A 1,145,503-nucleotide genomic window follows, 5' to 3' on the forward strand; every position below is an offset into this window, starting at 1 on the left:
ACTTAATGTCTTTGAGCTTTAGTCTCTTCATCTGAAGATAGTATCCATCACGTAGGACTGCTGTGGCATTAAATGAGGTCATGTCAAAATGCAGCTTGTAGGCAGTCAATAAAGGATAGCGGTAAAAAAAAAATCAGTTACCTCTCTATTGTAGGATCTCAGAGCTCTGCGGACCCAAATGCCAAGCTGGCCCTACACCAAGGGGCACCTGCTGAGTTGTGGGGTAAACTGCACTTTGAGGAGGAGAAGCTAAGTTCATGGTGGTCTGGAACTCCTGGCTGGAGGTCCCCCCGGCTTGGTGCAGCTCACCCAGCCCCACTGTTCCACACCCCACTGTAGCCCCACCGTAAAGAATGTGGATCTCATCCGCAGGATTCATACCCTGGCTCTGCCCCCAACTGGCGATGAGATGTGGGGCTTGCTACTTAACCTCTTTGAGGTTCTGTGTCTTTACAGTGGAGACAATCACAGCGCCTCTCAAGGGATTAAGAGAGATACCTCAGGTAAACTGTTTTGCACAATACCTGGCACTTAGTAAGCTTTCAACGAGCTGGTAACTGCTGTCATAATCTCGGAGATGTAGAAAGAAACATGGAGCAAAGAAGTGACAGGTTGCTGAAGAGACAGGCAGTGAACGGTGAGTGAAAGCCCAGAGTCCTGGGGTCCCATGGCCCTGCTTTTAGTGGTTATGCCCCAGTTGGGTGGTCCTGATGCCCTCCCCAGCCCACGTGAGAACAGGCTTCTGTCAAGAAGAGCTGCGAACTGCAGGAGAAGTTGACCACTCGACCAGAACTGGGTGAGCTTCCACAACGGAACGTTTCCATTTTATTGTCTGTAAACTCTTCTTTGGTAAACAAGGAGACAAGGAACCCAAAGAGAAAAGGAGCCCGGTGAGTCAAGAAGACAAGGAGCGGGCCGGTGCCCTCCACAAATAGACTCTGAGAAGACAGCTACACCATTAGCCAGGAGGTGGATGGCACCTGGGAGTTTGGGGTGGGTGGTGGCATGGGGGAGAGGCGGAAGGGAGCAAGAGGGAAGGGTCTGCTCTGTTGGACACGGAAGCCTAAATCATACAGTGACTGAGCTCATGCATCACAGCGAAAGAATGAGGGAACCTCCACCCGTGCCCCGCCCACCTTCCATGCGGTTGGTGCCCTGCTACAGGCAGACCAGTATGTCACTCACATCAGGGCTGGGTTGGAGGGGGCTCCAGGAGGCCCATCAGCAGCCCATCCTCCATCTCTCCTTTCCTGCTCTGCAGGCTGGCCTGTGCAGGTTGCAGGGGTGGGGGAGGGGCGCTCATGATCTCCGGGTCTGGGAAAAGGGGCTGGGCAGCAGGGGCAGGTTTGGGGGAGGTGGAGAAGCAGCCCTTGTCCCCCCCTTTACAGGGGGGGGCTCGCTGCAGAGGACAATCTCCAGGTCCTTGCGGTAGAGCTTCCCTGCCTCAGCCAAGGACATAACACTCTTCCTGTAGTTGGTGAGCTGTTGGATATTCATTTCCTAGGAGACAGAGGGAGAGGGTAAGAGCGGGCTCAGAGGAGGGCCCCACCCAAATGGGCCACCTGCTCATTCACAAACACACTCCCAGGAACCTTTCTCTCATCCCATCCCAGTGCACATGGCTTAGAGGGATAAAAGCAGGGGCTTTGGAGTCAGAAAGCCCTGGGTTGAAACCCTCTCTCTTTCACCTACTGGCTGCATTGCTTTGGGGAAAGTATTCAACCTTCCCGAGTCTCAGCTGCCTCATCTGTAAAATGGGTTCACTGGTAGGTCTGCCTCACTGAGGTGTTATGACTGTTAGATGAGGGAATGAACATAGACGACACTTAGCACAGCACCTGACACAGAGCATGCACTCCCCAAACAGCAGCTGCTGTGGTGACAGCCATTCTCTCTGCATAACTTGTATAAATTCCTCTACCTCTTGGGCCCCTGTTTTCTCAGTCTGGGGCCCTGCAGGTGAGGAACAGAATGCCAGGGAGACTCCCTGGTCCTGTCTTCAGGCTCCTTGGACCAGACTTCCCTAAGCCTCACCCATTTAAACAAGGAATTCTAACTCCTGCCTCCTCCAGCAGCAAAGCTCCCCAGCCTACTTCTTCTTCACTGGCTTTTTGTGGCCTTCAGAGGCGACCCACGGACATATGCGCAGTCTCATCTAAAATGGAGGCCAACATTAAATAGAACACCAACATCCAGTAAGCCTTGTTGAATATATACTTTATGAGAACTGCTTTGGATGCAAATAGCCAATAGGTCTGACATATAGCAAAGTTATCATCAACATTGGAAAATCACTTAACTATCTTTTCCTTTCCTTGCTTCCTCCCTTCCTCTCCTCTCCTCTCCCCTCCCCTCCTGTCCCCTTCACTTCTTCCCCTTCCTCTTCCCTCCTCCTCCTTCTTCTTTTGTGTTGAAAATGTTGGCAGATATTTTTACTACTTCCCCTTCTAGGCTGGTGGGTCATTACCCCCACTCAGCTAATGAGAAAACGGAGGTATAAAGACTAAGGTATTCACTAAAGGATTGGAGCAACTCTACAGCCATAAATATCCTTAGTCCCCTGAGTCCTGAAGTTTGTCTAATTATTTGCCTGGTTCACCTGTCCTCAGTCACCTCTTTTTCGGTGCTCAAAGGTCAGCCTTTCCTTGCATTGTTTCGTGACATCCCCTCCTGTTACTGATTTCTGGTTTTGTGCTACCACCCAGCGCAAAGGCACTTTGCAAGCATCCCTGGCTTTGGGGGCATCTTCCCTAGAGTTGTGAAATCCCTGGAAATGTCACTTAATTCATAACACTAGGATGTGCCGAGCTATCTGCCACTCAATTAGGAGCCAAGTAAGGGATCCCATATATCAACCCCTGAGCTTTAGAAGACACCCCCCACCTCCTCATGCAGTGTGGCAGCAAGAGTCTTAGCAGCATAGAGGGAGGGGGCTGCTTACTTTCTATGTCTAGAAGTTTTGCTTGAAGCTGGGGAAGACTTTAGCGAGTTGCCTTAGGAGTACTAAGAAATATCAAAGTTTGATCCTATCAGCCTATCCCTCAGGAGCCTCAAACATTCATCTGCTCAGAAACCGTATCACAGTCCATGCAGGCATCAAAATGGACCGAGCATCTGCCACGTGTGGTCACCAGTAATGGCCTTTCCCCTCCCAACTCAGGTGCCGTGGTTTACAGTCAGGCAGCTCTCTCTTTCTACTGATCATTCTCTTGATCACCAGATGCCAAATCTGGAGCTTGCTACAGGAAAAGGCTTCCCGGTAAACAACTTTATTAATATCCTTGTTCTCTAACCTTCAGAATTGCTTCCTAACCCCAACACCTGATTCTTTTTTTGTTCCCACATCTCAAGTTAACCAGTGCAGCCATATGAGTTGTCTTTTGTGTTAATCAACAAAGAGCCTAGTTAGGTGATGACGAGGAAATTTGAGATTTAATACATGCCTTCAGGGTGTACCAACCTCAGGCATAAGGCTGAGCCATATGGAGAAAAATTATGCCTCATTAATACAATTGCAGTTAAAGATATTTTCCATTATGATGCCCAACATTCCTTGGACACATAAAGATGCATAAATAATTTTCTCCTAGAATTTGGTGCCAGGAAAAAGTTTGAGCTCAAACACTTGGTGAGTACTTCCTTCTTCCTAGGAAGTATTTGCTTACTTATAATTTATTTTCTGCCTCTTTCAAAAAGCAATTGTAGGTAACATCAAGAAAAAAACCAAATTTCGGATGAAAGAAATGAAGGCTGATACTCAGGATAAAGATTAAGAGATCGGAAAGCAATTGGAAAGAGAGACAGATAGACTCAGAGGCTGTGATGATTTTTTTTCCCCTGAAATTGAGCATTAAATTTAGCTCTAGCCTGGCAGCCAAGACAGTTAGACAACACAAGGATTTATAGAACATTCATCATCTAATTAAAGAAAGCAGCAAAACCATTTGCTCAGAGAAAGACATTTTCCAGGAGGTAAAGGAAGACAGCTGTGAAGGCTTGTCTCCTGGTTCCTGTTCTACCTGACCCCTCCCACCCAGGGCACCAGAGGAGCCCATGGAGGGCCTCCCGGGGTCTGTCCAACAGGCAACATGACCACATGAAGTGATAGAGTTCACTTCTCAGCCTTTTCTTTGAGGGGAACATATTCTTCGGTGACTCCATTTAGCCCCTTCCCAGCTCCCGATTCTGCAGTTAATCTATTCAGAAACTCTCCCCCCCCCTTGGCCCCTGCTCTTTAAAACCTCTCCTTGTGTTAAAAGTCTTTTTTGTTGGCAACGTGGCTGATAATTCCAGGAAATGGGCCATGTCAAAACTCCCATCGCCTCATCATGGCATCATTTACAGCAGCCAACAGATGGAAGCAACCCAAGTGTCCATCCACAGATGAGCAGATAGAAAATGTGGGACAGACACACAATGGAATATTATTCAGGCTTAAAAAGGAAGGAAATTCTGACACATGCTACAGCATGGATGAACCTTGAGGACATTATGCTAAGTGAAATTAGCCAATCACAAAAAGACAAACACTATATGATTCCACTTATATGAGGTAGCTAGAGCAATCAAATTCATAGAGACAGACAGGAGAATGGTGGGTGCCAGGGGCTGAGGGGAGGGAGGAATGGGGGGTTATTGTTTAATGGGGACAGAGTTTCATTTTGGGAACATGAAAAAAGCTCTGGAGATGGATGGTGGTGATGGTTGCACAACATTGTGAATGTACTTAATGCCACTGAACTATAGACTTAAAAATGGTTAAGATGGTCACCTTTATGTTATCTATATTTAACACAGTAAAAATAAAAAAACACAAAACATCAATCAAGCAACCAGAAAAAACAAAACCAAACCAAAAAACTGCCATTGCCTTGTTATGGCTGATCCGAGGGGAGCAAAATGCACCCCAGGGCATTCCTTTCCGCCCCTCCCTCAGAAGCCTCTCTGCTCCCCTGGGGACATCCCCTCAGGCCTCTGGGATCAGCTGCTCACCTTCTTGTTCTTCTCATACAGATCCTTCAGAAGGGCATCCAGTTCATTCTCATCAATGTAGCCACTTCCATCCTGGGGTGGGGTGCAGAGAGTCAGCACAGAGCTCTAGAAATCAGGCCCTGCGACCCCTGACCTCGCCTCTTGCTTCCCCTCACCCATGCCAGGGAGTTTGCAGAGTCTAACCTTCCCTTTGGTCTGCGCATAGGAGGTGTTCAAAATAATACTGCGCGGCACCAAAATAACAGATCGCTTCTGACTTTACCAGTCAATGCAGGAATGGGCCAGTTCAGGGCAAGCTTTTGATAGCCTTTCCTTCTGGTGTTTTTCATTTGCATTCAAAATATGAGGTTCAAGAACCATTTAGCCACATCCCATAATACGATGTCAGGATGAACACAGGCTATTTAAAGTTTATCCCCAATCCTTTGGTTATAAGGAAGACCACGCGAGTCCCACAGGCAGGGGACAGCGAAAGGAGGGGTGACGGGTGGTAAGGAGGTCCTCTCACGCCCCACTTCCTAGAAAAACACCTGGCTCCTGTGCAAAACCATGACCTGGCCCCAGGGGGCAGTACTGAGCACCTCTTCTCTTTGGCCCCAACAACGTCATCACACCCTAGCTCCAAGCACAACCTTCTGCCATGAGCTGTTTTCTCCTGCGCTTTCAAGGAACCCAAACCTTGGGCTCCACAGGCTACAGATGGCAAATGACATTTGTCTTCTCGCCCAGCAGAAGATGGGAATCAAAAAGTACAGGGGGAAACCACATGGCCCAAGCTGCCCCTCTGACAGCTCCTCTATTCCTAAGGATGCGGCTGAGCCAAACTGGAGGGGGGCTCCCCTGGCGGTGGGGCCTCTCCTTTTCCATCCCACACTGCCCTCCTTATTACCTTGTCATAAAATGCAAAGATCGCGTTGAACTCCTCTGAGGTCAGCTTCATGCCCTGGAAGGCCCAACGTATTAAAGAGAGAAGCAAAAGCCCCCCGAGTGTGTGTGTGTGTGTGTGTGTGTGTGTGTGTGTGTGTGTGTGGTGGACTGGGGGACAGGAGGGTGGAAGGGTGAAGCTCAGAGCGATGAGAGGAAGGGAGGAAGTGAAGAAAAGCAAAGTGGCTCTTTTACCTGAAACTTAAGCAGGAAATTTTCCTGTACGGGCAAGAGTCTGGAAGAAAATGTTAGAGCAGAGATTAGGAGACAGAGCAGAGGCAAGAACAACGGGGACCTGGCGGGATGCAGAAGCAGCATCTGTAGTTGTGGAAATGACCTCTGAGCACTTAATAATCAGGAGTTAGTGGAAAGTTCTAAAAAGAGGAAAACAGACTCACGGAGGTGTTGACGTCACGATTCTGTCTAGCTTTGCCTTGAGCTTTGTGACACCTGACCTGTCACTTTTCCCACTAATTGATCTTAGAGATCGGGACAGTAGCACAGGAATGATCTGCAGAGGTCTTATTAAAAGTGGCACTGGGGGTGAGGGCAGGCACTTACCGGGACATCTCTGAGAGGCCCAATTTGCCATCCCCATTCAAGTCAAACATCCGTAGCTGTTGGGGACAGAAAGAGGTGCCTGGGTTATTTGCTTTGACCTTCTCTTGTGTGGGACCTTGACCTACCAGGCCCTTTACTGGAGAGGAAGGAAGATGGGTGGAGTGTGCTCATGCCTCCTCTGAGGTCTCCTGGAGGCCAGGGACCAACATGGTCTAAATCAGTCACTGCTCTTCTCTCCCCTTCTCAGGGAGAGGGCTGCAGAGGCCAGCAGGCCAGCACCAAAGGCCCACTCTCTCCAAGTTTATCTTCTCCTGGAGCTGCAGAGGTTGTCATGAAAACAGATGTTTCTGGACTTACACTGGCCCAGGAGTTGGCTCAGTGGGACCTCAGAGAGAGGGTGTGGGGGCCCATGAACTACATCCCTTTTGCCAGCTGCCACTGGGAGTCACTTCACCCAGGCCTGAAGAATCAGCAAACAAAAGACCCTGCAAACCCAGAAATCTACCAGCTTGAGGCCCAAGTCCTGTGCCCCTGAGGCGAAGGGACACTTCGGCCCACTCACTATGGTTTGGGTGTATTCTTGGAGCTTGGGTTCATCATACGGCCGGTTCGCCTTCTTCAGCAGGTCAGACAGGAATCCCTGGAATACAAAAGGCCTCTTCAGAGCTCCTGAGTCATTCAGTCAGTCCGTCATTCACTTGCTCATTCATTCATTCAGTCAACATTGTTTCCTGAGGTCTACCATCTGTAAAGGTTACATTCCTCATAATTCCCTGACCCCTTAATGCTTGTGGAGTGACCTTGAAGGCCTGGAGGTAACTCCTGGATGTTAACTTGCCCTACAGGATAGGCAGTAGAAACTGGTTCCAGTTCCTCAGAGAGCCCATGATACAGGGCTAAGCAGTGCCTGGGGGTCACTGGTTCCAGAGGAATTTAGGGGTAGATGTACAAGCCAGAAGGCCAATCTGTGGGAACTGCCTCGAGGATGCCTGGCATGCACTGATGCGCAGAGGAGTGTGGTTTGGTTGAACGCAGTGGCCCTTCAGCCCCATGTTACTGATTTCACATCGCTGCCCTGAACATGTCCAGCAATTCAGAGCCAGGCCTGAGTATTCCTAAGCAGACCACGTACCCATGTTTCTCACCCAACGTCTCTGCCCTCTCCAGGTTCCTTAAACGCACCACCGCTTTGGCCTCAGTTCATTCTCTGAGCCCTCCACACCCTCACCAAGCCCCAGCCTACCTTCAGTTCGTTGGCTTCAATGTAGCCACTTCTGTCTGTGTCATACTTCCGCCAAGCCTGCAATGGGAATGTCAACCCATTTGCAAAGACCTATCAACATCTATAAGCCTCCCTCCATTTCCCTTTAAGACCAGGCCAGGTCTTGATAGTCAAGAATATTACAGTGGCATGGGGATGTGGAGATGGATGAGCCCAGTCTCTTCAATGTCGCAGATGAAGAAATGAGGGAAAGTGTCTTGGCCAAGGTCACACAGAGAGGGGAAAAATCTGCTGAGACAAGGTCTCCCTACTTTAACTGGCTATAGGCCTGGGACCATCTCGTAAGCAGGGTTGTGGTTTTCTAAGGTTTTAATCAGGCAGCTTCTACCAGGGTTAGAACTAGGATCTAGTAGATCTGATTTTTGCTGTGGGTATATAGGGTGTCATTTTACTGCTCTGGAAGCTTCTCATTCTCTGCGTGGGGGCTGGAGGCAAGGGTAAGAACTCTCTGGAGGGGGCAGAAACAGGCTTTGGTTACTCTCCACTGTACCCCCTTCTCCATCCCTCCATCAAGATGCATATGGCAGCCATGTCTAAAGGGGGAGCAGAATTGGTAGTGTAATCAGTTTGTTTAGACAATCCACGGCCATTCCCCCACCTTTCTGAGGAAAACCATCCCTCTCCCATGCTCAATTCATATGGTTCAAGAGGGGTTGACCCATCTCCAGAGGTGGGCATGTGACCTGGGCCTGGACAATCGATCCCTCCCTGGATCTTATCCCATCCTGGTTCTGGGCTCTGATCTGAGTCCCAATTATTTGGTGCATGTGTTGAGTCCCTGTGATGAACCAGGGCACTGCCTGCTGACTATAGCATCGAGGGGATCCAAGAGAAGTAGAGCTTCTGCAGGTGACATGAGTCTGACCATTTCCTCCCTCTCTGTTCTGGCCATCTGAGCAGGAGCAGACATTACACAGGAGAAACAAGGAAAAATAGTTGTAGTGGTTTTAAAATGTCCAAAAATTCTTCACTTTCTTTCCAAAGCTGGAGCCTAATTCCCCTCTCCTTGGACATGGGCTGGACTTAGTGCCTCGCTTCTCATGAACAGAATATGGCAGGTTTGACTGCCATATTGACAGCGTGGGGCTTCCCAGACTGGGTCACAAAGGCACTGAGGCTCCCTCCTTGTTCTCTCTCTTGGATCATTCACTCTGGAGGAAGCCAGCTGCCATGTTGTAAGGACACTCAAGCAGCCCTATAGCAAGGGTCATGTAGTGAGGAACTGAGGCCTCTTGCCAATAGCTGCATGAGTGCTCCATCTTGGAAATGTATCTGCCAGCTGCAGTCAAGCTTTCAGATGACTGCAGCCCAGCTGACATCTTGACCTCTATCTCATGAGAGACTCTGAGCCACAACCAGCAGGCTAAGCTGTTCCCAAATTCTCAACCACAGAAACCGTGAGATAAAGGTTTGTTGTCTTAGGCTGCTAAATTTTGGGGGTAATTTCTTACGCAGCAATAGGTAACTAATATAATAGCCCTGAGAAAATATGGTCCTGTATACAACTGCCCTGAAACCCCAGCCTTTTCCCCAAGCCATCTGGTAGAGAGCAAGGAATACCATGGCGGGGAGTAGGGGAGGGTGCTGCCTGTATCTGCGACAAAAAGGCCCAGAGAACCCCATTTCCCAAATCTTTGGTCTATTTTGATGCCTGATTGTATTTCTTAGATTTTCTTTCAGGTTTTCTTCCCTTGATTTTTCTTCCCTTCTCCCTCAGCTCCAAAGTGCCCACCTGGACACCAGAAACACTTGATTTTCTGAGAGTCAGCAAGCACTAATTCTTTTCCAAAATTTGATCTCCTCGTCTCCACATCAGGTCCCCCTTTTATTGTCAGGAGTGTGAGAATTTATAGATACTTTAGGATCTTTCTCCCATACCAGCAAACAAGGCTGTGTAATTCTCGTGATATAGTAGTGGCTTAGGAAATTCAGTCCTGATATTTTTTTAGTTATGAGACACGGGCAAATCCCAGCAAAAAGGTAGACTTATATTACAGGCAACTTAGGTAGAGGGTATTTGATTAGGTGAGTGTCTTTTCTCTGGGGGAAAAAAATGCCCAGTTCCATCAAAATATTCCTTCCATAGCCAGAAAGCCTGCTCCTTGAGAAAGTACTAAGAACTGTGTGCAGGTTTTCAAATATGACTTCACCAAGCACCTGCATGCATTCAGTGCATTAGAATTTAGTTCCTCTAGGTTGAGTCTTTCTTTTTTTATAATTTTATTTATTTATGTATTTTTCCCCCAAAGCCCCAGTAGATAGTTGTATGTCATAGCTGCACGTCCTTCTAGTTGCTGTATGTGGGATGCGGCCTCAGCATGGCTGGGGAAGCAGTGCGTTGGTGCGCTCCTGGGATCCGAACCCTGGCCACCAGCAGCGGAGTGCGCGCACTTAACCACTAAGCCACAGGGCCGGTCCCTCTAGGTTGAGTCTTGACTGGGAAAAAGGCAGATATCCCTTAAATTGCCTATAAGGAGGATGACCTGAAGGGACCTCAGACCTTGCACAGAGCAAAGCACTTGGCTCCCTTCCAGAATGAGAGCATCCCAGCAGGCCGGCCCACCCTCCCTCCCTGGATCCGCCCCTCCCCCGAGCTCTCACGCTCACTTCTCTGCCCTTCTGCACTGGGTGCTCATGCATTGGTGGGTCATTATTGTCTTCCCATCCAAGGAAAAGAGTTCAAGAGACCTGGGTTTTGTGAAATCTCAAAGAAATCTTGAGGTGCCACTAAAATTAGAAATTAAAATGTTGTGCTGAGCAGTGGGGTGGGAGCTCTCTGAGGGCACAAGACTTTCAGGGCTACTGAGGGACCTGTTTCTAGCTGATAAAAACGGAACAAATGGACAACCCCAGGAGGGGATGGTACTGATGGACGGTGGGGGTTCCAGGAAACTTGAGGGGGGTGGCTCTGCAGTTATGCAGGGGCTTATAGGATAAAGGCAGATAAGAATATGGAGTCATGTCAACTACATAGAGAGAAACCACTAATGATTTTGAGAGAGAGGGAGAGGGAGAGAGAGGTGTTTTTGCTCCTCCTTAAGCATCTCTGCCCCCTGCAAGTTATCATCATCCCCATTTTCCAGACCAGAGATGGTATAGAGGCCAATCGTTGGCTGCCTTCCTATCAGGAAAGGACCAGTCAGGCATAACGCTCCCTTTTCTACAGACAGAAAAATGGACACTTACAAAAGCAGCCCCTTGACAAGTTCCAAGTACATGCAGGGCTTTCCCCCCAGATAGGCAAGAGAAAGACTAAGAAGAGAATCCAGAATGTCAATTACCAGTTTATGAAATCTTGCTATCTTGAAAAATCTGGAGAAAATTGTTTAAAGCACCATAAAATTAAATCCACATTTGATGCTTAGGCAAGCTGCCATTTAAAAAATAACTCTTCCACCCTGAGAATTGTTTTTTTCTAACCGACTTTCTATCCATGTGGTGAACTCACTGCCATGTGGGTTTCTGGGCTAGCTCTCCAGTCTTTTCAGGCAGTGAGTCACAGAGCGGGGTATTACCGGTGGCTGGAAACGGATTTAACGTGATGAATGGTAACTCTGAGTCATGTTGAAGGCCAGTCATTATTTATCACAGCAGTCGGTGTGTGTGTGGGGTATAGGTTGAGTTTCACTCTGAGGGACACATACGCTGAATGGCTAGGGAACAGAGCCTCAGAAAAATAGCAAGAAATAATTGGTAGTTTGCTGGGCATCAGGATTAGTAACATATTTGGTTGAACCGTACTGAATTTCCAGTTTCTGTAAATCCAAAATGGTTAAATATCAGCAATTTCACATGGTTCAATCTATTGGTTGAATCTTACTCAAAAGACACTTGAGTGTGGATATCCAGTTTCACCTGAGGATCTCAAAGAGTTTCTATTGCAATGACGGCAATGCCCATTTTAATGGCGGCCACTGAAGTCCAGACCACAGTCAAAGATCAATCCTGGAATTCTGGGCTTTTCCACCTTTAAGATGGTACATAAATGCATCCTTCCCAAGCATGCTCTTTGGAGCTCTGACTTTGAGGGACACTAATGTTTTTGAGTGAGAAGAAAGTACGGAAGACCCTGGAGCCAAACCGAGTAAAAGGGTCTTTTTACTTCAGGATTTCTCAGAGCCCATAGTATGCAAATGTCTGTGACAATCCCCAAAGGGGAGATAGAGTGTACATAGCATTTCCCAAACACACTTGACCCCAGGCTTACTTCTCACCTTCTTCCCCACACTTTAATGTGTACACACATCACCTGGGGAGCTTGTTAAATGACCACACTTCGAGTAGCAAAGCTCTAAGGGGTTTAGTGTCTCCCAGGGATGGTTCCCAGGCATTTGGGTGTGCCTGGCTCCTGAACACGGGAGAAAGGCACGGCCCAATGTGCAGAGAGAGGGCAGCGCCTTGGCCTCACCTCCATAAACTCGGCGCTGGAGCCCACGTGCTGCCTGAAGCACAGCAGGAAGTTCTCCTCGGTTGGCAGGATCTGCGCCAGCTGTGGGATCAGAGGGCAACAGTAATGTTATGGAGGGCCCTGCCAGGGAGCAGAGCAGACCTCCCTGGAGGAAGGATGGAAAATGGCCAGTGGCGAGGCAGTGTGGGTGGGAGTCGCATTTTGCTCCATTTTGCTTTCTTCCTTGAGAACAGCCCTTCAAAGGGGAAGAAGGATGTTCTGAGAAGTGCATCTGAGTCACCTCCAACCTTAGGGTATGAGCAGCTAGAGGGACAGAAAGTGGGGCCACTTTAAAAATGCGAGTACCCAGACTCACAAGAATACTGAATAGATTGTTCCGTATATATAAAATTCTAAAAAATGCAAACTCATCCGAGATGGGTGGTTGCTAGGGCAGGATGGCTGACACCAGGCAGAGGGACCTCTGGGGGAGATAGAATTGCTGTACCTTGATTGTGGTGGTGATTACACGGCTGTATACAACTGTCTAAACTCATGGAATTACACTTCAAATTGATGCAGTTTATTATATGTAAATTATACCTCAACAAATCTGACTTAAAAAATGCAAGTACTCTTGTGCAGCCAACCCTGCTGGCTGCCCACCCACTGGCCTTCCCCTCTTCTGCTTCCAGCATCCTTGGTCACAGGTGAATCCTGATTAGTCTCAGCTAAGTGTGCTAATCCTATTTCTCTTGCCAGTGATTGGCTTATGGGGAGGGATGTGACCTAGTCCAGGCCAATGAAACGTGCGGTCTGCTGAGGGCACTTCTGGGAAAGGTTTCCTTGCTCTTATGAGGGACCAAAAGAGATGGGCCCTTTCTGCATCTGGGCCTGGTTGTATCTGGATGTGACGCCTGGAACTGCTGCAGCCAGCTTGCTACCAGCCTGAGGATGAAGCCGTTTGGGGAGCAGAGAACAGAACCAAGAGAACTGCAGAGGAGCAGAGCGGGACACCTGGCCTCCTTCACCTGGAATCAACACTGCCCATGGCCATTCTCATTAGGAGCCTCTCATTGCTTAAACCAGGAGTCAGGAAACTATGGTCAGATCTGGCCCAAAGCCTATTTCTATAAATAAACGTGTATTGGAACATGGCCACACCCATTCATTTACATATTATCTGTGGCCGCTTTTGTGCACAAAGACAGAGTTGAAGAGTTGTGACAGAGACCGTATGGCCTGCAAACCCTAAAACATTTACCAGAATCTGGATCTCTATAGAAAAAGTCTGCCAACCCCTGGTTTAAGCCCATTCAAGTCAGGATGTTCTGAGAATTACAGTTTAGGCATCTACAATGGATGCTCTTGGTGCCTGTCCCAGATCCTCAGTAACTAGGCTGGTGGGCCATCCCTCAGCTGCTGTGAAGGGTGACTGCTAATGGCTCATAGCTGCCCCCTGCAGGAGAACTGCCCTCCACCAAATTAGGGCTGCCCCAGCCATCCTCCCCACCCCACGCAACCCGGGGGCGGGGGCGGTTTGCCTCCAATGACTGACTGACATAGGGTATAAAGGACCCCCCCCATTGCCTCAAGGTGGGACCAACTCTGTGGCACAATCCACACTCCATGGCTTCCCGTGAGAGCAGGCAAGACTAGGCTCCAGCTGAGACCACGTCCTTAGCTGCTTCCTCTGCCCTTTCCTGTGGCCCTCTCTTCCCTTCTCTTGAGAGTTCTCCCTCAGCAAATCCCAGCCACTCGAATCTCTGTCTCAGTCTCTGCTGCCCAGGGGTGGGGGGTTATGCCCTCACTGTGGGCTGCCATCATTATTCTTGACCCCTTGACCACGGGTTGCAAGCTGACTGCCAGAGCTGTTTGGTTAGGCCTGCACACATGGGCATACGTGTATGTGTATATATGAGTGTATGTGTGTAGGCGTGTATATATAAATTGTTAAGTTAATTAAATAAGAAGGCCAATAGACTGAGGGGCTTAATGCCTTAGTGGCTCATGCAAGCAAACCAAAATCTAAACCAACAGCCAAAATAGCCAACTAGGCTTTCCCAAATAACGCAACCACTTAAGCTACAGCCATCAAATCATTTCCTTGCTTTGCTCCCGCCACTTCTCTATAAAAGTCTTTCCCTGAGCTCCTGTCTGTGGAGTGTTCCTAACCATTTCCAGTTTGGCACTGCCCCATTTGAACAGATTTTGCTCAAATAAACTTTTTAAATTTTTAATATGCCTCAGTTTATCTTTTAACAATATGTATATATCTACGTGTATATGAATGCATGTGTGTATATAGATACATAAATTATAATGCTATATATGTAAATTATTTACATTTATATGTAAATATTTTATATATTTATATATAATTACATATAAATATGTAAAAATATAAGTATATATATAAATTATATATAAGTATACGTATAAGTTTATATATATACAAATTGTTTTAAATTTTGCCTTTGGATGCCTTTACATAGGGCAGGAACTCTCCTGCTCCCCAGTCCTCACCCTCTCTTCTGTCTCTGGGCTCATTACACGTGTACAATACTCATTGGACCCTGGGAGCAGTTAAGGTCTCATCTCTGTCTTAGGCCTATCTTTGGTGCTTCCTCTTTCCTTGTGAGACAGAAAAAGCCCCATCTGTTCTCTTTGGTCAGTCTAAGTCTGGGGTGGGGTGGGGACTTTAAGATCACCGCCTCATTTAGATCCCCAGAAGGACACTTGTGCATGGGAGAGGCACAGGCAACAGATGGCTCTTCCCATGCAGCTCTGAGCCAATAGGACTCACCTCTGCCATCTCGATTTTCCCGTCTGCATTCTTGTCATACTTCTGCATGAACTCCTTCATCTTCTCCCCAAAGTTGTCACTCTTCGACATCTATGGAAAGACAAAGGGGGCTGATTTTGCTGCTGTGTCCCATGTGAACCACAGATTTTTCACCCTCTCGGTGCAGCAGTGGTGGGAATCATTTTGCACCCTAAATATGCAGGCACGGAACCAGATTGAGCCAATCCTCTGAGTGATCAGTGCTGTATCCTTTTCCTTTTCAGGGTCCCTCCAAATCCAAATGGTCTCTTCTTTGAGGTTCAGTCACATAATTTTCAAAGGGAAAGAGGACATGTGGGTATGCTCCGTACCACGTAATTAAACATGCCCCTCTGTCTTTGAGATGGATTAAACCACAGCTCTATCAGAAGGGCGAGGACTTATCCCCATCACTCAGATGCAAGAACTGAGGGCCCATCATTTTACTGAGGTAGCTTCTAATAAAACCCATCTTATTCCAGTGGCCCCCAATAGGTTCTAAGCAATCCACCATAGCAAGGTGACATGCTCATTTTCTTCTCTAAAGACTAACTGGCAATTCCACAATATTTTTTACTCTGAATTTTTTGCCAGGAAGAATGTGAAGAGAAAGTCTTCATATAGCTGAGGGGTGATTTAGATAGTCCACTAGACTACTGTGATGACTAGAAAGGCAAAAAACTTGAAATTTGGGGTGAGTAGTATGTTTCCTAGGATTGGGCCAAGGAGAATTCTACCAATTCTTAGAGTCTTTTTTTTTTTAATTCTTTTTTTTTTTAGAAGCTATCAATTATAATTTTATTTATTTATTTATTTTTCCCCCAAAGCCCCAGTAGATAGTTGTATGTCATAGCTGCATGTCCTCCTAGTTGCTGTATGTGGGACTCAGCCTCAGCATGGCTGGAGAAGCAGTGAGTCGGTACGCGCCCGGGATCCGAACCCGGGCCACCAGCAGCGGAGCGCGCGCACTTAACCGCTAAGCCATGGGGCCGGCCCTCTTAGAGTCTTTTCTGAATCCCTTCTATTGTTTTTTACCTTTGGAACTGGTTTCAATTTACCAATATTTATTTGTTTATCAATATTTACTGCTTTACCTTTACAAATATACATGGAATGATCCTAGACGCTTATCACAAATGTGGTCATCCTATGCAAATTTTACAACAGTCTCCATGAGGTTAGTGGCCTGTCCATTTTACACACAAATGGAGGCTGAGATGAAGTGACTTCTCCTGAGGTCATCAGTTAGTGTTGCCAGCATTTGAACTCATGGCTCTTGCTTCCAAGGCCAATATTCTTTCCACCACATAACAGCTGCTCTGAGGACCAGTCTGGGAGGGTATCAGTTGATACTATTGTTGACAGACTTGAAAATCACTGCTGATGCCATCTGAGGAAGGGAATGACTAAGAGAAGGATTTCAGATTTGAAGCCCTTCATAAAAACACATTCTTCCACCTACCCCATGATCCCAGAATCAGTTGTGAAGCCTGTGTTTTCTGTGATCCAGGCTTCATTATCCTAGTAATGAGAGGTGACAAGGGAACTGTTGATAAACAAACCCATGAATCACCTCCATTGCTTAAGCCCATTGCTTGGCCCTCCTCCTCACTGGGGCGCTCTGCCGAGCTCTGAACCAGGAGCTCACCAGTGGGTCTGTGACTCATCTCCCGAACTGCTCCATGAAGACTGGCTAACAAGCAGTGGATGGACCAACAGACATGCAGCAGGGGAGAGTAGAGAGACCCCCAAAGGACCTGCAAGAGGTTGGAGGAGGGAGTGGGTCTGACTCCACATATTCGAGAACCAGACATGGAATCCCCACAGACTAGCTCCAATCTCCTTAGCATTTCAATATTTCAGATGCTCTCCCAAAAGGCTTTAGTGCCTTCAGTGCTGCTGGGTTGGCACCAGGGGAAACAATGTCCCTGCTGTTAAGGGGCTGGGACGTGATCTGGAGTCACTTCCGGCAGGCTAAGAAGGGCAGACTGACACCTCCATGCACGAGGCCAGCCAGCACCATCTGGTTCAGATACTGGTTTGGAGCAATCCTCCATTTTCCCCTAGGTCTTTGCTGAGGATTCCAGCCTTGGTCTAGAACAGTGGTTCTCTAGTGGGGACGATTCTGTATCCCCCACAGGGGACATTTGGCAATGTCTGGAGACATTTTTGATTGTTACAACTTGGAGGGGTGTTCCTGGCATCTCATGGGTAGAGGCCAGAGATGCTGCTAATCATCCTGCAATGCACAGGACAGCCCCCCACAACAAAGAATATCCAGCCCCAAATGTCAACAGTGCCGAGGCTGAGAGACTCTGGTCTAGAATAAAGGCACTTGAAACCCCCTAGGCATCCAATCTTGAGTCACGACTCCTCTGTGCATCTTGGATAGGCTGTGGACTCTTCCCTAGGCAAAAATACTTGTTATACACACATACACAGACACAACGCTTTGCAGTTTTGGGGGGTTTCATCAACCCCTGGTGTCTATCCATGAACACCCCATCCCAGACACCCAAAGATATCGAGGTCAGGTGTTCTTTTGAAGGAGTATTCCAATTTTTTTGTGTGTGTGTGAGGAAGATCAGCTCTGAGCTAACATCCATGCCAATCCTCCTCTTTTTGCTGAGGAAGACTGGCCCTGGGCTAACATCTGTGCCCATCTTCCTCTACTTTATATGGGATGCCGCCACAGCATGGCCTGACAAGCGGTGCATCGGTGCACACCCGGGATCTGAACCCGGGCCGCCAGCAGTGGAGCACACACACTTAACTGCTACGCCACAGGGCTGGCCCCTAAGAGTATTCCAAATTTTTAAAAATCCTCACAAATAAAAGGAAAACTAAGTGTCAAGACCAGAGACGTCAGGCCCGCTGATGGGATGCATAACCTGGGACAGACAATGCTCAAAGCCACCGTCGGGATGACAGAAAAGCACAACAATGGGAGAGAGGGCTGGGCTTACCATGCCAGAGCCTTTCCTTGCCTTCTCCAGCTCTTGGAAAAAGTTTTCTAGCTCTTTACCTTCAATATACCCATTTCCTGCAAAGAGAGCAAAGAAAAATAAAAGCAATTAACCTCAGAGCTAAATAGTAAGACTGGGGGTGGGGGTGGGGGTGGGGAAGTCGGGGGCTTCATGGAGAACTTCTCCTCCTTACTGGTCAACAAGCCGGTGTCTGGGCCAGCCTTGGACTGTTAGGGATGCGGGTCCTGCCCTCAGGGCACTTGCAACTGTAAAGATCCAAGATTATTAATTGTGTGTCTTTGGGGTACGCAGGCAGTAGCAGAGAACACGGGGAGGGACCAGCATCTGGGCCATGCTGGCAGAGGTAGGCAGGAGCTGGGAACTGTCCACAGCCAGCTGGGCAAACAGCGGGAGCTGGAGATCTGACAGGGGACAACAGGTCATTAGGATCGAGGTTTGTCAGCAGATAGCAGGCCCTGGTCACCTAGGTGAATGAGGTCAGAGGCAGAACTTGTGTCTCTGGGGTAGGAGGGGGTACTGAGTTGAAGAGTGCCCCCCTAAAATGTCCACCTGGAACCTCAGAATGTGACCTTGTTTGGAAATAGGGTCCTTACAGCTGTAGTTAGTTAAGATGAGGTCATGCTGGATTAGGGTGGGCCCTTAGCCCAATGACTGGTGTCCTTATAAGAAGGCCATGTGGAGACACAGAGAGACACACAGGAAGAAGGCCATGTGAAGACAGAGGTGGAGATTGGAGTGATGCATCTCCAAGCTAAGGAGCGCCATGGATTGCTGGCAACCACTAGAAGGCAGGAGAAAGACATGGAACATGTTGCCCCTCAGAGCCTGGAACCAATCCTGTTGACACCTTATACTTCTAGCCTCCAGAAGTGTGAGAGAATAAATTTTTATTGTTTTAAGCCATCCAGTTTGTGGTACTTTGTTATGGCAGCTCCAGGAAACTGACACAGAAGGGATGAGCGGAAAGAGAAGGGCGGGGCCTCTATCCCATGGATGGGGCACCAGAGAGAGTGGTCACAGAGACGAAGGAAGCATAGGGAGGTAACCCACTACACGGTTATGAAGGGGGGACTCCAAGGTTAGTGGACACAGATTCAAACCCTGCTTCTGCTGCACTCACCAGCTGTACGACTTTGGGAAAGTTATTTAATCCATCTCATCTGCAAAATGGGTTACTTTAATTAAATGGGGATTTTGTATGTAAAACCCAACCATTATGAGTACACAGTAAATGTTGCTATTATTTGAATTCAATTAAAAGAACCTGCGTCTAAGATGAGAATGAATCTGGATGAAAAGTGCAGTTATCAGGACCAGGTCCCAAAGTCCATGCTTGACTTGCAAGATCACATAAATAGTGAGAGGTCCTGAGGTTCTCAACTCTTGATCCCAGCTGGCCTAGAGACCAGGGTGAGCTGAGTCCATGGCCAAGGTCACTGGTCTCTGCTGTGATGGGGAGGAGGCATTTGTGGGTTGTGGGTGGGAAATCAGACAGACCTAAGGCAATGCTCCCCACATTGCTGCAAACTGGACTATCCTGGGATCTTTAAAAAATATGGATGTCTGGCTCCCAGACATTCTGATGTAATTGGTTTGGGGTGTGAACTAAGCATCGAGATTTTTTTTTAAAGCTCCCCAGGTGATTTGGATGTCCAGTAAGCTTTGGAAACCACTGGCCTGAAGTCAAGTTCCAAATCTGGTCTAAAGCAGTTGAGGAAGATTCCCATAGAGAACCTTCACCCTAAGCAGGAAGTGGGGATGGTGGCTTGCTTCGAGGACAAATGGAATTATAAACTAAACAAAGAAAATAAAAAATGAGTATTTACCCTGGACTTGCTGGGGTCTGTAGGGGAGTATGCATGTGCAGGTGTGCAGTGTGTATACTTCCCAGCCTCTCCCCCAGGGTACCCCTAAGAATTTAGATTCCAAATAAATAACCTTAGAGGTGCCCTCTAGTGGAGAAGATGCCACAATAAATACTGTACGGAGAGAATCACACGAGATAAATTATGTATTTTTGTCCGCAGGAAAAAGATGTGGTTGTAATGGGGGGCGGGGAACGAGACTTGAGTTCCCTTTTTTCCTCTGAGCTAGAGTGGTCCTCTTTCTTCTAGGATGTCCTGCAAAGCTTCTTGGGAGAGTTGGAATTTCATGAGTGTATGCCCAATGGCCTGAGGCCAGCTGGAGTGGGGGGCACAATTGGGGGGGTGGGGAAAAGGCTTTCTAGGCCAAAAGGTAGTCATCTAGCTGATGATGCCTCCTAGTTGGAGGAACGAGTAATTTTTCTCTCTCTCGTCACTCCCTGCAGTATCTGGCTATTCTCCCATTTCTTAGGAGGAAAGCTGAGCTCAGCACCGGCCCCAGGTGCAGCTTCCAGAAGCCTGAGGCTGGGGTTGGAGTTGGGGGCTTGGAGCTCATACCGTGAGCATGCATCAGGGTTCAATGAAGCAGAAGCCTCAGAGGCGTGCCCTGAGCCAGGGCTTGGCCGACGCATGATGAGTGAGTGTGTGTCTGTTTCCTGACTGGATCAGGAGGAGGCTGAAATGAACTTGGGGGGCCAGCCCGACAGTGCAGCAAGATATGTTTCAAAGAGCAGCTGCCATTCAGCTCTGAATAGGGCCCCTCCCACCATCGCTGTTGGGCCTGCTTTGCATGGGGCCCCTGCTGCTCTGCCATTTCTTCTCCAGCTCCTTCACTGCGTGTAGGGCATCAGCAGAGTCACTGGCCCTTCTTGCAGAGGCACCGACTCCTAGTTCTTCCCCTGCCTTTATCACACTCACGGATTCACTGGGGGATGTCACCTCTCTGAACCTCAGTTTCTTCACCTTTAAAATTCGGATAATGATAGTGCCTTCCTCATACAGCTGCAGTGAAGATTAAATGCGGGGATAATAATACACGTAAAGCACTGGCCCACAGTGAGCCTCAAAAACGCCAGTGGTCATTACCACTACGGCTGGTGTCTCTGCCTGCTGCCCGTGCTGGGGAACACGTTGGCCTTGGGCTGCTTGCTTCAGGCTGGGAAGATTTGGAGGCGCAGAGGGAGGCCAAAGCAGGCAAGGCCAGCACTGAGCCATGCCCCATCGAGCCATCTGAACCGAAAGAAGAAAAGTAGAAAAGGGCAGACCTATAGGACCCACCTTTTCCTTGGGGTTTCTCTGAAACTTACAAAGAATAAATGTATTTATTTTTACTTCACCTTGTTCTAGAAAGGTTTAAGGTGTTTAACAACCTCAAGAACCAGACAATCATCCAGTGCCTTGCCCAGCAGGAAAGCATGGATACTTCTGAACATCAATACTTCCTCACAAATATAACACTTGTATATTTTTCAAAGCACTTTTGCCCTCTTTCTTTGCTTCGGCAGATAATTTGAAGCCTCACTATGTGTAAGGCCCTGTGTGGGTTGCCATGGGAGATAGGACAATGTATAAGAGCTAGCTCCTGTCTTCCAAGTGGTCACAATCCTTTCAGACACACAGAATCACAATATGGCACAGTAGAATCCTCTCCTTGTGACAGAAGAAACTGAGTCACAGAGAAGGTAAGAAACTTGCTCAGGATCACACAGCGAGGCAGGACCAGAACTGGAGTGTCCTAATTCCTGATCTAGGTTCCATTCATTCGCTCAACATTTATTGAGCATCTGCTTTGTGCCAGCTGTGCGCTAGGCACTGGGGGTTCCTAGAGGCTGGGCAAGCCCCTTTTGCCCTGCTAGGAATTCTACCACCATCTCCCTCTCTGTCCCCCCCAACAAAGGGATAGAAAAGTGGTTCAGTTCAACGAGTCTTTATTTTTTGAACTGAACAACAGTTCAGCTTTGTGCCTGGCCTCAGGGAACTACAGGAGACTGCTACGGGCCTGTTCCTCAAAAGCATTTAATGTCGACTCGGGTGAGGCAGCCAGACAAGAATGGATGAAACCAACCAGCTGAAGGCAGAGGGTGAGGAGAAAAATTAGGAAGGCAGGCAGGGGATGCAGGGCCCAGAGGGGACATCCTCCATCACTCGGGGGAAAAGGCCTTGGCTACTTGGTTTCCCTCAGAGAAACTCCCCATCCATCACCCAGGATGCCCCTGTATCCCAGGCTGGGGTAGAGGACAGGTTGGCCTCCATCCTTCAAGGGAAGACTTCAGCATGGACAGAGGTTTTTCCATGACCCTTTCACAGTGGGGTGGGGTGACTGGCCACCAAGCAAATCTCATGTGGATGGACATCAATGAAGATGTGGTTACCACAGCAACCATCACTCCTTACCTCCTTATCAAACCACATCCTGTGAACATTAGGGAGGAAGCCAGGAACCCTGCATCCTTCCTTACTCTCTCTCGTTACCATTCATCGCCACCACCATGCCTCGGTTTCCCCAAGTTTACAGTGAGACAACACTTCTTTACAATTAACCTGACGACAGACACTTTGAAAGCCTTGACCAAAGGATGCCCTGCCCCACAGTTGTAAAGGGGCTACTTACTTCTCACTGAGATTTGTGTGTACAGATTTTCTAAGAGTTGAACAGATAAGAGGAACCTGAGTAAGAGGTATGATTCTACCACCCGCTCCGTGACTGTCCATTCGACACTGAACAAGTCAATCTCCCCGAGCCTCAATTTCTTTATCTCTAAAATGGGTGTAAATATTTATGCTTATAACTATTTATGCCCTTTTTACTTTATAGAGCCAGTGTGAGAGCCATACAAGGTAACGTTGGGAAAGCATTCTGGAAAATGTAAAATCTCACATAAATGGGAATATCATTTTTATACTCTGTGCTCTGAAGGTCTTCCAAAGCAATCCATGGGTGAAAACCCTTCAGCCCAGAGTTCCAGCAGGACTGCTGTTTTTAGAGGACAAGTTCTCAGCCCAGGCTGTGTATTAGAATCACATGGGAAGCTTTTACAACACCACCACTGCCTGGGCCTCACCCTCAGAGTTTTTGATTTAATTGATGGGGTGGGGACTTCTTGTGGGCATGGTTTCAAAGCTCTCCAGGTGATTCTAATGTACAGTCACAGACTTGCTTTAGAGCAGCATGTCTCAAATTTTAAGGTGTGCAAGAATTACCTGGGGATCCTATTAAATAGAGATTCTAATTTAGTAGATCTGGAGAATGTGGGCTTGCTGTTCAAAGTGTGATTTGTGGAACAGCAGCATTGGAATTACTTGGGAGCTTGTTAGAAATGCAGAATCCTAGGACCCACCCCAGACCTGCTGAACCAGAATCTGCATTTTAACAACGTAGGAACATAAACATTTGAGAACCACTACTTTAGAATGTTCTCTAAGGGACAAACTCTTAGGGGCTCAGATCCAAAGGAGTGAAGAACGGAATGACAGAGTGAAGGATTTAGAAAGTTTACAATTAACACCCAATCCTATGGATTATAAACCTTCATCTATTTCCTATTTTCTGTTAGTGGTTGCCAGGGGTTGGGGTTGGGAGAGAGAAGAGCACAGGATATTTTTAGGGTGGGGAAACTATTTTGCCTGATGCTGTAATGGTGGATACATGATATTACGCATTTGTTAAAACCATGGAAACCTGCAACACACAGAATGAACCCCAATGTCAATTACAAACTTGAGTGAATAAGAATGTATCAACATTGGTTCATCAATTGTAACAAATGTACCATACTCACGCAAGATGTTAATACCGGGAAAATGAGCGAAGGAGAGAGGGTATTTGGGAACACTCTTCTGCTCAATTCTCTGTAAACCTAAAACTCTTCTGAAAAAGTCTATTAAGTTTTAAAAAAAGGGTTGATTAAAAAGAAAAGCCAGAAATGGTTCAAAGACACTTATCTTTGAAGCCAGCAAGGTTAGCGTCTTCTCCTTAGAAAGACCACGCCACTGGCTTTACATTCGAGGCTGAGGTGGGGGGCCGGCGTGAGCCCCGAGTTGGTAGACTGGGTCTCTAATGACAAGTGACCACACCTCTAGGGACAGGAGGAGCCTAGACAAGTGCTACTCAAATTGTGGTCTCAACCAGCAGCTGCAGCACCTGGGAGGTTGTTGGAAATGCAAATTTTCCGGCCCCACACCAGCCCTATTGAATCAGAATCTTGGGGAGTGAGGCCCAGAAAGCTGTGTTTGTTTGTTTTTAAATTATTTTATTGAGGTCATATTGACTTAGAACATTGTGTAAATTTCAGGTGTAAATTATCGTATATCAGTTTCTGTATAGACTGCATTGTGTTCACTACCAATAGTCTAGTTTTTATCTGTCACCATACATATGTGCCCCTTTATCCCTTTTGCCCTCCCCCCATCCCCTTCCCCTCTGGTACAGAAATCTGTGTCTTAACAAGCCCTCCTGCACACTCCAGTTTGAGAACAACTAGCCTAGATGCTGTGTCCGTGTGGTCCTCACTAATCTGTGGTGCTCACTCATCTGTGTCACTCTCTGAGGCAGAATTGAGAGAGAATCCAGGAGGGGAGTTAGGCAGGTTCAGACTTCCTTGGTAAGGTGCACAAGAGAGCGTTCGTGAGGCCTGGCCACTTGGCTGTCTGTCCAGAGTTCCAATCTACGGAAAGGCAGATAGCCCTCTACCCTCTAGGCTGAACACCCTCTGGGACAGTCAAATGCTACCCTTTAAGGCAGGAAATTGGTTTCCTCAGGCTCTGCCCCAATATTAATATTACTTTGCCTGGTGCACACCATTTACAAAGAGCTTTCCTCTCCCCACCCCATCTGGTCTTCAGGACTCTGCCAGGTAAGCAGACGGGCGTTCTCCACCCCATGTTAGAGAGGAGGCGTTTGAGGGGGAAGGAGATATAGTCACACAGGTAACAGAAGTCCTGGACTAGCCTGGTTCCTGTTATTCACCCCAGGGATGACCTCTGTCCATATCTGCATTTGCCTTGGTTTCTCTCTTTGCCAGTTATACACACACACACACACACACGCACACGCTTCACCTAGTGGCTCCTGGGGAGGAAAAACCCAGTGCGAACAGCTACTGGATGAATGTGCATTCACGACTTTTAATCTGTGTTTCTGGGCTGTGCTACTTCTGGAACAGTGGCTCTGGAGCTGGGCTGGGTCCCCTGAACCTGTGGACAGCTGGCATCCCAATGCTGGGCCGATTCCCAGGCGTGGGGGAGGCCAGAAGGATGGGGCAGATTGGGAGAGAGAGGAGGGGAGAGAGCAGAGAGCCAAACAGGAGGGGGAGAGGGCTGCAGCCAGAGGCCCCAGATGGGACCGGCTGGGCAAAGGAGGGCGTATGATGCAGCTGGCCAGGAGGGCCGCCAGGGCCGGCACTGGAGAGGCTCTGCACTGGAAGAGCCTCACGCCTGCTCTATTAATTCTGGCTCCCCGGGTATTGCAAGGGATTCCCCTGAGGGGTCTCCTTAGCCCTGGAAACTTCCCCGAGGGGCTCAGCTAGCGAAACCACTGAAGTCTGGAGGGGATAAACACGGCCAGCAGGGCAGAGACGCACGATCGCTGGGCTGGTGGCTGCCCTGGCGAGGCAGGGTGAGGTCTTGTTTGTGAAAACACGTCCCCACGGCTGCCTCCCTGGAGGACCCAGCTCTTCTCAGACACAGCTGCCTCCACTGGCTGGTGCAATCTCCCTCCAGGAGGCGGGGTGCTGGGGCATGAGGTCCGCACAGAGGGCACCCAGCGCAGGGCTGGCACCCTACAGACACTCCACACCGAAGGGTGCTGGCAGTGAAACAAGCAGGGATTTTGGGGGTGAAAGCGGAGGCGGGGTGGAGGAACTTAGTCCTGGGGCCTACCCCAGATGGGGCAGGAGGCTGCTCCCAAAGAACCCCAAATCCTGACATCATGCCCAAATGAGACAGACCCCACAGAGATACACCGCCAGGGTTCAGAGAAAGCCCCCTCAGACAACTTTGACCTTGACTCCCTGCGCCAGACCCTCTGCCTTTAACATGCCAAGAAGGAATCATTTTTATAAACCCCATAATTATCTTACGAATAGCATGGTTATATTGCATTGTAAATGTCGCAGTATTTGTGTAAATACTTAATATATACCAGATATTTTGTTGCTCTGTTTGGGCATGTCTTCCTTGTAGTATTCCCAGAGCCTTCATTTAGTGTCTGGGGGCAAGCTCCCCAGGCCTCTCTCCGCCTCCGAGGGGCGCTGTCGCTTAGCTTTCCTCTTCTTCTCCCACCAGGGACATGACCAGGGCTCTGGGAGAGCCGGCCTGGGCTCCGTGTCCTCCGTGGTGGGTGGGTTTGGAGGATGCTACTGTTACTACCATCAGGTGTAGGAGGACAGAGGAGGGAAGACAGGGCAGGGCCTCCCTCAGCTCTTTGTGGTCCTGTCACTCATTTGCAAAGTCCTCAGGGCCCACACAGATAGGGAACAAGGCTCAGTCCCTGTGAGAGCCTTTGAGATCTCCCTGCGTCACCAGGACCATCTGGAGGCAGACAAAAGCCCAGAAGAGTCTAGGCAGATTCCCACACCTGGAGATAGGTATATATACATATATATACATATATATCTTTTGGGAGGAGGGAGAGTTATCCATAAAATTATTTTCTTTTTATATCTTCATTGTCTTGCTGATTACATAAGAAACCCACATGCTCTTGTAAAATTTTCAAACACTGTAGAAATTAACTTAGAAAGTAAAAGAAAATGCCTTTGAATTTTATTTCATCCCCTCTACAGAGAGAACCACTATGATTATGTTATATTCTTTCAAACATCTGCCAGCATACATGCTTCATTAATAACAAAAATGGGCTCATACTATGATAGTGTTCTGCACAATTTTTTTTAATCTTAATAATACATTTTTTACGTTTTCCCATGTCAGTGGGAAAAGCTCATTCTCACTGGTTGAGTAATATTCCACTGTAGAGATTAGCAATTTATTTTTGTGTTCCCTAGCAAAGCACATTTTTTCCCCCAATTTTTAGCATTCCAAAGAACTAAGTAATAGACCCCCTTGTTCATATAACTTTTTGCATGTGTACGAGTACACCCACGTAGGATAAATTCTTGCAGTGAGTGGAATTCGTGCCTGGTCCGTCGACCATCCGCTGGCTTCTAGGAGAGAACCCATCTTATCCCTACACTTTCAGTTGCTTCCAAATGGCTAGCAAAGGCTAAGGCATTCTGAGCCACAACTTGGTCCTCACGGACCTTCTGGTTGTCAGCAGAAGAGGAGCTGGTAGCCCATGTGGTCAGAACCACACAGAGAGGCCAGTGTGAGCTCTGAGCTGGGCATCCCTCAGCCGCCTGGATCTTGCAGAGTGAGGAGGCTCCTGACAAAGAAGTGACCAGGAAACAAGAGAACAGTGGACTCAGACATGGAAGGCTCACTCAGAGCACGGAGCGGCCATGTGGAAGAGCCCCAGCCCCCAACCGGCTCATAGGGTGGGCTTGGCTGGCGCCTTCCCTCCCTCTGCCTTTGAGAGACGACACTGGAACCCTCCCACATGCATGACCCTTGGCCCACCACTGAGGAAGAGTCAGGGGTGGTATTGGGGACTAGGAGATAGGATTCCTGGGTCCCCCACCTTCCCATTTTGCTGTGTGATCTTGTGATCTTTGCCTCTCTGAGGCCCGATTTCCCCCTCTCCAAACACCTGCTTCTTCCTTTCTCCACTGCAAGGATAACGATAATTTTGAAAATAATCTAACTCTTTGGACACAGTCACCAAGATGATGACTCTTTCTCCAGTTAGAAACGGGCTGAGTTAGGGTCAGAGCCCCTGACCCCATCCCCACTCTCCCTGGAATCCAGCTTCTCCTTCGGTGTCCTGGTCTCTGTTTACTACGGGAGTCCAGGAGGGGTGGGGCGGTGGCTCCCTCTCCCTGCTGGCTATGACTAACTGGGCTCCAGCCAGTTCATTCCAGGGACCCGGTGAGCTGCAAAGGAGAGTCCTCCTAGGGCTCTTTAAGTCTGTGAGCGGCAGGGGGCCTCTTAGAGTTGGGAAGAAGCCCAAGGTGAAGCAGAGGCCCAAGTTAGTAAGAAGGAGACCCAGAGAGGGCAGGGAGTGACTCAGAGCAGAGGTGATGAGCTCCCGGGAGCCTTTGGGTGTTCAGGAGGGGAAGGGTAGGGAAGGTACACAGCAAGGCAGCCCAAAGCCTAATTCTGGGTCCCTTCGTGGAATTCCAGTTTGGCTGTATCCTCATTTTCCTAAATCATCTCTGTGCCATCTCCGGCATTTTAATCTTCTTGCCTTCTTTCTCTGTTAGGTCCATGGTCCCTCCTTGGGACTTCCCTGAGGAGGCGAACAGAGAGGGCAATGGGATGCCTGGTGGACAAAGAAGCAAGAAGCAAGCATTCAGCTCCTCTTTCACATCGGAGCAGGAAGGAGCCAGAGGTACAATGGCTCTGGGGGTCTTGAAAGACTCTTAGGTCTAGTTCTCTCTTAGCTCTGCTCCAGCCAAGCCAAGGACTCCTTTCTGGGATTAAAGGGACTACCCATCACCTCTGAGGCTGGGTTGGGGGCTCTTCTGTGGGTGAGCGGGAGAGAAAGAAGGTGTCCAGAAACCAGAGAGGGGGAACAGGTGCTCGCTAGTAACCAGCGCCCCCATCACCTTGTTACATGACCTCGGAGAAGTCACTCCTTGTGTCTGTTGCCTCATCTGCCCAAGGAGAGTCCTGATCTGCCCAGCAGCCTCACGGTGCGGGATTCAAGATGTGATTGTGTTTTGAAAAGTACAAAGTTTCCGATAAATGTAAGGATTTGCACGATTATCAAGAGCACTATTGGTTGTCCCCACGAGAACAGGGGAGAGTAGAACTGAGTCCTCTGTTTACAGCTGACTCATCTGGCAGGAGGCCGGTGGTATAACCTTGGCCACTTGGTAACTTTCCTTGAATCATGCAAGTCTCTGGTGCAGATAAACTGGCAGGAGCACCCTTAGGGAATATGAATGTCTTCTGGAATACTGAGAGCTGCAGTCTTCTTACAGCCCTTTTCACCAAGGGAGTTTTATGGCACGAGATGGGGATTGGAAACATAACCCCTCCTTAGCCCCATTTTACAGATTCAACAATCTACCCACGTCCTTCATTAATTCATAGGCCGATCACGGTCCTAATTCAGGTATCACACGCCCAGTCCTCTGCACTCCCCCAGCTTTCTGAGTTGGCTCAAAGGGAACAAAACTTCACTCATTAGCGTCCCCAGACATTAACCCCTGCCTCTCTCAGCGCTCTATTTGGCCACCTTCATGCCCACCCTGCCGAGGTGAGGAAGGGAGAAAGGCAGAACAGAGTGAGCCACCACCTGATCCTCTCTCTGGTTCCCATCTTCCCATCCCCCACTCTCAATGCCCGGATACACACCCTGAGCCACCGCCCTGCCGCCGGTTTGAGAAGCCAGAACATTTTCGATGCCCACCCTGGCCAGGACCCCTGAGAGGGAAAGCAGATCACTTAATTTGTTCTGGAGTGGTGGAGATAAAGTCTCCAGCACCATCAGAAGCCTCGAAAGGAGGCCCTCCCTTTATGCCTGAGTCAGACCGTCACAGACTCTTGGAATCCCAGTGCTGAGAGCCACCTCCAATGGTCATTCAGTCCAGCGCTCAATTTTTGGTTGAGTGAATGTCAAGACCACACAGAGCAGAGGGTTGGTCACTGAGGCATTGAAGATTGTGCCTCCTCCCACCCCGAGATGGAGTCACCCAAAGCACCTAGGGTTATCAGCATGAGGGAGTCTGTCGGGCTGGTACCCCAATCTTGTCCCCACCATACCTGCTGCTGCTGTGGGTGGGACCCACATGCCCACCGGGGATGGAAAATGGGCAAAGGAAGCCCAAGAGGAGTTCAGGGCCCTGATGCCACTCTCCACTCCTGCCCGGGGCCAATCAGTCTAGGGAGGCCAAAGGTTTCCCGGCAAGATTCCCCAGCTTGCCCCAACCCCCAGGACAGCGACAGGGGGCTAACCTGGTGTTCAACAAAAGGGGAACTTGAGGAAAGAAAGGAGTGGGTTTTTGAGACCTGTAGCTGCAGCAGCTGAAGGCAGGAGATTACCTTGAAGGAGAAAGGCGGGGCAGGTAAGATGGCAGGGGGAATCATGGAGAGCCTTGCCGGCCCAGGCCTCCTCTCTGGGGAAGCTCCAACTTGCCCAGAATGAGGCTGCAAAAGCCGGTGGGCTCTCTGCCGTCGATGTCAGGGAAGAAAAGTTACTGACAGTTGTCACCAGCGCAGCAGGATGTCTCCCAAACTCGAGACCCCGACCTCAGCAGGCTCTGGGGCCAACACATCCCCTGGGGCAAACGTACGCCTACCCGCATCAGCAATGCCCCTTCCCCTCCGCCGCAGGTCCCCTGGGGGCGAACGGGCACAGAAGTTGGGAGCTTTACTGACCGTCTGCGTCAAAGTGCTTCCAGATTTCCAGGAACTGGGACGCCGTCAGCTCCGCCAGGTGCAGGTAAGGGGGCTGCTGCTGCGGGCCAGCCATGGCGAGCGGTTCGGAGACCTCAGGCAGCACAGCGCTGTCCCCGCTCGCCGCTCCGCTCCCGCACTCGGCTGGGTCCTGCGCGCCACGCTGCCCTTATATACAGTCCGGGGGCTGCACCCGCGCCCGGCCGCCAGCAGGGGGCGCGCGCGCTCAGGGAATCGGCCCGGGTCGCGGCGGGGCGGCGGCCGCCCGGGGGCGCCGCCACGGTTCGCGGGGGGCGCGCCGGTCTGTGCTGAGACCACGGCGCGCCGGGCCAGGGAACCAGGGGCTCTTCGGGACGAAAGGGAGAGAGGCTGCCCTTGCCTCTTTCTGACCGGCTTGAGTACTGCCACCACGTATTATTGCTAGCAGTAGCACTAATAACAGTAGTAACAGCAACACCACTAATCGCAATAATAATATGTTTGACAAGTAGTTAGCCCCTGGACTTTGGAATTCACTAGATCTCTCTCACGCCTCCTCTCGTCTGACCCTTCCACCGCAGAAAGAACAGGGAACACTTTTCTGATGAAGGGACTTGAGACTTCAAATGACTGAATGACTTACGCAGCAAATAAGGGGCTGAGCTGGAATTCGAACCCAGCTCTTTTCCCACGCTCTCATGGCCCCTTAAAGAGGTCCAGTCTTGGGGAGAAGCCAAGCATCCTCAAGGCTTTACTGGAGGGCAGCTGGAATCAGCGACACCCAGGGAGATCCAGATGGGAGTGGAGGAGAGGCTTCCACTGTCCCCTTGGGTCTTGGGTATTGCCCTCCCGTGGGTACCTACCTCCAGCCCTGGTACCTGCCTCACCCTGGATGGGCTCTGGGGGTTTTCAGACACTTGTTCAGAGAGTAGCAGAACTAGACCCTCACCTACCGGGTCTTAACCACGCCCACCTAGGGACGTCCTGGGAATGTGCCTAGGCCAGCCGCTAGAGAAGGCCCACCGCTGACTAGGAATGTTCTGCTCCGGTCTCAGAGAAAATAGGAGCAGCTACAGAAAGTTCCTAGGACAGCAGACAGGACTCCCCAGGCTGGGAACAGGGCGCCCTCCTGGTTCGCCCTGGGGGCCTGAGCCCTGGGGGCCTGTCCTGCCTTGTGCACCGTTACCCCCAGAGTGGCAGCTTCCTCCTCACTTTCTCTCCTCTCCCACTGAGTGACTAAGAAATGAATTGCTGCTCATTAACATGTGCTAATGAGTGTTAGCTGAACTGCCTTCCAAAGGGAGAGAGAAAAGGGAAGAAGGTAAGTGAGAATCAAAAGGAGGTCGCTAGGGGAGAGAGGAATGCCAGGAGAGGACCGAGAAGGGGAGGGGTGAGTCCAGCGTGAGCCTGGAAGGGGCAATACAGAGCGAAGGTTCCAAAACCACTTGTTTTTTGCCCAGAGCAAATGTGTTTAGAGTTTCCGGCAGGAAGAGACTAGGAGAGGAGGAGTCATAAAAAGCCAGCTTTTGAGGCCTGCATGCATCCCCTTCCCCCCTGCTACCAGAGAAGAGTCCTGGGCTGAGAAATTCACCTCTCTTGCCCTGCCTCTAGGGTGGCAGGGTGGTTCAGTGGTTAAGAGCAGGCACTCTAGAATCAGGCTCCTTGGGTTTGAATCCCAGAATAAGCAACGTGACCTTGGGCAAGTCACATAGCTTGTCTGTGTCTCAATTTTTCTCTTCTGCAAAATGGGAATGTGGGTATTTACTTCTTAGAATTGCTCAGAGGATTAAATGAGTTGGTGCTCCCTCTGCCCGTCATTGGAACCAGAGACCAGTGGTGGTTGGCTTGGCAAGAAATTACTTGGCCAGCATCCCTCTCCTGGGGTAGTGAATGGCCCCTGGAGGCATTAACCAAGAGTGAGGCCAAGGGGAAAGGTTAAATACAAGCTCTTAACCACTGTGCTGCACAGCCCCTCAGGGCCAGGCTCAGCCCTGTCCACCTGGGACACTGTCATTCTGGGTCTTCTGACCCACCTCCTGCCCCTTCCACTGGCCCAGATCTGTGTGGCCAGAGAGCCCATCCCGGCTCACTAAAGACCAAACCAGTACGCTCCTGCTGCTTTGGTTTTCCTAGTGAGGAAGAGAGAGTGGAGCTCCTGCTTCCTACTTTCCAGAGCTGCTGAGATGGCGGATGATGTGGGCTTGACTGCAGAGTGGCCACAGGGACCTCCAGACTCTGCACTGGGACAGCCCTGCCTCGTTCACTTTAGACACATGGTTGGAGTCTCTTTCTGGGAGGCGCATCCCTGAGTCTCCCAGACTCAGGCCAAGGGAGGGCCGCAGAGCCCAAGCAAGTCCCTTTGTCCTTTGTCCCCAAGCCAAATCCTGCAGAAGCAGTTACATTTAGGAGTTACAAACCCTGCTCTGGGGTCAGGCAGATGTGTGTTCCAAACCCACTTACTGGTTGTGAGGTCTTGGGCAAGCTATTTAACCCCTTTGAACTTTAGTAAAAGTAGAGGTAATCATACTGGTGGCACAAAGTCAGTGTAAGGACCAAAAATAATGTGGGCGAGGAGTTAGCTAGCAAGAGTCCTGGCAGTGGTACGTGCTTAATTAAAAGGTCATTATTCTTATTAACATAGGATGTTAGGAGGAATTTTTCTTGCTCTGAAATAACACAAAAGGGGCTAAGTACCCCACTTGTAAAACTACCCCAGACAAGCCAGGCACCTCTCATCTGCTGGCCTCACTAAGTCAGCCCCCCACTTCCAGCGAAGGCCATAGGCTATACAAGGAGAAGCCTGTATTGGGGGGGAGAGGAAGGAGCCTTAGTCTGCAGGGAGTACAGCATTTGTGGCTCCTCTGAAGCCGTGGGACCTCCAGAAGACCTCTCCAGGTCATGGGGGATGCCTGCCAGATGCCAGGGGACACTGGCAAGCCCACCTGGTCCCAGGGCAGAATTCCAGAGTCTAGGCTCCCTGTGGAGACAGAACTGATGCTGTTTCTGACTTCCAGTGGTCTGAAGGCCGAGGCTGTACTGTCCTGTGCCTGGAAGGAAGATGGGCGCAATCAAACTCCATCCCATTCTCTGCAGCCCTTAGAGGTTGCTGTGGCTCCTGGCAAAGGTGCATGGAGTTTAAAGAAGCAGCAGAAGCCAGATGCCTGCTGGTTGATCCTTGGTGTTGAAGGAAGCGGGGGTGGAGCTGAAAACTGCTCCCAGAAAACCATCATCCCACCGTGCAGGGTCCACACACTCCCCGAGAGGCCCTGCAGTAGCTCCTACAACCCTCAGGGACCAGAGAGGTAAGACGGGCTCCTCCCCTTTCTCTGCCCCGCCCCGCCCCCCGCCCTGCCCAGGGAGGCGATGTCTCCCAGCGGGCCCATGCCCCCCTCCAGGCTTAGCCCTGGAGCCGAGGCCCTCCTGCAGGGTGCGATGGGGAGGAGGAGAGCTTTGAGTCAGAGAAGAGATTAGAATTTTCAGCTGGACCGGATCAAGTTTAAATACCTGAATGCGAGAAGAACACATGGACTCAGGTCAAGAAATCACTAAGGGGTGGGAAGAGAGATTCAGTGAGCATATCTGAAAGCAGTGATGATAAAGACGAAACTCTTGCATGTTTATATCTCAGTGAATTGAGACTCTTGTAATTATTTTGAGATGTCTCAGGTTTTGCTACTCCTCCGGGACCTCCTCTCACATTTTACACCAATGGTGATGATGGTGATGATGATGGCCACGAGGACACCTTTAGATGCCTTTAAAGAGGGCTTTAATGTATCCTGCTTGGTTAGGTCCTCACAACTAGCCCACCAGGTGTGCAGCGCAAGAATTGGGCCCATTTTAAAGATAAAGAAACCAAAGCTCAGACCTGGCTGACCTGGCTGGAGTGGGATATCAAGAACGCTCTGGCTCCTCCAGTTGCCAGTTTCCGGGGTATATGGAGTCCTTGTGGACCAGGTGCCAAGCTCCTGGGCAACATGTACCAAGTTCTTCCCATGTCCTGGCCACTGGAGCCACAGGGCACCTCCCAATGGCAAGGAGTGATGCCATGTCCACTGTTTCCAGGAAGGCCATGAGTTCAGCTGGTGGCTGCTTCCTCCCTTCTCCAGAAAGGGCAGACTGGGTGCCATCCTTCCTTTTCCACCCCAGCCCACCGGCTGCATCCTGAATGCTGCGACCCAATACAGAGCGTCGGCAAGAAGACTCGCCTGACATGTCCTCTCCTCTGCCTCAGACCCCAGAATTGCACCCTCCCCCCCGAAGGGAGAGAGGCCTGCTGACTGTGAGATGGTGAGACGCAGGAGAACAGACGGCAAGACAGCTTCCCAGCCAGCATCCAATGGGCCGAGGTAATTGGTAGATCTCTCAGAGCCCCTGGTGTTATTTAGGAGAACATCAAAGAAAAGAATCAGAAGCCCGACCCGGTTCCTCCCTCTGCCTGGAAATATTTCTTCCAGATGTTGCTTCTTTGGTCTTTATAATAATGGTCAGGCCTGGTACCAGGGTGCCGGTGAGCTGGCCTTGCTTCCCAGAAAGGAGGATGAAAGAGATGCAAGAGCCCAGCCGTTTCCATGGAAACGGATCAGGTAGAGGGAGAATAGAGTCCAGAGGAACCCAGAGGTGGGAGCAGGACTTCTGAGTAAACTTGGTCTGAAACCTGAGAATCTGTGGACAAAATATTTGCCTCTGAGCAAAGGATTTGGGTCACCAGGATAGCAACAGGAGATGGACTAACAGTAGCTGGGGGCCATCGAGTGATACCCTCCCCCAACAGCTAGGGGCACGGGGCTGAGAGCTCAGGCTCCAGAATCCTATAGGCCCCTTTCAGCTCTTAGTTCTGCCTCTAACCAACAGCTCTGCCACATGATGGCTGTGTGACTCTGGGCAAGGTGTCCACCCTCTCTGAGCTTTCATTTCCACATTGGTAAAATGAGGATAATTCTAGGAACTTACTTGTGTGGCTTTTGGGAGAATTAAGAATGGTAATGCACGTAAAGGGTGGTGTAGTGCTTGGGACATAGTAAGCACTCAAATGTTGTTACTGTAGATGAGAAAACTGAAGGCAATTGATGAGTCTAATCCAATCAATACAGCCCATCCCCCTGGCTGAAGTGATTGGTTCACGGAGAGGCAATCAGAGATCATTTGAGAGAAGGCAGAAGTCCCTGCCACTGGAAGGGACTCCCTCTCTACTTGCAGACAGTCTGGTATAAAGCTGTGAGGTCTGGAATTGCTGCAGCCGTCTTGACACTATGAGTGAAGAGTCTAAAGTGAGCTGAGATGAAGAAGGGCACAGAGTGCAGACTGAGGATGAAGCCCATATTGCAAAAAGCAGGGCAGAGAGACTGTAAAAAATTGGGCCACATGTGACAGCTTTTGAACTGCTGGATCAAGCTGACCCTGAAGTATCTTTGAACCTTTCAGTTATGAGTTGATATATACCTGTTAGTGTTTAAGTCCATTTATGTTGGATTTTCTTTCATTTGCAACCAAAAAGGCCTAACTGATAATCCAAGAAGGCAGCAATTGTTTTCATGGAAGCTGGACTTGGGAAACCTTTAGGAACCAAGGCTTCTCTCTTTTTTTCTTAGGGCAGCAGGGTCTCTCTTTCACAGATTCTGTCTCCATCTGCACAGCTGCTTCCCTTTTTTCTCTCCCCCAGCAAGCGTCCTCATGACCTTGCTTTTCCTCACCTATCATAGCCACCTGGCATCAACTTGCCCTCAAGAGTCATAGCTTCCTTTTCCCCAGGATGGCCTTGGCCTCTCTGCTTCCCTATTCCAAATTCCTGAGAGAAGAATCTGATCAGTCTAGTTCGTCTTTTTATGTCAGGCCATTCATGTCATAGGTTGCTGTCCAGCTGTGTGTGGCACCCACCCCTTGATCCAGGCAGCTGTGGCTGGGGGCAGGGGGCGAGGGGAGTGGTGGGCGGTGCAGAGAGGGGCTGTTTCCCTTGGAGAGAGTTATGGGCAGGGTGGCACTAATTAACACGAGTATTGGGTGCTCAACGTGGAAAATTCAGTCAGTGGGACACGTTTGCTGTAAACCTGGGTAAAAAATACTCTGACCAATAAGCCTAAATGTAGAACAGAGGTTGACAAATTTTTATTGTAAAAGGCCATATAGTAAATTTTTTTGGCTCTGCGGGCCACAGAGTCTCTCTCTCAATTACTCAGCTCTGCTGTTGTAGTGCAAAAGCAGCCACAGACAGTACGTAAACAAATGAACATGGCTCTGTTTCAATAAAACTTTATTTACAAAAACATGCAATGGGCCAGATTTGGCCTGTGGGACATAGTTTGCTGACCCCGGATCTAGTAGATTGAATTCTAGGCTCTCTTGAACCTCTCTAAGCCTGTTTCTTCTATGAAATAGGGACAGTAATAGAACCCGTGTAGGGGGACTGTTGTAACGATTCAGTGAAATATGTATGTGAATTACTCAGCGCAGTGTCTGGCATGGAGTAGGTTGATATTGGCTGCTTTTATTCCGTTTGTCGTTCAGTGAGATCTCAGATAACTGGATTCTAGATCCATCAATTTGCTTTATGAATCTAGAAGGGACCCTTCATCTTCTCTGAGCTGAGCTGGGAGCTGACAATCCTCTCTCCAGAAGGTGAGACAGGATCACTAAAGGAAGAGGTTGGGGGATACAGAGAAGGACAGGCTCAGGCAAGGAGGGCAAAGGGAATGAAAGCTGCAGATGAGTCCTTGTCCACAGGGCCTCCGGGTGAGGCCGGCTTGGCCTCTGCCTGGAGACTTGGCCGGGAGCCCTGGGCTCCGTTTAAACAAACCTGCTCCATTTCCTGCCAGAACGGAACTACCTGGTGGCCAGGAATTTGGATCCTCTCACCGAGGATGGGAAAAGGGTCCCTAGAGGAGCAGTGTCCCACTTCCATTATTCGCCGGGGTGCGGCAGGGATGTTGGAATGAGGTATAAGAACATAAGGGCTGTGTTCCACTCATTCATGAGTTCATGTAACTCATTTAATTCCTTCATGCTCTCAAAAAACTATTTATTAACCATCTGCTTTGTGCCAGGCGCTGTACCAGGCCCTAGGGATTCAATGGTTAGCAAAACAGAAATGGTCCCTCCCCTTAGGAATTTAAAGTCGAGTGGGGGAGACAGACGTTGATCAAACCACACAACCGAACATAGAAATGCAAGCTGAGGGTCTAACAGGAGTCCTGTAACTATCTAGCATTTATGGGAGGCCATCCTGAGAGCGGAGTAACGAGGAGGAGGGGGGTGCTGAGCATTCCTGGATTTAAACCTTATGCACAAAGGCTCGGTGGTGGAGGAACTGTAAGACCAGTGGGACTGGAGCAGAGGGTGGTGGGGAGATGTGATGGGGGTGACTCTGGAGAGGTAGGCATTGGCCAGGGTCCATCTCCAGGGCTGGGGGGCATCTCCCTCCCACCAAGCGCAATCCCCTGGAGAAGGGTGCAGGTGTCACCTGTTGGCAGCCAATACCTTCAGCAGCTGAGAGGTGGGTGTCCTGCCCAGTGAAGGGTATTGGGCGGGGCTGCCCCCCCCCCGGGACCAGGTGCATCTGGGCAGTCGAGGCAGGGAGATGCAAGGCCAGCCACTCTGGAGCAGTGGCCAGTGGGAAGACCTATGTTCCTCTAAGTGACCTCCACCCCCTACCACTAGTTACCTGGTCATCCCTGCCCTCTCTCACACTCAGACACCACCTCCCACACACTCAGGAGATGGAGGCCGGGAGAAGATGGGAAAGAGCATTTATCCGAAAGAAACCAGCTCCTCCAAAAGTGTCCTTCTAAGAGAAACAGCCCGGTGGTACCATAAATTGGCAATTTTAAAGTGTGTTCCCTCCCTCCTGACCCCACTTCCCAGCAGGTTGGGGGAACTTGGGGAAGATTAGATCAATTACAGGAAATGAAGAAACTATTTTCCCTGCACATCTATCTGAATGAATCTGTGACCCTGCTCTGCTCAATTCTTCTTTGTCACCCCCACTAGAATGGAGGTGGGGACCTTGTCTATTTTGTTCATCACGTTTCCCAGCTTTCAGCACAGTTTGTGGTCCAAATGCAATCAGTAAATAATTGTTGAATGAATGACTGAAGGGCAACAGAGTGGAAGAGGATGTTTCTACTTATAGAATCAGAACCCTCTGGAAGCTCTAGAAATGACCCCTTGCACTGACAGGACTAGCTCAACTCCTGGCAATCAAGTGCCAGGCAACGGGCCCACTTGGGTCGCCCTCAGGAGGGCAGCTGCTCACCCTGCTAGGGGCTGCAGCACCTTCTGGTGAGGAAGAGCTGCCTAGCTCTCGTCCTCTCCCCTCATTCATTAATCCTCAGGCCTGGCTCATGGCTGCTCCCTGCCCTGCCTTCCTGATCACGTCTGTGAGAATCCCCTCCCAGGCCGGCCACAGGCTGGGGCTCGGGGGGAGCAGGCCCAGGCCGGAAGAGGCCAAGCTGGGGCACCTCCTGGAATCTTCGGCTCCGGCTGTGATCGCCGATGGTCTGACACAGGAGCCAGAAGCCGAGGCCAAGCCCAGCCCTGCCAGTGCTGGAGGGTGACAAAGGAGGAGGTCCAGAAGGAAGAGAGGAACAGAAGGAGGGAAGGGGAGAGAATGTGGTTTTCCAGGAGTCGCAGAGCTAGTTAGCGAGGTCTGGGCCTCCAGGGTCACCTGCTCATGGTAGTTGCCAATGGCACCCTGCCAAGGTCCCGTGGAACAACGGGAAAACATTCTCCAGCTGCTGTGAGTGTCGACTGCGGGGGCTCAGAGCTGCACCATTCTCTGGAGAACGCCACCTTCCCCGGAGATGCTCCCCTGACTCCCACCGTGGGACAACCTACAGCCAATGACTGACAGATACGGGGTGTCATGGCTTGGCCATTTTCCTCAAGGTGAGAGAACTCTATGGTACCGTTCATGATCTAGAGCTCCCCGTGGGATCCGGCTGAGGTCAGACTTCAACTGAACCCGCCTCTTTGCTTGGCATCTTCCCCTACCCCATCCTCTCCCCTCGCTCCTTACAGGTTTCTCCTGAGCCCCCTCCCTCAATAACTCACCTGCACCAGACTCCCCATCTCAGGCTTTGCTTTTAGATCAGAACTAAGACATGCTCTCTGACTAACATTTCTCTCTCGCCACTTGTTGGGAAGCCCAACTCTTCAGTCTAAGGCCCCAGTTTATGAGGGTATGTAGAAATAAGTGTGTTTTCACATGAGGGCACGGTGGCTTCCAGCGTCTCAGCATGTCAATGGTGTGCCAGCAAAGCGTTCCAGCACTGCCATTTATCAACTGTAGGAACCTGGGCCAAGGCTTTAACTTCTCAGAGTTTCAATTTTGCGTCTGAGGAGTTGGGATCATAATACAATCTTGCAGGTTGGCCATGAGATGGGGAGAGGCAGGGGAGCCGGTGATAAAGAACCTGGCTCTCGAATCGGACAGACCTGCCCAGCTTCCCAGTTGTGTGACCTTGGATGTGCTGTGGACTTCCCTAGTCTCCGTTTTTCTCATCCATTAGGGGAACATAATACCAGTACTGAAGCCACTGGTTCCTAAGAGTTCTAGGTGACAGGAAGCCCTCAACACGGGGCCTGGCCAACTTAGTGAAAACTACTATAGAAATTTATATGGCGTCTGCACAGACAAAGTCCCCAATAAGGAGGGAGTATTGTTTTTATTAATGAGGATGATGTGTCTAAAGTCAGATGGTAATAATAATAACGCAAAACTTTGGTAATTTGGGAGAAGTGCCTAAAGAGTGGCCCAGAAGTTTGGCAGATGGAACCCTCGGGGCTGGATACATCGGATGTGGGCTAGGGAGGGGCAGGCAGATGGAACCCACCGGGCTCACTTCTCAGTCAACTGGCATGAACTGCGAGGCCACTGTTCTGCTGCAGCCTGCCACTGGTGGCTTGCCTGCCCGCCAGCCCATTTGTCACTCTGTCATCTCCTCCACACTTGAAAGCAGATCCCCGGGGATCATGGACAAAGCACACAGAACAAGGAGCCACTTTTTTTCTCTAGGGCTGGAGAAGGTGAGGCAAGGGTGGCGAGCAGCAAAGAAAGACCAAGGGCTTGTCCTTGCTGAGAGGGCGGTTTGATGAGATGGGGAAGGTGCAAATTCCGTCTTTCATGAAGAGCAGCGGTCAGCAAACTGTGGCTCTTGGGCAAGACCAGCCACCTCCTGTGTTTGCATGGCCTGCAAGCTAAGAATGGTTTTTATATTTGTAAATGGTTGGAAAACATTAAAAGAAGAATAATATTTTATGAAAACTATATGAAATTCAAATTTCAGTGTTCATAAGTAAAGTTTTACTGGGGCGCAGCCCTGCCCATTCGTTTCTGTAGTGTCTGTGGCTGGTTTCATGCTACGAACGCAGAGCTGAGTGATTGCAACAGAGACCGTCAGCCTGCAAAGCCGAGAATGTTCCTATCCAGCCCTTTCCAGGAAAAGTTTGCCGACCCCTGACTTAGAGCATGAGGCTGACCGAGACTAGTTAGAAATGAAAGTTGCTTTTCCCTGCTCACATTTTTTTTTCCTCTACTATTCCCTCTCTTTTCAGTAACCTTTCCTTTCAAATGCTTGGTACTTTCTTAATGCCTGGCTAAGGCAGAGGGAAGAATCTGATTAATAAAATCAGCCTAAGGTGTTGGTGACTTAATGTATTGCACTCTCTTTCTCCCAGGAGATTGGACTAAAGGAATAAATCTTTGAGTGGTGGAATTTTAGGAACTGTGGACCGTGTGTGTGTGCACGAGAGAGAGAGAGAGAGAGAGAGGGAGGGAGGGAGGGAGAGAGAGAGAGAGAGAGGGAGAGAGAGGGAGAGGGAGAGGGAGAGAGAGAGAGAGAGAGATTTGTAATCACAAAAGGTGGAAGCTTCAGGGCTCTGGCCCAAAGGAAACACATAAATAGATTCTTTGGGGAATGAACAACCTGAGCAGTACGAGCCCAACTTAGTGGCTCCTGGAACCTCAGAGGACAGGATAGAGGAGGTGCCGCCCTTTCTGAATGTGAACTCTGAGTCTGTATGGTACGAGGCTCCTTTGATGACCAGAAAGCACTGGGAGGACATGGAATCTGTGAACAAGTCAGGCCAATGGGGCGCCACCTCTCCCCCACAGAGCTGCCCAGGAGGTCAAACCCCCATGGCTTGGCCAGAGGACAGGTGACAGCTGGCCTTATGCCTTTGTTGGCCTTGACACTTGCTCTGCGGGCCTTTGGTGCTCTGGGTACCAGCTGCTTGCCTTTCTGCAGCAGCATACCTTTGTCCTCCTCTCTGTCTGCTGCCTGGATCTGAAGGTCAGTCACAGCCGGAGAGCAGGGCCGGTTCAGCCTGGCTACCGCTGCTCGGCCATCCCACAGACCGCGGCCTCAGCCGTCTCGACTTCAGGCTCTAATTGGCTGGACAGCTGCCATGGGGTTTCACCCAGCCTGCCACATCTGGTTTCTGTTCTCCAAGTTGCCCTCCTTCCCAGAACCAGTGCTAGGTTCTGAAATGCCAGTTGTTATGGGCTGAATTGTATTCTGGCAAATTCATATGTTGAGGTCCTAACCTCCTAGTACCTCAGACTGTGACTGTATTTGGAAATAGGACTTTTAAAGAGGTGATTAAGTTAAAGCAAAGCTGTTAGGGTGAGCCCTAATCCAGTCTGACAGGTGTCCTTCTAAGAAGAGGAAACTTGGATACAGAGAGAGACACGAGGGGTGCGCACCATTGAGGACTCTGGTGGACGTTCCCCAGTGACTCGTCAAGTCGCTCCTAGGGGACAAAGACTGCTCTTCATTGACTCTGTGAACTCGGCACACTACCGGACCCAGGACATCTGTGGCTCCTCTTCGTGAGTGCTTTCTCTGAGGCTGGCACTGGGCTGGGCACCTCTCCTGTATGGCCTCATTTAACTCTGAGCTGTGAAGTGGGCATCATGCTCTTCCCACCTCCTAACACCTTGGCAGGGAGTAAACATTGTAATCACATTGTAATAACATGCTGGGCACAATGACTTGTGCATATGACAGCTTCTGTGGGCTTCATTTCCATCAGCTCACACCTGCTCCCTTCTTCAGGGACAACCTGAGCCACTTCACCTGCCAGGAAACCGGAAGTGCTCAGGCAGGGGCAGGCCGAGGCTGAGACTTGATCTGACATCACCGCCTGGCTTGGCCTCCTTCCCTTCCCTGTCCTGCTCCCCCTACCCCCTTACCCGTCCCTCCTGGCAGCATTTCCTTGATAATCACTTGACCCCAAATCCTTATCTCAAGTTCTGCTGCTGGGAGAGCCTGACCTAAGACTGGGCTGGCAGACGTTTTCTGCAAAGGGCCAGATAATAAATATTTAGTACATATTTCAGGCTTTGTGGGCCAGATAGTCTCTGATGCAGCTGCTCAGCTCTGCCATTGTAGTGCAAAAGCAGCCCACAGACAATACGTGAATGAATGTGTGTGGCTGTGTTCCAATAAAACTATATTTACAGAAACAAGAAGTGGGCCGTATTTAGTCTGGGGGCCATGGTTTGCTGACCTTAGACCGAAGACAATAGCCCTGGATGCTTGGCTCTTTGTCACATCCCCGTTTAATAGAGGAGGAAACTGAGATCCGGAGAAGTTAAGTAGTACGCCCAAGGTCACACGCTGGTGAGTGGCAGGGCTGGCAGACTGGCTCTGAAGCTCTATGCTGAACTGCGTCCTGCAGCAGGGGTCTAGTATGAATGACTCCGGGTGTCTTCCAGGGTGGAAGGAAAGGGGGTGCAGGTGAGAAGGGTCTGGTTGGCTTAACTCCCCTCCATCTCCAGTGGCAGATGTGACCTGGGTGGGGGTGGAGGTTGCATCTTCCCTGAAGTCCTGGGTGCCGTCCACTAAATTGTTAATCGGTTCCTTTGCCTTCCTAAGGCACTGGGTGGAATGAGAGGACTCCTGGAATCCTTTGTGAAACCTACGTGTTGGAAAGATTTTAAAAATAGCACCAGGCCCTCTGACAAGTCGAGTGCTAATTACTCCGATGCTCTGGCACCCCAGCCGACGTGCCGCCAGAGCACAGGCCTGGAGCCGCCCCCAGCTTTGGATGGTGAAGTCTTTGCGGAGAAGTGAGGTGAGGCTGCCAGTGTGCCCGGAATTTTCCAGCTCAGGCCAGGGAGCTGCTTCCTTCTAAGGGTCTCCAACCTGAACGTGATTCTAAGGGGGCTGTGGGACAACCTTGCTTCCTGCACGCATCACAGAGTGGGGTGGGGGCAGGAGGAACCCAGGTCCGTCATGCCCTGTGGCTTTCTGGCCAGCTTTGTGTGTGTGTAAACTTTCTCTTAGCAAAAATCGTTTATATTCATTGTTGTAAATGGTGCTCAACAAAAGGGAAGAAAAGCCACCCACAGTCCCACCCCCGGGTTAGCGATTTGTTAACATTTTGGTTTAATTCCTTCCAGTCTTTTGCCTATACATATATTTACATATTATTTATGTATCACAAAAATGAGATCGTCTGTGCACATGACTTCATTTCAATGACATGCTTTGACCGTCTTTCCATGCCCTTGCGCACTCTTCTACGTCTGTTAAAATGGGCGTGCCTGATGCACTCTTTGCGGGCATGTATCATCACTTCTTTATTTAGCAGTTCCCTCCTATTAGGGAAAAGGCATTGTTTCCAGTCATTTTGCTATAATAAACAAAGTAGCTAGATCTTCATTCAAGTCCTTGATGATCCCCTTGCATTGTTAGGTGTGGAATCACTGAGGCTTGGGGTAACCTTTGGGGAGGCTGGAATCTTACTGATCTGTTTTATATTATCTGCCGCTTCTTGACGAGGCATTCTAAGGCAGCAATCAAGGGCACATGTTCTAAAGGTTGAACAGCTGGGTTTGAATTCCAGCTCTGTCTAGAAAAAGCTTGGGACTTGGGGCATATTACGTAGCCTCAGTTTCTCTATCTGTAATGTTAGAACAATAGTCCCCAACTTTGTCATGTTACTGGGATAACGATCTGACTCTCTGCCACTGCCCTGGCCTGGTCTCTTCCTGCTCTTGCCCTTGCTCCTGCTCCTCCAGGCTCACTGATGGAACACATCAGTGGTATGTCCACCACAGGGCCTTTGCACCTGCTGTCTCCTCCGCAGGATACATTCTTCCTCCAGATTTCCGTATGGTTCACTTCCTCCCTTTCCTCAGGTCTTGGCTCAGATGACCCCCTTTCTGACCATCCCCTCTCCACCATTCTCTGTCCCTTTACTAGGTTTTATTTTTCTTAGGCCACTGTGACCTGCTGACACATGGCATGTCTGTTTGCTTTTGTTTCTCTCCCCTGACTCTGAGAATATAAGTTCCTTGAGGGCAAGGAGTTTGTTATTTGTTCATGGCCATGTCCCAGTATCTGAACTATATCACCTGTCGCGTAGAAGGTGCTGTAACAGAATTTTTGGAACGAGTGAATTTTGCATGTGAAGTACTGAGCACAGCGCCAAGCCCAGGCTGGTGTGCAATGAGTTGTTATTCACCTGCTTGAAGAGCTGCTGGAATGATTGGGAAGTTGAAGGGGCGTGTTCCGGGGGTCTGAGCAGCGGTGATGCTCTGAGGAGACAGGCGGGAGCTGGGAGGGATGTCCTGTTCGGCTGCTCCGCCAGCCCCTGGTGAACAGGGCTTGGGCTGGCTGGGCTGATGGGCACTGGGGAGGCGTGCCCACGGTGCCCCCTTCTCTCCTTTCAGCTCCCTTCTCCTCGAGGACACTGGCCCTCCTTCCCCAAACACAGCACAGCCCCTTAACTAATCTTCCCGGGCTGTTTGATTTTAAAGGGTTATCAGGCAGCGGGAAGCCTGTGAAGAACCAAGGGCCTTGCTTTTCCTACTCGCTTTCTTCTTGAGCTGCACGTCTCCTCTCTCACCCTCATTCTCTACACTGCAGTCACATTGAATTGCTCGCTGTGCCCTGAATGCTCTCTCCCGCCTCTGAGCCTTTGCCTATGCTGCTGCCTCTGTCTGGAGCACCATTCCTTGTTCTGTCCACTCCCTCACCCTATCTCCGCTAACTGTTGCTCATCCTGCAAGACTCAGCTTAGGTTTCACCTGGGAAGTACCCACGACCCCCTCCCCAGTCTGGTGCCTCCGCGGCCCCCACGCTTCTGTTCTCATTGTTTTTCTCACAGTGTGTTGTAATTCTCTGTTGTCTTATTGGCCCCCGACTAAACTGCCAAGGTGAACACAGGGACTCTGCAGTGTTCACTGTTTACCCTCGGTGCCTCGCCTGACACGGAGAAGGTGCTTGATATTGCTGAGTGCATGAATGAATGATGATGAGCTAGGCCCCTAAGTGTCGGCGGGGGACGTCATCTGGGTGGGACGCCTGCTCAGGGTCTCGTGGTGAACTGATGCCAGGGCCTGGGGTCTCGGGTTCTGTCTCCCAGGCCAGGCACTTCCACGGTTTCTGGGTAAAGCATCCTTAGGTGTCGGGGGAGCGACATTCTCCACTCGGTGTCGCAGCCCCGTCAGATTCCAGTGCTCCAGCCGGTTTCTCTAAATGTGGACATTTCACTCAGGCAGCAGCTGCCATGGTAACCGGCTGAATCTTAGAACCCGGGGACTGGGAAGAGACTAGAGACCAGGTAACTTTTTAGAGGCTCTTTTGAATTGTGCTCGTGTTTGGAGGCCCACGTGAGAACTGGCTTTGCCCAGGTGCCCCACAAGCTACACTCAGTGCTCCCCTCTCTGGGAAGGGATCCTCAAGTGCTTTCCCCGGTCATATTTGCCGCGTCTCCAGCTTATCCTCTTGGATTCCAGGTTGTTTGGGGCTCAGATGAGGCACACTGAGATTTTCCTTGGTACATTGAGGTGATTAGACAGGAGGGGGCATGGTAAAGCAGGGAGAGGAAAGTCACACTCACCTTTCATATTCTGTTCCAGTCAAACTTCCAAGTAACCATACAGGCACCTCCTTCTCCTGTGGCAGGACAATGCTTTTGAAACATTAACTCATGTTATTTCTTCCATGGCATTTTTTTCTCCCCATTCAGACTGTACGGATGTGTGGTCAATGTTTTGCAACACGTAATGGCTGTGCGTACGCATACAGCTGTTCAGGTTGTGCACTGCATAAGTCCCTCCAGGCCGTGTGTATGATGTTCCTGAGTTGTGTAGTGTGATAGCCCTGGGAAGGGATGTAACAACAAAAGCAAAACGGAGATGCTTCGGGGATTTTGCGCTCAAAAGTCTTGACCTTAGGGGAACAAAATGAACTCCAAGTATAGATAAAAGAATGAGAAAATGTTGGATAACTCAGAACAAGGATTCTTCAACATCCATCTAAATAAAGATTCCTTGGCCATCAGAGGGAGAAGAGAGTTAGTGGCTTCCTGAGACCAGGACCTGCACTCTGCAACCTGGGCCAAGTCCAGGTTAGGGCAGGGGGATGTGGCAAAAACCTCAAGTCAGTTTGCAGAATCCAAGAGTCTCAGTGACTTGTGCCCCCTTTCCCAGGTGGAGCTCCAGAAAAGAAAGAGCTGCGTGGTAAGTCTAGGCAGACAGGGCCTCCAAGGGTGAGGGGCAGCACGTGATTTCAGAGCTGTGGGCATAGCATCGGAGCCCGCCAAGGAGCTGCTCAAACTGAATGATCCTGTGGCCAAGAGGGGCCACTACTGAGTAGCCTTCTGTGTGGACCAGTGATGAGGGTGGCTGGGTGATGGCTGAATCCGAGGAAGCCTGAGTAGACAGGGGACAGCCAGAATCAGATCTCCCTCCGCCCTCCCCTCTTGGGAACTTAGATGCAAGTGTGTGGGGAAGTGGGGCTGGGGGTCCTCAATTTGGCCAAGATTTAGTGTCTGTTCTCTGGTGGGATGAGAGATCAGAAAAAAGATTAAATTGCATTAAAGAAAAATAAGATAATGTTTCTTGCAGTCAGTCCTGAGTCTTGGGTATAAGATTTGTTCCCACAACAACAAATTGCCTTGAGATTCTCAAAAAGAAGTCTCACTGGCTTATGCTAGTCGTTAACTTGTCAAAACGCGTGTGTGTGCTTTCAGACTCGGAGAATCAGAGTATCTCAGGTGGGACTGTCCTGTGTACTCTACTGGCTAGATCAGCGCCTAAAAGGTAGCCAGTGAGAATCTTTCTTAGCTGAATGTGCTGTGCGCTTTTGGAAAAATGTCATCTTTTTTTTCTGTTTCTTATCTATAAAAATGGGTAAATTCCCTCTCTTTTTGTGAGTGACTCTGAAATTCTCAAAGATCTTAAAAGAAACATTTAGCAATGCTGTTTATTAAAAAGCAATCCATGATTATTGTTTAAAAAGGGAGTCTTTGCCACTTAGGAATTCATTCTTTAATATTAACACATGAAATAATAATAATAATAAAACTAGTTACCTATACGGGGAGAAGGAACAGGTAGAGGAGACGGGGGCCAAAGCTGAGCTTCTCAGAATCAACCTTTTCTGCAGATTTGACTTTGGAACAGTGTAAATGTTTTACATGATTACAAAACAAAATTAACTCAGAAATGAAAATAACCATCTCTGAACACTGAAAGAAACAGTAAACACGTGAACCTAACTGTGTATCAAGTTGGAGGCACATAGAGAAATTATTTCATATGACTTTTAAAATGTGGTAATTTAACTGTATGTACTTAGTGGAATACATCTTAAGGACAAAAAAACTGAAAAATAGATCTTAAATTGTTTTCAGTAGAAATATCATTAGAAATAATATTGATATTATTATTAAAAACTATTTCACACACACACACAGTAAAATAAAGCAAATAAGTAATGGTGTTACTAGAAACTAAGATTTTAGCATAAGAGAGAAGAGATGCAAATATAAAATTAAAGACTTCAAGTAAAAATTCTGTAATTTAACATTTGAATTGGAAATATCCGTTTAAATTTATGATGTATTTTCTCTTTTAAGACACACACACATATTGTTTGTATTTCCTACATCTATAAACCCCAAAAGCCTGGAACAATGACCAACTCCATAGCAATGAGAAGTCCGAGACCCAGTTTATAGTCTCCAAAGCGTCTCCCAACCAACAGGGGGACATTTCAACAAAACGCAGTGTGTGGAACTTGTATAGATCCTGACTTAACAAAACTGTAAAGAAACATTTTGCTTGAGGAAGATTAGCCCTGAGCTAACATCTGTGCCCATCTTCGTCTATTTTGTATGTGGGGCACTGCCACAGCATGGCTTGATGAGTGGTGTGTAGGTCCATGCCCGAGATCCGAACCTGGGAACCCCGGGCCACCGAAGCAGCGCACGCCAACTTAACCACTACACCACCGGGCCAGCCCTTAGCTATGTTTTTAAAAAGAGATCTTATCTTTTAAAGATATAGACTAAAGTATTCACAGATGACAAACCTTGGTTTTGCTTCAAAATATTCTAGGGGGAAAAAGCGGGTGGAGGTATGGAAGAAAAAAATTGGACGTGCGTCGATCACTGGTTACTCGGGAGTTCATTGTACTAGTCTCTGTACTTTTTCAGATGTTTGAAAATTTCCATCAAAAATTTTTTTAAGTAGAAAGAAAATAAGAAGAAGGAAGAGGAGGAGGAGAAGAAAGAGGGCATTCCATAGATCTCCCAAACTGAAGGAATCTTAGCTTGTCCTCAAAGAGAGAAGTCCAGGCACCTTCAAGGAGCACAGCCACCTCTCTCTGCCCCAAAGGTCACAGTGCCTGCTGGGTGGAGACACATGATTGGTGACCTAGGCAGTGAGTTGGAAATCAGAGCAGTGAATTGGATAATCCATTTAGAGGCAGCTGGCTGAGCTGGCCTGGTAGAAGGACAGCCGTGAGCTGGGCACAAGTGGAGAGAAGTGGGGACCGGGACCAGTTCAGGGCCGTGATCCCTCTTTCCTCTGGCCGTGGCTTTTAAAGGGAACAAATCTTAGTTTTTCAGGTGGTACAATCCTACCTAGAACGTTTCACTGGGAAATATCAATTGAGCCAGGAGGCACTTGTGTGATTCCAGGTTTAAAATATTTTATAACAGTAATGTTTTTTTCACATTATGAAAAGAACATAATCTTAATAATGTATTTAATAATGTTATTAAATAACATATTATGAAAAAAATGTAATGTTTTCTGAAAGGAGCCAGATACAACAGGATACAGACTATATTATTCCATTTATATAAAATTCAAAAAGAGAAGAATGAAACTATCTTGTTTAGAGATACATGATTAAGTGGTAATTTTAAGGAAAAACAAGGGCCTGAACAAGACGGTGAGGAGAGTGGTTATCTTTAGGGGGGGCACAGCGGAGGCTATGATCAGAAAGGACGCAGGTAGGGCTTCTGGGGGCCGATACGAGTGGTGTTTACGAGGGTGTTTACTCTACAATTTACTAAGCTGCAAATCTGTGTTTTATGCATGTCTTTCTAAATGTGTTATATTTCACAATATAAATATAAAAACAATATACTTTGCCTGTAGAAAATTAGGGAAATAGGAAAAATTACAAAATAGACAAAGAAAGGTCACCTGTGATCCCTCCATCTAAAAGGAATCATTTTTGGCGTTTTGGTGTGAATCATTTTGGAAGGAGTTGAGCTTGGTGGTTAAGAAGTGGATTTGGGAGTTAAACAGACCCAGCAAGTTTCAGATCTTGGCCTCGCAACGTCGTAAATGCGAGAACTTGGGCAAGTGACTAAAATTCTCATCTACAAAGTAAGGGATAATAACAATACCTGAGATGGAGTGTTATCATGGGGATCAAATGAAATAATGCGTCAAGAACACCCAGAATATAACGAGTGTTCAATCGGTGTTAGCTATTTTTAGCTCGTTCCAATCTTTTAAAAAGCTTATGTATACATATTTACATATAATCTGTATATTATATGCATATATATAATCTACATATTTTTATGAAATTGTGATTGCAGTTTTTAAGAATTCTCACTTGAGACCATTTAAAAAAAAAGCAGTGATCTCTTATTGAAGATTTTAGAGGGACAGTTCTATACAATAAAGCCTGAATAATCTGGAATAATTTCCAAGGCTGTCTGTAACCTACGTGATTCCATCCTTCTCCAAAGGTTGAATATCTGCCTGAGTCTTTGCTTACACCGTTCCCTTTTCCTGGCATGTCTTCTCCATTTTTGCTGGTTGAAATTCTACTCATTCTTTGGCACCTAGCCCAACTGCTCTTCGATGAAATCTTCCTTTGTTCTCCCAACTGGGGCAGGAGAGAGTAATCTACCTGGGGATTTCCTGTGCTATGGAAGCCTCAGCGGAGAAGCACGCACTATCTCCTGCCTCCAAGGCACAGGTGGAACTTCAGTCAGTGTTTACTTTAATGGTGATGAACAGGTCCCTAAATTGCTTCTTGCTGATTTTAAATCCACTGGAAATAAGTCTCAGGTCGAGGCTCAGGGAGGGAATAACCTACCCAGACACTAGCCCCTTGAACAGAATTTTAAACATTTCAAGCTAATATGACTCCTTATGATCATCTAAAAGCTGAAAATATTGTGTATTTAAATATACAAGAGACATTTTCTCATGTAGAAAAAATCCAGAGATGGGTGTTCCAGGCCTGACAATGTAGGCTTCACAGTGCCTTCAGGCTGACTCTCATCTCTCTGCTTTGCCACCTCCAGTGCATGGCCATCTTTAAGTCACCTCATGGTCTAAAATGGCTGCCAGTGCACCAGCCATTAGATATCTATGCCAGGCCATAGCCCAAGTCATAGAGGAAAAAAAGGGGGAGAATGCCTTCATTTTTGAAGAGTCTTTCCAAAAGTACCATACAGTACTTCCATTTCCACCTCATTGGCCAGAACTTAGTCACCTGGCCATACCTAGATTCAAGGGAGTCTGGGAAATGTCGCTGCCCAAATAGAATTGGCATTCTGTTATAAAGGAGGAAGGTGTAAATGGTTGGGATGAGCATCAAGCAGTCCCTGCCTCAGCTGGAAGGTTCTGCCAATAGGCAGTGTTACCTGCATGGCTCTCACTTGTAAGGGGAGCTGGCACAGAACAGGCATTTCTGGGGGTGACAGTGGCTGAGGTGGGGAGCATTAATGTCACAATCACATAGACAATGCCCTGGGGGCCTGGAAAGTCGCTGCCCTGCATTGCACTGGTTCCTCAGCCTCCTATGTCTTCTTGCGATGGAGTGCCCTGCTTTTGACCCCTCCGTGAGGGAGACCCTCCCAAACCCCCAACTCCAAAATGTGGTTAAGTTATTTCCAGAAACCTTTAGATTTTTTTTTTAGTGCTCTGTACTTTTCAAAGTGCTTTTGCACACATGGTCTGTTTTATTCTTACCAAAGCCTTGTTAGTAGTAATAGGTGGTGTTTATGGATCTCGCCATCTGCCAGGGAAATGCTGAGAACTTTCACATGCAGCCTCTCTCTTCATTCTCACCATGGCCCGAGAGGCTGGAGCTGCTGGAAGCCCGTTTTTCAGATGAAGACATGGAGGCTCAGAGAGGTGAACTGACTTGCCTGAAGTCACAGAGGACATAGTTGAGATTTGAACCCAGTTCTGTTTGATTCTGAAGCCCCTGCTCCTTAATCATAAGGTGAGTGGCTCTTATTCCCATTTGAGAAAAAGAGATCCTAAGAGAGTTAAAGTGACACGTAAAATGTTATAAACCAAGTGGGTGGTGATGCCATCAGGACCCAGGCTCCCAGCACTCTCACCACTGTGCTGCATGGCCTCATTGCCCAGGGCCTCAGAGCGCCACCCAGGCCAAGCTGACTGATGTGGCCGATTACCCTCAGATCCCTGCCGCCTCCATGCTGTCTCCAACCTAGAAACATCCAGGCTAATGAAGGCCAAAGAAGGATTGGTGAGGCGTCCGGGAGAGGCTGCAGACTGAGCAGGAGGGAGCAAGAAGCATCTTTTGATTTGCGAGCTGAACCCCTTTGAGCTGAAAATCAATAGGAGTAAATCGGTCAGACCCAGGGAAGCCTTTCCCTGCCATGCCCTGCTTGCAGTGGCTCTTGAAGTTGCCGCCGTCCTCCAGCGTTGTGACTCCCTCCGGGGTGACCCCTGCAGCGGCCCCGTGGACAAGCAGGAGTTGGATGGAGTTATCATTCTGCCAGCACCAAACAGGTGGTTTTTTGCTGGTTCCAGCCCATGGCATGACTTCAATATCTCTTCCCCACTGTTTGGCAGGGGCCGCTGGCCCAGAGTCTTAGCTATAGGAAGAAAGCCTAGATTTATGGGATTTTTATAGAAAATGCCAACTGGACCCTAGCAAAGCTTGCTGGAAACCCCACAAGGAGCACCACCCGACAGGGGCTATTTCAAGACTCCTCAGCCTCATTCAAAGGCTGAGCACTGGGGCCAGAGAGGCATTTGGGATGCGCGGGCTGCTGGGCTGAAATGTAGCCCCAGAGCTCATTGGCTGTGCTGTCAATCACTCTGAGGCTTTCACTGCCTGCCTGAACAGTTTCCAGAGCACCCAGGATCAGCAGACCCAAAGCTGGAAGGAATGCTGTGGTCATCTTGCCCACTCCTGGATCTCCAGGCTGAACCATGGCAAACCAGACCTAACGGGAATATTTTCCAGTTGTCAGTAATTCGGCAGAAGGCCTTGTACCCTGCTTTGGTGGCTGCACATCCTAGGCACTCAATGAATAAACACTGAATGAGTGAATATATGAACAAATTGCCTCTGTAACTAATGATTTTTGAGCCAGGAAGTTCTGCGGAGAACTCCGAGAACCACATTTAATCAGCAGCTGTACAGGAGTTGAGACAAGTTCAGGCTCAAGAAAGCAGCACCTGGGTGTGTCCGGCATTCTCATTACTGAGCACTGACCTTTTACTCTATCCCTTACCCCATCGCAGGCAGGTTTTCTGGACTCTGGTGGCTCTAGCATGATGGTTGAGACCATGAGCTTCAGCATCCAACAGATCTGGCTTCAAATCCAGCCTCTGTCCTACCTGTTAGCTGTTTGATCTCAGGCAATCACTTCATCTTTTGAGACTCGTTTTTCTCATCAGTAGAATGGGGCAACAGCTGTACCTAACTCTTGGTCTATTGACAGGATTGCCTGAGACAATGCATGTGAGGAGTGCTGGCACCACGTCAGGGGGTCAATAAATAGTAATGACTACTGTGACATCACCGCCACAGTAAGTCTCTGGGTCACTCTCTCCTGCCCACTCTCACCCCAGAACCAGCCAGGTTCTCCAGGCTTCAATATAGACCTTACCTTTTCCCATTTTTCCAAGGCCAGAATTTTTCTAGTGGAACTTCACTAAGAAGAGTTGATGAACCCTTCTAATGACTAAAAAGAAACAATTAAGCAAATAAATATTTGCCTACTGTAAATTGGTTTGGCTGCCTTAGCTTACCTGACATACAGCCCTGGAACCTTTCTCTTCCATCATACATATTTGTCTGAGGATACTTAATAATAATGATTTATTACACATGGATTGATTATTTATTTATTTGTTGTATGCCTACCATCATCTCGGTTCAAGGGATGCAGCGCTGGGTTAGACAGACAATAAACAGGTAAAGATTTGGAACATCAGATAGTTGTCAATTCCCTGCAGCCAAAGATGATCAGGAGTGCATCTCTAGTTGAGGAAAGTTGGGTTTATTGGCTCTTGGTAACGAGAGAGAATGAACACTGGAGGACCATGGGGCTTCTCAGTAAGATATTAGAAAGGACTAATTGTAGATTTGGGATTGTGTTGGGTGAGTTTGGGGAGAACTCAAGGAAGTGAGGCTTTGTTCCAGATTGGATGCTCTCATTAAGTAGGGATAATCTGTAACTGGGCATCTGTATTTGTAAATAAATCGCCATCAACCTAGTAGCTTAAAACAACAAAAATTTAATCTATTACAGTTCTGGAAGTCAGAAGTCCAAAATCAGTCTCACTGGGTTAAAAATCAAGGTGTCCTCAGGACTGATTCCTTCTGGAGGATCCAAGGGAGAATCTGTCTTCTTGCTTTCCCAGCTTCTAGAGGCCACCTGCATTCCTCAGCTTGTGGCCCCTTTCTCCATATTCGAAGTCAGCAGCATAGTGTACTCACAGCTCCTCCACTGACTCTAACCCTGCTGCCTCCCTCTTGCAAGGACCATAGTGATTACGCTGGACCCACCTGGATAATTCCAGGTAATCTCCCCAACTAAAAGTCTTCAACTTAATCACATCTCCAAATTCTCTTCAGCCATATAAGGTGACATTTTCACAAGTTCTTGGGATTAGGATGTGGACATCTCTCGGAGGGGGGGGGTGTCCATTATTCAGCCTACCACAGTATCTTAATAGTTCTTATCTAGATGGCGCGAGGAATGGAGCAAGGCCCAAGCTATAACTGGTACAGCAGCAGCAATCACTCCTATTGGCCAGAATAGGGGGATGTTTAGTCATTTTTGCATTTTGGACAATGTTCATATTTTTGTCTGTGTTTAGACGTGATTAGGGAGAGGTCTTGTTTTTGTCTTGATCCATCACGGACACAGAGCGGCCTTGTCTGATGTTGTTGTTCTGTGAAATTTTTTGTGTTCAACAGGAGAGCACCATGGCCCCGCTCATGGTGCCAGGCAAGTTCTTGGCCATTAGGGCTGCTTTTCTCTTTCTCCTGGTGATGAATTCTGTGGGGAAAATGAAGGCGGTTTGAGGGGGGCAGGGCGGACTGTGGTGGGATGTGCTCTTCTTTCACAGGCCTCTTCAGGGAAGGCCTCACTGGTGGAGTTGATGTTTGAGCAGAAACTTGAAGAACATGAAGGAGGAGGCCATGTGGTCAGAGGGAAGCGCATTCCAGGCAGAGGGATTGTCGAGTGAAAAGGCCCTGAGATGCTGTTGGGTGTGGATGTTGGGTGTGGCATGTGAAAAAGAATGGGATCAGCAACAACTGCAGACGTTTTGGCCTGAGCAACTGCAAGAATGCAATTTCCATTTATCGAGATGAGAAAGACCGCATTTTATTGTGGGAGGAATTTAATTTTTAAAGTTTTTAGGTTAGAAGAGTTTTAGATATAAAGAAAAGTTGTGAAGATAATACAGTTTCCACATACCTCACACTCAGCTTCCCCTATTCTTAGTATGTATTAGTATACATTTGTCCCAATTAATGAACCAATATTGATACATTGTTAACGAAAGTCCATAGCTAGTCAGATTTTGTTAGTTTTTACCTAACGTCCTTTTTCTGCCCTAGGATCTCATCCAGGATCCCATATTACGTTAATGGTCGTGTCTCCTCTTGGTTGTGACAGTTTTTCAAACTTTTCTTATTTTTTATGACCTTGACAGTTTTGAGGAGTGCTGGTCAGGTATTTTGTAGATTTGTCTGATTTTTTTCTCAACGTTGGGCTATGGGTTATTTGGAGGAAGACCTCAGAAATAAAGTGTTCTTCTCCTCACATCATATCAAGGGCACATACTATCCACATGACTTACCATGTTGACGTTAAACTTGATCATCTGGATAAGGTAATGTTACTCTTTTACCCCCTTTTCATGCTGTACTCTTTGAAAGGAAGTCATTCTGCACAGCCCACACTTAAGGAATGTTATCCTTCATCTCCCCGAGGGCGGAGTATCTACATAAGTTATTTGAAATCTTCTGCATTTAGCTGGTCTCCTCCATTTACTTATTTATTCAATCATTTATATCAGTATGGACCCGTGGGTTTTTATTTTATACTTTGGGCAATAATCCAGTACTATTTTTTTTATTTTGTTGCTTGAATTTTTCCAGCTTTTTTTTTTCTATAGGGTTTTTTTTTTTTTTTTTGTGAGGAAGATCAGCCCTGAGCTAACATCCATGCTAATCCTCCTCTTTTTGCTGAGGAAGACCGGCTCTGAGCTAACATCTATTGCCAATCCTCCTCCTTTTTTTTTCCCCCCTTTTCTCCCCAGAGCCCCAGTAGATAGTTGTATGTCATAGTTGCACATCCTTCTAGTTGCTGTATGTGGGATGCGGCCTCAGCATGGCCGGACAAGCGATGCGTTGGTGTGCGTCCGGGATCCGAACCCCGGGCTGCCAGTAGCGGAGCGCGCGCACTTAACCGCTAAGCCACGGGGCCGGCCCAGAATTTTTCCAGCTTTGACCATTGAGATCTCTTTCATTTGGCTCCTATGTCTTTTTGACATATCCCCATCATTATTATTTTTTTTCTTTGGGCCCTTCCTTACCTTCTGGCCCTACAATATGCTCCAGGCTCATCTTGTATGTTTTCTGCCCCAGTCCTAGAATCAGCTATTTCTTCAAGGAGCCCTGGTTCCTTTTATTGGAGAATGGTATTACCAAGATCTAGGAGCCGGGTCTGCTTGTTGCTACTGGGTTGTTGTTGCTCCTAGTCCAGGAGCTCAGTTTTGGTAATATTAAGTTCAAGCCTCTTGTCTGATATCCGAGTAGAGACATAAACACAAATGGCGGTTCTATACAGAGATCTGGAGTTCAGGGAGGGGTCTGGGCTGAAGATGTACATTTGAGAGTCATCATAATGGAAATGGTACTAAAGTCATAAGACTGAATAAGATCTCCTAGTGAGCAAAAAACAATTAACAACTGAGAGGTGAGGAGTGAGCAAAGGAGGTGAGGGGTGGCCTCTGAGATAGAAAGAGTGGCATCCAGAAGCCAAGTGAGGAAAGATTTTCAAGACAGAGATCCAGATTGGCTGTGTCAAGTGCTGATGATACGGTCGGGTGAAATGAGAACTGAGAATTGATCAGCGAATTTCACTGTGGGAAGGTCACTGGTAATCCTCCCCAGGGCTCTTTTAGGGAAGTGATGGAGACAAAAGTCTGACAGCCTCAAAAGAGAATGGGAAGAGAGGACCCAGAGACATTGAGTTTGGACAGCTTTTTAAAGTTTTGCTTTAAAGTGGAACAGAGAAATGGGCCAGTAGCTGGAGAGGGATATGGATCAAGAGAATGATTTTTAATTTATCCTTTTTTAAAAAAAATAGGAGATATTACAGTGTGTTTTATGCTTATGGGAATAATCCAGTGGAAAAGAAAAAAACTGATGATTCAGTAGAAAGAGGGGACAATAACTACGATGTTTATTAAGACCTTACTATTTGCCCTTACTCTGCTAAGTGCTTTACATGGATCATCTCATTAAATATTCACAAAACCCTACAAGGTAAACATTATACCATTTTAAAGATTAGGAAACTGAGGGCCAGAAGGATCAAGCAACTTAGCCAAGGTCAAACAGCTAGTGAGTGGGAGACCCAAGATTCCAATCTAGGTTCTTCTGACACCAAACTGTGTAGTCTTAGCCAAGTACTCTTTTTTAAATCTTTGGGGAATTCTCTCTTCTCTTTCCTTCATTTGATTCTTTCCTCTTCAGGAGAAAGAGTCTTTAGAACTATTGGTATAGTGTGGGCTGATGACCCTTTCTGTGGTTGAGCTATGGAGCCACCACACTTCTCTTGAGCCACATTAGCAAGGCAATAGTCTCTGATGACTTTGAGATGCTCCATGTGTTCCTGTTCTCCAGTGAGGGGTCCAAGGTCTTTTATCCATTCATCCTTCCATCCATCCATCCCAGAAATATATTGAGCACCTGATATATGTTAGATGCTAGGGATACAATAGAAAATAAAATGGACACAGTAAATGCCTGCCTTCATCAAACTTACTATCTCCTTCTTGAGCACTTTTGGACAAAGGTGTCCAATTCTATGATGGGAAGTGACAGTGACCTTTTATTGTCCTCTGGTCTCAGGCAAGTAATACAAGGAAGGCAAAGAGTTTGAGTGTAGAACAATAGGGATATGTGGGGACTGTGGTTAACTGGAACGTTCATGGCCCATCTAAATGGGACAGCTGCACCTCAATTCCAGCTGAATGTGGTCCTGAGGCCCAGTGTTGTCAGATATTTGTATTTTGTCAAAAGAAAGGGGAAATTAACATTTTTATGTGAGAGCTCTCAATTTTAAGATTTGAGCAATTGGTTCTAATAAATCGTCCCCTGCCTGTCTGCACCCCCCGTCCCTCCTCCCACACTACCCCTCCCCCATCTCTGGGTCTGATCCAATCTATGGGCTGTTGTCTTGCAATTTTTGCTTTATAGCAACCCAGTGGATGAGATAAGAGTGGCAGTCTCATCTTAATAGACATTATTTCATCCTTGTTATTCTTTGATCTTTTTAAAAATTCAAGATTGGGACTTCAGCCCTGCAGCTATCACCACTTAAAAATAATTTCTCTGAAGTATGCCTTCTGGCTGGTAAGATTACTGAAGTGTGCCTAGAGAATGCATGACTAAACATGCGTTTAGCGATGTGGATATTGCTTTAATTTTTAAAGTCACCTTGTTTAAGAAAAAAGTCAAAAAGAAGTGTATCGTAGGAAAACTCCCTGGTCTTTTGGAGCCCACTTTGATATGAACAGAAAGACCAGAGGGACAGGACAACACAACTCAGAAACTTAGAACTGGGACACAGACAGTCTTTCGTGTCTAGGTCACTGAATTGAATCCATCCCAAGGCAGAACTGTCTAAACACGTAAGCATCAACAGCTGCCCAGTGGACCATGTGCGAGGGACTCGGGATCACAAGTTGCTATCATATTCGGGTTTTCTCTACCACTTGCGGCTGTGCTTAGGTGCTGCCCTTCATTACAAATAGGCGAATGCTGCCAGCATTGTCTTTTCCTGTTTAGTGGATGTCGAGACTGAGGTAGAGGGAGGATGGGATGCTGTGTTTAGAGAGCTCGAGAAGAAGCCAAGATTCAAGTCTTGATTTTTGCCTACCATGTGTAATACAGTATTTCCTAAACGTTCTTACATTGACATAATGATTCTTACCATATATTTGTACCATCTGTGCTCTTATTTACACAGTTTAAAACAATCGACCTATATTTTTGCTTAAATACTTTATTTTATAAGGAAAATTTATCTTTCTACCGTTAATGCAAAACCAATATTACTTGCCATAAATAGAAGGTAACAATAGGGTATGATAAGTTACATAGCCAGTACAGTTTTATAAATATATATCCATGTATTAATTACACTCATCTCGTGTGCCATTATTGGAATGCATTAGGCCTGAACCCTTCTGTGAGCAAAGAAGAGTATGGCTAGTTTTGGATTATACATAGCTAATAGGTCAGGTTCACTATTTTCCTATATCTTTTGCTGGGAAGCTGTTAGTTCATTAATTCATTTATTGACAACATTCATTAGATCCCTCCTCTGAGCCAGGCAGAGGTTCCCACCCCTGGGATTCCTCTTATGTGAGATTATTTCTGTGGGAATGTTGGGGTGTTTGCCCCAAGTCTTTGTTGTGCTTCTTTGGCTGCTAACTGGGCTGACCTTCAGCCAGGACACACCAGAACAGTCCCACCAGTTGTTTATGGCTGCCGCCTGTTCTGATCACTCAGGGCATCTGGTTCAGATGGGTTGGTTATTAAATATTTTGAATATCACCCTTAGTGGCAGGCAACAGAAACTTATTCAAATTAATTTAATAAAGGAGAATTTGTTGGAAGGAAATGAGATCTTACAGAATTTTTTGGAGGCTGAAGAAGGAGGCTGGGGATTGGGCAGAATCAAGGCCAATCTGGGGTGCAGTGATGCAGGAGACACCAGCATGGTTAAGACCCAATGCTAGTCAGGAACGGGCCCCACTAGGGTCAGTCTCTTTGGCTCTCTGATCATGACTAAAATCCAGGGAGAGAGCGTCTGACTGCTGCAGGCTTTTGTCAACTGGACCCACCTTGAGCAGCAAAGGGCGAGGCCTGGATTATTGTCTCCCGAAGAGAAGAGGTAAGTTCTCAAAAGGAAATACAAGTGTTTCAGAAAGAAAAGGGAAGTGGATGCGGGGTGATCAAAAGGCAACAAGTATCCAAATATATTGCCTTTTCAGATGTGGGGGAGAAAAAGTCAGGTCCCTTGCTAATTAGTAGAATAATTGTGGGATGGGAAGAAGATGAGTTTTGCTGTAAACAGTAAAGTTGGAAAATGTTGGCAATATTTATCCTCTAACCATTTATGAGAAAGAAGTATCTTTGTCTCTCTCAGTGGTTTTGTATCTCCATCTTACATGATCATACTAACTCAACGTGTGGATTTAGTGAGAGGGATCATTGTACCTGGAGTGAAAAGTTCTCGTTTTGCCTCTATGTTCAATTCTGAGCTTAACATAGATAAAACCAACCAACAAACAAAGAAATTTTAAAAACTCCCCAGATGTGGGATTTAGTGAATAGGATATTTGTCTCTGAGTCCCAGCTCTTTGACTGAGTAACTTGTGAGAAGAGATCTTTGGTGAGATGGTTTCTAGGAGACTTTTCTGTGGTCTGAGGCCCAGACAAACTTCCCAGTATCTCTCCCGGGTTGATGGCTACCCAGACTGGTATTCTAAGGCAGATGAATCTATAGAACTCTCTCAATGCATAAGCACTCCTACTGGCACCTAAAAATGCACTAACTTTTAGGTGGTACTCCCCAATTTATCAGTTTTGTGGGGGAAAATAGTTCAGGTGGTTATTTAGCATCAATAAGATCAAACTCCAGATGTCTGACTGAATTATTTTTTAAAATTATTTTATTGAGGTCGCATTGATTTATAACATTGTGTAAATTTCAGGTTACATCATTATATTTTGGCTTCTCTATAAACTGCATCGTGTTACCACCAACAGTCTAGTTTCCACTCGTCACCCTACATATGTTTTGACTCAGTATTTTTGATATTTGGAGTGCCAGCCTAAGTTCCCCAGAGATGTAGCTTGCTGGGCCATTGGGGCTGCTTTATTTACTATGGCTAGACCAGGAGAAATGGCATGTGTAAATTTAATCAAAGGGAGACATCAGTAGCCAGTCAAAACAGAAATAGTTTGAGAATGGATTTTTCCAACTTTTGGAACATATACATATATATATGTATATTTAATCTCAACACACACACATGCACACACAAAGTTCATGAAACAATACTTACTCTATGTGCAAATACACTATGAATTTTTTATTTATTTATTTTTTTGTGAGGAAGATTAGCCCCGAGCTAATATCCGATGCCAATCCTTCTCTTTTTGCCAAGGAAGATTGATCCTGGACTAACATCCGTGCCCATCTTCCTCTACTTTGTATGGGATGCCGCCACAGCATGGCTTGACAAGCGGTGTGTCAGTCCTCGCCCAGGATCTGAACCTGTGATCCCTGGGCTGAGGGAGCAGAGTGCTGAGCCACTGGGCCGGCCCCCACTAGGCATTTTTTAATTCCATTCTTTTCTTTTTAAAATGCTGGTCACTACCCTCTAGTATTGATTTTGCATAGACTTACAGTTCTAAAAACACTGATACAGATGGTCCAAGTTCAAAACCAGTGCCTTCTGCCCTATTTGCTGTCGTTGGAGCTGTCCCCATTGCTGATTTCTGCCTACTAAATTGACTTGGCATATAAGAAAAAGCATCCTAAAACCTCTCGAGTTAACCATGAGGAAATGCACTTTTATGCTCAGTTTCTCCTCTTTCGCACCCTGAAAAATATCCTCTGGCTATAGGGCTGCATGTATCAACGCAGAATTGTGTGCAACGAAGATAGCCCTTGCTAGCAGAGAGCCACTGTCCTGAGCACTTTGCATATATTATCTCTTTTAATCCTTGCAATAGCCCCATTCTTAAGAGGTAGACACCATTCTTATCTCCATTTTCAGATAAATAAGTGGATGCTCAAAGAGAATTTATAACTTGCTCCAGGTCACACAGTTACATAGAGGGGGAGTTGAAATTTAAATCCAGACCTTCCTGACTTCAAAGACTTTTCATAAAATTTTCTCCTTAAGATGTGTAGGTTTGGGATCTGAATAATTTAGATCAATTCCACAGTGTAGTATTCACTTCTTCACAGAAGGTCCAAATAGCAGTTCTCCCCACACCCACCGCCCCACCGCCTGGGCCCAGAGCTGTGGCTGATTGTCACGGTGCACAACTATGCGCAGTGGGGTGACTGGCCAGCACTGACACTAAGCCCTGCTGATGGCCAAAACACACTCCTCTGAACCTCAAGCACCAGCCATCTGGAGAAATGCTTCTCTTATGTTTTGAGGGATCGCTAAACAACGCCGGCCCTCCTGCAGCAAAACATACCTTCCACATGCCTATATGTTGGCTTAGAGCAGATCTGGCCAAAGAGAGCACAGCCAACTCAAGAGCAGGAAAAGAACACACTTGTTCAAAGAGCCCCTATATTTGCAATCCACATAAATACACTCTCTAGCTCAAACCAGAGTTTAATATATCTACGTAAATCGCTGATATTATACCTGTGCAAGCTTCCCAAGGTCACCTGGGCATTGCAATACTTTACAGTCCAGACATCTGACATGAACCAGATGGCTCCCCTCTTTTTTCATCATAACGTGTTTACTTCTTCTCATCGTCCGTCTGACATTTATGGAGTACCTGGTCAGATGAGCAAGGAAAAATAAGACAAGGCTCATCTGCTCTTGAAGCTGATGCAATCTCCTCCCTTCCACAGCTGCCTATTACAGGGCTCTGTGCATCGCCTGAGGCCTCACCTGTCTCTTTCTGTTCTTCTTTTCTGTTTTTGCAAACGCCTCCCTGCTTTCCCCAGAGATGAGCACAAATTAATGTGTGCATTGGAGACCAGCGCATGGTGACATCAGGATTTTAAGGAAGCCAGTTTTCCCTGTGTGGAAATGACAGGCTCAGCTCCCCATGGTTCCTCAACTTCTAATCAAACATGCTAATTAGAACCCCATACACAAGCAAAGACCCAGAAGAGAGTGGCTTCAAACAAGTTAGGTGTGCAAAGCTGTTCTGAACTCTACTTACGTTGTGGGTTAATATTTCTTACCCTTTGTTCTTCGTCAATAAGTATTGGTCTGCTCTCATGCTGCATTCTCTCACTTACTATACAGGATTCCTGAGAATATTTTGCCATCATCTTTATCATAGTTGACAAGCAGCACTTACATAACTTTGGCGTTTGATCAATTGATACTCCATAAGAGTAGGTATTGGCGTCTCTCTTGATCTCCCTTTGACTGCACATGGTATGTGCTGAATACGTTTGTTGAATTAATTAATTAAAAAACTGATGTGAGCAAGTACTCACATGATAGTGTTAGTGTCAAGATGTTGAATAAAGCCCAGGTCCATCTAGAAAGGGTTTTCATTGTCCCTGGGTGGGGACAATGAGATGGAACATTCTCAAGAGAAAATACTTATAAAATGAGAACTCTGAGGGTCAACAGACATCTCTGGATTAGAGGCAAAGGTCACATCTGTCAGTGTCAACCACTATCTTTCTGATAGTGACCTCTTACTTGTCACGGGATGTGATCATGGGGATAGAGAACAAGTAAGGGAGCTACACCTAAAAAAGGGTGGCGAAATATTACAGCGAGAGAAATTTTGGGGCCCTTTGAACAAAATGTGTCTTTTTGAGTCACATGGAAGATGACTACAGCCTTGTTCCCATGAGTGGGCAAACATCAACTACCAATAACATCTCCTAGAATTCCACAAAGCAGACAGACCTCTCTCTCTTCTCTACCCTGGCTCAGGACCCCAAGATGCTCCAAAATTCGTAGAATTGTAGAGCTGAAAACAACTTTTGATATCACTGAATCTGAATGACCTTGTTTCATAAATGAGTCTTGGGCTCATTGAATTCCTTCATTTATTCATTAATTCAACCTCTATGTCTTAGAGATCTACCAGATACCAGGCACTGAGCTCGTTTTACCTCAGGGCCACAGTAGTAAACAAAACAGAAGTCCTCCTAAGTACACTCTTTGCTCTTGTGCAATTTACATTCTGATGGAATGACACAGAGAGAACCAGTCAGACAAAAAAACGAGAGAGACAGTTTTAGATGGTGGTGAATACCGGGAAGAAGATAAAACAAGGTGATGAGACAGTGACGGGGAGAGGAGATGGACATGAGAATAAGGGAATGTGCTTCTATAACGAATATTTGAATTGGAATTGAAATGACATGAAGGAGTCAACCTTGCTAAGTTCAAAGTGAAGAATTTTCTCTCTTCTTCTCTGGTAAATACCACAGGTGGGAATAAGTTGTTATATTCAAGACCAGACAGAAGGCTGGCGTGACTGGATCACAGGGAAGGAGGGGGAGGTGAGACAGAAGGTGGACAAGATGGGCAGCGGTCACATCACATACAGCTTTTCAAGTCATGGCAAATGTTTTGGAGTTCATTCTTTGTTCAACAGGAAACCACTGGGAAGCTTTAAGCAGGGAAGCAAAGTGATTTGATAGTATTTTTAAGGGGTTACTCTAGCTGTCTAAGGAATATAGTACAGTAGAGGCAGCAACGGAGAAGCCTGGAGCACAGGGAAGAGGCTTCTGTTGTGATCCAAATGAGCAACAACTCTTCCATCATATAGTGAGTTAATGGCATGGGTAAAAATATTAGGTTTCTTTGAACAACAAATGGACTCGGTACAGTTGAAAAAACCAGAAAAGAGTAGTTCTCATTTATTCAGTGCTCAGTATTGCCAGGCTCTGTGCAACATGCTTTATATGCATCATTTTTATTTAATAGTTGTTATAATTATCTAAGATGGACTCTATTCTTCTTTCTATTTTACAGATGAGGAAACTGAAGCTTCAAGAATTTAAGCATAGTGTCCAAGTTTCACACAGATAGCGAATAACAGAGAGGCAGAGTGGGATTAAAACCCAAACTAACTCCCAGTTTCCATAAGTCACAAAGATCAGCCTCGTTACTTGTAGCGAGGGACAGTATAGCCTAGTGATTAAGCACTTGGGTGTTGGAGCCAGAAAGCCTGAGCTCAAATCCCAGCTCTCTTGCTTACTAACTCTGTGACCTTGGGCAAGTCACTTCATTTTTTGTAATGTGGTTGAAATATTTGCTATATTGCATCTCCACTCCGCCCCCCCCCCGCCTTTTCCCCATGGTGATTAGTAATAAAACGCTGAGAAGAAATATGACCCTTAGCTTTGTCATTGCAAAGAACAGAGAAGCTGGGAAGACTGGGTCCCATGTTACAGCCATAGCTTAGAGAGTGGATGGTACCAGTGCCCGAGGGAAACGAACAGACGCTGATTCTCTGGATCCCTGCGAAAAAAGGAAAAGTGGAGAGGGGAGGGTGGATTCTGAATGAGGCTTAGTAAGCAGCTTGGGGACTGGGAAGGCAGAAAGTCCTCACGGATTCCTCAGTACTTGTGTGGTCTGGCAGTTTCCGAAACCCAAGTTCGTTGTTTTCACTGGCTGTTTGGTGTCTGTGCTCTTACACATGATGGTCAGCAGGGGGCAGTGTAGCCAACGTATTACTTGTGAGTGCGGGGCTGTACGCTTTTCACACAAGGGTCTGGGGAAGAGTTGGTGCTGCCTAAAACTGCGCCTATTTGAGCAGGTTCTGGATAGAGTCCTCCGCCTTTTTCTTCTATAGGATCTTATTCTTCGCTCTTTCCTCTTGTCTCCTGTTCTATTCTGCTTCCTTGCATCCTCTGCTCTGCCTCATTTCTCCATGTCTCACCTTTTATCTTTGTAAAGCGTGCTCATACCCATTGCCTCCTCCAGTCCTCCCCAATATTCTGTGAGAGACACAGGGTCAGGTTAAATATTTATCATTTTACAGATGAAGAAATAGAGACTTAGAGAGATGGCTGGTCCCTAGCCCCTGTTTTTCCCTCCAATATACTTATAGGACATGCAAGCCAATAACCAAGGCTTATCTTGTTTATCACTCTAGAGAGAGCTGTTATGCCACCAGGGCACCTCCCACACTTTGGAATTAGAGCAAAAGCTGCCCAGGCAATAAACTGAGAAGGATCTTTATCAAAGCTGTGGACTCTGGGATACTGTCAATTTCATGAGGCCCTCCCCTGAAAGGATGAAAAGTCAAAGGGTTCAACCCTTTGATACTTGCTTGGGACCAGGCGAGTATAGATCAATCTTTGTGCTTTTTAAGAAAAAAAGCCACCAGAGCCCCTGGCTCCGGGCCCAGTTGGTTGCACTGAGCCAGCAAAAGCTAAGACTATGTCCTTTGTGCAGAAGCGAAGGACAGTGAACAAGTTTATCTCTTGAAGTCTCAATTTTCCCTCCTATAAGGGGTGATTGTAATAGAGACTCGTGACAGAGTCCACACATACTCTGCATTCAACCAATATTGCTTTTGATGTCAAAACAGTAGATTTACTGTTTTCATAGCTACTCATTGTGGAAGATTGATTACATCAATGGTCCCAATTAATGACTCCCTGTAGACACACCATTTGCGATGAGAATTTCTAGTCCCTGCCCTCTCTGACTCCAGGCTGGCTTTGTGTCTTGCTTTGGCCAACAGAATGTAGCATTTGTTAGTTTCAAGCCTGGGCCTCCACGGGCCTTGCACTCTTCGGCAGTCTCTTGCTTGCTTTTGAAACCCTGCCACAACCATATGAAAAATCCCTGCTGGAGGATGAGAACCACACGGAGCAGAGCCCAGTTGTCCTAGCTAAGGCCATCAGACCAGGCTACAGCCAACAGACCCCCAATCATGTGAGAGAGCCCAATTAAGGTCAGCAGGACTGCCTACCTGACTCACAGCTGACTTCAGGTACAAGAGAACATCCTGTGGAGACCAGAACTGCTCAGCTGACCCGTATAGACTCATGAGTAATAACAAGTGCTTATTGTTTAGTGTTGCTTAGTTTCAGGAGAGTTGACTATGTATGAGACAATAGCTAACTGATGCACTACTTCATGCTTTACATAGGCTAATTGAAGAAGAGGGGTAATGCTGGGTGAGACTGTTTGGAAGGTTACTAACTACATTACTGAACACTTAAGGCAGTATGGTATTTTTAGAATCTGAAGTTCAAGGATAGTACATGGTGGTTCAGAGTAAACAGTGGAACAAGACAGACCTGGTAACACATCCTTCTCTACTACTTACTAAATGTGCACCTTTGGTCAAATTTCTGTACCGCTCTGTGACTCAATTTCTTCTTCTCTAAAATGGGGATAATAATAGTTATGGGGAGGATCATGAAGATAAAATGGGATAATATATGTGGAATGTTTAGTATGGCGCCTGGCACATAGTGAGCACTCAATAAATGTTAAGCGTTCTTACTGATAATGACGCATTTAATCTCCAAAGATGTCTCTACATACAATCATGTGGTTGCTACAGGTCCAGTTGGTCCAATCCAGGACAGGATTTGGCAATTAATTCATCTAAAGCTTTGATAAAAGAAGACTTACAACTACACATATATTTTTTCCTCCCTTCTTTAATTATGAAGGTAACATATACTGCATAGCTTAACCAAAATTTCTTCGAGGGCAAAATTCCTGATTCAAAGAAGAGGTGTATTGTGAGTTATGACTTATAATTATGAATATCAAACTCCACTTCAGTGCCTCGAGGTAGAGTTATTTTCTTAGAAAGGAAATGTGCACACCGTGCTCAATTGTGAGGCGGGGCATAAATCTCTCTTTGTTGCAGGTTGTAACAACTTACCTCATATTTCACTGAACAAGGAAGCAGAGCAATTATCCACAATATCTAAGATGGAAAAGAAAATCGTCTGACCATATAGCTCTCCTGCAAAGGTTTAACTTGACGGGAGATCTGAAAAGGAAACCAGATATAGGTTTAATGTTTAGGACAAAACTTCCTTCAGTGATCAGTTCCTCTCTGGCTTTCACATGGCACTAGCTGGTGTTTATTTCTAATGGAGAAGGAAAATTGTGACGGAGATGGGGAGTCGAGGTGGAAATTCTTCCCAGACTAGAGAAGAATGCTGTGTCAACGCCTTGTTCCTGAGCAGAATTAGACTGCGCGAGCATTCACTAATTTTGTTGATTCTCAATTGATTTAATTTTAAAAAATGATAAAAATAAACTTGACCCTTCCCTAAACACTGGCTCTTGGCGTTTTTTTTGTTTTCTCTTGGTCATGTTACTGGAGTATCTGGTATTAGCTACATACCCGTGAATCTCCACTACACTCTGCACGTACAGTCAAGGGCTTCACAGTCCCTCACGTGCAGCAAGAAGCCCCATGGACCTGTTTTAGAGGGAATGGCAAGTTCCCCAAATCCCATTACCCAGTGGCAGATCTTTCCAGCCCCATCTCACACAGATCAGATGGAGGCTTTTCATCGCTGTATAGGTCACTTGTGTGTGTTCTTCCGGGGATCACAGTGAATGCACTTGACATTATCACAGAAACTCATCTGTGAGTTGTCTGGCAGAGACACAGACTCCCCTGTGGGCTCCAGAGGAAATCTGTGATCACACTGCAGTTTCTGTGCCAGGCTGCCACGGTCACTCCCGCTCGAGATGTCCTGAGGTTCCTGGGTCAGATCTTCCCCTGCCTAAGTCCCTGAGGGCAGCAGTGTGGTCGAGGCGAGAGAGTGGTGCAATCGAGGTGGCGAATAGCTGGTGGGCACCCAGCATCCAGCGGTGGGGCTGCACCAGATGTTTATGTTGAGTTCCCTCCAGATTAATTGGTGTTTGAGCCTTATTGGTTGTTAAATATTATGACTTAATATATGACTTAATATATGACTTAAATATTATGACACTTGCAACTATCACCCCTGGTTGCAAGTGACAGAAACCTAAAGTTTTTATTGTACCTCTCCAAATCCAAGGGAGGTTACATGGCCAACCTCTCTCTCTCTCTCCATCTTCTCATATCTAGCTCTTTCTACTTACCTTTGAGCACAGCAGAAGATGGCTTCCCCTTAGTTCCTGATTAATATCATTCCGTTTCAAGCCTCTGGCAGAAACCAACCAGGGTCTCTGGATTGCAATTCAGAATTCCTGGGGGAGAGAATCTAATTGGCCAGTTTTGGGTCAGGTGTCCATCTCCAGTCAGCTGTGGCTAGGGGGTCACAGTCACATCATACAATCATAGCATTTAGCCTGCCCCTGAGTGATGAGGAGGGGAGTTACCTGAGAAAGGCAGCTTCTGACGTGGCTCCCAGTGATTGCTGCTTCCTGGTATCCACACCTCTGCGTAATGCCCTTTCCTTGAGTGTGGGCTGGACCAAGTGACTCTTGCTTCTAATGACTAGACTATGCCAAAATTAGGTTACAAAAGACTGGGACTTCCATCTTGATCAAACTCTTTCTCTCTGGTTCTTCTTGCTTACTTATTCTGAGAAAGTAAGCTGCTATGTTGTGCCCTATGGAGAGGTCCATGTGGCAAGGAATTGAGGGTGGCTACTGGCCAAGCACCAGCAAGAAACCCTGCCAACAACCACAGGAGTGAGCTTGGAAGCAGATCCTTCCCCACCTGAGCCTTGAGATGACTGCAGCCCTGGCTGCCTCCTTGAATGTAGCCTTGTGAGGCACCTGGCTAAGTTGTGCTCAGATTCCCAACCCACAGAAACTGTGAGATAACAGATCTTCTTTTAAACCACTGAGTTTTACTCCACCATTCCAGAAGTCCCACCCCTAAGCGACTACATTTTGGGGTTGTTTGTTATGTGGCAATAGAGAACTAATACAGGCACCTCGTGATTGGAGAGGCTCTGAGGTCAGATGAGCTGTGTCTTGTCCTAACTTCACCATGGACCAGCTGTGTGGTTTTGTGCAAGCTATTGAACCTATTCAAGTCACATTCTCTTCTGTAAAATAGAGATAATAGTAATAATACGATTGTTGTGAAGACTACCAATGCCAACACTTAGTTTAGCTATATCAATGTTAATTAATTAACTAACTGATATTAACAATAGTAATGAAGTTTAGCTGCTCTTGCTGAGCTTTCACAGCTCTGCTAACCCTCTACACTTGGGTTATTGGTGCCTCAATTTCTTCTTCAAAGAACTCTGGAGAACTCTATGCCCCTTACAGGAATGACATAGAGAGAAATAGAAAATATCCAAAAATCTCTTTGAAGCAAATGGCTATTTAACTACTAAATATGAAGAACTATTTTCATTTTACTCATTTTGGTTCATAGTGAAGAACAATTTCATATCAAGGAGAAGTCAAATAAAAACAGAATTCGAGCTCTCAGATTCAAAATATCAAAAAATATTTGAGTTGATAGAATAGAATTTGTTTTTGCAGTTTCCTTTGCACAAAAGCATCTGACAACCTTCTGCAGCCAATTATTTTGCGCGTGGAAATGCCAGGGCACTATGCAGGTGGCCATCCATCACAGAGACGGAGCCTGAAGATGAAGCGCATAGGGATGATCATTGGCGTTTAAAAGGTTTCTGCCTTCTGAGGCCAAAGCCCATGGTGTCAAAGGTTTGATGGGATTTGCTCATTAATTCCAAGCTCGAATGCTCAGTTACTGTGTTTTCATTACTCCTTGGGATGCTGTTGTTCTCCGACTGGGAGCTGTGGACCTTGTATGATGGTGGGAGATGTCGGATTTGCAGATCTCCCTCCCACCTCACCTCCATCTTTTCAGCGCTGCATCCCAAGGCCACCGCCCAAACCCAGATTTCCTGTCTGTCTGCTCCTGCCGTGCTGAGTCTTTATTACAGCACCAGGGGCTCAGCCCGCCTGCCCTCTTCTCTGCTCATTCATACTGCTGAGCTGCTTCCTTCCTGAGCCCGGCTGCTGAGTGAGGCGCAGTTTCCCGAGCTTCCCCCACCTTTGCTGTGCTAGAGTCAAGCAAAACAGAAGCCCTTTCTGGAAGGGTGACACTACTCCTTGCTGAGAAAACAAAGGGCGGCAGAAAGAGTAATCGAGAAGTGTGGTAGCCAGATATCCTTCATGAAAAATACCAGGCTCCCTGAGAAGGGCCTGCCACCGCTGTGAGGCTGGCATCTGTGGGGGTCTGCTGGGGTCACCACGTTTCATCTCCTCCCCCACTCCAACCCTGTCCCTAAGGATGGTAGGGTGAAATTGCGAGTCTCCTCGCAATTAAAACACAACACTTTTTTGCTTCCAGAATCACTCTCCGCATCACTCAATGAAATAAACCAGTTAGAAATAATTACCAGTAACAACCAAACAAGGAGAGAGGTTATCCTCATGCTATAAACTGAAAAGGGTCCAACAAGAAGAAAAGCAGAAAGATTTGATGTGACTCAGTGCAGCTCCTACATCGCTCTCTCTCCCAGGAATGATACAAGGGAAGAAAAGAAGTGGCAAAACCTTGAGAATTCTCACCAATTCTCCTGATTTGGATATAAACTGATAAAATTGGGAGTAGGAAATTTACAGAAAAGTCAAGGAAATCTCTTCCAAGAGCAGAGGTTCCTACCTATGATCTCAGTGTCATGGCTGAGCCAGGAAAAGCCCCCAGGTGTCATCATCTGCCAGGATTCCATGCTGAGTCAGGCGATTGAGTTGAAACTTGAGGATATCCCCTCTGTGGGAAGAGGGCATACCCCAACCTGGACATCAACAAAATCTTAGAAGAAAGGGTAAGCACAGTCCTATACCAAAGGCTGCAGTAAGGTTGCCCAGCTCTTTCCAAGTTCCTGCTCTTAGGCTATAGGAAAGTGGGTGTAATGCAATCCCCAGGCCTCAAAATGTAACTGAAAGGGAAAAAAGGCCCCGGATGAGATTTGGAAGTTGTCAGCGAGAATTCATCTTCTTTCTATCAAAGCAAAAAGAAGAACTAGGTAGAGCTGTCCATTTGAAACATGAGCAAGATTAAAAGAAGCAACATGGTAACTAAGCAAGCATCTACAGGTGAATTGAAGGGAAGACTTAAAAGGCATAAAACAGAAGAAAGACTGCAAAAAAATTTTCCAAGGAACCTAGGAAAAGTTGCCTGCAATTGCTTCAAGCTACAGAGGAGATTAATAAGAACATGAATTCAATAAGATGAGTCAAAAACAAAAACAAAAAGGCGAAAAACCTTCTTCAGTGATGAACTTCAACAAACCAAAAGATGAATGAGGAGGTCAAGGACTAATGTGACACACATTTCTAGGGGATCATGGAACAAATTCTGCAACTTATGAGGAAAAGAAAGTATAAATGTCCTTTGAGGATAAAGGCAATGGGAAACATTTTTAAGCTTGCTCAAACTTGGCACCTATGAGCCCTCTTGAAAAAACGTGATTGAAACCATGGTAAAAAAGACGTAAATAGAGAAATCATAGTAAAAGGACTCCAAATGAATCAACTTACATGTGATGACACCAAGGTTTGGGCTCGCACAGCTGGGAGAATGAGTTGCCATCTATTGACATGTGGGAGGCTGTGCGTGGAAGAGGTGTTTGGGACTGGAATTTGATTTCGGTTTAATGTGAGATGCCTATGGGGCATCCAAGGAGATTTTGAGCAAGCAGTTGTATATAAGAGACTAAGATTGGAAGAGAGGTCTGGGATGAAGAGACACATTTGAGAATCGTAGACATAGAGGTGACATTTAAGGCTTAAGACTGTATGAGATCACTCAAGGAGTGAGTGTAGAGAAGAGGACCTAGGAACGAGCCTTGGTTCACTCCAATATTAAGAATCAGGGAGAAAAGGAGAAATGAGCACAGAAGACTGAGAAGGCAAGTCAGCGAGGTAGGAGAAAACCAGAAGTGGCGTCTGGAAAACCAAGTGAAGAATGGGTATCAAGGAGAAGTAGGTGATCAGCCGTGTCAAATGCTGCTGAAAGATCAAAGTAAGATGAGGCTTGAGAATTGTCCACTGACTTTAGCAATGCAGAACTCATGGATGACCTTGACAAGAGCTGTTTTGGTGGACTTGCATAGTTGAAAGCCTGACTGGAAGGGGTTTAACAGACAATTAATTTTCAAGAAGTTTTGCTGCAAATGGGGCAAAGAAAGGGAGTGGTAGTGGGCTGGGATGGTGGGGTCAAGATAATGTTTTTTAAAGATGAGACTGGATGTGGTGAATAAAGCAAAAGAAGGTTAATTTCTAATTCTATTAGGTCATTGGCCAACTGGCTCTAGCCTCAGAAGTGAGCTCTGGGTTGGAGAAGTAAGTTTGGGAATCATTAACATATTTAAGATTGCCTGGAGATTAGATGAGATATCCTAGGGGAGCATGTGGACTGAGAAAAATAGAGAGCCTACTAGAGAAATACACCAATATTTAATAAATATGCAGAGGTATTGGAGCCTACAAAGAAGCCTAAGGAAGAATGACCATAGGAGATCATGTTATCACCAAAGTCATGGGAAGAGAATGTTTCAGAAGGATGATCACAGGGTTGAATAGTGCCAGGAATTCAACAAAGATAAAGGAGAGAATTTTAGGTTGCATGTAGCAAAAAGAGGTTAGTTGGGAGAGTTTTGGGGATGCAATGGAGGAGAAGCAAATTTTTCCTGAGTTGAAGAATTACTTGGAAACGGTGAAGTGGAAACCATGAGCAGAAAACTCTTGCAAGAACTTTGGCTGTGAAGGAGGTAGGGGAGAGATTGGGCAATGATTGGAGGGAGACACAGGTTTGAGAGACTTATTTCCAAGACCCACATATACAAATGTTGATAGAAAGTTACCAGGAGAGAGGGTTGGGGGAGAGGCTCCTCTTTGTCATTGAGATGAAGTTCGGAGAGATAGAGAGAGAGATATAGAGAGAGACAGAGAGAGACAGAGAGGCAGAGAGAAAGAGACAGAGAGAAAGAGACATACAGGAGAGAGAAACGACAGATGCAATCAGGTTCCCGGAGCAGGTAGAAAGACCTGGGAAACAGAGAACAGAAGGAGAGATTAGTCTTAGACACCTATTCCATGATGACAGGAAGGAGAGGAGAGTGCGTATAGATGCAGATAAGTTTGTGGGGAGTGGCAGAATTAGGAAAGATTCTCTTCTTATAGCTTCTATTTCTTGTATGAAGGATGGGGTGAGGTCATCCTCTGACAATGAGTGAAAGGACAGTAGGGTAGGAAATATGAGAAGAGTGGAAGAAGTTTGAAATAGCCTCTGGGAAAGAAAAAACGACTAGTCATTTGGAAACAGACAAGGAGGAGGGGAATGGAAGGGAGTTATTTGTTCCACTTTCTTATTTGCCTACTGCACCCAAGAAATGGACTTCTTTTCTTTTGAAAATGTTAAGGGCATTCAAAGTGGGTGATCAAGGAGGATGTGGATAAGTTAGACTTGAATTCCTCTAGGTCTTTTAAGAGCCATTGTTAACAAACTTCCCTTAGTCCTTCTGGTCTCAGCTTTGAAGTCAGTTCTGTTGTGAGCCTTCCCCAACTCCCTGGCTTGGAGTTTTGAGGGTATTGTCAATCTAACTCCAACAACAGAGACGTGTGGAAACAATGGAATCAGGATCCTGGAATTTGGGTTGAGGCAGAGAGGATGTTCAGTGAAGAAACTAGACGTGTAGGAGTGTCTGTTAACCATCTTCTACAGCGAGGGTCCACAGGCTGTGGACCATGAGCCAAATCCAGCCCACTGCCTGTTTGTGTAATAAAGTTTTATTGCAATACAGCCATGTCAGTGGTTGCCTTCCAGCTACAACATCAGAGTTGGGTAGTTGTGACAGAGAACTTATGGCCCACAAAGCTGAAAATATTTACTATTTGGTCTTTTTACAGAAAATGTTTGTTAATCCCTGTGCTAGGGGAAAGCTGTGAAGGTTTTGGAGGAAAGATAACCTTGAGAAAATCCCAACTTCTGAGTTTGTTTCCTTTTTTGCAAAATAAGGACACTGTTCATTAAATCATTCTTTCATTTAACAAGCATTTATTGATTGCTTACTATGTGCCAGAAGCTGGGAGGACAGAGATCAATAAGACCCAGACTTGTCCCTTCAAAGCCCATAGCAGAGATAGATGAGTAAACAAATAGTTGGAATGCTTAGAGATAAATGCTGTGTGCGCGCCATGGGGATGATGGGGAGGCATCTCACCTGGCCCAGGTGGGGCTTGGAAGTCTTCAAAGAAAAACAGAAAAGGAGGAACTCATCAGCGTGTAGGGGTGCTGTGGGTGAGAATAAAATCAGCCAGGGATTGTTGCAGCCTGAGTAAAGATCAAGGAGAATCAAGGGAGCAGAATTCTTGGAAGCACCAAGATAGAAGGTATAAGTGAAGAGAGAAGAAGAAGGAGCAGTGAGTGAAGTAGAAGGGGAGTTAGGAAAGTGTCAGGGTTATCAGTGGGATACAGAGGCATCACTCCACCTCTCTGACCTTGACACACCTCCCTAGCTGAACACTGCCCTCTCTGCGGAGCCCAGATGTGGTTTCACAAACTGTCTCAACAGAGCACTCTGGGCAGCCACCATCAATCAGTTGGAGTTTGCCCCTGCGATGAAACCTATTGGTGATGCTAAGGTATACACCAGCAATCTTAAGGTATCCATAAGCAATCCTAAGGTGTACACAGCAATTTGTTAACTACAAAGCATCCTGAAAATGTAATGTGCTATTACTATCAATCATTACTAAAATAAAATGAAATAAAAACCTAATAATATGGCAATATGTGTAATTCAATCCAGATAGAATTTGAAATCTATTTTGGTAATGTAAACATCACACAAAACATACCCTATTTTTAAGAGTCATTATACTCTTTTCAAATTGAATCTGGGAAGCATACTCATTCCTGAAAATCATTTATGCTTGTGATTTAGCTGAATAAATGGATTTCTAAAGTGTATAGGAGTTTGAATGGATTTAAGAATGAGGCCGCTAGTCCTCTTTTTTTTATGTTTAAAAATTTTAGGAAATATTTCAAACATTCAGAAAAGTAAAGAGAATAATATAACACTCATATATCCACTACCTAGACTTGAAAACTACTGATATTTTGCCATTGCTTCAGAGCTTAATAAAAAGACTAAAAACATTGCAGATAAAGTTGACATCCCTTCTGTGCTTCTCTCCCATCCCCTCTACCTTCCCTGATGTTACCACTCTCCAGAAGTTAGTGTGTATCTTCCTCTTCCCGTGTGTTTATATTTTTACTACATTTGTATCAATAAACAGTAAACAGAATTGTTTCATGTGTTTTTAATCACGTAAATGGGAAGGCAGTGTAAAACTGTTCTGCAACTTGCCTTTATCATTTCATATTATATTTTTGAAATGCATCCATGTTGACTCATGCATTCATTCACTTTACAGCTGATCTTCTTTCCGCTCTTTGAAACCTGCCCGAATTGTTGAAGACAGAAAGTAGATACATTTGACAGCTTCTCAGTGGCAGATACAAAACAATTTGGTCTCAATTGTCTTCTTTTTTTCCTCATTCTTCTCCTTAGTCTCCCTCTCTCTTTTCTTCTCCTGCCCTATTAAGGATTTTGAATATAAAAAGAAACAGCAAAAGAAGGAGAATGCTGCAAGGAGGGTCTGAATTTAGCACCGTATCTTCCAGAAAAGAACAGACATTTTTCAGGAGCAGCTAACATCTATCAGATACTGGCTAAGTGCAAGGATCTGTGCTAAGCACTTTATATTCATTTGCTAATCCTCGGTGTGACCCTTGGAGGTCTTCTTGCCCAAGGTCACACGGCTAGTAGGTGGTGATTTTAACCCAGGCACTCAGATGCCCGAGCTGATGTGCTAACCATTCAAAAAGAGAAGCCATATTGATCCCGAGGAGGGAGAGTGTCAGGTGAGCTGTTAACAGTAGGAATCTCCAGGGCTAGTGATTTAACAACTTTTGGTATTGATTTCACTTCTAAATAAAGTATCATAATGATTGTTAATAATAGATAATAATAAAGTAGGTACTTAAAGATTCATAGGGTTGAATGTAACTTCAGCTCAGTTTTCTCACCTGAACTTCATCCACCCATTGATTGTGAACTCCCTCCCGGATATTTCTGCTTGACTATTCCACTATCATCCCTAACTCTATAAGCACCAAGTTTAGTTATTTCTTTCCCTCTTGCCTATTTCCTATTGCAGCGGATTCTGGCACCTCAGTCTGGCTTCCCTGGTTGTCTATGCTCTGGCTCTTCACTACATGCTATGGACTGAATTGTGATCCCACAAAGTTCATATGTTGAAGCCGTAACACCCCAATGTGATGGTTTTTGGAGATAGGGCCTTTGGGAGGTAATTAGGTTTAGATGAGGTCATGATGGTGGGGTTCCCATGATAGGATTTGTGCCCTTATAAGAAGAGACCAGAGAGCTTGCTCTCTCTTTTTCTGCCATGTGAGGACACAGAGAGAAGGTGGCCAATTGCAAGCCAGGAAGAGAACCCTCACCAGGAACCAAATCTGCCAGCACCTTGATCTTGGACTTTCCAGCCTCCAGAACTGTGAAAAATATGTTTTTGTTATTTAAGTCACCCAGTCTATGGTATTTTGTTATAGCAGCCTGAACTGACTAAGATGCACTTACATGGCATTTCAGTCTCAACTTTCCACCCCTTTTCTGCAAACACCCTTTCTCTTGCCTGTTTTCTCATCCATGTTATTTTCCTGAGCTAGGCTCATACTCCCTCTCCCCAAATAACAGCAACCTTTTAAGACAAAAATTAAAGTCTCTTTTTCCCATCTTTTTCCTATTAATTACCCCTTCTTTAGACTTCTACAACACTTGATCTGTATCATACAACATAGCACTTAGTTGTATAATGTTATTTATTTTTAAATGTCTTGGGTCTGCAACGAAATGATTACTATTTCAAGGGTGGGCCACATCTTGTATTCTGTTCCACATGTCAGAGTGTCCCAACCTTTCTTTTCAAAAACTCCTGAGCCAATCACACAGTAACATACATTCTCTCTTAAACCCTTAAGAATTTTTTAGGGGCTGACCCAGTGGTATAGTGGTTAAATTCACGCGCTCCGCTTCGGTAGCCCAGGGTTTGCAAGTTCAGATCCCAAGAATGGACATATGCACCGCTCATCAAGCCATGCTGTGGCAGGCATCCCACATATAAAATAGAGGAAGATGGGCACAGATGTTAGTTCAGGGCCAATTTTCCTCAGCAAAAAGAGGAAGATTGGCAACAGATGTTAGCTCAGGGTTAATCTTCCTCACAAAAAAAAAAGAAAAAAAATTTTTTCAAAGGTCATTTTTACATGGAAGAAAATAAAGAAGTGATTTTAAGTAAAAATGCATTTTAGGTCAGTATATCATTAATGATTGTATTATAAAATTATTTTAAAGTTCATCTAAAATATAGTCTTTAATGATATTTATATCATATACTGTAAAAACACATTTTGACTTTTCCTGATTTAGTAAGTGACTCACTCTGTTTAGTTAACTTTAAATAAACTACGTAAGAAAAAAACATGAATTGCTGAAAAATAAATTTTAAGAAAGACATTTCACATTGCATTTTAGTCCTGAATGTATATTAAAATGCAGAATGAAGTTTAACTATATGTTACAGCACCAAAAACAGACAAAAACTTTCATGATCCTAAAAGCTTTCATGATCTGATGTTTAGAATTCTTGCAATTATGCTTAAAAGTTAATTGATTTGTTTCAATAATTTTTGGTTAGTTTCTAAACAGTAAGAAGAGATTTCAGGCTGCTGTTTTCAAGCACTTTCCCACAAATACCACAATGTAAATGCTCTACCCAGTAGTTGGATTGACAAATTGGTTACAATTTTTAATACATTTTCTCTTTTTAATTTTTTTTTTTCCTGAGGAAGATTCTCCCTGAGCTAACATCTGTGCCAATCTTCCTCTATTTCACATGTGGGTCACCACCACAGCATGGCTGATGAGTGGTATAGGTCCGCGCCTGGGATCTGAACGAGTGAACTCAGGCTGCTGAAGCCAAGTGTGCCAAACTTAACCACTACGCCATGGGGCTGGCCCCTTAACATTGTATTTTGACAACTTAAGATGCTGTTTGACAATTTTGATCAGAATGCAATTTAAATATCTAGTGAAGATCATCATGAGGGAAATTGGAAGAATTATTATCAGGTTTATAACTTTCATTGACTTCTGGAATTTCAATGTCAGTGGTCTCTTAGTTTGCTGCCTTTAAACAATGGTCCATTCCATGTGACAAGAAGAGAGTAAGTGGAACACTGTGTGACAAAGAATAGGAACCATTTAAGGTTGTGTAATGGTCAAAATCAAGCCTGGATGGTGTTCACTAAATCAGATAAATGGATCAAATGACTGATGGAAAGAACATTTGTCTGGTCCCACCAAGCCCAATGCTATTCGCTTAAGGCTCACTCAGAGGTTCTGTTTCCTGTGTTAATGGAAAACACTAGACACTCATTGTATGTATGTATTTTTTTTTAACAGAAAGAGATGCCATTCTTGCTTTTCATGATATGAATCTCTGTTTATTTCCCCCAATATTTTATTATGAAAAAATTTCAACAGAGAAAAGCTGAAAGAATTACGTAGTAAACAGCTGTGTGTCCACCACCTAGATCCTACAACTGTGAACGTTTTGCTGGACTCACTTTATCATTGATCCATCCCTCTATCCATCCACCAATCCATCGTATGGGTGGTGCATTTCAAAGTAAGGTACATGTGTCAGGACACTTCTCCCCTAAATCCTTCAGCATAAGTTCAATTTTTGTTTATGGCTCTTTTTTTTTTTTTTAGGTAAAATTTATATTTAACGGAATGCTCAAATCTTAATTGTACCATTTATGAGTTTTGACAGATACATGTACCTCTTCACCTGCCTCCCCTATGAGGATATAGAATATTTCCATCACCCCAGAAAACTCCCTCGGAGGTTTTGGAATGACCATTTGTACATGGTCCCCTCACAGAATCTCTCTGAGGATGTAATTGGAGACTCAGCCAGTTGATTGGTGATAAATGACCACAGAAGCACTTTCGTATCTGTTTGCTTTGACAGAGAAATAGAATGGGAGCAGAGGCTGGGGAGTCAGTTGTTTTAATTCTTATGCTACTTACGTTCTCATTGTCATGCCGGTTGAGTATAAAGAACACTCAGGAATTGGAAAGAATAACTAATTATAGCTAGCTTCCACTCAGATACTACACATGTTTATTAAAATATATATTTAAAAGTTGATGCTAAGTGCATTCACATAACTATGCATTTTTATCCAAATCTGCAAGTATATTAGTGCAGGGTTTAGTTATTTTCTTTCAACTTTTTAAAGTTTCAGGTACTAATTTCATTCCTTCATAACATTTCATCTTTTCCAAAAATCTTTGTAACAGATTATTGCTTTTAGGACAAAATGAATGAAACTCATCTTTCTTTTTTTTTTTTCTTTTAATTACTGGTCTACTATAAGCATTTCTGGCCAGCAATGTGGACTATAAAGTTGTTTTTAAATTGCTGGAGGCGATTTCTAGGAATTCTCTGCAGAACAGATTGGCCTTGGAGTCAGGCCCACCAGGTCCAAACCCTGACTCCGCTACTTGTTGACTACATGACCTTCAGCAAATTGCTGAATCACTTTGATCCTTGACTTCTCTGTTAATAAAATGGAGACAATACATGCGTCTACCTCATGCAGTTGTTGAGAGGATTAAATGAAAAAAAAAAAAAGGCAACTCAGTGCTCAGCACATATTATGTACTCAATAAATGTTACTGTTGTGATTATTTTAGTAATGACTGGCTCACTATAAACTTTATTATTTGAAATATTCCTGATAATATTTATAATATCAGGGATTATAGGGAACATAGTGATTGTGTTTAAGAGATCACATATCCTTCATCTAGTCTTTAGTCCCACAAAAGAACAATATCCACAGCTTTTCATTTTCAATTAATATTTATTAAGAATCAGATGGAAAAAGCAACCAGCTCCCACCAATAGCTAAAATGAAAAAGATTCACAACATTAAAAGTTGGCGAGGATGTGAAACAACCAGAATTCTTCCGTATTGTAGGTAGGGATGTAAAATGGTGCAAACACTTTGGAAAACTGTTTGGAGGTTTCTTAAAGAGCTACACATTCACATACCTCAGTGATTCTCAAAATAACAATAATGCTGTGGTTGAGAAACCCTAACCTACTGCATGACCCTGCCATTCCATGCCTAGGTATTTACCCAGTAAAGAAAATACATGCTCACAAAAATGTCCTGCACTAGAATGTTCGTAGCAGGTTTATTCATAATAGATCCAAACCTGAAACAGAACTCAGATGTCTGTCAGCAGGAGAATACATAACTAAATTGTAGTCTATCCATACAATGGCATACTACTTGGCAGTAAAAAAGAACAAACTACAGATATATAAAACAACACGGATGAATATTGACAGGGTTCAGAACATGCTACCCCCAAATATGGTGACTTGGCATATTGAATAATTTAAGCTAAAGGAATTTGAGAAATGGGAAGTGCAGAAAGAACTCTCTGACCTTGTCCTGAAGCAGGCCTTATGATCTATCTCGTGTGGGATGTGCCCTCCCTGTACCTGGAGGAAAGGAACATTCTTATCTCCAAAGATGGAAGGACTCCAAGAGGAATAGGAGTGAACATGTCTTGCTAAGTTTCTCTCATTTTCTACTCTTAGCTCACACTGATTTGTCACATTTTCCCACAACTTTCCACTCCTCATCAAACCTAGTAAAACACTAAGGTTTAATGGTTTCTTTAGGTCTTCATTTCCTTGTGAAGGCTTCCATGTCACATAAAACATATCAGTAAATTTATATGTTTTATTGTGAATCTATCTTTTGTTACAAAGCCCCAGCTGAGAACCTAGAAGGGTAGAAGGAAAAGATTTTTTTTCCCCTCAACAATATAAAAAAAATATATTACACTGAGTGGAAAGGGGCTGGAAACAAAAAAATTATAAACTTTAATGCTTGAATTTATATGAAATTCTAGAATAGGCAAAACTAAACTATGATGATAGAAAACAGATCAGTGATTGCTTCTTGGGAGTGGGAGATTGAGAAGGGGCTAGAAGGAACTTTCTTGAATATTTAACAGGTGTTTGTCAAAAGTAGTTGAATAGCACACTTAAGATCTGAGTATTTGACTGTATGTAAATTATACTTCAAAAAAATTGAGGGGTGGGGTGGGGTGGGGGGGAGGCAACCAATTCATGAGTTTGAAATATCTTAGAAGATCCTTTTTTTCCAAACAGATTTCCATTGGTTGTTCCTCATACTCTCCAACACATATTTTCAGTCTTTTTTATTTTATCCAGTCTGCTGTGTAATTGTGTCTCATTATGGGTTTAGTTTACATTTCCCCAAAGACTAATGAAGTTGAGCATCTTTTCATATGTTTACTGGCTTTTTGGATATCATCTTTTCGAAGTTTGTTCTGGTCTTTTGCGCATTTTTCCACTGGGACATCTTATTTGCTTGTAGGTGTTATATATTCTGGATACAAGTCCTTTGTCATATACATGTATGGTAAATATCTTCTCCCACGCTATAGGTTGCCTTTTCACTCTCAATGGTGTCTTACAATGAATAGATGTTCTTAATTTTAATATAGTTCAATTTATATATTTTCCCTTTATGATTAGTGCTTTTTTTGTCTTGTTATAAACTTTTTGCCTACTTCAAGGTCATGAAGATGTTCTCTTATGTTTTCTGCTAAAAGAGTTATTGTTTAACTTTTAAAATATAGATTGGCAATCCAAATGAAATGTATTTTTGTTTATGATATAAGAGTCCAAACAAAGTTTAAAATTCTTTCCATATGGATATCCAAATGACCTAGCAACATTTTTTGAAAAGACAATTTTTTCTCCATTGATGCATGGCCTGGAAGACTTATAAAATTGTCTTTTATATATATATATGATTTACATAAATGGTTCAAACTCTACACACAGTTCTATATTCTACTATTTTCACGCAATACTGTTAACACATATAGCTTATTAATGGCTGCATAGTATCCCATTATATGAATGTACTGTAAAGAATTTAATTAATTCCCTTAAAGTAGACATTTAGCAAGTTTCCTGTTTTTGTTATTGTTGTCATTAAGGTGCTGAAATGAAATTTTGTCCCAAGTGAGTGCCAGCTGTGTTTCTAAGAATAAACTGCTAGGAGTGGGAATTGCTGGGCTAAGGGCCAAGGCTATTTTCAAGTTTGCCTTCTGGAAGGTTTATACCAATTTTCCCTCCCAACCACAGTAGATAAACCTGTTTCTCCATACTCTCACCATTATCGATCTTTTAAAATCTTTCTTTAAATCTTTGCTAAATTGAGTGAAAACATATTGTTTTCATTTCCAATTCTTTTTTTATAACAGGTTAAACAACTTTGTATATCCTTACTGGCTGCTGTATTTTACTTTTTTGGGACTGCCTGTTCAAATCTTTGCCCATTTTTCTTCTGAGGCTGTCTTTTTCTCATTGGCTTATAAATATATATGTATGTTATAATAACACAGTGTTATCTCGCAGGTTCCTAGTTTGGCTTTTAACCTCACGTTGTCTTTCGAGCACCTGTGTGAACTCAAGCTGTACTAGGAACTAACTTCTGCCCGACAGCGCTGCAAAGCCTCTAGGTCCCAGAGGCTAGGTGGGAGGAGCCAGCGTGCCCAGGGCGGCTTTGCCCCCCTCCACCCACCTCTCCACCCGAGAGGGCGGGGCCAAAGGACGCTCTGTCTGCGCGCGCAGCTCCCGTTGCCATAGAGGCCGTGGTGAGGAAGGCTGGGCTGCCCAGCTCAGGTACCCCGCGGAGAAGCAAACCTAGGGAGCCAAGGCCTCGGCGTCGCGAGAGTCGCCGGCGTGCGTAACGTTAACGCGTTACGCCAGGCCGGCCTCGAGGCGCGTGCGCAGTGTCTGTCGCGGTTCTCGGGCTGCTGGGCGTTCGGCGGCGGCGCGGCCTGGAGGTGGTGTCCCGCTGCTAGTGTCGCGAGGGCGGGTCCGGGCTTCCTTCCCGGCTTGTCACCTCCTTGCCCCGTGGCGGAGGTGCCGCAGACCCAAAGGAGCGACCGGCCCGGGAAGCAGCCCCGGGAGCGAAAGTGGAGAATGGCCCCCTCGAGTGAGGAGAGCGAGTGAAGCGCAGCCTCTGTAGACTCTGGGGCCGAGGTGGGCGTGAGCGAAGGTAATCCAGGCCCGGGTTCCGAGCCCGGGGCCTCTTAACACCTTCCAGTGGGTGAGGCAGGGGCTGGGTCTGAGGTTCCTCCAGGTCAGGGACCGGGCCTCTCGAATGGAGCTTGGGACTCGCTTGCACCAGCTGAGCCGAGATCTTGGGTGCCCCTGGCCCACAGTGAAGTGCAGGATACACACTAGCTATTCTTTCCGCTGTTGCTGGGAGGAGGGGTTGGGGAAGCACTTCTAAAACTCCTTTGTAAGTGTTAATTGGAGAGGTAACAGCTGTTGATGAGGTCTTGTGGGTTTTGTGTTAGGCCCACGAATTTTGCAGGTATTCCCTTTGTGGCTTTGGGCCGGGGCCTACGTGACTTCCTGCTCGAGTCTGCAAAATAAGAATGTTAATACTGACCCTCTTAGGAGAATTATGATGCCACAAAGCTCTATGGAGTGCTTAATGAAAGGGAAAGAGAAACACATACTGGAAACTTTTTTCTTGCGTTCTGTAAATCCCATGCTTTTTTTGGTCGTGCATTGAAGTGCTGGAGTGAAGTTGAGGTGCATTATCATGACTCATATTCAGAACCTAATTAGAAGAGGGCCTTTTGTGCTAAATATGATATCCGTTCATTTATTCAGTAAATACTTATTGAGTGCTGACTGTGTGCTAAGCACTGTTCTAACCTCTTGGGATGATAAGTGGGTAAACAAAACAAAGATTCCTGTCCTGTGGAGCTTAGGTCCTAGTTTGGGGAACAAATAATACACATTAAACATAAATAAGTACATAATATGTTAGAAGGAAAAGAGTGCCATGGAAAAACGAAACACAGCAAAGTTCTTATTTTCGTCTTTACTGTTGGTAACGCAAGGTGCAATTTTAGGTTAGGAGGTCAAGGTAGGCTTCACAGAGATAGTTACGCTTGAGTAAATACTTGAAGGAGGTGAGAGAGTTAGCTATGCAGATATCTGAAGGAAGAGCATTCTAGGCAGAGAGACTGACCAGTGCAAAGACTTGCAGATTGCAATGTGCCTGGTGTCTTCAGTGAAGAGCAGGAAAGCCTGTGTGGCTAGAGCAGAATGAGTATGGGAATTAGTAATAGAAAATTCGGTTAGAAGTAGGATGAGCCAGAGGGCAGAAATCTTCCTGGGCCCTGTAGGCTGCTGTAAGGATTTGGGCATTTACATTGGAGTGAAGTGGGGACCCATCGCACAGTTTTGAGCAGAGCAGCGACACAGTGTAGCTTAGATTTTTATAAGGTTACTCTGGTCAGTGTGTTTCAGAATAGACTGTAGGAAGCAAGGATAGAAGCAAAGAGACCAGTTAGAAGGCTACGGCAGTAATCCAGGAGAGAGTTGACAGTGTCTACCATCAGGAGGCTGGGAGCTGGAGGTGGGTGAGAAGTGGTTGGATTCTGGGAATTTGATAGTAGGAAACACATGTTCGGATAAATCATGGATTATCGACCTGAACATTCTTCAATATTAATATATAATTTATACATAAATATATAATGTATATAATTTTGGTCTGTGTACCACAGGTGTAGTCGGGAAGAACAATGGAGTGTTTGAATCATTTTAGTTGTCATGTGAAGGTAATTACCTATTAGCTTAGGTAAGATTTCAGAGCTTAACTACAGCCATTAATTAGTATGTGAAGTTAATGACTAAAATCAGACTTTTCCCAAAATAGAATATAGTTGAGATCTAAACCTGGTTGTAGTTTCCAGTAAGCATGGTGTGAATTAAGATAGAATAGCTTGTTGTAATAAACTTTCACTTGCTTTTATTTACGATTTTAATTACGATTTTAGTGAATGTGAAAATGCCTCCTTTTTGCCTTCTTTCAGAAATTTGTCTATAGCTTCTAAGAGTGAAACAAATAATTGATTCAAGGTAAGAAAAAGATATTGATGGGTAATTGTGACTACAATTAACCACAATTTGTGTGTAATTTGTAGATATACTATAGCAAACAGAAATGGCTAAGAAGATACTTATTCAAGAAGCTTACAAGCTCGTACAGTAGACACACTTTTAAATAACTTAAAATATAAAAGGATAAAAAACTGTGCTAAAAGAACAGTACAAAGTAAATGCCAGTAAATACAGTCTTCTGGGTGTTATTGTGGCGCTAGCTCACCTTTATTTCTCATTTTAATCATCAAACATTGGCTTCTTGTGGGATAGTGGTTTAGTTGTCATTTTTTTCATGTTTAACAAATTTAGATTCTTTTTGAAAACTGGTGTAGAATGCATTGAAAAGGCTAAATAAATGCAGAACTCATGAACTAAAGCACTTATTGATTAACATTGTGCTAATACCGTGTAATAGCATAATAATGGTATTATGGTATCTCATAATACCATGTAATACTCATTGCTCTATCTACTGGAATTTAGAACTTTTCCAAAGCTATGCCATTAAGCTGTGCTTCTTTCTCTTATATCCCTTTCCCTCTCCACGGGACAGGTGTTTTGGTTTCTTAGGCAGTGTTAGAACACAGAATGTAGGGTGACTATTTGTAATTTGTATATTCAATAAGGATACTTCTTCAGTTTAAAATTCTCCTATCAAAGTGTGTTAAGTTTTAGTGGCAAGAAGAAATAAGATTTTATCAGGTAAGCATGGAGCTGTCTGACCGACCAGGTGAGGCAGGGATCTGTAGTTTAGAAACATGCCAGGGTGAACTCTAGGTCAGTTTCAGCATTGAGCAGAAGGAGGCTAACCGGTCAGTCAAGTACACCCCAGTTAACAAGCAGTCTGGTGATGAGTGTTAGTTGATGGCCTGGAAAGGTGATTTGGTACTGCCAAAGTGCAAGAGAGTGAGATCTGGACAGACAGCATATTCGGCAGTCCTGGTAGGTGAGGAAGTGGGTGGTAGCAGAGAGGCCTGGTAGCAGGACCAGTACTGGGTTCAGGTGCAGGACCCTCTCCTGGAAGGAAGTGAGATTCGGAGGGAGCTAAAAAAAAAAAAAATGCTAAAAGTCACTTGTTAGAGCTTGATTAAAGGTCATGTTCAGGGATGAATCTTAGTTTAAGAGTGTGTTTGGTGCCCTTTGGTGGTGTCTCAGGCCATGGGTAAAGGAGAACTTTGGGGAGGAGCTAGATGGGTTACTATGGTAATAAGAGCTGCCATTCATTGATGAATATCCTTTGGTATATGCTTTTTTATGTGCTAGCATGTTTTATCCTCATCTAAATAAATTATACCTCAATTTTTAAAATAAGAAACTGACTCAAAGATGTAAAGTAATTTGCCCAAGGCTGCTTATAAGCTGTAAGTGGCAGAGCTGGAATTCGAGCCCAGGTCTCTTGGATGTTGAAGCCTTTCCTCTTTATTCCAAATTGCCTCGTTACGTAACAGAGTGTGCCGACATTAGCCTTCCCATTTTATGTGGTTTGTCATGAGTGTGATCCGATGTGCTGTGGATGAGATTTCACTCACTAATAAATTTGATTAATTGTGTGTTTTCTTTTTCTAGATTTTAATTTAATTTGAAAATGAGTAAGTACAGAAAGCCACCACTGGGTTCAAGTCCTGAGACATTCAGCCCAGATGTTCTTGCTGACATTGTTGAACTCTTTGCCAAGAAATTTTCTTATGGCAAGCCACTTAATAATGAGTGGCAGTTACCAGATCCTAGTGAGATTTTCACCTGTGACCACATGGAATTTAATGCATTTCTTGATTTGAAGAACTCCCTAAATGAAGTAAAAAACCTACTGAGTGACAAGAAACTGGATGAGTGGCATGAGCACACTGCTTTCACTAATAAAGCTGGAAAAATAATTTCTCATGTGAGAAAATCCGTGAACGCTGAACTTTGTACGCAAGCGTGGTGTAAGTTTCATGAAATATTGTGCAGCTTTCCACTTATTCCACAGGAAGCTCTTCAGAATGGAAAACTGAATACTCTACACCTTTGTGAAGCTCCTGGAGCTTTTATAGCTAGTCTCAATCACTACTTAAAATCCTTCCAATTCCCCTGTGATTGGAATTGGGTAGCTAATACTCTGAATCCATACCATGAAGCAAATGACAACCTTATGATGATTATGGATGACCGACTTATTGCAAATACTTTGCACTGGTGGTATTTTGGTCCAGATAACACTGGTGATATCATGACTTTGCAATATCTAACTGGACTTCAGGATTTCGTAAGCAACATGGCTACCATTCACTTAATCACTGCAGATGGGAGTTTTGATTGCCAAGGAAACCCAGGTGAACAAGAAGCTCTAGTCTCTTCTTTGCATTACTGTGAAGTTGTCACTGCTCTGACGACTCTTGGAAATGGTGGCTCTTTTGTTCTGAAGATGTTTACTTTGTTTGAGCATTGTTCCATAAACCTGATGTACCTGCTAAACTGTTCTTTTGACCAAGTCCATGTTTTCAAACCTGCTACTAGCAAGGCAGGAAACTCAGAAGTCTATGTGGTATGTCTCCACTATAAGGGAAGAGAGGCAATCCATCCTCTGTTATCTAAGATGGTGCTGAATTTTGGGACTGAAATGACCAGGAAAGCTCTCTTTCCTCATCATGTGATTCCTGAATCTTTTCTTAAAAGACATGAAGAATGTTGTGTGTTCTTTCATAAATACCAGCTAGAGACTATTTCTGAGAACATTCGTCTGTTTGAGTGCATGGGTAAAGGGGAACAAGCAAAGCTGAATAATTTAAGGGACTGTGCTGTTCAATATTTCATGCAAAAGTTTCATTTGAAGCCTCTTTCCAGAAATAATTGGCTAGTAAAAAAATCTAACATTGGTTGTAGTACAAATACAAAATGGTTTGGGCAGAGGAACAAATATTTTAAAACTTATAATGAAAGGAAAATGCTGGAAACCCTTTCATGGAAAGATAAGGTGGCCAAAGGATACTTGAATAGTTGGGCTGAAGAACATGCTGCATATCAACCTGGGCAAAGTTCTTGTTTAGAAGGGACATCTTCCAGTCTTGAGTGTCACTTATGGCATATTTTAGAGGGAAAGAAACTGCCAAAGGTAAAGTGTTCTCCCTTCTGTGATGGTGAAATTTTAAAGGCTCTTAATGAAGCAATTGAAAAGTCATTAGGAGAAGCCTTGAATTTGGATTCCAAGTTTAGGCCAAAACGGCAGTGTTATTGTTCTTGTCACGTTTTTTCTGAAGAACTGATATTTTCTGAGTTGTTTAGCCTTACCAAGTGCCTTCAGGATGATCAGGTTGTAGAACCCAGTAACCAAATGAAGTGCCTGCTTGTGGGTTTTCCAACTCTTCATGATATCAAAATGCGTATACCGTTGGAAGTTCGACTTTTGGAATCAGCTGAGCTCATGACTTTTAGCTGTTCATTGCTTCATGATGGAGACCCAGCTTACCAGCAGTTATTTTTGGACTGCCTTCTGCATGCATTGCAGCAGCTTCATACAGGAGATGTTATGATTTTGCCTGTACTTTCTTGTTTTACGAGATTTATGGCTGGTTTGGTCTTTGTACTCCACAGCTGTTTTAGATTCATCACGTTTTCCTGTCCCACATCCTCTGAACCCCTGAAGACCTGTGCAGTCCTGCTGTGTGTTGGTTATCAGGACCTTCCAAATCCAGTTTTCCAATATCTGCAGAATGTGAATGAATTGTTGAGTGCTTTGCTTAACACTGATGCACCAGAGCAGGTTTTACAGTTTGTGCCAATGGAGGTGCTCCTTCAGGGGGCACTACTTGATTTTTTGTGGGATTTGAATGCTGCCATTGCTAAAAGGCATTTGCATTTGATTATTCAAAGAGAGAGAGAAGAAATCATCAGCAGCCTTCAGTTATGAAATTGACCTTGTCCTTTCTGAGATTTAACTTTATGGCTTTTTACAGTTTTCATTGTTATTGCATCGTTTTGCTATTAATTTAAAACCTTTCATTTTGGGGAAAGGCCAACTTGTACGTCCTTTAAAGTCTCATTATTTCTGGAGAACCATCAGCTAGTTCTGATCTCTAGGATATATATACCCACAGGTGTAGAGTTTTCCATGTGATGGAATCTATGCAGTGATGATATTCAACCTCAAACATGAGATATATGTATGTGCTTGGGGTCGACACACCCATGCTTGCATATGTAATCTAGTTGGTCTTGTTTATCTGCTTAAGATTTGCACCTGTGTGCCTTCATTCAGATTAGATTTTTTTCCAACTGATTTCCTCGCAATGGCTAATGCCGTTAATGAGTTAGTAGAGGTCTTGGATGAAAGGAGGTGAGCCACTCCTCAGCAACACTGATTTCCTTTAACACTGACCATGTCAGTTATGGATTCGAGAACTCATCTTGCCAGTTTTCTTTGTATTTGCCATTGCCCTTAGGCCACTGACCCAATTTACTTTTATCATTCGAATGAAACTAGTGTGCTGTTTTATGAATATTTTACTAACCAGAACCACCCGGCTAGAAAGGATATCAGGACAGCATCAAACCAAAGATCGTGTTCGAAACAATGAAAAATTATTGTGTCTAAAACACTCCTATATCATGAAAAGCTTCATTTAGCAATGGTGTAGTAATTTTTAACGTCCAGGAACTAATCTGAACTGAAAGATTTTTTTAAATTGCAAAGTAGTGTTTATAGTTTCATAGTGGGGACATGAATGTGATGAATTTAGTGAATACTGAAGAAAAATTTTAACACTTTCAGAATGGTGGTTGAGCATTTAAAATTTAATCGTTACTAATTTCTTTTTTTAGTATGAAAGTAGTACTTTACCAAAAGATTAACCATGAGGTGGTTATTTTATGAGTTACGTTTGATTTCTTTTGAATTATATGTATTTGACAGTGTAAATGATCTTTTCTGAAAAACTATTAAGCAAGTCTTCATTACTTTGAAATTCCACAAAGTGGAGAATATTTATATTCTCATGTGCATTTTAGGCATTTTTGTTAGTTATATGGAAAAAATGTATTCTCTGATGTTTCTGGTTGATAAATATTAATCTGAATTTTTTTCATGTTCTTTGCTATTTTGAGTTCTATTATAGATTCATGAATAAAGTCATTAGCAGAGAGATTTTGTGTTCGTCTTTTTTAAAAGAGAATCATGGGGGAAGTTAAAAATATGACTTGGAAACAGATTTTTTTTAAAGGAAGGTTTGGATGGGAGTTAATGTTCCTTCATTTCCTCTGATTTGTATTCATTAAAATTTAGTCCTTAATATTGTAATATTTATGGAAGCTCTACTTCGGGAAAGAAATTGAATACGTAAGGGAGGGATGAGAGGGGCTAGATTTAGTTCTTGCCAGGGAGGGCGCGGAGGCCTGGAGGCAGATTTCTGAAAGAAGTGTGATTTCCTGCTGGTGACTTGATGGAAGCAGTTCCAGTTGTATAATGATAGAAGTCTGATAGGAAATTGGTTACAAAGAGAATTAAAAACCACTCTTGGAAAACCGTTTTGTACTTAATATTCTTTATGTCTTGGTTGGTTTGGTTGAATATAACGACGCAGTTTATTTTTACTTATTTTAACCGTTTGATTAGAATGAAGTTGAAACCCTTTCTATTAAGCCCCTCAAATAAGTATCGAAAGCTTAGTTTTTTAACATTAATCTGTATTGGACTATATAACATACCGGTGTATGCTAGAATATGTTTTGGTTTTTAACCTGGATTTTGGAATCAATTGCTGTTCATCTGATTTATTGGATTCAGATTTGCTTTACAGGTGAGTGACTTGAGAAAGGTTCAAATTGAACTAGATATTGATGACAAGTACCAATGATTTATAGGAATTTCTCTTTGAGAAAAAGGGAAGGAAAAATGCTGTCCAAAAAAATGAATGACAAAATAGAGGAGGACAGTAAGGTGAGAGATATAGTTACTGTTCTTTAAAAACTTTTTTTTGGTAGATCTTGTGATTTTTAACGTAATTGTGATACTTTTTGAAAAGAATTTTTAACATCCAGAAAATTTAAACTTCACAAATGTGTTTCCTAAAAAACTTAGATGAGAAAGAGTTGTTATAAATTTAATTTCTTCAATATTAATTTTCTCCCGAAGAAGAAAGTGGGATTTATACTTTAATGGGAGGGCTTTTATATATTATCCTAATACTACTTAAATATTTAAATGCATTGAAAATACGTTTTCTGAAATAAATTTAAAATGCAAATTTGTGGACTTTCTTTAAAATAGCTATTTTGTTTAAAAAGATTTACATTAAACTTTTTTTTTACTCAAAAGATCTTGGAATGGAATGAAGGAAGCAAGATTAAAATATTAGGAGAGTTGGAAAAAATATGTTTATTGATGCTTTATTTTACTTATCTTTGATGAGAATACCAGGTCTTTAAAAATATTTAAACCTTGTCTTTCATTTCCAGATGAGATCATTGATTGAATAGTTTTAAAATTAGTTACAGTGCTGTGGTATGGGTATATGAAATCAGTTAATCCCTTACATTGTTAGAAATGAAAATGTTGATTATAAACTCAACCAAAATCTTATTTTCCGTGTTTAAGTACTTTTCATTGATTAAAAAAAAAGGGCAACACTGATATTTCATTTAGTCTATTTTGTTTTCTAAGATAAGAAATAGGACATTTTTAGTTTTGTTTCAATTTTTTAAATTGTTTTAAACAATTGTTATTTTTTATAAAAACAGTACATGCTTATAAAGATTCTAACAAAACATAAGATTTTTCTGTTAATTTTTATGTTCTAAAAAATAAAAATGTGGGGCTGGCCTGTTGGTGTAGTGGTTAGGTTTGCATGCCAGGGTTCACAGGTTCAGATCCTGGGTGAGGACCTACACGCTGCTGATCAAGCCATGCTGTGGCGTCATCCCACAATAATACAAAAATTAGAGGAAGATTGGCACAGATGTTAGCTCACAGCCAATCTTCCTCACCAAAAAAAAAGGGGGGGGGTTATTAATTATACTGGTACAATTCGGTCTTATTTAAATTTCCTTTGTAATCTAATACAATTTGAGCAAAATTCAGGCTTAATGTAAATATGTGATGAAAAATTATACATGGTACAGATACACAAGGCTTGGCTGAAAATTTTACTCCATAGTTACTATTAAAAAGAGAGAATTGTTTGATAATAGGCCTTGTCACCTTTTTTTTTAGTTTTTACTAGATTAAAACTAATTTCAGGCTGATTTTAGCAGCAGAACTATGAAACAAAAATTTCAATATTCCCTATTGAATTTCTATTTAGATGGTAAACATTTTTTAGGAATGGCGTAATGCCCAAGTAGCAAGTCAACTAAAAGCCGGATGCTACATATAGTTAGTCGTAATATGTAGATATGTTTTAGGGCATGTAATTAAAACTACTCAATAAATTTATAATGAGTTGTTGCTTATTTTGTGCTTCTAATCAATGCATTCTTTAGTTAGTTTACATAAAACAGCAAATTTTGACTAGGGAGTTCTCCCGCCCCCCACCCCCCCATTCTGTTATTTGTTTTTTCTTAGTTTTGGCCAATACAGAAAAGTTTATACTGGAATGTTTTGGGAAGAGGTGAAGCTGCTTTATGACCAGAGATCCGTGAAGATGCCACCTGTTCTTTATTAGTGAAAGTTTTTAGAAATTATGTGTCACTGAGCATAGGTTAGCATTTAATTTCACTCAACTGAAAATTTTATTTGAAAGTCTAATCTGCTTGTGTTCACATATAGGTTGTGTACTCATTTACAAATTGTATGCCTCATAGTGTTTCTCTAATTTTCTTGAAATCTTGATATTTGTGTCTTAACCAGAGAGTCTTAATAGATCAACTAGGTCATTTGTGTTCATTTTGTGATCATTCTGTGTTCATTTATACCAAGTACAGTAGCATCAGTTTAGCCTTTTACTGAACACTATTATTTAATATTGCAGCCACATTGTTGATTTGTGGCTTGAATTTGTTGTGATACAATTAAAGAAAATATTTGTAGAGATTTTTTTTAACTGTGTACATTATGCTGAAAAGATACTTTTATTAAAAAGATTCTGTAGATCTTTGTGGATAAACCTATTTTATTTACATGCATGTCTGCATGTTTTTGCGGTTTAAGATTGTACTTCAACACCAAATGATTTTACTCGGCAAGACAGATGTGCTTTTACTGTCTATACTTGAGAGTTTCTATTCTGTTTCCGGTAAATTCTAGGATTGAAAAAGTAGTCTACATACTAGAGTAGCTGAGAAAATTCAGAACAAGCACAAACATCCTAGTGAATTTTTTTTATTAGAGTAAGCATCATTCCTGCAACTATCCAATAACTCCAGTAATATTAATCTCTTCCTGGTGCTATTGCACTTACTGCTTGAATCATTCAATCTGAGCATTACTTTAAATTAAGCAGTCTTATATTGTTTTTTTTTTTCTCTCTCTCTCCATTCTTTCATTTTCTTGCCAGAATTATGAACTGAAGGGCAAGGTACTGTGACGTACACTTTATTTTGTATTCCATATTGTCAATATAGGTGTCTACAGGATACTATTTGATTTTGTTTTTTATTATAAAAAACTTTGAAACATACACAAAATTAAAATCGTGTAACAACCCCCATGTACCCTCACCCAGGTTCCATAACTATCAGCTTTTTGCTGGACTTGTTTTATCCTCCTATACTTTTTTTTCTTAGAGCATTTTAAAGCAAATTCATGAAATCTCACTAACAGATAAGGACTTTATCACACCTAACAAAAGTAATAGCCAATACTTAGTCCATGTTCAGATTTTCCAGGTTGTCTGAAAAATGCCTTTTTACGGTCAATAAGGATCCAAATAAGGTTCACAAATTGCATTTACTTAATATGTCTCTGAAGTCCCTCAATCTAGTAAGAGTCCCTCTCCCCATTCCTCATCCCAGCATTTTCTTTTCCATGCAGTTTTAACTGTCCTGCAGTTTTCCACATTTTGGATTTGGCTGATTATTTTATCTTTTAACTTGTATTTCTATGCCACATATTTCCTATAAATTGGTAGTTAGATCTAGAGGATTGATTACTCTTGGCAAGAATACTCCGTAAGTGGTGGTGTGTACTTCCTTTTTTATCACATCTCGAAATACAAAATGGCTAGTTGCCCCATTTCAGTGGCATTAGGGTTAATCAGAGGTTCAGATGTCAATGTTTTTTGTACACTAAGTTTTCTATCAATCTTTCACTTAATAGTTTTAGCATCTATTGAATATTGATACCTGGCTCTATTTAGAGTTTGCAAATTAGTGATTTCCTAACTATATTTCTTCTGTATTAATTGGGGTTTATAATAGATACTTAAAGTCATCAACTGTTTTTTTCTGAAACAGTTTTTTTAGGAAAAGCTGGAGAAATGCTTAATTTTTTAAAACATTAATTTTCAGAAAAATAAGTTGATGTCTTAGCAACCTCCAAAGGTGACCAGTGTGATTTCTTTTGTTGTAGTTTTTTTAAAACTATCTTTAGGAACTCATGGATGGTTATATATTTGATGTATTTTCATCAATCACAACTGTTGTTCTTGCTTGATGAGCAAATGTGTGGGTGGGGGAGGGGCTCCTTCAAATTGATACCTATGTCATTTTTTACGTATGTCAAGCAGTCTTTGATAGCTTCCGTACTTCCTGGCACAATATGTGCCAGTTTCATCTTGCATATTTTCTGCCCAGACCTGACATCATTCTGACCTTAGTGGAAATGTCTGAAGTGCAGTGGTTCTCAAAGTTTTTGGCCCCAGACCCCTTTACTCTCTTAAAAATTACTGAGGAATCCAAAGAACTTTGTTTAATGGAAGTTATATCTGTTGATATTTCAGAAATAACTTTTCAGAAATTAAAACAGAAAAATTTGTTTATTAATTTAAAAATAATGATAAAACCATTATGTGTTAATATAAATATTTTTTGTGAAAAATAATTTCCAAAACAAAATTAAGTGAGAAACATGGCAATGTTTACATTTTGCAAATCTTTTTTTGTCTTTAGAGTAGAAGACGGCTAGATTCTCATATCTTTTATTTACATTCAGTCTGTTGGAATACATTGTTTTGTTTGAAGTACTTAAGAAAATCTGGCCTCACATAGATACATAGTTGGAAAAGGGAGGAGTATTTTTTGTTTTTTGTGTTTTTTTTGGTGAAGAGTGTTAGCCCTGAGCTAACATCCATTGCCAATCTTCCTCTTTTTGCTGAGGAAGATTGGTCCTGAGCTAACATGTGTCCATCTTCCTCTACTTTATATGTGGGACGGCTGCCCCAGCATGGCTTGGTAAGCGGTGCGTGGGTTGGCACCCAGGATCCAAACCTGCAAACACTGGGCCACCAAAGCAGGGCGCATAAACTTAACCACTATGCCACTGGGCCAGCCCCAGGGAGGAGTATTTGAGTAACCTTTTCAGGTAGTTACGGATATTCTTTGGTGCTACTCCAAAACTTGACAGGTGATAGTTTCTTAAAACTTGGTTGCAATGAAGAATCTTAAACTATATTAATGAACTTTGTGTAGTCTCTTACACTAAAATCCATTGGTCTCTCTTGCACTTTGAATGAATCACTTACCCACGTGTGGTTTTGTAACACCATGAATTTGTCATTTGGGAAAAATTGGTTCATTGAGTTGTGCAGATCTTGTAAATGTGGACACATTTGATTATATGGTATCAAAAAAATCACCTTTTTAAACATCATTGCTGATCTTATCAGAAAAATTTAAATCCTGAGAAGCTGTGAAGCTCAAGGTGGTGGACAAAAATTTTCTAAAGTTCTAATTTTCGCTTGAGTGCTTCACTTTCATCATGGCAGCAAATACTGTCAGTTGTTTTCCTTGAAGTGACAGCTCACTTTATTAAATTTTGAGAAAGTATCTGTCAAATACTCAAGTCTGAATAACTATAGTTTGTCTGCCAGTTGTTCTATAAAGTAAAAACATTGTTCCATGAAAAATGCACAACTTCAGTTTGCAACTGAATTGCTCAAATGCTTTTCCTGGAGACAGCCATCCTGCTTTGGGATGCAGCGGAAGTGCTTTACGTGTACTTCCCATTTCTTCACCCAGAATGTTAGAGACGTTCTTGGGGGTCCAGACTTAATAAAATTAATCAATTTGACTACTGCCTCAAGGATATTCTTAAGTAAAAATGGCTTTTTTCCCCCCACTATGAATATGTGTGATGAGGAATACAATGACTGCCAGTACGGTTTGGTGCCACTACCTTGATTTGTGCTAAGGCACCAGCAATTTTGCTTTTGCATCATCAGTGTGACTATTAACACAGTGAAAAGGGGAAATAAATAATGTCTTGGTTTGGGTCCACAGACCACACCTTGAGAACTGCTGCTCTAGTGTTTCCTGATTATGTCGGCTGCTGATTTTGTTTTAGTTTATTATTTTTATTTATATTAATGAGGAATTACTTCCTATTTTTGAGGCTTTTTAAAAACATAAATGAATGTTTAGTTTTTCTTTTTTGTGTGTGAGGAAGACTAGCCCTGAGCTAACATCCGATGCCAATCCTTCCCTTTTTTCTTAAGGAAGAGTGGCCCTGAGCTAACATCTGTGCCCATCTTCCTCTACTTTATATGGGACGCTGCCACAGCATGGCTTACCAAGTGGTGCATCGGTGCGCGCCCGGGATCCGAACCTGCGAACCCTGGGCCACCGAAGCGGAGCGCGCACGCTTAACTGCTTGCGCCACCAGGCCGGCCCCACTTTTTCCATTTTTTAAATCTGTGGAGATGAGCATATTTTTCTTTTTAGTTCTATTAATGTGATTAATTGTATTAATGGATTTCCTAATATCGAACTCCTCTTACATTCCTGGAATAAGCACTGCTTGATTATGATGGATTATTTGATTCTGTTTCTAATATTTTATTTACAAGTTTTGCATTAATATTTATAGGTGAGATTGGTTTATAGTTTTGTTTTATTGAGCAATATTTGTCTGGTTTGGAATCAATGTTAAATTTGCTTTATAAAAATAATTTTGGCATTTTCTTTTTTTCTATGCTCTGAAATAGTTAAGTAGCATTTGCATCATCTGATCTTTAAAGGTTTGGTAGACTTCTTGGTGAAACCAGCTGAGCCTGGTGTCTTTGGCAGGGGACCTCTTATGACTTCCTCTTTCTTTTTACAAAATTCATTTGTTTAGAGCTTTTGTCTCTGTTAGTGTCAGTTTTGGTATATTTACCTAGAATGTTATTTCTAGATTTTCTAGATAGTTCATTTAGATTTTCTTAAAAAAATTTTTTTCATAGAGTTGTACAAAGTAGTCTCATGATTAAAAAGAAAAATTCCTATTTTGAGCTTGTTTCTTTTGTTTTGTGTGCTTGTGCGTTCTCCTCATCTTTTAAAAATCAGATTAACTATTTCTATTTTATTGATTACTTTTCAAAGAACCAGCTTTTTTGGTTTACTTATTGTTTTTTCTGTTTTCTAACTCATCAATTTCTGCTTTATTTTTTTAATTGAGATATAATTGACATAACATTACATTAGTTTTAGGTGTACAGCATAATGATTTGATATGTGTATATTGCAAAATGATTGCAACAATAAGTCTAGTTAACATCCATCACAATACAGTTATAAGTTTTTTTTCTTATGATAAGAAATTTTAAGATCTACTCTTAGCAACTTTCAAATATACAATACAGTGTTATTAGCTATATATGTGTGTGTATATGTATATTAGCCCCTACCTCTGGCAACCACCAATCTGTTCTCACCATGAGCTCAGTTAAAAAAATTTTTTTTTTCAATCCTCCATATAAATGAAATCATACGGTGTTTGTCTTTCTCTGACTTACTTCACCTAGCGTGATGCCATCAGGGTCCATCCATGTTGTTGCAAATGGTAAGATTTCCTTCTTTTTTATAGTGAATAATATTCTGTTGTATATGTATATCACATTTTCTTTATCCATTCATCTATTGATGGACACTTAGATTGTTTCCATGTCTTGGCTATTGTGAATAATGCTGCAATGAACATGGGGATGCAAATATCTTTTCAAGTTAGTGTTTTCATTTCATTCAGATAAATACCCAGAAGAGGAATTGCTGGATCATATGGCAGTTCTATTTTTAATTTTTGAGGAGCTTCCATACTGTTTTAGTAAAGTAAAGCATAGTGGCTGCGTCAATTTACATTCCCACCAACAGTGCAGAAATGTTCCCTTTTCTCCACATCCTCACCAATCTTTGTTATTTCTTGTCTTTTTTATAATAGCCATTATAACAGATGTGAGGTAATATCACATTGTGGTTTTGATTTGCATGCCCCATATGATTAGTGATGTTGAGCACATTTTCATGTACCTGTTGGCCATCTATATGTCTTCTTTGAAAAAATGTCTACTCAGATCCTCTGCTTGTTTTTTAGTCAGATAGTTTTTTTGGTATTGAGTAGTATGACTTCTTTGTGTATTTTGGATATTAACCAGTATATGATTTGCAAATGTTTCCTTCAATTCAGTAGATTACATTTTCATTTTCTTGATGGTTTCTTTTGCTAAATAGAAGGTTTTTTTAGTTTGATATAGTCCCACTTGTTTATTTTTGCTTTTGTTGCCTTTGCTTTTGTTGTCAAATCCAAAAAATCATTGTGAAGACCGATGTTAAGGAAATTTCCACCTATGTTTTCTTCTAGGAGTTTTATGGTTTCAGGTCTTATGTTCAAGTCTTTGATCCATTTTGAGTTGACTTTTGTGTGTGGTATAAAATAGTGGGCCAGTTTTATTTTTTTTGCATGTGGCTGTCCGGTTTTCCTAGCACCATTTTTTGAAGAGACTGTCCTTTTCTCACTGTACCTTCTTGACTCCTTTGTCATAAATTAATTGGCCATATATACGTGGGTTTATTTCACGCTATCTATTCTGTTTCATTAATCTATGTGTCTGTTTTTATGCCAATACCATACTGTTTTGATTACTATAGATTTGTAATGTAGCTTTTTTTAAAATTTTTTGTTTATTGCAGTAACATAGGTTCATAAGATTGTATAAATTTCAGGTGTACATCATTATACTTCTATTTCTGCATAGATTACATCATGTTCACCACCCAAATACTAATTAAAACCCATCACCACACACATGTGCCAAATTATCCCTTTCGCCCTCCTCCCTCCCCCATTCCCTTCTGGTAACCACCAATCCAATCTCTGTCTCTATGTGTTTGTTTATTGTTGTTATTATCTACTACTTAACGAAGGAAATCATATGGTATTTGACCTTCTCCCTCTGACTTATTTCACTTTGCATAATACCCTCAATGTCCATCCATGTTGTCACAAATGGCTGGATTTCATCGTTTCTTATGGCTGGGTAGTATTCCATTGTGTATATATACCACATCTTCTTTATCCATTCGTCCCTTGATGGGCACTTAGGTTGCTTCCAAGTCTTGGCTATTGTGAATAACGCTGCAATGAACACAGGGGTGCACGTATCTTTACGCATTGGTGTTTCCAAGTTCTTTGGATAAATACCCAGCAGTGGAATAGCTGGATGATATAGTAGTTTTATCCTTGATTTTTTGAGGAATCTCCATACTGTTTTCCATAGTGGCTGCACCAGTTTGCACTCCCACCAGCAGTGTATGCGAGTTCCCTTCTCTCCACATCCTCTCCAACACATGTTGTTTCCTGTCTTGTTAATTATAGCCATTCTGATGGGCGTGAGGTGATATCTCATTGTAGTTTTGATTTGTATTTCCCTGATAGTTAATGATTTTGAACATCTTTTCATGTGTTTCTTGGCCACCTGTATATTTTCTTTGGAGAAATGTCTGTTCAGGTCTTTTGCCCACTTTTTATTTGGGTTGTTAGCTTTTTTGTTGTTGAGATGCATGAGTTCTTTATATATTTTGGAGATTAAGCCCTTATCAGATGTATGGTTTGCAAATATCTTCTCCCAATTGTTAGGTTGTCTTTTCGTTTTGTTGATGGTTTCCTTTGCTGTGCAGAAGGTTTTTAGTTTGATGTAGTCCCATTTGTTTATTTTTTCTATTGTTTCTCTTGCCCGGTCAGACATGGTGCTTGAAAATATGTTGCTAAGACCGATGTCGAAGAGCGTACTGCCTATGTTTTCTTCTAGAAGTTTCATAGTTTCAGGTCTTACATTCAAGTCTTTAATCCATTTGGAGTTAATTTTTGTGTATGGTGTAAGTTAAGGGTCTACTTTCATTTTTTTGCATGTGGCTATCCAGTTTTCCCAACACAATTTGTTGAAGAGACTTTCTTTTCTCCATTGTATGTTCTTGGCTCCTTTGTCAAAGATTAGCTGTCCATAGATGTGTGGGTTTATTCCTGGGCTTTTGATTCTATTCCGTTGATCTGTGTGTCTGTTTTTGTGCCAGTACCATGCTGCTTTGGTTACTATAGCTTTGTAGTATATTTTGAAATCAGGGAGTGTGATACCTCCAGCTTTGTTCTTTTTTCTCAGGATTCCTTTAGCTATTCGGGGTCTTTTGTTGTTCCATATAAATTTTAGGATTCTTTGTTCTATTTCTGTGAAAAATGTTGTTGGAACTTTGATAGGGATTGCATTGAATCTATAGATGGCTTTAGGAAGTATGGACATCTTAACTATGTTAATTCTTCCAATCCAAAAGCACGGAATATCTTTCCATTTCTTTGTGTCTTCTTCAATTTCTTTCAGAAATGTTTTATAGTTTTCTGTGTACAGATCTTTCACCTCTTTGGTTAAGTTTATTCTTAGGTATTTTATTCTTTTTGATGCAATTGTAAATGGGATGGTATTCTTAATTTCTCTTTCTGCTACTTCGTTGTTACTGTATAGAAATGCAACTGATTTTTGTATGTTGATTTTGCATCCTGCAACTTTACCGTATTCGTTTATTACTTTTAAAAGTTTTCTGGTGGATTCTTTAGGGTTTTCCATATATAAAATCATGTCATCTGCAAATAGTGACAGTTTCACTTCTTCCTTTCCAATTTGGATCCCTTTTATTTCTTTCTCTTGCCTGATTGCTCTGGCTAGGACTTTCAGCACTATGTTAAATAAGAGTGGTGAGAGTGGGCATCCTTGTCTGGTTCCTGTTCTTAGAGGGGTAGCTTTCAGTTTTTCACCATTGAGGATGATATTGGCTTTGGGTTTGTCATATATGACCTTTATTATGTTGAGGTAGTTTCCTTCTATACCCATTTTATTCAGAGTTTTTATCATAAATGGATGCTGTATCTTGTCAAATGCTTTCTCTGCATCTATTGAGATGATCATGTGATTTTTATTCTTCATTTTATTACTGTGGTGTATTACGTTGATTGATTTGTGAATGTTGAACCATCCCTGCATACCTGGAATAAATCCCACTTGATCACGGTGTATGATCTTTTTAACGTATTGTTGTATGCGATTTGCTAGTATTTTGTTGCGGATTTTTGCATCGATGTTCATCAGTGATATTGGCCTGTAATTTTCTTTTTTTGTGTTGTCCTTGTCTGGTTTTGGTATCAGGGTAATGTCGGCTTCGTAGAATGAGTTAGGGAGCTTCCCGCCCTCCTCAATTTTTTGGAAGAGTTTGAGAAGGATAGGTATTAAGTCTTCTTTGAATGTTTGGTAGAATTCACCAGGGAAGCCGTCTGGTCCTGGACTTTTATTTTTGTGGAGGTTTTTGATTACTGTTTCAATTTCATTACTGGTGATTGGTCTATTCAAATTCTCTACTTCTTCTTGATCCAGTTTTGGAAGGTTGTATGATTCTAAGAATTTATCCATTTCTTCCAGATTGTCAAATTGGTTGGCATATAGCTTTTCATAGTATTCTCTTATAATCTTTTGTATTTCTGAGGTGTCTGTTTTAATTTCTCCTCTTTCATTTCTGATTTTACTTATTTGTGCCTTCTCTCTTTTTTTCTTGGTGAGTCTAGCTAAAGTTTTGTCAATTTTGTTTATCTTTTCAAAGAACCAGCTCTTGGTTTTATTAATTTTTTCTATTGTTTTTTTAGTCTCTATTTCATTTATTTCTGCTCTGATTTTTATTATTTCCCTTCTTCTACTGATTTTGGGCTTTCTTTGTTCTTTTTCCAGTTCCTTTAGGTGCATTGTTAGATTGTTTATTTGAAATTTTTCTTATTTGTTGAGATAGGCCTGTATTGCTATAAACTTCGCTCTCAGAACTGCTTTCGCTGTATCCCATAAATTCTGGCATGTTGTATTTTCATTATCTTTTGTCTCCAGCTATTTTTTGATTTCTTCATTGACCCAGTCATTGTTCAGTAGCATTTTGTTTAATCTCCACGTATTTGTGGCTTTTCTGATTTTCTTCCTATAGTTGATTTCTAGTTTCATACCTTTGTGGTCAGAAAAGATGCTTGGTATTATTTCAGTCTTCTTAAATTTATGGAGACTTGTTTTGTGGCCTAATATGTGATCAATCCTGGAGAATGTTCCATGTGCATTTGAAAAGAACGTGTATTCTTTGGTTTTTGGATGGAATGCTCTGTATATATCTACTAGGTCCATCTGTTCTAGTGTGTTATTTACAGCCAATGTTTCCTTATTGATCTTCTGTTTGGATGATCTATCCATTGGTGTAAGTGGAGTGTTAAAGTCCCCTACTATTATTGTGTTACTGTCTATTTCTCTTTTTATGTCTGTTAATAATTGCTTTATATATTTAGGTGCACCTTTATTGGGTGCATAGATATTTACAAGTGTTATATCCTCTTGTTGGATTGTTCCCTTGATCATTATGTAATGCCCTTCTTTGTCTCTTTTTACAATTTTTGTTTTAAAGTCTATTTTGTCTGATATGAGTACTGCTACCCCAGCTTTCTTTTCATTGCCATTTGTGTGAACTATCTTTTTCCATCCCTTCACTTTCAGTTTGTGAGTGTCTTTAGGTCTGAAGTGTGTCTCTTGTATGCAGCATATATATGGATGTTGTTTTTTTATCCAGTCAGCCACCTTATGCCTTTTAATTGGAGCATTTAGTCAATTGACGTTTAAAGAAGCTATTGATAAGTATGTACTTACTGCCATTTTTTAAATTTTGTTTTTCTCAGTGTTTTAGTAGTCCTTCTCTGTTCCTTTCTTCTTCTATACAGAATTGATGGTCTCTTTAGTTTGACCTCTGTCTGAAAGCTCTACTCTTTAACTCCCCTCCTCCCTACTTTTATGTTTTTGATATCATATCTAACCTCTTTCTTGTGCATTTGTATCCATTATGTTCTTATCATGGAAATAGATAATTTTTCCTATTTGTGGTCTTCTCTCTTCCCCTTAAATCAGTCCCTTTAACATTTCTTGTAGCACTGGTTTCTTGGTGACGAAATCCTTTAATTTTTGCTTGTCTGGGAAATTTTTTATCTCTCCTTCCATTTTGAATGATATCTTTGCTGGGTAGAGTATTCTTGGCTGTAAGTTTTTTCCTTTTAACACTTTAAATGTATCGTGCCACTCTCTTCTAGCCTGTAAGGTTTGTGCTGAGAAGTCAGCTGATTGCCTTATGGGGTTTCCTTTGTATGTAACTTGTCTTTCTCTTGCGGCTTTTAGGATTCTCTCTTTATCTTTAATTCTGGACATTTTGATTATGATGTGTCTTGGTGTGAGCCTCTTTGGGTTTATCTTGTTTGGGGCTCTCTGTGCTTCCTGTACCTGGATATCTGTTTCCTTCCTTAGGTTAGGGAAGTTTTCATCTATTATTTCTTGAAATAGATTCTCTGCCCCTTTGTCTCACTCTTCTCCTTCCGGGACACCTATAACACGGATGTTAGTGCGCTTGATGTTGTCCCAGAGCTCCCTTAGACTGTCCTCACGCTTTTTAATTCTTTTCTCTTTTACCTGTTCAGCTTGGGTAATGTCTTCTAGTCTTTTGTCCAGCTCGCAGATCTGTTCTTCTGTATCCTCTACTCTGCTTTTGAGTCCCTCTAGTGAAATTTTCATTTCCAGTATTGTAGTCTTCATTTCTGATTGGTTCTTTTTTATATCTTCCATTTCTTTGTTGACATTCTTACTGAGTTCATCTATTCTTCTCCCCACATCAGTGAGCATCCTTAACACTCTTTGTTTGAACTCTCTGTCGGGTAGGTAGCTCTTTTCTGTTTCACTTAGTTCTTTTTCTGCAGTTTTGTCCTGTTCCCTTACTTGGAATGTATTCCTTTGCCTCTTCATTTTGCCTCTTTCCCTGTGCTTGTGTCTATGTATTAGGTAGGTCAGCTACATCTCCTGCTCTTGGATAGGTGACCTAATATAATTGAAGCCTTAAAAGGCCTGCAGTGTGTTTCCCTCAGTTCTCAGTGTTCCAGGGGTGACCCCTGTGTGGGCTACGTGTGTCCTTCTGTTGTGGCCTGTTTGCTCTCCCTGTAGGTGCCCAGGGAGGCCGAGTTATGCTCCTGGCCAGCTGTTGTAAGGCTCAGCTGCTTGTAGTTGTTGTGGGCCCTTCAGTCTCTTTATCAGGTGTGGGGAGCCCCAGCACAGTTGGCTGCAAGTTCTAATACCACATTTGTGTTGCAGTGTTTCTTTTAAGTGAGTAGGCCCCCAGCGTGGCAGGTTGTTAGGCTCAGGGGCTTACAATTGCTATAAGCCTCCAGCCTTTAGGTCTCTTGTCAGCTCTCTGAGGATTGCAGCTGGGTGGGGCTGGCCTCAGGCACAGGAGCACCCAATTGTTTCAGGCTTTGGAAGGTGGGGCAAACCCCCTATGTGGGTCTTTGAGAAGCACAAGTCTTCTGCAGCTGATAAGCCCTGCCGCCCACAGGTCCACACACACAGTCAACACAGTCCTGCCCCATGTGTGCGCCCTGACCTCCTGGAGTGGACCCAGTCTCTCCACGGTGGGAGCCCCACACACTCCACCACCGCCCCACGCTATCCACCCGCTCCTTGTGCATGCCCTGCCCCACTGAAGCTGGCTCAGTTGCCAGGCTGCAGAGAATCCAGTCACCAATCTACGCAGGCCCACAAGTTCCCTGAGGGCTTGTTGGGTGGGGCCAGTCTCTAGGGTGGGCTGCCCGCCCTGGCTGAGCTGGATTAAATCGGTGCTCTAGTGGGCAGACCTGGGATAGCAGGCCCCAGGGAGAACTCCAATGGCGTCTGTGTCAGCATGCCCACACCAGGCCACAAGAATGGCCGCCACCAATGTCCCAGTCCCTGGAGAGGTCTCACCTCTCACCGAGATGCACTCAGGGCCTATCAGGTGAGTCTCTTTTCACCAAAGCACTGTGCACCTTTCTCTCTGGTGATTTTAGGTTGCTCTCAAATGGGTGAGTTTGCGTGTGGGCCCTTTAAGAGCCGGTTTTAATTTCTTTGTGAACCAGCTTTTCTGGGGGTACTCCCCAATGTTTTAGTAGCAGGCAAAGTCAGATATTATGCCACTCATATCCATTGTGCTGGGTCTACAAAATGCCCACAGCAGGGACGCTCCCTGGCTCAGGGTCCCGCTCCTCCAGGGAGTGCTGCATACCTGTGGGCCGTTCCCGGGCGGCCGTGAGGCGCTGCGGCTTGTGAAGGTGGTGTTTTTCTCTCCAGAAGGGAATTTCTGCCTCTTCCACCTCAATTAGGATTGTCCTTTGTTGCAGGAGTTCCTCTTATCCAGTTTTCAGTTCTGTCTCGGGTAATTTTTCCACGAGTAGTTGTAAATTGGCTGTGTCCGCAAGAAGAGATGAGTTCAGAGTCTGCTTATGCCGCCATCTTGACTTCTCCTCCCTGTAATGTAGTTTTAAATCAGGGAGCATGATGCCTCCAGCTGTGTTCTGCTTTTTCAAGATTGCTTTGGCTATTCGGGATCTTTTGTGGTTCCATACAAATTTTAGGGTTATTTGTTCTATTTCTGTGAAAATGCCACTGGAATTTTGATAAGTATTGCATTGAATCTGTAGATTATTTTGGGTAGTATGGACATTTTAACAATGTTAATTCTTGCAATCCAGGAGCATGGAATATTTTTCCATTTATTTGTGTCTTCTTCAATTCTTTCATCAATGTTTTATAGTTTTCAGTATACAGGTCTTTCACCTCCTTGGTTAAATTTGTTCCTAGGTATTTTGTTCTTTTTGATGCAATTTAAAATGGGATTGTTTTCTTAATTTCTCTTTCTGATAGTACGTTATTAGCATATAGAAACACAACGGATTTTTGTATATTGATTTTGTATCCTGCAACTTTACTTAAATTTTTTATTAGTTTCAACAGTTTTTTGATGGAGTCTTTAGGGTTTTCTATATATAATATCATGTTATTTGCAAATAGTGGCAATTTTACTTCTTCCTTTCCAATTTAAATGCCTTTTATTTGTTTTTCTTGCCTAATTGCTCTGGCTATGACATCAATACTATGTTGAATAAAAGTGGCAAGAATGGGCATCTTTGTCTTGTTCCTGATGTTAGAGAAAAAGCTTTAAGCTTTTCACCATTGAGTATGATGTTAGCTGTGGGCTTGTCATATATGGCCTATATTATGTTGAGGTACATTCCCTCTATACCCATTTTGTTGAGAGTTTTTGTCATAACAGGATGTTGAATTTTGTCAAATGCTTTTTCTGCATCTATTGAGATGATCATATAATTTTTATTCTTCATTTTGTTAATGTGATGATTCACTGATTGCTTTGTAGATGTTGAACCATCTTTGCATTCCTGGAATAAATTCCACTTGATGATGGTATATGATCTTTTAAATGTATTGTTGAGTTTGGTTTGCTAATATTTTATTGAGGATTTTTAACATCTATGTTCATCAGGATATTGGCCTGTAATTTTCTTTTCTTGTGGTGTCCTTGTCTGGTTTTGGTATCAGGGCAATGCTGGCCTCATAAAATGAGTTTGGAAATATTCCTTCCTCTTCTGTTTTTTGGAAGAGTTTGAGAAGGATTGGTATTAATTCTTCTTTAAATGTTTGGTAGAATTCACCAGTGACGCTGTCTGGTCCTGGACTTATGTTTGTTGAGAGGTTTTTGATTACTGATTCAATCTCCCTATTAGTAATATGTCTGTTCAGATTTTCTATTTTCATGATTCAGTCTTGGTAGATTGTATGTTTTTAGGAATTTATCCATTTCTTCTAGGTTTTCCAATTTGTTGGTGTATAATTGTTCATAGTAGTCTCTTATGATCCTTTATGTTTCTGTAGTATCAATTGTAACATATCCTCTTTCATTTCTGATTTCATTTATTTGAGTCCTCTCTCTTTTTTTCTTGGTGAGTCTAGCTAAAGGTTTGTTAATTTTCTTTATCTTTTCAAAGAACCAGCTCTTAGTTTTATTGATCTTCTTTATTGTCTTTATTTCATTTATTTCCATTCTGATCTTTGTTATTTCCTTCCTTCTACTAACTTTGGGCTTCATTTTTTCTTCTTTTTCTAGTTCCTTGAGGTGTAAAGTCAGATTTTTTATTTGAAATTTTGTTGTTTTTTAAGGTAGGCATTTATTGCTATGAACTTTCCTCTTAGAACTGCTTTTGCTGCCTCTCATAAGTTTTGGTATGTTGTATTTCCATTTTTTTTTTTTTTGCCTCAAGGTATATTTTGATTTCTTCTTTGACCCATTGGTTGTTCAGTAGGCTGTTGTTGCAGCTCCACATATTTGTGCATTTTCCTATTATCTTCTTGTAATTGATTTCTAGTTTCATAGCATTGTGGTTGGAAAAGATGCTTAGTATGATTTCAGTCTTCTTCAATTTGTTAAGACTTGTTTTGTGGCCTAGCATATGATCTCCTGGAGAATGTTGCATGTACACTCGAGAAGAATGTGTATTCTGTTGCTTTTGGATGGAATGTTCTCTAATATCTGTTCAGTCCAACTGGTCTGATGTGTTGTTTAAGGCCAATGTTTCCTTATTGATTTTCTGTCTGAATGATCTATCCATTTATGAAAGCGGAGTATTAAAGTCCCCTACTATTATTGTACTGCTGTCTATTTCTCCCTTCACAAATATGTTAATGTCCTTGTTCTGAAGGACCACTTAGCCTGGTAAAGTATTCTGGGTTGGCAGTTTTTTTCTTTAGAACTTTGAATATAGAATCACATTCTCTCTGGGACTGCAAGGTTTCTTCTGAGATATCCAGTGATAGTCTTATGGCATTTCCCTTGTTAAGTGCCAAGCTTATTTTCTCTTGCTACTTACAATATTTTCTCTTTTTTAAAAAATTTTTTCCTGGCAGTTTTATTATAATGTGTCTTGGGGAAGATCTCTTTGGGTTGAATTTTTGGGGAGATCAATGAGCTTCATCAACTTAATGTCCAAATCTCTTTCCATATTTGGGAAGTTCTCATCCATTATTTCTTTAAATAAGCTTTTTGCCCCTATCTCCCTCTCTTCTCCTTTTGGGACTTCCATAATGCATAGATTATTTTTTTTTCAGTGTCCCTTAACTCCCATAGACTTTCTTCATTCCTTTTTCTTTTTACTCCTCTGACTAGATAATTTCAAATAACCTGTCTTGGAGTTCACTGATTCTTCCTTCTGCTTGGTTGAGTCTGCTGTTGAAGCTCTCTATTGAATTCTTCAGTGCAGTCATTGAATTTTTCACCTCCAAAATTTCTATTTGGTTCTTTTTTTATGTTTTCCATCTCTTTGTTGAAATTCTCATTTTGCTCTTGTATTATTTTCCTGATTTCATTAAATTGTTCTTCTGTATTCTCCTGTAGCAATCTGAGCATCTTTAGAACAATTATTTTGAATTCTTTGTCAGGTAGTTTGTGGGTCTCCATTTCTTTGAGGTCAATTACTGGAAGTTTACTGTGTTTCTTTGATGGTGTCATGTTTCCCTGATTCTTCATGATCCTTGTAGCCTTGTGTAGGTGTTTGCACACTTGAAGAAGCAGTCACCTCTTTCAGACTTTATGGACAGACTTTGGCAAGGAAAGACCTTCACCTGTAAGTGGTGGAATGCTGGAGCATTTTGTGCTCCAGGTCTAGTGGTGTGGGGTGCCAAATGCAGAGGCATATGGCAACTCTGGGTCTGGGAGTGCATGGTGTCTTGTCAGCCCAGGCAGCTGGGCCTGGCAACTGCATGATCTTTGGCAAGAGCTGCAGGAGGTTCTACAGTGGATGCAAAGGCTACTGGAGGTCCTCAGTCGTGCCTCTAGGTCCAGTGGCTAGGGATCAGGGCAGGCAGTGGTGGTGGCCAGAGCCAGGGTAGACACATGCTTGGCTCTGGGGGCAGCTTCAGGTGCCTGCATGGTGGCAGGGGCTGGCTGAAGACACCTGCACAGTGGCAAGGGCCAGGGCCAGCAGCAAGGGCCAGGGCCAACTGTGCGTGCACAAGTAGTTGTGGGGTCCCTGGCTGTTGGTGTGTACTGATCTGACTATAGGGGCTAGCTTCAGGTGAGTGCATGGCAGTGGAGGCTGGTGATGGAAGTTGGAGCTGGCAGCATTCAGGTGCACACTGCATGGGCTTGCTTCAGGCCCATGTGGCAGTGCAGGCCAGTGACAGGAGTTGGGGCCATCTCTGGGCCCACAGGCAGCTGTGGGGGCCTTTGCTGTCAGCATGAACTCATGTGGCTGCAGAAGGTGGCCATGAGTGCATGCACAGCAGTGGGGATCAGCTGTGGGCGGCTAGGCTGGCATCTTGCATGCACACAGCTGCAGAGGCTAGGTCTGGCAGCCAATGTGGATCCTGGGTTTTGCTGGGGAGGGATCATGGAGGGACGCAGGCAGCTGGTGTCTGTGAGCACAAAAACCTACGGGGTGAAAATCTCAGTGGCAAAATCTGCAGGGGTTCTGCAATGACTATGCTGGCTGTTGGTTTCTTCAGAAGTAAAAGCTTCTGGGGTCCTCTGCAAAGCAGTCTGCTGGGGTCTGCAATGAGATTCTCAATGATGAAAGCTGAGGAAGGGGTTTGCAGTGTCCACAAGGGCTGTTGAGGTCCTCAGCAGTGAAGACATTTGTGGTCCTCTACAGAGCAGGCCACTGGGAAGTTGCTCATGCATTTGCTCATGCCGTGTGGCTGATACAGGTAGTCCCCGCGCCCTTCTTCTCTGTTGCTACCTATCTCTGGATGTCTCAGCTTTGCTGGTCTCTGGGTGAGGTGAAACTGAAGTGGCTTCTTTGTGCAGTGCTCTGAAAGGCTGGGGAAACTGGTCACTCACCCCATTTTCCTTTTACTAGTGAGGGGAACTCTCTTGGGCTAGGGAGTTCCCGCTTTGTGCTGCACAGTGCCAGCCTGGGGGATGAGATGATGCATGCAAAGTGAAACTGTTCTTCCTACTCTTTTTGTCTGGTTATTCTCATGTTTTTTGCTCCATAGTGTTGCTGAATCTTCTTAAGTGGCTTAAGCTCCTGAGCTCTCCCAGGGCTATTTTTGTTCATGGATAGGTGTCTATTTGTTGTTCTTTGTCGGGGAACTGAGGCTGTAGCATCTTACTCTGCCATCTTGATGACATCACTCTCTCATTCAGCCCTTTAAAAATGTCATTCTATTGTCTTCTAGCTTACCTGGTTTCTAACAAGATGGCTATAATAATTCTTAATGTTTATTTCTCCCTAGTAACGTGTCTCTTTTTTTCCTTTGACTGCCTTCAAGATTTTCTCTTTGTTTTGTTTTTTCAAAAGTTGAATATGATTTGTCTGTCTCTGGCTTGGGTAGTTATCTTGGTTGGTGGTTTGGCTCTGTAGTTTGATGTATGCCATTAATTTTGGAAATTTTTAGCCATTATCTCTTCAAATATTTAATCTACCCCATTCTCTTTTTTTCCTTCTGGAGTTCTAATTGCACACCTGTTAGATCATTTGATGTTGTCTCACAGTTCCTGGATGCTATGTTCTGTTTTTATTTCTTACTCTTTTTTCTCTTTGTCTTTCCGTTTGGATATTTTCAAGTTCACTGATTCTTCTCTTTGCTGTCTTAAGTCTGCCGATGAGCCTGTCAATGACAGTCTTGATCTCCATTACTGTGTTTTTCATTTCTACCACCCTCACTTAATTTTTCTTACAGTGTCTATGTTTCTGCTGAAATTATTCACCTGACAATGAGTATTGTTCAATTTTTCCATTGGATCCTTTGACTATTTTTCATAGTTATTTTAAATTCCCCATGTGATAGCTCCGACGTCTGTGTTATATATGAGTCTGGTTCTGTTGATTGTTTTGTCTCTTCGCATTAAGGGTTTATTTTCCCCTCACTTTTTTGGTACAGCACATCCTCAGAGACCTTTTTTTCTATAGGGGAGATGGAGAAGAATCTGAGCAGGGCTGTATGGCCTTCCTGCAGCAGCTGCTCTTCCCCTCTCTTAAGCCGGTACCATGAGGGATGCTTTCGCAGGACTCTTGCCATAATTTTTTGTGAGTACCCATTGGAATCCATAGAGAATGAAACCTGTGAGTAGTGTGAACTCCCCTTATATATGCAGCCTTTAGGGCTCCATACTCTGTCACCCACCAATACTCAGCCCCTACTAATTTGTTAGCAATTCTAAGCAAATCCTTCTTTCCAATGTTCAACTGCCCCAAGTAAATAAGTTCTTGCATTCCATGTCTCCCTGTAGGCACTTGTCTCTTCTCAGATTTGGGGCTCGTTGGTGTTTCCTCAACTTCAGCTCTTTGATGGATCCAGGAATAGTTGTTAACTTGCAGTTTGGTCAACTTTATTTTTTTAATTGTAAGGATGGGAGTGACCTTCTTTCCTGCTCTTTTCCAGCTCTCTACACCCAAGTAAAAACCAGAAACATTATCCTCCTTTTTACCCCCAATATCTCTACTGGCAGGGTAACTATTTCTCATGATTTACACCAGTAGAATTATTAACTGTATCCCCCTTTCAGAGTTTCTTCATTTGAATGATAAATTATATGATTCCCGTGTCCTTGAAAATATTACATAATGTGGTTTCACCAGGAGCATATGTTAAGTTTGGATGCATTTGTTTATCCTGGATAAAAATCAAATATTGAAGATCATTTTGGTGATGTTCAAAAGGATGTGAGGAGAAAAGGTGTAAATGAAAGACACATCAACCAAATCCAATGGGTAGACTTTGTTTGGATCCTGTTACACTCCAAAAGAATTTTTTTTAGACAATCAGGGACATTTGAACACAGGGTAGGTATTAGAAGATATTAAAGAATTATGATTATTTTGATAAGTATTACAATGATATTATAGTTACGTTTTTAAAAAATCTTATTTGTCAAAGATAAGCTCTGATGTATTTGGAGGTGAAATGGCATTACAGTGGGAATTTATTTAAAAATACTCAAAAACAAAAAAAAAGAGAGAAAGAGAGAAATGTGATTAGATAAAAACAAGAATGACAAAATGTTGATAATTACTAAAGCTAGGTGATAGGTACACAAAGGTTCATTATTTTATTATCTCATCTTTTTTTTTGTATTTTTCTCAGTTTCCATAATAAAAACTTTAAAAAAGAGAGACAAGGATATAATTGTGAACCTATTTCTTTAAAAAAGTAAGATATTTATCCTACAATTTAAACTGGTAAAAGTGAATTTTTCTTGTGGCAGATCAGAAGCCAGGCAGCCATGCCTAAAAGTTCATTTGAAAACTTCCCATGCTTCAGTGATTATTTAACTGTCATTTAAGATGATCTGTGATATGATAGGTGCAGTGTGAAAAAAAGAGATGAAATGCCATGGTTTCAATGTAGTTCAGTCCTGCAGACCACACTGGACCCAGAGGAGGGAATGAACCTTGCAGATGTCTTATTAATCCTGACTCAATTTAGTGTCTATTTTGTGCAAACTTACCTTAGAAGGGATACACTCTGCTTTTCTTCCCTTTTATCTAGGTTCTCACTGTCTCTCCATTCTCCCATGTTCATAATATGGAGCGACAAATGCCTTGGGAAGTGGGGTAACAAGGCTATAAACTCCATGGGGGCAAGGCCTCTTCAGTGTTCTGAACAGTGAATGGTACACCTACTACCATTACTGGCACATAAAAGACATTAAATAAATATTGGATGAAGAAATGAATGAATAAATTCACATTAGCTGCTTACCACAAAGAAGGAACCTAATAAATACTGTATTTGTTGAATTGAATTGTGAGCAACAGAATTGAAAAGAGAATTTTAGAGTTTGTGTCTATTTAGTGCTGGACCTCTTCAAAGTCTTTGAAGGATGTCCAGATGAACAGAATCAGCCAATGTGATGTCTGTGAACAGGCAAGAGAAGCCAAAATGAAGTGCAGCTTCATTTAAAACTAAAAGAACCACATACAGTTACATACATGCCACCTGTCTTTCAAATATATTCATGGAGAGGACAGTGATTGTCTCCTCCCCTCTAAAAGTCCTCATGCTATAGTTCTGCAAAGAAATCAGGAGACTTTGTAATATCCTGCCCACAAAAAGTTGGAATGATAGGCACCTTTAAATAAACAGGCATAATTAATCATGATGCTGCTTGTTTTGATGAGCATGCAAGAGTGACATGTTAATAATCTCTGGCTCATACAGGGAAGGTGGCTAAGGAGGAGCTGTGGTTTAATTTACATCTTTGGAAGGCACCGATGATTTAATAATCTCCCTGCCTCATACATCAAACTAATACCCCTGAGGCAGAAAAGCAAAACATTTTTAACTTCTAATATGAGAAGCAATAAAATCCTGTCTCAGGTCACAAATAAATTGAGTTTCTGGTGGTCTCAATAGTCCCTTAGTGTGTGTGATTTATTCAGATTCCAAAGCTACTCAGGAACCTTAGCTGCAAAACCAGGCAAGCTGGGAACGCCATGGGAATTGCCAATCTAATCAGAAGGTCTAGACTGAGGGCAGTGACTAATTTCACCTTAGAGCTACCCAATAATTTATTTCACCTTCTATGTTGTCTACAAATAGATTATGGAATACAAACATATATGAATTTGAGATTCAGTTCTAAATGATTGCTTTTAGTTGGGATTGTAACCATTTTCTGCTTATGTAGTACTTGTTCTTAAAAGATCAAAAGCTGTTTTGAAGTTTTTACTTTCTAAGTGTAGGATTTTACCCTGGCTACAGAAATGGAATACACAACAGAAATAACCCTTCATGGCAGGAAGAGCAATTTGTGAAACCTAAGCAACTTTTAGATTTCCAGCTCTTTATTTCTTAAGCAGCTAAGCTGTGGGGCATATTGAATTTATTAATTTGGAAAACTGTCCCCTTATTGATACTAATATAGAAAATATCACCTTCCTTGTTTAAAGACCAGGCTATGATTGTCTTAGAGAAAGAGGAAGGTAGAGTTATGTGTATTTGCAGTACAGTAGTTCCTCCTTATCTGTGGTCATGCTTTCTTTGCATGGTTTCGGTTACCCGCAGTCAGCCACTATCTGAAAATATTAAATGGAAAATTCCAGAAATAAACATAAGTTTTAAATTATGTGCCTTTCTGAGTAGCGTGATGAAATCTCACATCGTCTCGCTCTGTCCCACCCGGGACACAAATCATCTCTTTGTCCAGCATATTCATACTGTGTATGCTACCCGCCCATTGATCACTTAGCCATCTCGGTTAGCAGATTGACTGTCACTGTATTGCAGTGCTTGTGTTCAAGTAACCCTTATTTTACTTAATAACGGCCCCAAAGTGCAAGAGTAGTGATGCTGCAATTTGGATATGCCAAAGAGAAGCCATAAAATGCTTCCTTTAAGTGAAAAGGTGAAAGTTCTCAATAAGGAAAGAAAAAAGTCTTATACTGAGGTTGCTAAGATCTACAGTGAGAATCTTCAATCTGTGAAATTGTGAAGAAGGAAAAAGAAATTCTTGCTAGTTTTTCTGTCATATCTCAAACTGCAGACATTACAGTTACAGTGTGTGATAAAGTGCTTAGTTAAAATGAAAAAGACGTTAAATTTGTGGGAAGACACGAACAGATTGATTGATGGCAGCATGTTGCACCAGAAAGCATTGAGCCTATACAAAGACTTCAGCGAGGGATCCCCTGAAACGAGTTACACTAGGCCATTTACTGCACATAAGAGATGGTTACACAGATTCAGGAATAGGTTTAGACTGAAAGACCACATTCACATAACTTTTATTACAATATATTGTTATAATTGTTCGATTTTATTAGTAGTTACAGGCATACTTCGCTTTATTGTGCTTTGCTTTATTGTGCTTCACAGATGTATTACAAATTGAAGGTTTGTGGCAACCCTGTGTTGAGCAAGTCTGTTGGCACCATTTTTCCAACAGTATTTTCTCACTGTGTCTGTGTCACATTTTGGTAGTTCTCGCAACATTTCAAACTTTTTTATTATTATTATATTTGTTATGGTGATCTGTGATCAGTGACTTTGATGTTACCATTGTGATTGTTGTGGGGTGCCATGAACCACACCCATATAAGACAGTGAGCTTAATCAATAAATGTGATGTCCTCTGACTGTTCCACTTACTGGCCATTTCCCTGTCTCGCTCTTTCTCTCCTTGGGCCACCCTTTTCCCTGAGACAACAATATTGAAATTAAGCCAATTAATAACCCTACAGTGGTCTCTAAGTGTCCAAGGGACAGGAGAGTCGCATGTCTCTCACTTTAAATCAAAACCTAGAAATGATTAAGCTTAGTGAGGAAGGCATGTCAAAAACCAAGATAGGCTAAAAGCTAGACCTCTTGCACCAAACAATTAGCCAAGTTGTGAATGCAAAGGAAAAGTTCTTGAAAGAAATTAAAAATGCTGCTCCAGTGAACACACAAATGATAAGAAAGAGAAACAGACTTATTGCTGATATGGAGAAAGTTTGAGTGGTCTGGATAGAAGATCAAACCAGCCACAACATTCCCTTAAGCCAAAGCCTAATCCAAAGCAAGGCCCTAACTCGCTTCAATTCTGTGAAGGCTGAGAGAGGTGAGGAAGCTGCAGAAGAAGAGTTTGAATCTAGCAGAGGTTGGTTCATGAGGTTAAGGAAAGAAGCCATCTCCATAACATAAAAGTGCCAGGTGAAGCAGCAAGTGCTGATGTAGAAGCTGCAGCAAATTATCCAGAAGATCTAGCTAAGATAATCAGTGTAGGTGGCTACACTAAACAACAGATTTTCCATGTAGACAAAACAGCCTTCTATTGGAAGAAGATGCCATCTAGGACTTTCATAGCTAGAGAGGAGAAGTCAATGCCTGGCTTCAAAGTGTCAAAGGACAGGCTGACTCTCTTGTTAGGGGCTAATGCAGCTGGTAGCTTTAAGTTGAAGCCATTCTCATTTAACCATTTCAAAAATCCTAAGGCCCTTAAGAATTATGTTAAATCAACTCTGCCTGTGATCTGTGAAGGGAACAACAAAGCCTGGATGACAGTACATCTGTTTACAACATGGTTAACTAAATATTTTAAGCCCACTGTTGAGACCTACTGCTCAGAAAAAAAGATTCCTTTCAAAATATTACTGCTCATTGACAATGCACCTGGTCACCCAAGAGCTCTGATGGAGATGTACAATGAGACTAATGTTGTTTTCACGCCTACTAACACAATATCCATTCTGCAGCCCATGGATCAAGGAGTAATTTTGACTTTTAAGTCTTATTATTTAAGAAATACATTTCATAAGGCTATAGCTGCTATAGATAGTGATTCCTCTGATGGATCTGGGCAAAGTAAATTGAAAACCTTCTGGACAGGATTCACCATTCTAGATGCCATTAAAAACATTCGTGATTCATGGGGAGTGGTCAAAATATCAACATTAACAGGAGTTTGGAAGAAGTTGATTCCATCCCTCGTGGATGACTTTCAGGGGTTCAAGACTCCAGTGGGGGAAGTAACTGCAGATGTGGTGGAAACAGCAAGAGAACTAGAATTAGAAGTGGAGCCTGAAGGTGTGACTGAATTGCTGCAATCTTATGATAAAACTTTAATGGATGAGGAGTGAAGAGAGTGGTTTCTTGAGATGGAATCTACTCCTAGTGAAGATGCTGTGAAGATTGTTGAAATGACAACAAAAGATTTAGAATACGACATAAACTTAGTTGATAAACCAGTGGAATTTTTTGAGAGGATGGACTGCAATTAGGAAAGAAGTTCTACTGTGGGTAAAATGCTATCAAATAGCATTGCACACTACAAATTGTTCATGAAAGGAAGAGTCAATCGATGTGGCAAACTTCATTGTTGTCTTATTTTAAGAAACTGCCACAGCCACCCCAGCCTTCAGAAACCAGCACCCTGATCAGTCAGCAGCCAACGACATCGAGGCAAGACCCTCCACCAGAAAAAAGATTACAACTCGCTGAAGGCTCAGATGATGGTTAGCATTTTTTAGCAGTGAAGGATTGTTTAATTAAGGTATGTACCTTGTTTTTAAGACGTGCAATAGCATTCTATTGCACACTTAATAGACTACAGTATAGTGAAAACATAACTTTTATATACACTGGGAAACCAAAAAATTATTTGTGACTTGCTCTATTGCAATATTCGCTTGATAGTGATGGTCTGGTATGGAACTTGCAATATCTCTGAGATGTGCCTATATTGTTGTTAATCTCTTCTTGTGCCTAATTTATAAATTAAACTTTATCATAGGTATGTATGTATAGGAAAAAACATAGTGTATATAGGGTTCGGTACTATCCACGGTTTCAAGCATCCACTGGGGGTGTCTTGGAACATATGCCCCACTGATAAGGGGGGCTACTGTATGTGTATGTGTATTCATTGCTCCAATTTGTCAAGAAATAATTTTTTTTAATGCTCTTTCTGGATGAGATGTATTTTTCTCTGTTGGTGTCATAATAGTTTATAACATTGTGAAATTTCAGTTATACGTTATTATTTGTCGGTCACCATATATGTGTGCCCCTTTACTCTTTTTTTTTTTTTTTGTGAGGAAGATCAGCCCTGAGCTAACATCCATGCTAATCCTCCTCTTTTTGCTGAGGAAGACTGGCTCTGAGCTAACGTCTATTGCCAGTCCTCCTCCTTTTGTTCCCAAAAGCCCCAGCAGATAGTTGTATGTCGTAGTTGCACGTCCTTCTAGTTGCTATATGTGGGACGCAGCCTCAGCACGGCCAGAGAAACAGTGGGTCGGTGCGCGCCCCGGATCCGAACCCAGGCCGCCCGTAGCGGAGCGCGTGCACTTAACCGCTAAGCCACGGGGCCGGCCCGCCCCTTTACTCTTTATGCCCACCCCCAACCCTCTTCCCCTCTGGTAACCACTAATCTGTTCTCTTTGTCCATGTTATTTGTTTATCTTCCACACATGAGTGAAATCATACGGTGTTTGTCTTTCTCTGTCTGGCTTATCTCACTTAACGTAATACCCTCAAATTCCATCCATGTTGTTGCAAATGGGAAAATTTTGTCTTTTTTTATGGCTGAGTAGTATTCCATTGTGTATATACACCACATCTTCTTTATCCATTCATCAGTCAATGGGCACTTGGGTTGCTTCCACATCTTGGCTATTGTGAATAATGCCGCAGTGAACATAGGGGTACATAAGTCTCTTTGAATTGTTGGTTTCAAGTTCTTTGGATAAATACCCAGTAGTGGAATAGCTGGGTCATATGGTATTTCAATTTTTAATTTTTTGAGAAATCTCCATACTGTTTTCCATAGTGGCTGCACCAGTTTGCATTTCCCCCAACAGTGTATGAGGGTTCCCTCTTTTCCACATCCTCTCCAACATTTGTTGTTTTTTGTCCTGGTAATTATAGACATTCTAACAGGTGTAAGGTGGTATCTCATTGTAGTTTTGATTTGCATTTCCCTGATGATTAATGATGTTGTACATCTTTTCATGTGCCTGTTGTCCACCCATATATCTTCTTTGGAAAAATGTCTGTTCATATCCTCTGCCTCTTTTTTGATTGGGTTGTTTATTTTTTTGTTGTTGAGTTGTATGAGTTCTTTGTATATTTTGGAGATTAACCCCTTGTCAGATATATGATTTGCAAATATTTTCTCCTGGTTGGTGGGTTGTCTTTTCATTTTGTTCGTAGTTTCCTTTGCCTTGCAGAAGCTCTTTAGTCTGATGAAGTCCCATTTGTTTATTTTTCATGAAATAATTTTTATAAATGAATTAGATTGTAAAATATGATCTCTGCTCATCTTTTTACTAATGCTGCTTATAATTTCAACAGAATCTTTTGTGATGTTTAATGCACTGTTATAGGAAATGGAAACAAGAGCCTAAGTTGGTGACATAAAAATAGCCAATTCCTCTCCTCCTCCTACCTCCCTCCAGCCTCTGTGGCTCTAAATCACAGCTATAAATTGGGGTTGCATTTTGTCATCTCTTCCAAGGGCACAGTGACTGGCGTAGAACGAGCTTCAGACTGTTACTAGCCCATCTATTCAACTTAGCAATTGGGAAAATGCTAGTACCCAAGATATACCTGGGTTGCTTCTGCCTGCCTCTCTCTTAGGAAGGCTAGATTCTCCTGGTCAAGAGTTCAGTTTGGGCCAGGTGGGAGAAGCCTTAGAGGAAGATCTCTTCCTCCTCCAGTTAGTTCACTTGGCAAACATCCATTGACTGCCTTAGGTCCTGGGGATGTAAAGGCCATATAAGGACAGAGGCAAAGAGCACTGTATCAGTTTCCTATTACTACTGTAACAAATTACCACAAACTTAGTGGCTTAAAACAACACAAATTCATTATCTTCCTGTTCTGAAGGTCAGAAGTCTAAAATCAAAGTACTGGCAGGTCTGTGTTCCTTCTGGAAGGTCTAGGGGAGAATCTGTTTCCTTGCCTTTTCCAGCTTCTGGATGCCACTTGCCTTCTTTAGTTTGTGGCCCCTTCCTCAAATCACTTCAACTCTTGTTTCTGTTGTCACATCTCCTACTACTCAATAAGATCTCCTACTTCCCACTTATAAGGATTCTTGTGATTACATTGAGCCCGCCTGGATAATCCAAGATAATCTCCCTACCTCAAAACCTTTAATTTAATCACATCTGCAAAGTCCTATTTTCCATATAAGGTAACATTCACAGGTTCCAGAAATTGAGATGTGGACATCTTTGGAAGGGCCATTATTCAGCAGAGAATTTGGCATTGGACAGCTCTGCCACTCTCTAACTTAATATGACTATTAAGAAGTGAGTTTCTTAACCTTTATGTATCTCAATCTTCTTATCTGGGAAATGGAGTAGATAATATCCATCTCATAGGGTTGTGTGAAGATTAAATGCCTGAAAACAACTAGTACCATGTCTGACACGTATTACTAGTTCAATGAATGGGAAGTTCATGAATTGTTGTTCTTAATATTCAATGATAAAGGACACAGTCTCACCTCGTTGAGGACTTCTAGGTCTAGTGGAGAAGATAAACAGGTAAACAAATAATTATAAGTCAATGTGAGGCAGTGTGACAAGTGCTATATTTGTCTCAGGCCATAAGCATCTTCCACACGTGACTTCAGTCTTTTATAGATAATCACGTAACACCTGAGTTTTGAGGCAAAGGAAGGCAAAACATAAAAGGATGTTTGAAGCTGTGGCTGAGATGAAATGTCAGGTCCTGGGAGGTTGTATATTTTTATTTTGATGATGTCATGTTTTTTCTAATAAAAAACTATTTCCTGGTCTTGAGATATTATGTTAACTCTCCTGGGCTTAGGGTATATGCCATTTAGGAAGGTAGGGCCTTGGAGGGCTAAGACTGCATTGTACGGTAAAAGAAAAGACAATAATGTAGGTCTGTAAGAGAAAGTTGAAAGTCATCCTGTTCCTCTCTCCTCCTCTCACTATTGACTTTCATACTTTACCTCCCCCAGGGAGAAAGAGTGCTGATCTGATTGGAAACATTCTGGGATTCTAGTTGGACCAAGTCTGCTAGTGACTAGACTCCCTGTGTATGAAAAAGTCAGCACTCTGGGTGGGTATCATTCATGTGTCTCTCCCATCTATGTGGCTTGAGTGGTGAGCACCAGGGTCCACTCTTTTCCGTCTATGTATCAGCTAGCCTGAACACACATGTTCTCCCTATTTTGTCTGTCTTGTTTCCTAATTCTGTCCTCATCTTACTTGATCCTGCAGAAGCATGTGACACAGACTCTGCATTTGGCTTCTAAACACCACTTTCTTCTGTTTTCTTCCTGTCCCATGTCCACTCCTTCTCAGTTGTCTCTGTTGGGTGTTCCTTATTTACTTGACTTAATATCCAAATTTGCCAAAGCTCAGTCCCAGGGGTCTACCTCTAATCATCCCATTCTTAGGGATTTAAATACCATTTATGTATTGATGATGCCAGCATTAGTTTTCCATTGCTGCTGTAACAAATTACTACCACAAACTTAGTGGCTTAAAACAACAGTAATTTATTATCTCACAGTTCTTTAGGTTAGAAGTTTGACACAGTCTCACTGGGCTAAAATAACCTGTCAGCAGGGCTGCATTCCTTTCCGGAGGCTCTAGGGGAGAATCTGTTTCTTTGCCCTTTCCAGCTTCTAGAGGCCTCCTACATTCCTTAGCTTGTGGTTCCCTTCCTCTATCTTTAAACCCATCAATGTCTTATCTCTCTGACCTTTCTTCCTTTATCAGCTCTCTCTCTCTTTCACCACAGCTGAGAAAATTTCTCTGCTGTTAAACACCCATTTGATTAGGTTGGTTTTAGTTATGTAATCCAGGATAATCTCCCCATCTCAAGGTCCATACCTTAGTCACATCTGCAAAGTCTTTTTTGCCATGTAAGGTAATATAGTCAAGGTTCTGAGGATTAGGTCATAGACATCTTTGGGGTAACAGTGTTCTGCCTAAATATATGTCTCCAGCCTAGACCATTCTCCCAAACTCCAGAACCATATATTCAACTACCTACTGGACATCTCCAGTTGGATGTTTAATAGACACCTCAAGCCTAATTTATCCAAACTGAGCTCCTGAGCAACTTCCCCAAAACCTGCTTCTCTCACATTCTTCATCATGTCAGTTGATGGAATTACCCTTTAAGTTTCTCAGGCTAAAACCCTAAGGATTATCCTTGATGCTTCTCTCTCTTTTGCACCTATGTCTAGTCCTGCAGCAAATCCTGGTGGCTCTACTTTTTTTTTTTTTTTTTGTAAGGAACACTGGCCCTGAGCTAACATCCATTGCCAATCTTCCTCTTTTTGCTTGAGGAAGATTAGCCCTGAGCTAACATCTCTGCCAGTCTTCCTCTATTTTGTATGTGGGATGCCTCCACAGCATGGCTTGATGTGTGGTGTGTAGGTCTGTGCCCGGGATTCGAAACAGCAAACCCCGGGCCACTGAAACAGAGCACACAAACTTAACCACCATGCCACTGGGCCAGCCCCTGGTGGCTCTACTTTTAAAGATGTCCATATTGTGACCACATTTCACCTCCTTCACTGCTATCAGCCTTCTCTCAGCCACCATCATCTCCCATCTAGATTATTACAATAGCTTCCTAACTGGTGTCTCTGTGTCTCTGCTTGCTGCAGTAGCCTCCTTACTATTTCACAAATATTCAAAGCACACTCACACCCCGGGATCTTCGCACAAGCTGTTTCCTCTGCCTGGAAATCTCTTCCCCCAGAAAACTCCATGGCTTTCTTGCTCATTTCCTTCAAGTGTTTGCTCAAATGTCACCTTCTCAGTGCGGTCCACTCTGAAACCCTTCATTGAAAATTGTATGTCCCTCTGCATTGCCCTTTCCCACTTTGTGTTTCTTGTACTTTATAATTTACTTATTAATCTTGTTATGATCTATTGCTCCCACTTGAAAGTAAACTCCACAAAGGCAGGAGTTTACTCCTGTTGTGTTCACTGTTGTACCCTTGGTACCAAGAAGAGTGTTTGGTCCACAGTAGGTACTCAATAAAATTTGTTGATTGAATGTGTGAATTCCCTGTAGCATTGCTGAGTGGTTTTGGGGTTAGCCTTCCTTACATCAGAAGAATGAAGATCACAGTTGAATGTTGGGAGACTGGAATGAACAGTACAACATTGGCCAGCTCTAGCTTTAGGATGAGAGGCTTCTGGAAATTGACCTGCTTACTTCTCATAAATGTTTCTATTTGAGAAATAAAACAAACAAGTAGACTCACAGATCTGTCTCTCAGTGCCTGGGATGAGAAAAGTTGTAATAAATTTAATCATTGTGATATCGTGACATAATAAGAAATATATATTTGATCTTCGTCTCAGTTCCTGAGTGATAGAGCCTCTTTTGTTATTCGCAATAAGTCCCTTTCAATCATACCTGACTTTATACTAATGACGTGATTCTTGGAGGGTGAAGGCTGGTTGCCAGAGGAACCTACCATATGATTGATTAGAGGATGAGAACTTTCAGCCCTGACTACTGGGGAGGGAAGAGGGACTGGAGATTGAGTTCAATCACCAATGTCCAATGATTTAATCAATCATGCCTATGTAATCAAGCCTCAGTGAAATCCCTAATGGAAGGGGTTCCGAGAGCCTCTGGGTTGGTGAACACATCCAGATGCCTGGAGGATGGCACACCTCAGCTCCAGGGGGACAGAAGCTCATGCGTTTGGGACCCTTCCAGAGTTGCCCTCTCTACCTCTTCATCTGTATCCTTTATTATATCCTTTATAATAAGCCAGTTAATGTAAGTGTTTCCCTGAAATCTATGAGCTATTATAGCAAATTATCAAACCTGAGGAGGGATTTCTGATTCAAGGGAGTTAATAAAAGGATTAGAATACCCCTCCCCTGCCACCTTTCCCCATGTCACCTAAGAAACAGGTACTCTAATGCCCACAGAGTTTGACGTTGGGTATCCTCTTTTCTGTTTGCCATTCCTCTTGGAAGGAGTCCAAAGCTGATTAGATGTTTGAGGGAGAACAAAATGACAAACTTTAATAGGGAGTTAGGAAAACAAGGTGTTCTGAAATTTTTTCTTCTTATTTTTAAAAATAATTAAGTAAGCTTGGAAGGGAAGGACTTCTCTGAGTTTTTCAAGGTCCAAAAATTGATTCCAGGTTTGGGGCAGGAAATGTAAATGATGAACCTGGAACATCTTGTTGTACAGAATGAAAGAAAACTATTGACTACTGGAGTTCTGGCAAAAGGACACAGGGAAAATTTGAGAATCAAAAAGAATAATTACTGCAATCGATTGAAGTACATAAAATATAAAAATACCTTAAGTTCATACTGATACTTTAAAAAAATTGTCATCATTGGAAATTGCTATGTCACCAGCTCATTACTCTGAAAATAAAGGTACAGAATCAAGCAGTTATAATGTCTTTCCTATACGAACTGTGTTCAGGGAAAAATAGCTAATGAGGAAAGTTATTCTTTTTATTGTATAATTTTTTATTTTGAAACAATCTCAATCTTATAAAAATGTCAAGTATAGTACAACAAACTACTTTTTTTCCCAAGCCATTTGAGAGTGAGTTACCAACCTGATGCCCCATCACCCCTGAATACTGAATGCTTGAAATATTTGGAATTTCCCATAAATAAGGACACTCTTAGATAACCACAATACAACCATCAAAATTAGGAAATTAACATTGATGTCCAGTTGTCCTGATAACATCCTTTTTTGCAAAAGAGTCCTGTTCTGAGTCACGTGTTGCATTTAACTGTCATGTTTCTTTAGTCTTCATTCTGGGACAGCTCCTCAATCTCTGACTTTCACAACCTTGATATTTTTGAAGATTACAGGTCAGTTATTTTGTAGACCGTCCTTCAACTGGATTTGTTTGGTGTTTCCTTGTGATTAGATTCAGGTCATGCATTTTTGGAAGGAACATCACAGAATTGAAGCTGTGTTCTTCCTTTTGCACCTTCTTGTCAAGTGGTATGTGATTTTGATTTGTCCTACTACTGCTGATATTCACTCTGATCACTTGATTAGGGTGGGATCTGTCAGGCTTCTTCACTGTGAAGTTACTCTTTTCTCTTTGTAATTAATAAGTATTTTATGAGGAGGTACTTTGAAAATTTTAAAACCTTGTTTTTCATCAAACATTCATTTTACTCATTTATTTATATAAGCAAACCTATGGATTCTCATTTTATTCAATGGGTTATAAGGTATTACTATCATTATTTATTTTGTTGCTTGAATCTCTCAGATTAGAAATGCAGGAGCCCCATCCATCTGGCCTTTGTGTCTGTTGGCATGTCCCATCATTCTTTGAGTCATTCCTTACTTTCAGGCACAAGATGTCCCAAGCACATCTTGTGCTTTCCTTGCTCTAACCCTTGGATTAACCCTTTCTCTCTGGTTCCTTTTAGTGGTAAATAGTATTTAGAAATGAAGATCAGGTGTTATTGCTGTTGGGTATCACTGCTCCCAGCACCTCTCACCCTCTCAGTGGATAGAGCGAAAGAATATATGTATGTGTGTGTGTGGGTGTAATGCAACATGTGGACCTTGTTTGTATTCAGATTCAAATGAAGCAATTGGAAAAAGACATTTTGAGACAATTGGGTAAATTTTATAGGAACTGGGAATTAGATGATATCAGGGACTTGTTAATTTTATGTGTGATAAATACATTGCGATTATGTTAAACGAAATCCTTGTCTGATAGAGGCAATGACATACTTACAAGTGAATTCTACCTTCAAGGGGGCTGAATGAGATAATATAGGTGGAAAGGACTATGTAAATAAGTTAGTATTCTATATGTTTGTGTAGGTATATATATACACACACATATACAAACACTATATATATATATATATACACACACACACACACATACATGCATACACATATATATACCTTATAATTTGAGATTAAACTTGAGTTTGGTGTATAAGTATCTGGAATCTCAGCCCTCTATATCTAATATCTAGAACTCATATAATCCAAAAGCTCCCTGTTAAACTTATATTACAAGCCCCATTTTATAAGATCCTGAAAGGTTTTGACCATGTCCAGAGAAGACTTGTTTCCTGACCTTCAGTTTTGTACCTGGTATACATCTTATCCTGAAGATAGAACTCGTAATTTGAGATATTATAATGTATTCTTGGCTTTGGTTCCATTTTTGTGACATTAAAAGGTTATTTAGAACAAAATGCAAAACCTATCCTTCATAATCCTGTCTGTGACCTGTCGCTGGTATGACAGGAGGGGTCAATACAGACATAATGACTTCCATCCCTCACTGGATAGGGGAGCTGCCCTCTAGACCCCACAGCTGTTCCCAGCTGGAATGGCCATAGTTCCTGGGTGCTCTTTGACATCGTGAGCAGCTGCAACAGCAAGCAATTTAGCACAAAATAATCCATCAATTAATCTCTTTGTTATTGGACATTTCTGACACCATGCCTTGGTTATATTATAAATGAGATGGGACGTGTCATGGTTCCTGATTGTTACAGGCATCTGCCAACATTATGATTGTCCTGCCACCCCACCAGTGACCCATGGGAGCTCCAGAGCCAGACAAGAACAGCAACAGTGTTAGGAAGTGAAGAGACCAATAGTCTGTGGGTTATACACAGCTCCTTCAACACTGGCAGTGACTCCACCTTTTGTCTCCCACCCCAGGGAGCATATCAGAACACCAGTGAGTGAGAGGGCTAACTTTGGGTCCTCATTAACTATAAAGAAAAGTAAATGATTTGAAACCTTCATACCTGGAACGTTGGTAACAAACTAGTGTCAGGGTATCACGGTTCAGAGCTACTGCTCTAGTGGAATACTTTTAATAAATAAAAGAAATGTAAAACAGTGTCTACACACTTCAGCAGAATTGTCCAGAAGACAGACTCTTGCCAAGCTGAAAAATCCCTTGGAGATCTTCAGCTTTGCACTTAACTACCACCTCCTTTGGCTGTTTCTCTTTCATTGCTTTCTTTCCTTTCCCTGTGATTTTCCCTTCTTGTTGCCAAACATACTTTCTCTTCCAGACACCATCTGTTTTCAGAATATATTTGTATTTTCTTTTTCCTTCCGTACGTGTTCCCCTCAATGGACTGCATCTACTCTGTTGCTTCACACTTTGGAGGGAAGGAAAACTGGGGCTTGCCAAATTGAGATATAACCAGCAACCCAACGGAGACATTCTTCTGGACTTGGAAGTATGCTTTATGTCCCAGGTACACCCCACCCTCTTAAGGACCTTGGGGTACAACGATTGGTTGTGGTATGTCTTTAAAATATCTTTTGTTTGTTATAAAACTTCAAAGAATTCTGAAGTGTCAAAAGGAGAAAGTGAAAGTCATTCTCTCCAACACCAGTCACATTCCTCAGAGGGACATGAACTCCTCAGCCACACACAGTGACCCTAGTGACTGCTGTCGAGAGTGCAGTCCATATCCTTCTAGTGTTTTGCTATGTAGGTATCAAAATGTGTAATATGAATATATAGAAATTTAAAACATAAATTGGAACATACTATATATATTCCCTGCAACTTGCTTATTATTGTTTTACATAAATATCATGGGCATATTTTTATGTCAGTACACATATATTTTCTCATTACATGTGACAACTGGTATTCCACAGTATGACGGTACCATGATGTATTTACCCAACCCATTACTGATATATATTGTTTCCAATATCTCATTATTATCACCAATGCCCAACACATTTATCTTTATGCTTGTGCAGCTGTATCTGTAGGATAGTCGGAATTGCTGCATCAAAGTGTTGTGCATTTTAAATGTTGATGGATACTGTCCTCAATTTTAATATGTACTCACTAACAGAAGCACAGCATTTTCTCTCTCTAGTTAACACAGATTATGAGATAAATGATAGTGAATTGTAAAGTGTAAAGTATTTTACAAAGTATTTTTATTCAACTTATTTAACATTAACAGATATTCTATAGGGAAATAATGTTATCTCTAATTTACAGGTGAAGAAACAGAGGCTTATCGAAATTAAGTGATTTGCCCAAGATACTACACTTGGAAATGGCAGAGCTGAACTCGAGTCCCTCTTTTATCTCAAGGCCTGAACCTCTTTGTCCTACTTGGCTACTGGCTTCTCATGAAAGAGCACTAAACATCCTGCTATGATGGACTGACTGAACACAGGGCAGGGAGAGAGGGAACGTGGAGGGAATACTGGCCAGTCAACCTCATCCTAGTGTGGCGTATCCCACGGCACACCCGTGGACATACAGACGTTTCTCTCTCTGCCATCAGCTGCTTTGGTGACCTCATTTGGTCACAGCTTTAAATACCATTTATATGTCAGTGACTCCCAAACTTGTATTTCCAGTCTAGACCTCTCTCCTTACCATATCCTATACTGAACTCTTGATCTTTCTTCCTAAACCTGTTCTACCTACAACCATCTTTGTTACTACCTCCCCTTTTAGTTCTTCAGGCCCAAATCCTTGATTCCTCTCTCTCTCTCATACTTCTCATTCACAGAGAATATGACCAAGGCCATATTGCCAGTTCCTGCCAGATTTGGAATTAAAATCCAGGTGTGTCTTGCTTTAAAACACACCTAGATTATACTGCTTTATTCTAATCCCATTAGCCTGAAATGTAATTCTGATCCAGTTCTTGGAATTTGTACTCTAATTTAGGAGTCCAGGGACTGAGTGAATGTTAAGAAATGAGATCACATTCTTAATAAATTTATTTCTTCTTGTTTCTAAGACTACAAAAATTGAAAGTCTGAGTTAAAAGTACTGAAAACATAATTAATCTTAGCTGAGCAGATCAGAGGGCTCAGACTTTTGAAAACACGCACATCCTCCCTAGATCAGTTCTTCCATATGCATACATATGAGTGGGGGCAAGAAAAATGGGATGAAAGGAGTCCCAGAGGGGGACCTCTTGCTCTGCTGCTTACTCTCTCCCTCGCAAAAGTACAGGATCAGAATGAATGGCTTCCAATGGAAAGGCAGCTGATTTGGGGGTTTAAACAGGAGCTGAGGCAAAGCTGTGGCTCTTTCTCAAGGCACAAAGGAAAGCAAACCATGGTAAAACAACTTAAATTCTTGATCAGAGGGGTATTTAACTGGTCAGGAAGTGTTTATTTTAATTTTAGCGTATGCTTTTGATATTTGTGTGTCTGTGTATATGTTTTTGTGTAGGAAGTTGTCATACTCAGGAACCAAAAGTTGAACAGTATATGTGCTATTTTAGCTATAATTCAATTGTCAACTGGGACCTCCCTGGCCCTAGGAAATTTAGGTCAACCTAATTCAAATCTTCAGTTTTACAGCCTGGCTGGAGTTTGCCTGGGACAAATGGGGTTCCTGGAACACGAGTTTTCCAGTGCTAACATTGGAAAACTCCTGCACAAACTGTGACAAGTTGGTTACTCTAAACTCGATTGCGTCCAGAGCCCTTGCCACAATTTTTGCTAATTCCAAACTGCTTAATTTTTTCTGCCCCCTTGTTGTGACTCCTGTATTCAGGCTTTCTCAGTTCCACCCCAGGCTGACCTGCATGCAAATCTCAGTTCCTTCACAGATTTCCACAAAAGCTTCACTTTGCACTGTGCACTTAATGAAGTGAGCAGCTTTCCTGAAGACTTAAGGGGTCACATAGCACCCTGAACAGCCTTTAACCACCTCTTCTTAGCACCCCTCTCTTTCTTTCTCTTCCTTTCAATCTCTGTGGCAATCAGCAAATTTGTTCTCTTGTCTTATCTAGAATATTTCTGCCTCTCAAGGTCCTTGGTGGCACGGGGCCCCACATTTTATTCCATGGGGATATACCAAGAAATTTTCTCAACAAAGATGGGTCTCATCTAAGGGGAATTCTTAACCCAGCTACTTAGAGAATAAAACTGTGCCCATTACATTACATAATGAAGAATATTTTATACAAAATGGATAAAAAATTTTTGTCTTGGTTTGGGAATTATTAAGCTGCCTTCCTTTTCTCACTTTCCCAAGATCTTGTAAGATGCAGCTCCACGCCCAATTACACAGTGCCATTTTTAAAAGTTTCTCCTGGAACTCACCAGCATAGGCTAAACTACTAGTAGAGCTTAACTGTCTTCCTGTTTTAGGGACACCATCGAATTTTCCTCAGAGGTATGTGGCTTGATGCGTTAACAAACCCCTCAGGATACTGGCATTGCAAAGGGAATTGTGTGTGCATCTTAAAAACCAAATGATGCATCTTTCCTCACAGAAAACATTAAAGATTCAAGTCTGACTTGGACCAGAGGCCGTAATAATGAGAAAGTTGTCAAAACCATTCATCAGGAAGGAGCTAGAGGCAGGTGAGGTCAGATGGATAGACTCTGGGTGATCTAGAGCATCTAAGTGAGGATCTTTTCTGCTCCTCTTGGAACTGACACATCTGAGCAAGGGTAGGAACCTGTTTGCGGTGGAGGTCGGAAGACTCACCTGGCTTTCAGTTCCTCTTATTTGGTATGTTTGCACTCTGGGAGAGTCAAGGAGAGGTATTTATGGGAAAGTTAGCCAGGAGAAGAGAGAGGCATGGCGAAAGGCACACAAGGGAGGCAAAAGGTGGGCCAAGAGAGTATAAAATGTTTAGAAGCTTCCAGAAGTCTCTGCCCATGTCCCCACTTGAAAGTTGTGCTTTGGTGACCAGAGAATAATCATCATCATAAGGATAATCGCTAACATTTATTGCATGCTTTCTATATGCCAGACATGGTGTTTAATGACATACAAAAAGGTGTTTGACTTTCTTATGTCACCAGGGAAATGCAAATTAAACTACAATGTGATAGTTCTACAAACCCACTAGAATGGCTAAAATGAAAACGTCAGAAAATACCAAGTGTTGGTGAGGATGTGGAGCAACCAAACTCTCATACACTGCTAGTAGGAATTTGAATCAGAACAACCACTTTAGAAAATTGGTTGGCAGTATCTGCTAAAGCTGATACCCTCTGACCCAAAAATTCCACTTGACCCAGAGATTGTATACATAGTTTCACCAAAAAAATATGCACAAGAATTTTCATAGCAGCACCACTTATAATAAGCCTAAAATGGAAACAACTGAAATCTCCATTAAGAGTAGACTGGATAAATAAATCATAGAATCTTCACAAAATGGACTATTATACAGCAATGAGAATGAATGAACTCCAACTACATGCAACACTATGGATGAATCTCATTTACTCCTCACAGTAACTCTGTGAGGTAGTTCTTATTATTACTCCCATTTTACAGATGAGGAAACTAGCACAGAGAGAATAAGTTAGTGCCTAAGACCACAAAACTAGGAAGTGGAGTAGCTGGGATTCAAACCCTGGCAGTTGAGTTCCAACTCTTAACCACTGTGCACCACTACCCCCAGCCTCTAGCCATACAAGCAGCAGGTGTTCAGTGTGTGTTCTGCTTTGGTGTAACACACCCAGAGGCACAGTGGTGCAGGCTGGCCCTGCAAAAGGCGTCTACCAGCTAACATTGATTACCATGTGCCAGGCTATGTGTAAGTGCCTCACCTAGAGTGTAATGTTTAGTCCCTACAACAGCCCTTTGTAGTGGGTACTATTACCATGCCCATTTTTACAAGTGGGGAAACAGATATGGAGAGGTAAAGCAACTGGCTAAGTTCATATCACTAGTGTGTGATGGTGCCAGGATTCAAAGCCAAGTCTGTGTGCTACAGAGTCTATACCCTTCATCATCGCACCACATTCCTCTTCTCCGCACCAACTAGGGCAGCAAAGCCACAGGGCCAAAGTCTTAACAGGAGCCACTCATCCTTGATGTGATCATCACAGAGCTTGAGTTCTTTGAGCTTTGTTTACTGACAAAAAGAGGGAGAATTTGAGACCAAACCCCTGAGGTTTCATGAGGTCAACTGGCTTCCGAGCAAAGTATCTACCATAGGCTGTCTTCACCCACTATCAAAGGAAGAGGAAGCCTGCATTTCCATGGCCTTGACCACATCTTTCTGGCAACAAAAAAGATAGTAATGTCTGCAGCTTTCGGAGCTATGCCAGAATGCTCCCAGGCAGGCTGTCAGCATGGTCCCCTTGTAACAGCCAGAGCCGAGAGGACTTGTACTGGGGAGAAAGGGAGAGTTACCTAGCAGATGGCGGGGGTGCACGTGGAATTCCCTAGTGAACTCTGAATTGGGCATGATTTTGCACCCCGGGGTTCTCTAATGAGAAGAGGCCTGGGCACTGGCAACTTCTAGCCACTGGCTGCTCAAGAAACAGATGCTAGGCCTTCTTACATTGGCAAGAGCAGAAGACTTTGGAGACTCAAGATTCTTTTGTTTGAATGTGTTGATGAAGGAATGAGAAGGTGGGAGAGTTGGGGCACTTTTTATATTGCCTCCTGATTGTAGAGTTTCATCATCTCCAGCCTGAATCGTTACAGGAGCCTCTCACCTGGTCTCCCTAACGCAGCTCTTCTCCTCCCTGACTGACCTTGCTGAAAGCCCACAGGTAGTAAGTCCATAACCGAAGCTCTGGCTGCCGCTTCCCCAAGCACACCGTGCTATTGAATGTCTCCACATCTTTGCAAATGCTGAATCCTCCCCCTTAACGTGGCAGGAGCTTACTTGTCTTTGAAGTCTCAGTTCAAAGCTCTGTCCTTGGTGTTGCCCTCCCTGACTGCCTCCCTAGGTAGAATTCATTGTTCCCTCCTCAGCACTCTGGAAAAAAATTTTTTCTTTTTAACACACAACATCCCTGCTCTAACAATGTACCGTAATTATTTGCCATCCTCTCTCTAGAGTATACTGTGAGCTTCTTATGGGCAGGAGCTGTGGCATATCCGTCCTCATATCCCCAGCATCTAATTGTACCCAGCTTGTCTAGGTGCTGAGTAAACGTTTGTTGGATGAAATCCAAAAACACAGAGGCTTGAGGTAAAAGATCATAGTGTCTTTGCAACCCTAACACAGCCATTGGCAAAAAAAATGCTCTTCTCAGGCCAGCTTTCCCCTCTGTTATCACATTGCTGTCTCACCCATATGTGGCCCTTTTTGTCATTTCATCATTAGTACCAGAAATTCTAGCTTTTGGAGGTAGGCAACGAGTTGCTTTCCTCTCTCTCAGCTTTCTCCTTCAGGAGGGTGGTGGGGAGGCGGTAGAGTTAGCAGTCGTGTAGTCTAACATGTAGTAGAGCATTTGTGGGTGGGGAACAAGGACTTATTTGTTCTCTATTCTCTCCCCAGCTCCCATGGTGGGTTAGCAGATATCAAAAGCTTTGGTAAGCAAACTTTTAAAAAATAGATTTTATTTTTTTAGAACAGTTAACTAAAGTTTATCATTTATTCAGATTCCCTTAGTTTTTACCTAATGTCCTTTTGTGTTCCAGGATCCCATCCAGGATAACACATAGTTGTCATATTTACTTAGGCTCCTCTCTGCTGTGACAGTGTCTCAAACTTTCTTTGTTTTGGATGACCTTGACAGTTTTGAGAAGTACTGGTCATGTGTATTGCAGGATGTCCTTCTATTGGAATTTGTCTGGTGATTTTCTCATGATTAGACTGGGGCTATGGGTTTTGAGGAGGAAGATCACAGAGGTAAAGCATCATTTTCATCACGTCATATCAAGAGTATAAGCAAATTTTTAAAAAATTTTAAAAATATAATCACCCTTTCTTTTCCTCAAATTTGTGTTCCCTTCTATATTTCCTATCTTGATGAATGACATCATCACACACACAGTCATAAAGGCTAGAAATTGCACCCACTCTTTGCTCTCCATCCTCCATCCAACTAGCCATCAATTACTAAGACGGTACTGCCCCAGTGGCTTTGTATTTTTCCCCTTCTCTCATTCACACTGCCTCTGGTTAGCTCTGTATGATTTTTTCCATAAACTATTACCATAGTCTCCTAACTGGTCTCCCTGATTCCACTTCCTTGCCTCTCCATTTCACTCTATCTAATACTGTCAGTTAACTATTGGTTTAACATCAGCTCATCTTCAGAAATCTCAGAATGGTTCCCCATCACACACAGAATAATGTTTCAATTTCTTGGTGTGGAATTCAAGGCTCTTCTGGTGCTAGCTCCAAATGACCTCATTTGCTGTGGTAAATATTAGTTCCCTTTCTCTATATTTAATGGTTTGGGGTAATTTATTTATCTCAAAAATTTTCTCCCAGAAGAGTAAATGAAACAATGTGTGTGTGTGTGTGTGTGTGTGTGTGTGTGATGAGAATACCCCACTGGGGATATGTACCTCTCCAGGTCATGGCTATAGCTGGGAAAAAGAACTACTCATGGCTTATAAGTCTGGTATGAACAGGACCAGTCCACTTGCTGCATGGTTTGTATCAAGTTAGAAAAGATGAGAGAGAAGAAGAAGGTAAGGAGAAAATATACTTGCCCAGAAGTGTATGTGGGTGTTCAACAAAACCTCCACTCGTTTTCCTTTTTTAATGACTTAAAACAACAACATCTATTATCTCACAGTTTCTGTGGGTCAGGAATCCTGTCACAGCTTAGCTGGCTTCTCTGGCTTAGGGTTTCTCACAACGCTGAAATCAAAGTATTAGCTTCTCCACTCATTTTTGTACTTCAGTCACAAACACTTTCTAAAATTCACTGGCTAAACCTCAACTACTTCAAACTTCTATAACTCACAGAGCTTTTGTCATACTCCAGGAATGGCATTTAAATGTAAACCAAATTCCTTCTTGCATGGGATAGCCAGTTGTCTATGTTATAGGATGTGAAATGAGTCCATTGTACTTGATTGTATAATGTGGCTGTCCTAAATTTTAATGAGTAAAAGAAATTGGCTTTCAAATCCCATCAGCCAATTATTCACGTGAGTCCACAATCTTCATTATTAAAGTTTAAAAGTGCACGAGGAATTTGTGAAAGTCTCTTAGGCACCCTGCTGAGGCATGCATAAGCAGTCTAGACCAGGGACATTTTTATGCCCAACACTAGACGAAGAGAAGGGCTAACAGAGTGGGGAAACAAAAGTGGAGAGAGCAAGAACCAGGGGTCCTAGAGTGCTCACAGGCAGAATTTAGATAAGTCATTGGATTAATTAATCAGGCAGATTAATGCTCTTTTTGCATACTTAGACATATTGAGTTGTTAGCAGCTCATTGAATTGTGTTATGGGAAAAGATAGAGGCTGTGCAGAAATAGCCACCACTGATTTGGAAACTGTTTTCATTTCCTAAGCTCCTAAATAATGAAACTATTTTCTGAGAGTGGAACAAGAATTGTTATTCTGGGATGGGAAACATCCACAGATCATCTGATACAGCAGCTACTGTAGCCAAACCACTGGTGTTTTTGCACTCTTTGGGAATCCCATTTATCCATGGTGTAGAATGCTTCAGTCTTGCATGACTCTTGGTAGCTGTGTGGCCAGCAGCAGAAGTAAAGACCGTTTATAAAGGGTTTTAGGTAGCAAGGTGCAGAAATTGACAGATGAAGACAGTTGGTTAGAAATAGGAAGAACACATGGCCAGAACACGTCATATAATTCCACTACATCCACGTGGACTTAGACTTTATGTCCTCATCTTCATCTTGGCTCTCAAGAAATACACACACACACACACAACACACACACAGCACTATCCACCCATGTTTATGTCAGCCATGTTCCTCCACTAGGCTCCCAATTTTGCCCTCATTAATGGAATAGCTAAGAACATTTTGAAATACTCCTTTTTGGCGTATTATCCATGCCATGACTACCTTTACTAGTACAGGTAGGCTATATTTCATTTAATAAACAGTTGTCAATGTTGCTACAACCCTATTTTAATTTTTATTTTATCATTTTTTTCCTATTCCTATGGGGGGAATGATTTATCTTAAATCCTAACATAATTTTAGATTTTACTTTATGGTTCCTTCCTCACCAAAAGTCATTGCCCTCAGTTTTCAAAGTCATAAGCTTCTCTAGAGGGTCAGCAGCTAGGCCCAAATCATATCAGGGTCATCACTGGCTGCCATTAACCCCTCTGATACATCCATCTGCTTTTCTAATGAGGCTGGGGGCCTGAGGACTCGACAAAGCCTCAGGGTCAGTCTAATGGGAAGACGAGGGCAATGAAGTGCCTTTAAATTGACTTTCTTATTTCCTTCTAACATTTAGCCTGGTCAGCTTATGAAAGACCACTAGCTCAGTGTCTGCCTCCTTCTGGTCCCCTTCCCATGTCATTATTATAGAGGCTGTAACCCTTTATGTTTAGTCTAGCTGGAAATAAACAACTGAGAATTTTCCTCTCTTTGTCTCTAATATCTGACACAATTGGTACAGTCTTGAATACCTAGGTGTCTGAGAAATGTGTGCTTAAATGAATGAATGGATGAATTCTTACATTCCTCTCCTTTTGTGTAACAGGATATTATAATTATCAGAGAAAAATTTTTATATGGACTCAAATCAAACATTTCTTTCTTCTCTTCTAGGTCATCTGGGCATTTCACAAATCCTTCTTCCTTTTGCCAGAAAGAGAAAAGAGAATCTGAGATTGGTCGCACCCCCTTCCCTGTAAAGTCAAAGTAGTAGCCCATCTCCATGTTCTGCTCTATGTAGTTCCTGGCTCTGTCTCTCTCCAGTCTTTTATTTCCAGGTATCTAAGATTAGATTTTATCTCAGAAATTGTCATCTTCACCATGGTTAAGTCCTGATGAGCTGTTTACGGAAATGTAGCCCCCCTCATCTGGAAGCCTCTCCTCTGCTTTTCCTCTGATCTCTAGGCTCTCACTTGTTCACAATGGCACCCCCAGTGCCTGGCATGGAGTAATACTCATGAATAGCTATTGAATATGTTAAATACATAAATGAAGGGGGCTGTGAGCTTTCAGTGGCCCCCCCAGTGACTGGCACAACCTGCTCTAAGAGAGCAGGATTCAGTACAATATTTGATGAATCCATCCGAGGACATATAAGTAAGTGAATCAAAATTTTACTGGTCCTTCAATGGTCACTTCAGGTTCACATCCTCTGAAGATTTTCTGACAACTCCAGCCAACCATGGTCTTTCCCTTCTTAACCACTCTCGTGTTTATTGAATATTTTTTATAGATTATTACAATGATATTTATTTTGTGATATATTGCACATTAATATTTGCATGTACATATGCTTCACCTCCCCTTGATTGCAAGCTCCATCCAGGGGCTAATTTTTGTGACCTTTGAAGTTTATACAAATCCCTTATAAGGGATTTGGAATCCCTTTATTACAAATACAAATTAGATACAAAAGTGAATTTTTTTAGCATGAGTTATAACAGATTATAACACTAAAAAAGCTGATGAATATCATACACATCACAAAATAAAAATATTTTTATTCATTAGCTGCCTGCCACATCTCTATAATAATTTTGTCCTATACTTTTGTCTGCATAATCTTTGATTGCCGCTTTATGTAACGATGGTTTGTATCATTTTCTAGAGAGAATAGGAAGAGAATTCAGGCTTTTCTATAGCAGGGTTGATATAAACTGGTGTTTTTATTATTGACAGGTGCGTGTTTATCTTTGTGTGCTGCCTCACACACAGACATATTCTCTCTTTGTAGTACTGCTACACCCCTGGGGCCTACAAACACAGGGATTCTTTTTGTGAGATTTTCATCAAAAAAGAAAAAAAAAAGCATAGTGCATCTATAATTGTGTACACTACATTATCAAGTATTTTCCTAGCAGGAGACAATTTTAGTTTTGACAATTTGGGGTATTGACAAGAACCAAATCCTCTGCTTACCATTGTACCTGCCTGATGATTGGAAGAATTTTTCACAGACTAGCTCTGGCTCCACTCCTTTTAAACCACGGGTCTTCTCTTCTACACGCTTTTGGTTCCAGGGCCGCATGACACGTTCATATCGTAAATCAATCTCTGATCCTGGGCGTTCATGTCTACTACTCTTTAAATTATGTCTCACGGCCAGCAGACACAGCAAGTGTCTGGTGTCTCCTCTTGACAAGTGTTTTTCTCTGGGTCTCCTCTTGACAGTTAATCACTAACAGTATAGTCCTGTTGGCAGTTCTTGGATTTGCATTTTTAGGAAGTCCAAAACAATAAAATCAGCTTTTAAATTCTCTTCCAACCCAGACATAGTCCATATTGACTAATTCTCAGGACACGAGGTAAGATATATTTCTCCCCTACAAGCAAGACAGTGGGCAATTAGACATGGTGCTGACAGTTTTTGTTTCTAGGCCCTGTAAGAGCATTGTAATTAGTCTTTTAATTGTTGAGCTGAGTCTGATGTCCTAGCAGGAGGAGCCCAGTCCTACAAACTGAATAAATATAAATCACTAGCAGAGGGACAGGCATAGAAGATGGAGTCTGCAAAGAACTAGATGGGGAAGCTGGGGGTTGTGTCATCTTGGTTAAGACCTTAGGCTCTAGTCAGAAAGACCTCAGTCCTGCCACTTACAGCCTGTGTGAGTCTGGGCAAATCACTTATGCTTTTGGAGCCTCAGTTTCTCATTTGTGAAATGAAGAGAATAACCCCATGGGGTTGTGAAGATTCATGTGTGTAAAACAATTAGCACAGAAACATACAGTAAGCACCTCAGAAATGTTAGGGATCATTTCTTTACTTCTAACATTTCTCTCTCTTCTAGGTCTATCTAGATATCTAGATATCTCATATCTTTGTTTAAACCTTTTCCCAGGGCCGGCCCCGTGGCTTAGCGGTTAAGTGCGCGCGCTCCGCTGCTGGCGGCCTGGCCCAGATCCTGGGCGCACACCGTCGCGCCGCTTCTCCGGCCATGCTAAGGCCGCGTCCCACATACAGCAACTAGAAGGATGTGCAGCTATGACATACAACTATCTACTGGGGCTTTGGGGAAAAATAAATAAACAAAATTAAGAAAAAAAAATAATAGCTTTGTTAAGATATAATTCACATACCATAAAATTCTGAAAAAAAAAAAAAAAAAAACCTTTTCCCAGATTCCAGCCCCTTTAGCTGTTTTTCAAAAACAACTCTTAGGGACCAGATCTTAGTCATTTTCTGCCCATAGTGCCTAAAAGGAGGATTTTGCATATAATAGTCCCTCCCATTCATTTAGCAATCTGCTATTTACAAAGTGTTGTTTTATGTTGTATTACTCAGCCTTCAAAATGACTCTCCAGTGGCGGTGTCACTGGAGCTCACTGTGCTCTGCCTTTCTGTTGTCTCTTGCCAAGCTCGTGCCCAGCATGACAGCACACTAGTGGCTCCTCCCTCTTAGATGCCCCGCTGCCCCTATTGTCATTCAGATCTCACCACTGGGCTCATGCCCTCAGTCATTCTCCATCATAGCATCCTATTTTAGTATGTCATAGCACTTTTCACATCTGATATTTTATTTATTTATTTATTTATTTTTATTTTTATTTTTGTGTGTGTGAGGAAGATTACTCCTGAGCTAAAATCCGTTGATAATCTCCCTTTTTTTGCTGGGGAAGGTTGGCCCTGAGCTAACATCTGTGCCCATCTTCCTCTATCTTATATGTGGGACACCTGCCACAGCATGGCTTGCTGAGCAGTATGCAGGTCCACGCCCAGGATCCCAACCTATGAACCAGGGGTCCCCGAAGCGGAGTGCGCGAACCTAACCACCACGCCACTGGGCCTGCCCTGTCGTTTATTTATTTTTTGTCCAAGTTCTCATGCTAGAATACAGACTTTGTGAGAGCAGAAGTGTTGTCCCCTTTGTGCCTGTCTTCTCAATAGGGACAATATTGTCCCAAAGGGGGCAAAAATTGGTTCTTGAGGCGGCAAAAAAACTCACTCTTTTTATGTATAAAGCACAATTTATAAACAATACATAAGCAGATATACAGTATAGACATGTCATTAAAATTTGGAAGGCATAGTCAGGACAAAAATGTCTAAAAAGGCTCCTTAAGGGAGTGATAATGAAAAAAGAGAGGTTGAGAACACTGCTTTACAGTATAAAACAATGCTGAGCACAGGGTAGGCTCAGAAATAATATTGTTTTGAATGACTGAATCATGTCCTTAATAGTTGTAGAAACTAAGGTTCAGAGAGGTGAAGTAGCTAGCCTCCGGACATAAAGGTGACAGATGGTAGAACTGGGTCTCCAATCTAGGTTTCCTGGGTCTCGTGCTTTTTATTCTAAGCCACCCAGTGAATGCTCAATATATGCTTTTTGAGTTTACTTGAACATACTAGACATTCCCACAAGAGGAAGCAAAGCAAACTTATATTTTCTAAGCGACACAGTAAATGATCTTAGAAAATCATTCTGTTAAGAAGAGTCCAGCCAGTCTTCTTCTCTGGGGGCATTAATGATGCATTATACATGGCTCATCTTTGAAATGAGAATCAGTTCCATCTCCTACTCTCAGTAAAATAAGAGTGAGAAGGTGAGCAATATTTTTAATGTTTTAGTAATTGTTTCACAGCATTCTTTGGCCAAAAGAAATAACTAACAACTCCATTTATTAAGTAATCAGGTCCAAATAGCTTAAAGGCACTTATGTCCTAACAATTTAGTGCCTCTTGACCACTGCACACCTTCTCAAGCCTTGGAATCACCACCGCCCTCATTTCCTGTTCCACATTGATTTTTGAGTGATACTTGCTTTCATCACAGTAATTACTGAAAACCCAGCTTTGAAAAGATTTGGTCATTGGAAGCATATAATAATCTAGTGTTCAAACTGTGAACTACCTCAAGCTAGTAGCTTCCAAAAGATATTTCTGTGATTCCCATGAAAATTTAAAACAACCTGAGACACCCCTGTGAGTTCACTGTGGCACCCTAAGGTGCCTCAGCACACAGTTTGGGAACTGTGGCATTAGACCAAGGCAAGCTATGATGCTGGCTTGAGGTAGAGTGGTAGCAGGGGAGTTGGAAAGAAGCGTGAAAATTTAAAGATATGCAGAAGTGAAAAATTGGAAGCAAGGAGAACTGGTCCCAAAATGGTAAATGAACAGGATGTGGAGATGAAGGAAAGAGGTTTGGAAAACGAAGGTTGGCACCTGGATGATTGGAGAATCCCGTGTAGTAGACGGCTTTGGGGATTCTGTCCAGCCCACCTTCACTTTCTTGAGAAAGATAACCATCCTCCACACAGGAGTGGCCCTGGTAGCCATATTTGTTAAAAGTGTGACACATCTCTCTGGCAGAAGATGATTGGACCAGAGAGATAGGTTGCACTTGAGCCACCTAAACCGATCAGATTTTCTCTCTCAGATGATGAGTTGTTCCCAACCAAGCAATTCTTCCCTTGTTCTGCTGTCTGCCCACTCGTCTGCTCATCTCTTGCCCTTTAGAATTTCTAGGTGGGATGGAGACACAAGCCTACTATGCCCCTTAATCTATTAAACTCATCAGGTGGTCCCCTCAAAGCCTCTTTCTTTTGACTGGAGATTAGGAGGTGGGGCTCACAGCTCAGCTCTCTTTGAAAAAATCCTCCCTAATCACCTACTACTGACCCTTTGTACACTCAGTATGTGAAAGATTTAATAGTTGTCTAACCTGTTTTCTTTGTAAATTTTTGGTCTGGTTCCTCTATTTGAAATTTGCTACCTATCATGCCTCAGCTCAAATGTCTATTTTAACATTTGTAATAAGATATCACTTGTTTATTCAACTAGCATTAAGCTCCCACTAGACCAGTGCTGTCCAAAAGAAATATAATGCAAGCCACATATGTAATTTAACATTTCCTAGCAGTCAGATTAAAAAAAGAAACAAGTGAAATTAGTTTTAATAATAATCTTATTTAACCCAGTATATCCAAAATGTTCTCATGTCAATGTGAAATCAATATTATAAATTATTAATGAGATATTTCACACTCTCATTTTGCACTGTCTTTGAAATCTGGAGTTTACACTTGCCCCACATTCCAATTCAGACCAGCCACATACCAAATGCTCAATGGTCACAAGCGTCTAGTGGCTACTGTAAGGGACAGCATGGCAGTGGACTGTAAGCTCTATGGCAAGATTGGTGTTCTTCTTGGTCATTGATAGATACCACAGTGCTTGGCATGTAGTAGGCATTCGATATCTGTGTGCTTGAACTGAACTATAACAGACAGAATGAGGAAATTCTCAAGAGAATTAATTGTTCAATGGCTTCCCACAGCACTTACAGTCTAAATCATTCAATTCTGCACACATTTAGCTTGCTGACATAGTTTATAATTCATTTATTCCACAAGTATTTAGGGTCCATGAAGGCACAGACGTCTTTGTCTTGTCCCTAAGATATACCACAATTCCTAGTATTGTGATTTGGAGATTCACACACTCAACAAATATTTAGTGTCCATGCTGGGCTGGTTATTTTAGGTGCTGAGGATCCCGTGTTGAACAACATAGACACAATCTCTGTCCTTGTGGAGCTCACAGACAACAAAAAGGAACAAGGACTATGTAGGAAATAACTGAGGTGACGTATAGGGTGTGATTGGGAATGGAGGAGCAAGGGAGTAGGGAAAAGTAGCCAACCCTTCAAAGAGCTAGGGGAAGGGCAATCCTGTTGTGTCTTACCACAGGCCTACAAGCTCTTTCATTTTCAGCCAAGGCTGCTTTTCATTTTCTCTAACACCCAAATTCATTTCTTTTAACTTTCTGTTTCTTTTGCTTGTGTTGCTGTCTTCCTTGCTTCTCTGTAGCTGGTGTCTTCTCAGGTCTCAGCTCAAATGCCATCTCTTCAATGTAAACCTCCCTGACCAAGCTATCTATAGGGCTCATCACCTTAGACACTGTCCATCATATCACCGCATTTTGTGTATCATCACAATCTGAAATGATCTTTATTCACCTGTTGTCCCCCGCACCATAAGGAAAGCTCTACGCAATTAGGGACTCTGTCTTGACAGTTGCTATCTTACAGTGGCTAGAAAAGTACCTCTATGACAAAGATATGACCCACAATTAATGATCAATAGATATTTATTGAATGAATGAATGAAGGTCAAGAGTTAAAGTCTTTGGGAGATGTCTCAAGGCAGGATTTGAATGAGACCACAGTCTAAATGAAGTCTGGGAAGAGCCACACTATTTTTATCTTCGGTCTCTGAGAAGGATGATGGGGTTAATACATACAGAAGTTATTCTCTTGGACAGCCTTGGGCGTCGGGCAACCTGGGATCTGGTTCTAGCTCCTTTGAGAATCTATGGTTATCTACTAGGTAAATGGACATAAGCTTTTGCATATAACTTAAGGGGGTTCATGGACCTCCTGAAGAGGTACAAGGATCTCAAGTTAAAAATTCCTGTAAAAATGAGGACCCTCACAGCAACACGAGAGACAAGTGTTGCATGAGATAATACATGAAGCACCTTTAAAGAACTAGGACAGATGCCCGGTGAAGGGTGCCTTTGGAGAGAGAGGGTGTCCAAAGAATTCCTGAAAACCAAATTCTTTTCCACCAAGTAGCTCTGCCTGGCGGTTGCTATGGACGCTTGCCTTCTCCAATCATCGCTCGGCTTGCTAGGCTGTGCGGTGCTCGGTGGTTGCTGTGGCAACGGATGGCAACAGCTCCGGGACCCGGGCGGCGCCGGAGGAGAGCGGCTGCTTGGAGGCGGGTGGGGAGCCCCTTGGCAGCGGCGTCTGTGAGTTGGACGCGGGGTCTTGGCGGGGAACGAGGCGGAGAATTGACGAGGGCTCGGGGGTGCACCGGGGTCGGAGGTCCTCGCAGTGATCGTGGGGTCACAGTGCAGGGGGCATGGGGATTGGCAGGGGATCCCCTCCACGTGTTCCCACTCTTTTGTTCCAGGGGCTCCTCGGGCTTTCCAGACCTCACCCCTCCCTTGCCTTCCCTGGCCCCTTCTCTCACCCTGATTAAAATAGTGGAAGCTCCGATTTCTGTTCTTGGGGTTCCCCAGCCAGACAGGTAGCAAGGGGCAGGCATGTGCCTGAAGGACGGAAGACCTTAGCGTTCGCCTTGCTTCTAATTTCTAATTCGCCGTGAGGCCTTGGACAAATCGTTTTCCATATTTCCTTACCAGGCAAGTGGGGTGCCACGCCCTCACTCCTCTCTCTCCGCCCTCCGCCTTTCCTTCTCAGGATAACTGTGAGGATCAAATGCATGACCACTACACCCTCAGATGTGCTTTACCTATGTGGTCTCATTTTACAGCCTCGACGGTACTGTGGAGTGACTGACTAATGATGAACCCGCCTTCACAGTTGAGCAATCTGGCTCAGAATGTTCCCCACGATCAGGGCTAGTGAGTGGCGGTTGGTGTGACTCTTCACCACCACCCAGGCTGGCTACCCTGTGTCTTGTCCTCTACGTCTGCTCACCTGTGTACCTTGGGTTTCTTGCTCCCTGCCTTTACTGGGTCTTGTCCTTTCCATTTCAGATTACTTCAACTAGTATGTGTTTTATCAAGATGGTTCTTTCCCACTCTCCTTTTCTTTACTTCTTAAAGTAATTGAGGTCCTGCTTTATATCTAGTACTAATCCAGATATTTTTCAGGACAAAAAAAAAAAATATTGTAAGACAGAATCTGTGCCCTTGAGTCATGTTTTACTGTATTCAGTTCAGAAGTCAGTGATGAGTCAAAGATGTCCCCAGAAAATCCCTTAAATTACCCAGGAGCAACGCAATTCAGAAATGGAACCATTGAAAAACTTTAATTCTGGAAATATTTAAAGACATTTCACTAAATTCTGATTTATAGACGTTTCCTATTTGTCACCATAAATTAGTAGAAGGATACATTTATCAGTTCCATTATATCTTTGTTCTAAATTTTGCTGTGGCCCTCATTTCATACTTCAGTTTCTTCCTTAAGAATGTTGAGGAGGCTATCACCATTTGAGTGGCTCGCTGGAGATCACTCTTTGCTTGGTGGGCTGGTACATCCTTAGAATCCTTCATGTTTACCTTCTGTGGTCTCCCCAGCCTACACTGGACTGACTGTTCCAGCGTTGACGAAGCCGACACTAGCATTTTTCAGGACTACCATCTCACCTCATTCTACCGCCCACTGATTGAAACAGCAAAGACAGTCACCCAACTATTTTGAAGACTATTTTTCTGTCTTTCGATTTAGCTGAGTATGAGTATAGTTGAAATTTCATTATCCCCATTGATGTAACTCTTTTGGGCAAGTACAATCTCTTATTGTACTCGCCCTGTATAGGCATCAACTCTTGATATTCTCAGTCATTTAAAACTTTGTCTTTCTGTTGGGAAAATAATGGCTATCACTTTGTTATAATTTACCTTTGCCAAATTACTAGTGAGATTAAGCAGTTTATGATTATTGACTATTGATAATTGATCTTCTCTGGATTGCCTATTTTTATCTTTGCCCAAGTTAAATATGACTGTCCTTTTTGTATTGATTTGTAAGAGTACTGCACATACTTTGTATGCTATGTTGAAGTATAAAGTAAAGTAATATTTTCTCCCAGTATGTTCTTAGCTATTTTTTTGTCAGGTTCATGATATATAATTCATATACTGTGAATTTCGCCACTTTTAGGTGTACAGTTCCATGAGTTTTGAAAAATATATAGTCATGTAACCACATAAATGTATCGAATGACTCCATGAGCTCAAAAAGTTCCCTTGTACCCAATTGGAGTCAATCCGCTTTCCCCACCCCCAGCCCCTGGCAACCAATGATCTGATTTCTGTTTCTGTGTTTTCCAGAATATCATATAAACGGAACCATAAAATGCATCGCACTTTTTTTGAGCTTGTTTTATTTAACATATTGCTTTTTGAGATTTATCCATGTTGTTGCATGTAACAGTAGTTCATTCCTTATTATTGTTTAATACTATTCAATTGAATAGATGTACCACCAGTTGATGGACATATGGGTTGCTTCCAGTTTTTAGTGGTTATGAATAAATAAAGCTGCTATAGACATTCACATACTGGTCTTTGTATCAACATATATTATTATTTTCTTTGGATAAATACTTGGGAGTGGGATTTCTAGGTTTTATTGTAAGTGTATGTTTAATTTTATAAGAAACTGCCCAACTGTTTTCCAAAGTGACTATAGCATTTTGCATTTCCACCAGCATAGTATGAGATTTTCACTTGCTCTACAACCTTGCTAGCCGGTGACAATTTTGTTAATTTTAGTTATTCTTGTAAATATGTAAACATCTGTTTTTGATTTGCATTTCCCTGATGACTAATGATGTCAAACAACATGTGCTTATCTGTTGTTCTATCTCTTCTTCGGTGAAGTTTCTGTTCATATATTTTATCCATGTCTTATTCAGTTGTCTTCTTATTGAATTGTCTTTTGAAGTCAAAAGTTTTTGTTTTGATAAAGTCCAATTTATCAATTTTTTCTTTTATGGATTGTGTTTTGTTGTGCTATCTAAAACGCTTTGCTTAATCCAAGTAACAGAATTTCTTCTGTGTTTTCTTCTTGAAGTTTTACATTTTATTTCATGTTTTGTCTATGAGCAAACAGAATGATTTGGGGGAAGGCACAACAATACTTCTGGCTGGTTTGTGAGAATGATTCATGCAATCACAAAGTAGAGAGTAAGTTATTATCTGTTATTAATTAGTGGTATAGTTTCACAAGCTTCAAAATAGTTTTGAGGATGTTTCTCCACGTTAGCAGCAAAAACATTTAGAACATGAAAACACTCATCATAGCCTGTGAGAATCGAAACCATGTATTAACTGTGGTACACTTTGTGATCTGCATAAAATAGAGATTCTCTTTTTTTTTTTTGGTGAGGAAGATTGTCCCTGAGCTAACATCTGTGCCAATCTTCCTCTATTTTGCATATGGGAGGCTGCCATAGCGTGGCATGATGAACGGTGTGCGGGTCCAGGCCTCAATACGAACCTGCGAAATCCCGGCCTCCAAAGCAGAGCGTGTGAACTTAACTGCGGAGAACTTAACCACTACACCACCAGGCCAGCCCCTAAAGCAGAGATTCTTGACCTTTATGTTCATCTTTTGAGGGACAGTGTTCATAGCTTTTATCTGATTCCCAGTGGGACTCCGACCTCAAAGGTTTAAAGATCACTGGTTTAGGATGAGCACATTTTAGAATGCAGGGCACCGCAATATGCTCTGTCACGGCTGCTGTCATAAGTGAAGAAGCAGCCATGTCCTGAGGGCACTCTCTTCCTCTCAGTTTCTTCCAACATCTGTTTCCTCATTAACACTACAGATTCGCAGAGCATTTGGCTGCTGCTCATATCAAATGTCTTGCAAGGGGGATGGGGGCTTGAAATGAGGCAAAAACAATCGTAGGATCCTGCTAGAAGGATTCAGGTTGGGCAGAGAAGGATAAGTGAGGAACTGACATATCGCAAAATGCCCCTACCGCAATTTAATTTGAAATACTGAGCAGTCTTTTCGTTTCTTTGAGGAGTTAAAGTGCTTTAATTCTCTGATTTTTTTTTTTAAGGGTGATATTTATCCCTCGTGGTGGTAGGGAAGAAGAGGAGGCTTTTAAAAAATGTTCTGTGCTTGTTTGAAAGGCTTGTCAGAAAGTATGTGATATTGTTAAAGTGGTGATCTTCATCTTAAAATTAATACCAAAAAGTCAACTTGGTTGACTTTAAAGAAAAGTTAGTGTGAAATGATGAAGAAAGAAATCTCTTGTAACTTCACTGACTGTTCATAAATCTCCTATATTTTATTTTTAAATAGCATTTCCTTACTTTAATAGACTATCTAAAATGTCCTGAATGTAAGGTTGCTCTAATAACATTAGGATATGACTGCACCCGTGTCTATTTTTATTTCTTTAAACTATTATTGTAAGCCCAAGTTAAATAACTTTGCCTAATTCTATGTTCTGTACAACTATGTTGTTGATGCTTATTTTTATTATAAACAATCCACCCAAGTTTGCAGCAGTGGCTTTGAAAAATCCCTAATTAAAATAAATTTCAAGGTTAAGCTATTTTTATTCATGCCTGAAAACAATTACCAATACTTGTGGCTTTTAAAATAATAACAGTGTGGTAAGCATATTTTAAAACCAGGAAGGCAGAAATTTGTGTTTATAAAAGCCAAAAAATTAGTCTTGCAATACTTTGGAATGTCCCTGCTAACTAAATATAGGTGATGTTTATTATATGGAACCTCAAAGATTTTAGTGAGAAGTGGAAAAAAAGAGGCCTTGTGTATTTCATTTCTGATAATCCTTGTCACTCTCAGAGAGAATTAAAGTTTAATAAAAAGGAGTAACAGAGGGATGTAATCTAAAAATATTAATTAATAACTTTAGCTCTACCAGAATGAGATTCTGTAATAAATGGTAGGCTGTCAGTTGCTAAATCATGAAATATTGCAGAGGGAAAAGGCAAAATACTCTTTCACAATATGGCTCCTTATGTTAAAACTGTTAGTGGTAGGGAAGTTTTGTACTTGTTAATCATTTGTGTTTTTACATCGCTGTTTGTAATTACAATTAAACAGATGGTTCCTAAAAAGATAGTGCGTTCTTAGCAATTAAAACCATGGCAAGCAGCTTTTCCTCCTCCCCACATACAATTAAACTGAATAGAATCACACACGCTGTGGGTTCTTCAGAGGAAAGGTTCTGTGCAGATTCGAGGAGATTAGTATTCTGTTCCCCAGCCCTGTCGTCTTGGCCCCACAAACTGCGAACTTTGCAGCTGGCAGAGGACTTCCAAACATGGATGTTATGAACTAGTTACCCCTTCTCTGCTTTCTCCCCCAATTCTGTTCTTGCCATATGGGGATTAATAGAATACTTTTTTTTTTTTTTTTTGGTGAGGAAGATTAGCCCTGAGCTAACATCTGATGCCAATCCTCCTCTTTTTGCTGAGGAAGATTGGCCCTGGGCTAACATCTGTGCCCATCTTCATCTACTTTATATGGGACGCTGCCACAGCATGGCTTGACAAGCGGCACGTCTGTCTACACCGGGGATCCGAACCTGCAAACCCCTGGCCGCCGAAGCAGAGCACGCACACTTAACCACTATGCCACCCGGCCGGCCCCTAGAATACATTTTTAAATGAGATCTTTGGGACAGTCGCTAACAACCATTGGATGTGTTGTATTTAATATGGCTTTCTAAATTCTGGGAGCTCAGCTAGCTCATGAAAATCCTCAAGGGCACAGAAAATTAGTCTTTTATTTAAGACAACTAATGATATGTTTACTTATGAAAAAAATTCTTTCATTTCAGAGTTTTTATCTAAAGAATAGAGAAATTACTTTGGGTTCTAGAGAAACCAAATTCTCACCTTATTTATTATTTCTATTACAACAAATTAACTGTAGGAGATTTTTCAACCAGGATTCAGCACTCCTGAAATATTTCACCAGTTGAAATATGGCTTTGTGGCTAGTGGCACCTCCCTTGAACCAGACTCCAGCAGTGTTAATGGGTCTCCCTCAGAGCAGTGGATTTGGAACCCACGGTAGTCTGTTCACAGATGAAACCTTGGAAATAAGTGTTTTGTTTGCATGAGCATAAATAGGCCCAAGTATACTTTCAATGATTTTAGGTACAGGCTTTTGTGCCCACCAGTAAGCAGTTATTTGCTGGTGTAATTAACCATCTGCACCTTATTATGAGGGTGCAGCTGGCTAATTATGCGCAGCACCATAGGGCAGGTTAAACTTCTCATCTGCATAAGAACTGGAATTGCAACAAAGGACACTGACCTTTACAAATGAGTCCCTAAATTTAACCAGTTCATTTTGAGGTCCCCACTCGTGGATTTTTGTTTTGTTTTGTTTTGTTTTGTTCAGAAGTGAAATTTGTATATGGGTAATGGTTCTATTTGTGAAGTAATTAATACAGAACTGTAGGACAGACCTATATTATTATGAATCAGGGACAAATGAGGTCCTTGCTGAGTTCAAGTTATTTTGGTTCCTCGTTTTGGTACATCAATGTGGAAGTTCATGAATTCATGGACTTGTGTGAATGACGGCTTGGTGCATCATTGAGACTTCAAATGGGCCAAATTTGTGTATTAACCATTTCAAAATCATTTCCAGCAATAGTTGTACATCATTCTTGTGACTTATTGGATGGATGGTTTGAGAGAACAGCAGAATACTGGAGAGCAGAATCTCAAATTTCAGTTCAGTGTGGGTCAAATTTGCAGTCAGTGCTAAGTGTGAAGGAGGCCTGCTAGGGTGAATCTTCCCATATTTGCTTGTCTAAAATGGTCTTTAATTTTCTCTTACTCTTGAAAGATATTTTTCTGGTTATAGAATTAAAAGATGTCACTTTTTTTTCCTCCAGCACATTCGAATTCGTCATTCTGCCATCTTCTGGCTTCCATTATATTGAGAAATTAGCTCTCAATCTAACCATGGCTCCTTTGAAGATATTCTGTCTTTTTTATTGGATCTTTTAATGATTTTTCTCTTTATTTTTTGTTTTCTTCACCCTCTCTAGGATGAGTCTAGGTATGGATTTTTTTTTTGTCATCTATCTAGCTTGGGATTTGTTGGGCTTATTAAATCTATATATTGGTCTTTTTCAACATTTTGGTAAAATTCTCAGCTATTATTTTTTAGATAAAGCCTCTGACTCATCTCTCTTCTCTCACTCAAGGGTCCAATGATGTCAGATCTCTGTCCTCCATGTCTCTTAATTTCACTTGTGTATTTAAAAAAATTTTTTTTGACACTCCATGTACTGACCTGCATAATTCTTCTGATCCATTTTCTAATTTAGTCATATTCTCTTGAGCTATTTAAAATATACTTTTTGCTTAGCTATGAAATTTCTAAATTTAGTTACTGTATCTTTCATTGCTAGATGTTCTATTTGGATATTTTTCAAATCTGCTATATAACTTCCCCCTATAACATTTTCTGTTAAAAAATTTTCGAACCTAAAGAAAACTTTAAATAGTAGTACCTAAATACCCTTTACTTAGAGGCCTCAGTTGCAAACATTCTGCCACATTTGCTTTTGCTTTTTTTTCCTCTCTCTCTTTTTTTTCTTGAACCATTTGAAAGTAAGTTTATGACTTAGAGAAGGGAGATATCATGACACTACTCCTTTATATACATTAGCAGGTGTTTCCTAAGAATAAGAACATTCTTTTACATAACCACAATACTTTTATCACAGTCCACAAAATTAAAATTGATACAGTATTTTCTGATATATACTCCATATTCATATTTCCCCAATTTTTCGAAAATGTCCCTTATAGTGTTTTTTTTTTTAATTGAATCCAGGATCCAGTCAAGGATCATATGCTGCATTGAGTTGTTATGCTTTTTAGTCTCCGTTAGTGTAGAACAGTTCCTTTGAAATTTAGGGGGGTTTTGTTGGTTTTTGTTTATCAGGACATTATTTTTGAAGAGTCTATTTGTTTTACAGAATTACTGTATCTTTTTTTTAATAGGTTACTGTGCCCTGAAGATATGTTCAAGCTTGTCTGTTAGTACTTCAAACATAGTTGTTTTATAGTCTATATCCAATAAGTGCCCTGCATGACGACTTTGATGGACTTTCTGTTATCTTTAGTTTTTGCTAATTTCGCTCAGGGTATCTTGTTTTCTTGTGTGTTTGCTTATTTCTGTTCTTCATTGTCCTTGAAATATTATTTGTAGGGATTGTTATCTTTTGAGGTCTGGTGTGATGGTGACTTCCTCCACAGGAGATTTATATTTGCTTCTTCCAGGCACCTCAGGATCTTTTAGTCTGGAACTGCCCTAAACCTAGCTCATGGCTTGAAGTTCTCTGGACAATTTAAATGGTATGGCCCTGGACTGAAAATTTGAATCAGAAGTGACTCCAACTTTTTGAGTATTTTTTCCCTTCTTTTTTCTATTAATTCTTTTTTTCTGCTTAGTATCATGACCAGTTTTACTATGGCTTTCTGGAGATGGCGATGGAGCGGCCAGTTTTAATTTTGGGTCCCAGCCTAAAGTGAAAAAGATCTGCCATTATACTTCCCATCTTGAGCAGACTCTAATCATTGACTTCTATCTCATTGCCCAGTAAGACCGACAAAACCAAAGCCCCAATTTTTCTGGATTACCAAATGCCCTAAGGGTGAAAGTGGTTATGGCATTCTCATGCTTTGCTTACTTCTCTGGTGTTTGATTTCCTTTAGATTTTAGTCTGGTAAATTGCTACTATCTTGACAGCTCTTTAATACTTTTAAGGAGACTAAAAATTTTTTCACCTAGAGCTTTTAGTTGTGTTCACATTAATGGTTGGTTCAACTAACTGTTACCTGCCATTACTGGAAATGGAAGTCCTCTTTAATTTTAGGAGAAATTTTATTGTTGTCCGTATTAGAGATGTAGGCTGGATACAGATATTTTTCATACTTTTAATGGGAATCATCTGGCCAAGCCCTGTGAAAGCAATGCACTAAGAATTTCCTGGTCAATATTCACCAATGTGATAACTGAAAAAAGAAAAATGTCCCTGTTGTATACTAGACAGCTCAAATACAGTGTTAGAATATGTAACTAATCTCTGTCATTGGTTTTCATTACTGAATTCTATTATGACAGCCATCCAATATGAATTAAAAGAATTACATTTGACATTTTAATAAGAGGTAGACATGCAGCATTTAACAAGTAGCTACTAGCGAGAATGTACGAGACAGTGATCAGCGTTGAAAGCACTCAGTTGAGCAGGGTCAAGCTAGCTTGCTGTTCACTTGTTTTTGGGAATTGCCACATCCCTAATGGCTGGTGGAGATTGATGAAAGCACCGGTGCCTTTCTTCATTGAGGTCAGTTGGAGCCATGGAGGGGTCAACGAGTAATCCAAGTCTGCTCTTATGTGTATAGCTGGCTTTATTAAAGGGACTCCAAATATTTTCTGCGAAAGGAAATGTAATTCCCAGGCATTATTTTTGTCAGAAGGATTTCGTTAACAAATAAGATCACTTTTAAATAATGTTTGCAAATAACTGTAAGTTGTTAGTACTTGGAGAAAATGCGTGTAAAATGTATCACTTTTCTGTAAAGGATTTTCTCTGTAACCCTCTCTGTAGAGGGTTTGCATCTTTAAAATCTGAAAGTGAAATATTTCCAGTTATCTCTTCTGGACTCACACATTCTTGATGACCTGGAATTTTTGGGTCCGTGTGAGCTTCTAGAGAGACCTTACTATGTGCTAGTCATATTCAAACGTGGGCTTGGTTAAGAGCAGAATAATTTGTGTATGAAGTTACCTGTCGTAGGTCACTTAATCCAAATATCCAATGATTTTTCATGATTTCCAGATTTCTAGACTTCTTCCTTGATGGTACTTTTGATGATACAAATGAATTAGTCTATTAAATTTTATAAAAAAGTACAAAATGTATAAGCTTATTCTCTCCTATTCTACTAGAAATGAGGCATTTTCAATTTGCTTTGGAAATAGCAACTCATACCATTGCATAGTAGTTATTTGCAAATCTTCCTAATAAACCTGCATAGTAAATTTCAGGTAAATGTATGATTCCTAAAATATAACAATTATTGTTAGAGAGCGCCAGATTTCAAGTGACAGAAATTTACTTCAAACTTCAGTACAGCTTAATCAAAATAAGGAATTTATTAGTCCATTTAGTTAGGACACTAGGATGGCTCATAGGGTCAAAAGATGAGCCACAGTTACCAGGGCCTCAAAGTTTAGAACTGCTTTCAATACCACTCTGATTTGCTCATATTCATCTTTCTTCTCTCCTGTCATCCATGCATCCTGCCCACATTTCTGCTGTTATCTCCTTGGCTTTGTTCTGCAGAAAGTCTTCTCCATGTAGTGAGGAAGATGGCTGCCAATAGCTTTAAATTCATTTTCAGCCCAGCAAGTCGGAAGAAAGAGCTTCTCTTTCCCAATGTCTAGCTATCATTCAAGGAAAGGATTCTGATTGGCATTGTTAGGGAAAATGCTCAGCAAAGACCAATCAGAACATAGGAGAATAGGATACTATGATTGGCCAGGTCCACTTACCCCTTCTGGACAGGGCAGTGGGTTCTTACACCAAGAAGGAGAATGGGAGGGGGAAATTATACTGGACAGCCAAAAGAAATCCTTTACGAGAGTATATTGTTAAAAAGGGTTAAAAGCTGTTAAAGAGTATTCCTGACTGACTGCACGTTCTTGAATCCAAGTAAGATAAATAGATTTAAGAAAATGATCTACTAAACCCACTATTAGCATGTGAGAAGATATTTTCTTACATCAGAAAATTCCGTAGAAGAATTGATACAGCACACTAGAGGAAAGGACAATTGAATTAAGGATTGTTGTAAGTGTTAGGAAAAGAAATTAATATACCCAAGGTTTTCCTTTGCTTAGATTTCTTCCACAAAGGAGTCACTAAGAAACGGTAGACTGCAGCTTTTTCTATTTTTCTTTTAATTTTTGTTAAACCAGCAGGAGAAGGCTATTACATCTGTTGTTGATATTAAACTCTGAATAAGCCCTCAGTGATTTCATGGTTGGATCCAAAATAAGGAATTTTAGTTATCAATGAATGGTAATTTCAATATCTCTTCTTTATTGCATCAAATTCATAAATAAATATGAATTTGTTTATGAATTTGCTGCAATGAAAATAATATGAATTGCTTAACATTCATAAGAACCTTATAAAATAGATTACCTTGAGTGATGTGTGTGTATGTGAATTGAGGCAACTTCTCCAAATGAACATTCATTATGTGTAATAGCTGTTAGAAGCCAAAGGCATTCTCACTGTGTGGATCTGCAGGTCTTTAGACTCTGGTGGTGACAGAATCAATGGCATATAAATTAGAAGTTATTATATTTTGGTAAGGCAAACATAGATTTAAAATAACTTATCTGCTGTGTTTAAATTAGCATATTTGACAAAATGAACAACACCATCAAAAACTGCTTTTGCAAATTATGGTCTGAATGGGTCTCAAGTTATTCATGCTATGGTAATACATTACAAATAATAGATGGACTGCAATTATTTATAAGGAATTCACTTTGTCAAGAGACTGTGGCCACAGCATACAGCTCAGATGACTTTTGTGTCAAAAAACATTAATTGGCTCAGATAGCTCAGATCCTAGCTGGATCTATGGATTCAAATGATGTCACTGAATCTCAGTCTCTTGGCACTGCTTTCATATGTGTGGCTTCGTTTTTAGACAGCCTCTCCTCTCATAGGGGCAAGAGGGCTGCTGGCAGCTTCAAGCTCATATCCTACTTCTCAGCAACCTCGATGGAAAGAAAGCATGCCTCTTTTTCAGCAGTTCCAATCAAGTCAGAATTAAGCCTCATTGGCTCTGATTGGTTTGACTTGGGTCATTTGCCCTGTCCTGAACCATTCACTATGGCCAGGGACATGTGATGTTGGTATAAACCACTCCTGGACTGGAGTAAGGAGTGGGGTGTTTCCCTAAGGAAAAACGATATTGATCCCCGAAGAAGGGTAACTGGATGCAGGGTAGTAAAAACCAATAAATATCTGACAAATGATTCTTTTTTTAAATGAAGATATCTTTGAGAAGGAAAACATAATGAATGGTTCAGTGATTCAGCTGCCCATCCAATCATTCAACAAATATTATTGACTTCATGCTAGGAACTATGCAGTGATGGTTAAGGTCTCTGACCTTACAGAACTTGGTCTCTGATGGACAAGGCAGACATAAAAATCTCGTTACACAAATAATTTACTCAAAAATGCAATTGCTATGAAAGCATATGACAAGGAAACTTCAGGGAGGTCAAAGACTTTCTAGAGGCAGTGATATTTCAACTGAGATCTGTAGGATGAGTCTAAGTTAGCATGGGAAAGGGGGTGGGATGAAAGGAGAGAGTTCTAGAGGTTTTACATCTAAATAACCTTGTAGTTTGATCAGGGGAAACAGGGCAGCCTGAAAACCTAGACAGAAGGGAGACAGAGTACACCAGTAGGGTTAATGGACTTGGAAGGAGAGGCTGAGTGTTCCGGAGAAAAAAACTATGCATTTCACCATGTCATCTGAAAGTGTCCATGATAGAGAGTGTCATAATCCAGATCCAGACATGAATCAAGACTCTTTCTGAAAGATCTAGCTAAACCTCAAAGAGTCTCAATTTTAATATACCTTTTCAAAAAAATTTACTGCTTTTTGAGTTCTTCAAGTGAGAAGGGGCTGGAAAATATGCCCTTGATTTCTTGGTAGACAAATTTCAAGTGTTTACTTGGGACCATTAAAGTTCTGCAAGTAGCTATTCAGTGTTAATACACTACATGTCCATCTCAGCTAACACTAGTTGTATCTCAACCTGATACCTAAAATGAAACAATCAAGATATCAAGACATCAGCTCTATAAATCTTGGATTAGGTGGCGTGAATAGATTATCCAGATTACTTTCAGACATCTGAGAAGTGCTCTAAGTAGATTTCTACCAGTCCTAGGCACTATTTGTATTGTGCTTCATTTTTGCAATTTATCTTCAAATTAAAAAATAGTTCCTTTTTTGCATTGGAAAATTCTTTAGGCATGGATTAGGATTTCTCCCCTTATACCATCTACACTCAGTAAATGAGGATTTCTCCTTCTGAGAATGGTAGACTAGGTGATGCAGGTCCACCCTCCTCCTGACAGCAACTAGAAAAACTGACGGATTATAAACAAAAGCCTGCTTCAAGGCACTAGAAGGCTAACAAGATGGTGAAGAATTATCAGGCCAGGTCTAGGGGGGAACATGGACCCAGGGAAGTGAGCCCCAAACTTAGAGCCCCTGAGAGCACATGCAAATTCCAAGGAAGGAGCTGAGAGACTAAAAGTCTGGGCAGTCTTCGTGGGCTAAGGTAGCAGGGATTGGTGAACAGGGCCAGCCAAGGATAGAGGGAGCCTGGTGAACCCTTTCTCTTTGGGTTTGGACCTCAAAGGGCTGCCTCGAAGGAGTAGGGATGAACTGGAAGTAGGCCCATGAAGCTACTTGAGATGAAAAAACAAGCCATAGAATTGGCAATTTTACAAATTGGCATTTGTAAAAACGTATAACTGACAGAGGGCTTGCCTCCAGAAGGACTTCCACAGATGAATAAGAAAAAGACTACCAATAGAAAAAAGTCAAGAGACTTGAACACTTCACAAGGCATTTCACAAAAGGGGACATCCAAATGGCCAATAAACATGAAAAGGTACTCCGTCTCATTAGTAATCAAGGAAATGCAAATTAATACCACAATGAGCTGTCATGACACACCCACCAGACAACTAAAATTTAGGTTGCTAATAGCAAGTGTTAGCAAGGTTGGGGGGCAACCAGATCTCTCATACACTGCTGGTGGGAGTTTAAATAGGTACGACGACTTTGGAAAACTGTCTAGCATTATCTACCGTAGTTGAAGATATGCATACCCTATGATTCAGCAATTCCGTTCCTAGATATATAGTCTGCTTGTCCTTGTGCACAGAGAGACATTTACAAGGATGTTCATAGCTGTGTTATTCATGATAGCCTCAGATCAGAAACAACCCAAAGGTTAACTAATAGCAGAATGGATTAATAAATAGTAGTATATTTAAACAGTGAACTATTATACTTAAATGAAAATAAACAGACTACAGCTATATGCAATGAAATAGATAAATAAAGTAGAGCCAAAGAAGCCAGACAAAAAAACTTACATACTGTGTGATATCATTGTTCTAAATATTAAAAACCAGGCAAAACTATAGTGTTTAGGGATGCATGCTTAGGTTGTAAAAGAAAATCAAGGAAGTGATTTCTACAGAAGTGAAGATAGTGGTTACCTTTAGTGGGAAAAGAGAGCTTAGTGATTGAGAGGGGATGTGAGAGTCCTTCTGGGGTGCTGCCGGTGTTCTGTTTCTTAGGTGATCATTATAGAGATGTTCACTTTGTAATAATTCATTGAGCTGTAGATTTTGGAGACACTTTTCTGTATGCATATAATATTTCACAATAAAATCTTTTAAAACACACTATCACTTTATCTTTTATCCACCTCATTGAAACTAAAAACAAAATTTATCACATGCTCAATCAAATTACAGCAATACTTTTCATTTAGAGATGTGACCAAGCCTGAATGTGGCAGATATGGAGTCAAAGTCAAAATCCAGTTAGATTTCTGGGGGCTTATTACCATATGCTAGTAGCTGTATCACTAAGTTTCATCTTCACCCCTCAAAAACAATATGATTTTTACTCGTAATTAACTAATATAGTGCTTTGCATATAGTACATACTCTATTATTTATTAAATTAAAAGATAAGATAATTGAATTCCCATGTGAGAAGTAATTTATTTTGGACCTATTGTATTTGTAGATTCTTATATAAGTCATGGAAATGATGTGAATTAGGGCTCACAAATAATAATAAGCACTTTCTGCATCTGTGGCTCTCTCTATTCTGTCATTAACTTCTTTCTATATGGCCAGTAGTTGGCTGTTTGACTTTTCCCCTGCCTGTGTCTGGTCTGGAAGTTTCTACAGTTTGAACAAGCTTTCAGCACCTGACATTTTCCTATGGGGAAACAGTTCTTTTTGTAATCTGAGGCCTAGGAAAAATTAGTTTTCACTGTACATATTGTGATGTTGTGATTTATAACAAGAAATATATATTTGGTCTTCCTTCCCCATTTCTGGCACAGAGCTCCTAAAACCCCTGCAATTTCCTAAGTAATAGCAATAAAAGTGTCTTTTGTTATGTTAATGAGGTGACTTTGGGACCTCACCTAAGGATGGGGGGCTGGTTGCCAGGAGAATCAACCATGTAATTAGAGGGTTAGAACGTTCAGTTCCACCCCTAACCTCCAGGGAGGGGAAAGGGGCAGGAGGTTGAATCAGTTGCCGTTGACCAATGATTTACTCAACCATGACTCTGTTATGAAGCCTTCATAAAAACCCAAAAGGACAGGGTTCAGAGAGCTTCTGGGTTGGTGAAGATGTGGAGATTTGGGGAGAGTGATGCCTCTATAGAGGGCATGGAATCTCTGCACCCCTTCCCACATATCTTGCCCTATGCATCTCTTCCATGTGGCTGTTCCTGAGTTATATCCTTTTATAATAAACCAGTAGTCTAGTAAGTAAAGTGTTTCTCTGTGTTCTGGGAGCCGCTCTAGCAAATTAATCCAACCCAAGGAAGAAGTCTTGGGAACCTTTGATTTATAGCCATCTGGTCAGAAGTACAGATAACAACCTCGGTTTGTGACTGGTGTCTGAAGTGGGGCAGAGGGCAGTCTTGTAGGACTGAGCCCTTAGCCTGTGGAATCTGATGCTAGCTCCAGGTAGATGGTGTCAGACCTGAACTGAATTGTAGGACACCCAGCTGGTGTCTGGAGAATTGCTTGTTGGTGTGCCCTTCCCCCACATTGGAATTGGTGACCAGAACAAAATACATCTTCATTTTCCTTTTTTTCAACATGGATCAAATGGATTCTTTCTGAAATTTGTCTCTCTTTTATCTACCTCAGATATAACAAGTCATACATCCTGCAGAGACAGATTGTTTTCAGGAAGTATTTCAGGGAGGAGAGAGCAGAGGCCAATGTGAAAACTATGAAATACGATGTAATCCAATTTAATTTGTTTTCAAACAAATAGAAAACCAAGGACCATAACAGCTTTAGAAACAGTAGAAAGCCAGAAGATTAAGCAGGATTAAGAAGTGAAAATCAGTTCTTTTACTCTGAGTGCCTGGAGAACCCGTCACTGACAACAAAAGTCATGTTGCATTTACTTGAGCATTTTCCCTAATTTTTTCTTTGATCTTTTCCTGCTAAAATAGTATTTTTGGGTAAAGAAATATTTATTAACATCTCAGAGTATAATTGCCTCTGTCTTTACTGTAGCAGTAGCAGAAGTTGAAGACATGTAAACAGTTTCATACGCTCTTATTTACTTCCAGCAAGCAAGGTTTAATTGAACGGAATTTCTGTCTTTTCAGTTATTTTTAACCAAATGTTCTGCTAATAATAACACTAAGAACAATTATATGCCAGGTACTGTGCAAAGTGAAGTAGTTTACAAACATATCTCATTTAATCCTCATAATAAACATGCAATGGATGTGGTAGCTGGCTTCCAAGATGTCTCCCAATGTTCTCCATTCCTTGGTATTCACGTCCTTGTGTGGCCTCTTTCACAATGAACAGGCTATCTGTGTGACCAATAGATGTTGTATAAATAATGATGTGTTACTTCTGGGTCACAGGGGACATTGCAGCTTCTCCCATGGTCTCGTGGTCTGCTTGCTCTGGAGGTAGCCAGTCGTCATGCCATGAAGACACTAAAGCAGCCCTGTCGAGAGACCCATGAGGAGAGGAGCTGAGGCCTTCCACCAACAGCCAGGACCAACTGGGTAGCTATGTGAGTGTGCCATCTTGGAAGTGGATTTTCCAGCCCTAGTTAAGCCTTCAGATGGCTGCCCTCACTACCATCTTGGACTGCAACCTACCTCATAGGAGACCCCAAGCCAGAATTACCTAACCCAGCTTATTTCAAATTCTTGAATCACAGAAACTGTGAGAAATGAGAAATTTTTTTTGTTGTTTTAGCCACTAAGTTTGGGGGCAATTTGTGACATGGTAAAAGATAACTATTAGAGTAGGCTCACTACTGTTACCTCCCATTATACCTATGAGGAAACGGAGGTTTGGGAAGATTAAAACTCAGGTCTGATGACTCCAAAACCTTTTGTCTTAATGAAAACAAGATACTTTCTCAGGGTTTTGGTTTATTAGTGCTGATAGTACCTTCTGAGAGGGAAAAAAAAAACTTTTTTATCAAAATTATGGGAAAGTGTTTTTATTGATCAACCTATATATTTATTTAAATATGTTACAGGCGTGTGGGCTACTGCAATCGTCTATAAATATGAAATATGTGTTTGGCACTGAAGTTCTTTGAGGTTTGTTTGCATCTTACACATTGCTCACTGGGTAGAAAAGATTTTAACTTGTTCTGAGATTTAAACTGGGAGCAAACAGGTTAACAGTGGTTAGCCTTTTCAGCAAAGGAGAGGCGTGGATTGGAAGAAGAAAGAAATAAAAATACAAGGAAATAAGTGTTTGAGACATTTAGGATGAAGGGAAAGCAAGGAGAGATGGATAGAGACGGGAGACGGGGTATGATTATGGTGATCATGATAGTTATTTATGTGACATGTACACATCCCTGCAGCATCTGGGGGCATTCACTAATTTAATAATGTACATCATGAAATTTGCCTTACCAGGCAGCAATCCACTCTAAATTTAAACTCTTTTAGATTCAGCTCGCTTATGAGTTCCTAGAGGTGAACGGAACTCAACTCCCTGCAGAAAATGAATTTTGTGCTTAAAAGTGTCTATTCCAAAACATTTTTTATTTTTTTTAGAATCCAGTGGTACAAATCTATAAAGGCAGAGCTTTAATGCAAACCGCATCCTGCCAGGTTCTCCTTTCTAAGGGTTAGCTGAGAATACATGTTCTTGTCTTTTCTCTAAAAGACGATAATGTGTCATAGATACTGAAAACTTAGTTAACCTAGATGCTGTTACACAGAAACACTAGAAGGAGCCCTATCCGGGGTCCCATATAGAAGAGCCACCATTCCAATGGTGGAATGCCCCATCATTCCAGAGAGTGGGGTATTCAAACTAAAGATTTTACTTAGATATAGAGCAATGTCTGGCCGTGGTAAGGTCTGAAAGGGCATCCATGGGAATGCAGATTGAAGTATAATGGGGTTGAGAGTGTTTTGAATGGGTTTTCAGCTCTGTGGATGCTGCAGTCACCCAGGATGATGGCAGGAGTTGGAAAGGAGAGGAAGACAGTGAGCCAGATGGCAGAATCCTCAGTGGGTGAGTGTGAGAATGTGAGTAGACAGAAGAGAGGAAGACAGGGAAGAGAGCAGTAGAGGGGCACGGCGTGAGCAGCGTAGGTGAGGCTGCAAAGTAGACAAGCACCAGGCAGGGAAAGTGTGACCTTTATCCTATAGGGAGCGGGGAGCAGGGAGGATAAAAGATGAAATTTATGTATTTCAAAGATTTTTTTGTGAGTGTGAAAGACTGGAGGCAGGCAGCCCAGTTGGGAGACTACTGTAGTGGTCCTGGAAAAAATATGAGGGCTCGGGGTGTGAGAACTTATCCAACAGAGATGTTCAAGAGGCCAACTGCACAGGACCTAGTGACGGATAGGGTGGGGGTGAGGGAGCAGGAGGAGGTGAGGATGATTCTCTGACTACTGGCTTGAGAAAATGACAATGACAAATCCAAGATGATGAGAAATGGAGGAAGAAGAAGAACAAGGAGCGTGTGCGTGCAGGCTGTACAGGGGAACAGAGGGTGGAAAGAAATATAATGGCTATTTTATTAGAATATAATTCTAGGAGTTTGTGAAGTTTAATTTTAAATAAAAGTATATTCCAGATGGAAACTGAAGATTTGGAGATATGCCTAGCTGGTACAGTAAATGCCCTATTAAAAGTATTGTTATCCAGACCTCTTTTGGGGGGCCGGCCTGCCTGGTGGCATAGTCGTTAAGTTCGCACATTCTGCTTCAGCGGCCCAGGGCTTCGCTGGTTTGGATCCTGGGTGCAGAGCTCCTCACCACTCATCAAGCCATGCTGAGGTGGCATCCCATATAGAAGAGCTACAACTCTGCAATTGTGTACTGGGGCTTTGGGGAGAGGAAAGAAAAAGGAGGAAGATGGGCAACAGATGTTATCACTGGGCCACTCTTCCTCAAAGAAAAAAAGTTCTTTGGTTCATGGCCCTTTTTACCATATTTTGACCTGAGGGAGGTCCTTAAAAGCACTGTGTTAAGGTAACCCATGGCTTACATGACTCAGGCATTCCAGGGACATTAATGCATTTGGCCTATTTGCATGGATTCAGTCCTGTGTTAGATATTGGAGCAGTAGGCTAGGTGATTATCATTTTTAATGACACTCCTGAATATTGACTCTGTCTAATTTCCTTGTCCATGGCTCATTAGAAATTCATGAGCATCCATTATATACAAGGCACTATACATTACAGTCTCTACCACAAGGAGCCTATAGTCTATTAAGATTAGAATGAGCATGCACATAACTGCAAACTAGAAAGTTTTTGATGTCATAAAAGAGAGACAAAGTAAGGTACTGGAAGGTCAAAGAGGCTGAACAATTACCTCTAGTTGGTAGGATCAGAAATTGCTTCCATAAGGAAATGACATTTGAATCAAGAAGGCTTCTGTGCAGAGATAAGAAAGGACTTTGCAGTCAGAAGGAGCAGTGTGGGCATATTTTTAGGGAAAAATACCTTAGCCCTTGTAGATACGGAGCTACAAAAGCATGATCCAAGTACTATAGACTGGAATTGTAAATAGTGCTAGTGATCAGGAACAAAAAAGGAAAATGGTCAAGACTTTTAAAGTACTTAAGAAATCAGTTATAGAAATACGTGGATTTTAATGAAAAATACCTGAGTCATCAGATTTTAACAAGTTATTTGTATTTTGGTTTGATAAAAGGAGGACATTCTATTTCTATTCTGTCGAAATAGAATGGTCAATTTAAGTTACACCATAGCTTATGATACATCTTTTCATACTTGGGGTAAATCCTCCAGCAAAAGATACCTATGCATCCAAGAATATGCACAGTTTTAAAAAATTGCCAAAATGAAGTTACTGATTTACGTTCTACCTATACATATGAGAGTACCCACCTTCACAACGTCCCATCAACAATGAGTTTTGCCAGTCTTTCTTTCTCTCATTTTCTTGAAAAATTTTTAAAAAATTATAGTGAAATAATTATAGATTCGCAGGAAGTTGCAAAGAAAGTACAGAGAGGCCTCATATACCGTTGACCTCCTGTTTCCCCCAGTGGTTACATCTTGTATAACTATAGTACAATATCAAAACCAGAAAATTGTCCTTGGTACAATGTATGTGTATAGTTCTATGTCAATTTATTGCATGAGTAGATTTTTATAACTTCCACTACAATCAAGATACAGAAAATTCCCTCATGTTCAGTGATAGCACTAGAAATTGAACTCATAGCTTATAAAAAATGAAAAACCTGCTATTAGCAAATTTTCTCTTACGTACTCCAGCGCTGTAAGTCTCAGGATTTTGCCTGTCATTTTATTTCTTCTATATGTGTCTACTCTGTCACCACCAACATCTTCTTTATAGTTATCCTCTCTCATCACCATCATTCCTAACCCCTGGCAACCACTCATTTGTTTTTCATCTCTATAATTTTGTCATTTGAGAATATTATATAGATGGAATCACACAGTATGTGACCTGTTGAGATTGTCTTTTTTCACTTCTTTATGTCCCTCAGATACATCCAAGTTGTTGCATATATCAATAGTTTGTTTCTTTTTATTGCTGAGTAATATTCCATGATATTGATGTACCAGTTTGTTTCCCCATTCACCTACTGAGAGACATTTTGGTTGTTAAAGCTGCTGTGAATAATCATGCACAGGTTTTTGTGTGGACGTAAGTTTTCTCTGCGATAAATGCCCAGGAATATGATTTTTGGGTTATATGATAAATGTATGTTTAGTTTTCCAATAAACTGTCAAACTATTTTCCAGAGTGGCTGTACCATTTTCCATTCCCATTAGCAATAAAAGAACCAGTTTCTCTGCGTCCATGCCAGCATTTGATATTGTCACTATTTTTTTAATTCCTAGAACATTGTATTAGATATCCATATAATGCCCATTTCAAAATATCTTACTGTAAACCTGATCTTTAAGTAAAGAACAAAGTTTTACAAAATAATTATAACTCTATCATTAGTTTCAAGAATTGCTTGCTGGAGTTTTTTGTTAAGTTAGAGGTCTGGTTATACTAACAGAAAAATTTGAAGCTACTAATGCTATTTTGATCCATATACTTAAGAGAATAGGAATTCTCTGATGTATTTTTTAACAACTTTATTGAGGTATGATTGATGTACAAAAAAGCTGCACATGTTTAATGTATACAATTTGATGAGTTTGGACATATGCATATACCCATGATACCATCACAACCATCGAGGTAATAAACATATCCATCACTTCCAAAAGTTTCCTTGTATCCTACACTTAACATGAGATCTACCCTCTTAACAAAATTTTAAGGGCACAATACCATATTGTTTAACTATAGGCACTATGTTGGACAGCATGTATCTAGAACTTATTCATCTTGCATAACTGTTTTCTATTTTCGCTGTTTTGATAGGTGTGTGATATTTTTTCCTCATAGTATTAATTTGTGTTTCCCTGATGGCTAAATTGCTCCACCACCATTTGTTTAAAGGTTATTTTTCTTGCATTGAATTGTTTTGCACCTTTGACAGTAATCAATTTGGAATATTTGTGTAGGTCTATTTCTGAGTTCTCTGTTCTCTTCCATCGATCTATGTCTGTCCCTCTGCCAATACCACGTAGTCTCGATTACTGTAGCTATATAATAAACCTTGAAATTGGTAGAATAATTCTTCCCACTTTATTCTTCTTTGTCAGATTGTTTTAGCAATCCTAGGGCCTCTACCTTTCCATATAAAGTTTAAAATAAACTTATCTATGTCTAAAAAAAACTTAAAAACTCAAAAGAATTGACATCTTGACTATGTTGAGTCTTCCAATCCATGAATGCACATCTCCTTTTATTTAGATATTCTTTGATTTTTTTATCAACACTTTGTCATTTTTAGCATACAAGTCCTGTACATGTTTTGTTCAGTTTTACACCTATTTCTTTTTTGAAGGGATGGCAATTATAAATGGTGTTGTATTTAAAATTTTGGTTTTCGCATCTTCATTCCTAGTATATGGAAGTGTGAATGATGTTTGTATGTGTATCATAAATCCTGTGAGCTTGCTGTACTCACTTGTTAGTTCGAGGAGGTTTGTTGCAGATTATTTGGGAATATCTATGTATACATTCATATCATCTGCAAATAAGGACAGCTTTATTTATTGTTTTCTGCTCTGTATGCCTTTTATTTCCTTTTTAAAAATTTTTTTAAATTTTTTAAATTTTAAACTGACTAGAACTTCCAGTACACTGTGATAGCCATGGTGAGAGTGGACATCCTTGCCTTGTTCCCAATCTTAGGGGGAAAGCGTTTACCATATAGTATGGTGTTAGCTGTAGGTTTTTTGTATATTTTCTTTATTATGTTCTCCTATATTCCTAGTTTCTGGGAGTTTTTATCATGAATGGCGTTGAATTTTACCAGATGCTTTTTCTACATAAATTGATATGGTCATTTAGCCTGCTAATATGATGGATTACATTGACTGACATTTGAATATTGAACTAGCCTTACATCTCTGGACTTAACCCACTAGGTCACAGTGTATAATTATTTTTACGTATTGCTAAATAACTTCTTAAGGTTTTGATAATATTTTGTCAAAAATTTTTTCATTCATATTTATGAAGGATATTGGTTTTTGCTTTTTGTACTTTGATTAAGTTTTAGGCTTCATAAAGTAAATTGCAAAGTGTTTCTTTTTCTTCCATTTTCTGGAAAAGATTGGTAGAATTGGTGTTAATTCCTCTTTACATGTTTGCTAGAATTTTCTAGTGAAACCATCTGGGCCTGGAGATTTCTTTTTTAGAGTTATAAAATTTTGAATTCAATTTCCTTAATAGTTAAGTTATTCAGATTACCTATTTCGTATTAAATTGTGGTAGTATGTGTTCTTTGAGGAATTGAAGCAGTTCATTTAAATTGTCAAATTTATGTGTGGAGTTGTTTATAGTATTCCCTTATTATCCTTTTGATGTCTGTATGGTTTGTAGTGATATCTCCTGTTAAATTCCTGATATTGGTAATTTGTGCCTTCTTTCTCTGCTAGAGGTTTGTCAATATTATTGATTTTTCCAAAAAACAGATCTTTGTTTCATTAATTTTCTCTATTGTTTTCTGTTTTCAATTTCATTGATTTCTACTCTGATCTTTTTTTTTTACAATTTTATTTATTTATTTTTCCCCCAAAGCCCCAGTAGATAGTTGTATGTCATAGCTGCACATCCTTCTAGCTGCTGTATGTGGGATGCGGCCTCAGCATGGCCGGAGAAGCGGTGCGTCAGTGCGCGCCCGGGATCCGAACCCGGGCCGCCAGCAGCGGAGCACGCGCACTTAACTGCTAAGCCACGGGGCCGGCCCTCTACTCTGATCTTTATTATTTTGTTCCATTTGCTTTATTTGCTTCTTTTTCTTCTTCTGGAGTTAAGAGCTTAGATGATAGATTTCACTTTGACACTTTGATTGTTTTCTAATCTAAGTATTTAGTGCTGTAAATTTCCCTCTTAACACTGTTTTAGCTACATCCCACAAATTTTGAAATACTGTATTTTCATGTTAATTCAGTTCAATGTATTTTTGGATTTCCCTTGAGACTTCCTCTTTAACTTACGTATTTTTTAGAAATGTGTCATTTAGTTTCCAACTGTTTGGAGATTTTGCAGGTTTCTACTTTGACTTCATTGTGGTCAGCCAGCACCCTCTGTACGATTCCAATTCTTTTAATTTTGTTGAATTTTATTTCATGGCCCAGAATATGGTCTATCTTGGTATATGTTCCCTGGACACATGAAAAGCATGTGCATTCTGCTGTTGTTGGGTGGATTGTTCCATAAATGTTGATTAAATCTTGTTGGTTGATTGTGTTTTTGAGTTCCTCTATTTATATATCTTGTTGATTTTCTGTTTAGCGGTTCTATCAATTGTTGAGAAAGGGGTGTCGAAGTCTCCAACTACAATTATGGATTTGTATACTTCTCCTTTCAGTTCTATCAGTTTTTGCATTATATATTTTGAAGCCTGGTTCAAATCACATATTTTTTAAGTTTTTTGGTGCATTTACAATTGTGATTGCTATGTCTTCTTGGTAGATTCACCCTTTTACATTACGTAATGTCCCTCTTTGTTCTTGATCATTTTCTTTGATTTGAAGTCAACTTTATCTGATATGACTATAGCTACTCCAGCTTTCTTTTGATTAACATTTGCATGGTATGCCTTTTCCATCCTTTTACTTACAATCCACCTGTATCATTAAAGTTGAAGTGATTCTGTTGTAGACAGCATGTAGTTAGGTCACGTGTTTTATCCACTCTGTCAATCTCTGTCTTTTTTTTTTTTTTTTTTTTTTTTTTTTTTTTTTTTTTGTGAGGAGATCAGCCCTGAGCTAACATCTGCCAATCCTCCTCTTTTTTTTTTTTTTTTTTTTTTTGCTGAGTAAGACGGCCCTGGGCTAACATCTGTGCCCATCTTCCTCCACTTTATATGGGACGCCACCACAGCATGGCCTGCCAAGCAGTGCGTCGGTGCGCGCCCGGGATCCGAACCAGCGAACCCCGGGCCGCCGCAGCGGAGCGCGCGCACTTAACCGCTTGCGCCACCGGGCCGGCCCCTCAATCTCTGTCTTTTGATTGGCGTATTTAAACCATTTACATTTAATGTAATTACTGATAAATTAGGGCTTAAGTCTGCCATTTTATTTTCTGTTTAATATTTGTTCTCTCTTCTTTTCGTTTCTCTGTTTCATTTTTCTTTTTGCCTTCCTGTAGATTTCTTTAGCATTCTTTAGAAATAAATCAAAATTCTTTTGATTTATCTATAGTGCTTTTTAGCATTTCTCCTTTTTAAGCTTTTTTAGTGGTTGCTCTAGGTATTGCCTTACAGACATACACACACACTTTATCACAGTCTACTAGTGTCAACATTTTACCAGTTCAAGTGAAGTATAGAAACCTCCCTTTATGTCACTTTATCCTCTCAATTTATTTTATAATTGTCTTAAATATTTCCTCTATATACATTTGGAACCACATTGAAGAGTGTTATAATTTTTGCTGCAACTGTCAAACATTAATTTAGAAAACTCAAGAATAGACGGAAAGACTATTGCATTTATCTATACTTTTGCTCTTTCTATTGTTCTTCCTTGCTTCCTGATATTCTAGAATTCCTTTCTAAAAATCACTTCCTCTCTGTTTAGAGAATTTCTTTTGGGTCATTCTTTTAGGGTAGAACTTCTGGTGACAAATTCTCTTAATTTTCCTTCTCTGATAATGTCTTGGTTTTCCCTTCATTCCTGAAGGATATTTTTGCTGGATATAGAATTCTGAGTTGATAGTTCTTTTCTTTTACTACTTGAAAAATGTGCCACTTCATTCTGGCCTTCATGGTTTCTGATGAGAAATCCACAGTCATTTGAATTATTTTACCTCTAAAGGTAAGGTATCATTTCTCTCTTGCTGTTTTCAAGATTTTTTCTTTGACTTTGATTTTCAGAATTTTGACTATGATGTATTTGGACGTGGTTTTATTGGGTTTATCCTCTTTGGGATTCATTCAGTTTCTTGAATCTGTGGGTTCATGTCTTTTGCCATGTTTGGAACATTTTCAGCCATTATTTCTTTGAATACTTCTTCAGCATCACCCCTTTTCTCCTCTGTTTCTGGGACTCTGATGACATGCGTGTTAGATCTTTTGTGGTAGTTCCAGAGGTTCTAAAATTTTCATTTGCTCTTCTTTATATCTTCTGTTTCTTTGCTGAGACTTTCTCTTTTCTTGATGATACTTTCCGTTTTATCATTTGTTTCAAGTGTGTTCATAATTGCTCACTGAAGCATTTTTAAAGTATTTGTCAGACGATTCCAACATCTGTATCATCTTTTTGTTGGTATCTGTTGATTGTCTTTTCTCATTAAAGTTGATACTTTCCTGGTTCATGAAATGATGAGTGATTTTCTGTTGAAACCTGGGTATTTTAGGTATTATGTTATGAGACTCTGGATCTTATTTGGATCTTCTGTTATAGCAGCCTTTCTCTGACACTGTTCCAGTGGGGAAAGGAACCAGATGAAGATGGAAGCCCTGTTACTCCCACTCAACCTCTGTTGACACATGGGGGTGGAGGGACTCTTTGTTATTACTGGGTTGGGGGTGAGAGTTTAGACTCTTTACTAAGCTTTTGCTGATACCACCCTGGCTGAGAGGGACAGGTGTGCTTCATTAACGGCTTTCCTTGTTGTCTCCACTGGCACTGCAGGGTGAGGTGGTGGTCTTGTTACTGCTGGGCAGTGGTGAACATCCTAACTCTCCACTAGGGCTCCTCTGACATCACCACTGTGGGGAGGGAGAGGGTTGCTTCGTTACCACTAGGAAGAGTGGAAGTCCAGGCTCCCCACATGTTCTCCACTGACACCATCATGCAAGGGGTAGGGGTGGGGTTTCTTATTACTGCCTTGCAAGGCTGAAAGTCTATACTCCTCATTTGGCCTTCTCTGATGCCATGTTGGCAGAGGGGTTGGGGCACCTTATTACAACCTAGTGAGGATGAAAGTCTATTTTCCCACTTTGCCTTTTTTGGCAGGGCTGCAGTTTTCCCTCTAGTGACTAGAGTAGAGTGGTTTTGTCTAAAAACTTTCTGTTTTGCTGGGATGCCCCTTTCCTAGTTCTTTGGCTAGAGGGAACATGATTTTCTTAGGGCTCCTTTCTGTCTGTTCCTGTTGGCTTTTCCAGATTGTTGGCTTATCCAGCACCCCGTCTGGGGTATATGAGGCAAAGGAAAACTGAGAGAACTCACCACCGTGTGGTTCCTTGTGTTCTCAGGTTCTTAGCTGGTCTGCATTCTTCTCTCCACCTTTCAGTCTTCTTTTGTTATTGTATATATAATGTCCAGAGTTTTTAGCTATATTTTGCAGAAGGAATAGGGAAAAGTATGTCTATTTTATTAGTAGTGGGAGTCCCTTGCCAGTTTAAAAATTGATTTATTATATTAATATTTTTAATTGTGAAAATTTTAAAACATGCACAAAAGTGGAGAGAATAGTATAATCCAGCTTCAACAGTTACCAATATTCTCTTATTCTTGTTTCATCTGTCCTTCTCCCTCACACAGCCACACCCACACACACATTTTTTTTCCTGGAGTATTTTAAAGTAAATCTCAGACATAATTTCTCTTTACTTGTACATACCAGAAGATTTAGTATCTCTAGCAGATAAAAACTTTCTTTTAAAAAATCATTCCTGCAGTACCATTATTCTACGAAAAAAAATAACAATAATTATTTTATATCACTATCATTCATTTATTGGAATCATGATCCAAACAAGGTCCACTCTTGCATTTGGTTGGTTTTAGAGTTTTTTAATCCATACCTGTTTCTCTCTCTCTCTTTCTCATGCTATTTATTAGTTGAATAAGCTAGATCATTTTCCTGTAACATTTCCCACATTCTGGATTTGGCTTAGTTGTATTCTTACAGAATATGCATGTTCCTCCATTCCCTGTATCTCCTGCAACTTGGTTGGTAGGTCTGGAGTCTTAATTAGATTTGGGTTTAGATTTTTGTTAATACTTCTACCTGGGTGGTGCTGTGTACTGCATCATACCAGGAGGCACATTGTATGTCTGGTTTTCACTCTTTTAGTGTTAAGATTGATTTAGAGGGCTCAGGTGTTGTTAGCTTGATTAGGTCATTACAAAGTTCTTCAGCAACATCTTTCCTAATGGTTTTAGCGTTGATGATCCTTCATTTCATTAGGGGCTGCAAAATGGTGATTATTTTTCTGTCAATCCTTTTGCATTTATTATCTGGAGTTCTTCTACGAAGAATAATTTTTCCTCATCAACTATTTGGTTAACTTACAATGCAATTTGTACCAAAAAAGTGCAGGATAAATGGTTGATTCTTCCCTTTTAGTATTTCCAAAATAATTAGTTTGATGCCCTAGCAACTTCCAAAGGTGACTAATGATTTTTTTAGTATCATTTCAACTCAGACTTTTAAAGAGTAATCCATTACAGACTTTTTTTTTTTAATCCTCAAATTATCCTATCTTTGGTGAATGGAAACTCCTTCAAGTTGCTCTGGGTCCTTTAGATACAACTCCAGTAGCCTTTAATAACGTCCTCTTTTTATGGTATAATAGAATGTACCAAGTTCATCTTACACATTTCGTGCCCCAGACCTCAAATTACCCATTTCTCCAGGGAGCTGTGGTTCCTTTTAGTGGGAAATGGTATTTAGAGACTATGATATGTCCCTGGGCTGTCATTGCTTACCAACTTTAATTGCTTCTGGGCTCTTTCAGTAGGCAAGTTATTTAAAAGCAGAAAATAATCATGAGCTCACACTCATATTTTCAAGGTAAATTTAAGATTATGGGGTTTCTTAATATAAGAACTTCTTTGATTTTATACTTTTTTAAATGCTGAAATGCTTGGTCCTAATGGTATTGATGTAACTACTTCTTTTTAAAATATTATTACTAATATTATGACCAACAATAAGACTACTCTCCAATGAAGATATACAGTCAAAATACTACATTTTAAGGTCAGTTGTGAGTAATTATTTTCTCTTTGTGGTTATGACACCGACTTGATATACGGCAGAGTTCATTTGTTTCAGTTTGTTTTAAGTTTTTAAGAATTGATTTTTTAACAATGTTTTAAATTTTATTTTTAGCAATTTTATTGAGATATCATAAAATTTACCCATTTAAAGTGTACATACAATTCAACAGTTTTTAGTATATTCACAATCATGTGAATATGTACGGTCATTACCCCAGTCAATTTATAACATTTTCATCATCTCAAAAAGAAATTCCATACCTTTTAGCTATCAGCCCCCTATTGCTTCATCTCTCCCAGTGCTAGACAACTACTAATCTACTTCCTCTCTAGAGATTTCCCTGTTCTGGACACTTCATGTGAATGGACTCATATAATATGTGGTCTTTTGTGACTGGCTTATTTTACTTAGCATAATGTTTTTAAGGTTTTTCCATGTCTCTGTATGCAAGGGGATGCTGCAGCCTCACCCCTGGGTTCTGGGATTTTTCACAAAGGTGTCTCATCTATGAATAGTTGCTAGTTGGTCTTTTTGTGAGGGAGACTGAAGTTGCAAACCACCTCTTTCACTATGTTAGTGGCATCACTTTGTATATTATTTTATGTTGTAGTAATATGTGTATTACATTTGATCTATTGTTTGTCTTTCTCTATTTAGTATGTCTTCTTTGCTTTTTCTAAAATTTCTTTTGGTATTTAGAAAGGTTTATCTTTATCTTCAGTAGTTTTCTTTTTATATAAATCTTTATAGTGCCTATATTAGTTATCTATTGCTGTATAACAAAATACCTCCAAATTAGTAGCTTAAAGCAATGAATATTCATTTTCTCACAGTTTCTATGGGTCAGGAATCTAGGTGTGTCTTAGCTGGGTGCCTCGTACTCAGGATCTCTCCTGTATCCCAGTCAAGCTCTTGGCCAGGACTGCAGAGATCTCAAGGCTCAACTGGGGCTGGCAAATCTGTCTTCAAGCTCATTCACATGGTTGTTGGCAGGCCTCAGAAGATCCACTTCCAAGCTCACTCACGTCGTTGCTGGCAGGCCTTGGCTCCTCACCACATGGGCCTCGCTATAGGCTTCCTGAGTGTCCTCACAATGTGGCAGCTGGTGATCCAAGGGAGAGAGCCAGACAGTGCCCAAGATGGAACCAAGTCTCTTTATAACTAATCTCAGAAGTGACATCCCATCACTTGTGCTGTGTTATATTTGTTAGGATACCTAAGTACAGCCCACACTCAAGGGGAGGGGATTACACAAACACGTGAATGCTTGGGAACAGGTATCATTGACTGCCACCATAGAAGCTTTCTACCTCAATTCTCTTAATCCTCCTTTATTCTATCTGGCTAAATGGTTTGACTCCTACCTATTACTTATACAATAGTTAATGATCTTATTCTACTTTTGAATTTCCTCCTCTTTTTTTCTTTCATTTTAAAATTGCATTCTTTCTTCTTTGTCGGAAAATGTAATGTTTGAATTTTCTTCTTCTCCTCATATCCTCAACTTCATTTTAATCTTAGCTCTACAATTAAATATATGAAATGCTCATTGTCAGTCCGTTTGCTGAAGTTCCCCAGTCATCCTGAAGTCTTATGTTCATTCTATTTGAAGGGTGCCATGAGAGAGAATTGTCAAATAAGCAGATAGTGTAGAAAACTATGAAGTATATTTATTGAGCAGTGTTTATTTATTTATCTGTGGAAGATAAAAGTGCCAAAATGTAGGAACTGCTTGTATTTCCATGTCTTCCCTGAGCTTAGTCCAGAATCACTTGATTTGTCTAAAGGCATCCTAGAATTTGGGATAAAACTAAGTCTAGACTAGTGACATGGAATAGATACTAGTTACATGCTTGTTCCAAGCATTTGATGTATTTTTGAAGATCAGTATTTTTTTAACCCTTCCTGTATTTGAAAAAGCTTAAAAAACAATTGTGACCAGAATTCAGAAATTAACTGTATTTGTTCTAAAACTTTTTTTCACTCTTAGGTGAGCAAAGGAAATAACTGAAAATGGCGGGTAGAAGACTTGAGGAGTCCATGGGGGCTGTTCAGATGGGGTTAGTCAGAATGCTTAAAGGATTCCAAAGCAAGGTTTTGCCACCCCTGAGTCCAAAGGTGGTTACAGAAGAAGAAGTAAATAGAATGGTAATGTATCAGAGAATTTCAGTGTAAAATGCTACATGCAGTCTCCTCAGGAGAACGACAGTGGCTACTTGGCATTCTCAGAATATCAAACAGAGAGTTACTGACTGATAATATCAATTTAGTTAACATGGTAGGTTGCTGCAGAGTACAGACACCTGTTAAAGCCTGAGAAGTTTTTAAAATTATATACATCAAAGTAGAGGCTTGAATTGCTTAAGTTAATCAGCCAGTTGAAGTCAGACTATGCAAGCAAATTATTAAGGTTTTCTAAATATTCGGTTGAACCCTATGGGACTGTCATTTGTGTAGTTCAGAAACAGTCAAATATCAGAATTTCATAGGATTTAACCTAAATAATCTATTACTTATTGATTGGCAAGAGTTATTTTTGTACATTTGTAGGACATAGAGCATTAATATAATGACTATATGGTGTCTAGGAAAAATACATAATTTTTTTGTCCATTAAAATAAAAAATATTTATATTTTTAATGAATTATAATAATTTGGTGAGAATTGAACTATAAACTACATGCTATAAATAACATCAATAACAATTTACAGTATTAGCGATAGTATTCACTACATTTTAAAAACTAGTCTCAAGTTATGTTCCAATTAGAAAAATAAAATTTATCATCCTTCTCTTTTATGGTGGTAGTTTCATACTTAAAGTAACTCCTGACTTTTTGCTTTTAAGACTTCGTTATTTTTATTCAAATCACAACAAAGCTGATACCTCTTAACATTTTAGTATTCTAATCTGGGTTCCAATCAAAAAGAATTTAAAACACCAAGTTGGAAGTTGTATTAGAAATATGCCTTCATTTAAATGGATTCAATCACAGAAATTAATTTTGTAGGAAATTTGAAGAACAGTGATTTTAACCCAAGATTAAGTGAATCAGCTAAATTATACACCTCTGAATGTTTTAAAGTCTTGGCACGTACTTAGGCGTTATGTTGCTGCCAATGATCATAATCTCCTTGCATATAAAGTAGACACTGGAACAATGTGAACATTCCAGAACAATAATAACTAAATAATAGTGATTGGTTCTGGGTTATTTAAATGATTTTATTTAAATGATAGATTACATTTTTTTCTCATAACATTAGAAAATGTTAAAACGTTTTGGTTCTTATTAGATATGTGAATACGACTGGCTGCTGGATCTGATGATTGGCTTACAGCTCTTCTAAAACACGGTCCAAATGCACTCTTGTGATTTCTAAAAAGTTCAAACTCATTCCTAAGCAGTGCAATCACACTTCCTAGATCCTCTACATTTTATAAGATCTCTTTAACCTGATCTAACATGATAGTTAACACCCAAAAGCTTTGCTTGGGTGTTGTATCTTCAATTGAGAAATAGAAGTATTCAGACTCCTTAGCTCTGGAGCCCATAAGTGATTTTAGAAACTTAGAGTTTTATGCTCAGATGCTTCTTCTGAGCATAAATATTAAGGTCTTTGGACATGTTCCTGTGCAATTTCTTGACTCCTTTCCTCCTCTCAAGGTTCTTTTGTGTGATTCCTTCAAAATCATAAGGAAACAGCAACCACTTGTCATTTCAAATTACTGTGCAAAGAGCTCAAAAGTGCACGTGTACTTCTTTGTATTATTTAGCTATTTTAAATATTTTATAAGGGAACTTAGTGGCATTCTAGAATTATCCTGAAAGCTGCAAACACAAATTATTCATTACTAGCACTTATGAAAACACTTTTTCAGTAAAACTATTTATGAATCTTTGGCTCCTGTTGTTTTAAATCCTAGCTGACACCCTCGGAGTTCCTGAAGGAAATGTCCCTCACCACAGAGCAGAGACTGGTTAATACACGCTTGATGTGCCGGCCACAGATCATTGAACTTCTAGATATGGCGGAAACAACACATCAAAAGGTAGCTGCTTTCTGTCGTACTTGCATATGATATAGGCCCTGGAATAATATGAACATTCTAGAACAACAGTAACTAAGTAATAGTTATTGTTTTGGGGCTTACTAATCCCTTACAGTGTTTGGTGATGACATTCTTTTTAGACCTCTGCTGATCTTGATATCTGTGATTTGATGTGGAAAGAATTACAATTAACACAATAAGTACAAATAACTTTTGACTAGTCACACTTCTTTCTTAGCTACTTCTGGACACGATTGTTTACTGATTGGGAATAATTCCAAGAGTTATATTAGCCAAGCCCTATTAAGTTATCTTCTTAGCACAACAAGAAATCCCTCCTTACCTGAGCTGTCATCACTAGAAAGGATGAAGGTGGGATTGTTTGTTAAAGTAGGCATTTGTTGTCTGTTCTGGCTCATTTCCCATAATAAATGTATCCTTTTAGTCGCTAAAAAATAGTTATTTTAACATGGTTCTATGTTCTAATGTAAATCATATATTCTAGGTTTTAGGAGCATATGATTATAAAATAAGGTCTTATTGCCTACTTTTTAATTAGTTTCTTGAAATATATGCTTCACTCTTTATGCACAAATTATGGTATGAACCTCCATCAGTTGAACTACTGGAGGTTAGCTGCCTCTCAAAGGGTTCCCGGCCATTCCTGAGAGTTTTCAGAGTTATTTCCCATGTGACTAATGAGTCCTAAAGCTCTTTTGCTCTCAGAGCAACAACGTTGCCCCCCCCACCCCGCCCCGTCTAGGATATGCATAACATTTACTCTTCCTCTGAGCACTGCTTGATCTAGTTATTGTTTCTTCTGTTCCCCATAACCACCCCCTAACTTGAGGGCAGGGAACACAGCTTTCCCCAAAGCTAATTCATCCTAATTAAGGCTATTTGCTCCTTTCCCATAGCATAGCTAAGACCAAACTATGCATATTTTTCTGTGTGTACTGCCGGGTATGTGTTTTAATGTATTTTGACTCCTGCTATCAAGGATGGGGATACTAGCATACTCCACTGCATCTCATCTTCTCTCCCCTTTCTTCTCTCAGCTCACTTGGTTATTTTTACTTTATTTTCTGGAGTTTCATTTGTCTCTTAGTTAGGTGACAGTCATCCTCTACTAATTTCTTCAAGAAAAGCTTATGGAAACTGTATTTCTTTTCTTTATATGTTTGACAATATCTGCCTAGTGCCTTTTTACTGAACTGCAGATTTGTTAGGTATAAAATTCTCGGGTCACACATTTTCCCCATAAGAGCTTTGCAGGCGGTTTCCTCACTACCTTCTGGCTTTAAACAATGGTATGCAGAAGTGTGAAGCCCACATGATTTTCCTCACTATCGATACTTTATTCCTTGTATGCTTCTATGCCCAGTCTTTTAAGCTTGTATGCCCAAAGATTGTTTATTCTTATTTAATGTCCAGTGATTTTATTAGGATGTGACTAAATTTTTTCTGAGACACTATGCATCTTTATTTTATTTATAGAAACCTTTTCTTGAATTACTAAGTATTTGTTCATGCCATTTTTGGTCTTTTCTTTAGGAATGTCAATTATGAACATGTTTTACCTTCTTTTTCTGCCCTTCTACATCTTATATTTCCTCTCTAGTACATTTTTTAACTTTCTGTTCATTTCCATTTTATTGTAATTACATACATCAGGCTATCCTCTGTGTCCTTTACTTTGAGTTTTGTGTGTGTGTTTCTCTTAAAATTCATTCTTTTTTAAAAAAAATTATTTTATCGAGGTCATATTGGCTTACAAAATTATGTACATTTCAGGTGTACATTATTATTTATCAGTTTCCATGTAGATTGCATTGTGCTCACCATCAGTAGTGTAGTTTTTATCCATCACCATACATATGTGCCCCTTTACCCCTTTTGCCCTGCCCTGACACCCCCTTCCCCTCTGGTAACCTCCAATCTGTTCTCCTTATCCATGTGTTTATCTTCCACATGTGAGTGAAATCATATGGTATTTGTGTTTCTCTGTCTCACTTATTTTGCTTAGCATAATAAAATTCATTCTTAAGCTTGACCAGTTCAGCACACCTGGGTTGTCTCACAACATTTGATGCAGTCAGTGTCTCTATTTTGTACCTTTTAATTCACTTGTATCTCAGATATCACACTCCTTTGGTTTTCTTCCTACTTCACTGCTTGCTATTTTCTTATTTGTTTTTCTCCTCTTGCTGATCACTAAATGTGGTAGCTCCTTAGTACTTGGTCCTTGAACCTCTTCTTTCTCTTCTGAACTCATTCCTTAGGTGACTCCTTCTAGGAACAAGGCTTTAAATTCCACGTTTTTATGATTACTTTCATAATTATATCTCCTACTATGGCTTATCCTCTGAATTCTGGATCGTATATTCAACTCAAATGTATGATTGGCAGGTGAAACTTAAAATATTTAAGATCTAATTTTTGCATTCTATTCCCTCCCTAAGGATGTGATCTTTCCTCTTTTGTTTCCTCTCTCCAGCATATAGTAACCCCCATTCATCTATTTTCTCAGACCAAAAACCTTGGAGTCTCTGGTGCCCCTTTTTTTTCTCACATCTTTTATGAACTCCAACGACAAGTGCTATAAACTCTGCCTTCACAAATATATCTTTAATCAAACCTCTTCTCACCACCTCCACCACCACCATCCCAGTTCAAGCCACCATTATCTAGACTACTGAAATAGCCTCCCTGTTTCCATATCATCACCCCATTATCCATTCTCCACAAAGAAAATGTGGAGGATTGCTTCCGTGTTTAAAACCATCCCGTAGCTTCATCTTACTCTCATAATTATAAGGCCCTGCATTGTTTGTTCCTGCCTCCCACGTGGCCCTCTTTTCCTTCCACTCTTCCCCAGCTCATTCTCTTCTAACTGTGCTCCCCTTTTGCTGCTCTTCAAACACTCAAAGATAATTCCTGCCTCGGGGCCTTGGCACTTGCTATTTCTTCTAACTGGAATACTATTCTCTCAGATCTTTGCGTGACCTGCTTCAGATCTCTACTTAGACATCATTTCCTCAGAAAGGCCACCCCTTGATTACCTATTAAAAAGAGCAACCATCCCCATTCACTCTGTCTTCTTGTCCTGCTTTGGTTTTCTTCATAGCCTTCTCACTGCCTGACCTCATATTAAGTATTTCTTTATTTTTTATCTATGTCCCCAAGAATGTCAGCTTCACGAGGGTAAGGGCTTTGTTGGCTTCATTCACTACTGTATGCTCAACATCTGGAAAATATTGGAAACTCAATTAGTATTTATTGAGTGAACATATGAATTTTTTTTATTGCTTTTATCCTCCCTGGATTCTTGAATGTTTGCTTTGTGCATTTTTTTTTGTTATGTTCTTTGATTTTTTTCCATTATGTTCTTTGAGTTTATGGTGAAATGATGTTATTAAGATTTTCATGGCAACACTTTTCTGTTAACTATTCTTCATTTGCCATTTTCTTTATTCCTTTTCTTTTTTTTTTTCTTGAGTATTTTTGTATAGATCCTGGGTTTGATTTATCATTATAATTATTATTACCACTCATCTTTGAAAGAAAGAAGGGATCTGTTTGCAGGAAGTTAATGTTGAAGCAGGGCCTGGGTAGTGTCCCAGACCAGCAGGAATTCTCCATGATTCTCAGTGCGGCTCTTTATGAAAGAGGATTGTGTGTGTGTGTTTATTTGGAAGGGGGATGAGAGGAAGGGAGGAAGAATGACTGAATTGTGTTAGCCTTTTCTTCTCCCCAGATTCTTATGGGTGTTCTTATGATTCAGAGTCCCCCTCTTCTAGCCTGCCTCAGTGACAGACTGCTTCCTATTAACGTGTATTTATATGTTTCCCAATTCAGCTCTGACCTCTCTCCTATTTCATGGTGTGAGACGGCACTGTGTTGGAGATCTGTATAACGCAAGCCTTACCTGAAATCTGAAGTTGCAGACGTTCTTGCTGGGCACCTTCTCTCAACCCTGGTTATTTGTGGCAGGAGGGGTGGGGAAGGGAGCTCAACTGCCGGTTATAACCCACAGAGTCCGTCTTGGATTCTTAGTGTCATTTAAGCAAAAATCCATCATTTCCTCCCACACTAGAGGGCCTTCTTTGTTATATATCCAGTGTCCATATATGCAAGGATCTGTTTCTGGACTTTTTCACGCCATTGGTCAGTTTGTTTATCCATCTCCAAACCACAGTATTTTCATTATTTTATATATATGTATATACATATATATATATATTTAAGTCTTGGTATCTAGTAGAGCAAAATACTTTGTACTTCTTTAAAGGTATTTTATTAATTTTCAGAAGTATCTTGGCTAATTTTGGTTCTTTGTATTTCCATATACATTTTAGAATCAATTTATTGAGCAGAGAGATTTTGATTGAGATTGTATTGTCTGTAAATTAATTTAGGAAGAACTGATATCCTTGTGGTATTAATTCTTCTAATCCATGGACATACTGTATCTCTCCGTTTCTTGAAGTCTTCTTTAATTTCATTCAATGAGGTTTTATAGTTTTCCCTATAGAAGTCTTTTGCATAGCTGCTGTTCTGTTTATTCTCAGATATTTTATATTTTTGATGCAATGTTATATAATGTGATTTTCCCTCTTTTTAAAATTGTTTTATTTATTGAAGAATAATTTATAATAGTATCTATTTTAAAATTTTACTTAACTGTTGCTACTTAATATCCAGCAACCTTGCTACATCTCATATTAATTCTAATTATTTATTAATTCCAATGATTTATTTGGATTGTCTATGCAAACACTTATTATCTTAGAATAATGGCAGTTTTATTTCTTTTCAATCTTAATTTTTAAAGAATTAATAGACAATTTTTTTAGAGAAGTTTTAGGTTTATATAAAAATTGATTGGAAAATACACAGAGTTCCCTCATACCCCGTCTCCCTCCCCTACAGCACGCAGTTTCCTGTATTATTTATATCTTGTATTAGTGTGGCATTTTTTTTTTTTTACAATGAATGAACCAATATTGGTACATTATTGTTAACTATAGTCCATAGTTCACAGTGAGGTTCACTCAGTGTTGTACGTTCTATAATAGGTTTTGATAGACGTATGATGACATGTATCCGCCATTACTGTATCATACGGAATAGTTCACTGCGCTAAAAGTCACAAGCTGCACATATTCATCTCTCCCTCCCCCTTCCTGAGCCACTGACGATCACAGATCTTCTTCTTGTCTCCATCATTCTGCCTTTTTCAGAATCTCATATTTCTGGAATCATACAGTATGTAGCCTTTTCAGATTGGCTTCTTTCAATTAGCAATATGCTTTTAAGTTTCTTTTCAGTCTTAATTTTTTATAGATTTCACTTGCTTCTCTGAATTTACTACTAGTTCTGATAGAATGCTGAATGCAAGTTGTGATCCAAGGTATCCCTGTGTTGTTTCCTAAGGTAAAAGGAAAAAATCCCAATATTTTACCATTAAGTAAAATGTTGTTGTTTTCTTTGTGAAGATCTGGATACTCTATCAAATTAAGGAAGTTACCTATTTTTCCTAATTTGCTAGGAGCATTTTTTTATTGTGAATAGATATTTAATTTTATCAAATGTTTTTCTGCATCTATTGAAATGATTGTAATAATTTTCCCTTTTATTCTGTTGTGTCAAAAAATACATTTATTTTTAAATAATTTTTTAAAAATTCATATGTGTGTGTGTATTATGAGCATATAACTTGATGAATTTTAACACAGTAAACATGCTCATATAACCAGCACTCAGATTAGAGAATTTAAATGTAACATTACCAGCATCCTAGAAGCCTTCTTGTTCCTGGTTCCCAGTTATTACCTATTCTTCCTCTCCAAAAGAACTTTTATCTTTCTTTGACCTTTATGTAAGTGGAATACTGTGGTATGTACTCTTTAATCTCTGGCTAATTCCACTCAGTATTATGTTTTTGAGATTTATTTATGTTGTTGTGTTTAGTAATAGTTCACTTATTTTTATTGCTGTATAGTATTCCATTGATGACTATACAGTTTGTTTATCCATTTTACTATTGAGGAGCATTTGGTTTTTTCCACATTTTGACTATTATAAATGATGCTGTTATAAACACTCTTGTATATATCTTTAGTGCACATGTTCGCATTTCTATTGTGCATATACATAAAAGTGGAATTTCTAGGTTTAGGCTATGCATATGTTTCACTTTGGTAGATAATTGCCAGTTTTGTACCTATTTATGCTCCCGCTAGCTGTGTGTGAGAATTCCAGTTGCACTACATCCTTGCTAATACTTAATATTGTCACTCTCTTTCATTTAAATCATTCTATTGGGTGTGTAGTGCTGTCACACTGTGGTTTAATTTGCAATTTCTTGACTTCTAATGAGGTTGAGGACATTTTCATATGTTTATTAGCCATTTGAATATCATCTTTTATAAATTATATGTTTATAGTTTTTTTTTTTTTTTTTTTTTTTTTTTTGGTGAGGAGATCAGCCCTGTGCTAACATCTGCCAATCCTCCTCTTGTTTTACTGAGGAAGACTGGCCCTGGGCTAAGATGAGCATCCGTGCTCATCTTCCTCCACTTTATATGGGACGCTGCCACAGCATGGCTTGCCAAGCAGTGCATCAGTGGACGCCCTGGATCCGAACCGGCGAACCCCGGGCCACCGCAGCAGAGCACGCGCACTTAACCACTTGCGCCACCAGGCCGGCCCCTATGTTTATATTTTTTGTCCATTTATTACTGATTTCTATAAAAGTTCTTCATATATTCTGGGGACTAGTCCTTTATCAATTTTATGTATTGCAAATAATCTCCTATTTTTTGGCTTTCTTTTTCGTTCCCTAAAGAGTATCTTTTGACAAACATAAGTTTTAAATTTCAATATGACAATTTACAAATCTTTTCATTTATGTTTTATACTTTTTGTGTCCCATTAAATAAAATTTTGCATTCTTCAATATCATAAAGATATTCCTTTTGGTTTTCTTCTGAAAACTTTATTTTAGCTTCACGTTGAGACCTTCAATATACTTGGAATGGTGTGTGATAGGTGTTAAATTAAGTGTCTATATATTTAAGGATTTGTTTGTGGGCTTTCTAATTTGTTACATTTGTTTTTATGATAAATATTGTGCTAATATCTCGTTATTTTAATTACTATGATAAGTAACAGTATATGATATGTAAAATATAATTATAATAAGTCTTGCTACCTGATAGAGCAAGTCCTCCTATCCTGTTCTTCAAAAGTATCTTATCTATTCTTGGTGTTTTGCTTTTTCATATAAATTTTATAATCAGCTTTTCAATTTCCCAGAACATTTCTGTTGGGATTTTTTTTGTTGGATTGCATTAAATTTTTAGATCAATTTGAGGAGTATTTGACATCCTTAAAATATTGAGTTTTTTAATTCATGAACATGGTATATTCCTGTATTTATGTAGGTCTTCTCTAATTTATCTCAACAATATTTTGTAGTTTTTTTTAATAAAGGTCTGCTAGATCTTTCATTGGACTTATTCCTACATATTTTATGTTTCGAGACTCTATTTTAAATGGTATTGTTTATAAATTTCATTTCCTAAACGTTCATTGCAAGTACATAGAAATATAAATGATTTTTGTATGTTAATCTTGTACTCAGTGACCTCAATAAATCACTTAGTAATTCTAATAGTTTATCTATAGGTTATTTTGAATTTTCTAAATAAGCAATGTTTTCTTCTGGAGAAAATGACAATTTTGTTTCTTCTTGTTCAATTTCTAATGTTAAAACAACCTTGAATTTCTGAGATTAAACCCAACTTGGTCATGATGTGTTACCCTTTTTATATATTGTGGGTTTCAGTATGCTTATGTTTTCTTTCTTATCTATTTTTTTTTAGTCTATGGTCCATGAGTAAGATTGGCCTATAATTTTCCTTTCTCCTACTGCCTTTCTTAGGCATATGAAAATTATGCTAACATCATCAATTGAGTTGAGAGACGTATAATTTCTGTTTTTCTTTCCTTTGGGAGAGTTTCTATAATATTTGAGTTGTATCTTCTTTAAATGTTTCCTAGAATTTGTTTGTAAAGTTATTTGGGCCAGAGTTTTCTCTATGAAAGGTTTTTTACTTACAAATTCAATTTCTCTAATAGTTGTAGAACTATTTGTATTTTTTATTTCTTCTTGTGCTTGTTTTGATAAATTGTATTTTCCTAGGAATTTGTACTTTTTATCTAAATTTTTACTTTACTGACATAATATCCATTTATTACCTTTTTACTTAGTTCAGCTTCTGTAGCAATATCCCTATTTTCATTCTTTATTTTGGCTCTTTGTACCTTCTGTCTTATTTTCTTCATCCGACTCACTAGATATTTTATCAATTTTGTTAGTCTTTTTGGAGACTCAACTTTTGGCTTTGTTGATTCTATAGTATCGTTACTTTCTGTTTCATTAATTTCTTCTATTGTTTTTGTTACGTCATTTTTTCATTTGTTTGGGCTTTTATTTGTTTTTTATGTTTGCTATTGTTTTTCTAAATTATTGAGATGAATGCTTACGTCTTCAGTTTACAAACTGTGTACCAAGGTGCCCAGTGTGCAACCATGAACTCACAGGGCATCATGTGATATTCTAAATTTTTAAGTAAACATGGCAATACTCAAAACCTGTTGGATACTACACAAGCTACTAGCTTGAGGTGATTCATAATTTCAACATTAGATCATACTATCTTGTTAGCTCTTCAGTGCCTCCAAAAAGATATTTGTTGATACAGCTTTTCTTGTTATTCTCATAGGGGAATTGGTTCAAATTACCCTATTCACCATTACTGGAAATAGAAGCTTGGGGTTGGTGTTCTAATTAGCCTATATTTTTTTTAACTGAGGACCAAAACTTCTACTTTCTTTTGTATTAAAGAAATTGATGACAATAACCTTACTCATTATAACAGTTATTGTTTGTGGTAGTTACTCCTTTTTGAGTGTTTCCTTTGTTCTTAGTATTAATATCCATAGGTCTATGTAGTATTTTCTTATCTTCCCCAGTCATTTCTGCCACGGTGTGACTATATGATTAATTTATTCTTTCAACTACAGTTTTCAGGAATTGACCTGGATCAGGCATTATTCCAGCCCTTTCCATCAGAAATTGTATTTCAGAACTACACTCCCTGTGAAGTCTATGAAGTTCCACTGGTTTTGAGGAACAATGACAAAGTGAGTATGTTTGTGGGATGGCTGTACCTTCCATGATATATAAGAAGGGATTAAATAAAATGGGATCCTGTGGGATCTTAGATAAGTTCTTTAATTTGATAGAGCTAGGAAAATAAGTGAAAACGTTCCCTTTGACTGTAAGCTTAATGAAAAGAGACTGTGTTGGTTTGTTGCTATATGTTCAGTCCCAGGGCAGTGCTCAACAAATGGTAAACTCCCATAGTGTGCACTGACATCTTGTTGAATAAAGGATTGGCTAGATGAATGTCATGAAATTCTCATGTGTGACCAGTTGGGCTAGGTTTTTATGCAAGACAGGGCAATTACTATTCATGTTTACATACTCTGCATTAGAGCCACCATTTCACCAACTGACGGTATAAACTCTACTCATATAAATTACAGCTGTTGAGCCAATGCATTTATAGTCTACAAACTGTATTTTTTAAAAAAATAACTTCAAAAAATGGAGATCCTTTTCTTCCTTTTCTCTCTTCTCCCTTCTACCTCAGATAGCCTTCACATTTTTGTCTACAGATAGTTCTGGATGGCTTCTCCACTGTGTACGCCTGGTCTCTTTGTGGTTGCAACTGAGGATTTCTTCTCCCTTTTTATGCCTTTTTCTTCAGAGATAAATTAGGGTTTATTTCAAGAAAAGATATTAAATGCCTGAAGATATCCTTGACATTTAACACTAATGAAAGAAAGAATAACGTGGGAGGTCAGCATGACGCACAGTTAATGCGAAAAGTAATCAGATGGGGAGGAAGGCATCTGAGAGATTTTAAACCTCAGGCGTAAAGACAAGTAGGAATACTTACAGAAATCTAAGAATGTGAGGACAAAAAATTCTAGTTATAAGAAAAAAGGGAGAATAAGCAAAGACTATGCAAGAATCTGAGGCAAATGGGAAGACTTGCAGTTATATTCAGTACAGTAGCTCATTAAAAGAATTAGTGATGCCTTTCAGAGATCAATGGGGTGATTTAATGACAGCAAAGTCCAGACTCTGGAGAAAATGGTATGTTTAGTTCTTTGCTGCAAGAGTGTTAGTAAGAGAAGCTCATGGGACAGAAGCTAAAAGGGTAGGCAGAGAGAAGAAAAAGAATCTGAGGTGCCCAGGATTAGATCCCTAGACCTAAAGAAGAGATACATTACGTAGACATTAGGACTCTCATGTAGGGCTGCCAACCAATTCAGTTTCTCGCTTCCAGTTCTCTTTTTCCCTTTCACCATTACTTTTTGACTCTTGCTCAGTCAAATTTTTAGGCTATTTAAAGACAGAGAGGAGCTAGTCCAGAAGGGAGGTACTTTAGCCACTCGTCTCCGGCCCTAAACAAGAAATGGTTGTTAGTAGGTGTATATGAGCGAGTAAACAGTATGAGGCATGTGTAAGTTTTGTCTGCCAAAGAGTACTTGGTTCTCCTGGATATCCCAAAACCTCTTGGTAAAATGCTGCCTGTGTGTTGGACCCCATGAAAGGAGGGGGTTCCCATCCAGGGAAAGTCCAGCTACCAACAAGCAGACAGATTCTCTAGGCTACGCAGGCTTGGTCTTGAGTGAGTTACTCCCAGGACCCTAGGTGGTTGATGTAACCTTGTGTCTCTACTTCCTTAGTTCGTGGACTCGTAAGGAACCACTGGGATAGATTCGGGGTACTGAGGGGTACTGAGAAGTCCGTTCTGTGGCATTCACCTTTTATTTGCTTCCTCACTGGCATGGGATGCAAAAGATAGAGCCCATTTGGTCATTATTTCTCTATCTCTCCACACACACCAGGTGAGAGTATGCCATGAACACTCTACAAGTCTCAACACGATTCTATTTGGGATGCAATTATAAGCACCCAGGCTCTAGAGTCAGACTAATCTGGGATCAGATTCCATCTGAGCTGTCTGCCAGCTGCAGACCTTGGGCAAGTCACTTCACTTCTCCAAGCTTTGGGGATAATAATAGTATTCATTTCAATAGGTTGTTTGGAATATTAAATGAGATAATGAATGTAAGGTATTCAGCTCTGTGCCTGTCACATAGTAAGCACTAAACCAATATTATTGTTATTATTAGTAGTAGTATTGATGGTGTTTTCCTTTCTAGTTTTTAATCCATTATTATGCTCTTACTGAAAGTATTCCCGGCAAGCTTACATAGTATCATTCAGTGCATCATAAGTGCCACTGCACTTTTCCCTTACCGGCAAAGCCAATTCTATTCCTATCAGACTTGTGCACATCTCTTCCTTACCTCCCCACCTTCTAGTCTTAGGGTCTGTCTGAATTCTCTCTGCATTTCTTCTTCCCTTCACCATCTGGGTTTCAGCTTTGAGGAGTTGTGGGACTTCTTTTTACCTCATTTTTCACCTGAGACTTCTAGGTCATACTTAACTTCCTTCTGCTCCCTTTGAGTCTTTAAAAAGAGAATCTACCCTCCCTTCCTTGTGTCCCTAGAACCTCCACCCTTGACCACCCCCATTCTTCACACTATTATATTTCTTTTATTGCTTGGGCTATCTGAGATAGAGATATGTACTCTGGGCGAGGCAAGCAGAGAAGACGAGTAAGACTTGAAAAGAATGACACTGTTTGAAGCTGGTCTGATTCGGGCCTTGGGGATATTGTACTGCTCTCTGTTCTTGCTTCATAGTGCTGTTTACTTAGGACAATCTCACAGAGAGGGAAGGTGGAGGTAGGTCAGGGCTTGACTCCCAACACCATTGCTTGGTGAAGATGTAGCACTTAGGCAAGTGTCTGTTTCTTCATCTGTAGAAAGGGAGTCATAATGAAGCTCAAAGGTTGTTGTGAGGATTAAGTGGCACATCATGCCCAGTGGATGGTCCATAGCAGGAGTGCAGTAAGTATGATTTCTTCTCCCAGGAGAGTTCTCAAATGTTGGGAAATCCAGCTTAACTCTGCTGTGTGGGTGGGGTATTAGATGATTAAGCAGTTAGCTTTGAAGATAGTCGCATTTAAATGTAAAATCAACAAAGACTTGGAATAACAATAAAAATGAGTAATAATAATAATGTTAATAAAAATTAAACGCATTGAGTGTTTTCTTTGTGTGAGGCACTGGGATAAAGGTAGGTACTGTCATCTCCTTTTACAGTTGAGGAAACTGAAGTTCAGATCTGACCAAGGTCATATGGCTAGTAGGTAGTAGACGGAGATTTCAGGTTTAACTACAAAGGCTGTGCTTTTTCTTCTGCTTTTTCATGAGCACAGTGTCCATCATTGTGTGTTTTTCTTGCAGATTCCAAGGATGGTGAAAGTTGTTGAGGAAAGTTCACCTTACTTTAAAGTAATCAGTCCAAAAGATATTGGCCACAAAGTAGCTCCAGGAGTGCCATCCATATTCCGAATCCTCTTCACTCCAGAGGAGAACAAGGTAACAGCAGAGCTGGCAAGAAATTGGTTGAATGCTTGTCACTAGCAGTTTGCAATTCTGAGCATTCATAGAGGTGGTGGTGGTGGTGGTAGTGGTGTTGGTTTGGTGGTGGTAGTTGTGTTGGTGGTGGTGGTGAGAGGAGTGATAAGAATGGGTGAGAGGAGGGGATGGTGCACCACTGGGAATGAGAAAAGAATTGTCAAACAGTGCTGAGGGTCTATATGAGCTGTAAGTAGCCAGGGTGTAAAGAAGAGTAATCCTTCTGGATGCTCCCTGGCACCTACCTCAGCATATTTATATTTGACTCTACAGCTAGGGGGACACCAAAAAGGAAAAGGTGTGATCCAGATGCAATGAGCTGAGACTAAGTATAAAGATTATGGCTTCTTGGAAGTTTGGGATCCTAGCTGGGTACAGATTCTAACTAGTTTAGGAAAGAGACCCCAGATCCAAACATTGATCACAGTTTTGGTCTCATTAATGGCAAAGAGTGTGGCTAGGACCTGAGGCCCAGACAGGGCCTCCTCCTGTTCCCCAGTGACTGGTGGATAACCAGTCTTCGGTGAAGAGTTGACCTAACTGATAGCTCCACCCAAGCACAAGTGGAGAAGCTAGAGCTGAGCGCAGAGGCCTGCCTGGTCTGCTTACCCCTGTCTGCACAGGCAGGCTGGATAGAGCCTGAGTTCAGAAAGGGGCTGTTTCCCCTCAGCACCACTATAGCTGTGGGGAATCTAGCCCATTCTCAGGCTCTCCTCAGTTGTAGAAATTCCAGTGCCTCCTGGAAGCAAGGACCAGCTAAGGGAGACTGAGAGTGGAGGCTTCCTACCCAGCCCTTCTCAAAGAGCACAAAATTGTGGGTTGGGTTTTCCTCTATATGGGCCAAGATGGGGACTTGTGGGGAGGAGGAAAGGGACTTTACCAGCATGATTAAAGGAGCGAGGACAAAAAACAAGGCTTAAATCGGCACAACAAGATGTCCGATTATATATAATGTTAATAGTGTGTGTGCTGATCTGTATTGTACCGTTATAGTTGGAATCAAAAGAGCATAATGGAGACAGAGAGAGTTAGCGTTGAATCCCTGCTTCTCCCTCACTAATACGTATTAGCTGCTGTGAATGTCATTGCCAGTATTCCTGCCACTATTGCCACTGTTCCTACTACTTTGCTGGAGAGCAGGGATAGAGAATTTAATGTGGTCTGCCAAGTGTGTATCACTGTAGTGAGTGGTTACAAATTCCATTTTAATAATGCTGCTATTATTTTCCACTTTGTGGTATTACTATTTATTTCTTGGGTTGTGTTTACGGGCCTATAGTTTTGTTTGGGGTACTATTGAAATAAGTGAAAAGACAAATAGCTCTAAAAGTAGTGCTTTTTGTTATATGTTATTGAAATCGTTGTTTCTTCTTGAGGCTCTGTATCTGAATACTATCGGTGAAGAGAACGGTACCTGGATTTAGTTTGGGTGTCAAATTCCTACACTGTCATTTCTGTAGGAAGCTGATCATAAGTCTTGGCGCAGCTTGAAATGTAAAGCTTGCTGGGTTTGAGGAGCTGGCTTTCCTTAATGTTTTTCTGTGCTGGAGCAAATAAGTCTCCTGTTGGATAAGTGTTGTTCTACCTGCAGGTGGTCTGGCTGAGAAAGGGAAACACAGAACTTTCTGAGGAGGTAGAATGTCCTAAATCATGATTGGCGTGTGGGTTATATGAGTGAATTCACTTGTCAAAATTGTACATTTAATATTTGTACTTTCCAATATGTCTAAATTTTACCTTAAAAATTATAAAAATATAATAATAACCATAGGAGGAGGAATGGATGGAGCTATAGATGAAGCCAGAGTGACAGAATGATAATAATTGCTGAATCTGGTTGATGGGTACATGTGGTTTGTTATAGTATTCTGTTTTCTTGTATATGTTTTAAATTTTCCCTAATCGAAAGCTAAAACAAAAGAGATTTTGTTACTGCTTATCTATACAGCAAATAAATAATTGAAATGTATTTTAGGTATGTTTATATTTTTTACAAATATGAAATGCTAACATTCCCATTGAGGATTATTACTTGGCTAAATTTTGTGGCTGCTTATCTTACTCCTAGTTTTCCATTCCCTTTTACCGTTTCATTTCACCCGCATTGCATGTCTATTGGGAAACCCCTAATTTAAAAAAATTAAGTTAAATGTTGTTTTACTGTTTCTTTTTCTAAGTATTTAAAAGTTATCAAAGGCTATGTGCATTTATGAGGAGAGAGAGAGTGAGAATAATGGCTACCTGTGAGAAATGTAACTATCCAATTTTGGATACATTAAGATTTTGTGTTGGATTTGGGTTATAAGCTATAATATAATTTAGAGAATTCGTTTTTCAAAGGATGTGGTAATTTCTCCTTTCGCTGACTGTCCAACACTGATGGCGGGCATTTGGGGAAGCTCCTGCTGCTAGTTTTGGTTGCCTTTTTCTGCAAAGATCCTGTTACACTTGTACCATCAGCAGGGCCTCACTCTCAGTAGTTTTTCCAGTCATCTGGGCATCTACATTCACTCTTACTGTTGGAAAGCCAACAAGGCCGTGCACGGGATGACCAGCTAGCGTTAGTGGTGCTGTCTTTAGTCCTGCTCCAGAAGGCAGCAGGGGAGTAACTAGAGCCAGATTTATTTTAGGAAAAATAAAAGTCAATCTTTTCACTGTGTCACTTTTTCTTCAGTTGGCCAAATTGATAGCCAATATACATATGTATTTTTCCTCCCTATTCCCTGCTGATCTGAGCACACTCCATTCTCATTTACCCTCCTCACATCTGGAGGGTGAGATATGTAAATTGCAGCATGTCACAGCCTAATAAGCCAGTCTCCTTTCAATTGGATTTTCAGCAATCATGTATATTAGCATGTTGAAGATGATAATGCAATTTACATTTTTTTCTGTCATCTATTAATCTGACTTCCTGGGGATTTATCTTGTTAAGAATGCCAAATACCCAGATAACAGGTGCAGCAAATTCACTGTGGCTTTCCTTATCTCTTCTTCTCACACAGACTTTTAAAAAAAAGATTGGATATGTTTTTAATCTAATCATCCTAGTGTACGTGTCATGTATGGTAGAAATATAATAGTCATAACACTATAAAATTCTGGATCTGGGCATTTTTCTTGACCTCTTAAATTTGTATCTTTACTATTCAAAGGAGTATGAAAAATATTAGGCTTTTGTAGGAAAGCAAAACTCGATACTTCCTTGGACTTAAGAAAGCATCTATTTACTATAGTGTTGTCATGTGAAAATGGCAGCAGTGGTTTGAAGAAAATATGAAGTGATGCAATTTTATTGCTAAGTTATGCTTTAAGAAAATATCTAATTTGCTGTCAAAGTAGTTTTCCTGATTTGTTGCTATGAAATTTAAAAATTGTGGCCCAAGAAGAATAGAAATATGTTAACATGTTTTATGTTATCTAGGTGTATAACAATAATGAACTATATTGCCAGCATTTTGAATTAAAGTGTAGATATCATAAAATTTTCCACAATCAACAATTTTTGTTGGCAAAGATAATGATATGGATTTTATTTTCTTTCTGCCTGAAATTCGCCCTCCCTAGTTCTTATCTGGGTCACGCCTGAAACATCAATGCCTAGCACAGCACCTGACACAGGAAGTATGCAGGAAATATTTGTCACATGAGATGAGTAAGTGAAAGTTAATCTCAAGAAAATATAAAGAAGTTTATTCAACTCGAGCATGGCCTACAGATGATAAAAGCAAAAGCATATAAAAGGGCCCAAATATTTTTTTCTGCTATGAATGTATTAGACGTTAACTTTCTCTCTTGTTGTTTCAACCAGGAGAAAGATGTCTAAGAAGTCTTCTCTAAGAAAAGTGTTTCTCTCTATTTCATTTCAGTGAGTCACGTCACTACTTTTTAGCTTTCTGGATTTGATAAATATCATTATATAATAAGGTTAATGAGGATGTTGAGAATTCTGTGAGGAACTCTTGATAGTTTAGTTCCCAAATAAAGATGTTAAAAATGAATCATACTCTTTCATTCATTCTGTGCCAGGCCTAGTTCTATGAGCCGGGATCAATTGGAGAATGGAATGAGCTCTGTCCTTCATGAGGCTTATGTTCCACAATGAATAAACAAACAAATGTATAATTTAATGTCAGATATTGACATGTTGGAGAATAGAGAGTAATGGGAGTCCTGTTTCCTTTCAACAGGAGGATCAGGGAAGATTTCTCTGATGCAGTAACATTTGGGCAGAGAACTAAATTAAGTTATGCAAATATCTGAGGGAAGATATTTGTCTGGAAGAGGGAACCGCAAGTATAAAGGCCCTGTGACTGAAACATGCTTGGCAAAGGCTCAAGGAAGTGCAAGGTCAATTTGGCTGGAGCAGAGGAAACTGTTAGAAACATGGTAGGAGATGAGTTTGCAGAGGTTGAGATCATGAAGGGTCTTCAAAATCATGCAAAGTAGAATAGGAAGCCACCATAAAGTATTCCAAATAGTTTTACTATGAAAGCTTTAGCCCGTATGTAAAAGTAGAGAGAACTGTATAGTGAACAGCCATCACACAGATTTTCAAGCTCTCTGCACACGACCAATCTTGCTTCATCCATCTGGCCCCCTGCCGCAGAGGATTTTGAAGCCAGTCCCGTAGCTAACATAACTACAATACCATTATCACACCTAAAAATGACAATAGCTCCTTAATATCATCAAATATCTGGTCAGTATTCAGATCTCCCCAGTTGAGTCACATGTGAATATATATGTATTTTTTCAAGTGGGTTTGCTTAACTCAGGATCCAAACAAGGTGCTGATTGCATCCCCATCAGATTCTGTAGAATGGTCTTCTGTCCTTTCTGTTTTCCTATTAACTGGTGGTTAGATCTAGAGGCTTGATTATATTCACATTTAATTTTTTTGGCAAGAATTCTTTGGTGATGTGGCACTTCCTATTGCGTCAGATCAAGAGACACAAAATGTCTGTTATGTTTTGTTTTGTTTTTGTAATGATCCAACGAGGATCCTGGGGTACAGTTCATACAGGAAAGATAGGATAAATGCTTGATCCTTTCGCTTTATCTACCCTGGTGGGTTTTGATTAGAAATGACGTATCTGACTTACATTTTAGGATCACTCTGGTTGCTGCGTAGAGAATAGACTGAAGGGGGTGTGAGGTGTAATGGCTAGTTGCCTACCCTTGACATCCATATTCTTTTTCCTCATTCGTGAGAGAATCCCAAATTTTGATTGGATTCATTGCTGCCTGACATAAGAGATTGCATTTCCCAGCCTTCTTTGCAGCTGCCTGTGTCTAAGTGTTGGCCGATGACATGTGAGCAGGATTTCTAAGGCGTGTACTTGATGACAGCTGACACAACGGGGAAGGTGCTCTGTTGTGCCCTTTGGTTTTCTCCTTCTGGCCTGCAGCTTGGCTGTGAGAGATAGCTGGCATCCCAGGACTCACTCTGCCCATCAGGTGACACTGAGGGTGGACGCTGTGTGCTAGAACTGCAGAGCAGGAATTTAGGAATTTGGGTCTCTGATGACACTGTGAAGCCACTACACCAACCTGGACCCCTATTTCTGGACTCTTTTATGGCAGAGAAATAAACTTCTATCTATCTAGTTTAAGCTGCTCTTATTTTGTTCTGTTCCCTGTTAAATGTAGCAGAACTGAACCCTGATGAATACAGGGACACAAAGCTGTTGCAATAGTTCAGGCAAAAGACGAGGATGATTTAGACTAGGGTGGTGACAGTGAGGGTGATGAGGCGGTGGATTAAGGATATATTTTTGATGGTAGAGCTGTCAGGATTTGCTGATGGATTGGATAAAGGGTGTGAGAAAGAAAGGAGTCTGGTTTGACTTATAGTATCTTGGCCAGCAACTGACCAAATGGTGGCACCCTTTCCCGAGATAGGGAACAGGGGAAGAGAAGCAGGTTTGTGAGGCCGGGTGGGCGTAAGGTAGGGAATCAGGAGCTCTGTTTTCCATGTGTTAAGTTTGAACTTCCCGTTAGACACCCAAGTGCAAATATCAAGTAAGCAGTTAGATACAATTATCTTGGGTAGAAGGGAGATATTGGGGCTAAAGAGAAATATTTGAAAATTCTAAGTGTAAAGATGGTACTTTCCCATAGGGTGGATGAGATGATGTTGGGAGTGAGGGTAGATAAAGAAGAAGTTGGGAAAAGGAAGAGATGCCAATGGAGGATGACCCTAAGAGGGGTAGTCATGAAGTGGGAGGACAACCAGCAGATTACAGAGCTCCGGAATCCAAATGGATAAAGTACTTCAAAAAGGAGGAGAAGATCAACTGTGTCCAAAGCTAGGAAAAGTAAAATAAAATAAGGATTTGGAAGTAGCCATTGGATTTGGCAAAGTCACTAATGACCTTGGCAAGAAGCGTTTCTGTGGAATATTGCGTACAGAAGCCTGATGGGGTGGGTTGAAGAGAGAATGGAAAGTGAGGAGGTGGTGATATTGAGTATAAGTGACATTTACAAGGAATTTTGCTGTAAAGGATAATTGGAAAAATGAGGCAGTAGCTGGAGGTTGATGTTTGGGTCATGGGTAGGTTATCTAATATTTAAGATGAGGCTATTCAAGCATGAATATAAGCTGATGAGTGAATGTTCAGTAAAGAGGAAAAAATAGTGCTTCAGGAAAGTCCTGGAGTAAGCAAGAACGATTAAGATCTAATACACAAGGAGAGGGGTTGGTCTGGGATAGGAACAGAAGAGAAGGCAGAGTATATGGATATAGAGACAGGTAGATTGGTCGATTGAAGGGTAACTTAGCAAAAAAACTCAAGAGGAAATTAATTACCTTAAGTGGATGATTTGTACATGACTCATGAAGTATCCACATTGTCATTGTATACTAAGGATAAAAATGGTCAAAATAAATTTGGAAGTCTCAGGTTTCTTTTCAAGCCAAAGGTCAGAGGCCATTCTCTTTTAACAGATGAAGAAATGCACATGCTGCTAGGAAGCTGAGACCCCAGCTAAATCACATGAAGAGTCAGCGTGGTAGAGGATGAGGGCCACGATACCTGATCAGTCTCCTTTTTAAACTAATTAGGTCTTGAGAACTGATTCTTCACTTTTGAAGAATTCAGATTGAGAAGATACTGTATAATAAATACTTTTAACTGGTTAGGGAATTTATAACATTTCCAGAGACACTGAGTATTAAATTCACTGAGTCCTAATCAGATCTGATTTTAGCCATTCCTCCATCAAGTGTAGGAGTGGAGAGAAGGCAGAAAGAGGATTGGGAGGGCTTAACCACACTGGCCCTTGAATGCTGTGAGAGTCATTTGCTGCAGAAGATATCACTTTCCTTTGCCTGAGACTTTAAAGGACAGAATTATTGCCATGTTTGCTTTCTATCATGGAGGTAATATAAAATCAAGATTCATTCTTTTCACTTCTCAGAAAGTCAAATCTGCCATTTTCATATTCTACTGCTGGTTTCTTAAAGTTTGAAAGATGGACATGTTGGAAGGAAGGCTAACGGGCAAAAAATGGATTGGAAGTTTCATTTGGAGAGCATTGTTATATAGGATAACACTTTAGGGTATAAAGTAATTTATGGCTAAGTAGTTCTCATTCTCATAGTAGAGGGGAAAGAGCTTGGAATAACTATTTTGGCTCTGAATGGTGCCCTGATTGCTCTGAATCTAAGTACAGTGGAAGGGACTACATCAACTGAAGTAATTGCTTAGCTTGCAGGCTGACAAAGCCTCCCAAGTCATAACATTTGAATGAATTTTAAGCCAGTAGAGCAATATATAATGGTATATTACATAATCTAATATAGTCATATTAAATACAGAACTTCAGAGATTGGAATACATTTTTAAGGAGTTGTTTAAAGAATTTCTTCATACTCTTTTATGAGTATGTTAATTGATTATGAAAAAAATATATAATTCTGATCAAACTTTAAATCTTCCTCATTTGGAAATTTGAAAAGGTTTGGAAACATCTTCATGAATATTTCAATTAGCCTCCCAAACTATTTTCAGCTGTCTTCAATTCCTTATAGAAGAAGGCAGAGAATATGTAAATACAGAATAAAATGAGACAAATTACTTTGGGATCGCCTCTCGTCCTGGATTCAGCAGCATCTTTTGTTCTTTCTCTCAAAGCCTCAGTTAATATTAAGTTTTCTCATGTGCCAGTAGCTTTCCAGTTTCTAATTCCTAACAAAACCTTTGCTTGCTGGGGTTGATCTCCTAAGAACAAATGAAAACAGTACTTATCTCTTTAGGATTCTGATGTAATCAGACTAGACTGTTTCGTTGTTGAATTCTGTGGAGTTTTCTAGGATCAGGTATTCTTAGTGTAATTTGTACTTCCTTATGTCTGAATAGCAGAATTTTGAGCCTGGCATGATCATCTAGAAACCAGAATCCATGGAAGAGCTCAAGTCCTACAGCTCAATTTTAATAAATTTCAGGAGTACTGTCCATTAATTTTTACTACATGCTCCTACCATAGGACCTTTATATTTGCAATTCCCCTTGCCAAGAACACTCCATTCCTAGGTCTCGCCTGACTGGCTCCCTTTGCTGTTCAGGTCTCTATCCAAAGGTCACCTCCTCAGGGAGGTCTCCTTGGTTGTTCTAACCTAAAGCAGCCCCTTCCCATATTATCATTTTCCCATGTTTTATTTTCTTCAAAGCCCTTGTTGTTTTCTGAAATTATCTTGTTCTATTATTGTCATCATCACCAGGATTATCATTATTATCATCCTAACAGCAAGAGTAAACACAAGCTGAGTTTTCCCTATGTGCCTTACACAAATCATAGTATTTAATACAACATTTTAATAATGACAGCTGACATCTATTGAGGACTTACTACTCGCCAGATGCTAGGCTAAGCATTTACTGCACTAGGCCAGGTCAATGTCGTCTCTTGCTTAGACCACTGCAATAGCTCCTAACTGGGCTCCCTTTTCCCATTTTAATCTCCTTACAGTTTGTGACGCACATAGCAGCCAGTGGTTTTTCTAAAACATAAGTCAGGTACATCAAGATCAGTTTTCAATGTCATTAATGCTTTTGGCCATCTTCAGGTCCTAACAATGGCTTATGAGATCTGCTTGATCTGGCCGTCCACAACCTCCTTGCGGTATCTCTGACCTCTCCTTACCTTGTTCCCCTCTGGCCACAGGCTCCAAATCACACTTCACCCAGATTGCCATCCATCCACGTGGCTTCATTTCTCGCTTCACTCAGGTCTGCTGAAATGTCACCTCCTCATGAAGCCTTTTCTGACCACCCTGTATAAGAGAGTGCTCCAATGGCTCTCTACCCCCTCATCTTGCTTTATTTTTTTCACTCACCACTACCACTGTGATTACTGTATTACTCATTTTCCTGCAGTCAGAAAATATTTGTTGAATGTTTACTAAGTACTAGGCCCTGTTCTAGGCACTGGGTATACAAGGTCAATACGATGAGAGAATCCCTGTTGACATGGAGATATTAGGGGGAGGTGTACCATAGACTCAATAAATAGGTAAAATATATAATATCTTAGATGACTTTGGGGACAACTAAAGCAGGACGAAAGGCTAGGAAGTAATGGGGCAGGGGAGGGGGAGTTAAGTTTAAAATAGGGTAGTCAGGGCAGGCCTCAGTGAGAATGTGGATGACTGTGCAGAGTCTTGAAGGAGGTGAGGGAGCAAGCTCTGTGAATAATTAGAGAGAAGCGTATTCTGGACAGAAAGAACATATGTTCAAGGCTCTGAAGGAGGAGCATCTCTAGCATGCCAAGGAGCAGCAAGGGAGCCTGAAGCTGGAGCAGAGCCAGCAAGGGGGAGAGGAGGAGATGTGGCCAGAGACTGACAGGGGTGCCAGGCTGTAGCTCACACCAGCCCTCCAAACAAGCCCTCCAGCTCTCAGCTTGCGAGATTTTGAACAGAGGAGCACCTGAGCTGACTTACGTTTTAACTGGATCCCTCTGGCCCTTGTGTGGAAAATAGACCTTGGGGGAGCAAGGGTTGAAATAGAGTACAGTTAGCCCAGGAAAGATAGGAGAGCCTAGGGCCAGCGTGGCAAGGTGGAGATGGTGAGAAGTGATTGTGGTCTGGCTATATTTTGAAAGTCGGTCCTACGGGACTTACTAAGAAATCGAGAAATAGAGCAATCAAGAATGGCTTATTCCACTGTTTTAAATCCAGACCACTAGAAGGATAGAGATGTCACTACCGAAGCAGAGAGGTAGCAAGGGAACAGATTTAGGGTGGAGGGAAGGTCATGAGCAGGACCTCAGCTGGCATTGTGGAGCCTTTGTGGGCAAGAGAAAAAGGCTCCCCCTCTGGGCTGATGCACTTGGAGCCAGCAGAGTGGGCTGGATTTCAGCCCCTATTCCTTCCCCTCTGTGGGGCATCTTTATACACAGTTGCAGGCAGTGGCATTAATCAGGGGCTTTGCTTTGGGGCATGGTAAGTTTGCCATGATCCAAGGAGATGCTGACTGGGCAGCCACGTATGAGTTTGGAGTTCAGGGAGGCAGAGAGATTCCAGCTGTAAAGGCTCTGTCGTGAGAGCATTCCTGGCTATTTTATCTTTATATTTATTTATGTATGTATAACATTGTGTATTAGATATGCTTTATTTACCTGTTCACTGTCTCCTCCATCATTATGTAAGCTCGATGTGATGCATATCTGTGCTTCCTACTTGGTTGTATCCCCAGACCTAGCTCAGTGCCTGGCACCTGAACACTTAATAAACATGGTTGAATGAATAAAATAATTGGGGATACCACTGCTTTATACTTGTCCTGTAGGTTTCATGAAATTGAGTGCATGGCCAGGTCTATGTGTCAATCTGTATGTCAGACATTCCCATTCCTAGTCTATGCCTAAAGCTTCCACCACTAATGCCGTTTATTACATGATTACCGAAAGGACATTTCAGTTCAAAGTGGACTTTACATTTATCAAGCTTGCCTTGCAGCTAACACACCCACTAAAATGATGGGAAAATTTTAAATGAAGAAAAATACACCTGCTTTAGATAACAAATTCCTTTCCTAACGGCATCTGAGCTTCTGGCCTGTTCTCGAGGGGACTGTTAACACTTTCCTTTTATATTTAGTTTTGCTTGTTGGTGAGGGTTTACTTTTAACTTTTTTTCTTTGCTACATTGATGATGCGAGTTCCATTTTTCTATCTTATGAGACGACATACAGGGTGACTTAATTCAGCATTTCTGTTGCATTTAGACTCAAGACCCGGGAAGATTCACGCCCAGGGCCTTAGCATTTTTATTTGGAGTGGCTTTGCACAAGAGGTGAGGTTTAAACTGGGCTATGTATCAGTTAGCTATTGTTATATAATAACAGGCCACTCCAAAATTTAATGGCTTAAAATAGTAAACATTTATTATTGCTCACAGGACTATGACCCAGTTGGTCTTGGGGCCCACTCACACGTCGGGTGGGCAACTCTGCTCATCTTGGCTGCGCTCTTTCACATATCTGATAGTTGTAGGCTGGGCTGACATGGCCCTGGGTGGGACATCTGGGCTCTCATTCTGCAGTAGGCTAGACCAGGCTTGTTCACATGGCAGTGGCAGGGTTCCAAGAGAAAGATTGGAAATGCCCAAAGCTCTTTGAGGCCTCAACTTAGAACTGGCACAGCATAACTTCTGCCACATTCCATTGGTCAAAGCAAGGGGTGGAGAAATAGACTCCACTCATGGTGGAGGAGCTACAAAGTCATATTGCAAAGAATGTGGGCATAGAGGGACCATTGATTGGAGCCAACAATCTAACACATGGGCTTGAAGGATAAATAGGTAGGATTTAGAAGGAGGATGTTAGGGAACTGGTGTGAACCTCCTCTGATCTAAAGAAAAATTTGCCTTGAGTGTCCGCCATCCCATCTCCCTAATATCTGGGAAACACATGAAACATAAGCTTCTCTACTGGCTTGTTAATACTTGAACTGTTCTCTTTCTCTCAGAAAAGAGTATTTCACTGAAAGTACATCTATAATTGTCTTGAGAAGGTTTCACAGAATGCATTAAGTTGTTTTGCAAGATGCCTGGCATATGGCCATATTTCTTGCACAGTTATGTTGATCACATTGATGTTTCCACAAATAATGATTGTACCCTTCTCTTGTAGGATTACGCCCATATGTTGACCTGTGTTACTGAAAGAGAAAAGTTTATTGTACCCATCAAAGCTAGAGGTGCACGAGCCATCCTGGATTTTCCTGACACACTGAATTTTTCCACCTGCCCTGTCAAATACAGCACTCAGAAGATTCTGCTGGTGCGAAACATTGGCAACAGAGATGCTGTGTTTCACATCAAAACTCATAGGTATGCATTCCTTCTGCTCTTGTTTTTGATTGATTATAGCTAAATCTTGTCAGTGCAAGTAATTTGCTAGAATAGCAGTCGGGGTAGAACTGCTTATGACAATCTTCAGTTGCAACATTGATGCTCACTGATGTAGAGCAGACTGCCACAGGTGAATCAGTCTGCACAGGTCCCATCTCCCTTGGGGGCAGGGGGATTGTCCACTTTTAGATTTCAGGCCACTCTTTTGCCCTGCAACCTCAGCTCTGATGGGTTCAAGAAAAGTTGTGATTTTGTTGTTTTTCTGGTTTTTTTTTTCATTGTTAGAGTGGGAGAGACACTATTCCAGCTTTCTGCATCCTAGGTGGCAGCAGGACTCTGAACCACTTTAGATAAATCAACCATCAAGGCAAAGGAAAAGTTCTTTTGAAAACCAATGTCTCCTGAGATTGTTCATAGGTGCTTACATAGCCTTCGTTTGTCATCTCGTGGTGAGACTCATGTATTTTGATTGAAGGGGAAGGAAGCAGGTTGTTCAACTGTTTCACCATGACTTAGAAAGAATCAATCTTTTTTAATTTAAAAAAGCCCTCCTGCAACCACCAGCCATACTACACATTAAAAACTTCCTGTTGCGTGGGTATTTTTGCAATGAAAAAGCGAATCTACCCAAGGTGGAAAACAAGTGCAGGCAGCACATATTCCTGGGCTGTTTGGCTGAGTCTTAAAAACTACACATAAATGGCAGTGTCTTACATATCACATTCATGTAAAGTGAAACAAAATCACTTCACAGATTTAATAGTGTGAAGTTGCAGGAAAAGATCTAAAACTTTTCTATCCATTTAACTATAAATATGACTCATCTTTCCTAATATAGAGACACTTCTAAGGTAAAATAGTGAGCCAACTCAAGGACTAGCCAGGAATCATAAAGACATTGGAAAGTCTAGTCCAACCTTCTCATTTTACAGATGAAGGAAGTAAGGTCTGAGAAGGGAAATGACTTCTCCAAGTTCCCCCAGCCAGTAATAGCAAAACCCAGCTTAAAACAAACATAGGCCAGTTCTGGGCTTGTTCACCCTCAGATCCATTTCTCGCCCTTCCCCCGCTCTGCTCACTGTGGAGCTGTGTTATCACTGTGGGGCTGTGTAGACCTCCTAGCCTCCTGGGTCAGCTGGATTCCAGGTGGGTTTGACCAGTGGGGGGCGCTAAAAGGAGACTGGAGAGTAGACAGAAGCCAGGACATTCCTCCTCCTCCCTCTCTGACTCCAGCAGAGTCCTCAGCAAGTAGCTGCATGTCCTCTATGGTTCTAGCTCCTGTCAGGCCTGCCATGCGTCCAGCTTCTGCCAGGTCCCCAGGATCTGAAAACACTTCTTCCCCTCCTTTTGTCTCCAGCCCAGTGGTGGAAATGGCTTATTGCTGTTACTAATCCCTGAGCTGTCTCCCCATCTTACGGTGGGCTTTTCATCTCTCCCATCTTCTGTGTAACCAAGTCTCTCAATTAAATTCCCTGTCTGCAAATATTTTTGTTTTCCTGTTTAGACTCTTCATAAAATAGTAGTTTTATGTTCTTTCCACAAAATGCATATTTTCCAACCATGTTGTCAATTCTGTGAGCTACCTCAAATCCTTCCAATAAATCTCCTTTCTGTTTAAGCTAGCCAGAGCTGGTTTCTGTAGTTTGCAGCTGAGAACCCTGATGGCTACAAAGAGAAAGGATGCAGTTGAATTTGTGGTCACATCGTATTGAATCAGAATCTCTGGGGAGATCCCCTGACGAGTATCCATTCTAAAAATGCACAGGTGATTGTGTTGCCCAGACAGGGTTGAAGACTACAATTTCAGTTAACATGATTGTCAATAGACATGGTAGAGCAGTGGATATAACTTGAGAATTTGGAGTCAAAAACCCAGGGTCTACTCTTTGGCTACTTTCAGAGTCAGTATACAGTTAGAAACAATATCTCACAGGAAATTGTTTTAAAAAAAATCATATTCTTTTCATTGAACTAATGATTTAATTAATGGTTATGTTTGTGAATGGTTAGGTTCATATAAATTATGAAAAATAAAACTTTCTGTATGTGTCTCTTGCCCCCATTAGAATGTGAGCTTCTCAGATGCAAGGATTGTATCTAACTCTTCATTTGTATGCCCCCAACATCTAGCAAAGTGTCTAGAAAAAATGTCTCAATAAATGTTTTTAGGATGCCTAACCAACAATATATCACAGAGGCAAAGCTGCAACTATAAACCTCTACAATAATTTAAAATAAAAAAACATGCTCCAAGGACTATAAAAGAGGCATAAAGTTTTTTACACTAATAAAAGGAGCTGCAATGTGCTATAAAGTATACGGAGAGCATAAACAATTACTCTTCAACTTGATTACAAATTTGACCTAAATCTCTAGTAGATACCAGAATACCTTGGACTATTAAAGTAGGATTAATTTTGGAAGATGAAATAGAAAAGATTAGGAAGCAATTTCAAAATCTAAAACCCCATGTTATGAATCAGTAAGACCGCTTATCTGAAGAAAAAATACTAACATTATGTTCAATATTTAATATGATAGAACCAATATGTAGTCTTCTGCTAAGATGTTGCACCATTTGGGTGGGATAGTTTTAGTTCTTGAGAGCAGTTCACAGTGGATTGGACAAAAACTCCAGATCTTTCTTGTGGCTCATGATTTTTCACAAACCCGAGCTCCTTCCCTAACCACGTTATTGGGCATCAATGAGAATGTGACATTAAAACCAACATTTTGGTAGACAGAGCCAGCCTTGCAACCTTTTACCTCTTTGTAAGAGCATTTTCTGATACTTGATATTTTCTAGCCTGTTCAGCCTGCCTGCCTTTAGTAAAATGAAGTACGAAATCAAATGATAGACAATGTTTAAGCACCAGAACTTAACACACTCTACCCAATTAATGTCTGATTTATTGAGAAAGCTTAGGCAGCTCTAAGTAGCAATGGCTGTCCCAGATGATTTTCTAATTACTGAAGAAGTTCGATGTAGTATAAACCCAACAATTAGCACAACGGGAAAGTTTCTGTTGCCTCTGTATGGAATTTGGATTTCTGGAGGTCCTAGTGAAGGGTCACTTTGTCCATAGAAAATGAGCTTAGATTCTGCAATATTATACTGTCCAGTTCATTTCAGAACTGTTCTTTTGCTACCAAGGAATGTTTGAAAAGAAAATGAAAGCACAGTGTGGGAAGAAAAATATTAGGAACTAGGGAAGCAAAGATAGAAGAAAATATTGCAACATTGTTCTCAAAGTCAGGAAATTGGGCCCAGTTCTCAACTCTTCACATTCTCTCTGAGGCCGTAAGGAAGGAAGGAACTTTTAAGATGGTGAGACTCACTTTCATCTCCCATGAAGTAGAGATTCTTGAGATCCTGAAAGTCTGCTCCTTTTCTGTTCCACCAAGATGTTATAAAGGTTAACTAATGATTAAACAGATATTTTTATAGTTAATTAAATAATAAATTTCATAAAATATCAATTTATAATGAAATTATAAATTAATTTATAATTAATTAATGAAAAACAAATATTTTTATTTTCTTATAAAAGTTGATTATAATTCAATTCAGGAACCTCTTCTGAGAGGCTCCTGTGCATAGAGAACACAAAGTGGTGTTCCCTCAAAGTGGTGGTGAGAGACACAAAGATGAATCTAACCAGGTGGCTTCCGCCTTCAGGGGGGTGGGCAGGAAGAACTTGAACTTGAGGGCAGGCTTCCATCCCTGCTCCACCATTATCTAGTTTGGAGCATCTGTTTTCTCTTGTCTAAAATGCAAACAACGATATCTGCTTTCACAGGTTTTTTTGACATCTAAAGGAATTGACATTTATAAAGTGCCCAGTGTGGTAGCCAGCATAGAGTCCATGCTCATGAAATGTGTTTGCTTTCCCTGTCCTTTCATCTCACTATTGAGAGAGGCAAGCATGAAAACCAACTATAGTACAAGGTGCACTGAAGTAAGACATAAAAAGAAAGTTATAGCCTCTGAGAGGAAGGCGACATTATTCACAAGAGGGAGAAGCAGGGAAGACTCTGTTTAAGAGGTGACTTCAGGTCTGGGCTGTGGTAGGTGACTTTGGGAGAGTATGACATGTAGAAAATGGTGAGTATTTCTATGCAACCCTAGCAATTCTGGAAAGTCAAGGTGGGGGCACAGTCTGGCTGGAAGGGAGAGGAGGTACAGTGCTAGGGGAGGTTGTGGGTAAAGAGACTAAAGCCCTCCCATCCCATCCCCCCCCAGCCTGACTTGGAATGTGACGGGTGTGTAGGATATTTGGACAGACATATGTGTTTAATGAGAATGCGAAAACTGGTTGGGAGCAGATTGTGTGGGACCTCAAATGCCTAAGAGTTTGAACTTTATTATACAGATTATGAGGGCCAGTGAGGGTGTTTGAACAAAAGATGGATGTGTTATGACCTGTGTGTGTTTTTTACAATATCTCTAGAGCAGTGTGAAGGGTTGAGAGGAGAATGATATAAACTTGAACTTATCTAAACACCCAAGCTCATATTCTATCTAGGAAATGAGGGACATAACAATAACACAAATAATCATAAACATTTGTTTAGCACTTCCTGTGTGCCAGACATTACTCCAAGTACTTTGTCACCTCCTTCAGTGCTCACTACAACCCTGTGAAGTAGGTGCTGTCATTACCCTCATTTTACAGTGAGGAGACTGAAGATTCAATGACTTGCCCAAGGTCATGGCAGAGTTGAGTTTTGAATTCATTCAGCTGGCTCAGTGGCTAGTAACTCCTCCTCCACAGTGTTCTATGGCAATCCTGGGGTTCATCGGAGGATTGGTGCCATAGGTATGGGAGAAGGACAGACAAAGGAATGAGAAAATAAAGAAGTGCATGGAGAGGGAGAGCAAAATAGAGAGCACGAAGAAAATGAACAGTTGCCCACGGTAGGAAGCACTAGAGGTTCTGCAGTAATAATCTCAGGTACCACCAGTGCTACCCATGTCATAAGCTCTGAACCTTCATAGAAGAAGGTGAAACCTATAGGTGAAAACCTACCTTCATAGGTTTTCTGAAATCAAGTCCATTACCTAATGGAAAATTTAAGGAGTGAAGACTCTAAAAACAGTTGTGATAGAAATAAATAATCAGAAATTGCTTAGCCTGCCAGATACATTGTACAACATATTACTTTGAAAAACTAGCAATTTAAAGAAGTGAAATGGACCATGAAAATAATTAAATGGGCTGGGTTTCCTATTTAGAGGGAAGTTATTTAAGGTACTTCATAATCCGATCCAGCTTCTCTCTTGCTACTCCCTTCCAGGACAATTAAACTAAACTATTTAAACTATTTAAACTATTCCTGTTCCAAAATCCACCCTACCTCACCACAATGTCTACATGCCCAAATTCTATTTTCAAGACACAGAATTTTTCCCCAGTTTGCCTTTCCAAATGCATTCTCCACCCTTCTCCAACCTGCTCTCACCCAGGAGGCTGACCTGTATGTATGGCATAGGTCAACAGGCTCCTATGCCTTCTAGATTCTGGTTGGGTCCAGCCAATGGGAGTCCCAGCAGGCAATCAGACAAGAGGATGTGAGGTTAGGACACTTTTCCTCCTACTGTCTTTCTTGTGAGACCACCTGGGCTGGCTGTCTCTCTTGATTCCTCCCCTTTTAAATAGACCCTTTGTTAAACTGCCCTCAAATTATCCTTATGTGATTGTGTCATCACTTTCCTTTTCAGGGCTCTGGTATATTTTTCCATTATGAAGCCCTCTCTTTTCTGAACTCTCATAAAACTTGATTTTTATCTCTTCGAAGGTACTGTTCTCTTGCAAATTACCGTATCTGCATACATGTTGTAAGTCTGTTTTTCTGGAATCGCTCAATGAGTGTTAGAATTGTAACCATGAGCCCTCCAGGACCAGTTCAGTTGACCCTATCTCTTATCAACAGAGTGATTAAGAATTGCCTTTCAGAAAATCTGCAGTGTCACATAGCCAAGGCATGTGCAAAAGAAGAAATCTTGACCTGAAATGACGGCAAAACCAATGATCCTTCTTCCTTTGCAACCCAAAGACCGGGACACGACCTGAACTTGAAAGTCAGACTCTTATCAGAAGCAAGCGGTCCCTCATCCGGGGAGATCCTGTGTTAAAATTCCTTCCCTGCTTCATCATAAATGTTTAGAACCCTGTCATAAATGTTTAAAACCTTACCATAAATGCTTGAAGCCCGCCAATCAAAACCTGTTCCACCAGTGTTTCTGCATGCCAGACTGTTCTCCCTAACCTCTTAAATTTTGCCCCAAATCCTGAATCGGGAAGACAGATCTGAGGGCCCATGCCCCCTGTTCTCCCTGCAGATCAACTTCACAGAATAAAGCTGATCTCTTTTCCCAAAGGCTGATGCCGTAATTAATTGGTTTGTTTATGTACATCAGGCAAGTAAACCCCAATTTTGTGTGGTAACAATGGTGTGTCTCCATGTGTGTTGTAGGCCTTTCTCTATAGAGCCATCTGTTGGAACTCTTAATGTGGGTGAGTCCATGCAACTAGAAGTAGAGTTTGAGCCACAGACTGTGGGCAATCACAGCAAAAGACTTATCGTGTATTATGACACAGGTAAGCATTATTCTTTGTTAAAAGTTCTACATGTTAAGAAAGGTCATATGGGAAATATGATGAAGGAAAATAAGAAATGGTTATTCTGGTAGCATTAGAATAAGCTAAGATCCACGGGGTAAAGAACTGAAGCATTATTTCAACAGAAATAATGTTGAGCCAGATAAATAAATTCCACTTAACTGGTTTCTCCAATGCTTGAAAGCCTGAGGGCTCAGGAAGGAATCTATACCCAGAAGTCACACTGGTAGGTTGAGGTTATTTATATGTAAATGAAACTTAAAGGTAATGTAATACCTCATGGGTTTTCCATTTGATTCATTGCTGCATTTGTCTAACATTTTGAAAATGTAAACCCCCATTCAGAATGTTCTTGTGTGTGCCCACTAATCTATATAAGATCCAGCTACTTTAATCCTTAGAATGTGCAAATGTCTTAACATCTTACTTAAATATAGGACTGTGTCTATTGCCACTCGCATTTTCTTGAAGGCCACACCTGCATAATCATGAAAATTACACATTGCTTTTGTAAATATTTAGTTTATAGTGATGCAGACTGCATGTACCTTTGGCAAGTCTCCGGGGTTGTTAAGTGGTCCTGGCTCCACACTGCCCAGCATAACGACAACACATAACCAGTGGCACAAACTATCTTTCTTATCTTTTCACATTGGCCATAATTCACTGGCTGCTAGCAAGAGAAACCTAACCTGAAGTAGCTTAAGCAAAAGGGGGAAGTTTTGGCTCATGTAACCAAATTGCAATAGCTTAAAAGCACAGATCATGACACATCAAGGATGCTGATTTTCCAAAATAGTTGTGCCGTTTTACATTCCCACCAACAAAGCGTGAGAGATGCTTCCCATCCTCGCCAACGTATAGTGTTGTGTTGTTGATTTTAGACATACTGGTGGTGTAAAGTGATGTCTTCTAGTGGTTTTAATTTTCATTTCTCTAAAGAGTAAAAGTGTTAAGCACCTTTTCATGTGCTTACTGGCCATTCATATATCTTTTTTAATGAAGTGTTTTTTCAAGTCTTCTGCTCATTTTTTATTGAGTTGTTTTTCCTTTTATTATTAATTTGTAAGAGTATTTTATAACTTGATATTCTGAATACTAGTCATTTGTCAGATATATGTATTTCTCCCAGTTTGTAGCTTGCCTTTTCATTTCCTTAATGATATTTCTCGATGAGCAGCAATTTTTAATTTTGATGAAATCCACATTATCCATTTTTTTCTTTTAAGATTAATGCTTTTTGCCTTCTTGCTAAGAAATATTTGCTTTCTCCAAGATCGTGAACATATTTGCCTGTGTTTACTTTTAGAAGGGTAATAGTTTTAGTGTCTATGTTTAGGTTACTGATTTATCTTTGATTTCGTTTTTGTGTATATGTGAGCTAGGGACCATGTTTCTTTTTTTTCCCCCCATATGGATTATTGGCTCTTCTCCATTCTATTACCTTATTCTAGAACTCTAATTAGTTACTCTATTATTCAATTACTTAATCTATTATTACTGTATTATTTATTCTATTTAACCTCTATTCTATGTTTTCCATTTCTTCCATTTTATGTCTCTGCAGATTTCTCTGGACGCTTTCTTATCCATTTGATAATTTCCTTTTCAGTGAAATCTCATCTGCTGAGTTTTGCTTTTTCAATTAGTGTAATTATTTTCATTTCTGAAAGTTTTATTTGGTTCTCATCAAATCTGATTGCTCTCTGCTTTTTTTTTTTAAGATTTTATTTATTTATTTTTTCCCCCAAAGCCCCAGTAGATAGTTGTATGTCATAGCTGCACATCCTCGTAGTTGCTGTACGTGGGACGTGGCCTCAGCATGGCCAGAGAAGTGGTGTGTCGGTGCATGCCCGGGATCCGAACCCGGGCCGCCAGCAGCGGAGCGTGCGCACTTAACCGCTAAGCCATGGGGCCGGCCTGCTCTTTACTTTTTTATTTTTCAAGTTTCCCTTTAATTTCTTAAATATATGAAGCATAGTTATTTATATTCTGTACCTGATAATTCAAATGTATTAAGTCTACTTATTTAGTTAGCTTCCTGTTTATTATTTCTGATGGTTTTCAACCATGGTAACTGTAGGGGAGGAAAAATATCTTTTTACTCTATTCTTCTAGGTTTGTAACTAGGGCCCCTGTAACAGAAGACAGATAAACAGGAGAAAAACATACAAATTTATTTAATATAAATTTTATGTGACACGGAAGGCTTTATAAGGCAATAAAGACCTGAAGAAGTGGTTTAACCTGAGCACTTTCATGCTAAGTTTGATGAAGAGTGAGAGTCAGGGAAAAATGTGATAGGACAAAAGAGAGTAGGAGCTAAGTGTAGTAAACCGGGGGAAACAGCAAGGCCTGCTTGTTCAGATTCCTCTCGGCATCCCTCTGTCTTTGGAGATAAAGATGCTCCTTTCCTCCGGGTATAGGAAGGCACCTCTCACGGGTGGTCTTATAAGCTGCTTGAGGGGAAGTTCAAAAAATCCTTCTTGCACCTGCCATTTCTCATATCCCTTCAGCTTGAAATATTCAATATTCCAAGGAGGCAGATTTTGGGGTTGTGTGTCCTGATCTCCATCACATCTTCTGCCCCTTTGTGTTTTGTAATTGTTGGGTTTAGCATCCCTGCTTTGGGCAGGCCCTGGACTTGATGTCCTGTCCCAGGCACACAATGCAGTAGTTAAAGCAGAAGTTCACACGTTAACAAATCCCTTATAGCAAAAGACAGCTTTGCACTGGATTATTTCCCAGCGTTCTTCACTGCACTTCGATGTCCTTATTTTCCTATCAGGTTAGTGATGCATTTTAAAGTAGTTTAAAAAATATTTTATTGAGTATTTTGGCTATTTAATTCTCCAGTTTAATTTGATGCTTAAAACTGACTCTAATTTATGTCTTTTTTTCACATTGTTCAGCATTATCTATAGAGTAGCTCATCCTGTCCCACTATATAATCCTTTCTATATATCATGTTATAAACACGGTTTATCCCTCCATGTATTTAGATTTACTTTAATTTCTTTCAGCAGTAGTTTTCTGGATATAAGTCTTGAACATTTTGGTTAGATTTATTCCTATATATTCATTGGTCTTTGATGATCATGTGATTTTTTTATTACATTTTTTAAATTGAAGTATGATTTAGATACAGTAAGATGCACAGATACAGTAAGATGCACAGATCTTAAATGTACGGTTTGATGAGTTTTGACAAGTGTAAATACCTGTGTAACTACCACCCCATTCAAGATATAGAACATCCAGCACCTCAGAAAGTTCCCTCATGCCCCTTTCCAGTCAATCCCTGCATTCCCTATCCCAGAGGTTCTGATTTCTATCACCCTATATTAGTTTGCTTGTTCTTGGACTTCAAATAAAGGTACTCAAACAGTATATACTCTTTTGTATCTGGTTTCTTTCATTCAACATCATATTTTTGAGATTTATTCATATTGTTGTGTGTATTGGTACAGTCACGCACCACATAACAACATTTCAGTCAACAACGGACTGCATATCCAATAGTGGTCCCATAAGATTAGAACCTTATAGCCTAGGTGCATAGTAGGCTATACCATCCAGGTTTGTGTTAAGTACACTCTATGATGTTTGCACAACAAGGAAATTGCCTAACAACCTATTTCTCAGAATGCATCCCTGTCATTAAGTGACAAATGGCTGTAATTTTCTTTTTACTCCTGGGCAGTATTCCACTGTATGATTATACATAATTTATTCATTCTCTCATTAATATAACTTTGGATTGTTTGAAGTTTTGCACTATTATGTATAAAGCTTTAATAGCCATTGTTGTACAAATCTAGAGTGTGTGTGTACATACATTTTTATTTCTCTTGGATAAGTATTTCAGAGTGGAATTGCTGGATCATAGAGTAGTTATACACTTAAACTTTATAAGAAACTTCCAAATAGTTTTCTAAAGTGGTTGAAACATTTTACATTCCCACCAGCAATGTATGAGGGTTCCAGTTACTCCAAATCCTCATCAACTCTTGGTCATGTCAGTCTTTTAATTTCAGTCGTTCTATTGGATATGAAGAAGTATCTACTCTGGTTTAAATTTGCATTACCCTAATGACTAATAATGTTGAATAACTTTTCATGTGCTTCTGCCTATTTTTATGTCTTCTATTCTCAAGTGTGTTTTCAAATTTTATGTCCATTCTTTACTATTTATCATTTTGTTATTGGTTTGTAGTTTTTATATTTTTGGCACAAGTCTTTCAGAAATGATTATTGTGAATATTTTCTCAGTCAGTGGATTATCTTTTTAATTTTCTTAACAGTGTCATTAGCAAAAAAATTTAATTTTGATGAAGTACCATTTATTTTCTAAATTTTTATGGGTGTATCAAAATACAGTGAATTTTGTATGTTGATCTTTTATCTACAGACTTTGATAAAGTAACTTATTAACTCATGATTTATCTGTAGATGATTTTGGATTTTGTATAATCACAATCAATCATCTGCAAATAGTGATAGTTTTACTCTTTTTTGACCCTTTTTTTTAAAATTTTTATTTATTGCAGTAACATTGGTTTATAACATTGTATAAATTTCAGGGGTACATCATTATACGTCTATTTCTGCATAGATTACATCATGTTCACCACCCAAATACTAATTACAACCCATCACCACACATATGTGCCGAATTATTCCTTTCGCCCTCCCCCCTCCCCCCTTCCCCTCTGGTAACCACCAATCCAATCTCTGTCCCTATGTGTTTGTTTATTGTTGTTATTATCTACTACTTAATGAGGGAAATCATACGGTATTTGACCTTCTCCCTCTGACATATTTTGCTTTGCATAATACCTGAAATGTCCACCCATGTTGTCACAAATGGCTGGATTTCTTCGTTTCTTATGGCTGAGTAGTATTCCATTGCGTATATATACCACATCTTCTTTATCCATTCGTCCCTTGATGGGCACTTAGGTTGCTTCCAAGTCTTGGCTATTGTGAATAACACTGCAATGAACACAGGGGTGCATGTACCTTTACAAATTGGTGTTTTCAAGTTCTTTGGATAAATACCCAACAGTGGAATAGCTGGATCATATGGTAGTTCTATCCTTGATTTTTTGAGGAATCTCCATACTGTTTTCCATAGTGGCTGCACCAGTTTGCACTCCCACCAGCAGTGTATGAGAGTTCCCTTCTCTCCACATCCTCTCCAACACTTGTTGTTTCCTGTCTTGTTAATTATAGCCATTCTGACGGGTGTGAGGTGATATCCCATTGTAGTTTTGATTTGCATTTCCCTGATAGTTAGTGATTTTGAACATCTTTTCATGTGCTTGTTGGCCATCTGTATATCTTCTTTGGAGAAATGTCTGTTCAGTCTTTTGCCCATTTTTTAATTGGGTTGTTAGTTTTTTTGTTGTTGAGATGCATCAGTTCTTTGTATATTTTGGAGATTAAGCCCTTATTAGATGTATGGTTTGCAAATATCTTCTCCCAATTGTTAGGTTGTCTTTTCATTTTGTTGATGGTTTCCTTTGCTGTGCAGAAGATTTTTAGTTTGATGTAGTCCCATTTGTTTATTTTTTTCTATTGTTTCTCTTGCCCGGTCAGACATGGTGCTTGAAAGTATGTTGCTAAGACCGATGTCGAAGAGCCTACTGCCTATGTTTTCTTCTAGAAGTTTCATAGTTTCAGGTCTTACATTCAAGTCTTTAATCCATTTGGAGTTAATTTTGGTGTATGGTGTAAGGTAAGGGTCTACTTTCATTTTTTGCATGTGGCTGTCCAGTTTTCTCAACACCATTTGTTGAAGAGACTTTCTTTTCTCCATTGTATGCTCTTGGCTCCTTTGTCAAAGATTAGCTGTCCATAGATGTGTGGGTTTATTTCTGGGCTTTCGATTCTATTCCATTGATCTGTGTGTCTGTTTTTGTGCCAGTACCATGCTGTTTTGGTTACTATAGCTTTGTAGTATATTTTGAAATCAGGGAGTGTGATACCTCCAGCTTTGTTCTTTTTTCTCAGGATTCCTTTAGCTATTCGGGGTCTTTTGTTGTTCCATATAAATTTTAGGATTCTTTGTTCTATTTCTGTGAAAAATGTTGTTGGAACTTTGATAGGGATTGCATTGAATCTATAGATTGCTTTAGGAAGTATGGACATCTTAACTATGTTAATTCTTCCAATCCAAGAGCACGGAATATCTTTCCATTTCTTTGTGTCTTCTTCAATTTCTTTCAGAAATGTTTTATAGTTTTCTGTGTACAGATCTTTCACCTCTTTGGTTAAGTTTATTCCTAGGTATTTTATTCTTTTTGATGCAATTGTAAATGGGATGGTATTTTTAATTTCTCTTTCTGCTACTTCGTTGTTATTGTATAGAAATGCAACTGATTTTTGTATGTTGATTTTGTATCCTGCAACTTGACCGTATTCGTTTATTACTTCTAAAAGTTTTCTGGTGGATTCTTTAGGGTTTTCTATATATAAAATCATGTCATCTGCAAATAGTGACAGTTTTACTTCTCCCTTTCCAATTTGGATCCCTTTTATTTCTTTCTCTTGCCTGATTGCTCTGGCTAGGACTTCCAGTACTATGTTAAATAGGAGTGGTGACAGTGGGCATCCTTGTCTGGTTCCTGTTCTTAGAGGGATAGCTTTCAGTTTTTCACCATTGAGGATGATATTAGCTGTGGGTTTGTCATATATGGTCTTTATTATGTTGAGGTACTTTCCTTCTATCCCCATTTTATTCAGAGTTTTTATCATAAATGGATGTTGTATCTTGTCAAATGCTTTCTCTGCATCTATTGAGATGATCATGTGATTTTTATTCTTCATTTTATTAACGTGGTGTATCACATTGATTGATTTGCGAATGTTAAACCATCCCTGCATACCTGGAATAAATCCCACTTGATCATGGTGTATAATCTTTTTAACGTATTGTTGTATGCGACTTTTTCGACCCTTATGCCTTTTATTTCTTGTTCTTTCTTACATAGTCTAGGCCTTTAATACAAATTCAATAGAATGATAATAGAACATCCTTCTCTTGTTCTCAGTCTCAGAGGGGAGGTGCTCAGTGTTTCATCATTTAGTATGATGTCTTAGTGGATTTTCTCTGAAAATCTAGTAGATTTTCAGATTAAGAAAATTCCCTTCTTTCTGTAGGTTTCTAAGACTTAATCTTGGATGGGTATTGAATTTCATCAATTACTTCTGCATTTTTGAAAGGATTATATATTATTTCAACTTTATTCCTTTAATGCACTAATTAATTTTCCAATGCTAAATCCTTGCTATATTCTGGCCTAAACCTAAGTCTTAAATATTTTTGTTTTAATAAATCACTGGGTTAGATTTGCTAATATTTTGTTTGAGAGTTTGGCATCTAAATTCATGAGAAAGATTGGCTTGTAATTTTCTTTTCATGTAATGCCCTTGTGTTTGGTCTGAAAAAACAAATTGGTTTCTTAAAACAAATTGGGAATTATTCTCCTTTTTTATTTTCTGGAAAAGTTTTTTTTTATTATTACTCATGTTATTTCTTCTTTAAGTAATTGAAAAATTCATTGTTCAAGCTATCTGGGCCTCGAGCATTTTTTTTTGAGGTTTTCCATTATTCAGTTTATTTAGTAGATGTAGATCTACTAAAATGTTTCTATTTTTTCTTGTGTAATTTTTGGTAAACTTTTTAAAGGAATTTTTCCATTTAATCTAAAAATTTAAATTTGGTGGCATAAAATTGTTCATATAACCATAAATATTTGTAAAGTGTGTAGGATCTGTAGTGATATCTCCTCTTTCATTACTGATATTGGTAATTTGTGTCTTTTCCCCTTTTTTATTTCTTGATCTGTATTGTTAGGGCTTTATCAATTTTATTAGTTTATTCAGAGAATCAACTTTTATAATGGTTTTCTCTATTGTTCATTTCTTTTCAATTTCATTGATTTATGCTCTTTATTACTTTATTCCTTCAACTTTCTTTAGGTTTAATTTGTTGTACTTTTTCTAAATCTTAGGAGGGATTCTTAGAGCGTTGACTTTTCAACTTTTCTGCTTTTCTAATTACACATTTAAGTAAATAAATTTTTCTCTAGACCTAACTTTATCTTCAGCCCATATGTTTTTATATGTTTCATTTTCATTAACACTTAACTGAAAATATTTTAGAATTTCCATCTTTGTTTCTTCTTTGACCCATTAGCTATTTAGCAGTGTGTTGCTTAATATTCAAACATTTGGAAATTTTCTAGTTTTCTTTTTGCTATTGATTTCTAGTTTAGTTCCACCAGTGACAGAAAACAAATTCTATATGAGTTCTGTCCTTGAAATTAGTTGAGCTTTACATTATGGCCAGAATATGTTCACTTTGGCAAATGAACCCTATGCACTTGAAAAGGGTAGAAGTTCCATAAATATCAATTAGGTCAGGCTTGTTAATAATCATGTTGTTCAATCTATATCTCTACTAAATTTTTGTCTCCTTGTTTTATTAGTCATTGGAAGATGTCATTAAAATCCATGACTGTGATTGTGGATTTGGTATTTATCTTTTTTGGTGATATCGGTTTTCATTTATATATTTTGAGGCTATGATCTTTGGTGTGTATACATTTAGGATTATTATAACTTCCTGTTGAATTAATCATCTTATCATTATGAGATATCTCTTAATTTTTAGTAAGATTTCTGACATTAAAGCCTACTTGATCTGATATTTGCATAGTACAGCAGCTTTCTTTTGATTAGTGTGTGCATAGTATACTCTGTTCATCCTTTTCCTTTCAACTTTTCTGTGTCGTCATATTTAAAATGTGACATTTGGAAGCATCACCAGGGTGTTGTTGTTTTTTAATTCCGGTGTGAGACTCTTTGTCTTTTAATTGTACTATTCGGTTCTTTTATGTTGAATGCAAATACTGATATATTTTGGTTTGAATCTTCTGTTTGACAGTGAAGTAATTGTTATCGTTATGGGGAAATTATTAGCTGAATTTCAACAAAAGCCTTTGTGTTATTTGTGTTGATAGTGGATGAAAGTGAAAAAAATATGAGTGTTAATAAACTCAGTCAGTTATATTTTTCTTCCATCTGGATCTCTGTATCTTTGTGAGGTATCATTTTTGTTTATGTCAGCCCCTAAAATAGTGACTTTTGGATCACTATATCACAAGGTTTTAAACCAGGAGTTTAAAAAAGAATGAAACATAGTCAATCTTTTTGCTCTCACTAAAATAATTAATTGTTGGTAAACATATCAAATAAATTATCTTTAAAATATTTTTTATCTTTATCTCATTCTTTTTAATATTTTGGGTTGTATTTTTAATGCATTTGACATGAGTACTCTAGTACATGGGTATAATTTATAAACAAGTCTATGTATGTTGGCAGTATAATGTCAAAAAATTTTCTTTGCTTGAGTTTTGAGACTAACAGGCTTAGAGAGGTCATAGATCAATAGAAGCAAAACTTGAGAGAAGGTTTCAGTTATAAACTAATCCAGTCCTTAGATTTTTAGAAACGAAAAACTGAAGCCTTAAGAGATTAAGTGGCTTGGGCCGGCCCTGTGGCTTAGAGGTTAAGTGCTCGCGCTTCGCTGCTGGCGGCCCGGGTTCAGATCCCGGGCGTGCACCACTTCTCCGGCCATGCTGAGGCCGCGTCCCACATACAGCAACTAAAAGGATGTGCAGCTATGACATACAACTATCTACTGGGGCTTTGGGGGAAAAAATAAATAAATAAAATCTTAAAAAAAAAAAAAGGGATTAAGTGGCTTGCCCAAGGTCACATAACTAGTCAGAATCACAATTAGAACCTGACTCAGATGCTCAACTCCTTTGGAGTGCTTTTTCCAGCATAGTAGATCATCTCCCTCCTCTCTCATGTTACTACATGTGCATTTTTCTCTCTTAATCCGTTGACTTTGAAATGCAGCTGCATTTTCCCAGTGGTGCTCTATCTGGATTTTACTTTGAAGTATTTAGTTTCACACCTGTACTTACATTTATAGTCCTGTGTTAAAGGAAGTGAATATTTGTTTTACTGTTAAAATTTAATCATGTTTGGAAAAGTTGGTTTTTACACCCTGAGGTTTTGGTGTCAACTTTGGTTCACGAATAGTCATTTTCTAAAGATTGCAGACAGAGGTAAACTGTCTTGTAGCATTTTTTCTTATATGAAATGAACTGCTAATAAGAATATGTTTTCGTCTTTATTGTGGGTTATCAATGACCAGAACCTATAACCTTTCATTAGTGAAAAACAGTAATGACTGCCTAAACACAATTAATTATGGAGCTTTTCCAAACAGCCGTGGTCATTGGCTTCTCATTTCACCAAATAAGCATGGTTGAACTTTTTGCAGCTGTTTGAAGTGTGAATTGATTTGAGGAGGGAAATTTAGCATGGGTTTTTCTTCATCCTTCATCAAACAATGTTCCAGAAGGAGGAGCACTGATACTCCTTGGCAGGAAGTACTCAATCACTTTTCTAACGGTTGTGTTTGTTTGTTGCTGGTCCTCCACTGGATATATTCTTAATTAAATGCAGCTAGGAGATTTTGCTTGTTTTTGTTTTGTTTTGTTTTGTTGAGGAAGATTCACCCTGAGCTAACATCCATTGGCAATCTTCCTCTTTTTTTTTTTTTTTTTTTTTTTGCTTGAGGAAAATTAGCCCTGAGCTAACATCTGTGCCCATCTTCCTCTATTTTGTATGTGGGATGCCTCCACAGCATGGCTGATGAGTGGAGTAGGTCCGCACCTGGGATCCGAACCTGCGAACCCAGGCCGCCGAAGCAGAGCGTGTGGACCTTGAACTACTCGGCCATGGGGCTGGCCCTGAGATTTTGCTTTTTTGACAACCAGAGTTTTGAACCAGTGCTCTAGCAATTAAGGAGGTCCAGTGTAAATTTCATCAATATCTAATATTTTGCTCGTTAACATTTTCCTGAACCAGAGCTCTCCCCTTCTTTCTTCCTGTGTATGCCCTTACATAGTGAAATCAAGTTTGTTTAAGCGATCGATTTTATCCCAGAAATGATTTAGCTATCTTTTTTATTGTAGTCTAAAACTGAGAAAGAACTGAAGTAACTTGATACCTTTTACAAACTAATCTCTACAGAAGAGGTTAAGAATACAGTTACTCAAGACCGCATTGGTAACAACAAAACAAAAGAAAACAGATGAGTAAACTAGTTCTATCATTTCAATAAAACTGAGAAGTGAAAGTACTATTTGCCTATGAAGAGACAAACAAATGATTAATTGCTTAAGTTCTGCACTTTTCAGCTGGGTATTGAGAAACTTTATATAATCTAAGGGTTCAAGGAGATATAGTATTCAGAAAAGGTTTAAAAAAAAAGACATTCTAATTGAACTTTTGGTTACTTGAATGAGCACCAGAAGTAGGAGCACAGCAGTGTTTTTTTCCAATGCCTGTTGGTGAGATTGCTTCAACTTAGAGGTGACATTCACCGCTGGCAGAATCAGGCAATAGAGCTGATGCACTTATTTAGCATTTTTTAAAGTATTATGTCTCTTATTGAAGAGGAGATATTTCAATTCAGGAGTCAGAAGTTGGCAAACAGGCTCTGCTCCCCAAAGGTGTGATGAGGTATTATTAAATATACAAGCAATCGTAATGTTAGTACTGCACAGGGAAGTTTTACAGTTACTTATGTATTTTAGTCTAATAAACCATAAAGAAACTCTTTTTTTTCTCCTAAAGACCAATAAAGGAATACCAAAATATAACATAGCAAGTAATTGTGCGATATGAAAGCTTGCAGTTGAAACTACTAAATAATATGGATCTGAATATACCTATACAGACACCTGCATAAACTTTGTTTCAATTATGTGATTATTATAATTAATTATGAATGTGTGCCGTTATAATTCGAAAATCTGGCAAAATATAGTTATAGTAAAAGAAGCAAATGTTTTAACATGGCTTTAGAGGCAGTGGAAACAATCCTTGGCCTAGTTTTCTTTTCTTCATTTCTGAATCCATAGTTTAGGATAGAGAATAGCAGAGGCTAGGGCCTACTGATGGTCAGGGATTGTTTAGGGAGGTGGAATGAAGGTTCCGTAAATTACATAGCAAGGGAAGACTCAAGTTACTAGGTGTTAGTATTTAAAGGGACATTAGAGGACATCTCTTTAACTCCCCTCATTTTAGAGATGAGTAAACTGAGGCCCAGAGATGTTAAACGACTGTACACCTATGTAAAGCTGGAACTCGAACCCAGGTCTTTGGCACCCTCTGAGGCCTGCACACTTTCTACAGTCCTACACTTCCCTCTGTGCAGATTAAGAACTGATTTTGGCATTGCCACTGATGTGCTGGGTGAGCTCAGTCAAACCCTGTAATTTGTTTCCTGAACCTTTCAAAGAAAGAACACTTCCGAAGAAGTTGGATTCAGCAATTCGCTTGAGTGGTGAATTTGACCCTGCTGTGACCAAGACATGAGAAACAGTCTTCCCATCAACTGTTAGTTCCCTAGAGAATCTATGGCTCTACTCATATATTTTATTTACGGTCCTCTGTTGTCAGAAAGTACTGAAACCACAGTATGAAATGTATTTGGTATATAGCTAGCTTCACATTTTTTTGGGTAAAATTAGTTTTGTTCATATTTGTTTTTGCTTGATTGATAGTAGCAAAACTGGCAAGAGGTAATGAGACTTTCCACAAAATATATCTTTACGAGGACATAATAAATGACGATGGCTAACTCATCTACAGTGATTGCAGCATTCAACCCCAGAAACCAAAAAGAAACCGGAGTGGGAACGAGCACTCCAAGGTCACAAAAACACACTAATGCTGAGGCCCAGCAGCCTTACCATCTCACAGGCTCAACACCCCTTCCACCCTGCCAGTCGTCTAAGTAGCTAGGGGTTGGGGGCCCTTGTCAAGATTGTCTTCATGAAAGTGAGTGTGAAAAGTACTTCAACAGCTGTGGAGACAAGACAAGAATTATTGCTTCCTTCACTTTGGGGATCTGATGAGTTTTAGAAGACAGTGGTGAGAAAAATCAATATTAGATGGTTCTCAAAAAGAATACAATGGCTCTTGCTATATTTCTGGGAAGGAACGGTTTTTCAGTGAGCAACTCAAATTGATGACGTTAGCCTCTCTGACCCCTAGATTCATGTGAAATCAATATGCCCTTGGATTTAATTTTTCCTTGATTAGTTTTTAAACAATGAAATATTTCAAATAACCACAAAAGCACAGAAATAATATAATCAACAACCATTATATTTAACACATCTCAACATTTCACTATACACATTTCTTTCAGATGTTTTATTCTATGGATAACTAAACTGATTATAGATTTGAAGTCACCTCGTTACTCTTTCCTGATCTAATTCCTATATCTTAGTCCTCAGAGGAGCTGTATTGGGTGCATTTTTATGCCATTCCTACATATTTACTTATCCATAAATAGTATATACTATTTTCTCAAGTAGTTTTAAACTTCACATAAATGGTATCATACTGTATATACCATTTCCCAACTTGACTGTTCATTCAACATTATGTTTTAAAGACTTAAACACATAGATACATATAGCTCTGATTCATTTTAACTAATGCAACACACTCTAGCCTGTGAAAATACCATAATTTGTCTATTCTCCTATTGAATATTAGGACGCTCCTAGAGTTTTGCTATTACAGACAATGCTGCAATGAGTATCATTGTATGTCTTGTGCAGCTGTGTGAGATTGTCCTTAAGGACAAACATCTGGAAGTTTGTCCTTAAGGACCAACTCAGCAATTGCTGAGTTACAGGGCAAATGTATCTTGAGCTTCACTGGGTACTAAATTGGTTAGTCAAGTGGTTGTACCAGTTTGTATTTCCATCAGCAGTATATGGAAATTCTTGTTTTGTCCACATCCTTGCCAATATACTGCCAAAACAGCATTGTCAAACTGTTTGATTTTTGTTTATCTGATGGTTATGAAATGGTAGTCTGTTTTATTTTCTATTTCTTTCATTATTAGTGCTATCTAGCAGCTTTGCATGTTTCCTGGAGGCCCTATAGTCCTTTTTTACAGTAAAGTTTTGGAAGAGTAGTGTATTCATATGTTCAAAAATTAAAGCAATATTATAGAAGTATGTATTGAAGGGTGTTATTTCCACCCTACCTCATTCACCCCTCCCTGCTCCCATTTTATTGGTTTCTTGTATATCCTTGCAGTATTTTTAGGCAAATAGATGAAAACGTGAATGCATATTCTTATTTCCCCCCTTACACAAAAATAACATACTATGTGAGTTGTTCTAAACCTTACCCTTTCTACTTAATCATATATCCTAGAGATCTTTTGATATCACTGTGTACTTTCTTATACTTGCACAGTATTCCACTTTTAGGTGTAGCACGGATTATTTAACCAGCCTTCTCTTGATGGGTACTTTGGCTGTTTCCACTCTATTGTTATTAAGAACAATGCTGTAATGAATAATCTTGATCTTGTTCTGACTCGTATATGGGATAAATTTCTAGAAGTGGGCCAGAGGAAAATAGTTTTGTAATTTTGATAGATATTTTGATCTGTGTCAGCAAATTCACTCCATGGAGTGGGGAAGAATGGTGCCATTTTGCATTCACATAGCAATGTATGAGAGTGCCTTCTCCCCACAGTCTTGACAACAACTTATGTTCTCAAACTTTTGTTTGGTTTTGCAATTTGATGGGGGAAAATGGTATATAAATACATCTTTAGTTATATTTCTTTTATTGTGAGTGAAGTTGAACATCGTCTTTTTCATATTTCTTTTTTTGCAACTCTAACCCATTCTTCTATTGGATTGTCTTACTGATTTCTAAGAGACAATTATATATTTGGGGATTTAATCTATTTGTCTGAGATATAAGTTGCAAATATTTTACCTAGCTTTTCTTTTGTTTTTGCTTATGAATTTTTGTGCCATGCAGAATTTCTTTTTTTCATTTTTTGTAATCTAATTTGTTAATCTTTTTTAGAGGAATCTGGATTTTAAGTCACAGTTAGAAAACTTTCCCCTCTAAAGTTATGAAGAAGTTTTCCTGTGTATTGTTCTATTTTTATGGTTGCATATTCAACATTTAAATATTTGACTTATTTGGTATTTATTCTGATGTTAGATGTGAGGATTTTCCGTATGGTTACCAAGTTGTCCCAATAGCACTTTTTTTTTTTTTTTTTACAAAGTTCATTGTTACCAATGATTTGAGATGCTGCCTTTATAGTCTAATAAATTCCAACAAGTATCTGGGTCTGTTTTGACTTTTTATTCTATTCCATCGTTCTCTTTGTGCTATTTTAATTACTGAGACTTGATACTATGTTTTAATTCTATCAGGTCTCATTTTATTGAGTTTTTTAACAAAAAATGTGTTTTGAATTTTGTCAAATTCTTTTTCAACATCAATGGAGAAGATCATATAATTTTTCTCCTTAGATCTGTTCTATATTAATGGATTTTCTAACAGTGAGCCATCTTTCATTCCTGAAATAAACTCCACTTGGTTGTGAAGTATCATTCTTTTAATGTGCTGATGAATCATGATTGCTAATTTTTTATTTAGGATTTTACATTGATATTCAGAAGTGTAATCAGCCTATATATTGGCCTATTTGTTTTATCTTTGTAGGTTTTAATAACAATATTATACTGAAAATAAAACATTGGAAATTAAGAACTAATAGTGTTAGTTTAATAGTAGAATGGACACAGCAGAAAAGAGGATTAGTGAACCTGAAGGCAGGTCAGTAGAAAATATCCAAACTGAAGCACAGAGAGAAACAAAGAAAAATGGACCAAAAAAAAAAAAAAACCCCAGAACAGAACAGAAAGCAAAAGCCATATGGGACACAGTCAAAAGGTCAACATACGTGTAACTGGCATCATAGAAATAGAGGAAAGAATGGGATAAAAAAAGTATTTTAAGAGATAATGGCTGAGAATTTTCCAAAAATGGTGAATGACATTAATCAAAGGTTCACAAAACTCAGCAAATGCTTGGTAGTACAAATATTGCTGAAAACCAAAGCAAAGGGAATATCATAAAAGAAGTCGGAGAAAAAAGACACGTTACCTTAAAAGGCACACTAATAATACCGATAGCAAACTTTTCAGCTGAAATTATGGAAGCCAGAAGACAGTAAAATGGCATTATTCAAGTGATGAAAGAAAAAATGCTAACGTAGAATCCTTTACCCATTGAAAATATCCTTTAAAAGTGAAGACAAAACAAAAACATTTTTAGACAAAACAAAAGAAGCTGAAAAAACGTAGAATTCTTGGTTTGCATTGTTTTCCCCTTCATCATATTGAAGAAGCCATTCCATTGATTTTTAGTTTCTATTGTTTCAGATGAAAAGTTAGTTGTAATTCTTACCATAGGTCCTTTGAAGATAATCTATCTTTTTTCCTCTGGCTGCTTTTAGGATTTTCTCTGTCTTTGATTTTCACTGTAACATGTTATGTATGAATTTCTTTTAATTTATCCTATTTGACATTCATTGGGCTTTTTGAATTGTGAACTGATGCCTTTAATCAAGCCTAGGAAACTCTTAACCACCCTCTCCTGAAATATTGTCTCTGCTTCATTATCTTTTTCCTCTCCTTCTGAGTTTCTAATTAAACATATATACCTTCTCACTACATCTGCCTAGTCTTTTACCCATTCATTGTGCATTTTCCGTATATTTTTATTTCTTCATATTGCCTTTTGTATTTTCTGAACCATCTTCCATTTCACTAATTTTTTCATAAAATTAATAAAATTCCCTTATTAAGTATATTCTTAGAGTTTTTAAAATTTAGGTGATTTTATTTTATTTCTATAAGAGACTAGAATGTGGCTCTTTTTCAGATTTTCTAGATCTTTTTTTGGTTTCCTACTCCTTGGATATAGCTTCAAACTCATCCTTTGTTTCTTTAAATTGGTAAACCTAGTTGGTTCATAGTCTATATACGATGATTCTAGTATCTGATTCTTTGTGGATCTGTTTCTGTTTTTCTTGCATCTGCTGGTTTTAACATATGGATTTTTGTTTCTTTGCATGCCTGGTTATGTTTGGCTATGTGCTTTTTTAAAAAATGTAGCATTATTCTAGAATAAATCTCAAAGTATGTTTATACTTTGTCAATTTCTAGGTGAAAAAGTGTTTGTATCTCTATATGGAGCTGCCATAGACATGAATATAAGGCTGGACAAGAATTCCTTGATCATTGAGAAAACCTACATATCTCTGGCCAATCAGCGAACAATAACAATTCACAACCGCAGTAACATCATTGCCCATTTCCAGTGGAAGATATTTGCTACCCAGGAAGAGGAAGACAGAGAAAAGTATAGGTTTGTAAGAAAAATCACCTATATGCTGTAATTTTGGGGAACACAAAACGCAGTTATTAGGAAAAACCAGTGACTTTTGTATTTAACCAATTCAAACAATGTCAAATTTTTATATTTTTGTTCTAGTGTATGCTGCTCCTTTTCTTCATTTAAAGAGCTTGAGTTGAGCTATGTGGAACACAATGTTGTCCATCCTCAGTTAATCTTCACCTGGTTATAATTTGTCAGTAGCTGAACTCCTGGATTTTAAAGACCAAATGCATCATTCTTCACTATTCTCTCAAAACTAATCTACGTGTCTGTATTTCTTTTCATAACCCTAACTAGATTGATCAGATTTCATAGGGTTTCTAGAAACACTCTCTTTTCGATTGAGATCAATGTGGAATTTTTTTTTCAGTGAAAAGATATTTCTAGAAAATATGAAGAATAAGGAAAAAGAAGGGCTTAGATATAATGGCTTATATATTCTCAGTTTTAGTAGCATTGCTCAATCCCTGCTAACCATGTGATTTAATGATGATTTCTTGTTAGTATCTTTAATCTTCTGGTTTTTAAAATGATACTTCAGGCAATGGAGAAAATTAATAAAATGGAAAACTAAACTGTTTTAACTAGTCTCATCACTGTAAAATTTTGAATATTTCTTTTAACTGAATCTATCCTTGCTTCTTTTAAACTCCATTTGCAATTTTATCTCCTTCCATCCTCCCTGAATTAGCACTTTTGCTGCTTTCATTGGAATTTATTTCAGCCTTTTTTATTTGCCTCTCCATTTTCATTAAAGATTAGCCCTGGGAAGCTTCAAAGCTTTGTTTAAACCAAGTTAGTATGTGATAAAAATAAAAGTCTTAGGTCTATGGAAACCAGGCAGAAATCCCCCAGTGTGCTGTCCCTAATTGAATCAGAAGGAGCTGTGACAATGACAGGACACAGTGGACCAGAAGCTTTATCATTCAGACAATGAGCTTTAATCACTGGATTGCCACTGTGTCATCTTTAAAAAGTGAGAAAAGAAAAGCCTTTCCTGTCTAAAAACTTCATTTTGCCTCATGGTATAGAAATACCCATAGTTTAAAAAGGCAAGAGGAAACTGCTAATCCATCGCTTCATTTGTCCTGATTTCCCAGCTGACATGTACATACCAACAATCAGAATGGTCCAAGCATGTTTAAAGATAAAATGGGAGAGTGGGTACGAGTAAAGAAACAGCAGTATTTGCATTGTCTTTCTTTCACTCTCTCTCTTGCTCTTTCTATTAGTTCCTCTAGCAACTTTTTTGTAGCAAGGGAACAACATAGGATAGCATTTTCATAACCATGATTGGAAGCCTAATTTTATCATCTAGGATCATGCCCCTCCCTTAAACAGTGAACTTGAAAAGTGGCTTCAGATGGCTAAATAAGAAAACGTCCATTGTCACTTTGGGTGACACATAACTCATGTTTCTGCAAAGTGGATTGGTTGATCTAAGTAAAGAGTCCATGGACTGTGCTGCCCCTTTCCCTCTCCCTCCCCCTAATTTCTTATTTCAGCAGGGTGTCTCTTCTGTCCCATGCCTCTCTTGTTCCTTGACATGTCCCCAAGCATACCACAACTTTCATCTCATTAGCCACGGATTCTTTCCTGGATGTAACTAGCCATGAAATACCCATCCTTTCAAAAAGCACGGCAAACACAGAGAGGTTTGCTCTTTACTGAATATTTAGTTCCTGTCTCTGGGTAGCTGCCCCTCTGTAGGTGGCTGTGCCTTGCTGTGGGTATAGGCCCCCTTCTCCTCCACATCGCAAATCGTCAGGTTTTTTTGGGCCACACATCAGTGGCAGATAAAGCAGAATGTTCTCATGTAGAGAATGTTGCTTGTGGGCAGACATTTACTCATCCTTGAGAAGCAGCAGTGAGATCTTTAGCTAATGGTATAAATCCTCTCTGGAGCTCCCCAGCAAGGCCAGTGCAGGAATCCCTGGAATAATCTTTGTTTGACTCTCCTGCTCTTGATGGTGAGCAACGTCTTCTTTTCTCCTCTTCCCTCAGCAGTCTCTGTAGTTATAATGTAGAGAGAAAGGTTGACTTTGGTCCTGAACTGGAATAGAGAAGGTCTATTCTAAATGGGCTCATGCATACTTTGAGAAACTAAAGTTTCCCTTTGCGCACCCCCAGGACCTAAGATTTAAAACTTCAGTGTAAATTTTTAGGTGAGACTCAAGCGTCAGCCTGCTCCTCTCCAGCTGTAACAAGGCGTAAAGCTTGTCCCAAGGCATTCATCTACAGGGGCTGAAAGTTGACTTCAAGAATGCTAATCACTTTAATGGATGCCCTCAACATCTTATTCCAGCCATCAGGCTTTCTTGTGCTCCAGCATCTTGATGATGTGTCTGAGCAAAGACTTGGATACCTCTTCTCCCGGTGGAGAAATTTCAGTCCTACTCGGGAATAGGAAGCCATATTCTTTTCTGGCAGTTTATCATTTCCATTCCAGGAAGGATGACTTCCTCTCCACCTACTGCAACATGTTGGTACAAACCTAGGACATGTGCCCAGATTTGGGTACCTTGGGCTAATCCCAGGCTGCAGACTCTGAAAATGAAGATGTCACTTCCTCTAGGAAGAAGTTCTGGGCTTTGAAATTTTTTTCCATTTTTTTAAACCTTCAGAATCAGATGTAGGGACCTTTAAAAAATTACCTTTTAGGTCCCTCTCTTTTTTGATGTTTTTCTGGGGCTTGCAGAGAAATTAATCTCTTCAAAAATGGAGGCTGCATTCATCCCTCCTTACCTCCTCCACCTTGCCTTGAGGGATTATAAAACATCCTACAGGATTCTTTCATACTCATTCTCATCACATTTTATTATATTCAGAGACTTGGCATGAGCTTTTGAGGATTTCTGCTCCCCATTTCTCCTTCAAGATCCTAGCCATTGTCTCAATAGTAGCTGGCTCTAATTCTAGATTTGCTTTGTGCAAGAACTCCTAGAATCCTCAATGGAAACCCCACAAAGTGATCAGAATATATTTGTTCCATAGCATTCCAGTGTAGGAAATGACATGTTTCCCTAGATAGATCAGTTTTAATTGGGCTTTGAGCCTTCCACCTAAGTAGTAATAAAAATTTAATCTCAGTTGTGTTTGAGGGGCCCTTCCCTTCCCGAGACTCATAAAAGAATCTGAAGACTTGAGTAGTACTTGATAAGTAGGAAGAGGACTGTTAGTCCTCAGTTTATAACAGTCATCACAGAGTTACTTGGTGTCCAGGGTTACATGGTTCATTTGAAGGTGAATGGCTCCATCCTTTCCATGCCAAGTGTGGACACAAGAGTCTTTCTCCCAGCTGTGAAGGCTGTGGCTCTTAGTTTTCAATCTCCTCAGCATCCAGTTACCACCTCGTGGGGGTGCTGCAAAGGAGCAGGGTGCAGGTCTCTAGCACTTCAAGATGAGGGAACAATACTGTTTCAACACTGCAGTACCTGAGACATAAGTCTTCCCCATTGCCTATAGTCCATGGGCTGGATTGTACTTGGTGCCTGAAGGTAATGGATGTTGAGGCTACCGGACCAATTTGTAAAATGGGTTAAATCCATGGTTTTACTTGAAAGAGAAGGCTGGTGTATTATTATGCTCTCTGATGAGAGGTCCCCTCATTTGTAAAACAGAACCACCTCTGAGTGCAAGAGACCATGAATATCAGCAGGACCAGATAGCAAAACAATGGACTGAGGTATATAGAAGCTCCTGTTGGAGTCAACCCAGCTCAAGGTGTTGTTTCACATTCCCTTCTTAGACTCAGCCATGGCTTCAATTCTCCATCAGAGGGCAAAGAGGAAGACATCTGGTATCCCCTCTCCCCTTTGCATTATAGGGCTGTTACTGATTCAAGAGTCCCAACAGCATGGGAGAAGAGCAGCATTTGGGAATTTTCATTTTGTTTTCTGGTGTAAGTGTTGAGTTAATCATACTCCTCAATTCGTGGAGCATTATCATCCTTGGTCCACATGCAGCATTTTATCCCCACAGCCCACTCCCCTTAATGCCCCTAAATAAATGTAGTGTTTATGACTCCCGTTATTTGTTTAAGCAATCCTTCAATCTCTTACATCAAATTTACTCCATTTTCTTTTTGTATTATTGCTAACACTGTGATGAATCTCTTTGTACCTCTTTGTTTACATCCATGATTGTTTCTTTGGGATTTACTCCTACAGATAGGTATCATAAATTCCACTTGCAGGAATACGTGGTCTGCTTTCTTTCTGTGTACGGAGCTCTCTTTAATTTGCCCTGCTCTGCCCAGCAGTATAGAAGGACTGCTGCTCTGGTTACCTTGGACACTGCTTCCCAACAAGCAATAAAAAGGAAGCACAGAATGCTTTCTTCCTTGGGACCAGAACACACTGAACCCATTTCTTTGACTTCTTTATGCTCTGTGACCAAAGGACTCTGAATGCTACAGTTATTAAAAAGAGTTATTTGACGTTGCTGAGTATATGGTTTGCATGAAGTCATTTAGAGAATAGTTGGGGCCTGGGACAGGAATTCAGTGATCTGAGGCTCTCACTGTGCACTCACATTGCTAAATAATTTATCTCTCACCATTAGTAATACCAGTAAGATGCTGGGGAAATGATCGTATGTCCTGGGAGGAGATAAAATTCAGTCTTCAAAGTTCTGGTGAAGTAATTGATACCAGGAGTAATGTGAACACAGCTTTGGTGAGGGCAAAGAGTAGAGGGTTGGGGAAGGCTGCTTTTCTGACTTATCATGATGGATATTAAGAGCTAGAAGGAAAGAGAAAAGGAGGTATCTTTGGGTGTAGTTTGAGCATTTTATAAGCTTAACAGCTTGGTAATTGCTTATGGTTGATGGTGGGAGAAAACTAGTATTTATTGAGCACCTGCCTTGTCCCAGAAACTGCACCAGGTCCTTGATCACATTTAATCCTCAACCTGTCCTTATGATGGAGGAGCTCCTATTATCTCTATTTTTATAGGTGAAGGCACTGGAGCTTATAGGAATTAGGTAACTCCCAAAGTCACAGCGCTAGTAAATAGACAGTAGAATTAGTATCCAAACCGAGTCCTTGCTGGCTCTAGATTCTGTTCTCTAGGTAACTAATAGTCAAGAAAGAATTAAAGCTAAGCAAGGTGTAAAAGAAACAAAATTGTCCTTGAAGTGTGAGCGGCAGGGCAGATATTAAATATTTAAAAAGCAGCCTGGAAGACACTATTACCTAAAATAAAATATTTGTCCCACTATATGTAAGGGCTCAGGAGTAAGAAAATGGGCTTGAGTAGGACAGGGAGCCCAGGAGGACTTCTTGAAGGAAGTCACTAACTGAGGCTCTTGAGAGATTGAAGTACAAGGTTGCCTACCTAGTATGTTACAGACTCAGGGCAAGGAGGAAACACCCCAGGGTGTTGGATTAGACCTTTTCCAGGAGGATGGACAGGAGGGGAGCCTTTTTCAAACTTCTTCCTGGGAGTAGCAAAATAAATCTCACATTTCCTGTATTTTCTTTAGAGTCTGTGATGATCTGATCGAAGAGGAAAAGAATGAGACTGACGAGTTTCTTGAAGAGTGCATTATTGATCCTTCGCTCCGAGAACGTCTTTCTGTTCTCTCTCGCACATTTGAGAATCAGAGAAGGCTGGTTCAGGCAGACAGCGTGCTCTTCTTGAATAACATTTTCACTATTGAGCCCCTGGTGAGCACATAAATACAATCTGACCATACAGTAAACATTGTGGGAGTGCAGGGCTTATTTTGATGAGAGTACTCACCCCGGGATTGATGTAGTGAGTTCTGAGAGTGTAAAGATTCCATCTGAAGAGGCTCATCATCATTATGAGACAATGAATGAACGTTAATGGTAAGAATGCTTATAGGTCACACTTTCTATGCACCAATCACTGTGTTAAACACTTTATATGCATTACCCAATTTATCTCATTTGTATATATATTATATTACTACAACCTTGTAAGATATAATCAGTTCCCTGTTCTACAGATGAGGAAATTAAGACTTAGAGAAATTCGATAACTTGCTCAAGGCCATACAGTGGCATTAGTTAGAAATTTATCCCTGATTAGCCTGACTCTAGAGCAGTGTTTCTCAACCTCTGCACTGTTGACATTTGGGGCTGGATAAGTCTTTGTCCTGTACATTGTAGGATGTTTAATAGCATCCATGACCTTTACCCAGCAGATGCTAACTGTGACAACTGAAACTGTGTCAGACATTGCCAAATGTCCCCTGGTGGCTGGTTGAGAACTTCTTTGTCCTTTATTCACTCAATAAATACTTACTGACTGCATGTTCTGTACCAGGCACTGTGTGTGAACAGGCATTGATGAACAAAACAGACATAGTCTTTGACCTCACTGTCTATCTAGTGAGAGCTGAGCCAGAGTTAGAACATGGTCTCTGATGCCACAGACCAAACTCTTGACCACTCTGCCCTACTGCCTCAAAATGAAAAGTAGCCAGCATCTTCCGTATTTACTATGTGCTGGGCACTATGTATTACCTTACACTTAGCAATCACAGAGTGATGTGAGGATAAAGATAGCAATAGGAGTTGAGAAAGCCCACAGCTACTTAGAGCTGCTGGATTGTTACCATTCAAACCAGTTGGAGAGAAGATATAGGCCCAAGGACACATTAGAATACACGGTCACTTGTGGGAAATGCCACTGACTTGTGTAGACCTGTCTTCCTTATGTCTCCACTTCCAAATTGTTATTAAAGGATATAACATAGAAAAGGAATTCCACGGCTAAATAAGTTTGAGAAACACTGGGTTCAATATTGTTTGAAAGGTTTCTTTGCTATAAGACTTCTAAAAGTCTTTAATGTGATAATGTGCCTTGTAAATCTCCAAGAGGGAGCCTTCCTCTTGGAGACATTCTTTGGTACTAGTGTTTTGTGGGACCTGCTATGTGAATCATTGATGAAGACAGTCAGTACACTAGTTCAGAGGCTGAGGTGATTATTGTAGGCTAAAAAGCTAGAGAAGGCTTCTTGACAGCAGAGCATTTTTGAACTGGTTCTTGTAGGATGGGACTTTGGAAAAACAAAATTGGGGATGTGCATGGCATAGCTCATCCAAGCCTCCATGAATAGATCAGTTTGCTTGAAGTAAAGGGTTCATGTAGGAAAACAAGGTTGGAGATGTGGGTTGAGGCTGAATCTTCTATCATGTCAGAAGACTGTCCAGGGCTCAGTGAGCAAAGACATCTTCAGATATGATGAGTTAGACAAGCAAGAAGTTAAATCAAGATGAACATACAGTCTTGGAAGGACAGGACAGGTACCAAGAGTGAAAACACGTCAAGCCCAAAGATGTTGAAAAGCATTACAAGTCCAAACAAGCAACTGGCTGAGTGGGGCAGAGGCAGGGAGGAACAATCGGTCCTGACAATCTTAGACTTGCCTGTGGGGTCCAGCATGTGGACAGTCCAATATTCTTCCCAGCCAGTACTAGAGATCCAGCCTGATGACTATTGTCCCGTTTCTCATCGCCTTCTGGGAGTGCATGCTCTGGGATTACAAACATTGGTGGTCAGGAGGAGGTGAGAGACCCACAAGTGCGTCCTGTACATTTCCAATTCAGAAGTAGAAAGACTAGGGTTACCTCAGCTTTTCGTGTTCTCATGCTCTCTTTCATGAACCAAGCTTCTTGATGGAGATACATGGGTGTTAAAATATGGCATTTAATATGATTGTTTTTGAATTCCAGATAGGAACTGGGCATTCTTATCACAAGGCATTCTTTCACCATTAAGAAGAAAAATATTTTCTTTCGATAATGATACACAGAACTGGTACCTTTTAAATAAATGAGACTAATTATGTTTATATTGTGTGGGGGAAGAAATCACTGGAAACAGGAGGGAGATAATATTCACTTAGAGTGTAAATGGTCTTTATGGCATCTGTAATGATTTTGTCTTTTGTGTACACTATTCAGGTTTTCTTCTCATGATAGTATTCATTAGTTGGTTCTTGACAATTTTTGCAAAATGAGAATGAAGGCATGAAACTTTCCTAGTGTCTTCCTAAAGTCATTCTGGTCAAAACAGCAGAACTCAGTGTCAGTTATAGTGAATTATTTATTGATGTTAAATCTCCTTTTTTTTTCCTCTTAAAGGTCCTGATAGTTTTATAGAAATACAGTTCTTGTGAGTGTAATATAATCTTACCTTGTAAATTACTTTTGAAGGTATTTGATGGGAAAATTCTGCCATTTCATTAGCTTCTTGATCCAAATGTGGATATGGGTGTTTTCTACTGTAGAGATTTTTGTTTTCTGATACAGGTAAGTAAATGCTACAATAGTTTTGGATGAGAGAGTTGGGAAAGGATTTATAGAAAAGATGAGATCTGCACTGAATGTTGGAGGAAGGATAAGATTTAATTAAGTGGAAAAGAAGAAGGGAAATATTTCCAGCTGGAGAAATTATGGAAACAAAGAAAAGAGAAACTATTAGGTTCCTGGCATATTAAATAATAATGAATAGACCAGTTTTTCTGGAGCAGGCAGTCATAGAAGATATAAGAAATAAGATTGGAGAGTAGAGGAGATCTGGGCTGCCTGGCCAACCTGTTGTGCTATAGCCTATAGGATATTGTCTCCCACAGTGTGTTTCTGCAAATACTGAATTTGAGGGATGGTAATGTGTGTTCCTTGAAAAAAGGAAGTTTTGTGGTCAAATAAGTTTGGGAAGTACTGGTTCAAGAGAAGGTGATTCTCTAAGTGGTAGAGTGTAAGCAACATTTCCCCGTGACCATAGACCCCTTTTCTCACACACCACCCTGAGGTTACCTGAGACTCACTACAGGGTTCAAAGCAGGAGCATGATATATTCAGGGTGTTTTAGGAAGATTATCCTGGTAGCCACATGTGGGTCAGATTGGAGGAGGGCGGACAGAGGGTGGGATGAGTGGTGCAGGTTGGGCAGGGGAAATGCACTGGTGCAGGAAGGGTCAAGGAGACTGAACATCTCTATAAGCAAGTTCAGGGTGATGTGTGAGGATGATGCTGACCTGGATGGTCAGCCCGGTAATGGAAAGCAAAGGAAATGGCAGATGTGAGAGATGTTCGAAAGATAGACACTAAAGTGCTTTTCAATTGACTGGCCATTGAGGGTAACACATGGTGAAGAATCACATATCTCCTCAGCTCTGAACCAGAGTGACTGGGAGAATTATGATGTTTTTGATAGAAATTAGCAAGTCAGGAGCCCTGGGTTTAACTCCTAGCTTTGCCAATAGCAAATGTGACCTTAAATAAGCTGTTTGATCTCCCTTGGCTTTGGTTGCCTTGTACATAAAACAAGTCTATGGGGGTAGGTTACTTTGATTCTTTTTGATTCGTAAGTTATGATTCTCCAATTTGGGAACAGATTCTGAACTCCTTACAGTCAAGCAATGCCTTATCCTCATCTGTGCCCCAGGCCTAGAAAGACAGAAGGAGGGAATGAAGGAATGGAAATCAATTAATGGTGACAAATTTGGTTCTGAACATGTTGAATTTGAGATGACAATAGATATCCAAAAAGTTTTGGAAATGCAGTACTGAATTTGTGGGCAGTAAATCAGGAATGGAGGCAAGATTTGTGAGTATCCTATAGAGGTCTTCACTGAAAGCATGAAAAGCATATAGAAATTCTAAGAGCAGAACAAAGAAGGAAAATTGCAGAGGGCCCAAGACAGCCCCCAGGTGCTGACCTTTAGAGGCCCTGCGAAGGGAAGAGAGGCTGTGAATTCACACAGAAGGATGGCCAAGAGAAGAACCAGCCAGCTGAGAGCTCATCGGCCCATCTTACATGTCTTTCAACCCTGTTATGCCTGGTTCATCACTATTTTATAGAGAAGGTCTCTTCTGAATCTTGCTCACGTATCAGATGAGTTATACCAAATGGCCACTGTTTAATTTCTGACAGTTGAGCTATGCATCAGCGATTAGTTTTTTATTAGGGTGTGATTCCTTTTAATTAGCTTCTTGATATGAGTTGAGTTCACAGTAGAAGCAGAGAAGATTAAACCAAGCAGTGTCACCTACTGATCTAGCAATTAATCTCTAATTGACATGCTGTTCAAAAAATAAAAATAAAATAAAAGGTTGATGTAGGGGCTTAGAGACCACCTTGCTTGCTTTCTGATGGGCTCTTCAGCCTCTGTGCCACTGAGGAAGGACATTGTCTTCAAATGAGGTAAACTTAAAAAAGAAAAAAACCTGTTACCTTAGGGTCTGAAAAGAAATAAGAAATGATATGCTTATTTTCTCAGACCTATGTCTATATATCTTGGTTCTTCAAAATGCATCTGCTAAAACCAAGGTTAGTTTAGCCCCTATTGTCTTCTCTCATATTGAGTGTCTTATGGGAACATTGTTCCCATTTTAGAGGCTTTTTCAATTTAAAGCAAGTAGATTCAAGATCAAGAGATCAGCCACTGTCCCTAAGATGCCCAGAGGCACTGATGGGTTTGAATTTAATCAAATTTTATTAATATGATCATGTGAGAAGTAGTCTGACTCAGTGCTATAAGAATGACCAAAATTCTACAACTTCAAGTTCTTACTCTGTTCTACCACCTGTTCACTTGGCCACTGGTTAGTTCCATTGTCTTGGCTCACTTTCTTCTCATCATGCTTGTTGCACAGCGTTGTCATAGGGTCTCTTGCTCGAACTTTGAGGAGTTATGCTGGGGTGTCTTGGGTACTGATGTGGTCACAGAGTGCAGAGATGGGGGTTTGTCTTTTGAGAAACCCCAGAGGTGTTCACTGATGGAGAAAGGCGGTAGGCAAGGATCCAGAGTGACCACATGGAGAAGGCAGTCCTGGGAAGATACAAGACAGAGATCTAGAAGAAATTTTTTTTAGCCTTACTTGGTAATTTATTGGTATTCTAATAGTAACCATAATTGTTGTTCTAGTCATTAAAGCATGTAGTATATTATTACTATTTATATCAAGTTCCTCATGTCAATTCTTTTGATAATGTCTTGGAGTGTTAATGTAATTAGCCTAAATTTTTCCATTTATTCCTTACCTCGGGAAGGTACTGGGTTCTATAGAATACTGATCATTTCTCAAGCCACCTGCTTCCGTATAGTTTTTTTTCCCCTTTGGAAAAGAATTGCAAAATCGAGTCTATTTTGCATGTTTTCTCCTTCCAGAAAAGCAAGTGGAATTGACTACTTTCAGAAATATAATCTTCTATTTTACTAGATGGACTCTGGCTGTACAGAATTTTGACAGTCTCATTCTGTTATATCCTCAGCTTAGGTCTCTTGGGCACCCTGAGTGAGAGAGATTCAAAGACAAAAAACACGAAGCGGAGAATTGAGAGGCAGAAGAATATCACAGGGCAAAAAGAGAATTAAGCTTTTGATTTCCATAGACATCGAGGAGTCCTCTGAGAAATCGCAGCACACATGTACTGGCCTTGTTTCTGAACTCTGGTGCTGCCGGCTCAACTCACGCTTTTAAGATGTAGCAATTTTCTGAATGTTAAACACTTGGTATTTTCTTAAAAAGAAAGGTCTGAGAATTTAAAGGTGTTTGCCCAAACTGGTCCTAGCTAATTGGCTGGCACCAGTGAGCAGGGAAAACATTTCTGCTTCTGTTAGCAAGTGTCTTTTCCATCAAAGAAAACTTCATCCAGTACCCCTAGGGAAGCGTCAGCTTAATTTAACTAAGCCTTAGAAAGGGAGAGAAACTTGATAATTCCTTTATTACCATGTAAGTAATAGTAAACCATGCTCTGTTGTCACCTAAGCCTGCAGAAAACATGTGGTTCAGCAATTCAGACTTTGAAAGCACAGCTCAAATTCAGTTTATTTTTCCCAAATCGGCAGAGCATGTGAGCTCAGCAGAACCAGGTTTGGGGTGGAAGCCCAGATGGCTACCAAAGAGGAACGATCCAGCTTTTTGCTGCAAACCCCTTCCACTTCTTGTACCATTAGCCATGAGTAACATTGCAAACATGTGGGAGCTGACTCCTTGGAAATGGATACCAGAAAGGAGAAAGGAGGACAGGGGTCTGCTGAGAGTAAACTGTCCTTGACAAGTCACAGCTCTTCCGGCAGTACGGTTTTCCCGTTCTTCAGCCTCTCGTTATTGTTCGTCCTCTCAGATCTTTGTGCTCCGGCAAACCTTTTCCAGTTGTGCTGCTACATTCACTATTGTATTGGAGAACCAGTGTAGGTGGAGGGAGGCCTAGGGAAGTCAGAAACAGCAAGGTTCCTCACGACTCATAAAATAAGTTAACACCCTTTCTTGTTGGAAAAGACACAAATCAGTTCTCTCCAGAGAAAGGCATGAACATCACACACAACTACCTCAGCTCTGTAAAACCCCAGTGGAATTTTCACTGTATATGATTGGAGTATCTCACCCAAAATAGAGCACACCTTTTGTGAAACTTCCTCTGACAGATGGCCAGATCTTAGACCCCCCTCTTCGAAACTTTTCTGGTCATTATTTTGAGAATCAAAACTTTACTGAATTCACAGTTTTTTGTCCCAGGAGATGTAATGGAGTAGAAAAATCTCCTTGCGTGTCATCTGCCAATTAGATCTTTCCTTTCAATGATAATTAGAATAGTTTAGCTTCAGTTTTTTAGCTTCCATTGTCTTTTCCTATTTCTCTTTGAGACAACTTTATTTGCCCCAAGTGACAATAAAGAGAGCAATGATTTCTCTCATTGATCTGAAGGTTTCTAGAAGAGCAATTGTGGTTAGTGAAACAGATTATAGTTTCTAATTAGTGCTTCTTTTTTTTCCTGATTGATTCATAGAAATTTGACTATAAGATGACTTTTTTTTAAGGAAGATTAGCCCTGAGCTAACATCTGTGCCCGTCTTCCTCTATTTTATATGAGACGCCACCACAGCATGGCTTGATAAGCGGTGTATAGGTCCACGCCTGGGATCCGAACCCGTGAACCCTGGGCTGCCGAAGCAGAGCGTGCGAACTTAACTGCTATGCCACCGGGCCAGCCCCTATAAGAGAATGTTTTTATTTCGCAAGAGAAACTCTTTACATTTTGCTTAAATATAATAAGATAGCTGAAAATATTTGTTTACGTAGTCAAGAATATTTCCATTTTGGTGGAACATGATGGAATTTATCACACATGATAGCTGCTCTTGAAGTCTCTATTCACTGACCTTGTTCTGAGCTGACTGCACCATGACCCAACCAGGATAACTTGATAAAGATCTACCAGTGTACTTCTCAAGAGCTGCCACATACTAATGTTGACTGTGTCATCCAAAAGAACCTCCTGTGAGTCACCTTCCAAGGTGCCTGAACATATGAGCATGCAGGGCATACTACTGTTTGCCAGATGGGAATGCCAGGTCATGCTGGCTTAATCTAAACCTGATTATTGGTTGTAATGTTTTTAAATTTCTTCTGGCAATTTTTTTATGATGTGAGAAAGGTGACACCTGACTTTTTGTTATAATTGCAGTGAGGTTCAGGACGTTGAAGAAAAAAATATCATAGAATCACAGCTCTGCCACTTATTATGGTGTGGCCTTGAGTGAGATCCTTAACTTCTCTTTGCCTTGGTTTTCTCATCTTTAAAATGGGGATAATACTACTTTACAAGGTTTTAGATTAAACTAGATAATGTATATCAGCACTTAACACAGTGCTGGGAACCTGAGCTCTCAGTAAATGGCTGCAAATATGATTTGGAGTTAGATACAATTCAGTCTCTTGTCAGATTAGAGAGTATGATTGGCAAGTATAATGTTTGAGTGGGCACACCTTTGGATCACTATTCTAAATGTAAGTTGGGAATTAAAATGCAACTATTTTGTATGATAAATATAGGCGTTGAGTCATATTTTAAACTACTTTCCAGATAAACCAAGTAAATTAAATGTATATGTAAGTCTCTGTTCTTGTGCTTTGGGTTTTGATTTTGCAAAATTTCCAAGAAATAATCCTTTTTTGGAAGAAAGGGAGGAAGGAAAGAAGGAAGGAAGGAGGGAAGAAAGGAAGGAAGGATGGGGGGAGGGAGGGAGGGAAGAAGGGAAGGAGGTATGGATGGAGGAAGGAAGGAAGAAAGGAAGGAGATGAGTAATAGAAAGGGAGCAAGAACGGTTATTTTTAAAATATTTTCTTTTTTATTTAAGGATTTTCAAGGGAGATTTTTAAAAGAGCCCCTTTAATCATTGCCAATATAATTTTTTAAGGAGATCATTTTTAAAGGGCACCTTTATCGTGATTGTATTAATCACTTATCATGAACCAGTGCAGTAGGTTCATAGACAGCTTTCAGAACGTCTCAGAACTGTGTCAGTCAAGTCATTTGGTTGGTTGTTCTTGTTCCAGAAGAAAACACAAAGTTCCATTTCCAGAGATATTTAATATTTGGGCAAAAACTGCAATATGGGAGTTAGCTTTAGACCTAAAAATTCAAAGTAGATTCCTTCTAGCAGGTCACTTGATTAATGAGTGAAATGCAATTATGGGTCCCAGGGAAAAACAAAACATTAAGCCCATGAAGGAAGAAAATTAAAATATAACTAAAGAGCATTTTGACAATTATTTTCAACAAACAAGAAAATAGTCACTCACAGATTATATCCTATATACTCAATCTCTCATTTGGAGCAAGAAAATGGACAATGATGGGAGAGGAGTCATATGGAAGGAAAGCAGAACAGCAGGTGGTTCTGTGTGATGAGGCTGGTTTCATAGGACTGGGAAGAAAGGATATTGATGTCAGAGCCAGTAGGGAAAATTCTGAATGTTTTGGTTTTCAGAAAGAAACTTCAGAACTGAGCAACAAAGAAAGAAAAATTCTTTTCAGAGACATAAATAACATGGAAGTTAATTTCAGAAGTGTTGGAGAAGTAATATGAAATGTTTCAAAGATATATAAGTGAAAATGGGGCCATTTTAGGCTGATTGCCCATTTCTAGGGTTTGTTAAGTTTTTGCTATAAGGAAATAGAAGTTCTGTGACTTTTATTTTAATCCCAACTGGAAAATAAAAGTGTCCTTGTAAATGGTCCCAACTCCTTCAAATGACCTCATATTGAAAGCATCCCTCTGTGAGAGCAAACCGAATGACCACACTTCTGTTTTCACAGATACACACAGCCCTCTTAGTGCACATTACCTGCTACAAGCCCAGAGAGGGTTTTAGAATAGGATTTGTCCTTGAATTATCTCCCAGGGCACAGTAAAAGCTGCAAGTTTCTAGCAGATGTCACAGGCACAATAAAACAGCTGCAGTCCAGGATAAGAGAGCACTGAGCCCACAGTCCCATTCGCTCAGTCTGAACCCTGTGGACTCAGATTTCCTTGCACTGGTCTTCCCTCACCAAGCAGAAGGGCTTCTCAACCTTCAGGGAGCTTCCATATCAGATGATCCTCTCTTGGATCACATCCAGACATCAATACTCCCTCTTCTGGGGAGATTCTGGTCGCCTCTCTGGAGCGTGTCTATCCCGCCATTTCCAACTCACCAGTTCTGATAATCAGACTTCTTTGATGATGGGTGTCCAAGAGTGCTTCTGGGATAGAACTTAAGTGTGTTGCTTTCTTGTATGCATATGGACCCTGGATTGTCTTGCTGGGATAATGCTTTTGGAAGTAGTCTGGCCCACCCCAAACCAAAAGACCCCTGAATTTGCCCACATGTACTGAGCTTCTCTGATTTCCAGTGTATCCTTTTTGGGGCCACTTCTTACTATTCTGGTGAGACTTTTCTAGCATAGGTTTTTCTCAGGATTCAAGATGGCTTCTTTGGTCAGTCGATTTGAATAGGAACAGGTCAGCGACATCCATTCTACACCAGAGTCTAAACGAACCAGGGGAATACAATTGTCTCATGGGTTAGGAGGAAGCTCAGGTCTTCAGTCGTTCTGAGGTGGAATACCCACTAACACACCAGGGAACGAATGAGCCACCTCTTCTTCCTGGCCTGTCTGCCCATTGTAGCCATGAGTGTTCCTAACACTCCATATCACTAAAGCCCCCTCACATGAAAAGGAACCAGGTATTTGCCATGTATCAGACGGAAACAGGTGCTTGTTTCAAGGTCTGGAGAAGCACTACAGTGAAATGCCTAAATAAGTGGAAGTGATTAGGACTTCCCCATTCACTGCATGATCTCAAAGGTCCCTTGTAGCTCTACTATATGACTTTCGTGGTTCCAGTTGGGGAGAAAATGACAGAAACGGGCTGCAAAGATGAACAGGCATCCCTAATAACCACACAGCGTGCAAACTGAGTGGTTACGGCTGATTCAATAAATACGTGGAGCACTTACTGTGAGCCACCTCTGGTTTAGGCGCTGGCCATAAAACAATGCCCACCCTCATGGAGCCTTCATTCTAGCGGGCTCGTCCAGGACATGAGAGCTTCCAGGACCCACATGCCAGTCGCGGCCATCACTGCTACTTCTCGGAGGCTCTGAGCCCTTCATCATTCTGAAGTCAGGAACGCTGCCTGAGAAGCACTAGGATCAGACTCTTACGTTAATAAATAAACCCCAATTGGCTCTAGTTTTCTCTTTGCCCCCTCTTGTTTGATGTCTGCATTTTAAACCATTTTGTTCCCTGCTCGATTCTTTTTTTCCAGCACTATGTTCATTTCTAGTCAGATTGGAAATGGAATATGCCTTAGAGGCTGTCTGAAACTGGAGCCTAATTATTTCTCATTGTCTCTCCTTAGTTTTCTATTTAGCTGGTGGGACCATTTATAGATTTTTGGATGTGTTTATCACTTATGCCCTACTTGGCCCTATTTACAAAAACCATAGGAAAAACACACACTTTTCCCCCTAATTTTTCCAATGCTTTCATTCAGTCTTTCCAAGTGGCATAAAAATAACATCAGTCATAGTAAACAGTTATCTACTGAGCTCTTACTATGTACTGAGCCAGGGGCAAAGCATTTGACCTGCATGACCTCGTCAGAATTTAGGAAACCCTTTGAAGTAAGTGCAGTTAGCATCTGCTCTTACAGGAGTTAATGAAGAGGCTCCAGGTTACATGGTTAGTACAAAAATATTTTTCAAAGAATACCTCAAGAGGGTTCTGATATGTGGCACGTTGCATTACAATTTCAGAACTTGGTTTCCTGATTATGTCTCTTGAATGGTTTGAATTAAAGCGAGAAATATCACACTGGATCAGACCCAGGGTTTGATCTGGCCATTGCTCTGCCTTGGGCCATTGCTATGTTTTCACAGAATAAGAGTATTTCCTTATGTTGTCACCTCAGACGTTAGGAATGTGGTTCCTCCATCAAGGAAGTTAGGTACTGCTTTCTCTGTTGCCTGTCTGGACCTTATTTATATAGGTACAGTCCTTATCACATATATTATAAAGTATTTGTATATGTGTTTATCATCCCACCAAGATGCGAGTTCCATGCAGTCTTGGACCACACCTCTCTTCGTCTCTGAAGCCCAGTGCTGGGCACACACTGGCATACAACGAATGGTCATTCTATATTCAAATTTTACAAATGCCCTTAAACATCTTAGTTTCCTTTAGTAACTAATTATATATTTATGAACCCACTGAAATTATCTTTGAAGCTTGTTTCCAACTTGTACTACCTCTTAACAAGTAACATAAGTTTACTACCTGTTGGGTAAAATAGTGCTTTCTTTTATTTACTGTAAAAATATTTCCTTCGAACTTCCTGGAGTTATAACATAAAAACAACATTTAAAAGCAGTCCCTTCCTTTCATCAGATTGTTTTGTAATGATTCTTTCATGTTTTCTAGGAAGGCGATGTCTGGCCCAACTCATCAGCTGAAATCACTGTGTACTTTAACCCTCTGGAAGCCAAGCTCTACCAACAGACTGTTTACTGTGACATTTCAGGTAAAGACTTCCTCTGTGTGGTAACCTCAGGTTACCAAGTGCCCAGAGCATAAAGTAGAGCGCCTGAGTGTGTGTGTGTGTGTGTGTGTAGGTTCACGCTATTGGCAGTGCACGATATCAGCAAGGGAATAATGGAGTCAAGCTATGCGAGTCACACTTCTTTCTAGAATAGATCAAACTTTGAAGTACATTATAATTGTGGTGTGGTGGTGGGGGACAATTTTTAGAGCGGTAAGAATATTACTTGAGACAAATTCTTACAATGTTATTTTTTGTTCTTTTTATAGTATTTGGCTACTTAGCTTTTTCCTTTTTTAAATTTTTATCAAAAAATGCATGCCAAGTGGGAAGGCAGCCTGGCAGTGGCCAGAGCCACAAGGAGGGTATATAAGTAGGGTGGCAACCCGATGGCTTCATGAGATTAGATACATATAGAGGAATTAAGCAAAATTAAATACATTGAGAATAACAAGAGCCTGTATTTTTCACTCTTGGAGGAGACAGATACAAATGTGGAAAGAAGGAAGGCTAAGATGAGCTCTTTGGTAACGGAATGGAATTAGAGTTACCAATATGAACTCACAGCTGTTGATACGCATAGATATCGAAATAAATATAAACGTGTGGACATGTATATATACATACATATGCATATTTTTTACCTATGTCCATTGAGAGGTCCTGGAGGTTTTGAGACCCTACCAGCAATGAGCACACCTAGCACCCAAAGCTTGGTTTCTAACTCTCACCCTCCGCTAAAAGGAACCCTGGAGAATTGACTGATTCCAGGACTCAGGCAGAGAAAGAACAAGATGAGTCTGGAACATCCTCTTGTGCTACAAAGTAAGGAAATAATGATATGTCAAAATAACACAGAAGCCAGCAAAGGGACTCCCACTGACCAAACTTGGAACAAGTTGAGAATCAAAATAAATAATGACACTAATAGATTATAATCCATTGAATAAAGAGGAATCTATGAATTCACTCAACAAAATTTACTATTTGGTAATCACAGTAATAACCAATTCTGGTAAAAAAGCATCAATGGATCTCAAAACTAATGGATGAAAGTGGGGTGTGGAACAGGATTTTACATAGTCTCAAAATGTTCTCCCTCAAAATATTAATTATAAAGAAAAGAAGATTAACTTTACACTGAAGACAGCTGGTAGATGTTGTGTTAGTTAATACCAGCAGTAATAGAGCAAATCAACCTCTTGGACCACCCACTGGGGTGCAATGAGAACACAGCATCTCTTCAATGATATTAGAGCCAAAATACCTAACTTGGGTCTAATCATGAGGAAACATCAGACTAACCCAAACTGAAGAACAAAACAAAATGACCAACCTGTAATCTTCAAAAATATCAAGATCATGAAAGTAAAGAAAAGACTGAAGAACTGTTCCAAATTGAAGGAGACTAGAGAGACATGACATCTGGGTGCAACATGTGAGCCTGGATTGGATCCTTTGCTATAAAGGAGATTATTGTGTAAAGGATGTATTGAAGTTCTTTGTGCTACTCTGGAAACTTTTCTGTATTTTAAAAATGTTTCAGAATTTAAAAAAAAATGCTGATGCCAGTAAATATGTAAAACATGTAAATAGTAAGATTCTAAAGCTAAATAGTAGTCTATTTCTCCAGTACTGCATCCAAGAAGAAGCACTTTTAGCTGTTTCTTGTGGTGGTAACTTCCCTTGCTAATTCTGTGCTTATATTGCTATTTGTTGATTTATCAATTTGAGTCACCAATATGAATAATGAGAATTCATTTCAATTGTATTTCCTCTACCTCTTCCTGGGCTTATTGAGTTATAATTTACATGTAGCAAAATTCAGCCTTTTTTGGTGTACAGTTCTATGAACTTGGACAAACCTAAACAGTCATGTAACCACCAGCAAAATCAGGTATAGAATCTCTTCGTCACCCCATAATGTTCCCTCATGCCCCTTTGCAGGCAATCTTTCCTCTATCTCAGCCCCTGGCAACCCAATTATTTTAATATATTTATTTTATTTTATGCATTTTATTTAAAGTCTTAAATAATATACTTAAAACTAAATGTTTTGTTCCATCAACTCCACAATATCTCTTGACACGTAAGGATATTGGGACCCCTAACCTGCCCACCACCATTCCACCCTATTTCTCCCTCTGAACTTCTGTGAGTTGCTCTACTTTTATATTATCCTGACTGATAACCATATTCAAGTCTTCTATTTTGTCTACATAAATTTTATATGCTGAAGGGCCACATTGTATTCTTGGGTTGCATTTTATCCTCTGCTGGTTGAGTATTCCGACCCATAGTCACTCAAAGAATGCCCCTAGGTCTATATCAAGTAGATTCTCTTTATTTACTGTCCATAGGTTTCTCACAATTATGCCTTGTTTTAGCTTACTTCATAATTGACTTGACTCTTTTGTACCGCTTTGGGTTTTTTTTTTCCCCCTGTGGTTTCTAACTCCTCATTTTTTCACTCCTATCTGATTTTAGAATTCATGCTCCTCTTCTCCTTGAAGACATGTTTTTCAGAGTCCACCAGTTCTTTTTCTAATTCAGATCAGTCACGTCCTACACACTTGTTATCCAGGAATTTTTTTTTTTAATTTCCATGTGTGGTCCATTACATCTTTTCGTTTAAACACTTTGCTCAAGTAAGTTCCTCAGAAAGGGTATAGAGAAGGGAAACTGATCCTTGAATGCCTGAAAATGTCTTATTCTGCCTCCATACTTGCTGGATAGTTTAGCTGACTATAGAATTCTAGGTTCAAAATAATTTCTCCTCAGAACTTTGAAGATATTGTGCCAACTTTATTGTAAAAATTCAGAAGTCTAAGATCGCCTAAATCTCATTCCTTTATAGGTGGCCTTTTATTTCTGTCTCAATATTTTCTAGGGTTTTCTTTTTTACTTGGAGTCTAATATGTCATGAAGCTGTTGTCTCAGAGTAAATTTTTCTAATTCATGCTCCCCAGCTTTCTATGGGCCATTTGAGTCCAATTATTTATGTGTCACTTCAGCACTGGAAAATTTTATTTTATTTTTTAAAATATTTTTTCCTCCATTTTTTTTCTCACCTTACTCTTCTGGAAATCTTAACAGTCCAGTGTTTGACCCACAGAATTGATTATCTGTTGTCAAAGAACAAGATTTTAATCATCAACATGACTAACAAATGCCATCAAATGCCATTCCAAGCTATTAAATAAGGATGTCCACAGAAATAGCGATATTTATTAGTCAGAAAATTCCAGGGAATGCAGGTATTGTGCATTCACAGGGTTCCTTCTAATGCCTTCTGGCCTGTGGTTGTTCATTCCTATACAGGTTTCCCCCGCTATTCGAAAGTAGAGCGTTCCTATGAAACCTTTCATTAGCTGAAATGCGTAAAGGATCAATTACCATTAAGTTACATGGGAAAAATTTTTGAGCGTTCCTAGACCCAAAAATAACCTACCAAAATAAACCTAGATAAAGCACAGTTGCTCTCAGACAGTTCAGAGCTATGGCGGCTTGATGCTGAGTGCAGTCCCGGGGAAGGAGCATGGCGCCCGGCTCTCACTGCCCGGGGTGCACTGTGTCCTTATGACCGCTCACTGCAAAACAAACGCTTAATGCTATTTTCACGCTTTCAGTTAGCAAAAACAGATACTAATGTAGTTCTTTCATAAAAGGGAAGCGGCATAAAGCGAAATTTTGGATAGTGGGGGAAACCTGTATAAGAGTGAGAAAATGGGTTTAATTTTCAGGGTAGCTAGTGCTACATACCTCTGCTGTTTTATGTGTAGGTCTCCCGGGCATATGGCTGTGGTGGTTATTTTAAACTTGGGGGGAGAGTACTAATAATGCACAATCATAAAAGTCTCTTCAAGTGCAAAAATCCCACTATTCTGTTATACCAGCTTGTTTTCAGTCCATATCTATGCAGTCATGTTCTCTGTGTGGTCAGGCCATCTAAGAACAGTGCAGAAGGATGGGCTGCCTGACCCAGGACTGCTGCCCTTCACCTCCCCAAGCTGTGCGTCCCTTCCTGAAGATGTTTGCTTCCCTTCCCTAGATGTAACCATCACCTTGACTTTTATGATAGTCATTTTCTTGCTTTCATGTATAATTTTACCGCCTATGTATTCGTCCCTAAGCAAAATAGTATAGTTTGCCTTTTTAAAAAATGTATATATTGGAATGATACTCTATGTCTTATGCTGTTAGCACCAAGAAGATAAAGCCACGCAATAAATATTGATTAAATGAATGAGCAAATGAATGAAACGAGTGAATTAATCGTAGTTTGATCTGGTCTCTCCCCTGCGCATGAATGTGGGATTCTCAAGATGGCCCCAGAATGAATGCAGAATGGACTAGGAGTTTCTGAATTTTCATAAGTCTGTTTCCGCACTTCAGACCAGTGTCATCTACCCCAGACTTCTTAATGGGTCTGGAGGAAAAGTTGGTACATCAGTGTTCAGACACAGGCTGGCAATGCACCAGTGGCCCCCATGCCACAGGTGGTGGCACCTCCCTCCCATCTGTAGCACCCTTGGGACATCATGCTTGGCCATATTCCAGGGGATTGGCTGCTCTCCAGGAGGTTCCCAAACATTGCATAACTAGTCGTATTTATCTATTGTTTCGTTTGCAATTCCGAATTCTCCCACAGAATTCACATCCTGGGTAAACTGAATAGTATAATTTTCCATCTGCATGACATTCTTTTTTATTTTGTTAGTGATGTTTTAAAAGATACAATTGCCAGAGAAGGGCTTTGTTTACGTAGTAATTCCATATTATCTTCCCTGTAAATTCCATACAATTCTATGTGTCTTTTCAAGGGCTGGTGATGATTCCTTACTATTATCTTCAAAGGGTTGGCAAAACCTCCTGGTTTTAGGTCACTAAGAAGTACTTCTTAGGCAGATAGAAAAGCCCCTTTTCTTGTTTTAGTTTGTTTTGCTTTGCTTTTGTATTCCTATGCTTTGAGCATACAGAAGTAAATACACATATGTGTGCTTCCTCCTCACACCTTTGTACATAAATGATAGCATACTTTACACAATGGTTCTGACATTGCTTTTTAAATATTTCTTGCAGATTATTCCCATAACACTAAATAAAAAGTGTCATTCTATTTCATGGTCATATAGGAATCCTTTGTATTTACATACCACAATTTAACTTTTAACCTTTTGTCTCTAAGAAATAGGACGTAGATTCAGAAATGTACATAATACACACTGCAGTAGGCAGAGTAATGGCCTCCCGGAGATGTCCATGTCCTAATCCCCAGAACCTATGAATATGTTATATTATACGACAAAGAGGAATTAAGTCAGAAAATGGAATTTAGATTACAGTCATGTGCCGCATAATGACGTTTTCGTCAACAACGGACCGCATATGTGATGGTGATCCTGTAAGATTAGTACCATATAGCCTAGGTGAGTAGTATGGTGTACAAGCCAAGTTTGTGAAAGTACACTCTATGATGTTTGCACAATGACAAAATTACCTAACGATGCATTTCTCAGAACATATCCCTGTCATTAACCAATGCATGACTGTACTAGTCAGCTGACCTTATAGTAGGGGGATTATCCTGGATTATGTGAGCAGCTCAATATAATCACAAGGGTCCTTAAATGTTAAAGAGGGAGGCAGAAGCATCAGTCTCAGTGTCAGAGTGATGCTCTATGAGAAAGACTCAATTGCCATTTTTGGCTTTGAAAACAGAAGGGCCAAGGAATTTGGGCAGCTTCTAGAAACTGGGAAAGGCAAGAAAATGGATTTTCCTCCTGAGCCTCCAGAAAGAAATGCAGCCCTGCCAACATCTTGATTTTATCCCAATGAGACCCGTTTCAGACTTTTGACCTCTATAACTTTTTAAGATAATAAATTTGTACATTAAGCCACTGAGTTTGTGGTAATTTGTTGTAGCAGCAGTTAGGAACTAATACACATACATCTACATTGTAACAAATAATTATAAGGCAAACATTGCCACCAAGATCAATAATAGAATATTTCCAGCCCCAAGAAGCCTCCTGGGTGTCCGTTCCCAATCACACTCCCCTTATCCCAACCTCCCTGTGAGGTAATCACCATTCTGTCCTTCATAATCATTATATCCTTGCTTTCATTTATAGTTTTTACTCCTATGTATGTATAGCTGTAGATTACAATTTAGTACTGCCTGCTTTTTGCAATGTATGTAATTGGAAGCAATCTGCGTGTCTCATCCATGTTGTTGCTTGTAGCTCTAGTTGTATTTCATTTTCATCACTGTGTAGTGTTCCATCGTGTGAATGTACGTTCAGAGGCAGGAAGTAGCAGGGAAGGCCAGCACCATTGGTCTTGAGGAAGGTCTCTCAGGATGCATGAAATTCAACCCACATCTCCAACTGCAGCCTTTTTTCTTTTGAAAGCTTTTATATCTAGGCACCATGAGTACAAAGATGTACAAAAGCATAGTTCCTGCCCTCAGAAAGCGTAGACTGAGTGGGGGAAACTGACACATAAACCAACAGTTATATTGCAATGCTATACAGTGAATGAGTGAATACTAGAAGAGGATACAGAACACACAGCTCGGTCTTGGGGTTTTCAAGGAAGGTTCCCCAGAGAAAGTGACTCTTAAAGTACTTGTTAGTCAATTTAAAAAAAGGAGAGGCTGGGCATGTCAGGCAGGGAAACACTGTGAAAATACACAGAGAAACACTGTGCGAAAATACGTAACATTATCATGAAATTGCAAGTTCTCATGGTGTGGCTGCCAGAGAGACTTGAGAGGGGAGAGATTGGGACAGGAAAGGACGCTGGATGCTGGAGGAGTCCATAGGATGCAGTTCACGGGGGCTGCCCTTGACTGCCAGACTAAGAACCTTGAACTTCATCCTGAGTGCTGGGGGGAATCACTGAAGGGCTCTAAGCAGGGGAGTGACCTGCTTAGATCTGAATATGACAAATATAACATAATTAAATCTTTTCAGTTAACCTGAAACTGAATTTTTTTCTTCATTTAAAATGTTCAGATTTTCTTAGAAGTAGTTAAACCTGTATGTTAGATATTTATAAAGACTTACTGATGGTTTGATCTAGATCTTGAAACTGGTCTTTCATCTATCTTGATTTTCCAATGAAATGTGGAAATGCCTAATTTAATCATGAAGATTACCTTTTTAAAAAACTCAAAGGGAAACTACACATGTTTGGTTTGGATCACCATATGGGAACTTCAAAGGAAGCAACATTTTCTGATTTAAACGGTGAAATGTATTGCTAGCTAACATCATTAACAGGTGCTTCCAAGTCAAATTCAGAAAAGCAGCATGGTGGAAATGATTCCAGATGTACCTGTTTCCTTTAAAGACCCAATTAAGATGAAATCTCATTGTCCATTTTCATTCTGTACATCGTAAGAGAAGCATCTGAATTTTTAGCACAATTTAGGGCTTTTGATTTTTTACCTATTTGAACTAAAGAATGGAGATTTAGGAAAGAGAAAGCTACGTCACCCCAATCATTAAAAACATTTTTGGATTTTCAGAGTAATACTCTACGTATTTGTAGGTTTTCTTTCTCAAAACTCATCAGACCACAACCTCCTAATAACATACAGTTTCTTAGTCCTATGAATGAGAAATTATTTTCTTGCTCAACTATTATGTTTACTTTAAATTATATTTTCAATTATCAAATCTTTCAAACATAAAGAAAAATACAAATATCTGTGTATACATACTCAGATTTAGGAAAACTTGAACAAGTGGAAAGGTATGCCCATGTTTTGGATCAGGAAGATGAATATCATAAATAGATCAGTTATCCCTGTAAATGTAATATGATAATATCAGTAAGGTTTTTTAAAATTAGATTGATGCCAAAGTTCTTATGGAGGAAAGAAATGAAGCAGGATTGGCTAGAAAATTCAGAAAAACAAGAATGATGTGAGAAAACTAGCCCCACCATATATTAAAACTTATTAAAAAGCTATAGTAAATACAATTTTATGGTTCAGGAACATGAAGAGAAAGTAGCTATCGAATCAATGTTGATTCTCCTGTTTGTACTTACCAGTCATCATCACCATCAGCAGCAGCAGCAGCATAATCCCCTAAACCCTTCCTTCCCCCAAATCCACGTTTCCCAATGTCCTTGATATGTGAGCAAAATAAAAGCCCGGAGTTGTTTAAGCTACTTTGCTCCATTTGTCTTTTGCTGAGTAACAAACCACCCTAAATTTAGTGGCTTAAAACAACTAGCAATCATTTATTTTGCTCACAGATCTGCAATTTGGTCAGGATTCGGCAAGGACAGCTCCTCTTTGCTCCACACACAGACAGCTGAAGAAGCTTGAAGCTGGAGTTGATATTTTATAGCTCATCCACCTACATGTCTGGCAATTGATCCTGGCTGTTGGCAAGGACTTCACAAGGTTCTATTTGCTGGAACCCGTATCCATGGACTCTCCATGTGGCTGCTTGCTTCCTCATAGCGTGGACAATGGGCAAAATTGTTGACATGAGAAATCTACTGAAGTCTAATTGTCATTTCTTTAGGTTATCTGTCTTTTCTATCAGATTGATATTAAAAATTACTTTATGTTTGGTGTTCTACAGTGTCATTGTGATGAATTTACCTTTATTTATCTTACTTGGTACTTGGTATGCTTCTTCAATCTAAGAGCCTTTCATCAACTCTGGAAAATTCTCAGTAATTATCTCTTCAATATTGTTTTCATCTCAGTATCTCAATTTTCTCCTTCTGGAAATTCTTTTAGATGTATGTTTTTCCTGTGGAATTGCCATGTTTTCTAACTTCTTTACGTTTTTTATTTCTTTGTCTCTCTATGATACATTCTGGGTATTTTTCTAAGACCTTTTTTCCAGTTGACTAATTCTTTCTTCAGCTCTGTCTACTCTTTGGTGTATTCATCTATTCAGTTTTTAATTTCATCAACTTGGTTTTTCAGTTTTCAAAGTTCTATATAGTTTTAATGCTTTCATTTTTTCTCCTTCATTATGGTTTCCATTTCTCCATTTACCTCTTTAAAGATTTTAAGATTTCTATATTAGAGTTTCTTTAGGAGTTTTCTATTATCTCAAAGTCTTGGGGGACTCATTTGCGTGTTTGTGCTAACGACTGATTTTCCTCATACTGGATTATTTCTTCAGATGGTTTGAAATATTAGTATTGCGAGCTCATCTTTAGCGTGTGCTATGGAGTGAATGTTTGTGCCACCCAAAATTCATATGCTGAAACCTAACCCTCAATGTGATGTTATTTGGAGGTGGGACCTTTGGAGGTGATTAGGTCATGAGGGCACTGCCCTCATGAATGGGATTAATGTCCTTATAAAAGAGACCCCAGAACGCTCCCTCACTCCTTCCTGTATGTGAGGAGACAGTGTAAGATGGCATCTATGAACCAAGAAGCTAGCTCTCACCAGACACTGAATCTGCCAGTGCCTTGATCTTGGACTTCTCAGCCTCCAGAACTGTGAGAAATAAATGTTTGTGGTTTAAGCCACCCAGTCTATGGTATTTTTATTATAGCAGCTCGAACAGACTAAGACAGCATGAGTACTGGATCAGGGAAGTATTCCTTCAGAACAATTTTTTATTTCTTCTGCCAAGGACCCTACAACTTCTATTTTCTCAGCTTCTGATTCTTTCACCTATAATATAGTGTAAATTTGGATCCCATACCTGTACATGGGACTTTTATTTCTATTAAGAGCTCTTTCCCTATTCAGAGTGCTAGGTAGAGGACAAGCTTCATCACTGCTTCCCTAGACCAAAAGGTAGAATTTTTCTAGTCTCCTTTTTGTAAAGAGGTATCCTATCCAAGGTCCTGGATTTATGCAAGGATCTAAATTCAGTTCCTCCTTCCCAGATAGGAGCAAATCCATATGTCCTGTTTCTATGAGGGTTTTAAAACTGAAGCCACTAGACCATGAGTCCTGTATGTACTTTGCAAATCTCCAAGTTCTCTATTTATTTCTAGCACCTGCTATTTTCCTTTCTTTCTTTCTTTTGAGCTTGGATAAGTATTAAAAATATACATCTGTCTTATTTTTAATAAGCTTTTCTTTGTATTTGAAGTGGAAGGATGGACTTCGCCAGCTTACTCTGCCACGTTGTCAGAAGTTAACATAATACTGTTCATATGTTCGTATGTTTCTAGAGGTAATGTCCTTAGAGAATCTGCATAGAATCTGGCTCTGGTTGATTCAGAAAACTCTGCTGCTTATTAAAAATGTAGATTCTTGGGTTTCATCTATGTTTTATTGAATCAACATCTGTGGAGATGATGCTAGAGAATATCTATTTTAAACGAGTACTAAAAAGTAAATGTGTCCAAGGTTGCAGGATACAAGATCTATAGAGAGAGAAATCAATTGTATTTCTGTACAATGAACAATGGGAAATTGAAATTTAAAAAAGCAATATCACTTACAATAGCATTAAAAAACATAAAATACTTAGAGATAAATTTAACAAAGAATGTATAAGTCCTGTACACTGAAAACTACAAAACGTTGCTGAGAGAAATTAAAGGCCTAAATAAATGGAGAACTATACCTTGTTAATAGGTGGTTAAATTCAATATCATTAAGATATCATTTCTCCCCCAAATTTATCTATAGATTCAATGCAATCAAAATCAAAATCCCAGCTGCTTTTTTTGTAGAAATTGACAAGCTCATTCTAAAATTCATATGGAAATGCAAATAACCTGGAAGAGTCAAAACAACTTGGGAAAAGACGAATAAAGTTGGAAGGCTACTATCACCTGATTTCAAGACAACTTCTAAGCTACAGCAATCATGATAATCCAGGATAATTTCCCCATCTCAAAATTCTTAACTTAATCACATCTTTTGTCATATAAGATAATATTCACCCATTTGCCATATAAGGTAATATTTACAGGTTCTAGGAATTAGGAAGTGGATATCTTTGGGGGCCATTGTTCAGCCAACCACAGATCCCATGTAGATGCCCAGTTGTTTCAGCTCTTTATACTATATAGTCCATCTTTCCTTACTGATACTCAGCAGCTGCTCTGTCATGAATCAGATTTACATATATGTGTGCATTTTTTCTGAGTTCTGTATTCTGTTTCCTTAGTTATTTTGCACTTTCTGCCCCAATACCACATTATCTTTACAATAATAGCTTTATGATAGATTTTAATATATGAAAGGGCAAGTCCTCTCAATTTATTCTTCTTTAGGAATATTTTGGTTATTATTGGCCCTTTTATTTTACATTTAAATTTTATAATCAACTTATAAAATTCCACCAAATTCTACCTGCTGGCATTTTTTTTTGGTAGAGCATTAAAATTATAGACATAGATTAGTTGGGCAAAAATTGACAACTATATAATATTGAGTCTTCCTTTTCAAGAACATAGCTTAGTTCTCCATTTATTTATATCTTTGTTAATATCTTTCATTAAAGTTTTATGATTTACTCCTTGAAGGTTTTAAGTACATTTTATTAGATTTATTTTTAGGTACTTTATATTTTTGTTGCTATTGTAAATAGTATCTTGAAAATTAATTTTTCTGATTGTTTCTGTGTATAGAAATGCAGTCAAATTTTGTATATTGATTTGGTAACCATCAATCTTAGTCTATCTTAATTAAAAAATTATTTATAGATTCTTTAGGATTTTCCAGGTAGACATATCTAAAATATGTGAATAATGGCAGTTTGTTCTTCCTATTTATACTTTTTCCCCCTTTTTCTTGTCTTACTGCATAGCAATGGAGCTCAAGTATAATATTGGATATCTAAGATATCTTAGATGGCAGGTTTCGAAAGCCCATGGTTACATTTTCTGGTATTTAATGCAGTGTAATCTATTGCATTGAGGGATTTCAGGGCTGTTATAGGGGTTTGATAGTGCATCTCTCTGCTTCTTGTGTGTGAAACCAGGACATTGTAATCATAGATGAGAAACTGCCCTATTTTTAAAAAATTCTTTTAAAACTTTTGCTCTTCTAATAAGGAATCTGTCCTTAGAGCTTACTAGTTCCTTCAGGCCTGTCCCTCTTTCTACCTTTTGCCAAGACAAAAAAAAAAAAAAAAATCCCTGCTTCAAAAATCTTGTGGAAAAGTAGCATTTGTAAGGTAACCCTAAAATTTAGACTAACTCTTGCAAATGCAAAGCTGGGTATACTTGTACTCACATTCTGTCCTGGGTAAGGGAAATGGCTAGCTACAGATAAGACAAATTCCTTTGAAGTAATTAATAATTCTCAAAGAAACATTGGCTCACTGCTTTATTATAACACATCTTTTTTTTTTTTTTTTTTAATTAAGGAAGACAGTAAAGGTAACAGAGGGGGAAGGCCGTAATCCTGACAATTATAAATAGTCTTGCAGTTTATTCTACAGTATATTTGCAATTCTCTTTCTTTGCCATTCTGAAAGTTGGATCTCAGTCAAAATGCTTTTCTCTTGACCAAGGAGTACAAATCATTGCTAATAGATTGGAACTCTAAAAAAATGGAGTAGGGTGTCGAGGTTTGTGCTCTCTGAAAGTTTTACTTATGTTCTAGAGTATTGTCAACACTAACACCTGATCTTTGAAGGAACCTCTTTTCCAGGGATCAAATGGATTGGAGGGACCCTTTGAATAAATCAACTGTCCCAAATATTGCTAGGATTGTTTTTGTTTCTTATAATCAAAATAATACTTGCCTAATGATAAGCACTATGTTGCCAAGCACTAGAGGGGAAACAGAGACAAGTATTCCTGTCTTTAAAAGGATAGTCATGGAGAGAAGGCATTAAAGATACAGAAGCTAAATAGCAACAGAAGATAGTGGAACATAAAATGTCACAAGGCATTATAATGACGATAATAAATTAGAAATATCACTTGGTTGTTCAAAATGTATTTGCTGTAATACTGAAAATTATATCTAACAGAGCATCAAAACTACTTTGAATGTTCAAAATGTGACACACAGAGCAAATACATCATTTTTCCTTAATAATTTGAAATTTAAGTGGTGCAAATTTAAGGAAAACCTATCAAACTATCAAAGATTTTTAGAAGTGGTGATATCCCCACTGTCAGGGAAGATGTGGAGACATAGGAATCATTAGGTACTGTTGATGTTTATGTGTAAATTAATACTACCATTCTGGAGGGCAGTGTGCCCATAGCTGTCAAAATGTCAAATGTGCATCCCTTTGTTCTGGCAATTCTATTTCCAATAATGGTTGGCTGGTTAATTTGGATCAACTCTCTCTCTCTAAGAACAACTATAAGAGCAAGGCAAAATATTTTTTCAAACCTGTTTTGAAGGCAAAAGAGAGCTACCAGGACAGTGAAAAATTATGGGCCAAGATCCAGGAGAAGAAGGAAACCAAGACAATCTGACTTTGGGGGCCTCTTTATCCTTAGCGACACTGACTTTTTGGTAGATACTGCAGAGTGGCTGAAAAGTTGAGTTAGGAAAGAAAACATAGGAGTTCATGGGATGCCCAAGGAGAAAGGGCCCTAATAATCCCATAGGCTTAAGGGTGGGACCCAGTGAAGTAGGGCCGGGAAATGGACCAGCTCTCACAAGGACTGAAGCTCAGCTTTGGATCATTTTTCAAGTGTTAATTTGATTAAGACAGTTCCCTACTGGTGTTTCAAGACTTAATTAATCCCTAATGTTCTAAGTCATCTATTGTATGAGGAATTAACTTTTCTTTTATATCTAAGATAGTATTTGCTACACACCCTTCTTCAGAGAATTAAGAAAATAGTCACTCAAATGATTTGGTGCAGAACTTAATTCTCTACCAGAATCCTAGTTACAGATGGTTAGATTAGGTTATCTGGGAGTGCTAATGCCCCCTAATCACCAGCCAGAAGCTGGAGGAGGAGAACCTCTTCTTAGGGCTTCAAATGATCTCTACAGTTTTTCTATATACACTGATCAGCACTCAATCAAAAATAACCAAGTATTTGAGGAGGTAACACAATCTGATTGAACACCAAGATAAACAGTAGAAACAAACCCAGAGGGAGCCAAATAATGGAATTATCAGACACAGATTTTTTTAATGTTCTTACTAAAGACAAGATTGAGCATAGGCCTGGAAACTACAAAAAATCTAGTAGAAAGTCTGATCTGAAAAGTTATAACGACAAATTAAGAACTCAGTAGCCTACTAGGTACAGCCAGAGATAGATTTTGTAAGCTGGAAATTAGATAAATCAAAAGAAAATATCCACGCTAAAGCATGTAGAGACAAAACACAGAAAAGAGCATGAGTCAAGTAGAATGTGGCAAAAAGGTCATATATATTATATATTTCCATATATATATAATATTATAGATATATTTAGAAGAAAAGAAGTGAGAAAATGCAGCATAAGCAATATTTGAAGAGATAATGACTAAGAAATTTCCAACAACTGATGAAAGGCATTTCTCTATGGATTCAAGAAGTGCTGCAAACCCCAAGAAAGATAAATGCAGGGGGCGGAGTCAAGATGGCAGCGTAGGCAGATTCTGAACTCACCTCCTCCCGTGGACACAGCCAATTTACAACTACTCGTGGAAAAATTACCCCTGAGACAGAACTGAAAACTGAATAAGAGGAACTCCTGCAACAACGGACAATCCTAACTGGGGTAGAAGAGGCAGAGACTCCCTTCCGGAGAGGAAAAACGCCGCCTTCACAAACCGCCAGCTTCACGGCCGCCGGGAGCAGCTCACAGGTACGCACCCTCCCTGGAGGCGCGGGGTCCTGAGCCGGGGAGCGCCCCGCTGTGGGCATTTTGTGGACACAGCACAATCGACACCAGCGGCATAATATCTGACTTTGCCTGCTACTAAAACATTGGGGAGCACCCCCAGAAAACCCGGTTCACAAAGAAACTAAAACTGGCTCTTAAAGGGCCCGCGCACAAACTCACCCGTTCCAGAAAGCATCCTAAAATCACCAGAAAGAAAGGTGCACAGTGCTTTGGTGAGAACAGACTCACCTAATAGGCCCTGAGTGCATCTCGGCGAGGGGTGAGACCTCTCCAGGGACTGGGACATTGGCGGCAGCCATTGTTGTGGCCTGGTGTGAGCGTGCTGACACAGACGCCATTGGAGTTCTCCCTGAGGCCAGCTAGCCCAGGGTCTGCTCCACCCGCTAGAGCACGGATTTAATCCAGCTCAGCCGGGGCAGGCAGCCCACCCTAGAGACTGGCCCCACCCAACAACAAGCCCTCAGGCAACGTGTGGGCCTGCATAGATTGGTGACTGGATTCTCTGCAGCCTGGCAACTGAGCCGACTTTAGTGGGGCAGGGTGTGCACAAGGAGCGGGTGGAGAGTGTGGGGCGGTGGCGGAATGTGTGGGGCTCGCGCCGTGGAGAGACTGGGTCCGCTTGGGGAGGTCGGGGCAGGCACACTGGGCAGGACTGTGTTGACTGTGTGTGTGGACCTGTGGACAACAGGGCTTGTCAGCTGCAGAAGACTTGTGCTTCTCAAAGACCCACATAGGAGGTTTGCCCAACCTTCCAAAGCCTGAAACAATTGGGTGCTCCCGTGCCTGAGGCCAGCCCCACCCAGCTGCAATCCTCAGAGAGCTGACAAGAGACATAATAGGCTAGAGGCTTGCAGCAATTGTAAGGCCCTGAGCCAAACAACCTGCCATGCTGGGGGCCTACTCAGTTAAAAGAAATACTGCAACACAAATGTGGTATTAGAATTTACAGCCAACTGTGCTGGGGTGCCCCACACCTGATAAAGAGACTGAGGGGCCCACAACAACTACAAGCAGCTGAGCATTACAACAGCTGGCCAGGAGCATAACTCAGCCTCCCTGGGCGCCTATAGGGAGAGCTAACAGGCCACAATAGAAGGACACACGTAGCCCACATAGGGGCCACCCCTGGAACATTGAGAACTGAGGGAAGCACACTGGAAGCCTCCTAAGGCATCACTTACATAAGGTCACCTATCCAAGAGCAGGAGACGTAGCTGACCTATCTAATAGGTAGACACAAGCACAGGGAAAGAGGCAAAATGAGGAGGCAAAAGAATACATTCCAAGTAAGGGAACAGAACAAAACCCCAGAAAAGGAGCTAAGTGAAACCGAAATGAGCAACCTACCCGACAGAGAGTTCAAACTAAGAGTGTTAAGGATGCTCACTGATCTGGGGAGAAGAATAGATGAACTCAGTGAGAATGTCAACAAAGAAATGGAAGATATAAAAAAGAACCAATCAGAAATGAAGACTACAATACTGGAAATGAAAATTTCACTAGAGGGACTCAAAAGCAGAGTAGAGGATACAGAAGAACAGATCTGCGAGCTGGACAAAAGACTAGAAGACATTACCCAAGCTGAACAGGTAAAAGAGAAAAGAATTAAAAAGAGTGAGGACAGTCTAAGGGACCTCTGGGACAACATCAAGCGCACTAACATCCGTGTTATAGGTGTCCCGGAAGGAGAAGAGCGAGACAAGGGGGCAGAGAATCTATTTCAAGAAATAATAGATGAAAACTTCCCTAACCTAAGGAAGGAAACAGACATCCAGGTACAGGAAGCACAGAGAGCCCCAAACAAGATAAACCCAAAGAGGCCCACACCAAGACGCATCATAATCAAAATGTCCAGAATTAAAGATAAAGAGAGAATCCTAAAAGCCGCAAGAGAATGTCAAGTTACATACAAAGGAAACCCCATAAGGCTATCAGCTGACTTCTCAGCAGAAACCTTACAGGCTAGAAGAGAATGGCACGATATATTTAAAGTGCTAAAAGGAAAAAACTTACAGCCAAGAATACTCTACCCAGCAAGGTTATCATTCAAAATGGAAGGAGAGATCAAAATTTTCCCAGATAAGCAAAAATTAAAGGAGTTTGTCACCAAGAAACCAGTGCTACAAGAAATGTTAAAGGGACTGATTTAAGGGGAAAAGAGAAGACCACAAATAGGAAAAATTATCTATTTCCATGATTAGAACGTAATGGATACAAATGCACAAAAAAGAGGTTAGATATGATATTAAAAACATAAAAGGAAGAGTGACGTCAGCATCATGGCGGAGTGAGCTTTCCCGTGAATTCTTCCCCCACAAAATACAACAAAAGTAACAGCCACAGACCAACAACGGAATCCCAGACAGTCAAAAGCTGGAGCGGAGGGATCCACACTGCCGCACATCTGAGAGCGGAACGTGCTGGGCCCCCGGAGGAAGTGGGGAGAGGTAAGGAGAACTCCGCTCCCTCCCCATCAGATCAGCGATCCGGGTCCTCGCGGCTCCCAGAGAGGGGGGAGGGGCGGCCCTCGGCGGGAAACTGTAGCTCTTTGGGCTCTCTCAGCCAGTGGGAAACTCCCGCACAGAGGGCTCAGAGGAGCCACAGGGCTACCATCAACATCTGAGCAACCCAGAGAGCGGATAAAGAGGGGCAAACGAGAAGCCTCCCACGTCAGGGACCCAGAGGGCAAAAGAGAGAGCTCCCCCCTCCCCGCAACCCGGAGTCTGCAGCTCGACCAGATCTAGCGGTCCGAGGCAGACCTGAATAAACTGGACTGGACCCGTGGATCGCAGTGGGGAAAAGAAACAAAACAAAACAAAACAAAACTGCGGATCGCAGCAGAAAAACTGGGGCAGAGCGCAGGGGGCTTAGACTACACAGCCCTTTACCGCCACACAGTGGCGGCAGGTGGAAATTGCAACCAGAGACTTCCAGGATGAGGAAAATCAAAACCAACACAGGAACCACAATGCAAAAATATATGAAGGGGCCGGCCCGGTGGCGCAAGCGGTTAAGTGCGCGCGCTCCGCTGCGGCGGCCCGGGGTTCGCTGGTTCGGATCCCGGGCGCGCACCGACGCACTGCTTGGTAGGCCATGCTGTGGCGGCGTCCCATATAAAGTGGAGGAAGATAGGCACCGACGTTAGCCCAGGGCCGTCTTCCTCAGCGAAAAAAAGAGGAGGATTGGCGGATGTTAGCTCAGGGCTGATCTCCTCACAAAAAAAAAAAAAAAAAAAAAAAAAAAAAATATATGAAATCACCAGACCAGAAACAAAATGACAAGCACCCAGAAATCAACCCCGAAGACACAGAAATCCATAAACTAAATGACAGAGATTTCAAAATAGCTATCATAAAAACACTCAACGAAATACGAGACAACACAGACAAACAATTAAATGAGATTAGGAGTTTCTTCACAAAAGAGATTGAAATCATAAAGAAAAACCTATCAGGGCTGATGGAGATGAAGAACACAATGGAGGAGATAAAGGAGAATCTGGAATCTTTAAAGAACAGAGCTGACAATATGGAGGAAAGAATTAGTACTTTAGAGGATAGGAATACAGATATACTCCAGATGGAAGAAGAGAGAGAACTAAGACTAAAAAGAAATGAAGAAAGACTCCGAGAAATATCGGACTCTATTAGAAAATGTAACATAAGAATTATAGGTATCCCTGAGGGAGAGGAGAGGGAAAGAGGAACAGAGAGCCTATTCAAGGAAATAATAGCTGAAAATTTCCCAAATCTGGGGAAGGAGCAGGAAATACCAGTAAGCGAAGCCAACAGGACTCCTATATATATTAACAGACAAAGGCCTTCACCACGACACCTAGTGGTAAGGCTAGCCAGGGTCAACGACAAAGAAACAATATTAAGGGCAGCTAGACAAAAACAAAAAATAACGTACAAAGGAACTCCCATCAGGCTCTCAGCGGATTTCTCAACAGAAACTTTTCAGGCTAGAAGAGACTGGAATGATATATTCAAAATACTAAAAGACAAAAACTTTCAGCCAAGAATACTCTATCCAGCAAAAATATCCTTCAAATATGATGGAGAAATAGTAACTCTCCCAGATAAACAAAAGCTAAGGGAGTTCATGGCCACGAGACCGCCACTACAAGAAATACTCAAGAAGGCCCTCAGGCCTGAAAACAAGAAGAGAAAGGGAACACAAAGCTTGGAGTAAGGAGAAAAGTAGGTAGACAAAATCAGAGAAATAGTAGATCTTTACCGGAATAGGTTAGCAACCACTTAAATACTAAACTCAAAGATCAAAGGAAGAAATTCACCAAAAATAAATTTAACCTCATCACTGTAAACACACAGCCACAACACAAGATAGAATAAGGTATAACAAGAGCAACTTAGAAGGGGAAGAGGAAAGTGACTGAATTGACTTAATATAAGGAAATAGGAGGCTATCAGATAATGGACTATCTCATACAGAAGATTTTTCGCCCAAACCTCAAGGTAACCACTAAACAAATAATCAAATTAAAACCACATATGATAAACAAAGAGAAAACTAGGAGAATCATAAGACAGAACAACCAAACTGAATTGGCAGTCCAAAACAAATGGGACAAGAAACAAAGGAAATGCAAAAGAACCAGAAAATAAGTGACAAAACAGCAACATTCAACCCTCATATTTCAATAATTACCCTAAATGTAAATGGATTGAACTCTCCAATCAAAAGATACAGAGTGGCAGGATGGATTAAAAAGCAAAACCCAACAATATGCTGCCTTCAGGAAACACATCTTAGCACTAAAGACAAGCACAGGCTCAGAGTGAAAGGATGGAAGACAATACTCCAAGCTAATGGCAAACAAAAGAAAGCAGGTGTTGCCATACTCATATCAGACAAAGTAGACTTCAAGATAAAACAGGTTAAGAAAGACAAAGAAGGGAAATATATAATGATAAAAGGGACACTCCATCAAGAAGACATATCACTTATAAATATATATGCACCCAACATAGGAGCACCAATGTACATAAAACAACTATTAACAAACCTAAAAGGAGAAATCAACAACAACACAATAATAGTAGGGGATCTTAACACCCCACTTACAGCAATGGATAGATCATCCAGACAAAAAGTTAATAAAGAAATATTAGACTTAAATGAAAAACGGGACGAGATGGACCTAGTAGACATATACAGAGCACTCCACCCAAAAACAGCTGACTACACATTCTTCTCAAGCGCGCATGGAACATTCTCTAGGATAGACCATATGTTGGGAAACAAAGCAAGCCTCAATAAATTTAAGAAGATTGAAATCATAACAAGCATCTTTTCAGACCACAAGGCTATGAAACTGGAAATGAACCAGGAAAAAAAAACTGGGAAAATGACAAAAATGTGGAGATTAAACAACATGCTACTGAACAACCAATGGATCATTGATGAAATTAAAGGAGAAATCAAAAACTATCTGGAAACAAACGAAAATGATAACATGCCATATCAAACCATATGGGACGCAGCAAAAGCGGTCCTGAGAGGGAAACTCATAGCGATACAAGCCCACCTTAACAAACAAGAAAAAGCCCTAATAGGCAACCTTAAATTACACCTAACAGAACTAGAAAAAGAAGAACAAACAAAGCCCAAAGCCAGCAGAAGGAGAGAAATAATAAAAATCAGAGCAGAAATAAATGATATTGAGACCAAAAAAACAGTAGAAAGGATTAATGAAACAAAGAGTTGGTTCTTCGAGAAGATAAACAAAATAGACAAACCCTTAGCCAGGCTAACTAAGAAAAAAAGAGAAAAGGCTCAAGTAAATAAAATTAGAAATGAAAGAGGAGAAATTACAACGGATACCATGGAAATACAGAGGATTATAAGAGAATACTATGAGAAATTATATGCCAACAAATTGGACAATCTAGAAGAAATGGATAAATTCTTAGACTTATACAACCTCCCAAAATTGAACCAAGAAGAAATGGAGAATCTGAATAGACCAATCACAAGTAAAGAGATTGAAATAGTAATCAAAAACCTCCCAAAAAATAAAAGTCCAGGACCAGATGGCTTCTCCAGTGAATTTTACCAAACATTCAAAGAAGATTTAATACCCATCCTCCTCAAACTATTCCAAAAAATAGAGGAAGATGGAACACTTCCTGAATCATTCTATGAGGCCAACATCACCCTGATACCGAAACCAGACAAAGACAATACAAAGAAAGAAAATTACAGGCCAATATCGCTGATGAACATTGATGCAAAAATCCTCAACAAAATATTGGCAAACCGAATACAACAATATATTAAAAAGATCATACACCATGATCAAGTGGGATTTATACCAGAGACGCAGGGATGGTTCAACATCCGCAAATCAATCAACGTGATACATCACATCAACAAAACAAAGAATAAAAACCACATGATCATCTCAATAGACGCAGAGAAGGCATTTGACAAGATACAACATCCATTTATGATAAAAACTCTCAATAAAATGGGAATAGAAGGAAAGTACCTCAACATAATAAAGTCCATATATGACAAACCCACAGCTAACATCATACTCAACGGGGAAAGACTGAAAGCCATTCCTCTGAGAACAGGAACGAGGCAGGGCTGCCCACTCTCACCACTCCTGTTCAACATAGTACTGGAGGTTTTGGCCAGAGCAATTAGGCAAGAAAAAGGAATAAAAGGAATCCAAATAGGTAACGAAGAAGTGAAACTCTCACTATTTGCAGATGACATGATTGTATATATAGAAAACCCTAAAGAATCTGTTGGAAAACTGTTAGAAACAATCAACAACTACAGCAAAGTTGCAGGGTACAAAATCAATCTACAAAAATCAGTTGCATTTCTATATGCTAATAATGAACTAACAGAAAGAGAGCTCAAAAAGATAATACCATTTACAGTTGCATCAAAAAGAATAAAATACCTAGGAATAAATCTTACCAAGGAGGTGAAGGACCTATACAATGAGAACTACAAGACATTATTGAGGGAAATCTACGATGACATAAAGAAATGGAAAGATATCCCATGCACGTGGATTGGAAGAATAAACATAGTTAAAATGTCTATATTACCTAAAGCAATCTACAGATTCAATGCAATCCCAATCAGAATCCCAATGACATTCTTCACAGAAATAGAAAAAAGAATACTAAAATTTATATGGGGCAACAAAAGACCCCGAATAGCTAAAGAAATCCTAAAGAAAAAGAACAAAGCAGGAGGCATCACAATTCCTGACTTCAAAACATACTACAAAGCAATAGTAATCAAAACAGCATGGTACTGGTACAAAAACAGACACACAGATCAATGGAACAGAATTGAAAGCCCAGAAATAAAACCACACATATACGGACAGCTAATTTTCGACAAAGGTGCTAAGGACATGCAATGGAGAAAGGAAAGTCTCTTCAATAAATGGTGTTGGGAAAACTGGACATCCACATGCAAAAGAATGAAAGTGGACCATGTGCTATCGCCATTCACAAAAATTAACTCAAAATGGATCAAAGACCTGAAGGTGAGACCTGAAACTATAAAACTCATAGAAGAAAATATAGGCAACACACTATTTGACATTGGGTTTAAAGGAATCTTTTCGGATGACATGCCTACCCAGACTAGGGAAACTAAAGAAAAAATAAACAAGTGGGACTTTATCAGACTAAAGAGCTTTTATAAGACAAATGAAATCAGAATCAAGATGAACAAACAACCAACCAGCTGGGAGAGAATATTTGCAAAACATACATCTGACAAGGGGTTGATCTCCATAACATATAAAGAACTCACACAATTGAACAACAAAAAAACAAACAACCCGATCAAAAAATGGGCAGAGGAAATGAACAGACACTTCTCCAAGGAAGATATACAGATGGCCAATAGGCACATGAAAAGATGCTCAACATCACTAATCATCAGGGAAATGCAAATCAAAACAACACTAAGATACCATCTCACGCCCGTTAGAATGGCTATAATCACCAAGACAAAAAACAACAAATGTTGGAGAGGATGTGGAGAAACAGGAACCCTCATACACAGCTGGTGGGAATGCAAATTGGTGCAGCCTCTATGGAAAATGGTATGGAGATTCCTCAAAGAATTAAAAATAGAGATGCCCTATGATCCAGCCATCCCACTACTGGGAATCTATCCAACGCACCTGAAATCAACAATCCAAAGAGGCTTATGCACCCCTATGTTCATTGCAGCATTATTCACCATAGCCAAGAAGTGGAAGCAACCTAAGTGTCCCTCGACTGACGATTGGATTAAGAAAATGTGGTATATATATACAATGGAATACTACTCAGCCATAAAAAAAGACAAAATCGTCCCATTTGCAACAACATGGATGGGCCTGGAGCGTATTATGTTAAGTGAAATAAGCCAGAAAGAGAAAGACAAACACTGTATGATCTCACTCATATGTGGAATATAAACCAACACATGGACAGAGAAAACTGGACTGTGGTTACCCGGGAAGTGGGGGTGGGGGGTGGGCACAAGGGGTGAAGGGAGTCATATATGGGGTGATGGACAAACAAAAATGTACAACCCAAAATTTCACAATGTTAGAAACCATTAAAATATCAATAAAAATCAAAAAAAAAAAAAACATAAAAGGAGGGAGGAGGGGAGTTAAAGAGTAGAGCTTTCAGACAGAGGTCAAGCTAAAGTGACCATCAATTCTGTATAGAAGAAGTAAGGAACAGAGAAGGACTACTAAAACACTGAGAAAAAAAAAAGTTAAAAAATGGCAGTAAGTACATACTTATCAATAGCTACTTTAAACGTCAATGGACTAAATGCTCCAATTAAAAGGCATAGGGTGGCTGACTGGATAAAAAAACAAGACTCATATATATGCTGCATACAAGAGACACACTTCAGACCTAAAGACACTCACAAACTGAAAGTGAAGGGATGGAAAAAGATACTCCACGCAAATGGCAATGAAAAGAAAGCTGGGGTAGCAGTACTCATATCAGACAAAATAGACGTTAAAACAAAAACTGTAAAAAGAGACAAAGAAGGGCATTACATAATGATCAAGGGAACAATCCAACAAGAGGATGTAACACTTGTAAATGTCTACGCACCCAATGTAGGTGCACCCAAATATATAAAGCAATTATTAACAGACATAAAAACAGAAATAGACAGTAACACAATAATAGTAGGGGACTTTAACACTCCACTTACACCAATGGATAGATCATCCAAACAGAAGATCAATAAGGAAACATTGGCCTTAAACGACACACTAGAACAGATGGACCTAGTAGATATATACAGAGCATTCCATCCAAAAACCGAAGAATACACGTTCTTTTCAAATGCACATGGAACATTCTCCAGGATTGATCACATATTAGGCCACAAAACAAGTCTCCATAAATTTAAGAAGACTGAAATAATACCAAGCATCTTTTCTGACCACAACGGTATGAAACTAGAAATCAACTATAGGAAGAAAATCAGAAGAGCCACAAATACATGGAGATTAAACAAAATGCTACTGAACAACGACTGGTTAAGGAAGAAATCAAAGAAGAAATCAAAAAGTACCTGGAGACAAATGAAAATGAAAATACAACATGCCAGAATTTATGGGATACAGCAAAAGCGGTTCTAAGAGGGAAGTTTATAGCGATACAGGCCTATCTCAACAAACAAGAAAAATCTCAAATAAACAATCTAACAATGCACCTAAAGGAACTGGAAAAAGAAGAACAAAGAAAGCCCAAAATCAGTAGAAGAAGGGAAATAATAAAAATCAGAGCAGAAATAAATGAAATAGAGACCAAAAAAACAATAGAAAAAATTAATAAAACCAAGAGCTGGTTCTTTGAAAAGATCAACAAAATTGACAAACCTTTAGCTAGACTCACCAAGAAAAAAAGAGAGAAGGCACAAATAAGTAAAATCAGAAATGAAAGAGGAGAGGTTACAACAGACACCTCAGAAATACAAAAGATTATAAGAGAATACTATGAAAAGCTATATGCCAACAAATTCGACAATCTGGAAGAAATGGATAAATTCTTAGAATCATACAACCTTCCAAAACTGGATCAAGAAGACGTAGAGAATTTGAATAGACCAATCACCAGTAAGGAGATCGAAACAGTAATCAAAAACCTCCCCAAAAATAAAAGTCCAGGACCAGACGGCTTCCCTGGTGAATTCTACCAAACATTCAAAGAAGACTTAATACCTATCCTTCTCAAACTCTTCCAACAAATTGAGGAGGGGGGGAAGCTCCCTAACTCATTCTACGAAGCTGTCATTACCCTGATACCAAAACCAGACAAGGACAACACAAAAAAAAAAAGAAAATTACAGGCCAATATCACTGATGAACATCGATGCGAAAATCCTCAACAAAATACTAGCAAATCGCATACAACAATACGTTAAAAAGATTATACACTATGATCAAGTGGGATTTATTCCAGGTATGCAGGGATGGTTTAACATTCGCAAATCAATCAACGTAATACACCACATTAATAAAATGAAAAACAAAAATCACATGATCATCTCAATAGATGCAGAGAAAGCATTTGACAAGATACAGCATCCATTTATGATAAAAACTCTGAATAAAATGGGTATAGAAGGAAAGTACCTCAACATAATAAAGACCATATATGACAAACCCACAGCTAATATCATCCTCAATGGTGAAAAACTGAAAGCTATCCCTCTAAGAACAGGAACCAGACAAGGATGCCCACTGTCACCACTCCTATTTAACATAGTACTGGAAGTCCTAGCCAGAGCAATCAGGCAAGAGAAAGAAATAAAAGGGATCCAAGTTGGAAAGGAAGAAGTGAAACTGTCACTATTTGCAGATGACATGATTTTATATATAGAAAACCCTAAAGAATCCACCAGAAAACTTTTAGAAGTAATAAACGAATACGGTCAAGTTGCAGGATACAAAATCAACATACAAAAATCAGTTGCATTTCTGTACACTAACAACGAAGTAGCAGAAAGAGAAATTAAGAATACCATCCCATTTACAATTGCAACAAAAAGAATAAAATACCTAGGAATAAACTTAACCAAAGAGGTGAAAGATCTGTACACAGAAAACTATAAAACATTTCTGAAAGAAATTGAAGAAGACACAAAGAAATGGAAAGATATTCCATGCTCTTGGATTGGAAGAATTAACATAGTTAAGATGTCTATACTTCCTAAAGCCATCTATAGATTCAATGCAATCCCTATCAAAGTTCCAACAACATTTTTCACAGAAATAGAACAAAGAATCCTAAAATTTATATGGAACAACAAAAGACCCCGAATAGCTAAAGGAATCCCGAGAAAAAAGAACAAAGCTGGAGGTATCACACTCTCTGATTTCAAAATATACTACAAAGCTATAGTAACCAAAACAGCATGGTACTGGCACAAAAACAGACACACAGATCAATGGAATAGAATCGAAAACCCAGAAATAAACCCACACGTCTATGGACAGCTAATCTTTGACAAAAAAGCCAAGAACATACAATGGGGAAAAGAAAGTCTCTTCAACAAATGGTGTTGGGAAAACTGGATAGCCACATGCAAAAAAATGAAAGTAGACCCTTACCTTACAGCATACACAAAAATTAACTCCAAATGGATTAAAGACTTGAATGTAAGACCTGAAACTATGAAACTTCTAGAAGAAAACATAGGCAGTATGCTCTTTGACATCGGTCTTAGCAACATCTTTTCAAACACCACATCTGACCGGGCAAGAGAAACAATAGAAAAAATAAACAAATGGGACTACATCAAACTAAAAAGCTTCTGCACAGCAAAGGAAACCATCAACAAAACGAAAAGACAACCTAACAATTGGGAGAAGATATTTGCAAACCATACATCTGATAAGGGCTTAATCTCCAAAATATATAAAGAACTCATGCATCTCAACAACAAAAAAACTAACAACCCAATTAAAAAATGGGCAAAAGTCCTGAACAGACATTTCTCCAAAGAAGATATACAGATGGCCAACAGACACATGAAAAGATGTTCAAAATCACTAACTATCAGGGAAATGCAAATCAAAACTGCAATGAGATATCACCTCACGCCCATCAGAATGGCTATAATTAACAAGACAGGAAACAACATGTGTTGGAGAGGATGTGGAGAGAAGGGAACTCTCATACACTGCTGGTGGGAGTGCAAACTGGTCCAGCCACCATGGAAAACAGTATGGAGATTTCTCAAAAAATCAAGGATAGAACTACCATATGATCCAGCTATTCCACTGCTGGGTATTTATCCAAAGAACTTGAAAACACCAATTTGCAAAGATACATGCACCCCTGTGTTCATTGCAGCGTTATTCACAATAGCCAAGACTTGGAAGCAACCTAAGTGCCCATCAAGGGACGAATGGATAAAGAAGATGTGGTATATATACACAATGGAATACTACTCAGCCATAAGAAACGATGAAATCCAGCCAGTTGTGACAACATGGATGGACATTGAGGGTATAATGCAAAGTGAAATAAGTCAGAGGGAGAAGGTCAAATACCGTATGATTTCCTTCATTAAGTAGTAGATAATAACAACAATAAACAAACACATAGGGACAGAGATTGGATTGGTGGTTACCAGAGGGGAAGGGGGGAGGGAGGAGGGTGAAAGGGATAATTCGGTACATGTGTGTGGTGATGGGTTGTAATTAGTATTTTGGTGGTGAACATGATGTAATCTATGCAGAAATAGAAGTACAATGATGTACACCTGAAACTTTTACAATGTTATAAACCAATGTTACTGCAATAAACAAAAAATTAAAAAAAAAAAAAGATAAATGCAAACCACATCTGGGAAAATTATAGCGAAACTGCTGAAAAACTGAAGACGAAAAGAAAACCTTAAAGCAGTCAGAGGAAAAGACATATCACCTCAAATGAGCAATAAGACTGTAAGTTGTGCCCTCCACAGAAATGGCGGAAGACGAGAAACAGTAGCATGATATCTTCAAAGTGCTTAAGGAAAATATATGAAAATTGTTCAAAAATATGTTCAAGGATATTAATTACATTATAATTTGTTGTAGTGAAAAGTTGGAAACCACTTAAATATCTAACAAGAGGGACTGGTTACAGATATTTACCTCAATCTTTTGGTGATAATACGTGAAAATGTTCCAGAGGTATTGTTAAGTGAAAAAAGCAGGTTACAAAATAATATTTAGCATATGCTCTCATTTATATTAAGAGTATTTAAATATGATTAAGTATGGAAATATCAGCACCAAAATGCTAACAATAGTTGCCTTTGGCTGGTGGAATTATGAGAGAACTTCCCCTTTCTCTATAACATTTATGTAACAATCATGTATTATCAAATGAAGATATATCCATTTTTAAAAAGGAACAAAACTAGTCAGTCCTTTAACGGTTTGTGCTCTGTATTGGCCCTGGGTCCATTGTGGATGTGTAATAAGGGAGACTGTTTAGTACATTCCATGACCTCTACATGAAAGAAATACAAAGGGTCAGGGAAGACTCCAAGACTCAGATCCCTTAACACCCTGGCTCTTCCTAAATCTGGGGAAGATCGGTGAGAACAACATCCTTGGAGCCCCATGGCGACTCTCATTTGATGAGAAGCATCAATCAGTCAGTGGTCACTCTTCTCTGATATAGAGAAATTACTTTCCTTTATAAGAAACTTAAGGACACAGTTAATACTGGGTTAAAATTTTTAATTGTTTTTTTCTGCTAAAATGTCAACCTGAATTGCAATATAAGCTGTTCTCTAAAGGTAAGAAACTAACAGTATTCCTGTTTCTTAAAGATAAGCTATATCTTCAGCATTGGTTAAATTGTAGTTCCCTCAGTTCAGTACAGGAAGATAGTGCACTAATCTTGATTGCTTACATTGGTAACAAGTTGTGGGTAATTTGGGGTAATAAAGCATTATTTAGGGTAACAAAGTCTGAATTGTTTTTATAGGCCGAGAGATTCGTCTGCCCCTCCGAATCAAAGGGGAAGGAATGGGACCGAAGATTCACTTCAACTTTGAGTTGCTGGATATTGGAAAAGTTTTCATTGGATCTGTACATTGTTATGAGGTAAGCACTAGAATTGTTCATTGAAACTCAAACAGTACTTGGCTTTTTTTGTTTATTTTGTGTGTGTTTTTATTGAAAGACAATTTGTGCAATCACATCCATTTGCCGTGATCTGGCTCTTCCTCCTCTCTCCTAGCCTTGTTGAGGGGAGCAACTTTTTCCAGCCTCTTCAACCCTCTCTAACTTTACTAAAAGCTAAAAAGCATCAAAGCCATAATTTAATTGGTTTTCATCCTCATCATTTTGTAGATTACAAAGGTTTTGTCCTCCTCAATTTCTAGATAAATACAACTCCCCATCTGTTTAATGCTTGTTCTCTAACAACATAAATCCTACTGATCAGAGGATAGACAGCTTTTTACATTTTCCAGAATGTCCTAATGAGGATAGCTGTTTTCACACTTTAGAATTTTCTCTAAATGCACTGGTCTCCAATCCATGGTTTAAAAACCAGTCATCATGGTTTCTGGAAGAAACCTCCCTGCTTTGTCTTTCCAATTAAATAGAAAATAATCCTTTTACAAGATATACTCATGGGTTCTTCAGGATCAAAGTTGCTTCTGTGTCACCTCACCACTCAATTTGTATCTAGGGCACTCTTTCACACTATATAAAACTATTGCTATTGAAACTTTATTTTAGAAAGATTTCTAGATTGTAAATGTTGGTATTTCTATATAGGTAATAATAAAAGCAGTTATTTAATGAGTGACAAATAGGTGTCAGTTTCCATGTTTTATTGTGTGTGCATGTCTGTATGTGTGTGTGTAGTTTCTAACCATTACAAAACTGTAGGTTTTACTGTACCTATTTTATAAATGAGAATTATGAAACATATAGTGGTTTACCACCAACAACATCACCCTCCATGTGTGTTGAGCATGGTACAAGTGCTTTTATATGCATTAGTTCATTTAGTCCTCACAAAAACCCTATGGAGTAGGTACAATGACTATTCCCATTTTATAGCTGAGGAACCTGAGGCTTAGAGAAGTTTTACTAGTTAAGGTAATGCTAGATACTGTAACAAATACAAAAATATATACTATCTCAAACCTGATAGAAGTCTATTTTCTTGCTTACGTAAAGTCCCAAACGAGGTTGCTAATCAGTAGATGGCTCTCCTGCAGCAGAGAATGGGGAACCCAGACTCCTTCCATCTCATGGCTCTGACACCTCTAACATGTGACCTGCAAGATTGCAGGCTCACATATATCACACTGGTAGAGAGGAAAGAGCATGGAGGGACGCACATGACAGACTTTTAATTAATTTATATTTTTATTGAGGTATAATTGACATATAAGAAAGATTTTTTATAGGAGATGGCACTGTAGATGGCACGCATCACTTTCATTCACATCCCATTAGCTGTCCATAACTGCAAGGGTGGCTGGGAAATGTAGTCTAGCTGTAACCACAGGAAGAAGAGGAAATAGGTTCAGCGAACAGCAAACCTGACTCTGCCCATTTGGTAAGTAACTTGGCAAGGTCACACAGTTTGTAAATGTTAGTGAAGAGAAGGCCCTTTGCTGGCCTTTCAATCCTTCAGGCTCTCTCCATGGGCAAATTCAGCCTAGAGCCAACTCACCTCTTGGCCCAGCCTAACCTGGCATGGGAAGTAAATGCCTGGTTAAGGTTGAGAGCTTTCTATAGTGTCGTTTGTCCCCACATTCACTAGAGCAACTAAGGCCTAAAGAGGATGATGTGAAAGGTAAACAGAGATGTCAATGTCATGATGAGGTGGAATATATGTTAAGAGCACAATTTAAATGAAGAAATCAGTCACATGATTGTCATAAAATGAAAAGTGGCACAGCTACTATGTTGCATTTTGAAAAATGAGTCATTTAGGGAGAAAAAAAGGTACCATAGTTCTTATGAAATTGATATTCTTTCTGTAATTTATCCAGTGTGAATTACCTTTACATCTTATAGACTATACCTTGAAGATGCCACATCAGAAAAGGACCTCTAGTTCTGATGCAAAATGCGTAGGGTTTCCCTGAGTGTAATGATAATTTCTTACAAATTTAGCACAAGTGTACTTTAGGTCACCGTTTTCCATCATCCCAGATTTGAACAGTAAAGCAAACCGCAGCCAGCTAAATAAGTGTTAAATGAGGTACCACATCAGATTGGACAATTTTGAGAGCTGTACAGTGGCAGAGAAGGCCATGGTAAGGTGCTCCTCGCGGGAATATTTTGCCCTCTCTGCATATTGAATGCTGATGCCTCATTGCATCTCTCAATTTGTCATGTTACCTACTTGAAACAAATTCGAATAACTAGCTATTGCCCTTAAGCATTGCTGAGCTTAGCAGCTACATGAGGAATAAACCATAAGCCCAAGAGTATACACTATGCCCCAGTGTAATTAGAAGGAAAACAAATGAGAGGTGAAATTCTGTCATAAATTTTCTTCTCTCCAAGGAGTGGGGCTGCAAGTGTCAGGACATTACCGGTAATCAAAAGGTCTCAGAATTGTGTCCCAGATGACTGTTGGATTCTGGATACATAAGTAGGAGCTGCTTTGTCAGGGCAGAAGAATGACACGCATATTCTCGAAAATAGAGGAGCCGGCACCTCATAGAAAATCTGGATGAAACATTGCTGTTAACCAAAAAAATAAAAAGGCAATCCATGCATCTCCTCAGAGAGAGGAACGAGGGTCCTTCAAGTTACCACTAGTATGTGTCAGTTGCTTCGTAAGCACAGTAAATTTTAAACCCATTCTGCTTGGCACTGGGGATATAAATAGCAATCGCTGTCATTTATGAGCACTCTTTGCCAGGCACTATTCTCAGAGTTACATAAATTAATAAATTTCATCTTCACAGCAATCTGGGAAGTTAGTAGTACTTACATTTTACATATGGGGAAACTGGGGCACAGGGAAGCTAAGCAGGTTCTCCAAGGTCACACGGCTAGTAAGTCAGTGACAAAGCTAGGATTTCAATCCAGGCATTTGACTTTTGAGTCTGTGATCATAATCACTTTTCTACGTGGGCTCTTTTAAAGGAATGACGGTGAAGCATGATTCCTACAACCAGGGAATAAAACAGAGCAAGGGAGATGGGAAATAAAAGTAAAAAGATGAATAAAATATCAAGCAGCAATTAGTTATGTATCTTTTTTGGTGCATCATCCATCTTCTCTTGGCAGAAGTGGTTGCCTTCCTCTGCAAGGGCCCCTGACTCTATCCTACATATGCTCTTGATCCCTTCTTCTCTGCTTCTCGGGAGGCAACCTGAGCTGGTAGACCCCCCACATTCACCTCGACCCCATTCCCTTGGTTACCTAGCCCCCCTCTCTTATTACAACAACAAACGTCTAGGTCAGCTACTTAGGATGCATTATCTCATTTAATATAAATATACCAGGTGTCCTCTACCATACCTTCCCAAAGCTTTGCCACCCCCCTTCTCACTTTTTACTACTAATTTTCTCAAAACAGGAATCTAAAATAGTCAACCACCATTTCCTCTGCCCCTACTCATTCCCTAAACATTTGTTCTCTGGATTCTGAAATCACATTCCATTGGAGTTACTCTCTTCAAGGGCAGGAATGACCCCTAATTAAAAATAAAAAATCTGTAACATTTTCTCAGAGCTTGTTCTCCTTAACCTCTGTCCACATTCGACCCCTTCTGGAAATTCCTAGCAGCCCACATACCTTTCTGAATATTTCTTCTTGATCTCTCATGCTCTTGTGCTTCCAATGTCTTGAGTGTAAGTCGAGGGCAGTTCCTACATAAATAGAGAGAACATGCTCTTCACCAGTTCAGGTGTAGGCATTGCCAAGGAATAGAGATTGTGTCTTGCAAGCCCGGAAAAAGAGCTGTGTGGCTATAGTACAGGCTCATGGACAGGAATTATGGGAGGTGGGAGATGGGACAGTAAACTGAGCCAGCTGTGAGGATTCTGAATGCCAGGCGTGAGCTTTTTACCTACACACACCTGGTATGCAATCAAATGTGGGCAATGACATAGTTCTAGAACACTAGTATACAGGAATAAAACTTTTCTACAGTAAAGCAAGTGCTTGCATAAGCATCCCCAAACAATTATCCATCCAATAGATTTTGAGATGAAAATATCCAGTGGAAGGAAGTCTAACAGCACAACAATTATCTACCTAACAGCATAAGAATCCTTGCAATCTGGAATCCACAATGATGTCTCGTTTACATTCTTCAAGTTCCATTACAAACATAGGCTTAGGTAGTTCTTGCTCCTCTATTCTGACTTGCTTTTTATCTTCCTATATTCCACTTAATCTCGGCCTTCTCACGTGTATGAGATAAATACCTACCTTCCCTCGGTTACTTTACAGAGAGTATCAGAAAAAGGTATTTTAAGTCTCTTCTTCTGTCGTGATTATGTTCAGTCTTTATAGCATCAGTATAATACATATGACTAACTCCGTTTTAAAGAGGAAACGAAAAACACAAAATTACTTCCTGGCTTGGATTCCCATCTTCAAACATTCAAGATCAAAGACTGTTCATTTCTCCCTGGAGTTTTCTTTGATTCTAATTCCTGAAACTGTCTCTGTGTTGGTGTTAATAATACGTCCACATAATTATATGAAAATAAATCAGAAGTCCATTGTCAACCTTTTCATTCCTGCCTTTTTGTTGATACAGGCAATACTATCCAACAAAGGCAGCATTGATGCCCTCTTCAATGTTATCCCTCCTACTTCAGCTTTGGGGGCCTGCTTTGTTTTCAGTCCAAAGGAAGGCATCATTGAACCAAGTGGAGTCCAAGCTGTCCAAATCTCCTTCAGTTCTGCCATCCTGGGGCACTTCGAAGAAGAGTTCCTGGTCAATGTCACTGGGTCACCTGAACCTGTGAAACTGACCGTTAGGTAAGATCCATCTACAACTAATGTGGAAATTAATTGAAGTTTTTACCTATTGCTTTCTTTTTTTTTTAATTAATTAATTTATTTATTTATTTATTTTTATTTTTTGTTTATTGTGGTAATGTTGGTTTATAACATTGTATAAATTTCCAGGTGTACATCATTATACTTCTATTTCTTTCTTAAACTTCAAAACTAGATCATGTCTTGGATGTCCATAACTATCTTTATTGATATGAACATATCAACATAATGGGATGTTTTAAATTTCCATCAGTGTTTTTCTATTGAACATGTGTAACTTATTATTGTAACATGGATACATTGCTATTTTGGAATCTAGTTTTTCTATAAGCTATAACCTTATAAAATAAGGACTTAAACATTAAACTAATTTATAGTTACTCTCTGTTTTAGGATGTTTAGGAAAAATAAGTTATTATAGTAACACTTGGATAAAATCATCTTCTTGACTAAGCTTTGGCTATTATCACAGTTTTTCCAAACCCTCATCTTTCATTTTCATTTCAAGGAAGTTCTTTAAATGCTTTTGCCTATAATGTCTTCAGGCATTATAGAAAAGTCTACTTTAGAGTCAGTCAGCCAAGGCTAGGCACTTGCAGCGTTTGTGTTAGAAGTCTTTTGATGGCTTCTCCAGCTGCTTGTGATAATTGAAAGTCATTAATAGCAGAGTTTGTCCTCAGGTTTTAAAAAGAAGTTCTCTGTGACCAACCCATTGGGCAGATCTATAATTTTGGTTCCTGGTGCTTAGAAAGATCATATCTTCAGAACACGTTGCAGATTCTATCTGGGTTCCCACAGCAACAGGTTGTTAATTACCATGGCAGTCTCTCTTATTATGGTTACTGCTAGCAGGACCTCCCTCCGTCTACAGCTGAGGTCTCCCTTGGGGTCTGGAGATAACAGAAAAGAAACAAATGCATATAGCCTGAAGAATCCCAGGAAAACATTAATTTCATGATATCTACTGGAAATTCAGAATCTCAAGATCAGCTCAAAGATGATTATCATTTCTTCTCAATTCTTCCACCTAAGTATCCCTGATATGGAGTCAGTTATGTTCTCCCAAAATTCATTTTTGAAGTCCTAATACCCAGTACCTCAGAATGTGATTGAACTTGGAGATAGGACTTTTAAAGAAGTAAGTAAGGTAAAATGAGGTCATATGGGTGGGCCCTGATCCAATATGACTGGTATCCTTATAAGAAGAAGACATTAGGACAGATACACACATAGGAAAAGATCATGTGATGACATAGAGAGAAGATGGCCATCTACAAGCAGAGGAGCAAGTCCCTCAGAAGAAACCAACCCTACCGACACATTGATCTTGGACTTTCAGCCTACAGAACTGTGAGGAAATAAATTTCTGTTGTTTAAGCCACCTAGTCTGTAGCACTTTGTTATGTCAGCCCTAGCAAACTAATATGACCCCTAACAAGTAAGGAGAGTGAATGCATATGCTTCAAGGGCTCTGTGGCATGACTAAGACAACCTGTTACAATCATAAACTTCTTTTAAGTCTCAAGACTTATCTGAAGCATTCACAAGGCGTTGACATTCTCTTCCATAATACATCTGTGTTTGTGATAATAGAAAAGATTGGAGTTGCTTTCCAGATATATGAATAACATTGACTCTTCGAGAAGAGGTACCGTGCTTGTCCTGGCCCATGATTGACATCCTTCAGAGATATGCAGAATATGAGAAGGATAGGAGGACTTTTTCACATTATATGAACTTCAACCCCTCTCTGTAACAATTCACATCTCATGACAAGCAGTGCAGGTGGTTATCTGGAGAAGCAGGAAGAGCAAACCTGCAAATGCAACCTTTGTCTCCTGCCCTCAATAAGCTCCAGAAGATCAGCTCTTGAAAGCCTCCAACTGGATCAAGGCTTCCTGACTTCTTGGCATCAGGAAGTATTGTTCAGAATCATGAGTACCCTCCACAACATCCAGCATCATGGACAGGCCTCCATACAAAAAGGGGAAAGATAAAACCTTAAATCTCTGCTCTTATAAACATTTAAGATAAAAGGAATAATGGCCCTATCTATAGTAAGGAAGTATAGGATATTAAAGGATCACAGTTTTACTTTTCATGTAGACAAAGAAAAAGCAAAATGCTGGCCAAGACAGGCTAACTATCCTTCAAGTTGAATAAGAAAGCCCATCCCAATTTCATTTGGCCATTCCCCATTTTAAGTCCAGCCTAATAATTAATACTGTATATAACTATTGACATGCACACATTGCTATTCTATTTAGGAGTAAATGTGTATTTTGGATATTCATCTAATAACCTCTTATGAAGCACCTCCTATATGCAAGGTTGTATATTAGGTACACTGACTGGTGAATTTGGGTTTGTTAGACATTCCTGTTGCATGAATCCTACTGTCTTAACCTTTGACTCTGTGAATTATTTATCCAAATTCAGGATGTGATTACCCATCTCCTAAACTATTCCCTAAGCTAACTAAAAAGTATAGTAAAAGAAACCTCAAGGGAGTTAAAAGTCTACACTAGAAAATATCCATTGAACACAAAGGAAGGCAATAATGGAGGAATCGAGGAAGAAAAAAGACATACAGAAAACAAATGGTAAAATGGAAGACATGAATCCTACCTCATCAGTAATTACATTAAATGTAAATGTATTAGTGACTTCAATTAAAAGGCATAATTAGCAGAATAGATTTTTAAAAACACACAAACAAATCTACATGCTGTCTACAAGAAACACACTTTAGATCTGAAAGTATGAATAGGTTGAAATTAAAAGGATGGAAGAAGATATACCATGCAAACAGTAACCAAAAGAAAGCTGGAGTAGGGGTCGGCCCAGTGGCGCAAGCAGTTAAGTGCACGCGCTCTGCTGTGGCGGCCCGGGGTTCGCTGGTTCGGATCCCGGGGGCACACCAATGCACTGCTTGGCAAGCCATGCTGTGGCGGTGTCCCATATAAACTGGAGGAAGATGGGCATGGATGTTAGCCCAGGACCAGTCTTCCTCAGCAAAAAAAAAAGAGGAGAATTGGCAGATGTTAGCACAGGGCTGATCTCCTCACAAAAAAAAAAAAAAAAAAAGAAAGCTGGAATAGCTATACTAATATCAGACAAAATAGACTTCAAAACAAAAATTTAACTTGAGACAAAAGAAGGACATTTTACAATAATAAGAGTCAATCCATCAAGAAGATATAATAATTATAAACATGTATGCACCTAACAGCAGAGCCCCAAAATACATGAAGCATAAACTGACAGAACTAAAGGGAGAAATAGGTAATTCAACAATAATAGTTGGAGATGTCAGTACTCCACTTTCAATTGGATAGAATAACTAGGCAGAAGATCATAAAGGAAATAGAAGAGTTAAACCACACTATAAACCAACTAGACCTAACAGACACCTATAGAACACTCCACCTAATAAGTGCGCTTGGAACGTTTTCCAGGATAAACCATGTGTTAAGCCACTAAACAAGTCTCAATAATTTTAAATGATTTGGATCATACGGAGTGTGCTCTTAAACCACGAAGAAATGAAATTAAAGACCAAAGAGCCAGCCCTGATGGCCTAGTGGTTAAAGTTTGGCGCTCTCACCACTTTGGTGGCCTAGGTTCATTTCCCAGTCGCAGAACCACACCACTCGTCTGTCAGTTGCCATGCTGTGGTGGCAGCTCACATAGAAGAACTAGAAGGACTTACAACTAGAATATACAACCATGCACTGGGGCTTTGGGGAGGAAAAAAAAAAGAGGAAGATTGGCAACAGATGTTAGCTCAGGGTGAATCTTTCCCTGCAAAAAAAAAAAAAAATCAAAAATAGAAGGAAATTTGGGAAATTCACAAATATGTGGAAATTAAACGTACTCCTAAATTACCAATGGGTCAAAGAAGAAATTACAACAGAAATTTAAAAATACTTTGAGATGAATGGAACAAAACACAGTATACTAAAACTTATGAGATGTAGTGAAAGTAGTTCTTAGAGGGAAATTGATAGCTGTTAAGTGCCTATATTTAAAGAGAAGAAAGAGCTCAAACCAATAACCTAAATTTCTACCTTAAGAAACCTGAAAAAGAAGAACCAACTAAATCGAAAGCAAGCACAAGGAAGGAAATAATAAAGATTAAAGTGGAAATTAATGAAATAAAAAAGAAAAACAACAAAGAAAATTAATGAAACCAAAAGTTGGTTCTTTGAAAAGATCAACAAATTGACAAACCTTTAGTGAGACTCATCAAGAAAAAAGAAGAAAAGGCGCACAGTACTAAAATCAGGAATTAAAGAGGGGTACTACTACCAACCCTACAGAAATCAAAAGGATTATTACAGACTGCTGTGAACAATTGTGTGCCAACAAATTAGATAATCTAGATGAAATGGACACATTCCTAGAGAGACACAAACTATCAAAACTGACTCAAGAAGAAATAAAAATATGAATAGATCTATAATAGTTTAGGGAGATTGAAATAGTAATCAAAAATCTTCTCCCCCCAACACGCACACACAAAAACAACCCAGGCCTAGACAGCTTCACTGGTGAATTCTACTGAATGTTTAATGAAGAATTAACATCAATCCTCCACAAACTCTCTCCTCTACCCCACCAAAAATAGAAAAGACTTGGGCCCGGCCCAGTGGCATAGCGGTTAGGTGCACGCACTCCACTTCAGTGGCCCGAGGGTTCACAGGTTTGGATCCCGGGCATGCACCCACACACCGCTTGTCAAGCCATGCTGTGGTGGCATCCCATATAAAGTAGAGGAAGATGGGCACGGATGTTAGCCCAGGGCCAGTCTTCCTCAGCAAAAAGAGGAGGATTGGCATCAGATGTTAGCTCAGGGCTGATCTTCCTCACAAAAAAAAAAAAAATAGAAAAGATTAGAACACTTCCCAACTCATTTTACTAGGCCAGTATTACCCTGATACAAAAAAAAATAGAAAAGATTAGAACACTTCCCAACTCATTTTATTAGGCCAGTATTACCCTGATACAAAAATATCACAAGAAAAGATAACTAAAGACCAGTAATTTTAATGAATATAGATATAAAAATCCTTGACAAAATACTACCAAACCAAATCAAACCAGCAACATATAAAAAGGATTGTACACCACGACCAAGTGGGATTTATTCCAAGAATGAAAGATTGGCTCAACATATGAAAATCAATCAATGTCATACAGCATATTAATAGAATAAAGAACCAAAACCACATAATATCTCAATAAATATAGAAAAAGCATTCACCAAAATTAAACACCCCTTCATGATTAAAAAAAAAAACCACAACTCAACAAACTAGGAATAGAAGGGAACTCCCTCAACATGATAAAGGGAATCTATGAAAAACCCACATCTAACGTTATACTTAATGGTGAAAACGGACTGCTTTCCCACTGAGGTCAGGAACAAGACAAAGATGTCCGCCATTGCCACTTCTATTTGATGTTGTACTGGAGGTTCTCTCCGAGGCCATTAGACAAGAATAAGAAATAAAAGGCATCTGGATTGGAATGGAAGAAGGAAAACTATCTTTCTTTGTAGGTGACATTATTTTGTATATAGAAAATCCTAAGGAATTCACAAAAAAACTATAGAGCTAATAAATGAGTTCAGAAAAATTGCGGGATATAGGATCAATATACAAAAATCAATTGTATTTCTAGACAGCAGCAATGAAAATTCAAAAATGAAATTAAGAAAATAATTCTATTTAAAATATGTTCAAAAAGAATAATATACTTGGGAATTAATTGAACAAAAAATGTGCAAGACTTGTACATTGAAAACTACAAAACGTCATTGAGAGGAATTTAAAAGAAGACCTAAATAAATGAAAAGATGTCTGTGTTCATGGATTGGAAGACTTAATATTAACCTAAGATGGCAATATTTCCCAAAATGATATATAGATTCAACATGATCCCTATCAAAATCCCAGCTTCCCTTTTTGTAGTAATTGGCAAACTGATCCTAAAATTCATATAGAAATGCAAGAAACCCAGAAGAGCCAAAACAATTTTGGAAAATAAGAACAAAGTTGGAAGGCTAACATTTCCCATTTCAAAACTTTCTACATAGATACAGTCATCAAGATTGTATTGTCCTGGCATAAAGATAGATGTATACATCAATGGTGTAGAATTGAGAGTCCAAAAATAAATTCACACATTTATGGTCAATTTATTTTTATCAAGGGTATCAAGACAATTCAATGGGAGAGAGGATAGTTTTTTCAACAAAAGATGACGGAGCAACTGGATATCCACATGCAAAAGAATGAAGTTGGACACCTACCTCACACCGTATACAAAATTAACATAAAATGGATCAAAGACCCAAATGTAATAACTAAAAGTATAAAACTGTTAAAAGAAAACATAGGTATAAATATGCGTGACCTTGGAATAAGCAAAGGTTTTTTGAATATGACACCTAAGTACAAGCAATCAAGGAAAAAATAAATAAATCAGACTTCATCAAAATTTAAAAATTTTGTGCTTCAAAGGATACTATCAAGAAACTGAAAAGACAACCTACAGAATGGGAGAAAGTATTTGCAAATCTCAATAAACAAATCATGATATAATATAATAATATGTATAATATAATTTCATATCATAATAATTTAATCATTCTCTCTTTTAGTCTTTAAAATTATAATTTTAACAAACCACTGCCTTGATGGAAGGCACAATCTTGACAGACACTATCCTAATATTCAGAATCCCTATTAGAATGAATGTGACCATATCTAAATCCAGATGGTATTGAGCTACAGTTCAGCTAGTTATATGTGCCTTTGAACAAATGTGATTTAACTCTGGTTCTTTTTACTTCTGCACTAATTAAATGACCGCTTTGTGCAATTTTGTGAGCTTCTTTCTTACTTTTGTTAGCCTTTTGTGCATTTCAGACACCTTTGATCTATTTGTTACTTTGGTCCCCCAAAATTTCTTTTACAAGTCACGTTTCTAACCTGTAGACTTGACTTCACTCTCAACCGGATCCTAATTCCATGCTGAGTACCAGTCACTCCTTTTGAAACCACTTTGAATCATTAGCATGAGATAGAATAGATGGTTCTGAGAAAGGATTTTAGAATTGAAACTTGCTGCACTGAGTCTTTGCTGTGATGGCTCCTCCCAGGTTTGCAACAGCCTCTCGCCACATTATGGTCAGATCTATAGCAGCAGGAAGACTCGCTAGGGCACCAATGCATTCAGCATGGTGTGCCACACCTCCATCACCAACATTTGGAGCTGGGTGAATTAGGAGATTCATGCTTAATGTGTTTTCTGATACCTGTGTGTCTACAATTTTTAAAAGCTTTGGTGCATAGATGGGGAATTATTTCAGTTCTCACCTTTGGTCTAAAGATTTTAGGGACATGGGTCATGGAGAAAAACAAGAATAAACAAATACCTAATGTATTAGTTTTCTATTGCTACTGTAACAAATTACCACAAACTCAGTAGCTTAAAACAATACAAATTCATTATTTTACAGCTCTATAGATCCTAGGTCCAACACAGGTCATACTGGGCTAAAATCAAGGTGTTGGCAGGGCTGTTTTTCTTTCTGGAGGTTCTAGGGGAGAATCCATTTCCTAACCTTTTTCAGCTTCTTGAAGCTGCCCACATTCTTTGGCTTATGGTCCGCCTTCTCCATCTTCAAAGCCAGCAACAGCTGGGCGAGTCCTTCCCGTATTGCATCACTCTGACCTCCTCTTCTGCCTCCCTCTTCTATTTTTAAAGACCCTTGTGATTACATTGGGCCCATCTGGATAATCTGGGATCATCTCCCTATTTCAAGACCAGTCAATTAGCAACCTTAATTCCTTCTGCTACTTTAATTCTCATTTGCCATGTAACCTAACATATTCACCCATTCTTGGGAGTAGCACATAGACATTTTGGGGGACCATTATGCTGTCTACTGCACCTGAAGGCAGCTAGAAGCTGTAGAATCTCTCTATTATTTAAGCTAGAGCATCGCTCCAAGATCATGAGGCCTTGCACTGAGAGAGAAATAGACCAACATTTAGAGTAAAGGGTCCTTAAAGGTCACCTATTCCAGTCCTCTCTTTTATACGTGAGGGAAAGAAACTGAAGCCCACAGAAGTAAAGTGACTGGCCAGCATCACAACTAGTTGGTGGTAGGCACTGGAATTACACAATTTTATCAAAGTGTGGGACAAGGAATACTGGTATCATCAATAGTCTTTGATATTTATTATATGGTTAGACTTACAATTTTTATTTCTTGCCTGAGTTAATAACTTTTCATGATATGTGCCTCATCCACAGTAACATTTTATGCCACTACTTTGGCGATGTGTCTGCTCTGCTTCATTCATTGGTAGGAATACAGTAATAAGTTAACCAGAGCATCGTTTGCTAAAACCCAATGATTTGAGTCTTGAAAAACAATTTTAAGAACCACTGTGATAGACCATCATCTCATAGTTTCTTTAAGTCCTAGATTCTATAATTGTTGTAATGCCAAATTATGGTTTTCAGTACTTACCCTCTCCCCAGTTCCTAATTGTTACCCTGAATTCACTGGATTCTCTCTCCACTCCCCCCACTTGTATTCCTACTCCCAGAGGCTGTGTCATTGGACCTACCTTCCATTTTAATGTTCCTGCTCTGCACTTTGGTGATGTTTCCTTTGGTGAGTATTTTTCCATTTTAAATTAGAAATTGAGTAGAATTTGTTTTCTCACCCATGGGAGGAGGAAGTTTACAGAGAATCTCTCTTAGCCATTTTTTATGGTAATGGCTGAGAGGGTCTAGAATTGTTCTCTCCTTCCTCTGCAGCAGTGGCGTCTCGGTGCCATTTCCTAGTTTATATGTGAAAGTTGTAACTGCATTCTGGGCACTCATAGCTGTCAGGCCATGGCTGTCCCTGCTCTCCCAGCAGTGGAACAACAGAAAGCCTCACACTTCACTCCACTCTCTGAACATTGTGCACAGTCTATTTATACGCAGATTTTGATTTGCTGATCTGGCTACATAGCAGCCTTTTCACAGAGATGCTCTCGAGTGTAAAGTGAACTCAGTGGTGGTTAGATTTAGGTGTTCTATCACTCCAAGTTGAAGACCCTTCTATATGTTTGTGTTATCTTCTCACTCAATTACTTCCCTGAGTCATTTCCTCCTGTCTAAGCTTCCCCGACAATAAAAACGATAACAATAGTAAAAGCAGTAGCAGCAAAAGTTTCCGTTTATTGGTTCTTCCTTGATTTCCAGTCACTGCTAAGTGAATTACGTGCAGTACTACATTTAAACCTCCTAGCAATCCTTTCGGGAGGTACTGTTTAAGATTCTCATTTAATGATGGAAGAACTGAGCATTGGAACAGTTAAGAAACTTCCTAAGGTCGCACAGCAGTGGCAGAATTAGTGTTTCAATTGAGATCTATCTAAATTATGCACTGTCAACAAGGGTGATGTTGCCCCAAAGCAGCAAAAATTGGTTCTTCGGTGTTGGGAAAAAAATGTAGATGTAACAAAGGTTTGTCGTCCTCCAAAGTTCAACCCTACAGAACAGAATCTTATTCCTTAGTATGTAATTTCTCTCATTAGGAAGAAATTAAATCTAATTTAAATCATATTTAATAAATTGATTTGGCTTGAATTCAAATTAATTTATCACAGTTGTTCTTTTTAGGAGGTGATAATTTAAGAAAAAAGGTTGAGAACTCCTCGTCTAAATCCATATTCCATAATCCTTTCCGTTTTTCTCTATTGCCTCCCATTTTGACTTTCAGTTCTTTTGCTTCATTTCAAGTAGGCTCATCTACTTGGGGAAAAAGAGTTCCTTAGAAAAAGCTGATTCATAATGCCTTTATTGCTTGCTTTAACATTTGAGGATTATGACAGTTTTATTTATTCAGAACACATTTATTTATATAATGCCCCCCATCTATGTTATATTGGGTGAGATACATACTATAGGAAAATCTATGTAAATGAAGTTGAATGTCTGTTTGTTACTACACAATATAAAAATAGCTGAAGAGGTTTTTACAAATTTGTAGAGCATGTTTGAGTGATAAATACACTCTTTTGAAGGAAAATAAACGTGACCTACAACTTGAAAAGTGTGTGGTGGTCTACTAAGAGAGACACACTCTCTCAAGGGTGACTGTGACTGATGCACAGTAAGAGGTGAATTAGTAAACCCGAAGACCTATGCAGTTGTCCTCCCACAGTTCAAACTGAGTCCATGGAGAGGTCTGGGCAACTGACACATGACAGCAGCCTACCCTTCCACGGGCATTTAAATATGAAGTCCAGCACAAGGACATTTGGAAAATATGCCCTATATCATACTGCCTTGGAGGGAGAAAACACGTCCAAGTAAGCACCTCAAATCAGTTACTTCAAAAAATCTCACACTGATTCATTGTCCAGAATCTACCCTATTGCTCAGCTCTGAAATGTTAATGTAAATGCTATACCAATGGTAAGCCAATTATCGAGCCCCAAGAATATCTGAAATGCTTTTATCTAGAATCCAAATGTTTAAAAACATCAAGGCCCCTAATAGTACATTTCAGTGGAATGCGGCAAACAGGAAGCATATATATATCCCTGAGATGCCACCAATTTACTCAAAATGCTGTATTTGATACTGGCAAGCTCTGGGTCACATGGGTAAAAGCACATATGCATGCTCCAAGGCTTGGTAGGTTTTTCCATTAACAGTTTTCCATTTGGTCCTCTCTTTTCCCTAAGGATACACAAAAGGCCATCATTAGGTAATTTATTCATAATTTCCTTGAGCTGTAGAGATAGTAATCAACAGCTCTTCCTCATAGTTGGTCCAGCTGGAAGTTTTGGTAACTAGCTTAGGTGAAAATGAGAAACAGCTTGTTTTTCTTTTGTTGTATCATATCTAATTAACTATTTGATGAAGTAGCAGCTAGACAAGAGGCTGAAAGACAATATAGAGCCATGACCCAAGACTCCCCAAGTCCGAGACATGAAAACTTATCTCTCCTAAGTCCACCTTCAAAACCCAAGTTGTCTTTTGTTTTAGTTGTCTTTTGTTTTAGTTTGGATATGGATTCCTTAATCTTCTTTGTAACGTGGCAGAAAATGTTAACAAAAACACACATTTTTGCTTGCCAACGAGAAATCTAGAGCTATTTGGTTTTCAAAACTACTTTGTTGTGCTTCTGGATTCTGTACTGTAATGGCCAAAGTTAGGGACAATTTTGTGATAATATTTTCAAATCCCAAAGTTGGACCTAGAGTCCTCATGACTCCAACACAAAGTATCATTATTCCTCCAGGTAGATTGTTCTCCCATCACAAAGAAACATGGTCCATTGGCGAGTTATTTATCGGAAACTTTCTGATTATTACCCCACATTTGCAAGTAGGGCTTTGATGAGGTATTGGCTCAAGGATGAAAGACCAGTAGGGGTGCATATAGTTCCAGATGCCAACGGGAAACTAACTGTTAGATGAGGAGGGTGTGAAGTAGGGAGTCAGGAGCAAAGCTTCATTGTAATGATCGTAGAAAGATCTTAGAAAGGTTGGCAAAAGAGATCATAGGGCATAGGCGCAAGCAAAGCCTAGACCCAAGTAAGTTATCATTAATAGTAAGGGAGACATAACAGGGGATATCAGAATTATATAACTTTAAGATAATAAATAGAGAAGAATATGGCAAAATGATAAAGAACAAAATTATGCTAAGGAAAATATGAAAATCAGTAACGTCAGTCATCTAGCAAAATGTTGTTCCATCAGTCTTGGGCAGAATCTTTCTACTTCATGTAAAGTCTGCTTGCTCTGAGGACCTTGGAATAGCAATCTATTTCTGAAGATCATCCATTTCTGGAAGTTTTTTAGAAAAGTTCCCTTTAAGAGCTCCAGTAAGAGTAGTTTTCTACATGTCTTCTACCAATAATTCAGTTTCTTTGAGCATCTTTTTAGCCAAAGGTCCACCTCATAATTAATTGTAGGGTTCGTTGTTAGAAGGCTCTAAAGAAGACTATTGGTATATTTTTTCAGAGTACTCATTGTTGAGGTTGAAAGAAGGGAGAGCTTCTGAGGGTGAGTTTTTAGGGAAGGCTTCTTGAACTTATAGATGAGTTGGTTCTTGACAATATTTAGTTACGTCTACATGAAGCAAGCTTGATTCAGATTGATAAAAGACTTATGTAATCACACGGATCTTCTAGTTATTATTTCCTAAGGCAAACAGTTTATGAATTCCAGGCAGAGCTAACCTGATCTGATGGCTAGAACTAAAGGTAAAACTCTTCACCAAAGAACTCCAAGAGCCTCAAGGAGCTTGGCCAATTTAAGATCAATAATACTATTTTTATGCTCTATATTTCCCAAGGACTGGGGATTGTGACATTTTTGATCAAATGGTTAACACACTGTAAGATTCTTTATAACTCTTCTATGTCAGACTGATATTCCCCAGGTGGGAAAGTTATAGTGTATAATCTCTTAGTCACATTTATGGCAGTGGCCTTTCTATATAGGAAGGCTCAAATCCATCTGAAGAATTTACAGACAATTACAAGAACATATTCTGCTTGATTTGGGCACAGCCCATTTATATTTGAAAGGTCTTCTGGAGTATGATTTAGACCCATGACCACTGCACAGTTTTCCTGGAATATGATAACAGGATGTCCGGCAGGAGCCAGCCACATCCCCAGCTACAGAGAAGAAATTTTCCCATCAACTCTTATTGAGAGGTTATCTTATCTATGATGGGACCTGTGGCATAAGATTTTTGTCAAAGACCAGGTCAGACTTTGGGCCACATCATAGTTGGTGTGCTAGAGACCATTGAAGTGGATAGAGGATCCCAATTTTAGGCAATGTTTGTTTTCTAAGTCTGAGGCTGAATTTTCTATGTCCAAAATGGGTTGTGCAGGTGTGCTTATTGATCTCCCATATTCTAAATTATTTCTATAGACAACTACAAAAGTACCACCTGTTTTTCACAATGATCTGCCAAAACATTTCTCTTTGCTTTGTGGAGATTTTTGTTTTACTAGAAAAATTGGAAATCTATTGTCTAAAATATCCCATGAATCCCAAAAAGTCTATCAATTGTAATTTAATCTTTGGTCTTGGGTATTGCTGAATCAATTTAATACTCTCCTTAGCTAGGGTCCACTCTTTAATAGAGAGAGATCATGTTCCAAATAATGTACTACCTCTGTCAGAACTGAAGTTTTCCCTTTGCAGCCTCATGATCTTTTGTTCCTAGTTTCTTGAAGTCTTCTTAGGGGCTTTCTAGGCCAGGTGAAAATACACATATTGAATGAGAATCAAACCTCTTGAGAATATTGTCTTTTAAATCACTATGTAAGTACTGGGAGAGGTATGAAGGTGCCTCTGTGGCTCTTTGAGGCATTCTGGCTAAGCATGTTGTTAATTATTCCAAGAAAAGGCACATAAATTTTGAGTTTTTAGGTACTAGTTACTAACGAAGAGAGAATAGAGGTCTACACTGTAAAGTGCTTGCATTCAGACAGAACCATAGATGGAATACTGTTAGGATTTGGTGCAACCAGAAACCTAGGAATAGCATTTGTTTTAACGACCCTTCAGTCTTTAATAAAATGATATCTCGCTCCTTTCAGCCTCTTAACAAGCAATATGGGGTATTACAGGTAGCTAGCTGTACAAGATATTGTTCTAGCTAGGAGGTTATAATTGGCTTTATTCTCTGAAAATCTTCTAGCTTCAGGAAAGTAGTCTGAGCAATGGCTTGGAAGGACCCATCTGAATCTTTATAGGATCCACTTCCATAATACACCCTACAGCAGAAGAATGTTTATTCCATAAATGGTCAGGTAAAATAAGGGTAAAAGATCTGCAGTTTCAAGAATCATTGTTGGGAAAGTTCAAAAAAGTCAAATGTAGCAATTGCACGATTGTGAAACTGACTTTCTAGCAGTTCCTCTGGAATTTCCAAGAGTAATCCTTCAAGTACATTTAATCAGACAATTCTTTTTCCATAAAAGATCTCTTCCAAATAGATTGGCAGGTGTGTTATCACACAGCAAACATGAATGTGTATCCTCCAACAGTCCTAATGTGTAAACAAAAGTGCAGCCATGGGGAGAGAAGTAAATGGGTTCAAGATACCCCCTGCAGTACTGCAGTAATTACTCCAAGAGACCAATTGTATTTTATTGCAGTAGGGTTAAGGTAGAAAGAATAGTGTTTGCATCCAGTAGAAATATGCATATTTTTTCTCCTATGGTTATAGATCATTCTTCTTCTGAAAGTAGTAGCAGATACAATGGCCACCTAGGGAATTCAAAATCAGAGCTAAGTTTATTGCTTGCCGGGCAAGGAGAATCTACATCTCTTTGGAAAGGAACATGAGTCTCACCGAACTGAATGTAGGAGGGCTAGATATAGCATGAAAAAGTAGCTTTGTCTAAGGGAGGTAAAAGCCGACGTGTTAGCGTCTGGCTGGCTCAAAAGCAGATCGTAAAGTTTCTCAAGAGAGAGGCTATTATTTGATTTTGTGTCATCGACCCTGAGAGCACGAGCCCCAGACAGGTCCAGGATGAATTATATAATGTCTTGGCAGGCTGTGGGTCACACAGCGGGCAAACCTCACAGACTTCTCCTTTCACACATTGGCAAATAAAAAGAGCAAACAAGATTCTATGTTTTGGGGAAAAAAATCTGTATTTCTATGCAAAAATTAATTGCAAAATATACTTCTGGAAGACTACTCAGCAAACTGATAACAGAGGTTGCCTCTTGAGAGGGGCCTGGATGATGATCAAGGGGATTGTTTTATGTCTATTGTTGCTACATAGTAAAGGGATAATAAGTATTTATTGAATCAATGAATGAAATGTATTTATTAATTGTACCAGTGAAAACAATATCAAGGAAAGTTGGAGTTAAGCAAGTAGTGATGAGTTGCAGAGACAATTCATTTAAGAGGCTTAGCAGTGCTAGGGGAGGTTGAAGTTAAAGGGAGGCTACCGTGGGGCTTTCATTTCTCACCTCATATTTTGTTTTCCAGGGTTTCCTCATACCTTGATATGTTCCCTCAATAATACCTCCTTGGTCCCCATGACCTTCAAACTGCGTGTCCCTGGGGATGGCATTGGCCATAAAAGCATTTCAAGTTGTGAGCGGTATTCAGACAACAAAAGGCCATTTTGGAACAAGGAAGAAATGAAACCACCCATAATGAAACCAAAAGAATTCACCATCACCCCCAACTGCGGCACCATTCGCGCCCAAGGATTTGCTGCTATCAGGGTAAAGTGCACAGCCTTCCAGCACACGTGGCCAAGCAGCTCAACTCGCAGATAGCTACTGGGACCGCATCTCGGGTTTGCTCTGTATACCCAGTGTCAGTGGGAGGGAGTGCCTCTAATTCACATGGGAAAGTGGGCCTATCAGGAAAGAAACTACCGTGGCAAAAGAAACCGGATACAAATGTATTGGGCAAAAGAACTGACCCTGCGCCAGTGGATTTCCATCAATCTGGATGCGTTGCCTTCACCAGAAGAGTGGATTCTAGCAATTTCTAGTGAAACCACTGCTCTATACAGATGGTACACCCATCGATACTAATATAGAAAGATTTAAGAACTCATTGATAATGAGGTCCTCCTTTCCTTCAGACTCAAATCGTTTATACTAGTAAATGTCCAGATTTATGCCACAGACGATGCCCAGTTTACTCAGATTTTTAACCCGAATCTGGGCTTCCTGGCGAGTGTGGATGTGACGTTCCTAACAGCCCTTTATATTTAGGTCCGTGATGCTTGGTCATGGCCTTGTGATGCCGCCAGCAGAATTATTTCATGGCTCACTGAGAAAGGTTTTACTGTCCTCCCTCACTTGCTTTTGCTTCTCCAAACAGTTAGGTCTAGCAATATTGAAGGCTGCTTAATTAAAATGATTTTATCTTTTCTGGGAAAGGAAAAAGATAAGACATCATAGCTAAGGTCAGTAATTTTCTCTTTAGTCATTATCTTTGAATATTTAATTCAGCTTTGGTTTAATCCCGAAAATTTGTTTTAAATGCTTCATAATATCTCACCATGAACCCACTCATTCTAAATCTTTTCTGGGAGTTTTTGGCTCTTCCAAGGGCTTCTCAATGGGTCCAATGAGGTTTGATATCACATAGCATTATAACTTCTCAGGGTTGCTTTCTTAGTCTGTTTGGGCTGCTATCACAAATCCTTGAGACTGGGGAGCTTATAAACAACAGAAATTTATTTCTCACAGTTCTGGAGGCTCGAAGTCCGAGATCAGGGTGCCAGCATGGTTAGGTTCTGGTGAAGGCCCTCTTCCAGGGTGCAGACTGCTGACTTATCCTTGTATCCTCACATGGTGGAAGGGACTAGGGAGGTCTGTGGGGTCTCTTTTATAAGGGCACTAATCCTGTTCATGATGCCTCCACCCTCATGACCTAATCACCTCCCAATGGCCCCACCTCCTAATACCACCACATTCAGGGTTAGGATTTCAACCTATGAATTTGGGGGGACACAACCATTCAGATCAACTGTGACTTTCCCACAGAGAAGTGTTGCTGCAATGAATTTATCTATTTTTTACTTAGCAATACTCAGCCTACATGTTACCTACCTTTCCTGTTTTTTTGCCTCTCCTACGTAGTACCGGGAGATTTTAGAAGACATGGTGTTTATCTAGTGGCCTTCTGTCAGAACCACTTGTTCTTCTACCCTCTAACCATAGTTCAGAGACATAGCAAGGGTTGGAGTCACTCTAGGAATCTCTGCATGCTGGGGCAGCTGCTTCTCTCCAAATCTGACAAGTTTTCTTTCCAGATCAATAACTTCCTCTTCACTTTATTTTTCCTTTGTATTTGGAAAAGCTTTCTCCAAGCTTCATTTTCCCTCCTGATCTGCACTTCAGCCACGTCTGTGTAGATTCAAATTTGCATCCAATGAATCCCTTTGCAACCAAGAAAAATTTTAATTAGTACCTGATACATAATTTATAGATAGAAAAGCCTTAACTGATGCCAGAAGCTGTTTTCTAGACTTACAAGTATCTCTTCCAGTACAAATCATTTTTAAGCAATTAAAAATTGTAACAAGGCTTCAAAAGCCTAAATGTAAAGTTTTACAACAGTAAATAAAAACGTAGGGTAAAATTATGCTGGCCAGATATTGTCCTTGGGTAGACTTTAGCCTTTGGAGCTTTCTGTTTTCTGCTCTAACAATGAATATTGAAGGCGCAGGGCAAGATTTTGATAAAAAAAAAAGACTAGTTGATTTCTTATGCCATTTTCTGGAACTGACATGGTTATGTTCATTTATTTTGCTAAAAGAGAAATTTAGCTGTAGTGTTTTATCAGTGTATTGAAATTTCATAATTTAAATAGCCCAGAGGTGTAGGAAACGAGTAAAATTGCAATAATTAAAGTTTGTTTGATATTGCTCATCCTTCAGGGTCGTTTTTCCCCTTATGCAAGTATATGGCTTTTTGAAACAACCTCCTCAGAAATGAGCAAAGCTATTGTACTAAAAACTATTTGGTTTCTAACCTGGCCTTTGAAAAAACTCAGCATGCGCTGACCCCAAAATTGTAACTTGTTCAACTAAAAATGTAAAACACCAAACATCCCGTGAAGCGCTTAGAAGCCGCACTCATCGGTGGTCCTCCCCCGACTCCTTTCTCCCCTGTGCGGAGAGAGCTGGCCTTTTAGAAGAGCAGCTCTTCACCTTTCTTTTTCCAGGTGACCTTATGCTCCAACACTGTACAGAAATACGAGCTGGCCCTGGTGGTGGACGTGGAGGGCATCGGGGAAGAAGTGCTGGCTCTCCTAATTACAGCGAGGTACCACACTCACCTGCTTTCTCTCTCCCTCAGTCTCCCCTGAGCCGCCAGTAATGGGCTGCCTCTCCAGAAGGCAGCTCGCCTGCCACCAGTTCACGTTGCTTTTGTTCTGCTTTCCTGGGAAGGGAAGCTGAATCTGATATTCAAATGACAAAGCTTTAAAACAGCAAACACGCCTTTGGTGGAGATAAGAGAAGGAATGTGTGTGTTTTGCAGTGTTAAGAATAATAGTGCTCTCTAATGGGTATGACTTTTTTTTTTTTATTGCAGTAACATTCGTTTATAACATTGTATAGATTTCAGGTGTACATCATTATACTTCTATTTCTGCATAGATTACATCATGTTCACCACCCAAATACTAATTACAATCCATCACCACACACATGTGCCTAATCATCCCTTTCACCCTCCCCACCTCTTCCCCTCTGGTAACCACCAATCCAATCTCTGTCTCTATGTGTTTGTTGTTGTTATTATCTACTACTTAATGAAGGAAATCATACGGTATTTGACCTTCTCCCTCTGAGTTATTTCACTTTGCATAATACCCTCATTGTCATCCATGTTGTCACAAATGGCTGGATTTCATCGTTTCTTATGGCTGAGTAGTATTCCATTGTGTATATATACCACATCTTCTTTATCCATTCGTCACATTATGGGCACTTAGGTTGCTTCCAAGTCTTGGCTATTGTGAATAACGCTGCATTGAACACAGGGGTTCATATATCTTTACGCATTGGTGTTTTCATGTTCTTTGAACAAATACCCAGCAGTGGAATAGCTGGATTGTATGGTAGTTCTATCCTTAATTTTTTGAGGAATCTCCATACTGTTTTCCATAGTGGCTGCACCAGTTTGCACTCCCACCAGCAGTGTATGAGAGTTCCCTTCGCTCCACATCCTCTTAACTTTACAAGTACATAACTAAAAAGGTTTTAGCAGGAAGAGGTGAACAGTTGCTGTTTGTTATTTTTATCTTTAAATAAGGTACTCTGGTAGTTATGCAGCAGAAAGAGTGGTGCTCGCAGTCCTGCAGTGGAAGATCCATTTAGCAAGATGACCCTGCTCCAGGACACTGTTACTATGACTTGAATGCAGGCTGCAAGCAGGCCCCCAAAACAAGGCCCTCCCTAACAATATAAACCCCTCAGAACCCTCACCAACTTCCGTCTTTTTTAATAGACGCAGCAAGGGGCTCTGGAGTCAGGTTAAGATCCTGGCTCTGCTGTTTGTTAACTGCGTCTCCTTGACCAAGTTACAGTCTTTCTGAGGGTTATGTGTCACCTACTGATGGTGACAGTGATCCTAAATAAAATCACGGGCCACACTCTTGCCAAAGCCAAGTGTCCAGATCTGGGATGTTAGAGTGTGTATATGAAAATGCCATCTGAAGGAAAGAAAGAGAATTACTTAGTAAAACTCTGACAATATATCAATCCCTAGAATTGAGATCTCTTGTGACTCTTGGGAAGACACGCTTTAGAGAAGATGCAGACATGCTGGTTGGTGGGGCCATGATAACTGGCACCATTTCTTGTGTCTTGGGTCTGGACAAAGCCAAAAAGCAGCCCTAAAAGAACCTGAAGGTCAAGGCTTTGCCATGATCTACTTAGTATTCCTTCCAAAAACCTAATTGTTTTGTTTGTTTAAAAACAACAAAACTTCTTTCATCTTGTCCTTCCTGTACCCAAGTTTGCCTTTTTCTCTAGTCTTGCTTTTCTTTTCTATGTGGGTTTATTCTGATATTTTCAAGTCCCTTTCCCTGCAGCCATCAATAGAAAATCATGAATTAAAAAAAGGGAGGACCTAAGAGGCTGTGAGTTTCCTACCATATATACCCTGTGACCCACATGGTGTAATCTGTGGGAACTGCTCGAAGACTCTCAACAGAAGACTTGCTTTTAGAACTTGCTCCCTAAAGTAATTCTCCCGGAGAGCCAGCAGTGACGGCTCGCTGTGCCCTCTACCACAGGTTAATCCTCTCTTACCGAGCCCTGCGTGGCGCTGTGCTATGCTCTTCATCCACACTATCTCCTGTATTTCCCACAGCACCCTAAGAAGAGTTAATGATGCCACTGTCAATCCCTAGAATTACGTTCATTTTGCCTATGAGCAAAATGGGACTCTGGGAGGGAAAGAGACTTGCTCAAGATTGTACTTGGTAAGGTCAGTATTTTAACCTGGCTCTGATTAATTCAAACGCCAGTGCTCCTTGCCATTGCACTATATGGTGACAGTGCAGCAGGGCAGGTCCAACTTTGAGATTCACAGACACAACGTAAAACCCAAGTCACCTAACAATAGACCAACTGCACACACAGGGCTTCAATTCCTCCCTTCCCCCACACACAACTCTCCCTCCCTCTCCCCCACAACACCCCCCTCTGCATTGAGCATTGCTGTCACAAAGCCAGTTCTGGGTTGAGCAGCTGCCTGAGCCTACTGATCCCAGGCAGCTGTTCTGCACAGGAATTAGAATTATTACCATTATTTAGATGGCGTGAGCTATTGCTAGTCCTCAGGGGACTCTGAGTGGTCCAAAATGTCACAGCTAGTTAGGACCCCATGCTGGTGGCATTGGCCCTGTTTACCATGGAAACAGATCACTACCCTAAGGAATTTGCACTGTGGGAGCCCCTTGCCAAAGGAAGGCCAAATATGAAAAACAGTGCAAATGTTAGTCATTATCCACAGAAGACAGCTGTTTAAGGAGTCCTGCTTCTAGCTATTTTTTGATTAAAAAGTGGTGACTGGGGGCTAAGAGGCACAGATGACAGGAGGGAAGATTTGAAAATGATTAATGTAGTTATTAGAGAAAAACTACTATGTGACAGTGATAAATGTGCTTAACTTGGGACTCTGCATTCTCCATATGTAAACAAGCTATCTGTCCTTTTGAATTCTTTAATGAGCTCCTTCCTTTGAGCAGGTGCATTGTACCTACCCTCCATGTGGTTAATACAGAGGTGGACTTCGGGCGCTGCTTCCTGAAGTACCCTTATGAGAAAGCGGTCCAGCTTGTCAATCATAATGACCTCCCAGGATGCTATGAGGTCCTGCCTCAGGTGAGTTACTTTATCCTTTTTCATTGTTGATTTTCCTTCAGTTGGATTCCCTCAATGAGAAGGAGAAATCCTTCTAAAAAGCAATATTCCTGAACACATGACTTAATGTAATTCTGATTTTTAACCCTTGGATAATCTGGGGATGGTATTATAAAGCCACAGCTGGATTGCCACCTGCATGAGTGAGCAGCTGCAGGTGTAAACAGGTGGTTATTTCCCAGGGAAATTACCTTTGAAAAAGAAAGGAAAGAGTCATTTAAGCCAACAGGTGGAAGTTGCACCTGCTAATAATTGCCTGTGAATTAACCATGCATGGGAAATGAGGCAGAGCTAGGAGTTTTCATTTATATCTGTGGCTGTGACTTGAACAATATCACTAAGATATAGTAGTGCAATATTTATAGATGGACTTGTTGGACCAGAAGCCTGGAGATAATATAAGAATGAGAAAGGAGGAATTGTTTCCTAATGTTTTGTGAAATGGATCTGTCCACATTGCCACTACACCTAGCTAGGTGGGGGGTTAAGTAGCTAAACACATATGGATAAAAGATTCTAAAAGATCTGTCCAGACTAGAGTAATGGAAGGTTACTAATGAGATGCAGTTTACCAAGAATGCATTTGGGTTTAAAACTCAGTTCTATAAGTACAATACTCTAATAAAAATTCATGCAGAAAAAATCAACTGAGGGTTTTTTTTGGCTACAGCTTCAAAGTGAGTTAAAAGACCAGCGTGGGGGCCACAAAACCGAGGCAGGGTTAGGCTGCACCAGAGAAACACTGTGTTCGCTCAAGGAGGGAGATAGCCACCCGTCAAAGCAGTGCCAGAATTTTGTCTGCAGATCTTAACATTGTATTTTTTTTGATGGAAACTTGAAAAAAAAGAAAAAATGAATTGTGTTCGGAGTAACCAGAATGTCAGTCTACGTCATCTGGAAATCCAAGTTATATGAGCAGCAAACACAGTATTTAATCTGGAACAGGGAATATTTAGCTAGGACAAAACAGCTAACCTTCACTAGTCAAAGGGCTTTTATGTAAAAGAGGGAAGTAGAATTATTCTGTGGGCTTCTCTGAGACAAAACCAGAAGCCAAGGGTTGGAGCGACGGGAGACAACTTTTCTAACTTTCAGATGTTCAGCAGCAGAGCAGCTAGCCCTGTGTCTCAAGAACTCAAAGCAGAGCCTGCCTCTGGGGTGATGAGGAAGCTATTTCTGCACAGCTGGGCTGGGGAAAGGGTGACGCACTTGCCTCAAGGACAAAATTTAGGGAGGAGTCAAAAAACTCAGCAATCAAAGTAAATAATAGTTTCATGCCACATTGTGAGAAATCAAAATTAATGCAAAAAGTCCATGATAAATAAAATAGCAAAATGTTGATAAAGATGGAGTCAGTATTCCTGACTTTTTCTCTTGCCTCAGGGTCCAGTGAGGCTGGGCAGAGTGAGGCTGCAGAGGGAGGTTGCGTTAGATTATGCCATGTTAGAGCAGAGCAGCTGTGGAAAGACCAGGGGGTGCTCCGGACAGGTGAAACCTGCACGCTCTGTCCTTCTTTCCAGGAGCTGAGGCTCTGAAAAGTGTTTTCCAGAATTACTCAATCTTATTTCGCTGTGGGATTTTTAAAGTTTTATTTACTGTTGTTCTTACATAAAAGCTAGTAATATGCTACCGAGCAGGGTTCTGAGGAACATACATTCGTAAACACTGGACAACCTTCATTCATTCATTCACCTATCTATTTCCCAGTTTAAAAAACATGTGCTGAGTATATATTTTGGGTCAGAAAGTGGGCATGTATTGAGGAGAGGCCCAGGTTGTGCCCTAAGAAGTTTACAGCCCATGGAGAAGACGGAGACATTGATAGTGCACGCTGTGGACGAGGACTGCAGGATGCTCCCTGGGGACAGAGAAGGCCCAACTCGAGCACTGCAGAACCTGGGGCATTCGGGGTGAGGGTGCAGGCAGGTCAAAGGGTGCGGGTAATCCAAGAGAGGAACCACAAGTGCAAAGGGTTGGAGGTGGAAGCAGTATCATGTGTTCAGGAAATACCAGCGGCCTCTGCTGGTGGAGCGCAAAGGGACGAGGTGGTGGGGAATGAAGCATGAAGGCGAGGAAGGCCGGGTTAAGGAATTTGGCCGTGGGAAGCTGTCATCCTGAACTAATTCATGTTGTGGATAATTTCTGCACTCTGCTGGGTTGTGCACTTTGGATTTAGGGCCTTATGCACTTAGCCAAAGTTCCTTTTGTCTGAATTGCAGTGCTCATCCCCATTTACTTGCTTGAACAGTGATACATTTCTAAAAGAACCTCCATGGACTGAGGACAACACTTGTTTCAAAATAATCTAATATGCTGTTGATTTTGTACCGTGCCAGGGGCTTGCTTATCCCTGTAGCTTGTCTCCCCCACCAGGTATGTGAGAATGCACCCACCGTGCTGCTGTCTAGTCCCACTCCCTGTGGAATCATCCCCCCCCACAGCACCGTTGACATACCTCTGGCCCTGGAGACCCAGGTCACTGGAGAATACAGGTCCACAGTTTACATCTCGACCTTCGGGAGCCGGGAGCCACCTATGGTGAGAGCCAATTTTTAGAATTACAGTTAAACATTGCTGTACTTTGAGGCCGACCAGTGGCATAGTGGTTAAGTTTGGTGCACTCTGCTTTGGTGGCCCGGGTTCACAGGTTTGGATCCCAGGTGCGGACCTACACCACTCGTCAAGCCATGCTGTGGTGGCAACCCACATAAAAAGTAGAGGAAGTTTGGCACAGATGTTAGCTCAGAGCCAATCTCCCTCACCAAAATAATAAATTGCTGTACTTCTTGCCAGGCATTTCAAGCCTCCACATTTAAGGCACACACCATATTCACATATCCTCCAGTTGTTTGTGGTTCTAGAGTTTTACATTCTCATTCTGCAATGGTAAGATACTAGCGCTGTGTTACTTCAGGAATCTATTTGTGAAAACATCTACAAGTGGTGATGTTTTGTAGCAATTGTTCTTAAACTCCTATCAGGAGTTTCTCACACACACACAGACACGCCTGCCCCCTCTCCAGACCTATTAAATCAGAATCCCTGAGGGGAGAAGGCCAGCACATCTGTATATTTAACAGCCTCCTCATTTGTTCCTGGGGAAAAGCTGGGGATCACTCGCTTGCGACATGTGGGTTCTGAGATTGGTGTCACTCACTACTTACTGGATCTTTTCCTGTAAATTACTGGATATATATACAAGTATATCATATATATGTATATGGTATATTATAAATATATAATTCCTATGTATATCCTATATTATATATAATTCCTATATATATATCCTATATATATAATTCCTATATATCTCCTATATTGTATATACTTGGACTCATAGCCCAAATTAACCTACTGAAGCTCTTGAGAGAAGTTGTCTCATTCCAAGCATGGGAAGAGGGAGACATGAGAAGCTCTCTGCTGCTTGAGCTGAATCAAAGGATGACTCCTGAATCTTGAATCTTTTTTTTTTTTTTTTTTGTGAGGAAGATCAGCCCTGAGCTAACATCCATGCCAATCCTCCTCTTTTTTTGCTGAGGAAGACCGGCCCTGAGCTAACATCTATTGCCAATCCTCCTCCTTTTTTTTTTGCCCTTTTTCTCCCCAAAGCCCCAGTAGATAGTTATATGTCATAGTTGCACATCATTCTAGTTGCCATATGTGGGACGTGGCCTCAGCATGGCCAGACAAGCAGTGCGTCGGTGCGCGCCTGGGATCCGAACCCGGGCCGCCAGCAGCGGAGTGCACGCACTCAACCGCTAAGCCACAGGGACAGCCCTGAATCTTGAATCTTTAAGGAAGGTGCCCAATAGGCTATGAATCTCTAGACACTTGGCATACTTGGAAGCCGGGTGATGGCAGCATACATTTGTTGGAAGTGATTCTGATTGCTTAGAGGATGTAATAAACTAGGATTTTGCTTTTATCTCTTCCACGTAAGATGCCACAGATAAGCTACCTGACTTATAAAGCAGCATCCCTAAGGCAAGCCACCCTGAAAGATGCCACCATCCAGGTCCCCTACTAGCCTACCTTGTGCCTGCCCTGCACAGATGCAGCCCATGAGAGTGTCGCTCGCTGAGCAGGCAGCACTTTATGAAAGAAAAAGGCCCCCGTTCGTTAGGCAGGCACAATGCCTGGCCAAGGGCACAGGCAAGGGGAGCAGAGCAAGGTGGATTTCAGTCCCTAACCTGCACAACTGTGTGCACTGGACAGCCCTGTCATGCTGCTAGTAAAGCAATGGAACTGGACTCAATCCAGCCACATCGAACTCTGAAGTGCCAGTCCTTAACCCCATGCTAAGTGGTCTTGAGGCTGGAGTGCCAGGTGGCATATAGAGGACCGTTATCCTGGTTTCCCCTCAGTGCAGGGCTCTGGGCTGACCCAAGGAAGTGGATCATCCTTCTTGGACAGGAATTCCAGGCTGGATTCACAGGTCTGACCAGCATGGCCATCTCTGTGTCCCTCTGACTACCAGGGAGAAGGGATGTCAGGTCTAATCAGCACCCTTTTAATGCCCCTGCTTTTTGTTAAAGTGGTGCCTAGAAGCTTCTGTTTCAATTGATTTTACAGGCCAGCCATTTTCAGCTATTCCTGTGTTCTCTCTCTCTCTTGGAATGCAGGTATGTCACTTAAAGAGCATCGGAGAAGGCCCAGTTATCTATGTACATCCCACTGAAGTTGATTTTGGCAATATCTATGTCCTGAAGGACTCCTCCAGGATCCTCAACCTTTCTAACCAGTCCTTCATTCCCGCGTTATTTCAGGCACGCATGGTGAGTAGACTGTGGGACTGTCGTGTGATGAAAACACAGGCTTTGCCTATATTTTACAGACAGTGGCCCTATTTTCGCAACAGGCCTTTGAAAATGACCACCAGAAGCAGAGATTTACATGGTTCAACTGCGTTAAACTATTTCATTCTCATCCCCAGTTCCTCTTTATTATAGTTCTCTTCTTGACTAAGAAACACAATATGCATGTAGTTTGGTATACAGGCAAATATATTTAGTATAATCCCAGTTCAGGAAGATGCCTTAGAGATCTCTTATTCAGCCGTACCTAAGTCCAGCCGCACACCTCTAGAAAACACTTTTTAAGCAACCTAAGTGCCCATCAAGGGACGAATGGATAAAGAAGATGTGGTATATATACACAATGGAATACTACTCAGCCATAAGAAACGATGAAATCCAGCCATTTGTGACAACATGGATGGACATTGAGGGTATTATGCAAAGTGAAATAAGTCAGAGGGAGAAGGTCAAATACCGTATGATTTCCTTCATTAAGTAGTAGATAATAACAACAATAAACAAACACATAGGGACAGAGATTGGATTGGTGGTTACCAGAGGGGAAGGGGGAGGGAGGAGGGCAAAAGGGATAATTCGGCACATGTGTGTGGTGATGGGTTGTAATTAGTATTTGGGTGGTGAACATGATGTAATCTATGCAGAAATAGAAGTATAATGATGTACACCTGAAATCCATACAATGTTATAAACCAATGTTACTGCAATAAACAAAAAATTTAAAAAAAAAAGTCTCTGTACCTGAAAATGCTTCCTTAGATTTCATTTTAACCCTTTGGACTACAGATTTGATAGTACGCTTCTTCTATTTTTATTCTCTCTTTCTTCTAACAATATTTTAATGTAGTTTATAAGGATTATAAAATACAAGATAGGATTTTCCAAAATCCTACAAAATTAAAGAAAACAGCAAAACAAAGATAGATATTAAATGGTTCTAGAGATGAGTCTATCTTATCTCTGTGTATTTTATAATGACATGTAGATCTGCTTGTGTTCTATAAGGTAATTTTTTTAACAGAGATAATATCACTTTTTGCAGAATTTGGGAATTTCTAATCCAATAATTGAAAGCATTCTTGATTTTAGAAAAAGTTTTATAAATTTAAATATAAGATTTAAAATAGTATAGCCCTTCTCTTATCCCCAAATTATTGACATTTGAATGGGTTTGATAAGCGGTGCTTGATAACCAAACCAAACATTTGGTTTCAGCATTTGTCAGATATTTCTGAAAAATCAAACATTATTAAATTTTAAAAGTCACTACCAGAAGGAATAGGATCATAGTTTTCTGTTGACTTCTGACAGCTCCTCGGAGTCATTGGTCCCCCTCAGCAGCCATTTATCATTATCATTATTCATTTGTATTATCCTTTGTCATTACGCCTTGTAAAGGCAGCCATTTCCTGTATGGTCACTGCTCTCTTTAACATGAGCTTGGGACACAACCCCACTCTTATTCCAGTGCCTTGTGGATCTTGTGTAAAGAATAATGTTTAACAATGTTTAAAGAAAAATCCTACAGAAAAGATGCCTTTACTCGTGTTTATCCAATTATCCATTTTGTTGATGTGTTTGGTGGAAAGCCTGAGGTATTGCTTAGGAAGTGTTGCTTCTGGTCCAGTTTTGTATGTGCAGAGTTCACAGTGCGGGAGGGAAAGAGTCAGCTGACCTGTTCAGGACGATGAGAGGTGGCACAGGAGGGTCCCAGTGGATTACGGAGGACGGAGATGGGCAGAGACAGCAAGGACATTACGTACAAATACAGCAACGATTCCCTCTCATTCTCAGATATCTCCAGATTTCACTTTTTATGGCAACTTTTTGTACATTTTAAGAAACAAAAAGCACATGAAGGATATATTGTTTTTTATTAATATAGTGTATGTATTGAATGACCCAGCTGGTTGCTAAAATGGGACTTGTTCTTTTCCACCAAGGTTACATGATTCCATATTTTGATTCTTTAATATCATCTTAAATTAGTAAGCTCCAGTCCCAAGGAGGCAAACGTGTGATATAAGTGACCTGCTGTAGAATGTGTTTCTCTCTCAATCCTTTCTTGGAAAACTGGTGTTTACTAAGTTGATTGCCCTTATAGCATAAAAGTAGTTTCAACTGTAGTTCTCTTAGGTGAAAATTAAATTCCTTTCATATTTAGGCTGGGATTTTTGATGGATTTCCTAGTAAATACTGTATGTGTTAATATTATAGAAATTGAATTACACTAACAGAGATTAACTACAGTGGAAGGAAATTGAATTATTAAATTTCAACATGATGTGCTGGACTTGCAAATTCATTGCTACAGAAATTACTAAGCATTAGGACAGAGTTGCAATTAATAGTTGTTCCCCACCTAAGCCTAGAGCTCAGTACCCAGGTAGGTGGTGATCAGATATTTATTGCATTTAATTTCTCACTCCCTCAGAAATAAGTAGGGCCAAGGGCACATTCTTCACTTCTGTTATTATATGAGTTCAGGTCTGGAAGTTCTCTTTCCTGCGAGATGCCCTGACAGGAGGAATCATTCTCTCCCCTCTTTTGGCTGTCAGTGAGTGTCTGCTCTCCCCAGATGCGGTACCCACTGTCAGCTATCCGTCCTGCTCAGCCTTGTGCATGGGCCGCTCATCGTGGTGACCACTGTGATTTGATTCTCCCTTAGCAAGAAACTTCTGTTCGTTATCAGCTGGAGGGGTCAAGAGCTGGGAAGCTGGAAGCCCATCTTCACAGTGATGTTGGGAAGATAAATGACAGCGATTTTGAATTTCTCAGAAATGAAAGCTATACAAAAAAATGATTTAAAAAAACACCTGAAACCTCTTAGTACAATATGGAGTGAAGAAACAATTAAGATTATATTTTTTTCTGTTCCATTAAAGCTTAAGTTATCCTGAGTGTAAATAAATTGATTTGTAAAAGAAGAGTGTTCTGTGGCCTGGAGCGCTAAGTTCTCCTTTGCTTTGGGATGCCTGAAGTTTCAGCCTCCCCTGAAGGTTCCCAAAGGGCTGACTTATTTGGGTTAAGCTGAAGGACTCAAAACAATAGAGTAGGTCACCTCCAGTTTGGAGGGGTAAAAAATACCAGAATGTGAGAGCAGAGTATGCACAGGCCCTTCTGGCAAAATTGTGTGGACTCTGCTGGTATATACAGTGCTCTTTTGGGAAGATGGGTTCCCTCTCTCTGGGGGACAGCAGAAATGAGGGCGAGAAGATGGTAGTCTCCCCCAGCCCTGGGCCCTCAGCACTGGGCCTTCTTTGCTTGGGTGCCTCTTGCTAGGCAGAGCAAGTGCATTGCCCAACACTTGTTTGGAAGCATCTGGAATCCTTTTCCTTTTGCTCTTGGCTCTAATTCAGCCTCAGGCACCATTAAGTTGAGAACTTGTGTACAGTTGTCAGGGACACCTTGGGATCAGCTGGCACGGCTTCACACCAGCCTTCTGCCTCTGTGATCATCAGGAGAGGCCATTGTAGTTAGATCTTGAGAGTTTCTGGGATCCAGGAAACAGGGATTCTGATGCCTCATTCAAGCATAGTTGTTTTTAAATATTTATTTTCTTGGTCAGTTGCCATAGAAATACACAGTGATGTAGCATCAAGGGAATCATCGGGCCTTCACATCTCCTTCAGATCCTAAGCCATCGGGTTATTTCCTTGTTTATGTAGGGGCCCCCTTTCTATATTTGCGTATTTATATGCCTATCTCCTTAAAATGGCATGGTCTCTGCTTTGAATTCCCAGCACCTAGCAGCAGGCTTGATGATGACAATACGATGACATTAATTATGACTACTGTTTATTTAGTTCTGTTTGCAACTTTATATGCTATATTTCATTTACTGCAACTCTGAGAAAAATACTGTTATAATGTCTATTTTAACAAGGTAGAAACAGAGGTACAGACAGGTTAAGTAAATTGCCATAACCTCTAAGGGGCAGAGTCGGGTTCTGAACCCTGGTGGTCTGACTTCAGACCCATGCTCTTTTCCACTGTGCTTACTGTACTACCTAACTTTGCCTAATTAGTTTCATGCTCATAAAAGACCCTTAAAGGTAGAAACACCCAGAAGAGCAGGTTTTGCTAAAAGGGCAGGAGAAGAAATTAAGGAGCATTTCTGAAATAGACAGAAGGAGCAGATACTCTTCATTTTGTTCTGAGATGCGTTGAAATGTATGTCTGCAAATCACCTCCATTACATCATTTTTCAACCAACCAGAATTCCTTTAATTGTGTATCTGAAATAAAGACACACAGTCTACTTTCCTACTTTTTTTGATCCATTGTAATGTAGTATGACAAAACATTCAGTTCACATATGTAAATGTGTGTAAAAATTCTTCACTATGATAGCTCCTAAAAGAGGTTTAAATACAAAGTTATGACCTATTTTAACAAAATAAATAGACAAACCCAGGAGATTGGCAGGCATTTCAACATCCAGTGAAACTTGGGGTGCTGGACCCTGTCCATTTGAGGAGAGAGTGAAATTGTAGCAATCCCAGAGAGCTCATTTTTAACTACTTGTAGTAACTGGTTTGTTGAAATCTGTAGTTTTATATGAAATACCTCTTACACTATGCCATCCCTACATACCTGAGGCTCACAGTACAGATCTAGAACTTGGTCCTCCCTTTGGGGCACTTGCTGTATTAGGGAATTAATGCTAGAGAGATTTCTAAGGGGCAAACAGTAATTCTCCAAGGCCTTTTGATAGATGATGTTATTAAGATATTTCTTAATAACATAATTTGGATGAAGAGAAGATGGAATGAGCTGTTTCTCAGCCTTCAATGGGTAGATTAGCTCTATCTTTAAAATGAACCATTACTTCTATGGAAGGAAACAGATGAGAAAATAAGGTATAAGGAAAAAGGAAAGAAATGGGCATGAATCAGAGACCACTTGCAGTTGTTATACCTCTTTATATTCTTTTTTGTTTATGATAGGTTTTGCAAAATAGTAGCTTTGTTTACTAACATGTACATTTACAATATAATATTTGGTTTTTAGCTCATAGCTAAACTCTCATGTTGAATATGACTTACACCATAGCACTTTCTGTGTCCTCAACACACACCCACTCCCCTTAGGTTTGTCCCCACTGAGCAGATCAGATAACTGAGGTTCTCTTGGTCAAGAGAACTGACCGAAGTTACATGGTAAAAGAGTGGCAGCGCTGCTAGAACTCAGATTTTCTAAATTTTAGTCCAGTTCTTTTCTGTTTCACCACAGAAATATTTGATTCTAGAGGTCAGGAACTGTGTATATTTAACATATTTTTTTTATACAGAAAAATTCAAGAGACATACTTGACGCTAAAACCTAACACGTTAACCTTTTCCCACATTTACCTCAGATCCTTTATTTTAAAGAAATCAAATAGTAATGGTAAAGTTGGAGTCCCATATAGTCTCCTTGCCAGTCCCATTTCCTTCTTTCCCTAGAGGCAAACTTACCATGAATTCCATGTATCCCAGCCGTGTTTTTTATATTTTATTACAAGTGTATATGTATTCATAAATACTATATAGTGGCATCTTATTGCTTTTTAGATGTATATAAATTGTATCACTGTATCATTTACCAGTAGTATGTTTATTTCTCTGCCTGCTAGTTGACAGTGAGTTATTATAACAATGCTGCAGTGAACAGAATACATGTCTTCTTGTGTACATATGCAAGATGCATATACTTTTGGTGTATATAGGTAGAGTATATATCTAGCAGTGGAATCATTGGGTGTTAAGACAGGTGCATTTTCAGCTTCCTTATATGTTGCCAAATTGCTCAGCAAAGTGGTTACATCACGTGCCCTTCCAGGAGTGTTTGAGATATCTATTTCTCTAGTAGGCCAAAACTTAGTATGGTCAGACTCAAGTTCTTGCTAGTCTGAAAATGAAATAAAATTTAATTTGTATTCATAATTGAGGTTGAGAATTTTTCATGTGGGTATCCTTTTCTGTCAATTATCTATTTGTAGAGGTTCTTTATACATTGTGGATCCTAATCCTTTGTTTATAATGGGGTTTTGGATTTTTTAAAGATGTTTTTCATTTTGATGTCAATTTTATGAATGCTTTCCTTCCTTGTGTCTGTTTTTTATTTGTGGTTTAAGAAATATATTCCTGCTCTTTTATTTAAGTAGTTTTAGGCTCTTCTTTTTCACGTCTTTAATCCAGCTAGCTATATATTTATATTTTTATATATAATGCAAATGAAGTCTATTTTTTTCATAAAGAAAGCCAGCTGTTCTATCACCAGTTACTTAACAGTGCTCTCATTTTCCACTGATTTGTAATGCCTCCTCTGTCACACTCCAGACCTAATACATGCCTAGGTATGTTTCTGAGCTTATTGTTGTATTCCATTTATCTACCCCAGTGTCAATACCCTCTCTGTCTTAAATGGTACAGCTTAATGATAATAATAGCTAACTCCTACTATGTACCAGCATCTGTTCTAAGTCCTTTGTATGTATTATTGTATGTAATCCTCAACAACTTGATTAGGTGAGTTTTACTATTATCCCTATTTTACTGATGAGGAAAATGAGGCACAGGGATGATGAATAAGAAGTCCAAATTTATACAACTCGAAAAGGAACACTAGAACTGTACTGCTATAATCAGCCTGAATATCTATTACGATTTCTTTTATGTCCTTTAATAAAGTCTTACACATCCTTTGTCATCTCTTCTAAGTTCTTTCTTGTGAATGGTACCTTATTTTCATTGCATTTTCTGATTAGATATTAATTGTGTATAGGAACACTATTGACAATTGTATATCCGTCTGTATCAGCCTTCAATCTTGTCACACATCTCTTCATTAGTTCTAATTGTAAGTAAATTCTCACCTGCAGACCTTCTTTGCAGTCTTATACCTTGCTTCTTATTTTCAACTTTGGATTGGCATTGAATAGGATCTTCAATGTAATATTGAATAGTAGAGTAAGTTAGAATGGGCATCTCTATCTTATTCCCAACTTTAATGAATAAGCTTCAAATGTTTCACTTTAAGCATAGTATCTCCTACAGATTTTTGGTAAATCCCTGTGTCACACTGAGGAAGTTCTTATCCATTCCTATTCTGTTACCATGAACGTGTACTGACACTTAATGTATTTCCCATATCTATTCACATGATATGATTTTTCTCCTTTAATCTGTTAATACAGTGAATTAAATTAGTAGATTTTCTGGTTGTGAATCACCTTTACATTCTTGGGATGAATCCGACCAGTTATAAAATTATTTGAGTACACTGCTGGTATGATTGCTATCATATTATTTAGATTTTTGCATCTGTTTGTTTACAGTTTCTTCTTACATTGCACTTTTCTGGTTTTGGTATCAAGAATATCGTATTCTTATATGAGTTAGCTTTACTTCTTTTTCTAATCTTTGAAAAGATCTTTATATAATCTGTATAAATTGGGATTGGTTCCTTGATGATAAAGCCATTTAGTCACAGGATCTTGGTGTGTTTATTGAGGGTGGGAGGTATATGGGAAATGGTAAGGAAATTTTAACTAAGGATTCATTTTCTATAATGATTATTCAGATTTAAATTTTTCTAGAAAATTTTCATTTTATATAAGTTTGCAAATGTATTGGCATAAAATTATTCCAAATATTTTCTTATGATTTAAAAATGTTCATACACTAATTTCTGCTCTTAGTCCTACCATTTTTTCCTGTCTACTTTCTTTACAGTTATTTTGTTCTTTTTCAAGCATCTTAATTTGAATGTTTAACTTATATATTTTAAATCTTAGTTTAATAGTGCATTTAAAGTTTATAAATATTCTCTTTATGCAACACGTTAGCTGCATAGTACACACCTTTATTTGTAATACTTTTTTATTGTTATAAATATTTTATAATCTCTACTATGATTTTCTTTTTAATATATGAGTTATATATGGGTAAATATTTTTAATTCTTAGCATTTTCCCCTTTTTATGGAATTTTAATAGATAAATTTTAATTTAACTCTAATGAAATTGGAACACATGGTTTGTATGACACATAGTCTTTGAATTTGTGTTTTGGAAGACATAGCTATCGTTGGTTTCATGTGACCTTAAAAATATATATAGAATCTCTAGTTATTGAGTGCAACAGACTAATCATCTATCTGTCTGTTTGTATTAGATCAAGCTTATCAATTGTATTGTTCAAATCTTTTACAACCTTACTAATTATTTGTGTGATATAGCAGTTTCTGATAGGATTTTATCAAACTCTCCCACTTTCCAATTCTCCTTGTAATTATGTCAACTTTTGCTCCATGTATTTCAAAGCTGTGTTGATAGGTGCATATAAATTCATGACTTTTATTTCTCCTTGGTATATTATTCCTTTTCTCATAATATATTGTGCATTTTAATCCCTATTTATGCTTTTGGACTTAAATTCTATTTTGCCTGATAGTAATATTACTACATCAGCTTTCTTTAGTTAGCATTTGCCTGGTATATCATTTCATTCCTTTATTTTCAGATTTGTGTTTGTGTGTTGATTTGTTTTGTGTGTTGATTTGTTTGAAATGTCTTTTAAATAGCATATGACTGGATTTTTAAAAATCTAAACATAGACTTTGTCCTTTAATTTCCAAGTATATTAGTTTCCTATTGCTCCTGTAACAAATTTATTATCTTACAGTTCTGGAGGTCAGTAGTCTAAAATGTGTCTAGGGCCGGCCCCGTGGCTTAGCACTTAAGTGCGCGTGCTCCACTGCTGGCGGCCCAGGTTCGGATCCCGGGTTTGGATCCCGGGCGCGCACCGACACACCTCTTCTCCGGCCATGCTGAGGCCGCGTCCCACATACAGCAACTAGAAGGAAGTGCAGCTATGACATACAACTATCTACTGGGGCTTTGGGGGAATAAATAAATAAATAAAATTATAAATAAATAAATAAATAAATAAATAAAATGTGTCTAAAGCCTGCATACCTTTTTGAGACTCTAGAGGAGAATCTATTTCCTTGCCTTTTCCAGCTTCTGGAGGCCACCTGCATTCCTTGGCTTGTGACCCCTTCCTCCATCTTCAAAGCCAGCAGCATAGCATCTTCTCTGTTCTCTGACCTCTGTTTCCATCCTCACATCTTCTCTCTCTGACTCTGACCCTCTTGCCTCCTTCTTATAAGTACCTTTGTGATTACATTGGGCCCACACCAATAATCCAGGATAATCTCTTCATTTCAAGATCCTTAATCACATCTGAAAGTCACTTTTGACATGAAAGGCAACATATTTGTAGATCTCATGGATTAGGACACGGACATCTTTGGAGGGCCATTATTCAACCTACCATACCAAGACTAACCTTTTAAAATTTATTGTGATTATTGATGTATATGGACTCACTTGTACCATGTCATTTTCTATATACTATGCTATTTTCTTCCTTCTTTATTTTTCTCCCTTTCTGCTATATATTGGATTGATAAGTTTTCTCCAAGCCCCCTTCCAGCCACTACTACTTCACATACATTTTTCCCGTGCTTGTTTAGAAGCTATGGATTTTATTTATTTTATTTATTTAATTTAAGTAGCTCTACTTACATTGTTAGTGAATAAATTATATCTTTTTCTAACAATAATGAAAGGATTTAGTACCTTGGTCCTCCTCAAGAATAAGACAAGGACCCTATCACACATTTATTATCTCTTGACCTTTCCCCATTCCCATAGTTTTTTTTATTATTGTGTAGAATTTTGCATCTTCTATCCTTTACCACAAACAAAATTGTTGATTTTTGTCAGTCAGTAATTAACTACTCACTAGTTACCAAAATAGTTTGCTGATTTGTCTTTATTCTTCTTTTATTTCTTGTATCTCTCTGCTTCCTTCTTGATTTGCATTTCTTCTTGCTAAATTATATCCTTCTAAGTTCTATGCTAGAGGTCTCATAGTTTATGTATGTTTACTATATCTTGATTTCACCTTCACTCTTGTATGGTAGCCTAGCTGAGTATAAGATTCTATTTGACAGTATTTTTTCTTTGAAGATTAATGTCTGGCATCAATTGTTGCTGATAATATTATGCTGTTAGTCTGATTATTATTCCTTTATAGGTAATTTGTCTTTCTTACCAGTTGCTTTTGAGATTGTGTTTTTATTCTTGATTTTCTTAAATTTGTCTTTAATGTATCAGAGGATCTGACCCTTAAATCCCAGAAATGTTTTTCCGTTATCTCTTCAAATGTTTCTTCTCTGCCATTCCTTCTATTTCCTACTTTGAAAAAAAAATACAAACACACACATCCTTATATGTGTTTGTGTATGTGTTTGTATACAACATCTAGTACAAACACACACATATGTTCCCATATGACCTATATGTCTATTTTTATTTCTCATCCATATTTTTCATCTCTTCATCACTCTGTGCTGCCTCCTCAGTGATATGCTCCAATTTACAAATTCTGTCTTTGATTTTGACAAGTCTAAAGTTTATCTCATCTATTTACTTTTTTAGTTTATTTCAGTGACTATATTTATCAATTCCAAGATTTATAATTGGTTATTCATAGCCTTGATTCTTGATTCATATCTCCATGTTTTTGTTTCATAATCCTTGTTTTATATATATATTATATTATATATATTATATATATATATAATCCTTGTTATCCTGCATCTCTTTGAGGATCTCAGGCAGATTTTCTAATCAATTTCAGTTAGCTCTATCGATTGCTCAATAATGAATTCATTAACTGATTGTTTGCAGCTGTCCTTCTTAGCATTTGGATTTTTTTTTTTTTTTTTGGTGAGGAAGATTAGCCCTGAGCTAACATCCATTGCCAATCCTCCTCTTTTTGCTGAGGAAGATTGGCCCTGGGCTAACATCTGTGCCCATCTTCCTCTACTTTATATGTGGGATGCCTGCCTGTTATGAGAGGTTTGGGAGATTTGATCAGAGACGTAAAAGAAACTTTCCACTCCAAACAAATGAACTGAAGGTATATTTTATTATATAGAGGATAGTAAAGGCGATAGTCTGCAAGCAGATCCAAATAGGTCAAATATTAAGAGGGAAAAACGTCAGCTCAACTGGAAAGGGAAAACATCCACATCAACTGAGATAGCAGCAGATAGATCATATGATGAGAGGGAAGAACATCAGATCTATTGGAAAGGGAAAACATCCACATCAACTAAAGGGAAATGACACAAGTCAACCGGAAAGAGAAACACCAGGTTGACCGAAAAGAGAACACATCAGATCGGTTACTCACAATATCCATGCCCCACTGCCGGGGAGAGTCCCTTCAATTGACACGGCTGGGTGGGAATCCGATCATCAAAGGTCCTGGGCAGGGCATCCCCTCCACAGGTGAGACTCTCACCAGGCCTCAATCTCCAGCAGTTTATATAGCATTGGTAGTTTCCAGAGTAAACAGTTACAGAGTTTATAGAGCAAACATTCAATGTTCCCATGCACAAATGGTTATCAGTGGCGTACGTGCACTGAGCCTCCTGGCTATCATCCCAGCCCAGTGGTTGTGTACGTGCATTGTTTTCCCTTGTTATCATCCCAGCCTGGCACAGATGGCCAGTCTGCCCCGGGCTATGACGCCTGAAGGACCTTGAAATGTTACAAATTGCAACTATCTCCATGGGAGAAAGGCCAGTTCCCGGGAAAAATGCCAGTTCCCTCCACACAGAAAGCAGTTTTATATTTCTTGGTGTGCTGGTGGCTGTAGGTCAATGGAGCGGCCAAATATGGCTGCACTCACGTCAAGACACTGCCACAGCATGGCTTGATAAGTGGCGCATCGGTGTGCACCCAGGATCCGAACCCGTGAACCCCGGGACGCTGAAGCAGACCGCATGAACCCAACCACTGTGCCAACCGGCCAGCCCTAGCATTTGGAATTTTAAATGATAGATTAATCTGGGGTGGGTATGTTTTTCTCTCATTCTCAGCACTCTTACCTCCTTATCTAGCATTTTTTACATTTGCCTTCACCCTGGACAAATATCACTAGTCCAGAATCAAGGGTTGAGCCTTTTTTCCCATGGGATATTGGAGAAATCACAGATTTGGTCATCACACTGGACAGTGGCTTGGCCTAGGCCCTGTCCACATGACAGTCTCTACCTCTCCACCACATGTCCACCACCACTGACACAAGTCTGTGTATAGACTATAGCCTCAGGAACATCACAGCTTTGTTCATCCTTCTTTCAAACACAGGGAAGCTCTCTTGGCTGGGGACCTTGGACCTTATCCTGCAGGATCATTTTGGTTTCCATTTTTCCCCTTGAGCTTCTTTTACTGGTTTCAGGACTTAGAGCCCAGGAGGTCTGTACCTTCAGGCCCTCCTTATTGTTTCTGTTCCACTTCTGATCCATACAATGTTTATCTTGTTTTTGAGTACAATTATGCCTGGTTCTTCATTTTTTCCAAATTTTATCTCTTTTTTCTATGTATTAGAGTGAAAAGTATGTTTTAAAGCTTAAACTCATTGATTTATAGTCAGTCCCCTTAACTACTTTTTATAGTGCTTCATATATTATCAGTGAGCACTTTCAAAGGGATGGTGAAATGTGTCTTCAGTTGGTATAAGAGAACAGAGTTCTTATATGTTTGCCTTAATTGTGAAAAATCTGTAAAATAAACTCACGGGAATAAGGAAATAAGAAGAGACTAACATTCTAGTTTATCATGGTGGACATCTTTTCTTTTACCACATAAAAGTCGTTCCAAAATGGATTGTGATCTTCCTGAGCCATACCAAGTGACTCATTCAGTCACAAAAGGGTACCAGTGGCAATAATATCAAGAGACTTCCAGAAGCAAAGGTTTGTGCTCGACAGAGAGCTGTAAGCCTCTCACCCCTACCCTCATTTGAGACCTCTTTTACTTTGGCAAAGCTAAATGTGAAACCCAGAAGAGAGATTCCAGCAGATCATATTGATTAGAAACCACACTGAGAGAAGGAAAGCTATTGGTTGAATGTTAAGTAACCTGATGGGTCAGCACCTTCCCTGAATTTAGAATGACAGCTCTACGGATTGAATATGACTAGTTTGAGTATAATCTAAAGCCAAAATGAAAGGAGGAGGTTTGGTTCCCTTGTCTCTGAAGAGCTATGCAGAAAATAAAAGAAAATCTATTGGTTTCCTGCAGGCTTTGCAAACCTTTCCATCTTCATTTTGCATGTCCCAGGTCTTAATTAGCTTTAGCAAATTGTTTTATCTAATTAATTATTATTCAGGCATACTGTTAATATTTGTCACCACAGAGGGAGATTAAGGTAAAACTTCCTTTATACGGATCAAATGTGTGTTTTTTTTTTCAAATCTCACCCTCCCTCCTCCATAAAAATGTATAACTTCTTCCCCATTACCAGCATCATCGTCAACCCAAGTGTTACAGACTAAATGTTTGTGTCCCCCCCAAATTCATATATTGAAATCCTAGCCCCAAATGTAATGGTATAAGGAGGTGAGGCCTTTGGAGAATAATTAGGTTATGAGGATAAGTCCTCATAAATGATATTAGTGCCCTCATAAAAGAGACCTTGGAGAGCCCTCTCAACCTCTCCATCAGGTGAGGATACAATGAGAAAAACGACTGTCTGTATCCTTGAAGAGAGCCATCCCCAGAACCTGACCATGTTGATGCTCTGATCTCAGACTTCCATCTTCCAGAACTGTGAGAAATACATTTCTGTTGTTTACAAACCACCCAGTCTTTAGTATTCTGTTATAGCAGCTGGAACTGACTTAGGCACCAACTCATGTCACTTTTAAGAGATGGCTATCATTGTCATTATCAACTAAAGAATTTATTCTGCCTGTTTGTGCGCTGACAGTGGACAGTCGTATTCAATAATCTAGTACAAAATGAAATAAGCAGTTTTATATAATGAGCAAAGACAAGAAGAGAGGCATTAAGTAGCATGGTGTAAAGATTTATTAATTGTATGAAATCCCCAACACACATACATCCTGATCACACGATGTTTAACAGGGAGCAATCATGCTCTTCCTCAGTCCCATTTCCTCTTCCCTGTCACAAGGAAAAGGGCAGAGACTGGAGGGGCATATAAGACATGGTACATCTCTCCACAGGATGGCAGTTGGGATATGTCTTTTTTTAATGTCAGTTGCAGTGAAATTGTTGTATGCAACATTAAGTTTTGTACTTTGAAAGAAAAAATTCCCCTCTGGGCTGTTAGGACATTAAATTGGGATGTGTCTGGGAATGAAGGACAACATTATCTGAGGGCACGCATGGTCATGTGTCATGCACAATTGTCTTACATGTGGTCACTCAATAAAGAGTTGTTGAGTATATGAGTGCTGAAGTAGTATTCTGTACTATCGAGAGTAAGGGTGTTGTGTTCAGACAGATCTGGAATAAAGTCCAAACCCTGCATGCACTAACTCTGGGAAAGTTGTTTAACCTTTCTGAGGCTTTGGTTGCTTCTCTTTAAATGGAACTAATAATGGCTTCTAGAAGATAAAACATCATAGTATACGTAGAAATTGCCTGGTGAAAAATAAGCACTTGGCAGTCAATAAATGGTATCATTGATTATTAACGATGACAGACAAAAAGATCTAGGTGAAATGGCTTGTGGAAAGACTTAACTTTTTATGATAGTGTACCTTAATATCTTTTAAATTTCTTTCTTAGATAAGAAAGGAAAAGAAATAAGGCACAGTCAGAGAAGCCCTAAGGTTTCAAAGTAACTGATCCATGTAGTACAGAGCTTTGTGGAATGGAAGCTCTAATGCTGCCTTTTCCCTCACTCTTCACTTGTTTCTCTAAATTTTTGACAGTGAAACCATCCTGTAAAGTATAAAACATTTGTATTGATGAATGAATATGTGTTCTTCCACATCAAAGAAAAGAGGTTTATTAGCAAAGACGTTACTATTTAGAAGTTTCAGGTTCATTAGCTTTCTGATTCTTTATATCCTTGGAGCTTACTTATTCATTTATTTGTACAGGTGCTCCCTGGCACTGTGTAAATCACGCCTATGTGCTCAAGAGCTGTCTATTTCCTTTTACTTAACTATCTTCATGCCTTGTGTTTGATCTGACACCTTTCACCGAGTCTTGAGAAGGCAATGACTTTCAGAAAGACCATTATCATCCTTGCTCAAACATATATCCTAGTAGCCCGAAAGATTGTTGGTACATATTACTTAAGAGCAATATAACATTATATATACCTGCCTCCCTCATACAATAAAACTCAGATGGCCTAAAAATTCTTACAGACTATTTTTCCCCCACAAATCAGGAAATCAAGAGATAGGGCAATTGTTTGACCAACAAGAACACTCAGCATATTAGTGACCAAGCGCTTTCTACTCAATCTGTTGTCCAAACTACTTCCCTCTAAGAACAAGGAGAAAAGATGGGAGAAATGTGAAAAATCATGAGTTTGAGGGAATGACAGAGCAACGAAGCCAGTAAAAACCCAAAAGAAAAAAGAAACCAACAAATATGTGGCCAGCATTTATGACTACTGTTCCTATACAGTTCCAGAAGAGGTTGAAAAACCAAAAGGAACTTTCATTCATTTATTTATTTTTTTGTGAGGAAGATCAGCCCTGAGCTAACATCCATGCTAATCCTCCTCTTTTTCTGAGGAAGACTGGCTCTGAGCTAACATCTATTGCCAATCCTCCTCCTTTTTTCTTCCCCAAAGCCCCAGTAGATAGTTGTTTGTCATAGTTGCACATCCTTCTAGTTGCTGTATGTGGGACGTGACCTCAGCATGGCCGGAGAAGTGGTGCATTGGTGCACACCTGGGATCTGAACCCGGGCCGCCAGTAGCGGAGCACACGCACTTAACCACTAAGCCACGGGGCCAGCCCCTAAAAGGAACTTTTGGAAAACTCACTGGGCTAGGAAGATAAAAACTGGAATCAGGGTGGGCTAGAGAGATAAAAATTGGAGAAGGATGGACTTGGTAAATCTCCCAGACTTTTGGTTAGGACTCTGAAAAGCTACACCCTGGGAACTATGGCAAACTAGAACAGCCTCTCATTTCAAATCATTTTAATCTCTGCCTGGATAAGGGAGATCCAGGATTGCTAGTTCCCCTGACTTCTTTCCCAGAAGCAAATAGATATTGTCACCAAAGGAAGAAAACATTATTCTAAGCCTCAAAGCATCTCTAAAATTTTTATATACAATGTCCAATAGTTAAAATGACCAGACATACAAGGAGACAAGACAAATTAATAGAAAACTGCAACATGCTTAATATGCTCAAGGAAATGAAAGGCAAGATTTAAAGTTTTGTTAGAGATCTTGGAAGTATAAAAGAGAACTAATGGGAATTGAAGATTCAACAGTTGAAATTAGGGAAAAAGACAACAGTTGAAATTAGGGACTTGATAGATGGGTTTAACTGTACATTAGATATAGGTGAAGAGAGAATTGTGGAAGTGGAATTTAGATCTGAAGAAACTACCCAAATGAACCACAGAGAGATAAAAGGATGAAAAATGTAGAAGAGTTGGTAAAACAAACCAACAAAGACAGCAAGTTTGGTTATTCATGTACTTGAAGGAGAGGAGAGAATGGAGCAGAAGAGGTAATGGCTGAGACATCAAGTCACAGATGCAAAAAGCGTTATAAACATAAAGCAATATAAACACAAAGAAAACCACATCTGAGCACATTATAGTAAAGCTGCTGGAGACCAAAGAGTAGATATTAAAAGCAGCCAGAGAAAAAAGACTGTTTACTTTAAAAGGAATAATGTTAAACTGGCTGCTGACTTCTCAGGTACTGCTGAGGGCAGGATACCATTATGAAAATAAGAGGACTACAAGAAAGTCTTCATGCTGAAAGGTAGAACTGCAGTCCCCTTTTCCCTCAATTCTCAGAACATGGGCAGAAGATTGGAATATTCTTCTCCAGGCAATTTCACCAGCAACAAGAAAAGGCAGAAGTAAACTGATGGTTGGGCATCTAAAATGTCTGCATGGCTCCTGGCTGGCTGCTACCCAAGCATAGAGTGGTTGTAGTGCTTCACTCTTAAAAATAAGTACTTAATCAGGCTCTACCAAGAAAGCCAGTAATGCATAAGTAAGAAACCAAAAAACACAAAAATGAGAACTGAAAGGAAACAAAGACGATACAGTGAGAAGAAAGCTTAAAATAAAACAAAATTATCATTAATAATCTCAGATGACTTTGCATCCATGAACAAGAACAGGGTGATATTTTTAAAAAGAAGAAGAACAAAATGTGCTCATAGAAGTTAAGAATATGATCACAGAAATTAAAGTTTCAACAAAAGAATTGGAAAATAAAATTGAGAAACTATCAGAAAGTAGAACAACAAGGAAAAAGCTAGAAATTAGGAAAGAAATCTAATTAGAAAATTAGATGATTTGTTCGGTTCAAGTAAATGATTTCAGAAAGAACAAATTTTAAAATGGAGGTGAGGAAATTATGCAAGAAATAATACAAGGAATGTATTTTGAACTAACAGAGAGGAATTTATCAGAAGACTCATCAAATATGCTGCATAATGGATGAAAATGGGCCCATGTAAAGGCACACCATCGTTAAGTTCCAGAACACTGGACACAAAGAGAAGACTGGAGGAACTTCCAGAGAGAAAACAATTAATGGTCAAAAACAAAAAATTAGGAACAAGAGTGGCATCAAACTTGTAGACAGCAACACTGGGCAGAGAGGGGAGACTTTCTGAAGGAAAATAAATCCTAATCTTGAGTTCACCATCCAAAAGACTGAAGTGTGAGGGTAGAATAAGGACATTTCAGATATGCAAGATCTCAAAAAATTTACACTCCACAAACCCTTTCTCAGGAAGATACTGAAGAATGTGCTCCACCAAAGTGAGGAAGACATGAGATGCAGGAAACAGGGGCTGAGACACAGGAGAGAAGCCCAAAGAATGTGCAGGGTGGTGCTGCCTGGCATTCCTAGGATGCCAGCCAAGTCACAGGCCCAGAGAGCAGCCAGGCCAGACAGGAGCTGCAGAACAGATGGCTCCAAGAGAGATTTGTCTCTAAGAAGATGGAAGTGATAGAGAATCTGATGTTTCTGAAGGAATTGAGAGGAGCCTTACCCTTTTGATTGAGAACTTGGGGATGAGTCCATGATAGATACATTAAAAACCAAGCAAAGACAAGACAATAATTCCTGGAAAAATGGAAGTTTGTACAAGAAAGGACATGTAATCATAATACACTTTTCATAGCTCAGCTGTGAATAGTATTTGCATGCTCATAATGGTGTAAATTCTCACTAGAGAATAATAAGTTTTCATTATATTGGGAGGATGGGGAGAAGACAGTGAAGGAGAGAGAAACAGATTAGGAGAGATGGAGAGAAAAGAGCTATCGTTACTTCCATAGAGACAAGAAAATAGACAAAGCTCAAGAAAAATCAAGAAGTAGCGGTAGCTTACTTAGAGGTAGGGAGGCAAAGGCCAAAAGAAAATGCTAAAAGGATTGACAGTGGTTGCCTCCGTTACCGGGCAACTGTGGGAATAATGGAGAAGAACGGAAGTGTGCTCAAGGGGCTACTGCTTTTCACAATCTGCCTTTTCTAGAACCGTTTGACTTTGTAAATTGTACATATGTATACTTTTCATAAAAATAAAATTTAAATCAGGCTGCAGGACAGTATGTATAGTATGCTACCATTTATGTAAGAAAAAGTATATATGCAAATATGCTTTTTTTTAAGTCACAAGTATCTCTGGAAAGATACACAGATAACTGCTGACAGTGGCTGCCTCTGGGCACGGTTACTAGTGGCCATGGGCAAGCATGAGAGAGAGATTCTTTACCCTTGAATCCAGTTGAATTTTACCCTGTGTACATGTATTATTTATTTTTAAAGAAAAAGCTTCTAAGAAAGAAAGAAACTGGGCATGAAACTGAAGCAAGAGAGCAAACGGTGTTGAAATGAAATGGGCTCTAAAGAGAAAGAGTGATCATATCCTTTTAGGATGAGTTATTCATTCAATAAATATGAGTGGGTGTCTTCTTGTTACACAGTTAACATTATCCTTATAGAACAAACAGAAATTAAAGATAAGAGAAATCACTCATAGTGCCACCCTGCAGATAACCACTATTAAATTTTTGATGTACCTCTTCTGAAACTTTACTGCTTATGTGGGTTTGTCTGTGTATTCCCACCCCTTCCCGTGGGATAGTACTGTTTCATTACCAGCTACTTTCACTCAACAATGTAGTGTAGCCACTTTTGATATGAATTATTAAGGAATATTCCTGTTCGGATCATTTGCAGTGACTGATTTTATTGCATCATTTGGCTCTACCACAGTTGATTTAACTAATCCTCTACTGATAGATTATTTCCAGTTTTTCACCACTGTAAACAATGCTGTCCTAATTGCTGCCCACATCCTTAACTGTTTCCTTAGACTAAATTTCTAGAAGTGCAGTTTCTGTTCAAATAGCATGAATATAACTAAAAGTCTTGATAAACCTTATGAAATTGTTTCCCAGAAGATTTGTACAAATTTACATCCTGACCCCAGCGGTGTTGCAGAGTGTTACCCTCTCTGAGACCCTTGCCAACATTTTGTTTGTTTTTGCCAAATCTGGCAGATGAAAAACTGTTGTATTGTTAGTTTGTGTTTCTTTGGCTTACTGGTGAGGCTGAACATTTTTCATATATTTATTGACCAACAAATAAATATTTTTTGAGCACCTTCCCCATGCCTGGTACTGTGCTAACTGAAGTGACAGGCATAAAATTAAATAGAATGGTCTCTTTCTTCAAAGAGTTTACAATCTCAAAAAAGAAATGAATACACAACCAATACAGTATTACAGTGTGCTATATTATGATATGTAGGCATGGAGGAGGAAGTGATTAATTCTTTGGTAAAATTAAAAATGTTCATAGGTAGAAACACTTGAGTGGAGTCTTGGGGGACAAGGAGGAGGAGGACAGGGAAATGGGGTGTACATTCCAGAGAGCAGCGTAGTTGTTGCAGTGAGGATGTACAGCACACTTGGGAAGGGTGAATGATCTGGTGTGATGGCTCATGTTGGAAATTGACAGTGCCTAGGAAGTAAGCCTGGGAAAGTGCGTTGGGGCCCTCTTACGAAGAATTTGGAATAGATCCTCCTGACCAAAAGCTCCTATCTGGTTTTAAGTCTTGATTGCAGACTGCCGTGTTTCAAGCAGAAAAAGTGACTATTATCCACCACGTTTGGGGTCCATGGACCCTGGAAATTGTATGTGAAGTTTGGTGTATGTGTGCGTGTACCTTTTCTATGGAGGGGTTCCATAGCATTCTTAAAGGGGATAAAAGATTTAGCACCATTGGTCCAGACATTGAAGAGCCATCTAGTATCATCAGCAGGAGAGGAACAGAATAAGGTCTATGAAAGAGTCCTGTCAACAATGTAGATTGGGGAGGGCCCAAGCAGGAAGGAGAACTGGATGCGAAGTTTTGAAAGATAACGTTAATAATAACCACCGTTTGTTGAGTATTTACTCTGTAGTAGACAAAGTGCTAGATGCTTGGAACCCATTTTATTTCATCTTCAAGTAGCACATTTAACAGTGAGGAAAGTGAAACTTAGATTTTAAAATGAGCCCAAGGCTGCCTGGCTGCGAAAGGCGGAGTCCAGAGCTGACCGCCATGTCATGTAACTCTAAAGCCCCCTCTTTTATCATGACCCTCTCTGCCTCTCTTGTGAAGCTCTGGCACCATTTCTTTTGTACTGCATCTCCTAATTTTCAGTTAATTATTTTAAGCAGCAAAGTGACTCACTTCAGGGAGGAGAACCACATGACCAGAGACACCATTTAGAAGATGAAAAGGAGCAAGGCCTCCGTGACTGTTCATTGTTCTTGTTCCACAAAGAACTGATCATCTGCTGAGATAATAGTATAAATCCAAAGAAATCCCTCACTCTGCACATTGGTTCCTGTTGTTGTTTGTGTCTCATCGTTCCATGGAAGGAAATTTTTGCAGATTTCAACTGGCAAATGAGTCATTTTGAAGAAAAGTGCACAGTGCTATTTTCTTCAAGCTTCACAGTCATTAGCACTACAGAATAGGAGGTCTGCCTGAGTGTATTCCCTCTCATTTATTGTTGAAGTGACATGTGCAAACAGTAGTGTTCCCTTCTGTCTTTCATGGCAAATATTAAATACATGATAAGGAAACTTATAAAAGCTCTGACTGTTGGGAGCTGAGCACTGTATGCAAAGTGTGCTGATGCCCTATTGTCAAATAAAAAACAAATGTTATCTTTAGACATGTAGAACCTCAGGGAAGAGAGCTTTACGCTAATCACCAGTGGGCATGGAATTCTGAATTGCAAATATTGCGATTTTTCCATCTTTCACACAGTTGTATGCGCACACACATACAAACCTCCTGAGCGTGTTCACAGGCGGCTGTCATGACTCTGGCTTTCTAGCCCCGATTCACAGAAAAAACAGAGGTGGCTGTTGCTGAAGTCTTGATGGAAGGCTTCGGGAAAGTTCATTTTTATGATCTCTGGAGCAAATATGCGAAACCCTATATTAGTCTTCTATTGCTGTGTAACAAATTGCCACAAACTTAGAGGCTTAAAACGACACAAATTTATGATCTCAATTTCCATGGGTCAGAAGTCCAGGCATGACTTGGCTAGCTCCTCTCCTTGGGATCTCAAAAGGCTGAAATCAAGGTGTTGGCCGAGCTGCATTCCTTTCAAGAGGCTTGATCTACTTCTGGGCCCCCTCGGTTGTTGGCAGAGTTTATTTTCTTAATGAGAGGCCTCCTTAATGAGAGGCCTCCATTTTCTTGCTAGCTGTCAGCCAGGAACTGCTCTCAGCTGCTGTTGAGCCACCCACAGTTCCCTACCATGCGGCCCTGTCCATAGGTCCTCTCATTTGGAATCTCTTCACCAGGAAGAGCCCAGGCCCTTCTAAGGGCTCACCTGGTTAAGTCAGGCCCACTAAGGATACTCTCCCGACCTTAAAGTCAACTGATTTAGGACCTTAATTCCATCTGCAAAATCCCTTCACAGCAGCACCTAGATTAGTGTCTGATTAAATAACTGGGAGATATTGAGAAGATAACTATACACCAGGAGATGGAGATCTTGGGGGCCATCTTAGAATTCTGCCTACCATAAACTCTTATGACATGATTCTCTTCTGGCAAGAGTATTGTATGTTAAATGCTTTTTTAGCATCCATCTTTGTTTTCTCAGTTTTGTACTCTATGTTTTTAGAAAATACTATTGAGCCCATAATTATGTGTCACATGGGGCATTTCAACTTTTGGTAAAATGATGAAAATACGTGTCAATTATGAGGACTTCCTATGCGAGGAATTACTATGTGCCAGACACTATTCTGAGTTTTCCATGCATCAGCTCCTTTAACCATCACCACCACTCCATGCAGAAGGTGCAGTCAGTATCATGAGCTACAGATGAGATAACTGAGCTTGGGCCTGGTTAAGTGACATGCCCAAGGTCCAATAGCTGGAAAGTGGCAGGTCTGGGACTCAAACCCCCACCTCTTTTCCTTCAGAGCTCTCCTTCCTAACCTGTTTCCATCAGATATTGTCTTGCTGTATTGTGATTTTGGAAAGGTTACTGAATGTCCTCCATGGCTATCATGATTATCATTCATTCATTTCTTCATTAGTCAAATTTGCCATCTCATAACAAAAATGTCATATAGACCAAGTCCTCCCTAAAAACAAAGGATACCCCTAAAAGTCAGATACCAAAGAGTCACAAGGGTGTTAGAGCCGTTTAGAGCCTGGCCTTCAGTGAGGATAGCCCAGTACCTTAGCAGCTGGCATTTTAATGTGCCTCGTTCTTGGATTCTATGATACTTTGCTGCCTGGTTTTATGCCAAACATTGATTAATAAGCTTGATCAAAAGGAAAACTTACCAGTTCCGCCCTGGAAAGCAACTTCAGGTCTCCTTTTCAGAGCAGCCAACCTGTGTCAGCAGCAATCAGAATAGAAATAGTACGTATTCATTGAAAACTAATGTCCCCTGACTGGAAATAGCACTTATGCTGGTGACACCCTCTCTTCATTGTGAATAGAGGGTTGACCTGTGCTACCGGCTAGAGAAGGAAAATAAATGGTTATAACAGGAAAGATGACATTGACAATGCCCTCTTCTGAAAGACATTTGTTTTTTGATAAAGGAAGGACAAAAATGGCATTGATTTATGTTTTAATTGTAAGCTGAGTCTCATAAATGAGTACAACTATATAGAGGGCTCTAAGGCCACAAATTTAGGAAGAAGGGCCAACAGAGTGAGATGATCTTACCTAGAACATTCTTATTTTATCTTCTAGCTGCCCCTCTATTTGTCCTAACAGCAGATGGATATGATCTCTGGGCCTGAAATTCCCATAGGAGTTAAAATACCAAGTTATGTTCCCACTTTTGTATTCTGATGGAGTAAACTCTTCACCTTCCAAAATCTGAGATCCAGGGCAGTTGGGGGAAGACCTGAGGACATGGCAGCAGACTGAACCAACAAGGTAGCTTTGGCAGAGAATGGCTAGCAATTCACCACACCCATCCCCCTTTACTCTTGGACCCAGAGCCAGATGACATTTCCCAGCCTCTTTTGGAGTTAGGTATGGCTGCATGACTGAGTTCTGGCCGGTGGAAGTGGGCAGAAGTGATGTGTGCCACTTCCAGGCTTGGTGCATAAAATCTTAGCATATCACTCTTCATCCTCTTTCTTCTTTTGTTGGCCAGCTGGATGTCAGTGTCCAGAGTGGCTTAGAAGCCACAAGTTAAACATGTCAGAATCTGTTTAGCTGGGGACCTTGAATGACTGAATGGAACAGAAGCCCATCCTCACTCCTGCCACAATTGGAATTCATGTGAACCAGAAATAAGCTTCTATTGTATCAAGCCATTGAGCATCAGGGATGGTTCTGTTACAGCAGCTAGCATTACGTTATCTAAAATAGTAGCCTAGAACTAAAAACTGAAAGTAAGACTAGTAGTTCTAAGCAAGGAGAAAGGCTAGTTACTCAAGCATTAGAAATCTATTTCCACGTATTGCTTTGATTGTGTAGGTCAGACTGAAAATGATGTAAGTCAAAGACTCCTATCTACTGTAATAAAAACTCATGAAATGAAGCTACATTGGTCTATTTAAAAATTTCTACAGCAAATTTAATTTGCATTTAGAGCTCTTTAGAATTCATTTTTGTGTTATTTTCTATAATTAATATGTTAGAGGATATTAGTATTTTTACTTCAGGACTGTGTCTTAGTTTGGGCTGCTTTAACAAACTACCATAGACTGGGCAGCTTATAAACTACAGAAATTTATTTCTCACAATTCCAGAGGCTGGAAGTCTGAGATCAGAGGGCCAGCATGGTCAATTTCTGGTGAGAGCCCTTTTCCACATTGCAGACTGCCAACTTCTCACAAGATGGAGAGCAGAGCAGAGGAAGCAAGCTCTCTCATAACTCTTATATAGACACTAATCCCATTCATGGGGGCTCCACCCTCATGACCTCGTCTAATCCTAGTCACCTCCCAAAGGCTCCACGTCCTGATACCATCACACTGAGGGGTAAGGTTTCAACATGAATTTTGGGGGAACAAACATTCAGTCCATGACATTCTGCCCCCGCCCCCCAAAATTCATGTCCTTCTCACACTCAAAACACATTCATTCCATCCCAACAGCCCAAGAGTCTTAACTCGTTCCAGTATCAACTCTAAAGTCTAAAGTCCAGAGTCTCATCTAAATATCAACTAAATCAAGTCTGAATGACACTCAATGTAGTTTCATCCTGAGGTAAAATTCCTCTCCAGCTGTGAACCTTGGAAACCAAACAAGTTGCATGCTTTGCAGGCTGTTGGGATACAATGAATGTATTTTGCATGTGAGAAGGACCTGAATTTGGGGGGGCTGGGGCAGAATGTCATGGACTCAATGTTTGTATTCCCCCGAAATTCATATGCTGACACCCTATCCCCCAATGTGATGGCATTAGGAGGTGGGACCTTTGGGAGGTGATTGGGATTAGATCAAGTCATGAGGCTGGAGCTTTAGGCATGGGATTAGTGCCCTCATAAGAGTCACAAGAGAGCTTTGCTTCCTCTGCTCTGCTCTCTGCCATGTGAGGATACAATGAAAAGTCGGCAGTCTTCAGTCCAGAAGAGGATTCTCACCAGAACTTGACCGTGCTGGCACCCTGATCTCAGACTTCAAGCCTCCGGAATTATGAGAAATAAATTTCTGTAGTATATAAATCACCCAGTCTACGGTACTTTGTTGTAGCAGTCCAAGCTGACTAAGGCAGAAATTGGTACTGAGAGTGGGGTGCTACCGTAACAAATACCTAAAAATATGGTGGCAGCTTTGGAACTTGGTATGGATGGAGGCTATGAGAGTTTCAAAATGCATGCTAGAAGAAGCCTATATTGCTGTGAATGGACTAAGATAGACTTAAAAAAATTTGTGAATAAATTAAGAAGGTGCCAAGAAATTATTTCTTTGAACCTAAACACGAGCAGAGTATAGTGACATTCAATCCTTGTAGTTTCTGTTCCCAATAATAATTGATCTATAATACTGAAAATTAAATTATGAGGATTATTATCTTTTTGTTACTAATATTTTAAGATAAAATTATAAAGAAGTGCAAGTTAATGTTCTGGAAAGACAGACTTTGCTTACTGTTTTCTTAATATTTGAGTACTCTACTAGGGCTAATTTGCTATGAGTAGAAAAGTTAGAGAAAAAATTTTGAAAAAGCAGATTGAGTCATATAAGAATCAACATTTTTCTCTGGGAGTGCCCTTTGAATAGAGACTATTATCATACAAATATCCCATCTCAGCTCTAGTTTCTCTAGTGTGGTATTTAATGTTTAATTGTTTTCTTTTATATCTATGTCTCTAGAGATGTCCCACATTAAAAGATCATGAGTAATAATAGGACTCTTGACTTAGAGTTAAATCTATAATTTCCATTAATCCTAAAATTAAAATTTCCTCATCATCATTCATCTACATCCTTATTATAAGCAATTTACAATCTTGAGAACTGTTCATCTTTGCTTCATTTACTTTATTTAAATTTTAAAATGCAATTTATTTGTTAGTTCTCATGTAGACTTTCAAACCAAGAGGAAATGTAACTGGCATTCTGGTCTGTCTAACAGGATTTTCCTCAATTGTTAATTGGGAAATTGGCATTTGGGTTTAAATGTTTGATTTTCCTTATTTAAGTACCTGTAAGCCTGTTCCTAAGAGAGTGACCGTTCAAGACCCACTGACCACATCCGGTTTCCAAATCTGCACTGGGGCCAGACCTGGATTTTGGTGACACTCCAAGCACTGCCACCCTGTGAGATTCTGCCTGGCTGAAATTTCTAAATCTTGCCTGCAAATTGCAAAGTATATTCTTTTTATTTACCTCATCAGTGCAGCTGTATTCCAAACCTGCCCTACACTTGTCAGGAAGTTCCTGATTCGTAGCCTGACATTGTATATACATCCTCATAGAACCACATGCGTTTTTACATTTCTCTCTTTTCCTTTTTGCTAGGAGAAGTACGTCATAGAAATTAAATAGAGGAAGGATAATATTGGACTGGAATGCTCTCTCAAATCCAGCCCACAGAGTATATTTTACATTTGTTTTCCAGTTATTGCTTTTCCCCATGTGCTTTTCTTTAGAGGGCTTCCTCGGAGCTTCCGTGCTCATCAGAGTGTGAGGAGCCAAGAAGATTCACAAGGGGACAATCAAACTCTTCTCCAATGAACTGGAAAGTCTGGCTTTGCCTCTCTGTTATTATCCTGGAAGTTTCTAAATGACCTCTACATCTCTTCTTTTTTCAGCCTTTTCCCAATGCATTGTTGGTCATCACTAAATATTTTCTACGAATATTAATCCATATAAGTATTTCTGAGTAATTTATGCCCCCAAATAGAACAGGACTGTCAGAATTGATTTAAATGATATAGCAATCAAAATAGGGATATGATGCTTTTGTGTGTGTGTGAGGAAGATCGGCCCTGTGCTAACATCTGCCAATCCTCCTCTTTTTTTTTTTGCTGAGGAAGACTGGCCCTGGGCTAACATCCGTGCCCATCTTCCTCCACTGTATATGAGACGCCGCCACAGCATGGCTTGCCAAGCGGTGCGTCAGTGCAAGCCCGGGATCCGGCGAACCCCGAGCCGCCGCAGCGGAGCGCGTGCACTTAACCACTTATGCCACCAGGCCAGCCCCTGATGTTTTTTTGTTAATTCTGAAATAATTGTTTATATATGAAATTATAGTAGAGTAAATTTGAATTTTATTAATCAGTAGCATAATACCATTAGGGATCACGCTACCTGATAAGCCCAATTTCACATTTGGAGAAAAAAGAAAATGTATATGGTACATTTGTCATACAATCAAAAGGTTTCAATATCCTCTGCTCTGGAAAAGCATCTTGTTCTTTAAATTTCCCTGAAGCACTTTCACCCTAGCCTCCTTCTGACTTGCATTTTTTTGTTTACATGGTCTCCCTGACTGTCATTACTGTCAGCTCCTGGGGGGCAGGAAATGTGCTCTGGACATTTTTATGTCTCCCACAACACTTGGACCTCAGACCCACTGAATATGTATTTGCTATATTTACTTGAAAAGTCTAAAAAAACAATTTTCTTATCAAATTTGCAGATGACTAGCAGGAGTAGCTAATAAGTCGAATGTTGTAATCAGGATTTTAAAAGATCTCAGTAGGCTGAAAAATGTATAAAAAGAAGTATAAATAATAAAACCTGAACTCAAAAATATGAAAAACAAAATTAAGAACATAATAGGAATATATAACAGAGAATTACACATAGCTGAAGAAAGAACTAGTGGGCCAGAAGATAGCTCAGAAGAAATCATCCAAAATGAAGCACAGAGAGCAAAGGGATGGAAAATGCCGGTGAGCGGCTGAGAGACAGAGAGGGTACATTAGGAAAGTCACACACACAGATGAGTGGACTAGTACAATCATAGGAGAAAGACAATGAGGCAGAAACAATATTTAAACAGATAACAGCCGAGAATTTTTCAGAAATAAAAGATGTCAAACCACAGATTCTAGAAGAGGAGCAAGTTCCAAGCAGGATAGGCAAATAAACCCGTAACCAGACACAATATAGTGAACCTACAAACAGTTAAATACAAGGAGAAAATCTTAAAAGCAGCCTGAGAAAATGGAGAGATTACCATCAAAGAAGCAGAATTTATATTTTTAGGTTAAATAAGATGCTTATAGCATGAGTCATTTTTTATGACTTGAGACTTTAACTAAATTTTCAACTTGCTTGGGAGCTTGATTGTACCATATGACATTTTCCTCTAAAGCTAGGGTGTAAGATTTGAAGGGCTGTTAAGCAAAAGAGGGAGATTCAACTTATTCTGTTTACCTCCAAGGGAGTGGACAAAATACCAATGTATGGAAGATCCAAAAAAACATATTTATACTTAATATAAGGAAGAGATATCTAATAGTTTGTGTTGTTAAAACTTGGGATAAGTTACCTTAGATGAGAAATGAGTTCTCTAACATCAAAGGGTTTGATTAAAGGGCAGATACATTAGTTCATTTATCAAATATTTATTAAGCACCTACTATGTACCAGGCATAGTTATAGATGCCGGGGACATACCAGTGTACAATACCAACAAGAACAAAAAAGACAGAAAGCCCTTCTATGGAGAGCTTCTATCCTAGTGCAGAGAGACAGACAAGCATATTAAATAAGTCACTTATGCACTATGTTAGAAGATAAGTGCTAAGCGGAAAAAATAGAAAAGGGTAAAGGGGATCAGGAGTGCTGGGGGGCGGTCTGCAATTTCAAATGTAATAGTCAGAGTAGGCTTCATTGAGAGGTATTCTTTGGCCAAAGACCTTGAGGAGGAAAGGGAGTAAGCTATGAGGGTCTAATCAGTTAAAGGGAACAGATTGGTGAGAGTCACTTCCAACTCTGTAATTTAGTCCTATCATATGTTTCAAAATAAGTGTGGAATTTTGGCAAATGAAACTCTGTTGATTATTATGAAATAACAGAAATCAAGACAACTTCCTACATTGTGTGTATTAATGAAAGCTGTTCATCCTCCCTATAACATCATAGAAACTTTGTACTTGAAAAACATTTCTTTGAAAAATTCCGCATTCCAGGAAGGATGGTGGACCTTCTGCTGGTATCTCAGAATTTGGAGATTAGAGCAGATAATTAGTATAAGCTTGTTAGAGAACTGGGCTGTCATCTTGAGAAAGAGATGTAAAGAATCTTCACAGAGCATTCAAAAGTAGAATTGTAGGTTTGCTCTTCATAGTCAGATTGCTTTTTGAAAAAAAAGAAAAGCCAACAAACACCCAGCTGCTTTGATTTGAAAAAATAATGTTTGTCTCTGATGTCGAGGTCTACAGTGCCAGCTATTTGAAGTAGAGAGGGCTTTGACATGTGCAGAGTGAAAAGCCAAGAATATCTTCCCTGTTAACTTATGGTCTTGTGTTGCAGGCACACAAAAAGTCCCTTTGGACGATTGAACCCAATGAAGGCATGGTTCCCCCGGAAACTGATATTCAGCTGACACTGACGGCCAACCTGAATGACATACTGACATTCAAAGACACAGTCATTTTGGACATTGAAAATAGCAACACCTACCGGATTCCTGTCCTGGCTTCAGGAATTGGTTCCACCATTGTTTCAGATAAGCCCTTTGCTCCAGAACTCAATTTGGGAGCACATTTTAGGTAGGGAAATATCATGGATCAATTCTTGTAGATATCACAAGTGTTGCATAGGCTGAGCATCACCTCTACTTTGGAAAATTATTTTTAAGTAAATAGAACTTGCCTCCTGAGCTCCCCTACTTTTCCTGTCTTCACTTTTACCCCTCTGGATGGGTACATCAGCTACAGAAGACACCTTAGTCATAGTTTGGTTACATTCTCCAAGCTGTGTCCCTCTACACTAGAGAAGAGATGGTTCATAGGAAGTGCATTCTTCTCTCAAACTTGTAGTGGCTTCTCTGTGACAAATTTAGAATCTCAACCATGATGTCTCCTTTTTGATTCCAATATACTGCTAATCCCTCTCAATGAATGTAGAAAATAGGTGCAGCTTAGTGATAACCTGTGTATATCTAGGAAGGTAAAAATTTATTGCAAATGTATCTTATCAGGTATTGCAAGACCAGTAAATTTTTTGGTGTTTTGTCCTCTGCTTGCCTCCCACTGTAGAACCAACAATTGAGATGGTTGCAAATGGCTCCACTTGAAAAGCTAGAGAGTCTAAAAATTTAAATAAAAGGTGGTATAGCATTAGACATCTCTGAGCAGAACGATCTAAATGTGGCTCTAAAAATATATGAGGTTTGAATGCTAACAGTGGAGGATATGTGTGATTTGTTCATAGTTCCTCAGAGGAGTCACTCAGCTGTCACTAGTCGACTCTTGGGGGCCAGTTGAATTTGGCCCATTCCTTGCAATACTGTGAACAGATCTCAAAGGAGTGCACCTGCCTTCTGGTCTAATTGGCCCTGAAACCATGATGGGCATACTGTGCTTTCCAAAGCTGTGCCTGACAAAAATCAGCTAGGAGCTCTCCCCACAAGCCCCTCCATGCATCCTTTCCTCTGCTCCATCTACAAAACATGGCACTTGACTGAAAACACCATAAACCAATAGGAATTAAGTAACAGGCAAGTCAGATAGTTGAATTGCATATGTTTTCAGAGAAGCATCCAATTACAATTTTTGTGTCAACTAGATAGAAAAATGCTCCTCTCTGCCTGTCTATGGAACATAAGCAAGGGAATTTTCTCATTGCATACGGTGCTTATATTTCCAAATTTCTTTGTTAGGTGCACTTGGATATAATTATAGAAAACAATATACTGCAAACCAGACTTAATTACATGTTTTCGTTAGTCTACAAATAGTGCCAAATAGTCCCAAAGATATTCTGACACTTGCCCGGAATTGGAGAGTTAGCTAATAGTTTTCTATCAGTACAGAAGAATACTGTAGCTTTTAGCTGCCTATTTGCCCTCTGCCTAAACCCTATTGTTATTCTTTATGACGTAAAATCATGATGCCAACAATCTCCAGAAGAATCTTCAAAATCAGGAATGGGCAAACTGCAGCCCACTACCTGTTTCTATAAATAAAGTTTTACTGGAACTCAGGCATGCCCATTCATGTACATATATTTTCTATGGCTTCTTTCACAGTACGATGGAAAATTTAATAGTTGTGACAGACCATGTGGCCCGAAAGGCCTAAAATATTTATTATTCAGCCCTTCAGAGAAAAAGTGGCCAACTTTTTGGGCATATGGGTCTAAAAAAATACCCATATCACACTTCTGATTGCATGTTTTTGGGCAACTTCCTTAAATTTTCAGCGCTTCTATTTCTTCATCTATAAAATGAAAGTAAATATACTTATTATTACTGGATTTCTATGGTGATTGAAAGATATACTGTGAATAAGTGACAGAGACCCTGCCTACTTTATAAACAGTTTATATTATTTATTATTTCCCCCCAAAGCCTACTCTTAGCCATGAAGTCAAGCTACTGAGTACAGACTCCAATAAGCGTGCCCTGTGAACACATATTTAGATAGAAATGGTTACACCTGCCAACTGGCAAATACCCTTTCTTATTACTTATCTGATGCTTCAACTTACTTATTAGGTAGATGTCATTTCCTGATGAAGAATAGAGGGGATGAAATCTCAAAGCCTAATCAAATTTAAAACATAAAAAACAGTCCTGAGATGGGTTTTCTCCCCGAAAATACTATTTTAAAGTAAGCTTACAAATCAGTTTAAAAAAAAATCCCAAACAAAAACGCATTTGAACCACCTCCAAGATCTTAGAAATCCCAGTGTCTAGCAAAGAGCCACACAATCAAGATGTCCTTAATACATATTTGTGGAATAAATGAATGAATAGACAAAGAATGAACGAAGGAAATAGCAGCATCTTTAATGTACATTAGTCTGAGAAAAATGACCAGTCCAGCTGGTGTTCTGGTCCATTACAGTCCCCTTGACCTTTGGTAGGGCTTAAAGGATATGTGTCCTTTCTCCTCAAAGTTCCCTTCAAATTGAGCCCATCACAAGACATTTCACTCAGTCAATAGAAATTTACTCAACACAGTTTGAAATACTCTTCTCCTCCAATAGGTTTTTTGCTTTCCTTTCACTCCTCAGAACTGTTTCTCGTAAATTAGAGGGGTTTTCACATGAACTGTGTGTGTTCTGTGGCGTGCTTGACCCACTTAGAAAGAGTGAGGATGGGTGGGGGCCCATTTCCTGGTGATGGCAACTCAGGGACCAAACCCAGGTCACTGACTCGAGTCTATGGACCCCATGAGTAGATGCTACCCGTCCCATTACTGTGGTAGCTCTTAGTAGCACCCTTATTTAGCCTTCCTAAATTTTATAAAAATAATGTATATTTCGTTTCTCACTTTTTAAATACTTCCAGAGGAGTAAATCCCAAGGGTGTAGAGCTGAACAGAACACTTCGAAGTTGAGTCCTCTCAATTCCTGCTTCCTTTTTCCAGCCTGGACACCTATTATTACCGCTTCAAGTTGACCAACAAGGGACGTCGGGTCCAACAGTTGTTCTGGATGAACGAAGATTTCCGTCCCCAGGGCAAGCTGAACAAGAAGGGCCTGGCGAAGAAGGGACTTACTAAGAGCCAGCCCCAGCCCCACAGCTCCCAGAAGGCCAGGAATGCCCAGAGCCCCGTGTTTCAGCTCCACCCTATCAGGATGGAGCTGTACCCAGGCCAGACAATCGATGTGGTACTCGAAGGCTATTCTGCTACTCCCAGGGTAAGAGGACAGTGTGTTTAGAAGCTATTTTTCTCCTAAACAAATCTTATATCTATTTCTTAGGAAAGTCTCTTGACATTTATCTGAAGAAAAGATGTGGTTTCTCAAGGATTTCATACAGCACCGAGTTGCCATGGCAGCACTCATTGCTTTCAGGGTTCAGCTCTGCTCAGTTTTGCTTGTTTCTACAGCTACCATGAACCCAACCTTAAAATACCACTTAAAGATTCTCATCCCCAAGGTCAACAGTGACCAGCCAGCAAGTCTCTGATATAGGGACACCCAGCGTTCAGCCAATGCTAAGCCTCTTATTAACACTTAGCAGTATTCAGTTCATATTTACTCAAAAAGGATGTTTTTACAGACACTTTTAGCTGCCTCTCCTATCCAGGTATTGGGACGTCCCTCGTTCCTTCCCTCTCAGCCTGACACAACAGCATCACACTTATAATCATCATCTTTTAATGTACCAATAAAAAAGCTGAGTTCATCTTCAGCAACTCTGATGGTCTGTTCTTATTTACATTATCACCATTCTGCTTAAAACATTTAAGCAGATCCAAATCATGTGTCTGTTTATTCCTATTCCCTCATGGAGATTGGAAACCATCAAAAACCTAAAAGAAACTTCTGAAATCACTTATGAGCCTCTTCTACCTCACAAATGCAGACTTTATGAATAAGAAATGATGCTTGCCTGAGCTCCTGCTGGCGTCACCTAATTAGGAGGTGATACTAAACTTTCTCCTTATGAAATAGGAAACAATAAAGAAATTAGTCTCCCAGCAGACAAGATGGAGAAGCTGGTCCATTGCCTAGCTCCTCTAGGGTCCCGGATTGTGCTTTATTTTATTTACGTTGTTTCTTCACAAAGCATTTTCTGGTAAAACATCCTCAGTGCAAAAAAAAAATTATTTCCTATTATGGAGTGTATAGTATACTCTTTATCTCTCTTATTCAGGGGTTCAGTCAACTTTTATTGAGTAGGTACCACATGACAAACACCGTGCTAGACACTAAGGGTGCGAACATGAATAGAAGGCAGCCCCTCATCTCAAGACATTGAGAGCCTGTTTCAGGAGCACATTTACAATGTCATTATCAAGAGTTGACCATAGTTTTATAGGCATTAAATCTGAGCTACTGGGGTTCTAAATTCAGTTTAAGCTTTACTAAAAGCTTCCCTGAGTGTTCTTCCAAGTTATGCTACATAACTGAGAAAAGACTTGAATTGGTTAAGTTCTGAAACCTGAGTACTCTTCAGTACAAGCTATTCATGATATAAATTCACTTTGGGTCCTTTCTACTTTATAAAAATCTGGATCTCTTGGGTCCAAAGAAGTGTGAGTTTCTGTGGCATGATTTTTAAGTATTCAAGTATGAAAGGTAAAATTTTTCCGGCCACAGTTTCTGACTAGCTTGATAAGAAATCATATAACTAGCATTGAACTGTAAGTCCGTGAAGGATTTTATCCACCTTGTCCATCACTGTTTTGTATGTCCAGCCCCTAACAGCCTTGATGCATAATATGTCTTCCATATATATATTGGTTGAACTGAATGTAAATTGATTGTGTCCTCAGGAGCAGTCAGAAGTAGACACAGGATCCATCCAGGACATATTTAACCAATCAGACTTTAATTGTGTGACAGAGAGTGATCCCTGAAATGCACTATTTAGAAAAACGAGCTCTCCCTGGTATCCCCAGATAGGTAGTTGAGAATCAGTTTGCTGATTGTTGAGGAATAAGTTTTCAGAGCTATGGATGTTCCAAAAATGCTGTTGTATCTCGTCTGCAGATAGTCAAAGAACAGCTGGTGTGCCACGCCATCATCGGGGCACAAAAGGGGAAGAGCTTACTGATGACTGTGAATATCATCTGTGAGTTTATAGCTCCGCTTCTCCAGCTCTCCACCAAGCAGCTCATATACCGACTGGAGAAGGTCAGTGGGGCTGTGCTGGGGAGACTGGGTGCTCCAACCAGGGCTCAGCATGTTCACATTTTCGTTTTGGAAGGTAAATTAATAGGAAGCCTGTTACACTCACACCCAGCCAGTGTGTTTTAAGCTCCAGAGGCCAATACACATTCAACTAAAAATTCTGAATCTAAACCTACATTCCTTTGAAATGCAAATTGCTATGGAAATTCTACTTCCATCGTTCTTGTTGTATAAGACCAAAGTGAAGAGGTATTCCAGTGCACTGAAAATGCATTTTAGTCAATCATTTTACTCTAACTAGGTAAAATATAGAAAGGGTTGGAGTAGAATTATGGATAATTATAATAATCAGTAAGAATAGCTACCACTGATTGATTGGTATGTGCTAGGCATCAAGCCATGTTCGTTACATACATTTTCCCAGTTGTCCCTCACAATAATCTGTGTGGTGGGTTCTGTTATCATTCCCATGATGTACATGAGGAAACTGAGATATAAGTTAAGCTATTATGTAGGTCACCTAACACTGCTTGAGAATAATCAACTTAAAGTATATGCTTCACACTCTTTAATTTCTATGGCTATAACTGTCCATGACTTTATATGGCCATTAAGAGCAAGCAATAAATGGAGGAGGCAGAGGACAGGGGAGAGATGGAAATGACTGCTGCTCAGGGCAGGGAGTCGGGATGGTGAAGAGGTCAGGGAGATATCACAGTAGGACTAGACCTACTCATAGGCAGACTTCCATCATAGAATTATTTACTGTTCAAAGCAGATATGTATGGAATGTCTCTTCTGAGTTGAGGACTGTGTTGGTGCTGAAAATCTGGTGAACCAGCCAGACAGGAGGAAAGCTAAGAGACTGGTCGAAGTTACAGACTGTAAATAGATTATTAAAATTTAGTTGTTTAAAATATAATTCTAAACAGTGCTGTGAAGAAGAGGTATAAGGTACTATGAGAGCATATATCAGGAGATATGGCCTTATTTGTACGTGTGGTCCTAGACTTGAGCAAGTGCCTTGAGTTGAGACTTGAATGAAAAATAGAAATTAGTCTGGGACAAGGGAGGGGGAGAGAATTATAGCAGAGGGAACAGCACGTACAAAGGGCCTGAGTTAGGCAAGAGCTTGGTGAGTATATAGAACTGAAAGGCCACCTTAGACAGAGAATATGCCAAGAATGACATGAGGTCCATCTAGAGAAGTGGGCAGGGGCCAGATGAGTGTAGCATGACTGGGAGGCGTGTTCTGGACTTTAGGTTTTGTTGTAGGTGGCCGTTGGCGGGCTTCAAGGAGGGAGAGGAGTGACACGGTTGGATTTATTCATTGAAACAGTCTCACTGGCTGCTGAGTGGGATGTTTATTAAGGCCTCCCATGTGCCAGGCGCTGTGTAGGAATACAACAGTGAGAATGGTCCTTCCCTGATGAACCTCACAGATGACTAGGAAGACCAACCATTAAGTAAGCTATTGTCCCATAGTGTGGGACATACATAGTCAAAGCTAAGTCCTGAGATAGTGTCCTGTCATACAAAAGGATGGGGTGTGGCAATGCCTATCAGTCATGGGGGAATAAACCAGGGTTCCTCTCATTACCTGGAGGCTTATAGGAGAATGTTCAAGACCAGCTGTTCTGGTAGTGGATTCTGTCATACTTTATTTGTATTAAATAAATATCTATTGAGCACAGATTACATGCTCTGCTGGTAGATGAATAAGGGAGCTTATAGTCAAGTAGGCGAGGTGAGATGTACAACTTCAATTCAAATCAACAAATAATTTTTGAGCACTTCTGGTGTATTAGGCAGCAAAGACATAGCAAAAACCCTGGCTTCACAGACTAGTGGGGAAAGTAGACATTGAAGAGGTGGAATAAGGGTACTAAACTAACTGTGACAAGATCCATGAGACATATAAAAAGAAAATACTACAAGACTTCCTGCTATAGTTGTTAAGCTTTCATTACTCTGTTTTAAATTCTTCCTTTTTTAAGTAATCAGGAAAGATATTTATTGGTGACAGCTGCACCAAATTTTTTCATATTTTCTCTAAATGTAGCTATTCAAAGAAAATTCAGTGAATGTTTATTGAATAGTTATTCTGTGTAGAACATTACAGTATATGCTAAATATGCGACTTAGTTGCTTATTAGATATTTTTTCTAAGCCCATAAACACTCATATAAATGTGTGGATAGTGTTCTTTTTCTTCTCTTTATATCCTTAAGCCTTGTTTAAACACACACATATATTCTTGTTTAAATGTCTATTGTTTGAATTTATCACCAGAATAAAATAGCAAATATTTTGAATATGGCAGTGACTTGAATTAAAAAATGAACTGTCACAACCTCCTGATTATTTTTTTTGCTCTTCTCTCCTTCCCCCCAAATATCACAAGTTTGAAATCTGTCCAACTACTGTATTTTTCATTGTTCATTTCCTGCTCACATTTGATCCATATCAGGGACAATGAAGAAATGCACCTTCATTACCCAGCATGTGAAAGAGACCTGTTAGGCCTTGATATTCAGATTTAATTATATAACACCCTGTTATCTATTCCATCTTCTTATTTTAGGCTTCAGGCAGTGTATCTGATTTAGTACATTAGACTATAATGATACCAACCCTGCCTATGGGGAGAATTTTTCTATAACCGTTTCCTCAGATTTGAGCTAGTTTATAACTATTGTACCATTCATAAACCACGGAGATGAAACCACATCTCTGTGGAATTGAAAAGGTCAACTGAAACTAGCAGCTGGTTTGCTTCATGAAGTCCAGCAGCGAATTCTGTCTCCTGATATCTGGGGAGACAGACAACCCAGAGAGAAGGGGTCATTTTAAAATAGAACGAGTGCTCTGTGCATCCACTCCTTCTCATCACTATCTTCTAAATGGCCTCTTGCCAAAACCAACCAAGTGTGGCTTCTTCACTTCAAAGCTACCTGCAGTGACACAGCAGCCTGGGTGGACAGTTCTCCATGCAGCCTTTGTACGGCCCGAAAGTGCTGCTTCATCCCTCCCCCAAACTGTAGTATGCGATCTGCAAATAGGAAGTGAATGCTATACCTATATTATTGTGTTAAAGGGAGGGAAACAATGGCTGGCATCTCATGGTAAGGCCCAGACTGAATCCCTGAAAGAACTTCGGAAGTGCACGGGGGGCTGGTGGAGTACACCTGAGGCAGGAGGCTCGAGCCAACTGTTGTGGACTGAATGTTTGTGTCCCCCCAGAATTCATATGTTGATGCCCTAGTCCCCCGTGTGGTGATGTTGGAGGTGGGGGCTTTGGGAAGTGATTAGGTCATGAGAGTGGAGCCTTCATGAATGGGATTAGTGCCGTTATAAGAAGAGACAAGAGAGATGATCTCTCTCTCAGCCATGTGAGGACACAGCAAGAAGATGGCCATCTACAAGCCAGGAAATGGGCCCTCACCAGACACTAGACCTGCTGGCACCTTGATCTTAGACTTCTTAGCCTCCAGAACTGTGAGACATAAATGTCTATGGTTTAAACCACCCAGTCTACCATATTTGTTATAGCAGCCCGGACTGACTAAGACACAATGGACACTGGTCACCCAAGCTTGCTCAGAATCAGGGGATCTAGAAACCACAGTAGAAGGAAGAGAATGCTGGACAAAGAAGCAGAGACAGAGTCAGATCAAAATACAGAATCAGGAGGATTTAACTGAAATCAGAGCAAGGAGCAAAAGCAAATCAAAAGAAGTCTGGAAGAACAGGCTAGAGTTGTTGGAAGAGCCAGGGAATGACTGGAGGGAGGTTCTCTCTGGAGGCTGCGGATTGAGCCTTCTGGTCACTTCCTGCTGATATTAAAAGACCCCGTTTCCAGGGCACACAAGGAGTTCTGTGGACCCCAACATCAGAATGAGAGAAATCCAGTCTGACCAGAAACTTCCAGCTCAAGATCCATTTCTGATGCTTTCTCCAGTTGAAAAATTAAATTTGATATGTCTAACAGAGTGAAAAGATGCTTCTAAATCAACTGTCCTAGTGTCATCAGGAAAAATTTACAGGAAGTTATGAGCATTTGTCAATATAACAAGATAAGTATATTTGAAAATTGGGTATTTTAAGCATGGAAAAAATATTGTGTAGAGAAAAAATGTTTTAGTCATTATAATAATACTTGGGTTCTCCCACAAGATATCACTAATTTATTAAATTTTGTTTTATGACACTGTGGAAACTTCTATGGTAATAGTTCTATATCCAGAGGCAGGGCTTGCACAGGTGATTTTTAACCAGGCAACAATAAAGTAAGAAATCTAATCTGTGTTTTCTGGCTTATGCAGATTCACTTCTCAGTAATTCACCATATATTCCAAATGATTTATCTAAATCTCTACAAGGGAAAAAAGAGAGAGAGACAGAGAGGGAGAGGGAGCACTAATTCTGCTAACAGTTAATATGAGACTTTTGTTCCTGAAGGCTTACTATGTTTACCATAACTTGGTTTGCTTCCTCTTTTTCCTTTTTTGCAGAAACTTAACATTATCCTAGAACCTGATTACCAGCCCTTGGTCATGAAGAACATTTCCACCCTTCCAGTGAACGTGTTGCTCTCAACAAGCGGCCCCTTCTTCGTCTGTGAAACGGATAAATCTCCTCTGCCCTTACCTCCTGAGGTAACTTGACAGAGGGCTGTCCTAACAAGGTCCTAGGGGAGTTGTGTGTGTGATGAAGGAAGAGAATAATATCAGTACACTACCTAAATTTCAGTCCAGAAAAATATAAAGAATCCAGGCAACAAGGAGGAAAAAATACAGAAAATTGAAAATGAATCATACATAAATCCCAATATCAATCAGTAGGAAAACTATGGTTAATGGTGTAAGAACTCTGGCTCATTATGATATTCCTCTCATTCCTGCCCATTATAATGAAGCTGACCTTTGAAAACAGTGTCTTCCCACTAATGATAGTAAAGATCTTTTAATTCCCCTCCCTCAAAACCGACCAAACCTCCATACTCAAGGAAATGAGGAAGTAGCCGAAGCCCAGTCCCTAAACCAGCCAGCCAATCTCCAGATACGGAGAAATCGGAACTAGGAGGAGGGAGGAGGCTGTGAGCTCACCGGGCCACCAGTCTGGGGCAGGATGCAGTGTTGTCTAAGCATCCCTACAAGATCATCCCGGTGATCCTTTGCTGGGCATGAGGACACCAGTGGGAACAGCTGGGCCATGGGACAAGTGGCACTGCAGAGCTGTAGGAAATGAGGATTGAAGGAGAAACCAGATCCACACACCATTGTGTTCAGCCTCCCAGTCTAGGGAGACAGCCAATGGGAAAGTGGTATAAATGAGGAAGGGAGGGCAGGCAGCAATCGTGAAATCTCAGAAGAGGGAGCCCATGACTTAAGGAGATTTGCTGTGAGCCATACTCAGAGAGATGGGTCTTTGGGGGAGATGGGGGCCAGAGCCACTTGGTGAGAGGGTGTTGCAGACAGTACCCAACTAGTGGCTGTAAACTGCACTGCCTCCCTCCCCTGCCCCTCCCCACCCATTCTTTAGTGAGTCTCATTCAAGCACGAGCTGGGAAAAACCAGCTAGGATCTTTGAACAGAGAAATAAAAGAGGGAAATTATCATAAGCAAGAGGCAGGTGAAAACTTGCTCTAAGGGAACCCACACCAGGAAGAAGACCACAAGTACAAACGTAGTTCTCTACAGTCTCAAAGAAGTTACAGATGACATGACCTGACTCTAAAAAGATGAGCTACAAGATACCAGGGTTCAAAGAGGAGATGAAGAGTGAACTCACAGAGCAGAGGGAATCAAATGGATGAGAAAATGAAAATTCAGACGTGAGTAGCTTTCTCAGTCTGGGTGGTAGATTAGACCCACTCTTGTCCCTCCTGAAACCTTAATAAGATAAAAGTAGAAATGTTCAAAAGGAAAGAAGCCCAGAGCAATAAAATAAAGGGGGCAGAGGATGGGTATAACCAAATAATGAGAGATTTAAACAAATTCTACAAGCTAGAATGAGGATAGAGTGGGCTGACAAAAAGGCACAAAACCTGCAGCCTAGAAAATTCTCCAATAGGGCTTCAAAGATGCGAGGGTTATTCATCCCAAGTAGCCTGGACTCAAGAGGCAACAAGTGTGAGCAGAGCGCTGAAAATAGAGAGATTCCATGTGCACCAGACAGCTGTCACACCCGACCCCACGCAAAAAACATGGGCAGCTGCCTTTTATCCCAAGACATAAAGATAAGTGCTCTTCCCCAGAGAAGTTACTCAAAATGTTTGGGAAATTTAATGTTTCTAGTGTCAGTGTCGACATCCCAGAATGATCTCTGGTATCTGGGGTGTGTCCACCACCTGATCTTCCGCTCTCTGCTGAAGGAAACTGTTCTGCAGACCAGCCCCACTACAAGAATTGAGAAATGGTGCCCTCCGGATTGTTGGATGCCAGGGTGGGTCAGGAACTAGTGTTTCTTGTAATAACTCTTGTAGTACAGTTTGATCTTTTCTATTAGTTGCATGTATAACTTCAATAAAAGCATACATATAGTTTAAAAAATAGCTTCTACAAATCAACAAGAAAAATACCAACAACCCAATAGAAAAATAGCCAAAGGAAATGAACAGAAAATTCACAGCAAGAAAAATAAAATGGCTCTTAAATATATGAAAATACGCTCAAGTTTAATCATATTAGAAGAAATGCAAATAAAATTACTATGACACATTTTTTTTCCCTATCAGATTGGTAAAGAGCAAGAAGGGCATATGGAAACAGGCCCTCCCCTACAGTGTCAGGGAAGTGTTCATTGGAAGGCAGTGTGGCAATAGCTATCAAAATTTTAAATGCCCGTACTCTTTGACCTAGTTATTCCACTCCTAGGAATTTATCTTATAGACATAGACACAATATACAAGATGACATATATACAGGATATTCATGTGACATTGATTATAAGAGCAAAAGGCTGGGAGCCAATATCTGTCAATAGGACATTGGTTAAATAAATGATGGCAGAATTATATGATGGAAGAAAATGCAGCTGTTAAAAAGAATGAGGCAGCTCCAAAAGCACTGATGAGTCATCGTCCAGTGAAAAAAGCAAATGCAGAACAAGAGTGCATAGTATGCTATTAAGTGTGTAAAAAATAAAAGAAAACATATATGAATGTGCTTTTATATCCATATAATACCTCCACAAGGATAGACAAGACACTTGTATTCTTGGTACCTCAGGGGAAGGGAAGGCTTGGGTAAGAGGTGGGGAGATGGGCAGAAAGGTGATGTGCTTTTCATTGTCCTATCTAGTTAAAAATAAAAATGAAATATATTTCTAAAGATTTTTAAAAATAAGGCCACATCTTGTCCTGGGACAAAATGATATAGAATATTCAACAGGCAGACATATCTTAGTGAAGTGACTGGTCTTATTGAGAACCAAAGAATTCTGTGGCATCTAAGCAGAAGAGACCCATCAAGGGAAGACTTTAGACTAACCTTGAGCTTCTCCACAATAACGCTCAATGCCAGATGACAACGGAGCAATGGCTACAGAGTTTTGAGGGAAAGAAAGGATGACCCCAAAATTTTATAACCAGCCAAATTGTCCCTTGAGTCTGAAGGTAACAGGCAGACACTCTCAGAATGCGAGGAATCAGTGAATACAGCACTCATGCACCCTTGTTGAAAAACCAACTTGCCAATGAAATAAAACCATTCATGAGAAGAACCAAATAAGGCACTCGGGAATGAAAACAACTGTGAGGAAAAGACTGGTAGGAAACACTGAGTCCGTTTAACTATAGAACTGAGCCTAAACAACTTTGACGGTTATGATTTCAGAACAGAATGTTTTAAACCTCAGCTTTTTAAAATTAGCACTATAGCCAATAAAAACTTGGATGTGTGTGGGAAGCATAGGTGCTATTCCATCGCCTTTTACAGCTGAGTGTCAGTGGCTCAAGTTGAAACTGCTTAATATTGAACTGTCTTTTCTCTTGATTTTAAAGGGATAATAGTAATAATTGGCATCTATATACCATACACTATGTGCCAGGCACTGCTCTGAATACGTCTGAACTCATTTCATCCTCTTAAAAAGAGGTCGGTACTATTAGTGCCCCTGTTTTACAGTTGGAGAAACTGAAGGCTAGGAAGGCCGAGCAACTTTGCCCAAGTTCATAGAGCTAGTAACTGGCAGAGCCAGGATTTGAACCCAAGCAGCCTGGTTCCAGAGTCCATGATCTTAGGATTAACATCTTTTGTATAAGAAAATTTATTTCAGGTTTGTTTTAGAAGAAATTCAAGCATGATTTTTTTAATAATATAGTCCAATTCCATTTTTGTGAATTTTTATTTATCCATCCGTCCTGTCTGGACTAATGTTTACCAAATGTGAACTCTGAAAAATAATATATGGTGAAATTTTCAATGAGTTTCTAATTTCTCCTTTGTGCTTTTGTATATAATGTAAAATGCTGTGGATATGCATCATTTCCACAGAACAACAAAGTCATTCCCCTGGAAAAAAATTGTTTAATTCGATCTTCATAGATATTAAACACCAAGCACTGTGACATCAGTGCCACAGATGCCATGGTCTACAAAAATGGGTTCTAAATTGTGTCCAGCCACCTGCGCCAAGTGGTCAGCTAGGCTCTCAGATGGGATTAGCCACCCGAAGAGTCATTACCCTCTCTGACTCTTGAATCAGGTGACTGGCTTTATCAACTGAAACCATCTAATCACGTCACTGAAGTGCACAAATACCTGACCCTTAAAACTCAGTGCAGAGAGAATCTGTAAACTGATTCATTCCTGTATGCATTCCTCCCAACTGCCCTGGGCCCTTTCTGCAAAACCAGGAGGTGGCATTCATGCCGATTAAATGTGGGAAATGAGCAATTCCTAAAAAAGCCAACTCGTAGCCAGGCTTTCTATGGGAAGGTGTTACTGTGGCCTCAGCATCAAGGAACACATGGGGATTTGAATCAAAAAGAGAAAAGAACAAACAAAATCTACCGAACAAACTCTGTACAGCTCTGGAGTGCCATTTGAAGTTGAATAGGAAACCTCGGAATGTGGATAACACTATGCTTAAGAGTTAGCGTCGCAGACATTAGAAAAGAAATTAAATTACCTAATCCATCCCTTTCTGGGTCACTCTCTTCACAACCCCACCTCCAGTGCTTTAGAAAGCCTTTTTAAACATTTCTTAAGCAAAGAACTTTCCCCACCTGTCTAGGAAGAGCATTTTACCATCTAATTTATTTTTGGTTAAGAATATTTTATAATAGTTATCCATTATAGATTTTCCCTTTTACAACTCCTCAGTCCTTATAACCTCATAATGCTTATCAAAATCTCTTCCTTCGAATAATTCCTTTCCAGATTTTCCTTGCTTTCATTTTCAACTAATAAAATATATGTGTATGCATATATATAAATATCTATAGATATCGATAAATATGGATAGATATACATATTAATATAGATGTACTAGCTGTTTAATTATGTATAATTCTAAATACATAATTATGGATAAATAAAGTGTGGATATGTATATATTTCATACTAATCTGTATGTGTGTATGTGTGTATCTGTATGTGTGTATGTACATAAATACATATAAATAACTTTGGTTGTCCTGTTTCCTGTATCAGGTTGGAGACACATAGTACAAAGGTTGGTAATTCCCCATTATCTTGTTTGTAGCCTATTAAACTGGAGATTGGAGGAGAAAAAAACCTGCTGGTCAAGTTTGACCCTTCCTACAGAAATGATTTAAACAACTGGGTGGCAGAAGAAATTCTAGCAATCAAGTACATGGAGCACCCCCAGGTAGACAGCCTGAACCTGCGTGGAGAAGTGCATTACCCCAACCTCAGCTTTGAGACCATGGAGCTGGATTTTGGCTGTATCCTGAACGATACTGAGGTCATCCGGTACATTACAATGACCAACTGCAGCCCCTTGGTTGTGAAGTTCCGCTGGTTCTTCCTCGTGGATGACAAGGAAAATCAGATAAGGTACCACCATCAGATGGCTCTGGCAACCCCACAGAGCTCCTCTCTGCTCTTCATTTTTTTGTGTGTGAGGAAGATCAGCCCTGAGGTGACATCCGATGCCAATCCCCCTCTTTTTGCTGAGGAAGATTGGCTCTGGGCTGACATCCGTGCCCATCTTCCTCCACTTTATATGGGACGCCGCCACAGCATGGCTTAACAAGCAGTGCGTCGGTGCGCACCCGACATCCGAACCCATGAACCCCGGGCCGCCGCAGCAGAGCATGGGCACTTAACTGCTTGCGCCACCAGGCCGGCCCCTCTCTGCTCTTCGTTTGTTTTCACGTTGGGCTTTGCACTGGGTTTCCTGTATTCTGTGTACTGGTTTTTCATGAATACTTTCAGTTCTGACAACTAATTATTGACAGAAGTAACAAGGAGCCTAAAATCATGGTCTATCCTAGATTTCCAAACAAGAAAGGCAGATAAAACATCTTTACAAGCACCAATCCATAAGCCTGCTTTAATTTGAATCTAGTGGTTGGATCATTAGAAATTTGTCACTAAAAAAGAAAGTCTTTGTAGAGTTTTCTTAATAAGCATTTCATACCCAAAGTGTGAATGGCATAGGACAATACACACTGAGTGTGTGCAGCACTGAGCTCCGTGTTGCCTGTTCTGCATGTTTCAGTGGGATCCATTCTGGCCCAGAGATGTATATATACAGACATACGTGTATATATGTACGTACAAAATAGTGGGAGGCGGTGAGTGCCAAAAGGGAAAAGCTGCATTCACAATATTTGTGTTTACAGGTGTCTTTCCTGTTCAATTAAATTTAAATTCAATTAGAAGCTAAATCCAAACTTAATTTGGAAAACATTCCTTTAAAAAAATAAATAAACAGCCTGTTTTAGTCAGGCCCCAGCAACATCTTCATCTGGGTCAAAAGCCTCGGTGACCAGAATGAATGGGCTTCTGCATACTTACTTATTGGATGTTTTGACAGCTCAGTTTTCAGCACCTAAATGTTGAGTGGCCATTCTTACCTGAGGAAGCCTCGTGTTGTTTCCTTGGCTTGTCGTGATTCCTGTACACGATCCTCATCTCGTATATGACAGCCACCCTTTCCTTTCCGCGCTTGTTACCACGGTAACAACGGCTTGCTCTGGATGTCTTCCGTAGACATCTAAGGATGACCCAGCATAGCACTGAAGCTGGGCCTGGGCCTGAGCCATGGAGCTTGCTCATTAGGGGCCCAGGACTGTTAAGGTTTGGGATGAAATTCTGGAGATGGTGAACATTTAAAATAATTATGGAAAAATCAGCCAAGCTGCTCTGCTGAGCTTCGAATACCAGATTCTGCGAAGTTATTCTGATGTAGCACAGCTAAATGAGTTTACTCCGTCTGGGAACAAGGGACATGCTTTATTTATTTTTTATTTTTGAGAGGCCATTTCCATAATTAAATTATTGACATTTTTAAAATGTACTTGGCCAGTACCGGAGATGATACACTTAATTTTTCTTTGGTTTAAGCATTTATTTAACCATTTTTTTCCTTTCGCAAGTATCTTCCTATATCTTGATATTGAGCCTCTGCTTATAATTCATTCATTCATTCATTCATTCATTCAGAAAACATTCAGTAAGTGACTCATGTGCACCAGATAATGTATGAGGCGTCAGGATACAGAAGTGAATGAGACATGGTTCTTGGCCAGAGGCTGCTGGGGAAGCAGATGTGTAAACCACAGTGGACACATGATAATGCCGGGCTCTGAGGAAGGATAGAGCAGGGATGACTGCTCGGAGGGGTCGGAGAAGGCTGCACGGAGAAGCACAGCTAAATCTTCCAGACAGAGAAGCAGGGAAACATTCTCGGTAAGAGGAATAGCATGTATGTGTTAGTTAGGATTCATGGATTCTGTTGCAAGTGACAGTAAACCTGACCCTAAGCAAAAAGAAAAAGGAAAGCACATTCACTGGTCCCCACAGTTCAAAAGTCCAGATTCATTCTGGCTTCTGGCCTGGCTTAAAGCAAAGACTCAAACAATGTCCCAGAGGCCTGAGTCTGTGTCTCAGCTCTGCTCTTTCATGTGTTAGCTGAGTTCTCAGATCAGCTTTTCTCCCATGGTCCCCAAATAGCTGCCAGCACTCCTGGGGCCACGTCCTTGCAGATTCTGAGCTGTTGGAAAGGAACATGAGCCTTTGTTCCAGAACTTCCATGAGATTGACTCTGACTACATTTCCTGTCCTCTCCTAACTGGTCACTCTCAGGGGAGGGCAAAGCACTGATCAGCCTTGGCCTGGCCACATGCCCCGCACCAAGGGCTGCAATGGTGACCTCAGAACCACATGGACTGAAGGAGGTGAGAGAGGGCAGATCTCCGGACAAAAACTGACATATAAGAGAATGAAGGCTGGAGAGACAAATGACACGCACGTTCCAGTGTCGTCAGAGGGAACGTCAGCACGGCCACAGCGCAGACTTCACTAGTGGGGGAGAAGTCAGGGGAGACGAGTCTGGGGAGGTAGATTGGCAGTAGTGCATGAGAGGCCTGGTATTCCATGATAAGGAGTTCAGACTCTTTCTTGGAGGCGGTAGTGAGATTTGTAATCAAGCGAGTGACAGGTTTTTTCAGAAAGATAAATCTTAGCAGCATTCAGCACAGTTGCCCAATCCCTCCTTCCCAAAACACGTTCCTTTCTTGCTTGAATAACACCAGACACTCCTGCTTTTCCTCTCATCCCCTCGACTGACTACTCCTTCTCAGCTCTCGGCCAGCAACAACTCCACTGGAGTAGGAGGAGCAGGGTTAGCAGGGTTCCCTCCTGGGCCCTCTGTTCTTCCCGGCAATTGCAGCCATGCCACAGCTTCAGTTAGCCCCTGTTGCTGAGGCTTCCGAATGTGTCTCTCCACCCAGACCCCTCTGCTGAGTTCCAAGTACATCACCTTCTTTTTTTTTTTTTGCAGGGTAAGATTCGCCCTAAGCTAACATCTGTTGCCAATCTTCCTCCTTTTTTTCTTCCTTTTCCTCCGCCAAAGCCCCAGTACATAGTTGTGTATAGTTGTAAGCTCTTCTGATTCTTCTGTGTGAGCCGCTGCCACAGCATGGCTACTGACAGACGAGTGGTGTGGTTCTGCACCCAGGAACAAAACCCTGGCTGCCAAAGCGGAGAGCGCAGAACTTTAACTGCTAGGCCATCAGGGCTGGCTCCGCGTCACCTTCTTGGTGTCTCCTCTTGGATGTCTCCCAGGTGACTCATGTCCAACATGCCCCGCATTAAACTCGGGCTCTCCCCCTGCCCCTCTCACCTCTCCTCCAGGGCCCTCGTCCCAGTAAATGACATCACTGTCCTGGGAGACATCCAGATTCCTTCCTCTCCCTAACCCCCCACTCCATCAAATCCGTAGCCAAGTTCTACTAACTCCGCCTTCTAAAAACCTCTCATTCCCATTTCCGCTGTTGTTACCCTAGTTCAAGTCACCATCACCTCTTGCCTGGACCCTTGTGACAGCCCCTAACTGGTCTCTGCTTCCACTCATGTGCCACAGGTCCGTCATCCACTCAGTAGCCAAGTGACAGGCATGGCACTGCCCCAGTTTTCAGCTTTTAATGACACTCGTGCTTCTTAGGATAAAATACGAAAGACTTCCTGTGTTCTGCTTGGCAGGTGTGGGTCCCTGCGTTCTTCCCAGTTTCTTCTCACTTCCCTCTCCCCTCGCCACTCGGACCTTCTTTCTGTTTACCGACCACGCCAGCCTCTTGCCTGCCTGGTGCCCTTCCTGTCTAACTGCACTCTCTCTGCTCAAGCTCTCCCCACTCCTCACCTAGCAGCCCCTGCTCCCTCATCAAGTGTCAGCTTAAATGTCCTTCCCCAGGGAAGCCTTCCCCGAGACGCTTCCCTAGATGAGAGCCCCTGTCATCAGCACTGGTAGCCCATCTCCGTGGGGACTCCTCGCACCTGTACTTATGGCTCAGTCCAACTTCCCAGCTGGCTCTTAATCCCCTTGAGGCCAGGGAGCATGTCTTTCCTGTTGCCTCTGCATCCCAGTGCCCAGCACGGTCTTTAGCACGGAGTTAGTCCTAAAGGGTATTGTTTAATCAGTCAGCTGCTCCCCCTGCTTCCACTGCTGTCTGTACGGAGAGGAGAATCGTTTCATAACTGGTTTAAGAGTCTTTTCTGTCAGCTTCCTGGCACCTCCCAAACGGAAAGGTTCAGGACATAAATGTCACCTTGAGTAGCAAAAAAAAAAAATGCCACTTGCCCTCCAGATAGGCTCTGTCAACGGGGGCCATCTGAAAAACATAAGCCACTCATTGGCTAAAGGACACTTTTATGAGATATACCAACACTAACCTTTCTTTTCCAATTAGAATTCTTCTAAGCCTTACTGTTAGTAAAAGAAACAAAAGCATAAAAGAGGGTTTTCCTTTTCTTTTATTAGGCGGAGTATGAGGATGCCTAGACACTGTCAGCATTCCTGCCTGTCACAGCACACGTACATCTACTGTGTGTGTGCACGTGTGTGTGTGCACGTGTGTGATTTTGTAGGCAATTCTGACTCATACATTTAAAGCATCTCTCTTGTTTGAGCATATATATTCTTTCCAAGTTGGCCGTCACGTCACATATAAGAACAAAGAGAGACGTGAAATGGTCAAACATGCTAAAGAAGCACTCCGCAAGAGGAAAAGCCAGTCATCAGCTTAGGAACATGCTCATCCATGTGAGTTCATGTGTATGACAGGCTTTAGACTGACTTTGGTAGATGACAGTCTGTGCTGCCCACACATACACATATAATGTGGAAGCCGGGATGAAATATGAGGGCTGAGTATGCACGCAGGCATAGCCAGCACTGCAGGGACGTGCCTTTTATTGGGTCTGTCTCTTCAGCCTGACTGCTCAGCTGGATGAGAACATGATGCTTCACGGCATCTGGGTGAAAGAGGAGCCCAGGGAAGCCCACACTTGAAGCAGCCTTTACTTCTAAGACGCCAGAGAGAGCCAACACGGACCCTCGCTCAGCTCGCGTCTCTGCCCAGGCTCAGAGCAGCAAAGCTGAGGCGATGCTAGAACTTAGAACACGTGTGCCGAGCGGTCTCCGAGGACAGCTTTGCCTTTTCATTTCCAAATCAGATTATAAATAAATTGAATACGAGGGCCTAAGAGAGCCCACTCCTGCAGCAAAGGAACATGTATTGTTCTCACATTGATTTTTCTGTGATAAGTGTCAGTTGTTCAATATTGTGATTGGAAGAGAAGGGTGGAAGGGATGGAGGAGGGGGTGGAGGAAGCCTTATTTTCTGGATGCTTCCATCTATCTCTTCGTCATCCCTCAATTTCTGTTGCCTTGAAAGTGGAACTTTTCTAAGATAGACTTTTCTAAGATATATTAGTGGTAGTTGAGGTTTCAGGCTGTGGAATCGGACATAGCTGATTAAAATCAGGCTCTGTCCTCCTGGCCATGTGACCTGTACCCTGGCTTACTCACCTGTAAGATGGGGATAATGGAGAATCCTAGAAGAGTTGTTATGAGGATTAAATGAGATATGTCTATAAAATGCCTATGTCTGCAAGATATGAAAGAAAATCTGAAATTGGTGGCTGTTTTCAGGTTCTTGTAGGGTCCCTTCCTCTCCTTCATTCCTCCGTATTAAGTGCTGCTAAGCGAAGCACTCCCAGGATCCTAAAGTGTTGGAGCTATAGGGTCCTTAGACACTGAGATGATGGACCCAGACCCCTTTTCCTTCTGACAAAGGGTAGAAAATCCTTTTCCTGCACCAAGCCACATTCATCAAGGCTGAAGCCAGGCCTTAGCAGGTCACGGCCCGTGTGTGGTCAGGAAAGCCGTGCCCACAGTGCCTCCCTGTCCTCCCCACCACTCCTCCCTGCAGCCAGGCACACCCAGATCCATGATCAAGGGCAGGCCCTTGCTTTGCCTAAGGGCCCAACCAAGAAAATAAAAATGTGTAAGGGGACACATGGTTTTTTATTTTTCTTTCAAAATAAAAATAGCTTTATTGAATCCAATGGGGCAAGCACTGGGTATCCTTACACCCCAGTGTCCCGGGCTGCTCAGTGTGCTGGCCAAGAGCCTGGCCTCTAAGGCAGTCTCATGCTCGGCCACCTGCCCCGTGTGACCTTGGCGGGTGTCTGAGCCTCCCTGAGCTTTGGCTTCCTCATCTGAAATGAGAGGAATGATAATGGCGCCTCCCACATTCGGAAGTGGTGAAGACCGAATCAGCCCCTACCTGCAGAGCTCTTGAAACTGTGCCTATCACATAATACATGCTCAGTAAATGCCAGCTGTCATAGCCATTCCTTTATCGAGGACGCTGAGTGGATCAGTACCCCTGTCATCCTAACCCTGGGCTATGTTTGAGAAGCGGTATCCCAGAGGCAGCTTTGAGACTTTGTCTCCTGAAATCAGTCTGAAGCCATTTCAGGACACGTGGAGACCCCACAGGGTCTGGGCCGCAGGTGTCTGTCGCTGTCCATAAATATCCTCCTCTCTTCCCCACAGGCCCTGCACCTCTCTGAACCCTTTAAGCTTCTGCACTCATGTTTTTTCTTTTCCTTGCAGAGCAGTTTGGATAAGAGAAAAAAGCAAACATGGAGCCCTGAGGCTAGAGGGAAAGTAGCTCTGATGAGGGAGCAAAAGGGGTCAAAAAGAGGAAACAGACGTGGCCACTGCTGGCCTTGGGCAAACTGCCACATCCAGCTCTTCTGCCCCTCCCGCCCCCTTTCTTTCCTGACTCCCCCCTCCTGTGTCTGAGCTAGAAGGACAATTTCACAGCGCGAAGAATGAACCCAGTGCAGATGGGGGCTAGCCCCCTCCCTCATAAACTGGCAAGAGGTAGACAGCACTCCCAAAGGATTAATCTAGGTGAGATTAAGAAGGGGAGCCCTGGGCCCAAAGGGACGAGGGGCGAGAGTCTTAACCAGAACCTCTGTGGCCTCCCTCACCAGCTCAGAGTGTTACACGACCTGCTGTTCTGAGGCGTGTGTGGCTGAAGGTTGAGCGGCAGGTGACCTAAGACTATTCCCTTAGCAGCAGGGCAGAAGTACTAGGGGTTAGGACTTCAACATATGTATTTCAAGGGGAAACGGTTCAGCCCATAACAATCTTCAATGAAAAAAAGTTAAAATCAGTAAAGATATGAGTAAACATTTGAAGAGTGAAAAGGCCACAGTAGCAGAAGCCCATGAGTCAGGGAGAGAGGTAGCGATATGACTGGAAAATTCTACAGGGCTGGGTCAGGTAGGGCCTTCTAGGCCTTGCTGAGGAGGTTGATTTTTTTTCAAAACGTAGTGAAGAGCCATGGGAGGGTTTTAAGTAAGAGAGTGACATAAGCTACCGTAAACCAGAGTCAGCAGAAACAACTATCCTTAGACTAACAGAAACCACAAGAGGTCATTATCAACAGACCCATTAAAAGAACAGACTCATTAAAGGAACTTCTACTGGATATACTTAAGGAAGAAGGAAAATTATCCCAGACATAATGTCTGAGATGCAAGAAGGATTTCTGAACTAACAAAATGGTACATTACAGGTAAATTTAAACTACCATTAACTATAAAATAATAACAATAATATATAATCTGTAGGATTAAAATAATATCAATATAGGACTAAAATACTATTCAGGACAGAAGGGGAAAAATTAGAGTTAAAGATTTTAAGGTCCTTGAGTTGCTCGAGAAGAGGGAAAAGGTAAATTTTAGACATTGATATGTTTAACTAAAGAAAAGAAGTAAAAGTACATAATTAGAAGAGGAAAAAAATTAAGTGAAGGGGAAAAATATAATCAATCCAAAGTAAATCAAAAAGTAGAGGAAGGGGTTACATGGAAAAGATACAGAGAAAGAGTTATATAAATAAAAAGTACAGAATAATGTAATAAAATAAATCCAAATATATTTATAATTGAACTCAAGGTAAATAAAACTAGCTAAGAAAAAGATTGTACTTCTGGATTTTATTCATAATTATGCTATTTTTAAAAGACACACCTAAAATAAGGACACAGTAATGTAAAAGGGTGGGGAAAGATATAACAGACAAGTTCTAAGGGAGTTCTGGGGAAGCTATGCAATATCAGATAAAATAGACTTAAAAACAAAAAGGCATTACTGGAAATCAAGAAGGTTACTAGGTCATTTAAAAAGTTCAGTTCACCAGAAAGATATAATTATTCCAAACTCTATGCATCTAAAAACATAACTTCAGAATACATAAAGCAAATACAGGACCACAAGCAGAAATAGATAAATCTACTACCTTTAATAACACTCTCTCAAGCAGGCAAAAAAATCAGCAAGACTATATAGCTTGTTCTGTCCAATACAGTAGCCACAAACCTCATGTAGCTATTTAAATGTAAATTTTTTGAAATTAAACATGCAGTTCCTTAGTCACACTAGCCACATTTCAAGTGCTTGATAAGCACATGTTGCTAATGTCTACTGTATTGAACAGCACGGATATAGAACATTTTCATCAATACAGAAAGTTCTATTGGACAGCGCTACTGCAGACAGTTTGCACACAACAGGCTTGATATAATTGATATATGTAGAACACTGCACTAAGAAAAAACAATCTTCCAGCTCTATGAAATATTTATGAAAAATTACCATATGCTAGGGCTTAAAGCAAATCTCAACAAATCTGTTGTTATAAATCAATAACAAATAGATATTTAAAAACGAACAAGTAAACAAAAACATAGGCTTAGATGTTTTAAAGTACACCTGAAATTTATACAATGTTATAAACCAATGTTACAGCAATAAACAAAAAATTTAAAAAAAAAATACACTTCTGAATAACCTATGGGTGAAAAAAATCACAATGAAAATTAGAAAATACTTAGATTGAATGATGAGGAAAATAAACTAGTCGTGATGAAGCCAAAGTGTACTTAAATGAAAATTTGTAGCCTTAAATCAGTGGTTCTCAACTGAAGGCGATTTTGACTCCCAGGGGATATTTGACAATGTCTGGAGATTTTTTAATTATTATTATTATTATTATTATCACAGTTGGGGGGAGCTACTGGCATCTGGTGGGTAGAGGCCAGGGATGCTGCTAAATATTTTTTAATACACAAGACAGCCGCCAACAACAAAGAATTATCTGGTTCAAAATGTCAATAGTACTGCCATGCAAAAACCCTACCTTAGATGCTTATGTGATCAAAGAAGAGATGCTGAAAATTGAGTTAAACATTCACAACATTAAAAGTTGGGTAAATAAATAAATAAAGCAAGCCAAAGAGGGCCAGCCCTGGTGGCCTAGTGGTTAAGTTTGGTGTGCTCCACTTTGGCGGTCCAGGTTCAGTTCCTGGGCACAGACCTACACCACTTGTCTGTCAGTGGCCATGCTGTAGTGGCAGCTTACATACCAAAAAAAAAAGGAAGATTGGCAGCAGATGTTAGCTTAGGGCGAATCTTCCTCAGCAAAAAAATAAATAAAAATAAAAAAATAAAGCCAAAGAGAGTAGACAGAAGGAAATGCTGAATATATGACCAGAAATTAAGGAAAGGGAAAATTAACATAAAATACAAAGAATCAACAAAGCCAGGAGTTGGCTATTTGAAGAGACTAATAAAATTGACAAGTTCACGTAAGACTGACCAAGAAAAAAAAGACATAACCTTTATTAGGAATAAAAAAGTGACATAACTATAGTTGCAGCACATATTAAAAAGATGAGACTTTTATGAACAACTTTATGGTAAAAATTTGAGAACTTGGACAAAAGGGACAAATTCTTAGAAAAATACAATTTAGCAAAACTGACTCAAAAAAAAAAAAAACAAATCCAAATGGTCTTATAATCAATCATTGAAGAAGTTGAATAGTTTCAAATCTTTCTATAATAAATCACTAAGTCCTGATAGATAAAGGCAAATTCTTCCACACACTAAAAGAACAAATAATTCCAAATTTATACAATACTTTTAGAGAAAAATAAAAGAGAAAATATTACCCAACTCATTTTGTGAAACTAATTTAATCTTCATACCAAAACCCATTAAGCCAAGTCAGAGACATAAATATTTCAGGTCATTCTCACTCATTAATTCAAAAATATAAATGTAAAATATCCACCAAGATACTAGCAAACTGAATTCAGCAAAGGATAAAAAGATAGGATATCATTACCAAGTTGAATTTATTCCTAGAATGTAAAGTTGGTTCAACATTAGAAAATCTAATAATTTAATATACCACATTACCACAGTAAAGAAGAAAAACCATATGATCATCTCAATGGATTAAGGAAAAACCATTCAATAAAACTAAACAATTGTTCATGGGAAAATTTCTTAATCTGATCAAGGATAACTTGAGAAAACGATAAAATGCTAAAATAATTTCCTTTAAAATCAAAAACAAGACAAAGTTGCATTTCTATTCAACGATTTGCTAAAGATCCTAGCCAATGCAGGAAGATACGAAAATAAATAAAACAGACTAGATTTGGAAAGGATGAAATAAAACTGTCGTTATGATTATCTACATAGAAAACTCAAAATAATCTACAGGCAAATTACTAGAATTAGAAAAAGAATTTAGTCAGGATGATGGTTGGATATAAGTTATACAAGCCAATTGTATTTTTATATAGCAGCAACAAATAGAAAATAGAATGCAATAAAAATGTGCTTAGGGGGCCCAGCCCCGTGGCTTAGTGGTTAAGTGCGCACGCTCTGCTACTGGCAGCCCGGGTTCGGATCCCAGGTGCGCACAGACGCACCGCTTGTCCGGCCATGCTGAGGCCGTGTCCCACATACAGGAACTAGAAGGATGTGCAGCTATGACATACAACTATCTACTGGGGCTTTGGGGAAAAAAAAGGAGGAGGATTGGCAATAGATGTTAACTCAGAGCTGGTCTTCCTCAAAAACAATATATATATATATAAGAGACTCGATTTAGTAAAGATGTCATTTCTCCCCAGAATGGTCTATAGCTTCAATGCAATTCCAATTAAAATCCCAACAGGTTGATCCTAAAACTTATATGAAGAGCAAAGGGATGAGACTAGCTAAGCCCCTCCAAACAAGGAGGTCTTCCTCTACCAGATATCGCTTTATTATAAAAATATAATAATGTTATAAGTGTGGTATTGGTGCACAGATAGACTAAAGGAACAGAGTGGAGTCCAGAAACAGACCCATACATGTATGGAAACATAACAGAGTTGAAATTGTAAAACAAAGGAGAAGGGATGGCCTATTCAGTAAATGATCCAGGGACAATCTGTTATCTATAGAGAAAAAAGTAAAAATGGATCCCTAAACTCACAGTATACAAAAAAATAATTCCATATGGGTTAAAAATACAAGCGTGAAAGTCAATTTTTTAAATTTGAAGAAAATGTAGGATAATGTCATGATGATCTCTGAATAAGGAAGAATTTCTTAAGTAAAATACAAAAAGCACAAAACCATAATGAAACTATTCATAGTTTCTGCATCAAATTTGAGAACTTTTATTCATGAAAAGACACCATAAAAAGAATTTAAAAACAAGTCACAAACTGAAAGAAGTTTGTAGCACGTGTATGAACTTCAAATTATTAGTGTATATAATATATAGAGTATGCCTTTGAAGGAAAAAACATAATTCAATTTAAAAATGGGAGAAAATGAGCAGTTATTTTCTATCCTCTTTCCACAGAAGAGGAAATATGAATGGCCAATAAAGATATAAATAGATGGTCCACCTCATTAGTAATCTTGAAAATGGAAATTCAAACAACAGGGATCTCGAGTCAAGATGGCAGGGTAAGCAGACTCGGAACTCACCTCCTCCCGTGGACACAGCCAATTTACAACTACTCGTGGAAAAATTACCCCTGAGACAGAACTGAAAACTGGATAAGAGGAACTCCTGCAACAACGGACAATCCTAACTGAGATGGAAGAGGCAGAGACTTCCTTCTGGAGAGAAAAACACCGCCTTCACAAGCCACCAGCATCACGGCCGCAGGGAGCAGCTCACAGGTACGCAGCCTCCCTGGAGGCGCGAGGCCCTGAGCCGGGAGCGCCCCCGCTGTGGGCATTTTGTGGACCCAGCACAATCGAGACCAGTGGCATAATATCTGACTTTGTCTGCTACTAAAACATTGGGGAGTACCCCCAGAAAACCCGGTTCACAAAGAAACTAAAACCGGCTCTTAAAGGGCCCACACGCAAACTCATCCGTTGCAGAAAGCATCCTAAAATCACCAGAAAGAAAGGTGCACAGTGCTGTGGTGAAAAGAAACTCACCTAATAGGCCCTGAGTGCATCTCGGTGAGGGGTGAGACCTCTCCAGGGACTGGGACATTGGCGGCGGCCATTGTTGTGGCCTGGTGTGGGCATGCTGACACAGACGCCATTGGAGTTCTCCCTGAGGCCTGCTAGCCCAGGGTCTGCCCCACCCGCTAGAGCACCGATTTAATCCAGCTCAGCCAGGGCCGGCAGCCAACCCTAGAGACTGGCCCCACCCAACAACAAGCCCTCAGGCAACCTGTGAGCCTCCATAGATTGGTGACTGGATTCTCTGCAGCCTGGCAACTGAGCCGACTTGAGCGGGACAGGGTGTGCACAAGGAGTGGGTGGAGAGTGTGGGGCTGTGGCGGAGTGTGTGGGGCTCCCGCCGTGGAGAGACTGGGTCCGCTTGGGGAGGTCGGGGCGTGCACACGGGGCAGGACTGTGTTGACTGTGTGTGTGGACCTGTGGGCGGCAGGGCTTGTCAGCTGCAGAAGACTTGTGCTTCTCAAAGACCCACATAGGGGGTTTGCCTCACCTTCCAAAGCCTGAAACAATTGGGTGCTCCTGTGCCTGAGGCCAGCCCCACCCAGCTGCAATCCTCAGAGAGCTGACAAAAGACCTAATAGGCTAGAGGCTTACAGCAATTGTAAGGCCCTGAGCCTAACAACCTGCCATGCTGGGGGCCTACTCAGTTAAAAGAAATACTGCAACACAAATGTGGTATTAGAACTTGCAGCCAACTGTGCTGGGGCTCCCTACACCTGATAAAGAGACTGAAGGGCCCACAACAATTACAAGCAGCTGAGCATTACAACAGCTGGCCAGGAGCATAACTTGGCCTCCCTGGATGCCTACAGGGAGAGCAAACAGGCCACAACAGAAGGACACACGTAGCCCACATAGGGGTCACCCCTAGAACATTGAGAACTGAGGGAAGCACACTGGAAGCCTCCTAAGACATCACTTACATAAGGTCACCTATCCAAGAGCAGGAGACGTAGCTGACCTACCTAATACGTAGACACAAGCACAGGTAAAGAGGCAAAATGAGGAGGCAAAAGAATACATTCCAAGTAAGGGAACAGGACAAAACCCCAGAAAAGGAACTAAGTGAAACAGAAATGAGCAACCTACCCGACAGAGAGTTCAAACTAAGAGTGTTAAGGATGCTCACTGATCTGGGGAGAAGAATAGATGAACTCAGTGAGAATGTCAACAAAGAAATGGAAGATATAAAAAAGAACCAATCAGAAATGAAGAATACAATACTGGAAATGAAAAATTCATTAGAGGGACTCAAAAGCAGAGTAGAGGATACAGAAGAACGGATCTGTGAGCTGGACGAAAGACTAGAAGAAATTACCCAAGGTGAACAGGTAAAAGAGAAAAGAATTAAAAAGAGTGAGGACAGTCTAAGGGACCTCTGGGACAACATCAAGCACACTAACATCCGTGTTATAGATGTCCTGGAAGGAGAAGAGCGAGACAAGGGAGCAGAGAATCTATTTCAAGAAATAATAGATGAAAACTTCCCTAACCTAAGAAAGGAAACAGATATCCAGGTACAGGAAGCACAGAGAGCCCCAAACAAGATAAACCCAAAGAGGCCCACACCAAGACACATCATAATCAAAATGTCCAGAATTAAAGGTAAAGAGAGAATCCTAAAAGCCGCAAGAGAATGTGAAGTTACATACAAAGGAAACCCCATAAGGCTATCAGCTGACTTCTCAGCAGAAACCTTACAGGCTAGAAGAGAAAGGCACGATATATTTAAAGTGCTAAAAGGAAAAAACTTACAGCCAAGAATACTCTACCCAGCAAGGTTATCATTCAAAATGGAAGGAGAGATCAAAATTTTCCCAGACAAGCAAAAATTAAAGGAGTTTGTCACCAAGAAACCAGTGCTACAAGAAATGTTAAAGGGACTTATTTAAGGGGAATTGAGAAGACCACAAATAGGAAAAATTATCTATTTCCATGATAAGAACGTAAGGGATACAAATGCACAAAAAAGAGGTTAGATATGATATCAAAAACATAAAAGTAGGGAGGAGGGGAGTTAAAGAGTACAGCTTTCAGAAAGAGGTCAAACTAAAGTGACCATCAATTCTGTATAGAAGAAGAAAGGAACAGAGAAGGACTAATAAAACACTGAGAAAAAAAAAAGTTAAATAATGGCAGTAAGTGCATACTTATCAATAGCTACTTTAAACGTCAATGGACTAAATGCTCCAATTAAAAGGCATAGGGTGGCTGACTGGATAAAAAAACAAGACCCATATATATGCTGCATACAAGAGACACACTTCAGACCTAAAGACACTCACAAACTGAAAGTGAAGGGATGGAAAAAGATAGTCCACACAAATGGCAATGAAAAGAAAGCTGGGGTAGCAGTACTCATATCAGACAAAATAGACTTTAAAACAAAAACTGTAAAAAGAGACAAAGAAGGGCATTACATAATGATCAAGGGAACAATCCAACAAGAGGATATAACACTTGTAAATATCTACGCACCCAATATAGGTGCACCTAAATATATAAAGCAATTATTAACAGACATAAAAACAGAAATAGTAACGCAATAATAGTAGGGGACTTTAACACTTCACTTACACCAACGGATAGATCATCCAAACAGAATATCAATAAGGAAACATTGGCCTTAAACGACACACTAGAACAGATGGACCTAGTAGATATATACAGAGCATTCCATCCAAAATCTGAAGAACACGTTCTTTTCAAATGCACATGGAACATTCTCCAGGATTGATCACATATTAGGCCACAAAACCAGTCTCCATAAATCTAAGAAGATTGAAATAATACCAAGCATCTTTTCTGACCACAACGGTATGAAACTAGAAATCAACTATAGGAGGAAAATCAGAAAAGGCACAAATACGTGGAGATTAAACAAAATGCTACTGAACAACGACTGGGTTAATGAAGAAATCAAAGAAGAAATCAAACAATACCTGGAGACAAATGAAAATGAAAATACGACATGTGAGAATTTATGGGATACAGCAAAAGTGGTTCTAAGAGGGAAGTTTATAGCAATACAGGCCTATCTCAACAAAGAAGAAAAATCTCAAATAAACAATCTAACAATGCACCTAAAGGAACTGGAAAAAGAAGAACAAACAAAGCCCAAAGTCAGTAGAAGAAGGGAAATAAAAATCAGAACAGAAATAAATGAAATAGAGACCAAAAAAAACAATAGAAAAAATTAATAAAACCAAGAGCTGGTTCTTTGAAAAGATCAACAAAATTGACAAACCTTTAGCTAGACTCACCAAGAAAAAAGGAGAGAAGGCACAAATAAGTAAAATCAGAAATGAAAGAGGAGAGGTTACAACAGACACCTCAGAAATACAAAAGATTATAAGAGAATACTATGAAAAGCTATATGCCAACAAATTCGACAATCTGGAAGAAATGGATAAATTCTTAGAATCATACAACCTTCCAAAACTGGATCAAGAAGAAGTAGAGAATTTGAGTAGACCAATCACCAGTAAGGAGATCGAAACAGTAATCAAAAACCTCCCCAAAAATAAAAGTCCAGGACCAGACGGCTTCCCTGGTGAATTCTACCAAACATTCAAAGAAGGCTTAATACCTATCCTTCTCAAACTCTTCCAACAAATTGAGGAGGGGGGGAAGCTCCCTAACTCATTCTACGAAGCCGACATTACCCTGATACCAAAACCAGAGAAGGACAACACACAAAAAAAAAGAAAATTACAGGCCAATATCACTGATGAACATCGATGCAAAAATCCTCAACAAAATACTAGCAAATCGCATACAATAATATGTCAAAAAGATTATACACCATGATCAAGTGGGATTTATTCCAGGTATGCAGGGATGGTTTAACATTCGCAAATCAATCAACGTAATACACCACATTAATAAAATGAAGAATAAAAATCACATGATCATCTCAATAGATGCAGAGAAAGCATTTGACAAGATACAGCATCCATTTATGATAAAAACTCTGAATAAAATGGGTATAGAAGGAAAGTACCTCAACATAATAAAGACCATATATGACAAACCCACAGCTAATATCATCCTCAATGGTGAAAAACTGAAAGCTATCCCTCTAAGAACAGGAACCAGACAAGGATGCCCACTGTCACCACTCCTATTTAACATAGTACTGGAAGTCCTAGCCAGAGCAATCAGGCAAGAGAAAGAAATAAAAGGGATCCAAGTTGGAAAGGAAGAAGTGAAACTGTCACTATTTGCAGATGACATGATTTTATATATAGAAAACCCTAAAGAATCCACCAGAAAACTTTTAGAAGTAATAAACGAATATGGTAAAGTTGCAGGATACAAAATCAACGTACAAAAATCAGTTGCATTTCTGTACACTAACAACGAAGTAGCAGAAAGAGAAATTAAGAATACCATCCCATTTACAATTGCAACAAAAAGAATAAAATACCTAGGAATAAACTTAACCAAAGAGGTGAAAGATCTGTACACTGAAAACTATAAAACATTTCTGAAAGAAATTGAAGAAGACACAAAGAAATGGAAAGATATTCCGTGCTCTTGGATTGGAAGAATTAACATAGTTAAGATGTCCATACTTCCTAAAGCCATCTATAGATTCAATGCAATCCCTATCAAAGTTCCAACAACATTTTTCACAGAAATAGAACAAAGAATCCTAAAATTTATATGGAACAACAAAAGACCCCGAATAGCTAAAGGAATCCTGAGAAAAAAGAACAAAGCTGGAGGTATCACACTCCCTGATTTCAAAATATACTACAAAGCTATAGTAACCAAAACAGCCTGGTACTGGCACAAAAACAGACACACAGATCAATGGAATAGAATCGAAAGCCCAGAAATAAACCCACACATCTATGGACAGCTAATCTTTGACAAAGGAGCCAAGAACATACAATGGGGAAAAGAAAGTCTCTTCAACAAATGGTGTTGGGAAAACTGGATAGCCACATGCAAAAAAATGAAAGTAGACCCTTACCTTACAGCATACACAAAAATTAACTCCAAATGGATTAAAGACTTGAATGTAAGACCTCAAACTGTGAAACTTCTAGAAGAAAACATAGGCAGTACGCTCTTTGACATCGGTCTTAGCAACATCTTTTCAAACACCATGTCTGACCGGGCAAGAGAAACAATAGAAAAAATAAACAAATGGGACTACATCAAACTAAAAAGCTTCTGCACAGCAAAAGAAACCATCAAGAAAACGAAAAGACAACCTAACAATTGGGAGAAGATATTTGCAAACCATACATCTGATAAGGGCTTAATCTCCAAAATATATAAAGAACTCATGCATCTCAACAACAAAAAAACTAACAACCCAATTAAAAAATGGGCAAAAGACCTGAACAGACATTTCTCCAAAGAAGATATACAGATGGCCAACACACACATGAAAAGATGTTCAAAATCACTAACTATCAGGGAAATGTAAATCAAAACTACAATGAGATATCACCTCACGCCCGTCAGAATGGCTATAATTAACAAGACAGGAAACCACATGTGTTGGAGAGGATGTGGAGAGAAGGGAACTCTCATACACTGCTGGTGGGAGTGCAAACTGGTGCAGCCACTATGGAAAACAGTATGGAGATTCCTCAAAAAATCAAGGATAGAACTGCCATATGATCCAGCTATTCCACTGTTGGGTATTTATCCAAAGAACTTGAAAACACCAATTTGTAAAGGTACATGCACCCCTGTGTTCATTGCAGCGTTATTCACAATAGCCAAGACTTGGAAGCAACCTAAGTGCCCATCAACGGACGAATGGATAAAGAAGCTGTGGTATATATACACAACGGAATACTACTCAGCCATAAGAAACGATGAAATCCAGCCATTTGTGACAACATGGATGGACATTGAGGGTATAATGCAAAGTGAAATAAGTCAGAGGGAGAAGGTCAAATACCAAATGATTTCCTTCATTAAGTAGTAGATAATAACAACAATAAACAAACACATAGGGACAGAGATTGGATTGGTGGTTACCAGAGGGGAAGTGGGGAGGGAGGAGGGTGAAAGGGATAATTCGGTACATGTGTGTGGTGATGGGTTGTAATTAGTATTTTGATGGCCAACATGATGTAATCTATGCAGAAATAGAATTATAATGATGTACACCTGAAATTTTTACAATGTTATAAACCAATGTTACTGCAATAAACAAAAAATTAAATAAATAAATAAATAAATAAAAACTGAAAGTGAAAATAGAAAAAAAAATTTTTTCTTCAAAAAAAAAAGAAATTCAAACAACAGCTAGACATCATTGCATACCCACCAGATTGGATAAAATTAAATACGACCATACCAAGTGTTGTTGAGGATGTGGACAAATGATCATACATCGCTAATGGGAGTGTAAATTGATACAGTCACTTTGGAAAGCAGTTTGTCATTCCCTGGTAGTCGATCATGGACATTCCCAAGGTCATACCCAGCCTTCTAGCCTGTCTGGTTTTGTGTCCTCTTTCCTCGATTCTGCTTCTCCCCTCAGTACCCAATTGGTCAGTACGTTCCACCAGTTTTTCTTCAAAAGATTTTCCCAGATTGGTCCTTCCTTTCAGCTCTCCTCACCATCTTCTTACTCAAGCATACCTCCCTCCAGCTTCCTACTGCATTGCTAGGTGGCTTGCTTCTCCCTGGTTTCCCCTGGTCCACACTAGATATTACTTTTCTTCAGGCTACCGCTTTCATCATCTCATGTCCTTCCCTCTGACATCTGTTGCTTTTCAAGGTGAAACTTCCCATCTGTGCCCCTCCCTATCCATAATCTCTTCTCACTCTTACTATCTCCAGTCTCTCTATGCCTTTACCCTCAGTACAAGTGCTCCAGATCTTAGAAAGCCCTTCTCTTAATCCTCTTGTTGTATTAATCGCCATCTCTGTATGAGAAAATGTAAGAAAACAATACACTAGTTGCCCCATTCATTCCCCAACCCAATTTAAGCTGGCTTTCAGCCCCCTCACTTAACTGAAACTGCCTCTCTAGGAGATCAGTGAGGATTTCATTACCCAGTTGAGGTCCTTTCTTTCTATCTTTCTTTCTTCCTTCCTTCCTTCCTTCCTCTCTTTCTTTCTCTCTTTTTCTTTCTTCCTTTCTTTCTTCCTTTCTTCCTTCCTTCCTTCCTTCCTTCCTCCCTTCCTTCCTTCCTTCCTTCCTTCCTTCCTCCCTTCCTTTCTTCCTCCCTTTCTCCCTTCCTCCCTTTCTCTCTTCCTCTCTTCCTTTCTTTCATTTATTTATTTTCTGTGAGGAAGATCAGCCCTGAGCTAACATCCATGCTAATCCTCCTCTTTTTGCTGAGGAAGACTGGCTCTGAGCTAACATCTATTGCCAATCTTTCTCCTTTCCCCCCGCCCCAAAGCCCCAGTAGATAGTTGTGTGTCATAGTTGCATATCCTTCTAGTTGCTGTATGTGGGACGCGGCCTCAGCATGGCTGGAGAAGTGGTGCATTGGTGCGCACCCAGGATCCGAACCCGGGCGGCCAGTAGTGGAGCGCGCGCACTTAACCGCTAAGCTATGGGGCCAGCCCAAGGTCCTTTCTTACTCCACGTGTTCCGTGATAGCCACTCTCTTTTTATTGTGAAATTACATCATATATGCAAAAGTGTATATAACGTACATACATAGTTTAAGAATAACAATGAAATGAATATCCATGTTTCATCACCCCCATTATAAATAATGACATTATTAGTAAATTTGAAGCCCCTTGGAAAAGAGAACAGTGTGAAGTCAACTTCCAGCAGACCTGCTCATCTTCCATGTTGATGTCCCTGGAAGCTTCCCAGGCCTTCCATCACCCAGGCTTCCCATAGCCCATCCGTCTAGACTCTCCCCTCCTGCTGTGATGGGCCAGCTAATTTATCTGACCAGGGATCAGATTAGCCTCTGAGACTAATGGGAGGGCTGTAAGCCATCTCTGAAGTCTGAACTTCCAAAAACAAGTTCCTGCCTTTGTAGTTGGCCTGCAAGTGACTTAAGGCCAAGTAGAGGGAGACCTTTCATTCTCTTCATATTTAACTTAAAAGTGATCACCATGTTAGAAATCATATAGTCTGCTTCTATTTGTAGTTCAGTTTAGTCCAATTTCCTGAGATACCGTATCTCTTACCCCATAGAGAAATGAACTGTGCTGTTTTTCATTTCAATTTTGAGTGTTACAAAACTTCTTCTACTGCTTTTATGTTATTATAGAAGAACTCTAGTTACCTTATTACAGATTCATTCTTTTAGGGCATCTTCCCAATGTCTCCAACATCGGTGGAAGGCATCAGCCTTTTAGATATTCTTTGTGAGCTAGGCTGGCTTCTAAAGAAATCAGTGGGAAGTATCAGTGCATATCCGAACCTGAGTTAGGGTTATGTCTGCTTAATTCATTTAGTGATCTGATTCTTTAAAAGAGTTCATTTGATTTAGCTGTGAGTTCATATTAATTAAAATCCCCCCAAAGCTAGCTACATCTACTGAAGACCAGGTGTTAAAAGAAATTGACTTTGAAAACCATCCTGTTTTGAAAATATTTCTGAAGAGCTTTGAAGCTGATTGTAAGGAAGATTTCACAGCCTACCTGTTCGGCAGCATTTCTAAGAGCATGTAGCAGTGGGGACACCTTCTGGAGCTTTTATAGAAGTGGCCATTTCTCACAGAAATCCCTCTTGAGAGCTTCAAGGTAGAGTCTGGGCACATTTCTCCACCACTCACCTCACAGCAAAACTCTTTGTGGGGAGACACATCAAAGGGCAAGGTCAACTGTGTCTTGCTTTTCCTTATCTAGATACAATCAGGATGGGTCTCTCTTTTTCCAAAGAAAGGTTCTAGACAATACATTGTATAGTCTTTATATTGTGGATTCCAGTTACTTTTAAAATGAAAAAGCCTACTTTGCGAGTTACTGCCATGGCCATGGCATGGCATGAAGTAGGCCAAGAAGCATTCAGCCTGTTGATCAGGTAGACTTTCCAGTAAAGTTATTAAGAGCATGAGCTTTAGAGCCAGGCTAACTTAGCTCGACCGCTTGTTCTCCGAGCCTCAGTTCTGTCATCTGAAGACTGAGGACCATCATAGTACCCATCTCATCGAGCTGTTGCAAAGCCTTAATTAGGCAGTTCTTATTAAGTGCTTAATATAATACCTGGTAGAGAGTAAGTGATAAATAAATGTTGGCTGCAGTTACCTAATTAGGGCCTGTCTTAGTCCGTTCAGGCTGCTCTAATAATATACCAGAGACTGAGTGGCTTATAAACAACACATATTTATTTATTGTGGTTAGAGATACTGAGAAGTCCAAGACCATGGTGCAGACATATTTGGTATGTGGTGAGGGCCCACTTCTCATTCATAGATAGCATCTTTTCACTGTGTGCTAACATGGTGAAAGGATCAAGCTGCCTCTCTGGGGTCACCTTTATGAGGGCACTAATCCCAATCATGAGGGCTCAGCCCTCATGACCTAATCACCTCCCAAAGGCCCTATCTCCTAATACCATCACTTTATGGGTTAGGATCTCAACGTATGAAATTTGAGGGGACACAAACATTCAGCCCATAGCAGGGCTCTTGTTTTATCACCATCCTTTGTGATATTCTTTCCACTGAATCACCAGTCAGTGATTCTCAGCCTTGAATGCACGTTAGAATCACGTTGGGAGCTTTTAAATATCCTGACTCCAAGTAAATCAGAATCTCTGTGGGTGGGACTCAGGCATCAGGTGTTCTTCAAGTTCCACAGGTGATTCCAATGGACAGCTGCAGTGAGAACCACTGTTCCAGAAGCACCAACTGCAACTCCTTTTGAGAACCTTTAAAAATATGGTTTTCAGGTAGGGGGTGGGCACAAGGGGTGAGGGGAAACATATATATGGTGGTGGACAAACAAAAATGTACAACCCAAAATTTCACAATGTTATAAACTTTTAAAACATCAATTAAAAAAATATGGTTTTCACGTCCTAGGGACTGAGTAACTTGAGTTACTCAATTGTGTCCCACCAACTTCCACCTTAGCACAGGTGGCCAGTTGGAAGCATTCTGGGACATAATAAAGTCAGAGTGCTAAGGCAGGCTGCTTTCCATCGTGGGTATATATGTGCAGTTCACTTCCCCTGCTCATGTGGCAGAGCTAGAACGTGCTTGTAGGGAAGGCACTGAGCCAGCCCCATCTGCTTCCGTCTGTCGTTTACTTCCCAATGTGGGAGGATCAGCAAGTGTAAGACCACAAAGCCAGGCAATAAATGGAAACGTGGCTGGGACTTGGTGTTTGTGCCCAGAGAGGCTCAGGATTTTGCCCACTTTTAACATGATTTAAAGTGATGATTATAATCTGCTCCCTTTAGAAGCAGCAATCAGGGGCCTACCTAATCTGGAGCAGGTTTGTGATGTGTAGAGTCAGAGGAAGGAAGGGAGGGGAGGAAAGAGGAAGAGAGGGAGCAGTTCAAGAAAATGAGAGAGGCAGAGTTAGATAGCTGAGAGGAAGAATGGGAATGTACAAAACCACCTGATCTAACAAGTAAAGATGAGTGGTTTGCATAACATGGCACACAGATTATAAATTAAAAACAATGGAAATATGAGGTGTGACTATGGGAGAAAATATCTCAACAATGAAATCAGTTATGCTGAATAGCACACATTCATATCCTTGGATTGTTGAAAACTCCAACTGGCCCTCTAAACCATGCTAGGAGCATTGATAGGACACTAGGTGCCTGCTGTGGGTTGTTTTCCCATTTTGATATCAAAACAGGGGAGCGGAGGGGTGGGAGGCTTGACCGTGAAGGGTCTTGTAAGCCTCACTAAGGAGTCAGCTTTGTACTCAGGAGAATCAAGAGTCTTCTAAAAGGTTTTAAGTGGGGAAATGAAATGATCAGAAATCTCACTTGGGTTGCAGAAGGGACTGTGGATTAGAAGACGGTGGCAGCCTTGGAAAAGGAGTTGAAAACGGAGATGAAGGTGGAGTTGGGGTAGGAAGTTCCAGGGCATATTAGGAGATGGAAGGGCAGGACCGTGGCCCTGGGCGGGGGATCCTATCCGGATAGACCACAACCCAAGACTCTGTTGCCACTGCTGCCTCCTCAGCTGCCCATGAGCAAGGCTGGCTAGACAGAAGGGATGGAAATAAGAGAATAGTGGAGGAGACAGTAGGGACCACCATAATAAGCATCCCTTGGTCACCTATGTTCCCCCCACATTTGCTATTTGTGCTCGGCAACCTCCTCCGCCCAATGCCAGGAGGAGGAAGTGTGTGAAAACAGTAAAAATAAAGTGGCCAGAGGAGGATCAGCACCTCTCCTGTCCCCGTGGCTGCCCTGCCCTGTTCCTGTCATGCCTGCCCCCGCTGTTGGCCATCACTGGCTCCCAACTCATTGTTTCTACAGTCTTCATCATCATCATTGTCATCATCACTGTCCTCCTCATTATCATCTGCTTCCAACTGGCACCAACTACACACCCTCCTCCTACCACAAACTTCGCACTTATCCCTAGAGAGTCCAAGTTCTCTCAATCCTCTTTCCTTTACAGATACTTTTCCCTCAGGCTATACATCCTCTCCACTCTTCATCAAAAAAAGTACCACTCTTCCTTCCAGATGCAGTTAGATCATCTCCTCCTTCATGAAGACTTCCTCACGCATCCAGGGCAAGTTGGTCTCTCCCTCATCTGAATTCCAATAGACTCTTCCCTCATCTGAATTCCAAAAGTGATGGTAATCCCCACCAACCCCAAGCACAAGAACAGCTCACATGCATTGAACATTTACTATGACCCGGACACCCTGCTGAGTTTGCTACATGAACTAAGCCTCACAACAATTGGATGAGGAAGGTTCTATCACTAACAGAGTTCCCAGGTCATGTAGTGCATAAATGGGGAAGCCAGAATTCAAATCCATGTCATCTGACCTCACAGCCTTGCTCTGAACTACTGTGCTCTCTGCACATCTTGCTGTTGGAGCACCTGTACCCTGAATTATACCTAGTCCTATGTCTCTGACTCTAACCTACCAGCCTCTGAGTCCCTTGAAGCAAGAATTGACTTTATTATCTTTGGAATTGTACAGTGCTACGTGGATGCCCTAGAAACAGAACCTGAGATGGTGGTTCTTGGGCAGATGATTTATTGAGGGAGGGCTCTCAGGAGAAACTAGACGATAAGAGAAACAAGATAGAGCATAGGGGAACACTAGGGGAAGATGTGATTTCGGAAGAAGTCTAGCCTCTGCCTGACCCAGTGGGGTGCTCTGGAGTGAATTGCATCAGAGTTTGTCCCACTCAGAGACAAGGAGGCTGGGCTCTTACGCCCCTCACTCTCATCAAACAGTCCTTGCCTGCAGTTTGCACCCTAATGGGAGTGAAGACATAACCTCCCAGACAGCTCCCACCGAGCCAGGGCAATGCGCCAGAGAAAGGTGCAACCATCACACACAACACCCAGAGGATGAGTACACCGTCCCAGTGAAGCAGATCAAGAGGATGCACCAACAGCATCCTGCAGGACCTTTTTATCCAACCAGTGGCTGTTTTCACCCTCTGTAATGGACACTCCCAGAATCCAGGTCCAATGAATCAATGGATGAGAAGTCATTGTGTCTCCTACAAGGCTGCCTCCCCTTTTCTGAGACCTCCGCTGCACTGCACAGACTTCAGCAGGTGTCCAACACATACCATTCCATCTCTAAATATCATCTCAACTACAACACAAAATATGAACTGAAACACAACATGTTCTTTGGGTTTCTATTTTGATGCAACACTGCTTCCATTGAAGGGAGAGCAGGAAATAAGAGGGGTGGACTTTTTTTAATTTGCAGCATAAAAGATTGTATTGACCCTAACCTACCCAAGAATTGAAAATAAAGTCTGAAGAGGGAGACTGCTGAGCCCAAACCAGTGTGGCTGATCGCCAGTGTGGCTGACACTCCTGCAGCTCTGTCACAGCTAAAGGGAGGCTTCTTTCCTGGCTCCTCCAGCGAGTCTGAAACAGGGAGCTCTGAAATTGGAGCAATATTGATTTTTCTCATTTGCTACACACTCCCTTTTAAAAATAGCCAAATCTAATCCTGTTTGGGTCAGCATCACAGGAAAGTAATCATCTGTTCCTGAGGGTAAAATGAAATCTGATCCAAAAAACTCTACCAACATTCTATTTCAATTTTTTGCAGCAGGTTTTCAATTTTAATGACAAGTTACAGCCTTCATGATGATAAAGCTTTCGCTGTCTCCCGTGGCTCCGTCTGTTAGCAGTCAGGCTGCTTTACTGGTCTCCTTTGTTTCCAAAGAGACCTCTCACGTCCCAGTTGTCCAGGTATCATTGTCAACGGAGGTGTTGTTTGCAGACACTCTGCAGCTCTGTATTTTTCCTTTACAGATATTCTCATATGCTTTTTTATTTTTCGTTCAGCACAACATCCCAAGGGGGTGCAAATGTTGGATGAGAGAGTGCTATTATGTGGGGCGGCGATCTGGCAGAGTCTCCCCAGGTGTCTCTGCTGACCTGGGGTGATTTAATAAGTGCTCCAGATCATCCTCTGCTGATTTCCACTGTCCCTAGCTGGTAGGGCTGAGTAATAGCCCCATATTCATTATCAGTTCCAGTCCTTAGGCATCATGTTGCCATTCCTACCCATGACAGGTCCTAAATCTGGCTGTCCATTAGAATCAGCTGGGAAGACTCTTAAACAGCTAACTCCTGGGCCCTACATGAGACCTGCCGAATCAGAATTTACCCAGGGATGAGGTTCAGGAATCTTTATGTTAATGAGCATCCCAGCACCCAGCCCAACATGAGTCCTCTGTCCAGAATGGTGTGGTTTCAGCCTAAGGTAATGTCACCTAGAGACATCTGGCCTGGAATATGCCAAATGTAAGCTCGCAGAATAAGACAAAAAGAGCTTTTCCACTCTTCTCCAAGGCCATCCCAGGTGGAGATGGGGTGGAGGTGGAGGTGCAGAATAGCCAAATTACCCTGCATGCTGCTTACCTGTTCTCGTTCAACCATCTATGCATTCACCTATCTATTCAGTCAGACATATGTGGAGCTCATGCTTTCTATATAAGACCTGGACTATGGGGGCTATAAAGAGGGCATATCTTGGATCCTGCCCTCCAAGAGCTCACAGTTCAGTAGTTGTGCCCAGAGTTTTCCCAAGGGGAAACTGAACTGATCTCTCTTTTTAAAAAGGGCAAGCAGGGCTCAGCTCAGAGCCTTCATCAAGCAAGAAAATAATGACATTGATTTTTTTCCATTGTATTGATTGTTCTAAATATGGTAGATAAAACTGGTCTATAATTGATAGTAATGGTACAAAATAAGCCTATTAATGACCACCACAAAGTGCTACTACTGTATATTCATTTGAATAGTCAAAATTAAAAGGACTGAATACTAAGCGTGGGTGAGGATGTGGACCAACCGAAGCTCTCGTACACTGTGGGTGGTAGTGTAAAATGGCGTAATACCACTTTGTAACACATTAGAGGAAATTTGGCAGTTTCCTATAATGTTAAACATATATATACAATACAACCCAGCAGTTCCCTTGCTAGGAATTTACCCAAGAGCAATGAAAACATATGTCTACACAAAGACTTGTACACAAATGTTCTTTGCATATTAAAAGCTAGAAACAGCCTAGGTGTCCATCAACAAGAAGATGGGTAAACACACTAGTCATCCATACTATGGAATACTGTTCAGCGATTAAAAAAAAACAGACCACTCTCCTTGCAATAACGTAGATGAATCTAAAAAACATTATGCTGAGTGAAAAAAGTCAGACACAAAAGAGTGCATATTTATGATTCCATTTATATGAAACTGTAGGCATATCTAATCTGTAGTAACATAATTATATATCAGATGAATGTTTGTCTGGAGCCAGGGTGGGGATTGACTGGGTAGGGGCACAAGGGAACTTTCTAGGATGATAAAAATGTTTTGTGTGTTAATATGGTGGTGGTTACACAGGCATATATATATATATGTAAAAATTTATCAAACCGTATGCTTAAAATGAGTGTAGTGTGTATGTAAATTATACCTCAATAAAATTGATTTATCAGGTGATACTCAATATGGCAGAAATCATGAAGTTGGTAGAGGAATGCCCGAAGTTTAGGAAATGCACTCTGATGCATGGTAGAGAGTGAACAGTATCCCAAAGGAAGTACAGATGAAATGCTGTGAAACTTCAGAGAAGGAAAATTTTCTTCCAGTGGGAACATGGGACAGTGGTGGGAGCTTCACGTAATAGATGACATTTCTGCTGAGCCTCTGAGAAAAAGTAGAGTGCATATGAGGATAGAATGAATATATGACTGAAATTGGGTTGAAATTAATATCAAGGGCTTCAGATGGGGGAGGGGGGAGTACCATAAAAAGCCACATGCACCCTGAGGAGAACAGGAAGGATGGGGGTGACCCCACCACTTTGGCGTTTGTGACCAAAGGCCTTTCTAGTCAGTGAAAGCTGAACATATGGACTGAGCACCAGCTGGTGCAGTCACCCACCTCCTTCTTGGTCCTCTGCTTGAAGAACTTGAGTGGCAGCAAAGCTCGCTGGCAGGGCCAGGACCAGGGGGAAGCAGTGGAGGCACAGAGAGCAAACATGGTAGGAGGCAGGGCCATGCAGAGGCTGAGCCCTCGCTTACAGGACCTGGCCCTGCCGTCTGGTTATCTGGGAGCAGGAGCCCTGGTAACTCATTCATCCGTGACCAGGCCTGAGTGCCTGCTCCAGGCCACACACTGTATTCGATGCCATATTAGATACAGGTCCTCAGCGAGCCACAGTCTAGCAGGGAGGGGAAAAATAAGTGTGAGAGGGAAGCCTAGGGGCTGTGGGTGTGCAGAGGTGAGTCACTGGATCCAGACTGGGAGGGGGTGGTCTGGAGGTTTAGGAGAAAACAAAACCTCAGCTAAGATTTGAACAAAGTAAGTCCAAGGGATAGTGTAGAGCAGTCCCTTCTAGACCTGCCTAGTCTAGGATTTGGAGCTTGGCCTTAGAAACTGAGAGCCCACCTGGACACTGATTTGCAAAAGCTGATGTGTGCCTGTGTCCTCCCTTCCATGCCTTCACAGGTTTGTAACGTGGCCGAAGAACCCCTCCAGTGCCCCCCTGTCCCAAGAGGAGTCCGTCCCAGGAACTTCAGCATCTCCCAGCTCACCAGCAGTCCCAGCCATAGAGTCCCCTGAGACTGATCTAAGTGATTTTGTTAAGTAAGTGCAAATGCAAAGCCAGAATGGATTTTTTTTAAATAGCATTCTTTTCTCTACACTGACTTACATTCTCAAACTCATCCCTCATTTATTCATCCAACCACTCACCAGTCAACAGTTTAACAAGTGCCTTCTATGTGTTAGGCCCTGGACTAGGCGTCTGGGATATGGAGTTGAAAGTTACCTGTGATCTCAGGAGGTCATAGCCTCCTGAGTCCTGGGGGACTGAGCCCTTCCTATCACGTTGCCCTTTCTACCTGTCCCAGGTCTGCAGCCAGGGTCAGGTCAAGCAGGGTAGGGTGTAGCAAGCAGAAAAGGATATGACAATTGGCCAAACATTATATCCTCACACTAAAATGCCCCAACAAATGATAAAACTTAACATTGAGCACTGGGGACACATCCAAACGGTCTGAAGAATTTCTAGAGCTTCCCAGAACTTTTTGTAAGTTGGACATGGATTTGATAAGCCAGGAAAGAAGAGTTGGTACCTACGGAAAATTGACCAGTTTGATACCTTAGACTGCATGGTGGGGGGCAGGGAGTAACAGGGCACTGACCAGCTGATCTCTTGAGAAAGACCTCCCTTGAATAGGAACCCCATTTATTATTTGGGGCACAGTAGTAGGGGAGAGGAGGATGGGCTATTACACAGCTGAAGACTGTGTTGTAATGGCTGCCAAATGAGTGATTCTCCACATTTCATTAAACTCCCCAGGACTGTCCCTGTGGATGAAGATGTTGGATCTGAAGAAAGAGAACACAAAAAGGCAAAAGTGCCCACCATTGTCATCTCAGATGTACGGTTTCCTTTCCCTGGATGGGTTGGCAAGTCAAGGGTCCTTCCCATAACATAAAAGCAGAGCCAGGAGCACAGTGGCAAGTGCAGTACTGGGGTTTGGCTGCAATGAGGCTGCAAAACTTTATCCAGATCACTTCCCAACCAAACAGCCACAGAGCCAACACCTCCATGAGAGCCCGAACACCTCGGCAAAGGGATTTTCTCTGTAATGGAAAAGCCAGTTACCTCTAGACCTTGGTGATCTTGTGCTCTTCCCAGCCCCTAGATAGAGGCTGCAAAAGAACTATTTTCCTCAATAATTCCATCGTAAAAATAAAGAGGCGATCAAGAGAGTTTAAAAATTCATACCCTTAAATTCTCCTTCTAGAATGATGGCCTAAGGAAATCATTGGTGATAACAGATTTATGTACAAAGACGTTTGTTACAACACTTTAGAAATAGCAAAACATTGGAAAAGTAAATTACTGTATGTCCATAATGATATACAATCTTTTAAAATGGGGTTTGTCTCAGTAGTGGCAGAATGGAGGTAAGCTAGCATTTTCATACTTTGTAGGTAGCAGTATGAATTGGCATAGCCTCTATGACAAACAATTTGGCAAGTATATCAAAATTTAAAATGCACGGTTCCTCTCCCAGGATATTATTCTCCAGATACGCCTTTACATTTACATAAAGGCATGTAACTATCCTTGTACACTGCAGCTTTGTTGGTAAAAACAAGAAAAAGTGGAAACAACTTAACTCCACCAATAGGAGACGGGTTGAATAAACTAAATTATATCTGCACAAGGCAATACTATAAAATCCTTTGTAGAAAATGAGAAAGTTCTCTATATACTGATTGGGGGAATCTCTGATATATTAAGTAAAAAAATACTATAGGGGCCAGCCCCGTGGCTTAGCGGTTAAGTGCACGCGCTCCCCTACTGGCAGCCCGGGTTCGTATCCCGGGCGTGCACCGACACACCGCTTCTCCGGCCATGCTGAGGCCACGTCCCACATACAGCAACTAGAAGGATGTGCAACTATGACATACAACTATCTACTGGGGCTTTGGGGAAAAAAAAGGAGGCGGATTGGCAATAGATGTTAGCTCACAGCCTATCTTCCTCAGTAAAAAGAGGAGGATTAGCACGGATGTTAGCTCAGGGCTGATCTTCCTCACAAAAAAAAAAAAAATACTATATTTTCTTTTTCTTTAAGTGTTTTAAATGATGCTTGTGAAGAATATTTAGTTACATGGGAAGATGGCACTCATAATGCCAACTGAAAAATCAGAATACAAATATATATACATATATACACACACATTATACACACACACATATACATATATCTACAGTGTAACCTAATGATTGATTTGTATTTCTCTCTTTGAAACCTCCCTTATTTTCTAAATTTTTTAGAGTAGTGTGTGTGTGTATATAGAACACTTGTCTTTTAAATGCTAATTTTTTTTATTTTCAAAGATTTGTTATAGAAAACTCAAGGATACAGAAAAATGAAAGCAAAAATCCTCAAAATCCCACCATTCATAGAAAAATGCTACTGAAATTTTAGCAAACAACCTCCCACATATCTCTGTTTGCATGTACAAATCTCTGAATGAATGTACACAAGCTCACACCGTCAAGTGTGACACATAGGCATATATAATTTTACACAAATGGAACTGCTTTTTCACTAAATAATATGTCATGCACATCCTTCCCAGTCCCTAAATATACATTGCTTCATCCTCCATGGATAGAGGTACCACACACTTCATTTAAAGTGATCCCCTATTTATAGGTACTTAGTTTGCTTCCAAAGTTTTGCTATTATAAATACCACTGCCATAAACATCCTTGTACATACATTTGGGGCACTTGTCCAATTATCTCCGTAGAAAAAAAGGTATTATTTTAAAAATATAAGCAACATACTTCATTTTTCTGTCAGTGATGGGGAGGAGCACATTAATGACCCATTATAAACACTTTCTAGCCTTTCCTCACACCTCTAATTTCTAGGGATTACAAATGAACTCTGCTGAAACAGAAAGAATAGACCCAAACCAGAGCCAGGTGGAGTTTCAGGAATTGCTATGGATCTTTGAACAAGATGAAATGCTTTCCATTGGGATAGAGGAAGTAAGTAACACTCGAGGGCCCTGAAGTCATCGGATACTCACTCTTCTCACTGAGCACCTACCCCACGTTAGAAATCTAAATCTTGCCAGAGCACTATTACTGCCATCACCATCATATATTTTCAGGGTGCCGGGGTAGTCACCTTTCATGGCGTCAAACAAGTTAAAGTCAGGAATTAATCTGTGAATTGACTTAACTTGAACTCACCCTTTGCAGGTCCTTCATCCCGATAGATCCTCTCATGTAGAATGACTTTCTCTGCAGGTGTTTGATATTTTGCCCCTCTATGGAGTTCTGCAGCCACACAGTAGCCACCAGGTATCTTTCACCTTCTATGGACACTGCGACATCGTTGCACGGGCTAAAGCTCTGTGCGAAGTGGAAGGAGGGCCCACCTATGAGATAATGCTAAGGGGAGAGGCATCCCTGGTCAACTATTCCTTTGACACCAAGGATATTAACTATGGATTACAGGTATGCCAACCAACCGGCGGAGATGTTCTGGTTTTGCCTTAAACATAGGTCGTGGTCCTTGGGTTCTGATCTCTTCTGGAACCCCGATCATCACAGTTTCTCCGTCACCCCTGTCCTTGATCCCTAATGTACCTCCCTAACCCTGATCATCTTCCCACTGCCAACTGTTTGGCAGATACTTTCACTTGCTCTTCTCACTGTCTCTTGAAATTCAGCATGTTAGACGCTAAAATTTTCCTCTTCCCTCTCAATCCAGAATCCTTTTCCAACTTCTCCATTTCTTTCAATGGCACTACTATCTTCTCAGTCCCTTGAGTTTACAATCTCCAAGGTATTTTCCACTGCACTCTCTCCTTCGTCTCCCCACATCCTTATAGCACCCAGGGTTTGCTAATTCATCCAACCAGATCCCTCGGGGTCAGCGTTCCCTTCCTATCACCACTGAGATTGTCACACTACAGGGTCTCATCAAGCCACGCCTAAATTATTATAGCAGTTCTTCTCAAACTGTAAGGTGCATGCAAATAACCTGGGAATCTTGTTCAGCTGCAGATTCTGATTCAGCAGGTCCAGGATGGAGTCTGAGAATCTGCATTTCTAACAAGCTCCCAGGTGACACCAATGCTGCTGGTCCACAGACCCCCTCAAGCAAGGGGCTACAATGTATTCATAGCTTCTACCGCTAACCCATCTAAACATCATCGCCAGATACATTTTCCCCAAATTGCATTTTCATCCTATCACTCCCTGACCAATTAACCCCAGCAGCATTCAGGAAAGCAACGTGGTATTGAGAAAAGAGCATGGTTTTATAGTCAGAAGAACTGGGATGTTATCCTGGTTTAACTTCCTACTGGCTGTGTGACCTTGGCACATCACCTAACCTCTCCAAGCCTCAGTATCCCTCATCTATAAAATGGGAATGGGATAGCAATGTGTATCTCTCCAGGTGGTTGTGGTTACTTAAGTACAGTGTCTGGTCAATACTGTGCCTGGGTCGAAGAAGGCCTTCAATCATGAGTTCCTTTCTCTGTCACCCAGGTGGATCAGAGCCAGTTTCTTCCACCTGGGTGAGGGTATCCTAAGCCCCTCTATTAACTGACGCTCCTTACACAGTAAACTTCATTTCTCATAATTCCCCATTGTAGCCCATTCATTCATTTGTGGCCAAGCTGGTTTACCCACTGGCCTTAATGTACCGCAACCCTTCCTGCCTCCATACTTCATCTTACAGTATCCCTCTTGTCCTCCACTCTGCCAACCCCAAACCTACGCATACTATAAGACCCAGCTCAGCTCCATCCCTCAGTTATCTTTCTCTTCTTTACCTTCTCTTTGCACTTAAGTATAGTCTTTGTCGTAATATAATGTACTTTCTCATTTTTGCTTTGGAATAATTGTCAGTTAATTCTATGTCTGTATATCTTCTCTTCCCAAGTAGATTTTGTGTTATGTACTCAGAGACCATATCTCCTACCAAATTTTAATGGAGATTGAACCCCCATTATTTAGCTACTGCATGTATATTTACTGTGTTTTGTGTATGCATGTGTGTTTATAGGTTAAAGATTGTGCCTAAAATCAAATTCACCTAACGCCTATTGAGACCTTGTCCATTGTGTTGGACAAATAGAATTCTCTTTCATTCTTTTTCTCCACAGTCCTCTGCGCAATTGGTTCTGGCTCAGCTCAGAGTGTATTCTTTGAAGCAGTAGTCCTTCCCCTAGCTTGTCCTGAGAATCCTGAAGTCGCCTCAGTCTGTGGTGATTGAGCCTGCTGAACCAGCTGCTGAATTATGTTAGGAAAATCCCAGGAAAAAAGAACATATCCAGCCTATTACTCCCATATCTCTCCGCATAAACAGAAAATTCATTCTAGAACATTCTGAACTCAAATCTTCCCACCTCCACCCCCCCCAAAAAAAGGCAAATCTTCTTAGTACAGAAAGCTTACTTTAAGATCCTCTAACGTGGGCTCTTTGTGGTGTAGAAAATGAGGTTCAGGGAGCTTAGATGTTCACCCCATGGCCATTGTAAATGAAATTAGTTGTTAGAAGAACTAAGACCAGATCCAGGTGTCCAGGGTCTAGTGCTCCTCCCGCCCCACTGGGCATCTTTTTTTCTGATGCTGAAATGTGGACTGGCCAGTGTCTACATCACAAAAATAAAATCCTTGTTGTGAGGCATGTTTGTCTACCCACCTTTGTCAGGATGATGACAGCATCCCACATGGTGGGTGACAAAGGAGTCACTCTTCTCCTTCTTCTCGTCTCAAGCTGTTTGACCATGTCACAGAGAACGAAATCAAGCTGAAGAACACTGGGAAGGTTGGCTTTGAGTTCAAGGTTCTGACTGACCACCAGCCTTCACCAGACAGCCTTCTTCCCGGAGTGCCCCTAATCCTGCCGCTCTCAGTAAGTAGCCTTCCCACCTGTGATGGCCACGTGATAATTGTGGGAGGGGCCCAAATTCACAGCTATGAGCCACACTCCAGAGGGATGTGAGATTGCACTAAACATTCACTGCCAGGATTATGTGTGACTTTTTTTTTTAATTAAAACTTAAGAGCTCTCAGAAGAAAGAAAAATAAATAAATCCAGGCCACTCCACTCATTTATTACACAAGAATTTGTTGAGTCCTGCATCAGCCGGGCATTGCTCAGGCACCAGAGGTCCAACAGTGAACAAGACAGATGCAACCCCATGGATTTTTTTTCATGATTATAAGAATAGTTTATTTCCACTTATATCTTCACACTTCCGTTGTAATCCCTTGAAGCCAAGGGCCTCCTCTCCACTGACTACAACAAATAAAAGCAATGTTTCATTAGCAGGTGAGCCAAATTGGTTTCAGAAGCAAATGGAGGAGGTGGTTCCTTGTTCATATCATGTTGATCCATCAGGGTTAAGGAACTTTTGTTGGATTTTCCTCATCATGAAAATAATATATAATTGTTATAGAAATATTGGAAAGTGTTAAAAAAGATAAACAAGGAAATTACAATTATTCATAATCTTACAATCCAAAGATGAGTGCTGTCATCTTAGATGATAAAGTCTGTTCTTCCCCTAAATTATCACATCTATTTGGATCTATTGCTGGTTTCCCTATTCTTCATTGATCTGTTTGCCTGTGTCTACATTAATACTACACTATTTTAATTGCTATAGCTTTAAAATCATCCTAATAGCTGATAAGTCAGGCCCCTTTTTTTTTTCTTTTTCCAGTTTGTCTTAGCTCTTCTTGTGAATTTTGTTTCTCTAACTTCCTAAATTGAATGCCTACTTTTCTTTCTTAACTAATAATGAAAAAATATAAGACTATGCATATGCCTAAGTACATCTTTAGCCTCATTCCATAATTTTTAGGAAAATTAAAGATTAAAAAAATGGAAGTCAACTTTGCATACTTTTAATATCTACTGTTTTAATTTTCATTATTTTCTAGGTTGTCTAGAATTGTAGTTTTATTGACAAGTATTATTTTAAAGTATATTTTTCTTTTCTTTAAATTTCCAAATGACTAAGATTTTTGTTTTGTTATTTAAACTTTTATTAATGTGGAATGTATATTGAGGGGGGTTTCTTTGTTTGTTTCATGGCCAGATAATATGACCCTCTTAATTCCTACTTTGTTAATTTATTAATATATTTTAGTGCCCTAAAATGATTTTTAGTACCAATGTTTGAAAATATTCAAAAATTTCAAATTTTTGTTTTTTGTTGAAATATTTCAACCAAGTTCGAAAATAATGTTGTCGGGGCTATAGAATGCAGATTATGATGACCCTCTATTAAAGTTAACCTGAATAATTATATTATTCAAATCTTCTATATCTTTTTCTGCTTAATTTTTCTAAGACTGAGTGGTATATAAAATGTTTTTGTCCATTTCTGCATCTATTGTTTTCTACAAATATATAAAAATTTTTGTTTTATGCATTTTCAACTCTATGTTATTTGACACTCAAGATTTCATGACTATTAACTCATGAAACTTAATCATGGACTGTATATTTTTTATCTATTTTAAATTGCTGCCTTCTTCCCTTTTAATTCTTTTTACTTTGAATTCTACTTTGGTGTTAATATTGTGATTCCTGCTTTCTTTCTGCCTTACATCATTTGCTCATATTCTATTATATTTTGTTTTAGGCTTATCGCTCCTAAAATATTGTGATTCCTGCTTTCTTTCTGCCTTACATCATTTGCTCATATTCTATTTCATTTTGTTTTAGGCTTATCCCTCCTAAAACGTAGTTGGATTTTACTTTTTAATCTTACCTGAAAGTCTTAGATTTCAATAGGGAGATTTCACACATTTGTATTCTTAGTATAACTGAAATCACTGGTATTTCTTTCATTGTATTTTAGTTTTTCTATTTTTAAAAGTTTTCTTAATGTTTTCTTTCTATTCTATCATTTTATCATAACCGCTATGTTTTCACTGTCCTTTTTTTCTTTAGTTTTTTTTAAAGCTTTTGAACTCACATTGCTGCTGTTAGAGTAAATTGATAGAATTCTTTGGAGGGCAATTTGGCAATATCTATCAAAATTACCCTTTGACCTAGAAATTCCATTTCTAGGAATTTATCCTGCGTATGTATTCCCTCATTTGCAAAGTGGTAAGTCTATAATAATATTTCCTATATAATTTGTAACAGCAATAGCAAAAGACCAGAAACAAACTATATGTCTACCAGGAGGGAACTAGTTTTTTAAAATGTATTAAAACTATACGGTGGAATAATATGCAGCAGTTTAAAAAGATGAGGCAGCTTTAAGTGTACCAATACCAATACTGAGTTAATTCCAAGATAGATTGTTAAGTAAAAATCAAAGAAAAGGAAGATGAAAAACACTGTGCATTATATGCTATTATCTACATTTAAAATATATATATATTTTTTAATATATATTGTTGGATTCAGTTAGCTAATATTTTATTTACTATTTTTATATCTTTGTTAGTAAGTGAAAATTGGCTCAGAAATTTCTTTCTCCATGCTGTCCTTGATAAGTTTGGATATCATAAGAAGAATTGGGAATTTCTCTCTTTCTATTCTCTGGAAATAATTTGTAAGCCATTCTCTGGAATGGTTTGTAAACTAAGATTATAATCTGTTTTGTGTGTGTGTGTGTGTGTGTGTGTGTGTGAGGAAGATTAGCCCTAAGCCAAGATCCGTTGGCAAATCCTCCTCTTTTTGCTGAGGCAGATTGGCCCTGGGCTAACATCTGTGTCCATCTTCCTCTACTTTATATGGGATGCCGACATAGCACGCCCGGGATCCGAACCTGTGAACCCTCGTGCCACTGAAGCGGAGCACGCACACTTAACCACTATGCTACCACCGGGCCGGCCCAATAATCTGTTTTTGGAAGAATTAGCTGAACTTGCTTCTAATGCCAGATATTCCTTTTGGGGGATAGTTTTTCCCCATTATTCAGTTTCTATATAGAATATGGATCATTCAGGGTTTGGGGAGGGTGGTTGTTGGTGAAGGAGATTGGCCCTGAGCTAACATCTGTGCCTATCTTCCTCTATTTTGTATGTGGGAGGCCACCGCAGCATGGCTTGATGAGTGGTGTGTCAGTCCACACCCAGGATTCGAACCTTCAAACCCCAGGCCGCCAAAGCAGAGCACATGAACTTAACCACTACATCACTGGGTCGGCCCCTCATTCAGGGTTCTTTGGGTTTGGGTTATTCATATTTTTCTAGAGTAAGTGCTGGAGATAAAAGCTGAGACCCCACCCCCAGAGCATTGAGGGCAGGAAGAACTACTCTGTGGGAAACTAGAAAACTTTGTGGATTGCTTAAGAGAGGGATGAGGAGAAGATAGAATGAATGAGGGTGGGAGGGTGAATCCCGGGACCACAAAACATTGCACATTCTGCAGTTTGACCCCACCTGTGACCCCTACACACACACACACACGTTCCATAAAATATGCAACATTTCATAAAATGCTTCATGTGAAATTTGGTGACTCGGCTCAGTTCTGTGCAGTGAAATAGGCAGCATATAAGGAAGTCAGAGAGTGGAGGCAGAAAGAAGAGAATTAAGCAATGGCTTCTCGTAGAACTCATGGCAATGATGTCACAGGCAGTTTGGGGGTTTGAGATAAGTTTATTAACTCTACTAAGGCTAGTAGACCTCCAGTGTGTGTGTATATGTGTGTATATATTTAAATAAAATCTGGATTGATATACATTGATGTGTTATTATTTATGTGTCAGTGGTAACCACTGGTGATCTTTTTTAACTTTTTTCTTCACTCTCTAATTTGACTTCAAAGAATATGCATCACTTATGATATCAAAAAAATAATAAAATATGTTCAAAAATTATAAAGGGTCATTCAAAAATGACTGTTGAAACACTTCTCAATAACTTGAACTTAACACTGGTATTATTTTTCCCAGTTCAGATTCCAAGCTGATTTAGAGCCACATGATTCTTCCACTTTTTATTTCTGATTACTGACCTAGAGGTTATATTGTATGACCTTATTCATAATTTTCTCAAAGTTTTAGTATATGATATTTGATGTTTACAAAAGAAATCTATTTAACCTGTGTCTGACTTAGAAAGCACAATAATAAAATGACGTGCCTGAACCTGCCACCCATCTCTAAATCCAGAACATTACTAATATATTTCAAGTCACTTATATGTCGGTATGCGTGCAATCTGATATATTGCAACCCGCCTGGGCTCCTTCTCTATCTCAGGCCCCTGCTTGCTACCCCCTAACCAGTAACCACTAGTCTGAATTTTGTGTTTATCATTCCCTTTTTAAAATGCAGTGTTATTACATATGAATGCATCCTTACACAAAGTACTTTTAGTTTATTTGATTTATCAAAACTTTTAAGCACTTACAATGACTGGGCATTTTTCTAGCACTGAGGATAGGATAGTAAACAAAACAAATATACTCGCCCTCATGGAGATTTTGTTTTATGGGATTTTTCTTTGTCTTGAGCTTTATGAAAACGATTATTAAATATAATCTTTTGCAATTTGCTTTTTTCACCCAATATATGTGTTTCTAAGATGTCCATATTGTTGTGCACAGCTATAATTCACTTATTTTTAACTACTGAATAATATTCCTTTTGGAACTATACTGAAAGTAATTTTTCATTTTCCTGTCAAAGCACATTTGGGTTTTCTTCCTCAAAATTTTCCTATTAGAAGCAGTCCTGCTACAAATATTCTTGTACACGTCTTCTGACCACAGATGGAAGTTTTCCTAGGGAATTTTCCTAGGAGTGAAATTGCTGGGTCATATGTTCAACTTTATTAGATGATGCTAACATGTTTTTCACAGTGGTTCTTCCCATTGATATTCACCAGAATGTGTATAAGAGTTTCTTTTGATGCATATTCTCACCAAAATTTGGTAAATTTTGCCTATCTTGTGGTGTAAAAAAAATTTTCATTATGATCCTAGTTTGCGTTTCCCTGATCACTTATGAGGATGAGAGTCTTTAACTGCATTTATTACTATTTGTGGTTCCTCTTTAAGGAAATGCCTGTTTACATACGCTGCCTGTTTTTTTGTTGTTTGCTCATCATTTTCTTATAGCTTCAGAAGAATGAGTCTTGGGGGAGGAGTGTGAGTGGAGAATAGCCAGCACAATAGGCCCTTAGGGTTATCTAGTCCATCAAACCGCCAGAAGCAGGAGACTGTTGTAAATTTGAAAGTTCTCTCTGGTCTTTCTGCTGTGTAGGGTTTTATCAGTTCGCATAAGGAGCAGGTGTTGAAGGTTTACTATTTACCTGGTGTACCTGAGGTCTTTCAAAGGAATTTCCAGATACAGATCGCCCACCTGGACACAGAAAATATCACTCTGAGTGGAGAGGGAATCTTCCCCCGAATCTGCCTCGATCTCCCCAGGAACCTCAAAGGTACTCCTACTCACTGCAGTATTTCCCCACTAGGGACGAGGATGCATTTTAGCTTTGCTCATTGGAAGGTTGATGGCTACTCACATTATTTGCTTGGCAGTCCTCTCTAGTTCCCTCCTGTGTTATTCCTCAATTGCAAAAAAAAGTTAAGAGTTGAAATTGACTTGGTGACTTGAGTTTAATGAGACAAGATATAGTCCACGGCAGTCCCAAATTAAGACCCCTGGCCAGTTTTGCCTCGTTGAATTACTTATAGAGGGGTCAGGAAATTGCATTTCCAAAGACCTTTTCCGCCAGCACACGTTCCTTCCAGCTACAGTCTCTTCCTGAGTTGTCCTTTCCCGGTAACACACTCACAGATGGCCTTTGAGAAGGTGAAGGCTGATTTACCGCAAGGAGTACAATTCTCAAAATATAAACCATACAGAAAGACAACCAAGGTCCTGACCCCTTATTTTGGCATTACACAATTTGGAGGCTAATTTAGATTGCAATTAAGTGCCTGCCCACATGCCTAGCAAAGGCTTTTCTGGTAACGTCTGGCCCCTGGAGCCATCCCCCAGTACCAGAATATTTCTGTCTTGTCACTTCCAGAAGCTCAGCTGAGCAGCTCTTTTAGCCATAGACTTTCTCTGGCTCTTTCTTCCTAACGTGGGATATGGCACGAAGGGTCAAGAGAAACTTCTCACTCTTCTTCGTGAATCCCTCTTCAAGCTCTTTGAAATCCCTGTTCCCTAAACAGCTTCAGACTAAGCCCTCACATCTCAGCCTTTCTTCCTACCCCATTCCCCAAAGTCACTAACTCACCTGTTGATGATCATCCGTTAAATCCTAATTGTCTGCTCCCTGAAAATATGAAGACAAATATTAGTAAATCTAAGACCATGTTATATTCTAGCATCTAGAGTTCCAGCCAGACAGAGTTTAATCCGACTTCACATATAACTGTCAGGAAGGAAAGCCTTTGCCACCAAGTTGAAAACTGGGCGCCCAGCTGGCCCCATTAAGGCAGTAGACGTGGTTTGGCCTGTACAGGGCTTTAAAATCATTTAAATCTAAATACCATTAGTTGGGTCTTCTGTACTCCCTTCACTGTGGTCCCAGCGCTTCCTATTGTTTCATGGTAGGCACCTTAATTACTTTGCCTACCTGGCCCATCAATCATTTGAATTTGCGCTGGTTTACTTGTAAACTTGGGTGTCTGAAATCTCTGCACAGATTGCCTACCCTCCCTGATTTGGAGGATTGTAGCTTATTTAGTTGTGGTTAAGGCAACCCGACCCAAATGTATGCTTCTTGTTAATTGAGATTTAATAAACATAAGACTAACTCAAAGGGTGGCCAGCTATCTGGGTTTGTCCAGCATGGAAGTGTTTCCAGGTCATTCAGCTGTCAGTGCTAGAACTGAGAGAGGATTAAGAAAGCTGGGGTCCAGTTGGCCACTCTACAAGTGACTTGGGACATTACTGCCATCAAGTTCTTGAGGACTAGCTGGTAGTTCACTAAAGCGAATTTCACTGAACTCAGTGATGTGTCTGATACAAATTCAACTTACTCACAAGTTACCTCACCCTCTGAAGCAGAGAAAATATGGCAGGTGAAGTATCAGAAAGTTCACTTCCCCTCTCTCTTTATTGACCCTGAGCTGAGAGTCTGTGTTTTAGGCATAATTCATATATTTCTAACCATCCTGATTTCCTTCTCCTTCCAACCCCCACAGGAAATGAAAAGTATGAAATCTTCTTAAATCAGGCCAGAAAAAACTTAGAAAAAGAGTACAAGTATGAAATGTTTGATCACTTAGAGACAACTGAGGAAATGCCTGAAGATGAATCTTCTGAGGTAAGATTAGCCTCAATCTGCACAGAATGAATGTGGCAAAAGGACAGTATGTGCAAAGGTCCAGGGGCAAGAAGGACATGGTGTCTCTGAGGAACAGAAAGGAGAAAAAGATATACGTAGAGCAAAGAAAGAGGGAGGTAAGGTAGCCAAGAGGAACCTTAAGAGGTAAGCAGCCCCCTAGTGAACCTATTAAGGGTTTTGAACTTTATCCTGAGGGCAATAGGAAGTCACTAAGTGTTTCAGCTGGGGCCCTGGGTAATGGATTTGCATCTTAAAAACATCCCTCTGACTGCCTCTGAGAGGACAGGGGCTTGGGGGGAAGAGAGTAGGTGTGGTGAGATCAGTTTTTTAAAAAAGCTGATGGAGTAATTCTAGATGAGAGATGGTGGCAGTGTAAACAAAAGTGATCACGGTGGGAGTATGGAGAATTGAGAGGATTCAAGAAATATTCCAGAGGTGGAATGGTCAGCGATTAAGGATTGGTTGGATATGGGGGTGAGGCAGAGGTGAACTCCAAGTGTCCTGCTTGGATGACAAAGTAAGGAAGGGGCACTGAGATAGGAAACTCAGGAGGAGAAGCAAGTTTAGGGTGAAAGGGAAGGGAGGGAAATCCATTATTACACATGATGGTCCGTTATTACACATGAGATTTCTGTGCATCATCCAAGTGGAGATGTCCAATAGGGAGTTGGAACCACTGCTGTGGACCTGGGGAGAGAGAGAGGTTGGAGAAAGTGGTTTGGAGTCATCAGATGGTCATTGTAATTACAGGAAATGGTGAAATTCCTTGGGAAGTGTATTGAGTGAGCAGGGGAGAGAGTAAATTCAGAATAGAGCCCTCAGGTACCCAACAACTAACTGGGGGAGATGGACAGCCAAAGAGGTTCTGTAACAATCAGGAGTGTGTGGTGCCTTCAGCTGGGAGCCAAGCCACCAGGTGGTCTCTCAAGGGAGGGAGTCACCTGGCTTGTAAATAAAGGCTGCCCCTGTGATGGGATGTGAAGGCAAATTCCAAAATGTCCTCCCTCACTATTCCCTGAAATTCCTCTCTTAATAGTCTGTTCCTGACCATGAAGGCTGCTTTCTCCCTGTGCTCATCTTTTAAAATGCAAATGTACAGGAGACTATTGTCCCAAGGAAGAATTATGTATGTAGCTAGAGAGCCTTAGACTGGTTAAGAGGGGGCTCTAAATTGGGAAAGAGGAGTGTTGTTGGGGAGACTGGGAGCCCCAAAGGCCACCAGCAATGACTTGTTTTGCGGAGGCTGAATGTAAACCTTAGCTCCAAGAATGATCATGAGTAATAACACCACTTACCACTTATTGAACTCTTAAACTAGGCCTGTGTCACACTCTTGACCTGCGTTATTATTTCATTAACTCCTCCCACAATGGGGCAGGGGGAGTGGAGTACGGTGCCATTATTGTCTTAACTTTACAGTTTTCCAGAACTCATGGAAGTGAAGTGCATGTCCCAAGGCAAGCAGCAGAGCTAGGATTTGAATCCAGGCCTGTCCAACTCCTAAGACCATGTTCTTAGCCTCTGCCCTCTTCTGTCCATGAAGGGCAGCAGTGTCCCCACCCTGCTCACCGCGTTCCCAGGAAGCTCCTCCTCAGAGCCTTAGCACAGCTGTCTCTGGCAGTAGACTAGGATAGGGTTTCTGAGGATGTGATGACATAGGCAGAGGGGGCTAGTCCTCCTGCACAAGGCAGGGGTCCACCGTTAGTGGCTCAGGAGCCAAGCCTAGGGTCGGTTTTGCTGTTCTAGAATCTAAATGACTGAGAATGCTTGTGGGTGAGGCATGCTCATCTCTCAGTTTGTCACAGTTCCCACCACTCCCTGTTGTCTCATTATGGGCCACTCCACACATTAACCTTCCCTGCTTGGCCCTGGACTTAAGGTTTGGACCTTCTAGAACAGTATTTCTTAACCTTTTTTCACTATTACCCCCCTCCAAGACATTTTTTTCCTAATACCCCATGAAATATTTTTATTGTATGTAAAATGTAATCTTTATGAATAGTTTGGTATTAATTTTTTTAACTTTTTATTTTGAAATAATTATAGATTCACAGGAAGTTGCAAAAAAATTTTTTTCTCGATAGTAACATCTTACATAACTATAGTATAATATCAAAACAGGAAATTGATATTGGTATCAGCCACAGAGCTTATTCAGACTTCATCAATGTTATATGCACTTTTGCGTGTGTGTGTGTGTCTGTATGTCTGTGTGTGTCTGTATGTCTGTGTGTGTGTGTCGGTGCTTGTGGTTCTATGCAATTTTTTCACGTGTAGCTTGTAACCACCACCACAGTTAAGATACACAACTGTTCCATCACCATAAGGATCTCTTGTACTTGTTGGGGAAATAGAATTAAAAACAAAATTGCCTTCCAACCCAGAAAATCTCTCTGTAAAGGTAGAAGAGAAAGAAAACAATTTTATTACTGAATAAGTATTAAACCAGAATGTGATCCGCGGCACAGGCAGTCCACTAAGAGACTGCAAAGACAGAAGGAAATCTCAGCCTTTTATGTAGCCCAGCAGATACAACCCATTGCATACATGTTCTCAAGGTAAACAGTAACTAGTCCTTAAGTAAGAGCTATAACTAGTCTCAAGTAAGAGGACTTGACAGCACCATTTGTCACACATAGTTCATCCTAAATGCACGTGGTAATTGGGGTGACCATCTGTGTTAGCTAATTGGCTTTATCCAAAGGAAAAACAAACCTCTCCGGTTTTTATGACAGGGGCCTCTGAAATCAGGCTCCGACCCCCTCCTCCACCCCACCCCGAGACAGTGGGAGATAAGGGCTCTATCTTCCTTGATGATTACATTTCAAAAAGATGGTTCCCAGGTCCTTGAGAAAGACACTCAAGAGAGTCACTTGAGAAAGACACAGGGTTGTAAGCTGACAAGAGGCCTATTTAGCCTTTAAAAAGATTTGTATACATTTCAAAGAGACAGAGAAAGAACTTACAAGTCTTCTAAAGTAAATGCTCTAAGAAAATGGAACAGGGAGAAGTCTCTTCTTTTCAACAGGGAGAATTAAGCCTCTTATTTTTCATTTGTATTTGCCCTTACATGCTACTAGTTTATAGCCACCCCAATCTCCCAATCCCTCACCCCTAGCAATCACTATATATCTCCATCTCTTTACTTTCATTATTTCAAGAATGTTATGTAAATGGAATCATATTGTATGTAACCTTTTGAGATTGGCCTTTTTCATTCAGCATAAGCCCTTGAGATCCATCAATATCAATAGATCATTCCTATTTCTTGCTGAGTAGTAGTCCATGGTATAGATGTACCAGTTTGCTTACCCCACCTTATCCCCCCACGAAAATTTTAATACCACAAATATACTGTATATCTGTTTATATACTGTGGCCCTTTGGAGGGCCACAACCCATTGTAATATCTAAGATTTTTTGTCCCTCCTTCCATGAAGCAATTTTCACTCCCTTGGGTGATATTGCCCCCATTGAGAACACATGTTCTAAAAGAATTTGCTCACTTGCTCTTCTCTCTTGCTCCAGTTAAGTGCTCAGCTCCAGATGGAAGTAGAGCGACTTATAGTCCAAGACTATGCCATAGAACATCAGAAAACAATTATCCCCGATTCCACAGATGACTTCAGCCCTCGAAGTCGCCGCAAACTGGCCAAGTGAGTGCCCGTCCGTGTTGTGTTTGTTTCAGAGTGTAGCAGAGCAAGCAGTGCTGCCCACCAGAGTGCTCCTTGAATTAATGGTTGATCATCTAGGAATGAAATTCGCTTGCCTCACATTTCTGCCATGCTCTAGCATCCAGCCAACCAGGCAGGTCTTTGCATCTTAAAGTTAGAAACCTCCGGCTTTGTCGAATGAACTTGCCCGGTTTCAGTCCATGAGGGCCCACACTGAATGTGTTTTGCAGTAATTGCTGAAACAGCAGTGTGGACTTCTGGGGGAAGTATCTTGTTCCTATTCTCCATTCTGGAGAGTAGTTCTTCTACACTCCGGAGAATAGAATCGTGCACAGGAAATAGAAGCCAGTGTCACAATTGCTCACTTTTGGAAGATTGACTGGTAAGGAGAGTTTGTTAACCATTTCAGACTCCAGCTGCCAGAGTACATTCTGGACTTTGGCTACATCATCCTTGGTGATGTCCGAACCCACATCATCAAGATCACCAACACCAGTCACTTCCCAGTGTCCTTCCACGCAGAAAAACGTGTCCTTCACGACACAGGTAACCAGACTGAGACCCTTTCCTGTTGGACTTTGTCATTTCTAACAAGGTGACCATCTGTACTGTCCTTCTGAGTAGTGTTCATGCCTCTTCTGGGATCAGCTGAAAGAATCATTGGACTGTTAATTGATACTTCGAATGGTCATCCTGCCCCAGAGGGGCTGTATCTAGAGCTGCTCTTGTTTGCATTTCTCTTTCCCACAAAGAATTTTGTTTGTCTTGGTCCAGGCTTCAGTACTGAGCTAGATCGTGTGAAGAATCTACCTTACTGTGAAACAGAAACATTTGAAGTGAGATTTGACCCACAAGGGGTCAGTCCTTCTGTTGGATACAAAGAGGTCATTCTGCCCATCAAGGTAAGAAAGATGCACTGCTGGACCCAGCTGATCCTCCCCAGCCTCCAGCTCTGCTGGCCGATCACCCCTGGGATGATCCAGTTACTATTTCAGAGCCATGATTCTTACCCCCATGCCACACTGCATGGTAACAGCGATTTTATGCCCGCTTTAGGTGGTTGGAGGGCCAACAGTTCACATCTGTCTCCAAGCCAAGGTGACCATCCCCAGTATGACACTGTCTTGTGGAAAAGTGGAGTTTGCCACAATTCAGTGTGGACAATGCCTCGTGGAAACTATTCAGCTTTCCAATCATCTCCAAGTCCCTTGTGAATGGTTTGTCCACAGCCATAAGCCAGTTAACAAGGTAAATGAATTGTGGCCCATTGGTCCCCTTTTTTCCATCTCCGTTTCAGCTAGATTTGTAATTCTAGAGCTTTGCTCTTATCATTTCACTCTCCTGCTCAAAGACTTTCAGTGACAACCATTGCCTCTTGGGTAAAATCTAGGCCCTTAGCCCAGCATTCAAGGACGTGTCAGGCCATGCTGTCTGGCACGTGTCTTATTCATCTTTGTACCATTGGTATCTACACGTTCCCTGACACCTGGGAGATACTCAGCAAATGTAGGCTGAGTGAGTAGAGGATGGAATAAGTCCATTTTCCATAGAGGATGATCTAATTGTCTAATATTTATTAACCAGCTGGAGAAACACATGCCAAAGTACTTAAAACAGAAACCAGGTTCTGAATCCAAACCAGCGACACGGATCTTTGAGATCCAGCCCACTTCTGGGGTCTTGGATCCTGGTGAGAGGTCCAATGTGCAAGTGAAATTCATGCCCAAAGAAGAGGTAAGCTTTAAAGAAATGTGTTTTCATTCAGACTCTCTGTATCTCTTTGGGCTTTGCTCAAAGTCCGTTCTTGATTTGGGTCTGCAGGGAATCTTTGAATGACCTGTGCCTTGCTATTCTGATTATGACATCAAGTGCTTCTGGTTCACGTAGGAGCTGTGTGGCCTGGTGGTTAAGAGCACCAGCCCTGGAATCAGCAGATCTATCTAACACCATGACTTTCATCAGCAGACCTGGGTTAGTGGCCTTCTGCCTCTGCACTTAGAGGCTGCATGGCTTTGAGCCAATTACTTTAGCCTCACTAAACCTCAGTTTGCTCCTAGATAAAATGAAAAATAATAATACCACATGTCAAAAATCCCTTATTGCAATTCTAAAATCCAATAAGCTCCAAAAACTGGAAAAACATTTCATAAGTTTCAGACCCAAACTCATTTGGCAGAAAAACCTCTTCTGAGCTGACGTGAGACTACTTAACCCTTATTTATCCCACTTAGTTTGCAGAGTCAAACATTGCAACTGCAGAAATATTAATATGTTTTATTACAAGGGACCTGCCCCAGACCCTGCTGGGGATGTTATGTAACATAGGGTATATGCACTGTGTTTGCCTTTTTAAAAATCTGAATTTGAAAGCACCTGGCCCCTAGGGTTTCAGGTAAAACATTATCAACCTGCAATAGCTACCTCATAGGGTCATTTTGAAAATTAAATGAATTAATATGAATAAAATGCACAGCATACTGCTCTATATGTAGTAAGTGTCTCAATAACTACTTACTGTTACCATCAGTGGTTGTGATAATAATAAGTGCTTCCTGGTAGATACATTCCCTGGGCCTCACAAGTGTTTCTTTTGTGAACACCATCAACACAGAGCTACTCCTGTCAAAGAACACAGTAAAAATAATAAAATCCTAGAACCAGAGAAGATCTCAAGAGGTTACACTGTAAAGATTTTTGCTCAAAGCCTAAAGTATTTGGGAGATGTTTTTCTCTACTCTATTCTTTTAAAAGAAAAAATCGATGTGAGTTTTATAGAATACCTGTGGTTAACTCTCATTTTCCTGGTAATGGCTTTGAGGAAATGCTTAAGAATCTGCAGTGAGAAAGAAGAAAAGTCAATGACTTCATATCTGATTCTAAAATAAAGCCCCTGTTTCTATCATTGTCAAAATCTCCCCAACCCTTTTGAAAGAATTAATATGTTTGCCATTCTTAGAGAGTCCTAAGGCTGTCAAGGGGTTTACTCAAGATCTTGGATGTTTTACTGAATGAGGGAAATATCAGTAAATACAGTAAAAAAAAAAAAAAAGAAAAAAAAGATTTATTCAGGCAGTTCAATAAATGTTGAGTTGGAATTGGTCAAAGTTAATAAAATGTGGGGCCAGCCTGGTGACGTAGTGGTTAAGTTCGTGCATTCCGCTTTAGTGGCCTGGGGTTAGCAGGTTTGGATCCCAGGCGTGGACCTACACACAGGCTCATCAACCCATGCTGTTGCAGCGTCCCATATTCAAAATAGAGGAAGATAAGCACAGATGTTAGCTCAAGGCTAATCTTCCTCAGCAGAAAGAGGAAGATTGGCAACAGGTGTTAGCTCAGGGCCAGTCTTCCTCACCAAAAAAAGTTAATAAAATGTTTCCATCAATTGGCAGAGGAATTTATTGGCTGTATACAGGGAATTGGTTTGCCTTGCAACTCTTACAATCCATACCTGTATCCCCATCAGCAGCAGAGAGAAGTCACTGATGTCCACACTAATAACTCTTAGACATTATAACATGTATTCAGAATACTCTGTGTTACAAAACAAGGAAATAAATGAAATGTTTTAGAAATAATTCCATAAAAAACAATTAAAATATAGAAGTTTGAGTCATAAGGTGCCAAGCCCATAACTATATAGAAAACTCTCTTAGCCAATAATTCATTCTCTTACTGTCTCCAACAATAGACATTTTTCTGTACATTTATGTATGTCTGTACACATTCCGTCCATCTTATTTTCTCCCTTGAGCTAAGAGAGTTAGGAGCTCTTCAAATCATGAAGCCAGTCATGGCCTCCAAATCCAAGCCATGAGCCCAACTGTATCAAAACAACCTGGGCATCTCTTTAAAAATGCAGTATCTCCAGCCTTACCCTGCCCCTACTGAGTCAGGATCTCTAGTGATAGGGCCTGCGAATCCACATTTTTAGTGAGTTCCCCAGGGAAACCAGATTAGGATAGTTGGTATCACTAGCAACTGTATATGGACTGTAATTTTATCAGGTGAACTGAATGCCCTAGCTGATCATCCCTGACCTGCTGCTTAACTGTATCTTCAAATAATGGAAATATGTTCATTCAAATTCTCCAAGAAACAGACTTGGAGACAAGGATTTGAGTGCAAGAAGATTATTTGGGAAGTGTAGGGAACACTGATAGAGAAGTAGAAGGTGATAAGGGAAAGGAAGGCAGCTAATAGGGTGTGCGAGTGAGCCAGCTGCCTTGGAAACTGGAGCTTAATCCTACTGGGAAACTCTGAGGAAATAGATAAAATGCACATTTCAGAATTATCCCTTGGGACCTAGGGTATTTATTCAGTAACTCCCAAGAGTCATTGGTTGAGGACTGCTCCCAGAAGGTGTTATTTCCCCAGCACTTCTGCTCCTCCCTGCCTGCCCATGAGCAGCAAGGCCCATGAAATGAGAGACCAGAGGTGAAGACAGTGGTAGTGGGACATCTGAGCACACTGGAGGGTCTGAGGGATATGAGCATAGCACTCAGAGGGCCTTCTACAAGTGACAAAGCAGTTGGTACAGTGCCTGGCATGCTAGATATGCAGTATTAATACAGTAATATAAGGTGCACCCATGCAATTTTATAAGAAAAGTTTTCTCTCTTACTCAAAATGGGATCAATTTTGTCCCTCTAGGGGTTTCCAGTTTTACATGGCATGTAACAGAAAAAATTCAGATGCTTGTTTTCTTTTTATGTTTCCCAGAAATTCTACAGCCAAACCATGGTGTTCCAGATTGCCCAGAGTACTCAGAAGCTCACACTGCTGTTGCAGGGGCAAGGTCTACAACCATGCTTGAAATTTAGTGAATCAGTTCTGGAGCTGGGGCCACTGCTGCCCTGTTCACCTGGAGACGAGGCTGAGGTGATAGTGAAGAATCCCTGCAACTTTCCCATTGAATTTTACTGCTTAGAACTTGACCAGCAATATCTCATGGAAGAGAAGGTGAGCAGAGGCCAAAACCAAATGCTGTTTTCCTACCCATGCTGAGCCCTGCCATGTACTCATGCTCTTCTCTCTGCATGGACAACTTCCTCCTGACCTTTGCCCCTTCTTCCCCTTGAACCCTTCTTCATCAATTTAAAGATCACTTTATAGCCTTTCCTGACCTACTTCTTTGCCCTGAGCAGAATTCATTGCTTCTTTGTGATCTCATTATACAGTTGAAACATCTAATTGAAAAACTAATACATGCTCATGTTAAAATTCAAACGGTAAAGAACATATGTGGCAGTGATTATATTTGAAGTGAGTTTCCTGTAGACAGCATATAATTGGGTCTTTTTTTAATACACTCTGGCAGTCTCTGTCTGTAATTAGTGTATTTAGACCATTTACATTTAATGTAATTATGTTAGGGCTTAAATCTGCCTTTTTTTTTCTGTTTGTTCTGGGCTGCATATTTTCCAGTTGCTCCTCCATGTCCATTTTTTCTTAACTTTATTTTTTTAGAGCAGTTTTAGGTTCACAGCAGAATTGAGGGGAAGGTACAGAGATTTCCCATATACCCCTTGCCCCCACACATGCATAGCCTCCCCTATTATCAACATTTCCTACTAGAATAGTACATTTGCTACAATTGATGAACCTACATTGACACATCATAATCACTCAAAGTCCATAGTTTACATTAGAGTTCACTCTTGGTGTTGTACGTTCTATGAGTTTTGACTAATGTATAATGACATGTATCCATCATTATAGTATCATGCAGAGTATTTTCACTGCCCTAAAAACCTCTGTGCTCAGCCTATTTATCCCTCCCTCCCCTCAACCCCTGGCAACCACTGATCTTTTTATTATCTCCACAGTTTGGCCTTTTCCAGAACGTCATATTGTTGCAATCAGACAGTATGTAGCCTTTTCAGATTGGCTTCTTTCACTTAGTAATATGCATTTAAGGTTCTTCCATGTCTTTTCATGGCTAGATAGCTCATTTCTTTTTAGTGCTGAATAATATTCCATTGTCTGCACATACCACGATTTATTTATCCATTCACCTACTGAAGGATTTCTTGTTTGTTCCCAAATTTGGCAAGTATGAATAAAGCTGCTATAAACGTGTATATGCAGGTTTTTGTGTGGGCACAAGTTTTTGACTCCTTTGGGTGAATACCAAGGAGCATGATTGTTGGATCATACGGTCTGAGTATATTTAGTTTTATAAGAATGCCAAACTGTCTTCCAAAGTGGTTGTGCCATTTTGCATTCCCACCAGCAATAAATGAGAGTTCTTGTTGACCTCATCCTCTCCAGCATTTGATGTTGTGAGTGTTTTGGATTTTGGCCATGCTAATAGGTGTGTAATTGTATCTTGTTGTTTTAATTTGCATTTCCCTGATGACATATGATGTGAAGCATCTATTTATATGCTTATTTTCCATCTGTATATCTTCTTTGGTGAGGTGTCTGTTAAGGTCTCTGGCCAATTTTTTAATCTGGTTGTTTATTTTCTTATTGTTGAGTTTTAAGAGTTCTTTACATATTTTGAATAACAGTCCTTTGACAGATGTGTCTTTTGCAAATATTTTCTCCCAGTCTGTGGCTTATCTTCTCATTCTCTTGACATTGTCTTTTGCAGAGCAGAAGTTTCTAATTTTAATGAAGTCCAGCTTATCAGTTACTTTTTTCATGGACTGTGCCTTTGGTGTTATATCTAAAAAGTCATCACCATACCCTAAGCCATCTAGATTTTTTCTTATGTTATCTTCTAGGAATTTTATAGTTTTATGTGCTTTATTTAGGTTTATCATCCATTTTGAGTTAATTTTGGTGAAGGGTATAATATCTGTCTAGATTTCTTATTTTGTTTTTGTTTTGTTTTGTGTGTGGATGTTCAGTTTCAGCACCATTTATTGAAAAAACTCTTTTTGCTCCATTTTATTGCATTTGCTTCTTTGTCAAAGATCAGTTGGCTGTATTTATTTGGGTCTATTTCTGGGATCTCTATTCTGTTCCATTAATCTATCTAAGTCCATTTTTACTATCTCTACCCTGCTCTCCTACCTTGAGGCTAAGCCGTATGAACTACACTTTTATCTAATACCCTTAGTACCCTAATTTTTAGAAACTGCCTCTTAGTTCCCTACTATGAGCAATAATGAAATTAGCTAGTAATCTCTTTTTCCCTCTCCCCACCACCTTCTAATTTAAAATGATATTCTTTTACTTCTAGTTAATGCCTACTGGGTAGCTATCTCATGTATACTTCCTCCATGTTTTGCTTCTTGTATTATATCTATAGTGTCAGAGTTCACCATATTAAGATGGCAGGACCAAATTTCCATCATTTAGTCTTAGTTATACACTTAAACATATTCAATTCTCAACACCAGTCCTTGTGGTGAAGCTTCTCCAATCACTACTGGATTGTCTGAAGCTCATTCTCTAGTGGATTCGTCAGGAAGGGATCATGGAAACAATATTCCCTGAGTACTCACATGTTTGTAACTGTTTATCTGTGGCTTTTATGCTTGAAGATCACTTTGGTTGGATATAACACCCTTGGCTCACATTTTCTGCGCTTGAATATCTTAAATGTGTTGCTCCATTGTTTTCTCGTAAGATTTTACTGTTCATGAAGTCTGATGCTTAGTTATTTATTGCTTATTAATTATCTATTGCTGCAAAACAAATTACTCCCAAGCTTAGCAACTTAAAACAATAAACATTTGTTATCTCATGTTTTCTGTGGGTCAGGAATTTGGGAATGCCTTAGCTAAGGTGCTTCTGCTTCCTCTGGACCTCCCCTAACTCGGCCCTTGAATCTTCTGTCTTCTTTACCTTCAGTGTCTGTGTTCTGCCCAATTCGGATTCTGCATCCAGAAATTTTTCTCAGAATGAGAATCTGTCCCTCTGGAAGGGAGTCTTTTCGTTAGGTATTTACGAAATGCTCAATGGCTTATCTTGGCACAGCACCCTCTGTTGTGAGTCATGTTCAATGGAAAGCAGAATCTAAGACTCCAAGATTTGCATGTGGAAGGGCTATTAGGGAGCACTCTCAGGAATAACACCTGCGAAGAATAAGGAACGTGGAATTGGGCAAAGAGAGAAGATGATCTGTGATAAGATTGCAGCAGAGACTTCAACTGATCCCACAGAAAGCTCTGGACCTGGGTTGGCTCTTTAGAGTTGCCCCAATTGAAGCAAACTGGCCAGGCCTTTGTGTTTCTCCATCAACTAGTCTTTGGAATATTCCTTTCTTTCCCCCACTGATCTGCCACACCACCTCTGTCCTATATCAAAGGTCCGTATATGAATGGGTCCATTCCAAGCTCTCTCTTTGATTTCATTGGTCAATTTGTCTATCCCAACATCAATACTACTCTGTCTATTACTCTAGCTTCATAAACCCTGATATCTGGTAGGGCAATCCTCTCTCTTTATTCTTCTTTATTAGTGTTTTCACTATTCCTAGCCCTTCGTTCTTGCATATAAATTTTAGAATGAGCTTATTAACAGTGCTTCTCAAACAACTAAAAGTGGTGATCCTGGAGACGGGTTACCTAGCAAAACAGATTTTTCACACCAATAAATTAAGTCATATAGGAAGTAATTGCTTTCTAGGACTTTATTTTACTATGCTTTATAAATATATATACACATGGGGTTGCCAGATTTAGTAGAAAGAAAAACAGGTTGCTCAGTTAAATTTGAATTTCAGATAAACGCCGTGGAACATATTTATACTAGAAAAATTATTCATTGTTTATCTGAAATTCAGATTTAACTGGGCATCCGTATTTCGTCTGACAATCCTAATACACATTCCTTCTCTGCCCCCCACAACACGCACACACATAGTTAATACCATTTTACATGTTTTTCCCTGGATCCTCTGTTTGTGAGACAACCACCTTATCCAGTATAATACTGTTAACCACAGTGTTTTCTAAGAATGTGTCACTCAAAGTGGATAATGGAGTTCTGTACTTGTGTCAATGGAAAAACAAAAGAAAAACAGTATATGTTATTTTTCTTTTTTTTTTTTTTTTGTGAGGAGGACTAGCCCTAGGCTAACATCCGATGCCAATCCTCCCCTTTTTTCTTGAGGAAGACTGGCCCTGGGCTAACATCTGTGCCCATCTTCCTCTACTTTATATGGGATGGGACGCCGCCACAGCATGGCTCAACAAGTGGTGCGTGGGTGCACCCCCGGGATCCAAACCTGCGAACCCCGGGCCACTGCAATGGAGCGTGCGCACTTAACCGCTGCGCCAGGGGGCAGCCCCAGTATATGTTATTTTTAAAGTAAGAAGAAAATTCTCTTCCACATGTGAAGTGCCCAGGCCCAAATGGGGCAAGATAAAGATTCTCTATCCTCAGCTTCAGGGCTCAGCCTTACTTTTTAGACCTCTCCAAAGGGCCCTGCCTTTTGTACACACCCCAGCCTGAGGCAGGAGCAGGGGTTTTATGAGGTGGATGAGCAGATCCACCTAGGGCTGTGGGGAGGAAGCTTCCAGTGAGACCAACAGCAGTTCCCGTTCTCCTTGAGCAGATCTTGCGAACGCTGAAGGGCTATGATTCCTACAACACCCTGCTGCTGCCTCCCCGCCTTCCGGGGGAGAAGCTGCTCCCAGAGTTGTACGAGTACTTTAAGGAGGTGAAGCGGTCAAAAGAGGAGCAGACGAAGGTGAAATGTCTGACGAGTCTGGCAGAGGAGAATGGTAAGAACTCAAGCAGAGAGACCCTGGCTCCAGCCGCTGCCCTAGCTTCTTTGAATGATCTCTGTTGGGAGACCAACCAGTTATTCAGCACCTGCCAGGTGCCAGGGAGGTGGGAGGTGCCCTGCATATTTCATTTCTAACCCTTACAAAATGGTCCTGATATCCTCATTGTATGGATGCGGAGACGGGGACACATTCTGCTCTCACTAGAGTCTAGTGGGGAGTTAAGACTTAAAAACAGCTAATAAAGATATAGAAGAACATTTGCTAGTTACCAAACCCTGTGCTGAGGGCTTTACGCATACACATGAGAAATAACGCACTGAGAGGCCAAGTCCACCTTTTTAAATGGCAGAATCAGGATTCAAGCCCAGGTCTCTCTGACTCCGGAGTCCGTGATGGTAACCACTAAACTCCACAGCCTCCATGTGTGTTCCTAGGTAAATGCAAAGTAATACATCATGCATGGCAGAAATTGGTGCCCTGAGAAAGGTAGGGATGGGAGTTCACAGGAGGAAGAGGTCGCCCTCCGTGGTCCTCAAGGCCAAACCTCAATCACAAAGCTGGACCGTGTTCTCATAATCTGGCCCTTTCTGGCCCAGTGCCCCTGAGTTATCCCCTCATCCACCCAGGGACCCCCTTGTATGCACTTCAGCATCAAGGTTCCTTGATAACCTGTAGGATTGTGTGGCTTGTCATGATGCATGCTTCTCCCTCCTAATTCTCCATGCCCTCACCCTGGAAATGTGCCTTCCCTGTTCTTACTTACTCTCTTTTTCTGTGTAACCATCATCATATGTGTAATTATTTTCTTCAGATCTGTCTCCTCCCCTAGACAAGAAGCCACCATAAAGGCAGTGATCACATATTCCTCACTTGTAAGCCCAGTGCATGGAACAGTACCTGATACGTCATAGCACCCAATAAATATGCTGTCAGAGTGAAGGAATGAATTGAATAGAATCCATTTCTCCTGCCCTTGGGCCTCTCTTGTCTCTCAAGGAAGGTAGTCAGAGATACTAGTTTGCCCTTAAAGGAAGTGAGAGAAGAAAGCTGCCTCTCACCCAATCTCCTGGTCATACTCATTGAGCACTATCCGTTTGCTAGAACTGCCATCACAAATGCCACAGATGGGGTGGCTTAACCAACAGAAATTTATGTTCTCACAGTTCTGGAGGCTAGAAGTCCAAGATCAGGGTTCGGCAGGGGTTGTTTTCTTCTGAACCTCTCTCCTTGGCTTGTAAATGGCTGTCTTCCTCTGTGTTGACATGGTCTTCCCTCCATGTGTGTCTGTGTCCTAATCTCTTCTTTTAAGAACACCAGTTATAGTGGATTATGGATGGGTTAGGACATCCATATGACCTCCTTTTGTCTTAATTACCTCTTTAAAGGCCCTATCTTCAAATACAGTAACATTCTGAGATACTGGGAGTTAGGACCTCAACATATGAATTTTAGGGGAACCAATTAGGCCCATAAAAAGCCCCCGCTATGTTCCAAGCACTGAGCTGAAGTGCTGGAAAAAAAAGATCAATGAAATCAGCCCCCGTCCTTGAGAGCTCACAGTCAGGAAGTGGGTGGGGGATGGACATTTAAACTCAGGACTGCCTGGTGGCCCCAGGCAAAAAGCTGCAAGGCGCTGCCTTGTACAAAGGACTTCATGAAGTCAGAGAAGGGCCCTGTGGCTTTGTCTCGTTTTTTTGTCCTTGTCCTCACACACCACAGTTGTGGGTTTGTTTTTTCATTTGGCCCATTGAAAGGTAGTTTAGAGCCAAGACCCAAGGGTCCAACCGGAGCCTAGGAAGGCACACACTCTGCTTCTCACCAGCATTGCTCTGAGCATCTGCTCACTCTGGTCTCATGCTGCAGACCGTCCTTCTCTGCTTCCCTCACCACGTCCAGGAGGACCAGCAGCCCGAGTCACGCCGCCATCATTCACAGGAGAGCTGCAGCCTCTCTGACTCAAATCCAAATTCTAAACCAAAGGGGTGCCTTGGCCCTGAAGTATAGAGGGGTCATCTTATACAGTCCAACGCCCCCACTGAAACTCTGCAGAACTGGGGCAATGAGAAAGGTGCTGAGCAGACGAAAGGGAAGGTGTGCTTAACAATGACATGGAGAAATGTTCATGATAAATTAAGGGTGAAAGCAGGCTACAAATGGGTATGTACAATATGAGCCCAAGTTCAGTTGTGAAAAACTAAAAATTAAAAATCTGAGAGCTTGCAGCTCTCCTATGCTGGTATCGTAAAATTAAGCTGCAATTCCTCTGTCACCGTTTCTTTGTCTATCTCTATTTCTTTCTACAGCTAAATTTTATAATTTTTTCCTCTTCTGAATTTTCCAAATTTTCTGAAGCAAATCTGTAATTTGGGGTTTGTTTGTTTTGATGTAGAAACACTTTGGGCAGAGAAACTTCGTAACAGCCTACTGACTGCAGTTCTTGTTTATTTGGGTCGGATAGTCCAAGATGATGGTAACCGGTTCAGTGATTCTCTTCTTTGTCTTCCTTCCTCTTCTGCCCCCATCTCCATTGTCCCCCTCCCAACTCTTCCATGTGTTTCCATCCTTTGCTCCGTGGCAGAAGACGAAGATACGCCCTTGTCAGAACGGGGAACCTCCACCAGCACGAAGAGGACCTCACTTAGCCGAGGGATCTCTGTCACATCCAACCTGGAAGAGCGACATGTCCCTGTGGTCGAGTCCAAGATCTACCCTGATGAAGAGGATGAGGAAAATCTGGAAAAAATGATGTTTCAAAGTAACCAAGCATTTTAATGTTTTGGTACCAGTTGTCTCTAAGGAGAATTTGGGAAGACTGTTCCATGCCTTTTCACCTTTCCCCAAAATATGCATCCTCCGAGCCTTCTAGCACTACTATGTGTTAATTCGAGAATATGAATATGCCATCATTTACTTACCCATTTCCCTTAATGTTGCAAATTCAGCTAGTTTAAAATATTATTTTTCAGCAGGAGAGATTCCCCAAAATGGAATTAAGAGTCAAAGAGTATATTTTCAATTGTGGCTGTGGACAAATTATTAGCCAAAAGGGCGCTCTCATAGACCAGAGTGGGGAGTGAGGACTGCAGCAACATTTGCAGCAGATTGTGTGTCATTTTAAAACAACAACATTTAGAAAGAAAAAGCCATTCCCATTTCCATCAGAACTCATGTGATTTCTGAGTGTGTCCACATGCACACACATGGGCATATGCACATGTATATTTTTAATTTGCAGCTGACAAGAAACAGAGTGTTGACAGCCCCCCCACAGAGGAAGTTGGAGAGGTAGAGAATGGCCCAGTAAGCAAAGTGATCGCTCGTTACCTGGGCATCGATATTTCTGCAGAAGGCCGCATGGCCAAGAACCGGAGAGGCATCGCCATCATCATCCATGGGACGCCCGTGTCAGGTATGCCACAGCTCGGAGGGCTTGCTCCTTTGGGGTTTATGGTGAAGTTTGCATATGTAATTTTTGAGGCAATAAAAGACTCTTTTATTGAAAATGTATATACCAAAGGATTATCCTCAAACTGTTCAATTGCCAACCTCAGAGATACAGAGGTAGAGAATAGGTGGGAACACCTCATTCTTACTTAGTGCATCTCTGAATTGCTTGAGCTTACATTTTTTCAATAATTTAAAAACAATAAAATATTAGAGAAAAATCCAAGACATTAAATTATTTAAAAACAGAGAGGAAAAATATGTGTAAACCCTTTGACCTGGCATTATTACTTCTAAAACTTTATCTTAGGAAAATAGTGATGTGAACAAAGATTAACTCCATGAATGTTCACTGCAGCATTGTTTCCCATAAAAAAAGTTGGGAGCAATTGAAGCATTCAGTATGGGGAACTGGTTAATTAAACCATAACACATTCATATAGTGAATTACGTTGCCAATAAAAACAGTCTCTTGTACACTCATGTTCATAGCAGCATTATTCACAATAGCCAAAAGGCAGAAACAACCCACTGTTTGATGGATGAATGGATAAAAAAAAAGTGGTACAAAGGGATATTATTCAGCATTAAAAAGGAAGGAAATTCTGACACATACTACAAAATGGATGAAACTTGAAGACATTATGCTAAGTGAAATAAGCCAGGCACAAAAGAACAATTATTGTATGATTCCATTTAAATGAGGTACCTAAAGTAGTCAAATTCATAGAGACAGAAAGTAGAGTGGTGGTTTCCAGGGGCTGAGGAGAGGGAGGAATGGGAGGTTATTGTTTAATGGGTACAGAGCTTCCATTTGGGAAGATGAGAAAGTACTGGAGATCGATAGTGGTAATGGTTGCACAACAATGTGAATATACTTATACAACTGAATTGTACACTTAAAAATGGTTAGAATGGTAAATTTTGTATGTAAATAAAAAAACATGTGCCATAGAAGTGTATTGAATGCATAGAAAGACGTTCATGGTATATTGTTTTGAGAAAAAAAATACCATACATAGGATTTGTAATCTGTATTAATTTCCTATTGCTACTATAACAAATAACCACAAACTTAGTGGCTTAAAACAATGAAAATTTACTTTCTTACAGTTCTGGAGGTCAGAAGTCTAAAATGGGCAAGAGGGCTGGATTCCTTCTGGAGGCTATAGGGGAGAATTCATTTCCCTGCCTTTTCTAGCTTCTAGAAAAGTTACCTGCATTCCTTAGCTCATGGTCCCTTCCTCCGTCTTCAAAGCCAGCATTGTAGCATCTTCCAGTCTCTCTCTCTTTAGAGAGCTTTCACCATCATATCACCTGTTCTGACTCTGACCCTCTTGCTTCTCTCTTGTAAGGACCCTTGTGATTACATTGAGCCCACCCAGATAATCCAGGATAATCTCCCATATCAAACTCCTTAATTTAATCACATCTGGAAATTCCCTTCACCATGTAAGATAACATATTCACAGGTTCTGGGGATTAGGATGCAGATGTCTTTGGGGGGGCCATTATTCAGCCTACCAAGTAACCCATTTCTTTTTTTATGAGAAATATAAATAGTTACATATACATGCTTAGCAGCCGTATGCTAACTGTAATCTCTCTGCATGAGTGAATTATGGATCTGTTTTTCTTTTCTCCTCTCTGTTATTTCTGAATTTTCTGCTTTCTTTTTAATGAGGAGGTATTTTGAAATGAGAATAAAAATTAACACAAGTTATTCTTTAAACCAAAAAAGCCTTCCCATTGGACTCAGAGACAGTAAGAGCTACAAGATTTTTAAAGATCATCTGAGAGAATCACTTTTTAAACTGAGGAGAAAATCCAGAGAGGATGTGAGTTGCCATAGCACATGGCGCATCGGTGGTAGAATCAGGACCAGAATCCATGGTCCTAACTCCTGGCTCAGGTCTTCCTTCTCTTTCTGCTGCCACCTCTGGCTACACGAGAGACTTAGAGACAGAACACTTGGAGAGATCACTTTACAGGGGCTTCTATCCTAGAAGCTTCTTCTGTCTAGGACACTGAGCAAATGAGAGCCAGGAAATTCAGTCCCCCGACCTTTTTTATAGGAAAGTCAGCCACTGCAGTCAGCATTGCCAAGTACTACAATGCAGCCTGCTTGAACATCGACTCCATTGTGCTGGAAGCCATCTCCGACGGCAGCAACATCCCGGGAATTCGGGCCCGCGAGCTCTGCATCAAGGCTGCCATAGAGCAGTCCATGAAGGAAGGAGAAGAGTCTGGTAAGAGCCATTTCCTCTGACTTTTTGTGGTCAAGTGGCCAGCACCCCCCCTGCTAACCCCCATCTTCTGTGTTTCCCTCACTGAGCTTTTCTTCAACAGCCCAGTTGAAGGCTGACTTACAACATGCTGCCAACTTAGTAGCCCAGAGGAGAATTCTCTTCACCAAGCATCTACAGCTCTCCTGGCTGCCCAATGCAGGCATGCACTTGGCACAGAGGCAACAGGACAATGAATAAGATGTGGCCCATACCTTTGGGAGTGACACCTGGAGGGGAGCAGACATGTGCCCTTTTGGAGCAGAGGAAAATAATGTTGTAACCTAAATACTGGCTTCTGTGAAAGAGCAAGCTTGGGATTGGGTACCAATAAGTGTGATTTGGAGAAATTTTCATGGAAATAGGCTTTGAAAGAGCAGGAGAATGTTGATAGGCAAAGATGAAGACAAGGACATTCCAGACCAAGAGAGCAGGGAAGCTGACAGTAAACTAGAGGTGGAAAGGCAGGTTGAAGCCAATCATAGTTGACCTTGATGCCAAGATTAGGAATTTGGATTTTATTTTGAAGGAAAAGAGGAGTTGGGCAGTTTTCACCCTATGGGAGAAATGACCAGAAGGTCACAGTAGGAAAGTAACTCTTGTAATGTCTTGTAAAGCAAGCAATAGTGAAGGTGAAGATGAATGGGCCTGGGCCAGCTGACCTGATAGCCACCTGCCAGGGAGAGAATTAAAGGAATGGGAAGCATTCAAGATGGTCACACCAAGATTTCTAGTTAGGGAAACCAGGAACAGAGTGATATCATTTACCAAGATAGGGAACATAGAAGGAGGAGAAAGTTTGCTGGAGAGGAAAATTAAATGAGTTTTTGAAGCCCACAGTAGTGAGGCCTGAGAAAGTAATGTCAAGCTAAAGATATAATTGAGGGAGTCTTCCTAAATGAAGCAAGAGGTGCAGCCACTGGAGTAGAGGAAATCAGCCCAGAAAGTTCCAGAAAGAGATTAAAGGATTGGACAGGGCAGGATGGGACCTTAGGGAACACTAACATTTTAGGAGGCAGTGGTGGAGGAGAAGCCAAGGGAAGCCAAGGAGGCAGAGTGAGGGTCAGAGGGGTGGGCAATCAGGAGAATGGGATGCAGGAAGGTCAAGGAGAGAGACAGCAGGAGGGAGAGGGATGGGAAGAGCTTTCTGGGGGACCCATCCCCCTCTCTTTTTCTCCTAGCCCTTATCACTAGTTAACATACTATTTATGTTATTTATTTACTCTAGTGTCTATCTCCCTCGACTAGAATGTAAGCCTCTGAGGACAGGGCTTTGTGTTAGTTTTCTTCGCTAATATATTTCCTGCCCTTAGAATAGTGCCTGGCCTGTGGTAGACACAGAGTAAAGATTTATAAAAGTGTATTGAATCAATAAATGAACGTAATTGAAGATTGCCGAAAGTTCAAATAGAATGATCCCTGAGAAGAGGACCACTGAGGTTCACAGTTCAGAGGTCATTGGTGACTCTGGAGAAAATTCTTTCAACGGAGTGATTAAGCCTAAACCTACATTTGCTGCTTGCTGTGGAGTCAACAGGCTGTACCGTTCCTGAAGAGGAAGCGATAAATCTAAAGCTGCCCATCCCATGCGGTACCCACTTGAAATATGGCTAGTCCAAATTGATATGTGCTGTAAGTGTACAATAGACGCTGGATTTTGGAGATGTAGTATGAATAAAAGACTGTAAAATGGCACAGTAATAATTTTTATATAGTTTACGTGTTGAAATGATCACATTTGGGATATAGAGTAAATAAAATATGCCATTAAAATCTATTTTTACTTTTTTAATGTGGCTACTAGAAAAATGTAAATTACGTACATATTGGCCAGAGCTAGACTAGACCACTGTTTTGAGAAACTGAGCAGTGAAGGAAAGAAGAAGTGAAATGATATCTTGAAAGAAAGGAAAAGTCAAATGAAAACTTTTATTAGTATTGTGTCAAGAAGAACTAGCTTTTTAAGATACAGAGGAATGATGCTACGGACAGGGAAAGGTACAAGGCATGTGGAGAGCACAGAAGAGATTCCAGAGCAGTCAGTCAAGGGGGATGGGCCGGGGAGGAACAGGACTCACAGTGAAGTGAGCAGGTACAGTGTGGCAGGAGGCTGGAGCAGTCATTATCAAGGCAGAGCCTAGAGGGACGGGGGGGGGCGGGGATGGGGCCTGGATGAACACAGGACCTACAAGCTCTATAATTGGAGCAGAATGTTGATGCACCTGCTCCACTGATGGCTTCAGGCTCCCCCGCAGTCCCCAGGTGCAGTATGGAGTCCTTGGACCTATAATCAGCTCCTGGGGGATGGAAGGAATGGAGCTGCATGAAAAGATAAAGCAGAGTAAGCATAGTGACAACTCTCAAGGGAGTTCCAGGATCTAATTTGCTGAAATGGTCAACAAGGAGTAATAAGTCTTAACGAGTCTGCCTGAGAGCTAGAGAAACGGGGAAGTTGTGCAGCATACAGCCCCATCACCCCATTTAGGGCGCCAACAGCGTCTAGTACAGCCCGTTCTCCTTCAGAGGCACATGGTCCATCCTTGTAGAGTAGGAGCCCCAGGGGACATCATGAGACAGGACTTGCCATTGTGGCAGGAATTTATCATAAAAGCCAAAGGCACTCTAGCAAGTGTTTCTGAACAGCTGTCATGGTAACCTCTTAAATAATTACATCAATCACTGATTCTGAAAGGGAACTTCTCAGTGGCTTAAGGGTGACAATCTGATTGGAAGAGGGGATGGAGGTGAAACGAAGAAATTAATCTTGAAGCCACATTTGCCAACAGACACACTCTTATTACTTGGTCTATTTGCTCTTCTGGGCAGCTCTGCTGTGGGAGCAGAGAATGCCCTACCCAAGCCACTCATTGGCATCACCATTGCATAGAACCACAAAAGGTCAGGTGTTAGGTTTCCAGGGCAGGGCTGTAGTATACCAGCAGTTTCAGAAATGACTGCCCTCTGGGCTGGAAGAGAAAGTGGGGCAGACTAACATGGGATCCACGGGGAGGATGAGCTGTGAAGAGCCCTGGACTCCAGGCTCGGCTTCCCACTGACCCATCATCGTCCAGTCCTCAGTGGGCGGAGCCTGTTCTCCAAGCCCCACTCAGCCAGCTGCAGGTGGAGATGGTTTTCTGTTCCTTCGGAGAATCTCACTGGGTTTCAGCATGCCATCCTGCTGTTATTTGCTTATTATCCTAAGGTGATTTTTAATATAAATCCACTCTTTCCATGTAGCCCAGGAGGCTGCTTTGAGCCAAAATGCCGTGGGACAAATACGACTGAGCAGTGAGACCCTGGGCAAGTTCGCCTCGGAATCCACTCTGGTAACCCCTGATATTAAACCTGCAAAGACTGTGCGTGGGAGCGTGCTGCTCACCAAAGGCAAAGTGGAGAGCCACGGCTCTGGGTCTCAGAAGCAGCATCACCAGCACTCATCTGAAACGCCACAGGTATAAATCAGGGCTCCCTGAAAGGGGAATTGAGATCCTTCCTCCTCCTCCTCCTCTTCAGCATCCTGCAGCCAGGTCAGCACAACTTCACTGCTCTGGGTGCCCTCGCCAGGCAGGCCTGAGCACTGTCCCTGCACCACTCCTCCTGAAAGGAGTGTTCATCCAGCAGGTGTTCAGCAAGTGCCTTTAATGTTATAGGCACTGGGTTGGGTGCTGGCAAAGTGAAGATAAATAAAGCAAATTCCATGCAGTCAAGCTGCACTAAGAGTCTGATGATGGAGCTAAGCCACACATTCAAATATTTGGGGAAAAAATGAGACAGGAGACAAAAGAAGTGTGTAGAAAGAGTTAGGTTGAACCATGTGAAATCACCAATATTCAACCATTTGGGAACTCCATAACAGTAATTTCATATGGCTCAACCTAATACAAAGGGAATGCTAAGGAACCATTAATATAAGTTGCAGGAAGGCTGCAAGGGATTCTTGGAAAGTCATAAAGAGGTCAGAGAGTTTGAGCCATGTGCCAAAGGCACATGAGAACAATCTGGGCAGAATAGCAGGTGCTGAAGCCAGAGACAGTGGATGGCACTGTGAGAGACAGGTGGGTGATGAGTTGTTGGTGGGAAAGTGGAGTCAAGTGTGTGTAGGCTTCTAAGATGTTTGAAAGAGAAGGAAAAAAGGTGAGTAGTCATTAGAAAAGCAAACCCGGGGTCAAGAGAGTTCTTTCTCTGAAAGGAGGTGGAGGCACAAGCAGGTCTATAAAGACAGGAGCTTCTGGAGAAATATAAGGTGATGATCCACTCAAGAAGGAATGAGATTCCAGGAGGAGGCAGGAAGGGCAGGATTAAGCACGGTTAAAAGATACAGGAGCCAGCTTTCTCTAGAGTCAGTAAAGGTGAAAACAGATACAGGTACGTGTGGGGAAAGTGGAGTGGAGAGCAGAGGTTGGAGAAGGTCTTGCTGAATGGCTCTAGGCTAGGATGCAAGGTCTTTCCAGGAACTGTTGAGGAGGTTGGGTTGAAGAGTGGGGAAGGGAAGTGGCAAAGCCCTGAAGTGCCCACTGAGGAATAGAATCAGAAATTGGTAATGGACAAAAGAAAAGATAGTTGAGAATGCTCATGGCCCAGCCAAGATGAGAAGCCATAACTTCACAGTAAGATTTGTCTAAGTGGCCCCTGGCAGCACTCATTTGGAGGCAGAGAGAGAAGTTGTCATCATTGCAGGGATGGGGATGCACTCAGAACAAGGGGGAAGTTAAGAATGGCATCAGTATGGGAAGTCCAGCCTAGGTAGACAAGGAGTTAAGAGCAGGACAATAAAATGGGAGAAGCAGGAAGAGTGAAAGGGTCTGTGGGTCTTGTTATAGTCTGAGAGTGCTATAAGGGGAGTGGGAGAGGTGTGTGGAGCAGAGGTGAAGGTCCTTATAGGAGAGGAGGCCCACACGTTGGATGGGACAGGTGAATGGAGGGTTGGTGGGGCAAGTGGATGATGGAGGGTGAATGGAGAGCAAGTGGATGGAGTGGAGGTGAAGGTCTTCATGTGAGAGGAGGTATACAGGTTGGATGGGGCATCCCAAAGGGCTGAATTTGTGCCAGATGATGTCTCTGATCTTCACTTCAGTCGCACATTCTTCTAACACCTTGGAAACTGAAACCATTGACTCAGTTTCTTTTGGAGCATCATCCTTTTAACCCTCTTTTCCATGATCTAATATGATGTTCTTTACATAGACGTTTATGGGTGAACTAAAACTCGTATATTTGTATTAAATAGGGTGTCATGGGGAATCATTTTCTTTGGTTTGGTCTGTCCATCTGGACAGTGAAGTAAGGCTTTTAGAATATATCAAAGGCAGCAAAAAATCCTAATTCTGACTCCAATCTCCTTTCAATAAATAGGGAACTTAAAACCTCTTCAAGATCACAGTAGAAATCAGATCTCCCACATGTGGCTGCCTGCTATGCTCCAGTGTGACAAGACTCAAATGGTTTGGGCCACAGTCACCCTGTCAGAGCACTTTACCCAGAGAGGGCTGTTTGGTCTTCTAAATTTCTCCTAAAGCATGAACTCTCTAATGACTAAAACTTTAGTCGTGTTGCAAATGGGAAGAAGTGTGTAATATGTCGTATAATGAAGATATGACCTGTAATGCAAGGTCATTTATTTCTAAATCACCTTGTTCCAGGAAAGCACCAGTTAGAAATCCTGATCCTTTGAATGATACTTAATCCAACACTCTCACTTCTCAATTCCATGGCCTCCTCAGCTACACATTACCGTGACCATATTCTAGACTTTGTTCATCGTTACCCATAAACTCCGAGATCTCTATATTGCACAACCCACTTTCTGACAACCACCTTCTAACTTTCCAGATGACTTAGTCTGGTAAGTAATTGGTCCCATTGAAACCTCCAGTCCACGTCTTCAATGCCTACCACCTCTTTCACTTATCCAGTTTGGATTTTGTGGTCTGTCATTATAGGCACTTCCTTGCTCCTTCACTGTACTCTCCAAGCAAAACTTCATCCCTGGTTAACCCAATTCTCCACCTCCTCCACGCAGGGCAGCTGAACATAGCTGGAGAAAATCTTCGTCTCTCTGTAATGGTGTTATTTTAAATTTAAGACCACAAATCTAAAGTGGATCCTTGATCTGCCCTAGTAAATTTACCCTCCATCTCCTCAAGATAACTATTTTGTTGCTGTCATCATCTCCAAACCTCTAAGACAGCTTCTTCTTCATTCTCAGCTAAGGATCTTTCTTCTGACTTCATAGAGGGAGCAGCACCAACCAGAAGATCACCACCTCATCCTCCCAGCACCAAATCTACCATCCAGCCTTCATCCTGACCCAGTGCCATGCCTTCCCTGCAGCTGAGTGACTGCCTCTGCTCTCATCCAAGGCCCGTCTCTGCAGCTGTGCACCAGACCCCACCCCTTCTGTCTTACTCAAGGGCTAACTTCCTGCAATTGTCCCCTCTCTCCCATTTGTTTTTTTCCCTATCTATTGGATCCTTCCCATCAGCATCTATGCATGCTGTATTACTTCTCATCTTTAAAAATACTTTCCAGTGACCCCAGATCCCCCTCTAGCTATTACCTCATCTCTCAGCTCCTCTTCACAGCTTTTCCTCCAAAGAATTGCTGCATGATTGCTCCTCGTCCTCACCACCATTCTCTCTTTCAACTATTCCTGTGAGGCCTTTGTCCTCACCGCTCCACTGGCTATTCTTCTCAAAGTCATTGGCATTCAGCTTGCCAAATCCAGTGGCCGGTTTTCTGTCCTCATCTCTTGTGACCTCTGGCAGCTGATAACCCCCTCCTCCTGGCAATACTTTCTTCCCTTGGCTTTCAGAACACCATAGTCTTCTACTTTCCCTCTGCCACATTAATGACTCCCTCCACTTGTCCATCTCCTCCAGATTCCTAGTTTTTTTGGAGTAGCTAAGACTAAGTCATCTACTCTTTTCTTTTTGTTATCTACCTTTTCTTTATAGTGATGTCAACAAGTTCATTACTTAAATACTTAAATATTTTCAGTGTGCTTATTACCCTTAAATTTCTATCTCCAGCCCTAACTTCTCCCCAAACTCAGGTTCATATACCTAAACTTACATTCAGTATCTCTATTGAGTGGCTTAGAAAAATTTATATCTCAAAATTTATATGTCCAAAAAGTGATTCTTGCTCCCCCCAAAACAAAACAAAACAAAACAAAAAGTTGTTCTTCCCTCAGTCTTCTCTTTCTTTTACTTTTTATTTTTCCGTTGTTCTTGTTGAGGAAGATTGGCCCTGAGCTAACATCTGTGCCAGTCTTCCTCTGTTTTGTATGTAGGTTGCCGCCACAGCATGGCCGCCGGCAAGTGGTGTAGGTCCACCCCTGGGAACTGAACCCAGGCTGCTAGAGAGGAGCGCGCCGAACTTAACCACCAGGCCGTGGTGCCGGCCCCTCAGTCTTTCCTTTCTTAATAAATAATTTCACCATTTTCCGACTTGCTCGGGTCACAACTCAAGGAGCCATTCTTGATGCTTCTTTCTCACACCATCCCAAATCCTATTGGCTCTACTTCAAAAATATATCCTGTATCAGCCACTTTTCCCCGCTTCCACCAGGACCGTCCTCGTCCCTGCCACCATCATCTCCTGCCTTGACCACAGAGATAGCCTACTAACCAGCCTTCCTGCGTCCATTCCTGTAACCTCATGCAGCAGGTAGAGCGGTCTTTTAAAAATAAAAATCAGATCATTTTTCTGCCTGAAACATGCCAACAACTTCCCATAATGCTTGGAATAAAATCCTTGCGTGGCTTACAAACCCTGCATGTTCTGGCCTGACTGTGTCTTTGACTTGAAGCCTGACTATCTTCCCCATCGCTCTCTCAGTTCCAATCACACTGGGCTCCTGTGTGCTCCCCAAATACCCACAAGCACTCTTGTGTTGAAGGAGCTTGCTGTGCCCTCTCAGAAAGACTCTTCTCTCAGGATCTTGTCTTGTTCTTTCACATTGCCCAGGTATGGCCATAGTCCAATCCTGTCATCGCACTTTATTCCCTTGCCTGATTATTTTCCCCCTAGTACTCATCACCCTCTGAAACTATACGATTGATTTGTATATTCATGTGCTTCTTTTCTATCTCCCCCATTTGAATGTAAGGACCACACAGGCAGCAACATTGCTGGCCTTGTTTGTTGCTGTAATCCTAGTACCAAAAGGGTCCCGGTGCATAATAGGTGCTCAATTAATATTCGTTGAATGAATGAACAAACGTGTGCTGTTCAGTACATACGCAAAGCACCTTCCACCGTGTTCCCTCTTAAAGCTTACAGCAATTTTGGGGGGAAGATAGGAATCTTCCATGTTACAATGCAATTTTACAGATGAGGAAATGAGGCCCAGAGAGGTTATATGATTTTCCCAAAGTCATATGGCTCATAAGTATAGGAGTTGTTGGGACACCAAACTGGATTCTAACTCCTGGTCCTTCTCCCGCTCAACAGATTTCCTCCAGCCCTCTCCCCTCAGGGCCCACGCAGCGCCGGCTCAGTGTCAGTGCCAGTATCGGAGGTGAGACGGGGCTCATGAGCTGTGTGCTCCCTGAGGAACTATTCATTCACATCCTGGCCGAGCGCATACAGGTGCGTCCACGCCCACCTGCACAGAGCTGCAGGGCTCATACACGAGCCCCGTGCTGTGAGCTGAGATTCTGAACTGTCGCCCACCCACAACAGCTCAGAACCCAGGGACCCTGCAGAGGAAAGACGTGTTTCTTCACCCAACAGTCATTTACTTCTCCTTTTGGCAGCTTGTCAGTCCCTGACCCTGGCTCAGTCTGCTGGCTGTAGCCATTCACCTTCTTAAAGTGCCAATGAGCAGAATGTTACACATTAAAAGAAAAAAGAGGCACAGTACAGCCCTACAGTGGTGTGTTAAAAATTACAATGTAGAGCCATTAAAAGTTAGAATTGAGAGTTATGTTAATTGCTGTAACAATATATTTGCAATATGTTATTAAGTGAAAATAGCAAATTATGAAATAGTATGTAAAGCACAATTACATTTCTATAAAAATATTTATAAATGTATATCACACACAGTAAATCCTCTTAAAGTACATGTTAACTGTGGTTATCTTTGGACAGCAGGATTATAGATTTTTAGCCTTCTTGATACATTTCTGCATTATTTTACAATGACATATTGCCTTTAAATTCAGAAACACAGTAACTCCGTTTGTTAAAAAAAATTTTAAGTGTTATACAGTTAAAAGAAAACAAGATCAGCATGATTTTGGGGAGGTTACCACTTAAGCCTGTTTGCTGCTTCTGGTTTCTAGGGAGCTAAATCGATCACCAGTTCCTGGAGTTGTGTGTTTCGTTTTTCAAACTGATCTACAGTATTAATTGCACAGTTAAATATAACAAAATTAGACTTGAGGTTCCCAGAAGAGGAGGAATGTCATCAGTGGAAATGGTTTATGTTAATGGTTTATGTTAATGCTCCTGCATTAACGGTAACATCACTCTCAACTGATGTGAGCGAGGGGCTCTAATAAGTGTGCAGGTGTCTCATGCACCAGATTAAAGGCTGAGAACACTGGTAAAGCCCAAAGTAAGCCAGTCGAGCTGTGCCACTCAAAGTGCTGGTCTTTGCTGAGATATGGAGCTTGCACGGCTTCCTTTGTCCACAAAGTCTTGCTACAAACAAAAAAATGGCAGCTGAACTATTTAGTGATGTAGTTGATTTACGTTCTGACACAAGATTCTTGTCTCATCAAAAACTGGTAGTAATCAGTTCCTGGCCGATGGTAGTCAGTCTACGCACTGCACTTTGAGCAACACTGCAGTAGAGCAGAGGCTGTTCTTCAATGGTTAGTATTATCAAAATCACCACCCTCCAAGGCAGTGATGCCACTCAGAAAAATGCAAACAGCCCATCTGCTACTGCTCCCTTGCTGCCTGTTATTCTGTGGCCGGCGACATCTTTCCTTTGCATCTTCTTTCCCTCCACCTCCTGCATCTTCCCAAACCCTCAGTTTAACATTTTGTTTTTCTTTATTTCCGTAGAGACGGAATAAATCCTTTATTATTCAAATATGTACCATAAAGATCTTTCATGACTGATAAAATCTTTATTCTTTTATTTTATAACAACACCTTGAATTTAGCAGTTGGAAGGGCAGTTTAATGGAATTTTCATCGGGGTCCGGTAGGTCTGCAGAGCCAATTGCAGCATCAGTAACAGCACCAGCAAAACAGCAAGCAGCTTTCTCCATAGAGAAGGGAGGATCTGTGGCCATGGTAACCGTCTTTGCTCTCTCTGGTTTCAGCTGAGCGACTGCTACCGAGGAGTAGTGTTTGACAGCCTCGAGACTCTCTTTGCTCGGAACACGGCTACTGCTCTCCTCTGCCTGCTGAAGGCCATTGGCAACCGGGAGCACATCTATGTTCTCAACATGGCCCAGGATTATGTAGCCATGAAGGCCCAGGAGAAAGCCAAAAAGGAGCAAGAAGGCAAGGCCCCATACCCTCCTGGGCTGCCCTTCCCAAGCCCTTACAGGTCTTTCCTTTCAACAGAGCTTTAGGCTTTTTAAAATGCTTCCCTGCCATGACAATCCATTGGGTTTAAATGAAGCTATTACAGCTGCCGTCTCATTGGCGCCCCACCTCTGCCCTGGGCCATGGCTGGGAGTTCTTATTTCTACTTTGCATATGAGGGAACTGAGACACAAGTGACCTGTTGAGGTTATAGAATGAAAGATGAACCCAGCTCTTCTGACAACAGACACACTCCTCTTTCCCCCAATATCGCACGGCACCCTTCACCTTCTCTGTAATTACCACCAACCTGAGGGAAACATGTCATGGGTTGCATCCCAACTCGGGTGACCAATTAGCTTGTTGGTTTTGTTTAAGCCAACTGTGCGTTTCCTGTAAAACTAGAGGTGCTGATAAACTTTACAAGACGACTTCTACATTTTAACCTACTGTGTACCATGCACCGCAGCAGACATTTTGTGCACTTTAAACATCTTTAAATGACACTTTGGGTCACTTAATCCTCACAATAACCCTGTGAAGGTTGTTATCCCCATTGTACAGATGAGGAAAATGAGGCACAGAGATATCAAAAGTCTTGTGTAAGATCACATAGCAAATTAGTAAAGTCTGCATAACTCTAAAGCCTTTGCTTTTTCTGTCATTACAGCAGTAGCCTGGAAAAAATTTTCAGTGATTAAAAATAGGTACACACACACAGAGTACTGTTAGCTCAAGTTCCCAATTAAGTCAGGCGCAGACCTAGCAAATCTTGGCCCCCAAGGGAGGAGATGACACTGTCTCTGGGAGGCAGAGTCCTGCTCTGGTCTCAGCTTTGCCTACATCACTTCCCTTCCTCACTGGCCTTCCCCCTCTCCTCTAGAACAATCTACACAAATCATAATGCTTTTCCATTTAAGGAAATATTTACAAACACTGGGCTCTCTTAGTTCTTAAGCAGAACCCAACAGTTTCCTTATATTCTCATCCACAGAAAAATCAGGAAGAATGACCAGGCATCCCCCAGCAGTATTTTGACCTCCAGCTTCCTGGTTTTCCAGAAAGCTCATTTCCCCATAATGACCAACTTGAAAGAAAATATCACTTTTCACTTTCTCAATTATCTTTGGATTGAAATTTCTCACAGCTGCATTATGGGCTCCTCTCCCCTAAATCATCTGCATTTGAAAAAGTTCTAAGGCAGCATAAAGCAACAATATTATCACATGAAAAAAAATTTTTTTTTTAATTTTCAGGAACATGTGGGCTTTATTTATTATAATGAATAATCCTTCAAAAATAAGACCTCCAGTAAAGGAATTGGCTAATACCTATTTCCTATTTCCTGACATACCCTACAAACTTCTACACACACACACGCACACATGTGCGCACACACACACACACACTTCCAATGATTATAAATGTAGGATTTTGTCATAGACTTGTAAGGTACTGAGAAGGAGAAAGAAATATTGGCAGCCTAGAAAAGAAATAAGCAAATTTGGGGAGAGAGAGAGAATGGATAAAAAGTGCCGTATGTGGAGGCTTCTAACTACAGAAGCATCTTAGGACCCTCTGGTCCTTTCTGTCACTAGCATTGACCATTGAGGCCTCAATACTCACCAGGCTCTGCTCTAAGCACTTGCTATGGATTACTTCATTTAATGCACCCAACAACTCTATGAGATAATTGTACCTCTATCTCCATTTTGTAGATGAGGAAATCGAGGAAAGGAGGAATTAAGTAACTTGCCCAAATGTACATACCTAGTCAATGGTAGAACGAGGACTTGAACCCAGGCAGTCTGATGCCATAGCCCATGCTCTTAACGCCTTATAGCACCTCTAATGATTTGCCACCTCTGGGATTCATTCACAACAAACATTGAGTGCCTGCCTACTCTGTGTCTGACACCCTGCTGGGTACAGGACACAGAAGAATAGACAAACAAGGTCCTGCCTTGGGGGTGAGGGTGAGGAATGGAGGGTTCATAGGACAGTGGAAGAACCCACAAATAGACCATTATAGTGCAGTTTGGTAAGTGCTTTAACAGAGGGAAGCGAGGGCGGAGGTGTACACACAGCTAGAGGGCGTCAAAGGCAGCTTCTCACTGGGAATGACCTTGACTTGGGCCTTGAAGGACAATGGGAGTTAGATGAGTGAAAATGGAGGAAGGAGGCAGTTTCAGGCAGAGGCTAGAGAACGTAGTGCTTGCAGGGCACTAAGGAGGTTCAAAGAGGGGAGAGTAAGATGAGAAGAAAGTGGGAGAGAGGGGTGAAGCTGGGTGTGTAGATAGAAGCCCTAATGGTTGAGGGTTTTAGCTGGAGATGATTGTATGTCTTTTGGGAGAGAAGAGAGACTCCCCCATGCACTAACCCAGCAGCTCATTTATCTGCCAGCATTTCTCCAATTGTATACAGAGCTTCTGATTCAACTGGCCTAGGCCTGGGCACCAGGCATCAGTATAAAATCTAATTTTTATTGAACATTTATGAATGTGCCAGGCACTGGGCCAGGTGCTTTACATAATTGCTTATTCGATGCCCACAACAACCTTATGAAGGAGTAATTATCATTCTTATCTGTCATTATCCCTTAGTAAGTGTCAGAGAAAGAACTCAGGTGCAGATCTCTGAGCTCAAAGCTCAAACCTACAAGAATGTAAGGTGAGAATGTTGTGCAGTGAAGTGTGAAGAAGCCAAGTGTCTTTATGCTGAGTGAGAACCACACTTCTGGACCTGGAATGTGTGGGTGTGGAAGACAGTTCCCCTTGGTCTGCAAGTGGTTCTGTCACCCTGAGCACCTTGGTGGCATGTGCTCGTAATGGATAAAGTCAATGGGTGGTATATTAGTTTCCTGTCACTGCTGTAACAAATTATCACACACTTGGTGACTTAAAACAACACAGTCTTACGATTCAGGAGGTCAGAAGTCCTAAAATCGAGGTTTCAGCAGGGCTATCTTCCTTTGGAGGCAATGGGGAAGAATCATTTTCCTTGCCTCTTCCAGCTTCTAGAGGTTGCCTGCATTCCTTGGCTCATGGCGCCGTCCTTGCAGCCCTCTGACCTCTGCTTCCATTGTCACATCTCCTTCTCTCCCTCTGCTTTGTCGTCACATCACCTTCTCTGACTCTGATCCTCCTGCCTCCCTCTTATAAGGACCTTTGTGATTATATTAGGCCCACTCAGAGAATCCAGGATAATCTCCCCAACTCAAGGTCGTTAACTTAATCTCCTTTGCAAAATCTTTTCTGCCAGGTAAGGTAAAATATTCACAAATTCTGAGGGTAAGGACACGGACATCTTTGGGGGCCACTATTCAGCCTATCACAGATGGAGACCAATTTTGGAACTGTGTGAATGCAGGAAATCCCACCAGAGATTACGAATGCCAGCTGCTGTACCAGTCACCTGTCACTGTTGCAGACCCTCCGCAGCCTGTTTAGGCTGAGAGCTAAGCCACTGGGAGACCCCGCAGCCAAAGCTAGTGTGACTTTTCCTCACCTCCTTGTCTCTCTTCCCCTGACAGAGCACAAATTCAGGGAAGCACTTGAGAAAGAGAAGGAGCGTCTCCAAAATATGGATGAAGAAGAATATGATGCCTTGACAGAGGAGGAGAAAATCGTGTTTAATCGAGAGGTTCAGCGGGCCCTCCTAGAGAGGAAGAAGAGGTCAGAACCAAGGGCTGGCCAGACTGGAAGTGGTTCCTCCAAGAGCAACTTCAGCTGGGCATGTGGCCCATCATGGAGACTGGGGTCATCCTCCAGGGGGATAGCAATGGCCACGGGAGACCCAGGAGGATGACCTGCTGAGAGTAGGAAAACATATCTTGCCCATCCAGGGTACTGGTTGCTGCAGCCCTTCAGAGTTTCTCCCATTCTCCTCTCCGTCCTTCTCTCTGCGGGTATTTGGGGCCAGGGGGAAGATTATGGAATGTAATGGAGGAAGGGGCTTCTGGCCCCTGTGCTGTCCTGGGCCTCCCACTGGCTCCCCCTGACAGCTACCCCCTAGGTGTGGCTCGTCAATCTCTGTACTCAGGTGTCCACTGCTGGTGGCCAGGGGGCTACTCTCTTGACATGGGCATGAACTCAGACCTCAGCCATTTCTCCTCCTGCCCTGACTACTGACTTGGCCTTTGGTAGTGCTGGCCATTCCCCGTGGCCTGGCTGCCTCTCCTACTTGATCCTCAGCCTGAGCAGTTCACCAGAGACCCTGGCAGGCTCCTAAGCTAGCACTCTGAGCCACCTTCTGTGCCCCTCACTGAAGGCCCCATGGGAACAACTGGATCCCCTCCACACCACCTGGGACCCAGGAGACTCGGGGCCAATATCTCAGGCTATCTCAGATACAGGTGGGCAGTGGGACATATGTCCTTTCTGCCCTCAGATCTTCAACTGTGCCCGCGGAGGGGGGTTTTATTGCCTGCCCCTCCTTAGGATTCCAAACATAGGAGGGAGCAGAGCCAAGATACTTGCCTACAATTTAACCCCCTTCTCTCCTCTCCCTCCACCTCCAGACTCATCCCACTGACCCCAAAAGAGCTTTCTTGTCCTCTCTTCCCCTGCAGTATGCCCTCATCTCTTCTGCTGCATGGTCCATTGTAAAAATGCCCAGTCCTCCAGAGGTATGAAAAGTCAAGCTTTGGGATTCCAGAGGAATCTCTTTTCTTTCTCATCCAGGCCACTGCTTCCAGGCATTTATCTCATGGTGGACTTAGAAAATGCAGATCCGATCCTCAAAGCTCAGCAATGACTTATTTGTGTCACATACAACACGCACACACAAAGTAGTGAAGTAATGATGGGTCGGCTTCAGTGGGTGGAAAGCCACAGCAACCAGGAACAACTAGCGATTCTTGGAGATGAAAATAGATGGGTTTTGTATTTTCAGAAATGCTATGCCCTCCACACTTGTTTGTACTTGGTGCCTGGCCTTGGTGCCCTCTCTGCCGTTAGCAACAGGGCAGGCATGGCTGAATCCGTAGCAGGCAGGGAAAGAGAGAGAGCAGAGGAGAGGAATGTGGCTTTCAGATTCGGCGCATGGCTCCAAGCTAGCCATGGTAGGGGCTGCTGTTAGAAACACCACTTCTTGTCGTCTGAACATCAAACGTGACAGCGTAGGAAGCTGGGCCTCATCTGTACTAAAATCAGAACAATCTTTGAAAGTTGCTTTTAAAAAGTGCTAACATCAGGCTTATTTTCAGGCCTTGCCTTGCTCTCCTTTGAAAACAGATTGGAATAGAAATACAGATTAATTGAGACTTCTTCCTATTTGAGTTTCAATTAATCAGTTTTGCTGAATGACCATTCAAAGACAGATGTGAGCCGTCCTTGCCTGCTTTCTTCCCTTCCTCCTTCCTTCCTGCTTACCCAGCTCTCTTTTGTTCTTCTTTTTTACGCCCAAGAAAGCTCTGCCCCCGTCCCCACACCGGGCAATCCCAGGCAGAGGAGGGGCTCGGGCAGGAGGGCCTCTGAACTCTGTTTTCTCTGCCTGGTTTGATGAAGGGAGCTGGAGAGACTGGCGAAAGAGATGCACGAAAAGAAGCTACAGCAGGAGCTTGAGCGGCAAAAGGAAGAAGATGAGCTAAAACGGAAGATCAAAAAGCCGAAGCAAGGAGCAGTAAAGGAGGAACCGCCCGTGAAGAAACCCCAAGCAGCAAACCGGCAGGTAGCAACCCTCACCTGCTCCTGACCCTGAAGCAGAAGCAGAGGGCTCAGCCATCGCAACCAGCCAACCGATTGGCACATTTCCCCTCCAGAAAAATGACCTCATGCTGTTTGGATGTTGTGGTGGCGCAGAAGGCAGGAGGAAAGGGACCAGCATTTGTTGAACCCTGATGTGTGTGAAGGGCTGTGTGTGTGCTTTATGTAGTCCTGTCATTTGGGCATCCCGCCCACCCTGCGAGGTTCAGAGACACGAACCCTGTCTGAGGTTAAGAGAGATGCAGTCACAGTTCTAGGACCTCACCCCGTTATGTCTGACCACAGTCCTTGCTCTTCCCACTGTCCCCAGCAGTCCCCTGGATGGAACTACATAGGCTAGTATTAAAGATTTGCCTCCAGGAAGCCACAAAGTCGTGAAGCACCTGCCTTCAACCAAGAGCATACCCTTGATAACAGTCAAGGAAGATGCTCTGGCATCAGCTTGCCCTTGCAGACAAGTACCAACAGGCTATCAGCCTGCCAAGCTCAGCAGTCACGCCTCTGCCCGCTGTGACATGGGAAAGGCAGATGGGCAGAGCAACGTCCAGGTGGCGATCGTGGCTGAGGGCTGTAGCTGGCTGGTGTGCACAGCAGCTCTTTCAGCACCGTGAGGTCTGAGAGTGAAACCACAGCCAGACTCCAGCCAAGGTGCAGACTGGTCCCAGTAGGTGAGTGTGAGACAGTGACCACATCCGGGTAGACAGAGGGCAGAGCAATCAGTGTCCAGGGGTCCCAATGGACTACGACTCAGCCATAAAAAAAGAAAATATCGTCCCATTCACAATAACGTGGATGGACCTTGAGGGTATTATGTTAAGCGAGATAAGGCAGACAGAGAAAGATAAACACTGCATGATTTCACTCTTATGTGGAAGATAAATTAACACACGGACAGAGAGAACAGTTTGGTGGTTACCAGGGGCAAGGGGGTTGGGGATGGGCACAAGGGGAGAAGGGGCACATTTATATGGTGACTGACAAATAATGTCAACTGAAATTTCACAATGTTACGAACTGTTATGAACTATTATGACAATTAAAAAAAAGGGCAGTGAGAAAAAGAATAAAGTTGGTTTCTCTGTGCCAGGTTCATTAAATAAACACATATTTTTTAAAAGCCTGAGGCACAGCCAGACTCTAAACTCCCATTTGTTCCCAACAATACCCACTATATACATAATCTGTGTAATTTTAATAACTTGATAGTAAGACCCTTTACTCTGTGGCAGACACTGTTATAAGCTTTTTACATGTATTCACACATTTAATCTTCACTCGCCCTCTGGGGCAGTTATTAATATTACCATCCCGATTATACAGATGGGGCAGAGATGTGAAACACTGGCCCAGGGTCACAGAGCTGGCAAGTGGTGCAGCCGAGATTGGACCACTCCACTCTGCTGCCTCTCCCGAGGCACCTGAAGGCAGGTGCAGAAGGATCATTTTTGGTGATCTTTTTCTGTTGATCCTTCAGAACAGCAACCCTCAGCCGGGAGTGCACATCAAAGTCACTATGCACGTTTTTCAAAATGCACAGTGCCAGCTCTCCAACAGGGAAGGACTACAGACCCGATATTTTGGTAAAAGCTCCCAAAGCGATTCTTAGGCACCACCCTAGTGTGTATAAGAGGTGCCTGGAATCCTGTGAAACAAAACTTCCTCTTACTCTTCCTTATGTGATTTGCTCTCCCTTAAAGAACCGTTTTAAGCACATTTTGTGTGTTTTTTGCCTTCTAGAATCTTACCTTTTCTAAACTAGAGGTCAAGACGGATGCAATAGAAAGGAAGGTGTCTGTTAGGGAGCAGGCCATGACTGAGAAGGAAGAACTAAGCAGAAAGAGAAAGAACCAACTGGCAGAAAGCACACTGGGGTTTCCTCTCGTCCAGGAACAAGAGGACAGCGAAGGGGACCTCCTAAAGGATACTGACAAGCATTTGGCCCACAAGTTTAAGATCTATGAGTTGACTTTGAAGGACATCCAGAACATCCTGGCCTACTGGGACCGGAAGCAAGGAGTTCTGCTGCCTCACCCCGGAGCCGAGGACACGCCCCACGAGCCGGACGACCAGCGCCAGGCGCCATCGGGCGGTCGCAGAGGCCGCAAGGACCGGGAGAGGGAGCGCGCAGAGAAGGAGCGCGCGGAGAAGGAGCGCCTGGAGCGGGAGAAGGCCGAGAGGGAGCGTCTGGAGAAGCTCCGGGCACTGGAGGAGAGCGATGGAGGAGGGGGAGAAGGGGAGGAGGACCACGAAGGGAAGAAGGACCTGGGTGTGCCGTTGATAAACATCCAGACGCCTGACTTTGAAGGGTCCAGCTGGAAGCAGGCCCTGGAGAGTGACAGCCTCCCCAAGGGGGATCAGGTACAGACTCTTCTCCTGGATGGAGATGTAACAATCAAGTGGCGGCTAGTGTGCTAATTGTCACAAAAACGTTTCTTTCTATATCTCCTTAATTCCATTAATTTTTAAATTTTTGATGCTCTCTTGGATATAAGACATAATAGCTGAAAGAAACCTTTTCTACTCAGTGAAAATCCATAGAAAGTTCCACAGATCTAAATGATTTCATCTAACCACATAAAAACCCACCTATACAGTTGGTTTTTAATATTGCCAGTACTTGTGCTACCGGCTGGCGATGCAGGTGTACTCTGGGGTGAAGCAGGAGGCTCAACTACTCTAAAATCTTTTTCCCACAAGCTTCCCACACTGACAGAAATTATACTATTAGATAGCTATTTGTTCCTAGAAACAAAAGTGTTGCATATCCAAAAGCCACTTTGGGCAGTGGTTTGGAGGGGATGGTTATTATAGCCTTTTGTCCAGGGACAAACTTTTTCTGTCAAAGACCAGACAGCAAATATTTCAGGTGAGGGGTCACACAGTCTCTGTCGCAACCAGTAAAAATATGTAAATGAATGGGCATGACTACTGTTTCCATACATATAAAAACAAGTAGCAAGGGGGCAGGGGTGGTGGTGTAAGTTTTGACTGGCTGACCTCTGGTTTAGTTTATCAGAAACTCAATGCAACCATAAAAAGTAGAGAACAGGGCCTGAGAGCGATATATGGCAGGTGAGGGTTGAGGAGGATGAGGGTAATTCCTCAGGAGGTGAGTTTGATGTGGTGTGGGCTCATGGTGAGAGTCTTGCCACAGCCATCCAGGGCAGGCCAAAGGGGCAGAGGACAGTTGGAGGACACACAACACGAACTCCACACCTTTCACAAGTCTGCCTCAGGTCAGCTTAGGTAAGGAATCATTGTCCTTTTTTTTTCCCTAGAAATATGTTTTTTGAAAAAGAACATCTTCTCATCTTGTTTTATACTCTTGTATTATAGCCAAGATTGTCTTCTTGCCTTGGTTTGTACTCTGCACATTCCAAGCCATAGGTTAGACTGTTGCTTAAAGAACTCTCTGGCTCTATTAGTTTAATAATTGGTACAAATTACTCCTCCCTTTCCTCACAGACATCCTACATCCTGGGAGTTAACTCTAGCTGCACATTAGTCAGAAAATATCTAGCAGCCTGACCCACAGGATTAGAAACACAGGATTACGTGGAAATGGTTACCTGCTAGGCCTAATAGCCCCTTTGGTCCATGAATGGGCACTCAGGTGGGCTATAACATTTACCATTGCGAAGACAGCAATTAATCTAGAGGTAGCATCCTTATTCTGAGGGTTTTCCATGCCGAGAAGGAAGTTGCTACTAAATTTTCAGGCCATCTGCTCTGGAGAAATCTCATTCACTGTGTAAAAGAGCAGAATGGGAGAATGCTATAGGAGTAAATTGTTTCTCTCTAAGTTTCTTTTTGACTTCTCTCTTCATTCCCATCCTTTACCCCGTTCCCAGAACCTCTGCTTTCTTTCCTCTGCTGAATTTGATGTGCTCCAATCTTAACTTTATTTCAACTTTGGAAGGAAAGAACATTTAAAGATAAAAGAAAAATTAACATGGGATCTGGAAGTAGATGGAACAACTCTATAGTATAGATATCAGAACCTTAAGAGCGGGTCTCTTTAAGTTAAACAGAGGTTTTTTGAGTGCCTATATGTGGTAGGCCATGTGCTTATCGGCCTGGTTCCTGTCCTAATGGAGCGTACAGTCCACTTGTGGAGACACAATTAAACAGTCACAATAAAGGGACAGGGCTATGATAAGAGAGGCACAGGGAGCACAAAGCCCACAGCAAGAGCCCCAGCCTGGTCTGGGGCCGTGGGATCTGGAAGGACCTACAGAGCTGTGTCAGGCCCGTCACGCCCCTTCCCTGACACATGCCCATTGCAGTGGCATCTCCCAAGGATGTTGAGGGAAAGGCGGGAGGGTCTGAACCATCCTGTGCTCACTCAGGGAGGCAGTTAGGGGTAGCCCATCCTCTGCAGAGTAAACTAACCATGGTCTTTTTCTTTAGATCCTAGACATGCTGGGCCTGGGTGCCTCTGGACCACCCATCCCACCTCCTGCCTTATTCTCAATCATCTCCTACCCTGTGAAGCGGCTGCCTGTGGCCACGACAGAAATCCAGAAGCAATTTGTGTTTATAATTCCGCCATCCGAGGAGCTCCTCCTGCTGGAGGAGAAAAGAGAAACGGAAGCAGAAGCAGAGCTTTTCACCGCCACGGGCTCTGTGAAGGTAAAGAGGCAGCAGCTGTCTTCCTGACCTTGGCAGGACTTCAGATGGGTGGAGAGGGCAGGTCGCCCTCCACGTGGCCAAAAACTGGGTATGGTGTTGAGAGCCATGCTTACTGAGGTGTTTTCCCTCAACACATCAGGGACCCTTCCTAGAGACCCCGAGTGAGCCTCTTCAAGCTGACTTCCCCGGGTCTGGCTTTTCCTAGGGAGACTGAAAATGACTGAGTCTCATCTCCCAGCCTTTCCAGTCCCCATGGATGGTTCAGGGAACTTGTTGCATTACTTTAACAGAAGCTCATCTGCAAGAAAAAATAAGCAAAACTGGTTCTTTAAAAAGATATTCAAATGTATTGTGAAGCTAAGATAATTCACACAGTGCATAAGAATATAAGAATCAACAGACACAAGTTAAGGGAACATACACCACTATAGAAGGGACAGATTATTAAAGAAGTTATGATGGGAAGGTTGGATATTTTGGATAAAGTTACTTTGTATCTCCTCACCTGACACCATACAATAAAATTAATTCCAGCTGGATTAAAAATATAAGTAATCAAAATGAAATCATGTAAAAGTAGAAGAAAATATATACATAGTTAATAGAATAAATCACAAAGGAAAATAGATTTGACCAATAATATGCAGAAGGTATGTATATTAAAAACTATAAAGGAGCTTTTTATTCCCAGAGGGATATGGTGGCCCAGTTGAATCTCTCCACACAGCCTCCTACAAGCCATGCATATCAGTAAAGAATAAATAAATTCAGCAGCAAATAAGATCACCTGTAGGCCTTGCTACAGCACAATTTGGTGACAGAGTCTACCCCAAACTTCAACTTAGAAGTAAGTAGAAAATCATCATCTGAGGTCAGTAGCATCGGTGGGCAGGCCTTACTCAAGCAGAGTCCAAATAAAAAAGATAAAGAAGAAAAAACTGCCACTGACAGAGGTGACTATTACCCCAATCTCTTATTCTGAAAATTGGCCATTAAAAGGAAAGAGTTAAGCATTCTTTAACTTATCATTTTAGGAGGAACTCTAGTTCATCCCCAAATGACAAAGGAAAGCTTTTCATTCTAGAAGAATGGCAGCTCAAATTTTAGAAAGAATGGTAGAATTAGAAAAGCACTATTCTTTTATCCTCAGTGAAATAGTTAATTAAGGAGTGCCAATGGGTACAAAAAGCAAAAGTTTGTTGGGGAACAAGACACTCACTCTGAGCCAGAGCATCATCCCACAGGTGACTGGCCAGCTGCACAGGGAGAAGTCTGCTTTATCGTGGCCAAATCTGGCGGGCACCACCCTAGCCACATGAACACACTTTGCATCTACAGTTGTGGATCAATCTGACATTATTTGTCCCCCATTGTGATGGAGTGTAATGAACACAGCATCCCCATGAATCTAATCAAGCTTTTAAGCCTAATTTTCAGTTTTCAGGAAATACAGGGAATAAAGAAATAAGTTAAATAGCACTGTGAGAATAGTCAGAAAATTTCAGATTATAGAATATTCTGTAAGAACATGGACCTGGTCTCTCCAAAAAGTTAATGTGATTGGGAGGGGGTGAGGAGTCTAAATTAAAAGATACTAAAGAACACAACAAAATGCAATATAGGAACACACTCCCTGCCAGCTTCGAGCTTTCTCAGGATTTTGGCCTCCTTTTCAGGCAATGGGCTGCCAAGAAAAGCACTAGACTTCTCACCAACACATGAGGCTGGGCCCTACTCTGCTCCAGGCAGCCGCCAGCATCCTGAACCCGCAGCACCGTCACCCTAGATTGCAGACGTGTTGTGGGCATCTATGTCTTCTGTTTGCGTAAGATGTAAAATGAATACTTAAGACCTCGTGCTTATTTATAATTAAGGCCCAGGAGGAGCAGACCACCTCATCTAAAGCGAGCAGACAGAAAGTGAAAGAAAAAACAGATCAGGCCCGGGAGACTCAGAAGGACAAACGTCTCATGGCCTTCAACAGGAAGGGTCTTTCTGGGGGAACTTCTGGAACCATTGCCCCCCTGTCAGACATAGACCAGAACAACCTCTATGGACAGCACTCCCAGGAGAAATTCATCAGGTGGGCCTCCAAATAACCCAGGGAGGGGAAGGCTGAAGCCCCAAATCGAGGATGTGGCTGTCACAGCACCAGATGGGAACAGGGCTGTCCTGCCTGTGGGGCCCTGTGGATCACCATGCCTAACCCCAGAAAGACAGGACTTCTCCCAGGCAGCAATCCTGTCTTCTCTTGGCTCGAAGGAAGCATTCTCACTTTAAATGCCTGTGTGGTCATTTGCAGGCTAAATCATTTCCGGTGGGTCGTGCCAGCCAACGGTGAGGTGACATTGAGAGTGCACTTCTCTTCTGATGACCTCGGGAACTTTGAGCAAGTCTTTAACTTTGAGATCCTTGGAACTTGCTCCTCTTACTGCCTCAAGTGCCAAGGCATCTGTACTTACCCATACATTTGCCAAGACCCAAAGTAAGTGTATTTTCCTTTAAAAGAACAAGTTGACAGATACCTGTTAGTTTTCTCCCATGGTATGTTGAACAAGGTGAATCTTAATACTAATGTGGACTGGGACAGCATTCTAGATCTCTTGCTGTATTGGCTTCCATGTCTTTGACATTGACTAAGCCAGGAATGACATGGTACCATGAGACTGATTAAGAAAATGTTAATAGGGATGAAGAGGGGGGAAAAGTCTTCCTCTGGCAAGTTAGTTTGCTTATTTAACTATTAAGCAAATTTAAACTGATTTTATATTTCCTGTAGGATTTTTTATCCCATAATTTCAATATACATATGAATTTCCGTGGGCAGGTGTTTTTCTGAGCTACCAAACACCACTCTGTCCCTTATGCACCATATAAAGGAACCTGGATGAGCAAGCTAGTGAGGCAACTCCCCTAGGGAAAGGGGCCTTTTATAGCTGTCCACCAAGAGGAGCTTTTTTGCAACTCTCACCAAGGGGCCACACTGGACAAAGAACTCAAAAGCTAGCTAATATCCACCAGAACTAGTTTTCCATGGGGATTCTCAGGAAGTTTTCTAGCTGGGTACACTGGAACAGGAAATCCAACTCAGCTCTGTCATCAGCCCCTCATTATGAAAGACACCACTGGGAATCTTTTTTCTTAAGTTCAAATCGTACTATCTTCACTCAGGGTTGGGGAGAAGGAAGGAACGGGAAGAAAGGCTCAACTGAAGTCCTCAAATTAAGAGTCCTTCTGTCTCCAGACACCTGGACCCTTTGCTGAACAGAGAGCATTGGGATCATGTAAACATCAAGTGGCGGTGTTGAATTTCTATTCAGATAGCCTCTCCTCTTCCCTTCCTCCCCTGCGTTCAGAGTGGTATTCCCTCAGTGGAAGATGGACATGAAGACAAATAAGGTCGTCTTTAAGAAGTATATTATGAGCATGGACAGGTTTTACTTCGGGCCACTGCTTTGTGGAAAATCAAGAGATAGGTAAGTGTTCCATTATTTCAAAGCAGATTTCAGACTACTGAGTTGGACTCATGAATAGTACAAGCAGGTTCCTATGTAGACGTAGCAGTTAGCCCTGAACCACAAATCAGGAGAACTGGGTTCTTGTGCCCTAAGTTTCTGCTAAGCACCCAGATGAATGGGGGTGCCATTTTCCCAGATGGGAAAGCCTGGAAGAGGACCAGGTTTTGGTGGGGAAGGGTAGGACCAAGAGATCAGTTTGGGATGTGTTGAGTTTGAAATCCTTGGGAGATATAGCTAGTAGCCACATCAAGCATGGAATAGTCTCTATGGTTTTGGTTCTCAGAGGAGAGTCTGTCTTCAAGACAACAAAAGCCATGGGCATGGGCCGGCCCCATGGCTTAGCGGTTAAGTGCGCGCGCTCTGCTGCTGGTGGCCCCGGGTTCGGATCCCAGGCGCGCACCGACGCACCGCTTCTCCGGCCATGCTGAGGCCGCGTCCCACATACAGCAACTAGAAGGATGTGCATCTGTGACATACAACTATCTACTGGGGCTTTGGGGGAAGAAAATAAATAAATAAATAATTTAAAAAAAAGAAAAAAAAGCCATGGGCATGGATGAGATCATCTAGGAAGAGAGTACACACTTAGGAGAGAAGGACCACGGATGGAGCCTCAAAGAACTCCATTCACAAGAGGAGAAGCCAGCAAAGGAAATGAGAAAGAGAGCCAGAGCTATTGGTAGAAACCACGAAAGGGTGGTGTCATGGAGCCATGAGAAGAAGGTGTGGTCAGCTACGTTGAATGCTGCAAAGAAGCCAGAAAGATGAGGACATCAACATCTACAGAGTTCAACAACATGGAGGTTATAGGGGCCTTAGCAGGAGCGCTTTTGGGGGATTTCTGAGAATGAAGCCCAAGTAAAGTGGGTTGAAGAGTCAGTAGGTGAGAGAATGGAGACAGGGTGTGAAGATAGGTCTTTGGAAAAGCTTGGCTGTGAAGAGATGTGGAGGGAGTCAAGGATGGGAGGGAGACATGGAGTCCAGGGAAGGCTGCTCATACACTGTTGTTCTCCTGATGTTTGGATGCCACGGGGAAGTAAGGAGAAAGAGGTTGGAGTTTCAGAAGGAAGTAAGGGCCATCAGTGGTGTAGCTCCCTGAGACAACACAATGGGATATGGAGATGCTGGCCTTTGCCAGGAAGAGGGACCATCATCTCATACTAGGAAGGAGGAAGGTGAGATGGCATCAGGTGCAGGTAAGTTTACAGATTTGGTTGGAATGATGAGGAAGTTCCCATGCCGCTGTCTGTTTTCTCCATGATGAATGATGTGAGGTCATCTCTAACAGTGAGGGAAGTGAAAGGAAGATAAAAATATTGAGAAAATGGAGAAGGTATGAAACAGTTTTTGTGGAAAGTGGGAGAGGGAGGATATTAGAGAAATAAATTAAGATTATCAGGCAGAATTAGGGGCCCAGGTGAGGCTGATGATCATAAATTTTTAGTGACACCAGTTTTTTCGGTTATATACAAATTTCTTATTGTATAGGCAAGGAAATGAGACCAAAACTGGAACCAAGGTCTAACCATGTCTTCATTCAATCTAGCATTTATTGTAATAAGTAGAGAGTGTTTATTTCTATGCTTACCTGGTAGAACTAATGAGCTGTCTTTGTTCTCTGTTCCATTAATACCTTTAGTTTATTTCCTGAGATCCTGGACTAGAAAGGGGAGATGAAGAGCATTTGAAGATGGAGAGGATCTTCAAGACCCAGTAGAAGGGCTTAGGAGAGAGAAGGAGTGGGAGTCAGGTTGATGGACATGATGTATAGAGCAACCTGGGAGTGGGAGTCAGGGAAATCATGGCCATTCAGAGACGCATGTGTTTGGGACACCGCAGGAATTAACCAGGATTTGGGGCCAGGCAACAGTGGTCCAGGAAGAGAGGGATTACAGCGGCCCAGAAACAAGGCCCAGGGCAACCACGTATTATTTGTTTACTCTTTTAAACCTTGCTGAGCCTCAATGTCCTCATCTGCAAAATGGGAAAATAATAGTACTCACCTACAGATTTGTGAAGACAGAACTGGATAATGCACATGAAACTTAGCATAGTGCTGGATGGTGGTGATTACCGGTTAGATGTGAAGGCCACCACCCCTTTGGCTGTTACACAGAGAGTGCTCTGTATCTCTGACTCTGATTTGATCTCTACACTCATTCTCCTTCTTTCCTCCATCATAGCCTGTCCAAAGAGTTTTTCAGACTGTTTCTAGGTACCATTGGGTACTATGGGTCCCTGCTATGACTTCCGGTGATGTGCATCTTCATTGGCATTCCTTGGGCCTTCTGTGGTTCCTTTTCTGTTCAGTACCATTAACTGAGCAGCTTCCAATGCCCACAGTGCTCAACTCTGTGGATCTCTCCCTAAGATACTAAGGAACAGAAATAGCCTTGTAACAGTGAGCAATGCCAAATGAATCCTTGTCGGCACAGTAACATCATGTGCAGGTATAGGATAAGGTGGTGAAGGAAGTCATCTGTAAGACAGATGTGATATAACAAGTTACTCAAATGATCATCTCTCCTGGGAATATAAACATTAGGAAGAACAGAGCTGCATATTTCTCAGAATTCTTTGCAATAATAATAACTACCATTTATTAGGCATTTGATATCTGCAGCTGTCCTAAGAGCATTCAGTACACTATCTCATTTAATACTCATAGAATCCCAACAGGTATTATCATCCTGTTTTAGAGATGAGGAGACCAAGGCTTGGGGAGGTCAGGTCACAGCTGCAAGTCTTCACAACTACAAAGCCTGTGTTCTTAGCTTCCATGCCACTGCCTCAGTGTAACCACTCTCTCCTTTGGAATTGCCTTGCACCTCACCATCTCCTCTTCCACGTGAACTCTCAGTCAATCCTCACATCCACATCCCTAATTTTTGTTCATTTCAGGTACAAGTCATCCTTGTTCCCAGGCAACATGGAGACACTGACAATCCTGAACAATTCCCCAGCGGTCGTGGAGGTGTTCTTCTGCTTTCAGAATGATGTCAAAGCAAGCACCTACTTCCTGGAGCCCAGCAACATGATTCTGAAACCCAATGAGAAGCAGGTACAGTCCCATGGAAACAAGTCTACCAGGGCAAGGCTTTCTGGGGAAATTTGAGGCCTTGGCATCCTCGGCATAAATGTACCTTGTTTTGACTCTTCCATTAGGTGCTAAACGTATGGGCCTACCCTACTGCAGTTGGTGTCTTTAACGACAGCATTGTCTGCTGCATCAAGGATAACCCAAAGCCAGCTGTCTTTAAATTAAGCTGCCAGGGGATTCGCCCAGAACTGGAGCTGGACCCCAGGCAATTGCATTTTGACCGGCTCTTGTTGCGCAGGTAGAGTTCTGAATGATACTAGGACTGGAATGGAATTTAAAGAACATTTAGTTCTAGGTGACCAACTCATCCTGATTTGCTCAGGACTTTCCTGGTTTTAGCACTGAAAGTCCTACGTCCTGGGAAACTTCCAGTCCTGTGCAAACCAGGATGGTTGAGTTCACAGGTTGGTAACTTGAGTTCAGTGTCCGGACTTCAGCAGGGTTGAGGAGCCCCCTAAGATCAACAGCCAAAGTGTGTGCATATTTGCATTTTTCTCAGAAGGAGGACTAGCATTTTCCAGATTCTCAAAGCAGTCCATTACCCTAAAAGGTTAGGAATCTTTGCTCTAGAAATTAGAGTACAAACAGAGAACACTAGAACTCACATATTCATTCACTGGAACTATATTATTCTAGATAGAGAATGTTTATTTTGGGGGCTACTGAGAAAGCATATTGTTATGATATGTATCCTGCATTCCTTGATCATCATTACCAGGCCCCATTCCTGATAAATACTGATTAGTGAACTAAGCTATAACTGAAATCATCAGAAGTGCTTTTTCTGACCTGCGGTAATAAATCAAAATCATTTGAAACTGGAAAATATTTCTTTTGGTCTCTGCAGAAAAGAATCCAAGATAGTTCACCTCCGCAACATCACGCCCCTGCCTGTGGCCTGGCGGATCACCAACCTGGAGCACCTGGGTGATGACTTCACCGTGTCCATGATGCAGGGGACCATCAGCCCCAATGCTGAGTATAGCCTGAGAGTGTACTTCCAACCCTCTAAACCTGTCAACATCAAGAAGGCGATTCGGTTGGAGGTGAGGCTTCACACGTCTTCAGACTTGGTCATCAAAATGTATACACATTGGGTTCCCTGACACACACACTATCAACACACACACACACTAAGCCAGGTCTCCCTGTTACACACTACCATCTGATCCCTGATTGACAACCCACAACCCACAACATCTTGCTGTGCACATACTGTAAGTTCCATAAAGGCAGTCTTGTTCATGACTGAGTTCCCAGTGCGAAGAACAGAGCATTCAATCAATGTGGAGTGAATGATCAGATAAATGAATGAATGAATGTGTTGCTGTCCCTAGGTAAGCTTTAGATTTCTGATTTCACATCCCCAAACCCAGTCACCCCTCAAATTCCCATCTCAGTAAACATCACCCTCTGCCCAGTTGCTCCCGATAGACACCTGGGAATCATCCTCAATTCCCCACTTTTGCTGACAGCCTCCCCTCCAATCCAGTTCTCCAACAAGTCTTGTGAGTTCCATCTCCAATGTGTCTCCTGCTCATCCACTTCTCTGTCTAGACTGCCGCCACCACCCTCATCCAGGCCTCCTGCAGCATCTCTCACCTGACTTCTGCAGAGGCTTCCTAACTGGTTTCCCTCTTCTCATTCCCCACAGTGTCTAGAGGGATCTTTACACTCTCAGTCATTCTCCTTCCTAAAGCACTTTGCTGGCTTCCCATTGCAATAAGAAGAAAGCTTAGGTCCTCCCCTGCTTCTGAGGCCTTGCCTGCCTCTGTATCCACATCTCCCTCCTCCCTTGCTCTCACTCAGTGGTTCCCGTCACGTGGTATCTCGGCTTTTTCCTGCCTCAGGCCCCCAGCCTTGCAGCACCCCTGCCAGGAATGTTGTCCCCAGGCTCTGTGGGGTCCACTAAACAGCACTGCGTCAAATGAGTTCCCCTAATCATCCCATCGAGGGAATCCCCTCTTATGTGCAATCACTCACCCTGTCTTCTATCCTTCAGAGCACCTACCCCTTTCGGACGTTATCCTGTCTCTTTTTTCCTTTCTAACGTGAACTCCATCGGGACAAGATCTCCCCTGACTTATTCATCATTTGTGTTAGTTTCCTAGGGCTGCTGTAACAAATGACCACAAACTGACTGATTTAAAGAACAGACATTTATTCTCTTACAGTTCTGGAGGCCAGAAGTCCAAAATCAAGGTGACCGCAGGGCCACACTCCCTCTGAAGGCTCTAGGGAAGAACCCTTCCTTGCCTCTTTCAACTTCTGGTGGCTGCAGGTGTTCCTTGGTTTGTCACCACACACTCCAATCTCTGCCTCCACCTTCACATGGCCTTCTTCTATGCCTGTGTCTTCTCCTCTTCTGTGTCTTACAAGGACACTTGTCATTGGATTTACGGCCCACCCAAAGAATCCAGGATGATTTCATCTCGAGATCTTTAACTTAATTACATCTGCAAAGATTGTTTTTCCAAATAAAGTCACGTACACAGGTTCCAGGGGTTAAGACATGGACATACCTTTTTGGGGGCCACCATTCAACCCACTACGCCATCATATCCCCAGTGTCTGGCACAGGCCTGGACATAGAAGGCACTCAGTAGAATCTGTAAAATGAATGAATGAATGTCACTGACTTTTGATGCTTGAATTGATTCTTCAACCATCAAGAGGTCATCCAAGCTTCTCTTTGAATACCTCCAGAGACAGAAAGCTTACCAACACTCCAGGCAACCTATCTTCCTTTGAGCAGGTCTGACAGTTAATTCTTCCTTGGGTTGAGTTCAGATTTCTCCCTGTGACTTACACAAATTAATCCTGTTTCTACCTTTTAGAGCCAGTCAATGGATTTAATCTCTCTTATCACCTACCCATGACAGTCCTTCAGATAGCTGAAAACAGATGTTGATAGATTCATTCAATCCACAAATGTGTATGAAGCCCAGAGGTGATAGTCAACATTTTTAACACCACTCTCTACACAAACACAGATCTCTGCACAGTGAACGCAGGCCACATGGCTGAGGTAGGGTCCTAGCTGTGCCAACTTCATCCTTTAGTTGCTGGATCATGGGGAGTCCAGTTGTCTCCATGGTGGGGAGGCAGGGGCAGGAGACAAGCAGCAAGGGGACACCTGGAGAGGTCATTGTGACAGCTGCTTACCAACTGGTATGGAAACATTTCTGCATTTTAACAACTGACATGGCATCCCTATGTGTTCCAGCAAGGCAGACACAGTGAGTCTTCCTTCAGGCCCCCCAAAGTGGTCTAAGTCTTCTCTTCCCCACATTGTATTCCTTCAACAACTACCCCAGGAAATGCCTTGCTTTCCAGTCCCTTTGGAAAGCACTCTGGTGAACTCATTTCATTTTATTTGTGTACCTCTTAAATTGTCCTTCCTGTTTTCCTCAGTTACAAAATGTAACCCCCCACCCCCACCCCATGGGGAAGCAAAGGAAATAGAATGCTCTGGGTACGCAGATTCCACTATGGAATTAAAGTCCCCCCCAACTCCCAACACACACCAGGAAAGCAAACCTAACTTGTTTCAGAATAAACCAAATTATACTTGCTGACAACCTTTTCAGGTTAAAAAAAAAGTAAATGTAAGCCATTTAGGTAATAAACATGCCTCCAGTTTTGTTATCTATCAGTAGAAGAGTACTATATAAGTCCTGGAGCTGATAATCCAAGTTCTGTGTCCTATTTTTCCCTCCTGCTGCCAGCCCTTCTTGTTGTCTTCTCTCTCAGGGTGAGCAGCAAAAATAAGGTAAAACTCAAATCGGTGCTATTTGTTCTGTGAAACACTGGCAAAATATTTGATGAAAGAAAAGATGGAAACTCTAAATTAAAACTTGACTTTGGTGACAGCTGCAAATTTCCCACTAGGCACCCGAAGCACAAGTAACAGGGAGTTGGTGACTTAGTTTTCCAACTTGAAGCTTCAGTAGAGAGGCAGGTGGTCTCCAGGCAGACGCAGGAGAGACACACCCACTGCCCAGTGGCAACTCTCCTTGACAAACGGACCCTTTATCGCCCCCTCCTTGGTCTCAAGAGTCAACAGTTGGGTCCAGCTGACAGCTGAGAGCAGTTCAGATGTTCCTCAGGACCGTAAGGGAGGGATTACCACCAGAAATGACAACGGAGGGGACAGTGAGCAACTGGAGGCTGGGGTGTTTGTCTTTTTTTTTATATATCTATATTTCCAACTTTAATAGTAATTATGTTCATGTAAATAAGACATTTGAAAACAAAAAAGAAACATTAAACACTTATTTTATATGAAAAATCTAGCACTTTTCTCACGGGTTGAATCAGAAACAAAGAACAGAACAATTCAGATTTATAACATTAGTAGAGTAAGTATGATTAAGAATATATAAGTTTTCCACTTCAACTGTCAGAAAAATGCTCTTCGGGTTTATTTGGCTTAAAAGTTCCAAAGAACACTTTCCCGTGATGCATACTCGCAGCCCAAACTTCAGTAATGTAGTGACAATCGTGCAAATAATTTAAACCCAGTTAAGTGGACAAGATGGAAAATACAATCCCTTTTCCTTCTTTTTATATGGAGTGTCTACACTAGCATTCCCCAAAGTGTGTTATCACAAACACTAATCCTATCAAATGCTCAGTGAAGACAAATGCTAAAAACGCTTTAGAATCTTCTGTGCCGTATTGCCTTCGTCATGATTCCCACTGCACATTACATAGTTCAGGCTCCAAGCACCTCGTGGTTCATGCTTTTACTGAAGAATTTCTCTTATCTCAACAGGTTTTAGATGCAGATAATCTTGTTGGTGTTGTTCAAATTGAAAATATCCTGATCTTTGCAGAATCCTACGACATCGCCTTAGACATCTCCTTCCCCAAAGGTCTGTGGACCACTTTGAGGAAAGGGTGTTTAGAAGTCACATCTTTTAGTGCAGTGTATTTCTTGTGTAGAGGAAGACTAGTGATTGTTGGGGCGGGGGGTGGAATTTCAGTAAATAGTAATGCAAGCCCCAGTGGGATGTTAGCAACGTTACTACGAATCTTAACTTCAACTAGAGACGAAAAGGGGTGGTTATAAATATCAAATTTGCAGAGTTCTTTTCTGAGCAGTCATCTGAGTGTGAGTACCTATCTCCCTGACTGTATTAGTTTTCTATCACTGCCATAACATATTGCCATAAACTTTGTGGCTTAAAATAATACAAATTTATTATTTTACAGTTTATTAATACAGTTATTATTTTACAGAAGTCCAAAATGGATCTCACGGGGCTAAAATCAAGGTGTTGGCAGGGCTGCATTCCTTTCTGGAAGTTCTGGGAGGGAATCCATTTCCTTGCCTTTTCCAGCTTCGAGAAGCCACCCACATTCCTTGGCTCAAGGTCCCCCTCCTCCATCTTCAAAGCCAGCAATGTTGGATCAAGTCCTTCTCACACTACCATCTCTCTGGTTCTCCCACTTCTGTTTCCCTTTTAAGGACCCTTGTGATTATATTGGGCCTACCCAGAGAATCCAGGATAATCTCCCTATTTTAAAGTGAGATGATTAGTAACCTTAATTTCATCTGATACCTTAATTCCCTTTTGCCATGTAAACTAGCATATTTACAGGTTCCAGGGATTAGGATGTGGACATCTTTTTTGGAGGCGGCATTAGTCTGCCCCTCACACTGCCCTAACACCCAAGTTAGATCCTTCCATTTAGCGTGCAGTTCTCCACTATCCCTCCTTCCTCTGATAGGTCTCCTTCTTAGCAAGATTTATGGAATGTTAGAGCTACATGTTTGCCTAGATGTCATTAGTCTTATGTACGAAGATATTTATTGCAGCATTATTTATAATAATGGAAGATTGGAAATAATCTAAACATCTATCAATAATGGAATATTATTAATAATATTGTAATTGAATAGTATTGTAATATTGAATAATATTGTAAATTATGGAACAGCCATATCATGGTATATTATTAAGATCACATTTATGAGGAGTTTTTAATTATGTGGGGACATGCTTATGATGTAATGCTAAGTAAAACAATGTAAATTTATATGTACTATCCCAACTCTGTATATTATACACTTGATACAAAATTTTTTTTAAATACGGGAAGTATTAGCTAATGGGAGACGTGAACGGAAGGACAGTGGTCCTAGGATGGAAGCCAGAGGGAGCCGCCCCATTGAACTGGGTGCAAAAGCAGTGTCTGTGGTTTGTTTGCTAAGACTCAGTTATGAGAGCTTTCCCTAGCCACAGTGTTTTCAGAAAACAAATTCTCTGAAACTGTTACCGTGGATTTTCCATGTGAACTTCAATAGGGAGTTCCCCTGCTTCTATCTCCCATGCCCACTCACCCCTCCCCACCCCGGCCCTTGGCCTCTGCAGGATCTGAAAGACACCTCGATTTTGGGATTGTGAGGGTCATGGAGGAGGTGAAGCAGTCCCTGCAACTGAAGAACCGTGGGAAATACGAGATCATGTTCAGGTAACCTGAAAATCATTGGGCATGTGGTCCTTCACATCCACACATAGGGAGAAGAGTGTTGTCTGGAAGATTAAAAAAAAAAAATCAATCAAGGAAATCATAAGAACCACCTTTGCTTTTAGCCTCTCTTGGCTTCGAGTGAATGGAATTCCAACTGCTAAGAGAGCAGAGATTTTCATACTGCTTTCAATTCTGAGGCTTTACAGGGACCCTTAAGGGCCCTCTGAATGCACCTGGAGCCCCAGCGGTCTGGGTGTGGGGGAAGAGACTCAGGGAGAAAGGTTGGGAGGAGGAGATACTGGGGTGAGGGGAGGTCCTGGGGGTGGAGGAAGAGATTGGAGATGGGGGAACCTGACCTCAAGCTGTCCTGCCCTCCTTTTGGCTCCTATCTGTTTCGTAAGTTCATGTTCTCGTAAGATTTCATGTGAAGAAGGGATTTTCCAATTTTCTTTTTTAACTTTAAGAACCACTGTATCATAGAATCCAAATCACGGCCTGGTGGAATAGAGCTCCAGCTGTGCTCATCTCTTGAGATTAAAAATGAAACGTTAAATAAAGGAGATTCTTCAGAGAGGAAAGGTTGGCGTTGGGTGGGGGGAGGGAGGAGGTCACTTAGGCGGGATCACACAACCCTCGGTGGCAGTGCTAGCGCCCACGGCTAGTCTATTTTATGGAAGATCATCCTTTCCCCAGAAGAGTTCACAGTTGATAAAGGGACGTCCCCTTTGCAGATTTGGAAGAAATTCAGTGTATTCATGATAGTTTCATTTCAGCTAAAAGAATGCTGAAATTAGAAAGGTCCTACCTCAATACTACCATTACTTAGAACCATAAATTGAAATAAATAAACATACATAAAAGCTAAACAAATCAGAAGAGAGCCACTGCCCCTTTGGAATTAGTGCTGAATGGATTCTTGCCCATTTGTGAGTTTCATTTTAGATTATGACAGGGCATTAGCTCTGCTCTTTTAGGTTGCATGGGATAGAGTCACCCTCGGGTTGGAATAGGTGATCAGGGTTCGTTGAAAGGATGTGCAGGGCAGTGAGGGAGCACAAGCACCAGGCATGCAGCAATGGAGCGGCCAGGGCTTCTGGAGCATGGGGATGACTGTTGGATCCCCACAGCAACTCCACATGTCCCTCCTCAGCTTAAGTTCCTCACTGCTGCTCCAGTCCCTCTGCCATTCTCATGAGTCAGTTTCTCTCAGTGGCTTCTCACCTCACCCGCCTTGGGCCATGGCCTCCCTTTCCAAGTGCCTCTGTTGCATGGCTTCTGCGCTGCCCTCCCCGCCCCCTACTTTCTCTCCTTCCTTAGATCCCCTGGCTTCTGCATCACTCTTCCTTCTCTGTGAAGTGCATTTAGTCTCAGAGAGGTGAGGGAGACAGAGTGAGAGAAAGACAGTGAGAGAGAGACAGGGAGAGAGAAACAGACAGAGAGAGATGAATTAATTTAGTTGGTCCTTATCCACCATCAAGTGCCCCTGTCGGACAGAGATCTCCTGTAAAGGCACCTCTTGACCACAGGCCAGAGATGGCTATCTGCCTCAAGCATCAATTGCTGGCCAGTCAGTCCTGGCTATGGAGGGGTGGTCACAGTGCACAAAGCACAGTGGACACTGCTAGGCATAGTGGTTAAACAGGACCGCAGACATGGCAAGCACTTAACAGTCTAGAGTCTCCTCTCTAGTATCTTGGGTTCCCTAGATAATGACTTAAGCTGACTTTTTACCTTGTCTTTCAGCTTTTCTGTGGACTCTTTATGGACCAATGAAAATTCCGTGATCTCAGTCCAACCCAAGAAGGGTTTACTGACCACAACGGACAAGCCCACAAATGTTCAGGTATTCTTTCGTGCAAAAAAGGAAGTGAAGATTGAGCACCAGGAAATTCTGCACTGTAAGGTAAGAGAGTTCAAAGGGAAAACTCACTCAGTGGCAGGATTGTGAGACTTGTGTTGAAAAGAGTACATGGTATAACCCATGCTCCAGGAGGAAAAGGGAGGGCTGGCCTGGGTGGCAACCAGAGACTACACAAGGGCCCTCACCTAGCAGGCATGGGTAGGTCAGTGGGACGTGTGCAAAGTCATCAGAAATTGAGAGTGCCAGAGAGGAAATGTGGCCCCTAGTCTTTGGGGAGCACCAGAGACAAGGAAGCTGAGTTTAATCATCAAGTGCAAAAGAAAAGTGGGGAAGTGTAAACAGGAGGCAAAGTTGGTCCATGCTAATCCATGGCTGGTACATAGCAAGCTCTATGTTAGTGCTTGCTAATATTATTGCTGATGCAATAATATGAAGAGAATGAAATAAAGAACTTGGCTTTATGTCAATGACAAAGATAGAGAATGAAGTAGACAGTCACAGGAATCCTGGAGCTATGCCAGTGGCTGACATCTTCCCAATCCTTCTTTCCTTTCTAGGTTTTTGAGCCCAGTATGGCGGAAGGAGAAGAAATCACTGGCAGCACTTCAATTAGTTTTTCTGTGAATGCAGTGTTCTCCAAATACAACATCAACCCCTCCTCCGGCATCAGCTTTGGGGCTTTGATCTGTGGCACTCGTCAAAGCACCACCTTCACCGTAGAAAATCAAGGTGTTACTGACTTCAAGTTCGCCCTTTCTAAGCTGACAGGGCAGAGCCCCACTCATCAAAAGAAAGTGTAAGACAAGTATTTACTTAACTCAGACCACTCACTGCCTGGTTACTTAGTGCTTTATATTTTATAAAGAGCTGTCATATATTTTATATAATTCAATCCAATCCCCTTTTGTGGGTGAGATCACTAAAGTTTAGAAATGATTCATCCAAGATTATGCAAGAAATCACCAGTAGATCTCATTTCTGAACCCATATCTCTGACTCCAGATTTCATTTATTTTCTAACTGCTGTCAAATATATGATAGATTTTAGTTGAACAAAAGTAAAATCTTCTGCTTGGGATTGTGTCTGTTGTCCTCGTACTTCTAGTGTGCTGCAAGACTTACTGGTAAGTCTTTGCCCTGTCTATCATTCTGTAGGATGTCAAGGGACTACTATAACAGCAAGCTAAATCAAAAGAAATCATAGCTGTGCTGGGAAAAGCCATTTCCTTTACACTCTCCTTTACACTCCTTTACACTCACACTACTACCATACTCACAATACTTCTGACCCTAGATGGTTGGGTATTTTTCTCCACACCAAGCAATTCTGCAACACCAGCTGGGTGTCCTACCATTTAACCCAATTCTGACACTATCTACCTGGAGATATAGCATCAGACCCCACAGGTTAGGGGCTCAGTGCCACAAGAATGCCCTCACTTCAGATGCCAATTGCAAGTAGTAGGTCCCCAGGTTACCCACAACTTCTGTTCAACTTGGCTACAAATCAGAGGTTTCCAGGACCTCCTTCCCCTTGAATTCAATTATCTCCTAGAACAGCTCACAGAACTCAGGGAAACATTTACTTAAGTTTACTAGTTTATTAAAGGATGTGATAAAGGATACAGATGAACATCCAGATGAAGAGATACATAGAGTGTGGTCTGGGAGTGTCCTGAGCACCATGGAATTGGAGTGTATCACCCTCCCAGTATGTGGCACCAACCTGGAAGCTCTCCAATCCCCAATACTATTGGGATTTTATGAAGGCTTCCTCACATAGGCGTGATCAATTATTAACTCCATTTCCAGCTCCCTCCCCTCTCTAGAGAATGGGGGGTAGGGTTGAAAATGCCAAGCTTCTAATCATGGCTTGGTTTTTCTGGTGACCAGCCCCCATCCAGGAGCCGACCCAGAGTCACCTCATTAGAACAAAAAACATTCTTATCATCCAGGAAATTCCAAGAGTTTTAGGAGCCCTGTGTCAGGAACCAAGGTCAAAAGCCAAATATTAGAACAATAGATGCTCCTAGTACTCTTATCACTTAGGAATTTACAAGGGTTTCAGGAGCTCTGTGCCAGGAACTGGGGCAGAGACCAATATACATATATTTTCTATTATCTCACAATAGCTGTGCTTCATGATGGGGAATGGCAAAGGATATCCTGGAAATGTGGACTAGAGAAAGCTTGGTGATGCCTTCAGTCTACCAGGACTGTTACTACCTTCTCCCCACGAAGACACTTTACCACGACAGCTAACTTCATAGTTGTTCCGACAGCAAAACTTTGTATTCTTCAAAAGGTGGCTCTCAATCAATACACCAAAACAATTGACCTTTTTGAGTGCTTTTTGGCTTTTATTTGATTGTCATATTCTTTTTTGGCAAATTAGGGATGGTTTTACCAATTCCCAAGGCACTTTGTCTTGACTTACTAATTAATTAATTATCCATTAATTTAAAATTGAGTTTCTAGTTAATTGTTTTAAATCAGACATGCAGCTTTACACTGTTTGTAATTGTTTTATATTTTTATGGATATCGTCTTCCATTTTGGCAAAGTTTGAATATACTAAGAAATTTTTGGTTAAACTGTCTAAAGTCTCTTTCTTCCAAATTTAATTTCAACATGATGTTTTTTATCGTTTATCCTATAAAAATTTAATAATATTCTTTTATAGTGATTATAATTTAATTGTGTTTTGCTTTAAATTGTTTTTAATTCTAATTTTTCATTTCAGCATGCACAAATTCATGCAAAACACTCAAAAGGGGGTTGAACTTCATTTGATCTGGTCATTAAACGAGCAAATGCTCAAATATATAAAACTCTCAAAAGTTTAAGATTGCTTGCATCTCAAATACATTTGAATATTTTAGGTGAACTGGTCTCTAGACAAACTAATTATTGGGGAAACTAGCATCACGTGAGGCGAACAGTTACCGATACCTGTGCTTGTGCTCTTGCTTAAACTAAGTCTTAACATCATGACTATAAATGTGAAGAAAAAGGACAGAATTTAATCTATTTGCCATTTCATTTTTAAATGAGATCAGGTAAAATTTTGATGTCTGCCAATAATTTTCCACACACTGCTTTCCAGTAAACTCAAGTAAACGTTTAAAAATTATTTTCTTTCAGTAATTTTCAATGTCTTTATGAATCATATTTAATAAGTACAATTACTGCATAGTTTTCTTACAATTGTTAAATGAGTTTGGCTAATGATGAAGAAGCTAACTGTGCTACCCTGATGCCCTCTGGGGCAAAGAAGAGCCCTTTCCCCCATTCCTAGGAGAAGGGACTTTGCAAGCAGACAGACAGGTGTTTAATGACACCACCCCAACCTGAGACTGTATGCTTGCTTCTTTCATCAGAGCCAGCCATGTTAGACAGGCGAGATCCCGGGAAAGCGAGAACTTCTACAAGACTGGCCCTTCCAAAGCTACCAAGCTCTCCGACTCTGCTCAGAAAGAAGTAACCACCACAAACCAGGTGACTGCCCTTTTCCTTGTTTACAGAAACCCTGGAAGGCCACCTCCCAACTAGTTCTTGCAACATATACCTCCCTAGGATAGCAGGATTTGAATCTACTGTGGCAGGAATATTAAATAGTTATATTGAAAGATCACTTTCATTTCAAGACAAGGTGTTGTGACTTTTAATTTGGATATCCTCTTTTGCTTTGAAACCTTCACTGGCTCCTCACTGCCTAAAAATTGTTTCAAGTCTTCATATATATTTTAATCAAGAATCATTTGTTTATAAGAAACAGAAGCCCATTCAGACTGGCTTAAATAAAAGGACATTTGAAGACTTCTGCTTCTGAGAAGATGAAGTAAATATACTTTTCCCTATTCTTCCTAAGTACAACTAAAAACTCTAGACATTATGTACGAAACAAACACAGAAGACCGAAAGGTGGAGAGAAAAAAATCAGACCAGCTAGGGTCCTTGGGACCCAACAAACATCATGGTGGTGAGTTCCCTGAGTTTCCTTTTTGCCTCATATATCCCAGAGTGGGTGCTGAAGAAGCCAGCAACCCAGAAACATCAACAGTCACAGACCCAAAAAAGCCCCCAAAATAGACTTGTCCCGTTAGCGAAAAGACCAAGAGCAACCTAGCAAGGCAGAAAACTTTCACATAAGAACTGTTCTATTACAGTCAAACACAACAAAAAAATCTACCCCACCCCTGCTAGCAAAGGTTAATGGGGAGCCTAGACTTCCACCCTATCCAGGCTATAATGAGATGTTTCAACCCCCACCCCCACCACCACCAAAGTGGTGTCCAAGAAAGCCCAATAAGGAGCCAGGACGTTCATTACTCCTCACCACCTCCACCACTGTCAGTGGAGATACTACATGGGAAGCCTTGACTTCTACCCCAACCCAGTGGTAATGAGACATCCCTCCCCTCCCCACAGTGGACCTCCCTACCCCAGGCATCAACAAAAAAGTCACGAGGCACTCCTGCCCCTCCCCTCCTGGGAGGTATCAGTCGAGGAATAGTGGGGAACTGGAACTCCCACCCTTGCCTGGCAGTAGTGAGAAGTCTGAATGGGGAATCTGGACTACCACCCCCACCTGGTGGTAATGAGGCAGTGCCCTCCCTTACCCTGCCAGGATAGTGTCAGAGAAAGCCAGCTCAAACAGAAGGTTTAAATAAGGTCCAGAGTCTGACAATATAATATCCAGAAATTCCAGATTTCAGTTGAAAATCACTCAACATACTGAGAACTAGGAAGATCTCAAACTGAATGAAAATAGACAGGCAATAGATGTCAACACTGAGATGACAGAGATGGTAGAATTATCTGACAAAGATGTTAAAGTGGCCAACATAAAAATGCTTCAAAGAGCAATTACATACTTGGAAGAAATGAAAACATAGTAAGTCTCAGCAAAGAAAGAGAAGATATAAAGAAGAACCAAATGGAAATTTTGTAACTGAAAAAATAAATAACCAAAATTTAAAATTAAATGGGTGGGTTCAACAACAGAATGGAGGGAACAAGGAAAGAATCAATGAACTTGAAGACAGAACAACAGAAATTTCTGTATCTGTTTCCTATTGCTCCCATAACAAATTACCTCAAACTTAGTGGCTTAAAGGAATACAAATTGTTTACCTTATAGTTCTGTATATCGGAAGTCTGACACAGGTCTCACTGGGCTAGAGTCAAGATATTGGCAAGGCTGCATTCTTTTCTGGAGACTTTAGGGGAGAATTCATTTCCTTACCTTTTCCAGCTTCTACAGGACACACGCATTTCTTAGTTCATGATTCTCTTCCTCTATCTTCAAACCCAGCAATGGTGGATACATCCCATTACTCCAGCCTCTTTCACAGTCACATCTCCCTCTCTTTTATGACTGCTGCTTCTATTTCTAAGGACCCTTGTGGTTACATTGGGTCCAGGATAATCTCCCCATCTCGAGTTCTTAATTTAATCATGTCAACAAAGTCCCTGTGCTATGTAAGGCAACATACTCACAGGTTCCAGGGATTAGGATATGGAAATCTTTGAGAGGCCATTATCCTGCCCAATCTAAACAAGAGAGAAAATAGACTCTGTTTTAAGTCTATTGAAAGTCTATTTGAGTCTAGAAAAAAAAATGAACGGACCCTCAGAGACCTGTGGAACTATAACAAAAAATCTAATATCCCTGTCATTGGAGTTCCAGAAAGACAAGAAATAGAATGGGGCTGAAAAGGTCCTCAAAGAAATAATGGCTGAAAACGTCCCAAATTTGGCAGATTCAAACCTACAGATTCAAGAATCTGGGCAAATCCCAAACAGGATAAACCTAAAGAAATCCACACCAACACACATTATAGTCAAACTTCTAAAAAGTAAAGACAAAAAATTTTGAAAGCAGTGAGAGAGGAATGACACTTTACATATAGGGGGGGAAACTATTTGAATGATGGCAGATTTCTTATCAAAAACCATAGGGGCCAGAAGGAAGTGGCACAACATTTTACAAGTGCAGAAAGCAAATAACTGTGAACCCAGACCTTTATATCCAGCAAAAATATCCCTCAGAAATGAATGGAAAATCAAAACATTCTCAAATGAAGGACAACTAAAATAATTTGTCACCAGCAGATCTCTCCTAAAAGAATGGCTAAAGGAAGTTCTCTAAACAGAAAGTAAATAATGAAAGAAGGAATCGTGGAACATCAGAAGGAAGAAAAAACATGGCAAGCAATTATGTGGGTAAATTCAATAGACTTTCCTTCTCCTCTTGGGTTTTCTAAATTATGTTTCTCAATTAAAGAAAAAGTCTGATACGGTTCTAAATGGATGTAGAGGAAATATTTTAGACACTTATAAAAGGAAGAGGATGAATAAGCAATTGACAGGCAAAGTGGTGAATACTATAATTGTGTATGGAGGGAGAGGCTCCAGAAAGATGGTGGAATGAAGTCCTACTCTTCCTTGCAGCTATTAAAAGTCATTGAAGGCTTCACAGAGGAGGAGGTGCTTAGTTTGTATATTGGAATTGTGTTTTGCTGAAAATAAAAGAAAATCCAATATTAATGGTCTAAAGAAGTAGGATATATTTAAATAAGGTAGGCAGTTGCTGGTGTTGGTTTAGAGGCTTGTTGATGTTTGTAACTCTCTTGATGTTTCATCATGGTTCCAAGATGGCTACTGCAGCTCCAGCCACCACATCTGCATCGAAGATGTGATAGATGTGTTAGCTAACCTTATGTGGTAGTCGTTTTGCAATATATACAGGTATCAAATCATCACGTTGTGTTAAACTTACACATGTAATATGTCAATCATATCTCAATAAAGCTGGGGGGAGAAGAAGAGGCAGGAAGCTCCTAAGAATCAGAGGAGTGCATGATAATATCCCATTTTTTGAGCACTAATTCTGTGCCAGATGCTATGCTAAGTGCTTCATACACATTCTTTCATTGAGCCTCCAGTGATCTGAGGGTAGGGGCTTTAGCCCCATTTTATGGGTAAACTGATTCTCAGAGAAGTCACTTGTCCAAAGTCAAACAGTTAATACATAGCAGGGCTGGGATTCAAATCCTGGAGTATCTGACTCAAAAGTCGGTAATCTTACCCACTGCTCCATTTGCACCCCTCTGCAGGTAGATGCCCATCTGGGTAAGTGTTGTACTATGTGGAATATGTCTGTTCCCTTAAACCCCAATCAGTCATGATTGGTCAGAAGGAATGTGCATGGAAAGAAGCCCTGAGAGGGCCCATCCCTTAAGACTCCCCAGGGCCTCGCTGCCTCCAGGAGAAGAGCTGCAGCCCAGAGAGAGCCTGTGGGGAGAGGCCCCACCAGTCCCTCTTGACACCAACTCACGACTCTGGTGGAAAGGCTCAGACTCTGTCGCCCACTCTGTTCCACCCCTCCTGCCTCTTCCACCCTTTCCTGCAGGCTCGCTTCAGCCATGGCATGTTCACCGTGTACCCTGGGTTTGGCTCCATCCCTCCTGGAGGAATGCAGGTCATCACTGTTGACTGCATGGCTGACCCTGTGGGAAGGTGTGAGGAGTTCATAGCTATCGACATCTCTGACCGAGACCCAACAGACCACCCTGCTGGCATTCCTTATGGCCTGTTGGCCGAAGCCTGTCTACCAGGTACTGAACACTCAGACTGGACAGCACCCTTTAAAAGACCTTTGTCTGTAACAAGCCCTCTGCCGTGAAATGTCTAGCTGACATGGCTGGGCTGCTTCCTTGGGGACCTTAGAACTTCCTCTAGTGTCTTCAGCCTTATTTTTCCTTCAAGACTTCTAAGGCATGCCTGCCTGGAAGAGGGTGTGCAGCTTTAAACTTCTGGTCTCCCTGAGTTTGGTCCGGGATCCTGAGATGAATAGTGTTATCTGGAAATCACGGTGCAATGGGATATGGCACAGGATCCAGGAACACTGAATCCTGCTCCTGGCCAGGCTGCTTCCTGTGGGCAACATATGCACAGAGAACAATGCCAATGACTGAGCACGCTATAACTTTAACCCAGCAAGATCTCAGATGAAGCACAGAGAGAACACCTCTTGCTTTGGCTATAGGCACCCTGCAGCCTCACACCAAAGTAGGCCAAATATCTCCTTCCTTCCTAAGCCCACCCCAGATCCCAGATCTTACCCCTCTTTACCATTGGGAGGAAAAAGTGGTTGGGGTCTTGCGACCAACAAGAGCAATACAAAAGAGGAAGGGAAGATAGAATTTGTCCCATCACTCACACCCCCTTGTGCGAATTCCCCTACCTCTCCTCTGTGATTGCCCTTTGTCAGAATCCAAACCCCCAAATTGGGAATTACAGAAAGCAGGAGTCAGGCTATCAGGCTGCACCTCACAGTCTTCCCTCCACTCCCCAGCCTTCGTGACTGACAATAATGCCTCGATATTTGAGGAGCACCAGATCTGTAGCAGCGCCAACCTGTACAACATTGTGCAAACCGTAGAGAGCGGGGGCCTGTTTGTGGAGGATGAGAACAAGTTCATCTTCTGCAATGTTCTGGTAGGCCATCAGGCCAAGGCTCGGTTCAAGATCAGCAACACAGGAAAGATCGCCTGTGATGTGAACATTGTAGTTAAGCCCATCTCCAACAAGGTAGGCAACCCCAAATGGCTCCAGCCCACCATAGTTGGCATAAAGCCAGGGAAAGAGCTCTTGGAAACCTGTGCTCTGGAGCCTCTATACATGAGTGGGGCTTATCTGGCTCTCAGGCCCTGCCAGAAGTTATGGGAGGTAACTGGGCAGTTTCCCCTAAGCTAAGAGCCACAAATTTATCCCGATGGTGTCTCCACTGAGTACCTCTGTGATAAACTGGTACACATGAATGAGCAACTCACTCATCCATCAAACATTCACTGTGTGCCTGCAATAAACAAAGTATTGTGTCTATTAGCCAGCGGGTTTCACACACTTGATTTCCAATCAGATGTGCTGCAAATACTGCCTAGTCTCATCTCAGCTGCTTCAGTTCTCTGCCCAAAGGTGGAATCATGGCCCAGGTGGTCCTTGTGCCCAGAGCTGGTATTGTTCACATGGCTGATGGTGGTGGGGAGATCACCAAGAGGGTTGCCCTAGCCTAGAGCTGAGACTAAAGGGTGCATTCCCGGGGACTGTTACCATAGAAGGGCAGGGTTGGATCCCCTTTGTGACTTCCCTCAGATCCTGGTGACATCCAGTCATTACGCTCTGACCTTATTTGGAACACAGTGGGGCAGCTTTCTCCCCATTCTGTACTAATAAAAAGAGAGCAAGCTGATTTCTAATCAAATATAGGTTTTTAACAGGGGATTTGCAGACATTGTTTATTCTCCTCCTCCCTAATTTGCAGACTATCCCTTGGAAAGAGCAAAGAAACCTTAGTGCCCTCAGGTTAAGAACAAGAGAGAATAGTCAGTCTTGAATCCTACCTGCCTCCCACGAGAATGAAAAATCCTTTTGAGGCCGTGCCAGGGGTCTACGGTCCCTACAGTTTTCACAAAACACTGCCACAGATGGGAACAGATAAAAGTGCTGTGGGAAGTTGTTCTAGCTCAGGCTCTTGGAGTTGCAAGGAGCAGAAGCACACTCAGGATAGCCCAAACAAAGCGAGGCTGGCTTCAATGAATCAGAGACCTCAGACACAGGGCAGAACACACCAGGTAGCCAGAGCTTTATGGGACTGGAGCTGCCACCTGAAATCCACCTGTCAGAAGGCCAGCAGAGACTCTGTCCATCTTTCAGAGGCCACGTGTCTCTCATTCAGGGTGCCTCTGTAGTTCCATTATCTCATCTGGCTTCCAGTTCAGCTCCACATCAGCGACCGCAACGATCTCTGGGCATCTTAATTTAGTTGAGAGAGAGAGAGACAAATCTGACTATCTGAGATCTGGTTTAATTCAGCTATTTGAGTCAAAGATCACAGGTCTAGCCAAGTCCAGCTGGTTATTGCTCAGGGGCGGGTCCCAGAGTATCTAGACTGCTCTTTCCAGGGGCATGACTATGCAAGCAATGGAACATGTCTACCCCAGAGCTTAGACGAGGGAGATTTCACAGCAGGGACAATAGAGATAAGCAGCAAGCCCTGTGTAAATGCAAAGTAGCTAACACATGCTGGTCCCTGCTCCCCCTCCCCAGATCTTTGCCCGCATCATCGACATCTTTGAAGTGGAACCCAACAAGATGTGTGTTGCCAGTCGCTCACATGCCTTTGCCACAGTGTCCTTCACCCCACAGACCATGCAGACCTACCAGTGTATCTTCGAGGCTACGTTGGATGGCTTGCCCAGGTACCAGCTCCCCAGCCTCCTCTCCTGCAACAGGGCTGCGGGTCACACTCTGTGTGGAATGTCATTCCTGCCATGTCAGGCTGACAGGCCTCGATCTTTGTGTTCTCTGCAGCAACCTGACCAAGAACAAAAGCCTCGTGTTTGATATCGTTGGAGAGGGGACCCTCCCTCGGGTGACTGTTGTGCGGCCAGTGCTCCATAACCAATATGGAAACCCCTTTCTCCTCTTTAAGAGGCTTCTGCTTGGTCATTCAGAGAAACTACCTCTCATCCTCAAGAACAGTGGCACCATCCCTGCCCAGGTACTGCTGGAGGGTGAAGCAAGGGGTGGAGAGGGAAAAGAATCGCTCAGAAGTAAGACTTCTGATATTGGGGTCTCTGCCATCTCTAACTTATGAGGACCTCTTCTTTGATGTTCCTCATACATTAACCTGTGTAAGACATGGGACATGCAGAGGGGAATCAGACATGGTTTCTGCCCTCAAGGAGTGTAAGAAAGCAGGTTACATAGTACACTAATAACTACTGTGCCAACCAGTGTGCAATGATATACCCCAAGCTGAGTGGGTAGGATTATGGGTATTCTTAGTGTCTTCTTTATTTTTTCACTTTTTTCTGTAATGAACATTGCATTTGTAATAAGGAAAAAAATCTCATCGAGGGTGAGAAATGCAACATCTGAAGGGATTTTTGGTTCAGCAATTAAATTATGTTTTTATTTTACAAAAAAGTAATAAATTGTGTAAGTGTTATACAGAGAACTGTAGGGATTTTGAAAATGATCTACTCCCATCTAGGGAATCAAGGAGAATTTCACTATAAAATGACATTTGAGCTGGGCATTGAAGGATAGCTGGGTTTCAGTAAGGGGGCATGGCAGTGAGTGCATCCCAGGTGGAGAAAGAAAACCGCAAAGACAAAGGCACAGAAACAAAAAAATGTAAGGTACCAACAGGAACTAGTAAGCAGCTAGCTCCGTGAGAGCATAGGGCACAGGGGGAAGAGGAGTGGGAGATGAAAATAGAAGGGTAGAGTAAGGGGACAACCTGAAGAGGGCTTTGGATTCTATGTAAATTCTAAACCCTACAAGACATTATTACTATTATTGTTGTTGTTGTTGTTTATACACTTCAATTTTTACAGTTCAATCTATACAGGCTCCATTAGATTTACCTACATATTTATCATTTTTATTGCTCTTCGTTCCTGTATCTCCAACTTTCCATCTGAGATCCTTTTCTTACCTACTGAAAAATACTCTCGAGTATTTCCTTAATGCAGATCTGCTGGTGGTGAATTCTCTCAGTTTTTATTTGAAAATCTCTATTTCTCTTTTTTTTTTTTTTTTTTTGGTGAGGAAGTTTTGCCCTGAGCTAACATCTGTTGCCAATCTTCCCCTTTTTTTCGAGTGAGGAGGACTAGCCCTGAGCTAACATCTGTGCCAATCCTCCCTCACTTTGCATGTGGGTCGCTGCCCCAGCATGGCTGATGAATGGTGTAGGTCCGCACCTGGGATCCAAATCCACAAACCTGGGCCACTGAAGTGGAGCACACCAAACCCAACCACTATGCCAAGGGGCCATCCCCTCTCCTTCAATTTTACCGTAATTTTTACTGGCTATAGAACTCTGGGTTGGCAGTGGTTTTCTTTCAGCAAATGGTAGATATTTTTCCAGTGTATTCTGGTTTCCATTGTTACTGCTGAGATGCCAGCTATAAGTCTAAAATGTTCTTTTAAAACAATCTTTTCCTCTGGCTATCTTTAACATTTTCACTTTTTATTTATTTTCTGCAGTTTCACTATGATATGTCTAGGTGTGGGATTTCTTTTAATTTATCCTTCTTGGAATTCACCAGGTTTCTTGCTTCTGTAATTGATGTCTTTTGGTCAATTTTGGAAAATTCCTAGACATGTATTCAAATATTACTTCTGTTCCATTCTGTCTCATCTCTGCTTCTGGGAGGCCAATTAAATGTATGGAAGACCTTCTCAACATATCCTCTGTCTCTCGCAACCTCACTGTATTTTCCGTCTATTTTTCTATGGGCTTCATTCCACATAATTTCTTTTGACCTGTCTTCAATTCATTAACTCTCTCTTTAGCTGCTCATCTTTTATTAAACCTTCCATTAAGTTATTTTATTTTTCAGTTCTAGAATTTCTATTAGATTATTTCTCAAATCTGCTTTATCAGTTTATATGATTTCTAGTTTCATGCTGAAATTGTCAGATGGAGCTTTTGTTTCTTGAACACAGTAATCATAGCCATTGTGCAGTTTATACCTGCTAATTCCAAAATCTGTAGTCCCTGTGGGTCTGTTTTTGATATCTGCTATTTCTGTTCATTTTTGCCCACATTCTGTCTCCTCACGTGCCTGGTTATCTTTTGATCATGTGTTGAGTATTATATTTGAAAAGTTATGTAGAAATAATTAGACTAAGGATGATGGTATTTTTTTTCAGAGACAATTTTCGTTTTCTTCTGCCTAGCACTTGGGAGCACTAGGTATTCAGGATCACCTGAAACTGTTCTTAGGACTTGAGATTTTCGGGATTACTGAGATGACTCAGAACAGTATTGCTATCCTTGGGAGAGCTGGTTTATATCCAACTCATCTTTTGTCTTATGGTGCAGACCTTTGGGGTCCCAGTCCAGACAAAGGAAGCACTCCCACCCTTCACAGGCCTTGGACTTTTGCCCTCTCAGCACCAAGAGACCGTCAAAAGCACAGTTCAGCCTTCCGTCTACCTCTTTCAGATTGGCAGATGCCCCAGGTCAGAAACAGCCCAGAAACTTAGGCTGGCCTCTCTGGATTTCCAAGCTCGGCCAGATCTTGGTCTGGTTACACTTCATTATCTTCTTAAGTCTATGATGCTTTAAAAAAATTTTTGTATAATTAGCATTTTTTTGTTGTCTTGGGTCCAAATTACCTATTTTATTGTTACTCTGCATTGTTTTCATTATTGTGGTTTTATAAAACATTTTAGTGTCTAGTTCCATGAATTCCTGCCCACCCACTACCCATTTTTCTAATTTTTAATAACAATTTTTGCATATCTAGTCTCTCAGATGAACTTTACTCATCTTTATATAATGTTCCTCAAAAAATCCCACTGGGAATCCTATGAATTAGTTGGGAAGAATTTCTACTTTTAGAGTATTTAGCCTCTCTGCCAGGAACAACATTTAGAATTCCCACCCATTTGTTTAGATCTTCCTATATGTCAATATTTTTTTCATACAATTCTTCTGTATAATTTCTTATTAAGGTTTTTTCTAAATATATAATTTTTTATCTCAAAAGCTTCCTATGTGATGTAGCTCTTTCTTCCTTCTTTGCGCCTCATTTTTTATATTATTCAATCTTGTTCATGATGGTGACAGCATTACTATCTTCTAAAAATATCTACTGATTTCTCACACCTAAAATCAGATATATGGCTTTAGTGTTTTTTATCAGATATATGGCTTCTGGTGGGCTGGAAAACATCCCTTTTCTCTAAGTAGGTCAGATGCCCACCTTGGTTTTTCTCTGTTCTTGGTAGGATGTTCAACATGACATTCTCAGGCAACTACTACATTAGTACCTATGAGGTACTTTTTTTAGGAGCTCACCTTCATGCAAGGCCTTGTGGAATGATGTGTATTCATTTCCATTTCATTAGTCTACCGCATGTTTTACAACGGCCTCTGTCAGTAACAGAGGCCTTGCAACCCCATTTTGATACTATTTAGCTGTGTGATCTAAAATTCACCTCTAATCTCTGGGCTCTGGCTCCTCACTTGGATAACAAGGGCTGAACTAAATTTTCTTTTGTCCTCTCCAGGTATAATATTTATTATATCTTCCTCTAAATAAGAAACTAAAAATAGTTAGCACTAGGCATGATGACTTTTTTGGCTACAGCACAGTATCTCACTCCAGACTCAAAACCCCTGAGCAGCCTGTAAGCGTAACACTCAATCATGCCTTCTTTTGCCAGCTGCATGTGGACCTGAGGGACCAACTAGGAGTCTTCTCCCTGAAAGGGAGGCCCACTACCTCCTACATCTACATCATAGAGGAAAACAAACCACATGCAAAAGGTAGGTTGGTAAATCAGGGGGAGGGTACCTTCTAGAGGGCAGTGGGTCTCAGTGGCTGTTTTGTTAGGGAACTAATCAGGACCGAGCCAGAGTAGGATGCCCAGTCTCATCACCAATGGCCTCTCTAGGCAAGGTTCATTCCCACGATAGGGCTGCTTTCCCTAGAGTCAGGGTCTTTATGGATGCATCTTCCTTTAAACTGGTTCTAAATCATGTTTCTCTCTTCTCTTTGCAGCAAAGAAAGCTCACACGGCCTCCCTGGTTGTTCCTCCTGGAGACACAGCTGAATTTGATGTCTTTTTTCACTCTCAGAAGGTTGGGAGAATGACAGGAACCATCCGCTTGTCAGTGATCAACAACCAGTATGAGGAGACTGTCATCCATATGGTGGGAGAGGGCTATGAGGATGACATCACCTTGGACAACATTCACGGGCTGGTGGCTCCCACCAGCCAGGAGGCCTTAGAGATCTCTGAGGTCATCGAGGAAAACACTATGGAAGACTTTGTAGCAGGTGGGAGAAGCAGCAGTAAGGTGTTGACAACTGTTGGCTCTTGGGTCATTTTAAATGAGAGTGAAATTTAAATAACAGATCAGCTAGCTTCCTGGGAATTTCGGAATGAATCTCCTCTTCATTACTGTACGCTCTGTCAGGCTTGGTTCAGTCACTGCATTAATTCATGTATTCCCTCAAGGAACATTTATTGAGTGTCAGTGCACATGTGCCAGGCACTGCACTGAGCCCTGGAGTTCCAAAGAGTCCCTGCCCTTAGGGAGCTTATAGTTTGAGCTCAAATTCCAGTTTATCTAATGAGTGAAATTTAAAATTCAAATTCCAGATTAGCTAAGAAGTGAATACATGTCTCTCTGTAGTTTTCCCTATCTGTATCTTTTAGCTGGCTTTTGTTGGCATTGTCTGTTTCATCTAAACCACGAATCCTAGGCATTCTAAGAGAAAGGATGGGCTTGTTTGATTAGAGTTGTAAGTTTGTGCCACCTCTAGAACATCATTCTCCACAGCCTCACTACTCAATGTACTGAAACCTACAGCATCAGCATCACCTGGGAGCTTGTTAGAAATGGGAATTTCAGACCCCCCTCAGCATCTCAGTCCTACTGAATCAGAATCGACATTTTAACAAGATCCCTAGGTGACTTGTGTATACCAAAGCTTAAGACATGCTGCTCTGCAGTCTATCAAGCCTGCAGCTTCTTTTCGTTGACTATATTCTTTGGGATAGGAGAAAATTTACCTCATCATTATTATTGAAAAGCATTTGTTAAGCATCCTAATTGTGTGGCTGATTGCTGGGAAATGAGTTATAAACACAATCTCTCGGTTTTTCTAGGAGCTGAATTATAGTCTTGGAATGTAGCATTAGGCAGTCTATACAACATGGGTTAAAATCAACGCTCCTCACATAGCTGATGTTTCACCTTTGTTTGCAGCTACAAGGTGACAACTGTCTTGTCAGAGATCAAGCAGGAGCCGGCAGTGAACCCTAGTTCAGAAATCAGACTTCATACTTATAATAGGGTTACTAGTTTTAGAAAATCAGAATACAGGAGTCCTCATTAAATTTGAATTGCAGATAAATGACAAATAATTTTTCTAGTACAAGTATATCCCAAAATATTGCATGGGACATACTTATACTAAAAATTACTCATTTATCCATAATTCAAATTTAATGGGGACTCCTGTATTTTATCTGGCAACTCTAACCCTTAATAGTACTGCTTCAGCAGACAAATGGAGTTGGGTGCCTATGTTTTCTCTTGTACAAATGGAGGTGAAAGCCAAGGTGGATGGATGGATGGATGGATGGATGGATGGATGGATGGATGGATGAAGCAGAATCCCCTGGGAGGGAAACCTTGCCACTCAGGGACTCCAGGTTTTTCCAATATAACCATCCAAGGAGGGAGGGGTTGCATGAGGGTGAAGCACAATGTCTTTCGGGTGCTGCCCCCCCGGGAAGCAAGCCCTAGGAGGAGGCCAGGGGGGACTCACTGGCCTTCTGCTTCTGTCCCCTAGCTGCTCTGGTGGACCACATCCAATTTGGGGACTGCCACATTGGAAACTGCTATAATGTGAGCTTCACAGTCACTAATCACAGCCAAGTGAATGTGGCACGGTTTGAATGGCCGCTTTTAGCTACAATTTCTTTCTCCCCACAGGTAAGTGAAAACCATTCACTGTTTCCTGGACTCCCTTAGGCCTAAGTCAACACCAATTTGATTATCAGTCCATCCCCATGGATGTATACAGGATGTGACGGATGCATCTCAAATTGGAACCATCTTTCTGGCTGTGTGAGGAACCCAGGAACCATCCCTCACTCAGACCTGGTACCTAATGACACTCTTCCTGTCCCCTCTGGTGTAACAGCAGAGAATGAGGTCTGCCAAGACTGGTGCTAGGCTGATGTTGAGGAATTACGTGGAGGCCTGTGTGGCTGAAAACAGGTCCCAGTCTTCCTATCCCAGAGTGTATACCTGTGTCCCCCTGGACGTGTGTTCTTTCAGGCATCAGTCCTGCAAAGTGGTTCACCAAAAGCTAAAATGGGAGCGGTAGGTTCTGTGGACAACTGTGGAGATTTAGAAAGTGTTGCAAATTACATCTTTCTCTTAAAGATTCCCAGTGCCCTTCAGTGTATTAAAACCTAGTTAACTTTGTTTTACCTGGAATTTTCTAATCCCTTCTTTTAGCGTCTCACAGCATACATTTCATGAATTGCTGACCAAAGCTCAACATTGAACAAGGCCTAGGACAACATAGTAGCAGATCCTGACCTCTGGCCAGCAATTGCTTTTCACAGACAGTTCACTTCTGAGGACCCAGGACACTGGGAAACCCAGATGTATCCACTGCTTCCTACTCTGTTTTGGCCACCAGCTCAGTTCAAGCACAGACTCCAGGGGGATAGAGCAAGAAGGGTTGGGGTCCCTACTTTGTCACCTTTAAGTCTTTGAGTGCTATCATGAGGAAGTTTTGCTTCCTGGAGGGATGTAAAGTGTTAGTCAAAGTAGGCACAGGTGAATTTCTTATAGTCTGTTTACATACACCCACGCATACTGTCGTGCATACACCCACACACATGCACGCCCACACACACACACACACACACACACATGGCACATTTGTGCTCTTGGGAAATATTAAGCTTTCTTTTCTCCCTTCACTTTCCAGAGGAGGGAGAGTTTTTTTATTGATCAGAAACATGAAAGGACTATATAGATATGTATTTATGTATGCTAAGTCACAAATGCTTTTATTCTACAGACCAAATTGGATTTCTCCTACATCTGGTATACTTCAGTGAGTTTCAGCCTTTTTGGTCTCAGGACTCCTTTATATTCTTAAACATTATTGAGGACCCCCAAAGAGCTTTGGTTTATGTGGGTTATGTCTATCAATATTTACCATATTAGAAATTAAAACTGAGAATGTTTAAAAACATGTATTTATTCATTTTAAAATATAACAATAAACTCATTACATGTTAATATAAATACCATATTTTTATGAAAATGGCTATATTTTCCAAAATAAAAAAAAATCATGTGACAAGAGTGGCTTTATTTTACATTTTTATAAATCTCTTTGATACCTGGATTCTCATATTTGCTTCTGCATTCAATCTGATGCAAATCATATGTCTTGTAACCTGTAGAAAGCTCCATTGTATACTCATGAGAAAATGAGAATGAAAAAATCAAATAACATCTTACTATTATGATGAAAGTAGTTTTGACCTCTTGGACTCCTGAAAAGGTCCTGGGGATCCCAAGTGTCACTAGAGCACACTCTGAGAACTGCTAATGTACTGTATACATCGTCCATAATTCGTATAGATCATATTGACTAAGAAGCACGGGTGGTTAAGAGTGTGGTATCTGGAGTCATACTGCCTGGGTCTGAATCCAGCTCTTCCAATATTAATGGTATGACCTTGAGCAAGTTACAGTTTCCTTGTCTGTTATTTTAGGTGTATTTTAGGTATATATAGGTGTAATTGCTGTACATCTTATAGGGTTGTTGTGGGGATTAGTAGAATTCTGTAAAAGTTCAGAATAGTACCTGAAGCAAGTAACAGTTTGATAAATATTAGCTGTTCTTGTTTTTATGATTGTATTTCTATCTAAGAACCTCTTGTACATATTTAAAACAATCTACATATGCAGGCTTGAATGATGCATTTTTTTGCGAAGACTTTTGGCTCTACCCCTTCTCTAGAACATCACCATTGGGTATCAAGAGTCCTCAAGATTTAATTTCCAAAAGTACTAATACCAGACTCTTCCCCAGATCGGCCACCTCCACCCTGGGTGTGCCAAGGATGTAGTAGTGACCCTGAAGTCAGACGTGCCCATCAGCCTGAAGAAGATGGGGATCAAGTGCAAGCTCTCCAAGATCATGTTTCAGCTCCCTGCAGACCAAGTCCCCGACTGGGATGACCGCATGCACACAATCAAGTGGGTGGATGTGCCCAGAAACACGCCTGGGACCTTCACTACAAAACGAAAAGTGAGTAGGGACATCAAGCACAAATCTGACAACTGCCATGCTTGGATGCCTACTGCTCTCATGTTGTCTCATCATTTCCTTCTTTCATGGAAAAAAGGAAAGGTTCCCCTTGTACTTGACCTTGACTTCAAAAGTGACAAACTGAACTTCCAACCATGCCACCTGCCATCCGTACCACACATACCACATGGACCACACATCTTAATTGATAGAGCTTTAGTTTAAGTCTTGATATCCAGTCAAGCAAATCCTCCCACCTTTTTCTTCTTCAAAAACATCATGGCTAGTCTTTTAGTTGTTTTCTTTTTCCCTCAGATGTCCAGAAGGAGACTGGTTATAATCTTTGGTTCATGACAGGATCTCATCTTTGGTCCATGCATGCCCCTCTTTTAATTATTCCTTGGTTGATTTCTTTTTAATAATATAATAAACAGAGATGAACCCACACCAACACAAGAATTACCCAACACATGGATTACCTGTGTGTTTCTTAGCCATTCCATCCCCTCCCTCCGTCCTAGAGGTAATCACTATCCTGAATCTTGTTTGCTTATTCCCTTGATTTTTGTTTTTTATTTCTTCCTTAACTTATGCATTCTAAGAGGCATACTGTTTTAGTTGTAGTTTTTAACTTAGTTTTTTTAAAAAATGGTCATTGCATGTGATCATCCTTGTTGCATGTGGCTAAAGTACACCCACTTCACTGCTATAAAATTCCGTTATTATTTATCCATTCTTCTTTTGAAAATTATTTTGGGGTTTGCTATTATGGACACTGTTTCTGTGAGTCTTATTGTTCCTATCACACATGGTGTTAATTTGCAAGAGTTTATATTCCTAAACCAAGGCATAGAAAGTGGAATTGCTAAGCCATAGGATATGTGAATGTTCAGCTTTCTGAGATAAGGCCCAAGTGTTTTGCAAAGTGGCTCTTTGCTCCTAGGAGTATAATTTGGTACAGCCACTTTGGAAAACGCTTGGGCATTATCTTAGAAAGATATGAGTGTGAGTTATTTATTTTCGATAAACTCTTATTTGTCTGCAAATGTCCTTGCCAAATTTATAGCCTATCTTTTCATTTTCTTTAATGTATCTTTTCATGATATCTGGAAGTCCCTCCTCCATACTGTTTTGTTCTGAAGTGTTTTGGTTATTCTTGGCCCTTTATTTTTCTATATAACTTTGGAATCTATTTACCAAGTACTATGAAAACCCTATGGAAACTTGATTGGAATTGGATTACATCTATAAGTTAGTTTAGGAAGAATTGACAATTTTATAATATTAATTCATCTTTTCCGTTAACAAGGTATAGCTCTCTATTTATTTAGGTCTTTAAGATTTTTTTTACTACCATTCAATTTCTTTAATAGTAATAGGACTCTTCAGGTTTTTTTATTTGTTCTTGAGTGAATTTTATTAAATTATTTTTCTAGGACTTTTCCCTTCAACTAAGTTTTCATATGTATTAAATTATCCATAATATTTTCTTATCTGTCTAAATTTGTAGGATAGATGGTGTTGTCTCCTTTTTCACTTATGATATTTATTTCTATTTTCTCTTTTTTTTTTTCTTGATTAGTCTCACTACAGATTTTTAAAATCTTTTCAGATAAACAACTTTGGCTTTGTTGGTCCTCTCTGTTTTAGATTTATTTTCTATTTCACTAATATCTGTTCCTATCTTTATGATTTCCTTTATTCTACCTTCTTTGAAGTCTATCTGACCCCAAAACTCATTCTGTGCCTAATGCCCTCAGTTATTTCTTGTTGTTCAATTTCTTCCTTTCCTATTTATGAGTCATTTTAGGTTCACCTTCATCATTTGTTCTGCAACTTGAGGGTGTGAGTCGCTGTTCATCTGCGTGGGTAGAACAAAGTGCTGTCTTATCCCCCGTTATTCCTGTGAGGCGGCTTCTCTGCATCACTGAGGACACTGCCGCCTTTGTTACAGGTGATAGAAACGGATCCTGAGCCTGCTCACTCAGTAGTGGAAGAAAACTACCAAGAACTGCAGCTTCAGATCAGTGCCAATGTGAATTTCGCTTCATACCAGTGCCAAACGAGCGATGTGTGCTTTAAGGAAACCCTGGTTTACCAGACCCGAGTGTTTGAGTGAGTCCTCAAAAGCCTCCTGACACTCCCAGAGTTCTTCCATTTCATCATCCATTCACTCATTCCTTACTTATTGTGTCTATGGCAGCTGTACCAGGCATCACATCTGTGTAGCAGGCGCCAGAGTGTTTTTGTAGGTCCAGGGAAACATTCAGACCCACAAAACTGTTACAGTTCACCCTTGAAATCAGGAAATAGACCAAGAGACACAGTCTACCAGGAGGGTGGCATCAGGCATGCTGCAGTGGGAATAGTCTTTGCAGTGGTCCACACTGCCATCCAGGACCCATTCCTGTTGGCCCCCCATGTGACAGCTCAGACAATATCCATACTAATGGGGATGGGGCCCATCTTAGCTTAGAAACCCCATGACCAACAGAAGCCAACATTTCTCCTAACCATTCCATAGCTATAGCTTCCAGGATCCCTGCAGGGGACATTCTCAGTTATAAGAGTCACTACACTCAGAGAACCCCAGAGCTATGGCTTCCCTCCAAGTAATCAGAATTCCTCCCAGACCAGATACAATTTACCAATCAGGGGTCAATTTTACTATAAATAAAGTTGCCTAATAATACAGCTGACATTTCTCCCTGATCAGGTTCCCAGGAAAACAGAGCTAGAAAGCTAATTCAAAGTCAAAATTGCCCTTGGAAGGAGAAAGGGTTATGTTAACCCTTTACCCACACTCAGACACAGGCATAGAAGGATGCCATGAGTCCTCCTCTCAAAGAGCTCATAGTCTGGAGGTGGAGGAATGGGTAGGAATAGGTGAATTGGTGGTTGCAGTATGGTGTCCTGTGTATGCAGTAGGAAGTCTACCTAAAGCAGACCAAGATATGGGGAGAGACAGAGGGTCAGGGAAGGCTTCCCAGACTAAGTGGTGCCCCAGCTGAATTCTGCAGGACAAATAGGAGGTATCCAAGTGAAGAAGCGAGAAAAAAGGGCCTTCTAGGCAGAGAGCGTGGCATATGCAGAGACAGATAAAGAGAGAAGTCCTGTGACTATTCTTTGAGAATTACAAACACAAAAATGTAAACCACTGACATTTCTACTTTGTGGAAATTGGTAATTAACTTGTTTGACTCATTTTGCATTTGTTGCACTTAAATTGTCCTCTCAAATTATTATAGAACCAAAAGATATGAGGCAGGAAATGGGATCTTCTGCTGATGACCATTTTACCTAAAGCAGGGGTCGGCAAACTGGCCCATGGATCAAATCCAGCTGGCCGCCTATTTTTGTAAATAACATCTTGTTGGCACACAGCCAGGCCCTTTCATTGACATCTATGGCTGCTTTTGCACCACAACAGCGGAATCAGTAGCTGCTGCAGGGAACTACGGCACATAAGCCAACAACACTTATTATCTCGCCTTTTACAAAAAGTTTGCTGACCTCTCACCAAAATCAAGAATTATTTTTATGAAAAGTATTCTGTGCCACTGAGATTTCTCCACTTTATAAAAATTTTCTTTAGGACAGAGACCAATGCTCATAAATTCACACAATCAACACAAGCCCCTGAGGTTACAGCCCTTGACTTCAGGGAACTGCATGATCTACCTGGATTGGGTAATGGAAATCTAATCCCTACACCCCGCCCTAGACCTATCCCCCCAACAACTCTCAACTCCCACTATTCCCCTAAAACCAGGAAGAGCATGTGTGTTTCTCTCTCTTACACAGTCATTTTCTTGAATTGAGGCCTCGTCCTTCTGCTGTGACTGTCTGTGATCAGGTTTAATAATGATTCCAAAAAAAAGCTCTTATCTCCCAGCTCTTGACTTAGAGCAGGGAAACCTGACACAAGAAAAGGCTCCACTGCTCCAGAATTTGAGACAAGTCTGTGTCTCAGCCTGTGAACACATCTCAGGCAGGGGTCAAATGGTTTCTGACCACAGGGACGTTGTTTCTGGTGGAAAGTGATTCAGGAAGGGAGGGGCTATGGGATTTGCACCAAAGGCAGGTACTGTCATGTGAAAAAGATTTTGTTTCCTCTTTCATGGGGGTTTTGCAGGATTACCATGATGCATGCATGGTAAGAGCTCATTGCATACAGTGCTCTTGGTATGCAAGATGACTTTAAGTGCTAAACATTTGAATATTTTTACTCTTAACAGCTATGTATATATTTTCTATGTTTTAGAAGGAAATATGACTAGTATATCAAATACCTGATTTCAGATAAAATTGCTTAAAACTTGCCTTTCGAAGACATATTTAAGAAACCAAGTGACTTGACTTAAAGAAAAAAGTTAAGTAACAGTATAGATGATGTGCAGACAGGACAAAGATAATCTGCCGCACATTTCTCAAATCCATCCCCTGATCCATTTGCAGGCTTGAACTGATTAATTCAGGGGATGTGCAGCTGGAATTCAACTGGGTCTCAGAAGAGGCAGCAAAAGCTGTCAGCTTTGCAATGCCAGATAACCAAGGTAAATGCAATGACAGGTAAAACCCAGGGTTTGAACTGAGTCCCTAATTAGTAAAAGAGCCTCGTTGGTGCAGAAGCGAGCACAGCTCTAATGGTCCCCTATGTACCTAAGGAGAAGCAGAGCAGAGGCCTCCTGGCATCCGCAGAGCCAGATGGGCCTAAGAAACTCAAGAGCTGACCTCTGCCCTCCTGGAGCCCAGACCCTGGCCCCCCACTAGGCCAGCACTCCTCTCATAGATCCCTAGGAATCTTTTCTTTTAGATCTTAACCCTCTAGGAGATTACGGACCCTTGGAGAAACTGAAGAAACCATGAACCATCTCCCCAGGAAATACACGCCATGCCCAATTTACAATTGGTACATGTGAAGCACTTTAAAAAGGGCCCAGCACTTGGTAGGCAAATATCCATTACTACTGTTCCAGTTTTGGAGATTCCCAGACCTTTCGAATGGGCCCTTATCCATGGGCCCTCAGATTGTGACCCCCTACTTTAAAACAATGATTTTCCAAAAATTATGTTCACAGCCCATTATTCTTGAGGCAAAAGCCCCACAGACATCTACTTGAGCTACTCCCTTGAGCCAAAAGGAAACAAATTTGAAAACTTGATGGAATTAATAGAAATATTTTTCACCAGTCACCTGTGAGAGATATGAGCCAATTCCTTACCCCTAGTGCCAAAAGTTAAGTATACCTGCCAGAAAAGGTGAGCCCACAGACCCCACGGAGGGTCCCTAAGGCCCTGTGAGTGGGCTGCCTTGCTCCTGCCCTCCCATTGCAAACACAAAATATCACTGGCCCTCTGTCTGCCCCCAGGTTCCTCTCAAAAAGATCAGCTTAGCCAGGGCACACTGCGCACGGTCAGCACTCTGGACAGCGCCATGGACCATTGGAATGAAGCTTCCCCACCGCCCTTCTCTGTGGAGCCCACCTCAGGCATTGTGCCAGTGGGGAAGACTCAGAAGATCCAAGTGAAATTCTCTCCATTGGAGGTTGGAGACTTCGAGAGCAATCTTTTCTGCCAGTAAGGAGATGCACTCCCCAGAACAAAGCTCTGCAGCTCCTATCCCCTCTTCTGTCCCACCACTACCACCATTCTTTCCAACCCCAGGCCCTTCTTCAGCCCCAAACTGCCACATTTCCCTTTGGAAAGATTCAAAGGGGCCAGACTTTGGCGAACAAAGAGAATTTGGTCTTTTGCATTGCTCATCAACCCTCTCTAGACTCTTTCTCCTGCCTACCTCCCCCTTCCTGGCCACATACAGGATTCCACTGGGCAACAGAATGGTTGACAACCAGGTGGGTTCCAGTACTGGGGCAAGCATGAACTTGGAAGTTTTCTTGTACCTTTTCTGAGACTCGGTTTCCCTATCTGTAAAATTCAAATAACAATACTGACCTTGTAGAGTTGTCGTGAAGACCAACTGAGGTAATTCAAGTGAAGAGCTCAGAACAGTGCCTGGCATACAATAAGCACTATAAATATTAGGTGGTGGTGGTGGAGGTGGTGGAGAGGAATAGATGGAGCCCAGACCCAGTAAGAGAAAAGCCAATTCAATAACATTTGGCAGTGAAAGTCCCTGATGTGGTACCCACTCCCAGGAACCTCCATGGAGAACACCCACCTTACAGAGGAGTTCTGTGAACCATGGCGTAGGGTGGCAGAGAACTATGTGAGCCATAAGAGCCTACTGGAAACCCTGCAATCACACTGCAGGGACCCCTCCCACACCTGGGCCACCTAAACTTGATGCTGGGGCTGGAAGTCTGCTCACATCCAGCTCACTTTCTCCAAGGAGCTCAGGACACTTTGTTAGGATTTCTGGGACACTTTCCATATCCCACTAAATGCCTATGAGAGGACCCAGAGGGTAAGACTCTGTGCTCATTTTACCAGGGAGATTTTCTCACCACCAATGGAGGAAGTGAGGCCATACTTAGGTACACATAAGGAACCAGAATTCAGGCACCTCATACTCAGCCCATTCGTGCATTCATCCACTCAACAATTAATTAATGAACACCTACTATGTATCATGTACTATTCAAGGCACTGAGGTTATATTGTTGACCAAGACAGACCCAGCCTCTGCTCTCATGAAGCTCACATGCTGGTAGATGTAATATTCATTTCCAACCAATTAAGAAAGCAATAATTGATTAAAAAATTAAAAATAAATAAAAATAACCTTGACCTCTCAGGATTCCCAACCTGCCTCCTGGTGAGCAAGGCCCAGTCCTGTCAGCAAAAGGGCAGAGCTTCTTGCCCATCTGCCATTTTGACCTAAAAGACTCGGACTACATCAGCAGTCATCGGCGCAACCCAGATCTCCGAGGGCCTAGTGGTGGGGCTCTGGATCCAAACACCCGGGTGATTGAGTTCACCAGTGCGAACATAGGAGAGAAAAATCTCCGGTGAGTTGTGTAGGTTTGCATTGGTTGAGTTCATATCAGTTGATCCTTCTAAAGAACTCAGAGGAAGAATCCAGAGAAGTGAGCTAGACTGATTCCCAGAAGGAGGCTTGATATCCTTGGGTTTGACTTAGAGAACTGCTACAGTAAGGAAGCTGAATTCTGTCTCCTTAGTTTTGACATTGGGGAAAATTTGGAAGACAAAAATATAATCCCTGACCACCACCTTGACCACAGAGGATCACTGGGACAGAAGGGCCCTTGGCATTATTATTACTCCAAAGTCCAGAACTCTGGCCATACTTTGGACCCCAAAATGAGATGCAGTTTTCATTTCTACATTAACAAAGTGCCCAGAATAGTTCTGATTCCCACATAGCGGACTGTGCTAGGGCAGGTGTCAAGAAAGTTTCTCTTAATCCTCAAACCCCTCTCTCACTCTCTGTTATCAATTCTTCCCCCTCCGCCAGGAATTTTACAATCCTGAACCCGACCAATAGCACCTACTCCTTCTGCTGGATGTCTGAAGAAATGAAAAGTCTACAGAACCCTCCAGCTTTCACATGCCTTACAGAGAAGGGCTTAATCCACCCCGAAAAGAAAGCTGAGGTATGTGCAATGAGGACCACTTGACCCAGGGCTTTCATCGTTCTGTCCCTCTTGGCATAGCAAGTGTGCCGTAGACCATAGGTAGGGTTAAGGAGACCGGCCTAGGGTGCATCCATCAACAAGTATTTCTTGCGTGGCTGCCATCTACATTAGCCAATCCTCATGAACAAGACAGACCTGAGCTCTCTCGGTTGGCCATGGAGAAACAGAGAGCTCAGTATTTTCAGTTTTAAAAATTGTGATTACTAAAGCAGGAAAGGGGAGCTGGACACCAATGCCTGGGGACTCTAGGATTCATACAGTAACATGAAGTAGAGAGTTACTTTTGTCCAAGGGACTTACAGCAGTGAAAGGACACGGATGTGTTGTCACTTGGTCAGGCCAAAGGGCAAAACAGGAAAGTGGAGCATGTCCCAAGGCTTAGTCCTAATGTTTGCATAGGGATTTAGGTTAGAGGTCAGACTTAAAGAAATGTGAACTTGCTGCCAAAACAGATCTGCAGGCCCCATGTCCTGTAAATTCTGCAGAGAACCTTGGAGGCAGAAATAAATCCATGAAACAAATTACAAATTCAACTGCCTTCAGGAAGGTCACACAAATGAATGAAGCGGGCCAAGGGTACAATGATAGGGAACGCTGGGCACCAGAGCTGGCTGGCCACAGTGCTTCTCTAGCAGATGACCACCAGACAGATCAGTGGGCCCAGGGTTGCCAATTCTCCCAAACTTTTCAGGAAAAGCCACAATTCCAAGTTTCTACCTGAATCTCTACATTTTTACATGCTATCCAAAAACATGATGTGAAATATGGCAGCCTACCTTTCAGGGGCTATGGGTGGGATAGAGCCCCTTAGACAAACCTGTGGGCAGGGCAAACAGACATTGACGTTGCTGGTACAGCCAAACTTACATGCCCTTACATAAAGGATAGAAAGATAGTGATGACCTGCTAATGTCAGCCATCATAACCCCAGTGGCTGACAAGCCTCTAAAGGCACATGGAGTAAGCAAACAGAAGGGCCTCTTACCACTCTGTTCCAAACTGTCTTCTTAGATTGTCTTCCAGTTCACGCCTCTCCATCTGGACATCATGGAAGCATTCTGGACTTTCTTAATCCCCGAACACAACATCACAGTCCCTTTCCTGCTGGTTGGCAAAGCCACTGACCCTCTCATAAATCTAGACAAGTCACACCTCAACTTCAGTTGTCTCCTCATTGGTAAGGCTGCCCTGTTGGTTTATATTAGCATGATCTGGGGGGGTGGGGGGTGGGGGTGGAGTGGAACCAACCCAGCATTGAGCTCCAGGAGCAGACCTGTGTGGGGAACTTTTCCTGGTGCCTTCCAGAAGCACATGAGAGGGCCTCTATCACTGTTCACAAAGCCACAAAATATTTACCTCTCCATCTAATCTCCAACAAGTATCTTCCAGTCTCACACATTAATAACCTAAGGAAATTTAGGAGCCTTGCTACAGATCCTACTTGGAAGATTCCTTTAAGGCCTGGACTATGTTCATTTCTATTTCCAGACCACATGCCAGCCCCATCCTACTTGCATGTGCCCACAGATTATGGGCTGTATTTGTTTGCTTCTTGGTCTGTGCCACAGTGGTCAGATCTCTCTGCCATCCTTTCACGTATTTGTTCGGTTCAACAAATATTATTGAGCCCTCTGGATGACCCAGGCACTCTTCTGTGAGCTAGGAATGCAACGGATAAAGCCAAAGTCCCCACCTTCATGATGGTTACATTCTAGTAATAGGAAGCAAACTACCAAAAATGAAAAAGCAAAGTATATAGTATGTCAGATGTTGATAAGTGTTCCTAAGAAAAATAAAGCAGGGTAGGGGGAATAAGGAAGGCCAGTAAGCAGTGGGAAGGTGACATCTGAGCAGAGACCTGAAGGAAATAAAGGAAGTGATTGCCAGGTCCTTATAGCCCTATGAGTCTATCACACAGATGGTGTATGTGTGTATGTGTGTGTGTGTGTGTGTGTGTGTGTGTGTGTGTAAAAGACAGAGGATTTTTTAGTAATTCATTATATTTTTTATTTATAAAAGTAATATTTTTTATAATGTCAATGTGGTGTTGTTATATGAAGAAAAGTTTAATAATCTCTCCCCATCCATACTGTGTCATCCTTCTCTTTCCATCAGAGGAAACCACTGTTAACAGTTTCTTTTTTTCTTTTCTTTTTTTTTTTTTTTTTTGTGAGGAAGATCAGCCCTGAGCTAACATCCGTTCTAATCCTCCTCTTTTTGCTGAGGAAGACTGGCTCTGAGCTAACATCTATTGCCAATCCTCCTCTTTTTTTTTCCCCCCAAAGCCCCAGTAGATAGTTGTATGTCATAGTTGCACATCCTTCTAGTTGCTGTATGTGGGATGCGGCCTCAGCATGGCTGAGAAGCAGTGCGTCGGTGCGCGCCCAGGATCCGAACCCGGGCCGCCAGCAGCAGAGTGCACGCACCCAACCACTAAGCCACGGGGCCGGCCCCCAATGTTAACAGTTTGATGTGTATTATTTCCATACATTCTTGTACTGATACATATAAGTAGGTAGGAGGAGATTATGGTGTTTAGTAAGGTTTTGAACAACTAAATGAGCAATGTAACATAAGAATAATAACATCAAGATAAACAGAATTTAATCTAGGAATGCAAGGGTGATGCACCTCAATATAATAATTACATCAACAGATTAAAGAAGAACAATCATGTGATTGTTCATATTAATATATTAACATGAATATTATATTAATCATGTTAATATATACTGAAAATTCATTGCTAAAATTCAGCAGATATTCTCAACAAAAACTCCAATAGTAAAATAGGAATAGAGGAAAAAACTTAAATAAAGAAGATTAACCAAAGTCAAGAGGCAGATATTATCTTGTAATAAACCACTAAAACCACTTCAATTAAACTCATGAATTAGGCAAAGATGCTCATTAATCACCATTGTTATTGAACACTTTCTTAGTGATTTTAGCAAATACAATAAAACAAGAAAATTAAATAATTGGCATAAACATTGGGAAAAAAGAGACAAAATGATCTCATTTTGCTGTTGCTGATGATTTCATACATAGAAAACCTCAAGAGGCTCTAGAGAAAACCAAAACAAACTACTAGAATCAACAAGATAATTTAGCAAGTGGCTGGATGTAAGAAAAGTGTGCAAAAATCAATGGTTTCTCTTTCTTTTAGCAATAAGCACCTGGAAACAGAAACAAAAAATTCCCTTCAATATGCACAAAACCTCTAATACCTGATGATAAAGGTAACAAGAAAAGCACAGGACTTATGTGAAGAAAACTATAAAATCTTATTAAAATGCCCCCAAACAAATCTGAACATCTGTCAATTCTCCCAAAATTAAATGCAAATTTAAACAAGTTCCAATTAGAATCCCAACTAGGGTTGCCAGATAAAATACAGAATGCACAGTTAAATTGGAATTTCAGACAACAACAAATAATTTTTAGTATAACTATGTCAGTATAAGTATGTCCCAGGCAATATTTGGGACATAATTATACCAAAAAATTATTTGCTAAATCTGGCAACTTTAATCCCAAAAGGATTGGAGGAGAAGAGAATTGGATAAAATAATTCTAAATTTTATGAGAAAAAATAAATTCTCTACAAAAATCAAGGAAAGTAAGAAAAAGCAAAATAGTGATAGGAGATGTATTAGGGCCATGTCAGGACACTCACGACATACCCAAGGTCTAATTCAAAACACTTCAATGCAGGTGTTATTTACAGAGATACAGGCAGAGCTAAGAGGCCTACCAGGGAGAATGAGGCCCCCATTAACAAAAGCAGGAAGGCATTGGATTTGAATAAATGAGCAAAAACAGTGTCATCAGAATCCCAGGAAAGCTATAACCAAGGCAGAGGAGCCACCTAGCAGGAACAGGCAATTGATGGAGTAAAGTTCTAGAAGGAAGAGGTGGAATCCTCCTGGGGAGGAAGATCATTTGTAGAGCAAAAGGAAGGAAAAGAGGTAGTCAAAGGCTGAGGAGCTTGGAAGAGGAGAGAAAAGAAGTTGGAGAATCTCTTCCAAGAAGGCTTCCTCTTGCCTGCAAAGCAGTATCTGCTGAAATACTTCAGGAGCAGCCATGAGGCCTCCACTGAAGGTTAATATTTCCTCCTCAGGCAGAGAAGTCAGGGAGACCGTGCAGATCATCAACAAAGAGGAGCAGGGGTTCACTTTTGCCTTCCAGGACAACTCCCGATATTCTGAAGGTTTCAGCAACAGCCTGGTCGTATGTCCCATGGAAGGTTGGATCCCACCACTGTCCAGGTAAAGAAAAAAGAAGGCCCCCAGGACTGCACCCTCCTGACATGGCTGGGGTCCTAGTCCTGCCACCCAGAAGAATCAGTTTCCCTAAAAGTACCACATTTATAAAGTCTCTTCCAACTCTAAAATTTACATATTAACAAATCCACCTCTGACCTACCTATTCCCTGTTGTTCATTTTCCTGATGAATTGTGGAGCACTGAGAATTTTAAGCCCTTGTTCTCAACATTTCTCGTATGTTTATATTCTTTTCCTTGCTATCTACTGTATTCGTGAATCCATAAAGCAATGTGCCCCCTTGCCTGGAAAATCTTCAAAATTCATCATAATTTGGAGTTGTGATGCCTTTTCCTCACAGTGTGTCCACTAATCCATTGGGCTCATATTCTTTAGCAGGTTTTAGCAGGTTGGCCTAGTCAGCTAATCTGCCGTCTTCTTCCCCAACCAGGTTCCCAATTGATATTTTCTTCACACCAAAGCAGGAAGGAGATGTGAACTTTAATTTGATCTGCAATGTGAAAAAGAAAGCCCACCCCTTGACCTTAAATGTCAAGGCTGAGGGCTACACTATGAATGCAGAGGTCAAGTGCAAGGACAGGACTGGCTCGACCACTATCTTGACTCCCAACCAGACCACCACGGTCAACTTCTATGAGGTAAAGGTGTGAGAGGGCCTTGCTCTCTCTCTCGGTTTCCACACTGGCTGGGAAAGGCAGTACAAGTGAATATTAGTTGAATCTCTCTGTTTCAAATGCCAGGGAGACCAGGAGAACATAAATATGCCAGGAGCAGCTCCATCCCCAGAATGTATATAGTTTTGATGTGAAAACTTTTCTTATTTCAATTTTCAGGGGGTAGAGAGATGGTAGGGAAGGGGAAGGATGCTTGTGTTAAACATACAGGAAGAATGTTTGGCTACTAAGGGAGGTCTAAGAATTAAATTGCCATCTTACTCTTCAGATATGAGGGGCCCCCAACACTTAGTAGCTCTTGCTGGAATATCTGACTACATTAAGCTGATGATGATCAACTCACTAACATCAACTGCTATCCTTGTTTCCCAAAGGATATTTTCCCCCAACATGTTGCATATCCTGACCCCAGAGAAGGGAACTGTGGTTTGCATTCACTGAACATACTACTCTGTTCTCTGTCTCTCAGGTGGAGTTGAATGAATGTGTCCAGTGTGAATTCAACTTTATCAACACTGGAAAGTTCAACTTCAGCTTCCAGGCAGAGCTGTCTGGCCCCAAAGCCCTGCTACAGTACTTGGAATTTTCACCCACTGATGGCAGTGTGGATGTGGGGCAGAGTGCACAAGCCTCCTTGTCTTTCCAACCATTTAAGAAATGTGTCTTGAAGGGCCTGGAACTCAGAATCAAGGTGAGACCATTTAAAATTGTCCGAAACTGCAAGTACTCACAGCATTCTGTCCTGAGAGATTAATTCTCTGTGTTCCTTGTCTTCTCTACCCTGCTGGAAGCTACTGGAGAGTGGTTGTGTTGGAGATAGTCCCACAATCTCTGGTATAAAGGCCTCATCCATGGTTGAGGTGTCTGGTGAGTAAGTGTCAATTGAAAAACAGTTTACCATCCATGACCTGGAATACCATGCAGCCATTAAAATAAATAAGGGAGATAGATGGGAGGTTGAGAGAAGGAGAGAAAAAATCTGTTCAACATTTTCTAAGATAAGTTATTGAATGAATAACCAAGGAATTCCAATGTCAGCAGGAATGGCAGAGAAGGACCTCTGAAAAGCTGCTCTTCCTTAGCAATGAGAATACTGGCAAAAACTATCAAAATCAACCTTTTCAGAACTCTCAAAATTGACCAAAGGCTTGCAACAATCCTAGGAGCACTTATTCGAGAAAGATGGCTGAATATCTGTAAGAACAGCAAGATGTGTGGTATTTTAACTTGCCCACACCCTATTCCCATTCCCTTCTCCCCAGCTCTGCAGTAGCTTTGAAAACAAACAGTTCTGCAATCAAAGTGAAAATCAGCATATGGTTATACTGACACCAGACAAAATAGACTGTCAGGCCAAAATTATTACTAGAGACAAATAAGAAAATTTATAATGGTAAAAAAGTCAATTCTTTAAGAAGACATAACAATTATAAACATATATGCACATAGCAACAGAGCCCCAAAAGACCTGAAGCAAAACTGACAAAATTGAAGGGAGAAATGAACAATTCAACAATCATAGTTGGGGATTTCAGTACCCTACTTACAATAATGGATAAAACAAATAGACAAAAGATCAGCAAAGAAACAGAAGACTTGAACAACACTATAAATGAACTATACTTAAAAGACTTCTATAGAACACTTCATCCAACAACAGCAGAATACACATTCTTCTCAAGTGCACATGGAACATTCTCCAGGATATATAGACCATAAAACAAACCCTGACAAACTTAAAAGGATTGAAATCTTACAAAATATGTTCTTCAACAACAATGGAATGAAATAGGAAATTAACAACAAAAGGAAATTTGGGATGCCCAGCCTAAGACACTATCTTTTTTTCTTTAAATGGTTAATTTATTTAAAAGTTCACATTTGTTTTTCAGAGATGATGCAACATTCGACTTCTTTTAGTCTTTACCAACATCGTTAAATGTGCCACTAATAAGAATTTGCAAAAGCTATTTGCCAATAATTATGTTTTCCTTAAAGCAGATATGTTAAAGATTTTTTACAATATAATTCTGAAGGAAATAGTTTGTTTCTGTGTTTACATAAAATTAATAGGGTTTTTGTATATTTTCTAAGATTGGTTTGGATCTCAGACAACATATATAATAGTGAAGTTTTACTCTTGTGTTGAAATAAACAAAACAAACAGAAAAACCAAGCCAAAAAAAATCAAAACAAAATCCCAGCTATTGAAGTTAGAGTGCTTTTCATGATGAACTGATTTTTGTTTTTGTTTTCCAGATTCTAGATTTTATTATTCATTTTTACGTTTTTTATTACAGTTTTTAAATTTTATTTTATTGTGGTAAAAACACTTACTATGAGACCTACTCATCAAATTTTTAAGCATACAGTACGTTATTGTTGACTATAGGTGCAAAGTTGTGTAGCAGCTCTCTAGAGCTTATTCGTCTTGCTGAACTGAAACTTCAGTTTAATAACTACCCATATTGCCCTCTCCCTAGCCCCTAGCAACCACCATTCCACTCTTTGATTCTATGAACTTGACTATTTTAGATACCTCACATAAGTGGAATCGTGCAGTATTAACTTTTCTGTGACTGCCTTATTTCATGTAGCATAATGTCCTCAAGGTTCATCCATGTGGTCACAAATTGCAGAATTCCTTTTTTAAAGCCAAATAATATTCCATTATATGTATATACCACATTTTCTTTGTTCATCTGTTGATGGACATTTAGGCTGTTTCCACATCTTGACTATTGTGAATAGTGCTACAGTGAACATGGGAGTATTAATATATCTTCAAGATCTTAATTTCAATTCTTTTGGATACCAAAGCCAAACAAAGACACCACAAGAAAAGGAAACCACAGGCCAATATCCTTGATGAATATAGATGCAAAAATTATCAACAAAATACTAGCAAACAAAATCCAACAACTCATCAAAAGGATCATACACTATGACCAAGTGGGATTTATCCCTAGGATGCAAGGATAGTTCAACATACAAAAATCAATTAATGTAATACACCACATTAACAGAATAAAAGATAAAAATCACATGATCATTTCAATAGATGCAGAAAAGCATTCAACAAAATTCAACACCCTTTCATGATAAAAAAATAATAAACTTTCAACAACCTACAAATAGAAATAAAGTACCTCAACATAATAAAGGCCATATGTGAAAATCTCATAGCTAACATCATACTCAGCAATGAAAAACTGAATGCTTTTTCTCCAAGATTAGAAACAAGGCAGGTATGGCTACTCTCATCACTTCTGTTTAACATAGTACTGGGGGCCGGCCCCGTGGCTCAGTGGTTAAGTGCGCGTGCTCCACTGCTGGCGGCCCAGGTTCGGATCCCAGGCGCACACTGACACACTGCTTCTCCGGCCATGCTGAGGCCGCGTCCCACATACAGCAACTAGAAGGATGTGCAACTATGACATACAACTATCTACTGGGGAAAAAAATAAAAGTAAAATAAAAAAATTATAACATAGTACTGGAAGTCCTAGCCAGAGCAATTAGGCAAGACAAAGAAATAAAGGGCATCCAAATCTGAAAGGAAGAAGTAAAATTGTCCCTGTTTGCAGATAACATGATCTTATATATAGAAAGTCATAAAGACTCTATAAAAAATCTGTTAGAACTAATAAACTAATTCAGTAAAGTTGCAGGATACAAAATCAACATGAAAAAATCAGTTGCTTTTCTATCCTCTGACAATGAACTATCCGGAAAGGAAATTAGAAAAACAATCCCACTTACAATAGCACCAAAAAGAATAAAATACTTAGGAATAAACTTAACTAAGGAGATGAAAGACTTGTATATTGAAAACTATAAAACATTGATGAAAGAAATTAAAGACACAAACAAATGGAAAGATATCCTGTGTTCATGGATTGGAAGTCTTACTGTTGTTAAAATGTCCATACTACCCAAAACCATCTATAGATTCAGTGCAATCCCTATCAAAATCCCAATGACATTTTTTACAGATATAGAAAAAACAATCTACAATTCCTGTGGAACCACAAAAGACCACAAATAGCCAAATAAATCCTGAGAAAGAAGAACAAGTCTAGAGGCATCACACTTCCTGATTTCAAAATATATTACAAAGCTACAGCAATCAAAATAGTATAGTACTGTCACAAAGGTCGACATATAGACCAATGGAACAGAATAGAGAGCCTAGAAGTAAATCCACACATATATAGTCAACTGATCTTTGACAACTGTGCCAAGTATACACAATGGGGAAAGGATAGTCTCTTTAACAAATGGTGTTGGGAAAACTGAATATCCACATGCAAAAGAATGAAATGGAGGCCGGCCCTGTGGCTTGGTGGTTAAGTGCGCGCGCTGCGATGCTGGTGGCCCGGGTTCGGATCCCGGGTACGCATTGAGGCACCACTTCTCCGTTCATCCTGAGGCCGAGTCCCACATACAGCAACTAGAAGGATGTGCAGCTACGACATACAACTATCCACTGGGGCTTTGGGGGAAAAAGTAAAATAAATAAAATCTTTAAAAAAAAAAAAAAAGAATGAAATGGAACCCTTTTACACAATACACTTTTTCAGCTCAAAATGGATTAGACTTTAACGTTAAGACCTGAAACTGTAAAGAAAACACAGGTGGAAGGCTTGATGGCATTGGTCTTGGCAATGATTTCATGGATATGACACCAAAAGCACAGGCAACAAAAACAAAAATAAACAAGTAGGAATACATTAACTAAAAAGTTTCTGTGCAGCAAAAGAAAAAATCAACAGAGTGAAAAGATATTATCTTTGTTCAGATCCCTAAGGAGAAGATGATTTAGAGAGAAACAGGGTAAAACAATTGGACCCAAAGTGAGTTGCTGGCCACTTAATAATTTAGATGGAAGTTAAATGATAGCACAGTCTAAAACACAACAAAACTGTAAAACTCCTATCCTGGAACTCACTGGCAGAGCTGCAGCCATCTTCCCTGAGAAATGCCAGGCATGTGGCCTCAGAAGGGGCTCATACTTTTTGAGAACTTGTTCAGAACTTTCATTTCTTATAGCAAAAAGAAACATCACATGTCATAGATCTTCCTACTCTAAATGGCAGAAAAGTTGAAGGTGATAAATTTTAATTCTTTTCAGGAAATCAGTCACAAAATGTGAATGCTTTAAAAGCCTTAAAAAGACTTTAAAAACAAAGAAAATGTTAAATTTATAAACTTGTTTATGAAAATTGGTACCAATGACTGTTACAATGTTTACTCTAATGATGTTTAGAATGAATATTGGATGTTTTGTTTTAAATCAATTATCAATTTATGAAATTTCGTAACATAAAAAGTTTTTGAAGAGCAAATTAAGTTCAGGTACCCATGGGTGCGTGTATTATCTTGTGGTTGGAAGTCGAGGTGGTGACCCACACTCTTGCTATCTTTCCGCTCTTTCACCCTTGGCATATTGGCCTTTGACCTCATTCTTGTCATGTTCTGGTCACAAGCTGACCATCCCACCTGTAGCCATATGTCTGCATTCCAGAGTGGAAATAAGGGGGGAAGGGCAGGAAGACAAAAAAACTTTGCCAGTAAGACTTTGCCTCTTTATTTGAGATAGGACATCCTGATGACCAGAACTGTTTACATCCTAATGACCAGAACTATGTTTGATGACCACCCTTAGCTGCAAGGAAGGATGGGAAATCAAGTATTTTCACCTAGGCACACTGGTAACCAATCAGAGTCCTGCTAATAAGGAAGACTTGGGAAGTTGATGTCGGCTAGTAACTAACAGTCTCTGCCACACCCCTCTGCCTTCAAGCTGAATCATTGCTGCAAGAGCAAAGCAAGAGCCAATGTGGGTCTGATTGCAGAGTATCCCACTTTGCTTTTCTTAAATAAACAAACTTCTAACCTATGAATCAGAATGTCTGCAGAGGGAGCCCTGGGACCTGTATTTTTTTTAAAGCACCCAACTGCTTCCCTCCTTCACCTGAGGACTTGAAGGGCCCTTTCCTCCCACTTCTAATCACGCTTCACCTACCATTGCCTCCCACAGATCAGCCAAGGTCCAACATTTATGTGCACCATCTCAGGCTGTGCTGTGAGCCCAGCCATCCATTTCTCCTTCACCAGCTACAACTTTGGTACCTGCTTTATCTACCAAGCCGGGATGCCCCAATACAAACAAACCCTGGTCATCACCAACATGGGGGAAACGTCTGTGAGGTAAGCAGACTTCCCAGAGCTTCCATATGATTCTGCAGTTCCTTGCGGGTCCTTCACACAGGTGAAGTCCTGCCAAGAGAGAAAAAGAAGGATTAGAGGAAAGAGTCAAACACAACTGGGCATGAATCCTGAGTCTCCTTTCCCCACCACTGATAGTGATACTTGGATAGCCATGAGCTACTCTGCTAAAAATCCTCATCTTAAAGTGAGGAAGACAATGCCAAATGACCCGATGAGAGCTTTGATGGCTTCCATTTCTTTTCCCCATGTAATAGATGTGGAAACTGAGGTTTGGAGAGTTAAAAAGTGAATTTCTCAGGCCAATGACTTTGCAGTAAATGGCAGGTCTATTCTGAGACGAAGCCTTCCGATTCAAATCCAGCTCCTCTGTACCATCCCTGTATAGAATGTTACAGTCCAGGTTCTGGGCGCTATTCTAGACCTACAAAACAGAATCTCCAGAGACTGGCTCAAAGACCTGTGTTTACTCAAAACTCTCTAGATTAGTACTATGTAATAGAATTTTCTTCAATGATGGAAATGTTATATATCTGCACTGTCCAATATGGCAGCCTACAGCTACATGTGGCTCTGGAGCACTTGAAATGCTGCTAGTACGACCGAGGAACTGAATTTTTTATTTTACTTAATTTTAATTAATTTGAATAACCACATGTGTCCAGTGGCTACCATATTGGATAGCCAGGTCTAGGTTCAAATCCCAGCTCTTCCCCAAGCTATGTGACCTTGGGCAAATTTTTTAAACTCTCTGTACCTCTGTCTCCTTGCCTGAAGTGGGGGCTAGTAATAATAGTACCTCCCCTATAGGGCTACTCGGAGGATTAAATTAGTTCATCTAGAGAGAGTACTTAGAACAGTGCCTTGGGCGGGCACTGTGGCTTAGCGGTTCAGTGCACGTGCTCCAATGTTGGCAGCCCGGGTTCGGATCCCGGGCGTGCACCGACGCACCGCTTCTCCGGCCATGCTGAGGCCGCGTCCCACATACAGCAACTAGAAGGATGTGCAACTATGACATACAACTATCTACTGGGGCTTTGGGGAAAAAAAGGAGGAGGATTGGCAATAGATGTTAGCTCAGAGCTGTTCTTCCTCGATAAAAAGAGGAGGATTAGCATGGATGTTAGCTCAGGGCTGATCTTCCTCACAAAAAAAATAAAATAAAATAAAAAACGAACAGCGCCTAGAACATAGGAAATGCTCAATTATTGTTATCTACTGCCATTGTTGTTGTTGTTATGATAAGGAGGTGGAGGATTATCCTGAAAGTTAAATTATAAGAGTGTCATGTAATTTTAAATACTAATTAAAAATCTTACCCACCTACACTTTCTTTCATGATTTAATTTAATCTGAGTCTTACTTTGTTTAAGGCGTTAAGCTCTATTTATTGGCCTAGCTAGACTCCTTCCCTAAATCCCCGTATGGCAGACAAGAAGAGGTCTAGAGGCCTTCCTACCCACAGGTGGGGTAGGGTGGACCTAGTCTTTGAAGATTCCCTCTGTTTGAGCAATTAGTGGTAATAATAACAGCTCACCTTTATGGAATGTTTCCTCTGTGCCCTGTTACGTGACTCATTTAGTCACTTTATCTCATTTAATCCTCACAACAACCTTATGAAGTAGCGATCACTATCCCCATTTTACAGATAAGGAAACAGAGATCCAAAAGGGCTAAGTAACTTTTCTGAGGTCACATGGCTTATTCGGATCTAAGGATAGAGCCCGGATCCGAACTCCTGTCTGTCTGACTCCAGAACACGTGCTCCTCTCCACTGTGCTTTGCCACCCAATTACTTTAGTAGCACTTCCTTCTTATGAAAGGGTCCAAAACCACGAGCTATGTTATCAAGACAGGATAAGTAGAGGCAAAAGAGTGGTGGGCAAAGGGTCATAAGACCTTGAGTTTGAGACCTGGTTCAGCCAGGATCTCGGGGTGTGATTTGGGGCAAGTAACTCAACTGTGCCCAGAAGAGTGTGGGCTGGATCATTGCTGAGGTCCCTTCTGGCACATAAATTCTGGCTCTAGGACAGCAGAGCAGGAAATCCACCAGTGCCCAGCCTAGGGAGACAAGGGCCAGAATCAGTCCCTCTGGGTCAGCCTCAGTCTCAGAGCTGACACATTTTCCTCCTGCTTTCCTCCAGCATAGATTGTTTGTACACCAATACCACCCACCTCGAGGTGAACTTCCGTGTTAATGTGTTAAAGCCAGGAAAGACACTGGAGATTCCAATCACCTTTTATCCTCGAGAAAGTATCAATTATCGAGAACTCATCCCCTTTGAAATCAATGGGCTCTCACAACAAGTAGTTGAAATCAAAGGGAAAGGCACGGAAATAAAGGTAAGAGACAGCTGGGGAGATCCTCAGGCTGGCACCCTCCTTCTTGCCCTTCCTAGCCACCTTGGCCCATCTGAGCCCACACCCTTCCTCTCCTCTCCACGTTTCCTCGCCCCAAGCTGCTCTATCAAGTGCCAGTCCCACTGAGAGGTGAATTGTCAAATCGGACTCAAGGGAAGCATAGATCTTATTCAGTACTAAACTTACTGTATCAACGGATGCAAGTGATCACAGGCACTGGAGAAACATTCTTTTTCTTGAAGAAGTTTGAGACCATCAGATGCAGCATCCCAAGTATATCCTTTTTCTCCCACAGTAGGGCATGTTTTGTTTTCAGGTTTAATAGGCAAGATTTGTTTTAAGCAACATAGGCAGACATTTGTTTCAGTTATGGGACATCTTTCCTTAACACCTTAACATTGATTAACGTTCTCCAGCCAGCCATAGATCCCAGGATTCTATTTGATTGAGGGCATTCCTTCTAACCAGGTGCTCCTAATAGCAAGGGAATGGTCCAGTCATGCTGCTATTCCTTTTCCTCCCAGTGTCTGGTCAACATTTAAGGTGTCTGTCTGGTGGGAGTATTTGAATTTCATAGGAGGTTTTGGAAGACTGAAGACCTTCCAAGATTCTCAGGAACACATAGGACATTTCATCAACCAAAAGAAAATGGGAGGGGAGTATTCCTGGCAGCTTTCCCATCAAGCCAGAGGAGCAACAAGACAAAGCCCTCTGGTGTGTCTGCACCCAAGCCAGTGATAGGGTCTCTTCTGATGTCATTGATTCTCTCATTTGTTCATACTTTCATTCACTCATTCAGCACCTATTGTGTGTCAGGTGCTTTGGGGAAATCCAGAGGTGACTTAAACATGCTCTCTGATGTCCAGGAGCTCACAGGCTGGTGCTGGAGACTCTCTTGCCTTTTCAGACAAAATGGAAACATGTGGCCTGGATATAAAGATAGTTCGGGAGAGGGGGTGCAGTTTAGTGACTGATCAAATTACAAAGACCAGTAGGTGATGCTCATTGTGGGTCAATGTTATCCTGGAGGGCAAGGCCCAGCCTGATCTTGGCCTGATCCAGGCAAACATTTTGATCAGTGCTTTAGATGAGGACTATGAAATGGATCTACTTTTCCCACCTCTACCACCACCATTCTATTTAAATCACCATCATTTCTCACTCCTCCAGGCTTTCTCTCTTGCCCTCTCAGGTCCATCTCCACAGAGGAGCGAGACAGAGCACTCACAAAACACATTTGATTGGGTCACTCCATGCTTCACTGGCTTCCCACTTCTCCCAAAATAAAACCTGACGTCCCTCCAAACTGATCTTCTCAAGTCTCCCACTTGCTCCCAGCCGCAGGGCTTGACTGGGCCCCTCCCTCTAGCTCAAGGCCTTGCCACAGGCTGTCTCCTCCCCTGGGGCGCTCTCCACTCCATGCCCACCCTGATTCAAATCAACTAGATCCTACCCTTCCTTTTAGCTCTCAGTGTAAACATACCTTCCTCAGAGAGGCCTCCCCAGACCCCCAGACTAGCTCAGTGCTTTGTAATATGCTCTCAAGTACCCTGAGCTTTTCCTTCACATCTCTCAACCCAGTTGTAATTTTGTGATTGTGTGATAAGTTGAGGGCATTTTATGCACATAAATGTTTACTGAGTGAGTGAATGCCCATCCAATATGAAGAATGCAGGACACTGGAAGAGCGGGAACGACCCTTGCCACACCAGGGAAGATGTATCATATTTATTTTTCTCATTAACGATGAACCCTCCCTCCCTCCTCTCTTTCTTGTCCCACAGATTTTAGTCCTAGATCCAGCAAATAGGATTGTGAAGTTAGGAGCTGTCTTGCCAGGACAGGTTGTGAAAAAAACGGTTTCCATCATGAACAACAGCCAAGCCCGGCTCACATTTAACCAGTCAGTACTGTTCTCGATTCCAGAACTCCAGGAACCCAAGGTTGGTGCTCGGGGCTCCCAGTGGCCTCTTCCTGCTTCTCAGTGATTCCAATGACCATGCTAGCAACACTACCAGCTCATAATTCTTGTGAACCTTCAATGTGCCAGACCATTCTAAAAGCCTTCCATGTGCCGCCTCTGACTATCTTCACAAAAACAGCATAGGGTTAGAGCTTTTATTATTCTCATTTTACATATAAGGAAACCCTGGCTTAAAGAGGCTACATACCTCTAAAGGGCAACAGAGTGAAATGGAAAGAGAATTGGCTTGATGGAATTCAGTAGATCTGGATTCTAATGAAGATACATAAATCTGTGCTGTAGAAAATTTGAAAAATATGGAAAATCATAAAGAAAAACATTTTGCCCATTATCTCACATCCAGAAATAATCACTTAACATTTTCGTGCCTATCTTTCCAGTGTTTTTCCTACACAATTGTTTTTACAAAAATAAAATTATAATGTACACATTGTTTTGAAACCTTTTATTATCTAGTAATATATCATAAACATGTCATTCAATGTCATTTGTTCATTTATACCTCCATGATGTAGATGGACCAGTCCTCTATCTCTGCTCATTTCAGGTGTTTCTAATGTTTTATATTACAAACAACCTTGTAATATCCATGTAAACAAACCTTTGTGTGCATCTGTGACTGCATCTGTGACTCTCTGTGCCCTTTGAAAATGGACCACATCTGTTTCATTCCGAGGATGGACTGTATCCATTCCTTCATTCAATTTATTCTTATGTTTACTCAGTAAATGTGTGCTAGGTGCTGGAACTATAAAGGTGTGTCTTACTCAGCTTGGGTTGCCATAACAAAATACCATAGACTGGGTGGCTTAAACAATAGACATTTATTTTCTTGCAGTTCTATAAGCTGGAAATCTGAGATCAGGGTGCCAGCTTGGTCAGTTTCTGGTGAGGACTCTTCTCTTGGCTTGTAGACCACCACCTTCTCACTGTATCCCCACATGGCAAAGAGACAGTGAGATGGAGATCTGTGGTGTCTCTTCCTCTTCTTATAAGGGCTCTAATCCCATCACGAGGGTCCCACTCTCATGATATCTTCTAAACCTAATTACCTCCCAAAGGCCCCATCTACAAGTACCACTCACATATGAATTTTGGGGACACAATTCAGTCCATAGCAAGGTGAATACGACATGGACTTTGGCCTGGTGGAGTTCACAATCTCTTGGGGTCATAGACACATAAACAACCCCAGGACAGCCTAGAAACCACAGATGCAGGGTGTTAATCAGGATAGGGCTGCTCAGAGGAGGGCTGGGGGCCCCAGAAGGCCTCGCAGTGGAGAGAGGTCTGTACTGAGTTCTACAGGATGAAGAGGTTACTCCAGGCAGGTCGGGGAGGGGTGTTTCTGGCTGGCAAAGATATATAAGCTCAGAAGGGTCAGTGCTTTTGGAAACCTAGATGTGATTCAGTGTGGCAGGAATCCTGTGGACCATGTGGAGATTGCAGGAGACAGAAAAATTGGCCGTGAGAGGCTGGCCAAAGCAGAGATCCAGTGGGCATCTCGTCCCAGGACCGCACATTGCCCACATTGCAGTCCAGAGAAAGAGGGCAAGCTTGTTGCTTCCCTTTCCTCATTAGTCCAAGTTAAAGTCCTTAGTTCCGGTGGGCTGGCGCCCCTAATAGTTTGTATCAATTCTGCCTCTTTGGGTGACCAAACAGAAGCTGCCAGAGTGACCTGTGCCCACACCATCACCCTGGGCTTCGCTTCTAATGTCACTGTGTTTTGAGAGGTCTCTAAGATCACTTTCCTATTGCAGCTTCTCAGCCCATTATCTCACTCCCCGCTGCCACAGTCCACTTGGTGGTGACTACTCAGCACTCTGTACCAAAGGGAGCTCAAGGATGAAAAGGGGTTTGGCTTCCTTAAAGCTGATTTTGATTTGATTTTTACCAGGACAAAGAGGGGAAGAGCAGACCATACGAATTCAAACAGTGGTTCTCAAACTTTAGAATACATGAGTCACCCGGGGCACTTTTGATAATGCAAGGTCCAAGCTCTCCCAAGAAGACTGAGTCAGTGGGCCTGGGGCAGGATCTGGGGATCTGCATTTGAACCAGCACACTGGGAAGCGTGATGCAGGGAGCCCAGGGAGCACTCCTTGGGAAAACACCGGAGCGCTGAGTATGTTCAATTTCCTCTCACTATTTCCTCCGCCAGAAAGTAGGAGTTATGTGCGAGGGGATGGAAAGAGAATTAACATTTATTAAATGCCTATTATGTGCCACACGTTTTATGCAGATGCTCTGAATCTTCACCATAGAGTAAGTCACAGAAAGTTTAAGTAATTTACCAAAGATGACACGGCTGGTAAGGGAGAGCAGAAGTCAGATTTGACCCCTGGGCTGTTATAGCCCCAGCAGCAAGACCACCAGGAATGGAGGCCTCTTTCAGAAGACCCCTGCCCTCAGATGCTGAGTCCCATTGTCCTTTTGTCCAGGTCATCACCTTGATACCATTCCACAACATCACCCTGAAGCCCAAAGAAGTCCGTAAGCTGGAAGTCACCTTTGCTCCGCAGAAGCGTGTCCCTCCCTTCTCCGAGGAGGTGTTCATGGAATGCATGGGGATCCTGCGCCCCCTCTTCCTTCTCAGCGGCTGCTGCCAGGCCCTAGAGATCTCCCTGGACCAGGAGCATCTTCCCTTTGGACCAGTCGTGTATCGCACGCAAGCTACGCGTCGCCTCCTCATGTTGAACACGGGCGACGTGGGTGCAAGGTAGGAGAGTGGCGCCCCACCCTGACTGGACCAGAGCTCTCTGACCCTGGATTTGAATTAGACATTGTTTTACAAGTGTTTTATTTGTTTCCCCTCCCTTCCCTTAAGATGTGACAGCAGTGACCTCACCAGAGTGATCACTACTACCATGATAACTAAAATTAATATGATAGAGAACATTTGCTCAGTGTCTCTTATATGCCCTTTACATGGCTCATCTCATTAAATCCCAAGGACAATTCTAGACTAAGACTATGACTGATCCATTTTACAGATGAGAAAACTGAGGCGTAAAGAGATGAAGTAACTTTTCCAAAATAATGCATTTAGCAAGAATTTACAGTGTACAGGTACAATTCTGAGCATTCTTACATATAATATCCCATTTCACTATCCCAGGACCCTCTAAGGCAGGTACTATATTGTCCCTGTTTCAGAGATCAAGTTGAGGCTCACAGAGATTAGGTGACTTGCCCGAGGTCACACAGCCAGGAAGTGGGAAAGATGGGATTGGAAGCCAGGTATATCTACAGCAGCTCTCCTTTCTATGCTTTTCCCTCTTGCTAGCAGATGCCCACCCCTGTCACTACTCAGGCATGCTGTCATAGCTGTGCAGTCTGTGCACCGCACACCTGCAGGGGGCCCCCTTCACACAGACCCCAGTGGGAACAGCTCCCTGAGGGTGCAGTATAGCAGCCCTGGGACTGGAAGCACTGGTCTGCACTGTCCACCCTCTGTCCCTGCCTGGACCCAGTGCCAGACCACAGAGGGATGACTGCACAGGGCCATCGGATCCCAGTGCCACCAAGAGCATGTGAAGGGATTGTCTCCACCTCCTGGATCTGAACTGAGAGGCAGTGCAAGGAGTGGTTAAGGCCCCAGTCTCAGGAGGGTTCTAGCCCTAGCCCAGCCACTTCCTAGCCATGCCACGTTGGGGACACAGGTATAAGCGTGTTCATGCACATGTTCCCCAATGTGTCACTCGTGGACAATAAGATCAGATGCAGCCACTTCCCCCCTGCTCAGCTCTGAGAGGGAGCCGAGTCATCTTACCCAGGAGAGACCGGGCCCTTGTCCCCACCTGCCTCTGCTTTGCCCAGTGATCTTTCTTCTCCCAGGTCCCAGGGCCCCAGGGAGTACACAGGGGAGTGAATCTCCCAGCTAAAAGCGCAGGCAAAGCCTCTTGTTCTCAGCAGCATTGAGGACACCCCCAGGATATTAGTAAACTGTCTTCCTTGTCTCCTTTTGTCTTGGAAAAGGTTCAAATGGGATGCCAGGAAATTTGAGCCTCATTTCTCCATCAGCCCAGAAGAAGGCTATATCACCGCAGGCATGGTGGTTTCTTTCAATGTGACCTACCATCCCACCGAGGTGGGCAAGGAGACTCTCTATAAAAACTTGCTCTGCTTCATCCAGGGAGGCAATCCTCTGAACCTAACCCTGTCTGGAGTCTGTGTGGGACCACCTGCAGTAAAAGAGGTCAGTAGGTGCTGCCCAGGGATGGGCCAGTGGCCTGAGTGGGCCCAGCAAGCCCCACAAGTGAACTCAGCCAGGCCTTCTAGAAACAATCGGCTCTGTTCAAACAGTCCTCAATTCCCAGATCAAACATTCACACCTGCTCCCTCCCACCATAGGGCCCTTGCACATGCTATTCCTACTGCTGGAGTCTTCATTTTTCCCTCTTCATTTAGTTAATTCCTGTTCGTTCTTCAACTCTCAACTCAGGCATTAGTTTCTCAAGGAAGTTTGCATTGACATCTCTGGCTAGATCAAATTCTGTTATAAGTTCTGTGAGTAAAGGATGAATACCTTTCTCCTTCTCTATCGTTAAAAAAAGAAAAAATGGCCTTGGGTTAACCCTGTTAACCCTGTTAACCCTAGCCCTGTTCCTAGAAACCTAACGGCACACTCTCAACTGTGTTTCTGACAACATTGCTTATGGTAAAAATGACACCTTATCTCCATCTCTGTAATTTTGTTATTTCAAGAATGTTGCATAGAATTATACAGTATGCTATGAACATGGGTGTACAAGTCTTGGCAAGAACATATGCTTTCATTTTCTTGGGTAAATACCTAGAAGTGGAATGGCTGGGTCATAGGGTAGGTATAGGTTTACCTTCTTAAGAAGCTACCAAACTGTTTTCCAAAGTGGTTGTGTCATTTTACATTCCCACCAGCAATGTCTGACATTTGCACTTGCGTCACATGCTCATCAGCACTTGATATGGTCAGCTTTTTTAATTTTAGCCATTCTAATAGATAACGTAGTGGTATCTCATCGTGATTCTTAATTTGCATTCCCCTAATGACTAATGATGTTGAGCATCTTTTCAAGTATTTATTTGCCATCCATATATCTTCTTTGCTAAAGTGTTTGTTCAAATCTTCTATTTTTAATTGGGTTATTTGTTTTCTTATCATTGAGTTTTGAGAGCTCCTTATATACTCAAGACACAAGTTTTACATTTAGATCCTCAGTGTATTTAGAGTTAATTTTTGTATGTAGTGTAAGATATGGATCAAAATTTATTTTATTTTTTTGTATACGGATATCCAGCTGTTCCGGCACCATTTATTGAAAAGATTTTCCTTTCACCTTTGAATTGCCTCTGCACCTTGGTCAAAAACCAATTGACCATGTATGTGTGGGTCTATTGCTGAACTCTATCCTTGTTGGTTGATCTATTTCACTCTTTTTACACCCACACCACACTGTCCATGTTGCTAAATTCAACGGCCAGTTCTCACCCCTCATCTTACTTGACCTATCGATAGGGTTTAACACCCTAAACAAGTCCCTCCTTCAAACACTTCCTTCACGTGGCTTCCCGGATACCACCCTCTCCTCCTGGTTTTCCTCCTACTTCAATAGCTGCTCTTTCTCATCTCCTCTTCCGATTCTTCTTAACATTGGAGTGTGCCAGTGGGGAATTAGTCCTTAAATTCCTTCCTTTTCCTAAATACACTTACTTCTTGATGATCTCATCCAGTTTCTTGGCTTTATAAAAACATTGTTATACTGACAACTCCCAAATATGTATCTCCAGACTGAATCTTTCCCTTCAATTCCAGATTTGTAAATTCCACTGCCTGCTTGAGGTGCCCATTTTCTTCCAGGTGGTGAATTTCACCTGCCAGGTGCGCTCCAAGCACACGCAGACCATCCTGCTTTCAAACCGCACCAACCAGACCTGGAATCTGCACCCCATCTTTGAGGGCGAGCACTGGGAGGGGCCTGAGTTCATCACCCTGGAGCCCCATCAGCAAAACAAGCCCTATGAGATTACCTACAAGCCCCGCACCATGAACTTGGAGAACCGCAAGCATCAGGTAGACTGAGGCACCCCCATCAGTTTCCTGGCATGGCTGGAGGGAGGAGTTATGCGAGAAAGGCTAGGAGACAGTTTGGGAGCTCAGAGAATGTTAGAACAAGAGGGGACCCCATAAATCATGTTGGAACAATGGAGAATCATACAGATTATCAAGTCCAAAGCTTCCCTTTTTGTCCATACTTTTTCATGTATAAGGGATTCTCTTGGAACCAGGGCTCAGTTCTGAAACGGAGCAAGCAATTAATATTTAGCTTAATTGTACAAATAACATATAATGACTGTAATAAAAATCAAAAAAGAAAAGAAGCCACAACTGTTCACCCTAAAAAAAGTGAACTATTTTCTTCTATCTTCACTACCAATCCTTATTCAGATACAGCCATAGCTGCCATCATAATATACCCAGTTTTGCATCCTGTTTATTTTCACTTTACATTATATCATGAGCATTTTTCTGTGTAATTATATAGTCTTCATGATAACCATTTTTAAGCATTGCCTAATATTTCCTTGTATGAGACTTCCATAATTTATTTAACATTCCCCAATTGTTGAATGTTATCTCTAAATTTTTATCAATATTATAAACGGTTCTAATATATACGTAATATATGTATGTGTGTGTATGTGTGTGTGTGTGTGTGTGTGTGTGTATATATATATATGTATGTATATATGTAACTTTTTCCTCTGGAGGGATTTTTCTTCAGTAAGTTCCCTGGGGTGGGATTCCTGGTTCAAATACATATGATCATTTTTATGACTCTTGAAACAAAAGTGTTATGCTTATTTGCAAAGCCTCCATTAATCCTGAGTCACTACCATGCATGAGAGGTACCTAATAAAGGAACCCCTGTGTCATTCTGACCAAATTTCTTCTTCTCCTTAGGGCACCCTCTTCTTCCCCCTCCCAGATGGGACTGGCTGGCTGTATGCACTGCATGGGACTTCTGAGCTCCCCAAAGCCGTGGCCAATATCTACCGTGAAGTGCCATGTAAGACACCCTACACTGAGCTCCTACCAATCACCAACTGGCTGAACAGACCCCAGAGGTGAGGGAGCAGGGCAAGGGGTCAAGGGGGGGAAGCAGAGGGAGGACTTCCGTTGTCTAGCCTGGCCCTTCCCCTCGTCAAGACCTCTAGAGGACACTGAGGGGCTAAAAGCGTCAGAGATAAAGTTCCCTGATGTGGTCAGGCATTGCCTGAACTCTGAGACAGCAGAGAGAGTCTCCCGTTCAGAGCTATCTATAAAAGGCTGATTACTTGTAAATCTCCCAGAGCAGTGCCTGGCACAAAATAAGTGCTCAATCAATGTTAGCTGTTATTATTATTATCAAAACAATAATCATGGTTGTTATTATTGAGTGCTTTGTCTTATCACCTAAGCTACTGGCCAGAGAAGGACACCCCTTGTATCTTGTACTTGCAGTGGGAATAGAGGGGAATGAAAGGACTTGAGGAGCTTGAGGCCAACCAGCCTGGCCCCTTTCTTTTACAGAGAAGGAGCCAAAGCCTGAGAGAAGAGGTGTAACTTACTGAAAGCTGCCCACTTAGTATAGTGAATAAAGGCCCAGACCTAAGTTTGAATCCTAGTTCTACCAATAACTAGTCATGTTACCTAAGCATGTTATCTTTCTTCTCTTGGCCTCTATTTCCTATTAGTAATATGGAGATGATAACAATACGTACCTCCTACAGACTCTATGAGGTTTAAATGCCTGTAATACATGCAGAGCACTGACTCGGTACCTGGTGGTCAATAGATAGCAGTAACTGTCATTGTTAGACTAGAACCCTGGACCATGTGCTTTCCATAAAATAAAGAGTAGAGCTAGCACCTTCGCTTCTTTCCTTTGAGCAAACAGTCTCATTTTCTCTATCCTTTCTTCTCGTACTCCTGTGCTCCCCCAGATTCCGGGTCATTGTGGAAATGATGAAACCAGAGAAGCCAGACCTCACTGTCACCTTAAAAGGCCTTGATTACATTGATGTACTGTCTGGCTCCAAGAAAGACTATAAGCTGAACTTCTTTTCCCACAAGGAGGGACTGTACACTGCAAAGGTATCCACATGTTAAAGGCACTGCCCTGGAACCCTGGAGGTTTGACCCTGAGGTTGACAACCCTGGTGTTAGGGACTGAAGAGGTCCTCCCACAGCCAGCCTATCCTTATCCTGTTGGGCTGACCATTTAGAGTGACCTGGCAAAGGTGTTCAGGATTCCCAGCCTCTTTAAGATGAAACCAAATTGCAAGGCCAGCCAGGCATCATGTAGGCCCATGCCAAGCCTCCAAGGCAGCCGAATCATGAAAATCCTTAAGCAGTAGGTAACGTTGGACCAGCAAACACCAGACCACAATAACACAAGATCCCATTTTCTGAGTGTTCAGTGTCCAGCATCATGCTGAGCACTCAACACACACAGCTAGTAATGTCAGAACTAGGATTCAACTCAGATCAATCTACTTCAAGACACCACAGGGTCTTTCACACAGGAGTTGTTTCTCCCAATTTATTAATTAGTTCAACAAGTATCTACTGAGCATATATGTCACATACTATACTAAGTACTGGTAACACAGCAATAATCAAAAATAGGCACAGTCTCTGTTCTCATGGAACACACAGTCCAATGAAGGGAGATGGACATTAATCAAATAATTGCACTATGAATGTATAATTACAATGTGAGATAAGTGCTTTGAAGAAAAGGAGCATTTATGGATCAGTAGCTCACAGGAGAAGTCAGGGCTGAAGATCTTACATGGGAATTACCCATTTATAGATAGTATTTGAAGCTATGATGGAGGATGAAATCACCTAGGGAAAGATTTTATAGTGAAAAAAAAAGAATCTAGGAACACATCTCCCTGCTCCAGAAGAGATAGTGGCAAAACCCACCCAGCAGCGTGTCATCTCCTCTCCTGCAATCACTGGGGTAGGCTTCTCCACTCAGATCACATGCACAGACAGGCTAACAGAGAACCTTAAAATCAAGGAATCGTGAAACATCTGAAGAAAAAAAAAGCCACCATAAAATAGAAATACCAACTCAACAAGTAAGAACCTCTGAGATAAGAGTTATTAAAGCAAACAGAAGATTTTTAGTGAATATTATTAATATCCTCACAGGAATAAAGGAAGATAATCATACCTATGAAATAAGAACAGGCTATTGTGGAAGAGAATCAATTAGACACCCTGAAAATGAAAAACAGAATATTTGGAATAGAAAAACATAGAGAAAGGCTGAATAGTGTAATGAACTCTGAGGAAGAGATTACTAGTATGTTAGAAGATAGAGCTGAGTAATATCACCAGAATTTAGCACATGAGCACAAAGAAATGGCAAGAATGAAAGGAAATAACAAGTGTTGATGAGGATGTAGAAAAACTTGATCCTTCATACATTGCTGTTGGGAGTGTAAACGGTGCAACTGCTTTGGAAAACAGTCTGGCAGATCCTCAAATGGTTAAATATAGAGTTACCGTATGATTCGGCAGTTTCACTCCTAAGTATCTACCCAAGATAAATGAAAACATATGTCCACATAAAAACCTGTACATAAATGTCCATCACAGCATTATTCATAGGAGCCAAAGAATGGAAACAACCCAAATGTCCATCAACTGCTGAAAGGATAAATGCAACGGAATATTATTTAGCAATAAAAACAGATGGAAATAAAGTACTGATACATGCAACACATGGATGACCCTTGAAACATTATGCTAAGTGAATGAAGCCAGTCACAAATGGCCATGTATTGTATGATTTCATGTATATGAAATGTCCAGAGTAGGCAAGTCTATAGAAACAGAAAGTAGATTAGTGGTGCCTAGGGCCAGAGGGGAAGGGCTAGGAGGAAATGGGGAGTGATTGTTAACGGGTACAGGGTTTCTTTCTGGGGTGATGACAATGTTCTAAACTGATCGTGGTGATGGTTGCACGCTTTGTGAATATACTAAAAACCACTAAATTGTACACTTTAAATGGCTGAATTGTATAGTATGCGAATTGTATCTCAATAAAGGTGTTTCAAAAAAAGAATGAAAGGCAATATGAGACATAAAATATAAATCAAGAAGCTCTAAATATCCATCTAATGACAGCCTCTGAACCAGAAACACAAGATAATAGAAGGAATAAAATACTCTATCAAATAATTGAAGAAAAATTTTCAGAGCTATTTCAGAAAGACTGAGACTTCTAATTGAAGGGACCCACTGAGTTGCCAAACAGAGAAAATAAAAGGAAATAATAATCACAGTGACATCAGATTTCTCATGGCAACACTGAATACAAGAAGGAATGGAGTAAGCTATTCAAACTACTTCGCCAAAATTATTTTCAATCTAGAACTCTTTTTCCAGACAAAACTATTATGAAGGCAAAATAAAGATATTTTTAAATATGCTGGAACTAAAAGTAACCCACCTGTGTACACAATGCCTGTCTGAAAGAAATACTACAAAATTGGAAGTTTTTAAATTAGCAAAATTTTAAAAAGAAGTAAATGAATCCAAGAGGAAAGTACAAGGATACAATGAGCAAAGAATCAAAATTAAATTGATAGGTAATTTCAAATAATCATTTAAAAGCAATCTGAAATGAATATTTCATATGACCTCAATATAGGAAATAGCAAGGGGAGGAATAAAATATAGCAATGAAAAAAAATTTCTCATTCAGTTGGAAGCAAATGGGAAATAAGAGATGTTTTTTCATTTATAGAGAAGGATAGGGAGAGAATAGAGATACTCATAAAACGGTAGATGTGAACAGGAAAACATAAGTAAATCTATGTGTTAAAATGTAAATATAAAGACTTTTGAGCAAAAATGACAGTGAACCCAGATCACAGAATCTCTTTACAGTTATATGTATTAAAATTAACAATAACAAAAAAGTTTTTAAAAATCAAAAGCACTTCTGCTTCTGGTTATCATGGAGTAACTAGTCCTCCCACCATAAACAACCATAAAACTGGACAAAATCTCTGAGGCAAGTCTTCTCAGGCATTGGACACAGGCAGCACAATACTGCAGTCCATCAGAGAGAAGGAAAACTTATGAGATGAGTTCCCATGATTGTCCTGGCTCTCTGCCTAGGGACAATTTCCTGACTGCAGTGCAATGAGCTGGAGTCTAAGCAAAGAACAGTAGGCCCAGTGAACTGACGAGGCAGAAATCACAGTTTGGTGCAGCTGAAATAGCTGGTCTCTACAGGTAGAGCACCAGAGGGGAGGGAGCAGTGCTTGGAAGCAGGGGAACCAAAGTCTGTGTGAGAGTTTCCCTCAGAGTCCTTGGCTGAGGGTTGGACTGCACATGCACAGGATGAGACCACATGAGATTTACCAGAGAACAGCTGCTATGAGGTTGATAAAGGAACAAAGATACAATACATTAATCAGTGCTGGGGAACACTGGAGGTCTGGCCCAGCCAGAATGGAGAGATTGTGTTAACACCTCATTAACGTCCTAGGAACCCAGCTGAAATCCCAGAAAGGCCAGAAGAAAGGACCATGCCCTTAGGATAAGGCCTTCTGTGGACCAGCCCTTCAAAAGCCTAAAACTAAGCATCTACAAGGTCTACAGGGAGGACAAAATTTGAAGATTGAATCCCACCAAGTTGGAAGGTCTTGAGAAACACCTTGAGCTTTCCACAGATCTGCTCTAACAAAGCATAAAACCAAACCTACAAAAGTTTAAGATGATAAATCAGTGATTGAACTGCCTCCTAGAATAAAATCAACACTCTCAAAGAAGATAACAGAATCCAAAATCTCTACAATGATCATTAACAGTGTCCAGAACACACAGAAAAATTACTAGAGTTGTCATGAAGAAGGAAGATGTGACCGATAGTCAAGAGAAAAGTAGTCAGTGGAAACTGACTCCAAGATGGGCCAGAGATTGGATTTAGCAGACAAAGACTTCAAAGCAGCTTTTATAAACATGTTCAAGAACTAAAAGAAAACAGTTCAAATAATTAAATATACTCTTAACGAGTAGACAAATAAGGAATCTCAGCAGATAAATGGAAACTATGAAAAGAACAAAATGGGGCCGGCCCGGTGGCTTAGCTGTTAAGTGCGCGTGCTCCGCTACTGGCGGCCCGGGTTCGGATCCCAGGCACGCACCGACGCACCACTTCTCTGGCCATGCTGAGGCCACATCCCACATACAGCAACTAGAGGGATGTGCAACTGTGACATACAACTATCCACTGAGGCTTTGGGGAAGGAGAAAAAGGAGGAGGATTGGCAATAGATGTTAGCTCAGAGCCGGTCTTCCTCAGCAAAAAGAGGAGGATTAGCACGGATGTTAGCTCAGGGCTGATCTCCCTCAAAAAAAAAAAAAAAAGAACCAAATTGATATTCTAGAACTGAAAAGTACAATAAACTGAAAAAAATTCATTAGATGTGCTTAACAGCAGATTGAAGATGTGAGAAGATTCAGTGAACTTAAAACAAATCAATAGCAAGTTTCCAATATGAAGAACAGAGAGAAAAAAGATTGAAGACAAACAACCAGAGCCTGAGGAACCTGTGAGAAAATATAAAATGGTCTAATATAGGAGTAATTTGAGTCCCCGAAGTGAAGAAAGTGAGAATGGGGCAGAAAATTATTTGAAAAAATAATTGCTGAAATTTCCCTGATTTGATTTTTTTTTAAATGATTTACAGAGCCAAGATACTTGGCAAACCTCAAGCAAGAGAAATACAAAGAAAACCATGCCTGTACACACCACAGTAAAACTGCTAAGAACCAAAGAGAAAAGCTTAAAACCACCAGATGTAAAAGATCTATTACATACAGGTGGACAACGATAAAAGTGACCACTGACTTGTCTTCAGAAATAATAAAAGCTATCTGCAAAGCACTGAAAGAAAAAGAAACTATCAACCTAGAATTCTTTAATCACTGAAAATATCCTTTAAATCAGAGGGTGAAATAGACATTTTCAGGTAAAAGAACGTGAGAGAATTCATTGCTGGCAGACTTCCATTACTGCACAACACACAAATAAGTTTTCTTCAGTGTGAAGGACAATGATGCCAGATGGAAACTTGGGTCTACTGGAAGGAAAGAGCATTAAAAATGGCAAATAAGTAAGTAAATATAAAGATATATGTTTCTTCTTCTTAGAACTTTCTTTAAAAGACAACTGACAGTTTATAGCAAATACAATATTGTAAAGTGGATGTTCTTATGTATATAGAAGTAAAAGATATGACAAGGAAAGCACGAAAGATGGGGTGGAATTATACTTTAGTAAGGTTACTACATTTGTGAAGTGGGAAGTGGGAGGCACGAGGCATAAAAGCTCAGTTGTAAAGGGGGAAGCGATCAAATACCGACTCTAAATAAATTTTGATAAGTTAAAAATTCGTGTTGTCAGCTCTAGAGCTACCGCTACAAATCTTTTAAAAACGTAGCTAAGAAGCCAGTAGAGGAAATAAAATACATTCCAAAAGATTACACATTGATCCAAACGAAGGCAGGAAAGTAGCAACAGAGGTATGAAAAACTAAAAGAGACAAATGGAAAAGAAATAGCGAGAAGGCAGACGTCAACCCAAATGTATAAATAATTATTTTAAATGTAAAAGACTAAACACTCCAATTAAAAGACAGAGGGTGTCAGAAGCACTCTAAATCTAAAGACAGGAAGAAGTTGAAAGTAAAAAGCCAGATATATAAAGAACTATTACCGCCTAATAATAATAAGATAAACAACTCAAAGTATTAAAATAAGGCAAAAGACTTGAATAGTAGATATGTGATGAGAAGATGCTCAGCATCATCAGTCATCTGGGAAAAGAACTTAAAAAGGTGAGCAGCATATCAACAAGTCAGTCTCGGGGGTGAGGGAACAATATACTGCAGTCACAAGCGAGAGCTCTGGAGTCGGTCCAACTTTCATTCAAATCCTGGTTCTGACACTTCTCTGCATGTGACCTTGGGCAAGATACTTAATGTTGCTAAGCCTCAGTTTCCTCATCTTAAAAAAAAAAAAACAATGGTGAGAGGAATAATAATGTTGCCTACAAATTGTGTGAATTAAGTAAGTACTTCTAGTGCCTGACACACAGTAATCATTCATTAAGTGTTAGATGCCGTCATCATCACCATCATCATCATCATTATTATTATTATTTACTATTCCAGCAGCAACAGGAATAGGAGTGAAAGCCACTATAACATGAACCTCTCAAGGTCTTGCTTGTTCCCCAGGGCCAGTCAGCTGTCCCTAGTGGGAACACCATCACCTTCAGCACTAGACAGTGCTGCTCTAGCCTCTTCTAATGCAAACCCAGGCTATTTAATAATCGCTCACCTGGGAGGACCCAGAGCAGAATACCTAAAGAGAAAGGCTGGCTGATAGAGATTCAGATAGGCTGGGAGCCCATGTCAGCCTGGGACCTGGGCTTCATGTACCAGGCATTGCTGACAGATAGGAGCTCCTGTAGACGGCAGAGCACCCTGGGCTAACCTCTGCCCTGCTTCCTCCCGCTCTCCCTGTGAACTCAGGTGATCTTCCGAAACGAGGTGACCAGTGAGTTCTTATTCTACACGGTGAGTTTCAGGGTCATCCCTTCAGGCGTCATCAAAACCATCGAGATGGTGAGCCCCGTCCGGCAGAGCACATCAGCCTCCATCAAAGTGGAGAACCCCCTGCCCTACTCGGTGACCTTCTCCATGGAATGCAGGGTGCCCGACATCAGCCTGCCCTCCCTGTTTGTGGTGCCTGCCAACTCTGAGGTACGGCCCTGGCTGCAGAGGCCCCCTGATATCTGGGATAGAGGCTCTGCCCAGGGAGCCTCTGGATCCACATTCTGTGTCCCTGAGGTTGAGCCAGCCCTGGGGCTAGTCAGGAAGGGAAGGGAAGATGGATCAGTCACACTCCCATTCTCTCCTTTCCTCTACTGCCCAAATCCTCACGTAAACTAGGGGCACATAAGAGCTTTGGTTCAGACACGTAAAAGGGACTTATTTATAACCTTTGTCTCTATTCTGTGTTTGTTTGCCTTGTTCAAAGTTAACATATTTTTCCTGTTTTTCCTAATTGTAAAAGTAACATAGACTATATATGGTGAAAAGGAAAGCAAGGGACGTAATAGTGTATCAAGTGTACAGCGCGCGCACACACACTCACACTCACACATATACACTCGTTTATGTCTAGACCACTTCAGGAAGGATGCACAAGAAACCTTTGACGGGTTGGGAGGACACGACCTGGAATTACGAACTGGTGGGAAGATAAACTTTCTTTTCATCAGTTTATTGCTCCAAATGCTCACTGTCCAACTTCCATCCAAATCTCATCTGTTTCCCAGCTCCAGCCCCTCCAGCCTGTCCCCTGCACTCCCACTCCACACATACAAACATGTTTGTTTAAACAAACAACTAGGAAATAAATAATCTACATAACCAATACGCAGGCCAAGAAATAAAAAATTGCCAGCACCCCAGAAACCTCTCTCCGATGACCACACCCTCCCTCCCTCACCCCTAAAAGTTGCCACTATCCTTATTTTATAATAATCATTACTTGCTTTTAAGACAATTTAAATCTGCCTGTTTTTGAACTTTATGCAAAAGGAATCCTACTCTATACATTCTTTAATGTTTTATTTCTTTTGCTCACTATTTTGCATTGTGACAGTCATCCGTGTTGTTGCATGCAGCTGAGGTTCATTCATCTTCACTGCTGTAGAAGTATGACTACACGACAATTTAAATATCCACTCTACTGTGGCCAGACATTTGTGTTGGTCTCAGTGTTTGGCTATCATGAGAAATGCTCCGTGGATCTCTTTGCACAAGTGCCCTCCTGGTGTACGTGTGCGTATGTTTCTCCACAGTGTACACCTACTGTAGAACCATTGGGTCATAGGGTGCACGTGCCTTTAATTGCCAATCAGTAGATAATTGCCAATCCGTAATGAGAGTTCACCAGCCCTCGGTATTGTCAGATTTTTTTGTTTATCAATGTGATCAATTCCTGATAAATTGATGACTCCCTGGGAGCTTCATTTCCCTTTTCACAAACATTGATTTCAGCTGGGTAACAGTTTGTGTAGGAGATTTGCATCTGTGTTCAGGAGAGCATGGACCAGTTTCCCTTCCTCACACTCTGCCCAGTTTAGGTGTCAGTTTGCTCGTCATAGAAAGAGAGTCGGGGATTTTCTCTCTTTCTCGATTCTATGAGAGAGTTTATAAAAGATTGAAATTATGTTTTCCTTGAACTCACAGATGAAGCCACTGAGGCCTGGTGTTTTCCTTGTGGGAAGATTGTCTACTGCTGACTTAATTCCTTTAATGGGTTATTGGACTATTTCGATTTTCTGTTTCTTCTTGAGTTTCTTCTTGAGTGATAAGAGCATGTCCATTTCATCCATATAGTTAAAATACTGGTATAACGTTGTTAATATCCTCTTATTACCTTTTTTATGTGATCTTCCCTTTTCCATTTCTAACATTGGTTATTGTGCCTTCTCTCTTCGTTTCTTAATCAATCTTGCTAGAGGTTTCTCAACATTGTTTTTTTCAAAAAAGCATCTTCTGGCTTTGTTGGTACTCTCTATTGAATGGTTGCTTTCTAGTTGCTTGATTTCTACTCTTTATTATTTCCTTCCTTCTGCTTCCTTTGGGTTACTGGTGCTTTATCTAATTTCTAAGATGAATGCTCAGTGCATTAACTTCTAGTCTTCTTTATTTTCTATTATATACATATAAGATTATAAGTCTCCAAGTACTGCCCTAGCTGCAGCACACAAATTTTTATATGTAGTATTGTTTCTCATTAAATTCAAAAATGTTCTAATTTTCATTATTATTAATACTTCTTTTTTGATTCATGGGTTATTTGAAGTTTCTTAGCTTCCAAATGTGGATTTTTCTAGTTACCATTTTTTAAATTATTTTGTGGTCAGAGTATTTATTCCATATTATTTCAGTCCTCTAGAATTTGTTTAGACTTGATTTATGACCCAATATATGATCTTTTTTTTCTAATCCTCCATCTATTTTGAAAAGAATGTGTTTGCCATTTTGATGTTCAATTTTCTATATCCCCACTGTTATTTTTGTCTGCTTGTTTGGTCAGTTTTAGGAGAGTATGTTAGATCATTGAACTATGATGGTGAATTTGTCTGTTTAGCCTTGTAGTTCTGTCATGTTTGGCTGTATATACTTTGAAGCTATGTAACTAGTTAAATATCTTTCTGGTGACTTGAAACTCTTTTCATTATGAAGTGATCTTCTTTGTCTCTAATAACGCTTTTTGCCTTAAAGTCTATTTTGTCTAATAATAACACAGCTTTCTTTTGCTTAGTAGTTGCATGGTATGTTTTTTTTAAATCAACATACTTTCAACCTTTCTGTATCCTTACAATTTAAATGTGTCTCTTATAAACAGATAAGATGGGTTTGGTTTTTCAATCCAGTCTAGCAATCCTCACTTTTCACCAGAGCATTTACACCATTTATATTTAATGTAAATACTAACATATTTAGGTTTATATGTTACCCTGTACTTTCTCTATCTTATCTGTTCTGTTTCTTTTTCTCTTAATTTTGTAGAGATCTCTTCCTGCCATATTTTCATTGTGTATAGCAATATTATTCTGCTCACCATTCACTTTGTTACCCCTTTTCTGTTGCTCACGTGAAGTTTTTCCATGCTCTTAGAAGGAAAAGGTAGCCCAGGATATCTTTCATAGCTTCATGTATCCAAGGTTCTCTCTTCTGTTGTTACAACAAAATTTTTTTAAATACAGCTTTGTACTTTTAAGATTTGTTTTCCCTTTTCTCCTCTCCACTTTTATCTGAGCTTTATCTTTTCTTTGCCCTTAGTGTCTCAGTTATGGTCAAATAGCTTCTACTCTCAGAGGTTTCTCCCGGTGCAGGGTGCTGTCTTAGAAGGGAGTTTCAGTAACTTGGTTTTGAGCGTTCAAATGGCCTACACTGCCCCACGTCGTCCAATCTTATTGTGACACATTGGCAATTAGCAGTAAACTGGAGCCTGAAATCATCCCTCCAGCTTAGGCTGCTATTGTCGGTTGTCCTCTCAAGTTTTCCAGGTTGAGTGAGACCCCTCGGATTAGGTGTGATTTCTGGGTTCTCTGGCTCTCAGGGCTGAAGTTCCTTTGCTCTCCATCCTCCTCCTCTCATATAGTGGCTTAAACCACATGACCCTCATGGCTATTAGTAGTTGGGCCCTACCCACTCATACTTCAGGGTTTGTGGGTTACCTTTTCACTTAGTTTGTTATAGATATTGTTAACCTACTTAATCTGTGTGTTTTGTGGGGGAATTTGTGGAGATTCCAAACTATGCTGCTGCTGCTGCTATCTTCCTGCCCAAAACCTGGAATTGGTTTTTATGTATGATGTGAGGTAAGAGTGAAGTTTCCTTTTTCTCCAAGTGAATATAAATTGTCTGAGACTGTTTTACTAAAAAAACCATTTTTTCTCCACTGCTCTACAGGGCCATTTGTGAAATAAATCAAGGGTCCATATATGCATGGATCTGTTCTAGCTTTTCTATGATATAATAACGATCTAATTTCTGAACTTGTACCCATACCACAGAATCCTAATTACTATAGATTTATAGTATAGTTTGATATCTGGTCAAGCAAACCATCACTAGCTTTATATTAAGACTTGATAATCTCTTCTATTTTTGTTCTTCAAGAGTACCTTGGCTATCCTTGGCCCTTTGCATTTCCCTATAAATTTTATTTATTTATTTATTTATTTTTTGGTGAGGAAGTTTCACACTGAGCTAACTTCTGTTGCCAGTCTTCCTCTTAGTTTGCTTGAGGAAGATTAGCCCTGAGCTAACATCTGTGCCAATCTTCCTCTATTTTGTATGTGGGTTACTGCCACAGCATGGCTGACAAGTGGTGTAGGTCCGTGCCTGGGATCCAAACCCACGAACCCCAGGCCACCAAAGCAGAGCACACCGAACTTAACTATTACACCACGGGGCTGGCCCATCCCTATAAATTTTAAAATCAGCTTGTTGAGTTCTTAAAAAAAAAAAAAAAAAAACCTGTTGACATTTTGGTTGGGATTATGTTGAATCTATAGTTTATTTTAGGAATGTATAAGTTTTCCATTGATCCATAACAAATTATCCCAAAACTTAGCAACTTAAAACCACAAAGATTTACTATCTACACAGTTTCTGAGGATCAGGAATCCAAGAGCAGCAGCTTAGCTGGGTGGTTTGGCTCAGGGTCTTTCACGAGGATGTATTCAGTTGTCAGCCAGCACTCTAGTCATCTCAAAGCTTGACTGGGGCTGGATAACCTGCTTCCAAACTCACTCATGTTTGTTGGAAAGGCCTTAGTTCTTCCTAGTTGTTGGCTGGAGGCTTCAGTTCCTCACCACATGACCTCTCCCTAGAGCTGCTCTCAACGAGGCAGCTCGCCTCCCCAACAGTGCGAGATCTAAGGGAAAGTGAGACGGCAAAGGAGGAGAGTGCATAAGACAGAAACCGCAGTCTTTTCCACTTAATCTCAGAAGTGACATGCCATCTCTTCTGCCATATACTAGTGGTCACACAGACCAACCCTGGGTCAGCGTGGGAGAGGACTAGACAAGGGTGTGAACACCAGGAGGTGGGGATTACTGGGGGCCATCCTGGACCCTATCTATCATAGGAAGAATTCAAACCTTTACAATATTGAGATTTCCAATCCATGAGCAAATCTCCATTTATTTAAGTCTTCTTTAATTTCTCTCAATAACATTTTTTGCTTTTCTGTGTTGAGGGCTTACTCATCTTTTGTTAGATATATTTCTAGGTTTTATGTATTTTGATGCTATTGTAAAAGGCATCTTTTTAAAATTTCATTTTCTATTTGTTGCAAGCATGTAGAAATATAAGTGATTTTTGTATATTGACTTTGTTCCCAATCATCTTATAAAATTTACATATTAATAATAATTTTAATTATAAATTCTTCAATTTTCTACATGTACAATCATATCATCTGTAAATAATTACAATTTTGTTTCTTCCTTTCTAAACCTTTTCCTTTAATTTCCTTTTCACGCCTTATATGGCTATCTAGACCTCCAAAACAATGTTGACTAGAAAGCAATAGAAGGCATCCTTGGTCTTTTTCCTGATCTTGAAGGGAAAGCTTTCAAAGTTTCACCGTTTACATGATGTTTGTTTTAGGTTTCTTATAGATACTCTTTCTCAGATTACGGATATCCCCTTCTATTCCTAGTTTACTAAGAGCTTTTTTTTTAAACACCATGAATGGATGTTGAGTTTTATCAAATACTTTTACTGTGTCTATTGAGACGTTCATCTGATTGTTCTCCTTTTAATTTGTTAATGTGGCAACTGACTGATTTTTCTAATGTTAAACCGACTTTTCATTCATGGAATAAACCCAACTTAGCTGTGTAGTGTTCTCTTTTTTATATATTGCTGGATTCAGTTGGATAACATTTTTATCAGGCATTTTGTATCTATGTTCAGGAGGGAAACTGGCATCCAACTTTCCTTTCTCCTTTAGCCTTGTTGGATTTTGGTATCAAGATTATGCTAGCTGAGGTGGGTTCCTTCTTCTTCTTTTCTCTGGAAGAATTTGTGGTATACTAGATTGTCAGGTAGAACTTACAAGTAAAGCTTTATGATCCTGGAATTTCATTAAGGGAAACTTCTTGACTATTGACTAAGTTTCTTTAATGGTTATAGGACTATATAGGTTTTCTTTATCTTCTTAAGTCTGTTTTTGTAAGTTATATTTGTTTATACATTTGTCCATTTTCATCTAAATTTTTAAATTGGTAAAATCATTAAATTATTATACTATATTCTTTTCTATTAAATGTCTACAACTTTTAATGATATCCCCTTTTTCTTCGGTCTTCAATAAGAAGAACTAGATTTTTTTTAAATAAACAATACCTACTCATGATGAAAACAAAATTTTAACTATACAAAAGTATCTGAAATAGAAATTAACAGTTCCCACAATCCCATTTCCCCCACCCTAAGACAACTACTGGTAACAATTTGATATATATCCTTATTGTCTCTTTTCTATACATACATAGACATATTCTTCTCCACTAAAATGAACTTGTACTTTACTTACACATTTCTGGAACCTCCTTTCTTCCACTTACAATATCATCAACATCTTTCATTTCAGTGCTTATAGCTCTGTCTCTTCCTTTTTAATTGCCACATAATATTCCACTGAAGTGGGTAAACTATAATTTATTTAACCAATCTCTTACTGCTAATGCATTGAATTGTTTCCCTTGTTTTGCTATTATAAGCAATACTCTTTTGTTCTTGTTTTGTTTTGCTATGGGTGGTAATAGAGGAAGGAAAAAGCACCCCCCAAATGGAGGTAGAACCCAGGAAGCTGCTCTGAAATTGGCTATGAGCAGAGAAGGAGCTGCCGACCTTCAGCCCTCCTGCTGTCAACATCCACTCCCATCTCCATAAGTGTGCTGCTCACGAGAGGCTCCAGTACCTATTTTTCAGATTCAAAGAGATTCCAGATATAGAAATATGTGGACTAGGGAAAGCTAGAAGGGGTCCAGGGGAGGGAAAGTGGGTTACACGGGTTCAAAAGCAGTGTAAGTATTTGCTTGTGAAGCACCATTTCTGCCATCAGCCTGCTCTGAGGTGGCGGGGGATGGGTCGGACTTTCAGCATCACAACAGCTTCTGTATTCTCTTGCAGGGCACATTCTCATTTGAATTCCAGCCCCTGAAAGCTGGAGAAACCTTCGGGAGACTAACGCTGCACAACAGTGATTTGGGTTACTACCAGTATGAGCTCAATTTGAAGGCCACACCAGCACTGCCAGAAAAGCCCATCCATTTCCAGGCTGTTCTTGGCAGCGGCCAGAGCATCTTTGCCAAGTTCACCAATTACACCCGGCAGAAGACAGAATACTACTGCAGGGTGAGCAGCCCCTGCCCCACCCTCCGCCCTTCCCTTGCCAGAAGTCTGGGCTTAAAAATACTGGCAGGAAGACACAGAGGGTGCAGAAACGTGAAACCCAGAGTCAGGAGCTTCATCTCTTGAAACTCTCAGCTAGAAATAAAGAGCACCAGGCCTGGGTCCCTCCTTACAGATTTTCTATCTTAACAAGCTGGGCTGGGGGTGGGGATAGTTTTGCTTCCCACAGCATGCTCAGTCATCAATAAAGAGGACAGTAGAGCTTAGTGGTCATGAGTATAGCCTTTGGAATCCAGCCAGGTTTGAATCCTGGCTTCACCGCTTACTCTTTGTATGAATAATTTACTAAAGCTCTCTAAGCTTATCTATAAATGGCGATAATACCCCAACCTCACAGGATTGCTGCAAGGATTTTTAAATATGTATATAAAACCATTTTCATAGAGCCTGGCCCATATGTTACCTATTACATCAGATGGAATATAGGTTTAACTACTGAAACAGAAACCCAAAATAACAACAAAACAGAATTTTATTCCTCTCTCAAATAACAGCATGGGCATAAGCAGTTTGGGCTGGAATGGCGGCTCCATGACATCAGGCACCCAGACGCCTTCTGTCCTGATGCTCTTCCCTCGTTGAAGAGTTGCTTTGTTCCACAGGGGTCAAGATGGCGTACCGTGATGTCCATGTTCCAGCCAAATACAAGGGGAAAAGGAGGAGCTGCATATATCACTTCCACTCACATTCCATTGAACAAAACTTCATAGGACCACACCGAGCAACAAGGGGAGCTAGGAGGTGTAGCCTTCACACTGGGTGGCCACGTGCCCACTTAACATCAGGCGTCCTGTGGCTCTAGTCAAGAGGCATAGACTCTTGATCAATCATGTCAGTCAGGAGAAGCTAGGTTATGCTGTAGTAACAAACAGCCCTGATATGTCAGTAGCTTAAAACAACAAAGATTTGTCTCTCATTTATGCTGTCTATCCAGTGAGAGTCAGCAGGGGACTCTGCTCATCACAGCCACTCGGGGATTCAGGCTGAAGGGCAACCACCATCTCAAATGTTTCCCGTCATAGTACCACAGGGGTAAAAAGACCCTGAAAGGTCTTGCACTGGCAGTTAAAGGATCTAGTGTGGAAGTGACACCTTTCACTTCTGCTTGCAACTAATTGTCAGAACTAGTCCCACCCACTCACCACAATTTTCAGTCTTCTCTTTGCATGGAAGGGAAGAAGAGAGGGTTATGGGGGAACAGCGCCAGTGACTGCCATACCAACATAATCCAGCTGCGTGTCTTCGGGCAAGTTATTAACATCTCTCAACCTCGGTTTCTTTGTGGTAAAATAGGGATAATAATTAGTAATACCTGCTCTTTAAGGGAGTTGTAAAGACACGGCATTTGTATAACCTGCCCGGCCTCACACGACGCAGGTTTCCTGATGTCCAAGAATGGAGGGGCTGGGGGTAGACCTGAGCTGCTCTTCAGGACCCTGTGTGAGCCAAGTGCATTTGTTCCCCTTTCAGACCGACTCTCCAGACTTCCACACGGAAAAGGTCGTTAATGCAGCCCCAGGGGCTCAGGGAGGCAGTGAAGTCAGCGTGGAAGTCTATTTCGAGCCCAGCCACCTTGGTGAAAGCAAGGGCGCCCTGATCCTGTCATCGCTTACAGGCGGGGAGTATGTCATCCCCCTCCTCGGAGTGGCTCTGCCCCCCAAGCCCCAAGGTCCCTTCCTGATCCGAGCTGGGTACAACATAGTCATCCCCTTCAAGAATGTTTTCTACAATGCAGTCACCTTCTCCTTCATTGTGGAGAACCCGGCCTTCTCCATTCGCGCCATGGACTCCGTGCGGCCCAAGAAGATCAACAACATCACAGTCTCCTTTGAAGGAAACCCATCGGGCAGCAAAGCACCCATCACCAGCAAGCTGATTGTGGCCTGCCCTCCCGGCGAAGGCAGGGAAATAGGAATTCAGTGGGTTTATTATCTGAAGGGGATCACTCCTTAGTGGCACCCAAGGTCAGTTGCATCAACGAAAAGCCATCTCCTCAGCCTTAATATCTATATCTTTCTAGCCTGACAAAGAATAGAGGAAATAAACAGAATTCTAAAAGTATTGTTTTATCCTCCAATTCAATTAGAGGGGCACTTATTTCCATATTATATGTATTTGAAATATAAGTATTCCAAATTAAACATGGTAATACACAAAACAGAGCTGTATTTTACTTTGCAAGGGCAAGTCCCTGAATTTTCTTAACATCTCCCCCAAGCTCAAGTACTATGTAAGAATCCTCATTTTTAATAAGATGACTCAGGTATCACACTCATGGCCTTCTATCATACAGCACTTAGCAGTGCATGATGCTGGGGCACCGTAATTTCCTTTTAAAAACCCATAATGGCTTAAAGAGCCCTTAGACTCTATTTTGGAGTGGTATCTTGTTCTGCTTTCACATAAAAGCCAAGTAAGTCAGTATTTTCAAAGCAACGAACAGATAACATTAGGGCAGTCAATGCAAGGTCAGGGGCTGAGGATTCTCCCTTCATCTCTGAATCCCACATCTGTTTCCCACAGGAAGTTCTCACTGAAGGCCAGGTCCTGGAGAAATGCTAATTGAGACCCCAGTTCTCCACTCCCACCCCCAGCCCTGTGCCCAGCAATCGGCCTACAGAGCAGTGATTCTCGGACCACTTGCACATCAGAATCACCTAATTATGGTCCAGAACATACCTCCCCAAATTCTGATTTAATTGCTCTGGGGAGGGACATGGACATCATTTTTTTTTAATTTGTACAGCAGAGTTGAGAACCAGTGCTACAGATCAAACACCTGCCCGGCCATTAATGCTGCAACTGAGTCAGGAACATCCTCCAGGGTGAGGACCACATTCCCATTTGATATGTTGAAACTGCAGCTATTTTGTGTGCCCATGAAGAGTGACATTCTAAGTCAGTGCCTTTCTTCAGAGGGAAAGCACTGGGGAAGCTCCACCTCCAAGGAGGAGGGGGGCATCTGCCTCAGCCCAGACTCTCCCCCTGGGTCCCACACTGTGTATTAATAGGACCACCTACCTGTTGGCACCACATATTGGAATAAAGATGGTTAAAGACTGGCCCTGGAGTGGGTTTGCTTCTGCGCACACACACCTACGTCTGAGGGTCCCCCCTGCCTGCACCTCCTCCTCCCTTCTCATCCCCTACAGCCCACCTGCAAGAGAGACTGGAGGCATGAAAGAAGATGGCCATTTGGGAATGGATGCTCTAAAGGAGTGGTTCTCAAAAAATGGTTCCTGAACCAGCAGCAACAGCATCATCTGGGAACTTATTAAAAATGCAAATTCTCTGGACCCACCCCAGACCTACTGAGTCAGAAACTCTGGGGGTGTGGCCCAGCAACCTATGTTTCAACAAGCTTTTGGAGGTGTTTTTTAATGGAAAGATACTCTTCTACTTCTTTTGTACCTCCTCCCAACCCTCAGCCCAGTACACTCTACACACAGCTAGTCCCAAAAGCAGCTTTTCCTCAAGTATTTGCAGACTTATACCTAACAGACAATTCACTTTTGTAACCACCAAAGACACTGCTAGTGGGCATGTGGACAAAGAACTAGATGACAGATTTTCCCAGTGGTTAAATGAGAAAGGATGCACTAAGGAACAATCTGAGAGGATGCAGAGATCAACGACCACGTGCTATGACTGCACACACACAGAGACTGAATAAACCAGTGGTTCTCAAATTTTCATATCTACCAGAATCACCCACAGGGCTTGCTAAACCACAGACTGCGGGCCCCACCCTCAAGGTCTGATGTAGTGGGTTTGGGTGGGCCTGAGAATTTGCATTTCTGCCAAGTTCCCAGTGATGCTGTTGCTGCTGGTCTGAGGATCACACTGTGGTCAGTACAGCTCTGAAGCCTGGAGCCTCCTCACATCAGCATCACCTGGGAACTTGCTGGGAATGCAGGATCTCAGGCTCGGCCCTAGACCCTCTGAATCCAAATCTGCATTTTAATGGCATCTCCCAGGGATTCATGGGCACATTGCTGTTGAGAGCCCTGGGTTAAAGGCCACTAGCAGAACTTGAGACGTCACTGAATCCACAGCCCTAATGCTCTTCCTCAGAGCCCCAGAGAGGAGTCTCACCCACTCTGCTTATGGCCTGGTTGATAAAATTGGCCCTCCACAAAATGTCCCTGCTCCCACCCACTCACTGGAGGCACAGCTGGGGCTAGGGGAGCAATTCTTCAAAAGGGGCACCTCTTCAACAGTTTTAAATTCAGTATGATAATGGTTGTTGCAACTGAAGACGGAAGAAGCTATGTGAAAGCTGGCTAAACCCCAGCAGTCAGAGATGGTGAGACTTGGCGACTCCTCTCACTGCAGGGTCAGTATCTGGATACACTCTCTTGAGCTGGAGGGCTCCCAGCCACCGCCCCAGACACTGGCTGCTACAGAAACTGGCCACTTCCCAGTGTCACTGCCAGCAAAATGGTGCCTTCAGGTGGCCAGGGGCAACTTCCCCTCCCTCAGCCCTGCTCCAGCTCTCCCAGAGCCACTGAGTCTAGGGCCCAAAGCCTCCCAAGCCAGGAGCAAGGAGGCAGTCCCTTCTCCCCGGGACCATGCGCCCAGCTCAGACCCCGCCCAGCATGAACCCCCTGCCAGGATGACTTGAGATGGGGTACATCTCTTCCCTTCAGGTTGTTCTCATGCTTCCTTGGCCTCAGAAAGACAAAACAAAATCATCTCATATTAACAAATTTGGAATGGCAAAAGAGCTCAGAGGGCTGCAGGAGAGGCTTGCTGAAAACGAGCTAGTGGAAGTTACGTCTGAAAGAATGCATTCTCAGCAAAGCAGACCAGAAGACTCTTCACTGGGGGTGGTCAGAAAACATCAGGGCCGCCAGGTGGCACGACCCCAGGGAGCACTGTGCACAGAATACGACATGAATGGGGCCCCCCAATGTCACTTGACACGAAGGCCCTGGTGAGTGTAGCATCTTAGGTCTAACCACTTCTTTGGGGGAGACATGCCTTAGGTCGGAGGTGACAATATTGTGACGTCATGAGGGCCTGTCGCATCTCAAGAAATTCCAGGTGTGGGATTTCCCAAGCCTCTTATCCCCTCAACTGTGTTGCCCTAAAACTCCCGCAAAATTACACTGCTGTCGGAGAAACTCCTTTGCACAGTTCAAGATTTGGGTACAGTTTCTTACGGTGTCACCAGCATCCTCTACAAACTATGTAATAACAACCAGGCATCACACAGATACAGATGAGTTACAACTGTGAAACGATGGCCTGTGTGCAACCAGGCGTATCAGTCCACTAGTTTAGAAGAGGCTGAGTACGGCAGGCCCGGCCAGGGCTGGCCACCAGGGTCAGAGGAGAAGTGAGCACGTAGATAAGGCAACGGAGGCCCTTGGGCTTTATTCTTAGCACCACTGCCAGTCCAATTATGCATAAATATCCTTAATTAGTTGGCATTTTCCAAGATATCAGAGAAAAGAAACCACTTCTTTCCAGGAACTTCTAAGCTACAGGTAGGACATTAAGTGAGAAACTGGTTTCTTAGCAACCTAGTCCAGAATGTGATTTCAGGAGAAAAGAGTTTGTTCTGGTAAAAAACATTTCCTTACTGTTTCAATTATTAAAAACTCTATCATATTACGACCCTTGGGAAATTCAGTTCACCTTTAAGAAAAAGTCAAACCAAACAGCAAAAAAAAACAGATAAAATATTAGATACAGTATGGGTCCAGTGGAAATGAATACACACTGGAGAAATAAATCCAAATGATTTCCATTGTTTTCATTGTTTTGTATCAACCATCATCAAAATCCTAGACATAAACTTTGCAAGACATTTGGAAATGTCATCAGTGCTACTTAGTATCAAGGTAAGAGGAGGAAACTATTAAGCAATACATTTCCTCTGGAGATGAATCTATAATTGGGGCAGTTTTCGGATTGTTGGTGCACCCACCTTCATTCATCAGATTGTGTTGGCAAGGGTTTAAAAGCTGTGAAAATCCCACCAGTAAAGGAAAGCACATTTTTCATGGATTTTTCTAGACACAATTTTCCCATGACTTACTGAGTTTGGGGCTAGCTCTTGCATTTGTTTTCTATGGCTGTATAACAAATTACCACAAACCTAGCAGCTTAAAACAAGACAAATTTCTTACCTCACAGTTTCTTATGGAAACTGTCCAGAATAGACTGACCTGGGTTCTTGGCTCAGGGTCTCACAGGCTGAAATCAAGATGCCAGCCAGCTGCATCCTCAACTGGAGACTCGACCAGGAAAGATCCACTTCCAAGCTCCCTCAGTGTGTTGACAAAACTCATTTCTTTGCAGCTATATGACTGAAGTCCCCATTTTCTTGGCAACTGACATCAGGGGACCACTTCAGCAACTAGAGACCGCTCTAAGGTCTTCGCCGTGTGGCCCATCATAGACACTTCACTGTTGTTACTGTTTACTCTTCAAGGCAAGCAGGAGAATCTCCCTCCCACTTCAAATCTCTTTTAAGGCCTCACCTGGTTAGGTCAGACCCACTCAGGATAATCTCCCTTTTCATTAACTCAAAGTCAACTGATTAAGGACCTTAATTACATCTGCAAAATCTCTTCTGCTATATAACATAATATAATAATTGTTAGAGTGACAGCCCATCATACTTACAAGTCTTGTTCACACTCAAGGGGAGAGGATTTTACAGGCATGTATCCAAAGAGATAGGAATCTCAGGAGCCATCTTAGAATTCTGCCTACCATAGCCTCTCACTTGTGTCCCACAGGTTCTGATCTATGGATTGAGGATAATTCTCTGTTTTCAAGATTGTTATAAGTTTTACATGCATACTTTTCATTCATTAGGGAAAAGTACCACCACATGTTATGTTCATATTTCATACCCATTGGGCTCCACTGTGGTCTAGCCCTTGTCTTAAGTCCCTGTCCACTGCAGAAGCTTAAAATAAGAAACTCTGATGCATCTCCCTCTTACTGAATTTTCAGCCACACTACATCCATAAAGTGCCGTTTAGAATTTTACCATACAACTTCAATTTCTGTTCAACTATTTAGTGTGGTTGAAAGCACTTGGAGGGGCTGCTTTATAGTGGATCCACCTGGAGACCTGCACTCAGCAGATCCGGGGCTTCAGCTGTCTGTAACCCAGCCCTTCAAGGTCTCAGAGCATGGTAAACACATCCCGAATCCCAAAGGGTGGGGTAACAGCCACTGTTAGTACCTGAGATTTTAGGTGGTAGACAGGTAGTACTGTTTTTAATTGAGAATATATTTCAATATGTTTTAGAAAAATATCACTATTCAAACCCATGATTTTCAAGCATAAGCAAGGCTAAAGTAGGAATTTAAGATTTTTTTAAGTGAGTTGATTTGAGGAAAATATTTTTTACACAACAGTACAAGTGGCTAGGAAATGGCGAAAATCGTGATGGTATTACTCCAATTTAGGAAATATTGGCATATTCGAAATTAGTAACTAAGTAGTAAATTCAGTAAGTATTGAATAAATTATGCCAAGTGAGTCAGGCTCCATGAGCCCTTCTTTCTCACCAACGTCTACAGAAGGCCATAACGCGCCAAGCCTACCACGTGCGGGAAGTCGAGCGCCTGCGATACACGCCCCACAAAGCACGTCTCAAACCAGACTCACGCTATGAGGGGCGGTAGGCGAGAGTGTGAGCGGAGGAGGTAGAGCCTGGCGGGGGCGTGGCCAATCCACCCGAGGCCAGCGTGCGGGGGCGTGGCTGGCGAGGGGCGGATCCTCGCGGCGGAAGGCGGAAGCTGCTGCAAAGTCACGTGATCCAAGTAACATGGCCGCTGCGCCTTGAGCACTGCCGGTGCCGGGCGGGAGCGAGTCGTGTGAGCCGTTAGGCGGCCTGGGGCAGGTGTGCGGGAACGGGGTCCGGGCCCGGGTTCCGAGGCGGCGCGCGGCGGCGGAGCGCGGCAGACGAGTCTGGGGCGGCGTGGTCCATGAGCTGGCGCGGGAGGCAGCGCAGAGCCTCAGACTCCCCTGGCCCCGGGGCGCCCGGGCAGCCGCGGGCTGAGGAGTCGCGGGGCTCTGGGGGGCGTCCCGAGCTGCCACCATGAACCCCGAGAAGGACTTCGCGCCGCTCACGCCCAACATCGTGCGCGCCCTCAATGACAAGCTCTACGAAAAGCGGAAGGTGGCAGCGCTGGAGATCGAGAAGTAAGAGCCGCCGTCACCCAGGGTTGGGTGTGAGGAGCGGAACCGGGACCCCGCCCGGGCTATACGAGGGTCCCCCTCCCCGGGGGAATTCCTCACGCCTTTCCAGACAGTGTTATTCCCCCCGGTCTCAGGCCCTTAGCGCAGTGCTTAAGAGCAGGAGATTGGGAGTCCCAGCTATCCTGCTGACTGGCTGTGTGACTTGGGCCAAGTTCTTTAACCTCCTGGTGCCCCAGAGGGCTGCCGTGAGAATCAAGTGACATAACGTGTGTATAGTGTAGGGCTGCCGTGAGAATAAAGGGACATAACATATGTTTAGTGGTTAGCACAGTACCTGGCACATGGTGCGCCCTCCTTGTGGTCTCCATCAAAACTAGCAAATCAGAGAGTGGCCTCTGATGAAAGGGAGGTGGGAAGCATGAGAATTTGCTAGTGATGTTGACCTGCCTCATTTCTTACACAGCTGAGAAGTGAAAGGGACTGTTAGGTGACCAAGTGGAGAAATCACCTTTGAAACCTCAAGATCTCAAGGCTCAGAGGACTGTTTGTTTTCTCTCTCTCATATCACCCTTCACCACAAGTGGAAGTAGAAATAATTTGACCTTTCTTGCTTCTGCAGTCTTATTACGTGTATGTGTAACCATGATCTGACATTTTGTTTTATTTCCCACTGTACAAAACAAGGTGTTTAACTGGGAATGTTTTATTAAGATTTTTCTTTTGTTTTACCTTTGAATTTTTTTCCAGTCAAATCTTTGTGATAAAGTCATGTGGGAGGGTGATTTCAGAAGAGTGGAAAGCAGCAGGCTGTGAAACTGGAAGAATGCCAGTCTGGGGAGTCAGGAACTATGGATTGTAGTTCTGCCCTGTCCAATAGGGTAGCCACTGGCCGTGTGTAGATATTTACATTTTAAAAAAATAAAATAAAAATTTTAAATCCAATTCCTCAGTCACAGTAGCCACATTTCAGATATGAGTAGCCACATGTGGCTACTGGCTACCATAATGGACAGTGCAGATTTTAGAACATTTCCATCACTGCAGAATGTTCTGTTGGACATCTCTAATCTAGTCCATGGTGTGAAACTCATTCTTTGACTCTGGGGAAATTCCTTTGCTCAAGGTTTCTTAACCTCAGCACTATTGACATTTTGGGACAGATAATTCTTGGTTGTGGTGGGCTGTGCTGTGCATTGTAGGATTTTTAGCAGCATCCCTGGTCTCCACCCACTAGATACCAGTAGCATTCCATCAGTTCTAACAATCAAAAATGTCTCCAGACATTGCCAGATGTCCCCTGGAGATGCAAAATCACCCCCATTGAGAACCACTGCCTTAACTGCTTTGGGTTTTAGTTTTCTCCTCAACCAAATTGTTGAACTTTGCTGAGAGGACCCTCCCATTCAGCTCTCACATTCAATATGTCCAAAACCGTCTAGCTTCTCTCATCAAGCACCACTTTCTTGACTGCTCTCTTTTCATACTGCATCTTGTTTATACCCTGGCTCTCACTAATGCTAGCAAGTCTTAATGATGAGCATCACTATGCTGTGTGTAGAGCTGATTTGTAGATGTGGCTCCATGTCCATGGGTATTATTGGCTTTGAAGCAACATTGACACCGAGTTTTGTCCATCGCCCACTCTGTTTCTCAGTAATGTCTGGTTTTGTCATAGCTTGAGTCATCTGTTGAGTCCTTTAACAGAGGTATTCATCTCAGCATTACTGTTGCCTCCAGCACAACCTGTTTAAGTGCTCTCACTCTGCCAGTTGTTCTGTAAGGGTTTGTCTTTAATGGGATTCGTTTTGTATTCAATATTGCCCTTGATTTGTGAAATTCAGAGAAACCCCCTAGGGCCTTAACTGAACTATGAACTCCTTAACAGCAGAGACACTGTTTTATTTATCGTCAGCACTTAGCACAGTGCCTGGCAGCATTTGGCAATTGGTATCTAAATGAATGAATGACCGTACTTTTTCGGTGGGGAAATAACATTGCAGTCTAAGAACTTTGCAACTTGAAAGTGTAGCCCACAGACCGGCAGCATCAGGATCACCTGGCAGTTTGTTAGAAAGAGATTCTGCAGCATCACCCCAGACCTATGGATCGGAATCTGCATTTTAACAAGATCCCTGGATGATTTATGTGTGCATTAAAGTTTGAGAAGCATTGGCCTAGAAGACCCTACGGTCAGTTTCTAGCCTTCTTCAGCCATATTTGGAATGAGATGTGCCAATTTGATACATTCCTCAGAGTGTATGTTTCACAAATTGTTCAGGGACAAATAGTGACTTATTCATCTGTGCTTCACCACAGAGCTTTCTGGTGTCTCTGCTTATGGGGACACTAATCCTATTGGGTCAGGGCCACACCCTTATGACCTCACTTAACCTTGATCACTTCCTTAGAGGCCCTATCTCCTGTTAAAAAACAAAATTCAGGGGCCGGCCTAGTGGTATAGTGGTTAAGTTCACGCATTCCCCTTCGGAGGCCGGGGGTTCGCAGGCCCAGATCCCGGGCGCGGACCTACGCATCGCTCATCAAACCATGCTGTGGCAGCATCCCATATAAAGTAGAGGAAAGTGGGCACGGATGTTAGCCCAGGGCCAATCTTCCTCAGCAAAAAAGAGGAGAATTGACAACAGATGTTAGCTCAGGGCTAATCTTCCTCAAAAAAAAAATTCAACTGAATGAATTTTAAAGGCCTTACTGACTTTATTGAACAATTCATGAATCAGACAGCATCCAAAGAGAAATAGAAAGGGGCTCCAAAGAGCTGTACAAAATGAAAAACTTTTATAGGCATAAAGGGGGCAGGAGGAAGTTATTAGCAAAGAGTGGATGTTTCAGGCAAGTCACCTTCCTTTGGGGGATGGCAGGGGTCTCGCAGGCAGACTGCCTCACTAGTGCTGACCAGGTAATTCCAGATTGACTGGTTTAAGATTCCACTCCTGGGAGAGGTTGAAACTGTAATTAAGATAGATATTAAGTCTCTGTTTGGTGGCGTGGGCTTAGCACAGGTGACTTCATTTTGGGCCTGTTGTCTCTTTTTTAACACTTCAAATACAGTGATAATGGGGTTTAGAACTTCAGCATATGAGTTTGGGGGGGACACAATTCAGTCCATAACAGTGATCATAAAAAAAAAAGTGATCATGTATAAAGCGCTGTCTGCCTGATTTGGGGGGAGGAGGGTAGAGAAGCTTCTCTTTGGCCATTATATGCCCCTTATCTCGTGTATTTTCCATGGCTGCCCTATGACCTTGGTAGTGTTACCCCACTTCACAGGTGAGGAAACAGAAGCTACTCGAGGTTAAGTAATCTTCCAAAGGTTTCACAGCTAGAACCTGGATAAAAAACCCAGGTTCATCTGTCTCAAAAGGCTTCCCCACTATAATGAATGGTGTTCCCTACCCAAAAGGGTGACATATATTTAATAAAAGAAATTTCATACTTGAAAATCTCCATGGTTGTTTTAACTGCTTCTTTCAGTTTTCCAGAGCCTATCTGCTCAGGTGACAGAGCCAGTATTGCGTATAGTGTTCCAGTAAGGGACTAAAATTGCTAATAAGAGGAGGGTGTTTGTATCTTGATGACAGGCCTCTCAGACACTAAAAATGCAGACACATGGAGGCTTGGCTCAACTGCAGGACCCTGGCCTCTAGAATTTCAAGACTAGGCTGTGTTGAGTGACCAGGATCTATCTGATAGCTAAATGTGGGAGCCTGTGTGCACAGTCCTGGAGCGCTTTTATACCCGCAGCCTCACTCCAGCATATCTACACAATTTTCTAAAAGATAAGGCACTTAGGCCAAGATTTTAGAATGGCTTTTTCAGGTTTTGTGGGCTCTCCATTTCAGGGGATACAGTCACTGATCAGGCCTGATGAAAAGGTTGGTAAGACCCCAGGCTCTGCTCTCCAGGAGAATCTAGTCTTGGGGAGAAATGCCAGCAGGCAGTCTGATAAATGTGGTGGATGCTCACTCTGCTGGGAGTGACGTGCTCCACACCATGGCAGGGCCTCTCACTGCAGCTGGCAGAGACGATGCGCTTCATGGTAACAAGGGATGGACTCAGTGCCAAGTCTCCAGTGTTCCTGAACTTTAAGTTCCAAAAGCCAGCAAATGTGGGTGCCCAGGCCATGCCTTCTGGGAACACCAAAGCCCAAGGGAGGGCTTGTAGAATTAGAGCTCTTGAATAGTCATGCGCTGCACAACAACATTTCAGTCAACGACAGACCGCATATACGACAGTGGTCCCATAAGATTAGTGCCATATAGCCGAGGTGTGTAGTAGGCTGTGCTGTCTAGGTTGTGTAAGCACACTCTATGATGTCCACACAATGGCAAAATCGCCTAATGACACATTTCTCAGAATGTATCCCTGTCCTTAAGTGACATGTGATGGTAATGTGTCTTTGCCTGCTGGGGAAGAGGGGGACGGGAGGGAGCAAGGATCCCTGGCACTCTGTGATCAGATAAAGGTTGGACTGTTGGGTTTGACCTGGCTCTTTGGAGCCTACCATCTCTGTGGGGAGACACTATGTATTACCAAGTGGCTTACGGCAGTTTTTGCAGTGTGGGTCAGAATTCCACCCAGCTCTGCTCTTTATTAGCAGTGGGACCCTCAGCAAATTGCTTAATCTAGGGGTCACAGACTGGCAGCCAGGGGCTGGTCCTGCCGGTAGACCTGTTTGGTTTGGCCTGGATTGCAGGATATTTTTTTTTTTTTTTTTTGTGAGGAGATCAGCCCTGTGCTAACATCCGCCAATCCTCCTCTTTTTTTTTGCCGAGGAAGACGGCCCTGGGCTAACATCCGTGCCCATCCTCCTCCACTTTATATGGGACGCCGCCACAGCATGGCTTGCCAAAGCAGTGCGTCGGTGCACGCCCAGGATCCGAACCAGCGAACCCCGGGCCGCCGCAGCGGAGTGCGCGCACCCAACCGCTTGCGCCACCGGGCCGGCCCCAGCAGGATATTTTAAGTTGAGAAATTTCACAGAGAAATTCGGGTTTCTGGCTTCTCTTAAAGAATTGGAAGATGTGGCTCTGTGGGGCCTACATTCCCGCAGAGCAGATCGGGGGGACCCTAGGGGCCTCCCGTCATCCTCCAGGCCAGGATATGGCCCCACAGTTTGTCTCCTGTGTTGGCACGTTTCCCACAGCCTGTCTTACCTCCCATGGCCTTCTCACTTGTACCTCCTTCCTGGCCCCTGTAAGCATCTGAGTTTGTCACCTCTGGTTTAACCTCTCTATGCCTCAGTTTACTCATCTTAAAAAAAAAAATGCATCTTGAAAACATGACACTAAGTGAAAGAAGCCAGTCACAGAAGGCCATGTATGGTATGATTTCATTTATATGACATATCTAGAATGGGCAGATCCTTAGAGACAAAAAGTAGGTTAGTGACTGCCTAGGGCTTAGGGGGAAATCAGGAGTGACTACTAATGGGTACAGGGTTTCTTTTAGGATGATAAAAATGTTCTAAAATTGATTGTGGTGATGGTTACACAACTTTATGAACATACTAAAAACCACTGAATTGTACACATTAAGAGTGAATTTGTGGTGTGTGAATTATATTTCAGTTTAAAAAAATACGAACACCTGTAGTGTTTGGTTACAGTATAAGGGAAGCAGTCATTAAGTGGTCACAATTATTGTCACCTGAGATCCAAACGTGCCTCCTGCTGTGTCTGACCTGTTTCTCCTTTATAGTTTCTCCAGTTGTATCCAGTGGATGCTCAGGATATTGTGTCAGTTAACTCTTAGGCCTTTCCAGAGGTCTTTGGCCCTTCTTCAGAGGCAAATATTCTGCTTTTCCTGTTCAGTCATTGGAGACTCGTGAGCAAGTGAGCAACCAAATTACTTAACTGCTCAGCCAAGCAGATGGAGATGTTTACCCAGATTTTCTGTGGGAAATTGCTGCCCGGATATGCCGTCTGAAGACAGCATGTTACATAGAGAACTGGGACAGATAATTGGACTTGCCAGGAAAAAAAAAGACAGCAGCCCCAAGTCCACGCTGAAAGTTTTACAACACAGGAATAAACGCAGCTCTGGATCTATCTTTCTATCCTTTTTGGAGCCAGAAGCATAGCAGATTCTCAGTCAACGTTTAGTGAGTGCACGTGATCTTGTGTGTGTGTAAGATCACAGTTCATCTCTCTGATTCTGACTTTGCTCCAATACTGTTAGCTGAGCATGTGCAATGCAGAGCACATTACATGTATTATCTTATGTAATTCTCTAAAAACAGTGTAAAGTCATTGAAATGATTAGCCCCACCTTACAGCCAAGGATGTCTCCTCTGAAGGCATAGAAATATGAGTGCAGTGGCTAAAACTTCTGCCACCTACTGGCTGGGACATTTGGACATCACCCTATGAAATGGGATTGGAGTTAAATGAAATAACCCCAGAGACATCCAGCAGGTGGCAGCTATGATATTTGAGGAGGATAGTGTAACATAGTGGGTAAGATTTTAGACCTTGGAGTCAGAAAAACCTAGGTTCGATTTCTGCACCTACTGTCTATAAGTTGTGTGACCTTGTGTATTCCTTAATGTCTCTGAGCCTCAGTCTCCCTGTCTGTACAGTGGGCATTTTAATACCTAATTGAGTGGTTTGTTTTCAGGTTTAAATTAGATAATGCCTGTGACGCATTCAGCGCGTTATGTGGCACAGTAAGTGCTCAGCAAATGGTTACTTCCTGCCTGCTTGCACAGTAGAAGCCCAGCTCTAGAGCTTCATTTCAAAACATCTCAAGTACGCACTTTGTCTCTGCTCCCTGTGTGTGGTGGAGGAATGCTTCGGGGATGTCCGAACACTGAACGGTGTGGGGAGATGTGTGGAGAAAGCTGCATTTCACTGGGGACCTCAGTTCCACAAGAGGGAAGTGCCCTCCTTAGTTGGGTGTGTTCCCTTTGCAGCTGACATGGTTTAAGAAGATGGGGAGAGGAACTGGTGTATGGTTGAAAGGCCATGCGTGGGCTTTGTGGGTGTGTCAGGGGCTCAGATCCTCTATGACCTTGGGAAAGGGGCTTGGTTTCCCTGAGGCTCTGTTTCAAATCTGGAAGATGAGATAATAACTACAGAGGAGGTTGTTCCGAGGAATAACTGAGATACGGAGCGTGGAGGGTGTGCTTGCACCAGCCCTCTCGTGGCCTGTGATTGTCATTGTGCTGTGTTACAGAAGGGTCCAGTGAGGGGCAGTGTTGTGTTGCTGAGAGGGCGGCCCAAGGTTCTCCATTGGCTGATGACAGTTCCAAATGCTTCCTAGCCTGTTTGTGGCTCCTTCTGCCGTTAGAGGGGGTAGTCAGTGTGTCACTTTGCAATGTTGGGGGCAGAGTCACGAGCTTGGAGTTGGCCAGCATTGGGGTTTGTGCCTTCTGGGGAATGGGTGTTTCTCCCATCCTGCGACACCTCTGACCAGTTGAGAGTAGAGCCCCTGAATAACCTCTGTAGGACACTTCGGCAGCCCAGGTTTTCAACACTTTCTAGAGGACACTAGGCAGAAGCAGGTTCTCTTCTCTGGCACGTTGAACAGTAACACCTGTGACCTTTACATCACTGAAGGTCCCAGGGATTTGTGATCATGAGAGTTTCTGAGCCAAATGGTAACTTCAAAACTAGTTCAGTCTCAGATCCCCCACCTGTGGCGCACAACCTGTAGATGAAAGAGGAGACAGTGTGGTCTTTTGAAGAGAGAATAGGCCTGGAACTGGGGGTGCCTGGACTTTAAACTTCACTTACTCTGCCTCCCTTTGTAGTTGCGTTTTTCTCTTTGCATGTCCCCTGTGAAGTAGAGAAGCGGTGTCCTGTTGACTGCGGCTATTATGGAGCCCCTGGAGAGAGGTTAGAGCACTCCTTCACCCCTCCACAGGTGCCCTGGGCCCTTCTCAGTGTGTGTTCTAGGATCCCGGAAATGGTGCCCTTTGCTCCTACTAACTTGAATTATAACACTAAGAGCTTAGGACTGTCCAGATAGGTACTGATTAACCCATCAGATTAAGTTTGGGTTAGCAGACCACCCCTGACATAGCAGGGCGGGCCTCTGCCCAGGTTTGCCCTACAACTTGTGTGGTCCTTCTGCTCTGCCGGCCTTCACAGATCCAGTCCCCAGGCACATGTTGACTGATTCCCCACTTAGTGTACGCAGAGCACTAGACTCAGAGAAGAGAGCTGGCACTAGAGATGCAGAGAGCGTGGTACCAGTCTGTCCTCAAGGACTTTATCAAGCAGCTGTGGACTTAGAAACGTACACACGAGGGAAGCAGTGACGCGTGCCAGTACAGAATGTACGCGCGTTGCTGAGTACAGAATGAGGGTCCCTGAGTCCTTCAGCGTTCAAGGGAGGAGTGATCACTTCCTGGGATGGTCAGGAAAGCAGGGGGTTGGATTGGAGCTGGCCTTTGAAGGCTGGATAGGTTGTGGAGCAGGCGCTTTCCCGGAGAGGGGGGCAGACGGGAAGTGCGTAAGAAGTAGAATGAGCGGCGCCCAGAAAGAAGGCCGGTATGGCTGGAGTGGAAAGTTATGCTGGGCAGCAGGCAGTAATACTGGAGAGGTCAGCCTGACTCTGCTTTGGTCGCCATGAGTGCCAAGGTGAGGAGTTTGGGCTTGATTCGTGGCACAGCTCTTCATGCTGTGGCCCAGAGGTTGACCCATAGGGCCAGGCCCAGGGCTCTCCAAGCTGATGATCTCATGATTTCCCCTCCAGAAGGAACCATTGTTTGTCTTATTTCCCTGGACATGAAGAATAATCTACCTGTAAGTGCAAGGGTGCAGACAATAGAGACATGGGGTCTCAGAGCCTCGGACTTGAACAGGCCATCATTTTTGTAATGGCCTGGGGTACCTTGAGTTGAACCCTGGTAGGATTCAGCGTTGGGGGTGCTTTCCAGCTGATGTAGAGCAAATGAGAGAGGTGCTGCTGGGCCTGCAAAGTCGGGGGAGTGCTGAACACAAGTGTCCCCCTTGCCCATCTCCTCCCTTCAGGAGACCCTGCTCCTCTTGCAAGCTGTCACCCCGACCTTAGAGCCCCATTCCTCATACTCTTTCACCATTCCGTCTCTGTAAGCTGTTATAGTCTTCAAAGCTCCCTAAACGCCGTTCAAATCCGTACCACCCACCACTGCAAGTTACTCTTACCTTCCATGGCTCCTTTTTTTTTTTTTTTTTTTGGTGAGGAAGATTGGCACTGAGCTAACATCTGCAGCAGTCTCACTCTATTTTGTATGTGGGACGCCACCACAGCATGGCTTGATGAGCGGTGTGTAGGTCCACACACGGGATCCGAACCCACGAACTCCAGGCTGCGGAAGCGGAGTGCATGAACTTAACCACTACGCCACCAGGCCGGCCCCCCTTCTGTGGCTCCTTACCGCCACCGGAATTAAATGCCAGTTCCTTTGCCAAGCACATGACTGGGAGCAGCTTCTGCAGCCCTGAAACCTGCCTGTCCTCCACCTGTGTCCTTTGTTCTGCCAAAGCAAATGCCTCTCTCCTTCGTCTGAGCCTTTGTTCATGCTGTTCCCTCTGTCTGGGCTGCCTCATACTGAACAGCTCCAGAACAAACACCTATTCATCCTTCAGAACCCGTCTCAAGTGCTGACCCTTGTGAAGCCACACCTGATTGCTTTCCCACCAAAGATGCTAGTTGTGCTCTTTCTTGCCGGCCCCCTCCTCACCTTGCACTTTTCTCACCAGGTTTTTTTCTCTGCTTTGCACAAAAGTCCTTGTGTACTCTCGTTTCCCCTCCACCTGACCCCAGCAGACAGCCTCTCAAGGGCAGGGAATGCATCCTGTATGCAGGCTCTAGAATAGGGAAGAGTGCCCTTTCCAGTTGCTCAGGGCCATTAGTGGCCTGAGACAGGTGAGGAAGTGGTTTCAGAATGGCCTTTGCTGCTGGCAGGGCTGGATCTTCTTTGGATCCCCTGCCAAAGCCCCCACTGCTGCTCTAACTTGTACCGAGCAGAACCCTGGCCTGGCTTCCCCGGGAGTGCTGTCAGCAGCCAGAGTCCCTGGGTAGACTGTCTGCACACAAGAGGGGGGCATGGCTGCCTTCCGTGGCTTTGGTGATCCCCCACATCCTGGACTCCTCAAGAACAAGGAGGCACAGGGCCGGCTCCGTGGCTTAGCGGTTAAGTGCGCGCGCTCCACTGCTGGCGGCCCGGGTTCAGATCCCGGGCGCGTACCGACACACTGCTTCTCCAGCCATGCTGAGGTGGCGTCCCACATACAGCAACTAGAAGGATGTGCAGCTATGACATACAACTATCTACTGGGGCTTTGGGGGAAAAAAATAAATAAATAAAGTTAAAAAAAAATTAAAAAAAAAAAAGAACAAGGAGGCACAGGTTCTAGATCTTTGTGGAATTTAAGAAACTAAGTTTTTCATCAAAGGTATTTAAAACTCAAGCTAGAAACAAGTCATTCTCAGTTCTCAGACTGTATTCACAAATTCTTTAGGCAGTGTGAAATCTCAAATCCAGTCTCTTAGGGTTAAAAGAGTTTGCTGCTGCATTGGCCGGGAATCGAACCCGGGCCTCCCGCGTGGCAGGCGAGAATTCTACCACTGAACCACCAATGCTCCAGCTGTCAGCAGCTGTGGGAGCACCTCCCTTTAACCCCAGTCCTAGGCCTCCTTGTATTTTTGCTGATTCATAGAATAGAAGGCCAGGCTCTGATGCTGCCACGTCAGCATAGCTGCAAGAACAGAAAGTGTAGGCTCCAGAGCAGGAGGGAGAAGGCAGAAGGCAGAAGGTGTATGTGTGGGTGTAGGTGTAGGTGTGTGAAGTTGATTTGCCTTCAGATCTCAGGACAGAAACTAGAGCTCAAGTCCTTCTGTCTCAGTAGCAAAAAGCACATTGAGACATTGGGTGACTTTCTCCCCTCTGATGTGTGAATTCTCTCATTCCATGTTCACGTGTGTGGTGAGCTGTTCTTTACAGTTCTCAGGTTTCAACCCAGCTTCCTGCTGGAGACTGGCCAAGGCTGAGGGGGTGCAGCGAGTCCCCTCACTGGTGAAGGGCATGAAGGCCTTGGTCCCACAGCCGGTGGTGCCTCTCTGGAGAACCCAGCTGCTCTGCTGTTCATGTGCTTGTTAAGCGGGGAAGTGTGGTTAGATTCACAGCACCCTCCGGCTGCTGCAGCCCGGGCGTGGTTCAGAAGACTGGCTCCTCCAGCAGATCTCTGTGTGAGGAAGCCTGCGAGGAAAAGGCAAAAGGACAGCACTGCATTGGCCGGGAATCGAACCCGGGCCTCCCGCGTGGCAGGCGAGAATTCTACCACTGAACCACCAATGCTCCAGCTGTCTCTTGACACATCTGCAGGGCTTTTCTCAAGGGCTATATCTATTACTACTCAAAGAGGAGCTCTGGCAGATCCCTGGGCGCCTCTCCTGGCTGGTTTGTCCAGTTTAGGAAACCAGACGGGTTTATATAGAGCCATCCTTGCTGGGCCTTATTATGCTGTTTTGGGAGTGGGAGCCTATGGAACTGGCATTGAGCTTCCACCCAGAGGCCTTTGGTTCATCCATAGCCCTCGGCCCCCTGGGGTGGGCATGATGGAATCTCACGCCATAAAGATCAAAGGAAGAGGCACCTCACAGGCCATTTCTGCAGCCCCTTCCTGGAATACCTGTCTTTTCTCCCACATCCTCCAGCTCAGGAGCCAGGTGTGTGTTGCTCACCTGTGCACACAGTGCCTGGCATAGAATAGGTGCCGCATTCTACGGGCTTGCTGTATTAAATCTTTATCAAACCCTGTCCAACCCCTCATTGAACAACTTTTTTGCAGGAGTGGTCACTGCCTCATAGCACAGCACATTTGTTTTTGAACGGCTCTAATTACTAGCAGGTTCCTCACACTGAGCTGGAACCACACAGACTAATAGTTGTCTTTTGGGCTTGACTGTCCTTAAAATTCTTTGAGGCAACTTGAGATCCCCATTTATACAACAGGAGAGCAGTTGTATAAACTGCAATCACCCAAAGTGATTAGACAGTGAGTCCAGGCAGCTGCTTTGAAAAGTCCGTAATCTGTAGACCACCCTCACCACAACTTCAGCTGCTACACTGGTACCAGTCCCTGTACCTGGATGGTGGGACAGTCTCCCTTTCCCCATCCATCTCACAGCATCCGAAGACAGTGTTCTTCAAAAAGCACAAGAAGCTTCCCTGTTACCCATGATGTGAGATCCACTCTCCCGAATCTGAGATGCCGGAATGGCCGTAGCCAGCCTGTCCTGGTTGGTTTCCCACTGCCACTGTTCTCAGGGCCCCCATACAAGCTTGGCTAGTTCCCCCTCCTTGCCTTTGCCCACGCATTTCCTCCTGGCCCTGAACAGCTCTGATTCCTTCTCCCTCGCTGCCTTCTTCAGGGTCCAGCTCAAACCCACTTCTGGGAAGACGTACTGATGCCCAGGCCGCAGCTCCCCCTCAGTTATCTGGGTTGCTCTTGCCACCATTTTCCCACATGAGGCTTCTTGCCACAGAGACGCTGTGAGCTTCCGAAGGGCAGAGTGTCTCGGCCTCCATGCCCACTGGGCTCTGAAAACAGGGACTGGTCTCTGAAGGACCAGGCCTCCCTCTGCTCTCCTCCACCTGGGGCAGGGCCTGCTTTGGGAGCATCCCCGCCCCCCAGGTGACCACAGGTGCTCTCTCCCAGGAAAGCGGCCTCCGTCAGAGTTCCCTTCTCCCTGTTAGACACTCTCTAGGTAGACACCTCGGAGGCAGAGGCATCTCTGCCCTTCCTTCCCTCTCCCATATTGCATGGGCTCATATGCTAGTCTGTTTAATGGAAAGCAGTCCCTCTCTGCTCTTTCCCACTGCCTCAGCCATGTTTCAGGCCCTCCTTCCTGACCCTGATAGCTGTGGTGTTCTCCTGTGGGGACTTTTCAGTCTCCTTGTGTCAAACTAGCCCCCTACCCCAGCCTCTCTAGGCTGCCACCAGAGGTACCTAATTAACACATAGATGTGAGCGTGTCACCCCGTTGCTGGAAAACTTTCACCAGATCATCTTTTCCTTTAATTGTCTCTAGCCACTCCTTCCACATGCCAACCCCTCCTCCTTCCCTAAATACACCATGTCTTTTCAGAGCTCCTTGCCTTTTGCCAGGCTCTTCCCTGTGCCAAGATGCCCTGCCTTCCTTTGTCTTTACCTGGAAAATGCCTATTGATGTTTTTAAGATCTGACCCAACTGGCACCTCCCAGTCAGCCCATGGAGATGAGCCCATGGCATTCTTCTTGCTTCTGTGGTATCACTTGTGCCTGGTTGCTACAATTACTTGTTTGTGTGTGGATCTTGCCCGTTTGACTGGGGCCCGATTCAGCACCGTCCCTGGAAGTAATGACAGACACAGAGAACCTCTTAGGTGCATGAATGGAGGATTGAGCAAGTGTTGAATAAAGACGGTTGATCTTTGAGGTTTTTGGCCCCCAACAAGGCATTCACTTGCATTCTCTCAGATTCCTACAAGTGAGATAGCTCCACTGTTCCTCATTCCGTTGTACACAAAGGAAAACGGAGACCCAGAACAGGGAAACAGCCATGACTCAGCCAGCACCTCCCAGTCAGCAGCAGAACTGGGAAAGGCCTCCTGAGGTGCCTGACTCCTGATTCCTCTTTCTAAACAGGTCATCTTCCTCCCTCATCCCAGCCCCAGGCCCGGAGCCAGCAGCAGGGGTAGCCTGATTCCGCTGGTCTTGTAGCTCCCCTCTCCTCTCTCTCCAGGCTGGTCCGGGAGTTCGTGGCCCAGAACAACACCGTGCAAATCAAGCATGTGATCCAGACCCTGTCTCAGGAGTTTGCGCTGTCTCAGCACCCCCACAGCCGGAAAGGGGGCCTCATCGGCCTGGCGGCCTGCTCCATCGCACTGGGAAAGGTGGGCCTTTCTCCTGGAGGGACAGACGCACCAGCGATGGCCTGACTCTGACCCCCAAGACCCAGCAGAGCGTGGCAGACCTGTGTTTTATTGCCGTTGTCATTACACCTAAGACCAGCAAGCCTGGCTTTGCAGCCTGGCAGCCTTGTTCGCTGGTGTGGCCCTTATCTTGGGAGGCCAACTTGCAAAGCGTCTTCACACCCAGCCCTCACACAAAGGCCTGTGCATCCCCACGGGAACCGGGGTGTTAGTGACACTGTGGGCTGGGGCCTGGGGTCTGACCCCTTCTGAGCTACTTCTCCTCCTCCTGCTCCATCGCAGGACTCGGGGCTCTACCTGAAGGAGTTGATCGAGCCGGTGCTGACCTGCTTCAATGACGCAGACAGCAGGCTGCGCTACTACGCCTGCGAGGCTCTCTACAACATCGTCAAGGTGGCCCGAGGCGCTGTGCTGCCCCACTTCAACGTGCTCTTTGACGGGCTGAGTAAGGTGACCGCTCCTCACTCTGGCTGGGCTGACTTGGGACCTTGAGTGCTTGGGTCCTTTTTCCCAGATGCAAGCAGAGCAGATAAGCACGTGGCTGCCAGGAACACTTGGTGTCTGTTCGATCTAAGAATAATTTTTTTAGATGGGCTTGTATTTACAGTTTTTTTCCGTTTCTCTATTTATTTTTATTCATTTTATGACAGTATCAGTCCACCACCAATTGAAAGGAAAAAAACCGATTGTTTGAAAAGCACTAACCTCCCTTATAGAAGGTGAAGATGGTGAATCCGTGGTACAGACTGTATTTCCCCTGCAGGGAGAGCAAAGCTGATAAGCTCTAGAAAAAGCTCTCCTTAGAAAAGCTTTGGAGTCCCTAATACCCTCCTCAACGCCTCTCTCACTTCCTGGAGTTCCCTCCCAGGCACAGGGTGGCCCTGAAGCTCTGCTGCCCTGCTGACTGCCAGTCATTCCTAGAGTATCAGCCTGGCAGCTGCTTGGTCCCCTCCTCCAGGAGTGGAGAGAGGACTCAGCCTTCTCAGATTGGACACCCGTGAGGAAGGCCGACGGGAAGCAACCATCTGACCCGGTGGCGGCAGGTCTTGGAGGTCTCTGAGCAGAACAGGGACATCTACTGCGTCTCAGTCCTTAGCCGGGTTGCATTGTGCCCACTCTTACCTCCCCACCTTTCTTTGATCTGTTCACTGAAAGAGGTGCCTGTTCCGTGTTCCAGGCTGCACCAGGCCTTGGCCATGAGGTTTCAGTAGATTCATCTTATGTATTGACTGTGACCATCTCTCTCTCTCTTTGTGCCTCTCGCAGTTGGCTGCTGACCCAGACCCCAACGTGAAAAGCGGATCTGAGCTCCTAGACCGCCTCTTAAAGGTATTTGTGCTTGGTCCCCACTTATACTTTTAGATATATATTTCTTCTATCTGTCTGTATGGCTTATAAATTCTATCACTGGGGACACTCTTCCTAATTTTTAAAAATTTTAAATTTATGTACAGTAAAATTGACTCTTTGGTGTCCAGTTCTATGACAAGTGCATACGATTGTCACCAGTGCAATCAAAATGCAGAACCGTTCTATCACCCGTAAACATCCCCTCATGCCAGCCCCACCCAGGGCAAAGGAGACTGCCCATCGCCTCCCACACCACCCTGCCCCATAACCAATGACAGGGCCTGGTTATGCTAAGCTCACCAGGGTGTTCGATCCAGACCACGGAGACATAGGGTTTTTGCCATTTGATTAGTTCTCTTGACTTTGACTCCTGCTTTAAATCCATCATTTTGCTTGTCCTTTGGCCTATGAGAGGATGGATGCTCTGGGGACCTCTCCTGGCTTGGGCTCTGCTGTTTTCCCCTGGTGCCAGCCCTGGGCCAGTAATGCAGGCAGGTCAGGCAGCCCCTGGCCGCTGGCTCTCAGCAGCTCACATGCCTTCGGTCCACAGGACATTGTGACAGAAAGCAACAAGTTTGACCTGGTGGGCTTCATCCCTTTGTTGCGGGAGAGGATTTACTCCAACAACCAGTACGCTCGGCAGTTCATCATCTCTTGGGTAAGGTCCGGCCCCTCGACCCCATTTCTCTGGCTGTGATGAGCCTCTAGGTTAGTGAAGTCTGCTCTCAGGCACATCCTGGGAGTTCCTGTGACTGCAGAGAAACCTCGTTATCCCTCCAAGGGCTAGTGACACCAGATAGTCCGAAAACACGTTTATTCAGCTCTGCCCCTAAAGCCCATCGTATTTGTCCCTGATGAGGATGCAATTCTTTCCTTGTCCCAGGGCACACCCCAATTTCTCTTTGAAATCAATAGTGCTGCTTCAGCAGTTACACCTCTTCTAGCCTGTCTGTCCTTCCCTATGCGTTCCCTTCTCCCCGTGGCATCTGAATTTCCTTGGAGTTCAATTACTAGTCCCCTGCACGTTTAACAAAAGCAATAGCTGCTAGCCCCTCTCTCCACCATGGGACACCTGCAGGGCCGTGAAATGCTGCCTCAGCAGTGCTCGCTTCTCACTGCCCAGTCCCAAAGGATTGGTGAGGAGGAGACGAAGGTTCTCAGGTTGGTGTAACTTTCCCTCCTGGTTTCTTTCCCTGGGTCAGATCCTGGTTCTGGAGTCCGTGCCAGACATTAACCTGCTGGATTATTTGCCGGAGATCCTGGATGGACTCTTCCAGATCCTGGGCGACAATGGCAAAGAGATTCGGAAAATGTGAGTGGAGGGAGGAGAGGTAGGCAGCTGCCACCGGCCGGGGCCGCAGAGTGTGCACACATATCCCACACCCAACAGACAGGCAGCGGCAGGAGAACAAGAGGTTCACTCTCTGCTTCCTGCTTTGAGGAGCTCAGAGTTCATCAACCCCTAGTCCTGGAAAATGTTCATCTGACCAGTTCCAAGTGTAGTTCCCCTGTACGTGGCCAACCCAGAGCAGAAATGGGCCCTGATGGAGGCTTCTCCAGCCCTGGCTGGCTTATACTATTTCACTTCTCCTTCTCTTGTTGGTAGGTGTGAGGTGGTCCTTGGAGAATTCTTGAAAGAAATTAAGAAGAACCCTTCCAGTGTTAAGTTTGCTGAGATGGCCAACATCCTGGTGATCCATTGCCAGACCACGGGTGAGTGTGTGAAGGCCCCATGGCCACTGTCACCTCCTCAGAAGCACCTTTCTCTCTCACCGTCTCGGATAGAGTCCTGGTAGGAGTGAAGCAGTGCAACCCTGGATCCTAGAGCAGTGGGGTGGTGGATCTCTATCAACATGGAGGCCCTTCCACTTGGTCTGACCCTGGAGGGGAGTAAGATCTGGAGACCTTCCTGCTGGCAAGCTTGGCATTAGCACTATGAATTGAAATGCTTGGAGAGGGGGGTTGTGTATCCATTAGCTTCTGTTGAGTGTCAAACCTTCACAAAACATACTCGCTTAACGCAACAGTCACACTCGCTTAACGCAACAGTCACTTGTTATTGGTCATGAGTCTACGGGTCAGCTGGGTGGTTCTGCTCATCTGGGCCAGGTTTCGCTGGACTGGATCATGCACCTATAGTCAACTGGAGAGTCGGCTGAGGCAGGGTGATCTAGGATGGTCTTGATCATGTCTGGCAGTTGGCTGGCTGTCACGTGGGCAACAGGGACACTTGGTCACGTGTCTTATCATCCAGCAGGCTAGCCCAGGTGCATTCATATGGCATCAGTGGGGTCCCAAGAGACATGGTAGAAGTGAGCAAGGCCTGTTGAGGCCTAGGCTGAACCAAGCACACCGTGACATCTACCCCTTCTGTTGGCCAAAGTAGCAAGGCCAATTGAGGCTCAAGGAGTAGGGGAATGAACTCCAACCCTTGATGGGAGGAGCTGCAGAGCCCCATTTTGGAGGACATGGACACAGGGAGGAGTGGAGAATCGTGGCTACTCTTACATTCTGTCATAAGATTGTTGTTCCATTCCTACCTGGTACTGTATGTACCTTTGGAAGGCAAAAAGCAAGGGCGAGAGAGTACTGGTGAGGTTAGAAGCAGTGTAGGCCCTCGGATCCCCCCACAGTCCTCCAGTCCCATCTTGTGGGCATGGTCAGCGAGAGGGAGCACTCCACCTGTTCGTGCTGACCCTCCTGGAACTCACCAATTGCTCTTCCAGATGACCTGATCCAGCTGACAGCCATGTGCTGGATGCGGGAGTTCGTCCAGCTGGCCGGCCGGGTGATGCTGCCCTACTCCTCTGGGATCCTGACCGCTGTCTTGCCCTGCCTGGCCTACGATGACCGCAAGAAAAGTATCCTTCACGCTGGAGAGAGGAAATAAGAGAAGCCCCAAACGGGGCTTTGAAGTCATGGGACCCTGGAGGGGGACATGGGGGCTCCCTTAGGATCCATCACACCTCCAAATAGTCCCTGGCATTGAGGGAGCAAGAGGCGGAGCTGAACTTGGACTGGGAGATCCAGGGCAGTACCGGGACACGGAGCTAATGCCACTGTCCCCAAACCTCACCTGATTACTTACAGATCTGCAGCGCCTCTCGCGGGTCCCATGGTTCTAACCCCTTGAGCTCTTACTGCCCCACCTTGGGTGGGGGAGATCCTGTCAGAGGGAGGTCCACCAGGAAGGGGCCCTACAAGAAGACACAGGAGCATCTCACTCCTGTGGGGACACCAGTGTGGCAAGGAGACCGGGCCTCAGTTCAGACTGCCTGTCTGCCCGCTAACATACCTCTGCGGAGGACTGAGCCCCTGACCAGTGCCAGTGACCTCAGGTTTAGGGAAGACCCCTCAAGTGGGGCTGCTCCTTACATCAGTGGACTCAGGCATCAAGGAGGTGGCCAACGTGTGCAACCAGAGCCTCATGAAGCTGGTCACCCCTGAGGACGACGAGCCCGACGAGCCAAAGCCAGTGGTGCTAAGGCAGGCAGAACCCAACCCCGATGACACCATGGCAAAGCAGAAGGGGACAGTCAGTGGTGAGTAGGCTCTGCCTCCTGCCCCTCACCTCCCAGGGAGGGGTCCGGGGAACCAGAGATCATAGGACTTGACTTGGGGCCTCACTGAACCAGCCAGGGCTGCCTTTTCTATGTTAGCTCTTAATTCTGATGACAACCCAGTGAGGTAGGAACTGCTGTTATCCCCATTCTGCAGATGGGCACAGGGAAGATAAGTGCCCATCTGCACAGGCCAGAATCTGGCAGCTACTAAGTGGCAGAGTTGGGATTTGGACCCTGGTAGTCTGCCTCCAGAACCCACGCTCTTAACCCTTACTGCCTCAAAGACCGTTAAGCCTTTCCTCAATCTTTTTCTGGCTTCAGCTACAGGAAATAGTTGTTCGCAATGTAGGAAGGTTTGGAGCATGGCAGGAGTACAGGCTGCAGGGCTCACGTGAATCTTGGCGGCAGACATCCAGCCCCCGAGAGGCTGGCTGCCTTGCCGTGCCCGTCACTTTCAGGGAGGGAGGGTTAGGAAAGCTCCAGCTGCAGTTTACCCAGTCCTTGGGAATTCTGCTGCCACAATCACTGTCGTTAAAAAATGAAATGGCTCTGCTCTCCTTCCAGACTCCTTTAACGTTAGTGTCTTGTTTATCCATAACATGAAGAAAACCACTGTTATGCTGATTGGAATCTGGAGTTTGACTCTAAATGTTATGCAGAACTCTGACTCTTTTTCTCTCTTGGCCCTCTCCTTACTGAGAGGTCACTGATCAGCTTTGGGGTGATGTTCTCCTTTGCAGAATCAGCCGGAGAGTAGACTGATGCAGAATCTACTCAAATCTTTAAGGCTAATAGACTAAGGTCTGGAACCTGCCCCCGAGAGCCAAAAGAATTTCTAAAATCTTTGCTCCCATTGCTGCTCTCAGGCTTCTCTGAACATCTGAGCAGAACCTCAAACACACATGCCCCATGGGCCTCCTCTGTGGGTTTGCTGGTAGAATCGAGCAGCATTCCATGCTGGCAGTCTCAGGAGTCAGGTTACAGCTGTGCCATCACCACCGGGAGCCAGAGCAGCAAAAACAGCTGGAGGCAGAACAGTGTTCAGCTGGAGCATTGGTGGTTCAGTGGTAGAATTCTCGCCTGCCACGCGGGAGGCCCGGGTTCGATTCCCGGCCAATGCAGCAGCTGAAAACTTTTTGACAGCTCCTTGAAAAAGAAAACGTGGAGAGAAAAGTTACTGTGGGCCTCTTAAGGCAGGAGGTTTCTTACTGGGAGAAACTAGAAGAATCTCGGGGGTAGAAATATTATCTTTTCATTTTTTGATATCATTTTAGAAAATCTGGAAAGTAGAGAAAAATATAAAGAAGCAAGACTATCCCCACCAAGAGACAATGAATATTATAATTTTGGTATATATTTTCCATTGTATATGTAGGTATTTGAGATCATATATGTATGATCAACTTATATAATTCCACATCCTGCTTTTCTCGCTTGGATAATGGGGTTTTTTTTATTTTTATTTTGTTTTGCTTTTGGCTTGACAAGTCACAACAAGCAGAACTTTTGAATATTTTATACTGACTTAAAAAGTGCTTCGTAATCCATAGAATCGGAAAGTAGAATAATAGTTGCACAGCTGAAGGGAAAGAGGTAATTAGGACTGACTGCTAACATGTTGATACCTGGCTTCTTTTGGGGGTGATGGAAATGTTTTGGAGTTAAATAGTGATGTCTGCACAACTTTGTGGATGTACAAAAAGTCACCCAGTTACACACTTTGAAATGGTGAACTTTGTGTTAAGAAATGTTATGTTATGTGAATTATATCTCAATTTTAAAAAAAAATACGTTAGTGCCTCTTCCCCCAAAGTGAAACCCGGCAGCCCCTGCCCCACCCTTTCTGCTTATGTGGCAGCAAGTCAAGCCCTCTGGAAAGTAACCACTGCATTCTGTGGATCATGGCAGCCGCTAAAAACCTCCTGCCAGCTGGAGCATTGGTGGTTCAGTGGTAGAATTCTCGCCTGCCACGCGGGAGGCCCGGGTTCGATTCCCGGCCAATGCAGCTTATTTAACTTTTTAGGTGGTTTTCTTAAGCATTCTTGGAACAGCTCCGTGCTCAGGAGAATCTTATCCTAAAGCAGGGTACATTCAGGCAGCTTGGCTCTGAATTTTACTGCCTCATAAACACTGTTTCAGCAGGTGCAAAACTCTCTTTATAGTGGTTCCCAGAGATGGCAACAGCTAATTTGGGGGCTCCACATCCACTCTAGACCCACTCGGTTAGTAACTAACCACCACTTTATGAAGGTGCCAAGAGAAAGTCCCAGCAAGCCAAGACAGCAGTGATTTAGCTGGTCAGTCAACAGGTTTATCCCAGCCTCTCCCGCTTACTCTTGTTATTGTTCTGCTCCACTCTTCCAGCCAGGTCCACCTGGCAAAGGCAGGAACCTCCTGCCTGGTTTCCCTCCCGACTCGGTTTGTGTTGCTGCATCCGCAGCACACCATGTTCTTCAGCGCACACCTCCGGGCAAGACCCACGGTGAGACCTGTCCACCAGGCCCTCCCTGCATGAGCAGATGCTCGCACATGTGCTTCTCCCCCACCTTTCACCACGTGCTCCGGTCAGGGCAGGCCCTTGTTGTTGGCACGCTGCTCCCAGCCCCTCTCCACTTGTTCTGGCTCCTCCTCGGCCCTGCCAGTTGCGGTAGGGTGTTTTACTGCACAGTGTCCTTTCTCTGATTCTGAGCTCCTACTGTACTCGATGTGTCTTCCCCGTTCCCCTCATAAGGTTCGCTAATAGGCTCAGGTGTCCTAGCCTAGATTCTGGGGTCACAACCACCTGCCTATGAGTCCTGGCTCTGCTGACTTCGTATTTGTTGCCCTTGGACAAGCCGCTTGGGCTTTCTAAGCTCAGATTCTTTATTTGTTATATAGGGCAACAATAATAATAACTGAACCTACAGTGTGGTTGTGAGTTTCAAAGGAGATTTTTGCATGTACAGCTCTTAGCACATGGCCATGGCCAGAAACTCTCAATAAAAGGTGCTTTGGTGTCAAGTTGTTTTAATACACTTGTGTAGTACACCCATCTACTTAGCAAGGTTCTCAGGGGCAGGGCTTTTGCTCCCTTGTTTTTTATCATCACGTTGCCCAGGTGGTAATGGGCCCCTGGTGGGTCCTAAATGAGGGATCATAGAGGGTCAGGGATGGAAGTTCATGTACAAGTGAGGAGCAGAGCTATGAACAGGGTTTCCAGTGGAGGGCTGGTGACCTCCGTTGGTGAACATGTAATGGGATCCATCCATTTACAAAGCTTCGATGGGACTGAGTGTATCGACACCTTCTGTGGACACCCAGATGCAGGGCGAATCAGACGCAGGACCTGCCTGCAGGAGCTCAGGGACAGATCCGCAGATGAATAATCATGTGACGCTGGCCGTGGTCACAGAGGACCAGGGCACCAGGAGCTTGTTGGAACTGGGTCTTTTCTTTCTCCTTAGCTTCCGCTCTTCTCAGCCCCACCTCCCATTTTTCTCACTGATTATAAGGGACATACATGTTATCTGTAGAGATTTTGGAAAAAACAGACATTCCTATTGGGGGAAGGCAGAGAGTAAACAAGTTAAATACATTGCTTGGCAGCATGCATCAAAAGCCTTAAACATTTAAGAATTTTTCGTTGGGAAATGAATATAGATGTAGGTAAGGTTTTTTGTTTTAAACTCTAACAAATGTTAGCTCATTTATTGTCGTAACAAGCCTATGATGTAGGCACTGTCCTTACCCCATTATACAGGTGAGGCAGTGGAGGAAATGGTCAGCTAACCTGCCTGAGGTCACACAGCTAGTCAGTAGGGGAGTGAAGGCTCCAGCTGGGCTCAGGGGCTTCAGAGGCTATGCTCATAGCACTGTTGACACTGCAGTTCTCTGCAGAGGGAATTAATATAAAAGGGCAACCACAGATGTTCAGCCTGACTGGGAATCAGAGCACTGTGAAGTAAAACCATGTATCACTTTTGCTCATCAACTTGGCAAACATTTAGAAGATTACTAATATCCCTGGTGAGGCTTTGGGGAGATGACTGCTCCTCCATTCTTGAAATGCATATGTATTGGTAGAATTTTCCTAAAGGCCAACTTGGCAGTATCTATTAAAGTATCAAATGTCTGGTCCTTCCATTCCGCAGCCCCTCTCTACCTGGGATTCTGGAGAAATGCTTGCACTCCTACATAAGGAAGTGTGGGAGAGACGTAAGAGTGAAAATTAGGAAACCACCGAAATTAATTTGAAGCCAGTTTCCAGCATCACATCATTTCATCTATAAATGTGTGTGTTTCTAAAACACAAGAGGGAGGGAGGCCACCAGGAGCATGGAGTCCCAGCTGCTGTTCCTGGATGGCCTGCCCAGGCTTCCCGACATGTCCTCCCCTTTCCCCAGGCCTGTTCCAGCAACACGGGGCTGCTCAGCAGGCCCAGCCCACACCCACAGCTCCTCCTGCCCACTCCAAGCAGTGCCCCATCCCCCAGGGGCCTCTGGGACTGGGGAGGACAGGCAGAGGCTCGGAGCTTTTCTCTTCAATGTGGAAATCCAGGCCCCCTTAACTAGGGAAAAAAAGGTCTGTGGTCCACAGGGAATAGCACTGCTTTAAGACATAAGAAGTGAAAAAAGCAAGTTACAGAAAATTTCCTATGATGTCATTTATGTTTACAAAACAAAAAGTAGGATAAGCGAAAAACATACAAGGGTACTTGCCTAATGGTAAAGTGGTTACCTGCGTGTGGAGTGAAGTAAGAGTGGAGGTTAAGGAGTAGGGGGCTTGGCTTTGTTTTGTTTGAAATTTTTAGAATGAGAATATGTTTTACTTGTATAATTTAAAACTTTTAAAAGGCCAAAGCTGGTACCATTTGTACAACAATTTAATTATGGTGGTTTTAAATATCCGTAGATCCACAGTGATATAAATAAGTGGATGGATGGATGCATGATTAGGTAGGTAGGTAGGTAGAAAGATAAATGGTTGAGAAGGGACAGCTCTTCCTATAGAAGAATTCCAGTTAATAATCGTGGAAGGAAAGAGAAAACTGGAAAATCACCATTAGGCAGACTCCGCAGTAATAATTGTAGGCAAGATCCACCAATGGATGCTAAAATCAGTGGGGTAGTGTTTGAGGAAAAAACCAGATATCTGTCTAGTCTCAAGTATCTTCCCTGAGATATTTCATTAATTACAAAAAAAAATGCTTTACAGGGGAGAAACCCAGCAGACACTACCATAATCGATGATAAGGTTAACATTACCAGTAATGAGACCAATAGACAGCATGTACCCCTGATATGATGCACTGAAAAGGCATATCACTTCTGTGGCATTCTTCCAAAAATGCCAACCTAATCATGAGGAAACATGAGGCAAACTCAAATCAAGAGACATTCTACAAAGTAACTGACCAGGACTTCCTAAGTGTCGAGTTCATGAGAGATATAGAAAAACTGAGGAACTGTCACAGATTAGGGGGTACTAAGGAGACAGGACAACTAAATGCAGTGTGGGGTCCAGGATTCCATTGTGGAACAAAGGACATCAGTGGAAAAACTGGTGAAATTCAGATTAGGTCTGTAGTTGAGTTAATAGTTTAGTGTCAATGCTACTTTCCTGGTTTGATAATTGAACTGCGGGTCTGGATGATGCTAACATTAGAGGCAGCTGGGTGAAGAGTATACAGAGAATTCTGTACTACTTTTGCAACTTTTCTGTAAATATAAAATTCTTTCAAAATAAAAAGATTTTTTTTTAATTTAAGAAAATAGCTGTCACATCCTGTCTGGTCTAGCCCTTAACAACCTACTGCAATTTACTTTCTGTCTCTACAGATCTGCCTATTGTAGGCATTTCATATCAATGGAATCATACAATATGTGGTCCTTTTTGACTGGTTTCTTTCCCCTAGCGTAATGTTTCCGAGGTTCGTCATCCATGTTGTAGTATGTATCAGTACTTCATTCCTTTTTATTGCCAAGTAATAATGCATTGTATGGCGATAACACATTTTGTTTGTTCATTCATCGATTGATAGACATTTGGATTATTTCCACGTTTTGACTCTTGTAGAGAGTCAAAAGCTGCTTTGAACATGGTGTACAAGTTTTGGTATAGACATAAGTTTTCATTTCTCTTGGGTATATTCCTAGGAGTGGAATTGCTGGGTCTTATGGTAACTGTGTTTAGCCTTTTGAGGAATTGCCAGATTGTTTTCCAAAGCCACCGTACCGTTTTACTATTTTAGCCATCCAGTGGGTGTGAAATGGTATCACATTGCAGTTTTGATTAACATTTCCCTGATGGCTAATGATGTTGAGTATCCCAGAAGTCATTTTTAACATCCATTGCCTTTGGGCCAATAGTTTCTTCTGAGATTTCCCAGATGTGTTCAGCACTGTTGTCCCTCTTGTGAGATCACTCTGCCTAAAAACCTACCAGCATGGGTCTGTCCTCAAAGCTTTGGGGAATAAGTCGGCATTGAGTCCTCAGGGCTCCGGAGCCACGTTCCTTTTCAAGAGCTAGAATCAAGGTGTGGAGGGCTAGAGCGTCTGTATGTCCTTATAATAGGGATCTTGTGCATTCAAAAGACCCTAACAGCCTTTAGCATGACCCCTTGTTCCTCTTAACTCTCCCCAGGAGGCCCCGATGGTTCTTGTGACTCCAGCTTCAGTAGCGGCGTTGGTGTCTTCACTCCAACCGGGTAAGTGGTTTGTTCCAGCCAGAGGTGTTTGTGGAAAGCAAGCAGCCTAGATCTTGCAGGATCTGCAGCGAATGCAGCGAAGATGCAGGAGACTGCAGCGAAGACCCGAGGCAAACTCTGCTCAGGGCCGCTACTTATGGGGCACAGGAGGTGCCTGATGAGGGAATCTGAAGGATACTGAGCAAGCCCAACCCAGCCAGTTCTGATGGACACATAGCCTTTTGAGAGGGAGTAGAAGCTGTTGGAGGTCAGTAAATACAAGTTGTGAAAGTATAATCAATGCATGGTGACCACAGGGAGACACTTGCGGGCGCATTTGTCCAGCCTCTTCTGCTTGTCAGGATTAGGTGGGGCCAACAAGACTGACAAGGGGAATGCTGTTTGAGGACAGTGCAGAGCAAAGGTGGTGATTGAGTCTGAGTGCATAGAGTGGGAGCAGGAACTGTCCTCCCCAGGCGCCCAGGTCAGCTGTAATAGTACAGCCTTCCACGAGGGGGCAGTGCAGGCCAAGCAGCAAGATCATTCCCTTCCTTGCCAGCCCCTCCATACTCCCTGCCCGGTGATGGCATTCCCCTGAAGAGGAAATTATCACCATTCTGTCTTTGTCTGAGCCCCTTGGACTTGCCCCATCTCGATTTTCTGTGGGCAGAATTGGCACCTGTGGGGCTGGAATGGATGGTGGTTCTCCTCCCAGGGTTTCTTCACTTGACACTGAACCTGGGCCCTGGGGAACCAGTCACTCATGAAAGGAAAATATGCATGCAACCCCAAAAGGCTCTTTCTCCCCAGACCCTTAAGATCTTTCCTTTTATGTCATTTTTTAATTTATTATTTCTAAGGACCCTGTGCATGTCTTCAAAGTGTGCACGTACTGATTATAAATATGGACTGTTTCTAGGACCTCTCCCAGATTGTTCAAGCAAGCCAGTAAACAGTATTCATTCGTTCGTTTTCAGTTAGTTGTCACACGCTTCCAGAGCACCTGACTGTGGTCCCTGACCTTGACATTCTCTAATGGGGAGGCACAGAAAAGGTAGTGCTTGCTATCATGGGGACTCAGAGGGTGTCGGGGGCAAGCAGTGGTGCCTGAGCGGAAGCGTGCTGGGAATAATGGCTAACAATGCTGAACACTTGGTGAGTGAGTGCTTCCTCAGCCCAGGCAGTGCCAAATACTTCATGTTGCATCATTAGATTTTGCTGGGGTTTAAATCCCATAGTATCATCTCCATTTTAGGGCTGAGGAGGGACAGGAGATCAGGGGGCTTCTGTGAAGTTAACAGATTTAGGAGGGACTCGAGGGGTGCAGACTAGCTAGGGGACCACAGCCACCATCCCAGGAAGAAGGGCAGGCAGACCGTGGAGAAAGTTGGGTAGATTTGAGATCTGTTTTGAAGGTAGAGTTGACAGGATTTGCTGATGGATGGAATGGAGTGAGAAGAGAGAAATGAGGGAAAGAATAACTTCTAGATTTTTGGCTTGAGCCAAATCAGGATATCCTGGTATTTTTCCTAAGCTGTGGTGGAAGGAGGAACAGATGTGTGAGTGGGCCAGTCAAGAGCTCTGGCCCGGGTGGCTCTGAGCATCCCTAAGAGTGAATGAGGAGGCAGGTTTGGATTCAGGAACTGGGGGAGAGGTCTAGACGGAGATACAGGGAGACGTGTCCTGCAGAGGAGGTCCACTTTGGTTCTGAAGGCTGTGGAGTGAGTGTTCCAAGTGGGAGTGAGGGGGGCAGACCTGGGATTTAGGAGACCTTCTGGCAGCCCCGGGGAGGATAGCTGAGAGAAGGGAACAAAACTGGCACCGGAAAGGCCTGTTGCAGACTTGTCACTGTCATCTAGGCTGCAGGGCATTGTCCTGCTCCACGGGGCGGCAGTAGGAAATGCGGGGAGATCTAGGAGGAGGCAGAGATCGGACATAACTGACCAACTGTGGAGGGAGGCACAACTCTCCGCTGCCTGGCTTGGGAGACTGGGGTGCCGTTGGCTGGGGTGCACCTAAAGGAGGCCTCCATTCCTGTGCTGAGGCCAGGAACCGCCCCATGGGAACTAGGGCTCTAGTTTATACCTATGATTTATACCTATGATTCAGGAGCCAGTGCCAAATCCTACCCTTTTAAAATTAAAAGACCAAACAAGAACAGATTGTCTAGTGCTTTCTCTCTCCTGCGAATGGAGGTTTCCTCGTGCAGCTGCCAGTCTGAGTCACTAGCTCTGCCAGAGAGGATGGTGGCCTTCAGAGTCGTGAAGCCTGAGCCAGGGTGCCTGGACCCCGTGCCCCGCACCCCACTGGAAATGGCAGCTGAGGACAAGAGGGTGGGGTGCCTGCTTCCTCCGGTTGGTGCTGATTGAACTTGGGCAAGATGGCATCTTCCAGGGTCACCAAGAAACAGAACCCACCCTGCAATTTTCTAGGTGAGCTGTTTGCCCAGGGCAACACCTGCTGTTACCAGTTTCACTCAGGTCAGACCAGCCAAGGACAGTGGTCGGATTGGGGCCTCTTCCGATGGCAGAAGAGCATCCCTGCCTGGCAGAACACTGCCAGTGAGGGTGACACTCCCGAGCCTCTTGGTGGTCACTGACCCTTTGAGAATCTGATGAAAGCTGTGGACCCTCTTCCTGGAAAAATGCAGATACCCACAAACTCTGAATACACTTTCAGGAATCTCCTCAGAGCCAATCCTTGCATCCCAGATTAAAAATCAAAATGGATTTAAAGACAGAATAACTGACCAACCCAAGAGCATCGGCCTCTTCTCCCTCCCTCATCCCCGTTTCCAGGATGCCGAGTTAGCCACCTTAATAAGCAAGGGGTGACAGGGTCACTGAAGATCTCGGGTGACATCTGAGGTGGGCTCCAGAAAACTGGACTCCCCGGGAAGGGGTGGAGAGCGGGGTGGAGGAAGCATCCCCGCGTTGAGGAAAGGGTTAAGGAGGAATAGTTTCCACCTCTCCCCGCCCCATCTTCCCCTTCCTCCCTCTCCCTCCTCCTCCCTTTCCCCCTCTCCTCCCTCCCTGTCTCTCTCTCTCTGGTGCTGCTTACATGTGCCAGGCACGTTCAACTCGTGAATCCTCTGAGGAGTGGAGTCCCGTACTTGGATGGGTTGCACACTGTCTCTCAACCTCCGTTTCCTCATCTGTGTGTTGAAGGATTGGGTTACATGGACCATGAGGTCCTTTCGGTTATGAAGTTGGTTGATTGAAGCTGACACCTGCCTCACCAGCAGTTTGAAGGTGCCCGTGTCCGGGGAGGTCTGCTGTGGCTGGCACCTACGGTGGGGAAATTCAGAGACTGTTAGTACACAGAATGCTGCCAGTTCACACACCAGCTGCATGAAATCCTTCCTTTGTTATTTGGCCCTGACACAGTGCCACCTGAGAAAGATGCTGCCGTGGATTGGTGCTGGCTTTCTGCCCTCAGTAGAGACACTGAGCTGGCCAGAAGCATCTCGGGACCACTGTGAATTAAGGAGCCTGGCTGGCTGAGGAACAGTCGAGCCTGGCATCTTGGGGCCCCATTTGGGCCTCTTAGATATGGACTTCTCCACCCCCAGAGATCAGCACCAGGCTTCCCTGGTGTCCTCTCTCTCCCTAATGGAGACTTTGCCCGTCTGACAAGAAAATACATTGAAAGGTATATGTGACAACCTCTTCCTTCCTCCAACACACAGGGCTGCCAGCTCTGACCTGGCCAGAAGGTGGCTGGTCCACACAAGAGGCTGCCATTGTCTGCCCCTGCCAGGGGACAGTAGGAAATGATGCCATCATGAACTCTTCTGAGCCTGGTCTGTTAGAAAGCAGTGCCGTGTGGTGGGTGAGGCCACTCTCTACTGAGACTGCTCAAATCCAAATTGCCGGCTCCACCACTTCCTGGCTGTGTAATCTTGGACAGGTTGTTTAATGTCTCTGTGCTTCAGTTCCCTCGTGTGCAGAGTGGGAATAACATTGCTTCTGGCATAGGGCCTTTGAGAGAAGTAAATGAGGCTGTGCAGGTACAGAGTTTAGCATGGTGCCTGGCAGAGGGTATTTATCCAAGAAACGTGAATTATCATAATTTTTGGTACCACTGTCATCATCATTGTTATCAGAGCCGCATTCTGCCCCCTACCTGAGCCTCATACACAGTGCTGGGCCTGAACTGTAGGGTGGAGCTGGGAGAGCTGGGCTTGGCACTGCCTTCCTGCCCGCTAGCAGCTCAGGACCAGGCCATTGCTAGGCCAGTGCAGTCCTGAGTCCCCCAGGTAAGAGAAAACAAGGCCTTCCTCCCAGGGGGACCATTTCAGCTAAGAATGTGGCAGTGACCTGCCAGACACCAGGGTACTCATGGCACCCTGGACCCCTTGTGGCAGCTGGAATGGCCTGTGGCTCCTGTTGGGGAAAGGGACTTTGTGGACCTCGGGATCAGGGGGTTAGGAAAGAAGAGGTAGCGGGGCAGGGTGGGGGTGTCCGTTCATCTGCTTCTGAGTTCCTGCTTGGTTAAGGCCTTGGGCTGCACTTGGGCGTCTTGAGCTTCTCCAGCCATGGGACCCCGCTAGCCGAAGGAGAAGAGCTATAATGGAACATGCTGGAAGGAGCCCAGTAGGTGGGCAGTAGGATGGGAAAAAGAGGGACTTGGAGATAAGACAGTAAGTAAATCCTGGCCATCGGCAGAGGGAGAAGCAGTGTCTAGGTGATTGTCAGAGACGAATAGGAAGTGCTCAGGAAGCCCTGGGATGGATTGGCAGCCTGCCACTGTGGAGTAGTGCTGTCCACGGTGGTGGCCACGCTCATGTGGTTGCTGAGGGCGTGCAGTGTGGCTGGTCTGAGCTGAGATGTGCTGTAGTTGTGAAATGCACGCTGGGTTTCAAAAACCGAGGACACAAAAAAGAGTATAAAGTATCTTATTAATGATCTTGATATTGATTTTGTGTTGATTATCTGTTGAAATGACAATATTTTCGGTATATTGGGTTAATTAAAATATATCATTAAAATTAATTTTACCTGTTTCTTTTTACTTTTTAATATGAAACTAGAAAATGTAGAATTCCATATGTGGCTCGAATTATCTTTCTGTTGGACAGTGAGCATGAGAGAGAGATTGGTTAAGAGAGTGACTGGGAGCCCATGTTTTCCACCCTGGACGCATCTGTGTCTTAGTTTCCCTGTCTGTCATAGGCTACCAAAGAAGCTAGATGTGTGGATATCTTCTAAGACCCCAGAAATTCCAGCCACATGGCTCCTGGGGAAATCTCAGTGGCAGCCCCACCCAGAGGCTCAGGTCTGCTGGGCCCTGTCACTCAAACGTCCAGCTCTTCTGGCCACCAGAGGATAGAGGGCCCACTCTCACCCGCAAACAAGCACCATGGGAATCATCAAACCATATAAAACAGCAGTTCCATTTAGCACTTCCAGAGCTCAGAATTGTGCCGTTTAGTAATTCACATCAAATGATCTTCAGAGAAGCTACAGGCGAATTAGGAAAGCACAGACCTCGAGTTCCTGATGCAAGTAAATAATTGAGCAGCCTGGAAATACCATGAAAGACCGTTTTGTATAGGTGGGCAGCTGAACCACCAGCCCAGTCCTTGGGAAATGCAGCCCCTGGTCTGCACCTGTCATGGCTCCTTCAGGTGAATACTGTGTGATGCATCGGTAGAAGGGAACCCCCCTGCAGCACCTTAAGATTCTCTGTCCATGCTGTCCCCATCCCTGAAAACTCCAGCCTCAGCCTGGGAACTGTGCTTTGGGCAGAGGGCTGTGTCAGTGTCCCAGCAGCCCCCAGCCTTCTCGGGGCTGCTTGGGACCTTTCTCTGCCTGGAGACCAGCAAGGCCCTGGGCCAGGGAGCCTATCCGCCACTGGAGCAAAGCACATTCTGAACAAGCTCCGTTTCTCAGAGGCAGAGGCTGTGTTGCTTCTTCCCCAACTCAAACGGAAAAGTTACAGTTTCAGAGGCCACTATCCAGGCTTCTCCGCCAGACCAAATACTGTGCTGAGTGCCCTGGAGCGTGGCGAGATGAAAGCCATGATGCCTTTCCTCACTCGAGACACCTTCTTCAGGGGCCTACTGAAGGGCCTGCTGGATTTAAGGGGTGTTATCAGGGCCTCCCCTGGACTCTCTGGACATGGTGGTTTGTTTTATCAACAGAGAGTCTGGACTTAATGCCCAGAGGATGCTAAATGGCCTTTCAGCCCTGAGGTCTGCTGAGGCCCAGCTCAGTGACACCGGAGAGATTTTCTCCTATACAAGCCAGGCTAGTGCTGGAAAAGGAAAAGGGGAAGTGAGTGGGTGCCCAGCAGACTGGCCCTCTTCCCCCAAATGTGGTTGTCATAGCTCCAGCCTTGCACAGGGAGGAGGGAAGCGGAGGGAGAGAAACAAGCCCCCCATGAGGCATACAAGGGTGTGTACTATCCGCCCCCTCCTGACCACTGAGCCCAGGAGAGAGGGGCAGTGTGTGGTTCTGAGTGTGTGGGCCAGGGTGATGTGCGGCTCTGTGGGAGAGGGTTCGACGGGCTTCAGCTCAGCTCCTCCTGGTCTTGCCCACAGCACTGAAAGGGCCCCAGTCACCCTCCACCTTGATGGGATTGTGCAGGTCCTGAACTGCCACCTCAGTGACATGGCCATCGGGATGATGACCAGGATTGCCGTCCTGAAGTGGCTCTACCACCTCTACATCAAGACTCCCCGGAAGGTGAGCCCCCAGGCCCATCGACCCGGTAGGCCCCTCCAAGCCAGGGGGCTGCTTCTGGGTTGACCTCAGTTTTCGAGGGCCTGCCCGTGCTTGGGAGGGTTTTGGTCTTTGCAGTTCTGCAGAAGTCCTGGCAAGCAGAGGAGTGACAGATGCTTGAGGAGCCCTCAGTGTCTGGGCAGGACTGTGGGGAGGAGGTGGTCCATACAGTGGGACCCTGTCTGTGCTGAACCCCATCCTGGAGTGAGGGAGTGCTCACAGGTCCCCGGCTTCTCTCCTCTCCAGATGTTCCGGCACACAGACAGTCTCTTCCCCATCCTTCTTCAGACGTTGTCGGACGAATCCGACGAGGTAGGTCACCCACACCTCTTCCTTTGTACTGTGGCTGCCAGCCTCCCCTTTTGAATGACTGATGGGATCTCGTAGCTGAGAGGGGCTTGTTTGGTTGTTGTTTTTCTCTTAAATCAACACCCAAAAATTGCCCTCTTCCTCATACCTGGTAAAGTACATCCTTTAGAGGGAAAGCTGTGTTTGGCTTTTGGCTTTGGTAATAAGGACTCTTCCTCTGTCAGCCCTTCTGAGGAGCACGCTGCACCCAGGCATGGATGAGGAGACCAGTCTGTGCAGGGAACTGCTTCTCTGGAAAGCAGTGGAGAGTGGTGGTGGGGAGCACAGCTGTGGGTCAGGGCGGCGTGCAGTTCTGGCCCTGCTGAGCTACCTAAACTTGAGCAGGTCGCTTCATATCTCTGCATCTCAGTTTCCTTCTCTGTTCAGTGGGAGTAGTAACTGGACATGGGGTTGTGAGAACAAAATGATCCACGGAAAATGCCAGGTATGTGCTAAGCACTCAGAGAGCGTTAGTTGCGTTACTGATTTCAGCTGGACTCCGTTTTGACCTCTAGTTAGAAATTGAACCCTTAAGCTTTGCTTTATTGGGGTCACCAAGAGCAAAAGTAGGAGGCTGGCTCAGAGAGGGGGAATGAGAGCTGGACCCTGGGTCTTTCGGTCCTCTGGGGGAGGGGCACACCTTTCCCCACACCATCAGCAGCCTTCCATTCTGTGGAGTGCTTTTTCAGGACTCCCCTGCCCGCCAGCCAAGGGGCAGGATTTGCAGCTGGGCATTGCCATTTGCCAGGGTAGCGCCCATCCCAGCTCCAGGTTGCATGTCAGATGCTGGCAGGCTGCCCCTTGACTCGCTCCTCTCCTTCCCTCTTTCCCGGCTCTGGGCTGCTGTGGGCTCCGGGCAGAGCTGTGTCCACCATGAGGCAGCAGACACATGAATCTACAGACCTCCACGCTGCCCAGTGAGAATGTAGGAGTGGACAAGGGCTGGGGGTTGGGGGAAAAGGGAGAGGGACGCAGCTCACAACTTCCTGTGGTATGAGGCACCTCAGTCTTCCCTGGGCTTGTACGAGGCTTGTGTGGGGCCCAGGGCAGCTGTCCTGCAGCCTGAATTTACACTGCTGAACCTAGGCTGAAAAGAGATGTAGGCAGGCAGGTGTCTGCCTCTAGGTCCTCCAACGTACTCTGCATTTCCAGAAAAATCCAAAACAGATGGTCTGGAAATCTGCCCTTGACCCCTCCTGCCTGTCCGCCACGCATACACGCATGCACACACACAGCCTCTCTTTCTCTTTCCTCACCACCCGCTGTCATGTGAGGCCCAGGTGGACGTGGCCCCATTCTGCCTGAGTTGGGAGTGACTCACTGCACAGTCACGGCCCTCATTTCAATACCGAAAGGAAGAGAAGAACTTTGCTGATTGGTTCTTTCCCTGGGACTTCACTGAAAGCAGCTGAGTTTTCAGTCCTTTAAATTGAGTTGTTTAATCCCATCCAGCTCTCTTTGCTCTCGATTGGTTTTTGTGTGCGCGTGCATTTAAAGGGAGCAGAAGGAGATGCAGTCCATTAAACAACTCTGTTCAGGTTGTGGCTGTGGAAACTCGATTTGCTGAAGTGCCAAATGTCAGGGCTTTGGGGCACATTGTGTGGGCCTCCAGCGGGGAGAGGATTACAGCTGTTCTTGGGGACGGTTTTTTGCAGGTGTGAAAGGGGTGAAGAGTCCCTGTTTTCCCGTATCTCCATGGGAGGGTTTTAGGGACCTTGATAATCAGTGGTAAGTCTTGATTGTGCCACATCCTGGCTCTTCACCAAATCACATTCCTAGTTGTCCCCTGCCCCATCTTTTTGGCGACCTTGAGGGCGTACTGTGTGCTTGGCAATGGAAATACAGCCATGAACAAGACAAAGTCCTTTTTCTCCTGGAGCTTCCTTTCTAGGATGTCTAGAAAGCACTCTCTGTTGGGTTTCCCAATATTTCCAGACACAGCCCTGGTCTCAAATTGGAGCTCCCTGGGGTTCAAGACCCTGAAAGCCCATTGAATCAAGTCGGACCACAGCCAAGACTGGTGGGGAGAGGCCCCTTCCTGTTGAAGGCTTTGTGGAGCCTCCTTCACTGACAGAATTTAACCACGACACACACCTCAAGGGTCTTACATCCGGCCTGGGGGCCTCAATGCACAGGTTGTCCCCTAGTCTTGGATGATTCTTAGTAACAGCTTACTTGTATGAAGTCATTGCTGTGCCAGGAACTGTGCTAGACCCTTGAAGTGTAGTAACTAGAGAACCCTCAACAATTCTGTAGGGAGCTTGCGTTTAGTTGTATCATCATCCCCATTTCTGGCCTCCTTCTCTTGTCCCACAGGTTCTTGAGAAGAGTTCTCACTTTGGTGTGGAGAGGGGTGTGTATTCTACAGAAGCTCTCCATTCGGCCCCCAGACCCTTTGTCCACTTTTCTTATTGATTTGTAGGAGCTCTTCGTATATTGGGGACATTCAGTTTGTCATCTATGGTGCAAATGTTTTTCTCTCTCAGTATGATTGTGATAAACTTACGTGCTCCTCACCCTTGTTGAGAGTCACTGGCCTCAGGGGACAGTGTACCCAGGAGTTAATGATGCAAGAGCTGGGCACAGGGAAGGGCAGAGCTGGGTCTCCAAGTCTAGCGTAGCTCTGCCCCATCACCGTGTTCCACAGTCCCATTGGCACACGGCCTCACTGGGGTGTCTTGTCTGCCATTGTTCCTTAGTTTTACCCCGGTGACAGCTCAGTAGTCCAAACCCTTGTGGCATCCTCAGTTGTCTCTGCTTTCCCATTATTCTGGATAAGTGGCTGTTTCCTCAGTACCGCCTGTTCCTTGCAGACTTTATCTGAAAATCCCTTTTGTCAGAAAGAATTTGCAGGTGTCAAATTAATATTTTTGGCACCAGAGTAGAAATCCTCCTGTTAGCTAGAGATCCAATTACTTGTTTTCAAGTGAAAATGCGACCCTGATTCAACAGCATGGAATGCAGGGTTCATGCTCAGAGCTTCCTGCTGGACCCTGGTGAGGAGGTGGGACTGCTTCTTCCCCTGCCTGGAAGATGCCAGTTGTCAGCTGCCTCACGAGCCTACAGCTGCCTGAGTGAGCTCTGCCCATGGACCCCACAGGATGGGGGCCCTCTCCATGTCCCTGATGTGCGGCTAGTCTGGGAGGGAACTCGGGCTGATTCCTCACCGCATCCCAGTCCTAAGCACAACTGCCCGCCAACCTGCATTTAAAATCCTCAGGGTCTAGTGCTGGGTATGTGTCCAACCCATAGGATGTAAACTAATGTAAACTGTGGACTTTGGGTGATAACGATGTGTCAGTGTAGGTTCATTGATTATAACAGATGTACCACTGTGGTAGGGGAAGTTGATAACGAGGGAGGCTGTGCGCATTTGGGGGCAGGGGGTGTGTGGGAAATCTCTGTACCTTCTGCTCCATATTGCTGTGAACCTAAAACTCCTCTGAAAAATAACGTCTATTTAAAACAAAGAAAAAAATATGTAGAACTTTAAAAAAAAAACTGTCTTAGAAAAGACCTGGAAGGACATGTGGTGTCCCTGTGTGAGAACTTAGTGTCCCCAACAACTGGCCACCAGACCTGAGCTTGAATCCCAGCTCAAACCCCTCCTCACCAGGGACCGTGGGCAGGGAGTCTGACCTCCCTGACCTGGGAAATGGGGCTAACGATGTCTACACTTGCCTCGTAGACCGTTGTTCAAAGGAACAGTGTAAAGCTCCCGCCCAGATCCTGGCCCATCATAACAACCCATCTGTCATTAGGAGTTCATTAGGGGAAATTGGCCTTTTCACCATGTTGAACTCTCCCGCCCAGGAGCAAGGCTCATCCTCGTTTATGTTCGTCATCTTATAAAGGTTCAGGGTCCTTTCTGTAGGTCTTATTATGAAGTTTACTTTCAGTATTTTAAATTTTGTTGTGATTTTGAGTGGCCTCCTTTTCCGGTAGTACTTTCTCCCCAGGTGACAGTGTGGCCTGGTGGTTGAGAACACAGACTTTGGCATCAGGCAGTCCAAGAGTCCAGTCCTGGCTCAGCCATTTAATAGTTGGTTGACCTTGAGCAAATGACCTAGTCTCTGTGAGCCTGAGTTTCCTTCTCTGAAAACCGAGAATAACAGTGGAACCACCCTCTCAGATTTGTTGTGAGGATTAAAGGAGATCATGAATGTGAAATGCTCAGCACAGGACCCAGCATGTATAAACACGCGGTGAATATGCTCCTCCGATGCTGCTAATAATTTCTGTAAAAAGGCCCAATGGCAGACACACACACTGACATCAGGAAGATGGGCTCTGGGTTTGCCCCAGATCCTTCCTGCCTCAGCTTCAGCCGCAAGAGCTGGCATGGAAGCTGGTCTCTGTCCTGTTTCCCTGCCTGTCTTTAGGACCATGCAACCCTGTGCAGATATTTGGGGGCTCATTGTCCATTTCCAGGTTTTAGAAAAACCAAGGGGGGCCGGCCCTGTGGCATAGTGGGTTAAGTTCGCGCACTCCTCTTCAGTGGCCCAGGGTTCGCAGGTTCGGATCCTGGGCACAGACCTACGCACCACTTATGAAGGCATGCTGTGGCAGGCATCCCGAATACAAAATAGAGGAAGATGGGCACAGATGTTAGCTCAGGGCCAATCTTCCTCACAAACAAAGAAAAACCAATGGGAAGACAGTGGGGAGCAGGACGGATGCCCCTCTCTGTACTTTCTTCGCTTCCCATCCCCCTCCCTCAGCCCCCCAGCACCCTGAGGTGGAGCTACCCAGAGCAGGGAGCGAAGCCCCATTGTTAGCGGGCTATGTTTGAGCATCACAAGTAGAGGGCTCCCAGCTAGCTGCCTGGGGTCCAGGGAAAGGAGGAGAAACGGCATCATGGGCAGAGGACCTGCCTGGGGCCTCTCGCTGCCACAGCCTCTTGCTCAGATACAAGACCTTCAGATTCCGCTGAGATCCAGAAGGGCATGCCTTGCTGGGGCCTCCAGAGGCAGCCTCCCCAGACTCTTCTCAACATCTCAGAGCTGAGGTGTCCTTAACACTTTAGAGCAGAGGTTCCCAACCCAGGAGAAGCCTCCCTCTTTCCCCTCCCCTAGTTTCAGAGTGACTATGAAGAGAAATTGCTACAGGAGTTTATGGCCTATGTGACTGATATAGAAGGAGAAAAAAAGAATGAGAACCACCTTTCTAGAAAATTTGAAAAGTAGGATTGTGAAGGCATTGTTCATGGCAGTGGTAGAGTTTCTAGCTCAACTTCTGCTTTCCCAAGGAATCCACATCACATGGGTCTGGTGGGTCAGTCAGCTGGGCCCAAGGTCTCATCTCTGTGCCTTAAAGGGATTTAGTTAGTGACAGCAGGGCCTTCAGCGAGGGTTCCCACCAAGGGGGAGACCCCAAACCTGAGAGCCGTGCTGTGAGGAATGGTGAGGAAGGCTCTAATTCCCCATGGGTTCTTCTGAGGAATCACATTCCAGGGTGTTGGAGGCTGTGCTCTCCTGTCCTGGGGAGGGAGGGCCTCCTATTAGAAATTGGCCATCCCTCGGTGTCTGCCCCAGAAATGAGGGCTTCCACGTCATTAGAGGCCCCTTAGTTTAGGGGCAGCTTAGAGAGCCAATGACAGCCCATCCAACACCCCCACTGCTGGCCTCCTTCGGAAACCACGATGGGTGCTGTGTGTCAGACCCCACGTGTCTGTGAGAGGAGACTGGGAGAAGGAGTAAGCAAAAACCAAAGTTTATGGAGTAGCTGTGCTGTTCAGAGTGCATGGCATCTATTGTCTTAATGAATCTGCCCAGCAGTCTTGGAGTGATTTTAATTATCCCCAGTTTGACATGAGAGGAAATTCAGGCGTGAGAAGGATAACTTGCCCAAGGTCACACCACCAGGAGCCAGAATCAGATCTGTCTGATTCCAGAACATGTAAAACCCCACATGAGGTCTGACCTCACTGCAGAGTGAGAGTCCAGCCAGGGTGGGGCACTGCTTTATCCAGACCAGCCCCCTCTGCAGTTCTGGATGCACCTTCTCTCTCTGAGCATTTGACTTTGACCTACCCCGTTGGGCTGCTCACCCAGCAGGGCCCGCAGCTCCCCTCCAGGACCCCGTCCAGAAGGAGTGGGGCTAGTGGCTGGGACGGCTGAGGGGTGGTGTGGGAAGTGTCCCAGGGGAGAAACAGGAGGGCAGGCCTCGCCCCCACAGTGACCCGCTCTCCGTGGGACCGGGCACATCCACGGCATCTCCTCACCTCAGCTTTCTTCCCTAAAATGTGATTGGCCTGGATTGTGTTCATCCGTCTAGCTCTGACTGTGTGGTCCTCACTCCACTCCCTGGCATACTAATGCAGCCTGCTCAAAAGTGGACAGTCTTCCGTAAGAATGGGACTTGTTTTTCCTTCTCGTGTCCTTGCCTCAGTTTTTATTTCACTCCAATTTTCATTCCATCCACTCGCCAAAACAAACAAAAACAACCCCTCCACCCCCGCCTCAATTCCGAAGATTTCTTTACAGTCAGATCACACGATCGGATCAGATGTCTGCCCCAAGAACTGAGGGGTAAGATGTCGGGGGCCAAGAACTCGATTCCTCTTGCCAGGAGCCCACCCCATGTGGGGAGATGAGGTGAGCCGCAGCATGGACAGCCCAAACAAGAGGGCGTGGACCCTTTCCTCCTGCGGCCCTGCCAAGTACACAGGACCCTTGTCCACTCAGCTTTCCCTGTGGCTGACCCTGCAGCTTCCCTTGGGGGCTTCTGAGCGAAAGTGAGAGGAGGGTGAGGAAGGACCTGGGAGAAAAGCCACAGCCAGCAAGGGACAAAGCAGGACTCCAGTCACAGTCCCCAGGGACAGCTGGCCCCCAGGCCCCCTGGCCCCGTAGAGGACTGGCAGTCACCGCTAGGGGTCCTGGGAGGACTTTGGTCTTTTGAAATGAGCCCTTGTCAGGAAGGAGAGGGGACTGCCTGGTAACAGTCCCAGAATCGCCCCTGTGAAAGGAGCACAGGGCCTTTGCTCACTCTCCTTCTTCCAAGTTTCTGCACTACGCACTCTCAGTGGCCCACTTCAGCCCCCCTCGAGTATGAGGGGACCCACAGTAGCCACAGTCGGCCTAGCGGGAAGGCAGATTTGTGTCCCAGGAGTGGTTTCAGTATTTATCTCTGTCTGGATTCCTTCCACTGACGGGCAAGTGGAGACCCAGAGTAGGCACAGTACCTGGTGTGCGTGGGCTGGGCAGAGGGCAGAGGCCTGTTGCCTGGCCCATCCAGACTCCTGGTGAAGGCAGAGGTTGGACTGAAAAGGATGGGAAAAGAGGAGGCTTGCTTTCCTAAAGTAGGGCGCAGCAGCCCAGGAGGGATTCCACAAAGGAACCAGTTGGGGATGGCCTTCCCCTGGGACAGGGCTGGGGGCTCTTGCAGAGCCAGGCTACAGGGCCGAGGGTACTGCCTGGCCCTGGGCCTGACTGCCCACCCAACCTATGTCTTCTTGAACTGAGAAAGTGATCGGTAATCTTACCTAGAAAGACCAAAGTCCAACACCCTGGACAGAAGCCCCTCAACAGAGCCATCCAAACCAGCGCTGCCGTCAGAATCCTCTGGAGCTTTTTAAAATCCAGCTGCTTGGGCCTCACCTGGATCTCCTGAATTGTGCTCTCAGTAAGGCCTTGTTGCCTGGGTGCTGGCATTTCCACAAGCTCCCAGGTGATTCTGATAACACATCTCTGATTGAGAACCGCAGGTATGGACCAGTGTAAGATCCTACTGGGAAACTACAGGCCATGCCCATGGCTCTCAGCCTTGATGCCCTCTCTCCATAGCCCTCAGGAGGGGCCAGGCCAGGGCTCCCTGTTTTCACCCCACACCCCACTCAGTGTTGGTGGCATCTTCAGAAGTCAAAATTTCTTCCAAGATATGTGTTGATTTTTCCTCCCCTGGAGATGGCCAGAGCTGAATCTGCAGAATTTCCCCGACCACTCCCTGTTGGCAGTTCACAAGGCCCACGGACAGGGCGGAAAGTTTTGGTGAGCCCAGAGATGCCGAGGGTGGCCTGTCTCCCCACTGCTGGCAGGAGGAGCTATCACCTAACGCTCACCTGCTCCATGCCAGACCGCCTGCTAGGCATCATCAACCGTGCCTGATCTTAGTTCATCTCCACAGCCACCCTTCCAGGGTAGGTTCTGTTGTGCTCCCCTCTTTACCAAAGAGGAAACTGAGACTCAGAGAAGTGAAGTGACTTGGTCAAGGTCTCAGCTTAGATGCTCCATGAAGCCTTATTTGTCATACACCCCACCCACCTCCTGCACGTCAAGGCTGGCCGGGTCCCAGGAGGTGCTCAGAAACGTTTTATGCGAATGAACAAATAGAAGGTGGGGCAATGGTGAGCTGATCCACTCTTGCCTGCCCTGCCCTCCCGGGCCCTCCCCTGCAGAGCTGGCCTGGGGCTGAGTGTAGCTTGCAAGTACACTGGGATTAAGCAGAGACCTGGCGGTGGGCAGGAGACCAGGGAGCCCTGTGCTGCTCTCCTGGTTGCCATAGACAGTGCCCCGGAGACAGCCAGCCCCTCAACTCATCACCTGGTAACCGAGCTATAACGGTGTGTGCACTGCTCCCATGCTGCCCGCAGCGCAGCGGGCCCCTTCCCCCTTCCCTGCCTAGCTCATGGGGAGAATTTATAACGCTGAGAGTGCACCGTCTTGGTCAGGGGCCTGGCGGGATGCAAATGAGCAGTGACTGGCATCAGCAGGAAGTAGCCCCTGGTGGGGGGGGGGTTGTCAAGGAACTGGTCTCCAATGGTGGGGGGGGGGGGTATGTCAAGGAACTGGTCTCCAAGTCATCCTGCCCCAGACTGGCCTTTCTCTTCTCTCTCCTCAGAGGGATGGCGCTAGAACATTTTGAGCTGCCAGAACCCACACTGTGCTGTCCCTGTTAGTGAAACTTAACAGGAAGCATTAGGTGCTGGCCTTTTGCATATATGGCATAGAACTAGGCACTTAGGGAAAGCTTTCCACGTTTATTAAAAAAGAAGGAAGAAAAGAAAAAACAGTCCTGATCCCTAAGGGCATGCGTTCAGAGTCAGGCAACACAAACCCAGATAATATCCTTTTTTTTTTTAAGTTGCTTTTGCTTTACTAAGCCATAAAAGGTTTTTAATGAGGGTGGTTTTCTCCATGAGAAATAAAACAGGTCTAAGTCTAAGCCGTCCTTCTCTTCCCCTCCCAAATCTAAATGTCCTATATGGCAGTGCTTTCCTTGCTTGTTGCAGAAGGCAGGGCTGGGGGACCCGCCCCCAGGAGATGCTGGGCTTGGCCCACCCTGATCCCATTGTAGCCGAAAGTTTCTCTAGGATTACCACCCCTTGCCCAGGCTGGGGCCTGATTGCTGCCTTCTGCAGCTCAGGTTTACTCTGTGTCCAGGGCGGGGTCCTCCAGCCCCAGTGCCTGCTGGTACTGGGTGCCTTCTCTCAGAGCTCCATAGGTTGACTGCCTTGGGGCCTATGGGAGGCCCTGTGGCCTTCCCTCAGTTCCCCCAAGGAATCTTCCTGAGGACAGCAGCCTGGCTTCCTACAGTCGGTTCTCTGGGCTATTCCACGAGCTGCAGGAGCCATTCTGTATGTGGTCAGGGACTCGAGGCTTGACTCACTGGGCTATACCCCTTGTGAAGGAAGGGGACAGGCTTCTGTGTGGAAGAAAGCAGAAGGCTCCAAGGCTTTCTGTGGATGCCCAGCCTCGGTGCCTCTGCACTTACTGTCAGCTCCACTTCCCAAGAATAAGGAGCAGCCTGACCTGACCCAGATCTCAGGTCCGGTCCTGCGGCCCCACTGCTCTGGGCAGAAGCATCAGGTAGCCCTTGGCAGTGGCCCGCAGACCTCAGCCAGCCCTAAGCCTCCACGGCCTTTGGCCTGAATTCACCTCTCCTGCCAACACCTAGTGTGTCCCTTGGAAACACTCTTGCGCCTTCCTCCTGGCCAAGACAGGAGAGAGCCCAGCTTGGGGATTTCCTGTCCACATAGGGTTCCCTCCTCACGGGGCTAGAAGGCTGAGCCAGTTGACATCTGGAACCTAATCAGCTGACTGGTGGCCTAGCCAAACTTTTGAGAAAAGTTTCTTAGAGATAAGTGGGTAGAGTGGAGTGGGAGGCCTCTCCATCCATCCCCGTGGCAGGAGCTATTCAGAACCATCCATCTTCCATTTCCTGCCTGGCACTGTAGGTCAGCAAGTATTCAGCATCTGCCGAATGCCTTGCCCTGGGACGTCATGTTCAGGAGTCCTGGTAGGATGCGAGGACTGGGCCCCGGCCTAGGACTTGGCCTTGCAAAGCTCTGGGTCTCCAGCTGTTCCCCGGATGGTGAAGGAGCAGCCAGTAGCACCTCAGGGAGAGTGAGAGAGGGGAGCCTCCTACCACAAGGGGTTTTCCAGGGTGGGTCTGTGGACAAGGTGTTGGGACAGGGAGTGCCTGGATGGACTAATAAAGGAAGGGAGGGAAGCAGCCGCCCTCCCAGAAAGACTGTTCTTAGCCTGCTGGAATGCAGGGGGGTGACCGCCTGCAGTGGCCCCATCCAGATGACGACTCCCCTCCCACACTGAAATATGCCCTTTGCTAGTGTCAAGTCACCTCCAAGAAGCAAGGCCTTTCTCAGGAATCCTCTGGCTTCCTTGACTTTGCTCCCGAAGCCTCAGAGGGTGTGAAGCCCCTTCCCCCTCACCCCTGCGGCCTTCTCCTCAGAATTGCTTTGTCAGATTTTTTCCACACCTAGTTGCCACCAACCTTTCACTCCGAGTTGGCCAGCGCACACTCCAGGACCAGGGACCCGCTGATGTGCCTTCCCTACCCCCAGCCTGTTGCCATGGTAACAGCAGGCACTCCTGCTCCTGCAGAATATTGCTCTCGTGTAACCTTCCTCCCTCCCTCTCTTTCCCCTTCTTTCTCTCAAACAAAAAGAAAGCACAAGTGTTTTATATTCATTTTGCAAAAAGCTGTGTAGTGCATACTAATTGGCGTGGCTTCCTCCTACTTTCTTTGAGCCTTTCCCCGTTCTCGGAGCCAGGACTGCTGGCCAGCGCAGGCATGGGCCCAGCCAGCCTGCTCGTTGGAAAGGGGACTAGCTCTGTGTTTCTAGAGGCCGAGCAGTGTGTCTGTAGCTCGGGGCCTTTCGCCCAGGCCTTGAGCTGGTGCCCCGTCATCAAGGCTGTGAAATCACCATGTCCTTGTCCCAGAGCTTCGTGGCCACAGGCCATAGGCTGTGAGGTCTCCAGGGGGTGGAGCACCAAAACCCTGGCCTGGTACAGAGACTCAAAGCCAGGTCCAGCTGGAGGGCGGCTTCTCTGGTCTGTTGCTCTGTCCCAAGCCCCCTGTTGACATTGCCTCCTGTGGTCTCTCCTCACTCCCCAGGCAGAGGCAGTGTCCTGACCTAGGCCCACGTCAGGACTGTTGCTCCATAGCCTCAGATCCAGCCCCTGGGCTAAATAGGGTTTGCTGGTCAGCTGGGGGAGAGCCAGCGGCTGGACTTGATGAGCACAGGAGCCCCAGAGCCCTGGAGTGGCTCCCAATAAACTCCCCATTCCCTTCCTCAAGTCATTCCCTGCCCTCCGTTTTGGCAGCCCCTTCCCCTCCTTGCCTCTAGGAGGCTGAAGGAGATGGTAATGCTATTCTCCAACTACCACTTTAGGGACCAAGAGGGTGGAGAGAGAGAGAGAGAGAGAGAGAGAGTGTGTGTGTGTGTGTATACATACAAGCACATGTGGTGTTGCCCCAGGCAGGGCTGTCTGTCAGCTTTTTGCCAGCCTCTGGGGACCAGAGACAAATCTTTTGATATGTAAGCACGAAAGGAGTGGCTGGGATTACTGAAGAACCTGTAGACAACGTTTCCGGCTTTAATTGTGCAATTGAAGTATAATTTGCATTCATTTGCCGTTTGGTGTTAAACTTTCTAAAATAAGAGGATTCAAAATGTAAAATATGCAGCTTTGCTGGCTGGCTCTCTAGTGGGACAGGAGAAGGTGGTACAGAGATGGGCGATGCAGATTCTCTTTGGTAGAGAAATGAAATCTGAAACCCTCTGTCTGCACTGCTGTCCCTAAGCCAGGGCCACTGACCAAGCTCGGCTGTGGTACCAAGCCCCCTAACAGAAGTGGTACATAAAGTATCTCCTATAATCTTCACGACAACCTTGCAGGGGTGAATCTCCATTGACACATATGAGCAAACTGAGGCACCCTGTCACCTGCAAAACCGAGTTCAGACCTCTCTGTCTGGGTCATAGCTCTTGATGACCTGCCCCTACCTATGGCTTCCACCTGATTTCTAGTCATGCCCCCACCCCAGCCCCACACCCTACTCCGGAGCTAGACCAAAGCTTAGTTTCCTGGAATGTGCCACATGGTTCTGGTTCTCTGTCCGTGAAAGGCTTATGCTAGTTAAGAGAATGCTTTGCAGGCCCTCCTCTACCCCCTGGTTCCCTGGCAAACTGGTGCTCAGTTCCTTCGGAAGACTGCCGGCCCCCTCAGGCCAAGTTGCTGGCTCCTGTTGCACGTCTGCTGCATTATCAGTGTTTATTTACCGCCTGTCTCCCCCAAGGTCATTCTTGTCAGAGGCAGGGCCGATGTTGCTTGGCCTTGCATCTCCTTCAACCAGCACAGGCCCCGGCCCACAGCAGGTGCTCAGTAGATGCTAGGGGGAAGGGGTTGTCTGGGTGAAATTAAATGGTCCAGGGTCAGGTGGCTGAATGGCAGGGTCGAGACTGGAAGTCAGGACTGTCTGACCACAAAGCCCGGTATAGCTTATCTGGCTCCAATTTGGGGACCAGAGCTGGGTTTGAAGTGGACTCCCTGTTACCTTGAGCAAGTGACTCTGTGTAAGGTGAGACTGACGTCAAGTGAGAGCATTAATTCTGGCTAGAAGCGAGGACAGCCTCCTCCTCCCTTGCAACCTGGCCCTGGGGCCACTCAGAGGGTGGGGACATCTCATGGGCCAGGACTCTCAGGTACTGGTAGTTCTTCCCAAGCATCTTTTTTTTTTTTGTGCTGGGAAAGATTCACCCTGAGCTAACACTTGCTGCCAATCTTCCTCTCTATTTTTTGTTTTTTCCTCCCCAAAGCCCCAGTACATAGTTGTATATTCTAGTTGTAAGTCCTTCTAGTTCTATGTGAGCCGCCACCACAGCATGGCTACTGACAGACAGGGTAGTGTGGTTCCGTGCCTGGGAACCGAACCCAGGCCACTGAAGCAGAGCATGCCAGACTTTAACCACTAGGCCCTCAGGGCTGGCTCCCAAGCATCTTTTCTGACAGGGAAATAAGCACCCTCCCAAAACCTGGTGTCAATGTAGTCCTCGTGGGGTCGGGATCTAGCCGACTGCTGGGTGCCAGCCCGGCCCCAGCTGTCTCCTGCTTTTCTCACCTGCCGCATTTGACCACCAGGATGTGCTGCCTGGAGGATGGGCGCCTCTGCTCACCTGCGCAGCCAGACCTGAGAGGAGTAGCCTGCGGCTCAGAAGAGTGATTGGCACAGGGGTTCAGCGGGGCTGGCAGATGTGGAGAGATGTAAAGAGACACGGGTTGCCACCCTGAGCCCTCACAACTCTCCTGTGAGTCTGAACCAGATATGAGATGATGAGGAGTCAGCAAGACGAGGCCCCTCCAGCTCAGGCCCTGAGCAGAGCAAGAGCAAACTGCTCCACGAGTACCACTAAGTGTACTACAAGTAACCCTAAGGTGCTGATTTGGGGTTTTGACTTGATTCTTTTAGATACAATTCACATACCAGAAAATTCACCCTTTTAAAGTATACAATTTAGCGGGTTTTAGTATTTTCACAAGGTTGTGCAACCATCGCTACTGTCTAATTCCGGAGCATTTTCATCACCCCAGAAAGAAACCCTGTACTCATTAGCAGTCACTCCCCATGTCTCCCTCCCCACAGCCCCTGGCAACCACAGTCTGCTTTCTGTCTCTCTAGATTTGCCTATTCTGCGCATTTCACGTAAATGGAATTGTCATACAGTATGTGACCTTTTGCATCTGGCTCCTTTCACTTGGTTTGGTTTCAAGGTTCATCCGTGTTGTAACACGTACCAGACGTCGTTCCTTGTTGTTGCCAAGTAATAGTCCATGGCATGGATAGGCCACATTCTGTTTATCCATTTATCAATTGATGTACATTTGGGTTTGTGATATGGTGATAAATGAGAAGAAATATATATTTGGTCTTCTTTCCCCATTTCTGGCCCAGCTCCTAAAACCCTTGGAATTTCCTAAGTGATAGATGAGAGTGATAAAGGTGTCTTTTGTTAGGTTAATGAGGTGACTTTTGAACCTCACCTAAGGATGGGAGCTAGTTGCCAGGAGAACCAACCACTTGATTAGAGGGTTGGCACTTTCAACCCCACCCCCTAACCTTTGGGGAGGGGAGAGGGGCTGGAGGTTGAATCAATGGCCAGTGGCCAATGACTTAATCAATCATGCTGTGTAATGAAGCCTCTATAAAAACCCACAAGGAGTTCAGAGAGCTTCTGGGTCAGTGAACACGTGCAGATTCGGGGAGTGTGGCGCCTCTGGAGAGGGCATGGAAACTCTACCCCTTCCCACATACCTTACCCTACGCATCCCTTCCATCTGGCTGTTCCTGAGTTATATCCTTTTATAATAAACAGGTCGTCTAGTAAGTAAAATGTTTCCTGAGTTCTGTGAACCACTCTAGCAAATTAATTGAACCCGAGGAGGGGTCATGAGAACCTCCAATCTGCCAGTCGGTCAGAAGCACAGGTGACAAGCTGGATTTGGGATTGGCATCTGGAGTGGGAGGGAGTGCAGTCTAGCAGGACTGAGCCCTCAACCTGTGGGATCTGACGCTATCTCCAGGTAGATAGTGTCAGAATTGAGTTGAATTGTAGGACACCCAGCTGGTGTAAGAAGATTGCTTGGTGGTGTGGGGAAAAAACACACATCAGAATCGGTGTCAGAATCTTAGGGTTGTTTCCACTTTCTGGTTATGATGAGCAATGATGCCGTGAACATTCCTACGTAAGTTTTTGTGTCGACATGTTTTCAGCCCCCTTGGGTAAACACTAAGATTGGGAGTCTACCCATGGTAACGCTGTTTAACTTTTTGAGGCACAGTTGGCTTGCTGCTCGCCTCACTGTTTAATTTGGGCAAGTTACTCCCCCACCCGGATTCCCTGGTCTCCTTTTATCTCCCTGATCTTTAGACAGTGACTTGCTTGGAAAATCGAGTATCCAGAATGCATGGCCTGTGCACGTCCCGCAAGGCTGGTGCTCAGGGGCTGCTCAGCAGCACAACACTGCCCTACTGCTGCTTTGCTGTCTGTTCCTCCAGCCCACCGCCTCCCTCTGGGTGCTCTTTCTGCTGTGCTGAAGTAGAGAGCCTTCTGGGGCTCCTCCCTCGATGGGAGCAGAGGCCTGGGCCTCCGTGCCTCTGATCCTAGACCTACCCAGGCCCCCAGCCCTTGGCCTGGGCACAGGGGCAGCCCTTGCTCCTGCGGTCTGTCTGGGCTGCTTAGCAGCCACGATTTTCAGCCAGCGTGGATTCATTTCCTGTGGGCCCAGCAGTCAGAATATTCCAAAATCACATATACCTGTGCACAGAGGGCAGGCGAATGTGGGTCTGCCCACCAGGCCGTGGGCAGAGACAGGTCTGACTCACCTGCAGCACCAGCACCCAGCACAGTGGGGGCTCAGGCGGTGCCGAGAGTGGGAGAGAGACAAGGAAGGACATGGTTGGACAGATGGGAGGTGGCATCTGTGTGTGAGTGCTGTGACCAACCTGGCCGACGCCAGGGTACAGCGGGACGGGGAGTGAAGCATCAGGCTCATAGGGAAATGGCGTGCCAAGCATACCATGCTGCTGGGAGAAGACCGAGGGGCCAGGGCTGGCTGAGAAGACAACGGGAGGAGAAGTGACAACTGCGGCACGGTAGGATGAGGTGCTGGCGTGTTACTTGCATTGAGACAGGAACCACTTTCAAGCTTTGAGGAGAGAGTAGTAGCTTTATCTTTTTTTTTTTTTTTTTGAGATAAAATTTGCCATTTTAAAATACACAGTTCAGTGGTTTTTAGTACATCTACAAGGTTGTGCAGTCATCACCACTAACTCCAGAACATTTTCGTCATCCCACTAAGAGTACTGGAGTAGCCTTATTTTGACTATAGTCATCATATTCCACCCGCCTGGTCTGTCATGGTCACACGGCCCACCCACCAGGGCCCCAATCCACCAATGCTCTACATCACTTCCACTGGTCCAGGACCGAAGCTCTCAGTTGCCATGGTAATTCTTTCTCCATACTTTTCAACTGATGCCTGTTGGGACAGTCCTGGGGGTACATGTGTGGCTGGGGTAGGCACAGTCCCTCTTCAGAACACAGAGATGAGTGGGGCCTAGAAAGGAGCAGGCAGCTCTACCTGCAGTGAGGCGAGGGTCCTGCTGGAGGAGCTGGGACAGGTGAGTTAATGAGTTGTGCACACACACACACATACACACACAGGGTGCCCTCCCCCTACCTCGTGAGGCACCACCCTGCTCGCTGTGGATACCAGGTGAGGAGCAGGAAGAGATGGGTGCTGTGCAAGGGGAGGTGGCCTCTAAGGGTATGAGGGCTCTCTGGATTGTGGGGGCTGCCCTGTGGGAGCTTGTGACACACAGTACTGACTTGAGCCCACACTCAGCTGTTCTCCAAGCTCAACTCTGAGTCCTCCTTGGAAGAACTTCGCAGTCAGAGGTCAGGATCGCGGGGGCCTCACTCCACTCACACCTGTGTATAAATGCCATGGAGGCAGCTAAGAACTGAACAGTGAATCTATAAGTTAGGAAGTCCTCCATTTCAGAGCCCAGGGTCACGCCTCAAATGTAGAGTGTGGCCTGGTGTCACCTCTGCAGAAGGATCTGTCCTATAGCCTGGTGGTGGGCTGGGCTGTAGCCGGCACACCCAGCAGTGTGGCCTGAAGGGCACTTTTGGGCCCTCACACAGGTTGACATTGGGCATGGCCAGCCCAGGAGCCCTGAGATGCACACCACACTGACTGCACCCTGGTGCCTGTGTCCTGTGTCTCCTGGGGACCCCTCAGGTCCCTGCTCAAGGGACCAGAGAGAGTAGTCATGTGAAAGCTGACTCCCAGGCCTCAGATTTCAGCTTCCTTCCTCCACTTGCCCCCATCCACTGCCTGGCTACGTTCTCTTCAATCCATATCCTTTGTAGAACTTTCTGAGCAGTGTTATAGCCACAGTCTTGGTGGCTCTCACCAGCCCATCACCCTCTGTAGACTCCTCCCCATCCCCGGTAGGCGGCTCTCTGTCTCCAACCACAGCTCTCTGCAGAGGTCCTTGTCCCTCATCGTCCGCTTTTCTCCCCCAGGTTATCTTGAAGGATCTGGAAGTGTTAGCAGAAATTGCTTCATCCCCTGCAGGCCAGACGGATGACCCAGGACCCCTTGATGGCCCTGACCTCCAGGTCAGCCACTCAGAGCTTCAGGTGCCCCCTGCTGGCAGAGCCGGCCTGATGAACACTCCCGGTAAGTATTCCCCTTATGGTTACAGCCTCAGCGACCTGGGAAAGCTCATGCTCAGTCTCGTCCTAGACTGGGTGGTCCTTTGGGCTGTCACTCTTGAGCCCTGGAGCTCTGCCAGGGTGTGAGGAATCAGTAAGTTTCCTACCAGAGATCTGGCACTCTCGGAGAGGCAGGTAGACCTCATCCTCCTGCTGCCTCCTGGCTCACGCTCCAGCAGTCCCCCCACCCTCATAAGAGCCTCCCACATCCCTTTATCCTCATCTTCCTGCACCTTTCATACTTTTGAGCCATTGGCTAAATATAAAACCATGTGAGTCAGCTGATGGTCTCTTTCCCTGGGGCATCGTCTCCCCAGTCAGGAATCAAAGAGCTTTGGAGTCTTGGGTCTCACAGGTGGAAGACTAGGCATCCATTTCCTTCCTCACCAAGAAGCTAAAAACAGCAAACAACATGGCAGGCAGCCTAGGCAGGAGAGGGGATAATTCAAGCAGGATGTTTCCAGGCAGTCTTTGGATGTGAAGGTGGCCATGGCGTTCCTGGTGCTCACCCCTCATGGTCCTTCCAGAAAGCAAGTGGCTCTTCTCCCTGGGCCAGTGTGACTCCCAGCTCCTCCCTCCCAGGCAGATGCCAGTTCCCTCCAGTGACACAATCCTGGAAAATGCCCAGAGATGCAAGTTGGTCGGAAAGTACCCAGTGAATCTTGGGTGTTTGCCTGAGGTGTCTCTGCCCCATGAGCGGCTCTTGACATCCAGACACAAGATCCTAGCCAGCTCCTCCTTTGATGCAGAAGCCAGGCTTCAAATAGATTTGGGGCCTTTCAGCGGCAGCTTCCTTCCTACAGCCCCAGCATGCAGATCCCAGAAGGTGTTCTGGTACCTGGCCCTGAGAACGCCTGCTTGGTAGAGCCGCCAGAGGCCTGCAGGCCTGACTGCACCCCAGGGCTGCCAGCTCGAGTCACAGACGGCCTGTGCATTGACGACGTCTCCCCAGAGACACTTGAAGTCAAGGACTGCCAGCCCCTGCAGCGGAGTGTCACATAGGACCCAGGCTTTAGGCCACTGCCACTACACATGCCCTGCCTGCAGCTGGTCTCAAGTTTCCAGCTGTTTCTTACTGAAGCAAAGAAGGAGTAAGGGGCTTTAGCGGCTGCCCATCTTCCTTCTCTTGTCTCCCCAGGATGCAGTGGTTTCCTTGCCAACAAGCCCAGTTTCCTCTGGGCAGTCAGAGGCCATGGTCGAGAGGCTCCCATATCCTGACCCTGGGACCCTGCTGAGGTTCCCACCCTCTGTTCCGCAGCCCGGGAGTCCATTCTCCATCCTGTGTCCCCAAGTCAGCACTTGGGGGTCAACATGAAGTCCCCAGGACAGATGGCAGGAATGCCAGAGGTTAAGTGTGGGGGCCAAGCCCCAATGTGGGCATGGGGGCCCTTGATGTGAGGGGAGGGGGAAGGTGGCAAGAACTGACTGGAAGAGGGGCAGAACCAACCATTCTGCAGGGCAGAGACCAGCCTTCAGATCTCCCTCCCCCGGAAGCATCTTCTCTCCTCCTCAGAGTGGGAGAAGCAGAAAGCTGAGGCAGTGCAGCCTCGGGCAGGGGAAGGACACCTGGATCTCCCAAGACTCTCTGTGACCTGTCCCTCCATCTGTAAGGTGTCTCTTCCTCTCCGGCACAGAGAAGTTGATGACTGAAATACTCACTAGTGGAAGGATGAGCCAGAGAATGGCTCTGGGCGCTGAGGTCTGCTAGAGAGGGTGGTGTGTGACTAGGGCTGCAAGGTCTCGCCCAGGGAGTCCCCAGGGAAGCCCTGCAGCAGCAAGCCCTTCCAGCTGCTTGGGACCAAGGGCTGAGGGGAGCTTGGATGGCAAAGCGCTCTGAACCCCAGCTCTTCGCCCTGCCAAGATGGGTGGGCCACTAACGAGGCTGAGGTGGTGAAGACTTGCCCCAACTCACCAAGGCTGTCAGACTGGCTCATGTCAGCCAGGGACTCACCCTGAATTCATGGAAAACAACCAAGTATGCCAGATGAGAAGAAATTCCATCCTGTAAAGAACACCAAGGAAGTGCCTGCAGCCAATAGCGCTTCTCGTTTCAAGGATACACAGCACTGAGGGCCATGTGCTCTTGGCCTGAGACCCACATGTGCACTACAAAGAGTGTGGGAACCACACAGGCATGTGTATCCGTCCACAGCTGGCACCAGATTTTTCAAATGGGTTCGTGATTTTAAAAGGTCAAGGTCAAGCTTAAACCAGTACTGGAAGAGCCTGGGAAGTCAGAGCTGGGCCCTGTCCCCCCTCTTGCCTCAGCTGCCTTGGGGAGGGCACAGGCCAGGCACCAAGGACATTGCGGGTGGCTGTTTAGGTCAGAAAGCATGCAGGAAGTGTACACTCATTCTTCAGCAGGCTGCTCTTTCTCCCATTGCTTCTCAGGCACACAAGAGGCTCGTTCTGTCTGTTTCCATCTGGCCCTGCACGTGGACAGAGGCTGCAAGGCCAGACCCTCTTCCTGTTTGGATTCTGCTTTCCTCTGGCTCTCCAGGGCACAGCTCAGAGAACTTGCAGACTGCAGTGCTGTGTCCCTTTAGGATAGATCACCCCACCCCACCCCCGGTAAAGGGACTTTCTGGAAAGCCAAGGAGCTAGGGAGCCTAGCAAAGATGAAATCAGTGACGTTGGTAGGGAACCAAAGGGCCCCGCCTGTGCATTGGGTCTGTAAACTCAAATGGTGCAGATTGAATGTAGCAGTGGGGAAGTGAGGCCCATCCCACTACTGGGTAGCTGCTGTCTTGGCTTAAATGCACCACAGCAGTGGTCCCTGGGGCCCGCAAGGCAGAGTTACCCACATGTGATTTTCCCCTCGCCTGGCCTAGAGTAAACATCACTCCCTCACTCCCTCCGGTACAGAGCACATGGTCTCACTTCTCCTACCCCTGCTTGTTTCTGACCTTCACAGAACCCCAGGCTGGGAAGAGGGCCACCTCCGGGACAAGTAAGAGGGGAGCTCCCTGGGTAGGCAGCCCCGAGGGAAGCCAGTAGAGGGACACCACGTTTCCTTGCCTCCCTAGCTTGTGATTTGGTGAAATGAAAGGGAAACAACCACTTGGGTCTCCTGTGACTTGGCAACTTCTATGCCTTTTCTGCCCGTCTCCACTCGGGGTCGTCGGCCAAGGCCCTGCCAGGCTCTGAGGAGAGGGGATGATGAGCCTGCCTCTGTGAGCACGCCTGCAGGGCCTGACCCTGAACCTACGTGGAAGGCTCGGCAGGAGCAGGAGGGCTCTGGGATCTGTACCTCATTAGAGCTGTGCCTGGCCCTCCTGGGGCCTGCACATCCCTGTTGCAGGAGATGAAGGAACCTTGGCTGAGCACAGCAGCAGTGTGGCAGTCTGGGGCCAAAGGTCACCCCAGGACTGATGTTTGCCCCTAAAACCCAGTCTTCCCTGACCTACTCTTCCGGCCATGGGGCCCACTTGTTTTTTTTTTCTTTTTTGGTAAGGAAGGTTAGCCCTGAGCTAACATCTGTTGCCAATCTTCCTTTTTTTGCTTGAGGAAGATTCGCCCTGAGCTAACATCTGTGCCAGTCTTCCTCTATTTTTTGTATGTGGGACGCGGCCACAGTGTGGCTTGACGAGCAGTGTCTAGGTCCCACGAGCAGTGTCTAGGTCCCGCGACCAGGATCCGAACCCACAAACTCCCGGGCCGCCAAAGCAGAGCGCATGAGCTTAACCTGTACACCGCCAGGCCAGCCCTACAGGCCCCACTCTTGATGGGCTAAAACTGCTTGTGTCAGTGTGCCCTGCGGGGCTCTCTGGTCCAGGGTGGATGGAGTTTGACCTGAACTCTAAAAACATGGGCAAAAATGAAATGGTCTGGTTCAGTTTCATTCCTCATAGCCCAGGCCAGTGTGGCCAAATGCAGAAAAAAGTTCTAGAAGAAACCCAGAAAGCCACCCCTAGGCATTTTTCCCAGTAATTCACAGTGACTATAATATGTTGAGCTCTTATTAGGACTGGGCACTATTCTAAGTGCTTCCCACGTGTCAGCTCACTGAACCTCACCATGGATTAGCCCATCGGCTGCTCACGACAACTCTGAGGAGAGCACCGTTGTCATTCCCACCTGGAATGGGGGATTGCAACAGGCATTGGTGCTGACCCAGGAGCCTAGCCTGAGATCCTGCTATCTTCACCCCCACATTCAGAGGATGGGAGCACAGGTGAACCCCACCCTTGCCCAGCAGTGGAAGCTTCTACGACCCGAGGGGAGGAGTAGTGGTGACTGGGCCAGCAGTCCAGGCTCCTCCTCTGGGTGCTGGGCCGTGGCCCCAGCCTGGTGGTTCTTGGGGATGTCCCTCCTCTTCACAATGACTTCAGGAACCGCATTCTTGCCTGAGGCCACCTCAGCACTTCATTTCTTGCCCTTCTGCTGCCTCCCTCCCTGCCCTGCCCTCCACTTCCTCCAGCCATACCCAACCATTTCCCAGCCCCCAGAAAGCCTTGCCTGTTGCGCTTGGAGCCTTAAAGGCCCTTCTTCCCACGCACCCTTTTCAGGCAGCATACAAGAGCGTGGGTGCTGGGGTTGGAAAGATCTAGGTTCATAGCCAAGCTCTGCCCCGCCTATCCTGTGACCTAGGGCAGGTGTCCTGCTTCAGTGCCAGCTCTCCCTCCCCTGTGATGGGGTACTTGGGAGCTCTGCAAGCCCTTGTATGGAAGGAGCTGAGATAAATGCCCCCTATGTGTGAGGTGCTGCCTTTGCTTCCGTCCTTATTATCACGAGAGCTCACACGCTCTGCAGGCCAGCTCAGGTGGCCCCTCCACTATGCAGCTTTCCAGGATAGCCCGGGCCAGCCTCCTTTCCCCGGCCTCTCTTCCTCCCGGCCACACTGTGTGTAGGGGCTGGGTTCACATCTGTTTCCTTCCAGGCTGTGACCTCTTAGACCCTTGCTACTCAAAGTGCAGCTTGTGGCAGCCTCAGTGTCGCTTGGGAGCTCATCAGAAACAGGGACACTCAGGCCCACCCCAGACTTGGAATCGTGTTTTGTCGGAATCACCAAGTGACTTGTGTGCTCCTCACAGTTTGAGAAGCACCACGTCAGACCGCAGGGGCCTATTGTACTCATCTCTGAGTCCTCAGCATCAGGCACCCAGGAAGGGTCAGTGCCTGTCTTTTAGAGTTCATTGTAATAACAGAAGGAGGGGGCAGCAGGGCCCATCACCCCATCACCAACACTGGACCTGAGGCTCCCCTAGCACCACTGCCCAGGCCTTTGCTTGTCGCCGGATGGAGAGCCTAGCCCCCTCCAACCGAGGCTCATTGCTCTTGATTGGCCTGAGGCCCTGGCCCTGCCCCTGTGGCAGCAGCACAGCTTCCCTGGTACAGCCCCCTCCACTACCATATCAGCTTCAAGTTCCTCCCAGGCCCTGCTCTGGCCCAGTAGCTTATCTCTTGCTCCAGACCAGGCACCTAGAAAGCCTCCTGGATTTGGGTGACTTCCCCAGGACAGAGGGTTACCAGACCTCAGCTGGGCTGGCGCACAGAAAAGTGACTGCCTTTTGGATCGGGTCCCAAGGATGCTGTTGCTGCAACATCTTAACCACTCTTTTGTCCACACAGTCGTGGGGTTTGGGCCCTCCGATTTGGCAGACTGCACACCCCCTGACACCCTGCTTCACAAGGAGCCTTGGCCTCCCTCTCTCCCAGCCCCTTGATTCTGTGGGGAAGCTGCCTCTTCCCCCCCATCCCCTTTGGTTCCATACCAACCTCCTAATCACGCAGCCCTCTCCTCAGAGCACTTCCGTGCCAAGCACAGCTTTATGCTCCTTGTCCCTGTGAGGTTCACAGATAGGAACCGGCTCTGGAGAAGGTCTCACTTCCTGAAGAGTGCTCTACCAGTCAGTGACAGGACCTGGATCTGATTCGAGTCCTCTGGCCCACACCCCCTCCTCAGGGCAGTGGATCCAGATGCCCACTTGAGGGGCTGGCTGGGCTCCTGGGCCCTGACCCAGGGGGGGAGGTAGACAGGAGGGCGGGGAGCAGAGCAGAGCAGGGACTCTGCCAGGGCTGGGCTAGGCGGCTAATGTTTTCGCATCTGGTTTTGTTGAACTGTAACTCGCGTTGTATATTGAAGCCAGAGCTATTTTTATCCTGACATGTGAGGCTCCTTCACGTCATAGCCACAAAACTCAATCCAAAACATCCCAGGAAAGGTTGTTTGTGAGACGTTCTGCAGATTCTCATGTCGCCACATCAGGTTTCACTTAGTAACATCTGCAGGGCTGGCTCCCCGGCCGCCCGCCCACCCCACCGGTCTGGTTTTGTATACAAAGTGCTCCCGACAGCATCTGTCTGCCCCCCAGCCAGCCAGCAGTCACGTGCACTTCCTGCTGGAGCCCGCTTCTCCAGGCCAGATATGTGAGGCCAAGTGGCATTCGGCTGAGGGACTGGTCCTCAGCAGGATTGGGGGATGGGAATCCTCTTCTCAGCCCCACAAAGGGTACCTCTCTCCTGAGATGCATGGCCAGGCTGTTCCCAGCCCTCTCTCCTCTCCTCCCTACCTCCTGGGCCCTGGCTAGAGCACACTGCAGATAGAAGACTGTGCTGTCAGTAATGCCCCTTCCGAGCCCTGTCATCCCGGCAGATCCTCAGAGCGCAGTGTTGGAGGGCCTGCCCTGAATCAGGACGCTGGGCTCCTGTCCTGGCTCTGCCCCCATCAGATCTGCTGAGAAAGGAGGCCGATTCCTAGCCATGCTTGTCAAGTGTGCGGCTGAGGTGGGTGGAAGAGGCCGATGGGGGCGCTGTGAGCTTCCAGGGGGAGGAGCAGGCTGCAGTTGGACGGAAGTTAGATCAATTGAGAGAGGCCGGTCGTTCCCTATAGTAACACTCCTGGAGTGAGTTTGTTCTCTCACCACCCCATTCTCTCTACTCATGCCCGCAGCCTGAGAACATCTTCTCTCAGGTTCTGTCTCAAGCCAACTGGGCCTCAAGGGCTGGTTAGTCAGAAAAGTGACTGGTGGGCCAGTGGGAAACTGAGGCTGGGAGAGATCAAGTAGGCCCTCACCCTGTCCACAGTGAGCACTGAGATGCACCCCATCCTGGACCAACCCACCCGCAAGTGTTGCTCTCCCCCCACTGTGAGAGCACTGCCCTGCCCAGACCTGTACACGGTTGGGCCCTGATCTCAGCGAGCTTCCCAAAGCTCCCAGCCTTGTCCTGCAGAGGCTCCTCCTCCCAAGGGCAGCAGCCCTGACCAGAATCCATTCGGCAGATGGGAGCCTGAAGAGCAAAAGGCACCCCCACGACAGCTGCAGGCCAGAGCAGGCCAGGTCCCGGGCAGCTCCCCCAAGCGCCCATCAGCCTCAGTCTCAGTCTCAGGAAGGCGCCCAGCCCCCACTCAGGTTGCACCCAGCCTCCTGCTCTCTGTAGTCTAAATGTTGGAGCGCTGGGAGGGCTGAGCTGCGGAAGCTTTCCAAGCACTGTGAGAACATGAGTTACTTGCCATGGCTTCTCCCAGTTGTGACTCTGCCCCCCTCCTTCCTCCTACTAAGGGTCTCAGCTCCAGGGGCTGCCATTCATGCCTGGACATTCCGAGTTGACTGTGTGGCCCAGAGCGGGCTGTGGCTAAGGAGCCCAGGGATGTGTCCAGAGCAGCCCCAGACCTTCTCTTCTGCCATTGTTAGCCAGTCTGTTAGCTGAGAGGTGGGCAGATCTAACTCCCTCCCCAAATGTGGCGGTGAGGGGGGTCATCTCCTCCTCACAGCCTCCCTGCTCCCAGCAGAGCACTGTGAAATTGTCCCAGATCTGAAGTCTCCCCACTAAGAGACATTCCAGACTGTCCTTGCCCAAGACACCCAGCACCTGGGGATGGAGACTGCGGCCCCAGTTGGGGAGGATTTCTTTATGGTCAGTCTCTGTGTTGGTCCCTTTGTCCTTTGGAATACTTTGGAGCCTGCTCATCCCTAGGCTTGGAAATGGAGTGGGATGGGGGTGCACATATAGAAGCAAAAAGGGAACAGGGACACAGGAGCCATCACAAACAAGCACCTAGGAGAAGGCTGAAGTGAGCTGGGTTCCAGTCCACACGCACCTCCAGCCAGGCCACCATGGGGGCAGCTGAATTCATATCCTGAGTGTGGGGACAAGGAGGAGGGGCTGAGAGGCAGCCAGCCTCAACAGATGTATCTGCAGCCAGCTCTTCAGCGATCAACCTCAGCTGGGCCTGGGGTAACTCGATCTGTAAGAATGTGACACTTGATTCTGCAAACAACCCCTGTGGACCAGAGAGGAGATACTGTTTGCCATTCCAGAGTCACCCAGGACCTCCCAGGCCAGGCTGTTCAGGCAGGGACGCAGAACAACACACTGCAAACAAGAAGTTCAGTGAGGCCTGCCCTTGAACTGGGCTTCTCCCTCAAGGCTCATCTCGTGTATGTTTCACAGGAACTGCTAGGAGGTTCTCAGGCCAGAGGACGGTAGTTTGAAGATGTGGCTCCTAGTAGGAATCCTCATAGAGTAATTCACAACTGGAAAACAAAACAGAAAAACACCTTTTCCAGTGTCCAGGCATTTCCCCCATAAGGACCATGCACGAACATAAGGGAAGGCTAAGGTCAGCAAAAAGAACTCCTGGAAGGAGAGTTTTACTGCTTCCTGGCCACTGGCATCCAAGGAAGTCAGCCCACGGGGGCTTCTCTGTAAGGCTCGCTTGCAGTACTCTGGATGGTTCCCCACATTCTCGTTTTGTGCTTTGGGCTGATGCTTCTGGGAGCTGATGTCCCCCCGCACAGCCAAGCTTGATTCCTGGAGCCCCCCACACCCTGCCTGTTTCATGCAAGTATGTGGCCATTCTATTCCTGGTCTGGGTAGGAAATCATGACTCCCAAGGGCTCCAGGGCCAGAGTGCAGCCAGCCCCAAACGTGATAGCCCCAGATGCCTCTGTTTCCCCCAGTGTCCTCCCTGAGCTCCCGGAGAGCTGCAGCCAGGTGCTTTCCCCACAGCTCTTGACACTCACTGTCCCTGTGTCCTCAGTCTTGGCAGGACCTTGGCTTTGGTCTTTATGCTATCTTCTGCCCTCCTGCCTAGGAAGGTACCACCTCCTAACCTGCAAATGCCAAACCTGCCCAAACACCAGTGCTCAAGAGATGGGCAGCGTGGCGGAGCTGCCGAGAATGTGGGCTCTGAGGACTAGCTGCCTGGGGTCAGAGGCTCCACCACTCACCAGCTCTGTGACTTTGGGTGATCCTCACCCTAAGTCACAGCTTCTCCGTGTATGTAATAAGAATAGTCATAGCACATATTTTCAAGGATAATTTTGAAGATTAAATTAGATACTATGTGTGAAGGGTTTAGACATGCATAGCATATAGTAAGTCCTCAGTAAGTGGTAGCTGTTCATTGGCTATTAAGATATCACATTGGGGAGATGTTTATCAAGGGGTACAAACTTCCAGTTAGAAGATGAATAAGTTCTGAGTACAGCACGGTGATTACAGTTAATAATACTGTAGTGTATACTACAGTATTATACTTGAAAGTTGCTAAGAGAGTAGATCTTAAATGTTCTCACCACAAAAAAGAAATGGTAATTATGTGAGGGGATGGAGATGTTAGCTAATGCCATGGTAGTAATCATTTTGCAATATATAAACATCAAAATCAACACATTCTGCACCTTAAAACTTATACAATGTTATATGTCAATTATATATCAATAAAACTGGAAAAAATACAATATAAATAAATAAAGCATCTGTAAAGTAAAAAGAAAAAAGATATCATGTTATACTGGGACAATGGGATATCCATTCACATGCAAAAGAATTTGGACTCCTTCCTCACACCAATACAAAAATTAAAATGGATCAGAAACCTAAATGTAAGGAAAAAAAAAAAAAAACTCTTAGAAGGAAGCATATCAGTAAATCTTTACGACCTTGGATTAGGTAATAGTTTCTTAGATATGACACCAGAAGCACAAGCAACCAAAGAAAAAATAGATAAATTGGACTTTATCAAAATTAAAAATTTTTTGCTTCAAAGGACACCACCAAGAAAGTGAAAAGACAACCCACAGAGTGGGAGAAAGTATTTGCAAATCATATATCTGATAAGAGACGTGTATCCCATATATAAAGAACTCTGACAACTCAGTGAGAAGACAGATAACCCAATTTTAAAATGGGCAAAGGATTTGATTAGACATTTATCCAAAGAAGATACACAAATAGGCAATAAGCACATGAAAAGATGCTCAACATCATTAGTCGTAAGGGAAATACAAATCAAACCCACAGGATACCACTTCCATCCACTAGGATGCCTATGATCCAAAAGACAGATAATAAGTGTTACAAGGATGTAAAGAAACTGGAAACCCTGTACATTGCTGGTGGGAATGTAAAATGGTGCAGCCAATGTGGAAAACAGTCTGGCAGTTCCTCAAAAGTTAAACATCAGAGTTACCATATGATCCAGAAATTCCACTCCTGAGTATATAACCAAGAGAAATGAAAACATGTTCATACAAAAACTTATACGTGAATGGTCATAGCAGCGTTATTCTTAGCCAAAAAATGGAAACAACCAAATGTCCACCAACTGACGAATGGATGAAATATGATATCTCCGTACAATGGAATATTATTCTATCATAAAAATGAATACAAAACTAATACATACTACAACATGGATAAGCCTTGAAAATATGCTAAGTGAAGGAAGCCACATACTGTGTGATTCCATTTATATGAAGTATCCCGAATAGGCAAGTCCTTAGAGACAGAAAATAGATTAATGGTTGCCTGGGGCTGGTGGAGGGGAGACTAGGGAGTGACAGCTAATGGATATGGAGTTTCTTTTTGGGGTGATGAAAATGTTCTGGAATTAGTAGTGATTTATGCACAGCTTTCTGCATACTGAAAATTGTACACTTTAAAAGGGTGAACTTTATGGCATGTGAATTGTGTCTCAATTAAGCTGTTATTTTAAAAAACAAAAAAAAGCCATGTTAATACATAGGGCAGGTGGAGTGGGGATTCCTGCCATCACTAACACCTCTTTCCAGCGGTGCTGGTGAGATCAGCATGCCTTAGAAAGGAAGGAGTGGGGAGACCCAAGGGGTGTATGAATACACTACATCAGGATCGCCTAAGCATTCTGCAGCCCTGCCCGGTCCCCTCCATGCTGGATGCCTTATGGAGGGGACCATGTGGCAGGGTGGGGTTGGGAGGGGGGCTGTATCTGGCGCTCAGTGTATTTCCAGCTGGGACTCATATCAGAGGGAAACCTTGAATGTGCTTCTGGTTTAGCCAGCTGGGGACTTTGAACATCTTCAGAGAACTGCTCTAAAAGAGCATCTTCGCCTGAAGATGAGGAAGAATGTCTGATTTCAAAACATTGAGTAAGGTTTAAAACACTTTGTAACATTCTGTCAGCGTGTGCTGTCTTTAATCTAGTGCGCATAAGTTCTTTTTTCTGAAGTCACACTGGGAAAGGAGTTTAGCTTCTGCCTCGTGGGTTTGTCGGTTTTGTTGACCGTTGAGCTTGTGTGCCTGTCTTACCATTTTTTCTCTTTGACTTTTCATTTGTGCTTAACTGGCCAAAATAAAGCCCAAGTGTGTTTTATTGATTGGGATAATAAGTAAACATTTTGCTCTTTTTTAAATTTCATAGCACCTAGCAGAGGGTCTTACACATAGGAGGTGTTCACTAAGTGATTGGGGGCTGGCTGGAGAGGTGGACGGGTAAATGGGTATTTTTGCATTAAGCAAAGTTATATTTGCTTGTACATACAATCGAGCCTCCATATCCGCGAGTTCTGCCAGCTGCAGGTTCCACCATCCTCGAGTTCTACCAGCCGCAGATCAAAAATACCCATACTTGTATAGTCCTTGCTTTTTTGCTGTCGACCAATAGCCCTTGTTTGAAGATTTTCCCTCATCTTGTTACACACAGACCCCCCACCACCACCTTTTTGGCATTTACAATTGTTTCTATTCTGTGGGGGTCCCATGACCCTATGGACACATAGTCAGAATAAATCCTGGCTCTGTCCCTTTCTCTACAGGTACCAAAGGCTTAGAATGTTCTCCTTCCACTCCCACCATGAACTCCTACTTTTATAAGTTCATGATCAACCTTCTCAAGAGGTTCAGCAGTGAACGGAAGCTCCTGGAGGTCAGAGGCGCTTTCATCATCAGGTCAGCCTCCGTGTCCCTTCTCTTCCTCTCACAGCAGCGCTTTTTCATTTTCACACTGTGCAAGGTGTCGAAGCAAGCGTTTTGTCTTTCCCTCTTCCTCCTCCTTTTCCTGACCTTTGCGTTCCTTCTTGAAGAAGGTTCCTCCTTCACACCAGGTTGCTGGTGCTGCTGACATGAGGCAGGTCAGTGTCACCATTTTTCGAACAAGTGAATTAGTTTTTCGCACATTCAGACACTGTTTTCCTTTGAGGTTAAATATCTTCTCATTAAGTGCCCTTGTGGGAGTCTTTGGGGAGGAAAGTAGGTGAGCCAGATGGAACAGGAAACAGGACTGTGCTCGGGTGCACAGCTGCCAGCGAGGGGTTTGGCCATGGTTGGTGGCAGCAGTGGCTCTGGCAGAGCTGGGTTTCTGAGTCGTGTGAGCCTAGCCCTGGATAGTCCCAGGGCACCAGCCCCAGTCACTTGAGGCCTCTAGAACTGTCATCACCAGCAGCATGGCCGGGTGTGGCCCTTTGCCTCCTATTCAGCTCCAAGGAGCAGGGTCACCAGAAGAGTGACCTTCAGGCCACCAAAATCTAGATGGGACACAGATTTCTGCAGGCTCCCCAACCAAGCCAGGCAGAAGAGTTTTCCAGAGTAGTCCGTGTGGCCCCAGATGCTCTACAGCAGTGGCTCTCAGCCCTGGCTGCGTGTTAGGTCACCAAGGAGGATGAAAAAAGAAGAAGATATCTAGACTCCCCCGTTGACCAATGAAATCAGAACTCTGGAGTGATGGGGGTGATTAAAGCCGTCCAGGGTACTCGGGGAACAGACTAGACCAATGTGGTCCCCGGGAGTCAGGGAGGCTCCTGAGGTCATCTGGGGGGTCCGGGAGTTGAAGGAGGATTCCCAGCAGAGGGTCCAGCCTGTACGGAGGCTTCAAGGCAGGAAAAAGCGTGGACAGTGCATTTAGCTGTACACCAGAAGGCAAGGGGGAGAGGGGCTCAGCCTGGTGGGCCACAGTAAGGATTGGGGACCTTACCCAGAGGTCAGTGGGAAGCCACTGAAAGGGCTCGAGCAGGGGAATGTGTGACCAGATCTCTGTTTTTAAAGATTACTGTGCTGCAGGGGAGGATGGGTGGAGGGAGGCAAGGAGGATGGGTGTATGGGAGACCAGTTGGCAGCCGTGGTCCAAGTGAGAGATGCTGGCAACAGGGTAGGGGGATGGGAAGAAGCAGCGGCATTCAAGAATTAATAGGAGGTATAATTGATGGGTGGTCGACTACATGAGGGAGTGAGGAGAGGAGGAGTTGGGAGTGACACCCAGCACTCTGGTGTGAGGGGCAGGGTGGCTGGTGGTGTCAGTCCCTGAGATGGGAGCCCTGGAAGAGGAGCAGAGAGGGAGGAGGTTCCCATGTTTGACTTTAAATTGCTCTGGGGACATCAAAGGAGAGATGTTGAAGAAGCAGTTTGCTGTACCTATCTCTCAAAAGAAGGACCTGGGCCTGAAATACAAATCTGGAAATTGATGGGATAGTCATTCACTCATTCATTCAACAGATATTTACTGAATACTGAGTCTGTGCAAGGTACCATTCTAGGTGGTTCTGGCCTTGTGGAGCTTTCATTCTTAAGGAATGAGAACAGTCAGTGTAAGAGTGGCCAAGAGGAAAGAGAAGGGGCCTGAGGCCAAGCCCTTGGGAGCTCCAGTGTGTCATGGTTGGGGAAAGAAGGAGAAACCAGGAGAGGAGGCCCAGAAGAAGAGCCCGAGAGGTTGGAAGAAGCACAGGAAAGAAGGGGATGGTAGGAGGCAGTGAGAGAGTTGAGGCCTCAAGAGGGTCTCCTGGGGGGTGTGGCAGGAGTGAGCTGAAGGAGTGGGAGACAAGGCAGTGGAGGGAGCAGGCCCAGACCTCTTCATCCAGGGCTGCCTGCCTTCCCTGGAGGAGGGAAGCCACAGTGCCTAGCTCGAGGGCTGAGGATGGAGTTGGGGGCACCGTGGGGAACGGGGGCGGGCTGAAGTACTGAGTCGCAGGAGAGGACAGGCCTGCCTGGCCAGAAGGACAAAGAGCAGGACCACAGAGTCCCTACCTATCAGGAGGAAGGGGCAACTGGTGGTCTAGACCACCAAGAGGTGTCTCTGTGGTGGTGGGAGCATGTCACTGTCCTCTTGCATTTCTGAGCTGTTATAGAGCAGGGTTTCTCAGCCTCTGCACTATTGGCATTTGGGGCTAGATAATTTGTGGTGGAGGCTGTCCTGTGCACGTAGGATGTTGAGCAGCATCTCTGGCCCCGACCCACTAGATGCCAGTAGCACCCCCACCCACGCAGTTGGGACAATCAAAAATGTCTCCAAACATTACCAGATGTACTTTGAGGAGCAAAATCGCCTGAGAACCAGCTACAGAGGGACAAAAATGGATTCTTAGCCTCATTGGCTGAAAGAGAAAGATTTCTATGGTTTTTCTTCACATCAAGTTGGACAGTCAGGGGCTGTCCGGTGGCGCACCGGTTAAGTGCGCACGCTCCACTGTGGCGGCCCGGGGTTCGCAGGTTCGGATCTCGGGCGCACACCCATGCACCACTTGTTGAGCCATGCTGTGGCGGCATCCCATATAAAGTAGAGGAAGATGGGCACAGATGTTAGCCCAGGGCCAGTCTTCCTCAAGAAAAAAGGGGAGGATTGGCATCGGATGTTAGCTCAGGGCTAGTCCTCCTCACAAAAAAAATAAAAGTTGGACAGTCAGTCGGGGGTCAAAGTAGAGATTAGATGTGGTGCGAGAGAACCCCCCCACCAGGAAAATGATGGACTTCTCCCACGTGAGTGACAGTTAACTTTATGTGGTTTTCCAAATTGCGGAGATGTCAGCTTTCTTGATAAGCCCTCCTTGCCTGGAAGACTCTCAGGGAACCAGTAGAGAAAGAGGCCTTTGAAAAAGGAACTTGTAGCTCATTTCCTCTCTGGAGAACTGGGCTACAATGGGTTTTTCCATCCTCCATCAGCCTCACATGCCCCATCAGGGTCTTGGGGAGAGGTTGCTCAGGGGAGTAAGCGGCATCCCCAGACTGCATCAAACAGAAGTGTGAGCAGCGTGGGCATTCTCCCCGTCCCTAGGACCCCACCCACCCACCAAGGCTCCGGGGAGCTGGTGGCCCAGCCACCACCATGTTCCATGTTCCCATTTACAGCCTCTAGGGCGGTGAGGCCTTGCTTGCTTTGCAGTGTCTCCTGGGCATCCTGGGCTGATGGGAATCCTCATTTTGCAGAAGCGAAATGAGAGGAAGCCACGTGCCCGCCCGGCTTGGAGCTGGGCTGCGGACTCCTGCACTCTGTTAATTCCACAGTCACCACTTTAACCCTTCTGTGAGAGAGTGCAGAGCCAGGTGCCATCAGGGGACCTGTACAACCTGCAGGCCAGGACCACCTGGGGCCCAGCTTCTCAGAGGGTCCTCCCTCCTCATCCTCCTGGGGGCTCAATATATCCATCATGGCAGTCGCACACTGTTCCGGGGCTCACACCCCTCATGGACCACACTGGGGTCTCAGTGGGCATCGGGCCTGGCCCCCAGCCCATGCCTCACTCCCACCCCACACAGCCACAGAGGTCTCCTAGCCCTTGGCACTAGCACAAAGAACGCAGTGGGCTGGGACAGAAGGAACCTTTTGACTGGGTCCCCTCACACATGTTGTCCCTCCCAGTCCTTTGCTTCATTTATCCAGCCAGCCACCAAAAGTAGCACCAGCACCTGGCATTACGTGTTATAGCCGACAGCCATCTGGCCTGGCTTCCTCTGGGCCACGCCAGCTCTGTGGACCCGCTGCCTGCTAAGCCAGCATGCCAGGCAACCCAGTCTGGGCTCTCCAGGTGCATACAGCACAACGTCAGACGTGGAGGAGGCCTTGAAGACACGTGCTTCCTTGTCCTTCCCGTGGTCAGACAGGGGGCTGAGGCCCTTCAGCAAAGATTTGCTAGGGACCAGCCCTCAGGAGTGTCAGCCTGCACGCCTGCTTCCATTTCATTTCCTTATTTTCTGCTGATGGCTTTAAAAAGGAGCATAAAAATGGTACATGCAGACTGCTGACATGAAGCCACAGGCCTGATAAGAAACACAATAAATGATTTCTTAACCCTCTCCTTCGGGTGTTACGCAAACAATGAGTTGCTCCTCTCAACCCCCAAGATGGAGCACTGAGAAAGAAACGAAAGAGATTCTTCTGGCGAATAAGTTAAAAGCCATTATTTCTGCAGTAGTGTGTTTAGTTCAGGGTCCAGGAGCGGCTGCCGTTTCTAGAAGGACAAAGGCATCCGGAGTTCTTGAAGACAAACAGCTGGTGGGGGGTCTTGGCATTGAGGAGGATGCGTGATTTCCCTCAGGACCCAGGAGTGTTTCCTCTCCTGCACACGGCTTTCCCAGGCTGCGCCTCCACTCGGAGGGTGGGAGTGGGGCCCCCGAACTCCAGCCCCTGGGCTGGTTGGACATCCTCTCTGTGTCCCAATAGCCTTGTTATCTGGTGGACATTACAGTTGAGACGCATGTTGAGTTTGGGGAAGCCAGTGGCTCCAAAACTTCATCTCAGCCAGACTGTGACCTGCATGGGACCCAGGCTCTTCTCTTGGCTGCAGGAGTTAAGGCCAAGCCCACAGGTGGAGGGAAGAGAGGGACGTGGGGTGGGGGGGGGGGGTGCTGCGAGAGGGATGGTGCCAGCCCTGCCCACTCCTCTTCTGTAGGACTCCACAGGAGTTGGGTAGATGGACCTCCCACAGGTACTCGGGAGCTGGATTAACAGTGGAGCTTCTGGAGACAAAGAGACTTGGGTTCGAATCCCAGTTCCTCCAGTTTTTAGCTGTTTTCCAAGCCCATTCTGCTTTGACTGTGAAATGAAGATAGCGCCTGCCTTGTCGTTTTGCAGAGGGTTACATAAGACCACGCACATTACAGCTCTCTGCACAACTTGATAAAGGGGAGCTGTTGTTTCCCTCATGGTACAGCCCCGGCCTCCCACAGTGGTTTGTGGGGAGAGAAGATCAGACTCCCCTGGTCTGAGAAGAGGGGGGAAATAATTGAACCTCCTGTGCCAAGAGCTGGCTCCGGTGTGCCAGGCCTGCTGCCCCAGCACCCAGGGCACCCACCAGTGGCCCAGCCCCGGCCCCATTAAAACAACTCTGCCCAAAGTAGGTGTCCGTGTACATTTCCCTCCTCCGGCCTCTTCCCACCCTCCATGCCAGTGCAGGCAGAACAAGCACAGGGCTTGTTTCCCCATGAACCGTTCCACTTATACTCAGGAGAAAAGGAGAGGAGGGAGAAAATGCAGCCTCTTTGATAAGCTGTGATATGAACTCCAGCATAATCCAACAGCTGTGATCTTTACAAGGCCTGCTTCTGTGTGGGAAGTGAGCAAGTCTGAGGACGCTCCACTCTGCAGGCCAAGATGGCCCTCCGGCCAGCATCCTTTGGCTTAATCAACTGTGCCTTCCCCCCCCACTCTTCCTCCCTGCTGCCTTGCAAAGAGGACTTGCCAGAGAATGCTTTCTTTTTAACGAGTGACTGTGCTGTGAACTCGAGGGCTCCAGCCCCAACCAGCCCAGTTGATGGTGGATGAGGTCCTGAGCACCCTCCCCAGGGACAGGGGTGCCCCTCAGATGAGGTGGGTGTTTGAAGAGCATGGGCTGGGGGCCCAGATGGGAGAGGGGGAAGCAGTCACAAGACTTCTTCCATGAGACCTCACCCCAGAGAAGCACCATAGTAAGGCTTTTGATTCATTCTGGTCCTCCTCTAGCCTCTGATACAGACAGGCCTGGCAGCCTCTCCAATTCAGCAAATGCTGATTGTCCCTAATATGTCCTCCTAATTAGGGCTAATTCTGCCCTCCCCTCACCCCATCCCCCATTTTCCCAGGTTTGCATAAGAGCCCTGGTTGGGGGACGGGTGGAATGGGGAACTGATTGGCCCGTGAAGTCGGTAATGGTGCAGGGGAGCCCAGGCCGAGGAAGCCACTGGAAACTGGACGTGTTTTTAATTGCGGGGCCTGGGGGAAGGGCCTCTAGAAGAAGCTCTCTTTCATGCTGTAATTGGGAAATTCCACTTAGCTGTCCTTGTACACTCCGCCTGTGAGACAGGCCCTTGGCTGGAGCCAAATGGTCACTGTGGCTGGGGCAGCCCAGCCCGAGCTCCCTCCTCACTCTCCCTCCTCACTCTCTGTATGGCCCCCAGCCTCTGGAGTCCATTTGGCTTTGGGTACACCCTCTTTACCCTGTCTGCCTTTATGTGGGCCACCTTACCTGCCAGGGGGCATTGGCCAGGCCCCCAGAAGCCCATTGTGCTGATGCTAATGAAAGATGAATTTGAGTAAAGTGGCAAGGCCAGGTCCCTGGTTCAAATGGCCTTTTAGAAAAGCCTGCTTTGCCTCTGGCCGAAGCCTGCAAGAGAGAGTTTCTAAGAGGCCGGGTTCTCTTCCTCTCGCCTCTTTTAATGGACTGCATTCATTTGCTCAGAATGAAAATAAATTGCTATGACAAACACGCGCCAACCTAAGTCTGTCTGCTGGAAGAGGCCCTGATCCCGCTACCCAGAATGCAGGCAGGTTTTGATCTTTTAGGTGCTCGTAGCCCTATCGATTGGGTCCCCAGTTGAGGGGAAGGAGGACATTGAACGGGACTGGAGGAGTTCTTCCAAGGAATTTCTTACTTCCCTTTCAGAAGAAGCTTTTCTTCTTGCTGGCTTGAAATCAGTCTACCCAGCTCCTTATGTGAATCTTCTGGAGCTTTTCATAGTCATTTTCCCCCGGGGAGCGAGGGCTGGGGTGCTTTTGTTGAGATGCAGGACAGCAAAGGGAGTGTGTGGCAGAAGCTGTTTTGCACAACCAGCTCTTGGCTCTGATCACCTAATTGGGGACAACGCTGAGGGAATGTGAATGGCAGGGAGGCACGATCTGACAGGCCAGAGATTGCCTGGGAGAAAAAAGTCTTGCCCTCAAAGGTAAAAAGATGTCCTTGTGAAGGGCAAAATCCAGGCAGCCCAGAGAGCTCAGCCAGTCTACTTCCATTGTCCCTAATCCATGGCAAAGTGCCAGAATCCCAGCACCTCACAGAATCATCTGTGACCCAGGGTTGGCAGGGAGGGCTGGGGGACCTGGGGGGCAGGCTGGTGGCTTTGCTCTGCTTCCTACAAGCAGTCCCCACACTGTCCCTGTAGAGCCCACTGTCATACACACTGGTGCTCCCTGTAAGAAGTGATGCATTTTCTTCTGGAAAATGGAAACCACATGTGATGGGCCTTGCTAGGCCAGGCTGGGATTAATTAGGTCCAGCTGAGGGTATGGGGGCGGTGAAGAGGAAGTGCTGGCCAGAGGGAGCTCTGCGCAGCATGCTCTGGAAGTCCGGGGAGCTTTAGAGAGAAGTGTCCCCATGTTTCAAGGGTCCTCCTGGATCCATGTCACATAGGGCTGAAAGGATGCCCAGGGTCCACTCGCTTTGAGCAGGGCTTGTGGGAGGTTAGAGGTCATAGGTGAACTTGGCAGGGGGAGGCCATGTGACCCAAGCAGTCCTCCTCCCACAGAGCCAGCCATTGGCCCCAGTGTCTAGAAGCCCCTGTGATGGGGTGAGGACTCAGGAACCATTCCGTGCCCACTGCACGGGCATGCCTTCTGGACTCCTCATCACATCGGTGCTGGCACCTGCTGAACCTTTTCCAGCCTCCAATTTAAAGCACTTTCTTCATAGTCTACACACCTGAGAAGCATCCGTTCCCTAGCCCAGGGCTCAGCCAGCCAGCAGGGCTGCAGGGTGATTGTCGGAAACCATTGCCAGAGCTGAGAACTTGTTAGTGAATTTCTTTCTGAAGCTTGAGAGGTTGTTTCCGGATGGAATCTGCAGTACTCTCTGTATCTGTTTATACTTTACCTAAGGATGCCAGGAAACTAAGAAAGTTTTGACCTTGGTGAGTCAGACAGCTTGGTTAATTAGCAAGTAGCTGATGGGTATCATGATGTAGCATCTTAACAAAATATCGGCAGGTTTGGAAGCTCCGAGAAGTCATTTCCAACCTCCTGCTTCCTTGGGGTAGGGCTGCATCTGAGCCGGGACAGACAAATGAGTGTCCTTAGTTTTAAAAGTGCTCTTAAACTCCTTCTAGAACAGCAATTAGAGTGTATACTATTCATCCTTGTAGAATGCATTTCTCACGAGGCTCTTTTTTTTTTTTTTTTTGCTGAGGAAGACTGGCCCTGAGCTAACATCTGTTGTCAGTCTTCTCCTTTTTGCTTAAGGAAGATTCTCCCTGAGCTAACATCTGTGGCCAGTCTTCCTGTATTTTGTATGTGGGTTGCCGCCACAGCCTGGCTGATGAGTGGTGTAGGTCTGTACCCAAGAACTGAACCTGGGCCGCTGAAGCGGAGCATACCGAACTTAACCACTAGGCCACCAGGCTGGCCCAGGAAGCTCTTTTTTATCCTGATATCACTTCAGCTTACGTTTCCTCAAGCTGCTCTTGGAGGCCCCTGTGCGGTTCTCCCCTCTCTCCCCACTAGTGGTTTCTTTTAGCAGGTAGCTACAAAGATCACAGAGACACACACACACACCTCGCCCCGTCTTCAGAAAAATACACAGAAGGGTTCTGTCACGTGCCGTTTGTGAAAGGCCGTCCAGACCAGCTGCCCCTTCCACACAGAAGGAGAGTTCCTGCCTTGAAGGAGCCTGGCCTGGGGGAAGCTTGGCACTGAATTCAGCCTTAGATGGCAAGCACAAGCCTTTATGAAGGAGCGAACAGTCCACGAGAAGGGTGCTTTATAACCCAGGTTGCCATGATCCACTGAAAAGGCTCTTGGGATCTGTGGTGGCTAATGCAACTTTCTTTAAAAGTTTGCAGCTTCAGCTCCCTGGAGAGTGTGGGCTTTGGGTCTGTTGCTGTTGTCATATCTTTTAATGCCCATGTATCACCAGAGCATTTGCCCCCAACTCCGTCACGCCAAGTCTTGAGACATGCTCCATGGGGGTGCTGTGTGGTCATCCGGAGACACAGAGCTGAGGTTCTTGGTTGTCTTCCAGACTAGGTGGTGGAAGCTATTTGGGAAAACTGCCCCATTTCCAGTCTGGACTTTGCTATTCCTCAGCCCTCATTGGAAAGAAGCTGTACTCTCTCATGCCATCTCCCTTCTGCCCAGGGTCATTAACCCCCAGAAAATCCCCACCAAGACCTGTCCTGATGTGACCTCCTCCTCATCCTCTACCAGGGCTCTCATCCTGCTGACTGTCGCCTCAGTGAAACGCTGAGTAAATCTGCATGTCCTTCTCTATCTTCCTTCTAGGCCCCCAGCCCTCCAGACTCCTGCCCATCTATTATCCTGGCCTACTTCCTGTCTATATTTAGATGACATAATCTCGTTGGAACTGCCTGGCACTGGGACAATGAATGTCTTTTTTGGGCTAAATCTCTGTTTTGACTCTTGCTCAAGAGGACATGTCTCAGCCGCTCCTTCTCCCAGATTATTTGTTTTTTCTTCTGGTTTATTACAGTTGCTCACATCATCCACGTTGGCCTCTCTCTCTCTCTGAAGCTGAGCTGAGATGCCTTTCAAGTGCACTGCAGAGTCATCCCTCATTTTCCTCTAGTCCTCTGTTGAGCATCCTGTGCTGTCTGGTTTGAGCCTTGCCTATCTTTCCTTTCAGAAGCTGCTTTCCTAAGTGCTGAGTTTGCATCTCTTTCTCCATTTCCTCAGAAAGGGTGCCACATGCTCCACCCTCAGCACGTGCTGCCATCACGTGACCGGTTTCCCAGACTTGGGGCCATCGGAGCCTCCTTGTTTTGCTCCCCCAAAGAGCAGACTCTTCTTCCTTCACAGGGAAGGGACTGGATATGCAGACAGCAGGTCTGGGGTGTCCATGGCCACAAGTTTCTGATGACAAGGATGAGGGTGAAATGGAGACACAAACGCCATTATAAGGCTAAAGAGATTATGTCATCTAAATATAGACAGGAAGTAGGCCAGGATAATAGATGGGCAGGAGTCTGGAGGGCTGGGCACATACAGACTTGGGGTCTCCCGGCCCTTCACATTGCTTCAGAGAACATGTCTCGGAAGCTCTCCTGTGTCCCCAGAAGTTCTGACTTGTTTTCGGCTCCATTTTGCCATCTCTTTGGCAAAGCCCTCTCCCTTTCTTAACCACCTAACACTTTTTGCTCCAGTGCCCCAAATCTGTCTTCTTTCCTTCTTCTGATCAGGGCAGTGTGGTCGCCTTACCTCCCTCCATGCCTTGATGCCCATGATGGCCTTTTTAATGTAAATTTTCCATTAAAGAACAACATACTATTTAAAAGTGCACAAATTGTAAATGTCCTACAGCTCAGTTAATTTTCACTAATTGTCTACATTCATATAATGGGCACTCAGATCAAGAAGTACAGTCGTGCGTCATTTAACAAGGGTGATATGTTCTGAGAAATGCACCGTTAGGTGATTTCGTCTTAGAGCAAACATCATAGAGTGTACTTGACACAAACCTAGATGGTATATAGCCTACTATATACCTAGGCTAGATGGTGCTACTCTTATGGGACCACCATCATATATGTGGTCCATCCTTGACCGAAATGTCTTATGTGGTGCATGACTGTAGAGCATTTCCAGCACCCAAGGTCCCTTTCATGTCTCCTCTCGGTTACTACCCCCATACTCCTCCCCAAAGTAGCCACTGTCCTGACTTCTAACACCGTACGTTTGTTTTACCTGGTTTTGAACTTTATATAAATGGAATCATACACTTAATGCTCTTTTACAAAGTCTGGCTTCTTTTGATCCATGTTATGTTTATGAGATTCATCTATATTACATATAGCAGTAGCTCACATTTCTGAAGAGTATTCTACGATATGAAGTTACCAGGATTCATTTACTCACTCTGCTATTGATGGGCATTTGGGTTATTTCCAATTTGGCACTGTTATGAATAATGCTGCTATGAACATCTTTTCTTGTGTCTTTTAGTGAAATATCATATGTGTACATTTCTCTTAGATATATACCTAGGAATTGCTGCATCAGAGACCACATGTATGTTTAGCTTTAGTAGATAGCGTCCAAAGTGGTTGCACCCGTTTCCACCCGCATCAGCAGTGTATGAGAGTTCCAGTTGCTCACATCCTTGCCAACACTTGGTATCATCAGTCTCTGCTTTGAAGTTGAGAGCTTCTCATTGCTGATTGGCCTTTTGGGTATCCTCTTTTGTGATGAACCTGTTTGAGTCATTTCCCTTTTGGGTTTTCGGTGCTTTTGTTAGTGACCTGTGGAAGTTCTTTATATATTCTGGATTTGTGTCTCTCAGATGTCTGGACTGTAATTATCTTCTCCTACTCTGTGGCATGCCTTATCACTCCCTTAATAGTGTCTCTTGATGAATAGAAGTTCTTTATCTTTAACGTAGTCCGGGTGATCAGTTTTTCTTCACGGTTAGCATTTTTTTGTTTTGTGGTGCTTTTTCAGGGGATTAAGAGCTCCTGAGAACTAACCATAAAGCTGCCTGCTTCCAGTTGCTGTTTGTTAAGCATTCTTAGGGAACTGGACACTGAGTACAATCGACCCAAATCCCAGACGTATTATTTCTTAGCTCTGGACGGGGTCTTTTAAGCCAGCTAGTCCAGCCTGCTTGTGTTTTGTAACAGCGAAGATTCCTAGCCACCCTCCATCCCCCCTCCCCACTGAAACCCAGGGGCTTCTCATGCAGCCGAGCCAGCAGGGGTCCACAGCCTGGAGTTGGGAACCACTAATCTAACTATGTTGGTCAGGACTCTGAGTGGCAGGAGGCGGAAACCCAGGTCAGAGGCACCAAACTGAGCAAGGAGGCTTGACTAGCCTAGGTAGCCAGACCAAGGCAGAGGGCAGCAAGACCCAGGAACTCTGCCTTTCCCTGTGGTGCCATCTTGCTTCTTAGCCCTTGTTTGAGGTCAACCATATTGTTTTGGTCCCTTCAAGTGACAGAGACATGGCCACCATGTCACATGGCCATCACATCCCCGCAAGTTATGCTCTAGGGGAAGCTCTGATTGGCTCATGCAGGGTCATGTGTCCACCATGGTGGGGGTGGCAGTGGCAGGGTGCTGCAAGCAACAGCCCTAACAGACTCCCGCATGGAGAGGGGAGCAACAGCTCTCCAGAGGAAAGGGGCTGCTCTTCCCACAAGAAAGGGAAAGAAGTGCTGAGCAGTGAAAACCACCTGGGCCACCAGGTGCTGCTCTCTTGAACAGTTTTCTTACGTGGAGAATGAAGGCAGTGATCATGAGCATCTCCTACTGATCCTCAGGAGGATTATATGACGTAATAAAAAAATGCTTGAAGGAGTGTCTGGCCCCTGGTAACTATGCAGTAAGTACCAGTAGTGACTGTGATGGTAATTGTGATAAGTAGCATCCGCCCTCTTTCTTTGCCTATCAAGGGAAGGGAAGCCCAGGAGGTGGGTGGGTTGGTGGTCGCAGAGCTGGGCCTAGCACCTTTCGCCCCCTTTCCAGCCCCTTGCTCCTTCTGATGCAGCACACTGCAGCCCCACAGGCTCGGCTCCTGGCAAGCAGATGTTCTGAGGTTGACTATCACTTTCTCTTGTGTTCTAGGGAAAGCTAAGAAAGCCATTAAGCAAATTAACACTTGACCCCGAGCATCCTCCCCTCTTCTGCCCCCCACTAGACCTCGCCCTGTCCAGAGCTGCACAGTCAGGACTCTTGATTGCATGTGACAGAAAGCCAATTCTTACCCTTATGTTGAAAAAAATAAAGGTAGCATGCAGTCAGGGACAAGGATTGGCTCATTGAAAACTAAAAGTCCACGACTAGAGGCCTCCTCCTGTCCTCGGGACTCAGTCTTTCCCCCTGGCGTCCACAGCTGGCTCTTCTTCCTCCTCTTTTGGTACCATCCTAGGCAGGCCGTCCACCCTGTGGCAAGATGGCCACCAGCAGTTCCTGGCTCACTCCTATCCCTTAGCACCCCAGCCTTCAGCAGCAGTCCTGGGCTTGAGTCTCACTGAACCTGCCACTGTGGCCAGAGAAGGCCCGTGCCCTGACTGTCTAGGATGGAGTCATATACCCACCCTTCGACGCAGGAGGAGTTGTTAGTGGGAAATCACGATTCTGGAACCAGAATCCCAGGACGTGGACGCTGAGGAGAGGGACCCAACTGGTATCCACTCCGTGGTCTAGGTTCTAATGCTGACTGACAGGGGTGTGAAGCAGGCCCCACCGAAGGCCCACGTGGTGGCAGCAGAAGAAGTGACACTTCTCCTCCACTTTCCCAGCAGCCAAAGCCTCCATCCCCCCAGGAAGGAGGGCAAGGGGAGGGAGGGGCCGCGAGTGTGACGACCTTCCCAGAGACCACCATGGGGGCAGGTGGGGAGTGGGATGGCATCTGAGGAGTTAGGCCTCCAGTTCATCCGTTCTCTCTGGCTTCCTTCCGTTTGCAGCACTGCACCTTGCCAGAAACTAGAAGTTGCCTGCTGTGTTGTGGAGTGTGGATTCGGGGGTTAGATGCAGGCCCAGGACCTCCCAGCAGGGCCACTTGGTGCCCTCTCCCCACACCACACGAGTGCTCCCAGAATGGGAGCCCCAGGCCGTGATTGAAGGGAGACCAGGAGAGTCTCCGTTTAGATTTTAGGCTCAGTTCAGAGTGGCCCGAAGGGACCTTAAGGGTCAGCTGAGTTCTTTCACATGGGAGGAAACCGAGGCTCGGATTTTTCCAGTGAATGTTTCTCGCATGCTGCCTTTGTGTGGCGGCCTGGGCTAGGCAGACCCGGGCCAGCCGCTGCAGTCGCAGACAGGACACTCAGGTGTGACAGGAACGTTGTGGAGGGTAGGGAAGAGCTGGGGCTAACCCAGTTGGGGGGCAGAGGTCAAAGATTCACTCCCCACAGGGTCCATTCTGTGACTCTTCCTGGAGTGCCTGCAGTGTGCCAGGCCCCATGCCAGCCGTGGGCACATACAGGACTGAGAGCCAGTTCCTGCCTTCACCAAGGTGGCGGTCTACCGACATAGGCAGACAGGCGACAAGTGACTAAGAAATATGTGCCCCAGTGTTGTGATGTGTGCTCTGGAGGGAACAGCGGGGGTGGGGAGGTCCTCAGGTTCAGGGCTGTGGGAAGGGGGTGCCCCACAGCTTCAGCGGAGCCAGGAAGCTGTGACCTGGATCCGATGTTTTCTCAGAGCAGAAAAGTGCCCTAGTTTCCCCTCTCCTCAGGCTCAGCTGAAGCTACGCCAAGAATTGGCTTTTAAAGGCTGCCTGAAATGTAGTTTAGAGCCAAAAATCTATAGAGCCCGTGCATTTGTGACCTTGTTGAAAACGCTTACTGAGGAAAATTAAGGGGATAGGATTTGGGAAATTTTTTTTCCTTTTTAAGATTAAAAAAAAAGTCCATTTGGCTCTTCTCAACCCCATCCCTTTCCCTCTTGGCACATTCCCTCCCCTAGATGGCTTACTCCTCCAGCCCTGCGCACTCATCTCTTCCCTTTGTCCACACTTCCCCCATTCCCAATCCCTTTCCATCCACTGTGCTTCAGGAATGAAAAATACCAGTGGGTAAAATAAGGACCCTGGGTATAGCCCTGGAAATTAGGCCACAGCTGTCAGGCCAGAGTCCTGTCTCTGAGAGGAAAATGGAACTGCCAGGAGCAAGTGCTCGGCCCTCCCTGGTGAGGATAGATACGAGTCTCCACCAGCCCCCTCCCCCAGGGGCTGCTGCTCTGCTGGCCCTGGCTGAGGAAGGGCCTGGAAATGCCATTTGTCATTGAGCAGAACTGTCCCAGTGCCCGTTGGCGGGGACACCACAGTGGGCAGAGCTAGTCCCTGCCCCCCCAGGGATCCCAGACATAAGCAGCGATGATGCTCTGTGGGAGCAGATGGGGTGGGGGGAGTGCCCAACCCCAATGGAGGGTGTGGGAAAGCTTTTGGAAAGAGATGCTGTCTACCTGAGCCATGAAAGGTAAATAGGAACGGCATGGGGGTAGAGGTAGGGAGGAGAAGGTGTTTCGGATGTCACAAGCAGTTTGCTTAGAAGCCCAGAGGCCAGTGCCCAGGCACTCCAGGGAACTGGGAGTGTGGCTGGGACCAGGCCCCTGGCTGCCTCACGAGCAGCCCTGAGGTGCCTAGTGAGCCACTGAAGGTCCGGAACAGGTTCAGAAAACTCTCTCCACCTTCTGTGGGCGCACACAAGTGCCTGAGAGGAGAAGCCGCTGATGGCCACCCTGGAGTCTCCAGGAAGGCACTGAGCCCTCACCTCCCCCAGCCAAGGAGGGACTGCGGGTCTGTGTGAGGCCACGCATGGGGTGGCTGGCCCCCAGAGCCCAGTGCCTTGCTTCCAGAACTTGCAGTAAATGGAAGGGAAGAGGGGCCCAGGGCTCACAAGGTAGGGGGGACACGCACCCATCATCTGTAATAGCTGTGGCCTTACATTCCCTCCCCCACCTATTAGCCTCATGAAACACCAAAGGCTAGTTAAGGAGTAGATCAGGAAGCTTGCGTGACAAGGGATCTGGCTACTAAATCATTCTAGAAGGTTCAGTGCTGCTGGGACTCGAAATTTGAGCAGATAATCTTGACTAAGTTTAAAACCTTCTCAACACCCCAGACGTCCCTGCCCCAACTTGTTTCGCTCTTCAGGGGACGCTGCCTTCAGCCAGTTAATTCCAGGTGCCTGTGAATTCCACTGACTTGCCTCCTCCTCTCGTTTCTCCAGAGAAGAGTCAGCTTTTTCCTTCCTCCCATGTGAGCTGAGCTGCTCCCTCCCTGACAGATAAAGGTCTGCCTCCTTTGAGCCTCTTTCCTGAAGGAGACCACCGCCCACCTCTGTCCGTAGCCCAGGCCCTAACAGTTGGCAGGTTCCTAGAGTTACCTCACTTCCTTCCTGCTCTTGAAGCCTGAGCAGCCGTCCCAGTCCAATTCCTTCTGCTGCTCCCGGCCCCCCAGGAGCATGGTAATTGGTTTCTCAGATCTTCAGCTGTGCACCACGTCTGGGAGTGTTTCCCAGCCCCCTGACCCTCCGCAGGAAGACCTGTGATCTTACTGCTGTGGGGACCCCGAGGGGAGGGGGCCGTGGAGAAACGGCTGCTCCTTCACTTCTCCACCCCCTCTAGTCCCTCTGCTCCCACTCCTGCCAGTGATGCCTGAAATAGCTACAGTACCTCCACTTCCTGCCCCCAGCCCCACTGCTGCAGCCCAAGGTCACACTCCCCACAGGAGGGGACACTGGGCCTGGTGCGACAGAGCAGCTGCCCAGTGTTATCCGTCCCTGCTCAGCTCCCGAGATGAGTATCTGTAATTATAGCTCTTGGAAGATCACAGCTTTCATTTCATTTTTGTGGTGTTTGGAGGAAAGTTAAAGCCTCTCTTCACGTGTTCAGTCTTCCCAAGCCAGCTACAGGGTTTCTACGGGAGAAAAGAGAGCCATCAAATATGTGCCCACAGGCCAAACACGGTAGCAGGGGAGGTGGGTGGGGGGCAGGCTCGGAGAAAGGAAGGCAGGATGGACAGACCCGGACAGGCGTGATGAGGGACGGTGGAGGGTGGCACCAGCCGCAGCACCTCTCACCCATAGTTGTGCCACCTCTCAAGGGCCCAGAGCCCTGGTGCAGCCTCCAAGGAGGACACCTCCCTGAGATTTCATCAAAGGAGTCCTCTACTTCGAGTCCATCCCTGTTCCTCAGCCTTGACTTGGCTCTGTCCTTCCTCTCAGAAAGAGCACCTGGAAAGGCAGTCCCGAGTGCCTACTTAAAGTGGAAGAAGGTGGTTGCATGAGGCAACAGTGATTCAAATAGCCCAGAAGGGTGGCCTTCCCATGCACAGCCATGGTCATTTGTAGAACTCTCAGATCTCACCCTGCACAGCCGCCTCGCAGCGTACTACCCAGGCTGTTGGTGTGAGACAGCTCTCCTGCCCTAATTGAAGGTGGGGGCTTCGTCTCCACTGAGAAAACTTTCCCCTTCTCCTCGGGGTTCTATTTCAGGAGAAGGCCTCCCCTGTAGTTAGGCACTCCTGCCTCAGAGTGGAGCCAGGCCTTTCTTCCTGCTAGTATTATGCTAATCACTCCTCGCAAACAGGCAGACTTTGTAGGAGGTTTTTGCCTGGTTTTAGATGAAACCTACGCCTTTGAAGCAAAGAGCTGCTGTAGCTAAAAATATCATTTCCTGGCTGTTGATCCTCTCATTTGTAAAATGCATGTTTCCATTGTTAAATCTGCAAATCTGCAGCAGCCACCACCCCGGAGAGGGAAGCCCTGCCATCTCTGCCCGGAGCATTGACCCCCCTCTGGGGTGGCGCCATCTTCCCAGAGCCCTGCTCCCCTGCTCTGCCTCTGAGATCTCCCTGAGGGAGTCCAAGACAATCCCAAAATGCATAAGATTCTAAATACCTTCTTAGGTATTGTTAAAATTTTAAACCACCTAAGATAAAAATTGAAATAACACAGAGGAATATAGCATAAAACGTAAAAGATCCTTCACTAACACTTTCTCCCCCAGAAGTTGCCTCTGTTTTTAGTTTCTTGTATTTCTTTCCAAAACTTTGTCTTTCATTTGTAAATACACAGATCCATTTGGTTTTGGTTGTGGTTGTGGTTTTCCAGCAGAGGATTCTAGACTCAGAGTTGTTCCGCAGCTGGCCTTGTTTTCCCTCCCTCATACATCATGCAGCAGAGCGCAGCTCCCTCAGGATCCTGAACTCGTTTGGGCTCTGCGCTCTATCTCTAGGCCAGAGCAGAGTGGTTCAGGGTCACTCTCCCTTATCAAGGCCACTACGTCACAGAATTAGCCTCCATCGCCCGTTTCTCTGTACATGGTGCTCTGCTCCATGGGCGGTGGCGTGACGCTGGGGCAGGGCAGGGTGGCTGTTCCACAGCAAGCCGCTTGCCTGGCACAGCTTTGCTGGGGTTGGTAGGGGGCTCGTTTGTATGGTGACTTGGGACTCCTCAGACGCCTGCAGGACACTTTCTCCAGAGGGACTTCCACAGACGCCTCACGTCTGGAGTCCTTTCTCATTCTCGTGCATTTAATCCAGTGAAGATTTTCGGGGCTGGAAAGGAACATTCTGATGAAAAGACTATTTCTTGCATCTTAAAGTTCCCTGAAAATGACTGATCACAAGAGGAATTTTTTCAGCCTCCTGGCAGGGGGTGGAGGAGGGTACAGATAAAACTCCGCTTCCATTTGGCCACGAAGACCTGAAGGCATCCCCTCCGCCCGGTTTGTTCTACCACTTCTGCTGTAGCCCTTCCACTCGGAGCTTTTTACTGTTTTCCGGGAGACTCAGCAGAGAGGCTGCTCTGATATTTGCTCTTTGTTACCAGCAGTGGGTATTAGTGTTTCTCTCCCCGTTCTGATTTCTGGCAATTATCTCCATGCCCTTTACATTCACACTTGTAAAGAGCTATAGATAACAGTCTCAGTTCATAAAATTTCATAAAACCCCCAGACTGAAGATGGCCAGAAAGACACTAGTTGTTCCAGCTCCCCAATCACAGACTGTTATCTTCTGTGGAAGCCAAATGTGGCCAGAAAGGCAGGATGGCGTATGCCAAAGTCAGCGGCTGGCAAGCTGAGCTTCCTCCCCCAGGGCATCCGAGGCTGGGGAGATGAGCCAGGCACAAGGCTGCCAGAGGAGCCAAAGCCTGAGGTGAGGGTGTTGGTAAAGAGCCCCAGGCAGGCACAGATCTGGCCTGAGAGTTGATCTCCTTTTCCTTCTGTTTGAACAGAGTGAGTCGGGGCTGTGCACAGCAGACTTGGGAGCACTAAGGTGGAGACCAGCAGGGAAATAGTGAAAGACCAGGCAGAAGCTTAGGGAAGACCAGGACCTGGCTCTGGGGAGGTGAGGGTGTGGTTGTGAGAAGGAAAGCAGCCAGGGTCTTAGGCCCAGAACACCAAGGCAGAGCCCAGGCTCTGCAGGCACGCATCCTTTGGGACTCCTGGTAAAATCTGCCCCTTTGGGGGCCAGCCTGGTGGCGTAGTGGTTGGGTTCGTGCACTCCGCTTCAGCGGCCCGGGGTTTGCAGGTTCGGATCCAGGGCACAGACCTACACACCGCTCATCAAGCCATGCTGTGGCGGTGACACACATACAAAATAGAGGAAGATGGGCACAGATGTTAGCTCAGGGCCAATCTTCCTCACCAAAAAAACACTCCCCATTTCCCCATGGAGAGTGGCATCGCCAGGCTTGTAGCAATAGCAGTTTGGGGACAATGGTTCTCAGTCCTGTGAATGAAGCTTGTTAAGAATACAGATCGCCGACTTCCTGGAGTGGCCCTCTGAGCATGGTCTTGGTGTCCCAAATAGTCTTCAAGTGACTCGAACATAGCAGCCAGATTCAGGGGTCTCTTGGTGAGGGGCTTTTCCTGGCTTAGAGGGCCCTGCTGGTTCTGGAGGGTAATTGTGCAACCTTCTGGGTGGGGAAGGATACTGATAGGACAGGGGGTGGTAGCTCCCCGCTGAGCAGTGTGGAGCTGAAGCCGTGCATATAGAGCCCAAGGGCAGAGCACTGAGGCTGCCACCAGAAAGCACCACGGCAGCCCCTGGTTGGAACCCTTCAGGGCACATTAAATCCCTTGGAGAAAAGTCACCACAGGAATATGAGGTAGAAGTGGCTCGCTATGATCACCCGGGACCCATAACCACGAGGAGAGCCCATGGGGGTGAAGAATTTGGGGAGGGACGCATTCTAGCCTTGATGCAGTGACCACATGAACACCAGACTGCCAGGCCCAAAGCAGGCACGTGGCTTTAAGGTTAGAGGGGCAGAGTTGTGGGACCTGCCGGGGCCTCGGTGTCTGGGCTCCACGCTGACTAAGGTGGAAGGGAGATGCTCGCCATCTGTAAATGTTTGTGGTCATATAAGCAGCAGCAGGGAGCAATCCCTTGGCCTGGAACAAAGGACTAGTTTGAGAATAATGGGATGAAGTAAAGGAAAATGTGATCAGAGCAACTTGGGAGCAGGAAGACTGTTGGGACAAGGGATGTCCCTGAGCCATTCGCAGGGACGATGAAGCAACCCTGGCCGGGCTCCCCTGGCTCCTGGCACTTGCCACTTGCCTGCCTCAGTTCTCAGAAGCTCACACCAGTAATCTGAGGGGGAAATGCAGAGATGCTGGGGTATCTTTCCATTACCTGTCTACCTCAAGGGACCCTGCATGAGGTCCCAGCCATGGGGTACAAGGTGTCTCTGCCCTGGGCATTTGAGCCACAGGGAATTGGAGACCTCAGGTGGAAAGAGGGGCTGGGCCAGGGAGGAGAGGTCTGTGTCCTTCTGCAGGTGACACACAGTGTGGGACTGTCTGCCGGAATGGAACATGAATTCTGGGTCAGGGACTTGACTGCTGTGGCCCTGGCTTTGTGGCCGCAGACCAATCTTTGGCTTCCGTTTCTTCCTCTGTCCCATGAGCACATGATCTCTGAGGGCCTCCATGAGCCTGACTGGAAGTTGGCAGGGGTGTGGGTGGGCAGGCAGGTCTGGGGCCAGGAGCCAGCTTGCCAGGCTGTTTGTATGTTGGCATTAGGGCAGCATGTGGCCTCTTCACAGGCAGGGCCCACCTCAGCAGGAAGGCTGAGGACATCCTTGGGAGGAAATCCTGCTTGGAAGGACAGGAGCTCAGAGGGCTTCAAAGGGAGAAAAAGGTTCCATCCGTGGTATTCCAGTGGTCAACCCAGGGGACTCCCAGGCATGCAGGATGCTGTTTCCCTGTCAGTGTCAGCCTATATTCAGAGCACCGCAGTCATTGTACTGAATCCCCCTCCCCATGGACCTCAGGCAGCAGCTGGCCTGGAGCCATACTCAGGAACAGCTGCTCCTAGCAGAAGTTTCTGGGAACCTGCTGATGGAGTCACCCCATAGATCCCTCTCCCTGGGTCTGAGTGTGGGTCCTGGCTACAGAGCTGTGGGCTCAGCTCCCGGACTCTGCCTCTCACCTTGTCTCCTTGGGGACAATCCATTGCCCCAGTAAGACAGAACTAGGTGTGGGCTCAGGTCAGCGGTATCCTGGCCAGGTGTGGCTGGTGTGGTCAGTGCCTGCCACCCACAGAGGTAGCCTCAAGGTGAAGGTGGGGTGGAAGGAGCTAGTTTGCAGATAAACTGACCCAAAGCCACATGAAGGTTCTGGAGAAGCTCAGGCTCCAGTCCATGAGTGATATCTGTAGCCAAGGTGCTCCCAAACCATCTGTCTTCCAGAAAAAGAACGTCCAAGCCCCTGTGCCAGCTGGTCCCTGGAGCCTGCGAGCTGGGTGGATGGCAAGGCAGCAGCTAAGAGCTTGGGTGCCAGGTCGGGCCGACCAGACGGGGACCTTGGCAAGGCTCTCATTGGTGCTTCACTCGCATTTCTGTTAAAAGGGGGTGGCTGAATAGCACCTGTCCATGTGAAAAGGATCTAGGGTACATGAGGTGCCCAATGTAGAGAAGCGCTCACAAATGTCAGTTTTGCATGGCCGTTATTGGGAAGGAAATAGTGATTCGGTGTGAAGGAAATCTCTGCCACGAGAAGGCAGGAGCCCATTCTCAGGGGCTCGGCAGGTATCAGCGTTTCTTGCAGTTGATGGTCATGGAGACAACAGGATTTCCCTTAGTGACCCCTCCCTTTGTTTTCATTTGCTTTGAGTGTTCGAAAGATGAAGCGCAGAAGCCGTGGGCTTCCCTCCCGAGGGGTGGAGACCTGGGGAGTGATGGCCTCCAGTGCCCCATTCATGCCACCTCCCCGCTCTCTGCTAACCCGGCCTTGTCCTCCCGACACTGCGTTTTCCTCCAGCGCCCAGCACACCTCAGCCGAGTCCCCCAGGTCTTCCCTGCCTGTCTTGTGGTGTCCCCAGAGCCTCCATGGCAGGGGCTGTGCCTCTGCCATCTGACCTGTATCGAGCCGTTTTCTGGAGTGTCTCTGTGGGTTGGAGGTACAGCCTTTTCTGGGACACAAACGTGGACCTTGTCTATAAGTCAGACGCCCTATAAGTCAGGGGCCCTCACAGGCCCCTCCCTGCAAGTTCCGAAAGTGCTTCAGCCAGAACCAGACACTTCGCAAAAACCCGGATGCCTAGGTCAGCATCCGCCTGGCTCCCCAGGGCCCTGAGCGTGCGGTTCCACGTGCACACTGAATTCCACGACTGGAGAGATCCGGGCCACTTGCCCCTCCTGGTGATGAATTTTCTGTTCCACAAGTATCTGTCTCTCTGTTGCCCACAGGGGTTGCAGACACATTCCGCCTCGGGAGGCTCGGCCAAGAAAGGAAACACTGCAAGTGAACGTTGGGAGGTGCAGCTCAGGAGGGCGGAAGGAGGTCATGGGGAACTCGCAACAGGGGTGAAAGGCCCTCCCAGGGGTCAGGGACAGGGCAGCTTGAGCAAAGGCCCAAAAGGGGCTGGAGCAGTGCCTGTGAATGGACAGAGGGGGACGAGCTTGGCCAGGTAGCTAACAGCACAGGGAAATGAGGCCAGCCAGGTCAGCTGGGCCATGTGCCGAGGATTGCTTCCGCCCCGGGGAGAGGCGGAGCCCCTCACATGGCAGAAGGGCCACGTGACCACCCTAGGCAGTGGAGGAAGCAGGAGTCACTTCTCCTGGCTCTGCCCCACTCTCCCGGAGCTTTGTCCCTAGAGCAAACCCCAGAGCTGGAGAGAGGAGTGTGCCTGGCACAAGGAAACTGAGGCGCTGGCTGCCTGCACGAGACCCTTTGGTTTCTTGGCCACTCCTGCCCAAATGAGGCCTTCCCTGGAGGTCTCCAGATAAGCCCAGCCCAGGTGTCTGTGGCCACTCAGAGTCTGGCCATGCCACTCTCGAACAGAGGGACAGAGAGCTAAGTGGACAAAAAACCTCTTTCTGCCTCTCCCCATCATGCCGTGCCCCTCCCTCCAGCCCCCTCTCGACCAGCTCCCAGCAAGACCCAGAAAAACAAGTCCTCATGCCTCCTCCTCCCACCCCCACTCACCTCCACGAAACTTTTAAGTGTATCAGACACATCGACTGCGTTAAACATGATGAATTTTTAAGGCATGAGTTGGCAGGGTTACCATGGCTGCCTCTGCCCTGAGGGGCACACTGCCGAGGATTGATTGAAATAAATAAAACAGATTTACAGTTTTCATACTTGGGAAGCAGAGAGCTGGAAGGGAAGAGGAGTGAGGGGGAGAGGGGAGGATGCAGTGAAACTCTGGAGCTTTGTGAACGTCAGATAGGAGGCCACTCCTTCCTCCCCCATCCTAGTGTTACACTGACCCGAAAGCTGCTTTCCCTTTCAATTCCTAAAGGATCCAAGCTGTTGGCAAGGACAAGGCGGGAGAATACTTTTCTGGTGGGAATGGCTCCGGGCCCCTGTGTTTTCTATACTTGACATTAGACTGCACTTCAGAGTTAGGGCTGTGAGACTCCAGGCGTCTCCTAGGAAAGCCTGTGTCCCGTTGGCCTTGGACCACTGAGGGGATGTGGACACCAGCTAGCAGACAAAGGAGAGAGGAAGTGAGGTCCTGTCCCTTCAGGCACAGTGTTGGCCTGCTCAGGACTCGAGGAACAGGCAGCTAGGGATGGAGATGAAGAAAGGAGGCCCATGCTAGAGGGAGAAGGGGTGCGAGGGGGCGCTCCCAGCTTTTATGCCTGTCTCTCAATATTGGCGTCTCTTTCCGCTCGAACAATTTGGAGTCCAGAGTCTCTCCCCACCAGGCCAGCTGTTCTGTGCCCTGTGCTGGTGGCCATCCCGTTGGTGTGGTCAGCTTATTGCTTGGGAAAGGCCTGGGAGGAAATGATCCCTCCAGCCTCCATTTCCCCTTAAACTTCTCTTGAGTCCATCTGGTGCCCTTTCCACATCCCTGTCCAGTAGCCTTGGACTGACTCACCACTGGGTGGGCTGTGCCCACCAGCCGGCCCTAAAACCAGCACTGTTGGACCACTGGGATGGGGGCATTCCTGGGCCATCCAGGCTGAAGGCTCATCCTAGGCATCGCCACTATGGGTCAGACACATCATCTGCTTCTGCCTTTTGTCACTCTTTAAAAGGCCAAACCCGAGGAAGGAGGGGGGAGAAGAGAGGAGTGCAGCAGCCCCCACCACCCCAGCGAGTGTAGATTAGCTCACTTCCCAGCCAGCCCTCAACTCTGGGCTCAGTGTCAGAACAGTTGGGAGCAGGGGTGGTGGGGGCGTCAGTATGCCCTTACTTGGTGACAGAGCTGGCAGGAGCGTCCCCAGCAAATAGCCCAGGGACCTGGGAAGGATCGGCTGACAACGAGGGTGGGGGAGGCTGTTTCTGGCCATGCTAACTTTGCTGGTCCTTTTTTCAGAGGGAAGTGGGGTCATGGGAAGAAGTCTTACATCTTCCCCAAGCCGCATGGCAGAGTCCAGATTTCCCAGAACGCAGCCCGGCAGAAATCCAGAATCCTTCCTCCCCAGGAAGGACACCCATGCTGGGGCCTCCAGAGCCCATACCCCTCTGTGGTGTTCCTGCTGTGACGAGCCCATTCCCCTGCTGTCCACGCCCCTCTCCTCTATGCTAGGCCATGCCCTTCCCCCAGCCCCTAGGGTGCATCTGTCCTGAGAGGACCTGCTCACATTCCCCCTTTCACCCCCTCACCACCGAGAGGGCCTCCTCCACACTGACCTGTCCCTTGTGCCCTGCCCAGGCCCACAGGATGAACCCCGCGGACAGCAGGGCTGCCCAGGTGGGGAGAGGCCTCTGGCTGCAGAAGTGGCCCCACCTCGCGCCCTGGGGCCCTGGGAGTGCAGGAGCCGGCTGTGCCTCTTCTCTCCTGTTGGCACACAGCCCAGGGGGAAGACAGGCTCAAAGCCACCAGGCAGGTCTTGTCCTCCAAACCAAGGCTTGACCTTGCCCAAGTTGGTGGCCTGTCTAGGTCCTTAGAGGAGAAGCAGCATGTGGCCCCTTTTCTACACGCAGGCCGGACTGAAGGACAGTGTCAGCCTTCTCCCTTGAGGCAGGCGGCAGCTGTTGCCCCCTGGGTAGGCCTTCTCCTGCCCAGCCTGGGCCACATGGCCTCAGGACGTGACTGGCTGGTCTAGAGCCACTTACACCTTCCTCCTCCTACCCACTCTGGCCCAAATGTCACCTGAAGCAGGGGCTGTGGGTGGGTGCCAGGCGGGGGCTCGGGCGAGCATCCTCCTCCATGGGCCAGCACTGAGGCTGGTGGCCATTCAGGGCCGGAGTCTGGTGCATGTGGGTGCTTGGCCAGTGTTAGTGGTTGAAGGGACAGTGACACAAAGCTCCCACCAGCGTGGCAAGTGTGGTGTGGCCGCTTCCAGGTGGGCACTGCTCCCGAGTGCCTTCCCCTGGTCCCAGTATAGGCCTTGGCCTTTTGAGGCCGCCCCAGAGAAGGGACCTCTATGGGCAGCGCAGTGTCATCTCAGTCCATTGGGGAAAGTGGCAGTCCCTGTCTTAGGTCCCGGGGGCTGCAGAGCAAGCCAAAGGCAGGTTTCTCCCCTAAGTGCTCCTGGTATGTGACAGAGGAACCAGAGAGAACTGTTCCCTGCCCGCCATGAACCCAGACCTGGAAGTAAGGGAATAGCTGTCCATGCAAGTAGCCGGAGGCTTGAGGAGGGGGAGGCAGAGCCCTGTCCACGGGGGCTCCAGTCTGAGTGTGAGGAGCACAGGCCTCACAGTTGCATGCCAGAGGCCACCTCTGGGCACACGCATGTGGGCCCCTGCCCTCCTCCAGCCCTAAGGTAGGCTTCCAGGATGTGCCCTCCCAGGCCCTGTCCAGGTTGCCTCCCACCCCACTTCTCTGCCTTGTCCCCAAGCATTTTCCAAGCCATTGTCTCGTGATGAATAGCACTTTAATATGGGTATTAAAAAATATGGACAAATGTTTAGTGCTTGCAAGCTGTGTTCCATCATCGATGCTATGCTTGAGAGCCAGGCAGGCAGCTCAGGCCGGGCTGGGGCTCAGCAGAGAACTGATGACGCAGCAGCCCTGCAAGGCAGCCATCTGCCAGGCCCCCACCAGGCAGGGACAGTCCCCAGTGTCTGCTCACACTGGGCACCAGGGAGGCAGAGCAGTAAGAAGGAACACAGGTTCTGGAAGTTGACTCTTCTGGGTCTGGATTCTCCCTTCCTCCTCCCCTGGTCAGCTGTGTGAGTGGCGGCGTGGGTCCTCTCTGTGTGGGGGTGTTAGTATACCCTCTGCCCAGGGTTGGGGGGACTTGGTGAGATGCCACAGGAGGAACCTGGGGCCTCTGAAGCCACCTGTGCAGATCGTGACATGGACTCGGAGTTGAAGTGAAAAGTGGGTCCTCTTTTCTCCCTCCCCCGCCTTCTTGACTCAGGAGGAGGAATTGGCATCGTGTTCAGGTATTCAGAGCTGTCCAAGATGTGGCCCGGCCGACCTTCCCAGACTTGCCCAGGACAGGGCCCTGACCCCGATGAGCACTCGGGGACACGTTTGCGGTGCTTTCCCATCACCCCTTACTATCCCAAGCGAATTACTGTAACACCCTCAGCGTGGTTCCTGGCATGTGGTAAGAACTCCTACTAGCTAGCTGATACTTAATTATTCTTGCCTTCTGGAGGCTTCGTGACCCAGCAGTCTAGGAGGTGTTTTCCTTCTCCCCATACCTAGGGTAACCTTGGGATGGGCAGGCAAAGGCTGGATAAGGTGAGGCAGGGTGTGGCCCCCACTTCCCCGCCCACCCCAGCCACAGAGCCAAAGCCCCCTGGGAGCTGCTACCTTAGGCTCTGAAGGTGAGGGCCCCAGAGCAGCCCCTCCAGCCTCTGCCCAGCGGCCTCCGGGGGAGGGGAGACAAACCCCACTGAAGAAGGGGTGGTGGCAAACATCCAGAGCACGGGGGCCTGAAGGCTAGGTGTACCATGTACCCCTGCTGCTCCCCTCTGTGGTGCCTCTTCCTGGCTTCTCCCCTCTCCTCTTGTGGTGGTTTAATGAGCGGTGTTCACTGGGGGACTCCTTGATGTGATGTGTTGTTGCTGATCCTTCAGGCTGTCCTGGCCACACCTCTCAGGAGTCTCCTGGGCTGAGCCAGCCACCCAGGTCACCCTGGGTGATAAGGGTGAAAATGTAACATCAGGGCAGCTGCTCAGTTGCAGACCAGGGTGTGCACAGCATGCAGGGGCCTGCCCGGGGTGAGCAAAGGGGGCGTGCTGGAGCGCGGCGTGGGAGCGTCTCCGGGCCTGTCCGTGAAGCCTTGATGGAGATGAGCACGGCTCCTCCATGCACCAGTGACTATTGAGCAGCTACTGCGGGCCAGGCCCTCTTCTTGGTATGAGGGACATGAGGGTCACGGACAAGCCCTGCCCTTTGCAGTTCGCGTTCTGGCAGGCCAAGGCAGAGGTCAGGAACAGAAGAAAAGCACAAGAGGCCAGCACATCATGAGTAAAGGAGGAATCATAAAGAGCTGAGGTTGGAGGGGAACTGACGAGAAAGTGTGACATCCCGGAGGCCATGGTGAGGAGCTGGGTTTTATTAAGATGTGGAGGGCATTGGGGACTGACATGCTCTGATTGACATTTTGTCAGGATTGCCCCGTCGGTGCGTGGAGAGTGAGTTATAAGGCTGAGAGAAGAAGCAGGGAGACCAATTAGAACACTGCTGACGCTTGCTGCAGGGTGGGGGCCGCTGAGACAGGGCCAGGAGGAGGCAGGATGTGCCCTAAGCAGGGCCCCCAGCTTGGGTGGACCGGACACAGGGGCCCAGGGGATCAAAGGTGACTCCTTGGTTTGGGCTGGAGCAGCCAGGTGGGCAGTGAGACCATTTCCCCGAGCTAGGAAAGGCTGGGGGGCCCAAGTCGAGGGGGAAACCGAGAGCTGTGTGGTGGCCCTGCCAAGTTTGAAATGCCTGTTGGGCAGCCAAACAGGGCCGTCCACCGGGCAAGGAGCAGTGCCATCCAGAGTTCATGGGGTTCAAAAGGCGCATGTGGCAGCCACTGGTCTAGAAGCAGTGTTGAAAATATCCCTGGGACCAGAAGGACCACCAAGAGACACAGACTAGAGAGAGCAGAAGAGCTACCGTGACACCAGAGGAGGAGGAGCAGTCCGTGGCAAGGTAGGAGGAAACCTGGAGAGTGTAGTGTCACTGGTGGCGAGAGACTAGTGTTTCCAGAACACTCTACCATCCCTGACCTTCTGTAGTTCTGTTTAGAGACACCAGGAGGCCTTGGTGCCCGCCTTTCCCTTATGCACCCTCCCCAGCCATCCTCACATGAGAGCACGGCCCCCCACCCTCCGGCTGCTGCACGCCCCAGCGGGCCTGTGGTCCCTAGAGAGCGCTGCCTGGCAGCAGCCTCAGCTGTTGGCCTCTGTCATGGAGACGGCAGCAGCTGCAGGCGACGGGCATTTGTGACCATTTGTCAGAATGTTCCCCTTCCTCCCCGGCCTGCCCTTCTGGAACATTTCTATCCCACAGCCCTGGAGACAGGGGTGGGAGGACCAGGAGGAGCAGGAAGTGCTGTCTGTGCTCTGCGTAAGGGCCAGGCTTCCTCCTGGGCGTGGCTGTTATCCCCACCTGTGGTACCGACGGGGATTCCATTCGCCGTATACCGTGCACCCCACATGAGTTGTCACTAGTCTTGGCGGCTGTCCTCTGAGTGGCCCCCATTGTAGAGGTAGGAATTGCCCCCATTAAGAGGTGAAGAAATTGTTGTGGAGAGACATTGGGCACACAGCCGATCAGGAGCACCAGGCTCGGGGGCCTTTTCCCACCTCACCTGCACTAGGTGAGCAGGGGAGCCACCTGGGCGATGGCAGGGCCTCTCCACACTAACCCCCAGCCCCAGCCCCCAACAGCCTTGTTTCCATTTCTTGGGTGCTTTCTTGCTTGTCTGCTCGTTCTGGCTGGGCCTGGGCTGGAGGCAACCTGCCCACTGTTTGCGCTTTGTGGTTTGGCCTCTCCATTACCAAATGCTCTGGGATTTTTCAGGGGCTGGAGGTAGAGAAGAATCTTCTCCATCCTGGCCCCAAGGTATGGCTGGTATTCCAAGGGAAGCAGGAAGCCAGTCTCTGGTAATGCTGAGTGTAGTGCAAGTTCAGTGACCTGGGATGGATGTTTCAGGCGTGTTGGTCCAAGTGCGCCTCATGTCATTCAAATGTACACGAGACCTAGAGGCCTCAGACCCTTGTCCTCAGAAGCCCGAGGCCTGGTCTGTGGGATGCTTCCCTGGAGCAGAGACTAGGAGTCAGGCAGACAGACAATAGCCTTGGACAGGAGACGGGGGTGGGTGCGCCATGCTGGCACCAGCCCCTAACAGTCAGGAGCTCAGAGGCCACACCCCACCCTCCTCACCAGCCACTCGGCCGCTCCTATGCGGCCCCTACCTGCCTCCTTGGTTTGCAGGAGCTCTGGGTCCCTGGACTCCCCACAGGAAGGCCGGCTGATCCTCTGAAGGCCAGGTCTCTGTGGGCACAGTGGCAAACTTTGGAGGTCGACAGGCTTCCTCTGAGCCTGTCCTTGAGACCTGCCTGTCACCTTGGCCCAGGGACCCTTGAAAAACTGTTTTTCTTCATTCTCTGTGTTCCCTGTTTTCTGTTTTTAAAATTGAGACTCCTCCACAAAGCCCAAGCCTTATCCCCCCAAGACTCTTATTAGAGGAGAGATGGCGGGAAGGGGAAGTGGCGCTAACCAAGCCCACGACCTCGGTCAAGTCACTTCTCCCTGAGCCCGAGCTTCATTATCTGAGCAGTAAAGATAAAACTCGGGGGTTGTCCTAGGGTCTGCTCATCCCACAGGACCTACTGAGCCCACCACCTCAGGCCTGCTCTAGGCGCGGGTACAGCCAGGAACAGCACAAAGAGTTCCTGACCCCAGGGGGCTGTCTTAGGGGAGGGCAAGGGGACAATACACAGATGACCAGCATGTAGGCTGTTTGTCACATGAAGATAAGTTCTATCTAGAAAAGAAAAGCCAGGAAGGGGCAGAGCATGCCTTGGCATGTGGGGGGCATTGCTGTGGTATGTGGGAGATCAGGAAGGTAATTCGGGGCTCCTGTGACGACTTTGGTAGCCAGAGGCCCAGCTGTTTCTCTCAGCCCGAGGCAGGGTAGGGGGATAAATACAGGTTGTGGGGCTCTGCAGTTGCTAGGCCAACGTGAGCGGTATTGGGAGGCGTAAAGCCAGGCCTGCTGTGAGGACCACCCCAATATCCCCTCACAGCCCCGAGCCAGGGTCCCACACCAGACCCAGGACAGAGCAGGTTTCCTTAGGACGCTGAAAGACCAGGGAGAGAGTTCCTAAGTTGAGGCCCAGCGGTTTCCGTCACCTGTGCTTTGCCTGTTTTCCAGGCAGCTCTGCCTCTTGCTGAACGCTGAGAACATCTTTCACTCGATGGCAGACATCCTGCTCCGGGAGGAGGACCTCAAGTTCGCCTCGACCATGGTCCACACCCTCAACACCATCCTGCTCACCTCCACAGAGCTCTTCCAGCTGAGGAACCAGCTCAAGGACCTGAAGACTCTGGTATTCCATGTCCACTGGCTCTGGGCCCGGTTTAATCCTGCATGCACGCAGGCGCACCGCTGTGCCGGCCCACCGCTCAGCCCCAGGAGGTTCATGAGGAGAAGGGGGATGAAATCGGAACTCTCTGGTCCAGTGTAGAATATGATACCTATGGGCTGGCTACATGTAAGGGCTAACCGTGGGAGTGAGTCACAGCTGGTTTCCTTGGAGCCATCTGCTGCACAGGTCTCTGCCCACAGGAGGTTCTGGACTCTACTCCAGAGTCCTCATGCCCTCCCTGACCCATCAAAGGCTGTGCCCTTTCCACTCATTGACACCCCACCCCAACGCCAGCACTGCCCCCTTGCACACAGAGTGGATTCAGTTCAGTCCCACATGGTGGGACCTGGTGAGGTCAAGACCACTGGGCGATGCCGCCCTGTCAGGGTGAGGCCTCCAGGTTACAACCCTCCCAGAGATCAGGGGTTATAGCTCTCCTCGCCCTCCTCCTTGGCCCTGGCCCCTCTCCCACAGCTGGATACATCAGTCTCACAAGTCACTCTGTCGTAAGCCCGGGTGTCAGAGCGCTGCCTGTCCCAGGCTTTGGGTGGGGACTCGCCAGGGCTGGTCAGAAAGAGCAGGGAGGTGCTCACTATCCTACCATCCTGCTCTGGGGGACGTGGTGGAAGGCCTCGCTCCGCCTGGGGAGCGGGGCTGAGCTGCAGAGGCCCTCTGGAGGTGGCCACCATCCTAGACATGTGGGTTGGCTCTGAGGGTTTCATTCCCTAATCTGGGCTTTGATGACCTCGCCCATACCCCCCTTCCCAGCTCAGACCCTGCCTCTACCCCCTCTCCAGGACATCCAAGCCTATGTCTGAGGGCATCTGGGGCTGAGTGGCTCAGAGTGATCCAGGCCACACCCCTGCCTTCCTGTGGTTCCTTCTAGACATTCGTAGAGGCCTTAAGAATTTTCCTCAGGGCAGGGGCTCCCCTGAGTGTGGGCTCAGCTCCTGGGCTGGTTCCCGAGTGCAAGGTGGGCCGTAGAAGAGGGAGGAGATGGCTTTTGAGGATGAGAGGAGGGCGTCGCCAGGGAGAGCCTGGGCCCTGAGGAGCGTCCTCCGCCTGGCCCACACCCCAGGCCCTCCCATCACTGTCAGGTCACCACCTCCACCACCCAGCCCCACAGGCTCAGGACCACAGAGTTCTGGAGAAGACAAGTACTGTTATTTGCCAAGGGTGGAAACTCCAACACAGAGGACAGGCTAACTCCTGACCAGGCCCTCGCAGCCACCACCGCATGGCTCTGTGGGTCAGGGAGTAATCACAGGGTCTAGGAGGAGCTGTCAGCGTGTCCTTTGTGACAGCTCATTCCCAGCGGGGCTGCCACACACAGCCTGGGGTGCTGAGCTGGCTCCCTGATGCTCCACCAGGGCCCTGGATCTCAGGCCCGTGGCCCTTCCCTCGAGGGTCCCTGGTGGAGAAGGAGCGCCTGGGGAAGAAACGGAGGGGCTCTGTTAACTGCTCACACCTCTCCCCCTCAGGAGAGCCAGAACCTGTTCTGCTGCCTGTACCGCTCCTGGTGCCACAACCCTGTCACCACGGTGTCCCTCTGCTTCCTCACCCAGAACTACCGGCATGCCTACGACCTCATCCAGAAGTTGTATCCTTCGCTCTCACTGTTCTTCTGGTCCAGCCGCTGAGGGACAGGAGGGGGCCCAGTGCTCCCTTCCTGCCCAGGTGTGGGCCCAGCTGCCATACTCCTGCCCTGCCCCTATGCTCTGCCTGTGCAGGCACAGTGAGAGATGTATTTGGGAGAGTGCTGTTGGCCGCAAGCAAGGTCATCTGGGGCCTTGTGGAGGGAGGTGGTCCTTGTGAGGTGGAGGTCAGAGCTGAGCGGGCCCAGCCCAGGGGTGCTGATGGGGCCATGTAGGTGAGGTGTCCCAGGGAAGAGGTGGGGTACACTCTGCTCGTGGCAGATCGTGCTGGGCCCAGTGCTGGAGCGGGGCGGGGAGAAAAGGCCTGGCTACGGGGAGGGCGTCGGTGAGGCCTGCAGGCTTGAGCGCGAGTGTTGATGGTGTTGCTGATGAGGAGCTCAGAGAACCTCAGGGGCCACAGAGCCAGAGCCCAACAGGCTCAGCAGATGACAGAGCAGGGAGAAGCGGGCTGGACAGGAGGCCTCAGGAAGAGGGAAGACCCCCAGCATGCCTCAGAGCCTGCCTCAGCAAAAGGCATCCATGGGCAGATTTTGTTTAAAACACTGTGAAGCAAAGCAGCCTCCTCTGTGAATGCCCAGCCTGGAACCCTGGATTGGAGGGCTGCTTAGGATGCAAAATTGGCCTCCTTCCCTGAGGGCCAGGAGTTGGGGGGTAAGGAATGAGGGGCCCTGAGGTGCCTCTGTTGAGGGTCAGCTGTGGCCTTGCCTGACCCCCTCAGGGTGCCTGCTGTCCTTCCATAACCTAGATTTGCTCCTCAGCCATTGGTGTGACCCAGAGGCCGCAGGCCAGACGCTTGCTGCAGCCCTGACCGTGGCCCTGCTGATGGGCGTCCACTCAGGCAGAAGCAGGGGCCTTGCCTACCCAGCCCTCCCCCACATGCTGCAGGGCCATGATAAGAGCCTTCCAGAGCCTGCAGGGTGCAGAAGAGAGAGCTGCTGGAGCAGAGCCACAGTGCCCAGGCAGGGGGACAGCGGTGCCGCTTTTCACTTAGAGGGGCAGAAGGGCAAAGAGAATAGACTGATGCCCTTCATGTGCCGGATCCCACTTAGGCAGAAGCAGGCTCTGTGCCTAGGACGCCAGGGCCTGCAGGGAGGACGGTGTGCTTGAGCCGCCAGGTCGAGCCCCTGGGTCCCAGCTCTCCGGCGGCCCCCACCGCCAGCTGAGGTCCCTCACAGAGACAGGCTGTCCTGGCCCAGTGGTCAGACTTCTCTTGACTGCCCACCCAGCGGGGACCTGGAGGTCACTGTGGATTTCCTCACTGAAGTGGACAAGTTGGTGCAGCTGATCGAGTGCCCCATCTTCACATGTAAGAGCCCTGCCTCTGGCCTTGGGCTGGCCTGGAGTGGGGCAGGGGTGGAGGCCAGCTCAGAGAGCAACTCTCCCTGCAGCTGGGGAGGGAGGGAGGGCAGTCACCCCAGGGATGCTTCTGGAACGTCAAGAATGTAAGACTGGAGGGGGCTGGCCCCATGGCATAGTGGTTAAGTGCGCACACTCTGCTGCTGGCGGCCCAGGTTCGGGTCCCAGGCACGCACCAAGGCACTGTTTTTCAGGCCATGCTGTGGCGGCCTCCCATATAAAGTGGAGGAAGATGGGCACGGATGTTAGCCCAGGGCCAGTCTTCCTCAGCAAAAAGAGGAAGATTGGCACGGATGTTAGCTCAGGGCTAATCTTCCTCACAAAAAAAAAAAAAGAATGTAAGACTGGGGATGACAAGGCTGAGGACACCAGCTAGAGCAGGGCTGGGACATGTGCCATCAGAAGGTGGGTCCTGCCTGTGTGCCTCAAGGGTGGGTCTTGTGAACACAGGCCAGCACTATGGGCAAAACCCACCTAAAAGCTAATACCATCCTGCCAGAGAGAACTGGCGCAGTGCTGTCGGGCAGGTGGGGCAACTGTCCCAGAGCTGTCCCCGGCCACCCTCCAGGCATGCTGTCCTCTGCCCTGGCTCTCGGATGCTGTGGGGCACCCTGGGCCCCCCTGCAGGGGCCCCTGTGTGCCCAGGAGCCTCACCCTCATCTCTGCAGAGCATGGTTGGCATTTGCTGGGAGCTGATGGGCGGGAGCTGATGGGCAGGAGCTGCCTGCTCGTAACACCCAGATTGAATGTGCAAAAGTGGCAGCTGGCTGGGGCGAGCTCAGCTCTTGGTGCCTCAACACAAACGATGCCTGCCCCCCAAAGCAGGCAACTCTCTGAATGAAACACGTGCTTATGGTATGGTAGGGGAGCCGGGAGGCAGGAGGCCACCTGCCGGCCAAGCTGGCTGCCCAGGCCTCCTGCTCTCTGGCAGTACTTCTGACCTGCCCAAGCTAAGCCCATCGGCCTTCACCCTGGAGGCCAAAGCAGGGGCCGAGGGACACCCCCCCAACTCCCATCTGAACAGAAGCCAGCTTCTCCCAACAGCTGGGCACCACAGTGATGGATGCCCGGGAGACAGAAAAGTGGGAGGGAGACTCTGTTCCTAGCAGCGTGCATCAGAGCCTGTTCCAGGTGGTCCCCTGGCCTGACATCTCACTTGCCCAAGGGCCTCCCAGGGCAGCCAGGTACACGCTCACCTGAGGTCAGGTCCAGCCTGAACCTAGAGAAGCCACAAGCTCCTTCTCTCCAGGCTCAGGGCTTTATTGGGGCAACCACAGCAGATACACCCTGGTCTTGCCCAGCCCCCATTCCCACCCTGGGTTGCCTAGACCCCACTAGTAGCTGGCTTGGCCCCAAAGCCCCAGCTTCCCCAGGGCCCAGAGTGGGGACTGGACTTGAAATAGGTCCTCATTTCTTTCTTTTTTTTTTTTTAATTTTTTTTTTTGTGAGGAAGATCAGCCCTGAGCTGCCAATCCACCTCTTTTTTCTTGAGGAATACTGGCCCTGAGCTAACATCCGTGCCCATCTTCCTCCACTTTATGTGGGACGCCCCTACAGCATGGCCTGACAAGCAGTGTGTCGGTGCGAGCCCAGGATGTGAACCCGAGCCGCCAGCAGCAGCGGAGCGCACGCACTTAACCGCTAGGCCACGGGGTCGGCCCCAGGCCCGCACTTCTGCTGAAGTCACTAGGCCTGCGGACAGTCTCCACTGGTGGCTCCTGCCTCTTGGGCCAAGGGGAGGGGCCAGTGTGGGAAGCCCCTGCTTCCTGGCTCACCCTGGCCCCAAGGCCTGGCTGCTCCCACTCAGTGCCAGCCCAGACCCCTGTGCAGCTGCTCCTGGGTGACATGGCCTCTCCAGAATTTTGTGGCTCATCCTCCACAAAGGATGCCTCGGACTGGGCCAAGAGACACCAGAAGGTAGAAGCCAGTGATTCTCCTGGCGGCGCTCAGGAGAGAAGCATGGGCCTGTTTAGTTGGACTGGAGGCTGGACAGGACCAGGGTGCGTCTCCTCCTGTCTGCAAGTGGTGGCAGGGCTGGTGTCTGAGGTGGATTTCCAAAAGCACCTACCAGACACTCCTGGGCTTGGCGTGTGTTTAGCCACACACAGAAGCATTTTTCCATCCTGTCCTTCCTTATAGCTCCTAATCCAGTCTTTTTTTCCAGCTCACCCTATTTATAGCTCTTTGTGCTGGCACGTGCAGAGCAGACCGGGGAGTCTGTTACACTACAGGCCCCAAGCCCCCACATTACCAGGGAGGCAGTGAGTGGGAGGGGAGGGGACCAGGCCTGGCAGCAGGATGGGGGTCGCCAGGCAAACATCAGACAGGGACAGGTGGGTAGGTAGGAAGAAGATTGTGGGGACGGCTAAGACTGCTGGAGGAGGGGCAGGCATGTCCGACTGTTAGGAGCCCTCACCTCGCTCTGAGCCGCAGCCACCTGGCTAGCCCTCTCCTGGCCAGGCTGAGGTATAGTCCAGGGCAGTGCCTGACCCCCTAACCCCTGACCCCTGCCCTCCCACAGACCTGCGCCTGCAGCTGCTGGATGTGAAGAGCAACCCGTACCTGATCAAGGCCCTCTACGGCCTGCTCATGCTGCTGCCCCAGAGCAGCGCCTTCCAGCTGCTCTCCCACCGGCTCCAGTGCGTGCCCAACCCCGAGCTGCTGCAGACCGAGTGAGTGCGGGCCAGGGACTGCCACCTCTGCCTCCGCGGGGGGCGGAGGCTCCTGCCACCCAGCAAGTCAGGGCCAGATAGGCCTGGCAAGCGGAGAGTGTTTAAGGGGGCTCCTGAGGGTCTCTCTTGTCTCGGCATCACACCCCTCTGTCACTGCGGACACTGTCATACCCCCCCACACACACTTGCCCTTGGGCCTCTTGTTTCTACCTCAGAGCACCAGGCTGACGGATTCTGGGAGTGTTTACGACGTGGTAGGTGGTAGCAATACCTTCTCCAGTAATCAGGGTTGAGTTAATCTAAAAAATCAGAGGGCGTGCTGGAGTCACCCAAACAGAGGTCCCTGGAGAGAAACTCCAGGAGAAGGAGGAGTTCATGCCCCAGCTCAGAGACTGTTCCGGGCAGCAGACAGGCAAGAAAGCCAGATAAGGCCTAGTCCTGGGCCTCAGACAGCCCTCCCCTTCTGTCTGTGGCAGAGGCTCAAACCTGGGCCACTGAGAGCCGCTGGCATTACTGGGACCTTCCCAAGCCCTCCTGGGTGGGGTGGGGGGCAGGGGTGCGCCCATGACTACCCTGCTCGGGTCCTGCCCACAGGAAGAACAGGTCCCAGGCAACGTCCACAGAGAGGCCCAGCATGGCAGCCTCCGGGTAGCAGGGCTGCAGCCCCTAGGGGGGTCCAGGCTCCCACCCGGAACCCAGTGCTGGCCCGGCCCCCCGAGCCTGCTGGGCCGTGTCTATATTTGGTAACCCTTGGAGGCTTTGCCTCATCCACAGGCATTTGGCATCCGAGATGGAAAATTTCACTTGTCAGGTCGCCATGGAAACAAGCAGAGCCACTGAGAAGATTTACGCTGAATGGAGAGCGCCCAGCTTGCATCAGATGCCCTGTGTATCTAGAATCCCCTCCCAGGCTGTTCGAGCCACTCAGCAGGCCTGGCGCCTTGCTCCCCAGAAGGCCTCAGGCCTTTGCCCTTGGGACAGATGCAGGCAGCCTTGAGATGGGCCTGCCCGGCAGTCAGGGCCCCTGACCCAAGGCCCCGTGGCCTCCGTGCCGCTGGCTACCACCACCACCCCCCCCCACCTGGCCTCGCTCTCCAGAGGCTGGGTTTGGGGCCCCTGACAGGTTGTCTGTCCCAGGGCAGCTGGAGGGGCTTGAGCCCCCAGCAGGTGTGGCCCCTGGGCCAAGGCCCAGCTCCTGCTCACCCTGCCCCTTTCCCCAGACAGCAGCTCTGGGGTGGCAGGGCCAGGCCCTGTCCCAGCTGCTCATGGTGTCTCCGGGTAATCCCCAGGAGACAGCATGCGGCAGGCGCATTGAGGGTCCCAGGGGAGCAGGGAGCAGCCATGGAGTTAGGTTTGCATTTGGACTCCCTTAGCCGAGCACCTTCAGTTCCGGGGACTCGGTGGCCCTGAAGCCACGCCAGGCTTCACTGGCCTGGCCTCCACACTGGCCTTTCCATGCCCACGAGGTGTCAGGGTCACCCCGGCAGGCGCTTAGGAGGGAAGATGCAGCTGGAGGGGAGAAGAGGCAGGAAGGGCTCTTCCGTGACCTCTGATTTCCCCATGGGAACCAGCCTGCCTCCCTGGGGAGGACCCTGGGCCAGTCCACGGACCCTACTCTGCTCAGGGCCAGTTCCCTCTCAGAGCTCTGCCCGCTACATCTCCTCTTATAGGGAGCATCCCTTGGAAGGGGAGGGAAGGCTCAGAGTAGTCAGACCCCTCCCTGCACTCTCCCAGAGGGAAGCTGGGAAGAATGAGGATTCCCTCAGACTCTCCCATAGTCAGAGTCAGGGAGGTCCTAGGCCAGGCAGTTGAGGCGTCTGGTTAGAGGAGTCTTTGTGTCCGTGGATGGTTCATAGGCCTAAACTGGGATCTGGTCCAAGCTCTGCCAAGGATTTGTTGTGTGACCCCACACAAGCCCCATGCCCTCTCTGGGCTCTTGGTTTCTTCATCAGTAAATGAGCCTTTGGACTAAATGGAAGCTTGAGGCTCTGTCCAGCCTTCGAGGCCTCAGGTTCACAGGCTTTCTTTGCAAGGACTTAGGAGGAGTGGTCATAGATATAGACAGGGGAGCAGTGGGCGAGGAAGGGACCTCGGGAACAGCTGGAGGAGGGATCAGTTTGCAGGGCTGGGCACAGAGGGACAGCTCACACCCTGGAGAGGGGGCTGAGGACAGTCTCAGCCCTGGAAGGGGCAGGCAGCTGGAAGACAGCGTCGGGTTGCCTGACAGGCCTGCAAACGGGGAACAGCTGGGGGAGTTTCTGCCCTCCTCGCCCAGCCCTCTGCTCAAGGTGCCAGCAGGGCCTGGCCCCTCAGCCTTCCAGGCCGCTCGCCCAGGGACCATCTCCTCCATGAGGCAGGAGAGAATCTGTGAAGGAAAAGCTGGGGATGCTCACCAGCATTAGCCTGGGGACAGGTGCATGGGTGGGGCGGCAGGAGAGAGGGCCAGCTCTGGGTTCTGGAATTCCGGCTCTGTGCTGCTGGCTGGGTGTCCCCTAGTCACTCCCTGCCTGAGGGTTGTTGTAAACATACAGGAAAGGCTAAGGGCCTGAGCAGCGTCCATGCCCACTGTGACATGCAGGGAGGGGAGCTGTGGGCTCTGTGCTCGGAGGAGACCCCCACCCCCATGGGACACACCCCTCCCTGCTCCCAAGACCCCAGGCTAGGAAGGGGCTGCCTGCAGGGAGGCCAGATCACGGGGGGGGGCAGGACTTCTTGCTACCATGAAGGCCCAGAGAGCAAGGTGCGGCCTGCCTCTCCCCACCCCTACCTCGGCCACATCTGTGCACATCACCCGAGGTTTGCCATCCACTGCTGTCATCTCCACAGAAACCCCTCATCTCAGCCCTTCCTCTGGACCGAATGCCGTGGCTTACCAGGCCTGTTGAGAGGAGCAGCATACAGACCCCTGGACACCTAGCATCAAATGACATACTTCAGTGTCATCTCTGTGGCCTCATGTTTCCAGGCCTACATGTCTCTCCCCCCTGTCCCGACCTACGGGGCTTGGGGTAGCATCTGGCCACCTCCCAGAGTTAGAGCTCCAAGCTCCAGAGTGTCCCTTGGCCTCCTCAGAGCCCAGGTTGCTCTCTTGGGGCACCTGGGCCACAGAGTAGCTGTAACAAGGAGGTCCCTCCCCGTTCCCAGGGGAGTTGACTGCAGGAGCCAGAGTCCAGCGCTTGGCTTCTTTTGATCTGTGTTGAACTAACGTTGCCTGAGGCCTGGGAAAGCAGTAGTCACAGCCGCCATCCAAGGTGTTTTCAGGTGGGGCGTCTTCAACAGGAAGGCAGGAAGGGACAGGCTGAGTAGGGGTGCAGGGGGCCACCTCCGGGCTCCAGATGGCAATCCCAACCATGGAAAGGTCCCCACTGCCCTTGGTCCTGCCCCAGCAGCCTGGTGGATGGTCAGAGATGCCTGTCAGGCTCTGACCACTGGTCACCTGTGCCTTATCAGGAGCCAGGCTCATTGGTGAGGGTTCTGTTTGGATGAAACGCCATTGCATTCCCCCCAGAATGCACTGAGCAGCTGAGGCACACCAGGCCTCGAGCTGCCAGACCCTGCCTGGCCTCACCTCAGGGGCAGAGCTGTAGTCACGGTGGCTGCCCATCGGGTACCTAGACCAGGGCTGGACCAGGCTAAGCTCTCACATGTCCAGTCTGGAGGACTCCACCAGTAATCCATGGGTGCCTCCTATGGCAGCCCCCCTTTACAGATGAGGAAACTGAGTCACACGTCCAAGGTCAAATGGCTAGGAAGTGGACGTGTTCCATTTGGGTCCAGCTCTGTCTAGCTCCTGTGCTGAGCTACTGCCTGGACCCCCCATGTGGTGTTCTCTACATGAACTCAAAGGGCCCAGGGATTGTCATGAACAGCCCACCATGAGACCCCTTACCAGGGCCACCAGGCCTCAGGGGCTGGAAGCAGATACTTCCCAGCCCACACATATCTGCTTTCTCAAGCCAGTGAGGCCAAAATGAGGGAAGAGCAGTCTTTCATGAGACTCTCTGCTGGAGGGATGGTTGGGAATGGGACAGGGGCCCAAGGGGATCTAGTCCCCAGAGGCAAGCTAAACACTAGGGGGCAGCATGGCTACTACATTGCACAACTATAGGGAGCACCTGGCACATTGTAGTTGTGCTGTGCACAACCTGTGCTGCTGTACAGAGCAACCTGGGAGGGTGGTAGCAACAGGAGTTGTAGGAGCCATTAGCATGCCCAGTGGTGAGACCAGGTCTCCTTCCCCAGGAACAGGGAATGGCTGCAGACCTAGGGCCCCAACACTCAAAAACAGATGTCCTGCCAAGTGAGGGCCCAGCAGAGACTCTTCAGCCATCCCTGTTGTCCCAGGCCCCAGCCCTGCCCCAGAAAAATGGCCAGGCTACCTCCTCCCCCTTCTCCCTGGACCCTGTTCCAGGCCCCAGCTGGCTTCCTGGCTGGCTGCTAGCCCTGGCTTTCACCCCAAAGGGAGCCACTCGTAAACAGGAAATGCTTCCCAATGAGATGCCTGCTCTGGGCGCAGTTGCCAGCCCACAGGCTGAAGGCCATATCCAAGTGGCAGTATTGACTGGTCCCACCAACCACCAGGAAGGGATACTCAACGGTGCCTCCCAACTCTTTGGGGCTGAGTGTTGGTGAAGGGTTGCCAGGCCTGAAGCAGACAGCCCCCAAGGTTCAGTTCCACCAGCCTGTGGCCCTGCCCCAACCCCACTGCCCTCCTGTGACTAGTGACACCGCCCCCCAGCAGCCGCCATGTGTGCTGAGACACTGACGCTGAGCCCTTCTGCTCCCTCTCCCCAGAGACAGTCTGAAGGCAGCCCCCAAGTCACAGAAAGCTGACTCTCCCAGCATTGACTATGCAGAGCTGCTGCAGCATTTTGAGAAGGTCCAGAAGAAGCACCTGGAAGTGAGGCATCAGCGGAGTGGGCGTGGGGACCACCTGGACCGGAGAGTTGTCCTCTGACAGGCATGGCACGGAGAAGGGCCTAAGGATTGGTCCCATGGAGCACTCGGGGTCTTCAGGCCCCCTTCCTGTGGAGCCCAAGGACGTGCCTCGGGCAGGGCGGGCGGGGCCTGGCCACTAGCCCAGAGCAGGGTCTGGGAGGGAGGCTGCTCCATCCCCCCAGGCTCCTCTCATAGCCCAGCCCCGCAGGCCTCCAGTGCTGTCAGCTGCACCCTGGCATTCAGGCAGAGCTGGCTTCCCACCTGGGTGGGGCCGCAGCCTCAGATGCCACCCATCCTTTGGAATCCCTCTTTCTAATACCGTCTTACAAAAGAGCCTGACCTCCCCAGCCCACTGGAGCTCCGGCCTGGTGGAGATGTGTGTATACACACCTGTGTGCACACAGGGCCAGGACAGAGGTCCGTGTGAATGACGCACCCTCAGCCCCAATAAAGAAATGACAGAAAACCCTGAACCGTGCCTGCCTGCTCCTTCCCACTGGCACCTGCTCCCTGCGTGATGCTGTAGCTGCCCCTGGACCTTGCACCTGGAGACCTGGTCTCATGGTGGCCCCAAGGGGTGCTGGCTGCACCAGGAGAGACTGGTCACTGCATGTTCACCAGACAGGGACGTGAGCTGTCACCTCCAGGACCAACCCTGTCATTCTGGAGAGCACCAAACACTGGCCTGGCACCCTGAACCCTACCTGCCCAGGCATCTCATCTGATGTTTCCATCCTGATTCCTGTGCCCCCTGGGGGGCAGTGGGACAGGTCCCCATTAGACAGATGAACTGAGCCTCAGGAATTTGTGAGTGAAGGGGCATTGCACACTACAGAACCCTCTGCAGATCACTGGGATGGAAGCGAAGGCCCCCACTAGCGCAGGGAGGGGGGAGGCTTCCCAGTGCCCACTCCTTGATTTGGCTAAATGAGCCTAACCTCACTGCACCTGTAGGCCAGGGTCGCCTGACCCTAGGCTTTGGGAAGCCTCGGATTGGCCTCGTGAGCTCCCATGGGACTCGCGCAGGCCGCTGGAGGTGGGGGGAAAAGGAGTTAGTGGGCGCTTTTCCCTGGAGCCCCAGCGTCACGTAAAGAGGGTGGGTTTCCCTGCCTGGAGTCTCCAGGACTGCAGGCTCTAGTCGCCCTGGCCCACGTGTACACGCATGCGTGCCCACACACGTGTACCCAGGCATCGGGGACTGGGAATGGGGGCCCACCCCTGCTCTGCTGGTCCCACACGGCCCCTACCCCAGAAGAAGGAGGTCGCCAGAGGACTAGGACATCACAACCTCCAAAAGCCTAGCCTCGGGCACTCCATCCCCGTGGCATGGCACCGCTTGGAAAAGGAACCAGAGAGCTTCTGGAGGACGGTCTGAACTTGTCTGTGCCTGGGATGAAACGTCCCAAGGAGGGCGGCCCGCGGGACACCCTGCGCCCCTGCTGTGGGTGCTGTGTCCGTCCCGCGGAATGCACCCGGAGGACGCCAGCCCTCCGGCCGTCTGCTGAAAGCGCGGGAAGCCCCCCGGGCGGGCGACCAAAGGCTGGAAGGTGGAGTTGAGCCCCCTCCCGGAGGCGGGCACCCAACCACAAACAGGTCCCACTCCCACGGGCAGCCGGGCGGGCCCCGCCCCAGAGCCTCCCCCGACCCGCCGTGGCGCCCGCGGCCGCGGGGCCCCTCTCGCCCGACCAGTCTGGCAGCGCCCGGCTCGGATTTCAAAGCCCTGCTTCCTGGCCGTGAATGAGCCTGCGCCCGCGCGGCCTTTCCCACAGCCCCCTCCCGCCGTGCCCTCCCCTCCTCCCTCGCTCCCTCCCTCCCTCCGCCGCGCCCACGTGACGCCCGAGCCTCGGCGGCTCGGATTACCGCCGTCGCTCAGTCCCCGCGCCCCGGCTGCGCCGCCAGCCGCCCGCGCCGCGCCCCCCGCGCCGCCCGCCAGTCCCGCCGCGACATGGCCCGCGCCGCCCCACGGCGGCCCGCGTCCCCAGAGCGCGGCGCGGCCGGCCCCTGAGCGCGGCCCGGAGGCGGCAGGCCCGTCCGGGCCTCGGAGCGAGCGCCCGCGCAGCCCGGCTCCCCGCGCCCTGCCTGCGCCCCGCCGCCGCCGCCGCCCGGCCCGAGCATGGAGACGGCGGAGAAGGAGTGCGGCGCCCTGGGCGGGCTCTTCCAAGCCATCGTCAACGACATGAAGGTAACGCGGCGTGGCGGGGCCGGCTGCGGGCGGGCGCGCGGGTGCGGGTCCCCTCTGGGGACGCGTGGCGGCGGGCAGCCGTGGTTCGCAGTGTCCGTGCACTTCGGTGTCTGTGTGTCCTTGTCTGAGTGTGTCTGGCCTGCCTCTGCTGTGCGCCCGGGTCTCGGGTGCCCGTCTGGGGGGATGTGGGTGCTCGTGTGTCGGGGTATCCGTGCGGTGTCTGGAGTCTGTGACCGGGTCGCAGCGCCCCCGTGGGGTCCAGACCCGAGAATGGGCACACGCGGGTTTCCTGCGCCCCAGACCCCCAAACCGTGAATGGGGTTTGGCTCCGGGGGCGACTACGGCCCTTTAATAGGTCCGGGGTCGTTCCGGCCATTGCCCCCTATTACCACCGTGCCCCCCACCCCCGCCGGCCCCGGAGCCCAGACAATGCTGTCATCACCAAAGCAGGGGGAAATAATGAAGCAGAGAGCCGTTAACTCCTTCCTCGCCAGGCCGCAGCCTCCCGACCCTGCGACTGCCACCCCTCCACCTCCCTTGTCCCCTTGTCCAGGCAGCAAGCCCCAGGAATCTCCAGGACTCCGAGGTCTCCAGGCCGAGTGTCCCTGCATCTCAAGGCCTCTGTCTTCACCTTGGGAGGAGGAGGGGAGAAGGTTGGGATTGGTGGAGCAACCCCAAGGGAGGGCCTTCCCTACCCTAGCACTACTCTAGGCCCTCAGCTCCAACCCTCCTCTCCGTGATTGCCAAGGTCAGGCTGGAGCAGGCCACCAATTCCTGGCCCACCACATGGGGAAACTGAGGCCTGGGAATGTCTCAAGGTCATTAAGGAGACTGTTGGATGCTGCCCCTGACCTCACCCCTCACTGTTGATCTAGGCAGCTAGGGGGACCTCTCCCTCAAAGAGGCCAGGGTTTGTCAGGGCTGGCCCAGGCTGACTAGGCAGAGAGGAGATCCAGCTCCAGTGACAGGATGGGGGCCAGGAACCAGCGACGATGCCCTCTCCTCTGGGGCAGGATTGTGGGCCAGGGGAAAGAACCAGGATCCCCACAGGAACTCCGGAGAGCCCCCACCCTCATGGCCTATCACACACTCCCCAGTACACAACCCAGAATCCACAGTGACATTGCAGGCCCAGGAGGAAACACTACACACCACACTGCAACCCGCCCCATAGTGCCCGGCAGGCCCTTTGGGTGACTCTCAGTGCTGCCAGGGGAACAGCCCCAGGAGCCAGATCCCTGGCCCCTGGAAGAGGCTTGAACCCACCCTCACCTGGGACTACACATGGAGGTGCCCCCCACCACCACCCCCATATAGGGTGCTCCCCTGAGACTTCCATCCCTTGCAACATCACCAGGCCCCTTTGGCCAGCCCCTCAAAGTCCTGGCTTCTCTCTGCCCTCAGCAGCCCCTCCTGCCCTGTGGACATCACAGCCCTGGCACCAGGATCCCTTCCTGGGACCAGGCACCCCCTACCACCCTCCCCCAGCCACTCACTCCCAGGGCTGGCAGAGGGTGGGACCTTCCCACAGCCTCCTCCCTCTGGCAGCCTCTCTCCGCAAACACTGCAGAGAGCAGCAGCTTTTGCTCAGAGAAGAGGGGCAGGATGGTCTCCCTCCCTCTCCAGGCAACATGCAAGGAACTTTGGGATAAGACAGAAGGAAACAGGCTCAGAGTGTAGCAAGAGATTCAGGCAGGATTTTCTGACATGTGGGAGCAAAATGGGCGATGTTTCGCCTGGGGTAATGCCGAGAACCTGTGACACATGCAGGTGTTCAGGCCAGGAACAGAGCAGGGGACTGGGCAACCCGGAGGCCAATCACCTGGATTTGGGGTCAGCTCCTGGCTGTTTCCCTCGATGGCCTGAGCCACATAAGCGGAAGGGCTTCCATAGAGAAAGGTGGCCAGGTCGCAGAGACTGAACTTGCCCCACAGGGCTTCCACAGGCCCTACAACAGGCCCCCCCTGATCTCCTGGAGGCCCAGCCCCTGGCCTAGGGGTAGCCGAGTAGGGCAGGGAGGGCTCCCTGAGCTACCCTGGAGCCTGGAGGGCCTGGAGGAGGACACCAGCTCAGGGACGGGGAGGGGGCGCTCAGGAGCTTTCCCTGCCTTCTGTGCCTCGTTTAACTCAGCTCAGATGCCCACTGAAGCCCAGAGAGGAGCAGGGACTTGCCCAAGATGACAGGACTGGGCACAGCACCCAGGGCTCTGACTCAGGCCCCCACCAGGCCAGGCCGCACCTTCAGCCGAGTGAACGAGGCCTCCATCCAGAAAATGGGGTAGTAATCTTTGCCGACCGTCTCCAGAGTGGGGAGGGTCACCCACACACGTGAGCCCTGGCCATGCGGGAGGGCTCCGGGCAGAGGAGCAGTGCCGTGTGTCCTCACTGTTAGCTGGCACTGACTGGGCACGTACTTGGGGCTGGGCACCGTGCTAAAGGCATCCTGTGCAGCAACCACCTCGAGCCTCCACGCTGACCAATGACGTAGGTGCCATTCCCATCCGGATCTGACTGGTGAGGAAACTGAGGCTCAGAGAGGGGCCCCGGCTCAGGCGCCCCAGCAAGCCGTCTCTCTGGGATCGAAGCCTGGGTCACTCCCTGCACAGCTCGCTTCTGGACCACGACCACCACCTGGACAAGGACAGAGTCTCCGAGGGCCGGGAGCCTCGGCAGCCTCCTCATCGGTCTCATCCCATCCCCTGGGCGCCTCTAGTGATAAGAACATCACCTCCCCCCACCAGAGCAGCCCACCATGCTGGGGGTAGAGCTGGTGCTTCTCCTGTCCCTGCCACCTCCCCACCCTTGATGCCCAGGTACTCAGTCCCCTGCACCCCTGGAAGGAGGGGTCCCTCTGCCCTGACGTGGAATGACCATCAAACATGGGATCAGATCTTGGCCCCGCCACTGGGTGGCCTTGGGCAAGTCTGAGCCTCGGTTTCCTCATCTGTAGAATGGGGGTGATAATAGTGTCCATTTCATGGGCTGTTGGAAGGATTTGATACAATCGCATCGTGGATGGGCTTGGCACAGGACCTGGCCCACGGCAGTACTTGATCACCAGTAGCAGTTACTGTATTAGTGCTAATGAAAGTTAGAGCCTGACAGCCAGGGCGTGGCCACAGTGAGGGCTCAGGCCCAGGTGAGGACTGAGGGCACTGGCTGCTCCCGCCCCTCAACCTCCTGTCTCTGGGGTCCTGTATGAATTACTTACTAGGGGGAGTGGAGTGGAGTCCCCAGTCCTTAGAGACTGAGGTGCTCGGGTCCATCTGCTGAGAGGGAACTGGGCCTGGCCTCCCACATCTTGTCCCCTCCCCAATGGGACAGCAGGCTGTGAAGGCCTGGGATGGAGTAGGTGTGACTGGGTGGCGGCTGGGGGAATGGGCCCCAGCCCAGGGACATCAGTGGGGTAGGTACCTGTCTCTCCTTAGCTTCTCCTAGTCCCTTGCTCTGTGAGACTGCCCAGAGGCTGCTGAGGGGGCTCAGAAGGTTTCCTGGGGTCCAGGACAGCTGCCTCTGGACCCCCGCATCCCCGGCATCATCTCTCCTTCCTAGAGGTTTTAGCAAGGCCTCGGGGCTGAGGGGCCAGGGTGGCGGGAAGGTGCCACCTTGCAGAAGGCTCCTCGGGACTGCCCGGGACAACCTCCCAGGACCCTTTACCCCTGAGCTGTGCCTGTGTGGAGACAGCCCACCCACAGCCTCCCCGCTCCTGCCCCAGCCTGCGTGAACTTCTCAAATATTTGCTTTCCCTGGGCCCTGACTGAGCTGGGCTGGGGGCGGGAGGAGTTTCTGAGGCTCGCTGAAGCTGTCCTGTCTCTTTTCCACCCCTGCAGGCCATCCTCAGCTGGAGAGGCCAGCTAGAACCTGCCCCTGGGGTTCCAGCCAGGCAGAGCCTCCCTCTGAGGCCTTGGGGGCTGCTGGGGTCTCTGCTTCCCCCTTTCTTCAGGAAAAGCCCCAGCCCCCAGTGCCCCATCCCACATGGAAGGGAGGTTTGGAAGCCCCTGGGGACGGGGGCTTTGCTGGCCCAGGGCTCCCCTTTGAGGAAGGAGGCCTCCACAGGGCCCTTGGCCCAGGGCTGAGGTTTCTCCAGGACCCAGCAGCTGCAGGAGTGTGCATTAGCCAGAAGAGCCCCTTGATCAGACTGGACAACTTGGTCGCCAGGAGCCCGGCCTCCCCCCTGGGAAACCCCCCCCCAACTCGTAGCTTTGGGCCAGGCTGGGATAAAGGCCACACTGTGTCCCCAGGAGGGGGGCCGGGGGTGGAGAAAGGTGGCACTGTTGGCCACACAAGGCCCCATTCAGCCCAGGGCCTGGCTGTCCCGGGCAGGCTGGCCGGGCCCTGCAGCAGCCACAGCCTCCCTGGGCCTGGGAGCCACTGCTGCTGGCCTGGGATGGATGGCTGGCCGGGCTGGCAGCAGCTTCCGGGGCACAGGGTAGGGGCCCCTGGAGGCCCCAATTTAGATCTGGCCTGCCTTGAGCCCACCACTGCACACTGTGCCTCTGCCCCCATGCCATGTGGACCGTCCAAGGCTGTGTCCAGGGGGACATGGTACCCCTCGTACAGCTTAGCCCAAATCCCCTGCCAGGCCTCTGGGGAGCCCTGAGGAGACAGGACCTGCCATTTACTGTTTCCATCTCCTCTGAGGGCCAAAACGGTTGCCACTGTAGACAGGAGGACGGACTTCCTGACCATCAGGGAAGAGGGATGAGCAAAGGCACCTATTCCCAGGGCAAGGCCTTCCTCCTGCCCAACGGCTCTGTCCTGGTCCTCTGTCCCCCCAGAGGGCCCAGGAGCCTCCCTCTCTGTGGGGACAGAGCCACTCTCTCAGAAACTGCCCGTAGTCTGGATGGAGGCATGTGGGCAGCCCAGCCCAGGTGGAGCCCTGAAGCCCCCAAGAAGTCTCACTTCCTCCCCATCTCCTCGGCAGAGCTCCTACCCCATCTGGGAGGACTTCAACTCCAAGGCCACAAAGCTGCATTCCCAGCTGAGGTGAGGCTGCTGAGGGAGCCCCAGCAGGGGAGGGACGGGCAGAGGACACCTCACCCACAGACCATCCCACTCTCCATCTTCCCAGGACCACTGTGCTGGCTGCTGTGGCCTTCTTGGATGCCTTCCAGAAAGTGGCAGACATGGCCACCAACACTCGAGGTGGGGAGGGGCTGTGGCTGGAGGTTGGGGATGCCCCAGGTTGGGCTTGGAGGCTGGAAAGGCTGAGTGGAATGTGAGCCAGGTAGAGGACACCAGGCCCAGAGTTGGGACCTCGAGTTCTGCTCCATAATGGAATGGGCTGGTTGTGGAGAGAGGGAGGCCTTCGTCACTAGAGGCATGCAAGCAGGAGTGGGTGAGCGGTGACAGGGATTATTACCGGGGGTTCCATTGTTGCTGTGGGCAGCTCACTTGACCCCCAGCCACAGTTGTTCACCCTTCTGTACAATGAGTCTGCTTATGGCTTCTTCTCACGCATCCCACCTGCCCTTCTGAGAACGCACAGGGGCAGGGGAGTGTTCCCTGTTGGCCTTGGCGTCTCCTTTGCCTTCTGGTCGGAGTAGCAGGGTGCTGGGGGCCCCGTTCCTCCGGGTGGTGAGAACCAAGGCAATGGGCACATGCTCACACCCTGGCGCCTGCATCTGGGCGCACATGGAGGGGGCTCCGGGTAGGTGCGAGGGGATTTTGGCTGGCTCTTTGGACGGTCCTTTGTTGTGGCCTCTGTCAGCCGGCTAAAGGGAGCCTCCTGGTCTGACCACCAGAGCATCCGCAGCTACAGGAGGCTGGTATGGCTGGGATGGGCAAGGCCTGGTCCCGCACGGAGGAGGGGCTGGGTAAATATTGAGGAAGTATCAAATCCCCGTAGGGGCCGGCAGGATTGCGGAGTGCAGGGGACGGGCATGGGCTGCGGGGCCTTCGCGGGCCGGCGCGCCCCCTGGTGGCCCAAGGCTGGGACTGCAGAGGCCCTGGCGGGCTCCTTCCCACGCCGCGCGCTTGCCTCGCCAGGGGCCACGCGGGACATTGGCTCGGCGCTCACGCGCATGTGCATGCGCCACCGCAGCATCGAGACCAAGCTGCGCCAGTTCACCAAGTGAGTGGGCGCCGTGGGCAGGGGAGTAGGGGTGACGCGGGGAGAACTCCATCTGGTGACCCTGATCCGCATGCCCCGCCTACAGCGCGCTGCTGGAGAGCCTCATCAACCCGCTGCAAGAGCGCATCGAGGACTGGAAGAAGTCGGCCAACCAGCTGGACAAGGACCACGCGAAAGGTGGGGCCGGGGCTCGGGCCGGGTCTTCCTGCCCCCACTCGGCAGAGGCCCCCGACAGAGTGCTCCTCTCTCCTTCCTGCACAGAGTACAAACGAGCCCGGCATGAGATCAAGAAGAAGTCTTCAGACACGCTGAAGCTGCAGAAGAAGGCGCGCAAAGGTAGAGGCCAGAGCGGCCCAGCAGGCACAGCCCCCCCCCCCCCCCCCCCCCCCCGCCCCACTCCGTATCCCCGCCCTATGCTGCGCCCCAGGGCATCATCCTGGCCAGAGGGGCATTATTGTGGACTTGTGGACACAGGATCCTCCAACCTGTTGGGTGGGACAGAAGGAGTGCCCTGCACCCCAGACCTGGCCCTGGACCTCCCCTTTCAGGGAGGCAGCAGGAGGCCCTGCAGGCCCCGGGCCCCCATGCCCCCACCCCAGGAGTGGCTCTGTCCATCCGGCTGTCTTTCACACATTCTTTCTTTCTCTGTCTCTCCTCCTCTCCTCCTCCCACATCCTTCCTGTAGAGCTACTTGGTAAGTCAAATGTCCGTCCCTCCAGCTGCTCCTCCCGTCCTTGTCGCATTTGTCTGTCTCCCCCAGCTCAGGGCCATTGGAAGGAGCCTCTCCAGGCCAAGGAGGAGCGAGAAAGGCGGTTGGTCCAGCGAGGGAGGGGCCTGGGGCACAGGGCCCCTGGGGCCCCTGGGGCCCCTGGCCAGGGATGAGTCCCGGGCCACTGCTGGGTCAGTCTGCCAGGCCAAGAGGGGTTGGCCCGGGCTGGGTGGGGGACACAGGCCCTGGCTGCCCCGCCCCCGCTAGGCCTGCCCAGAGTCCTCACCTGTCGCTTGCCCACTTCCTGTCTCACCGTCTCCTCTACATCATCCTGTCACCTCTCTCTGTCTCGCTGCTTCTCTACGTTGCTGTTGCTGTCCTTGCGCATCGTTCCCTAAGCCGAGTGGGGGCCCACACTGAGACACCCTCCCTTTCCTTTCCCAGGACCCAGCCCCTAGCTCTCCTGACCCCTGCACCCCCCAGTGGCCTGGCCTACAGCTGGGCCCCCACGCTCTGCTTGTCCTGTGTCCACCTGCCTCCCTGTGCCCTATGGGGTGAGGGGGCACTGTCCTGCAGGCAGTGAGGGTGACTTGGGGGTGGAAGACTCAGCTGTTGTGGAGGCCTCCACTGGGCTCCCCAGAACACAGCTGCTCCACGGGCTGCTCCAGGTCCTGGGTGGCTTTGCAGCTTTGGTGTCTTTGCTGTGTACGTGTCTGTTTGTCCTTCCTGCCTGCTCTGGGACCAGCCCCTCCACAAGCTCCACGGTCCTGACTGCTCTCCCCAGTCCCCTGGCCCCCGTGGCAGCGCCCAGCCCCACAGCCAGGGACACCACCATGGGGCCTGAGCCATGGATGCAGCAAGCCAGGCTGGCGTCCCCAGCGCGGCCTCTCCTCCCAACCCCTCTAGGGAAAGGAGACCTGCAGCCCCAGCTGGACAGCGCCCTGCAGGATGTCAACGACATGTACTTGCTGCTGGAGGAGACGGAGAAGCAGGCGGTGCGCCGGGCCCTGATCGAGGAGCGCGGCCGCTTCTGCACCTTCATCACCTTCCTACAGCCTGTGGTGGTGGGTCCCTCAGGGGCAGAGAGGCATTCTGAGCATCCCCACAGTTGGGCTAGTTGAGGAGTCCCCAAGGAATCCCAAGAATCAGGATTTGGGAACCACTGGGCAAGAGTTCTTCTGGGTGACTCGGAGGCCCTGGCATGTTGGGCCAGGCCCAGAGTTGACCCTCTGACCTCCAAGGAAGGCCACTTCTCGGTGATCCCTGGTGGGTGCATTCAGAGCCACATTCTCCTGGCCCAAAGGCAGGTCTCATAGCTCATGCACGGATTTGGTCGGGACAGATGGTTGTGCCAGCCCCAGGCTGTGCAGGCCCAGCCTCTGTCGCCCCCTGTAGCCTTCGCTGAGGGGAGGGATGAGAGAGGAGAGGCCAGGTGAGGCCTGTCCCTCCAGGGTAGGTGGGCAGGGAGGGCTGGCAGGTCTGATTGGCTGCTTCTCCAGAATGGGGAGCTGACCATGCTGGGCGAGATCACCCACCTGCAGGGCATCATTGACGACCTGGTGGTGCTGACTGCCGAGCCGCACAAGCTGCCCCCTGCCAGTGAGCAGGTACGCCCAGCCCTGGGGCTGGGGGACAGGAAAGGGGAGGGGATGGCCTGCCCTTGGTTGGGGACAGTCGAGGAGGAAGGGGACAGCATTTGGGGGAGGCAGCTGGGGACAGAGGACCAGACATGTCCCAACACCCATTCTGTGGGACATCCAGGAGCACCTGCCCAGGTGAGGGGTGGCGTGCCCAGGAACCAGCAGGGGCCTCAGTCTGAGAGCAGATGGGCGAAGTCCTGGATCCATGGGGCCCGGCCCTGCGTCTGCCCCCAGGCTCCTCCAGAGCAAGCCAGACCTGGGGGTGCCTGCCCGCCGTCCATGCCCAGAACCTGTCACCTCCCCTAGATACAGACACACCTGCACACAGATGCCACCCCGCCCGCCTCAGCACACTACCAGGCTCCCACTGCACCAGGGTCCCTCCTGCCTAGTGGCGTTGCCCTCACTAGGCGCCTACTGTATGCTCAGCACTCTGCTGAGCACTTCCCCCGGGTTATCTCATTGAATCACCCCAGCGGCCCTCTAAGACAGGAACAATTGCCTGCATTTCATGGGAGAAAACTGAGGCTCAGAGAGGTCCAGGAACTTACCCAAGGGGCACAGCAGAGCCAGGAATTGGACCTCGTGGTGTCCCCCATGGTCACTCTGCCTGGCTCCTCTGCCAGTGACAGTGAGTCCTCAGGAGTGCCTGGTTCTCACATGTCCCCTGCCTGGCCCAGGCTGGGCTCAGAATCGACTCAGTGTGTGTGAGCCGAGGGGGCCGGGCCCAGGCGGGGGCAGCATCCCTGAGAATCAGAGAGGGCAGAATCTCCCCCAGCATCCCCCGCCTTCTGGCAGCCATGCTTCCCGGTAAGGGAAGCCCCGAGTAAGGAGCTTGCATTTGGAAAGGGCTAGGGGGAGGCCTTCAGCCTCCCAAGAGCCTCCTGATGGGCCTAGTTCTAAATAGGGAAGAGAGTGGGAGGCCCTAGGACAATGATAAGGCTCTCTGCAGGGCAGGGCCGCCTCCAGTGACCCCATCCCTGTCCTCGTCCAGGTGATCAAAGACCTGAAGGGCTCCGACTACAGCTGGTCCTACCAGACCCCACCCTCATCACCCAGCAGCTCCAGCTCCCGGAAGTCCAGCATGTGCAGGTCAGGGGGGGTGATGGGGTGGGAGGGACAGGGGTACCCCGGAAGGGAACGGGGAAGTTCCTACCAAGGCTGCTTCAGGAATTGCTCAGGACCCCAGAACCCCACAACGTCTACGTCATTGAGGAATCTGCAAGTGTAGATGACACATATACCCCATCGCAAGGCTGCTGCTGGTGCAGGCGGGTGTTAGCAGGAAGGGGGGGCGGGAGCAGCTTCATTCATGGAGCAATAGCTACATGCTCTACACGTTTTCTTCACTGAATCCTAACACCACCGTATCGGGTATGGTGTTGTCTCCATTTCACAGAAGGGGAAACTAAGGCACAGAGTCCCAGCATTTAACCACTGGGCTCTGCCAGGCCCAGCACAGTCTGGGGAAATAGTAAGAATCTAAGATCAGGGAGGGGCGTGGAGGCTTCTGTGAACACGTGCTGAGGCCACAAGGTAAGGGATCCTCCAGCCTGGCTGGTTCCTGAGAGCTCATGCCCAGCAGATGCCACAGGCCCGAACCCTGACCCAGGCTGGCCCCCAAGGTCTCGTTCAATCACTAGGCAGGCTCAGGATCAGGGATACTTCCGATGCAGCCCCGGGATAGGATTTGGAGGAGACGGTTAAGATTCAAGGCTCCTTGGGGGACGGGCAGTGAGCACAGGGCAAGTTACCGGTGGGGAGCCCTCTCTGTGCCAGTCACCCTTCCCCAGAACCACCTCTGCTGGGCGTGGGGCATGGGAGGAAAACCGGGCACAGCAATCAGCCTCTCCTTCAAGGAGAGGAGGGCCCAGGTCTGCTGGACCCCAGCTGGGTGGCCGTCACAGGAGGGAGGGTTGATTGCAAGGGACACCCATGACCAAGGGTTGGGGGCCTCAGGGTCACGCTCAGGAGGACGGCGACCTTCAGTGCCAGGAACAAGCCCAAGGGTGAAATGGTTGTGCAGGGGATGTGAGCTACGGAGAGTGGATACCCTCGGGGTGGAGGGGATGAGGGCGGTGGTGGGTCCAGGACCCACACAGACCATCAGCACACGTAGACATCCAATTAGGATTTGATGGCAAACATCAGACTTTGAGAAGGCAGTCTAGAAATGACCAGACTGGTGTCTGGTTCTAGTACAATTGCGAAACTGTTTGACACTTGTTGACTCAGTTTCCCCATTGTTAACCTAGGGTCTACTGTTCTTAATGGCAGGGTAGGAGGCAGAAAGACTGCTTCACCCCAGGCGTCCCCTGCCCAGGCCCCACCCTGTCCCACGGTCCCAGAACCTAGCTCATCTGCGGCCCTGGGTCTCAGGACCTTGTAGTCTGACATTGTCTTTTCCTTCCTTTGCCCCTCACCTCTCTCCTCCACCCTCGTCTGTCACCCTCCGTTCCACACACACCCCTGTGTCTTCCTGTCTGGCTGCTGTGCCCGCTTCCTTCACTCCCCCAGCGCCCCCAGCAGCAGTAGCAGTGCCAAGGGCGGTGGAGCCCCATGGCCTGGGGGTGCCCAAACATACTCACCCAGTTCCACCTGTCGCTACCGCAGCCTGGCGCAGCCAGCCACCACCACCACCCGCCTCTCCAGCGTCTCCTCCCACGACTCTGGCTTCATCTCCCAGGATGCCACCTACTCCAAGCCCCCCTCACCCATGCCTTCAGACATCACCAGCCAGGTGAGGGGGCGTCCACAGGACCACCTGGGGTGGGGTGCCGTGGCCTCATATCAGCCTCAGGCTATCCATGTGTGGGGCCACCTACGGCTGTTGAGACTGGCCTGGAGGTCACCAGGGCAACCACATTGGGGACCAACCTGAACTCACTGCCTCAAGGCTAAGGAGAGGTGGAGAAGGTCTTAGAGCAGCCAGCATCTGCCACAGCAGTGTCGACGGGGGGCTTTTGTGGCCCCACTTCCTCCCTATTTCTCAATTCCTTGCCTTCTACGTTCATCCAGCCACAGGAGCCAGGAGCAGGCAGCTTGCCAGCTCTGGCGCCTTGTGACCCTCCTCCTGCATAGGCTTACAGTGATGGAGTGGCTGGCCCTAGGAGGCATCTCCAGGGGCCCCAGGATCTGCAGACATCTTCCCCCATTTCCACACTTGAGCCAGCTCACTCTGAACCCAGAGACTGGCCCGAGAATCTCTCAGGTGCAAGATCAGATCCTGCAGCCTCAATGAGATGGACAGAGAGACCACAGCAGAAGACAAAAGGAGGTCGGGCCACATGCCTGGGAGCTGTCCTCAGGGTATCAGGAGTGACCCTGCCTGCATTTATATCCATCGTGGTTCTGCTGTTCTCTTAACCAAGGTTGTCCCCACTGCACAGCCAGTCTCTCTCCCTGTGCTGGCTCACTGCTATCAGTACACAAATATGCTGTGGTCTCATCCATTTTAAAAGCCCTTCCTTCCCCCCACGTTCTCCTCCAGCCACCTAGTCTCCTTCACAGTAAAACTTAAAAGAGTTGTCTAGGGGGCCAGCCCAGCGGCGTAGTGGTTAAGTTCGCGTGCTCTGCTTCTGCAGCCTGGGGTTAGCAGGTTCAGATCCCAGGCGCAGACCTACGCACTGCTTATCCAGCCATGCTGTGGCAGGCGTCCCACATATAAAGTAGAGGAAGATGGGCATAGATGTTAGCCCAGGGCCAATCTTCCTCAGCAAAAAGAGGATAATTGGCAACAGATGTTAGCTAAGGGCTAATCTTCCTCACCAAAAAATAATAATAATAATAAAAGGAATTATCTACACTGACCATTTCCACCTCATTTCCCATTCACTCCTGTCTGCTTCACCTATCAATAATTGAAAAACCATAGATTTGTTAATTTCTCCCGTATAATTCTATCCATGTTTGCTTTATATATTTTGAGACTGTTTTATTAGGTGCATACAAGTTTAAAAGATATTTTTGCACTGTGTTCTGGCTTCCATTGTTGGTTGGGAGGTCTGCTATCAGTCACAGTGTTGCTCCTTTGTGAGTAATCTGACTTCTTTCTCTGGCCACTTTTCAGATCTTCTCTTTAGTTTTGCAACATTGTGTCTAGTTATGGATTTCTTTTTATTTAACCTCACTTGATATGTTTGTATTCCTGTATCTTCATGGTGCATTGAATTTTCTAACATGGTACAGTTGATCCTCTGTTCCTTATATGCTTTGTAACTTAAAGTCTATTTTGTTGGATATTACTACAGCTACCTCAGCTTTCTTTATTCTGTTCATATTTATATTATCATCTTCCACCTCTTTGCTTTTAAATTCACTATATCCTGGGGCCAGCCCAGTGGCGCGAGCAGTAAAGTGTGCGTGCTCCGCTGCAGCAGCCCAGGGTTCACCGGTTCAGATCCCGGGCGCGCACCAACGCACTGCTTGTCAGGCCATGCTGTGGCGGCATCCCATATAAAGTGGAGGAAGATGGGCACGGATGTTAGCCCAGGGCCAATCTTCCTCAGCAAAAAAAGGAGGATTGGCAGATGTTAGCTCAGGGCCAATCTTCCTCACACAAAAAAAATAAAGAAAAAAATAAATAAATTCACTATATCCTTATGTTTTAGACAAGTCTGTTACAACAACATATACCTAGATTTTCTTATTCAATCTGACAGTCTCTATCTCTTAATTGGCATTTTTAGTCCGTTGTATTTATTATGATTACTGACATTTGGACTTCTGTCTTACTTTTTTCTTTCTATTCTGCTTTTTCTGTGCTTTCGTCTCTCTCTCTCTCTTTTTTTTTTTTTTTGTGAGGAAGATCAGCCCTGAGCTAACATCCATGCTGATCCTCCTCTTTTTGCTGAGGAAGACCAGCTCTGAGCTAACATCCATTGCCAATCCTCCTTTTTTTCCCCCAAAGCCCCAGTAAACAGTTGTATGTCACAGTTGCACATCCTTCTAGTTGCTGTTATGTGGGATGCGGCCTCAGCATGGCCGGAGAAGCAGTGCGTCGGTGCGTGCCCGGGATCTGAACCCGGGCCGCCAGTAGCGGAGCGCGCGCACTTAACTGCTAAGCCACAGGGCTGGCCCTGTGCTTTTGTCTCTTACCTTTGCTTTTGTTTGCTGCTCCTTTTCCCATTATTTCCCCTCTACTGGATTATAAGTTATACTCTATTTTTTTTATTTTACAGATTACCTTGAAATTTTACCATGTACCTTTAGCAAAGTTATAAACCCTCCTCCTGAATAATTCCAGGACCTTAATATATTTTAACTTCAGTCACCCCTCTCTCCCAACTTATAAACTATTATATGTTACTCTCTTCCTTTTTATAACACCCACAAATGACATTTTTCTTCTTAATTTCAATGTTATTTCATACATACAATATTTGTTTAGATTTACCACTGTGTTTACACATTTCTTTGTTCATCGTTTTTTCTTGCATCTCAAATCTTTCTTCTTTCTTTCTGAAGTAAAGTACATCTTTTAGAAGTTCTTTTAGAGAAGGTCTGTAGTATTAAGCTCTGTTTTTGTTTATCTGTAAACATGCTTTGTTTTGTCCTCTTTCTTGAAAGTTAGTTTTGCCAGGAACACGATTCTGGGCTGGCAGTTATTCTCTCCCTGCACTTTGAAGATATTTTTCCACTGTGTTCTGGCTTCCATTGTTGGTTGGGAGGTCTGCTCTCAGTCACATTGTTGCTCCTTGGTGAGTAATCTGACTTCTCTCTCTGGCCACTTTTTTTTTTTTTGGGGGGTGAGGAAGATTAGCCCTGAGCTAACATGCATTGCCAATCCTCCACTCTTTGCTGAGGAAGAAGATTGGCCGTGGACTAACATCTGTGCCCATCTTCCTCTACTTTATATGTGGGACCCCTCCCACAGCATGGCTTGATAAGTGGTGCTTAGGTCTGCACCTGGGATCTAAACCTGCAAACCCTGGCCCACCGAAGCAGAGTGCACGAACTTAACCACTACACCACAGGGCCGGCCCTTCTCTGGCCACTTTAAGATCTTCTCTTTAGTTTTGCTACAATGTGTCTAGTCATGGATTTGTTTTTGTTTAACGGCACCTAATATTTATGTATTCCTATAACTTTGTATTTGTGTCTTTCATTTGTTCTGGGACTTTTCAGTCATTGTCTCTTTATTCCTACTTTCATTCTTTCTGTTCTCTCCTGGGATTCCAATTAAATGTGCGTCAGACCTTCTCATTCTATCCATGTTTCTTAACTCGCACATTTTCCATCTCCTTGTTTCTCTGTACTACATTGTGGATAATTTCTTCAGGCCTGTCTTCCAATTTACTTTTTCTCTATTTTGTAGTTATTTAACCTATCCATTGAGGGGTTTGTTTGGTTTTTTTTCCTTGAGATAGTTTTAGTCTTGTAGAAAAGTTACAAGAAGAGTACAGAGTTCCCACCTGCCCTCCCGCAGCCTCCCCTAATGTTAACATCTATGTAACCACCAAAAAATTTTCAAAACCAGGAAGTTAACACAGGCACGATACTATTAACTAATCTACAATTTTTTTCAAATTTTGCCAGTTTTCTCACTAATATCCTTTCTCTGGTCCAGGAGTCCAAGATCCAACGCAGGATCCTTCATTGCGGTTAGCTGTGACTCTTTGGGCTTCTCCAGTCTGTAACACTTCTTCTGTCCCTCTTCCTCTTTCATGACTTTGATAGTTTTGAAGAATACTGGTCAGCTATTTTGTAGAATATTGCTCAGTTTGGGTTTTGTCTGATGTCTTCCCATAATTAGAGTGAGGTCATAGTTTTGGCAAGAATAGCACAACAGTGGTTTAGTGCTATTCCACGTTGCACCAACCCTTGGTATTTTACATCTTTTTCATTTTAGCCATTCTTGTGCATGTAGTTATGCCCTGTGTTTTTCATTGGCATTTCCCTAATGACTAATGAGGTTGAGCACCTTTTCATACTTTTAAAGGCCATTTGGATATCCTCTTTTGTGAAGGACCTGTTCAAATTTTTTGCCTATTTTTCTACTAAGTTATTTTGTTTTCTTCTGATTGATTCATAGAACTTCTTATATACTATAGTTACAAGTCCTTCATCTGATATCTTCTCTTATTCTGTGGGTTCCCTTTATACTCTCTTAATGGGGTCTTTTAATGACCTAAAGCTCTTCATTTTAATATACGTCCAATTTATCCATTTTTTTAATTGTTAGTGCTTTTTGTGTACTAACAATTAAAAAATTTGTGTGAGATATTTTTGTGTACTCCAAGATCACAAAGATGTTTTCTGTTTTCCTCTAAAAGCCTTTTTGTCTTACTTTTTTCACTTAGATCTGCAGCTCAGCTGGAATCGAGTGTGTGTGTGTGTGTGTGTGTGTGTGTGTGTGTGGTGTGAGGTAGGGGTCATTTTTTTCATATGGATATCTAATTGACAATTTATTGAAAAGACCATCTTCTCCCCCGCTGCACTACAGTGTTGCCTTTGTCATAAATCAGGTATCTGTATATGTGTAGCTGTTTCTGGAGTTTGTATTCTGCTCTACTGGTTGGTCAGTTTGTCTATTCTTATACCAATACCACACCATCTTAATTATTGTAACTTTATAAAAATTCTTGATATCTGGTAATGAAAGTCCTCTAGCTTTGTTATTCTTCATTATCACCTTGTCTATTTTAGGCCCTTTGCATTTCTATATAAATTTTAATATCAGCTTGTCAATTTCCACCAAAAAAAAAAAAAAAACTCCTGGGATTTGACTGGGATTGTGTATGTCTCTCCATTTATTTACGCTTTACCGTCCCTCAGTACAGTCATGCGTCACTTAGCGACAGGGATACGTTCTGAGAAATGCATCATTAGGCAATTTCATTATTGTACCAACATGATAGTGTACTTATACATACCTAGATGGTATAGCCTACTACACCTAGGCTCTATGGTACCAGTCTTATGGGACCACCATCGTATATGTGATCCATCATTGACCAAAACTTTGTTATGCAGCACATGACTAATGTTTTGTGGTTTTCATGTAAAGCTCTTGCACATCTATCATTGGATTTTTTTTTCCTGGGTATTTGACGTTTATTGATGCTGTTAGAAATTATATTGGCTTTTTTAGGGTTTTTTGTTTCTTAGCTGCTAATATTTAGAAATTTTATTTTGTTTTTTTGTATATTGATCTTGTATCCAATAACTTTGTTAAAATCACTTGTTAATTCTGATAATTGTAGATTCTTTTGAATATTCTCTATATGTAATCATGTCATTTACAAATAATGACTGTTTTATTTCTTCCTTTCCAATCCTTTTGCTTTTTACTTCTTTTTCTTGCCTTATCGCACTGCTAGGACTTCCAGTGCTGAATAGGGATGGTGATAGTGGGCATCCTTATCTTTTTCCCAACCTCAGAGAGAAAAGTATCGAGATTTTTGTAGATACTCTTTATCAGATTAAGGAAGTTCCTTTCTATCCCTAGTTTAAGTGGGTTTTTTTTTTTTCTTGTGAATGAGTGTTTAATTTTTCCATTGATTTTTTTTTTTTCCCCCAAATACCTTTCCCATTGATTTTTGTTTGTTTGTTTTAAAAATTATACTGGTAAAAATCTAAATTTGTTTATTGTCTCCTCTGAATCCTCACCTGTGGTGCTCTGTTCCCTTTTAAAGTTTTGTTCATCTTGGTTCATCATGAACAGTAAAAAATTTGGGGGTCCAAACGGGGTGATATAGAGAATTTGACAGAATTGGGGGGGTGCTACTGATCAGTCCCCTTCCAGGTACTGTCCCTGGTTTAATTCAGGTCATCACAGGGTGGGCTCTCCACCTTGCCACCTGTCTAGTCTCCCAACCCATGTGCTGAAGCCAGCATCTGTTCTGGGGACCCTCATGGTCCTGTCTCTGCCCTTCTTTTTTCTTCATTCTTTGTAGTTGTTTTGAGTTGGGGGGCCTCCTAGGGTGCCAGTCCCCCCGCATGCCCAGAGCAGAGTCTCCCATGCACACTTTGGTCCATTCTTAAATGGGCCTCCGTCCCCACCATTCCATGAAACAGTTCTCGAGGTCTCCACGGACACCCCTTTGCCCTCGTCTGATGGGCCCCCAACAGCATGAGCACAGCTGAGCCTCCCTCCTTCACACATCAGGTTCTCTCCCTGATTTCTGTGATGTCACCTGCTCATGGTTTTCCTCCACTTCGCTGGCAGCTGCTGTCACTCTCCTTTGCTGGACCCTCTTCTTCCCAACCACTAAACGTTGGCACACCTGAGGTCCTGGAACCTTTTCTCTAACTACCTTCACTGGCTAGGTGACCTTATTCTGTCCCACAACTGCCAGATTTGTGGCTCCAACCCTTTCTTCTCCCTAAACTCCAGACTCATAAATATGGTTGCCTGTGTTGCATCCGTGCATAGATACAGCTTCACATGTGCAGGATGGACTCTGACTTCATCCTCCCCCAGGCTGACCTCCTGAGAAAACAGGGACACCATCAACCCAGCTGCTCAAGCCGGACCCCCAGCTGCCACCCTTAGTCTCTCTCCCTTGCCCACCACGTCCAGGCCAGCGGCAGCAAGTCTTCTCGTTAATCCTCAGAATATGGTTCTGGGGCTGGGCCATGGGGAAGGTCAGTGCCCGTGGCGTGCGCTCTGGGCGCTGCATTCTGCTGCAGATGCTCATGGCCGTGGCCCTGAATCGGAACACCCCACTGCATGCCAGCGCTGTGACCACATCTGTTCTCTCCTCCCTGCCTCCCCGCCCTGTCCGCCCGCCTGCTGGCCTCTGCATGGCAGAAGTCCTCCAGCTCTGCGTCCTCCGAGGCCTCAGAAACCTGCCAGTCGGTTAGCGAATGCAGCTCCCCGACCTCGGTCAGTGCTCCCCATCCGCAGCAGGACGCAGGGAGGGCCCAGGTCCGACCAGAGGGGTGTGTGCACGCGGCGCCTGTTCCCCACAAGAAAAGGCACCTGGGTGCCACCTGCAGCCACTCCCCACCCACTCCCTCCTGGGGTCCCCCTTCTTGCCCCTGGGCTTGGGGGGACTGAGGGGTCACAGCGCCTCCATGCTCTGCCCTTGGCCATGATTATGAGCCTGAGGCCCACATGAGCCTGCAAACCCTGAACCTCAACTGTAGTGAGGGGCCCCTTTGGCCATGGGCAGCAGGACCAAGGATCCTCCTGACCTGCCTGCCATGGCCTGCAGGACTGGTCCAAGGCCGGCCCCCACGAGCAGCCCTCAGGCACCACCCTGCAGAGGAGGAAGGACCGAGCAGAGCTCCTCCGAGACACAGAGCCAAGCCCGGCCAGCGGAGGTGCCCTGGGCCCCAGTGGAGAGGAGGCCCCGCGACCCCGCATGTCCCCTGCCACTATCGCAGCCAAGGTAGGCACCAGCTCCCGGGGCATCCCAGCCAGGGCTCTGCCTTCACTCCCAGGTCAGTGCCAGGAGCCCGGCGAGTGGTCTCAGGACCAGCTCCGACCACCTGCTGGGGCTGCCTGGAGTCTGGGCTGAGAGGGGAAGCCGGGAGCAAGGCTTCAGCCTGCAGTCTTACCACCCGCAGCACGGTGAGGAGGTGTCCCCTGCGGCCAGTGACCTGGCCATGGTGCTGACCCGTGGCCTGAGCCTGGAGCACCAGAAGAGCAGCCGGGACTCGCTGCAGTACTCCAGCGGCTACAGCACGCAGACCACTACGCCCTCATGCTCCGAGGACACCATCCCCTCCCAAGGTAGGCGCCTGGGGCCGGGGGTGGGTTACCGGGCCTTCACAGCCCCCAGGCCCCAGGCCCACTGCTTCCTGTGCCCGCCAGGCTCTGACTATGACTGCTACTCGGTGAACGGGGATGCGGACGGCGAGGGCCCGCCTGAGTTCGACAAGTCATCCACCATCCCTCGCAACAGCAACATCGCCCAGAACTACCGCCGCCTGATCCAGACCAAGCGCCCGGCCTCCACGGCCGGGCTGCCCACCGCGGGGCTGCCCACCACCTCGGGTGCGCCCCCTGGTGTGGCCACTATCCGCCGCACGCCTTCCACTAAGCCCACCGTGCGCCGCGCCCTCTCCAGTGCCGGCCCCATCCCCATCCGGCCGCCCATCGTCCCCGTGAAGACGCCCACGGTGCCCGACTCCCCCAGCTACGCGGGGCCCACGCGGGCGGGCAGCGAGGAGTGCGTCTTCTACACCGACGAGGCCGCCTCGCCCCTGGCGCCAGACCTGGCCAAGGCCTCCCCAAAAAGGCTCAGCCTGCCCAACACGGCCTGGGGCAGCGTGTCTCCGGAAGCCGCCAGCTACCCCGGGCTGGGGGCCGAGGACGACGATGAGCAGCAGCAGCAGCTGGCCGCCAACCGGCACAGCCTGGTGGAGAAGCTCGGGGAGCTGGTGGCCGGTGCCCACGCTCTGGGCGAGGGCCAGTTCCCCTTCCCCACGGCCCTGTCGGCCACCCCCGCAGAGGAGACGCCCACCCCGCCCCCGGCCGCCACCAGCGACCCCCCGGCCGAAGACATGCTGGTGGCCATCAGGCGCGGGGTGCGGCTCCGCAGGACCGTCACCAACGACAGGTCGGCGCCCCGCATCTTGTGATGGTGCCACCCTCCCACCCTCTGACCTCCCGCCTGGCCGGTGGGCAGCGGCCACTCAGAGAAAAGGCACAGCCAGGAGAGAGCAGGGCCAGGCAGGCTTGTGTTTTTTCAAAGTAACATAAGGCAAAGCCACTTTATGGAAAGAGACACCCGGCTTGGATTTCAGCGTTTAAACAGGAAGTGACTCCTCTCTCGCCCTCGCCAGGCGGAGCCTGGGGGCCTGAACTTGGTCTGGAGCCTGTTTTATACTCCCCTGACCTTCTCTGTCCCCTGCTTCCTCCTGCTGGCCCTGCCTCTGTCACATCTCAGCCCTGGGGTTGCACTCCAGGCCCACGACAAGGGGCCGGCCAGCCTCGCGCCACCCCGGCCGCAGTGGCACAGCTTAGCTAGGCTGGCCGCCTCTCCCCGGGTTGGGCTGGCATGCCTCCGGCTTTTTTGGAATCAGGCGCCCTCCACCCCTGACTGAGCCTCCTCTCCTTCCCCTTCTCTCCTCTCCCAGGTGCCTCTCCGGGGGGGCAGGGTGGCCGTGGAGGGCTGGGTGTCCAATTGGCCTACATGTCAGCTTTGACCGGAAAGCTCTGCAGAGCGGCTGGCGGGTGGGAGGGCCGGTGGAGTTGGGCAGCCGGCTGCCACAGGGGATAGGGGCCTGCGTGGAGGCGGCGGGGACCCCGAGGCAGCCTCCCTTCCCCCTGAGGTGGGGCCAGGTTAGGGGCAGGGCAGGGCAGCAGGGCAGGAGTCCAGAGGTCCGAGAGCTGTTTTCAGATGTCTGGTCCTCATCTGGGCATGTCAGGACTTACCTCTGGTGGCACTTTGGTCACAGTTTCAGTCACCTTTCAGTTGGGGGCTGGAGCTGTAGTGGGTGTGGGGGGTTATATTATGAATATAATAATAAAATGGAGCTGACTGGACAAGGACTGTGTGTGGGGACAGGGTGGACAATACAGGGTGTGTCCGAGAGTGCCTGAGGGACAGGGAGCCCCGCAGTGGCCTGGTGGGCCCATGGCAGGAGGAGGAGGACTCCCCCAAAGCCAGGGGCCAGCTGTTCTCTCTAGCCTCTGGAGCATCGCCAAATTAAGGTTGGAGAGGGCCAGGGGCAGGGCCTGCAGCCCGTCTGCGGTCTGAGTGAGGGCTGCCAGCTGGGGGACGAGTCCAGGGAGATTGGCTTTGACTCTCTGTTGCCAGAGGAGATGCCATCCCAGGACGGTCCCCCCACAGTCCCAGTCCTGTGCTAGGGGTGGGGCGGGGTGGGGTGCCCTCCCCCTCCATGCACCACATCTTGCTGACTCTAAGCAAGTACACCCAGGGCGAGCACAGGGCTTCCTGTGGTCCCACAGGGGTCAGGAGAGCAGGCTTTTCCTGGTCTGGATGGGACGGGGTTGGGTCTGAGTCTCCCAGCACCAGCCTGGTAGTTCTTGTGGCAGGAACTAGGATCCAGGCAGCACAGCAGGTAGGTCTGGGCAACCAAGGGTGCCCTGAGCAGATGGAGCACCCGGGCTCCCTGAGGGCGATGGAAAACGGTACCTGTAAGTTGCTAGGTCTGAGAAGAGCCTTGCTGAGTGCTCCGACCCACCCCAGAGCCCAGCTTTGGGGCCCTGGAGGGGGCTTGAGCAAGGGAGGGTCTGAAGGGGCTGGGAGAGCAGGTGGCCAGTTTGGGAAGCCCTGGGGCAGGGTTTACACAGCCCATTCCCCCCAGGGCTGTCAGGGTTTGCCCAGGTGGGCTGATGTAAGATGCAGGTTGTGTGATGTGAGCAGGGTAAGGGGCAGTGGGTGGGGGTGTGGCCGGGTCCTCGAGTCCCTGTGAGGAAGAGCTTGCCTCCGGGGGGAGGGGGGCAGCACCCTGGCCCCCCCATGCTCCACCATCCCCCCTCCCCTCCAAGCCACCCCAGGGCTGTACATAACTCCTCCATCCCCTTGATCACCTTTGTCCATTTAGTGACCACCTCGTAGGCCCGCCCCCTCGGGATCCGAGCCAACCATCCCGCATCACAAACTTTGGTTTGGGGGGACTTCTTTATGTTCGTTTTATTTTTCATTTTGTACAGAGAAATATTCTTTTCAAAAGCGTCTTTTGACTGAAGTAACTTTTCTGGTGCTGTTGTTAACTTGTTCCTTTTTTTAATTTATTTCCCCACCCCAGGCCTTCCCTCCTGGTTCCTACTCACCCTTCTTCCCCCCACCTCCCATCCCATCTGGACCATTTTGTTTCTTTTCTTTCTGTCAGTTTTTGGCTAAATTATCCTCTCTTGCCTGCCCCCTCCACCCCTCCTCCCTTGATTTAAATAGTCACTGCTCACGTAACACATGCACTGTGAAGATTCCAGTATTAATAAAGTTGTACTGTAATGAACACCCCTGCCTCTGCCTGCCTTCCTCCGCTGCTGCTCACCTGCCCCCGCCGCACCCCTGCCTGCACCCCAGCCCTGTCCCATCCCAGATCCCGGCCAAGGAGCTCAGGGCGCTGTGTGGCGTGGGCGGGAGTGGCCAGGTCTTGTGCCGGGACCTAAGCTTTGAATACCTCAGCTCTGTCCCCGCTGGGGGCTGTCCTGGGGCGGCCGGAGGGAGGGAGGGGGCCCAGGAGGCACTGCCCAGGATCAGGCTTGCTGAGGCCCATGCACTAGGGCAGGGCCGGAAGAACTCAATCCCTCAAATACCCTCCACTCCAGGCCCCCTGGCTAAGGCTCCGTCCATCCCAAATCCGAACCCTCAGACCGAGGCCCCAGGGCCGCACCAGCCCGCCCCGACCTCCCGCACTTGGCAGGCTGGAGCTGGAGGGGGAGGCGGTGGAGGGCTCCAGGCCCTCTCCGGGTTCAGTCACCCTCGCAGATGCAAAACAAACCAAACCAAACCAAACAAAGCAGGCGTTTAATAGAAAAAATCAAAGGAACTGGAAGGGCATCCACTGTGGCAAGATGTGGCGCTCGGCTCTGCCCCGCCCCCCGGCCTCACGGAGCTGCGTCTGCCCCACACCCACCAGGCCCAGCTCTCGCCTCCGCAGGCTTGGGGACCTTCAGTGCTGCCTTCAGGCGAGGGACGCAGCCCGGGCGGTGCCAGGAGGGGTGAGAGCTCTGTGCCCCCAGGTCCCCGCAACTCCAGGGGAGACCATGTGAGGCACGGAAGGCAGGAAGCTGAGCCCTTCTCAGGCACAGACTCCCCAAAGGAAACACCCCCTTCCAGGGCTTCCTCTCCAAGGCGGGGGGGTGGGAGGGGGCTCCCCACCACCACCCAGCAAAGTCTCAGGCCCAGCTGAACTCCCATGGGGCCCCTCCAGCCTCCCCACCCAGGTCACCATACAGGCCACGCAGGACAGGAGGCCTCGCTCCGTGTCCCCGGCAGTGTCACTGAGTTGGGGGTCCAGCCTTGGGTCCCGGCGAGCGGGGCAGGGAGGCAGGGGGCTGCTGGGGTGGAGGGTACAGCTGGGCAGCCGCACACTGTGACGACGGGGACTCCTGGCTGTGGGGCTGAGGGCTTGGCACCGCACAGTCCTGCCAGTTCAGGACGGAGCTATGTTTACCTGCAGGAGACAGGAAAAAAAGACTGCAGGACTGATCAGCACCCCCTCGTCCCCAGACCAAGCCACACTGTTCTTGTCCCCATACCCAGGGCCCATCTCGACTTCCAGAAATGGCCTGTATCCCTGGGCAGAGGGCCTGCCCGGGGGAGCCCCAGCTCTGCCCAGTGACTCGGGCCCAGACGCCTGGTGTCCTGCCCCAGCCCCATCCACCCGAGCTCCTTACAGCAAGGGCAGTAGAGCAGCTCCATGACCCGGAAGCAGTTGTCCAGCAGGGCTTTGGGCCGCACCAGCTTCAGGCTCAGCCCCGGGGCACTCAGGAGTGACAGCAGCGCTTCCACCTTGGGGCTGACCTCCACATCCTGGAAGGAGGAAACTGTTAGCACCAAGGGTGAGCGAAGAGACGGCCACGTCCCAGGAGAGCTGTGCCCCCTGGAGGGGCACAGACCACGGAAGAAAGACAAGACTTCTGTGACCAGGAGGCCTGGGCAATTTCTCTCCTCCTTCTTCCTGCAAGTGCCAAGTTTCCTGGGGGGTCCCCCTCGATGCCCCTCACCCAACCACAACACAGACGCTTCTCTTTCTCCATCATCGGTAAAATGACTGCAGGGGGCAGGCGGGACAGGGAGGAGGTCAGGGTGTGCGGAGTTCCTGGCCCCAAGAACACTGTCCTTCAGGATGCAAAGACCCCCACTGACTCCAAGGAAGAAGAGAAAGGACCCTCATGAGGGTCGTATGGTGAGGACAGCAAGGCCAAGGCTCACGGGCAGGGCCAGGTCTCCAGTTCCCAGGTCAGGGGCTTCTCCCCACCATACTTAACAAAAGGAGCACACACGGTGTGGGGAGCCCCACGGACACCGTGGAGAGAAGTCTCTGAGTAGGGGGCAGAGCCGTGGTAGAAGGCATCTCGTAGAAGGAAATGGGGCCCAAGCTGGGGGTAAAGTGTGCTGTGTTGAATTGTGTGTCCCCTCTTCCCCCCAAAAAGCTGTGTCCAAGTCCTAACCCCTGGTACCTGTGAATGTGACCCTATTTGGAAATCGGGTCTTTGCAGATGTAATTAAGGATCTCAGGATGACATCATCCTAGATTTAGGGTGGGCGCTAAATCCAATGACTGGTGTCCTTGTAAGAGAAAGGACACGAGACACAGAGGGAAAGACCACGTGAAGATGGAGGCAGGAGTTGGAGCGATGCTGCCATAAGCCAAGAACAGTAGCAGCCACCAGAAGCTGCAAGAGGTGGGAGGATCCTCCCTAGAGCCTTCGGCGGGAGCGTGGCCCTACCGACACCCTAATTGCAAACATCCAGTCTCAAGAACTGTCACAGAATAATGCCCATTGTTTTAAGCCACCAGTTAGTGGCAATTTGTCACAGCAGCTTGGAGAGAGGAGTGAGGATAGCGGGAGGGAAAGGCGCCCACCCCCACGGCCCACTCCCTCCAGGGGAAACCCCACTGCCCAACGGATGCTGGGCATATTTGGAGCGGGCTATGGGCTACTAACATGGTTAGAAGGAAGCAAGATTTAAAAGCTGGTTAAATCTGAACAACCCCAGTGGGCAGGGCCTCAGCCTACCTGGCAATCTCCTTCCCAGCCCCCAAATGAGCCACTGAGAGCTCTCAGAGCCAGAGACCCTCTTGAGGAAAAACGAGGATGGAGAACTGTGTCTTCCCCAGGTCAGCTCCAACTCACCCTGCCCACGGGCACAAAAGAGCCACCAAGGAATTCCCTGGGTGCCCCGGCCTCCGCCAGAATTGAGAGGGCCTCCCCAAGTTCTAGGCAGCTGCAGAAACAGTTGCTGGCCCCCAAGCCCCGGTATCATCAGAGGCTCACAGCTGGTGCTGGGTGTTCTGGAGGGGCCGTGCCCCAGAAGCTGAGCTGGGCAGCAGGTGGGGGTCCCCAGGGCAGAGCTGGGCTGGGAGAGAGGGGGTGCGGGGGAGGGGTCCCATGGCTCACACATGGCCTGAGTGGGCACACACTGATCCTGTCACCTTACTCTTCAGGTTTTTTTAGAGGACGTATCCCCGAGGCCTGAGATCAACCCTGCTGAGCAGGTGGTTATCAGGCACCTCTTTTATTCTATTATTAAAGTCAGTAGTTTACATTAGAGTTCCCTTTGTGTTGTCTGTTCTATGGGCTTTGACAGACGCAGGATGTGATGTATCTACCATTACAGGGTCACGCAGAAGAGCCGCATCACCCGAAAAAGCCCTTGTGCTCCATCTATTCCTCCCTCTCCCTCCCCGCCAGGAACCTCTCTTTTAGATGTGGAAACAAAGCCAGAGGGACCAGTGACTTGCCCAGGATCACAGCAAGAGTGACAGAACCTGGAAGAGAATCTCAGGGGCATCTCCTGCCCTGCGCCCCCAGCCCACCTCCCAGTCATCTCTGGCCATCTCTTCCTCTCCCCCACTTCTCTCACACCCTTCAGGACATGCTGGACTTTCCATGAGTTTACATCCTCCCTCACACACACACACGCACACACACACACGCGCCCCGCCCACCTACCCACACCCTGCCCAGCTCACCTTGAGGCTCTGCTGGACATCCAGCAGCAAGGTGTGTACCTCCTCCAGGTACTTCCAGGACGGGTGGCCCTCGAGCAGCACCTCCTGCAGCGACTCGGTAGCACTGAGACTTACCCAGACCCACAGATACCGCAGCTCCTGCTGGCTCACCCGGGCCCTCCGCTGCAGGGACAGGAAAATCACTGGAAACCCCAGACTCGGGCCTCTGGGCCTTCCTCCCCCCCCACTCCGACACCCCCACCCCAGGGCTTGCCCTGCATAGGGAGCCGACCATGGGCATCCACTGTGGCCGGCAGGCAACCTCAGGCCTGGGCCAAGGGCGGACTTGCTTGAGGGACCAGGAAAGGCCCCTGGCAACAGGACCTGTCAAGACCAGTGTGCCTCTCAGGCTGGGCCCAGGGGATGTCCCAGGAGGCAGGGGTCTCCCCAGCCCCGGGGGGGGATTCTCACCAGCCTGGTGATGTTGGCCATTCTGAGCACCCCCTCATAAGGCACGCTGACCCTGTAGTTGATGGGGAAGTAGTGTTTCTGGGGAGGCACAAGAACAAACCACGAGGTCATAGTCAGAAATGGCTCAGACAGGCCCCCAACCTCCCAGACAAATCTGATGTGGAGGAGAAAACCCAGGCCCAGCCCTTCGATGGCAGAAGTGGCCCTCTACGGAGAATAGACACTTGGCGCCCCACGGGGGTAAAGACAGCTGTCTCTCCTCGGGGACACAGGGAAGGCTGAAACAAAGCATGTAGTTGCTGTTAAGGCAGAAGTTTCAGGCCGAGAAGCAGTGTGAGAGACACACCACCCCAACAGAAACATACTCTTCAGGGAGTGAGGGAGATTACTTTAAAAGATTACTCTAAAAGTTGTTATAGTGATGGTTGCACAACTCTGCGAATACACTAAAACCCACTGAGTTGTACATTTTAAATGGGTGAATGGTGTGGTATGTGAATTGTGTCTCAATAAAGCCGTTAAAAAAAGACATATAGAGCCATGTGTCAGTGGGCTTCTCCACCCTACAAAAAGAATCCAACATTCTAATTTCTAGGTCCTTATCTCCTCTGCTAATAAGTATCTGGGGTTCCCCGAAAGTTTCCTGGAGTCCATTTCTGAGTCACAGAATGTGTGCCACGTGGAGGTGGGATCAAAGGTCAGATCAAGGTGTGGAGGTCCCTAGGGACGGATGGCGGGAGAGGGACAGTAAGTGCAGACAAGGCGTTTGGGTGTGTGTGGTGAAGGAAGGGGCCATGGTAGGCTCAGGGCTGACACAGGTCCAAGGAGGGACCCTGAATGTCCAGATCCCTACGCCCAGTGAGCCAAGGGGCCTGGGAAGAGGGACACAGCAGGTGCCCACCCACATGGTTACCATGTATTGAAGGCGGTTCCTGTACTGCAGCTTGTCCCGCAGAAAGCCGGTGATGGCGCACTCCTCGCTCTGGGTCAAGGGCCACACCTCCAAACCCTCATTCCCCAATGCCATGCCAAGGAGGATCCCCAAATCTGCGGACCACACCCAACAGAACACATGAGCAACACTGCCCGGGTGTGCAAAGCTGTGCACAACTGTCCTCCCTTTCCCCCAGTCACAAGTCCTCATGGGAGGGGCTGCGGGGAGGGGACACAGAACCTCCAGGAGCCCTTCCCACCACCCAGAATGCTTTTCCTGGGGTCTGGGCTCCAGGGCAGCAAAGCCAGGCAAGCAGGAGCCGTCCAGCCCGTCCACCCCCACCCCTGGCCAGCAGAGCCCCCCTGGAGGCACACCCTGGGGTTGGTCTCCAGTCTCCTCCCCACTCCTGCCCCACCCCCACGGGGCAGGCACAACCTCCCATCCAGGGCAAGCTTAGTCCCTCTTCTAGCACTGACATATTTTCAAAGCCTCTTGATGTATTTTCTATCAGGGGATTCAGATGTGGATTCTAGTTCCAACTCTACCAATGACTCTTGGGTGACCAAAGCCAATTTTCTTCCCTGCTCTATCTGACCTCGGCATCTCTCTCAGTTAGACGCACCAGCCGGTCTGTAGCGGCCCTTCCAGTTTGCTCATTCTGGGATGCTAAGCGAATCTCACTCAGGCTGTTTTTCTTCCATGCCAATAAACTAGCTGCAGCCTTCCGCACGTTACTAGCCTTCACACTAGGAGTCGCTGTGACTTCAAAAACAGCCCGTGATATCCACGTAACTGAACAGACTCACAAAAAGTATCTGAGGGAATTTGCAACAAATATGAACAAGGGTTAAGTCAATCAGAGCAGAAAGAATAACATATACATGGGCAAGAGATGTATCCAAAAAATCGACCTCACTAATAAAAATAAATTCACATTAAAACAATCAGAGGCCGTGCTTCACCTATCGAAATGGAAAGTGGGTTTTTTTAATTGTTTATTTTATTTTAATAACACTTGGTGCTGGCAAAGTAGTGAAGCAGGGGCTCTCATCCTGGAAAGCAATTTCTCAATGTTTGTTATTAATGGACTTAATAATGTCCACATCCTTCGACCCGCTGAGCCTTAAAAATGTCCACACCCTCTGACCTATTAAACTCATTTCTAGGAATAAATCTGAAGGAAAACCAAAAAGAGAGACATAACCAAAAGATGTGTGGACAAAGACTTCCATTGTAGCATTATTTTATAATAGTGAAAATCCGTAAATGGCCTAGATGTTCAATAATAATGAATGTAGGCAATAAAAATCACGCTGGCAAAAAAAGCTTATGATATGTTCACATGATAAGAAAAATACTTATGCTTAGTGAGGTTTAAAAAAGCATGATTCAACACTCCTTATCTGGGTATACAGTATAACTTGGATTTTGTTCATTATATAAATGTGTGTGTAGAAAATGTGGAAAGAAGTGTACCATATCGCTATGGGAGATTTTTATGTTCTTTATATTTTCATAGGACATATTTTATATTCTACAATCAATATCTACAGGTATTATTGTTATAGTCAAAAGCAATATTTTATTTTCTTTTCTTTCTTTCTTTCTTTTTCTTTCCCGCACCCCCCCCCCCCCGCCCCGCCCCAAATAGCCAGGCAGGCTGAGTCACCGCCTTGGTCCACCCCCGGTCATGAGTAGGAATTACTGACTGGACTTTCCCCACGCACCCCTCTGGCACTTAGGAAGACTTTTGCTCTGAAATGCTCACTGGTCTGGGCCTGCTCCCCATCACTTCCCCACCTCCTTCTCAGTCCTGCTGCCATGCCTCTGCTCCTGCTGGGCCCCTCACCAGGAGCGCCCTCAGGTCTGCCTAAGCGCTGTGCCCATCTGGGCTGCAGCTCACCAGCCCTTCCTCTCGCCGAAGTCTGACAACCACGTTTTTTGCAAGGTTGCAAATCTGCAACCCATCTTTCACCTCCACTCTCTCTCTTCCCACGCGCTCTCCTCAGTATTTGGACACAAGAACAGATAAACACAGACTGAACCAGTGTTTCTGCGCGCTTTCTGTCTTGTCTCTAATTGTTAACCCTCTCAGCTTGGCACCCCTGCAGGTCAAGATCATTCCTGCATCAGGTGTTTTGCTCCTATTCTGCCCCTGCCCTGGGTATCCTCTCACTGCAGACCTCTTTCAAGGTCTCCCCAAGACTTCTTCCCTCCCCAGACTCTCCCTTGCCCACACCAGCCCCCACCAATCCCCGTCTCTAGCATCATCTGTCCAACTCACTCATGATCTTGACCAGACAACTTAGCCCTTAGTGTGTGAATACATAATGCTGTTAACCACAGCACAGTCTTGTTTACTGAGTGCTGTGGGGGTTCACCTCGAGCAGGGAAATGGGAGCGTGCGTCTGAATCTCCTGGAGAGCTGGTAAAGGCCCAGAGAGCCAGCCCGCCCCACAGTGTCTGATTCAGCAGGTCTGGGGTGGGGCCAGAGAATCTGCATGTCGAACAAGTTCCCAAGGAAAGCTGATGCTGCTGGTCTGGGAACCGCACTTTGAGAACCATTGACCCAGAGTGACAGTTGTAAAAATCTGTATCTCTGTCCACACTGAATCTTCTTTCCCACGTGGAAGTCACCCACTGGCTGCCCACTCCACCCTCCAAGTCCTACCCCACACGCCCTTATCTGAGTCCTGGTCAGGGGCCTTCGGGGCCTGGCAACTGTGGGCTCATACAGGGAACTTACAGAGCCTCCGTGCCTCCCAGCCTGGCACACACGGGCTGCCCTGGAAACCCTGTCCATCCATGATCTGCCTTCTCCCAAACTTAGACTTCCTCCTAGTCTGCAACCCGACTACCGTTTCCAACTTTAAGCTTCTTTCCTGCTGCCTCCACCCCGAGAAATAGGCCAGCAAACAGGTGACTAGGCAGGGACAGCACGCTGTAGCCTCACGGCTGCTCTGCACCCTGGGAGCCCTGCAGCCAGTGCAACCCTGACCCTGGTCAGGAGGCCCGTCTTGCCCCCGCTTCCTCCAGAGGTAAGAGGCCCACAAGACACAAGAGGAGGCTGAAGAAAGAGCAGCTGCCCTTTGTACAGTCACAAATGGGGCTACCACCCCCACCTCCAGCGACCAAATCTGAGCCTGTGTAGGGGGTTGAAAAGCATCCCCTCATAATTCATGTTCACCCAGAACCTCAGACGCCATCTTATTTGGAGATAGGGTCTTTGCAAATACAATCAAGTTAAGGATCCTCAGATGAATCATCCTGGATTTAGGGTGGGCCCTAAATCCAATGACTGGTGTCCTTATAAGAAGAGGTGAGGACACCGAGACACGCAGAGGGAGAGCAGACTGGAGTGACACTGCCACAAGCCAAGGAGCACTGGGAGCCACCAGAAGCTGGATAAGGCAGGAAGGATCCTCCCCTAGAGCCTACAGAGGGAGTGTGGCCTCGCTTGATTTCAGACTTCTGGCCTCCAGAGCTGCGACAGAATAAATTTCTGCTGTTTTAAGCCAAGTTGGTGGCAATGTGTTACGGCAGCCAATCTTCTCCAGCACCCCGGGCCCTCTGCAAGCCCCTGATCTGCATCCACACCCTCTCCCTCACGCCACAGCCAATCCTTGCCAAGTCCTGCGATCCACCCTCCCCTCCACCATGCCTTCTCATCCTCACTTCCGTCTCTGGAACTGGCCCTCATTACTTCCTGCCCAGAAGGTGTGACAGCGACTCTTGCAAGCACCGCAGGATTGCTCTTCCGAAAGCAGAGTAACTCCAAACCTCCACCCCAGGTCACGAACGTTCCAGGGCTCCCTGTTATCTCACGAATTAGGAACTTTTCACCCTGGCTTCCAAGGCCTGAGCCACCTGAGCCCAAACCAGCCTTCCAGGCTGGCTTCTTACTGTCCCACTGCTGAGCCCTTGCTCATGCTGTTCCCTCTACCTGGAACACTGTCCTCACCTCCCCATGTCTACCTGTGTGGACACCGCCCACCTTCAAGACCATTTCAAGCAGCACCTCACCCACGCTGCTTCTCCTGCTCCTCATGACCTGGAAGCTTCCAGAACACTGGGCCTGAGTCCTTTCGCTGTTCTGAATGTTCTGACCCTTTGCAGTGTCCCTCCACAAGGGCCAGGGTGGACTCAACTCCTCTGGAGTCCCTCAAAGGATCAAACTCTGGACCTTCTCCTAACTCTGTGCCAGGCACTGGGACAAAGGCACAAGGCAGCCCAGGTCCTTGTCGCCATGGCAGTAACTCTCCAGTGGGCACGTGGGAGGCACCAGAAAAATATGTTGAATTTGAGTCAGTTAAGTTGCATCTTGGAGTCTGGAGGGATCTTGGTCTGGCCTCCCACCAGCAGGCTTGAGAAGCTTCTAGATTCTTTTTTTTCTGTCCTCATTTCAACTTATTTTCTTTTTGACAACAACAGTGTTCTCTTTCTGCCTTATAATTTTGTTCTTTATGGAGGGAGGGTCAGAGGGAGCAGGCTGCCTTCCCCAGGCACCTGGGTGCACTTCTCCCGTGGGTCTTGGGGCCCAGACTTCCACAATCCCCACCCCCAGTGGGCCACACCCAGAGAGGCCAGAAATCACCTCCATCTCCACTGTACTCCCCAGCGCCAATGAGTCTAAGAAGATGAAATGCTGCCACCTACCCCCAGTGCCTGCCCTGTCCCCATGACCACCCACAGACTGTGCCCACCCAGCCTAAGACTCGCACTCACCATGCCCATCTGACCTGGGGTCACCTGGAGACAGGGCAGAGGGCAGCCGTGGGAGTCCCCGAGGGTGCCTGTGGTTAAGCTGGGAAGCATCTCAACGTCTCATCAGCAAGAATGACCCAGTTGCCATGGTTACGGCAGAGCCTGGCTCCGGGCCAAGGCCTCCTCAAGGCGGTCTCCATGGACCCCCCCAGTACTCACAGCGTAGCCAGGCGAATCCCCGGGGCATGGTGGTATGCTGGGTCCCCCAGAGAGCAGAGGCGGTGTCCCCGGCGGTGTGTCTATCCACAGAGGCCCGAGTGGGGCCTACATGGCCTCGGGTCAGCAGAGGTGGCCCAAAGTCAGGGAGGGCTGGCCACGGAGGGGTCCGGCAGGGGGCGGCAGGTGCTCCTGGGGCAGCACCCGCCCTTATCTGCCTAGCAGTGCGGAGGGCAGCCAGCGGGCGGCTGCTGCGCGTCCCATGGCAGCCAGGACCTGGCCTGAGACAGCGGCCTCGGGGTCTTCCCGCCCGAGCGGGAGGAGAGAGTCCCCAGCAGGCCCCTTGGAATCTGGGGCTGGGTTGTGCTGTCTCTGATTTCCTCGTCTGCAGCTGCTCAGTGTGAAATCTGGCTCTGGAAAGAGAAAGGAGGAGAGAAAGCGATTATGTAAGAGCCGTGCTGCCACTCAGCCGTCAGTCGCAGGCACCGAGAGCCTACGGTGCTCGCTGCATCCACGCCAGGCTGGACCCCGGGAAAGGCCGGAGGCGCACAGCCCTGCCCTGGCGGCTGGCCACTCAGGGACACAAAAATGACTCCAGAATGTCCAAAGGGCACGCCAGCCCAGGAGCTAGTTACAATGACACGGGCTGGCAGCCATGGGCCCAAACTAAAGCAGGACCAAGTACCGAATGGGCAGTGTGGGCTAAGCCAAGGAGCCTCCCGAAGGAGGAGAGACTGCAGGTACTCGAATGACTCGGGCTGCAGCAGGGTGTAAAACAGCAGCAGGTTACTCACGCCCCCACTCACCTGCAGGCTTAGTCCCATTCCCATGTTACCGCAAATCCGCTTCCCTCTTAATAAGGCTGCCAGGTGAAATACCAAACAAATTTACCCAGTTAAATTTTAATTTCAGAAAGACAACACATAGTTTTTAGTACAATTATGTCACCAATACTTTTCTAGTATAAGTATGTCCCAAATATTATGTGGGACATACTTATACTAAAATTATATTCATTGTTTATCTGTAATTCCAAATTAACCGGGAATCTTGTATTTTTATTTGTTATTTTGGCAACTCTATGATAATAATGGAATAGCTCTTTCCAAGTGCTTGCTATGTGCTAGGCCTAGGGCTAAGGCCTTTATATCCATTAAATCCTTGCAACAATTTTATGGGACCATAAAATCTCATTTTATCAATAAGAAAATCAAAGCCCAGAAAGGTTAAGACACTTGTCCAAGGTCACATAGCTTGGAGGAAGCGCTACAGGAATTCAAACTTGGCCTGCTGGTGGCCACTCCGGCCAGCCGACAGCCACATGAGAGTTAGGAAGTCCTTACCAGCTGGGCATGGGGTTGGCTCACAGTCATCTGTCCCTCACTGGACTCTGCAAGGTACAGGCTGTTTGCTGTTCCCATTTTGCAGATGAGGAAATTGAGGTTCTGAGAGGCTGAGTTGGCTGGTGACAGATCTGGCTCTGAATCCAGTCTCTGACTCAGTTCTCTTCCATCCCTTTGCCCTCTCCTTGTTTCCCTGCTGGTCGGGCGAAATGGCCACAGGTTGATGGCCCCAGGGGAAAGTAGGTGTGATTTGGTGGTCTTCTCCATTGTGGCATCCACGGCATCACCATAGAATATACTGGAAGTTCTGGCTCTTACCCTCGGAGGTTCCTAGCAGGCAGGCAGGGCCTCACCCAGGGAACGTGGATGTTCCCATTCACCCCTTGTGTGAGGTCACCCCTGGATCCCAGCTCCTCCTCTGACCCACCCTGCAATTTCCCTGCTGTTACAAGTTACCACAAACACGAATCTAACTGAAACTTTTTGTTGTCGTTACTTTGGGTTTTCTCAGGTTTACTGAGGTATAATTTACATACAATAAAATTCATCTTTTTTACTGTATAATTTTATGAGTTTTGACAAATTCACAAAGCCCTGTAACCAATACAATAATCAGGATATAAAACATTTCCATCCACCCAGAAAATTCCCTCCTGCCACTCTAGTCAAGCCCTCCTCCACCCCCAGCCCCAGGCAACAACACATCTGTGTTCTGTCCAGAGGATTGCCTTTCCCAGAACCCCATCAAAATGCGTCCACAGCGTGCAGCTTTCTGTGTCCGCTCCTTGCACTTAGCATTCTGCACCTGGGATTCAGCCAGGTGGTTGCATGAGCTAGTGATTTGTTCCTTTTTCTCACTGAGTAGTATTCCACTATGTAGATGGATCACTGTTTGTCTATCCACCAGCTGAAGGGCATCTGAGTTTTTTCCAGTTTTTGATCACTATGAATAAAGCCACGACAAGCCTCTGTGTACAGGTTTTGGTGTGGACAGACGTTTCCATCTCTCTTGGGCCTATCTATAACCTGGAGGCATCGTGCTCCACAGCCCTTCAGAACATCTCGGCTCTGCGTGCTGCCCACAGGGGCCCAGGCAATGGTATCCTGTCCTGTCCTGCTCCCACCGGCTGGAGTGTCCCTCAGCCCAGACCTCCCCACACACCAGAATCAGGCTCTGCGCCCTGTCCACACCCCACAAAATTCTCTTGGCAGCCTCTTCACTCAGAAATCTCCTGGAAAGGTCCCCAGTGCTGAACCCCACCACACACCCTGGACCACCAGACCCTGATGGAGAAAGTGAGAAATGGGGTCCCGGTCACCTTCATGCCACATCACAGAGTCCTGAACCTGGGCACCATCTGTGGTCCCACCCCCTGAGCCCCACAGAAACGGGAGAAATGTGTGAAAGCAAAGAAAGACACAAAGTGGGAGTTACCTGATGACACTGGAGCCAGAGCCTGGGGGCGGGGCACAGAGGAAAGCAGGCTGCTCACAGAGCCCCCCAAACAGAGGGCCCCTCCTTGGCAAATGAGGCCTGAGAGTAATCCACCTAAAAGAGTGGCCTTGCCCATCCCCGGAGAGCCCAGGGCCTCTCTCTCCCCTCCTCTCTCTCTCTGGTGGGGATGGGGGAGGGTGAAGAGTTTGAAAATATGCCTCTCCCACCCACCCTGACTCTACCCCTGGGGCTTGCATGGAGCAGTCATTAGGAATCTCACACAGGGAAAAGTTGTGCAAGAAAGTACAAGTTGGAGTATTATTCTGCACAGTTCAATTGTGAAGAGCATTTTCAAAGTCACAGTGGCAAGTAAAAAGTGAACATTGATGGAATCATTACATAAGGATCCTGGGAGGACAAGGAGCTGGGGAGGTGCAGGTGTGTGGGGAGAGAAGTGGGTGACAAGGAGTAAGTCTTCCACGGTGGGAAGTCAACAGATAATGCCTCAAATGAAGAAGCAGCCAGACGAGCATGCTATTTAGAAGGATAAAAAATATATATTGCTTAAAAAAAAATAAAAAACTTGAAAGTCCTGTCTCTGGGCAGCAGGAAATGGGGAGAAGTGGGCAGAGAGAGGCCTGCTGTCATTCATAACAGTGTCATATTAAAAGATTTGATTCTTTAATTCAGGTGCAGGTATAACTTTGATTTAAAAAATAAAACTAAATTTCGTAAAAAGGCATTTCTGTGCTGCATTGTGTCGCGATGTCTGTCCAGGTCCGGCAGCAAGGACCTGCTCCCCTGGGACTTGCACTGCTCCCTCCTTTCCAAAGCCACCTGCTCTGGCTCCTCCCTGCCCAGCCTGAGAACCTCGATGGCTCGCCCTCCCCAGGGACGGAGCTGTGGAACCCGAATTGGAATCCAGTGGTTGAGCTCTGGAGCCCGTGCCCCAGCCTGAGGAGGAGACACTGTTCTATATTCAGAACACACACAGCTCAAGTACCCACTCTATCAGCTGCCACAAACCATCCCAACATACAGCGGCTGAAAACAACAATCATTTATGACTTTTCACAAATCTATAGGTTGGCTGGGTCTTGGCTGATCTAGGCTGGGCTCACTGGCTGGTGGGTGGGCCAGGTGCTGGCTGGTCTAGGTTGGCCTCAGCTGGGATCACATCTCCAGCAGGCTAGCCTAGGTTTGTTCTCATGCCATTGTTCCAAGAAAGGGAGCAAATGAGTCAACGCCCCTTAAGGCTGAGGCGCAAAACAATCACACCATCACTTCCACCTCATTTTATTGGCCAAAGCAGATTGGGGGTGAGGGGTAGGGAATAGACTCTACTTGATGGAAAGAGCTGCAAAATATCATTGCAAAGGGCATAGATGGGGATGTGTGCAAAAAATTGAGGCCAGTTTTGCAACCAATCTATTACACCTACCCAGAGAATTCTTCTCCCCAAAGCAGCGGGGCCTGACCTGAGGCCCAGGGGACAGAGCATTGGACCACCTGCTCCAGCCTGACCACTTGTCTGTAAGCAGGGCAGGGTCACAAGGGCCTCAGAGACATTCCATGCAACCCCCACATCCTAGAGATGAGGAAACGGGCTGTGAGGGAGGGCGCTGGCCCAAGGCCGCACGCCTAACTTCATCCTCCTCCTGTGAATCAAGCCACTCTGCCCTTTGAGAATTCTCGGAGGGACAACAACCAGCAGCCACGAGGAGTGAGTGACAGATGCTCTATACAAGGAGGAGGTGAAAGACAAATAGGACTGAGTTTAGGCCATAGAAAAAGAGAGACAAACAAAAGCAGAAACAGGAATGCTTTATTCGGGTTAATTTCATCAGCCCAGGATCTATATTCCTGAGTGACATTTTACCCACCACCTCTGTTCTACAGTGGAAAGAGGATTCTAACCTGGGGAACATGAATAACACAGGACCCACTCGGCCACATCTCAAAAGTCAGTCTGGGGGCCAGCCCCGTAGCGTAGCGGTTAAGTCCACACGCTCTGCTGCTGGCGGCCCGGGTTGGGATCCCGGGCGCATACCGACACATCGCTTGTCAGGCCATGCTGTGGCGGTGTCGCACATAAAGTGGAGGAAGATTGGCACGGATTTTAGCTCAGGGCCAGTCTTCCTCAGCAAAAAGAGGAGGATTGGCATGGATGTTAGCTCAGGGCTGATCTTCCTCACAAAAAAAAAAAAAAGTCAGTCTCCTTCAGAGAGGTGGGCTGGGTCAGACTCTGGCTGGCACCCTGTAGTCCCACTCAGCACAAGTCCAATCTGTACCCTTTGTATCTGGGCTCCGCCGTGTGACTTGCTGTGACCAATGGGACTTGCTTGTGCCTGAGGGCTTGTCCTCTCCTGCTGCTGGGAAGGCTTTGAATCATGTAAACAACTCCTGGCTAGCTCCTAAAGAAGCCATGGCTGGGCCGGCCCGGTGGCGCAAGCGGTTAAGTGCGCGCACTCCACTGCGGCGGCCCAGGCTTCGCCGGTTCGGATCCCAGGCGCTCACCAACGCACTGCTTGGCAAGCCATGCTGTGGCAGCGTCCCATATAAAGCGGAGGAAGATGGGCATGGATGTTAGCCCAGGGCCAGTCTTCCTCAGCAAAAAAAAAGAAGAAGAAGAGGATTGGCAGATGTTAGCACAGGGCTGATTTCCTCACAAAAAAAAAAAAAAAAAAGAAGCCACGGCTGAGGCCCCAGGCTTTTGAGTGAAGCCATCCTAGACCATCTGGCCCCAGTCAAGGCAGCCCAGAATCCCAGCCAACCCACAGATTCAGGAGAAATAATCGATGTTTGTTTATTTTAAACCACTAAGTTTGAGAGTAGTTTGCCACACAGCAAACACTAACTGATACAGCATGGAAGTACACCATCTCTGCAAACGCCCTGCACAGAGCCGGATCAATTCTAACCCAAAGCATTTTCTGGGAGTCGTTCAGGTGGCTTCTCTCCTCAGAATGAAGCCCAGTTCCAGATCAGGAGGCCTTCGGGGGCAAAGGTGGGCTGTCACTGCCCCAGGGCCAGCTCAGAATCTTCTGTTGGAAGATGAACTTTCCGGGATTCAGTATTAATCAAGACTCTTTTTTTCTCTCTGCCATATTTGATTTATTTTTTGAAACTTTTTACTATAGAAATTGTTAAACAAACCCAAACAAGGCAGAATAGTCTAATGGACCCCATATAGCCATTGCTCAGCTTCAAAAATTATCAATATTCTGTCATCCTCCAATTTTTTTCCCTAGAGTATTTTAAAGCAAATTCCAGACACGCCATTTTACCAGTATGTAACGATTTTTTTAAAAATATAATCACTTTACTATTATTGCACATTCCCAAATCAATAATTCCTTATATCATCTAATACAGAATCCATGTCCAATTTTCCCTGGTTGTTTTTAAAATGTCTTTTTTTTAAGTTGTTTTGTTTGAACCAAGAGCCCAACAAGGTAGTGTATATAGTGCCCTTGAATGATGTGTCTCTCATGTCTTTTTTCCTTTATTTTTTTTTAATTAAGATACAATTCACATGCCATAAAATTCACCATTTTAAAGTGTACAATTCAGTGGGTTTTTTTTTTAGTATATTCACAAAGTTGTGCAATAATCACCACAATCTAATTCCAGAACATTTTCATCACCTCAAAAATAAACTCTGTATTCATTAGCAGTCACTGTTTATTTCCTCTTCCTCTCAGCCCCTGACAACCACTAATCTGCTTTCTATCTCTATGGATTTGCCTACTCTGGACATTTCCTATAAATGCAGTCATACGGTATGTGGGCCTTTATGACTGACCTCTTGCACTTAGCTTAACGTTTGCAGGGTTCATTCATCTTCTGGCATGTTATCAACTGAATGTCTGTGTCCCCCAAAATTCATATGTTGAAGCCCTAACCCCCAGTGTGACGGTATTTGAAAATGGGAGCTTTGGGAGGTAATTAGAGTTAGATGAGGTCATGAAGGTGGGGCCCTCATGACAGGATTAGTGCCCTGATAAGAAGAGACACCAGAGAGCTTGCTCTCTCTCTCCGTGCTCCCACAGAGAAGGGGTCACGTGAGCACACGGTGAGAAGGCGGCCCTCTGCAAGCCAATCAGAGAATCTGCACCAGAAACGACCATCGCTGGCACCCTGATCTCGGACTTCCAGCCTCCAGAAGTGTAAAAAAATAAATTTCTGTTGTCAAGCCACCCAACCTATGGCATTTTATTATGGCAGCCCGAGCAGACTAAGACAGAACACCTATCAGTACTTCATTCCTTTTTTTTCCCAAAGGGTCAAAACATTTTATTCTCTTTTTTTTTTAAAGATTTTATTTATTTTATTTTTTCCCCTCAAAGCCCCAGTGGATAGTTGTATGTCGTAGCTGCACATCCTTCTAGTTGCTGTATGTGGGACTCGGCCTCAGGATGAACGGAGAAGTGGTGCCTCGATGCGCACCCGGGATCCGAACCCGGGCCACCAGCATCGCAGCGCGCGCACTTAACCACCAAGCCACAGGGCTGGCCCTCATTTTATTCTCTTAATTTTTTTTTTCTTTTTTAATAAAGTTAAACAGTAAAACAAAACTTCACGAGCTGCCTCCCCGTTCACCCCCCACCTTCCTCCCCTACCTGCAGCCTGGGTGCTGGCTCCCTTTCTGTCACCCCACTCACAAAGACACGGGGCATCCAACTGAGAAAGCAAAACCGCTCTAAGTATGTGGAGACATGACGAAGGGAGGAGGTGAATTGTGTCCACGTTCAAGGTGAAACTGACAAGTCTGCATTTGCTGGGTTCTGGATGGTTTCCTTTCATTAGCCAAATTGGAAAAAGAAATTCCCTGAACCAGATGCGTCAAAGCTGAAGCCCCCAGGACCGCCAAAGAATGCCTTGCAGATACTGTTGGCATCAAAATCACCCATATTCGTGCCCTCCTCATCTAGGTCCTATCCACTGTCATAGCGAGTCTTTTTCTTGGGATCAGAGAGGATGGTAAAAGCTTCTCTGACTTCCTTGAACTTTTTCTCCTCCTCCTTCTGAACTTCGGCACTGGCTCCACTGTGCTCATCTGAATGGAGCACCAAGGCCTGTTTCCGATCAGCTTTCTTCATCTTGTCCTCAGAGGCCTCCACGTTCACTCCCAGAATCTTGTAGCAACCTTTCCTCTCTTCAGTTCCAGCTCTGCATTTTTTAGGAGCTGTTTATGTCCTTACGTTTTCTCCGTCTGATACACTTTTTCATAGGCCCGCACTGCTTCTTCATACTGTTCTGTGTCCGTGCAACACTGAGCTCTTCTCAAGGAGGCTTCTATGCAAGCGTCATGAGCTTCACTGCATCTGTGCAGTCTTTCATTGCATCATCGCGTTTCCGAAGCTTGGAATTAACCGTACCCCGATTACATCAGAGTTTAGCATTTGTTTTTCTATTGTTGGGGTCTATCCCCAGGGCTTCTGTGTACAGTTCATGTGCTAGCTTGTAATTTCCTTCTTTAAATGCTTCATTCCCATCTTCTTTCTTTGCTTTAAGTGCTTTAGCCTTTCTGCAAGCAATGCAGGCCTTCTCTGGTCAGGACCCATCCTGAGAGCCTGAACTGCCTTCTCAATGAGATCTTCAGAATAAAGGCAGAGTCCTCGTACATTCGGAGCACCCACATTGGTGAAATCCATTCGTACAATGACACTGGCCACAGACTGTGCTTCTGGACAATAACCCAGCATTGCTAAATATTCTGCTTTGAGGATTTTGAAGCAACAGGAGGCAGGGGCAAATTCTAGGGTATGGTCCACGCAGAAAATAACCTTCTGAAAATCTCGCTTCTCAAAATCCGTTTCTGCTATTTTCTCCTAGCTTATGACTGCATTAGCATTCTTGAAATCCTGTTGGGCCTGAGCATTTTTGTGACCCAGTTCTAGGGTTCTCTGAAAACTGTGACATGCCGCCTAGAGATAGGTGTCATTTGCCCTCTCGTAGATGTCCCTGGACAAAATTGTCATCCAACCTCACTGACGGCTGTGCATCTCCGAGCTTCCCAGGACCTTCCGAGCATCATCTAGGTGGCTGCTCAATTCCCATAATAGCCAGCGTTTTTAGGACACACATCTATGGCTTTTGTATAATGGTTATAAGCTTGACTGTAATCTTCACTGGTTCCCTCTTGGCTTCTTTGTGGTGGAGCAGCTCTGGCTCAGTCACCACCATTATCACACCGCACTCCACGGCAGCTGCCATGGTACTGCTGGGACCAGTACTTCATTCCTTTTTATTGTCAAATAATATTCCATTGTATGAATATACTGCATTTTCTTTATCCATTCATCAGTTGATGGACATTTGGGTTGTTTCCGTTCTTTGGCTATTATGAATAATACTGCTATGAACATTCACGTACAAGTTTTTTGTGTGGACATATGCTTTCAATCTCTTGGGTATACTCCTAGGAAAGGGCTTGCTGGGTCATATGGTTACTCTGTGTTTAACTTTTTGAGGAACTGTCAATCTGTTTTCCAAAGCACCTGCCCCATTTTATAACCCCATCAGCAGTGTTTGAGGGTTCTGACTTCTCTAGATTCTCCCCAACTCTCATCTGACTTTTTGATTATATGCATCCTAGTGGGTGAGATACCTAGTGATATCTTATTGTGGTTTTGACTTGCATTTTCCTGATGACTAATGACGTTGAGCATCTTTTCACGTGTTTACAGGTCATTTATATATCTTCTTTGGAGAAATGCCTATTCAAATCCTTGCCCATTTTCAATTAGTTTATCTTTTTATTTTTGAGTTGAGTGAGAGTTCTTTATATATTCTGGGTACTAACCTCTTATCAGATATATGATTTGTAAATATTTTCTCCCATTTTGTGGGTTGTCTTCTCACTTTCTTGATAGTGTCCCTTGATGCACAAAAGATTTTAAGTTTGATGAAGCCCAATTTATCTTTTTTTTTTTCTTGGTTGCTTGTGCTTTGATGTCATATCTAAGAAACTGTTGTCTAACCCAAAGTCACAAATATTTAAACATGTTTTATTCTAAGAGTTTTATAGCTTTAGGTCTTTGATTCATTTGGAGTTTTTTTTTGTTTTTTGTTGTTTTTTTTTTGTGAGGAAACCAGCCCTGAGCTAACATCTGCCAATCCTCCTCTTTTTCTGCTGAGGAAGACTGGCCCTGGGCTAACATCTGTGCCCATCTTCCTCTACTTTATATGGGACGCCGCCACAGCATGGCTTTCCAAGCAGTGTGTCAGTGTGCGCCCAGGATCCAAACCGGCGAACCCCGGGCCGCTGCAGTGGAGCGCGCGCACTTAACCACTTGCACCACCGGGCCGGCCCCTGGAGTTTTTTTGGGTATGGCGTGAGGTAAGAGCCCCGCTTCTTTCTTTTGCATGTGGCTATCCAGTTGTCCCAGCTCCATTTTTGGAAAAGACTACTCTTTCCTCCGTTGAATGGTCTTGGCACTCTCACCAAAAATCAATTGACTATAGATGTACACAGACAGATATGGATTTATTTCTGGATTCTCAGTTCTATTCCATTGACCTATATTTCTATCCTATGCCAACACCACACTGTCTTGATTTCTGTAGCTTTGTAGTAAGTCTTGAACTCTTAGACATTTAATCTTTACTAATTTACTTTCCCTTTTTGTTATTATTGAAGAAACTGGGTCACTTGTCCTGTAGACTTTCCACATTCTGGATTTGGCTGATTGAATCCTTGGAATGTCATTTAACATATTTATCTCTGAATTTTTAATACTTAGATCAAGAAGCTTCACTGGGCTCAGGTATAATTTTCATAAGAGGTGTTGTGTTACATCAGGAGGCATGGAACATCTGCTTGTCCCACTTTATTGAGCTAAAATGTCATGTTCTTTCTCCCTAATCCATCCACTATTAAGTTCTCTATAAACTTTTTACCTTTCATCAGACACTGATGATTATAGCCTGGATCCAGTATTTCATTAGGTGGTTGACTTTCTGATTCTATCTTTCCCTCTGCATTTATTACTGTGATTCTTCTATAATGTAGAAATTTCCCTCTTCATCTCTTTTCTTATCTTAAAGTTTTGTTTGTGTAGAAAAAGCAGGATAAAATTTGATTCTTTCTCTTTAATTACTAGCTTTCAGAATGAGTTGTTCCCTAGCATCCTCCAAAGGTAATTAATGATGATTTTTCAGTACCATTCTGGATTCATTAATTTTTTTTTTTCCTGAGGAAAATTAGCCTTGAGCTAACATTTGTTGCCGGTTTTCCTCTACTTTATATGTGGGTTGCCACCACAGTGTGGCTGACAAGTGGTGTAGGTCTGTGCCTGGGATCTGAACCCGTGAACCCGGGCCGTTGAAGCGGAGTGTGCTGAACTTAACCACTAGGCCACAGGGCCAGCCCCTGAATTCACTAATTTCTTAATTTACATATTTCAGTCCATTGAAGTTACTTTTAAGTCAGGTTTATTGAGGAATAATTGATGTACACTAAAGTTCACCCTCTTTAAGTGTTCGGTTTGATGAGTTTCAACAAATATAAACACCAACATGTTATTCAAAGTATAGAACATTTCTATCACTCCGAAAAGTTCCCTTGGGTCTCTTTGCAGTCAATCCCCTTCCCCACCCCACACTTCTGGCAATCACTAATGTAATTTCTGTTCCTAGAGTTTTATTTTTTCCAGAATATTCTATAAATGGAATCACACAGTATGTTGCCACTTCTGTCCTGTCTTCTTTCACTTAGCAAATGCATTGGGGATTCATGCATGTTGCTGAGTGTATCAGTGGTCTGTTCCTTTTACTACTGAGTTAGGACACCATTGTACCGCACTGTTTATCCATTCATCAGTTGACGGACATTTGAGGTGCTTCCAGGTTTCTGCAATTCTGAATAAAGCTGCCACATACATTTGCATACAGGTCTTTCTGTGGACATATGTTTTATTGCTCTTAGGTAAGTACCTAGGAATGAGTTGCTGGGTCATATGACAGCTAGAGATTTAACAATAAAATTACCAAGCTGTTTTCCAAAGTGGCTGTTTGTTACTCTTTATGATATTCAAATTATTTCATCATTTGGCTAATGGGAGCTCTTTCCACTAGGTTGCTATCCTGTTGACATCACTCCAGTGTGTTCAATAGGTTCCTTGCTTTCAGACATGACAGGAGGTTCAAGGTTCATCTTGTACATTTTCTGCCTCAGACTCAAAATCAGCTACTTTTCCAAGGAACTTTTTAATGGGAAATGGTACTTAGAAACCGCAGCCTGAACACTGGGGTGCTCATTACTACCCAGTTATCAGTGTTTATAGGCTTTTTCAGGCGGACAGACCTAGCAAAATTCATATTTTTCAGAATAGAAAAATAAATCATTAACTTGTAGATAAATCATCAGAATTATAAGGTTTTTAATGTCTTTATATTATTTGCATCTCTTTTGTCTTGTGCTGAAAATCTTGTTTCCTAAATGACACTTAAGATAACTATTTGTTTTATCCTTCTATATATATAGTAGTTTCAAAATAGTAACATTAATATTAAAACTTAACAATAAGACAAGTCTCTGCAGTTTAAGATTTCTTTGTGGTTCTTTTTATCTTAGGATATATTCCCACTTGGAATGTATAGTCAAAAGACCATGCATTTCCATTTGTTTCTTATTTTTAGGAATTTTTTTTAATATTTATGTTTTAATTATCCAAAACACATAATTCCAAAGTAAAAACTATAAAAAGTATGTTCAGAAAGGTCTAGCTTCTAGTCCCCATCTTTCTCCCCCATCTCTTTCCTCTCTCTAATAATACTAATAGTAAAAAAAAAAATGTATTTGTTTTTGGTTTATCCTTGCATTGTTTATATTTTAAAATAGAAGCATATTTTCATAGTTCCTTTCTTTTTGCCTACAAAAGGTAGCATATTGCATGCATTGTTTTGTACCTTGCTTTTTTAAAACTTATTTTAAAATACAACACAGATACAGATTAACATAAAACAAATGTACAGTTTAATGAATCATTATAAGACAATCACACCTTATAACTACCACCCAATCAAGAAATAGAAACTGGCCAGCCACCCCAGAAGCTCCTTGATGAGCCCCATCCCAATCACAGATCCCCCAAAAAGTAACCACCATCCTGACCATTAGAGCAGTTACCTTGTTGGGTTTCTTGATGGTTTTATCAACCAGCTGGGCATCCCTAGTCACTATAGTTTAGTTTTTAGCTTTGTCTACTTTTTATTTTTTTATTTTTATTTTTTAAAGATTTATTTATTTATTTTTCCCCCCAAAGCCCCAGTAGATAGTGCAGGTCATAGCTGCACATCCTTCTAGTTGCTGCATGTGGGACGCGGCCTCAGCATGGCCGGAGAAGAAGTGCATCGGTGCTCGCCCAGGATCCGAACCCGGGCCGCCAGCAGCGGAGCATGCGCACTTAACCGCTAAGCCATGGGGCCGGCCCCATTTGTCTACTTTTTAAATTTCATGTATCTTTTAAGTCTCTTTTAATAGACGAGATTTCCCCCCATCCCATTCTTTCCCTTACAATTCATCTGTTGAAGAACCCAGGATACTTGCCCTGTAGAGTATCCCAGTCTAGACTTTGCTGACTGCACACTCATGGTGCAAATCAACACATTGCTATGTCCTCTGTTTCCGCACATTGGCGGTTGGGTCAGACTCAACCTCAAATTCTTTCTCATGACTATAGGTGGTGCTGGGTTCTTTCAACAGGAGGCATGTAACGTCTGGTTTTCACTCTTTTCTGATGTTGGCAGCCATGATCCCTAATGCCTACATCCATTAATTCATCAAAGGTTGCTAAGTCTGATCAAGCCTTTTCCCATGAGGCAAGCAGAGGCAGTAGCAGATCAGCAGCTTTGCCAAGATGTCTGATGTGAATGAAATATTGTGCTTTCCTCTCACATCTGACCCCTCTGTGAAATCAGAAATGCTCCAGGCCTGTGTGGTTTGTTCTCCAATGTCTGCTTCTCAGACAAGGATTGGGTGGGATCCAGACATGCACTGCCTTTGCCCTTGTGATCCAAAGTCACCTGAACAATTTTATCAAGTAAGACCCACTCCGGGGTCCAGGGACCAAATGCTCGAAGCAAGCAGAATAGTCTGGCAGGTGCTGCATGTATGCGATCAGTGTCAGCATATCTTGGAGGCCTGGCGGCCACACCAGATCCTTAAGACATCTCCCAAGCTGGAGTATTGCCTTGGGTGAAACAAAACAAAACCTGCCCAGTGCTACAGATGACAGAAACACTGAAACAGGAAACTGCATTACTCAGCACTTCCTTAGAGCCAGGAGCCTGGCACACTATTTGGGCCACATCTATATAGTATATTGAGATATATTTCTCTACATTCACTCACCTTTTTACTTAAATTTATTTGTAAAGAAAACTTTATAACACTTTCATTAAGAGAAAAACAATTCTCACTTTCCAAAATGAGAAGGAAACTTCAAGGAATGCGAAATAATGGAATTAAATTCTAGTGAGAAAGCTTTGCCTGCTGAGGGCTCTGAGCTAGGGATCTGCTCTCTCTTTTTGGAAAAGGGAGGTTAGGAGGGTTAGAGAGGTGTTTAAAACATATTAGCGCCAGACTGAGTCTTTCTCCTAGAGTAGTTCTCAACCAGGAGGTGGATTTGGTCCCCCAGGTGACATTTCGAGGGATACTTTGGTTTGCCACAACTGGGGTTGAGGGTTCTACAGGCATCTGGTGGGCAGAGGTCAGGGATGCCGTAAACATTCTACAGTGCACAGGGCAGCTCCCTACAACAAAGAATTTTCCAGCCCCAAATACCAGTAGTGCTGAGGCTGAGAAACCCTGCCCTAGAGAACTAAGAAGGGTTGAAAAAGAACTGAAAAGTGACTTCCTCACTCTGGGATTCGATGTTATTCAATGCAGGATCCAGGTACCATGTAACACCAGCCAACAATAACCAGGGCTACACGACCCACACTTAGAGAAAACCGTCTAAATGATGCGATGTCATAGAAGCAAGGGTGACACCAGCCACTGGCACTAAAAGAACGTAGTCATCAGAAGGCTCATCTCAGAGAGGCCCACAGACCCAGCGACTAGTCACTGTACTGGATGCCGCGCTTATAGTCAACATTTATTAAGCATCTACTATGTGCTGGGAACTAGTAAATCGTGATTCTAGTAAGAGGCACATAGGCCAGTGGGGAAGGCAAGGAACTAAATAAATGAGTAGGAAACAGTATCATGGGAGAGTGTGTGTGGCTGAAGGGAAGATGAGAAACCACCCATTAGGGAACCGGGGGCGAGTGGGGGTTGGAAGGCAGGAAAGTTTTCCCAGGGAAGACGATGATTCCAGTTCTTAACCCTCCCAAGGAGCTCCCTCTGGTTAGAAGCTGGGCTAATTCAAAATCAATGCATGGCTTCTGGCCGAGTGCACAGATCCAAACACATTTAACACTAATGTGTAGTATGTATTTATGGATCCATAAATATACCCTAAAATAATTTTAAAGAAAAAAAAGCCGTACGCCTGGAATATCCATTGCATTGCTGTTTACACTTGAAGAAAGAAAACGGGAAACAACCTCAATGCCAAACCACAGGAAAGCAGTTAGCATAATCTTAGAACTAATTGCTGTTTATCAAGAGTTCACCGCGCGCGCCAACGGCTTTACATCCAGTGTAACAAAACGATTACATCTTTATCTCTTGTAGCAACTGTGAGAATTAACCCTCCCATTCTCCGAGAAAAGGCAGACTCATAGAAGACAGAAGGGAGTCTTTTCAACCAATGCCGGGGGAACTATTGGACATCTTTATACAAGAAAAAATTACACGTAACCCATACCCCACACCATGCATAAAAATAACTTGAAATGGATCATAGACTTAATTGAAAAGCCTAAAACTATAAAAATTCTAGAAGAAAATCTTTGCAGCTTTGAGTTGAGCGAAATTGTTCTTAGATATGACACCAAAAGCACAAACCATAAAAAAAAAAAATGGTGGTGGGGGAGAAGCGACAGGAACAAGTTAAAATAACATTATATTATCAGATTATTCATTTTTATGGTTATCATCTATTTATGGCAAGTGATGTGGATCTCCCATTTATAGCAGCGATATAAAGTTTCCTTTTTAAATAAATTTGGTCAGATTTCTAAAAGGTGAATAACCCTAAGGAAAAAATGTGCAGGTAAGATACAGACTCTGAAGAGGTGAAGATTCTCTTCTTACCTCAGGCTCCTCATCTATAAAATGGGTTTGGTACAAAATTCCAGCCTCAAAGGGTGATATGAGGATTTACTGAGTTTCTATAAATAGAAAGCTTAGGACTTGAGCTGGCATATGGTGCACAGTAGCTCAGTATTGACTATTATTATTATTCACTATTATAAATAGCAGTAAAGATGGATTTTGGAAAACATGCCTTCTCTTTTATTTTTGAATGATTTCCTTTATTGCTGTTGGTTTTATACCATCAATAGAGATTTGTGAGGAAAATACTTACTTGATTGTGAAAGAAAGAAAGGAACACAGTGTGGAACTAGTCACATGAGACCCTTGAACACTCTAAACAGCTCCTACTTTAAGAAAGTTGCTGATGTCCTAGTGAAGGACTCTGACCTCCTGCTCTGACCTCCAACCTCTGACCTCCAATAAGCAAGGAGATTCAAGAGTAGAAGAATAGAGTGTGGAAGGTCCACACTAGTGCCATTCTCGAGAAAAAGGGACAGTGGACAAAGGGCCTCCCACAGATCTTTGTGTCCTAGAGCCCCCTTGGAGCAACAGGATAAAAAAGAAAACAAAACAAAGCAAAAAGGAGTGAGGTAGCAGTCAGTAGCTGGAGGGTCTTTAGCTTGACAGACTCGTGGATGTAAACTTCTGCAGAGGGTTATCCTCTCTATGCATCAAAGGAAATAACTATCACCAAGAAAATAACCAAGGTCACGAGGATGTGGAGCAACTGGAACTCTCACACGTCACCCCTCGGAGTGTAAATCGGCACAATCATTTTGGAAGACTGCTTGGCAATTCTAACAAAGTTAAACACACCCCTGCCCGGTGATGCAGCAATGGCACTTCTAGCATTTAACCTAGAAAAATCAAAATCTATGTCCACGAAAAGAATGAACAAGAATGTGCATTGCTTCTATATTCATATGTTCAATAATAAGCAGTTCCCAAAACTGAAAACAATCCAAATGTCCATCAATAGAAGAAAGGCTATACAAACTGTGGTATAATCTCACAATGGAATACTACTCAGCAAGAAAAAGGAGCAGGGGCCGGCCCTGTGGCCTAGTGGTTAAGTTCGGCATGCTCTGCTTCAGTGGCCTGGGTTCGTAGGTTTGGATCCTGGGCACAGACCTACACACCGCTCATCAAGCCATGCTGTGGCGGCGACCCACATATAAAGTGGAGGAAGATTGGCACAGATGTTAGCTCAGGGCTGATCTTCCTCAGCAAAAAAAAATAGTAAAAATAAAAAGAAGAAAAAGGAGCCAACTACTGATTTAAGCAACAACTTGGCTGAATCTCAAAAAACATTATTGTGAGCAAAAGAGGCCAGAAACAAAAGAGCACGTGCTGTATAATTCCACTTATTTGAACGCAAGAACAGGCAAAAAATTACAGCAGTCCCCACTTATCCACCAGGGATACGTTCCAAGACCCGCAGTGGATGCCTAAAACCACAAATAGTACCAAACCCTACATATGCTAGGTTTTTCTATACACACACACCTACGATAAAGTTTAATTTATAAATTAGACATAGTAAGAGATTAACAACAATAACTAATAACAGTGTTGGCCTTGGGGGCCATTATTAAGTAAAATAAGGGTTATTTGAACTGCAATACTGTGACAGACAGCTACTCAGTGACTAACGGGTGGGTAGCGTATACAGCATGGATACGCTGGACAAAGGGATGATTCACGTCCCTGGTGGGATGGAGTGGGACGGCATGAGATTTCATCACACTACTCAGAACGGTGAGCAATTTAAAATTTATGAATTACTTCCTTCTGGAATTTTCCATGTCATATTTTCAGACCACAGCCGACCCCGGGTAACTAAAACCACAGAAAGCAAAACCACAGGTAAGGGGGAACTACTGTAACCTATGGTGATAGAAATCAGAACAGCAGTTGTCTAAGGTAGGTGGTGGTGGTAGGAATTGGCTGGAAAGGGGTATGAGGGAACTTTCTAGGGTGATGGAAATGTTCTAGCTCTTGACTGGGGTGGTGGTCACATGGGTACAGACAACTATCAAAAATCATCCGTACTGCAGGCCTGGCCCAGGGGTCTGGTGGTTAAGTTCAGCACACTCCACTTTGGGAGCCTGGGTTCAGGATCCTGGGTGCAGATCTACATCACTCGTCAGCCATGCTTTGACGGTGACCCACATGTAAAATAGAGGAAGATTGGCACAGATGTTAGCTCAGGGTTAATCTTCCTCAAGCAAAAAAAAAAAAAAGAGGAAGATTGACAACAGATGTTAGCTCAGAGCTAATCTTCCTCAGGAGAAAAAAAATCCAAACTGGGTTAAATAGTGTCCCCCCCAAAATTCATGTCCACCTGAAATCTCAGAATGTGACCTTATTTGGAAATAGGGTCTTCTCAGACATAATTAGTTAACTTAGAGTGAGGTCATATCAGATTAGGGTAGGCTCTAATCCAATAATTAGTGTCCTTATAAGAAGAGAAAATAGAAACACACAGGGAAAATACCATGTGACGATGGGGACAGAGATTGGAACGGTATGTCCATAAGCCAAGGAACGCCAGGAATTGCATGCCGCCACAGGAAGCCAGGAAGAGGCAATGAAATACCCTCCTCTAGGGCATTCAAAGAGATCATGGCCCTGCTGACACCTTGATTTTGGATTTCTAGCCTCCAAACCAGTGAGAGAACACATTTCTGTTCTTTTAAGCCACCAAGTTTGTGGCACTTTGTTACAGTAGCCCTAGAAACCTAATATACTATCAAATAGAATGTTTAAGGTTTGTGCATTTCAAGTAAATTATACTCCAATTTAAAAAATTTAAAGTAGCTAATAGGAAACACCAAGCTGGTGATGACAGCTCCAACCTGGCTCCTGCTTCACCAAATTAGACAAAATACCCGAAGTAGAGCCAGCCTCGTGCTGTCCAGAATCCACAGTTAGTGGGAAAACCTGGGCACTGCCCAGCCACACTCCTCCCAATGGCTCTCCCTTCATAGCTCATCCACCATGCAAAGCCGTCCCCTCTGCCCACAGCAAAAATGCCCCCTACACCCTCTCAAACACAAATACTATGCGGCTCTGGGCAGCACTACCCAGGAGAGCCACCTTGAAGATGCCCCATTCAAAAGTGGACCAGCCCACTTTTGAGGGAGCTCCAAGCCTCAGAATTAAAGACTGCAGAAAAGCCCGGTTAGGGGCCAAGAGCTTTCATCCAACTCTTCTTCATTAACTTACGAATTTTTTATCTGAAATGTCAACCTTAAGGAATCTTCCATTCCTTTGCTTTCCATAGTCCAGACACTTACAAAAGGAGTTTTTTTTTAAATTATTATGTCGCTTCATCTTGTAAGCCTCTGACCCTGAGAACTTGCCAGACACGTGTCTAAGTACACTTGCAGCTATTTGCATGAGGATTGAGGTCAGCGAAGGTCAGAAGGTCACTGAATGCAGAGAACACCTGGCCCAATCCCCACTGGATGCTCTAATCCCCAGTTAGCCTCCCCCACATTTATTGCCAAGGAACTTGCCATGCATTAATTTGTTGAACCCTCATAACAAGGCTAGAAGCAGGAACTGTTATTATCTTCATTTTCTGATGAGGAAACTGAGGACCAGAGCGGTGAAGTAACTTGTCTGAGGTCACACAAGTAGTAAACCACAGAGCAGAGATTTGAGCCCAGACAAACTAATCTAGAAGCCACTGTCTTAACCACTGGGCTGCACTGCCAAGTGGATGACTCTTCTATGAATTGGGCACTGCATCCCCCAGTGACCAAGAACCCAAACATTTTTCTTTGTTACAGACCTAGACTCTTTTAACTCCCCAGCCTCACGAAACCCATCTTGAGAAACATTAGCGCAGCGAGTTCCAACTTTAGTTTTATAATAGCCCAGAGACTCCAAAATCCTCCAGAGCATTACATAAACAAAACTGAATGTAACAAGATAAAGCTTGTTTGGTTTTGTTTTTGGGGTTTTGGTATGCATTGTTTTGAAATGAAAGTTAACTAAAACAGCTGCAGAGCTACACTGAAAAAGGCTGAGATCAGAATCATGCAGTTTTTTCTAAATTGGTGGAAAACCCCAGTTTCTATTGCCTATTACACTAGGAATGAGTTTGGAGCTGGGTTTCCTGGAAGAGAATCAAACCGATGGTTCCCTACTTAAAGGACACTTCAGCCCATATGTACTGATCCTGTAATGTCCACAGACCCTCTCCAGAGGAGTCCACTGGAGAAACTTCTCCAGTAGGGTGGCACAGCACACTAAAAGACCAAAGGGAATTTATTCCAGGAGTGCAAGGATGGTTCAATATTAGGAAACTTCTTAATATAACATGATAATAGATCCTAGGAGATCTGTAAATGTTGAATAAGCATTTGACAAAATTCGACACCCTTTCCTGATTTAAAAAAAAACAAAAAATCCTCATTAAAGTAGGAAGTAATGGATAATTACTTAACATGATAAAATATGTAAATCTCAGATAAAAGCTAGCATTTTGCTTAACTGGAAAATGCCAGAAGCATTCCCACTAAAGTCAGGAACAATGCACATTTGCCCACTATCAATGTACAGGAGATACTAGTCAATGCAGTTAGATAAGCTAAAGAAATTAAAGATATAAGAATTAGACAGAAGGAGGTAATATTGTTTCCATTTACAGATGGAACAGCCAAGAGAATCTACTAAGAAACTACTACAAACAATAGCCAGTTAGAAAAGACTCCACAAAAAAAGATAAAATATCTAGGAATAAACTTATCAAAGACTATGCAAGCTATATACTAAAAAACCATAAACAATACTGAAAGACACATGATTTTTAAATAAATGGAAAGACAGACCATATTCTTGGATAGGAAGATTCAACATCATAAATATGTCCATTCACTGAAGTTAATGTATAAATTTAAGGCAATTCCAATACAGTTCACAAAAGAGGAGATTTAAATGGCCAGTAAATATACTTTAGAAGTGCTCAAACTCATTAGATAGTAGAGAAGTAAAAATCAAAACCACAGCTAATCACCACTAGACACATACACACCAGAATGAATAAAATTAAAAAGACCAACAAAACCAAGTGTTGAAGGGATGCAGAATAACTGTAATTCTCAGACACTACTAGAAGGAGGGTAAATTGTTACACATCTATTTGGAAAACAGTTTGGCAGTGTTTTCTGAGGCTGAACATATGCATATCCCAAAGCCCAGAAATTCCTCTTGTAAGTAAATATCCAACAGAAATGTTGTATATATGGGCACCAAAAGCCGTGTGTTACAATGTTAATGGCAGCATCATTCATGATAGCCAAAAACGGGGAACAACTTAAATGTCCATCAACAGGAGAATGGATAAATAAACCTCACAGGGGCCAGCCCGGTGGTGTGGCGGTTGGGTGCGCACGCTCCGCTACTGGCGGCCCGGGTTCGGAGCCCCGGGCGTGCACCAACGCACCACTTCTCCAGCTGTGCTGAGGCCGCATCCCACATACAGCAACTAGAAGGATGTGCAACTATGACATACAACTATCTACTGGGGCTTTGGGGGGAAAAAAAGGAGGAGGATTAGCAATAGATGTTAGCTCAGAGCCGGTCTTCCTCAGCAAAAAGAGGAGGATTAGCACCGATGTTAGCTCAGGGCTGATCTTCCTCACAAAAAAATAAATAAATAAATAAACCTCACAAATATAATGTTGAGCAAAAGAAGCCAGATACAAAAGAACCCAGGTATATAAAGTTAAAAAAAAAAAAAAAAAAAAAACAGCAAACCAAGCCATGACATAAGAAATGAAGATGATGATTACCTTTTGGAAGAGGCTGGGGCAGTAACTGTTTGGGGGTCTGAGGGCACCTCTGCAAGCTGATAATGCTCTAGCTCCAGATCTGGGTAATTCTTAACTTTACTATGTGTTCACTTTGTGACAACTCATCAAGCTGTATACCCACAATTTATTCACTTTTCTGTATGTGAGTTATACTTCAGTTTTTGTTAAAGCAATGCCAATAAAAACACCAATGTGTGGTATATAATTAGATATTAGATTTTAAAGTTCAAATAGAAAAACAAATAAGCAAGAAAAGCCTGAAAGAGGTCTAAAAATAAGGGGAGCAGCCCTTCCATATATTAAAATATATTTTTAAATATTGTAAACCATAGAAAGCAAAATAGTGTGAACATGAATGAACATGAATAGACGGAGAAACCAATGGAAAAGAGCAGCAAGTTCTGAAATAGACCACCATACAGCCTAAACAGCTTATGATCAAGTAGCTTCTCAATTCAGCAGGGAAAACATAGCCATCTGGAAAAAAAAAAAAAAGGTTGGATCAATACCTCTCAGTGTCCATCAGAACATATTCCAAATGGATCAAAATTTGAGTGTAAAATAATAGAAGAAAATATAGGACATGTCCTGTTATCTTGAAGTGGGGAAGACTTTTGTACCTATGATTCAACATTCAGAAGCCATAAAAGAAATGACTGATGAATTTGACTGCATAGACATAAAAATGTGTGCATGCAAAACAAACAGACCATCAACAAAGTGAAAGAGAAACACTGAACTGGATGCAACTTCTATCAAAGGCAAAAGGCTACTCCGCTAATAGACAATCAGCTCCTAGAAATAAAAAGAAAAAAGCAACAATCCAATTTTTAAAAATAGCCATAGAAAAAAGAAAGAGAAATGGTCCTTAAACATATTATAAGTGTAAAACTTTTCTTAACAAGTTTAAATTAAGACTCAGTTGAGGGCCGGCCCCGTGGCTTGGCGGTTGAGTGCGCGTGCTCCGCTGCTGGCGGCCCGGGTTCAGATCCCGGGTGCGCACCGACGCACCGCTTCTCCGGCCATGCTGAGGCCGCGTCCCACATACAGCAACTGGAAGGATGTGCAGCTATGACATACAACGATCTGCTGGGGCTTTGGGGGGGAAAATAAATAAATAAATAAAATCTTTACAAAAAAAAAAAAAGACTCAGTTGAGCCACAATTTTCCACCTATCAGATTGGTAAAAATCCAGTGATGTGAGAATTCGATGCGCTGGCGAGGACGTGGGAAAACAGCAACTTCTCATCCAAAGTTGCTGGAGGTGTAAATTACTATTAACCTTACAGAGGGCAAGTTGGCAATATCTCTCGAAATTGCAAATGCAGATGCCTAGGATCCTATTTCTCGGCATTTATCCTGCATATGTAATAAGCACCTGCAAAATGCCACATGTACAAGCAGTGTCTGTGATGGCAGATTGGAAACAACCTGAGTGTTTACCACACAATAGAAGAGCGTGATATATTCAGTAAAACAAGCAAAGCACAGAACAGTGTGTATCCTATTTTGTAAATTGTGTTCGGCAGAGATGGCAAAGCATTATATATATATTTGATTATGCTTGTATTTCCATAAAGCGACCCTGGATTAGAATAATTCACACTAAAGTGTGAAACACTGGCATCTTAGGAGTCCCTCAGAGATAGTGCATCCTTTAAAGAAGACGCTTAACCCAAATAAATCTGTCATCTGGTGGACTTTTTGGCAGGGTGGTAAAGTTAATTGGAAAATTGCATATGGCTGCAAGTCCAGAGATTTGGGGGGGTCACGAGGGCAGCCATATATCAGGAGATTTCTTAGCTCTCCCAAGGATCAGCTTTAATTAGATTAGACCCAATAAAGTAAAAACAGTTACCTGGGGGAGAGGGGTACTGAGTGGTTATGGAACAGAAATGAAAGAAAATTTTTCACTATAGTCCTTTTTTACATGACGTTTAAACCATATGAATGTATTATGTAACCAAAACAGTAAACAGTAAAAGAAGAGCTGCAGTTCATAAGCCTAAGCCTTGATCAAGACCCACAAGATCTACCTCAGCTCCTGTTCCAAGAGCCTTTGCCATTCAGAATCAGGTAATGTTAAATATTTACGAGGAGTTTTATTATCCGGTTACAGTTCACTGACTTTGCCAGAAACATCTTGTGTCAATATTGCTATGCAAGACATTGTGAGATAGAAAGATCTTGGGCAACTCCGTTAACCTCCCTTAACTTCAGTTTTCTCTTTGGCAGAGCAAAGATAAGGACCAAAGAACACCACAGACTTGCTGTGAACTGCTGGTGTGTGAACATTTCGGGAAGCCACAAAGCAGCAAGAAACAAGCGCTGCGTCCAATGGCTGCGGGACAGCCAAGCCTCGGCTAGACTGATGTCAGATCTGAGCTCCAGCGCTTCTCAAAGGTCAGTGTGCTTACAAAGCACCTGGAGAGGCTCCCAGGCCCCACCTTCAGAGTTGAGATTCAGTAGGTCTGGCGCCCATGACCTTGTATTTCTAACAAGCTTCTTCTCCAGCTGATGCTGATGTGGCTGCTTTAAGGACACACTGAGGCACTCTGGCCCAGAGCAGGGCTCCTCAATCTGTGATGTGCGTACAAATAGCTTGGGATCTTGTTAAAATACAGATTCTGATTCAGCAGGTCTGGGGTGGGGCTTGGGACTCTGCATTTCTAACAAGCTCCCAGGTGTTGCAGATGCTACTGGTGTGTAGACCACACTTTGAGTACCAAAGTGCTGGAATATCCAATTCCATTCGTTTTACAGATGAGGAAACTGTGCCTGGGAAAATGTAAATAACGGGGTGAGGCCCTGTCCAGGGTGGCTGCCATTCCTCAGGAGTGTCTCTCTCGGCCGTCCCCAGACCTGCTCTACAAACCTGCCTGAGCCAGTAAGTGATTTCTTTAGAAATCACTAAATGATTTTAGAAAATGAAAATGGCATGAAAATTTGTTAAATCATACATAGTCCTCCACTCTTCTGAGAAATAAACCACTTACCAAGAAGCTTAGCTCAAATCACCAGTCTGTTCTTTTTAAAAATGCACTTTTGGCAAAACTATTTCTTTAGCTGAGTCACCTTCCCCTCCAGTGACTCACACCTTTGACAGGCCCTGCTGTAGGAACCTGAGGGAGACACCGAACATTTCTCAACATGTGTGGTCTGATTAGAGGGAGAGAAGGTTTGGGAGCAACAGAAATGGGGGTAGGGAAGCTGATTCTTGGGAAAGCTGAGGAATCTCCTGATATATGGATCCCTCACGACCTCAAAAAACTATAGACTTGCACTGTATGCATTTTTGCAACTCATTTTATCACCTCAAAAAAAGTCCATCGAATTACAGATTTATTTGGGTTATCAAGCATCTTCTTTTCAGGATGCATTATCTCTGAGCTGCCAATCTTTCACACTTCAGTGTGAATTATTCTAAACCAGAGGGAAAGGGGTAGAATTCAGGACACTAAGGTCTCTGGAGTAATTAAGGCAGAGGGGCCCTTACCTGAGATGAAGCTTGATCTGGGAGTACAGCTGCTGGTAAACCACAGCTGCAACCTTGGCCTCTGCACATTCACCAGCAGGCCCCACCCCCACCCCTGGTGCCTTCAGGCTGTGAGTAGTTTGTGGGCCTGGCTCTGTCACTAACTTGCTATGTGATTGAGTAAATCACACAGTTTTAGAGACTTCCAGAGCTGGAAGGAACAACCTTCAGGGATCACCTGGTCCTCTGATCCCAGAATCCCAATTTCTAAACCAAAGAATACATGATCCCTAATGGCCTGTGGGAGTTTGGCTTCCCCAGAAGCAGAGCCTGAGACAGGGGTTCGGTTCACATGAGTTATTGAGGGTGTGCTCTCAGGAGAAACCTGTGAGGGGGTGAGGGGAGCAGGATAGGGCAAGTCTCAGAGGCTCTGAAGCATTTTTAAATAGCACCACAGAGTCCTTTGCCCCTGAGGCAAAGAGGCTGGGCTTTAGCACCCCTGACTCACCCTGGGGGTGAGAGGAATGGAGTGGTGTAATCACCTAAGTATCTCTGGCAAAGTGGCTTAGAAAAGGACACGGTCTGCTGTTGTTGCTGCCCCTCCCACCCCCTAGCAGCCGGGGAAATAGGTACAACAGTCGGTAAAGGCGATCTGGTGGGCGCCAACCCTCCTTCCAGTTCTGAGAGGCCCTCAAATATGTTTCTTTTTTTTTTTTTTTTCCGGTGAGGAAGATTGTCCCTGAAGTAACACCTGTGCCAATCTTCCTCTATTTTATATATGGGACGCCGCCACAGTGTGGCTTGATGAGTAGTGTGTAAGTCCACACCAGGGATCTGAACCCGTAAACCCCAGGCCACCGAAGCAGAGCATATGCACTTAACCACTATGCCACCAGGCCACCCCCCCAAACGTGTTTCTAAACAAGAGGGCTAAAAACTCAAAAAAGAGAGAAGATAAGGGAAGAATACAAGCATTTTTTTCAGTTCCAGAAGGATCTTGGAATCCGCACTTAGAATAAATCTTAACTGCTCCCCCGGACTTCCCAGCAGACTGCGATGTGACCTCTCCCCTGGTTCCACCCACTGTCCCCGCAGTGACCACTCAGCCAAACGTCAGACTGACTCCTAAGGACTTTGCCTGTTCCCTCTGCCTAGAAGGTTTCCACCCCCGATTTTTGCCCAGCTGGCTCCTTCTTGTCAACTCAAACACCACCTGCACAGAGAGGCCATCCCAGGTCATTCCCTGTCACACGCCCCGTGGCACTTCTGCATAGCACTGGCCATTCTGACATCATCTTAACTGTGTGCACTTGGGCATTATCTGTCTCCACTCAAGAAGGAGCCTTGTTCTCGTCTCACCACTGCGTCCCCAGAGTCTGGCGCTTGCTCGGCACGCAGGAGACCACAACATTTGGTGAATAATATCTGAGTGAGTGAACTGGACATCTGGGCCAGATGCTGAAATGCCAACAGAGAAGGAGAACTAGGTCAGCAAAACACCCCACACCCCAGAAGCTGGAAGAAAACAGGGCACGAGGCCAGGATGCTGAAGGAGAGAGTCCACCAAGAGTTTCCTTGGCTACTTGATCCCTTTCTCCTCTCCCAGCTGCCCCTCTCAGCTCCAGCCCCTCAACTTGGAGCCAGAGTTAGCATTATCCCTGAGGAGATCCTTCACCTTTAGGAAGGGTGCAAACCTCTCAAAACCACCAGGGGCATCTGCGTTCCAATTCTAGCTCTAGCTCTGAGCCCCCCTTTCCCCACTGGTACCTAAGTGGGACACAATGATCATGCTCCCCTCTCAGGGCTGCTGACAGCGCCTGCCTTGGAGGCAATGGGGCTCAACGGCACACCACTGCCATCTTAAACCAGGGCGGAGTCAATTCCCGCCCCTCGCCGCCTCTGTGGCTCGCCGAGCTCCAGGACAGTCTCCACGGCAGCCCACCGGCTCTGGGCACCTGTGAGACGCCCCACACGTTAGCCAGCATTTCTCATGGGCCAGGCACTGAGCCGGGCGCCTGCCGCCACCTGCTCGCTCACCCGCGCAATGACACCGAATTATCCTCGGTCTCCCACATTTCGCGGTATCCTCCCCTGCGTTTCACAAATGAGGAGACTAAGGCTGAGAGACTCAGCCACTAGCCGAGGGACACACGGCTAGTGAGCCGCGGGGGGGGGGGCGGGGGGCGGGGTAGCAGGATTGGAACTTCGGCCTGAAGGCTTTCATCTCATTTAAGTGGTGTGTCACCATTGAATAGAGCAGCCCCGGGAGGAAGGATCACTACCTTTATTTCACAGAGCCCAGTCCCTGGCCTGGTGGGCAGACCCCTGCTCCACTGGGGGACCCCTGGTGGGGCGCTCAGACCGCTCGGAACCCGTGGGTCTCCTCTCGGTCCAAGCGCTCCGGCGGCCGGGCCAACACCAGCTCTGTTTCGCAGATGTGGAGACTGAGGTTCCAGGAGGCGCAAGGGCTGCGCGACGAGCCCACGGAGAGTCCCGGGCGCCTCACTGGCACACGCTGTGGGGAGTGGCTGCCTGCGCCCCAGTTAGCAAGCGACTCACCTGGGCCTGCTTACCTGGGCAGGCCCAGGCTGCTGTGTCTGGCAGTCTGCCTTCTCCCCATCCTTGCCCTTTGCCCCCTCCTTCCCTCTACTGGGATGACTGGGCCCAAAGTCTGGGTCTCACTGTAGGAGAAGACCCAGGATGCTCTGCAGGCACCTGGATTCCCACGTCCTAACTTCCTAATGCATACAGTACTGGGAATGAAGGATCGGTTTAACATTTGAAAATCAATCATTATAAATTCCCCATGTTAGCAAACTAAAAAAGGAAAACCAGATGATCATCTCAGCAGATGCAGTAGATTTTGTCCCCTTTGACAAAATCCAACATCCACTCCCCATAGAAACTCTCAGCAAATTATAAATAGAAGGGAATTTCCCCAACCTGAAAAAGGGCATCTATGAGAAACAGCTAAATGGTTAAAGACTAAATGCTTTCCCCCTAAACTTGGGAACACGGTGACCAATACAGGATTCAGCAAGGTTGCAGGACACAAGATCAACACATAAAACCAATTGTACTTCTATTTACTAGCACCAAAAGCTGGAGACAACCTCAAATGTCCATCAGCAGGTGAATGGATAAAAAAATTATGGTAGATTCACACAATGGAATATCACTCAGCAATGGAAAGAATGAACTATTGATACACGCAACAACATGGATGAAGCTCAAAATAGTTATGCGGAGTGAGAGAAACCAGACCCCGCAAAAGAAAGCGCACATTCTGTGTAATTCCATTTATTTAAAACTCCAGAAAGTACCTAGAACAGGAAAATTCATAGAGACAGAAAGTAGAACAGAAGTTACCAGGAGCTGGGGAGGGGGGAAGAGGGAGTTGTTGTTTAATGGGGACAGAATTTCTGTTTGGGACGATGAAAAAGTTCTGGAGATAGATAGTGGTGACAGTTACACAACATTGTGAATGTGCTTAATGCCACTGAGTTGTATACTTTAAAATGCTCAAAATGGTAATTTTTATTTTATGTATATTTTACCACAACAGAAAAAGTAAAAATAACTAAAAAATATTGCATGGCAGGGGATATTTGCATTTGAAAGGAAAGAGGGGTGTTCTCTGCTTTTCTCAGCCTCCTAAGGGGTGTCTGTCCTCAAAGAGGTTGGGAAGAGCACTCCTCCCCATAGGACAGACAGCCTTCCCCTCTCACAAGACAAAGCCCTTGTGACCCTTTGTTCCACGGACCCAGGATCACCAGGAGGTCAGGCCCCCACCTCTGCAGCCTTCACCCCCATGATGGCTGACTGGCCTCAATTCTTTTGCACCTGCTGTTCCCTGAGCAGAATGCCCTTCCCCCTTCACCAGCCAGCCTAATTTTCCCTCCCCCCATCTCCCCTTCTCTCATGCCCACACCACCCCCAGGCTCTCTCACACGCCGCCCTTGACCTACAGAAGACTGCCAGTTCCCTGTTTCCTGGAGCTGCCCCTCTCCAAGGGGGCTGTCCCTCTGTGCCCCCAGGCCCCTGGTGCCCCTCTTCCTCTGACCTGATCGCAGCATCCTGAGCATCTACTCTCTGTCTTGGCTCCTGGCTGGGAGCTCCTTAACGTCTCAGACTTCTATCTCCCTGTCTCCTGACTTTTAGACTCCAGGTTGGACGGGGCACAGCCCATCAACCACCAGGACTCGGCGCTGAACCAGGCCCTTTTTTACCAATTCAGGAATGTCCCTAGTGGAGGACAATGGGGAAAATGGAATTCTCGGGGAACAGAGCAGCCTTGTTTCTGATTTTTGGCTCACAGAGGACAGACTGTGGGGATTGGGCAGGCTCAAGCAGGGTTCCAGGAAACCTGGCTTTGGCTGCTCCTTACTGACTTTGGACCTAGAGAGCAAATCATCTCCTTTCTCTAGGCCTCCCTTTACCCATCTGAAAAATGGAGCTTGAGAAACTCCTCCTCAAGCTGGGTGCAGAGGGAGGAGTGGTGGATGGGGAAATGGGGGTGTTTGCAGAGGTCCCCTCCTTGGGGAGCATCTTGGTCACACAGGCTCGTTTTTCCTGCAGAGATTTGGACTCACACTTGCAGAGTTTGAGTTCCAGCCCTGCTCTTCCAAGGGTGCTGGCGGGGACACAGGCCCTGGCGCACAGGCTCTCCGTTTTGGCTCATCATCAGAGCTGCCCTGTTACACTTTCCAAAAGCAACAGGGACCAGTACTTCATAACAACTATCGCAACTGTAATTAAACAATCATTCATTAGTAGTTTCACATCTCTCTCCCCTGCCGGAACATAAGCGCCACTGAATTCCTAGCTCCGTGCCTATCCTGAGGAGAATCCAATCACTGTGCTCACTAATCAACGCAAGGAGCCCGCAGTGGAGCGCTGGGTCTTGTCTGCTAACACGCATCAGTATCACAACTAAGGAGGAATGAGGCACAGCCCCCTGTCCCCGAGACACTTGGAAAGGGAAGGTCTGGGGCCAGAGGGGAGTGGCCAGCCTCCTCGCCGGGCCGCACCCCCTCCTCCCTACTCACACACACCCAGTCTTACTCAGGAGGACCCTGCTTCCACCACGACCCCGACTCCTGCCCACGCAGGAAAATTTTAAATGGGTCATGAACTCTCCGCATCAGAGTTAAATTCTGTTCTACGTGCATTTGTGACCTGAGCCTCTCCTGGGGGCCTGGGGCTTGGCATACAGAGATGAAAAGCTATGAGCCCAGCCTGGAGCAGCGGATACTGGGGGGAGGCTAGTCAGAGGGGAGGGAGGTGCCTCCGTGAGCTGCACAGAAAGGACAGGAGACTGCCGGAGCAAGAACCTAGAGAGGCCTTCACCAGCCTTCTAACAAAAGAGGAGAAATTGCTCCATGTCCCTCATGAGGGGGCCCAGCCTGGGCAAGGGGAGTTGTTCCAGAATTTCCAGAAATATTTGTTACCAGAGTCGGTGGCCTACAGGCTAGCAGTCGGGCCCATCACTCCTCAACAGGAAGGCACAGGGGGTGGGCAACCTTGGGTTCTACCAGCCCCCCAGCCTCCTTCCTCCTCACCCAGCCCCCCAGCCTTTCCCACAGCAGGCCAGCTGAAATCCTCTTCCTTCCCTTCCTTGTCAGGGTTCTACTTCTGGCCTTTCTTCCAGAGATATCTCACAGGTGCACTTTCCACCAGCCTCAGTCTCCTTCCATCATTCCACAGTGCCAGGCATAAACAAGTATCTGTCTGTCTCTCTCTCTCTTGCTCGTATTTTTTAATCCAATAGTAGTATACCACACGTGCTAATAGTGGGTTGAAGAGTGGCCCCCCAAAATTCCTGTCCACCCAGAACCTCAGAATGTGAATTTATTTGGAAATAGCGTCTTTGCAAACGTAATTAGTTAAGATGAGGTCATGCTGGATTAGGGTGGGCCCTACATCCAATGACTGGCATCCTTGCACGAGAAGAAAGAGACACACACACAGAGAAGGCCATGTCCAGACAGAGGCAGAATTGGAGTGATACAGCGATGAGCCAAAGAATGTCAACGATTTTGGAAGCCACCAGAATCTAGGAAGAGGCAAGGAAGGATGTCCCACCAGAGCCTTCAGAGAGGGCATGGCCCTTGATTTGAGACTTCTAGTCTCCAAAAGTGTGTCTGTTGTTTTAAGCCACCCACAGCAGCCCTAGGAAACTAACAGAATGGTGTTCTGCACCTTGCTCTTGTCACTCAATCTATCTAGAACACTGTGATAGTGTCTCATTTTTTTTTCCTCAGCTGCTAAGTACTCCACTGTGTATGGTCCCTAATTGAGTTAATCTGTCTCTCGATGAACATTTAGGCCGTTTCCAATATTTAACTTCTACAAATAATGCTGCAAGGACTGTCTTTGTACAGACAGCTTTGTGCCCCCGGGGAAGTTCATATGTAGAAGCAGAATTACTGGGGGCCGGCCCTGTGGTGTAGTGGTTAAGCGCCCGCGCTCCACTGCTGGCGGCCCGGGTTCAGATCCCGGGCGCGCACCGATGCACTGCTTGTCAGGCCATGCTGTGGCGGCGTCCCACATAAAGTGGAAGAAGATTGGCATGGATGTTAGCTCAGGGCCAGTCTTCCTCAGCAAAAAGAGGAGAATTGGCATGGATGTTAGCTCAAGGATGATCTTCCTCACAAAAAAAAAAGAAAGAAAGAAAGAAGCAGGGTCGAGGAATAGGTACATTGGGTACATTTACATTTTTGAAAGCTGTTGCAAAAGGGCCCTCCAAGGAGATCAGACACTTAGAAGCAATGTAGGAAACTTTTTCACTGGATCACTTGTTTGTTTTTAACTGTCTTTATCTGATGTTCTTCATGTTCCTAATCAATGCAACTTTGTTGTTACAAGTGAAACAATACAAGACAAAGATATCCATATTTGTGTCTCTCCTCTTCTAAGGACATGAAAAGCTGAAGTCTCCCTCTCTCACTTCCCTCTCCTCCACTCTCTCCTTCATGATATTACTGGTGCCAACATCTGCCCTTCCACACCCTTCTCCTTGCTCACACTAACACATGCAGGCATATACACATGTAGAGAGGAAATTTGCTTGTTTATCTGAATAAAATTGAATCATCAGATGGATATAACTTGCTTTTTACCCCCCACTTCACAGTGGGCATATCTGCAGGTCAGTATTCTAATTTTTTTCTCTTATAGACACAAACACACACATTCAGGTATCATCCTCCATAAGTGGGATCAGAGCAGGCATGCTGAAGGTTGAGGGTTGTAGATATTTTCAGTGCAACTCTGTTGCACTGAAATCTCTCTGTTTTTTTTCTTCTCTCCCTTCTCCCTCCTGCCTTCCTTCCCCTGCAGCCCTACACAAGTAATCCTGATGGGCAGCCTTCACCACCTTCTTCCATGCTCATATATCTACACAGAAAAAAGCACATGTGTACAAGTGTCAGGTTTGAGGTCAAGTTTTGCTTTCTTTGGGGTTGCTTTGCAAAAATGAGACCATATTAGCACCCATCTCCATTTCTTATTTTTCTCACTCAATAATAAAATCCCTCAGGGAAATCCTTCCAAAATTTTTAATAGGTGCAATATTTCCTGCCTGAGAGATGTTGACTTTGTTTCCAGTTGTTATTGTGGTTTTTTTTTTTTTTTAATGAATAATGCTACAGTAAACACCCGGGGATGTTGATCCTCTTGTTTTCTTTTTCCTTCCTGCTGTTGACCACCCCCCCAACCTCCCCACCCCACCCCAGTGCCTGGTTTCCTGGGGCTTGTTGTAATGGGATGTCTGCTCCAGTTTGATAGGCATCCTGCGGGCAGCCTGAGCAGGCTGGGTTGAAGGCGAGGCCCTCCAAAGAGGTTTTGCTTTTGCTTCTGCCAGGGGTCCCAAGGAGTTACCAGTCAGCAGTAGCTTTTTTTTTTAAATTGTGGTAAAATATACATAACATAAAATTTATCCTCTTAACCATTTTTAAGCATACAGTTCAGTAGTGTTAAGTACTTTCACGATGTTGTGCAACCAATCTCCAGGACTTTTTCATCTTGCAAAACAGAAACTCCATACCCATTAAAACAACTCTGCATTTCCCCCTCCCCTCCGGGCAACCACCATTCTACTTTCTGTCTCTACAAATTTTCCAGCCAGGAATAGCTTTTATGTTCATTTCTTGGCCTGGAGACTCTAGGATCACATGAGTAGTGTAAATTTGATCCCAAATCCAAAAGAAGGCTAGTGTGTGGTTACATATTTCTCAGAGGACGACTTCCTCTTCCCCAACCAGACCCAGGCCAGGTTAGAAAAACTTCCTTCTCCTCTGCCTCTGCCACTGGGTGAATTTTTTCTGGCCTAACTTTCATGGGAGGCTTAAACCCTCGAGGGTCCCGGCTGTATGTGGGGGTCTCAGTTCTACCTTTCTGCTCCATGGAGGCTCAAAACTTTGTCCCTTGTCCCTATGGCTATTCAAATCTATCTAAGTCCCTGGGTTATCCAGATGAGTGAAGGGCCCTCAGTGCAGGCAAAGCAGCCTTGTTCCCTCAGGGGCTGTCTTTATTTCCATGCAGCTCGGCTATGCATAGAAATTTGCTGACAGAGGCTGGCCTGGTGGCGTAGTGCTTAAGTTTGCGCACTCCGCTTCAATGGCCCAGGGTTTGTGGTTCAGATCCCAGGCACAGACCTACACACTGCTCATCAAGCTGTGCTGTGGAGGCGACCCACATACAAAATAGAGGAAGACTGGCTCAGAGATAATCTTCCTCGCAAAAAAAGAGAGAGAAAAATGTGCTGATTGTTTTATATACCAAGTTTCTAGATGTTTTATAGAGTTTTCCCCCTAAACTATCAAATCTTCCATCTTGCTGAAAAGGAACGTCCCTCACAGTTCTTTCTCCTTGTATTGCTTTTTAGCCTTAACTTTTCACAGGCTCCTGCCGTATTTCTCCAATGGAACGAGAGCTCTTGTGTTCACCAGGCACAGCCCCCAGTGGACAAACAGGAGATGCTCAGTGGAAACTAGTGGAATGAGGGAAAAACAGCCAGAGCTCCCAGTCAGGACTGGGGGATGGCCACGGAGACGGCACCGCCTCTGTTTCAGGGATATTTGGGGCCCATAAAACTTGGGTTGATAAAGTTGGCAGCGGTCCACAGGACGGAGCTGGGACTACCTCAGCTGGAATAAAAGGATTAACAGGATAATGATGATGATGATGATGATAATAGCTAACGTTACTCACTTTATGTCATTTAATTCCCCCACGCACACACATCATTGCCAGAGTTAGGAATTCTCACCCTCATTTTCAAGATGAGGAAACTGAAGCTCAGAACGTTCCATAACTTGCCCAAGGTCACACAGCTAGCAAGTGGGAGAGCAAGTATTAAATCTAAGTATGTCTGACCCCAAAGTCTTTGCTGATGACGTTAGAGAACAATCTGAAGGCAAAAGGAAAAGACCACATTCCCCCACTTAGTAGTTTTGTGCAGCTAGAAGAGCCTGACTGCAAGGCCAAAAGAGGCCTGGCCTAGGAGATGGAGCCCATGAGGATCTGGAGCCAGAGGGGTGACCTGAGCACCCTGTGACTTCAGAGTCAAAACCCAGAGGTTGCCTGCTTGACCTGAGCTGGTCAGGGCAGGCCACACTGGCCGGAGCTCAGGACCTCTGGGCCTAGAGAAAAGCCATTCCTCTTCACCATGGATGGTTTGCCTTCTGCACTTCCTCAAAGGCTGGAAAGTCTGTGGCCCTTGCCCTTTGGTCTCCCCAGGTCCCTCCCTGTCTGGGCTCAGGCTGGGCTGGGAGCTCAGCTTTCTCATCTTCCCGGCCCAGCAGTTGATCAGAGGCATCCTCTGCTCTGCCAGGGCCATGAGAAGCCTCCTCACAGGTGAAAGAAGACAGCCTCTCATCCCCATTGTCCCCACCCCACCTGGGGCTGGTGATGCTGGGACACCAGCCAGGAGGTTGGCTTCCAATTAACGAAGAATCAGCCTCTGAAGCAGCATATGCATAGAGGACAGGAGAATGGAAGAGAGAAAGAGCTGAATCAATTCAGGAATCTTCTGGGCCTAACAGGGTACTCTCCCCTTCCTTTCCAGCATTCCCACTTCTCTCAGCATCCCTCATCTCCTCCAGTATCCCCCAATTCTCCCAGCATCTTCCACTTCTCCCAGCATCCCTCATCTCCCCCAGCATTCTCCATTTCTCCAGCATCCCTCATCTCCCTCAGCATTCTCCACTTCTCCCAGCATCCCTCATCTCCCCCAGCATCCTCCACTTCTCCCAGCATCCCTCATCTCCCCCAGCATCCTCCACTTCTCCCAGCATCTCTCATCTCCCTCAGCATTCACCAATTCTCCCAGCATCTCTCATCTCCCCCAGCATCCTCCACTTCTCCCAGCATCTCTCATCTCCCTCAGCATCCTCCACTTCTCCCAGCATCTCTCATCTCCCTCAGCATCCTCCACTTCTCCCAGAATCCCTCATCTTTCCCAGTGTCCCTTCATCTTCCTCAGCATCCTCTCATTTCTCCCAAATGCTTTTTTCCCAGGTCCAATCCAGAAACAGCTATCAACAGATTCTCATATCAACCAGTAACACCCCATTTCACTAAGTCTAATGCACAATTGATTATAAAATGCACCAATATTTTACATGGCTTTGAGAAAGAGAGGGGGAAAACCTGTCAATTAAATTATGATATGCCATTGACCCTGATTTCAGAGGAGATGTAAAATTTCCCACACAGGGGAGTGTGGGAAAGGTGTACTTTAGAATCAGTGGGATATGGTAACACTAAGAGCCCTGACGTGCATTTGGTGTCTTGCCTGAGGATTACAGAATATTTCCATGTATGATGTCTCACTGTTAATGGCTAGTAAGCAGGCAGTATATGCCCAGAACCATCCTAGTCTCTGGGGGATTCAGTTCTCTGCCCTTATGGCAATCACAGGCTAGTTGGTGATCTTGGAAGCAGGCCCAGAGAACATCTACAGAACAGTTGAAGGCCAGTCTCTATAGTGTGGACGATAAATGTAATACGTGTTTGGAGAAGGAATGAACCAGAGTCGGCCAGGTGGTCAAAGGAAGCTTCATGGTGGGGACAGGGGTAGAGACTTAAGCTAGAGGATGAATTACGGAAAATGGGGACAAGAGAAGACACTGAGGAGGGAGAAGTGAGGATAAAGTGAACAAGGCATGGAGATGAGGCCCACATGAGAATCTACACTGGACAGGCAGGACAAGGCCGGGCTACAGAGGGTCTTGAAAGCCAAGCAGTTCTTTATATGACAGGCAGCCGGGAGCCAGTGCAGGTTCTTGAGCAGGAGAGTGACCTGATGAACACATTAATTTAGGGAACACTGATGTGCCAGATGAGATGGAGGCAGAAGCTGGAGGCCAGGAAACCAACCTTTTCTCCAAGCCCTGTGACAAAGGAAGATAGGTGACCTCTAAGGGGTCTCTAATGGAGGTTCACATGCCCGGAAGGGGCTGGGGGGCAGTTCTCCCAGGCAATTTGAGCCATGCATAGATGGAAAAGAGTCCCAGACCCTTTAAAGAACTGTCCTTTCAGGGCCTGGGCCACCCAGGCATTTGCCTGGTCTATTCTGGGGAGATACAGCTGTATAAAGAATCATCTTCTACTCAATAAAATTGGTATCACTTAATAGATGCAGGGCTGAAGAACACATTGCTTACATTTGTACAGACAGTAAATCATCCTGTAATAAATCCTTTTTGCCTTTAAGAATTAAAGAGATGTATTTGGTAAGAGACACATATGTCTGATACATATTCATTGATAAAATACTCTTACTAGATTGGTCCTGCCTGGCAATTTGTAACAAGAACCATAAAACTGGTTGAACTCTGTGAGGGGGTAACTCGCTTTAAGAGGTCGGCCCCCAGGTAATAAGTCAGAAATGGCCCGAAGCAATGCCACCTGGGGAGGTGGGAGGCAGAGTACTACCCAAGAGCTGAAGAGAGGGGAAGCGCTCAGCTCATCCAGAAGGGTCAGCATCAGACCCACCTGAGCTGCTTGAGTGAGGCACTTAACTTGGCGAGCTGGGGAGAAGGACCCCTGTTGTGTGTGCGTCTACCCTGGGCGCTGGGACCCTGTGGAGGCAATGGAGTGTTATGGGCACAAGCACAGGTTTGGCTTCAGAGCCTCTGTTTCCTCATCTGTAAAATGTGAATGAAATTTATAGTTATTGGCCCTGGTCCTGGTCAGTGGTAAGCTATTAGTACTATGTGGATCACACACACAGACAATAACAGCTCCGCCCTCATTGCAACTGGACACAAATATTTTTAGTAGGGCTGGGGGATGGGTAGAGGGCGGCATACATGTCGCTTCAGAATGTCCACTGGCTCTGGTGCCTGAGGCAGAAATGGGAGATGGCACACCAGAGAGCCCAGTGCCATGGGTTGGGTAGTAGGAAAGTCACCTCCAGTCTGGGAGGGAGACCCAGGCGGGGAAGCTGACCTGGCCCCGACTGGCCACTCAGACACCCAGTTCCCAGCAGTTCACTGCCTCTCCCTGGCTCTTTATCACAGCCTGTCATCACAGCCTCTGGGGACACCCTGGCCACTCCCTTGGCAGTGTTGATCTCAGTATGAATAAATCACTTTTCTCCTGAGGTCAGCCAAACAAGGTTAGACTCGTCCCCGGAAGAACATGTCTAAGAAACTAGAAAGGAAACAAAACCAAGGAATTATAATGCAAGCCACGTGAAAACAGGAGGACTTCTAAGTCCTTATTCTGATATGAATCTGGCTCCAGACTGGGCTAGCAGCCTCCTTAAGCTGTCTCCTCACCTCCTCCTCATCTCCACCATTTGCCTTGGCAAGAAGTCCTCCCTTCTAGCACCTGCTTCCTCTGGCCTTGAGTAGCATCAGCCTTGCCCCTAGCTCTTGGCAGGACCAGCCTCTATGCTCGAGCTCTTGGAGAATTTGGTCGGCCCCAGAGAGTTCTCCTTTGGCCCTCAGCCCTCCCACAGGGATAATAATACCTGCTGAGCAGAGTTCTTGTGAGGACTGGAGATACAGTCGGTGATGCCAACTGCAATGGATGTAAGCTCTGTGAGAACAGGACTTCCTTGTGTTTTCTGCCCCATCTCCTGTGCCTGGCCCATAGTAAACGCTCATGGATGTTTGTTGAACGAAAAATAAATATGAATATGAGCTTGAGTATGTACATACAATCTCTAGAAGGACCCACGAGAACCTAGCATCAGTAATTGTCTTTGGATAGATGAAAATAGAGGCCTAAGGAATGGGATACCGAGAGGAAGCTACTTTTCACTGTAAACCAATCTGTATCTTTTGAATTTTTTTTATTGTGCACATATATTATCTATTTGAAATTAAAAACACAATACCATTTACATTAGCACCAAAAAAAATGAAGAACTTGGGATAAATCTAACAAAATAGTTGGAGATCTATACAAGGAACACTATAAAACTCTGATGCAAGAAATCAAGGCAGATCTAAATAAATGGAGAGATATTCCATGTTCATGGATAGGAAGACTCAATATTGTTAAGGTGTTTGTTCTCCCCAACTTCAGCTATAGATTCAATGCCATCTCAATCAAAATCCCAGAAAGTTATTTTGTGGATATCTACAACTAATTCTAAAGTTTATATGAAGCAAAAGACCCAGAATAGCCAACAGAACACTGAAGAAGAACAAAGTTGAAGAACTGACACCACCAAATTTCAAGACTTAGTATAAAGCTACAGCAGTCAAGACAGTGTGGTATCGGCAAAAGTATAGACAAATAGATCAATGGAACAGAACAGAGAGTCCCAAAAATAGACCCACATAAATATAGGCAACTGATCTTTGACAAAGGGGCAAAGGCAATTCAATGGAGAAAAGACAGTCTTTTCAACGAATGGTGCTGGAACAATTGGACATCTATGTGCAAAAAAGGAATCTGAACACAGACCTTATGCTTTTCACAAAAATTAATTCAAAATGGGTCTCAGACCTAAATGTAAAACACAAAACAATAAACTTCTAGCATATAACATAGGAGAAAATGTAGATAACTTTGGGTTTGGAGATGAGTTTTGAGACACAACAAAAGTACAATCCATGAAAGAAAACATTGATAAGTTAGGCTTTATTAAAATTCAAAACATCTGCTCTGCAAAAGACACAGCTAAGAAAATGAAGAGAAAATATTTGCAAAAGACTTATCTGATAAAGGACTTGTATCCAAAACATACAAAAAACTCTTTAAACTTAACAATAAGAAAACAAACAACCCAATTAAAAAATGGACAACAAATCTGAACAGATACCTCGCCAAAAAGATAACTGGACATCAAATAAGCACACAAAAAGATTCTCAAGATCATATGTTATTAGGGAACTGCAAATTAAAACAACGAGATAGTACTACACACCTATTACTTTTTGGCTAAAATCCAAAAAACTACAATACTAGATGTTAATGAGAATGCAGAGCGACAGAAACTCTCATTCATTACTGGTGGAAATGCCAAACAGTACAGTCACTTTGGAAGACAGTTTGGCAGTTTCTTACAAGCTAAACATAGTCTTACCATATGATCCAGCAATCACGCTTTTTGGTATTTACCCAATTTGAGTTGAAAACTTATGACCGCATAAAAACCTGCATACCCATGTTTATAGCAGCTTTATTCATAATCACTGGAAACTGGAAGCAACCAAGATGTCCCTCAATAAGCGAATGGATAAACAAACTATAGTACATCCATACCATGGGACATTATTCAGTGCTGAAAACAAATGAGCTATCAAGCCACAAAAAGACATGAAGGAACCATAAATGCATATTTCTACATGAAAGAAATCAATCTGGAAAGGCTACATACTGTATGATTCCAACTATATGACATTTTGGAAAAGGCAAAATTACAGAGATGGTAAAATGATCAGGGGTTGTGGGGAGGGACGGATGAATAGGTGGAGCACAGAGGATTTTTAGGGCAGTGACACTATTCTGAACGATACTGTAATTGTGGATATCACAACTGTCACAATGTCATTCATTATATATTTGTCAAAACCTATAGAATATACAACACCAAGAGTGAACCCTAATGTAAACTATGGACTTTAGTTAATAATAATGTATCAATATTGATTCACCAATTGTAACAAATATACCACATTAATAATGCATGTTAATAACAAAGACTACTTTGTGTCCAGGGTAGGGTAGTTATATGGAACTCTCTGTACTTTCTGCTCAATTTTTCTGTAAATCTAAAACTGTACTTTAAAAAATCTTAATTACTTTTTAAAAGAAATCTTAAAAAGTATAAAATAAAAATTATTCAGCCAGTGTTATTGGCTTTGCAGGTTTAAGTCCCTGGTCCTGAACCAGCCTCAGCCTCCGCCTCTGGGGTTAACAGTTACACCTTATAAGGTTGAGTTAAGGGTTCCAGAACTCTGTCACTGCAGTGTGACAGTCAAAAATTATGTTGCCTGCAAGATTTCCATGGACAGGGAGAGGAGTGGCCTGCTCTCGGCCCGGAGGAGAACCGGGGCAGGCCTGACCAGGAGGCACCCTCTGCAGAGATGTCAATCAATGAAGGTTTCCTAACTGTGGGAAGACGCTGGAAAGCACCTGGCCCCAGCCCAGCCTCCGCCAAGCCAGCTGGTCTGCTGGCCTCTGTACATAGCAGCTTCACTGGGGCCCGCGACAGCCCCTCCAAGGAGGCAAGCAGGAGGGCTATGTAGCCTGCGACCCAATGCGGTGGAGGTGGGAAGAGGCTTGCAGAGAAAGGGGGGCCAGAAGGACCACCACCCTGCCCTGGTGTGCCCCTTCCACTGTGGGACCCTGGGAAGCCTCTAATCACCTTCATCATCCATAAAACAGCACTAGCAAGGCCCACTCCCAGGGGAGAGTGGGAGAGAAAGCTTAAATGTATGTTATTCCACCAAGCAGCAAGTGGCACTAATATTACTGCTGTCAGACCAGCAACGGAAGCAGGGCCTCAAGGGTGGCAGCAGGGAGAGGGAAAAATCCGGGCTTCTGAACACATGACTGAACCTCTCCGAGCCTCAGTCTCCTCATCTGAATATGGAAATAACACAGTTCTTCATCTCCCAGGCTCTGTATGAATTTGGTAAGATAGTGCCTACACAGGGCTTAGCACCCTGCCTGGCACAGAGGTGTCCTTAAATGATAGCTCCCTGTGTCTTCATAAGGTGTGAATGCCACCCCAGCTAACTAAGTCATTCTGGATAAATCCCCATCCTTGTCAGGGCTTCCTCTATAATCCTGCTCAGATCTGAGGACAAAGGAGGTCACCGTACTGCCACCATTGGGGAGAGCATTTATTGCCTTGTGGGTGCTAGACTAGGAGCTTGGACAAACTGAATCATGTGGACAAGATCTTGGCACCCAGAGAGCTGGGTTGGGAAAAACACGGTTGCAAAAAGGGCAAAATGAATTCAACAGCTCTGGGAAAGACTTTGAGCCCTGGAAGAGAGTTGTTAAGGAAGGGCTCATTTAACGGAAGGAGAAGGAAGGCACTGAGCAACAGGAAGCCTGGCTTCCAGTCAAGGCCAGTGTTGTCTGCACAGTGTTATCCTTGAACCTTAGAGACTCAAGCAGGTGGGGCCTGCCAGTCAGAGAGAGGGAGGCAGCGCTGACTCACCTGGCAGGGAGTGAGCAGCAGCTACATCCATACCTGTGAGAGTGTTAAGGCCCGGAGGAGCTGTCGGCCAGGGGCAGGGTGGTAGGGAGCGGCCAGCTTGCAGGGAGGCGGATTTTGGAGATTTCCACCCAGCACAGAGGGCTGGAGCCAGACTGTCTGGCTTCAAATCCCAGCTCTACTGCCTACTGGCTAACCCTGGGCAGGTGACTTAACCCCTGGGCCTTGGTTCCCATCTATAAAATGGGGATGATAGTAGCATGCACCGCACAGGGTTGTGGTGAGGATTTGAGATCAAGCCTGTTCAGCATTCAATACAGTGCTTGCCCAGAGTAAACGGCAGCAGCTATTATGACTGTTAGGGGAGGGCTGGCAGCAAGTCTTCCCACCTGCCTGCCCCCTCCCTCTGACTTGGGTCCCAACTTTACACAGGCCCATTATAGATAACTTTGCCTGGACTGGATCACATCAGAGAGGCGCAGAGCCTAGGAGACCCTATGGCTCCACTCCCACCTCATGCAGCAGTCTCTGCAGCTTGCCCAGCCTCTCCTTACATGCCTTGACTAACGGGGAGCTCACCACCCAATGAGGCAGCCTGCTCCACATTCAGACAGCTCTGATCACAAGTTCTCTAGGCAGTGCTGAAATCTTCTCCCTGCAAACTGCCTCTTAATGGAAGCAATTTTTCTGTCAGGGACTTTCCAATGTCTAGAATCCACCCATCCTACAAATGCTAGGAACCTCCTGAGCAGGGCCCCAGTCACTCCTCCAGGAAGTCTCCCCTGAACCCCACCCTGAGCATCTCATACAGAATGGCGCAATAGCTCCCCACAAGGACACAGCCACCCTCTCCAATGTCTGGGTCTGTGAGGCAGAAAGTTCACATGCATCATAATAATAATAGTTCACATGCACTGTCTCACCCAATCGTCACAAAACCCTATGAGGCATGTTCTATTTTTTTCCCTAATTTTTAAAATTGTGGTTAAATACACATAACATAAAATCTTCACCATTTCTAAGTGTATAATTGAGTGGTATTAAGTAAAATCACATTGTTGTGCAACCATCACCAACAACCATCTCCAGAACTCTTTTCTTCTTGCAGAACTGAAAAGCTGTATACCCATTAAATAATAACTTACCCATTCTTCCCTCTGGTCCCTGGCAACCACCATTCTACTTTCTGTGTCTATAAATTTGACAGCTCCAGGTACATCATATGAATGGAATCACGCAGTGTTTGTCTTCTTGTGTCTGGCTTATTTCACTTAGCGTAATGTCCCCAAGGTTCATCCAGGTTGTAGCATGTGTCAGAATTTCCTTTCTTTATAAGGATGAATAATATTCCATGGTACATATATACCATACTTTGTTTATCCACTCATCTGTCGGCGAACACCTGAGTTGCTTCTACCTTTCAGCTATTGCAAATAACGTTGCTAGGAACATGGGTGTACCAATATCTCTGAGACCCCGCTTTCACTTCCTTGGGGTGTATACCCTGAAGTGGGACTGCTGAATCATATGGTAGTTCTATTTTTAATTTTTTGAGGAACTGCCAAACTGTTTTCCACAGGGTCTGTACCATTTTACAATCCCACCAACAGTGTAAAAGAGTTCCAACTTCTCCACATCCCCGCCAACACTTTTTGTTTTGGGGTTTCTATAGTAGCCATCCTAATAGGTGTCAGACGGTATAGCGAGAACCTATTTTTATCCCTACCTTACAGAAGAGGAAAGCGGGACTGGAGAGGCGCCGGGACTTGCTCAAGGTCCCACAGACAGCACGTGGCAGAGCTGGGATTCTAGCTCAGGGCTGTCTGCAGCTGTCCTGTCTGGTGCTCTCAACAAACCCCTTCGCGACAAATCCCTGCTGTCCAACTGGTCAGTGACCGCGCCGGGGCCTCCAACATCCTCTGCGCTCCATCCAGCGCCTGGCTAGGGTGATCGCGAAGGAGACCTCCCCCACCCCCACCCCCGGAGTGCAAGACTAACCCCAGCCCCCTGGATCTCCCTGCCCTGGCGACTCTGAAACTAGCGTTTCAGCAAAGGCCTTACCCTGCGCGCCCGCAGAGCCGTCGGCCTGGAAGCCTCTTCGGGCCAGGCCTCCCTCTCAGGCCAGTCGGGCGGTAGCGGGGAGTGGGGAGCGGGGCCCGGGGCGGGAGTGGGGCCCCGGGCTCGCTCCGCAGCCGCCAGATGGGCCGGTGGCGTCTTGGATTATTTTGCGCAAGAGCAGGCGCGGCGCGGGGCGGGAGCCGGGAGCAGGGAGCGGGCGCCGGGCGGAGTCCGAGGGGGCCGGGGCGCGGAGCGGCTGGAGCGCGGGGTAGGGCCGCGGGGAAAGGCCAGGCCGGGCACCCGAGATGACAGCCCCCGCGCTGCCGCGTCCCGCCTGCGTGACCGTGGGCTAGCTAGGAGTCTTCCCCACGCCTCAGTTTTCTTCATCGGTAAAATCGGGGAGACTAAGTCAAAACTTGCAGGAAGCTGTGGGCGTTAAAGGAGCACTACACACACAGCGCCGGGCTGAAGAGTGGGCGCCGTCAGTGCTGCCCACACTGCCTCCTCCCACACTCATGGGTATCCTCCACCTATCCTACCCCTGTCCCACACCTGTCCCACCTCTATCTCACCCTTATCCCGCCTCTGTCCCGCACTGCTCTGCCCCACACCACCAGAGGGCCAGCAGAGCCTTGAGATGAAGGGTCCCGCTTCCCAGGTGACTCCTTTAAGGAGTAATACATTTGAAAGTATTAGCTCTGGTCTGCTTCTTAGAAAAACAAACACAGTAACAATTCCTTCAGGTAAACAAACACATGGTGACAAAGACGTTTGCCACTGCATTATTTATAAAAGTGATAACTCAATAGCACCCTGAATTTCATCTATAGGAACTAGTTGAATCACCATCCTACCATGCAATGAGATAGTATGTGGCCACACTAAAGGATGATGGAGATCTGCACTTATTGGCATTTCCATGACATATAGTTGAGTGGGGGAAAACAACAGGTTACAAGAAAGTCCTGTATAGATGATCCCATAGGACATAGAGCTGTGTGTGTGTATAAGTACAGACCCACACTGCTCCAAGTATGGTTTCCTCATCAGTAGCAGCAGCATCACCTAAGAGCTTGTCAGAAATATAGCCTTGTGCCCACCCCAGGTCTTTGTAATCAGAATTTAACAAAATCCCCAGGTCATTCAAGTGCAAGTTACAGTTTGAGAAGCAATGAAGTAAGGCATTGTCTGAAGAGTTGCCCAGTAAAATATTATTAGGGCGTGGATATGTCTGGGGGATGGGATTGGGATTTTCTTTTCTGCTTGTGCTTTTCTGAATTGTTGGTATTTTTTTATAATAAGTACATGTCATACAAACAGTAAAGCTATTAAAACGCTTGCAAAGACGTAAGACCCAAAACTATAAAACTCCTAGAAGAAAACATAGGTGAAAGATTTCGTGACATTGGACTTGGCAATGATTTCTTAGTTATGACAGCAAAAGCACAGGCAACAAAAGCAAAAATACACAAACGAGACTACATCAAAATTGAAAACTTTTGTGCATCAAATGACACATCAACAGAGTGAAAAGGCAACCTGTAGAATGGAAGAAAGTATTTGCAAATATAAGGCGTTTAATATCCAGAATATATAAAGAATCCCTACAACTCAACAACAAAAAAACAAATAACCCAATTAAAAAATGGGCAAAGGACTTGAATAAACATTTCTCCAAAGATGACATACAAATGGCCAACAGATACATGAAAAGATGCTCAATATCGCTAATAACCAGAGGAATACAAATCAAAACCACGATGAGGTATCTCCTCATACCCATTAAGATAGCTGCTATCAAAAACACAGAAAACAAGTGTTGGTGAGGATGTGGAGAAATTGGAACACTTGTGTACTGTTGGTAGGATTGTAAAAGGCTGAAGCTGCTATGAGAGACAGTATGGAGGTTCCTCAAAAAATTAAAAACGATTACTATATCTAATTCCACTTCTGGGAATACACCCAAAAGAACTGAAAGCAGGATCTTGAAGAGATATCTGTACACCCATGTTCATAGCAGCATTATTCACAACAGCTAAACGTGGAAACAACCCAGTGTCCATCAACAGATTAATGGATAAACAAAATGTGGTACATATATATACAATGGAATATTATTCAACCTTAAAAAGGAAGGAAATTCTGATGCATGCTACAACACGGATGAACCTTGAGGACATTATGCTAAGTGAAATAAGAGAGTCACGAAAATACAAATACTGTATGATTTCCCTTACATGAGATACCGAGAGTAGTCCAATTTATGGAAACGGAAAGTAGAGTGGTGGTTACCAGGTGCTGGGGGGAAGGAGAAAGGAGGAGTTATTGTTTAATGGGTACAGAGTTTCAGTTTTGCAAGATGAAAAAGCTCTGGAGACCTCTTTCATACCAATGTAAGTCTACTTAATACCACTGAACTATACTTAAAGCTAGTTCACTTAAAAATTATTTACTACGTTAAATCATAAAAATGATGACTACACTTAAAAATGATTAAGATGGTTAAAGGGCCGGCCCCGTGGCTTAGCAGTTAAGTGCGTGCGCTCCGCTGCTGGCGGCCCGGGTTCGGATCCTGGGCGTGCACCAACGCACCGCTTCTCCGGCCATGCTGAGGCTGCATCCCACATACAGCAACTAGAAGGATGTGCAACTATGACATACAACTATCTACTGGGGCTTTGGGGGAAAAATAAATAAATAAAAATTATAAAAAAAAAATGATTAAGATGGTTAAAAAAAATGCTTACGAAGAGATTTTAATGATCTGAGAAAGCAGGAAGACAAGGAAGCAGGGAAGTTCTGGCTCTTGGGAAAGACAGGAGGGCAGGTATAGGCTGGAGGGAAGGGAGGGTTGAGGAGACATGTGAGTGATAAAGCCAGAAGTGGAGGCTTGCACTTGATGGGAGAGTCCTGGGCCAAAATGTGGACTTTCTCCTGTTATGACAGGCAACTGGCACTCGGAAAGCTTTAAAGCAGATCCTAACCTTTCTGAATAGCTGCCAGGCAAGTTCACTTCTTGCTGGCCTTTCAGATTCATTACCTTGACCTCAACCTTGCTAACTGTAGCCACATCCCTACTCGTCCACTTCTCCGTTGTCTGAGATGGCCCCAAGAGGGAAGGCCTGGTTGGTTCTCCAGGCGCGGCTATCGGGCCTTTCCTGTCTGGGATGCACAGACAAACTCTCCCAGAAGCCCCTGGGAAGCTTGGGAGGTAGGTTCCCAGGCCAACTGCGTGGCTCAGTTCCCAGGGGACACCACCCCCCAGTTGTGAGACATGGCCCTCATGCACAAGTGTGCAGGACAGCTGGAGCCCAGAACACCCCCGAGATTGTCACAGGCCTGGAGGCCATGGTTCTCAGACCTCCATGGAGTCTCTCGGGGTCAAAGGGCCAGACTGCCCATTTCAGAGAAGATGCCTCTTCTTCCCAAGGATGGGTCATGGCTGGCCAGCAGACAGTATTGCCCGGGGGCAGGAGGCAGGCCCTGCAGCCTCCAGAGACATTTTGCAGACCCCCAGAAGGAAAGAGCTGTAAGAAGCCTACCCACCCTGAAACCCTACCCTGAGGCAGAAGAGGAGACCCACTTATTCTGGTGGTGGAGCAGCTGGGACCAGAACCCCAGAACCCAAGGCCCCAACTCCCAGGCCAGGCTCCCCCACACCTTTCCTGAGAATCCCACTCTCTGCATTTATTTATTTTGGGTACCATCAGGGCTTCTGATATGGAGTGAAAGGCTGGGGTAATTCCAGGCGTCCAACACCATCCCCTACCCCCCAAAAGCTGCCAGAACAGGCATCCCAATACCCACTTAAGTCCCCACATCTTTGAGATGAAGTCAAAATTCTCACTTGAACTTCAAGGTTCCTCAGAATTTGGTCCCCACCAATTCCTCTCATCTCATCTCCCACTCTCCCTTTCTCTTCATCCCGCTCTGCAGCCCTCCTGAACTTCCTACCCTTCCCCAAACTGACTCCACTTTCATACTGGCTATTCCTGCTTCCTTCCCATCTCTGCCTAATAGATTGTTCTTCCTCCTTAAGCAGGAAGCTGTCCCCAGACTGCCCAGGCAGCCTCAGTCAGTCTCCTCTGCTCCCTGTGTGCCCGTATCAGGAGCAGGGAGCCTGTCTTACGTATCTCTCTACCTAGTTTCTAGCACCATGGCCAGCCAGCCTAATATTTGTTGACCGCGAAAATGAACACGTTTTCTGCCTGTCTTTTATGGCTAATTTTGGTACCTTCCCAAGGGCTCTGGAACATAGCCTCGACCTTCCACAGGAATGGGCCCCTACGTGCCAGCTGCTTTACCTATGTTATGTAATTATATGGCACAGGTATTAACATTTCCATTTTACAGAAGAAGAAACTGACACTCAGAGAGGCCCAGTGACTGCCTACTGCTGGGAATTAGCGCAGCCAGGATTGGAACCCAGCTGACCAGCCTGTGCTCATTCACTGTGCTGCATATGCGGACTCCCAGTAACCTCCCAGGGTGGGGAACAAAAGATGTGTCCACAGACTTCTGGGGAATTCTCCACTCTGTCCAATGATCCCTTAAACCTGTGCTTTGAGGACGATGACTGAGAGATGGGAAGGGTGGCATTCAGATCTGATGGCAGTAGGAGGCTGAGAGTCTGGGGGACCTTCAGAAAGAGGCCAAGCTGACCTGCTGTCCCCCGATGCCCAGCACTCCAGCCTTAGCACAGATAGGAGCCTAAGTCAAAAAATCCCCTAACAGGTGGCTAGATAAAAAGAGGGGAAGAGATCAAGAAGATGCTCTTGAGATGACCTTCTCTATTCTGCCCAGCTTGTAAAATGGCCCAGGGATAGCCCCAGGATTGAAAGAGCCCTCCAGCGTCAGATGCACTAAGTGCTTTACAGACACTATCCCTGCCTTTCCTGGACCCCTAAGAAGTTTTACAATCTGTATTTTACATGTGAACTAATTGAAGTTATTAGGTGAGAGTTCAAGGTCAGGCAGCTATGCAAACAAAGCCTGCCTTCAAATGTCAAGTCTTAACCACCATGCTAGACTGCCTCTATCCCCCTTCCCTGAAAAATCCCCAGAGAAAACAAGTTCCCCACCCATCCCCTCATGCCATCATGGCCCTGGAAATTAGGAAATTATTCTCATAATTCTTCTGAGTAAGCTGACCCCATGTGTAGCATGAGCTGACCTACAAAAATGTTCTTGTCCTTTGCCCCAAGTATTCATTCTGGATGGAGAATAAAATCCAAGGAGAGGGGAAAAGTCTAAAACACTAAAAAAAGTTATTTCCACAGAGTTGTCTATGCATAAAAGTTGAATTATTAATTGCAAAACACCAGGAAGCAATCCAACTTCATAATCTAGGGAGAAAGGCTGCACATTCTAGGATGAATTTGTTAACGTGGCAGATACATGGACCTTAAAAATGACATGTAGTTAGTTGGTTTTTGTGCATTGTAAATAAATGCAAAGTGTAAAAGCAGAACACTTCATTTTATTTTAATTTCAGAATACTGTCTGAATGGGAAAGGCTCACTTATGCCATTTTATTTTTTCCTTTCCTCTAAATAATTTTAAATCAATTAATTTTTGATAAAGTAATCCATGCATGTGATAATTCATGCCCATAGTATGCCAGGGTCTGAAGACCTAAGCAATATACAGTGGAACAGCCCCCAGGAACCCATGACAACCATTTAAGAATGTGGCTTTATTAGTTTACAAAACTCAGAAGGGAACACAGAGAGAAGTAACTTGCTTTGTGGTTATTTCGATCTGCTTTTTTCCTGCAAGGCTGTTGAAAGCAAAGGTTTAAAAATGAAACCCAGAGCAGAGAATTCACATTTCTCTGAGACATAGTTCAGAGCTTCTTGGCTGGGACTGTCTTTTTCAAGTCTAGCTCAAATCCCTCTTACTGTCATCTGTGAAGGAAGCAGCTAAGTTGGGGTGGAGAAGTCAGGCAAAGAAAACCATGTGAAAGAAAACCGACTGCCTTCTTACCTGTTCACGTACCAGTAAATGGTCTTCTAGGGCTTTGCTGGTGGCTTTAAGGGGCTTCAGGGCCCAGAGCTGGTGCCTAGGTGCTGGGGGCAGTGGGTACCAGGTAGGAGAGGCTGTGGCTTCCCCCAGCCTACAATCCAGGCTTCCCGACTGATGAGAAGGGCGGGGAAAGCAGGCCACTGCAGCTCCTATTCAGAAACTGGAGCCAACAAGGGCGGGGCAGGGCCACGTGTCCCCGGCGTGCCTTGGAGCGTGGAGTAGGAGGGAGCCCAGCCAGAACTTCTGACTGAGGGCGCCCAGCAAGTTAATGGTGGGAGTCCCCAGAGCAAAGTCCTGGATCCCAGGCAGGTTGGGCTGTTTCAAGGGGGCTACCTCACCTCCTCTCCAGAACACATTTACTCTGACAAAAAACTCTTCTTACAAAACTTGGTAAAACCAAGTGACGTGGTAGTGACTGGAGTGCATGTGGATGTAGGGGAACAAACATTAGATAGTCAAAAACCCTTTGATAAATATCGCTGTTGAAGAACAATCAATTACCCAGTCTACAGATGGAGACATGAGCCCAGAGAGATGAAGTATGTAACCCAAGATCACACAGCCAGGGTTTCCCCATGACTTGGGGCCTGTCACCCATGAGGTCTGACACACAGCACTTGTGGGAGTTCCTGGGGACACAGAAAAGAGCCCTTTGCCCTCAGCCCCATCTCCAAGGACATGGGCACCCTTACTTTTCCTGGGTCGGAGTGAGTGCTGAGAATGGCTCTGCCGGCCATTTCTGTGGACACCACAGGGGCAGCTCTATCTCTATCCAGTTTTCATAGTAAGCGCCCCAATTTACTTAGACTGTATTTGGAGTAGTTAGGGGTGGGCCAACCCCTCAAGGGATCCTTTAGCTCCTCCACAGCGGACAAGTGGGGAGCAGGGGACTGGGGAAGGGCTGTGTTCAATGCATCAAACTATCCAAAAAAATAGTTTACAGTGTTTCCCTGAACGTGCGCATAGAATCCTTTAAACGGGCCTCATATTAACATCTAGGATTCTGCAGCGCCTGGTTGGGAAATGCTGGCCTAGAAGATGTTAGCTTGTCTTATTCTGAATGTCAACGCCTGGCACGAGAAGTTGTTCAAGAAATAGTTTCTCAGTTGGATTGACAAAACTGGATTCCTGGTTTGCCCCTCAACATCTAGTGGCACAATAATGCCCACGCTGGAATGCACGCAGCTAACTCCCCACCCCCGTCCCCAAGGCAGTGGCTACGCTGGCCACACCGTTTGCAGGGCCTTGCTGTAGAGCTCTGCCAAGTTGATTCATACCAGTCAGGTAGCCCGTGGGAGGGCAAGAGGGGCTGGACATGATGGGGGCACAGCCACAGGATCTCACAGAAGCCTGAACAAACTCCACTCTGCCCTCTCTGGGGCCTCTTGGCTTGGAATGATGCCCCTTTCCTCCACAGGATCGCATATAGGACTGAAGTTCAAGACGGAGGTGGCTCCAGGTCTCCCTGGGCTTCTAGACCCAGGTACAGTTGCCACCGCCCTTCAGATCCCCTGCACGCTCAGGGGAAAGCACTTTGTTATTACCCTAACTCCTGGAAGTTGATCTTATTCTCCCCATTTTACAGACAGGAAACTGAGGCTGCTTAGAGATGGTTGAACCTAGGTCATCTGACTCCATGTCCAGTGCTCTTTCTATGGCCTTCACTCCTACCTGGCATTTGGCAGATAAGATCTTGTTTCTGATTGCTTTATGAAATGAAGTCGCCTTTCTCCAGTTGCAGCATCAGCTCCTTAAAGGCAAAAGATTCCCCGGCGTGCCTTGTTAACAGCATTAGGCCCTAATGACCCAGTAAATGTTAATACTTCTCTTGACTATCACATCACTAGCTTATCCACCACATTTATTCATGGCCCCAAATTATTAACTTGTGAAAACTCTCCCCAAATGTCCTAATCAAGAGCAAGTCTGATTCCCTGAGATTTTGTTTGCAGTCAGAGAAGGGAGTAAATTCTGTTTGGTGGGCCTGTGGATTGAAAATTTGAAAACCAGGCTCTAGAAGGCAGAGTTAGAGGTGGGGGACTGAGACGGGTTTGCCTCTGGGATTACAACAAAACCTGACTGGGTACTGACAGAGCTGCAGGATTTGGGGGTGGTGTGGGATGGGTCAGCGCCAACAGGGGCCTTTAGTTACTTCCAGTTGAGTCTCCTGGTCTTTTCTCCAAAAGTGGAATTTCCAAACTTGCTTGTTTTTATTTTATTTTTGCTTCATCTTGAACAAGAAGTAATGTTCCCTCATTCCCCACGACATACAGTGATTTCCAGATATGATCATTCTCACCAGATTGTGAAATACACAGATGCCCAGACATCCCCAGCAGAGATTCTTAAGAGTAATCTGGGGCAGAACCCAGGAATCTATTCTGACAAACTCAGATGATTCTATGTCCAGCTGAGGTTAAAAACAACTGTAAGGGGCCCGCCCGGTGGTGCAAGCGGTTAAGTGCTCGCACTCCGCTGCGGTGGCCCGGGGTTCGCCGGTTCGGATCCTGGGCGCGCACCGAGGCACCGCTTGTTAAGCCATGCTGTGGTGGCGTCCCATATAAAGTGGAGGAACATGGGCACGGATGTTAGCCCAGGGCCAGTCTTCCTCAGCAAAAAAAAAAAAAGAAGACTGTAACAGGTTTCCTACCGTTTCCTGATCAAAAACCTTTGGCTGCCCATCTTCCACCTTCTCATTTTTCAGACTTGAGACCTTCTGATTTTTCCTAGAAGTCCCAAGGCTGTGCCTGTTTTATCTGAGGAAACAGAGACACAGGCCTTAGCCTCTTCTGAAACTTGCTGCCAGGCTCTCTGGCAGACTCACCTCGCCACCAGCCTCAGAGGGACAGAAACTGCTAGATTATAAAAAACTCTTCAACTTCTAAGTGCAGGGCAGACCTGGGAGGAGGTGGTACATAGTAGGCGCTCAGTAAATAGTGATGGAATAAATGAACTGAGCAGCATCTTCTAGTGGATTAGGCATGTCTTCTGATGATGGCTTTCAAAACTTCTCAAGAAACAGCTCTTGGTTGTGCCGGTACAGACTGTTGAAGGGGACTCTTCTGACTGCTCTGTAGTCTGTACTGCTGATTTCAGTTCACTCAAACTTCATACAAGCCCCAAACATTGTGCTATCAGGTCTCCAAACGTAAATCAGCCACCAACCACAAAGGCGTTCACTGAGTCCCTACCATGTATCCCAGAGCAAGCCATCTATCCCGATCTTATTTTTTTGGACAAGATTTGATTTCAGCAGCAAGAGATGGTTCCTCTGAGCTCTAGATATAGTCTTTGAATGTATTTTAAGGGTGCAATAACATAAAATATTCACATACAATATTGTATATGCAAATAATAGATGACTCATGCAAACACATGTCATTTCTATTTTGAATAGACACAAAATTTAGGAATTAAAGAAAAAAATGAAAGCCAGGTTGATGCCATCTGAAGAATGCTCCCAACATTTCTGGCTTCCCACAGTAATGAGAATTTTGAGACACTGCAGTCACGGGAGCAGCACGAACTCTGGAGACCAGCACTCTCCCCGTGAGATGAGTGAACCTCAAGGGCTTTTCCAGCCCCAGCAATTGTCCTGCTAGCAATAGATTCAAAAAAACCATGACAAGCAACATTCCATCCACGGACTGAATTAAACCCCCCTCCCCCCAAGAAATGCTGTTCTTGGCAAGAGATCTTCCAAAGGAAACAACATCTGTGGAACCTCCACCTGTGAGGTCAAGGGAAAGCTGAGGCCGCTGAAAACTTTTCAGTCATTTCTTAGACCCAAGCTGCAGGGACTTAACAGAGCAGCAGGATGGGAGCAATCCTAATAACCAAGGGCAAATGCCTCAGTGTCTTGACATTATCCCTCTGAGTTCCATGGCAGTCCCTGATGTGTTTTGCAAGGCTAGACAGAGTTCTCCATGTACCTGGTTGCTCGACTAAAGCAAAGGGAGCTGATTAGGTCCCCTTAACACCTACATAGATGGAATTTGTAATTTACCCTCATCCAATCACTAAATATTAAACACCTTTTGTTGGTCCTGAGGCAAGAGCTATGAACTAGACACAATTCCTGCTCTCAACATATTCAAGCCTAATTCCTTGTGCCTGTGCTCCAGAAATTCCATTTGCCAGAGCCCTCTCTCTTGCAGAGAACAAGCAAACTCATGGACAGATATGCAGAGGAAGCTCAATGGTGACAATTCCTGTATATGACACCTAAAGCACAAGCAAGAATATCAAAAATAAATAAGTGGGACTACATCAAACTGAAAAGCTTCCACAGAGCAAAGAAACAATCAACAAAGTGAAAAAATAATCTATGGAATGGGAAAAATTATTTGCAAAACATATGTCTGCTAAGAGGTTAATATCCAAAATATATAAAGAACTCATACAACTCAATAGCAAAAAAATAAATAATCCAATTAAAAAATGGGCAAAGGACCTGAATAGACATTCAGGAATAGACATTAGACAATAGACAGGAACAGACATTATTCCAAAGAAGATATACGAATGGCCAACAGGTACATGAAAAGTTACTAGTCGTTAGGGAAAGGCAAATCAAAGCCACAATGAGCTATCATCTCACACCTGTTAGAATGGCCATCATCAAAAAGGCAAGAGATAAAATGCTGGCGAGAATGTAAAAAGGGAACCCTTGTGCACTGTTGGTGGGATTGTAAATTGGTACAGCCACCGTGGAAAACAGTATGGAGGATCCTCAAAAAACTAAAAATAGAACTACCATATGATCCAGCAATTCCACTTCTGGGAATATATCCAAAGGAAATGAAAACACTAAACTCAAAAAGATATCTGCACTCCCATATTCAGAGCAGCATTATTTATAATAGCCAAGACTTGGAAACCACCTAACTGTCCATCTATGGATGAAAGAATAAAGTTGTGGTATACACACACACACCCACACCCACACCGAGGAATATTATTTAGCCATAAAAAACAAAGAAATCTTGCCATTTGTGACAACGTGGATGGACCTTGAGGGCATTATGCTAAGTGAAATAAGTTAGACAGAAGACAAATACTGTATGATCTCACTGATACGTGGAATTTAAAAAAACAAAACAAAAAACCCAAAAACCACTCATAGCAAAAGAAATCAGATTTGCAGTTACCAGAGGTGGATGTGTGGCGAGGGGGACTGGAGCAAGCTGGTCAAAAGGTACAAACTTCCAGTTACCAGATAAATAAGTATTAGGGATGTAACGTACAACATGATGACTGTAGTTAACACTGCTGTATGATATTATATATGAAAATTGTTGAGAGTAGATCCTAAGAGTTCTCATCACAAGAAGAAAAAAAATTCTTTTTCTTTTTATTGTATCTATATGAGATGATGGATATAATCATTTCACAATATAGGTAAGTCAAACCATTATGCTGTATGCCTTAATTTTATACAGTGACGTATGTCAATTATATCTCAACAAAACTGGAAAAAAAAAGAAAATCTTTCCAGCTGTTAAGAATTCTAGTAGAGGGGCCGGCCCCGTGGCATAGTGGTTCAGTGCGCGCACTCCGCTGCTGGCGGCCTGGGTTTGGATCCTGGGCGTGCACCGACGCACCGCTTGTCAGGCCATGCTGTGGTGGCGTCCCACATAAAGTGGAGGAAGATCGGCACGGATGTTAGCCCAGGGCCAGTCCTCCTCAGCAAAAAGAGGAGGATTGGCATGGATGTTAGCTCAGCGCTGATCTTCCTCACATACACAAAAAAAGAATTCCAGTAGAGAAATCAAGTCCAGACAAGGCCTCTCAGTTATGGAGCTGAAATGCTGTCTGTATATCCCTCAAAATTCTATCTCATCCAGCACCTGTTTGGCTATTATCAACAGAGAATGTGTGAGTCAATGGGCACATCGAAAGTAAAGCAGTTGAAGGGGAAAAGAGAATATCACATGGTGTGTATGGGGTGGGGAGGGAAGGAGATTTGTGTCTACGGTTATTTGGTGACCCCTGAAGGAAAACAAAGACTTTATTGTGCTGACCTAAGCCCCAAATATTAAGAGCTCAGGTTTGGCTCAATAAGAACCCACAATGTGTTAGGCTGAGTGCTGGGTACTTTAGGTATATGCTCTTATTTTATTCTCACATCAACCCTGTTTATCTCCATATTATGGATGAAAAGCCAACTGGCCTGACCAATGTCATGGATCTAATTAGAGGCAGAGACTTGACTGAAGTCAAGCCTTATGAGTCTATGTCTAGACTTACTGTAAGTTCCCATTCCAGACTTAGTGTTTCAGAATCTTCACAGGGAGATGCCTAGGAATCTCTATTTTTATTAAGTGGCCTAAGGGATGATTTTCACAATTAGGAAAATTTGAGAAAAAAATAAAATTTATACTCCCAAGAGACACAGGGTAACTTGGACTTTTTGATAAATGTTGGGATTCTTAGGAATCAAAATGCTATTTCAAACAAGGTTGGGCAACATATTTAGGGACTTTTGTGCAGCTTACATTATATCTCTCCCTTAACTGTCTACAAATGGGGGAACCAAGGCTCAGAAGTTTTAAATGGCTTGCCCAAATTCACTCAGCTGTTACTCGGACAAGCCAGGATCAAACATGTTGCCTGATTCTAGTTCTTTTTCTACTACAAACACATTTTGGCTGATTGTTTCCCATGTGTAAGCTTTCTCTCCCCCTACTAGAATGTCAAGTTCACCTGGGCAGACCCTGTGAATTTCTCACTGTGCTTAGCACAATGCTCCGAGTATTAGTTCAAGATTTGCTGTCATCTATCACATAACCTTTTGCAATATGCACCCACATTTCTATGACAATCCCACTGAGTTTGTTTCATTTTCCCTGGGCTTTGGGTAATAGAGGAATGGAAAAGGAGAGAATCTTATAATACACTGGAAGCATAAGATAATCCAACATGAAATCCACCCTTGCCTGGCCTTCCTGTAGCTCTCCAGTGGGGCAATAATCAGATGACCATACATTCCCATTTGCTGTATAAGATTTAAAAGTAAGGTTCAATATTATATGCTATAAAATGAGACGGGCTTCAAATGGCCTAACCTCAAGTTGCCCTCCTCACTCTGCTCTTATGGATAAGGTTCCCTAGCTGAACAACCCTCCTTATCAAAGGACCAGCACAGTTCCTGCTCACCTCTGGGCAGCAGGTTCAGTTCCCTGCCAGTCCATGGATTTACCCAAACAAGCCAATCACTTCCTCCCACAGGAACCAGGAGGCACCTCATCCTTTTGATACTACAAAGCCTGCCTCCCACAAGCCATAGTTGTTTCCTGGGTTCCTGAATGCAACCCCCATGTGGCCTTGCATGGCATGCAGTGTCCTCCTCCCTTGGGCTGATTATGTGACTAATAAACCGTTGTCTATATCATCAAAAAAAAAAAGAAATGGTGACAATTCCTAATTCTATACAGAGATCAAGTTTTCCTTTCTTACATAATCCCCCTACTACCGTAGGAACAAGTATTTCAGGAAAGGGGGTAGGAGCAAGGAGCTACTGCTCAAACATCTATGCTGAGTTTCTCAGACTACTGCATGTCAACATCATACAATCTGACTAAATGGAATGTGTTTAGGTGGGGGCCAGCCACAGGAAAAATGGGCCCTGGAATTAGGCTGTACAAATGTAATTCAAAAGCACTATGTGAATCCATGAACTCAGGGAGAAAGAAAAGTGTTATTTAGGGATTCAATTCCTGGTAAAACCTAGGTCTCTGTTGACTAATCTAAAAACAAGTCATGATTAAAGCAACACATAGTTGGGGATAGCATCAGGAACTCTCTCTGTACTGGATTATGGGCTGTTTGGGACCAAAGATTGTGTCTGATCACCTCCATTCTTGATTCTAACCCAGTGCTAGCCACAGAGAATCTGCTCAACGGAAGTGGCTGAGCACATGCACACCAAAGAACGTTTTCCTTTGTGAAGTACTGAGAAGAGCAGTGAGCTCAGGTCTCTCCAGGTTCCATGAAGCTGAGGGACTGCCTGGAAGATTAAGGCTCCCTACAGCTGGGCAGGAGGAGGAAGGCTGAATTCTCAGGTGTGGGCTGGAATGCTTCTGAGACTTGGTCACTTCTAGCTGACAGGCTACCAGTGCTGCCTCCTCATACCCCAAAGGCTCTCCAGAGCCCAGCTAAGACGTCTGCTGCAGACAGGCTCCCCCTGGTTACCCATGTGCCTTTAAACTGGGACCACATATACTGACTTTGTTCCCAAGGACAGGTTAGTATCTGGGTTCTTCTGTACTTACTGATCCTTCCTAGTAGCCATATGGCAAACAATCATTTCAGGAGCTGTAGAAGTAAAGGAAGCACCTGTTAAGAGACTACCCAACTGGAATTCATGCCCAATCCTTTACTCTAAGACCTCAAAGTAGAATAAAGCTGCAACAAAGAAATCAGCCGCTCTTCCTCAACATCCAACGTGACAAGGTATGGATGATCACATGGTTATTATCGAGCCCAAGATCATCTACATAGCATAAAGGACTACAAAAAGCCAAAAAAACCATCACAGAGCTGGAGCATGAGGCCACAGGGTGCCAGTAAGTCCAAGTAGGTAGCTGGAAGGAAGAAGGATACTCAGTTCTTCCTGCTCCAACTGGGGCTCAAATCTCCCACCTAAATGCTCATCCCCAGAAAAGACACGTAGACACAAACGACCTTTAAAACTCGGTTTGTATTTCTGGTTAGGTTCCAGAGGTATACAACTCAGGAGTTATACTATATCCAACCTGGTCTCCACCTCAGCTTGCCTCCCTCCCTCCCACAAAGATAACATTGTACAAAACTATATTTACAGGAAAACCAGTTAAAAATTAAGGGTGTGTACAAAAGTAGACAAGAAAGCCAGAAATATCAATTCAGGGAAAGCTTTGGGGAATGGGGGGGGGGGGGGCAGGGGCAGCAGCGGCGGGGATCATATTCCACACCAGAACCTGGGGGCAATATATTATGTACCAGGCAGGGAGAAACATAGCAAATCTCAATGCCAATTTCAGGGGAAACCAGTCACTCCAGGTGAAGAGTAGATGGGAAAGAGCTATTAGCTTTAATATTGCAAAGTCTTAATTATCCATCCACGCTTCTTCTGCCATATGGGTTCAAAGCCAGGTGGTAGAGGAAACAAAACAGAGTCTCTGACAAGCCCCACAGGAAAAGGAAGGGCTCAGAAGGCATAGCGGGTCCGGATGTCCTCAAGCTTCTTGGACACCTCAGGTGGGGTTCGGTCCAGTTCTTCAGAGACATTCTTCTGTTTGTTGGGCTCCATGGAGTTGAACTGCTCACAGAGGTCTCCATCAATCACATTCTAAGACATGGAAAAATGAGAGACAAAGAAAAAGGTCAGATGCCCAAAGAAAATGGCACACGCTAAAGCAGCAGCTGCAAGGAAAGCTTTTTATTCTCCCTCAGACACCTGAACGCCATTTACAGAGCGAGGAAGACTATTCTAAGCTGATCCTTAGTAGCCAGAGCTCAGATTAGCAAAACTGGGTGAAGCTTTTTCTCTGGCTGTGGTCTGCCCTAAAGGGAGAGGTCTCTGAATATCACTAACCATTCCTCTCCCTCATTACTGCCTCCATCAAGCCACTCCCTTGATGTTCCTTCATTCAGGACTGTTCTGATTTTTAACGGACGGAAGGAGGCCCAGAGAAAAGATGACTTAAGTGGGCTGAGGATCTCCCTTTTCAACCCAGATTTCCAACAAAGACCTACCTTAACAGGAAAGTAATAGGAACGAAAGCTGAGGTGGTCTCGCCCACAGAGAGGGGGATGCTCAGACCGTAGATGCATCTCCACATGCTGGAAGAAGTCATGGTCCTGGAAGAAGAAACAAAGAATCGGTCACTAAAAGAAAAAAGTGATTTCAACTACCAGTCTATGGTTTCCAGGAGCACAATGAACAGATACGCCATTGATTTTTACCGCACAAACAGATGTTAAATATCCAGTCACTCCTTTGATGACCACAGGTTTTCATGCTACAACAAGATAGCTAAAACCTGAAAGAAAACTCCCCTGTATTTGCAGAATACCTTATGTAAAGAGTGGTTTGTGAAATCGGATTCCTGATCCCAGCTTCCTTGGCTGGAATGACATAAACCAAATTTAGCCAATCCTAGACTTAACTCTAGGAGGCAATAAGTGCCCCAGTCCACATCATCTCATCATTCCTAGTCTGTGGGGTTTGGTTCTGGGGCTTTGGTCTGACTAACCCTATACCCACACTAGAACTGAACCAAACCTGTTACAGTATAAAAAAAAAAATGGCTCTCCCCAAGGAAAAAAAATCAGGATTCTTATCTCCCCAGGCACTTCTGTCACCTTATAAAATTTCCAGAACACTCCTAATTGCAGATGGGGACAAATGGATTTGCCTCTAAGGCAGATTTAGCACCAAGAAACAACCTTAGGAAGGCAAAGGCCAGAGCAGTGTGAGAGATTTTACCTCATGGGATGTGAACGGGACAAGGATACCAATTCCTCCTGACAAAGTGGTATAGACAAGCGATTCTGAGCCTCCGGGGATCAGAGTGGTCTTCTGTAAAGACAGCACTGTCTCCCCAACGTGATAGTTCATGATCACCTCTGCCTGCAAGTAAAAAACAGACAAGTAACTGTGTGGGCCCTCAGGAGCCTGTTCTAGATTCCCAAGATTAGGCAGTGCCTCTAAAGTGCAGATTTCACCATCTTTTAAAATCCAAAAATTACTAAAACTTAAAAATACCTCAAAATGTTAACATTTACTTAGAGCTTAATGCTCGCACAAATATGAAGTTAGATCAACCTTGATAAATAATTCAATTGAAAAAAATTACATTATCAAGTTTGCAATAAAAAAAAGGAAACCAGGGAAAACTATAAAAAACAGCCATTGCTAGGCTTGCCCTCTAAAATGAATCTGTTTTTAAAAGTCCAGAGATGCTCTACTAGAGAAGTACAGGCTTAGAGGAGAAAAGTAAAGCCCAGGACACAGCTCTGAGAAGAGCTGGTTAGTATCAAGAATGAACCTGTGCAAACATCTTTTCCAAGGAACTCATTACGCTCCAAAGAGATTTTATACTGCTAAAATGTCTCAGAAAAATGTCTCTTCTATTGAGTCATAAAAATGGGATAGTGACTTGGTCACCTTACATCAAAGCCAGTGTCCATCCGTCACAGGCTATGTACTATCAGCTCAGGGATTTCCATATGTGGGAGAGCACTCGGCATAGTGATGTGCCCTGTGAATAATTAACTAAAAAAATGTTTCCTCAGTGAAGGTCATGGGGAATGTACTACACAAGCTGGTGCCTCTCCTTTGGGGCCCCTTCTGCAACCTTACCTTCTGAGACGCTCCGTTGAGCAAGCCCCGGTCCCACAGGGCTTTGTTTCCTGTGGGATCCTCGTCCACTTCGTCATTGGTGTTAGGTGGGAGCCTTACCTACAAGGTGACAGAAATCACAGGGCTGGGTCCTACACCTACTCACCTGGGTCACCAAACAACACGTTTGCCCCAAGTCCTTGCCAGCAAGCTTAGGGACACCACCTTTAGCAGATGCCTAAGCCCAAGTCTCCTGCACCTGTTCTGGTGTCCGAGGAGTGAGAAACTCAATCAACCCATGAACAAGGATATAACACAGCAAGAGCAAAAACCAAAGACCAAAGAACATAAACAGACAAAGTTAGACTGAGCTTAAAAAGATAAGCCAAAATTGTGGCAAAAAGTGAAAATAAATACTAGTCATTAGCTCAAACTAGACCTATCATTATTAAATCATTTTCCATGGGGAGAAGGGAGGTGAACTGGGGGAAAAGAATCTAAAAGACTGGTAAGAAGGCTTAAAGAATGCAAACTTTTCTTTTTACAGCTGGCCTTACTTAGTAGGACTGGATTTTATACCTATTTTTACTTTCCATAGTCCTGGGTCCTCGGCTTTACCACAACCTGGGCCAGACTTTCTACACATTACTAAAACCCAAGTAAACATCAACTTACCACACAAATGTTGCCAAATTTGTCTGCCCCAGCCACAGTGTCATAATCGAGGAGGCTAGCTGTAGTGACCCATCGGGGGTAGGTATCATCAGCAAAGATGATGAGCTGGTTTTCATTACGTTTGTAGCGAACCCAGATGAAACTTTCTTGGACATCAGACACGATTACCCTATGTCCAATAGTCTGGATCCCAGAGATGTAATTCGCGATATGCTGGGAAAAACAAGGACAGCAATGGAAGTAACCTTGGGGTTCAGAACCCACAGAAAGTTCAGCTTTCCCTGACTGCAACATACATAGGGTCTGTAGAATGGCACACATCAAAGAACGGCAGTCAGCAATAAATTCCTACAAGGCAGGAAAAAGAGCCAACTGGTTTTAATATAGTGGAAATATATGCCTAATTCTCACAGTTAAATTCCTTATAGAAGCAAGCAAGACAGAAATCTACTTCTTATTTTGAAGTCAAGAAACCCACCTACTCCTGCCCTTCTCAAGTCTCAGGGCCTAATTTTGAGGCTGAAATTGGAGGACTACAACAAGGTCCTAATAAAGACATATGATTTTAACAGTTATTGTCCACCACCCCACCAATGTCTCCTCCTTCCTCACTAGCTAGATCTGGGGTCCTATGCCAGCATATTTACCTTGTTCTCACACTTTCGGAGTAACTTCTTCTTTCCCAGGTCATAGACTCGCAGAAGCTTTCCCACACCAATCAACACCCTGCCCTGGAAAGGCGCAATGGCAGCAGGGACTTCTTCCACGGGAGTCTGTGAGAGGAAAAGCAGGTAACGCAGCTATTACAACAAAAAGCCATACGCTAGCCCCACTCCTTCAACCCAAAATGCCTTCTACAGGCATCTGTCAGGAAGACAGACAGCAAGTGATACTCTTTTGCTCATCAGAGAAATAAACCACACATACAACAGTATCTATGAAATAGGATGTTTGGGTAAACAGGTCCTACATGCTGCATTTCACCCAGAAAATGGATCAGTGCTATAAGTGAGAAATCCTGGTGCCTGACAAACGCTGCCTCAGAGCCCATGCTAATTCAATAGGCACTATTTTTTTTTTTTTTTTTTTTTTTTTTGTGAGGAGATCAGCCCTGAGCTAACATCCGCCAATCCTCCTTTTTTTTGCTGAGGAAGACGGCCCTGGGCTAACATCTGTGCCTATCTTCCTCCACTTTATATGGGACGCCGCCACAGCATGGCTTACCAAGCAGTGCGTCGGTGCGCGCCCGGGATCCGAACCAGCGAACCCCGGGCCGCCGCAGCGGAGCGCGCGCACTTAACCGCTTGCGCCACCGGGCCGGCCCCCTTTTTTTTTTTTTTTTAAAGATTTTATTTATTCATTTTTTTCCCCTCAAAGCCCCAGTAGATAGTTGTATGTCATAGGTTCACATCCTTCTAGTTGCTGTACGTGGGACTCGGCCTCGGGTTGGACGGAGAAGTGGTGCCTTGGGGCGTGCCCGGGATCCGAACCCGGGCCGCCAGCATCAGAGCGCGCACGCTTAACCGCTAAGCCACGGAGCCGGCCCTCAATAGGCACTATTAACTAATAGTGAAGCCTCAATATCTGAGAGATGACTGCAGTTTATAGAGAGATGGGAAAGGAGTGCTAGTGACAAGTGACCAAATGTTTTGGTCGATGACAGACTGCATATATGATGGTGGGCCCATAAGATTAGTACCATATAGCCTCAGTGTGTAGTAGGCTATACCATCTAGGTTTGTGTAAGTACACTCTATGATGTTAGCACCACGACAACATCGCCTAACGATGCATTTCTCAGAAAAGTATCCCCGTCATTAAGTGACATGACTGTATACATAACATAAAATTTACCATTTTAACCATTTTTAAGTACACAATTCAGTGGCATTAAGTATATTCACACCGTTATGTGACCATCACCACCATCCATCCCCAGAACATTTTTCATCTTTCCAAAGGGACACTACGTTAACAATTAAACAGTAACTCCACAGAGAGTATCAATTCTTTAAAACTGCTGTATTTTGGTCACAAATTACTGCCTGCTCAGTAAGACTATAAGCAAGGGTCCAATTCAGTGTGCATCTATTTCCCCATTGTGGGTGGTTAGCACACAGGCTTCCTGTGAGACTCGCAGGCACGGGAGCATCACTGGAGCACGAAAGCCCCAGCATTTTCCATGTGCCACCAAGAGACGGATCAGAATCAATGAGCTGGCTTTCAAAATGGTCACCAGAAGACCTGACCCACAACTTAAGCAAAAGTGAGAGAGTCTAGTAGGACCTAAGATTCAGGAGGACCACTGGCTGGTTCCTACCTTGTGCAAAAACTCCAGTTTTTCCCCATTGTTCACAAGCTTGTAGGTATAGACAAAGCCCCCTGCTACAGATCGAGGGTTCAGTATCAGGTCTTTGGCCACGCCCACCAACACATACCAATCATCACCAGTGTTGGAGAATCTGCACACGGCCACACTGCATACAGAGAAAGAAGCAGGAGTCAGGCATTAGTCACAGCCCAGAGAATTCTCATTCCAGCCTCCAAAACCGTGGATGTCCTGGGCTCCTTACCTAAAAGCGGCCTCATTCTGTTCCAGCTGGACAAGGTCCAGTGTGTTCCCCTGAATAGGATTCATCACTCGGATCACAGAGGCCCATTGCCCATTGCCAGCCTTAGGAGCTCCAAAAATGGATTCAGGGAGGTTTTCATTGAGGAATGCTGCCGCCATCTCTGCGGCCAGCTCCCGCTCATCCTCCCCTGCTGCTTCCACCATTTCCTAAATCCAAAAGGCCAAGGAAGAGTTGGTATATTCAGAGCCGGGTGCTGGGTGAGAAGTGGACAAGTAACAATAACACCTCCAGGGAGAGTTGATAATATATAAAGCAGCAAAGTCTAAGGACACAAACCAGGATTTCCCAAAATGAAGATTAAAATAAGATTAAAGATTAAAGGGAGAGATGTATAGATAAGGGGAAGAGGGAAGATCACTAAAAGGGAAACCAGGTGCTTCTTTTTTTTTTTTTGTGAGGAGGACCAGCCCTGAGCTAACATTCAATGCCAATCCTCCTCTTTTTTGCTGAGGAAGACTGGCCCTGGGCTAACATCCATGCCCATCTTCCTCCACTTTATATGGGACGCTGCCACAGCATGGCCTAACAAGGGGTGCGTCGGTGCGCACCCGGGATCCGAACCGGCGAACCCCAGGCCGCCGCAGCGGAACGTGCGCACCCAACCGCTTGCGCCACCGGGCTGGCCCCAGGTACTTCTTTTTTTAATGCCAAAAGAACTAACATCAGCTGTGGCGAATACTTGACTAGTGGTCTGAGAAACATGAAAATGAAAACACCATTTCTCTACCTAATCCACCTGATTTCCCTTGCTAAGATTACTTGTCTCCTCTCTTCCAGGCCAGATACAGTTTTACACAGTTGGGGCTATTTGTTTTTTGCTGGGAAATGATTTCCGGAAGGGGCTGGTGTTGCGGGGAATGTGAAAGTTGTCTCCTTTGGGCCTGAATCCAGGAAACATATCATAGACTGTTTTGGAACCTCAAGGACTGAAGAACTCTGTTCCAGAGAGGGAGCTGAATACTGAAAAAACCCAGGCCAGTGTATTAGTCTTGAGTCACAAGAAAGCCTCTAAAACCAAGGACTCTGGCAGAGGGCTTTCAGGTTTGAAGGACCTGAAAAGAGCCTGGACCTTTAAATGTAACAAACAATACAACCAACAATTACAGGGATTTAAACTTTTCAACACAATTTCACACAAATGCCTTTTAATTGAACCCTGAAGGTCTAATCTCATTACCTCTGCCATCTGCTGCTTCCTCTGAGCTTTTGTGGCCTCAGTGTAGGCATTGTGGTCAGTCTCAATGATGATAAGGTTGTTACTCTCAGGGTGGATGACAAATTTCCTAGGGGTGTACTGCAGTGGAAAGGCTACTTGATTGAAGACAGCACCTAGCTTCTCCAACGCCAAAATCCTATGGTAACAGGCAAGGGAGTTAATAGGTCACTCACTCAGGACCTAGAAACTGGTGCTAAAATGGTCCATGAACAGTCACAGCAAACACATCAATCCCTAGAGCTCTAACGTTGGCATTAGGCAACATGAAACAACAGCCTTCTAATCTAGAAGATTCTGCATAGGAGACAAGGGGATCCAAAAGGGCCTTCCACTTTAGCAACAGCCCACCACTGTTGATGGCGCTTCTCGTTTTCACCAGTGAAATCTACAATAGAACCCTCAAAGGAATTTTTCATCACTCTGATGATGTGATAGTGAAAAGTTAAAATTTTCCTCTTGATTTTTACTGACAAACCCTGAAATAAAGAGCACCAATTCCAAATTTGTTGTGAAGCACTGCAATTACCTAACCATATACAGTATTAGTGCTGATTGTGTTTCATAAAATAAAGTAGATGCCCTCCTGAATGAAAATCACCTATGCTTTAGGAAATCCACAACAACGTAGAAAGAGATAGCAAGTAGGGGACCTACAACTTTTGTCAAATGGGACATAGAGATGTGCTGAAGCCAAACTATGTGCAAAATGAGCAGAACCCAGGTACTCTTAAAAATATAGTCACTTGATCTCTAATGACGGAGTTTTATTTGTAGTTCAAATATTCTATACAGATCATACACAATCTGACAGCAGACCTAAAAAACAAAAATGGAAGACAGCAGAAAACCATTTCAAAGTGCTGAAAGAAAGAAGAGCCAATTCAGAATCACATAAAAAAAGAGTACAATAAAAAAACAGAACATTTTCTGGGGCCGGCCCCGTGGCGTGGCACTTAAGTGCTAGCACTCTGCTGCTGGCGGCCCAGGTTCGGATCCCAGGCGCGCACCAATGCACTGCTTGTCAGGCCATGCTGTGGCGGCATCCCATATAAAGTGGAGGAAGATAGGCACAGATGTTAGCCCAGGGCCAGTCTTCTTCAGCAAAAAGAGGAGGATTGGCATGGATTTCAGCTCAGAGCTGATCTTTCTCACACAAAAAAAAGGAAAGAAAAAAACAGAACATTTTCTGATACACTATGATTAACAGCATTCCCACTCCCATGGATATCCAAATACTCTCAGTGAGTAATTAGCATGTTCCTTTATTTGGAGACATTAAATCAAGTATTTTACAAACACCTGAGTAATGAAATTAACCATTTACACATAAAAAATTGTCATTCTGCAAGAAAAAAATTACAATGGCATAGAGAAAACAAAAACCACAACCACTAATCCTACAGTTTTGATTCTTCTGGTCCAACCCACACACTGACCTGTTTTCATAAAGGCACCTTACCACACCAACAGGCAGACTTTAGGCAGAGGGAACACTTACCCTCAGGGATATACACAACATGGAAGGGAGCACAGATGCTCCCATGTTGTATTCTTCTTTGGAAAATATGAGGCTAGCCAGTGTTTGTAAAAGAGGGGCATATACCATTGGTGATACCCAAGATGACTTCAGGCAGTTCTCATATGGATTTTTTAAAAATATAATTCTTTAAAAAATAATTAGCCTTTTGTGTGCCAAAGGACATCATCAAGAAAGTAAAAAGACAACCCACAGAATGGGAGAAAATATCTGCAAATGATATTATCTGATAAGGAGTTGTATCAAGATCATATAAAAAAATCTTATAATAATAAAAAGACAATGAACCAATTGAAAAAATGGGCAAAGGATCTGAAGAGACATTACTCCAAAGAAGAATAAATAGTCAATAAGCACATGAAAAGATGCTCAATGTCATTAACCATCAAAGAAATGCAAATCTAAACCACAATGAGATGCCACTTCACACTCACCAGGACAGCTAGAATCAAAAAGTCAGATAATAATAAGCGTTGACGAGGATGTCAAGAAATTGGAACCTTCGTACCTTGACGGTGGGAAGGTAAAATGGTGCAGTCCCTTTGGAAAGCAGTCTGACAGTTCCTCAAAAAGTTAAAGACAGAGTTACCATCTGACCCAGCAATTCCACTCTTAACAGGTATATGCTGAAGAAAAATGAAAATATATGCCCACACAAAAACTTGTACATGGAATGTTCACAGGCAGAGATATGTGTGGGAAGCATTCCAAGGTGCACAAACAAAATACCACGAAGGGATGTATGGAGGAATGCAGGGAGAGCAATTCTGGAGTAGAAGGTTTATAAAGGTGCTGACAGTTAGAAAGAGAGAGAACGATGACTATGAAAAGATCCTGAAAGCTGTTGCAAAGAAATGTGGGAGTTCACTTGATAAATGGTGATTCGTATATCAAGAGGCTATAATTCCATTGCGAATAGCCAAGTTATAACCAGGACATGAACAACATGGGTAGCGTTAAAAGGTTAAAATAAATAAATAAATAAACAAAAAACACCCCAAACTTGAGAAAGTCAAACTGAATAGATTATTTTCCATCTTGCAATATAAATAGTGCTCACTCTCCAACATTATCAGCATAAACAGTAGTCTGCCAACTTGCAAAAGGCCTAAATAATTTATACTGAGGTTAAAACTTAAGACGGAACACTGCAAATGACAACACCGAGGGAGGACGTTATCAGTGATCCAATGCCTGCTCTAAAACTAATTCAATGGCATTGCCCTGAAAAACAAGCATCTGAAATCTCAAGGATATTGAACTGCACTGCTAAGTATTAAAACTTGGCCCTGAAAGTCTAAACAGACACCAAAACTCCAAACACAGAAACTTGGCTAACAGGTACTTAACTCTTGAGTCAAATGAAGGTTGAATTGCAACACACTAGTCCCATGGTGAAGCATTGGCTCCCTACCATCTCTTCATAACTTTTTCCAATGCTCTGGCAAAACCACAGTCCAACCCCTTGGCAGAAAGGCTTCCCGTTGGGCTTCAAACTGTGGGACTCTCTCACCTCAGGGTATTAGTGGAGATGGCCACGATGCCCTCAGGACATTGTTCAGAGGCAAAGCCAGACGCAAATTCCAGGGTCTCATAAGACAGGGGGGTGAGATGGAAACGAGATTGGTAAGAATAGCTCAACCATGAGCGGCTAGACATGGCCAATACCTGAGGGAAGAAAAACACCTCCAATAAGCTTGGGAAAAACCTCAAACATGGTACACTGACGAAACACGCCACCCCCAAATTTCAGTATACTGAATATCCCAAGGTATTTTAGAAACCTAAAAGGTTACCTTAAGAAAAAGATACCTAAAGAAGAGGCAGTATGACTTAGTATTTCTAAAAGCATGGGCTATTAGCCATATGACCTAGACTAATCACTCAATCTCTGAGTCTCAGTTTCCACATATGTAAAATGAGAACACCAAAAAACCAGATAGTTACAAGGATTAAATGCAGTAACAAGAACTAGCACAACACCCAGCAACATTAATATTCTAAGCTACAAAGGACACCATGTTTCCCAACCCCTTTCACATTACATGGTAAACCATGATATTAATACAAGGTTACTCATGGGTAGTGGTTCCCTAGATGGAAGGTTTCCAGCTAACTCGCAGTCTGTGCTCCATTTGCCCAGCCTGAGGGCTGAAGGGATCAATATTCTAACCCATGGCACAGTGCCATGGAACCTCCAGTTAAGAAGCTCTGGATTAAGGGCTCAAGACTTCCCACATGAAAGAAACTAATCAAGATATAGTTAATGTCAAACTAACTATATACTGACAAATTAATGACAGCAAAGCTTACACCAAGGGGATTTTTCTCAGCTGATGCCACTAACATCTGAACATGCTGCCTGCCCCCTTTCATTACTTACTGCCTCCTGGCCTTGCATCCGGACACGGAAGAGTTTCACAGGACGGGACCCCAGGTACCTAGTGCGGGTGTCAGACAGATCTCCAGTGACAGGGTCCAAGACAGTTCTCAGCAGCACACCGTTCTAGTAAAAAGGAGAGAAGTAGGTGAAGCCTACCCATGACAGAAGCTCCCTTGGCTACTTTATAAGTTCAGAGCAGATGGAAGGAAATGACTTGGTAGTTTAAAGAATATCCTAATAATCAGCCAGCCATTCATTCATTCTCTCACTAAATCACTCACTCAAACAGTTATTGAGCATTTACTAAGTGAAAAGCACACGTATTTTTCACTGCATATCCATCAAAATTTTTTTACTGTGTATGTTAAACTCTTCTTTAAATTTTAAAATATATGCAGTTAAAAATAACCAGGCCTACTGTGTTCTTTAAATATGATTTCCCCTAACAAGAATAAGACTTCTAAGAGAAATGGCTAATTCAGGTCTAGAGCAGAATGTTACAGCTGTGTGTGGGTCACTTTGTTGTGCCAGAAGGGAAGGAAACCCCCAAGATAGTGGGGTCATGTTAAAAGGACAAAGGAGCCAACTTCAAAGGGAAATTCCCACTCATCTAAAATGAGGCAATTTAGCATCCAAAAAAGATTGCAATAGTCTGAAGCTCAAATATATAAAAAATCTGCAAGTTCATAATATTATTTAAAAAAAAAAAAAAAAAAAAACCACTTCACCAGTCCTCATTGGAGATTGCTATGGCACCACCTCCTTACTCTGAATATAGGTGAAAGGGGAAAAAATGAAGTATTTATCCTTTCCCTGTAAGAATTGTATTTCAAAATAAGCAAAGATATGAAGCAAATTTTGTCTTTACAGAAAAGTTTCAGCTAAGTAAATGAAGAATGAAACAGAAAACCATCATTTCACAGCCCCCAATGACATAATGAATCTAGGCAATGTGTATATGGCTGTTACTAAGGTTGATGGGGAGGTTTAAAACAAATAATTTAGAATAGATACATTCTAAGATCACTAAAAGTGGGACAACCAGACATTACATGCCTCCTGATGTGATGTAATAGAAAGTAAATAGCACCACCTATAAAATATTCTTGTCTCCCACAAAAAAATTAAATCTGAATCTAATCAACATCTTGGTCTGTGCTATCCAATACCATAGTCATCAAGCCATACGTGGCTAGTCAGAATCGAGATGTGCTGTTAAGTATAAAATACAAAATACCAGATTTCAAAATTTAATTTAAAAAGAAAAAAGAGAACATAAAATATCTTAATTTTTAGACTGATTATAAATTGAAATGACATGGACATACTGAGTTAACTAAAACATTAAAATTAACTTCATCTGTTCCTTTTTTCTGGCTACTGGAAAATTTAAATTACATGTGTGGCTTATATTATATTTTTAATGAACAGCATAGCCTAGATCTACCCACTAGCTTACAGGAAATACAGATAGAGAAACATTAAACACATAAGGAACGACACTGAAAAATCCAGAAGATGGGAAATTCTACAAGACAAATTATCTGGTTTCTTAATTATTTTTAAATGGGATGGAAGTTATTAAAAGAAACATTAAAAAAACAAGCAGATGCAAACTGTGCACAGGTTTATGTAGAATCCTGAGTAGAACCAAATATAAACATTTTTGGGAAAAAAAAAACAAAACTAAACAAGGAAAACTGGAACATGGACAAGGTATCAGATGATATTAAAGAATTGTTAAATAATTTAAGACCTTAAAAAAAAAAACCCATACATCTGTTAGAGCCATATTCTCAAGAATTTATAGATGAAATAATATATCACCTTGGATTTGCTTTAAAATACTCCAGGAAAAAGAAAGGAAGAGGAACAGAAAAAATAAGAATAGCAAAATGTTGGTAACTGTTAAAACTGGTGATGGGTATATATCTCATTACATGAGTCTCTCTAACTTCTGTGCATGTTTGAGAATTTCTAAATTAGAAGTAAAATTAGGGCTGGCCCCGTGGCTTAGCGGTTAAGTGCGCGCGCTTCGCTGCTGGTGGCCAGGGTTCGGATCCCGGGCGCGCACCGACGCATCGCTTGTCCTGCCACGCTGAGGCCGCGTCCCACATACGGCAACTAGACGGATGTGCAGCTATGACCTACAACTATCTACTGGGGCTTTGGGGGAAAAATAAATAAATAAATAAAATTATAAAAAAAAAAAGAAGTAAAATTAAAAAGCAAAAAATACCTGGGCTAGATTATTTACATGTTTGAGTAAGTAATCATTAAGGAAAATAAAAAGTATACAGTCAAAACCCCTGACATTATCTGATCCTTAGGTTCCTGCTTTTCATACCATGAAGAACTCAGCTGCTTTCACAACTGGGAACACCTAGGGGTCCTTTACTGCTAATGGAGCCCATTATGAACTGTCAGGCATTAGTTTCAAAAGCTGCATACTGCGAGAACTACAAGTGACTCTTGAGGACCCCAACTAGGTCTGACACAGAGCAGTGATCGCAAAGCACTTTTATCAAAGACTCTATGAAAATACTTTTTCTAGACCTGATTTGTTCTAATTAGAGCTGAGAAAAGTGGAATACAGGGCAGCATCACTCACTTTTCATAAGGTGGGTAACTGAAACTATGGGCACAAAAAAATGCCCATACTGAACAAAGGAGTGCCTGAAAGCTAAAGAAAGCCTAACAACAATGCGAGCCTCCAGATCTCTTACCTGTAGCCCAATATTCAGGTATAGGAAGCCAATAGAGCCCCTCTCACCCAGCTCATCCTGCTTCTCAGTCCCACCCATTTCCACAATACATAAGGACTCAGGTTGGGCTGGGAGAGCCTGCATGCTCAGAGGTTGCAAACAGTCCTAAGAGGAAAAGAGAAAAGAATAAAACATGGGAAATGACCGATTTTGGAAAAAAATCTACCCAGAGAAATCTAATTCTAGGAGTGAAGAACATCTTTCTTGTGAACAGGGAAAACCTGACAGGGGTGAGTTCCAAATGGGTAGTGGGTTACTTGTTAAACTGAATCTTAGAATAAGCTCTGGAGATGATCATGCTTTCCTCTTTTTGTAAAAGTGGATAAGCAAAGAGCACATCTTAAAAGTCATCTAGGGCCTTGGAGCCAGTACCAGTCCTTTTCTGCCAATAGTCTTGGGTTTTTGTTTTTAACTATAAAAGGGAGTCAAGGCTTAAGCCAAAGGAGCATTTAGCAGTCTCAGATCAGCATCTTGAAAGCACTGCAGAAGACTCCTGAGGAGTGCTGCTACGACAATCAGGATAAGCAGCAGGTGTAGATTTCAGGGTCCAGTATCGCTGATCTCAGAGACAGACATGAGGAGTGAGCCAGGTGCTCAGTTCCAACTGGAAGATCCTTGAAGTCGAGGGTGACACTCACTGAGGGGTCCAGGGAGATGATTCTGACAGTGTTGTCCACCAGCCCCACAGCCAGGAAGCGAGACCTCTGCTCTCCAGGGGGCACATTGGCCAAACTCATGCACACCACATCTGCTGACATCTCCTTCCGCTCCGTGTACTCGTTCAGCTGTCCTGACTACAGGAGTTAAGACAGAGAGCGGTCACAAACCACTCCAAATCGCCCCAAACCCTGGGCCTGGGGAAGGAAGTGGGACTGTTAAGTTCCTTTTTACTTCCTCTCACTCCTCTTGCTATAATCAATGACCAAGTATTTCTCTACTTGAGATCCCAAGAGTGAACTCCACAGGCTAACGGCAGGCAAAATTACTGATGAGACTCAAGAGACCTTTGACAAATACAACGTGCCACAAATTTTCTAAGCCAACTTAGCTCTCAGAAAATGGAAATATATAAAATTGTTTATCTGTTCATGACAATACTCTGAGTAAAAGAGAATTAAAATATGGAAGTTAAAGACAAAGAAATTTCAACCATAGGCACAGTTAGACTACACAAGTTGGCCACATCCAGAGACTTTCTGAGAGCATAATTAAGTATACCCAACATCCTTCCACATAAAAAAGCAAAAGAAAATTTCTGAAATGGATTCAGATTGCAGAAATTAAACCTATGGCAAATATTTGGTGAAAATAGAGTGTGAAAGGCAGGAGAAGCAAGTGTTTTCATTGCTAAGATGGGATTTCATAATTCCGATTTGAATTAAGACATGAACTTACCCACCCCCAACCCCCCATAAAGCACCAGATTGGCTTGTGGACACTTGCCTTCCTCAATTCTCTTTCTTGTGAATATAACCTAGACATCTAGATCCCCATCTTTACCTCTGGATCCTACGTTAAGTCCCACAGTGAATGATAAAATTACTTACAGGATCCATCTCAAAATAGACCAGTTCTCCTCCGGTCAGGGCGATCACCACTTGTCGCTGGTTCACTGCACACTTGACAATTGTTTTCTTTCCGGGGGTCTTCCACTCATTGACTCTCTTGTCTGCTCGTATGTGCCGAATGCCATCAGGATACACCTAGAGTCAGTTAAGAAGGAAACCTGACTTTAGCAATTTGACTCATCACTCAGCATGACCCACACACCTATCAGACCTGTCACTCCTGTCAGATCTGAAGCCAGTTGGGTCAATGACAAAAAAGAGTTAATAGGCCTCAGGCAAGGTCAACCAAAAAAATGTTCATGTTTTGCAACATCTACTTTAAAGAAGTTCAAAGCTCACAAACGTGAACATGGTAGCCTACACCACAATGAGGGAAAAAAAGGACAAAGTAAGGTGAGTGGGTAAGCAGCTCTCTGAGAATCCTCACCTGAACCAAGGCATCATCTCCTAACAAGGAGCAGGACAAGGTTGGGGTGGTGCCCAGGAACCCAGAGTCAGTCACTTCTTCCACAGTCTCTCCGATGGACAACACAAGTGTGGCATTCACGAAAGATACAATGATGTAAGCATCAAACTCATCTGAAAAAGCAAACAGAAGAAAGGAGCTGGTTAGCTCAAAACTCATTTAGTTATAAGCCAAATGAGACACACTAAGTTTTCTCTTCAGAAACCTTCCAAGGCACTTCTTCTATGTGTAGTCATCATACACATACAGTCATGTGGCAAACAGAACAAGGTGATCCAAAAGATAACTGAGGGTCATAACAGCCTACAGATATATTCTGCTTCCTTAAACGCCTAAATACATTGAGTAGGTATGCCCACTTCTAATACCTCTGCAAACTAATATTTTCTCGAGACATTTGCTGGAAAAATGTGAGGACAAAGCAAGAGAACCAGAGACATGAGAAAATTTTGAATACTACAGTATTTATATATACTGAAGCTAGAGCTTGTTTATTTGTGGCAGATGCCAATCACCTTTCACTCTTAAAAGATACTCCTTATAAAACTAGAAAAGGTCCCCAGCTTCTCCCAAAAAAAAGCTTATGTGGGAACAAAAGACCTAATGAATAAAACAGATTTCTTAAGCCTCCATAAGATTAAGTCATTCTGGGGGTGGAAACTGAGAATCCTAAGATGTCCCAAGAGGAATGATGTAAGAACACGAGATAATCAGGAAGTGGGGAGGAGGGACTGTTTATATTGTCAGCCCTTGACCTCTTTCGTTTTTCACCATTTAAAAATACAACTATTCAGTGATCATGAGCAATCCTCTTAGGATTTGCTTTTCATTTAATGAAATGTAGCTGGATAAACAAACACTAATGAGTTTCTCAAGGAGGTCCCATAAGTTTCTCATGCAGATCCCATAGTTAAAGGCCATCTATTTCCCATACAGTCCACCCTACAACATAAAAACAGCTTCTGTGTGTATCTCCCACACCCAGCACAATGTTTGGCATAAAGCTTAATAATGCCGAATAAAGACATGTTTATTTTTTAAAGAAGAGTTGAGATTTTCCCACTTTTCGTTTGCATTTTCTGTATCAATTCCCTTCTTTCTGTCCCCCTCACATGGAAATCAGGTAAGTAAGAGACAGAATGACAAGCAGACAAAGTACTAAATTGGAGTGGCTACCTCACTCTTAGCAGAAGCAGCTACAGGACTGTTTGCCTGAGCTCTTGTTAGAGCTCAACGTCATAGGGCTGATCCATCCCACTCACAACAAAGACACAGTTTGGATTCTGATTGGTCTAAAAGTGGTTCAAGCTGAACTAAGATTATTCAATTACTTCAGCAGAATCAGTGTTTTTTATAGAAAAAAGGACCAAGTGAAGATTTATCACTGGTGTAGCCTATAGTAGTGTTCTGACCTATTCGCAGGACATAAAATTGCGATCCGTATTTTTAAATAGAAATAAACATAATTTATGAAATTGCTTCACACATAGTAAGGGTAAGTACTGCTCTGCAAAACTTTTGCTTCAGTTAATAATATGTGTGTACCGACTGGGTGGCTGAAAGGCAAGGGTCAAAGATCTTTCCCAATGGATGTAATCTAATGGCTACACCAGGAAACCAGAGCAAGGGTTCAATTTCCAAATCATAAAAAGTAACACTAGACAAGGAGATAGTTGGTTTTAGATTATTTTTTTATAACTGTCAACATGTATCAAATGCTTTGGGGACACCTTACAAAATTGGCTTTGTAAGACAGCACTGTTCACCATCATAAAATATGAGTAAGGACATGGTTGTCTCTGAAATGGATGTCTTAACAGCTTACAACAAAACCAAAATCAGCCTCCACACAACAGCGAACTTAGAAGCTTTATTCCAGCTCTTAGTTTTTGAACTGGAAATTTCTGGTGTGTAAAAATAACAGGAACTGCTTAATTTTAACATTATATGAATATCATGTCCTTTCCCACATTCTCATTACTGAAACCTAAAAACTTAAAAGCTGTGCCAGACCCAATTAAAACCAAACAACAAAGGACTAACTGGCCAGGATTTCAGTCTCTTCCTTCCTTCAGTCAAAGGGAAACGGGGGACTTCCAGAAAAGAGACCACACAACTTTTAACTACATGCAAAGAAGAGGGGGAGAGAGGAAGGAGGGCTGCCTGGGGCCTTATCTTCCCTTTGACCCAAGGCCCCAGACTGTTCAGATATAAAAATAAAGAGATGCTCAGTGGACTTAAATAGGGTCTTACATTTGTTGGGCAATTCAACAAGTGGTAGAGCAATAACTAATATCTGAAAGCTGCTTTACCTCACAAATTTCCTCAAAATATCCATTTCCCTGTGAATACTAAGCACACTATAACTTCTATCCTTTCCATTCTAGGCCAGGAGGACCTGTAGCAGATTAGCTGCTCTTATATCCTACGGAGGTTAGAGGTTAAAAGTTGGAATTGAGAACAAAATCAAGCTTCAGTCAAGGTTAATGACTATGAACTATAAATATCCATGTTGCCTTTTTCCACGGGTTGCAAGTTTCATATAAAAGAACATTAGCTCATATCTCGGTGAAGAATTCTACTAGAGTATGAGAATGCATCTTTGTCTCAGTTAAATAGGACTTCTATCTGTCTGAGCACTGCTGAAGCAGCCCACAGGAGAGGGAATGCTTTAGTCTTCTTTCCCCTGCCTTAGTATCTGAAGCTCAACAAACAGGTCACTCCGAAGGGTAAAGTAAGTGACCATCCAGATGATTTAAGCTTCCAGTATCTCATTCTCACTTAATACTCAGACTACTTGGTGCTTGTCTTGCCTCAGCACAGTCCTGATTATACTCAAAAAAAAAAGGGTATTGGGGGGTGCACGGCTTTCTCCAGGGCCTGATGGTTTCAGTCAGTACACCTGGAAGGTACAAAACTCCAAGGGAGAATATGAACTAATAGGGTTTTTTAGCTACAAGTTCTTTCAGCTTAGTGAAAGATTAATCAATCAAATCTTCCATGTTCTGTGGTACAAAGTAAGAGAAGCTGATTCCTGCCTCAGACCATTTAATATACAGGCAGATGGATGTGCATGTTTATAATGCACATGGACTGCCAACTGCAAAGTTACCCCCTGAGAGATGCCATCAGGGTAGCCTCAATATTTACTGCAGGTCCCTCTCCCTGCGTAAACTCTAAGACCCCAAGTAGACCCTAGCAGTAGGTACACACCTGTGGTGATCAGCACCTTCACCAGCCACCTGTGGAAGAGAAAAAAAGGCTTGGTATTGGTAGTGTGCATCACCAAGTACCAGCCAAGGTTAGTAGTTGCCTGGAAGACTGCAGCATGTGTGGACATGTGAGATGTCACTCAATAGTAACTTGGGGTATCTGGAAAGAGAATCAACAGAGAGAACCTGACCTGTTTTTGTGGGTGATCACCCAAATTATAGTTTCTAAAGAGTAAAATTTATTGGGTGTAGTCTTTTCCTAGATTTTGGTATTTAGAAAAGAAAAATTTTCAGCTATGAGTTCCATCATGCAACATATGGCTTATCACTAACATCAAACGTTGTCCAAATAGCCTTTCCTGATTCTCAAACACATGCCCATTCCCTTTGCTCTAAATCCTCCAGGCAACATGTTTGTGCCTTTCATCACACCAGAACACACATCAGTTTTGTATACTTCTTTTTTAGATGGCAAGTGCTCTGAGAGTAGGAATTCTATACTCTGAGTGCAAGGCAGACACTCGAAAAATTGCAGGATAGGAGTATAAAACTTACCCTAAACAACCATCAAGACCCAGACTCTCACTGCAGGGTTAGTCAAATGACTATTGGATTGGGATTCAGGAGACAGGGCTTTCAGTCTCTATTACCTTGATGCACTATCTTGGGACTATAAAGCCTGTGATTTTCTGCCTTGTTCATAAAAATGAGGGGTTAACTTTTTTCGTAAATCTAAATTTATTTTAAAATAAAGTTTAAGAAGTGGAAAAAAAAACGAAGAGGAAGCACACTAGGTTTTATCTCAAAGAATCTTTCTAATTCAAACAGTCTAGCCAATGTTTTCAAAAGCCATAACATCAACTAGCTACCAAGCTAAAGGTGAACATCAACACTGAAAAGTTTCTTTATGTTTACACAAAATGAGGGAATCTTGCAAAACCAATCATCTAATAATTATCTTCTCAGCTAAAATGAACCTAATTTCCTATTCGCTTCTTCTTTCTACTCAACTCAGATCTGATTCCAACGCCTCCATGAAAACAAAATCCACCAAAATGTCTATTCCACTAAAAGAAAGAGATTTCTCTCCTACACTCTTCCCAACTCCCTTAAATTTGTTCCATACAACCAGAACATCTAAGTATCTGGAAGATTTCCATCATTTTCTTGAAAAAGCTTTGTATGCTGGCCAGGGTGATCTTACTGAGCAGTCCCACATTCCTGAGGGAACAAGGGAAAACAAGGCCTAGGAACACAGAAATGACCTACAGCCCCAAAGAATCAAAGGGAAAATGAGAATTTATTTCTATTGGAACCAAAATTCAATTGTCACAAGACTTTCCTGCTGTTGCACTACTACGCATTTTCACGTAACTCTGAAAATTTTAGGATGAGGTAACCATTTTTATCCAGGAACTCAGACCCCCTCTCTCTCCTCCACCCCTTCTCCACTCACTCTAAAATTCTGATTCCATTTAGTTAATCTGTGCTTTCCTTAAGCACAACTACACCAACTGAGTAGGACTAATTAACAAGCTTTACTAAATCTCTCAATACCTAGAATAACACCTTCAATTCACTGTGGTTTCAGCACAATAGGAGAGAATATGGTTGAAGAAAAACGAAGCAGAAACTCTCCCTCACACCATACCTCTTACACAGATGGAACTAGTGTCTTAAAGATGAATATAGTCAAAGAACACCATACATGACGGCTCTATGGTACTGAAGCGTATATGTATTGAATATTAACAGCCACCCTATGCACCCCTTACCCACGTGCACAAGAAGTAGTAGTAGTAGGCGAAGGCATCCTGATTGGGAGAGCCTCAAAACATGGTGTCAGGCCAGAAAAAGTTTCTAGTATATGGTGCTGGATGAAGTGATATGGAAATACTATGAATGCAGCCTCTTAAGCCTTCTATTATCAATGGCACCCAGACCCTCATTTTGACTGTTAGGAAAGGGCTGCTTACCTTCTATGTGCCGACGCACCGTCCAGACAGCATTGGGGTTACCGGGTAGCTCAGAGACAGCCATTTCTGATACCTGACAGGAAAGGAGACAAACCACAGATCCAGTGAGCATGGAACTCAGCTCCTTGCCTACAACTATACTAAATAAAACGGTCTTAATATGGCAGTGCTCACTGTATGCTGGATTAAAAGAATGGAACCATCTAGTCAAAAGAGAACATAAGAGGGACCAACCCCATTGGCGTCGGAGTTAAGTTCAGCGCCTTGGGTTCGGGGGTTCAGATCCTGGGCGCAGACCTATACCACTCATCAGTCATGCTGAAGCAGTGACCCACATGTATATCAGGTGGAGGAAGACTGGGACAGACGTTGGCTCAGGGCTAATCTTTCTCAAGCCAGAAAAAAAGAGGAAGATTGGCAACAGATGTTAGCTCAGGGCAAATCTTCCCCAGGAAAAAAAAAAATGGTGAGAAAAAAACATAAGAAACAAAAAGGCTGGAGGTACTGGCAATCCCCATAAACAAACTTTAGCAAGTGATGGAACGTCAAGAAGGATGGTTGTTGCAATCAAAACCATTCACTTCCTTCGGGTATGGCATGCCTGGATCCTCCACAAAAAGAGAGTATGTGGGAATGAAACAGCCCATCTAAGTTGGTATCCCATTTCTTTTCCTAGCTCCCATGAGGCCAAATCCCGTCTCTCTTCATGGACCAATTCCAATGTCACATCCTTTAGGAAAAATCTTCCCTTATCCTCTTGGCTGGCAGTCATCTCTCCCTCCTCTAAGCTCTCAGACAAATCAATCACCACCTCTTACGGCACTTATTTAAAAAGTGATTTAAGGAATTGTTTTATCTTTCCTACTGGATTTTTATGCTCCTTAAGGTCAGAATCAAGAATCCTCTGAACGTCCCAAATGTTCTCAAACATGAGAGTAAATGAAATATCTAAGATGAACTCAAAATGATCTAGAGGGGGAAACTGGACATAGGTTATACATGAACTCTCTGTACTATCTTTGCAATGTTTCTGTAAATCTAAAACCATTCTAAACTAAAAATTTTACTAAATATTTTTAAATGACCTAGAGACAATAAATTAGCTTAATATACTATACTGTATAACTACTTTTTATAGGAAGAACTCAAGTATATTCATGAAAGGCATTACCTTTTTTTTAGTTTACTAATATAGTAATAGCAGAAATACCTGATCATGGTAAAGGAGAATCCCAAAAAACTCCATCAATAAAATGTAAATTTCAGGTATGCTACATGCTATACCAAATGTAATATCTGATAGTGACCTTGCTCAACTGAGACCATAATCTAGCTAGATAACAAGGGTCAACAAATAGACATACACGAACAAAGCAATGTTCAACAATTTAAAAATATTTTACACATAACAAAGACTTTTGTAGAACTGGAAAAAAGTGGGAGGGGACAGGGACTCAAAAACAACGATCCTTAATTAAGTCCTTTATCTCTTACACTGTACACAAAATTTTCTGTTAACGCATATATGCATTTCTGGTGGAGAGTGCTTAGCTCTCATCAGATGTTCGATGGGATCCAACGAGCAGTAAGTAACTAATCAAGAACTACCGGTCTAAACTGGGTTCAAGTCATTGAAAATTTGGTGGCCTGATGAATATTTTAGCAGCCGAAAGTTTTTTGAATTCCCTGACATAGTAATAATACTAATAGCTAACATTTACTTAACAATTACTATATGCCAGACCTGGAGCTACATGCTTCACTGCATGATCTCAATTAATTCACACAATTCTTTAAGGCAAGTGCCATTATTAAGCTCATTTTACAGAAGAGGAAACAAAAGCTTAGTAATAGCTATTAAGTGGTAGATCCAGTATTAAAAACCAAGGTCATCTTGGCTGTGTTCCAATAAAAATTTATAAAAACAGGCAGTGGGCCTCTGTGAGCCTGTAGTTTGCCAACCCCAAGCTCTGAAAGCAAATTGTTGTAGGAAGCTTTATTTTACTCTTAAAAAAATCAAGTCCAGGGTACTTGCTAAAAGCCATCATCACAAGGACCACGATAAAAAGAAGATGTGGGGGGCCAGCCCCATGGCCTGGCGGTTAAGTGTGCGCACTCCACCACTGGCGGCCCAGGTTCGGATCCCGGGCGCGCACCGACGCACTGCTTGTCCGGCCATGCTGAGGCAGTGTCCCACATACAGCAACTAGAAGGATGTGCAGCTATGACATGCAACCATCTACTGGGTCTTTGGGGAAAAAAAGGAGGAAGATTGGCAATAGATGTTAGCTCAGAGCCGGTCTTCCTCAGCAAAAAGAGGAAGATTGGCATGGATGTTAGCTCAGGGCTGATCTTCCTCACAAAAAAAAAAAAAAAAAAGATGTGGGATTTAAGAAGATAATTTTGAGGGTCTGTATCACTTAAAAGGTCTAACAATAAAAGATTCATTAAATATATTCTGATTCCACTGTGGTGGAATATTGCAGAAACAATCAAAATGACAGAACTTAAAAAGGCATAAGTAATAAGGAATAAATTTAGTAAGATACAAATACCTATACACAGTATTAATATAGTTAAAAATGAAAGTATCTAAAAAATTTGAATAAAGACCAAGACTAGAAGGTAATGGAGTAAAATGTTCGATGTAGATTTCCTAACCTCTGTGTTATGACTAATGAGCCTGGAACTAGTAGAGGTTGTTTTTTCCCTTTTATCCCCATTTGCCAATTTTTTTAAAAGATGCCTATTGCACTAACACGTTAAGGAAAAGGAAATTTAAACTCTAAACTTTATGGAAATAGGGGAGGAAGTAGGGGAGGAAGTAAACACTTTTCTTTCACAGAAACCTTAAACGTATCTTTGGCTGCTTTGTCAATGCTTTCTTCTAAACCCTGTGATGATATAGAAATTCCAATCTTGGGCCGGCCCCGTGGCTTGGCGGTTGGGTTTGCACGCTCCACTGCTGGCAGCCCAGGTTCGGATCCCGGGCGCGCACTGACGCGCCGCTTCTCCGGCCATGCTGAGGCCGCGTCCCACATGCAGAAACTGGAAGGATGTGCAGCTATGACATACAACTATCTACTGGGGCTTTGGGGGGAACATAAATAAATAAGTAAAATCTTTAAAAAAAAAAAAAAATTCCAACCTTACCTCAAGTCCATGCCTTAAGACTCTCAGAGATGATCGGGGTCCCCTACCACAGGCCACATACAGCTGTGGAGTATCTTCATTGGCCAGATCAGCTATCTGCGCAGAGAAAAAGTTAGGGAAAAAAATGTTTACTTCTGCTAAGTTTTCACACTCAATCCTGATGATTCTCAGGGAACAAATTACTTTTTAGTTTATTTAAGCTTATATATTGGCTACGGGCCCTGGGGGCATGAAGGGAAAATGCTCTAAAAAGCAAACCAGTTTGAAGCAGTAAGTTTTACCAACGAAGGCTTATATCAGTTCTTAAGTTAGCACAGGATTTTTTACACTTAGTGAAACAAAGTGCTATGTAACTTCGAACTGTAATTTAGCATTTCCTTCCAACTAAAACTACAGATTACAAACTATAATATTATCAGTACCTGTGACTGTCACCAATAAAAATCACATTTATTCATGTAACATTAAAGTTTACAGATACTTCCAATTATCATTTCCCTCATCACTACTTCAAAATTACATTTATTAGATCTGCTGTTAGACTGCACATGACTGGGCTGCCCTCTCCACAGATGCTCCTATGATGCAGCTGACCAACTACTGGGTAACTCTTCACCTGGTTATTCAGCCACCAAATGGGGAAGCCATGTATTCTCACACTCGTATCCCAGACATCTAGCTGCTTTCCAGTACAATTATTTGTTGATTAAAGTATGTGATAAGAGGTCAGTCATTTGTATTATAGTTCTGTCAAACTGCATGGTTCAAACAAAAATTCCTGACTGCCTATAAGGCAGTGCAGCCTACTGTAACATGGATGAGCATATGGGATGTGAGTCTATACAGCCTTCACGCTGATCTCTTAAAAAAAAATTAACTCACCCATTTTAAACGCACCATCTTGTTATTTAAAGCTTTAATAAAGAAGCACATATATTACTTTTTCACAACTTAAAAAATATTTTGCTATCTTGGCTATGTTTATTACTATATGCATTTAAAAATATTATTAAGAGATAATGATGCCTCACTTTGGATCTATTATTCAGAGATCCAGATGCCTCACCAGGCTAGTAGAGATACATGGCACAAATAATGCTTATAGCCCTGCTATAGATACATGAACTTCCTGTTAATTGTATTCATGAGCTACAAACTATTTACATAATTATTTCCTCGAATTCCAGTGAAATGGGGGAAAAATCACTAATAATCAAATTAGAAGCTGCTTATACTTATTTTCTATGGCCCTCAGGACTAACCCTTTCTCAAAAAGAAAAAACAAAAGCAGTTAATTTCAGAATGGTTAATTTTACCGGAAGAGTACCTGAATGCTGATTTGTTTCCCTAGCACACAGTGAGCAAACCTCTCTCCCACTAGAAGTGTGATAACTAGACAAGACAGGGTGGTGCCTAATGCTCATTTGAACCCCAGCAATCCAGGACCCAATGGCATGGTAAAATCCTGCTACAATTGAGCTCTAGTAGTGGGGGACACAATCCCCATCCTGGACCACTTCGGGTTTCTCTCTCAGGATGTAATTAAAAACGTTCCGTTAGTGACTGATCTCAAAATTCTCTGGAGTATTTTAAGGAGGAAATGAGTGTTAAAATGAGATAAACATAGATATTCATAGACTGTTAAGTAATAAAAGGTCAACTTCGGAATAGTGTAAAGTACATGAACCCATTTACATTAAAAAAAAAAAAAAATACAGGGGCCAGCCCGGTGGCGCAAGTGGTTAAGTGTGCGCGCTCCGCTGCGGCAGCCCGGGGCTCGCTGGTTCGGATCCCGGGCGCGCATCGACACACCACTTGTCAAGCCATGCTGTGGCGGCGTCCCATATAAAATGGAGGAAGATGGGCATGGATGTTAGCCCAGGGCCGATCTTCCTCACACACACACACAAAAAAGATACAGCATCACGGCGGAGTCAGTCGTTCCCTTACTCTCTTCCCTCAACCAGTGGGACATCCATTGACCAACAAAGGACTCCTTGCACAGCACACCAGAACACCTGAGATCCACATATCTATACATCTGAAGGCAGCGGTGACTCCAACGCCGGTCTCTCCAGCTGCAAGGGCTGCATCCAAAACACGGATACCACTAGCAGGGGCAGTGGTGCCCTGACCTGAGGTTTCAAAAGGCACACTGGCACACACTAGCAACTAGATGCTGCAGGAGCAGCAAGGCACTTGCAGCTTAGCTCCTGCCCATCCCCCAGCAATTGCAGATAGACACCTGCAGTGCGACCTGACCTAGCCCCCAGTGGCAGCACCCCCAACACCAGCTATATCAGCAGCAGGGGCTGCATACAAGACCTCAGACTCCTAGCAGCAACAGTGACACCTGTGAACCCAGCACCCCTGGGACAGTGCTGCCAGCAACCCCAGAAAACCCGGAAGCAGTAGTGTAGGTGGTGCACAGGGCACCTGAGCCTGTGGAAAGCCCACAGAGAGCCAGTGGGGGAACACGAGAGCCAGGCAACTCCAGAAGCAGCAGAAACGCTCACAGCCTGGTGACCTCAGTAGTGACACCCAAGACTGTAGAAACATTTAAGCAACAAGGCACCAGCAACCTCGGAGGCACAAGCAGCACAAGGAGGGCACTGACAATGCCTCTGGCAGTGGAGGGTGGAAAGTGCAGGCTGTCATATACAACCAGTAGCAGCTCAGAATCAAAGTAACCAGATCCGTATCCAAACAAGAAAGGTGTTTACTACCAAATGCATCAGCAGAGGATCAACTCATCAAGCACCATCAACAACTACAGTAAGGTGGTAGAACAGAAAGAAAATGACAACTCTTCAGAAACTTCAAGTCACAGATGATAGCAATCTAACTGACAGAGAATTCAAAAACAACTGCCATGAAGAAACTCAACAAGTTACAAGAAAACTCACTTCAATGAGCTCAGGAATAAAATTAATGAACAGAAACAGTAGTTCACCAAAGAGACTGAAACTCAAAAAAAAATAAACCAAAGAAATTCTAGAGATGAAGAACACATTTAATGAGATGAAAAATAAAGTAGACGGGCCGGCCCCCTGGCTTAGCGGTTAAGTGCGCGCCCTCCACTACTGGCGGCCCGGGTTCGGATCCTGGGCGCGCACCGACGCACCGCTTGTCTGGCCATGCTGAGGCGGCGTCCCACATACAGCAACTAGCAGGATGTGCAACTACGACATACAACTATCTACTGGGGCTTTGGGGAGATGAAAGGGAAAAAAAAAAAGGAGGAGGATTGGCAATAGATGTTAGCTCAGGGCTGGTCTTCCTCAGCGAAAAGAGGAGGATTGGCATGGATGTTAGCTCAGGGCTGATCTTCCTCACAAAAAAAAAAAAAAAAGAAAGAAAGAAAGAAAAATAAAGTAGAAAGCACTGGAAATAGAGCAGACTATATGGAAGAGAGAATTAGCAAGTTCAAAGATAGAAACCTAGAAATGATTCAGGTGGAAGAGAAGACTAGACTAAGATTTTTTAAAAATTAGGAAATTCTACGAGAAATATCCGACTCAACTAGGAAAACCAACGTAAGGATAATGGGTATCCCAGAAGGAGAAGAGAGGGAGAAAGGAGCAGAGAGCTTATTCAAAGAAATAACAGCTGAGAATTTTCCAAACCTGGAGGAGAAACTGGATATATAGTACAAGAAGCTAACAGAACTCCTAATTATCTCAACACAAAAAGACTTTCTGCAAGGCATATTATATTAAAATTGTCAACGACACAGAAAGATGATTAAGGGTGGCCAGAGAGAAGAAAATAACTTAGAAAGGAACCCCAATCAGGCTATCAGTGGATTTCCCAGCAGAATCTCTATAGGCTAGGAGAGAGTGGAATGATATATTCAAAATATTGAAAGACAAAAACTATCAGCCAAGAATACTCTATCCAGCAAAGTTAACCTTCAGATATGAAGGAGAAATAAAGGCTTTCCCAGACAAACAAAAGCTGAAGGAGTTCATCGCCACTAGCCCAGCCTTACAAGCAGTGTTTAAAGGAGCCCTCTTATCTGAAACAAAAAAGCAAAGGTTTACAAAGCTTTGAGCAAGGTGACAGACAGAATCATAAAATTGCAGCTCTATATCAGAATAGGTTATTCTGATATGATATAACTGATAACAATTATAAAAGCTAGAGGAAAAGAAAGCATCAAAAATTATTATAACCACTTCAATTTGGTAACAAACTCACAATACAAAAAAGGATAATTTGTGACAACAAAAACATAGAAGGGGAAGAGGAAAAGGAGGGAACATGCATAGGCTAATGGAGATAAGAAGCTATCAGCAGCAGCAGGACTATCTCATTTATGAGATCTTTTAGACAATCCTCATGGTAACTACAAAACCACCAAACTGAAATGGCAGACAAATACCATATGATATCACTCACATGTGGAAGATAGAAAAACAAACACATAGATACAGAGAACAGATTGGTAAATTACCAGAGGGGAAGGGGTTGGGGGGAAGGTGAGAAGGGTAAAGGGGCACATACGTATGGTGACAGACAGAAACTAGACTTTTGGTGGTGAACACCATGCAGTCTATACAGAAGCTGATATACAGTGATGTACACCTGAAATTTACATAATGTTATAAACCAGCGTGACCTCAATAAAATAAAATAGTAAAAAAGAAAAGAAAAATACAACACACACAAACACACACACATATGCTTATTGATGCAGAGAAAATGCCTGGAAGCAATCACAAGAAGCTGTTATTAGCAGTAGCCTCAGTGGAATGGAGGATTGAAAAGATTGGGGGTAGGATTTTTACCTTTTGTCTGGTTTAAATTTTTACACTGAACAAGAGTTTTATAATTAAAAAAAAGTCCAGGGGCCAGCCTGGTGGTATAGTGGTTAAGTTTGCACACTCCGCTTCAGCAGCCCAGGGTTCGCGGGTTCAGATCCTGGGCGCGGACCTACACACCACTCATCAAGCCATGCTGTGGCAGCATCCCGTATACAAAATAGAGCAAGATGGGCACAGATGTTAGCTCAGGGCTAACCTTCCTCAGCAAAAAGAGGAAGATGGGCAATAGGTGTTAGCTCAGGGCCGATCTTCCTCACACACACACACAAAAAAATCCAAGGATTTATGTAATGGTTTTTACTTCCCCAACTTCTACCTTTAGCTGCTTCACCTTTAAACTCGGGCAATTCCACAGACACGCAGATGAAACTGACTCTTAGACTAGATCTTAATTTAACTGGAGTTAAAACTTGAAACTCATTCAGATTCAAAAACAGTTGGCTGGCACCACTCATTGTGGAGGCGACTGGAAAGACCCACACCTGGCAAAACAAAATGGGAGAGAGGCTGTCCAACTCATCGACCAGCACAAGGTTTTTGAGTGGTCTTGGCTGAAAGAAGAACGTGTCTCCCTCTTCCAGAGGCATGGCAGATGAAAACTCAGGTTCTTCATCATCATCTCCAAGATGTGCAATTTGATATAAGTAACTGGGGAGAAGCAAACAAGACTTTAGTTAAAACATTTTCTGCCTGAAGATAACGTTTGCCATCAACGTAACGTTCATAAAGTACTTTACAAATGTCTAAGCAAAATTATAACATGCATTACTGAGTCAGCATCTACAGTTTGAAATCTCTGCTTATCTGAGTGAGGTTTTCTCTTTCTTTTTCTTAAGAAAGCAACAGGGATGAAGAAATTAAGACTACTGAATTCAAACTGGCACAATGGAAGGACCTTAGTATCACAGTGGTTAAAAGCACTGTGCTTCCCCTACAGTGCCTGGGTTTGAATCCCAGCTCTGCTCCTTAACTAGCCACATGTTATTACTTAATCTCTCTGTGCCTCACTTACCTCATTTATAAAAGTGAATTCTATAGGAATGTACTATTTAATGAGTACTTAGTGCATGGCACTTAGTAAGCACAGTGTTTGTAAAACAACATGCAATATGGATAAAGAAAATCCATAACCATTTCCTATTTTAACCAATAACCAGGCCAAATCTAACAAAAAACAAGAATTGGTGGTGACCTTGCAAAAGCATGCAGATATTATAGTATTCTTTCCCAAAACAAAACATAAATGTATCCAGAGACAATAAGCAACAAAATCATCTTGCCCTTCTCCTGTCTGTCCTCTGGCTAATAATGCTTAGTGAACTGATTCAAAGGCAAACCACAAAAAAAAGAGGGAAAGTAACTTGAGAGTAGATAATCTGTAACAATATACCATCATAAACTGAGTGTGCACTGAGCTTCTGGGAAGCAGTTCAATTAAAATAAAACACCAAACTACCATTCATGTTTATTCTTTAAGTAATATACCAGACCTTCAACATAGAGCACTTGAAAAATATCAAGTATAGCTATTTAGAAGCAGGATAAAATGACTAAATCAGAGTCTGAAATACATAAGGTACTCAATAAATATTAGCCAAATAAATCTCAGCATTTAGCACTTTTGGTAAACATATCAGATTCTATACTCAATTACGAAAAAGCAAATAGGGTTATTATCCTTGAATAATTTACAAAAGCAGTGAGAAGATATGATACACATAAAAAGTTAACTAATACAAACTCCTTATTCAGACAAGATGTCTATACACAGACTACCTGTCAAAGGTACCTTCAGCATCTAATAACTGCCAGATAACCAAAAAAATGCTGGGCACTATCGCCATCACAGGAAAGGTTGCTTTGGCTGAATCTCGGTAAAACAATTTCTATGACTATAGTGTTGTGCTTCAGAGGAGGGACTTTGGAACCAGATGGTCTGGGTTTGAGTTAGACTTAGTTGTGTGATCAAATTTCTTAAATTCTCTGTGATCCAGTTCCCTAAACTGGACATGGGATAATGGCACTGTCTCATAGGGAACGTTATGCATTAGTACTTGTAAAGTGCTTAGAACAGCGCTTAGAACACAGTAAATGCTAAACTAACTCTTTGATTGATAAATAAATGGGTTGCTTTACGATTAAATGAGTTAACACCCACAGCACATGTTTCTGATGCCCCAAATCACCACTCTTAAGTCTTCCAAATTTTAGCTGCAGCAGCAATGGATAATTTCTTACAAGCTCAAACCCATCTCACTCTAACAACCAGCCCACCTGAACACTCTGGTCTTTCCACTACTCTCTACCCCAAGAACTTCTATCCCATGGGAAGTTGCTGGAGCAACAAGATGTGCAGGAGAGATCGTGCCCCCAGTGGTAACTTTCAACCCAGGAGAGAGAGGAGTTGGTGGTGTTAACCTTCAGGTGGGCAATTCTGAGAGGCATTCTGCATGCTTCTCCCAGGTCTTAATAGAAGCAAGTTCCCACTGCCCACAGCAGGAATCTCAATAACATGCCCTTATATTGGCTTTTCCTCTTTCCCTATCTCTCCCCACTGATCCCTCACCCCTGCTTCCTGCAATTACCTCCCAATAATCTACCTGCACCCAAGTCCTTGTCTCAGGCTCTGCTTGCAGGGGAACTCAAACTAAGACAATTTAAGAAAAACATTTAGAACAGTGCCTGATACATACAGACAAGTGCTCAATAAATGTTCACTATTATTCTTCAGAACAAAGGGAACCACTGTCTGTAATATTCTTAAATCTTTTTAGAAGACTTAATAGACGATCAGGAAGTGAAATCTTCACCAACACACTATCTGCACAAGTTAATGAGCAAGAAGATAAAACCTTATATGTCTGCAGCTATTGCTTCCACCCACAGCCTTGTCAAGACAGGTTATTATCTAGTTTTTAATGTCTGCCAATCTGCTAGGTGAAAAAATGACACCTTATTTTGATTGGCATTCCTTCAATTACAATGAGCTTGAAATCTTTCTACATATCACACTTTTAGACCACTCGTATTTCCTTTACTGTGAAAGGCATACTCAAATCCTGTGCCCATTCTTCTATCGACTGAACTGCTTGTCTTTTTCTTAATGATTTTCAAGAGTTTATTAACTCACCCTTTATCATGTACTGAGAGGAAAAAAGGTCCCTCATACACTGTTGGTGGGAATGTAAACTGATGTCATCTTTTCGGAGGAAAACTCGGCATTCCCTATCAAAATTTCACCCCACATTTAGGAATTTAAACTATGGCTTTATTCAGCTAACACACAAAGATATACCTACAATGTTCACTATGGCACTGTTCATAATAGCAAAAGATTAAACAAAATATCCATGAATAGGAGGCATGGCCATAAAATATTATGCAGCCATTAAAAATGTCTTCCAGGGGCCGGCCCGGTGGTGCAAGCAGTTAAGTGCGCAAGCTCCGCTGCGGCGGCCCGCGGTTTGCCAGTTCAGATCCCGGGCGCGCACCAACGCACCCCTTGGAAAGCCATGCTGTGGCGGCGTCCCATATAAAGTGGAGGAAGATGGGCATGGATGTTAGCCCAGGGCCAGTCTTCCTCAGCAAAAGAAGAAGAGGACTGGCAGATGTCAGCACAGGGCTGATCTTCCTCACAATAAATAAATAAACAGATAGATAGATAGACAGACAGATAGATAAAGTAAATAAGTAAATAAATAAATAAATAAATAAAATATTAACATTATAAAAAAAATGTCTTCTGTACACCAAATGCAATATATGGGGCTTGCTAGGATCCTGATCTGAACAAATCAACTTAAAAAATATTGAGACAATGGATAAATTTGAATACTAACTGGCTATTTGATTTTATTATGGAATTACTATTATTTGGGAGAGGTGGGGTATAAATAAAAGAAGACTGGCCATGGGTTGACCTTTGTTGAAGCTGAGTGATGGGCACATGTAAGTTCATTAATTATACTATTCTGTCTTCTTATGGACCTGTTAGAAGATTTTCATAATAAAAAATAAAAATTTTAAGTGAAAAATAAAGACTTATTGATGGGAAAAAATTTATGACATACTAAGTAGACTAATAATTTTTTATAGAATGATGCAGTTCTCTAAAATAAAATTACATATAAACACTAGAAAGTAAAAATACGGGAAGCATATACATATACAACAAAATGTTAAAGTGACTATTCTAGGATACTAGGATTATGGGTGATTTTTATTATTTATTTGCTCTTTTATTCATTTTCCAAAACTTTCTACATTACTAGAGTGAAATAACAAGAATCACAGTATTCAACACTTACTAAATGCTTATAACACAAAGTACTTTAGTGCTTGGCATCTGTATTCTTACTAAATACCCACAAAACCCAATAGGGTATACACTATTACCATCCCCACTTGATAAATGAGAAAACTGAGGCATACTGCTAGAAAACATAAAGCCAAGATTATAATCCAGGCAGTGTGACTCCAGAGAATACACTATGCTCTACTGCCTCCACCAAAATGTCCCTGACCATTACTAAAGGATACTATGGAAAATTAGGCCGAGATGTGACTAAGCAATTAACAGAAGATAAACTGCTAGGCAAGCAAATGAAAAAAGTCCAGACTCTTTAATAAAATTTTTTCCCAACAAATTAGCAAAGCTTAAAATATATACATAGAGCTTCTTCAATTTACGATGCGGTTATGTCCCAATAAACCCATCGTAAGCTGAAAATGCATTTAATACACCTAACTGAACATCATAGCTTAGCCTAGCCTACCTTAAACATGCTCAGTGGGCTGGCCCGTGGCATAGCGGTTAAGTGTGCGCGCTCCGCTGCTGGAGGCCCGGGTTCAGATCCTGGGCGCGCACAGACGCACTGCTTGTCAGGCCATGCTGTGGCGGCATCCCACATAAAGTAGAAGAAGATCGCACGGATGTTAGCTCAGGGCCAGTCTTCCTCAGCAAAAGGAGGAGGATTGGCATGGATGTTAGCTCAGGGCTGATCTTCCTCAAAAACAAAAAAAAAAACAACAACAAAAAAAACACAACTATATATATACACGTGTGTATATATATACACACGTGTATATATATATTAAAAAACCGTGTTCAGAACACTTATGTTAGCCTACAGTTGGGCAAAATCATCTAACACAAAGCCTATTTTATAATAAACTGTTGAATATCTCACATAATTTACTGAATACTCTACTGAAAGAATGGTTGTATGGGTACAGAATGGTTTTAAGTGTATTGGTTGTTTACCCTCCTGATCACGTGGCTGACTGGAGCTGTGGCTTGCTGCCACTGCCCAGCATTACAAGAGTATCACACCGCATGTCACTAGTCCACGAAAAGATTAAAAGTCGAAGTACACTTTCTATTCAATGCGTTTTGCTTTCCCACCATCACAAAGTCGAAAAATCATTAAGTTGAACCATCTTAAGTCAGGGGCTATCTGTATACCTAGTGTTGACAATATGTGGCAAAACAGGGGCCGGCCCCGTGGCTTAGCGGTTAAGTGCGTGCGCTCTGCTGCTGGCGGCCCGGGTTCAGATCCCAGGCACGCACCGACGCACCGCTTGTCCGGCCATGCTGAGGCTGCATCCCACATACAGCAACTAGAAGGATGTGCAACTACGACATACAACTATCTACTGGGGCTTTGGGGGAAAAAATAAAATAAATAAAAATTAAATATGTGGCAAAACAGACAACACACACTGCTGCAGAAGTTTAAACAAGCATAAACTTTTACCAATTCAGCAATGTTTCAAAAACTTTGAAAAGGTGTATATTCTTTAATCTAGCAACCATATCCTTAAGAAAGTCTATCCAACAACAAATAAAAGTTTAAATTAACTCGAGCCCACATAATGGAATAGTGTATGGGTGTTAAAAGTGAGCTACACTCAACAAATGATGCTGGGACAACCGGATTTCCAAATGGAAAAGAATGAAGCTGAACTCCTACCTCACACTATATAAAAAATTAACTCAAAATGGATCAACAACCTAAACACATGAACTAAAACCATAAAATCCTTAGAAGAAAACATACGAGTAAATCTTCACGTATGTTTTGGCAATGGATTTGGCAACGGATTCTTAGATATGATCCCAAAAGCACAAGTAACAAAAGAAAAAATGGATAACTTCATCAAAATTAAAAACTTCTGGGGCCGGCCAGGTGGCTTGGCGGTTAAGTGCTTGCGCTCCGCTGCTAGCAGCCCGGGGTTCGGATCCCGGGCGCGCACTGACACACCGCTTCTCCGGCCATGCTGAGGCTGTGTCCCACATACAGCAACTAGAAGGATGTGCAGCTATGACATACAACTATCTACTGGGGCTTTGGGGGAAAAAATAAATAAATAAAATTAAAAAAAAATTAAAAATTAAAAACTTCTGTGCATCAAAGGGCATTATCAAGAAAATGAAAAGACAACCTACAGAATGGAAAAACATATTTGCAAACCATACATCTGTTCAGGGATTAATATCCAGAATATATAAAAAACGCTTACAATTCAAAAAACAAAAAGACAAACGACCCAACTGAAAAACAAGCAAAAAACACATTTCCTCAAAGATATATAAATGGCCAATAAGCAGATGAAAAGATGCTCAACATCACTAATAATAAGGGAAACGCAAATCAAAACCACAGAGAGATACCACTTCACACCTACTGGCTATAATCAAAAAAGCAGGAAATAACAATTATTGGTGAGGATATGGAGACATTGAAACCCTCATACATTGCCGGTAGAAGTGTAAATGGTGCAGCTGCTATAAAAAATTTAGTGGTTCCTCAAAAAGGTTAAAAAGAATTACCATATGACTCAGCAATTCCACTCTTAGGTACATACCCAAAAGAACTAAAAACAGACTCAAACATTATTTGCACACCAATGTCCAAAGCAGCATTGTTCACAATACCCAAAAGGTGGAAACAATCCAAGTTCCATAAACAGATAAATAAACAAAATGCAGTATATACATAAAATGGATTATTATTCAGGGATAAAAAGGAATGAAGTACTGATACATGCTACACATGAACCCTGAAAACATTATGTTAGATGAAATGAGCCAGACAGAAAAGGGCAAATATTGTATGATTCCACTTAGGTTACCAGGGGCTGGGGGAGAGGGGAATGGGGAGTTATTGCTTAATGGGAACAAAGTTTCTGTTTATGGTGATGAAAAAGTTTGGAAAAATAGTAGTAATGGTTGCACAACACTGTAAATGTAATTAATGCCAATGAATTGAACACTTAAAAATGGTTAAAGTGGCAAATTTTATGTTATATATATTTTACCAAAAAAAGTGGAAAGAAAAAAAGATGCAACCAAAAAAGTAAAAGATGTTACAGATCGGTATTTATTGGTATGGAAAGATATTTATGATGTATTACTGTGTAACAAAAAGCAAATTACAAAATGGTACATAACCCATAGTTGCATTTTTGTAAAAACATTTAAATACATATATATATATAGGAAGGCTACACAAAAATGTTATCTTTGGGTGGAATGATCACAAGCAACATCTTTGCTTGCATGCACTTTCTAACTTTTCTACAACGAAAATTCCTTAAGAAAAAACTAAAAAATGAGAAATGGAGGAAAGACATAATAATAACAGGCTAACTGTGAAAAGTGCAACAAAAGAGACAGAAACCAGGAAAAGGACTAATAAGTGAATAGTTAGAATAAAGTCTACGAGGATGAGTAAAAGGCATGTTTAAGAAAGGGAGAACAGTTGGAGACAAGGCAGAAATGGCACAGAATCCTAGACAATACCCTCATTTTAATTATGAAGAAACTGAGCATGAGATAAGTGGTTTGCACAGACATTAGCAGATACTGGCAAATCCTGAATTAGAAAGCAAGACCATGACATCTTATCTCATCTAAATAAATTGGAATCTTAGATACCGGTCTTAAATTAAAGGCTGGAGTTCAGACTTCATCCATTTGGCAATGAAAAACCATCAAAGATTGTTAACACAGGGATGGGGAAATGATTTCATCAGGGTTGTGTCTTCTGCTTAATAAGATGACTATTAAGGTTGAGTTTTACAGGAAAGGCAATGAAATGCAATAAGGAAACTAGTGAACTAGTTCAGACTAATGCCACAGAAAAGGGATACAGAAGTAAAAACAGAACTTAGCACTCAGTTGAAAGTGGTGGAGGACAACAAAAATTGAGATTTTACACTCGAGTTGCTAGAAATGGCCCATTAGTCATTAAAAAATACTGAGGTTGGGAGGATTGGTGACGTGGCTGGGCAGCTGTGGGTACGACAAGCTTCAACTTGAGATCTGTACAAGTGAAGTATTTGTGAAACATCTGTTTAATACTAAGTAGTTCAATAAATATTTATTCAATCAAATAAGGAGAGAGCACTTCTAAAGTTTTTCTTGTAGCTACCCACAGGTATTGATAGAAGCGACTGAGGTAGAAGAAGATAACCAAAAGAAAGAACATAAAAGGAAAGAAGGGAAAAACTTTGTTTTGAAGAAACTAAAACATTCTTGTGAAAAGCTCCATGGTCTTGCAGCCACATCTCCCTCTTGTCAACTTTTAAAGTAACCAGGGTGAACTAGGGTAATAAAAGGATTACTCACTGGTTTCCAAATTCTGATGCTACAAAAAGGAAGCCTGTTTTAAGCACACACATGGCAGCAGCAACAGGCACAGTATCAAAATACTTGAGCCGGATCTCAGTAACCTGGAGTGAAAAGAAAAAAAGATTTTAGTGTGTAGGCAAGTGAAGCTAGGCCACAGAAGGTAGCCCAGTATCATAAGATAGCATAAGGAGAATAACAAGAAACACTGTCCTTAGTATCTAAACCACGGGTCAGCAAACTACAGCCCACAGACCAGCCATGCCTATTTGTTTACAAACTATCTATGGTTGCTTTTGTTCCACAATGGCAGCTGAGTAGTTCAGATAGACCAAATGGCCCACAAAAGCTGAAAATGCTTACTACCTGGCCTTTACAAAAAAAGCTTGCTAACCCTTGAGCTAAACAGGTATCTAAGAAATTGCCCAGTTGTTCACAGAGCTCCTCCATGGGATGAAAGAAGCAACAGATCATGTGTATTAGGTATTACCAGTTTTCAGTAAACATGGAGAGCTTTCTCTTTTTATTCACTAGAAGCGGTATTACCCAGTCTCATATTATTATATATAAGACTAGCAGACCAGAAATCTGTTAACCAGAGGGAGAAAACCTACATTCATATGCCAGTTCCAAATTTTAAAAGCTTTAACACCTCAGGCAACCACTTTTTAAGGCATTCGGTTTCCAGTTTTTTAACCTGTAAAATATTAATTGTCCTATCTCAGAGAGTAGATATAACGAATACGTTTTATAAAACCACTTTGTAAACCTTAAACGTACAAATATCAGTTTTTAAAATAAGGTTATTTTATTATATTAACTTAGAATGAAAAAGTAGAAAGTTTTATCAAACTAGACTAACCATAACAAATGGGTTTTTTCATTTTTTCCCTTCCATGCACAGTCTGCTTACCATGTCTTCATCTGTCTCCAAAGTGATCTTGAAGATATCTCCCTGCTCAGTTTGGGCCAAAAAGAAGAACATCGATTTGGTCTTATGGGTGGCAGAGCAGACAAAAATCATTCCTCTTTCAGGGTCATCCAGGTCATTCTAGCAAAGTCAAATACACAAGCAACATCTTAGAAATGAGTCCTTATTTCTGGAATTCAGCACCTTACCCAAAGGGATCATACAGGCCACCCAAGGCCTAGAGGCACCTGGAGCTTCTCTCTACAAGCTTTGACCAAGAGCAGCCTGCCAGCCACAGGAGTAAAACACATAGCTAAAAATTCTTGTCTACTATAAATACATAATAAAGCCTAGGTACCAAAAAATAGCCACAATTCCACTCTACAGCCTGATCAGATTGTAAGGCAAGAACTATCTCCAGACATAAATGTCAGAGAAGAGACATGAAATGTAAAGAAGCATCATTTCAGGCTGTGAATAAAACTCTTACATGTCCACAACACTACCATCCAAACCATCCATCATCAGCTCTGTTCTACATCAACTTCCTTGATTCCTAAAAGGCATCCCCTTCGCTATGATTTTGGATTTTTTCCTTTTTTTTTTGCTGAGGAAAATTTGACCTAAGATAAGACCTGTGGCCAATCTTCCTCTTTCTGCTTGAGGAAGATTGGCTCTGAGCTAACATTTGTGCCAATCTTCCTCTATTTTGTACATGGGTTGCTGCCACAGCATGGCCGTTGATGAGTGGTGTAAGTCCGTACCAGGGAATTGAACCTGGGCTGCTGAAGCACAGCATGCTGAACTTAACCACTAGGCTATGGGGCTGGCCCATGGATTTCTTTCTTTTAATGTTTCCAACATTTTGTATTTCTCTCACTAAGTAAGCTCTTCAAGGGCAAAACATGTTTTACACTTCTTTGTAGCCCCAAAGCCAAGTACAGTGCCTGGCAGTTAGGTGCTCAATAAATTTCTGATCAACCGGGGCCAGCCCCGGTGGCGCAGCAGTTAAGTGTGCGCCCACCACTTCGGTGGCCTGGGGTTCGCAGGTTTGGATCCCAGGTGCACACTGATGCACCGCTTGTCCAGCCAAGCTGGCGTCCCATATAAAGTGGAGGAAGATGGGCATGGATGTTAGCCCAGGGCCAATCTTCCTCAGCAAAAAGAGGAAGACTGGCATCGGATGTTAGCTCAGGGCCTGTCTTCCTCACAAAAAAAAAAGAAAGAAAAAGAAAATTTCTGATCAACCAAATCAAATTATTTCCCTTCTCTTACCAAGAATTTAACTTGATAAATTTCTTCTCAGGTTTTCTAAAATTGATTGAATCTTACTCAGATACCATGTATTAGATAAACTAAATAAGTCCTAAAAGGTTTAACCCAAGACCTAGAAATTACAACTAAAAAGATGATAAATAACCCAGGGGTGAGAAGAGAGATTGAGGAAGCAGAGATGAAATAAGATTAGCCATGTGTTGATAACTGCTGAAGCTGGGTACACAGCTCAGTCTTCATTATAAGTTCATTATACTCTACTTTTGTATGCCTAACAATTTCCATAATAAACTATTAAAATTAAAAACAATAAAACACCATTTTCAACCACCAATGTAGTAACTGATTGAGGGGAAAACCACTGTGTGAAAAGACGTCGGGAAAAAGGATATTCACAGTCTTAGAGTTCACCACCAGATTCCACACCAAGTACAAAAAGGAAAAAGTACCTTTACAAGGAAGAGTAGCAGGCAGACACCACCTTAATGAAGTGATCAATTTAGATCACCAACAATGAGTCAAACCAACATTATGAGCCCCTAATGAGATGTAGTGGGAAATATGTATCACCAACTATGTAATAATTCTATCAAAAATATTAATATGGATATATTCACAAGGAAAAAGATTATGGGACAAACTACAAGAAAATTAGCCCCAGACTCTTAAGACCAAAACCAAAGGTGAGACGAAATATTCTAAATTAAAGACTAAAGATAGATATAAGGGGAATTTTCTGGACAATGAGAGAAACTGGTATATGACCTGTACATAAGATAATCGCATTACACAAAACGGTGAATTTCTTGGGCATGATATTGGTAGTGTGGTTATGAAGGAAAACTTTCTCATTCTTAGAAGATTCTTATGTGTCACAATGCCTACAATTTATTTTCAAATGGTTTTGCTTAAAGAAGTATATAGATATTTCATAAGAAAGGCAAAGGTAGCAAAACATTAATAATTGGTGAATCTAAGTGAAAGGCATATAGAAATTCATCGTTCTATTCTTTTAAAATTTTCTGTATGTTGGAATAGGGGAGGGGAGACAAAAAGAATGAAAGACAATTTATCTCCAATAAATATATCTGGCGTCTTCCTAGAAACTTGCAGGAATTTCAAAATGATAATGTCCATAGGTTCTTCCAAAATGGAAATTGTGTTGGGTTTTAATTCCGTTTCTCAAAGAATTCGTTTTGCTTTTACGAAAATATTTTACCAGCTTTATTAGAAACAAAATTTACAAAGAAACTAAAATTTGATAACATAAACTAAGAGACTACACTATAATTACAAAAATTAAGTTCATTTCACAAACACGAATATATCTTCTCGTATAGCAAAGATCTTACCCGTCTCCTAGGAATTGGACAGCGGATATCTGGTTGGTCACCAAAGTTCTTGTAGGTAATATAGTTTTCAGAGCAAATGAGCACTCCACTTGGACCATCTGACCCTCCCGGAACTGTCAGAGGAAATAAAACTTAGCAATAATTTGACATAACCATGAATTACAATTTAGTTTTCAATTCCTTCTCTCCTTCAGCACAACGTGATGAAGGTACAGTGTGCCTGAAGCTGAGAAACATTCAAAGTGTTTCTTTTCCCTAGTATTATACCAGACAAGGACGGAGCACAGTTTGGGTGATCTCAGCCTGTCCAGATATCTGATAATGCATCTAAACTTTTAGCTCCAAGCCCAAAACTCAGTTCTCAGCTTCAGAGCTATAATCCAACTGCCTATTAGACACTCTCACATGGATATTCCATGGCAGCTTAAAAATACAATGTGTTCACAAACAAACTCAAGTTCCTTCCTAAACCTGTTCCACCTCTTGGATTCTCCACTTTAGAGAGTAACAACGTCGACCAATAGACCACACCAGAAACCTGGGTGCCACCCTTCAATGTTCTCCTCTCCCACAGCCCTATTAATTCTACCTGCTTAGCAGCTCTCTTGGTGCTAAACTCTCTTCACGCTGCCCATTTCTCTTGGTTAAGTGAAACAGCTTCCTGACCAATCTCCTGGCTTATAGTCTTATCCTCCATTCCATTAGCCAAAATGTAAGCAAGCAATATTTCTAAAATATTAATCTTAAACAGGTTATTATTCCCCTGCTTGAAATCCTTCAGAAGCTACCTCCCCACACCACTACCTCTACCCCAGCCTTTCTGCTCTAATGATCCAACCAAAATGAGCTTTCAGTTCTTACAATGAACCACGTTCTTTCTGGCATTTGGGCCTTTGTGCATTGTTCCCTTTGCCCACAGCAGAAACTCCTTCCTCCACCCTCATTGTACCTAGCTAACTCCTAACTAGGCTTTAGGTCTCAGCCTAGAGAGCACTTCTCCAGAAAGCTTTCTCTAACACATTCTCTTCCTTTCCCTGGGTTAGGGACCCCTCCTCTACACCACCATGGCATACAGCACACTCCAGCAATCTTTTTTGTTACTTGTACATATTCACCACTAGATTCAATCTTGCATAAAAGAAGACACCACATTTAATTTTTCATTGCAGGACCAGGACCCAGTAGACTGACTTTGCACATATTGATTGTAGAGGCTCAATAAAAATTTGTTGAATGAATGAAGCCTTCATAAATGAAAGGGATGGTAGTATGTTACAACAAGTAATGAATGTGTCATTTATTTTCCAAGGTTCTTCTGCTTAATATATAGTCTCTTCCTAAGATTTAATGCTCAAAGGCAAGTGCTGTCTTATATTACTCTTCTCCAAAATCCTAACCCAACAACAGACATATTTCATTTTAGACACCAATCCAAGCACAAACGGCTCAAAACAGAAAGGAATGGATCATTGTCTTCCCCAAGCCTGCTGAAATTTAGATGACCACATAGTTGTCCTCCTCTAGTCTTTTAATATAACGAATTAAACTGATACTGATTTTCTAATAGTGAATATCTTTGAGTTCCTACAAAAATCTTACTTAGCTATGATGCACTTAAAACAGTCGAATTTGATTTGCCAAAATTTTAGGTTTTTGTATCTATAATCATAAGTACAACTAGCCTGTAAATTTTTATTACTGTCCTTACAGGTTTGGTACTGAAGTTATATTAGGCTGATAAAGTAGCATAATAGCTTTTATTCTTTTTCTAATCTCTGGAGAAATCTAAGATTCCTGAAAATTCTAGACCTTAAATCTTTTGGAGGAAAGACATTTCTGACTACTGCTCCAATTTCTTTAATGGATGCTGATCTATTCAGGTTCTTAACTTCTTCTTGGATCAATTTTGGTAGTGATAAAATACAAAATTTTATCAATATTATAAATACTTTCAAAAATATTTCTACTTCGTCTAAGTTTTCAAATTCATGGACATGCAGCTTTATCTTATATTTGTCCATTTCATTTGTCTTTTCAAAGAACTAGGTTTTGATTTTCTTAATGAGCGAAAGATTGACTACAATCAAAATATCACAGGGCCGGCCCCGTGGCTTAGCAGTTAAGTGCGCGTGCTCCGCTACTGGTGGCCCGGGTTCGGATCCGGACACACACCTACACACTGCTTGTCCGGCCATGCTGAGGCGGCGTCCCACATACAGCGACTAGAAGGATGTGCAATTATGACATACAACTATCTACTGGGGCTTTGGGGAGAAAAGGGGGAAAAAAAAAAAGAGGAGGATTGGCAATAGATGTTAGCTCAGGCGGGTCTTCCTCAGCAAAAAGAGAAGGATTGGCATGGATGTTAGCTCCGGGCTGATCTTCCTCAACTAAAAAAAAAAAAAAAGCACAGCAACCAACAGTAATCAATATTCCAAGCTGACTGCTCTCCTCATCCTTTCTTCCCTGCCCCTACTAAAGGATAAGAGTTAACCACTGCATGAACTTCTAATCTTGCCAAAACATAGACAAGGTACTCAGGTTTACTACAAATGGATTATAGTTTCCAAACTCTATTAAGTAAACCCTCATAAATTTGGGCAAAAATGGACCAAGCAAAAGGACACAGCAGCTCTGAGAGAAAAGTACCTGTAATAAGGAAGTTGCCATGTTCCTCCAAAGGCTCACTGTATTTTCGGACCACATGATTTAAACCGAGGTCTAACTCATAGAAAGTAAGCGTCTGCTGGGTATTAGCCGCTGCTTCCCCTGTTGGATCATTGTCTGCTTCCTATAGAGTACAGTGGCATAAAGACGAATCAGTACCATAAAATCAATTTTTAGAGCTGGAAAGGGCATAAGGATTTCTCCATTTCACAAAGAAGAGGCCCACAGATGCCAAAGGCTTTGCCAAAGTTCACACCACTAGGTAACAGCAGAGCTGAAACAAGAACCTGGGTCTCCTATTTCTAGGACCAGGGTTCCCTCTACTAGATACTGCCTTTCATTCAAGGGAAAGAATGGTATGCCCCACCTTTCACAACTTCCCTGTGAAAAAATACAGTTTTACCCCCCTTTTCAAACAGCTTTTCCCAATAAATACCCTGTTTCCATAAGGAGATTGTTCAAATCAGAGCAAGGTGCTATTACACAGGAAGATAGACTCTGAAACATTCCAAAGTGTTTTAGTAAGGCATTTGGAATACGGAAAAGATCTGTTAGCAGAAGAGATATAAGACATGCACAAGGAAGATACAATCTTAGGAAAGCACTGAGGTGAGTGGAAGAAACCCAAAGGGGAGAGGGGGAGAGTGAGGGAATGAGGGGAGGGAGACAGACAAACAGTCACATGGCCCCCATTACCTCATAATCCATTTCCAGACAAGCAAACATTGGATTTTCAAATCCCACATCTACTCCAACCACATGATACACTAAAGTGTTCGCTTTGTGGGCCTCCAGGGGAGATGAAATAGTAAGCCGGGCTGCAGCATCTCTGTTCAAGATATACACCAATTTCTGTTTCTCAATGGCACCTGTAGTTGGAGCAGACAAAACACACAAAATTTCCAGATAATGAAAAGAAAGGCTTACAGAACAGCTAGCTAGATTCACATCACGATTATTTTTAAAAAATCATTAACAGCCAACACTAACTCTACACGTGTATTAACTTAGGATTTTGCTATCATTAATACAGACAACAGCATCATTTTACCCCCCTCCTTCCTAAGAGGGATCTTACTATCCCACTAACTCTTCAAAATTTTTTAGTGTGCCCTAGATTTAATGATATTGGAAAACTAAATAATACTCATAAAATTGGTAGCTTTATTCTCTGAATCAGATTTAATAATTTTGTGACTGCTCAGAGAGGTTTGCCCTGTGGAGGCCTGATCAGATACACAGAATCTTCTTCAAGAGGTTTATCAGAGAAGAGACATGAATGTGAATCATCACTTCGGGCCAATGAAAACAATCATAGTCATTGTCTAATAAAGTAAAATCATTTCATTGTAGTCTTTTTGCTTCAGATAAAGTAAGAAATGGAAAAACACCTATTTCCAACTAGACAGGAAGGAGAAAAGGTGTGTTAAGACTTTTCCCATTGTTTTAAAAGGAAAAGCAACCTTAAACCATGGAGTTAATCCAAATACAATCCAAACTTCACCCAGTTAAGTGACTTATTGGCACCCTGCCAAAATCACAGCACTGTTCTCCTAAACTGAGCATCCATAAGACTCAGAGATGCACTCAACAGAGCAAGTCACTCACTTATCATAACAGCTCGCCCTTTGGGATCCACAGCTAAGAACTGGCCAGGAACAATGCGACGGCATCCACTCTTGCCAAAGGTTTCTTGGTGAATTTTCTCAAACATGTTCTTAGATGGCTGGTATTCCAGGATAACAATCCGACCTGAGTCACTGCCAACCACAATGTAGTCTTTGGTGCCACCCGTTAGCCTAAAGGCCATGAGTGACCGGATAACACCAAATACTTCCACAGTGAGTAGAGTGTGTACTTTGCCAGTGTTGGGGTCAGGACGAAGTAGCTCCAAGATCTTCCCACGGGAAACAACAATTTCCTGTTGTTTGGTTCCTAGATTGCCAAAAAAATAAAGATCATGAACAATCAGAACTAGTCCAAAAAGTAATCTGAATTGGATCAAAATGCCACTAAAGATAAATATAATTAAATGAGTTGGGGGCTCAGTATTTTAAGTTAATTTACTCTATAAATTTATTTAAAAGGTACTTTTCCTAGAATTGAAATAATCTAACAAAAGCGGTATCAAAGAAGTGTTCAAAAAATGGTCACACAAGTTACTTTTTTTTTTTTGTGAGGAGATCAGCCCTGTGCTAACATCTGCCAATCCTCCTCTTTTTTTTTTTTTGCTGAGGAAGACGGCCCTGGGCTAACATCTGTGCCCATCTTCCTCCACTTTATATGGGACGCCGCCACAGCATGGCCTGCCAAGCAGTGCGTCGGTGCGCGCCCGGGATCCGAACCAGCGAACCCCGGGCCGCCGCAGCAGAGCGCGCGCATTTAACCGCTTGCGCCACCGGGGCGGCCCCCACACAAGTTACTTTTTAAAAAAATTTTTATTTTTCTAAGATTTGCCATCAATCTGCATAATTGGGGGTTGTCTACAAATGGTTTTAACATATAATTTTTAGCTTCATAAGATTAAAAATTTCCAAAGGCTCTTTCTAGCCCATCTTTAAGGCTACTGTTCTAAGAAATCATATTAACTTTTTGTTCAGTTTTAGGTAATGTCTCAAAGAACTTTTAAAGCTGTCATCTAACATATAGTTTCTTTCTAAACTCACTGCTAAAAAGTTCACTAGCTTTCATAACTGCAATCAACAACTCCAAATGCGTAACAGCCAACTTGTCCCCATCTCTCCCTGCCTGCTACATAATTCCACCTGGATGAGCTGTCATCAACTTTCAACTAACTGTTTAAAATAACTAAGTTCCTCCTTCCCCAAACTCCCTCTCTGGTCTCAATTAACCCACTATCAATGTTACTGTCATCTTCTCTGCCACCCAGGCTGGAAACTCATATCTTTCCCTTGTTTTCTATCCCTACTGCCCTAGTACAGGTCTACACTATCTAATGCCTAAATGGCTTCCTATCCTATCTGATATCCCACTCCTACTGATCTCAATCCATTCTCATTTGCTCAATGCCACCATTTATCAGGCCACCTTACTTTCCAAAGGTCTTTTGGGGATCAGATAAGATCAAGTACTTCAAAGTGCATTGCAAACTGTAAAGGATTACATAAATTACAATGTTCTCTATGATTAAAAAAAAATTTCTTTCTGTAATTTGCTTTAGAAAAAAAGTTTGAATTTGAAAAAGGAATTTGAAGCATAAAACTAGTAATATTAAAAATGTTAAATTCAGAAAGTTAGTTAACTGGAGACTTACCCGAGAAGTTGCCATGAATGGCAAAGCTGATGCCAGTGGCTCGCTGCAAGGTCAAGTTGTACAGGAACATGGTGGCAACAACACTGAACGACCCACAACTCCACAATCCAGGCCTTGGTTATACTAAGTTAAAGCAAGCTAAGAGCACATAAAAGTAAAAAAATATCAGTTGGGAAGTTGTTAATTTAACAGACATTTCTATATGGGAACTTCTGGCTGAAGACAGCAGAACAAGTAAAGGCCTACTGAGGAAAAACATATTTATAATTAGAGAGCCTTCTATATGCCAGGCACTATGCTACATACTTTGCCTCTAATATCATAAGAAATCTATAAAGTACTCAATATTACACTAATTTCACAGATGAGAAAATGGAGGCTAAAAAATTAAATCACCTGCCTGAGATCACGTAACAAGTGGTAAAAATGTTGGGAGCTGGTATCTGGACCATTAATGCAACACTATTTGCTTTTACTGTCACAGAAATTAAGCAGGTCTACATTTACTTGTGTCTGAATAGGCTATACATTCATGTGGTTCAAAATTCAAAAGCACAACAAAAACCTCCCTCCACCCATTCCCTAGCCATACAGCTCTCCTCCCTGAGGGAATCAATTTCACCAAGTTATATTGTGTCCTTCCAGACATTTTCTGTACGTACAGGCAGTAATTCACATTAACACTGTATTTTATCCCCTTTTTAACGAAAAGTTGGGGTCTATATATTGTATGCTCACGTTATACCGCAAATTATTATATATTATTTTATCTATCTTGGCGATACTAACAAACAAAGTGCTTGCTCATTTTTATTTTACAGCTGTGGAGTATTCCACTGAACGAGTATATTAGAATTCATTTAGCCCATACCCTACTGATGAACACTTAGATTGTTCCCAGTCTTTTGCGATTGTGAACACTGCTGCAAAGAAAATCCCTCGTATAGGTCTTTTTTTTTAAACTTATTTTTTTTTTATGAGGAAGATCAGCCTGAGCTAACATCCAATACCAATCCTCCTTTTTTTTTTGCTGAGGAAGACTGGCCCTGAGCTAACATCCCTGCCGATCTTCCTCTACTTTATATGAGACACCCCCACAGCATGGCTTGACAAGCTGTGCGTCAGTGCGCGCCCGGGATCCGAACCTGCAAAACCCAGGCCACCAAAGCGGAGCACACCACTTAACCGCCTACACCACGGGGCAGGCCCATATAGGTCATTTATATGTGCACGAATGTATCTCTAAGATAAATTCCTAGAAGTGAAATTGCTGGATTGAGGAAATCAGGCATTTGAAATTTTGAGAGATATTGCCAAATCACCTTTCAAAGAAACTCTAATTTACACCCCTGACAATGTACGAGTCCCTATTCCCTCACAACCAGACCTTTGCTAATAAAATTTGCAGATAAAAATTGGTAACTTAAGTGCAGTTTTCATTTGCATCTCTATATAGCTCTATATTTGAGGAGTAATTAGAACTTAAAATTTAAACCTACTCACCATCAAAAACTAAAAAACTGAATTCCTGCCACATCAGGAGAAGGCCTCCCTACAGCGGTATACAGTCACAAAAAATGATTCCTCTCATCACACAGGACTAAAGACTGCAAACTGGTGTACCTCTACCCTAAAAGAATTACCCAAAACTACATCTATGTACAGTTACTGCTGGAAAATAAACTGAGTTATTTTTCCTCAATTAGAGACAAAGCAATGGATCTGGAGAAATCCAAAGTACTCATTGTGTAATTAACACATGAATTTGGTTTTGTTAAGTTAGAAAAGAGAATTATCAGTAAATGTCCTCACAAATAATAATCATTTGTGGGCTGGGCAAAAGCAGGATAACTAAGAGAAGATCAATCCTCCAGTCTGGAAATGGATCCTGAGACAGATAAATTTTCCTATTCGAGACTAAGAAACATCTTTAGTATTCTTCTAGGATCATAGGGAACGGAAAAGGTCTGAGGTGGAACAAGAAGGGAGTGGGGAAATGATCTGCAAAAAGATAAACAGAGGAAACAGGGACACACACATACCCAAAAGGGCTTAGACATCGAGAAAGTTGCAGGGAAAGCTGTGCTCAGCTTAAAGTCTGGAGGAAAAATAGGCTAAGAATATGTTCTAATTGCTCTCAATTTTAAAGTAGGAGTGAATGTGATTCTAAGCATACTTAAGTCAATTTATCCCCTTGCATCTTGCTCCGGTTACAAAATTTCAAATATAATCTCAAAATCGCAGTTAAAATTTACAATGAAATCCCTATCATGTTGTCAACGTGATCATGTTGCAGGACTGACTATATTAAAAGTAAAGAATTGTTTAAAAAAAAAGAGATAGAGAAAACCACAGGCCACTCTGAAGCCCTGAAAAGCTCCCCCCCAAGCTACTTTTCATTCTTTATATCTGATGGAAGAACTCAGCCTACTTTCCAGTTCCTTTATAACTGACAGCGTCCGTTAAAATCTTTGAAATTCATTTTCCCCAAAGCTGGTTGGATCCGGGTTCCCCAGCTATTCTTTTATCTCGGGTAATGGAAGAAGTTGGATTGTGAAAGATCAGCCTAGAACTACAAGAACTATATACCAGGTACCATTAACAGCCAAAACAGTAAATTTTGTGATTTCCTCCACTTCTATTTCCTGTCTGTAATGACTAGAAAATGAGCCAGTGAATGCTTCCTCCATCCCTCTCCATGCGCCAAGGGAATATCATCGCATTTAAATTCTGAAGTCTTCAAGATAGATACCATTGTCCCCCATTTTGTAAATAATTAAAACTGACGATCAGAAGGAGAAACAAGTTGCCCCAGTACCAAAACACAAATTCAAAACAGGGTCTTGACTCCAAAGACTGTTTCCGTTATTTATGCTTTTAACACGCTCGCTCTTCCCACCTTCCCGTCAGAGTGTCGTTTACTCTCCAGGGGAAGACGTCCCTCTCAGATGTCCCCCAGAGCCTAAAAGCTAAGCAATCTCTAGAAAGCTTATTTTGAGCCACAGTCTCGTTCCCATCTTGTGGACGGAAACCAGAGACGATGGCTGGGAGCCGTATTCGCGCCCCAAGCGTTCCCCTCTACCTCCTTCTCGTCCCTTGCCCGGACCTGTCGGGCCTAGGCTGCCTCAGAGACCCCAGCAAAGGCTCGGCCCACCCTCTTACATGGCCTCTCTCCACCTCCCCACGCTCGGGGAGGTCGAGATGCTGCTTCTTTACCCTGCAGCCGGGAGGATGGCGTAGATATCCAACAGATGCTGAATTCTTCGAGGCCTAAGCCACAGCCAACGCCAAGCCACCGGCGTCCGCCATTAGCTTTTAAGACAGAGACCTTCCGGTTGGCGCGCGACGGAAAAGGGTCCTCAACCGGAGCCTGAAGAATGTATATATAATATTTTTTAATGCTTCTGTTTTGCTTCCACGCTGCATTGAAAATTATTTAAACATACTTTATGACTGTCATTTTTTCCAAGAGAATAGACCTTTTAAGGTAGACTTAAATAAATAAATAAATAAATAAATAAATCAGGCACTTCTGTGGGCAGCCCCAAAGATCCGGCACGCCAACGAGGAGGGGGCCTCGCGGGGCCGGAAGCGCAGAATGGGGACCAAGATGGCGGACCTCGATAGCCCTCAGAAGCTGTCAGGGGTGCCTCCGCCGCCTGAAGGGGCGGGAGGAGGCCGCTGCTCGGAAATCTCCACCGAGCTTATTCGCTCCCTGACCGAGCTGCAGGAGCTGGAGGCTGTGTACGAACGGCTCTGCGACGAGGAGGTGGGGGGCTAAGCCTCTCTTTCCAGGAGGATCCAGAGGCAGTGGACGTAGGAACTGTCAGTCTTGGGAAATCTGGGTTGTGGGAAGTTCTCTCCTTGCCGAGGGAAACAAAAGAGCGCCTACTCGAGAAGCAGGAGTGTAGTTGAGTGGACCTGACATCTCTGTTCGCTCGGTCTGATACCTCCGAGCTTGTTTTCCTTGTTATCTGGGCGATCTGCCCCCGCCCCCCATTGGTTTCCTTGGCCCTTAATCACTAGGTTTCTTCGACAGAGTAAAGTTAGACTGAGAGTATACACCAACTCGCTTGCTTCTCAAAAGAAGAATAAAGGCTCTCTTGCATTGGCTTAGCAATTTAAAAGTTATGAAACACTTTCACGTCTTTATCTCATTTAAGTGGGACGTCATTGCAAATAAACAAAGCATTTTAAAACTTCCTCTTGTGAGGAATGATTTGGGAGTGTAATTTTAGCGTTTCGGTTAAATGCACAACTTTGTAGACGCTTGAGATTTTAAGACTCAGGCACAACTATTTAGTCTTGGAAAAGTCCCTTCATCTCTTGTACCCCTGCGTTGTGTCAAATGAAGGGCGTGCCACTTTTCCGTGGCAACCTGATGCTGTCAATACATTTTTGAATGTCACTTGGGTTCTTTGCCAGTCAGAAGAAAGAGATCTAAGCTATCTAAAGGTCTAAGCTGTCTAAGAGATCTAAAAGTTTAGTAACTATTTCCTAAACCAAACTTTTAATTAAGGTTGAGCACAAAACTCAGTTTCAGCTGGGTAGGGGAGAGGGGGGATCATTGTTGTCTTCGAATATTTTCAAATATTAACTTGCACCAATTCTAGCGGTTTCTGATTTTTCAGCAAGATGTGCTTTATAAAATTAAGTACTCTTGACTTAAGATTCCTAAGCTTGCATTCATTGAGTCAGTCAGTACTTTGGGGGAAAAATTAAGTTGATCTCTACAGACAAAACAATATTAGTTCTGTATTTGTATTTGATGACTGTCAAGGGGAAGTTCCCTTCTGGAGACTACTGGACTATTTTAGTAGAAATGTATACCTAATATTAATGGCTGTTATTGAATCATACACCACATACTATGTTAAGCACTTTATGTTTGTTATTTTATTTGGTTCACACAACAGTCGTATGGGATATATATTACTCGCCCTGTTTTACAGATGAAGAAACTCAAGCATAAGAAGGTTACATTAGTTGAGATAATGCAGTAAATGACTTGGCTGAGAGAGAATTATATTTATCCCTTTTGGGTACTGACTATACACTGTGAAGAGACTTGTGTTTTTCTTTCTTTCTTTTTTCTCCCCAAAACCCCAGTACATAGTCGTGTATCATAGTTGTGGAGTTGTAGCTCTTCTATATGGGACGCCACATCAGCATGGCATGATGAGCGGTGAGTAGGTCCACGCAGTCAGAACTGGCGAATCCCGGGCCACCAAAGCTGAACTCAGGAACTTAACCGCTATGCCACCGGGCCGGCCCCCTGAAGAGACTTGTTGTAACCGCAACTTTGGAACTTGCGTTGTTTAGCCATTATATTTTAAATGCCTTCCTGTGTTAGGCACTATGCTAATGGTATTGAATATTATTTCCTCCCTTTGTGGTGTTCATCTGCTTAGACAGAATAAGATATACGTAAGGTAACAATCGTTATGCATTGTGATAAGTGCAAAAATGAAGTATGGTTTGTTAAAGTCCTATGGGAGCTTAGTGAAAGAAAAGAAGACATTTGAAATGGGATTCATCCTTCAGCTAAGTGATTGGGTTAGATAACCTTAAGGTTCCTTCTGACCATTCTGACGCCAAAAAGTCTCTGTGTTTCAGAAAGTGGTGGAGAGAGAGCTGGATGCTCTTTTGGAACAGCAAAACACCATTGAAAGTAAAATGGTCACTCTCCACCGAATGGGGTGAGTCTTCATCTCAGCAAGAGCTGTTGTAAATTCCAACAGGGTTGACTGGATAAGTTATTTTTCCTAACTTTCTGTTCTAAAATGCGAGTTGAGTTTGAAATGTAGAGGAGTGTTACCTCAAGGTAAAGGGAACACCTAAAGGTATAGTTAAGTGGTTCTCAAAGTGTCCTTGGACCAGCAAGTACCAACATTATTTGGAAACTTGTTAGAAATGCAAATTCTGGGGCCCCATTCCAAACCTACTGAACCAGAAACTCTGGAGGTGTGGCCCAGGAATCTTTATTTTAACAAGCATACCAAATGATTCTGATGTATGGCTCAAGTTTGAGAACCACTGTTTTTACAAACTTTACTTACTTGCTAGTCATAAAAGTTGCTCATCATCCTCTTAGATTGTTGGTTAGTACATTTTATGCTCACTTAGCAATTGAGAGAATCTCTTCTCTAATTCTTTGGCAGTACCTATTTGGGAGTGTCTTTAGTAGTTATAGAAATTTTTTATTAAGTATAGGCTTAGTTTTCAGTAAAACACTCCTGATAAAAAGCTGTGAATAGAATGAACTGAGCTAAGAGTTGTGGGAGGTACAAAAGAAGTGAAAAACAGTCTCCATCTACAAAAAAAGTTTTTCTGTGCCTTACTCCTACCCTCTGCCTCTATGGAAATGTGTGTGCTGACACTGTGTGTCTCCAGTCCCAACCTGCAGTTGATTGAAGGAGATGCAAAGCAGCTAGCTGGAATGATCACCTTTACCTGCAACCTAGCTGAGAATGTGTCCAGTAAAGTCCGTCAGCTTGACCTGGCCAAGGTAATCTCAGTCTGCTTTCGATGTTTGAGTTAGTAAAGGGCAGTAGAGAAGCCACCTCATTAGAAATCAGAGCAGAACCATCCAATGGAAATCTAATGCAAGATACCAAAATCAAACAAAGATATCACAAGAAAAGAAAACCCCAGACCAACAGCTCTTATGAATAGACGTAAAAAGCCTCAGCATTACTAGCAAACTGAATCCAGCAGCATATAAAAAGGACTATACTATGACCAAGTGAGATTTATCCCAGGAATGCAAGATTGGTTTGACATGTGAAAGTCAATTAATGTAATACATCATATCAATAGAATAAAGGACCAAAACCACATGATCATCTCATAGACTTAAAAGCATTTGACAAAATTCAACACCCCTTATGATAAAAACACTCGACAAACTTGGAATAGAAAGGAACTTTCTCAACCTAATAAAGAGCATCAATGAAAAGCCAACAGCTAACATCATACTTATTGGTGAAAGACTAGTTGCTTTCCCCTTAAGATCAGGAACAAAACAAGGAGGTCAGCACTTGCTGCTTCTCTTCAACATTGTACCAGAAGTTCTAGCCAGGGCAATTAGGCAAGAAAATGAAATAAAAGTCGTACAGACTGGAAAAGAAGAAATCTAATACGAACCACATATGTAATTTTAAATTTTCTAGTACCCATTTTTAAAAAGTAAAACAGATATCAGTGAAAATAATTTTAATAATGTTTTATTTAACTCATTGTATCCAAGATACTGTTTAAATATGTAATTACTTTTAAATGGTATTAATAAGATATTTTACCTTCTTTATTTTTATACTAAGTCTTTGAAATCCAGTGTGTATTTTACACATACATCTTAATTTGGACTAGCCACATTTCAAATGCTCAATAGCCACAGGTAGTTAGTGCCTACTGTACTGAATACCACAAGGTCTGGGCTCTTGAAGTCAGTCCCAGCCTCAGTCTGTCCCTGTGAAGTAGCATAACTCCCAATCTATTTGTTCAGATTCTGCAAAAATAACTTACCACAAAACCCCATAGCCACACAGCCAACTCATGTATTAAAGTTTTTTAAACATTCTTTTTTTTTTTTAACTTTATTTATTTATTTTCCCCCCCAAAGCCCCAGTAGATAGTTGTATGTCACAGTTGCACATCCTTCTAGTTGCTGTATGTGGGACACGGCCTCAGCATGGCTGGAGAAGTGGTGTGTTGGTGCGCACCCGGGATCTGAACCCAGGCCGCCAGCAGCGGAATGCACGGACTTAACCGCTAAGCCACGGGGCCGGCCCCTTAAACATTCTTGCTTATTCTAAAAGAAAAATACTTTCCACATATTTCACTTTATTACTTGGTTTACAATGTTATGTTCCCCAAATGTCAAATACATTTTGATTTTATTATAAATTTAACAATATAAGCCAAATATAAATATAGATTATCTCTGTTCCTGCTTCCATTAAAATCAATGATCTGGTCACATAAATAAAATTAAATGATACCTGTCAGTGATATTGATTATCATCAATAACAGTTTTGTGAGTGGTAGTGGTGGTGTTTTTTAGTTCAGCAGTGAAAGCTGAGAAGGACCTCTGGTTAACCTGATTCAGCACCTGCATCTCCCTACCTTCTGAAGAGATGTTTTTGAAAGAATAGGACATTGTTTCTAAGCACCAAGTCTTTTTGCAGAACCGCCTCTATCAAGCCATTCAGAGAGCAGATGACATCTTGGACCTGAAGTTCTGCATGGATGGAGTTCAGACTGCTTTGAGGAATGAAGATTATGAACAGGCTGCAGCCCATATTCATCGCTACTTGTGCCTGGATAAGTCAGTCATTGAGCTAAGTCGACAGGGCAAAGAAGGTTGGCATCACAAACTGTTGATTTCTAGTTTAGTTACAAGCATCTGCCATCTGAACTAGGCAAACTCAACCAGGAAAAGGGCACCTGTTAGGAAATTTCCTTGTCTAGTACTAGACCCTATATAGGTCCTAGACCATCCCAGGGCATGTGTTGTTATTTCCATTTTATGGAAAATAAACCATTTTACCATATTGCCTACTTATAAAATTAAATTCTTAGCCTGGTATTCTGGGCCTTCCATGATCTCCACCCACTCTGTCTTTTCTAGCCTTACTTCATACTATTCACTCATACATCTATTCACTGTGCACATATTTATTGAGCTCCTCTATATGCCAGGGTATATACTACAATTTGCATTACTCTACTACTACATTTGCAATATTCTACAAACACTCTTTTCATCCTTCTGTTTCTACTCCTTTGCTCATTTCATTCCCTCTGCCTGGAACGTATGTTTCTCCTATTCAGGTATCAAAATCCTACCGATCTTTGAGAGATGGGATATCATCTCTAAGAAGCCTTTTCTTTTCTTTTTTTTTTTTGGTGAGGAAGATCGGTCCTGAGCTAACATCTGCCAATCCTCCTCTTTTTGCTGAGGAAGACTGGCCCTGAGCTAACATCTATGCCCATCTTCCTCCACTTTATATGGGACGCCACCACAGCATGGTTTGACAAGTGGTGCATCGGTGCGCGCCCGGGATCTGAACCGGCGAACCCCACCGGCAAACCCTGGGCCACCAGCAGCGGAGCACGCGCACTTAACCGCTTGCGCCACCGGGCCGGCCCCTAAAAAGCCTTTTCTAATTACTTCAACCAGAAATGTAACTTGTGGGCACCTTTCTTATGACACTTTTCATACAATGAATTTTATTATAGTTATTTGTACACAAATCTTATCTCTTTCACTTGATTGTAACTTCTGTGACAGTAGGATCGTGGCTGATTCATCTCTTAATTGTCCATATTGCTAGTACAGTATCTTGCACACAGTAAGTGCTTAATACATATTTTTTGAATGAATAGTGGTTGCACAGACTAAGTGGCATAGACCTGACAGTACCATTCTTTACCTTAATTCTCATTTTCTTCCCATTGCACAGGAAGCATGATTGACGCCAACCTGAAATTGCTGCAGGAAGCTGAGCAGCGTCTCAAAGCTATTGTAACAGAGAAGTTTGCCATTGCCACTAAGGAAGGAGATCTGCCCCAGGTGGAGCGCTTCTTCAAGATCTTCCCACTGCTGGGTTTACATGAGGAGGGATTAAGCAAGTTCTCAGAATACCTTTGCAAGCAGGTATGGGCCCCTGATTGCTTGGCAGGACGATGGTTTGGTCTCTGCCTGCAGATTGGGGCACTGGATGGATCCAGTTTCTTTGGATACTTTCTTGCCACTGGATTTGGCTCTTTTTCTGCTCTTGCTGTAGCCTGGCAGGACTGGATGCATACATTCATTCAACACTTACCTATTACCAATCTACTTTGTACCAGGCATGGCCTAGACATCTGCTAGGCCATGTTGCACATTTATTTCCAACGGACCAAGTGAAGGTGTAGGAAAATTAAAATGCAAATTCTCTGAAAAGTTGAATCACCCTTTTCAAGCTGTCATCCAGGAACTGGCTTCTTTTAAGAGCATTTGGAGTTATTGGTTAGTGGTTTTAAGACTGCATCACCAGGCTTGAGTCTCAAAATAAGCCACATTGAGATGAAGCAGGTGAGGTCACTTAAGGTTAAATCCTGAAAAAGAAACAGGCTTCAGTTAAAATCTCAATGCCCTCCCCCCCAACCTTAGATGGAGAGAAGCAAATCTCAGCAGGCATGTGTGCAGAGGGTTTTTTTTTTAACTATATGTCAAAGCGCATCCTGTCCCTCCTCCTCAAAATTCTCTATAATGGAACACTATTCTGCCATTAAGAAAAATGAGACAGTTCCATTTGTGTTGACATATTTCACTCTCTAACATATGTGGTTTGTTAAGTTAAACTACAGTACACTACCATTCCTCTTTACACTGAGGGGCGTGGCAATAGAGACTATGCTTGTATAAGTGTAGGATATTTTTGGAAGAGTTAACAGTGGTCATCTCTGAAGAGAAGACTTAGGAGACCAAGAGATGTAGGTAAGAGAAAGAATTGCTTTTCACTGAACACACCTTTGTTCCTCTTGAATGTTTAAGTGTGTATGTTTTACCCATTCTAAAAAAATAATGAATTAAAAATAAAATATAACTGCTTTATGGTACTTTTTTAAATCAGTACTTTGCCATCTGGGACCTAGAAATGGCTTCTACTTTATCCCTTAAAAGTCCCTTCCACAGTACCCAGATTCTTTGTCCTGCTCAAGGAAGCACCATTAATGATAACTGTTATACTTTGAGACAGTTATTGAAACTGAGGACTCTCTCTTGGCTAATGGCAGTATGTATTTTCAAAGAAAAGGAAAGCATTACTTACAGCTCTGAATGGAAGAAGAGCTACGGCTGTGCTCAAGTTCTTTGTCCTGCCTGAGGCGCAGACAACCCAGAGCTTCCAAGGGAGGTTCCTCTGTGCTGCCTGGACTTTCAAGCATCAAGGGAAATATGGGGAAAGGAAAGCCAATAGGAGATCTTTTTGGAAAACAGAGGCTAGCCTTTGGTCTGAGAAATATATGTGGATTTTTTACTTTTTTCAGGTGGCCAGTAAAGCTGAGGAGAATCTGCTGTTGGTGCTAGGGACAGACATGAGTGATCGAAGAGCTGCAGTCATCTTTGCAGATACACTCACTCTTCTGTTTGAAGGCAAGCCTCTGGCTCCACTCTAGGGAGACTGGAGACGTTTCTATATAATACCTGCATCCCAGCTTTTGTTCTCTCCCTACTAGCTTGATGCCTTTAATTTAATCCTGTAGTTTACTGTGTATTGATTTATTGGAGAATTAACTTCCCAATTCAGTGTCTGATTAGCAAAGATTACTTAGAGTCTCTCAGATTTTTGATCCTCCCTAACCCTCAAGACCCAAACTCTAAGAGTAAATTTAATAATTAATAATATTAAAATAAATTACCAGGAAGAGAGTGATACTGATTTCCAAAGATGCTCCTATAGAAACTATCAGTATAACTTATGAAATGCCTACTGGTATACCAAGCATTGTGCATATTTAACAAACAAATTTGCTTAGCAACTCCCAGCAAGAAGTATTTGTATTCGTTTTGGGAGGTGAAACAGCCAAAAAGAGTTGAGCTGGACCCTGGGTCAATCCTGGATGGAACAAAGGAGTTTATTTTCTGGGAAGAATATTTGGAATCCAACCCTCTCACTGTCTCCTTTCTAGGGATTGCCCGCATTGTGGAGACCCACCAACCAATAGTGGAGACCTATTATGGGCCAGGGAGACTTTATACCCTGATAAAATATCTGCAGGTGGAATGTGACAGACAGGTGGAGAAGGTGGTAGACAAGTTCATCAAGCAGAGGGACTACCACCAGCAGGTGAGCAGGGGAAGCTGCAGGCGTTTTTGAAGAAGCATTAGCCAGCAACACTGAATAGAATAAATTGGGGGAAAAAATGAAAAAAGATGCAGAAAGGAGAAAAATAAATGCTGAAGGCAGACTGGCCTGCATCTTACCCATCACCAGCTTACTTTGGACTTGAAGTGTTGTCAGGATGATGATGGCCTCAGTACCTGATTGAGAAGGAAATAGAGCTTCCTGAAAGGAACACAACAGAAATGTTAGACCAGTTCTCTGTCATAGAATGTTCAACATTGCCTTCTGGTGATATAGTAAGAATTTTATTTCTTAAGGTCCTATTAAGTGTCAAGTAATTTGTCTCAAATTTCTCCTTAGTTCCTTAAGTGTTAAAGGTACATTTGCTTTTTCAAAACTTTATTTCTCTGTTCCTTTGAGCAGAGAAAGTAAGAGTATGACTTAGAAATAGGAGTAGCCCCATACAATTTTGTTTCTAGAACTCTAGGGGACTCTAGACAGTAGTCCATTGGAACATCATTAGCATCACTTTTAAGTGCAATAAAATAGAGGTGAGCATTAGCGTCTAAATCAAAAGTAAATCTTTGGCTCATCATCCTGGAAGCCTACTTTTGGCTTACCTGATAAGCAAACTTGTATGCCAGAAGTTTGGAGTGACCAGCAAGAGGCAGATAGAAGGAGGGTGGTGAAGAGCATTCTCATTTCTGTGGTATATTGCAGTTTCGGCACGTCCAGAACAACTTGATGAGAAATTCTACAACAGAAAAAATAGAACCAAGGTAATAATTCTCTTTCCTTCAGCCCATAGGAGTTTCAACTGGTAATCATATATCATTCAGACACTACTCTGTTACAGTGTGGTCTATGTTTTAAAAATATTTTATCTATGGGGCCGGTCCGGTGGCTCAGCGGTTAAGTGCGCACGCTCTGCTTCAGCGGCCCAGGGTTCGCAGGTTCGGATCCCGGGCGTGTCGCTTATCAAACCATGTTGTGGCGGTGTCCCATATAAAGTAGAGGAAGATAGGCATGGATGTTAGCCCAGGGCCAGTCTTCCTCACGAGAAAAAAAAAAAAAAGAGGAGGATTGGTAAAAGATGTTATGTCAGGGCTAATCTTCCTCACCAAAAAAAAATAAATATTTTATCTGTGACTCTTGTTTTTTTTTAAGGGAATATATAATACAACAAAAGCATATAATAACGTGTGTTCATAAAGTATAGTAGATGATTACCAATACTTTTGAAGCCCCCAAATTGACTCTCCTCTCCCTTCCCCAAAGAGAACTACTATCCTAAAATTTTAAAGTTTTACTTTTTTCTAATAAAAGTAATATATGCTTGTTAAAAGAAAATCCAAACATAAAAATGTATTCATTCAATCAACAAATTTTTACTGAGTACACATAATGTGCCAGGCACTGGTCCTTGGTACTGGGGATATGGGAGCAAGCAAAGTGAGCAAAACAGACATAATTCTTTCTTTGTGGCATCTATAGTCTATAAAGTAGACAGATAATAATAATAGCAGAGTGTTTACTGTATGCCAAGTATTGTTCTAAGCACTTAATAAATATTAAATCATTTTTTGTGAGGAGATCAGCCCTGTGCTAACATCTGCCAATCCTCCTCTTTTTTTTTTTTTTTTTTGCTGAGGAAGAACTGGCCCTGGGCTAACATCTGTGCCCATCTTCCTCCACTTTACGTGGGACGCCGCCATAGCAAGGCTTGCCGAGCAGTGTGTCGGTGCACGCCCGGGATCCGAACCGACGAACCCCAGGCCACCGCAGCGGAGCGCGCGCACCTAATCGCTTGCACCACCTGGCAGGCCCTATATTAAATCATTTAATCCAGGGTTTCTCAGCCTCTGTACTACTGGCATTTTGGCTGGATAATTCTTTGTTATGGAGGGCTGTCCTGTACATTGTAAGATGTTTAGCAGCATCCCTTGCCTCTACCTGTTGGATGCTGACAGCATGATGTCATCAGACACTGCCAAATGTCCCCTGGGGAGTAAAATCACCCCCAGTTGAGGATCACTGATTTAATCCATAAACATTTTTTACAGATGAGGAAGCTGAAGCCTGGAGAGGTTAAGTGACTTGCCCACGGTCATACAGCTAGAAAGTGGCAGAGCCAGGAATAGAATCCGAGCAGTCTGACTCAAGAGTTTGTGCTATTAACCATTATGATATACTAAGTGTAGGGTAAAGAGAGGATGTAATAAAGGCATGTAACCTAAGTTGATGAAGTTCAAGGAAAAATTCCTGGGGAAATGACCTTAGATCTGAGACCTCAAGAGTAAGTAGGAATAAGAGGTGAAGAGTGTTACAGGTAGAGAGTGGGGGAAGCATGTGCAAAGGTCCTGTATATTTGAAAAACTGAAAGAAGGCCAGTGTAGTTGAAATGCAGAGAGTTAGGGAGAGCCTGATATGAGATGAATCTAGACAGGTTGTTAGAGTCAGGCCATTCAGGGTCTTGTCTCCTAAGAGCTGGGAAATCATATGATTATGATAGGACCAGATTTATGTTTTGAAAAGATCTCTTGGACTTCAGTGTGGAAAACGAGTTAATTTGTGTATATAATGTAAAGGAAGTGTTCAACTTCGTTCTTTTTTTTTTTTTTGTGAAGAAGATCAGCCCTGACCTAACATCCATGCCAATCCTCTTCTTTTTGCTGAGGAAGACCAGCCCTGAGCTAACATCTATTGCCAATCCTCCTCCTTTTTTTCCCCTTTTTCTCCCAAGGCCCCAGTAGATAGTTGTATGTCATAGTTGCACATCCTTCTAGTTGCTGTATGTAGGACGCCGCCTCAGCATGGCTGGGCAAGCAGTGCGTCGGTGCGTGCCCAGGATCCAAACCTGGGCTGCCAGCAGCGGAGCGTGCACACTCAACTGCTAAGCCACGGGGCCTGCCCCTCAACTTCATTCTTTATAATATGGATATCAGTTATCTCAGCATGATTTGTTGAAAAGACTATTCTTTACCTATTGAATACTCTTAGCACTCTTGTTGGAAATCAATTGACCATAAATGTGAACATTTCTGGCCTCGCAATTAATATACATGTCTATCCTTAGGCCAGTACCACACTGTCTTGATTGCTGTAGCTTTGTAGTAAGTTTTGAGATTGAGAAGTATGTTTTGTTTTGTTTTGTTTTTTCAAGATTGTTTCGGCTGTTCATCTGGTGAGATGAACCGGTGTGGGACACAGTTTAATAGTGTATCCTAAAATCCCACCAAAGCTAAAGAAGAGGTTGAGGGGTTGTGGTTTCTTCCATGTGAAGCATAGATAATTTTTACTCAAACCTGCTATTGAAAACACCCCTCCCAATCTCTTAACAGCCCTGGCAGGATTTTAGGAGGTGAATGATTCAGATGAAACATGTAAATGGAATATGTAGTTGACAGCTGTCTCTGATTATAATCTGGCCAGCAGAGCCAAGATGACCATCTGGCAGAGCTGACCCCTCTGGGCCCAGTAGGGAGGGGAAGTTGGGGACTATGTTTGCCCTGTTGCTTTTATGTCTGAGGGAATCTAGTGTTCTCCTGCTTATTTCTTCTGCTCCACGTGTCTCAGGGAACTGGACCCTATCCTGACTGAGGTCACCCTGATGAATGCCCGCAGTGAGCTGTACTTACGCTTCCTCAGGAAGAGGATCAGCTCTGATTTTGACGTGGGGGACTCCATGGCCTCAGAGGAAGTAAAGCAAGGTAAAAGGTTTCATATATTCTCTGGGAGGGCTTGGGTATAGTTGGCACTGTTTTGTAGTAGTTAAGCCACTGATCTCTTAATAGGAAATACCTGGAACTTGTTAGCCGCTGGGGGTCTGTGGGCAAATTGACTCCCAGGAGGAAATCTAGACTTACCAAATTTTAGAATTGAACTGGACCTTTGAGGCCATCTAATCATTTTACAGATAAGGAAAGCTAATTCTCAGAATGGTTAAATGATTTTCCTCTGCTCTTTTCTCCACGCCATGCTTCCTCTCCAGCTCTGATTATGGGTTGGTGTTTAATTTAAGTAGGTGATATGTGCACATTATAGATAGGTAGGTAGAACAAAAAGATACAGATAACTTCACAAGAGAACTTTGGGGAGCGACAGGAATATTCTAAAATTGGATTGTGGCTATTGTTGCAAAGCTCTATGACGTTACTAAAAATTCATTGAATTGTACATATACAATGGGTGAATTTTATGGTATATAAATTATACCTCAATGTAGTATCTAGGTATAATATTGAAAAAAGAGTAGCTAGTATAGGGCCGGCCCCATGGCTTAGTGGTTAAGTGCACGCACTCCGCTACTGGCGGCCCGGGTTTGGATCCCGGGCACACACCGACGCACCACTTCTCTGGCCATGCTGAGGCTGCGTCCCAGATGTAGCAACTAGAAGGATGTGCAACTATGACATACAACTATCTACTGGGGCTTTAGGGGAAAAAAAAGGAGGAAGATTGGCAATAGATGTTAGCTCAGAGCCGGTCTTCCTCAGCAAAAAGAGGAGATTAGTATGGATGTTAGCTCAGGGCTGATCTCCCTTACAAAAAAAAAAAAGAATAGCTAGTATAAAGAGTACACAAAAAAGAGTATATCATGTAAGGAAAGCCTTTCACTCTCTCCCTCAGTCTCCCAGTTCCCCAACTCACAATTTTTGAAGGGATAAATACATTGGGGGAAAAAGGGTGTGCCACAGTCCTATTTCATTTACAAATTGGTTCTCCAGGATTTTAAGAAGTCCATTTAATTCCTGCTGGACAAGTATATGCAGGATTCCCTGAACTGGAGACTTGAAACTGACCCAGCATCTGTGGCCTTCTGCATGGCTTGTGCCAATAATACGCAGCAAGGGAATTATTTATATGATCCAGGTGGTTTTGCCTTGAACTGGTGTTTAAAGGAAGATGGATGCTCATTTGGAGTTTGGTGCTCGTTGTTACTCATAGCAAACGTCACTGTTCAGAGCTGTGCTGTCCAATACAATAGCCAACAGCCACATGTGACTGTTGAAATTTAAATGTAATTAAAATTAAATAAAATTAAAAATTCAGTTCTTCAGTCACATTAGCCACACTTCAAGTCCTCAGTAGTGGCTACTGTATTAGACAACACAGATGTAGAACATTTCCATCATCACAGAAAATTCTGTTGGGCAGCACTGGTTTAGAAAATAAAATGTCCTATACCCAATATATTTCAGTCTTTGCCCTGGAATCTTACATCTTTTGAGTCTTACTGATTAATTCTAAGGAAAAAACAGAAAAGAAGTAAAAAGGTCTTTGTACAAAAATGTTCACTATAATTTCCAATTACTATGATATCCAGTTACCTCTAATAATGGCAAAACATTTGGGAATAACCCAGGTGTCTAAAAATAGGAGAGTAGTTTAAAAAATATGGACTATCTACCTGATAAAATATCACACAGCCATTAAAAATAATCTAAAAGGAAGAAAAAACAAGCTGGGTAGAAACACTGAAAATATTTATGATATAATTTTTTAAAGCAGAATACAAAACTGTATCTGTACTATGATTATAACCATGTAAATTATGTACAAATTTGGAACAAAGACTAGAAAAGAACCTGGAAAAATGAAAAAAGTTGATCTGTTTCCTTTGGGGAAGAAAAGTGAGTGTTCCTTTCTTGGCTGTCCCCTAGAGCACCAGAAGTGTCTGGACAAGCTCCTCAATAACTGCCTGTTGAGTTGCACCATGCAGGAGCTAATTGGCTTATATATTACCATGGAGGAGTACTTCATGAGGGAGACTGTCAATAAGGTAGGACAGAGGACACATCCCTTGGAAATGGGGCTTCCTGTTCAAGAAGCCAGGCTGAAGGAGATGGCCAAGACACATCATATTTCTTTGTCCTGCTTTGAGAATACCCTTGCATGCAGACTGAGTGGCATCACTTTGTATGGTTAGAGGGCATGTTTAGAGTTGTCATGCTCTTTGTGGACCCAGCTGGGACTTCTTTCCCAAGGATCGCAAAAGAACACCTCAGCTCCTCAGGGAGCCTACTTGTTCCCTGCCTCCTTGGAGGTATGTGGGTAGGAGTCTTGGGGAAGAAGGGCTTCTCCTGATGTCTTACATCCCAGGTAACAGTTGTCCTCAAGGCAAAGGCCCTAAATACTTAATTTCCTAACATAGTGATCAATAGGGAAATGAGCTATTTTGGCAAAGAGGATCCCCACCAAGCTATGACCAGAATAAGCCATGTTGGGAAAAACATGAACAAGGTAGAGAAAAGGAAGCAGAGCCAGGGCCTGTTTTCCAGAACCATTTAGAATAGTGACATGCAGAACTGTCATGGACCCTCACAGGGTGCTTTGCCTTTTGGGTAGGCTGTGGCTCTGGACACCTATGAGAAGGGCCAGTTGACATCCAGCATGGTGGATGATGTCTTCTACATTGTTAAGAAGTGCATTGGGCGTGCTCTGTCCAGCTCCAGCATCGACTGTCTCTGTGCCATGATCAACCTCGCTACCACAGAGCTGGAGTCTGACTTCAGGTATGGTTTACTCCCTTTCTCTTTTCTAGGACCTTTCTAGGAGGCAGAAAGGTCCTAATGTGATTGATTCCTGAGGCCCATTTGTTTCTTCCTTTTTTTCCTTATGATTCTAGTTCAGTTCTATAGATGATACAAGTTCCTGTCCATAGCACAACATCCTTGGCTCCAGGCAGCTGCACAACAGATACCTTGTGGGCCAAGTCTGTGTTCCCTAGACTGGATTGGAGGGATTATTGGCCCTCAGACCTAGAAAAGAGAACAGGTTGTTCAGATGAAGGCAGTGGTTGTAATATTAACCATCATAGTTACCATTGCTACAGGCCAGGTATTATGCTAATCTCCTGCTCTTATTCAATCCTAATAAGAACTCTGTGAGGTAGGAACTATTAGCTCTCTTTTGTAGATGAGGAACCTGGGGCTTAGGAGATTCTATCCCTTATCAAAGATCACACATCTCAGGGCCAGCCCCGTGGCCTAGTGGTGAAGTTTGGCACCTTCCACTTCAGTGGCCTGGGTTCGGTTCACAGGTATGGACTTATACCACTTATCAGCAGCCACGCTGTGGTAGGCGACCCACATACAAAAAAAGAGGAAGATTGGCAACAGATGTTAGCTCAGGGCGAATCTTTCTAAGCAAAAAAAGAAAATCACACATCTCATAAGTGGAGTGTGGAATAGAGTCCAGAATTGACTGTCTCAAAACCTATTTTCTCAATTCTTACATAGTACTGCCTTTCATTAAGCTGTACTGCTGAGTTTGTTGGAGTTCAGTGGTGATAACTGAAGGCCTCATAGGAAGTAAAGATTTGGCCAGTCTCCTCTGTGTGTTCTTGTCACATCAATGCCCTTGAGGGGGTGTTGGTCTCTCTCATACCTTGGCTGCTCAAGGTCTCCTACAGTGGTCTCAAGGATTAGTGATTCCCCCAAAAGAGCAACTTGTGCTGCTGGGTCAGGGTAGTAGGCCTTCTGGTCCCACTGTCCTGGAGGCCAGGTTGAGTGCTGTCAATCCCCACTATGCCGTTCTGCCCCCTAGAGATGTTCTGTGTAACAAGCTACGGATGGGTTTCCCGGCCACCACCTTACAGGACATCCAGCGCGGAGTGACAAGTGCCGTGAACATCATGCACAGCAGCCTCCAGCAGGGCAAATTTGACACAAAAGGCATCGAGAGCACTGATGAGGCCAAGCTATCATTCCTGGTAGGTAGCCCCACAGGTTGAGATCTGGTCGGTTTACCTCTAGAAGTTAAACTATGATCTCTAAGCCATCAACTGGAGACTTTTCCTCCAGTGTCCATATAGAAGGAAAGCTCCTCCTAGAAGATTCTGAAACCATTTCTTACCCAGGGACCTATTTCTGAGCAATCGGAGGCAGGACAAGTATTGTTCCCTGCTTAGAAGGCTGGGCGCCTCAGCTTTCCCCAGTGCTCGTTCCCAGGAGCACTGCCCAGCTGTTCAGAGGCTCCACTGAATATTAAACTTGGCTTGCATCTGTCACAGAACCAAGTGTAATATCTGTGCCAAGCCTCCAGACCGCTCCTCTGAGGACAGTCCCCCAGCATGGATGGGTGCCTATCCTTTAGGCCTACCAGGACTGCTTTTCTAGCACACTTCTTAGGCTTTCAACTTCAGAAAGGTGACCTTATTAAAGCCCTTAACTACCCGGAATGACAGATGTGATGAAGTAGTCAGTGAGTCTTAGCAGTTGTGTGACACAGCTGGAGAAGGAGAAGCATGGAAGGATGAAAGGATTTATACAAGGTAATGGCCAGTTTGTGATGAGCCAAAAAGAACACAGTTGAGTCCTGAGCTCATGATCAGGCCTGTCTGGTACATGCTGTCTTGACATGAGTGGGAATAGCACTGTCAGAGGTCATTCTGCTCCATCCCCACATTGGCCAGACCCTGAGTATTCCTGGCTCCTGAGGTTCAAGGCTGAAGGAAACATCCAATAGCAGAGCTCTCACTTAACAGTCCACACGTGGGGTCTCGGAACACCCTGGGGTTGGATATAAAAAAAAATGTGTACATGTATTTTTTCTGGAAGCAGGGTCCTTAGCTTTTATCAGATTCTTAAAGGAATCTGTGACCCCAAAAGAGTTAAGAGCTGTTGCTTTTAGAGGCAAAAGCCTAAATATGTTAATATCTACGCCGTCTCTGGACAAGGGAATCCATAGTAACTAGTCCTCAGACAGATCCAGTATGGAGGTTATTTAGGGAGTCCCACTCTCTGTCATTGAAAATATTTTCCCTGGGCATGGATTCTGTCGATCTGGGATGTCATGGTTGTTACAAAAAAAGAGGATCAGCTCCAAGAAACTGTTGCCTCTGAATATGGTACCTTTGGAGAACTTTGATAAAATGTTTGCCACCAGCTTCATATGATCACGAGTTGACTTAAAATTTTCATTTTAAGTTCCATTTCATTTTTTACAGATCGTACTTTCATTCTTTCATTTCTCTGCTCAGAAACATTCATTGACTCCTTGCTACCTGCCACGTCAAAGCTAGACATCTTTGCCTGGTAGTTTGTTGAAGGCCCCCTGAATCTGACCCATCCTCCCACTCTGATCCTATTTTCCACGACTTGGCTACACAGGTTCCCATTATGCTGGCCGCTGTGTGTTGCACATGTGCTGCTCTCATTCAGACAGTTTCATTGTTTGAGGGCCCAGAAGATAAGGCCAACAAGAAAGGTGATACTAAATGCTTGGTGACAGGTTTTTAGTTTTCTTGATGCCAAGTACTTAAAATGGCATTACTTCCACTGCAGGGCCTATTTCTTATGTCACCTTGATTCATTTGGCTGTCAAGATGAATTCCCCAACGGTGCTGACACATCATTCACCATGAGCCAGGATAAGCCCAGTGAATCCATGCCTACAAGCACTGTCAGTACAAGGAAACTTTGAAATCAATACCATTTGAACACAAATTCATTTTCCTCTCGTGACAGATTATTCTTGGTGCCCTTAAATGCCTTGGAAACATTTATGTTTTGGCCTTCATCCTTGAGCTGTCATGACAGTGCAGTTATTTCTCTGGAAGCTTGTGATGTTAGCAGCCTTGTGTTGTGGCATGCTAACAAAAGGCCTTTAGTCTTATCCATCCACAACGGAAGTGGCCACAGCAGTGTCAGCAGCATGATCTTTCAGTATTGGCTGCAGGACACTGACGAGGGAAGCATTCTTGGGAAGATGAAAGGGACATACTAATCTCAATCGCTGGGTTTATAAGATTCTCCTTGTACCCTGAAATCCTGAAGCTCCTGACTCATCTCTTGAAAATTGGCTCCTCCTTACCTCACCCCTGCGTTCCTCGTTATGCCACCAGCACACCAGTTCAGAGGCTGTGTGATCCTCTCAAACTCTCTAATTCCTCCCACACACAGCCTCTAGGTTAGTATTCCCAAACCACAGCTGTGCTCATGTGGTATTCCCCTGCTTTAAATAATCCTCAGTGCCACTCCATTGTCCACAGGACAACATAGCACCCAAGTCCCAGGCTGACTTCACCCACCTCTGTAGCTCCACCTCTTGCCATTTCCCTGCACATGTCTGTGCACTGACTGCTGATCCTCAAAGACCTTTTGGGATTTTCTGCCACTCTGCATTTGCTTATGTTATCCCTTCTCCAGAACATATTCATTCACTCATTCATTCATTCAGTATTTATTGAGAAACTTCTATATGTCAGGCACTATTCTAGGTTCTACAGCTGCACTGCCTAATATGGTAGCTACTAGCCACTAGTGGCTATTTAAATTTAAAAATCCAGTTCCTTAGTTGCACCAGCCACATTTCAAGTGCTCAATAGCCACACGTGGCTAGAGGCTACCATACTGGACTATTCAGATTTAAAATATTTCCATCGTCAAGAAGGTTCTATTGGACAGTGCTCTACTAGAGACACAACAGTGAAGAAAACAGACTAAATCCCTGCCTTCGTGGAGCTTTCATTCTCGTGGGAAAGGCAGGCAAGAAACAAGCAAGATCATGTCAGAGAATCCTAAGTACCATTAAGAAAATTTCAGACAGGACAGTGGGTGAGAGAGAGGCTGATGGGGTAGAGAAATGTACTCACCCTCCTCTCCTGTCAGAATCATGTTCTAGCCTTTTAAATTCAGCTCAGTTACCAACTCTGCCATGGAGCTTTCCTTGAATGCCCCAGACCAAAACATTTTTTCTTTCCTCTAAATGGCCATAGTAATTTATGCCTTAATTATCACTTTTGTCACATGCTGCTTTTTATGATTGGTATTTCTGCACCTAGCTTAAAAGTCAATTGAGTTATGAAAGAAGGAGCGCTTGGCCTAGAGTGGGGAGACCTGAATTCTAATCCTGGCTCTAGCTCTGTGGCCTGTCACTCTCTGAGTTTCTGTCCCCTTACCCTGCTTTATTTTTCTTCATGGCGTTTATCACTACCTGACATTATATAATACATCTATTTATTATCTGACTTCCCTTCTGGAATGTAAATGCTCTGAGCGGGTGGATTTTGTCAGTTTTGTTAACTGTTTTCTCCCTGGTGCCTAGAACAGTGACTGGCACATCTCAGGCGCTAGGTAAATATTTGCTGAATCGCTTGTTGCCTGACCTTGGTAAATCATTTCACCTTCTGAAGAGTCTCGTTTCCACCTATGAGCTGCCTTAATAATACTTGGTTTGCAGAGGGTATTTGGCAGAGTCAGGGAAATAATGGATGAGAAAATGCCTCATAGGTGCCAGGCTCTCAGGAAGTATTTTGTTAATGAATGTCAGCTTTTGCATCTTGACCTGAACTTGGAGGTTGGAAGCTCCAGGACTTCTCCCAGGCCTGTGTGCCTAAACATGGAGCAAAAAGACCTGAAACCTGGGGTCACTACCTCTGAGGTCAAGGTGGCTTTGCTGCCTTGATGTCAGGCACAGGAGAAAGGGCGAGCCTGGTTCACCATTCTGCCTGATGCAGACCTGAGTACCCTGCCTGATGACAGTGCTATGGGTGTTCCTTAGCCCTCTGAGCCTCAGGAGTGCGACTGTCAGCCAGTGTGACATTGAAGTGGGTACAAACACCAGTCAGCAGAAAGTCACATTCTTCTGTCCTCATGTCCCAGGTGACTCTGAACAACGTGGAAGTCTGCAGTGAAAACATCTCTACTCTGAAGAAGACGCTGGAGGTATAGTGAAAATTGCCTGTCAGCTTTCAGCACTGCAGCCTCCCCAGGCCTCATTTTGAGAGGGAGCCCTGTGCACACGCATCCTGATGGGGACTCTGGCATTCCCTGACATTGAGCCAGCTCTCCTTCAGAGCACTTGAGGGGATTCACGAGTGATTGACTCATGAGTCAAGTGGTAGCAAAGCGTCTCGGGGCCAGTGTGAAGAGCTCAGGCCCAAGAGTTCGAAGATCAGAATTCAAATTAGATCTTCCAACACATACTGGGCATGTGACCTTAGACAAGCCCCTTAACTCTCAAAGCCTTAGTTTTCTCATCTATTAAATGAGATACAGATCTCCATCCTGCCCTACTTTGGGTTTGTTGGATGGCCTAATAAAAAAACAGTGTTAAAGCATTTTATAAAAATGATGAAGTCCTCTATAAGTTTAAGAGATTAAGATGAGGTAAGGTTCACCAAACCCTGTACAAAGCCAGTTGCTATCATTTTTCAAAGGAAGGCCACATAGTATAGTGGAAATTGATTGGGCTTAGAAGTCAGATACCCCTGAGTTCAAATCTCTGCTTGACCACTGACCAATTGTGTGGCCTGAGGCAAGTCCTGTAACCTCCCTGAGCCTCAGTTTCCTCATTTGTAAAACTGGGAGAATGATTTCTTTCCCACAGAGTGGTTGTGAGAATTGAACAAGATAATATAAAGCACCTGGTACTTGAGAGGCATGCAGTGGTAGTTAATAATTGCATTAATATTTACAAATAACAGTATGGAGCAATTACTTTGTTAAGTGTTAAAAACTGAGGGGCCCAACTCTTCCCTGCTCCCAAACTCTGCCTCTGGGAGCAGAGGGAGACCAAGGTCCTGCCTCCCTGATGGGCACTCATACCAAGGAAGGTGCTTTGCTGTAGAGGCACAGGGCTCAATGTGCAGGCTGGTGGTAAGTATTGGCTTTAGAGCTGGGCAGACTGAGGAGGCCAGGAGTCAGCACACAGAAAGAGGGCCTAGTAGTTGACGAGGTTCCTGAGGGAGGCTCAGAGAGAGCAATCAGGTAGGAGTTTACAGTAGTAATGTACACTGGGCTAGAATAGGCATTCACCCCAAAAAGGCCTTAGAATGGAATAAAATAAGAATAATACAAAGTACCAATAACATAGTGTCTATCACGTTGTACATATTCAACAAGGTAGCTGTCGTCATTGTTTTTAAGTCATGGCATCTTAGATTATATTCCTGACTTTGTTCTTAAAATTAGGCTGTTGGATTTTAAAGTAAAATTTTGGGAAATGTTAGAAATTCATAACTGAGCTGGTGGAATTAGCCAAGTGAAAGAAAAGAAAGATAGCAAAGAGCTGAATAAACAATTCCTATAAATCCCATCCCCCTTAGATTTGCATTTCACTTGTATTCTTTCTCAAGCCCATCAGCAACCCTTTGAGATAGGCAAGTCAGGTAGTATGGTGCCCATTTTACAGATAAGGTTAAAAAGCTAGTCAAAGAGGGCCGGCCCCGTGGCTTAGCGGTTGGGTGCGCGCGCTCCGCTGCTGGCGGCCCGGGTTCGGATCCCGGGCGCGCACCAACGCACCGCTTCTCCGGCCATGCTGAGGCCGCGTCCCACATACAGCAACTAGAAGGATGTGCAGCTGTGACCTACAACTATCTGCTGGGGCTTTGGGGAAAATAAATAAATAAATAAATAAAATTAAAAAAAAAATAGTCAAAGATAGTATTAGAATCTTGGGAACTGAGGGCCTCTGCCTGCTAGATCAGTCCTTCTGTAGCTCTTCCACACTGCTGCTCCTGCTGTAGTCAAAACAGCACAAACTTTTAAGGAGGCTACAAGAAATGTGGGCAGCTCCTGGCAACCCAAAACCTGGTGAGCTTCAAGCAGCTCCGCCTGTGGAGTTCTTTCCACCTAGGCTGTTGTGTGGGGGTTAGGAACAGGCACTCTGGAGCCAGAGTTTCCAGCTTGAATTCCAGCTCCACAACTTACTTCCAGCCAACTTGATGTGTGGCTTTAGGTAAGTTATTAACTTCTTTGTGCCTCAGTTTCCGCATCTGTACCATAGGAATAATAATAGTACCTACTAAATGCTTAGAACAGGGCCTGGCACATAGTAAGCAGTTAGAGCTTAGCTGTGATCATGACGCTTTCCCTTGGGCAGCCAGACTAAAATATTTAAAAAGCAGAAACTTATAATAATAATAGCTAGTATCTCCTTAGTGCCTACTACATGCCAGGAACTGGGCTAAGCACTTATGCTTAGAATGTCTGACCCTAAATGTATGAAAAAATTTCTGGTATTTGTGTTTCTTATTCACGTCCCCTGACACTGATACCCCCATATTACAAAGAGGAAAGTGGGAGCCAAGTAGCTAGCCACCAGGAGAGAATCCAGGTTTTCTGAAACCCATCTAGGGCTCTTGCCTAAAGTAGGCCAGAACTGCTCCCAGAGAAGGCTGGAGTAGGAGAAATGACTGGTTGCATGCTGGCCTCCTCTCTGCCCCCCTCACACTCCCATGCCCCAGGCATGCTCTGAAAGCTGGGTGTTCTCCCCTAGAGTGACTGTACCAAGCTGTTCAGCCAGGGCATTGGAGGGGAGCAGGCCCAAGCCAAGTTTGACAGCTGCCTTTCTGACTTGGCTGCTGTGTCCGGCAAATTCCGAGACCTCCTGCAGGTAAGCCCCAAGTTCAACTGCTGGCTGAATCCTGTGTCTGCATATTGCTCTGAGAAGATTGTTACTGGCTTATCTTGAGCTCCATGTGTATGAGGAAACAGGGAGGAGGGGTGAGGGAGTAGCATGCAAGCCACTGAAGTTGTACAAGCCCCTTAAGACCGAAGGCCTCGTTGTTTTTTCAGCAGTGTAGTTGTCACATTGACAGGCCAGCATTCTGGTCCTCTAGAATCTTCACTTGGCCCCCACAGTGCCAAGAAAAAGTGCTCAGAAAAGTGCTCCAAGGAAATGGAACCATGTGGTTACTCAGATCTGCTGCTTGGCCTTAGCCACAGGTGCTGCCTAGTTCCAGGTACTCAGAAACCTCTTCTTTTGAGACTTTACCAGACCAACGCCAGGACCTCCTCTCTGGCCTAGACCTGAATTGGCACAGATCTGGAAAGGAACAGGTTGTTCCTGGCCTCTTTTATTAGCATTATCTCTGTTAGACTTCAGACAGGGTCTGAGCTGGAAAAACGCCGTGGCAGTCAAGGGATGGATGGAGCAGGAAAAAGGCAAGGGATGGGGCGTGCGCTTTCTTTGTCCAACGCGTCTCTGCCTTGTCCTTCTGCAGGAAGGGCTGACGGAGCTCAACAGCACAGCCATCAAGCCACAGGTGCAGCCGTGGATTAACACCTTTCTCTCTGTCTCCCACAACATCGAGGAGGTCAGCCTGACCACAGGCAGCCATCAAGCCCAGGAATACCCCTCCCACCCCCAGCCCCCTGCTAGTGGGCAGTGGAGCTATCTGAACAGACTAGACCTTACGTGCTTCTCAGGCCCACTTCTCTCACCCTCGAAGACTAGGTTTCTCCCAGGAAACAGGTTGTTCCTGGAGTCAGAAAGGCTGCAAAAGACATCTAAAGGGAGTTTGCTCTGACCCGACTCATCCTTTTATTGAGGCTCTTTTTGCCCACTCCATCATAGACTTAAAGGCTTTTTTTCCCTAGCCTAATGGTTTCATTCCTATAGAACATGAGATGCAAGAGGGAGTAAAATGCCAGGAGCTTTACCATATTGTATAGGCCACTGCTACACTGCAGGGCTGCTTGCCAGTGTGATGAAGCAGAAGCAGAAGTTACTCCAGCCTAGGTGTCCAAGCTGGTTTAAGCTGGATGAGTCAGAAGCTATAGGAGAAGAAGGACCTCTTCCCGTTTTCTTAGAGGGGTGGAAGTAGGGTGGGAGTGAATAGTACTTCTTGGAGAGGCCCCCCAGTGACCCACCTTGTTTCCTGACAATAGGAAGAATTCAATGACTATGAGGCCAATGACCCGTGGGTACAACAGTTCATCCTTAACCTGGAGCAGCAAATGGCGGAGTTCAAGGTGAGCAGAGGCTCTAGGGACCAGCTTATGGAATTACCCACCTCTGCCCAAACCAGCAGCCTGCAGCTCCTTATCACACTCCTGCTGGGAACCTTGAAAGCCCTTCCAAGCCCCAGCCCCTTGGTGGGCTCCAAGGCTGACCAAGCCTGTAGAAACACTCCCCAAGGGCCTCATGTAACTGTCCCCACCCCCGAAAGACTCCTGTGGAGGCAGAGGGGCTAGATGAGACTCTGCTGATGTCTAGCCTCTGTGTGCAGGCCGGCCTGTCCCCAGTCATCTATGACAGCCTGACCAGCCTTATGACCAGCCTTGTTGCAGTCGAGTTGGAGAAAGTGGTGCTGAAGTCCACCTTCAACCGGGTAAGTCAAGGAAGCACAGGGCCCCACTCTGTTGTTTCCCCTCTGAAGAAGACAAGCCCTGCCACCCCGGGACTTGTGTCTCCTCTGTCTGCTACCCCCAGGCCCTGCATATCTAGGCCCAGTCCGGCCCTGACTTCTGAGGCCTTGGAGTTGACCAACGCATCACCTGATGCCCAGATGGCCTTGCAGCCCAGCACTGAGGGAAACTGGGGGCCTTTTCTGCTTGGCCAGAGGGCTAGACCTTGAACGGTGACTGGGCTTGTGTTCCCCTGCAGCTGGGTGGTCTGCAGTTTGACAAGGAGCTGAGGTCACTCATTGCCTACCTCACCACGGTGACCACCTGGACCATCCGAGACAAGTTTGCCCGGCTCTCCCAGATGGCCACAATCCTCAATCTGGAGCGAGTATGTGGGGCTCCCTTAACCTAGGTGGGGAAAGGTGACTGGGAAGAGAGGCAGAGATAAAATTTGGATCCCTGCCACTCCCTGAAAACCATGTTTCCGCCAGCAGCCCAGCCCTGCAGGGCACCCTTTCCTCCCTGGGCACTCCTGCTCTGTCTCTAGTGGAACCCCAGGCCTTCTCTCAGGATAGCCCCTCCTTGCTGACTTGTCTCTGTTCTTCCCCACAGGTGACCGAGATCCTAGATTACTGGGGCGCCAACTCCGGCCCATTGACATGGCGTCTCACCCCCGCTGAAGTACGCCAGGTGCTAGCTCTGCGCATAGACTTCCGCAGCGAGGACATCAAGAGGCTGCGCCTGTAGCTGCCAGGGTGAGCCCACCTGGCCCATCACACTTCAGGGCCCATTTCCTAAGTGGCCACAGCCAAGGAGCTGAGCAAGGCTGTCTGGTTTACAGGGAGCTCTGATAGCTCAGACTGTTCCACTGCTGGCAGCAGGGAAACAAGGCTTCAACTCCCTCTGCTCTCTGCACTCAGACCTATCTGGGTGGTGCTTTGGGGGCAGCTTCTGCCCACCAAGAGAGGTAGGTCCCCTGGGCTCTTAATTAGGTGGGAAAGCCAAGGCAGGCCAGCCTTCCGCATGGGTGGTCCTTCTCTCATCCTCGGACACTGAAGCAAACAGACTGCCTCCCTGACAGCCCTAAAGGACTTGGGTACATCTGGGGACCTAGGGAATTAGGTTTACTCTGAGGAGAGACTGTGATGTTGATGATCACCCTGATTAAAGACACTCCTTGGAGAGATGCCAGTGTGTTGTTTCCAGGGAGGGTTAGATGTTGCACGGCAAGACAGGTCCACCAGTTCCCCTAAAATGTGAAGGCAAAAGCCTAAAGCCTCAGCCGCCTCCTGCACCCAGAGTGGCGCACAGCTACCGCCAGGACCCACATGATAGCAGGCGCCTCATCCAATCCTGGACTCTCATCCTCCTCTGGAGCCCTGTGTGCCAGAAGCTGGATCATCCCAGGGGCAGTTTCCCACAGTGCTGAGGAAAGTGGGAATTGCTCCCAGCAGAAACAAAAAAGAGCTTTATGAGGACAGCCTTGAAGGACAGAGTAAATTTATTCCAAGAAGGTTGCAATCCTAAGAACCCACTGCCCACAGACACCGGGTCACATGGCATAGTCCATAATGTTGCTGGGTAAGGCCTGGTTTGGCAGTGACTTGCTGCAGGACCACACTGGCTCACTGCCACACACATGGGGTACAGACTCCTGCCCCTGCTCCCACTCCAGTCAGCCTAGGAGTGAGTGTTGAGCATGAAGTCTCTACTCAGGCAAAAACCTGACCTGTAAGGAAGGCCACAGGAAATGCCTCAAAGGGCCTCTTTGGGGTTGGCTTACCAAGGGACCCCAGCCATCTGTTAAGGTTGGTTGTCATTCCCTTCTTCCAGGCCCTTATGGAGAGTGAGAAGGCCAAGGCCCAAGCTGGGCCATGGGATTTCTAAAGACCACATGGGACACTGAGTTTAGGACCTTATGTCCAGATAGAGCAGAAGCAAAGCCTAGGCCACTGCCAACCAGGAGGTCACAGTCCTGTTCCCAAGCACCATCTCTGCTTCACCAAGCTCCAGAAGGGGCCGGGCCCAAGCTCAGGTTGGCTTCCTTCGGGAGCAGATTTGCAAAGAGGTGGATAGGGAGTAGGAGGCTGAGTGCTCCCGTGGGGGAAGGAACGGAGGGGCCACTGTAGCTCCAGGTTTTTGCCTCTTGCAGAGGGACAAGCCTCATGGAAAGGGGCATCAGGTTGAGGTCTCACTCTCCAGCAGCTGCAGGCTCAGGCCCTGAGTATCCACTTCTACCAGGTGGATGCTATAGTTCCCGAGGCCCTGGGAGCAAAGGACAGGAGATGTTTAGAGGCCTCTGGGAAATCTCAGCCTTTCTGGAGGCTGGACTGAGGCTGCAGGGCTGGGGAGACTTGCAGCTATAGCCCCTGGTTAGCTGGGGGCCATAGTGAGGGCTCCTGTCCCCCAGCAACTGCCATACCCCCACACCACCAGGTACCTCAGTCTTGGCCAGCACGGCCTCCAGAACCTCCTTTTGCTGTGGTTCCTTGGTCAGTAGATAAAGAAAGCCCCCGCCACCTGCCCCTGCCAGGCTCTGGCCATGCACGTGGGGGGCCAGGATATCCATCATACGCCGCACAGCCAGGGGCTCACAGCCTGGAGCCATGAGCTTCTTCTGTTCCCAGTACGAGGTCAGACACTGGCCCAGAAGAGGCAGGCTTCCTGGGAGGTCAGGGAGGGGCAGGGCAGAGAGGGGAATGGCATGCCTGAGCCAGGATATTCACTTAATGCCCATTTGTAGACTGAATAAAGGGACAAGAGGCACTACTTAACCAGTGTCATGGTTAAGGACCTGGGTCCAGTGCTAGCTGGAAACAAGAGGGATAAGGCCTACCTCACAGGGTTGTCTGAGGACTAATATGCATAGAGCAGCTGGCATGGTGCCAAACACAGTGTTCAGTGAACTGTGTAACCACTCACTTGGAACTCTGCTCAGCTCTGACTCACTGGAACTCAGCTATGAGGCTGAGCCTCTTCCCCCATCTGCTCCTTGGTAGGTGGGGCTGGAGGCCTTCCCCGTGATGCAAGTGTTGTCCTGAGATATGGCTTCCACCTATATGTGAGACCCTGGGGGAGCCAGACAGTAGGCTTCTGTCCCCAGGGGCTTCATACCTGGGACCTGTGCCAAGCCCACAAAGGCCCCAACCTCAGACCCACAAATGACAAGGCACTCACTCCTCGTGCCCTGATCTCCAGGGAAAAAGCGCCTCACCTTGGCGGAAGGCTTCAGCGCACTTCTCAGTGTGCTGCACCAGGTTGTGGGCATTCTGCACAACAGCAGGCAGCCGGGCATACCAGCTCCTCAGCACATCCTGCAGATGGGGCAGGAGGGGTGCAATGAGGATCTGGGCCCAGCTGAACCATCTGCCTCCCTCCCTCCTGGGGCCAGGGCTGACCTGCAGCAGATTCCGTGCCAGGCGGGTCTTGCCAGTGTACACCAGGAGCAGGTGGTCATTGAGCTTCTGGACAAAGCCCTCAGGCACAGTGATCTCTTCCACCTCCACTTTCAGTGGCAGCTGAGCCTGGGAGCGCCCCACCTTGATGCCAGGTATTAGGCCACCCACTTGGTCCTGCCAGCCACCTCCTGTGAGTCCAGGGCCCCATCACTGTTGGAGCCTATGTGACCCAACTTCCCTCTCCCAGCCCAGGCTTCTGGCCCCGCACCGCTGGCAGGGACCAGCATGGGAAGAGAGCTTCCCCCAACTCCAGCTGGGCCAGGTGAGCTGTGCAGCTTCTGCCCCAGCCCTGGGAGCAGGACGAGCCCAGAAAGGGAAAGAGTTGCACTCCAGAGTCAAGCTTAGAATGCACGAGGCCCGAGTTTTATTGCAGACCTAGTTGTGTAATTGGAATTGGGGTAAACCACATCAAAGGATAAGACCTTGTGCTAACCGCTCCCCTCAAGGAGAAAGGATACAGCACTTTCTCTGTAACCTAACAGTCCCCTGCACCCTGTCTTTTCTAACAAAGGATGTTGATGTTGGAAATAAGCTTTCCACCATCTCTTATCGAACTTGAAAGAGCTTGTTCACATCTTGCTTTAGTAATGAAAGGTATGGATCTCTTTTCCTCTTGCAGCTATGTAAAAATGACAAAACTTGAGATGGTTCTGGAATAGGCCCTTGATATCTGGGGAAGGGCCTGCAAGGAGTTAAAATATAAAATGCAAACAGCAGAAGGCATCTGGAACTTTACAGCCAAACCATGGTGGTTAGCATAGGGCCTGAAATGTCAACAACTCCTTAATTGCGCCCCTCTCCTTCAGAGCACTTAGCACAGCTTGTAATTTTACATTCATTTGAGTGGTTATTGATTATGTCTGTCTCCAATAGACCAGATGACTCTTAAGGGCAAGGGCCCTGTTTTTGCTCATTTTATCCTCAGGGCCCAACACAGAATGGATATTCAGTACGTAGTTGTCAGTTGACCAAATGAAGGATTTGAATGGTGCACCTCAGAAGAAAACTGAAAAGGCCTCCCCATCTGCCACTTTTCTACTGACTACCTATTATGGGATGTGAGTCATGACAATGAAAGGAGAGGGCTGGGCTGCAAAGTGACTGGAGAAGATACCATATCAGGCATCTGTACGTCTTTGTGGTGGTTTCCTTCCCAGAGTCATGCTGGGGTCGAAGCCTGGCATCTTGAGGTGACCAGAGCATCCTAAGATCTGGGGCCAGACAAAGCTCTGGCAGCTCTCCATTGTGCATGGATTCCAAGGGGCCATGGTGGCAAGGAGGGAGAAGCCTGGTGCTAATGACATTCCCTTATGATCCCAGCCATGTGTTGGGCCCTCGGTGCCCCCATATGGCAAGGGCGAGCACATTGCCAGAAAGGCAGACTGAAGGTCCTGTCCCCTACCCCAAACCCAGCTCTGCCCAGCCCTGCCATGAGGGACAGCTCTGGGTGGCAACAGTCATGAGGACTAGTACCTGGTATAAACAGGGGCCTAACATACATGAAAGGTGCAGCACAGAACCTGGCACTTAGTAGGTGCTCATAAAACATCAGCTCCTTTGAGGCAGAAACACTAGAGAGGGTCAGAGTGATAAGAAGGAAAGTCTGACCATTTTAAGGAGCAGCACAGTTATGCAACTGTCTGCAAGTCCAGGGAAGCCCCTGCAGGCCCTTGAGAAAAGTGCCAGTGACCTCCCTCCCGCCCCAGGGCAGTTCCATACCTGTGGTGAGCACCTGCTCCAAGTGCAGCACTGCATGAATCAGGGCCTCTGTGCCCACCACCCGGCCTGCGGCCCGCTGCAAGGCTGCCAGGGCAGCGCCTGCCAAGATGCTGCTGGTGCCTGCAGGGCACGGAGGAGGGCGCCAGGCATAAAACAGCTCTGCCCAACACAGTCCTATCCCACCCACTCCCTTTCCACTGGGCAGAGGCTGGGGTGGAGGATCAGAGGGGAGGCTGGAGGGCAGGGATGGAGTCAGAGGGCAGCATGGGGACAGGCCCCACTCACCGAGGCCGGAGCCATGGGGTAGCTCAGACCAGGTATGCAGTTCAAAGCCACCCCTGAAGGTGCACAGCAGCTGCTCCCTCAGCGAGAGCTTGGAGCGGACATGCACAATCCCCGCACAGATGAAGGCCACCTTCAGCAGGGCCCCTGTGGAGGAACCAGCACCCGGCAAGGAATTTGGTCTCTGAGGGCAGAAGCAGAAATCCCACCCCACCTCCACTATTTCCCAGCCTGGGATGGGGCTCGTCTGGTGGACAAAAGGCCAGCAGCAGTGCAGACCCCAACCCCAAGCCACAAAAGGGCCTCTGGGCTCCCCAACACGGGCAAATGTGCCAGCTCTACCTCCTGTACCTGCATGCACCTAGGCAGGGTCACCAGGGCTCCTCCACCAGACTGGTTTGTCCTCAGGCCAGGCCCCTTTGGCCTGCAGGGTCTCCAGGGTTCTGCCCCCATCCCCCAGCTAGCTGTGTGTGCCATCTCTACCTACAGATGTCCCAGGTGCCCTGACCTGGGGCGTGGGGCTGGCAGTAATCCTGCAGATCATCCAGGCTCCGGCACACTATCTTCATCGCCATCTGGTCCTGCTGAGGCCCCACTGCCAGCCACAGTTCGGGCTCCAGGATGCGGCGTGCCCTGGCCCCAATGGGCCGACGACCATCCACTCTCACAGCCAGGCCCAGCACTGCCCCACCAAGCTCATAGGCGAGGGGTGGTGTGTCACTCCAGCCCCCTGCAGCAGTTGGACAAGACCAAGCTGGTCATGGGGGCTGCCAGCCCAGTTCTGAGGTAGCTACCCTCACCCCCACGTCCCACAAGGGGCTCACCAGAGAAGTCCACACGAGCCGGACACTCAGCCACCACCCACTGCCCAGGTGCTGGCAGCTCCACCGGCTCCGTGGAGACAAAGTGCTGGGCTGACATCACAGCCTGGCGGATCAGGATCTGCCCAGCCCCTTCGTAGTGGCGAGCAGCTCGCACTAGCAAGGCTGGCCTGCCAAGAGGGAAGGGAGAGATGGCAGCATGAGCCTCAAGCTGGCAGCATACTGCCCTGGGTGACCTAAGAGCACCTCACCTCTCTCTGGGTTTCCACCTCCAAGGATGGCCAGGGGCTTCTCCAAGGGTTGTGACTTCCCTTTGCACTTACCTGCTCAGCCACTTGTCCCGCTCCTGGGCGAGGGCCTCCACACCCCCCGCCAGGTCTCCGCACTCCAGGTATGAGAAGGGCCGCATCCACTCAGGGTTGGCAGCTGGCCCACTCCGTAAGCCTCCTTGGCCCTCTGCCATGCAGCCCAGTACATCCGCCACACAGGCCAGCGCCCGGGCCGCCACGCCAGGGTCTCCTGCATCAGCTGCAACTAAGGGACCAGGAGTCAGGGGCGGCTGGAGAGGGGGCCCGCCCCCAATGCCCTCTGCTCCCACAGACTACTCAACAGTCCCCAAATGCTCCATACCCCTCACACCTCTTCACTTTTGCTCAAGGTGTATCCCCACCTGTGAATGCACGCCCCACTCCTCTGCCTGGCAAAGTTCTTCTCATCCTGCCAGCCCCAGCCCAGCTCTTCCTCTTCATCCTGCACCCAGGATGCCCATAGTGGTTAAGAGCTCAGGCTCAGGCATCAAACCATCTGGGGTCAAGTTTCAGCCCCACCGCCAACCAGCTGTGTAAGTGAATGACTTAAATGTGGATAATGAGGTGCTGCCCATGAGGCTAAGGCTGAGCCCCCAGCCAGTGTGCCTGAGCCCCCAGGTAGAGCTGGACACCTTCCCCTGGGACTTGGGAGCTCTTCACCCACATCCCGGCACCTAGTACAGAACATGCAGGGTTTGCTGATGCTCACAGGGCCCAGAGGCTCAGCCCCAGGCCTCAGCCTCTCACCAAGCTCCCCACCGACAGGGATGAAGCTTCCCAGAAACCTAAAAATAAACTCCACTTGTGTCTCTCCCCTGCTTTAAAGTCTCATGGCTCCCTAGTACCCTCAGGTGGTGACCCAGAGGGCAGATAGGGCAGGTGACGCTGGGTCTGGCTTCCCAGCACGGATGCCCAGCATACTCACCCTGGTCCAACGTGGCCAGCAGGGGCCCAGGACAGCCCTCACGGACAGCGGCCCGGATCAGCGGGCGCAGGCTGAGGTCCTGCCGGGCCTCCAGCACATGCCGCGCCTTAGGCAGGGCCTGGCGGAAGAACAGGTCCTGGCGGGAGGCCATTGTGGCAGCTCGGTCCACGCACGGCTGCAGCTGCTCCCAGGACAGACGCCAGGAGGCTCGCCAGGCCCGCAGGGCCTCGCCGCCATCCTCCTGGGGGTCCAGCATCCACAGCATGTCCCGGGGCCCCAGGGCCCTCGAGGGGTGAAGCACAGGAAAGAGGCGGGCACTGAGAAGGCAACGCTCTGCAGGGGGCATGTCTGGGTCCCACAGGTCCCAGTCTCTGATGTGGGGAGAAGTCACGTTAGTGGGAGGGAAGCAAAGGCCCCTGCCTCCTCACCAAGCTCTGCCTGCCTGTCATTTGGAGGCTGGCTAATTCACAGGGACAGGACAAACTCCTCCAGAGGCTGCACAAGCAGGCAACTGAGGGAGGAAGGCCCAGCTGTCCTGCCTCCTTTCCCAGGCCACTGATCAAAATCCCAAAGCCTGAGCATCACTGGGAATTTGGAGTTGTCCAACAGGAAGGGGCGGGGACAATCACGCTGCCCAAAGCTACCCCAGGCCTGGTGAGATGGTGAGGGGGGCCAGTTGCTTCTCTGGGATAGGGGCAGGCATAAGCCTTGAAGAAGCCATCGGGGCCATCAACCTTACCGAATGCCTGTCTTCTGGAAGAATTCACTCCAGGACATGTTGAGATATGTTCCTGTCCGCTGTCTCTGGGGGAAGAGGAGGAAGCAGTTAGGGCTGCAGCGGCCACAGGAAGGGGTTAGGGACACTAATACCAAGGGCCAGGAGCTGCTCAAGAGAGGACAGGAAGAGAGACAGGGGCACATACGTGAGCAAGTTCTGAAACACTGTCAGGCCCTGGAGCCTCAGTGTTCCTGCCCAGGTGCCTGGAACTTGGAGCAGAATCCTGGTTCTAGGCCCAATCCACTATAACTGGCTCTGTGGCCCAAGACAGATCACCTCCCTCTCTGAACCTCAGTCTCCAGCCTATAAAATGGGGATAAAAATCCCCATCTAGCCTGCCTCACAGAGCAGAGGAGGAAGGAGGTAAAGGCTTGTTGAGACTCTACTGGCCACACCCTCCTCACTGCCCATCCCTCAGGCCAGCACTCAGAGAGCCCTGCAGTGGTATGGGAGCTGGGCTGGGACCCCCAGGGGCTACCCAGAGCCTGAAGATGGCGGTGAGGGGAGGTAGGGCAGGCACCTACTTCCCAGCTGTCCAGACGGCCAACGAGGGTGAAGGCACGGCTGGGGGTGCCGTGCAGCCGCACGTGGTGTCCCTGCAGGACGAGGTCACACAGCTCCAAGCCATGGAGTGCCTCGGACTGGGCTATGTCCAGGCCACTCACGAAGCAGCTGGTGCCAATGTGAATGGGGCCCTGGCAGGGGAGAGGCATCTTGGGTAGGCAGCACAGCCCCAGGCACCCCCCAACACACACAGAACCCTGGCCCCCGTACACCTGCCCTCTCTCTTCCCCTGCTCTCAGGCCTCACCCGAAGGTGGCAGTGCTGCAGGACACTCCCAGGACCCAGTCGGACGGGGCCCTCCAGCAGGCAGCTGACCACGGAGCTTCCAGCCTCCAGAAGCTGCAGCTCCTGTGAAGCCAGGGTGAAGGTTGTAAGGGCCCAGGGCCCAGGGCTGCCCCAATCCTCCTCCACAGCCAAGGCCCAAGCCAGAATTCCTGCTGCTCCTCATGCCTGCCCGCCAGCCAGACCCCTCTCGGTACCTGCCCTGGCCCCAGCCTCAGGCCTACTCCCACCCCATCTTGTTCGTGCTGTTCCCCGAGGGGCATGCTCTCCCTGCATTCTCCTCCAGAGCAAATCCGAACTCAGTAATGGAGGTCCCACCAGATGACAGCTCCCACAGAAAACCTTTCCTACCCATCCAGGTACCTCGCCCCTACACCCACTAAGGGCCACCTCTGAACTCTACCTGCCCCATTTCTCAGCACCATGGCACTGACCCAGACCCATCACCTCAAATGCACCTGTCTCCCCAAGTAGACCCTGCAGAAAGGGTGGGGGGAGTCTTCTCTAGCTTCTCAATCAGGCAGACCTAGATACAGAATCCTAACTTGGCCACTTACTGGCTCTTTGGCCTGAGGCAAGTTACTTAACCTCTCTGAGCCTCCAGTGTGAAATGAGGATAATAACACCTACACAGGGGTAATCTGTTCCAAGTATGGGCTATTCCTTCGCTGCCCTGGAGCCCTCATTCCACCTGGCCCCTGGCACCCAGCAGGCATCTCTGCTGGTCTTACCTCCAGGCAGGTCTTACCTCCACCTGGGAGTGCACAATGTGGGCCCTGGGAGCCCCAGGGAACGTGAGGCTGCGCAGGAAGTCACTGGCCGAGTTGGTCATGTAGCTGTAGCTGCCATCGGGGACATATGCTGTAAAGATACAAGTACTGACCCTAACCCCATGTCTGCTGCAGGTGTGATGCCAAGTCAGGCCTCCCACCAGCAGACACATCTTCATCAGGCCCTGGGAGGGCAAGCATGATGATGAGCCCATTGTGCCAAAAAGGAAGCTGAGATCCAGAGAGGCTCAGCAACCTGCCCAAAGTCACACAGTTAGAAAGTGGAAAGACTAGGACTGGAGCCCAGGAATGAGACAAAGGAAGAAGGGAAGAAACTTGGGAGTGGGGGAGTCTGGACTGGGAGAGGCTCACTGTCCAGTCCATGTACTAGGCCTGCCTGGTCCAGGAGCCCAGGGGGCCAGGCAGGGAACAGTCTCATTCTGGGGGTCCTCACTCAGATGACCTCCCCACCCCGGAGAGCCAAGAGGCGGTACCCACCCATGGTGAGGGGCTGATCTCGAAGCTCCCTCCACAGCTCGGCCCGGGCGCCTTGCAGATAACCTGCGACGTCTGCTCCCCCTTGCCCCATCTCCGGGGGCCGCCCCACCAAGAAGTCCTCCCTGCTCACGTTCTGAGCCATGCAGAGCAGGATGTCAAAAAATAGAGACAGCTGGGGCAAGAGTAGGAAGCATAGCTATTAAGGGATTCCTAGGCTGAGCTGGGGCAGTCTCATCCCCAGAGACGCTGACCCAGAGAGGGGAAGGGGCTGGCCTGAGGTCACACAGCCAGTGTCAGGGCCTCTCCCCCAGGCCAGGGCCCCCCAACCCCCACCCGAGTCACCTGGACAGGCCGGGCTCCAGAGTCCAAGCCCATGTAGGTGCAGGCATCCAGGGGCGGGCTCACGTGGGTGGCTAGGAGGTGTTCAGCGGTCTCCACAGAAAAGAAGGCAACCCCAGAGACCTGGAGGGGCCCCCACAAGGTCAGGTGGAAGGATTGTGGGGCCAGGCTTGGGCATGAGTTGGGGAGGGCACACGTGGATGGGCCAAGCAAGGCCCGCTGCCATACCAGGCAGAGTCTCGTATTCTGGGCCACTCCAGCACCTAGACTCCAGGCTTACTTGGGGAAGCTCCCACCAAGGGACCCCTCAGCAGGCACCTTCTGGGACCTCCCTCAATTTTCAGGCCTCCTCCCAAACCTATCCTCCATCCTCCCCATGGTCCAGTCCCAGACCCTTACCCACTACTCCTATCTTTGTCCTTCATTCTAGAAGGATCTCCCAAGTTGGGTTCTAGACTTCCTCCAAACTGCATTCCTGAACTCACTCACATTCTGGTTCTAGCCTTTCAGGTTCAGGACAAGACCCTAAATTCCAATGCTACCCCTTCCTCAAATTCTGGCTCTACCTGCTCCCTGGAATGCCAGTTCCAGACCTTCCTCAGATTCTGGTTCTAGCCTGCTCTGGAATTCTCTAGAAGGAGTGCATCTCTTCCCTGGGCAGGAAGGCAAACCCTCCCCCTCCACATTCCATGAGGTCCCCAAAGCCTCCCAATGTGGGCCTGGCAGTCATACCAGTGGCACCTGCCCATCAGTCCTGGTGCATTGTTGTATCTCTGCCTCAGTGCCCTGGTAGTAAATGTCCAAAACGAAGCCCTATGTGGGGCCAGAAAACAGAGTCAGGGAAGGGAGCTAGAGAGGATCAGGAAGGCGGGCACAGCAGGGTGTTCTCTAATTGAAAGTCTAGGATGCAAGTCTGAGAGGTACCAGTGTACTCCGGGAAACACGAGTGCCCAAGACTCCCACCCCCAACAGTGGAGGGCAGGCTTTGAATGTCTTCACAGGGTCAGTGTGCAATTCAAGTCTGGCCAAACACTAAGTGAGCACAAGACTGTTGCCACAGGGGAAACTCCTCCGAATCCAGACCACGCCAGAAAGTCCAGGACAAGAGGCTGCCCAGACCATAGAACCAGGAGGCCATCCCACGACGGCTCAGCAGCCCACGCTGCTGCCCCAGGGGCACTACCTGGGAGTCAGTGAGGTAGACGCCATGGTTCCGGGCGTAGGCTGTACTCCCCGGAAGGGCAATCACTCTGGCTCCCCGGAAGCCGTCCCAGCTGATCCCTGTGGGTGGGGCGGTCAGGAGGCTCCCCGGGGGCCCCAACCCAAGGCAGGGAGTCCCTGGCCAGGAGGAAGCAAGAGCTCCAGGCAGGGGTATCCAGGCACCTCTAGAGGGAATATGGTTTCCAAAGCCAAATGGACATTCCTCTGGGAGAACAAGAATGCCTCCCCCTCCCAAAGTTCATCCAGAGAGCCCTGTGGGGCAGAAGGGGCAGGGCTGGGTGTCTCCATTCTATAGAGATGCAGACTGAGGTCCAGCAGGGGAAGCCCTGCCCCCAGGTCTGGGCTTCATCCTCCATACCCTACAGCTTCCCTTCTGAATAGGGCAGTGGGCCAGGCCCAGAGATGAGGTGGGCAAGGAAAGGCAGAGCCTGCAACAGGCTGTGGCTAGGGAAGGCAGTCCCACGTCTTTTCAGGCTCACCTGGGTTTGGAGGAACAGACAGCAGCATGTCGGTGCTACAAACCCACACGCCTGGCGGGGAGCCTGGGCCCAGCTGTGCGGAGGGGAGAGAGAAATGCAGCTGGTGGCCTGGCCCAGCCCTTCCTCTGCTCCCACACGGCCCAGTCTCGGCTTGTTCTGCATGCTCCAGCAGCCACCTTGTCTAGGGGGTCTCTGGCTGCTGAGGTGACAGGGGCCTCCCCAGACCCATGGTGCCAATGTCGGCATTCCCACCCACCTCCTGGGGCCACACCTCCCCCCAGTATGGCCAACACTAACTTCCTGAAGCTCTAACTCTGCCACCCCCAAAGCCATTCTTCCTGGTGACCTTGTCTGAGCCAGCATAGACTATAGCTGTGGGAGAGCTGTGGGACAAGGCCCCATGGCAGCTGCCTGCCTCACCCGATGGCTCATGATGTCCAGCAAGCAGTCCAGGTTGCAGACCACGGCCTCCACAGGGGCCTGGGGGTTCTCCACAGGGAGGCAGGTGAAGGCCCGGCCACAGTCATCGAAGGGGAAGTCTCGGCCCTGGGGCAGGAGCAGGGACAGGAGAAAGAGCCCTTGGGGCAGAGAGCCTGGGGACACCCCATCAGCTGAGCAAGGGCAGAAAAACATCCAGCTAGAGGACTTCTAAAAAGTGTGTTCTCTAATTTTTTCAATTACATGATCATGGTAAAAAATTAGAAAATGCAGATCTGCAAAAAGGAAACAATTCCTCGAGGATAATAACCATTGCCCTCATTTTGAGGTATATCTCATCATCAGACTTACTCATACGCTCTTTAAATTTTTTTTTTACGGAAGTGAGATTCTGAAAAGGTGGAGACAACAGAACTTCACACACTTCACACACACACACACACACACACACACACACACACACACACGAGCACAAGAAAAACTGGGAAATAAGCCTGGGAACTATAGCAATGTCAATATCCTGGCTGTGATTATACTCTAGTTTTCAAAAAATAACACCATTGGGGGAATCGGAGCAGAGTTCCCAAAGGCTTCTCTCTGTATTATTTCTTGCATGTGGACCTACACTTATCTCAATCAAATTCCAATTAAGAAACTTAGATCACTCTACATAAACTTGTGTGATGGGCCTCTTCCACTAAACAATGAAAATACATTCACCGAATGCTCACAGTAAGCCAGGCCAGGCCCCCTTTGAAGCATCTAATGGATCATCTCAGCACATCCACATGAAGCAGGAACTGTTGTCATCCTCATTTTACAGATGAGGAGACTGAGGCCTAGAAAGGATCAAGTGACTTGCCCAAGGTCACAGAGCTAGTAAGTCTCTTTCCAGGTCAATGCATAGCGTTAGATGGATCTTTCAGTCACTATCTAATATTCCACCAGGAGGATATGCTGTTTATATTTAGCCAGTTCCCTATTTTTGACAGTTGGATCAATTCTTTTAATTTTATATATTTTTTTAATTTTTTCCCCCAAAGCCCCAGCAGATAGTTGTAGGTCATAGCTGCACATCCTTCTAGTTGCTGTATGTGGGACGCGGCCTCAGCATGGCCAGAGAAGCGGTGCGTCAGTGCACGCCTGGGATCTGAACCCGGGCCGCCAGCAGCGGAGCGCGTGCACTTAACCGCTAAGCCACGGGGCTGGCCCAGTTGGATCAATTCTGAGTCTGTTCTTCTGGGTTTGCACAATGAACATCTTGCACATAAACACACAAAGGTAGAACACCCCTAAAGTCCCGTCCAATCCCGAGGATTGATGGTTCCAGCCTTCTACATGGCCCCTGCTCAACATTCTACTAACCATGTGCAGGATGAGGATCCAGGCCGAGTGCAGGACGTCAGAGGTGACCACCTATCAAGAGTGGGAGAGCCCTGTTGGCAGAGGCCTGGGCAAATGGCACCCAAACACGGCACCATCTTACCCAGGGAAAGACTCCAACACAAATCCACTCAGGTACCAAAGAAACAAAAGCCAAAGTCAAGACCAATGGCCACAGGCAGGCAAGAGGCAGCCCTGGCCCCTCCTGGATAAGGGAACCCAGTGGCTCTCTATCTGAGCCACCTCCCTGTCTCCTGTTCTTTTTCTTTCTTTTTTTTTTTTTTTTAAACAGTGATTTCTTTTATTTATTTATTTACTTATTTATTTATTTATTTTTTGTGAGGAAGATCAGCCCTGAGCTAACATCCATGCCAATCCTCCTCTTTTTTTGCTGAGGAAGACTGGCCCTGGGCTAACATCCATGCCCATCTTCCTCCACTTCATATGGGACGCCTCCACAGCATGGCCTGACAAGTGGTACATCGGTGCATGCCTGGGACCCGAACCCAGGTCGCCAGCAGCAGAGCGCGCGCACTTAACCGCTACTCCACGGGGCCGGCCCCCCTGTCCCCTGTTCTTAGGGAAGGCTGCAGGCAAGAACATGGGGTGGTTAGCTGGCTGGGTGACTCATGTAAGTCAGCTCCATGACAACCACACAGTGGTCTCCTCCCCTGCCAGTGCCACCTCCATCATCAGAGTGTGTCCATGCCTGTAGCCACTCTCACTCCCCATGCCAGGGTGCCATGCGGGCAAAGTGACCAAGTGAAGTGGCTGGGTGTGTGTGGGATATGGGCCAAGAGGGGACACTGACTCCCATGCCCTACCTAATGGGGGCAGCTGCATCTCAGTTCCAGCCAACAGTTGCCATGTTGGAAGGAGAGCCCAGCATAGCAAGATCGTCGAATTTTTCAAGAGAAGCTAGAAAGCCTAACTCTGAGATATTGGCTCGGACTTTCTAAAACCGCTACAAAGGTTAGCCCTGCCTTCTGCCCTCACCTGGATGAGTCTGCCCAACTTACAGACACAAAAACTGATGCCAAATGCTAAACTGGCCAGGGTTATGGGGCCAGAAGAGCTGGGGACCTTGGAAACCAACTGTTTTAACCCGCTATCCCTGTTCTGAAGAGGACATGCACCAGGAGACGGCATTTCATGTGCACTCACAGTGAAGCCCGCCCGGGCACTCAGGTGTTCAGCAGCCACCAGCAGGGCATTGAGGGTGGCTCCTCCGCTGCCCACGCGCATCTCAGGGTCCTCCACGGCCAGTAACAGCGTTCTGGCGGGGATCTGCTCCCGCTTCTGCCGCAATTCCAGCTCTGTAGTCAGAACACAGCTGGGACCTGCCCCCTCAGCCTGCCCACCCTGGTCAAAAGCACCTAAAGCAAACCTACTGATAGTCATTATTTTATCTTCTTTGACTTAGGAGCTGTTCATGTGATAGCTCATTAGATCTTTGTGTGTGTGTGTGTGAGGAAGATCAGCCCTGAGCTAACATCCATGCCAATCCTCCTCTTTTTTTGCTGAGGAAGACCAGCCCTGAGCTAACATCTACTGCCAATCCTCCTCCTTTTTTTCCCTTTTTCTCCCCAAAGCCCCAGGAGATAGTTGTATGTCGTAGTTGCACATCTTGCTAGTTGCTGTATGTGGGACGCAGCCTCAGGATGGCCGGACAAACGATGCGTCGGTGCGCACCCGGGATCCGAACCCAGGCCACCAGTAGCGGAGCGCGCGCATTTAACCGCTAAGCCACGGGACCGGCCCCAATAGCTCATTAGATCTTCACCCAACTCTGTGAGGTAAGTACGATTACTCCCATTTTACAGATGAGAAAACTGAGTCTCAGTGAAGTGACACAATGTGTCTGAGGTCACATGGCTAGGAAGAAGCGGAATCTAGGTTTGAACCCAGGTCTGCCTGGATCCTGGGGCTGCAGGGGTATGGCAAGGGGGTTCTACATCAGGGCCAAAGTGGGGAGGGAGGGTCACCTACCTCTCTGGAAGACCTGGACGCTGTCCTTGTACTGGCATGTCAGGATGATGACCGTCCAATCAACCCCCTTCCGCTGCTCCATTCTGGCCAAAATTGAGGGGTTCCCTGAGGCAGAGATATGGGTGCGTGTGAACTTGTTTTTTCAATTAACACATCATTCTGGTGTACAGTTCTATGAATTCTAACACAAGTATAGATTCTTGTGGCTACCACCATCTGCACCAAAACAACTCTGCATGCTATCCCTTTATAGTCACACCCTCCTCCATCCCTTACCCTGACAACCACTGATCTGTTCTCCATAGCTATAGTTGAAATGTAATCCTTTTTTTTTGTCCACTGGGAGTTTTTTTACATTGTGGTGAAATATATATAACATAAAATTGCCACTTCATAGGGCCGGCCAAGTGGCGTAGCGATTAAGAGCACGTGCTCCACTTTGGCGACCCAAGAGTTCGCAGGTTCGGATCCCGGGTGCTCACCAAGGCACCGCTTATCCCATGTAAAGTAGAGGAGGATGGGCACAGATGTTAGCCCGGGGCCAATCTTCCTCAGCAAAAAGAGGAGGATTGGCATTGGATGTCATCTCAGGGCTGATCTTCCTCACAAAAAAAATAAACAAAAATAAAATAAAATTTGCAATCTCAATCATTTTTAAGTATACAATTCAGCAGCAACAATTACCTTCACAATGCTGTGTGACCATCACCACTGTCCATCTCCACAACCCTTTCTTCACCCCAAACAGAAACTCTGTACTCATCAAGCAATAACTCCGTATGCCTCCCATCCCCCCGGGAATGTAATCTTTTGAGACTGGCTTCTTTCACTCAACATAATGCCTCTGAGATTCATACAAGCTGGCTGCACATATCAGTAGTTCTTTCTCTTTTTTGCCAAGCAGTATCCAACGCATGGACGTTCCACGGTCTGTTTCTCCATCCACCCATTGAAAGACATTTGGGCTGTTTCCAGGTTTGGGGAATATGAATTGAGCTGCTGTAAACATTCATGTGCAGGGTTAGCGTGAACATAAGACTTCACCTCTCCAGGTGATACCCAGGTGTGGGACTGCTGGGTCATGCGACAAGCAAGGTGAGGTTGACAGTAGGTCCTACTTTAAAACAAGGGGCTGCCCTTTCTTTAGACCATGCGTCCCTCAGCATTCAGTCATTGGCTGTGAGCTGGGGGGAAGTAAGGGAAGGAGGGAGGTTCTAACCGCCCAGGCTGAGGGGAATTCCCTGGTGAAGGGGGCGGCTGTGGGAGGGGTACACCAGCCCATTCAAGGAGATCCAGGCAGGATCCCAAAAGCAGCCACTACAGAGACCTCAAAGGGGACCTGCTCTCCCAAAGGCCCCAAGCCACAAGGGGGCTGCAATCCCACCTGTTAGCCATCGTCCTCCAGGGCACTCTGAGTAAGTGAGCGGAAAGAGAGGCCAAAGCTATGGCTTCACCCTCTCCTATACCCCCAACACACCTCTCCTACCAGATGGGAAACCAATCTGACTCTAGAGCCCCTGGCCTCTCCAAGACCATCTGTAGACGAGTACCCAGGGGTGCCCTGGCATCTACCTGTGGCAGGGGCCCGGCTGCTATCCCACCAAGCAACTTACCTCCACCTCTTCCCTCCAGCCCCCAAAGCTCAGCATAGGAAGGATGGTGGAAGCCAGCTGCACGCTGTCCCAGAGGTGCCCTGTGCACAAGCCCAGGTGTCAGCCCATGCCCTAGACAGAGCCAGTAGGAAACCTGAACCTCAGCAACAGTTTCTTCTTATGCCAGACTCTGCTGCCACCAAGCCCATGGTTAAGGCTGACAAACACTGCCACTTAGCAACACCCACACTCCCACAAGCTCTCAGGGAAAGCCTCCACCACTAACAGAAATTGCTGCTCCCAGCTCAGCCCAGAAGGGAAATCCAGAGGGGAAATTTGAGCTAGCGATCTTGGCCAGGCACCTAAGAGGTAAGGCATTCCCCAAGATGTCCATCTGGCCTTCCCAGTAAAGAGAGTGGCCTTCCCAGTAAAGAGCATAGCAAAGGATTCCAGCTTGGCCACCAACTCACTGTGTGATCTTCAGCACCCCTCTCTCAGGCCTCCTGTGGCAGGGAGTGTAATTGACAGATGCCCCCAGCTTGTTCACATGGAAGCACCCTTTCCACCAACTGCTCCCAACGAATGACAACACAGCAGGGGCACAAAGACAGACCCACACTTGCAAGGCAGGGATTCTCTGACTGGCAACCTTGGCTCCAGGACTCCCCACTGACCCAATAGAAACTGTCTTAGAACTGCACTGCAGTCTGTGACTCTTCCTATCCTTCCCTCCTTCCTTCCAGAGCTCCTTCACAGGGAGCAGACCTGGATTGAAAAGTGACCCCTCTCCCTGCCTCCTCCAGCTCCCTCCCCTATTCCCCTCCTCCAATAAGTCTCTTGCAAGTCTAATCCTATCTTAGCGTCTGCTAAGGACCTGAACCAACATGGGGAGTATAACATCATCTCCCTCTTGCCAACTTCAAAGGAAAAATCACTGTAAGAACATCTAACTTGGGCCGGCCCCGTGGCTTAGCGGTTAAGTGCGCGCGCTCCGCTGCTGGTGGCCCGGGGTTCGGATCCCGGGCGCACACCAACGCACCGCTTCTCCGGCCATGCTGAGGCCACGTCCCACATACAGCAACTAGAAGGATGTGCAACAATGACATACAACTATCTACTGGGGCTTTGGGGGTGGGGAAACAGTAACAGCTTCATTTATTTAAAAAAAAAAAAAGAACATCTAACTTAATGTCTGGGAAGTACTATCCTTATCCTTAAAGATGAAGAAACTGAGGCACAGAGAGAGTAACTTGCCCAAGTTCACACAGCTAGCAAGTTGAACCCAGACGCTTTTTTTTCAGTCCATTCTCTTAACCACTACACTGAACCTACTTTGTAGGATTAAAGAAAGAACAAAAGGAGTAAATATGTCAAGTGCTCAACACGTTATAGCTATATAATATGATAAAGCTTAAACAAATACAAGGTGACAATGAAATGGGGATGACATTAATGATCATAGCCACTGAGACTGAGCTCACCCACTCCAGCCTATAGTTAAGATATGATTTTTCATCCTCACAACACCCCTGCAGGATAAGTGTTGTTATCTTAGGTTTACAGAGGCTAGTGGATGCTGCAGCCATGACTGGGAATTGGGTTGCTCCAATTCTTACTCAGGTGATGGTGATGACGATATTTGGTCCCAAGCAAAGGTGCCGAAAGAGAGCAAGGAAGAAATGCCCCAAGGAGAGTCCCATGGCCCAGAAGGTCTGAGCCCAGTCTTGGTTTCAGCATAGTGACTGGGAGACATGGGCAGGTGAAAGGTTATGGCCAGAGGAGGGAGGGCAGCCCTATCTGGACTGCACCCTACTAGAAACTGAGGCAGAGGAATAGTCTTGGGCTGGGAATCAGCCCCGAGTCTCTGTCCCCGTCTCTGCCTCTTTCTGTGTGATCCTGAGTAGGTTACTTAACCTCTCTGAGCCTAATCTGAAAACAACGGCCAAAGATACCAACCTCCTAGGACTGTTATCAGCATTGAATAAAATGTGAAATATATGACACACAGCAGGCGCTCAATGAATGGGAGTCTAACTTGAATGAAAGGAACAGGAGAGTCTAACTTGGCCCTAAAGCTGGTGGGAGTGAAGGTTCTGAAATATTCTTTGGGTCGAAGATGCCCAAGAAGAAGAAAAAATCAGAGAAGGCCCGGGGAAATCAAGCAAGGCTGAGGAGCATGCCTTGCCAGAGCAGCCAAAAGGAGATTTTATGATACAAGAGGTGGAATGATACTCCTAGTTAACACTTAGGAAGTGCTTTTTTCAGGCCTCACGCCCAAAGGCATTGCAGTATCAGGTCATCCCACCCGCTCTACAGCCCTGTGAGCTGGATTTCACACCTACATTATAGGTAAGGAATCTGTAGCTTAAAGAGATGAAATAGCCTGCCCAAGTCACACACAGCTAGTACAGGCAGGCCAGGTGTGTCCAACTCCCAGGTTGATGTCCACCAACCAGTAAAAACAAGACATTTCTCCTGGAGTCTCTGCCCTCTGTCTTACCTGACATTTGTACAGAAATCTTAGAAAAGAATAGAGGCCCTTATTCCAACATTCTGCCCACTTTGAATAGAACCTCATACTACTGAGGCCAAGTGGGAATATTTTTTAAAGTTCTCAGCCATCCGCTGCCCAAAATTGGGATAGGAAAGGGGGGCCAGGGACAGAATAAAATAATAAGGCCTCTTCACATATGCTTTTTGAAAAGAGGTGGGGCAGAGATTTTGCACATTTTAGCGCTTTAAAGGGGAAAAAAGCATGCTCACGGAGGGATCTAATTTGCCTTCTTCGGGAAAAAAAAGGCAGAAGGAAGTTGACTGGGAGTAAAATCGTGTTGTAAATTACATAATCGGCATGTAATTAAGATTTGTGGATGATGAGCCCCGATGGGGTAAACTGAGGCAGGAGACGCCGTCTCAAGTAAAACCAGCAGCGCCCCATCTGCTTCAGGGGTAAGGGGCCCCTGGGGCCCGTATCCTACCCGGTCCTGGGCGTCCCCAGGTACTGCAGCACCGGCCAGGTCCCAGAGCTCCCGCTGAAAGACTAAGGCCAAGGGGTAGTGGGACCTGCAAACGCCCCCTATAGCAAGTGGGCACCCGGCGACCAGGCTCTGTCCTGCACGTCCGAAAGGGTGGGCCCGGAAACCGCGGGGGCAATCGGCCGTGAGTTGCCGGGACCCGAGCGGGCCGACGTACCTGCCTCCGCCCGGCGCTCGGTGCAGTGGACTCTTTAACGCCGGGCTGCGCGTCCCTTCGCGGCGCACCCTGGGAAGTGTAGTTTCGCCCCTCCGCCAGCCCTCGCTTATCCTCCCCAAAAGACCAGCTCCCAGCTACCGCATGAGCAAGCGGATAAGGTCAGGGCTGCGCTTTCCTAAAGGGTAGGGAGTCTGCAGATGGAGAAGGGAGATGAAGCAAGAAGGCAGCTCCGTTGGCCAGCAAAACTACAACTCCCAGAGGAACCAATGGGTCTTAAAGACACAGGTTCTATTTCTGGGACTCGGGTTCCAGGTTAGGGGTTGGTTTGTTTGTTTAACCCTTTGGCGGGGACCTGGGGCCGCTGCTTTTCTCAGGAGAGAAAAATCCATCCGGGAAAAAAAAAATCGCAGATGTTTCCCAAGCGTAAGCGGCTACTGTTGGATTGGTAGTTGGCAGTGCTTTCGCGGCTTTCATCACGTGGGCCCTTCCGGAAGAAACTTACAACTCTGCAGTGAGAAGAGGATCTGCAGAGTTTTTGGAAAAGTTTTGAATGGCAGCGTTGTTTGTTACAGCGGGAAATTGGAAACACCCTCTCTCTAGGGTACTGGAAAAAGAAACTTGGCACATCTGCGCAATGGAATACTATGCAGCAGTTAGAGATAATGAGATAGATCTGTATGTACAATAGGGAAGGATGTTCAAGACATTTTGTTCAGGGAAAAGAGGCAAGTTGTGGAACAACAGTATGTATGGGAAGCTACTCATAAATAATGTATGTGAACATATAGTATACGTATGGACAAGAACAGGACTGGAAGGAGCACATCCTGGGGCGGAGATTGTTAGGGATGGGGATAGGCAAGAACTTGAACTTTATCTGTATTGTTTGTATTTTTCTTACAAGAATGTACTTTCCAAATCTACTGTCATTAATAGGGAGCCTGAGAAGCCCTATGGTCAGTCTCAAAGGAGATGGGGGACCTTGCTCTAAATCTGTGTAACCTTGGCCGGTCACTTGGCTACTCCTTGTCTCCTTGTCTCTGTAAAATGGTTTAATAATAGTATCAAATGCCTGAGATTGTTGTGAGAATAAGATAAATAAATGCTTGACTCCATAGTAAATGCTCAAAAAATATTAACCTTAGAATGATTACTTTTGTTGTTATTCGCATGCTGCCCCATTAAAGCAGGATGTTTGGTTTGTATCCTCAGTCTCTAGAACGGTGCCTAGGACATTGTAGGTGGTTAAAACAATTTGTTGAATGAATGAATAAAGAGCAGTCTTCTGCTCAGCTCCGCCTACCCTGCCTCCTCCAAAAGATCTCTCTTCTTCCCTTAGTCTTCTCCCACTGGAGTCATTCCCCTGTCTTCACTTGGCCCAGGTCTCCTCCTACTTCCCTCACTTCAGTGCCTTCTCTTTCTTCTGTGAACCCAGGAGGCCTGGGAAATGATGAGCTGCCTCCCACAGCTGCTGTTCTCAGCAATGCAGATCCCTGCTCTGCAGAGGAGTGGGAGGCAGGGATGCCTGCAGCTGCACCTTTGGCCGGGGCTCAAGGAAAACAATGTGCCCCAAGGAGCTCAAAGGCAAAGGACTTCACCCCACCTCCTAGGACAGGCATGCTGGGGAGGGGGGTAGGGGGCGTGCTTGCTCCAAGGCCTTCACAGTTCTCTGCCTGAGGAGCAAAGATACTCAAGGAAAGTATTTCAGAAGATAAAGCCCTCAGTGCAATCTGTCAGCAGCAGACACAAAAACATGTAGGTCTCTGCTCTGTGTATAGTCCCACTGTCTGGGGTAGACAGAGCCATAAAAAAATATTCTGATGCTGTAATATAGGGTAGAGTCTAGTGGTTAGATACAGAGTTTGAAATCAGACAAATCCTCCCCATTTGCCATCACTTTCTTACTGTGTGAGCAAGCCACTCAACCTCTTGGAGCCTCAATTTCTTCATCTGTAAAAATGCAATAGTATCTACCAAACCTGGTTGTTGGGAGGATTCAGTGAGCTAATGCACATAAAGAGTTTAGCACTGTGCCTGGCACAGAGTAGGCATCCAACTTCCTTATTAAACCAGCAAACATGCTGCCAGAGTGTGAGGGTCCCGGTCCGGGAAGACTTCTTGGAGTAAGTGCAATCTGCAGGACCCTGCAAGAAATGTATGGCTGCTGCTGGTAACAGGAATTCCCTCTGGGAGCCGGGACTACTGAACTGAACTGTAAACTTAAAAATGGTTAAGATGGTAAATTTTAGAGCCGGCCCCATGGCTTAGCGGTTGAGTGTGTGCACTCTGCTGCTGGCGGCCCGGGTTCGGATCCCGGGCACGCACCGACGCACCGCTTCTCCGGCCATGCTGAGGCCGCATCCCACATACAGCAACTAGAAGGATGTGCAACTATGACATACAACTATCTACTGGGGCTTTGGGGATAAAAAAGGAGAAGGATTGGCAATAGATGTTAGCTCAGAGCCGGTCTTCCTCAGCAAAAAGAGGAGGATTAGCAAGGATGTTAGCTCAGGGCCAATCTTCCTCACACACAAAAAAAAAGATGGTAAATTTTATGTTGTGTGTATTTTACTACAGTTAGAAAAAAAAGAGCGAAGCCCTGCATCTCTTTGCGTCAGAGCCGTTTGTGTTTCCTTCTCTACGAACAGTCTATTCATATTCTTTTCACACTTCCTGTTGTTGTCTTGGTCATCTTCTTACTGATTTGCAGAGCACTTCATACTAGTCTTTTACCTCTGATCTAAATTACAAAAATTTCTTCCCTTTTTCTATTGAATTAGTTTCTGTTGTTATTTTTGGTCTTTAGCTTAGTAAAAGGTAGAGTTCTGACTGAAATTTTTAAAAACCATTTTATTGTGGAAAACTTGAAATACATGTAAAATTAGAAACATGATGAACCCCAAGTAGCCATCATCTCTCAGATTCAACAATTATCAATTTAGCCAACCTTGTTGTATCTATTCTTCCACAACTTTGGATTATTTTGAAGCAAACTCCAGACATCTTATCATTCCATAAATACAATTTCAGTATATACCAATAAATGAGGCCTCTTAAAAAAAAACCACAACACCATTAGCACACTTAAAACTAATAATAATTACTTAATATCCATTGGTCAGTGTTCAAATTTCCACTTTTCTCACACATTTTTTTTTAGTTTGTTTGAATTAGGATTCAGATAACATCCATATATTGCAATTGGTTGATACAGCTTTTTTAAATTTACGGATTCTCCTCTATGTCTTTTTTTAAAATTTGCAATGTGTTCATTGAAGAAACTGGGTCATTTGTCCTGTACAGTTTTTCACTGAATTTTGTTGATTGCATCTCCATGGTTTCAAATAACATGTTCCTCTAATACCTGTATTTTCTGTACATTGGTAGTTGTCAGATTTGGGGTGATTTCTTTTTTCAATACTACTTTCAGTGTGTCATACTTCCATCAGCGGTCAGTTTCTGTTTGTCTTCAAATGAGGCCAGTTGTCTTCATTTTTTGTGATACTGGTAGCCATTGCTGATTTTTGATTGATCCACTAATTTATCCAGAGTCGACAGTTTTTTAGTAGGTGGTTCCCCAATTGTCCCTGCACCATTTATAGAATAATTCATCTTTTCCCCCACTTACTTGAAATGTATCTTTACCATATGCCAAATTTCCATGAGTATTTGAGTTTATTTCTAGACTTGCATGTCTATGTCATTGATCTATCATACTATTTTTTTTTTATTTTTTTTGTGAGGAAGATCAGCCCTGAGCTAACGTCCATGCTAATCCTCCTCTTTTTGCTGAGGAAGACCGGCTCTGAGCAAACATCTGTTGCCAATCCTCCTCCTTTTTTTTCCCCAAAGCCCCAGTAGATAGTTGTATGTCATAGTTGCACATCCTTCTAGTTGCTGTATGTGGGAAGCGGCCTCAGCATGGCCGGAGAAGCAGTGCGTCAGTGTGTGCCCGGGATCCGAACCTGGGCCGCCAGTAGCGAGCAGAGTGCACGCACTTAACCGCTAAGCCATGGGGCCGGCCTATCATACTATTTTAACTTTATAATATGTTTCTTTATAATATGTAATATATATATATATATGTATATATATATATATACATATATAATATAATATGTAACTTTATAATATGTAATCTTTATAATATGTTTAATATCTGAGAGGGCTAACATCTTTCACTACTGTTACTTTTTCAGAAATTTCCTGACTAGTTTTGCTTGTTAGTTTTCCAAATGAATTTTTAAAATCAATTTATCTGGGGCCGCCCAGTAGCGTAGTGGGTTAAGTGCATGCGCTCCGTGGCCTGGGCTTTGCAGGTTCGGATCCTGGGTGCACACCAATGCACTGCTTGTCAAGCCATGCTGTGGCAGACGTCCCATATAAAGTAGAGGAAGATGAGCATGGATGTTAGCCCAGTGCCAATCTTCCTCAGCAAAAATGAGGAGGATTGGCAACAGATGTTAGTTCAGGGCTGATCTTCCTCACACACAAAAAATAAAATAAAATCAATTTATCTATTTGTACTGGGATCCCAATAAATTTATAGATTAACTTGGTTTCTTTTTGATATTCTTCCCATCCAAGATCATAGTATTTTTTCATTTAATCTTTACAACAACTCTAAAAAGTAGGGTCTATTATTATTATTCCCATCTTACAGATGAAAAAACTGTGTAACTTGCTTTGGGTCACACAAATCATTAGACATGGGAGCTGCCAGACTGGTCTTCCTTTAAGCTTCTGTCCCCCAAACAGAAATCTAGGGAGGGTGGGAGCTAGCTCCTCTTTGCACCTTGCTACTTAGCAGCTGTCTGCCTCCAAAGCCCTGTGCTCTCATCTGCCATGTTCCACCGCCTCTCTTGCACTGGACAGTTCACCAGCAAAGCTAGGCTTTTAAATGAACGACGCAAATTCAAGTGCTACACAAAGGGTGAGGTTCACATGGGGCTGAGGCAGTTGGGGAGAAACTTCTGGAAGAAGGAAAACTCAAGGTAGACTTTGGACAGTCAGGCAGAATTTGGATGGGTGGAGAAGATTGGAATGCACAACCAGCAAGAGGAAATGGGTGAACCAATTTGCCATCTAATTGGGAAGGAGTGAGGGTGATGACGGGAGTTCTTGTTGGACCTGAGGATAGAGAGGGTCTCTCTGTCCTGCCCGTGAAAAGGCATCTTAATTCTCCCTGAATAATCTGCTAATAGAGATTTGGGAGATGGATGTAAATTCAAAAAGTCTCATTTACCTTCTGCCTGTGAGGGGATGTTGCCGTTCCACGTGACTCAGGTGCAGAGGCAAAGCTCTTGCAGGAAGGGCCTGGCACCTGGTTTTATGGGCAGGGCATAGGCTTGCATGTGGATTACTGAGCCCCCCATGGCCTGCGATGGGGACACAAATCTAAAGGAAACAGAAAACCATTCCAGAGTCAACCTTAGTCAGGGTCCAATGCCTCTGGTGGCCACTTGGCTACTTGCCCAAGGACCTAGGGATAACTCACTCTTCTAGCCGTTGGTCGATGGGGGAAAGGCGAGAGCCTGGGCCCCCAGGACTCAGAGCAGCTACTCCCTTTGCCAAAGATAAACAAAGCCGGACAGTAGCTAAACTGGTAAGGCCAAATTTTAACCAGTAATATACTATTGCAATAGGGAAGAGGGTCCAGCGTGAACTGAACTCAACTTCGATTTGCACAGAATGGGCATTTTAAAGGGAAAATGAGGGAGTACGTAGAGAGGTGAGCAGGGTCTCAATAGAGTCAGGGAAATGAAAAATTACACAGGGTTGGTCAGTGTAAATGCTGATTAGGCCGGTTGTGTCTGTTAGTTGGCAATTATCAAAGTTAGGATGCTATCCTTCCACAGAGACTGGGAGACAGAGGCCTATCCTTAGTGATGATTACATTTCCAAGGAATGGCTTTCAGGTCCTTGGGAAAGACACTCCTGAGTTGTAGGAGATACATGTACATCTCAAAGAGACAGAGGAAGAAGTCACAATTGTAAGCCCTTTTTAGTAAATACTCTAAGAAGGGGTGGTCAGGGGCCTATCACCAGGTGTTGGCTAGAACAAACACTAAATTCTTTTGGCAGCCTTGAGATTTATCAGACAGGCACTTTAAAGGGGGCTAGGGCCATCCTAGGGATGTGGCTTTGAACTGTTAGAAGCTATGTTATTGTGTTTGTCTTTTAATGGGGGGGGTGGGGGGTAGGTGAAATCATTTGTGTTGAGAGTGTAGTTTTTTATTTATTTATTTTTATTATTTTTTTTTTTAATTTTTATTTATTTATTTTTTCCCCCAAAGCCCCAGTAGATAGTTGTATGTCATAGCTACACATCCTTCTAGTTGCTGTATGTGGGACGTGGCCTCAGCATGGCCGGAAAAGCAGTGCGTCAGTGCACACCCGGGATCCAAACCCAGGCCGCCAGAAGCAGAGCGTGCGCACTTAACCGCTAAGCCACCGGGCCGGCCCAAGAGTGTAGTTTTTATAGGCCAAGGTTGAGGCCTGTTGACGAAGAGGGCTCAAAGGAGCCTGGCTAGAGTTTGGTCAAGCAGAGAACTTTTGTCAGCTTGCAGCTGAAAGAGTCTGGGATTGTGCCTGAGGGTGATGGTCACCCTCTGGTGAAGGGTTTCCCCTTCAGAGGTTTGTAGTTCCCAGAACATCAGGACAGCAGGTGGTAAGGAGAGTCTACCTGGGTAGGTATGAGAATCACTCTCAGATATTTGACACGTCAGGCATCTACCTCCCCACCTCTCACTCCCCTCAGCCTGTTTTAGGTCATAGCCCACTCAGAGGCAGTGGATTCTACCGAGCTAGAGTAGGCGTTTGAGATCCCCTGGTTTGCATCCATAGCTCGGGGGATAGCACCAGGTATACCTCTGCTGCCCCACTTCCAAACAGAAACTCTTCCCAGCTTTAGAGAGAATGATACCAGCTCAATACAAGGTTGACATAAGGGAAGCCATATTGTAGAAAAGAAACCATATTGTAACTTTGAATGACCTGATTAATTAACCCAGCTGGATATGCACCTTCCAGGAGATATACATGCTCTATAGATTTTTGTGGCCCCTCCAAGTTGTGATAAGTTGATAACTTTTTTCTTTTCAGTTCCTTGGAAATGTGATGACCCCCGGGCAGAGAGTCTATGATGACAGCCATCATCAATGACAACTGAAAGATCTGAGTATAGGGCATTGCTCTGGTCTCTGATGAGTGTCCAGTAAAACAAAAGATTATCAGGAACTAAGACCAGACATCTGCCCCAACCCGAGACCAGCTCCCTATATAACTGGCCTGTAGTCTTTGTTCTGTGAGATGGTTCTTTCTGACATTAGTCAGCCATCTTCCCCCTTGCTGGCAAGCTGTAATAAAATCCCTTTCTTTCCTACCACCTTGCCTCTCGACTACTTGCGTGTCTTGGGGTGGGCAGATGACCCACCTTGGGCAGTAACAGGAACGCCAAGGGCCAAGGTGTGGAACACCTTTCAGTCAGCTGGCCCACACACTATTTTCCCTTTACTGGATGAACTGATTTGTTTATTTAATTACAATTAAAAAGAGCATTTCTATGCTAAACTAGACTGGGACCCTGCCTTCCATGGCCTTGCTCTTCAGAGGCTATTATTATACTACAGCAGACCCATCCTTGAAGGACAATGCCAGAACTCCAGCCAACAAACACCACCAGCAGTAGTTCTCCAAGTGGTTCCCCAGAGCAGCAGCATCAGCGTCACGTGGGATCTTGTTAGAAATGCAAATTCTCAGGCTCAACTCTGGAGTTAAAGAAACAGCAACTGGGGGTGTGGGCGAGCTGTGTTTGAACCAGCTCTCCCGGAGAATCTGATACACGCCAAAGTTTGAGAACTACTGACCTATAGGCCTCCCCTCTGCCAGAGAAGATGAAGCGTGGAGGGCGAAATGCAGTTCACCTGGAGCTTCATTAAGGATTTGAGCTAGGTTTGGAAGTTGGAGAAAGGATGTGCTAAGAGAAGACATGGAAAAATATTTAAATGTGTGCACTTTACCCTAAACAGTAGGGAGGTAAGAGCATCCAACAGAAAGAGAATGAGACTGGAATGGGAAGGTGCCCCAGTGGGTGAGCACTCCAGGAAACCCACAGACACTCAGCCCGCTTTCCCCAGGAGGGGAAAACCCCATGCCCACGCAGCTCCTGACGCTCTCTCTCCTCAGGCCTGAGCGCAGCGGCCCCACCGCAGCTCCGGCTTGGGGAGCCCGGGCACGAAGCCGAGCTGGCCTCAGGTCATGATTCTTTGCGAGCGCGAGTGGGAACGGTACCCGGGGCGCGGTTCGCGGACCGGAGGCTTCTCCTCCAGTCGGGCTTGGCTGCAGCTGACCACAGCCGCGTGTGAAAGGCATCCTGGGCTAGTCTGCACCTCCCTGGAGATGCAGGTATTCAACCCTGGTCCGGGGCACCGCAGACCCCACATTCTGTGTCTCAACCGCCGGGAGGCCGGCCTTCTGGGAATGGAGATTTCCCATCCCCCCTCCCCTCCTGCGCGGTAGACCCTCTGAGCCCCGGCCGAACTACAAAGCCCACAATACCTAGGGCGTGCGCGCGCTGTTTTCTGGGAGTAGTAGTTTTGGATGCGGGGCACCCCTAGCGGCCCAGCGCCGGCTGGACTCCATATCCCAGCATGCCCAGGGGCTTGCGGGAGGAGGTGGGAGGGGAGAGACGGGGAGGATGTGAATGGGGAGGGGGCAGCGGCCCCCCTTCCCCCACCCTTCTCTTCAAGCCGGGCTGGAGTAGGGGGAGGGGCCGGCTGAGGCGGCGGCGGTAGCGGCGGCTTGCTCTGGGAGGGCAGGGCAGGCAAGGGCGGGACTGGCCCGCTGCGGGCGGACGAGGGAGCCGCGGAGCTAACGGGTCTGGACGCCCGCGGCGGCAGCTTTCTGCACGGGTGGAGGCGGCGGCAGGAGCGGCGAGCATGGCCCGCGCGGCGCCGTGCGCTGACTGAGGTGCGCGGGCGGGAAGAGGGCGGGCGGGATGCGGGGCGCTCCGGGCCCCTCGCTGCCCTGAATCCACTCTGCGCGGGGAGCTGGCTCGGTCCAGCGGCCCAGACCGGGCCGGTCCACCCCGGTAACTTCCCTCGGGTCGGGGCCCTGGGCTCCCCCGTGGGGGCGGAGGTCCGCTTGCCGTGGCCTCAATCCCGATCCCCGCCTTCTGTTTCTGCACATCAAGCCGCTCCCAGCCCTTCAGGCGCGATTGTTCCGCTCCTTGATAGCAACCGCCAGCCCCAGCCCTAGGAAGCGCTCCCTGCCCCAGTCCTGACTTCCAGTCCGTTAGCTAGTTGGTACCCCCAACCCCTGCGCGCTCCCGGCCTCTGCACTACGTGGAGACCCCTGCCCTGCTCCTCTTGGCAGGGGACTGTCTTTGCACCATCAACGCCTCTCTCCTCTTTCCCCTACCTGGCGCTGCCCCCTAGCCACCCCCCAGTGGCCCAGTTCTCTCTGATAAGACCTAACAGCTTGACCTCCTTCCCACTTTGGAGAAACTGAGGCACCCCACAAGCCAGGAAGTTGGCCAAGGCTGTACGCCAGTCCTGTGAGGGCTAGCCTGAGCCCATGCCTTGCAATGGAAGAGTCATTTCTTCCCTCTAGTCATTCCTCTGTGACTGGACCGAACTTCCCAGCCCCTTGCTGCACCTCTGGGCTGAGCTCTCATTGGTCTCCCCTTAGATTTCTGCCACTTCTTTTTCCCTCTCCTCCTTCCGGTCTCCCACTTCTGGCCCTCTCCTCCTGTAGAGAATCACCCACCCGTTGCTTGTTTGCTCAAGTTAGCCTTTCGATTTCTATTTCTTGCTCACTGCATCTATCTCCCATCTTGCCTCTTGCTTTACAGCTGCGTAAAGCACTGTAGAACAGAGTCTTAGGTGCTTTTGGGGGAAAGGGGAGAAAGAGGTACTGGTGGTGGAAAGGGACCAGCAGAGGGGTTCAGGGCACTCTTGGGCCCCTGGGAAATAGTCATTTCTAGCCTGTAACTCAGACTCCCATCTTATCTTTGGGACAGTTGTCTAGAAGCTGGTTGGTCATCCCTTCCCTTTTTTTTTTTTTTTTTTTGTGAGGTAGATCAGCCCTGAGCTAACATCCATGCCAATCCTCCTCTTTTTTTGCTGAGGAAGACTGGCCCTGGGCTAACATCCGTGCCCATCTTCCTCCACTTTATATGGGACGCCGCCACAGCATGGCATGACAAGCGGTGCATCGGTGTGCGCCTGGGATCTGAACCCGGGCTGCTGCAGCGGACCGCGCGCACTTAACCGCTACGCCACGGAGCCAGCCCCATGCCTTCCTCTTATTATGCCTGGTGGGCTCCAAAGTCCCTCTGAGATGGAGGGAACCTCCTATATTGATGGAGATGGCGGCATAAGATGAGAGTGGGAGACCACACCCCTAAGCTTCATCTTGCTTCTGCTGCTAACTTTGGAGGGGGTTCTGGTTCAGGGAAGGATGCTTGCTGGGTGCCCTGAGCTCTTTGTGGAGGAGGGCACAGTGGCTGAGGCGGTGATCCCGAGTTTAGTCGTGGTGTCCAGGATTTGAAGGGAAGAGGGAACTGGGGCTCAGAGAGGTGGCACAGACTTGCCTGTATAAATTCAGTGTTTTGTTTTCTCTTCTTTCTTTGGCTGATTTGCCTTTGGGTTGTCCCTTTCTAGCCCAATCCTCAGGTTCCTGGTGGGAAGTAGAGGGAGAGAGAGAAATCTATGAGCCATCAGGAGGCTTGGGAGGCTCTGGGAGTTCCTTGGGGTCCTGAGTGAGCAATCTTGATCTGAACCAGATGGTTCCCTGCTTCAGCATCCCCTCTCATATCCCTCTCCTTTGGCTGTGAATAGGACGCCTTTAACCTTGTAACTTGAGAATGGAGGAAGGGAGGCCAGGGGGCCAACTTTCTGTTTATGTTTATGTGTCTGCATCTGCACACTCGCAAGCCACATGCCGGGGGCCTGTGGGAGTGACCCTGCCCGAGACTGTGTTGTTATGATGTGCTGTGGCATGCTCACGGTCCCCTGGGAACTTTCTGAACCCAAACCCCATGTCAGGCCAGTTTCCAAGCTCCTAAGAACCACTGGGTGTAGCCTCATGGGAACATTTCCCCACATGCCTAAGGCACACCTCAGGGTGAGGATCCCTCTTCCTGAGAAAGCTACCTGGGCTTCAGGAGTCGGAAATAGCAGCATTGGGGGTGGTGTTCTCAGAACTGGTGTTCTCCTTTCCCCAGTTGTGGCAAGAGAAGGTCTAAGGGGTTGGGCCTGGGGAGAGGGGTGGGAAGCCAATTCCTCTGCCTTGTGCTATACCACATCCTGCCTTGTGTATTTGTGTACTTGATTTTGGCCCCCATTAGATTGTGGAAGTTCTTCAAATGTGTCCTCATTTCTGAAATACCACCGCCCAGCTCGGTCCTTGGCGCACAGTAGGTGTTCAGTAAATGTGTGAGTTAAAGTGGAGGGCCCTATGGTTAAAGGTTTAGGGCAGGATTCCTCATACTTGATCAGGCATCAGAATCCACTCGAGAGCTCTCTAAGGCACAGATTGCTGGGCCCTACTCCCACAGTTTTCTGATTCAGTCAGTCTGGGTGGGGCCTAGAATTTGTATTTCTGCCCAGCTCCTTGGAGATAACACTCTGAGAGCCGCTGGTTTGGGGCCATCACAGTTGCTTGGGAGATTAATCTAGGCAGATGTAAAGTCTTAAGAGAGACTTCCTTCCACTTTGCTTCCCCACCCAGGCTGTTCTGGCAGCTTCACTGGTTTGGCCTTTTCCTTTCATGCTCTTGCTGCCCAGCGTTGGCTAGGTTAATGGCAGGGGTGACTTATGGTGCCTCAGCTCCCAGTCCCACTGTAACCACGTAGTAGACACTGCCGCCTGGTTATTTGAAGGAAGGCCCCACAAAAGCAGGACATTTAGGAACCAGGGCTTTGGAAAAGGGGTGGCTGCATGGACATGGGGCAGCAGACTCTGAGGCAGGCCCTCGTCTGCCCTGTGCCCTGTGTTACAGACTGGGCAGGTCGGGGTGCCTGCAAAATAAGGTCCTGCCATGACGACACACTGGACAGGATGCCTAGGAATCTCCAAAATTTAGAAAAGCAGGAGGAGTCACTTACATCATGCTTTTACTTTGTGAAGCATTTTCCACCTGTTGTTTTTTAGGCCAATGAGAGGTTTATAAGGCAGATATAGACCCAGGTAGGGTTACTGAGGAGCAGAGAGATGCACTGTGGGTTACACAGCAGGCCCCAGGACTCCTGATTCCAACCTCTGATGGGGCATCTGCTAAACCAGTAGCTACTAATAGCTGGAATAATGGCTGCTATTCACTGGGTGCTTACTACTAGCCAGGCATGTGCTAGATGCTCTTAAATGTTAGCTTGTTGAATCCTCACAGCAACGTTGGGAGGTAAGCCTTATTGTCACTTTTTCGTTGATGAACTGAGACTTAGAACTTTTGAGACTTGCCCGAACTCAGCGAGTAAGTGGAAGATCTGGAATTCAAACTCAGGTCTTTCTGGGGCCAGCCCGGTGGCGTAGCGGTTAAGTGTGCATGCTCTGCTTCGGCGGCCTGGGGTTCGCGGGTTTGGATCCCTGGCGTGCACCGATGCACCGCTTGTCAAGCCATGCTGTGGCGGCATCCCATATAAAGTAGAGGAAGGTGGGCACAGATGTTAGCCCAGGGCCAGTCTTCCTCAGCAAAAAGAGGAGGATTGGCATCGGATGTTAGCTCAGGGCTAATCTTCCTCACAAAAAAACAAAACAAAACAAAAACAAACTCAGGTCTTTCTGATGGCACACCCCATGCTCTTTGTCACTCACTGTCTGTCTTACCCAGCAAACCTGTAATTGTCCTTTGGATTGTCTGCCCCCAGAGCCTGGAGAATTTTACTGAGCCTGGAACTATGCTGGGTGTTGTGGAGGAGACAACAATGACTGAGTCACTGTCCTCTGGGAGGAGGAGAAGACAAATACACCATTTCCTACAGTGGAAGGCAGAGGGACAGCCAGTGGCTTGTAGGTTTAAAGGAAGTAGAAGTCATCCCTATAGAGGGCTCAGAAGAGGCCTTTGGGATGGGCCCTGAAGAGGCAAGTAGAGTTCCAGCAGTGCCTGTGGGCTGGAGAGATGTGCAGGCCAACAGGTGCAGAGAGAGGCCATCACGGCACATTTAGGGAGTTTTCCCTTTTGGTTGGAGCATGGGGGATGTATTTCAAAAAGTAATGAGAAGATCCTGTTTGGTTACAAGCAACGCTTGGTCAACTTCAGCAGGAAAGGGCTTCCTTGGAAGACTGTGGGAACTCCTAGAATCAGAGGGATGACTCAGGACCCAGGTCCCCTCCACAGTCTTGGAGTGGGTGCAGCAGGAACCAAAGGCCAGCCTTTTCAGGGTACCACTGTCGCCAGGATAAATCTGCTTCAGCCGTGCTCTGTAATTTTGCCACCAAAGCCTGGGATTCACATCCCAAGGAGGAAATGTCTGGTTGGCCCAGCCTGGACCTTGCTCCCTCCCTTGGCCAGGGAAGGGCTGGTGGCATGGTGGCCAGTCCACCCAGACTGCATCCAAAAGCTAAAGTCCCTAGAGAAGAGGAAATGGACACTGCAAGAGATCAGTGATGAGGACTTGAATTGGCAGATGGCAAAGGAGGTATTTAGTTCTGACAAGTTTCTGAGCAGGCGGAGGGCAGACTGGCAGCTGGGTATGGCTAGGTCACAAGGGGGCCAGGAAAGAAGGGAAGGAGGACATGGAACACTAGATAGGGTCCAGGTGAGAGGTAATGAAGGCTGGGACTTGGTAGTAGAAATGGAAAAGAGGAGACTCTAGAGAGATTGTGAGTAGACATTATCTTCTGGAACAGACCCTCCTTGATTGGCTGGGGTTTGACATTTCAGTGCTTGGGTGATGAGGGTTGATTCTTTAGCTGAAATAGGACAGTCAGGAGGAGGTAAGGTTTGCAAGAGAGGACGATGTGTCTTTATTTCGGAGGAGCTGTGTGCAGGGTGCTGACAGCACACCTGGAACCCTGGTGAACGCATTACCCCTGACTCCACACTGCCTGGCGTTTGGGGCCACAAAGCCCCAGAGGCCCTGTGTATCCTGAAAGCAGCTAGGGCTTTCACGCCTGCATCTTTTCTGTCTCCATACTTGAGCCTGGGGCGGGCTTCTCCTTCCTTCCCCTTCCCTGCTCTCAGTTCCCATGCCCCAGCTTCCTCTGCATGTTCCACATACCTGACCCCTCACAAACTAAAGGGCCTGGCTCAGCTCTCTGGGGACCTAGATTTTTCTCCCTTTCTGCTCAGAATGCTTTTTAACAGTAAGTCCTTGTTAACTATTAGGGCAAACATCTTCAGGTGATATTTTGCAAGGAGAGGGTCTGAACTTTGCCTGCTGTCTGGGGAAAACAGGCTTTTCTTCCAGTTATGCCGTGCTCACCAGGGATGCCTGTGTGTATCCCTAACCAGCCATTCTAGAGTACTTCTTGGTGCTTATTTATAAATCATTATTGTAGTTACAACATATTATCAATCGAGCTTGCATGTAGCCATTGCAGATCTCTCCTAAGGCTCCAGGGTCCAGGCTGGGCTTTGGGCCACCCCACCTTTCCAGCTGAGAACTGGGAAAGTTCCTCCTACAGGAATGGGAGTGGGGGACAGGGTCCTCTCTGGGGTGGAGGCAGGAGGAGCTTTATCCCCACAGATTCTCAGAAGTTCATTTTGCTGGAGTGAAGAGGACTGTTCACCTCAATTCCAGCTGTTGCCATTCAAATATATGTGGTATTTTGCCCTCTATGCATGCAGTGCATATTACCAAGCACAACAAGGTAAACCCAGGGCAAGGGAAATCTAGAGAAAAATGTACTTTTTCTTTATTTTTGTAATCAGTGCTAAATTTTTATTTGTATAATAGTAATATCAAGACAAAACAAATAGTTTTGGTATAGGATGTTGAAAAACATCCTCAACCCAGCTTCTTCCTTCAGGAGGATGTGACTCTAAAAATGAGGAAGTCCAGAGAGGGTAAGCGATTTACTGACATCACCCCGCTAGTGGCAGAAGTGGGAGGGGAGCCAGTAGCACATGGGTCTCCTGCCTTGAGAAGCATTATTCTCTATCCTGTAGTCTTGTGTTTTTCTATCTTCCTGGATTATGATCTTTGCCCATTAGCATCCTTTTCCCTTTTCTCTCCTCTTGCTCTCTAGGATCAGGGTGAGAGACATACCAAAGGGACACAGAGGGCAGCCCCACTTCTGTGTGGTTAGGGCATGAGGCCGTCCTCAGGCTAAGGGGCCCCTCCTGCTCCCGAAAGGGTGGCATTGCAGGGCCCCAGAGAGGACAGGGGATCCTGAGGTGTTGGGGCATGACCTGGGGACCCCAGACAGTAGTCCTGCCCTGCTCTGCCCTTTCTGTCCAGAATCCTTCAGCTGCCAAGTCCTAGCATAGGGGGCAGGCAACACCCTTCCAGCCTGAGCAGATCTGCAGCCTTCTGAAAAAGAAAATCAGCTACAAATGTAAATAGGTAATTGGTCTAGAGGGAACTGCTCTGGTGAGGAAAAATCAACAAGTTATTTATTTGTGTGGCCAAAGGGGATTTGGAGGGGCTGGGTGGGTAGTGAAGGGGAAAGATGAGAGGTGGATTGTAGGAAGAGGCACAGATGAAGGAATTGAGGGCTGGGGTGGGGATTCCTTCGTCCTCCCCACTCCTGTCACCTCCACAACTTTCCTTCTGAGTTTTTTTGTGTGTGTGTGAGGAAGATTAGCCCTGAGCTAACATGTGTTGCCATCCTCTTTTTGCTGAGGAAGGTTGGCCCTGGGCTAACATCCGTGCCCATCTTCCTCTACTTTATATGGGACGCCGCCACAGCATGGCTTGATAAGCAGTGCGTAGGTCCGCACCCAGGGTCTGAACCTGCAAACCCCGGAGTGGAGCCAGAGTGGAGCACGTGAACTTAACCACTATGCCACCAGGCTGGCCCCTTCTTCTGTTTTTTTTAATTGAAGTATAATTGACATATAACATTATATTAGTTTCAGGTGTACAACATAATGATTCACTATTTATGTACGTTGTGAAATGATCACCACAATAAGTCTAGTTAACATCTGTCACTGTACATAGTTACAACCTCCTTTCTTCTTTGCAGGGTTCCTCTGGATTTGCAAGGGACATTTGAATCTCCCCTGACCTGTAAGTGGAGTTCCCCCCAACTCTCATTCTCACCCAAGTTCAGTTAAAGACAAAACAGCGGCCATTTGATACTGATGGTGAACTGAAACCAGAGTCAGGAGGAAATGAAAGTCTCTGTGGGCCTGTGCTGAGTGCTCTGGCTGTGAAGTAAAACAGACGGCAGCTGAAGGGAGTGAGGCTGTGTGGACACTGCAGGGGAGAGGGGAGAGCCCCTGAGCTCCTCCTGGTTCCTGTCTCTCTTGGGTTCTCTGAGGAGCTGTGTGAGTCTGGTGTTGCCAGGCCATGAGGGAATTTCCAGGGGTCGGCCTTCTCTGTTCCGTCCTGTCGCAGAAGGCATGGTATTTCCCTGGATCCACTCCTGTTTAGCCTCTGGGGTCCTGGGGCCTCCAGCTAGTTCAGGAGGAGACCCCAGGTACCACAGGGAGGGGGAGATGGGAAAGCATGAAGGTGGTGAGGAGAGGAATGAGGACCCTGTTTAGGCTCTTCCAGTGGAGGGGAGCCAGCATATTCCTCAGGCAGGAAGCTGCTGTGAGATGGGGAGCAGGGTAAACAGTTTATGTCAGGGAGGTTCAGCCCAAGGCCAAAGGGACAGCTGTTTGATGAAGGAATTTCCTCAGTGCCTGACAAGCAGTTCACGCTTGACCCTAAAGCAGCAGTGGGCAAACTTCTAGGATGAATGTGAGTTCTAATCTCTCAAGTGGCATTTCCTGTGCTTAACACAGAAGATACCTCACCTCCCTTCACACTTGGGTGAGGTATTTTGGAAGGTGTCTTCTACCCAAGTCACCTGTCTTAGAAATTCCTGCTCATCCCATATCTCTGGACCTGCCCTGCCATTCATCCTAGGCAAAACAGGGAGAGGAGCCAGTGTTGGGGAAGAGAGAGAATCCCCCTCTGCCCTTTCGCTTAAGGTTCTTATGGCTGGCCAAATATTTAAAAGACAGGTTAGCAGGAGAAAATAATACAAACTTTAATAACATATATACATGGGAGAAACCAGGGAAACTGAGTTTCTCAACAAAATAACAGAGATTCTCATCTTAAATACTATCTTCAGCTGAAGACAAAGGAGGATGTTGGGGGTGGGGGGAGTCAGTTATGGGAGATTACCAGAAAAGCACAGTAAACAAGAGTAAGGTTATTATGCAGATTTAAGGCCTCACCTTCCACAATGATAAGTTTCTAGAGATGAGGTCATCCCCCCTCTTCCCAGCACAGAGAGGGAGATACCTTTACAAATGGAGATTTCCCTTATAAGTGTAAATATTTGTCTGGCAACTCTTTTCAGGGCCACCTAGAGAATGTGGCCAAGGAGAGACAGAATTTTTGATAAGAGGGGCTTGGTGCCTTTCCTATTGTAACATCTATTTTACATTGTATTACAGCCATCATATGATAGTGGCTCCTTCCTGGAACAGGTCTTCTATGTTAAATTCTTTTTTTGTGTGTGTGTGTGTGTGAGGAAGATCAGCCTTGAGCTAACATCTGATGCCAGTGCTCCTCTTTTTGCTGAGGAAGATTGGCCCTGAGCTAACACCCATGCCCATCTTTCTCTACTTTATATGGGACGCCGCCACAGCATGGTTCGACAAACAGTGTGTTGGTGCGTGCCCGGGATCCGAACCGGCGAACCTTGGGCCGCTGCAGCGGAGCACGTGCACTTAACCGCTGCGCCACCGGGCCGGCCCCTATGTTAAATTCTTTAGGCAGTTTTGGGGGAGGTCAAATGTCTGTCAGAGAAAATAATCAAGGTAAAGAGACATATTTCAGGGTGGTGGTCAATTTTGATCTCCCACACCAGCAGGCCCTCTGTTGGCAGCCTGTGAGGCCAAGGTGGAGGACTGGGCTGGCCGAGGGCCCAAGAGCCTCAGGGCAGGGCTGTTTGGCTCTTCCAGAGGGGAAGCAGCTTGTTTGGTCAGGGGTCTCCTCGATGATTTTCACAGTCCAGGGCCCAGTCTGGTTGGATACATACAGGGTTCTTGCTGCCTTAGCTACCCATAGGGGATTTGGTGCTGTGTGACCCAGGGCAAGTTGCTGTCCCTCTCTGGGCCTCAGAGTCGTTATCTGTGAATATAGAATTTGAAGGTCTTGGGCCAGCCTGGTGGCGTAGTGGTTAAGTGTGCGCACTCTGCTACTGGTGGCCCAGGTTTGGATCCCAGGCACGCACCGACGCACCGCTTCTCCGGCCATGCTGAGGCCGCATCCCACATACAGCAACTAGAAGGATGTGCAGCTATGACGTACAACTATCTACTGGGGCTTTGGGGAAAAACGAGGAGGAGGATTGACAATAGATGTTAGCTCAGAGCCAGTCTTCCTCAGCAAAAAAGAGGAGGATTAGCATGGATGTTAGCTCAGGGCTGATCTTCCTCACAAAAAAAAAAAAAAAAAGGAATTTGAAGGTCTTGCTCTCAAACCATCTGGTAGACCCAGCAGAAGAACAGCATATCCTGAGTAGGGAGGTTGTGCTGGGGGCCCAGGATGCCATCATACAGTCCAGACATTCATGGAAATTGGTTTGACCTTTCTGCTAACCTGCTGGGATACAGTGAACAGCAGCCAGCCTGCTCTGACATCTCTCTGGAGAACTTGGGCTCCTGCAGCCAAGGGAGCTGTCCCCGGGCCTGTCATTTCCTCCTCCCCACCTCCCAGCCCTTGCTCTGGCTCTGTCCTGGGTTTGGGCAGAAAAACCCATCTGGTCTCTTATCACGTTCCTCCCTTCCTACACTGACCACCAGTTAGGCCTTGGGGTGACTTTATAGGGTTCTCGTTTCTTTCTGCTCCCAATTCCCCCCACGCCCTATGAGCTGGGGTCTGCTGTAGCCAGGTTTTTTTTCCCAGAGCCAGAGGAGGAGATGAGATCACAGGCTGAACATGGGAAGGGCCATGAACAAGGTTCAGCGGCACCGACATGTGGCAGGTCTGCCAGGAGTTGAGAACAGGCCTAGAAGGGGCCAGGGTAGGGATTCATAGTAGAGGAGAGAAGGAAGGCAGTAAGGAAAAGGCCACACATACCAGGATGCAAAGGCCTGAACTGAAAGGGCAGGGGACGACTGGGGCCCTTGAGGAGACCAGTTTCGGCAGAGCATAAGGTTTCTTGGATCATTGCCCAAGAAGGAGGGGCAGGATGGAGGGGTCTGGCTGAGAGAGGGGTCTCCAGACCCACCCTGGCAGGGAGGAAAGTGCAGGCTTTCCTGTGGGGCTGGGCAGTCACGCAAGGATTGTGTTTGCAGGAAGTGTGGGAGGGGTTGTTAATGGCTGTTTCCTCTCCACAGGCCTGCAGGCTGCCCACGGTCAGTCTGATAAGAGGGAAGAGATAGACTCCTTGAGTTTTCTACTCCCGACAGCTGCCTTCTCTCAGCGGCCCCACAGATACTGACAGTTTATTGTGGCACTGCTTTTAGTGTATCTCCTCTCCTTCCTGAAATACATAGTCCCTGGCTTCATCCCAGCTGGGTTTTCCCTGCCTGGCCACCAGCTCCCGTTCCCATCTGTGGTCAGATGAGGTCTGCACTGGGGGAGGGGGTCAGTCCTGGCAAGACTGAGCCAATTCTGAACCTGATCTCGGAGTGGGAAGCCACCCCAGGGTGGGGCCAGGGCTCTGGGCTGAGCAGTGACTCCCAGACCTGCCTGGTCCATTTTGGTCTCAGGGTTATCCTGCTGCTTAGCCAGCTACATCTGGGGCCATGGGGTGTTTGGGGAGTCCCACTTTTGCCCCAGAGCATTAGGAGGTCTGGCTGTTTTGCTGGAAGGAGTGGAGATGGGATCTGATGGGATTTGCATTTGTGGAGATCACTTTGGCCGCCCTGTAGAGAATGAGTTGGAGGGGTCTCTAGTAGATCTGGGGCTTTAGCAGTTAGGGAGCTACTGTAGGTGAAGGATGACAGTTCTTTGGATAGAGTGATGGAGGTAGACATGGACAGAAGTAGGAAGATGAAAGGTTTCGGTGGTAAAAATTAGGTAATAGATTGTAATCAGGTAAGACTTTGTAATAGACTGGCTGAGGGAGGTTGAAGGAAGGAGGGGACATGGATGAGTCCCGGGTTTTAGGGTTGGATGGATGATGTCCCTTTCTCAGAAACTGGGAATACAAAAGAGGACTGGGTTTGAGGGGCTTAGAGCGTGCATGAGTTTGCTTTGGGGCAAGTTGAGTTTGAGGTACTTTTGAGTACCTCCAAGGTGTGTCATCTAAAGGGTGGCATCTAGAAATGAGTAGGAGTTCAGAGGAGTGTCTGGTATCATTTGAAAAGCCAGACATGACTCTTAACAGGTTGAAAAACAGGCTTAGAAAGGGTTCCCTCCAAAGTCCATTGTCAGGGGCTGGCCCCGTGGCTTGGCGGTTAAGTGCACGCGCTCCGCTGCTGGCGGCCCAGTTTCGGGCGCGCACCGACACACCGCTTCTCCGCCCATGCTGAGGCCATGTCCCACATGCAGCAGCTAGAAGGATGTGCAACTATGACATACAACTATCTACTGGGGCTTTGGGGAAAAAAATAAATAAAATAAACCTTGCCCTTTAAAAAAAACAAAGTCCATTGCCAGACAAGGAATGGAACCTAGGATCCTGACTTCCCACTGCATTCCATGTCCAGGATCATTTTCTCTTTCCCTGACTACTTCAGCTGGTTCAGGGCCCAGCCAGGAAGCAAAACACATAGCACCCTCCCCTGCTGAGTCTTTTTTTTTTTTTTTTGTGAGGAAGATCAGCCCTGAGCTAACATCCATGCTAATCCTCCTCTTTTTGCTGAGGAAGACCGGCTCTGAGCTAATATCTATTGCCAATCCTCCTCCTTTTTTTTTTGCCCCCCAAAGCCCCAGTAGATAGTTGTATGTCATAGTTGCACATCCTTCTAGTTGCTGTATGTGGGACGTGGCCTCAGCATGGCTGGAGAAGCAGTGCGTCAGTGCGTGGCCTGGATCTGAACCCAGGCTGCCAGTAGCGGAGCACGTGCACTTAACCACTAAGCCACGGGGCTGGCCCCCCTGCTGAGTCTTCCTGTGGTTAGAGGACTCTGGTGGTGGGCAGTGCTAATCCCAGGCCACCCAGGAAGGCTTTGTACGTTGGAGCCTCCCTCACCATCTGCACGTCTGGGCAGTGTCCCTCCCTGGAGAAGGACTTGGGTCCTGGCCAGAATTGAGCCACTGCCATGAATCCCAGAACCACTTTTTTTCCTGTGGGCTTGTGGGCTTCTGAGTTGGGTTGACCTATCAAGGACGGGGTTTTAGGGACAGGTTCAGGGAACTTAAAATCATTGAGTCATTCCATTTACAGATCAGGAAGTGGAGGTTGAGAAATTTGCCCGCTATCCTCAAACCAGTAGGTGGAAGAACTGAGACCAGAACCCAGGTCATCTGATTTTCAGACTGGAGGCTCTTTCCAGTGTGAAGTGGCATTTTTCCGGGGGGAGCCCCCTCAGTGCCCAGGCTGCCCATCCACAAGCAGTGATTCATCCTTTGGACTGCAGGACAAAGAGCTGACACAGGCAGATTATGGCAAATGGTTCCTTCCTCGTGGTGGTCCAGGGCCATCTGTGTGGTGGTTGGTGTTATGCAGGGGTCTGTCTGAGATGGGAGAGACACCGTGACTTCACCCAGGTCCCAGTAAACAGAGGAGGCATTTGCCCAACTCCGGTGGCTTCTGCCCTGGCACTGCCTCTGTCCCCTCTCCATCTCGCACGTCATCTTGGCTTCCTGAATGCTCACCCTCCTCCGTGTTGTTTCCTGCTGGGACCTGGGTAAGGATGTAGCTCAAGGGCTGCTGTGCGTTCTGGATTATGTTGGGGTATTTCCTGCTGAGGAGAGTTGTGCCCCTCTGACTTCTCCCTTGGAAGAGAATGCCCAGGATAGCGGTGCCAGTTTCAGGTACAGGTAGACAAATAGCACAATTTTGTCCTCAGTTCCTATCACTTCCAATTTGTCAGGGTACAGATATTTGACCCAGCTTGACAGAGCCAGGAATGGGGTGTTGTAGAAAGAGCTCTGGGCTTCAAGCCTCTGACGTAGCAAGAGGAGACATCAAATTCAATCTGATACAGGCTTCTTGCCTTGGGTGGGTCACTCCCCTGGGGTCTCTGGTCAGAAAGGGAAGGCTGTCCTCATGAGGGGCTTCGGACTTATGAGAGTGTGAGTTATATATTAAGATGTTGGAGGTCCTGGGAGCTTGGGGGCAGTTCTCACCTGTTCCTCGGTGTACAGGGAGTGAGGTGGGATTCTTCTGAGTTTGGGACTGAATTTCTCTTTCATTCTGACCATCTCCTCATGCATCTTTCCTCCTGCACTTTAGATATTTGCTAACAGCCGGTTCTTCTCTCCTGAACTGTCTGCCAGCCCAGACTGACCAGGTTGCCCTGTCTGTCCCTCATGCTTGGCTCCTGGATGGCCACTGATCTACCTGTTTCTGTCTGGGGCCTGTTCTAAGTGGTCACCCAGCCTGGGTCAGACCTCCCTGTTCCCTTAGGCTTAGCCACAGTGTCTACTTTTGTCCCTGTCTCCCTCCTCTCTGTGAGGCTGAAACTCAATGGTACCCCGGGTACATAGTGCTTTACAGCTTACAGTCATCGCTTATTTCACCTTGGCAGGGACTGTGTGAGGTAAGTAGGGCAGGCATTATGTTGCTCATTTTACGGATGGGGCACCTGAGGCCCAGAGAGGTATAATTTGCCCAAAGACACATGACTGTCATATAGCAGAGCCAGCCCTGGAATTGAGGTCCTCTGGGTTTAGTCCAGAGTTTGCTATAAAATATTAACTCATAGGCACGTGTTGGGGTGGGGATGACCCAGTCTCACCAGAGGAGGCAAGGGGCTTGAAAGCAAGCCCTGGGCCCCACGTCTTCACAGCCCTCAGGTCACCCCTGCACAGCCCCGGTCCCAAACAAGCACCATTACGTTGGCCATCCCTCTGTAACCCCAAGATATGTAATAAAGCCAGACAACAGAGACCACTCCCTGGGGACTGTCGTAATGGACCGCAGTCTGTGTAGTCCTCCCCTCCATGTCCCCCCAGAGTTGACAACAGTAATGCATGTCATGACAGATATCATCTTAGCAGGGAGCATATAACTTAGGCCAGATCCGGGAGGATGAATCACTCCCTGAGGATAGGACAGAGGAGGGCTCCTTGCTCTCCACCCTGGCTCCCCCACAGGCAGTGCAAGGGGAAGGCTCTCTTTGCTCCTACTCATAGCAGCTGATATTGCCACTTTTCAGAGGTGCTGAAGCAGATTACCTAGCAACGTTGGGGCTGTTCTTTTCTCCCTTGGTCCCTGCCTGAGTCAGTCACAGCATATTACCGGCTCCTTAATGAGGAGGAAGATTGCTCAGCCAGAGCAAGGGAGAAATGAAAGCAGGTGTGTGTGGGCGTGGCCCAGCCCCACAGCTGAGCTCTCCAGTTTACTGGCCACCTGCTGTCTGCCTCCTGGAGCTGAACGTTAGTGACATAGGAAAAAGTGGGGGCACGGGGCAGGGGTGCTTCCCAAAGCCACCTGCGGGGTTGATGCTGGAAATTACCTGATGGCATCAGGCTGGGCATGGGTTCAGGGCCTCTAACTGGAGCTTCCGAGGTCCTTGTTGGAAAGGCAACATCCAGAGGACACAGCGACCAAGCAAGGGGCCCAACTCTGGGTTCCTTCATCCTTTTACTCCACTTCTCTCTACATTCACTCCTGGGAGAGAGAAAGGACATTGCTTCCTTTAATCTCCTGGTCCAAGCATGGATGCAAATGCCTTCTTTGGGTTGCCATTAGCATAGCTGCCACAGGTTGACCTTTCCAAAAGACATTACTCAATATAAAAGGAGAACAAAAAAGAAAGCTAAAGATAGGGTTTATGAAGAGTAAAAACAGTCTGGCTCACAAAGTACAGGTTACCGGTTTGTTTCCAGGGGTTTTGGAGTACTCTACTCACTGGAGATACCTACCTCTAGGGCCAGCATACCTCTGCATGCCCTTCTGCCAGTCTCTGGCCTCCTAGTGCTGACATGTCTCCCTGTCTAAGGCAACCCCTGGAACCCACACCGCCGTGAATCCTCTCCAGTACAGCTGGACTACCTTCTGTCAACTGCCTGTCCCACCCTCCTCTCTACCCAGGGCTCATTGGCTGTGGGGGGTATGATGCCTTCCCTATGCCCCCGAGGGGATTGGCACCTACATGACTACCTTATAGGAGTGTCATCTTATTCTAAATAAGCCTTGTAATAGGACCCATCTCTTGACACAGTGCTCAGGCCCCAGCTTAGCCCACAAGCTGCCATAGAAGGGCTAGTGGTTCTCCATCATCTGATCTTGGCAGGAATTGTACAAGTCTCCCCACCTGGTTCCTTCCTCCCACTGGGCCACAAGAATAGAAACTGCTAAGAAGTTGGCCTGGTTGATGGAGGTTTTTAGGTGGGTTGAAGGAAAGATTGTTCTGTTTTTTTTTTTTTTTAAAACACAAAAAACAAGAACACTTTGAAGTCATCGAGTTCTTGATGAAGGAAGTAGATAGGAGCCTGACCACAAAGCTGAGTTTCCAGCCTGTAGCACCGCCTCTGCATCTTGCCTGGCATGTGAGTGGTGTCCAGGAGCCAGATAGGTGAGACAGATAGACGCTCCAAACTGCTGCCTGCCAGCACACGCAATGCTCCGATTTCATAGTAATTGTCCCGAAGAAGCCACAAAAAATCAAAAGAACCACTGCATCACAAGGAAATGTGAGGGCAAGATGGATAGAAAAAGGGAGGCTGTCATTAGTTACAGCCCACTGTCCTCACCCTGCTAAGGTTGGAGCCCTTTAGAGAAATTTGCCCTGAGCGAAGTAGGCCTCCATGCCTACAGCCCAAGCTGTCAGCTTCACCATATTGCCTTATCCCAGAGGCTCTGGCAGACATTCCACCTGGGTGGTTGGCTGGGCCATGACGACTGAAAACTTACACCTAGAGGTCATACCAGCCCAGTAGAAGAGGTGTGGCACATTACTGAGGCTGATAGAGAGGCTTGTTCTCACCTGAACCTTCAAGTGTGATGCCAGCCCTAGCTGAGTCAGCAAGCTGCTCCTGACGTCTGGCCTCTGGGCTGGGAGAGGGGAGAATCCCAGAACCAGGGCCGCTGCACTCCGAGGGAATGTCACTTCTGGACCCTCACATCCCAGAAGCTCTGTCAGCATTCTCAGGGCTGTTGCTTGTCCTATGTGTCAGAGCTTTGGGCCAAGCCCATCCCAGTATGCCACCCAGGAAGAACTGGCATCTGCCCTCTGGGTTGCTGAGGGCCTGGAATCCTGTTGGGTGGTCCATATGCAGTGACTGCACAGACCCCAGTCCTGCAGCCTGCTTTGCCAGTGAAGCAGTCAGTCACCCTGCTTCCTGGGCTCCTTTCTTTCAGGCTCAGTGCTGATGGTTGGGTTGTGACCTCTTCCCTGGTATTCTCTCTGCTATCCTCCCATCCCACAGAGGATGTGGGGATAGATGCTGGAGTTTTAAGTTGAATCTTTCAACTCTGGACCTGGCCAAGGCCTGGCTGGAGTTTTGAGCCACACAGACTATGGCCTGGATGCTTCTAGAAGCATAGCTTCTCCTTTCCGTAGTGCATATTGGCAGGACTTATATGTGCCCTAGCTCAGCCCTTCTCCATTAGCCCCTGCTGGGGTCTGGAAGGCCTGAGCCTTTTTCAAGGTGGCCAACCGTCCAGTGCTTACAGGTGGAGGAAGAGGCGGAACCCAGTCCAGAGCCCCTTGCCAGGGTCCAGGCTTGGGAAGGGGCAAGAGAGGGCAATGATGGAAAGCAAAAGCACCAATCCTCTTCCTTTCCCTGAGGTGAGGACGAGAGTGATCAGATTCAGGAATTCCTGGTGTTGCTATCCAAGGGTTGGGAGAAAGAGGGCTGGTTGGGAGTTAGGGAGGGAATGCCCTGCCCCTCTCCACCATTTTGTATGAGTCACAGCTCCTTTAGGAGACGGTTTGCCCTTTGTCCCCAGCCCCTGGGGCTTCCTTCTCAGTCTGTGCCCTTGCCTGGGAGTGTTCCAGGAAGCCGTCTGGGTGTGGTTGGCCATGCTTTCACTGGCCTTTTCCCTGCCACGTGGGTGTACAAGTTGGGGAGGAGAGGGTTGAAGGTTGCATGGAGAAACCATTTACTCCTCTTCCATTTCACCCCTCTTCCGGCGAGTGTGAGGGAGTGCAATGAGACTCTCTTCTAAACCTTTTCTTGGACCCTACCCTGGTCCTCCCACCCCAGGGTAGAGAGTGTGTGTGTGTTTGGGGCAGGCAGCATTGAGGATGATTGGATTAACTCATGTTTCTGAGAAGAGCAAAGGTGGCTTCCTTTCATAAGAGTGAGTTTGACAGGGAGGATGGTCCTTTTCCCCAAGGCGGGCTGTAAGTTGAGGATTGACTCACCTCTTCCTTCTCAAAGCCCTTGGTTCTGCACTTCACCAGTGCTCTGGCTGGTGGGTATTGCTCTGGTTATGCCCCTCCAAAGGCCTCTGGGATAGGCTGTGGAATCACGTCACCAGCTCCCACCTCTTCAGAGGGTGAGGCCTACAGTTAGGACTTGGGATGCCAGTCCCTGAGGTCAGCTGTCCCATGGCATACCCTTGGAAAGGCAGCCCTCCTAGGAGAAGCCTGCCTGGCAAAACCAAGGAGCCGTGGGTGGTGGGCAGGCTGGAGGGGCTGAGAGAAGCACTCAAAACAGAGGAGCCCCATTGCTCTGCTCCTTGACAGAGCAGGAGCCACAGGCCACAGAAAGAAGAGCTTTGCTAAGGGACAGTGATGGGGCTAGGGGAGAGGACCAGGCTCTTTCCATGCTGTCTGCCACTCCCTGGTAGCAATCAATATTTGTTGAATGAATGCATCTTCTGCTTTTCTCTTGAGATTTATTTATTTATTTATTTTTCGGGGAGAAAGATCAGCCCTAAGCTAACATCTGATGCTGTTCCTCCTCTTTTTTGCCAAGGAAGACTGGCCCTGAGCTAACCCGGGATCCGAACCCGCCAACCCCGGGCTGCCGAAGGGGAGCGCACGCACTTAACTGAGCCACCAGGCAGGCCCTTCTCTTGAGATTCAAAGCATACACCAGACATCCAGATAAGTGCAGAAGGAGAAGGAGGCCCGGGCAGCTTCTCTGCCGCTCTTCATTATACATCTCTGGTATGACTGAGATCTGAATCATAAACAGTGATGAAGAGCCAAGCCACCTGGCCCTTTGAACCTTATCTTTAAAGGAAATTAGAGCAGACTATAAGCACCTAGTCCCCTGACCCTGGGAGGCGGTGTGGTCAAGTTTAATTGCCCCTGGGAGGCAGAGCTGAGTGATAAGATCTAAACCCCAGTCCTCCAGACTCCTCTCTGGCTTGCCCTCGGCCACCATTCATTCATCCCACTCCCTGCTTCCTCCAAAAGTCCCCAAAGAAGCTTAGATTTTTTTCCTAGTCTTTTACCTTCAGGGTCTTCCACCTGTCTCCTGCCTCTCTTAATGTCTGAGGCTTTCAGCCCTGTGGAGAAACCCCTTATCAACTTTGTCTTTCTAGAATCTTGCTGCTAGAGAGCCACAGAGGTGGGCAACTATGGGATGGGCCTCGGCGAGCTATTTAGAACCAGCTCAGGGCAGGCCTCTGTTCTGTGTGGTCTGCTGAAGTGGCAGCTGGGGAAGAAGTGAGAGGCCCCGTGACCCACAAGCTCTGCCACAGGATGGACACAGCATTCCTCTCTGCACAGCCTGGGGTAAGGGTTCAACTGGGGTAGAGCTGACTCTGAGACCTCAGGTCTACGCTGTCCACCCCACCTCCCTGGAAGCTGCTGCCCGCCACTGGGGGATGGCGGGGGTGGGCAGTGCCTGTGATTGGCCAGGAAAGGAAGGTCTGGAGCAAGACGCTGGCAGTGTTGGCCTGGGGAAGGCTGGAGTGGTGCTGGGGGTGCTTAGGAACCCATGATGCCTATCCAGGGTCATGGGGCTCTAACCCAGAAGAGTTGCCCAAGCTGGGGCTGGGGCTGACAGAACTGTGGCCCTCAACCTGCCCAATCCAGGAACACAGGCACTGAGCTAGGAGCTTTATGCCTCTCATCCTTATAGAAACCCTCCGAGATGGATGATATTCCCATTTTACAGATGAGGATGCAGATCAGAGAGGTTAAATGGTTAATAGCTGACAAGCAGTAAAACAAGAATGTGAATCCAAGTTTTTCTGGGTGCTTTTTTCATTTTGGGAGGCTTGACTGGAAAGGGGCTTTGAGCTGGGTGAACAGATGTGAGAACTGACAAGCCCTAGCTAGGGAGAGCTGCAGCCAGGAGCCTGCGGTGGTTAGGGAGGTGACCAGAGGGAGTTCCTGTTATCAGCCCCTGTGTGTCTCTGCTGACAGAAAGTTGAGAGTGGGGCACTTCAGCCGTTCCCATAGTCCAGGCAGCTTCTCTAGCTTTTACACACACACCTTTCCCATTGCCTCGGATTTGCTAAATCTGGTTTGTAACTGAGGCCTCCTGTTTCTGGGTGGTCCAAGAGAAGTTAGAGAAATCTTTTGCTTCTAGAATGTCAGAGCTAGAAGAGTGGGGGCAGAAAGTAATTATCACTTCTATATGCATACTCATATAATGATTTATAAAAATAGTTTCAAAGCATTTTTTCATTACCATTATTTCTTCTGATTCTTATAACCCTGGGGTTATATAGAGGGATGATACTCAGTTGGACAAATATTTTTTGATGCCTACTATATGTCTATATGTAGGCCAGTGCTAGATGATAAATTAAATAACGTCTCTGTACACTGAGAGGGTGTATTTTTTTTTTTTGTGAGGAAGATCAGCCCTGAGCTAACATCCATCCCAATCCTCCTCTTTTTTTGCTGAGGAAGACCGGCCCTGAGCTAACATCTATTGCTAATCTTCCTTCTTCTTTTCCCCTTTTTCTCCCCAAAGCCCCAGTATGTTGTATGTCATAGTTGCACATCCTTCTAGTGGCTGTATGTGGGATGCGGCCTCAGCATGGCCGGACAAGCGGTGCGTCCGTGCGCACCTGGGATCCAAACCCGGCTGCCAGTAGTGGAGCGCGCACACTTAACCGCTAAGCCACGGGGCCGGCCCATGAGAGGGTGTATTTTTTTTTTTTCATTTTATTTATTTATTTATTATTTCCCCCAAAGCCCCAGTAGATAGTTGTATGTCATAGCTGCACATCCTTCTACTTGCTGTATGTGGGACGTGGCCTCAGCATGGCCGGAGAAGCCGTGCATCAGTGCACGCCTGGGATCCGAACCCGAGCCGCCAGCAGCGGAGCGCGCACTTAACCGCTAAGCCGCGGGGCCGGCCCAAGAGAGGGTGTATTTTAAGTGAAGGAGATAGACACGTACATGTCTTTTTAGGTTTGATGTAGAATCTTAATAAATATGGGCCAGCTTTGGCCTGTGGTCCAAATTAGTTTATAACCCCTAGAGGGTAGGGTAGGGTCTTAGGAGAGTGGCCTAGTTGTGGGATCTCTGGTTGCTATATTAAGGAGCCTGACCTTGGCCCCATGAATAAGGGTGCCCTGTCTCATATGCTTTTGAATGGGGGAAGATGATGAATTTAAATCTGAAGTGCCATATGGACATGCTAAAGAGGCAGTTGAGAATGTAGGTCTAGAACCCAGGGTAGAAGGGCAGGCTCTTAGATTTGGAAGGGGATGGTACACAGTAGAGAGGCAAAGAAGAAAAAAGGGCTGAGGGCAGAACCTTCAGGCTAACGTTAGCAGCTGAAAGAAACAATTAAAGAGTCCTAGTCTAGAAAGTAGATAGCAGTCACTTGAAAGTCCAAGTGGTGGTCAGCAGGAACAAATGGCAGGTAATCAGAGAGGAAGAGGGTGGAGACAGGATAGCCTTCTGATTGTTAAAGAATCTTGGTCTGGAAAGAAAAAGAGGCTTGCTGCCTGGTGACAGCCTGGATTAGAATTTGGCTCCTAAATTCACTGCTCTTCTGATGTAGTTGTAAGTAAAGGCTGGGCCTCCTGCAGGGAGGCTAGGGACTTGAAGAGAGTCAGATGGGCCTTTCATCAAGGGTGTCCATATGGCCAATATGCATTTTTCCCTGGCCAGGTAAAAGACTCTGAAATGGTCAAGTGGTGTGGAAGAGGGGCTGAAGGCTGGGGTGGACTTGCTCAGTGAAGGCCTGGTCAGACCACATCTGAAAGATCCTGTTTGTATGTCTGCCCGCCCCTGCCCTCACCCCACTGTAGACTGGAAGGAAGATGGGGTAGGGATGGGAGAGCAGTTTTAATTGGGATTTTTGATCAGCTTACCCCAGGCTATCTCAGTCTGCTTCCTTCAGCGTGCTGGCTGGAGTTCTGTGAATCTCATTAGAGATGGTTTGATATGCCTTCCCTCCCAGGAGATGGGTATTGGCAAGGATCCCCAGTTCCCTAGTACAAATAGTTTAATCCAACTCCTCCAGTCGAGATGGCACTGTAAATTTAAACTCTGAACACATAGCAGTAATACATAAAAGATAACATCCTAAAAACATAGTCATGCACTGCCCCCTCCACACACACAAAATGACATCCCTGTGATGAGAAATGGAACAGGAACACAAAGAGAGCAGGGCTGAAGCTGCAGGCCTGCTGGTCTCTGAGTCTGGAAGCAGGCAGAAGCAGCTGGAAATGTGAGGTAACAGAGCTATAAAGTGCTCCACATGAAGCATGGAATCAGAGCTAATACACTGCTTGAACCCAGGCAATGGGAAAGTAGGCTGAAGAACGTTGCTACCCATCCTTCCCTGGGGCTATGGCTTATTATAAAGATGCTTACCTAGGAAGACTTTACACTGTAACTTTACAGCCTGGAAGTAAACTGACCTGCTGTTACAAGATTTTATTCTAGAGTGGGAGACCCAAAGGACCTAGGGAGGCACAGTTGAAAAGCCCTAGACAGGGAGGGAAAGTCAAATATAAGAGATAAGATGAGCTTATATGCTAAAGTTTAGAAAACAAGAAAAGCTAATGAGAAAAAAGAACCAGTAAGCTCAAAGAAAAATTTACCCCAGAAGAAATGAAAATAACAGAGTAATCAAAAAAAGTCTTTTTTTGACCCTCAAAAAGGTAAGGAAACATGAAATCCATTATAGAAAAGAAAGGGAAGTTATGAAAGAAAAAAGAAACAGGAGAATGTGAATATGAAAAGGTATTAAAAATCCTAGCAGTGAAAAACAGTGTCATTAGAATTTGAAACAGTAGATAGAACTCTAGCCTAGACACAGAGAATTCATGAATTAGAAGCTGATACTGAGGAATTATCTAGAATGCAGCACAGACATGAAGGACAGATTGGCAGGCTTTAGCATGTGATATGAGTCAAGAAAATGGCAAAGAAATAATATTTGAAGAGATAATGGCTGCGAATTCTAGAATTGAAGAAACAGTATGAATACCAAACAGAATAAATAGATGCCTAGCCATAATATAGTGAAACTGCAGGCAACAGTAAAGAGAAAGTATCAAAAACTACCAGAGAGAAAAAAGAATTCAATGGAGCGACAATTGGACTGACAGACAACATTTCATCAACATTAGATGCCAGAAGATGATAAGGAATATCTTAGGATGGGCCGGCCCCGTGGCTTAGCAGTTAAGTGCGCGCACTCCGCTGCTGGCGGCCCGGTTCGGATCCTGGGCGTGCACCGACGCACTGCGTCTCCGACCATGCTGAGGCCACGTCCCACATACAGCAACTAGAAGGGTGTGCAGCTATGACATACAACTATCTACTGGGGCTTTGGGGGAATAAATAAATAAATAAAAATTATATTAGGAATATCTTAGGGAAGCTAGAATTCTATATCTAGCTACCATTCAAGAATGAGGTGAAATAAAGATATCTCTGGACATACCAGGACAGTTGTATCACCTACAGACCCTTCCAAATAAAAGAACTACTAAAGGTCTACATCAGTAAGAAGACAAGTAAACCTGGGGGAAGGAGCAGGTTGCTAGTGCCAACAGTGAACACAGAAATTGACACATTATGTTGGCATATCTAATTAACTATAGACAGTATATCAGGATGCTTTCTGCTATCAACTAACAGAATAACCCACAGTAACTTAAACTCTAAAAAATATTTAATTAGCTTATAATGAGAAGTGTGGAGGTAGGAAGTTCCAAGGTTGGGGCAGTGGTCCAGTGTCGACATGAAGGACCCTAGATCATTCCATTGTTCTGCTCTGCCATCCTCAGGATGTAAGATCTCTCTCCTCGTGGTTGTGAGATGGCTGCTTCAGCTCCAGGCATCATTATCATACCATATAGCATCCTAAGCTGGAAGGCAGGGAGATGTTAGGAGAAAGGAGGCTTTCTTATGTGCCTCTTTTTCAGGAAGGAAAATCTTTCCAAGAAGGCCTCAGCAGACATCTCCTTATGTCTCATTGGCCCAGCTGGTCCAACCTTGACCAATTCCCGGTAAAAGAGAAAAAGGTTACTGTGGTTGGCTTTGACAAGGCTTGCCTCGTCTCCTGGGACTGGCTTCTTTGCTGCCTGAACAAAACCAGGATTCCTTGGCAGGAGAGAAGGGGGAGTGGCTGCTGGTAGGCCACCAACAAAGTCTGCCACAGATGGCAAAACACACGAACAAAAATCGTGTCTAATTTGTTTTTTAATTTTAAAGAAAGGAAAACTAAAATTGTTGACCACATTATCAAGGAAGAGTAAGATAGAATAGAGAATTTCATTGTTAAATCACACCAAGTTTCTGCCTTGTCCAAGAGAAGTGTTGCTGAAAACTATACACTTCATTAGAAAAATGTATACATGCTAACAATTGAAGATAACCGCTAAAAGAAGAGGAATATAATTTCCAAGCCAGGAGGGAAAAAAAAGTGGTGGGAGTGGGGATAGTGCGTCCTTCCAATAGAAATCAGGAAAAAAAAGAACTAAAGAAGAATTAGTAAAGAGAAAACACAAGTAAGATAGTAACATAAGTCCAAATACATAAGTGTAATGGAAAAAGAAAAACTTTCAGATTGGATAAAAAGCAAGAAGTGGTCTGGAGCATGGGGAGACCTGGTCAGCAGGACACAGGGACTTAACAGGAACAACCCTGGCCTTCATCACAGATGGCTCTGTTCTTTACACTACTTTCTATTCCTTGCCACATCTTTCCCCTCTCTCTCCGACTGTTTCTGTCTGGCCTTGTCTGCCTAGCTATTGAAATAATGTTGTTTTTCTAGGCTTTACTTCCTGCTTTAGTGTAGATATGTATAGCAAATTCCTGGACTTTTGCCCTCCCAAGACATGAACAAACCACACTGGGACTCCTGGAGGGGGCTGGTATGGAGCAGAGCTGGGGTGGGGCAGAGCAGGTAGTTGAAGAGACCCCACATCCTAACTCGCCCCTGCCCCACCCCCTTCCCACGCCTCAGCCCAGCATTCCTCCCCTTAGAGGGTGTTTCTTAGGGTGTAACATTGATCTTCTCGCGATGAGTACTGATGGTTTATTTCTCTAGGACTTAATTGAAAGTTAGCCAGAATGACGATCATAGGTTTGAAGAAATTTGTTAGCTCTTGCTTTCTGATTTCCTGGCTGCTAACTCTGGGCAGTATCAGAAGTACCAGAGCTGAGATCTCAGACTGGATATCAAGTCAAGGAAAGCAGGGGCTTGAGAGGCAGAGGCTGCCCGAGGGGTTGTGATAACTGAGGAGTCTGTGCCAGAGGCAGGGACCAGGATGTTGCAATGTGATGACTTGAGTTAGCCAAACGTGGAGGTGAAGCAACCAGTTCTCAGACACAACAAGGACATTCCTCACTGGGTTTGAGTTGTGTGTAAGGAAGGGGCTGTCAGGTCTCTTCTTCAAGATAATGGCTGACACACACCCACCAGGGCACCTTCTGCCAAGGTCAGCTGTTGCCACACTCAGAAGTCAGGGAGTTTGCTGAGTTGCTAGGTTGGCAGGGATCTGGGGCACAGGGAACCCCTTGATGGTTGTACCCCAGTTAGTGGGAAAAGCCTCTCTGGAAGGCAGTGGGCACTTGTGGAAGGAGCACTGGCCTTGGAGTCTTCAGACCTGGAGTGGCGTTAAAACTCCATCACTTCCTGCCAGGCTGACCTCGTTCAGCTAGTCTTGGGACTTCTGTGAATACCAAATGAGAGGCTATGCCTGAAAATGCTCAGAAACTCATAAACCATCATGCAGTGTGAGTAATACCCTGTGGTTTGATGCCTTTACATTGAGGCCCCGGGACACATCCTCAGGCTGTGTGTCAGTGGGTGGAAAGAAGGTGCTTCATCAGCATCTTGCTGGGTTTTTTCTCTTCTCCCTACCCCTTCCAGATTCAAGCGGCCCCCCTCCCCCCATCCTCTACGCCTTATTTTGACATTTCTTTTCTCTGCCTGCCAAGAAGATTGTGTTCAGCTGCACTGGTCTGAGGCTGTGCTTCATTAGGTTAATTCGATGGCTTGTCTCCTGGGAACTGACCCGAGAATGGCTCTAACACCCGGTCCCCACGGTTCTCCTTTTGGGCAGCCTTTGCTGCTCAGTCCCATGCCCCTGCTTTTCCTTTCCTCTACCTGCGAGCTGGCGAGGGCCTCCTTTCAGCTTCCGTTGGTTCCTTGTACCTCCTCAAGCATACATCTGCTGATTGGTAGAAGGCTCTAGGAGAGGGAGACCATCCATTCTTCAAGGCCCCTGCTGCCCAACCTGGATTCTGATCTCCAGTTCCTCTGTTCAGCCTCAGCGTCTCAAGCTTGGCCAGCCATTCATGGGGCGTTTATTGTTAAATGGTCTCACCAAATTTGCTAAATCTGTGACCACAAATCTCTTAGAAGACCATAGCATTGCCTTGCCACTCACTCAATTTCCATCATTACTCCCCTTCTCTCTTAGAGGACTCTTTCACATCTGATCTCTGTAAATCTCCAACTCCAACAATAGTGAGACCCTCCTCACTTTCCTACCGCTGAATGCATCCCTCCCTGTGGCTGTGCCCCATGCTCTGCTTTGCCTCCTGTTTCACAGGTAGACCCTCTCCATGTAGGTACTGACTCCCGCTCCTTCTTGCTACTCAAGGACTGTGCCTCTCGGTTATCCTCTTTTTCCTGCTGCATTAACTTTCCCTCTACTAAATCATTCCCACCAGTATACAAACATTCTGTAATATTTCCCAGCTTGACTCCTATTCCACTTCATCCCTTCCCTTTTTTTTTGGTAACACCTTTATTGAGATATAATTCACAAAATATACAGTTCACCCATTTCAAGTGTACAATTCAGTGGTTTTTAGTCTATTCACATGGTTATGCAACCATCACTACAAACAATTTTAGAACATTTCATCACCCCAGAAGGAAACTCTATACCCATTAGCAGTCACTCCCATCTGCCCCAACCCCCAGCCCCAGGCAACCACTAATCTACTTTATGGATTTGCCTATTCTGGACATTTCATATAAATGGAATCATATCATATGTAGTCTTTTGTGACTGGCTTCTTTCTCTTAAAGCACAATGTTTTCAAGGTTCATCTATGTCATAGCATGTATCAGTACTTCATTCGTTTTTATGGCTGAATACAATTCTATTGTATGGATATATGACATTTTGTTCATCAGTTGATGGAACTTTGAGTTGTTTCCACTTTGGGGCTAACATGAATCATGCTGCTATAATCATTTGTGTACATGTTTCTGTGTGGACATATGTTTTCATTTCTCTTGAGTTATACCTAGGAGTAGAATTGCTGAGTCATATGGTAAATCTATGTTCAACCTTTTGAGGAAGTGCCAGACTGTTCTCCAAAGTGGCTGTACCATTTTACGTTCCCATCAGCAATGTATGAGCATTACAATTTCTCCACATCCTCACTAACGCTTGTTATTATCTGTCTTTTTGATTATAGCCATCCCAGTGGGTGGGAAGTGGTATCTGATTGTGGTTTTGATTTGTATTTCCCTGATAGCTAGTGATATTACACATCTTTTCATCTGCTTGTTGGCCATTTCTTGTCCAGTCAGGTTTTCACTCCCACCATACCTCTGATCAGCCACTATGAAAGTCACCACTGACCACCTTCTCTTGTCTATATCAGGCCCTCCCTAGATAATTCCTTCTGGTCCTGTAGTTTTATTTATTTATTTATTTATTTATTTATTTATTTATTTAATTTATTTAATTTATTTTTTTTGTGAGAAAGATCAGCCCTGAGCTAACATCCATGCCAATCCTCCTCTTTTTGCTGAGGAAGACCGGCCCTGACCTAACATCTATTGCCAATCTTCCTCCTTTTTTTCCCCTTTTTCTCCCCAAAGCCCCAGGAGATAGTTGTATGTCGTAGTTGCACATCCTGCTAGTTGCTGTATGTGGGACGCCGCCTCAGCATGGCCGGAGAAGCGGTGCGTCAGTGCGTGCCTGGGATCCGAACCTGGGCCACCAGTAGCGGAGCGTGCGCACTTAACCGCTAAGCCACGGGGCCAGCCCCTGGTCCTGTAGTTTTTAAAAATGAGTTGTGCTCTGGTGACTCTCAGATGTAGCCCTCCAGCTCTGACCTCATCCATGAGCTTCAGACATGTGTGTCCAACTGCCTATTGCCAGTTCCACATGGATGTCTAAAGGGCATCTCAAATTTAACCTGTCACAAACAGAGCTCTTGTTTTTTCTCACCCAAACCCATTCCTTTCCTGACTCTTCTGTGTCAGTGAATGGCACCCCCACTACCAGGTTGCTCAGACCACAAGCCTCTGTGTTCCTTGATTCTGGTCTTCCTTTCCCATCCCCCACCCTCCATCCAATCCTTCTCACCATCTCCACTGCCTGGGATATTGCAGTAGCTCCTCTCTGGTCTCCCTGCTAGTCTTACACAGCAGGCAGAGCGGTTCTTTACTAAAAAATGTTTTAACCTAAAAAAAATTAGATTTTATTATGAATGCATCACCCATTCAAAATAGTATATATCATATATATATTCTTTAAAGAATAAAAAATACTCTACCCACCACCCAGATTAAGGAGTAATACATTACCCAGTACTCCTGAAGCCTTGGTAGGCCCCTGCTTGATCTTATCTACCTTCCTGACCCTCCACAGGAATTTCCTGAATTTTACAGTTGTTTCCTTGATTTTTTTCTATTATTTTATCATCTATATATAGAGACCTAAACAGTTTCTTGCTTAGCTTTGCATACTTTTGAACTTTTCAAAACTCATACTATAGGCATTCATCCATGATGTATTCTTTTTGCTCAATGTAATTGTTGTTGGGTCATATTCGTGCCTGTTGATGTCTGAAACTGGAGTTCATTCATTCTTACTATATGACATGAGTGTACCACAGTTTATCCATTCTATTCTGATAGACATTTGGGTTGTTTGCAGTTTTCAGCTATTACCCAGTGCTGTCTTGAACATTCTTATACATGTCTTGGTACCCATGTTCATATGTACCTGGTAGCAGAAATACTAGAGTTTACCACATACCCACCAGGATGCCTAAAATTAAAATGATAGAAAATATCAAGGACATGGAACAAATGGTGAAAATTTGTTACTGGTGGAAATGTAAAATGCTACAATCACTTTGGAAAACTATTTGATAATTTCTGGTAAAGTTAAACATATGCCTACCCTGTGACCCAGTAGTTCCACTCCCAGGTGTTTACCCGAGAGAAATGAGACTTATGTGTCCACAAAAGGACTTGTACAAGAAGTTCAGGGCAGTTTTATTCATAACAACCAAAACCTGGAAACAACTCAGATGTCCAAACATGGAAAAGAACAAACTATTGATACAAACAACGTGGATGAATCTTCAAAACATTGTGCTGAGCAAAACAAGCCAGACACACACAAGAGTACAAATGTGTGTTTATATGAAGTTCAAGAGCAAATGAGTCTAGTCTACGGTGACAGAACTCAGAAAAATGGTGGAATGGTGGATATTGACTGGGAGGGAGCACAAGGGAACTTTCTAGGGTAAGGGAAATGCTCTGTCTCTTATACTGGGTGGTTACACAGATGTACACATAGGTAAAAATTCATCAAGCTTTACATTAAAGATTTCTGCATTTTATTATATATGAATTAAACCTCAGTGAAAAAAATAGATTGTCCAAGTGGAGGCGAGAATTTGGGGGAAAATGAAACAGTGTATTCAACCTTTTGTCAGAGTTCAATTTAATCTTTAAATCTGCTTAATATGATAAGCAGGCTGAACTCACTGGCTTTGTAATTCAGCTGTTCTAAATATTCAACCTTTCTGTAAGAAACCATTTGTTCCCACCCAAACCTGAGGAGGTTTACAATCTCTGAGGATGTCTCAGCACATAGGAAGTCATAAAATAAATTAGCCCAGGACCACTGGAGGAACTTTCTAGTATCTCATTCTGTTCCTACACCATATTTTTTGTGAGAAAGATGGTTTTTAATTCGTCTTAAAAAAAAGAAAAACACTGGGATATACTCATGTCCATCTTTACTAAGTAATGTCAAATTGTCTTCCAAGCGCTGGAAGATGATTATTTTTTTCCCACTAATGGTGAGTGTGTGGGTGTGTTAATACTCCACATGCTCTCTAAACTCTTGGTAGTGTTAGTTTTAAAAAATTTTCTCCAAGGGTTTATTTATTTTTTTCCCCCAAAACCCCAGTAGATAGTTGTATGTCATAGCTGCACAACCTTCTAGTTGCTGTATGTGGGATGCGGCCTCAGCATGGCTGGAGAAGCAGTGCGTCGGTGCGCGCCCGGGATCCGAACCCGGACCGCCAGCAGCGGAGCACACGCACTTAACCGCTAAGCTGCAGGGCCGGCCCTCTCCAAGGGTTTATTTTAAAATATAAATCAGGTCATGACACATCCCTCCTCAAAACCCTCCATCAGATTCATAATAAATCCTAATCCCTTCAAAGCCCCCTGTGGCCAGGCCCCTCATGCCTTCCTCTCTGACACCCTCCCCTGCTTCGTTCTCTGTAATTTCCCTGTCACTGCACTTTGTAATCCCCTATGCCTTTCTATTTGCCACTAGACCAGAAGCTTCATGAGGGCAGGACAGGTGTGTCCTGTCCCCCACCATCCCCCTGGCCCAGTGCTGGCCTGTTAAGTATCTATTAACTGAGCCCCCACCAGTCAAGTGGCCCAGGAAGACTTCCCTTTGCTGGCACCAGAGGTGGGGGCCAATGCTAAGTGTGCACGCTCACCCCAAGTTTTTTGTACTGGGGTATGCATGGGCTTAACGTGGATGATCAGAGCAGCTGTGAAGGGGGGAAGCAGAATGAGGTAGTGGGTGACTGGAGGGCATGGGCAGTTCACCAAGGAAGTGAGCCGCGTGCAAGTACTTTGTAAGGGTCAGCATTGGGGGACCTCTAGGATTTGGGATGTGTGTCTAGGGGCCTCTGATGTTTCTTAGTCCCAGGTAGCAACAGCCCCTCCCTGCACCTCCATTTGCCCTCCACGCAAGTTGAGCAGCTCAGGCTTCCAGGAACAGCCCAGCCATGGGGTTGCAAAGCAAGGGCTTTTGCTGGTTATTCTGCTTCTCTGCTCTTGCCAAACATGTTGTCCAAACTAGGACTTTTCCTCTCCCCTCTCCCCAGCAAGGCAGCCGGTTACCTCAGATGTCCCCTTTGTTGAGTTAGAATCCCAAGGAGTTACTGACTTCTCTGATGGAAATGGTTTTTTTGGAGCCTTCTGCACTAGCTTCTGCCCAGCCCCCAGGCCCCTTCAGTGGCCACAGTGGTCCAGGTTCACCAGAAACCAGGTCTCCCTAGCGAGGTCCCTCACTCTCATCCCTTGCTCAGCCTGAAAAGTCACCGCCTGCTAGGTCCACTTGTCTCATGGCTGGCTTTCCTCAGGTCACTGGATGCTGGGAGCAGGATCCTACAAAACTAAGTTCTTTTCCTTAGAGTTGGTTGTGGAAATGGTAGAGGGGGAACTGGAAGAGACAATGACTTGGCTTCCGCTTTACAGACCATCCAGCCAAGTCCATGCCTGGAGTCTGGCCTGTCAAAATGGATGCAGTATAACATTGGAAGGAGCACACTGGAGCCAGTGCTGGGCCCCCTATGGATTAGAGCCAGGAGCCCTGGGTAAGGCCTGTGGGCTGGGCGAAGCTTCCCTCTTGACCCTGGGAAGCCAACTTCTATGTCTCCTTGTCTCTCACCCCTGAGCCCCTGGGTAGTTGAAGGAGCTCACGTACTGCATTCTGTACCCTGGCCAGTTGCAGGCTTTGGAACCAGATAGACGTGGATGCAAATCTCACCTCCACTCACAATGTTGTGACTTTAGGCAAGTTCCTTCACTTCCATGAGCATCGTTTCCCCACCCAGAATAATGTCCTCCTTATTGGAACGTGCTAGTTCCGTTCCTTGATGGCTTTGTGGTTTGGCTTGGCCCCAGAAATTTGAGCTGCCACGAATGGAGGGGCAGCTGAGGTTCTTGAACACAGAGCCTGGGAGGCTGTCTCTGCAGCTGCTGGCAGCAGCCGGAGGACCCTGGAAGGGCTGGAGCTGGAGCTTTCAGTGAGGGGCTGTGAGGCTTAGGGGCCAGGTCAGAACTGGAGCTGGCTGAATTTGGAGAGGAGCTGGTGGGGACAGGCAGGCAGCCAGGTTTAAGTGATCCTCGTGGCATGGAGCCACGGCCCGGGGGCTCTCCTCTCAGCGTTGTCCCTGACTTTTACCCTGGCTCCCTTGCACCTGGCATGGATTCAGGCTCCTTTCCTTAGGGCGAACCCCAAACTGCCCAGCAAGTGGCTCTTTTCCCTGCTCTTCCCTGCCAGGGCAGCACAGGACCTCAGACCATCAGCATTCCCAGGGACCCTGGCATTCATTTCGTCCATAACATACAGACGAAGGCAACTGCCCAGAGGGCTGGCTGGTGATGGTGCTGAGCCCAGCACCCCTGCGTCCTGACACAGTTGGGTTCTTTCCCTGACACCAGAGCTGGAAGGATTGTTAATGGTTCACCTGAGCTAACCCAGGAATGCTTCATCTATACTCCACACCCGAGAGAGAAGAGGGCAAATTCCAGGGCCCAGGCCCAGCCCCGCTTCTTCCTCGGAGGGGCTTCTCACAGGCACTCAGAGAGTACGAGAGCACTGGGATGGGGAGTCATATCCATGGTCCCCTGGGATCTTCTCTGGGTCATTTTCTCTTAAGTTTCACCTGAAATTAACCTCTCATAGCTGTACTAGGAACTTTTTAAACCTGGTTCTTGCAGCGACTTGCCAGGTACTCTAGGGAAATCACTTTTCGTCCTTGTTTACCTTCTGGCTAATAAGTGATGAGGGCAGCTGATCTCGTCCTCTGATGCTTTGAGTTACAGAGAGCAATGCTATCTGTGGGTAGTTAGAGGGGAGAGCCCTTTCTTTTGTCCACACTTTGGTTAAGTGAATGTCTCCTCTACTGCCAGCTTTGTCCTCTCTGGGGCTTGGGGGCGGGGCTGGGGGAGAATGTGTGTGCATGTACAATTTATCTGCACATTATTTTCCCTCTCTGCAATTTCAGGGTCACGCTGTGGCAGCCTGGCGCCTGACGAGTGACGGGGAACCTGCCAGGGGATTACTGCTAGTGCAAGGTAACAGCAGGACAGCCAGCTTCAAGAGAGCGGGGATGGGCAGAGCAGCCTTGGAGCCCAGGCCAGCAGCATCAAGACGGAGGCCTGAGCCCTGACAGGGAGCTCGGCACACACTCGGCTGACCCAGGCGGCATTCAAAGAAGCACCCCTCTGAGCAGCAGCTGTTCTCAGGCCCCAGAGGACCTCACAGCAGGGGCAGGAGCTCTGTGATCCCCTGCAACTACAGTTGGAGCTGTGACCCTCGGGAGAAGGGACCAGCACCTCGGATGGGAAGTGGAAGGGCAGAACTTAACGCAAGGAGGATCTTGGTCTCTGCAGCAGAGTTTTCTGACACCCACGGAGCTGCCTGGGTTTCTTCTCTCAGGATTGGGGCCTGGTTCTCTCCCCTGGCAGAGGGGTTGGGCCAGGAGGGCCAACGGAGGTGGGGCCAACTCTTGCATGGCGTCCAGGCTGCTTGAAGCCCATGTGCTCTCTGTTGTGATCGGGGTTCGAAGGCTTCCCCCCTGCTGGGGACGAGGGGCTGCCTCGGCGTCTGCTCATGAACCACAAGGACCCCGAATGCTCCAGACTGGACCGTTTCAAGCTGCTAAAGAGGTGGGCTCCCAGAGCTGGCAGCCAACAACCCCAAGGGACTAGAGGGCTGGGATGGACTGACCTACCCTTCGCCGGGGCGGCGGGAAAAGCAGAGCCTCTGTGGCCCAGCTAGTGACAGAAAGACCTGATGAAGCCGTAAGCAGGGGCCTGTGTGGCTCAGGGACAGAGGAGCCATTCCTGCCAACGTGCGTTCTCCTTACGTTGAAGGAGGGTGTGGCGTGGGACCCCTGCTCTCCCCTTCTTGGCACGTGCCCCTATGCCCTTTGCACTTGGTGCCAGAACAGGCAGGCACCGTGGCTGGCCCGTCAACAGGCTGGGAAAGGAGTGGCCACGGTGACACCCTCCTGCCCACCAGGCTGGTGGTCCAGCCCCCTGGGGCGCTGAGCCATGAAGTGCTCTCTGCGGGTATGGTTCCTCTCCGTGGCCTTCCTGCTGGTATTCATCATGTCCCTGCTCTTCACCTACTCCCACCACACTATGACCACCCTGCCCTACCTGGACTCGGGGGCCCTGGGCGGGACGCACCGGGTGAAGCTGGTGCCTGGCTATACCGGCCTGCAGCGCCTCAGCAAAGAGGGGCTTGCTGGCAAGAGCTGTGCCTGCCGCCGTTGCATGGGTGACGCCGGTGCTTCTGACTGGTTTGATAGCCACTTCAACAGCAACATTTCCCCTGTCTGGACTCGAGAGAACATGGATCTGCCTCCGGATGTCCAGAGGTGGTGGATGGTGAGAGAGCCATGGCCCCTTCTGCCTCCGTTCTGCTGCCCCCTCTCCAGGGGTCTGTCCCCCCTGTTTGGGAGTCACTCTTAGAACCCATTCTTGGATTTGGGCTGTCTGTCTTCTGGCTCTCAGAGCCTTGACAAAGTGTGAGGTCCATTTGACTAGAACCATCTACTAGGATCACAGATTCTAAAGGGCAGAGTGAGCTTTGGCCTAGAAGGAGAGAAAACTAATACATCCTAGTGCCTGTAGGGGCCAAGCATAGACCAGAAATGCCTACTGGGCCAGGGAGGTGACATAGACAGGAGAAACAGGTCCCAAGGGAGAAGACGGTGAGAAGCGAGGACCATGGCAGCAGAGAGAGGGCCTGTCCTTTGTACAAGAGGCAGCCACCATCAGCTCCAGCAATTGTTGCCCTGCAGGGGTGTGACCCCGTCACTGCTGGATCTTGTGACCCTTTAAGAGAACCCGGAAGTTCAGAATTTTTTGCTAAATATCCTAATTTGTAAATGTTGGCTCAAAATAATTTTAAACACCATGAGGGCCACTCACTTGGTTCTTTACAATGTTGGAAAAGATTTTCTTCTGGGTTGGGATAAGAAAGCATTGTCGGGCCGGCCCGGTGGCGCAGCAGTTAAGTGCGTGCACTCCACTTCTGCGGCCCGGGGTTTGCGGGTTTGGATCCCAAGCGCACACCACCGCACCACTTGTCAAGCCATGCTGTGGCGGCGTCCCATATAAAGTAGAGGAAGATGGGCACAGATGTTAGCCTAGGGCAGGTCTTCCTCAGCAAAAAGAGGAGGATTGGCATCAGATGTTAGCTCAGGGCTAGTCTTCCTCACAGGAAAAAAAAGAAAAAAGAAAGAAACCATTGTCAACTTCTCTGGGTGCTAAGGGCGGTGAAGGGAAGGGGATGAAGGAACACATGTACCCAAGCCTCCGTGCTCTTCTCAATTCTGTCACCTCTCTGCTGCTTTTAACTCCCTTCACTTTGTCCCTGTTGTCTCTGGAGGGTTACTCTCCAGGCTCTGCCAGAGCCATCTGGTTGCCACATGTGTCAGGGGTAAAGCAGCATCACTACTTAACCCAGGGGCCTGCAGGCTACCTGCATTCCCCGCTGGGGAACTTGGGAGGCAGCTCATGGTCCTCGGTTTCCCCAGCTGGCAAATGGGGAGGATGATGACTCCCCCTTTTTCTCACATTCAGGGAAGCTGTGAGGATGAGCTCATGTGATCAGGCTTATAGAACAACTCATAGATCCTGCTTCCTGGCCTAGACTGTCAGAGTTTCTAAGGATGAGGGATTCCACAGAGCAGAGGTCACCAGGAGCCCCATAGGCCCTTCCCGTGAGAGCCTGGAGCCCTTGAAGGGTCCTGCCTGTTGCTCATAGTCACAGCCTTCATTTTATGGGAAAATCAAGGTTCAGAGAGTGCACAGGGCTTATCCAAGGCTTCAGTGGTGGCCACCTAGGGCCAGAACAGGACTCTGGGCAGGTGTAGACCCATGGGCAGGTGAGGCCTCCTGCCCACAAGGATGGAACTCAAGGCTGCTGAAGCACCAAGCATGTTTCTCGGCCGAGATGCAGCAGAAGCCACTTCTCTGCTGCAACCCACAGTCATCCCCTTTTGCCATTAACTTAGAAATTCTTGTCTCAGAGCTGAGCTTCCTCTCCACACTGAGTTTGTGTTCTTGTTCTTAGGGGCCCATTCTGTGTTCAGAGAAGAGGCAGAGAAACAGGCCTACCCAATCCCCTCCACGTATTCTGTCCCCTGAGTAGCTCCTGCTTAGCTATAAACCTGTGGTGGTTCCGCTCAGACCACAGAGCTTTTGAAAGCCCTAGTTTCCACCTTACTGGCTGGTGGTCCATGGGCCAAGTCTAACACCCTCGATGTTTTTTAAAATATTTGCATTAGTTACCAACATTTAGGAATCAGGATATTTCACCTGAAATCATATTTTCATCTTCTCTTGAAAAACTGGAAAATTTGGTCCTTCTGGGCTCGTTGCTTCACTCCTGTGTGTTACTTTCTGGTGCCGTAGGTGTTTGAGTGCTGCCCCGGCCTCATTTCTTGGTCTTTCACAGTCACTGGTGGTAGGAGGTGCAGGTGACCAATTTCATTCCAGCCATTCTGATTTGAAAGAATTTCTCTCTCTCTCTGCCTTTCCCTGAGGGCTGAGGGTGTGGCTCCAGGTACCCCGTGGTGCAGCTTCTGTAACCCCAAGCCCTCAGGCTGAGTCCCAGGAGTGCACCCATAAGCTGATTGGGAATGAGCCCCTGAAGCTTGGTGGAGCTCTCCACATTAACTGCACCCCAGAATGACTCTTTATGTGACTCAGAGCTGCCCTGAGAAGGCAGCAGAGCAGGGGCCTCTTCAAGCATGACGAGCTCAGGAAGTTTCTCTGCTTCATGGCACAGGCCTGCAGATCCCTGGAGAATGTGTTGAATAGCGCCTTGCCCGCTGAGCCCCCTTGAGTGCATCAGAGCAGCTCCTGACTAGCAGGGCACCGTCTCAGAAGGGAGACTTTGCTGTTGTTGAGAGAGGGGAGGGTCCTCACTGCTCAGAGAGAATTCCTGCTCCCTGACAGCCTGGTTAGGAGGCATGTGTGGCTTGGACGCTGGAGGATGAGGGCAGAGAGGGAGGCAGGTGGGAGTCGCTCTCTGCTCACACCCCCGCCCCTCCCCTCCCCTCTACAGATGCTGCAGCCCCAGTTCAAGTCACACAATACCAACGAGGTGCTGGAGAAGCTGTTCCAGATAGTACCAGGCGAGAACCCCTACCGTTTCCGGGACCCCCACCAGTGCCGGCGCTGTGCTGTGGTGGGGAACTCAGGCAACCTGCGGGGCTCGGGCTACGGACCGGATGTGGACGGGCACAACTTCGTCATGAGGTGAGCCCAAGGGTGGGCCCCGGATAAGCCTCCAGGAGGGAGGACTGGCCACCTTGGCCTTGTCTGGCAGCATAGGAGATGCCAGCTGCTGGGGGTGCCTTGGGTCCTTGACACCCAAAACCTTCTGTGACAGGCTCAAGTCTCTTGCTTTTGTTTGTTGGGGTAAATGGGGAGGCAAAATTCTTGTTCTAAACTTTGCTTGAGGCCTGCACTCAGTTTCCAACTCCGAATTCCTCTGAAAAGAGCTGAAACTAGACTCCTGGCTGATGTCTAGTGAAGACTCCCAGCAGAGGCCCTTCTACCTGCCTAGTCCCCTCAGCAGTTGGGCCAGGAATGAGGGCCCCAAACTAGCGTCTTGCTTAATAGCCACAGGTGATTCCTTCTGGCAGACTCAGAGAAGACGGAAGTCTTGGGCAGGAAAGGGAGCTATCTGGTGCTTGCTCTGAGCTGCTGTCCCTCACCTTCATCTCATAAGGTTTAGTTATATAGGGGTTCATTTATTCAACAGACATCCGTGGCCAGTCTTGAGGAAAAGAGAAGGGTTGGGAGGGCATTCATTCCATACACAGACACAGAGCAAGGAGCCTGGAGGTGAACAGGGACTAGAGGGTAGACTTGTACAGGGCTGCTCACTGTGCTCCAGAACCTCTGTTTTCTGACTTTCTCCCTAGACTTGAGGACAGGAAATGGAGATCCTTCTATCTCACTCCTTGGTGGAGGAAGAGCCTTAACAATAAAGATACTGAAAATGCCCAGTTTTCACTAAGCATCTCTTAGGATGAGCATTATAGAAAGACCAGGTTTCCCAGGAGGCAGAAGGAAGGGCTTTGCCTTAGAAACTGTTGCTGTCTCCATAGCAACACCAAGGCAGCAATATGTCTCTGAGGCTTTCAACATTCCTTACAAAACCTTTCTCATGTTGAGAATAGTGGGGGGTGGGGGAGAAAGGGGGATGCTAGGCCCCATCCAGGAACCCAGAGCCACCTGAGATTCTCCCTATCGTCCAAGTGCTGGCACCCAGAATGCGAGGGAGGCAAGCTGGGAGCTGGAGAGGGGCCTCTCTCCACCCAGAGACAGTGGCTGAGATTGGAGAGTGAGGTGTTCATCAATTCAGTGCAGGCTTGGGAAACTTGGGAAGCCCAGGGAAATGCTCTCGAGTGCAGAAACCTCCTGCCTCCCCTGCCCTGCCACCTTCACCTAGTGGGAGCTTGCATTATACACCTTGGTGCTGCTTGGGAAGCTCCAGGCTAGAAGCACAGCAGACAAAAAGGCTTGGCCTCTATGACACATGGGCGATACCTGGTCAGGCCAGGCTGCAGAGGAATTCACAGACATCCCCTCACAGGGACCAGCTAGGAGATGTGGTATTTTGGAGTGGGCCTCAGAATGGCTTTGTGGAAGGTGTAACCCATATGGTAATTGGCTTTTTGCTGATCTGTATAAGGAGCCAGATGGCAGTGGAGGTGACTCTGTTTATAGGCAGTATCTTGGTTTAGAACCAGTGAGGAGGCCTCCCTTCCTAGAAGCAGGACCAACATAAGACCTCACTGGGAGGACTGAGCTAAGTTACAGTGAGATGATGGCTCTACCCGCCTCCCCCCTAACCAGCTTCCTCCTCCTGCTATATGTCTTCTGAGCCCTGCTGACAACTCCAAATGGAGTTGAGCTGGTCCTGCTTCTGCTGGCCAGCAGATACATCCATAACTCCTAGAACAGCATCTGGCAGATTGTAGGCTCACCATAAATATATGAATAACGAAAGAGATTAGGCGACCAGACGTCAAACCCTAAGTGTCAACCTTGCTTGTGCCTCTGCCCCAGGTGCTTCTTTGGCAGCTGAAAGCAGCCAGGGACAGATAGAATTCTAGAATACTTTTCCCCCAAGTCATGGAGACCCAGCTGATCCTCTCCATCCTGCTTTTGCCCCTTTCCAGGGAGTGGCTTCTCCAGGATGAATCAGAGCCTTGAAGCAAAATCTTGTCCCCAAAAGTATGCCACATTCCTTCCCTTTGCCTTGGAGGCTCTCAAACATCTCTTTGGACCTCTTACTCCATGCATTCCCAGACTTTGAAAGCTAGTGCTTGCCTAGCAAGCAGGAGGGACCTGAGGGAGGTGGAGGCTCTGCAGCAGGGCCGACTGAAGAGCGGGAGGCAGTAATCCTGGCTGACAGGTCTATGAAGGGACTTCATGAAAGCTCTGGCTGCTGATTCAGTGGAAAAGGCAGATGGCGGGGTGGGGGTGGGGGTGTGGGTGTCTTCAGAGGCTAACCTGGGGCAGCTGCAGCCCTTTTGATCTGCAGGACCACCTTGGCCTCTCCATCTCAGGTGAGATGAGGTTTGTTTCTTGGGTCCTCACGAGAGTGAACCTTGACCCCAGCTCCTGCCCAGCCCAGGCCCTAGCCAACTTGAGTGTCACCATCCCAAGTCCTCTATCTCCTGCTACCCCCTTCCATACCCCAAGCAGCTGAGAAACACCATCTATGTTAAGGCTTCCTCTCCAACCTGCTCTGTTCCTCACAGACCCCAGGGCTGATGTGGCAGAAGGCAGATCCAGACTGTGGCTCTGGTGACCATAGGACACCAATGCTAGGTGTGAAGCTGTAGCAGCCCCAGAAAACTGTTATTAATGGATGGGAAAAGATACTTCTTGGCTCCTCCAGGAGACAATGTCTCTGAACCCTAAAAACCAGGAGATCAGAGGAACACCTGGACAGGAGGCAGAGGGGCAGTTAATCTAAAGAAATGGATTTGGGGGAGGCAGGCAGGATCTGGATCCCTGTTTGGGGGCCAGAGCACAGTTGGTCCTGCAGGGAAGATTCTAGGCTTCTACTTGAACTAGACTAGAACTGACGTGGCTAAGGATAAAGACTCATTTTCTAGTTCCAAATCAGGCTTTATAGCCTTCCAGCTCAAAGCACCCTTCAGTCCCTCAAGGGAAGGGAACCTGAGAGGCAAGGAGGCATGGCATTGTGACTGGCAGTGGTGGGATATCCTGGACACGCTCTTACCACATCATGCCATCAATGGGAGACGGGCAGGAAGAAGGCAGTGTGGAAGCCCCTGTGACACAAGAGGTCTTCACCCACCCAGCTCTGTGGTGCTGGCCACTTTAAGGACAGGGAACGTTTGCACTGGTTTTACAGAACTAGCGTAAAAAGCTGGGAGAGCACGTGGAGACTTTGCTCCCTCTCTCCCAGATCCCTGTGTCCCCAGTGGAGGTCCAGTTTACAGTCACCCACCTGGGTGGTCATGATTCTGCAAGGTGGTCCACATAAGACAGGAATGTTATCATAAACGGTCACAGCAGAAAAGACCAACAGGTTTGTGTTTAAAGCTGGATCACCTGTTTTTAAGATGCCCACCAAAAAAGGGAGCTTTGATTTTATTGATGTTTTGCACCAATTGAAAAGAAGTAGAAGCCTCCTTGGCTTCTTGCACCCAGGGGGTTGGGGAGCCTGCACCGGGTTTCCAGGTTCTTCCATGACAGCGCAGGAGAGACAGACCCACACTGCACGTCACCAGGGTACAGCCGAGGGTGGGCACTGCCAGAACTTGGGGCATCACTCTTGGCCTTGGAGTGGGAAGGCGGACAAGAACTTAAAGTACAGGGACAGGGTGGCTGGGGCTGGCTGAATGCCTCCCTCCCACCCTCCCTCCCTTCCTCTCTTCCTCTCTCTCTCTCTCCCTCTCCTTTTTCCTTCCTTTTTTTTTTTTTTTTTTTTTTTACAAAAAATGTTATCATGCTATCTAGTTTTAAGTTTTCCTTTTCTGTGTTGTAATTCCCTCCTGCTGCACATAGTAGGTATTCCAAAGATACGTATTGAAAGGAAAGAAGTGGGATACCTCATACCACTTGGTTTTTTCACCAAATAGCCTAGCTCTTGGATTTATTTGTTACCAGCACACATAATCTACTTCATTCATTCTGATGGCTACATGATACTCCATTATATGAATGTGCCAAAACGTTATTAACCAGTGCTTTATTGTTTAATTGATTCTCCTTTTCACTATTATAAATAATACTACAGTGAATATCCTTGTACACATGTCTTTGCACACTTATGCAACCATTTTTATAGGACAGATTTCTACAAATGGAATTGCTGGCTCAAAGTGTACCCCCATGTACATTTTTGATGGCCAGCACCAAATTGTCCTCAAAAAATCTTGTACCAGTTTCCAGGGCAGTTTCTTCTCATGTCACCCTCTTGTCCCTGCAGGATGAATCAGGCACCAACCGTGGGCTTTGAGCAGGATGTTGGCAGCCGAACCACCCACCATTTCATGTACCCTGAGAGTGCCAAGAACCTGCCCGCCAACGTCAGCTTCGTGTTGGTGCCCTTCAAAGCCCTGGACCTACTGTGGATCACCAGTGCCCTGTCCACGGGGCAGATCCGATTGTGAGCTGCTCTGCTGACTTGAAGTGGAATATGGGTGACAGGACCACCTTGGGAGGAGTCTTCCTAGGGACTGGATCTTAGAATTCCTTTAATTGAATATTTTGGCCAAGAGGGGCTGATGAGGAGAGAAGCAATAGTAGGGAGGGCCCAAAATGGTGGGTTAACTGAGGCCAAAACTTGTTCTGTGTCACTTCCTGCATGGTGACAGCCAGCATCCTGATGGTGGAAAGGTGAGGAAAGGACAATCTAGTTTTGGTCTCCTTTCCAGGAAGTGGCTCCTGACTGTGGGAGCTCTGCCTTCTGAGAACTTTCTTTGGAAGCAGGTACCCAGTCACAACTAGGAACCTCAGGAAATTCAATTCACCAAGTGTTTTTTTAAAACTTTGTTGAGATATAATTCACATACCATACAATTCACACATTTCAAGTGTACAGTTCACAGAGTTGTGTAACCATCACCACAATTAATTTTAGAACACTTTCATTTTCTAAAGGTGAAGATCTTTAAAGATAAAGATCTAGAGATACACCTGTACCCCTTAGCCATCACCCCTACTCTCTCCACCTCCATCCCCCAGCCCTAGGCAACCACGAATCTGCTCTGTCTCACCATGTTGTGTGTGGTAAAATATACATAACATAAAATATACCATTTTTACCACACAGTTCAGTAGCATTAAGTATGTTTACATTGTTGTGCAAACATCACCACTATCCATCTCTAGAACTTGTTCATCATCTCAAGTGGAAACTCTGTACCCGTTAAACAGTAACTCCCCATTCCCCCCTGCCCCCAGCCCCTGATAACCACCATTCTTTCTGTCTCTATGATTTGACTATTTTAGGTACTTCATGTAAGTGGAATCATACAGTGTTTGTCCTTTTGCTTCTGGCTAATTTTACTTAGCATAATGTTTTCAGGGTTCATTCGTGTTGTAGGATGTATCAGGATTTCATTCTTTTTAAAGGCTGAATAGTATTCCATTATATGGATATACCATGTTTTGTTTATCCATTCATCCATCAATTGACAGTTGGGTTGTTTCCACCTTTTGCCTGTTGTCACCGTGTATTTTTTTTAAAGATTTTCTTTTTTTTTAAGATTTTATTTTTCTTCCCCCCAAAGCCCCAGTAGATAGTTGTATGTCATAGCTGCATATCCTTCTAGTTGCTGTATATGGGACTCAGCCTCAGCATGGCCGGAGAAGCGGTGCCTCGGTGCGTGCCCGGGATCCGAACCCGGGCCACCAGCAGCGGAGTGCGCGCACTTAACCGCCAAGCCACGGGGCCGGCCCGTCACTGTGTATTTTTTAAACACAGAAATATAAGTTACAGTTTCGTGACTTTATCTTACTTTATGTTTGGGAGACATAAGGGCTAAAGTAAATGCTGTAGAGTTTAAGTCCCATAGATACTTAGAAAAGGGAGTGGAGGTTTCAGGTGCTGTGGCTCGCTAATAGGGAAGGCGGGATTTGTGCCAAACGTGGGGAGAGTAGTGAGAGGGTCATTGTGGGCAGAGGTCAGAGCACAAACATGGTGGGTGTGAGATGATTGGCGAACACAAGTGGAGAGTTCACAGCAGAGAGTTGTGGGAAGAAAAGTTGGGGCTGGATTGTAGAAGGCCCCCAAGCTTGTCTAAAACATCTTATTTTATCCTGAAGAACACGGGGAGCCATTGAAGTTTTCTGAGCAAGGTGTATGCAGTGATGTGCTATGGGAGAGCAGTCTGGAAGCAAGGGAGCCTACTCAGGCCTGAGTAGGAGGAAAGGCATCTCTGGATCCCACAGGGCCATCTCAATGTTATTTTTCTTTCTGCTTGCAGCACCTATGCCCCAGTGAAGTCCTTCCTTCGAGTGGACAAAGAAAAGGTAAGCTCCCTCCTCCTCCTCCTCATTCATCCCCACCTCAATGGAAACAGTACAGACCTGACTCATGGTGTGTCTGGTCCTGTGGCTCAGGTGTCCCCCAGCGCACTTCCAGAACCTTCAGAGTCCTCATCTGCTGGTATGCCTCACCCCCCCGCCCCCAGAGGCAGCAGGAACCAGGGAACACAGAGGAACACATCCACTGGCAAGCATGGAGGAACTGGCAGAAGCTACTCAGAGCCTGGCCTGAGTCTCCAGGCCCCAAAAGCCCCTCATGTGTCTGTTACCTTTTCTCCTCCCAGGTCCAGATCTATAACCCAGCCTTCTTCAAGTACATCCATGACCGGTGGACAGAGCATCATGGGCGGTACCCTTCCACAGGGATGCTGGTGCTCTTCTTTGCCCTGCATGTGTGTGATGAGGTGAGGAGCCCAGTCTGGGGGTAAAACAGCGGGGCTCATGGTATAGAGGGAGTCAGCCCTTCTTGGGGCTTAGCAGTGCCTCAAGAGGAATGTGCTTTTATAGGCAGAATCCAAGTGGCTTTGATTCCCCCCATTTCTAGGCTATAAAGTATAAATCTGCACTTCTCAAACTTACTACTTTCATGATTTTACCAAATCTGAAATCACTTCATTGAAAAATTAAATTTATTTAAAAAGGAAATAGAATACTACTACCATAATTGATATTACTTGCCAGAAAGAAAAAATAACCATAATCATGAATAGAATGGAAACAATGTAATTAAGTTCCACTGGGATGGTAGTCTCCCACAGCTTCCAGCCCCAGGCCTACTCTGTGTGTTAAAAATGGAGGTTAGTCAGTCATTCAAGGAGCCGCATCTCCCTAGCAGGCAGGGCTACTGGGCCATACACGGCAGTGCTGACGCCCAGCACACCCACTTTTGCCAGTAGATTCTTCAGTGTATGGTATTGGGTATTTGACCAGCTTTCAAATGGAAGTGCTCCATTAAAAAAGGAAAAAATGGGGCCGGCCTGGTGGCGGAGCGGTTAAGTGCGCACGCTCAGAGGCCGGGGTTCGGATCCCAGCGGGCACTGATGCACTGCTTGTCAAGCCAGGCTGTGGCAGTGTGCCATATAAAGCGGAGGAAGATGGGCACAGGTGTTAGCCCAGGGCCAGTCTTCCTCAGCAAAAAGAGGAGGATTGGCGTGGATGTTAGTTCAGGGCTGATCTTCCTCATACAAAAAAAGAGGAAGTTAGCAAAGGTTGCAGAACTGTCATAGCGTAGCCCCAAACTGAGGCATTCTTGATGTTTTCAGAAGGATGGAAGGAGAAACGGAAGAGAGCAGCGTCTCCCTCTGGTCAGTGTCCTCAGCGCTAGGCTTGGGTACCCCCCCTACCCCCGCCCTCAGAATTGATGAGCTGCCAGCCCCCCAGCTGTCGTCGGGTCGCTGCGGCCCCTTTCTCCTCCCCCACCACGAGCCGAGGCCCTCCCGCACCCTGTCCTCCCGGTCACCGCCGTGGCGTGACCTGCACCGCCCTCCCCTGCAGGTGAACGTGTACGGGTTCGGGGCCGACAGCCGGGGCAACTGGCACCACTACTGGGAGAATAACCGATACGCAGGCGAGTTCCGGAAGACGGGCGTGCACGACGCCGACTTCGAGGCACACATCATCGACATGCTGGCCAAGGCCAGCAAGATCGAGGTCTACCGAGGCAACTGAGCCCGGCCTCGCCTCGACCCTTCCGGCCCGGCCGCAAGGCGCGGGCGCGCGCTCCCGGCCGGGACTCGGAGCCAGCCCCGGGGCGGCGGCCTCGGCGTGGGAGCGACGCCCAGCCGCGGTCTTGACCAATCATGCTGCAGTCCAGGGAGCGCGGCTGTCCCTTGCCAATCACGGGACTCTGGGCGCCGGCCCGGGCCTGACACCAATCAGCGCTGCAGTCGGGCGGAGCCTCTGTTTCTCCCAGCCAATCATGCGACTCAAGGAGAACTTCCGGCGCTGGGGCCTGTCTCCTCCAATCAATGGCCTTTGGGGGCGGGCCGGCGGCCGCTCAATCCCCACCCCCACCTCCCCCGCTTTTGGGTAGGATTTTATTTCATGCTTCTTGTGGTGTAGGGGGTTGGTTCTGGCCTCGGTGAAGGAGCTTGCTCATGCTCCGCAGGGGCGATTCTCAGCCGCTTGCTGGCCTGACCCCGCTGGGGGCGCCGAGGAGGAAATGGGAAAGGCTGGGGGCAGCGGCGGCTTGCTTTCCCTTCCCGGGGGTCTCTCGCGGCCTCGGGGTGGTCGAGGGGCCCTCAGGTGGTTTCTAGGGGGCGCGCTTTCGCCCCACAGGAAAAGCTAGCGCCCTCCCAAACCGCTCCAGGCCTCGGAGAGAGTTTTAGACCCCACATTCCCTTTACCTGTCAGGCCCAGTTGGGTGAGTGTAAACCCACCAAAGAAACGCAGTGAGAATCCAGAGGGCGCGTGGGTCCCTCATCCTCCCTCCTCCCCATCCCCGCCTTCGGCCACTCTATGGAATGGCCTTTCTGACCAGGGCATTTGGTATCTCACTAGAAAACTAGAACTGTATCCACCCTTTGCTTGGGGGCGGAATTCGCTTAGGGCCTAACTCTGGGACACAAGTGTAAGGAACAGGGCAGGGGACAAGGAAGCCCCGTCACATCAAATGTAAGGTGCTTCTCACTCACAAGTACCCTCGGCCTCTAACCCTACTGTTCGCCCGCACCCTTTTCTGCGTCTCTCCTTAAGCCCTGGGCCTCCTCACCAGCCTACTTGTTGCTCAGAAAATAATCAGAACTTGCTCTGGGATGATTGGGGCACTGCTGCTTCTCTCTCTGTCTGTCTCTCACAAACACACGCACACACACCACACACGTCTTTGGCTGGCTCTAAGGAGAGGGAGCAACAGGTGGTAAAGAAAGCTGGAGATGGGGAGCCCAGCTCCCTGGTGCATGCACCTTCTTCCTTATCCCATCACCCCAAAGAAGAGTAGGAAACCTCTTGCTCGGGGGTGGAATTTGCTTTGGGCTCATAATTTAGTTAACCTGAGCTTACCAGGTTTGGCTGACCAACAATGATTCTTTTAAAATTCTGAGCTGGCCCCCTGCATGCCTCCTCCCTTGCCCACTCGTCCCTTCTCCCATGCTCACCTACTGCCTCCCTGCTCTAACCCACTTTCCATTTCCAACTCTAGAAGGGCTGGGAAGCTAACAACCAGGTTATAACTGGAAGCTACTTGCATGACTGAACCCAGCTTAAGTCCTTAGAGGAAGCTGCTGATGGTATTCTCACCCTTCAAGGTGGGGGAAGTTTAGGAGGGGGAAAGGCTTCTGTGAAGCTTCCAAACCACTAAAAGGATCCCCCTTCCTGACAGTGACAAACACAAATACCACCCGTTTTCTTAGTGAGTTGAAGCCACCAAGCAGCCTCCGGGCATTGGTATAGTTCCTGCAGCTGGCTGGGGGACAGTAACCAGCAGGGGGCTATATTAGAGGAGGGTTGGGGCAGGGCAGTGAGCACCCCTAAAAGTTAATATATTGAGAACTTAGCTTGAGTGTATTCCTTCCCAGTTCCAAAAGTAGGAGGAGTGAAGAATGGGAGTGATTTGGGGGTCCTTTAATGGAATGCTTCTCTCAGGGCCTCCCTCACCATTAGAGAGTCAAAGCACCAGCCATTCTTGCCTGTCTCCTCTCAGTGCTTCGTGAAGAGGCTGTTGTGTTTAGAAAATGAAAAAAACAATGCAATCATGCCAAACAGTATTGAGCAGAATAATTTATTTCTTTTTTGTTCCTTTTTTCCTCTTTTTTGTTTTGTTTTGTTTAAACCATTAATAAATCCCCATTCTGAAGAGGTAGGTCCCAACATCCAGCCCACATCTCTTTTTCTGCAATAGTTATTTAAACAAACATTTTTTATTTTTTCCCTTTCTCTCTCTTTGTGAATTAAAAAGAACAAAAAAACTAAATAGTCATTCGTCTGTTCTGAAATGTGTATGATCGTGGGATCGTGGAAAGAAGGTGTATCTGTCAGTGGGGAGCTGTGACTGAGTAATAGCTAAGAATGTTGGGGGGACGTATGAAGGGGGTGGGGACAACTCACAGACACCCTCCTCTTATACATGAGGCTCCTAGGTCTGTGGACCCTGCTCTCTGAAGTCCCCAAGACATGTAAATCTGAGGACCTGTGAGTCTTTTCCTTAAAAATCAACTCGTCCCCTCTTCAGTTTTCTCTGAAAGAAGAGTGAATTGGAAAGAATTGCTGGCAGGAACTTCCCACAGCAGCTGTCCTGCAACCACTTTGGCCCGTGTCCATCAGAGTCTCTGGTGCACTTGGGCATGTCACCAGCTGGGCTACAAGCTTGGCCATCCCCACCTCTGGGGAGTGAGTACATCTAGGACAGATTTCCCCCACTTTTGCCTGGCCTTGCTGTCTCTCTCTCCCCCGCTCCCACTATATCTGGAAGGGAACCTACATCTGGAGTACAGGAGCTAGATAGGGAGGACCTCCTGCTTTGGGAAGGTGGCTGGTGGCAGGTAGAGTTCCTCCTTTGGCCATCTCTGCTCATCTTTGCACCTCTTCTCTGCCAGCCACCACCGTTCTTCTATGTTCCCAGTGACATTTGCTGCAGTTTTTCAAGTGCTGGGCAGATGAGAGACTTCCACTCTGGCGGCCAGAAGTGGAAAAGGAAATGTCCTTGGTGTAAAGATGCCAAGGAATTGAAGAGCAGTGGGGCCTCAGGAACTCAGCGTTGGGGAATTCTGTAAAGACACAGCTCCATTCTCTGAAGCCCAACTGAAGTGATGTTAATAGTGGGGTTGGAGCTGGCTTGTGTTTGTCCCCCTTTGTGTTCCTGGCAGTGAGTTAGACCCAGCTTTTCAATTGCTAATGGCAGATGGAGAAGCCGGGAGAGCTGGGAGCAGCCTCCTCTCCTCTGGCCTTCGCCACAGTGGGGAAACCTGGCTCTAGAGCTTGGCTGATTTCCCTAAATCCCTGAAGGAGTCTGAGCTTAGGCAATGTGGGCAGGCTGAGGGTGCCTCAGCCTGTTCCTTAGGTGGTGCTGCTCATGCATGGAAGGGCTATTTCATAGGTTTCGAATTGACAGTGGGAACAGGGAGGTACACCATCTCTCTTTGCCACAGACACTCTCCAATAGCATTTAGTTGGCTGAGTCATAAGGCCTGGTGGCAAGACGGCACACACAGTGTGGACTGCTCAGGACCGTTTCTTGTCTGGGCCTCACTCAAAGCCAGCTGCTTTATGGGTTACCATAATTGGTTGGAGCAGCACTCCCAAATGTCCTACCTGTTACCTCCAGAATCAAGAGTCCCACCAAACTCTGTCTTTTTTTTTTTCATGTTGGCCAAGGACTGTATTGCTTTGACCCAACAAAGATACCACATCTGGAACCACAGGTTGGCATTACCCCTTGAGTACATTTGCAATAAACTGTCATTCTCCATGATTTAGGTGGTGAGTAATGGGATGAGGAAGAAATCACTGACCCCTGCATAAGTCAGGTTTGATGGCAGCACCAATCTCTGCAAATCCTCCTGGGATATGGTATTGACTTTGACTTACTATCCTGGAGATAGGGTGGAAGGCAGTTCCAGTGTCTTCTATTTGGCTCGTCCCATCATAATAATCCTCACTCTGTGGGTCAGCTTGCCAATATGGGGATTTTGCTGGGTGGTAAAGATCTCTCTTTCTTCTGAGACTGAGGAAATGACCTTAAAATGAGTCTGTGTTCTCATTGGACCCACCATTAAATAGACTTGGACCAGAGCTCCATCTATCGTTTGCCATAATAAGCTCTGACTCTAACTGCTGGACCACACTGGCATTTGAGTCTCAGAGCCAGTATCTGGTAACTCTTGTAGGTCAGGTATTTCGTTTTCCCTAGTCACTGTCACTCCTGGAAATAGGACCCTCTGGAAAGGGTTGGGGAAGATTCACAACACACCTAAGCAACATCAGAGGGTCACTCCTCAAAGGACCCTGGGATACTCTTGAAAAAGAGGCTCCTGATGTGTAACCTGAATTAGGTCTGGGAACTGGGTAAGAAGCTGTGAGTCCTCATCACTGGGACTCAAGTTTCTTCTCGGCACCCCTAGAATTTTCTCTCCTATACACATCAGTACCTTAGTAGGCTGCCCATCATTTATTTCATTTCTAGGGACCCCTAGGGTCAATTAATTATTGTCCCAAATCCTTGTAGATCAAAACTGTAATTACCAGACCGTGGCTTGTTATGGTAAATGTGCCTACCTATCTTGGATAGTTCGACACTAATTAGGCACATCTCTGTGGCCTTTATCGTGCTGGGATCCTATTATTCTCTGACTTACAGATGACAGCCACCAGCGAGTTCTTCAAGGATGTTGGTGCCCCAATCACTAATGCATTTTTTCAATTTTTTAAAACTATTTTTGCTGTGGAATATAATACATATACAGAAAAGAGCATAAAAATAAATGTACAAAAATGTATAGCATAATGAATTATTTTTTAAAATCTATAATAGAAATTTATTTGGCAAAGCAAAGACAGGATAATATATACAATAGATATAGGTAGATATAGATAGAATTATATATATAATTTCTGTGGTAAAGGAAAAATAATTAACAATTTCCACTGCCATTTGGGTACCAAAATGGACTGAAGAAAAGGAGAAAAGAGATGGTTGAACGTGTTGTATGGAGAAATTAGAAAAGCTAGAATTTTATTTATTTTTCCAGCTTTATTGAGTTAAATAATCAACATATAACATTGTGTAAGTATAAGATATACAACATAGTGATTTTATGTGTGTGTATATTGCAAAATGATTACATGATAAGGTTAGTTAACACATCCATCACCTCATATAGTTAAAATTTTTTGCGTGTGGTGAGAACTTTTAAAATCTCTTAGCAACTTTCAAATAAACAACGTAGTATTGTTAACTATAGTCACCATGCTGTACATTACCTCCCCAGAACTTATTTATCTTATAACTGCAAGTTTATACCTTTTAACCTCCTTCATCCATTTCCCCACTTCCCCTAACCCTTCATCCCTGGCGACCACCAATCTATACTTTGTCTCTATGAGTTTGATTTTTTCAGATTCCACATGTAAGTGAAATCATACAGCATTTGTCTTCCTCTGTGTGCCTTATTTCACTTAAAATAATGCCTCAAAGTTCCCCCCATGTCGTTGCAAATGTCAGGATTTCATTCTTTTTTATGACTGAATAATATTCCAGTGTGTATGTGTATACATTCATGTATACATATACATATATGTACATGCCACACTTTATCTATTTCATTCATCAGTGGACACTTAGGTTGTTTCTATGTCTTGGCTATTGTAAATAATGCTGCAAGGAACATAGGGGTGCAGATATCTCTTCGAGACAGTGATTTCATTTCCTTGGGATGTGTACCCAGAAGTGGAATTGTTGAATCATATAGTAGTTCTGTATTCACATGCAAAAGAATGAAACTGGATCCCTATCTTACACCACTCACAAATATTATTAACTCCAAATGGATTAAACACTTAAATGTAAGACCTGAAACCATAAAGCTCCCAGAAGGAAACATAGGGAAAAAGCTCCTTGACATTGGTCTTAGCAATGATTTTATGGATATGACACCCAAAGCAGAAGCAACAAAAGAAAAAGTAAACAAGTGGGACCATGTCAAACTAAAAAGCTTCTGCATAGCAAAAGAAACCATCAACAAAATGAAAAGACAACCTATGGAATGCGAGAAAATATTTGCAAACCACCTCTCTGGTAAGGGATTAATATCCAAAATATGTAAGGAACTCCTACAACTTGATAGCAAAAAACCAAATAATCCAATTTAAAAATGGGCAGAGATCTGAATAGACGTTTTTCCAAAGATATTCACATGGCCAACAGGTACATGAAAAGATGCTCAACATCACTAATCATCAAGGAAATGCAAACCAAAACCACAATGAGATATGATCTCACACCTGTTAGAATGGCCATCATCAAAAGACGAGAAATAAGTGCTGGCAAGGATGTGGAGCAAAGGGAACCCTGTGCACTATTGATGGGAATGTAAATTGGTGCAGCCACTGTGGAAAACAGTATGGAGGTTCCTTAATGAATTATTTTAAGATGAACACCCATGTAATCACCATCCAGGTTGTGCAAGCAGCCCAGAGGCTTCCCCACTCGATCTTCCTTGCCGCGCAAACCCCCTTCCTTCCCCTGAAGGTGACCACTATCCTGACGTTCCATATTCACTTGGGTCTATTTCTGGATACTCTATTCTGTTTCATTAGTCTGATTGCCTAGACCTGAGTCCATATGGAAATTGGGTTTAAAGTAAAGATGGCGGGGCCGGCCCGGTGGCGCAAGCGGTTGGGTGCGCGCGCTCCGCTGCGGCGGCCCGGGGTTCGCTGGTTCGGATCCCGGGCGCGCACCGACGCACTACTTGGTAAGCCATGCTGTGGCGGCGTCCCATATAAAGTGGAGGAAGATGGGCACCGATGTTAGCCCAGGGCCGTCTTCCTCAGCAAAAAAGGAGGAGGATTGGCGGATGTTAGCTCAGGGCTGATCTCCTCACAAAAAAAAAAAAAAAAAAAAAATAAAGTAAAGATGGCCTCTCAGATCACTTAGGAAAAGGTGGATGTTCAAATATATTTTATTGGGATAACTAGATAACCATTTGGAAAAAGATAAAATTAGACCCATACTTTAAACCATTCACCAAAATGCCAAATGAATCAGAACTAAATGTAAAAAATAAACCCTAAAAGTGGTAGCTCTTTGATAAGTTCAAACAGATTACATATATATATATACACACACACACATATATATACATATATGAATATACATATATATGTATATTTCAGCTTTGTAGTTGGTTTTTGGATTGGGATTTTTTTCATGCTCTGTAGTTCCATGTATTGCTAAAAATGGGAGTTTTTTCATTCGTTGTGTGTGTGTGTGTGTGCGCACATTCCAAATATTTTGTTAAATTCCCTCTTCTACTGATGTAATTGCTCCCATTTTATTTGTCCAACTGAGCTTACACCTTTTTCATTCCCTCCCTATAACTTTAGTGAGGTTGTGGGAAGGAAAGTTAGGTAAGTGTGATATTTAATCATCTACTTAGCAGACACCTTTTTCTTCCCTGTTTTCCCTCTGTCTTCACAGATTTGGTTTTTTTTTGTGGTTGCTTATTTAACCCCTTTGTTATGATGGAGGCTTTTAAAATATCTGATAATTCCGGCCCAGTGGCATAGTGGTTAAGTTCGCGAGCTCGGCTTCAGTGGCCCAGGGTTCGCAGGTTTGGATCCCGGGCGCAGACCTATGCACCTGTGGTGGCATCCCATATACAAAATAGAGGAGGATGGGCACGGATGTTAGCTCAGGGCCAATCTTCCTCAGCAAAAAGAGGATGATTGGTAACAGACCTTAGCTCAAGGCCCGTCTTCCTTACCAAAATAAATAAATAAATAAAGTTAAAAAAAAATGAAATAGTGGATCAAGAAGCTGCTTGGGAATTTTGTATATGTGGGGCTTACCTACCACCAAGGTTGGCATTAGGGTGGCTGGACAGGGAACCAGCCATTCCATGGGAGTTGGGGTAAGGATAAGCTAGATTATGTTGCAGTAATAAACACCCCTCAAGCTCCCAGTGCCTTAAAACAACAAAGTTTATTTCTCACTCAAGCCACATTTCCATTATGGGGCTCTGCTCATCATGGTCACTCAGGGACCCAGGAGGACTGTGGCACCACCTATGGTGGATCTGTGGTCTCAGGGGCAGGGAAAAGAATCTGGAACCACACACTGGTTCTTAAAGCTTCTGTCAAGAAGTTCACATTTCCTTGATGTCAAAGAAGTCCCATGGCCAGGCCTCAGTCTAGCAGGGATGTGTAATCCTCCTCTGGGAGAGGCATCATATTTGGGTGAGCAGTAATACAGTCTACAACACAGAAGGCTCTTTGCAGAGAAGCCCTTGGATTTATGGCCTGGGCGGGGTAGGTGGATACACACCTGGCTGGCACTCTGCTGGATGCCAGGGGAAGGAAAGGAAGTGATTAAGTATTTTATCCATCACAGGAACAGCTGCGGGCTGCCATTCGCAGGCAAGGAACTACTTTCTGTCAGATGTTAGGCAAGGTAAGAAAGCATCATTCCTTGTTAAATGAGGGGAAGGGTAAAATTCTAACACTATTTTTAAAAATCAAATTATTCCTTTCTGAGTGTGAATTAGGAATCAATGCTCTTTCTCACTACCCTTCCAGAACAATCACAGCTTCTGCAGCGAGTCTATGCCTGGGTGACAACCAACCCACAAAAATGCAAAAGATGCTCCCTCCCCCCATGCTTGCTGAACCATGGGTATCAGGACCAGCTTGTTCCTCTGAGAATGTAGAATTAACATCTTTCATCTAACAACTGTTTCTGCTCCTGAGAATAATCCAGGCTCTTTCTGGCAGCATGGCTTCTCTCCAGAGAAAAGGCTTGGGGAAGTAGAACATATGGTGTCTGCAGTCAGAGGGGTCTCAGTTCAGTCCTCCCTTTGCTATAAAATAACTTTGCCTTTTCCTTCTTTTTTAAATTAAAAAAGTAATACATAGTCATTACAAAAATAATTCAAACAATTCATAAATATATAAAGTAAAACAGGAAGGCCTTCCTGCAATATTTCTTTTGTATCTATAATTCGTCATAAAATGGGTAAAGGGAATCACAGAAGGAAAGAGACCCCGCCTTCCTTGGACGGATGTCCAGGCTCCCTGGCTGCGTCTCCACAGCGTTTCCTGTGAAGTCTGTCTCCATGAAACACCATACTAGAGACCACTCAAGGGAATGGTCTGGAATCTCTACTTTCTTTGCTATAAATGAAATAACTAAACTTTAAGACTTGAGCATACTTTAAAAAATATTTTTAAAAATATCAGTCACCTTGACCAAGTGATCAAGGTTAACATCACCAGCCTATATTTATATAAATACATGATTCAGTAAATTCATAAATGGGGAAGAGACAAATCTCCCAAGCAGAAGAATTTCAAATAATTTATGTAGCTACTGCTTAGGTGTGTGCTGTGCATAGTGAATTCCAAAGAGTAAAACATATGGAAAGGGGGAGAAAAGAGAACTTTACAGTGGAGAGACCTGACAAACACTACCACAGCACTATCAACATCAGTGACCTTGACGACACTGACAAGTTATGTTATAGTCTGTGCCTTTGATGTGATGAAAATGGAACTTTACCTCTGTGGTCTTCCTCCCAAAAACCCATAACCCCAGTCTAATCAAGAGAGCATCAGGGGCCGGCCCAGTGGCGCAGTGCTTAAGTTCCTGTGCTCTGCTTCATCGGCCCGGGGTTCATGGGTTTGGATCCCCAGCTCGGACTTACATACTGCTCATCAACCCATGCCGTGCAGTGTCCCACATACAAAATAGAGGAAGACTGACACAGATGTTAGCTCAGGGCCAGTCTTCCTCACACACACAAAAAAAGAGAACATCAGACAAATGCCAAGAGAAGGACTACCTACAAAATACTTGACCAATTCTCCTCAAAACTATCAAGGTCATCAATGACAAGGAAAGTCTGAGAAACTGTCACAGCCAGGAGGAGCCTAAGGAGACATGTTGACTAAATGTAATGTGGAGTCCTGGGTGAGACCCTGGGACAGAAAAAGGATGCTAGGGGAAAACTGAGGAAATCTTTAGAATAATAATTTTTTTTTCCCTTTTTCTCCCCAAAGCCCCAGTAGATAGTTGTATGTCATAATTGCACATCCTTCCAGTTGCTGTATGTGGGACGCGGCCTCAGCATGGCCGGAGAAGCGGTGCATTGGTGCGCGCCCGGGATCCGAACCCGGGCTGCCAGTGGCGGAGAGCACGCACTTAACCGCTAAGCCACGGGGCCGGCCCAGAATAATAATGTATTAATATATTGGTTTATTAATTATAATAAATGATTCACACTAATGTAAGATGTTAACAATAGAGGAAACTGGATGCAGGGCAAGGGGATGTGTGGGAACCCTCTGTACTATCATCTCAATTTTTCTGTAAATTTAAAACTATTCCAAAAAATAAAGTCTATAAAAACCTTTTTTTTAATGTAAGGAGTCAGGGAGGAAAGTGTCCAGTAGACCCAACCAATCAGGAGCATCCACTTTAGACTGTATGGGAGCAAGAAATAGTTTTGTGTGAATCTACTGGAATTTGCGTTGTTTTTATTCTTGTCCTTAAAATGAGAGTATAATTAGGATTTAAAATCTAGGATTCCCATTTATTGAGTTTATTTCAATGGCTACCTTTCTTACTTCTAAAATGTCTAATCTTATTTTATTTCTGCTCAATGGTAAACTGTCTTTCTGAAAACAAACAAAAACCCCTGATTTGTAGCGTTTGCTGATTTCTGTGGTGCCAATACTCCCAGGATGGCCAGTTTCAACCTACCAATGATTTCAACAGCCAGCTCTGGTAGGCTGGCTCTTGTGAGTTTCAGCACACCACTACTTTTATCTAAATTTACTTCATAATTTCTTGCTCTTTTTTAGTGAAATGTATTCTTTTCTCTTTCTCTTTGAGCATCCAAGCATACTTAGTCTTTTAACAGACCATTCCATAAAATTAATGTTATCTGGGGTAAATTTGTTTTGATGTTATTTGCAGTTTTTCTGTTAGTTTTTTTCTCTCCCCATGTTCCACGGATGGATTTAGCAGTTGGCTCCATCCAGCCCCCCACCTCCTTGGCCCTTGTTCTAGAACCAGGCCCGCTGACATTTTGGGGCTCCTGTCCCTCAGTGATCTGAGTACATCACAGACCAGGCAGGCAGAGTCAACTAACTGTGTCAGTTACCAGTTGCAAGGGCCAGGGGTCCAAGTCCTGCTGCCTTTCTGGGCCTGAGTCTAAATAAACGTCTCACGTCCAGCCGGGGTGCTGGCGAAGTTCCAGTCCAGCTCCCTCCCAGCAGCGAGCCTGGCTTTGGTTCCGGTCCTGTGGACAGTGCTCTACTCCACAGGATATAACAGCCTGTAGCTACTCTGTTTCTGGACTGGAGCCCAACAAGCTTTTGGCTTCAGCCCTGCTCGCCACTTTGCATTTTTGCTTCATTGCCTGTCCACAGAAATATTCATCTTGTTTTTGGGTTAGACAGTGTTTTGTGTTTTCTAGTTTTACCTTTTCTCTATCATGGTTGTGTTTTTGGCTCAGAGTGGGCATCACTTAACTGGAATGCTGGCACCCCACGGCATCCTCCATCTCCCTCCCTCCTCACTTCCCTCCCACCCTCCTCACTTCCTATGCCCTGCCTGTCTCCTTTAAGGGCACCCACCTCACACTGCCTCCCCTCCTCCCCCACCTCACCTGTCTCCTGCCTTTCTGGAACATTGCTCTCCCTCTGGCCTCCAACCTCTTCTCAGAACCCCTGCCCCACCTCCAGCTGTGACTTGCCTCTGCCCCTCACACACACATAGACACACACACACACACGTGCAGTCACTCGCTCTCCGTGCTGGGCTTCACCCACATGGACATTCAGTTGTTCACTTTCACCCGCTCCCATCTGGACCCTTTGTGTTCTCACCAGTTCAGTCTTGTGACTCTGGCCCACATGCCCACAGCTCTGCCACCAGCTCACCCTGAGGTAAACATAATTGCTAACAGCAAAGGAGCAGGGCAAAACAACATTTTAAGACCTACAAGAATTTAGAAAATTTACTGCCCAAGAATTGCTGCTACAGGAAACACGAGTACATTTATAATACTGGGATGAGGAAAGCTTTTTTGGCCATGACATGAAATCCAGATTTCTTAAAATAAAAATGAAATCTAACATTAAAATTAAACTTTTGTGTTAATATTAAGAAAAAATGTAAAGACAAACTAGGAAAACATCCATCACTCAAGACAAAGTCTAATTTCTGTAAAATAGAAAGATGGCTAAAAGTCATTAAGGATTGACAATCCAATTGTAAAATGGTGAGACAAGAATGGGCAGCTCCCCAAAAGAGAAAATACAAACATCTAATAAACCAAAAATTTGCCAAACCTCAGTAAATACAAAGCAAAAAAAGCAATGATGTAATCTGTTTTTGCTACACAGACTGTCAAAGTTTCAAAAATGGATAATATAGAAGGTTGGCAAGCAGGTAAGAAAACAGGTATTTTTTTGTGTGTGTGTGAGGAAGATTGGCTCTGAGCTAACATCTGTGCCCATTGTCCTCTATTTTGCATATGGGACGCCGTCACACATGGCTTGATGAGCGGTGCATCGGTCTGCACCCAGGATTTGAACCTGTGAACCCCAGGCCGCCGAAGCAGAGCATGCAAACTTAACCACAATGCCACCGGGCCGGTCCCAAGAATAGGTATTTTTGTATCACTGCAATAACATACATTGGTAAAAACTTTTTGGCAGGCTCAATTGGCAGTATATTAAAATTTTAAATGTCCCCTCTCTCTGACCCAACAACTCTGCTTCCAGGAACATCCTAGAGCAAGTCTGAGCAGGGTACAGAGATGAGCGAGGATAGTCACTGTGATGCTGTGGGCAACACAACACAGTGGAAACCCCGTGTGCCTTCAGTAGAGGAGCCATGAAATAAACGCTGGGGGAGCTACACTCAGGAACGCACCACTGTCCAGAGTGAGGTAGATCTGTGTGTGCTGGACATTGTCAACATGTCCAAGATATTCTATTCACAATAGTGTGATTAGAATGTTCACTTTTTGTAAAAGAAAAGTGAGTTGATATATGCAAACAAAAGGTAATAATATATTGGAACGTTCACCAAGCCACCAGCAACAGTGATCCCAGACAGGCGGGGACAGACAGCACTTTTACTTTACACACATCTTTTTTTAATGAGCATATATTAGTCTAGTAAGCAGAAAAATACAAATAAAAACAAATCATGATTAATTAGTAAAGCGTTTCATAATTATTTTAAGGTTTCTTAGCATAATGAATGATGGGTATAGCTCTAATTTATCAGTCCTTATGAACAGCATAATCAGAGTATTCACTTGGTCATAACTCAGCAAAGTGTGACACTCCATGATAAGAACAAGCTCACTCGGTCAGGCGTGTGTCAGAAGATTGCCGGTGTCTCCTGGCTGCCATGACGGACTACTGCTGCCTGAGCAGACAGAGCAACTGCAAGGAGGAGGCGGCCAGCCCAGATCCTGGAAGGACTCATCTAGCCAGACCAATCTCTCTGAAGAGGCCGGGATTCACAGACTTCCGTGTTTCTCTCCAAATCTGAGGTTTATAAAAGTAGCCAAGATGCTCACTTAGGGAGAAACGGGGATATCCTCCGCCACAGAGAACAGAGGTAAAAGAAATCAGCTGGAACGTCTCTGGATTTTACGATAAGCAGGGTGGCCCCAAGGGCAAGAGAAACATTTGTGACAGGTCTCTGTGAAGGGACAGAGAAGGGGGGCAGCTCACAGGCCTCTCTGCTGCCGCTGCCCAGGCTCCGTCCATGTGGTGGGGCTCACCCCTCCATGCCACCTGGGCCTCTCTCAAGCTCTACCTCTACCTCGATTATTTCTCCAGGGGCTGGAGGCTGGGCCCAGCACCCCTAGCCAGAAAACAGGCAGGGGACCCTGGGGCCAGTGAATACCAGCAACAATCAGATTATTATAAAGTTGAGGAATCCGTGGCTTGAAAAAGGGGGAAAGGGACTAAATTTCCCAAAATGCAAAAATTTCCTTCTACTTTTCCCCACCATTTTCACAATTTTTGTCAAGTCCAAATGTAATTTAAAACGAGGTAGGTAGTTTCTCTCTACTCGTGCCATCGTCTTTGTGGTGACTGTTGAGGCCTGTGTCAGGAAAGCACTAGTCTCCCGTGCAGGGGGAGCGCCCAGGGCCAGCACCAGTGACTGGTGGAGCTTCTCAGTTGGCTATTTTCTCAATCTCATCCAAATCATCCGTGTCCAACCTTTCTATTTTCTTATCTAGGGGGAAAAAGAGAGAATTCAGAGAGAGATCAACATGGGATTACTGTGGAGACACACACCTAGGGAAGGGTCAGCACAGCAGGGAGAGAGGAAACACAGGTCTCTGCCCCACCTAGGGACGTGCCCTGCCTCTGGCCACAGCCATCCTTCAATTAACTGCAAAGGCTTCCGGTGCCTGAGCAAGGGACACTGACAGCAACAGTCTCCTTCAGCTGGCCAAGGGGGAGCTGTCACTCGAGTCCCTGAGCCCTGAACTCTCCAGGTGTGCTCTACGGGAACTTCCATATTGTAGGGAAGGAAAGGAATGTGGATAGAGATAAAGGCCTCTCTCGGGGCCACAGGAAAACCCACCCTTCCCCAGTCCCCCCTTGGACTTGCCGCTGAAAGGAAAGGGCCCTGGCAGGAGACGCTCCCAGGGACTCACTAAAATGCTCCTGGATTCTGTTCAGGATGTTCATGCTGTGCTTGCTGTCGACCATGTTCACTGCCAGGCCCCTCTTGCCAAAGCGGCCAGTGCGCCCGATCCGGTGCAGGTAGGTCTCGTTGTCCGGGTTCCCATCCTTGTCCACGGGAAGGTCAAAGTTGATGACGACAGACACCTGTTCAACATCGATACCTGCGTGAAGGAGAGTGCAGAGGAGTAAGGACAGGAGACAAAATCTTTGTTGCCCATAGTCAAGCCAATGTATACCAACTTTGGGTGGAAGGAAGACTCTGGGATGGGCCAGCTCTGGGATTTGGGAATAAGAACCCAGAGGAAAAAAAGAGAACTTTGGCAGGTGCTAACCAAATTATAAAATCAGTAAGAGAGCCTCTGCTAGATACAAGTATCTAGAGAGGCAGCTAAAACCTCACTGGGTGCCCCAAGAGGAGCAGGTGCCATTCTAAACCAGTCAGATGCCTGTATGTTTCCTTCCACCAAGTCGGGACTCCTGGCTTCTATGAAAGTTCTTATCTGCTCAGGGAATCCAGTCTCTCCTAGAAAAGAATGTCACCCCCACTGATCGCCCCCAAACCATCTGAGCTTCGTGAATATGAGGGTTTCTCCTGCTACCCCGAGCCTGGCAGACCAGGGCACATTCTCTGCTCACCGCGGGCACACACGTTGGTGGTCACCAGAACCTTCTCTTTGCCCTCTCGGAAGCGCTCAATCACCGCAGCCCTCTGCTCCACCATCATTTCACCACTCAGCAGGGCCACCTGGTGGCCTTCTTTTGAGAGCTCTGCGGCCAGCCAACTAGCTGTTTTGCGGGTCTGGAAGGAAGAAAACATTTGAGAAATGAAGTTACCTAAAGAGAGTTTTTTTTTTTTTCTTGTGAGGAAGATCAGCCCTGAGCTAACATCCATGCCCATCTTCCTCTACTTTATATGGGACGCCGTCACAGCATGGCTTGACAAGCGGTGCGTCGGTGCGCGCCTGGGATCCAAACCCACGAACCCCGGGTTGCTGAAGTGGAACGCGTGCACTTAACCGCTTGTGCCATAAAGACTATTTTTGATCTTGAAGGTTCTACCTGAAACTTAGCATCTAAGGGTTAAATTTCCTAAAAATTGGTAATCTGATGTGGTGTACCAGAAAGTAACAATGTCACCTGGGTAGTAATCTTACAAAAATATTTAACCTGAATATAATCATGAGGGGGAAAATATGAGAGAAATTCTAAAAGACCACTCACTAGCCTGGACTCTTCAAGGTGTCCATGTCATGTCAGGCAAAAACCAAAGGTGGGGAAACTCTTCTAGATTAAGGGAGTCTCAAGAGACATGACCACTAAATGCAACAAGCGATCCTTGACTGGCTCTTAGGTTTAACAACAGCAACCAAAAGCAATAAAGAACATTTTTGGCACAAGTCGATAAATTGGAATATGGAGCCTATATGAGATAATATTATTGTGTCATTGTTAAAGGTGTGATAATGGTATTGTTGTTACACAGGAGCAGGTCTCATTCTTAGGAACTATTAGGGGTAAAGTGTCATAATGTCTACAACTAACTTTAAAATGATTCAGCAAAAAGTACAGACATGTCACACACATGAGGATATGGATAAGGCAAATGTGGCTTGATGCTGATAGTAGGTGAAAGGCATAATTGTTCATTTTATTTTTTTCATCTTTTCTATAGGTTTGAAAGTTTCAGTCCTACAGTTCAATGAAGTTGGAGGGAGATGCTACTCTAAAAAAAAATTCAAAAATTACAGAAACAAGTCTTCCAGTAACAGAGTATGACTTGTCTTATTCTCACATCCCCTAACAGTATTTTGCAGTTTTCTTCAGAGATCTTAAATATTTATTCCAAAAAAAATTTTTTTGGCCATTATAAATGAGATCTAGCCTTCCATTTTCTAAGTGCTTGCTGTTTGAGACCAGAAAACTACTTATTTTATATTAATTTTATAATCAACCATCTTCTTTAGTTTCTTATTTTTCCTACAAATATCAGTTAATTCTCTTGGGTTTCCTAATATTCTATCACCTATAAATAATATAAAGTTCAGCTGGTTCCATGATCAGGCTATGTATCTCAGGATACTACTGGTACTACCACTTAAGAATTGTCTCTTACATCTCCACAAACCATTTCCTTTCTGGCCACACTTTGGGAACCTATCCTGGTCTTCCTCAGCACTGAGGTGGGGCTGGCTGACAGGGAGGGGACAGGGCAACAGCCTCCAGTGGAGCTCCTCCCCCAGCAGGCTTGTAGTTGCTGCTGCTGTGACTCACATGGCAGAAGATCATGGCTTGAGCAATGGTGATGGCCCCGTAGAGGTTACACAAGGCCTGGAACTTCTCGTCTCTGTTATTGCAAAGGACGTAATACTGCTTGATGGTGTCCAATGTCTCCTCCTCACGCTTCAGTTTGATAATGTTTGGATCTGGGACCACTTTCTGGGCAAATTTCCATACGGAGTCTTCAAAGGTGGCAGAGAAAAGCAGCATCTGGCAGTTTCTGGGCAGCATCCTACAAGGGAAGGCCCAAGTATTTGGCATAACCCCAAGTTTTTTACTGGAAGGAACAAAAGCATAGCCTTCCCAGGCTTGGATGGTCTATATCCCCAGGAAGGTGGCAAAGTAGGGGAGGAGACTTGCAGGGAGGAGGCAGGAGCAGGGATGGGGGTGGTGTTAGATTCCCCAAATCTCCTTCCTCAACCCTAAATCTCCTTCCTCAACCCATGGTCAGTGCTGACATGGAAATGGCCCACCAAACAAATGATGCTGAAGGTTCTGAGGCAAAGAACCCAGCAGGAGAGAGAAGAGGAGTTGGAAACAGCAGGAAGAGATGCAGAGAACAGGAAGATTTTACTTGCAGATCAAGAGGCTGAGAAGTTCCTCTTGGCTCAGAGTTCTTACCTCTGGATGCGGATGCTCTGATCTTGGTGGCCCTGAGTAGCTATCATCACGTCAGCCTCATCCAGAACAAACACCTTGATCTTCTTGGGGTCAATGAACTTGAGCTTGGCACACCAGTCCAGGACAGTCCCAGGGGTGCCAATGACAATGTGCTCACTGATCTTCTGACCTCTTTCCACTGTGGAGACAAGATGTTTTCTGTGGGTACTTCCATAGCAAAGTCAGCTCTGGAAATCAAAGCTGTGCCCATCCTTCCAGAGTTAGTAGAACAAATTAATTCCAGATTTCAAAACACACGAGTGGTATCCTAACGTCTTGGATTCTTCTACTGTTAAGTGGGCATAATGACACTTATCTCACTGCATTGTGGCCGGGATTAAATCCTACACAGTGAACCTTCAATGAGTATTAGGTTCCCTTTTCCTATTTTCTCTTATAATTCAAGCTCATCCAACCCTTTCTCTTTATCATTAGTCTTATTCTTTTCATACCATCCATTCACTCACAGTTCACTTATTTCCTCCTAAATTGGTAGTTCTGAGTCCTAAGATCCTGGCCCAATGATTTTTTGCTTTGTTATCTTTTATCTAGATATTCTAATTGTGTTTTTCACAATTGTACACAGTTTTTCTAAGTACAAATTCTCTTTGATTTAAAAAACACCACATTACTCTCAAACTACAGCTGGTTGGAGTTGAAACTGATAGAACCATCTATCAAAATGCATTCAGTCTTTGACCAAAACTTCCACTATTGGGGATTAATCGTGTAGATATATTAATATGTGTGAAATAACATATATGCAAGGATATGCATGCATTAAAGAGTAACTAATTAAGCAAAATATGATACACCCAATGAATGACACCAATAAAAGTATAAAAACTGAGTAGCAACTGATAAGGAACAATCTGCAAAATACATTGTTAAATGTGGGAAAAAAGCTGCAGAGTAGTTTATATACCAAAAGGGGCAAAAAAGAATACATATATGTACATTTTTGTGTGAGTGTACACACATTATGTATTTACACACATACACACACATTACTTGCCTGTAGCCACACAGAATATCTCTAGTAGAATACATGATAAACTGGTTAGTACTGGTTGCCTTTAAGAAAAAGAACTAGGTGGTTGGGGGTATGGGAGAAAGAAAAGTTTCTACCATATACCCTTTTCAATTATGAAACGTGAATGTTTTAACTATTTTAAAAATAAATAGGGCCGGCCCTGTGGCTTGGCGGTTAAGTGTGCGCACTCCGCTACTGGCAGCCTGGGTTTGGATCCTGGATGCGCACTGACGCACTGCTTCTCCAGCCATGCTGAGGCCGCGTCCCACATACAGCAACTAGAAGGATGTGCAACTATGACGTACAACTATCTACTGGGGATTTGGGGAAAAAAAAGAAAAAAAAAAAAAATAAATAAATAAATAAAAATAAATAAAATTTAAAATTTGAGGAGAAAGGGCCTTTTGTTAGGAATCCATCAACTATCCATTGGAAAAGTTTTAAACTAACTCTTAAAAATATTGTAGTTCCCAATGTCCACTGCCCATCGATCAAAATTGAACCTTTAAAAAATGATACATTATGGGCCGGCCCCATGGCTTAGCAGTTAAGTGCGTGTGCTCCACTACTGGTGGCCCGGGTTCGGATCCCGGGCGCACACCAATGCACCGCTTCTCCGGCCATGCTGAGGCCGCGTCCCACATACAGCAACTAGAAGGATGTGCAACTATGACATACAACTATCTACTGGCACTTTGGGGCAAAAAAAGGAGGAGGATTGGCAATAGCTGTTAGCTCAGAGCTGGTCTTCCCCAGCAAAAAGAGGAGGATTAGCATGGATGTTAGCTCAGGGCTGATCTTCCTCACAAAAAAACCAAAATAATACATTAAATGCAGTTAATATATTAATCCTTAGCACTAACAGTGAAGTCCCATATTATTACAAAACAATCTAGAAAAGATATATGTTGTCACAAGATTCTGGTACACTTCACTTAAGTGTACCCATCAATTTGAGATGTCAAATAAACACACACAAAAATATCCAACCTAATAATTTCTGGATAGGGCCGACCCCGTGGCTTAGCGGTTAAGTGCACGCGCTCCACTGCTGGCGGCCCGGGTTCGGATCCCGGGCGTGCACTGACGCACCACTTCTCCGGCCATCCTGAGGCCGCGTCCCACATACAGCAACTAGAACGAAGTGCAGCTATGACATACAACTATCTACTGGGGCTTTGGGGGAAAAAATAAATAAAATTATAAAAAATAATAATAATAATAATAATAATAATAATTTCTGGATAAAGTGCTTTTGCTGCATGCTGAAGCACAATGGTTTTCTCCAGGAAAAGCTCTTTTGTGATTGTGTGGTGAGAAGAACTAGCCATTTTTGTTTGTTGACTGACAAACTATAGATATTCAAGTTGGGAATTTGATATACATTTTCCTGAAAATGAACAAAGAAAGCCTGTCTCTTTAATAAAAACAGGGGCCGGCCCCGTGGCGTAGCGGTTAAGCACGCTCGCTCCACTGCTGGCGGCTTGGGTTCAGATCCCGGGCCCCCACTGATACACCATTTGTCAGACCGTGCTGTGGCAGTGTCCCATATAAGTGGAGAAAGATGGGCACAGATGTTAGCCCAGGGCCAGTCTTCCTCAGCAAAAAGAGGAGGATTGGCATGGATGTTAGCTCAGGGCTGATCTTCCTTACAAAAAAATAAATAAAAAAAAATAAAAACAACCAACTGTATTTGCCGCCATGATAACATTTAAGCTTTCAAGAGAAAATTAGAATTAGCCTGGATTTGTCTTGAGAGCTGAGATGTGTTTCCTGGAGGCAGCATATTGTTGGGTCTTGTTTTTTAATCCATCCCACCACTCCGTGTCTTTTGATTGGAGAGTTCAGTCCCTTTACATTTAGGGTATTAGTGATATATGGGGGCTTGTTGTTGTTATTTTATCACACTTTTTCCAGTTCTTTTGCATTTCTTTTGTTTCTCATCCTGTGTGTTTCGGACTACCAATTCAGTTTGGTAGTTCTTTATGGGAGTTCTCTTAATTTTCTCTTTCTTTATCGTGTGTAATTCTGTTCTGATTATTTGGTTAGTGGTTACCATGAGGTTTGTATAAAAAATCTCGTGGATGTGACAGTCCATTTTTTGATGGCCTGTTATTCCCAAAATGATGGCCTGTTATTTCCTTAGACTAAGTTGATTCGATCCCTTAGCTCTTCCCCTTCTAAGTTATTGTTGTCACATCTTATTCCTTCTTGTGTTGTGAGTTCGTGTTTAACATGATGCTTGGTGCTTACCTTCCATTGATCTTTGGTTTTATAATTAAGTGTTTGCTAATCGGGCCGGCCCTGTGGCTTAGCGGTTAAGTGTGCGCGCTCCGCTGCTGGCAACCCGGGTTCGGATCCCGGGCGCGCACCAACACACTGCTTCTCCAGCCATGCTGAGGCCACGTCCCACATACAGCAACTAGAAGGATGTGCAGCTATGACATACAACTATCTACTGGGGCTTTGGGGGGAAAATATATAAATAAATAAAATCTTAAAAAAAAAAAAAAAGTGTTTGCTAATCTATTTTTTTTTTTGTGAGGAAGATCGGCCCTGAGCTAACATCTGCCAATCCTCCTCTTTTTTTGCTGAGGAAGACTGGCCCTGGGCCAACATCCATGCCCATCTTCCTCCACTTTATATGGGACGCCGCCACAGCATGGCTTGCCAAGCGGTGCGTCGGTGCATGCCCGGGATCCGAACTGGCGAACCCCGGGCCGCCGCAGCGGAGCACGCGCACTTAACCGCTTGCGCCACCAGACCAGCCCCTGCTAATCTATTTTGGCAGAGGAAAAATCAGAATTAGATTTTGGAAAACTTGTATGTGCCACTGTTAAGTCTGAGAGTTTCTTGATGTGTATAAACTCCTCCAATGAGTTTGGTAGTGATATTAATGCAGGAAATTCTAGATTTTTGTATAACAAAACGTGTCAATGTTTGGAAGATCAGTATAACTCAGTTAAGACAGTATTTTCCAAATGACGAAGGCATGATGTTAAAAAATTATTCTTGGGCAAAAGATGCATTCAAAATGAGAGACCAAGGGATTTTAATGTAACAGTATGAAAAGTTCATTGATATGATTGAAGATACCACAGTGCAACTTGTAACTAATTACCACTTGTTACGCTTTGGTGTAGCATCAAAAAAAGAATATGTAAAATTATCTGAAAGGCCAGATTTTTTTCATTTTCTTCAAAGAGAACAACATTTCACAACAGATTAAATACACGAGCAGATATGAGAAAGATTTGCAAAAACATAAAACAGTGTCATTCTTACTCCTTTTAGGAATAGTTATTTTTCATAAAAATATATTATTTATATTAACACATAATGGGTTTATTACTGTTACGTTAAGTGAATGTGTAAGTACTTTAAAGAGTTCTCAATTTTAGCCCTTCTAATATGGCAAATATCAAGATATAACCCATAAAAACAAAAACGCTTTGGGGTCCTCAATAACGTTTAAGAGTAATAAGAGAATGCTGAGACCAAAAAGTTCAAGAACCGCTGCTTTAGACAATTATGCACTGCTGGGTCAAAGGGCTCGCTCTCTTCAGTTTTTCCAAGCAATGCCAAACTGTTTCCAAAAGTGACTGTACAAACGTACACTCCCTGCCAGAATTGGATGAGCATTCTAGGTCTTCCACGTCTTCACCAACACTTGGTATTGTCAGACTTCATTTCTGCCCATCTGAGAGGTGTAGAGTGGTTTCCACTTACATTTGCCTGATGACTAATGAGGCTCATCATCTGTTCATGTTTACTGGCCATCTGAGTTCCTTCTTTTGTGAGGCACCTGTTCATGGGGCCTCTTTTGTCCACTTTCTGATTAGTCTGCTTGTTTTTTTCTTACTGATTTGTAGTTTTATATATTCTGATAACTTTCTAATGACCTACTTTCTCATGAATCATTTAAAACCCGCCCCTCCTCCCCATTTTAACCCATACTCGCCACATTACATTCTGCACTACACATGGAAGAAAGACTTGGTGGAAGGATTTCTGACTTTGATAAGACCAGGTGAACTGCACATGCTCTTAGTTTACTCTTCAAGTATTTAAATAGATTTGCTAAAAGCAATGCAGTTGGGCTATCAGGTCTGACTGAACCAGAAAGTTGAGTATCATCATCACATCTTCAAAATTCAAACACCAAGCCACCCTCACAACTCAGGTCTCACCTCTTTATACTCACATTTATTGCCTCGAACGGCATAAGCAAGCTTTAGTTCTGGATGAAATTTGCCCATCTGCTCAATCACTTTTCCTGTTTGAAGCGCCAACTCATACGTTGGGGAGAGGCACAGACACTGACAGAGAGATCATAAAGGATGAGTTCAGGAGAGCCTTTTAGTAACAGACAACAGGCTCAAAAGCAACAAGGATGCTGGTGTTATCACCACTTGAATAGTGCAGGGAACCACATCCTCTTCAACCAGGCCCACCTTTCAGTTGTACACTGAAGCCTTCTGTAGGGAGCCCTGGCTGGGTGGGTGTCTGCGGAAGCCACTATTTAAGGTTGCTGCTGCTTCCAGATGAATTCTACCCAGGTCAGGGCCTGATGTGCTAACCTGCTCTGCCTGAGCCACAGTCTGAAGCATCAGAAATGTTCAGACGCCTCCGGGGCACCCTTGTTAATCTCCCACCAGACGGCGCTGCTTTTCCCAGGGCCGGCAGGCCAGGGACCCCAGGATTCCCCAGCCCTCACCTGGGGGTATCTCTCTGCTGGTTGCACGCGGCTGAGCATGGCCAGGACAAAGGCAGCTGTTTTACCAGTACCAGACTGAGACTGGGCAATCAGGTTCTGTGGGCTGGATCAAGGAAGAACAGAGATGAAAATAATATTAGTTAAACACAATCAAGTATCCAAATGTTCTTTCTGAGTGACAGGAATATGGATTTTCCCCCTTTATGCTTCTATTATTCAGGTTTTCCGCATTGAGCACAATGATAAATTTTTTATATGTTGTTAAAACATTGCTTAAATATTTAGAGAAATAATCTTTGTTTTAGATGGGTCCACATCAAGAAATCCTCATTCTAGACTCCAGCACAGCTACAGAGCCCTAGTTTTGTACCCCAAGGGCCCCATGGAAGTTAAGAGTACAGAGTAAGATCTGTGCCCGGACAAATCCCCAAGGACATTTTCTGCTGAGCCATGTGTCTCCAGGACTCGGCTCCTTCTGTGTGTTCCCGTTTCCTGTCTTTATGGAAAATGTAAGATACCAAGTTAGATGCTTCAGAGTGAACTTTCACATTTTACTTCATGTAAACCATTGTCATAGAAATAGGTGGCATTTTTGTCATTAAAAAAGAAAAATAATAAGAGTTGAACAAAACAAGTTACTACGTAATGATACCATTTATCTGAAGTTTAAAAATATGTAAACTACTACTCTTTAAATTCTTAGGGACACAAAGATATATAGTAAAAGTACAAAGAAATGTGAGAGAATGATGACCCATTTCAGGATGAAGCTTACTTCGGCAGGGGAGGGGGATAAGAAAGGAGAGGGGTACACGGGGGCTTCAACTGTCAACTAGATTAATGATGGCTTTACAAGATTAATGATGGCTTATTTCTTGACAGGATAGTTACAGATGTTCTTGGTATTGCTCTTGACACCTTTTTACAGGTCTCAAAAATTTCAAAATAGGAGCCAGCCCAGTGACGTAGCGGTTAAGTTCGCGCGCTCCGCTTCAGCAGCCCTGGGTTCACCAGTTCGGATCCTAGGTGCGGACCTACGCACCGCTCATAAAGCCATGCTGAAGCGGCGTCCCACATACAGCAACTAGAAGGATGTACAACCATGACATACAACTATCTACCAGGGCTTTGGGGAGAAAAAAGAAAAAAAGGAGGAAGATTGGCAACAGATGTTAGCTCAGGGCCAATCTTCCTCAAAACAAAAAAAGAGAAATAAACTTAAAAAAAAATTCAAAAGAATTTTTCAAAACCCAATTTTTAAAATTGCATAGGGCCGGCCCCGTGGCTTAGCGGTTAAGTGCATGTGCTCCGCTACTGGCGGCCCGAGTTCGGATCCCGGACGCACACCCACACACCGCTTCTCCAGCCATGCTGAGGCTGCGTCCCACATACAGCAACTAGAAGGATGTGCAACTATAACATACAACTATCTACTGGGGCTTTGGGGAAAAAAAGGAGGAGGATTGGCAATAGATGTTAGCTCAGAGCTGGTCTTCCTCAGCAAAAAGAGGAGGATTAGCAAGGATGTTAGCTCAGGGCTGATCTTCCTCACAAAAAAAAAAATAAATAAAAAATCAAATTGCAGAGAATGACAGCACTAACTTTACCAGTTTTTATTGTTAAGTAGGCAAGGCAGAAACTGTACCAAATTTCACCTGACTCTCTCTGCACTTGCCCAAGTTGTTTCCTTGAAGAAACATCTTGCCCCAAATGCCCCATCTTGTTCTCAGGACCGCTACAGCTGTTAGTGGAAGACATTAAACTAAATTCTGAAGAGGCGCATCCAGGGTCTGCATACTCACGGCTCAGCGAGCATCATGGGTAACGCGTTCTCCTGTATCTTGGATGGTCGATTGAAGCCCATGGCATAGACTCCCTGGAGAAGCTGTGGTTTCCTAGGAGGCCAGAGAGAGAAAGGATGGATTCCTAGTTGTTGAAACTATTTTAAAGGCCTAGAATTTTATCTTTCCCTATATCCAGCAAAGAATAATGCTTCCTATCTCTATCAGACACCTTTTCCTATGCCTTAAAAAAAACACTATCTAAAACTAAACCAAATCACCACCTTTCCCTACTAAATCTTAATCTGCAACCATTACACAATTCATAAAATACAGGCCAGTTTCCTTTCTTGGAGAAATTCATGCTCAGCAGACTCACAAATATGTTGGCCTTGGAAGACAAGTGTTCCCTGGATACCGCAAGAGTGGTATTTGTTAATTCATAGTATAAAATAGATCACAAAAGACATATCTAAAAATAAACACTGCTTACTATACTGTTAAGATATAGAAGTCCCTTTAGAGAATGAGATTTCAGTTTTAATCTCTCAGTACAGATGTTAAATTGAACCAGAATCATTTTGTGTTCCATCGTCCTTCCAAAGCCAGCTGTGCAAAAACTTGGGACAATAAGAGGTAAAATTGATTCAGCCAGTTTCTAGCAGCTGATCAAAAGTAAACAGATAGGGGGGTTAGTTAACATACTGAACTTTATAAATGCTGAGATTTACTTGTTACATCCAGTCAAAATCAAGACTAGAAAAGCACCGACTTCTTATATAAGCAGCTGCACAACAAACAGCAATTCAAGTTGCTCTTCCACTGCATTGGCAGTAAGTCTCTGCTACTCTAAATTGACAGGATGCTCAACAAAGATCAGACTGTTTCTGAAGAAAAGTCAAACCAAGTCAAGACTGCTGTCCTCTAAGCCTTCCTTGGAGTTTAACAGGCTCCCTAAAAGGCAAATTATTCTGGTACATGTTGGTTCTCAGACAGAAAGAACTTTGAAACCCTAACCTTTGGTGTCTTCCGTTTGGAAGGCTGTTCAGCTCAGCAGATTCTGATTTAGTTGCCAAAGAAACAAAGTCACTACCGAATGAAGATTCAAGTGATCCAAGAGCTTCCGATGGCTCATTATTTTTCTTTACCTTTGCAGATTGATTAAAATATTTTAAGTACAAAACAGACCAAGTACATCAGGTGACCTAGGTTTCATTCTTTGTTTCCTTTGGCTATCAACAACGAAATCAGAGAGAACTTCCCTTTTCAAATAGGACAATTCATCACTGGTTGACCTGAGAGCTCAAGTCCTTTCAATGAAAGGAATTTTAAAAAACTATTGATACTCAGAAAAGCAAACTATCAGTTCAGGAAACAACAGAGCACATCTAGCTGCCCTGATACAGTTTATAAAGAAAAGCAAAGATGACAGATTTACTAAATGAAGCCCTTAAAAGAGGAAATACACATAGAAAAGTATAATTTCCTGAAAACATTAAAAAAAAAAAAAAAAGGCCAGACCTTAAAAAACTTGTACTTAGCTATTACTTCACTAACAACTTGATTTGGTTCTAGTTAGCTCTCGTATTTTAAGTCTCTTACTCTGAAGCAGCGGTAATAGTTGGCAGGAATGTGGCCACTATTTGCCCACAGTGAGCATACTATAGATTTTGCTGAACAAAGGCAAAGAATCCATTTATTCCACCACGTTCTTATTCACCAGCTACTTTCTGCCTATGATTTGGGTCCTGGCAGGCAGCAAGAACAAGTAGTTATGTCTTGTGTTACTCATATCACCCAGCACAGTGGCATGTACATAAACCAATGATCCACAGACACCTCTTTACTAACTTACTGAAGAAAACAAAAAACATAGTATGCCTTTTCATAATTCCCTGCCATTAAAATAACAACATATTAGAAGTCATTCTTAGCACAATGCCATAAATGTGCTCCCTTAAGGCTCAGTTCTGGGTTCCGGATTTTTTTTTGTTATTTCTGGAATGTTGAAAGCTGCTTTCCACTGTAGGTACTGGGAATCCTGCACAGGCTCTTTTGACAGATTTTATAAAAGCAGATAGACTTTGTTAAAACCGTAAACCCTATAGTCTAACAAAAGGGCTTACCTAATAAGAAATGTTCCTGACATCCAGAAATCACCTGTCAGCCAATATTTTATTGAAAGTTCTAAGAGCATAAAAGAAAAAAGACTTTCAGCTATGATGAATAAATTTGTGGCATTTAAAAATCCCTACCAAGGGCCAGCCCCGTGGCTTTGCGGTTAAGTGCGCACGCTCTGCTACTGGCGGCCTGGGTTCCGATCCCGGGCGCGCACCGACGCGCTGCTTCTCCGGCCATGCTGAGGCCGCATCCCACATACAGCAACTGGAAGGATGTGCAACTATGACATACAACTATCTACTGGGGCTTTGGGGGGGAAAAAAAAAAGAAAGCCTGCAGAAAAACCAAAATATTAAAAAAAAAAAATTCCCTACCAAGAGGAGGAGACCTGGGTAGCCAAGAGACAAGGGTGGGAGGGAGACCACCATTGTAAACTTTTTCATACACTTTGACTTTTGAATCATGTGAATTATACAGTCAAAGAAGTAAATACATTAAGATTTTTAAGAATAAAAGTAAAATTCCCAAGAATTTCTGAGATGCTAAGTTTTATAAGGGAGGGACTGGCAAGGAACAGCCATTCAAAGGAACGAATACTCACAGCCGAAGCTCCTCAAAGGACTTCACTGAGTAGAGGGGGGAGTTTGGATCCCGCTGCAGGACTTCCACTTGGTTTGTGTTATCGACAAGGTTGCTTCTGATCAGCTTATTAAGTAAGGACTGGGCAGCCCTGTCCTCTGTCAGGAAGAAACCAGTAGATTTTCTTCATACTCATGTGGCAAACCCCACGCTCATGAAATCTCTCTCCCTGTCTCTGCACCAGCACGTGGGCAGCCAATCATGGTTGGAGAAAAACACAATCACACTGATAGGTCTCACTTTCAATTCTTGACCACTAGACTCAACTGGGCTGAGCTGCCCAGCAAGTCTTTATGTTTCTATACTCCACTCATTCACTCTTCATCTCCTCATACCTCCATCCATACCTTCTCTTCTCTTCTCAAACTTCTAATTCCTCCACATTCTCACACGCCTGAAGACCTTGCTACTAACTTCATTGGGAAGTAAAAGTAATCAGAACCACTTCCACACACTGCCATGACACACCTACACACCCACCTGCATTTGTGCCCACATTCTCCACCTTCCCTCCTGTAACTATGGATGAACAGCCTGTGCTCCTCAGGCTAATCTCTTGACTTGTGCAATAGGTCCCATCCTTTCTTGCCTACGAGGATACTTCTCCTGGCACTGACCCTCTCTTGCATTATCAGTTTCCCCCTCCACTAGGTCATTCCCACCAGCATGTGAACACGTTTTAACATCTCTCATCATAAATCTTCCTCCTTTACCCCACATCCCCATCCAGTTATTGCCCTATTTCCTCTTTAGGGAACATTCCCTAAAAACGCTGTCTGTACTCGTCTCACCTTCTCCCCTCCCCTTCTCTGTTGAATATACACTGAATAGGTTTTTATATTTAACCTCCCCACCTGACCTCAACAGCCCTTGTTAAGCTCACTAACGACTTCTACACTGCTAAATCAATCAAACAGTCAGTTTTTAGTTCTTCTCTTAATCAAGTTATTAGCTATATTTGACTCCCTACTTTTGAAACACTTCATTCTTCTGGTTTCTGGGACAGCACTCTCTCAGTTCTCCTTTTATCTCTCTGACTGCTTCTTCTCAATCTCCTTTGCTGATTCCTCCTCATCTCCTTGATCTTATATCTCAGAGTGCCTCTGGCTCCAGAAAGGCAAGTCCTGGGTCATACTCTGTCTCTTGCTACAGGGTTTCAAAGAGTAGTTACCTTTCTCTTCTTCATCCGTTTTCTCTTCAGTGGCACTGGTTTTGATAACACCTACACAAGAGTACAGCTGTCATAATCAGAAAGGCAAATAAACCCACCCAAAAGGTGGGACAATGTAAATACTGAACCTATTTAAGTGATCAAAATGTAAATAGTTGGTATTTCTTTATGTTTAATAGATTTTTATTCCTAAGAAGTTTTTAAATGCATAAGAAAATTTCAAATTTTTAGAAATTTTGGCTAACTTCAAAGTGATCAGAATATGTCACCTCTGATTTGCTTATCCTAATATAAAATATAGCATTATATTAGCAAACGTAATTAGACATGAGAAAGAAAATAAAAGTATTAAAAATTTAAAGGAAGAGGTAAAATGATCACTGTTTTTTGTTTTTTTGTGAGGAAGATCGGCCCTGAGCTAACATCTGCCAATCCCCCTCTTTTTGCTGAGGAAGACTGGCCCTGGGCTAACATCCACGCCTGTCTTCCTCCACTTTATATGGGACGCTGCCACAGCATGGCTTGCCAAGCGGTGTGTCAGTGCCTGCCTGGGATCTGAACCAGCGAATCCCGGGCCACCGCAGCGGAGCACACGCACTTAACTGCTTGCACCACTGGGCCGGCCCAAAATGATCACTTTTTGTAGAATATATGATGGTAAACTTGCAGGACTAAGAGTATCAACTTAAAAATGACTACAAAATAAAATAACTCAACAAAAAATAAAATAGCTAGGTACAAAATACACAACCAGAAATCAGTAGCTTTCATAAATACAAAAATGATATAATTGAAAAGATCCTATTTATAATAGCGACTAAAAAGATAAAATACTGCACCTGGAAATACAGTTTAAAAATATGTGAGACTTACATGAAGAAAAACTTTAAAACACTCTTATAATGCAAAGAAGTATAGCTAAAAGGCAATAAATAAATTAAAATGGAACTCTAAGACATTCAATTACCCCAAAAGAAAGCAGGAAAAGAAAGGCAGAGAAATAAAGTATGAGGGGACAAAGAGAAAACAAATAGCAAAATTGCTAACCTAAACCCAACCACATCAATATTACATTAAATATAAATAGACAAAATACTCCAATTAAAAGACAGAGATTGGGGCCAGCCCAGTGGTGTAATGGTTAAGTTCACATGCTCTGCTTCAGCGGCCCAGCGGTTTGCAGGTTTGGATCCCAGGCATGGACCTACACATCACTTATCAAGCCATGCTGTGGCAGCATCCCACCTATAAAGTAGAGGAAGATGGGCACAGATGTTAGCCCACAGCCAATCTTCCTCAGCAAAAAGAGGAGGATTGGCAACAGATGTTAGCTCAGGGCTAATCTTCCTCCCCCCAAAAAAAGAGACAGAGATTATTAGAAGGGATAAAAAAAGCAAAATCCAACTGTCAGCTATCTACAAGAGGCAGAGTTTACATATACACACACAGCTAAGTTAAAAGTCAATGGATGGAAAGAGATATATCATGCAACCAGTAAGCATACAAAGGCTAAAGTGGCTCTGATAATGCAGAATTCAAGACAAAAAACATCACCAGAGATAATGGGGGTTATTTCTAATAAAAGGGTCCCTTCATCAGGAACACATAAATGTACATATACCTGACAACAGATCTGCAAAACACAGGAGGCCAAAATCGAGAGAATTAAAGGGAGAAATAGACTATTCCATTATTGTAGTTGGAAATTTTAATACTCCTCTTTCAAAAACTGAAAAAACTAGACCAAAAAACAGTCAAGACATAGAAGATCTGACAAGACTATCAACTACATTGGCCTAACTGACATTTATCAGGCACTCTACCCAATAACTGCACAATACATATCCAAGAATACTTGGTAATTAACCCCAAACCCTGCCTTCTTTTGGATTAATCACCAAGATAGAACATATGCTGGGACACAAAAGAAGACTAAAAAAATTTAAATGGATTGAAATCATTCTGAATATGCTTTCTGATCAAAATGGAGTTAAATTAGGAATTAATACTATACCTAAAAAAAACCCCAAATATTTGGAAATTACACAACACACTTCTAAATAATCCATGGGCCAATGAAGAAATCACAAGGGATCAAAGAAAATATTTTGAACTGTAAAATAAAAAAGAAAAGGAAAGTTAACTCAAAGTAAGTGGAAGGAAAAAATACAGAGTAGAAATTGATTAAATAGAAGACAAACAATAAAAAAAAATCAACACTGCCAAAAGCTGGTTCTTTGAAAAGATCAAAAACTGATAAAACTCTAGGTAGACTCATCAAGAAAAAAGAGAAAGAACACAAATTGCCAATATTAGAAATGAAAGCAGAGGGGCCAGCCTGGTGGCGCAAGCAGTTAAGTGTGCACGCTCTGCTGAGGTGGCCCGGGGTTCGCCGGTTCAGATCCCGGGTGCGCACCGACACACCGCTTGGCAAGCCATGCTGTGGCGGCGTCTCATGTAAAGTGGAGGAAGATGGGCATGGATGTTAGCCCAGGGCCAGTATTCCTTAGCAAAAAAAGAGGAGTATTGGCAGATGTTAGCACAGAGCTGATCTTCCTCACAAAAAAAAAAAAAAAAATGGGGCTGGCCCCGTGGCGCAGTGGTTAAGTGCGCACGCTCTGCTGCTGGCGGCTCAGGTTCGGATCCCAGGCACCCACCAACACGCCGCTTGTCAGGCCATGCTATGGCGGCATCCCACATAAAGTGGAGGAAGATTGGCACAGATGTTAGCTCATCTTAAAATCTTAAAATGTTAATCTTAAAATATGAAGTTCTTCATATTTAGGAAAAAGAGGGGCCAGCCTATGGTGGCGTAGTCGTTAAGTTAGCACACCCTGCTTTGGTGGCCTGGGGTTCGTGGGTTTGGATCCTGGGCGTGGACCTACACACCACTGGTCATGCCATGCTGTGGCAGCGTCCCACATACAAAATAGAGGAAGACTGGCACAGATGTTAGCTCAGGGACAATCTTCCTCAAGTAAAAACAGGAGGATTGGCATAAGGAAAAAGAAAAAAAAGCCCAATAGAAAAATGATACAAACAGTCAATTCACAAAAAGGAAATACAAATTCTTTTAAACTTATGAAAATATTCAATCTTACTCATGAAACACAGATTAGAAAGTATTATGCAGGGCAGGCCCCGTGGCTTAGAGGTTAAGTGCGTGCACTCTGCTACTGGCAGCCCAGGTTCGGATCCCGGGCGTGCACCGACACAACCCTTCTCCGGCCATGCTGAGGCCGCATCCCACATACAGCAACTAGAAGGATGTGCAACTATGACACACAACTATTTACTGGGGCTTTGGGGAAAAAAAAGGAGGAGGATTGGCAATAGATGTTAGCTCAGAGCCGGTCTTCCTCAGCAAAAAGAGGAGGATTAGCATGGATGTTAGCTCAGGGCTGATCTTCCTCACAAAAAAAAAAAAAAAAGAATGTATTATGCTGACCCACCATTTTTTACCTATCATATCAGAAAAATTTCAAGTTTTTGACTAAAAATTCTGTGGTGAGGCTGTAGGGAAACAGATACTCTCATGCTTTACTGATAGAAATATAAACTGGCATAATATTTATGGAGTGTACCTTGAAAATACTGATAAAAATTGCAAACAAATACACCTTTGACCTAGCAAATCCATTTTGGGGGAATTTATCCTACAAACATATTTGGATACATGTAAAAAGAATTAAGTTCATAGTTATTCCATGAAGCACAGTTTATAACAGCAAGAGAATGTGTCCAACCCAAGTATCTATCAATAGATGACTGGTTAAATAAAATATGGTGTATCAAAACAATGTAATACCATGCAGTTATAAAATAGAGTGGAGAAACTCCAAGCACTGTTATGGAAAGCTTGCCAAGGTATGTTGCTGAATGAAAAAAAGTAAGTTTATTGTGTAAGTAAGTATACTACCCCATCTTTTGGTTAAAAAAAAGAGGGGTTCAATTCCCAGGCACAGATCTACACCACTTGCCTGTCAGTGGCCATGCTGTGGTGGCAGCTCACATAAAAAAAAAGAAAAAAGAAAAAAAGAGGAAGATTGGCAACAGAAGTTACCTCAGGGCCAATCTTCCTTAGGGGAAAAAAAAGAGAAAAATCTGTATTTGTATTTGCTTTGCAAAAAGAAACTTTGAAAGAATATTAAAAATCCAAATCCCGTAACAGTGGTTACCTATGGGATAGGGTGGTGTTATGGGTTGAAATGTGTTCCTCTAAAACTCATATGTTGAAGTCCTAAGCCCTAGAACCTTGGATTGCGACCTTATTTTGAGATAGGGTCACTGGAGACATAATTAGTTAAAATGAGGTCATTAATACATTATGACCGATGCCCTTATAAAAAAGGGGAAATCTGGACACAGACATGCACACAGGGAGAATGCCAGGTGAAGATGAAAGCAGAGATTGGGGTGATGATTCTACAAGCCAAAGAATGCCAAAGATTGCCAGCAAACCACCAGAAGCTAGGGAGAGGCATGGAATAGATTCTTCCTCACAGCCCTCAGAAGGAACCAACCCTGCTGACACCTTGATCTCAAAACTTCTGGCCTCCAGACCTGTGAGACAATACATTTCTATTGTTTACACCACACAGGTAGTGACACTTTGTTATAGCAGCCCTAGAAAACTAATATAGGTGGGGAGGAGGAACTGGATAAATGGTGGTCCAAGATGGGAAGAAGGCCTTTCACTTGTTTATACTTTTTGAGTTTTGAACCCAGATTAACTTTTCAAGAAATTAAATTAAAAAATTTTACAGAAACATTATCAAGTGAATAGTAACAGTACAATCCAAGAGTGATTCTTTTTTTTTTTTTGGAAGATTGGCCCTGAGCTAACACCTGTTGCCAATCTTCATCTTTTTTTCTTTTTTCTCCCCAAAGCCCCCAGTACATAATTGTATTTCCTAGTTGTAGGTCCTTCTAGTTCTTCTATGTGGGACGCCGCCTCAGCATGGCTTGATGAGCGGTGACTAGGTCCACGCCCAGGATCCGATCCAGCGAACCCCAGGCTGCCACAATAGAATGCGTGAACTTAACCGCTGCGCCACCAAGCCGGCCCCCCAGTAGAGATTCTTGATTTTCAGGAGTCAGAGGTTAGATAAAATCTGTAAAACTAACATATCCCCTTCAGCAATGAAACCGAATTTACTGGCTCTCAAATTCAGTGCTGACATTTGCCAAACATTATGCTAAATGAAAGCTACTTTTCACATTGCAGCTAGGAGTGCAGAGCAGAAGAGCATGTGTAGCTTGTATGCAGCTTGTAGTTACTAGTAACTCACCATTGGTATCTGCTTTGACTTTCTCTTCCTTGATCTGCAAATTACTCATCTGAATGGGAATAAAAGGAAACACTTGAGAGCAGAGCCATGTGATAACCTAATACCATGAATTATTTATTAAGCTAATGTACACAAGTCTATACGGTAAAATAAAAACGGGAGGAGGGTCTTCACCAACTCTTAGGAAGCAATGTTTTAAAACATTAATTTGCACCAGCCTCCTGATAAGCAGCGTGGTTAGAACCAGACACCACGTATATTTAGGTCTATATTTGTGATATTCATAATATCACACAGCTAGATTAGGGTCACAGGTTTAAAAAGATTTGAAACCAATTCTCAGTAACTGTCTTTTAGGGAGGATCTGATGCTAAACACTAGATGTTAAACTCTGGAGTGCCAGAACCATATCCTTTATAATACTTTTTGATTCATTTGCTGATAACTGCCAGTTTTATACCTCTGACCTGATTCTTCTCCTAAACTCCAGTGCCACATTTCCAAATGCCTGATGGGCACTGTGCAGAAGAGTTAACACAGCAGGCCTGACCGCTCACCTTAGAAAGCTGGCTTTCCTAAGAGAGGCTGGCCCTTGGCTGGCTTCTGGGAACTTAGATTTTGGGAGGGTTCCCACCATTCCCAGAACTGTTGAGGGGTTCACTACGTTTAACCTGATTGTAAAAATATGTGGTTTATACTAACACCTGCTTTCTTTCCGGGAATCTGGAATTTTCTTACATGCTAGGCAGACCATGACTATGTGACAGGCCCCCTCTAAAAATCCTGAGCATGGAGTCCCTAATGAGCTTCCTTGACAACACTTCACATGTATTGTCGCAATACGTTACTGGAGGAATTAAGCACAAATTAAGCAGAGTGTGTGACTCCACTGGGAAAGGACTCTTGGAAGCTTGTGCCTGGTTTCCTCTGGACTTTGCCTCATGTGCCTTTTCTTCTCGTTAATTTTGCTTTGAATCTTTCACTGTAATAATTCATAGCTGTGAGTACAACTATAAGCTGACTCCTGTCAGTCCTCCTAAGAAATCATCACACCTGACACCTCTTGGGGACTCCCAACATAGTTACTTACTAAAATGTCTTCCTTATCTCAAATTCAGAACAGCCAAACCGGAACTTGCCATCCTCCATATCAAATCTGCCCTTCCTCCCACTTCCCCAGCACTTTATTAATACCACCTGTGACATCCAGGCTGAAAACATTAACCTTTGCCATTAACTCTCCTCTCTCCTTTTTGCTAAATCCTGCCTGTTATCCGTCCACAATTATCTCTTGAATCCATCCCCTCATCTTCACTTCCACCGCCCAACATAGGCCCTCTATCTCTGGGCTATTAGAGTAACTTCCACACTGATCTCCTTTCCTTTAGATATCACTCCTTCCCTTTAGATATCACTCCTTCTAATACTTTCTGTTGTCTACAGTCCAATAAATCTAATCAGAACAAATCTTGTCAGTATCCTTCTAAAAAATCCCCAAACTGACTATCCTCTTTAAGTTCTTAAAGTCCAAAGGATACTCCCTATAATATTTTCTATACTGCCCCTATTACAACCCAATAACCTTAAGCTGCAGCAAAAATGAGTTCTGATTCCTGTTCCCTAGGCAAGTCTAGCACTTTTGTGCATTCTCTTCTCCTAAAATGCCTTTTACCTCCATCTCTATTTTAAATGACTCATTCTCGAACATCCAGCTTGAATGTAAACTTCTTCACAAGCAATTTCCCTACTCATAAATGTCCTTTCCCTGCTCAGAGCTCATTTATCACATTATTCTTACCAATTTCACAGTACTACTCACATTTTAGCCTTCCTAACTAGACTCTAAAGGTTGTTCCTGTACTCTACTGGATTTAGCCCATTTCAAATATCTGCTGGCAAACTGATCATCTTCCCAAAGCAATAAAGGGTGACTGAAGAAGATATGTAATTTAGACATTAAAAAGTTATATAAGACTTCAGCCTACAACAAAAAAATCTATATTCTTAAAAATCAATAGTCCATTGTCACTAAACAAACCTAAAATTAGATATAAGAACAGAAAGCCACGGTTTACACTATAATCACTTTCCAGTGGAATGAATCTTCATTAACCAAGAAGAACCAGTATATGAAACTGTCAAATGAAGCTAAATTGTTTCAATGAAAGAATCTGCAGTGTCTCCTGCCAACATTTGCAGTAGTTTGAAACACTAAGCCTACACCTGAGTCTGTTATTCTGCAATTTGGCTACAAACGGCCAAACATGTTAAGCATGGATCTAAAATATGTTAAAGTAAGAGTAGCACAGAATTATCTAAAACATGAAAAAGAGAATCAGGATCTACATTTGCCTTTCCTTGCAATCCCACTGAGAAGGAGGTGCAATACAGGAAAGACAGCACACATAGCGGGGACAGATTTACCATAGGATGAAAGTCTTTAACAGGCCCAGATGAAGAGAAAAGGCTCGATATCGGCCTGGTTAGCCCTAGGCGCAAATCAGGGCTAAGCGATTCCCGGCGGCAAACCTTAGGGGCATGTGGGCCACGGGCCTGCCCAACCCGAGGAGCTCCCTGGACTCCAAGCAGAGTCGGCTTGGGCCACCCTACTGCGTTCTCCCCGCCTGGAGCTGAAGCCACTGACCGACTTGACAGCCGCTTCCTGCTTGTCCACTGCAAGGGCCCACGAATCGGTGGCCATGGTCGCAGGAGAGGTAGGCTGACTCACGAAAAAAACGCAGCGCACAGAGCGCCAACACGGACCCTCAAGCCTCCGCAGGCACGAGAACGACACTCACGCAGACCGGAAACGGCGATGCGCGACAGTGACGTCACTTCCTGCCCGGTGCGAGGCGTCACCATTCGGCCCCGCGCCGGGGCTGTTGCAAGGGCTCGCGTACTCCTTGTGCACAAACCTGCCTCTTCATCAGGCGCATCCTCAGCGTTCCTTAAAAATCCGTAAGTTCTACGACGTGAAAGTTGTACCCCTCACTCCATTGCCTTACTTCACACTGAAGTAACCCAAGTTTTATTTTTAAACCTGCCGCATCTCATAGGAAATGTATGTCTCTGAACTATAAAGCCGTACACAAAGTAAAGTCCCATGAGAATACTATATGATGTCAGTTTCTATTGTTAGGAAGGCGATAGCATGTAAGACAACAGAAACCAAAATAAGACCAAAAGCCGTTAAACCCCCATAATTCCACCACTCCAAAAAAAGAAAAAAGAAAAAAAACCACACACACAACAGCGTTTTCCTTTTCTGGGTCCTTCCATTCATTGTCCGTCAGCATCATAGTAGGGGTATTTTACATAGTCCTAAAAAAAGATAATACAATTTTATTTATTTTTTTAAATTTTTTGTTTACTGCAGTAACACTGGTTTATAACATTGTATAAATTTCAGGTGTACATCATTATGCTTCTATTCCTGCATAGATTACATCATGTTCACCACCCAAATACTAATTACAACCCATCACCACACACGTGTGCCTAGTTATCCCTTTCACCCTCCTCCCTCTCCCCTTCCCCTCTGGTAACCACCAATCCAATCTCTGTCTCTATGTGTTTGTTTATAGTTGTTATTACCTATTACTTAATGAAGGAAATCATAGGGTATTTGACCTTCTCCCTCTGACTTATTTCACTTTGCATAATACCCTCAATGTCCATCCATGTTGTCACAAATGGCTGGATTTCATCGTTACTTATGGCTGAGTAGTATTCCATTGTGTATATATACCACATCTTCTTTATCCATTTGTCCCTTGATGGGGACTTAGGTAGCTTCCAAGTCTTGGCTATTGTGAATAATGCTGCAATGAACACAGGAGTGCATATATCTTTATGCATCGGTGTTTTCAAGTTCTTTGGATAAATACCCAGCAGTGGAATAGCTGGATCATATGGTAGTTCTATCCTTAATTTTGTGAGGAATCTCCATACTGTTTTCCATAGTGGCTGCACCAGTTTGCACTCCCACCAGCAGTGTATGAGAGTTCCCTTCTCTCCACATCCTCTCCAACACATGTTGTTTCCTGTCTTCTTAATTATAGCCATTCTGACAGGCATGGGGTGATATCTCATTGTAGTTTTGATTTGTATTTCCCTGATAGTTAATGATTTTGAACATCTTTTCATGTGCCTGTTGGCCATCTGTATATCTTCTTTGGAGAAATGTCTGTTCAGGTCTTTTGCCCATTTTTTAATCGGGTTGTTAGTTTTTTTGTTGTTGAGATGCATGAGTTCTTTATATATTTTGGAGATTAAGCCTTTATCAGATGTATGGTTTGCAAATATCTTCTCCCAATTGTTAGGTTGTCTTTTCGATTTGTTGATGGTTTCTTTTGCTGTGCAGAAGCTTTTTAGTTTGATGTAGTCCCATTTGTTTATTTTTTCTGTTGTTTCTCATGCCCGGTCAGACATGGTGCTTGAAAATATGTTGCTAAGACTGATGTTGAAGAGCGTACTGCCTATGTTTTCTTCTAGAAGTTTCATAGTTTCAGGTCTTACATTCAAGTCTTTAATCCATTTTGATTTAATTTTGGTGTATGGTGTAAGGTAAGGGTCTACTTTCATTTTTTTGCATGTGGCTGTCCAGTTTTCCCAACACCATTTGTTGAAGAGACTTTCTTTTCTCCATTGTATGTTCTTGACTCCTTTGTCAAAGATTAGCTGTCCATAGATGTGTGGGTTTATTTCTGGGCTTTCGATTCTATTCCATTGATCTGTGTGTCTGTTTTTGTGCCAGTACCATGCTGTTTTGGTTACTAAAGCTTTGTAGTATATTTTGAAATCAGGGAGTGTGATACCTCCAGCTTTGTTCTTTTTTCTCAGGATTCCTTTAGCTATTCAGGGTCTTTTGTTGTTCCATATAAATTTTAGGATTCTTTGTTCTATTTCTGTGAAAAATGTTGTTGGAACTTTGATAGGGATTGCATTGAATCTATAGATTGCTTTAGGAAGTATGGACATCTTAACTATGTTAATTCTTCCAATCCAAGAGCATGGAATATCTTTCCATTTCTTTGTGTCTTCTTCAATTTCTTTCAGCAATGTTTTATAGTTTTTGTTGTACATATCTTTCACCTCTTTGGTTAAGTTTATTCCTAGGTATTTTATTCTTTTTGTTGCAATTGTAAATGGGATTGTATTCTTAATTTCTCTTTCTGCTACTTCATTGTTAGTGTATAGAAATGCAACTGATTTTTGTATGTTGATTTTGTATCCTGCAACTTTACCGTATTCGTTTATTACTTCTAAAAGTTTTTTGGTGGATTCTTTAGGGTTTTCTATATATAAAATCATGTCATCTGCAGATAGTGAGAGTTTCATTTCTTCCTTTCCAATTTGGATCCCTTTTATTTCTTTTTCTTGCCTGATTGCTCTGGCTAGGACTTCCAGTACTATGTTAAATAGGAGTGGTGAGAGTGGGCATCCTTGTCAGGTTCCTGTTCTTAGAGGGATAGCTTTCAGTTTTTCACCATTAAGGATGATATTAGCTGTGGGTTTGTCATATATGGGCTTTATTATGTTGAGGTACTTTCCTTCTATACCCATTTTATTGAGAGTTTTTCTCATAAATGGATGCTGTATCTTGTCAAATGCTTTCTCTGCATCTATTGAGATGATCATGTGATTTTTATTCTTCATTTTATTAATGTGGTGTATTATGTTGATTGATTTGTGAATGTTGAACTATCCCTGCATACCTGGAATAAATCCCACTTGATCATGGTGTATAATCTTTTTAATGTATTGTTGTATGCGATTTGCTAGTATTTTGTTGAGGATCTTTGCATCGATGTTCATCAGTGATATTGGCCTGTAATTTTCTTTTTTTGTGTTGTCCTTGTCTGGTTTTGGTATCAGGGTAATGACAGCTTCGTAGAATGAGTTAGGGAGCTTCCCCCCGTCCTCAATTTTTTGAAAGAGTTGAGAAGGATAGGTATTAAGTCTTCTTTGAATGTTTGGTAGAATTCATCTGTGAAGCCATCTGGTCCTGGACTTTTATTTTTGGGGAGGTTCTTGATTACTGTTTCGATCTCCTTACTGGGATTGGTCTATTCAACTTCTCTATTTTTTCTTGATCCAGTTTTGGAAGGTTGTATGATTCTAAGAATTTAGTCATTTCTTCCACATTGTCGAATTTGTTGGCATATAGCTTTTCATAGTATTCTCTTATAATCTTTTGTATTTCTGAGGTGTCTGTTGTAATTTCTCCTCTTGCATTTCTGATTTTACTTATTTGAGCTTTCTCTCTTTTTTTCTTGGTGAGTCTAGCTAAAGGTTTGTCAATTTTGTTGATCTTTTCAAAGAACCAGCACTTGGTTTTATTAATTTTTCCTATTATTATTTTAGTCTCTATTTCATTTATTTCTGCTCTGATTTTTATTATTTCCCTTCTTCTACAGATTTTGGGCTTTGTTTGTTCTTCTTTTTCCAGTTCCTTTAGGTGCATTGTTAGATTATTTGAGATTTTTCTTGTTTGTTGAGATAGGCCTGTATTGCTATAAACTTTCCTCTTAGAACTGCTTTTGCTGTATCCCATAAATTCTGGCAAGTTGTATTTTCATTTTTATTTGTCTCCAGGTATTTTTTGATTTCTTCTTTGATTTCTTCATTGACCCAATCGTTGTTCAGTAGCATTTTGCTTAATCTCCACGTATTTGTGGCTTTTCTGATTTTCTTCCTATAGTTGATTTCTAGTTTCATACCGTTGTGGTCAGAAATGATGCTTGGTATTATTTCAATCTTCTTTTTTTTTTTAAAGATTTCTTATTTATTTATCCCCCCCCCCAAAGCCCCAGTAGATAGTTGTATGTCATAGTTGCACATCCTTCTAGTTGCTGTGTGTGGGATGCCGCCTCAGCATGGCCAGAGAAGCCGTGTGTCGGTGCACGCCCTGGATCCGAACCCGGGCCGCCAGTAGCGGAGCACGTGCACTTAACCGCTAAGCCACGAGGCCGGCCCCGTATTCTTCAGTTTTTGGATGGATTGCTCTGTATATATTTACTAGGTCCATCTGTTCTAGTGTGTCATTTAAGGCCAATGTTTCCTCATTGATCTTCTGTTTGGATGATCTATCCGTTGGTGTAAGTGGAGTGTTAAAGTCCCCTACTATTAGTGTGTTACTGGCTATTTCTCTTTTTATGTCTGTTAATAATTGCTATATATATTTAGGTGTTCCTGCATTGGGTGCATAGATATTTACAAGTGTTATATCCTCTTGTTGGATTGTTCCCTTGATCATTATGTAATGCCCTTCTTGTCTCTTTTTACTGTTTTTGTTTTAAAGTCTGTTTTTTCTGATATGAGTACTGCTACCCCAGCTTTCTTTTCATTGCCATTTGCTTGGAGTATCTTTTTCTATCCCATCACTTTCAGTTGTTGAGTGTCTTTAGGTCTGAAGTGTGTCTCTTGTATGCAGCATATATATGGGTCTTGTTTTTTTATCCAATCAGCCACCCTATGCCTTTTTTTTGATTTTTTTATTTTTCCCCCAAAGCCCCAGTAGATAGTTGTATGTCATAGCTACACATCCTTCTAGTTGCTGTATGTGGGCCACGGCCTCAGCATGGCTGGAGAAGCAGTTCCTCAGTGCGCGCTCGGGATCCGAACCCAGGCTGCCAGCCGCAGAGCGAGTGCACTTAACCGCTAAGCCACGGGTCTGGCCCTCACCCTATGCCTTTTAATTGGAGCATTTAGTTCATTGATGTTCAAAGTAGCTATTGATAAGTATGTACTTACTGCCATTTTTTAACTTTTTTTCCTCAGTGTTTTAGTAGTCCTTCTCTGTTCCTTTCTCCTTCTATACAGAATTGGTGGTCTCTTTAGTTTGACCTCTGTCTGATAGCTCTACTCTTTAACTCCCCTCCTCCCTCATTTTATGTTTTTTGATATCATATCTAACCTGTTTTTTGGGTATTTGTATCCATTACCCTCTTGTCATGGAAATAGATAATTTTTCCTGTTTGTGGTCTTCTCTTTTCCCCTTAAATCAGTCCCTTTAACATTTCTTGTAGCACTGGTTTCTTGGTGACAAACTCCTTTAATTTTTGCTTGTCTGGGAAACTTTTGACCTCTCCTTCCATTTTGAATGATAACCTTGCTGGGTAGAGTATTCTTGGCTGTAAGTTTTTTTCCTTTTAGCACTTTAAATATATCGTATCATTCTTCTAGCCTGTAAGGTTTCTGCTGAAAAGTCAGCTGATAGCCTTATGGGGTTTCCTTTGTATGTAACTTGTCTTTCTCTTGCAGCTTTTAGGATTCTCTCTTTATCTTTAATTCTGTACATTTTGATTATGATGTGTCTTGGTGTGGGCCTCCTTGGGTTTATCTTGTTTGGTGCTTCCTGTACCTGGATGTCTGTTTCCTCCCTTAGGTTAGGGAAGTTTTCATCTCTTATTTCTTTTTTTTTTTTTTTGTGAGGAAGATCAGCCCTGAGCTAACATCCGTGCTAATCCTCCTCTTTTTGCTGAGGAAGCCCGGCTCTGAGCTAACATCTATTGCCAATCCTCCTCCTTTTATTCCCCCAAAGCCCCAGTAGATAGTTGTATGTCATAGTTGCACCTCCTTCTAGTTGCTGTATGTGGGACGTGGTCTCAGCATGGCCGGAGAAGCAGTGCGTCGGTGTGCGCCCAGGATCCGAACCCGGGCCGCCAGTAGCGGAGCGCGTGAACTTAACCACTAAGCCACGGGGCCAGCCCGTGTTATTTCTTCAAATAGATTCTCTGCCCCTTTATCTCGCTCTTCTCCTTCTGGGACACCTATAACACTCATGTTAGTGCGCTTGATGTTGTTCCAGAGGTCCCTTAGACTGTCCTCCCTCTTCTTAATTCTTTTTTCTTTTACCTGTTCAGCTTGGCTAATTTCTTCTAGTTTTTTGTCCAGCTCACAGATCCGTTCTTCTGTATCCTCTACTCTGCTTTTGAGTCCCTCTAGTGAATTTTTCATTTCCAGTGTTGTATTCTTCATTTCTGATTGGTTCTTTTTTTATATCTTCGATTTCTTTGTTGACATTCTCACTGAGTTCATCTATTCTTCTCCCCAGATCAGTGAGCATCCTTAACACTCTTTGTTTGAACTCTCTGTCGGGTAGGTTGCTCATTTCTGTTTCCCTTAGTTCCTTTTCTGGGGTTTTGTCCTGTTCCCTTACTTGGCATGTATTCCTTTGCCTCCTTATTTTGCCTCTTTCTCTGTGCTTGTGTCTACGTATTAGGTAGGTCAGCTACGTCTCCTGCTCTTGGATAGGTGACCTTATATAAGCGATGCCTTAGGAGGTCTGCAGTGTGCTTCCCTCAGTTCTCATTGTTCCACGAGTGACCCCTATGTGGGCTACGTGTGTCCTTCTGTTGTGGTGTGGTTGCTCTCCCTGTAGGCGCCCAGGGAGGCCGAGTTATGCTCCTGGCCAGCTGTTGTAATGCTCAGCTGCTTGTAGTTGTTGTGGGCCCTTCAGTCTCTTTATCAGGTGTGGGGAGCCCCAGCACAGTTGGCTGCAAGTTCTAATACCACATTTGTGTTTCAGTATTTCTTTTAAGTGAGTACGCTCCCAGCATGGCAGGTTGTTAGGCTCAGGGGCTTACAAATGCTATAAGCCTCCAGCCTTTAGGTCTCTTGTCAGCTCTCTGAGGATTGCAGCTGGGTGGGGCTGGCCTCAGGCACGGGAGCACCCAATTGTTTCAGGCTTTGGAAGGTGGGGCAAACTCCTATGTGGGTCTTTGAGAAGCACACGTCTTCTGCAGATGACAAGCCCTGCCGCCCACAGGTCCACATACACAGTTAACACAGTCCTGCCCCGTGTGCGCGCCCCAGCCTCCTGAAGTGGACCCAGTCTCTCCATGGCGGGAGCCCCACACACTCCACCACTGTCCCACACTCTCCACCTACTCCTTGTGCACGTCCTGCCCCACTGAAGTAGGCTCAGTCACCAGGCTGCAGAGAATCCAGTCACCAATCTATGCAGGCTCACAAGTTGCCCGAGGGCTTGTTGTTGGGTGGGGCCAGTCCCTAGGGTGTGCTGCCTGCCCTGGCTGAGCTGGATTAAATCGGTGCTCTAGTGGGTGAGGCAGACCCTGGGCTAGCAGGCCTCAGGGAGAACTCCAATGGTGTCTGTGTCAGCATGCCCACACCAGGCCACAACAATGGCTGCCGCCAATGTCCCAGTCCCTGGAGAGGTCTCACCTCTCCCTGGGATGCACTCAGAGCCTATCAGGTGAGTCTCTTTTCACCAAAGCACTGTGCACCTTTCTGGTAATTTTAGGTTGCTTTCTGAAACGGGTGAGTTTGCGCATGGGCCCTTTAAAAGCCAGTTTTAATTTCTTTGTGCACCAGCTTTTCTGGGGGTACTCCCCAATGTTTTAGTAGTAGGCAAAGTCAGATATTATGCCACTTGTCTCGATTGTGCTGGGTCCACAAAATGCCCAGAGTCGGGGCGCTCCCCAGCTCAGGGCCCTGCTCCTCCAGGGAGGGCTGCGCACCTTTGGGCTGCTCCTGGGCGGCTGTGAAGCTGGCGGCTTGTGAAGGTGGCATTTTTTCTCTCCAGAAGGGAGTTTCTGCCTCTTCCACCTCAATTAGGATTGTCCTTTGTTGTAGGAGTTCCTCTTATCCAGTTTTCAGTTCTGTCTCAGGGGTAATTTTTCCACGAGTAGGTGTAAATTGGTTGTGTCCACGGGAGGAGGTGAGTTCAGAGTCCGCCTACGCCGCCATCTTGACTTCTCTCTTAGATACATACAATTTTATAATTTTATTTATTTATTTATTTTTCCCCCAAAGCCCCGGTAGATAGTTGTATGTCATAGCTGCACATCCTTCCAGTTGCTGTACGTGGGACACAGCCTCAGCATGGCTGGAGAAGCGATGTGTTGGTGCATGCCCGGGATCCGAGCCCGGGCAGCCAGGAGCGGAGTGCGCACACTTAACCGCTAAGCCACGGGGCCGGCCCAGATACATACAATTTTAAATGTGACCTTTTTATTATATAACTAAGTATATTTTAATATAATTATCAATTTAATGGCTTCAGTTGAAGATTATTATTCAGTTACAATAGTCTTATCAAGCTTATATCATATAAATTACCTAACTCTCCTATCCCTACCCTCTTGGGGCTATAGGTTGTTTCCTATGTTTTATCATTAATTGATAACACTTCAATGAACATCTCCACACCATGAAAAATCATCTTTTTTGTGTCCGGTTTACTTTTTGTCCCTCCACACTGGAACATGAACTCTTCAAACAAGAGCAAAGATCTTATCTGTCTTAGTCACAGCTGTTTAGTGAACCTACAAGAGTTCATGGCACATACTAAATTCTCAGTAAATATTTTTTAATGTATGGATGAATAGACTAATATAGATTTTAATTCAAAATATGTTACTCTAAGACACATTTCTTTTTTTCTTTTTTTTTTTTAATAATTTTATTTATTTATTTTCCCCCCAAAGCCCCAGTAGATAGTGGTATGTCATAGCTGCACATCCTTTTAGTTGCTGTATGTGGGACGCGGCCTCAGTGTGGCCGGAGAAGTGGTGCGTCGGTGTGCGCCCGGGATCCGAACCCGGGCCGCCAGCAGCGGAGCGCGCGCACTTAACCGCCAAGCCACGGGGCCGGCCCGAAGACACATTTCTGATCATTGCAACATTTATGTTAAAATGTATGAATGATGAACACTTTACAAAAAGATAAATAGTCTAAGTACATGAAAAGGAGCTCAAAATCATTAGTTATTAAGGAAATGCAAATCAAAGTCGCAATGAGATTCCACGGCACAGCGGTAGAATAGCTAAAATTAAAGATTGACCTACCATGTGTTGGTAAGGATGTGGAATGTTAACAAAAAAAGATATTCAATGACACTTGTTAAAGATGGTAAGGGAGGGGCCAGCCTCGTGGCATATCCCGGGCGCGCACCAATGCACCGCTTGTCAGGCCATGCTGTGGCAGCGTCCCACGTTAAAAAAAAAAAAATTGGAGGAAGATGGGCGCGGATGTTAGCTCAGGGCCAATCTTCCTCAGCAAAAAGAGGAGGATTGGCATGGATGTTAGCTCAGGGCTGATCTTGCTCACACACACACAAAAAAAGATGGTAAGGGAGACTTTATTCAGGACCATCAAGAAAGGTATAGGGGCCACTGCAATGGGATTTTTCAGTGGAGGAGAGAGATTGGCCTCAACTTTAAATACAGCACAGGCAAGTGGGAATTTATAGCCAGGGAGCAGGGTTGAGGGGTGGTCAGTGGATGGAAAATTACTATGAGGAAACCTCAGAGGTAAGGGGAATTCTGGCTAAACCTATCTAACAGGATTCTTGCTGAAGACAGGCCAGGGTGATCAGACATCACCTAGGGGATGGTGGAGGATGAACTACCTGATCAGATATCAAGGGTGACCAGATATCAAGGTGGAGATTCTTGCTAAACTGACTTAGCAAGCTTCTTGCTAAAACTGGATTTTATAAGGGAGTGCACAGATGGGCCTAGGAGAAGGTTCAGGAGCCTAACTAAAGTTTGGTCAAGCAAAGGAACTTTGTTAAGATCAATTGGAACTCGCATAACCTTCTGGAGGGCATGTAAAGTGGCACAATGGTTTTGTGTAACTGTTTGGCAGTGTCTCAAGAAGTTAACATACAGTTACTCCATGATCCAGCAATTCTACTCCTAGTTATTATTCAAGAGAAATGAAACATATGTCCACAAAAAGACTTGTACAGAAATGTTCATAGCAAATTTAGTCATAATGGCCCCAAACTGGAAACAATCCAAATGTCCATCAACAGGAGAATATATAAACAAATTATGGTATATTTATTCGGTGGAATACTACTCAGCAATAAAAAGGAACAAATTACTGATGCACACAGTGAAATAGATGAATCTTACAGACATTATGTTGAAGAAAAGATTCCAAACAGGAGATGCATACTGTGTCATCCATATATAGGAGATTCAAGAATAGGAAAAATGAAATCTGTGGTGATAAAAATCAGAACAGTGGTTGCCTCTTGGTGGGGGAAGGTTGGGCAGGATACGAGGGAACTTCCTGGGGTGATAGAAATGTTCTGTATTTGATTTGGGTCCTGGTTACATAGATGTATAAATCTGTTAAAACTCGTGGAACTGTATATTTAAAATGTCATTTTATTGTATATAAGTTATACAATAAAATGTATATAGTGCTCTCTCAATAGTGCTGATTAAAAAAGCAAAAATAGGAATGAACTACTGCTATATGCAACAACACTAATGAGAGTTTTTCCATCTCGTAGACATTATACTGAGCAAAAGAATCCAGACACGAAAGAATACATAGTACATGATTCTATTTATATAAGTTTAAAACAGGTATACCTAATCTATAGTGATAGAAATCAGAACAGTAGTTGCCTGGGGATGGGCTGCGGTGAGTAGGATTGATTGGAAAGGGCACAAAAGAACTTTTAGGGGTGATGAAAATGTTCTGTATCTTAATTGGAGTGGTAGTTACATGTGTATACAATTGTAAAATCTCATGGAATTATACACCTAATATCTGTGCATTGCATTCTATGTAAAGTATATGTCAGTTAAAAATAAAACAGACAAAGCAATGTAATGAAAAAAAAACAAAGTTTAAAATGAACAGGTAGAAATAAGTTTATTCATATTGTTAAAAAGGGGGGTGAGGATAAGAATGTTTTCTCAGCTCTTAGCCATTCATCAAAACAGAGGGCATGCATACGCTAGGCTACAGAAATAAAAATGCCAAATGCCATAATGTCTTCCCAAATGACACCAGCATCCTCACCACCAATGAGCTACTGCTTGGAGACTACATTATTAGGAGACAGCACCATGGTCTAACTCCACGTCAGCAGCAACCTTCGGGGAGACCGCTGATTGGTTTTCTGAGGAATAATGCTCCTTCTGTTTTACCATTGTAACGATTGCTTAAAAACAACAACAACATTAACCAGATTTTGAGGCAGCTCTCCCGCTTAATCTTTCTTATCTCAAACATACACAACAAAGCTTTTCCTGAAAATCAAAAGCAGCAACACCAGAAGACTCGATTGTAAGTTCTTTGGGGCAGAGGATCTTGCTTAGAGCAAAAATTGAAGTCTGGGTGCCCACTGCCTTCTTTCCATTGCTATTTCAGTACAAAGTTCAGCTGCTCTAGCACTGAGAGGGTGATTCTTACAGGGCTTCCACTGAAACACAATTCCTAGAGCTAAACGTGGAATTGAGGATAGGATTTTTGCTTGCACTGGATTTGTAGGGTGTTGACTGAAATTTCTTTTCATTTATTTCACTCACCTGCACCTGTTGGAAGGCTGACCAGGTGAGTGTTCTCAGGAAGGTCTAGGCTGAGGCTCCACCCGGGACAATGAAACCAGCCAGCCAATCTTCAGAGCAGCTCTGGGCAATAGAGAACTCTGTGCCAGAGCTCCCTCTCCCTCCGTCAGCTAGCAGTCATATTCCAAAAGGAGGGTGCCCAGCTAGAAGCCACTGAGAATCCCACTCCTTCCTAGACTGGAGACCAGTGAGAAGGGCACGTTCTCCTGAAGCTGCGGACTAGACGGCATCCTGCCCTGGGTCACATTCAGTTACTGGGCAGATGATAACTTAATGAGTTAACTTTTTTTTTTTTAATGCATCCGACACGATTTACTTGAATCACCTCATTTAATTCTCACAACATTCCTACTGTTTTCTCCATTTTACAGCTAAGGTTCAGAGAAGTTGACTTTCCCAAGATCATGTGGCCTAATAAGTGGCAAATCTGGGATTTGAATTCAGGGTAACTCAATTCCAGGGAGCCCTGGGCGACAAAACCAAAAACCGAGGGCTGAGTGAGGAGCCGGCTTTCCTGGGATGGGAGGACTCCTCTCTGGACCCAGCTTCTGAGCGGGCCAAGGGAGGCCCTGGACAAGAGTTCCACCTGCTATTCGCGTGCTGTGCCCACATCTGATTGGCCGAGGCAGGACAGCACTTTCTAACTGGCCCTTTCGGCCTGAGTATCTGCTGAGACGCTGACTGGATCGGCTTGAACTGTGTCTAATGTGGAATTGCCTGATCACATGATGAATTTCATCTTCATCACTCGACTGTGTGTCCCGTGGGTCACATTTAAGAAGTGAATAGAGAAGGAGACTGAGAAATGGCCAGACAGGAAGACCAGTAGGTGTGGTGTGTCACTTTAAGGTTAGAGGCAGGGATGCCCATAATTTTAAACACTGCTGAGGAGTCAAAAACGATAAAAAGTGTTTTTTGGATTAGCAACATGTAGCTTATTGGTGTCCTTGGTGAAGGCTATTTTTGAGGAGCAGTGGGGCAGAAGTCAGACTGCAGAGGGATAAGGAGTGGGACTCAGTGCATAGAAGCAACTCTTACAAGATTTTTGGCTATCAAGCAAAACTGTAAGGCTGGAAAAGGTTGAGGAATAGAGAGAGGGTTGAATTTTAAATAGGAGATAGATATGAACATGGTAAAATATCAATGAGAAAGTTAATGAGTAAAACTTGAGGACATTGTGGTAAGTCAAATAAGCCAGTCACAAAAAGACAAACACTGTATGATCCCACTTATTTGAAGTACTTAAGATTAGTCAAGATCAGAGAGACAGAAAGTATAATGGTGATTGTCAGGGGCTGGGGGGAGGAGGTCATGGGGAATTATTGTTTATTGGTTATAGTCTCAGTTTTACAAGATGAAAAGAGTTATGGAAATGGATGGTGGTGATGGTTGCACAACATTTTGAATGTATTTAATACCACTGAACTGTACATTTAAAAATGGCTAAGATGATAAATTTTATGTGTAATTTTACCACACACATACAAAAAAACTTGAAAAATTGGGAGGGGGGAGCAGCTAATGGCGTGGGAGAGGTTGAAAATATGAGAGGGAGAGTTGATGGAGCAAGTCCTTAAAAAGCCACAGAGAGGGAATTAGGTGCACGGTAGAGGAATTAGACAATAGGGAGACTTCTCCCATTGTAACAGGAGAGAGAGGGAAGGATAGGTGTGCTTAGAGGAAGGTCTGGTGGCAGAAGGTTGAGGGAGTTTGCTTGTGTTGGCCGTTTACTCGGAGTAGGTAGATTATTGGTGACAGCTGAAGGGGCTAATGGGGTTGGAAGTTTGAGGTGAGTGCAAGTCTTAAAATGGTCACTGAACAAAAAGTGGGGAAGTGAACCAGAGAGGACTAATGATCTGTGAGGCTGGAGGCACTGCAGCTTTTTCTGAAGTTGGCCCCTTCATTGATGTCAAATATGAAATCAGATGAATAGAACAATATTTAATTTGTCCCTCTAGCATAATCCTGTTTTAGAAATTAACAAAGCAATGCCAAAACACTGGGACCTGTTCCGTTGTTAAACCTGGACTCAAATGGCATTGGCTTATCAGGACAATTTCCAAGCAAATTTAGAAGCTGTTAGTGTCTGAGAGGAACATAGACCAGAGAACAATATATCTAGCACACTTGGCCACACAGCCTGACCAGGGGCTGACTCATGTTTTATCAAGTCTAAGCGGGGGGATGTTTGCTCTCAGGAATAAGCTAACCTAAGACTACTTGGCTTTTCTCCAATTGGAGAATTCCAAGGATGCTGGAAGCATATGGATGAGGTTACAGTGGTCCCCCCTTATCCACAGGGGATACATTCTAAGACCCCCAATGGATGCCTGAAACCACAGATAGTAATGAACCATATATATACTATGTTTTCTCCTATACTGTACATACATACCTATGATAAAGTTTAATTTGTAAATTAGGCACAGTAAGAGATTAACAAAAATTAATAAAATAGAACAGTTATAACAATATACTATAATAAAAGTTATGTGGATATGGTCTCTCTCTCAAAATCTTATTGTATTGTACTCACCCTTCTTCTTGTGATGATGTGAGATTATAAAATGCCTATGTGATGAGATGAAGTGAGGTGAATGACTTAGGCATTGTGATGTAGTGTTAGGCTACTATTGACCTCACCACACAGAGGATCATCTGCTTCCGGACCACAGTTGACCGTGGGTAACTGAAACCTCAGAAAGTGAAACCATGGATAAGAGGGGACTACTGAGTAACTGAACACTTGTAAAGACTCACAAAATGTGTACTAGTACTTCCAGGAGAGTTCCATCTAAACACCCCTCCACACACACACACCTTCCTGTGGGAGAAACTGGCTGTAGTCCTGGGCTATAAGGCTGCATAAAGAAAGCTCTGTCCCCCAACCACCTCTACCTATGCGATATCACTAAAGCATAGGCAATGTGTCTCATCTGAGCAGCTGGCATCCCAGACAGCCACCACTCTCAGGCTTCACCTAATATTCTTTTCCTCCACCTACTCCTATCCCCATTTTACAATTATGGAGAGGGCCGGCCCTGTGGCTTAGCGGTTAAGTGCGCGCTCCGCTACTGGCGGTCCGGGTTCGGAACCCCAGGCGCGCACTGACGCACCGCTTCTCCGCCCATGCTGAGGCCGCGTCCCACATACAGCAACTAGAAGGATTGTGCAGCTATGACATACAACTATCTACTGGGGGTTTTGGGGAAAAAAAAAAAAAGAGGAGGATTGGCAATAGATGTTAGCTCAGAGCCAGTCTTCCTCAGCAAAAAGAGGAGGATTAGCATCAGGGCTGATCTTCCTCACCAAAAAAAAAAAAAAAAAAAAAAACTACCATGGAGAAGCCCTTGCTCTGCTGAATACTAATGCCAGACCAGATTCTAAGCCAAGGCAGAAGCATCCAACAACAGGGGCTGGAGAAAGAGAGGGCACAGGGTAGGAGTGTGACAAATATCCTCCAAGCAGATCTCCACCTGGCCTCTAACTTCCCACTAGGTCTTTGAAACTATTCTGGGGAAGCCCTGTCTCCAGACTCAGGATTAGGAAAGCAGGGTACTGGAGCCACCTAGCATCAGCCCCTCAAGTTCCCTCACCTCCATTGTGTCATTTTTGGAAGATGCTACAATCTGAGTCAGACAACAGACTAAGGAATATTTACTCTCAAGCAGAAAAGCAGTCAGGTAAAACTGCAGGGAGTTCCTAAGAACCTAGTATCGATGTCCAGGACCAGGAGAAACCTAAAGAGGACCCCTGAAATCTACAACAGCTTAGGTGGTGTCTGCGAAGGAGAGGGGCCACTTGTGTCCTGCAAAGATGACAGGCCTGACATCATACATGCTGTGTATGAGACTCAACCCTGATACTATCTGTTCTTTCCAAACCTTCCTTTTGGGTTTGTCCCCAGAATTATTTTGTATAGTGCAACTAATGCTTTAAAAGCCAGAAATCCTTTTTGGAATAACAAGTAGGTATAAAAGCCTACCATTCTTCCTCTATAGTATCCCTCCAGTCCATTTCTTCTGTGTTCTCAATACAACCAATGACATCCTGGCACTTGCGTGTGATGGGACTGAGGCAATAATCATCTTCTAACTGGTTTCTCAGATGCCAGCCTTTTCCAGCTTTAATATATCCTGTACACCTCTGCTAGACCAACCCCCTTTCCTCACCCCCCCCAAAAAAATCCCACAATTTCCTTATTTCCTTTCTGTGACTTAAGACTCTGTGATAATTTACTACTCAATCCAAAACCTGTTCAAACAATCAGATCTTCATTTTCTACCTAACAAGTCTTTTCTCTGCCCATGTGGCCAGGTTGCTCTCCTCACTACCCTTCCAGTATACTGTGTTTATCCTGGTGAAGTTGATTTAGTCTTAATATTCCCTTCGTCTGTCTAGGGCACTCTTCTTGTCACTTGGAATCCCACTTTTCTCTTATAAGCAAACTCCGCTCCTTCATGATATCTTCTTTAACCTGAGAAATCCTTACCTTCTGAATACCAATGACACTATGAAGTAGCCTTCATGTTAAATAATAAACAAGAGATGAAACAACAAAGGGAGAAGATTTATTTCCAAGCCCTATTTTTATTCCTTTCTCAGGACTAGAAAAATAAATGTAAAGACTTTGTAATTGTTGGCATCTACCCTCTTTCTGATTAGTAAGCCAGCGTCCTCTGCTTTACCAGCAGGAAAAAAAGGAATGTCAGGAGCCCTCTCGCAATTGAGTAGGGCCCTTGGCCTATGGAGACATCCCAACAGCTCATGTTGGAGCAATGTCAACTCTGAAATGGAATAGTCGTATCAGGTGATGACTAGCCTGTGGAATAACATGTGAATCTTCACTTATGTATGATTACTAATACCAGCAACCAAAAACATGCTGCTGTTTTCTTCTTATACTCCTTAATGATGTCTTAGTAACATGTACACTTCATAAATTCAATTAACATCAATAAAGAGTACATCAACAATTGATTAGTTCTTATGCATAAAGCCAATGAACGACAGAAAAAAAAACAATAAAATCCATTGTTTATGGATAATGAACATATCTAGAATCCTCCATTGGACCAAAATCTCTTTTTCTCAAGTGAGTTTCTCTGTTCTAGGGCACACTTTATCATTCCATACATAGGAACTTTTAAAAACAGTAAAAGAAACTCAGGACTGAAGCTCACCAAGGGCTCAATACATTTTTACATTACTGATGTCTCAAGATAGCACAAGATCACAGAGGCAGCTGTGGATCATTGAACCCTGGGAACCAAGCAGTGGCAGGAATGAATACGGACTGTGAAGGAGTATACACTGCAATGACACAGGGGTGACACTCCAGAGCCATCCATAACAGTGAGTCTTACCTTTTTAAAAGACACATACTCCTTTGGGAGTCTCTACCCAGGAATATGCATTTAAACTCAAAATACTGCATATACTTCATAAACTCCATGAAACCCATCCAGTGAATTCTGGGGGTCCAAGACCCCAGATGAGAACTGTTGATCTAGATTTCTACCAGATACCCATTTACTCCTACTATTATAGAGTCTGAAACACATCCCTTCCCATTTTCCTGCTCAGATTTAGGGCTACTCAGTAGATAGGTTATATATATTGTGAGAAGGTGGGGTGTAGTCAGTCAGCAGCCTTGTGAGTAGTCTATACTTCTTTAATTATTGCCTTTGTTTTCAGGCTGGGTCCACAGGACTTTGGGCGAGGGGAGGCATTAAATTTCTTTTATTATAAGACTCCCAAGGTGGGTCAGAAGCATAGAGAAGACTACACAATCAAGTGCCCACGGGGGAGTGTGGCAGGATTGGCAGTCTCTTGGTCTCTTTGCAGTATCTGTAATGTCAGAGAAAGGAAACCACCTGGAGGCTGGCATTGGCCCCTTCCTTTCCCAAGAGATAGATCTGGCTCTAAAACACAGCAACACCTATAAGGAAGGTCTGGGATTGGAAGAGTTCTCATCACAGAAAATCCCTCTTCCAGGCCTGGTCCTAGATAAAGTGGCCACTCTGTATCAAGGTCAAAGAGCTGAAGAGGACTCCTTTTGGCTGGCGTTTCATATTGCTCTTGCAACTCAGTTTCATCTCATTTTTGCTCTGTCACTCTGTGGGTACCAACAACTTTGGCCAGGTATGAGGAAGTGTCCATTAATATCATTTGCTCTTACTATTCTACACACAGATGCCAAGTTAAGGATGGAGCAAAGGTCTTGGCAATCACTCTTGCCTTCGACAGATGAATGGCTATAGTCCATCTGGTCCCTTAGTTGCACCTGTTTGTATTCCGAGCACTGAAAATGCAGATGTTCGGAATCCTTTTTACAATCAAGACGCCAAATATGTGAAATCATTTCCCAGCTCTGACAAAACTTGCCTTCTGGGATCTGGAGACAAAGCAAGGATTTGTGACTATTGCTGATCACTTCTGGAGCTGCCTTGGGGCTGAGTATTAGAGACTTGAAACCACAATTCTCACTGAGGATCCAGACTTCAGATCACCTTTTATTTGCTTGGGCCTACTAAGGGGTCAAGGTGAGGTTAGGGATGTAAAAAAAGATGCTGCAAGTGCCTATGAGATCAGGTTTTGTGGCAAGCTAGGGCCACCACTAATTCTCCACGATGACTTCTCCACAGGACTTGCCCAAGCATAAGCAAGGGATCCACCAGTAATCAGATATGCACTATACACTGATTGCACCTATTGAGAACAGGTCATCGTCCTGCAACACAAACCTGCATACACCAAAGGTCCCAGTTGGCATTTTGGTCCATGCTTAGCAACTCCCTTCCTGCTGTGGGATCAGGACAGAGAGGGGCTGACAACACTCAGATGAGTGGTCCCACCCCAAATCCAAACAGGTAGCTCACAGGCCTCCTCTGCTGCCTCACGCCATACTCCAAACATAATGGCTGGCTTACATACCTATCCTACTTGCGGTCTCTTTCTCTGTGTTCCCTCTTTACCTCTGTTCTGTCACTTTCACAAGGGCTGGAGGCTGGCCCAAACACTCCTAGCCAGAGAACAGGCAGGGGCTGACACAAAGGATCCTGAGCAAGTGATTTAGCCACAGCATGTAAATTAGCATAACAGAAAAGGCTGGCCAAAAAAAAAAACAGACGGAATTTCCAAAAGGTAAATTTCTGTGTATTCACACCTAATCTTAAGAAGTTGTGTAAACATTTTTTTTCTACCTTCCCCCATCATTTGCACAATTTTTGTCAAGTCCAAACGTAATTTAAAACGAGGTAGGTAGTTTCTCTCTACTCGCGCCTTCGTCTTTGTGGTGACTGTCGAGGCCTGTGTCAGGAAAGCACTAGTCTCCCGTGCAAGGGGAGCGCCCAGGGCCAGCACCAGTGACTGGTGGAGCTTCTCAGTTGGCTATTTTCTCAATCTCATCCAAATCATCCGTGTCCAACCTTTCTATTTTCTTATCTAGGGGGAAAAAGAGAGAATTCAGAGAGAGATCAACATGGGATTACTGTGGAGACACACACCTAGGGAAGGGTCAGCACAGCAGGGAGAGAGGAAACACAGGTCTCTGCCCCACCTAGGGACGTGCCCTGCCTCTGGCCACAGCCATCCTTCAATTAACTGCAAAGGCTTCCGGTGCCTGAGCAAGGGACACTGACAGCAACAGTCTCCTTCAGCTGGCCAAGGGGGAGCTGTCACTCGAGTCCCTGAGCCCTGAACTCTCCAGGTGTGCTCTACGGGAACTTCCATATTGTAGGGAAGGAAAGGAATGTGGATAGAGATAAAGGCCTCTCTCGGGGCCACAGGAAAACCCACCCTTCCCCAGTCCCTCCTTGGACTTGCCGCTGAAAGGAAAGGGCCCTGGCAGGAGACGCTCCCAGGGACTCACTAAAATGCTCCTGGATTCTGTTCAGGATGTTCATGCTGTGCTTGCTGTCGACCATGTTCACTGCCAGGCCCCTCTTGCCAAAGCGGCCAGTGCGCCCGATCCGGTGCAGGTAGGTCTCGTTGTCCGGGTTCCCATCCTTGTCCACGGGAAGGTCAAAGTTGATGACGACAGACACCTGTTCAACATCGATACCTGCGTGAAGGAGAGTGCAGAGGAGTAAGGACAGGAGACAAAATCTTTGTTGCCCATAGTCAAGCCAATGTATACCAACTTTGGGTGGAAGGAAGACTCTGGGATGGGCCAGCTCTGGGATTTGGGAATAAGAACCCAGAGGAAAAAAAGAGAACTTTGGCAGGTGCTAACCAAATTATAAAATCAGTAAGAGAGCCTCTGCTAGATACAAGTATCTAGAGAGGCAGCTAAAACCTCACTGGGTGCCCCAAGAGGAGCAGGCGCCATTCTAAACCAGTCAGATGCCTGTATGTTTCCTTCCACCAAGTCGGGACTCCTGGCTTCTATGAAAGTTCTTATCTGCTCAGGGAATCCAGTCTCTCCTAGAAAAGAATGTCACCCCCACTGATCGCCCCCAAACCATCTGAGCTTCGTGAATATGAGGGTTTCTCCTGCTACCCCGAGCCTGGCAGACCAGGGCACATTCTCTGCTCACCGCGGGCACACACGTTGGTGGTCACCAGAACCTTCTCTTTGCCCTCTCGGAAGCGCTCAATCACCGCAGCCCTCTGCTCCACCATCATTTCACCACTCAGCAGGGCCACCTGGTGGCCTTCTTTTGAGAGCTCTGCTGCCAGCCAACTAGCTGTTTTGCGGGTCTGGAGTGAAAAGAATTGCTTTAAATGAAGATACCTGCAAAAAAGCAGGGCTTGTCGCCATTAAAATACATGAAAGCCCTGCTGAGTTCAGTCAGCAGGTTAGGCTTATAAATTTCTCAAACAGAATTTTAGCCACATGATTTTTTTTGGACGAATTACTTAAATGATCTTAGTTCATCTAGGAAAAGTGTAGTGTGAGACAAAGGTCTTTATTCCTAAATAGTCTATATTCTTAATGTTTTAAAATTATTTCATTGGATGTTATTTCCAATTTTTCTTAAGATCTCTAAGAAGTGGGATCAAGAAGGTTCAGTTCTTCACAGTCTTCCCTTTGTAACTCATTACAATCTGAGGAGCATATGCCCTGGGGCAGGTGGAAGTGATTCATCATTTTCTTTCTAGTCACACAGAGGGAACCTGGTCCTCTTCAGCACTGAGGTGGGGCTGGCTGAGAGGGAGTGGGCAAGACAACATCCTTCAGGGGAGCTCCTCCCCCAGCAGGCTTGCAGTTGCTGCTGCTGCTGTTGCTACTCACATGGCAGAAGATCATGGCTTGAGCAATGGTGATGGCCCCGTAGAGGTTACACAAGGCCTGAAACTTCTCGTCTCTGTTATTGCAAAGGACATAATACTGCTTGATGGTGTCCAGTGTCTCTTCTTCACGCTTCAGTTTGATAATGTTTGGATCAGGGACCACTTTCTGGGCAAATTTCCATACAGAGTCTTCAAAGGTGGCAGAGAAAAGCAGCATCTGGCAGTTCCTGGGCAGCATCCTGCAAGGGAATGCTGGATGATCCCGAGGTTTCACTGGAAGGAACTGAAGCACAGCCTCCCCAGGCTCGGATGGTCTACATCCCCAGGAAGAGGACAAATGAGGGGAGGAGAATTATAGGGAGGAGGTAGACGCAGACATAGGATAGGGGCATGGGTAGTGTTAGAGTCCCTGAGTCTCCTTCCTCAACCCAGGCTGGGAGTATGACGGTCCATGTGCTGACATGGAAATGGCCCATCAAACAAATGATTCTGGAAGTAGTAAAGAACCTGGTAGGGGCAAGAAGAGGAGTCTGAAGTAAAAGGAGATGTTACAGATCAGGAGGCTGAGACGTTCCTCCTGGCTCGAGAGTTCCTACCTTTGGATGCGGATGCTCTGATCTTGGTGGCCCTGAGTAGCTATCATCACGTCAGCCTCATCCAGAACAAACACTTTGATCTTCTTGGGGTCAATGAACTTGAGCTTGGAGCACCAGTCCAGAACAGTCCCAGGGGTGCCAATGACAATGTGCTCATTGATCTTCTGACCTCTTTCCACTGTGGAGACAAGATGTTTTCCATGGGTATTCCCACGGCAAAGCCAGCTCTCCTCTCTGAAAAATTCTAAAGCTATGATGTATTTTAACGCAATTGTTTTGTTGTTTGCATTAATATTTTAAGGAAAGGTTAAGATATCACTACAGTATTAATGGACAAACACACAAAAAAATAGACAATAATGCTGAAAAGATATAGTAAGGATATAAACAATGAGAAGATGAAAACCTCGTCAGTGGTATTCTTTTTCATTCTCTATAATCATCCAATTCTCTTTTAAGGATCTGTTATCTTTATTTCTTCTCTGTCAAGATCGTTTCCCCAGACCAGGATTGCATTTCCTCACAAGTAGACTTTTTTCTAAGTTCTTCTCGCTCCAGTGCACTCTGCTCCTCAGCTATCCCAGCATCTACATCAAACAAGTCAGTTGCCTTTACGTGCCCCCTGCCCAGGTCAGTAAATAGGATTCATTATAAAAGACTTTGTCTTCTCAAAGAAACATAAACTGTCTCTCTTAAAGTGCTTCCCCAGAGTAGGTCTGGCAGACTATGGCACATTCTTGGCCCTGTGCAGTCTGAAATCGAAAATTTGGCTCTTCATTTTGAATTAGGTGGTACCTACTGATTCAATTTTTAGTCCTTAATTACAGCCTTGACCAGACATACACAAGCCCCCTCTAGTCACAGCCTAAATTTTGGCCAAATGGGAATGTCGAGTCAATTCAAAGCTAACAAATGCTGCTTCCTACTTCGGTTAACAAACCAATTACTGCCCCTCACAAAAAATTTAGAATCCTCTGCCATTGTAATGCAAATCCAAATTGTAATGTTTTAAATGTCTTATGATTATTTTCCACTAAGTTTGATTATCTTATTTATTTTTCTCTTCAGAATTGACTTCAAGTTGGCATTAGGACATTGTGCACAGAGTGGATTTCTGCAAGTCATAAAGTCACAGGTTTGTGTTCAAGATCCACAGAACTCAACCAAACTTCCAACAAATTTTAAATATAGTTAGTTTGTTATAAAACAAATGAATGTAGAAAAGATGAATAAAGAGAAAAGAATATAAAAATAAGCTCCCAGAGTTAATTGCCATGAACATTCTAGAACATTGTTGTTCTTCTAATGACATTAAAAAGAAATTAGACAATTAAAGAAATCCAGAATTTGGAACATTTTATAAGCAACTAGTCTAGTCTGTTCAAAAAGTCAAATGTAAGCAGGGGGATGTGAGGGGACTCTTCTAGATTGAAAGAAACTTAAGAGATACAACCACCAAATGCAATGCATATACACTGACTCAATCTTGGTTCAAAAACAAAACAGCCATAAAGATACACTTTTGGGACAACTGGGGAAAAATGATAATGGACTAATGTTAGCTATTAGGGAATCTGTTAATTTTTTTGGTTGTGATAGGGTCTTATGGGTATGCTGAAGAATGTCCTTATTATGAAATGCATGGTAAAGTATTTAGGAATAAAGAGCCACAATGTCTGCAATTTATTTATTTATTTTTTTAAAGAGGATCAGTCTATTTTATTATTTTATTTATTTATTTTTTTTGTGAGGAAGATCAGCCCTGAGCTAACATCCATGCCAGTCCTCCTCTTTTTGCTGAGGAAGACTGGCCCTGGGCTAACATCTGTGCCTATCTTCCTCCATTTTATATGGGATGCCGCTACAGCATGGCCTGACAAGCGGTGCGTCAGTGCGTGCCCAGGATCCGAACCCGGGCCGCCAGCAGCAGAGCGCGCGCACTTAACCACTACACCATGGGGTCAGCCCCTGCAATTTACTTTCAAAGGGTTCACCAAAAAGATACACACACACATACAGAGAAAGCAAATATGGCAAAATGTTAAGTTTGCAAATCTAAGTGGAGGGCACACGTATTCATTGTATTATTTCAACTACTGCATGTGTTTTGAAATTTTTCAGAAAGGAAGTTATTAGCTTAATGAAATAGGATCACATATTCATACTCACATTTATTGCCTCGAACAGCATAAGCTAGCTTCAGTTCAGGGTAAAATTTGCCCATCTGCTCAATCACTTTTCCCGTTTGAAGGGCAAGCTCGTAAGTTGGGGAAAGGCACAGACACTGGTAAGAAAGAGTGCAGACTGAGAATTCAAGACAATAGCTCTTCTGCAATGGAGAATTACCATTAGGATTTAGTTATTCCTCCAGCTGAGGCTGAAGGAAAGAATATATAAAGTGCACACCATTTGATTCTTTAAGCTGCAAAGTCATAAGCGAGAATTCTTAGGGGTCAGAACTCTCGCTGGGTAAAGACACTTGAAAACAGCTATTGGCTACTAGATTACCACAACCCACATGTGAGCAAGGACCTGAAATTCCAATTGGAGATTAGCTTCCGTTTCACTTACTCGAAAGTTCTCAGAACTTTCTAATGGATGCCAGTTGTATGAAGGAGGTTTTTCCTGCAAGTAAAGGAGCCAACCCTACCAGCAGTATCCCAGAACTGGCAAACCATGGGAAGGGGAACAGGATTTTCGTTGTTACTGGAAGATAAGCCATGTTGTATGTGCTCAACTTAAGGGGTTCTAGTTTATGTAAAAAGTAATACACAGCTTGGCTTTTATTTTATTTTTTTATAATTTTATTTATTTATTTTCCCCCCAAAGCACCAGGAGATAGCTGTATGTCATAGTTGCACATCCTTCTAGTTGCTGTATGTGGGACGCGGCCTCAGCACGGCTGGAGAAGCAGTGCGTCGGTGCTGGCCCGGGCTCGGAACACAGGCCGGCAGCAGCAGAGCGTGCGTACTTAACCGCTAAGCCACTGGGACACAGCTTGGCTTTTAATCCATCAAATGGCATTTCCCTTCTAGCTATGCATTAGCAGAAAACCCAAATTCACCCAGCCCTTACCTGGGGGTATCTATTTGCAGGTTCTACTTGGCTGAGCATGGCCAACACAAAGGCAGCTGTTTTACCAGTACCGGATTGAGACTGGGCAATTAAGTTCTGTGGGCTGCACAAGAAAACAAACTGTTTAGGAGCTTAAATTTTTTTTTTTTTTTTGAGGAAGATTGGCCCTGAGCTAACATCTGTCAATCCTCCTCTTTTTGCTGAGGAAGACTGGCCCTGGGCTAACATCCATGCCCATCTTCCTCCACTTTACCTGGGATGCCTGCCACAGCATGGCCTGACAAGCGGTGCGTTGGTGCGCGCCCGGGATCTGAACCTGCAAACCCTGGGCCCCTGCAGCAGAGCACACGCACTTAACCGCTTGCGCCACCAGGCCGGCCCCAAGGAGCTTAAATCTTAAGTATCCTTTCAGTTAATAAAAATGAAGACTAAAGCTTAATTAAAGAATGAGCATTCAAGGGGATGGATGCACGGTGTAGTGGTTAAGTTTGGTGCATTCTGCTTCAGTGGCCCAGGTTTGCAGGTTCAGATCCCAGGTGTAGACCTACACCACTCATCAGCCACCCTGTGGCAGCAACCCACATATAAAGTAGAGGAAGATAGGCATGAATGTCAGCTCAGGGCTAGTCTTCCTCAGCAAAAGAAAAAAAAGAATGAGCATTCAAAATTAATTTACAGGAGGTGGCCTTGGATTCTGTAGCAGTGTTATATATGCTAGCTTCACAAATATAGGGCACTATAGAGAGATTTTATGGTAGGATTTGAAGCACTCCTTATCTTTTATCTATTCTCAACACAGTAGCCAGTGATTCTTTTAAAATGTGAGTCAGCTCATGTTATTTCTCTGTTTAAAAACCTTCCAATCACTCATTCAGAGTAAAAGTTAAAATCCTTATAATGTCATACAAGGTCTCACCTGATCTGGCTCCCCATTACCTCTCTGCTCTCATCGCCTACTACCCTCCCCCTTACTCCACTCCACCACAACCTCTCCAATGCTGCTCTGAAAACATGCCAGCCATGCTCTCGTCCTAGGGCTTCCACGCTGGCTGTATTCTGTCTGGGACAACTGTCCTCAGACGACAACATGTCAGCTCTCTCCTCTCCAAGTTTTTGCTCAGATATCACCTACTTGATGAGATCCTACCCTAACCAGTTGACTTAAAATTGCAATCTACTTTGAAATGCCTTAAAAAACAAGATGTATTGGTGGGTAGATATGTGATAAAGTATAGTAAAACATTAGTGGTAGAATCTAGGTGGTGGGCATCTGAGTGTTAACTATAAAATCCTTACAATGTTGCTGGATGTTTGAAAATGTTCATAATAAAATGTTGGGGATAAAATTGCAATCAGGTCCTTGGTATTCCTGATCTCCCCTATCATGCTCTATTTATTTTTCTCCTTAGCACTCATCACCTTTTTTTTAATGAGGAAGATCGGCCCTGAGCTAACATCTGCCAATCCTCCTCTTTTTTGCCGAGCAAGGCTGGCCATGGGCTAACATCCATGCCCATCTTCCTCCACTTTATATGGGATGCCGCCACAGCATGGCTTGCCAAGCGGTGCGTTGGTGCACGCCTGGGATCCGAACCGGCGAACCCTGGGCTGCCGCAGCAGAGCGCGTGCACTTAACCACTTGCGCCACCAGGCCAGCCCTTCATCACCTTTTTAAAAAACAACTTTATTGAGATATAATTCATATACTATAGGAGTCACCCATTTAAAATGTACAAGTCAATATTTTTTGTACGTTAAATTATTAACTTTTAAAAAGTGTGGTCAAATATACAACGTAAAATTTGCCTTTTTTTTTTTAATTTGCCTTTTTTTTTTGGTGAGGAAGATTGGCTCTGAGCTAACATCTGTTCCCAATCTTCCTCTTTTTGCTTGAGGAAGATTGTCCTTGAGCTAACATCTGTACCACTCTTCCTCTATTTCATATATGGGACGCCACCACAGCATGGCTTGAGCAGTGTGTAGGTCTGCACCCAGGATCTGAACCCGTGAACCCCGGGCCACCGAAGAAGAGCATGCGAACTTAACCACTATGCCACCAGGCCAGCCCCCAAATTTGCCATTTTTAAAGTGTACAATTCAGTGGCATTAATTATATTTACAATAAATCACCTTTTAACATAGTATATATTTTATTTTTAATAAAAATAAATTATCTATGCTCCAAACTAGAATGTAAGCTCCATGTGGGCAGGGATTTTGTCTGCTCTGTTCACTAATGTAGGTAAGTGCCTAGAATAGTATCTGTTACAAACCATGCACTCAATAAATATTTGTTAATGAAGAAAGGTACTAGATAATTCTCTCAAGTCTCTTGAACATTAACAATCTAAAAACGAGCATCTATGAAAGCATCAAGATCCATATACACAAACGACTAATGTGAAATAATCTAATAAATATTCCATTTAGTTACCTTTAAGTATGCTCAAAGTGCCAAGTAAAAAAAGACATTATCCATCTTGAAAAAAAGGTCACTATTATGACACAGAACAAAGAAAACCTCAAGAAAATACAGACCTAAAATATCCATTTTTAGACAAATAGGAAAAGGAGTTTCCGGGCTGTGGCAGTGACCCACATACAAAATAGAGGAAGACTGGCACACAGATGTTAGCTCACAGCTAATCTTCGTCAAGCCAAAAAAGAAGATTGGCAACAGATGTTAGCTCAGGGCGAATCTTCCTCAGCAAAAAAAAAAAAAAAAAAAAAAAAGATATATATATAAGTTTATACAGAAAAAAATCTACAAGTCTTTACTCCAAACATTAATAGTGTAGAAGGGAGGGAGATTACAAATGATTTCTTTCTTTCTTTCTTTTTTAATTTTATTTATTTATTTATTTTCCCCCCAAAGTCCCAGTAGATAGTTGTATGTCATAGCTGCACATCCTTCTAGTTGCTGTATGTGGGACGCGGCCTCAGCATAGCCGGAGAAGCGGTGCGTCGGTGCGTGCCCGGGATCCGAACCCGGGCTGCCAGCAGCGGAGCGTGCGCACTTAACCACTAAGCCACGGGGCCGGCCCTACAGATGATTTTTTATTTTTCATTGTTTTCTAACTTTTCTAAAATGAGCATGTGTTACTAGTATAGTTTTTTTTTAATAATAAAATTTTTAAAAAATGGAAAATTGAAAATGGGACAGAGTTGTGTCAGGACACATACGGCTCAGCAAGCATCAAAGGCAGTGCGTTCTCTTGTATCTTGGATGGACGGTTGAAGCCCATGGCATAGACTCCCTGGAGAAGCTGTGGTTTCCTGGAAAAACAGTTAAAGATGAAAGTCACAGTCTCTTTGGTTGAGGAAAGAAGCCAAATATCTGGGGGATTTTTTCTCTTTTTTACTGCTGTTACACACTAAATCTAAAAATAACTATACTTGAATTGTGCTGAACTGAGCACAATGTGCGAGTGCAGCGAAAGCTTTTTCAGGTTACCTGGAAATTTTACTTAATAACCCAAAGCAGCTAAATTCTTTTATTAAGCTTGTGTTAGCTAAAAATGTTTTGCTGTGATAAAAAAATATATATGACAGTCCTAGGATTTCTATCTAAATGCAAAGGGAAGGGTCAGAAAGTAAACAAATACTCACAGCCGAAGCTCCTCAAAAGATTTCACTGAGTAGAGGGGGGAGTTTGGATCCCGTTGTAGGACTTCCACTTGGTTTGTGTTATCGACAAGGTTGTTTCTGATCAGCTTGTTAAGTAAGGACTGGGCAGCTCTGTCCTCTGTGAGGAAAAAGAGAGCAAAGATTTTAACAAGTCCATGAAATACACCATGAGCTCATAGGAATTCAATTGGTATTTTGAGCAATAACGTATATTTGTACTGGCACTTCTAATTCAAGGTATATCACAGTTTTGATTTATAAATATAATTAATTAAAATAGTTTATTTTATTAAAGGGAAAGGTGATGAGACTCATATATCCATTTGAGCCTCATATTCTTCTCCAAAACTCAATTCCCAATAACCCTCCTTTCCTGAGGTTATCTCTTCCTCCTATCTAGACCCAGATATTTACTCTCCAATTGGCACACAATATAAACTCAATATAAATATAAAAGTATTAGCTAAACACAACGAAAAAAATAGAAATTAACAAAGTCTGTATCTTGATATCGTATAAGCTGTTTGCATCTTGTTATCCATGTTAAATGTGTCAAAATATCATTAAATTTAATTTTATTAGACAATGGGTACGTAACTTTTTTGAAATTTCTTTTATAATGCCCTGTACAAGATAATCATTCAGGGAATATTTCCTGCTGCTGCTGAAGTTCATCAGTTCTTCAAAGTAAAATTCCTCCAAAATGTAAACAATTAGAATTCCTGCACCAATAACAACGTTAAACTTTTATTAGCACTGTGACTCCCATTAAAGTCAAGCCACTTAGGGTGTAAAAATAACAATCCATTCTCTTAGACTGTAGTACCTAACTCTAAGGCTGTGTTACCTTTCTCTTCTTCATCTGTCTTCTCTGCATTAGCACTGGTCTTGACAACAGCACCTTTATCAGACACAAAGTGGCTGTCATTCAAAATCACATCCCATACCCAACAGCTGAGACAATTCAAATTCTATGAGACACTAGAAATGTAAAGGCCTGGGGAGCAAAAAAATAAATGAGGAAACCAAGCCACACATAAAAACATTTTATTGTTCCTATGTAAACAAACGTATGAAATACTGTTGCTTATATTTCAATTATTTCCTATTGCAAGTCCTCTCACTGTACCTCAAAAACTAATGTTAATTTCCCTTATAGCATCAATATCTCCCAAATGTTATAGGAAGACGATAACAGCAGTCAGTGATTAGAAACCATCTTGATGCTCAACAGAGGAATATCTGGGCAAACCATATTTCATCAATATATGAACACAATAATGCCATTTAGAGTCTCTATGTATAAACTATTGATTAATAGAAACATACATTCAAACAATGTTGTAGTTCTGTAAAATTATACAGAAAAAGATTGTAAGTGAATTCAGAGTAAGGTAAATGTTACAATTTCCCTCCTATAATATTAAGTACATCAATGAAAATTTAATAGAAATCTTAGATTTTTTGGTAGATACGATTTCAGAATGATTACAATAGGTTAACTCTCAGGTTGCTCATACTTTGTCTATCTCATCTCATATTGAGGAATATTTTATGATAAATAATCTTTGGCAGTATATTCTTATGGTTAGTAATAAATTTAATAATTTATAAGCTAATTAAGCACCCTCATGCTTATATTAAGCAAAATATAACACAAAACAATCCAGTTTGTTGATTCCCAAGTCAAGTGACTGCCAGTATCTCCCAGCCCCATCTGGTACATATATAATTTTTTCCAGACAGTTGTGACATCAAAACATAAATTCTAAAGGAGATCACATTTGTTTTAAAACTAGCTTTTAGTTACTCACCATTGGCATCCGGTTTGATTTTCTCTTCCTTAAGATGCAAGTTGCTCAACTAAATGGAGAATATGGGAGGAGGGAAAGTGTCAGGAAAATCACTTAAAATATTTTGAATCAACAGAGCCTCCCCAATGAAGCTGGGGAGAAATGAACACTCTCAAAACCTGTTCATTAGATCTAGTCATTAGGACCTATTCATTAGGTTGTTCTGCTGGGCTCCTTTCATTTACTAAAAGTTTGAGTGACCATAAATAAAATATCCCATAAATACAGCAGTAGGAAAAAATTGGTTATACAACAGCTCAATCCACACTTCCTAATTATAATCCTTAGAGAGAATCATAATTGGTGAGTTTGCTTAATGCCCTGATTACAAGGACTCTCTCAGTAGAATATCATTTGAGTTGTCATTCTCTCACTTTCCAAACAAGAGGAAATGTAAAGAGATATTGGAAAATGCAGTCATACTTCAGACAGAGTACAATGAGGTGGGAGGACAGCAATGAAAAGCATCTTTGGGTAAGAATCAATTATGTTGCAGGATATGTTTGAGCCCCAGGACCACAGCATGCCGATATGCAGCCTCACATTCAGGTTGCCTTGTGCTGGATGTTTGATATTTTAAGTTGGGAACAACTTGGAGCATCATGGCACACTGTGTAATCAAAAAACCCACCAGGCTGACCCAGAGCAAAGAGACATTTCACAGAAAGAATTATTAGGACCTTGATCAAACACTGTAAATTAGAGATATCCTGGCAGGACTTATCTCCCCTATTAGAATGAAAATACCTTTTTATTTGTCAATTATACCTCAATAAAGCTAAAAAAAAAGAAAAGAAAATACCTTAAAGACAGGGGATATTTTTATTTTTAATTGACCTTTGGATCTGGCACAAAGCAGGTGCTCTAATCATAAAATATTAAGTAGAGCTTAAGACATCATCTAGTGAAAGGTAAAAGAATGAAAATCACCACAATCAAATGGCTACTTCTTTTTTTTTTTTTATAATTTTATTTATTTATTTTTTTCCCCAAAGCCCCAGTGGATAGTTGTATGTCGTAGTTGCACATCCTTCTAGCCGCTGTATGCGGGACGCGGCCTCAGCACAGCCCGACAAGTGGTGGTCGGTGCACGCCCGGGATCCGAACCCGGGCCGCCAGCAGCAGAGCGCGCACACTCAACCGCTAAGCCACGGGGCCGGCCCTCAAATGGCTACTTCTTAAAGCATGACCTACACAGGTTCTTTATGTCTTGAGGTTCATTTCTGCCTTTCCTCTAAGTCCAAGAAGGAAGAAAGGGGAGGAAGGAATGAAAAAATTGTTTGTTTTAATGAGTGGTTAATTGGGAATGGAGGAACCTCACTTCTATTGATGGAAACTAAAAAGGGAGTTTCTTGTGTCTGTCTCCTTTGGTATTGGGGGTAGGAGGAAGCAGGAGGGAACACACTGGAGAGACTGGCAAGAAAGGAAATTGGCAAAAATGGAAATCATCATAAAGCAGTACAATCCTTCATTAATTCTGAAGGAGAGGGAACACGCTAACAGGTAACAAATATGAAGCAACTAGCGCAGGGCATGATATACAGTAGGTGTTCAACATATTTTAGACTTCACTAAAGCACTCCTCCTCCACATCCTGCCAATGAAACTCGCTTAAGTCTAGTATTCAGGGCTGACAAAAAAAAAAAAAAGAGAGAGAGAGAGAGAGCCAGCCCTGATGGCCTAGTGGTTAAAGATCAGTGCTCTCACCACTTTGGCGGCCCAAGTTTGCTTCCTGGTCGAGGAACCATACCACCAGTCTGTCAGTTGCCACGCTGTGGCGGCAGCTCACATAGAAGAACTAGAATGACTTACAACTAGGATATACAACTATATACTGGGGCTTTGGGGAGGAAAAAAAAAAGAGGAAGATTGGCAACAGATGTTAGCTCAGGGTGAATCTTTCCCTGCAAAAAAAAAAAAGAGAGAGAGACAGACAGACTGACTTATGGGTAATATTTACAAGAGTACGGTTAATAGCACCCACTCTTAGGGTGATAACTGCTACCTAAAATAAATGATAGGGCTGAGATATAAATGAGTTAATGAGGTGCAAATGAGTTAGAAATATCCATTACTGTAAAGCATTTGAATATTCAATGATAAAAGGACAAACCATTCTTTTGTTGATATATTGTTCAAATTGAAGTTAACAGAATAAATAAATAGTTAAAATAACTAAAATGCAATGTGTAGGAAAAGTTGGTAGCAACAATATAAATGAAACCAATAGATGTGGTATTTTACAATTACAATGTATCAGAATCCTGGAGAGGTTCCAGCAGAATCTAAAAACATACTTAGCCCTTACTAGGCTATAAGGATCCCAAAGCCTATACGGCAATAGCAGCAGGACAGTGAAGTTTTCATTACCCACTGCAGTGACAGAACGCTGAAACTTATGGTGAAAGCCAGTTAGTTCAGTTACCTTCCTTTGCTCTATTTATTTGGACCAAAAAGGAAAAACCAGTTTCTCTTGCAGTTTCACTGGAAACTATTTTGAAATCTAAAGGCAAAAAAGCAAAAACACTCACCTCATAATATCCACATTTTTCAATGACTTTAATTAATACTTTAGTTCTTAAGATATATGAAAATAATTGAAAACTATACAGTTACACTCACATTTTATTCAAAAGTTACTTGAGAAAGGAATCTGAAGGCAGAAGCAGGAAGATTTAATGGTAAATGAACTATACTCAATAGGGATCGCCTCAGGCAGGATGATGATGGAGGAGATTTAGAGGCTCACTCAGTTTTCTAATCCCTTTGCTCTCCTCTAAATTGAAATTTCCCATGGAACAAAGGGGAACAGAGAGGAGCCATTGGGGAATGGGGAAATAAATATAAATGGAATCTAATACTTTCTTATCTAAAATGAATAAGAGGGCCGGCCCTGTGGCTTAGCGGTTAAGTGTGCGCACTCCACTGCTGGCGGCCCGGGTTCGGATCCCGGGCGCGCACCGACGCACCGCTTCTCTGGCCATGCTGAGGCCGCGTCCCACATACAGCAACTAGAAGGATGTGCAGCTATGACATACAACTATCTACTGGGGCTTTGGGGGAAAAAAATAAATAAAAATAAAATAAAATGAATAAGAGATGAAGCTTGATGAATATTTAAAATACAGTAACCTTGCACTGTACAAGTCACAGTCACCTATGTCATGCAGTGCCTGTGGAGATCCTCAGTGAGAGTTCCACAAGGAAGAGGGTAACAGCGGCGGCTTTACTCATTACTTACTCATTTGTTCAGTTTTAGAATATTGTGATCTATGCATTTACCTATGCATGGTTAAGTAGATTCACAAATTTTATCCAGATTCGACTAACTAATCCATACAATATGGACAAGTAACTTAAAAGATTCCTGCAAAGAAACTGTGAATTACAGATAACAACAACAACAACAACAATAGCTATCACTTATATAGCACTTATATCAGGCACATTCATAATTCAATGAGTTAGGTACTATGATTATCCCCATTTTACGGATGTGGAAACTGAGGCACAGGAAAGTTAAGCAATTTGCCCAAGGTCCTATAGCTAGTAAGTGATAGACCCAGAATACAAATCCAAGGCAAAGTGTGAGGCCTTAACCACTACACAATAGTGCCTCTCAGAGATACTACTAATCTCAAAGAAAATGATAATCTTTCTTTCTTTCTTTTTTTTTTTTTGCTGAGGAAGATTCACCCTGAGCTAACATCTGTTGCCAATCTTCCTCTTTTTGCTTGAAGAAGATTCACCCTGAGCTAACATCTGCTGCCAATCTTCCTCTGTTTTGTATGTGGGTCACCGCCACAGCATGACCGATGACCAGTTGTGTAGATCCACGCCCAGGAACTGAACCTGGGCCGCCAAAGCAGAGCGCACTGAACTTAACCACTAGGCCATAGGGCCGGCCCCAAGAAAAGGATAATCTTAAAGATGATACAATGGTGCAGGCACTTTGGAAAACGCTCTGGCAGTTCCTCAGAAGTTAAACACAGAGTTATTAGATAATCCAGCAATGCCACTTCTAAATATATACCCAAGAGAACTGAAAATATATGTCCACACAAAAACTTGTACATGAATGATCATAGCAATATTATTCATTATGGCCAAAAAGTACAATCCAAATGTCCATTGATGGACATTGATGAATGGATAAATAAACTGTGCTATATCTATATAATGGAATATTATTTGGCAATAACAAGGAAGGACATTCTGATTCATGCTGCAACATGGATGAACTGTGAAAACATTATGCTAAGTGAAAGAAGCCAGACACAAAAGATCACATATTGCATGATTCCATTGATATGAAATGTCCAGAATAGGCAAATCTAAACAGACAGAAAGTAGATTAGTAATTGCAAGGAGCTAGGGTGGGAGGTTGGGGAGAAAAAGGGGTGACTGCTGATGGGTACGGGTTTCTTTTTGGGGTGATGAAAATTTTCTAAAATTGATTGTGGTGATGGTCATCCATACTTCCTCCAACATAAAATCATTAACAAAATGGATCATAGACATAAACGTAAATTTCAAGCTATTAATTTTCTAGGAGAAAATACAAATGAAAAGCTTCGTGGCCTTGGGTAAGATATATTTCTTAGAGAGAACACAAAAAGAACTAATCATGAAAAAAATGAAAAATTAGAATTAATCAAAATTGAAAATGCTTGCTCTTCGAAAAATACTATTGTGAAAATAAAAAGTCAATTTGCAGTCTGGGAGGATATATATGCAAGACACATATCTGATAAAGAACTTGTATCAAGAATACATAAAGAACTCTCCCAACTCAATAACAATATGATTTTTAAAATGGGCAAAAGATTTGAAAAGCCACTTCAAAGAAGTTATATGGACGGCAAATAAGCACATGAAAAGATTCTCAACATCATTAGTTACAGGGGAAATGTAAATTAAAACCACAATGAAATTGGATGAATGGAGAAAAGGACCTATAAGAATGGAGAAAAAACCGGCCATGCTGTGCTCGTGGGGAGGTGGAGCACCTAGAGCTCTCATACACTGCTGGTGAGAATACAAAATGGTACAGCCACTTTGGACAACAGTTTGGCATATAACTTAAAGTTAAACATACACTTAACATATAACCCAGCAAATCCCAAGATAAATGCAAACTTAAGTCCATACAAAAATCTGTATCCTAATGTACACAGACGCTTCATTCATAATTGCCAAAAACTGGAAAATACCCAAATGTTCATTAACAGAAGATTAAGCAAACTGTGGCACATCCATACACGGAATACTACTTAGCAATAAAAAGGAATTATTGATCCGTATAACAACATGGTTGAATCCCAAATGCATCATGCTAAGTGAAAGCCAGATTTTTCAAAAGGCTATATATTGTATGATTCCATTTATATAACATTTTGGAATAGGTAAAACTATAGTGACAGAAAACAAATCAACTGCCAGAGAAGTGTGGGAGAAGGGAGTGACTGCAAAAAGTTTGAGGGAACTTTTTGGGAATGGTGACAATGTTCTATATCTTGATTGTGGTGGTGGCTGCATAACTGCATACCTTTGTCAAAATTCACAGAACTGTAGTGCTAGTAAGGATGAATTTTACTATATATAAATTGTACCTCAACAAACTTGACTTAAAAAAATTAAAGAGGGGGCTGGCCCCATGGCACAGTGGTTAGGTTCAGCATGCTCCGCTTCGGCGGCCCAGGTTCACAGGTTCAGATCCCGGGTGTGGACTCACACCACTCTTCAGCCATTCTGAGGTGGCGACCCACATACCAAATAGAGGAAGAGTGGCACAGATGTTAGCTCAGGGCTAATCTTCCTCAAGCAAAAAAAAAAAAAAAAAAAAAGAGGAAGATTGGCAAGAGATGTTAACTCAGGGCAACTCTTCCCCACCAAAAAAAAAAAAAATTAAAGGGTCAGTCCAAGAGAGCCAACATTCAACTAATAGGAGTTTTAGAAAGAAGGGATGAAGAAAAAACAAAGTGAAGAAAGGACAAGAGTTTTCCAGATTAAAAAGACCCACCCAGTGCCTTGTAAAACAGATGAAAATAGACCCATCCCAAGACGCATCATCATGAATTTTCTGAACACTGGAGACAAACAGAAGATTATCTAAGCTTAGAAAGGGAAAAACAGGACACATCAGGAATCAGAATGGTCTCAGACATCTCAATAACAAATACAAAAATCTAGAAGGTAATGGAACAATGCCTTTAAAATTTGGCAGGAAAATAATTTCCAACCTACAATTCTACCCCAGCCGTACTATTATCCACATGATAGGGCAAAATAAGCTAATTTTAGAAATGCAATACCTTAAAAAATTTACTTCCCCTGGGCGGCCTCGTGGCTTATTGGTTAAGTGTGCGCGCTCCGCTACTGGCGACCCGGGTTCGGATCCCGGGCACACACTGACGTACCGCTTCTCCGGCCATGCTGAGGCCGTGTCCCACATACAGCAACTAGAAGGATGTGCAACTATGACATACAACTATCTACTGGGGCTTTGGGAAAAAAAAAAAAAGGAGGAGGATTGGCAATAGATGTTAGCTCAGAGCCGGTCTTCCTCAGCAAAAAAGAGGAGGATTAGCATGGATGTTAGCTCAGGGCTGATCTTCCTCACAAGAAAAAAAAAAAAAAGAAAGAAATTTACTTCCCATACACCTCCAGAAACTGATGGATGGCTCCATCCAATTAAGATAGACAAAGAGAGGAGATACAGAAAAGAGGGGATCCAATACAAGAGAAGAAGAAGGAATCCCCAGAATGAAGGCAAAGAGAAATTTGCCCCATTCACCTCCAGCCTCCAAAATGAGCTGTGCTCTAAACATAGGGGTAACTAGTCTGGTCTGAAACAGGCTAAAAGATCTGGGAGAAATGGAATTGACAGAATACTTGATGTGTCTGAACATCCTGAGATAAACTTAGACAATCAGCAAAGAGCTTGGGATTGAATTGGTGATAAGTACAAAGAATACAAAGCAAAAGCACAAGGCAATTATAAATTCCAAGGAAAAAAAAAGTTTTATAGGAAAGTAAAAGTACTCATGAGTTACTAATTAATATAAACACGGAATACTGATCTAACTAAAATTATAATATAATGAAAAGATGGGGAATGGGAAGGTGTGCATTTGTGGTGGGGAAAAGAGGAAAGAGTCAAAATCAGTAAATACCTAAAACAGAAAATTCAAGAAGTAGCAAAGCAAGTGTGTTATTCAGGGAACAAGGAAGTCAATACGGTAAATCAGTTTCAAGAGAAATAGTTTTTTCGGGGGAGGAAACAATTGGTGGGAACCAGGTTTTAAAACTATTTGACTCTTTAAACTATGTGCATATATAAGTTATATATAAGTGTATATATAAAGTTATTTATAAGTTATAGAAAAAATAAGATTAAGTTCTTGTTCTTGAAGAAGTCACAGGAATAAGTACTAAAAAAGTAGGTTCAACACACCATCAGAACTGAGGGCGTTTAGGTGGGAGAAATGAATTCTACACAGTAATGTTTAACACACATTCTGCTTCCTGTCTGTCAGGCCCAGAACAAGTTAAGCGAATCAGGAGAGGATTTACTGACTGTCGGGCCTTCTGAGTCGATCATTCATCATCACTGAGCAAGCACACAAATATCAGTAAGCCATGGTCCCTGAGCCCAAGAAGCTCAGAAACGGGCGGTGGAGAGTGACACCTACAAAGGTGATTATAAATCCAGGGTGGTGAGTGCAGTCTATGATATACCCTGATTCCAGGAAGACAGGCAGGTGGGCTGGACTCATTTTCGAGGGGAGCACTCATCTGCACTTACGTAAACCAGCAGGCCGGTGGGTAAACAAAGCCAGGGCAGGGTCCTGGCTCCATCCCCACCCGCACCCCATCCCGGCCCTGACCAACCTAGGCAGTGTCCTTTCCCAGGGATCAGATCCCCGGCCAAAAGTGACCCCTGACCCTTTTACGACTGAAACCAACTCACCGACTCGGCCGCCGCTTCCTGCTCGTCTACTGCCAGGGCCCACGAGTCGGTGGCCATGGTTCCAGGCGCGCGTGGGACGCTAGTGATGGCGGACTAGCCGCAGCGCAGCGCGATCGTGGGTTCCCGGGGGTCGCGGCTAGCCCGGCTCCGGCCCCACTAAGAGGGAAGTCATTCGCTCCAGCCCGGCGCTGGGGACCGGAAGCGGCGCATCGCAATGACGTCGGAGCCCGCGCCAGCCCGGCAGCCCCTGGACCCTTTCGGGCTGTTGCTTCGGTCGCTTTCAGACCACTCTCAAGCCTGCTTAGCTCACGCTTTCTTATCCCACGTCCAGAACCGCAGACTGAAGCATGTAGTTATCTTAAAGTGCCTAAGCTCCTGTCAACTGGGCGAGCAAAACCCGCCCAGCATAGAGGCATAGAAAAAACTCGAACAGATTGAAAACGTGTATCAAAACAGAAAACCATTACAGATAGTCACACAACTCCGTACTGAAACAAGCAGATCTTTTTTCTCACTTTTCAGGTTGGTGATTTCAAATGTCCAGGTGTTGGGAATCAGCCCTCTCAAACACCGTTTGGTTAATTTGTCCCACAGACTGTGTGGCAACACCACTTACAGGAGTTTCACCTTGAAAAAATACTCAAGGTGCTAGGGAAATGTGTTCCAGGTAGACGATCAGAGACAAGAAAGGACAAGCAGGTTTGTGGAGCTGAACAGACACACAGTTCCTGTGGGGACTGACTAGAGCAAGGGATGGAGAGGTTGGTAGGAGGCGGATGAAAAGAGCCATACAGAGCAGCTTAATGAGCAAATGAGTTCATCCAGGGAGGCCCTCCCCATCTGGCATGACTTTGGAGTTAGCTGTGCCTGGGTTAGAATCCCAGCTATCCCATGTAAGTGTTGTGTGATTGGGAGAATTTTAAAAAAGGAAAGAATATTTTGGGCTTTGAGAAGAGGTAAAATAAAGATTAAATGTGACACTTGCTCTCCCCTAACTGGAATCAAACAAGCTTCTCTCCCCTTGTTACTTCACTAGAAAGAAGCTGGGCATTCTCCTGCAACCTGAGAAAATGAATCCCCACTTCTCTCTCTTAGCCAATGTCCCACTACAATAAATTAATTTCAAGCAATAGTGGGCTCTATGTGAAATTTTACCTGCAAAGTATGAGTAAAAATGTTTGGGAAAGGGTAAAGCAGTTCCTGGCAATCCTCTACTTGCCATGATTCTTCTTCTGCATCCTTTGAGGGGTTAACTTGGGGAAGATGTTTTTTGGACCCTACAGGTGAGGATGTGTAAAAAGAAAGAGGCAACACACAGCCTGGCAAGCCATGACCTACATCTCATCATGTGAGAAGCAATCGTGGAAATATTTTGCCAGAGAAATCATAGTGATCACAAGGCTAAAGGAGGTGAAGGGAAAAAATTTTTTGAAAGTTTAACGAGGTTAAAAAAAGGAACCATCCAAGGTGCAGGGCTTATATAATAGGATCCACTTGTGCAAAAAACAAACTCACATGTATGCTTGTACATACTATAGAAAATATATAAGATACAAAACTGATCACAGTGGCTGCTTCTAGTGAGGGGCTCTAGAGTCTGGGATGGGAGAAGACTTCCATTTTGTTATGTACATTTTATCCTCTGAAATTTATTTTCCACGTGCATGTTTTCCTTTTAAATTTGTATTTCAGACAAACAAGAAAGGAAATAATATAACAAACATTTAGGTTCCCACCTGGGGGCTTAAGAAATAGAACAATTAAGATTCAATTGAAGCCCCCCCCCATAGCCATCCCGAGAAACAGCAGCTATCCTGAATTTGGTGCTTATCCTTCCCATGAATGCTTTTAGCATGTGCTACTTTTCCTAAACAAAACTTAAAAATCAGCATCAGGATTGCAGACTCTCCTACGTCCACTTCCCCGCACCTGCACAATGTGCGATTTCCGCTAAGAAAGCATCTAGTTCCCAAAGTAGGGCGTGGAGAGTAGAATCAGGGAACTAAGAGCACCTGGATTTGAATTCGGCTTCTTGCTTTTACCCCTACGTGACCTCAGGCAGCCTCCGTCTCCTCTGAATCCTGGTAAGTACCCACCTCATGGTTCGAAGATTCAACGAGATCACAGGGTTAAGGCCTTGGGCTCAGTGCCTGGTTTACCGCGAAGGCTGGATAAATATCACCTGCTATTGTTATTCCTGCCCCCGGCGCCAGGGGTGGGGGCGAGGAAGACGCCTAAATATGGGGAAAAAAAAGGTCTCGTTTCTACCCTCAGAGATACTCACTTCGCCAACGGGCAGGGCGACCGGAAAGCGCCCCAGAGCGCGGCCTCGGATGCGGCCAACAGGCCCGGCCATCGCCCCTCAGCATGGCGGTTACCTCCACCAACGGTCACTCGCCGCCGCAACCCCATTGGCTGAGGTCTGGAAGCCGATCCCGCAAGCCAATCAGCAGAGGGGACGGTACAGCCTCGGGCATGCACACCAGGTAATTTGAGGCAAAAGGCTGAATCTAGGTTCCAGCAGGGGGCGCCTTTGTGTGCGTTTTGTCATGTTTTGTTGACTGACTGGCTCCCTGGCTAGACTGGGAACTCTATGAGAGCAGCGCAGTGTCTGCTTTCCTTAATGTTGATCCTCAGGGATGAACTCATAATAGACACTCATTTGGTGAATAAATAGATGAGGAATGAACATCCCTTGGATAAAGCAAACTTTAAAAAAAAATTTTATTGAGGTTATATTGGTTTATAATAATATACATTTCAGGTATACATTTTTATATTTCAGCTTCTGTATAGACTGCATCATGTTCACCACCAATAATCTAGTTTTTATCTGTCACCATACATATGTGCCCCTTCACCCCTTTCACCATCCCGCCCACCTCCTTCCCCTCTGGTAACCACCAATCTGTTCTCCTTACCTATGTATTTATCTTCCACATATGAATGAAATCATATGGTATTTGTCTTTCTCTGTCTGACTTATTTTGCTTAGCATAACACCCTCAAGGTCCATCCATGTTGTCGCAAATGGGATGATTTTGTCTTTTTTTATGGCTTAATATTCCATTGTATATATATATACTATATCTTCTTCATCCATTCATCCATTGATGGGCACTTGGTTGCTTCCAAGTCTTGGTCATTGTGAATAATGCTGTGATGAACATAGGGGTACATATATCTTTTTAAATTAGTGATTTAAAAAATATACTACAGGGCCAGCCCTGTGGCTTAGCAGTTAAGTGTGCGCGCTCCGCTGCTGGCGGCCTGGGTTCGGATCCCGGGCGCGCATCGATGCACCGCTTCTCCGGCCATGCTGGGGCCACGTCCCACATACAGCAACTAGAAGGATGTGCAGCTATGACATACAACTATCTACTGGGGCTTTGGGGGGAAAATAAATAAATAAAAATCTTTAAAAAATATATATATATATATACACTACAGGCGCTAGCCTGGTGGCATAGTGGTTAGGTTCATGTGCTCTGCTTCTGGCGGCCTGGGGTTTGCAGGTTCAGATCCTGGGCATGGACCTACACACTGCTCATCAAGCCACACCTGTGGCAGGTGTCCCACATAAAGTAGAGGAAGATGGGCATGGATGTTAGCCCAGGGCCAATCTTCCTCAGCAAAAAGAGGAGGATTGTCAACAGATGTTAGCTCAGGGCTAATCTTGAAACCGGCAAAATGTTGGCCATTGATGACTAAGTAGCTCGGGTCTAAAGACTAAAGTTTTTTTCCTTTTTGCAGTTACTGGCTATAGCTTTTAGCTGTTTGCCTGCCCATTGTTAACTGTGCTGTTTAGGCAATATGCTATCTGACTCCCACTAGATTCCTATAGATAACGTCTCCTTAAAGCCTGGGTCACCGTGGTAATGGATGTTTGAGCTGTTTTTCAGGAATTTGAACCCCTTGTCCACTTCAGGCTGGTTGAGACCACCCACTCATCAACTGGGCCCACGCAGATGTCCGATAAGTGACCTTTTGACGTCAAGAGGCTAAAAACTCCACCCTCGGGTCATGCCAATGCTGCCATTTTGTGAACATGCGTCCTATGAAGAGGCATGAAGTCTGACTATGCCTGCACAGATCATCAATTACCTCACCTCTCCTCACCTCCAATCATCTATCTCCACATTTCAGACCACCTTGCCCCCTTCCAGATAAATATCCCTAAGTCCCTGTTTTCGGGGAAGTGGATTTGAGACTCATTCTCCTGTTTCCTCACGTGGCTGCCCTGTGATTAAACCCTCTGTCTCTCTGCAATCTCGTTGTTTCGGTGATTGGCTTTCTGGGCAGCGGGCAAAATGACCCTGGTTCGGTAACAATCTTCCTCACAAAAATAAAATAAAATAAAATTGAGATTTTAACATATATATACATATACATATATATTTAACATATATACATATACATATATATTTAATATATATATATACATATATATATATACTACAAAGCTATAGTAATAAAAATAGCATGTTACCACACAGATCAATGGAACAAAACTGAGAGCCCAGAAATAAAACCATACATCTATGGACAGCTAATCTTCAACAAAGGAGCCAAGAACATACAATGGAGAAAGGAAAGTCTCTTCAATAAATGGAGTTGGGAAAACTAGATAGCCACATGCAAAAGAATGAGAGTAGACCATCATCTTACACCATACACAAAAATTAACTCAAAATGGATTAAAGACTTGAATGTAAGACCTGAAACCATAAAACTTCTAGGGAAAAAACATAGGCAGTATGCTCTTTGACATCAGTCTTAGACCAAACTTTTCAGTCTTTTTTGTCTGAACAAATAGGTGCAGAGGCTCATTCTCTAGCGTAGGCCCTTTCTACTCCAAGGGTGATCCCCCAGCGGTGTAGATATCACCTGGGAGCCTATTAGAAATGCAGAATCTCAGGCCCCACTCCAGACCTCCTAAATCAGGATCTGTATTTTAAGACTCCAGGTGATTCCTATTGCACCTTATGGTCTGAAAACAATTATTCAGTCACTCCCATTTGACTTGATAGCAAATAAATGAACATTCTAAGTCTGTTTTATAGATGCTACAAGTAGCTTAGGTGCCATGGCAGAGTTAGATTCTAGGACTACATACTTCCAAAACTAAGTATTTTAGCTGGACTATCTTAAGCCCCTGTTATCTTCCTCATGCCCCAAGGTGGGGTTCAACAATGTTCTATTGCAGATGGGGCCATGTGCACTCTTACCAACAAGCCTATTTGCTTAGCCCAGAATAAGTTAGAAATTTCCTAAAATACACAATTTGCATGTTGCATTAAGATAGCCTTCCTTCTATTACATATCGACATTATCTAAAAGAGAAAAATATCATAGAGGACTGGGTAATCATCTGAATAAATCATGTTCGGGAAAATATGACTTTTGGGCCTCAATTACAATTTCTCTTCATGTGTACTGACCCCCTCACTGGGTGAATGAAAAAAAATTTGTTTTAATCTGTCTCTAATTCTTTCATTAGTGAAGGTGCCATCCTAAAAGCAACCACTCTGGGGGCCGGCCTGGTGGCGCAAGCAGTTAGGTGCGTGTGCTCTGCTGCAGCCGCCCAGGGTTCGCCAGCTCGGATCCTGGGCATGCACCGAAGCACTGCTTGTCAGGCCATGCTGTGGCGGCGTCCCATATAAAGTGCAGGAAGATGGGCACGGATGTTAGCCCAGGGCCAGTCTTCCTCAGCAAAAAGAGGAGGATTGGCAGATGTTAGCTCAGGGCCGCTCTTCCTCACAAAAATAAGTAAATAAATAAAAGCAACCACTCTGCCAACATAGCAAAGTTATTGAGATTACAATCTATATTACTTTGTTTTGAAAGTACAATTTGCACGATTTTGGCTTTCCATTTTAATTATGGTGGCATAGAATTCTGACCCATTTCTCAGATTGTTGAGGCTAAATATGTTATTTTGGGCCCATTTGTCTCGCTTGGTTTTGCCCTCAGCTGTCTTACTTAACCTATGGTGCCTCCATTTCCTCAGCTGTTAAAAGCAGATGATAATAGTAACGTATTATAAGCTTGTTATGAGGATCAAAAGCTTAGATCAGTGCCTGCTGCATACTAAGTGCTCAACAAATGTTAGGTGTGATGATTATTAATGAGTTGCTGTGAACTGGAAAGTTAATTCAAGTGGCTTATTTTTTCCTGGCTTTTGAGCTTGACCTTCTATTTGTATAAGATGCTCTTTTACATAAAAATAAAAATTTTCTGCATTACCTTTAACCCTGTTAAGACCAGTAGCACAATTTTATACCAGAGTATTTGGATATATCAGATGATATAGGTAATAGTGGAATGGTTAAGAGGGTGGGCTTTGGATGTGGTTTGGATCCTGGCTCTGCAACTTACTCTTCAGTGTGAACTTGTGCAAGGCAAGTTACCCCATCTGTAAAAATGGGATGCCAGTTGACCTGCCTCATAGCCAGTTTAAAAATGAAATGAAATGATATGTGAAATGTTTAATACAATACCTCGCATATAAATATTAACTATTATTTTTCAAAGGCAAATGGAAGATCAGATGACAATTCAATTGTCCCTCAACAAGTAAGTTATTTCTTCCACACGAAATCCAAGAAGGTCTGACAAGGACAAATGTATCCATGGCACAACATATCAGCATCTTTGAGGTCTTTATACCATTCCGCAACTAAAATGAGCAGAACTATATATCGAAAGCTGTGACCTCTACTAAATACATGTCACCATTTCCTGCTATTAACCACGTCAACTATTACTTTGTATGCGGAAACCAAAATGTCGGCCTCCGGGAGCCGGCATCCCACCCAGTCACGTGACGTACCCCAGTCCCTTCTTTCCCCGCCATTGCATCAGCCGATTTAGAGCTGCCCACCCAGAAACCGCCTAATAAGCTGATTCGTGCTCGGGTTGATCGGCATGTTGATTGACCAATAATGTCTCGGGGAGGTAAAGCACGGCGGGGCACTTTCCATCGGCGCGCTCTGATTGGACGGGGAGGTGCGCGTTGCGGCCGGCCGTGGCCGGGGGCTGGTGCAGCTGCGCGTCTGTGGGAGCAGGTAAGCGCGGTCTGCTGTCGGTGGGCTCTGAGGGAGGAGTCAGGGACGGCGACCCTTGGGAGGAGCAGGCGGGTCTGGGAGAGTTCTGTGACGCGGCGAGAGCGGCTGGGCCCGGGGCATGAAAGCCAGGCTGCCACAGCGGGCCCGTGGGCCAGGCCCCGCGAGGCCTCTGGAACCCGGGGCCGGAGAGTGGCGTTTTGTCAGCCCTCTGGAGCGCTGGGGGTGGAGAGGGTCGGGTGGCCTTGCTGAGGACTAAGATCTGGGGAGGATCACGTTTGCCATTGATTGCTCGCCCAGAGCTGAGATTTCATCTCCCCTGGTTTCAGTCCCCTAGGGGCGGGCGGTCAAGATGGGTGGAATCCCTCCGTGGGCCATTCCCTAAATTCTTAAAATTAGGCAAGTAACTGATATTGGTCCAGGCCCACCTGGAAGCACTGTGGCGTGCCCCGTCGTGTTAAGCTATTAACTCTTGGAGACAGTCTGCGTTTCCCCATGTGCTTTAAGTTCATTCAGAGTTTGCTGTTAAAGGATTATCATACTTAATCATGAATTACTTATTTAGCAACCTCTGTACTAGATGTTGAGAATATACCGGTAATGGTGAGCAAAACCCAGCCGTGATTCCCACTGGGTTGGAACTTACAGCCAGAGGGGGAGATGGGCATTAAATAAGCCATCAAATGCCTGTGGAAGTTATGAAGGAAGACACCCTGGGGCTGTGAGAATAAAATAGAATCTGATCAAGAAGGAGAAGTCTTGGGACCGCCTGGTGGCATAGTGGTTAAGTGTGTGCGCTCCCCCGGGCGGCCCGGGGTTCGGATCCCCGGCGCGCAGTGACACACTGCTTGTCAAGCCATGCTGTGGCAGCGTCCCATACAAAAGTGGAGGAAGATGGGCACAGATGTTAGCCCAGGGCCAATCTTCCTCAGCAAAAAAAGAAAAAAAAGAGGAGGATTGGCAGATGTTAGCTCAGGGCTGATCTTCCTCACACACACACACACACACACACACACACACACACACATACACACACAAAGGAGACGTCTTCCTTAAATAAGTCTCTTTGGAATTGAGGTATCAAAAATGAGAAATTAACTAGGAAAAGGGGAAAGGGAATAGGGTGGACAGCTTACCTCGCAAATGAAGAGTATGTTGAAAGGTCCTGTGGCTGGAGCCTTACACCCAAAGGCCAGTGTGATTTAAGGTACTCAAGACCTTTCCAGCTCCTGCTGGGAAGTGGAATCTGAGGTCCCTCTTCTGTGCTACCTCTGCACCCCATACAGCCTTCCAGTGTATTTGTATTGAATAAATGAATGAGTGGTGATGGTGACACAGCTGTTGATAGTCCTAGCCTCCATAGGGCTTATCATTCAATATATTGGATCCTTTTACACCATACTGCAGTTAGTTCTGTATGTGACTATCTCCCCATTAAGGGCATGGATTCTCATTCAACTTGGTTCCCAGCACATGGTATGCATTCAGTATGTTGAATGAATAAGCTAAAATGGAGAATTCACGTCTGTTGCAATTTAACTGCTTATTTACCTCAGACAGCCCATTTAGAGGAGGAGCAATGCACATTCTGAAACAGCTATGCTGTTGCTGCTCAGTCAGAATTAGCACTGTAAATTCATTTTTGCCACTATTATTAAGATTCATTGAGAGCCAGGATGAGAAGGGATGAGGAAGAATGTGGTGTGACAAAGTTTCTAAAAACCCTAGCCTTGCCTCCTTAGCATGGACACAAAGTCCTCATCTTTGGGAATTTTAGTTGGCTCTTTGGCTCTATCAGCCAGTGTTTCATCTCTTTTTGCCCAGAGGGCTTTTGTTTGAGTAATGAGTTGATGGAGTGGTGAATAAATCAATTGAAATTGTGGTTAAACATAAATCTGAGAGTCAGAATCTTATGTTCACTGTGTACGTCTTTATTGTATCTTCCTCATAAGAAGGAAGAAAACTTTGAACTGAGTTAAAGTGATAGTGTCCATTCTGTTCCTTTAGGACTTTCCAATTTCCTCTAGGGCTTTCCAGTATACAGATTGCTTCCTAATACAGGGTGGCTTTTGAGCCTGACAACAAGCTGGTGGAGTAGGCAGAGTGGACACTTTTTTACAAGAGTAGATACTTTTTTACAAAAAAGGAAACAAACTGAGGACAAATTGACTTATTTAAGGTTAGAGTCTGGTCTAGAATTCTAGAGACCTTTAGATAATGTTGTGAATGAGATGGTTCCCCTTTTTCTAGACATCCAGTGCTGTATGGCACTACAGCACCATGCCAGTGATTGGTACCCTCCACCAGGGCCTATTACTTCTACCCAACCTGCCTCTCAGAGAAATCGTAATATATGTGAAAGAGCTTTGAAATTGTAAAGTTGTTTTATTTCCAAATTTCCCCCTCTTCTGATTCCGTTGCACTCAGTGAGCTCCAGCTCCTCGGTGTGGCTGCTACATCCTCACTCTCTAGTAATCTAATAGCTGGGAAGGCAATAGTTTACCAGTTGTGGTTCTGGGGGTGCTCAGGCTGGCTAGAGGTAGGCACAATCCTGCTTGCAGGTGGTCCCTCGAACAGATGGCCTGTCCCCAGGTCCACTGCTGCTGACAGTGGCCTCTCCAAGATGTCAGACCATATCTAGAGACCCTGGCTGTGGGGAGAATGGAACGTTGCACAGTTCTAGGCGTGTAAATTAACACAGAGCTGCAAGGGTCCTTAGAGTCATCTAGTATGGGCCCCTCCTTTGTTGGTGAAGTGATGTAGCTCCCTTAAGGACTTGGAGCTAGGACTGGAACCCAGGTCTCTCCTAAGCCTCCCCTCATCCCCATTTGGCTTCTCTGCTGGACCGTAAGGACTGAGCATTTTTATCCCCATTTCCTGATTCCTGGCCTAGAACCTGGCACAGGGGATGCTCCATACATATTTCGGAATGAATGAATACATGAAGAAACCACCTCCTGCTCTGCTTGGTGTGTTGGTGTATTGAACCTATTGTGGTTGGCATGGGAAGGAGGAACACTTGCTGGTGCAGTAAGTTTTGCTTTGAGATGATTTTAGCCTGGGACATTACAACATAGAGGTTTTAGTATCAAACAGCTTACCCATGTCCTGCTTTGGCTTGGCCTGAGACACTAGGAGTCTTTTGTAATGCCTGCGTATCTCTTAGTTTCAATTCCCCTAATTCTCCTTCATTTTTTCTTTGGTTAGTTCTGTAGGGTTACTTTCAAGATGGACTCAACCCTAACAGCAAGTGAAATCCGGCAGCGATTTATAGATTTCTTCAAAAGAAATGAGCACACCTATGTTCATTCATCTGCCACCATCCCATTGGATGATCCCACTCTGCTCTTTGCCAACGCGGGCATGAACCAGGTAAGGATTTTTTCCTTTCCTCATGGCTATTCGTCCACATAGGAGGCAGCAGAGCAGTGATAAAAAGCCAAGCCCCTAGAGTCAGACAGAATCCGGGGTCTGTCACTTACTGTGTGATCTTGCGGAACTTACTTTATGTCGTTGAACCCTTGTCTGTGAAGTGAGGAATAATAATAGTGCCTGTGGCCGGCTCCGTGGGGTAGTGGTTAAGTGCGCGTGCTTTACTGCTGGCGGCCCGGGTTGGGATCCCGGGCGCGCACCAATGCACCGCTTGTCAGGCCATGCTGTGGTGGCGTCCCATATAAAGTGGAGGAAGAAAGGCACAGATGTTAGCCCAGGGCCAGTCTTCCTCAGCAAAAAGAGGAGGATTGGCATGGATATTAGCTCGGGGCTGATCTTCCTCACACACACACACAAATAATAGTGCCTGCCTTTAGGTTGCAGTGAGGAGTAAATAAAATAATGTTAACATAAAAAATGTTTAGCATAGTATTTGAGTAGGCACTCAAACATTAGCTATTATTATCTTTAATTATGGTGAGAGACCTCGATACCTACGGATAAAATTTGTATGCCTCTCAAGAAAAATACAGCCTACATCTAGTCTGTAAAATTTGCCTTTTCTTCCTCCTAAGGAAAAAGCTGTGTTTTATTAGAATCAGCAGGTGGGTTAATATTGCTGAGCCTTGAAGAGACTTGTTAACTCAGCTATTGTGATTTTCCCTCATCTCTTCGGTATCCTTGTTTTTTATTTTAATTTTTTTATAAAATAAGTCAGTTCTTCAGGATTCTTTCAAAGCTTTACTTTCATTCCCATTCAAGGTCATGCACAGTTTTATCAATTTATTTTTTTTTTTAACCCCTTTCTTAAAACTATTGCCACCAATGCCAGTGTAAATCCACTGCTGAAGAAACTTTATTAGTAAGATCTGTGTTTGGGGCAGCCGAACTATAAAATAAATTTGAAAATTTTTTTATTAGAGAAAGAGTTTTCTTGAAATAATGGGAGCATCACAAGTTTATAAAGGAGTTTTTCAATGTGCCTGTGACGTTGAAAACTGTTTCCTCGAATGGAAGTGCATTCATGTAGATGGTGTCCTCAGGGCTTTCCTTTGGTGGTTCTCTTAGAACCCTGCTTAGCCCGGTGGACCCACCAGCCCTTAGGACGCACCTCATTCTGGGATAAGTTGACATTTTATTTTCTCTCAGGTCTCTTTTCTGGCCCAGAAAATTAGAGGCAATGGGAACATTTTCCACCTTGTGTGTCATTAGCTATGAAATTATAAAAATGTTTTCAGTTATATGTGTGAGTCCTATGTGGACACCTGGAATTGGGGTCACTAATTTTAGGTAGACTTTTTCAAGGTGGTGGGTTTTCTGGAACAATGGAAAGGTTCTGTTCTATTCAGGCATAACTAGGCATGGGCTTTGTCTTCTCCCCCATGTACTGACTATACTTGGTAGAAAAACCACGGGAGCCCAATGTCTATAAACATTCCCTGAATAACAGTAACTGTTAGCGTGCATGTAGCCACTTCTATGTGCCAGGCACTGTTCTATGTCTTTTACATATAGTAATTCATTTAATCCTCCCTCTGTACCATCCCACTGAGGCACCGAAAGCTCAAGTAAATCGCCCAAGCTCACATGGCTGGTAGATGCTGGAGCATGCACTTGAATCCAGGCAGTCATTTGCTTAACTTTTGTGCTATATTACCTCTTAATCAGAAATACCTTGATTTTTCTTTGTTTGCTTTTTTTTTTTTTACCATTTTGAAATAGTGTTTATTAGGAATGTGCTGTTTTTCAGGTACTACTCTGCTAGGTACTGGATATACAGAGATAAGTAAGATAGTTTTTGCTTTTAAGGGGTTCATGGTCTAGTGCAGGACTGTCCAATGGAACGTTCTGCAGTGGTGGTAATGTTCTATATCTATGCTTCCCCATGTGGCAGCCACCAGTCGTGTGTGATTTTTGAGCTAGTGAGACTGAGGAACAGAATTTTCCATTTTGAAAAAATTTTAATTAATTACTAATTATTTCATTTTAATTAATTTAATTTTACATAGTCACAAGTGGCTAGTGGTTACCAAATTAGACAGGTCTAGTGGGAAAAATAAGGCAAAGTTACACAAATACAGTGATACATCAAAGTATAACTTGATAAATCCTCAAGGCAAGGTAATACTATCTCCCTACACATCCAGTCATTCACTAAGTTGGGCTGATTTTACTCCTTTAATAGATCTCAAATTTTTTTCTTCCGTATCACCTTTACTACCAAGCCAGCACATCAGTTTTGGAATAAGTTCTTCCAGAAAGATGGTATAGGCCCTGACTGTCAGAGACTTTCGAGGAAGCACAGATTTCACTGCATCAACCTTTAGCTATTATCTCAGATCCGGCAGGCCTTTCTCCGGCACAGGTGGTGTCATTGGCAGTGGTGGGGACTGTTAAGAGAACTAGGACCAGGGAGAAGCCGCTCCAAGATAGGCTGCCTCTGCTGCAGCCTTGTAGGGCTACCTGGCTCTGATGCATTTCTGTATTCCTGACTAATTAAATCATGAACTGAACATTTTGTGCTTGGTCTCTTCCTGCCAGTGTGTGACCACCTGATATACCTGCAGTTCTTTAAAAGTTGAAATGTTCCCTTGCTTTTTTAGTTCAAACCCATCTTCCTGAACACTATTGACCCATCTCACCCTATGGCAAAGCTGAGCAGAGCTGCCAATACCCAGAAGTGCATTCGGGCTGGGGGCAAACACAATGACCTGGATGACGTGGGCAAGGATGTCTATCATCACACCTTCTTTGAGATGTTGGGCTCCTGGTCTTTTGGAGATTACTTCAAGGTAAGCTCAAAGCAGGAGATCCGTTGGGGTTTTGAGCAAAGCGCTCATTTTCACTGAGGGAAATGAGTTCTAATTTTGCTTGTTTTAAAATATGAAATATCATCTAGGAGATTCAGGAATGAAGGTCTTAATTCTAAGACTTCCTGGAAGCAGTACCTATGATTTGATGTGTTCATGTTACATGTGGATTTCTTATATAAATTGATTCTGTGGTGATCATTTCATAATGTATAAATATTGAATCACTCTGATGTATACCTGATACACGATAGGATATTGTATGTCAATTATACTCCAAATAAAAAAAAATTGAGGGGCTGGCCCTGTGGCATAGTAGTTAAGCTTGTGAGCTCCGCTTTGGTGGCCCGGGGTTCATGGGTTTGGATCATGGGCGCGGACCTACACACTGCTCATCAAGCCATGCTGTGGTGGCATCCCACATACAAAATGGAGGAGGATTGGCACAGATGTTAGCTCAGCCACAATCTTCCTCAAGCAAAAAGAGGAAGATTGGCAACAGATGTTAGCTCAGGGCCAATCTTCCTCACAAAAAAACAAAACAAAACAAAAAACAAAAAACGTTGATCCTGAGTTCAGCTGAGTTTATAGTGAAGGTATTGTAGTTTTGTATCTGTATTCCCAGGATCTGGACTTTTTCTACTCATACTAAATAGATTTTGGTTTGGCCATGTTCCACATCTTTCTTTTTGTAGGAATTGGCATGTAAGATGGCTCTGGAACTTCTCACCCAAGAGTTTGGCATTCCAGTTGAAAGACTGTATGTTACTTACTTTGGTGGGGATGAAGCAGCCGGCTTAGAACCAGACCTGGAGTGCAAACAGATCTGGCAAAACTTGGGGTAAGAATGCAACACACATGTTGCGAGTATGGAGGAATAAAATGATTCCTACACTCAGTGCCAGGGTGAGGTCTTATGACTTGAATGCCATTGCCCATTTTGGGATGTGCCTTCTGAGATGGAGGTGGGGGTGACTGGGAGTAATTATCCTTTGGTGCATTCATTGCCTCTTAGTATGCTTAATTGATCATTCTGTTTTTGAAAGCCAACATAAAGAGTCTCTTATTTTTTTGCTTTTTATATGTTTTTAGAAATAATGCATATAATACATATGTTGAAAAATTCAAACTGTATAGAAATGTAAAAAATAGGAAGTGGAAGATCCCTAAGATTAATCATTGTTAATAGTTTGATACCACATATATAGTTCTTTCTACTTAACTGTCTTGTCCGTTAGTACATAGCTTTTTAGTGCACTTAAGTGGTGCTGCTTCTCTTTTTTTTTTTATTACTTTTACTCCAGGTATATTATTCCAATTCATCTTCCCCTTGTACTTGGTGTGAAACCCCTACTTAGTTCGACTCTATAGTCTAAATGTGCTGGGACATTTTGGGTGGTAACATGTGTGAAACTTAAACACTAATCTTCACTTTTTAAATCCTCTTTTACTTGGCTTATGTATATCCGTATTTTATCAAGCAAGCACGATCTTTTTTGAATGCTCTACTATCTAGCAGCTTTCAGCCGAGTCACATATTTTAGAAATGTTTTAATCTTATTAAATTCTTTTGGTATCATTTAAAGGTAAAAGATGACTAAATTGGGGATATAGAGAGGTGACTAAATAATTAGCAACTTTTTTAACACTTGTATTGTCATATAATCATTTTTAAAAATGAAGGAACATTTGCAAAGAACATATTTGCTTAAATTCTGGTCATTCAGCATTAACATTTTTATTTTTGTGTGTTCCTTTCTAGGCTTTATCCATATTTTTGCATATTTTTATTTAGTTATGATTACAGCACATGTATATTTTGTATTCTATAGTAGTCGCTCTTGAGAAGAATCATATTCTGCCTCTTGTGCAGGATTTGTGTGCAGGCTTAGCAGTAGTAATTGCCAAAGAATGGGCCTGCTTTCTAGAAATACATAAGGATCTCCTTTTGTGGTTGATGCAAGTCTGGGCAGAATCCTTGCCAGTAGCTATAACCAGGCTTATCTTCTCTGCTCTGTGCAGGCTGGATGACACCAAAATCCTCCCTGGCAACATGAAGGATAACTTCTGGGAGATGGGTGACACGGGCCCATGTGGTCCCTGCAGTGAGATCCACTATGACCGGATTGGTGGTCGGGATGCTGCACACCTCGTCAACCAGGATGACCCCAATGTGCTGGAGATCTGGAACCTTGTGTTCATCCAGTATAACAGGTGGCCTTGGGGTCCTGCTCTGTTCCTGCTGAGAGCAGCACCTTTCCTTGAGCCGAGTAGAGAAAGAGGAACTCAGCATATGGCTGTCCTGTCATCCTCATTTTTGGGGACAGTGGAGCAGTGCTAAAGCAGGCATTAAAGGCATCATGGGATCTTGTGGCACATCCTTTAAATTTTATTTCTCGAGTTTTCCCTCTGATCTCTGGGATAAAGCTATAAACTAGTTTTATCTCACATAATACCTGCTTAAGGGCTATTCCTGTAATGTCATTTTTCTATGGTTTGGACTGCTATTTTAAAGCTCATTTCTTTGAAACTTGCCTCACTCTTAAATGGATCCCAGGGTACTTCCCCTTCCCTTTCTTCTTCTGCTCCCCTTCTCCCACCACACCAGGCAGAGGTAAATGGCAAATAGTCACAGCCTGCAAACCGTGCTATGTAAATGAGTTTTAACCAGCAGGGAGAGGTACAGCCTGAGTCCTTGTTTCAACTTCCTCTTTCTCTGGATCATGCAGGGAAACTGATGGCATTCTGAAACCTCTTCCCAAGAAAAGCATTGACACAGGGATGGGCCTGGAGCGACTGGTGTCTGTGCTGCAGAATAAGATGTCCAACTATGACACTGACCTTTTTGTTCCTTACTTTGAAGCCATTCAGAAGGTACTGGTCCTATTGCAAACTTCTGTGGAGGTATCCAGGCTGGACTCTTAGCAGTACTGTTAAAGATAAAATAACCATACACTTTGCCAGCTGAAGGTACCTTTGACCATCTGCCAACTTCATTGTTTGTAAATAACATGAGGCTCTGAGCACAAGGCACTGTAATTTGCTGAGTCCAGGGGCCTGGCTAGAGGCTCTTTACTCCTGCTACTATCACCTTTCTTGGGGTTATAGGATGTGGCAAGAGGCTCATCCTTTCTCCTAATGCCCCCTCAGTCCTCTCAGAACTTTCCAGGGTGAAGTCAACACCAGAAGGGCTGCTTCCTGATGAGCTGCTTCCTGCTTTTTATCTGTAGGGCACAGGTGCCCGGCCATACACTGGGAAAGTTGGTGCTGATGATGCTGATGGGATCGACATGGCCTACCGGGTGCTTGCTGACCATGCTCGGACCATCACTGTGGCACTGGCCGATGGTGGCCGACCTGACAACACGGGACGGGGGTAAGTATGTTACGTATGGGGCAGTGTTAGGTCTGACACCATGAGTTTTATGACTCTTTATGGAACTTAAAGCTGTTAGTGTTTATTAGTGTTTTCTTTGTCTTCTACATAGTTGGAGGGATCTCTCTTTTTTATTTTTTTAGGGATGAAGGGAGTTTCAGCTCATGTTAAAGAGTTGCCACTATATTAAATCTTTGCTGCTAATTTACAAGATGATAAGGATTGTATTTAAGGTTGTCTGATAGAATATCCGCAGGGATGGGGTGGTGGTAGGTACTCAGTAGCCCCCAGGCAACTTCATTACTGACAGGCAGGACCTGGGGCTGTGGGCATCAAATCAGCGATCTGGTCTGTATTTCTTGCTTCCATCTCTGGGTCAGCAGAATGTGGTAGGAAAACAAACCAGGGTTACCCCAGGTCATCCTTAATGCGTATTTGTGGGTACGTTACTGAGTTTTATGTTGGAATTAACATTAATGACCTTGGGGAAATGCAAAAAGAAGCAGGCTTAGGATAAAAAAAAGTCTCTGAAAGAGAAAGACAAGAAGTTGGTCATCTTACTTGGGGTAGAATTCTAAAGGACCACTGCAAAACACTAGGCAGGGAATGTTGTCTAGCAGGGGACTGGGTTCTGCCTCTTACAGGTATGTGTTGAGACGGATTCTCCGCCGGGCTGTTCGATATTCCCATGAGAAACTCAATGCCAGCAGGGGTTTCTTTGCCACGTTAGTAGATGTTGTCGTCCAGTCCCTGGTAGGTACCTTTCCCTGCTTACCTCTTCCGTACTAAAGCACATACTGTAAGAGGGATAGGGTGGGAGATAGCATACTGTTAATGAGAATTTCTAGAGCGGTTATGGAATAGTCCCTGGCTTCACTAGGCCCATATCTCTATTTCCCCTTTGCCAGGGAGATGCATTTCCTGAGCTAAAGAAGGACCCAGATGTGGTGAAGGACATCATCAATGAAGAAGAGGTGCAATTTCTCAAGACTCTCAGCAGAGGGCGTCGCATCCTGGACAGGAAAATTCAGAGCCTGGGAGACAGCAAGACCATTCCTGGTAAGCACTGGTTTGTTCCTTTCTCCATGCAGGTCAGTTCATTTTTCTGGAAGAGGCAAGGCCTTTTGACAGTGGACTCCTGTGTCCCAAAGGCTGAGCATAGCTTGCTTAAACTGCTTTTGGTGTAAAATGGGGTTTATAGTAAAGTTATAAAAGTAATACATTATTGTGATAAAGTACTCAAACAATACAGAAGTAAAAAGTGAAAATCCTTTTACCTAAACTCATTTCTCAGAGGCAACAACTCTTAAGAGTTTGATGTATAAGTATTCAGGACTTTTCTCTATTTGCATACAAATGTATATGGGGGGTGTGTGTGTGTGTATTTTTCAAGCAAAAATGGGAACATATGGTATATTCTATTTTGCAACTTGCTTTATTTTTTACCAGACAAGAAAATTAATTCCAAAAGATTTTTTTCTCTACTTTTTATTGAAGTATAATGTACAGGGGGGGAAAGCCTGATGAATTTTCACAAACTTGATGCACTTGTGTTCAGATTAATAAACAGAACTTTACCAGAAGACTTCTTGTGGTAATTCCTCCAGGTCAATTCCAAAAGATTTGATGGATTTTTCTGACAAGTACATAGAACCAATACTGACTTGCCGTGTCTCTTTAATCCTTTCTGTCACTGCCAGCATCCTCCTGGGAAGGGCTTGGGATGGAAAAGAAGGGGGCTGTCCATGTTATTCTGACACAATTCCTTTGTGCTGTGTAGGGGACACTGCTTGGCTCCTCTATGACACCTATGGGTTTCCAGTGGATCTCACTGGCCTGATAGCTGAAGAGAAGGGCCTGGTGGTAGATATGGATGGCTTTGAAGAGGAGAGGAAACTGGCCCAGGTAAAGAATTTGGGGAGTAAGCAGGAAACCCAACACCAACCAAGGCAGGACTTAGCTACAAAGCAAGCAAGAGTTTCTTTCCATGAAAGTCTTTGAAATTCTGTTTTTCCCTAGACCAATGGGTCTCAAGTGGGGACAGTTCAGCCCCCTAGGGGACATTTGGCAATAGTGTTTGAAGACATTTTTGGTTTTTACAACTTGGGGAGGGATGCTACTGGCACCTAGTGGATAGAGGCCAGGGATGCTGCTCAACATCCTATAATGCACAGGATAGCCCCCCACAACAAAGAAATACCTGGTCCTAAATATTAATAGTGCTGAGATTGAAAAAAAACCTGTTCTAGAGCTTTCCATTGGTCATGGTTTAGCAATTTTGAGTTCTTTTTCTTCTACATTAGGGTAACTTATGCCTATTTCTCTTGCTGGCAGCTGAAATCACAGGGCAAGGGAGCTGGTGGGGAAGACCTCATTATGCTGGACATTTATGCTATTGAAGAGCTCCGGGAAAAGGGTCTAGAGGCAACAGATGATTCCCCAAAGTACAATTACCATTCGGACTCCAGTGGGAGCTATGGTATGTTACTGTGTTCATCTGGGGGGTTTCTGAGAGACGAGTCTCAAGATTAGGTCACTAGGATATCTCTGGTAGAAAACCAGCATGCTAAGCCCTTTTGTGGAGTCTCATGGGCTAGCTTCCAAAATAAAATTAGACAATTAGAACCTAAGGATAGCTTGAGAAATAGAATGCAGTAAAAGCCAGCTAAGGGGCCGGCCTCGGTGGCATAGTGGTTAAGTGCGTGTGCTCCGCTGCTGGCGGCCCGGGGTTCAGATCCCGGGTGCGCACCCATGCACTGCTTGTCAGGCCATGCTGTGGCAGCGTCCCATATAAAGTGGAGGAAGATGGGCACAGATGTTAGCCCAGGGCCAGTCTTCCTCAGCAAAAAGAGGAGGATTAGCATGGATATTAGCTCAGGGCTGATCTTCCTCACACACACACAAAAAAAGCCGGCTAAGAATGTGTGAATGAAGTCATTGATCCTGTTTTTCCCCCTTCTGTGAAGTGTTTGAGAGTGCAGTGGCTACAGTGATGGCTCTGCGCAGGGATAAGATGTTCGTGGAAGAAGTGTCCACGGGCCAGGAATGTGGAGTGGTGCTGGACAAGACCTGTTTCTATGCCGAGCAAGGAGGGCAGATCTACGATGAAGGCTACCTGGTGAAGGTTGATGACAGCAGTGAAGATGTAAGCCAACAGTTCTTCCTTGTTAGCCAGGGAGGGGGTCTGAAAAAGGGCTGGGCCTGGACCCGGGTAGCTTTTTCTGGCTCCTCGGTGCTCCCAGCCTTGGGGAGCAGACACCACCGATTTTTGTGTTATGTTCAACTGTCAGTGTTTCTGAAGTTGAGGTTGCTGCTGCTTGTACTATGTTGCTTTCATGGCCCTTAGGTCCCCTTGTAGCAAGATCCTTGTAGCCAGGCTATATGGGTTCATCCTAGGTTCTTCAGGCTCTCCTCATAAGCAAGGAGAGGCAGCTCTGTGGAGGGCAGACATCCTTATAGAAGACTCAGCCTCTAGCTCTGCCACTGCTGACTCTGGTCTTAGATGACCACAAGCCTAGTCTCCTGGGCTTTGAGGTTCCTTACAATGGCTTTAAATTCTCTAAGAGGCTTCTTAATGGGATGAGTATATGTGTATATATTTGTGTGTGTATATATGCATATGTGTGTGTATATATATAAAAATGGTATATGTAATGGTATATATGTAATGGTGCGTGTATATATAACATATAACAGTAATGATGGTAAATATGTATATACATACAGTCTTAGAAAATATATATGTAATTTACATATATAGTTTATATATTTAAATTTATTTACATATCTAAAGAGAATATATATATTCTCTCTGTCTATACACACACACACACACACACACACACGTATGAATTTATTTATTTATTTATTGGTCTCCTCCTTGACTCCTTAGAAAACTGAGTTTACTGTGAAGAATGCTCAGGTGCGTGGAGGGTATGTACTACACATAGGAACAATCTATGGCAACCTGAAAGTTGGGGATCAGGTCCGGCTGTTTATTGATGAGGTGAGTTGCATTATGCTGGTCAGCATTGGATCTGGTTAGTAATCATCTCCTTTTTTAAAAACTTCAGCTTTGGGGCCAGCCTGGTGGTGTAGCAGTTGGGTTCACGTGCTCTGCTTCGGTGGCCTGGGGTTTGCCAGTTTGGATCCTGGGCACAGACCTACACACCACTCATCGGGCCGTGCTGGGGCGGCATCCCACAGAGAGCAGCTAGAAGCATGTACAACTATGACATACAACTATCTACTGGAGTTTTGGGGAAGAAGGAAAAAAGGAGGAAGATTGGCAACAGATGTTAGCTCAGGGCCAATCTTCCTCAAAAAAAAAAATTTTTAAAAATTCAGCTTTTTTGAGGTATAATTGACATATAAAATTGTAAGATATTGAAAGTGTACATCGTGGTGATTTGATATACGTATACGTTGTGAGACGAATTCACCTCCTTTGGCTTTAAATTGGTCTATCATTATTGTCACTCCTAAGTGAAATTAAAAGTAGATTTTTGTAAGTAGAGTGCAAGAGTAAATTTTAGGAGGGATATAACTGAGAGTTAAATCTGTATGTTCCTAAGTCAGACCACAGTGATTTCAGTTGAAATCCTATAGACTCATTTTCATGGATTGCCTTTCCCCAGGTTAACCTCAAATACTTCTTTAGGAGCCAACGATCCTGTATTAATAAAGAAATAATGTTGCATGTGACAGAGCTCCAAAATAACAGTAGTTTAAAACAAGATAGAAATGTGTTTCTCAGTTAAAAGTCTAAGCTGATACAGAGGCTCTGCCCCCACATAGTCATAGGGCCCAGCTTTTCCTTGCTTCTCGCCCTACCATTATTGGTGGGGTGTTGCCCTTTTCATGGTCCAAGAAGCTAGCTATCAGACCCATTTTCTAGGCCAGGGGTTGGCAGACGTTTTTTGTGAAGTTCCAGATAGTAAATAGTTTTGGCTTTGTGGACCATACGGTCTCTATCACAACTACTTGACTCTGCTGATGTAATACAAAAGCACCATAGACTATATGGAAACACATGGCTGTAACTGTGTTCCAATAAACCTTTTTATAAAAATGGACAATAGGCTGGATTTGGCCCACAGGCATAGCTTGCCAACTCCTATTCTAGGCAGTGGGAAGGAGGAAGGGGAGGGCTTGCCCCTTCCCTTTAAGTGTATGCATCACTTCTGCTCACAACCCATGGAGCAGAACTTAGTCACACGGCCACACTTAGCTGCAAGGGAAGCTGGGAAATGTAGTCTTTATTCTGGGCAGCCATGTATCCAGGTATATTCTAATACTCAGGAAGAAGGGGAGAGCAGGTACTGGGGTGACTGGCAGTCTGTTGCAGACCTCTCCAGCAGCCGGCTTTGCCCTTTACAGCCCCGACGGAGGCCTGTCATGAGCAACCACACAGCTACCCACATTCTGAACTTCGCCCTGCGCTCCGTGCTTGGGGAAGCTGACCAGAGAGGCTCCCTGGTTGCTCCTGACCGCCTTCGGTTTGACTTCACTGCCAAGGGAGCCATGTCCACCCAGCAGATCAAGAAGGCTGAGGAGATTGCTAACGAGATGATCAAGGCAGCCAAGGTAGGTTGGATTATGTGTAAGCTCTTGGGTCATGAACCTCACTTCTTCCCACATCATCACTTTCTATCCATGGAGCCTCAGCAGTCCAGATGCTCTCACTTCATTGTACCATAGGCTATCTTGCACACAGATTTGCCTAAAGCAGTGATTCTCATCTGTGCTGGGTAGGGGACAGTGGTGGTGTTCGGTGGAGAGGCCTTAGGGCCTCTGGGGAGAGGCAGAGGTCTTTGCTCCACTCCCTTCTTAGGAAAACCAGAGTTCTTCTAGTTATGTCTGTCATACATACAGCGCATCCATGTAAGATTTGGTTCATAGTTCAACAAAACAGTTGGAAATTCCTATTTTCATCCCCTTGACTTTATATCTGGTGCCTTATTTTCAGGAGGCTCAGGGCACATGATGGGTGGAGCCAGGATTAGAAACCCAGAGTCCTGCCTGCAAGATCATACTCTCCCTGCTGCACCTCCAGAGAAGATCTTTTCTCAGTTTTTTTTCTGTCTTTCCTTGGCAGCCTGTCTACACCCAGGATTGTCCCCTGGCAGCAGCTAAAGCCATCCAGGGCCTGCGGGCTGTGTTTGATGAAACTTATCCTGACCCTGTGCGAGTTGTCTCCATTGGGGTTCCAGTGTCTGAGCTGTTGGATGACCCCTCTGGTCCTGCTGGCTCCCTCACTTCTGTTGAGTTCTGTGGGGGAACGTGAGTACCTTGGGGAGCAGTAAACAGGGTCATGTGTCTTTTATTAATTTGGCATTACCCTTGGGGGATGTGTGTAATAGGCTAGAACAACTCTCATTTTTCTAAGGTTGAAATGAAGTTCTCAGAAATGCAGTTGCCAAACAATATTCCCAAGGATCTTAGCATCCTAGTGCTCCAATCAGACCCCTTAGGGTCTGACATTCCATTTCCTGGGTTTGTGATGAAATGTTCTTCCTAGGAGAGGTTGAAAAAGCTTATCTTAACATCACATAATTGCATGCTCTTGTTCCCTGGGCTGATCCCAACAAGAGGGCCTATGAGTTCAGGATTCAGCAAGGCTGTGGAGTGCTTATCAAGCTTCTGATCTGGTCCTAGCCCCTTTGCATTCCTAGGGCTTCACTTAGCTCCCTTTGCCAGCTTGAGCCGCATCTGGGCAATTCACCCTTTTCTCAGAGCCCCTGAGTCAGGCCACACAGTAGACCCAGTTCACTTGGGTTTGGCGGAGCCACTGGTTTCTGCCAATTGAGATACCTCTATAGCCCTTGGGGTCTTTTTTTTTTTTTGTGAGGGAGATCAGCCCTGAGCTAACATCCTTGCTAATCCTCTTTTTGCTGAGGAAGACTGGCTCTGAGCTAACATCTATTGCCAATCCTCTTCCTTTTTTCCCCAAAGCCCCAGTAGATAGTTGTATGTCATAGTTGCACATCCTTCTAGTTGCTGTATGTGGGACGCGGCCTCAGCATGGCTAGAGAAGTGGTGCGTCGGTGCACGCCCGGGATCCGAACCCGGGCCACCAGTAGCGGAGCGTGCGCACTTAACTGCTAAGCCACCGGGCCGGCCCCCTTGGGGTTTTTTTGAGACAGTCATGGTGGCCTGGGAAGTTCCAGCTTCCAAAAGAAGCTTGGTGAAAAGAATATTGTTAAGGCCATGGTAGAGCCGTTTCAGGGCCTCCTGAGGCCTCAGGCAAGCAGGGAATGGGTGGGCATGTGGAGGGTTGGGTAGGGATCTGGGAGATCACATTCCAGGCCTCCCTCTGCCCAGCTAAATTGGCCTTCAAATGAGTCCCACTTCTGCCTTAATATCTCTTTACATGACACTCTTTAGAGCACAGGAAACAGCTTTCAAAGACTATACCACCTTCACAGAATCACTGTGAGAGTTAATGAGCATTTGAGGTTCTCTGAGCAACTGGAGAATAAAACCTGTTTGTTTAGGGGGTTGTGGTAAGATTTTAAAGGTAATCTCCAATATTCTCAGCCAGTGAGCAGGGATAGAAGAATATAGCTTTTGTTCTACCAAAGACAAAAATGTGAATGAATGTAGAGGCTGCCAGTAGTAATATTGTATGGGGTATTAGGGATTACAAAGCACTTTCATTTGATCTCGTTTGATTTTCACATCTGTCCTGTGAGTGAGAATTATCCCCATTTTATACCTGAGAAAACGGAGGCTCAGAAAGGTTGTGTCTTGCTCAGTGTCACAATGCTCTCAGCCCCAGGCCTTCTCTGACTCTCTTCCCCTTCCTAGCCAGAGCTGTATTCTGAAATTCCATTTTCCCACTGTCCCTGGGGAAGCTTCCCTGGGAGCAACTACTTCACAGGGCTTGTGCCCCCTAGCCAAGGGCTCCCAGGCTGCGGTAGGAGGCCAGGGCCCTGGGCTTCCTCATCACCATGGACTTTGTGTTCTGCATCAGGCACCTGCAGAATTCAAGTCATGCGGGAGCTTTTGTGATTGTGAGTGAAGAAGCTATTGCCAAGGGCATCCGGAGGATTGTTGCTGTCACAGGTGCCGAAGCCCAGAAGGTGAGCAGATCAGGCTGGTTTGTGGCTTATTTGAACAAGGGAAGAGGAGCCCAGTCTGCAAGTCCATAGTGCAGACAGTTATGTGGCTGCTGCAGTCAGAACTGCAAGTACAGTACTACCCTCGAAATATCCTCAGTTACCCCCACCTGGCAGGAGAAAGCCACCACCACACAAGACTTCCGAGCTATCTTATGTTTAATCTTTAAAAATATATGTAAATTCTGCCATCTATTCCATAATATATCCTTGTGTAGGAGGGTCAGCCATAGTTTTGCTGTGGCTTCCGCTGCCCCTAGCACTCACCCACATCTCCCTAGGGGTACGTGCCTAATTTGAGATGCGTGGAGGACAGAATCAGTTGCTCCAGGGGTGGGGACTATGGCCTGTGCCTGATGCGTGCCGAAGCCTGAAGGGGGGTGATTTCATGGGGTAAGAAGGGCTCCTGACTCACAAGTTCTCGGTCACTCCCTGAACCTGAGTTAGTGCAGCCTTTCTGCTGACCAGGCGTGAGGTAGGTGCCTGGGGCATGAGGCTGCCAACACTTGCTCTCTGAAAGAAGAGAAGCTTCTCATGTCCTGGGGTGTGTTGTTCTGTAGCCTGCCATTAGTGCTTGCCACAGTTGTTTACAGACAGAATAGTGAGCTGAAAGTTACCTGACCTGGACTTGACAACGCTGATTATCCCTCTCGCAGGCCCTCAGGAAAGCAGAGAGCTTGAAGAAATCTCTCTCTGTCATGGAAGCCAAAGTGAAAGCCCAGACTGCGCCCAACAAGGACGTGCAGAGGGAGATTGCTGACCTGGGTGAGGTAGGGGCAGCCTCCCTCTCTCCCTCCTGAGTCCTCTGAGTGCCGGGTCCTAGGTCTGATGAATCAGAAATTCCCTGTTCTTGAGGAACTCTCAGGTCCTGATTCTCACTGCAGTGGGCCTTTGGACTGACTGCTGTTGTCCTGCAGCCTTGCAAAGGGGACTCCATGGATCCTGGCCTATGGACCCCTGAAACCTCCTGCTACCCCCCATTACCGATGGCAGGAGAGCCCATTCCAAGCATGAGTGGGCACCGGTATAGAGAGTTGGGGGAGGTGCCGTGGGTGCCCACTGTTTCCAGGCCTCATGGTGTTTGTTAATATTCAGGGGCTTCCTGTTAGCCCATCAAAGGCTGTGTTCACTGCCTGCTAGGGGCCAGGTTTTATAGGGGATCCCAGCTCTCTTTATTCTGCCCCTTTCTCTCTACCCCTTGTTAAAACTATTGCAGTTGCTCATGAAGTGACTGCTCTCAAGGCCAGTGGGTACCTTTTTCTTCTCTGTTTTCTCTCTCCTTCTGGATACTAGTCAGGGAGGACTCTGGTATTCAAAGCCAAAGGCATGGAGTGGGCTGAAGCCTCACATCCTTGCTCCTTGTGGTCCAGAACCCAGTGGTATTCTCGTTCTGGTTCCAGGCCCTGGCCACCGCAGTCCTCCCCCAGTGGCAGAAGGATGAATTCCGGGATAATCTCAAATCCCTGAAGAAGATCATGGATGACCTAGACCGGGCTAGCAAAGCTGATGTCCAGAAGCGAGTGAGTCCTGGCAGTGCTGGTGGCTGGAAGGGAGGATTTACCCAGCAAAGGCTATGCAGACTGCTCTCTGGGTGTCGGAGTCTGGGCCTGTGACCTGAGGCCTCTCTTCTGGACTTCCTTCCTTGCAGGTGTTGGAGAAGACAAAGCAGCTCATTGACAGCAACCCCAACCAGCCCCTTGTCATCTTGGAGATGGAGAGCGGTGCCTCGGCCAAGGCAACCTAGGGGCTGGGGCTCCAGACACCGCTCTGCGCCTGTCCACTGCTTGTCGCCTTTTCTCAGGGTCTCATCAGCCCTCTGGTGGCTGAAGTGTGAGCTTTTGTGGCTCTGAGCGGAGTGGCTGCCTGAGGGCCCACTCTGGGATTGAGGTCAGGCCGAGCCCTGGAGAGATCTGGTGGCTGGAGAGCTATGGCTCCTGGAGGTAGAAGGCAAACCTCAGAGGCAGAGCGTGGGCAAGGCCTGTACTTGGGTCCTTCTCCATACAGGCTCCTGGGCCCAGCACCTGCTCTTAGAAGGGGGTGGGCGTGAGGGGTGGGGGGTGCTCTGAGAACTGAGCTCCGCAAACTCGCTGCACTTGTGGAGAGCATGACTCCTCCCCAGGGCCATGGTCTGACACCAGGTTCTCCCCGCAGGCCCTGAATGAAGCCTTGAAACTCTTCAAGACACATTCCCCTCAGACGTCTGCCATGCTCTTCACAGTGGATAATGAAGCTGGCAGGATCACGTGCTTGTGTCAAGTCCCCCAGGTCAGAATGCCCCGCAGCCTTGTGCCAGTGGGAAGTGGTGTCTGTAGCTTTTCTGAGGGAGCTTGGTTTTTCTTACCGTTGTTTGCCAAGACCCGTGTATGTTTGTGCAAGCCCTGTTACACATGCCCACCTGTGTGTCACCTTCTCCGGCATCCCTTACCCTGAGGCCCTCTTCTTGGTGGATATGTTTAACTGTGTTGGCTGCTACCTGGCTTTGCCATTCAGTATGCCTCGTCCTGGCTGTGGTACCAGCTGTAGGATCTGTGTCAATGTTGGCAGCATCACCTAGCACAGTAGTGGGTGTCTGTCTACCCCATCCTTTTGCTTTCTCTCACCTCTCCATGTCTCCCTTAATCCTGTCCTCTGCCCTGACTCCCACATCCCCTTCCTGTCTTCCAGAATGCAGCCAATCGGGGTCTGAAAGCCAGTGAGTGGGTGCAGCAGGTGTCAGGCCTGATGGATGGCAAAGGTGGTGGCAAGGATGTGTCTGCTCAGGCCACAGGCAAGAACGTGGGCTGCCTGCAGGAGGCGCTGCAGCTGGCCACTTCCTTTGCCCAGCTCCGTCTGGGAGATGTAAAGAACTGATGGGGGGGACAGCTTCCACTGGGAAGCGTTTCCCCTTCACTTAGGTGCATCCGTCCAGCCAGGAGCTCTCCCTCCACCACAAGGACATTTGAATCTTGGGATCTTTAAACAGCGCCATCTGTCTTCCTAACCCAGCAGTAACTGGAACTTACCTAGGAGCCGGCCTGTGACTCCATGCTCACATTACATTTCTGCCCTGAGCCCTCCATGTCAGCGCCATCTGTCTAGAACCACTACTCCAGGATTGCTATTTATCATTGTCATGCTCGTGTCTATAGATAGTTTTCCGTAGACCTGAGGCTCTGGGTCTGCAGGGAGGAATCATTTTTACTGCAAAGAATAAAAGGACCATGTGCAATACTTGATGATGCTGTGTGATCTCTAACCCCCTGCCACCGCCCCCCCCCCCCCGCCAGCCAATAGGTGCCCCCTGTGTATCAGCGTGGCTCCCTGGGTGTCTGTGGAATAAATGCTGTGGCTCCAGCTGGCTTCTGGTTGCAGTCCTCCGCCTAGCCCAGACCCAGACCCCTGAACTTTGGGAACAGCCCCTGGGATTGCCTCAAGACGTTTGTGGAGGTGGCCCTCAGGACAGGTGGGGTCAGGTGGAGAGAAACATTAATCGTTCAACAGAAGATGATCCCCAGGGTTACTGGAAGCAGAGAGAGGCTCCTTTCTTGGAACCTCTCCATTTCTTAGGCCTGTGTCCCTCTTCTTCTTCCTTTTGATGTTGAGGTCGGGTGTGAGGCCAGAGGCGTTCTCTGGTACAGGAGGTACTGGGGTGCATTAGTTGCCTCCCTTCCATTGACTGCCCCATCATTCCTAGTTCTTTGACCCAAACATGGACAGTGAGCATGAGACCCTGCCCTGGCCCTGAGTGCATTCACCCAAGTCTGAAGACAGTGGGTTTGGAGACAGTAGTTTGAGGGGAGGTTAAAGGTACCGCTTGCCTGTGCCAGCTCTGGCTGATTTCATGTCCCCGGGGTAGAACAGGCCAGCCCTGGGGCCCAGGGTCCCTCTCAGCCCTGCTGATGTGGAGGGAGAAGGAAAGGCAGGTCTATGCTGGGAGCAGCAGCAGAGAGCAGCTGTCACAGGCAGGCCTGGAGGTGAGGGGCTGTCCTCACTTGGAGTGTGAAAGAAGCAGGCAGGGGGAGGCGCAAGCAACGAGCCACATGAGGAGCGTTAGCGATACAAAGAGCTTACACAGTCCACTGCGGGAGACAGTTCCATTCACTCATTCACCAGGCATTTATGCCAGCAAGAGCACTGAGGATACAGGAGTGAACAAGACAAAAGGTCATTGCCCTCTTGGGCAAGGCAGTGGGGGACACACATAAAATGGTCACACAAATAAGAGCAAAATTAAAATAATTACAACCTTTACAAGTGATAGGAAAAAGACCTACGCCCTGGGATTGCCCTAGCCCGGGAGGCTAGAGGTCAGCCGGGCCGGCCCAGGTCCCACTACGGCAGGCCTGCCAGTCCATTCATCCATCAATCCATTCAGCTCTGGGCGTCCTTGCTGCGGCCCCGTGGCTCGGCAGCTCTCGCCGTTCTCCCTCCAGGACGGCAGGGGGCGGGCGGCACAGCCCGCCGGTATCCCGACAGCCCTGGCGCGGGCGCGCGGCTTTAAGAGGGCGGAAGAGCCGGCGCGCGAGGCCGGGCCGACGGGCGGAAGCGGCGTGGGTGCCAGCCGTCGCCATGCCCGGGGACCATCGTCGCATCCGCGGGCCCGAAGAGTCGCAGCCGCCGCAGCTCTACGCAGCCGACGAGGACGAGGCGCCCGCCGCCCGCGACCCGACGCGACTGCGGCCCGTGTACGCGCGCGCCGGGTTGCTGAGCCAGGCCAAGGGCTCGGCCTACTTGGAGGCGGGGGGCACCAAGGTGCTGTGCGCCGTGTCTGGTCCGCGCCAGGCCGAGGGCGGCGAGCGCGGCGGCGGCCCGGCCGGAGCGGGTGGTGAGGCCCCAGCCGCGCTGCGCGGCCGCCTGCTCTGCGACTTCCGCCGCGCGCCCTTCGCGGGCCGCCGGCGCCGCGCGCCGCCGGGCGGTGGCGAAGAGCGCGAGCTGGCGCTGGCCCTGCAGGAGGCACTTGAGCCGGCCGTGCGCCTGGGTCGCTACCCGCGCGCGCAGCTCGAGGTGTCGGCGCTGCTGCTGGAGGACGGCGGCTCGGCCCTGGCCGCCGCGCTCACGGCCGCCGCGCTCGCCCTGGCCGACGCGGGCGTGGAGATGTACGATCTGGTGGTGGGCTGCGGCCTGAGCCGCGCGCCGGGGCCCGCGCCCACCTGGCTGCTGGACCCCACGCGGCTCGAGGAGGAGCGCGCCGCCGCCGGCCTCACGGTGGCGCTCATGCCCGTGCTCAACCAGGTGGCCGGGCTCCTGGGCAGCGGGGAGGGCGGCCCGACCGAGAGCTGGGCCGAGGCCGTGCGCCTGGGCCTCGAGGGCTGCCAGCGCCTCTACCCCGTCTTGCAGCAGTGCTTGGTGCGGGCCGCCCGCCGGAGGGACGCTTCCACGGCACCGTCGTGAACTAGAAGCCTAAGCAATGACGGACGCCGTGGACTGAGCTGCCGCCGTCCCCGAAAGGACCTGCGCCGTCGGCTTCCACACTGCGCCGAGCTGAGAACTCGGAGCACGGGAGAGGATCTGGGGAGGTGCGCACAGAACTGATGCTCTGGACAGCTGTGTTGGAACGATTTTTTACAAGCTGTTCCGTTAAAGACACTCTCTACTTGAGCTGGTTCCCATCTACGACCCAGTTGAAGAAATCTGCGATGCAGCCTGACTCCCAAGTTGGAAAAGACTTCAGCTGGACTTAATCTGGAAAACGGGACCTGGAGCTATGGTCTTGTAAGGGGTGGACCTTATGCAGGCCAGCCAGTGACTCCTGCCTGTATAATTGGGCTGCTTTTGAGAGAATGGACAAGGGGGCTGTGAATTCTCACTTATATCTGAGCTAAAACAAAACAAAAACCGTTTTATATCTGAAAAAATCTTTTGTGGTTCTTCTTGGTACAGGATTTAAAGGAGCAAGGCTTTTCTGAGCTGGATAGTTTGTTCTTGGACCTCTGGTGTCAAGGGCTTGGGACAGCATTGTCTTAAATGTGTCCTGTCCCTTAGACTAACACGAGCAGAAGAGACAGGCTGAAAAGGTTGATGCAGGGAAATGTATTTTGGAGGAGGAGAAGCTGCCCCTCAAGTGCCAGAGTTGGGCCACTGCTGAGGTGTGACAAGAGTGGGGAGGGTTGTATGGCCCCAGGAGAGCTCCAGGTGCACCCCTCTAGCCTCTGGTTTGGTGCTGGGCAAGACTACAGCTCAGGGTTGGGTAGTTGGGAAGGGTTTGGCTCGGGATGGAAGTCAGATCCCACCCTTCCTTGGCCATATGCAGAGCAGCACAGCCTGGGACCTCCTCCACTGGTGGTAAGAAGTGGGAGCCCAGGCTGGCTTCATTATCTGGTGCCCTGTGTCCAGTCTTGGCTCCTGGGAGAGAGCAGATGAACTGCCAGGAGTGAGAGCTTCTGGATGTTGGAAAACCAGATGCAGTCTGGCCATTCTGTAGGGCAGAGCCAGCCTGGCTGACTGACCAGAAGGGTGGGGTTATCTTTGTGTGGCTCCTCAGCCCCTCGGGTTTGTGCTCAGGTCTGGATTGGAGGAAGGCAGGGCAGCTTTGTCCTTGCTCTGCCCCAGCTTGGTATGAGCTGCTGAACTTTGTCTCAGAGGCCTGCTCGGCTTCTCTAGGGAGGGCTGGCCTGGGGCAGCCCCAAGGACCGGAATGAGACTCAGAGACCACACCAAGAACCCCTGACCAGGGAAAAGAAATGCAGATTTTATTTTTCCCCTTCTGATATAATACGTTTCCAGAGCAGACCTGAAATACATAGTATCACAGCAGCAAGGGACAAGGTAGAAACAGGACATAAAAACGATGCCTCTATTCTGAAGCATGGCTTTGTAGGGTGGATGGGGAGTCGGGAACTAAAAGGGGTTATGTGGGGCACATGCCGAGGACCTTAAAACTCAGTTGCAGACTGGAAGGGGGACTGTAGGAACAAGTATATTTCCTCTGCACCACTGGCTGGAGAAAGCTGCCTAGGTCAGCTGCTGTAGGATGCTCCACACCTAGACAGGACTGGCGGGGTCTCAGGAGGGGAGAAGAGCAGCCAAAGCAGTACCTGCAGTCAGAGAGACTGACTGGTGCTCCCAGGGGTCCCTGTCCAGCTGCCCCTTGCAAGACTGGATGAGGATGGTGAGGTGGTTCTAGGCAGTTGCAGGCCTCCTCCCTCCCATCCCTACCAGTCCCCGGGCTATCATCTGGAAACACGACTTCCAAAACTAAAGCCACCCTTGTGGGGAAGCTTCCTGGCTGGTCTGGCTGAGCCGTGCCTCCACTACCATTGCCTTCACTCCAGAATGGGTGACTCCGGTTGCACAGGTGCCATCAGGAGGCCTTTGAAAAACCACACAAGGCAAGGAAGGGGGCCATCGGGGAAGGTGCCTGGAGCTAATGAGCCCGGAGGGATTCCAACCTACTGGCCGCCCTCCTGGTCCGAAGCATGATTCTTCACCTGTAGGAAAAAGAGAAGCAGAGCTTGGGTCAGGGGGGCTGAGAGGCACCGTACGACTGGGAAAGGGAGGGCCATCTACTAACATCTCCCAGTCTCCCCTTACCCCCACCTCCCTTTCTTGGCAGGTTTGGCAGTTCAGTGCTGTTCTAGATTCTTCCTGAGTCCTGGGAACCCAGAACTATCAGACAAAAGAAAGCATTCTCTCCATCTAGCTGTCTTTTTCCAGATGTGACTCTGGGCTGGTCAGTAGTGAGAGCCCTCTGGAACCCAGCAGGCCAAGGGGCAGAGCTGGCGGGTGGAGGAAGGGGAGCTCGTCACTGCCAACCCCCAGCAGCCTGAGCCTTGCTGAGGTGGCCCAAACAGCAGCGGGTCTTGGTCCGCCTCAGGGACCACCAATAGGGAAGGAGGATATGGTAGGACAGGGAACATTCTGGCCCTTTAATGATGCACACAGGGTTATTATTAGATCCAGGTGTGGATATTCTCCATCCAGAAAGGTCTGTGCCACAGCTTCCCTGGGGAGCGTGGTACAATGCAGACAGTCTAAAGACCCTAGGGGCAGCAGGTGGGGGCCCCGGGACAGGAAAAGGACAGAAATCTGAGTTTTAACAAGCTTACCAAGTGATTCTCAGGCAAGGGATCTGGGGCCACGAGGCACACCTGTGACATTCCCTCCACAATGCTCAAAGCCCTCCCCTAACCCCCTCCATCAGGATGAGATGGTATTTCAGCCCAGAACTGGTCCAGCTGAGCTGACCAAGCCTGAGTTGAGAGGGGATAAAAAGCAGGGCAGGGCCCATCTTATCCTGAGCATTGCCTGTGGTTGAAGTCATGCCTCCTCTCCCCCAACCCACCACTGTGGGCTCCCACACAAGTCCGAGTCCCTCCCTGGCCCACAGGGAGGCCACAAGGAGGGGGAAGATGGGAGGAGGTGCCAGGCCACTCACTGCCTCCTCCGGGTCTGTGCTGTCCTCAGAGCTGTGTGCCTCTGGATGGGCCCTCTGGCCCCCGGGCTCCTGCTGGGGCTCAGTGGTTCTGCTTGAGGAACCCTTACTTCCAGGGCCCCTGTTCTCTTCGCTGTTCTCTGTCCCTGTGCAGGGAGAGTAACCAGTCAATGGCTGGGTTTCTGAAGCCCCAGCTAGCTGCTGAGTGGGTGGGGGTGATAGGACAACCCAGAAGCCACAAGAGTCCTCAAGCCACAGGAACAGCCAGAGAGAGTGGGGTAAGTGCACTCCGGGGGGCAGGGAGGATCCCTGCAGACAGGAAAAGCAGAGGCAGGACCCTGAGCACCCTTGGCACCCTCAGGAGTAGGAAAAGCTGGAGCCTGCTAAGAGCGTGGCCTGGGCCCACACTCGTGGGTGCCTGACCTGGACGCTGCTCCCTCTGCTGGTCCATGTGCTCCAGACTCTCCAATAGGTGGTCCACTTGGGCTTTGATCTGGCTCAGCTCCCCCCTGATGGAGTGCAGCTCCTTAGTTTGCACTGTTGGGAGAGGGGCCAGAGTTGGTGCCCCGCTGGGCCCAGGGGGCAGAGAGCAGTGCTGCCAGGGCTCCCAGGCCTGCCCTCACTGCTAGGGGCTGCCCACTCCTCCCTGTTGCTGCGGGTGAGGGCTGTGCCCCCTCACTCACACTTTATCTGCCCTGGGGGCAGCTGGCTATTCCTGGGGACCTTGTGGGGACTGAAGCTCCTCTTGACCCCCATGCCCACGTGGGTCCTCCGGATCTTGACAGGCACGCGTTTGATGAGTGGAGGGATCCTGTGGTATTCATACACCCTATGGGGCAGGACAGAGAGGGACTTAGGCCAACCAGCCCCACCTGTTTGCCCAGAGGACCGAGAGGGCAGGACCCACCCACCTGTAGGGAACATCTTCCCTGTACAGCTCGTAGTCCAGGTCATAGTTACTGCAGCTGTGGAAGAGGCGAATGGGGAAGGGGTCAGTGTCTATGGCCGGAGTCTCTGCCCAGACTCCAGTTTAACTTGGGGAAACTGAGGTATGCAGCTTTTCCTTAGAATCACAGGGTTCTCCACCCAAAGAGCCCCTAGGCACTTGCCCAAGGTCACTTTGAGAGACCACAGCAAACCAGCTTCCCCTGGCTGGCCTCTGATAAGGAGCACCTTCCCGTGGCTCCAGGTGGCAGGAAGGGGACAGTTGCCTGCAAGCTTCCAGCCAGCCAGAGTGGGGCCCTCCAAAGGCTCCTCTGCCTGACCCAGGCAGTACTGACGTTCTGGACCTTAGTCTGGCAAAGGATGAAAGGGAGAGTTGTCAGGGCCCAAAGCCACGGTGGGGGTGTAAGAGCCTTTAATCCTTGCGTGGGAATCGTCAGGATGCAGGGCCCAGCACTGGCAGGGCCAGGCAGGCAGGGTTAAAGCCGTGGCCAGGCCACCTACCCCTTTGCTCCAGGGAGAGATGACGAGCCTGGAAAGTCCTGGGCTCTCACTGCCTGGCCTCACCTCCTTCTCTCAGGCACCAGGCACTCCAGGGAACTGGTGCCCAGGAAGAGTTGAGGGGATCGGGGCAGAGGGACGACTGGGTCCTTGCCTGGGCAGGAAGGCTCTGTGGGGACACAGCTGCAAGAGCTTCAGGTTTCGTCTGGGACAGGCGACGAGTTGAGGGGGAGGGGAATGCATGCTGCGGGCAGTGAAGTTTAGTACTGAAATAACTTTCCGGTACTGAGCGCCCACGCCCCCAGCTCAGGCCCAGCCCACAAGGGGCGAGGCCTTTGGGGGCCACCAGGGCGGAATGGAGGGCATTCGGACCCCCCCTTCCTCTTCATCCCGCGGGGTTCCCAGGCCTGCGAGTGAGATTTCCGGCCAGCCCCGCCCCGGTTTTCTGGCTTGAGGAGGTCTGGGTAGGCGGCCCGGGAACCGCAGGGATGCTGATTCCGGTGGTGGGAGGCCCATCCGTGGAGAAAGGAAAGCCAGCCAGCGGAGCGCGGGGAGGGCCTGTCTCCACCCCGGGGCGCTGCGGAGTCGAGGCCGCGGGCGCGCTGCGGGAAACAGGCAGCCGTCTGAGGGCCAGAAAAGACCGAGCCAGGAGGGCTGGGGCCAGGACAGAACTCAAGGTGACAAGCCTCAGCTGAGCACAACCGTTCGGGGAAAAGTCTCGCTCCTCCGGGTCCCCCTCCTCCCTTCCGCGACTGGTCGGAGAACTTGGCAGAATCCAGACACGGCGCAGGGGCCTGTGGTAGACCACCTGAGCCGCCGTGGAGGCGCTGCAGCAGTGGGAGCATTGGTGGTTCAGTGGTAGAATTCTCGCCTGCCACGCGGGAGGCCCGGGTTCGATTCCCGGCCAATGCAGAAGTTACCATTGTTTTCTACATTCTTTCTTACATTTTCCTTAAAATGACTTTTTAAAGCAGCTAGAAATGAGCCGCATAAAGGAATGTGATTTCACGGACTACTGAGCACAGACTTGGGAGCTGCCGGGGTTGAGACAGGCGGCGGGTTAGAGGATTAGGGGCTAGGGCGCAGGCGCCGCTGCGGCAGCGCCTGCTGTAGGCAGGGGGTGTCTCCAGGCCTCTCTACTCTGCCTTCCCCCGTTATCCCCGCCCCACCCGAAGTCATCAGCAAGGGCTGACGCCTGTACCCTGGATGGGTGGCCTTGCCCTTTTCTCCCCAAAGGGCAGCGGCCTGGTTGCATGGGGTCAGGGGTTAGCAGCTGCAGCCCTCCCCTGGTCTGGACTAATGGTTACAGTCTGCAAGCCGGGCCTTTCCACAAAAAGAGAAATAAAACGAACGGACAGAATGGCGTGGTGAGCAGAAGTCAAGCCACGTCCTCAAGTGTCCTCAGGGGCAGGGGGAGGGGACCTGGGGCAATCCTTCCACCGCAAACCTTTCCCTTCAGGTTGACAAATTCCATTTTGAGGCCCAAGTCATGTGGCCCAGACTTGACCAGTTCTCATGGAAAGGTCATCCAGCAACTCAGTGGCCACCAGAACCCCCTTCCCAACCTGCTCCTCCTCTGGGCACCATCCCAAGGGGCCACAGCCACAGCCACCCACCCACTGTTGCCCCAGACCCACGCTGTCCCAGGCCCTGGGAAATGCTTCATTCTCCCCACTGGAGTCCCCTGGGGACACACGGGTCTTAAGGAGGCCACCCCTGCCCCAGGCCATGAATGCTGGAGTCCCTCTGAATGGAGTCACAGCCCCTGTGGGACAACTGTCATCACTTTCCACTGCTTCTGTGTTCCCCCACCTGCACCCCTCAGAGGGCTGACACAACTGGATCCCAGCCTGCCAGGCAAGGAGGTTGGCAGGGGAGTGAGGGGGGTGAAATCTAAAATCTGAAGAAGGCGACTGGAAGTGAAGAACTCACGAAGAGCTTCACCCAGCCTCAAAAGTGGCCATGTTAAAACACACATGAGAGAACTATGGGAAAGAACCACGTACCTCCCATCAGACAGATAAGGACAAAACCATATCAACAGATGCCCCTAGATAAGAGGCTCACACATGAGACAGCAAACCAACACACCACATATGTGGTTGTGCATCACTAAAGAAACGCAGTTTAAAAAACTATCCGCTACCCATGAGTATACATCTACTTATCAGCCCAAAACAGTGCAGAGAAAAAGCCGCCCATGCTGGCACACACACAGGGTGACGCAGACCCTCAGGCTGCCGCTGGCAGGGAGACATTTGGCCTAATCTCTCTCGAGGTCAACCTGGAGGTGCAGAGACTTCTCAGAGCAGTCCTCCAGCCCAGCCCTGCCACCCCATTTCTGGGGAGATGATCTGAGGCAAAACCCAAAAGGAACTAGAACCTTCGGCACCAGGATGTTTACACAGTGCTGTTCCTAACATAAACAACCTGCCCCATTGCCTCCCCTCTTCCCTGGCAGCAAGATAGCAACCACCCAAATGCCCACAGCAGGGAGCTGAGCACAGCCATCGCAAATGCCCAGCTGAGGGGACAAAGGGGCCACTGTGTTCACACACACCCTTGTTATGCCTGTGAAATTGCGTGTTGCCTGGCAGAGGTTGGTGAGCTCCTTTCTGAAAACATTTAAAGGTTCCTTTAAAATTTCTTTAAGCTTCTCAAGTTAGGGGCAAGATTTCCTCTAGAAAGGTTCCCATTTGCTACTTCCCAAATATCTCTACCTGGGAAAAGCCCCCAAGTGCCCCGCAGGTGAGGCTCCTCTTGGAGGACACATGTACCCTGGCTCCAGGCAGGAGGAGAGGGCACCTTGCTTCTGCCAGCAGGATGGTGGCTAGAAGGGGCCTTGGAATGAGCTGGGTGGACTGTCTCAGTTTACACACAAAACCTGAGGCCGAGGGAGAAGGGACATCCTCAGGTGCCACAGTGAGTAGGACAGGCAGCTCAAGCTGGCTGGGTGTGCAGCACACTGAGCAAGACTTCTGGGGCCCTTGTTCCATCCCAGGGGAACCCAGAGCCCCAAACAAGCCGGCGTCCAGCCTCTGTCCCTGGCAGGCAACCCCAGACAGACTCACCAGGAGATGGCTGTGCCCTGCTGCCTCCTCTGACCTGGCTGGGCAGGGCTGGGCTTGGGCTCTCGAGCCATGTCTAAATCTGAAGAGAGAGCAAGGGAGAGGGGCAGGGCGTGAGAGAAGGGAGGGAGGGGTGCAGGAGGAAGGGGCCAAGTGCACATGGGCCCCGCTTGTTTCCAGGCTGGCCCTTCGCAGGAAGGAAGCACCCACCCCAGGTTGGTGGGCAGCCCAGCCTGGCCCCCGACGGACACTGGGCCCACCTACCCATCCTCGAGGGACCATGTTGCTGAGATCAACAGTCCCTTTGGCTCACTTCAAAACAAACCCCGGGAATAGGGAGGGTGTCTGCTGTTTCCTTCACACCCCGCACCCACCGACCGTCGGAATCAACCCCATTGCCCAGGCCCTAGAATGTGGGGGTGTACCTTCAAAATGCAGGGGAGGAGATGTCTGTGATCCTCGCGTCCTCTGAGGAGACACCTAGCCCTGGTCGAGGTTAATTCTCGAGTGTTCTCCTGCTGCCTGTCTGCCCGCCCACTGGCCTGCCTGCCCGCTGCCAGGCCCACGCCCCACAGCTGCCTCTGGGCTAAGCCCCTGGGCTGGCTGTGTCTGAAATGGCCAGGGTGGCTCTGAATGAGAAACAAAGCGAGTAGCTGGCCTGGGCTGGGGAGCAGACACCCTGGACACCCTGCTGCCCTCTCTCTCAGCAGGGGAGTCAAGAGTCAGCTAAATCCAATTCAGGGGAGAGCTAAGTCAAACAATGCAGCCGTGTGGCCACCAGGCATGGGAAGATTGTCTCATTTCTGGGCTCCCCTCCTTCAGCGTTTACCACTGGAGAGAACAGCTCTACACCCGAGGGAGAGGGAGGGGAATCCTGCTCACCGCTGTATTCCCTCCACTCGCTCAGGGCCTGGCACTCAGTAGGTGCTCAGTTGATTTCTGCTGAACATGTGAATGGAACTCCATGAAATCAATTCTGGTTTCTGTTTGTGGGTATAGATCAGACCCCAGAGTTGCACCTGTGACTTCGAGGCCCCTCCCTGAGCCCACCCTCTTTCTTCCTGAATCTGTGATCGTCATCCATGGCCCAATTTTGGCTGCCAAGACAATAACGAGTGTGAGCCTTCTCCTTTTCCTGTCTTCAAGACTTCCTGCAACACCATCACTAAGAGCACTTACTCAGCACTTGCTTGCAGTGGCAAGGCACAAGGAGACCAGCAACAATGTCCCTGAGGTGCTGACAATCTAGATCTCATGCTTAATTGAGAGGAAGTCGGCGATTTTGCACCCCTACCCTCCGCCTTTCTATTCCATTCATGATCCTGGTTCATCCACGCAAGGACACGTTAAATGCCAGTGCACCAAGGTAAACACCTGCACCTCTGTGTTGTCTGGCTTTTTGTGTCTGTCCCTTTGGCATATATTCATACCTGTGGTCATTTCCACATTTGCAATGTCCAGAGGGTACAGCAAATCACACTGACATCCACCACGCAGGGCAACAGTGCATGGGCACTTACAGATGCCTGCTATGCCCAAGGGAGAAGGCACGTCAGTCAAGTCAGCTTGGCATTCCCTCTGGGCTAGACATCATCACTATCCCCTAAAACTAGAAATACTCGAGAGGCCTCGATCATGGGACCAATCTTTGAGTCGAGTGGGAAAAACCATTCAATGGCCACCAGGTTGCCAGTCGGGGCCAACTATCACAAGGGGGCTGTTGGAGTGTCTGGGGAGTTCACCATCAATGGCAAACCATGTCCAAGTGCGTGGTGGCCATCTTCCTGGGCAGCTGCCACCTGCAGCGCAGAGCAGACAAGCATGGGGTCATGGCTGTGCCCCATCCCCCTAAATATTAGTCAAGGTTCTCTTCCAGAGAAACAGAACCAATAGGATGTATATACCTATAGAAAGAGATTTAGTATAAGGAATTGGCTTACACGTTTATGGAAGCTGACAAATCCCAAGATTTGCAGTTGGCCAGCTGGAGACACAGGAGAGCCAATAGCATGGTTCCAGTCCAAAGACCAGCAGGATCCAGACTCAAGAAAAACTGATGTCTCAGCTCAAGGCTGTCAGGCAGGAAATGTTCCCTCTTACTTGTGAGGGTCAGCCTTTTAATTCTATTCAGGCCTTCAACTGATTGGATGAGGCCCACCTACATGAGGGAGGGCAATCTGCTGTAATCAGTCTACTGATTCAAATGTTAGTCTCATCCAAAAACACTCTCTCAGGCTCACCCAGAATAATGTTTAGCCAATTATCTGGGCACCCCATGGCCCAGTCAAGTTGATACGTAAAATTAACCATCACAGGGGCCAAGCACCAGGAAATGGGATGGAGGTCTTTGCTCCATATTTATCTCACACAAAGACCCTCACGGGGATCTCCTAAGGGACGCACCCTCTTGCATTCCCCCAGGCTGTGAGTGCTTGACTGCAGGGAACACAGACAGGACAGTTAATGAATAGGAGTCACAATGAGTGAGGGCAGATGATGTAAGGACTGAGGAGGTCGGCAGTCAAGTGAGAAGAAAGCAGATGATGGAAACAGAGAAGGCAAGCAGATGGAAGGACAAGAATAAGGAAAAAGGAGAGAAGTAGAGGGAGGCGGACATATTGAACAACTGGTCCCCAGACTTCCCTGAGCCGACTCCAAAACACATCCACCCTGAATTCATCAGGTGGATGCAAAGGATGCACTAATTTTCACAGTGCTCCCAGGAAGAAAGGAGTGAGTTATTGTATTATCCCCAATATTACAGATTGCAACCAGTAGCTAACAGTTACTGAATTCCAACTATTTGCCAGGCATTGTGCTACAAACTTTACATCCATCATCTCATGTAGTCCTCACAACCACCTCTCGGGGTAGATGCTATTAGTATCCTCATCTTATAGAAAGGCTACTGTATGTGTCCAGGGTCACATGGAGAGCAAGCTGAGAGGAGCGATGAGATCTCAGTCCCCTGCCTCGCAACCACTACAGTGTTCCAAGAAGTTAGGACTCACTGGAAGATACCTGGTGGGCTCAGCTAACACAAAGAGCCTGGTTCTGTCAGCGCCTCCAGGCCACACTGCCTTTGCACAGCGCTGCTCCATTACTAGCTCCACCCTGAATAGAATCCAACGGCTAGAGAGGCCCCTGGTTAGACAAGGCCAGCGCTGCAGACCCAAGTCCCCAGTGCACCTAGTGGCTTCTTGCAGTGGACATGAGTCATTCTTTTGGCCACTTCACATCTGAGCCCCTTTCCTGTGCTAGAGGTATCCCCCAGCTTTGAGTTAGAACCTGCCTCCCATGAAAGAAGCTGAAAATGCCCCTGTCTGCCTCCCTTTCCCAGCCTCCCTTGCACCTAAGGCCTGGGCACATAACTTGGCCCCTCCAATCACACCCACATGCCCAACTTTGAATTAAAGCTGCCAATGTGAAGAAGCACATCTCAGCAATTGATGGTGGCAGCAGCAGCAGCTACATCCAGCATTCAAAGGTGGAGGCACCTCTGTCCCATGTTGGTGGTGCTGATTGTGGTATCTGAGCCAGGCAGAGGCAGTAGAGTCTCTTCCAGATCTGATCCTCTGACCTTTCCAAGAGCTCCTCGGAACTAACCACTCTCTTCAACAAGTTCTTTTTCTGCTTAGAGTCGCCAGAATCAGTTCCTGTTGCTTAAAATTAAGAACCTTGATTGATACAAAAATAGGACTAGGAGTGGATGGAGCAAGATATCCTGAGGGAAATGGGGGTGATCCAAGGCTGGCAAGTGGCCAGAGGACAGTGAAAATCCAGCTTGTATTAAGGGCCAGGACGCCAGCAGCCCATGGCATGCTGTGGTGAGACAGTTAATCCTGTGGTCCCCAGAACAAAGTGCCCATCAAAGGCAAGGCTTTGGGGACCTGTGGCTCCTGCTGTAGAAGAGTAGGAAGATTACCCTGAAGTCGAGGGCTGTTGGCAGGATGTTGTGCTAATGGCACTGCACAGCTTAAAGGACAGAAAGACAACATCAGAGTCCAAATTGTCAGCTCAAGGCATGGTGAGAAAACCAGGGAATGTTTACATCTTGCAGCATCAGGCGGTTTCACACCGTCACTAGGTCTCTAATTGGGAAAGAGTGGAGAGCAGAGGCCATTAGAACTGGGCTCTGAAGGAAGGTGTGGAAGATTTAGGGACCCCTCCACACCCAGGGAGCCTCCCTTGCCAACAAAAGCAATCCTCTTTGTCATTCTGAAGATCCTTGTGGCAGAAACTCCCTAGCTATTTGGCAAACCCATATCCCTTTCCTCCTGGGTACACATCTAGGTGGAATTTCCCACCATCCCTTGCAGTTAGTGTGCTACGTGGCTGAGGGGTGGCCAGTGGCCATGGGTGGGTGGGATGCACGCCACTTCCATGGCCCATAGCATCCTCCAGGTGGCCCTCCACCCTCCTGCTTCCCGAGTTGGCCACCTGAATGCCGATGCCCTGGGTGAGCGGGAAACAGGGTGCTGCAGGTGGCAGGGCCTCGCTTAGCCTGGGCTCCCCCTCCCCAGTGCCCATGTGCAGCCACAGAGAGTTCCGTTAGCCAGCAGCCAGCATTTCCTTAAATAATGACCTTGCCCTAAAGAAGTCCCCTTGTGTGCCCTACCCCCCAACCCCCTATTTTCTCCAGACTGAAATAACAAGCCAGATCCCTGCAGGCCCCGGGTGCCAATGACCTCAAATCTGGGAGGAGGATATCGAATCACCAAAAGAACCGTGAGATTTTGCTAATTTATGACGGCAAAATCCTGGCAAAGTGATCTGGGCATGGATTCTGAGGGCAGAGGATGGGGGAAGGAAGAAAATAACGTTAGATGGGGTTGAACATATGGATTTTTAGGAGTCTATGGGGCTGGCTCAAGTAGCTGGGATTGTTCTAATTGTTTGCTCTGATGGTTGTTTGAAACTTGGACTCAATTGTGGCCAAATAATATTAGCTAATACTACTACTACTAATAAGAATAGGGGCCAGCCTCGTGGCCTAGTGGTTAAGTTTGGCATGCTTCACTTTGGCAGCCCGGGTTTGGTTCCCAGGCATGGACCTACACCTCTCAGTGGTGGCCATGCTGTGGCAGCGACCCACATACAAAATAGAGGACGATTGGCACAGATGTTAGCTCAGGGAGAATCTTCCTTAGGAAAAAAAAAAAGAGAGAGAGAGAGAAAAATAATGAAAACAGCTGAGACTTACTGAGCATTTGCTTGTACCAGGCACAGCTTTAAGCACTTTGCTTATTTAACAAATTCACTTAATTAACAAATGAGGTTAGGATGGTATAATGTTGAAGGAATCAAAAATCAGGACGCTAGCACAGCAGAGCTGACATTCGTCACTGTTTACCAGTCTCACCAGGCTCTGTTTCAAACACTCTAATGTATTAATTCATTTTATTATCCTCATTTTACAGAAGAAAATGAGGCAGAAAGATGTCTCAGGGTGACCAACTGTCCCAGTTTGCCTAGAACTGAGGGGTGTCATGGGACTTTCACTACTAAAACCAGGACAGTTCCAGGCAAACTGAGACGACTGGTCCCCCTTGGTGTTAAGTAACTTGCCCAACGTCACATGGTTACTAAGTGGCAGAAGCTGTCCTCAAATTCAGGTGGTCTGACTTTAATTTTATTTATTTATTCTTTCCCCAAAGCCTCAGTAGACAGTTGTATGTCATAGCTGCATATCCCTCTAGTTGCTGTATGTGGGACGCGGCCCCAGCATGGCCGGAGAAGCGGTGCATCGGTGTGCGCCCGGGATCCGAACCCGAGCCGCCAGCAGCAGAGTGCGCGCACTTGACTGCTAAGCCACGGGGCCGGCCCTCAGGTGGTCTGACTTTAGATTCAAATTCTCCGCCTCTGCCAGTGGTTCTCGCCTGAGCCTGCATCTGAAGTAGCTGAAGGTCTAGTTAAAACCTAGATGGCCGGGCCCTACCTTCAGGGGTTCCCATGCAGTAGATTTGCTTTTCTAACAAGTTACCAGGTGACGCCAATGCTGCTGGTGGTTGGACCAACTTGGAGAACCACTGCAGTATGCTATCTCACCTCTAGAGGAGAAGGTTGGATGGACTTTTCAGGTAGGTCCTGCTCGCTGCCACCTCCACCCAGGAACCCTGAGATGGCCCCAGGGACGCGCCCTTGGCCACGGCATCAAGAAATACATTGGTGAGAGAAGTGCCACAGCACAAGGAATGCTGACGGCAGAGGCTGCAGCTGAATGGGAATCTGGTGTCCGGAGTGCCAGAGGCCTGGAAGGCACTGGATTGCCAGAGTTAGTTGCTATGACAGAGGTGGGGTTGCCACAAAGATGGCTTCAGCGTCGCTGCTGCTGGAGTACGCTCGGCAGTTCCTGTGCCTGGCAGCCGAGACACAGGGGTCAACCCAGACTGGCCTTGCAGCAGAATTTGGGGCACTGTTTCTGGCAGCATAGGCCCTAGCCTGGCTTTCTGACTCTCCCCAGGATCCTGTGACCAACAACTGTCCCTTTTACTTTTTTTAATTGAGGTGAAATTTGCATAACATGAAACTAACCAATTTGATGGCATTTAGTACATTCACAATGTTATGCAACCACCACCTCTGTCTAAATTCCACAACATTTTTATCATTCCAAAGTAAAATCCGTACCCATTAAGCAGTTACTTCGGTTCTCCTGCTGCCCCAGGCAACCACCAATGTGCATTTTGTTTCTCCAGATTTACCTATTCTGAATATTTCATATAAATGGAATCATACAACATGTGACCTTTTGTGACTAGCTTCTCTCACTTAAAATAACATTTTTGAGGTTCATCCACCATGTAGCATGTGTCAGTACTGCATTCCTTTTATTTTTTTTGGTAAGGAAGATTAGCCCTGAGCTAAGATCTGTTGCCAATCCTCCTCTTTTTGCTGAGGAAGATTGGCCCTGGGCTAACATCTATGCCCATCTTCCTCTACTTATATGTGGGACGCCTGCCACAGCATGGCTTGATAAGCGGTGCATAGGTCCGTGCCTGGGATCCAAACCTGCAAACCCTGGGCTGCCGAAGCAGAGCACACGAACTTAACCACTATGCCACCGGGCCAGCCCCAGTACTTTATTCCTTTTAATGGCTGAATAATATTCCATTTGTATACATACCACAATTTGTTTATCCATCCATTGATGGACATTTGTGTTGTTTCTACCTCTTGACTATTGTAAATAGTGCTGCTATGAACTTGCTGTATAACAATTTGTTTGAGCACTTGTTTTGAATTCTCTTGGGTATGTGTCTAGGAGTGGAATTGCTGGGTCATATGTCAGTTGTGTTTAATTTTTTGAGGAATTGCCAGACTGTTTTCTACCATGGCTGCACAATTTTACATTCCCTTCAGCATGTATGAGGGTTCTAGTTGGTCCACATCTTCATCAACACTTGTGATTGTCTGCTTCTTTGATAATAGCCATCCTACGGGGTTTGAAGTAGTATCTCATTGGGGCTTGATTTGGATTTCCTAATGCCTAGTGATTTGGATTTCCTAATGCCTAGTGATTTCATGTGCTTATTGGCCATTTGTATATCTTCTTTGGAGAACTCTTCAAGTCCTTTGCCTATTTTTAAATCATTGTCCTTTCGATAAATTCCTTCTCTGCTATGATTATTAGCCAGACCTGTTTCTATGTTTCTATTGGTTGCAACTAAGAATTGTGACTGATACATTTCTGCCTCCAACCAGCAAAGCAACTCAACATGGGCACGCAACAATGTAGAACTGGGCCCTGGTGCATTCTAGACACTAATCATAGCACCTCCCAGTCTTTCACCTGCCTGGACACACCCTCTCACCACTCTAGGAACAGGAAGGAGACGGGGCCATAACAGACCCCAGTTCAGATCATCACAAATAAAGAAGAAACACGTGGGAGCAGGCATAATGAATAAATGGGGAGAGTGTGAACAGAAACACAAAGCTGGCAGAAGCAGTGGTAAGAGGAGCTGGAACAGGAAATTAGGGATGCAAACAAGGCTTCTAAATCAGTGCATTATTCAGGGACTAAGGTTCTGAAATTGCCGTGTGTGCAGGCGAGAGCTGCTCTTTGGGGAGGTGTCCATCGGAGCCATAGCTAGTGGCAGGATAAGTGCAAAGCCAGAAATGGTGACAAACTGTCTCCGTGTACGTCTGGTTCGCATCAAGTAAATATAACCCTGAGATGTGTCCAGGGCAGCTCCTAACTCATGACCAAGAGCAGAGGAAGGCAATGCCCAATGGCTGCCTTGTTCTTTTGGCACCCCGGGCTGTGCAGCTTGGGTTCTCACATGCATGGTCTCCAGAGAGCAGTGGGCGCCTCCGAGCGCACCACAAGGCAGCCCTTCGGGGTGCACAATGAAAATATTAGGACATTTACATTCATCTTTATTTTTACCTTTTAAAGTTTTTATTTGTGTCTGTTTCATAATGTGCCTAATATTTTAGTACCATAGTACATGTAGATAATTCATAAATAAGTACATAGAACATAATGGAAGCACATGCTCAAGTTTTTACAGAGATTTGCAGCCAAAACATTTGGAGAACCTACAAGCCACCACATTTGTGACCAAGAGAAAACTCTGCCTTCTAGAACCATGTTTTAGAACACTCTCTTGAGCCAGAAGGCATTCCAAGGGAGTCCTCTGCCCAGTTCTGGGGAAACCTTGGGAGAAGGCTTGCTTTCTCCCTGGAAGCATCGACTAGTTGTTCCCCATTCTCCCTCTGTCCCTGGACGCCAGCTGGTTCTCACTCTGAGTCTGGGCCACACTCAGTTGGTCTTCTCTCTTTCTGCTGGGGGAAGCCCAACACAGGTGGGGGCTTTCAAAGAAACAGGTAAAGAACTAGATTGGACCTCATCACTTCCTCCCATACACGAAGGAAGCACCAGGACTTTTATAGACTTTGGGGAAAATATACACATGGCTTAGAAGAGTTTACCATATGAATTAAAAACAAGTTCCCAAGATAAAACGCTACAAAAACAGACATATTGTAAGTCAGGTCTTGTAAGTTTTACAGAACTCACTAAAGAGGCCCACTGTGAAATGAAGAACATTTCTGTATCATAATCACTCTGCTATTCCTTTGCCATCACCTTCTGATTTCATAGACTGGATTTTCTCTCCGGAATGTTGGGCATCCTGAGATATAAGGGCCAGGAGTGCCTGAGAGAATGATGAATAACTAAAGGAGGAAGCACGGATGGAGTTGGGGCTGCCCCAGGCACAGCACCAGCGCCTCGGGTGGCACAGCCTGGCAAGGAGCTGTGAAATAGAGGGAAACAAGTGAGCCAATGGTAGGACAGAGAACTCCAGAGGAGGCACATGGCTCCCCAGCTTTCCCGGCCTCTTCACACCGTGAGGCTTCTCACCTGCCCCATCAGTGAGTCTTCCTTCAGGTGTCCAAAGCTCCAGGCCATACGGACCACAGAGGTGACTCTACAGACGTCCCTCAGTTTCCCTGGCTGTGGCCTTAGAGGAGGCAACAAAGGAAGGAACCTGGAGACAGGTCTGCCCGCACCTGGTGTCTGCACCTGCCTGGATGGGGAAGGTGATCCCGTCCCCCGCGACACCTGCCTACACACATCCGACTCATGACGGCGCGGGGGATGGGTGGGAGGGTCTCGGGCCGGTCGCTCCCGCCTGCCCTGCAGCCCGTGGCCCCACTTCCCGCTGCCTCGGTGACGCGCACCCGGGCCATGCCTCCCACCCCTGGCGGGCGCGCGCAGGGCGCACTCAAGTCTCTGACACGCCTGCCGGCTGCAGAGGGACCAGCGCAGGCCTCAGGCGTCCAGGGTTTCCCGCCTTGACCCGGAACGTGCCATCCCCCGGTGGGCGTGAGGAGGAGGCGGCCCAGCCAGAGCAGGCAGGAGGCGCCGGGAATGAGCGGCTGAGCACCGAAGGGGCGCAGGTGAGAGCGGCCTGCTCAAGGGCTTTGGCCTGGTGACCTGGGCGAGGCGCAGCTTGGGGTGGGGGTGGAGGGGTGGGAGCCGTCCCAGAGAACCGAAGACTGAGCTCGCAGGAATGGTGGGCCGTGGGGGTGACTTGCGCGGACGGTGGGGAGGGGTCTCGGGCGCGCACGTGGGCAGGGCCCTGGCGTAGGACCCGCTGGGGCGCAGGGCCACGTCTCACGGAGCGCGCGTCCATGGCCCCTGCTGTGTGGCTGTGTCCCGAAGAAAAGCTTGTGGCCGGATTGCAGACTCTGCCCGACAGGACCAAGGCGGAGAGCAGGGGCCCCCTCTCGCCTCCCACGACTCAGTGGGTGCAGTGGGCGCAGTGGGCAAGCCAGCCCGGAGAGTGTGAGGCCTGGCCCTTGCAGGCGACTTTGGGCAAATCTCTGGGCAGTGGTCTGGGGTCTGGGGCTTGGTCCTGCTGCGACTGCCCCCCCCCCCAACTTTCGCAGGGTGGTTGAGACAGTTGGGAACATGTGTGTGAACTTAATGTGTGTTCCTGTGCTCTGAGCCAGGGCACAAGACAGCTTTCCCTACTCCTGCAGTGAAACAGGCTGAACCACCAAAAGAAAATAGAAAGATTAAATGATAGCCACACTGGCTGTGTTTGATTCCCAGCTATGTGACCTTGGGCAAGTTACTCAACCTCTCTGTGTTTCCATTTCCACAATGTAAAATGGGGCCCCTTCTCAATGAGGATGTGTGAGGGTTTAAATGAGTTACTAGATGTCAGGTGGTTTTTTTTAAGTTTTTTCTTTTTTTTCTTTCTTTCTTTTTTTTTTGTGAGGAAGATCAGCCCTGAGCTAACAACCATGCTAGTCCTCCTCTTTTTGCTGAGGAAGACCGGCTCTGAGCTAACATCTATTGCCAATCCTCCTCCTTTTTTTCTCCCCAAAGCCCCTGTAGATAGTTGTATGTCATAGTTGCACATCTTTCTAGTTGCTGTATGTGGGATGTGGCCTCAGCACGGCCTGAGAAGTGGTGCGTCGGTGCGCACCCGGGATCCAAACCCCGGGCCGCCAGCAGCGGAGCGCGCGCACTTAACCGCTAAGCCAGGAGGCCGGCCCAGGATGTCAAGTGTTGATTGCAGTGCCTGACACGTGTAAGTGCGACTATGATGAGCTATGATGTTCGGGGAGCTGGGCAAGGGGATGGTACTTTCCAGGTTCTGGTTCCACTGTCAGTCCTGGATTTGTGAAAGCACTCCACCCGGGGACACAAGACACAGACACACAGGAGCTCAGAGTGGTTTCCACCCTGCCTGCCTGGGAGCTGCTGCAAAAAAAGACCCCTCACTGAGGCAGGGAGTCTGGCCTCCTACCCCACTGGGGAACCTAAAAACTTCCAGAGGGGGCCCTGGGCCACATGGGTGACCAGTGAAGGGACTGGGGTGGGTAGGAGGCAACCAGCAGGGAAGCCTCAGGCACCCTCCAGTCTTCCCAGGATCATCCTGGATCGTCTGAATTCCCCTTCAAAACAAGCATTCTCGAGTCTGGCTGATTCATAACTTAGTTTAATCCTTTGTGGGGCACATCCTGGGCAGCAAGGAACCTCCATCTCCCGCAGAGGGTCTGGCCCAGATGGAGGAGAGCGCTCTCTTCTGACCACTGGCCCTGGCTTCTGCCTCAGCACCTAATTGAGGCCCATCTTCCCAATCAAAAGCCAGCTGAGGGGCCCCAGGCTCCCCTCCCCCTATGTCAGGCTCCCTATTGGCTTCACTACAAGTAAGGTCTAAGACCTCTTTGGATGTGAGGCTTGCGGTCCTGGACTGGCCCTTGTTCCAGAAGAGTGGGAAGACAAGCAAGCAGGGCTGGTCCACCCAGGGTCTGGCAGGGAAGATGCCCAGTCGAGCCTCAGGGCCCCGGGTCCCACCGGGAAATGTGCTCCTGAGCTGGAAAGGAAGCAGAACAGAGTGAGGGGCAGTGGCAGCCCAGGCAGTCCTGGGACGGGGACCCTGCTGCACTTGGTTCAGAAGTACCCATGGCCATGGTCCCTCGTGGAGCTCCAGACCCTTCCATCAGGTGCTGCTGGAAGCCAGCTCTGGGCCAGGTTTCACCTCTGCCCCCACCCCCACCCCACAAACATAGTTCATGGGGCTCTAGGGAATTAGGGACACCGGGAACATGACAGTTCCCTAAGTGGCAGCTTTAGTGACAGGAGGAAAGAGACTGTGGAGAAATCCTGGCCAGGCTGCAGTTCCTGCCACTGCATGGATGTGCTGTGTGAAGCTGGGCCCGTGTTGCCTCCTCTGGGCCTCAGGTGCCCGCAGGCACAGCAAGGCCCTGAGCAAAATGTCCTTGGTGGCCCTGTGTGCTTGGACACCCTCTGAGCTTGTGACCTGGATATCCTAGCACCTGGAGTGGGCCAGTGGGTACCCCAGGAGACAGGGACCAGAGGAGGGGAGCCGTGGGAGGGGCCTCACCAAACTGGCAGATGTAACGATTTCGAGTTTTACAGCGTTGGTCGTTCCAGTTGAAGGCGGCCGATGCCTGCAGCTCCACGCAGTTGCCAAACCTACGGGGCCGAATGTCGGGTGCTCAGGGTGGAGGAATGAAGTTAGGAGTCTGGGAGAGGCTGAAATCCTCCACGCAGCAGGCTACCTGTACCTAAGAGACCTAGGTGCCCCCATTCTGCGCATGGGGCTTCTGGGAGCCAGATATCCCCATGCTCCCATGCCCATTCGCCAGACCACTGCAGCCGGGAGGTCTCAGCAAACCCCCTACCTGGGGTACCAACTCCATCTACCCACCACCAGCACTCAGCCACACCGGCCAATGTGGGGGGGTGGGACCTGGAACACACAACCCCACGTCCATCCAGCCTCCAGCTGGGAGAAGGTGTGCCCGGGAGCCTGATCAGCTGACTTCCTCTAGGTGAAGGCCAGGGGCATCGGCCCGGCTGCTGTCAAGGAGGTCAAGGGAGGGCTAGGCAAGGTCTTTGGAGCCCTTGGTGGCCACACAGTTTGACCACCTTCACCCCTGTCACCCCTGCCTTGGGCATTCCTGGGCTTTGAAGACCAGGCCAGGGCCACATAACCAGAAGGCCCTCCACACAGGCTGGCTGGTAGCTGGATGTGTGTGTGAATGGATGCAGGTGGGTGAATAGCTAAAGAATGCTGGAACTGGAGTATTGATACAGGCAGAGGGAGCGTGGTGGGGGGAGGGGTGGATAGATAACGGAGGGATGGAGGGACAGCTGAGGGGACGACGGGACTGGTGGAGGGATGAAGCCTTCTTGGGTTCCTTCTCCTTTATGAGGAGGCCAGGAATGTGCATCACCTCAGCATCATACCCACACCCAGATGTGCCCAGACTTCTTGGGCACCGGGTAAGGCCCAGACCCTCAAAGGGCTCAGCCAGGGAGCAGGCTGGTGGAGGTTCTTCGGTGGTGTCGGGAGGCTCAGCAAACAGGCTCAGGTGAGAAGGTGGGCTCAGGGGAGGGAAGGCACCCCACACTCACCCCTGGTTGTCAGGCTGCCCGAAGGCGAAACTGGTGAAGGACTGGTGCTCCCCGGTGGTCCAGCGGAAGGAGCCCTTAGTGGTCTTGTAGGTGAGCCCTGGGCCACAGCAGCCAAGATTGGCCCCACTCAGAGCCCAGGCTCCCTGCTGAATGCCTGTCCAGCCCCCAGGCCTTAACCCAGCTCTTCCAGACCCCTTGGTGGTTCTCCCTCCCCTCAGCGCTCTCCCCAGGGAAGGGGATCACCAGCCCAACTGCTGACCCATTCTGGGCTCCAAGCCCTCACTACACACACCCTTACTGTCTGCTGGTGAGTGCTCTGGGTTTCCACTGCCCGGATTCCTGGAGCAGTGTGGGGTACCCAGCCCCTGCCCTCACCGCACCCCCACCCAGCCAGGCACTCACCGATCCAGAAGTTTCTGGTCTCAAAGTCGCTGTCGGTCACCTCGTTGGTGGTCTCCAGGCGGCCCAGGTAGAAGGCGAGGATGTCCTGCACTTTCTGGCTCTCAATCTGGGCTAGCACCCCGCCCTTTCCCTGTAACCCCCACTCTGGGTCATGCTGGCAGGGCCCCAGAGCTCAGGCCAGCCCTTCCCGGTCATGGATGTCAAATCTGTGTGCTGGCCGGGCTGTCATCATCCCCACCCCCCCAGCCTCCTGCCTATTAGAGTAGGGGTCCCCCTTCCTCTCCCCTGCCTGCATCTCCTCTTTCTGTGCACAGGGACCCAGGCTGTCAGGGTCCCACCCTCGGAAGTGTTTTGTTTCACCTGCTCAGTGTCTTAAATGCATTTGAATTGGTTGCCAACGTTAGTAAATCGAGAGATGCCAATGAAAATCTGAATTTCTGGTTCTCTCGAAAAATCCCAAGTTCTGGCCTCTCTGAACTCGCATTCCTGCCTGGCAGCCAGCAGCTGGAGCTGACTCAGGATGGCTCCTTAGATGGCAGTTGACTGGGGCCTCATCCCTGGGTCCCTCAGCTCATTAAGTGACCTCCGGGCTTCCACGGGCCTCTGAGTTTGTGACCCCTGCTTTATACTAATGATGAGAGGCAGCTCAAGAGAAGTCGAGGGAACCATCTCTTAGTCCAGGGTCCCCCCATTAAGACCCTTTCTTGAGACCCTGGGGGGTCCCTGAGAAGTCAGGGGTCAGCTGTCACCTGGCATTTCATCTTGGCTCCATAATAGGTGTCTGCCTCCGAAGACACCATGAAGCAGTCTCCGTCAATCCTCAGGTCACAGATGTGGAAGGGAAAGTGCACCTTGGCTGGGGGGAGGGAAGCCTGAGTTCGTGTGTGGAGACCTCAGAATCGTTACCCCTCTGCCCTGCCAGGGAGCTAAGCTCAAGGTACCCCTTCCTCTGGCCACCGGCTCCAAGCTGGAGAGGGGGTGGGGGTCAGTGGTGTGTTAGAAAATGTGTAACAACCAGCTCTCTCTCTAAAAGAAAAATCTATGGAGGGGCCGGCCCAGTGGCGTAGTGGTTAAGTGTGCGCACTCTGCTTTGGCGGCCTGGGGTTCACAGGTTCGGATCCCAGGTGCACATCGACACACCACTTGTCTAAGCCATGCTATGGCAGCGTCCCGTATAAAGTAGAGGAAGATGGGCACGGATGTTAGCCCAGGGCCAATCTTTCTCGGCAAAAAAGAGGAGGATTGGCATCGAATGTTAGCTTAGAGCTGATCTTCCTCACACACACACACACACACACACACACACACACACACACACAAATCTATGGGGGGGCCGGCCTGGTGGCACTGTGGTTAAGTTCGTGCACTCTGCTTCAGTGGCCCAGGGTTTGCGGGTTCGGATTCCAGGCGTGGACCTATGCACCGCTCATCAAGCCATGCTGTGGCAGCACCCCATGTACAAAATAGAGGAAGATGGGCACAGATGTTAGCTCAGGGCTAAGCTTCCTCACCAAAAAATAAAAAAGAAAAACAAACCTATGGTATGTAGCATTTGCTAATCTCTGTGGTGTAAATATCCCCACCATGGTCAATTTCAAGCTACCAATGTGATGTCACTGAATGGGGAGTTGGGAAGAGATTGCGCACAATGGGCTCCTGTGAGCTGGTATGAGTTGGACCCAGCACTCCACAGAGGGGGTCCTGGGAGGGGCCTGACTCATCGGGGCCTTGGGGCAGGACTCACTGGCACACTGGGCTCCCCCATAGCCGACATTGCAGACACAGGAGCACTCTTCTTCCCGGAACTGGCCGTGCACACACTGCACACTGCACCGCACTGCCAGGACGGGGCAAGAGGGGATGGCACTCAGTCTGCAATCCCTGGACGGCATGCTGCCCCCCTCAGGCTGCAGATGTGCAGGGAATGGCCAACCACAGCAAGAACAGGGACAGAACCCATCAGGCCTTCCAACCGCTGCCACCCTTGGCTTCTTTGGTTTGATCTCATTGTAGAGAGAAGCAAATTGGGGTTTGGAAGGTGATCTGCTCATGGCACAGAGCTGGGGAGGGGGCACAGTGGGACAAGAATCCACTTGTGGATCCTAATTCCTCCTCCCACCACCCCAGAGCCTAAGTGGCCAAATCTGATTCCACTTTAAACCCCCTGCACAGCTCAGGGTCTGGCAGACAGTCGGTGCTCAATGAATGCTTGTTGAATGACTATATGCAGTGTGCAGATCAGCAAATACACGGTCAGCACCCTCTGACTCACTCAAGACTCCCTCGAAACCCTCTCAATGAGCGCAACACAGCCCCTGGCCACACCACGCGAGCATGTGTGCGAGCATCCCAGCTCAGTCCCTCCTTACCCCCAGGGGCTGCCTGCGCATGTGCTGGGCCTAGACTTCACTCACTGCGTCCCCCAGGCAGTTGTGATCTGGAACTCCAGGTGCCCCTCACCTTGGCAGTATCTGCCTGTGTAGCCAGGGGGACAGTGGCAGTGGCAGGTGCTGATGTTGAGATGTCCGTGGTTCCGGCAGCTCATGCGACATGGGTTCCTGGGGACCTCTGGTCAGACAAGGAGGGAACTCTGAGGGGGGGTCCCTCCCCAGGCAGGTGCCTCTCTGGGTGCTGAGGCCCAGGGCATCCGGGACAGCCCCTCAGGATGCTGCCACCCTCCTCCAAGGTCACTAGATGAAGCTCTCTTGTACCCAGTGCTCCAGGAGGAGGCAACCGAGTGGGACACTTACCACAGAGCCCGCCTGCATGGTCCCAGGCCTTGAAGCAGCCCGAGATGCTGGCCGTGCAGAGCGAACACCAGGCGCCCTTCTTATAGGGGGCGATTGTCTTGCCGTTTACCTCCCAGTTGCCTCTGTGAGAGCAAGCACCAGAGGGCTGGAAGGGCCTGGCCTTGGGCAAGGCAGGGGCAGGTCTTGCTGCCTGCCCCACTGGCCCCTTCAGCTCCTTCTGGACCAGCCAGGGAGTCAGGGAGCTGGGTGAGACAGGGAGATTTCCCAGGAAAGAAAAGATGACCTCCAAACTCATACTGGCAAATTCCCTGAAAGCAGAGTAGTGCTTCCAGGAAGGGCATCTGAGGAGAAGCTGCATTCTGCATGGCCAGATCGTGGGTGCTGCCCACTTCTCCACTCTCTCCCTTTCCCCCTTCTTCCCTCTTCCAAGGTGCAGACTAAGGTGCAGACCTAGGAGTAAAGGCTTTTGGGGTGTGTGGGTGGGCTTCTCACCCAGGGTGAAAGTATCCCTCCCACCCAGCAGGGGATGGAGGGCAGCTGCCGCGGCGGGGCTTACCCGGGAGAGTAGGCACAGACAAAGGCTTCCATCTCGGCCTGAGCCCCAGAGCAGGGGTGCTGCCCACAGCCCAGCTGGCTCGAGGTGGCCCACACGAGCTGCGGGAGACACAGTGGCTCAGAAACCCTATCACAGGCCACTCCCAGTCTGGGGGCCATCAGCACAGATGATGCTCGTCTGGGGAGGGGGAACACAGGTTTTGCCCCAAACCAGGGAGACAGACAGCTCCCTCACCTCTCTGGGGCTTCAGGAGCAGCAGCTGTGCCAGGCAGGGCTATAAGGATGGGTGGGAATAGTCTAGAAAGGCTTCTTAGGTGGGGAGGTGAGGGTCAGCTGATACCTGAAGGGAGGGGAGATTGTGAATGGGTGGAAGAGAGTGGCAAAAGACAGCCTTGGACGTCAAAGGCCTTGCGATGGATTGCAAAAATGGCCACAACCCTTCACTTCTCCCGGTGGCCCATTCTTTTAAATGTGGCTTTGCAGTTCTTTGCATGAAGAGGACTCACTTTCCCATATCTTGAATCTAGCTGGCCCTGTGACTTGCATTGGCCAACAGAATAAAGCAGAGGTGATATTGAGCTGGTTTTGAAACTAGGCCTCAGGAGAACTTGCAATTTTCACTCACTCTCATGATCTCTCATGCTCAGCCACCACATGAACAAGCCTGCTGAAGGGTGAAAGAGCTCACGGGGCAGAGATGAGCCAGTTGCGGCCACGCTAGACAGCCAGCTCCCCGCCAACCCAGCAGCTGACTGTAGTTGCACAAGCGGGTCCAGCCAAGACCAGAAGAACCTCCCAGCTGAGCCAACCCAATTTGCCCACCTGCAGAATCATAAGATGCTGAATTTTGGGGTAGTGTGTCATGCAGCAAAAGCTAACAGATATAGGTCTTTAACAGTATTCAAAACTTTGATTTAAAGTCTTAGAATCTGTGACAACTTGGAAACAGCACAAATTGTTGATACTCAGGAATAGCTAGGCAAACTCTGGTAGCCACTAAAAATGACAAGTATGAGGTAGGGAGATAAGAACATGGAGTCATATATATGTATCCACCAATTAGAGAATATACATTCTTTTTAGGACTGCATGGAACTTTTGCAAATGTTGACCCCCTCACTAAACCACAAAGCAAGATTCACCAGATACCAAAGAACCAATATCCAGGCCACATTCTATGAATTCCATGCAATAAAATCTAAAGTAAATAATTTAGAAGTAAGGAAAGGAGAAAGCATAGTTTAGAAATGTAAATATACACTCAAAATCAAAGACAACATCATGATGAAAAATAGAAAACAGACCTAAATGACAAGGAAAACACTAAATATCAAAACTTAGGGGATACAGCTAACGAAGTTTAGAGGGAAATTTATAGCTTTAAATGCATAGAGCAGAAATGAAAAAAGACAAAATTAATGAGCTAAGAACCCATATCAAGAATATAAAAAAGAATAATAAACCAAATAAAGGAGAAGAAAGAAAATAATAAAAATAAGAGCAGAAATTAATAAAAAGAATAAAAACAAAAAGCTAATTTGTTAAAATAGACACAGCTTTGGGAAGATTGGTAAAGAATAAAAGAGAGAAGGCACAAATTAAGTTGGGAATTGTAAAAGGACATAGCTACAGACACAGTAAGTATTTTTAAAATCTGTTTAATTTTAGTTTTAAATCTCTATTAAATAATGAACAATTATAAAGTTTGACTTTAAGTTTTCTCACTGTCACCATCTACCTGCCATTTTATTGTACAGATTCAGGAGCTTATATTACATTTGTAATTGAATGTTAATGAAAAACAAGCCAGCAACCCATTTTTTTTTTTTTTTTACCAATTCATTTTTTAGAATCTGAACGACTGAGTTCCAAAAGTAAATATAATGAATGGGATAGTCTATGTATAATCAACTCATAAAATAAACTGCAAGAAATTAAAAGAAAAGAACAATTATGACCAATAAATTGGAAAACATAAAAGGGACAATTTCCTAGAAAATAGAGGCTTGGCAAAACTGTCTCAAGAAGAAATAGAAAATCCAATGACCTATGACCATTTCTAAAATTTGAATCAGTAGTTAAAATCCACGCATACATACACATACACATAAAACAAACAACTGAAAAATAGAACGAGGCCCAAATAGTTTTATAGGAGAGTTATAGCAAATGTTACAGAAACTATTCCAGGAAGTAGAAAATGAGGCAAAGCTTCCAACCTACTTTATGAGGTCAGTATAGCATTGCTATAACTCAGCTAGGGCAGTATGAGAAAAGAAAATCAGAGGTCAATTTCACCATCAAATAATATTTAGCAAACCAAATCCAGCAATGAATTAAAAACAACAACAACACACCGCACATCCCTCCATCACATTATTTCACATCACATGACATGCTAAGTAGGTAGATATTTAAAATATTTAACAACCGGTAGGCATGGGTGCTTGCCAATCAGAACAGATGCTGGGCTGGAGCAGGATCCTGGATACCCACCACTGTGACAGGTAGTCACCCTTTGGTTCTAGATCATAGGAAAGATCCCAGGTGTCCCTGTGAAGAGGCTAGGCCAGTGGCATTCTGGGAACTTGGGATAGCAACTGTTTACTAATACATAAGTATTTTAGCGTTTGAATAACTTATAGCGTATGGTGCATAAATAAATTACAGCCCTGCAGGTAGGAAGGCAAGGAAGAGTTAACATTTAAAAATATATATTAATGTTGGTATTGAGATTATGTTTTTTAAAAAGAGCCATCTTTTAGACATATATACTTATGGATAAAATTATATGATGTCTGAAATTTGTTTAAAAATAATATGGGAGGAGAGGGAAGTAGGTAAGGAAACAATGAGCTACAAAACCATGAGTTGAAAATTGTTGAAGGTGAGTGATGGGTATGTGGGGGTTCATTAAATCATTCTGATCGCTTTGTATATGTTTGAAATTTAATAAAACATTTAAAATGTGTGACCAGGAAGATCTAGTGTCATGTAACAGCTTTGCACACACACACAAAATTTATTCATGTATTTCATTACTTTAGTAATTAAGGAAAAACCATATGATTATTTCAATAGATGCAGAAAAAGTATTTAATAAAACACAAGACCTATTTATGATTTAAAAAATCCTTAACAGGGGCCAGCCCGGTGGCGCAAGCGGTTAAGTGCGCACGCTCCGCTGTGGTGGTCCGGGGTTCACCAGTTTGGATCCCAGGCATGCACCGGCGCACTGCTTGGCAAGCCATGCTGTGGTGGCGTCCCATATAAAGTGGAGGAAGATGGGCACAGATGTTAGCCCAGGGCCAGTCTTCCTCAGCTAAAAAAAAGAGGAGGATTGGCAGACTTCCTTAGCTAAATAAAAAGAGGAGGATTGGCAGATGTTAGCAGAGGGCTGATCTCCTCACAAAAAAAAAAAGTTGTCTTTGGGCCGGCCCCGTGGCTTAGTGGTTAAGTGCACGTGCTCTGCTGCTGGTGGCCTGGGTTCGGATCCCGGGCGCGCACCGACACACCACTTCTCCGGCCATGCTGAGGCCGCGTCCCACATACAGCAACTAGAAGGATGTGCAACTATGACATACAACTATCTACTGGGGCTTTGGGGGAAAAATAAATAAATAAAATTATTTTTAAAAAATCCTTAACAAACTTGGATTATGGATTAGAAAGAAATGTCTATAATCTGATAGAGGCTATTTATGAAATTCATATAAAAGAATCAGGAGTCAAAAAATTTTTGAACAATAATAATAATATGATGGATTTTCCCGTCAAAACCTTTTTAAAAAAATTTTTTTGCCCCCCAAAGCCCCAGTAGATAGTTGTACGTCATAGTTGCACATCCTTCTAGTTGCTGTATGTGGGACGCGGCCTCAGCATGGCCGGAGAAGCGGTGCGTTGTTGCGCGCCCGGGATCCGAACCCGGGCCGCCAGTAGCGGAGCACGCGCACTTAACTGCTAAGCCACGGGGCAGCCCTCAAAACTTTTTATAAAACCATAATAATTAAAACACAGTTTGGGCAGGGATACAAAAAAAAAAAAGATCAACAGAATAGAACAGAGAATTCAACAACAGACCCATGCGGCTATGTGAGCTGGGTATATGACTGAGGTGGCATCATGAGTCAGCGGAGAAGGGATTCAGTACTCAATACAGTGTGCCCATGTGGAAAAAGGGAAATCCTACGTCACCATGCACAAAAAACTCCAGGTGGCTTAATGACTTCAATATGAAAAAGGAAAACATCTAAACTTTGGAAGAAAATATAGGAAGACTACCTTTCTGATGTCAGAGTAGAAAAATATTTCTTAAACATGATACAACAAATGGATGAACTATAAAGAAAAAACTCAAGAAAATGGATTCCCTTAATATTAAGATCTTCTAAAGATTTATCTTATAAAAGATAACATAAAGAAAAAATACAGGGCCGGCCCCGTGGCTTAGCGGTTATGTGTGCGCGCTCCGCTGCTGGCGGCTCGGGTTGGGATCCCGGCGCACACCAACACACCGCTTCTCCGGCCATGCTGAGGCTGCGTCCCACATACAGCAACTAGAAGGATGTGCAGCTATGACATACAACTATCTACTGGGGCTTTGGGGGGAAAATAAATAAATAAATAAAAATAAGAAAAAATACAAGCCCTATGCTAGAAAAAGGTATTTGCAATCCAGATGACCAAGAAAAAGTATAAAGCATATAGAAAGGATGCTTATGAATTAATCAGGAAAAGACACAATGAACAGGCAATTAACAGAATAGCAAATATGCTGAGTCTCACAGGTAATCAGGGAAATGCAAATTAAAAACAGAGTGAGGTGGCATTTCGCAGCATTGAATTGGAAAAATTAAGGAACTTGACAACGTAGGGAAAGTGGCGGGAATACAGTTGGCACCATCACTTTGGCAATAGCTAGTAAGGTTGTAGCTGCGAGCTCTCCGTGACCCAGCCATTCCCCTTCCAAGTGTGTCCTAGAGAAACTCTGGACACATATGTGCAAGACGACCTGAACTAGGATCTGTGCTTGCAGTTGGGCTTGTAATAGTAAAAAAGTGGAAATAACCTAGATGCCCGTAAATGGTGGCTTATTCATAGTGAATCACCCATGTGTATCTGGATCAATGCAAGAAAATCCTATAAACCTGGTCTGGAGCGAGAAACACAAATGCAAAAGGAGACGTCAGAGAGAGAACACATGCAGGATTTAATAACACACAACTCACCTGCACATGTAGAAAAGGTGTCAGAACACTTTCATGTATACTACAGGTATTAAAACATGCTTGGGATTTTGCCTGTGTTTTTCAGTGCTGTACCCCGGCATCTAGACAATGCCAGGTATATAGAAGACACTCAACAAAGATTTGTTGAGTGGAAAAAAAAGGGAACATGCTTGGGAGTGATCCACCGGGACTTCAAGAAGGTTACTCTGGGGAGGGATAGAGGAAAGGGCAGGAGTAGGGCTTTAGTTGAGTTTTGTGGTTTGATTTTTTTTTCCCAAGAGATGAGAAACAAAGTTAATATTTTCTTTCTTTTTTTTTTTTGTTGTTGTTGTTGTTTTTTGCTGAGGAAGACTGGCCCTGAGCTAACATCCGTGCCCATCTTCCTCCACTTTATATGGGGCACCACCACAGCATGGCCTAACAAGCGGTGCCTCGGTGCACGCCTGGGATCCAGACCCAGGCCGCCAACAGCGGAGCACACGCACTTAACCGCTACAGCAGGGGGCCTGCCCCCAACATTTTCTAAATCTAGGTAGTGGGGTAAGAGGGAGTCTGTTATTTGAGTTACATTTGAAATATTTCATATTTAAAGCTGAAAAAAAGTAAAACTAAACAAATCGGAGAAGAAGCAACCACCAATTTTAGGACAAACTGTAGCCCTCTGAGCTGACCCCAGGGGCCCAGGGGCCTGGCAGCCGGTACCCTGGTCTCACCTGAGTGTAGTGGGTGCAGGTGGCGTTGCGGGCACACTCTGCTGCTGCATGGCTGTACCGCTGCCCCTCTGCGAACCACAAGCCCACCACGTGGACAAAGGACGCTGAGCCCACCGGCAGCAGCTGCACGTTCCAGCCCACTTGCGGGGCGGCCCAGGGAGCCGACACCGGGCTTGGGGCCGGGGCACCACAGAGGGCCGCCCTGGCCTGAGCCCACTGGGCCAGGCTCTCGCTCCAGTCCTGGGGGCGGCACAAACAGGGCATCAGCAGGGGGCCTCTGGGCCAGGCCTTAGTGATCCCATTCCCCCACGGGGTGCCGGGTCATGCAGAGAGCACTGGATCAGGAGTCCTGGGTGGCCGCTTGACCTCTCTGAGCTGGTTTCACCCACTTTACCAGGGCCAGGGAGGGTCAGACAGGACCTGCGAGAAGCTCTCCAAGATGTGATGGAAAAAGCACCTACAGTGTCTGGACTCCTGACCGAGAGCCTGGCTCCACCCAAGACAGAGTCTCCATCCTCCTGACTCCTGTGTGGGCACCCTCAGGTCCTGCCCAGGGCACCACGCCCCCGAGGGGGACAGGTGTTCCTGAGGAGTAGTGCCAGCCCAGGCGATAGGATGGGCTTCTGCCGTAATTTTTTCCATCTGGTAATGTGAGCCCCGGGCAGTTCTGTACTGCCGAACTGGTTTTGTGTTTGCTGTTAGGTACAACTGGCCCTGGCGATTGTGAGAAATTGCTCTACTTAGCTTCCCTTCTTCAATGCAAAAAGTTGCAGCAGCCATGTCGCTGTATCCTATTCCCCCGCCTTGGAGTGTGTAGGGGCACCAACAGGGAAACAGGACCACAGAGGGTGTGAGAGGTCTCCAGGGCCTCAGTGCTTTGGCCCCAGCGAGCACAGTTCTCTGGAGCTGGCCTAATCTGCTCTCCCAACCCACACACCAGCTGACCTCCCCATCACCCCCCACAACAGTCCCCCCTCCTCTGAAATGAAGGGCTCTGCAATCAGGATGACATGTGTCCCCCCATGGCCACGCCCTGGTCCAGTCCACCCACCTAATTCCAGCTGTGTAGGGCCAAAGCCGTGGGTATGAAGGAGGCTGAGTGGTGGGGCACCACTTGTATCTTTTATGAAATGTAGTTTTCTCAGACTTTGGCAACAGGGCCATGAAAAGCATAGACACTGCTGACCAGCTGATGGGGAGCACCCCACACCAGGTGCTAGGGCTGGGTGTGCGGGGAGCAGGGCATGGGAGCCAGGACCCGGGCCTGTGAGGGGCAGAGCTGCTGCAGAGCAGGGAAAGGGGGAGAAGCGACCCCCGCCCGCCCCACCCCCACCTCCTGGGAAACTGACCTCCGAGCGCTCAAGGTCGCCATCGCGGCACCAGCCTCGGAGGAGTTTATGGGAGGCAGCCATGGGGAACCCTGCCCGCCCCCACTCTGTCCTGCCCTCACTCCTTGGCCTGTTAACATGGGCTGGCACAGCTGGGATCCCACGCTATGGGGACAGTGTTTCTGGGCCCCAGGATGATACCTCCAACCCCGAAGTTCCATTTGGGGTGATGGGAAACCCTACACCCCCTTCCCTGGCCCCCGGTGAACGAGTGGGGAACTCGAAGGGGCCCCTCCTAGTGGCCGAGACAAACCCATGAAGAAGCACTGGGTCCTGGTCACAAATAAGCCCCTGCCTCCAGCAGGATGCTTCTCCCTCCCAGTCCCCTGCCCCTCTGATCCTGCTGGGACTCCTTTGTGAAGCTCCCCTTTTCTGCCAGCTCCTTCCATGTCTCCTGGTCTCCAGGGCAACGGGATGGGATGCGAGGAAAAGCCAAAGGACTGACCCTCTGAGGAGCAGAAAGCTGCAGAGCCCCCAGCAACCAGGCATGTGCCCCTCAGTGGGCAAGGTGACTGGCTGCCCCTCCTGCCCTGTCCAGGTGGAAGGGCGCCTGGCACCGGCCTGGCCTCCCGAGCCCTCTTCAGGGTTGCCCCTCCAGCCGCCCCTCAGCGACCCGGGTTTGGGTACTCACCATTCTCTGCATGTTGGCCGCAGGGGGGTGGACCCGGCTGCGCAGGCGGTTGTGCAGGGAGAGGAGCAGGAAACTCTCCTTCCTGCTCAGGGCTGGGGCAGGGACAAGGTCAGGCCGCCTGAGCAGCAGGACCCGGGCTCACCCCGGGGTGATGGGTGGGGGTCACCATGGCAATGTGAGAGTGCAACCCTGCCCTTAGGAAACAAGACCTAGGATGGGACAGGAGGATGGTGGGTGTGTGGGGGAGGGCCAGGAGCAGAGGGCTGGGAGTCCTGAGAGGTGGAGAAAGTGGGGATTGGAGAGAGACTGAGGTATAGAGGAGTGCTTGTGCTGAGAGCTGGGGGTGGGGGCTGGGGGCTGAGTGTGAGGAGGGAGCCAGCCCTGGGCTGGCAGCAGCCCCCTGGCTGGGGCTCCTCTTGGCCACTGAGTCTCTCCTGGGGCCCCAGCTGCAGGCTCTGGGCCAATATTCCTGCTTGACCCCCAAGCCTGGGTCCAATCCCCTTCATTCTTCCTCCTCCCCAGCCCCAGCCTCCCCCATCCATCTAGGGCCCCTGGACTGTCTGAGAGTTGCTCTCTAAACCACAGCAGCATGCCCAGGGCTCAGGCCTGGGAACTGGCTTCCAGAAGCCCCCAGTACCCCTATGCAGAGCTCATAGCTCCTCCGCCTCTTTCCTCACGCAGGTGCTCCTTACCTCCGGGCACGGGAGCCTGCTCTTGCTGCAGCTGGAGTGACCGCATCTCTGCCCAGGCCATGCCAAGGAGAGCCAGAAGCATGAGCAGGAGGCCAGGCCGGCGGCCCCTCAGCCCAGCAGAAGGCTCGGACAGAAGCATGGGCCTGTTGAGTGCTCCAGGCGCGGCCTGGCTCAGCCGTCCAGCTCCGTCCAGCTCGCTTCCCAGGCTGGATGGAGCTATTCTCAATCTCCAGGAGGCAGGCTGGGCTGGCAGACAAAAGGGGGAGGTTGTGAGTAATCAGTGTGTCCAAACAGCCTCCCTTTGGCGCTGGCATGAAAAGGGACAGACAGCTAGCTCCAATCCTGGGGCTCCCACCCTCCTCTGGCCACTGGCCTGGCCAGCCCTCCCTGCCGACAGCCGACCAACCTACCGAGTGGTGCGCACTGACCCTGTGGCCTCTGCTAATCATTGCAGGATTATTACAGCCCTTGGGGAGCCTTTGGAGACCCCCCTGATTGGCCCGCAGACATTCCAGGGCTGTGGATTAACGAATGATGGCCGTGCCTAGGCTGGGACAGTGTCCTCTGGGCCCATCGGCAGCTTCCACTCCCAGCCCCAGGCCCCAGCTCATGCCATGTGCCCTGCGGGCGGGCAGGAACTGGGCAAGACCCAGGGGAGTTCTTTCCTTTCTTGGGAAGTTCCTCCCAACCCCCAGCCATGAATTAAACGTAGGCAGGTGGTAACCACACACCAGACAGGGGCCACCGGTGGGTTTGTAGGGGAGTGGGCTGAGGCTGCACCTGCAGGAGGAAAAGGGTGACTTAGGACAGTTTGTCTGAGCAGTGTAAGGGGCTGGGCCCCAGCCCTGGTGCCCTCTACCCCCACCCACGTGACTGCAGGCCAGGAGAGGGCAAGGCGAGCCAGTGGGGAGGAGAGCACGTGATGCCCTTGGCTGACTCAGTCCTGCTGGGAACAAGTCAGCCTCTAGACAAACAGCCGGTGTAGCAGTGAATTGCCATGATGCTCTGGGGCCTGGCAGCGGCCTATGCAATCCCACCAGAATTAGTTGAAGCAGATCTCCACCCCGGCCCACATTTCTTAGAAAATAAAAGGCTGTGCTGCAGGCCATAGCTAAATGCCCACATTCCCCTCAGGGCAGATCAAAGGTTATTCAGCCATCCCAAAGGACAGCCTTGCAAGCCAGCTACTTCCTCTTTCTGGAGTTTGTGTGACCCCTGACCCCTAGGCCAGCACCCTCTCAGAGCCAGGTGTCAACTCCCTGGAAGTTCTGCTGAGAAGCAAGTGGGCTTGGCTTTCCCAGGAGAAACACTGATGGACTATGGATATCATCATGGGTATTGCAGAGTGGGGGCAGGGCCAGGCACAAGGACCCCCAAACCAGCCTGGAGTTGTGTGTCCCCCCATAATACCCAGGGCCTCAAGAGTTTCTTCTCTCTCAAAGGGATGACCAGACAACCTCAAATTCACCCCTTCTGGATCCCAGCAATGCTTAATAATAGCGACTTTTTTCCCACAGAGCTTACAAAGCACGTTCACATATGTGAGTTCATTTAATTGTTGCAACAACCCTGTGCAGTAGCAGATGCAGTGCCCATGTTGTAGATGAGGAAGCTGGGCTCACTGTGTCTACAGGACTTGCCCCAGGTCACCCAGTGAGCACATGATATATCCTGGCTAATCCAGGGTCTGTCTTCACATTCCCAGACACTGGTGCAGATCTGCTTTAATTCACACTGTGGCCCTTTCAGTTCAATTCCCACAGCCTGCTCTACGGCAGGTAACAAAAGACCCAATTCCCGCTCCTGGATTTTGAAGATAAATGTGGCTAGTCTTCCCATGTAGCACAATGCCAGGCACTTGGCACAGGTAGGAGGAAAATATATTTTGGGGCCTGGGGTGGAGCGACTTTTGAGGGGCCCTGGCTCACTGAAAGAGGAGGCCAGGGTGAGTCCCACTTCAGGAGTCAGAAGAGGAGGAGCTGAGCGGATAAAAACACCAGACCAGACCTCTGAAGGCCTAGGTTCTAACCAAGGTGCTCTGTGTGACCCTGGGATTGTCACTTCCACCCCTGGGCCTCAATATCCAATGGTGTAAAGCAGGGATGACAACCTCTGCTGGACTTCCTAACCAGGGCATTGCACCTTGGTTTTTGTGATATTTCCTCCTGGGTCCAGACTAGCAACACATAAAAAGGATTAAAACACCATGACCAGGTAGGATTTATTCCAGGAATGCAAGGTTGATCTAACATTTAAACATCAATTAACGAAATACACTATAGAACAAAAGACAAAACCCACATGATCATGTCAAAGACACAGAAAAAGCATTTGATAAAATCTCAAACCTACTCCTTAGGAAAATTCTCAACAAACTAAGAACAGAAACGAAATTCCTCATCCTGATAAAGGGCCCCTGTTATGGGCTGAATTGCATCCCCCCCAAATTCGTATATTGAAGTACTAATCCCGGTACCTCAGAATGTGACTACATTTGGAGATAGAGTCTTTAAAGAGGTAATTAAGGTTAAAGGAGGTCATTGGGGTGGGCCCTAACCCAATATGACTGGTGCCCTTAGAAGAAGAGCAGATTAGCACCCACATACACACAGAGAGAAGACCATGTGAAGACATAGAGAGAAGATGGGCATCTGTAAGCCTAGGAGAGAGACCCTCAGAGGAAACCAACAATGTTAACACGTTGATCTTGGCTTTCTCGCCCCCATAACTGTGAGTAAATAAATTTCTGTTGTTTAAGCTCCCCAATCTGTGGTACCTTGTTACGGCAGCCCTAGAAAACTAATACAGCCCCTATGAAAACCCTACAGCTAACACCATACTTAAGGGTGAAAGACTAAATGCTTTCCCCACTAAGATCAGAAACAAGGCCAGATGTCTACTCTCACCACTTCTACTTGACACTGCACTGTTGAAAATGCAATTAGTGCAATAAGGCAAGAAAAACGAATTAAAGGCATCCAGATTGCAAAGGAAGAAGTAAAACTGTCTTTAGTTGCAAATGATATGATCCTATATGTAGAAAATCCTAACAAATGTTTTAAAAAACCCTACTAGAACAAAGGTCTCTGGATACAAAGTAAATATACAAAAACTAATTGTATTTCTATAAACTAGCAATGAACAATCCGAAAATGAAATTGAGAAAACAATTTCATTCACAATGGCATCAGAAAGAATAAAACCTGAACACAGAAGACTATAAAACATTGCTGAGCGGAATTAAAGAAAATCTAACTAAATGGAGAGACATTCCACTTTCATGGATTGGAAGACTCACTATTGTTAAGATGGCAATTATTCCCAGATTCATCTACTGATTCGATGCAATCCTATCAAAATCCTACAGCCTTCTTTTTCTTTCCTTAAAGAAAGCAGAAGTGGATCCTAAAATGTATATGGAAAAGCAAAGGTATTAGAAATAACCAAAACAATTTTGAAAAAGAAAAAATTGGAGGGGCCGACCCTGTGGCTTAGCGGATAAGTGCGCGCGCTCCGCTGCTGGCGGCCCGGGTTCGGATCCCGGGCGCGCACCACTTCTCCGGCCGTGCTGGGGCCGTGTCCCACATGCAGCAACTAGGAAGATGTGCAGCTATGACATACAACTATCTACTGGGGCTTTGGGGGGAAAAAAATAAATAAATAAAATCTTTAAAAAAAAAAGAAAAAGAAAAAAAGAAAAAATTGGAAAACTTATACTACCTGATTTCAAAAGTTGCTATGAAACTCAAATAATCACAACTATATGGTATGGAGAAAAGATAGACATATAGATCAAAGGAACAGAATAGTCCAGAAAGAAACAGTTAAATTTATGGTCAATTGATTTTTGACAAAGGTGCCAAGACAATTCCATGGGGAAAGATAATCTTTTCAACAAGTGGCGCTGGGACAGTTGGATATCCACGTGCAAAAACGTGAATTTACACAGTTACTTCATACCATACACAAAATAAATTTCAAATGGATCATAGATGAGAGCTAGAACTATAAAAGATCTAGGAAAAAAAATAGGAGAAAATCTTTGTGACCTTGGGTTAGGCAAAGATTTCTTAGATACGACACCAAAAACACAATTAATAAAATGAAAAATTGATAAAATGGATTTAATAAAGATTAAAACCTTTTGGCTTTCAAAAGACACAATTATGAAAATGAAAAGACAAGCCATACACTGAGAGAATATGTTTACAAATCATATATCTCATAAAGAACTCTTTTTTTTGTTTTTTAAATTTTATTTATTTATTTTTTCCCCCAAAGCCCCAGTAGATAGCTGCACGCCATAGCTGCACATCCTTCTAGTTGCTGCATGTGGGACGCAGCCCCAGCACCGCCGGAGAAGCAGTGCGTCGGTGCGCGCCCGGGATCCGAACCCGGGCTGCCAGCAGCGGAGAGCACACACCCAGCCGCTAAGCCACGGGGCCGGCCCTCATAAAGAACTCTTAACAACTAAATAATGAAAAGACAAACAACTAATTAAAAAATGGGCAAAATGAAAGCCAGCCCTGACGGCCTAGTGCTTAAAGTTCGGCGCACTCCTCTTCAGCAGCCTGAGCCAGGTTCCCGGGCAGAGAACCACACCACTTGCCTGTCAGTAGCCATGCTGTGATGGTGGCTCACACAGAATAACTTAAAACTATACACAACTATGTACTGCGGCTTTGGAGGGGAAAAAGGAAGAAAAAAAGGAGGAAGATTGGCAACAGATGTTAGCTTAGGGCAAATCTTCCCCTGCAAAAAAAAAAAATGGGCAAAAGATTTTAATAGACATTTCATAAAAAAGATATATGAATGGAGAAGCAGCACACAAAAAGATGCTAAACATCATTAGTTCTAAGGAAATGAAAATTAAAACCACAATGAGATACCATTACATATCCAGTAGAATGACTTCAGTCCAAAAAATGGATAATACCAAGTTTTAGGAAGATGTGGTGAAATTGGAACCTGCATATATTGCTGGTGGCAATGTAAAATTATACAACCACTTTGGAAAATGGTTTGGCAGTTTCTTAAAAAGTTACATACATACATACCATAAACCCCAGAAATTCTACTTCTAGTTATCTGCCCAAGAGAAATAGAGACACATGTCCACACAAAGACTTGTACACAAATGACTGTAGTAGCATAATTCATAATAGGCAAAAGCTGGAAACAACCCAAATGTCCATATTGAAATGTTGAACCGACAAACTGTGGTATATCCATATGAGAGAATATTGTTCAGCAATAAACAGGAACAAATTTTTTTCCAGCTTTATTGAGATGTAATTGACATACAAAAGAACAAACTTTTAATTCATGCTACCACATGGACAAATTTCAAGTGCTTAAGTGAATGAAGTCACACAAAAGATGATATATTGTATGATACCACTTATAGCAAATATCTAGAAAGGGAAATCCCTAGAGGCAGAAAGCAGATAAGTGGTTGTCTGGGGCTGGGGATAGGAGAGGGGCTGACTATAAAAATGCACGAGAGGGGCTAGCCCGGTGGCCCAAGCGGTTAAGTGCGCGTGCTCCGCTGTGGTGGCCCGGGGTTCGCCGGTTCAGATCCTGGCACGCACCGACGCACCGCTTGTCAGGCCATGCTGTGGTGCCGTCCCATATAAAGTGGAGGAAGATGGGCACAGATGTTAGCCCAGGGCAAGTCTTCCTCAGCAAAAAAAAAGAGGAGAATTGGCAGATGTTAGCACAGGGCTGATCTCACAAAAAAAAAAAAAATGCATGAGAGAACTTTTTGGGGTGACAAAAATGTTCTAAATCTGGACTGTGGTGATGATTACACAAATGTGTAAATTGACTAAAAATCATTCACCTGTACATACACAATGGCTGAAGTTCATGGCATGTACAATATATCCCAATGAAGCTGTTTAAAAAACAAACAGTAGAAAACACTATCCAACTCATTTTACGAGTCCAGCATTACACTGATATCAAAACCAGACAAAGATACTACAAGAAAAGTATTTAGGGTGAAGTGTACTTATGTCTACAATTTACTTTCAAATGTAAAGTATTTGTAAACTTATGTCTACAATTTACTTTCAAAACCAAGACAGATTAATAAATAGATGTGGCAATGAATAGATGAATAAAGATGGGATCAAGGATGTTCAGTAAAATGGTAGAATCTAGCATTAGGTATTTGGGTGTTCACTGCAAAATTCTTTCAACTTTGCAGTACATTTGAAATCTTTAAAAATAAAATGGTAAAAGGAAATGTAATCGTAATGCATGACACGGCTCAGCCGAGAATAATTTTTATAAACTCAAAGAATGTAAATAATATTGATTTAATCCAAAAAGGATGATAAAAACAAAGTTAAAAAAATAGTTGGCAAGTGGGAGGGATGAGTGTGTGCGGTGTGAGAGCTAAATCATCTTCCACGTCAGTAGAGAATATCTGAAAACTTAAAAACCAAGACATGACAGCATAAGCATGGGTTAAGAGATAAAGACACAAGCGCCAGAAGAAAGAGCTGTTAGAGGTGAGTGATTACCGCTGGGGACTGAGAACCGCAGGGTGGGGGGGTCAGGGAACTGCTGTTCGTCATTATAAGCCTTGTAGTATTATTTGACTTCAAACTAGTGTCTGTATTACTTTGATAAACATTAAGTTTTAAAAATTAGTCACAAAAAGCCAGTGCTTACGCTCTAAGAAAAGTAACAAGCAGGTCCTACGTGCGTCCGCAGCCCGAGGCCCCCGCCTGGTTGGGGCGGATGGTCAGGCAGGAGACCGAAGTTGCCCAAGGCTGGCTCCCTTGGGTCAGGGCTGCTTCTCTGTGGAGGGCTCCTCACTGCTGAGGGGGCTGGAGAGGCCTCTCACCTCCAGAGTCTCCAGATCCTGCCTCTGCCTCACCTGGTGCTGTGGGGGTTGGAGGTTGCAGGAGCCTGGTGCCTGCATCCCCCTCTGCCTCTCTTGTTCCTCTTGGCTCCTGACTGGCTGGGCAGCTGCAGCTGGAGATCCTGGAAGCCTGCCTGGAGGAGGAAAGCATGGCCTGGCTAGGCAAAGAGAATCTGACATCTGGGATGTGGTGTGGCACCGGGTCCTATGAAGAGAGTCTGTGCCTAGCCCTTACAGAGAAGAGTACGACGCTGGACATTTATAAAGCATTTTGAGGAGAGAAGGTGGAGCCTAGAACAAGCAAGTGTGTTGTCAGGCCCAGAGCTCTGGACTAAGCCAAGTGGAGAGGAAAGTGGGATCCTGCTATTTCATGCCCAAGTTCTCCGTGCTCGTTCCACTGGGATTTCTCCCTCCCATGATTCTGCTGAGCTTCAGGGTAAAAAGCTGCCGAGTGAGGGAACACGTGTCACAAGTAGGGGCTCTCTGCTTGGGTGAGACTCTGGCCAGGCTCCCCTGTGTTCACACCCTCCTCTGTGGCCAAGGGTCCTGGCTGCCTTTGCTCCTCGAGGCCGGCAGAAGTTGGTCCCTCATGGTAATGGGCTGAGGAGACTGGACACAAAGCTTCCCTGGGAGGCCGCTGTGATGTTCCCACCCAGAGCCTATAAGAGCAGAGTTGGGTGTCTAAACTGGTCACCAGTGGAGGAGGTCTAGAGCACAGCCAGCAGAGCGGGGCCAGCTGGTCCGAGGAGGGAATGAAGCGCAAACATCCAGCTCCATGCAGGGCCCAGAAGAAGCTGGAAGGCACAGAGGCCAAGTCAACCAAGGTCGCCGGAGGCCTGGGGCAGAGCTGCTCACCTGTTACCATACACATGCACATCCTGGGCACGGAAAGAGAGCTCGCTGGGCTCAGACGATGGCACTGAATTCCAGGGCGCATCCCGGGTAAGTCTATCCCACGCCCGAGGAGTTAGTGAACAGGTCGTAGTGAGCTCAGTTACAAGACATCAGCCCCAGCGGCACTGGGGGCTCCAGCCCAGCTCCCATCACAAGCCTCTGGCTCACAGGTCTGGGCATAGGTCCCTCGTCCCTCGAACTGTATGTCTCTCAGCCTCCTGGGGTCACTCAGTCTTGCTTGTCTCCCACCATCTCCCACAATCCGGAAGCCTCAGGTGCCAGGCCACGCAGGTCACCTTACAAGAGTAATAACCAAAGCAGCTGTCACGCACTGAAGAATGTTGCAATGGGCCAAGTATTTTATACACATCATTTGAGTTTTGCCAGAGGGAAAAAAAGTATCATTGCCCATTTTACAACCAAGGCTGAGGCTTAATTTTCCGTGTCAGCTTGGCTAGGCTCTGGTGCCGATGTGTGTCCAAGCACAGTCGGGATATTGCGGTAAAGGTGTTTTCTAGCTGTGATTGACATTTCATCAGTAGACTTTGAGTAGAGCAGATTGCCCCACATCATGTGGGTGGGCCTCACCCATTCAGTTGAAGGTCTTCAGAGAAAAGACTGAGGTCCTTGAGAGGAAGAAGGAATTCTGCCTCCAGACTGCCTCTGGATCGAAACCCCAACATCAACTCTTCCCTGGGTCTGCAGCCTGCCGGCCTGCCCTGCAGATTTCAGACTTGCCGGCCCCACAATCCCGTGAGGCAATGCTTTAAAATAAATCTCTCTATATACACCTCCTATGGGTTCTCTCTCTTTGTACATAGTCTCTATTGGTGACTAATAGAGGCTCAGCAAAGGTAACCCCCGGTCACACACCAAGGAAGAGGCAGTGCTGGCATTCAGACCCAGGCCAGGTCAGCTCCGAAGCCATGTTCTTAACCAACCACCACAACCACCCTTTCATCTCAGACTCTGAGGGGCTTGAGTCAGATGATGCCCAGATCCAGTGTCCGAGGGTCCCTAACTCCACATGGCATCTCACGGGAATGACGGCGGGAGGGAAAGGACATGTCGCTCCTTTCGAGGCTGCACCCAATGAGCCTCCTCTCAGTCCTTCCTGTGCCACAGGGGCCTCGCTGGGGTATCACCTCTCAGGGCGAGATCTTCTTAGTCTGACCTGGGTTTCTAATAAATTCTTACACAGAGCACTGCACAGGAGGGGCTATGTGAACCCAGGAAACCTCAATTCATATGCCACAGCACCACCTACTGGTCAGTGAATGTGGTCAAAGGCGGTAAATGAATCACATCCGGTCTATGAGGCCACTAGAGCATTATCCCATTTCACAGACTGGCAAACAGAGGTTTTGCTCTTCACTTTTACTCAGTCACTTAATCGTCTATTCAATGCCAGGCACATGCTAGGTGTTGGGGTTTCAAAGAGCCACGTTCCCTCAGAGGGATTTACAGAACCAGTAGGGGAGAAAAACAAGTAAAGACATAACTGAAAGGGGTCCAGTGGGGACACCAAAGGGAGGAAGTGTCCTGGGGAAGGAAAGGCTTCACCGAGGAGGTGGTGTGATCTTGGGCTGAGTTTCTGAAATTCTGGAGGGGTCTGCCAGGCTGACTGGAGGGAGGGTGGGGGTCTTTTGATTCTAAGTTCAGAACGCTTCCACAAGCACAGCAGGACAGGGGCCAGGAAGGGCATCTTAGAGAGCAAATCATGGGTATGGCAAGATCTCAGTGTGACTTGAGAGCAGGTGCGAGACAAGACACAGCTGCACACGATGGGGAGAATGAACCAGGCTTCAGCCTCCAGCATCGCACACAGCGTGGGCCACAGAACACCTCTGCCAGTCCCACCATGAGGCCCGTTGTCTGCGAAGCTAAGGAGGCTGAACTTTATCTCCTGAACAAGGGAGAGTCACGTGAGGGTGTGAAGCCAGTGAGTAAAATGATCTGATTGTTTAGAAAGATAACCTTGCAGAGTGAGGAAGGGGTGACAGGAGAAGCAGGAAACCATTTAAGAGATTATCATCAAAGCAGGCGATGCTAACTCTCTGAACTCCAGCAGCGGTGGTGGGGAAGAGGGGTCAGAAGAGACAAGAGATATTGAGGAGACAGACTGTCGGGCCAGGTGATGACCTGGAGGTGCAGCGAGAAGCGAGTGGGCCCACAAGATGCCTCCCAGGTTTCTGGCTTGGTTGTCCATTCATGAAACTGGAAATAAAAGGAGTAGATTTGGAAGACAAGATGATGAGGTTGTTCTTGATGTGTTAGCCTATGGGATTTCCACATGTAGCTGCTCAAAAATTAGTTGCATAAGGGGCCGGCCTGGTGGCATAGCGGTAAAGTTGGTGCGCTCTGCTTCGGTGGCCTGGGGTTCCGGGTTCAGATCCTGGGCGTGGACCTATGCACCACTCATCAAGCCATGCTGTGGCAGCGTCCCACATATAAAAAAATAGAGGAACATTGGCACAGATTTAGCTCTGCGACAATCTTCCTCAAGCAGAAAGAGGAAGCTTGGCAACAGAGGTTAGCTCAGGGCCAAACCTTCTCACAAAAAAATTAGTTGGATAAGCAGAATAAAGAGCATTGACTTCCAAGTTTGCACTGACTGAAGAATTCCTTAAAGAGATGCAGGCCCTGATTTCATCACTCCTATATAACCACGCTATCAGAGACCTTTTATTTGAGCTGCAAAAAGGCTGCATAACAAACCAGCCCAAAACGGGGCTCCCACAACAAGCATTTAGTCTCATGCCCGTGAGCCGGCTGGTGACTGCGGGTTGGCTGGGCAGCCCTACTTCAGGGTGTGGGTCCCTGGGCTTGGCTCCAGGCACAGTTCAGGTGTATTTCATGTGTCTCTTGTCCTCTACGATACAGTGGCTACTCAGGGCATGATCTTATGATGAATGGCAGGAGCCCACAGGGGCTAATGAAAACGCACAGTGCCTCTCAAGGCCTAGCTCCAGACGTGCAATAGCGCCAGACTGCATAAATGCACCGTGATTTGTGGGTGGAAGTGGGTGTCGTGAGGACACTATGGCTTCTGCCCACCTGAAAAAAAGTCATATGGCTGGCCAAAGCCAACTGACTCAGTGGGAAGAGAACTATACTCCACCTCTTTCATGCACTGCAAGGTTACAAGGCAAAGGGAATAAGGGATTGGAAACAGCATCCAATCTACCACAGCTGGAGGAGCTCCTTACTGTCCCATTGTTTGCTCTTGTCTCTCTCTGTGTTCAGTCCGTAGGTTGCCCCGGCCTCAAATGCCTTCCGGGCCACCTGTCCCATGGTGTACTGCAAAGATCGTTGGACTCAGATATACAACCTTGGCTCCATTTCCTGATCTTCCCACTAGCCGTGTGATCTTGGTAAAGTCATGTTACATCTGAGTCTATGTGATCTGCTAAAAACTCACCTCATAAGATTGTCATAAAGATTAAATTGGACGGGGTGGCCCTGTGGCCTAGCAGTTAAAGTTCACGCACTCTGCTTCGGTGGCCCAGGTTCACAGGTTCGGTTCCTGGCCGCGGACCTACACTACTCATTGGCAGCCACACTGTGGTGGCAGCCCACACACAAAATAGAGGAAGACTGGCACAGATGTTAGCTCAGGGATAATCTTCCTCAGCGAAAAAAAAAAAAGAAGGTTAAATGGGATGATATATAAGAAAAAACCTTGTCCTGTGTAAAGCGCTTCCTTTAGGCACCAGCTAAAGTCCTCCCTCATCCACAAAGCTTTAAATAACTACCATTTCTTCTCCAGACTCTTACATAGTTGGCATCCAGTGGCTTCTAGATACAAGAAGACTTCCTGGAAAGCTCTTCAGACGTCCTGATCTTTCAGCTGTTTATTCCAATTCACTCAGAGGATATTGGCTTAGATTTCCCCAGGTGACTCCAGTGCACCACGACTGGTCTCTTCCACACTCGTTAGCACTTCCTGGAATAGTCCACTATTTCTCATGTGGAAAACGTAGACGTGAGTCCTCGATTCCATTACCAGCACCTCGAGAATGCACTTCTCTGAGCCCCACTTTCCTCAGGTGAAGCAGGGACACTCTCACCTCCCTTACACAGCTTTGGTGAAGTTTCATGGAGATAAACAGGTCACTTGGCACGGTGCCCAGCACAGGAGCTAGTTTTCATATTGCCCTGACTCACGCGGACTCTGTGTAACAGCTCCACTCACCCAGCACAGCACCGAGTCCACAGCCGATGTTTTACTGCGTAAACGCACCGTGATTTGTGGGTAGTAGTTGGTGTCGCTGAGGATGCTGGCTGCTTCCCTCAGATGACGTTCTTCTCTCCCCTCAGGTGTGAGCAAGAATGCACACACAGCCCTGTTTTCCACACAAACATGGCTCACAGGTACATGGGTGACACGTCAAGTGCCAGGTTCTTACCATGCATTTTTCATACATCCCAAGAGTTGACCAGAGAGCAAAGTGTTAACTGTGCTGCTAGAGAACCGTTCACTGACACAAGCTGCAGAAGCTTTCTCCCCCCACCATCTGTCTGGGGAAGGAGAGACTATGCGGGGCGGACGGGAACCCTCCTCTTTTCGTCCTTCCTCTCCAGACCCACCATGTGACATCCTGGAGTGTAAGGCACTAGAACCTGGCATGGAGAAAGAGGTGCTCCGAGCTCCAGTTCTTGGTGTGCAAAGGAAATTCTGGCATAGATCTTTCCAAGCAGATGCCAAAAATATCCTCCCCACCTCTTGTAACTTCCGTTCTTGAGAGACAGAAAAATGAGAAGGCAGAAAAGGTTTGTAAAGGATAAAAACAGATGCATCTAACATCATGAGAAAAATGGCCCAAGAAGAACTGTGTAATTCTCCCTGGGATGCTCTGCTCTGTGAAGTCAAGCATCACACAAGGAATACCTCTGATGTTTTATGGGAAAAGAGAAGCCAAAAACATAAACACACTCAATCCTCCTGAAAAACAGTGCTTCGGTGGTTACGAGAGCCTACAAGGTACAAGACTCAACAGTGACCATGAAAGGAGCCTTAGGACTCAGCATTTGAAAGTGGAGGCCAAACACGGTGATGGTGGAGGGAAGCAGGGGGAAATCTACACAGCTCCTTCACTACTTGCCGCGTGTACACAGAGTGTAACGAACACATTAAATATCATTTCATTTTACCCACCACGCCCTACAGACAACTGGGTTTCTCCCCAATTCAGATGCCTGGAAATGGCATGAGCCAGACGGCTCATCAAGAAACCTGTGAGGTCCTTCTCCGGAAAGTGCCACATCTGGGCTCCAGGAAAGGCTTCCCCAAGAATATACCTCAGATCCGTTAGTCTATTCCCTCTTGTTTTATGGGCAGGTAGGTGACCCCAAGCTTTAAGCCCTTAGCCAAAATATTAAAGTATTTACCTAGCACAAAATGCCTCGAACTTTCACGTATCAGAGTAGCAAGACGCAGAGTTTCTGTTCTCAGGCAGCCAGACCTCATGTGGGCTGTCTTGTGTAAGTTAATCGGCCAGTCAGTGGGGTATGAGGTATGCAGGTTGTGGGCTGGCACGGTGACACCCGGGGCCCTGGAGCTTTACGGCCATTCCCTAATGGCAGGAGCCCTTTTTTCTGCTGAATCCCATCATCCAGCTCAGTGCCTGACCCCAAGAGGCTATCAACCAAACAAGATTGGCGTGTGTGGTGAGATGGGCTTGAATCCAAAAACTGGGAACTGGAGAGCGTGGCCCAACATGCAGTGCCGGCTGTACCATTAGAACGCTATTCATTTAAAGAAATACTTACTGGACGATGTGCCAAGCACTATTCTGAGTGCCGAGAATAAGATTTAGGTTCTGTCGTGAGAGGGCAGGGCTTGCAACTAGTGGGAAAGGCAGTCAGCAAACACTTACATGGTTTAGATAGTGCTGAGTTCTATAAGGGAAAGAAAACAGGGAGGGGTAGATGGGAGATTCTCAGAGGATGGAGTGAAAGATTCCTCTTCCTCCGGGTCCAGACAAGCTGGGAAGGTGCAAGGAGTAAGATCCGGCCAGGAACTCAGGTCCTCTAATCCTGCCTCCCAGGTCGGGCCGAGCCAGCAGACCGCATTTCCGATCCGCTCGGCTACGAGGGACTTCCAAGAGACAAAGTGACTGTCAGTCCAAGAAGCCTTTGAATGCCCTGGCTAGAGTGCCTTTGGGCTGCGGACCCACGTGGGGCCACACCTGGCAAGGCGCCTGGACGGTAGAGAGAACCCCCGCGCTCCCCACACTCCAGCCGGGCTTGCCGCGCATCCGCGACATCCCGGTTCCACTTGCAGAAATCAACATGATCGGAGGCCCGAGTTCTACAGCGACACTGACAGACGCTGAGGCCTCCAGCTCGCCTCTATCTCGGCGGAGGCAAAGTGGCCCCAGGGGCGGGGCCTCGCGAGACCCAAACAAGGCCCACGTGTCAGGGGCGGGGCCACCGCAATGACGTCACGGAGCGCGCGTGCGCGAGTGGGTTCACGCGCTGGCGTACCCTTGCTGCAGGGCCGTAAAGCGCGGAAGGTCGCCGCGGTCTCCCGCTTCCCCGGAACTTTGTCCTCCCTCCGGCCCGCCCCCCTTCCCCTTCCCTGTCCCCCTGTCGGGCCCCCGTGGTCCCCGGCACCTGTTGTGGCTGCGGCCCCGCTTCGGCCGGGGTGTTCCCGAGCGCGGAGCCCGTGCGGGCCCATGAGGTAAGGAGACAGCTGCGGGGCCGCGCGGGCCTTAGCGCGCCGGGACCCCCAGCGTCCCCTCAGTCCGCTTTGGTCTCGCTCAGGGGTGGCCCCGGCCGTCCCTCGTTTCCGGTCAGTTCTGCCTCGTCCTCCCGGGAAGGCGCGTCCTGGCGCCAAGACTCTGCCCGCCCGGGCCGGGAGGGGTCCGCCTGATCCACCTCAGCCTCTGCCGCTGTGCCCCGTCCGCCGGAGGGGGTCCGGGCGTCGGGGACCGAGCTCGGCTGCCTCGCACCGTCTCTTCCAGGCGTCCGCAGCTCAGCTCGGAAGTCCAGGGCGGTCGGGGTCACCTCACTGCCGGCTCCCCGCCTCGGGCTTACACACCCCCGCAGCGCAGACGAGGCTTCTCTGCAGGTGAAATTTCCCGCGTGGAAACGTGTGGTCCGCTTGTGCTTTACTAACTATTAAGACGGCTGCAGAATAAGGCAGTGAAGTGCCCTGGGAAAATCTAGGCTAGGGCAGTGAGCTTTCTTCTTAATGTTTGATCCCTTGGGACAGACGTGAATGTCACTCAGGTTTGATTCAGGGATCTTCAAGTCCGTTTCCTCCATGCGCGTAAGCATGTATCTGGGGATGTTCGCGGGGTGGGGGGCAAGGGTTTTCTAGTGCTAGGAATTTGTATTCATTTCTTGAACTTGCCTTTGATTTGGTACACTTGTTGAAAAATACAGCACCCTGGACCTGCAGGATCAGAGTCTCCAGAGAGGGAGCCTGGGAGCGCGCGCGTGCGTGCGTGCGTGCGTGCGTGCGTGTGTGTTTTTAAGCAAGTGTCCCAGGTGGCTCTCTCCCTTCTCTCTCTCTCTTTTTTCCTGAGGAAGAGTTGCCCTGAGCTAACATCTGTTGCCGATCTTCTCTATTTTGTATGTGAGCCGCCATCACAGCATGGCTACTGACAGACAAGTGGTGTAGGTTGGCTGAGGGGAACCAATGCTGGGCCAGGAGGCGCAGAGGGCGCTGAACTTAACCTCTAGGCCACCAGGGCTGGTCCCCAGATGGCTCTTATGCTGAGGCAGGTGTGGGAAATGTTGTGTTAACCCGCCCATACTCCTCAGTCTTCCTCCTGACCAGCAACCCATTTGTACACTATGCTGCGACCATACAGAGGAACAACTCAGAGGGAGTTAGAGCTGTCCTCTTGTTCTTGCTGTGTAAGCAGGTCTGAGCATAACCGGCCCCAGTATTAAGGTTGTTTAGCAGAAATGCTTCTTCTTAGCAGAGAATGTTATAGTCATTTAATTTTTTTTAATATAATTTCCTTTAAACCAGCGTATGCGTTTTATTTCTGTGTCTTTGACATCTTCACTTTCTTCTCTATTGACTTTACCTCCTTTGCTATCAAGCTTTGCCTTGGTTTTGCTGCCGTACCTGTCAAATAGACTCTGGTGCCTTCCTTTCTTTCCGTGTTTGCATCCACTTTAAATCCTTTCCGCCACCCCATGCCCTTCACTAACTCTTTTAAAGGTCATGATGAATACAAGGTAAAAAATCCTTTTCTTGGTTCTTGTCACCTTGGGCGTTTAACATTGTTTGTTCAGTCTTGAAACTCATCTGTTACTATGTTTCTTCTCCCTGCTAGGGGATGTGCCTTGTGGTTCTGTGCTCACAGCTCCTTTCTTTCCTCATCTGGTCTTATTTTAAAGGTAGCGTAGGTAGCGTGGAGTAATGATTAAATGGCAGACTCTAGTGCCAGGCTGGCAGGGTTTGAATGCTGGCTCTGCTGTTCGCCTACGTATTATAGGATGTTGGGGGAGTCACTTCACTTCCCTGTGTCTCGGGTTTCTCAAGAGTAGAGTGAAAAATGTGATATCGATCTTATAGGGTTGTGAGGATTAAGTCAGTTCTATACATAACGTAGGGTCTGGCACAGTGTAACTACCTGTATCAATATTACCTTTTTCTTTTTTTAAAATTCTTTCAGGGGCCAGCCCCGTGGCGTAGCGGTTAAGTGCGCGCGCTCTCCTGCTGGCAGCGCGGGTTTGGATCCGGGGCACGCACTGATGCACCGCTTGTCAGGCCATGCTGTGGCGGCGTCCCATATAAAGTGGAGGAAGATGGGCACAGATGTTAGCCCAGGGCCAGTCTTCCTCAGCAAAAAAAAAAACCAAAAAAGAGGAGGATTGCCATGGATGTTAGCTCAGGGCTGATCTTCCTCCCAAAAAAATAAAATAAATAAATAAATAAAATTCTTTCAGCTTGTTTAGATAGCCCCTCTAATCTGGGGGCCCTGCCTTGGATCTCAGAATCATCATTGAATGTTTTCCCATCTCCTTTGTTCTCTGTTCTCATTTGTTCATCATTTTGTATGTCGGAGGTGCCTAAGCTGAATCTAGGAAAACCATGATCAAGTTATAATTGGTCCCTGCTTTCAGAGAGCTCCGTTATAATAGGGGACTAAAGCTACCACTTAACTGAGTGCTTCTTAGGTGCCAATTGTTGTGTTTTTCCTGTATCATCTGATTTAGTGTTTGCAGCAAAAATGGGAGGTATTTTTCTAGCCCATGTTGTAGATGAGGATCCTGAAGCACAGAGACTGAGTAACTTGCTCAAAGTCATACCGCTAATGAGAGGTAGGGGAGACTTTCAAACCTAGATCTGCCTGCCTCTCAAGGGCATATCCTCAGCTGGGTTGCTGTGTTGCTTCCCTGATTGGCAAACACCATTACCCAGCGTGGTAAGCTCTGTGCTGGGAGAACTTCAGGGTGTTATGGGAGAACATGGACGAGTTGAACCTAGTGTTGGGGAAGACGGGGTGAGATAAGATGTCACATGGGCTGAGAGCTGAGGGGATTATCTTTATTTGGGGAGAGGGGTGGCAGGACCTATGCCAGTTAGAAGGAACAGTATGCACAAATCCTGGAGGTGAGAGGAAGAGTTTATGCCTGACATGTTTGAGGAGTTACAAACATGCCTGGCATGCAGGCATACCTCGGAGATATTGCAGGTTTGGTTCCAGACCACTGCAATAAAGTGAGTCACACTAATGTTTTGGTTTCCCAGTGCAGATAAAAGTTATGTTTACTATACTGTAGTCTAAGTGTGCAATAACCTTATGTCTGAACAGCTAATGTACCTACTTTAGCTAAAAAATAACTTTATTGGTAAAAAATGCTAACCATCATGTGAGCCTTCAGCGAGTCACAATCTTTTTGCTGGTGGAGGGTCTTGCCTCCATGTTGTTGGCTGCTGACTGATCAGGGTGCTGGTTGCTGAAGGCTGAGGTGGCTGTGGCAGTTTCTTAAAATAGGACAACAGTGAAGTTTGCCACATTGATTGACCCTTCCTTTCATGTCGATTTCTCTGTAGCATGCGATACTGTTTGATAGCGTTTTCAAAATTAGAATCAATCTTCTCAAACCCTGCCGCTCCTTTATCAGCTATTTATGTAGTATTATAAATCCTTTGTTGTCATTTCAGCAGTTTTCACAGCATCTTCACCAGGAGTAGATTCCATCTCAAGAAACCACTTTGCCCATCCATAAGAAGCAACTCCTCATCCGTTCAAGTTTTATCATGAGATTGCAGCAATTCAGTTATATCTTCGGGCTCCACTTCTAATTCTAGTTCTCTTGCTGTTTCCACCACATTTGCAGTTACTTCCTCCAATGAAGTCTTGAACCTCTCGAAGTCATCCATGAGGGTTGGAATCAACTTCTTCTAAACTCCTGTTAATGTTGATATTTTGACCTCTTTCTGTGAATCACGAATGTTCTTAATGGCATCTAGAATGGTGAATCCTTTCCAGAAGGTTTTCAATTTACTTTGCCCAGATCCGTCAGAGGATCACTATCTATGGCAGCTATAGCCTTACAAAATGTATGTCTTAAATAATAAGACTTGAAAGTTTAAATTACTCCTTGTTCCATGGGCTGCAGAATGGACGTTGTGTTAGCAGGCATGAACATAACATTAATCTTGTACGTCTCCATCAGAGCTCATGGGTGACCAGGTGCATTGTCAATGAGCAGTAATATTTTGAAAGGAATCTTTTTCTGAGCAGTAGGTCTCAGCAGTGGGCTTAGAATACTCAGTAAACCATGTTGTAAACACATGTGCTGTCGTCCAGACTTTGTTGTTCCATTTATAGAGCACAGGCAGAGTAGATTTAGCATGATTCTTAAGGGCCCTAGGATTTTCGGAATGGTAGATGAGCATGGGCTTCAGCCTAAAGTCACCAGCTGCATTAGCCCCTAACAAGAGAGTCGGCCTGTCCTTTGAAGCCAGGCGTTGACTTCTCCTCTCTAGCTGTGCAAGTCCTAGATGGCATCTTCTTCCAATGTAAGGCTGTTTCGTCTGCATTGAAAATCTGTTGTTTAGTGTAGCCACCTTCATTAATTATCTTAGCTAGATCTTCTGGGTAACTCGCTGTAGCTTCCACATCAGCACTTGCTGCTTCACTTTGCACTTTTATGTTATGGAGATGGCTTCTTTCCTTAAACATCTTGAACCAACTTCTGCTAGCTTCATACTTTTCTTCTGCAGCTTCCTCACCCCTCAGCCTTCATAGACTGGAAGAGAGTTAGAGCCTTGCTCTAGATTAGGCTTTGGCTTAAGGGAATGTTGTGGCTGGTTTGATCTTGTATCCAGACCACTCAGACTTTCTCCATATCAGCAATAAGGCTGTTTCACTTTCTTATCATTTGTGTGTTCACTGGATAGCACTTTTATTTATTTATTTTTTTTGGTGAGGAAGACTCGCTCTGAGCTAACATCCATTGCCAGTCCTCCTCTTTTTGCTGAGGAAGACAGTCTCTCAGCTAACATCTGTGCCCACCTTCCTCTACTTTGTACGTGGGATGCCACCACAGCATGGCTTGATGAACGGTGCATAGGTCCGCGCCCAGGATCCGAACCTGCGAACACCGGGCCGCCAAAGCAGAGTGCGTGAACTTAACCACTAAGCCACCGGGCTGACCCCTGGAGTAGCACTTTTAATTTCCTTAAAGAACTTTTCCTTTGCGTTCACAAGTTGGCTGTTTGGTCCAAGAGGCCTAGCTTTTAGCCTGTCTCAGCTTTCGAGATCCCTTCCTCACTAAGCTTAATCACTTCTAGGTTTAAAGTGAGACTAAAGATTTAAAGTGAGAAAAGTACAACTCTTCCTTTCACTTGAAATCAAAAAGCCATTGGCCAGCCCCTGGCTTAGCGGTTAAGTGCGTGTGCTCCGCTGCTGGCGGCCCTGGTTCGGAACCGCGGGCGCGCACCGATGCACCACTTCTCCGGCCGTGCTGAGGCCGCATCCCGCATACAGCAACTAGAAGGATGTGCAACTATGACATACAACTATCTACTGGGGCTTTGGGGGAAAACATAAATAAATAAGACTAAAAAAAAAAAAAGAGAAAAATCAAAAGGCCATTGTAGGGTTATTAATTGGCCTAGTTTCAATATTTTGTGTCTCAGAGATAGGGAGGCCCAAGAAGAGGGAGGGAGACGGGGAACGGCTGGGCAGTAGTGCAGTTAGAACATACACACATTTATTGATTAAGTTCGCTGTCTTATATGGGCATAGTTCATGGTGCCCCAAAACAATTACAGTACTAACATCAAAGATCACGATCACCATAACAAATTTAGTAATATGAAGAAGTTTGAAATATTGCGAGAATTACCGAAATGTGACACAGAGACATGAAGGGAGCAATTGCTGTTGGAAAAACGGCGCCATTAGACTTGCTCAACACGATGTTGCCACAAACCTTCAATTTGTAAAAAATGCAATATCTGCAAAGCACAATACAGCGAAGTGATGAAAGAAGAAGAGATCATCAAGAAAATGATACATGCCTATAGTTCTGTCTGGTTTGATGATAGTGTGAGAAGAGAGGAAAGAAGAGAAATGAGACCAGAGATAGGATATGAGCCAGAGCGTAAAGGATCTTGCCCTTCATATTAAGGAGTTTCCTGAGAGCATTAGAAAGTCACTGAAGGGTTTTAAGCAGGGGCGTGATAGTATTTTCACTTTAGAAGACTTGCTCAGGCCCCTGTGTAAAGATCGTGGGATGTGGGGAGAATGGTGTGCAGATTAGAGGCTGGAAGCCCTGTTAGGAAACTTCTGCAGTAATCTGAATGAGAAGGGATGGTGATCTGTACTCAGGTAATGGCAGTGGAGATAGAAATAGATCAGTCAAAGGGAAATTTAGAATGTAGAATTGTTAGGCCTTGATGGACTGGATAGAGGAGATGAGAGAAAGGGAGGAATCCAGGATAACACCCAGGATTCTAGTATGTTGTGTCACTGAGGGACATAGGAAGTGGAGCGGATTTTGAGATTGAGGAAAATGGGTTTACCTTTTGGCTGTGCTCAGTCTGACCTATGGGAATCCAAGTGGAGATGGCCATTCTTCAGCTAGATATGCAGGTGTCAAGCTTAGGATGGCTGTGGGATAGGCCATCAGTCATGGTAGAAGAGGAGATCACCCCGGAGAGTGGTGGAACGAGAAGAGAAGCTGGTTCCGAGAACCCTGAGGGACGTCAGCACATAAGGGATGGGCAGAGAGAAGCCAGCAAAGACTTGAGCAGGGAGGTAGGTGTCAAATAAAACAAGGAAAGAGTGTGTGAGTAGGAGGAGCAATCAGCAGTATTATCTGCTGCGGAGAGGTCAGATGAGATGCTGCCCAGAAAGTATCCTAGGAAATTAGCAACGTTAGCATTCTTGGTGAGATGAGTGTCAGAGGCGTGGCTGGGCAGAAGCCTGACCACTTCTGGTTCGGTAGAGGGTAGGATGGGGGAAAAGTGAAAAACAGATAATATAAGCATTCTACACATTATTTGTCAAGTGAAAAAGGCAAGGCAGGCTGTGAAATACATGTTAACAGTAAATTTTTGCTTAACCAGCTGGGAGACTGTGCAATCACTAAGGTGTAAGAAAAGAAGGACTTAAGACAAAGGTGGTGGCAAACAAGTGGACATTGCTGCAAAAAAAAAATTGGGGGAAAATATCCTGAACACTGGTATTGCTTCTCTTTGTGTGGTGCGAAATCTTAATTTCCTCCTGTATTTGAGTTTTTGCAAAGACCATAATTTTTATAATTTAGAACTTAAAATGCTGAGGAGAAGGAGGGGAAACATTGAAGGTACATGAAAGAGGGAGGACAGTTGATGGAGGTGGAGAAGGAAGGAGTGGGATCCAGGGCTCTTGTGGAGGGACTGACTTTTGACCCTGTGACAGAAGGAAGAGATGCTTGCAGATGCAAGTAGGTTTATAGGTGGAGTTTCAGGGAATGAGATGAGACAGGTTATGTTCTTAGGATGAAGGAAGAAAGGAGGTGGGGTCAAAGATTGGGAGAGGTCAAAGATTGGGTTTAGAACCTGAACGTAGACAGATCTGCCTGTGGCTTAACATGCAGTAGCTGGAGCTGGGTAGGGGTGCCCGCTAGTGTAAGCCACAAAGAAACAGGGTGTTTTTCAAGCATGACCAAGTGGTAGTATGGAAGCGAGGATGACGAGGACCCTACCTCTTGATGGTGAGGTCAGTGGAACAGGGCTGGTCATGTGGCAGCGGCAGTTCCCTCAGAAGAGCCACATTTCCATTGAGACAGAAGGTGGAGAGAACATTAGCGAAGAGGTGGGTGTTTAGCTTTGGAAAGGAAGTTCTAGAGGGCACAGTGGAGAGGTTTGGAGGGGAGGAAAGCAGAGAGAGAGGTTGGGTCAGGGGAGAGAAATTGGTCATGTGGAGATTACAGGAAGACTAGCTGTGTGGAGAAGCTTCTATCTTGAGACAGAGTTCTGCAGGGACCGAGGACGTAAGGCATGGTGGCAACCACAAGGTGGCCAAAATAATCATCTCCAGTTGGATAGGATTGCTCTTGAGATGCAGTCTGTGAGTGCATTGGTCACAGGTCTGAGAGTCCTCTCTGATGAACAGGTGTCAATACTTTGACTTTAGACAACTTGGGCTGATCGAGGAGCTGATTGTGGGTCCTGAGGCTGGTAGTGGAGGTGGTGGTGGGCTTATAGCCATGTGCTGCCCTGATGTCCACTTCTATGCCACCACTCTTGTCTTAAGTCCTCATCTTCTTATACTTCAATGACTGCGTGGTCTGCCAGCAGATCTTTCTTCAGTTTCTTGAAACCTGACTAATCCTCTGTTTTGCTGTTAGGTTAATTTTCTTAAAACCCTGCCTGTGTCACATTCAGCCTGTAGTAATTCATTATGGTATACTGGACCAAGTCAGACTAAGTATTCAGAGTCTTTCATGGTCTGGCTCCACCTCACTTCGGTTCCTGCTACCCGGCACTCATAGACACTGAGGCCTTCAAGCCAGGTCCCCTACTGTCATCCACAAGCAGAGATGGTCAGACTTGGTCTGTAACTTTATTATGTGTGCTTCCCGTCTCTCTTTGTCCAACTTTTACCCCTCCAGGGCTCAGCTTAAGTCCTGCTTTCTATGTGATCCCTCCCTTGGTGGCTGTGGCCTATACTCCTTTCCTTCTCTAACTTATGATGGTTATTGTCCTGTAGAAATGTGTGCGTGGTTACAGCCTGTGACTTGTGTGTTTAAGTGATAAGCCTAACATGACTAATCCTCCTCTGCTTTTCAGGAAGAGGCATCTTGTACCTTAAGTCTCCACCACATTGTCTGTGGAAACAGGAGGCATGCATCCTTCACTTGGGCCTGGGATCCTCTCTTTCCTTCCCTGGGACCTCATTCTTTGTTATTGCTTCTCCTTTCTCTCCCATCTCTTTCCCTTTTACTGGGTCATCCCACCAGCAGTGAAATATTCTTAATAGCTCCCGTTTTTAAAGCAAGCAATAACCTTGCTCTACCCCACATTCTTCTCTCGCTTCTGTCCCATTTTTCTGCTCCCCTTCAGAGCAAAATGTAACGGAGCTGTCCCCACTCCCTCATCTCACTTACTCCTCAATTTGCTCTTGTCTGTATTTCGTCCCTACTGCTCCCCTGAAAATGTTCTTCTTGAGGACGCCAAGGACCTGTGTGTTGTCAAATCCCAGTGGACCCTTGGCCATCTTGCTCCACCTCTCAGCACCCTCTTTAGTTAACCACTCTTGAAACACTTTCGTCTCCCGGCTTCTGTGACACCACTCACTGCCCAGTTTTCTTTCTATCTTATTAACTACTCCTTCTCTGTGTCTTTATCCACTTTTCTTAATCTGAACACTATGCTAGTCTGCCACAGCATTCAGTCCTGTCCCTAGTCCTTTCTTTCTCTTCCCAATCTTAAATGCTGGGGAACCTCAGAGTTCTTCTTGTGCCTTGAAATGCTGGGCTTTAAATACTGTATATCTGCTAATGACTCCCAAACCTCTTCCCCAGGTTTCAGGCTTGTATATCCAGTGGCTTCTTGGTGTTTCCACGTGGGTGCCTGATGGCTATCTCGCACTTAACATCTAAGTGTGGAACATTTGATTGTACACACACACAGTCTTACCCCTCACACCCTCCCTCCTGTACACTCTCCTTCCCTGCCTCCCTCTTCCCAATCCTTCACACTATAGGATGTGGCCCCAGTTGCTTAACCCAGAAACTTAGCCATCATCCTTATTTCTCCCTTTTTCCCATTTTAACATCCACTTTGTTGGCAAGTAAGTTCTATCATTTCTACTTCCAAAACAATCCAGTCATTTCTCTGTGTCCACTGCCGCCATCCTTGTCTACATTGATATCCCCCTTGGACTACTGCAATAGCTTCCTAACTCATCTCTGCTTTTCCTCTCGTTCTACGATCCACTCTCCACCATGGAGCCAGACTGATCTTGGAAAAACGTTATCAGATCATTTCATTCCTTGCTTTAGTATTTTCCTTTGCACTTAGAATAAATCCCCACTCCTCTTGATGGCATCCAAGGACTGTGTATAACTGGTTTGTGCCTGCCTCTCCACTTTGTCTTAGATCATCTCTCCCTCGCCATCATGCTGTGGGCATGCTGGCCTACTTTCTGTGCTTGGAGTCATCAAGGTCTGTCTCACTTCAGGGCCTTTGCACACGCTCACTCCTCTGTCTGGAACACTCATAAAGCCGTTTCCTTGTCATCCATCAGGTCTCTTCAAATGTCACCTTCGTTCCTGACCATCCTCTTTTAATATGCCGCTAGTTACTCCATCACATTAGCCTTGTTACTTGTTTTATTTGTGTATTAGCTGCCCCTCCCTCATACACACACACTTACACACCCTCACACACTCTCTCTTTCAAATGTAAGTTGCATAAAGGCACGGTCCTCCTCACTGTTGTTTAATGCTGTATCTACACCTAGCAAAGTGTCTGGAACTCAGTAGGTCCTGAAATATTTGCTGAATGAACGGTTATTGTTCTTTGTTGCATCCTTTTCTCATTAATCCTATGCACTGAGTACAATGGAATGAAATATGTTTGGTTTTCTCTGTCCAGTTTGAATCCTTGGGATCTCCTTCTTAGCTGAGTGAGAGCACATCTCCCAGTAGCTGACAAACGTGATGTTTTACCGGTTGCTTTCGGTGGTCCCAAGACAAAGAACCAGCAGAGGATGGCAGAAGTGGTCCTCAGCCAGAAGTGGTGCGTCAGCTGCCAAGGCTCATTCTGTCGCCCTGCCTGCCCAGGCACAGGTGGTCATCTGTGGTGGTGGAATTATGGGCACATCTGTGGCCTATCACCTCTCTAAGATGGGGTGGAAGGATATTGTCCTTTTGGAGCAGGGCAGGTAAGGATTGAACTGGATGTGGCTTGGGGCTACGCTGCACTAATTGTATGGGCCTCCCTCATTCCTTCTCCTTTCGGTAATACTGTCCCACCAGTAGCTAATCAGCGTTGCTAAGTCGCATGAGAAGAATCACAGAAAGGTGAAATCTCCTGTACTTTGTTTTGCCATGCCTAACACTTGTGTCTTCTGGTTTTTAGAGAGGTGGCCGATCTAAAGGATGTGTTTTTTTCAGGTTCACAGCACATCTTATCTTGTTCTCTTTGTTGGAGTCATACAGCAACATAAATCCTTGGCTCAGGAGCTCCCTCTATGAGCCGAAATGAAGTCGGCTACTTTTCTGTATTTCTGTTCCTCTTTTTCATCTAATTAACTTGTTTTGGAACAGTTTTAGATTTACAGAACAATTGCAAAGATAGTACAGAGTTCCCGTATGCCTCCTACCCAATTTCACATATTATTAACATCTTACATTAGTATTAATGTTTCAGTTAATGAACCAATATTGATAGATCATTATTAACTAAAGGTCCTACTTTATTTGAATTTTTTCACTTTTACCCTAATGTCCTTTTTTTGTTCCAGGCTTTTTATGTTCTGTTGCCTACCACAAATTGGACAACATTTTTACAATTTAAATGGCATTTATTTCTGACTAGGCGATACATTTACATGATTCAGAATTGAAAATTGTAGAAGACTGTACAGGGAAAAGTCTCCCTCCCATCCCTGACCTCTCACTGCAAGTTTGCCTTGCTGGAGGCAAGTTAACGTCCTTGTGTATTGTTCCAGATACCCTCTACATGTATCAGCAAATATGTATTGCTCAGTGTATGTATATGAATATAGGTATTCACTTTTTTTTCCTCTTTTTTATACGAGTGGTAGCGTACCTTAAGCGCTGCTTCTCACCTTGCTTTTTTCATTAGGATTGTTCCTTATTGGTCCATAAAAGCTTTCTCATTCCTTTTTATGGCTGTATAGTGTCCCGTTGTATAGGTGAACCCCAAAATTTGAAATTGGCCTCATGTCAATGGATATTTAGGTTGTTGCCATCTTTTGATATAACAAACAATGCTATGATGAGGAACCCTGAACTTGTTGCAGTCACACATATCTGAGTCTACCTAATAGCATTTTGCATCCATCCTGCAGGCTGGCTGCTGGCTCTACGAGGTTTTGTGCTGGCATCCTAAGTACTGCCAGGCACTTGGCCATTGAGCAGAAGATGGCAGACTATTCAAACAAACTCTACCATCAGTTAGAACAAGAAACTGGGATCCAAACAGGTAAGCAGGTAATCTACCATTTACTGGTCTGCCTGTCCCCCAGACTCTTTTACTCAGTACTGTATCTGGTCCTACCCCATGTTTGCCTGGTGATTTGATAAATCAGATTTGAGTTTTGGTCCAGGCTCTGCCACTAGTCAGGGTTTTACCTTGGGCAAATCACTTAGGTTGCTGAGGTGTCTTCAAATTCCGTGTCTATAAACTGAGGGGATTCAATCAATATCCCAGATCCATTTCAGATGCTATAATTCTTATGATATGGAAGTTTTCCTGGGCCATTTCCTGTATATTTCACTCATTGAAGTATAGTAAGTGGCAACACTTGGCTCCTAAATGAAGAGGAGGAGGAAGAACTTAAGTTTAGGTGCTGGGTAGTTAAATATGGTTTGACCCACTGAACTTCACCAATTGCTATTGAGGATGTTTCTGACTAAAAAGCTTAAACATAAGTCATGCGTCACTTGAACAACGGGGATACATTCAGAGAAATGTGTCGTTAGGCGATTTCCTCACTGTACAAACGTCATAGAGTGCACTGAAGGGGAGCAAAATTTGCCACCCCAAAATGTGTGTCTTTAACATGAGGATTACTTTAGGATGATTATTTTTAAGAAACAAAGGACTCAGAAAGTTTTTCTTGTTACCTCGCCCTTAACTGCCTGAAAGGGTTCAGATTAAAAAAACCCTGTCTGAGGAAGTGAGCTAGCACTTTAGCATAACATGAACTAGGCGGTAGACAGGGAGGCACCTAGAAAAGCCTGTTTGTTGGGCTCCCCTCTGTGTTCTTCTGTTTCTGTGTGGCCAAACAAACACTTGTTTTCCAGACGTTTGCTCCTTTTCACCTACCTGTGAATTGCCTTCCTTCCCTTTGAGGTCCCTGACTCCCTCCACCCCCAACATCTTCTTTTGTCTTTAGCTGAGGATGGTATTTAAGCTGAGGGCTTTGGCCATTTTGGCAAGTTACTTGGTTTTCCTGGGCTCCTCCCATGAATACTCGTTATTAAACTTTTGTTTGTTTTTCTCCTGTTAATCTGTCTCATGTCAATTTAATTCTTAGACCAGCCAGCAGAACCCAGAAGAGTAAAGGAAAATTTCTTCTCCCCTACAGTACTTACACAAACCTGGATGGTGTAGCCTACCACACACCTAGGCTATACGGAACTAATCTTCTGGGACCACCGTCATGTATGCGGTTCACTGTTGACTGAAACGTTGTTATGTAGCACATGACTCTATACGTCTCCTTATCTGTGTAATCAGGGGGAAAAAGACACAGGGAATTATAAGCTAAATAGTACTGGAATAAGTAGGAACTGTTCCAAGAACAGGAAGACTAATCTACACTATGGTCCCATACAATAACAAGGTAGAAAGACAGGTGATGAATTAGCCAGAAGCCCAGAGTTGAGCCTAGCCTCATGGCTGATGAAAGTGTTTGGTGACCACACTAATTATCATGAGGGGGCAGCAAGGCCCAGTGATGAAATTCAGGACACTTGCATATGTGAGGGTTGCTCTTTTGAAGACCTTGCATAATTCAAACCACAGATAATTCAAGACCAATCCTGACAAAGGGATAGTAGCTTTTTCTATTTGCCAACTAAAGTGACTCTGCCATGTGATCATAGTGCAAGCACAGTTTATGGTTTACTTTGCCAGCCAACTTAGAAAGTATGTGACATATGACGCAATTTTAATTGGGGGAGGTGAGATTTGAATTTTGATCAGAAGGTAAGGTGTTCTAACATTTCTGTTTCGTATAATTCATACTTTCATAAGACGTAACCTTATTTGTAAATTGTAAATTAAGACTGAATGTCTGGTAACTAGGACTTGATAGACATGGAAGTGGAGAGAGGAGATGCCAGAAGACGAACTAGAGGCAGGGAAGGAAGAGGCTGTATATTCTTGGCCACACAGGCAGGGCCGGGACTAGGGGGAGGCAAGCATGGCTCCTAGGCCGACCCTGCACTGGACAATGCTGAGAGTGAGTGCTTCCTTCATGGGGTGCCGTAGGCGCTCACTGGCCTCACCCTGGTCCCTGCTCGGTATATAAGCCTGACTCCCCATGGTGTCATCGAATTTGGCCAGGCGTCCTTTTGTGAGGCAGGGGCTCTGGAGTGAATATAGTAAAAGTAGTTCCTGATGCTACACTGTCGCTGGCTTTTACTAGGAAAGATGCCTGCTACAGGCAGGACAGGCAGTCAACAGTCCCTTTTGGTTGGATTTAATTTGATGGCAACAGCGTACCTCAATCGTCAGGTATTAACTAGGGTTTGATAATGGGCCCAGAGATAGAACTGCTCACTCCCAGTCCACTGGGTTCAGTTAGTAGTGCTTGCTGAGCCTTGCATTGCTCAGCTGGTTGGATTCCAGAGGAATCAGGGTCTTAGGCTTCTTTCCTGTGAGGTAACTTAGCCTAGCGTTCATTCTAGGTCACCCTCTGGAACCCCTTATTTGGCCTGACTTCTCCTTGATGCTTGTGGGGCAGTGAGGAGTCAGCCAAGGGAGAGTAGGGGCATCACCCTCAATCTATCACCCCCTTTATAGTTCACCGGTTGTGCAGTGAAAGATGACCTAGGGGCTTCCCTGATGGAGAATTCTGTTATCTGGCAGAATGTACAGGTGTGCACTACCATGATCACTTCATTCAGTGGACTGCTTTTGAGTCATAAATAAAGATAAGTGACATATATGTACAACCTAGATTTAATGATAAGATATTATTGGCTAATCTTCTGAAAATAGTTCGTTTACATGAGGTGTATGTTAACTACTTTTTAATCAGAATTACTGGATCACTCCAAGAGTCCTCCTTCCCTGGGTGTGCAAATATTAGTTTCTGGAGTGCTTCAATTTGCGTGTGATAGAACTTTTGTCAGGTGAATGAATGTGATAATCTAAAAGTTGTAATAATCTTTTGAAAGTATTCCATATATTATTTGATCTAATAATAAGGAAAGGTCATTCTTTTACAGATGAAGGAAGCTAGATGCAGGGAGATTAAGCCAGTTTTCCAAGTCAGTGATAAATCAATTTTTAAAAATTACTTAGTAGGTTAAAAGGAACTTTTAAAAAGTTTTAAACGTAAGTTATGTATTCATTATAATAAATGTGAACAATACAGAAATATAAAAGATAAAAAGTGAAAATCTTTTCTCCCCACAGAATACCCACCAAAAGGTTATCACTCTATTTGTACCCTGTTAGACTTCTTTTTTTGTGTGTGTGTATACCGGCATACTTTTTTTAACCAAAATGAGATTCTATTAAGCATGTTATTATATACCATGTTTTTTCCACTTAACGATGTTTTGTACAAAAATATACATGCACAAGATTACTTATTGTAACACTATTTAATTGCAAATGTAGGGACTGCAAATTTAAATGTCCATGCATACGAGATTGGTTGGCTAAAATGTGCATCCACACAAAGGAGAACTGGGTAGATGGAAAAAGAATGAGGAAGCTCTCTGTGAACTGCTTGCTATGGAGTGATTTCTGGGATACATTGTTAAATGAGAAAAACAAAGTATAAAAAAGTACATACAGTGTGCTACTTTTGTGTAAGAAATAAGAATAAGAAAATATGCGAGTATATACTTATTTCTGCAAAAAAAGAAATACATACAGGAAGGATAAAGCAGAAACTCCTGAGGGTGGATACCTTCACAGGGTGAGGGGGAAAATAGGGTGTGGCAGGGGGGCCGTAGAGAGTAGTGATATTTCTCAGTTTACTTTGTGTAGTTTGACTTTTAGAACCATGTTAACATTTTGGATACTCAGATATAAAATAAATCATCAAGAGGAGGAACCTCCAGTGGAATACTACCAGAAATAAGGGAACGCAACTGCAGTTCACGTGAATCACAACTACACCACAGGGGAAAGAACTTACCTGGGGGACTTGGACCACAACACTTTGACTGTGGACCGTCAGTCTAAAGACTAAAAGAAATGTGAACAAACATTGACCTCAAATAAGCAAGTTTCTTTTTCGCAGTGGGATGGACAATGCTGCTTTCTGCGTTTTCTAGAATTAGTGAGGATAAAGGGAGCCAGGTTTCTCACAGTTGGAGAAAGAGTCACAGATGGGGAAAGGAGGATAACTAGAATGACTCCTGTGGTGTGAGATTGGGATTGAAGATGTTGTCAGTATTAAGTCGTGGATTTTAGGAAGAGTGAGGAGTCCCAAGGGGACGATTTCCAGCTGTCAGCTGAGAGGGCTCGGAGGCAATGGCACCACAATAGCGTGAGCACACCTAGCGCCCAGATCTTGGCTTCAAAAGACATTCTCACCTAATGGGAAGCTTTAGAGCTTCTCGAAGAAGTGACTGATTCCTTGCTGGGGCTGGGAAAGTACAAAGTAGTGCGCTGGGAACTTTTTATTGTGTCAGAAAGTAAGGAAGTGCTCCCAAAATGATGGAGACATGTCAAAGGACAGAGGAGCCAGTTTGAACGGACTCATCCTCGTCAAATCTGGGATAATTTGAGCAAGAAAATAAGAGCAATGGATTATAACCCACTGTGTAAAATAGGAGTCCATATTGATAAAATAAGTACAACAATAAATTGGAAAGAAGAGAAAAGTCTACCTTACTGAGGAATGCCAACTAATAAATGTAAAGGAATGATGGTGGAATTAGAAAATCACCGTTTGGCCTCCATCATAGTAATAATTATTTCAGACAAGAATCTCCAATGGATGCTATAACTACTGGGTGAAATTAAAGAGGAAACAGGATATTTAAATAGTCTAAAAGTATCTCCCCACCAGTTACTTGTTGATCACAAAGGGAAAAATAGTCACTTTACAGTGGAAAAACATGGCAGATACTGCCTTAAGTACAGGATCAAAGTTAACATCACCAGTAGTGGGACAGTCATTATGGAAGGAAAGAGCATCACTTCTGGGGTATTCCTGCTAAAAAAGCATAACCTGCATCTGATGGTGAGGAACCATCAGACAAATCCAAAGTGAGAGATGTTCTACAAAACATCTGACTTGTACTCTTCAAAAATATCAAGGTCAAGAAGAGAAAGAATGAGGAATTGCTCTAGACTGAAGAAGACTCAAGAGACATGACAACTATATGCAGTGTTGGACCCTGGACTGGATCCTGGGCTGAAGGTACAAAGAGCTATAAAGGACATCATTAAGACAATTAGTGAAATTTGAGTATGGACCATGGATTAGATAATAGTATTGTATCATCAGTGTTGATTTCCTGATTTTGATAACTGTATTGTGATTCTATAAGAGAATGTTTTTGTTCTTAGGAAATGCACACTGAAGTAGTTAAGAATAAGGGTACAGTGTCTACAACTCCCTCTCAAATGCTTCAGGAAAAAAAGATGTGTATGTGGAGAGGGAGATGGGGGGGAGAATATGAATGATAAAGAAGGCAAAATGCAGACAATTGGCGATTCTGAGTAGAGTGTCAGGAGCTCTTTGTACTGGCCTTCCAGCTTTTCCCTAAGTTTGGAATTAAAATGAAAAGTTACTCTTCCCCCCCAAAAATCACTTAGGGAGCTTTTAAAATGGCTGGTGCAGGGTTCCCACCTTCAAAGATTCTAGTTCATAGTTCAGTTTGTTGGTTTGGGATGTGGCCTTGGGCATGTAGAATTTTGAAGCTTCTTAGCTGATGTACCTCCAGGCTTGCGAAGGAATCATTGCACGTTGGAATTACCTGTGTCCAGGCCTCACCCCAGACCCACAGAATCAGAATCTTGGAGCGTCAGGCCCAGGCCCAGGCAATTTTTTAAAACTTCCCAGGTGATTCTTAATGTGCAGTCAGGCCTGAAAACCACTGACTTACCTAAAATTGAAATTCAACTGACAAGGCATAGTCTTCATCTCCAAGGCTCCTCTCTCTGAACTGACCAAATATATTGGCTTATGTTTTCAAAGTTAGACAACTGCCTGCTTGCTTCCCTCAAGCTATCCAAATCCTGCCTGGCCTTAAATATCCTGATACATCAGTACTTCATGCAGCATCCATTCCAGACCATCCAGCCCACATGGATCTTGTCTCTCCAAGCTTATATGTTACCTTTTGTCAGTGCTATTCATGTAACAATTGATCATGTGCTCTTTGAATCTGGAATTATTTCTCTGTTATGTGTTCACTTTGTGTTGCCTCAAATACAGTATCATTTTTTTAATAGTTAAATAAAAGTTAAATAGTATTGTAGGCTGCTCTCCAAATCAGCACATATAATAAGTCTGTTCCATTAACTGCAGAGTAATGTTCCATAGGATGTGCATTCCATAGTTTGTTTATCCATTTTCCCATTACCTGACATTTATAGGTTTCCTTTTTTTCTCTTTATAAATAATGATTCAGTAAAAATCCTTGTCTGTGTATCCTTATTTTCTCTTGCTATTTCTAAAGGATAGATTTCTAGAAGATGGATAATTTGGGCCAAGGGTGTACGTATTTTAAACTGTGATAGGTATTGCCAAATCGTCCTCCAAGAGGGTTGTATCCTCTCACCATCAGTGCGTGCGAGCGCCTATGTCTTTCCGGTCTTCTCAGTATTGGGTATTTTACTTTTTGCTAATCTGGGAGGTGGAAAAAGTTATCAGCTTCTAATTTACGTCTCTTTCAGTTAAACGTTATTGTGTAGGTTTATTGGCCATTTTTATTTCTCCTTCGACTTGCTTTTTAATGTCCTGTGTCTACCTTTTTTTCTTATTGACTTGTGAAAGTTCTATTTTATGGCTCTTAACCTTTGACACCAAATTATATGTCAGAATTGCTCTAGACCAAACTTTAAAAGTCCTCTGGGGGAAAATAGTGGAATTTTAATCTTGTTAATGGGTGATACGTTGTTCCGATATGTAGGTCTGTTTTGGTGAGCATGATTTAACGTAGTATAACACGACATATTCTGTAGGTTCAAATACAGTGGTATTCTCCTAGATGCAGCCTTTGGTAGTGAGTAGAAAATCACTGCTGAACCCTTTGTCTGTCTTAGGGTGAAATTCAGAGAGTGATGAGCCCACAAGTCACTGGCCTAGATCACTGCAGTAGTCTGGTATATCTACTGATTTTAAAAAACAGCCTGCAAAATTTCAGTTCTCTAAGCTGGGACATTCTTGTCATGTCAGTAAAAGGCACACAGGCACACCTTGGAGATATTGCGGGTTCCGTTTCAGACCACCACAATAAAGCAAATATCGCAATAAAGTGAGTCACACTAATTTTTTGGTTTCCCAGTGCAGATAAAAGTTACGTTTACTATACTGTAGTCTATTAAGTGTGAAATAGCATTATGTCTAAGAAACTAATGTACATACTTTAGTTAAAAAATACTTTATTGGTAAAAAATGCTAAGCGTCACCTGAGCCTTCAGCGAGTCATAATCTTTTTGCTGGTGGAGGGTCTTGCCTCAATGTTGATGGCTGCTGGCTGATCAGGGTGCTGGTTGCTGCAGGCTGGGGTGGCTGTGGCAGTTTCTTAAAATTAGACAACAACGAAGTTTGCCGCATCAGTTGACTCTTCCTTTCACAGACGACTTCTCCGTAGCATGCGATGCTGTTTGATAGCATTTTACCCACAGAACTTCTTTCAAATTGGAGTCAGTCCTCTCAAATAAATGCTGCTACTTTATCAACTAACTTTTTGTAATATTATAAATCCTTCGTTGTCATTTCAACAGTCTTCACAGCTTCTTCACCAGGAGTAGATTCCATCTCAAGAAACCACTTTCTTTGCTCATCCATAAGAAGCAACTCCTCATCCGTTCAAGTTTTATCATGAGATTGCAGCAATTCAGTCAAATGTTCAGGCTCCACTTCTAATTCTAGTTCTCTTGCTCTTTCCATCACATCTGCAGTTTCTTCCTCCAGTGAAGTCTTGAACCTCTCAAGGTCATCCAGAAGGGTTGGAATCAACTTCTTCCAAACTCCTGTTAATGTTGATATTTTGATCTCTTTCCGTGAATCACGAATGTTCTTAATGGCATCTAGAATGGTGAATCCTTTCCAGAAGGTTTTCAATTTGCTTTGCCCAGATCCGTCAGAGGATCACTATCTATGGCAGCTATAGCCTTACAAAATGTATGTCTTGGAGTGATGTCAGCGTCATGGCGGGGTGAGCTTTCCCGTAAACTCTTCCCCCGATAAGATACAACAAAAGGAACAGTCACAGACCAACAACAGAATCCTAGACAGTGAAAAGCAAGATCGGAAAGATCCACACTGCCTCACTTCTGAGAGTGGAATGTGCTGGGCCCCCGGAGGAAGTGAGGAGAGGTAAGGAGAACTCCTCTCCCTCCCCATCAGATCAGCGATCCCGGTCCGTGCGGCTCCCAGAGAGCAGGGAGGGGCGTCCCTCTGCAGGGAAACCGTAGCTCTTCGGGCTCTCTCAGCCAGTGGGAAACTCCCACACAGAGGACTCAGAACTGCTACGGGGTACCATCAACATCTGAGCACCCCAGAGAGCGGATAACGAGGGGCGAACGAGAAGCCTCCCGTGCCAGAGACCCAGCTGGCAAAAGAGAGAGCCCCCCCTCCCCGCCCCCCGCAAACCAGACCCTGCAGCTCAGCTGACGAGACCAGACCAAGCGACCTCGCGGATCGCAGCGAAAAACCGGGGCAGAGCGCAGGGGGCTCAGATTACACAGCCCTTTACCCCCACACATTGGCGGCAGGTGGAAATTGCAACCAGAGATTTCCAGGATGAGGAAAAACAAAACCAATACAGGAACCACAATGCAAAGATACATGAAATCACCAGACCAGAAGGAAAATGACAAGCACCCAGAAACCAACCCTGAAGACACAGAAATCCGTAACCTAAACGACAGAGATTTCAAAATAGCTATCATAAAAACACTCAACGAAATACGAGACAACACAAACAATACAATGAGATTAGGAGTTTCTTCACAAAAGAGATTGAAATCATAAAGAAAAACCAATCAGTGCTGATGGAGATGAAGAACACAATGGAGGAGATAAAGGAGAATCTGGAATCTTTAAAGAACAGAGCTGACAACATGGAGGAAAGAATTAGCATTGTAGAGGATAGGAATACAGATATGCTCCAGATGGAAGAGGAGAGAGAACTAAGACTAAAAAGAAATGAAGAAAGTCTCCGAGAAATATCTGACTCTATTAGGAAATGCAACATAAGAATTATAGGTATTCCTGAGGGAGAAGAGAGGGAAAGAGGAACAGAGAGTCTATTCAAGGAAATAATAGCTGAGAATTTCCCAAATCTGGGGACGGAGCAGGAAATACCAGTAAGCGAAGCGAACAGGTCACCTAAATATGTCAACAGGCAAAGGCCCACTCCACGACACCTAGTGTAAGGCTAGCCAGAGTCAATGACAAAGAAACGGTATTAAAATGGGCAGCTAGGGAAAAACAAAAAATAACGTACAAAGGAACTCCCATCAGGCTCTCAGCGTATTTCTCAACAGAAACTTTACAGGCTAGGAGAAACTGGAATGATATATTCAAAATACTGAAAGACAAAAACTTTCAGCCAAGAATACTCTATCCAGCAAAAATATCCTTCAGGGCCAGCCCCGTGGCTTAGCGGTTGGGTACGCGTGCTCCGCTGCTGGCGGCCCAGGTTCGGATCCCGGGTGCGCACCGACGCACCGCTTCTCTGGCCGTGCTGAGGCCGCGTCCCACATACAGCAACTGGAAGGATGTGCAGCTATGACATACAACTATCTACTGGGGCATTGGGGGGAAAAATAAATAAATTATAGAAAGAGTATTTAAAAAAAAAATCCTTCAAATATGATGGAGAAATAGTAACTCTCCCAGATAAACAAAAGCTAAGGGAGTTCATGGCCACGAGACCCCCACTACAAGAAATACTCAAGAAGGCCCTCAGGCCTGAAAAAAAGAAGAGAAAGGGAATACAAAGCTTGGAGCAAGGAGAAAAATACGTAGATAAACTCAGAAAAATAGTAGATCTTTACCGGAATAGGTTAGCAACCACTTAAATACCGAAATCAAAGATCAAAGGAAGGAATTCACCAAAAATAAATTTAACCTCATCACTGTAAACACACAGCCACAACACAAGATAGAATAAGGTATAACAAGAACGACTTAGAAGGGGAAGAGGAAAGTGATTGAATTGACTTAGTATAAGGAAATAGGAGGCCATCAGATAATGGACTGTCTCATACACAAGATTTTTTACACAAATATCAAGGTAACCACTAAACAAATAATCAAAACAAAATCACATATGATAAAGAGAAAACTAGAAGAGTCATAAGACAGAACAACCAAACTGAATTGGCAGTCCGAAACAAATGGGACAAGAAACAAAGGAAATGCAAAAGAACCAGAAAATAAGTGACAAAACAGCAACATTAAGCCCTCATATATCAATAATTACCCTAAATGTAAATGGATTGAACTCTCCAATCAAAAGATACAGAGTGGCAGGATGGATTAAAAAGCAAGACCCAACAATATGCTGCCTCCAGGAAACACATCTCAGCTCTAAAGACAAGCACAGGCTCAGAGTGAAAGGATGGAAGACAATACTCCAAGCTAATGGCAAACAAAAGAAAGCAGGTGTTGCCATACTCATATCAGACGAAGTAGACTTCAAGATAAAACAGGTTAAGAGAGACAAAGAAGGGAAATATATAATGATAAAAGGGACACTCCACCAAGAAGACATATCACTTTTAAATATATATGCACCCAACGTAGGAGCACCAATGTACATAAAGCAACTATTAACAAACCTAAAAGGAGACATTAACAACAACACAATAATAGAAGGGGATCTTAATACCCCACTTACATCAATGGATAGATCATCCAGACAAAAAGTCAATAAAGAAATAGTAGACTTAAATGAAAAACTGGACGAGGTGGACCTAGTAGACATATAGAGAGCACTCCATCCAAAAACAGCTGACTACACATTCTTCTCAAGTGCTCATGGAACATTCTCAAGGATAGACCATATGCTGGGAAACAAAGCAAGCCTCAATAAATTTAAGAAGATTGAAATCATAACAAGCATCTTTTCAGACCATAATGCTATGAAACTGGAAATGAACCATGAAAAAAAACCTGGGAAAGTGACAAAAATGTGGAGATTAAACAACATGCTACTGAACAACCAATGGATCATTGATGAAATTAAAGGAGAAATCAAAAACTATCTGGAAACAAACGAAAATGATAATATGCCATACCAAACTATATGGGATGCAGCAAAAGCGGTCCTGAGAGGGAAACTCATAGCGATACAAGCCCACCTTAACAAACAAGAAAAAGCCCAAATAAGCAACCTTAAATTACACCTAACAGAACTAGAAAAAGAAGAAACAAAGCCCAAAGTCAGCAGAGAAGGAGAGAAATAATAAAAATCAGAGCAGAAATAAATGAAATTGAGACCAAAAAAACAGTAGAAAGGATTAATGAGACAAAGAGTTGGTTCTTTGAGAAGATAGACAAAATCGACAAACCCTTAGCCAGGCTTACTAAGAAAAAAAGAGAAAAGGCTCAAGTCAATAAAATTAGAAATGAAAGAGGAGAAATTACAACGGATACCACGGAAATACAGAGGAGTATAAGAGAATACTATGAGAAATTATATGCCAACAAATTGGACAATCTAGAAGAAATGGATAAATTCTTAGACTCATACAACCTCCCAAAACTGAACCAAGAAGAAATGGAGAATCTGAATAGACCAATCACAAGTAAAGAGATTGAAATAGTAATCAAAAACCTCCCCAAAAATAAAAGTCCAGGACCAGATGGCTTCTCCGGTGAATTTTACCAAACATTCAAAGAAGATTTAATACCCATCCTTCTCAAACTATTCCAAAAAATAGAGGCAGATGGAACACTTCCTAAATCATTCTACGAGGCCAACGTCACCCTGATACCAAAGCCAGAGAAAGACAATACAAAGAAAGAAAATTACAGGCCAGTATCGCTGATGAACATAGATGCAAAAATCCTCAACAAAATATTGGCAAACCGAATACAGCAATACATTAAAAAGATCATACACCATGATCAAGTGGGATTTATACCAGGGACGCAGGGATGGTTCAACATCCGCAAATCAATCAACGTGATACATCACACCAACAAAACAAAGAATAAAAACCACATGGTCATCTCAATAGATGCAGAGAAGGCATTTGACAAGATACAACATCCATTTATGATAAAAACTCTCAACAAAATGGGAATAGAAGGAAAGTACCTCAACATAATAAAGGCTGTTGATGACAAACCCACAGCCAACATCATACTCAACGGGAAAGACTGAAAGCCATTCCTCTGAGAACAGGAACAGGGCAGGGCTGCCCACTCTCACCACTCCTGTTCAACATAGTACTGGAGGTTTTGGCCAGAGCAGTTAGGCAAGAAAAAGAAATAAAAGGAATCCCAATAGGTAATGAAGAAGTGAAACTCTCACTATTTGCAGATGACATGATTTTATATATAGAAAACCCTAAAGAATCCGTTGGAAAACTATTAGAAATAACCAACAACTACAGCAAAGTTGCAGAGTACAAAATCAATCTACAAAAATCAGTTGCATTTCTGTATGCTAATAATGAACTAACAGAAAGAGAGCTCAAAAAGATAATACCATTTACAATTGCATCAAAAAGAATAAAATACCTAGGAATAAATCTTACCAAGGAGGTGAATGACCTATACAATGAGAACTACAAGACATTATTGAAAGAAATTGATGATGACATAAAGAAATGGAAAGATATCCCATGCACGTGGATTGGAAGAATAAACATAGTTAAAATGTCTGTATTACCTAAAGCAATATACAGATTCAATGCAATCCCAATCAGAATCCCAATGACATTCTTCACGGAAATAGAAAAAAGAATACTAAAATTTATATGGGGCAACAAAAGACCCCGAATAGCTAAAGCAATCCTAAGAAAAAAGAACAAAGCAGGAGGCATCACAATCCCTGACTTCAAAACATACTACAAAGCAATAGTAATCAAAACAGCATGGTACTGGTACAAAAACAGACACACAGATCAACGGAACAGAATTGAAAGCCCAGAAATAAAACCACACATACACGGACAGCTAATTTTCGACAAAGGAGCTAAGAACATACAATGGAGAAAGGAAAGTCTCTTCAATAAATGGTGTTGGGAAAACGGGACAGCCACATGCAAAAGAATGAAAGTGGACCATCTGCTATCGCCATTCACAAAAATTAACTCAAAATGGATCAAAGACCTGAAGGTGAGACCTGAAACTATAAAACTCATAGAAGAAAATATAGGCAACACACTATTTGACATTGGTCATAAAGGAATCTTTTCGGATGACATGCCTACCCAGACTAGGGAAACTAAAGAAAAAATAAACAAGTGGGACTTGATCAGATTAAAGAGCTTCTACAAGACAAACGAAACCAGAATCAAGGTGAACAGACAACCCACCAGCTGGGAGAGAATATTTGCAAAACATACATCTGACAAGGGGTTGATCTCCATAGTATATAAAGAACTCACACAACTGAACAACAAGAAAACAAAGAACCCAATCAAAAAATGGGCAGAGGAACTGAACAGACACATCTCCAAAGAAGATATACAGATGGCCAATAGGCATATGAAAAGGTGTTCAACATCATTAATCATCAGGGAAATGCAAATCAAAACAACACTAAAATATCACCTCATGCCCGTTAGGATGGCTATAATCACCAAGACAAAAAACAACAAATGTTGGGGAGGATGTGGAGAAACAGGAACTCTCATACACAGCTGGTGGGAATGCAAACGGGTGCAGCCTCTATGGAAAACGGTATGGAGATTCCTCAGAGAATTAAAAATAGGGATGCCCTATGATCCAGCTACCTCACTACTGGGAATCTATCCCACGAACCTGAAATCAACAATCCAAAGAGGCTTATGCACCCCTATGTTCATTGCAGCATTATTCACCATAGCCAAGAAGTGGAAGCAACCTAAGTGTCCCTCAACTGACGATTGGGTCAAGAAAATGTGGTATATATATACAATGGAATACTACTCAGCCATAAAAAAAGACAAAATCGTCCCATTTGCAACGACATGGATGGGCCTGGAGGGTATCATGTTAAGTGAAGTAAGCCAGAAGGAGAAAGACAAACACTGTATGATCTCACTCATATGTGGAATATAAACCAACACATGGACAGAGAAAACTGTATTGTGGTTACCAGGGGCAACGGGGTTGGAGGGTGGGCACAAGGGGTGAAGGGAGTCATATACATGGTATGGACAAACAAAAATGTACAACCCAAAATTTCACAATGTTAAAAACTATTAAAACATTAATTAAAAAAATGTATGTCTTAAATAATACAACTTGAAAGTTTAAATCACTCCTTGTTCCATGGGCTGCAGAATGGATGTTGTGTTAGCAGGCTTGAACATAACATTAATCTTGTTGTACGTCTCCATCTGAGCTCTTGGGTGACCAGGTGCATTGTCAATGAGCAGTAATATTTTGAAAGGAATCTTTTTCTGAGCAGGTCTCAGCAGTGGGCTTAGAATACTCAGTAAACCATGTTGTAAACATCATCTTCATCCAGGCTTTGCTGTTCCATTTATAGAGCACAGGCAGAGTAGGTTTAGCATGATTCTTAAGGGCCCTAGGATTTTCGGAATGGTAAATGAGCATGGGCTTCAGCCTAAAGTCACCAGCTGCATTAGCCCCTAACAAGAGAGTCGGCCTGTCCTTTGAAGCCAGGCATTGACTTCTCCTCTCTAGCTGTGCAAGTCCTAGATGGCATCTTCTTCCAATGTAAAGATGTTTGTCTGCACTGAAAATCTGTTGTTTAGTGTAGCCACCTTCAGTAATTATCTTAGCTAGATCTTCTGGATAACTCGCTGTAGCTTCCACATCAGCACTTGCTGCTTCACTTTGCACTTTTATGTTATGGAGATGGCTTCTTTCCTTAACCTCATAAACCAGCCTCTGCTAGCTTCAAACACTTCTTCTGCAGCTTCCTCACCTCACTCAGCCTTCATAGAATTGAAGCAAGTTAGGGCCTTGCTCTGGATTAGGCTTTGGCTTAAGGAAATGTTGTGGCTGGTTTGATCTTGTATCCAGACCACTCAGACTTTCTCCATATCAGCAATAAGGCTGTTTCGCGTTCTTATCATTTGTGTGTTCACTGGAGTAGCAATTTTAATTTCCTTCAAGAACTTTACCTTTGCATTCACAAGTTGGCTGTTTGGTGCAAGAGGCTAGCTTTCAGCCTATCTTGGCTTTCGACATGCCTTCCTCACTAAACTTAATCGCTTCTAGCTTTTGATTTAAAGAGAGATGTGCAACTCTTCCTTTCACTTGAATACTTAAAGGCCATTGTAGGGTTATTAATTGGCCTAATTTCAATATTGTTTTGTCTCAGGGAATAGGGAGGCCCGAGGAGAGAGAGAGAGAGAGAGACACGGGGGAATGGCAGGCCAGTGGAGCAGTCAGAACACACATAAGTTATCGATTAAGTACCCCATCTTATATAGATGTGGTTTGTGGCACCCGAAAACAATTACGATGGTAACATCAGAGATCACGGATCACCATAACAAATATAGTAATTATGAAAGTTTGAAATATTGCAAGAATTACCAAAATGTGAGCGAAGTGAGCAAATGCTGTTGGAAAAATGGTGCCAGCGGACTTGCTTGACACGAGGTTGCCACAGACCTTCAATTTGTTGAAAAAAGCAATATCTGCAAAGCACCATAAAGCAAAGCATAATAAAACGAGGTCTGCCTGTATGTATCTGATTTCAAAAGAAATTAAGGAAATATTTAAATTGTCCTCACTGTACTTCCTTTTTGAAAGATACCTTACTGATTCAACTTTTTGTTCATAAGAACTAAGAGTAATTGCAGTTAGGAGGATTGTCATTGACTCAAGTGTAATAATGGTTGTATCAGGTGTGTTGATTGCAAACAACAGATGTCACCTCTGGCTAACTTGGGCAAAAAGGACTTTGATGGAAGGCTGTTGGGGGCCTTTAGAGTTGGCAGGGGGCTGCTAGCTGGAGGCGAGGCAGCACGGAGGCCAGGATGTGGGGACTTGTACAGCAGGCAGTCCCTCAGCTGCAACACGAATGGTCTGGAATGGTCTGGCCAGGATGCTGCTGCTCCTGATATGAGTGACCTCCAGCCATTCACCTACTTGCTCAAGACCCCAGTACTCCAGGAGGGTCTTACTGGCTGAGCTTAGGTCACTTGCCCACTGTCTATACTGGGAAAGGAGAGGGAGGGTCCAACCTTCTGGGGGCTGATGTTGTGAGTCGCCTTCATCAAGGGTTACACTCCCACCAAAACTCGGAGGAGAAAGGTGAAACTGCCTAAAAGGAGTGAAGAACAGAGACGGATTCTAGGTGGCATCACTGCCCCCAAAAGATCTTTTAGCAATGATATGTTTCATTTTTATTGTAAGAGTGGTTTTATGTACATTATAATCTCATTTGATTCTCACAAAACTCTGAGCTCAGAATGTTTGGATAGAGAATGGAACCTTAGTTTTAGCGTATCTGGTGTGCTTTAAATTTTCAATAGAAGCTCAGAGGAAGCTACTTTACTTGCCCAAGAATAGTAAGTGGCAGTCCCAGGACTCATCACAGTTCTTCTAACTTATAATCTAGTGGGCTTGCCTCTCTGCCACCCTATGTTTGGCCTGGTCTGTCTCAGTTTGGACTGATTTTTCTTACAGGTTACATAAGGACAGGCTCAATCTTTCTGGCCCAAACTCAGGACCGGCTGATCTCTCTGAAGCGCATCAACTCAAGGCTGAAGTACGTATGAGGCTAGAAGCCTGTCCTGACTTTACTGTCAGACGGACCCCTGCCAGAGGGCCAGTGAATGTCATTGTCCCCTTGTGTTCTGTGGCAGTGTTATAGGCATCCCTTCTGAGATCATCTCCCTTCAAGATAATGACTGGAAACTATACTGAAGAGTTAGTTTGCTGGGCTTCTTCCTTTCTTCGATTACTTGTTAATGCGGTATGTAATATATTTAATCTGGTATGGTAATAATCAGGTTCATGTAATTTGAGAGTTGTCTCCTTCAAAGTAATCACCATAGGTGGCTCTCCTCATATTCCAGAAATGTCTTTGTGTAGTATGTTTTTGGAACTCTTTTGGAGTTAGTCATCGAGCCTGTGGGATGTTTTTTATACTCCTTGTCATAACAAATGTTGGTTACTCGTAGAACTGGAAATAAAAGGAGTAGGTCTGGGGCCCCCTGGCTTAGCGGTTAAGTGCGCACGCTCCGCTGCTGGCAGCCTGGGTTTGGATCCCAGGCGCGCACCGACGCACCACTTCTCCAGCCATGCTGAGGCTGCGTCCCACATACAGCAACTGGAAGGATGTGCAACTATGACATACAACTATCTGCTGGGGCTGTGGGGAAAAAAAGGAGGAGGATTGGCAATAGATGTTAGCTCAGAACCGGTGTTCCTCGGCAAAAAGAGGAGGATTAGCACAGATGTTAGCTCAGGGCTGATCTTCCTCACGAGAGAAAAAAAAAAAAAAAGGAGTAGATCTGGAAGAAGAGATGAGATTGTTGTAGACATATTAGCCTTCCTATAGATTCCCAGATGAGTTACTCAAAAAATATTTGGGTAAACAGCATCAAGTCCAGTGACTAAATTTGTGGATGGAAGCTGAGCACAGTAAAGGATCACTGGCTGCTTCTCTCAGATAATATTCTTCTCTTCCTGTTATTGTGAGCAAGAATGCACACATCCTGTTTTCCATACAGACATGGGCGATACGTCAAGTGCCACGTTCCTCCGATGAAGTCATTTGTAAGGCAGGATGGCAGATTCAGTGACAGGGATAGTGACTGCAGGAGGAAGATGGGAGGCTTTCTCTCTCAGCCATGCCCCCACTGCACGCAGGGTAACATAAATAGCCTGTCTCTTCTTTACCTCGGTTTCCAAATTTTTACTCTTTGGTAACCCTGGTATAAATGGTTTTATGCATGTTTATCTTTTGAGATAGCAAGTACATATATCAGGTTACTTCAAATGAAGAACACTTCACAAGTAGACACAGCAAGAGTTATTAAAATGTCTGTTTATTCCTTTACAAACCTAGTAACATGAAAAGAAAATCTTAATTGAAATCTGGCTTGATAGAAATACAGTGCACAATGTTAATACCACATTCATTGAGGGTAGAAATGCTCGGTCACCCTGTGTGTCTAAAGTCACCAGGGCTCATGTGTTTACTAAAGTGCCTCAAATGTCTTCAGGACCACATGCTAACTCTACACAGGGACAGAAAAGGGCTGAGCTGAACTGCACATTTACAAATGCAAGTAATGAGCTATAGCACTTTACAGTAATTACAATGGCACTTTCATACATCCCAAGAGTTGACCAGAGAGTAAAGTGTTAACCGTGTGCTAGAAAACTCTTCACTGAAACAAGCTGCAGAAGCTTTCTACCCTGCAGCCCCCATGTGTCTGGGGAAGAAGAGGCTATGCGGGGTGGATGGCAACACGCTTCTTTTCGTCCTTCCTCTCTACACCCACCATGTGACATTCTGGAGTGTAAGGCACTAGAACCTGGCTTGGAGAAAAGAGTTGCTCCAACTCCAGTTCTTGGTGTGCAAAGGAAATCCTGGCTTAGATCTTCTGAAACAGATGCTAAAAATATCCTCCCCACCTCTTGTAATTTCTGTCCTTGAGAGACAGAAAAATGAGAAGGCAGAAGAAGGTTTGCAAAAGATAAAAATATATCATGAGAAGCTAGCCCATGAAGAAATGTGTAATTCTCCAAGGGCTGCAGACACTCTGCTCAGAAAAGTCAAGAATCATATTATACAAGGAACAACTCTGGTGTTTAATGGACAAAGGTAAAGACATACAAAAATACTCAGTCCTCTTGAAAAATAGTGCATTTGTAGTGATGATGGACTGCAAATGGGAGCCCCATAGGGACAATGAAGGAGCCTTACAACTCAGCACCTTGAAGTGGAGGCCAAGAGTGGGGGTGGTGGTGTGGGGGCAGGCGCTGACAGGCAGATCCATAGCTCATTCATGAGTTACTGCACAACGTGGTTAATGCCTATAACATCTTATTTCATCTATAGTTTCTTCCACTCAAGTGTGCTGCTCCTGAATCCATGTGCCTGCAAATGACATGTGTGAGGTGAAAATTCTTTACTCAGGAGAATTTTCCCTATATCTTGTTGATAAAATGCTGCTTATATCAAGGTTTGTGAGGAGGAGGGTGTGCAGAAATAAAATGAAAACAGCGGAAGGTTGGAATACAGTTTAAGCACTGTTGACCAAACCTCTAGCTTAGATACTAAAGAGGATCTGTGCTGACTATACTGGCTAAGGGGCAACAAAGAGATTAAAAATGAACCTCGTAGCTAACCCCTGAAAGCAAGCCAGTGCAATTGTTCTACCAGGACACAGCCTTGTAAGGGTCAGAACCAAGCCTATAGGTCATAGAAGATTCCCCTTTATCTGCCTCAGGTTCTCAAGGAATGAACACTGACTCAAATACCAGTAAATGTGTCCATAAGCCACAGGATAAACAGAGCCAGGAATCAAGGCAGTGGGTCATCTCTTCAGTGAAGCAAAGCCACTTTTAGAAAGCTGTCATTCCTGCCACATATATGGTGGTGGTAGGGAGGGGTTAACATTTCAAGTGCATGCAAAGGCAGGGTAATAGAGAAAGCTAAAAGTTATTTTTCATGTTTTAGTTACTTTCTTAGAAACAAAAGCCCAGGGAAGAAGGTAAAACTCTTGGTCTGTACAAGGAGATGGAATCCAGGGACAGCATGCCTCCTGATGAGAGTCAAAATAACTGGACTCTATTCCTACAGAAATGGGATTTTTTGGGCCAAAGTGAAACTGAGGTTAACCACCTCCCACAGTTGGGGGTACAGGGACTCCACAGAAGAGCATTAGGAATGCAGTGGGAATTGTTCAGTTCTCTCTCCTGGAGCACGTCTTGCCCATGTGGTGCTATGTGACTGCAACACAAATTAACAGGCCACCCAAGCAGCTACTTCTTGTCCCTTTTTGCTCTTAAGACTTTCTGAATTCTCAGTGCCATTATCACAGACAGGAAATCTTTCTGATGCAAGCCTCAATGTAAGTCAAATGACCGTGGCAGTGCCAAGACACAGGATTTACATGTGGCATGAGTAACTAGGAGCTTAGAACATACGTCAAGGGAGGAGAAGGCCCACAGGAGACTTAACAACCCTGGGTCTTCATTTGCTTGAGGCCAACACACTCTGTGTTTCTAGGTTCAAAAAGATTCTTCAATTGAATATGCTGACCAGATAGAAGAGAAGAGTACAGAGCCTCTCCCCCAAGAGGTGATGACGGATCATTTCAGAGAGAAAAAAGTACCAATCACCTAAAATGAAAAGTTCAGCTACCCATTCACAAGAATCCAGAATCCCCTGAATCTCTAGGGAGAGGTAAGTTGTCACACAAGGCAAACACTGTCCAAGAGATGGAAATGACACAGAAATGAGGGTGTCTTGATTGTCAATTATGCGAGAGGCAGGAAAGAGTCACCTTCTTCAGATTTAGGACCAAATACAGAAAACTACCAGATCCACACTGACTATATTGGAATGAACCAAAAGAGACTTCAAGGATGAATTTTCAAGTGCCAAAAGGTAAATATGTATGTTTCAGGGCACTCAACAAACAAGTGATGCCCCAGAAGATTAACATCTTAGCAGTGTCTTGGGAATGTGACTCCTATTTATGGACAAGATGTAATTGATGCATAAATATAGAATTTCTTTTGGATTCAATCCCAAATAATTTTTCATTTATAAAGACGGCTTTGGAGTAGTGCAGAGCATGGGATACCTTTAGCTCTATATCATCTGTTTCCATCTTCTTGGGTCAGTCAGATCACTTCTGGTAACACCTGCATTGGCCAAATGCCCTTTTCCTACTGTCCCAAGTCCTTCACAGCTGCTGTTCACAGCTCTGTTCTCCAGCTGGGCAACACCTCTCCTCCTTTCTCTTCTTTGCCTACGAGCAGCATCTCTCAGCTAGTTAAATACACATTGGCACCAAAACAGCAAGGCCCCCAAACAGAATTCTAATCACATGCTGCTCCATTACTAAATCAACTAGTGTCCCCCCTTTTTAGGTCTTAAAAGTCAGTAATCAAGGAGGAGTATTCTGGCTGGGGAAATGGCAAGAAATGTCTAGAAGGAACCAGTCTGATTAAGCAGGTCAACAGAGATCCCAAAGAAATGCCAGAGCAGACAAAATTTTAAGCTGCTCTAATAAAATGAAAGGATCCTCTTAATATACTTATAGACCATCAGAGCTAATGCTTCCAAGGTACCAAGACAACAAAGGCTATAGTTGAACTTCTCTAACAGCACTTTGCACTTAAAAAAAAAAGAGTAGCGCAGTTATTATGCAAGGAAAAATGGAGTGATGAGATGATAGCACAGTCTGTGATATCCAGGTTTCACCCTTAGAAAACAGAAACACCACTTACAAGTCTGCAGGGCCCTCTTGGGGTACCCCAAGTCATTTTCTATTCCAGAGGATATAGAGAGATGGCTGGATGGGGGAAAAAAAGAGCCTGGAAGGAAAAGATGGAAAGCAGTCTTCTAGGCTCATGTAACGTACGCACTCCATACTCAGAACTCCCACTGGGACTGTGTGGGTCTTCTCTGTGTGGATCTGTCTGTTCCGTGCCAGAGGAAGCAAAACTTCGGATCCCAGTAGCTCTCTCAACCTCTGCATGGCCAGCAAACTTTAATTACTCAAGGATGGCACGCCCTGCCTTCTCCTCCCTGTTCTAAAGGGAAAGAAATGTGTTGCTGAGCTAGTGGGCCTATTACAGGAGGCATAAGTGAGGCTGAACTGATAAAGTCAAACGCAGTGGAGAAGACGAAAATCCAAGATGGGATGACTGAACTGTGAGTAGCTGAAAGAACAGCAGCACTCTTTTACTAGTAGAAAACTCAGCATCAGTGGTGGTGTACTTCCTGAGGTCAGACCGTTTCAGCTGGGAAAAGCAACACAAAATCAACAACATGGTTTTTTCCTTTCAAACACTATGGCTTACTTGTCTACTCAGCCAAACAAACACACACACCAAACCCCTCAGTTATAGAGATTAGCAAGAGATGAAGAAAATTATAGGCAAGTGGCCCTGGCCCAACAGTCTGATAACTAGTTCTGTAGGGAGGCTGGGGATGGTGCCAGGTTAACTATTTATCTCTGCTGCAGACCAGATAATATCCACACAATGCCTCTCAGTGAGGTAGATGGTCATCCTCTTGTAGAGGTATCAGGGTGCCAGTCCACAGCACAATGGAACAGGAGAATGATCTGCCTAGCTAAAAGGCACAAGCTATTACACAAGAGTTGTATCAAACATACAGCAACCCACCCAAATGAACAGGTTACTCTGCGAAAACTTAGCCCCACAGAGCTGGACTCTTGCCCTGAGGCCTGCATACCACCAGCTTCCCTTATTCAAGACACAGCATTTGAAATCAGACTGTCACAGTAACCCACTTCCACAACTGGAGTTTGCTTCTGTCCCGCCTGTCAGACATGCGTCTTGTCACCATGGGAATCTGAGAGGGGTGGAGGGATGGGAAGAACAGCCCAGAGTGAGTAGCAGGAGATGGGGAACTGCAAAAGGGAGGAGGAGAAGATGGAAGGACAAGAGAAGCTGCAAAGCAAAAAGTTTAAAAGTAGGAAAAGTTTAAAATTATATCAAGGCGATAAGAGATGGGAGGCACAGGTTAAATCAAGAAGAGTGTTGGGCTCAGAAAGAGGAGAGAAGCTCCTAAGATGGTGAGAAAAATGGGAGGAGACAAGACTGCCTGGCATTACTTTCCGTGCAAGTCACTTAGCTCCACGTCATCCTTTCGGCGCTTATGGGTGAAGAGGGAGGTAACCGGGTAGAGCTTAGCCTTGGCCTGGAACCGGTGACCCGCGATGTCAATCTCATACTCTCCCCGGTTGATGAAATCTGCTGTCACCACCTGCTCTTCCCCAGTGTCCTCGGAGAAATTGTGCACGAAGCCCAGGCAAACATGGCGCTCCAGGGTGTAGCTATAGGCACTGCTGGTGGTCTTGCCAACATACTGCCCATTTCGGTAAATGGGCTCTCCCCACCAAGGCCAGAGGTCCAGGTCTGTGTCATGGTCATCCAGGATGAACATGGTGAAGCGTTTATACACCCCATTCTGCTTCTGCTGCAGCAGGGCATCTCGCCCAATGAAATCCATCCCCTAGGAAAGAAAGGTAATGCTGAGATGTCATCTACATTCTGACCCTCAGCACCTGAGTAGGACAAAGGGAAGGGTCCCCTGCAGTAGAGTGCAACACTCTTCCCCCGACACTCCTACAAGCTTTGGGGAAATTGTGTGTTTACCTCATGTTAAAAAGTATGTTCACAATATAAAAGACACCTTCAGAGAATTTTTCTGTTTTGTAAATACAGGTTTCAATCACAAGGCCACATAGAGCAAAAACATTTAGGAAGAAAAATTGACATTCAAAAATACTTGCTAGGGGCCAGGCCCATGGCTTAGTGGTTAGGTGCGTGCGCTCTACTGCTGGCGGCCCGGGTTCGGATCCTGGGCGCGCACCGACACACCGCTTCTCCGGCCATGCTGAGGCCACATCCCACATACAGCAACTAGAAGGATGTGCAACAATGACATACAACTATCTACTGGGGCTTTGGGGTGGGGGGGGGGGGAGGAGGAGGATTGGCAATAGATGTTAGCTCAGAGCCAATCTTCCTCAGCAAAAAGAGGAGGATTAGCATGGATGTTAGCTCAGGGCTGATCTTCCTCACACACACAAAAAAAATACTTGCTAGAATTGTTTTAGAAAAACAATGTTTTTATATAATCCCAACAAAAAGTCCACACATAAATCTGTATTCAATGCAGATATATGTATATATGCATATGTACAAAAACGTGAGCAGGATAAAATATCTATTAGGAATATATAAAATGTGAATGATTTTAATTTTCTTCTTTATATTTTTCCAAATGAATATTCATTACTTTTATATCACAGGAAAACAGTTATCTGTAATTGCTCAAAAAGAATACTGTAGATCTGCTGTACTGCAAGGGAATGATTGCCAAGATGTTTTGTTAGGAAAAAAGCAAGGTGCAATGCAAGCAGGTAGTATCCACCATCTAGGTTACAATATGTGACGGGAAATTGTCACTCTTCTGTTTGCACTACACTGACGCTCTCTAAAGGAGACAGGAAACTGCTTCTTCTGGTGAAATTGGCAGTGAGATTGGGTGGGGTTCAGAGGTGGGAAAGAGACTCTTCGCTGAATATCCTCTTGAACTATAATTTTTTTAAAAAATCATGTTCGTATATTACTTTGAAAAGAAACAAAAAATTAGGCAGTTGAATGTAAGATGACTGATTTGTATAAATATTTGTGGCATGTTCATGAATCACCACAATCAACTCAGAAAGACTTCACAGAGCATTCAGTCTAAAAGAGAGCAAAGTGCTCCAAACAAGTGTTGGCTGTGTATTGTTTTCATACTAAGATGTTTTATCCCATAGATACATTTTTCATTCTCAGCACATCCTAATCGTCATGATTCACCTGATGCTATCACCGAGGTCTCAGTCCTTGTACACTTCTCCATCCACATCAGCTCCTCTTCCTACTCTAATGCAGACCCACTGCTCGGGAAGCTGAGTGACAGAGTGTGCATAGGTACAGTACCTTCTCTAATTTCACCCAAGACTCTCGTCCACATTCCAGCGGTGTGGTGAGGGTATTTAAATCCTGACCCCAGAAGGCAAAAAACTTCTCAATTCGGAGACTACGAAGAGCATAATACCCAGCATTCCGGATTCCGTATTTCTGCCCAACACTCATCACTTCATTGTATACATGCAGGGCATACTAGAGGGAGAGACAAAAGGTTAGTAACCAGGAGACCTTCGGAATTAAACATGGAATGTGTCTGGCAGTACCTGATGGCTGACATATTAACCTGGACAAGAGAAAAGTTTGTATAAAATTCTCAGAATGTCTCATCCTCAACAAACCAAAGTGCTACATACAGCCCAGGAATAACGAGCCGGGTCCCCCTTAACCCAGACTTAAGCTCCATGAAAACAGCATCCTTATCTTCTTACTTCTCTAAAATGTCTAGAAGAGTGACCTAAGTATACAGCAGTAATTAAAAAACTCATACACGCATTCTCACCATTCAGTAAATGACCAGTCTCATAACTGCTGCTCACCAGCCCACTCATCCTCTGCCGACTTTGTTCTCTTGCTCCAATTCCCCAACCTCTGTCCTTCCCTTATGCGCTGGCCCGTGCTATGAAATGTGTATTACTCATAACCTAGATGTGCAGCTGCTTTTTCACACAGATAATGGCGTACCTTACTGACCCAGAAGGAGTCACAGAGGAGCCAGGAAAGCAGAGCTCTCCTACCCATGTCCCACGACATCCAGCCTCTCATGTTCTTTTCTTGGTTCCAGAAATGTAAGTATCAAATAACTTAAATGAACAGAAAGTTTTCTAAATTGAAAGCAAATATTCAATCCCTATCTAAATGTATTCTATACTGTCTAAAGCCCAATTACAGACTACACTGTTTGCTTTAAAAACTAAAAGTAAACAAAGGACAAGACACAGAAATAAGTCAGAGAAAGACAAATGCTGTATGATCTCACTTATGTGTGGAATCTTAAAAAAAAAAAACCCCATAGTAAAAAAGATCAGTGGTTACCAGAGGCAGGGGGTTGGGGAAGGGAGACTTGGAGGAAGGTGGTCAAAAGATACAAACTTCCAGTTAGAAGATAAAGAAGTACTAGGGATGTAATGTACATCATGACTATAGTTAATACTGCTGTATGATATATATGAAAGTTGTTAAGAGAATAGATCTTAAGGGTTCCCATCACAAGGAAAAAACATTTTTTTTTTGCTTTTTATTGTATCTACGAGATGATGGATATAATCATTTCACAATATATGTAAGTCAAACCATTATGCTGTATGCCTTAATCTTATACAGTGATGTATGTCAATCATATCTCAATAAAACGGGGGGAACAAAGGCAGAAGAAATCAGCTTCATTCATGTCGCAGTTCTTTTTTTTTGTGAGGAAGATCAGCCCTCAGCTAACAGCCATTGCCAATCCTCCTCTTTTTTGCTGAGGAAGATTGGCCCTGGGCTAACATCCGTGCCCATCTTCCTCACTTTATATGGGACGCCACCACAGCATGGCTTGACAAGCAGTGCGTCGGTCGGCGCCCAGATCCGAACCTGCGAAACCCCGGGCTGCCAAAGCGGAGTGTGCACACTTAACCGCTGTGCCATTGGGTCGGCCCCCATTTTGCAGTTCTTTGTCCTGGCAATGTACGGTGCTCTATAAATTGCACTACTGCAGCTGAACATGCATCTACCAAACAGACCATTGTGGTCAAGACTACTTTAAATGTGGAAAAAGGGAATCCAAGCTACTGAATATACACACAGCCTGTGGAATGTGTGTCAGTGAAACACCTGAAATAGGAAAGGTGGGTGGAGGAGACCAATGGAGAGGGGCAGGGAAATGAGAATACTACAGAACTAGCATCTCTGGTTGGTTCAGTGCTCTTCCGTCTCAAGATAAATACTCTGTACTTGAGTTAAGAGGAAGACAAAGGAGGAAAGATTTAAAGTTTTGGGCTAGATGAGAAGAGCAAAGGGAAAAGTGGGTACCCACCATTTACTCATTTTCTCACTAAATGCTGGGGATTTGGTGTGAACAAAACAAGAATCTGCTGTCTTCCATGTTTTGGAAGACACCTCAAAGAGACAAATCCTTCTTGAGGACAAAAGCCAGCTTGAAAAGAACCTGGGCATGGCACAAATTACCTCAGGGACTCATGGAAAAATCATAAGAATGTGACTAGCCCAGGAAAATCAGAAGACAGAAACCAGAGCCCCCAAGTAATGAAACTGCCAGAGCCACAGAGCCTGCCCCTCCTGACGGAGTTTGGCCAGTTCATGACACAGGCACCCAGGTGGTAACACCTGAACGACCGTATGGCACTTCAGAATCAATCCCTGTCTGTACAGGCAAAACATCAGCTACAGTTGTATCAACTCTTCTCAAATCATAAATAATCCCTTCATCTTAATATTGTTATATTTCTGAGTATGGAAAAGCAGATGAAATTTCATGGGCTAATAAATTCATGCTTCATTTAATAATTAATAGACAACCTAACTACAAGTAATATGACTAATGTCAAGAACAGGATAAGGCTGCCTATGATCACTGCTACTTGTCACAATTGGACAAGGGAAAGAAATGGCAGGAATAAAAACTGTCAAGAAAGAAGAAAAACTATTACTATTTGTACAAGTATGTGTCACTTAATGACAGGGATGTGATCTGAGAAATGCGTCGTTAGGCGATTTCGGTGTTGTGCAAACATCATAGAGTGTACTTACACAAACCTAGGTGGTACAGCCCACTACACACCCAGGCTATTGCGTATAGCCTACTGCTCCTAGGCTACGAACCTATATAGCATGTTACTGTACTAAATACTGTAGGCAACTGCAACAAAATGGTAGGTACTGGCATATCTAAAAATATAAAAGATAAACAATAGTACACCTGTATAGGGCACTTACCATGAATGGAGCTTGCAGGACTGGAAGTTTCTCTGGGTGAGTCAGTGAGTGAATGTGAAGGCCTAGGACATTACTGTACACTGCTGTAGATATTTACAAACACTGTACACTTAGGCTACACTAAATTTATAAAAAAATGTTTTTATTTGATAATTAACCTTAGCTTACTATAACTTTTTTACTTCATAAACTTTAGTTTTTTTAAAACTTTTTGACTCTTGTAGTAACACTTAGCTTAAAACACAAACACACTGTGCAGCTGTACAAAAATATTTTCTTTATAGCCTTACTCGAAAAGCTTTTTTCTATTTTTAAAAATTTTTTTATCTTTTTGTGTTTTAAACTTTTTTGTTAAAAACAAAGACACACACATTAGTGTAGGCCCACACAGGGTCAGGATCATCAATACCATTGTTTTCCACCTCCACATCCTGTCCCACTGGAAGGTCTTCAGGGGCAATAACATGTATGGAGCTATCACCAGCATCACCACAAGCACGTAAGTAATGTGTGGTGCTACAGCATTATGATAGCTACGACATCATCACTAGGCGGTAGGAATTTTTTAGCTCCGTTATCTTATGAGACCACCGTTGTATATACGGTCCATTGTTGACTGAAACATTGTTATGCAGTGCATGACTGTATATGGTAAGATTGAACCCTGGAAATTCCAGAGAATCAACTAAAAAACAACTATAAAAAGATAGTTTAGTAAGGAAATAGTTTAAAGAATTAATATACTGAAAAAAGAGCTTTCCTAAATCATAATTACTTAGAAGATAATGGAACAAAGACACCAATCCCATTCACAACAGCAACGACAACAAAATATTCAAATAAATGTATAACATCTATTTGAAGAAAACTCAAATACCTCTGACGGTCATAAAAAAAATGAATAAAAAATACAAGGCATACTTTGTAAGATTCAACACAGCATAACAATGTCAATTCTCCCTAATTTATAAATGCAACGCAATCCAAAAAATATCAGAGTGTTTTCATTTTGTTTTAACTAGATGATTATAAAGTTTACAAGGGAAAATAAGGAAACAGGAATTGTTCTTTTCCAAGCTATGAGGGAGGATAAACACTACCAAATATTAAAATATATAATAAAGACTCAGTAATTAAAACAGTGTGATCCTGGATCATGACTAGTAGACCAATAGAACAGAATAAAAGTCCAGAAATAAACTCAAATACATATAGGAGTTTAGTATCTGATAAAGGTAGAATCTCAAATCAATTGGTTATCCACATGGAAAAAAACAGTTTGATCCATACCTCATAAAGTGCACCAAGAGACACTGCAAAAGGATGGAGTATTTAAATATTTAAAAAACCCACAAACCTATAAACAAACAGCAACAATACAAACTAAAAAAGCATCATAAGAAACCTGGAGAAATTTTATAACCCCAGAGTGAGGAAGCCCCTTCTACATATCAAACTCTAGAAGCCACAAAGGAAAAGATTGATCAATTCAACTACATAAAAATCAAAAAACCTTCTGCCACATATGCAGTATTTTCCATGATAAAAAGTAAATTTAGGGGCCGGCCCGGTGGCGCAAGCGGTTAAGTGCGCGCGCTCCGCTGCGGCGGCCCGGGGTTCGCTGGTTCGGATCCCGGGCGCGCACCGACGCACCGCTTGGTAAGCCATGCTGTGGCGGCGTCCCATATAAAGTGGAGGAAGATAGGCACAGATGTTAGCCCAGGGCCGTCTTCCTCAGCAAAAAAAGAGGAGGATTGGCAGATGTTAGCTCAGGGCTGATCTCCTCACAAAAAAAAAAAAAAAAGTAAATTTAAAAAACCATCAGGGCCAGCCTGGTGGCATAGTGGTTGAGTTCGTGTGCTCTGCTTTGGCTGCCCAGGGTTTGCGGGTTTGGATCCTGGGCGCGGACCTCTGCACTGCTTATCAAGCTATGCTGTGGGAGGCATCCCACATATAAAGTGGAGGAAGATGGGCAGAGATGTTAGCTCAGGGCTAATCTTCCTCAAAAAAAAAAAAAAAAACTTCTACATGGCAAAAAACACAACAAATCAAAAGAAATAGCAAACTGGAAAAAAAAAAAAAAGCTTTCAATAGGAACGACTGAGAATGCCCAGAAATTGGTAAAATAGACCAATAATTCAAGACAAAAACAGACAAAGGCTATGACTAGAACAGTCGTTCATGCAGCGTTTATTCAGCATTTACTATGTGCCAAGTATTTCTCTGGGTGCTAGGGATCCAAAAGTTAAAATAGACGAATATCCCTGCCGTCAGGGAACTTACATTTAAACAGGGGTAATCTGATGAACAAAATAAAGAAAATGTATTTTATTAGGCAGTGGTAAGCACTATGGAGAAAAATAAAAACAGAGGATAAGGAGAACTGGTAGGGGGGTGAGTGTTGCAACTTTAAATAAGGTCTCATCAAGGTTACACATGAATAAGACCTGCAGCAGGTGTGGCTGTGAGCTTGGGAGTCTCTTGGGGAAGGACATGACAAGGGGAAGGAACAGCAAGTGTAAAGGCAGAAGCATGTGTAGCTTGTTCAGAGACTAGCAAGGAGTAAGAGGCAGAGAAGAGAGGATATGATCAGAAGCACCAGTCTGGAGCATGGGTAGGCAGAACTGTGTAGGCCTGTATGTGGGCCTTTACCTGTGTTTTGATAAGTTGCTCAATCTCATGCATAAGGGAAATTAAAACTGCAGTGACAAACTATTTTGTACCTATTGGACTAAGGTTTGACAACTCTATGTGTTGCTACATGTGATAAGGAAAAAGACACTCTCGTATACTGCAGAATTTTTTATAATAGCAAAGGACTAGAAATACCCTGAATATCTATAGTACCAGGCTGGTTAAATAAATTATGATTCAACTATTTGATGGAATATTATATCACTGTTAAAGAATAAAGAAATAAAAAAAGAAAGAAAAAGAAAGCTCTTTTTCTTTAGCTATTGACAGAGAAAGATCTCTAAGATAAATTGTTAAGTGAAAAAATCAAGATGAAGTACAGCAGTATGCTTCCGTTTGTGTTTCTAAAAAGGGGCTTAAGAATACGTCCTTGAACTTGCTTGTATATGCACAATTCAACAGGACAAACAAAAAACGAATAGTTATATCATTAGTGCTGGTTGGTGGGAACTGGTCGGGTGACACTGAATACTTTTTACAGTTCTTTATTTTTAAACCATGTAAATGTATTACCTATTCAAAAGAAGTAAATAACTTAGATAAAAATGCTAAAATCGGGCTGGCCCTGTGGCTTAGCGGTTAAGTGCGCGTGCTCTGCTGCTGGCGGCCCAGGTTCGGATCCCGGGCACGCACCGATGCACCGCTTCTCCGGCCACGCTGAGGCCCCGTCCCACATACGTCAACTAGAAGGATGTGCAGCTATAACAAACAACTATCTACTGGGGCTTTGGGGAGAAAAAAGGAGGAGGATTGGCAATAGATGTTAGCTCAGAGCCGGTCTTCCCCAGCAAAAAGAGGAGAATTACCATGTATGTTAGCTCAGAGCTGATCTTCCTCACCAAAAAAAAAAAAAAAAAAAAAAGCTAAAATCTCTTTAATGCAGCCTATCTCAGTTACCAAGATCCAACCAGAGATTGCTCTCTAACCCTGCCAGTGCTCAGCAGGTGTGGCAAAGACAGCACACCTTCCTTCCACGGGTCTCACCTCTATAGGGATATAAAGCATGAATCCTGGCTCTCCCGTGTGGGTCATGCTCATCACCCGGATCCCGTTTGCATAGCCCACACTCATTTCCTGTGGAAATAAAGGGAGACGGTCAGCATGGAAACTCCTCAGGGGAAGTGGGCACTCAGTACACTTGTTAAAGGAATGAATGTCTGAGGTAGACCCCTCTCATTACCTCTGTGTCCTCTCTTTGACCGTATAGGAGACACATGTGAATGAAAAAATTTCATCCTCAAAATGGTGTATTTCAAGGTATTGGGGTCATTAGGAATGGAGCCTTTACAATATCTCTTCTCATAAATATGACCATTTCAGGAGTGCTAGCCAAGCAGCTGGTACAAAGTGGAGGCAAAGTCTTTGACAGGCATGAAATACTTTCTTTTCGAAAAGTCCTGCTAAAGATTTGTTTAGTCAAGGGGATTGGGAGCAACGAAGACCAGGCAAATGTCTTCTCTGGGGGACTCGGCAGACAAGTCCTAGGCACCTGCCCCACAAAAGATGATGCCTAATGCCCACAGAACATGGTTCACCTGTTACTCTGGGGTCAGAGACCAGGCTTCTAATGTTGAAAATGTATTTAGAGCAGCTCAGTTACCTAACGGGCCTCGGACTCAATCGCTCTTCCTATAAAGGAAAGCAGTAAGTCCCAGAGGTACTAAAACAAATGTTTCCACAGCAGGCCCAACATAATGTGGTACTCAGTAGGTGCATGCAGACGGATCGCTCCTTCAAGCAGCAAAGAAAGGGCTGGGAAGGGGTCTGCTGATAGCTAACAGAGTTTTTTGTTGCTTTCACTCTGCCATGGAGAAAAGGGAAACTGTAAAATCAATTAGTAAGGGGATCCCAACTTTGGTTTGAACTTCAAAGAGCCTCCGTCAGTAACTGTCCCAAAGCCGCTTGTTACAGGTTGCCAAAACGTCTGTTTGGATCTCTCTAATCAGCCACTTCCTAGAGAGTATTCAGTTATCATTTCTTTTATTCAGTTACAATTTGTTTCACTCAGTTATAGTGAAAATTATGTAAGTTGTTTAGGGAGTCACCTAAACCATTTCTTACCTGAAGATGCCACATACACAGAAGTTACTCTGCGTATGGAAAAGAGGAAGCCCTGCATGGAGAGAAGGGACCTGACCTTGACTGGCATTTTTTGGCGTCAGTGTCATAATCCTATAAGAAAAAATTTAATCCACTGCTACAGAAAGCAATAAATATATAGGACTGGTATTCAGAAAAGCTAAATCCACTTCAAAGATATCCTAATGCTTATTAAATAAGGAAACCTTGAAGGGTGAAAAAAATAAAGAAATGAATTTATTCATTTTGTTTGCCTAATAAAAGAACACACTTTGTGGGTGCTAACACCACAGTAAGAACATGTAATTGCCATCTCCATAAGAGAAAGACTCCTTGCCCATTTAAAAGCTAGAACTTGGGGCTGGCCTGGTGGCGCAAACGGTTAAGTGCGCGTTCCGCTTTGGTGGCTGTGGCGGCATCCCATATAAAGTAGAGGAAGATGGGCACAGAAATTAGCTCAGAGTCAATCTTCCTCGGCGAAAAAGAGGAGGATCAGCATAGGATGTTAGCTCAGGGCTGATCTCCCTCACAAAAAAATAAAATAAATAAATAAAATAAAAGCTAGAACTTGACCAGCACCTACCTTGCAAAACAGACTTGGGAAGTGGTCTGGAGTCATAGGGGCATAGGACAACTCAGACAGCACATCCACAGCTCGAGGACCAATCAGATTGAGGGCTAAACGGAAAAGAACAAGAGATGTCTGGCTGCTCCAGGTGAACAACTGAGCCAACGGGAAAGGTTTGTTCTGGACTTGCTCACCTATGGCCAGGCCTGGGGTGGCAAGACCACTAAAGCATCCCTTTGCTTAGGCAATCCAAGGATGGACAAGAGCACCCTGATTCTGGCAAATTCACCTCTTCCGACAGGCCTGCTACATGCAGCTACGGACTGCCGGCATGACAGAGCCTGGCTACTGTGTTTCCTCTTCTGGGTGCACAGGAAGACAACATTCCATGTCCTCCTGTGCAGTTAGAGGGGATCATGAGACCAAGTCCTGGCCAATGGGATAGGAGCCCACTTCCAGGACTGGCCATAAACCCCCTGCACAATTCCCATTCCCTTCCTCTTCCCAGTGTGGTTACATGATGGAAAAAGCCCCAATCCCAAATCAGCACCAGGACGAGAGCTGCCCAATCACTCAGGATTCTGTCATGTTTGTGACAGCAGCTTGTGCTAATTACACATCAACTACCTTCATATAGGCTAGAAAACAACTTTGGTTCAACAAGATTCTGTAGTTTGCCAATCATACTTGCCACTATGATGAATTCAGAATGAGGGCCTCGTCGGGTTGAGGGGCAGGAGTCAGTTAAGTGGGGAATGGGGTGGAAGTGGAGGGGCCACTCCCCTAACAGGACTGCTGAGGAAGAGAATCAGGAAATTTAAGTATTCCTTAAAAATTATTCACTCATTTAAAATAAAAAAAAGCTAAGGGTAAATTTTGGAGAAAATAATACTTAGGTAATAAATATAAAACTACTTTAAAAATTATTTACTTGGTTAGCCCTAGTGGCTTACTGGTTAAATTCGGCATACTTCATTTCAGTGGCCCAGGTTCGGTTCCCAAGCACAGACCTACACTGCTCTGTTAGCAGCCATGCTGTGCTGGCGGCCCACATACTGGAAAAAAAAAAAAAAAATAGAGGAAGACTGGCACAAATGTTAGCTCTGGGCGAATCTTCCTCAGGAAAAAAAAAAAAATTATTCAACAATATTTGTTTTCCTACATGCTGGCTGTGAGGGATATAGCACTGAACAAACAGAAACCGAAGCAATAACCCATCCCACACTGCACTTATGAACATGTGGGGAGGATTAGAGATCAATTTTCTATGACCAGAGAGCCCCTCCACACTTCTAATTCTGACACTCATTTCTGAATGTCAAATATCATGAAGGTGAATGGAGATGAATCTGGATTGGCTGGCCTTTTCTTGCACAGCTGACCCCAGAGGGCCACCTTACCAGTGTATTTCCAGGTGACATCCTCCAGAAGCAGGTTGCTGTCTTTCGGCATGTATTTCTTAAGCCAGGCCCAACAGTGGACCTGCTGGTCAGTTGGAGAAATCATGAAGAAACTGAAAGTGAGACCCAAAGTAATCAAAACCAGGCAGCAGAAAAAGGACCAGGAAGGAATCAAGTTCTCAGCTCGTTTCAAAGCAATGAGTAGAATACTGGCAAATGACCTCTCAGCTTTCAGGGAGGGCCAGTAGCACATAATTCTAGGATATACCACATAAGGACAAAACGAAAGATTCTGGCTTCCTATTACTGCCAAGAAATGATACTGACCTACTAATATAAGGCATCTTCTCCCAGTAGGGTAACTCATTTTTCTACATCAAGTTTTACATAACCTGGTGAGTTTCTTCTTTTTCTGGTGATTTCTTTTTGTACTGGGCTGCTAATGAACTGGCTATGAGTTAATGAAATTTTTTTTTTGTCCTCAGTATAATTATGGTTTCTTGGAAAGTGAATTGGGTGCTCTGCTCAGCACCCTTAGGGAAGCAGTGTGCAGGAGGGAGCAGGGTGGATGGTGGTGATCCTCACCTGCGCTTGCTCAGCCGCGCTATGCTGCAGTCATTTTCGTACCCTCCACCCTCGTTGAGCATGCCAGTATGCACAATGTGGCCCACGGGCACATCAAGGTCATTGGAGAAGAGGTACTGTAGAATGTCTAATGCCTGATCCCCAGTAGACTGTAGGGTTAGGGAACAAAGCAGAGAGAGTGAGCACAAGAGCATCTGGCTGAGTAACACAGCCTGACAAGCAATGCGACTTGCTGAGAAAATTCAATTAGCCAGTACTCATGCAACAATATGTGCAGATTTACTCCACTGCAAGAAGTTCCAGAGAAAGCTAGCTATTGATTCTAATGATAAATGGGCCTCTGCAAGCAGATTAAAAACCAGAAACAAAGAGCTAAAAATTCAGAGAACTATTATAATACAGATAAGACACTAAAATATACCAGTTCTTACAGAATCAGTTTTGAAATGACAGATGAAAAATAGGAGGCACTCAATAAATACGCAAAGTTTCCTAATCTGTTATATTGGTTTCCAAATACTTACTGTTATTTCAAACTTTGTGAAAGAAGACATGTCAATGACACACACAGCTTCCTTACAGCACTTGACTTCGGACTCCACAATGTCAAACCAATCTGGCTTATAGAAGGTCTTGCTCTGCTCCAATGCCAGGAGGTCTGCGGAAAGGAAAAAAAAAAAAAAAAAGAGAGAAAAGGAAGGGATCTATAAAAAAAAAAAAAAGAAAGAGAGAAAAGGAAGGGATCTATATTGGGAGTCTCCCTGTATAGTTTAGTACAGTATAACAGATTTTTATTATTTATTCTTCCAGGAACACATTCTAGCTATATACATGTAAAATTAAGTTTTATTAATTCTCAGGGAAAAAAAAAAAGAACAAAAATGAGAATGTGTCTTCTTACCCTTGTCCGGTGGCACGAAGTACTTTGGCCTCTCGAATCCATGTTTCTCCATCCACCTGGCTCCTTGTGCATCTAGCCGGTCATAGAGGGGAGATGTGCGTAACTGCCTCCCGGTCTGGAAGTCCCAACGGGGAACCTTCAGATCGTACAGCAGAGCTAAAACAGATAAGAACAATCTATGAAAGCACAATCCACAGAGCTGAGTACTCAATATCCACTAGACTCTGGAGTTGCTCCTATTCAAAAGAGCATGCTTTCTGGGCTAATGTAGCCTAAAATTTGCCAAACAGCACCCAGTATCACAGCATGCTCCAGAAGAAAGAATAATATCGCAAGAGCTGATATCTTCCCTCCATAGAGTTATATAGCTATGAGTCACATAATGACTCTAGGTCTCTGTTCACAATTATCATTCCAAATTTGTAGGTAGAAACAATGGGAGAAAAGTCACAGTTCTAAACCTTGCTAAGCTCTACTGCAGAGATGAAGGTTATATCTAAGTGGGACACAGGTGGTTACAAAGTGTGAAAAAATAGCACTTGATTCCTAACAGTGCCTGTGTTGTTGGGATCTCAGACCTGTTACAGACATTTCCTCTCTAATATTTAACCCATTTCTGAAGTGAAAGGGCACATAGCATACCTTGATTTGGTGGCTCTGAAATCTGACAGGTTGCATAGTATTGTCCCAGTGACATTATTCACATAACAAAGCTAGGGTCAGAATTCATTTCTCCTAATGTCCAATCTGCAACAGCAATAAGTAAAAATAGCCAGAAAGAGTGTGATCTCTAGTCCCTTCTAAAGAGAAGACCTGACCTCACACCATTCCAACCAAGAGTTACATCAGGGTGGTGGGGAGATTGGGAAATTAAACAGAAGGAAGCCACACTGGTTTCCTTATACTGTGAAGATTTGTCAGTCTCCTCTGGTACTTTAGGTTCTACTTTCCCCTTCCCCATTTTCTATCATGCCTGCAATTTCTATTTTATGAGAATCAGAGAAGACCACCAAAAGTGTCATCTCATCAAGGAGAAGCTCAAGCTCAATTATAATTGCACAGGTTTTAAAGTAACTATAGATGGGGAAATATAGACTTACAATAGTTCAACATTTTAACCAAAAGAGTTGCTAAAAATAAAGAACCTTAGCAGTTACACATAGTGCTGCCAGGTCCTTTATCTCTCACAGGCATGAGTTCCCTGCCACAGGCCAAAAGTGAGCATGCAGGTGGTAAAGGGCATCCAAAGGCCTCATCGTGAATGGAACTTCCAGCTACTGAAACAACAATTCATTCTTAATCAAGAATGGTGGTCACAGGCAATGCAGAAACTTAGTCCTGAGCATAAATATGCCCAAAATATTTAGATATATTTTGGCAAAGTCTGAGAATAGTTCCTCAGCATAGGAAAATGAAATTACAATCTGATTTGGTTCAATTCCTCACACAAAAGCTGTCTCTAAGGGCTTACTAGAAAATAAATCAGGGCCGGCCCCGTGGCTTAGCGGTTAAGTGCGCGCGCTCCACTGCTGGCAGCCTGGGTTTGGATCCCAGGCGTGCACCGACGCACCGCTTGTCCGGCCATGCTGAGGTCACATCCCACATACAGCAACTAGAAGGATGTGCAACTATGACATACAACTATCTACTGGGGCTTTGGGGGAAAAAACGAGGAGGATTGGCAATAGATGTTAGCTTAGAGCCAGTCTTCCTCAGCAAAAGGAGGAGGATTAGCATGGATGTTAGCTCAGGGCTGATCTTCCTCACAAAAAAAAAAAAAAAGAAAAGAAATCAGAGACAAGGTAGAGTAATAAGTTAAAAGGAAGAGGCCAATCCTTTAAAGTTGGAGGGAAGCAAGATCAAGGAAAAAGAGAGCAGGAATGTATATTTTGTATTTACATGAGAAGTGGTTTTCTATCTTGCTAGCATATAATGGGTTAATGACAAAAGTCACTCGGAGAAGCCTGAAGCTTTGAGAATAACTTGGCAAATTCTCTGCCTTGGAAAGCAAACCATATCTCAAAGACTAAGTGGGGAGCGAGAGCATTCACTCTCACATAGGGTCTTTCCAGGCAAAGTGGAAAGCAGGCAATGCTAGGAATAAACAAGAAGCTGGTGTGGGGAGTTTGACAGGAATTACCATCTGTAAGCCCTGTTCTACTTTCTTGTTCCCTGGAGTAAACAAGGCACAATATACTAAAGAAAATGTTCCATAAATACCACGTGGGACATAATGCCCCAAACACAGGCCTGAAACAGTCAAACATCAGAAGCCCCACTTGAAGCAATTATTTTAACTGAGGAAAAATCTGCCCTCTAAATGGTAGAACAGGCCCCAAGTAAGACACCTGCAACTAGGTGCAATTGGGATAAAGCTTCACTTACGCATGACTTCCATGACCCGGTGGCGCAGAAAGGTACGGCTGCTCTGGAGGGCTCCAAAACGTTTCAAGTCCAATTCCCAGACATTTTCTGAGGGATAACCATGCATCATCCATTCCGCGAGGTACCTGTTTAGATGTGGGGGAAGTTGTGGGCCTCAGATGGGATACTCTCAGCACTGTACTAGGAATCAAGAACCAACAGATTCAAAGATCACATATTGTCACAGACTGGTTGAGCAATTCTGGGCAATTTCCTTAACTTTTATGGAAGAAACAAACATGGCTCCAGCTACTGCTCTCACAAGACCACCATGAGGATTTCAGCTCTGATGATAATATTCCCTAGAAAGTGTTTAAGACATAAGCCACATCTATGAAGAAATAAGACTAAAATATACATAAAAGTGTATTCTAATTTATACATCCAATGGGTTTTTTCTATAAAACAGACACCTCAGGAGGTTATACAGTTATCTGACCACATCTCTGCTCCAAACGTTTTTGGTAACTCCTCTTACATAACTGTTTTTCGAACCATTCTACAAGTCAACCAAGAAAATGGCCTCATTAAAAAAAAAATTTTTTTTAATAGTGGTAAAATACACATAAAATTAAATTGACCATCTTAACCATTTTCAAGTGTAAAGTTCAGTAGCATTAAGTACATTAACACTGTTATGTAACCACCACCACTATCCATCTCTAGAACTCTTTTCATCTTCCCAAACTGAAACTCTTTATCCATTAAGCAGTTACTCTCCATTCTCCCCTAACCCCAGCCCTTGGCAACCACCATTCTACTGTCCGTCTTTAGAAACTGGACTTCTCTAAGTATCTCATATAAGTGAAATCACACAGTATTTGTCCTTTCATGATTGGCTTATTTTTATTAGAACCTAACTTTTAAATAAAAACTTGTATTACTCAGCAGGATCGTCTATCTCACCACAACTGGATGTTTCCAAACTCAAACACTCACTAAGCTGAGTTTGAGTGAGAAAGACTTACTTTCCAGCTCCTCCGCCAAAGGAAAGGCCAGCAGAGTTCATTCCTGCCAGGACAAAGTAGCCATGTACTGAAGGAGACTCGCCCATGATGCACCTCATGTCTGGTGTGAAGGTCTCGGGGCAATTCACCAACTTCATGATCTCCAGAGTCTCCAATTCTGGCATCCTACGCAGGAGGGAACTCAACAGGGGCTCTAAGCAATAAAAACAAACCCCAATAGAGTGCTCAGCTTTAGGGAATTCAACTCCTTATGCTTTTCTATTCCCTCTCCTTTCAGAAATTCTCTTGGAAGAGGTTTTCTAAGGAGAGCCAACTAGGCCATTTTATCAGAAAGTAGAATCTGTGGTGGAATTATGGGACACACCTATAAAGTGTTGGGCATAAAAACTGAGAGAAAAGATACTCTTGAGAAAGTAAAGGAGCTGTGGAAGAACAAATAATACATATGGCCACAGATGAGAATCTTGAAGGGACCATACTCATGGAAAAGCTTTTAAATGGCACCCAAAGAGATATACAGTGAAAGACAAGGATTTCTCAAGTTGGAATAGCTGCAAAAGACAGATCCTTAGCCTGTTTTAAAGTAAGTCCATCATCTAGGAATAATCCAGTGGGACAGCCAGTAAAAGATGAAACCAGACTGAAGCTGGTTGGTGGATACATGGGGGTTTCTATTTACTATTCTCTCCACTTTTAAAAGTTGGAAATTTCCCACAATAAAAAGTTTATTAAAAAAAAAGAGTCCATCAAGGATGGGACGGAAACTCATTATAGACCTTTTCATATCTTTTGAATTTGGAACCAGGTGACCATATTAACTATTCAATAAATAAAATTATTTAAAAATTGAGTAAAAGACTATTAACAAAACAATTCTGCTTCCTAAAACTTTCTTCAATCTTATATGAAGTTCTACAGAAAGGTTTCCTCCTAGCCTAAAATTTCAGTAATGATTTTAGGTGAATAAGTAATAAGCCAAAAGGCCCTTAACCAAGATTGTAGTCCCCTGAATCTACCACCTGTAGCTGCATCCTTAGACCAGGCACACTCTGTAGACTACCCTCTAGAACCACGACATGGGGTTGTTACAAAGATAAATAAAGAACTCTTCCGGAAAATGCTTTGAAAAATATAACATCTTAGACAAATATAGGGCATTATTGTTATAATCTAGTTCACACACCAAAATGATCCCAGTCTTCCTGTAGATTCTGAATCTCCAGCTGGTTCTTGCCCTCAGTGAAAATTGGTTTCGGGTTCTTCTCAAAGCCCCCAGACAAGATGCCACCCTGCCAGTTCCGAATATAAATTCTTCCGTCAGTATCCACAATAGCTACGGAAGAGAAATGACAAGGGGGGGGAGTAGAGGAGAGAAACAGAGTTTAGAGGTAAGCCAGCTGTCTAAATGGACAGAAAAAAGCAAAACAAAAACACCCATTATTGGCTTCACTAACCAAACAGTATCCAGAGAACACAGGCGTTCATTAGCTTGAAAATACCTTTGAGGTCATGGGGGAGGATCCTCCCTCTCAGACTAACAGTGGAGACTGTTTCTTTGATTACCCCTAACCCAATTAGTTACCTAGAAGCTTTGACTAGTCCTCACAACCAAACTACGTAACTGCCACTGTGCCACGTTGAAAGCCTAACAGAAAGGGGGATTGCGGAGCCCATTCTAGGGATTAAGACCTTCAAAGTGAGGTCAAACCCTCTCCTACGGCACTCAGGGTCACTGAACAACCTGAGTTTATAGCTTACCCGTGAAATTTCTACAATGCACAGCATTCAAGTCAAAAACTCTAGGTGACATTCCAATATTCTCAATTTAGACCTCTGCTTGGGACTACAATTACCTTGCAAAAAAACAACAAAAAATTGCTTAAGTGGAATGCCCATTTTAGTCATCCTTTGATAAAGAGTTCTTAAAGAAAAGTTAGAATTGAGTCCACCTCCCTATAACATGCTCCAGAAAAGACAAGACTCTCTTGGGCACAGTCTGTCCTTAGCAGAAAGTCCTCCTCCTCAGAGGACAGAACCGAGGCAAGGAAAGAAGATGACAAACAAAGTGCAGGTCCTCACTTGGTGTGTTGCTCTGCAGAGGGGTCTCCAAGGGGCGAGTCAGAAGGTAGAAGTGTTCGCAGGCATGTAACGGGATACTAACCGGCTCCTCGTTGGACAGGCCCAGCTCGTATGCCCACTACAAATGGACAGATTTATTTGTGGGTGGGAAGAGGAACAAAGACAAATGAGCAACTTCAGCTGCTTGAAAAGAGTTTAATTTCAAGTGGCTTGTGGGTGCTCTTGCTATAATGTCAGGTGTACAAAGCCAAGTTTCAGCTTGCCTTAGAGTTCAACTATTTGGACAGGACACTATACTTAGAGTCTATACTATAGCAATACTATACTTTAACCATAAAACTTACTTTTAGATCAAATGAAGGTGGATTTACCAGCTAGTAAAAGAAGCTCATGGGGAGCAAATGAGGCCCTTTTAACAAAATGCCTGGCCTCAACTACAAACCCCAAATACCAACCATAAATGAATTTCACGTGGCAGAAAGTATTCCTAGGTCACCTTAAGACTGTAGAGTGGAAGGCAAGGGACGAATCTGCCTTAAAAGTACAAGCAGCTTAGCATTCTGGAATCTGAATCCACGCTCCTGACAATATAGAATAGCCTAACACTTTACTTGCTAGGTTGTACAATGAAATGGAACACCACAGAAAGACCCAATGCCAAGGATTTACATCAGCGCCCAAGTGTTTCCTGGCCTTCCTGACCAGCATAGCACCAATTAACCCAGGGTGGAGGAAAGCAAAGGCCACAGGTGCTTCTACTGGAGGAATAGCTACAGGTTTCTAATTTGAAGTACAAGAATTCTGAGTTTTCGGGGCTGGCCCGGTGGCACAGTGGTTAAGTGCTTCGGGCCGCTTCGGCGGCCCGGGGTTTGCTGGTTCAGATCCCGGGCACACACCAGCACACCGCTTGTTAAGCCATGCTGTGGCAGTGTCCCGTATAAAGTGAAGGAAGACAGGCACAGATGTTAGCCCAGGGCCCATCTTCCTCAGCAAAAAAGAGAATTGGCATCGGATGTTAGCTCAGGGCTGATCTTCCTCACACACACACAAAAAAATTCTGAGTTTTCCAGTCCAAACAAGAAACAGTGTGGTCCTTGACATCTGTTTAGTCCATCACAATATTAATCTTATGTCTCCACCAAAAAATCCCAAAGACAAAAGTTAAATTAAAAAACCAGTGACCCAGTATTGTTGCTAACCTACCTGACCAGCACAGTTGACAAAATACTGACATTCAATTTGTCCTTTATCTGTCTCCACGCCAGTAACTTGACCTTTTTTGACTATTACATGAAGAACACTGGTCCGGTCATAGATCTGAACACCTGTTCCAAGGTAAAGAAAAAGTTGGTGCGTCCATCCTTTGATGTTCCAGAGCTAAGGAATCTGAAGCAGATTCTCAACTCAGAAGAAATACTGAAAAGGCCAGGTCAATGCTTTAATTTTAAAAAACAAAAAACTCTTAGGAACCACATCCTGAGACAGTGCAAATGGTCCTTTTCCAAGATTGAAAATAGCAGACCAATTTAAAAACTGACTTTAGTACACAATTAAATTCCAGGAATCATAAAAGGGGCAGGGGAGACAAGTCAAATAGGGCATCTTAAATCCTAATCAACCCACATCATGAATCAGTTCATCCAAAGTGTATAACACCATGGACACTGATTAGTTTTCCCCTCATTCATTCCAACGCTGGGACATGATCCAACCTGTGGATTAAATCCCCAGGTGTGTTCTAATCTTGGAACTTCTCTGGTCCTGTGGGGGAAAAAATTCCAGTCTGAAGTACATTAACCAGTACTAAAAGCAGTTCCTTGGAAGTTTATAAGAAAAATGTGGCCATGAGGAAAAATATTTATTAACAGATATTATATTAAAACAAAATTTTAAGAGCCAGTGCTCAAAAATGGAAGCTGAGTTGCTGTCATTCCCTATTATGAGACACGTTCTTAGATAACTTCTTCCTTCCTAACCCAAAAACCTGCTTACCATTTTGGGAGGCAGCACTTGCCAGGGCAAGAGCCACATCAGCGGAGGACACCAATGCATCCTCAGGAACATGCATGGCCCCCACCAGGTCGTGCACATTGAGGAGAGGATGAAGTTCAGCCACTTTCTTGGGGGAGATGATCTCAGAAGGGATGCCTATAACACTGCCACAGAACACAAGGGGACAATGACATTCACTGGCCCTCTGGCAGGGGTCAGTCTGACAGTAAAGTCAGGACAGGCTTCTAGCCTCATACGTACTTCAGCCTTGAGTTGATGCGCTTCAGAGAGATCAGCCGGTCCTGAGTTTGGGCCAGAAAGATTGAGCCTGTCCTTATGTAACCTGTAAGAAAAATCAGTCCAAACTGAGACAGACCAGGCCAAACATAGGGTGGCAGAGAGGCAAGCCCACTAGATTATAAGTTAGAAGAACTGTGATGAGTCCTGGGACTGCCACTTACTATTCTTGGGCAAGTAAAGTAGCTTCCTCTGAGCTTCTATTGAAAATTTAAAGCACACCAGATACGCTAAAACTAAGGTTCCATTCTCTATCCAAACATTCTGAGCTCAGAGTTTTGTGAGAATCAAATGAGATTATAATGTACATAAAACCACTCTTACAATAAAAATGAAACATATCATTGCTAAAAGATCTTTTGGGGGCAGTGATGCCACCTAGAATCCGTCTCTGTTCTTCACTCCTTTTAGGCAGTTTCACCTTTCTCCTCCGAGTTTTGGTGGGAGTGTAACCCTTGATGAAGGCGACTCACAACATCAGCCCCCAGAAGGTTGGACCCTCCCTCTCCTTTCCCAGTATAGACAGTGGGCAAGTGACCTAAGCTCAGCCAGTAAGACCCTCCTGGAGTACTGGGGTCTTGAGCAAGTAGGTGAATGGCTGGAGGTCACTCATATCAGGAGCAGCAGCATCCTGGCCAGACCATTCCAGACCATTCGTGTTGCAGCTGAGGGACTGCCTGCTGTACAAGTCCCCACATCCTGGCCTCCGTGCTGCCTCGCCTCCAGCTAGCAGCCCCCTGCCAACTCTAAAGGCCCCCAACAGCCTTCCATCAAAGTCCTTTTTGCCCAAGTTAGCCAGAGGTGACATCTGTTGTTTGCAATCAACACACCTGATACAACCATTATTACACTTGAGTCAATGACAATCCTCCTAACTGCAATTACTCTTAGTTCTTATGAACAAAAAGTTGAATCAGTAAGGTATCTTTCAAAAAGGAAGTACAGTGAGGACAATTTAAATATTTCCTTAATTTCTTTTGAAATCAGATACATACAGGCAGACCTCGTTTTATTATGCTTTGCTTTATGGTGCTTTGCAGATATTGCTTTTTTCAACAAATTGAAGGTCTGTGGCAACCTCGTGTCAAGCAAGTCCGCTGGCACCATTTTTCCAACAGCATTTGCTCACTTCGCTCACATTTTGGTAATTCTTGCAATATTTCAAACTTTCATAATTACTATATTTGTTATGGTGATCCGTGATCTCTGATGTTACCATCGTAATTGTTTTCGGGTGCCACAAACCACATCTATATAAGATGGGGTACTTAATCGATAACTTATGTGTGTTCTGACTGCTCCACTGGCCTGCCATTCCCCCGTGTCTCTCTCTCTCTCTCTCTCCTCGGGCCTCCCTATTCCCTGAGACAAAACAATATTGAAATTAGGCCAATTAATAACCCTACAATGGCCTTTAAGTATTCAAGTGAAAGGAAGAGTTGCACATCTCTCTTTAAATCAAAAGCTAGAAGCGATTAAGTTTAGTGAGGAAGGCATGTCGAAAGCCAAGATAGGCTGAAAGCTAGCCTCTTGCACCAAACAGCCAACTTGTGAATGCAAAGGTAAAGTTCTTGAAGGAAATTAAAATTGCTACTCCAGTGAACACACAAATGATAAGAACGCGAAACAGCCTTATTGCTGATATGGAGAAAGTCTGAGTGGTCTGGATACAAGATCAAACCAGCCACAACATTTCCTTAAGCCAAAGCCTAATCCAGAGCAAGGCCCTAACTTGCTTCAATTCTATGAAGGCTGAGTGAGGTGAGGAAGCTGCAGAAGAAGTGTTTGAAGCTAGCAGAGGCTGGTTTATGAGGTTAAGGAAAGAAGCCATCTCCATAACATAAAAGTGCAAAGTGAAGCAGCAAGTGCTGATGTGGAAGCTACAGCGAGTTATCCAGAAGATCTAGCTAAGATAATTAATGAAGGTGGCTACACTAAACAACAGATTTTCAGTGCAGACAAACATCTTTACATTGGAAGAAGATGCCATCTAGGACTTGCACAGCTAGAGAGGAGAAGTCAATGCCTGGCTTCAAAGGACAGGCCGACTCTCTTGTTAGGGGCTAATGCAGCTGGTGACTTTAGGCTGAAGCCCATGCTCATTTACCATTCCGAAAATCCTAGGGCCCTTAAGAATCATGCTAAACCTACTCTGCCTGTGCTCTATAAATGGAACAGCAAAGCCTGGATGAAGATGATGTTTACAACATGGTTTACTGAGTATTCTAAGCCCACTGCTGAGACCTACTGCTCAGAAAAAGATTCCTTTCAAAATATTACTGCTCATTGACAATGCACCTGGTCACCCAAGAGCTCAGATGGAGACGTACAACAAGATTAATGTTATGTTCAAGCCTGCTAACACAACATCCATTCTGCAGCCCATGGAACAAGGAGTGATTTAAACTTTCAAGTTGTATTATTTAAGACATACATTTTTTAAATTAATGTTTTAATAGTTTTTAACATTGTGAAATTTTGGGTTGTACATTTTTGTTTGTCCATACCATGTATATGACTCCCTTCACCCCTTGTGCCCACCCTCCAACCCCGTTGCCCCTGGTAACCACAATACAGTTTTCTCTGTCCATGTGTTGGTTTATATTCCACATATGAGTGAGATCATACAGTGTTTGTCTTTCTCCTTCTGGCTTACTTCACTTAACATGATACCCTCCAGGCCCATCCATGTCGTTGCAAATGGGACGATTTTGTCTTTTTTTATGGCTGAGTAGTATTCCATTGTATATATATACCACATTTTCTTGACCCAATCGTCAGTTGAGGGACACTTAGGTTGCTTCCACTTCTTGGCTATGGTGAATAATGCTGCAATGAACATAGGGGTGCATAAGCCTCTTTGGATTGTTGATTTCAGGTTCGTGGGATAGATTCCCAGTAGTGAGGTAGCTGGATCATAGGGCATCCCTATTTTTAATTCTCTGAGGAATCTCCATACCGTTTTCCATAGAGGCTGCACCCGTTTGCATTCCCACCAGCTGTGTATGAGAGTTCCTGTTTCTCCACATCCTCCCCAACATTTGTTGTTTTTTGTCTTGGTGATTATAGCCATCCTAACGGGCATGAGGTGATATTTTAGTGTTGTTTTGATTTGCATTTCCCTGATGATTGATGATGTTGAACACCTTTTCATATGCCTATTGGCCATCTGTATATCTTCTTTGGAGATGTGTCTGTTCAGTTCCTCTGCCCATTTTTTGATTGGGTTCTTTGTTTTCTTGTTGTTCAGTTGTGTGAGTTCTTTATATACTATGGAGATCAACCCCTTGTCAGATGTATGTTTTGCAAATATTCTCTCCCAGCTGGTGGGTTGTCTGTTCACCTTGATTCTGGTTTCGTTTGTCTTGTAGAAGCTCTTTAATCTGATCAAGTCCCACTTGTTTATTTTTTCTTTAGTTTCCCTAGTCTGGGTAGGCATGTCATCCGAAAAGATTCCTTTATGACCAATGTCAAATAGTGTGTTGCCTATATTTTCTTCTATGAGTTTTATAGTTTCAGGTCTCACCTTCAGGTCTTTGATCCATTTTGAGTTAATTTTTGTGAATGGCGATAGCAGATGGTCCACTTTCATTCTTTTGCATGTGGCTGTCCCGTTTTCCCAACACCATTTATTGAAGAGACTTTCCTTTCTCCATTGTATGTTCTTAGCTCCTTTGTCGAAAATTAGCTGTCCGTGTATGTGTGGTTTTATTTCTGGGCTTTCAATTCTGTTCCGTTGATCTGTGTGTCTGTTTTTGTACCAGTACCATGCTGTTTTGATTACTATTGCTTTGTAGTGTGTTTTGAAGTCAGGGATTGTGATGCCTCCTGCTTTGTTCTTTTTTCTTAGGATTGCTTTAGCTATTCGGGGTCTTTTGTTGCCCCATATAAATTTTAGTATTCTTTTTTCTATTTCCGTGAAGAATGTCATTGGGATTCTGATTGGGATTGCATTGAATCTGTATATTGCTTTAGGTAATACAGACATTTTAACTATGTTTATTCTTCCAATCCACGTGCATGGGATATCTTTCCATTTCTTTATGTCATCATCAATTTCTTTCAATAATGTCTTGTAGTTCTCATTGTATAGGTCATTCACCTCCTTGGTAAGATTTATTCCTAGGTATTTTATTCTTTTTGATGCAATTGTAAATGGTATTATCTTTTTGAGCTCTCTTTCTGTTAGTTCATTATTAGCATACAGAAATGCAACTGATTTTTGTAGATTGATTTTGTACTCTGCAACTTTGCTGTAGTTGTTGGTTATTTCTAATAGTTTTCCAACGGATTCTTTAGGGTTTTCTATATATAAAATCATGTCATCTGCAAATAGTGAGAGTTTCACTTCTTCATTACCTATTGGGATTCCTTTTATTTCTTTTTCTTGCCTAACTGCTCTGGCCAAAACCTCCAGTACTATGTTGAACAGGAGTGGTGAGAGTGGGCAGCCCTGCCCTGTTCCTGTTCTCAGAGGAATGGCTTTCAGTCTTTCCCGTTGAGTATGATGTTGGCTGTGGGTTTGTCATCAACAGCCTTTATTATGTTGAGGTACTTTCCTTCTATTCCCATTTTGTTGAGAGTTTTTATCATAAATGGATGTTGTATCTTGTCAAATGCCTTCTCTGCATCTATTGAGATGACCATGTGGTTTTTATTCTTTGTTTTGTTGGTGTGATGTATCACGTTGATTGATTTGCGGATGTTGAACCATCCCTGCGTCCCTGGTATAAATCCCACTTGATCATGGTGTATGATCTTTTTAATGTATTGCTGTATTCGGTTTGCCAATATTTTGTTGAGGATTTTTGCATCTATGTTCATCAGCGATACTGGCCTGTAATTTTCTTTCTTTGTATTGTCTTTCTCTGGCTTTGGTATCAGGGTGACGTTGGCCTCGTAGAATGATTTAGGAAGTGTTCCATCTGCCTCTATTTTTTGGAATAGTTTGAGAAGGATGGGTATTAAATCTTCTTTGAATGTTTGGTAAAATTCACCGGAGAAGCCATCTGGTCCTGGACTTTTATTTTTGGGGAGGTTTTTGATTACTATTTCAATCTCTTTACTTGTGATTGGTCTATTCAGATTCTCCATTTCTTCTTGGTTCAGTTTTGGGAGGTTGTATGAGTCTAAGAATTTATCCATTTCTTCTAGATTGTCCAATTTGTTGGCATATAATTTCTCATAGTATTCTCTTATACTCCTCTGTATTTCCGTGGTATCCGTTGTAATTTCTCCTCTTTCATTTCTAATTTTATTGACTTGAGCCTTTTCTCTTTTTTTCTTAGTAAGCCTGGCTAAGGGTTTGTCGATTTTGTCTATCTTCTCAAAGAACCAACTCTTTGTCTCATTAATCCTTTCTACTGTTTTTTTGGTCTCAATTTCATTTATTTCTGCTCTGATTTTTATTATTTCTCTCCTTCTCTGCTGACTTTGGGCTTTGTTTCTTCTTTTTCTAGTTCTGTTAGGTGTAATTTAAGGTTGCTTATTTGGGCTTTTTCTTGTTTGTTAAGGTGGGCTTGTATCGCTATGAGTTTCCCTCTCAGGACCGCTTTTGCTGCATCCCATATAGTTTGGTATGGCATATTATCATTTTCGTTTGTTTCCAGATAGTTTTTGATTTCTCCTTTAATTTCATCAATGATCCATTGGTTGTTCAGTAGCATGTTGTTTAATCTCCACATTTTTGTCACTTTCCCAGGTTTTTTTTCATGGTTCATTTCCAGTTTCATAGCATTATGGTCTGAAAAGATGCTTGTTATGATTTCAATCTTCTTAAATTTATTGAGGCTTGCTTTGTTTCCCAGCATATGGTCTATCCTTGAGAATGTTCCATGAGCACTTGAGAAGAATGTGTAGTCAGCTGTTTTTGGATGGAGTGCTCTCTATATGTCTACTAGGTCCACCTCGTCCAGTTTTTCATTTAAGTCTACTATTTCTTTATTGACTTTTTGTCTGGATGATCTATCCATTGATGTAAGTGGGGTATTAAGATCCCCTTCTATTATTGTGTTGTTGTTAATGTCTCCTTTTAGGTTTGTTAATAGTTGCTTTATGTACATTGGTGCTCCTACGTTGGGTGCATATATATTTAAAAGTGATATGTCTTCTTGGTGGAGTGTCCCTTTTATCATTATATATTTCCCTTCTTTGTCTCTCTTAACCTGTTTTATCTTGAAGTCTACTTCGTCTGATATGAGTATGGCAACACCTGCTTTCTTTTGTTTGCCATTAGCTTGGAGTATTGTCTTCCATCCTTTCACTCTGAGCCTGTGCTTGTCTTTAGAGCTGAGATGTGTTTCCTGGAGGCAGCATATTGTTGGGTCTTGCTTTTTAATCCATCCTGCCACTCTGTATCTTTTGATTGGAGAGTTCAATCCATTTACATTTAGGGTAATTATTGATATATGAGGGCTTAATGTTGCTGTTTTGTCACTTATTTTCTGGTTCTTTTGCATTTCCTTTGTTTCTTGTCCCATTTGTTTCGGACTGCCAATTCAGTTTGGTTGTTCTGTCTTATGACTCTTCTAGTTTTCTCTTTATCATATGTGATTTTGTTTTGATTATTTGTTTAGTGGTTACCTTGATATTTGTGTAAAAAATCTTGTGTATGAGACAGTCCATTATCTGATGGCCTCCTATTTCCTTATACTAAGTCAATTCAATCACTTTCCTCTTCCCCTTCTAAGTCGTTCTTGTTATACCTTATTCTATCTTGTGTTGTGGCTGTGTGTTTACAGTGATGAGGTTAAATTTATTTTTGGTGAATTCCTTCCTTTGATCTTTGATTTCGGTATTTAAGTGGTTGCTAACCTATTCCGGTAAAGATCTACTATTTTTCTGAGTTTATCTACGTATTTTTCTCCTTGCTCCAAGCTTTGTATTCCCTTTCTCTTCTTTTTTTCAGGCCTGAGGGCCTTCTTGAGTATTTCTTGTAGTGGGGGTCTCGTGGCCATGAACTCCCTTAGCTTTTGTTTATCTGGGAGAGTTACTATTTCTCCATCATATTTGAAGGATTTTTTTTTTAAATACTCTTTCTATAATTTATTTATTTTTCCCCCCAATGCCCCAGTAGATAGTTGTATGTCATAGCTGCACATCCTTCCAGTTGCTGTATGTGGGACGCGGCCTCAGCACGGCCAGAGAAGCGGTGCGTCGGTGCGCACCCGGGATCCGAACCTGGGCCGCCAGCAGCGGAGCACGCGTACCCAACCGCTAAGCCACGGGGCTGGCCCTGAAGGATATTTTTGCTGGATAGAGTATTCTTGGCTGAAAGTTTTTGTCTTTCAGTATTTTGAATATATCATTCCAGTTTCTCCTAGCCTGTAAAGTTTCTGTTGAGAAATACGCTGAGAGCCTGATGGGAGTTCCTTTGTACGTTATTTTTTGTTTTTCCCTAGCTGCCCATTTTAATACCGTTTCTTTGTCATTGACTCTGGCTAGCCTTACACTAGGTGTCGTGGAGTGGGCCTTTGCCTGTTGACATATTTAGGTGACCTGTTCGCTTCGCTTACTGGTATTTCCTGCTCCGTCCCCAGATTTGGGAAATTCTCAGCTATTATTTCCTTGAATAGACTCTCTGTTCCTCTTTCCCTCTCTTCTCCCTCAGGAATACCTATAATTCTTATGTTGCATTTCCTAATAGAGTCAGATATTTCTCGGAGACTTTCTTCATTTCTTTTTAGTCTTAGTTCTCTCTCCTCTTCCATCTGGAGCATATCTGTATTCCTATCCTCTACAATGCTAATTCTTTCCTCCATGTTGTCAGCTCTGTTCTTTAAAGATTCCAGATTCTCCTTTATCTCCTCCATTGTGTTCTTCATCTCCATCAGCACTGATTGGTTTTTCTTTATGATTTCAATCTCTTTTGTGAAGAAACTCCTAATCTCATTGTATTGTTTGTGTTGTCTCGTATTTCGTTGAGTGTTTTTATGATAGCTATTTTGAAATCTCTGTCGTTTAGGTTACGGATTTCTGTGTCTTCAGGGTTGGTTTCTGGGTGCTTGTCATTTTCCTTCTGGTCTGGTGATTTCATGTATCTTTGCATTGTGGTTCCTGTATTGGTTTTGTTTTTCCTCATCCTGGAAATCTCTGGTTGCAATTTCCACCTGCCGCCAATGTGTGGGGGTAAAGGGCTGTGTAATCTGAGCCCCCTGCGCTCTGCCCCGGTTTTTCGCTGCGATCCGCGAGGTCGCTTGGTCTGGTCTCGTCAGCTGAGCTGCAGGGTCTGGTTTGCGGGGGGCGGGGAGGGGGGGCTCTCTCTTTTGCCAGCTGGGTCTCTGGCACGGGAGGCTTCTCGTTCGCCCCTCGTTATCCGCTCTCTGGGGTGCTCAGATGTTGATGGTACCCCGTAGCAGTTCTGAGTCCTCTGTGTGGGAGTTTCCCACTGGCTGAGAGAGCCCGAAGAGCTACGGTTTCCCTGCAGAGGGACGCCCCTCCCTGCTCTCTGGGAGCCGCACGGACCGGGATCGCTGATCTGATGGGGAGGGAGAGGAGTTCTCCTTACCTCTCCTCACTTCCTCCGGGGGCCCAGCACATTCCACTCTCAGAAGTGAGGCAGTGTGGATCTTTCCGATCTTGCTTTTCACTGTCTAGGATTCTGTTGTTGGTCTGTGACTGTTCCTTTTGTTGTATCTTATCGGGGGAAGAGTTTACGGGAAAGCTCACCCCGCCATGACGCTGACATCACTCCAAGACATACATTTTGTAAGGCTATAGCTGCCATAGATAGTGATCCTCTGACGGATCTGGGCAAAGCAAATTGAAAACCTTCTGGAAAGGATTCACCATTCTAGATGCCATTAAGAACATTCGTGATTCACGGAAAGAGATCAAAATATCAACATTAACAGGAGTTTGGAAGAAGTTGATTCCAACCCTTCTGGATGACCTTGAGAGGTTCAAGACTTCACTGGAGGAAGAAACTGCAGATGTGATGGAAAGAGCAAGAGAACTAGAATTAGAAGTGGAGCCTGAACATTTGACTGAATTGCTGCAATCTCATGATAAAACTTGAACGGATGAGGAGTTGCTTCTTATGGATGAGCAAAGAAAGTGGTTTCTTGAGATGGAATCTACTCCTGGTGAAGAAGCTGTGAAGACTGTTGAAATGACAACGAAGGATTTATAATATTACAAAAAGTTAGTTGATAAAGTAGCAGCATTTATTTGAGAGGACTGACTCCAATTTGAAAGAAGTTCTGTGGGTAAAATGCTATCAAACAGCATCGCATGCTACGGAGAAGTCGTCTGTGAAAGGAAGAGTCAACTGATGCGGCAAACTTCGTTGTTGTCTAATTTTAAGAAACTGCCACAGCCACCCCAGCCTGCAGCAACCAGCACCCTGATCAGCCAGCAGCCATCAACATTGAGGCAAGACCCTCCACCAGCAAAAAGATTATGACTCGCTGAAGGCTCAGGTGACGCTTAGCATTTTTTACCAATAAAGTATTTTTTAACTAAAGTATGTACATTAGTTTCTTAGACATAATGCTATTTCACACTTAATAGACTACAGTATAGTAAACGTAACTTTTATCTGCACTGGGAAACCAAAAAATTAGTGTGACTCACTTTATTGCGATATTTGCTTTATTGTGGTGGTCTGAAACGGAACCCGCAATATCTCCAAGGTGTGCCTGTGTGCCTTTTACTGACATGACAAGAATGTCCCAGCTTAGAGAACTGAAATTTTGCAGGCTGTTTTTTAAAATCAGTAGATATACCAGACTACTGCAGTGATCTAGGCCAGTGACTTGTGGGCTCATCACTCTCTGAATTTCACCCTAAGACAGACAAAGGGTTCAGCAGTGATTTTCTACTCACTACCAAAGGCTGCATCTAGGAGAATACCACTGTATTTGAACCTACAGAATATGTCGTGTTATACTACGTTAAATCATGCTCACCAAAACAGACCTACATATCGGAACAACGTATCACCCATTAACAAGATTAAAATTCCACTATTTTCCCCCAGAGGACTTTTAAAGTTTGGTCTAGAGCAATTCTGACATATAATTTGGTGTCAAAGGTTAAGAGCCATAAAATAGAACTTTCACAAGTCAATAAGAAAAAAAGGTAGACACAGGACATTAAAAAGCAAGTCGAAGGAGAAATAAAAATGGCCAATAAACCTACACAATAACGTTTAACTGAAAGAGACGTAAATTAGAAGCTGATAACTTTTTCCACCTCCCAGATTAGCAAAAAGTAAAATACCCAATACTGAGAAGACCGGAAAGACATAGGCGCTCGCACGCACTGATGGTGAGAGGATACAACCCTCTTGGAGGACGATTTGGCAATACCTATCACAGTTTAAAATACGTACACCCTTGGCCCAAATTATCCATCTTCTAGAAATCTATCCTTTAGAAATAGCAAGAGAAAATAAGGATACACAGACAAGGATTTTTACTGAATCATTATTTATAAAGAGAAAAAAAGGAAACCTATAAATGTCAGGTAATGGGAAAATGGATAAACAAACTATGGAATGCACATCCTATGGAACATTACTCTGCAGTTAATGGAACAGACTTATTATATGTGCTGATTTGGAGAGCAGCCTACAATACTATTTAACTTTTATTTAACTATTAAAAAAATGATACTGTATTTGAGGCAACACAAAGTGAACACATAACAGAGAAATAATTCCAGATTCAAAGAGCACATGATCAATTGTTACATGAATAGCACTGACAAAAGGTAACATATAAGCTTGGAGAGACAAGATCCATGTGGGCTGGATGGTCTGGAATGGATGCTGCATGAAGTACTGATGTATCAGGATATTTAAGGCCAGGCAGGATTTGGATAGCTTGAGGGAAGCAAGCAGGCAGTTGTCTAACTTTGAAAACATAAGCCAATATATTTGGTCAGTTCAGAGAGAGGAGCCTTGGAGATGAAGACTATGCCTTGTCAGTTGAATTTCAATTTTAGGTAAGTCAGTGGTTTTCAGGCCTGACTGCACATTAAGAATCACCTGGGAAGTTTTAAAAAATTGCCTGGGCCTGGGCCTGACGCTCCAAGATTCTGATTCTGTGGGTCTGGGGTGAGGCCTGGACACAGGTAATTCCAACGTGCAATGATTCCTTCGCAAGCCTGGAGGTACATCAGCTAAGAAGCTTCAAAATTCTACATGCCCAAGGCCACATCCCAAACCAACAAACTGAACTATGAACTAGAATCTTTGAAGGTGGGAACCCTGCACCAGCCATTTTAAAAGCTCCCTAAGTGATTTTTGGGGGGGAAGAGTAACTTTTCATTTTAATTCCAAACTTAGGGAAAAGCTGGAAGGCCAGTACAAAGAGCTCCTGACACTCTACTCAGAATCGCCAATTGTCTGCATTTTGCCTTCTTTATCATTCATATTCTCCCCCCCATCTCCCTCTCCACATACACATCTTTTTTTCCTGAAGCATTTGAGAGGGAGTTGTAGACACTGTACCCTTATTCTTAACTACTTCAGTGTGCATTTCCTAAGAACAAAAACATTCTCTTATAGAATCACAATACAGTTATCAAAATCAGGAAATCAACACTGATGATACAATACTATTATCTAATCCATGGTCCATACTCAAATTTCACTAATTGTCTTAATGATGTCCTTTATAGCTCTTTGTACCTTCAGCCCAGGATCCAGTCCAGGGTCCAACACTGCATATAGTTGTCATGTCTCTTGAGTCTTCTTCAGTCTAGAGCAATTCCTCATTCTTTCTCTTCTTGACCTTGATATTTTTGAAGAGTACAAGTCAGATGTTTTGTAGAACATCTCTCACTTTGGATTTGTCTGATGGTTCCTCACCATCAGATGCAGGTTATGCTTTTTTAGCAGGAATACCCCAGAAGTGATGCTCTTTCCTTCCATAATGACTGTCCCACTACTGGTGATGTTAACTTTGATCCTGTACTTAAGGCAGTATCTGCCATGTTTTTCCACTGTAAAGTGACTATTTTTCCCTTTGTGATCAACAAGTAACTGGTGGGGAGATACTTTTAGACTATTTAAATATCCTGTTTCCTCTTTAATTTCACCCAGTAGTTATAGCATCCATTGGAGATTCTTGTCTGAAATAATTATTACTATGATGGAGGCCAAACGGTGATTTTCTAATTCCACCATCATTCCTTTACATTTATTAGTTGGCATTCCTCAGTAAGGTAGACTTTTCTCTTCTTTCCAATTTATTGTTGTACTTATTTTATCAATATGGACTCCTATTTTACACAGTGGGTTATAATCCATTGCTCTTATTTTCTTGCTCAAATTATCCCAGATTTGACGAGGATGAGTCCGTTCAAACTGGCTCCTCTGTCCTTTGACATGTCTCCATCATTTTGGGAGCACTTCCTTACTTTCTGACACAATAAAAAGTTCCCAGCGCACTACTTTGTACTTTCCCAGCCCCAGCAAGGAATCAGTCACTTCTTCGAGAAGCTCTAAAGCTTCCCATTAGGTGAGAATGTCTTTTGAAGCCAAGATCTGGGCGCTAGGTGTGCTCACGCTATTGTGGTGCCATTGCCTCCGAGCCCTCTCAGCTGACAGCTGGAAATCGTCCCCTTGGGACTCCTCACTCTTCCTAAAATCCACGACTTAATACTGACAACATCTTCAATCCCAATCTCACACCACAGGAGTCATTCTAGTTATCCTCCTTTCCCCATCTGTGACTCTTTCTCCAACTGTGAGAAACCTGGCTCCCTTTATCCTCACTAATTCTAGAAAACGCAGAAAGCAGCATTGTCCATCCCACTGCGAAAAAGAAACTTGCTTATTTGAGGTCAATGTTTGTTCACATTTCTTTTAGTCTTTAGACTGACGGTCCACAGTCAAAGTGTTGTGGTCCAAGTCCCCCAGGTAAGTTCTTTCCCCTGTGGTGTAGTTGTGATTCACGTGAACTGCAGTTGCGTTCCCTTATTTCTGGTAGTATTCCACTGGAGGTTCCTCCTCTTGATGATTTATTTTATATCTGAGTATCCAAAATGTTAACATGGTTCTAAAAGTCAAACTACACAAAGTAAACTGAGAAATATCACTACTCTCTACGGCCCCCCTGCCACACCCTATTTTCCCCCTCACCCTGTGAAGGTATCCACCCTCAGGAGTTTCTGCTTTATCCTTCCTGTATGTATTTCTTTTTTTGCAGAAATAAGTATATACTCGCATATTTTCTTATTCTTATTTCTTACACAAAAGTAGCACACTGTATGTACTTTTTTATACTTTGTTTTTCTCATTTAACAATGTATCCCAGAAATCACTCCATAGCAAGCAGTTCACAGAGAGCTTCCTCATTCTTTTTCCATCTACCCAGTTCTCCTTTGTGTGGATGCACATTTTAGCCAACCAATCTCGTATGCATGGACATTTAAATTTGCAGTCCCTACATTTGCAATTAAATAGTGTTACAATAAGTAATCTTGTGCATGTATATTTTTGTACAAAACATCGTTAAGTGGAAAAAACATGGTATATAATAACATGCTTAATAGAATCTCATTTTGGTTAAAAAAAGTATGCCGGTATACACACACACAAAAAAAGAAGTCTAACAGGGTACAAATAGAGTGATAACCTTTTGGTGGGTATTCTGTGGGGAGAAAAGATTTTCACTTTTTATCTTTTATATTTCTGTATTGTTCACATTTATTATAATGAATACATAACTTACGTTTAAAACTTTTTAAAAGTTCCTTTTAACCTACTAAGTAATTTTTAAAAATTGATTTATCACTGACTTGGAAAACTGGCTTAATCTCCCTGCATCTAGCTTCCTTCATCTGTAAAAGAATGACCTTTCCTTAATATTAGATCAAATAATATATGGAATACTTTCAAAAGATTATTACAACTTTTAGATTATCACATTCATTCACCTGACAAAAGTTCTATCACACGCAAATTGAAGCACTCCAGAAACTAATATTTGCACACCCAGGGAAGGAGGACTCTTGGAGTGATCCAGTAATTCTGATTAAAAAGTAGTTAACATACACCTCATGTAAACGAACTATTTTCAGAAGATTAGCCAATAATATCTTATCATTAAATCTAGGTTGTACATATATGTCACTTATCTTTATTTATGACTCAAAAGCAGTCCACTGAATGAAGTGATCATGGTAGTGCACACCTGTACATTCTGCCAGATAACAGAATTCTCCATCAGGGAAGCCCCTAGGTCATCTTTCACTGCACAACCGGTGAACTATAAAGGGGGTGATAGATTGAGGGTGATGCCCCTACTCTCCCTTGGCTGACTCCTCACTGCCCCACAAGCATCAAGGAGAAGTCAGGCCAAATAAGGGGTTCCAGAGGGTGACCTAGAATGAACGCTAGGCTAAGTTACCTCACAGGAAAGAAGCCTAAGACCCTGATTCCTCTGGAATCCAACCAGCTGAGCAATGCAAGGCTCAGCAAGCACTACTAACTGAACCCAGTGGACTGGGAGTGAGCAGTTCTATCTCTGGGCCCATTATCAAACCCTAGTTAATACCTGACGATTGAGGTACGCTGTTGCCATCAAATTAAATCCAACCAAAAGGGACTGTTGACTGCCTGTCCTGCCTGTAGCAGGCATCTTTCCTAGTAAAAGCCAGCGACAGTGTAGCATCAGGAACTACTTTTACTATATTCACTCCAGAGCCCCTGCCTCACAAAAGGACGCCTGGCCAAATTCGATGACACCATGGGGAGTCAGGCTTATATACCGAGCAGGGACCAGGGTGAGGCCAGTGAGCGCCTACGGCACCCCATGAAGGAAGCACTCACTCTCAGCATTGTCCAGTGCAGGGTCGGCCTAGGAGCCATGCTTGCCTCCCCCTAGTCCCGGCCCTGCCTGTGTGGCCAAGAATATACAGCCTCTTCCTTCCCTGCCTCTAGTTCGTCTTCTGGCATCTCCTCTCTCCACTTCCATGTCTATCAAGTCCTAGTTACCAGACATTCAGTCTTAATTTACAATTTACAAATAAGGTTACGTCTTATGAAAGTATGAATTATACGAAACAGAAATGTTAGAACACCTTACCTTCTGATCAAAATTCAAATCTCACCTCCCCCAATTAAAATTGCGTCATATGTCACATACTTTCTAAGTTGGCTGGCAAAGTAAACCATAAACTGTGCTTGCACTATGATCACATGGCAGAGTCACTTTAGTTGGCAAATAGAAAAAGCTACTATCCCTTTGTCAGGATTGGTCTTGAATTATCTGTGGTTTGAATTATGCAAGGTCTTCAAAAGAGCAACCCTCACATATGCAAGTGTCCTGAATTTCATCACTGGGCCTTGCTGCCCCCTCATGATAATTAAGTGTGGTCACCAAACACTTTCATCAGCCATGAGGCTAGGCTCAACTCTGGGCTTCTGGCTAATTCATCACCTGTCTTTCTACCTTGTTATTGTATGGGACCATAGTGTAGATTAGTCTTCCTGTTCTTGGAACAGTTCCTACTTATTCCAGTACTATTTAGCTTATAATTCCCTGTGTCTTTTTCCCCCTGATTACACAGATAAGGAGACGTATAGAGTCATGTGCTACATAACAACGTTTCAGTCAACAGTGAACCGCATACATGACGGTGGTCCCAGAAGATTAGTTCCGTATAGCCTAGGTGTGTGGTAGGCTACACCATCCAGGTTTGTGTAAGTACTGTAGGGGAGAAGAAATTTTCCTTTACTCTTCTGGGTTCTGCTGGCTGGTCTAAGAATTAAATTGACATGAGACAGATTAACAGGAGAAAAACAAACAAAAGTTTAATAACGAGTATTCATGGGAGGAGCCCAGGAAAACCAAGTAACTTGCCAAAATGGCCAAAGCCCTCAGCTTAAATACCATCCTCAGCTAAAGACAAAAGAAGATGTTGGGGGTGGAGGGAGTCAGGGACCTCAAAGGGAAGGAAGGCAATTCACAGGTAGGTGAAAAGGAGCAAACGTCTGGAAAACAAGTGTTTGTTTGGCCACACAGAAACAGAAGAACACAAAGAGGAGCCCAACAAACAGGCTTTTCTAGGTGCCTCCCTGTCTACCGCCTAGTTCATGTTATGCTAAAGTGCTAGCTCACTTCCTCAGACAGGGTTTTTTTAATCTGAACCCTTTCAGGCAGTTAAGGGCGAGGTAACAAGAAAAACTTTCTGAGTCCTTTGTTTCTTAAAAATAATCATCCTAAAGTAATCCTCATGTTAAAGACACACATTTTGGGGTGGCAAATTTTGCTCCCCTTCAGTGCACTCTATGACGTTTGTACAGTGAGGAAATCGCCTAACGACACATTTCTCTGAATGTATCCCCGTTGTTCAAGTGACGCATGACTTATGTTTAAGCTTTTTAGTCAGAAACATCCTCAATAGCAATTGGTGAAGTTCAGTGGGTCAAACCATATTTAACTACCCAGCACCTAAACTTAAGTTCTTCCTCCTCCTCTTCATTTAGGAGCCAAGTGTTGCCACTTACTATACTTCAATGAGTGAAATATACAGGAAATGGCCCAGGAAAACTTCCATATCATAAGAATTATAGCATCTGAAATGGATCTGGGATATTGATTGAATCCCCTCAGTTTATAGACACGGAATTTGAAGACACCTCAGCAACCTAAGTGATTTGCCCAAGGTAAAACCCTGACTAGTGGCAGAGCCTGGACCAAAACTCAAATCTGATTTATCAAATCACCAGGCAAACATGGGGTAGGACCAGATACAGTACTGAGTAAAAGAGTCTGGGGGACAGGCAGACCAGTAAATGGTAGATTACCTGCTTACCTGTTTGGATCCCAGTTTCTTGTTCTAACTGATGGTAGAGTTTGTTTGAATAGTCTGCCATCTTCTGCTCAATGGCCAAGTGCCTGGCAGTACTTAGGATGCCAGCACAAAACCTCGTAGAGCCAGCAGCCAGCCTGCAGGATGGATGCAAAATGCTATTAGGTAGACTCAGATATGTGTGACTGCAACAAGTTCAGGGTTCCTCATCATAGCATTGTTTGTTATATCAAAAGATGGCAACAACCTAAATATCCATTGACATGAGGCCAATTTCAAATTTTGGGGTTCACCTATACAACGGGACACTATACAGCCATAAAAAGGAATGAGAAAGCTTTTATGGACCAATAAGGAACAATCCTAATGAAAAAAGCAAGGTGAGAAGCAGCGCTTAAGGTACGCTACCACTCGTATAAAAAAGAGGAAAAAAAAGTGAATACCTATATTCATATACATACACTGAGCAATACATATTTGCTGATACATGTAGAGGGTATCTGGAACAATACACAAGGACGTTAACTTGCCTCCAGCAAGGCAAACTTGCAGTGAGAGGTCAGGGATGGGAGGGAGACTTTTCCCTGTACAGTCTTCTACAATTTTCAATTCTGAATCATGTAAATGTATCGCCTAGTCAGAAATAAATGCCATTTAAATTGTAAAAATGTTGTCCAATTTGTGGTAGGCAACAGAACATAAAAAGCCTGGAACAAAAAAAGGACATTAGGGTAAAAGTGAAAAAATTCAAATAAAGTAGGACCTTTAGTTAATAATGATCTATCAATATTGGTTCATTAACTGAAACATTAATACTAATGTAAGATGTTAATAATATGTGAAATTGGGTGGGAGGCATACGGGAACTCTGTACTATCTTTGCAATTGTTCTGTAAATCTAAAACTGTTCCAAAACAAGTTAATTAGATGAAAAAGAGGAACAGAAATACAGAAAAGTAGCCGACTTCATTTCGGCTCATAGAGGGAGCTCCTGAGCCAAGGATTTATGTTGCTGTATGACTCCAACAAAGAGAACAAGATAAGATGTGCTGTGAACCTGAAAAAAACACATCCTTTAGATCGGCCACCTCTCTAAAAACCAGAAGACACAAGTGTTAGGCATGGCAAAACAAAGTACAGGAGATTTCACCTTTCTGTGATTCTTCTCATGCGACTTAGCAACGCTGATTAGCTACTGGTGGGACAGTATTACCGAAAGGAGAAGGAATGAGGGAGGCCCATACAATTAGTGCAGCGTAGCCCCAAGCCACATCCAGTTCAATCCTTACCTGCCCTGCTCCAAAAGGACAATATCCTTCCACCCCATCTTAGAGAGGTGATAGGCCACAGATGTGCCCATAATTCCACCACCACAGATGACCACCTGTGCCTGGGCAGGCAGGGCGACAGAATGAGCCTTGGCAGCTGACGCACCACTTCTGGCTGAGGACCACTTCTGCCATCCTCTGCTGGTTCTTTGTCTTGGGACCACCGAAAGCAACCGGTAAAACATCACGTTTGTCAGCTACTGGGAGATGTGCTCTCACTCAGCTAAGAAGGAGATCCCAAGGATTCAAACTGGACAGAGAAAACCAAACATATTTCATTCCATTGTACTCAGTGCATAGGATTAATGAGAAAAGGATGCAACAAAGAACAATAACCGTTCATTCAGCAAATATTTCAGGACCTACTGAGTTCCAGACACTTTGCTAGGTGTAGATACAGCATTAAACAACAGTGAGGAGGACCGTGCCTTTATGCAACTTACATTTGAAAGAGAGAGTGTGTGAGGGTGTGTAAGTGTGTGTGTATGAGGGAGGGGCAGCTAATACACAAATAAAACAAGTAACAAGGCTAATGTGATGGAGTAACTAGCGGCATATTAAAAGAGGATGGTCAGGAACGAAGGTGACATTTGAAGAGACCTGATGGATGACAAGGAAACGGCTTTATGAGTGTTCCAGACAGAGGAGTGAGCGTGTGCAAAGGCCCTGAAGTGAGACAGACCTTGATGACTCCAAGCACAGAAAGTAGGCCAGCATGCCCACAGCATGATGGCGAGGGGGAGATGATCTAAGACAAAGTGGAGAGGCAGGCACAAACCAGTTATACACAGTCCTTGGATGCCATCAAGAGGAGTGGGGATTTATTCTAAGTGCAAAGGAAAATACTAAAGCAAGGAATGAAATGATCTGATAACGTTTTTCCAAGATCAGTCTGGCTCCATGGTGGAGAGTGGATCGTAGAACGAGAGGAAAAGCAGAGATGAGTTAGGAAGCTATTGCAGTAGTCCAAGGGGGATATCAATGTAGACAAGGATGGCGGCAGTGGACACAGAGAAATGACTGGATTGTTTTGGAAGTAGAAATGATAGAACTTACTTGCCAACAAAGTGGATGTTAAAATGGGAAAAAGGGAGAAATAAGGATGATGGCTAAGTTTCTGGGTTAAGCAACTGGGGCCACATCCTATAGTGTGAAGGATTGGGAAGAGGGAGGCAGGGAAGGAGAGTGTACAGGAGGGAGGGTGTGAGGGGTAAGACTGTGTGTGTGTACAATCAAATGTTCCACACTTAGATGCTAAGTGCGAGATAGCCATCAGGCACCCACGTGGAAACACCAAGAAGCCACTGGATATACAAGCCTGAAACCTGGGGAAGAGGTTTGGGAGTCATTAGCAGATATACAGTATTTAAAGCCCAGCATTTCAAGGCACAAGAAGAACTCTGAGGTTCCCCAGCATTTAAGATTGGGAAGAGAAAGAAAGGACTAGGGACAGGACTGAATGCTGTGGCAGACTAGCATAGTGTTCAGATTAAGAAAAGTGGATAAAGACACAGAGAAGGAGTAGTTAATAAGATAGAAAGAAAACTGGGCAGTGAGTGGTGTCACAGAAGCCGGGAGACGAAAGTGTTTCAAGAGTGGTTAACTAAAGAGGGTGCTGAGAGGTGGAGCAAGATGGCCAAGGATCCACTGGGATTTGACAACACACAGGTCCTTGGCGTCCTCAAGAAGAACATTTTCAGGGGAGCAGTAGGGACGAAATACAGACAAGAGCAAATTGAGGAGTAAGTGAGATGAGGGAGTGGGGACAGCTCCGTTACATTTTGCTCTGAAGGGGAGCAGAAAAATGGGACAGAAGCGAGAGAAGAATGTGGGGTAGAGCAAGGTTATTGCTTGCTTTAAAAACGGGAGCTATTAAGAATATTTCACTGCTGGTGGGATGACCCAGTAAAAGGGAAAGAGATGGGAGAGAAAGGAGAAGCAATAACAAAGAATGAGGTCCCAGGGAAGGAAAGAGAGGATCCCAGGCCCAAGTGAAGGATGCATGCCTCCTGTTTCCACAGACAATGTGGTGGAGACTTAAGGTACAAGATGCCTCTTCCTGAAAAGCAGGGGAGGATTAGTCATGTTAGGCTTATCACTTAAACACACAAGTCACAGGCTGTAACCACGCACACATTTCTACAGGACAATAACCATCATAAGTTAGAGAAGGAAAGGAGTATAGGCCACAGCCACCAAGGGAGGGATCACATAGAAAGCAGGACTTAAGCTGAGCCCTGGAGGGGTAAAAGTTGGACAAAGAGAGACGGGAAGCACACATAATAAAGTTACAGACCAAGTCTGACCATCTCTGCTTGTGGATGACAGTAGGGGACCTGGCTTGAAGGCCTCAGTGTCTATGAGTGCCGGGTAGCAGGAACCGAAGTGAGGTGGAGCCAGACCATGAAAGACTCTGAATACTTAGTCTGACTTGGTCCAGTATACCATAATGAATTACTACAGGCTGAATGTGACACAGGCAGGGTTTTAAGAAAATTAACCTAACAGCAAAACAGAGGATTAGTCAGGTTTCAAGAAACTGAAGAAAGATCTGCTGGCAGACCACGCAGTCATTGAAGTATAAGAAGATGAGGACTTAAGACAAGAGTGGTGGCATAGAAGTGGACATCAGGGCAGCACATGGCTATAAGCCCACCACCACCTCCACTACCAGCCTCAGGACCCACAATCAGCTCCTCGATCAGCCCAAGTTGTCTAAAGTCAAAGTATTGACACCTGTTCATCAGAGAGGACTCTCAGACCTGTGACCAATGCACTCACAGACTGCATCTCAAGAGCAATCCTATCCAACTGGAGATGATTATTTTGGCCACCTTGTGGTTGCCACCATGCCTTACGTCCTCGGTCCCTGCAGAACTCTGTCTCAAGATAGAAGCTTCTCCACACAGCTAGTCTTCCTGTAATCTCCACATGACCAATTTCTCTCCCCTGACCCAACCTCTCTCTCTGCTTTCCTCCCCTCCAAACCTCTCCACTGTGCCCTCTAGAACTTCCTTTCCAAAGCTAAACACCCACCTCTTCGCTAATGTTCTCTCCACCTTCTGTCTCAATGGAAATGTGGCTCTTCTGAGGGAACTGCCGCTGCCACATGACCAGCCCTGTTCCACTGACCTCACCATCAAGAGGTAGGGTCCTCGTCATCCTCGCTTCCAAACTACTACCACTTGGTCATGCTTGAAAAACACCCTGTTTCTTTGTGGCTTACACTAGCGGGCACCCCTACCCAGCTCCAGCTACTGCATGTTAAGCCACAGGCAGATCTGTCTACGTTCAGGTTCTAAACCCAATCTTTGACCTCTCCCAATCTTTGACCCCACCTCCTTTCTTCCTTCATCCTAAGAACATAACCTGTCTCATCTCATTCCCTGAAACTCCACCTATAAACCTACTTGCATCTGCAAGCATCTCTTCCTTCTGTCACAGGGTCAAAAGTCAGTCCCTCCACAAGAGCCCTGGATCCCACTCCTTCCTTCTCCACCTCCATCAACTGTCCTCCCTCTTTCATGTACCTTCAATGTTTCCCCTCCTTCTCCTCAGCATTTTAAGTTCTAAATTATAAAAATTATGGTCTTTGCAAAAACTCAAATACAGGAGGAAATTAAGATTTCGCACCACACAAAGAGAAGCAATACCAGTGTTCAGGATATTTTCCCCCAATTTTTTTTTTGCAGCAATGTCCACTTGTTTGCCACCACCTTTGTCTTAAGTCCTTCTTTTCTTACACCTTAGTGATTGCACAGTCTCCCAGCTGGTTAAGCAAAAATTTACTGTTAACATGTATTTCACAGCCTGCCTTGCCTTTTTCACTTGACAAATAATGTGTAGAATGCTTATATTATCTGTTTTTCACTTTTCCCCCATCCTACCCTCTACCGAACCAGAAGGGGTCAGGCTTCTGCCCAGCCACGCCTCTGACACTCATCTCACCAAGAATGCTAACGTTGCTAATTTCCTAGGATACTTTCTGGGCAGCATCTCATCTGACCTCTCTGCAGCAGATAATACTGCTGATTGCTCCTCCTACTCACACACTCTTTCCTTGTTTTATTTGACACCTACCTCCCTGCTCAAGTCTTTGCTGGCTTCTCTCTGCCCATCCCTTATGTGCTGACGTCCCTCAGGGTTCTCGGAACCAGCTTCTCTTCTCGTTCCACCACTCTCCGGGGTGATCTCCTCTTTTACCATGACTGATGGCCTATCCCACAGCCATCCTAAGCTTGACACCTGCATATCTAGCTGAAGAATGGCCATCTCCACTTGGATTCCCATAGGTCAGACTGAGCACAGCCAAAAGGTAAACCCATTTTCCTCAATCTCAAAATCCGCTCCACTTCCTATGTCCCTCAGTGACACAACATACTAGAATCCTGGGTGTTATCCTGGATTCCTCCCTTTCTCTCATCTCCTCTATCCAGTCCATCAAGGCCTAACAATTCTACATTGTAAATTTCCCTTTGACTGATCTATTTCTATCTCCACTGCCATTACCTGAGTACAGATCACCATCCCTTCTCATTCAGATTACTGCAGAAGTTTCCTAACAGGGCTTCCAGCCTCTAATCTGCACACCATTCTCCCCACATCCCACGATCTTTACACAGGGGCCTGAGCAAGTCTTCTAAAGTGAAAATACTATCACGCCCCTGCTTAAAACCCTTCAGTGACTTTCTAATGCTCTCAGGAAAGTCAAACTCCTTAATATGAAGGGCAAGATCCTTTACGCTCTGGCTCATATCCTATCTCTGGTCTCATTTCTCTTCTTTCCTCTCTTCTCACACTATCATCAAACCAGACAGAACTATAGGCATGTATCATTTTCTTGATGATCTCTTCTTCTTTCATCACTTCGCTGTATTGTGCTTTGCAGATATTGCATTTTTTACAAATTGAAGGTTTGTGGCAACATCGTGTTGAGCAAGTCTAATGGCGCCGTTTTTCCAACAGCAATTGCTCCCTTCATGTCTCTGTGTCACATTTCGGTAATTCTCGCAATATTTCAAACTTCTTCATATTACTAAATTTGTTATGGTGATCGTGATCTTTGATGTTAGTACTGTAATTGTTTTGGGGCACCATGAACTATGCCCATATAAGACAGCGAACTTAATCAATAAATGTGTGTATGTTCTAACTGCACTACTGCCCAGCCGTTCCCCGTCTCCCTCCCTCTTCTTGGGCCTCCCTATCTCTGAGACACAAAATATTGAAACTAGGCCAATTAATAACCCTACAATGGCCTTTTGATTTTTCTCTTTTTTTTTTTTTTAGTCTTATTTATTTATGTTTTCCCCCAAAGCCCCAGTAGATAGTTGTATGTCATAGTTGCACATCCTTCTAGTTGCTGTATGCGGGATGCGGCCTCAGCACGGCCGGAGAAGCGGTGCATCGGTGCGCGCCCGCGGTTCCGAACCAGGGCCGCCAGCAGCGGAGCACACGCACTTAACCGCAAAGCCAGGGGCTGGCCAATGGCCTTTTGATTTCAAGTGAAAGGAAGAGTTGTACTTTTCTCACTTTAAATCTTTAGTCTCACTTTAAACCTAGAAGTGATTAAGCTTAGTGAGGAAGGGATCTCGAAAGCTGAGACAGGCTAAAAGCTAGGCCTCTTGGACCAAACAGCCAACTTGTGAACGCAAAGGAAAAGTTCTTTAAGGAAATTAAAAGTGCTACTCCAGGGGTCAGCCCGGTGGCTTAGTGGTTAAGTTCACGCACTCTGCTTTGGCGGCCCGGTGTTCGCAGGTTCGGATCCTGGGCGCGGACCTATGCACCGTTCATCAAGCCATGCTGTGGTGGCATCCCACGTACAAAGTAGAGGAAGGTGGGCACAGATGTTAGCTGAGAGACTGTCTTCCTCAGCAAAAAGAGGAGGACTGGCAATGGATGTTAGCTCAGAGCGAGTCTTCCTCACCAAAAAAAATAAATAAATAAAAGTGCTATCCAGTGAACACACAAATGATAAGAAAGTGAAACAGCCTTATTGCTGATATGGAGAAAGTCTGAGTGGTCTGGATACAAGATCAAACCAGCCACAACATTCCCTTAAGCCAAAGCCTAATCTAGAGCAAGGCTCTAACTCTCTTCCAGTCTATGAAGGCTGAGGGGTGAGGAAGCTGCAGAAGAAAAGTATGAAGCTAGCAGAAGTTGGTTCAAGATGTTTAAGGAAAGAAGCCATCTCCATAACATAAAAGTGCAAAGTGAAGCAGCAAGTGCTGATGTGGAAGCTACAGCGAGTTACCCAGAAGATCTAGCTAAGATAATTAATGAAGGTGGCTACACTAAACAACAGATTTTCAATGCAGACGAAACAGCCTTACATTGGAAGAAGATGCCATCTAGGACTTGCACAGCTAGAGAGGAGAAGTCAACGCCTGGCTTCAAAGGACAGGCCGACTCTCTTGTTAGGGGCTAATGCAGCTGGTGACTTTAGGCTGAAGCCCATGCTCATCTACCATTCCGAAAATCCTAGGGCCCTTAAGAATCATGCTAAATCTACTCTGCCTGTGCTCTATAAATGGAACAACAAAGTCTGGACGACAGCACATGTGTTTACAACATGGTTTACTGAGTATTCTAAGCCCACTGCTGAGACCTACTGCTCAGAAAAAGATTCCTTTCAAAATATTACTGCTCATTGACAATGCACCTGGTCACCCATGAGCTCTGATGGAGACGTACAAGATTAATGTTATGTTCATGCCTGCTAACACAACGTCCATTCTGCAGCCCATGGAACAAGGAGTAATTTAAACTTTCAAGTCTTATTATTTAAGACATACATTTTGTAAGGCTATAGCTGCCATAGATAGTGATCCTCTGACGGATCTGGGCAAAGTAAATTGAAAACCTTCTGGAAAGGATTCACCATTCTAGATGCCATTAAGAACATTCGTGATTCACAGAAAGAGGTCAAAATATCAACATTAACAGGAGTTTAGAAGAAGTTGATTCCAACCCTCATGGATGACTTCGAGAGGTTCAAGACTTCATTGGAGGAAGTAACTGCAAATGTGGTGGAAACAGCAAGAGAACTAGAATTAGAAGTGGAGCCCGAAGATATAACTGAATTGCTGCAATCTCATGATAAAACTTGAACGGATGAGGAGTTGCTTCTTATGGATGGGCAAAGTGGTTTCTTGAGATGGAATCTACTCCTGGTGAAGATGCTGTGAAAACTGCTGAAATGACAACAAAGGATTTATAATACTACATAAATAGCTGATAAAGGAGCGGCAGGGTTTGAGAAGATTGATTCTAATTTTGAAAACGCTATCAAACAGTATCGCATGCTACAGAGAAATCGACATGAAAGGAAGGGTCAATCAATGTGGCAAACTTCACTGTTGTCCTATTTTAAGAAACTGCCACAGCCACCTCAGCCTTCAGCAACCAGCACCCTGATCAGTCAGCAGCCAACAACATGGAGGCAAGACCCTCCACCAGCAAAAAGATTGTGACTCGCTGAAGGCTCACATGATGGTTAGCATTTTTTACCAATAAAGTTATTTTTTAGCTAAAGTAGGTACATTAGCTGTTCAGACATAAGGTTATTGCACACTTAGACTACAGTATAGTAAACATAACTTTTATCTGCACTGGGAAACCAAAACATTAGTGTGACTCACTTTATTGCAGTGGTCTGGAACCAAACCTGCAATATCTCCGAGGTATGCCTGCATGCCAGGCATGTTTGTAACTCCTCAAACATGTCAGGCATAAACTCTTCCTCTCACCTCCAGGATTTGTGCATACTGTTCCTTCTAACTGGCATAGGTCCTGCCACCCCTCTCCCCAAATAAAGATAATCCCCTCAGCTCTCAGCCCATGTGACATCTTATCTCACCCCGTCTTCCCCAACACTAGGTTCAACTCGTCCATGTTCTCCCATAACACCCTGAAGTTCTCCCAGCACAGAGCTTACCACGCTGGGTAATGGTGTTTGCCAATCAGGGAAGCAACACAGCAACCCAGCTGAGGATATGCCCTTGAGAGGCAGGCAGATCTAGGTTTGAAAGTCTCCCCTACCTCTCATTAGCGGTATGACTTTGAGCAAGTTACTCAGTCTCTGTGCTTCAGGATCCTCATCTACAACATGGGCTAGAAAAATACCTCCCATTTTTGCTGCAAACACTAAATCAGATGATACAGGAAAAACACAACAATTGGCACCTAAGAAGCACTCAGTTAAGTGGTAGCTTTAGTCCCCTATTATAACGGAGCTCTCTGAAAGCAGGGACCAATTATAACTTGATCATGGTTTTCCTAGATTCAGCTTAGGCACCTCCGACATACAAAATGATGAACAAATGAGAACAGAGAACAAAGGAGATGGGAAAACATTCAATGATGATTCTGAGATCCAAGGCAGGGCCCCCAGATTAGAGGGGCTATCTAAACAAGCTGAAAGAATTTTATTTATTTATTTATTTTATTTTTTTGGGAGGAAGATCAGCCCTGAGCTAACATCCATGGCAATCCTCCTCTTTTTTGGTTTTTTTTTTTTTTTTTTTTTTTGCTGAGGAAGACTGGCCCTGAGCTAACATCTGTGCCCATCTTCCTCCACTTTATATGGGACGCCGCCACAGCATGGCCTGACAAGCGGTGCATCAGTGCGTGCCCCGGATCCAAACCCGCGCTGCCAGCAGGAGAGCGCGCGCACTTAACCGCTACGCCACGGGGCTGGCCCCTGAAAGAATTTTAAAAAAAGAAAAAGGTAATATTGATACAGGTAGTTACACTGTGCCAGACCCTACGTTATGTATAGAACTGACTTAATCCTCACAACCCTATAAGATCGATATCACATTTTTCACTCTACTCTTGAGAAACCCGAGACACAGGGAAGTGAAGTGACTCCCCCAACATTCTATAATACGTAGGCGAACAGCAGAGCCAGCATTCAAACCCTGCCAGCCTGGCACTAGAGTCTGCCATTTAATCATTACTCCACGCTACCTACGCTACCTTTAAAATAAGACCAGATGAGGAAAGAAAGGAGCTGTGAGCACAGAACCACAAGGCACATCCCCTAGCAGGGAGAAGAAACATAGTAACAGATGAGTTTCAAGACTGAACAAACAATGTTAAACGCCCAAGGTGACAAGAACCAAGAAAAGGATTTTTTACCTTGTATTCATCATGACCTTTAAAAGAGTTAGTGAAGGGCATGGGGTGGCGGAAAGGATTTAAAGTGGATGCAAACACGGAAAGAAAGGAAGGCACCAGAGTCTATTTGACAGGTACGGCAGCAAAACCAAGGCAAAGCTTGATAGCAAAGGAGGTAAAGTCAATAGAGAAGAAAGTGAAGATGTCAAAGACACAGAAATAAAACGCATACGCTGGTTTAAAGGAAATTATATTAAAAAAAATTAAATGACTATAACATTCTCTGCTAAGAAGAAGCATTTCTGCTAAACAACCTTAATACTGGGGCCGGTTATGCTCAGACCTGCTTACACAGCAAGAACAAGAGGACAGCTCTAACTCCCTCTGAGTTGTTCCTCTGTATGGTCGCAGCATAGTGTACAAATGGGTTGCTGGTCAGGAGGAAGACTGAGGAGTATGGGCGGGTTAACACAACATTTCCCACACCTGCCTCAGCATAAGAGCCATCTGGGGACCAGCCCTGGTGGCCTAGAGGTTAAGTTCAGCGCCCTCTGCGCCTCCTGGCCCAGCATTGGTTCCCCTCAGCCAACCTACACCACTTGTCTGTCAGTAGCCATGCTGTGATGGCGGCTCACATACAAAATAGAGAAGATCGGCAACAGATGTTAGCTCAGGGCAACTCTTCCTCAGGAAAAAAGAGAGAGAGAGAAGGGAGAGAGCCACCTGGGACACTTGCTTAAAAACACACACGCACGCACGCACGCACGCACGCACGCGCGCGCTCCCAGGCTCCCTCTCTGGAGACTCTGATCCTGCAGGTCCAGGGTGCTGTATTTTTCAACAAGTGTACCAAATCAAAGGCAAGTTCAAGAAATGAATACAAATTCCTAGCACTAGAAAACCCTTGCCCCCCACCCCGCGAACATCCCCAGATACATGCTTACGCGCATGGAGGAAACGGACTTGAAGATCCCTGAATCAAACCTGAGTGACATTCACGTCTGTCCCAAGGGATCAAACATTAAGAAGAAAGCTCACTGCCCTAGCCTAGATTTTCCCAGGGCACTTCACTGCCTTATTCTGCAGCCGTCTTAATAGTTAGTAAAGCACAAGCGGACCACACGTTTCCACGCGGGAAATTTCACCTGCAGAGAAGCCTCGTCTGCGCTGCGGGGGTGTGTAAGCCCGAGGCGGGGAGCCGGCAGTGAGGTGACCCCGACCGCCCTGGACTTCCGAGCTGAGCTGCGGACGCCTGGAAGAGACGGTGCGAGGCAGCCGAGCTCGGTCCCCGACGCCCGGACCCCCTCCGGCGGACGGGGCACAGCGGCAGAGGCTGAGGTGGATCAGGCGGACCCCTCCCGGCCCGGGCGGGCAGAGTCTTGGCGCCAGGACGCGCCTTCCCGGGAGGACGAGGCAGAACTGACCGGAAACGAGGGACGGCCGGGGCCACCCCTGAGCGAGACCAAAGCGGACTGAGGGGACGCTGGGGGTCCCGGCGCGCTAAGGCCCGCGCGGCCCCGCAGCTGTCTCCTTACCTCATGGGCCCGCACGGGCTCCGCGCTCGGGAACACCCCGGCCGAAGCGGGGCCGCAGCCACAACAGGTGCCGGGGACCACGGGGGCCCGACAGGGGGACAGGGAAGGGGAAGGGGGGCGGGCCGGAGGGAGGACAAAGTTCCGGGGAAGCGGGAGACCGCGGCGACCTTCCGCGCTTTACGGCCCTGCAGCAAGGGTACGCCAGCGCGTGAACCCACTCGCGCACGCGCGCTCCGTGACGTCATTGCGGTGGCCCCGCCCCTGACACGTGGGCCTTGTTTGGGTCTCGCGAGGCCCCGCCCCTGGGGCCACTTTGCCTCCGCCGAGATAGAGGCGAGCTGGAGGCCTCAGCGTCTGTCAGTGTCGCTGTAGAACTCGGGCCTCCGATCATGTTGATTTCTGCAAGTGGAACCGGGATGTCGCGGATGCGCGGCAAGCCCGGCTGGAGTGTGGGGAGCGCGGGGGTTCTCTCTACCGTCCAGGCGCCTTGCCAGGTGTGGCCCCACGTGGGTCCGCAGCCCAAAGGCACTCTAGCCAGGGCATTCAAAGGCTTCTTGGACTGACAGTCACTTTGTCTCTTGGAAGTCCCTCGTAGCCGAGCGGATCGGAAATGCGGTCTGCTGGCTCGGCCCGACCTGGGAGGCAGGATTAGAGGACCTGAGTTCCTGGCCGGATCTTACTCCTTGCACCTTCCCAGCTTGTCTGGACCCGGAGGAAGAGGAATCTTTCACTCCATCCTCTGAGAATCTCCCATCTACCCCTCCCTGTTTTCTTTCCCTTATAGAACTCAGCACTATCTAAACCATGTAAGTGTTTGCTGACTGCCTTTCCCACTAGTTGCAAGCCCTGCCCTCTCACGACAGAACCTAAATCTTATTCTCGGCACTCAGAATAGTGCTTGGCACATCGTCCAGTAAGTATTTCTTTAAATGAATAGCGTTCTAATGGTACAGCCGGCACTGCATGTTGGGCCACGCTCTCCAGTTCCCAGTTTTTGGATTCAAGCCCATCTCACCACACACGCCAATCTTGTTTGGTTGATAGCCTCTTGGGGTCAGGCACTGAGCTGGATGATGGGATTCAGCAGAAAAAAGGGCTCCTGCCATTAGGGAATGGCCGTAAAGCTCCAGGGCCCCGGGTGTCACCGTGCCAGCCCACAACCTGCATACCTCATACCCCACTGACTGGCCGATTAACTTACACAAGACAGCCCACATGAGGTCTGGCTGCCTGAGAACAGAAACTCTGCGTCTTGCTACTCTGATACGTGAAAGTTCGAGGCATTTTGTGCTAGGTAAATACTTTAATATTTTGGCTAAGGGCTTAAAGCTTGGGGTCACCTACCTGCCCATAAAACAAGAGGGAATAGACTAACGGATCTGAGGTATATTCTTGGGGAAGCCTTTCCTGGAGCCCAGATGTGGCACTTTCCAGAGAAGGACCTCACAGGTTTCTTGATGAGCCGTCTGGCTCATGCCATTTCCAGGCATCTGAATTGGGGAGAAACCCAGTTGTCTGTAGGGCGTGGTGGGTAAAATGAAATGATATTTAATGTGTTCGTTACACTCTGTGTACACGCGGCAAGTAGTGAAGGAGCTGTGTAGATTTCCCCCTGCTTCCCTCCACCATCACCGTGTTTGGCCTCCACTTTCAAATGCTGAGTCCTAAGGCTCCTTTCATGGTCACTGTTGAGTCTTGTACCTTGTAGGCTCTCGTAACCACCGAAGCACTGTTTTTCAGGAGGATTGAGTGTGTTTATGTTTTTGGCTTCTCTTTTCCCATAAAACATCAGAGGTATTCCTTGTGTGATGCTTGACTTCACAGAGCAGAGCATCCCAGGGAGAATTACACAGTTCTTCTTGGGCCATTTTTCTCATGATGTTAGATGCATCTGTTTTTATCCTTTACAAACCTTTTCTGCCTTCTCATTTTTCTGTCTCTCAAGAACGGAAGTTACAAGAGGTGGGGAGGATATTTTTGGCATCTGCTTGGAAAGATCTATGCCAGAATTTCCTTTGCACACCAAGAACTGGAGCTCGGAGCACCTCTTTCTCCATGCCAGGTTCTAGTGCCTTACACTCCAGGATGTCACATGGTGGGTCTGGAGAGGAAGGACGAAAAGAGGAGGGTTCCCGTCCGCCCCGCATAGTCTCTCCTTCCCCAGACAGATGGTGGGGGGAGAAAGCTTCTGCAGCTTGTGTCAGTGAACGGTTCTCTAGCAGCACAGTTAACACTTTGCTCTCTGGTCAACTCTTGGGATGTATGAAAAATGCATGGTAAGAACCTGGCACTTGACGTGTCACCCATGTACCTGTGAGCCATGTTTGTGTGGAAAACAGGGCTGTGTGTGCATTCTTGCTCACACCTGAGGGGAGAGAAGAACGTCATCTGAGGGAAGCAGCCAGCATCCTCAGCGACACCAACTACTACCCACAAATCACGGTGCGTTTACGCAGTAAAACATCGGCTGTGGACTCGGTGCTGTGCTGGGTGAGTGGAGCTGTTACACAGAGTCCGCGTGAGTCAGGGCAATATGAAAACTAGCTCCTGTGCTGGGCACCGTGCCAAGTGACCTGTTTATCTCCATGAAACTTCACCAAAGCTGTGTAAGGGAGGTGAGAGTGTCCCTGCTTCACCTGAGGAAAGTGGGGCTCAGAGAAGTGCATTCTCGAGGTGCTGGTAATGGAATCGAGGACTCACGTCTACGTTTTCCACATGAGAAATAGTGGACTATTCCAGTAAGTGCTAACGAGTGTGGAAGAGACCAGTCGTGGTGCACTGGAGTCACCTGGGGAAATCTAAGCCAATATCCTCTGAGTGAATTGGAATAAACAGCTGAAAGATCAGGACGTCTGAAGAGCTTTCCAGGAAGTCTTCTTGTATCTAGAAGCCACTGGATGCCAACTATGTAAGAGTCTGGAGAAGAAATGGTAGTTATTTAAAGCTTTGTGGATGAGGGAGGACTTTAGCTGGTGCCTAAAGGAAGCGCTTTACACAGGACAAGGTTTTTTCTTATATATCATCCCATTTAACCTTCTTTTTTTTTTTTCGCTGAGGAAGATTATCCCTGAGCTAACATCTGTGCCAGTCTTCCTCTATTTTGTGTGTGGGCTGCCACCACAGTGTGGCTGCCAATGAGTAGTGTAGGTCCGCGGCCAGGAACCGAACCTGTGAACCTGGGCCACCGAAGCAGAGTGCGTGAACTTTAACTGCTAGGCCACAGGGCCACCCCGTCCAATTTAATCTTTATGACAATCTTATGAGGTGAGTTTTTAGCAGATCACATAGACTCAGATGTAACATGACTTTACCAAGATCACACGGCTAGTGGGAAGATCAGGAAATGGAGCCAAGGTTGTATATCTGAGTCCAACGATCTTTGCAGTACACCATGGGACAGGTGGCCCGGAAGGCATTTGAGGCCGGGGCAACCTACGGACTGAACACAGAGAGAGACAAGAGCAAACAATGGGACAGTAAGGAGCTCCTCCAGCTGTGGTAGATTGGATGCTGTTTCCAATCCCTTATTCCCTTTGCCTTGTAACCTTGCAGTGCATGAAAGAGGTGGAGTATAGTTCTCTTCCCACTGAGTCAGTTGGCTTTGGCCAGCCATATGACTTTTTTTCAGGTGGGCAGAAGCCATAGTGTCCTCACGACACCCACTTCCACCCACAAATCACGGTGCATTTATGCAGTCTGGCGCTATTGCACGTCTGGAGCTAGGCCTTGAGAGGCACTGTGCGTTTTCATTAGCCCCTGTGGGCTCCTGCCATTCATCATAAGATCATGCCCTGAGTAGCCACTGTATCGTAGAGGACAAGAGACACATGAAATACACCTGAACTGTGCCTGGAGCCAAGCCCAGGGACCCACACCCTGAAGTAGGGCTGCCCAGCCAACCCGCAGTCACCAGCCGGCTCACGGGCATGAGACTAAATGCTTGTTGTGGGAGCCCCGTTTTGGGCTGGTTTGTTATGCAGCCTTTTTGCAGCTCAAATAAAAGGTCTCTGATAGCGTGGTTATATAGGAGTGATGAAATCAGGGCCTGCATCTCTTTAAGGAATTCTTCAGTCAGTGCAAACTTGGAAGTCAATGCTCTTTATTCTGCTTATCCAACTAATTTTTTTGTGAGAAGGTTTGGCCCTGAGCTAACCTCTGTTGCCAAGCTTCCTCTTTCTGCTTGAGGAAGATTGTCGCAGAGCTAAATCTGTGCCAATGTTCCTCTATTTTTTTATATGTGGGACGCTGCCACAGCATGGCTTGATGAGTGGTGCATAGGTCCACGCCCAGGATCTGAACCCGGAACCCCAGGCCACCGAAGCAGAGCGCACCAACTTTACCGCTATGCCACCAGGCCGGCCCCTTATGCAACTAATTTTTGAGCAGCTACATGTGGAAATCCCATAGGCTAACACATCAAGAACAACCTCATCATCTTGTCTTCCAAATCTACTCCTTTTATTTCCAGTTTCATGAATGGACAACCAAGCCAGAAACCTGGGAGGCATCTTGTGGGCCCACTCGCTTCTCGCTGCACCTCCAGGTCATCACCTGGCCCGACAGTCTGTCTCCTCAATATCTCTTGTCTCTTCTGACCCCTCTTCCCCACCACCGCTGCTGGAGTTCAGAGAGTTAGCATCGCCTGCTTTGATGATAATCTCTTAAATGGTTTCCTGCTTCTCCTGTCACCCCTTCCTCACTCTGCAAGGTTATCTTTCTAAACAATCAGATCATTTTACTCACTGGCTTCACACCCTCACGTGACTCTCCCTTGTTCAGGAGATAAAGTTCAGCCTCCTTAGCTTCGCAGACAACGGGCCTCATGGTGGGACTGGCAGAGGTGTTCTGTGGCCCACGCTGTGTGCGATGCTGGAGGCTGAAGCCTGGTTCATTCTCCCCATCGTGTGCAGCTGTGTCTTGTCTCGCACCTGCTCTCAAGTCACACTGAGATCTTGCCATACCCATGATTTGCTCTCTAAGATGCCCTTCCTGGCCCCTGTCCTGCTGTGCTTGTGGAAGCGTTCTGAACTTAGAATCAAAAGACCCCCACCCTCCCTCCAGTCAGCCTGGCAGACCCCTCCAGAATTTCAGAAACTCAGCCCAAGATCACACCACCTCCTCGGTGAAGCCTTTCCTTCCCCAGGACACTTCCTCCCTTTGGTGTCCCCACTGGACCCCTTTCAGTTATGTCTTTACTTGTTTTTCTCCCCTACTGGTTCTGTAAATCCCTCTGAGGGAACGTGGCTCTTTGAAACCCCAACACCTAGCATGTGCCTGGCATTGAATAGACGATTAAGTGACTGAGTAAAAGTGAAGAGCAAAACCTCTGTTTGCCAGTCTGTGAAATGGGATAATGCTCTAGTGGCCTCATAGACCGGATGTGATTCATTTACCGCCTTTGACCACATTCACTGACCAGTAGGTGGTGCTGTGGCATATGAATTGAGGTTTCCTGGGTTCACATAGCCCCTCCTGTGCAGTGCTCTGTGTAAGAATTTATTAGAAACCCAGGTCAGACTAAGAAGATCTCGCCCTGAGAGGTGATACCCCAGCGAGGCCCCTGTGGCACAGGAAGGACTGAGAGGAGGCTCATTGGGTGCAGCCTCGAAAGGAGCGACATGTCCTTTCCCTCCCGCCGTCATTCCCGTGAGATGCCATGTGGAGTTAGGGACCCTCGGACACTGGATCTGGGCATCATCTGACTCAAGCCCCTCAGAGTCTGAGATGAAAGGGTGGTTGTGGTGGTTGGTTAAGAACATGGCTTCGGAGCTGACCTGGCCTGGGTCTGAATGCCAGCACTGCCTCTTCCTTGGTGTGTGACCGGGGGTTACCTTTGCTGAGCCTCTATTAGTCACCAATAGAGACTATGTACAAAGAGAGAGAACCCATAGGAGGTGTATATAGAGAGATTTATTTTAAAGCATTGCCTCACGGGATTGTGGGGCCGGCAAGTCTGAAATCTGCAGGGCCGGCCGGCAGGCTGCAGACCCAGGGAAGAGTTGATGTTGGGGTTTCGATCCAGAGGCAGTCTGGAGGCAGAATTCCTTCTTCCTCTCAAGGACCTCAGTCTTTTCTCTGAAGACCTTCAACTGAATGGGTGAGGCCCACCCACATGATGTGGGGCAATCTGCTCTACTCAAAGTCTACTGATGAAATGTCAATCACAGCTAGAAAACACCTTTACCACAATATCCCGACTGTGCTTGGACACACATCGGCACCAGAGCCTAGCCAAGCTGACACGGAAAATTAAGCCTCAGCCTTGGTTGTAAAATGGGCAATGATACTTTTTTTCCCTCTGGCAAAACTCAAATGATGTGTATAAAATACTTGGCCCATTGCAACATTCTTCAGTGCATGACAGCTGCTTTGGTTATTACTCTTGTAAGGTGAACTGCGTGGCCTGGCACCTGAGGCTTCCGGATTGTGGGAGATGGTGGGAGACAAGCAAGACTGAGTGACCCCAGGAGGCTGAGAGACATACAGTTCGAGGGACGAGGGACCTATGCCCAGACCTGTGAGCCAGAGGCTTGTGATGGGAGCTGGGCTGGAGCCCCCAGTGCCGCTGGGGCTGATGTCTTGTAACTGAGCTCACTACGACCTGTTCACTAACTCCTCGGGCGTGGGATAGACTTACCCGGGATGCGCCCTGGAATTCAGTGCCATCGTCTGAGCCCAGCGAGCTCTCTTTCCGTGCCCAGGATGTGCACGTGTATGGTAACAGGTGAGCAGCTCTGCCCCAGGCCTCCGGCGACCTTGGTTGACTTGGCCTCTGTGCCTTCCAGCTTCTTCTGGGCCCTGCATGGAGCTGGATGTTTGCGCTTCATTCCCTCCTCGGACCAGCTGGCCCCGCTCTGCTGGCTGTGCTCTAGACCTCCTCCACTGGTGACCAGTTTAGACACCCAACTCTGCTCTTATAGGCTCTGGGTGGGAACATCACAGCGGCCTCCCAGGGAAGCTTTGTGTCCAGTCTCCTCAGCCCATTACCATGAGGGACCAACTTCTGCCGGCCTCGAGGAGCAAAGGCAGCCAGGACCCTTGGCCACAGAGGAGGCTGTGAACACAGGGGAGCCTGGCCAGAGTCTCACCCAAGCAGAGAGCCCCTACTTGTGACACGTGTTCCCTCACTCGGCAGCTTTTTACCCTGAAGCTCAGCAGAATCATGGGAGGGAGAAATCCCAGTGGAACGAGCACGGAGAACTTGGGCATGAAATAGCAGGATCCCACTTTCCTCTCCACTTGGCTTAGTCCAGAGCTCTGGGCCTGACAACACACTTGCTTGTTCTAGGCTCCACCTTCTCTCCTCAAAATGCTTTATAAATGTCCAGCGTCGTACTCTTCTCTGTAAGGGCTAGGCACAGACTCTCTTCATAGGACCCGGTGCCACACCACATCCCAGATGTCAGATTCTCTTTGCCTAGCCAGGCCATGCTTTCCTCCTCCAGGCAGGCTTCCAGGATCTCCAGCTGCAGCTGCCCAGCCAGTCAGGAGCCAAGAGGAACAAGAGAGGCAGAGGGGGATGCAGGCACCAGGCTCCTGCAACCTCCAACCCCCACAGCACCAGGTGAGGCAGAGGCAGGATCTGGAGACTCTGGAGGTGAGAGGCCTCTCCAGCCCCCTCAGCAGTGAGGAGCCCTCCACAGAGAAGCAGCCCTGACCCAAGGGAGCCAGCCTTGGGCAACTTCGGTCTCCTGCCTGACCATCCGCCCCAACCAGGCGGGGGCCTCGGGCTGCGGACGCACGTAGGACCTGCTTGTTACTTTTCTTAGAGCGTAAGCACTGGCTTTTTGTGACTAATTTTTAAAACTTAATGTTTATCAAAGTAATACAGACACTAGTTTGACGTCAAATAATACTACAAGGCTTATAATGACGAACAGCAGTTCCCTGACCCCCCCACCCTGCGGTTCTCAGTCCCCAGCGGTAATCACTCACCTCTAACAGCTCTTTCTTCTGGCGCTTGTGTCTTTATCTCTTAACCCATGCTTATGCTGTCATGTCTTGGTTTTTAAGTTTTCAGATATTCTCTACTGACGTGGAAGATGATTTAGCTCTCACACCGCACACACACTCATCCCTCCCACTTGCCAACTATTTTTTTAACTTTGTTTTTATCATCCTTTTTGGATTAAATCAATATTATTTACATTCTTTGAGTTTATAAAAATTATTCTCGGCTGAGCCGTGTCATGCATTACGATTACATTTCCTTTTACCATTTTATTTTTAAAGATTTCAAATGTACTGCAAAGTTGAAAGAATTTTGCAGTGAACACCCAAATACCTAATGCTAGATTCTACCATTTTACTGAACATCCTTGATCCCATCTTTATTCATCTATTCATTGCCACATCTATTTATTAATCTGTCTTGGTTTTGGCACATTTGAAAGTAAATTGTAGACATAAGTACACTTCACCCTAAATACTTTTCTTGTAGTATCTTTGTCTGGTTTTGGTATCAGTGTAATGCTGGACTCATAAAATGAGTTGGATAGTGTTTTCTACTGTTTGTTTTTTAAACAGCTTCATTGGGATATATTGTACATGCCATGAACTTCAGCCATTGTGTATGTACAGGTGAATGATTTTTAGTCAATTTACACATTTGTGTAATCATCACCACAGTCCAGATTTAGAACATTTTTGTCACCCCAAAAAGTTCTCTCATGCATTTTTTGTGTGTGTGTGTGAGATCAGCCCTGTGCTAACATCTGCCAATTCTCCTCTTTTTTTTGCTGAGGAAGACTTGCCCTGGGCTAACATCTGTGCCCATCTTCCTCCACTTTCTATGGGACGGCACCACAGCATGGCCTGACAAGCGGTGCGTCGGTGCGTGCCAGGATCTGAACCGGCGAACCCCGGGCCACCACAGCGGAGCACGCGCACTTAACCGCTTGGGCCACCGGGCTAGCCCCTCTCGTGCATTTTTATAGTCAGCCCCTCTCCTATCCCCAGCCCCAGACAACCACTTATCTGCTTTCTGCCTCTAGGGATTTCCCTTTCTAGATATTTCCTATAAGTGGTATCATACAATATATCATCTTTTGTGTGACTTCATTCACTTAAGCACTTGAAATTTGTCCATGTGGTAGCATGAATTAAAAGTTTGTTCTTTTGTATGTCAATTACATCTCAATAAAGCTGGAAAAAAATTTGTTCCTGTTTATTGCTGAACAATATTCTCTCATATGGATATACCACAGTTTGTCGGTTCAACATTTCAATATGGACATTTGGGTTGTTTCCAGCTTTTGCCTATTATGAATTATGCTACTACAGTCATTTGTGTACAAGTCTTTGTGTGGACATGTGTCTCTATTTCTCTTGGGCAGATAACTAGAAGTAGAATTTCTGGGGTTTATGGTATGTATGTATGTAACTTTTTAAGAAACTGCCAAACCATTTTCCAAAGTGGTTGTATAATTTTACATTGCCACCAGCAATATATGCAGGTTCCAATTTCACCACATCTTCCTAAAACTTGGTATTATCCATTTTTTGGACTGAAGTCATTCTACTGGATATGTAATGGTATCTCATTGTGGTTTTAATTTTCATTTCCTTAGAACTAATGATGTTTAGCATCTTTTTGTGTGCTGCTTCTCCATTCATATATCTTTTTTATGAAATGTCTATTAAAATCTTTTGCCCATTTTTTTTTTTTGCAGGGGAAGATTTGCCCTAAGCTAACATCTGTTGCCAATCTTCCTCCTTTTTTTCTTCCTTTTTCCCCCTCCAAAGCCGCAGTACATAGTTGTGTATAGTTTTAAGTTATTCTGTGTGAGCCACCATCACAGCATGGCTACTGACAGGCAAGTGGTGTGGTTCTCTGCCCGGGAACCTGGCTCAGGCTGCTGAAGAGGAGTGCGCCGAACTTTAAGCACTAGGCCGTCAGGGCTGGCTTTCATTTTGCCCATTTTTTAATTAGTTGTTTGTCTTTTCATTATTTAGTTGTTAAGAGTTCTTTATGAGGGCCGGCCCCGTGGCTTAGCGGCTGGGTGTGTGCTCTCCGCTGCTGGCGGCCCGGGTTCGGATCCCGGGCGCGCACCGACGCACTGCTTCTCCGGCGGTGCTGGGGCTGCGTCCCACATGCAGCAACTAGAAGGATGTGCAGCTATGGCGTGCAGCTATCTACTGGGGCTTTGGGGGAAAAAATAAATAAATAAAATTTAAAAAACAAAAAAAAGAGTTCTTTATGAGATATATGATTTGTAAACATATTCTCTCAGTGTATGGCTTGTCTTTTCATTTTCATAATTGTGTCTTTTGAAAGCCAAAAGGTTTTAATCTTTATGAAATCCATTTTATCAATTTTTCATTTTATTAATTGTGTTTTTGGTGTCGTATCTAAGAAATCTTTGCCTAACCCAAGGTCACAAAGATTTTCTCCTATTTTTTTTCCTAGATCTTTTATAGTTCTAGCTCTCATCTATGATCCATTTGAAATTTATTTTGTGTATGGTATGAAGTAACTGTGTAAATTCACGTTTTTGCACGTGGATATCCAACTGTCCCAGCGCCACTTGTTGAAAAGATTATCTTTCCCCATGGAATTGTCTTGGCACCTTTGTCAAAAATCAATTGACCATAAATTTAACTGTTTCTTTCTGGACTATTCTGTTCCTTTGATCTATATGTCTATCTTTTCTCCATACCATATAGTTGTGATTATTTGAGTTTCATAGCAACTTTTGAAATCAGGTAGTATAAGTTTTCCAATTTTTTCTTTTTTTCTTTTTCTTTTTTTTTTAAAGATTTTATTTATTTATTTTTTTCCCCCCAAAGCCCCAGTAGATAGTTGTATGTCATAGCTGCACATCTTCCTAGTTGCTGCATGTGGGACACGGCCCCAGCACGGCCGGAGAAGTGGTGCGCGCCCGGGATCCGAACCCGGGCCGCCAGCAGCGGAGCGCGCGCACTTATCCGCTAAGCCACAGGGTCGGCCCCTCCAATTTTTTCTTTTTCAAAATTGTTTTGGTTATTTCTAATACCTTTGCTTTTCCATATACATTTTAGGATCCACTTCTGCTTTCTTTAAGGAAAGAAAAAGAAGGCTGTAGGATTTTGATAGGATTGCATCGAATCAGTAGATGAATCTGGGAATAATTGCCATCTTAACAATAGTGAGTCTTCCAATCCATGAAAGTGGAATGTCTCTCCATTTAGTTAGATTTTCTTTAATTCCGCTCAGCAATGTTTTATAGTCTTCTGTGTTCAGGTTTTATTCTTTCTGATGCCATTGTGAATGAAATTGTTTTCTCAATTTCATTTTCGGATTGTTTATTGCTAGTTTATAGAAATACAATTAGTTTTTGTATATTTACTTTGTATCCAGAGACCTTTGTTCTAGTAGGGTTTTTTAAAACATTTGTTAGGATTTTCTACATACAGGATCATATCATTTGCAACTAAAGACAGTTTTACTTCTTCCTTTGCAATCTGGATGCCTTTAATTCGTTTTTCTTGCCTTATTGCACTAATTGCATTTTCAACAGTGCAGTGTCAAGTAGAAGTGGTGAGAGTAGACATCTGGCCTTGTTTCTGATCTTAGTGGGGAAAGCATTTAGTCTTTCACCCTTAAGTATGATGTTAGCTGCAGGGTTTTCATAGGGGCTGTATTAGTTTTCTAGGGCTGCCGTAACAAGGTACCACAGATTGGGGAGCTTAAACAACAGAAATTTATTTACTCACAGTTATGGGGGCGAGAAAGCCAAGATCAACGTGTTAACATTGTTGGTTTCCTCTGAGGGTCTCTCTCCTAGGCTTACAGATGCCCATCTTCTCTCTATGTCTTCACATGGTCTTCTCTCTGTGTGTATGTGGGTGCTAATCTGCTCTTCTTCTAAGGGCACCAGTCATATTGGGTTAGGGCCCACCCCAATGACCTCCTTTAACCTTAATTACCTCTTTAAAGACTCTATCTCCAAATGTAGTCACATTCTGAGGTACCGGGATTAGTACTTCAATATACGAATTTGGGGGGGATGCAATTCAGCCCATAACAGGGGCCCTTTATCAGGATGAGGAATTTCCTTTCTGTTCTTAGTTTGTTGAGAATTTTCCTAAGGAGTAGGTTTGAGATTTTATCAAATGCTTTTTCTGTGTCTTTGACATGATCATGTGGGTTTTGTCTTTTGTTCTATAGTGTATTTCGTTAATTGATGTTTAAATGTTAGATCAACCTTGCATTCCTGGAATAAATCCTACCTGGTCATGGTGTTTTAATCCTTTTTATGTGTTGCTAGTCTGGACCCAGGAGGAAATATCACAAAAACCAAGGTGCAATGCCCTGGTTAGGAAGTCCAGCAGAGGTTGTCATCCCTGCTTTACACCATTGGATATTGAGGCCCAGGGGTGGAAGTGACAATCCCAGGGTCACACAGAGCGCCTTGGTTAGAACCTAGGCCTTCAGAGGTCTGGTCTGGTGTTTTTATCCGCTCAGCTCCTCCTCTTCTGACTCCTGAAGTGGGACTCACCCTGGCCTCCTCTTTCAGTGAGCCAGGGCCCCTCAAAAGTCGCTCCACCCCAGGCCCCAAAATATATTTTCCTCCTACCTGTGCCAAGTGCCTGGCATTGTGCTACATGGGAAGACTAGCCACATTTATCTTCAAAATCCAGGAGCGGGAATTGGGTCTTTTGTTACCTGCCGTAGAGCAGGCTGTGGGAATTGAACTCAAAGGGCCACAATGTGAATTAAAGCAGATCTGCACCAGTGTCTGGGAATGTGAAGACAGACCCTGGATTAGCCAGGATATATCATGTGCTCACTGGGTGACCTGGGGCAAGTCCTGTAGACACAGTGAGCCCAGCTTCCTCATCTACAACATGGGCACTGCATCTGCTACTGCACAGGGTTGTTGCAACAATTAAATGAACTCACATATGTGAACGTGCTTTGTAAGCTCTGTGGGAAAAAAGTCGCTATTATTAAGCATTGCTGGGATCCAGAAGGGGTGAATTTGAGGTTGTCTGGTCATCCCTTTGAGAGAGAAGAAACTCTTGAGGCCCTGGGTATTATGGGGGGACACACAACTCCAGGCTGGTTTGGGGGTCCTTGTGCCTGGCCCTGCCCCCACTCTGCAATACCCATGATGATATCCATAGTCCATCAGTGTTTCTCCTGGGAAAGCCAAGCCCACTTGCTTCTCAGCAGAACTTCCAGGGAGTTGACACCTGGCTCTGAGAGGGTGCTGGCCTAGGGGTCAGGGGTCACACAAACTCCAGAAAGAGGAAGTAGCTGGCTTGCAAGGCTGTCCTTTGGGATGGCTGAATAACCTTTGATCTGCCCTGAGGGGAATGTGGGCATTTAGCTATGGCCTGCAGCACAGCCTTTTATTTTCTAAGAAATGTGGGCCGGGGTGGAGATCTGCTTCAACTAATTCTGGTGGGATTGCATAGGCCGCTGCCAGGCCCCAGAGCATCATGGCAATTCACTGCTACACCGGCTGTTTGTCTAGAGGCTGACTTGTTCCCAGCAGGACTGAGTCAGCCAAGGGCATCACGTGCTCTCCTCCCCACTGGCTCGCCTTGCCCTCTCCTGGCCTGCAGTCACGTGGGTGGGGGTAGAGGGCACCAGCGCTGGGGCCCAGCCCCTTACACTGCTCAGACAAACTGTCCTAAGTCACCCTTTTCCTCCTGCAGGTGCAGCCGCAGCCCACTCCCCTACAAACCCACCGGTGGCCCCTGTCTGGTGTGTGGTTACCACCTGCCTATGTTTAATTCATGGCTGGGGGTTGGGAGGAACTTCCCAAGAAAGGAAAGAACTCCCCTGGGTCTTGCCCAGTTCCTGCCCGCCCGCAGGGCACATGGCATGAGCTGGGGCCTGGGGCTGGGAGTGGAAGCTGCCGATGGGCCCAGAGGACACTGTCCCAGCCTAGGCACGGCCATCATTCGTTAATCCACAGCCCTGGAATGTCTGCGGGCCAATCAGGGGGGTCTCCAAAGGCTCCCCAAGGGCTGTAATAATCCTGCAATGATTAGCAGAGGCCACAGGGTCAGTGCGCACCACTCGGTAGGTTGGTCGGCTGTCGGCAGGGAGGGCTGGCCAGGCCAGTGGCCAGAGGAGGGTGGGAGCCCCAGGATTGGAGCTAGCTGTCTGTCCCTTTTCATGCCAGCGCCAAAGGGAGGCTGTTTGGACACACTGATTACTCACAACCTCCCCCTTTTGTCTGCCAGCCCAGCCTGCCTCCTGGAGATTGAGAATAGCTCCATCCAGCCTGGGAAGCGAGCTGGACGGAGCTGGACGGCTGAGCCAGGCCGCGCCTGGAGCGCTCAACAGGCCCATGCTTCTGTCCGAGCCTTCTGCTGGGCTGAGGGGCCGCCGGCCTGGCCTCCTGCTCATGCTTCTGGCTCTCCTTGGCATGGCCTGGGCAGAGATGCGGTCACTCCAGCTGCAGCAAGAGCAGGCTCCCGTGCCCGGAGGTAAGGAGCACCTGCGTGAGGAAAGAGGCGGAGGAGCTATGAGCTCTGCATAGGGGTACTGGGGGCTTCTGGAAGCCAGTTCCCAGGCCTGAGCCCTGGGCATGCTGCTGTGGTTTAGAGAGCAACTCTCAGACAGTCCAGGGGCCCTAGATGGATGGGGGAGGCTGGGGCTGGGGAGGAGGAAGAATGAAGGGGATTGGACCCAGGCTTGGGGGTCAAGCAGGAATATTGGCCCAGAGCCTGCAGCTGGGGCCCCAGGAGAGACTCAGTGGCCAAGAGGAGCCCTAGCCAGGGGGCTGCTGCCAGCCCAGGGCTGGCTCCCTCCTCACACTCAGCCCCCAGCCCCCACCCCCAGCTCTCAGCACAAGCACTCCTCTATACCTCAGTCTCTCTCCAATCCCCACTTTCTCCACCTCTCAGGACTCCCAGCCCTCTGCTCCTGGCCCTCCCCCACACACCCACCATCCTCCTGTCCCATCCTAGGTCTTGTTTCCTAAGGGCAGGGTTGCACTCTCACATTGCCATGGTGACCCCCACCCATCACCCCGGGGTGAGCCCGGGTCCTGCTGCTCAGGCGGCCTGACCTTGTCCCTGCCCCAGCCCTGAGCAGGAAGGAGAGTTTCCTGCTCCTCTCCCTGCACAACCGCCTGCGCAGCCGGGTCCACCCCCCTGCGGCCAACATGCAGAGAATGGTGAGTACCCAAACCCGGGTCGCTGAGGGGCGGCTGGAGGGGCAACCCTGAAGAGGGCTCGGGAGGCCAGGCCGGTGCCAGGCGCCCTTCCACCTGGACAGGGCAGGAGGGGCAGCCAGTCACCTTGCCCACTGAGGGGCACATGCCTGGTTGCTGGGGGCTCTGCAGCTTTCTGCTCCTCAGAGGGGCAGTCCTTTGGCTTTTCCTCGCATCCCATCCCGTTGCCCTGGAGACCAGGAGACATGGAAGGAGCTGGCAGAAAAGGGGAGCTTCACAAAGGAGTCCCAGCAGGATCGGAGGGGCAGGGGACTGGGAGGGAGAAGCATCCTGCTGGAGGCAGGGGCTTATTTGTGACCAGGACCCAGTGCTTCTTCATGGGTTTGTCTCGGCCACTAGGAGGGGCCCCTTCGAGTTCCCCACTCGTTCACCGGGGGCCAGGGAAGGGGGTGTAGGGTTTCCCATCACCCCAAATGGAACTTCGGGGTTGGAGGTATCATCCTGGGGCCCAGAAACACTGTCCCCATAGCGTGGGATCCCAGCTGTGCCAGCCCATGTTAACAGGCCAAGGAGTGAGGGCAGGACAGAGTGGGGGCGGGCAGGGTTCCCCATGGCTGCCTCCCATAAACTCCTCCGAGGCTGGTGCCACGATGGCGACCTTGAGCGCTTGGAGGTCAGTTTCCCAGGAGGTGGGGGTGGGGCGGGCGGGGGTCGCTTCTCCCCCTTTCCCTGCTCTGCAGCAGCTCTGCCCCTCACAGGCCCGGGTCCTGGCTCCCATGCCCTGCTCCCCGCACACCCAGCCCTAGCACCTGGTGTGGGGTGCTCCCCATCAGCTGGTCAGCAGTGTCTATGCTTTTCATGGCCCTGTTGCCAAGTCTGAGAAAACTACATTTCATAAAAGATACAAGTGGTGCCCCACCACTCAGCCTCCTTCATACCCACGGCTTTGGCCCTACACAGCTGGAATTAGGTGGGTGGACTGGACCAGGGCGTGGCCATGGGGGGACACATGTCATCCTGATTGCAGAGCCCTTCATTTCAGAGGAGGGGGGACTGTTGTGGGGGGTGATGGGGAGGTCAGCTGGTGTGTGGGTTGGGAGAGCAGATTAGGCCAGCTCCAGAGAACTGTGCTCGCTGGGGCCAAAGCGCTGAGGCCCTGGAGACCTCTCACACCCTCTGTGGTCCTGTTTCCCTGTTGGTGCCCCTACACACTCCAAGGCGGGGGAATAGGATACAGCGACATGGCTGCTGCAACTTTTTGCATTGAAGAAGGGAAGCTAAGTAGAGCAATTTCTCACAATCGCCAGGGCCAGTTGTACCTAACAGCAAACACAAAACCAGTTCGGCAGTACAGAACTGCCCGGGGCTCACATTACCAGATGGAAAAAATTACGGCAGAAGCCCATCCTATCGCCTGGGCTGGCACTACTCCTCAGGAACACCTGTCCCCCTCGGGGGCGTGGTGCCCTGGGCAGGACCTGAGGGTGCCCACACAGGAGTCAGGAGGATGGAGACTCTGTCTTGGGTGGAGCCAGGCTCTCGGTCAGGAGTCCAGACACTGTAGGTGCTTTTTCCATCACATCTTGGAGAGCTTCTCGCAGGTCCTGTCTGACCCTCCCTGGCCCTGGTAAAGTGGGTGAAACCAGCTCAGAGAGGTCAAGCGGCCACCCAGCACTCCTGATCCAGTGCTCTCTGCATGACCCGGCACCCCGTGGGGGAATGGGATCACTAAGGCCTGGCCCAGAGGCCCCCTGCTGATGCCCTGTTTGTGCCGCCCCCAGGACTGGAGCGAGAGCCTGGCCCAGTGGGCTCAGGCCAGGGCGGCCCTCTGTGGTGCCCCGGCCCCAAGCCCGGTGTCGGCTCCCTGGGCCGCCCCGCAAGTGGGCTGGAACGTGCAGCTGCTGCCGGTGGGCTCAGCGTCCTTTGTCCACGTGGTGGGCTTGTGGTTCGCAGAGGGGCAGCGGTACAGCCATGCAGCAGCAGAGTGTGCCCGCAACGCCACCTGCACCCACTACACTCAGGTGAGACCAGGGTACCGGCTGCCAGGCCCCTGGGCCCCTGGGGTCAGCTCAGAGGGCTACAGTTTGTCCTAAAATTGGTGGTTGCTTCTTCTCCGATTTGTTTAGTTTTACTTTTTTTCAGCTTTAAATATGAAATATTTCAAATGTAACTCAAATAACAGACTCCCTCTTACCCCACTACCTAGATTTAGAAAATGTTGGGGGCAGGCCCCCTGCTGTAGCGGTTAAGTGCGTGTGCTCCGCTGTTGGCGGCCTGGGTCTGGATCCCAGGCGTGCACCGAGGCACCACTTGTTAGGCCATGCTGTGGTGGTGCCCCATATAAAGTGGAGGAAGATGGGCACGGATGTTAGCTCAGGGCCAGTCTTCCTCAGCAAAAAACAACAACAACAAAAAAAAAAAAAAAGAAAGAAAATATTAACTTTGTTTCTCATCTCTTGGGAAAAAAAAATCAAACCACAAAACTCAACTAAAGCCCTACTCCTGCCCTTTCCTCTATCCCTCCCCAGAGTAACCTTCTTGAAGTCCCGGTGGATCACTCCCAAGCATGTTCCCTTTTTTTTCCACTCAACAAATCTTTGTTGAGTGTCTTCTATATACCTGGCATTGTCTAGATGCCGGGGTACAGCACTGAAAAACACAGGCAAAATCCCAAGCATGTTTTAATACCTGTAGTATACATGAAAGTGTTCTGACACCTTTTCTACATGTGCAGGTGAGTTGTGTGTTATTAAATCCTGCATGTGTTCTCTCTCTGACGTCTCCTTTTGCATTTGTGTTTCTCGCTCCAGACCAGGTTTATAGGATTTTCTTGCATTGATCCAGATACACATGGGTGATTCACTATGAATAAGCCACCATTTACGGGCATCTAGGTTATTTCCACTTTTTTACTATTACAAGCCCAACTGCAAGCACAGATCCTAGTTCAGGGTCTTGCACATATGTGTCCAGAGTTTCTCTAGGACACACTTGGAAGGGGAATGGCTGGGTCACGGAGAGCTCGCATCTACAACCTTACTAGCTATTGCCAAAGTGATGGTGCCAACTGTATTCCCTCCACTTTCCCTACGTTGTCAAGTTCCTTAATTTTTCCAACTCAATGCTGCGAAATGCCACCTCACTCTGTTTTTAATTTGCATTTCCCTGATTACCTGTGAGACTCAGCATATTTGCTATTCTGTTAATTGCCTGTTCATTGTGTCTTTTCCTGATTAATTCATAAGCATCCTTTCTATATGCTTTATACTTTTTCTTGGTCATCTGGATTGCAAATACCTTTTTCTAGCATAGGGCTTGTATTTTTTCTTATTTTTATTTATTTATTTATTTTCCCCCCAAAGCCCCAGTAGATAGTTGTATGTCATAGCTGCACATCCTTCTAGTTGCTGTATGTGGGACGCAGCCTCAGCATGGCCGGAGAAGCGGTGTGTTGGTGTGCGCCGGGATCCCAACCCGAGCCGCCAGCAGCGGAGCGCGCACACATAACCGCTAAGCCACGGGGCCGGCCCTGTATTTTTTCTTTATGTTATCTTTTATAAGATAAATCTTTAGAAGATCTTAATATTAAGGGAATCCATTTTCTTGAGTTTTTTCTTTATAGTTCATCCATTTGTTGTATCATGTTTAAGAAATATTTTTCTACTCTGACATCAGAAAGGTAGTCTTCCTATATTTTCTTCCAAAGTTTAGATGTTTTCCTTTTTCATATTGAAGTCATTAAGCCACCTGGAGTTTTTTGTGCATGGTGACGTAGGATTTCCCTTTTTCCACATGGGCACACTGTATTGAGTACTGAATCCCTTCTCCGCTGACTCATGATGCCGCCTCAGTCATATACCCAGCTCACATAGCCGCATGGGTCTGTTGTTGAATTCTCTGTTCTATTCTGTTGATCTTTTTTTTTTTTGTATCCCTGCCCAAACTGTGTTTTAATTATTATGGTTTTATAAAAAGTTTTGAGGGCTGCCCCGTGGCTTAGCAGTTAAGTGCACGTGCTCCGCTACTGGCGGCCCGGGTTCGGATCCCGGGCGCGCAACAACGCACCGCTTCTCCGGCCATGCTGAGGCCGCGTCCCACATACAGCAACTAGAAGGATGTGCAACTATGACGTACAACTATCTACTGGGGCTTTGGGGGGCAAAAAAATTTTTTTAAAAAGGTTTTGATGGGAAAATCCATCATATTATTATTATTGTTCAAAAATTTTTTGACTCCTGATTCTTTTATATGAATTTCATAAATAGCCTCTATCAGATTATAGACATTTCTTTCTAATCCATAATCCAAGTTTGTTAAGCATTTTTTTTTTTTTTTTTTTTTGTGAGGAGATCAGCCCTGAGCTAACATCCGCCAATCCTCCTCCTTTTTTGCTGAGGAAGACGGCCCTGGGCTAACATCGGTGCCTATCTTCCTCCACTTTATATGGGACGCCGCCACAGCATGGCTTACCAAGCAGTGGGTCGGTGCGCGCCCGGGATCCGAACCAGCGAACCCCGGGCCGCTGCAGCGGAGCGCGCGCACTTAACCGCTTGCGCCACCGGGCCGGCCCCTGTTAAGCATTTTTTAAAAATAATTTTATTTATTTATTTTTCCCCCAAAGCCCCAGTAGATAGTTGTATGTCATAGTTGCACATCCTTCTAGTTGCTGTATGTGGGACGCGGCCTCAGCATGGCCGGAGAAGTGGTGTGTCGGTGCGCGCCCGGGATCCGAACCCAGGCCACCAGCAGCAGAGCACGCGCACTTAACCACTAAGCCACGGGGCCGGCCCAAAGACAACTTTTTTTTTTTGTGAGGAGATCAGCCCTCTGCTAACATCTGCCAATCCTCCTCTTTTTTTTTAGCTAAGGAAGTCTGCCAATCCTCCTCTTTTTTTTTAGCTGAGGAAGACTGGCCCTGGGCTAACATCTGTGCCCATCTTCCTCCACTTTATATGGGACGCCACCACAGCATGGCTTGCCAAGCAGTGCGCCGGTGCATGCCTGGGATCCAAACTGGTGAACCCCGGACCGCCACAGCGGAGCGTGAGCACTTAACCGCTTGCGCCACCGGGCTGGCCCCTGTTAAGGATTTTTAAAATCATAAATAGGTCTTGTGTTTTATTAAATACTTTTTCTGCATCTATTGAAATAATCATATGGTTTTTCCTTAATTACTAAAGTAATGAAATACATGAATAAATTTTTTGTGTGTGTGCAAAGCTGTTACATGACACTAGATCTTCCTGGTCACACATTTTAAATGTTTTATTAAATTTCAAACATATACAAAGCGATCAGAATGATTTAATGAACCCCCACATACCCATCACTCACCTTCAACAATTTTCAACTCATGGTTTTGTAGCTCATTGTTTCCTTACCTACTTCCCTCTCCTCCCATATTATTTTTAAACAAATTTCAGACATCATATAATTTTATCCATAAGTATATATGTCTAAAAGATGGCTCTTTTTAAAAAACATAATCTCAATACCAACATTAATATATATTTTTAAATGTTAACTCTGCCTTGCCTTCCTACCTGCAGGGCTGTAATTTATTTATGCACCATACGCTATAAGTTATTCAAACGCTAAAATACTTATGTATTAGTAAACAGTTGCTATCCCAAGTTCCCAGAATGCCACTGGCCTAGCCTCTTCACAGGGACACCTGGGATCTTTCCTATGATCTAGAACCAAAGGGTGACTACCTGTCACAGTGGTGGGTATCCAGGATCCTGCTCCAGCCCAGCATCTGTTCTGATTGGCAAGCACCCATGCCTACCGGTTGTTAAATATTTTAAATATCTACCTACTTAGCATGTCATGTGATGTGAAATAATGTGATGGAGGGATGTGCGGTGTGTTGTTGTTGTTTTTAATTCATTGCTGGATTTGGTTTGCTAAATATTATTTGATGGTGAAATTGACCTCTGATTTTCTTTTCTCATACTGCCCTAGCCTGAGTTATAGCAATGCTATACTGACCTCATAAAGTAGGTTGGAAGCTTTGCCTCATTTTCTACTTCCTGGAATAGTTTCTGTAACATTTGCTATAACTCTCCTATAAAACTATTTGGGCCTCGTTCTATTTTTCAGTTGTTTGTTTTATGTGTATGTGTATGTATGCGTGGATTTTAACTACTGATTCAAATTTTAGAAATGGTCATAGGTCATTGGATTTTCTATTTCTTCTTGAGACAGTTTTGCCAAGCCTCTATTTTCTAGGAAATTGTCCCTTTTATGTTTTCCAATTTATTGGTCATAATTGTTCTTTTCTTTTAATTTCTTGCAGTTTATTTTATGAGTTGATTATACATAGACTATGCCATTCATTATATTTACTTTTGGAACTCAGTCGTTCAGATTCTAAAAAATGAATTGGTAAAAAAAAAAAAAAATGGGTTGCTGGCTTGTTTTTCATTAACATTCAATTACAAATGTAATATAAGCTCCTGAATCTGTACAATAAAATGGCAGGTAGATGGTGACAGTGAGAAAACTTAAAGTCAAACTTTATAATTGTTCATTATTTAATAGAGATTTAAAACTAAAATTAAACAGATTTTAAAAATACTTCCTGTGTCTGTAGCTATGTCCTTTTACAATTCCCAACTTAATTTGTGCCTTCTCTCTTTTATTCTTTACCAGTCTTCCCAAAGCTGTGTCTATTTTAACAAATTAGCTTTTTGTTTTTATTCTTTTTATTAATTTCTGCTCTTATTTTTATTATTTTCTTTCTTCTCCTTTATTTGGTTTATTATTCTTTTTTATATTCTTGATATGGGTTCTTAGCTCATTAATTTTGTCTTTTTTCATTTCTGCTCTATGCATTTAAAGCTATAAATTTCCCTCTAAACTTCGTTAGCTGTATCCCCTAAGTTTTGATATTTAGTGTTTTCCTTGTCATTTAGGTCTGTTTTCTATTTTTCATCATGATGTTGTCTTTGATTTTGAGTGTATATTTACATTTCTAAACTATGCTTTCTCCTTTCCTTACTTCTAAATTATTTACTTTAGATTTTATTGCATGGAATTCATAGAATGTGGCCTGGATATTGGTTCTTTGGTATCTGGTGAATCTTGCTTTGTGGTTTAGTGAGGGGGTCAACATTTGCAAAAGTTCCATGCAGTCCTAAAAAGAATGTATATTCTCTAATTGGTGGATACATATATATGACTCCATGTTCTTATCTCCCTACCTCATACTTGTCATTTTTAGTGGCTACCAGAGTTTGCCTAGCTATTCCTGAGTATCAACAATTTGTGCTGTTTCCAAGTTGTCACAGATTCTAAGACTTTAAATCAAAGTTTTGAATACTGTTAAAGACCTATATCTGTTAGCTTTTGCTGCATGACACACTACCCCAAAATTCAGCATCTTATGATTCTGCAGGTGGGCAAATTGGGTTGGCTCAGCTGGGAGGTTCTTCTGGTCTTGGCTGGACCCGCTTGTGCAACTACAGTCAGCTGCTGGGTTGGCGGGGAGCTGGCTGTCTAGCGTGGCCGCAACTGGCTCATCTCTGCCCCGTGAGCTCTTTCACCCTTCAGCAGGCTTGTTCATGTGGTGGCTGAGCATGAGAGATCATGAGAGTGAGTGAAAATTGCAAGTTCTCCTGAGGCCTAGTTTCAAAACCAGCTCAATATCACCTCTGCTTTATTCTGTTGGCCAATGCAAGTCACAGGGCCAGCTAGATTCAAGATATGGGAAAGTGAGTCCTCTTCATGCAAAGAACTGCAAAGCCACATTTAAAAGAATGGGCCACCGGGAGAAGTGAAGGGTTGTGGCCATTTTTGCAATCCATCGCAAGGCCTTTGACGTCCAAGGTTGTCTTTTGCCACTCTCTTCCACCCATTCACAATCTCCCCTCCCTTCAGGTATCAGCTGACCCTCACCTCCCCACCTAAGAAGCCTTTCTAGACTATTCCCACCCATCCTTATAGCCCTGCCTGGCACAGCTGCTGCTCCTGAAGCCCCAGAGAGGTGAGGGAGCTGTCTGTCTCCCTGGTTTGGGGCAAAACCTGTGTTCCCCCTCCCCAGACGAGCATCATCTGTGCTGATGGCCCCCAGACTGGGAGTGGCCTGTGATAGGGTTTCTGAGCCACTGTGTCTCCCGCAGCTCGTGTGGGCCACCTCGAGCCAGCTGGGCTGTGGGCAGCACCCCTGCTCTGGGGCTCAGGCCGAGATGGAAGCCTTTGTCTGTGCCTACTCTCCCGGGTAAGCCCCGCCGCGGCAGCTGCCCTCCATCCCCTGCTGGGGTGGGAGGGATACTTTCACCCAGGGTGAGAAGCCCACCCACACACCCCAAAAGCCTTTACCCCTAGGTCTGCACCTTAGTCTGCACCTTGGAAGAGGGAAGAAGGGGGAAAGGGAGAGAGTGGAGAAGTGGGCAGCACCCACGATCTGGCCATGCAGAATGCAGCTTCTCCTCAGATGCCCTTCCTGGAAGCACTACTCTGCTTTCAGGGAATTTGCCAGTATGAGTTTGGAGGTCATCTTTTCTTTCCTAGGAAATCTCCCTGTCTCACCCAGCTCCCTGACTCCCTGGCTGGTCCAGAAGGAGCTGAAGGGGCCAGTGGGGCAGGCAGCAAGACCTGCCCCTGCCTTGCTCAAGGCCAGGCCCTTCCAGCCCTCTGGTGCTTGCTCTCACAGAGGCAACTGGGAGGTAAACGGCAAGACAATCGCCCCCTATAAGAAGGGCGCCTGGTGTTCGCTCTGCACGGCCAGCATCTCGGGCTGCTTCAAGGCCTGGGACCATGCAGGCAGGTTCTGTGGTAAGTGTCCCACTCGGTTGCCTCCTCCTGGAGCACTGGGTACATGAGAGCTTCATCTAGTGACCTTGGAGGAGGATGGCAGCATCCTGAGGGGCTATCCTGGATGCCCTGGGCCTCAGCACCCAGAGAGGCACCTGCCTGGGTAGGGGCCCCCCCTCAGAGTTCCCTCCTTGTCTGACCAGAGGTCCCCAGGAACCCATGTCGCATGAGCTGCCGGAACCACGGACATCTCAACATCAGCACCTGCCACTGCCACTGTCCCCCTGGCTACACAGGCAGATACTGCCAAGGTGAGGGGCACCTGGAGTTCCAGATCACAACTGCCTGGGGGACGCAGTGAGTGAAGTCTAGGCCCAGCACACGCGCAGGCAGCCCCTGGGGGTAAGGAGGGACTGAGCTGGGATGCTCGCACACGTGCTCGCGTGGTGTGGCCAGGGGCTATGTTGCGCTCATTGAGAGGGTTTCGAGGGAGTCTTGAGTGAGTCAGAGGGTGCTGACCGTGTATTTGCTGATCTGCACACTGCATATAGTCATTCAACAAGCATTCATTGAGCACCGACTGTCTGCCAGACCCTGAGCTGTGCAGGGGGTTTAAAGTGGAATCAGATTTGGCCCCTTAGGCTCTGGGGTGGTGGGAGGAGGAATTAGGATCCACAAGTGGATTCTTGTCCCACTGTGCCCCCTCCCCAGCTCTGTGCCATGAGCAGATCACCTTCCAAACCCCAATTTGCTTCTCTCTACAATGAGATCAAACCAAAGAAGCCAAGGGTGGCAGCGGTTGGAAGGCCTGATGGGTTCTGTCCCTGTTCTTGCTGTGGTTGGCCATTCCCTGCACATCTGCAGCCTGAAGGGGGCAGCAGGCCGTCCAGGGATTGCAGGCTGAGCACCATACCCTCTTGCCCCGTCCTGGCAGTGCGGTGCAGTGTGCAGTGTGTGCATGGCCAGTTCCGGGAGGAGGAGTGCTCCTGTGTCTGTGATGTCGGCTACGGGGGTACCCAGTGTGCCAGTGAGTCATGCCCCAAGGCCCCGATGAGTCGGGCCTCCCAGGACCCCCTCTGTGGAGTGCTGGGTCCAACTCATACCAGCTCACAGGAGCCCATTGTGCGCAATCTCTTCCCAACTCCCCATTCAGTGACATCACATTGGTAGCTTGAAATTGACCATGGTGGGGATATTTACACCACAGAGATTGGCAAATGCTACATACCATAGGTTTGTTTTTCTTTTTTTTTTTTGGTGAGGAAGCTTAGCCCTGAGCTAACATCTGTGCCCATCTTCCTCTATTTTGTACATGGGATGCTGCCACAGCATGGCTTGATGAGTGGTGCGTAGGTCCACGCCTGGAATCCGAACCCGCAAACCCTGGGCCACTGAAGCAGAGTGCACGAACTTAACCACTGTGCCACCAGGCCGGCCCCCCCATAGATTTGTGTGTGTGTGTGTGTGTGTGTGTGTGTGTGTGTGTGTGTGAGGAAGATCAGCTCTGAGCTAACATTCGATGCCAATCCTCCTCTTTTTTGCCGAGAAAGATTGGCCCTGGGCTAACATCCGTGCCCATCTCCCTCTACTTTATACGGGACGCTGCCATAGCATGGCTTAGACAAGTGGTGCGTTGATGTGCGCCCGGGATCCGAACATGTGAACCCCAGGCCACCAAAGCAGAGTGTGCACACTTAACCACTACGCCACTGGGCCGGCCCCTCCATAGATTTTTCTTTTAGAGAGAGAGCTGGTTGTTACACATTTTCTAACACACCACTGACCCCCACCCCCTCTCCAGCTTGGAGCCGGTGGCCAGAGGAAGGGGCACCTTGAGCTTAGCTCCCTGGCAGGGCAGAGGGGTAACGATTCTGAGGTCCCCACACACGAACTCAGGCTTCCCTCCCCCCAGCCAAGGTGCACTTTCCCTTCCACATCTGTGACCTGAGGATTGACGGAGACTGCTTCATGGTGTCTTCGGAGGCAGACACCTATTATGGAGCCAAGATGAAATGCCAGGTGACAGCTGACCCTGACTTCTCAGGGACCCCCCCAGGGTCTCAAGAAAGGGTCTTAATGGGGGGACCCTGGACTAAGAGATGGTTCCCTCGACTTCTCTTGAGCTGCCTCTCATCATTAGTATAAAGCAGGGGTCACAAACTCAGAGGCCCGTGGAAGCCCGGAGGTCACTTAATGAGCTGAGGGACCCAGGGATGAGGCCCCAGTCAACTGCCATCTAAGGAGCCATCCTGAGTCAGCTCCAGCTGCTGGCTGCCAGGCAGGAATGCGAGTTCAGAGAGGCCAGAACTTGGGATTTTTCGAGAGAACCAGAAATTCAGATTTTCATTGGCATCTCTCGATTTACTAACGTTGGCAACCAATTCAAATGCATTTAAGACACTGAGCAGGTGAAACAAAACACTTCCGAGGGTGGGACCCTGACAGCCTGGGTCCCTGTGCACAGAAAGAGGAGATGCAGGCAGGGGAGAGGAAGGGGGACCCCTACTCTAATAGGCAGGAGGCTGGGGGGGTGGGGATGATGACAGCCCGGCCAGCACACAGATTTGACATCCATGACCGGGAAGGGCTGGCCTGAGCTCTGGGGCCCTGCCAGCATGACCCAGAGTGGGGGTTACAGGGAAAGGGCGGGGTGCTAGCCCAGATTGAGAGCCAGAAAGTGCAGGACATCCTCGCCTTCTACCTGGGCCGCCTGGAGACCACCAACGAGGTGACCGACAGCGACTTTGAGACCAGAAACTTCTGGATCGGTGAGTGCCTTGCTGGGTGGGGGTGCAGTGAGGGCAGGGGCTGGGTACCCCACACTGCTCCAGGAATCCGGGCAGTGGAAACCCAGAGCACTCACCAGCAGACAGTAAGGGTGTGTGTAGTGAGGGCTTGGAGCCCAGAATGGGTCAGCAGTTGGGCTGGTGATCCCCTTCCCTGGGGAGAGCGCTGAGGGGAAGGGAGAACCACCAGGGGGTCTGGAAGAGCTGGGTTAAGGCCTGGGGGCTGGACAGGCATTCAGCAGGGAGCCTGGGCTCTGAGTGGGGCCAATCTTGGCTGCTGTGGCCCAGGGCTCACCTACAAGACCACTAAGGGCTCCTTCCGCTGGACCACCGGGGAGCACCAGTCCTTCACCAGTTTCGCCTTCGGGCAGCCTGACAACCAGGGGTGAGTGTGGGGTGCCTTCCCTCCCCTGAGCCCACCTTCTCACCTGAGCCTGTTTGCTGAGCCTCCCGACACCACCGAAGAACCTCCACCAGCCTGCTCCCTGGCTGAGCCCTTTGAGGGTCTGGGCCTTACCTGGTGCCCAAGAAGTCTGGGCACATCTGGGTATGGGTGTGATGCTGAGGTGATGCACATTCCTGGCCTCCTCATAAAGGAGAAGGAACCCAAGAAGGCTTCATCCATCCACCAGTCCCGTCGTCCCCTCAGCTGTCCCTCCATCCCTCCGTTATCTATCCACCCCTCCCCCCACCACGCTCCCTTTGCCTGTATCAATACTCCAGTTCCAGCATTCTTTAGCTATTCACCCACCTGCATCCATTCACACACACATCCACCCACCAGCCAGCCTGTGTGGAGGGCCTTCTGGTTATGTGGCCCTGGCCTGGTCTTCAAAGCCCAGGAATGCCCAAGGCAGGGGTGACAGGGGTGAAGGTGGTCAAACTGTGTGGCCACCAAGGGCTCCAAAGACCTTGCCTAGCCCTCCCTTGACCTCCTTGACAGCAGCCGGGCCGATGCCCCTGGCCTTCACCTAGAGGAAGTCAGCTGATCAGGCTCCCGGGCACACCTTCTCCCAGCTGGAGGCTGGATGGACGTGGGGTTGTGTGTTCCAGGTCCCACCCCCCCACATTGGCTGGTGTGGCTGAGTGCTGGTGGTGGGTAGATGGAGTTGGTACCCCAGGTAGGGGGTTTGCTGAGACCTCCCGGCTGCAGTGGTCTGGCGAATGGGCATGGGAGCATGGGGATATCTGGCTCCCAGAAGCCCCATGTGCAGAATGGGGGCACCTAGGCCTCTTAGGTACAGGTAGCCTGCTGGGTGGAGGATTTCAGCCTCTCCCAGACTCCTAACTTCATTCCTCCACCCTGAGCACCCGACATTCGGCCCCGTAGGTTTGGCAACTGCGTGGAGCTGCAGGCATCGGCCGCCTTCAACTGGAACGACCAACGCTGTAAAACTCGAAATCGTTACATCTGCCAGTTTGGTGAGGCCCCTCCCACGGCTCCCCTCCTCTGGTCCCTGTCTCCTGGGGTACCCACTGGCCCACTCCAGGTGCTAGGATATCCAGGTCACAAGCTCAGAGGGTGTCCAAGCACACAGGGCCACCAAGGACATTTTGCTCAGGGCCTTGCTGTGCCTGCGGGCACCTGAGGCCCAGAGGAGGCAACACGGGCCCAGCTTCACACAGCACATCCATGCAGTGGCAGGAACTGCAGCCTGGCCAGGATTTCTCTACAGTCTCTTTCCTCCTGTCACTAAAGCTGCCACTTAGGGAACTGTCATGTTCCCGGTGTCCCTAATTCCCTAGAGCCCCATGAACTATGTTTGTAGGGGGTGGGGGGGGGCAGAGGTGAAACCTGGCCCAGAGCTGGCTTCCAGCAGCACCTGATGGAAGGGTCTGGAGCTCCACGAGGGACCATGGCCATGGGTACTTCTGAACCAAGTGCAGCAGGGTCCCCGTCCCAGGACTGCCTGGGCTGCCACTGCCCCTCACTCTGTTCTGCTTCCTTTCCAGCTCAGGAGCACATTTCCCGGTGGGACCCGGGGCCCTGAGGCTCGACTGGGCATCTTCCCTGCCAGACCCTGGGTGGACCAGCCCTGCTTGCTTGTCTTCCCGCTCTTCTGGAACAAGGGCCAGTCCAGGACCGCAAGCCTCACATCCAAAGAGGTCTTAGACCTTACTTGTAGTGAAGCCAATAGGGAGCCTGACATAGGGGGAGGGGAGCCTGGGGCCCCTCAGCTGGCTTTTGATTGGGAAGATGGGCCTCAATTAGGTGCTGAGGCAGAAGCCAGGGCCAGTGGTCAGAAGAGAGCGCTCTCCTCCATCTGGGCCAGACCCTCTGCGGGAGATGGAGGTTCCTTGCTGCCCAGGATGTGCCCCACAAAGGATTAAACTAAGTTATGAATCAGCCAGACTCGAGAATGCTTGTTTTGAAGGGGAATTCAGACGATCCAGGATGATCCTGGGAAGACTGGAGGGTGCCTGAGGCTTCCCTGCTGGTTGCCTCCTACCCACCCCATTCCCTTCACTGGTCACCCATGTGGCCCAGGGCCCCCTCTGGAAGTTTTTAGGTTCCCCAGTGGGGTAGGAGGCCAGACTCCCTGCCTCAGTGAGGGGTCTTTTTTTGCAGCAGCTCCCAGGCAGGCAGGGTGGAAACCACTCTGAGCTCCTGTGTGTCTGTGTCTTGTGTCCCTGGGTGGAGTGCTTTCACAAATCCAGGACTGACAGTGGAACCAGAACCTGGAAAGTACCATCCCCTTGCCCAGCTCCCCGAACATCATAGCTCATCATAGTCGCACTTACACGTGTCAGGCACTGCAATCAACACTTGACATCCTGGGCCAGCCTCCTGGCTTAGCGGTTAAGTGCCCGCGCTCCGCTGCTGGCGGCCCGGGTTTGGATCCCGGGCGAGCACCGACGCACTGCTTCTCGGGCCGTGCTGAGGCCACATCCCACATACAGCAACTAGAAGGATGTGCAGCTATGACATACAACTATCTACTGGGGCTTTGGGGGAAAAAAAAAGGAGGAGGATTGGCAATAGATGTTAGCTCAGAGCCGGTCTTCCTCAGCAAAAAGAAGAGGATTAGCATGGATGTTAGCTCAGGGCTGATCTCCCTCAGAAAAATAAATAAATAAATAAAAAAGGATAACTCTTGTTTGTCTTCCTTTCCTCCTTCGTGGGGTTTGGGTCTAAGCTCTCTAATGGCAGCCTACATGTTTACTTAAGCCACTCGGCTTTATCTCCTGATGGATGGGTTACCACAGCCCTTCTCGGCTTCCTATTTCACACCTGACACTGGTCACCTCTCAGAATCTTCTTTTCCTTCTGAAGTGTAATTGAATCCATTTCACTGCTGCTTCTGTGAACACTTTGGGACACTTCGACATGTAATTGAGCAAAATCTACGTTGCCTCCACTTTGAAGACGCCTGCCCTCACCAGACACCCGGATGCCCCACACTGAGAAGCTCCGATGTCAGGGTCAGAGGGGGATTCTTTCTTTAATTGTTTCCTGTGTCTCTTACCACGCACGTGTGGCTAAGTGACTAGACCTCACCTTTTCAGGAAGACTCAAATACCGCCGCAATGCTCTCCCTTCCCTCAGTCCACCCGCTCTCTTGTGCACAGCAGAGGCTTCAGCTGGCTCTTCATCCTCGCCGCCTCCCAGGGAAGTCTGCCCATTGGTCAGCTTCTGCTTACGGACTTGTTCTTCAGTAAGGAGACTTGATATATGTTTTCTTTCCTATAAGTTGCAGCTATAGCTGAATGAAACAAATTGTAACTGAATACAAGAAACGATAACTGAATACTCTCTAGGAAGCAGCTGATAAGAGAGGTCCAAACAGACATGTTTTCCTTACCTTTAGTGAGTGACTAGGAGACAATGACTGATGGAGGCTCTTGGAAGTTCAAACCAACATTGGAAGCCACCTACAAACTGTTTTTAGAGTTTTCCTTTTTCTCCACAGCAGAGCAAGAGCAATAGAAAATTCTCCACTGATAGCCATCAGCAGCCCCCTTCACAGCACTCTCTTGGCTGCTTAGAAGAAGGAGCGATCCATTGCTTGTACCTAGACAGTGCCCGTTATGTCAGGCTTCTTCTGGAAGCGGTTTGCGTTAGTGCTGTCTGGGACTTACCACCGTCCTTTATAGGAACAACGACTGAGTCAGTGGTCCCTGTTAGGTAAGAGCTGCTGTAAACATGTTTTGAAAATTAGGTGCCAAAAACTTGTACATAAATGTTCATAGCAGCATTATTCCTAATAGACAACAAGTGGAAACAACCCAGATGTTCATTAACTGATGAATGGATAAATAGGACATAGTATATCCGTACAATAGAATATTATCCAACAATAAAAAGGAATAAAGTCTGGTACATGGCATAATGCAGATGAACCTAGAAAATATTAAGCTAAATGAAAGAAGCCAGACATAACGGCCACATATTGTATGATTCCATTTTCACGAACTATCCAGAATAGGCAAATCTATAAAGACAGAAAGGAGATGAGTGGTTGCAAGGGGCTGGGGTGGGATGTTGGGGAGATATATGGGTTACTGCTGATTGGGTACGGGGTTTCTTTTTGGGCTGATGAAAATGTTCTAAAATTTATTGTGGTGATGGTTACACAACTCTGTGAATATACTAAATATCACTGAATTATACATCTTAAAAGGTGAATTGAATGATATGTGAGTTAAATCTCAATAAAGCTAATTTAAAAAGTTAGATGGCAGTCTCTGACCCCAGGGTAGCAGGTGAATCCTGTTCCGTGGGCATCAGGCATCGTCTTTTGTGGGGCACATACCCAAGGCAGGTCTGCGGAGCCTCCATGCCTTGGGACTCTGGGAACTGGAGGACTTTGTTATGGGATGACCTTTGGTTCCCTGATTTTTTGACATGAATCTAGTGCTCTGCCCCTTGATCCATCTTCTCCTCTCGAGCAGGGACATTCGTAAGTGCTAGAAGGCACTGATTTTTTTTGTTGTTTGTTGTTTGTTCTCTAATTCCCTGCAAGGGGTGAGTGCTCAGTGATTTCTTCAGGAAGAAGGGCATCGGTGGGTGATCAGGAGAGCTGGAGAGCCTGTGCCACTGCTGACTTGAGGTGTGTCTTTGCCCCTCCTCACCCAGGTTCTCAAGCACAAAATAATGGGGCCAGACCCCATGACACAGGCTTTCTCCTGCCCCACAGCTATGTGATTTTCTAGAATTTAGTTGCTTCCTGGAGCACTTGGGTTGAATTTCTATTGGGCTAGAAGGAGGAAGGAAACAGCTCTGACCAGGGGCCACTGGTCACATATGGAGTATCTACACAGAAATTAATGAGAGGCATTGAGAAGTAGGGATGTGAGGACTTGCGTTGAAGCTGTTTCATTACTTGGGGGGGCAGGAGAATATGGAGATTATGGGGGTGCTAAAGTCCTCCCAAACTACTCCTCACCCCATGGGTGCCACCACTTGGGTTCTGGGAATGGGGCTGCTCCCCATGTGAGACCATGAGTTAGTGGGACTGGGAGTGGGAGATTGCAGGCAGTTGCCTCCACCTCTGAAGGGGCCTGCTCAGTTCTAGACACGGCTGCTGTCTGAGAGACAGAGACCCGGTGGAGCAAATGTGGGAGGGCCAGGAGGCCGGGACACCTAGCTGGAAGACTTCTGGAGACGCCCCATCTTCAGAAGTCTAAGGAGGCTTGGGTATGGGCCAGCTGCTCACTGGGAAGCCGATTTCAGGAAGCTACTCCCATCCATTATGCTGCCTGACCACCAAAGTGCTGCTCACCCAGAAACCAGACAGGGGGTTCAGGGAAAGGCCCCGGGTGCTAGAGTCAGGCAGATCCTGGCTCTGGGTTCAAATCCTGGCTCCGGCTCTGACCAGCTGCTTGATCCTGGGCACCTTATTCCCAGGATCTTTGAGACTCAGTTTCTTCATCTATAAAATGGGTTAAAAATATTTATCTGGCACACAGTATAGTATACTTTAAACTTTTATTTATTAATAATTTGAATTTATTCATTATATTAAAATTTATTAAAATTTGGATTTAATTTTTAAAACACAAGAATTAAATACAAAAATTTAAAAGCTTCAAAAAATATACATTGAAAAGTCATCCCCCACTCTTGTTCTCCTTCCTGAGCAACCTGTTAGCAGCTGCATCATGGGGCAAATGTTATTAATGTTAATAGCTGCTATTTCTCAGGGGCTCACTTTGTGTCAGAATGGTGCCTTATAACTCACTGCATCACCCCTGTTTTGCAGACAGCGTTACCCCTATTCTGGGGCAGAAAGCAGACTCAGAGGGTGGAACATTTTGCCTGGCAATAAACAACCTGTAAAGAAAGAAGCCAGGATTTAAAAACCCAAGCGATTTCATGTTTGTAAATCTCCTAGAACAATGGATATTAACTCCTCACCCATGACCTGATGCCTTTCCATCAGGAGCTGGGCTGATAAGCTCCCTAGGAGAGAGCGGGGGAGGGTGTTTTTATATCCATACAGACATCAGACAAAACTGTAGTAAGAATAACCGTAGCAGGTGCCAGGCTAAGTCTGCAAAATTCTTTGCGTGGATCATCTTATGTAAGCCCCAAACCACCCGCTGAGGTAGGTGCCGCCATTCCCATTTTATAGAAGATAAAACCGAGGCTCAGAGAGGTTCAAATGTTTGGGCAACTTCTTACAGCTTAGAAAAGAAGTAGCAGAGACGGGATTCAAACCCAGGCAGTCCAAAAGGAGAGCCTAAACTCTTCAACACTCGACTCTGTTCCCTGGAGAGGTGGCTAAGAGAAGGCAAAGGGTCAGAGGCCAGATGAGCAAGAGGGAGCTAATGTAATAGACCAGAAGAGTGTGGTGGGACCAGGGGAGGGAGGTCACCCTAAGGAAGGGGCAAGTATGAGACCTGAAAGGATAAGACTCGACAGTCAGGCGCAAGGTTCTGGGGCTAGAATCCCAGAAATGAAAGAGATGATGTCTGTCTTCTAGGAGCCGGGGGTTTGTTGAGAGGACAAATATAAACCACACACGTGGGTGAAACAGAACTAGGTCAGTAGTGATGACAGTATTACAGCTATCAGACTCGCTGTTCCGGTTCTCCACTGCTGCATAAAACCACTCCCAAACATATGGGTTTAAAACAACCATCATCTATTTTGCCCACAAACCTGCATCTTGGGCAGGGCTTGGTGGGGTCTGCTTGTTTCTGCTCCATGTGGCCTCAGTGGGGGTGGCTAGAAGGCTGGGGGTTGCAATCATCTGAGCATTCGCTCACTTACATGTCCGGTGGTTGAGGCTGGTCATCAGCCGAACGCCTAGATGTGGGCCTCTCCCTGCCGATGCTTGGCCTCCTCCCAGCATGGCTACCGGTAACATCGTTAGTCATTAGGGCATGCAAATTAAACCACAGTGAGATACCACTACACACCTAGTAGAATGTCTAAACTAAAAAAGACTGGTCAGGGCCAGCCCCGTGGTGTAGTGATTCAGTGCTCGCGCTCCGCTGCTGGTGGCCTGGCTTCAGATCCCGGGCCCGCACCGACGTACCACTTGTCAGGCGTCCCATATAAAGTAGAGGAAGATGGGCATGGATGTTAGCCCAGGGCCAGTCTTCCTCAGCAAAAAGAGGAGGATTGGCATGGATGTTAGCTCAGGGCTGATCTTCCTCAAAAAAAAAAAAAAAAAAGACTGGTCATACTCAGTCGAGGATACTCTCATGCAACCACTTTGGAAATGGCTTGGCAGTTTCTTAGGAAGTTAAACACACACTTACCACATAACCTAGCCATGCAACTCTGAGGTATTTACTCGAGAGAAATGAAAGCACATGTCCGTACAAAGACTTATATACATGAATGCTCATAGCAGCTTTATTTGAACTAGACCAAAATGAGAAACAACCCGAATGTCCATCAACAGGTGAATAGATAAGTAAATTATTGTATAGCTATCCAATAAAATACAATTCAGCAATGAAAACAAATTAACTATTGATACATGCAACAACACGGATGGCTCTCAAAATTATTATGCTGAAAGAAGCCAGACAAAAAAGTGTATGTACAATATTACTCAATTTATATAAAAGTCTAGAAAATGCAAACTAACCTATCTATAGTGACAGAAAGCACACCAGTGGTTGCCTGGAGATGCTAGGGGTGGGGTGGAGGGAGGGATGACAAAGGGGCATGAGAACACTTCTAGGGTTGATGGATATGTTCACTGTTCAATATCTTGATAGTGGTGATGGTTTCACGGGTGTATACATGTCAAAATGTACCAAATTATACACTTTACATGTGTGCAGTTTACGGTGCATCAATTATATTTCCATTTAAAAAATAACAAATACTAGGGTGGAAAAAGAAAGAATGGCATGTGGGATGGGATATGTTGTGGCCGTCATCTTGGAAAATACAACTTAACGTGTTCCCAAGTGTTTACAACACGCCGGGCACTGTGTGTGCTACCCAGTGACCCAACCCTATGGGGAGATGAGGAGGTGGTCAATTATCTATTATTATTATTATTATCTTGATGGTTATCACAGAGCCATGAGGTCTTGGTCCCTGGGAGGGAGGGTGTCTCAGGACTCTGGGGACCAGGACTTGGGCCTTTTCTCCCAGAGCTGCAAGAGGAACTGCTGCCTACTTCTTGGGACCCATCAGGAAGCAGAGGGGCCCTTTAGAGAGCAACGTGGAGACACAGTCAGGTGGAGGCTCTGGGGGCAGACGTTGGGCATGGCTGCTGAACTGAGAAGCAGGGAGGGGCCAGGAGAGGGGCCCCTCTTGGGCAGGGGTGGTCCGCCCTTCTTCTGCTGTATTGGTCCCTTTGGTCAGGCAGATGCCTGCCCAACATCTATTCTGTTCCTTTGGTAATTGAATCCAGCTTTCCTCTGGGAACCATCACGTTGCGACTTGAAGTCCTCAAAGATCAGCTGACATTGCCCTTCCTGGCGCCCCAGCTTCCAGAGGGGCACAGGGGACCCAGGCCTGACCAGCCCACTGACCACCGTGACTGGTTTGGGCAAACACATGATCCAGGCTAGGTCAACCATCCGCCTTGGACCTGTGCTCTCAGTTACAGGACGGAGACTTCTCCTCTCCCCGGAGTGGCTAAGCTGGCAGACTCGAGCCTTGGATGCCTGGTGGACATCTCTCCACCACATGTGGTGAGCCTGCCTGAGAACCAAACAGAAACAGGGAGACAGAACAGAGGGAAGGAAAGCGGTGTGTTGCTGACACCACAGGTGAAGTCCATAGATCCAGCCATACCTGAAGCCGGGACCTCCCCAGGACTTCTGTTTTATGGGCCAATAAATTGCCTCCTTTGCTTAAACCAGTTACAGTTGGGTTTCTGTTCCTTGCAAATGAAGTAGTCCTCTGTGCTTCACTCCAGCACTCAGATGTCCCAGCCCCTCCTCTCCAGACCCCAGACTAGGGGCTTTGCGAGAGACCCGGATATTGGGTTTGGGCCACAACTGCACTGCGCCTGTGTCTGCCCCCCACCCTCCACATCTAGGGAGGAAGCAGATACCAAGCCCCTGGTTCTGGGGCCACACGGAGGGCTCAGCTTGAGAAATGCCGCATCCTCTGTCCTGGGGCTGATATGGATATGGTAACCCAACCAAGGCTTCTGAGAGGAGCCGTGGTGTCCAGGCTTGGCTGGGCCTTGTGGCTCTGGCTGCTGTTCTCTGCCTCAGGTGAGATCCTCTCTTCTCACTCCTCTAGATACTGAGCCTCTTTCTCTTTTTTTAATAGGATTCAGAGTGGGGGGGGGCTGCTCAACAGACAAATTCTGGTTTAGGAGCCCATGAAAGAGGGACCTCGTAGGTGGGGAGAGTATCAGAGGTCATGGGCTAGAGGGCAGCTGGTGCACAATTCTGTGGACCCCTCACTCCACCCTCCATGAAGAGCACAGGCCTGACTGATGGGAGGGCACAGAGAAGGGGAGAGGTTGCCGGGGAAAGCATCATTTGCCAGGCCCCTGGGCTGGAGATGGACAGATAGGGGCAGGGGTGGGGCGCTTGGAAAGGGATGTTGAAGGATAGGAAGAAAGGGACCAGTCTGAGAGGCAGTACTTTGCAGCAGGGGGCAGGCAGGGGGTATCACCTGTGCAATATTGTCCAACGAAGCTCAACAGAAATAGGTGACATTGACTAAGCAGTCACTGTGTGCTAGACTTTGTCTCATTTAATCCTTACGACAACTCTGTGAGGTAGGTTCTACGACCCCCACTTTACAGGTGAAACTGGGGATTAAGTAACATGTCCACAGTCACAAAACTAGCAGGTGGGGGAGCCGAACCAGGGGGCAGTCAGCAGGCACAGGAGCCACTGCAGGTCTAGGTGGGTGAGTCTGGTGAAAGTAGTGGAGTTCTGGTGGAGGATGGGCTGGAGCAGGAGAGAGGGGTCAGCAGGAGCAGCCTGGAGGCTGGGGGGCCTTCCAGGTGGCAGGTGAGGCAAACCTGGGCTCGGGAGGCTTTGGTGGAGGGAGGAGGGAGGGTGGGAGAACTGCTGTGAGAGAGGAATCTGCAGGACCAGGAGACTGACTTGTCCACAGGCTGGTGAAGTCCCTGTCTAAGACATGAATGGGGCAGGGGCCTGTCCCTCACTCTAGCTGTGGAGATGAGACCAGAAAACTGAGAAGGCCTCAGCAAGGAGCTGCCCTAGGTGCACTTGTACAGGAGACAGGAGAGAGATGCCAAGGACCAAGACTGAGGGCACTGGAGGGGCTGATAGGACAAGCGGGAGGGAGGGGGAGGAGAATGGGGCTACCCTAGGCAGGTGAGGACAGACGAGGCTCTGAGACGGAAGCGGTCGGAGTAAGTGCTGCAGAGAGGTCAGGAGATGCCATTAGGCACTGGGTATTGGTGTTCGTGTGTGGTGGGAGAGAGAGGCTTGTTTTTTTCAGTGTCAACCTTTTTATTTTTGTCTGATTGTTAATAGTAAAGCATGAAAAATACAATTAAACAGGAGTAGACATATCAAAAGGCATAAGACCTCTCATAATCCTAAACCCACCCATAAATCCTAAACCTACTATTAATGGTCTCAAATATTTCCTTCAGATTTTGGAATGTGAATAAGAAAAGATACATGCATATGTATGAGAATTCCAATTGCTCCACATCTTTGCTAAAACTAAATATTCCTTGTCTTTTTCATTTTAGCCATTCAGGTGTGTGTGCAGCTCGTCTCACTGTAGTCTTAACTTCAGTTTCCCTGATGACTCAGGAGACTGAGCAGCTTTCACATGTTTATTGACCTTCAGGATGTCCTGTTTAGTGAAGGGCCTGTTCAAGTCTGTTGCCCATTTTTCTATTGGTTTGTTTGACTTTTTCTTAATGATCTGTAGGAGGTCTTTATAAAGCCTAAACAGAATTCCTCTGTTGGTTATGTGTTGTGAATATCTTGAGCTCCGTGGATATTTTCACTATTGTTAATGGTGTCTTTTTAATAAACAGAAGCTCCCGATTATAAGGTTGTTCAATTTATAGTTTTTCCATCATAATTGACATTTTTTGGTGTATTTAAGAAACCTTTGCCCACTAAGATTTTTTTCTAAGATTCTAAGATTTATGCTCCTGAAGATATTCCCCTAGGTTTTCTTCTAAAAGCTTTGTAGTTTTACCTTCCAACTTGAGATATATAATTCAGCTGAAACTGATTTTCGGTTGTAGTCTGCTAAGAGTAGAGGTTAAAACTCATTTCCTGGATATCGAGTTGACCCAGCACCATTTATTGAAAGGACCATCCTTTCTCCATAGCCATGCAGTATCCCTTTGTTATAAAACTGTATACATGTTTTGGATTCTGTCTTCTGGTTCACTGGCCCATTGTCTATTCTTGCACCAAGATCACACTGTTTTCATTACATCAGTCTTTTAATGTCTTGGTTCCTGGTAAAGTCCTCCAGCTTTGCTCTTCTTCCAGATTGTCCTGGATATTCCAGATCCTTTACATTTTAAAAAAAAATTTTAGGATCAGCTTATCATTTTCCACAAAAAGACCTGCTGGGGTTTGATTGGGACTGCTTTGACACTGTATATCAGTTTGGGAAGAACTGACAACTTTATAGTACTGACTGTCCCAATGTATGCACATAATATATCCCTCCATACATTTTAATTTCTTTCAATAATGTTTTCTAGATTTCAGTATAGAAGACTTGCATATTTTTTGTTAGATTTATTTCTAGGTATTTGATTTTTTGAGGCTATCATAAATGATATTGTTTTGTAAATTTCATTGTCTATTTGTAGCCAATATATAGAAATACAATTTATTTTCCTATATTCACCTTATATCCAGTGACCTTGCTAAACTCATTTATTAATTCTAAAAGTTTATACATTTTAAAATTTATTGTGGGGGCTGGCCCCGTGGCTTAGCAATTAAGTGCGCGCGCTCCGCTGCTGGCGGCCCGGGTTCGGATCCCGGGCGCGCACCGACGCACTGCTTCTCTGGCCATGCTGAGGCCGTGTCCCACATACAGCAACTAGAAGGATGTGCAGCTATGACATACAACTATCTACTGGGGCTTTGGGGGAAAAATAATAAATAAAATTAAAAAAAATAAAATAAAATTTACTACGTATACCATCAGGTTGTCTACAAATAATGGAAGTTTTATTTCTTCCTTTCCAGTCCACATGTGTTTTTAAAAACAACGTTTTTGAGTATAAATGCCGTAAAATTCACCCATTTTAAGTGTACAATTGAAGTTTTTAGTAAATTTACCAAGTTGTGCAACTATCACCGTAATCTAGTTTTAGCACATTTTTATCACCTGAATAAGATCCCTCATGCTTGTTTACAGTTACTGCTTCAGCAACACCCCACACATTTTTTTTTCTTTGTGAGGAAGACTGGCTCTAAGCTAATGTCCATTGCCAATCCTCCTCTTTTTGCTGAGGAAAATTAGCCCTGAGCTAATATCTGTCTCCATCTTCCTCTATTTTGTATGTGGGATGCCGCCACAGCATGGCTTGATGAGTAGTGCGCAGGTCCACACCTGGGATCCGAACCTGTGAACCCCAGGCCGCAGAAGCAAAGCATGTGAACTTGACCACTATACCACTGGGCCAGCCTCTCCCACACATTTTTGATACGTCACGTTTTTATTTTCATTCAGGTCCAACTACTAGTTTACTTCCTGATTTATTCTTTGACCCATGGGTTATTTAGAAGTATGTTATTTTCCAAATATTCGTGAATTTTCCAAACATCTTTCTGTTATTGATTTCTAATTTAATTCCATTGTGGTCAAAGAACATATTTGTGTGACTTGAATCCTTTTAAATGTATTGAGACTTCTTTTATGGGCTCAGAGTATGTTCTAAGTTGACAAATGTTCCATAGGCAGTTGAAAAGCAAGTGTATTTGACAGATGTTGGGTAAAGTGTTCTATAAATACCATTTAGCACAGATTGGTCCATAGTATTATTCAAGTCATCTTTATCCTCAGTGATTTTCTGTCTACTTGTTCCACCAAATATTGAAAGATGGGTGTTAAAATCTCTGGTTCTTGTTGTGGATTTGTCTGTTTTTCCATGCAGTGCAATTACTTTTGCTTTTTATTATTATTATATTAATTTTTTTAAATTTAATTTTGTGTGTGTGTGTGAGGAAGATCAGCCCTGAGCTAACATCCAATCCCAATCCTCCTCTATTTTTGCTGAGGAAGATTTGCCCTGGACTAACATCCATGCCCATCTTCCTCTACTTTATATGGGACGCCGCCACAGCATGGCTTGACAAGCGGTGCATCGGTGCGCGCCCAGGATTCAAACCTGCAAACCCCGGGGCCGCCCAAGTGGAGCGCACGCACTTAACCGCCGGTGCCAGCGGGCTGGCCCTGCTTCTTTTATTTTGAAACTCTGTTATTATGTACATAAATGTTTAGGATTGTTACATTCTCCTGATGAATTGAACTCTTTAACATCATGAAATAAACCTTTTTACTGTCAATAATATTCTTTGCTCTGAAATATACTTTATCTGATTTTGATACTGCCACTTCAGTTTTTAAAAAAATCCATAATAGCATGGTTTAGCATTTCCATCCTTTTTCTCTTAAACTATTTTTGTCTTAAAGTGGGTTTCTTGTGGGTCGAATACAGTTGGGTCTTTTTTTGTTTTTTAATCTAATCTGACTTTTAACTGAGATGTTTAGACTACTTACATTTAATATGATTATTGATATGGTTGGGTTTATGGCTTTCTGGTGGATTGACCCTTTACATCATTAAGTGTACAACTTCATCTCTAGTAATGTTTCTTCATCTCTAGTAATTAAAGTCCACTTGCTACGATATTAGTATAGCTACACAGTTATATTAATATTTTTACTTTCAACTTTTTGATGTCCTAATATTTAAGATGTGTCTTTTGTTAGCAGCATATAGTTGTTAGATTTTAATCTATTCTATCTTAGTCTTTTAATTGTAGAATTCAGTCCACTTATATTTAGCATAATTACTAATATATTTGGGTTTATATCTACTATATTACTTGTTTCTTGTTCCCTTTTCTCTTATTTCTTATCTTCTTTTGGATTATTTTAAAAGATATTATTCCCTCCTCTAATGACTTGTTAATTATACATTCTTTTATTATTCTTTCAGTGGTTACTCCTACAGATTGAAATATGCATTTCTGACTTAATAGTGTAAAACAATATTCCTGTGATCACTTTTCCAGTGAGGCTAGAACTTCAGAGCACTTTAACTTCACTTGCCTCCTCCTAACTTTTGTGTTGTTCTCTTAAGACATTTTAAGTCAATATATATTTTAAAGACATTTCTATTGCTTTGTGCAGACAATATTTATTTATATTTAACCATATATTTACCCTTTCTAGTGCTCTCCATCCCTTCATGCATTTCCATATCTCCATCCATGATCATTTTTCTTTTGCCTGAAGATTTTCCTTTAGGATTCCTTTTGTGCAAGTCTGATGATGACAAATTCTCTCAGCTTTTGTTTATCTGAGAACGTCTTTATTTTAAAGGCTATTTTCATTAGGTAAAAAAATTCTATGTTGGCAGTTTTTTCCATCCCAGAACTTTTTTTTTTTTTATAATTTTTATTTATTTATTTTTTTCCCCCAAAGCCCCAGTAGATAGTTGTATGTCATAGCTGCACATCCTTCTAGTTGCTGTATGTGGGACACGGCCTCAGCATGGCCGGAGAAGCAGTGCGTCAGTGCGCGCCTGGGATCTCAACCTGGGCCGCCAGCAGCGGAGCGTGCACACTTAATCGCTAAGCCATGGGGCTGGCCCTCATCCCAGAACTTTAAATATCTCTTTTCCTTGCCTTCTGGCTTCCATCATTTCTGATGAGAAGTCAGCCATCAGTCTTAGTGTAACAAAGCACAATGATCAAAATCAGGAAATTAACATTAATACAATGATTTAATCTACAAATATTATTCAAATTTCACAAGTTCTTCCAGTAATATTCTTTAGAGGAAAAAATAAATAAATTTCTGGTCCAGCATCCAATCTAGGATCACACACTGCATTTAGTTATCATGTCTCTTTAGTCTCCTTTAATCTGGAACAGTTCCTTAGTCTTTATCTTTCATGATGGAATACAGGACAGTTATTTTGTAGAATGCTCTGTTTGGGTTTGGTTGATGTTTCCTCAACATTAGATTCAGGCTATGCATTTTTTTTTGTTTTGTGAGGAAGATTAGCCCTGAACTAACATCCATTGCCAATCCTCCTGTTTTTGCTGTGGAAGATTGGCCCTGGGCTAACATCCATGCCCATCTTCCTCTACTTTATATGGTACACCACCACAGCATGGCTTGACAAGTGGTGCGTCGGTCCGCACCCGGGATCTGAACCCACAAACCCCGGGCTGCCGAAGCAGAGCACGCAAACTTAACCGCTATGGCACTGGGCTGGCCCCAGGCTACGCATTTTTGACAGGAATACCACAGAAAGGATGATGTGTCCTCAGTGCATCATATCAGGAGGCACACGATGCCTATTCATCCTATTCCTGTTGATATTAACTTGGATCATGTAGTTAAGCTGTGTCTACCAGGTTTCTCCACTGTAAATGATGTTTTTCTCTCTGTAGTTAACAAATGATTTGCGGGGGAGGTACTTTGAGGATATACAAATACTCAGTTCTCAAAACACAAAAAAACAAACTAAAACAAACACAGGAAACATTCACCCACTAATTTATGCATCTATTGATGCTTCTTGCCTGAGTAATTATTACACCGGTGGTTGTCAAATGGTGATTTTCTAATTCTATAATTCCTTCTACATTTATTAGTTGGAAGTCTATGGAATGTAGGGTTTTTTTTTTTTGGTGAGAAAGATTGGCCCTGAACTAACATCTGTTGCCAATCTTCCTCCTTTTTTGCTTGAGGAAGACGGTCCCTGAGCTAACATCTGTGCCAATCTTCCTCCGTTTTGTATATGGGATGCCACCACAGCATGGCTTGATGAGCAGTGTGTAGGTCCGCACCTGGGATCCAAACCTGTCAACCCTGGGCAGCTGAAGCAGAGGGTGCAAACTTAACCACTATGCTACCAGGCCAGCCCCTGGAATGTAGTTTTGATAAAGTTCCATCTACTTCTCATTTGCATCTGTTTCTAGGGCCGAGCCCTCTAGGGCTGTCAACTGAAATCCTGGTGTATTTCACTGGAGTCTCTCCTTTTGAGAAATCTTGAACTCTAATCTTTATCTTCTCTGCACTGTGATTCTGCAAAATTCTGCTCTGCTTTACAGAGGTTTGGGCTTAGCTTTTTAGGCTTCCATCTTGTAAAGTTTCATATTTAAGCAAATGGCGTTAAGCCTGAACATATATTTGAGGCCCCTCAAGCCTTCAACTTTGTCACTCCAGCCCATGAAACTATAAAAAACTCTGCTAATTTCTCCTCCTCCCACCTGCACCCTTCTGCCTGGGGAAAACCTACATCCTCAGCCTCTTGCCTGAGTCAGCAAATGCAAGTGGCTGCAGATTGTCAGCTCACCTCTCCATGGTTCTTCCTTCTCCACAATCTTAACCCCTCTGTCACTGGTGCTTCTGCAACTCTCTTAAATCAGAAAAATCACCTGTTTTGCTGGCTTTTCTAGTTATTTTCATTGGGAATGTTATTCAGCTGCAAACTACTCCATCCTACCCAGAAGTGGAAGTTCTACATTTTCCTTTTGGGGGGCTGCATAGTATTGCATCATTTTATTTATTTATTTTTTTGTGTGAGGAAGATCAGCCCTGAGCTAACTTCCATGCCAATCCTCCTCTTTTTGCTGAGGAAGACTGGCCCTGAGCTAACATCCATGTGGATCTTCTTCCACTTTATGTGGGACGCCACCACAGCATGGCCTGTCAAGCTGTGCATCGGTGTGTCCCCGGGATCCGAACTCAGGCCGCCAGCAGCGGAGCGTGCACACTTAACTGCTACGCCTCAGGGCCAGCCCCGGGGTGTCTCACTTTAAAATTTAACTTCTCCTCTATTTATAGCTGTTTAGTTTCTCATTAGTATAAAGATTATAATAATCATCCTTGTAGGTATACTGATATACATGAGTTCAATTATTTTCATAGGATAAATTTATAAAAATATAATTGCTAGATCAGAAGGTATGATGATTTACAATTTTTATAGGTATTGCCACATGGCCCTTTAGAAAGACCTTGCACTAGTCTGAGCTGATAGTTAAGTGAGTGCGTAATAGATGACCCTGGAGTTATTTTGAGTGGTCATTATCCTCTCTGCTTCCTCAGGTGCCTCAGAAGTCTTCCAGCCCTCTCCGTTTCAGCCGCAGCCTTCTGTGGTGAGTGGACAAGGCAATCCACAGATCTGGAGTGTGGTGCGGGGCAGCCCTGTCAGGGCCCATGTCTTGTCTTGGTACCGGCAGCTGATGGGGAGTGGCCCCACCTTCTTGCTGAGTCAGTGAGAAAGGGCTCCCCCAACCTACGGTTTGGGTGTGAATCCCCGCTTCCTGGCAGAGATGGACCTGGCCCAGAATGCCACATGCCTTACAGTGGGCAATGCCAGCCCTGCTGATGAGGGCATCTACTACTGTGCCATGTGGTTTTCAGGCCAGTATGTCTTTGGAGAGGGTACCTGTCTGCTCTATCAGGGTGAGTCCTAGGGTGTCGGGCCCTGGGGCCTCTGGTGTGCAGGACTG

The 1,145,503-nt window shown here is 44.7% G+C and overlaps 18 protein-coding genes, 7 non-coding genes and 1 pseudogene across 50 annotated transcripts; 13 read left to right on the plus strand and 13 right to left on the minus strand.

The window, feature by feature from the left end:
• Nucleotides 1-805: 805 nt before the first annotated feature.
• On the minus strand, nucleotides 806-30,353 carry CALB2 (calbindin 2). The gene is made up of 11 exons (XM_058528635.1): nucleotides 30,260-30,353; nucleotides 17,937-18,013; nucleotides 14,953-15,042; nucleotides 12,168-12,248; nucleotides 7,721-7,777; nucleotides 7,040-7,117; nucleotides 6,478-6,533; nucleotides 6,112-6,151; nucleotides 5,882-5,935; nucleotides 4,993-5,064; nucleotides 806-1,500 (listed from the first exon to the last, which is right to left on the minus strand). The coding sequence occupies exons 1-11, from the start codon at nucleotides 30,351-30,353 to the stop codon at nucleotides 1,300-1,302; spliced, it is 900 nt and encodes a 299-aa protein (XP_058384618.1). The 3' UTR covers nucleotides 806-1,299.
• Nucleotides 30,354-83,599: 53,246 nt separating this feature from the next.
• Nucleotides 83,600-90,991, plus strand: CMTR2 (cap methyltransferase 2). Its single transcript, XM_058528224.1, has 2 exons — nucleotides 83,600-83,964; nucleotides 87,441-90,991. Exon 2 carries the CDS (start codon nucleotides 87,460-87,462, stop codon nucleotides 89,758-89,760), a length of 2,301 nt encoding a protein of 766 aa, XP_058384207.1. The 5' UTR covers nucleotides 83,600-83,964; nucleotides 87,441-87,459; the 3' UTR covers nucleotides 89,761-90,991.
• An 83,821-nt stretch (nucleotides 90,992-174,812) lies between these two features.
• HYDIN (HYDIN axonemal central pair apparatus protein) lies at nucleotides 174,813-510,956 on the plus strand. The gene is given in 86 exon segments (XM_058528225.1): nucleotides 174,813-174,964; nucleotides 176,746-176,871; nucleotides 185,965-186,084; nucleotides 189,334-189,468; nucleotides 201,642-201,841; nucleotides 208,340-208,464; nucleotides 225,651-225,852; nucleotides 231,367-231,550; nucleotides 243,618-243,717; nucleotides 272,517-272,635; nucleotides 277,285-277,508; nucleotides 286,157-286,224; nucleotides 292,587-292,828; nucleotides 295,290-295,390; nucleotides 298,326-298,461; nucleotides 300,874-301,038; nucleotides 303,123-303,275; nucleotides 332,847-333,085; nucleotides 335,912-336,185; nucleotides 337,986-338,129; nucleotides 342,641-342,784; nucleotides 347,838-348,151; nucleotides 376,552-376,689; nucleotides 377,408-377,489; nucleotides 379,508-379,627; nucleotides 379,892-380,101; nucleotides 382,377-382,514; nucleotides 387,841-388,018; nucleotides 389,739-389,860; nucleotides 393,410-393,537; nucleotides 393,965-394,101; nucleotides 394,330-394,457; nucleotides 394,612-394,803; nucleotides 395,140-395,289; nucleotides 398,275-398,514; nucleotides 403,067-403,235; nucleotides 405,820-405,996; nucleotides 406,477-406,650; nucleotides 408,761-408,934; nucleotides 412,208-412,422; nucleotides 417,425-417,562; nucleotides 419,254-419,437; nucleotides 422,994-423,135; nucleotides 424,969-425,131; nucleotides 426,904-427,524; nucleotides 429,577-429,798; nucleotides 431,679-431,881; nucleotides 432,101-432,283; nucleotides 433,155-433,274; nucleotides 436,218-436,377; nucleotides 436,482-436,654; nucleotides 437,264-437,462; nucleotides 441,194-441,293; nucleotides 442,797-442,896; nucleotides 444,640-444,799; nucleotides 445,315-445,553; nucleotides 448,138-448,255; nucleotides 452,175-452,379; nucleotides 453,120-453,355; nucleotides 454,874-455,025; nucleotides 455,138-455,327; nucleotides 459,011-459,113; nucleotides 459,349-459,627; nucleotides 461,152-461,294; nucleotides 463,426-463,644; nucleotides 465,599-465,759; nucleotides 468,103-468,195; nucleotides 468,197-468,216; nucleotides 469,017-469,224; nucleotides 470,403-470,615; nucleotides 471,083-471,221; nucleotides 472,275-472,440; nucleotides 475,387-475,534; nucleotides 475,981-476,188; nucleotides 476,694-476,915; nucleotides 482,268-482,437; nucleotides 484,600-484,798; nucleotides 486,601-486,759; nucleotides 489,242-489,519; nucleotides 490,779-490,998; nucleotides 492,640-492,852; nucleotides 493,744-493,907; nucleotides 494,766-494,916; nucleotides 501,390-501,620; nucleotides 508,590-508,814; nucleotides 510,342-510,956. Coding segments are annotated over 86 exon segments (15,345 nt in total). The 5' UTR covers nucleotides 174,813-174,829; the 3' UTR covers nucleotides 510,825-510,956.
• A 5,700-nt stretch (nucleotides 510,957-516,656) lies between these two features.
• On the plus strand, nucleotides 516,657-620,785 carry VAC14 (VAC14 component of PIKFYVE complex). Of its 2 annotated transcripts, XM_058528226.1 has the most exons (19): nucleotides 516,657-517,044; nucleotides 530,776-530,926; nucleotides 531,248-531,415; nucleotides 532,232-532,294; nucleotides 532,866-532,973; nucleotides 533,518-533,627; nucleotides 533,922-534,028; nucleotides 535,042-535,176; nucleotides 535,705-535,857; nucleotides 542,500-542,563; nucleotides 549,087-549,231; nucleotides 549,514-549,579; nucleotides 566,948-567,104; nucleotides 579,160-579,292; nucleotides 609,478-609,652; nucleotides 611,173-611,291; nucleotides 612,573-612,652; nucleotides 615,224-615,374; nucleotides 620,169-620,785. In XM_058528226.1, exons 1-19 carry the CDS (start codon nucleotides 516,941-516,943, stop codon nucleotides 620,329-620,331), a joined length of 2,352 nt encoding a protein of 783 aa, XP_058384209.1. In that variant the 5' UTR covers nucleotides 516,657-516,940; the 3' UTR covers nucleotides 620,332-620,785. The 2 variants fall into 2 exon arrangements, with proteins under 2 accessions (XP_058384209.1, XP_058384210.1); XM_058528227.1 differs by lacking the exon at nucleotides 531,248-531,415.
• TRNAG-GCC (transfer RNA glycine (anticodon GCC)) lies at nucleotides 527,561-527,631 on the minus strand. Its single transcript has one exon. It is a non-coding gene; the product is annotated as a tRNA-Gly (tRNA).
• On the minus strand, nucleotides 528,276-528,346 carry TRNAG-GCC (transfer RNA glycine (anticodon GCC)). The gene has a single exon. It is a non-coding gene; the product is annotated as a tRNA-Gly (tRNA).
• TRNAG-GCC (transfer RNA glycine (anticodon GCC)) lies at nucleotides 536,929-536,999 on the plus strand. The gene has a single exon. It is a non-coding gene; the product is annotated as a tRNA-Gly (tRNA).
• On the plus strand, nucleotides 537,813-537,883 carry TRNAG-GCC (transfer RNA glycine (anticodon GCC)). The gene has a single exon. It is a non-coding gene; the product is annotated as a tRNA-Gly (tRNA).
• Nucleotides 620,786-622,218: 1,433 nt separating the features above from the next.
• MTSS2 (MTSS I-BAR domain containing 2) lies at nucleotides 622,219-642,871 on the plus strand. Of its 8 annotated transcripts, XM_058528229.1 has the most exons (15): nucleotides 622,219-622,494; nucleotides 627,418-627,479; nucleotides 627,565-627,638; nucleotides 628,238-628,309; nucleotides 628,482-628,566; nucleotides 628,652-628,743; nucleotides 628,828-628,902; nucleotides 630,182-630,339; nucleotides 630,775-630,882; nucleotides 631,910-632,007; nucleotides 633,433-633,655; nucleotides 640,670-640,744; nucleotides 641,076-641,252; nucleotides 641,431-641,596; nucleotides 641,678-642,871. In XM_058528229.1, the coding sequence occupies exons 1-15, from the start codon at nucleotides 622,426-622,428 to the stop codon at nucleotides 642,445-642,447; spliced, it is 2,304 nt and encodes a 767-aa protein (XP_058384212.1). In that variant the 5' UTR covers nucleotides 622,219-622,425; the 3' UTR covers nucleotides 642,448-642,871. The 8 variants fall into 8 exon arrangements, with proteins under 8 accessions (XP_058384212.1, XP_058384219.1, XP_058384216.1 ...); XM_058528233.1 differs by lacking the exon at nucleotides 628,238-628,309 and having other exon boundaries at nucleotides 622,221-622,494; XM_058528235.1 differs by lacking the exon at nucleotides 628,238-628,309 and having other exon boundaries at nucleotides 622,222-622,494; nucleotides 633,529-633,655.
• A 2,420-nt stretch (nucleotides 642,872-645,291) lies between these two features.
• On the minus strand, nucleotides 645,292-698,896 carry IL34 (interleukin 34). Its single transcript, XM_058528237.1, has 7 exons — nucleotides 698,774-698,896; nucleotides 654,791-655,200; nucleotides 649,847-649,980; nucleotides 648,934-649,011; nucleotides 648,484-648,645; nucleotides 646,181-646,316; nucleotides 645,292-645,957 (listed from the first exon to the last, which is right to left on the minus strand). Exons 2-7 carry the CDS (start codon nucleotides 654,816-654,818, stop codon nucleotides 645,782-645,784), a joined length of 714 nt encoding a protein of 237 aa, XP_058384220.1. The 5' UTR covers nucleotides 654,819-655,200; nucleotides 698,774-698,896; the 3' UTR covers nucleotides 645,292-645,781.
• On the minus strand, nucleotides 662,371-663,784 carry LOC131396184 (dnaJ homolog subfamily C member 7-like; annotated as a pseudogene).
• Nucleotides 698,897-713,476: 14,580 nt separating the features above from the next.
• SF3B3 (splicing factor 3b subunit 3) lies at nucleotides 713,477-763,963 on the minus strand. 2 transcript variants are annotated; one of them, XM_058528238.1, is made up of 26 exons: nucleotides 763,857-763,963; nucleotides 760,641-760,778; nucleotides 758,975-759,301; nucleotides 758,063-758,235; nucleotides 757,349-757,490; nucleotides 754,700-754,812; nucleotides 752,076-752,213; nucleotides 751,163-751,266; nucleotides 743,013-743,178; nucleotides 737,705-737,800; nucleotides 734,552-734,624; nucleotides 729,325-729,476; nucleotides 728,877-729,032; nucleotides 727,968-728,123; nucleotides 727,291-727,434; nucleotides 724,565-724,687; nucleotides 723,695-723,849; nucleotides 720,606-720,780; nucleotides 719,369-719,574; nucleotides 719,116-719,272; nucleotides 717,443-717,568; nucleotides 716,796-717,008; nucleotides 716,142-716,240; nucleotides 715,266-715,409; nucleotides 714,533-714,637; nucleotides 713,477-714,125 (listed from the first exon to the last, which is right to left on the minus strand). In XM_058528238.1, exons 2-26 carry the CDS (start codon nucleotides 760,708-760,710, stop codon nucleotides 713,985-713,987), a joined length of 3,654 nt encoding a protein of 1,217 aa, XP_058384221.1. In that variant the 5' UTR covers nucleotides 760,711-760,778; nucleotides 763,857-763,963; the 3' UTR covers nucleotides 713,477-713,984. The 2 variants fall into 2 exon arrangements, with proteins under 2 accessions (XP_058384221.1, XP_058384222.1); XM_058528239.1 differs by having other exon boundaries at nucleotides 763,803-763,947.
• Nucleotides 752,457-752,546, minus strand: LOC131396415 (small nucleolar RNA SNORD111). Its single transcript, XR_009216501.1, has one exon. It is a non-coding gene; the product is annotated as a small nucleolar RNA SNORD111 (small nucleolar RNA).
• On the minus strand, nucleotides 758,589-758,668 carry LOC131396417 (small nucleolar RNA SNORD111). The gene has a single exon (XR_009216503.1). It is a non-coding gene; the product is annotated as a small nucleolar RNA SNORD111 (small nucleolar RNA).
• A 275-nt stretch (nucleotides 763,964-764,238) lies between the features above and the next one.
• Nucleotides 764,239-789,737, plus strand: COG4 (component of oligomeric golgi complex 4). Of its 2 annotated transcripts, XM_058528241.1 has the most exons (19): nucleotides 764,239-764,409; nucleotides 766,257-766,339; nucleotides 767,034-767,148; nucleotides 768,831-769,005; nucleotides 770,109-770,302; nucleotides 771,679-771,784; nucleotides 772,321-772,478; nucleotides 773,196-773,254; nucleotides 776,052-776,185; nucleotides 778,139-778,257; nucleotides 778,824-778,990; nucleotides 780,024-780,189; nucleotides 784,082-784,144; nucleotides 786,699-786,815; nucleotides 787,426-787,518; nucleotides 788,093-788,176; nucleotides 788,434-788,535; nucleotides 788,811-788,939; nucleotides 789,164-789,737. In XM_058528241.1, exons 1-19 carry the CDS (start codon nucleotides 764,239-764,241, stop codon nucleotides 789,296-789,298), a joined length of 2,370 nt encoding a protein of 789 aa, XP_058384224.1. In that variant the 3' UTR covers nucleotides 789,299-789,737. The 2 variants fall into 2 exon arrangements, with proteins under 2 accessions (XP_058384224.1, XP_058384225.1); XM_058528242.1 differs by lacking the exon at nucleotides 788,811-788,939 and having other exon boundaries at nucleotides 764,251-764,409.
• An 801-nt stretch (nucleotides 789,738-790,538) lies between these two features.
• FCSK (fucose kinase) lies at nucleotides 790,539-809,786 on the minus strand. 4 transcript variants are annotated; one of them, XM_058528243.1, is made up of 24 exons: nucleotides 809,590-809,786; nucleotides 804,806-804,910; nucleotides 803,981-804,132; nucleotides 802,799-802,849; nucleotides 801,416-801,541; nucleotides 800,996-801,068; nucleotides 800,479-800,576; nucleotides 800,028-800,108; nucleotides 799,299-799,418; nucleotides 798,957-799,128; nucleotides 798,437-798,549; nucleotides 797,653-797,754; nucleotides 797,367-797,537; nucleotides 796,804-796,868; nucleotides 796,065-796,435; nucleotides 795,155-795,365; nucleotides 794,835-795,001; nucleotides 794,519-794,740; nucleotides 794,014-794,157; nucleotides 793,729-793,848; nucleotides 791,950-792,137; nucleotides 791,766-791,865; nucleotides 790,992-791,215; nucleotides 790,539-790,816 (listed from the first exon to the last, which is right to left on the minus strand). In XM_058528243.1, the coding sequence occupies exons 2-24, from the start codon at nucleotides 804,885-804,887 to the stop codon at nucleotides 790,730-790,732; spliced, it is 3,240 nt and encodes a 1,079-aa protein (XP_058384226.1). In that variant the 5' UTR covers nucleotides 804,888-804,910; nucleotides 809,590-809,786; the 3' UTR covers nucleotides 790,539-790,729. The 4 variants fall into 4 exon arrangements, 3 of the variants coding, with proteins under 3 accessions (XP_058384226.1, XP_058384227.1, XP_058384228.1); XR_009216435.1 differs by lacking the exon at nucleotides 790,539-790,816 and adding an exon at nucleotides 791,474-791,620 and having other exon boundaries at nucleotides 791,162-791,215; XM_058528244.1 differs by lacking the exon at nucleotides 803,981-804,132.
• An 8,592-nt stretch (nucleotides 809,787-818,378) lies between these two features.
• On the plus strand, nucleotides 818,379-863,432 carry ST3GAL2 (ST3 beta-galactoside alpha-2,3-sialyltransferase 2). 6 transcript variants are annotated; one of them, XM_058528247.1, is made up of 9 exons: nucleotides 818,379-818,562; nucleotides 825,726-825,769; nucleotides 849,644-849,762; nucleotides 851,179-852,568; nucleotides 855,258-855,451; nucleotides 859,674-859,853; nucleotides 861,676-861,721; nucleotides 862,021-862,140; nucleotides 863,231-863,432. In XM_058528247.1, the coding sequence occupies exons 4-9, from the start codon at nucleotides 852,230-852,232 to the stop codon at nucleotides 863,402-863,404; spliced, it is 1,053 nt and encodes a 350-aa protein (XP_058384230.1). In that variant the 5' UTR covers nucleotides 818,379-818,562; nucleotides 825,726-825,769; nucleotides 849,644-849,762; nucleotides 851,179-852,229; the 3' UTR covers nucleotides 863,405-863,432. The 6 variants fall into 6 exon arrangements, with proteins under 6 accessions (XP_058384230.1, XP_058384229.1, XP_058384233.1 ...); XM_058528246.1 differs by lacking the exon at nucleotides 849,644-849,762; XM_058528250.1 differs by lacking the exon at nucleotides 825,726-825,769.
• An 11,959-nt stretch (nucleotides 863,433-875,391) lies between these two features.
• DDX19A (DEAD-box helicase 19A) lies at nucleotides 875,392-900,584 on the minus strand. Of its 2 annotated transcripts, XM_058528253.1 has the most exons (12): nucleotides 900,445-900,584; nucleotides 897,801-897,849; nucleotides 892,510-892,560; nucleotides 891,301-891,436; nucleotides 888,600-888,692; nucleotides 886,798-886,900; nucleotides 886,285-886,399; nucleotides 881,009-881,186; nucleotides 880,382-880,619; nucleotides 878,747-878,909; nucleotides 878,080-878,271; nucleotides 875,392-877,652 (listed from the first exon to the last, which is right to left on the minus strand). In XM_058528253.1, the coding sequence occupies exons 1-12, from the start codon at nucleotides 900,499-900,501 to the stop codon at nucleotides 877,591-877,593; spliced, it is 1,437 nt and encodes a 478-aa protein (XP_058384236.1). In that variant the 5' UTR covers nucleotides 900,502-900,584; the 3' UTR covers nucleotides 875,392-877,590. The 2 variants fall into 2 exon arrangements, with proteins under 2 accessions (XP_058384236.1, XP_058384237.1); XM_058528254.1 differs by lacking the exons at nucleotides 892,510-892,560; nucleotides 897,801-897,849; nucleotides 900,445-900,584 and adding an exon at nucleotides 890,705-890,765 and having other exon boundaries at nucleotides 891,301-891,363.
• Nucleotides 900,585-916,688: 16,104 nt separating this feature from the next.
• On the minus strand, nucleotides 916,689-940,860 carry LOC131396191 (ATP-dependent RNA helicase DDX19B). Of its 2 annotated transcripts, none has more exons than XM_058528255.1 (12): nucleotides 940,784-940,860; nucleotides 930,489-930,537; nucleotides 929,522-929,575; nucleotides 928,657-928,792; nucleotides 928,231-928,323; nucleotides 925,048-925,150; nucleotides 924,142-924,256; nucleotides 921,973-922,150; nucleotides 921,378-921,615; nucleotides 920,680-920,842; nucleotides 920,013-920,204; nucleotides 916,689-919,585 (listed from the first exon to the last, which is right to left on the minus strand). In XM_058528255.1, exons 1-12 carry the CDS (start codon nucleotides 940,853-940,855, stop codon nucleotides 919,524-919,526), a joined length of 1,455 nt encoding a protein of 484 aa, XP_058384238.1. In that variant the 5' UTR covers nucleotides 940,856-940,860; the 3' UTR covers nucleotides 916,689-919,523. The 2 variants fall into 2 exon arrangements, with proteins under 2 accessions (XP_058384238.1, XP_058384239.1); XM_058528256.1 differs by lacking the exon at nucleotides 940,784-940,860 and adding an exon at nucleotides 938,500-940,227.
• A 4,622-nt stretch (nucleotides 940,861-945,482) lies between these two features.
• Nucleotides 945,483-966,516, plus strand: AARS1 (alanyl-tRNA synthetase 1). Of its 3 annotated transcripts, none has more exons than XM_058528257.1 (21): nucleotides 945,483-945,566; nucleotides 948,771-948,935; nucleotides 951,599-951,787; nucleotides 952,501-952,646; nucleotides 953,828-954,019; nucleotides 954,535-954,679; nucleotides 955,036-955,181; nucleotides 955,826-955,934; nucleotides 956,090-956,240; nucleotides 956,962-957,086; nucleotides 957,516-957,660; nucleotides 958,148-958,326; nucleotides 959,074-959,187; nucleotides 960,561-960,767; nucleotides 961,279-961,463; nucleotides 963,157-963,265; nucleotides 963,958-964,071; nucleotides 964,702-964,821; nucleotides 964,950-965,036; nucleotides 965,453-965,566; nucleotides 965,966-966,516. In XM_058528257.1, the coding sequence occupies exons 2-21, from the start codon at nucleotides 948,792-948,794 to the stop codon at nucleotides 966,149-966,151; spliced, it is 2,907 nt and encodes a 968-aa protein (XP_058384240.1). In that variant the 5' UTR covers nucleotides 945,483-945,566; nucleotides 948,771-948,791; the 3' UTR covers nucleotides 966,152-966,516. The 3 variants fall into 3 exon arrangements, with proteins under 3 accessions (XP_058384240.1, XP_058384242.1, XP_058384243.1); XM_058528259.1 differs by lacking the exon at nucleotides 945,483-945,566 and adding an exon at nucleotides 948,441-948,593; XM_058528260.1 differs by lacking the exon at nucleotides 945,483-945,566 and adding an exon at nucleotides 948,468-948,532.
• Nucleotides 966,517-967,817: 1,301 nt separating this feature from the next.
• EXOSC6 (exosome component 6) lies at nucleotides 967,818-973,303 on the plus strand. Its single transcript, XM_058528261.1, has one exon. The coding sequence runs from the start codon at nucleotides 967,850-967,852 to the stop codon at nucleotides 968,669-968,671; it is 822 nt and encodes a 273-aa protein (XP_058384244.1). The 5' UTR covers nucleotides 967,818-967,849; the 3' UTR covers nucleotides 968,672-973,303.
• A 632-nt stretch (nucleotides 973,304-973,935) lies between these two features.
• Nucleotides 973,936-974,006, plus strand: TRNAG-GCC (transfer RNA glycine (anticodon GCC)). Its single transcript has one exon. It is a non-coding gene; the product is annotated as a tRNA-Gly (tRNA).
• A 13,919-nt stretch (nucleotides 974,007-987,925) lies between these two features.
• On the minus strand, nucleotides 987,926-1,002,366 carry LOC131396194 (C-type lectin domain family 18 member A-like). Its single transcript, XM_058528262.1, has 13 exons — nucleotides 1,002,341-1,002,366; nucleotides 1,001,931-1,002,176; nucleotides 1,001,239-1,001,330; nucleotides 999,220-999,459; nucleotides 993,279-993,376; nucleotides 992,723-992,844; nucleotides 992,433-992,540; nucleotides 991,717-991,809; nucleotides 990,722-990,828; nucleotides 989,973-990,102; nucleotides 989,571-989,667; nucleotides 988,534-988,625; nucleotides 987,926-988,002 (listed from the first exon to the last, which is right to left on the minus strand). Exons 2-13 carry the CDS (start codon nucleotides 1,002,067-1,002,069, stop codon nucleotides 987,965-987,967), a joined length of 1,356 nt encoding a protein of 451 aa, XP_058384245.1. The 5' UTR covers nucleotides 1,002,070-1,002,176; nucleotides 1,002,341-1,002,366; the 3' UTR covers nucleotides 987,926-987,964.
• A 13,850-nt stretch (nucleotides 1,002,367-1,016,216) lies between these two features.
• LOC131396196 (pyruvate dehydrogenase phosphatase regulatory subunit, mitochondrial-like) lies at nucleotides 1,016,217-1,047,609 on the plus strand. 3 transcript variants are annotated; one of them, XR_009216436.1, is made up of 5 exons: nucleotides 1,016,217-1,016,383; nucleotides 1,026,767-1,027,055; nucleotides 1,028,208-1,028,349; nucleotides 1,045,062-1,045,143; nucleotides 1,045,241-1,047,609. XR_009216436.1 is itself a non-coding variant. In XM_058528265.1 (5 exons), exons 2-5 carry the CDS (start codon nucleotides 1,026,832-1,026,834, stop codon nucleotides 1,045,299-1,045,301), a joined length of 501 nt encoding a protein of 166 aa, XP_058384248.1. In that variant the 5' UTR covers nucleotides 1,016,218-1,016,383; nucleotides 1,026,767-1,026,831; the 3' UTR covers nucleotides 1,045,302-1,047,609. The 3 variants fall into 3 exon arrangements, 2 of the variants coding, with proteins under 2 accessions (XP_058384248.1, XP_058384249.1); XM_058528265.1 differs by having other exon boundaries at nucleotides 1,016,218-1,016,383; nucleotides 1,028,208-1,028,341; XM_058528266.1 differs by lacking the exon at nucleotides 1,016,217-1,016,383 and adding an exon at nucleotides 1,016,415-1,016,773 and having other exon boundaries at nucleotides 1,028,208-1,028,341.
• A 752-nt stretch (nucleotides 1,047,610-1,048,361) lies between these two features.
• LOC131396195 (pyruvate dehydrogenase phosphatase regulatory subunit, mitochondrial) lies at nucleotides 1,048,362-1,100,921 on the minus strand. 2 transcript variants are annotated; one of them, XM_058528263.1, is made up of 18 exons: nucleotides 1,100,749-1,100,921; nucleotides 1,090,055-1,090,343; nucleotides 1,088,769-1,088,902; nucleotides 1,071,963-1,072,044; nucleotides 1,071,702-1,071,865; nucleotides 1,070,913-1,071,034; nucleotides 1,069,710-1,069,827; nucleotides 1,068,814-1,068,963; nucleotides 1,067,631-1,067,823; nucleotides 1,066,624-1,066,748; nucleotides 1,064,239-1,064,394; nucleotides 1,063,862-1,063,995; nucleotides 1,063,338-1,063,486; nucleotides 1,062,753-1,062,865; nucleotides 1,061,368-1,061,462; nucleotides 1,059,690-1,059,779; nucleotides 1,053,087-1,053,269; nucleotides 1,048,362-1,051,605 (listed from the first exon to the last, which is right to left on the minus strand). In XM_058528263.1, exons 2-18 carry the CDS (start codon nucleotides 1,090,276-1,090,278, stop codon nucleotides 1,051,201-1,051,203), a joined length of 2,637 nt encoding a protein of 878 aa, XP_058384246.1. In that variant the 5' UTR covers nucleotides 1,090,279-1,090,343; nucleotides 1,100,749-1,100,921; the 3' UTR covers nucleotides 1,048,362-1,051,200. The 2 variants fall into 2 exon arrangements, with proteins under 2 accessions (XP_058384246.1, XP_058384247.1); XM_058528264.1 differs by lacking the exon at nucleotides 1,100,749-1,100,921 and adding an exon at nucleotides 1,100,359-1,100,720.
• A 14,831-nt stretch (nucleotides 1,100,922-1,115,752) lies between these two features.
• Nucleotides 1,115,753-1,129,434, plus strand: LOC131396197 (C-type lectin domain family 18 member A). The gene is made up of 11 exons (XM_058528268.1): nucleotides 1,115,753-1,115,864; nucleotides 1,117,643-1,117,882; nucleotides 1,123,985-1,124,082; nucleotides 1,124,518-1,124,639; nucleotides 1,124,822-1,124,929; nucleotides 1,125,553-1,125,645; nucleotides 1,126,531-1,126,637; nucleotides 1,127,257-1,127,386; nucleotides 1,127,693-1,127,789; nucleotides 1,128,735-1,128,826; nucleotides 1,129,358-1,129,434. Exons 1-11 carry the CDS (start codon nucleotides 1,115,853-1,115,855, stop codon nucleotides 1,129,393-1,129,395), a joined length of 1,137 nt encoding a protein of 378 aa, XP_058384251.1. The 5' UTR covers nucleotides 1,115,753-1,115,852; the 3' UTR covers nucleotides 1,129,396-1,129,434.
• Nucleotides 1,129,435-1,145,503: the final 16,069 nt, after the last annotated feature.

This window comes from Diceros bicornis, chromosome 32 (assembly GCF_020826845.1).
Source record: "Diceros bicornis minor isolate mBicDic1 chromosome 32, mDicBic1.mat.cur, whole genome shotgun sequence".
NCBI lineage: Eukaryota > Metazoa > Chordata > Mammalia > Perissodactyla > Rhinocerotidae > Diceros > Diceros bicornis.

What these genes read in the sequence shown, in the direction of transcription:
- LOC131396191 (XM_058528255.1), bottom strand. Translation starts at nt 940,855, where the DNA reads ATGGCCGGGCCTGTTGGCCGCATCCGAGGCCGCGCTCTGGGGCGCTTT. An exon ending in TCTTTTGAGGAGCTTCGGCT is followed by an intron (nt 928,324 to 928,656) that starts GTGAGTATTTGT and finishes CTGTTTTTCCAG; the next exon opens with GAAACCACAGCTTCTCCAGG. An exon ending in AAGCCATGATCTTCTGCCAT is followed by an intron (nt 920,843 to 921,377) that starts GTGAGTAGCAAC and finishes TTTTCACTCCAG; the next exon opens with ACCCGCAAAACAGCTAGTTG.
- LOC131396196 (XM_058528265.1), top strand. Translation starts at nt 1,026,832, where the DNA reads ATGTTTTACCGGTTGCTTTCGGTGGTCCCAAGACAAAGAACCAGCAGA. An exon ending in AGAAACTGGGATCCAAACAG is followed by an intron (nt 1,028,342 to 1,045,061) that starts GTAAGCAGGTAA and finishes TTTTTCTTACAG; the next exon opens with GTTACATAAGGACAGGCTCA. An exon ending in CGCATCAACTCAAGGCTGAA is followed by an intron (nt 1,045,144 to 1,045,240) that starts GTACGTATGAGG and finishes GTTCTGTGGCAG; the next exon opens with TGTTATAGGCATCCCTTCTG.
- DDX19A (XM_058528253.1), bottom strand. Translation starts at nt 900,501, where the DNA reads ATGGCCACCGATTCGTGGGCCCTTGCAGTGGACAAGCAGGAAGCGGCT. An exon ending in AGGAAGCGGCTGTCAAGTCG is followed by an intron (nt 897,850 to 900,444) that starts GTCAGTGGCTTC and finishes ATTCCCATTCAG; the next exon opens with ATGAGTAATTTGCAGATCAA. An exon ending in TGCCGTTCGAGGCAATAAAT is followed by an intron (nt 881,187 to 886,284) that starts GTGAGTATAAAG and finishes TTGTCTCCACAG; the next exon opens with TGGAAAGAGGTCAGAAGATC.
- FCSK (XM_058528243.1), bottom strand. Translation starts at nt 804,887, where the DNA reads ATGGAGCAGCGGAAGGGGGTTGATTGGACGGTCATCATCCTGACATGC. An exon ending in GGATCCTCATCCTGCACATG is followed by an intron (nt 801,542 to 802,798) that starts GTTAGTAGAATG and finishes CTCCTGCCCCAG; the next exon opens with GGCCGAGACTTCCCCTTCGA. An exon ending in GCCGTCTGGACAGCTGGGAA is followed by an intron (nt 796,869 to 797,366) that starts GTAGGTGCCTGC and finishes CTCTTCCCCCAG; the next exon opens with AGACAGCGGACAGGAACATA.
- ST3GAL2 (XM_058528247.1), top strand. Translation starts at nt 852,230, where the DNA reads ATGAAGTGCTCTCTGCGGGTATGGTTCCTCTCCGTGGCCTTCCTGCTG. An exon ending in TTCGAGTGGACAAAGAAAAG is followed by an intron (nt 861,722 to 862,020) that starts GTAAGCTCCCTC and finishes TTCTCCTCCCAG; the next exon opens with GTCCAGATCTATAACCCAGC. An exon ending in CCCTGCATGTGTGTGATGAG is followed by an intron (nt 862,141 to 863,230) that starts GTGAGGAGCCCA and finishes CCTCCCCTGCAG; the next exon opens with GTGAACGTGTACGGGTTCGG.
- VAC14 (XM_058528226.1), top strand. Translation starts at nt 516,941, where the DNA reads ATGAACCCCGAGAAGGACTTCGCGCCGCTCACGCCCAACATCGTGCGC. An exon ending in TCTTTGACGGGCTGAGTAAG is followed by an intron (nt 531,416 to 532,231) that starts GTGACCGCTCCT and finishes TGCCTCTCGCAG; the next exon opens with TTGGCTGCTGACCCAGACCC. An exon ending in CTACGATGACCGCAAGAAAA is followed by an intron (nt 535,177 to 535,704) that starts GTATCCTTCACG and finishes CAGTGGACTCAG; the next exon opens with GCATCAAGGAGGTGGCCAAC.
- LOC131396195 (XM_058528263.1), bottom strand. Translation starts at nt 1,090,278, where the DNA reads ATGTTTTACCGGTTGCTTTCGGTGGTCCCAAGACAAAGAACCAGCAGA. An exon ending in CGCATCAACTCAAGGCTGAA is followed by an intron (nt 1,071,866 to 1,071,962) that starts GTACGTATGAGG and finishes GTTCTGTGGCAG; the next exon opens with TGTTATAGGCATCCCTTCTG. An exon ending in TTGTCAACTGTGCTGGTCAG is followed by an intron (nt 1,069,828 to 1,070,912) that starts GTAGGTTAGCAA and finishes GTCCATTTGTAG; the next exon opens with TGGGCATACGAGCTGGGCCT.
- IL34 (XM_058528237.1), bottom strand. Translation starts at nt 654,818, where the DNA reads ATGCCCCGGGGATTCGCCTGGCTACGCT. An exon ending in GGGATTCGCCTGGCTACGCT is followed by an intron (nt 649,981 to 654,790) that starts GTGAGTACTGGG and finishes TGTGGTCCGCAG; the next exon opens with ATTTGGGGATCCTCCTTGGC. An exon ending in GCTGCTCTACTGCCCTTGCT is followed by an intron (nt 645,958 to 646,180) that starts GTAAGGAGCTCG and finishes TGTCTCCTGCAG; the next exon opens with GTAAACATAGCTCCGTCCTG.
- LOC131396197 (XM_058528268.1), top strand. An exon ending in CCTGCACCCACTACACTCAG is followed by an intron (nt 1,117,883 to 1,123,984) that starts GTGAGACCAGGG and finishes TGTCTCCCGCAG; the next exon opens with CTCGTGTGGGCCACCTCGAG. An exon ending in CGGGGGTACCCAGTGTGCCA is followed by an intron (nt 1,125,646 to 1,126,530) that starts GTGAGTCATGCC and finishes CCCTCCCCCCAG; the next exon opens with CCAAGGTGCACTTTCCCTTC.
- SF3B3 (XM_058528238.1), bottom strand. Translation starts at nt 760,710, where the DNA reads ATGTTCCTGTACAACTTGACCTTGCAGCGAGCCACTGGCATCAGCTTT. An exon ending in GAGATGATGCCTTGGTTCAG is followed by an intron (nt 729,033 to 729,324) that starts GTGAGGATTCTC and finishes AACTGACTCTAG; the next exon opens with GTGTATCCTGATGGCATTCG. An exon ending in TCCGAAAGTGTGAGAACAAG is followed by an intron (nt 717,009 to 717,442) that starts GTAAATATGCTG and finishes TGTTTTTCCCAG; the next exon opens with CATATCGCGAATTACATCTC.
- CALB2 (XM_058528635.1), bottom strand. Translation starts at nt 30,353, where the DNA reads ATGGCTGGCCCGCAGCAGCAGCCCCCTTACCTGCACCTGGCGGAGCTG. An exon ending in CAAGGAAAGGCTCTGGCATG is followed by an intron (nt 15,043 to 17,936) that starts GTAAGCCCAGCC and finishes GTCTTTCCATAG; the next exon opens with ATGTCGAAGAGTGACAACTT. An exon ending in GGAAAATCGAGATGGCAGAG is followed by an intron (nt 12,249 to 14,952) that starts GTGAGTCCTATT and finishes CTGATCCCACAG; the next exon opens with CTGGCGCAGATCCTGCCAAC.
- LOC131396194 (XM_058528262.1), bottom strand. Translation starts at nt 1,002,069, where the DNA reads ATGCTTCTGTCCGAGCCTTCTGCTGGGCTGAGGGGCCGCCGGCCTGGC. An exon ending in GCAGGCTCCCGTGCCCGGAG is followed by an intron (nt 1,001,331 to 1,001,930) that starts GTAAGGAGCACC and finishes TCCCTGCCCCAG; the next exon opens with CCCTGAGCAGGAAGGAGAGT. An exon ending in GTCTGTGCCTACTCTCCCGG is followed by an intron (nt 992,845 to 993,278) that starts GTAAGCCCCGCC and finishes TTGCTCTCACAG; the next exon opens with AGGCAACTGGGAGGTAAACG.
- COG4 (XM_058528241.1), top strand. Translation starts at nt 764,239, where the DNA reads ATGGGGACCAAGATGGCGGACCTCGATAGCCCTCAGAAGCTGTCAGGG. An exon ending in GTCAGCTTGACCTGGCCAAG is followed by an intron (nt 767,149 to 768,830) that starts GTAATCTCAGTC and finishes GTCTTTTTGCAG; the next exon opens with AACCGCCTCTATCAAGCCAT. An exon ending in AGAGGGACTACCACCAGCAG is followed by an intron (nt 772,479 to 773,195) that starts GTGAGCAGGGGA and finishes GGTATATTGCAG; the next exon opens with TTTCGGCACGTCCAGAACAA.
- CMTR2 (XM_058528224.1), top strand. Translation starts at nt 87,460, where the DNA reads ATGAGTAAGTACAGAAAGCCACCACTGGGTTCAAGTCCTGAGACATTC.
- MTSS2 (XM_058528228.1), top strand. Translation starts at nt 627,337, where the DNA reads ATGGAGGCATGTGGGCAGCCCAGCCCAGGTGGAGCCCTGAAGCCCCCA. An exon ending in AAGCTGCGCCAGTTCACCAA is followed by an intron (nt 628,567 to 628,651) that starts GTGAGTGGGCGC and finishes CCCCGCCTACAG; the next exon opens with CGCGCTGCTGGAGAGCCTCA. An exon ending in CCTTCCTACAGCCTGTGGTG is followed by an intron (nt 630,340 to 630,774) that starts GTGGGTCCCTCA and finishes CTGCTTCTCCAG; the next exon opens with AATGGGGAGCTGACCATGCT.
- AARS1 (XM_058528257.1), top strand. Translation starts at nt 948,792, where the DNA reads ATGGACTCAACCCTAACAGCAAGTGAAATCCGGCAGCGATTTATAGAT. An exon ending in AGATTGCTGACCTGGGTGAG is followed by an intron (nt 964,072 to 964,701) that starts GTAGGGGCAGCC and finishes TTCTGGTTCCAG; the next exon opens with GCCCTGGCCACCGCAGTCCT. An exon ending in GCTTGTGTCAAGTCCCCCAG is followed by an intron (nt 965,567 to 965,965) that starts GTCAGAATGCCC and finishes CCTGTCTTCCAG; the next exon opens with AATGCAGCCAATCGGGGTCT.
- EXOSC6 (XM_058528261.1), top strand. Translation starts at nt 967,850, where the DNA reads ATGCCCGGGGACCATCGTCGCATCCGCGGGCCCGAAGAGTCGCAGCCG.